The following is a 1,114,526-nucleotide window of genomic DNA, read 5'->3' on the forward strand; positions in this document are numbered from 1 at the left end:
CCACTGAATCCTATACATGACCCTCATATGGTACATGGAACACCAGATGGATAAGATTTTCCAGTGAATTTCATTTGCTTATTTCCACTAAAATACAGGAACTGAGAATGACCATTTCTCATCGCTCAGTCCAGTGTATGAATGTGTTAACATTTGAGGAATGAATGAACAAAGATGAAACTGAATTTTAATCCATTTAAAACAGGTGCTTTATGACTTCTTCAATTTCTTAGGCTTTGATTTCTTTCAAAATATTTGTTCTCAAGTATCTTCCCCATTGGAACAGGATTTTCCTTGATGGAACAGGCTGAGCAGAACTGAACTGAAGGGCTGTGCTTTCTGTGCATCATCTGTTAGCATCAAACCATCTGCTCCAGGCAGAGGGCCTCTCTGTTTCTCTCTTGCTCCAAATGTAGCTTTAAAGAGTCTTTTGTTTTATCTGGCATTTTTTTTTTTTGCAAGTCTCAAGTCTATTCCCCTGTGGTCCAATGGTTAGGACTATATACTTCCACTTCAGGAAACACAGTTTCAGTCTCTGGTTGGGGAATTAGGACCCCACAAACCACATGGTGCAGTGGGAAAATTTTTTTTAATTAAAAAAAATTTGATTTTAATTTAATTTAAATGCTAATACTTAGAAAGTTCTAAGACAACAGGGAACATGTTCTTTTAAAAATGTGTACAGAACAGTAATACAAAATTTATTTTAGCATGAGATAAAAGCAAAACTCAGGGCTTCCCTTGTGGCTCAGACAGGAAAGAATCTGCTGCAATGCAGGAGACCTGGCTTTGATCCCTGGGTCAGAAAGATCCCCTGGCGAAGGAAAAGGCTACCCACTGCTGTATTCTTGCCTGGAGAATCCCATGGACAAAGGAGTCTGGCGGGCTACAGTCCGTGGGATTGCAAAGAGTCGGACACGACTGACTTTCACTTTCAAAAGCAAAGCAATATTCTGTGGAATTAACCAATTATTGAGCGTCACCTCCTGAAATCAGTTTTAAAAATGGGTGTCATTCCTCATGATTCAGAATCATGCCCTCCATGCCTTAGGTGTGTCCTCATCCAGTGTGAGCTCATCAGGAAGCCTCTAAAGAGTTACACAGACACAGGAAGATTTAAGGATTCCCCTTCCCTGTTCATCAAAATCCTTTGCAATTATATTGTTGAAATTTTTTAAAATAATTTTATTTATTTATTTATGGCTGCGCTGGATCTTCCTTGCTGCATGAGTGTTCTCTCTAGTTGCCGCAACCGAGGGCTTTGCTTATTGCAGAGCACAGGCTCTAGATGCACAGGCTTAGCTTCTCCGTGGCATGAGGAATCTTCCCAGACCAGAAATCAAAACTGTGTCCCCTGCATAGGCAGGCAGACTTTTATCCACTCTACCACCCAGGCAATCCTTCTTAGAATTTTATTTCTAGAAAACTTGAGCTTTATTTACTTATAGATGGGTTCTCACCATAATATAACTACCCATATTTTTAATAAATATTGAAATTTCTTTCCTAAAATCTGTGTTGCTGTTCTTGACAATTAACAATTTTTTTCTATAAGTTTGTATCATTTCTAGTTACCTAGCCAGTTTTTTCCCCTGTGTGTCCAGTTTAAGAATTATTTGTGATGTCAAGAAGACATGAGATATAATCCTACTTTGACTACTTGATGTGTTTTACATGAGTGACTTCTTATTCGGAGTGGCCCAGTTTCTCCCTCTGTAAGACAGCGATGACAGTTGTATCTAGTCAAGCTCCAACATCTCTCATACAACTAGATTCCCTTACATTACAGCTGTTTATCATAGGGATGCTCAACCAGGGTGACTCTATGCCCCAGGGTACACTTGGCATTTTATTTGTTCAGTCGCTAAGTCATGTCTGACTCTTTGTGGCCCCATTCATGGACTGCAGCATGCCAGGCTTCCCTGTCCTTCTCTATGCCCGGGAGTTTGCTCAAACTGATGATCACTGAGTTGGTGATGTCATCCAACCATCTCATCCTCTGTTGTCCCCTTCTCCTCTTGCCTTCAATCTTTCCCAGCATCAGGTCTTTTCCAATGAGTTGGCTCTTCGCATCAGGTGGCCAAAGTACTGGAACTTCAGCTTCAGCATCAGTCCTTCCAATGAATATTCAGGGTTGATTTCCCAACATGGGGACGTTTTTTATTTTTCACATCTGGGGGAAGTAGTTACTGACACCTAGTGGACAGAGGCTAGCAATGCTGCTAAATATTCCACAAGAGAACCATCTAGTCCAAAACATCAAGAGTAGCAAGGCTGAAACCCTCTGGAGATGTCAACCCCATGAAGACCAGAGCCGTGTTGGCCATCACCCTGGTGCTGAGCACTGCACCCGGCTGCGGGTGTGCACAGGATGTAGAACAAATAATAGTGCAGAACGAACAGCTGCAGAGGGTCTGAATTCAGATCCTGGAGCGAGAGCGCGTTCATCAACCACCATTCAACACCCAGTGCATAGAAAGGCATGCCCAAAATATGAAAAAAAGAAAACCAGGTAACTTCATAAACACTTAGCCAGTCATGTGCTGGTAAAAGTTTAACCATCATCTCTCAGGCTGCTCAGGGCAAGGGGTGGAGGAAACCCTGACTTACGGTGCCTTCCGAATTCTGTAGTACAGAGGGAGGATCAAGACGGAGGGGACGTATGTATACTTATGGCTGATACATGTCGAGGTGTGGCAGAAACTAACACAATATTGTGAAGCAGTTATCCTCCAACTGAAAATAAATAGATAATTCTGTAGTACAGACACTCTTACCATGGATGTTTCTGAGTTACCAATGTGATATCACTAAACTGAGATTTGGAAAAGTTGCCCACAATCAGCTCATATAAGCATGTTCAAGCCAGCTCCAATGTTGTTGCTTCGTCGCAAAGTTGTGTCTGACTCTTTGCAACAACATGGACTGCAGAATACCAGGCTCCTCTCTCCATTCTTCTTAACCTGAGATTTCCCCTCTGCCCTCTGTCAGCACTGTACCATCGCCTTTACACTGTGATTTACACCTTACCTTCAGTTGCTTTCATTACCCCCCCAGGTCCTCTGTAAATATAATATTAAAGAGTCCAAAATAACTACCTCACCTTCAGGTTTCTTCTGGGCACAAGAATTCCACAGCGCTTTTCCAGCCTGAGTTAGAAGAAAACCATGCATTTGCTCTGAGTTCATTGACATTCTCATGGCCAATTCAAAAAAAAAAAAAAAAAAAAGACTTCTTTTTAAACCAAGAAAGTCTTTAGACCATCACTTAAGTCATGGTCAACTTATTAAAAATCACTAAAAGTACAACACTAATAGATTAATAAATGAACCAGTACCCCAAAAAGACCAACAGGATTAATAAAACTACATTTACTTTCTGTGGTGACTAGTTCAAGCTCACCCATAATGAGAGTGTCTGCTTTTGGGGATGGTAGGTGGGAAATTCCAGGGAAATATGAAGTTCATGCCTTGATGAAGCCCACAAATAGACATCCACTTGCCCTCCACACATACTACACCTAATCAAATAAAACCTTGATGATCCAACACCATAATAAATTAAATAATCTTCTTCATTAATATAAAGATTAACTCAGGGAATTATTTCAGTCAAGTATCTCTAGACTTCTAAAAACTTTAAAATTGTAGAGCTTAAAAAAAAATCAGGAGTGAGCAAGTTCGCTTGTCCCCTCGATTTTATGAATGTATGTGTACATTTCCCTTACCCTTCCTGGTAAAGAGAATGTAACTGATAGAGCAAGGGTGCGGTGACTTTGCAGCCTGTGAACTTGGTGGAATGCTAAGAAATCCCTTCTCTTTATTGTTTTGGGCTAAGAAGGGACCACAAGAGAAATTTTGGTGAGATTTGGAAGTCAGAAATAAGCATGAAGTAGCTACTGTCTACTGGAGGTTGACGCAGAGCACCAGGCATGGCTGCCTGGCATGTACATGGCTGCTGATCTCCTGGCTGCATTCTTGGTGGGATCCAGCAGTTGCGCCCACAGTTCCTGAACTGCCTCTCCATCTCCTCCTTTAGCGTCTCTAGTTTGGGGCCAGATTTCTGTGTTGTTCTTTAGCAAAGAGCACCAGCGTCTTCTGCGGGTCACCTTTGCTATAGAGGTTGGAAGTCGTGGCAGGTTTGAGAATGTCCAATGCCACCAGCACCCTGTTCCGTACAATGCACAGCAGTTCTGTCTTCCTGATCAAGTCCTCATCTATACAGTGGATGCAGAGGATGCTGGCTTCCTAAGTGTTCTCTCTAGTTCTGTTGCTATTGTTTAGTTGCTGAGTCATGCCTGACTCTTTGCAATCACATGGACTATAGCCCACCAGGCTGATCTGTCCATGTGATTTCCCAGGCAAGAATATTGGAGTGGAATGCCATTTCCTTCTCCAGGAGATTTTTCTGAGCCAGGAATTGAACACATGTCTCCTTCATTGACAGGCGGATTCTCTACCACTGAGCCATCTAGAAAGCCCCTCTCTCCTTCATAGATAGCAATATACACCTGTGGGTGCTCTATCTGCCTCCCTTTGCCCCAAGCCAGCACTGACCTTTTATACAAGCTCTTTTACAGAGCTCTTTTATACACCATGGCTCCAAGCATCTGTTTCCCAGCATGATTTTGCTGCAAGAGTGTGCTCAGATCACACTAAGGAGGGGCCAGAGATATCAAGACATTAACACCACAAAGGGAAGCCTGAAACAAAAGAGGTAGGATTTGGTGGATAAACCTTCCAGCTTCCTCATCCAACCACAGGAAAATTCTGAAGTGGGTTCTGCAGTTTTCACAAGGGTCCCCATGGGTAAAGAATTTTCCTGCCATTACAGGAAATGTAAAAGACACGGATTTGACCCTGGGTTGGGAAGATACCCTGGAAGAGGAAATGGCAACCCACTCCAATATTCTTGCCTGGAGAATCTCATGGACAGAGGAGCCTGGCAGGCTACGGTCCATGGGATCACAAAGAGTCGGTCACAACTGATGTGACTTAGCATCATCAGCAGCAGCCGCTGCACTAAAGCCCCCACTACCCTCGGCCATGGTGTTCTCCCTAAAATATGTTTGATTGCCTTTCATTCCAGCCCTGCCTCACTTCTTCACCACGAAACAGCACTTTTGGGATCATCTTACAAACTATCTACTCCTCAAAGCTTTCTTTCAGGATCTGCGTTTGATGAAACTCAAACTAATACAACCTCTAAAAGTCTTTATGTTCTGCTTTAAAAAAGGACATTCCCTTGTGAAATGCAAAAATGTTACAGCCATCTTACAGCATCTCAAGGTCGTCATTTTATTATAGCTCCTAGTACAAAACTTAAGACAAGGTTCCCAACATTTTCCAAAGAAGAGCAAATTTTATTTCTCCCAAGGCTGATAGTCCCTCTATTCACCTCTCAAGCTGACTCTGGAGTTACAGGCAGTGCAAGTTTGGACACCTCACCTTCTTCCGGGTGGGAGCTTGCAACCAGCAGCTGTATGCCAGGACCTAACAAGGTGGGCATGAAAGTCACCAGAAAAATGAGGCAATATATGTCCAGTTTGGCTGTTATAAACAAGTTTGCATAAAACCTAAAGAGATGAAATTAGCATGAATACCAGCTTCCCCCATGAAAGTGAAGTAAAAGTGAAAGTGTCAATCACTCAGTTGTGTCTGACCCTGTGACTACATGGACTGTAGCCTGCCAGCTCCTCTGTCCTCAGAGTTCTCCAGGCAAGAATTCTGGAATGGGTAGTCACTCCCTTCTCCAGGGGATCTCCCAATCCAGGGATCCAACCCCCCAGTCTCTGGCATTTAAGGCAGATTCCTCACTATCCAAGCCCCCAGAGAATCTGCATTTTCCCTGTAGTACACTCTACATGATGTTTTTAGAAATACTTTCATTCGCTTTTCTTGCCCTTTATTTCTTAAAAAAAAAAAAAAGTCACCATGGGTTTCAGAAATTTATATTGGGTTTCCAGGTAACTTAGTTCTTACTGTTCTAAATACAAAACAAAAATTAGAATTATTTTAACTAGTTCTTTCAAATATAAAATAGTACCAGGCAAATTACCACCATACAGTAGTCTATGGTGAAGGCTAGGTTTGAGAGGAATATTTAGCAAATAATAAAGATCCATCCTGAAACTATTCTCTTATTTGGTCTTTATCTTCTTTCTAGTGTTTCCTTTTGAATCAGTGGCAATCCTAATATTGCTATTAAGCCAATAAAGGGTGACTGAAATGGAAGCAGACATAACAGCAGCTGATGATCCAGAAATATGTGTGTTACAGGGCTCCTGGCCTAGTGCCACAGAATCATTTCATTTTAAAGATCACATAACATGCTAGCCCAAATGAGTCAGCACTCCAACTTATGGATGAAAACTTAAGTCATCATTTAATTATCCACCACAAATACCAGATAATTACTTTGTAAATAGAAGGGAGATGTTTTTGTATTCACATTCCAACTGAGTCAATAGAAAATTTAGATTAGAAAACAGAACTGATAATATGAAATGTTCACTATGCATACTTACTCCTTTTTTTTTTTAACTGATTGTAAAAGAATGGTTCTATTTCTCAAGAGAGAGTTTCTCAAACTCCCTAAACAAATTTGCCTGTGAATGAATAATTTAGCAGAGAACTTTATTTAGAAAAGTTCAGTTATCATCATTGGAAGAAGGTGTGCCATATTAATCATCCATGAAAATTAGAATAAGTCAACATGGGTTAAAAGTAACAGCCAAGAGGCATCCAAATGTATTTAGAGTAAATGAACTGATACTTTTATCTTTAGAGAGCTAAAAAAGCTGCTTCACACCCCTCTGAGTTCTTTTTAACAATGGCTATTACATCCTTCCTTTTCATGAAGTACAACTATACTTTCTAACCACAGTAATAATAGGAATAATATAAATGTTATAATGAGTCTGGATTTAAGTCCATCACTGGGAAATCATTTGAATGGAGAAAAAGAGAGCTTTGTATAATAAGAGAGCTTTATTGTATTAGATTGTGTCTTGTTAGGAATATTCAGATTCTCTATTTTGCAGAAGACTTAGAGTCTTCATTCAAGAGCCCATTATAATCATGCACATCAAAAATATTTTCTTTAATTTGGAGAGTAAAATTTGTTTTGCAAAACAAAAAAGAGATCTTTTAATGCAACAAGAACACACTGTACAAAGAATTCTTGGTGGGATGCCTCCTTGTAATTGCACCATTTTAATTTATAGTATCCATTTATTATTTCCACTATTTTGTTTTCTGATGAAAGTTTTATGCTCTGCAGAAATTCAGTGCAATGAGGCAGGTCTAGTATTTTTTGTTGTGCTGAGTTATATCCAATCTTTTTTTTAATTTATGCTAAGCTATTGTTTTAGATGATTCTTAGTTTTTCTTTAATACTATGGCTCACTCTTGCAGAAATGTATGCAAATTTTTTTTTTATTTTGTGAAACGTGAAAGGCAAAATCATACATTATGCTTGTCTGGCAAAAAGAAAACCATTAGCTCTTGCCAAAAGCAAAGCAGTTGATCTCTTGCCATGCTATTGTGTATGATAACTAATTTTCTATCAAGCATTGTCCTATGATAAACAAAATGGTCTTTCAGTGATGCCAAAAGGCAGGCAATTCTTTGATAACTCAGCAAGACTACCTCTAACTCCTTCCCAAAAGGGGCTTTTCAAGGAAACCACATCTACAGCTTTTTCAGGAAGGCCAGGGATATAAGCATTCCTCAGGCAGATTTAATTGTAACACTAATTAAATGATCATCTCATTCACTAATTAATTATAGAATTATAGAATGATAGGGTTGAAAAGGACCTTGAGAGATCAAAAGAGTCAGCACCTACATCGTCGGTAGGGACTGTATATATACTATTCTAGACACACAGAAAACTGTCTTATTTTTCAATTCTTAGTAAAAGAATTTTGTTTACAAGATCTTTTCATGATCTAGTCCAGGGATGGATGCACATAGCATGAAAAAATCCTTCCAGTGCACCATTTAGTTGCCATCTTTAGAGAAGCCTGGTAGCACAACTGGACCCCATCCTCCGGGTCAGCCAGAATTGTTTCCTTTCCTTCAGGGACTCTTCTCTGTCCAGGCTAAATAGCCCACGCTTCTGACTTATAAGCCGTACCTTCTTTTTCTGTATTTTTCAGTTGTCACAGGTTATTCTAAATTCTCTTAAAGTTTTCCACATTTTCCTTTGCTTCTGGAACTTATACCCGGACAATGTAAAGATTTGACCAATACAGAATAAGACAGTGAGTGCGTGCTGAGTTGCTCAGTCATGTCTGACCCTTTGGGGCCCCGTGGACGGTAGCCTGCCAGGCTCCTCTGTCCACAGGATTCTCCAGGTAGGAATACTGGGGTGGGTTCCCGTGCTCTTCTCTGAGGGATCTTCCCGACCCAGGGATTAAACCCGTGTCTCTATGTCGCCTGCATTGGCAAGCAGGTTCTTTACCACTGGAGCAACCCGGGAAACCCAAAGATAGGACGCCCCTCATACTAGCCCACGTGCGGCCCTCTGACACAACCCACCCTAGGCGGAATGCCGCAACAAAAGGAGTTTGTTTCATTGGCCTCTCTGTCCACCACAAGCAGCTGGGGAGAATTGCTCTAGATACCAGTTCTACCTCAGAAGAAAAGAAAGGAAAATAGGACAGGAAAAGGATGTTTAAATTTAAAATGTCCAAACACCTCCCAGGATATGTGACTGTTTTAAATTTATATATTCAAAGAAGGTCAGAAAATTCCCCAAAAAGGAAAATTCAAAGAAAAAATGCCTATTTATATCAAAGTTCAAACTGCAAAACATCCAAAGGTAAGAAAAAAACCTGGAAATTAGTCAGAAGAAGAAAAGATGCAATGCTTACAGTGGAATCACAGTGCAAATAATCAGAAATTTCTTATTAGAAACCATGGAAACTAGAGACAGTGGAACAATATATTTAAAGAACTGAAATTTTTTTAAAAGTTGTCAATGCAAAATTCTATGCCAAGTGAAAAATATTTAGAAATGAAGGTGAAGAAAAGGGATTTTAAGATAAAAGCCAACCAAATATTTCAACAGCAGATCTCACTATAAGAAATACTTCATGCATTTCTTTAGGCTAAAAGAAAGGTTTGGAGAGAAAAATTTGATCTTCAGGGAAAAAAATAGAAGCATTGGAAATGGTAAATATCTGACTGATTTTTCTCAATTTCCACAAAATACCTATGACTTTTTAAAATAAAAATTAAAGCATTGTTTTGTGATGTTTTCAATGTTTGCTGTAGTAATATTTTACCACATACAAACATTGTAATTGTATACATATTGAAAAGATCTATCTAGTTGCAAGTTTTCTAATTTTACATTAAATGATGCAATACTAACTCTAAGTAATCTGAGAAAGACTATGTATTATACTGTTTTCTCAAAACAAAATTTTTTTAAATGTAATAATATATAGACTGTATGTTAAAGAGGTATAACAATATATAAGTTGATATATAAAAAGAAAGTCTAAAACATAAAAAGTTTATGTTTTAAAAAACTAAAAAAGTCTAAAAGCATAAAAAATTTTAAGAAAGAAAAGGGGGAACATAAAAACAATTAAAGCAAAGTATATAAGCAGAAAAAATTAAATGGAAAATATCATCTAAACATATAAATAATTACATTAAATAGCAATAATACAAACACTCTAATTATAAGTCAGTGATTGTCACAATGGATTCAAAAGCAAAATCACCACCCAACAGAAAATATTTCCAATGAGAGATATATTTTGAATATGAAAACACAGTTCAAAAAGAGAGCATCTAATTACTAATATCAGAAATAAAAAAAGGATCAATTTAAATCTTACTAATACTAAATAAGGAATCTTTCAATGTCTGACAGCTTAGATTAAAAGGATAAATGCCTTGAAAAATGCCATTCTAGAATGACAAAAAACAAAACAGGAAAATTTAATATCCCTACAACAATTAAGAAATTGAACTTGTTATTAAAAAAATTTCAGCAATGACAATAGAATAGTTTTGCTGGTGAACTCTATCAGACATTCAAGAAAAAAACTACACTCACCTTATATATTGTTTAAAAAAAGGGAAGAAATATTGACAAACTGGGCTAAATTTTCTGGTCTATAAACCCTAAATTTTACAAAACTCAGATGTAAAAATCCTTTGCAAAATATTAACAAATAGAATCTATATATGTAATACATTGCTACTAAGTATGCTTTATCACAAGAATTCAAGGTTGGTTGAACAGTTAAAAATGTAATTTAGTCTATTGAAATTGCAAAAGAGAAACCTCAAATAATTTCAGTAGATGCAAAAAAGGTAGCTGAAGGAATTCAACACATTCACAATTAAAGTTTTTAGCAAACTGGAAATAGAAAGATTTTCATCAATCTGACTTAAAAGTACATAGCTAATATCTAATTAATGGGAAAATATTGAAATATTTTCCCCTAAAATCATTAAGGCAAAACTGCTATATTCACCACTTCTAATTAATTTTATAATTGAAGTCTTAGCTATTCTAGTAAGGCAAAAAACAGAAACATAAGGCATCTCAATCAGAAGTAAAACTGTTTCTGTTTGCAAAAATCTCAGTGAATCTACAAATCACTTTTACACCTAACTGGATAAATAGAACATGTTCATGGATTAGACACCATGGAGCGAGAAGTCAAGTGGGTCTTAGGAAGCATCACTGCAAACAAAGATAGTGGAGGTGATGGAATTCCAGTTGAGCTATTTCAAATCCTAAAAGATGATGCTGTGAAAGTGCTGCACTCAATATGTCAGCAAATTTGGAAAACTCAGCAGTAGCCACAGGACTGGAAAAGGTCAGTTTTCATTCCAATCCCAGGAAAAGGCAATGCCAAAGAATGCTCAAACTACCACACAATTGCACTCATCTCACACGCTAGCAAAGTAATGCTCAAAATCCTCCAAGCCAGGCTTCAACAGTACGTGAACTGAGAACTTCCAGATAGTCAAGCTGGATTTAGAAAAGGCAGAGGAACCAGAGATCGAATTGCCAACATCCATTGGATCATCAAAAAAGCAAGGGAATTCCGGAAGACTATCTACTTCTTTATTGTGTATGATAAAGCCTTTGACTCTGTGGATGACAACAAACTGGAAAATTCTTCAAGAGATGGGAATACCAGACCACCTTACCTGCCTCTTGAGAAACCTGTATACAGGTCAAGAAGCAACAGTTAGAACCAGACATGGAACAATGGACTAGTTCCAAATTGGGAAAGGAGTACATCAAGGCTGGATATTGTCACCCTACTTATTTATATGCAGAGTACATCATGGAAATTCAGGGGTGGATGAAGCACAAGATGGAATCAAGATTGCCAGGAGAAATATCAATAACTTCAGATATACAGGTGACACCACCCTTATGTCAGAAAGTGAAGAGGAAATAAAGAGCCTCTTGATGAAGGTGAAAGAGGAGAGTGAAAAAATTGGCTTAAAACTCAACATTCAAAAAATGAAGTTCATGGCATCTGGTCCCATCACTTCATGGCAAATAGATGGAGAAACAATGGAAACAGTGACAGACTTTATTTTCTTGGGCTCCAAAATCACTGCAGATGGTGACTGCAGCCATGAAATAAAAAGACAGTTGCTCCTTGGAAGAAAAGTTATGATCAACCTAGGCAGCATATTAAAAAGCAGAGACATTACTTTACTGACAAAGGTCCATCTAGTCAAAGCTATGGTTTTTCCAGTGGTCATGCATGGATGTCAGAGTTGAACCATAAAGAAAGCTGAGCACCAAAGAATTGATGCTTTTGAACTGTGGTGTTGGAGAAGACTTCTGAGAGCCCGTTGGACAGTAAGGAGATCAAACCAGTCAATCCTAAAGGAAATCAGTCCTGAAAAATCATTGGAAGGACTGATGCTGAAGCTGAAACTCCAAAATTTTGGCCACTTGATGTGAAGAACTGACTCATTGGAAAAGACCATGCTGGTGGGAGAAATTGAAGGCAGGAGGAGAAGGAGACAGCAGAGGATGAAAGGATTGGATATCATCACCAACTCGATGGATATGAGTTTGAGCAAGCTCTGGGAGTTGCTGATGGACAGGGAAGCCTGGCATGCTGCAGTCGTTGGGATCACAAAGAGTTGGACACAACTGAGCGACTGAACTGAACTGATGGTTAGAAAATCCAATATCTTTGAGATATTAGTTATAACAAAACTGATCTATGACTTTAACACAATTTTAATTAATGCTTTATTTTGTAGTAGTTGTTCAACTAATTTTTTAAATATATATGACAATAAAAGAACCTAGTATAGCCTGGGAAATTATTTAAAAGAAGAACAAAGTTGGAAGACTTACTATTATAAAAAAAAAAACTTTGCTATAATAATCAAGATAGCTTAGAATCAGTAAACATATAAACAGATAACAAAATTCAATAAAGAATGCAAAAGTATATCCATACATACAGTCAATTAATTTTTGGTAAAATTGCCAAAGCAATGTAATGGAGAAAGGAGAGTCTTTTCATTCAATGGCACTTGAATGACTGGATAACCCATATCTTTACAATTAACAGTTGAACTTTACTTCCCATGATGCATAAAAATCAATTTAACATTGGTCATAGACCTAAATCTAAAACCTAATATGAAACTTCTACAAGAAACATGGGAGAAGATCTTTGTGACCTTTGGATAGGTAAAAATTTCTTAGGTCATAAATTCTATAAAGGATTTTTTGAAAATTCAACCTCATCAAAATTAAAAGCTTTTGATCTTCAAATAATGACACCATCAGTCAAGCCACAGTATTGGAGAAACTATTTAGAAAACATGTAGAACAAAGAACACTTATATTCAGTAGTAAATTAATCAGCCTAGTTTTTAAAAAATGAGCAAATAATAAGACATGCCCCTAAAAGCAATATAGGAATAGTCAAGAAACACATGAAAAGATATTCAGTGTTATTAGTTATCAGGAAAATATAAATTCAAATCAAAATCCAATACTCTGTAAAGCTAAAAGTCTGACAACTCATAGTAAGGGCAGAGAGAGGGAGCAACTGGAACTCACATAATTAAAAATTATATATATAATTTTTATATATATATATGCAGTTTATTGCATGCAAATTACTCATGTTGGAAAATACCTGCTATCTACCTTGTCCTGAACAAAAAGAATCCAGTATAACTGAGATAACAAAAATATATATTAAAGAGTCTGGTGAAATAACCAAAACAAATTGTCATTAAAGGGACATATTCTATTTTTGCTCAATTATGCAAACAAAATAAAGCTGCTGGTTAAAACATTCCCATCAGTGGCTTATTGTTTTGGCTCAGGTTTTACTCAGAAGGCCCATTTGGTTTATATATCCAACAGGAGCATTGCAACCATGACTCATTTTGCAATTAGAATCGTCAATGTGAGTGTAGCAGAGCTAAACAAGTTGGCATCATTTTCCTGCAAGAAAAAAAAAAAAAAATCCCTGGTAAAAACAGCCCTTCTATTTACTGTCCAGATGTTAACTTTATTAAACTGAAAACATTCTCCTCCCTCTTCACATTCTGTGGGCATTATTTTGGCCTATTTTATAAATGACCTATTTTATACTCACAACCAGACAATTAGATGTATCAAAACCCTGTAATGAAACAAAATTCTCAATAGTGAATTCTGTCTCCCTTTGTGTCTTTTAAGAGATTTTAATTTTTTTTCCTTTTGCTTCTCAGATATACAAAATAATTTGTATAAACAAAATACATTTATACAAATGTTGTAACTCATACTAATATAGATAATGGGTCTCCAGAGAAAACAGTGGCCAAGGATCATGCAACTTGAAATTTATTTTAATTTGTATTCTTCCGGAAAAGGCAAAAAAATAAATAAATAAACATTTCTCATTTCCATATCAGTTAAGATTCAGTATTCACTGGTCAGACAAATTACCTTATGTTGATATGCTAATTAAGTCCTCAGTGCATATTACTCACACCTAGGGTGATATATAAATCTTGTTAATGAAGAGAGCAGAAAAAAAGCATAAAGATGGGGAATAAAGTAACAAAAATATTGTGACAGTGAGCATGACATAGAATATATCGTTGTGGACCGAAGCTTGTGAGCTGCCTTCCTACTTCTAACTGCCACCATGGACCTCCCAGGTATGGCTTAGATGTTTCCATTTGACTTTCTAATCTGAGTAAACACTGCAGTATGGGAATGATGAAAATGCCTTTCAAGCACCAATCTTCCTGGGCAGTGAGCAGAGGTGGGCTTATGTAGGATGGAGGTGGTGGTACAGGCTTGGAAAGACAAATAGGAGAGACTGACCCCTACATCCTGCAAACCTGAGAATCTTTGCAGGAATGTAAGAGTACTTAATGTTGGCCATCCCTGGTGGCTCAATAGTAAAGAATAAAGAATCTGCCGGCCAACGCAGGAGACACAGTTTCAATTCCTGGGTCAGGAAGATCCCCTGGAGAAGGAAACAGCAACCCACTCTAATATTCTTGCCTGGGAAATCCCAGGGACAGAGGAGCCTGGCGGGCTACAGTCCATGGGGTCCCAAAAAGTCAGACACAACTTAGGGACTAAACAACAGCAACAAACAGTACTTAAAAGTAAAGAGAAAGAAAGAAAAAGCAATTGGTCCTATTAACTAAACCTAAACCTCAGCCCTCCACAGCCTGAGAAGATGAATCCTAAGTTCCACTTTAATTTGCAGCCATGAGTCAGAGCCAAGCATAAGGCAACTTACAGAAAATGTGTTCTCCCCAAGTGATGCCTGATATTTCTTTAGCAGAACAATAAATTTTGGTTCCACAGTTAGAATGTTTAAGCATGTGGCAGAGACAGTTATTTATCCCCCAATATCTACTTGATTCTCTTCATTTTCCTGCTGTAACGGAATCCCTAGTTTTTAGCTGGGAGCCTCGCTTTAAGAATGGCCATTTGACGAAGTTCTGGACAATACGATTACATGTGAAGTGGGTAACGGCAGGAAGGTCCTATAGAGGTTTGCCTCTCCTCCCCTTCCCTCTTTGCTGCTGGCTGGGATGCATATGTGACAGCTGGACCCAGAGTGGCTGTCTGGCACGGGACATGCCCTTGGAAATGGCCACACGCAGCAGGGGAATGAGAGAAAAGGAACTGGGCTGCCTGAGGTTTTCACGGAGTACAGCCTTCAGAGCAGCCCTAAGTGCTGCCTCCAGTCTTTACAACAAAAGAGAAATCAAAGAAACTTAAAGAAGATAGGAGCTCACCTGAGGGGGTTACCCTTATCTGCAGCCAAATCTGTTTCCCAATTAGAAAAACCTAGATATGCAATCACTCGAAGGGGTTAATAGACCAAGTAGGAATGAATTTCACAGAATAGCACAGTGGAGATTTTTACTCTTTCAGATGGTAGAGGGCAGGAGAAGAAAGGCTTTGGGAACTTCAGTGAAAATTGGAAATGACAGGGAGAGAAAAGGAGGAGGGTAAAAGGAAAGGTGGAAACTCTAAAAACAAAAACCGCTGGGCTGCTAAAGCGTTTTGAGGCAAAGCGTGGCTGTGAACAAAGGTCCTGTCTTGTGCCCCTTCCTTCTCTCCTGAGGCTCTTCAAATGTCATCTTCCCCATTAGACGGTATTCAGGCTGCTATTCCCAAGGCTGAATTCATTCACTTTAGTTTGAATGATGACCACAGGCAGGCATGACTGAGGACCCTGTAAATACTCATAAGGACACTGGTGTGTGTTATGGAGACACCACAGTGTAGGAGTTAAAGACTGATCAGCTGTCACCTGTGTGGTCTTGGACAAGTTTCTCTCTGATCCTTGGTTTCTTCATTATAAATGAAGTGAATAATAGTACCAACTATTTACAATTAAATAAAACAAATATGTAGTTACATGTAAAGCAGTTCAAGTGCTTTAACACATCTCAACATTTTTTGTTGATAATGTTATTGAATTACTAATACTTTTCTGAGCTTCAAGGGTAAACTCATAGGATCATGTTCTTCTGTTCTAGATGAAATATAACCTTCCACCCTCCTATACTCCTCCATCCCCACCTCATTTGTTTGGATACAGTGGGCATGCTAAGTCGCTTCAGTCATGTCTGACTCCGCAAGGCTATGGACTGTAGCCCACCAGGCTCCTCTTCCCGAGGAATTCTCCAGTCAAGAATACTGGAGTGGGTTTCCATGCCCTACTCCAGGGGATCTTCCTGACCCAAGACTCAAATCCAAGCCTCTTTACATCTCCCACATTGACAGGTGGGTTCTTTAGATAAGCCCCCTACAGAGGATCAGCAAAAGACACGAGGCTCTGGGATCCATGAAGCCTTAGCATAGGAAGAAGCAGGGCCATTGAACGTCTGTGTGGAAGGCTGTCCTTCAGTCAAAGTCACTAATGTCTTCATGAGCAAGAAATAAGCTTCTACCGCACCTATGCGTGAACCTTGCAGGCTTACTTATGCTGTGTGATGTTACCCACCCTAGTTGTATGGGTTTGCTAGTACTGCGGTAACAAAGCCCCACAATCGAGTGGCTTAACAGCAAACCTGTTTTCTTATAGTTTTGAAGCAAGAAGTCTGAGATCAAGGTACAGCAGAGCCGTGCTCCCTCTGAAGAACCTAGGGGAGGGTGTGTTCTAAGCATGTCTCCTAGCTCCTGGAAGTTCCCTGGCTTTGGGCAGCAGAACTCCAATCTTCATGTGAATTCTGAGCCTCACAGTGCCACATGAAGATTGTGTTTGTATCCAAAGTTTCTCGTTTCATAAGAACACTGGTCTTACTGGATCAGGGCCCACTCCCATGCCCTCACTTTAAACTTGTGTGTGCTGTGTCGCTCGGTCGTGTCCGACTCTCTGCCACCCCGTGGACTGTAGCCCACCAGGCTCCTCTGTCCATGGGATTTTCCAGGCAAGAATATTGGAGTGGGTTGCCATTTCCTCCTCTTGGGGGAAACTCGCGTTTCCAACCCAGGGATCGAGCTTGCATCTCTTCCGTCTCCTGCATTGGCAGGCTGATTCTTTACCACTAGCACCACCTGACTTACCCCTATAAAGACTATCTCCAATTAAGGTCTCATTCTGAGGTACTGGAGGTTAGGACTCCAGGCTTTTTTTTCTCTGAGGTGCGCAATTCTCCCCATAGCACTAATATAGGTAGCTAACTTTCCATTCTCACTTGCATCTAATTCTTCAAATCAACAAAATGTGAGATACCAGAAATGAAACCTATCATATTTTTTCCTGGTTAATATTAAGCTAGAGAAAATTTTATTATCTTAACTAGTTGCTTTCCTACCAAAGTCACTATCAGGCTATATTTTATTCTGCATGTTAATACACATCCATAGATTTCTCTTAACTATATAAATATATGCAATCCTGTAAGCTTTTTGGTGTGATATGGACCTGGTATCATTTCCTGGACCAGCATTTCTTGGTCACTCTAATCTTAAAGAATTATGAATAAGGCTCTGAGAAGTAATTCAGGACATATTTTTATAACAATAATTATAATTGCTTTTTACACCTGTTACAGAAAAGCCATACAGCTAGCAATTTCTATACAGAAATATTATAATAACAAAGGGATACAGTTCTAATAAAATCAGTTCAGGTCTTAAGAATAAAAGTAAATACTAAAATGGGTAAAACATATGACACCAACATAATTGCTGAAAATCAAGGAGGCCACGATTGTAAGTGGCATTGGAATAGTCTTACATCCATGCTGTGTGTCATATCCTACACATATTCTAAGGAGAAAAAAAGTTTCTGGAGCATAAGGCACATATGTTTGTTCATTTCTCTCTTGCTCCCACCAATAACTTTAGAGCCAACTTTCTTCTCCAGGAGACTGACTTTCTTGCAATTTATTTATGATTTTGTGGTAGTTTGTTGTTTAAGTGTTCATATTTGAAACATTTAATACTCCCCCAAAGCTTTATTTTGTCTGTATCTTAACATATAACAAAAATCAGAAGAGTTCCAATAACTGCCTTACCTACCGGCACACCAAAGAAGAGGCTAACACAGAACTCGTTCCTGTAATTCACTTTAGAAAAGACCAAGTGAAGAAAATTCAGGCCTTAGGCAGGCTATTGCATGGATCCATTGCATTTTAAGTCTAATACCTTTTTTCAAAAGCACAATAAAAGAACAGCAAACCATTTTTATTTGAATAAAACCTACTCCCACAAAATTCAGAATTACCAAACTACTTCAAAGGCCATTCACTGAATACCCCAAGGATGGCTTTAAGTTAAAATTTTGTGAAGGACTTAAATCAATGGTTCAGAAAGAAAGGCAAAAGGAATTTTATTTACAGTGAGAAACATAGGGGAGAAAGAAAATGGAAAAAAACAATTACCTTACATCTAGAAAGGAGATCAGAGAACCCAGTGTACCATTTAAGTTAGAACTTGCTGAATTTAGGTCTTGAGGTTACAAGGGCACAAGTTCCAAAATTATCTCTTTATTCCACAAAGTTCTTAGGAGAAAAAGAACTATTAATACATTGAAGCGACAACTCCTTAGTGTCTCTCTTGATCAAAGATCTTGGTTGGTTAACATAATGGTCACTCTGAATTGGGTCATAAGATTGGAAAGTGCAAGGTGATGGAGAGATGCCACCAGCATCAGAGCAAAGGGTGGACCACAGTAGAATGACAGGAAACATGGGAAGTGGCCAGAGCTCTGAGAAATCTCCCTATCTGAGCTCAGTGACTTGTCTTGCCATCCTTCCTATGATATTTTTTAGTTCCAAGAATTTATGAAAAAAGAAATTAGTTTGAGAGTGAACACAGGATAATCCTACCACCACAAACAACATGAGGTTAAAAAAGGCATCAATTGAAATCATCTCAAGGTCAGCAATTCTGGGCAAGAGGGAAAACCATTTTACAAGCTGAACTGACATGGTTGATTTGTTACAAAGAAGGCAGCTGAGATGAAAAGGAGACTTGTTCAGGTATTCTCATTTTCCATAAAACACAAACAAGGCCTGAAAAAGCAAAATTCTTAATACATCAAAATACTTTATTTGTAAGGACTATTTTTAGCTTCTATTTATGCACTCTTCCCTTACATGGGGGCTCAGACGGTGAAGAATCTGCCTGCCATGCGGGGGATCCCGTTTCAATCCCTGAGTCAGGAAGATTCCCTGGAGAAGGGCATGGCAACCCACTCCAGTATTCTTGCCTGGAGAATCCCATGGACAGAGGAGCCTGGCAGGCTACAGTCCATGGGGTTGCAAAGAGTTGGACACGATTAAGTGACTAACATTTCCACTTTTCCCTTCCATGGACTGACATATTCACCTTTTCTAATCTAAAAATTTCTTATTTCTTCAAGGAGATGCCTTTAGTTTTCACACAATCTTTCACTTTCTGTTTATTACCATCATATTCAAATGAAATGGTCACACTTGCTATTTTCACTTGCACCTTGCCTAGCTCCTCCTAAATCCTTTGCAATCAACCTTTACCACTGCTCTGCTCTCAGGAGCCACAGAGACAGTTGCCATCCTGAAAGCCTTTTCTCAGGATACTCTCTCCTTGATTTTTGCTTTTTGCTGCCTTTTAAGCTGTAACTCTATTCCACTTCATTTATCCCTTCTTCGCCTTTCCTTTCCTGGTTTTAAAATTCTAGTTCTCTCTATAGGTCTCTGATTATACTTCTTCATCCTCTTCCACTGACATATCTTCATCCTCCCATTCTCTTAATACAGACATTTCTTCCTAGGTCCTATACAGATCTTCTTCCAATCTCTCCTAGATGACCACAAACCTCCTCCAATCCATCTCTCTGCCTTCATTACTCAAATTCTTCATGACCAACTGCTGGTTGCACATCCATCTCCATCTAAATATTCTACCAACCTCCATATGTGATATGGAAGCAACATCACTTAACTTCTGCCTTGCTAATACTTCTGGTTAATCTTATAGTTTCCATGGATAACTTTTTTTTCCCAATCAGAAGATGCCAGTTTGGGCTCACCACTGGTTTCTTAGATAGACACTACCTTTTCAAACTCTGCTACCTTAGACAACTCTTTACTTTATTCATTTATTTATTTAGCAGAGACCTATGCAGTGTTTAGAGCATCCCATGTGATGCTAGTGGTAAAGAATCTACCTCCCAATGCAGGAGATGCAAGAGATGTGGGTTCCATCCTTGGGTCAGGAAGATCCCATGGAGGAAGGCATGGCAACCCACTCCACTATTCTTCCTGGAGAACCCCATGGACAGAGGAGCCTGGGGGGTTATGGCCCATTGGGTCCCAGAGAGTCAGACACAACTGAGCGACTTAGCATGCAGGCACTCGTTCAGTGTTTGCCACGGACCAGATATTCCCAGCATTGAAACTGCAATGTTAAATATACCAGGAGCAATCTTTTTCATCATTTTTTGTGATTATTTGATCAAAAATAGATGAAAGCTTTATAGAATAAAGGATATGCATGTGATATGGTCGGGGCTTCCCAGGTGGCCCAGATGGGAAGGAATCTGCCTGCAGTGCAGGAGATCTGTGTTTGATCCCTGACTCAGAAAGATCTCCTAGAGAAGGAAGGGACTGGCTACCCACTCCAGTATTCTTGCCTGGAGAATTCCATGGACAGAAGAGCCTGGTTGCAAAGAGTCAGACAGGGCTGAGTGACTAACACGACATTACAACTACTATGTGAAGCTGTTAGAATACTTAGGAGACTGACTTTATCCAGAAAGTCAAAGAAGGCATTTCTGGGAGAAGACTGAAGGAAAAGTAGAATCTGGATAGGCTGGCTTCCCACAGTGCCAGAAACCTTAACCACGACTCAAGGTTAACCTTAACTATGACATGTCTGCTCCTTGGACAGTGATATGCAAGATAAGAAGATTAGAATATTCCTTCATTTTTCTTTCAGGTCTCTGAATTCTCACAACCAATAGGTTATTGTTGTGATGGTTATTGTTATGTGTCAACTGGACTGGACCATAGAGTATGCAGATATTTGGTAAAATATTATGTGAGATTCACATTAAAGTCAGTAAAGAGTAAAGCACATTGTCCTCCCTACTGTGTATAGGCCTCATATAATTAAAGAGTTGAATTGAACAAAAAGGTTAACCTCCCCACTTCCAAAGTTAAAAAAAAAAAAAAAGAATTCTTCTGACATTCCTGACAGCCTTCAAACTAGGACACGAGATTCTTCTTGCCTTCAGACTGGAACTGAAACATGAGCTCTTCCTGTGTCTCAAGACTACTGGCTTTGGGACCAAAACTACATCATCAGCTCTCCTGTTCTCAGGCCTTCAGACTCAGACTGGACCTTACATCATCAGCCTCCACCACCCAGGTTCCCAATGGGCACCTCACCCTGTAGATCTTGGAACTTCCCAGCCTCTGTAACCGTGTGAACCAATTCCTTATACATACATCCAGTATATAATACTATTTCTATGGAGAATTCTAACTACTACAGTTATAAACATTTCTAATAAATTTTTCTAATGCAATTTCTCATTCTATTCTTATGTTAATTCACTGTGTAAAGAATAAGAAAAGTGAATTACTATACCAACTCACCCTGAGTACTCTTTTAGTAAACATTCTGTTTTTGTTTGGGAATACATCTTGATGAATTTCTAAAAGGAAAAAGTGAGACCCTATTGGAAAATACCAAGGCAACAGGGGCATTATGGGTAAGCTATTTGACATGAAAACAGGAGATTACTTTTGCTTCTGGGAAGGGATGGTGGAGAAGGAGTGGAGAGAAGAGGGGAGAGAAATCAAGGATATGAGGGAGAGGAGTCCAGGCACCTTAAGAAATAAAGGGACCAGGAGAAGACTCTGATCTGGAAACTGGAAACAATTTAAGAATCAGACAACCAAGGTTCACTTCTAAGTACTTCTACAGTCCTATGGCAGAATCCTAGGTATTCCCTTCTTCGTCTCAACAGAGCTTGTTTTGTTCATGTATCTGGTACTCTTGCATTTCATGGGCCACTCTCAAGACTCAGGCAAGAAATAACGATAAGTCCACCACTGTAATTATATTTCTTTGTTCCTGACTAGTTTAGACAAAGGTATGAGCATGTGCCAGGACCAATGTTCCTGAACAAGTGGTTAACAAAGAAATGTAGTGATGTAGATAAACCTAGAGCCTGTCTTACAGAATGAAGTTAGAAAGAGAAAAGAGGATATCATATGATATATATGGACTCTAGAAAAAATGGTACTGATGAACCCATTTGCAAGGCAGGAATAGAGGCACAGACTTACGGAACAGACTTGTGAACACAGTGGAGGAAAGAGAGGGTGGGACAAATGGAGAGAGCAGAATTGACATATACACACCGGCGTTTGTAAAACAGATAGCTGGCCGCAACCTGCTGTGTAGCACGGGGAACTCAGCACATTGTTCTGTGATGACCTAGAGGGCTGGGATGGGGGTGGGGCTGTATGTTTGCACGTGGTTGATTCACTCTGCTGTGCAGAAGAAAATGACACAACACTGTAAAGCAAGCGCATTCCAATCAAAAAAAGAAAGAAAGAAACGCCTAACACAGGACTCACCCCTTCTTGGCCTAAACATCGCTGGGATGTTGATAGAGCTAAAGAAAAATTCATGGATCCTGGAACCACTCGACCACCAGGATTCCTTATGTGAGGAAAGAATTTCTTTCTGCTTTTTGTTTTTACTCAGGTTTCCTGTTATTTGCAACCAGAGGCAATATAGCTGAAAGAGAGCGACTTGTCAGTAACCTGATGAAAGAAGTGTATAAGAACAGGTGAAAATAAACCTGCTTAATAAATTCTAGGCTGAAAATTTTATGACACATAAAACAGTTCTTTTCTAGCAATTTCCTCATGTTATCTATCAGACCATAATTTGTTTATCTATTTAAATATCCATTAAATAATAAAATTGCAAGTTACTTGTGTATGTTTTTAATGTTCCTGAAAAGTAAATAATGAATGGTATAAAATAATTTTACATTGGTAATTTTATAATATTCTGTATATTGGTAGCTAATAAAATCTGTATAATGACATGAAACTTGTCTTAACCCATTTTACTCCTAAAATTGAATCATTTGTAAAACTTCCCAGAATTCCCAAAGTATTCTGATATAATCATTCCATATTTCTAAGTATTACTTCTCATTTTCTTCATTAGGAGCAGAGTGTTGTTCTCATTCTACTGGCAACATATACTTCCAAGCTTTATTAGGTCTTATACAGTTATAATAACTAGAGAAATAATAACATCACTGAGTTCTAAATACTGAGCTAAATAATTTGCTTACAGTATTTCATTTCAACCACAAACCCTCCAATTTTTCAGATGAGAACCCAAGGTTTAAATTTAAGGTAACTAATTCCACGTCCTAAAAATATAAGCCAGGCCTATCTACATGAAAAGTTATGAGTTATAAAACAGCTAATAAACTAATTTTTTAAAAGCCTCATAAATGCACCATAACTAGAGTTTTCTTCCAAGTTGTTTTGTAAGAGAATTATAAATTTTTCATATCAGGAAAAAAAAAAAGAATTTGAAAAGACACATATAACCTAGTCTCTTTGAAACATTTTACTAGCATTAATTTGGTTGCATAAATTTGGACAAAGATAATTCTAAAGTTTACTTAACAGCAATTAAAACTTAGGAAAAAAACTATAAAACTAAGAGGTAAGTTTGTTATAGTAATCAAACACTATCCAACTCCCTAGCATATCAGGAAATTCCATGATGTTCAAATTTGATGTGGTTTGCACAAGTTCACTCAGGTATTCAGTCCACTATTCATTCAGAATAGTTTTTCAACATTTTCTTTGAACTCTCTAGAGACTCAACTGTAATTCTCAAACAGTAAGAGGACATTTACATGGAAAGAATAAAAAAGAAAAATTCTCAGGCTTTGTGTGATTTCTTAAGAAGACATATTACTGTGAGCTGTTTTAATGAATGGCCACTGTATTGTTTTCCACTGAGAATTTTTTCTAATCATCAATTGATTATGACAAAACTCAACTCTGTAGGAACATATTTATTGCAAAGTCTATAAAATAAATGGGGCCTGAACTATTTGTGTTTGTGAGGTATAAATGTTCCATGTGCAAGAATGCACTCTTCTTTCTACAATAGTAAGAACTATTCTGCTCATCTGATTCAAAATAATTTTTGTGCTAAATGCATAGAATTCAAAATTAAAATTAACAATTCTTGAGAACTTGTTTCAATATTTATAATAAAAAGAATACTACAGTTTTGTCAGAAACAGAAAATTTTGACATAGGTATTGCTCTGTCAAAAGAATAAAATAAGCTTGATTGGATAGAAGTTGTATTTAGTAAGTGCATGTTGGTCATTAGAGATCATCATTTCCTTGTCCAGGATCTCACAATCAAGCCCTTTACTCTGAATGTAAAATCTTACTTCAGATATAGCCACCAACCAAAAAGATTTACAAGAAACCACAAAATAATATAATATATAAATTCACAAAAATAAATTTGAAGTTAGAAAAACTGATGATATCAAAGCAATTGATCATTGGCTAGAAAAATATAGACACATATTTTGAAATATGTCTGGGATCACATACTTCCATCACTTCTCCCTCAGAGAAATTTAACAAAATGACAGATAAAGGTATAAAAAGTTATAAAACTACAAGAACCAAGAGAATAAGAGAAGACAAAACAGTAATTAAAGCTATCATTTGGAAGACAAAAAGTAGATGACTTAGTAAACTCTAGGAATCTATCACCCAAGAGCTTACAAACTGGAATATCAATGAAAAAGGCATCAATATACCCCACAGGAACCTGAAAAGTTCAGGGAGGGGAAGAGCCGGGAATTGAACAGGGCAGAGATGATGCCTGTCTGATAAGCCTGGGATTCTAGTTTCACGAGTATATATGGTGTAGTTAGACTTCTACGTGGGCTTCCCAGGTGGTGCAGTGATAATCTGCCTGCAATGCAGGAGACATGGGAGATGACGGTTCGATACCTGGGTCAGGAAGATCCCCTGGAGTAGGAAATGGCAACCCACTCCAATATCCTTGCCAGGGAAATCCTATGGACAAGGAGCCTTGTGGGCTACAGTCCACAGGGTTGCAAAAAGTCAGACACAAATGAGCGACTAAATAACAAGATCTAAGTATTCTCTCATTCTGCACATTCAGAGACAGCCCCTTTCCACCATACGGGCACAAAGGAACAGAAGACACTAAAATTCAGTTAAACAAAATCAGAGGGAAACGGATTCCTATATACCACACATGGCAAAGAACGGTGTTGAAGAATGAAAAGCAAAACAGAAGGACTAAGTGGAATTCTAAGTTACAGTAGAACTTAATCCCTGTTTCCCACATTTCTCTGAGAAATGGAAGAAGACAACAAAAAAACACACTTGGAGATTGAAAATACACTGAACATAAATTTCAATAGTAAGATAAAAATAAGGCTTTGGAAATCTGCCATAAAGGAAAACAGAAAGACATATGTAGATAATAAACTAGAAAAACTGAAAATTAGTTGATCACATCAATGAATCCAAAACTTTTATCAGTAGAAATTCTAGAAATAAACAGCTGGGGGCGGGGGGAGTGCTAAAGAAATTTTCCTGCACAACCAAAATAACTTTCCAATATAAAGAAAAAATAAGTTCACACTAAAGGTACATAATAAAATTTTGTAACACTTTCAGAATATTTGTTTTTTTTTCCTTCAGTTTCAAGAGAGAAACAAAAGACACACAAAGAACCAAAAACATTAAACAAAAGTTTGCATGAGAATCTTCATAGCATCTTTATTCATTAAAGTAAAAATTTGGAAATATTAAATAATCCAAATGTCCATGATGTTCACCAACAATAGCACTAAGTTTAACAAATAAAAAATTTAAGCTATTGCTACATGCCAAAACATAGATGGATTTCAGAAACGTAATGTTGTGCCTAATAAACCAAACACAGAAGATTATGTGCCATATGGGGCGTCCCTGGTGGCTCCGCTGGTAGCTCAGATGGTAAAGCGCCTGCCTGTAGTGTGGGAGACCTGGGTTCGATCCCTAGGTTGGGAAGATCCCCTGGAGAAGGAAATGGCAACCCACTCCAGTACTCTTGCCTGGAAAATTCCATGGACTGAGGAGCTTGGTAGGCTACAGTCCATGGGGTTGCAAAGAGTCAGACATGACTCAGCGACGTCACAGGATCACAGGATGTGCTGTATGAATCCATTTTTGTGAGGCAAAGTCAGAACTGCATTTATGTTCAGAGATTAAGAATGATTTACTATGAAGGACATAAGGAGTCTTCTGGGGTGGCTGGAAATATTCTGTGTAATCTTAATCTCAATAGATTCCTATTTCCACATGTAAAACTCCTTCGGATTCTACATGTAATATGAGTACATTTTACAGCTACATTTAAGAGCCTCACATCTGTGAGACTGTTTATTTTTATCTATTTATTTTTAAAAAATCAAGTAAAATGAGTTGAATTTTTTTTTTAAGAAAGGAAAATTCAATTAGGTTCAATAGTTTAAAAAAATAGGTTAAAAAGAAAAATAATTAAGTTGAAAGACAGCAGGGAGAAAAAGTTATTTCAGAATATCAAATAAAAGGATTAAGAGGTTAAAATTATATTATAAAGTATGAGGCAAGGGACAAGGAGAATAGGCCCAGAAGTTCCGACACATACGATTTTTGAAAGAGGAAAATAGAAAGGAGGATAAAAATTCTAACAAATAATGGAGAATATTTTCACAGTTACAGAAGAAAAAAAACATCCTTAGATTAAAGCAGTTCCTCTAGTCTTGAGTAGAATCTGAGAACACACAGGCATGCACATTCCCTAGGTGTATCATTACTGAATTTTGGGTTATTATGAATGGATAGAAAAATCTTAAATGCTGTAAGAAAGACAATTTTTGAAATCAGATACAAATGTTTTCTTGTCAGCAATGTAAGAACACAAAAGAACAGTATCATCAGACTCTTATAGTTTGGAATCCAGGGATCTATACCAGATAAGTGATTAAATGTGTATGAATGAATTATTAAAGACAAAAATGTATGATACAGAAAAAAATAAAATTGATCAATAAAGCCCAGAACTGGATGGAAGATATGATATTGGGAGAAACTTTGTTTTTTGATCTCCAAAAACCACCAGGAAAACAGAACAAAATCAAAAATGTATAAAGCTGGATAATAAGTTAACCAATGAATCCCTAAATACAAGTGATAGACAAAACACCGACAGCAAGAGATGACAAGTGCATTTGTGCAGAAGGAAGCCATGGACACATCGCCAGGGGTCTTCCAGTTCCCCAAAGCTGGGGCACACTCACTGTAAAAGCTTCACATGGCAACCTGAGAACAGCAGCAGAAATCAGAGGTGATCTGCAGGATCTACCTCACAAGCGTGTGCGAAGAACTATGAAACCAAAGGTCTCATGGTGTGGAACCATTTGGACTTTAAACTAGCAAATCAAAGCTTCATTTCAAGATGAAGCCTTATACCGAAGAGAAATTGCTGGTAGTACGATCCAAATTGAGCCAGGCAAGCATATTCAAAAACAACAAAAAAAGTGAAGGTCCGTAAAAAGCTGGGAAGGAAAGCAGTGAAAGCAGAGCTCAGAAAACATGAGGCAATTTTTCTCACCATATTTTAAAGAAGATTTCCAGAGCTGTGAAGCTTAAAAAAAAAAAAAAAGATAAAAATTTATCCTTGCTCACATTCCCATCTCTCTTCTATATGGAAAAGAATATCTATGTTATATAATAAATGAGGAACAGAAAAGAATCAGTCAAATGCCATAGAAAGTTTCTACAAGCAAAAGGAAGAAAGGGAACAGAATAATACCTTTATAAGCAATGCAAACATGTCAAAGGCAAGCCCTACAGGTAAAACTGGAACCTCATATGTTAGCACAATCTATGTCAGATACTATGAAAGAACAATATAAATCCAAATTAGAAAAAAATTCACCAATGAGGATATTGAGGAAATAGTGTTATAAAAAGGTGACATAAATCATGAAAGAATTTTTTAAATTTCTTTAAGTCATATCATAAGTGAAGAAAAAACTAGAAAGAATATATGAGCTAGTAAACATAATAGATAGTGTCTTAAGAAAAAGATATGGAAAAAAGGAAATTCTTTAAACCTAAAAGATACTATGAGAGAGATAAATAGGACTTGAAAGAAATGGATGGATTTAGGCTATGGGTAAAGAAAAGCTAACATACATATAATAAGAGTCCCCAAAGACCAAAACTAACAGTAAAACTAATTCAAGAAAAGTTTTCAGAAACAAAAGATGAGTTGAAGTTGTATATTAAAAAGCCATCACATGTCTTTGAAGATTGGCCCAGATGGCCAACATCAAGACATTCTAGCAAAACAATCAGAAAGACACACAGGCAGAAAAACAGAAGGAAAAAAACAAACAAACCTGTCTGGGTATCCAGGCAAAAAAGCCAAATCACTTATATGGAAAACATCAGACTTTTGACAATATCTGTTAAAATATGTAAAATTAAGGCCTGTTGTTTAGTCACTAAGTTGTGTCCAACTGTTCTGCAACCTCACAGACTGTAGCCTCCCAGGGTCCTCTGTCCCTGGGATTTCCCAGACAAGAATATTAGAATGGGTTGCCATTTCCTTCTCCAGTTGATCTTCCTGACCCAGGGATCAAACTGATGTCTCCTGCATTGGCAGGTGGATTCTTCACCACTGAGCCACCTGGGAAGCCAAAATTAAGGTTAAATAATGATTATAAGGAATGTAGCTATATACTGACTTTTATCTCCTTTAATATCTTTTTTCAGTTTTGATTTTGAAACCAAGTAACTATTTAAATTTTAACTTCAAAGTATCATTATAAACTCACGATGAGTTCATTTTAAAAAATATTTTCTAGTTCTTGCCACTAAAGGACCCTGGAAATAATCACCAAAGCAGTAGCAGAGAACATCCCTACCACCAAGACTGTGATCCTTATGTGTGTTTCTCACTAAAAAGAACCAGGATTTCCTGAACAAGTGACTGATTCCAAGTAAGAGGCAGAAAATGTGCAGGATGAGGGCATGTACCAGGATCATGTGAAGAAGATGTAGAATCCCACCTGGTTAAGTTCCCTATGGCCAAAGGTGGGTCAATTAGAACATCAATAATAACAACTGCAATCAATTGAAACACATATATGTTTAAATCTATGAGCTTATAATGATATTTTTTAAAACTCATTAGCCATATTTACAAATTCATTATTTTGAAAACTAGTAAGCAAAGAGGAAGCATCAAATATTTATCCTGCTTGTCCTCTAGGATATAACCTCAGAGCCTATGGGAATTAGATTATATGGAAATCACCAACTGGGATCAGCAGCTGATAACATCACATAAAGAGAAGGTCCATGTCAATGTATTGCAGAAACCAACAAGCTACTGTAGTTACCTTTCAATTATTAGTGAATAAATTTTAAAAAAGAGAAGAGCCAGAACTGATAGAAGAATACACACTCTGAAAGAGGCTTGCCAAAGCTTAATAAATAAATAAAACTGAGTCTGATCAAGCTCTTAGGTCTTACTACAACTTACAGGATTTAAAGGGACAGAGAAATGTGAAATGGGAACACAGTCAGCAAAATTTAAAATGTGATAGACTCTATCAGATAAATTGTGTAGGTTGTCTAATGAACAAGCTGCATAAAAAGAAAAGGAAGAGAGAAAGCATCTGTAGATTAAAGATTTAACACATATTCAAACAACTGCAATTAATTTATTTGAATCCGAATTCAAGAAGTGTGTGTGTACACGTGCATTTGAGATAATATGCAAACATGAACATTTATATACTTGGCAGTAATAAATTCTCACATCAATATTTAGGTGTAGTAGTATTTCTGCTATGTACTTTTCAATGTAAATATTGTTTAGAGGTATAAACTGAAATATTTATATGAATATTTATATATGAGCTGATATGATGTCTAGAATTTGCTTAAAATAATCTGGGGAGTATGGTAAGGGGATTTGGATAGAGGTATGAACGAAAAAAGATGGCCTATGTTGATAATTGTTGAAACTGAGTGATAGATATGTTGGATTAGTAACCATTTTCTCTACATTTGTATATGTTTGGCATTTTTCCCCCAATAAAAAGTTATAAAAAATGCCTTAAAAAAAAAAACAACTAGTGAGCACAATACTTTTTTTTTCAAAAGCACAAAGAAAGAAAATTGAGAATGAAAAGGGAAACTATGTGAAGATTTTTTTATAAGAACAAATGTATATCAATAAATTTGTAAGCAACTTAAAGTAAAAAGTTTCTCAAAAATAGCTCCAAGAATAAAATCTGGCATAGACTATCTCTACGGAAGGAATTAAAACCATAGATAAGGATACGACCACTGGAACTACTAGGCGCAGATAGCTTTATGGTAGAATCTAACAAATTTTTAAGCAACAGAAATTTCCCATTTTTTTTAATGTTTTCTAGATCAAGGGAAAATAGAGACAACTTCTCAAATCAGTATATTTCCTACCATAAATATGCTATATCACAAAACATTAGAACTCCAGTTAAAGACTATAGTAGTGCCCAGTAACTACTTACACTGAAGTTTCTACGAAAGGAAAAAATAAAAATAAAAAGACAGAAATATCAGAAGAGAAGAATAAATATCACAATTTGACAATGATATAAAAATCTTATAAAACCAACTGTCAAACAATTAGAATAAAGAATTCAGAAACATAGATAACTGAAATTCCACATAGCCAAAAAATGACCATCTTCTCATTGAGGGCAAAATTGGAAAAGTGGGGGAGAAATAACTACTTTCAACAATTCATATTGATGGAGTTGCTCCCTGAGTATACATTTCTTACTAATACAAAAGGAAACTAAAATTTTTATTCAAAAACAAAGCATTCAGTGATGTCAAAAATGAAAGTTAAGAAGTCCAAAGCAACAGAAAAAACACTTAGATGACACTGGTGCTAAGATTATTAGCTTATATTTATGGCATGTTCTTCTACTCCTTTCTGAAAATCAGAACTGTATTTAACCATTTATTCTTTTCTTCTACTTAATGCATTCTCCTTCCTTCTTAAACTGGGCAGATAGCCAGTGTTGCCTAAGCCATGCCCACAGACATTTGATAATTAATTTTCTCCTTTGTTTTCCATGTTTAGTAACTTTCAAACTCTCCCACTTGTGTGTTCAGTAATAGACAGCCAGGACACCTACAATAACATTCTAAGATTTAGTCACAATAATAAATTATCTTTGAAACATATTTTATCTTCAAATATATTCAAATATTGCATTATGAAACTTGCATTGATTTTAGTATAAATAAAAATTGTCTATTTAGAAATAGACAAGTACTCAGAAATTATCTCCCTAGAAATTGTTATGAAGGACCACTGAGAAGACTTGCCATGTTAATCCTATAGCTTAGCACTCATTTTGCAAACCCCAGGGTCAGAAGTCCCACTTTTGTTTCCAGAGTTAAACCTCTTATCAAACAGCATAACCTGTTTTCTTCCAAAGTCTTTCTCCTATCTCCTCTTTCTAAATATTTTTTAAATTGGTCTTAAATAAAAGTTTGTTGGGTTTAATTTAGTAGAATTTCTTTTCCTTGCTTTTAGTGTTCCCAACAGCCTGATTATCTCAGCCTGTAAGAAACTGAGAAGTTATTTTAGCCTAATTTTTAATGTTTTGGGTAGTTTTGGGTGGTTTCCCCCCAAGAAACAGCCTCATCTGTAGCTAATTAAATGGGAAGTCAGGGCTAGAGTCTGGATCTCCTGACTTCCAGTCTAGTGCTCTTTATACAACCCTGAATAGCCTTCAAAATCATTTTAAGGTAGGGAGAACATGACATAAAAGACAAGGGCAGTTAGACCAGCTCTGGATATGCTGAGCAAAAGGGAATTATTGAAAGGATACTAAGAGCTCCCAGGGGACTTTTCTGGTGGCCCAAGGTGAACACTTCATCTCCCAATGCAGGGGATGAGGGTTCAATCCCTAGTCAGGGAGCTGAGATCCCACATGCCTCATGACCAAAAAGCCAAAACATGAAACAGAAGCAATATTGTAACAAATTCAATAAAGACTTCAAAAATGGTCCACGTTAAAAAATAAAGAAAAAAGCTCAAAGAATTGACAGGAAGTCTGAAGATCCAAGCTAGAAAGCCAGAAGGGTGAAGGAAGGCCCTGGGGGCTGGAGTTGAGCAACCCAGGGCAGCTCCATCTCTGGGTACAGCAGAGTGGCAGGTCTGTGCCTTCATGAGCATGAGTATCAACTGCTTTCAATCAGCATATTCCAGAAAGGGAGCAATATCATGTGGGGACACGGAGGTATCTCTTGCCAACTTGGCTGGCAGAGAGCCACATACCTGATTCAGGGTCCTAACCCACAGCAGCCAGCAGGGAAGAAGACAATTCCCCATAAGGAAATAAAGGTGCTGGTAACAAGATGAAGATTAAAAAGTGCAGTGAGGAAAAAATTATCCACCCCACTCACCCCATCCATCTCATAAAATTGCCATAATGAGGTAATTAGGTAACATATGTAAAAGTGCTTTGTAAACTATGACAGCAAGGAAATCAAAATGGTCAGTCCTAAAGGAAATCAACCCTGAATATTTACTGGAAGGACTGATGCTGAAACTGAAGCTCCAAACTTTGGCCACCTGGTGTGAAGAGCTGACTCATTGGAAAAGACCCTGATGCTGGGAAAGACTGAATGAAGGTGGGAGGAGAAGGGGGCAACAGAGGATGAAATGGTTAGACAGCATCACTGACCCAGTGGATGTGAGTTTGAGCAAATGCCAGATAGTGAAGGACAGGGAAGCCTGGTGTGCTGTAGTTAATGGGGTCAGACATGTAGACAAGGAATCAGACCAACTTAGTGACTAAAGAACAGCAACAAACTATGACAAGCTTGACAAAAGCATTTGATGAAGTATTACTTCTTTAAGGTAACATTCTAACAATATTTAACACCTGGCTTCTAAAGGTTAAATTTTCAGACAAGCTAATGAAAAAAATATTTTTCTCTGGAAAATTCCATTTGACTCTTTTTCAGGTCCTACCACATAAATACGTAACCCATGATCATTTTACTGCTGTGGTAGAATTTGAATACTACCACAAATAGTGCATTACAAATAATGTAAGGGCAAAGTCCATCAAAATAAGGTCTTATCAGTTTTAATATGCACAAATCTTTCTAAATGAAATAATCACTCTGAGCTACTCATTTGTTCGGCTTTGTAGAAATTTAATGGCTTTTATCACTCCAGTTTTTCAAAAATTTCCAGTCACCCCATAAAGACATATTGTGGTAGGTGGAATTCTGAAGAATTCAAGATTCCCACCTCTGGCTATTCAATCAAACAATAAATAGGTGCTATTGTGAAGGCACTTTCCAATGGAATTAAGATCACATATCAGCTGATCTTAAGAGAATGGAGCCTGTATTCTCCAGGGAGTCCCAGGAATAATCTTGAATTATAAGCCATGTTTTGCTCTATCACAGTGTCTTGAAGCAAACCTTGAAGCACTCACCCATAGAGCACTGTGACTTTCAGGATGGTCCCTGGAAGGGCCCCACCCAAAATGAGTTGAAATTTCTCCTACAATCAGGAAATAGTACAATAACCTTTGTTTGTCTTTGATATGCATATTAGTATTCTATTGCTGCTCTAACAAGTTACTACAAATTTAGCATCTTAAATTAACACCCATCTATTGTTTTATAGTTATGAAGTTAGATGTCTGGGTTGGCGTGGCTGATTTCTCTACCCCAGGTTTCACAAGGCCAAAATCAAAGTGTTGGCTGGCTAGTCTCTTATTGGGATGCTCTGGAAAAAATAAGCATCTGTGCTGATTCTGGAGGTGGGCAGAATGCAATTCCTTGGGGTTGTAGGACTGAAGTACCTGGTTTCCTTACTAGCAGTGAGCTAGAAGTCACTCTGAGCTCCTAGAGGCTTCCTCCATACTTTACACTTAACCCCCTACACCTCAAAAGCAAAAACAGTGAGTAGAATTCTTCACATGCTTAGAATCTCTCTGCTTTCTTCCTCTGCTTTATCTCTCTCTGGCTTACTCTCTCTTTTATCTCCTTTTTCTACTTTTAAAGGTTCACGTGATTACATTGGGCCTCCCTGGAATCTTTCTCTTAAGATCAACTAATAGGTGACTGTAATTCCATTGGAAAGTGCCTTCACAATAGCACCTACTTACTGTTTGATTGAAAAGCAAGAGGTGGGAATCTGAAGTGGATATTTTCAGAATTCTACCCACCGCAATATGTCTTTATGAAGCGACTAGAAATTTTTGAAAAACTGAAATGATGAAAGCCATTAAATTTCTACAAAACATAACAAGTAAATAGCTCAGGGTGATTGTTTCAAGAAGTTTTATCAGAATTGGCCCCAAATCATTTACAATTTTCAAAGGTCATCATGTGACCAATATCATAAAGTCCCTCTTCATATCAAAAATTGGTGTGACCAATGATGAAAAAGTTCCAAATATTTCTTTGTATTTCTAATATATAAGATTCTCTTTAAATATTTCAAATGGACATAATCAGTCATAACTGACATTTATTTATTAATACTAATTTATATCTAAATTCCCTTTTCTTAGGTTTTATGAGATGTAGCTTCCAAGGATTTGAATATATTCAAAATCTTTATAACACAAATTCAATTATATTTGCACTCCATTCCTAAACAACAACTAGCACTTGGAGAAGAATCTAGATATCTCATTCTTCCCCTGCATAATCCTCAATCAGTTACAAACACATAGATTAATCATTAAATCATCAAATATTTACTGAAGCCCCATGGAGCAAATAGTGCCATTTCTAAGCACTTAGGATTACACAGTATGTAGAAATAAAGAAATTGTTCCTATTCTAAAGGATTTTCTAAGGCAGGAAATCATGGCCAACATGAAGAGTGTATTCAAATAAACATGATTCTCTAATAAAATGAGTTAAGGGTATTGTTAAGGTGTTAGATAATACTATTGTAGATTGCAAAAGAAAATTGTTCAATAGGAAGAAGTTTCTTTGAGTAGGTAAATCCACAAATAATTCTGATACAGATTAATGCTAGCATTGCTGATTGAAGGCTGTTTTTTGTATGTTGGGGACTTAGAAGAGAAGGAGAGCCGTGGAGAGGTAGGCTGCCACAGCTGATTTACAGCTCTCTAAGAGCTGGCCAGGAGAAGGAACTTGTGTGATGGAAAACTTTCAAGGCTATTATTAGAAGACTATATTTGATTCAGAAGACAGTGGGACTCCCCGAAAGAGTTGGAAAGAACTGAGAGATAAGAACTGAGAGATGTAATCAAGGCATCAGGCCTGAAATAGAGATTTATCATACCGTGCAAAATAACTTAAAAAAAAAAGTACTGCATATTGAAAGCAAGCAAGGAGGAAGAAGAGAGAATAATCTGTTAACAATTTACCAGTGGTCAGGAAATTCTCCTCAGTGATGGTGGCAAGTGATTTGATGGTTCTAAGTAGAAATAGTGAAAGTTTAAGATGGACTTAAAGAGGTGGAGATGAAATTAGAATTCAGTGCTGGAAAAGCAGCAAGATTCCTCTGTGGTTTCAAGAATGTTTATTTTGTAGGATATCTAATAACTTTTACTAACTCTTTGATAAAAGTTCCGTTTGCTTTTTCAATGGGTCTAACATATAAAGAGGGCTTTAGCACATTCCTTTTTTATGTAGGATCCATTTTAATGTTTTTAAAAAATACTTCCCATAAACGATTCACATGTTTTATATCTAATCCATAGGCAATCAGACAAGTCTTTCCAAAGCAAGTGACTTCCATACTGAGACTGAAGGATGGATAGGAGAACCAGATCTGGGTTTTAGAATAATCCTCTGGGCTGAATACTGGACAGGAATGAGGTAGCCTAGAGTTGCAGTTTGATGACCTAGTAGACATAATCGAGGCGAAGAGTGATGGTGACTTGAACTGTGACAGCAGGAGTGAGAATGGAGAGAGGAGACTGAATTGAGAGCTGTTTGGGGGAGAGAATAAAATGAATAAAATTTGATAATTGGCTGGAAATGAGGGGCTAATGAGGAACAGGGGAATGTCAAGAATAAGTCCCCAGATGCTGGATTTTACTACTGCGGTCAGTTTTGTTGGAGGGGAAGTTTGAAGGTTAAAATAATGAGTTTGATAAATGTTGAATCTGAGCTACCTATGAGACATGCAGAGGGAACTGTCTTAGTTGGATGTATGGTGGGCAGTTGGGGAATCCCAGATAGAGGCCTTGAGCCTTGAGAACAGGAGATTGTGATGACACCAAAGGTGTTGCTGTAACCACACAGGGAGACCATGAGGAGAAAGAAGAGATGAGACCCTAGACAGAATCCCCAGGCAATAATACTGGAGCGGGTTGCCATTTTCTTCTCCAGGTGATCTTCCTGGCCCAGGGATTTAACCTGTGTCTCCAGCACTGGCAGATGGATTCTATATTGCTGAGTCATCAAGGAAGCCCCAAATCTCTTTCTAATTAATGCCAATTTTATTACTCACATATTTAACATGGCAAGCATATGGATATTGTTTCTCTCATAGTAACATTTCAGATGTGTACGTGTCTGCAAAACATGTACACATATGAAAACTCATAATCATCATAGTAACATCAATACTACCTCTGTTTTACAGATGAAAAAATTGAGACTCTAGAAAGTGATTGCCAAGGCCATTGAGTTAGCATATGGCAAAGTGAGAGGCTGATTCAGGATATTTAGATCTCAAATCAATTATTTTTCTAACTAAACAAATATTTTAGGCACAAACATATGGCACCCTACAATTTCATTCTCCACAGTAACTGTATTATTCTAATTTGGGTTATAGATTTTTTTTCCCCTTCTTTTATGTATTTCTAATCCTTCTGGACTTTTCATTAATCTTTTATATGGTTTAATTATGCTTGCTTTAAATCACTTTTTGAAAAAGGTGGGATATCATAAATAAATTAATAAATAGACAGACACTTAAATGGACTATACATCTGAGGCTTGCTGATTCCCTTGGCAATAACAAAATTTAAATCACTTTTAAGTGACAAGGAGAAAAAAAAGCAAAAACTATCAATATGAGCTATATTTTTCACACATCTTCAATAAAATACTTGTTCATTTCTGCTAATGAGGACAATTCTCCAATTAAAATTAATCCTAATCAAGAAAATAATTCCTACTGCTCCTGCTTATAACCCCAAATGCAGAGGCTTCATCCATCTCCTCTCTCTATTTAGAAACACTTAATGAAACTGTTTAGAGGGTCTAGAGAATCTGTAATTTCAAAACTGAAGAAGGGAGGAAGCTATAGGTAGGACATTTACCCAGTGCCCATGCTCCAGCTGTGAGCACCGGATGAAACAGATCATTTACTTACTTGTCCAAAAATCACTCTTCTTACCAATGCTATATGTCCTGCTATATGTCCTTTCTCACTTCACTCATTTTCACTATCTAAATTTCTACCACTTCGCAATTATCTATATTTGTTAATACTTCTTCTTTGCACATGTAAATATTTCTAGGACTCATTCATTCAATAAACATTGATTGAAACCTACCAAATGCCAGGTGCTGCACTGGCAACATAGCAGCAAAAAAAGAAAAAAGAAAGAGAAAAAAAACCTGACACCTTTGGGGATGATGATATATAATCAGCCATTTACAATTAGTAAAAGTTATTTAAATTTATTTGCTTTTTCTTAATTGGCACAAGTGTGAAATTACTTTCACTGAGGAAAAAGTTTTCTGCACACATGGATAAGGAGGAAATTGAGATGCTATGGAAAAAATTCGCAGAAACTTTTTGGCCAACCCAATAGATGGTTTGGGAACAAGAATATCCTCCCCTGATTAGAAATGGGCCACCTATCAATTTATTGCCTCAGAGGTCCAGATTCACTCCTCACTACCTGCAGTGTGCTACCGGGCTGAACTGTCAGCATTTTGCTCCGCAGTGAGCATGTTGTGATGCTTTGTCAGTAGAAGGGATATTGAAAGGAGTGGCTCCTTGTCCTGCTTCTGTATGCAGTTTATTATTGTTACTATTGTTGCTTCAGCAGTGTTGTGGGTCTATGTGAGACATCCAGTGCTATTCTATCTCACTACTCGCAGTCAATCCTTTGGTGACACCACGTCCCTGGCCTGAGTCCAGTCATCCCTGTGCAGTCACCACACACTCTTGACTGGTGCCCACAACAGCACTCTGACCCTTCTGTATACCCACCACCACCTGCAGCTCACTCACACCCCAGAGTCACAGCGCCCTTGAGCTGCCTGTGCATTCATGCTAAGTCATTCCAGTTGTATCCTGTGGGCTATAGCCCAGGGGAATTCTCTACACTCTCACGAGATTGCTTCCTGGTTTCCCAGGGACTGGATCAGCTCTGCCTGGGGCAATCCAGTGAACTTCCACAATACCCATTGGCTACAATCATACCTTCCCCAACAAGGCTGGAAACCCAAGCTGGGGCAGGGGACACTCTCTTCCATCTTTGTCCTTTCTTAAATACTCTTCTTCTGTCAGAACCAGAGCACTTTTATTTTTTTGAGTTCTCTTTAAAGTGAAAGTGAAATCACTCAGTCGTGTCCGACTCTTTGTGACCCCATGGATTGTAGCCCACGGAATTTTCCAGGCAAGAGTAGTGGACTGGGCTTAATTACTATCCCAACTGGCCCCTTGATTTTGGGGTCCCAGCCTAAAGATTTACAGGGGGTTAATCTTGGAATCTAACCCCGTTTTTGTATCCCATTTACTTGCAAAACCTGCTTCAAGTCTCATACAATCAGCTTATAAACAAACTTTTTAAGGAGTTCAGTTCAGTTCAGTTCAGTCACTCAGTCATGTCCAGCTCTTTGCAACCCCGTGAATCGCCCAGCCTAGAGATTTACAGGGGGTTAATCTTGGAATCTAACCCCGTTTTTGTTTCCCATTTACTTGCAAAACCTGCTTCAAGTCTCATACAATCAGCTTATAAATAAACTTTTTAAGGAGTTCAGTTCAGTTCAGTTCAGTCACTCAGTCATGTCCAACTCTTTGCAACCCCGTGAATCGCAGCATGCCAGGCCTCCCTGTCCATCACCAACTCCTGGAGTTTACTCAAACTCATGTCCATCGAGTCAATGATGCCATCCAGCCATCTCATCCTCCGTCATCCCCTTCTCCTCCTGCCCCCAATCCCTTCCAGCATCACAGGAGTCATTAAAATGTGAATATTCCCCAAAATCACATATTGAAAATGTATGTGTGGTTAATATTGACATATTAAATATTTAATATTTACAAACTAAATTCTAAAAAAATCAAAGGAAAATTCAATTAAAAACACAGGATGGGCCAGTAGAAGGAACAAGGTGTTCTGCATCATGTCAAAGGATTGACTCCAGATTCTATTGCTTACCAGCTGGTGATCTCAAGTATATTAACCCCCTGGAAACCTCAGTTTCCTCAACTGTAAAGTGCGAAGAATAGCATCCACCTTATAGATCTACCATGAGAATTACACATTACACACAGTAGGGAAGTACATCACACACAATAGGTGCTAGTCAATAAACATTATTAAGGCTTCCCTGGTGGCCTGATGGTAAAGAATGTGCCTGCAGTGCTGAAGATCTGAGTTTGATTCCTGGGTCAGGAAGCTCCCCTGGAGGAAGGCATGGCAACCCACTCCAGTATTCTTGCCTAGAGAATCCCATGGACCAAGGAGCCTGGTGGGCTACAGTCCATGGGATCGCAAAGAGTCAGACATGACTGCGCGACTCAGCACATGCACAGAATAAACATTATTAGCCTTTCCTCTGTATCTTTTTTTTTAATGAAATTTATTGCTTTTAATATGTGAGAGGACAATTTTCCTAGGATCTACTGAAACACAGGGGCTGCTTGAAGCAGTGTTTCTACCTTTGCAAGTTTGCCCTGTGGGATTCATTCTTGAAGAGCAACAGTTTAAAAAGTGTGGGCTCTTCACTCACAGCCTGAGCCAGGTGACTCCCTCATGTTGGTCCTCTGAGCATTGAAAAAGCTCTACAAAGAAGACCTCTGTACACACAGGGTTTTAGGTCTGACGTTATTTCAATGCTCTAATCACAACATTATACATGTTTTCTTTAAGTGTTTTGAGCTTAATAAAATCTCTGTTGCATACAGGATTATGTAGTTTATGTGATAAAGAAGTTCCAGTCTTTCCTGCATGAAATCTGTTGAAGGCAGAATTCCTTCTTCTTTTGGGATAAGAAAGGAAGGCTGGGAGAAATTACCATGAAGTGGCAATAAAAAAAAGTCAGAAATGTTAGTCAAGAAATGCTAAGAGACTGGCTCAGAGCCCAATTAGGATTGAACAAAGATATATAAATAACCTAATTAAGCTAAAGAATTCTTAATTAAGCTACTGTAAAGCCAAGGGCTTTAAAGTTCAAAGGATATGTAGACTTCTGTCAAATTCCTTTTAGAGAAGGTGACAAGAGAACTCACTAGCAGTCATAGAGAGTGACAGACATAAATAAAATTCTGAAGGAAACTTTAACATAACTGAAGCAAAAAAAAAAAACCAAAGTTTTGTATTACATTCTTTTGCATTTGTACATTGACATCTTTTGTGCCGAAAGAGGTTGCATTGATTATTTATTCTTTGAAAGCACACACATATCATTTATTAATAATTATCTTTATAATTAATTACATTTCTCAATGACAATAGTCCATCATTGATTTGAATTCTTTCAGGAAACGTGCATCCCTCAGAACACCCAAGTACCCAGGCTGCTCTGACATGGTGGTAGCTGATCCTGATTCCAGTTCATATACTCAAATTTGATTTGACAGGACTCCATAACATGCTTAGGAATCTTTTATTTTTTGCAACAAATATGCAAACAGTAATAACAATAATAAGATAAGCACCTTCTGCAGCTCTTTGATCACCAAGTTCTGTCGCTGCTGTCCTCTATTTTTGAGTCTAAGCCCTTTCCACCCACGATGACTCACTTATTTCAGATGTTCATCCTCTAGTTCCTGGATGGTTTCAAATGCCTCCCATAGCGTTTCCTTGTCTCCCCTTGTGGCCAGAGCCATCTTACTGAAATTTGAATCTGTTCCTATCATCCCCAGCGCATATTCCACCAATGGCTACTCACTGCCTCAAGGATTAAGTCCAGACTCAGCATATGTCTGAGGCCCTTCACACTATGGTCCCATCTGTTCTCCCATCCTCACTGCCTGCTACTCTTGGGAGGCTTCTTGCCCCACCCTTATGAAGCCCTGCCATAGGAGAACCATATAACATCGTTTGTTTCAAGGCAAGTTAGCAAGAGGCACTGTGTCAAATTAATAGTAATCTAGAGAAAAGACTGAAAGCATTGTGGGGTAAGAGCTCATCCTAATAACCATTGAGCAATTAAGCAGACCCGTCTCCCAGGAAGCCACTTAGTGACCATCTGCTGTAATGTAAGCACAGCCCTTGGGAGCCCCCTCCTCTACTCCAACCGTCTTTTCATCTCATTCCTTACGACTACAATCAGTGCTCTCCCTGGGAGGAGCTCCAGTAAATACAATTGCACCATCTTTTAATTGTCAAGTGATGTTTTAGCACCCCGTGTAGAATGGCCCCCTCCAAAGCTGCCCTTCTGATCAGCCCCCTCATCTACAATGACAAATCCCCACCCATTCTTCAAGATTCAATTAATACATCACCTCTGTGAAGATCTCTGTACCTAACCTCCAACTCTCTAGCAGAATTAATTAAACAGACGCTTTCAGAGCACATATTATATCAGTGCTTTATGATATCTTATCCTGTTTTTCAAATATCATCTCACTTTTTCCTTACAATAGCTCTATATGTTATGTGCTATTATTTGTGCCTCATTTATAAGCAGATTTATCACATAGCTAGCAAAGGGTAGCGTTAAGATTCAGATCCCAGGAGACTGGTTCCAGCGCCCTTGCCCCTAATCGGTCTTCTTAGCAGTATGCTTATTTCCCACTCCACTGCTAGCACCGCTTATGATGAACTCCATTACAGCTGGCTTATAATCATATATGAAGTATTTGCTAACATGTTGATTCTTCCTCTAGATTTTGAGGTCCCTAAAAGTAGGGCTCTTACCCATATGTATATCTCCAAGCACTTGCTTAGACTTAGTACATAACAGACATTCTCTAATAGTTGTTGGATCATTCATTAATCAGTTTTCATGAAAGTAAAGCCAGTGTTTGGTTCTCTAGGTTAAAAATCCAAGCACTAAGTCTTCCCTGGTGGTCCAGTGACTAAGAATTTGCCTGCCAATGCAGGGAACATGGATTCAACCCCTGATCCAGGAAGTTATGCCACACGCAGGGGGATAACTGAGCCCGTGCACCACAACCACTGCAGCCCACGTGCCTGGAACCTGTGCTCCACAAGAGAAACCACCACGAACCACAGTGAAAAAGCCTGTGCAACACATCTAGAGAGTAGCCCCTGCTTGCCACAAATAGAGAAAGCCCATTTGCAGCAATGACTACCCAATACAGCCAAAAATAAATAAATAAATAAATAAAAAGAAAAAGAATCCAAGAGCTAAACCTAGGTGACCATTTTGAAATAGAAATATCAAATCACCATTGTATACCGGAAACTAACACAGCATTGTAGGTCAATTATACTTCGAAAGCAAACAGACTCACCGAAAAAGGAGATCAGATGTGTGGTTACCAGAGGCAGGGAGTGGGTAGAGGGGAATTGGATGAAACTGGTGAAAGGGTACAACCTTTCAGTTAAAAGGTAAGTAAGTACTAGGGATGCAATGTACAAGGTAATGAATATAATTATATAATTAACACTGCTGTATATTATATATGAAAGCTTTTAAGAGAGCAGATCCTAAGAGTTCTTATCACAAGAGAAAAAGAGTATCTTTTTTCTATTTCTTTAATTTCTGTATTTACATGAGATGGTGAATGTTCACTAAACCTTTTGCAGTAATCATTTCATGGTACAAGTCAAATCATTATGCTGCACACCTTAAACTTAGAGTCCTCTATGCCAATTATTTCTCAATAAAACTGGATGAGAAAGGGGGTGGGGGGGGAAGATGTGTATAACATAGGAAGAGGTGGTGCACTCGTCTGAAACACATGCTTCTATGTCCAGGTCATGCCGTGGACCAGTGGCTTCTTCTTCTTTGTGGTCCTGAAGTTGACGTGTGTGACTAAAGTGCTAATCTTGTCATTAAAAAATAATAATAGTAATATAACAAGAAATGCCCTATATATTCCAAGGGAGCTGCATTTACATAGGAAATGCAGAGTAACAGAGTATTTGATCAGTTATGTTTTCAAAATTGAAGCAAATGGCTGAATTATCCTTACTAAAGTTAAATTCAATTGCCAAGTTGCATGCACAATAATAAGATATTTTCAAGACCAACTGTAATAATGTAGCCTATAAAAGCATAATAGCAAAAACTATTTTCAGTGTCATCAATATGATGAAAAGCGAGAAGATGATTTTCTGATAATCACTTCTAAAAGAATTACTACAACGCTAGGATAATTAAGGCCAACCAGGGAGATAAAAACCTTCAGATTCAAGATGTGAAGAAATGTCAGAGGGTGTGAAACAATTGTTTTAATTTTTTCTCATTTGTAAATTCATTTTATGCCTCCAAGTGCAATATAAATTATTTACCAAAATTAGCTGTAATCACTTACAGGGACAAGTACAAGCGGTTCACACATAAACCTGTATCGTTACTTTATTTGCATGTAAACTGTGCAAATGACTAATTAGAGAGGCAACTATAGAAATAAACAATGTTTAATGTTGTAAAAAAAATAATCCCTGCACCCTCTCTTCTTCTGATTTAAGGAAGTGGTAAGGAGAAAAGGGTCAGTGGCCCCAGGGAAGGGGAGGGGAACTTTTATTTGAAAGCATTTCCAGTAACCATATGCCAAGAGAGGATGCTGTATGACTTTTATCCGGTTTCTAATTCTCTTCCCCAGTTGTCATTCAGGCTTATGAAATGTGCTAGAATATTAGTTTGGACTTGAAATATACACTCCGTGAGAAGGCTGACCACCAGCACACACACTTTATCTCTTGAGGTTGAGATCTTCCCTTCCCTCTGCCGAAGCCATGGCCCCGTGTCTTTCCTCGGGCATGAGTCAAGCTCTCAGTCCCTATGTGATTCTCTTAGTCAAGCACAAGGGCAACTTGCTCGCTATCCAGTAAGATGCCATGAAAAGTGTCTTAAATTAACCAGCTGAGCACTACGGTTATTTACTCATTTATCTTTCCTGTTCTGTTTTCAACAGACCTTCCCTCTCTTTTCAACCTAGGACCAATTGGAACAGGACTCTGCCTGGGCCTGTGTATCCCCTACTCATTCCTTATTTAATTGTTTGTGCATCTTGTACATGAATATAAATGCAAGGGACTTGGAATGATAAAGAGTTGTCCTTACAGGGTTGGGAGGCAGATCTATGATGATTTCTGAACTCAAACTGGCATCTAATCACATTGCCTCATGGTCACATCTATAAATGACGCTGGACATCAAGCCCCATGCACTGCGATCAAGCCTTGGAAATCAATAATAGCAGCTACCTTGCTTGTTTCTCAGGGTGATGCCCTGTCATGAGAGAGTCAGTACAGATGGCTTTGGAGAGATTGCTAGCATATCCTGTGCACTTTTACAGATGAGAAATTGATGCTGTTCATTGTGTTTCTGGCAGAGCCTAATTTCCATTCTCAGGTGCAAATACAGACATTTAACCCTTATTCTGGATTACAAATGCCTCCCACACACTGGAACTTGACGATTCTGTGTTAAATGAGTCAATAAAAAGAACTATCATTGTTCATTTTTTGCCTTTGGACACCCATTTTCCACAGTCATTACATCATTGTGTGTATGCATGTGCACACACACACACACACACACACACAAACACATATTCAGAATGTGTATAAATGCACAGCTTATGCTGCTGATTTGGGGAAGCTGTTTTGGACTGTTAAGCTCTTCCTGGTGAAGATCTTTCTCAGTATAACCTCAAGTCCAGGAAGCCACATACAAGGATGGTAGATACTTCATGGAGCCAGTGGTAATAGCTAAGTCAATTTAGAAGCATTCCCATGCCCGTATCTTAACTTTGCCTGTAGCTGTAGGCTAGACAGCATTTCAATCAGTTCGAGTTCAGCTGTCTGTTTTATTACACCCAGGCCAGGAACATTTTGGGGATTTTTTAGTCCCTTCAATGACAAATGTATATTCAACCACTGCTGTGAGCTGCAGCCCACAATGCAGGTCAGCAAAGGACAACTAACTGAGTAGGTATGTCAGAGAAATGTTCAGAAAAATATCTCTATAGGTGTCTGAAATTGCATCTACCTTCAATCTTTTCAATCTTTGAGAGGCATGTAAAGTTGTTTTCTTTGAGTCATATATATATATATATATGTATATATATATGTATATATATATAATTGCATCTCTTAAAAAGAAATAGCTAGATTGCCTAAGATACTTTCTAACAAAATTTTATACAAATTTAACTCATTCAAATGACAGACAACGGCGAAATTTTTACACTACCTCATGTGGTGGTTGGGTGGGTGTAATGTTTTTTAATAGAGATCATGAAGTCTATTCACAGATGCCACTTTGAGATTCTTATCTCACAAAGCTGAAATAACTGTCTGTAAATGGTACGATGCACCCAGCTATGCTTAGTGAGACACAGAGAAATCCACAGCCACGGTGCTGTCACTGAGCCAACACAATTGAGAGAAAAAAAAACAACCACCACAACCTTCCTATTGGAAAAGTGTTAGCTGGGCTGATTCAAAACAGACACTGAATTGGCCCTAATATATTTTCACCCTGATGCCTGTGCTCAACCTATATGGATGGACTTGAATTATCTCTGTAAAATTCTTGCATTCTTTAAAGGAAGTAAGAAATTTCATCGTCTCATCAATCAACTGAAAACTTTCTGCTGACCCTAGATCTGGCTCCATCTGTTATAAATGTCCAATTAATTTGTGCAAGATGCAAATTTTATTTAACTGAAAGAAAGTCTGTGAAATTTTAATTGTTGGCCTTCACTTGTGGCCCTCCCACCACCTAATTCCACAACCAAAAATCTTATGAGAGAGTTGAAAGCAACAATAACTTTGCTTTTCTCAGTTCTTATGCCTACAACACCAGGAGCCAATCACTTGACAATTAATGTCAGAACATCAAGAGAAGAAAAGTTTTTAACATTTTTAATGACTGAAGTCTTCTTTTTCTGTTAATAGTTTGGAACATGCATCCTTCTTCCTATCCTATACTACCTCCTGAACCTAACAACTAAAACAGGGAACTTTTCACATTGAGATTTAACTATCTGACCACTTGACAAAAAGATGTATCCAGATTTATCTTAATCAAACCTAGGTAAGGACCAGTCTCCTCAGAGAACAATCAAATAAGGTTTGATTCTCTTACATAAAAATTGCAATGAACAGTAAGATCATATTCAAATCAATACTCATTTAATATCACATTTGTTCCCAGAAATAAACAATAAAGGAAGCATTGAGTATTAATGTGTCAGAGTCCAAAATGAGTATATATTTTTGGAAGTGTTATAAATATGTATACTGTGTGTGTTATTCAGTGTTTCCCTTTCATGTTCTTTTTGCTGGAACTTGACAACACTTCAAATAATTAGGGAAAGGAAAAAAATGTCTTTAGGGAATATCCTTCAATAATAATTTATTTGAAGTTGCATGTATTCATTGGCAGGGTTTCCCCTCTTAAAACCTTTGCTGGATACAGTGTACTGAGCACCTAGTCCTGTGGAGGATTTTTATCTCTGTGTTCATGTAGAGCTATGTCATTTCAAATGTCTCTCTTTGTTGTGAATTTAATTTTTAAAAGTTAAACTGTGAGCCTTAAAAAAAAAAAAGGCTTACTACCTTAAAAGTGTGATCAAACCTCTGAAAACTCCTTAACATTCCATTTTAGGGTGAAATCCCCCCAAAGCCTGTGAGTGCTCATTAACTCACAGGCATGCAGAGGTTGAGTTATATTTGGACTTATGACTTCATTGCCCTATTTCTCCCTCAGTCCTATCCTAAGTTTCCCCTAAATCACCACGCATTCCTTAGAAAACTTCTCTCCCCTCAACTGTCCCTTGTCCTGAAAACAAAAATCTAATAAATTACTTTGTCCGTTAATTAGTGATGGGGGCCGGAGGAGAAGGGGACGACAGAGGATGAGATGGCTGGATGGCATCACCGACTCGATGGGCAGGAGTTTGAGTAAACTCCGGGAGTTGGTGATGGACAGGGAGGCCTGGCGTGCTGCGGAATCATGGGGTCGCAAAGAGTCGGACACGACTGAGCGACTGAACTGAACTGAAGATGTCACAACTGTCAAGGATATTTGCCTGGTCCATATATTTAATAATTGCTCAGCAAATATTCGGAGAAGGCGACGGCACCCCACTCCAGTACTCTTGCCTGGAGAATCCCATGGACAGAGGAGCCTGGTAGGCTGCAGTCCAAGGGGTTGCGAAGAGTCGGACACGACTGAAGCGACTTAGCAGAAGTAGCAAATATTGTTGCAGTGCCCATTCTGCACTGCATAAGCACTCTGCGCTCATGGAGAACACAGCTTGGAAGCAAGATCCATGGGGATTATCTTCTACGGAAGCTCTGGTCATATGCCCTTCATCATTCCTAATATTTTTTGGTTTGTTTTTTTTTTTTCTTCATTTTTTTGTTGTTTTTTTTTTTTCCTCTTGATCAGCCTTACCAGGGAGGTTTTCTTTCTTTTCTTTTCCAATTGAGATACAGTTGATTTATAATACTGCATTAGTTTTATGTGTATAGCAAAGTGATTCCTATAATATATTCACATAAACATGTATGTATATTTTCATATTCTTTTTCATTAGAGGATATTATAAAATATTTAATACAGCCCCCTGTGTTATATAATTGATCCTTATTTGTCTATTTTATATATAGCAATGCGTATCTGGGAGCTTTTCTGGTGGTTCAGTGGTAAAGGAACCGCAGGATTGATCCCTGGGTCAGGAAGATCCCCTGGAGAAGGAAATGGCAACCCACTCCAGTATTCTTGCCTGAGAAATCCTATGGACAGAGGAGCCTGGTGGGCTACAGTCCATGGGGTCGAAAAAGAGCTGGACACAACTTAGTGACTAAACAACAGCAGCAATGTGTATCAATCAATCCCAAACTCCTAATTTATCCCCCCTGCCTTTTCCCCTTGGTAGCTGAAAGTTTGCTTTCTTTGCCTGTGATTCTATTTCTGTTTTGTCTGTAAAATTTTTTAAGAGGACACATGTAAGAGATATATTGTATCTGTCTCTGTCTTACTTCACCTAGCATGATAATCTCTAGGTCCATACATGTTGCTGCAAATGGCATTATTTCATTCTTTTTAATGGCTGAGTAATACTCATTGTGTACATATACCTCATCTTTATCCTCAGTCTTTCAGCATTTAGGCTGCTTCTGTGCCTTGCCTATTGTAAATAGTGCTGTTATGAACTTTGGGCTGTATGCTTTTGAAATCAGAGTTTTCATTTTTTTCTGGACATATGCCCAGGAAAGAGATTGCTGGATCATATGGCAACTCTATTTTTAGTTTTTGGAGGAACCGTCATAGTATTCTCCATAGAGGCTATACCAGTTTGTATTCCTACCTGTGTAGAAGGATCCCCTTTTCTCTACACTATCTCCAACATTTATTAAAGACTTTCCAATGATGGCCATTCTGACTGGTGGGGAAGGGCATGGCAACCCACTCCAGTATTCTTGCCTGGAGAATACCATGGACAGGGGATCGTGGTGAGCTATAGTCCATGGGATTGGTCCAACTTGCAAAGAGTTGGACACAACTGCAGTGACTTAGTACTTAGCATTCTGACGGGTGTGAAGTGATACCTCATGGTAGTTTTGATTTGCATTTCTCTAATAATTATTAATGCTGAGATTTTTTCATATGCCTGATGACCATCGATATGTCTTCTTTGGAGAAGTATCTGTTTAGGTCTTCTGCCCACTTTTTCAATTGGGCTGTTTGTTTTTTTGTTTGATATTGAGTTGCATGAGTTGTTTATATATATGAATTCCTTGTCAGTTGCATCATTGCCAAATATTGTCTCCCATCTCCTAGGTTGTCTTTCTGTTTTGTTTATGATTTCCTTTGCTCTGCAAAACCTTTTAAGTTTAATTAGATCTCATTTGTTAATTTTTGCTTTTGTTTCCATTACTCAAAGAGATGGATCTAGAAAAATATCGCTGTGATTTATGTCAGAGAGTGTTGTGCCTATGTTTTTCTCTAAGAATTTTATAACATCCAATCTTACATTTAGGTCTTTAATCCCACAGGGTTTTCTATGATGGTCATCTTTTTAAAGGAAGGGTTTTTATCTCTATCAATGCTATTCATTAAACTTTGTTTTCTATTTAATTAATTAATTTGGGGACTTTATTATATTTTCCTTCTGCTTTCTTTGCATATACCCTGCTGTTTCTTTGTCTAACTTCTTTTTTTTTCCACTTATTTTTATTATTTGGAGGCTAATTAGTTTACAATATTGTAGTGGTTTTTGCCATACATTGAAATGAATCAGCCGTGGATTTACATGTGGTCCCCATCCTGATCCCCCCTCCCACCTCCCTCCCCATCCCATCCCTCTGGGTCATCCCAGTGCACCAGCCCCGAGCACTTGTCTCATGCATCCAGCCTGGACTGGCGATCTGTTTCACACTTGATAATATACATGTTTTGATGCTATTCTCTCAGATCATCCCACCCTCGCCTTCTCCCATAGAGTCCAAAAGTCTGTTCTATACATCTGTGTCTCTTTTTCTGTCTTGTATATAGGGTTATCGTTACCATCTTTCTAAATTCCATATATATGCGTTAGTATACTGTATTGGTCTTTATCTTTCTGGCTTACTTCACTCTTTATAATGGGCTCCAGTTTCAACCATCTCATTAGAACTGATTCAAATGAATTCTTTTTAATGGCTGAGTAATATTCCATGGTGTATATGTACCACAGCTTCCTTATCCATTCGTCTGCTGATGGGCATCTAGGTTGCTCCCATGTCCTGGATATTATAAACAGTGCTGCGATGAACATTGGGGTGCACGTGTCTCTTTCAGATCTGGTTTCCTCAGTGTGTATGCCTAGAAGTGGGATTGCTGGGTCATATGGCAGTTCTATTTCCAGTTTTTTAAGGAATCTCCACACTGTTCTCCATAGTGGCTGTACTAATTTGCATTCCCACCAACAGTGTAAGAGGGTTCCCTTTTCTCCACACCCTCTCCAGCATTTATTGCTTGTAGACTTTTGGATAGCAGCCATCCTGACTGGCATGTAATGGTACCTCATTGTGGTTTTGATTTGCATTTCTGATAATGAGTGATGTTGAGCATCTTTTCATGTGTTTGTTAGCCATCTGTATGTCTTCTTTGGAGAAATGTCTGTTTAGTTCTTTGGCCCATTTTTTGATTGGGTCATTTATTTTTCTGGAACTGAGCTGCAGGAGTTGCTTGTGTATTTTTGAGATTAATCCTTTGTCTGTTGCTTCATTTGCTATTATTTTCTCCCATTCTGAAGACTGTATTTTCACCTTGCTTATAGTTTCCTTTGTTGTGCAAAAGCTTTTAAGTTTCATTAGGTCCCATTTGTTTATTTTTGCTTTTATTTCCAATATTCTGGGAGGTGGGTCATAGAGGATCCTGCTGTGATTTATGTCGGAGAGTGTTTTGCCTATATTCTCCTCTAGGAGTTTTATAGTTTCTGGTCTTACATTTAGATCTTTAATCCATTTTGAGTTTATTTTTGTGTATGGTGTTAGAAAGTGTTTTAGTTTCATTCTTTTACAAGTGGTTGACCAGTTTTCCCAGGACCACTTGTTAAAGAGGTTGTCTTTTTTCCATTGTATATCCTTGCCACCTTTGTCAAAGATAAGGTGTCCATAGGTATGTGGATTTATCTCTGGGCTTTCTATTCTGTTCCATTGATTTATATTTCTGTCTTTGTGCCAGTATTTGTCTAACTTCTTGAGTTGCCTGCTTGGTTCTTTAATTTTCAGTCTTTCTAAAGACATATTTAGAGGTTGTACCTGTCCTTCTGAAGGCTAATTGAATTGCATTCCACAAGTTTTGATATGTAACATTTTCATTAATTTTTTGTTTTGGCATTATTTAGAAAGACACATTTTATTATCTTGTCATTTTGATTCTGAGTCCCAACTTTATTGGTCAGAGAATGTGGACCCTATATTGGCTCTTTGGTTTTGAGATACTATTTTGCATCCCAGTGAGTGATAGTTTTGCACATATCCATGTATTCTTGGAAATACATCCTGCAACTTTGGACTACAAGGTTCCATATATATCCACTAGACAAAAAGCTTGCCCACTGTTTTGTTTCAAGTACTATGGCTATATTAAGATTTTGCTTTACATGTAAAAAAATTCCAGACACACACATGACAGTATGATTGTGGATATGTAAATGTCCCCTGGAAATGCTAACAATTTTACATTATGAAATTTGAGGCTATGTAACTAAATATGTACAATTGCAGATTTGTTATAGTTTGTACAAGATTTATTCCTCTTGTATTATGGAACAGTCCTCATTATTTCTAATAAAATTTTTGCCTTAAATTCTAGGTTTTTATGATGTTAATACAGCCACTGTGACTTTTCATGGTTATTATTTTCCCTGCGTGTATTTTTTAATCTCCTCTTTTCTCATTCTTTGTAATGGTGTTTTAGATATATTGCCTGTAATTAGTGGGCCTGTGACTTTTTGAGATATTCTCCTCATTCTAACTGGCAATTTTTGTCTGTTTACCTTAACTGTGTTCACTGATATAGTAGAGAATATTGGTGGATAAAGAACATAACTTTTATTTAACAATGTAGAAGTAGCACAACAAGGAAGGTAAAAAAAGAGAAAAGGGGACTAGAAGGTGGAAAGGTAAAATAAGGTTGCTGACTGCATCATATTGTTCACTCCAGTGGCCTAGAAGGATGGTCGCCATATCAATAATGAATTATTGCTCAGATTCTCATACTTAATATAATTCATGACTAAAAGAAACAAGGGCCCTTGAGGAAATGACTGAGTACAGGTCTGAGTAAAGAAGGTACTATGTAAGCCTGGAATATCTTGTCCTGCCAAAAAGCAAGAACATTTTCAAGATTAATGGGGTATGTCAAAAGGACACAGGAGCCAACCTAATGGAGCTCTTCTATGGCCAAAATTATGTCAATTAGAGAATGAAAATATAATGATTGTAATTGATTGAACCACTTGGCATTTATGGAAATCCATCTGTTTATAATGATACTAAAAAAAGAGAAAGCCAAAAAAATCATTTGTGGTCAATTGAGGCCACTCTTAAAGTAATTCCTTACTTTGAAAAATGTTAACTAAAGGGCAGAAACTATTTACTCTGTCTTTCAAATAAGAATCTTCTTATTTTAGGATAACCAAATAGTCTCAATTGATGAAACAAATAAAATATAAAAAAGTTCCACTTTATAGAAAATGCCAGGTAATATATCTAGAAGAAAGATAGAATTAGAGAATCATTACTTTACAGCCTTAATTGATTCAGGAAGAGATTATCAATTGTTGTTAACATTAAGTAAATGTTAGTGAGGAGCTGAACATCTCTTTGATACCAAAGGAACATTATGCCTTCATAACAAGAGACAAGATTGGATTCTATTTAGGAGGAAATATCAACTCAAGGATTTTTTGTATGAGTATCAAGAGATATTGAGAAATTTCTGATATATGATAATGTTATTTTGGATATATAAGGAAATGTTCCCAGTTTTAAGGAGAAATCCTAAGTAGAAAAAATAAACTAATAAAATAATGACTGTATAAACAAATGCAGCATATTCCTCACGTCTTTGCTTTTCTGTGATATTAATCTTCTTTATTATAGAAGTAAATTTTATTTTTTAGGTAAAAATGGTTATTTTATGCAAGTATAAGAGAATATAAAAGAAATGTATATGTATATATAATATACTAGATATACATTATATTTTCTTACATCATATTTTCTTTATTGTTAGCCCTTTAAATTTTAATATAGACAATAGTAAGTGTTAAATAAACATAATAAAGTCTAAAGTTAATCAGTTTGCCCTACACTCTTCACAAACAATATAAGACCCTAGAGAAAGCTTTAAAGCTAATCCTACACCTTTCATCTTAAGTGTTTTCACTCTGCATTTTAAAGTTTGTGTTTAAAGTGCTCGGGCCTGGTGCACTGGGAAGACCCAGAGGGATCGGGTGGAGAGGGAGGTGGGAGGGGGGACTGGGAAGGGGAATACATGTAAATCCATGGCTAATTCATATCAATGTATAACAAAAACTACTGTAATGATGTAAAGTAATTAGCCTCCAACTAATAAAAATTAAAAAAAATAAAAAATAAAAAAAATAAAAAAAATAAAAAAAAATAAAGTTTGTGTTTATATCCTCTAAATCTGTTGTCACCAATGACATCATCACGATCATATTTAGATTTTCTACATTTGCATTTTGCTGGATAATCATTTCTTCTTGTAACCTGTAAATTCACAATTCTTCTTCCTGTACTTCATTCTTTGATAGTTCTTTCTGTATCATTTCATAGTTGGCAAACTCTCTCAGTATATTTTGTCTGAAAATGCCCTTATTTATTTCCCATGCTTAAATCATAGTTGATCTGGGTATAGAAATCTAGTTGAAGATTATTTCTCAAAACTCTTTCAGATCTTATTTGCTTGTTTCCTACTTACTTTAGTTGCAGTTGGGAATTGTGCATACAACTTAATTATTATTAATTGGTAGCAATTATTTTTAGTGCTCTGTTTTTCCATTAAATATTTTTAGATATGAAATTTTCTTTACCCTACCATGAATTAGTTGTGCTCACTGAATCTAAGAATTTATGTCTATGTATGGTCAGTTGTTGTTGTTTATTCGCTAAGTCATGTCCGACTGTTTTGCAATCCCATGGACTGTAGACTGCCAGACTCTTCTGCTCACAGGATTTTCCAGGCAAGAATACTGGAGTGGGTTGTCATTACCTTCTCCAGTGGATCTTTCTGACCCAGGGATCAAACCTCTGTCTCCTGCATTGGCAGGCAGATTCTTTATCACTGAGACCAGGGAAGCCCACAAATGGTCAATAGGCTCATGAAAAGATGCTCATCATAGCTAATTAGAGAAATGCAAATCAAAACCACAATGAAGTGCCACCTCACGCCAGTCAGAATGGCCATCATTAAGAAGTCCATAAATGATAAACATTGGAGAGAGTGTAGAGAAAAGGGAACCCTCATATATTGTTGGTAGGTTTGTAAATTAGTGACACTACTGTGGAAAACAGTATGAAGTTTCCTCAAAAAACTAAAAATAGAGTTACCTCATGATCCAGCAATCTCACTCCTGGGCATATACCCAGACAAAGCTATAATTCAAAAAGATACACGCACCCATATGTTCATTCCAGCACTATTTACAATAGCCAAGACAAGGAAAAAATCTAAATGTCCATCAACAGATGAATGGATAAAGAAGATGTGGCATATAGAGACAATGGAATATTACTCTGCCATAGAACAGAATGAAATAATGCCATTTGTAACATGGATGAACTTAGAGATTATCATTATAAGCTAAGTAAGGCAGAAAGAGAAAGACAAATGCCATGTGATATTACTTAATATGTGAAATCTAAAATATGACACTAGTGAACATATCTATGAAAGAAAAACAGACTCACAGACATAGAGAACAGACCTGTGGCTGCCAAAGAGGAAGGAAATATTCAGTCTTGAATATTCATTGGAAGGACTGATGCTGAAGCTGAAGCTCCAATACTTGGGCCACCTGATGTGAAGAACTGACTCATTGGAAAAGATTGAAGGCAGGAGGAGAAGGGGATGACAGAGGATGAAATGGTTGGATGGTATCATCAACTCAATGGACATGAGATTGAGAAAACTCCAGGGGTTGGTAATGGACATGGAGCCTGGGATGCTGCAGTCTATGGGGTCACAAAGAGTCAGACATGACTGAGCAACTGAACTGAACTGATAAATCAAAAACAACAGTGCAAGGCAATCATACTTCAATAAAATTTCTAAAAAAATAAAAATTCATGTCTTTTAAAAGTTCTGGAAAATCTTTTACATGCTACTTTTAAATATCACCTTTTCTCCATCTTCATAGTTCCTCTTAATGCATCTGCTATTTACTATGTTGAACTTTGTCATTCTATTCTCCATGTCTCTTAACTTCTTTTCATATTTTCCTCTCTATGTTTCTTCATAATGAAAATTGTACAATTCCTTCAAATATATCTTATGGTTCACTAATTCTAGTTGTTTAACCTGTCTACTAGATTTTTCATTTTGAAGACTATATTTTTAATTTTATGAAAATCTATTAGTTTCCTTGGTGGCTCAGTGGTAAAGAATCTGCTGCCAATGCAGAAGACACAGGAGATGCAGGTTCGATCCCTGCATCAGGAAGATCTCCTGGATGAGGAAATGGCAATCCATTCCAGTATTCTTGCCTGGAAAAGTCCATGGACAGAGGAACCTGGAAGAGTTGTAAAGAGTCAGACACAACTAAACGTGTATGACATAACTTCAGTTCACTTTTCTAGCAGAATCAGTATTTATGCACATCAAACATATTTATTTTATGTTACATGTCATATTGAAATCATGTTATCTGAAATTTTTGATGTTTAATGTTCTTTATTTTATAATACATGCTGAATTTTGATCTTGAGATTTGAAATATTGTATTATAAGCCTGTTATTTGGAAGATAAGGTTCTTATTAATGAAACCTCTTATGAGTTGTGTTATAAAAGTATTCCTAGTGACTTTTTTTCTCTACTAGGAGCCCCAGAGCTATCAATAGCCTAGGATAATTTTATGTTACTCTGTTTAAAAATTTCCGGACAATTCAGACCACATAAATTTAGCCCTCAAATTATGCTGAGGGTGTATCTGTGCTTATCAATTGCCTGAATCAAGGCTGAGACACCCAATTATTTTTGTCATTTTCCCCAGATGATATGCAGAAATTTTCTAAGATTCCTTTTCACTGAGTATGTAACCCTTTGAGAATCTTGGCTTTATGAATCTGTAAGCTATATCAATTCCTCCTCTCTTCCTTGCTAAGCCTCAATTTCTCTTTATATGAGTATTTCTATGAAAATCAAATACTCCAGAGTTGTACAGTTTCAGCTCACACACTCACAACAGTGGCTCTCATTTCCCTCTTCCTTTTTGGTTCTGATATCTTGCTCCCTTTGTAGCCTATCTTTAAATTTCAAGAAATTTTGTTATATTTCATCCTGCATTTCTAGATTTAGCTGCAGGTGAGTTTTCAGATTATCTCATTTGCTATAATGCCAGAAATAGACATATTAATTTTGTTTTTTTCCCCTTTAAACTTCTGTGACATAAATTTTCCTTATTGCCCTTAAAAATTTTTACTTAAATTCCAGCAGAAGAAAAATCGAATGTGTGCATCCTAACATTTGAGTGAACATCTCCCAGGATGTTCACTTTTGTGAACATCTCCCAGGATGTTACGTTCCTCTGAAGTTCCTGATGTATAAACCTTCAAAATCTGCTACTGTTCCTTCATTGACCTACATTTGGTCAATAAATTTATTGTTGAAAATGGAAATCAGGCAAGGAAAGCCCTATCTTCTTTCATTTGAAGTGCTCCTGGCTTTCATATGTTCATTTTTATTATTTTCAGCTTTAATAGCTTTGATAGTGCTGTCTTTTCTATTCCTCGGAAATTATACCTGATTTGTCTCTGATTTCCCAGTTTCTCCGGTACCTGTATGTTCTCCTATTTTTGCCTATTCCACTGAAAGATAAGCCTTCCATTATCTTTTTAAGTCAGTGATTCAGGAAACTCTTTTCCACTTCTGACTCCGCTAGTTGACGGAAATGACCGGCTCTATTCAGAGCTGGAGCTACCAGTGGAATCATTACAGATTCCAACAGTTCATTGAAATGACCTAATCTGTCTACGGCCATACCACCCTGAACGCACCCGATCTCGTCTGATCTTGAAATGACATAATCTAGCTCTGTTGGGCCTGCTGCCACAGTCTCGGTATTTGCATCCTTTACAGCACATTGTAGGCTGCCTTGACGGCTCAGATGGTAAAGAATCTGCCTCCAGTACAGGAGACCTGGGCTCAATCCCGGTCACAGAGCGACTGAGCGACTCAGACACACCTAAGTGACTGACAATAAAACACAGCACACACCGTACTTTTTGTTCATCTTGATAGATTCAAAACCCTGTTACTTCTTTCTACAGAACAGAATAGGAAGTATTAGTCACTCAGTCGTGCCCAACTCTGTGCGATCCCATGGACTGCAGCCCACCAGGCTCCTCTGTCCATGGGATTTTTCAGGCAAGGATACTGAAGTGGGTTGCCATTTCCTTCTCCAAGGAATCTTCCTGGCCCAGGGATCAAATCCAGGTCTCCTGAACCGCAGGCAGATTCTTTACCGACTGAGCTACCAGGGAAGCCCGAACAGAATATAGTCTCCCTGTTCCACTTCATGACATCAAAAAGTTCTTCTTTTGGGAACAAACAATCTTCTGATGCCTGAGGTCCTTATATGCACATGTTCCCTACCCTCGTCTCTTCAGTCTCTGCCTCGTGTATATATTAATGTACATGATTATTATTTCCTCAATCAAATTTCCAGAATTCTGAATTCAAAGTTTTCCATCTATTTTAATTTCTTCCTTTCCTTCTTTTCCCATTCCCTTTGAATTCAAGTTTATAGAATGACTTTATAGTAATGGTCAATTTGATATTGTCAAATTAAAAAAACAAATTAAGCTAGATTTTGGTAATTCATTTAAAAAGATGTCTCCAATGCCAAGCATCAGCACCATTCCAGAGCCAAATGAAAATGAATAAAATATGCAAATTCACCTGTGTTCTTTCCCATACCTGTCATAATTATACATTCAGGATAATTTCTCCTCATCCCCATCATATGTGCAGTGAGTGATAGCTGCTCAGTCATGCCTGACGCTTTGCAACCTCATGGACTGTAGCCTGCCAGGCTCCTCTGTCCATGGAAATCTCCAGGCAAGAATACTGGAGTGGGTTGTCATTTCCTTCTCCAGGAGATCTTCCTGATCCAGGGATCCGCATTGCAGGAGAGTCTTTACCATCTGAGCCACCAGGGAAGCCTACTATTAAGAGACGTTTCTAAGGATAAAGACAGGTCAACTTAAAAAGTATCAGCAGATACATGCTTGACTTATCTTATAATCAATAGGCAATACATTAGAATATGTAATGAATCCATACAACTTTTCCAAAAGAATACCAGAGGCAGAAGTAGCAATAAAGTTATAAATGACAGCCATCAATCAGATGAAATAATTTAGATGAAGCAGAAGACCATTTTTATTTTTACTTTATTATCTTTTTACTCTGTGAGATAAGCACTATCTAGAATAAAAGCAATACCCATATTCTCATTTGTACCAAGGGAGTATCTGTGAAAGTCTTAGTAAAAGGAGATCCAGGAGATAAATCAGTTTAAAAAATGCAAATTATAAGCAATATTTGACCAGCACCATGCTACCAAGGACAGAATTCCTGCCTTAAAGGGTCCTAAAATTCTTTTAATGCAAAGAATATGGAATAAGAGAAAAGAAAATGAATCACTGCAAGGCTATGTGTGCACGTGTGTGTGTTTGGGTAAGCAAATAGAGCATGGATGACAATCAGACACATTTTTAGACATTTAAAACAGAAACATACACAGAGATATATTTTTATTTTGATTCAAGAATCCTGAAAACTAACTATGTGATTGTATCTCCTTTTCCTGGATATTTGAAGAAGTAAAGGAGGACACTGGGTAATTTTTTTAATGGCTTATTGTAGAAATGAAGCAAAATAAGAGCCCACAATTATTTTTATTTTTTTAAGATTCAGTTACTGAATTTCGATAGTTACCCAAACTCTATCAGTCTTTCAAGGCTAAAAGGTAGTTTTTCTAAAATTGGTTTGTGTCATGCGGGTATTCTTTGATGCTCTGTGACTATAATTCACCTCAAGCCCATTCAAAAGGGGCTATTTCAAGGTTCTTGGGAACACTGCCTCAATCTCAGCTCCTGGATGAGCAAATGTTCTCAGAATCTGAACTGTCCCAGCATCCAGAATCCACAAGATGGCAGTAGTGTTCACTTGTTTTTTTTTTTTTTTTTTTTCCCTTCCCTTTTTAGGGAAGTTGATTTTACATGTAATTGTCTCTTCTTTAAGAAAAAGATAAAAAGTTTTCCTTTTCTGAGAGATAGTTTTCATATGGTTAACAGTGATGTATTTCTGAAAGCCCTGCAATAAAAGAGCCTCACTTACCTACATCTTTGCATCTCTGGTTTGAAAGTTGATCCCCTCATTCCTTGGGCTTCTGTGTTTTTCTTCTGTGATAAGATTCTGAGATTGGGCAGTTCAGTCATCAGTAGCCATGTGTGTGACAAATTTTAATGAATTAAAGCTCAATAAAACTCAAAATTCAGTTCTTCTATGGCCACTCTGTGCAACCTTGCACAGAGCCATACTGAGCTTTCGCATCAACACATGAAGTTCTACCTGATAGCACTGCCTGAAGGATCGTAGAGACCTGGACACATTTCCAGGACCTGGTATATAGAAATCACATCCCCTATTAGTGTCTTTTGCTGTGACACATACATTCTGAAGCAGAAATTAGAAATTACAGAATGTTGAAATGAACATGTGAATTTTCACTGTGTACACAGGAACATTAATATCTGGATCAAGTGTTCACAGTATAAAATTTTGGACATCTTCAGAGCATTCATTCTCATCCATTATTTTTTAAACTTTACTTATATTATTGAAGCCCAACAGGGTCCTGGTTTCAGAAACACAGAAACAACAGAACTGAGAAGAAACCTGGGGATCATCTGCTCCAACCTCCTTGTGTGATTCATTAGGAGACAGGACCAAAGAAGGAGGTGAGTAACAAAACAGACAGGACTCCAGAAACAAATTCTGGCCTGGGTCATCTTGGTTCAACCTTCCTGTACCTAACTTTTGTTCCATGGAAAAGGAAAGATTGAAAGGTTATATGGAAGTTTACTTTTAGCTTGAAATTTATCTCTTATCATACGCGGTTTTAGAAATTCAAGGGGTTTCAAAGTCACAGGATAAAAGACAGTACATTCACCTTGAGTATTAATTTTATTCAAAGATGTGAGGAAGAAAAGTTAAGGACTTTGACTAGTAAGTGATTTTAAAATTATCCTTTTATCTTTGAAAATGCAGACCTGTTATGAACGAGATAAAACATGAAGCTGCAAAGGAATATAGTGCCTGTTGCAGCCTATTTGAGATATGCTCCCAAATCCCTTCAGGAGTTCTCATTCATTCCTTCTGCATTTAAGGACAGTTTCTATGCATTTGAGAAATGCTTTAGTGGGCAACTACACATGAGTGAAAGTCTCCCAGTGACAGTTTTAGAGACTCGCTCAACCTTGGTTTGAATAAGGTCTACAAGGCCAGAAATTTCGTTTGGTTAAACACACAAGGTTCAAGTTCATTCACAGTAAAATACAAGGCAACAATTTATTGGTTAATAGTGATGATAGTGCTAATTATACTAGAAATCCACTATAAATCATTAATAAATTATATATAACATGTACTCTGAACTTACAGAAAGTTAAGTAAAAAAGAAAATAGAATAAATGTTAGCATTCCCATTTTATACTAAATGAAGAATAATATTGTAAAGAGTAGACAACTATATACAAATCAGAAAAATCAGAGGGTTTTTTTTTGAGGCTTGTTTTATGAGGTACATAATTATTATACAATGAACATTATATGCAATAACAATTTTATAAATGATGGAGAAGTACCCATCATAAAGTCATTTCTTAGCTTGACCCTGGAAAAAGGTGAAAAACACAATGTCGTATTGGAAATTTATCAAATCACTACTGCAGGAAGTTGAACACTAATAAGTTCCAGGCATGTAGCATTTTAGTGACTTAACTTGATTCAAGGGTAGATCTTAGAGAATATGGAGGAATAAATGACCATTTCTTTTTTAATGGTAAGTAGCTATTTTTTATCCTGCAAATTAAAATGCCAGCAATTCCACAAGAAAATCATGCTACAAAAAAAAGAGTAAGTTCAGACGTATCCATAAATATTAGTCTTTTAAACCAGAGACTATACAAGAGATGTTTTGTATCTGTGAAAAGAAACAACCAACAAATGTTATTTATCCAAGAGTCAGGGTAAACTGAGATAGGAATACACTGTTCTTGTCTTACATTTTCAAACTGTAGTATTGATTAAATACTTTGGTAGATGAGTTTTTCCTTGATTCTTTGCATTGTGGTTAAAAAAACACACATACATAACAGTAAATTTACCTCCTTAACTACTTAAGTGTACAGTTCGGTGGTATTAAGTAATTCACACTTTTGTGTAACAGAACTCTAGAATTTTTTAAATTTCAAAACTGAAACACTCTACTGATTGAATACTAATCGCCTCTCCTTCCTGCCCCTGATCTTTGGTAACCACCTTTCAACTTTCTGTTTCTATGATTTTGACTAGTTTAAATTCTTCATAAGAGTTGAATCATAAAGCATTTTTCCTTTTGTCACTGGTTTGTTTCATTTAGCATAAATCCTCAAGATTCATTTATGTTGCAGAGAATGACAGGCTTTTCTTCTTTTAAAAGACTGAATAATATTCCATTATATGTATATGCTTCAGTTCAGTTCAGTCGCTCAGTCGTGTCCAGCTCTTTGTGACCCCCATGAATCGCAGCATGCCAGGCCTCCCTGTCCATCACCAGCTCCCAGAGTTTACTCAAACTCATGTCCATCGAGTCAGTGATACCATCCGGCCATCTCATCCTCTGTCGTCCCCTTCTCCTCCTGCCCCCAATCCCTCCCAGCACCAGGGTCTTTTCCAATGAGTCAACTCTTCGCATGAGGTGGCCAAAGGATTGGAGTTTCAGCTTCAGCATCAGTCCTTCCAGTGAACACCCAGGACTGATCTCCTTTAGGATGGACTGGTTGGATCTCCTTGCATCCAAGGGACTCTCATGAGTCTTCTCCAACACCACAGTTCAAAAGCATCAATTCTTCGGCACTCAGCTTTCTTCATAGTCCAACTCGAAGCTGTTTAAATGCCCTGAATTACAGAATTTTAAAGATTCCAGCAGTCCTAAACCTATACACTTAATTAGTTTGAAATGGTTTAATGATGGTGAGTAGTCTAACAGCGGTGCTCCCACTATACAGTAGTGGTCTTTGTTGATGTGGCAACCTTCAGTGATGTAGTATAATGTGGTCAGAAGAAGACAGCTTGGGCGTCCCAGTCCTGCTCCTGCCACTGTCAAGTTGTGGGTAGTGGGAAAAATTTTAACCACTGTGAGCTCATTGCCCACATTTGTGAATTGGGAATAATGCTATCTACTGCACTGCACATTGTTGGCATGAGGTTTAAATGAAAGGATGTACATAAAGCGTCTGGCACATAATATGCTATCAACAAATGTTAGTTTCTTTTTGCTTAATCCCCAAATCCATTTCTCATGCAAATCAATGTATGATGAGATCAAAACCAAAATTTTTAATAAAAGCCTGACACTGACAGGAGACATTCAATAGCCACTGTTATTGTAAGTTTTTATAGTATTTTATAGTAGTCTACACCAAATATTCAACCTGAATCTACCCTACATGAAGAGGAGTTTGCCACCCAAAATAAGATTTAAATAATGCTTTCCAGAGAAGAGTTTCCTTATCTTTAACATAGGTATTAAATCAAGAAGGTTTTCATGAGTAAGTTGTCCTAGCGTCTTAAGCAAATAGGATCTGAGAATCTATACTTATAGACTTGGACGTTCATGGAGAAAGTCTCACATTGCTGTCTGTAGTGGTTCATCAGTACATTCTATTCAATCAACACTTTATAAATCTATTTTCAACAGATCAGCCAGAGGGATGTTCTTAAGCTATAAGCTAAATCCTGTCACACCTCCAATGACTTCCTACTAGAAAGTTATTACACCATAGATGGCAGATATCTTTGTCTGTTTGATCACTGCTGTAAACTTAGTATGTAGACTAATGCCAAAAAGATAAGAGGCCCTTAATAATTACTTATTGAACACATAATAAATGAGCAAAGGAATAAATGGTCATATTGAAAAAATTCTCATACAGTATCCCAAGTTCTGATTAAATGTCTTGCTTATTTTTTAGAAATCTCCCTTGACTTCTAACAAGGTCTCTGAAGTGTAGTCAGGAAACCAGTCATTCCCTGATGATGGACGGGTCACTTCCTCTGTGACATTTGAATCTGCAGTCAGTACAGATGTCTCTCCCTAAAGACTGCTGGGCCTGAACACAGTGAATTATTTTTAACTCCTCCCCTAGCGGAGAAACCTTACTTCAGCCCAGCTTCCAGCTCAGTGTACAAGCTCAGGGCCTTAGGATGTGGAGAGGAGCAAGGCTTGAGCACTCTTAGTGCTTCGAATTTCACCTAAGATGCTCTTGTCACAGATGTAGACAAAAAAGGATATGCTTAACAGTCAATTATCATTGACGTTTTGCTCCTTCTATATAAACAACCTTGTTTTATTGTTGTTGTTTAGTCACTAAGTCATATCCGAGTCTTTTGAGACCCCACGGATTGTAGCCTGTCATGCTCCTCTGTCCACAGGATTCTCCAGGCAAGAATACTGGAGTGGGTAGTCCTTTCCTCCTCCAGGGGATCTTCCTGACCCAGGGATCAAACCTGCCTCTCCTGCCTTGGCAAATAGATTCTTTACTCTGAGCCACCGAGGAAGGTGGAAATAAGGTTATCCCAAGACTTATCTTTGAGTTCCACTTCAGTATGTTGAGTTGTAGTTGTGTATTTGATCAAACATATCTCTTGCTGGATAAGATATCACTGTAAGAACAATGGTCTATTGAGAAACAATTTTCCTAAACCAGCTAATCTAGCAATAGAATTTTATTAGAACCATTTCTATTCTTGACATTCAGGCTTCTCAAATAAGAGTGTTTCAGACGTGTAATGTTTAAATAACTCTACCTGGGACCAGAAAACTGGACTTTCATGTGTCCATTGGCATTATGTGTGTGTGTGTGTGAGAGAGAGAGAGATAGAGGGAGAGAGAAAATGAGAGAAAAAGAGAACATACTCAGAGCTGGCTTACCAAACTAGTCAATCAGGAATTAGAAAATTTCTCACTGGTTTGCATTCAGATCATTTAAACATGACCTGACTGATATTAACCCTACTCAGGGTGACCAAGAAGTCCTGAACTCAACTAAATGTATGTGATTCGGTGATGTTCTCTCAAAAACATAGAAAGAAAGGAAAAAATAAAATGTAAGGAAGGAAGAAGGGTTACTAGATTGAAGTATCAATAAGTGAAATTTAGAAAAAATGGACATAAGGCCTGAGAATGTTTTCAAAATTGAAAGCACCCACATATCACCTGAGAGTTTTTTAAAAATGCAAGTTTTTTGTTCAGTGGACCAGGATTGGGACAGATTCTGCATTTCTAACAAGTCCCAGGTGGTGCTGATGCTGCAGGCCCACAGATTACACTTCAAGTAACAATGTTTTCAAACATGCTGACAAAAGGCCTAGTTCCCCCAAATGGGAAAGAAGCCATCCACACAAATTAGGTGAAGGCAAAAAGTGACTTTAGCAGGCCCTTGAATCATTGTTCACTCATTGAAACACCCTGATTGTATTATGGGAAGAAATCATTATTTTATTAATGCATTATAGGTCAAGCTTCCTTCAAGCATGAATCACTGATGCTAGTCTGGGGTTGTTACTGTGAGACTTTAAAATTCACAGTAAGTTTATAATAGCCAGGACATGGAAGCAACCCAGATGCCCATCAGCAGACGAATGGATGAGGAAGCTGTGGTACATATACACCATGGACTATTACTCAGCCATTAAAAAGAATTCATTTGAATCAGTTCTATTGAGATGGATGAAACTGGAGCCCATTATACAGAGCAAAGTAAGCCAGAAAGATAAAGACCATTACAGTATACTAACACATATATATGGAATATAGAAAGATGGTAACGATAACCCTATATGCAAAACAGAAAAAGAGACACAGATGTATAGAACAGACTTGTGGACTCTGGGAGAAGGCGAGGGTGGAATGTTTCAAGAGAACAGCATTGAAACATGTATATTATCTAGGGTGAAACAGATCACCAGCCCAGGTTGGGTGCATGAGACAAGTGCTCGGGCCTGGTGCACTGGGAAGACCCAGAGGGATCGGGTGGAGTGGGAGGTGGGAGGGGGGACCGGGATGGGGAATACATGTAAATCCATGGCTAATTCATTTCAATGTATGACAAAAACTACTGTAATGATGTAAAGTAATTAGCCTCCAACTAATAAAAATAAATGGGAAAAAAATAAATAAAAAAAAAATAAACTAAATTGCAGGAAAAAAAAAAAAAACAAAATAAGCAACAGGTTATAATCCTTTGACCAGAAAACCATTAATTCAAACTGAAATTCTGATTAGGAGCACGGTATATGCACAGTTTTGAAGTATCTTCTCACAAAATTATTACAAATGGAAAAAGTAACTTTACAGTAGAGAACCCTGATAGGTAGCAATGTAAGCAAGTGATTAAAATGAGTATTATCAGAAATGGTACACTGAGATGGTGCACTACCTCACAGGCTGTGAGAACACAGACTTGCTTTTGTAATATCCCTGCCAAAAAAGCACAACTGCAATCTATTCACGAGGAAATAAATTCAAATTTAGGAACATTTAAAAAAAATAATAAAAATAAATAAATAAATAAATAAAATTCACAGTAACAACCCCAGACTAAGCTATAAATAAATATATATATATATATAATCAAATATATATATATAAACATATATAGACATATATACATAATCATGTGTGTATATACATAATTTTATTTATTTTGGGCTATGCTGAATCTTTGTTGCTTTGTGTAGGCTTTTCTCTACTTGCAGTAAGCTGGCACCACTCTCTAGCTGTGATGCACACTCTTCTAATTGCAGTGGCTTCTTTTGTTGTGGAACACAGGCTCTAGGGCACATGCGATTTCAGTAGCTACATCAGGTAGGCTTGGTAGTTGTGGCACATGGGCTTATTTGCTCCACAGAATGTGGAATCTTTCCAGACCAGGGATCAAACCTATGTCTCCTGCATTGGCAGGCAGATTCTTCACCACTGGACCACCAGGAAAGTCCTAATCCTTTGGTTTTATTTGGCATTTTCATGATAAATAATGCTACTGAGCATCTTTTCATGTGCTTCTGGGCCATATGAGTTTTCTCTAATGTGAGAGGCTTCCTGAAGCCATTGAGTGAATCATGCAGGGTTCCAGAAGGAAGCAAAGTCAAAGAGTTATTTTCCTAATCGACTGACCAAAAATATAAGCTGGAGTAGATTTGAGTGTATCAGGAATCAGCAAATTCATCCACCTACAGTACAAAGATTACTCATAGACCCTTGAATTTGGCACTTTCAAGGTCTGACTTCCTTGCTCGAATAACAAAGCATAATTTATGGAACTTATATCATCACAGCTCTAGACAAGATGATTTTGGCTATGACACATCAAATTGAATACTGAGGGGGAAAAATGATTTATTCTTTAAGAGTTGTTAAGGTCAATGTGACTTGCCTGAATATTGAAGCACATGCTCTGTGGGTGGGTAAGACATTGTAATAGGTTGAACCCTATGTGTACTGGAGTGAAATGGGTGGGACACATTGGGGGCCTAAGGAATGTGTTATGGAAGAAAGTATAAAGAAAGATAGAGACAAGGACTTAACTTCAGGAAAACTGTATACTTAGAAATGGGAAGAGAAAAGGCTAATAAGAGGAGTGGTCACAGTCAAATGCATTAGTACAGAAGCCAAAGACGAGAGAAAGGCTTGGGAAAGGGGTAGAAGTATCAAATGGCATTAAATACTCAAGAAAACACAAGAAGTATGAGCACTGGCAAGAGGTCACTGGGTTTCACAATTGGTTGGCCATTATTTTATTTTGAGTACACAGCTTAATCAGAGTTAACGTAAATGACATTTGCTGTTGTTTAGCCTCTAAGTCATGTCCAACTCTTTGTGATCCTATGGAACGTAGCCTGCCAAGCTCTCTGTCCTTCAGATTTCCCAGGCAATAACACTGGACTAGAGTGGCATTTCCTTCTCCAAGGGTTCTTCCCCACCCAGGGATCAAACCTGTGGCTGCTGCATTGACAGGCAAATTTTTAACCACTGAAAGGAGTAAGTGGAATGGGACTATAGGAATATAATGAGCTTTCTTCTGAAATAATTGGGAAATTAATATGAGAAGGACACAAAGACTACTAAGCAAAATCATAAATACATTTAAAGTTAGCATGTTGCTGCTGCTGCTGCTGCTAAGTCGCTTCCGTCGTGTCTGACTCTGTGTGGCCCCATAGACGGCAGCCCACCAGGCTCCCCCGTCCCTGGGATTCTCCAGGCAAGAACACTGGAGTGGGTTGCCATTTCCTTCTCCAATGCATGAAAGTGAAAAGTGAAAGTGAAGTCACTCAGTCGTGTCCGACTCTTCGCGACCCCATGGACTGCAGCCTACCAGGCTCCTCCGTTCATGGGATTTTCCAGGCAAGAGTACTGGAGTGGGGTGCCATTGTCTTCTCCGTAAAGTTAGTATAATTCACCACTAAAATGATCTTAAAATTCACTTTATGAAAAACACTGTCCATTTCTTTGATTTCTTATTAGTTTTATCCCTTACTAATAATAATATCCTTTGAAAATAATTTTATTAAAAAATCTTTCTAAACAAATTTATTGTATCATTTTCTTCTGTGCGTATGTCTGCTCAGCCAGTCAGCATAGTAAACATGGAAATAAACATGGCAGAAGGGCTTCCCAGGTGGTAAAGAACTCACCTGCCAATGCAGGAGATGCAAGAGATGTGGTTCCATCCCTGGGTCAGGAAGATCCCCTGGAGGAGGAAATGGCAGCCCACTCCAGTATTCTTGCCTGGAGAATCCCATGGACTGAGAAGTCTGGTAGGCTGTGGTCCATGGGGTCGCAAGAGTTGGGCACGACTGAGCGACATGACTGGGACACAACTGAAGAGACTTAGCATAGCACAGCACAAACAGCACAGAAAAAGCCTCGAGAATGTTCTGTTCAGCCATGAGCCCATTTTTGGCCTCACTGAATATGCAGTACTGTAATTATCACTCAGAGCTGTTACCTGCTAGGGTTTCAGAACACAGCTGGGGAGACTTAGGCTAGATGGAAAGAAAATCTGGCTGACAATGAGAGTTGTTAAACACTGCAAGGATTACTAGAGGAAACTATAGTTCTCTTTTCTTTTAAAATACTTAAAATCAGGCTGGCTACCTAGTTATCTGATATGTGCTCTTGGGCAGAAGCAGAAAGATGGACTAAATGACCTTTCAGAGTCCCTCCAGACCTTTTATCATCATGCTGAACCTATTCGCACCATGGAAGAAAGACTCCTACACTTAACACACATTTATTACAGACACTGTCTGTGCTCGGCACTCTGCTTGGTGCTAGAGACATAATTTCAACCTTTAAGGAGATCACAAGCTTTGGTCAAAAGGTGAAGCAAAAATGTTCCATCTACATAAGTGTTAACCACATGGGGTGATTGGAGATGCTATTTAAAACAGTGAGTGCCTTCAAAGGACAAAGCCTACTGTGACGGGGACAATCCCTTGCCCTGGGTCTCTTCTCAAAAGAGTAGAAGGCGCGTTTGTTCAACCGAGCCCATTGAAGGGTGTGGAATAGACAAAGGAACTTAAAGCAGAGGTAGAGGAAAGAGTAGAGTTCTCTGCATAATTGAGAATCTGTGATTCACCGGAAAACCTAGATGAGAATGGGAGCAAGATAGGGATGCAATAGGGAAGGCAAGAGTCCAGGAGTTATCTGGGGCAACCATGGCCATGGTTTGTGGCGGCTTAAACATATCTATGAACCTGAAAATCCTACCTTTAAAAGGCTAACAAGAGGGACTTCTGTCTAAACAAGTTAACTGATACAGACTCATCTCTCCTGACTTCTCCCTCTGGAGGATTACAATAAACACTGGAAATAGTGCAGGAGAAAATCAAGGAGAGCTCTCAAAGGAGGAAGGTAAACTGATTCAAGGAGCCCACAACCAAAGAGAAAGGGGTAACAGAGGATGAAATGGTTGGATGGCATCATTGACTCGTTGGACATGAGTTTGAGCAAATTCCAGGAAATGGTGAAGGACAGGGAAGCCTGGCATGCTGCAGTCTGTGGGGTTGCAAATAGACAGGACTGAGCAACCGAACAACAATAACTGAAGAAACAGCATTATGTCTGGGCATCTTACAATCTCTTGCCCAACAGAAGGCCATCTGGTTAGCACTTCCCAAACCCCAAAACTAACAACAAAAGGTGTCTAATCCACAAGGGATGGATCAAAGCCTCACTGAAAACAGGTTACCTGGGGAAACATTCTCCTTCCTTGATGGTCCTGGGACTCCCATCTTCCACTCAGAGACACCGCTTGTGGGGCACTGGACACCCACAAAGTGGATTCCACCACAAGCACTCACCCCCAGGCAGCCTTCGCTGTCTCCATAAGCCAGAGACTTCACTGTCCCACCCAGAGTCTCAAGACAGGTGACATTCCTTCCACCCCTTCAAGACCCGTTGGAGCCCCATGGCTGATCTTAAAGAATAGCCAAAGGAAGTTCTTAGAAAAGAAATGAAATGAAAAAGAAAGCTTTCATCCTATGAAAAAGGAAGAAAAAACAGCGAGAAGAGACAATATAGTACAGTGTAATTCTCCACATGAGTTTTCTGAAATATGTGCTGTGACTAAAATTAAAATTATAACACCATCTAGTACTTAAAATGGTATTTAAAGTGGAGAAGGCAAAGAGTTAATGGAAGTAAAGTTTCCACACTTAGCTGGAAGCAGCAAAATGCTGATACAGTAGTCAGTGATAAAGTATGTGTATTGTCATACCCAGAGCAGCCAAGAAAATTACACAGAACGAATTACTCAAAAATACTAAAACTACAAGGTGGAATCTTTAAAACATGTTCAAGTAACCCACAGGAAGTCAAGAGGGAGAAAAAAAAAAACAAGAATGAGAAACTGGAAATAAACAATACAATTAATTGTTAGAGTTAAGGTTAACATATCGTAAATGGTTCAAATATGCCAACTAGAAAGCAGAAATTGGCAAACTGAATTTTTTTAAATGATCTAACTACATGCTGCTTACCAGAAATTTACTTCAAATTCAATTGCATAGGTAGGTTGAAAGAAAAAGGATGAAAAAAGAAGACATACTATTTTATTTATAAAAATGAATTGAGATACATACATAAGCTTGTGCATATATAAAAAATGTCACAGAAGACTACACAAATCATTAACAGTATTTCTAATGAGGGTAACTGGGGATCTGACATGAGAATCTATTTCACTGTCTACCCTTCATGCTCTTAGAAAAAATTAACACATGCACTAGTTAGTTATTTTTAAGTTTATGTAAAAATAAGCTGAAGAAAATAACTTTGGTTAATAAAAGTTAAGGATTGTGTAATAAGCAATGTTATGTTATTTATTATAGTAGTGAAATGATGAACTCCACCAAGGCAAACCAAAAACCACTAGTAAAAGTCCTAAATTATGTGCTTAATCTGTATTAACATTGCTCTAGAATTGATGGAGAATCATGGGAAAGAACACATGTTCCCTGTTTGTGTCAACAGCAGGACAGAGATGTAGGAATAGCCGTGAGCTAATGAATAAACAATAGCTCAGCCAAGGCAAAAGAGAGTCAAACTTGCCCATAAAAATTTAAGTCCCCCTGCCCTCTCACCCTCACCCACTTTTACAGGCATGTGCAGTTGTTCAACTTCATTTCATTTTCATCTCAAAGAAGAGAGATTTTATCTGATTTTTAAGTAACAGAAGCATGACCTATATACCTTGGTCTAGGACACTTGTGTCCACTTGTAGAAAGACAAGTGTTAAACAGTTGGACCAAAAATGATGCATCTAGAGTTCTCAAAATTTTTCAGGGGTAGTCCTCATTTATTATTTTAATTACTTAAGTATTATTTCTAAACTATAACAAACAAATCATGTTCCTTAGATGCAAGCTACTTAATGTATGTACACCATGTTTGCAGTACACTTACAACCATTTTCAAATTCAGGGAGAAAACGCCCCACAAGCTGAACCCTGATGACAAGCTCTATTCCCTCTCTTGTGACAGAGGTGGTGGGTGAGATAGATGACTCAGAGCTTTCATACATTAAGATTTTCCCCATTAGCTATTTATAGGGACATCTTTTAAAAATGTATATGCTTGAAGTTAGCCAGAAAGATAAAGACCATTACAGTATACTAACACATATATATGGAATTTAGAAAGATGGTAACGATAACCCTATATGCAAAACAGAAAAAGAGACTCAGATGTACAGAACAGACTTGTGGACTCTGGGAGAAGGTGAGGGTGGGATGTTTCAAGAGAACAGCATCGAGACATGTATATTATCTAGGGTGAAACAGATCACCAGCCCAGGTTGGATGCATGAGACAAGTGCTCGGGCCTGGTGCACTGGAAAGACCCAGAGGGATCGGGTGGAGAGGGAGGTGGGAGGGGGGACTGGGATGGGGAATACATGTAAATCCATGGCTAATTCATTTCAATGTATGAAAAAAACCACTGCAATGTTGTAAAGTAATTAGCCTCCAACTAATAAAAATAAATGGAAAAAAAAATAATATAAAAATAAATAAATAAATAAAAATGTATATGCTTAAAAGTTTAAAGTGTGCTACTCAGTACTTACATTGACAAATAGACATGCTGTAGGTTCTTTCGCTCGAGACTTAATTTTATTGCCAAAGGAAACAGAATATGTAGAATAGCTCAAGTTCCTGATCAAAATTCTTAAGCAAAAAGAATTTTTTCTAGATAAAATATAATAGTATCCAAATTCTTAAATTTAATTTAAATTCTTAAATTAAAAAAAAAACAGTATATTTTTTCCTGGAAAAATACTCTTGTTAAGCATTATTCAGACCTAGGAAAGAAGTGGTATTTGAGGGTCCAGTAAGAATGTTTAGATTAAAAGGAAAAAAATGACAAGAAAAACTCCCAAAGAGGAGTCAGCGGTATGGACCCCATTGGCTATATCATTGTCACCTGTCTCTTCTGTCTGGTGGCCTTAGAAGTATCACATTTCTATGTGAATAAATGAAGAAATTAGTGTAGTGGTCACCATATTAGAATTGTACATACCTTACCATTAAGTGCAGTTCATTGGATTGCTGTGGATAACTAAAGGTGCATTATTCAGCACATTGAGATGAAAAGGGTATTTTTTTAAATAATCGAGTGACCTATTTAGTCGAAAAATCATGATTGAATTGAAAATTCATGATTTAATTGAAAAATCATCATTATTGTCTTGGACAAACTACTTTTGGCCTATGCGTACCTAACAGAAAAATCAGACCAGATCCTACACTACCATTCATTAGTAGGTTTAAGCTTCTCGGGATCCACTCAGCTTCCTTGAAGCCGAGAATGCAATCTTGCATTCAGCTCCCAACGAGGAACCCCAAACCTCCTTGCCTAATTCTGCAATTTATTTTCAGTGACAGTCTTAGTCTTATGCCATATTTAAATTCGAGCACCAACATAGAGGAGGCTGTTGAGATTTCAACTCTTATGGATCAGATTGTTTAAACTTAGAAGAACAAAATGCCTTAAATTAGTGCATGCAAAGCATATATAAGTATTTTGAAGACCCAAATTGCTTTAAGTCAGTGTATTATTCCCTTTCTGCCAGTACTAGGTGGCATATATGAAGGACATAGGCAAACCCGGGGAACCCAAGTCTGGAAAATTTGGGAAGAGCAGCGCATAATAAAATCACTTCTAATTCAACAGGGTTATTATGAAAATCTAAAGTTCTGTTCCAACTTTTGAAACGCTACATACAAAGCTTAACTCAGCTGACTCCCAAAATACTTACCCTTACTGAACAGCGCAACCAGCATAACAAATTGCTCAGTGATGCCAAAGATTATAAAGAGAAGAAGAGAGAAATAGAAGAGAAGGAAATAAGAGTCACCAAGGAGAAAGGAAGTAATGATTTACATGGGATATTTAGCATAGAATGTTTCACCTCTTAAGACTTGCTGTGCACTAGAAAATCCTGTTTAGAAACTATGGCACTATTTAAGGAGATTTACTGTTTTGAAAACAAATAGGAGACTAAGAGTAATAAAATGAGGTTTCTGATGTCAGCTGAAATCAAATGTGTGACCTTGAGCAAGTCACTTAACTTTGTGAGTCTTAATTTACTCATGCAAACAATGAAGGCCTTGTGTGTGGGTGTTAGTCACTCAGTCACGTCCAACTCTTTTGTGACCCCATGAATTGTAGCCTGCCAGATTTCTCTGTCCGTGGAATTCTCCCAGGAAGAATACTGGAGTGGGTTGCCATTTCCTTCTCCAAATAAAGGCCTTAAACTAGAATTGTTTCTAAGCTCTACACAATAGGAAATAATGCTTTTTAAGTGCTAGGAGTCAAAATCTTAAAAGATCTATTTTGGAAGAAGTTTTGACTAAATATGTCTTCTTTCAGCAAAAAATAAAAAATCTGTTAAAAAAAAGACATCTATGATGTTTTTCTAAAGAATTTTGCATTATTAAAAATTGGAAAGGCAAGTGGGACTCAAAGTATTTCTAAATAATAGCTGTCTCTAAAAATTTTTAAGTTACCCAGTCTACAAAGAAGTTGGTAATAGTTTATTTTTAAAATATCTTGAGATATGATATCAGAAGGCATGATGCCTGTGAAAAATCTTTTATCAACTGAAAGGCAATACAAAATATATGCATCACTGTTATTATTATCATTGGTGATAGAAAATTCTACATATGCTGTTGAGTTCTTAGATTTATGGCTTATTTCTTTTACACTTTTAGTGACAATAAAATCTAGATGTTTAATTCCAAGCAAGTTTCTAAAACAAACAGTTCATATAAATACTTTCTTCTTAGTTTTTGGAATATTTGGTAAATTCAGATCCTAACTGTGATTCTTCAACAGTTTTATTCAAATACAGTACTAGTACTTATTTTAACTTAAGAAGCTATCTATTGTCACTCATGTAGCTCTGGATGAATGAGTTTTAATTTGACCCTCAAGAGTCAGTCTAGCCAAATAATAACAATGAAAATGCATGAGAACAGCAATTTCAACCTGGCTATTTCACAGACAAGCTTATTTTATGCATCAATAGCAAATAAATCAAGAAATTGGATGGACTTGCTGAATGTCTTTCACTGCTCTAAATAAATCCATCTAGCTAGCGTAACAAGCAGTTCTGAAGATTGGAATGTAAGCAGAGAAGAAATATTGATTGATTGCTTTATTTAGAGTAGAACTGTAACACCACCTATGCAAGGCATTTAGCATATCAAGCTAGGCAGTACCATCTTGTTGCTATAAACTTAACTGCAAGATAGATTAGACACTGGTTTGTGGAGTCTGGTCCCATAACTTAGAGCCATCTCTAACAGCAAAGCAGCTCCTACTAAAGGCATTAACTTTGGGGAGATGCAAGTGACTGCTAGCTGGCATATTCTATTTCCATAATGCAACACAACAGGTTAGCTGAGCATCTGTGGGAATGTCAAAATTCACCTGTAGGGTGAATTATTTCTAAAACCTTGTAGGCACTTGAAAGAGGCAGAACGCCAAAATCCTGCACAATTTTCGATGTTTGGACATTGTTATGGACACATAATGGGGCTTCCCTGGTGGCTCAGAAGGTGGAGGGTCTGCCTGCCAATGGATCAGGAACATGGACAGAGGAGCCTGGTGGGCTACAGTTCATGGGGTCGCAAAGAGTCAGACACGGCTGAATGACTAACACTTTCATTACACTTTCACTTCAACATACCTTATAAATTTTTCTATAGAATAGAGTTATATTTGAAAATCAAACATAAATGATATCTTCAATTGCTCCAAAGAGTCACCTTGAATATTATAACAGGTAGAGAAAAACAAAGCAATATTCAGATTTAGGAAAGTCATCTAGACTCACTCCCTAGCTAGAGCACCAGCCATGCAGAGGTAAGAATGCATGGAATTTCATGGGATTTCATTGTATGAGATTTCAAGTGCCTTCTCAGAAAAATGAAAAAACTGCTATAGGTCTCAAGTTTTGAGGAGGGTCACTTATAAATGTGACTGCTCAAACTTAATTTATTACTGGATAAAACCTTATAGACACTTTTATCAGAAGAAAGATGTTTGTTCTCACAAAAAACTTGATATAATCAGTTGCAATGAAATTCAGAAATGAAATGACTGGTACAAATGTCAAGAAAAAGTGTTTAAGTATATGTGTAGTACAATCAAATGAACAATAGTAGTTTGTTAACTTTAAAAGAATATGATTATAATTCTTTTCAAAGTCTTGGTTTACAAAGATCTGGTCCAGTAGCCTTCAGAGACTTTCCAGTGAAACTGATGTTGTCTAAAACCTTTTACACTACTTACAGCGGTAGCCTAGGTGACTCAGAGGTAAAAAAATCTGCCTGCCAACACAGGAGATGCAGGTTCGATCCCTGGGTTGGGGAAAAAATCCCCTGGAGTAGGAAAGGCAACCCACTCCAGTATTCTTGCCTGGGAAAACCCATGGCCAGAGGAACCTGGCAGGCTACAGTATGTTAGGGTCACGAAAGAGTTGGACATGACTTAACAACTAACCAACAAAGTTAAAATACTCCAGCAAATCCATGCCTGCAAGCCTTCTCTGAACATCCCGGTTCCTATGCTGCAGAACTGCAAAGATAGATGATTCATTCTACTGAATTTTAGACCTTTCCCTCCATTGTAGTTACATCACACAGTGTAAGCATTGCTTGTGTGAAGATTCTGGAGCAATCTGAGCTGGGCATCTCCTTGCTCCATGAGACCGCACCTCTCCTTGGTGCTCCTGCAGTTCTCTTGACCTCGATCTTAGTACATAACCCACTGTATTGATATTAATCTAAACATCATGTGAATGAATGCATGATAAACTCTACAAGAATAGGACTTTTACATTATTCATCTTTGTGTCCCCAGCCTCAAGCAATTGCAGCATGTCACCTAGAAGATCACATAACATGTGTTTACTGGTCAAACTGAAGTGACCAGGCATTTGACTATGTCAGCTTTCTATGTCTAATAATTGACACTTTCATCTGAGGCCCCATGAAGTGTAACCAACCAAGCCCTTGGCAGCAGCTCATAGGACTTTTGGTTCCTCCAGTGACAGATGAGAAAGCCAAAACAGAAGGTTTTAGCAAGGAAGCTGTGTAGCTACTCTACACAATAATACCAAAGGGCAGTCTAAGCACATCTCTGTGAGATGCAAAAATAGAGATAGTTTATCACCTACTATACAGAAAAATGAGCGTGTTTACTCTTTTTTCTTGATGTATAATATGAAAATAATTGAATACCCCTGAAGCAAAAATCATTAGGCTTCATTCTTGAAATAAGTGTGAAAAAGGAGAGTTTCAGAAAAGCTTTTCCAGTGAGCCTGTTTTAGTAGCTTTTTCCTCAAGCCAAGTTACAAATTTTGATTCACAAAGTGCAAGCAGTGTGGAAGCACCTCGAAAAGGCTGCTTGCACTCTTCTAGGCAGGAATCTGATGGTGCTTGTTGGTTATTTTTCTAGAAAAAAATGCTGTCTTCCAACAGGTTGGGTTGCTTTGTCACTAACGAAATCCACAATTCTCCCATCAATGAGATCTCCTCGCTGAAAAGAAAAGAGAATTCAATTCTCCCGAGCCTTCTGTCCGACATACTTGAGAAGAAGTACCTAGAAGTTTGCACAAAGGACTGAAGTGCAGCAGCATGAGAAGACTGGAAAACTCCCCACCCCTCCCTATGGTCACCATGATGTCAACTTTTGAGTTCTGTGGCGGATGTCAAATGCTCTATCACAGGAGATACAGACCCTGTCTGTCTGTTCTAGATTTCTCTAGCTGTGATTTCCTGTCCCTGTTCCTATTTGGATTGTCCCTTCTCTTTCTTCACAAAATGTATCCCAGGTTCATTTCCAAGGCCAGGGAAGAGAGTAAGTTGTTTTTATAACGGGTGATTTTGATAATCAGTCAATTTATCCCTTTTCATATTTCCAATTTTTTTCATGTACTCTCCAGCCCCAGTAAAGGACCACATGAACATTTTTTAAAATTTGTAACCATACTACATAAATGGAGGAAAAAACATTTTAAGGTCTCTTTTAAAATTGACAAGAACATAGTATTAAAATTCTTTGAAGATACCAAAATCAGCGTAGTGAAGAACAGATTAATAACATTCCAGGAAACTTTTTTCTATTTCCTAAACAACTCGAGCTAAAAAATGCAAATTCAACTCATTAGAAAATTTTTTCATGACAAAGGATTACGGTTTGGAGAACGAAGTTTAGGAAGAGAAGATGGAGGTCATTCTTCCACAGGGGGACTAATTTCTAAGGTCAACATCATTCACTCACATAGAAAATGGCTCTGAAATTTTTTATGGACAACTTCTATATCTACAGAGTAAGGAAAGAAGGATGAAAGATTTCATCCATGAAGGATTAACTGCCATGAAAATTGCTGCCTGTTATCCACAACTAGAAAATCAGACAATGTTTATGAAACAAATGTTTCCAAAGAGTGGACAGCTGGCATTATAGGTCAGTGGTTCCTAAGAGAAGGAGAAAATGAAATAAATCTTAAAATTGTCTTTGTTTACTGCCTGGGGACAGATTCCAGGACCAAAAACAGTGAGGGAGAAAACAAAAAGAAGCCGAAATTCTCACTGAGTTGAAGAGATCAGGTTTGTAGCTTGATTGCCTAAGCCAAATTGTCTAAAATCTCCAGAACAGAGTATTGGAGAAGATGGGGCTACACAGAAACAATATTCTGATTCCAAAACAAGACAAAAAGCATTACAAGAAAAAGAAAACTACAGTTGAAGATCTTTCACAAACATAGAGATAAAAATTTTTAACAAAATATTAGCAAAACAAAGTCAGCCATATATAAAAAGACAATGTACCATGACCAAGTGGGATTTGTTTCAGGAATGGAACATTCAAAAGTCAATGTAAAAAACTAGGAATAAAACCACCATATGACCCAGCAATTCCGCTCCTAGGCATATACCCTGAGGAAATCAAAATTGAAAAAGACACATGTATCCCATTGTTCCTTGTAGCACTATTTACAATAGCTAGAACATGGAAGCAACCTAGATGTCCATCGACAGATGAATGAATAAAGAAGTTGTGGTACATATATACAATGGAATATTACTCAACCATAAAAAGGAATGATTTGAGTCAGTTTTAATGAGGTGGATGAACCTAGAATCTATTATACAGTGAAGTAAGTCAGAAAGAGAAAGATAAATGTCATATTCTAACACATATATACGTAATCTAGAAAAATGGTACCAGAGAATTTATTTACAGGGCAGCAACGGAGAAAAAGACATAGAGAATAGACTTATGGACATGGGGAGAGGGGAGGAGAGGGTGAGATGTACGGAAAGAGTAACATGGAAACTTACATTACCATATGCAAAATGGATAGCCAATGGGAATTTGCTGTATAGCTCAAGAAATTCAAACAGGGGCTCTGTATCAACCTAGAAAGTTGGGATGGGGAGGGAGATGGGAAGGAGGTTCAAAAGGAAGGAGATATATATACACCTATGGCTGATTCATGTTGAGGTTTGACAGAAAACAAAAAAAAGTCTGTAAAGCAATTATCTTTTGATAAAAAATAAACAAATTTAAATAAAAATAGTCAATGTAATGTACACACTACTATATTTAAAGTCAATGAACAACAAGGACCTACTGAATAGCACAGGGAACCCTCCTCATTGCTCTGTAATGACTTAGGTGGGGAAAGAATTTGAAAAAGAATACATTCACGCACATGTATAACTGAATCACTCTGCTGTACACCTAAAACTGACACTACATTGTTAATCAACTATACTCCAGTATACGATAAAAAACTGAATAAAAACAGTGTAATTTACCATATTAAGACATTAAAAAAAAACTACCTGGTTATTTCAATAGACATGGAAAGAGAATTTGAAAATAATTCAACAAAACTCATAACAAAAACAGTCAATGAGCTATGAAAAGAAAAAAGTTCGCTCAATTTGATAAAATAAATCTACAAAAAATACTACACAATACACTCTAAAGAAGGTAAACCGCACTTGAAGGAAATATTTTCAAATCATATATTTGGTAAAGGGCTTGTACCCAGAATATCAAAATGATTCATAATTTTGATGTTCCATTAGTCCATTAAATATTGGGCAAAACACTTCCTGAAAGAAAATATACAAATGGCAAGTAAGCGCATAAATAGATAATCAACCTCATCAGTCACTAAAGAAGTACAAATGCTACTAACGCCCGCTATATTGGCTAATAGTAAAGACTGACTCAACCAAATGTTGTAGAGGCTGTGAATTAACTGAACTTTCATACATTGCTTAAACGTATGAATAAAATGATATAGCCACTATGCAAAACAGTTTGGCAGCTTCTTACAAATACTACAAGTTCTTTTACCATACCACCCAGAAATCCCACTCCTACATATTCATTTAAGATAAATGAAAATATATACCATGCAAAATTATATCTGAAGGTTCATAGCAGTTTTATTTATAATAGCTCCAAACTGTAAACAAACCAAATGTGCCTCAAGTAAAGAATGAATGAACAAATGGTACAACTGTAGAGGGCGCTATTAAGTTCAGTTCATCGCTCCGTCGTGTCCAGCTCCTTGCAACCCCATGGACTGCAGCACGCCAGGCCTCTCTGTCCATCACCAACTCCTGTAGTTTACTCACCTCATGTCCACTGAGTCAGTGATGCCATCCAACCATCTCATCCTCTGTCGTCCCCTTCTCCCCCCACCTTCAATCTTTCCCAGCATCAGGGTCTTTTCAAATGAGTCAGTTCTTTGCATCAAGTAGACGAAGTATTGTAGTGTCAGCTTCAGCATCAGTCCTTTCAATGAATATTCAGGACTGATCTCCTTTAGGATTGACTGGATCTCCTTGCAGTCCAAGGGACTCTCAGGAGTCTTCTCCAACACCACATTTCAAAAGCATCAATTCTTCAGTACTCAGCTTTCTTTATAGTCCAACTCTCATATCTGTACATGACCACTGGAAAAACCATAGCTTTGACTAGACGGACCTTTACTGGTAAAGTAATGTCTCTGCAGGGCACTATTACTCAGTCGTAAAAAGAAATACTGCTAGAATTGAATGATGATTCTTAAATGAGTAATGCAACCGAAAGAAGTCAGACATAGAGAACTACATGCTGTCTGACAAAGACATAGTGTTATAGAAAAATCAGAAGTTTCCAGAATCTAGAGCAAAGGAGAGACAGAATGCAAAGGTCACAGGAGGATTTTAGGGATGATAAAAATGCTTTATATTTTGATTGTGGTGATGTTTACTTAGCAGTATACATTTGTCAAAATTATACATCAAAATTGATTAAATTTACTGCTTAGTTATTCATCAATAAAGCTTATTCTTTAAAAATGCTGAAGGAAATATAGTGAAAAGAAGCCATCATCATTTATTAAAAATTCTATATGAAACGATGCTGCTGTCTTTTTCCTATTATTGTATGTCCTGGTGTGTGTTTTATCTTTTATTAAAAGGGGAGGGGAAGCTATTTAAAACTGAGATTAACTATGTCAAAAGAGTTTCAAGTGGTATAAATATGTTTATATTAAAATTAGAGGACTTTATAATAACTAACTGATGGTTTTTAAGATATAATTTTAGAAGTGCAAAGAATACACATGCGTGCCTATCTCTTTTATAATTAATTTATAACAGAATATAGTTGATTTATAATGCTATGCTAGTTTTTGCTGCAAAGGGAATCAGCCATAATAGACATATTGGATGCTTACCTTCATTGTGATTTATTAAGTAGTTTGATGGATCTACTTAAATCTCAATATTTACTACTTTTACTACTTCATTTGAATTTACTTCATTTAGAGCATTCTAATTTTTAAAATCAGTAAGTTGTTACTTTTCACATATAATTATAATGAAAATAGCATTGGGATAACATCATGCTTACCCTTTTGCAGTTTCAGTTCTAGACTATTTTGTAAAAATTTGAAAAACAAATTCATTGATGGGAATAGATTTCCTCTACTTGGCTTTTAAATTCATTGTAATCAATCCTGTAGCATTAAGCACTTTTCCTCATCAATATGAAAATTAGACTTCAGGGACTGACCTTATAAATAGATCAGAGAAAGCAGAAGGACACTGAGAATAAGTTAATGACATTTCCAGATAATCAAGCTCAATAAAAATGTAGTATTTGAATGTGCAATGTGCAGAATAAATCAAATTCAAAGATATGCTTCCAGATTTTAAATAGCCTAAGCTGAATGAGAAAAGAGAACCTGGTAAATCTTGATCACTTTAAATTGACAACACCTTGAGCATGCTCTGCAGAAGGTTTGTCTCGGACAAATACATACATATACACACATATACCATGAGTTCATTATCAAACCAAGCTCAATAATATTGAAATAAACAAAATAAAACCAATGCTTTCTCATATCAAGATATCTCAGAACCTTTAATATGCTAATCTGCTTGGGGATTCTTACTGGAGAAAGTTACACGTACCTGACTATGAAATCTTTATCCAGGATCAGCTTCTGGAGTTCATATCTGAAAAACAAACTTTGGGAAAGATGACCTAAATGGTACTTACTTTCCCAAAGAAACTCTTACACATGTAAGAGCACAGTTCTCTAAGGTGCATCTCACTTAATCTTTTAATAGGCATGTTGTCTTATTAGTTCTTCTTGGTAAATTTCAGAATAAATAATTACTTGTTTCTTGTTTTTTAACAGTCTCTTGGAAAGTATTTATTTGTACACATGCAATTTTCAATAAGTAAATAATTATAAAATGTATGTATCACTTCAGTTCAGTTGCTCAGTCATGTCTGACTCTTTGCGACCCCATGGACTACACCACACCAGGCCTTCCTGTCCATAACCAACTCCCAGAGCTTACTCAAACCCCTGTCCATTGAGTCAGTGATGCCATCCAACCATCTCATCCTCTGTCGTCCCCTCTCCTCCTGCCTTCAATATTTCCCAGCATCAGGGTCTTTTCAAATGAGTCAGTTCTTCACATCAGGTGGCCAAAGTATTGGAATTTCAGCTTCAGCATCAGTCCTTTCAATAAACACCCAGGACTGATCTCCTTTAGGATGGACTGGTTGAATCTCTTTGCAGTCCAAGGGACTCTCAGGAGTCTTCTCCAACACCACAGTTCAAAAGCATCAATTCTTCGGCGCTCAGCTTTCTTTATAGTCTAACTCTCACATCCATACATAATTGGAAAAACCATAGCTTTGACTAGATGGACCTTTGTTGGCAAAGTAATGTCTCTGCTTTATAATATGCTATCTAGGTTGGTCATAAATTTTCTTCCAAGGAGCAAGCATCTGTTAATTTCATGGCTGCAGTCACCATCTGCAGTGACTTTGAAGCCCCCCAAAATAAAGTCTCTCACTGTTTCCACTGTTTCCCCATCTATTTGCCATGAAGTGATGGGACTGGATGCCATGATCTTAGTTTTCTGAATATTGAGTTTTAAGCCAACTTTTTCACTCTCCTCTTTCACTTTCATCAAGAGGCTCTTTAGTTCTTCGCTTTCTGCCATAAGGGTGGTGTCATCTGCATATCTGAGGTTATTGATATTTCTCCTGGAACTCTTGATTCCAGCTTGTGCTTCATCCAGCCCACCCACCATTTCACATGGTGTACTCTGCATATAAGTTAAGTAAGCAGGGTGACAATATACAGCCGTGATGTACTCCTTTTCCAACCTGGAACCAGTCTATTGTTCCACATCTGGTTCTAACTATTGCTTCTTGATCTTCATACAGATTTCTCAGGAGGCAGGTCGTCTGGTATTCCCATATCTTGAAGAATTTTCCACAGTTTGTTGTAACCCACACAGTCAAAGGTTTTGGCATAATCAATAAAGTAGAAGTAGATATTTTTCTGGAACTTTCTCACTTTTTCAATGATCCAACGGATGTTGGCAATTTGATCTCTGGTTCCTCTGTCTTTTCTAAATCCAGCTTGAACATCTAGAAATTCATGGTTCATTTACTGTTGAAGCCTGACTTGGAGAAATTGGATCATTACTTTGTTAACATGTGAGATGAGTGCAACTGTGTGGTAGTTGGAACATTCTTTGGCTTTGCCTTTCTTTGGGATTGGAATGAAAACTGACCTCTTCCAGTCCTCTGGCCACTGAAGAGTGTTCCAGTGAGTACAGCACTTTGATGGCATCATCTTTTAGGATTTGAAATAGCTCAACTGGAATTCCATGGCCTCCACTAGCTTTGTTCGTAGTGATGCTTCCTAAGGCCCACTTGACTTCACATTCCAGGATGTCTGTTTTTAGGTGAGTGGTCACACCATCATTGTTATCTGGGTCATGAAGATCTTTTTTGTACAGTTCTTCTGTGTATTCTTGCCACCTCTTTTTAATATCTTCTGCTTCTTTTAGGCCCATACCATTTCTGTCCTTTATTATGCCCATCTTTGCATGAAATGTTCTCTTGGATCTCCAATTTTCTTGAAGAGATCTCTAGTCTTTCCTATTCTACTGTTTTCCTCTATTTCTTTGCATTGATCACTGAATGGTTTCTTATCTCTCCTTCCTATTCTTTGGAACTCTGCATTCAGATGGATATATCTTGCCTTTTCTCCTTTGCCTTTTAGCTTCTCTTCTTTTCTCAGCTATTTGTATGTATATAGTTTAATTACTTATAAATGGCTCTAACATTTTCTAAACTTCAGCAAAGCTAGTCTGCTTTATATTAGATAGGCATACCCACTTATCCACAAAGGGACAGTTTTTAAACAAGAATCAGTTGTTAGAAGACAATTCTCCATGGGTCTTTCCCATTTCTGTGAGTTTTATGACCAGAGGCACTGACAGTTTTTTCAGAACTATCTTTTGAAGGATAAACATCTAGCAAACAGTCTTGGAAGATATGGGGTCTCCCTCTGGGGTACAGGACTCCAGACAAGTGTTGGGCAGGTTTGTTAGCAGTTCCCTTCAAAAGAGTGATTCCTTTAAAAGTTTTGTCCCTGAGCTTCATTTAAACACTCAGAGCTTCTCAGCCACGAGATGAACCCACTGCACCGGGTTGTCCACCTGGGCTATTTCACGTTGTGCATGGACTTCCCGGTGCAAGAAAACATTGTGAACATGAAGTTCATGCTTCTTGCTGTGTCATCAATATGGCATGAATAATATCCTTTCCCTCTGACCCAGGTGTCTCATGCCTTCAGTAAGCATTCATGAAACTGTGACAGTAACTTATTAGCTTGCAAATAGGATAAAGGCTCAGACTTTTCATAGTTCTTACAGCTTTAACATTTACACTGAGGTAACACTCTTAGGTAAGTATCTTCCTATATAACAGCAAGAAAAGTTTGAAGATGTCAGTGGAAGACTGAAGAACACAAGATGGAGTAGTAAGAAGGCTTAGTCTGATCAAGAGAACCAAATATATAGCATTGGTTCCCAGAGACGGTCAATGTAAGACACAATCACAAAGTCAGAATGAATATGATAGAGGCAGAATTTCAGGACATGGTGATTTTGTTTTCATGGTCCAGCTGTAGTTCTACACAGTTTATCGGGTTTACAAACAGAAAAGGAAGATAGGAAGCTAGAATCTAGACGAGTCTGGACAAGTTTATTTTATAGGTCTGGGGGAAAAAAAAGCTACAAAGTTAAAATAGTTCCATGTGTAAATTCTTATTTTGGTTGCCCTGGCATGATCAGAATACATACTTCATGCTTGCAATTCTAGAATGAAAGAAAGGATTTGAAGGGTAGGTAACTTGGGATAAGGACAAGCTTCAAAGCAGAACATTGCAGGAAAATAAATGCTCTAGAATGAGAAAAATAAGATCCTACTGGCTACATTCATTCATGGTTAGCATCTAACAAGTTGTTCCTATACCATTTTGTCCATTTTATTCTTTTAAGACCAAAATCCACAGTTTTAGATGACGAAACTCTGGGTCTTATTATCCAATACTGTGATAGGCGGAATAATCACCCCATAAATATCCATGACTTAATCCTCCAAACCTTTAAAAATAAGTTGCAATACATGGCAAAAGGATCCTTTCAGATACAGTCAAGGTTACAAACTTGAAAATGGGGAGATGATTCTGGATTGTTTGGGTGGACCAGTCTAATCACTAAAATCTCCAAAAGGACAGATTATTTTTCCAGCTAGAAACAGGAAAGACACAACAGTAGAAAAGTCAGGGAGGTCTGAAGCATGAGAGGGACTCGACTATTTGTTGCTGGAAGGGCATAACAGCAGGAATGTGGGCAGCCTCCAGGAGAAAAGACCAGCTGGGGGCAAAGACCTTTGCTGACCGTCAGCAAGAGAATGGAGACCTCAGTCCTACAACCGCATGGAACTGAATTCAGCCAACAACTGGAATGAGCTTAGAAGTAGATTCACCCCCAGAGCCTTCAGAAATGAGTATGACTTTGCCATCATGTTGATCTCTGCCTTAAGATCCTTTAAGCAGAAGACTCAGCTATGCTAATCTATACCTAGAAAATTTGATCTCTAGAACTGTGTGATAATAAGTGGGTATTATTTTTAAATGCGCAATTTGTGGTAATTTGTTATAACAGAAATAGAAAGTAATGCAACACTAAACTCCCTCTATAACTCCAATGGAAAATTTGTCTGAAGCTTTTATATTTGAGGATTCAAGCAGTGATGATCCGATAAGCAAACCTATGGAGATGTTGCCAGTTTTTAATTCCAGTGTCATTTATTTGCCTACGGACATTTATCTAGTAAATGAAATAACTCGATGAATAATTGAAACTTTGCTATTTGATACCTTTTCAATTATTCAGTAACAAAAGAGAATAACAATATCATTCTCAGAGAGTTTAAATAAATATTTCTCTCCTGAATTTATTTAACTCTTACACTGTGACCACAATGTCAATGCTACCACACTGACAGTGAAGATTGGAAAGCTTTCTTTGAGTTACTCTTTTAGGCATTTGCACATGAGGTCACTGCAGGTTAGTGAAGCACATAGGTTAGTATTTGCATCTTGCCCAGTAAATGACCTAATTCTTCTAAAACTGTCTTTCTCATTCCTTTGAACTAGGGAAGCTAACTTTTCTCTGAGAATAAAATCCTTCAACAATTTAAACAGTATAATTGCAGTGTTGTAGCCTGTGCTTTGGGGAGATCGCAATATAACTGATCATTAGTTAACTCACAGAAAGTTATCTTTATTAACAACATAAGATTAGTACTAAAGAACTGAAAAGAGAGGCGGGATCTCTCTGGGATACAGTAAGTGGTTTGCAAAGATCACAATTATTTATTTGGTAACTCTGTGTCAGTGCTCCACGGGAGGGAATGCTTTTTAGGATCATTAACAAGGTCTTAACACTTCACATGGCTTCTCTCTAACCTTTCATTTAATATTAAGGTACATTGGCTAATAATAACAAATTGCCAATTATCTCTTTTCAAAAATAAACCTCAGAAACACAAGAGTCTATTTTCTGTCTTCTGATATCAACAACAAAACTATAATAGAAAAAATGCTGGTACCACTGTAGACAATGTTCTGCAGAGCAGAACGTGGTAGGAAGCATTGAAATCCCACCAGGAGAACTTTCTTTCTGATAATAAGAATACATGGTATCTCACTTTACAGGATATGGTCCCCAATAAAGAAGTATCAGAAAAATTGAAGGGAAATATTTTTTATAGAGTCAACATTTATTTTTAAATTGTACCCAGACATCCATAAAGGCCAAACTCAAAGTAGAGTTTAAGGACTAAATATCATGTAATATACCCTCCTTTTAAGAAGGACAATATCATCTCAAGTGGATAAAAACTTCCTTGATTTGAAAAAGTCCTCCTGCAAGGGGAATTTCCCAGCATCCTATGACAACTCATTGATACAGTATTTTTTGGAACATTTATTATCACATATAACCCAGCTGTTTAAGTCTGCTTCTTCTTGAAAAATCTTTCAATCAATATTTATTAAGTACCTACCACTGTCTGATTCTTCCTTTCTCATATTTTAGCAAAATTATTGAGCTATAATTCACACACTCCAAGTCACCAATTTAAAGAGTTTTAAAAATGGTTTTTGTGTATTTAGAGTTGTACAACCATCACTCATAATTTCTATCAGTCCAGAAAGAAACCCATTAAAAGTCTTTCCAGCATTCTTCCTTCCCTCAGCCACTGGCAACCATTGATCTGCTTTCTGTATTGATAGATTTGCTTATCTGGGATATTTGTTGGGCTCTCTAGGTGGCTCAGTGATAAAGATTCTGCCTGCAATGTAGGAACCACCGGAAACATGGGTTTGATCCCTAAATCAGTAAGATCCCCCTGGAGAAGAAAATGGCAACCCACTCCAGTATTCTTGCCTGGATAATCCCTTGGACAGAGGAATTTGGTGAGCTACAGTCTATGGGGTCACAAAGAGTCAAACCCAACTAAAGCAAATGAGTACACATCTTGGATATTTGATAAATATATGGAATCATATATTTTATGATTTTTTTTCACTTAGCATAATGTTTCAAGGTTCATGCATACTGAAGTATGCATCAATGTACCATTCTTTTTATGGTTAAATAATATTCCACTCTATGAATATATCACATGTTATTTATCCATTTGTCAGTTTATGGACATTTGGGTTATTTCCACTTTTTGGTCATTATGAATAATGCCTCTATAATCATTCATCTCACAAGTTTTTGTGTGGATGTATATTTTCATTTCTCTTAGATATATACTGGGAATAATGGATCATACGGTATGATTGGGGCTTCCCTGGTAGTTCAGAGGATAAAGCGTCTGCCTGCAATGTGGGAGACCTGGGTTCGATCCCTGGGTTGGGAAGATCCCCTGGAGAAGGAAATGGCAACCCACTCCAGTATTCTTGCCTGGAGAATCCCATAGACAGAGGAGCCTGATGGGGTACGGTCCATGGGGTCGCAAAGAGTTGGACATGACCGAGTGACTTCACACACACATGGTATGATTAATATTTGAGGGATCACCAAACTGTTTCCCAAAGTAGCTGCACAGTGTCACATTCTCACCAGCAACATCCTACACATCCTCCCACACTTGTGATTATCTTCTTTCTTATAGCCGTACTAGTTGATTCTTAATAATATCTCATTGTGATGTTAATTTGTGTTTTCACAATTAACTATAATGTTGATCCTCATTTCCTGTGATAATTAGCCATTTATTGCATCTTATTTGATAACTGTCTATTCTAATACTTTATCCATATATCAATTGGGCTGTCTTTTCTATTATTGAGTTGTAACAGTTCTTAATATAATCTAGATACAAATATTTTATAAGATACATAATTTTGAAATATTTTTTCCCATTCCGTGGGTTGTCTTTTCATTTTTTTGATGGTATTGTTTGTTGAAAATACTATTTCTTTCCCTGTTGAACTGTCTTGAAATTTGTCAAAAATCAATTCACCATAAATGTATTGGTTTATTTCTTAACCTTGAATTCTATTTTATAGATCTATATGTTTATTTTTATTAGCAAGTACCACAGTACTGTGATTACTATAGCTCTGAAGTAAGATTCTAAATTGGGAAATGTGAGCCCTATTACTTTTTCTTTTTCAAGATAGATTTTGCTCTTCTGGCCCCCTTGAGATCCCATAGATTTTAGAATCACCTTATCAGTTTCTACAAACACACAAAAAAGAAGCTAGAATTCTGATAGAAATTGTGTTCAATCAGTAAATCAATTGGAGGAGTATTGCCATTTAAACAATATTAAGCCTTCTGTTTCATGGTTTGCTGTCACATATTTTGCATTCCCTTTATTGATATGTTTTACAATCAGTCCCAAAAGTTAACTAGCACTGTGCCTACTGACCAAGCAGTTTGAATCATGTACAAAAGCTCTTCAAAGCTGTGAATTGTTTTCTGTTGACTCTGAATCTCCCATAGTACCTGATTAAAGTATAAGATACTCCACAGGAAGTTAATTTGTAAGCGTTGAATAAATAGCCCTTACTGAAAATTAATTTATTACATATTGTTTGAGCTGAATGATCAAATGGTCATGAACCGGGAAATGAAGACAACATGCCAAAAGATACTGGAGAAAGTCACCCAAGGAGTGGTTGCTGAAGACAAAATATGCCGTCCCTGACTTACAAATGATCTTTGGCTATATAGCAAGTTCTGTGGCTTATACACTTTTTTCCTACCTCCAGAAACCCAGACATCCATAGTGGCCAGGGACTTAGGCACAGGAAGCCTCTTCAGTCAACAGCAGTGGTCAACATTTTTTTTTTTTTCTAAAAGATCAAGTATCAAATATGTCAGACTTTGCAGGCTGTCTATCCTCTGTTATAACTACTCAGTCCCACCATTGTAGCACAAAAGCAGTCACAGACAATACATAAACAAATCAGTGTGCCTGTGTTTCAACAAAACTCAGTTTATAAAAACAGGCAGCAGGCCAGACTGGAGCAGAAAGCTGTACATAGTCAACTCCTGGTCTATAGCATTGTGCCTAGAGCACAGTGCTGTCCTGATAGACTTGTAGGACTAAACAACATGGGCAGAGGGTGCTGGTTCAAAGAGAAATCTTTTCCATTATTACAGCCTAAAGTACAAGAAGCACACTTCTTCAGGCATTCAGCTGACCAAGAAGAAGACAGACTGCTAATTCTATACCTTCGGTGATTACTGACTCCTGAGAGTGGAACAGGGTTCATGCAGCCAGGAAATGGGAGCCACAACATTCCAGGACTTCTGGATTACTCTGCTAGGCCTGTTGCCACAGACTGGGAGACTTAAACAATAAAAATGTATTTTCTCACAATGCAGGAGATTAGATGTCCAACACCAAGGGTGTCAGCAGAGTTGATTTCTTCTAAGACCTCTCTCCTTGCCTTGTAAATAATGGTCTTCTCCCCATGTCTTTCCATGGTTTTCTCTATGAGTCTATATCCAAGTTCCCTCTTATAAAAACACTGGTCATATTAGACTCAGTCCCTCAGTCACGTCTGACCCTCTGACCCCATGGCCTAGAGCTTGCCAGGCTCCTCTGTCCATGGCATTTTGCAGGCAGGAATATTGGAGTGGGTTGACATTTCCTTCTCCTGGGTATCTTCCTGACACGGGGATGGAACCCATGTCTCCTATTTCTTCTGCACTGGCAGGCAGATTCTTTACCACTGAGCCATATTAGATTAGAGCCTACACTAATGACCTCAGTTTAATTTAAACATTTAAAGACTGTGTCTCCAAACTGTCACAGTCTGAGGTACTAGGGGTTAAGGTGTCAACATATGAATTTGAATACAATTAACCCATGGTAACTTCTCTCAGAGAAAACCCAGAGACACTTAAGTGTAAAATAACCCCCTATATTTTCCGTTTTCCTTTTTTTCACCTGTCTTTGGACCTGTACTGTCCATTTCCCTTTCCATGACCACCACCAGCTGTGTAGAATCTGGATTTCTTCTCATTCTAGTCTGCCAAAGAACAGAACAAATCTCCCAGCTTCTTTCTTATTTCTATAGCCATAAAGCATGCTCATAGCCATCTGAAGATTTTTATAAGTTTAAAGCATGTGTAATAAATATTCTTTCCCTCTTTCAGAGCTTAAATCTTGTTAGAACACATAGCTGTACTAGAAGAGGTCTTTGTATACACAATGAATGGAAGAAAGATTTGTCTGTTTTACTGTTTTGTTGTTTGTTTGTTTTTTTAGTTGCTCAGTTGTGTCTTTGCAACCCCATGGTCTGTCCATGGAATTTTCCAGGCAAGAATAATGGAGTGGGTTGTCATTCCCTTCTCCAGGGGATCTTTCTGACCCATGGATCAAACCCAGGTCTCCTACACTGCAGTCAGTTTCTTTACTATTTGAGCTACTAGGGAAGCCCATTTTACTGTTAGTTAACAGGAACATTAACAGAACATTGTCACCAAGATATACATACACATATATTATCATTTTTGATCCCCATGGAAGTCTCTGAGGAAAATAGATCATCCTCAATGAGCAAATGAAGAAACTGAGATTTAAAGTGTTTCAGTGGTTTTGCTAAAGATTTTACAACTAGGTTATACAGCCAGAAAAATCCTACAGCTCTAACAAAGATTTGGGGTTATTTGTTCCTGGTATTACTCAGATATTCCAAGTTAGTATCTAGCTATTTTATCTATTTATTTTTAGGAAACAAAAACATTTTAATAGATCCGTAAGAATTGCTTGTATCTAGCATGTAACTTGCTATGAGTTCCTCTGCGGCTGTTGCTCAGTCTTATCGTATCTGACTCTTTGCAACCCTGTGGATTATAACTCACCAGGCTCCTCTGTCCATGAGGTTCTCCAGGCAAGAACACTGGAGTGGGTGGCCATTTTCTTCTCCTAGAGATCTTCCCGACTCAGGGATTCAGCCTGCATCTCCTGTGTCTCCTGCATTGCAGGCGGAGTCTTTACCCACTGAGCCATCAGGGAAGCCCTAAGATTTCCCCACCACCCCTGACATAAGTGAAAATATTCTTCTCTACTGTTTAAATATCTTATGGAAGTTCATCCTTATTATTATTTTTTTAAATTTTTAATTGGAGGATAATTGCTTTTCAATATTCTGTGGGTTTCTGCTATACAGCATCAATTTCAACCATAAGTATATATATTATATATTTTTATACATATATGTATATGTATATATCCCCTCCCTCTTGAACTTCCCCTCCAGCGCCCCCCCCACCCCAACACACACACACCATCCCAACCCTCTAGATTGTCACAGAGCACCAGGCTGAGCTCACTGTGTTATACATCAACTTTGCACTAGGTATCTGCTTTATACACACTACTGACCATTCAGGTATGACCTAAATCAAATCCCTTATGACTATACAGTGGAAGTGACAATAGATTCAAAGCATTAGATCTGATAGACAGAGTGCCTGAAGAACTATAGACAGAGTGCCTGAAGAACTATAGACAGAGGTTCGGGACATTGTACAGGAGGCAGTGATCAAGACCATCCCCAAGAAAAAGAAATGCAAAAAGGCAAAATGGCTGTCTGCGGAGGCCTTACAAATAGCTGAGAAAAGAAGAGAAATGAAAGCCAAAGGAGAAAAGGAAAGAAATACCCATTTGAATGCAGAGTTCCAAAGAATAGCAAGTGGAGATAAGAAAGCCTTCCTCAGTGATCAGTGCAAAGAAATAGAGAGAAAAAAATAAAATGGGAAAGGCTAAAGATCTCTTCAAGAAAATTAGAGATATTAAGGGGACATTTCATGCAAAGATGGACACATAAAGGACAAAAATGGTATGGACCTAACAGAAGCAGAAGATATTAAGAAGAGGTGGCACGAATACACCGAACTATACAAAAAAGATCTTTATGGCACAGATAATCATGATGGTGTGATCACTCACCTAGAAACAGATATCCCGGAATGCGAAGTCAAGTGGGCCTTAGGGAGCATCACTATGAACAAAGCTAGTGTAGGTGATGGAATTCCAGTTGCTCTATTTCAAATCCTAAAAGATGATGCCGTGAAAGTGCTGCACTTAATATGCCAGCAAATTTGGAAAACTCCGCAGTGGCCACAGGACTGGAAAAGGGTAGTTTTCATTCCAACCCCTAAGAAAGGCAATGCCAGAGAATGCTCAAACTACCACACAATTGCATTCATCTCACACGCTGGTAAAGTAATGCTCAAAATTCTCCAAGTCAGGCTTCAACAGTACATGAACCGTGAACTTCCAGATGTTCAAGCTGGTTTTAGAAAAGGCATAGGAACCAGAGATCAAATTGTCAACATCTGTTGGATCATCGAAAAAGCAAGAAAATTCCAGAAAAACATCTACTTCTGCTTTATTGACTATGTCGAAACCTTTGACTGTAATCACAACAAACTGTGGAAAATTCTTCAAGAGATGGGAATACCAGACCACCTGACTGCCTCCTGAGAAATCTGTATGCAGGTCAAGAAGCAACAGTTAGAACTGGACATGGAATAACAGACAGGTTCAAAATTGGGAAAGGAGTACATCAAAGCTGTACATTGTCACCCTGCTTATTTAACTTGTATGCAGAGTACATCATGAGAAATGCTGGGCTGGATGAAGCACAAACGGGAATCAAGATTGCCAGGAGAAATATCAATAACCTCAGATATGCAGATGACACACCCTGATGGCAGAAAGCAAAGAACTAAAGAGCCCAAGAAAGTGAAAGAGGAGAGTGAAAAGTTGGCTTAAAGCTTAACATTCAGAAAATGAAGATCATGGGATCTGGTCCCATCACTTCATGGCAAATAGATGGGGAAACAGTGGAAACAGTGAAAGACTTTTTTATCTTTTTGTGCTCCAAAATCACTGCAGCCATGAAATTAAAAGATGCTTGTTCCTTGGAAGAAAAGTTATGACCAATCTAGACAGCATATTAAAAAACAAAGACATTACTTTAGCAACAAAGGTCTGTCTAGTCAAAGCTATGGTTTTCCAGTAGTCATGTATGGATGTGAGAGTTGGACTATGAAGAAATCTGAGTGCTGAGGAATTGATGCTTTTGAACGGTGGTGTTGGAGAAGACTCTTGCAAGTTCCTTGGACAGCAAGAAGATCCACCGAGTCCATCCTATGGGAAATGAGTCCTGAATATCCATTGGAAGGACTGATGCTGAAGCTGAAGATGTGAAGAACTGACTCATTTGAAAAGACCCTGATGCTGGGAAAGATTAAAGACAGGAGGAGAAGGGGACAACAGAGGACAAGATGGTTGGATGGTGTCACTGACTCAATGGACATGAGTTTGAGCAAGCTCTGGAAGACGGTGATGTACAGGGAAGCCTGGAATGCTGCAGTCCATGGGGTCGCAAGGAGTCGCACATGACTGATCAACTGAACTGAATTGAACTGATTTATTTTAAATGAAAAAGAAAGTGTGGCATTTCTGATTGCGAAAAGAAAGGTAAAGATGGAGGTTAGATTTGCCCAAGGAGTTACGAGAAAATTCAATCTTAGGAGAGATGGAAGAAAATCAGTAAGGTAAATAGGCTGCAGTATTCAGGAGCATTTAGGAAGTACAAACCCCAACCAGGAGGGGAAACATTGTTCTTTCCCTGCCCCCACCTCTGCTAGGCTGATGGTCCCCAGGCAAAATGTCTGAACTGCTAGCTTAGGAGAAAGGAGAGGGACTTGTTAGAAAGAGCTGCCTGGGCTTCCCCAACCATTTTACAAAAGGATGGATGGCAGAAAGCTATCCCAAAAGGTAGCTGCTCCCATGACCGCAGGCAAGCAGGTTTGCAGACCGTTTCAGGTGCTCTCTGCCACTGTTCCTTAATATGCAGCCCACATGTGTCAGACACAAGGAAGCCTGGGTCTGCCTGCAGCCTGTTGACAGAAGAAATGGTCTGTGGGGGATAAACCTAAGGAGAAATCATCGCAGAATACTTTGTGTTGAAAAGAAATTGTACAATCCTTCCCCCTCCCTGTCCTCCAGAAAAGGCTTTTTATTTTCTAAAGGGCATGATGCTTAAATCGTTCCAACCAAGGCTGTGCACAGCTCTTCAAAGGGGCTTCTGTGGCTGCCCTTGGGAGATGGTGCCAAAACACATTAGATTTTGAAGCTCTAATTTGAAAAAATGTTTCTAATTCAGATCCTCCAGTTTCCTTTAGTAAATTTCACAGTATTATTTCTCGTTATACTTCTTCTTGGCACTATATATAATCCTACCCTTCTTCTTACCCTTCAGATGGCAGTCAAGAGTTATTGCATCTCTCCAATTTATCACTTAGCTAAGACATATAAAGCACAGTGAGTTATTTTAGCCACCTTTTTCAGGATTAAATCCTTAATATGATCTCTTTATCGTCCCCAGCACTTTTCTGGCAGAAGATCGCAAAGTTGGAAGGAGTTTTAAAGATCATCCTTAGTCTTGCCACCTAATTAATATCTAAATCCCATTCTCCCAGAAGACCAATAAGAATACTCCCAATGGCTACTCAGCCCTCATGTAATTTAGTATCTTGTGAAGCAACATTTTCTTTGCCCAGAGGAGATGTATTTGTTGTTCTTTTGTTGTTGTTCTGGTGGGGAGGAAAAAAAATTATAGCTTCCAACTATTGTCTCTGCTCTTGGCAATAAACAGAAACCTACTCTTCATACATGCAGCCAATCAAGTATTAAAAACAAGTTTCAAGCTCATCGAATATCCCCAAAACTCTAGCTAAGGTCAGGTAGGAGGGCATACATTAAATTTAACCATGAAGTAAGCAATTTGCTTACCTATTTACTTATCATGGGAGAAAACACAAAGAAAGCATCCAAGTGCTTCTTCCTGAATTTCCATCTTCCCTGTGCCTTGTTTTGGTCACCGTGTCCTGCATGTTCTCCCTGGAGGGCCCTTCCTTTACGTTTTCCCCATCATTTACCTATTTTCTCCTTAAGTCCTTACTAGGTGATGGTTAAAAATCTAACATGTGAATATGAACTAACAAGTGAAAATGACAGAATTCTTTTATGATAACATCATTTTATAAGAGACCACCAAGTCATGCATGCTCAGTCGTTCAGTAGTGTCCAACTCTTTGAGACCCCATGGATTATAGCCTGCCAGGCTCCTCTGTCCATGGGATTTTCTAGGCAAGAATACTGGAGTGAGTTGCCACTTCCTTCTCCCGGGGATCTTCCTGAACTAGGGATTGAACCCATGTCTCCTGTGTCTCTTGCTTTGGCAGGCAGATTCTTTACCACTGAGCCACCTGGAAGCCCGAAACCACCAATATTTATCATAAATAAGTACAGGATGTTGGAAATATCAGATGACCTGGCAGTTTGAAAGGAGTGAGATCCTGAGCTTTGGGAAGGAATTTTGATCCTTTTAAATGTAAACCGTTTGTCTAGCCTAGGACTCAGTGCTGGAGAGTAATAGTAATGTGCTTCAAAATCTGGAATAAACTTCCATTTCAACTTTTAAAGAATTGCTTGTGTTATTTGTTTTGGGAGATGACTCAACACTTCTGGCATAAGCTGTAAATCAGCTCAGCTGAATTGCATTTACATCTGGAAAGTAAGAAGCTTACTATAGGCATTCTCCCGTGATTACTCATATATTCAAGGGAAGAAAGTCTTGACTGAATCTCTACCCTCATTCCTAGAAATCCCTTCATTCTGTGGACCGAGATACCCATTAGTTCAGCAGGACTATGACTGATGAGAAGTTAAAAGGTCTCCCAGGAAGGAAGCATCCTGTGGTTACCTTTGCCAGAATGGCACTTAAATACACCAGTATGTCTCCCTATCCTTCCCGATTCAAAACCCTCTCCTCACCTTTTTTTGTTCCTCCCATGAAGGCATTTGCATTCTCCTGACCCTTCTATATTAATCTTTGCCAGGTCAGCTCTCACCTTAAAGAAACACAGAGTTTCCATTCACTTCCAGAATAAAAGTCAAACTCTAACCAGGCCTTATAGATTCTTCATGAGTCAGGCTTCTCCTGCTTTTCTGGGCTGATCTCCCACATTCCCTTCACAAATCCTCTGACTTAGGCAGAACTCATCATTAGACCTACCTTTCATGGTGGTTCAGGTGGTAAAGAATCTACCTACAATGCAGGAGTCCTGGGTTCAATCCCTGGGTTGGGAAGATTCCCCTGGAGAAGGGAACAGCAGCCCACTCCAGTATTCTTGCCTGGAGAATTCCATGGATAGAGGAGCCTGATGGGCTTCAGTCCATGGCATCACAAGGAGTCGGACATGACTAAGTGACTAACACTTTAACTTTCAGATACACAGACACTTTCACACCGGCCCTTGATGTCCTTTCTGCCTGAAATGCCCTTTGCTACTTGTTTCCAAAGGAATATGTTCTCCTGCCCTTCGGAGTCAAACACTAATGCCTCCGTCAAGGGTTCTTTTATACTGCTCCTAACACTTCCTTCTAAACTCTCAGAGAATTGACTTTTTTTTTTGTGGTACTTACATAACAACCCAACTTGCATGATTTTATCATCTTCCGACCTGCCTATAATAACGTCTTACACCAGCACCTAGTTCTGTGTTTGAGTCCAGTAGCATTTGGTGTTTATCAGATGGCATCAAGCTTAAGCTAGTTACTCAAGTTTATTTGTAAACTCAAATTCCAATGAAAGAGAAATACAAAATAGATATACAAATGGCACATGCATATGTTCATTTTAGGCCCAAGACCAGTGTTTTAGAATATTGACCTCAGGTACTAGATCCAAGGCATTTTTGTGGCTGAATCCCTAAATCCTCCGTTATATATGTGTGTGTGTGTGTGTGTGTGTGTGTGTGTGTGTGTATACGTATATATAAATGTATATAACTATTAGAAGAAAATGAACAAGCTCATCACTTGCTCACACAAAGTTTTAGTACTGTTAAACCATCCTGTAAACTCTTTTATGTTTCATTCTTTGCTGGTCTCTGGCACAACATTGTATTCCACTGATGCCCTTCATTCCTTTTAACATTTCTGTGCTCTTGTCTTAAAAGTTCTTAGAGTTGCTGCAGAATACCACTGTTTCTTGTAATCAGTGAGAAAAATGGAATAGCTCAATTTCCTACCAACATAACTCTAGGTAATCTTCCTTTGCTGCTAATTCTGGAAAGGACAGGAAAACACAAAGAAAGCATCAAAGGGCTATTTCCTGAAATAATTCCTTTCTCTCAGACCCCTTCGCAAAAGTGACAGCAGAAACAGAAGAGACAAGGTACAGCTTCCAAAAGCTAATGACAGAGCCGCCATCCAGGGCCGCAATAATTGAGTTTTAATGTCCTGAGCTGTTGCTGGTCATAAATCCTCTATATGTAAAACGCCAGCCCCTGCTAGGCAAGATGAATGGTTAGCAGTGTATATAATATTTATTAAACCCCCTTTTATGTAGCTTGGCAATCTGTGCTACCATCAAACAAGTTGAAATAATTGACATTTAGCACATCAACCTGCTTTTGACTGAGAAGCATGACATTCATGTAGATAGTAAACATTTGGCAATTGCTGTAAATGTCTCCAAATTTAACGTCATGACCTTTTCTCAGGTAAATGTTTTTGGATAAAATGTAAATAATGATTCACTGTATGTCAAATACCACAGTATGTCAAATACCGTGCAATGTCAAGTTTACTGTCTTGTTACCCTCCAGAGGTTCATAGATTGGTTGACCTGTTGCATCTTTCAGTGAGTTTTATGTTAAAACTCACCATTATTTATTACAATTTATTGGCTTTCCAAACTTTTCCCCCCACAACATTTCTGATTAAGAAGTGTGGTTTGGTTCCATTGTTTAATTAAATGAAACTTGGCATTTTAAAAATCCATACCACAGTATGAAAAAATTAATTCTATTTCTGAGACTTCTAAGTACAAAGAAACACACGTGCCTCAGAATCTTTGGAAGTAGTGACTGCAAATCATCAAAGAAAGTAAGGCTAATGGATTCAAGGGGCCTGTTTCTTACCCTGCAACATCTTTGGGCTCTTCTCCAATCAATGACAAATCCTAATGTTATGAAAGTATAATGCAACTGCGTCCAATCGTGCTGCTTTATGAAAACTCATCCTCATTCATCACGTGAAAAGGATCACTCTAACTAATAGTCCGTAGGTCCTTTGTTACTATATTTAAATCTCTTTCCTAAGAGGACTTCTGCTTTTCAGATGTGCTTTCTTTGTACATGCTAAGTACACATGGAATTTTTTTCATGAGATCTTCCATTCCTTTAGTTTAACAAAGTATTCTAGACAGAGCATTTCACAACTGTCAGTGGTTCACTTAGGCTATTTTAATGTGGGAATAGAAGTAGATACGCACTGATGTGCAAAGAATACAATGAAGTCAATTTAAATTTTTTTTCTGATGTTGAAAGATAAGATAGGCATTTCAGTCAAATTTCTAGAGAGGTTCCTACATAGGAACTCAAATAATCAGTTTAAAAAAATAAGTAGGCATGAATTCTTTTTTAAAATTGAAGTTTAGTTGATTTCAAATGTTTCAGAGGTACAGCAAAGTGATTCAGTTTTCATATACACGTGTGCAGGGCATGCTCAGGCTCTTCCGGCGTGTCTGACTCTTTGAGACCTGCGGACGGTAGCCCACCAGGCCCCTCTGTCCTTGCAATTCTCCAAGCAAGAATACTTGAGTGGGTTGCCATGCCTGCCTCCAGGGGAATCATCCCAACCTGGGGATCAAACCTTCATCTCTTATGTCTCCTGCATTGGCAGGCAGATTCTTTACCACTAGCGCCACCTGAGAAGTTCCAAAAAGAATTTTTTCAGAAAGAAGAAATGGATATGAAGGCTCATTTTGTATCTGATATTCATTTTGCATTTTGATTATCCTTTATTAAACAGTTTTTTCAACAGAATGCTTTGAACTTCTGCTCTGAGCAAAGCACCATACTGTGGGCATAGTGACTTTCACTCTGGATAAGGCACTGAGATGCCTTCCTTCATAGAGCTTACAGATTGGGGGAAATTTTACATTACATGTACCCATGCTCTGTTTCCACAATGCCAAGTCACAGTTAAAGCTGTTGAAACCTTAGAGATCACTTCTTCCAACACCTTCATTTTCTCCGTGAAAAACTTTAGTCCCAGGATTTCTCTCTGACTTGTCCAAAGTCGCACACTTCCAGCAGCAGATTGAAATGAGAATCAAGTTCTCCTGCCTCCTAGGGGACTTGCAATCCTCCCATTGTCCACCTTATTCATCCCCTAGTCCATTTAAAATTAAATTCGAAATGGAAGCTCATACAAAAGTTTGGGAAAATCTATCTGATACTTAGACAACTGCCATTATGGGAAAACATAACAAACTCTCTTTAGACATTTAAATATGTCTTAACAATACTGTCAGATTGTGGTTAAAAATAATAGTGATGACAATATCAAACTCCTTTATCATGCCTCTTAGCTTCCAGATATGCTTCTAAGGCTTTTATGTATAGTAACACATTTAATGCTCATGACATTGTGGGGCAGGTGCTATTTACCCTCACTTTACTGATTATAAAGTTATAAAAATTTTAAATTATAAAATTTACTGATTATAAAAAAGAAATTGAGGCACAAAGAAGTAAAGAAACTAGCGCTTAAAATGTGCTTCAAGTTAATGAGTCAGAGCAACCATCAAAAAGAATAAACTGACAATGTGTATTGATACTGTATGACTTCCACAGCATATTGTTAGATGAAAGACACCTATTTAAGTGTATGCATAAGTTTATATACATATGTACCTATATGTGTGTGTGGTGCCATTGTTTGTTTTTTTAATCACCAGGGAATGTTGTCAAAAATATACTTTTCATACTACTTAGCCATTAAAAAAGAATGAAATAATGCCACTGGCAGCAATATGGATGAACCTAGATATTATGATACTAAGTGAAGTAAACCAGAAAGAGAAAGACAGATACAATATAATATCACTTTATGTGAAATCTAAATTACAACACAAATGAACTAATCAGAAAGAGCCTCACAGACACAGGGAACAGACTTGTGGTTGCTGGGTAAGTAAGTAAGTAAAGTCGCTCAGTCGTGTCTGACTCTTTGCAACCCCATGGACTGTAGCCTACCAGGCTACTCTGTCCATGGGATTTTCCAGGCAAGAGTACTGGAGTGGGTTGCCATTGCCTTCTCCAGGGGATCTTCCCGACTCAGGGATCGAACCAGGGTCTCCAGCATTGCAGACAGATGCCTTACCATCTGAGCCAACAGGGAAGCCCTTATAGAGGGAGATGATTTGGGAGTTTGGGATTCACAGATACTAACTATTATATATAAGATGAAGAAACAACAAGATCCTAGTGTATAGCACAGGGAACTAGATCCAATATCCTGTGATAAACCAGAATACAAAAAAAATATGAAAAAGTATGTGGATATACATATATGTATTAATATAGCTGAATTACTTTACTATACAACAAAAGTTAATACAACATTGCAGTTCAACTATATTTCAATAAAATAAATTAAAAATAATATATATAGATACTTTCCAGTGTCCTAACTCTAAATTAGAATTTCTCTGGATGGAGTCTGCACCCATGGATTCATAAATAGATGCTTCATCTGGATACTCTTGGTTAAGATTGCCTACCCTAGTGCAACCAAATTCATCAGGGAAACCATATTCTAATTAACTGATTAGAATAAGTTACACTAAGTTGTGAAATGCAATAACCTTAAAATCATCCAGACTTATTTGCTGCTGCTGCTATTAAGTCACTTCAGTAGTGTCCAACTCTGTGTGACCCCATAGATGGCAGCCCACCAGGCTCCCCTGTCCCTGGGATTCTCCAGGCAAGAACACTGGAGTGGGTTGCCATTTCCTTCTCCAATGCTTGAAAGTGAAAAGTGAAAGTGAAGTCGCTCAGTTGTGTCTGACTCTTAGTGACCCCATGGACTACAGCCTACCAGGCTCCTCTGTCCATGGGATTTTCCAGGCAAGAGTACTGGAGTGGGTTGCCATTGCCTTCTCCGCCAGACTTATTTACATGTATATAAATATATCCTACATCATGTGCCAGGAAAGGACACATTACCAGGAGCAAGAGTTTTCAGCCCATTGCTACCACTGGGATCCATGAAGTCACTCCTGTCACCAATATGCCAGAAAAGCAGGGTTCAGAATTTTAATTGTCAATCTCTTATTTAGACCATTGAACTGCAATGTGCTTTAAGGTTAAACTAAATTTTAAATTCAGTTCACTTGAAGGAGTTCATTGGTGACCTTTGAGAAATCAATTGTGTAGTATTCCAGGCAAAAAGATGATCTAACTTCCCTATAAATTGATGACCTTAAATGATGTGTGCCATCTCTACCAAATATATTGGGAGAACATTTGCACGGTTCAAGTTCAATGACAGCCTCTTAAGTCCTGATAGGAAACTCTTTGAGTCGTCACTGAAAGAGGGATGAACATTAAGAGTCAGCTCTGAGTCTGGTTCTCCAGAGAAACACAGCAATTTTTATAAACACGATTTTGGCCTCAATCACTCATTGTTTTGACTACTTAAATAAAAATTCAATTCACTATTTGATTAAAATCTTTATTTTGAAAGGAATACATTTTCTCTTCGGGGGAAAAAATGGTGAAAGTGGTTTCCTCTAGACAAACTTGAGAGGTTGTCATGGAGATGCAATATGTAGATACAGTATGTAGATACAGTACATATCTACATATCTTCAGTATGTAGATACAGACAACAGTGTCTGTCACCATGAATTGCTGCAGTGATCGAATGAATTCACCTCCCACAAGTGGCCGTGGCTTTCTGTCTGTCAGGGGCCCAGGATCTCTGAACATCCAGATTCAAGAGTTCCCTTCCTATGGCTGAAACTTGTTTCTATTAAATTTCATATTGAGGCCAGTGGACCTCGCTACATGAGTGTACAACCTATTGCTAAGAGATTCCCTCCCTAGAGACCCCTGACTGGATAGATCCAAGCCACCCTAGTCCCATGGAAACATAAGCCAGGCCACAAACCACGTTAGCCAGGGTGGTGGTCCTCCCTTGAAATAACTCCATGACTGGCTGCAGCCTAATTTAAGTGGCATTTATTAGTATAATAAATCCACTAATGAGATAAGCAACCAAGAGCAACATTTAGACAAAGTAGGAGGACCCTTGTTTTGTGAGATCAGTAGAAGCTTAAAAGAAAACTGAGAACTGGTCCAGAAGATAAGGACAGAAGTGTTAAGACACCTCACATTTCATCTATTTTCAAGGAGAACTTGTCGGCTTCCCTCCGACTGTCAGTAAACAGCGGCTCAAGTTCCAAATTCTATCTGCCCAGCCAGCAGACTTAAACACTGCTTCTCAGGACAGTCTTATATAAATAAGTTATGGACTATATATTGCCAGCTTCCACCACCTAATAACATCATGTATTTTTTATGTATTCTTGGGATTCGTAAGTGGGAGGCATATCCATTGAGATGGATAATGGCTGTGCTCTTTTAGTTTATGCACTTAGCCTTCTTATTGAGAACTGCATTAATCTTGTGTTTTATAATGGTGAATGCCAGAGAGGTGTCTCCCTCTTCGACAAGAAAAAAAATCCTCTTTTGACGTCTAATGTACTTGCTACTTCAGTTCATCCCTTGCTTAGACATTTTTTATTAGTATAATTGTTTTTAGAAGCATACAGCAAAAGCTAGAATCTAAGGAGATCAAATTCCTATGAAGCAGATTTATGATCCAATATGAAAAATTCTTGTACTTTGAGATGTCGTCCCCAAAGTCAAGAAGGATTTGATGTCAGGATGTTTTTAAATTATTTCCTGGAAGAGATCTAATACAAGTGTCTGAAGATGCTAGAGTGCCAACAAATGGGGTTAAATTTCAAATTAATTTGCATTGATATCAAAGAGTATTAGGTGATTCAACCATCATTAGTTTCAAATTGTTATATAGATTATATAGATATTTTATCCTAAATATAAACACAATGGCAAAACACAGAACTTTTATTTAATTGTTTTAAATAAGCTCTTATTTTGACTATTTCTGGTATGAAGGATTTTCTTAACTCCCCTGAAATCAGCAATGCTGCAAATGTTTGGACAAAAACCAGTTAGTGCAAATATGCCATTACACCCCATAGAAAAGAAAACTTCCACGAATATGGGCTTTCTGCAACTGCAAATCTAACTGGATTTTCTAACACTTATTCTTAGTTCACAAGACATCAGAGACTAAAGGAACCATGAAAGATAAACTAGTCTAGCACCCTTATTTTATACTGGACATATCTGAGTGGATAAGTGGATTATCACAAAGCTGTTAGAAAGAAGAGGTTACATAAAGATGCAGAACTGTCTTCTACAACAATATCCTTTCCACCAGACCATCTTATGTCCACACGATCATCGAAAATCAAACCTGTTGTGTATATGAAATTACTTGCCATCCCTTGAGACATTTTTATAAAACTAATAAGAGCTTTCACATCTATATCATCAAATTACTCTATTAGACAAACAAATTTTCATTTTAAACCTAAGGATGTGATTAAGACTTCCAGAATGAGCATCAAGAGGTCAAATCTAATCATTGTACTTATATCACTGTTAAAGATTATAATGTTACACTGTTAGTGGAAATGTAAATTGGTGCAGCAGTATGAAAAATAGTAAGGAGATTCCTCCAAAAACTGAAAACAACTACCATGTGGTCCAATAATTCAACTTCTGGGTATTTATCTGACGGGGAAAAGATCATTATCTCAAGGAAGTATCTGTACTTCCATGTTAATTGCAACCTGATTTATAATAGCCAAGACATGGAAACAAACTAAGTGTCCACTGACAGATAAACGGAAAATGTAGTGTGTATACGTATATATTCAGCCATAAAAAGATGGAAATTCTGCCATTTGTGACAGCATGAGGAGTGGACCTTGAAACATTATGCTATGAGAAATAGGTCAGGTAGACAAAGACAAATCCTTGTATAATCTCACTTACATGTGGAACCTTAAAAAAAAAAAATTGAATTCCTAGACACAGAGAACAGATTAGTGATTGCCAGAGGAAGAGTCAGGATTGGGCAAAATAGATGAAGGTGCTCAAAAGTACAAACTCCCAGTTACATGATGTCCTGAGGGTGCTGGGTATAGCACGGTGATGATAACTAGCAATATTGCACTGTATATTTGAAACTTGCTAAAGGAGTGAGTCCGAAAAGCTCTTATCATGAGAAAAAAATTCTAACTCTTGTCTGATGAAGAATGTTTACTAAAATTATTGTGGAAAGCATTCCACAATAAATACATACAATAAGCCATTAGGTTGTATACATAAAACTAATCTAATGTTATATATCAATTATATCTCAATTTTTTAAATTAAAATATATGTGTATTTAAAATTAATTGAGCACCCATAGTGTGCCAGTAGTTAAAATTTATGGAGCACCTATCGTGTGCCAGGCCCTTGTAAAGGGCCATTTATTATTTTTTTTTCCCATTTAATTTTCAGCACAAAACTACAAGTTGGATAGCATTTATTGTTCCAGTATGCAGCTGAAGAAAGAGAAGGTCAAAGAGAACTTGATCAAGATCATATTGCTGGGGAATTCAGGAAGTTTGAGCAAGAGCCCCCTGTTATCCTTGCTTGGCACTGTAATAAACACTTCTCTGCTCAAATATATACATATATATTTTTAAAGATCTTATTGCTATCCAAAGATAAGTCAAGGTTCAGGTCCTGGCAATCTTGTTCCAGAGCCTTTGCACAGAAGGAGTCCAAGGAAACTCATAAGAACCTGACTGGACCAGTCTATCTTCACAAGAGAAACAACTTCACAAGATTTGAAAGCTCTTCTTCCGTTAGGCTCATCAATTGCTCTCAATTTCTTATGCAAATGAATTTACAAATATGTAAATGCCAACTCACAGCAGAAATGCAAACCTGATAAATCTGTAATGCGTGCAGCTCTTATTAACAGCCTGTGGTTCCAGTGAGAAATCTGCTTGTGATTTACAGCAGGGGTCTAATTATTCTACTTCCCGTAAATGGCTACTGCAGTGATGCCAAGTTTGTAGCTTGTCACATGGATGACAACACAAGTCACATGTAGCCATTCATTTGTAACAAGTCAGATACATTGTGAGTATTCCCTAGCAATAACATTATGAAACATACTTATGAATTTATGGGGACATTTGCTTAATGTCACAAATTAAAACATCACATACAAAGTAAATATGGTAGACCAGGAACTGCAACATACAAATAAAATGCTGTTATACATTTTGTAATTTTTGTCTTGCTACCTCTATATTTATCCATTTGTGCTCTGCTTTAAATTAATGTCAGAGTGACAAATGTCACCACCCACAGTTACCCCTCCTGTAAAGAGAACTATTTATATCAATGTAGTTATGAAGTGAAGAATGATATCTGGAAATACTTTAGAGTCCTACCTATGAAACGTTGGTATTAAAAACCAAAGAATGGCTTAATTACCTGATGGCATTATTTTACTTCAAAAATCTAAAATATTGATAATGAGGTGATTCATAGAGTGATGACAGTAACATTTTAGCTTTGTTATATATTGAGGGATCACTTGGTTTTATGGACTTTTGTGGACATATGTTTCAAGTAATTGTGTTCTATGTATCAATGAAATTAAATATATAATATCAGAAAAGATGCGCCAGCCTAATTTTGCACAATGTCTTCTTGACTGAAGGTCACAATTATGTTTTCACATTCAGTGAGTATGCTCAAACAATTATGTTTAAGATGTTAACAATTATGTTTAACATTTCTGTCTAAGATGGCAGAAAATGGTGTATTGACCCTTAAGTTTGCAATCCTCAGGTTTACCCCATAACCCTGTTTTCTTCTATCTTATTGCTCTGTATTGTCTATTCACTGTCTATCTACCCCTCCGCCTAATTATAAACTCCTTGAGATGATGACTGAGTCTTCTTCCCCTTTGAACCTTCATATTCCTCTTTGGATTTCAATACTGGCACGTTCCTTGAAAACAGAAGGCATGTGATATCCATTTGAGGAATGAAGAAAGGAAGAAAAGAGGGAGAGAGGAAAAGGGTGATGGAAGGAAGGGAGGGAAGGAAGGAGGGATGAAAGAAGGAAGGAAAAGGGGAGACCAGAATGAATTCTGCTATATCCTCTTCATAAACTAACAGGCTCCACCCTTGTAGTCCCAGCAATGACACATATATGAAGAAAATGTGAATTTCTCAATGAAGATATTCACACAGATACAACCGATACCAAGAAAACACATCAGCACAATGTTCTGCTGCTATGAAACTTAGAGAAAATTCCTCTGGTTACAGGGTACTTGGATTTCTATTTAATTAAGATCATACTGTTCATTGTTTTTGAATAGTAATTTTAAAATACTCAAATAGTGTTTATTAAGTATTTAGTATGGTCTGATATTATGCTAAACACTGAAAGAAAAGCAAAAGAAGTTGTGCAATCATACATTCATTCAGCGTTTATTGAGTATTTAGTAATTTGCCAGATGTGTTGAATACTTTCCTGCCCTTAAGATAATTACATTGTTCCTGGGAAGCCAGAGTATGCAAGTGTAAAACAGAACACTGTGAGAACATGGAGATAAATAAAAGCATTTAATGATAAAGGCAATATTAGCCAGCATTTAGTATGCTTACTATGTGTCGGTCAAAGGGCCAGCATTATACATGCATTATTTTATTTAATGTTCACTGTAACTTATGCACACACAGTACTTTATATCCATGCCATTGAAATACTCATTTTATAGCTAAGAAAGCTCAGCCCAAAACAGTTAAATAATTTGCCAAAGTCATCAGCAATTAATTTGAATCAATGGTCTTTCTCACTCCTAAATTCATACACTTAAACATTTGGTTCTACCATCCCTGATCACTGCCTAAATTTTTGGATGCAGTTAATATATTCTAAGGAACACAGATTCTGTTTGGGCTAAAATTAATTTTTAAGTGACATGGAAGAGGTAAAATTTAAGATACCAATCTTGAAGTGTGGGCATGATGTATATTACTTGAATAAATAGAGGAAAGAATCGATCACATCAGAGTGAGAGCAGGGGATAGTAAATCCAAAATTGTCAAATGCAAATTTATATGAAATGATGAGATCTGTCCAGGAGCAGATAATTTAATGGGATGGAAGCTTTTGGTCCATAAGTCAACCAAGACCCATGGATATGCTCAAGATGGCAACATAGAGATGAACCACCATCCTCCCCTCCCATATCAGCCCGTCATTAATGGCACCAGATTCTGTTCCCATTTGAATATGTGTTCTCCCTTTCACCTCCGTCTCCAAAACCTTAGTTCCCAGCCATGCAATATTTTTCTTGGATTCATGCTCCAACGTAACTTACTTAATGCTGCCATGCAAAGTATTAAATCTCTCTCTAGTCCCCAGTTTTCCTATTAGAGAAGTGAACAGGACAATAAAACCTATTTCAAGGCTAGTATATGCATTGAATAAGATAATACATGTAAAGTATATAGCTCAGTACTGTTTACCTAGCACATTGTATCAACTCAATGAATATCAGTTTTGCCATCTTCTTATCTCATCTTTTTCATGATCTGTCTCCTCTGTTATCCATCTCTTGCAATATGGCTAGAGTGAATCTTACCAAAAAAACCATATGTCATCATTTCAGTTTGCTGCTTTAAAATCTTCCAGTGATTTCTCATTGCATCCAGGATGAAATCCAAATCACTTAGTCTGGTACTAAACTTAGAGGCCATTCATTCATTGGTAGATTAATTTAATTTTAAAAATAAGTAAGTCCATCCTATGTGCTAAGAACTATTCTATATGTGTCACAAAAACAACAACAAACTTGGTAATTCAACATCTAGAGCTTAGGACAAAGTTCTGGATGAGAAATGGTTTGGAGTTCATCACCATTAGGGTGAAACCATGGGCATGGTTGAGATTGCTGGTGGAGAACATGAAGCTTGAGGAGGGAAAACGGTCAAGAGGAACACCTTTGGAATTATCAGCACCTGATATTGATAGGGATAGACAAAGGAAGAAGAGTCCATGAAGGAAATTAGAAAGACCGATCAGGAGAAATTGAATGGGAACAGACAAGACTGATATTAAAGACAAGGAGGAGGATGCAAGGAAGGAAGAAGTCAACCATGTAAGTAAGCAGACCCTGCAATGAGAAAGCCAACAGTAATGTGTACCCTGGCGAGGGTAGAAACCTAACCGCAACAGCTACAAAAGAAAATGGCAAGTGAGAAAATGGAAGCAGGGCTATGGGCTATATTTCTAGGTGCTTCTTGGTAAAATGAAAGAGATAAATCCCTCTATTCCCACTCCTGCATCTCCACTTAGCCAGAAGTTGAATTTTCTTTTCAGGAAGACTTCATTGGTCAGTGGCTTTCAACCCTGGCTCCTATATAGAATCACTTCAAGAGAATTTAAGAAAAAATGACACCCAGGCCAAGGGCCAAAATTCTTATCCAAATGATTTTTGAAATAGATATGACACTGATATTGTTTTAAAGCTTCAAAAGTGATTCGAATTTGCATCCAGGTTTAAGTGGGCAACAAGCAAGAAACCAATTACAAGCCTCCTGGCTATCTCATGAAAGACGTGGGTAGAAAATTCTGTTACATGGCAGGGACTTTGAGTAATACTGACTATTATGTTTTATGCATTTACACTGCACTGTGCCCAGAAATTGACGTACACTATCTTAATGTACCCTTGGAATCACCTTTTGAGTGTGATGATCATCCCCATTGTTCGGCTGTGGAAACTGAGGCTCAGGAAGGTTGGAATTTTAGCCAATGTTAGCCAGCTGGTAAGAGCAGAGCCAGGATTCACAGAACTCAGTCTGTTGAATCTGGTTCCCTATATGCCTAACCTGCTCAATCCCACCACAAAAACACTGTGGCTGGCATCACAGAATAACCAAATAAATTCATTTCTGTGACTATACAGACAAAAGCTGAAAACCAGAAGTGAAAATTTAAGACTAACAATACAAACTAACTCTACTGAGGATTCTACTAGAATATTCAGGAGTACCATATTGTCAGTTTCCAAAATTATCCCTCTATCATTTACTTGGCTAACTCTATACTGCTGAAAGTTAATTAACAGGTCCAACACAATCCAGATAAACCACTAGACAGATAATTAATTTTGCTTAAACTAAACCTGAACCTGAATGGCACTTCTATTCTACCTTCCTAAGTGACCCAAAACTGAATGGATGCAATGACATAAACCTAAATAATGATTTAGTAGAGCAATTACCAAAAGTTTAAAATTTTCCCCTAAATGATCTGCATGATACAGAGTCCTAAATTTGCACATAAGTGAAAGTTTGTAAATTATTCAAAAGAGGTGAGCAGAAGAGTATCACCAGCCACCTAAAACTGCAACTCATTATAATTGTAACTAATATTCATGTCATGGCACAAACACACAAATCACATCTGTCCTCAAGAAGTAGACATAAATGTGTTAGCATGTGTGTTCATGTATGCAGTACTCACATGTTCCCCAACATGGAACCTCTTGGGTCAACCCCAGCATCTACAATTGTGCTAACAGGCACAGCATTTTAGGGGCTAAGTAAACAACGGATACTTTTTTAATTTGTAAGTGACAGGATGAAGAATATTGTGGATTTTCCCCACCAGACTGTAACAATATTAGGTAAATCAAATTTTGCACCTCATTTATTTAACAATGTCGTTTTTCAGTTGCTATCAAGTTTTTTAGTCTCTCAGAACACTAGGCTGCACAAATTTCCCAGAACTTATTTTCACAAAGAAAAAAAAAATGTTAGCTCTTGAACACTTAATTATAATTGGCTACGCTTCTTTTCTTTTATTAAGTGATAATTTATGAAAGACTACTTCAAGATCGTCTAAAACACTGCCTTTGGAAAGGTTGAAGCAAGGGAATATGTAATTGCTGTGTAATGTAATCAGAATATGTAATTAACATATAATCATAAAAGAAGAAGATAGTCTCATAGCATCCATGCCCCAAAGTCAACAACAAGACTGTATTTAAAAGTCTGTATATGCTTATAAAAATGTTTAATGAAGATAATATTTTTTAATAAAATATTTGCTCCATCATTTATTTAATTTCAGCCAGAAAATTTGACCTAGAACTTAGTGCTGGAAGGATACAGCCTCTGGCTTTCAAACTGGTTCACAGCCCTCTTCATATTCCCCAGCTCCCATGAACTCCCAAAGCCTTCTTCAGTCGTCACATCCTCTTCCATTCACCTCATACATTTCTTTCTCCTGAGTCTTCATTTGTTATTGAGGGCCATCCTCCAAAACCAAGTTTTAATATTTTAAATATCTGGTCCATTTTTTTTTCTAATCAAGGATCCATAAAAACATATAGAAATGCAATCACAGAAAATCACTGAGGATGGGGAGGTCACAAAATTTTGTGCCCCAAATCAATGATAAAACACAGGGCAAGAGATGAATTTGATTAAGAATCATAAAGGTAATACCCAGAATTTTAAAAGTTCAGAATTAAGTGCCTTTTATATGTTCTCCTGGAGGAGGAAATGGCAACCCACTCCAGTATTCTTGCCTGGAGAATCCCAGGGACGCGGGAGCCTGGTGGGCTGCTGTCCATAGGGTCGCATAGAGTTGGACACGACTGAAGCGACTTAGCATGCTAGCATGCATTGGAGAAGGCAATGGCAACCCACTCCAGTATTCTTGCCTGGAGAATCCCAGGGATGGAGGAGCCTGGTGGGCTGCCGTCTGTGGGCTGCTGTCCATAGGGTCGCACAGGGTCGGACACGACTGAAGCGACTTAGCAGCAGTGACAGCAGCATACGTTCTCCTAGTTGTAGACATGAGTCAGTATATATTTTAATCCTTTTTTTTAAAAAAAGCTGCAACAAACTTCTTGTACATATCTTCTTCGATACACGTCTGAGAGTTTCTTTAAGGAAAGTACCTAGCAGAGTTGCTAGGTATAGTGTAAGAATATTCCAGATGACTACTCACTACTCAACGGCTATCCAGGGTGGTTTCAATGATTATCAGTTTGGAGGAGTTCCTTTTCCTTAATACTCACTCAGTAGACTCTGGCATTTTAATTTTTTCCAATCAAATGAGCCAGAAAGGGCACTTTGTTCCTTTAGCTTGTATTTCTCCAATTATTAATGAAGCTAAATTTCCTTTTATTGGTGTTTTAACCAATTTGATTTCCTTTTCTCATAGCTGTCCAATTTCCTGTGTTTAGTTTTCTAGAGAGTTTTCTCTTTCCTATGGATTTCTAGAATTTCCTCCTATCTTCCTTACATTAAGGATATTAATTGTATATCATTAAAGAAAAAAGAAAATGAAATTGCTCAGTCATGTCCAACTCTTTGTGACCCCATGGACTGTAACCTACCAGGTTCATCTGTCCATGGGATTTTCCAGGCAAGAGTACTGGAGTGGGTTGCCATTTCCTTCTCCAGGGGATCTTCCCAACCCAGGGACTGAACCCGGGTCTCCCACATTGCAGACAGATGCTTTACTGTCTGAGCTGCCAGGGAAGCCACTATTATATATGATATACATATATTATATATCATTAATATATGATATATAATGATAAATTTAAATAACAAAATAATAAATTATATATATATATTATATATCATTATATATGTTAAATTTTTTCAGTTTTCACATACCTTTACCTACAAGTTTGTGTTTTTTATTGTATAAATTAGAGCTTTAATTGTGATGTGTCAAATGTATAAATCTCCTTGGTTAATACATTCTTTTTTTTATTCTCAGTTGATAAAATTACCACCTGTATTTTCTCCTAAAAGTTTCAAGTTTTTGGTTTTCACTTTTAGGCATTTAATCCACACAGAATTCATTTGTACGTAATATGGTGAGAAAGGTAGCCACGTCTATTTTTTTCCATACTGAGAGCCATTTATCACCTTATCATATATTAACAGTCTATTTTCTGCCCACCGAGTTGTAGTATCACCTTTCACATAAGATCCCACATAAGACAAATCTGCCACTAGACATTATATTCTGTACTATTCAGCATTTTTTCTTATTCAAAAAGCACATCATTTTATATTGCTTTATATTACACCATATTTTAAATTAAGCTTTATATTATCTTGGTACCTTATAGAATAGTTATCTTTGCTTTGTTTGTGCCTATTACCATTGTTTAATTTTGTTTTTTGAATTATCTCAGACCGTTTTTGAATTCAACGGACTCTATAGTTGCAAAGAGTCAGACACAACTGAGTGACTTTCACTTCACTTAGATAGTTTTCAATTTTTTTTTCTTCCATTTTAAGCTTTGAATCTCCTTCACAAACTGTAAAAACTTAGTGATGGGATTTTAATTCTAACTGCATTGAATTTCAAAATTTATTTGGTGGGGAAATGGCATCTTCATTATTGTGAGTCTCCTCATTCACTAAAATGATATATTATTACTTTAATCCTATTTCAGTGTTCTGCAACAGAGTAAAATTTCTCCATAACAATCTAACATATCTTTTGCTAAATTTGTTCCTGGCTACTTTACAAATTTTATTGCCACCATGAATAGGATTTTTAAATTGATTATATTTTAGAAGTAGAAAATCTCTGAATTCTCTGTGTTTTTATACACTAACATTCCTAAAATCTTTTAGTATTAATGGCTATAATATTCTGTCAGTTGGTTCTCTTGGATCACATATGTATATGATCATTTGAAGTCTGCCTTCTTCTTTATAATTCTGTAAATTGTGTTGATTTCTTTATTACTTTTTAAAATAAGTATTTATTTATCTATTTTTATTTTTATTATTATTATTATTATTATTATTATTATTATTATTTTGGGTGGCAGTGCTGAATGGCATGTTCCCTGACCAGGTATCAAACCCATGCCCCTGCTGTGGAAGCCTGGAGTTTTAACCACTGGACCTCCAGGGACACCCCTATTTCTTTTATTATCTTGTTGGTTAGTTCCATGAGAACAAGGTTGGATGACTATAATGACTATCCTTGTTTTATAAAGCACATTAGTGGAAATTTTTTTAAGTTATGTAAGTGTGAGGATCACTATAACTTTTTCTTAGATGCCCTCATTTATCTTAAGAACTCTATTTTATGTTCGTAGCTTAATAAGAGCTTTCATCATAAAGTAATATTGACTTTTATAGAATGATTTTTCTCTAATCATTGAGACAGTTGTATTGGCTTTAACCTGAATTTATTAATACAGTGAATAATACTTAGAGATGTCTAATCTTTTTTAAAAAAATTCTTGAATTCCTTAAATAAACCATAGTTAGTCCTAACAATTTTTTCTATAATCCGTATAGTCAATTTTCTAATATTTTACTTAGGATTTTTACATCATTCCAAAACAAGATATGTCTATAATTTATTTTATTGTTTGATTATCAAGATTATACTAGCATAAAATTGCTTTTATAAAAGAGAGAGCACTTGTAAAGTTTCCATAAAACTCTTCTAAAACTTCTCAGGCCTTTGTCTTATCACTGCACTGGGAAAGGACAGGATAGGATTTTGACTTTTAATCCATTTCTTTAATAATTATTTTTCTACTCAGATCTTCTGTTTCTCCTTGCACCAATGTATATTTTTCTTGAAAGTCATAGGTTTTATCTATTTTAGTCATTCATACTATTCTCTGATACTTTAAATTTTATTCATACTATTCCCTGATGTCTTAAAAAAAAAAAAAAACTTGTTGAGTTCACTGCTTCAGTTTTATCTTTATTATGTTGTTTTACTTATCTTTCATTAATTCATGCAATTATTTACTATTTTAAGTACTCTTCTATATACCCGCTATTTCCTGAAAATTGGTAGTTAGACCTAGAAACCTGATCATATTCATTATTTTGTTTGGCAAAAATACTGTATAATGTTACATATCATGAAAAGATTCATAATGCCTAGCTGAATTTCTTTTTTTGATGTTACCAGCTAGTGATAAAAATTGCCTGTGCTGCATGCTAAGTCGTTTCAGTTTTGTCCAACTCTTTGTGACACTCTAGCCCACCAGGCTCCTCTGTCCATGGAATTCTCCAGGCAGGAATGCTGGAGTGGATTGCCATAGCCTTCTCCAGGGGATCTTACAGAACCCATGTCTCTTATGTTTCCTGCATTTGCAGGCGGGTCTTTACCACTAGCACCACCTGGGAAGTCCTAAAAGTGCCTAAATTCACTCAAGTTGAATTTCCAAATGACTGTTTTAATATTATTATTCCTTTTGTATTCATGAGCTTGAAACCAATCCTCCTAAAGAGAGAAATTTTCTTCATCAATTATTTGGTTACCCCAGGTACAGTTCAAACAGAAAGGATAAGAATGTAAAAATATTTGACTTTTTTCTTTTATTTAAGAGTTTTCAAATGAGTTGGTGCCCCAACTGCTTCAAAAGATGACAAAGGAAGTGCTTCCTTTTAATACCTCCATGAACTCGTGCGTTTGGATATATTTGATATGCTGCTGTCTTTCTTGGTCTTCAAAGTGTCCCATCTCTGACCTGTGGGAACTTTCTCAACTTGGCTTTTAAGTCGCTTTGGCATATAACTTAGAGTCTTTGATAATTCCCTTGATTCCGGGTATGACAAGGTAGTCCAGGCTCTCATAAACTCCCTGTTCCAGAACTTAACCACTTATCCTTGGGTTTGTGGCTTCTTTTTAATGAATGGTATTTAGAAACCACAACCTGAACCAAGAGATGTTCGTTGCCCATTGCTCTTTGGACCCTCCCCACCCTCACGACTATTTTTGTTTTTTGGTGTGTGTGTGTGTGTGTGTTTTTTTAAACTAGCATAGTGAAGAGCTGACTCATTGGAAAAGATCCTGAAGCTGGGAAAGATTGAGGGCAAAAGAAGAAGAGGGAAGCAGAGGATGAGATGGCTGGGTGGCATCACTGACTCAGTGGACATGAGTTTGAGCAAATTCTGGGAGACAGTGAAGGACAAGAAAGCTTGGCATGCTGCAGCTCGTGGTGTTGGACATGACTTAGCGACTGGACAACAAGTAGATAAATCTATCAAGACTTTATACTGAACTTTATATTTGAACTATTTCTAGTTCAGATCCATAATTATAGATCTTCTACTTAGCCTCATTGACCTCATATCTGTACCATTTTTTCCCACATTGAAATCCTTGGTTCTCAGTGACTCAAATATAAATATTCATTTTCTTTCTCCTTCAATGGACACAACAGTCTTACAGTAATATTACCGCTAAAAGTATATTTTAGTTCTTACAGATTTAGTCCTTACAGATATTCAGTCCTTACAGATAATACCTCAGATGCAGTTCAATTACTTTTAAAAATAAGCTGGAATAATTTCTCTTTATGTAGCTATTGCTCCTTTATTCCTAATAATTGAGATGGTAACTATCTAATTTAATGTCTAAGCATTGTCTTGCTTTGTACAAAACCTTGACTGTATTTAGAAATTTCCCTATGAAAGGTTATCTCTCAGTCTTAAGGGAAACCCAAAAATTGAGTTCTACTTTCCATGGAACATTTTTCAGTGTCTCTGCCAAGACCCTAAAAGTTTCACTGTTTATGAACCGTTTTTACATTAATTCATGGCTCCATGTTTTCTTGCCTTTCAGCACAAATTCAAGGTTCCACTCTCAAGGCAATTGTTTCTTCCCACAGTAAGATATGAACTGGTCTTCTGGGATTACAAGCAAAGATCTTTCAGTTTTTATTGATAGAATAGTGACGTCACAGCTTCTTCCTTCGGGAAGGGAGCCTGGATCATCTCTTGGGTATGTGTAGGGCATCTTCCTGACCTGTAGGTCCTGAGGTGAGTTTCCACACTGGAACCTGCATCCCAACACTACTTCTTTGCTTATGTGCCACTTCATTTTGCTACCTGAAGTTTTCTATTTTTATTGTAAATTTCTTTCTTAATATTTAGTAGTAGTTTTGGTGACAATTTCTGTGCATTATAAGTAGTAGTGGAGTTCTCTGCATCTGTGGATGCCATAGCCTTGATCAGAAGTCTCAGAAATTAAACTTGTACAGATAGATTCACACAGTCCAGAAAATCCAGGTGAAATCTGGAAACTTTCTTCATCCAGGTATTTTGATATTTATAAACATCTGAATATTGAATTTTTCAGCTGGTTGGTTAAGTCCATCCATGTTAGTTTGTGATACTCATTTTAAATGGTTTTTACGTTTTAATCTATGCCTTGCAATAGTTTGACCTTGATTCACCTTGAGTGACTCAGTGGGGATGCATCTCTCTGAGCGTTCAAAATCATGTAATTTAACTCATGCACTGATGTACTACAGCCTAATAGATCCTACAGATTTGAAAGCTTTCTCTTTGGGTCTACACCCAGCACTGTTTAGGGACAGTATATTTTCTAGTTCATCATTTACTCAATCGCTCTGAAGGAGATTTCCTTTGCACTTAAGTTATTGGCAGCCTCAAATTCAGCCCCCATCTCTTCTTAAAAGATTAATTTTTCAAAAGAGAAAGAATCACATATTTTTAGCACTTTCTTTTCCTATGACTTAAACATATCTTAACACGATTTTTAAAAGATATTTTAAAATTAAATTTATCCCTTGGCAATTTGATTTGTAGGCTAAGGAGAGCAAAGTTTTACAAATGGAATACTTTTAAATAAATCATAATTAATTAACTATGCAAATATATCAAATAAATGTGGATACATAGTTAGATGACTAATTACCATTCAGAAAGGTTAGAAACTGTAATACTATTTTTTAGCTTGGTTAATATAATATTATAATTGGGGTTGCTTTGATCATGGGGAATGTCAGAGACAATAATTTTTCAAGCTTGGCTGATTTTGAAATCATATGGTTATGAGTATTAGCAGCTTAATATAAAATGTGGTGCTGTCCACAAAGTTAAAAGAAAATTATTTTTGTCATAATAAGCTATATTAATTTAATTAGTTGTGTATGCAGTTATATTTTTCATTTGAAAATGAAAGCAGAATGGTTGTCGATAGATCTAGTTCTTAAAAAAGAGAAAAAAGAGTTCTTTGATATTTTAACTCTGTAGGAAAACATTTTTGTCTCCTTGGGTTTTATTATTTCATACATCCTAGTTATTTTAAGTGCCGGCTAATTCCTGGATCATTCAGTAAGCATTCATAGGGCCTCAGTGGTGCATTTAGATGGCCAATCCTTGAGTTAACTGAATGTAGCCTCTCCTGCTGCTGCTGCTGCTAAGTCGCTTCAGTCGTGTCCGACTCTGTGTGACCCCATAGACGGCAGCCCACCAGGCTCCCCCGTCCCTGGGATTCTCCAGGCAAGAACACTGGAGTGGGTTGCCATTTCCTTCTCCAATGCATGAAAGTGAAGTTGCTCAGTCGTGTCTGACTCCTAGCAACCCCATGGACTGCAGCCCACCAGGCTCCTCCGTCCATGGGATTTTCCAGGCAAGAGGACTGGAGTGGGGTGCCCTTGCCTTCTCCGGTAGCCTCTCCTGGCCTACCGCAATGACCTCCTACTTTGCCTTCAGGCTTTGAGACTCAGTCCCTCTGATCCATCCTCCACTCCGACACCAAGATCGTCTTCTCGTAAAGCAACCTGGGGCCTGTACCCTGCACCCTGTGTTTCACACTTTTACGGAGCTAATCATCTGTTACAGTGACTCTTCTAAACCAAGCGTCCATGAGCCATCCCCAGGTAACAGGCTCATTTCTTGGGCTCACACTGTGATGTCAGTCTTGGTTTTGTTCTCACTTCAGTTTGTTTCCAAATTTTAAAATGAGGAGATTTTAGGTAAAATTCTAAAAATCTGAGTCTTCTTCAAAACTTGAAGTGATGAGACCATGCTGGCCCACGTTCCTTCAGGAAATGAGCAGCGGCTGCTCCTCTCAGATGAGGTTGGTCACAGCAGGCATCTCAGGCCCCCGCTCACTGATGTTAACCACCTGGAATCTGAATCTGTGGTCCCTGAATGCAGGCTCAGATCCAGATCTGTCATTTTTCCCACAAGGCTGTAGTGGATTAAATTGTGTCTCCCCAGAGGTTCACCTGGAATGTCAGAATGTGACTTCATTGGGAATAAGGGTCTTTGCAGGTATAATAAAGGGAAGTATCTGAGAAGAGATTGGGGCTTCCTAGGTGATTAAGCAGTAAAGAATCTGCCTGCCTATGTAGGAGACGTGGATTTGATCCCTGGGTTGGGAAGGTCCCCTGGAGGAAGAAATGGCAACCCTCTCCAGCTTTCTTGTCAGGAAAATGCCATGGACAGGGGAGCCTGGGGAGCTACAATACATGTGGTCATAAAACAGTAGACATGACTCAACAGCTGAGCATGCACACACACCTCAGGTGAGATCATCCTGGATAGGATGCGCCTTTTAAATATGCGCCGCCAGGAGCTTCCCTGGGGGCTCAGATGGTAATAGCATCTGCTTGGAATGCAGGAGACCCAGGTTCAATCCCTGGGTCTGGAAGATCCCCTGGGGAAGGAACTGGCACCCCACTCCAGTACTCTTGCCTGGAAAATCCCATGGATGGAAGAACCTGGAAGGCTGCTGTTCATGGGGTCGCTAAGAGTCGGACATGACTGAGCGACTTCACTTCACTTTAAATATGAGGATGGGCTGTCCTCATAGGAGACAGAAAAGGAGAAGAAAAAGACCCACAGAGAAGAAGGCTGAGTGAAGACGGAGGCTGAGGTTGGAATCACGCAGCCTCAAGCTAAGGAGAGAGTAAGGTGTCAGCCACCAGTAGCGTAGGACAACTTTTTGTGGTTTAAACTGCCAGCTTGTGGTAGTTCGTTACAGCAGCCCCAGGAAATTAACAAAGCCCCTCTGTGATCACAGCTGCATGATTTTGTGATTCTATCTTTGAACTGGCTGCTCCCCTTGCCTAGAAAACTCTTGTATTTCTTTCTTCCTGCTGAAGTTCACGGTTTAAGGCTCATGTCAGAAGACAAACTCCTTGGAGAACCCCTCCTCCTTAGCTAGGAAAATGAACAGATTGCTGCCCCCTAGAGCCAATACTGATGTCTGACCTACAACTCCTTTTAGCACCAGGCATGTGAGATCAGTCCTGGGTATTCATTGGAAGGACTGATGCTGAAGCTGAAACTCCAGTACTTTGGCCACCTCATGCAAAGAGTTAACTCATTGGAAAAGACCCTGATGCTGAGAGGGATTGGGGGCAGGAGGAGAAGGGGACGACAGAGGATGAGATGGCTGGATGGCATCACCAACTCGATGGGCATGAGTCTGAGTAAACCCGGGAGTTGGTGATGGACAGGGGGGGGTCTGGTGTGCCGCGATTCATGGGGTCGCAAAGAGTCGGACACAACTGAGCGACTGAACTGAACTGAACTGACACCCAGCTAAACTATGCCAGGGTAAGAAAGCTTCCATCAGAGGTGTTATTTGAACTAATCCTTCAAGGAGTTGAGGTTTGAGGCATGTGACGGTTAATTTTATGTTTCAGTTTTATGTGTCAACTTGACTAAGCTGTGACAAAGCTGTTTGGTCAAACTCTAGTCTACATGCTGCTATGAAGGTATTTTTTTAGATGTACTTAACATTTAAAGGAGTACGTCAAGGCTGTATATTGTCACCCTCATTATTTAACTTATATACAGAGTACATCATGAGAAACGCTGGGCTGGAAGAAGCACAAGCTGGAGTCAAGATTGCTGGGAGAAATATCAATAACCTCAAATATGCACATGACACCACCCTTATGGCAGAAAGTGAAGAGGAACTAAAAAGCCTCTTGATGAAAGTGAAAGAGGAGAGTGAAAAAGTTGGCTTAAAGACAAACATTCTGAAAATGAAGATCATGGCATCTGGTCCCATCACTTCATGGGAAATAGATGGGGAAACAGTGAAAACAGTGTCAGACTTTATTTTGGGGGGCTCCAAAATCACTGCAGATGGTAATTGCGGCCATGAAATTAAAAGATGCTTATTCCTTGGAAGGAAAGTGATGACCAACCTAGATAGCATATTAAAAAGCAGAGACATTACTTTGCCAGTAAAGGTCCATCTAGTCAAGGCTATGATTTTTCCAGCGGTCATGTATGGATGTGAGAGTTGGACTGTGAAGAAAGCTGAGTGCTGAAAAAATGATACTTTTGAACTGTGGTGTTGGAGAAGACTCTTGAGAGTCCCTTGGACTGCAAGGAGATCCAACCGATCCATCCTAGAAGGGATCAGTCCTGGATGTACACTGGAAGGTCTGATGCTTAAGCTGAAACTCCAATACTTTGGCCACCTGATGTGAAGAGCTGACTCATTCAAAAAGACCCTGATGCTGGAAAAGATTGAGAGCAGGAGGAGAAGGGGATGACAGAGGATGAGATGGTTGGATGGCATCACCAACTCAATGGACATGAGTTTGAGTAAACTCCTGGAGTTGGTGATGGACAGAGAGGCCTGGCGTGCTGCGATTCATGGGGTCGCAAGGAGTCAGACACGACTGAGCGACTGAACTGAACTGAACATTTAAATCAGTCGACTTCAAGTAAAGCAGATTACCCTCCACAATGTGGGTGGGCTTCATCCAATCAGCTGAAAGTATTGAGAGCAAAGGATGAGGTTTCCCAAAATAGAGTAAATTCTCCTCAAGATGGCAATGTAAAAGATAGGAAACCCTGCCTGGGTGTTCAGTCTGCTCCCCTGTGTACTTTGGACTCCAGACTACAACCCTCTCCTGACTTTCCAGCCTACAGCACAATTGAAAAGTTGCCAGCTCCCATAAGTGTGTGAGACAACTCCTTAAAATAAATAAATAGCTGATGTGTGTGTGTGTGTGTGTATTCTATTGGTTCTGTTTCTCTGAAGACACCTGATTAATACCAGACAGAAAAGAGAAAGAAGAACATTGCAGAAAGCACAAACAAAATAATACAGATGTGCTGGTGGCGTCAGGTGTGGCTGAATCATGGGGTATACTGAGACATGGAAAGAGACAAAGCTGGAGGGGGAGCTGGGGACCAGCCTCTTGTGGGGGTCATTTCAGACATATAAGCAGAGTTAGGACTTGTTCTGTCTGCTTTAGGAAAGTAGCTACTTTGGTTGTCGCACCGGGGTGGAAGCAAACTTTTGCAAAAATGCAAGTAAAATATAATAAAGGCATGTAGTGAGGGACCTGGAATGAAGTGGGATGGGGGGGGGGGGGTTTGCAGATTAAGAATCAGAGCCAGAATCAGATGGCATGAGCTGATGGCTGGTTTGCCGCACTGTAGTTTCTTGAAGTCAGCTTCTTTCTTATTCCTCTTGGCACCCAACACCCAGCACTCCTGGGACACAGCACATGATAACTTATCAAATAAAGGGATAAATGGAAGAATTTCAGGAGGAGAATGATGAAAGATTTAAAGACAGCCCTGGTGCCTCTACATCACAATATCTCTTCTTTTTCCTTTCAGCGCCTTTTAAAGGCTCTATTTCTCTACTTCTTATCTATTGTCAAAAATCTGTATGGTCTAAAAATAATCAGGAACAGTGTGGATTTCGTTTTGCACAAAATTTCCTACTGTTTGAACCTTACCTCTGATCTCCTCCCTTCTTCCTTCCTCCTGTTTTCCTTTGTACCCTTTGGAGCCAGGAATGCATGAGATGCGATTGCTGAGTGTTACCGGTGAGGATGTCGAATTTAGTGGAAGTGGAATCAAGGTTGGCTGGAAAAAATACTCTGTTAGAGAACTTTAGGGGAAATGGATAGGTGGTCAAGGCCTACCTAAGCAATGTGAAGAGGCAGAAAATTCAGAAGATGTTAAGCTACCATCGAGTATTTTGCAGTCATCTGACAAAACCTTCTAAACAGAGTCAGAGCATAACAAAGCAGTTTTGAGAAAATCCATATTGTACTTTGCACCTTCTTGGTCAACTTAACAACAAATCCTCTTTCTTCAGAAAATAATATCATGCCAAGAAAAGCACTTGCAAATTATGTAAGTGTTAATTACAGGTGAAATATCTATGGCTGAGGTAGCTCCACCCGGGGAAATAGCGGGAAGGTATCTGAAAATTTGTACTGCTAACACAGGAGAGGTAAGGAGTTGGGTTATAAAAAGGATAAAGTGCAAAGGAAAGATGGATGTATTCACAGCCAGCATCAATCCATCAAATGATGTGCAGCGAGGATACTGGATCCACTGGTCTTACCTCCTGGAAGGGACTTTAAACTGAGAAATGGAACAGTTACAGTAGCGACTGTAGCATTGTGGTACCTGCAGCTTCAATTGACACCGAAATCAGCTGGGATGACTGAGGCCATGGAGAAAGGAGAGAACCAGACATCAAAAGTGACAATGGACCGATATACTGATTTTCAAGATACTCTAAAGAGTTCATTGTTCTTACCGAAGATCCATCTTTTAAAAGCACTCTGACATGGATTCTGAGCAATTATTTTTATTTGGCCACCCCACACGGCCTGTGGAACCTTAGTTCCCTGACCAGGGATGGAACCTGTGCCCCCTGCAGTGAAAGCACAGAGTCTTAACCACTGGAACATCAGGAAAGTCCCTGAGCATCAATCTTGTTTTCTCTACATGGCCAAAAGTATTGCTAAAAATATCACAATGGAAAAAATAAATTTTACTTTTAAATTATCTACAAGTAACAAAGCACTTTAGGATATTTTCCTATTTGGTTGTACTCTTCCCAGGAAAATTTAGGCTTTAAGTATAAACTTTTAAACTTTGACATGAAATTCACGCTCTCTCAAGAGCTATGTTATCAGTGAGGTGGGTCAGAGGAGCACTAGATGACTGACCCCATCTTTCCATGTGCCCAAAACACAGCTTAATGGCTGTGGTCATTCTGAATATTTTTTTTTCTCTATCAGTTCAACTTAACTAGGCAGACCATTGTAAAATGCATCTAGCTCTGGACACCAATCAGACAGAAGCATCCATGCACATAGGGGAAGTTTTCATTGGTGGTTTAAGAAGTGCATCTGTGCATTTGTCTCGAAGGTAACATAGTCTAACAGGTAGATCACAGGACTGGGTTCAGGCTTGTGCAGCTCAGCTATGTTTACCAACTAGGAGGTCTTAGGATGTTTTCTGAGTCTCGTTGTCTCACGATATCCTCCTTTTCCGTAAAGAATGCCTTTACTACCCTCATATGTCTGAAGCATTAAGTATCATAGTGTATGAAATGCCTGGCACCTGGGAGGGTCTCTGGAAATAATATCCACTCTTGGGGCTTTTAGAGAGTAAATACACCTTCCCTATTAGCACTTCAAGGCTTCCCAGATATCTGGGTTGGGAAGATCCCCTGGAGTAGGAAGTGACACCCCACTCCAATATTACTCCCTGGGAAATCCCTCGGACAGAGGAGTCGGCGGGCCACAGTCCACTGGGTCACAGTCCACTGTGTCGCAGAGAGCTGGACACAGCTCAGCCATTAGGCAACAGCAGCGTTAGCACTTTCAGGCTGCATTGTCTAGGATCCAGGCTCTTGCAATGAACTCTTTGAAGCTTTTTGCTAATGCTTTCACCTTTCTCTACTGTAGACTGCAAAGATACAAAAACCTAAGTGTAATAAGTGATGTAATGAAACAGCCAGTGGACTTGAACACCTGGCCTCTAGCTCTGTTTTTCTACTAACCTGCAGTATTACTTTAAATTAGTCGCTTAAGCTCCTTGTTTCTGTTTTCTCCTTCGTAAAATGAGGATATTGCTCTATTTGATCCCTGTGAGTCCCCTCAGTTCTTGAGTATTATGATGCTAAGCAATATTTTGAGTACATGAATTTTGGTTGTGAAATATTATGATAAAATATCTGTACACACTACAAAATGATCACGACCACAGTCTAGTTACCTCACAGCTGACTCCCTCCACCCATTAGCTTGCCCCCAACACCCTTCCCCTCTGATAACCACGAATCTGTTCTCTGTGAGTTTCCATTTTATTTTGTTTGCTCATTTATTTTTAGATTCTATGTGTGAATGAAATCACAGTACTTGTCTTTGTCTTACTTACTTGACTTAGCCAAATATCTTTAACTTTTATCCGTGTTGTCACTAATGTCAGGATTTCATAGTGTATAATTTCCTTACTGTATTGTTGGATCTGATTTGCTAATATTTTGTTGAAGATTTTTGCACATATATTTATCAAGAATCAGTTCAGTTCAGTCACTCAGTCGTGTCCGACTCTTTGCAACTCCATGGACTGCAGCACGCCAGGCTTCCTGTCTATCACCAACTCCTGAAGCTTGCTCAAACTCATGTCCAATGAGTCAGTGATGCCATCCAACCATCTCATCCTCTGTCGTCCCCTTCTCCTGCTGCCTTCAATCTTTCCCAGCATCAGGGTCTTTTCCAATGAGTCAGTTCTTTGCATCAGGTGGCCAAAGTATTGGAGTTTCAGCTTCAGCATCAGTCCTTCCAATGAATATTCAGGACTGATTTCCTTTAGGATTGACTTGTTTCATCTCCTTGAAGCCCAAGAGACTTTCAAGAGTCTTCTCCAACAACACAGTTCAAAAGCATCAATCCTTTGGACTCAGCTTTCTTCACAGTCCAACTCTCACATCCATACATGACTACTAGAAAAACCACAGTTTTGACTAGACGGACCTCTGTTGCCAAAGTAATGTCTCTGCTTTATATATGCTCTCTAGACTGGTCATGGCTTTTCTTCCAAGGAGTAAGCACCTTTTAATTTCATGGCTGCAGTCACCATCTGCAATGGTATTGGACTATAATTTCTTCTTTCATAATATCCTCATTTGGTTTTGGTATCAGGGCAATGTTGATTTTGTAAAATGTGTTTGAAAGTTTTCTCCCTTCTTCAATATTTTGGAAGAGTTTGCTAAGGATAGGTATTAAACTTCAAATATTTTGTAGAATTTGCCAATGAAGTTGTTTGGCCCTGGGCTTTTCTTTCTTGGGACATCTTTGATTGCTGTTTCAATCTCCTTACTAGTAACTGTCTATTCAGATTTTCTGTTTCATCTTGATACAGTCTGGGTAGAGTGTATGTCTCTAGGAACTAAGCCATTTCTTTTATTTGCTATACAATTTGTTGGTGTATAATTGTTCTTATAGTCTCTTATGATCCTTTCTATTGCTGTGATTTCTACCATAATGTCTATTCTTTCATTTCTGATTTTATTTAAGTCTTCTCTCTTTTTTTTCTTAGACCAGCTAAAGGTTTTTCTATTTCATTTATCTTTTCAAAGAACCAGCTCTTAGTGTCATTGCTCTTTCCTATTGCTTTTTCAGTCTCTATTTCACTCTGATCGTATTTCCTTCCTTACACTAATTTGGGGTTTCATTTGTTCTTTTTTTCTACTTCCTCTTGGTATAAAGTGAAATTTCTTATTTAAGATTTTTCTTGTTTCTTGAGATAGGCTGATACTGCCATTAGCTGCCTTCTTAGAAGCATTTTTGCTGCATCTCATAGTTTTTGGTATGTTATGTTTCTGTTTTCATTTGTCTCTAAGTATTTTTTAAATCCTTCGTTGATGACCCAGTGTTTTTTCAGTAGCACATTGGTTAGTCTCTGTATTTTTGTGGCTTTTCCCTTTTTTCCTTGTGATCAATTTCTAGTTTCATGCCATTGTAATGAGAAAAGATGTTGGATATGATTTCAGTCTTCTTGAATTTACTGAGACTTGTTTTGTGAACTAACATGTTATCTATCCTATAGAACATTCCATGTGAATTCAAGAATGTATATTCTGCTGCTTTTGGGTGGAATGTTCTACATAAATTTATTATAAGTTCATCTGCTCTAATGTGGTATTAAAGTCCAGTGTTTTCTTATTGATTTCCTGTCTGGATGACCTATCCATTGTTGTAAGTGGGATATTAGAGTACCCTACCATTGTATTGCTTTCAATTTTTTCCCTTTAAGCCCATTAATATTTGTTTTATATTTCTTGGTACTCATCTGTTGGATGCATATACATTTTAAATATTATATCTTCTTGCTAGATTGACCCCTTTGTCATTATGTAATGCTCTTCTTTGTCTTTTATTACAGTCTTTGTCTCAAAGTCTATTTTGTCTAATATAACTACTCCAGCTCTCTTTTCATTAACTTTTGCATGAAATATCTCTTTCTATCCCTTCACTTCCTGTCTGTGTGTTCTTCTTTCTAAAGTGAGTCTCTTGTGGGCAGCATATAGATTGATCATTTTTGAAAAATTCATTCAGCCATTCTGTTTTTGATTGCCAAATTTAGTTTATGTACTTCTAAAGTAATTTTCAATTTGTATTTACTGCCATTTTTACAAATTTTTTAAAAAGTTAAATTCCATAGCTTTATCTTTTTACTCCCCCTCTATCACATTTTATATTTTTGATGATACCTAGGCAAGGCTGGCCCCTGGACCAGCTGCAGGGCTTAGCCATGGCTCCTATGGCATGCTAGTGGACGTGGCTGACCCCCAGAAAGGCCACAGGACCTGACCACAGCTGCTGTGGGGTACAGGTAGTGGGGGTGGCCTCCAGGTGAATCTAGGCAATTTCGATTCTTAGTATGAAGTTCTACAAACCATCTTCTAAAAAAGTATTCCTAAGTCTTTTTGTGTGTACACATCTTTCTGTGTTGCTGGATGATGGTTATGATGATAACTGTGGACAGGTTTGTCCCTTTTTTGCCAGTTTCTTATTTAGCGGTTATTGAATATTCACAGAAATCTTGTTAAAGTAACAAGCAAACCTAATCTTTTCTGTACCTACAATTCTTCCATTTTCCATTTTTCAAAAGCTTGTATTATTTTGGTTCCAATTCTTAACTGAACCCTTTGTCAACAAAATGAATCTTCAGAGTTGTAATAATGCAAACATTGATAGTTGAGTAGGATAACAGCAAATTGCACATGAGATGACAAATGAGCAGCAAATCATTTCATCCTAGAAGAGAGATATCATTGAACCTGTTGAGGGACATTGGCATCCTTCAGTACAAATGTACAATGCTTTCTCCAGCCGATACTTTCTTATCTGATGACTTTACTTAAAAAAAAAAAAAAAAAAAAAACCTTAATTTGATTTTCCTCTTCTTTATTGAACTGTGATCAAACAGTCCCACAGTTTGGCAAACTTCCTTTAAAGTAGTAGAGGGCTTAAAGGTAAACTTTCCAGTTCATCTAAATGGATCATGAAAACAGAATATTTCAATACGTGTTCATTTGCTTTCTTATTTGCTACCAGAAAATTCATGACTGCTACAAAAAATGCATTTATTTTTAGGAAGCTTGTTTTATGTTATTTCACCCCTCCGCTGTCTATTAAATCAAATGGATGTAATTCACTGCTTCATTCCTCAGAGCCTTTCCCTGCAGCACGCAGGGGATTAGAGCATGCAGTGTGAAAGAGCAGCAGGAGAGATGGTTTGGAAGTGCTCTCCTCATCACAAATATGTGTCTTCAATATTTAGTTGTTGTGGCAGGAAAACAGCAACAAATACATGAACTGTAAACCATCTGCTTTGAAATATGTTCAAATATGAATGTTCATCTTGAAAAATGAAATCTATGGAATTCTGGCATCCACTTTGACTTTTGAGAGATGAACAGCTTGGATATGCAAAGAAGGGATTTCCAGACTAGCCTTCTTAAACTTTAAATTTTCCTAAACTCTGAAGTTAAATAATTCACGACCTAGACAGGAAAACTTTCCTCTCAGTTTTAAACTTAAAGGGAAAACACTGCTCGAAAATCCTGCAAATGTATCTGTGTACGAATTTGAATAGAACTGTCTTATGTTTCAAGAAGCGGAGAAATGAATATAGCTCTGTTTGTTATTTAATATTTAATAAGTTTCAGTGTATGCTGGGCATGATAGAAAATATAAAAAGCACGATAATTCTGACTTCCACCAGATTCCTAAACCAAAAAGTTAAAATTGGCAAAACAGGAGACTTTGAACTGTGCCACTTAGTTTGGGGATAAGAAATGATGAGTTAGTCTCTCTGCTCACTTTTGAACTGTGGTCCTGAGGCTATCAGTATCGGAGCCCTGTAAGAAGTAGCTTTTTTTTTTTTTTCATTTATTTTTATTCGTTGGAGGACAATCACTCCAAGAAGAAGCTTTCTAAATGACTCTCAAAAAGATTTTAGGTGATTCAATAAATGTAAAGATGAAACGTGCTACAAACGTGAGCAATGAGAAAGATGAAGGCAGGAAAATGGACACCGAACAAAACACAAAACCTTCTGGGCTTAGCAGACCGAATCAGAGGTGACTGCAGGAAGATTGGAAGCAGGAGTCGTTTTTCCTTGCTGTTTGATGTTTGGGGAGCTCATTCAATGGACCCTTTGAAAGACACAGAAATTTAAACTTATTTTCCTCCTTTTCTTCTCCATGCCATGTAATTTTTGACAAAAATCAGTTTGATCCCCATGTAGAGAGCATTCTCCCTACAGTAAATCCTTTAGCAAGATCTCTTTGTGCTTCAGTGGCCCCCAGGTAGACAATCTCTGCCACTCCAGGATGTGCTCACCTTTAAGTGATTACTTCATTGCTACACATGTCCTGTCACTTCCCTGCTACACTGTAAGCGTCTAAATAGTGGAATCCAAACTCTAACACCCTCTGAGCCGAGCATCATGTGATGAGTGCTGTGGTCTCAGTTACTCTTCATTTGAAATTGGGAAACTTGGATAAAGAAATTATTCCTAAATGGGAAAAAAAGGTTTGAACTGACTAATGCCAATCTAAGTTTGTGAAATAAGATATTTTTATACAATATTAAGAGAGCACAACCTTTCCTAAAACAAAATACAATATACTTAATTCAGCAAACAGTAAGATGTTGGTGATATATTTAATTTTATTTTATTTTAAAAATCAGATATATTTCAATGCATGGTCTTTCTGAACTCTTTTCTTTTGTTCTACTTTTCCTTTAAAAAATGAATTCATTCAACATATGATACATCTAACAGAGTTTCATAATTTTTACAACAAATGCTCGTCAAAATAACTATATAAAGATCTGATACTATTTGTGTCTGTACTTTTTAATTTACTTTTTTCATCTCTTTTCACTTTTGCTTTTAGGAAAAGGGGCAAAAACATGTCTAATGCTTAGAAGATTTGGCAATGCTATTTTTATGCACTGTGAACTCTGCTATGTCTACAGGGAACTTAGATTTTAGTATGCAGCAGCAAAAAAGCTACTGGATGATCAATCTTGCCCTTGAGGATCAAAGTGTTTTTTGTTGGGTCAACTGTTCAAGTAAGAAACTAAAAAGAACAAAAATATAATGGAGCAAATCCAGTCCAGAAATGTAGTGTGGGCAGTATGGCGTTTCTGTTTTATATACAAGCAATTAACCTGCCTTTGTAAACATGTTTGTTTGGTTTCCTTCCTGCTTTCTCTACTACAGAAAGTCTGTTACTGGTAATCTCTACAAGGGAAAAGAATCCTTGGGAAGAGGGACAGCAGTGTTTACAGAAGTCCCTTGAGAGTGAAATTTTCTTGTACACGTTTTAAAAAGAGAAAATAACAAAAAGAAAAAATGTACATTTAAGATGATTTGGAGAAAATTAAAATAAAATGGGTATTACTTACCTTTTAAATTGTCAATAAATAATAGTGCATTTTATGCTGTAAAAAAAAAACAATCCACATCTTTTGTGTTGAGCTGGAAGAACGAATGGGTGTATCCATTTAATTAGAAGGACGATATATCCTTAGAAACACACAGAACAAATTTCACTTCATTTTTTTCTGAGAAAATCCTGAGAAATGAAATGAGCACAACTTATTAGCAACAAAGAACAATTAGGTGAAGCTAGATTGAATGCTGAGCATTCGTATCATTTTAGTAGATTTTGTATAATTTCCTCTCCTTAGATGCAACTTCATTCAGTTGACCTGAATTCTTAGGAAATGATTCAGATAGCTTTGATTTAAATTTTGATCTGTACAAATTTCTTCATTGCAGTAAAAACTAAGGCAGCCACTGGGGGCTGGATAGGCATCCTTGAACTTCCCCAGATAAATTAAAAATAAAGAGAGAAATCACAGTATCATATTTATCAAAACTGAGGACTTCTGGGGAGTGCAGAGGCTGGACTGAGTTGAACTTGTGTGTGTATGATATAAGGTATGATACCTTGTGTTTTATAAAATCTGATTCCAATATTGTAAACCAACCAGTGGTGTCAACAGATTACCCTTATATATGAATACAGAGAATTTGAGAAGAAAAAGCATGTGCATCAATTGTACAATAGTGCTGAGCTCTGAATAAACTGAATATAATTTGAAAGTCACGTATTTTTTAATAAGTAAACTAAACATGGCAAGTTCTACAAAAATAAAATCTGTAGAGAAAAATGCAGAAGCTGTCATGATTTATACTTTTATAACACAACTATGAACCATCTTTTACGCTATGAATGAATAATAGATTTAACACAAAGTGTCTTTGCATGCTCAAGATGAGGAACAAATACATCACATTTTAGAAATAAGAATGGAGCATGCAAAGATGCTGTGTTGTTTTTAAACATAAACCTTTAAATTTTATTTTTATTGTAGCACTAGAAATAGTCTAGGCAATTAACAACAACAAAAATGTGACCACACATTATTATTCAGCAATATATGCCTCTCATTTGTAACACCGTGTGAAGAATACAGAAAGCCAGAAAGCTCCAACTCTGTCTCACACTCACTGAATCTAAAATAGAGAAGATAGTATAAAATTCTGGAGGTAGTCGCTCTGAATTAATTTTTATAACCCACCTGAATAATGCCTCTAAGATATGTAAATCCTGAACACTTCAGAAATAACAAATCATTTCATCATGGGAGATTATTGGCTTAAAGAAATGAATATGAAGACTTTACATCTTTATATGTCTCACTGTTAAAAAAGCTACTGAGGATATTTCACTAACTGCACTCTTACCTCGGGTTAATGCTGCCAAAATACCTGTACTTTTATATATTTCTAGAGGGAAAAGTTCCTTAAAAATGATATCTTCTTCTAAAGAGAAGCAAGTTTGATCATTTTTGCTGGCAAATCTAAAATGTCTCCCAAAGAGTCATCATCTCACGTAATTGTGAGTGTGTTTAAAGCTGTGAAGGTGTATGTACCTTGACTAGAGGGACTAGCAGTGAAAGAGGAAGCTTCAGGCCCTGGTCTTTGGGGCAAGGGCTCTGCCCTGCCTCGGGAGAGGTTGGTTGGTGGTTTCTCCCGGCCTCCATATGTTCAACTGCTTCCCGGACCTCCTTTCTGACCCGACTTGGAACAGTCAAGGCATCTCCATTTGTCATTTCCTGGTGAGAGAACCTGTGCATTCTTTCTTTACCTGTGTGAATAGACCACCCAATGCTTTCACTTCTTAGAAATGCCTAAAATTTCTCTGTCTCTGAGGCTGATCAGTTAAGTCATTTAAAGGAAGGCACAGGTATTTCCTCATCCAACCCACCCCGGGATCAGGGGAGCTTGCATCCATCCTTGCCTTGGTCTCACCTAGGATGGAGGTCTAGGCAGGGGGTCTGTGTGTGACAGATCAGGTCAGTGAGCAGCTGTTAGCCCCTGGCAGTTGCTGGGCACCATTACCATACAACCCATTACTAAGCAATGATTATGGGGAGATCTCTAAGGCCTGGTGCTGAGTCACCCTTGGAGGTCCGACTCAGCCATTGGTCAGCACAGCAGTGGGCCCTGCCCCCAAGTGAGCAAGGTCAATGAGCAATCATTAGTGGGGACATTTAGTCAAGGGTCAACCAAGATAATCACGATGGTGTGATCACTCACCTAGAAACAGACATCCTGGAATGTGAAGTCAAGTGGGCCTTAGGAAGCATCACTACAAACAAAGCTAGTGGAGGTGATGGAATTCTAATTGAGCTATTTCAAATCCTAAAAAATGATGTTGTGAAAGTGCTGCACTCAATATGCCAGCAAATTTGGAAAACTCAGCAATGGCCACAGGATCAGAAAAGGTCAGTTTTCATTCCAATCCCAATGAAAGGCAACACCAAAAATGTTCAAACTACTGCACAAGTGCACTCATCTCACACACTAGCAAAGTAATGCTCAAAATTCTCCAAGCCAGGCTTCAACAGTACATGAACCATGAACTTCCAGATGTTCAAGCTGGATTTAGAAAAGGCAGAGGAACCAGAGATCAAATTGCCAATATCCATTGGATCATCAAAAAAGCAAGAGAGTTCCAGGAAAACATCTACTTCTGCTTTATTGACTATGCCAAAGCCTCTGACTGTGTGGATCACAACAAACTGTGGAAAATTCTTCAAGAGATGGGAATATCAGACCACCTGACCTGCCTCCTGAGAAATCTGTATGCAGGTCAAGACGCAACAGTTAGAACGGGACATGGAACAACAGACTGATTGCAAATCGGGAAAGGAGTATGACAAAGCTGTACATATATTGTTACCCTGCTTATTTAACTTATATGCAGAGTACATCATCAGAAATGATGGACTGGATGAAGCACAAGCTAGAATAGAGATTGCCAGGAGAAATATCAATAACCTCAGATATGCAGATGGCACCACCCTTATGGCAGAAAGTGAAGAATAACTAAAAAACCTCTTGATGAAAGTGTAAGAGGAGAGTGAAAAAGTTGGCTTAAAACTCAACATTCAGAAAATGAAGATCATAGCATCCGGTCCCACCACTACATGGCAAATAGATGGGGAAACAGTGGAAACAGTGACAGACTTTATTTTGGGGGGCTCCAAAGTCACTGCACATAGTGATTGCATCCACTTGCTCCTTGGAAGAAAAGTTATGACTAACCTAGACAGCATATTAAAAACCAGAGACATCACTTTACCAACAAAGGTCCATCTAGTCAAGGCTATGGTTTTTCAAATAGTCATGTAATGGATGTGAGAGTTGGACTATAAAGAAAGCTGAGCACCAAAGAATGGATGCTTTTGAACTGTAGTGTTGGAGAAGACTCTTGAGAGCCCCTTGGACTGCAAGGAGATCCAACCAGTCCATCCTAAAGGAAATCAGTCCTGAAGATTCATTGGAAGGACTGATGCTGAAGCTGAAACTCCAGTACTGCAGCCACCTGATGCGAAGAGCTGACTCATTGGAAAAGACCCTGATGCTGGGAAAGATTGAAGGCAGGAGGAGAAGGGGAGACAGAGGATGAGATGGCTGGATGGCATCACCGACTCAGTGAACATGAGTTTGAGTAAACTCCAGGATTTGGTAATGGACAGGGAGGCCTGGCGTGCTGCCGTACATGGGGTCGCAAAGAGTCGGACACGACTGAGTGACTGAACTAAACTGAAACAAGTGATGGTCAAGAGGAGAGTGAGCTAAGAGGCGGATCTCAGCTTTGTCCCTGGGGCCCTCCAGCTCACCTGGCTTCAGGCCAGCAGGTGAGCTGGGGTCTCAGGAAAGAGGCTTGTGCTGTTTCCTGCAGGGCTCCAGAGCCTGGTCAAGCTGCCCACTGGCTGGGCCTAGGCCTTGAGGCAGCATGAATCTCTCCCCATCCCCACCTCTGTGTCCTCACGGCAGCTGAGTCTGCATGAGAGGTGGTCTGTAGGACCTGCCCCCTCAACCTCACTGCTTGGGAGGCCTGAGGAGCCTGAGGGTCGGCTGGGTCCTGGCTCCCTCAGCAATGACACTGGATAGGGTCTGGGGATCTGGCCCTGAGGGAGCTGACAGCTAAGATCCACCTCCTCAGCCACACTGGAAACTGGCCCTTTCTTGTCATAACAGAGACTAACCCTTGTTTGGTGGAGATTCACAGCAACATGGCTACCTGACCGTGACCTGACCTCAAGACCAAAGGCTCTGACACCACGACGTTTGCAACAGTTCACCCCGCCCCGCCCTCCCCTTTCCGAGAAAAGGGCTTTGCTGAGAGCTTTTGGGGAGTTGGGGGTTTTCAAGGCATGAGACACCCCGTCGCCTTGAGGGGCCCTCAGCACACATTTCTCTGCTCCAAACTCTGATGTTTCCATGTTGTTTGGCTTCCCTGTGCGCATGGGGTTGGTTTTGGTCACATGGTTTCCGGAGCTGAGACTCCGATCAGAAACTGAACATTTACAGCACCTCACCAGCCTCTCTCTCGCCGGCGCTCCAGTCCTGGGTGTAACTGTGCGCCTCTCACTGACATTTCTGGGGCATTGGGGGTGCAACCTTCACCCCCAACCGCATGACATTGGAGCTACTGAGATTCCTTTGAAAACCACTGTCCACAGGCTTTGGAAACCCACATCACTTGACTTTTCGCAGGGCCTGTCCGCCTGCAGGGATGCGGGAGGCATCTCTGCTTCCTGACCTTGGGCTTCTAGGCGAGTCTAGCTCCAAATGCTTCTAGAAGTCTCTCCCCTGTGCCCTCTTCTCCTTTCCCAATATTGCCCAAGCAACCAAGCTCTCCAGCACCTGGGACTTCCCTTCCCCTTTTTGTAAGGTTTCTGTTACGTGCTAAATGTCTGGCTCACCCGTTTATAACAATCTTTCTATCAGGCAGTCTTACTCCTGGTGACCCATCCTCCCAGAGGAGCCTGCAGTGTGGGCAGCCTCTTCTTGGCCTGTTGGGACCTGCTGCAAGTCTAATACATAGACTTGTGGGATTTTCTTTTTAAGATATTAAGGCATAATTCAGTAAAATTTATTCTAAGGGGATGTTTTGACTTTTGTACTTTTTCTGTTGTTCAGTCGCTAAGTTCTGTCTGACTCTGCAACTCCATGCACTGTAGCAAGCCAGGCTTCCCAGTACTTCACTATCTTTCTTAGGTATCTATATTTTATCAGCTTACATTTGAATGCCTAAATTTGCCCTGAAAATATCACATAAAATTGTATATTTATGAATGAAAGAAAAGGAGATGTTTAGGGTAATGTTTAAAAATAATGATGCTAAATTCAGAGGTTCCAGCTGTTCCTACTGCAAGTTACTTCATTAGGCTTGTTTCTGTATTGTAACTTGGCTTAGAATACCTACATCTTAGAGTCAATGAGTTAATAGGACAATATTGGGAAAGTCTTTAACCTGGCACCTGGATTATTTATTTAAGATTTAGAATTACTCTTATTATTTGTTGCTGATCAGTTGCTAAGCCACGTCCAACTCCTTGCAACCCCATGGACTACAACATGCCAGGTTTCCTTGTCTTTCACTATCTCCTGGAGTTTAATGCAAACTTCTGTCCATTGAGTTGGTGATGCCATCCAACCATCTCATTCTGTGTCACCCCCTTCTCTTCCTGCCCTCAATCTTTCCCAGCATCAGGGTCTTTTCCAATGAATCGGTTCTTAGCATCAAGTGGCCAAAGTATTGGAGCTTCAGCTTCAGCATCAGTCCTTCCAATGAATATTCAGGGTTGATTTCCTTTAGGATTGACTATTTTGATCTCCTTGCTGTCCAAGGGACTCTTAAGAGTCTTTTCCAGCACCACAGTTAAAAGCATCAATTCTTCAATGCTCAGCCTTCTTTATGCTCCAGCTTTCACATCTTTACATAATTACTGGAAAAACTATAGCTTTGAGTATATGAACCTTTGTTGGCAGTCATGTCTCTGCTTTTTAATATGCTAAGTTCATCGTAGTTTTTCTTCCAAGGAGCAAGTGTTTTAGTTTCATGGTTGTAGTCACCATTCACAGTGATTTTGGAGACAAAGAAAATAAAATCTGTCATTGTTTCCTATTATTTAGGTAAATGAATATTCATAATTATCATTATTGTCAATTTTAATTTTCTTTTTAATTTTAATATTTTTTTTAATTTTAATTAATATTAAAATTTTTAGTATTTTTAGAATAACTAAATAGATTCACCATATGAGGATGCAGAAAGCTTAAGCAATTATTCAAGCCTCCTATTTCCATCTTAATTATGTGAAAACTTTAAATGAAATATTTGAGCAAAAAAACATTGCTTAAATTGGGCCAACTTTGCCCACCAGCACAGTCATAGTCACTGTATTTAATAACTGTGTGTGTGTGTGCTCTGTCACTGAGTTGTGTCTGATTCTTTGCAAGCCCAAGCTCTGTAGCCCTCCAGGCTCCTCTGTTTCATGGAATTTTCCAGGCAAGAATACTGAAATGGATTGCCATTTCCTACTCCAGGGGATCTTCCCAACCCAGGGATCAAACCCACATCTCTTGCATCTCCTGCACTGGCAAGCAGATTCTTTACCACGGCGCCTCCTGGGAAGCCCCATTTAATAACTGTAACTTACACAAAATCAGAGACTGGACCAGACCCAGGCAGAGCCACTCTTTGGATCACTAAAGTATGAAAGAATATTCTCACTGACCTCCTGGGTACACCAAGTGGGATTGGGGGGAAAAAATACAATTCATTTTACAATCCCAGAAAACTGTCTCCTTCATTCCTTATAGTTACATATTTTTAAAATATTTATTTATTTGGCTGCATCAGGTATTAGATGTGGCATGCAGGATCTAGTTCCCTGAACCAGGAGTCAAACCTGGGTCCCCTGCATTGAGAGCATGGAGTCTTAACCACTGGACTACCAGGGAAGTCCCATCCACATTTTAAATTTATGAAAGTTCCTCCATCTGTGTTGTTTTTTTTTTTAATGATTCTTCTCTGGTTTTCTTCATCATCTTCTGAAAGATTTACTTATATTTATTTACCCATCATTCTATGTTTTCTATAAAAAGCTTTTTTCAAAGAGGAAGAAAGGAAGTGAGGAAACGAAAATAAACAAAGTGGCAAAAACTCTATTAAAATGTTTTGCTGTATCCAGCCTTCAGCAGTTAGGTTATTTTTCAAATTTACATAAGGACTTATTATCATCCTGACTGCAATCATGTAGAAAATGAATGGGGTATAAAGTACATGAGGCTAATTTAATAAAACGAGCTTTCTTTTCTTGTGAAATCTTTGAAGAAAGGAATCATTAGACAGAGACTTGCCTTGTTTTCACCCAGGTCATGAGGCATGTCAACTTGGAGATGTGCCTTTGGCAAGAAGTCCTTAATTAGAAATTCCTCAAGAGCTGCTCCCAGTAGGTGCTTCCTAAGACAAAAAGATAAAATAACACAGCAAAAAAGCCCTTGCTAAGGATACAACATCCAGGCTGAGGTGAATGAAAGAAATAATTTGCCAACTGCAAAAGAGCAAAGCTGTTATGATGGGATGCTGGATTTTGAATGAGAGTCTCTCCATCATATTAGTAGTAAGTATCATCATTTTGTTATTCAGCTCTAAACATATACATTGCATACCTTGATTCTTCGGATAACTTGTATAGGAACACTAAGTAACGTGAAGTATTGCTCTGCTTAAAAGACTAAAACTTGTTAGAAAACATCCAGGAGATACACCTTGGTAAATCTTAATTTACTCTTGCAGAATCATGCAAATCATTATTTTTAAAGTCAAGTGATTTTCATTTGCATCGGGTATGAATGTTTCGATAAATTGAAGGAAGTGTTTGAATTGGACTATGACATTGGAGTTTTTCTAAAGTATTTTCTGAGTTGATTTTTAAGGATTTCCCCCTTGACTTCATTGACTTAACACATTATAGCAATGTTGATGAGGAGGGTTCTGCACTTTTCATTAAATTCCTTAAAGTATACCCCTATGTGTTTCAAATCTTTTTTAATAAAGTTAACAATTTCTTATCATGATGATAACTGTTATGAAACTAACCTATAAGAAATAAGTACATGGAATGATTCTGATTGATATTGAAAAGCTTTTCATTTCGCTTAAAAAAAAAAAAAGACCCCAAGAACCGCAAGTGATTTTGAGAAGAAGGAAAGGTTGAAGACAGTATTGATTGGCTCTTTTTTCCATTCTGCTCTAGCTCTCATGGCTGGGAGTGAATTTATATCTGTTTATTGACACATTCTATTGGTATGAAGAGGAAGAGTCTTTCCTTTATACGCGAGTTCTTCTGGGTGTAAGTAGATTTGGGTACTATGCATTAATTATCATTTCAGAAAACAAAATGCATTCTATTCCCCCCAGCTTCCCTGTTTCACTGTATCTCTTTCTTATGTCTTTACATACTGACAGCCAACACTGGCTTGGGCTCGCGCATCTGCAGTCTGCCTGAATTTTAACTGCATGCTAATTCTATTACCCGTCAGTCGAAACCTTATTTCATTCATGAGAGGGACAAGTACCGTAAGTACTAAGTTATTTGAAATAATTTCCGTTGTTATGATCTATTAATATAAGTGCTATTGAAAACAAAGATGTACTTCACTACAAAATTCCCAATAATCCTGTTTAGATTGACATGTGCTTCTTTGTAGAGAGGACACAACAGCTAAAACTGAAAATCAGAAATTGGTACATTTGATTTGTGTTTTCCTTTTGCCGTTGACACCTTACATGACATTGGACTCATTGCTCAACCTTCCCCTGATGCATCTGCTTCATCAGAAAAGAAAGGCTAATAAGATTGACCTGACTCATGAAGATGGAAGCATTATAACAGCTTGAACTATTACCATTTCTGATTAAAAGGAAACAGATACGTAGATGAGTCAAATGCCACTAAAGAAATGTCTCTCTGAGTTTTCAGCCCAGGAAAACACAATTAGTGTACATAGATTTTAGTATGTAAATTTTAACCCCTAGCAGACACAATGGGGCATTTCCTAATTATGTAGATTTCACTGCATTGAGTACTTACCTGTGTTTCCTGCCAAACAGAATAATGCACTGTACAGAAAAATGAGACCTTCAACAACCCTTCTAGACTTAATAATTTATCATATAATCATCTTCATAATTTTATGAATATTTAGATGTAGATGAATATAGAGCCTTTCTTTGTGTAATAAGGAATAATTTATAGACTACTTAAACCACATCACTGAGGATGATGGTTATCATCTTCATTTTCTAAATTAGCTGATGCATGATTATTAGCAGGTTTATTCTAGAGTTTTGACTTTTAGCCAGGGAGCTACTAACTCAATCACTTTTATTGAGTTGGAATTTCAGCAAAGCTAGTAATAACCGTTTGATTTTGCCTGTTTGACTAATTAATGGCCACTAATTTTTTGTCCAGGTAGGCCCACCTTTACTAATTTAGAGGGAGAGCCTGAGTCTTGCTCTCTTAACTCTCATGACACCGCTATTGCTATGATTTTCCCTGAATAAGACTTTCTAATTTTTGTTACTCTAGTGCTTCAGAGGACCATGGAGGAGGCAATTAGACAAAAATCTCAAATTCCACAAACTGGTTGCCTATGGGATAGTCGTTAATGCAAGTAAGTGCTTATTATTAATTGTCTGATTAATTTTATAATACCACACGTTCACTTAATAGTTTTGTTTATTTCCTCCCTGCCAAAGACTCACCCTTAGGTGAAAGAAATCTTTGTCTTCCATCTGACCATACAAACCTTATACAAATGGATTTTTAAATTTCTAATTTACATTCATCCCTTCTCTTCTTTACCAAGCCTTCAATTTGTCAAGGAAAAGTTTATGAAACTTCATTTTCATTTCTGAATAATTAAGCTTGTTGATAATACAGTGGTAAAGACCCACTTGAAAAATAAGCACTTTGTTGTTCAATATAATTCACATCAGAAATAAAATTGACCTATACTCAAAATCCCATTCAGTCATGGGAAAATGACTATCAAGTGGTACCATGGGCAATAAAAAGAAGAAAAGCAAGATCGTGTGAACGAGGTTTTGAATAGTATTGAGCTAGTGGATATAAAAGGATCTTGAAAGGATCTGAAGCTTTATAGGCATATAAATTGTTATCACCATTTCTTGAATTAGAAAACAAGAGAGTTCAAGATAAAAGCACTAGAAATTAGCATCCAAGGTCAAGGTTAAACTCTGGTGAGACAGAAACAAAGAGGGGCAACAACCAACTGGCTTGTGGTTTTGTTGGACAACAAAGACACTGAAATAAAAGTCTATCTGAACAATAAAGAGTTATGATTCAGGACTGTTTTCCTCAAACTAATTTAACTATAAAATGTTTTTCTCTTTTGTTTTTATCCTCTCATGCATAAAAAAATAGCAGAGTAAAAAGAACATTCAAAACAAATATAGATTTAATTAAGCAACAAGACATGACAGACGGTGCCCCGGTGCCAATTAACACAACTTTGGGTGTGTGCTGAGACAAGTCGGGAGAGCTCCCTACTGGCTGTCTTCAAAGCCAGATTAAGCCAACCCAGGAAGTGTTTGGAGAAATCCTTCGGTGTTTGTTAAGAATTAAGGGTAAAACTACAGCATGTCCCAGAGGAAACCAGAGAAAGTTTGGAGGACAAAGAGCAGGGCTAATTCATCTTTGTGTTCCAAGGCCTGCAATGGTGCAGAGTATATGTAGATGCCAATAATCTTTGATGAATGAGTAAACGCAGGAAGGAATGAAGACTCAGGGAAGCAGATTTAAGCTCAGAAATGGAAGCCTTTGCCAGATTTTGAAAATGATCTGAAATTAGAATAAGGGCCCCCTGAGAGGGCTGAGTTCCCTGTGGGGGGAGCTGTTCTAGTGGAATCCAGATTGCATCTTGGAAAGTGCTTCAGAGAAGGAATTCAAGGAAACTCTAGGTTTCCTTTAAAACCTGAGAACCTTTAACTCTGTTTTAAAGGAGGAGATAAAACACACTACAATGGCAGGAAGAATGCTCACTCTGCAATAGCTATAAGGCAGAATTGGACTCTAAGAGAAAGTTATAAAGATATTATAGAGAGAAGGAACAAAAAACCCCCAGAGCATCAAAACATGTCAGAAAAGGAATCAAAGAATAAAGGAAAATATGTGTTATGCAATGATTTTTTTCTCCTTAAACCTTTGGGTATGTATATTTCTTCATGCAGAATCATATATCAATAATATATATATATCAGTGATGCATGTTGAATATCTGCCTCCTGTGCCCAAGATGCCATGATAGGAACTATATATAACCTCCTGAAACTGGTACAGTCAGTAATGGTTTCAGGATGGAGCATAATTCACAGAGACAGCAGTTGACTAGAATCAGATGACCAAGTTATTTTATACGCCTGCTACTGATGGGTTGTGTGATCTCAGATAAGTTCCTTATGTCCTAGTCTGTGGAATTAAAAAAAAAAACAATCAATAATGCACTCTATCCATTCTTATGAGATGTGTGACTAGCTGTTGCGAGTGGACCTCTTGGAAACCTACAGACTTCGAGTCATTTACTGCTGCTATTGCAGAGAGAATCAGCTTGGTGGGCAGGCTGCCATCACCATGCCCCGCCCACTGTGCCCCAGCTCATCTCTCACCACGCCCCCTCGCTTTTTCCTAGCCACTAGTGGTCCCAGCAGGCTGTGCATTTGCCCTTGCTCTTCCCTCTGTCTGAAATGCTTGCCCGCTCCTTCTTCACTGGATAACTGGTCACCACATCCAGGGCTCCGTGCTTAGCCAGCTTCCGCCTGAGCTGCCAGATCTGTGCTGTCGGGCTTCCTTCTCTCTGGGCCCCAGCCACCCCTCCTACCGCACAGGACAATTTCTCAGACTCCAATCACCTTAAAATGTGAGACTGTGCCTTAAGCCTCTTCCCTCTCCTGGTCCCGGCGCATAATAGGTCCTCAGCAAATCTGGTCTAACCCTAGGATGAGTAGGAAAGTTAACCAGCAGGAAAAAAGAGATCAAGGGATTTCTTGGGACAAGGTGCTCTGTAAGCCTTCAGGCGTTGCCAGGGAGCCGGGAGCGTTTTGGGGGTGGACGAAAGATCGAGTGTGGGCAGCGAAGAGGCTCAAAATGATGCCAGTCACCCAAGATAATCAATTCACATTCTGCTCTGACAAGACAAAGCAGATGCCCGTTCTCCCGCTTTCCCCCACGAATCCCTGGAGAGAATCAAGTCTTCTCCCCGGCCCTCTTCTCCCTGAATCCCCACTGTTTGCCAGGCTCCCAAACGTCTCCCGGGGCTGTGCCAGCAGGGTCTGACTGCTTGTAAGAGCAGAGGCTCCTCGTCTCCCACCGCCATGGCAACCAGCAGCCCTGCTGTTGTTTCCACTCCAGGCAGAGGCAGGAGGGTGGAGAGAGAGCTCTCTGCTTCTCCCAAACCCTGACAAAGCAATTATTACATTTCACATTGACGGAGAAACGCGGCTGGCAACTGCTTTTAGGGGGAGAAAAATGCTAAGCCCTGGTTTCATAGATATACCTTTGCTTTTCACATTTTGTCCTTCTGGTAGATTCACTCGGGAGCTGCTGAAAATGTCCCTGTGCTTGCTTTATTAGCATCGCCCATTATGCTGCTTTTCAAATAGCCGACCGGCTTAATAGAGGTGTGTAACCTTGGAAGAAGTGCATCCACGTCGAAGTTTGCGTGCCAGACTCTAATTTCTCATCCGTTCCCCTATAAGTTGAACTGCAGGCTTTAATTGGTCAAATCATTAAAGGAGGTAATTAGAGCCTGGTGAAAGTAGGCTGGGGAGGAGGAGGGAAGAGGCAAACAATGGTATCTATAATCAAGGGCATCACCGAAAATGCAGTGACAGGAACTCTTCTTTTGGCTTCCTGCCTCCCTGCTTGCTTGCCTACGATAAGAGCTGCTGGAGCCTTCTTCAACCACTAATAAATCATTTTCAGAGCCCCATTTTCCCTGGTATAAAAATCATAGTTTTGCAGCCTCTCTGTTCCTGTTAATGCAGATCTTTCTGGACTCTGGCCCACAGTAGACCTTGAAGACCCTTCCAATTGAATAGTAGTACTTTAAGCCCGAGCTTCCTTCCAGGGGGCTGTGAATGGTGACCCTGGCAGCTCTGTCTGCCCCTGCAGTTGGCATCTGCTAGGTTCCAGGGGTGGATAATGACCCACAGGCACCGCCTGATTAGTTTGTAAACCTCGAGAAACACAAAAGAGACAGGTTGAGAGAAGTGACCTCAGAATTGGGATGCTGAGAAAAAATGATTTGGAGGCCCCACCACAGAGAAAAATCCCAGAGGCCCAAACGTTTTCAGACCTGATCCCAAAGGGATGACTACTGATCTGGTTCTGCTTGAGGCATGTAGAGTTCCAAGGAGGCGTCTCCCCAGTCCTGCCTCACACAATTTAATGTGATTTTCAAATGATTGGCATGCACAGTATGCCAGAGAATATGTGTATTCTTGCAGAAACAAAACCACAAATTTGAAAGTTTGGGGCCAAATTCTGGCTGCAAGAAACACAGCCAGAATTTGTCCCTGGGTCCTTCTTTCTAAAGGCTGCTTAATTAGGAGGTGACTAACTCCAAAATGACTGTTATCACTGACAGGCAGGCAGAAAGATAGCACAGAACTGACCACACTTCCAAGATTCTCCCTCAATTATGCTCCCTTTGATCTCCCGAAAAAGAAAAGGAAGGAAAGAAGGGAGGAAAAGGAACTTTCTCAGGGCAACTGGCTCTAATTGTAGCCTTTATGAATTTTTTTTTAATTCACTCTTCAATAAAAGCTCCTTATTTGAACTCCAAAGTTCACACACCAATTAAATGTGCATTTGTAGTGTGTCCAAGATTGCAGCTCTCTTTTCACTGTAAAAAATATTTTGTTAAGAAAGAATAGTGGAAAGGCTGAGCCATAGCATTTTTTAACATGAACTCGGGTGGGTTCTGGAAATGTGTACCTTGGGATCTTCCAAGTGATCGGTAGAAGGTCCCCTGAGACACCATGAGGAGAGAACCCGTGTAGCTGGTGACACTGGATTTGCCGTAAGACTGAAGAAGATTCTTTAAGACAGTGTTGATTTTGAAAATGTTTTAAAACGTTAAATTTCATGTTTGCTCTCACATTGGACTGCAGCTCCCTTTCAGATGACAAATGTTCCCAATTAACTTCAAATGGAGACATAGGAGCCAGACAGCTGGAAGGAAGCCTAGATATCATGGTTTAGTTCAACCCACCCCTTTTACAGATGAGAAAACAGGGACTAAAAGAAGTTAAGTAACTGAGACATATCCTCCAGTTTTCTTTCTCCCACATGCTCATACCAAATCTAGTAACATGATTTTGATGACTAAGAAAGAAAAAATAAAATTGTGTCACTATTTTATCATATACTTGAAGCAACTGTCACAGTAAACATAGATAGCACAGCTATTCATATTAAAATAACTAAAATGTATAAGTGGAAGAATAGAAAATATAATGTCTTTAAAAGAACAAAATCCATCTCTCCCCTGATATCTATCAAGTTCCAGCAACCCTGGATTTGGTAGCTGGAATACCTTTGGTTCCAAGCCAAGAACGCAATAAAATCAGGGTACAACCTAAGAGAAAATGGATTGCCAGGTGGCTCAGTGGTAAAGGATCCACTTGCCAATGCAGGTGATGCAGGAGATGCAGGTTCAATCCTTGGGTCAGGAAGATCCCCTGGAGAAATTGCAACCGGCTCCAGAATTCTGGCCTGGAAAATTCCATGGACAGAAGAGCCTGGCGGGCTACAGTCCTTGGGGTCACAAAGAGTCAGCCATGACTGGGGAACTGAGCACGCACACGGGCAGCACTGCGGCTGTGCTGGGCTCAGTCGTATCTGACACGTTGTGACTACGTGTACTCTAGCCCCCAGCCTACTCTGTCCGTGGTATATTCCAGGAAAGAATACTGGAGTGGCTTGCCACTTCCTTCTCCAGGGTTCAAGCCTGTGTCACTTGCATTTCCCACATTGGCAGGTGGATTCTTTACCACTGTGCCACCTGAAAAGAAAGCAACATGGAGGTAGCTGGAGAAATGAAAGATTTAAGATATGAATTTTAAAGTACATAGAAAAAAATGGAAGGAATAGCTTTCAATATATTCCCTGAAAAGCTACCTTGTGAAAAGCATCTTGGGTTTTCATACTCTACCTCATTAGTTTCTTCAGATTTGTTATGAGAAATCTGGCAATAGGAATAGATGAAGAGCTCAATATCTTTGCTCATGGAATAAATGTACTTAAATTTAGAAAAAAAATAAATTTAGTTCATCAGTGCCAAATGCTCATGTGGAAATCAACCTAATAGAAAGTATATTGTGACCAACAGCTCATTACATGGGAGAAAGAAGCTATAGAATGTAGACTATAAAAGACCTAGACTTTATCCTGTGTTCCTTTTCTAACCATCACATGTAGGTTATGTAATGGTAAATACATCACTTAATTTGGGGCTTGAAGCTCAGTGTCTATTTCTGTAAAATGGGAATAACTCCTCTCTCTCTGGTCTGCTTTAGCCCACAGAGGGAGAACTGAAGGAGGTATGAGCAGAGGCGTGTGGGTGAAGGGATAAAATGCAGACAGAGGATTTATACCCACCTACAAAGAGGACTCCAAAGATAATGAGCAGTCATCAGTCTTAGGAGCTCTTTGACTCTAGATTAAAGACACCAAGTGAGCTATTCAAAGAGTCTAGCTAAGCCCTTAGGAGAAATTCATCTTCAGTAAAGTATAGTGATTATTGATTAGAGAAAAGAAGCAATATAACTTAAAGGCCAAAAGCTTGGGCTCTGGCATAGGCAAACAGAGTTTTATCCTACCTTTTCCATCAATGAACTACAGGCCTCTTAATTTATTAAACACTGATCTGTAAAATGGGAATAAGACTAATATTTGAGGATTACATGAAATCATATGCCTAAAGAATTTGTAACAGCATTTGGAGTATATAATAATATATATTAAAGTGATATAATATATAATATTATATATATTATAATATATTATGAATAAAATTTAATAATAAGTATTCAATGTATGTTAGCTAAGAAAAAGATTACTTGTTTTTCAAAACTTTAAGACCATTGTCAGAAAACAGCTATTAGAAAATACTAGACAATGTTTATGTTTAACTAAGAAAACAGTTTCCTTTTTATATACAGCATATTGCAAGAGACTGCTGCTGGGTAAGATTTTCTAGATCCATGGATGCTGGGACCAAACAAAACAGCCCCTTCAGAGGCATGGCCATATATATTGACAAATAGAACATATGAGGAAAGACACTACCTCTTGGGTGCTCACCTCACTAAATCCATAAAGAGATAGTCAACATCATAGACTCAGAAACACTGTCTCGTGCTTTGCATTCTTAAGTAAAAGCTTCAACCAAAAGTATATTTGAATTGATTTCCAACTTAAAGGCTGTAGAAAAATGTGCAAAAATACATATTAGCAGAGAAAATGCTACTCTAACAATGCTGCACATAGATTGTCGCTCTGGATTTTCTCCCGTTCTGTAATCTCACTCTGCACATCTTTACTAAGGACATGCACGCTCAGTCGCTTCAGTTATGTCTGACTTTGTTACTCCATGGACTGTAGCCTGCCAGGCTCCTCTGTCCATGGGATTCTGCAGGCAAGAATACTGGAGTGGGTTGCCATTCCCTCCTCCAGGGGATCTTAGTAACCCAGGGACTGAACCCAAGTCTCCTGCGTCTCCCCTATTGGCAGGCATATTCTTTACCACTGAGCTACCAGGGAAGCCCTTACTAAATTCAGGCTGGTGCTAAGCATGTGCTAGGTGTTGAGATTTCAAGATGATCCAGTCTTGAGGGGTCAAAATCCATCAAGAAATGCCGGTAAAAATAATCAGAACCATAATATCTGGAAAATGTCATCAAGGCATCATCCATGCCTGTGAAACTGAAGAACGCTAGAGAAAACAACTTTTGAATTGGGTCTTAAAACAGGAGGATTGCTTTGCAGGGCAAAAAAGGGAATGGCTCTGTTAAATGGAACTCAGTTGACAGAGAGAAGAGGACAAATAGGAGGTGATATATTTAGATATATTTCTAAATTTATCTGCTACTAGAACCAAATGACACCGACATTCACAGAAACTCCTGCTGTTTCCTTTTCCCTCACTCCACACGCCCGCTCCAGTATTCTTGCCTGGGAAACTCCACAGAAAGAGGAGCCGGGTGGGCTACAGTCCATGGGGTCACAAGGGTCAGACACGACTGAGCTACTAAACGACAACCACACCTCAACTCACAGTGTACAACCATGGTTGACCCCAGAATTCACCCACACTATAGAGACTTATAATAGTAGAAACCTCTGCAGCTTTTCACTGTGGATGCAGGGGGGGAAGAAAAAGATGATGTCAGCTGGGAAATTACTTATCCTCTGGGTAATGAGTTCTCATTTCACATTTGAATCTGATCTCAATGGCGAGTATCATCTGGCCACCCAGCAGGGCTCCCATTGGCAGGAAGAGCCTCAGGATGTTCTTGTCTGAATGCTGTGGCTGCTGGCATCCCCATAGATTTCAGAAGACAAGAAAGTAGCACTGGGTATAGACTCCTTAGGCCAGATGATGCTGTGATCTGAGCTTGTTCTCTTCACTTGGAATTTAGACATCACCAACTCCCAGAATTAGAAAACTAAATATTCTTCTTAAGAATATACTGAGAGGTTTAGTTTCATAAATACTTATTTTGGTTCACTGGGAATAACATATGTAAGTATATGTATGTATGTGTACATATATGTATATGTATATATATATATATATTCACTAATATGTATAAAGTAAGAATAAAAAATATAATGTCTGAAAGAACAAAACCACTGTCTCTTCTGGTATCTATATCATATGTCATATGCATATATATATATATAAGTGTGTTTGATATACAGTATTCTAGAAAAATACTTTCTGATTTCTTGGGAAAGAAGAGATGTGTGTGTATGTGTATCTTCTTATATATATGTATAGGGTAGAATATATATATAATTAGCTTGTGTATCATAATATCTATTCTATGTCCAGAATGATTATACATTTATAATTAAATTATGGTGAATTGAAATTTACTTTATGTCTTAATATAGTTAAAATGAATATGGTGATGGGTTGCACAGCCAAATTAAAAAAAAAAATGAACATGCTGAATCATACAGTATCTTCAAAAGTATTCAGTTCATTTCATTCAAGACACTAGGAAAGATGCACAAATTACTCTTCCTTGGAGGTTACAAAAACCAGAACCGAGAAACTTGACCAGAGAGACATTGAGTTTTTGGGTAACTACAAAGGGAGAAACTAACATGGTGCCTGTTCTGTGTTGTCCCCTACCCATGAGTGAATGAAGTCGCTCAGTCGTGTCCGACTCTTTGCAACCCCATGGGCTGTAGCCCAGCAGGCTCCTCCATCTATGGAATTTTCCAGGCAAGAGGTACTAGAGTGGGTTGCCATCTCCTTCTCCACGGGACCTTCCCAACCCAGGGATCGAATCCAGGTCTCCCACATTGCAGCCAGACGCTTTGCCGTCTGAGCTGCCAGGGGAGTTACCACAAAGGAAGAAATTAACACAGTGCCTGTTCCGTGTCATCCCCCACCCGTAGCCATCCACATCGTGGCGCATTTGTTTAATCTGGAACACTACCACTGGAGCCAGTCGCCAGAGGCAGAGGGGCTTGTGGCTGCACTTTCCAAACTCGGCGACACCCCAAACGAGACCTACCTCAACCCCATCCGGACCTTCCACACAGTGAGCTCTTCTTGCATGTCACGTCGTTTCTCATCCCCTAAATCCTTCCTTTTATGATACCTCTATAAGGAATCCTTTATTTCAAAAGCTTCTGATAATAATTTTTTAAAAGCTAGGGAGCTGGTTTCTGCCACATGCTAACATCAATTTCACCTTTTAAAAGAAGTTCTTTTCTTCTGCCATCATTGTTGCTAAGAGGTTATGAGCAAGAAAAATTGATGCCACTTAATTAGTTTATAGCCAAAAGAAATAAATAAATACACCTAAACAAGGAATGAAATAACCTATTAAAACTTTAACCTTTAAGTTTTTAAAGTAGCTCATGATTAGATATTTTTTAAAAGCATTAGAATCATAAAGAATGTGAAGTGCCATCTAAATTCAGGGATGATGAATTGGATGTTTTTATTTTCAGTTTGCAAATTGTTTTCTGGATTGCCTTTCCTGTGTCATTTTTGGCACACAAATGACTAGCTAGTTTGCCAAATCTGATGCTGGACAGAGCAGCTAATTCCATAATGAGACCTGCATGGCCAGTGACATCATTAATGCTAATTAGTTGTGTGCACATGTAAGAAAACCCAATGTGTTGCCACAGAAATCTGCCTGAAAAGACATTTCTCTCATTTAATTCACCCCCTACCTCTGTTTTCCTCCTTGATCTAAACTTTTGCCATGTACTACCTACCATATTGCAAAATGTATCCTGCATGTTGACCAAGATCAAAAATCTGTATTGCCCAAGAAGAGCCTAACACAATACTCTCCAAAATGGAAATTCCTCCAATACTGTCTGGGCCATCTCTTTAAGTGACCCTTTTACCCATTTAGCCTTACTTGAAGAAGCAATATTCAAAGTCTCTTTCTGGGGAAATTCTTCCATGTCATGTCTTCTAATTATCCTACAGTGATTTTGAAAATCAGGCCATTGATCTAGTAGAGCTACATTCTCTTAGCTGACAATAATTAGAAGCTACAGAGGCCCTAAGCCTGTGGGAATGGGATGCCTTTGGTGTACTTATTGGAGCTGCAGGATTTATCTGGGCACCTACTGGGGTTAACTCTGTCCCCCATTAAGGTTCTGGGGACTCCGCTGTTATACACACCCGAGAATAAATTTCAAGATTTTGAAGAGACTATACAATAAATTGTATTTATTACAAATACTTTTAAAGTAATTTGAAGTAAATTAAACATGATTAAGCTACTCCCCATATGGCTATTTCAAAGTTTTAAAGGCAATATACCATGTAAGTACTAATTAAGGTCAAGAAACCTTCTAATCTGGGATATTTAGAGAAAGATGGGTACCCATAACACAACGTGTACATTATAGAGCATTTCTAACAAGACACAGAGGAATTGTTTTAGATGATCCCTTGCAACTCAAACCAGTCTATAAATATGTCACAAGAAGAGGGAAGTGGGGATTTGCTTTAATAAGCAAAGAAGAATGATTTGAAATTAGCACACCATGTGATATCAATGGATTTCTAAAATGCCTGAGTACACTGGGAAAAAAGTCTTTTAAATGTCTTAGACATAACCCTTTCAATTTTATTTCCACTGTTTGCTCTACAAAGAAAAAAAAACAACAGAGAAGTCCCTGTTTAAATTACCTCAAGATCTCAAAGCGGCCCAAATCAATGATATTTTACTGACAAAAAATACAGTGTGCACTTATGGAGCTCATGGTTGTCTCAAAGATAGTAACACAGTGTGTGAATACTAATGACTTGACCAGAATATGGGAAACTCCCAATAAAGCAAAATGTTTTATGATTCATATTCTGAAATGCTATTTAGCTACCCTCAACACTAACAGGTCAGAATTCTGGCCTTGTGTCTATCTGATAAGAATAGCTGTATCTTTATTGATCACCTAGGATTTACAAAGCCGTATTCCAAGCCTCCTGAGGTGGCATGAAAGAAATGCAAGTCATGGTCCTTCCAATTAAAAATCGAGAGCAAGGAATAACTGCCAGGGGAGCAGAGTGTACAGCTGCTTTATTGGGGACGCCCCCGAGGGGCCTCTCCAGAAAAGCGTTTATTAAAGTTAAGATGCAATTAAGCATGGTGAGTCTCATTTTTATTTTAAAAATTAAAAAACTTGAAACTCAGGGGTTTTTTGCAGTATTGTGTCTTAAAATGCATTTTCATATATTGTCCTAATTTCAATTCAACATCATCAACTTTGGCATGATGGCTGATTTATACAGATGGGGGAGAAAGTAGTTAACAGAATGACATTGGACAAAATCTGAGTATAGTGAATTCCGCCCTCAGGTGGCAGAGGAAAGGATAAGTCCCTTGTTGGAAGTGTATGGGGACCCTTTCCAAGGTTAATGTGCTTCTGACTAGTACATTTTGAATTGCTCCCTGTTTGGATTCTCAAATGTTGATCCTAAAATGGAAAAAAGGAACTGAGACATTAATGTGATGGTGTTTGTTTCTTTTAGAACACAACCACTGAGTTGCTAACTACAATCGCAGGCATTACTGGCCTTTTGATCTCTCTGGCTTTGATCTTGATCATGACCTCTTCCACCGAGCTCATCCGGCAGGTGTCCTATGAATTGTTCTGGTACACGCACCATGTTTTCATCGTCTTCTTTATCGGTCTGGCTATCCACGGAGCAGGGTGAGTCCTTATGACACTCAGTGAGTCAGATTTTATCTCTGTGAATCTCAGAATAGTCTCAGAAAGTCTTTTGGATGGAGGAGCATGACATGCAGGACAGATGGACATAGAGAATGTATGAAAAAGCAAATTCACTATGCCAAACATAGTGGATAAAAAAGCAATATAGATGGTTAAGGACTTTATTTTCTCTAATTCTGTTGGGGAATCTTGACAGGTATATGAGAATTTTAATGAATACTGGATAACAATAGATCTATATTTTATTTAGAATCTATTTACACAATCCAATTTATGTGGGAATCATTGGGAAATATATTTTTGATACTCAGATTTTACTTTTGCTGGACAAAATTATCTACTAGAAAACCCAGTGTGGCGGAGGGGACAGAGTGTGAGATGACCAACCTGATCTAGGTTGTGCCACTGGTCACCAGAGTGACCACTTGCAAGCCTTTTCAATTTTTTGAACCTCAGTTTCCCCATCTGGCATCTAGGATTCCTTTTTGCTCAAACATCCCATAAACTGCTGTCCTGGCATTCAACACCCACCTGATACTCTTAGTTCCTTCATCAGGAAGCTAGAGTAGCAGCATCTGAAGTATAGGACCTTCAAAGATAATGTTTTTAATTCTTTAAATGTTACCAAAATTGTGCAAGAGACAATGATCAGAACCATTCCCAAGAAAAATAAATGCAAAAAGGAAAGATGGCTGGCTGAGTAGCTGTACAAATAGCTGAGAAAAGAAGAGAAGTGAAAGGCAAAGGAGAAAAGGAAAGCTATACCCATATGAATGAAGAGTTCCAAAGAATAGCAAGGACAGATAAGAAAGCCTTCCTAAGCGAACAGTACAAAGAAATAGAGGAAAACAGTAGAATGGGAAAGACTAGAGATCTCTTCAAGAAAATGAGAGATACCAAGGGGACATTTCGTGCAAAGACGGCACAATAAAGGACAGAAGCAGTATGGACCTAACAGAAGCAGAATAGATTAAGAAGAGGTGGCAAGAATACAAAGAACTATACAGAAAGATCTAGTGACCTGGACAGCCACAATGGTGTGCTCACGCAGCACCCGGGCATCCTGGAGTGTAAAGTCAAGGGGGCCTTAGGAAGCATCACCACGAACAAAGCTAGTGGAGGTGATGGAATTACACCTGAGCTATTTCAAATCCTGAAAGATGATGCTGCGAAAGCGCTGCACTCAGTATGTCAGTAAATTTGGAAAACTCCGCAGTGGCCACAAGACTGGGAAAAGGTCAGTTTTCATTCTAATCCCAAAGAAGGGCAATGCCAAAGAATGCTCAAACTACCACACAATTGCACTCATTTCGAATGCTAGCAAAGTAATGTTCAAAATCCTCCAAGCTAGGCTTCAACAGTTTGTGAACTGAGAGCTTACAGATGTTCAAGTTGGATTTAGAAAAGGCAGATGAATCACAGATCAAATTGCCAATATCCGTTGGATCACAGAAAAATCAAGAGAATTCCAGAAAAACATTGACTTCTGCTTCACTGAGAATGCTAAAGTCTTTGACTGTGTGGGTCACAACAAACTGTGGAAAATTCTTAAAGAGATTGGAATACTGGATCCATTTTACCAGCCTCTTGAGAAACCTGTATGCAGGTCAAGAAGCAACAGTTAGAACCAGACATGGAACAACAGACCAGTTCCTAATTGGAAAAGGAGTACATCAACGTTATATGTTGTCACCTTGCTTATTTAACTTATATGCAGGGTACATCATGCAAAATGCCAGACTGGATGAAGCACAAGCTGGAATCAAGATTGTTGAGAGAAATATCAGTAACCTTAAATATGCAGATGACACCATCCTTATGGCAGAAAGGGAAGAGGAACTAAAGAGCCTCTTGATGAAGGTGAAAGAGGAGACTGGAAAGGCTGGTTTAAAACTCAACATTCAAAAAACTAAGATCATGGTATCTGGTCCCATCACTTCATGGCAAATAGATGGGGAAACAATGAAAACAGTGACAGACTTTATTTTCTTGGGCTCCAAAGTCACTGCAGATGGTGATTGCAGCCATGAAATTAAAAGACACTTGCTCCTTGGAAGAAAAGTTATGACCAACCTAGACAGCATATTAAAAACCAGAGACATTACTTTTTCAACAAAGGTCCGTCTAGTCAAGTCTATGGTTTTTCCAGTGGTCATGTATGGATGTGAGTATTGGACCATAAAGAAGGCTAGGCACTGCAGAATTGATGCTTTTGAACTGTGGTGTTGGAGAAGACTCTTGAGAGTCCCTTGGACTGCAAGGAGGTCCAACCAGTCCATCCTAAAGGAAATCAGTCCTGAATATTCATTGGAAGGACTGATGCTGAAGCTGAAACACCAATACTTTGGCCATCTGATGCAAAGAACTGACTCATTGGAAAAGACACTAATGCTGGGAAAGATTGAAGGCAGGAGGAGAAGGGGACAACAGAGGACAAGATGGTTGGATGGTGTCACTGACTCAATGGACATGAATTTGAGCAAGCTCTGGGAGATGGTGATGGACAGGGAAGCCTGGTGTGCTGCAGTCCACGGGGTCGCAATGAATCAAACATGACTGAGTGACAACAGACTAGCTTATCACATAATAATTATTTTGCAAATTGATGTCTTTTTCCCATGTTAAAATTTTAAAACACGTTCATATAGTGTATGATCAATTTGACCCCAACAGTCCTGTCCAATGAAGATGGTGCTGTTATACCCATTTCATAAGGAGTAAATAGATGCTCAGAGGGTTAAGTGATTCATTCAAAATCCAAGGACAAGTAAATGGCAGAGTCAGAGGCAAGACACTGGCTTTCAGACAACCACCCTTTAGTGGTAACAATCCCTGGAGATCAGTCCCTACTTACATGAATAAAACATGCCTCGACACTTGCGAGAATGTGACTGGTGATATTGCAAAGCCCTCTGTGGCTCGCCTGCAGCTCCTCCTCTGTTACGCACACTCGCTGGATACTCCGTCCTGCACCCATTCTCCCACCCTAGCAGCTGCTGAGTGCAGGGGGCTGGTCTCAGAGGTGGGCTCTGTTACTGCCCAGGTCTGGAAGGGCAAACACAAGGCGACAGAGACTGGATAGTGGCCCGAGACAGTCACACACCTCGTGGGGACTGTGGCCCCCATGCGGGGCCCTCTGGGCAGTTCTTCTCAGTTTGCACCTCCCAGCAAGTCGGCTGCCTCCTCCAACCTCCCACCCCATCCTAGATGCACCCCTAATCTTAGCCTGCCCTTCTTGAAGGGGGTCTGTGTGCCTCCCACTGGCTCTGCCCAGTTAAGAGCTTCCCCATCATCCATTAGCTTTCCCAACACACAAACACAGAAGGAAAAATTGCCCCTAGCATCATATTCAACTCTAAATTAACTGGCCATCCCTCGGCTAATCTTTAGAAACCAATGTTCACATTGATGCTGCTGCTTGGCTAAGGGCTTTCTAGCCTCTTTTAACTTTAAAATACCTGCACTTGACTCTCCTGAATGTGTCATCCTTCACCCTGACTGTATTTGGGGGATGGGGTGGGTAGTATGTAATCCCCAAGCCTTCTACCCCAAAGGCTGTCAGACCTTCCTTTCTGAGTTCTTCTGCCGATGCCAGAGTGTTAACCCCTGGAGTTCACTTGAGAGCTCTTCATAATTCACGTGTGTCTAGAAGACCTCTTCACAAAAATTATGCATGCATTGCCCTGATCCTTCCTCCTCGGCATTCACTCCATGGTGCATTGTAGGAGCACAAGAGGATTTCAATGGGCAGTGTTTCACTGGAGATATTTTTTAATATCCAAATAACATTTCACAAGATGAATTTTTTTTTTTTTTTTTTTAGTCATTTTAACTTAGTTGAAAGGCTTATTTTGGGATAAGGGCCTCATTTAATCTTCTCAGCTTGAAGTATTCTACAGCTACTGTTTACAGCAAAAAGTAATTTGCAAATTCTATACAAAAATGCCAAGTAAAGTAGGATTATTGCAATGTGTTAAAGCCCACTAATCTTCTTATTATGGGATGGCATAGATGAAGACATAAAAAGTTTAAAATTTTTTAAAAAGATGCTTGCTGCATTTGAGAAATGTTCTGAGGTCCCTTGGGATGCAAGAAATGTCTGAGGCCTGAGAAGGAAGGTGTTAAAAGTTACAGATGCTTTTCATCTGGCTCCTGTATTTTATTCACTCATCCTATGTCTGGGAATCTCATGGGAGATTCACAGATAGTTTTGCTCATCTAACTCAAAGGGAGGTTATCAAGTTTGGAGGACTTCCATAGAACAGAATAGGACAAAGGCCAGGATGACAGTTCTCCAAGGCCACTTCCAAGGGCATCGCTGCACCCTCCTCCCAGGCAAAAGCGGATGTGCTACTCCACGGGACCCAGGACCTGAGTAGCCTAGTGTGGTGCTTCGTGTGATGCTAAGCTTTCTCTGCAAGGACCATGTTCCTCAAAAAATAAACCCATGTATTTTACTCATAAACACCTAGGAAGTGAGCAACGCCTAGGTTGTATGACCTCAGTACCCCATGCATCACAGCCTGTGCACCAGTAGATAAAGGAAGAAATTTGCCCTGAAGCAAATTGTCCGAGGCCAGTTGATACCGCATCTGTAGGAAATCTAATATAACAGGATCACAAGACTCTTGATCCAGTGCTCCATTCATGAAGACCAGCTTCTTTTTTCACTCTCCAATTCAACAATATCATCTTGAAAGGCACATTTTACATCGACCTATTTGAACCCCATCAAAAACTAAGCCTGCTCTGGGTCACTGGGGGGACATATACCATTATTCAGGGCACTTCTTTTGACTTCTTCACTTGACAACTTGTAGGTGCTCAGAAACAAACCAGGAAAGGAAGAAGTACAATAAATTTGCAAAAGACCCAAATAGTACAGTTAGCCAATTAGCCTGAATCAGCAATCAGGACAAGATGTAACCTAATTAGATTCAACAGTCTACAAAAGGATGTGTTCAAACAATTTCCTTCATTATGAATTCTCTAATGTAGACACTTTCAATTTAACACAGGATACCACTGAGGGGCACTTCTTTTCTGGGCTCTTCAAAGTTACTCAAAGCATCTTAAATTCCTATTTTTATAGAAGCTCAGGGAAATGCATCCCAGCCCAGATTGCAAGACAGTGGAAGTGTTATTGTAGAGTCCATCATAGTATATGTATCTGTGGCAATCACAAGGCACAAAATCAATTTCAAATCTGAGGGTTTTATTATTATTATTATTTTTTAATAACAAGCCGGATTGTTCGAGGCCAAACCCCCGAGAGTCTCCTGCGGCACAACATCACCTTCTGCAGAGACCACCTGGAGGAGTGGCAGGCCCGGTGCCCCGTGCCTCACTTTTCTGGCAGGGAACCTTCGGTAAGAATGAGCCCAGGAGCTTTTAAAAATAACTGTTGCCACAGTTAAAATAGCTAGAGCTTTTACATGCTTGAAAAAACGAACAGCCCGTGTCACCACAAGACAAAGCCAACTCTTTATTAAGAGTGCTAATGGAGGACTCGAGTTATGGATAATTTCAAGAGAGATCTCCTGCCAAAAGCACTCTGTTCGTTTTGAAACGTGTTCTTCCACTTACATTTAAATATCAATGTCTGAGAGCGTGGGATTCAGAGCCCTGCACACACAGCCCTGACTCTGGAGGAGTCAGAAAGCGGTGGCTCACCACGCTCAGCTTTCTGCACAATCAGCTACCTGATGCCCTGGGCGACTGCCCGCTGCATCTTGAGGACTAAGAGCATCCCTTCTCAACGAACGTCAGGCAGCACCCAAGTGAAAATCAGGCTACCTTTGCGAGCTTGCCTTCTTTCTTTCCACAACTTACGAGATGGAAAGAAATTGAAAGTACATATATTTACTTCCTCTTCTAATTAAGCTTCTATCCCTGAAATAATGACAATATTAGACCAAAATAGACTTAATTAGAGTAGATAATAGTGTCCACAAGATCTCAAAAGCAAGATTTCCTGGGTATGCTGTCAGGATGACAGTTGATGGCATGCTGCTGCTGCTAAGTCGCTTGAGTCATGTCCGATTCTCTTTGATCTGATAGACGGCAGCCCACCAGGCTCCTCCATCCCTGGGATTCTCCAGGCAAGGACACTGGAGTGGGTTGCCATTTCCTTCTCAAATGCACGCATGCATGCTAAGTTGCTTCAGTCGTGTCCAACTCTGTGTGACCCCATGGACAGCAGCCCAGCAGGCACCTCTGTCCACGGGATTCTCTAGGGAAGAATACTGGACTGGGTTGCCATTTCCTTCTCCCAGTTGATGGCACAGATAAACAGAAATAAAAATTTTCTCCGGTCTCCTCATGTGTCTCAGAGCAATGCAAACCTGGGGGCAGCTGGGTAATGCATAAAAGAAAGCAAATGAAGCCAGCAGATTAAAACGAGGAGGAAACAGGGACAAAAAGGTGCGCGTTTGCGCTCAGTCGTGTCTGACTCTTTTGTGCCTCTGTGGGCCGCCAGGCGCCTCTGTCTGTGGGGTTTCCCAGGCAAGAACACTGGAGTGGGTTGTTATTCTCTTCTCCAGGGGATCTTCCCCACCCAGGGATCGAACCTACATCTCTTGAATCTCCTGAATTAGCAGGCAGATTCTTCACCACTGAGCCACATGGGAAGCCAAAAGATATATATCATTTAAAAATGGGATAATAGGATATGAATGGTGAGGATTCAGGAAAGTAAGTCATCAGCATATGAAGAATATAATGATTGACTTTTTCAAAAATCCTCAAGTCTATTCAATGAAGCACTGGATTTTAAGGATGGAAACAGCTAGGAGGAATGTTTAAAACCAAGAGAAGTGGAATAGATGTGCCCATTAGACTGTGGTTCTTTTAATGGCCAGTATAGATTGTCTCTGTCTTAAACTCAACTATCGGGAGCCACTACCCAGCCTGCATATTAATGAGGAACATGAATGCCTCTCTCAAATGTTCAGCTACAGTGTCTCCATAAAAAAATCAATACTCTCCCACACCTCATGAATACAGACTAGAGCCGGCTCCCAGCAGCATTTGCTGACATTAATTATCATGAGAAGGGGGGACGTGCCCACCTCTCTGCTCACTCTCCCATGCTGTACTTCTTGCACACCCAAACTGGTGCTGTCACTCTTTCCCATTATTTTTAATGGATCCTGATTCGAAGCGTGTGTGGGCTGTGCAATTACCGCTTGGCTGAGCTGTACGATATTCTTTCTGTTGTCTGAGAGACACGAATCCAAAAGGCATCCCAAGGACAAGAAGGGTCCCTGCGCCTCCCTGCAGCACACCGACCCTGTCTATGCAGGCCTCCGTCTCTTCCTCTCTGCCTCTCTTGACTGAGTGCATTTTCACGGTGCTTTTCCCTATAGAATATTTATCAGTTCACCTTTAGGGGTGCACCTACTCTCCTATTCCTCCCAAAGCTGGTAGTGTTTCATGCATCACCTCTACAAGCTGAACTGATCAAAGAAACCGATTATATTATTATTTTGCAATCCCCTTTGCCCCTTTGTCTCACTCCCTCTTTCTTCCCAAACTCACAGGCACACGCTGCAAGACTCCAGACTAGAATTCCTCATGCCATCCCTCTCAAAAGATGTCTGGTCTCCCTTAGCCTATTTCATTTAACTTCAGCTTTAACAAACAATAATAATAATAATAATGACTGGCACTTTTTAATTACTAAGGAATGATGCCAACAGTATAGGGAAAGCTTTAGCTGAGGTAGAGTTAATTCAGCAAACTCTTGCCAACTGGCTGTTATATACTTGGCATTGCACTAGATGCAAGATTCAGGGATGTGGTTCCCACCCCCTGGAAATCCTATTGTCTCAAAAAAAGAGGCCATTCATAAACACACACATAAAATAAAATCAAAGCCAGCATGTTCTTATTTTCTGGTAGGAATGAAAAACCAGGAGTGAAAGTGGAGGAAACAAGTTTCATTACTGCAGCTTTTAAATCAACATGGTTTTATTTCTACCATAAAATACTCACTGTACCGTGACTTTTTCAGTATTTTTTAGAGAAGAAAATATAAAGCTAAAAATCCACAGAGTCTTTTAACATTAAAGAAACTTAGATACTAAATAGCCCTGGCCCTTTATTTATTAGATGGAAAAATTGAGGTCCAAGGAGTTTTCATTTCTTACCTATGGTCACAGAGGGCGTTCCAAGCAAAATCACATCAAGGAGCCAGAGCTTCTAACTCTCCGGCCATGAACTTTCACCTCTATGCTCTTCAGCATTCATTTTGAATCTCTGGCCTTTTCCCACTCCTCATTTTGCCAGCTCTCTGCTGCTATCCACAAGTGTATGCCCCCAACATTGTATTCACCTCTGTGAGCAAAGTTGAAACATTTAAAATCTTGGAGGGAACCCAAATAATACCTTCTTTCAACTCTCCCATTTTATAAGGCAGAAAAGTTGAGCGTAAAAGAACCCAAGATTTTCCTAAAGGCATAGGACAAGGGATGGCAACCCCAAGACCAGAACCCCGGGTCTTCTGAGGCCCATTCCAAGACTCACCCCATCACACGTCCCTCCTGCTCTGGGCCGTCCCTTCTTGTTTTCACTCACTCTTGCCTTTCCTGGTCATTCCTGTTGGGAAATATATCTTTGAATATTCATCTCTGGCCATCTTCTCCTCCATCTCTAATTTCCAGGGGCTCCAGGAATATCACAGTATAACTAAACTAGGCTTTCTCCTCCTGGAGCAATTTATATACTAGACAGAGATAGCGGTAAGGATTAATAGCTTACATTCACCTTCCTGAGTAACCGTACAAAGAAAAATAATCCATTCCATTTTATCAACATAGAAAAAACAGAAACCATGACTGACTTGACACCAACAAAATGAAGTGTGTGATGTCTCAAAACTTTCTAAAATGGGCGTGGAAGATTATTTGTAAAAATACATAGAGACTATGGGAGTGTTTTTTGCAAATCTCTCTCTAAGCTCATACAGAAAGAATTGCATCCTTGCCATCTTTTCTGTAAATATCCAAGCCTATTCTCAAAATACTTTCTGGTTCATTCAAGCATAAGAGACCTAAAGACTCACTGCTTTGGTCCAACCCCATCCTTCATGTCTACCCTTTCCTGCCTTTTTCCCTTACTCTGATCATCATGCCCACCTCACCCACAGCATAGGTGGACAAAAGGTTTTATTCTCTCGGCTATTCTGAACACGTTGCTGAATCCCACTGAGGCAGAAAAGAATAAGTGGGTCAAATTGCTTTGTGTTGCCTACATAAATGGAGCCTTTATCAGGCAAACAAGAGGCTCCCAGGGAAAAAGCACAGAAGGTTGAGGTAGGTGAGAAAAGGTGCCATGCAAACAGACCTAGAAATAAACAAAAGAACTTCGAAGAAACAAGAAAGATAACAAAAGCAAAAATAATGCTGAAGGGCTTGTGACCCGCCAACAGACAGACAAGACAGAGAAGGATAATAAGTAGGGGAGTAATGAGCAAGGAAGATGATGAGTCAGTCGGTGAAGGTTTAGTGAATATCTGTGTTCAAGAGAAAGGGACGCCCTTCTTGCTACTAAGATAGGATTCTAAGAGTAAGGTTCAGTGGATTTAGAATTCCAAGGAGGGAACTGAGGGAAACTAGGAGAAGGCTTGGGTTCTACTCTTGTCTCTCTGCGACCTCACCCCGTATCCCTGACAATGCATACCCATTCTTGGAATGTTGTTTTTTCTTCTTTAAAAGAAGAACTAGGCTAGATTTCCAAGAACCTTGATCATCCTACAATTCAATGAATTAATGAGTCTCTAATGTGAAGCAAGTGTCTCTCTTCATTGAACAGAAAGAAGCATGATTACGTGGGAAGAACACAGGCTGGGTAGTCGGGGCCATCTGGGTTCACATCTTCACTGCGAACCTTGTTTATCGCCTTTGCAACCCTGGACAAACTTGTGTCATCTTGTTGAGCCTCAGTCCCCTCTTCTGCAAAATAAAGAGAATCTCGTATGTCTCAGAAGGTTGTTTGATTAAATTTGAAGATTAAAGCTTCAAAATTTTTAAGTTCCTATTCCTTCCCTTTTAAGGAAGCAGACACCTTATGTTATAACCCAACCCCTGGTGCAAGGGTAGCCTACCAGTAAACTGAAGCTCAATAAGGCAGATTATACTCAGAAAAGGCTAACGCAGAATGGAAATGTTCCCTGTCACAATTCTCCAGACAAGTATTGAGGCTTTTGTTCTGATTCTGTTGATCTAGATTTACAACATTGAAAAACTAACTTTGTTTTATTTCAGATAACACTGACTATGCCCATGTGTGTAAAAGTGTGTATGTGGGTGTGTGAGTACATGGGTGTATGTGTGTGTGAGAGTGTGAGTTGTTTTAGGTGGACCTGCAAAGTTATGATGCATTCTTGGCCCCAAAACTACTATTTGAAATGTTTTTTATTGAATTTCTTATGTCCTATGTTGACTCAATAATGTAGTTTGTAAGCCTTTGACTTTGGTTGAGTTTGGGAGCATTTATGACCCTATCATATATAACATAAACATCAATCTACTTTCTATTTCTTTGCAAATTCAATTATTTCTAATTACATAAAGGCATCATTGATCAAGTAAGCATAAAAACCAATACAGAAGAGTTTAATCTCTTAAATAAGCTTGTAGACTTCAAGGCATAATTGAATGTTATAGTATTTAATACAAGGAGACATCTTTGTTGTTGATAACTGGCCCAAAGTTAAAGGAAAATGTCTAAACCCCATCGTGTTATATATTGATTGGTTCAAATTGAAAATATTTGGATTCCATTTTCATTTCCTTTTCTTCTCTCTTTGCTGCTCTCTGCAGGCTTGGAAATGGGTTTTAGGCCCCGTGGTCTTGTATGCGTGTGAAAGAATAATTAGGTTCTGGCGATTTCAACAAGAAGTTATCATTACCAAGGTATGCATGTAGGTTTATGTCTGAATAAAAACCTGAGTGTAGATGAAAATTTTTTATTGGCCCAAGTTTTTAATTTGCCATTTTTATTGCAGAACCATCTGTAATTTAGAGGCTCATCTTCTGTTCTAATAATTGCTTGTATCCTGTGCATCATTTAGTAAGACTAATTTTACTGAGGACAGGGATCAGGGCTCCCAACTGGTACACAGAATTCTGATAAAGGTTATGCTACAGCCCTGGAATCACCTGTATTTCCCTTTATTTTGGTGTCCTCTAGGGGAAAGGGCAGGAGGGCTGAGCATGCTTTACCTGGATCACAGTGCCTTAGAGTATAATTGCTTCTTCCACCACATAAAAACACGGACGTTGCAAACACAAAAATAGTGTACATATATTTTCAAGTACACACGCTCACACTTGGAACTGCTGAACAGAAGATGGGGGAACAGCTGGCCTCAGGTTTAAACGGAGAAAGGGCACTGGGGTGGGAGTTAAAAATGGAGCGGAAGGGGCCCTGCCCTAGTGAATGAAGGCAAGAAGCTAGTATTTTCCAGTCTTGACATAGCTCGTCACTGCTCCCCAATTTTTACCTTGAGCTGGAGGAAGGTCTCAGCAGACAGATCCAAAATACATGCCCAAGCAGTAAAAGTGAAAGTGTGAAAGTGTTAGTCGCTCAGTCATGTCTGACTCTGAGACACCATGGACTAGAGCCCTCCAGACTCCTCTGTCCACAGAATTCTCCAGGTAAGAATACTGGAGTGGGTTGCCATTTCCTTCTCCATTTCCTTCCCAACCCAGGGATGGAACCTGGGTCTCTTACATCGCCGGCAGGTTCTTTACTATCCGAGCCACCCAGAAAGCCCAGGCAATAATAGTAGTGTAATAATAACTCTGCTTTTGATTAAGAAGAGTAGGACCCCTCTGTTATTCTGCAACATATTGTGTTGTTTTACTTTCTTCATAGCATGTGTCATCTCCAAATACATTTCTTGTATATGTTATTATTTGCAATAAAATAAAATCTTCTCTACCCCAGCTAAGATACATGCTACTTGAGAGTGAGGACTTTTTTTGGCCTCATATTCTGTACTATATCCCCAGTCCTAGAATAAGTCTGGAATAGAATATACACTCAAAAAACATCTTTTGACTAAATGAATGAATGAAGAAAAAAATGAACACATGCCTAGGAGACTGAAAATTTACCCCAAACTCTCCCCTCAGATGTTTTAATGTCTTAGAAGAAATTCTCTGCTAACCAAATCCATGCAGCTTTGCTAATACAATATTAACAGAATACTCTATCTCTTTAACTGTCTTCATGAAAGCAGATGCACAGAAATTGCTTCATATTTCTGTTTTAAGCTGCTTCTGTGTTGCTGTTTTTAAGTTAAGCACCAAAGAATATCAAGCTGTATCAAAAGCCAGACCGTAAAACTTCTGGAAATCTACTCAAGCTGTTACTAGGGAGACCATTTAACAGCTGAATCAGAGCAAGATCAGTAGGGAGAGGAGAAACTAATGATTAAAATGCTGTGAAATTCTCTTCTGAATGGAAAAATACTGTCACAGGATCCAGACACTAGATTTTGCTCCCATATAACTCCTGTCACAAAAGAAGACATGTGAGCCTGGAAAAAAAGAGGTATGTCTAAGGAGGAAAATTAATTCTTTGTCTCTGATAGGTGGCAAGTTATAGAGCACTTTAAAAAGCAATAGATTTTGCATCATGCTTTCTTACATCTAAAACTCAGAGCCTAAGTAGGAGATTGGACAAGGTTTGAATAACACCAAACAAAACCAACAAAACATTTCAGAGTTTGAAGATTGTTTCATACTTAGAATGAAGAAATACCAGGGTTAGTTCACAAAGGATGTAGAAAAGATACACGCCATTGAAAATGGTAACAAACTAGACCTACATTTTAAAACAACATGAAGTTAATTCTGTGGCTATTTCAATAACTTTAAGCCTAATTAAGTGCTATGGATGAAATGCTAGCTTATATTCTCTTGAAATTAGCCGGCCTGAAATTAACTGTGCTACCGAAAGCATGGTCACTGAGACAAAAAGTCATGTGCTAGACACCACTTTGCCCCTGATGCAGCCACACAAATTTCTGGCCTTAGCCCCTGAAGAAGATTAATGTCATTCTGGCTGAAGTTGCCAACTCAGACATGAAAGTTGTGGCAATGATCCTTGGAAACTCATAATTAATGGTCTATGTCAATTACAGCTCAAAAGAGTTGATATAAAAATTGAAAAAGCTTTGATGGGATGAAGGCCATTGTCTTATTATTTAACCTAAGTGAAAGAACCAATGACTCTCTTGCTGTGATTTAGGTGGTAAGCCATCCATCTGGAGTGCTAGAACTTTGCATGAAAAAGCGTGACTTTAAGATGGCACCAGGGCAGTATGTGTTGATCCAGTGCCCATCCATCTCCACACTGGAGTGGCACCCCTTTACCCTCACCTCCGCTCCCCAGGAGGACTTCTTCAGTGTGCACATCCGGGCAGCCGGAGACTGGACAGAAGCTCTATGTAAGGCCTGTGGAGCAGAAGGACAGCCTCTGAAGGAGCCCTGGAACCTGCCAAGGTGGGAGCCCATTTCTTTTTTATGTATAAAGGTTAGCATTCTATAAAAAGCGAGGTTCTTTAGTGCATCAACATGCTGAGAGCTTCTGCAGTATCTTAATTCTAGATGGTAAATTTGAAACCATTTTAAAAATTTGAGTACAAACAAGTACATTTCTTTAAAAAATCAAATGATCAACAAAGGCAGGTCATGATCCAGGAACAGGAAACATTTTGTTTTCCCAGATCTAAAACATCACTTTGGTCAATTACAAGCAACTTGTAATGCCTAACACAGTGCTGTGCACTTTTTGCTGTCATCGTCTGTTGTTGGACCATTCAATCCAAAACAGCATCCTATTTAGAAAAGCCCCAGCATGCACCAGAAGTTTAGTATAATTGCCATGCCTTGGTTCCTTTTAGTAATCAATGGCTTAAAATTGATTCCCACTCTTGCTACAGGATTACCCAATAAGAATTCAAAGTCTATGTTTAGGGCTCCAAAAAAACAGGGACACAGACAAAAAATGTAGAGATAAACATTGTGAAGAAATTTGAGAGAACAATAATTTTTCACTGCTTTGGGCACAGAAAGGATTTAATATAGCCCCAGGAATCTCTGAGATAAGCAGTGACTAAGGAGCCCAAGAGGAGAAGCAAATCCTCGAGAAGAGGAAGAAAACTCTTCCTCTAAACTCAGGAAAAAGAGAGAACAAGACCTCTTTTTTTAAAAGTTCACATTAACAGATACACACTACTATATATAAAAAAGATAACAAGGGTCTGCTGTGTAGCACAGGGAACTATAGTCAGTTCTTTGCAATAACCTATAATGGAAAAGAATCTGAAAAACAGTAGATATATGGCTCAGATGGTGAAGAATCTGCTACAATGAGGGATACCAGAGTTTAGTCCTTGGATTGGCAAGATCCCCTGGAAGAGGAAATGGCAACCCACTCCAGTGTTCTTGCCTGGAGAGTCCCAGGGACAGAGGAGCCTGGTGGGCCACAGTCCATGAGGTCGCAGAGTTGGACGTGACTGAGTCGCTAACACTAACACATGTATGGATCACAGAATCACTTTGAGGTTCACCTGAAACAATATAAGTCCGTGACACTTCAATAAAAGTAAATAAATGAAAAAAAGACTTCGCCTTCTGAGGTCAAATGGAGGAATTTCTTGACATTGGTACTAGAGTTTTCAGCAATTTATATCTACAACCCAAAGCCATGGGTCTCAGCATCCGACAACCTGGGTTCAAAGCCCAATTTTCATGTGATCTTGGAGGATATATGTAACACCTGCCTCGGTTTCCTCCTCTGTAAGATGAAAATGATAATAATAGAACATAGGTTCTGTTTCGGATTAAATATGATAGTCAGTACGATGCTCTTTGCATAATGCATAGTAAAAAAAAAAAAGTTAGCTATTCTTGCTATTAGCAAAATAAGAAAGGTCACAGATGACAATGAACGTGCTGATGAGAAAGGGAAGACAATGTAGGTAAATAAAGGTCTTGGGTTCAGAGAGACAAGACCGAAGGTTGCTGGGCAATGCTGACGAGAAGCAACAGTGATGTGACTGCTGCGGAGGGAACTTGTTTCTAAGATATGTTATCAGAAGCTGTATCTACATCAGACAGGAAGTACCCGAGTGAACTTGATAAATAAGAATTTGTGCAAAGGACAACATTGAGAGAAATGGAGGTGTTTTGGTCCACAGAAAGAACCATCAGAGTGTCATGACGACTAGATTCAGCTAGTTAAAGGCTAGAGAGGCAGGGAAAGGAAAAGACTTAGTTTGTGTTTCTCAGGAAGGTAACAGGTCATGAGTTGTCAGAAGGCAGATCCCAGTGAGACAGGAGGAAAAACTAGACCAGCCCCTTGATGGAACACGGGGCTCTGCAAATTCACATGGGAAAGTGATCAGCGATCAGAGATGTGAAAGGAAGGATCACTGTACCAGCAGGGAGATGGGATCCAATATTTCCTCCTGCTGCTCCAGCCTAGATTCCCAGTTTTATGTAGAAATGTGGTTATTGTGCATTTCTATGAATTATGACACAATTTTTCTTTGGGTTTAATTGTTATCTCTATTATCAGTGTCAAATAAATCCTAAATACAATGAAATATAAAAATAACTATAAGACGTTTTAGTTGTGGACAGTTTCTGTTTTTCTCTCTCTCAATTCCCTTTATCTAACTATTTATAAAAGAATCTACCATGGGCTGAGATACAAACCCTTTCTGATTAAGGCCCTTTTATTTTTATTCTTCTATTTCCATACATCAATATGTAATAAAAGCCCTATTAATTAATATTAATTTGAGGAGAATCAAATTGAATTATTAGGAGGTTTGGTATATGGAATATTTTAAAATAAACCCAATTGAACTTTCATGAACACATAGTAAGCCCAAATGGGCCAACCCCGGTGCCTTCAATAGGCACTCCTTAGGGAATGGTTATGAATAACTTAGAAGCTTTTTGATTAGCATATCTTTGTTCATATGTAAATGTGTGCTTTTGGAATAGTTGAGGTTATTTAATACATTCTGTTGATTGAAATATTTTAAACATTCACAATCTATTCAACAGACTGTTATTGAACAATCCACGGCTTGTAAGGTGCTGGCTTGCAGTGGTGGGCAAAGACAGATACGCCCCCTCCCTCCTCAGAACTTACAGTCCGAGGAGAATTTATGCACCAAACCCGCCTGCCAATGCAGGAGACGCAGGAGACTCGGGTTCAGTCCCTGAATCAGGAAGATGCCCTAGAGGAGGAAATGGCAACCCACTTCACCATTCTTGCCTGGGAAATCCTATGGACAGAGGAGCCTGGAGGGCTACAGTCCATGGGGTCACAAAGAGTCAGACGTGACAGAGCACACACACAGGGAACTAAGACCCCACATGCTGAGTGGTGCTGCAAACACATACACACACACACACACACACGCACACGCCAGCCAAAACAGCTATTAAATTACATGAATGATGAGGACTGCAGAGGAGAGATCAGTTCAGTTCACTCACTCAGTTATGTCCGACTATTCGCGATGCCATGGACTGCAGCACACCAGGTTTCCCTGTCCATCAAGAACCCCCAGAACTTGCTCAAACTCATGTCCATCGAGTTGGTGATGCCATCCAACCATCTTACACTCTGTCATGCGCTTCTCTTCCTGCCTTCAATCTTTCCCAGCATCAGCATGTTTTCCAATGCATCAGTCATTCGCATCAGGTGGGCAAAGTATTGGAGCTTCAGCTTTAGCATCAGTCCTTCCAATGAATATTCAGAACTGATTTCCTTTAGGATGGACTGATTTGATCTCCTTGCAGTCCAAGGGATTCTCAAGAGTCTTCTCCAACACCACAGTTCAAAAGCATCAATTCTTCAGCGCTCAGCTTTCTTTATGGTCCAACTCTCACATCCATACATGAGTACTGGAAAAGCCATAGTGTTGATTAGACGGACCTTTGTTGGCAAAGTAATGCCTCTGCTTTTAATATGCTGTCTAGGTTGGTCATAGCTTTTCTTGTAAGGAGCAAGCGTCTTTTAATTTCATGGCTGCAGTCACCATCTGCAGTAATTTTGGAGCCCAAGAAAATAAAATCTGTCACTGTTTCCATTGTTTCCCCATCTATTTGCTGTGAAGTGATGGGACCAGATGCCATGATCTTCATTTTTTGAATATTGAGTTTTAAGCCAGCTTTTTCAGTCTTCTCTTTCACTTTCATCTAGAGGCTCTTTAGTTCCTCTTTGCTTTTTGCCACAAGGGTGGTGTCATCTGCATATCTGAGTTAATGACATTTCTCCTGGCAATCTTGATTCCAACTTGTGCTTCATCCAGCCCAACATTTCACATGATGTACTCTGCATGTAAGTTAAATCAGCAGACAATATACAGCCTTGTCGTACTCCTTTCCTGATTTGAAACCAGTCTGTTGTTCCATGTCTAGTTCTACCTGTTGCTTCTTGACCTGAATACAGATTTCTCAGGTCTGGTATTCCCATCTCTTGAAGAATTTTCCAATTTGCTGTGATCCACAAAGTCAAAGGCTTTAGCATAGTCAATAAAGCAGAAGTAGATGCTTTTCTGGAACTCTCTTGCTTTTTCAATGATCTAACAGATGCTGGCAATTTGACCTCTAGTTACTCTGCCTTTTCTAAATCCAGCTTGAACATCTGGAAGTTCACAGTTCACATACTGTTGAAGCCTAACCCAGAGAGTTTTGAGCATTACTTTGCTAGCGTGTGCGATGAGTGCAATTGTGCAGTAGTTTGAACATTCTTTGGTATTGCCTTTCTTTGGGATTGGAATGAAAAGTGACATTTTCCAATCCTGTGGCCACTGCTAAGTCTTCCAAATTTGCTGGCATATTGAGTGCAGCACTTTCACAGCATCATCTTTTAGGATTTGAAATAGCTCAACTGGGATTCCATCACCTCCACTAGCTTTGCTCATAGTGATGCCTCCTAAGGCCCACTTGACTTCGCATTCCAGGATGTCTGGCTCACTAGGTGAGTGATCACACCATTGTGGTTATCTGGGTCATTAAGATCTTTTTTTGTATAGTTCTTCTGTATATTTTTGCCACCTCTCCTTAATCTCTGCTGCTTCTGTTAGGTCCATACCATTTCTGTCCTTTATTGTGCCCATCTTTGCATGAACTGTTCCCTTGGTATCTCTAATTTTCTTAAAGAGATCTCTAGTCTTTCCCATTTGATTGTTTTCCTCTATTTCTTTGCACTGATCACTGAAGAAGTCTGTTTTCTCTCTCCTTGCTATTCTTCACAACTCTGCATTCAGATGGATATATCTTTCCTTTCCTCCTTTGCCTTTAGCTTCTCTTCTTTTCTCAGCTATTTGTAAGGCCTCCTCAGACAATCATTTTGCCTTTTTGCATTTCTTGTTCTTGGGGATGGTCTTGATCACTGTGTCTTATACCATGTCACAAACCTCCATCCAGTTCTTCAGGCACTCTGTCTATCAGATCTAATCCCTTGAATCTATCTGTCACTTCCACTGTAAAATTGTAAGGGATTTGATTTAGGTCATACCTGAATGGTCTAGTGGTTTTCCCTACTTTCTTCAATTTTGGTTGAATCTGGCAATAAGGAGTTCATGATCTGAGCCACAGTCAGCTCCTGGTCTTGTTTTTGCTGACTGTATAGAGCTTCTCCATCTTTGGCTGCAAAGGATGTAATCAATCTGATTTCAGCATTGACCATCTGGTGATGTCCATGTGCTGAGTTATCTCTTGTATTGTTGAAAGAAGGTGTTTGCTATGACCAGTGCATTCTCTTGGCAAAACTCTGACAACCTTTTCCCTGCTTCATTCTGTGCTCCAAGGCCAAACTTTCCTGTTATTCTAGGTAGCTCTTGACTTCCTACTTTTGCATTCCTGTCCCCTATGATGAAAAGGACATCTTTTTTGGGTGTTATTTCTAGAAGGTCTTGTAGGTCATCATAGAACCAGGGGATAGATACATGGTGTTATAAATCATCTAAGACAGAATTTAACGTAGACTCAGAAATCCATGAAGACGTCTCCAGGGAAATGATTACTGAGACATTATGGAAGGATAACCGTGAACTATATAAGAAGACAGAGGAGAACTTGGGGCAGAGTTTTCCAAGTGATTAGTTGGATTATCATGGGCAGAGGCCCCATGGCCAAAGAGGGTCCTGTGTTCCCTAAGAAACAAAAGAAAAACCAGTGTGGAGAACTGGTCATGAGAGATGAAGCAGAATCCAGGAAAGCTCAGTCCATTTAGGACCCTATTAAAGACAGTTACGGGTCCCCAATTGCTCAGATAGTGCTCTTGTACTGCCTGCAGTACAAGAAATGTGGATTTGATCCCTGGAACAGGAAGATCCCCAGGAGAAGGGAATGGCTACCCACTCCAGTATTCTTGCCTGGAGAATCCCATGGACAGAAGAGCCTGGTGGGCTACAGTCCGTGGGGTCACAAAGAGTTGGACACGACTGAACAACCAAGCACACACAAAGATAATTATACTTATTCAATTAATATGCAATATTCTTATAAAGAAAAAAATTTGCCTACGCAAAGACCACCTGCCCCTGGCCTGATTATCACAGATTTTTAAGTTCGCATAATCTAAAATAATGAGTTTTAGAAATTCAACATAACTGACAAATTATTCCAAAATTATATTTATTCCTAATGAATAGCTTCCATTAGACTAAAATGATATAAACATGCTAAGAAGTGGATGGAATAAATAAAAACAGGGGGGAATTACATTAGCAAAAGGAGAGGTAGGCCTTGGAAGCCACCTTGATACTTCTGTTTTTTTCCCCTGATGGCAGCTGGGGAAAGAAAAGGAAAAGAAAAGGCATCTTTTATCAGTCTTCATGATGCAAAACAAGCTTCTAAGAACTGCAAAAAGAGCTGTGCTGTGAGGCTGGCCACCAGATCTCTCCACTCTGTGTTCAAACAGGGCATTCTCGAGCACAGAGCTAACCTCCCTGCACACTTATGCCAACACATCCTATTCAAAGCACTGGTTTAGGGTGGTTTTGTTTTTAAGAGTAGAGTGTTCTGAAAGTCAAACCGTGCACTTTGTGATTGCAGGCTGGCGGTGGATGGGCCATTTGGAGCTGCTTTGACGGATGTATTTCACTATCCAGTGAGCATGTGCATTGCTGCGGGAATAGGGGTCACTCCCTTTGCAGCTCTTCTGAAATCTATCTGGTACCAATGTTATGAGGCGCAAACCCTGTGCAAGCTGAACAAGGTATGGAAAAAAGTCATCAGCTCACCCTTCCATGAATTCAAAGGTTCATCATCCTTCTATCTATCATCTGCTGATTCCTGGGGAGGGTTTTAATTAACTATGAGGGATAAACTCAAGGATCCTTAACTATACTTATGTTCTTAAAAATCTCCTTTCAGTATTACATTTATGAGAAGGGTTATGTCTAATCTTGTTCAAGATGACAAGACATAAATTTTATTGCTTCATTGCTGTTACAGGACATGTAATTGCTCATGTCAGTAAAATATGGACAGGCTGCAAATGGCTATGTGACTGGGCTGCAGTGAGTAATATTAACAGGCAGGCTTTGACTCTTGAGCTTGTTACTATGGTTTAAGTGTATGATTCAATATCTTCATCTCGGGGGCTCAGAGTCTTAATTGAGAAGCAAAAATGCCGCAGTTGGGATTCATTTGTCTGCTTGCTTCTTGTTGTCATCCAACTCCAAATCTCTCTTTTGTCATTTCTTGAATGTTCTGAGACTAGCTTCCTCCATAGTTCCCTTTCTCCCTTTTTCCATTCCTTATCTGAACCTTCTTAGGGTTAGCAACAGACACTAGAGCAACAGGAAAAAGGGATGTCAAGTTGAATGGTGTCAACTCCAGGGGACCCAGGACACCTGATGAACCTGGTTCTGATCTTTCTCCTGCCACTTCTCTGGTTGACACTTTGGCAATAGTTTGCTCATCTATCCAAGGAAGATGCTTGATTAGGTCAGAATGTCTCCATGTCTTCATATAATGGGGTCCACTGAAGAGAATTCTGTAGTCAAATGACCCCAGAAATGTTATGATAAGGCACCCTTTAGAAGAGTCACATCTTCTATTCGCCTATTAAATAATTTCTGTAGAAAAGAACATCATTCAGTTTTGTTTCACCCAACTTTCTCAAGCATATTTAGCCATGGAAATTTTTTTCACTTCCCATCTTTAAGAAATGGCTCTCTCACTATAGAGAATAGTGTGGAGATTCCTTTAAAAACTGGAAATAAAAATAAAATAAAATAAAAACTGGAAATAGAACTGCCATACGACCCAGCAGTCTCACTGCTGGGCATACACACTGAGGAAACCAGAATTGAAAGAGACACATGTACCCCAATGTTCATCACAGCACTGTTTACAATAGCCAGGACATGGAAGCAACCTAGATGTCCAGTGGCAGACGAATGGATAAGGAAGCTGTGGTACATACACACAATGGAATATTACTCAGCTATTAAAAAGAATGCATTTGAATCAGTTCTAATGAGCTGGATGAAACTGGAATCTACTATACAGAGTGAAGTAAGTCAGAAAGAAAAACATCAATACAGTATATTAGCACATATAAATGGAATTTAGAGAGATGGTAACTATGACCCTATATGTGAGACAGCAAAAGAGGCATAGATGTAAAGAACAGACTTTAGGACTCTGTGGGAGAAGGCGAGGATGGGATGATTTGAGAAAATAGCATTGAAACATGTATATTCTCATATGTGAAATAGATCACCAGTCCACGTTCAATGCATGAGGCAGGGCGCTCAGGGCTGGTGCACTGGGATGACCCTGACGGATGGGATGGGGAGGGAGGTGGAAGGAGGGTCAGGATGGGGAACATATGTACACCCATGGTTGATTCATGTCAATGTATAGCAAAAACCACCACAATATTGTAAAGTAATTAGCCTCCAATTAAAATAATAAAAAAGAAAGAAATGGCACTCTGAAGCACTGGGGCAAAGCCAGATTGGAAGATATCTAGATGTGGCAATTTCTTAACTAAGAAGTTAGAGTAAAATAAGCTACCATTTCATGAGTTTCCAAGTGACAGGTGCTTGACAAATGCTTTCTCATTCTATTTTTATAATCGTCCCAGCAACCTTAGGAAGTAGGTAGCACAATCTCTGTTTTCCAAAGAACTCAGAAGCTTTGAAGAAACTACAGTAACTTTCCTGAAAACACACTGCTAACAAAAGATAATAACCAGCATTCAAACTCAGGTCCATCTGGCTCTCTGGTTTGACATAGGCAGCACACGGTAAGCATGACTGCCACCTGCCATATGGTAGGAAGACTGTGGAATTCCTGGCCAGAGAATCTACCTCAGCCTGATTCCACCAGAATCTACCTCAGCCTGATTCCATCAGTGCATCAGTTCACCTCTCTGAGCTGTTTCCTGATCCACCCAACAGAGAAATAAGATTCCATATCCAACCAGACAGTTTTAATAACAAATAAGACAAACAAATGATGTAGAAGTATTTCATTGTAAATGTGTATGAAAAGAAAGTGAAAGTCACTCAGTCATGTCCAGCTCTTTGCGATCCCATGGACTGTAGCCCACCAGGCTCCTCTGTCCATGGAATTCTACAGGCAAGAATACTGGCATGCATAGCAGTTCCCTTCTCCAGGGGATCTTCCCAACCCAGGGACTGAATCCAGGTCTCCTGCATTGAAGGTGGATTCTTTACTGTTTGGGACACCAGGGAAGCCCAAGAATACTGGAGTAGGGTAGCCTACCCCTTCTCCAGGGGATCTTTTGACCCAAGAATCAAACTGGGATCTCCTACATTGTAGGCAGATTCTTTACCAGTTGAGCCACCAGGGAAACCTGCAAATAGCTATAAGATTATATTAAACGTGCACTATATCTGCCAGAGATATAAAAAGATTGCAAGCTCATTTCAGTTGCTCAGTTGTGTCTGACTCATTGTGACCCCATGGACTGCAGCATGCCAGGCTTCTCTGTCCTTCACCATCTCCCAGAATTTGCTCAAACTCATGTCCATTGAATCAGTGATGCCAAGCAACCATCTTATCCTTTGTCATCCCCTTCTCCTCCTGCCTTCAATCTTTCCCAGCATCAAGGTCTTTTCCAATGAGTCGACTCTTCTCATCAAGTGGCCAAAGTATTGAGCCTTCAGCTTTGGCATCAGTCCTTCCAATGAACATTCAGGGTTGATTTCCTTTAGGATTGACTGGTTTGATCTCCTTGCAGTCTAAGGGACTCTCAAGAGTCTTCTCCAAAACCATAGTTCAAAAGCATCAATTCTTTAGTATTCAGCCTTCTTTATGGTCCAACTCTCACAGCTATACGTGAAAGTGAAAGTCACTTAGCCGTGTCTGACTTTTTGTGATACCTATAGTCCATGGAATTCTCCAGGCCAGAATACTGGAGTGGGAAGCCTTTACCTTCTCTAGGTATCTTCCCAACCCAGGGATCCAACCCAGGTCTCCCACACTGCAGGCGGATTGTTTACCAGCTGAGCCACAAGGGAATCCCCATACATAACTACTGGAAAAAAAAGATAGCTTTGACTGTACAGAACTTTGTCGGCAAAGTAATGTCTCTGTTTTTTAATATGCTGTCTAGGTTGGCCATGACTAGATTACTAGTACTACTACCAATACTAATAGCCTAGATTCAACAATCTCTTGCTTCTAGAAGGCAGGGAGTAATACATTTCCACATACTATCTCTCATCATCTTTTTAAGAGACTTATGCTTTCATTCCATTTTTCAGATTAGAAAATTATAATACCTCTTTCAGATGAGTAGCATCCTCAGATTACCAGTGAGGAAGCAGAGGCACAGAAAGCTCGTCAATATCAAAACGAGAGTTTGAATCCTGGCTCTTCTTAAGCTATTAACAAATCCCATCTTCTTTTTTTATACCACAGTTAAGTTTAACTAAGTGTCTTGCTTTGTTTGAGCTGCTATAAAAAAAAAAATGCCACAGGCAGGGTGGCTTTAAGCAACTGAAATGCATTTCTTACAGTTCTGCAGGCTGGGAAGTCCAAAGTTAACACATTGACAGACTTGGTGCCTGGTGAGGCACCAGTTCCTGGTTTATGAAAGGTCTTCTTCTCGCTCTAACTTTCTACTGCAGAAGTGGGCAAGGGAGGTTCTTGGACACTGATGGGCACTAATCTCATTCAAGGGGACTCCACCCTCCTGACCTAATCACCTCCCAAAGTCCTCACTTCCAAATTGGGGGGGGGGGGGTTAGGTTTCAACATTTGAATTTGGGGGAGGGGGCACAAAGAGTCTAGGGCATAAAGCAAGCAAAACAGACACTGTTTATACATGTGAACCCCACTGCAAGGCTCTGTTATTGTATATGTTGATTTCTCATAACTCTTACTGTCTACCAAGTCAAACCCATTTATCCAGAAGGCTCATTGCTTCAATGTTCTCATCATACTAAAGGTCACATTATGCTTCACATGCAGAATGTGATGGGATAGTATGTCTCGCTTTCATTCACTTATTCACTCAATGAGTATTTATTCAGCACCTACTATGTGCCATAGGCAAAGCTATGGTTTTTCCAGTAGTCATGTATAATGTGAGCGTTGGGCAATAAAGAAGGTTGGGTGCCAAAGAATTGATGCTTTTGAACTGTGGTGTTTGATAAGGCTTTTGAGAGTCCCTTGGACTGCAAAGAGATCAAACCAGTCAATCCTAAAGGGAATCAACTCTGAATCTTCATTGGAAGGACTGGAGCTGAAGCTGAAGTTCCAATACTTTGGCCACCTGATGCAGAGACTCATTAGAAAAGACCCTGATGCTGAGAAAGATTGAAGGCAGAAGGAGAAGGGGACTACAGAGGATAAGATGGTTGGATGGCATCACCAAATCAATGAACATGAGTTTGAGAAAGTTCTGGGAGATGATGAAAGACAGTGAGGCCTGTTATGCTGCAGTCCATGGAGATGCAAAGCGTCGGACATGACCAAGCAACTGAACAACAGGAACTACGTACCAGGCCCTCTCATACTGACATGAAAAGCCTACCCCTCTCCTCGCATCAGACTCACAATGCCAGACCCTTCTCTCAACATCCACTAACCCTGTGCTGCTCCCCTTTCGGATCACTTACCTTTCTTTTTTGTATGAAGGTTCACAAATTACCTTATTTCCCTTAACAGATTCTGAAGTCCTTGGGTGTGTCTCCTCTGGATATCTTCATAATTAGATATGTGCTTATATGTGTATATATATACACACATATATATTCATACATGCACACACACTATAAATTTTAAATAAACCAATGAGTAAATAAGTGTCTACATGCCCCCCAAAAATGGCTTCTTCACAATTTTCTGTGAAATTCTAGGTTACTGAGAATAATTTTTTTTATTTAAACAAAGTGTTTAATAACTTTATAATAAAAATAATGCATTCCGGTTATTTTATCATAAATAGAAAAAATTCTTCTAAGAATCCACAGAATCTTAAAGTCCTTATAGGGTCCCACAAAGTCTTAATACTGTCTCCTCACTCACCATTCCGTTATTATTCATGGGCTCTGTTTATGGGTTTTCTTAAGGCTGTGTCAGTGAGAAGGCAAAGGAGTGATCACGAAACCATAAAACAGGGACTGTGATCTCTATTCCAAAAAATAGAAACCATGGAATTGGAAATAAAACACAACTGTTTCATGACTTATAAAAGTTGAAGGTGATATTGAGACAACCCTCAGCTGAAAATCAATGTAGAGGTTGTAGCATATGGGAGAGAAGAAGCCAAATGCAACTGAAGGGCCCAGCCTCTCAGTTTTGGATTTGACAATACTTAGAGTGGCAAGTGACTGGTCCAAAGTCCCTACCTGGCTAGCCACTGGTCAGGATAGAAGATTGTGCTTCTGATTTCAAAGTTCTTTTAGGAAAGAAGTGAGGTTTCATGCTATTGAAAGTTTAAGCTGAAAATAACACTTGAGATCTACTTCCTCAAAATCTGCATGCTTGAGAAAAGTTTAGGAGATTTCTCTGTTTTAAAGCAATTCTGTGTTTGTTTGAATACAGCCATCATTAGGCTTATGTAATTAATATTCATCAGGGCCACCCACATGCCTTTGAGATATAAATACTACTCCTTCCACTACACTGTCAGCATCTCTATAATTTTTTGAGTGCAACAGAACAAAGCAGTGCATTCTTATCTAACTACATCTTCACAATTATAGATTTGGGCTATAGTTTTCAGTGTTTTGTTCTGCAACAAGGAAAGGGGGAAAAAACAGCATAGAGACATAAAGCTGAAATTTTAAGCTTAAATAGTTAAGCTTAACATAAGTGGGGGGGACTTTCTTCTTTTTTGTGTAAAACACCAGTTGACATAAAAGCAGCCTTTTTTTTACATACAAGCCTTATGTTGCAAGTCTGTAGTCAAAAATCTGCACCAGTGTAATTTTAGTTGTGACCATTGCAAGCTGCATCCCTTTATCCTTCTCCTCTGGCACACTATTCTAGAACACTTCTAAGAAAAATGTGAGAGAAGAGCCAATAGAACTCCTGCCTCTTCTTTGGTCGTGGGTAACACTTTGTTTGAAGCTGGCATTTTTCAAATTTCTTTCGAGCTATGTTTTTTATTAAAAATAGTGGGGAGAACGGGCAGAGGAAGGGAGAGAAGTGGTTAGGAGGTGACTTCCCAAGGAAACAAAATAGCAATAAATATAACGATGCTCTGCTGTGACAAAAATGAGTAAAAGTTGTAATATATTAAAGGAATATTTTCAACCCAACAGTAAGAGCCAACTTCACTTAGTTGGAGGCAGATGAGAACGCAGTGCTCCTTTAGGATGAGAGAATGAGGGAAGGGGGTGTATGCGGCTAGGAAGTCTCTGTGATACAATATAGAGGAAGCTGATGGTAAAAATGCCCCTTGGCAGTAGATGTCTCCCAACTCCTGCCCAACTGGGATGATTAATTCTACATCACACTCAATTTGTGAAAAGAGCTCTTGAAAAAAATTAGGACAGTTTGCTTGTACAAACTGTCAAAATGATGAATGGAATAGGTGTGTACACACAGGGAGGGAGGGGGCAGAGTGCTGACATAAATGCATTGGCCTCTACATTTGGTTCTCCTGGTATCACATCCGTGTAGTCAGAACGGAGAGGATGGCCAACGGAAGGATGTGGTTCATTTTCTTAAGTGCATATGTAATCTTCAGATGATGATAAAATAGATTCTAGAAAAACTGAGATAATCTAATCTCTTCATAAATTGTCTTCCTTCATCAGCTCAATAATACATAACTGTGATAATGGGTATTTATAGTGTGTCCCATGCAAAATGACCTTTGGGTTCTTAACCTAATATAATAAACAGATAATTCAAATAAAAAGACAGCATGGGCCAGTGGGAACAAGGCAAAGAGGCCAAGAAAGACAAAAATCCATACTCTCCTTAAATATATTAATAAAACAAAGGAGGGCCTGCTTCCTTTTCTAATGAATGAAAAATGCATTTAATTTAATCTGTTTAGCTTGAGAAATTATTTACTTTCACTTTGCCTCACCCTGGTGTTCTGGCTACTCCTGGAATTGATCATCTCTGAGAACCGCTGAGAGTGTTCTGATAAATTGAACCAGGGAGCACGAAGCCAGCTTGCATCTCCAGGAGACACATGTGCATCTCATCTTTCACTAGGCGGCCTCAAAAGAGTCCAGTTTCCCATAAGGCATCCCCATTGCCCTGTGGGGAAGTGACCAGTATTAATATTTTTAATATCTTGGTTTATTAACCACTCAAGCTATACATGACTACAGGGTTCCTGTAAAAGATTCAAATAAAATACTCACTCAAAAATCTCCCTTCAAAAAAAACTCCCCCTTCAGAACAGATCGGTGGTTGCCCAGGGAGTTGGGGAAGAGCTGGACTGGGATTTGAGAGGTTGGCAGGTGTAAACTATTACATATAGAATGGATTAAAAAAAAAAAAAAAGGTCCTACTGTATAGCATAGAGAACTATATTCAATCAATATCCTTAGATAAACCATAATGGGAAAGAATCCAAAAAAGAATATATACATATGTATTTCTGTGTGTGTGTGTACGAGTGTGTTAGTAGCTCAGTCATGTCCAACTCTTTGTGACCCCATGAACTGTAGCTTGCCAGACTCCTCTGTCCATGGGACATCTAGGATTGTCTTCATCTAGGATGACCTTGGTGAAAGAAACCACAAAATAAAAACCAGGACAATAATAGTTACCATTTATTGAGGAGGTATTATGTTTTCTAAATATCAGTCTCAGTCTTTATCTTTTCAGAGACAATAGTTCTCTTTTTGGAAAACAGTCATGAGTCCCTCCATGGAAAGTCTCCATCACCCTCCTCGGTTGGAGCTTCTACCAGTTCTGTTAGTATTTCATGAAGTGTGGAATGTTAGCTCAGATTACTATAAGGCTATAGGATTACCAAGGCTAAGTGGCTTAAAACAACAAATACTTCTCATAGGTCTGGAGGCTGGGAGCCTGAAATCAAAGTCCAGGATGATCGGGATTTTGCTGGAAGTCTGAAATCAGAGTCCAGGATGATGGGGTTCTGGGAGGACTCTTCCTGGCTTGCAGATAACCACCCTCTTACTGTGTCCTCACATGACAGAGAGAGGGAGCTCAGGTCTCTTCCTCTTCCTATAAGGGCACTAATTCCATCATGGGGGCCCACCCTCCTGACCTCATCTAAATCTAGCCACCTCTCAAGGGCCCCATCTCCAAATTATCACATTGGGTGTTAAGCTTTCAACACATGAATTTGGGATAGAGACATTCAGTCCACAACAGTGGGGAACATAGGGTGCTGCCCAAGAGGAGGCAAGGTCACAGTGCAATTCCATTGGCCTCCTGGGGGAGGAGGTCAAGCCAGCACCCTATAAATCACCTTACTATGTGTTGAGCACATGGAGCCTGGGGTACCTTTTACTGGTGAATGGGTTCCCCTTTCAGAACTGCATAATTATTAGCACAGCTGAGGTTTTGAGACAGGTGCTGCAGATGAATTTTGGTTTCACCTCCTGTGGATGACCGCCATCTTTCTAATTCAGGAGTGACAGTGGGGACACAGACCCCTAAGTACGGCAGATGACCCCTTTGCTGTCTAATATCATCATGCAGTTTTCATTCTGTCAGCTCTGCCAGATGCCATTGAGGTGGCAGCACTATCTCAGCTCACATCTCACATGGAAGAGCACTTACTGCACCCATTAGACTTAGAGCTAAATGCTTCCATGAAACCTACCCTTTCATCTTCAAAATAATCTTGTGAGCTATTGTTCAGTGTTTTTTGTTTGTTTGTTTGTTTTTTTGCCATTTTAGTATGTGATCATCTAGGCTCAAATTACATAATCTGCTCCCAGTTACATAGTTTGAAGGTAGTGAAGTCAGGAAACTAAGACAGGTTGCAGGACTCCCGGGTTCACAGTGTTTAGTTACCATGTTGTACTACATCTTCAACCTGCACCCTCATGGGCAATTTCCTTTCTTGGAAAGGAAAAATCCCCTTGGAGGGACCCTTGGTCATAGGTAGATAGATAATTTTTAGCCCCATTCCACTCTCAGGAAATCAGTCTGGGTCTAAAGGTGGTATCTGAGGGTATGTCCTCAGCCGTGTTCTGTGTTTGTGAGTAACTAAGCAGTCCGTGGCACGAGAACCTGATGGAAGAGTCTGGAGCTCTGTAGTAAAATAGATAAGTAGCTCTCCTTAATACATTTTCTAGAATTGTGTATCCAAAAATAACACAGGGCCATTTCCCACTGGGTCCTGATGACCTGGTTCAAACACTCTTCAAGAGAAGCCCAGGCTGCAGGGAAGCGGGGGTGGGCTGGAGCTGGGACCCAGGCACCCTGAGATTGGCTGCCGCTGAGCTTGTCTGGTGCCTCATGCCGGGAACAAAGAGAAAGCAAAGGCCTGTGACCGGCCACACGCGCACAGAGTTCCCCAACTCCGTGACACCCTCCTGGAGCCGTCCCCCATCACCTCTGGGGATCCCTTAGGTCGACAGAAATGTGCGGGCAGAGTCCTGGAAAAGAAAGAACTTCATTACTGCAAAAGTCCAGAACTTTCATCATTTTACTGAGAACAACTTTCTGTGTAAGAAAGCCTTTTAAAGTTACCTGAGGTATTTTAGGCCTCTGTTACTCACTCCAGAATCCTGAAAGCCATGCTTTATTCGGGTAACCGATTTTAGGGTGGTTTTATTTTTGGAGACTGGGGCGGGGTGAGGGTTGGGAAGCACAGATCACAGACGTGCAGCCTATTGTTTGGGACATTTGTTCTGGCATTGACCAGACCCTTCCTACGGGAGGAAATGCAGAGGTGGAACCGTTTGTCCCTTCACAGTGAGCGTCCCTCAACATTAGAAAGATGAAAGGGAGGCAAAGTAAATACGCTTTGCCTCCGTTCAAAGTCCGTTTTCTTCTTTTTCTGCCTGAAGCACTTCTCCTGGGCCCATTCAGTGCCCTTCCATTGCCTCCTGCACCAAAGCTGCCCAGTGTCACCTATGAGTCAATTACAGAGGGAAAAACACACAAAGCCATTACAAGGAAGCAAAAAAGTATAAAAGGCTTGGCAAACCCTCAGAACACTGACACATAGCTAAGCCACAAGAAAGCAAGGACAGGAACGATTTCTGTTTGAAAGAATAAGGGTCAGTAAGTGGAGGAAGCTGAGATGTGACTGTTTTTCAAGTAAGGGTGATTGGAACTGGATTTGAAATGAGAAGTTTTTTTTTTAATGATACTTTTGTTAATTTCCTAGATGAGTATATTTTTAGCATGTTTCTTAAAGAGTGAAAATAGTAGAAAATAAGTTAATGATGTTTGTTTTATACCAAATGCCACCATTAATGTTCTCAGATAAAACAACCTACCGGGGGCCTGGAGGAGAAGGATCATAGATGAGAATGGCATTAAATTCAGTCAGGGTTTTCGTTTCCACGGGGAGCCCAGTGAGTCAAAGGTTGGGGGCGGGCTGAGGTTTTGAAATAATAATTTAAATGAAGCACCTCACAAAAGTGGAAAGCGGATAGCAATATCACCCTCACAGGATATAAAGTCAGCTTCCCGGCCTCCGTTCTTCCTCCCTCCTCTCCCCCTCCCCTGTACACCCCCCAGTCCGTCCTCAAGATGCCGCGGGAGTGGTCCTTCCCCAGGGTCCGTCCTCAGATGACGTCATTGCCGCGGGAGTGGTCCTTCCCCAGGGTCCGTCCTCAGATGACGTCATTTCCCGCCGAGCAGCCTGCAGTGTCTTCCCCTGTCACTCAGAGTAAAAGTCCAGATGGCCCCACCGCCCCCGTCCGCACCCCCTGCCTTCCCCTCAGACCTCACCTCTTGCTGCCTCCAGCAGCCTCACTCTGCCCCCACCCCTGCCCACCCTGGTGCCTAGCTCCTACCCTGGACCTCTGTACTCTGTTCCTCTCCCAACCTTTCAACTTTCTCCGTGGCCGGGCTCAAATGTCCCCTTTCCTTGACTTAATACTGCAGGACGTTCCAGCCTGTCTTCGTTTCTCCGTAGGACCGATCACCCTCTGATGTGGCCTATATTTCACTTATTCACTTATCACCATCTTTTTTTTCTCCCTCTAAAATGCAGACTCCATGAGGACAGGGAATTATTGGCTCTTTTGCCTGCTCTTCGAGTTCCAGAGCCAAGAACACTCTTGACATAGAGTAGGCATTGGTAGATGAACACAGTCACCAGAGGGGCCCACGGCCTGAGACTGATGAGAAGCTCGTTTGGGGCTGGGAGTGGGTAACACCCCTGGGAGCTATTGTTTGTCCTGAGGTTAAGATTCCAAGTGCCCTTCCAGGCAGCAACTGTCCAAAAAAATAGGTAGGCTCTTAAGTTTTTATTCTTGACTATTAATTTTAAAAATTCCTGCACAAACCTGGGGAGAATAGGCGAGATGCTTAGCCTTGAAACACATTCTGTGATTTTTTTTTTTTCCTCATGAATATGATCTGCTAATTAAATCTTGTCTGGAAGTTTCATTATGTGATGATGGTGAAATGCAGGCTGGCGGGGGAGGGGAGGGCAAGAACACAGGCTATTGGAGGCAGTATTTCCTGGTGGAGATCAGGCTGGCCCTCTCCTCTATCTTGTTAAGCAGCACCTCTTTGGGGAGGGGGTACAGGAAAGAGCAGTAGGCAGTAGTGGGTAGGAGTGTGAGAAAAATAGGAGAATTAATAGACCTATCTCCTACAGTTTCTTCTAGATATAATTATCTGAAATCCAAAGTACAAAGTTAAGCCTTGGTTTTAGCAAGCCCAAACTGCTACTTGTCACTTGCCCTTTGCTAAACACAGAGAGTTACAGAAAGAAAGAACCATCATTTCATTATAGCAGTTGACACAAGACCACCGACGCCACCCACCAGCCTCCTTGGACACGAATATATCTGGTTGAGAGCAAACTTCTGGTCTGCAAGTTTGATTCTGCAGTTACCATAATCTCCACCCTCTAGAGGTCATGACTGGTGAAGTCAATTAGTGAACAAGCCTTTGGGTCTCTGCAGAAGATGGTCCAAATCCAGAGCTTGGACCATAAGTAAAGATGAACAGGATTGGTCTAATGGTTTATCCCCCTTTAGGAAGCAGTGAAAGGCACAGCTAGTTATGATTATTAACCTTGTTCAGACACAGCACATCCAGGAATGGGGTAAATTGATCCTCATCCAGAGAAACAGGCAACAACCCATAGGCTCCTGACTCTGAATTCATTCTGGGCCTTTTCAAACACAAGGTGAGTGTTCTTTAAAGAAAACACAGTGTGACTGGCAGAGAGAAGCATATTATTTTGCAGACGGGCCCATTTGGGCTCAAATAATTTAATGGAGGTTGAGCAGTGTGTGATGATTGGCATATCGTGAAAAGATGGACCAATCTGCTTTCTCGCCCTCTCTCTTAACAGGTGTATTTCTACTGGATTTGCAGAGATCCAGGAGCCTTTGAGTGGTTTGCTGATCTCTTACTCTCACTGGAAACAAAGATGAGTGAGCAAGGGAAAGCTCACTTTCTGAGTTATCATATATTCCTTACTGGCTGGGATGAAAACCAGGTATTGATAAGATTCAGAATGAGCAATATTATCTAACTGGTGTTATGATAGAGCAAAGAGGAATAATTTCAATAGTGAGCTCTACGATTATCAGGTAGCCTGAAAGTATTGTTTTTATGTTCTTTAAAAGAAAAGAGGAGAATCAAATAAAGCCAGAGTAGAGCTATTCACATTATAGCAATAAAAGGAATAGAAAAGGAGATTAGAAAAGAACTTGATCAAGGTGAGAAGATTCTAAGTTTGGAAACTCAAGAAAAATTACGTCATTGGAAATTGCATTTGAAATTTAGTGTTGTCAAGCAGACATTGTGGATTAGCTCTATTGTCCTGAGCCCTCAATTGGTTCTAAATCATTGCTTTGAGCCGTTCAAACAGAAAAAATCCACAGGTGTTGACATTCAGCATTTTGTGTTGTAAAACATGTGAGTTCTTACAAAAAATAATTGTTCCTACAGAAAATAAATATGAATATATGATTTATCTAGAGATTTATTTTTCTTAAAGCATTCTTAGAAATTGCTTGCATATATGTTTATACACCTAAGATCAAAATGATCTTCTGTTAGAACAGGTGTTCTGCCTTGTCCATTAATATGTATTAACACCATATTAAAGTTAGACAACCCACTCCAGTGCTCTTGCCTGGGGAATCCCAGTTGCTGGTGGGCTGCCGTCCATGGGGTCACACAGAGTCGGACACGACTGAAGCGACTTAGCAGCAGCAGCAAAGTTAGGTTTACCAAAAATAATGTATTATATAATCAAAATATTGCATTATGGTAGTGTTTCAGTGCTAATAGTATTGAATGATAACTGCTACATTTTAAATGTTTTCTAACTTCTCTAATGTGGAAGCTATCAATGAAGTGATGAAGTGATTACTGTAGTGGTGGTTTAGTCTCTAAGTTGTGTCCAGCTCTTGCGATCCCATGGACTGTAGCCTGCCAGGCTCCTCTGTCCATGGGATTCTCCAGGCGAGAACACTGGAGTGGCTTGCCATTTCCTTTTCCAGAGGATCTTCCCAACCCAGGTCTCCTGCATTGCAGGCAGATTCTTTACCAACTGAGCTATGAGGAAAGTTAGAAAACATTTAAAATGTAGCAGTTATCATTCAATACTATTAACACTGAAACTTCTCTAATATGGAAGCTAACAATGAAGTGATGAAGTGATTACTAGGTTATCACATTTATGTCCTAATCAGCACTTCTGTGACAGTTACTGTAGATATTTAAGGAAAGCATGTTTGAGCCAGAGCTTTGCATTAGTCACTAAATTTACAAATGAATGCACTCCTGAGTCTCTCTCTGTGTCTCTCTCTCTCCATCTCTCTCTCCCTCTCTCTCTCTCACACACACACAACACATACACACTTTGGCCCTATAGAATATCACTGTAATTTGACTCTGTGCTTCTGAAAATGAATAAGATTTTGCTTGAAATTCAGTTGCTAAATGCTTTTTTAGGGTCTTATTTGCAGTCAGCCTTAAATATTCCTCTGGAATACTTTGAAGTAGAGATTTCTTGGGAACTAGACTCGAAACACCTTCATGAATTAAATAGTGTTAATTATATTTTCCAGAAAAACATCTTTTCCTTTCAAATGGGATTTTTGACTAGTGATCCATTTGGTGAGGTGTAAACACAGCCTTTGTCTTCTGCTTTCTGGTCCAGTGCTTGCTCTTCTGCTTCTACGGATTGGTTTTGAGTGTCCACCTAGGCAATCCCAGTCATTTGGAAGGTGCAAGATGCAGGCTCTGTTTGATTCTGTGACAATACAGCTCTGCCCCATCCCATCCCTGCCACTTCGAAAAGTACGCTGTAAGAGATACTTTTCCTCTGAAAACAGTAAATTTAAATCGACACATTCTTAAATTTTTGCCATGACATGTTGGAAATTCTCGAGACGCTTAAATTTCAGGACAAAATAATTGGTACATGCTGTCAGTCAGGAATCAAGAGGCTGTTTTAGAAACAGCCAATTGTTAAACTGAATTCAACAACCTCAAAGTGGCAGAATGACAAGAACAGAAGGGACAGATGGAAAAGGTATTATGAAGGGCAAATCAACAGGGTTTGGAGATTAATTGAACATTGGGAAGAGAAATATGGAGCAAATATAGTTCCAAATGTTCAAACACCAGTGATTGGTAGCTGGGCAGTATCATGGACGGAAATGAGAAAAAACTCTTTTTTCTATTGAACAATACCCAAACTTAGCAAATACCTCCAGGCACCCCCTAGCTGACAGCAGCCCCCTTGTTCTATACAATTCTGTCATTTGCTGCTGGCCCCAGAGCCACCAAACAGTGTGTGTTCTCCAACCACACCAAGGATTTTCTCGCTTCCATCTCCCCTCACACTGTTTCCTTTCCCTTCAATGCAATGTTAAGGCACCTCAGTCATGTCTGACTCTTTGAGATCCCGTGGACTATATCCACCCCCACCAGGCTCCTCTGTCCATGGGATTCTCCAGGCAAGAATACTGGAGTGGGTTGCCATTCCCTTCTCCAGGAGATCTTGCCCCGTCAGCGATTGAAACCACGTCTCTTGCATCTCCTGAATTGGCAGGTGGGTTCTTTACCACTAGTGCCATCTGTATGTCCCTCCTGTTGCCTACTGCCTGGAACTTTAAAGCCCAGCTCCCACAAAGGCCTTCCCCAGTTCTCTTAGTTAAAAGTATTCGAGGTTAACTTAGGTCTCCAGTTCACTTTGAGTGGTTCAGGTCATAGTATTTGTACACATGGGCTTCCCTGGGGGCTCAGATGGGAAAGAATCCGCCTGCAATGCGGGAGACCTGGGTTCCTCCCTGGGTTGGGGAGATCCCCTGGAGGAGGGCATGGCAACCCACTCCCATATTCTTACCTGGAGAATCCCCGTGGGCAGAGGAGCCTGGGGAAGAGGGGAGGCGGCTACACTCCATGGGGTCACAAAGAGCTGGACACTACTGAAATGACTAAGCACAATTGTGCACATGGTCTGTCTCTTCTTCCAATGACCAGTTCCTCACAGAGCAGAGACCTTCTCTCTTTCTTCTTTGTACTCAGATTCATAACATTCTGCCTGCCCAGGGCAATTACTTAATGATTTTAGGTGGAAGTAACTTCACATCACAAATTATTTGGAAAGTGTAATAATTCACTTTTAGCTGGGATGACCAATTTGAAGGTACAAGAAGAATTCTACACAGTAATATGTTTGGGGAGTGTATGATGCAGTCCTCTACTCAGGAGGAAGATGATGGTTTAGGAGAGAAACTTTGTTTCACCTGCGTAGGTGATGCTAATCAGATTGTAAAAATGGAGGTTCTCTGGGGAGTAGTGGTCTGAAAGAGACTCAGAGAGCTGAGCTAGAGACTGGGAAGGCAGTCTTCCCATATGGGGACAGGGGAATAGGATAACAAAATAACAACTGCTGTTTCTTCCTTGAATCAGAACAAGAACCAGAGAGAAGTACAAGAACTAGGATTTTGTAATGAAAATAGAATCAAGAAGCAGTGTTCGGCCACATGATAGAGAAGCCAAGAAGAATAAGGCCTGAGTTGTTCATTAGATTTGGCATTTAGTCAAAAAGGGAGTCGACTGTCCCTGGCTGCTTCGTCCACCCACTGCTGGAACCAGTTTCCTCTAGGGTTAGCAAAAGGGCTGTGGGGACAAAAAATTCCATTCTAACCTGGAGGCCGACACAACTCTGACCTTGAGTGCTAGTTCTAATAATGGGGCTTCTGCCAGTTTCCAAGACTCAGTCCTCAACTACCACTTCTGTACTTAGCCTTGAACTCTTATCTCCTATTTTCTGCTTTACTCTCTGTCTTGACAAACGTGCCTAAGAAGAGCATCCTGCCTGATGCTTGCCAGTTTTCCCTCTCTTGCCTGAAGTCCTCCTACCAACTCAATTCCTACAGTAGCCCTGCTACCTGGGCTCAGACTTGCTTGCCTAATGGCAAGTCCCTGCAGCCTGGGTTTCTGTGACTCCACCAGAGTCTCCATCATCTACTGGCTTGTTAGGGCCAGGGCCCAACCTCCTTATTCCTGGCTGCTTTCTAGACTGATGAGAATCATGCCAGAGAAGCCAGTCTTGCAGCAGGATCATGGGGTAAGAGTTGGGCCCCGCAGTGTTGCTACTCACACTGGTCAGAGGAACCGAACAAATGAAGTACCCAAGGGTAAAACCCATGAGCTCAAGAGTTTTGGAGGGGCCTGAGCCCAGCAAACACAGATCTCAGGAGTTAAGAAGCAAGAATCCTTCTTACCTATCAGAGTTCAGCATGAGCTGAAACAAATGATAGCAACTTATAAACTCATCACTAGGCATGGCTATGCCCCAGGCTCTTACTTATCAACTACCTGATGCCTGAGTGCTTTTGTGCAATTTGAAGGCAAACCGTTGGCACAGAGCTCTAATCCTGCCCTTTACTAGATCTGGCAACCTGTTCTGCCTGCCAGACTCCACATCCTCCTAGCATTTGAACTTGAACATAGATTGTTTCACTCCAAAAGGCAGATCTAACTGTAAAATCCGGCTTCACTCTAGGCATTTTCTATCACTTTAATCTGTCAGGGCTCCTCTCAGATCCCTAAGGTTTACTGTGAAGTGAACAGGGGCAGAGCTAGAGATTAGTTTTTGAGAAATTTGGCAGAAAAAAAGTAGCTTAGTGTCTGCTTTCTCTTACCCCTTTCACTGTATTGCTAACATGCTCTCAAGAAAAATCTTTCCAGGCTCACATTTCTGCATGTCAACCACATAGAAGGAGCTTTGTTTCAATAGTGCCCAGGTGGAATACAAAGAATTTCCTATTAAAAAATTGTGTTTTAAATCTACAAATGAGCATAATTACATCATCCTTCATTTATTAGAGATACTTTTTCTTCCTCTCTAAACACCCATCTGATACCACTATTTTTACTTTAGGCCTTTCACATAGCTTTACATTGGGATGAAAATGCTGATGTGATTACAGGATTAAGGCAGAAAACCTTCTATGGAAGACCCAACTGGAATCACGAGTTCCAGCAGGTCGCCTTCAGTCACCCCAGGTGAGCAGCTCTCCCTCTCCTCTGCCTCTGGGAGCCTCCAGGAGAGACACAGTCTCCATCGCTGCAGGAATGGAAAGCCTCAGGCACAAACCAGCTAATCCACAGCAGTGGGCCTCTTGTTTATAGATAAAGCATCAACCTTAGAAAAAGTAGTCATGGGATATTTCAGGAACCACAGACCTGTGCATGACCATCTTACAACATCTGACAAGTGTCAACTGCATTGAAATTTTTCATTGTTGTTGTTTAGTCACTAAGTTGTGTCTGAATCTTTTGCAACCCCGTAGATTGTAGCTCCCCAGTCTCCTCTGTCCATGGGATTTCCCAGGCAAGAATACTGGAGTAGGTTGCCATTTCCTTCTCCAGGGGATCTTCCTGACCCAGGGATTGAACCTACATCTCCTGCATTAGCAAGTGGATTCTTTACCACTGTGTTACCATGGAAGCCCTAAAAATTTTCATACTTAAACTCAGTTGAAGATGGTATTCCTTTTTAATTTTTATTTATTTATTTACTTATCGAACCAGCCTCTAATATATCTTTGCATTAGATTTTTAGGATAGATTACTTACTGGCCAAAAGAAATAGAGCTGAAAAAGACTTTAGGGATTATATTTATCTTTATTTATTTTTAAAAATTAATTTCTATTGGAGTGTAGTTGATGCACAATGTTGTGTTAGTTTCTGCCTACTGCAAAGTATCTCAGTTACATATATATTGTTTCATAATCTTTTCCATTATGGTTTATCACAGGATACTGAATATAATTCCCTGTGCCATACAGTCAGACCTTGTGGTTTATTCATACTACACATATACTAGTTTGCATCCGCTAATCCCAAACTAGCAAACCTTCCATTCCCTATCTTCCTACTCTTTGGCAACCAGAAATCTGTTCTTGGCATCTGTGAGTTGTTCCTGTTTCATAGATATGTTCATTTGTGTCGTATTTTAGGTTCCACATACAAGTGATAGCATATGGTATTTGTCTTTCTCTTTCCGACTTACTTTGCCTAGTATGATAATCTCTAGGTCCAGAAGATGGTATTTCTTAAACTGTCTATGCCTTCAAGAAATCTTGGGTAAACACGATTGATCTGTAATTACTCAACTGGAGAATTCACTTAGCCAAACTGTAAACTGTACCTAGCATATCTTGCAAAGCAGAAAAAAATATTCTAAAACTAAGCAGGAATTCAGGAGTCCAAGAACCTGGTTGTAAATCCTGGCTCCATCATTACTACCAATTTACCTTGAACAGGTTATTTAACTTGGCTCTGACCATCCCCTTGTCTGTAAACTGCAAATAATAAAAGTGTTTACCTCCTAGGCTTCTGTGAGGATTAACTGTGTGAATCCTAAAGGACCTAAAACACTGCTTTGAGTTCAGTGTTAGCTACTCTCATTATTATTTTAACTATTAGTTTAGCTCAGTTCAGTGCAGTCTCTCAGTTGTGTCTGACTCCCTACAATCCCATGGACTGCAGCATGCCAGACATCCCTGTCCATCACCAACTCCCAGAGCTTGCTCAAACTCATGTCCATCGAGTCAATTATGCCATCCAACCATCTCATCCTCTGTTGTCCCTTTATCCTCCTGCCTTCAACCTTTCACAGCATCAGGTTGTTTTCCAGTGAGTCAGTTCTTTGTATAAGGTGGCCAAAGTATTGGAGTTTCAGCTTCAGCATCAGTCCTTCCAATGAATATTCAAGACTGATTTCCTTTAGGATTGTCTGGTTTGATCTCCTTACAGTCCAAGGGACTCTCAGGAGTCTCCTCCAACACCACAGTTCAAAAGCATCAATTCTTCAGTACTCAGCTTTCTTTATAGTCCAACTCTCACATCCATACATGACTACTGGAAAAACCATAGCTTTGACTAGATGGACTTTAGTTGGCAAAGTAATGTCTCAGCTTTTTCACTATCCTCTTTCACCTTCAAGAGGCTCTTTAGTTCTTCTTTGCTTTCTGCCATAAAGGTGGTGTCACCTTTGTATCTGAGGTTACTGATGTTTCTCCCGGCAATCTTTGATTCCAGGTTGTGCTTTGTCCAGCCCAGCATTTTACATGATGCTCTCTGCATATAAGTTAAATAAGCAGGGTGACAATATACAGCCTTGACGTACTCCTGTCCCAAGTTGGGACCAGTCTCTTGTTCCATGTCAAGTTCTAACTGTTGCTTCTTGACCTGAATACAGATTTCTCAGGAGGCAGGTAAGGTGGTCTGGTATTCCCATCTCTTTAAGAATTTTACAGTTTGCTGTGATCCACACAGTCGAAGTTTTGGCATAGTCAATAAGGCGCAAGTAGATGTTTCTCTGGAACTCTTGTTTTTTTCAGTGATCCAGCGGATGTTGGCAATTTGATCTCTGGTTCCTCTGCTTTTTCTAAATCCAGCTTGAACATCTGGAAGTTCACGGTTCACATACTGTTGAAGCCTGGCTTGGAGAAATTTGAGCATTACTTTGCCAGTGTGTGAGATGAGTTTTTTAAAAAAACTTAAATATGACTACTATATGATAAACTTCAGGATAGAAGAGGAAAAGCATTTGCTCTGGGACCGTAAGACAAGAGTGAAGGCTGTATTTTCTGATTCTAGAAGATACTGACTATGTGACAAACAAGGGAGTTTGTTTGAGCTTTTGGGCCCCAGTGTAAAACATGCATGATTCCATACAGTCACATTGTTATTTTCATAATTTAAAAGTGCATAGTACGTTGAAAAACTTGGTGAAGTACAAAGCACTAATGCAAAGCTTTTGTTGTTATTTGTATACATTGTCTAAATCAGTCATTGTTCTGAACCCACATCTTCTACAGGTCTTGGAAGCAGCATGTCCTAATATTGTCTTTGTTTAAAGAATAGTTTCCACTTTTGAGGAAAGACCTGAAGGATAAGGACCTGGCAAGTGTGCCTTGTGGACAACTAGGAAAAAGCAAAAGGGTAGCATGTGCCAAGGCCCTGAGACAGCAGACACTGTTCCTGGCATAATCCAGGAGGCCATGGATCATGTTGCTATGTTCTTTTTTTGGAAAAAAATTATTCCTCTGATAAATGTTTTATACTCAATTTTCAATTATCATGGGACTAATGTCCCCACATTGCAGGCTTTTGACAGGGACACATGTATTGTGGTCTTCAAGCTTTCATAGATAAGACTGCTCTTTTCTATGTTGTTTTTGTTGTTGTTCAGTCATTAAGTCATGTTTGACTCTTTGTGATTCCTCGGACTGTAGCACACTAGGTTCTTCTGTCCTCCCCATCTCCCAGAGTTTGCTCAAATTCATGTCCCTTGAGTAGGTGACGCTCTCTAACCATCTCATCCTCTGATGCCCACTTCTCCTCTTGCTGCCCACTTCTCTTTCAGTCTTTCCCAGCATCAGGGTCTTTTCCAATAAATTGGCTCTTTGCATCAGGTGGCAAAGTATTGGAGCTTCAGCTTCAGTCCTTCCAATGAATATTCAGAGTTGATTTCCTTTAGGATTGACTGGTTTGATCTCCTTGCAGTCCAAGGGACTCTCAAGAGTCTTCTCCAATGCCACAGTTCAAAAGCATCAATTCTTCTGTGCTCAGTCTTCTTTATGGTCCAACTCTCACAACCTTACATGATTACTGGAAAAACCATAGCTTTGATTGTCCCTTATTGATGCTTCACATTGTATTTGTTTATTTGTGTTACATATGACGTTTACAGCCCAGTAAGAAGACCTTTCAGACCAAACCATTTATCTCCCTTCCCTCAGAAAGCTGTAAACCAGAAACACAGCATCAAGAGACGGAGGGTAGAACTGTGTTTGCACAAACTCTACCTCCAAAATTACGTTGCATTGTGCTGAGAATTGAGTCTGTCTGATTTTGCAGGGAGTGAGGAGTAGCGAACAGTTTGAAAGTGGGAAAATCATATAGCTGTCACTTTTCTCTTTGCCTTGTGAAGCGGGTGTTCATTCCTTTTCAAAAGTCATAATTAAAGTATAGTATATACATGTACTTAAAGCCCAGTTGAATTTTTCAGCACAAGAGTTATGGAAACTCTCTCTTCCCAATGGAAGACTTCATCTCTTCCAGAGTTTAAAAAAAAAAACAAAAAACCCAAGGTTTGGATGTCACTGAATCAAACCTCTATATCATACTTCCTAGTCCCAAATTCTACAAATAGTGTATCTGTAACAACCTTAGACTCTCTAACACTGCAACTTATTATACAACTTCAACTGTCAACGTAATTAACATTGACATGTGTTACTGTTGTTGCTATTGTTCTGTCCCTAAGTCATGTCCGACTCCTTGCCACCACAAGGACGGTAGCCCCCCAGGCTTCTTTGTCCTTCACTGTTTCCTAGAGTTTGTTCAGATTCACGCCCATTGAGTTGGTGATGCCATCCATCTCATCCTCTGTCATCCTCTTCTCCTCCTGCCCTCAATCTTTCCCAGCACCGTGGTCTTTTTCAATGAGTTGCCTCTTCACATCAAGTGGCCAAAGCTTCAGATTCAGCATTAATCCCTCCAGTGAATATTTAGGGTCGATTTCCTTTGGGATTCACTGGTTAGGAAAGCTCAGTTATCCTTTTATTCATGGAATGCCAGATTCCTGGGAAAAGACAAGTCACCAGTAGAAGGCTTAGCACTACTCTTCCAAAAGACTTTTTAAATGACCTCCTTAAAATAATTTTGTTTTCTGCTGTGTAAAAGGAGATTTATGTTTAATGAAGCTTTTAATGAAGACATCACAGAAAGAGAATGCCAATAGAATCTAATTTTTAAACAAGAGAATCTAATATTGAGAAGTATTTCAATATCCTGGCCTTTGCCAAGTTATAAATAAAACACACAATTCAATTATTGTTCTGCACAAAGAACAAAGTCACATTAATTTTCCTCAAGATGGTTATTAAAGAGATAAACAGTATGTTTTCCCCCCAATTATGTCAAGGAGATGTTTGTTCCCAAGTTTCATTGGCTACTCATAGAAGACAGGTCTGTCCTGTCATTAGCTCATATCTTTCAGCAAAGATGGGCCAGAAAGAATTGTTGGATTTGTTCATGGCCTCAGAAAAGGTTCTTTGTTCTTGAGGGTCTTTGAAGTAGGCTCTCAACCATTTCTATTCATCAGTGCAAAGCAGAGTATTCTTAGGGCTTACTCTTTTAAAAACATTTACCTGTTCATTTAAAGCAGTGGTCTGTTCTTGTTCTAAGAAGGAGTTAAATCAAAAGAATAAAGGGAAGAGGGGCAAAAATATTTTTTTACAGAACATGAAAAACAGCACCAAAAATAAAGCTTGAAGGGAAGTAGATCAAAGAGAACAGTGCAAGCTATAAAGGAAGCAGAAAATTGCAAAAATAACAGTAATGGAGAAACAAATTGATGGGCATCAAAATGAATACAAATAAGGAAAGGGAAAGAAAAAATTTTAAAGAGATCAAAGACAGAGAGTAGAAAATAGGGAAGTATACGCTGTTGTTTTTATGCACAATTAATTTTCATAATTGTATCAGCTGTATAACAAAAGCACAAGTATAATTTTAAAAGAAGATCAACAAATAGTAAGTGGACGTGTAAAAAGTAAGTCTTTTATTGACATGGCCAAACTGACATGCATGGAACTGTTGCTATACATTGCTTGAGTTAGACAAGCACAGAAAATTACTCTAAACTCACAAACAATGGAAACTATTCTTTTAATTAAAATACAAATGTTAATTAAATACACACATTGATATCTGTGTCTTATTAATCTTTAGAAATGCATGTCTTATACAAAAATGGGAGCTACATATCATTATTTGTAGATTTTATTATGACTCCAAACTTTAGGCAAACGTTCAGAAAATCAGGAAATTGTTTCCAAGAAGGTAGACAGAATGAAAATAAATATATCTTTATCACATCTAGCTACTTTTTGATAAACACATGTTATGTGTGTGCTCAACCTTCTGGATTTGTAGGTCTGTTGTCTTTAATTAATTGAATAAAATGATACTCCATAAGACTTCAATCTTGATCTTACATTTCACATAATATTTATAGTTTGCCACTTTTGACTTATCTACTAATAACTTCACCATGCCTTGTAGGCGTAAAACTTTATGCAATTAATCACCATAAAAACTTAGAAGATCTGGGCACTTTTTTCATAGCTTCAGTAGAAGTGTTTCTTTTCTCTGGAAGACAAAATGAAGAATAGAAGAATACTACCATTTGTTAGAACAGTACAACCCCAAAGTGAAGAAAGATGCCGACTTACCATATGACTGGGAACTTCTGATCCATGCTACATGAATGTATTTTAGACCACCCATTGTTTTCAGAAATGTAAAAATACCTTTCTACTAAATTGAGTAAATGTGTCCACCTGGAGCCACATTTGCTTGTGTGCACACCGCCCAATTCTCATTTGTATGTACATATGCACAAAATGTTTTTAAATGATATTTTTAAGAAATTAACATTCTGATTATAGCACACAAGCCTGTCTGTCTAAAAACATTCCTTATATGACTAAATTGCTCAGAATACTCAAAGAAATAGACTTTGGTAGAAATTCCACAAAAAACAAATTATAGCTTCAAGAGAAAAAGAAAGTCACCATAAACTTATGACTGGGCATTGTTAGCATACATAAGTAGTGTCTTTCCATCAGAGGATATCCAATCCTGTTATGATCAAGTGAAGAAATTCACTGAAAATTGCTGGCATTATTCCATTTGTGGTAGGTGGGATTAGGAAGGTCGGTGAGCACAAGGTAGATTTATCATTATTCTGCATTCTCTTTGGGAATTATCTATTGAAGCATTAGATACAGCAAAAATATTAGGATATTTCTGTGTGATGTATTTCTGTATGAGATGTATGTTTTCAGTTCTGTCAGAGGAAGGAGGGGATGCAATTGGCAGAAACATATCTCTGCCATGGGGATCCAATACTACAAGTCAGCTGCTTTCATTTCTCCCCCCCTATTTTAATCATGAGGGGCTTCCCAGGTGGTGCAGTGGTAAAGAATCTGCCTGCCAGTGCAGGAGACCCAAGAAATGCGGGTTCGATTCCTGGGTCAGGAAGATCCCCTGGAGTAGGAAATGGCAACCCACTCCAGTATTCTTACCTGGAAAATTCCATGGACAGAGAAGCCTGGTGGGCTATAGTTCAAGGGGTCGCAAAGAGTTGAACAATGACTGAGCAAACACACAACAACACACACTTTTCACCATGATGCTCTCAAGGGCAGCAGCTTTGTGATCCTAAGAGCCAAGTCCAGTCACCAGCTGTAGCTCTTGAAGGTACCATGAGAAGGATGAGGAATCTGGGACAAGAGTCCTCACGCACCAGAGGAGATGGAGTTGGTGGGAAGAGCTAGAGAAGTGTGTTGGCCATGAGCAAACACCGTTAGGCACGCCTGTAGCCCCTCATCAACCCCCGAGTAATTAGGTCGCAGCAAAAAGTAGCAGAGGAGGCCGCTATAAATAATCGGGAGGTGGGTTTTTTTTTTTAAATGGCCAACACAGTTATCATCTCTGGTTACGAAAAGGAAGGTGTTATTCAAAATATGATTATGAGATGAATTATTTGAAGGCTTCTCTAATGAAAAGCATTCTCTAGGGAAGATTAAATAGAAGTTGTGTCCATTGTCTGATAGTGAGCTTGTAGTTTTCATTGTCTTCTTTCTAAGCCTCCATAAATCCACAGGAAGCTTCTGTTTATCGATTTTATTTGCAGAGTGCACTCGGGGCATAAAGTAATTTGATTTTTTTTTTTAATGGGGTTTAGGGTCTGCCCCTATAGGGTTATAACTTACCAAGCATAAGAGCCAACACATAAAAACAAACATGCAATTTAAAGAGAGCAAAGCTCAAGATGGGAGAACCTGGGAAGCCAGTAAGGTGGTGGGATTACACTCACTCTCCCATATATCTGCTGGCCGGAAACCTCCCGGGAAGTGGCATTTTGGCTGCCTTTCATGCATGGCATCACCGAACTGTTTTGACAAATGCATCAAGCCCACAAAAAACGAGCACAATAGTCATTTAACAAATAAGAGGGGAACAAGAGAATTTTCTTTATTGTTTATCAGAGCTAAAAATGCTGTTAATGTTACCCATCTCTGCAACTTGTGTAAAATTTGTCCTTTCCCCATCAGTGTCAGATGCCCAGACTGATCAATGCTGCTAATGTTGTCCCCAATCCAACGCCTCCCGTGTGTGCAAACTCTGCGACTTGCAGGCTGTAAACTGAAGAATAATGCCTGTGGTTTTATACTTCTTTTACAGAGAATCTTTTTTTTTTTCATTCTGAGCATTCGTGGGTAATTAAACTTTATAGAAGAATGTTTTTTCTTTAGCAATCCCATTAGGGTTCTGTTGCACTTGGCCGTTGCCTCATAAAAGAAAAAAAAAAGCTGTCACATCAGTGCCTTCACTACTTTGTGAGGCTTCTTGGCTCCTTGCTTCACCGTGAGGTTTTGTGATGAGAAAGGTCCGTACTTGAAATCACAAACACAGAGGCAGGGAAGCAAGGCACACAGAAGAATGCCATGTACGGGGACCATAATGCACAGAGAGCTAAGGAAGGACTGGCCTTTCTGCCTTAGTGGAAGGCAGATGATGAAGGGCCTTTGTGAGACTTTTTGGCGATGACATAACCATGACAGTTACATAAATACAGAAACTTGTGTGCTCGGCTGTGCAGTGTAATAGCCGCACCTTCAAAGGAGGCAGGGTAGCTGTGAACTGCTGGGGACACCAGGGATACACCTGGCAGCCAGCAGTCAGAATCCTTTGAAATGGAGTCTTAAAGGCAGAGCATCAGAGAGCATCTTCATGATCTGCAAACAGTCACACGTGGCTGCAAGCGAAAGGGCAATCTTAGCCTGTTGGGAATGGACCAGTGGGCAGTCTCTTTGGTGACACCTACACTAATGGAAAAATATTACCACCCATATCAGTGTCTTTGAACATAGATGCAAGGTTGCCTCTGGGCATCAGACTCCTCACGGGGAAGACTTTTGCCTGACCCATCTATCATTCAAAATGCGACAGTCCAGAACTCAAAAAACCTAGTACAAGCCTGGGTGGGAGGAGAGTATAGGGGGGAATGGACACATGTATACGTATGGCTGAGCCCCTTCACTGTTCACCTAGAACTATCACAACATTGTTAGCCAGCTATACCCCAATACAAAAAAAAAAAAAAAAAAAGATGAATACTTCAGATAAAAAACAAAAATTCCTAGTGCAAGAGTGCTGGTCCAGGAAGTCTGTAATCACTGCTGGGTTAATAGTCCACATCACATCCTGTGGTCAGCTTCTTGGAGCAGGCAGACATAATGTAGGTTGTAATGTAAGCTGACCATTCTTGACAGCTCACTACGTGCTAAGTCTGATCTAACCCTCACAGAGGCACTTAAAAGTTTGGTATAGAACTGTCCCCGTGGACAAAGTCCCCAAAGAGGGACTTTGGGAAGCTAATTAACATGCCCAGCAATGAAGTGATGAATCAACAGCACTCAACCATCGACTGATAGTTCCATGTGCGTTAATTCCTCAGTCATGTCTGACTCTTCGCGAGCCCATGAACTGTAGCCTGCCAGGCTCCCTGTCCATGAAATTCTTAAGGCAAGAATACTAGAGTGGGTTGCCATTCCCTTCTCCAGGGGATCATCCCAACCCAGGGATCGAATTCAGGTCTCCTGCACTGAAAGTAGAGGCTTTACTCTCTGAGCCACTAGGGAAGCCCTTAAACACCTTTAAATTTCTTCATTAAGTCATAAACTCATATTTTTTTCAGTGGGAAATGTTTCCTGAAGAAGTGTTTTCTCAAATTCAGCCATAGGAATAATCGCTTTAAAAATAATACTTAACCATTTTAAACATATTGTCATTTACAAATGAATCCACTTGATAAGTTCCTTTGAAGCTAAAGTTTGAAATGTAATTGAACCATCAATTTCTACCATGGCTATTATTGTTCAGGAACACATAATTAAATGTGGATTCAACACATGGCAGAGAATCATGTTAACACACAAGCTAAGAAGAATGAGGTTATAGAGGTGTTTCTCAACAAACACGATATGAGGACGTAAAGGTGTTGTGTAGGGCTGGTCCTGAAGTTCAAGGAATTTTTCTAAGACAGTGTTTCTCAGAGGATAGCTCATAGGGCCATGTGCTTTAATAGCACCTGGGAGGCTTGCTAAAAATGCATTCCTTGGATTCGAGCCTGAGACTCTGTTTTAATAATCTGCCTAGATAATTTTATGCCTAGCAAAGTATGAGAGTTTCTAACCCAGACTCGAACCACGAATTAAGCTTGTGCCAGAGATTAGAAAAATACTACAAGGAATAGCACAATGCAAGATAAGGGAAATCATGGTTTCTATAAGTCCCTGTAGAGACTGGTCGCTTCCACTTTTCAGAGACAACAGGAATCCTGGTGCTAACTCATTATTTATATATAAGGAGAGCCAGCAGTTGTGTTTTCAAGGGATTGGCGCAGCCCTGGGACATTCATTATATGCAAAAACATTCCTTCAACACTGTTTTCTGAAATGCCATAATTAGAGAGGACAACTTTGAGGTGACTTCATTTTCAGCCATGTGATCTTCCTTTCCAACTCTTCTTTTTGGCATTCTTTGAAAATTAAAGTAATTCCAACAAGAGAAGTAGCAAAAGTTGCTAGGACTTTCATATAAGTGATCTTAACTATGAAAAGGCAGGGTTGAATAATAGTAATAACTAACACTTTTAAAACCTTTTGGAACGCATTATCTCATTTTGCTTTGGATAAAGCATACCACGTAGTCATTATTATCTTAGTTCTCATGTGGAGATTGAGGTTCATAGTCTTGCTCAAGAGCATGCAGATAATAGGGAACAGAGCCATTTGTTTATTCCCCCAGCAAACAAATATTGTCTACCCAGGATTACAGAAATGAGTAAGACAGACCAGGTTCTTGCTCTTGGGGAGGTGACATTCTAATCACCAATCCAAGAGAATGCTAATCAAGGTCACGACCAAAATTCCACCCAATATCACCTCTATAATGAAACGCCTTCATCTGTCATCATGGCACCTGCCAACCTCAATATTCTTCACATCACCTATCTGTATCACACAGCATCTTGTGATACAGAGCTTAACAGGATTCTGGGAACCTGTGGGAGAATATGGTGCTAAAAGTAGGAGAAAAGATTTTGAGGACATGGCTGATTCATGTCAATGTATGGCAAAACCACTACAATATTGTAAAGTAATTAGCTTCCAATTAAAATTAAAAAAAATATTTTGAGGAAAGAAGAAAGTGGGTGGAGAAAAATACATAAAATCACAACCACAGCTACTCGCTAACTGTATCCTTCTGTCTTGGCTGCTGGCTGGACTTGCCCTGTGTAACACATTCTGTTCTTGTCTCACCCCCACCACAGCAGCAACATTGGCGTGTTCTTCTGTGGACCCAAAGCTCTCTCAAAGATACTTCAAAGAATGTGCCGCTTATATTCATCTGCTGACCCCAGGGGGGTTCACTTTTATTACAACAGAGAAAGCTTCTAGACTTTGGAGGGAAAAAATCCACGTGTTGTGTAAGTGGCTACAATCATATAGGTCAAGCATCAGGAAACTTTTCCCATAATGTGCCAGATAATAATTATTTTAGATTTTGTGGATTGTATGGTCTCACTTGCAGCTACTCAACTCTGCTGTTGCCAGCACCAAAGTAGCCCCTGTATCTTAACAAATGGAGGTGGCTCTGTTCCAGCAAAACTTTATTTAGGGACACTGAAAGCAAATTTCATATAATTTTCTTCTGTCATAAAATATTCTTCTTTTGATTTGTTCTCAACAATTTAAAAATGTAAGACATTCTTAGCTCGTGGGTTGTCCGAAAATGGGTGGTGGGCCAAATTTGACTTGTAGGGAAGTAGTTTGATGAGCCCTGATATAGGCCATCTTTCCCAAGCTTGTTTTCATGCTTAACAATAAGTCCAAATGGAGACCGGCATGGCTGCTTGGCTCATAGCCTCCTTTAGAAGTCATTTCAAATTTCATCTCCCCGATGGCAGAGACATCTGCCTTGTATCCAAACCTGATCTTTTCTGCTTTAAACTTAAGCTCCTTTGTGCTTTTTTCATCCTCTATAGATCTGAGAAATCACCAATGGGGGTTATCTTTCACAAAAATCCTTTCTATACTTGAAAATGATAATAAAATCATTCTTTACCTATCCCTTTTCTAGTCCAAACAATACTGAACTCTTAACTTTTCATCCAAGGATATATACCCTAGCACTTCAATCATTCTTGTTGCCCTTCTTCAAATCCATTTTCATTCTTCACATCCTTTTAAAATGTGTTGACTAAAATGAGATGTAACATTCTAATCTAAGCATGACTAGTAGTGTATAAAAGAGTGATTTTTTTTTTTACAGCTTGTATGCCATATGCTTTTCAATACAACTAAATTCTGTTTGCATCTCTTTCCTTCCTTCCACATTTCTTTCTTTCTCTCTTTTAATAAGTACTTTTTGTTACAATCACATTTTGATCTATGATCATCTTGATACTTACACCTCAGCTCAACTTCTACCCCAGAAACATACTGGAATTTTTTTTTTAATTTTATACTCTTATTGAGCCAGTATTTCCATGCCATGCAGCTGTTTTATCCCAAATATGTTCAGAAAATACTCTTCATACTGTATAGTTTTCTCTACTGGTATCAATTTATTTTTAGAATTTTTCTTTCTAATATTTCAATATTGTTTTAAAGTCTATCACCAGATAATAATACTAGTACTTAGCTCAGTTTATCTCAAATCTTTTGCTCAGATGTTCAACCTTAGACTCCTTTCTTTAGATTCAATTTATTAAATCCAAAGGATTCCATGATGAATTTTTGTTGCTGCCTGTTAATATGAGCACCTAGTTGGGAACATATTAAAGATAACTAACCATGGAGAATGGTACATCGTCCTATACTGTCTTAACTTAAAAATAAGATATCATATACAATAAAACAAAAACATTTAATGAAATTAAAACAGGTTATGTTTTACAAATGCTTCTTATCTTTGTAGGTGGCCATTCTTCCATGGAACAGAATTTAATTGGTCTGACCTGATTTGTTTTTACAAAGTTAAGCAGCCACTTAAGCTTGTCCAGGTATTTCTAAATTATAAATTGATCATTTGTTTTACTTTATCCTCAAATATTAATGCTGATTCTGTAATTTCTAGGGTATATACTTAACTATATTCTAGGGGGGAAATTAGGTATATCCTGATATCTCAAAAATTATTTCTACTAACTCTGCATTGAAATTTATTAGTATCTTTAATTATTCCTTGGAGAGTATCATCCAAATTCTACTAATTTTAATACACCAAACCTTTCTGTCTATTTATTTCCCCATTTAAATTTGATTAGCCTTTACAACTAGGCATTTCTGTAGTCAAATATGTTTATCTAACCTTTAATAGGAAAATAGATATATTAAAATATTTTCTCTGGATTATATTCAATTCTTACTTTTCTTTACCTGTCTATTTGTAAATAAAATGTACTCTCTGGTCAACTAAATTTGTCTAATAAGTATACTTGTCATTAAAAATAGGTTTCAGTCTCTGTAGATTTCTTTTAATTTTGTTATAAATCTAAGATTGTTCAAAACATAGAAAACTTAAAAAAAAAAGATTTTGCTGCATTTGAAAAAAATTTTTCCTGTTTGCATCCCTTTTTAGTTCTGAGCTTTAGGTTATTTCTCTAAATGCCATGTAGAATCTGACCTATCTCAATAGTAAAAATACAAAAAAATCAGTAGATTTCTTTAACGCAACAATAATCAAATAGAAAATACATATTTTTTTAAAAAGGAAAGTGTCTTTTCAAAATAGGAACAAAAATACAGCAAACATAAACTTATTTAACAAGAATTATGTAAGGTGATTTGATAATTAGCAAACATTTACAAAGAGATATTTTTAATTTGATAGAAATAGCATGTTCCTAAATAGGAATATTAAGCATACCAAAAATATTGATTTGTTCTAAATTAACTAGTAGGTTAAATAAAATTATAATCAAAATTTAAATTCTCCTTAAAACTTTTTGAAATGCTAGATATGCTAAAGTTTACCTATAAGAATATATAAGCAAGAGAGAAGCAAAAAAAACAAAATGTGAAAAGAAAGATAAGAAAGAAAGAAAAAAGGAGAAGAAAGAAGAACAGAACAGAAAGGAAGGGAAGATAAGGAAGAGAAAAGAAAATTCAGCCTCCAGAGGCATCATCGTAAAACATAAGATTGTAAAGTAACCAGAAAGATAAAACTAAATTACTTACAAATAAACAACAATAAACTTGACAGCTGCCTTCTCAGAAGCATAAGGAAAGGAAAGTGAAGTCGCTCAGTCGTGTCCGACTCTTTGCAACCCCATGGACTGTAGCCTACCACGCTCCTCTGTCCATGGGATTCTCCAGGCAAGACTACTGGAGGGGGCTGCCATTTCCTTTTCCAGAGGGTCTTCCCAACCCAGGGATCAGACCTGGGTCTCCTGCGTTGTAGGCAGACTTACCATCCGAGCCAGCAGGGAAGTCCTTTAGAAGCGTAAGTAGAGACCAGATGATTATGAAGTAATACCTTCAACATGCTGAAGGAGCATAACTATAGATGGAGATTTTTGTGCTCAATGAAATTGTTGGGCAAAAGTGAAGGCCAAAAACAAAGTGAAGGTGAAATAACAGATATTTTCAAACAAAAGAATGACTCAGAACGGAGCTTCAGAGGAGTAGAGTAAGGTGGAATCCAAGTCAAACCACTGCTCTTTCTGCTTCAGAATTCTCTGCGCCTTTTTTTTTTTTTTTTTTTTTTAGATTTTTATTTTACTGTAAAGATGAAGACAGTATGGTACTGGCACAGAAATAGAAATACAGACTAATGGAATAAGATAAAGAGCCTGGAGATAAATCCACACACCTATGGACATCTTATCTTTGACAAAAGAGGCAAAAACATACAGTGGAGAAAAGAGTCTCTTCAGGAAGTTGTGCTGGAAAAACCAGTCAACTATGTGTAAAAGAATGAAATTAGAACACTTCCTAACACCATATGCAAAAATAAACTCAAAGTGGATTGAAGACCTGAATATAAGACCAGAAACTATAAAACTCTTAGAGGAAAGCATAGGCAGACAACTCTCTGACATAAATCACAGCCAGATCCTCTATGACCCACCTTCTAGAGTAGTGGAAATAAAAACAAAAACAAGCAAATGGGACCTAATTAAACTTAAAAGGTTTTGCACAATGAAGCAAACTATAAGTAAGGTGAAAAGACAATCCTCAGAATGGGAGAAAATAATAGCAAACTCAACAACTGCCAAAGGATTAATTTCCAAAATATACAAGCAGCTCATGCAGTTCAATACCAGAAAAACAGATAACCCAATCAAAAAGTGCACAGAAGACCTAAATAGACATTTCACCAAAGTCATACAGTTGGCTAATAAACACATGAAAAGATGCTTAACATCGCTCATTATCAGAGAAATGCAAATCAAAATTACAATGAGGTATTGATGGCTTATGGTGAACGATGTAGGATTCACGATCTCTGAAGAAGATTTAGCTTCCGGATCAGGGACCAGGCTTGATTACTCAGAGCTTTTATGTGGCAAAAGTTTTAGTCCAGTGAAGGACAGAGAAAACTTCTGACATAGAAGAGGGATGGAGAATGCCCCTCTCACTAGTTTTATCAAGGCCTTCTGTATTTTTACCAGACCCACTCCCACAACATGTATCTTAATACAATAAGATTAGTCAGAAGGTTCCTGTTAAGGAGACACATGTCCTCAAGCAAGATGCACTGTTATCAGATAATTATTAGCACAGAGCTTAAGGAAAACACACCCTTCTGCAAGAGAGTTGTTTTGTTATGTAATCATTAGCTCTGGGCTTAAAGAAAAGTCTTCTGTAACTAAGAGGAAGGAGTGTAGGGAAAAAAAATATGTGTCCCTTTCTCCTCCTTGAGAGCCCTGGACCCCTTCCTCCTTGAGGGCCCCTGACTCCTTATCAACCTACCCAAGAATGAACTCTGTCAGTATCATTTCACACCAGTCAGAATGACCATCACCAAAGAGTCTACAAACAGTAAATGCTGGAGAGGGTGTAGAGTAAAAGGGAGTCCTCTTACACTCTTGGTGGGAATGCAAACTGATACAACCACTCTAGAGAACAGTATGGAGATTCCTTTAAAAACTAGGAATAAAACTACCATATGACCCAGCAATTCTTCTACTGGGCATATACCCTGAGGAAAGCATAATTGAAAAAGATGCTTGTACCCCAATGTTCAATGAAGCACTATTTACAATAGCTAGGACATGGAAGCAGCCTAGATGTGTTCATCAGCAGGTGAATAGATAAGGAAGTTGTGGAGCTATACACAATGGAATATTACTCAGCTGTAAAAAGGAGTGCATTTAAGTCAGTTCTAGTGAGGTGAATGAACCTAGAGCCTATTATACAGAGTGAAGTAAGTCAGAAAGAGAAAGACAAATATCATGTATTAATGCATATATATGGAATCTAGAAAGATCATACTGATGCTCCTACATGCAGGGAAACAAAGGAGACAGAGACAGAAAGAACAGACATTTGGACTCAGTGGGAGAAGAAGAAGGTGGGATGATTTGAGAGAATAGTATCGAAACATACACGTTATCATATGTAAAACAGATAGCCAGTGGGAGTTTGATGTATGATTCAGGGAACCCAAAGCCGGTAGGTACTCTGTTTCCACCTGGAGTGGTGGGGAGGAAGATGGGAGGGGGTTTCAGGAGGGAGGGGTCACGTATGCCTATGGCTGCTTCATGTTGATATATGGCAGAGGCCATCACAGTATTGTAAAGTAATTATCCTCCAATTAAAATAAATAATTTTTTTTTAAAAAAAGAGTGACACAAAGTAGACATGAGTAGGTAGATGATAGAAAGTTGACAGAGAAAGAGATGCAGAAATAGAGAGGTAGAGAGATCTTAAAATAATAATAATGCTGATCTAAATCTCCAGAAGACATATTTCAGCCATAGGCTACTAGCTTAGTTTCTATATGGTTACAGAACTGAATGTAATCAAAAGAGCAGATCAACTTGCTGCCATTCTGCTAACCACTAAACAATAAATATGCTTCCATCAGGTGAGTTGAATGCAGCAACATGACTAAATTAAGCCACATTCATTTCCCACCTTGTTTGTATATTACTTTCCAGATAGAGCCATCTTCCCAGAAAAAAAATCTCATGCTGATGACCCTGGGATGTGTATTTATGGCCTCTAAAGTTGTTCAGTCATCAGACCAGATGGTTATTTCCTCCTTTTAAGATTTTGGAATAATTTATGAATCTGAATAAACTGTTCACATGTATAAAAAAATTCACTTATGTATTATTTTTCGCTGCGCTGGGCCTTCGTTGCTGAACTTGGGCTCTCTCTACTTGTGGCTGGTGGGGGCTCCTCTCTAGTTGTGGTGTGCAGGCTTCTCACTGCGGCGGCTCCTCTTGTGCAGGGCACAGGCCCTAGGCAGGCAGGGTTCCCAGTAGCAGCAGCACAGACTCAGTAGTTGCAGCTACTCTCGGGCTCTCTGGGCTCTGAGCGTGGGCTCGGTATTTGTGAGGAACGCGGCATGTGGAAATCTTCCTGGACCGGGAATCAAACTTCTGTCCCCTGCAATGGCAGGAGAATTCTGATCCACAGTACCACCGGGAAAAGTTCCAGTGCCTTTTCTTGTCCACAGGTTTTTAAAACTTATTAGATGATGTGTGCCCTTTATTTTGTCTATTGATGAATGTTTGTGTGTCCATTTCAATATCAGTCTGTTCTCCATGGTTGATTGTCCACAATGATCTCTCTTAACATACTCCAATTTATTGCTGTCTCCACAACTCTATTTTCAAAGTGTGTATCTCCGAAACGTGAACTTCAACTCCTTTGTATTGTTAGCAGCAACTGAAACAGTTGACTACTTCTCCCTTCTTTCGACTCTCATGTCATACTGACCCTTGGTTTTCTTCTCAGGCTCCTCCATTCAACTTTAAAATGTCAGAGTGTCCTAGGACTTGGTCACAGTTCTTGTCTTCTCATGTCTACCCTCTCCCGTTGACTGACAGCACACAGTTCCATGGTTTTGAACCAATGAGTTCCAGATCTAAAACTCCAGCATATATTTCTCCTCTGGATTCCAGTCTGATATATAAACTGCTTACTCCACCAATGGAATGTAATAAGCATCTCAAATTTTACATATCCACAACCAGACTCTTTTTCTCCTCATAATCCTGCTGTCCCTCCATTTTCTTGTTTCACTACTGAGAAATCTGTATGCAGGTCAAGAAGCAACAGTTAGAATTGGACATGAAACAACAGACTGGCTACAAATCAGGAAAGGAGTACATCAAGGCTGTATACTGTCACCCTGTTTGTTTAACTTATATGCAGAATACATCATGAAAAATGCCTGGCTGGATGAAGCACAAGCTGGAATCAAGATTGCTGGGAGAAATATCAATAATCTCAGATATGCAGATGACACCACTCTTATGGCAGAAAGAGAAGAACTAAAGAGCCTCCTGATGAAACTGAAAGAGGAGAGTAAAAAAGTTGGCTTAAAATTCAACATTCAGAAAACTAAGATCATGGCATCCGGTCCCATCACTTCATGGGAAATAGATGGGGAAACAGTAACAGACTTTATTTTGGGGCTCCAAAATCACTGCAGATGGTAACTGCAGCCATGAAATTAAAAGACACTTGCTCTTTGGAAGAAAAGCTATGACCAACCTAGACAGCATAGTAAAAAGCAGAGACATTACTTTGCCATCAAAGGTTCATTTAGTCAAAGCTATGGTTTTTTCAGTAGTCATGTATGGATGTGAGAGTTGGACTATAAAGAAAGCTGAGCACCAAAGAAAGGATGCTTTTGAACTGTGGTATTTGAGAAGACTCTTGAGAGCCTCTTGAACTACAAGGAGATCCAACCAGTCTATCCTAAAGGAAATCAGTCCTGAATATTCATTGGAAGCACTAATGCTGAAGCTGAAACTCCAATACTTTGGCCACCTGATTCAAAGAAATGACTCATTGGAAAAGACTCTTATGCTGGGAAAGACTTAAGGCAGGATGAGAAGGGGATGACAGAGGATGAGATGGTTGGGTGGCATCACCAACTCGATGGACATTAGTTTGAGTAAGCTCTGGGAGTTGGTGACGGACAGGGAAGCCTGGCATGCTACAGTCTTTGATGTCACAGTCAGACACAACTGAGTGACTGAACTGAATGTCACCATCATCTACCAAAATGCCTATACTAAAAACACTGACTACATCAGAGTCATCTTTAATTCTTCTCTTTTTCTCACCAGTGCCCTCAAATCCCTATCCCAAACCACTGTTTCATCATCTTATTTCTTCTACCTTTACCTAAAAACAGTTCACTAAAGCATATGTCAAGCTTTGGTGACCTTGAATATGTACAATAGAAATTTCCAAGTTAATGTCCAACTTCAGACAATCTGTATTGCAAATCTGACTCACAAATAGGCACAAGCAAAGGACTGCTCATCAGGTTAACTAGTCTTTCCCTTCACTAAGAGATGGTTGGCATCCTAGTTATGCATTTCATCTACATAGGTCATCTCGTTACCAAATAATAGAAAGTTTTCTTAGACACTTATCAGTAATTATTACGCTGGATTTTTTTCTCTTTTCTTTTTCTTTTCTTCAATTCTCAAATTGTTCTCCCTGTCAATTATTATAAGAATTCTGCATCTCTAAGTTGCTTTTTCTCGGTTCTGTCCCTCAGACTGAACAAAAGAAAAGTTATTTTAAGAATTCTTTATCAATTCCAAACACTTTCAAAACTTCCTGATTGATATTAAAGAAAACAGCTCAGTAATGATCCAGTCTCAATTTACTGATTTAACTAAGTAATCTGCCAACTAAGGAAAGGACCATCACCATTACATTTCTTATACAACAGTCTTGTGCCATTTCCTCCAAATCTCTAGCCAATTTACCTCAAAATTCAATTTTTTAAAAATGTTTGAAGTATAGGAATAGAATCAACAATATGTGGTGCCAACAAATGATCCTAGCAAAATATTTGAACACTTTACAAAGAAAATCACAGAATTCTATCAACCACTTCCTCCTCACACTAACATGAATGGGGTGCTCCTTCTCTACTGTCTCACCCCCACCTTGAGACTGTGTGGTGGAGACCTGTCAAGTATTCTTGTCCTATCCTAAACAAATATCTAGAAAAGGTTGAGAGGAAGGGTCTGGGAAGAGGGTGGGAAGGGGAGTATTATAGAACTAAGAATGCTGAAGAAAAGGATTTGTAAATCTATATACAAGTGACTCTCTTGTGGACCAGTGGTTAAGATTTCATCTTCCAATGCAGAAGGTACAAGCTTGATTCCTGGTCAGGGGCTAAGATCCCACATGCCTCATGGCTCAAAAACGTAAAAACAATAGAAGCAACATTATAACAAATTCAATAAAGACTTTAGAAATGGTCCACATCAAAAAAAAAAAAAATTAAAGTCAGGACCTTTCTCTAATGGGGATCTGTTCACTTAAAAAAAAAAAAAATCCATGTATGAAGTCCTGGGCAAAGTCCCAAGAGGCCAATATGTAAAGCCAACCATAATCAACAGCAGATGATTTGAGATTTGAACTCTGGTGAGGACTATCATCCAGGTTTCACATCAGCCTCCAGGTCGCACACATGAAGCATACCAGAATAGAATTTAAAAGGCTTTAAAAACTAAATTGATATTGGAACCACAAACCACAGAAGTGGGCCAGGCTGTGTGTTCTGAACCTAAACCTGTTAACTGCCAGCTAAAATAGAAGATCTAAATAAGAACCAGAGTGTCATAACATTATACTCAAAATGTGCAGGACAAAATCCAAAATTTTTGTCGTATGAAGAACTAGGAAAATCTCAACTCAAATGAGAAAAGAAAATCAACAGATGCCAACACCAAGACGACACAAATGTTGGAATTATCCAACAAGAATTTTAAAGCAGCTATCATCAAAAGGATCCAACAGGCAACTGCAATCACTCTGAAACAAATGGAAGAATAAATAATCTCAGCAAAGACATAAAAGATGCAAAACGAATCCAATGCAAATTGCAGAACTTAAAAATGTGATAACTGAAAGAAAAAGCTCACTAGATGACTTGTGGTAGGTAAGATAAGGCCCTGAAAATGTCCACATCCTAATCCCTGGAACTTGTGAGGTGTTTTGGCAAAGGGCAACTAAAATTCTGAATGAAATGATGGTTGCCTTGAGATGATCCTCTTGAAATGGGAAGATCATCTTAGATTACCTGGATGGGCCACATATTATCATAGGGACTTTAAAAGTAGAAGAGGGAGACAGAAAGGTCAGAGTCAAGAAGCGGAAATTGGAATGTGATGGATAGCTTTGAAGGAGAAAGGGGCTGCAAGCCAGAGGATGTGGGCCACCCCTAGAAGCTGGGAGAGACAAGGATACAGATTCTCCTCGGAGCTTTCAGAAGGGAACATAGCTTTGCCAACACCCTGATTTTGGTTCTGAGAGATTCGTGTTGGAGTTTGACCTAAAAAAATACACAATCACAAGATAGGGTTATGGGATTAAAAGATCCAAACTACTATGTATAAAATAGGCAAGCAACAAGGCTATATTATTCAGAAAAGGGAAATATATCCATTATTTTGTAATAACTTTAAATGGAGTATAATCTCAAGGGGTTTATAAAAACAAGCACCAACTAGATTTGGCCTAGGGGTCATAGTTTGTCGATGCCAGAATTAGAACATGAATAAGCCTCACAACCATATTGAGGGAAAAAAAGTTATTGAAGAATAGATATAGTGTGGAACTATTCAACAAGATTAAAAAACATACAAAACAATATTATTTACTCATATACACACATAATCATACATAGATGTACATACACACATAGATGTAAATGTACAGAAATTAAATTACACATCCAAACTCAGAACACTAATTATTTCTGATAGTAGGAAAACAATGAAGGACCTCAATAATCTTGGTTATATTTATTTCTTAAATTGGATTTTTAATGTGTATTACATAAACTGTAATTTTGCATGCATTTGACATATTTCATAATATTGAAACTTTCTTGGTAGATTTTTTTTCTCTGCTAAGTAAGGGATGACTCTTCAGGTTATCAAGGGATGTATGGATTGTCCTCAGTGGATGGACAGTAGGTTCCCAGGTTCATCCTTCTTCAGGGTTTATACACTTGTCCCATATATTAAAGGTGAGGGTTTGAAAACACTTGGTTTTCTGCAACCCAGGAAAGCATGTTCAATTCATCATTGTGCCTGTGTCGAGGAAGCTTGGCTTTCATCTCAACAATAACTGTCTAGAAATTTTCCAAAAGTCTGTGATGAAAGAGACCCAGACCCTCAGCTTCTCCCATCACTGCCATCTCCCAACACACATGATCACTTGCTCAGTCATGTGAGATTTGGATTTTTAAGGTGACACCTCCAATTCACAAGGATGTCCTTTTCTAATGCTCCGAATGCTGTCTTAGCCACCATCACATAGCTACTGTCACATCGAGTTCTAGGACCTTCCACTTGCTTCTGTTCATTTACTCTCTTTAAACTTTGAAGTAAGGGTCAGAGTATGGCAAAAACACAATATGGAAAGAAAATATGAGACAAGATCTGGCACAAACCTCTCAAACTACAGCAGATAGCAGGCTAGAAGGCAGGCCCAGTCTAAGTGCAAGAGCAGCTGGGCAAGAAGACAAGTGTCATGCCCAAAGAAGGGCCATGGGTCAGGCAACGGTGGACATTAAGACTTCCAAGGGATAGACACATCCCGGGAAGGAAAGTAGACCAAGGTAGTGGAAAACCCAGATGGGTAGCACATTGGATTGAGGGTGACAAGTGTCATCAACAGGGAGCTTCAAACCTAGCAATCAAGGCAGTAGCTGCAGGATTGGGTGTCAGAAGCAGAGATGCCTGGACTCACTTGAGGATGGCAAGGTGGCGAGAACCGAAACAGGGCTCAGGTCTCAGCAGTGAAGCACGTGGGAGCCCAGGGACGTCACAGGGCTCTGGGAAGCTGGATTATTCAGTTTCTGTGGGATAAAGCAATGGAACTGTTTAAATCTTGCCCGTCTGCTGTCTGATTCGGTCCAAGAACCAGGGCAGATCTCAATGAATGGCAGGGCCCAGCTCAGCTCCTGTGACCTGGGGAAGGTCACAGGAAAAGAAAAGGGAAGGCAGTTGCCTTTCCTCTTCTTACATTTGTCAGTTTCCTCCCACCTCTCTCCCTCCCACCCCCATCCAGGTATTCATTATTTGTACTAACATCTGCAGCACATTTTTGAGATTCACTGCTGGTACAAAGAAAGCATCCCAAAATAAAGTCGTGCTATTGTATTTTTCTTTACTGGAGCATCTTGGTTCGAAAATTGCTTAAGTTTTGGAAATGTCTCTCCATCCGGCATGATTAATGTGATACATACAGAAGAGCAGCAGAGTGAGTGGAGAATTAGAGTTGGTGCCAGTTCACCTCGAGGCATTTATCTTTGCTTTTTTTTTCCCCCCTGGTGCCTGCGCTGAGCCTGAGGGTAAACTGACACTTTTTTTTCTTTTTTTAACAAATTAAGCTTCATTTTCCTTCCCGCATGTGTGTTAAGAACCTTGAAGGGAATGAGCTTTGTCTGCAACCTCCAGTACCAGCTGCTGCGGCAGGAAAGAAAGAGGTGACAATTTCCCGCAGATTCCAAATGAGTGTTTTAATGGGACTGTGGTGGAGGTAACAAGCACAAAGATATTGTGCTGCCAGGAAAAAGCAGGTTCTCTCTTCCCCCTAGCCTTGTGCTACATGATGTAACATTTAGCTTCTGGCTTAACGTGGCATCTCTTCCCAGCTTTGATTTATTCCCACTTTTGCAAATCACAGAGGTATGTTACAGGAGATGCATTTAGAGCTGTTGTTATAGTTCATTGAGGAGGCAGGCTGTTATCCCCCACCGGAGGAGAATCTCTCGTGTGGCAGGGTGAGTGACCTAGAATTAAAGGGGGGAAAAAAGGTGGACGAGAGAGAGACTGAAAGAGGGCAGGAATGTAGATGTTAGGCTAGGATGAAATTGTATTTACCTTGATTGAAAACTCTTTTATTATGAACATAATTTAGATCAGAATGGAAAATAAAACGCCTGGGATCCTTGCCTGGCCGGGAGTGTTGCTGAGTACACAGCCGCTACAATAATGTAAGTGCATATGTGATGACTGTGTTATTGTGTTTATATACGAAGGCATTATGCTCCATCAAAGGGAATGAAAAATGTCTCCATGGGTTTGCTCAGTCAGCTTCTTTAGCAGAAAATGCTTGGAGGTGTGGAATAGTAACAATGGCCAAAATGCAGAGTCTCAAAGAACTATGCAGGCTTATGTTAAAGTCACATAGCCATCTGAAACAAGTGACATGATGACCAGACCCTGGCCTCCTCGGAACAACTAATCCTGTATTATGTCATGGGTCCAAGTGCTCCCTGAGCATGAATTATGCCCACAGCTGCTGAGTTGGGCAAAATGATGTGTAAGACAGCAGTGCTGTCTGCAAGGAGATTATAGTCCAGTTGGGCAGGAAAAACACTTCCAAAGAGAGAATTAGAATTGCAGGGAGAAGGTGTGGATTTCAAATGAGTTGCTGCAATGATCCAGATTCTAATGGAAAGTGAAGTGAAGTGAAAGTCGCTCAGTCGTATCTGACTCTTTGCTACCCGTGGACTATACAGTCCATGGAATTCTCCAGGCCAGAATACTGGAGTGGGTAGCCTTTCCCTTCTCCAGGGGATCTTCCCAACCCAGGGATCGAACCCAGGTCTCCCACATTGCAGGTGGATTTGTTACCAGCTGAACCACAGGGAAGCCCAAGAATACTGGAGTGGATAGCCTATCCTTTCCCCAGTGGATTTTCCCGGCCCAGGAATCAAACTGGGGTCTCCTGCATTGTAGGCAGATTCTTGACCAACTGAGCTATTAGGGTCTAATGGGAAATGTTCTAGGAATTTAGCCACTCTCTCCAGAATGCCTGTGAGTATGTGTATTTATCTCTATATTAACATTTTATTTACATAAATGATATATATTTCACCTTCTTTTCCTCACACACTCAATTAGGAAGTCTCCATTTCCTTATTTCTATGACTTTCTCCACATCAAAGATACACTTTGGACCACAGAACTGAGCTAGTAAAGGTATTTGTGTTCGTGTCCCACTCTCAGCAGTGTAGAGGAGCCTCTAGATGTTTTCCTTGTCAATTCAAGTCATAATTGACCCCCCGCAGCCCACCCCATGCCCTGCACGCTAGTGACCAGTACTAGTGCTGGACGTTGAGTACAGCTCAGAGGAGGGCAAAGAAAATAATCAGCTCTGAGAGTCACTCTGTGCTAGAACCATGGGATGATGCTAAATGTTTCACTTGTTATCACATCTCAACCACAGAATTTCCACATGAGCAGGGACCTTGTCTTATAATCAATACTCTTATCCTCTCTTCCTAGTTCTGGGCTTGGCAGATAGAACACGCTCAGTAAACATCTGTTCAGTGAATGAATGGATGGATGGATCTTTATAGCAAAATCTGTGAAGCAAGTATCATTACCCCATCTTTCTGGCGATGAAACTTCAACTCAAAAATTGAACCATCTGCACTTGGTCACACAACACATCGAGACGATTACCCGTATTCAAGGCTGATTAGGTCTGACTCCAAAGACCAGCTTCTTTCCTCATAAATACTGTTGCTGAAAGACAAAAGACCTAAGCCTGACCTCAGAGGGCTTACCATCAGATAGGGAAACAACAATTAACAAACGGCCTGAGGCAGGCTGTGCCAGCATCCTTTATCTGGCAGTAGCTGCTAACCCACTCACTCTCTCGTCTATACCATAAAGGTCAGGAAAGTATTTACTAGCACACTTGATTTTGTCTACCCATGTTTTTCCAGGCCAAAAAGAGTAAGAATGTAAGCAAAAACTTTAAATTTCTGATTCCAGTGTACACTTTTTTTCTTCTGATTTTGCACTTATAAATTCCTATCAGATGGGTCTGGAATACCCAGAGTAGTTCTCAGCCATTTTCCTCTCTTCTTGTGCCAGCTCACTGTGGTGACAATATATTACTTGTAAAAGATCAACCATGCTTCTGACCTGAGTTAAAGACATGGCTGATAGGAGGCAGGATAAGAGGGATTTAAACACAGAGTCCGGGGTGCCATTCTGCCATTCAGATGCCAGTTAAATTTGTAAAATGACCACAGTTGTGAGGCTCAGATGACAAATGCCTCCATAGGAAGATCAGATTCTTACCACCTTAACCCAGTGATAAATTTTAGTATCACTCACAGTGCACCAACCAGAAATTAGGTACCACCCATTGTAATTAAAATGAAATACACAACGACACCTATGGCGTATTCTTGCCGGAATGTTTAACCTAAATCTGATTGGGTCTTTCCATACAGGGCATAGAGAATAGGTTGTTAGATGGCACCACAGAAGACAGTCAGACACATACAGAAGGAAGGCCATTTTAAAGATAATGGACCTGGTCTCTTCAAGCCAGAGTCATGATTGTTAAAAAAAGAAAAGCAATGCTGAACTGTAAAAATAAACGAATAAAATGAAACAGAGGATGGGAGGATTTTTCTAGATCAAGAGATATTTAAAGAAACATAGTAAATGTGACAATTTAAATCTGGTTTAAACAAAAGAGCTATAAAGATATTTGTGGGGAAGAATTGGGGAAATCTGGATATACACTAAGTTTTAGATACTAGAGAATTGTCAAGGATGATAATAATGTTCTAGCTATGTAGAAAATGTCCTTATATTTTGGAGGTGCATACTGAAGTACTTAGGAGTGTAGTGTCATGATATCTGTAACTTAAATTACTTTCACGAAAATAAAACAGATGCAAATACAGAAAAAGTATAACTATTAAATTAGATGATGGGCTTATGGATAATCCTTATTCAGACTCTACTTTTTAGTACATAAATTTTCATTAAAAAGAGAATTTAAAAGGATGATACAATGCATGTGACTTGTTGAACAGAATTCCTGGCGCACAGTATAGGCTTATGAATGTTGGCTTTTACAATGATTATTGTTTTTTATTATTTCCAGCTGCCACTGCTGCTGCTAATGTGTCTGCCAACATTACCATGAAGGCCGCTGCCCCCAAAGGCCAGACTGCTTGTGTCACTGTGGACTGCGGCCACCAGTTCCTGCCTAAGTACAAGAGCCAGTGTTGCTGAGGCCTGTATTCTCAATAACTCACATTGTTTTGTTTGGCTCAATTTTTAGATTTTGGTCACTGGAAACTGGACCAGAGAAGAGTCCGTGTGGCAGGTGCTGGGCTCAATTCAGAAACAGCTTTGAAGATACTGACGAGCCCCCTTGCTGCAGGGGTAAGCGCTGGAGGAGAGAAGGGTCCTCCCCCAGTTCTGTCTTCCCCATGAAGGGACAATGGTGGGTTTAGACTTACTTCCCCACTCACTCTTCTCTAAGAAGGAGGCTTGTGTTACCTTACTGGCAAGTTTGGGAGTAGGCACAAGTCATGGACAGCCTCTGCTGATAAGAAACACATGTGGTATGCCTTCAACGTGCTAAGGCTTGCCACAAAATCTTTCTGCCTGCAGAGGGGCCCTGCAATGTTCCCTGTGATTGGCCGGGTGTTTGTCTGGTTCGGAGATTCAGGATGGACGTACACATGGCTGATCCTAAGCCATGCTCTCCAGCAGCAAAAAGCAGAACAACAAAACACCCCCAAACTGCTATTTTCTCCTCCAGCTCCTTATTTCACTTTATTATTTGGCTTCAAACCAGATGGAAGAGAAAAGGAGTGTTACTTCCTCAAACGCCAACATCCTGGACCAAACAACATGAACTTCTAATTTTGCAGGTTCCTTCTCAGGTCCTTGAAATAACTAGGTACACGTTCTACACTCTGAGTCATGCAGGTATGCCCAGACATACCTGAATTTTGAGAAAATACAGTTGATTTTGGATTTCTGTTCTGTGTTTTAAATAAGCTCATTATACTAGTGATTAATAGCTATCAAACTTAAAGAGCTGGGCAAATGGGTTTTATATGAGTTAGAAGAAATTTTAAGTTGGAGAACATTCTGAATGAAGCTGATGAAATATGAAATTGCTATTAGTTTTCCCAAGTATTTTAATATTTCAAATTAAAAAGAGAAAGAGAACAAAGTTCCATATGCTACAAGTATAGAATTAGTAAGTCCTTCAGTAATCAATTTTTTTCTATGGTTTGGCAAAATGCTAAAGTTAACCTTGAAGTTGAAATGTCTATGACATACTGGACACCCTTCCAGTAACCATCTCACCTCTCCTTGCCTAATAATTTCAACTATCAGGAGATCCATTTCCTAGGAGGGTAAGTCACCAAGTTCATAAGATAAAAGAATTGATACAATGGATTTTTATAGGAATGGATTTTTACAAGAGCAGAAATCACCTACCCAAAGCCAAATAAACTAAAGACAATGATTTTTAATATTTACATTTTTCATTTGGTGAGATATACAAAAACTGTATCATCTTAGCTATTTTTAAGGGTAGAGTTCAGGATTATTAAGCAAATTCACATTATTGTGCAACCATCACTATCGTTCATCTTCAGAACGCTTTCATCTTGTAAAACTGAAACTCTGTCCCCATTAAATAGTTCTTCACTCCTTCCCCTGCCCCACCCCCTTGCAACCACCATTTTATTTTCTGTCTTTATGAATTTGACTAATCTAGGCCCCTCCTGTAGGTGAGATCATATTTATATTTTTGTGATGAAAGGCAATTAAGTAGCTTCTTTCCTGTCCTCCACTCATCACTTATATATGCCTTGAATGGGTATTTGCCCAGTGATTCACCCAACAATTATACCCGCACATAAGCCAAGCAATTTTACATTCAGAAGACCACCTCTTTCTACTTGACTTTTGCATCTAGCAGTCACCGTGTCAGATAAAGCCTCTGTGTCATAACCTGTTTTCTTTGTTCAAAGTTAAATTTGTAACATCCGAACACTCTCCAGCTTGTCTGCACCAGTCTCTGGATGTGGTATCGGCCTGGGTCACAGGCAGCAGACCCCAAAAAGAGGGACCAAAGGTGAACTCAGAGAACAAAAGTAAGCTGTCAGGAGTCTGGAGGCAAAACCATCAACAGAAGATGAACATCAATACGCAACATCACAGACAAAGAAGTCTCAACCGAAGTAAGACCCACCGTGCATTTTCAGGGGCACTGCTGGTGTACATGGAGATGACACATATGTCAGAGGCTGCCTGTTACCAGCAAAATGTGTCCAGTGTATGAGACATATAAAGAAAACATTCTATATTTTCTATTTTTATTAAGGGTAGAATTTGGGGTTATTAAGTACGTTAATATTAAAATAAACTAGAAATCATATTTCTTAATCATCTTATTTCTACCCAACAGAGATAGCAAATGCAAAAGCCAAATGAAACCTTACTTAATTCAAGCCTTATTTCTTCTACATAAACACCCTGCTTTATATTAAGAAACAAAATCCTGGGTCTGAGGACCCAGAGGAGAGAGAGATCTTTTCTGATGGATTGTTGTTTCTCTTATGAAGTGTGACTCTGGGAATAAGAAGTCAAAACCAGTTTGAACTTTGGAACTGAAATAGCATACACTGAATATCATGAAACCATAATTAGAAACTGTGTTCAGAAACTAATAATCCTGTATTTTTTAAACTGATATTACCATAGTAAAACTTTGTAATTAATTCTGGGTCCTGGAAGAATGAATTATTTCTCATTTTGGGAAGAGTCTGCTTTCTGCTTTTCAGTGCCTCAGATTCATCACATACCTAGTCAAGGGAGCAATTTTCAAAGTTCAAGTTTCCAAGTTCAAAGTTACAGCCCTGACAGACATAGTCATTTTCATAATCACTGAAAAAAATCTTCCATCAAAGAATTCAACAATTAAAACTTAAGATTCTGCTTCACATGAAAGTGTCACGGTCCTGAAAGTTGTATCTCTATGTGCCAGTTCTTATACCACTTAGGCACATCACTATGCCTAATATACAGTTTGTTACAGAGCCTCAGAATGTTGGAGACAGACCTGGAAGCCAACTGCAACAAATTCTTCATTTTTCAGTTGAGGAAACTTTAGGTCCAGACTGGTTTCACTCAGTTAAGGTCATCTAACTAGAATCAAAATTCCTCTTGAATCTTATTTCAATGCTATTTTCATCACACCAAACAAAAATATCTAAATAATGAGAAAAGAAGTTGATATTTAGTTAGAATCCAATTCCTAAGAAATTTCCAGAGTCATCTTGCCTTGACCAAACTTCTCCAGGATAAGGAATGCTAACTGAATGGACAGAAGCTAGTTTTGTTAGTAGATTAGACACTGGCTCAAAAATAGACTATGGGCCATGATCCATGTACCAAAATACCCACTCTAACACCTGCAGTGACCTTCATAAAACAAGATGCAACAATAAATAATTAATAATAATACTTACAGGGACTCAATTTAAATCACACCTGAGTCAAATTTAAGTTACAAAACAAACAGCTTCAGTCCAATATCCTGAAATAAGGTAGATTCTATGATGAATTTTCAAGAAGGGCAGACTTCCAGAGCCAGAACATATAGATAAAATAATGGTATAAGAAAGAGATTTATACATTCACCAAGAACCAAGATATCTTTTGAAAAGTCAGAGTCCACATAAGAAAAAAAATAATAATAATGGGCTACTATCTGAGGTAAAATAGCACCAGACTGTTAAGGATACTTTTCAAATTTCAGAAAGTTTAAAGTTAAATAATAGAGAGGGAAATGGCTGAAAACATACTTGAAATATCCAAGATTCAAATAAAGCAATCAAGGAGGAAGTGGAGAATGTATCTCAGAAAAATAAGGATAATAAAAAAAGGATGGTGTAATCTCAGAAATAGTGCATGGGAGAAGTGGTAAAAGACCAATTCAGCATGCAAAACTGTCTCAAATAAACAATAAAGATTTATCAGACCAAATGGCCAGAAGGAAATATGTTGACAGCAAATGAGAACTATGATGTAATTAGCAAATAAGGAACCAGATAGCCTCCTGCTGCCAAACAAAAACTCTGTCTAGGAAGGATATGGTGCAGGCACATTGGAGGGGATGTGGCTTTGTATTTTAGGGCCTCTTAAATGAAAACAAGTTGCAGAAATTTATGGACCAAGGAAATATGATAGAATCACTGGGGGTAGAAAACATCATACTTAAATATCTAGATCAGACTTTGTCAGATTACAGCCTGTAGGCCAAATGCAATCCACAGCTTATTTCTGTATAATCTGCAATCTAAATGAAGTTTAAAAATAAAAATATATTGTTTTAAAGGTGTCATTTGGAAAATAAACATGCCTGAATAGAAAAATATAAGTGACATAATATATAGCAGAAGAAAATGCAATATATATGCATAATATATATCAGAAAAAATTTTTAAGCTCAAAAAGAACCAGGGCACATATCTGAGGAATCAGCCCCAGTATTAAAATACTTGTTAGAAACAGAGGAGCCAGAGAGATAGCAAGAGAATCAATGAGACCAATTGATTGATGATCACAATATAAAAAGTCCATGCAGGTCTGAAAAGAAGATAGAAGAATGAATCAGCTTATAAAGGAAAGCATTAGTGACAGTCACTCCTAAATTAACTTCTGAAGCAGATCAGTCACAAGTACAAAATCAAATAGCAATAAATAAACTAGATGTCGTGGCTGAATCAATAATACATTTTGTCACAATTTTCTTTCCTGAACTTGAGTAATCACTGGAAATAAATGGGCTCTACCCAAGAGTTTAGAAGACATTCAAGGGTGAAATTTGGGATCCTTTGAAACTTGTGTAGACAGGTCAATTTAATGGAGGACTGGTGGACCACTAATGTGACAAGCATTTATTAGTAAAGACTGCAGGATACGATTCCCTGTACATTTAAGAATAAGACAATCTACAGAGTAAGGCAAGACAGTTTATGAAAGCGAGACTATACCTGCTTAATATTTTGAAGGAAGCATGTGGTAAATGTCCTCTATTTAAATGCTCAGTAAGCCCGGGTGGGTTACAATTCCATGAAAAGCTGCCTATTTAATATTTCTAATTACAAAAGCAATATATATTCTTTGTAGAAAATGTGGAAAATAGAGAAGCAGAATGAATTCAATTAAAATCATCCATAATCCAGCTAACCAGAAATGTCCACTGTTGATATTCTGCCATATATTATTTGGGGCCGAACACAGAATTTAATTAACTGTTTTATCTTAGAAGAGAACTGACACTGGCTCCCAAAAAAGGAGAAAAGGGAAAGGAAAAATATTTTTTAAATTGTACCAACTCACAAATGAATGCGAAGATGTTAACAAAAGACTGTTGACAATAAAATCCTCAGGTCTGCACCTGACACTAAGTTCTTTTTAATAATGAAATATTATACCATTTATGCAGGAGAAACTGTGAAATTTTCACAAGACTGCATATGGGGCATAAAACTGGCAGATGAAATTCCTTATATGCAAGTGTAAGAGAATACATTCAGGGGACTGTAAGACCAATTATCCTAGAAAAGTGATGGAGTCCACAGTTTTAATCACTGTCCAGAACATGGAGCATGCCATCATTATAGCCTATACCTTAAAGACAATGTACAGATTCAACTAAAAGATTTAAAATGATGCAGAAGCCAATATTACATTCTCAAAAAGAACAGTGTATCCACAGCTAGAGTGCTCTGTGCATTTTTAGTCCTGCCCTAATAAAAGCTAAAATAATTCAAATAAATAATCAAATTATTATTTGATAGGGGTAGGGAATTAAGAGGTGTATACTATGAATAAAATAAATAAGTTATAATGATGTATTGTACAGCACGGGAAAATAGCCACTATTTTATAGTAACTGTAAATGAAATATAATCTATAAAAATTTCAAACCACTATGCTATACACCCGAAAATGATACAGTATATAAATCAACCACATTTCATTTTTTTTTAATGCTCTAAGAGGTCAAAGTGAAGACACTTGCCTATGAGAATCTGTGATGATTATAATTGGCATTCTCCAAAGTGTAAAATCTAATTGTGGTAGCTGAAATCTAAATAAAATGAAATCTTTGCAATAGTAACATTGCTAGATTAGATCATACTCCTTAACCTGGAGTGCATGGGCTTTAGCATGGTATGCACATTTATATATGTATGTGTATGTATGTATGTATGTATGTATATGCATGCATGCTCAGTCACTCAGTTGTATACAGTTCTTTGTGACTGCACGGACTATAGCCCATGAGGCTCCTCTGTCCATGAAATTTTCTTGGCAAGAATACTGGAATGGGTTGCCATTTCCTCCTCCAGGGGATCTTCCTGACCTAAGGATTGAATCCGTGTCTCCTGCATTGGCAGGCAGCTGCTTTACCACTGAGCCATCGGGGAAACCTATTTCTGTGTGTGTGTGTATAGAGAGTATACGTTTATGATACATATATGTTCCTTCTGTTGATTGGATGCTTAGTTATCATCAGATTCTTAACAGTGTTCATAACCTTTAAATCATAAGAACTAGTTATCTAGAGGGTAAGGGTGCAGATTCAGACACTAATTCCTGGGACTAGATCTTGAGGCTTGCAAAAGAAAGCTTTAGAATGAATTAAGTTGTGCTTACTCCATGAAAAATAAATGTGAGGAGTTCATTTCCCTGAGAAATGCCATAGAAGAAGAAGACAAATTTATGAAACTGCCTGAGGGAGATATGCAAGGTAGATCTCTAAGTTCCTCATACTGGGGCTCCAGGAGGGCAAAGACTGAGATCTTGTTTGCTGCTCTATGCCTAGTCCTTAGAACAGGGGGCCTAGCACATAGTAGGCACTCACTAAATACTTGTTGACCACCCAGGAGCTAGGGGAATCTTGGTGGCACCATCAGAGGCAGCGGCTCCCTGAAGGCAGGGTCTTTCTCTGGGTGGCATTTCTGATATTCATAAGGGTGAGGCTCTTTCCCTCCTTCTCGCCTTCCCACATCCTCATCTCATCTCCTCACTTGATCATCTACCACCATGAGGGCATCTAGGCTGTAAAAAGAGAATGGGCACCACATTAGCAAAGAACCTCACTATTTTGGCCTTGGAAGAAGACAGGAAAAAAAGACCCAGATATGAAATATCAAAGAGTTTATGAACATAAAACATGTACCACTGTTAAGTGGAGCACTGTCAAGCAGATTAATTGGTTAACATTTGGAAAGTGCACTGAAGATGAAAATTGCCAAATAAGGGCTTTGTATATTGAACCAGTTTCTCATTTGTTATAAGTGAGTGGCATAAGAAATAAGTCCACTAATAGTTGAGACAACTATTATGCCCGATGGGCTATAGAAGGTCTTTGGCTCTCAGAAGACTGAACCCAGCATAGTGCTGCTTTGGGATTTGGGGAGAGCATCTTCCCCAAGTGTCTGTTAGGTCCCAGCTCTGGAGCTCCTGTCCCTGCAGTTCTCTGCTTTTGCTTGCCAATCCCCCTGCTACAGGCTCCTTGCAGGAGGTTTCTTAAGGCCAAGTGAAGAATTTATAAGCATTTTTGTTAGAAGTTTCCAACTCCAATTTGAAATTTTTTAACATGGGATTTTAGCCAACCTTCCCTGGATAGATGGAATTCCATTCTCCTACAATGTTGAGATATTGAACCATTCAGATATTCTTGAATCCCAACGGGACAAGAGTCGAAGCTCAGCACCAAGAGCTATCTCCGGCTTGAGCATTCAGAATAGACGCTCTCTGTGGAAGCAGGGGTCGATGAAGGGAGAATCCCCAGTCAGAAATCATCTGGAATGGACATGTGAAACCAAATTCAGTATAACTTGTCTCTGAAAAAAAGAAGGGGTGGTTCCACCTGTTTGACATAGTTTTAGCTGTCTATGAATACAGGATCTTTATTTTGACCAGTATTTGTTTTGCTTTACTTAAATTTTAACATCCTTCCTACTTCCAAAAAGAATTAAGACAGATCACAGATTAAAACAAAGGACAAAAAAAAAACTAAAGCAGTTTGGGAGAAAAGAGGACAGATTATGCATCCCTAGGCTGGAATTCTTAGGATTCAGTGTATATACTCTAGTAAAAAATGTATTGGAACTGAGGTTAAAAAATCCTGGGCTCCAGCCATAACTGTGTCCCTAATGAACTGTGTGGTCTTATGCAGTCATTATTCCATTGGCAAAATAAAGTCTCTGGAAGTTTTTCAACACAATCTTTTTAAGTGTTTAAAGAATAATGTTCTGGCATCAGTGTGTTAGTCACTCAGTCATGCCCGACTCTCTGCAACCCCATGAACTGCAGCCCACCGGGCTCCTCCGTCCATGAGATTCTCCAGGCAAGGATACTAGAGTGGGTTGCCATTTCCTTCTCCAGTAGGTCAGGCAAAATGGAGTGGGCAAGGTCACAGAGAAAACTGTTAAGAGACAGAAGTGTAATCCAAGTCAGCAGGGATCAACAGTAGAAACGGAGAGAAAAAAAAAAGTTGTTTAAGGAAGACTTGACAGAACTTGGAGATTGACTGGATATGAAAATGAGCAAAATGACTCAAAGAAGACGTAAGCTTTTGTGGCCAGGAGCACAGTATTGCTGTGAATAGAAAGAGGAAAATATTTTTTCTAGAAGAGGAAGCACGGCCAGGACTGAACAGAGTCAGCTTGCGATGTGGGTTTGTGACGACCGGAAGCCATCCAAGAGAAATATCACGGAGTCATGCCTGGTGCGAGCTGCACGTGAGGCAGGAGGCACACTCTCTGAAGTTATTAGTATTTCAGCAAAGGAGCAGATGGGGGCAAACAGGACATGTACGGGGGAGTGGAAGGCTGAGGACTGAGTCTTGAGGTGACCTGGTTACTCAGAACCAAGCATTTGTTTCTGGCATTAAATAGTTTTTTGTTCATCTCAGGTGTCTCCAGTCCCCTTCGAAGAGCGTGCCTGCTGGAGAAGACAAGCAGAGATGCAAGAAATGAATTTCAGGTGTGTGTTCATCTGCCCTGATTGGCTGAATTGCATTTTCCTAGCTTTCTTTCTCTTTCCATTGGATGTGACCCTTAGTTGAAGATCCTCTTGTGAATGCACACTGACTCCAGGCAACCTGGGATTTCCTGAACTATGTAGGTAGACTCAGCGGGTCTCATCTGGCTGTATTGTATTTTCATTTTCCCAAATCTGCCCCTGTCCCTTCCAAGGTCCCATGCTTCTAAGAGTCAATTTTTGTGCTGTGCTCACTGCCGATCTTCCCCAGAAACCTTGAGTAACTTAAGTCATAAGTTTAAGTTCTCTTTCCTACCATTTATCAAGAGCAATTGCACAGATCCTGTGTTCAACCCCTGTTATTTCTTGGGCCACAAGAGTATCCAACTTTGTCAATCCTCAGAGGCAGGTAGATAGTTCTAGAGTTTCCAGTGAGGATATATACATCTACCCACATAGTAAGTGAAAGAACAATGTACCAAAATACTCACTATCAATAAAGAAACTTTTTTTTTCTTTTTGTCTTTCCTCTTCTAATCTTGGTATCAAACATATCATAGTGAAAAAGAACTATCCAGATATTCTTTAATTTTTTGCTGTGCTGGGTCTTAATTGCAGCATATGGGATCTAGTTCCCTGATGAGGGATCAAACCCTGGCCCCCTGCTTCTGAAGCACAGCATCTTAGCCACTGGACCACCAGGGAAGTCCCTATCCAGATATTCCTGCATCCCACTAGGACAAGAGTCAGAGCTCAGTACCAAGTACCTGTGTTTTATGTTAGAATAATGAGCTCCCCTGAATATAAATTGGGTATCTTTTGGTATCATACATATATGTAACATATATGCTAATGTATTCTTATCAATATAATGGAGTATTTTTCTGCAGGGTAGACTATAACATATATGTCTTAGTGGTCACTCAAATCTAAAGCGTTTTTTCAATCACAGAAATTATATTATCAATGTAGTTGATGCTAACATTTGCTAAACCGGTTTTTATAATAATATTCCTTTATGACACAAATACAGTAGTAAGAACAAATGTGGAAAGAAATAGAAATAGGTGTGTAATAGAAAAGAGAGAGATACCTAAGGATATAAATTTAATCTGACTTTGGCTTTCCTGTTGACTTGTTCATGGTAGAATGTTACTTCTGGTAGCTCCAGTGATCTAGAAAGGAGGTTCTTCAGTTCCACCCCCCTCCATGGTTCTCAGCTACTCATGACCTGAAGTTAGTCTCAGATTGAAAGTGAATGCTCAGGATAGTTGGAGTACAGAGCGGTCACAGCTAAATGGTTCTTCACTCTGCACACTCAGGGCAAAGTCAGATCTATCAGTATAAGGGCAGAAGACAGTGGTATGGAACTCCACTCATGAGCCAAAAGTGAAAGAATGTGTTGTGTGTTTGAGATGAAAAAGAACAAAGTTGTAGGGGTCTCTGGTAGAACAACCATTTTGTGGAATATCTAACAGAAAAATCCAAACAAACTTTTTGGCCAACTCAATACTAACCTTTTGAAGAATGAGATCCCTGTATTTCTCACTTCTAAGAACTATTTGCACCATCTCTGCTGTGACTTATTATCAAATATTTATTTTGAATGTAAGTGGAAAGTTCTTAAGATGTAATAGGAACATTGCTAGAATTAGAACCAGAGGGTTTTATTGTCTCTCTGCTACTTTCTGGCTGTGTGGTATGAAGCAAATTATTTAACCTCTTTAAGCCTGTTTTCTTTGTTTGTTTTTTCCTTTTTTTTATTCCAAAACCTTCTGAGCCTATTCAGTTAAGTTCAGTCGCTCAGTGGTGTCTGACTCTTTGCAACCGCATGAACCGCAGCATGCCAGGCCTCCCTGTCTATCACCAGCTCCTGGAGTCCACCCAAACCCATGTCCACTGAGTCGGTGATGTCATCCAACCATCTCATCCTCTGTCGTCCCCTTCTCCTCCTGCCCTCAATCTTTCCCAGCATCTGAGCCTATTCATTTATCAGTAAAATGGGAATAGTAATTATAATGCATCCATTACAAAGTTGTTATAGGGATTCATAAGATATCACAGCTAAAAAATTTTTGTAAAATTTTAGTCCTTTGCCAATGGCAGTTAGTATCAATTCTCTACAACCAGTGGCATGTATTTATTTATGCTGAGATTGAGCTCAGCTCACACAGGAATGAGTATGCTCACTTAGGCAGTTGTGGGGTGATTTGGGAAGACTTCTGCTCAATGTTTCAGGGGTCAGGGTCTGTGGAAGGGGGCAGTTTGACTTGCAGGAGGCTACATGAAGGGGATTGGCTCTGTAGAAACTATCTCTGTCTGACTCTGGATTCCAACAGCTTTCCAGAAGTTACAGTGTTAGGGGTTTGGTGCCTATAGAAAATATCCTTCCAGTGGCTTCCTTGCTAGAGAAAAGTGGGTGAGAACCTCACTGATCAAGAACCTGGTCCCACCTCAGCCTCACCCAGCTGCCACTGGGTGACACTGGGAAGAATGATGGTTTGAGTCGTTCCACCCAGACCCTCAGGTGTCCCTGAAGTCTGAGCACAGCAGTCTCTGGTCATCACTAGTTCAAAGCGCTGAGCTAGTTCACTACTTTCATCACTAGTTCACTACCTTCTTGTCAAAGCAGACAAGAAAAATGGGATCAGTGACCAACAGTGTCTTGTGTTTAGTTTACTTCATTCTGCTCCTGAGTCTGCCTCTTCTTCTTAATCTTTCTTTCCCTGGCCTAGGCAATTCTTCAATTTTTTTTCCCCCTTTAGCAAACACTCTTTCTTTCCTTTGGACTTCCTTCCTTCTCTCACCGTTTTAAAATCATTCCTCTCCCTTTCCCTTTAAATGGTCATTGTATTAAATAAATCAAAACACTTCAATATTTCCTATACAAAATAAGGTTTTAGACTCCTTGTTGTAAAAGCACATAAACAAAAATAAGTACATCTCTCTTAAGATGAATTTAGGTTAGTTTACTTAATGTAATGATCATTTTTTTTTATGTCAGAAGCCCTTGGTGATAATTTTAACTGGAAGCAGTTTTAAGTGTAAAAAATCCACAACTGTCACCACAAAGAATTCCTAAAAAAACTTCATCATAAAACATACAATTGTAAAGCAGATTGTATTGTCCCCTAGAAACAAGTTTGTAATTAGGGGTTGTGTTCTTGATCAAGGACTTAAATCCAATAAATCATAGATATGACCAACAATAAGTCATAAAGGAAAAGATACAACAATAAAATTTTATAGTCATTTGAAATAGTAAAATTTGGCCCCAGGTCTTATAAAATGAGCAAAAATAGAACAGGCACAGTGATTATGAAAGAACCCTAACCTGCTATTAAGAACACTGATCACATAAAAATACAGCTCTAACTTGGCATAAATTTGACTAAAAGTTAATGTATCTATAATGGATATTAAACATGTAATTAGCAATAATTTTTATTTGCTGTCCTTGAATTCAGAAAAATTTTCTAGGGAGCTTTACAGTGAGCTGAGCCTCGTTACAAAGCCAAATGGTGAGCACGAACTAGGGCAGAGCTCCGTGTTGGCCTTGGGTGGGGTTCTATAAGTCAGTGAACTGAGAAGTTGCTAATCAAATTTGTAGGGGATGTTCCACAACTTTCAGATCTTGGTTAAAGTTAATAAGGATCACAAGCTGGAAAAGTGGACAGATCTCAACAGAGATTCAGTAGGGATTTTTTATGAGATTGTCAGCTCAAAGAACAAACCACCTATTATCAAAGAAGTATTACCTGAGTGCTCATCAAGCTAGGGAATATATGACTGTGGGTACGAGGTTTAGAAGTAGTAACCGGGCTGATCATCGAGAAATTTAATACCCTAAGTTAACAGACATAAACAAACATGTAATAGGCACATTTTATATGTATAACACGCAGAGTAAGTAGTCAATAAAAGCAGTAACTGTAAGGTTTGAGTTACTAGCCCCTCTGCCGACTATGGCAGAGCACACAGCCCTGTGGTGTCACCCACTGTGAGTCACTTTCTGCTGAGTTTCAGGGCTGTCTTCCTGCTCAGCTGAGTGTGTTTGTATGTTCTTATGTGTTCCCATTTTCTACCTAGCTGACCTACAGTAAGCACTCATTCAATGTTTGTTGAAAGACAGGACAAATTCACGCTCTGTTTTTCAGTCTGAAGCACCTGAGTAGGAGTCAACAGCCCTGAGTTCTAAAACCCCCTCCACCACTCACTGCATAAGTTCCAGCGAGGCATCCCTCAGCTTTTGAAAACAAAGGACCACATTTATCACTCCTTCCCACGCACGTTAGGATCATGTGACAAAAATACTGGGCTGCCAAATCCCCTTCATTAGGCAATCCTATGTAGTTTTCCCTTGAGACAACCAGTGTTAACATGCTAAGTCGATACAATTAAGAGCTGAAAATTACATTTTTATAGCCTATACAATTTATCATTGGTAAATATTCCCCCTTTTAAGAGTGAAAACAGATCTTTGCTACCTCTACATTACTGTACTCAGTCTCCAAGGTGAAAGCAGTCTGGAACCTATCAATGGAGCCTTCTCATTCTAACTGGAAATCTGTAGGGGTTAGGACCTAGGGAAGATAAGGCTGGGACCTGTCGACAGTCTACATCCAACCTATGTATTTATGGATAGTTATTTGTGAAATAGAGAAAAAGTGAAATCAGGGGGAAGAAAACATGAAAGGAATTTCCTATTTTAGTACAAGTAAGAGGGATGTGCATTTTTAAAAATCTCAACAACAGGCATTTCCATGCACAACACCAAATTACCAGTCAGACACGACTGAGTGACTGAACAGCAAAAATGAATGAATTACATGGTCCTCTAGAAGGGATTTGGAAAACACACGGTTCTGAACCCCACCTCCTCCCTCCAGCCAAAGGGTCAGGAATCCGTTCTATGGCGTTTCTGACGAGAGGATGACAGCCCGGAATTTGATGAGTGAGGCTGCAGGGCAATGCCTCCCAATGCACGTGTACAGGTGGAAAACTACCTGAATCATTAGCCTTCTTCTCGGAAGATGAAGAGGAAGAGAGGCATAGGCACCTGGGGGCAGGAGGCAAAGCAGAGCCACAGACGCCGCCTGCCTTGCTGGGAGAGGCAGGAAGAAGTACTAAAAAGGCCCCCCTGGGATCTAGAGGGTAAGGCTACGCCCGCAGCACGTCCTGGGTCACCCCCAGATCCCAAGGAGCTGCTGCAGGACTGGGGGACCTCACTCTGCCTCAGCTGCCCTCTTCATCCCATGGAGATGGCTCTTGTGCTTCATTCAGCTTGGGAAAAAGGAGGCACAGCTACTTTGAAAGGTTGAGAAAGGTATTAAACTATAGTTTCTCAGAAAGGAGTAAACAGCTCTCTATATTTGAGATGAAAGAGCACTTTTGCATAAAGGCTGAAGTGTGGGTTCCTGGCTGCCTCCTCAGCTCTGTGATGCTCTGACTGCAGGACTGGGGAGGGCAGGTTCTCAAACCCATCACCTCCGCCGTGTTGTTGCTGTGTTCAGAGAGGCAGGCCCGAAAAGTGTACCCTTTCCTGAGAGTAGTGTAAAAAAAAAAAGTTTCCAAATTGTTCTTCCCTATAAAATACTAAGTGAGAATAAAATAACTGAAAAGAAGGAAGAAGGAAATAATTGAGGAAAATAAAAAGATGAAGGTATACTGGAAAATTTGGAAAAAGAGGAAGGAGGAATAAGAAGAGGAAAGAAGACATCAGACAGAGAAAAAGAGATTTATTGAGGAGAAGAAAAAAGAGAAACTGAGAGCAGATACAGGCCAACTTGAAAAGAAATGGAAGAATGTATAAAAAAAAACTGACTTTACTGAGCACAGGAATAAAAAGCAATGCCAAACAAAAGGCAAAAGAAAAAAGCACTAAAATGAAAGAGCTATCAGAAAGGGAAAATGTCATGTAGAGATAAAAGAGATTTTTCTTAAATAGGGGTAAAAAAATCCTCCAAGCATTTTTATTTAGTTAGCCAAGGAAGAAAATGAATTCAAGAGGATAGGGAGATAAGAAAAGGAATGACAAACAGTCATATAAGAAATTAAATGATATTAAAGAAGAGACCAAGGAAGGAAGGAGACAAAACATTCTGGCAAAAGAGAGACTCTTAGATAAGAAATTTTCAACAGCTAGATTATGTTAAAAGCCCTTTACAAACATCATCCTCAATAAAAAGCATGTATTGAAATCACTTTGAACCTGGAAAACACAGGTAGAGAGAACAGAGAGACCCTTTAAAGAAGAAGCAAGACAAATCAGAAAACAAGAGTAGTTAACCTGGAGTAAAAGCTCCAGAGCACACAAATCAGTCTTTTATCCTGTCACCTGACACAGAGAAGGCATTCCAAAAGTCTCTGTGGAATGAATGAATGAACTGAATGAATAAATGAATGAACGGATGGATGGCTCTATGGAGCTTCAGGAGTTTCCTATGTGTCTATGGCTTCTGATGACACAGACACATTCTCTGCTCCCGAATGTCTGTCCCACCCCAATGTGGAAGCTCCTCTTCCTCCACTGTCCTACCAGCAAAATTGACAAGATGCCTGTGATCCACAGTCTACTCCTCAGGAGGTCATCCCAGGCCTATTTGCCATTAGCAGGGGAGAAGGGAAATGGTAAAAGTTTTTAACTTTGCAAAGCATTTCTAGAATAGCTCATTTTAACCCTGGCCAGTCGAGCGAGACAATATGATTATCTTTCATTAACATAAACTTTGAGAAGTCTAGTAGTTATTTTAATGACCCCAGAAAAAGAGAACAATAAGGTTATGAGATCAGTTCAGTTCAGTTCAGTCGCTCAGTCGTGTCAGACTCTGCGACCCCATGGACTGCAGCATGCCAGGCTTCCCTGTCCGTCACCACCTCCCGGAGTTTACCCAAACTCATGTCCATCGAGTGAGTGATGCCATCCAAGCATCTCATCCTCTGTCGTCCCCTTCTCCTCCTGCCCTCAATCTTTCCCAGCATCTGGGTCTTTTCAAATGAGTCAGTTCTTCGCATCAGGTGGCCAAAGTATTGGAGTTTCAGCTTCAACATCAGTCCTTCCAAGGAACACCCAGGACTGATCTCCTTTAGGATGGACTGGTTGGATCTCCTTGCAGTCCAAGGGACTCTCAAGAGTCTTCTCCAACACCACAGTTCAAAGTATAAATTCTTGCGCTCAGCTTTCTTTACAGTCCAAATCTCACATCCATACATGACCACTGGAAAAACCATAGCCTTGATTAGATGGACCTTTGTTGGCAAAGTAATGTCTCTGCTTTTTAATATGCTGTCTAGGTTGGTCATAACTTTGCTTCCAAGAAGTAAGTATCTTTTATTTCATGGCTTCAGTCACCATCTGCAATGATTTTGGAGCCCCAAAAAACAAAGTCTGTCACTGTTTCCACTGTTTCCCCATCTATTTCCCATGAAGTGATGGGCCTGGATGCCACGATCTTAGTTTTCTGAATGTTGAGCTTTAAGCCAACTTTTTCACTCTCCTCTTTTCACTTTTATCAAGAGGCTCTTTAGTGCTTTTTCACTTTCTGCCATAAGGATGGTGTCATCGGCATATCTGAGGTTATTGTTATTTCTCCCGGCAATCTTGATTCCAGCTTGTACTTCCTCCAACCCAGCGTTTCTCATGATGTACTCTGCATATAAGTTAAATAAGCACGGTGACAACATACAGCCTTGACGTACTCCTTTCCCTATTTGGAACCAGTCTGTTGTTCCATGTCCAGTTCTAACTGTTGCTTCCTGATAAGAAGAGTTAAATCGTAATGTCTTCTGACACCTGAATGAGAGAGATTTCAGAACCACTGTGGATGGAGACAATTTAGCTTCACTCAGGACATCTTTGAAAAAGTAAAACATTAGTTGGGTTTTAAAATTTGGGGAAAAAAAAACCAAACAGGGCTTGAGGATATTAGACTAGGGAATGGAAAACACACACGCATGTGCACATACAATCACACTTAAAGCAGAATTCTAATGCCACTTAAGTGGCCTTTTGAATGAGGACCCCAAAACTCCTTTCATTTCAACTATTTTCATAATAAAATCTACTTCCTATCTAACAAAGCCTACTACTAAATTTAAAGGCTTTTTTTCTTTTAAGGGCTACCCTTTATAAGGCAAATATTTGATAAACCTAGGAAGACACTAGGCAATAATTTAAAATGATGCATATCAGTCTCAAAGTTGAAATTATACAACTGCAAAGGATAGTTAAAAATACGAGTTTGTATTGCAGGAAGTAATCCTAAGACCTGGGGAATTTTTCATCATTTACTTGAGAGCCAGAAAAGCAAGGCCAAGAAGTATGACCAGGCTTCAGAAAAGCAAATCAGAACTAGACAAATATGTTTTTTATGTCAGTCCAGATATTTTCAAGTTGCATATTAAGTATAGCATTTTTAAATAAATGTATTTAAAATTATGACATGGTTGGACTTCCCTGGCAGTCCAGTGGTTAAGACTCTGAGCTTCCAAAGCAGGGAGTACAGGTTTAATCCCTGGTCGTGGAACTAAAACCTCACATGCCACGCAGTGCAGCCAAAATTTTTAAAAAGGGAAAAATAAAAGTAAATAAAACTATGGCATAGTAAGCTGTCTTTGGGGGCTTCCCAGGTGGTGCTAGTGGTAAAGAATCCACATTCTAACCCAGGAGATATAAGAAATGCCGGTTCAATCCCTGAGTTGGGAAGATCCCCTGGAGAAGGGCATGGCAACCCAATCCAGTCTTCTTGATTGGAAAATCCCATGGGTGGGAAACCTAGATAGCCGCATGGCTGCGGGTTCCTCAGTAGCTCCGCGGCCGAAGGCGGCCTCAGAAGGGCCGGCCGGCGTCTTGCCTTGCCTAGAATTGCCTACCTACGCGGCTGCTTGTGCGCTTGTGAATAGCCGCTACTCCTGCCTGGTGGCGGGGCCGCACCGAAGACACATGGCCCTATCGCCCCGCTATCTTAACAGGAAACGCACCGGTATTCGAGAACAGCTCAATACAGAGATCCTGCGCTATTCCGAGAGCCTTTTAGGTGTACCCATTGCTTATGATAACATCAAAGTAGTGGGTGAATTAGGAGATATTTATGATGATCAAGGACACATTCATCTTAGCATTGAAGCAGATTTTGTTATTTTCTGCCCTGAACCAGGGCAAAAACTTATGGGTACAGTTAATAAAGTGTCCTCCAGCCACATCGGCTGCTTGGTCCATAAGTGCTTCAATGCCTCCATCCCTAAACCTGAGCAGATGCCAGCTGACCAGTGGCAGACGCTGCAGATAAACGTGGGTGATGAACTAGAATTTGAAGTATTTCGTTTAGACTCAGATGCTACTGGAGTATTCTGCATTCGGGGAAAACTAAGTATGACTAGTTTACAAACCAAGTGCTCTGCAGTTCCTGAAAAAGCACCAGAAACTGGCGCTGATGAGCCTGTCGAAAAACCTCCAAAGAAGAAAAAGAAAAAGAAGAAAGACCTAGAGCCATGTGAAGCGGAAGGCAGTACCACAGAGCCAGCAGAATTTGCAGATGTTACCATGAAGGACGAGACAGACCTGCAGGTTAGTAACAGTGTGAATGGCCTCTGGGAGGGAGAGCGGAAGAAGAAGAAGAAGAAGAAGAAGAAGAAGAAGAAGAAGCACCAGGAAGGTCGGGACCAAGAGCCTGTTTTCCAAGGCAGTGACTCCAGTGGTTATCAAAGTGACCATACAAAGAAGAAAAAGAAAAGAAAGAGTGAGGAGGCTGAACTTACACCACTCGTGGAACATGCACCTAAAAAGAAGAGGGAAAAATAATTTTCTTTTGTGTGTTTTAAATATGATTTGGTTTTTTAAAGATTTATACACAGTAGATGACTAAAGTTTAATTAAGAAATGTTTTGTATTGCAGTATTTTGCCTAACAGGGAACATTTTGATTAGTTCAGTTTGGGGTACTAAAATTAATTTGGGAAATATCAGTATTATTAAAGTGCCATTTATTGTATACAGGATAGAAAGGTAAGAACTGCCTTCATTCTTCCAGTGGATACATTCTAAATAAAATGGTTTCTACAGGCCCAAGACTAACAAAAGGACTTTTGTAATATGGTGATAGAATGTATATCATAAAGAATGAGTTTTGAGCTTGGGTGGTAGTTGTTACAGGTTTTGAATTTAGTCATGATGTTACATGCCATGTCATTAGGCTTTGTTTAAAATTTAAATCATTTACCAGTTTTAGGTTTTTTGTTTGTTTGTTTGTTGTTTACCTTGGGATGGTTTGTCAGAGGCATTTCTGAAGTTTTCAGAGCTTTATAAACTGCCCTCTTCAGATACATAGCCCTGCCCATGGATCACGAGTTAGGAGACAGTGCTGTTCTTTCTTCTCTGTGCATGTGTAGTGGTTCTTTTCTCTCTCAGAGGAAGAGTCTGATGAAGACAGGATAAAGGTGATTCTGACTAGTGGGGAATTTCCCTATTTTTAATAACTGAGTTAAGCTACTAGAAATTATTACGAAAACAGTTATTCACTGCTTTCACTGAGAAAATGTGGAATATGTCTTAACTATTGGAAAACACTGAAGAATGAATGGACAAGCGAGTTCGGCCTGATAATCAATACAAGATTGTGTTCATTCATTCAACAAAATTTAATGTATTTGTGTTACACATAGTAAACCATCATTCTAAGATCAGGGGTATGATGGCAAACAAGGCAGAAATGATTTCTTCCCTCATGGAATGTCATAGGAGAGACAGATGCACCCATACAATATAAGTAAGAAAAGACTGAGAGTTGCTAATGCTGGTAAGTTCTAAAAGAAGATTCTCTCTTCCACTGCTGTGATCCACGGCAGCCCCTTTCAGCTGCCATTTATCTAGTATCAGACGAAGTACTGCTCTTACTCTGTTTAATGTCTGTACCAATAGAAGAGAGAGTTGGGAGAGTCATTCATGATGTTTGTCTATAAGCAGATGTGCCAGACAGTAGAAAGGGGTGAGCCAGTGTCTTTTCTTACCATTAAGTTCATGTGGCTATTTAGCCCTCACAATGAACCTAGTCCGATTTGAGATGAGGTGTCAGTGTAAAACATATCAGACTTTGAAGATGTACAAAGAAAGAATGCAAAATAACCTCAGTTTTGTATGAGAGTAATATTTTGGTATAGTGGAGTAAATAAAATATTAAATTGGAAAAAAAAAAAAAGAAAATCCCATGGACAGGGGAGCCTGGAGGGCTACAACTCCATAGGGTCACACAGAGTCAGACACGACTGAAGCAACTTGGCACACACACACACATATAGTCTATCTTCATTTTAAATGGTCAAGAAATCCATTAGATAAGTACCACAGACTTGTCCTTTTAAAAATATATAATATTAAATTAGGAAATACTTTAAACAGAATTTTAAAGAGTTGTTCATACTAATGGAATTAATTATGGAAGGTATCATGTATACTATCAAGTTTCTTCTTTGTTTGAGAATAAAGGATTTCCTTTCACATCTGCTTTCTTCAGATCTGAAGAATTCCAGTTGTTGAGAGAGCTAGTGGTATACTGTTCCTACCCTAACTTTAAAAAGTGAAAATATTAATATTAGTTTCTAAAGTGAATACAATTATTTAGTTTATGTAGTATGACTCATTTTCTAAGCTTGTGCTACTGGAAATGGATATTATTATTCTCTTCAATCGAGCAGAGTTTAAGTTCAGATTCACATACAAATCAGGGTCACAGAATCACAAGTGAAGATGGTTTATATAAGAACAGAATAATAGAATGTTCTTGTAATTGGAAGGAACCTTGGCAATCATCAAAGGTGCTTAATAAATATGTCAATTGGAAAATGTTACTTATAATGAAGAAAATGAATTTTGAAAAACACTGTCAGCTGTATGTGAATCCATCTTAAGCATTGGCTATTTTCATCAATTCCTATTTAAATGGTCAAACTGGGTTTTTGTTGTTGTTGTTGTTGTTTTGCTGTATAAGATAAAGCAGAACTAGGCAATAATGTGACCAAGCGTCTGAGTGAATTTTTGCTGTTGAATCCATTGCTAGAAATCACTCTTCAGTGATTTGAGGAAACTTTTAATGAGACCTGTGAGGATAAAAGATCAGAAGATGATCATAAGAAAGTGATTCTGCAAATGCAATGCAGTTAGGTTGAAATGGGTCAGAAACACTGATCTACTGACCTACCTGAGAAGTAAAACATCCCATGCAACAAAGTGGATCTTTTCTCATCAACTGTGTAAGAGCTCCTTAGGGCAGTCTTTTGTTGTCTCTCAGTCACTCAGTCGTGTCTGACTCTTTGCAACCCCATGGACCGCAGCACACCAGGCTTCCTTGTCCTTCACTATCTCCCAGAGTTTGCTCAAACTCATGTTCATCGAGTCGGTGATGTCATCCAACTATCTCATCCTCTGTCGCTGCCCTCTTCTCCTGCTGCCTTCAATCCTTCCCAGTATCAGGGTCTTTTCCAATGAGTTGGCTCTTTGAATTAGGTGGCCACAGTATTGGAGCTTCAGGTTCAGCCTTTCCAGTGAATATTCAGGACTGATTTCCTTTAGAACTGACTGGTTTGATCTCCTTGCAGTCCAAGGGACTCTCAGAGTTTTCTCCAGCACCACAGTTCAAAAGCATCAATTCTTTGGCACTCAGCCTTCTTTATGGCACTCTTTAATGCTACATAAAAAGTATTTGCCCAAGAAACCCTGGTGTACTAGAAGGTTGTAAGTGAGGAGCTAACTCTCAGAAGCGATTTTGGTTATAGTAGATGACCATAGGATTGAGTGAAAAGTGCTACAGGTCCTCAGATCGCTTTCCCTGCTGAAATTCACTCATTCAGTCATTCTTTTGGCTAATGTAACACATATTTATGGTGACACCAAGGGATTTGTTAGGCAATACTTATATCTTCATGATCATTCTATCATTATTTTTTTCCATTGAAAGAGAAATAAGTAAGTTGGAACAGTCACCCCATACTGGGAAGCCAAACTATATTTATTTATATTATTTTATCATTTTTGGCCTAGTTGGATATGTCTGCTTCCTGTTTGGGTAGTGACTGGAACATACTGACAGATGTGGAAGTATGATTCAAAGCTCAACCAGGGCAATTTTTCCAAAATATAATTGAAGACTGTGTTCAAGCCTGGCATATACATAGACACCTGCTTTATTTGCATAGCCCAAGCTTGCAGGAAGTTTTAATCAATCATTTTCCGTGTGTAGAATTATCCAACCAGAAAACCATTACTTATTTCACCAGAAAAAAAAAATTGTTTTTCTTTGCTGCTGCATTAGTTTCATCCTACCTCCCTCCCCTCCACCAGCAAAAAGAAAAGAAAAAAAGTTTATGTCAAAATATATGGATTAATGTTCCAGCTCATGAACAATCTTGGCTTATTTTTAAATCTCCAAAAGGTAGATTCTGCCACTTCTTTTGCCAATAAGCATGAAAATTCTATCTTCTGTCACATACCTCTTCATTTTTATTTACTGAATGTTTCTCATTGTGCCAGATGCTAGGAAACTAGTAAACAAAAGGTGACAAATGTTGATTAAATAATCACAAAAAGCATGAATTACAAAACCTGATAGCTGTAGAAGGTGCTACATGAAAGGATGAAACAGGGGAATCTTATATAATCGTAGGACTGAGGTGGTGATAGGTCAAGAAAGCAGCACTATTTGAGCTGAGAGTTTAGTAAATGGACATCATTGTTGTTGTTTAGTTGCTAAGTAGTGTCCAACTCTTTTGCGACCCCATAGACTGTAGCCCACCAGACTCCTCTATTCATGGGATTTCCCAGGCAAAAATATGAGCTGCCATTTCCCTTTCAGGGGATCTTCCCAACCCAGCAGAATTTGGGAGGGAGGGACAAGAGGGAGAGGAGAAAGTTACAGACAAACGAAAACATGTGCAAAGGCCCTGGGGCGAGAGAGAGAGAGAGAGAGAGAGAGAGAGAGAGAGAGAGATGCACATTGAAGAACTGAAAGGCTTGAGAGATTGAGAGAATGTAACACAGAAAAAGAGTGAGAGGGTTGAATTAACAGAGGCTGGAGGGAGCTGGACCCAACGTATCTGTGTCTTTGCAGACCTCCTAAGAAGTTTGATCTTCAAAAACAACTATAAGCCCTTCAGTTTTCCAGAGTCACATTTTTAATAGCTCATCCTGTGTACAGTGAATTAGAGTGAGGAGGCCTTTCAGATCTGTTGACCTCAAACAGGTGACAGGAGTAGCTGCTATAAGGGTACCAGTGAGTTAGATAAGAGTGTGTGCATTCTGGAGACATTCAGGAGGTAAAACTTACAAGAATTGGTTTTGTTAAGTAAATACATGAATGTATTAATGAATCAGTCCTCAAAATAGTTCACATTTATTTACTCTTCCTACTTGCCACATTGACTGAATTTTTAAAAATTCTCCATACAAATGGTAATTTTTAAAAAGAGAAGGGAAAAGTACATCCAATATTAGTGTTTTATGAAAAAAAGGCATGAGTCTTTATATCTTATGAGCCTTCTTTCAGGTTCCAAATAGTCTTTAATTCAGTTATTTCTCCCCCTTTGAATATTTTTGCTAGAGACTTTCCCAAGTTTCTAATTTATTCCCTACACTTATTAATATGTAAATGTTAACAGCCTTCAATTTATAAGCCAAGCTACAGATCACTCTTTTTTAAAGTGTGTTCCCCAGAATCAGCCTTTGTGGAAGTAATAGCTCTTACTTTTTTTTAAAGAAAGTAATTTAATTATTTTTGACTGTGCTGGGTCTTTATTGTTGTCCAAGGACTTAGTTGCTTGGGATGTGGGATCTTCCCTGACCAGGGATCAAACTTGTGTCCCCAGCATTGCACAAGAATCCTGTGTCCCCAGATTCTTAACCACTGAACCATGAGGGAAGCCCCGTTTTTACTTTAAATATATATATATTTTTTAGTAAATAAACAATGGTTAAGCAATATTCAACAAGTTTCTCTACTGAAAGCCTTTTCAGAGCCTTTTATATGCCAATATGCATTATGAAAATATTGAAGGCAAAGAAGAGGGCGGCAGGAGGATGAGATAGTTGGATGTCATCGCCAATTCAATGGACATGAACTTTGGTGAATTCTGGGAGATGATGAGGGACAGGGAAGCCTGGCATGCTGCAGTCCATGGGGTCACAAAGAGTCAGACACGATTTAGCAACTGAACAACAACAACAAATGCATTATGAATTTCAAAGACAGAAATAGGTAACACATCCCATCTCATGTGTCCATGGAATGCCCTCCACTGAGCATCTCAGGGATTCCACAAGAATCTTTGGGTAAAGAACCATACACATATTGACTCAGTTCCTTGAACAGGGTTTTGCATGAAAACCTTATGGCAGAAAGCAAAAAAGCACTAAAGAGCCTCTTGATGAAAGTGAAAAAGGAGAGTGAAAAAGTTGGCTTGAGGCTCAACATTCAGAAAACTAAGATCATGGCATCTAGTCCCATCACTTCATGGGAAATAGATGGGGAGACAGTGGAAACAGTGACAGACTTTATTTTTTTGGGCTCCAAAGTCACTGCAGATGGTAACTGCAGCCATGAAATAAAAGATACTTACTCCTTGGAAGAAAAGTTATGACCAACCTAGACAGCATATTAAAAAAGCAGTGACATTACTTTGCCAACAAAGGTCTGTGTAGTCAAAGCTATAGCTTTTCCAGTGGTCATGCATGGATGTGAGTGTTGGACTCCAAAGAAAGCTGAGCACCAAAGAACTGATGCTTTTGAATTGTGGTATTGGAGAAGACTCTTGAGGGTCCCTTGGACTTCAAGGAGATCCAACCAGTCCATCCTAAAGGAAATCAGTCCTGAATATTCATTGGAAGAACTGATGCTAAAGCTGAAACTCCAGTACTTTATGCAAAGAACTGACTCCTTGGAAAAGACCATGATGGTGGGAAATATTGAAGGCAGGAGGAGAAGGGGATGACGGAGGATGAGATGGTTGGATGGCATCACCGACTCAGTGGACATGAATTTGAGTAAACTCCAGGAGTTGGTGATGGACAGGGAGGCCGGGAGTGCTGCAGTCCATGGGGTCGCAAAGAGTAGGACATGACTGAGTGACTAAACTGAACTGAACTGAAGTCTTTATAATTTGTTTAATAAATGAAGATGTAGATTAAGACTTCAAAAATCAACGTCTCAGAGGAGAGGGGGTTGTCAAATATGCCAGGCATCCACTGAGGGCAGCATTAGAACAGCTTCTTACTACTCAGCTTGCAGCCAACTCATTGACATGAAGTATTCCATTTTTTGAGAAGCTAAAATTCCATATTTCTGTATGGAGTTTCATATTTAAAAAAAAAACTTTAATGCCACCTGTCAAGCAGAACATATAGATAACCAGTTTTCAACTTCAGAGGCATTCTAGTACAGATGACATTTCTCCACTTTCAAACAAAACTGCTATGAGCAGTCAGGATAAAGGACGCTAATGGCGCAAACAAGGATCCTCCTGTGAAATCCATAAATGCTTTCCTCCCTTTGAAGGAACTCACAGTGTCCATCTGAGGAACATTAACTCCTTCATTGCCTGGAGGCATCATCAGAAGCCCCCAAATAGATCACATACCAAATGATACTGTTGGACTCTGAAAGAAAGGATGATTTCATTTAAATAAGCACATTTTCTCCCTAGTTAGGAAATATCAGGTCATTTAGGAATCAACAGCAATAGAAGAACAATCCCATTTGAGAAAACACATTATTGCACCAGAGGCAACACTTAGAACAGCACAATCAGGCCAGAGTTTAATTACAGGTGGGTTATTGGCCTGTTTTAACTAAAAGAAGTAATGTCAATACTTAAAAGACAGTCAGTTCTCAGGTATTTAGATCTGATTCACCATTTTATTGGTTACTCAACTCCAAATTTTGTCCTTTCTTGCTTAGAATATGTGTCTATTTCAGTACTAGGGTGCTGGGATTAGTTGCTCAATCATGTCCTACTCTTTGCAACCCCGTAGACTGTAGCCCACCAGGCTCCTCCATCCATGGGGATTCTCTAGACAAGGATACTGGAGTGGGTTGCCATGCCCTCCTCCTGGGGAATCTTTCCAACCCAGGGATCGAACCCAGGTCTCCTGCATTGCAGGCGGATTCTTTACCATCTGAGCCACCAGATGCTGGCAAATGCAGACTTATCAAGTTCATATATCTTAACTTGAGCCCAAAATACACACACATACAGAATACATATAGCATTAGGTATTCTGAGGAGTTTTTTTTTTTTTCTTATTTGTATTATTGCAGTAATGAGTGCTTTATTGCTTATCCTTTGCTTAAAGTTCTGTTTCTATATCTTTTTAAATCAGAGTCCAACATGAATAGTGGGGGAAATTTATAGCACTAGCATGTTTCTATTTTGTAAAAGATCAATTGTATTTTTAAATGAAGTGTTAACTTGAAAAACTGAGATTTTTTTTTACTGTTAATGGAACTGTATATGTAATAACACCTTTCTAATCAGGAGATAACTTGTTTCATGACCTCAACAATCTAAAACATATCCAAGAAAATGAAATTGAACTAATAAGTCTATTAGAGCCAAAACAGATGATAACAAAAAATAATACCACCACCTCATGTTGCCAGAGAGGATTTTCTTTAAATCATTTTGAAATACCTTCATAAATATAATCTCATTTGGTTATTCTTAACAACATTGCAAGAAAGAAAGGCTTGGCAATATTATCTGTATTTTTCAGATGAAAAATGAAGGGTTACCATATAAGATTTCATCCAAATCAGGACAGTGATTGGGGCCTTATATATGATGACAGGACAACAAACATAAACTGGGATGATCCCAGGCAAACTGGAACATATGGTCACCCTAGAAATATGATGGCACAAAGCCATGTCCTTAAGTGGGCAAGTTCCTCAGTCCTTCTCTTAGAGTTTATTTGCTCCCTGTAATATCTGTCGTGCCTCCCCTGAGAGGCAAGATGCTACCTGCAGCTGACAGATGAAGCATACAGATTCAGCCTAGAAGGGCAGGGTTGACCGGATCCAATGGTCACATAAGAGCTTCTCTGGTGGCTCAGATGGTAAAGAATCTGTCTGCAATGCAGGAATGAAAGTGAAAGTCGTTCAGTCATGTCTGACTTTGCGACCCCATGGACTATACAGTCAGTTTATGAATTTTCCAGGCCAGAACACTGGAGTGGGTAGCCTATCCCTTCTCCAGGGGATCTTCCCGACCCAGGAATCAAACCAGGGTCTCCTTTACCAACTGAGCTATCAGGGAAGCCCGCAATGCAGAAGTAGGTTCTATCCCTGGGTCAGGAAGATCCCTTGGTGAAGGGAATAGCTACCCACTCCAGTGTTATTGCCTGGAAAATTCTATGGACAAAGGAGCCTGGCGGGCTGCAGCCCTTGTGGTCACAAACGGTCGGACATGACTGAGTGACTAAACACACACACACACACACAAACCAAATCATAATCACCAGGGCACTTAATGAACTTGTGACTGATATTTGAATCAAATGTCCAAATAGTCCTAAGGTCAAACGCAGTGCTCAGACTCTGAGTCAGGCAGTGGAAGAGTCCTGATGTCAGAGCTTTCCTCCCCAATATTTCCAGTAAGCAACTGCTCTGTATTTGGGCTACAGGGATTGTTCAGGAGGGATAATAAGAAATGATGAGGATAAAGACAGCAAAACTCAAGAAGGTAAGTCTGGGAAAAAGAGGTAAAGTTCAAAGCAATCCCCAATCCCGATGGAGAGGAACAGAGCTTAACAAGAGCTGCAGAAAGCAATTAGGGATTCAGACCAGACATGTGTGGTGGGAGCTTAGAGGAAGCCAGGACTCGGGGAACATTCATCAGAGCAGGGACCTGAGGCCCAAGGTCAGATTTCGAGTGCTAACACTAAACCCAGGAATGTGGCTTCTACTTTCTGCTAGGCTGGCAGCTAGGGGAAGATCTTAGAAAGAAGAAAGGAAGAACAGACAGAGTCTCATAGGAAGGAACCCCAATTCTGACCAGTTCATCATCTGATCATCTTGGTTACACCTATTTTTATGTTTTCTTTAAAAAACAGGGAGGGAATCAGATGCTGCTGGACTCAGGCACTCTCACAGTCAGAGACCTGCTGATTTCCGGAAAGAGGGAGACACCCCTGAATGAGTAAACAGAGACCCAAATGGGCTAAGCAGGATTCTGAGTCCCAGCGGTTCATGAGGGCACTTGGTTCAAAGTGAAGGTGAAATTTGCTCAGTCGTGTCAGACTCTTTGCGACCCCATGGACTACACAGTCCATGGAATTCTCCAGGCCAGAGTACTGGAGTGAGTAGCCATTCCCTTCTCCAGGGCATCTTCCCAACCCAGGGATCAAACCCAGGTCTCCCGCATTGCCAGCGAATTCTTTACCAGCTGAGCCACAAGGGCACTTGGTTAGATGGTATTTAATGGGATTCTTATTTCTTTTTTTTTAAATAATATTTTTATTTATTTATTTTTATTTTCACTTTTGACTGTGCTGGGTCTTCACTGCGGCACAGACTTTTTTCTAGTTGCCAAGAGTGGTGGCTACTCTCTAGTTGCGATGTGAGGGCTTCTCACTGCGGTGGCTTCTCTTGTTGCAGAGCCTGGCCTCTAGGGTGTGAAGGCTTCAGTAGTTGTGGATATTGAGCTCTAGAGCACAGGCTCAAGAGTTGTGGTGCATGGGCCTAGTGGCTTCAAGGCAGGTAGGATCTTCACAGACCAGGGACTGAACCAGTGTCTCCTGCACTGACAGGCAGATTCATCACTGAGCCACCAGGGAATGGGCTTCTTATTTCTAAATTTGGTTTTAAAAGTCAAACTTTAATCCTCTTTTAAGGTTAATTATACGCTGTTTTTAAAGGTGTGGCCATATATAATAGATCTTAGAAAGATGATCTGTTCAAAATAATTAACATGGAAAGAATTTGGTTCAAGAATAAGACCTCCCAGCTACTTAGAAGCTTCAATTATCCAGAGCAAAGCACTTAAACATGTATGAGAGATGTGATTTCAGTGCAACTGAGTATTGTTTTGCTTTAAAAGATTAGGATCTCTGCAAAATTAGCATATACCTAAATACTTCTTATTTTCCATTTGAACTCCCTACTACTGAGCTGTGATGCTTGGGGTAGCTTCCCGAAATGCTCTGGATTTCCAAATCTCATCTGGAAATGAGGGGATTAAACTCCTTAGATCAGGGATGAACACACTATCAGTTCAGTTCAGTTCATTCACTCAGTCGTGTCCGACTCTTTGCAACCCCATGAACCGCAGCACGCCAGACCTACCCTGTCCATCACCAACCCCCGGAGTTCACCCAAGGCCAAATCCAGCCCAGCTTCTGTTTTTGTGAATAAAGTTTTATTGGAACATAGACACCCTTAGCTGTTGACATATTTCCATGACTGCTCTCCATCTACAATGGCAGTTAAGTAGTTACAACAGACCCTTTATGGTGCACAAAGCCTAAAATATTTTTAGGTGACAGAATATTTACTACTTTGCAGGAAAATGTTTGCCCTTACCTGATTTAATTATTCTTGATTTTACCGATATCAACAGATCACAAGTGTGGAAATCCATATTTACAATATAAAAAATGTTCCTATTGTTGGTGATTTCACTTTCTCAGAGTTTAGGCTTCTCATTGTTTCCCAGTCTCTCTCTCTCTGCTTCTCTCTAGCAGTGTTATTACACATTACGGCAATCACCTCTTACCTTTCTTAAAAGATTCTTCCTATGGCTTCACTTTGGGTCTACTGTTTTCTCTCCCAAGTCTATCTTTCTTGTAAATATGCCCGTAATTAACCCTATATAACTATTGATGCTTTGAATCGCTATGATATTTTTGTTTAAAAATACAAAGACCTTTGAAAATACCTACACTGTCTTTAAAACAAAGTAGCTTTTTAAAAATAAAGCAAATAAAACCAAAATGGAGGAACTTTGTCTCTCTTCAATTAGTTCTCTTTCTTCCAACATCCTGCAGAAGCTCCCGGATCCACACCACCCACCTCAGTGGGTAGAAATGTCATGATTGACTTCAACTTGTTTCTCTGTTTTCACCTCATTCTCACGCCTTCAACCTTAAATTTCAGCTTTCAGTTTTCATTTTTATCTGCTGCACTGCTTCCCAAACCCGTGCCCCTGACCTTCCCCACATCACTTCCTGCTGCTTCCTTTCCTTCACGTTTTCATAGTCTCCTGATCATAAGGGAAGCTTTTTAGCTAAATCTTCTCTATCTAAACATCTCTCCCATACCTTTGGCTCCTTTTTTCTCCTAAATCATTTTAAATCACATCACAGGGTTCTATTTTTATGTTTTCTTTAAATATACTTACCTCTGAGCATTAAAGAACTCCCACTTCTTTCCCTTGACTATCCCTGTATATATAGAATACCCACTGGGGCTATGGGTTATTTATATTCTAGCAGTCAGCGTTGGGGTTCCTTTCCCAGCCTGCTGCCATTAGGAGAACTAAAGCAGAATGTTGAAACAAACCACAATGTGAATTTTTCTCTGGAGTGAATCTGAGACCAAGCGATCAACTGATAACAAAGACCACACATTCCATAATTACAGTTAAACCTGCTGAAATGCAGTGCTAGTGCAGGGAAGAGATGGAGTCAACTGAGCAAATTTTTATGCAATTTAGTCGAGCATCACTCTTTAAATGGCAGTATCCAAACTGATGATTTGCATTCACTACAAGTCAAAGGGCTTCCCTAATAGTTCAGTTGGTAAAGAATCTTCCTGCAATGCAGGAGACCCTGGTTCGATTCCTGAATTGGGAAGATCCCCTGGAGAAGGGATAGGCTACCCACTCCAGTATTCTTGGGCTTCCCTTGTGGCTAAGCTGATAAAGAATCTGCCTGCCTGGATTTGATTGCTGGGTTGGGAAGATCTCCTGGAGAAGCCAAAGGCTACCCACTACAATATTCTGGCCTAGAGAATTCCATGAACTGTATAGTCCATGGGGTCACAAAGAATTGGACATGACTGAGTGACTTTCACTCACTCACTCACTCACTAGTCATAAAGGGAACTAAGACTTGGGCAAGAGCATTTTAATCCCATAGCACCTCAACTACTGGGTAGGTTAAATAACTAAAAATTAAAAACTAACACTGACCACTCTACGTAGGATAGTTCCTATGAATGCTAAAAACTCTCTAAAATTATCTCTTGCAAGCCTGCCCCAAGGCACTCCCTATGTGGTTTAGGTTGCACACTGCCAAAAGTGGCACATTCAAGAAAACTATCACATCATAGCCATCTTAAGATTCTGTAAATTTTTTTTTTTGTATTTTTATCATAACTTTGTTAACTTCAGAGATGAATGAGTTTTGTGGCAGATGACTATATAAAAAGTCTCTCTTCAATAAGATTGATATATTATCACTTTCTGATTGAACTTATGAAATAAAAACATGTTGATTATTAAAATATCTTGAAAATATAACAACATTCAAAATAACCTGTATTTCTAAATAAGAAGTTACTTTTCTCACTGAAGAACTGATTAGAATCTTAACATTTTAAAAAAATTTCTTTCAGCATCATGTATGGAGAGAGTAACATGGAAATTTACAATACCATACATAAAATAGACAGCCAATGGGAATTGCTATATGACTCAAGGAACTCAAAGAGGGGGTCTGTGACAATCTGGAATGGTGGAATGGGGAGGGAGACTTGGGAGGGAGGGGACATGGGAGATTTGGGAGGGAGGGGACATGGGTGTACCTATGGCTAATTCTTGTTGGTATATGACAGAAAACCACAAAATTCTGTAAAGCAGTTATCGTTCAATTAAAAAAATAAAGAACAAAAAAAAAACTGACAAAATATATTCTCAAAAAAAATCATCAGCAATACACTGTAGTTCATGTACTCTGCCTTGCTTTTCCTACCAAGTGGGATTGCAGAGTTCCTGTTTTAAATATACAGGCTTTTTCATTATGATACAAATAACTAGGCAGTAACTAATATTAATTTAGCATTAATAATATACAAAGTAAGTACTAAATTGACATAAATTAGAGATTACTACGTAATGATCTGCTAATTACATTATAGCACTTATTTATTTGTTGCTATGGAAATTTCATAATTAACTGCTATTAAAATTTGGGGCTTGTTACCTATCTCTTATTTTTAAATGTAATTTTCTAATTATTGTGATTAAAAATTCAAATCATGTATTATGTTTAATAATTTGATTTCTATTATTTATTCACAATTATTTTATGTTTGCATCACTGTAATTAATGAGAAATATATAACATACTAACTTCAAAAAGATGTTTTACTTGAGAATGGAAAGCTTTCTCTAATTTATGCCAAGATGGTCCTGTCAGTTAGCAGCAGCCCTGATGCCTCCAGCAGTATGATGGAGAAGATACTATTATTTTTCCCTCTTCACACATGAGGAAAGAGAGGCTTAGAGATGTTAAATAATTTGCTCAGTGTCAGAGATAGCAAGTTATGAAGGCAAGAGTCAAATTCTAACACTTTGAGACACAGCCTTCCTGCCTAACTGCTGAACTGCAGGGTTTGGGAAATTGCAGGTCTCCCCTCTTTAAAAAGGGCCTCCTTTGGGTTCCTGCCTGGCTGGACACTTCTTTCACTGATGTCACCAACTGGGCCACAAAGGTGAAGTGTGTTCTTCCAGAAGGTGACAGCAATGGCAATGGAAGCTGACCACGGGGAGCAAGCCAGAAGTGCATTTAAATACTGGATCTCCAAAAACATGTGCTTGGTGTGGGGAGACAGCACAGTTTGATGAGAAGCAGATTTAGATTCCAATTCTGCCTCTGCCGCTTACTCAAAAACTACCCCCCGAACCCTTGGTCCCCTCCAGTATCCTTCTCCAGGCATTCACTTGTCCAAGCCAGGACCCCGGGAATCACTTTCCCTCACCACCCCACCTCTTCCCAACCATCCTAAGAGCCATGAAATTATTTTCCAAATATCTCACAAACTAGCCTGTTTCCTCACCATCTCTACCACTGTCACCCTGGTCTCACCATCATCTCACACTAGAGTTACTGTAAGCCCCTCTTCTCCAGTCTCCCTTTTTATATTCTGACTCCTCTCCAATTTATTCTCCCCATTTTCATCTCATCAAAATCAGGTATTTACTTACAACCTTGGAATGTCTATTGTTCCTCGACATCAAATTCTACCCTAGCCTACGAGGTCATCCAATGTCAGGTCCCACCTCCTTCCCCAGTCAACTTTCCTGCTTGACACGCCCCGCCCCTTCTACTCAGCAGACCTGGTTCAGATTCTCAGAGGTTCTCAACCCCCTCCCACATGAAAGCCTTTGCACAAGCTGTTCACTTTGGCCTCCTTACCTTTCAAAACTCACCTCAAGCATCAGAGCCTCCAGATGTGCCTTCTTGACCTTGACCTTTCCCCCTTATCTGTCCCTACCCCCACTGGCTGCTGATCAGATCAGTTACCCTCTGCTAGTTTCTCCTATATTCAACCTTTTGTTTTTCTTTCATGGTCTTTATCACAGGAGGGCTTCCCAGGTGGCTCAGTGGTAAAGAATCTGCCTGTCAATGCAGAAGACACAGGAGGTGTGGGTTCAATCCTGGGAAGATCCCCTGGAGGACTAGGAAATGGCAACCCACTCCAGGATTCTTGCCTGGAGAAGCCCATGGACAGAGGAGCCTGGCAGCCTATAGTTTCATGGGGTCACAAAGAGTCGGACACAACTGAAGAAACTTAGCATGCACGCACGCATGCACACATACAGTTATCAGTTGATTAACATCTGCCTTCCCTAGTGGACAGAAAGTCAAAAATAGGGAGTGACCATGTCTGTTTTGCTCACTATTTGGATTCTTGTGCTTAGCACAAAGCATAGTTCACTAAATTCCTTTAAAATGACTAAAAGAAACACGTGGCTTTGAGCAGATTACTTAAGTTTTCTTAGTCTCTTTCCTCAACTGTTAAAGGATAAAAACAATACCTACCTCAAAAGTCATTGTGAGGCTGAAGTAAAACCAGCATTGTAAAGCACTTAGCACTCAGCGCATTATTTCCTGCAATAACACGAGCAATGAGAATTAGTCTCTGTTTTCAAACTGCTTGTAGTTCTATAAAAAAAGGAAGCCATTCACACAAATAATTAAAACACCGCAGAATATGAGCTTATCAGATTAGCCAATAGAAGGCCTAGCCTAAGGCAAAAAGGACTTCCCAGGTGGCTCAGTGGTAAAGAATCCACCTGCCAATGCAGGAGACACAGAAGACATGAGTTCAGTCCCTGAGTCATGAAGATTCCCTGGAGAAGGGAATGGCTTCCCACTCCAGTATTCTTGTCTGGAAAATGCCATGGACAGAGGAGCCTGGTGGACTACAGTCTGGGGTTGCAAAGAGTTGGACACAATTGAACACGCACACACTCACCACTCACTCAAGGCAAAAAAGGTGAAATAACCAATATTCAGGGCACCTTATTTATACCTCCTCTCCCCTGGGACCCCTCAGGAGCCCTACTGCTGGAATAGAAAAGACAAGGACACAAGAGGTGATATGGAGAAGACTGGCCTCTCCACTCCTCCTCGGTGCAGTCCTTCCTCCGGCCACAAGGGGGACTCTACTCCCTTCTCCATTGTCCTCGGGCGGGGGGCGGGGGGCGGGGGGGGGGGGGGGGGTGTTCCTATGCAAAATATGTGTGTGTGTGTGTGTGTGTGTGTGTGTGTGTCCCTATGCAAAATGTCCATAAGACATTTGGTCCAAAAGACATTTGGTCTACACCAAAGGGCCTTGAAATTGTTTCCTATCCAAAATATCCTTGAGCATATTTAGTCCATGCCCAAAGGCGTGTTTTTTTTTTAATTTCATTTTATTTTTCTAAATTTTTATTACAGTTGCTTTACAATGTTGTGTTAGTTTCTAATGTACAGCAAAGTGAATCAGCTCGGGGTAATTCCTTCCCATTGTGCCCAAAGATTTTGGACAGGACCAGATAGCAAGAATTTTTTGTCTCCACGGCCCTCATGAACAGAAACGAGTGTCAGCTAACTGTGTGTGTGCGTGAAAGCAGGAATCATTTGAAAAGTCAGCTGTTGTCCATTTCCATTATTCCTGCCCATATCAACTACATTAAGTACCCGATTAAGGTTCATGAACGAAAGGAAATTACATAGAAAACAACATGGATTGTTGTTTTCCCATGCGTTTTACATCTGTAAGATGTTTTTAGCAAACCCAATAGAAAAGACAAGGACACAGGAGGAGCCACGAGGAAGCAGGGCAGAAGCCCAGAACATAATTCTGTTCAGAGGGTTTTCGAAAGACAGATCAAAGGAAGCGAAACCCCCACTAGGGGCAGCTCTGGTATGTTTAGCCTTCAGCCACTTCATAATCTACCTGCACCCCCTACCCGAGTCTACTTTGACATGAGATCTTTAAATGTTGGGGAGCGGGGAGAATCACTTAACTGCTATCTGATTCTTCATCTGTAAAAATAGAGCTAATGACACTGACCTTCCTCCTAGAGCTATTGTGTGGGATAATTAATTAATAATTGTAGAATCCTTTGAGAGTCTAAAGTGCGACATAAATGCTAAGCATTATTTCCACACAGCCTCAGCTGGCTCTTCGAAAGTACATTCTGGTCTTGGTGCCTTTGATCTGCTGTTATCACCTGAAATAGAGCAAACAATGCCTCTGTATCATTAAGCAAATGCATAATGAATGCTATTCATTGTTAAAGGTTACTTAGCAATTTAACTTTTTTTTTCTTTTGAATAGGGACATCCTCCTGTGAGAGGATTATGTAAGCTAATAGCTAATGTATCAAAGGAAGGGGGAGAAAAGAAGACACCATGGCAACCAGAGTCGCGAGGCCCCACGCTTCAGCCTTCAGAAGAAACTGGTGTCCACCTCACCAGGAGAATAAGGAGAAAACCAGAGAAGGCAGGCAGAGGGGTCGGTGGCGGAAAACGGTGGGCGAGGGCTAGACCTCCTCCTTCCATCTCTCAGCTTACGGTGCAAGACACCACGTGCGCTATTTGGGAGGGAGGAGGATTTAGGCAAGAGTCAAGTTTCTCCATCTCTCCCTTGTTGCCCTCTTCCACAAGTCCCTTCATGTTCACTGATGCTTTACTGGGGAGATTGTTCTTTTGAATATAACCTTTTCTAGAGATAGAGGTGGGCAGCGCTGTGATCAGGAAGCCTTTATCCTTCCCTGAATTCCTACCGATGCTCATTTATCTCCACAGAAATGGACCTTGACTTGAAGCCTAGCAGATACCAGTGCAGTTCATTAACTCCCAGAGCAATCACCCCAAGGTTTTTAAGGTAAGCTCGGTAGCCTGATGGGGTTTCCCAGGCAGCTCAGTGGTAAATAATCTGCCTGAAATGCAGGACAGGCAGGTTTAATTCCTGGGTGGGAAAGACCCCTGGAGAAGGAAATGGCAACCCACTCCAGTTCTTGCCTGGGAAACCCCATGGACAGAGAAGGCTGGAGGGCTGCAGTCCATGGGGCTACAAAAAAGTCAGGCATGACTTAGTGATTAAACAAAGGTAGCCTGATAGAATCACATTCTCCTATAAAATGTGGAAAAGCGCGAAACTTGTAGATTCATTCCTTCTATTTTATATTAAAATATTGGAACAGGATTACAACTCCCTTATGTGTTTCTTTTAGATTTAGACAGAAGAAATAAGACACTCACTTATTTGGTTTAGATTTTGTAGGTTTAGATTTTTATCTTCTGGTGCAGTTGGAAGGTATTGGGTTATTTTACAAGGTAAATCTTTAAATGTTAGAGTTAACTTTTAAACTATGTTTTTCAAAAACTATATAAATTTACAATGTACTCCTCTCCCTCTATTCCTTTAAATAAGGCCCCCCCAAAACATAATAATAATAATGCCCAAAACACAACTCTCACATCCCCCTCTATGTTTTTTACTGCCTTGACTATAGAGATTTTATGTCCCTTATTTGGCATTGCTGTTTATTGTCATTCCTCCATAATTCTGGGTTGATATTTTCTTTTTTTTTTTTTTCTTTTTGCTGACCTGATTTTATTTCAGTATCCTTTGGAAAATCTATCTTCACTATGCTTAGTTAACTCAAACTTTGGCACTATTGGAAAAGGCTAGAAAATCTTTCTTAATGTGGAACAATATCACCACCAAGTGGCCAGGCTGGGTAAGCTTTCCTCTGTGCATCCTTTCAGATTTTCCCCCCACATTTTTAATTCATTGGATTATACACAGCAGAAGTGTCCTTAAAGATAACTAATCCACCCCGTATGCTCTTGAAATGAGGAAACTGTAGGTCAGAGAGATGAATTTCTTTGGTTGAGGCCACAATGCCTCATAACATGCTATAGTCTGCAATTTCTTCAACGACAACGTCTCAAAACTGGGATTGAGCTTCAGGGTCAACCCATCCAATCCTCTGTCATGTAGAGAGATGGATTTCCCTGGTGGCTCAGTGGTAAAGAACCCGCCCACCACTGCAGGAGACAGGGTTCAGTCCCTGGGTCAGGAAGATCCCCGAGAGAAGGCAATGGCAACCCACTCCAGTATTCTTGCCTGGGAAATCCCATGGACAGAAGAGCCTGGCAAACTATAGTCCATGGGGTCACAAAAGTGTTGGACATGACTTAGCAACTAAACAACACATCATATAGATGGGGAAACTGAGACATAGAGAAAGAAAATGCCTTCTCAAGGTTCAGAGAGCTGATCAGATTTGTACAAGAACCTAGCTTTAATCACACGTAGCCTGGCGTTCATTCTCCTACTAGACCAGCCCTATTTGAAATGTTTTTTTTTTCTCCATAAATTATAACTCTAGTCTTAAGAGGTGGCCACAGTATCTGAAAATAAAGTACTCAAATCTTTCCTTCTTCGAAATGAATAAGTCTACACCAGAGAAGCCCATTTTTTTTTCTTACAATTTTATGTATTTTTGACTGTGCTGGGTCTTTATTGCTTTACGGGCTTTCTCGAGCTGTGGTGAGCCAGGGCTACTGTCCAGTTGAATGCAGGGGCTTCTCACTGCAGTGCTTCCTCTTGTTGTGGAGCACAGGCGCTTGGGTGCGTGGCCTTCAGTAGTTGCGGTTCCCGGGCTCTAGAGCACAGGCTCAGTAGCTGTGGCGCATGGGCTTGTTTGCTCCGAGGCATGTGGGATCTTCCCCGACCAGGGATCAAACCGGTATCTCCCACATTGGCAGGCCATCTCTGTACCTCGGAGCCACCCCTGAGCCACTGCTGAGCTCCGCTTCCCAAAGAAGCCTTTTGAAAAAGGCTAATTCCATTCTCGTGAGTGAACTGTTCCTTGTGAACAGATAGAAAACATATTTCACGCGATCTCTGTACCTCGGAGCCACCCCTGAGCCACTGCTGAGCTCCGCCTCCCAGAGAAGCCTTTTGAAAAAGGCTAATTCCGTTCTCGTGAATGAACTGTTCCTTGTGAACAGATAGAAAATATATTTCACCGCTTTTGTTTGTATTTAGGAGGTGATGAATTTGAGCGAAGGTAATTAGCAATTCCAACTATATTCTTTTGACTTAGGGGAAAATACTCATCTCTAGCTCAGAACGTCTAGATTCTGAGGTTTGGCTGCCTGGATTAGAGAACTTTCTTTGGTAAACTGAGATAACACCTCATAGTCTTTGAATTCCCTTCCATCTAACTTTAGTCATTGTAACAGAAGTAGAAAGGTCCACAGCACTGAAGAGTCCTCATCACTGAGTAATCTGAGTTCCTCAGTTCTCAAGGGGAAGAGGAATTCCCATAGCGCGGCACGTGCTACGCATTCCTGCCCCACCCTGGGTCACATGTCCTCCTGAGTTTTCCTGCAGCTGTGATGCCAAGCGGACTGACGGCTTTCCCCTCTCTCCCCCCTCTTCTGTTTTCCATTCTTAGGGCTTTGGGGTGCCTCCTCAGCTTCTGGTGGGAAAACTCTGAGTTGGATTTCACTAAGTTTCTCAGTGGGTCCTCAGGGAGATTTAGGCTTGGTTGTCCCGGAGCCCTAGCATTAACCTCCTCTCTAATCACATTTAATGAATTTTCTCCGTTTCCCACTGCATGTTTCCCCTTGCCTCCTCTGTGTCTCCTGGGATCACCTCCCAGGTAAACTACCTGCATTCCGAGCTCTGCCTCAGGGTCTGATCTTGAGGTGAAACAAGCCACGATGCTGACACTGTACCCAAACCAGGTTTCTGCCTTGGTGATAGAATAAGCGTGGTCCTCTAATAAGCGTGTCCACCAGAGGTGGTTCAGCCTGGCCCTCGCTCTTGCACATGGGCAGATGAACCATTAAGCTTGGGAAGTTAAAGTGATGGGCCTTCACTTGAACAAGCCTCTTGCAAGGCCCTGGGAGGGTCCCTGGAAATATGCTCACATGGCTGTATGTTTTTGTAAAATTTGCAAAGTAGGGCATTTTAACCACAGTTAAGACAACTGTCTCTGTCCAGGTGGTATCTGGTGGCAGAGACCACTTTGGGAGTCTGACGCAGGTGGAAATTGAGCTAGGAACACATTTTAGTTGAACTTTGGAAAGATGATTTAGAATATTTCAGTAAAATAAATGCAAAATTATAGACTCCTGATTTGTGTGAATATGGAATATGCTTTCTGCTATCTTTAAATTTATGTATTTAAAGAACATAAAGAAAATATAGACTAAAAAAATAAGGGGTAAGAAACAAAAGCAGGAGAGTGATCAATGGAGCAATAAAGTCAATAAAATTATTCTTATATCAAGAAGTGAATTGCAACCAAAAATTCATCATATCAAATGCAGTAAATTATTAAGAGGAATAAATACATTAAGTAGAAGTAGTGAACAGTTTCATGAACTGTTTGATAAACTAATAAAGAGAAGTGAATCATATGAATACACTGGAAAAAAATTAAATATCTTGATTATTTGACACCACATACTGACATCAATGACTATAATATAAACTCATTACATCACTACAATGAGGATGCCTGTGACAATTTGGTGAATGAGTGTCATCAATTTGAAGTATCTAAAATTAGACACTGCACAAAAAAACCCTGAAGTGCAATAAAAACATATAGATCATATACACCAAAAGCTTAAAAGAGAACTTCCAGATTTTACAAGCATCCTAACAACTTACATGCCAGTGCCAATCATGAGTCTGAAGCTGAAAGAAATGTTTCTAAACTATCAAAAATAAAAACCAAATTTTAATCAATCAGAGTAGAGGAAACACTAAATTTATCTTTCTGTTCTGTCTGTGGAAAATGTTCTCAAAACATTCGCAAAACATTCACATATGAAAAAACAACCAAGGAGTTTGCTCCCCAAAATGTTGGGGGAAAATTATCAAATGAGTTTGTAAGGAGCGAATAAAAACACCACTTTTCCAGATGTTGTGATGTTTGTGCCATTTGTCATGACTTATAATTTCTTTCCTTATTCCAAATGATTTTCATATCCAATTTTGTATTCTTTTTCTTATGGAGAGCCTCCCAAATTGTATAAGCTTCCATATCTTCCCAAGGTTTCCTCTAACAATGAGGTATGCGTGCGTGCCTAGTCACTCAGTTGTGTCCAACTCTTTGTGATGCTATGGACTGCAGCCTGCCAGGCTCCTCTGTCCATGGAATTTTCCAGGCAATACTGGAGTGGGTTACCATGCCCTCCTCCAAGGGATCTCCCCAGCCGAGGTATCCAGCTAGTGTCTCTTATGTCTCCGGCATTGGCAGGCAAGTTCTTTACCACTAGTGCCACCTGGGAAGCCTGAATGTAATACAGCAGGCCTTGATCCTGCAAGGGAAAAGAAGCAAGATGCTCTATCATCTGCTGAATATGCCAGGAGTGGGTACGAGCCATGAGATTCCCCAAATCAATGCATGTAAAGAGAGTGGGAAAACAGTATATGATCTTTCTGATACGCCGTAGATCGTTATATTTCACAATAAAGTTGGGAGTATATACATTTACTCAAGAAAGGTATTACCCATCTATTATATTTGATAGTGACCTACCCTGCTGACATTTCCAAAGCATAGAAAGAAAACTGTCACATAAGTTACAGAGGCAGTTGTCACAGGGGAGTAAAATAAAACTGACAGAGACCTTGGAAAACTGGAGCCTGTTCCATTTATTAGGCTTAGGGACCATTAAGAAAATAAGACAGTGTGTTAAAACCTGCAGGTCAGAATCCATTAGTGAGCAGTAGAAACTAATATATTGTAATGATTATTTGGGGGAAAAAAAAAGAAATGATTTAAAAAGAATAGACTGATTTAGAAAATAGATTGAACCACACAGTTATATTAAGGGTCCTATGAAGCATCTGTGTATGAAGGGGTGTGTATAGGGTTAAAGTGTAAAAGGAATTTTTGCTATGACTCACAGCCTAAAAAGTTTGAAAAGTATTTATAAGGAACATGGAGTGGTTGCAGATTCAAGCACAAGAGAAGAATGACAGGAACAGCAGAGTTCAGTTTGGAAATCTGTGGCAGATTATAAATTCACTAAAACTGGGGAGGCATTTTAAAAACAGAAATAATGGTCATGATTGGATTCTGGAGTGAAACCACAAAAGCTTATTGACTCAAAATACAATATATAAATTATAGTATGATATGATACCATGTGATAAAATATGGTATGGTTAACATAATGACATGATATAATATAATGAACACAATACAACATAAATGAACAATTGTAGTTATTGTAGTTATTATGGCCCTAAGCCAGCACTCCCATTTTCCTCCCCACTGTGTCTCTCATTTGTAAGACTCATGAGCAAACTGGTTTTAGATAGTCTACAATTATAGGATTTCAGGCACAATATTATGTGTATACATTTCAAAACACAATATCAGTCTGTAATGATAATTTAATATTTTGCTTTGCACTGCCACTTGATTTGATTTAACATAACTGTTACCTAAACCTTTCTGCCTAATTAGAACCACTCACCCTTCTTTGCCTTCACCTCCCCTTAAAAGAACAACAGAGTGCTGAATAGGCTAAAAGGAATACCTTTTTTTAAACTGGGTAACAGTAAGATTAAATGACACATTTGTTTTCAGGTGTTAACATTTGTAATTCCAACCTTAAGACAATCCTCTGATGTTAACACTGTCAATGTCTCTAAATAATGAAGTGACAGAATAAAAAGTCAATATGCAACAGCCAAGCTCAATAAAAATCTGCAGAAGGGAAAGTCATCTTTCATGAGCACCATAGAATAATAAATGGGCAGGTAATCCTTTGAGCTTACTTTGTCATATGTTACAACAATAATAAGGGAACTACATTCTAGTGGGTTTTTTTTTACTTCAGTACCACAAGGGCCTTCCCAGGTGGCACTAGTGGTAACGAACCCGCCTGCCAGTGCAGGAGACTTAAGAGACACAGGTTCAATCCCTGGGTCGGAAGATCCCCTGGAGAAGAAAATGGCAACCAAGTATTCTTGCCTGAAGAATCCCATGGACAGAAGAGCCTGGCAGGCTACGGCCCATAGGGTCACTGAGAGTCGAGCATGACTGAAGTGACTTCATATGCACACACCATAAGAATATTAACAATCTGTATGTTGATTATATACAACTGGATATAGATATCATGAGTGTATTCAGACAGGAAGAGAGAGGGGAAGAGTATTAACATTCATGAATGTCAGTAGAGTTGGGCACTGTATTTGGTCCATTATATGCCTTATCTCAGGCTTCCCTGGTGGCCCAGACGGTAAAGAATCCACTTGCAACACAGGAAACCTGGGTTTGATCCCTGTGTCAGGAAGATCCTCTGGAGAAGGGAACGGTTACCCAGTCCAGTATTCTTGCCTGGAGAATCCCACGGACAGAGGAGCCTGGCGGTCTACAGTCCATGGGGTCACAAAGAGACAGACACAACTGAGCGACTAAGCACACATAATACATGCCTTATTTTATGAGGTATAATGATATATAACATTTTATATTTTAATATCACAAAAATTTTTGTAACACTATGTTACCTATTACTATTCTCATGTTATATATAATTAAAGAAAGTATTGGTATTCTGTCTCTGTTGTTAACAACTTACCACACCTTTGTTGGCTCAGAACATAAATTTGTCTTCTGCTTCTGTAGTTCAGAAAGGTGAAACGGGTTGGCCTAAAATCAAAATGTTGCCAGGACTATGTTCCTTTCCAGGGCCTCTAGGGAAGCACCCTGTTCCTTGCTTTTCCATTTCCTAGAGGCTCCCCACACCTTGAAGGTTTTACCCCCTCAGCTCTTGACATTCTTCCTCCATCTTTAAAGTTAACAACGTTTGACTAAGTCCTTCTCATGCTGCTTTCTCTCTGGTTTTCTTTCAGTTTCCTCTTCCACTGTTAAAGGCCTCTGGGGTCACATTGGGCTCACCCAGATAATCCACAGCTGACGATTTAGGGGAGGGAGAGGATAGCATGACAGGGGACTTTTGGTAGATTCAACAGCAGTCTGAAGACACTGGGCTCCCGGTGGGCCCCCAGGGAAAAGAGAGGGCACCGACAAACCACACTGGCCGTCCTCCTCTGACCAAGTCCCTGCCCTTCTTCCTGCTGTCTTCAGCTAGCCCTTCTCAGCTAGAGAACAGGCAGTCCAGCGCTGTGAATGAGTTACAACTCACTAACCTGTACTGGCAGGAATGCGAATCCCAGGTTGGGTGTGTGCCCACAGGCACAGCCATCTTCCTATGGCCTCACCCTATACACTTTGGTCTTTGGGGCTTAGGTGAGAGGTGGGCAAGGCAGGGGGCCTAGAACAGAGAAAGAAGGCATAGACATGGCTTGATTGAGTATCTAGTTCACCTCATAGGCCCTTTGCTGAAGAGGGACAGGGCGTTTCCACCAAGAGGCCCAGGGAGATCCATTTACTTGTTGAATAGAGTCTCCCCTTTCACAGAGCAGTTTGTTCACACATAGATTTGTAAATGCATGGGAAAGACTTAGATGCAAAAGTATTCATAGTCACAGTTTTATTTATTTTTAACCTTTGTTTTTCAATTGAATGTGGGGTTTTAAGCTAATAAACCATTGATATAATCTGTGTTGTGCTCAGTCACTTCAGTCATGTCCAACTCTTTGTGATCCCATGGACTCTAGCCCGCCAGGCTCCTCTGTCCATGGGTTTCTCCAAGCAAGATTACTGGAACAAGTTGCCATGCTCTCCTCCAGGGGATCTTTCCAACATAGGGATCGAAGCCTCATTTTCTGTGTCTCCTGCATTGCAGGTGGAGGCTAATTATTTTTACAATGCCTTTAGCATGTGTTGACTTTTTCTTCATTTGCAAAAAGATCTGCTTTATTCTGCAGGAAAAAATTCTACCCCCAATTCTGAGTCATCCTGAGTGGTGAGGGTTGCCTGTTCTCACCACTTTATTAGGATACTTGACAATAATTCACAGATCTTTAGGGACAGTCAGCAGGCTCTCAGACACTGCCTGGAATGGTGATAAACATTATATATATATATATATATATATATATTTAAATAGTATAATATATAATGTAAAATATATATTTATATATCATATATTATCATATAATCATATATAATCTGTATATCATATACTATATAAATTATATAAATAGCATAAAATTTATATATGTATAAATATATATATTTAGTTTAACTCTTACATGGTTCCCTCAAGCAATTAGCCTGTGTTGCTTGCCACTAGTTGCTTTGCTTCCATCCCCAAATAATAAGCATTTGGTCTCTCTGCTCAGAATTATCATGTATTTCCTTCTTCCCTCTAGGTAGGTCACTAAATTCCTTTGTGAACAGTGGGCATCAAACAGTCACTAAAAAAACTAAATAAAGCAAAATATGTCTCAATATTTCTCTAGAGCATTGAGTCATATTATATGGAATTATAAAATACTACCAGAAAATGGCACTTTATATACCATAATAGTCATTTTGTAAAGTTCAGTTTGGCAATTCCAAGCCACATTTAATTTTCTCTGAAAATTCCCACATGGCAGAGAAGATATTGCTCTTTGTGGCTTTCAAATCTCTTTCGGGGAACTGTAAAATGACAACCTTTTAGAATTAGCACTTCATCCATAAATAAGCACTAAATTACTTATATCAAATAAAGTCACCTATGTATTTTCATTAAAATAAATACTAAAATAATAAGTAGCTTTCCTATATAACCATCCTGGGATTTATGAGGTTTAGAATTCTGCATTTTACTTTAGTACAAATCACTTGCAGTTCTTCATCTCCACTGATAGGTGGGGCTAAGAATTTCTGTATTAATTATAATATTTTAGCATATTAAAATTTATATCTAGATGAAGCAGATACTTCAAAGCTTCAAAACTGATGAAACTGCATACTTGTCTTTTAAGGGATAAAACTGTTTGCATTAATATGTGAAATACACTACTAAAACACCCCCTGCTGATTTCACAGGCTTTGCAGGGAGTTATGCATAATTTTCTGAAAATTGAAAGACTGAGGATCAGATATTTATGGTGATAAAAATTAGATCTCAATAACTTTTAAAAACTTGGAAGAGTCTACGGTGGAATTTTAAAAATTCAGTTCAACAACTATTTAACACATGTATGCATGCATGCTAAGTCATTTCAGTCATGTCCAACTCTTCACGACCTTACGGACTTTAGCCTGCTAGGCTCTGCTGTCCATGGGATTCTCCAGGCAAGAATACTGGAGTGGGTAGCCATTCCCTTGAGACTTGCAGAGTCAGAAGATTGGAGTTTGGGACTCAACTGTGCCCTTGCTGGCACTGCAGCAGTATATATTGAATATCTTTGTAAACTTCCAGTACAGAATTGAAATAAAAATTAACTGAAGTTAACTGTTTTGAGAATAAAAGATCATCCACTCCTAAATATTGATTACTGAAGACAGCATGACATAAGACAATAATTCTCATATTTAGATGTGAGACAATTTGTTAAGAACCCACCAATTCTCCATGTAACTGTGCTTTTGCTTTCAAGTTTTTATTTTTTATGTCGGTGTTAATCTTTTAAAAGTTCATGTGAGCATATTCTGAAGCATCTGAATACTCTCCTTCTAACTGCACACACACATATATATATACTCATGACAGCATGGTTGTCATTGTTCAGTCACTAGGTTGTGTCCAACTCTTTGCGACCCCATGAACTGCAGCACTCCAGGCTTCCCAGTCCTTTACTATCTCCTGAAGCTTGCTCAAACTCATATCCATTGAGTCAATCATGCCATCCAACCATCTCATCCTCTGCCGCCCTCTTCTCCTCTTGCCCTCAATCCTTCCCTGCATCAGGGTCCCTTCCAATGAGTCGGCTTTCACATCAGATGACCAAAATAATGGAGCTTCAGTTTCAGCATCAGTCCTTCCAGCAAATATTCAGGGTTCACCTTCAGCATCAGTCCTTTCAGTGAATCAGGGTTTTCTTTAGAGTTGACTGGTCCAATCCCCTTGCTGTACAAGGGACTTTCAAGGGTCTTCTCCAGCACTACAATTTGAAAGCATCAATTCTTCAGGGCACAGACTTCTTTATGGTCCAATTCTCACACCCATACATGACTATTGAAAAAACCATAGCTTTGACTATACGGACCTTTGTAAGCAAAGTGATATCTCTGCTTTTCAATATGCTGTCCAGCTTTGTCATAGCTGTTCTTTCAAGGAGCAAGCATCTTTTAACATACTGGCTGCAGTTACTGTCTGCAGTGACTTTGGAACTCGAGAAAATAAAATCTGTCACTGCTTCCACTTTTCTCCCATGTATTTTCCATGGAGTGATGGGACCAGATGTCATGATCTTAGTTTTTGGAATGTTTAGTTTTAAGCCAGCTTTTTCACTTTTCTCTTTCACCTTCATCCAAGAGGCTCTTTAATTCCTCTTCTGCCATAAGGGTGGTATCATCCTCTTCACTTTCTGCCATCAGAGTAGTGTCATCTGCATATCTGAGGTTGTTGATGCTTCTCCCAGAAATCTTGATCCCAGCTTGTGAGTCATTCAGCCCAGCATTTCTTAAGATGTATTCTGCACATAAGTTAAATAAACAGAGTGACAATATACAGCCTTGACGTACTTCTTTCCCAATTTTGAACCAGTCTGTCATTTTATGTTTGGTTCTAACTTCTGCTTCTTGCCCTGCATACAGGTTTCTCAAGAGACAGGTAAGGTGTATGGTATTCTCATTTCTTGAAGAACTTTCCACAGTTTGTTGTGATCCACACAGTCAATGAAACATGCCAGGATTACTGTCAAGTAATTTGACCTTTGTTTCTAAGCTAATGAAAACAGCCACAGGCTGACTTAAAGTATTGCTTTCATGTTACCCCAAGAGAAAGGCAAGCCACAATGGCAAAAACCCCGAATGAAGATTTGGTGGCTTCCTTGGTGGCTCAGAGGGTAAAGCGTCTGTCTATAATGTGGGAGACCTGGGTTCGATCCCTCGGTCAGGAAGATCCCCTGGAGAAGGAACTGGCAACCCACTCCAGTATTCTTGCCTGGAAAATCCCATGGACGGAGAAGCCTGGTAGGCTACAGTCCATAGGGTCTCAGAGAGTTGGACACGACTGGGCAACTTGACTTCAATTCACTTGGATCCAGAAAACTGATATGAAAATTCAATCATTACATGGCACACTATAACATTTAGTAAGCTGAACTTTAAATAAAAGAATCCTGCCAGTCTGCATTAAGACCAGTAATTTAACATCATGCACCATTTGTTTTGATTTTGTAGCTATAGATATGTATTTACTAAATTGTATTTTAGTTAGTCATATGAAAGTGACTCAGATGGTAAAGAGTCTGCCTGCAAGGCTGGAGACCTGGGTTCAATCCTTGGGTCAGGAAGATCCCCTGGAGAAGGAAATGGCAATCCACTCTGGTATCCTTGCCTGGAAAATTCCATGGACAGAGGAGCCTGGTGGGCTACAATCCATGGAGTCACAAAGAGTCAAACATGACTGAGCAACTAACTTTAGCTTTAATGAAAATGGTAAACAAGTTTATAGTCAAGATTCAGAATCTATACATTAAATAGCATTATAAAAATTAAAATGAACATACATTAATTAAATGATTAACTTTAAAATAATCTAATACTTGAGGGGTGTGACCAAAATTGGGACTCAGAAAAGAAAGAATTCAGGTTAAAGTCCTTTAAGTCAAATGACCTCATCTCCCTCTATTTCTTCACAGTAAGGATAATAAGGATGGATTGGCTCAGTGGCAAAGAATCCACCTGCCAATACAGGAGAGGTAGGTTGGATCCCTGGGTCAGGAAGATCCTCTGGAAAAGGAACTGTCAACCCACTCCAGTACTCTTGCCTGGGGAATCTCACGGACAGAGGATCCTGGACGGTTACAGTCCATGGGGTCACAGAGGAATCGGACACGCCTCAGAGACTAAAACAAGCTAAGGATGATAATCTCACCACATAGGACTGTTGTGAGGAGTAAATAAAACAATGACTATAACCTGTGAAGAAACACCTATCTCTTATTGCGGAAAATAAGGGTTCTGAGTAAAGAGTCTAGACTTTCAAAAATAGGATAAATATTACTGGCCTCTGTTCAGGGTGGAGGAAACAAAATCTTTAGAAAGCTGATATAACCAAGTATTTGATATATACAAGAAAACGCTTCCCAAAGCCTAAAGCGCTAAACAAAGCGGCTTTTCTCACTGACTACATTTTGAAGGAACAGGAGTTGGGTTCTACTCTGGCTCTCTAGCAAATATGCTGATGTCGTTTAACCCCCTGGGCCGCATTCACCTGCAAGTAATTAGAGCAGTAACGGCCACCTTTGATAGCGGCTTTACCAAACACCATGCACTTGAACTACGTTCTGGGTTTACACACCAGACGACCTCTCTCAGTGCCACAATCTTAAAGCAAACATTACGTCCACTTAACAGATTTTTTAAAAATAACAATAAGGCTAAGAGAAGTTAGAAACCTGCCATACCACACCTGCTGTGCTGAGGTTCTAAAAACATCCACCATAAGAGAATTGTTAGCAATCAACAGTTTTGCCGTTAACAACGGGCTATCCCGCAACCCTCCACAGCGGCGCTTTTAGGACCGCCCATCCGCCAGGTGGGGCTTCCCTGTGGCTCTGTTGGTAAAGAATCCGCCCGCAGTGCGGAAGAGCTGGGTTCAATCTTTAGGTTGGGAAGATCCCCTGGAGAAGGGAACGGCTACCCACTCCAGTATTCTGGCCTGGAGAATTTCATGGACTGTGTAGTCCACGGGGTCGCAAAGAGTAGGATACGACTAAGCGACTTTCACTTTGGAGTCAAACTCAAAAAAAAACCCTCCACAGGTGAACTTCATTCACCAATCCTTGGCTCCGCCCCTCCTCCCTCAGGCCCAGGCCCCGCCTCTCCCCGCCCCGCCATCGCTCCGGCCACCGCCCACCTCACGGGCAAACCCCGAGCGGGTACCCAGCCTGCACCGCACTTAGCAGGACGGGGAGCATGCGCTTTGTGTGCGCCTGGATTTCCTGTTCGCGTCCTTCGCTTCCGGCGGGGTACGTCTAACCAATCAGGTAGGCTCGGAGGTGGGCCATAGTTCTCCCAGGCTCCTCCCCCTGCCTTCACTTGAGGAGCGTTGGGGGAAAGTCAGGCGTGAGACCTGTACCGTCCAGCCGGGGTTCATGGCTTCCTCCAGGACGCTCGGCACTTTCCGTCTCCCGCCGTTGCCCACGATTCGAGAAATCATTAAGTTGTTTAGACTGCAAGCCGTGAAGCAGCTATCCCAGAATTTTCTTTTGGACTTGAGGCTGACAGGTGGTTTATCAGCGTTCCCCCGGCGTCTCCCTCGCGTCCCTGGGGGGAGTGGGGTCGGGGAAGGTTTCGCGCGGACCCTGCGGGCGGGCAACGGGGTTCAGGCACAGAGGTGTGCGGTGGCCGTAGGTCAGACTCTTCTGCCGCTTTGCCCTGAGAGAACTCCGGAGCCCCACCGCCCAGGGGGTGTGTAGAGTGTGTCGTTTGCTCAGGGGCGTTTGCCGTAGGCTTTGGAAGGCAGGCTGTGTGGACGCCGAGCAAACACTAGCTTTGGAAGGTTTCGCGTCTCCTGAAAGGCGCTTGTGGAATTCGAATCTTGGTGTGTTACCAATAAGGAATACATGCACGTGCTGACTGGTTTGGCTTTTTATGTCATTAAACTTGCAGGGACTTTATCGGTAACAAGTTGGAAGAGTATCAATGGCGTTCGATATTTAAACGTTTACTTGTTGAATGTCACCCTCGAGGGTGCAGATATTCATTGTAACACTCATGGAACCAGCCCCTTTGTGCTAGAGCTGAAGTGGGATATAAGAGTGAGCTAGGCCAAGTTGGTCCCCAAGAAGCTTACATTTTAAGCTTAAGTTTGCTTTCCCACTCCCTAAGTCACGTTTTATGAAGTAGAATTTAGATACAATAAAATTCACCTGTTGGAAGCTCACAGGTGGATAAATTTTGACAAATGTATATAGTCGTTTAACCTCTACCACCTTTTCTTCGTCCTGGTCTTTCTGAAAAATGAGACTACAAGAAAAAGATTATTAGAAATACGTCTGTTCACAGTTGAAGTACATAGCATTTCTGAGGTTTTGATATTTCATTCTGTTTGGCTCCTCTTCAGAAACTGATTCAGTAAATCACATTTCAAAAGTTATGTAGTACAGTCCAAAAGCAGGAATGGGTTGTTTTTATTTCTTGAATGTAGAGTAGCAGTGTGGGCAGGCCAACAGTGATGTAACACAGTAAAAAAAAAAAAAAAAAAAAAAAAAAACCTTGTTTTCAGTTTTCTTATTTAATTGGGCGAGAGCTCTACCACAAGAGCTTTAAAAGGTCATCCACCTGGAAAATTCTTTGGTCCTGAGATGGTTGGATGGCATTACCAACTCAATGGAGTTTGAATGGGCTCCGGGAGTTTGGTGATGGACAGGGAAGCCTGATGTGCTGCAGTTCATGGGGTCACAAAGAGTTGGACACGACTGAACTGATTGAATAGTAACTAGAGCCAGCCTTTTCGGGTAGTCATTAGCTGCATTCTAGATATAAAGCACCATTCCCAAAACTGAAAATAGAGATCTTTATATTGAGAAAAAATCTTTCATATGCCCTTTCTCATGTTGAGTCTTTATTCACCTTCAGGAATCAATTTCAGAATCTAGATACTATTGTTCCCTCTTCTGCAGGATCCAAAGTGAAGACAAATTAAGGTACTTGTGTGAGGTGAGAAGCTCAGGTGTGAAGAGAGCAAGATGGAACCCCAGGTGTAGTGACTTGACAGTGCTCTTTGCTATCCATTTGTGTTTGAATGTTTCTGAAAGGTTTAAGGTGAAAAGATTGTCCTACCTACTGTCGTAGCTTTCCGTTAAAAAAAAAAAAAAACTATTAAAATCACTCTGTAATACCTGTGCTCAATGCAGCATCTCTGCTCCCTCTGAGAGGTAGTCGTCTTTTGTGGAGGAAGGGTTGGCTTTAGGAGTTACACCTGACCTGGTGTCCATTTGTTTTCCAGGTAACCTCACTCAAAGTAATAAATGAAGAAACTGGAAAGTTCAAAGAAGTTAAAATGAGGTAGTAATTCTTAAGTTAGGGCTTCACAGGTGGTGCTACTGGTAAAGCACCTGCCTGCCAGATCAGGAGACTTTATAAAAGAGACATGGGTTCAGTCCCTGGGTCAGGAAGACCCCCTGGAGAAGGGAATTTTCTTGCCTGGAAAATTCCATGGACAGGGGAGCCTGGCAGGCTACAGTCTATGGGATCGCAGAATCAGATGCTACTGAAGTGACTTGGCACAGCACAGTTCTTTGTTCATGTGTTGTAAGGATTTGCTGTGAGAAAGCATGTTAAACACCTATAACATGGTCAGTGTGTGCTTGTTTTCTTCTGGAACCCATTGAAGAGAAAACTATTCTTGGATAATTGAGAGATTGTTTTTGCCTTTAAGCCTACAAAGGTAGGTTATCAGTAACAAGCACAAATGAGACTGTACACTCAGTGAACAGTGTAAAGTGCTAGTGTGTTTTCAGTGGCTAAATTTCCACCATCCAAGAGGCCCAGCTGCTTGGATTTTAACATCTCAGTCAACAAGATTAGTCTGTTGCGTTTTTCCAGAAGGTTGGTTGCAATGAATCCTCAGTAATGTGATTTTCCGTGCTTTCTTAAGGTCTGCTAATGTAAATTGATTAAAAAATTAATTTTCTCATATCAACTTGCATGTTTGCAAAGCTCAACAAACTTCACTGCTAAATTTAACTTTTTCTTAAAAATAACCAAGAATCTCAATTTCTCTAAGTCCTACTAGCTAGGAACTTGGTACCATTGCCATGTTGACCACCAGCTCGATGTCTGTAGGTAAAAGTGAATACTGCCAGCACTTTTCTGCTTCTGAATTTCTAACTCGCAACATTGGAAATTGTGAATGTGAAGCTAGCCTTGCTTATTCACATAATTGATATTCAACAACTGTATAGAAGTGGTTTGTGTTTTTCCATCACTTCTTATATTGATTGGTCTGGCAGACAAACAGGTGAAAAATACCGTGTGTGCGCATGCTTGGCTGCATGTGCACTCAGTCGTGTCCGACTCTCTGCAATCCCGTGGACTATAGTCTGCCAGGCTCCACTGTCCATGGGATTTTCCAGGCAAGAATACTGGCATGGATTGCCATTTCCTTCTCCAGGGGATCTTTCCAACGCAGAGATTGAACCCTTGTCTCTGGCATCTCCTGCATTGGCAGGCAGATTCTTTACCACTGCACCACCAAGGAAGCTCTCAGAAAATACCATGTTTATTTAAGTTAAAGAAATTTGTCATGGTAATCCTATTTTTATTAAGGGTCTGGTAGAATTCAACAGTTACATGGTAGACTTTTGAATGGCTACTGTACAGTGGTTTAGGCTGAGTTAAATAATCTGATAAATACTGCATATAAAAGATTAATTGGTTGAGTAATGCTGATAAGAATTCGTGTAGATTATTTTTCATTTTGAATTCCATATGTTGACATTTGCCAAGGTAATCGATTCAAACTTTCTTTTCTCTAGATAAAATTGTAAGGAAAGCTGGCAATCTGACAAATGCTTATGTATATGAAGTGGGCCCTGGGCCTGGGGGAATCACAAGATCCATTCTCAATGCTGGTGTTGCTGAACTTCTGGTGGTTGAAAAGGATAGTCGATTTATTCCTGGATTACAGGTGAGTTGCTGAAAATATCTTACTTAGGAGGTAAAAACCCAGTTTAAATCTTCAGGCCACGATTCTTAAACCTCGGAGTATATAAGATTTCTACAGTTTGCTCCTCAAACTGCAGTTCTCCAGGCCTCATTCTAGAGATTCTGATTACAGTGATCTTGGAGTGGTCTAGGAATCTGCATTTCTAACCACCATCCTCACATGAATTGTTGGCCGCAGCTTGAATAAACCAGCTTTATGCACTGATGCTCAGCAAGCTAATTTTGTGACTTTTTTGACTACTAATAGCTGTGCATGCCATGGCACCCCACTCCTTCAAAAATAAGTAAAACTGAGAAATGCTAACAATGTCTCAGTTATTGGCATGGCTTCTGAGAACCTCCTTTAAATTCAGAAAATCATTTCTACAAGCACAAGGTAGAGAAGATACATGCCTCACTGAGAGAAAGTAATTGTTAAGCTCAGGCATTTGTATAAGGATTTTTTAATTGAAGAAATTTAAGTTGTGCCATTGGTTTAAAATGAGGTTTGAATAAAATGATCATTGTTGTTCTTTAGTCTCTAAGTCATATCAACTTTTTTGCAACCCCATGGACTATATAGCCCACCAGGCTCCTCTGTCCATGAGATTTCCCAGGCAAGAATACTGGAGTGGGTTGCCATTTCCTTCTTCAGGAGATCTTCCTGACCCAGGGATCAAACCTGAGTCTCCTACATTGACAGGCAGATTCTTTCCCACTGAGCCACCTGGGGAGCCGGAATGAAATGATAAATGTATCTTTAAAATAGTAGGTGATGTCCTATGAGAAGTGTTTGAAGAAACTGGTTGTATTTCAGTGGCAGAGAAGCCTTGAGTTAGGGGATTCGTAGCTACCTTTCCAAAACTGGTAGGGAGGATCAGCTTGTTTTTGGTCTTCTCTGGAAGAGAACTAAAACAGATAATTGAGGAAGGCAGGTGGATTTAAAAATGAGAAACTTAAATTTTTAAAACAGTATAATACAGTGGAACAGATTATATAAGGGATCTTATAAAGGGATTCTTCATGGGGAGCACTTACACCTAATAGCTTAAGGGCCTTTGTTTGATTCCTCTGCAACTCTGAAACTTTAAAAGAGCCCTTAGCCTTTGGTTCATAAGAGTAGCAATTTATTAAGTGAGTCCAATAGAATAATAAAATTAGCTACATTGTTACTTTCATATAGGGGGCAAATTGGTTTAAAATTAGTACACTCTAAAACTTGTGTATTAATGGATAAATGTTTAATTTCTGCCAGAACAGTGAGAAAATTTGAGAAAATCTAGTGCTTGCGTTTATGCCTCTGGATATTTTTAGAAACCCAGTGAGTTTTCTTCTCATTGTTTTGCTATATCCAGCCTTTATGCTTAAAAAAAAATTACGTATTTAGTTTCACTTAATTTTTCCAGCCTTGACAAAATTGGTTTCAGATTTATGACTTTATTTGGGGATTATTATATGGTGCAATATTCCTTGATTAAATGTGGAATTTAATAGTGATTTCTGCTCTGAACCAGTTTCTTTCAAGAATGGTGTATCACTTGGAGGTGGAAGTTGTAACAGTGTTATTTTTAGTGGGAGCATAAGATGATAAAAAGAAACTGAATAACGTTACACAATTCCCTGCAGGTTCATTCATCTAGTCCTTCTGTGGGCATAGAGAAGACTCTTGTGACTTCTTTTCCCCTTAGAGGGATGTCTTAACCCTAAATCTCACCCTTTATTATGTGTAATTCTTTCTTATTAGGCAGGCAGGTGAATCACATTTCGCATCACCAGCTTAATTTACAAATCTTCCTCTCTGATGTCAACAAAAGATGTTTTGAGGACAGACCGACAGACTGCCACACTCTTTTCACTGCCCCCTCCAGTATCCCTGCACTCCTAACTTCTGCCTTGTTTTAGTTGTCTCATGAGATTTATCATCATCTGGCACACCGTATGTTCTTATTTGTTGTCAGTCTCACATCTTTGAGGTCTTCCCTAGTGGCTCAGACAGTAAAGAATCCTGCCAGTGCAGCAGACTGGGGTTTGGTCCCTGGGTAGGAGAGATCCTCTGGAGAAGGGAATGGCTCCCCTCTCCAGAATTCTTGCCTTGGAAATTCCATGGACAGCGAAGCCTGGTTTGGCTACAGTCCACAGGGTGGCAAAGAGTCAGACACAACTGAGCGACTTAACACTTCTTCACCCCTCTGGAGTGTAAGTGGCATGAGGGTCGGTGTTTTTGTCTGTTTTGTTCCTTGCTATATCTCTACAACATGTGAGAGTGCCTGGCACATACCAGGTTTGGTAATGTTTCACATGGAGATAAAAAAGTTGACTCTTTGTAGGTATCTAATTAGATGATTAAATGTGTTATTTAATGGTGAAACCAAATAATTGTGTATCGTTGATTATCAAAGTTTTGTGCTTTTTTTCCTAAATATGAAGGTTGATTTCAAGGTAAATTGCTGTGTAGGAAATGTATATTTGACTTCTGTAGAAACAGCAAAATTAATTTTTAGTGTCACATGTGCAGGAAAAGAATTTGCCTTAAAAAGAAATGTTGGGTACTAAAATATCAGATAGACTTTTTCTTGTAAAGAATGTTTCAATATGTAAAACCACTTTCTTTTAGAGGTACTAAATTAATCATAAAACTGTAAAGGCAGAAAGAGTGGTCTATTTTAAGGATTCCATTTTAGTGATATCTAAGCTAATAGAATTACTTTTTAAAGAAATTGTAATAATTTATAAAATGTCTGCTAGCTGGAAGTATGTCATTTGTAGCTTAATTCAAGTTCTTAAAATATTATCACGAGGCAGCCTAGGGAAAAGAACATAGTGATAACATACAGGTTTTTCACTATTAGCATGTTGTAAGAAAACGTGTCTAATACATGAAAGCATTGTAGTGTGATTTTTGTAGTGAAGAACAGACTCTTAGCGTCAAATGACCTACGTTTGATGTCTGGCTCTACCATTTACTATTTATATGACTTTGGGCAGGTAACTCTCATTGTGCCTCAGTTTGCTCATAGGATTGTTACAGTTTAAATGAATGCCTTATCTTAGTAGGCACTCAGTACAGTTTTTGATGTAGGTAATCAAAGAAATTATCATCTCCATGCCTTGAGCAGAGCTTCCCAGGTGGCTCAGCGGTAAAGAATCCACATGTTAATACAGGAGCCTCACAAAACTCAGGTTCGATCCCTGGGTCAGAAAGATACCCTGGAGGAGGAAATGGCAACCAGTATCCTTGCCTGGAAAATTCCATGGACAGAGGAGCCTGGCAGGCTACAGCCCATAGGGTCACAAAGAATCAGACACGACTGAGCGACTTTCACTTCATGATAACATTGAGACTTTCTCTCGCTCATCAAACTAACACTGAGCACCTGGGCTTGCTTTCTGTTAATGTTGTAGCATCAAGAAAGGGAAAGGGATTGAAATCTTCAACTCTTAATTGCAGATTTGGCTGTTTCTCCTTATAATCCTATCAGGTTTTGTTTCATCTATTTTGAAGCATTGTTACTGGGTACATAAACATTTAGGATTGTTGTATCTCTGTGATTGGCTTCTTTATCATTTGAAATGATCTTCACTATCCCTGGTAACATTCATTACTTTGAAATCTACTTTGTCTGATATTAATATAGCCATTTCAGCTCTCTCTTGATTAGTGTTAGAGTGGTATATCTTCTCCACTCATTTTGCCTAATTGTGTTTTTATATTTAAAGTGTGTTTCTTGTAGCCAGTGTATAGTGAGTCTTGCACTTTCCCCACCAATCTGGTCATCTCTGCCTTATGTATTAGTTTTCTATTGCTGCTGTAACAAATTACCACAAATTCAGCAGCCTAAAATGATACATTTATTCTGTTACAGTTCTCAGGAGTTAGAAGTCTAAAAGCAAGGTCAGGGCTGCATCCTTTGGAGGCTTCAGGGGAGAAGCTATTTCCTTGCCTTTTAAAAAAATGTTTTATTGAAGTATAGTTGATTTACAATGTTGTGTTCATTCCATATGTAAAACAAAGTGAATCAGTTATACATATATCAACTCTCTTTTCCTCATTCTTTTCCCATATAGGTCATTATGGAGTATTTAGAGTTCCCTGTGCTATATATAGCAGGTTCTTATCAGCTACCTATTTTATTTAAAGTAGTATGTATATGTCAATCCCAGAATCCCAATTCATCCCTCCTCTGTATCCTCTGGTAGACTCTGTTTTCTATTGATCCCATCATGACTCTACTTCTGTTTTGAAAAGAAGGTTTTTTTTTTGTACCCCTCTTTTTTAGGTTCCACATATAAGCAATGTCATATATTTGTCTTCTGTGTCTGTTTTACTTCACTACATATGACAATTTCTAGGTCCATCCAGGTTGTGGCAGATGGCATTATTTTGTTCTTTTTTATGGCTGAGTAATATTCTATTATACACACACACACATTTATACCACATCTTTATCTGTTTTTCTGTTGATGGACATTTAGGTTGCTTACATGTCCTGGCTCTTGTAAATAGTGCTGCTATGAATTGGGGTACGTGTATCTTTTTGAATTACGGTATTCTCCAGGTATATGCCCAGGAGCGGGATTGGTGGGCCATATAGTAGCTCTATTTTTAGGTTTTTAAAGAACCTCCTTACTCTTGTCCACAGTGACGGTACTGATTTACATTCCCACCAACAGTGTGGGAAGATTCCCTTTTCTCCATGCCCTTTACACATTTATTGTTTGTAGCTTCCTTGCCTTTATCAGCTTCTAGACTCTTATCTGCAATCATTAGTTCATGGACCTCTTGCTTCTACATCTCTGCTATTGATCCTAATCCTCCTGCCTCGCTCATACAAGGACCCTTGTGATTATATTGGGCCCACTCGGATAGTCTAATCTCTTGTCAGAATCTTTAATCACCTCAACTGAGTCCCTACTACGATGTGACATAACATAGTCACAGATTCCAGGAATTAGGACAGGGGTCTTTGTGGGGCTAGTATTCAGTCTGTCACAGTTTGTTATCTGTAACTCTTTATTATTGGAGTGGTTTATTGAAGTTGTATACATCTTTAACATACCCGTCCTATCTTCAAGTAATGATACCACTTCATGTACAGTACAGAAATCTTAAACTAGTATATACTTGGATCTCTCCCTGCCAGGCTTTTGTGCTGCTGTTATTTTTGGCCATCTGTTACAGAGTTCACAATACAATATTATTTTTGTTACAAAAGTCAAATCTATATTAAATAGACTTTATTAATAAAAATGATTATGTATTTACCTTTGAGGTTACTAATTTGGGTATTCTTCATCTATATTTCTATTTAGTTTCATTTTCTTTCTACTTGTAAGGCTTTCTTTAGCACTTCTTATAGTGTGGATCTCTATAATATACATTTCAGCATTCGTATGTCTGGAAAAGTTTTATTTTGCCTTTGTATTTAAAAACATGCTGTCAGGTTTTGGGGTTTTTCTCAAGTGCTCTTAAGATGTTGCTCTGCTATCTTATTACTTCTGTTGTTTCTGACAAATCTGTCATTCTTTGCTTCTGTCTTTTTCTTGGGCTGTTTTTATGATTTTTTTCTTTTTTATAATTTTATTTTTAATTGAAGGATAATTGCTTTACAGTATTCTGTTGGTTTCTGCCAAATATCAGCGTGAATCAGCCACAGGTGTACACATGTCCCCTCCCTCGTGCCCCTCCCTCCCCATCTTGCCTCTGGGTTGTCACAGAGCCCCAGTTTGAGTTTGCTGCGTCATACGGCAAATTCCCATTGGCTGTGTATCTTACACATGGTGATGTATGTTTCCATGGTACTCTCCACACACCCCACCCTCTCCGTCCGTCCCCACATCTGTGTATGCAAGCGTGTTCTCTTACGTCTGTGACTCCTTTGCTGCCCACAAACAGGTTCATCAGCACTGTCTCTCTAGAGTCTGTTCACATTTGCATTAGTACATGATGCTTGTTTTTCTCTTTCTGACTGGCTTCACTCTGTGTAGTAGGCTCTAGGTTCATCCACCGTGTTAGAACTGACTTGAATGTGTGTCCCTTTTTATAGCTGATGATTTTTTATCATTGGTTTTGAGTATTTTCATAAAGGTGTGCCTTGGTGTCCTTTTCTTCATGTTTCTTGCCCATGGGCCAATGAGAGCTTCCTGGATCTGCAGGTTTTCCTGCACTTCCTGTTGTCCAGCATCTGAATACTGCCTCAACATTTTTGGCTCTTTCATGTTTAAAGTGAAAGAGTGTAACTGGTCTGTCTCCTGTATTACATCTTGACCAAAGTAAGAAGCTCTAGGATTTTTCTTAACCATTAAGGTATTTATTTCATGGAGTTTTGGAGATTGTAAGGCATTGAGTATTGTTAGAATTGCCTCTGGAATTCTATAAGATAAACAGTGATTATTTCTACTTGATAGGCAACATGAACTTCATGGAATTGAAAATCAAATAGATTGGTGTTCAGATATCATATATGGCACTTACTAGCTTTGTGACCCTGAGCTTGCCTTTGAACCTTTTTTAGCTTCAGCTTTCTCATCTGCAGCGTGGGAATGTTAGTTTTCTTTTGTGGTTATTGTAAGGATAGATAGAAATTCATGTAAAGAGATTGGTCTGTTGCCTGTAGTCAATTAATGGCTGTTCTTACAATTATTCCCCTTCCCCATCCTTTTGCAAAGGGAGATATAAAGTAATCTAGTCATCCTAACAAAAGGACCTGTTTTTAATCAGAGGTAGTAAATGTTTGAAATTCTTTCTAGCAAATTTTATTTTATTTTATTTTATTTTGAAGTTAAGGCAGTATTTATTCAGTTTCCCTGCAATCATATTATTTAAGGCATAAGTGATGGTTATTTGGCAAGAATACAATTCCCTTTAAAGCCTACACTAGTTGGATTTCAGTTCAGAAATGCTGCATATGTGGTACAAATTTGAGAGTGTTTATTCTGGCATGGGCTCTTGTTTATGATAAAGGGGTCTTTGCTTCACCATCCCTTGCCCAAACCCAGTCACTCTCAGTGCAGAGCATGGCTGGTTTTGCATCTGCTCTGAAGGTCACCTGGTTTACTGTGGCCTGGTCAGGTCATGTGAGCATGGACCAGGGCAGGCTGCCTGGTCTCTTCAGGCTGTGTTCTCAATGATGACTGCAATTCCTTGGCCACCTCCAATGCAGGCTGATCCTACGGCATATGTTCCACCCTGATACCTTAATTCATGAACCAGGTGTGCAGTAACTCTTGACCCAGATCCTGCTAATGGGAGACCCAAAGCAATGGCCCCTCCATTCACATTGGTCTTACTTGAGTCAAGATTCAAACTCTTTTCAACTGCCAAGTACTGAGGAGCAAAAGCTTCATTCACTTCCACCAAATCCATATCCTTAAGACTCAGCCCTGTTTTCTTCACTGCCCAACTGATGAAAGGGACCGGACCTCCTTTCGAAGACAATGGGCTGCTTTTCTGGGCACCACATGTCCTCTGCTAGTGATCAGAAGTTGTTTTGTGCAGTTTGCTCAGCGTTCAAATGTTCTTTCGATGAATTTGTAGGGGAGAAAGTGGTCTCCCCGTCCTGTTCCTCTGCCATCTTAGCTCCTCCCCCTACAAGCTCTCTAGCAAATTTTAAATAGGACTTCCTATTGTGATGACTGCATATTTACACATGTAACTTACTTGATGCAGATATGACCACAGTTAATCATAACATAGACAGCACTCAACCAATTAGCAAAAGCTGACTCACAGCCAAAGTGATCTCCTAGTCCACTGCAAATAAGTATAGAGACCAATGCTGGAAGCAGACCCACTGACTGCTTACAGATCCACTTGACTTACAGCAAGAAGTAACAGTTATTACTGTGGCAGAAGAGCTACAAAAAGCAAAAGCACAGTAGGGAAGGACCCCTAACTATTGAGGCCGTTGATCTGCAATCAGCAGTGATCCAAGTCATCAAGAAAAGACTGAAATTGGGTTCATTGTTTGTAGTTTAGGAAGAGAACTGTGCAATATAGTTTAGAAAGATTTATATCTGTAAGTTTATTTTTAAGAAATGTTGACAATTAAAGGAGTTACATTGGTTGAATAGAAAAAGTCTTTGTTGCTCAGTCGTGTCTGACTCTTAAGTGACCAGTGGACTATATATAGCCCACCAGGCTCCTCTGTTCATGGAGTTCTCCAGTCAGGAATTCTGGAGTGGGTTGCCATTGACCTACTCCACGGGATCTTCCCACAGAGATCGAACTTGGGTCTCCTACATTGCAGGCAGATTCTTTACATGTGAGCTACTAAGGAAGCCCTGGGTTGAATAGGAAATTTATTAAATCAGACATCTAATCCCTTGATGAGTGTGAGTGAGTTTCTGCTGTACATGTTCTTATTGTTTTAGTCACTCAGTTGTGTCTAACTTTTTGCGATCCCATGAACTGCAGCATGCCAGGCTTCCTTGTCCTTCACTGTCTCCCAGAGTTCTCCCAAGCTCATGTCTGTTGACACAGTGATGGCATCCAACCGTCCCATCCTCTGTCGTCCCCTTCTCTTCCTGCCCTCAGTCTTTCCTAGCATCAGGGTGTTTTCCAGTGAGTCAGCTCTTCGCATCAGATGGCCGAAGTATTGGAGCTTCAGTATCAGTCTTGCAGTGAATATTCAGGTTCCTTTAGGATTGACTGGTTTGATATCCTTGCTGTCCAGGGGACTCTCAAGAGTCTTCTCCAGCACCATAGTTTGAAAAAAGAGTCAGTTCTGTGCTCAGTCTTCTTTATGGTCCAACTCTTTCATATGTACATGATTACTGGAAAATGACATGGCTTTGACAATATGGACCTATGTCAGCAAAATGATGTCTCTGCTTTTTAATATGCTTTCTAGGTTGGTCGTAGCTTTTCTTCCAAGGAGCAGGCATCTTTTAATTTCATGGCTGCAGTCATTTTGGAACCCAAGAAAAATAAAATTTGCCTGTTTCCTCTTTTTCCCCCATCTATTTGCCATGAAATGATAGGACTGGATGCCATGATCTTTGTTTTTTGAATGTTGAGTTTTAAGCCAGCTTTTTCATTCTTCTCTTATACTTTCATCAAGAAGATCTTTAGTTCCTTGTTGCTTTCTGCCATAAGGGTGGTTCTGCATATCTGAGGTTATTGATATTTTTCCAGGCAATCTTAATTCCAGCTTGTGATTCATCCACCTGACATTTCACATGATATACTCTGCATAAAAGGTAAATAAGCATGGTGACAATAGACATCCTTGATGTACATCTTTCCTAATTTTGAATCAATCCATTGTTCCATGTCCGATTCTAACTGTTGCTTGACGTGCATACAGATGTCTCAGGAGGCAGGTAAGGTGGTCTGGTATTCCCATCTCTTTAAGAATTTTCCACAGTTTGTGATCCACACAGTCAAAGGCTTTAGTGTAGTCAGTGAAGCAGAAGTAGATATTTTTATGTAATTCTCTTGCTTTCTCTATGATCCAGTGGGTGTTGGCAATTAGATCTCTAGCGCCTCTGCCTTTTCTAAACCAAGCTTGTACATCTGGAAGGTCTCGGTTCATGTACTGCTTAAGTCTAGCTTGAAGGAGTTTGAGGATGACCTTGCTGCCATGTGAAATGAGTGCAGTTGTGTGGTAGTTTGAACTTTCTTTGGCATTGCCTTTTGGGGATTGGAATGGAAGCTGGCCTTTTCCAGTCCTGTGGCCACTGCTGTACTCAGTCTGTCAGTCAGGTGCAACTCTTTGCATCCCCATGTGGACTGTAGCCCACCAGGCTCCTCTCTGCGTGGGATTTTCCAGGCAAGAAGACTGGAGTGGGTTGCCATTTCCTTCTCCAGGGCCACCTCTGAGTTTTCCAAATTTGCTGGCATATTGAGTGCAGTACTTAAATAGCATCATCTTTTAGGATTCAAAATAGGAATTCTATCACTTCCACTAGCTTTGTAGTGATGCTTCTTAAGGGCTACTTGACTTCACACTCCAGGATGTCTGACTCTAGGTAAGTGATCACACCATCATGGTTATCTGGGTCATTAAGACCTTTATTGTATAGTTCTTCTGTGTATTCTTGCCACCTTGTCTTTAATATCTTCTGCTGCTGTTAGATCTGTACTGTTTCTGTCCTTCATTGTGCCCATCTTTTTGTGAAACGTTTCTTAGTATCTCCAGTTTTCTTGAAGAGATCTCTAGTCTTTGCTCTTCTATTGTTTTCCTCTGTTTCTTTGCATTTTTCACTTAAGGCTTTCTTATCTCTCCTTGTTATTCTCTGGAACTCTGCATTCAGTTGAATATATCTTTCCCTTCTCCTTTGCCTTTCTCTTCTCAGCTATTTGTAAAGCTATCTCGGACAACCACTTTTGCCTTCTTGCATTTCTTTTCTGGGGGGATGGTTTTTGTTATCACCTCCTTACATTTTTATGAACCTCCAACCCACACACTGGAGAACAATAATACCAGAGAAGTTCTTAGCCTGTTCTTAGAATGTTCTAGGTCCCACATCAGGCTTCCCAACCTGGGAATCTGGCAAAGGGAATGGGAATCCCCGGGGAATCTGACTTTGCAGGTCTGTGGGATTTGATTATAGAACTTCCACAGGACTAGGGAAAACAGACTCTTGGAGGATGCATTCAAAACCTTGTGCACACCAGGTCCCAGGGGAAAGGAGCAGTTAGCCCCATGAGAGACTGAGCCAGACCTGCCTGTGAGTGTTTGAGGGTCTCCTGTGGAGGCACAAGCCAGCAGGAGCACTGGCAGAAGCCGTCCTGGGGGGTGCGTATTGGCATAAGTCCTTTTGGAGGTCACCTTTAGCCCTACCATAGAGCCTATAGACTCTAGAACTGGACTGCCTCTAACAGGCAGGGTGCACAGCCCCACCCATCAGCAGAAAATTAAAGATTAAGCGAGCATGACCCTGCCCGCCAGAGCAAGACCCAGTTTTCCCCACAGCAGTCCTTCAGGAAGCTTGTACAGGCCTTTTATCCTCATCCATCAGAGGGCAAACAGAAGAAGCAAGAAGTACAATCCTACAGCCTCCAGAATGGAAACCACAGTCACAGAAAGCTAACCAAAATGGTCACGTGGATCATAATAGCCTTATATAACTCAGTGAAGCTATAAGCCATGCCATAAAGGGCCTCCCAAAACGGACGGGTCATGGTGGAGATTTCTGAAAAAACGTGGTCCACTGGGGAAGGGGGTGGCAAATCACTTCAGTATTCTTGCCTCAAGAACCCCATGAACAGTATGAAAAGGCAGTATGTGGCAGGTTAGAAAGAAGGTAATACTACTGGGCCGTGTAATTAATGCTTAGCCCATTGTACAGTGTTGGCTGTCATGAGCCACTCACCGTGAGAAGGTGGCGTAAAACATATAAAATGGCTGTTAGTTTTTTGCCCTGAAGGAATTTATAAATGAGCATAGGTTCTAGAAATTGCACAAATTGTTTCCTCATCAAATTAGATCACCAGCAACCTTCCTAGTTAAGACGATAGCTTAGCCTCCACCATCACCTGCCTGACACACACATGCAGGACAGCATTCACTCAGTACTCGACTTTTAAGAGGAGAGAGATTTTTAGGTGACTGTGAAGAACATTTCTGCATTTGTTTTCTTAGTTTTATCAAAGGCGTTCTCTGTTTCTTCCTTGTACCCTTTATAGAGCTTAATACCAGAAAAGCACATGTTCTCTCTTGGAAACCAGCTGTGATTACTTCCAACACTGAGTAAAAATGATACACTTCAGTACATTGGCTGCAGGATCTAACATCTCTAGGATTGGTACTATGTACAGCTCTCACAATCAACATACTTTGTATGGTTCCTTTATCGCAGTTTGATTTTCTTCTTTTACAGCCTTGTTTAATGAATGCTTTTTACTCAAAGCTTGCTTATGTCTCATTTTGGAAAAATATAGGATTGAAAATGGTAGAACAATTTGAGTGCCTGTAAAATTACTCGTTTGGCTGTTGTTAAGTGCCTGCATAGATGGTCAGCGGTGCCTTTGAGGTCCACGTGAGGCGACACTGCAGCGTCCTGAGGTGTGGCGGTGGCGCCTTTGGGGTCCACGTGAGGCGACGCTGCAGCGTCCTGAGGTGTGGCAGTGGCGCCTTTGGGGTCCATGTGAGGCGACGCTGCAGCGTCCTGAGGTGTGGCGGTGGCGCCTTTGGGGTCCACGTGAGGCGACACTGCAGCGTCCTGAGGTGTGGCGGTGGCGCCTTTGGGGTCCACGTGAGGCGACACTGCAGCGTCCTGAGGTGTGGCGGTGGCGCCTTTGGGGTCCACGTGAGGCGACACTGCAGAGCGTCCGAGGTTGTGGCGGTGGCGCCTTTGGGGTCCACGTGAGGCGACACTGCAGCGTCCTGAGGTGTGGCGGTGGCGCCTTTGGGGTCCACGTGAGGCGACACTGCAGCGTCCTGAGGTGTGGCGGTGGCGCCTTTGGGGTCCACGTGAGGCGACACTGCAGCGTCCCGAGGTGTGGCGGTGGCGCCTTTGGGGTCCACGTGAGGCGACACTGCAGCGTCCCGAGGTGTGGCGGTGGCGCCTTTGGGGTCCACGTGAGGCGACACTGCAGCGTCCTGAGGTGTGGCGGTGGCGCCAGTGTTGCTCCTGAAGGGCTGTAATAGTGACCTGTTCCACCCTTTCGTCATTTCCCAAATATCATGATAATGCAAACATTTTCTTCTGTTAGTGGTTGGTTACAAGGTCTTTCTGTGTCATTGCTGATTATCATTAGCTGTTGAAATGGCTGCTGTCCATAATCATACTGTCATTTCTGTTTGTACAACATTTTTTTTTTTTGCCTCCATAATTGCTCAGGGCCTTCACATAAAGTAGTGAACAGTAGCATTCATTCCTTCTGCTGTGGGGAGTGGGAAAGGGAAAGCTTGAGCTAAAGGGTCGTCCTGGAAAATGTAGACCTCTTAAAGAAAGAACAGGAGGACTTGGTGTGTCATTGACTGACACATAAGCCAGAAAAATAGCAACTTTAAACTTGGGAAAGGAAGGTAAATGTATTTTTACCAGTTTCCTGGTATGTAGCTGTGTTTATCAAGGTGGAAAATATTTCAAACATGGTTGAAGTCATCAGAGCATGTAAATTAATGCCGCAGAGCCAAATTTACATTGTTTTGTTTTAGCCTTAATTACTAATTACTTCATTACTTTCTATATATTGACATTGTGAAACATAAGCTTTTAATTCTGCCTCTTTGTTTTTGGTACGCTTATTTGTTTTGTTTTAATTATGTGAAGGATAATTACAGAAGAGAATTTAATGTTCTTCACTGATGGTAAATGCTATCATTGAAACAATTTTTATATGGTAAAAGCCTGTCCTATAGAAAGAGAGATCTCCCTTTTTTTTGTAGTATGTCTAAGTTATTATATTTTCTAAGTTTGTCCGGAACTCATCAGATTAAGTCTTAGCAAATTATGGTAACTTAAAGTAGTCCATAAGTACAGTAACATCAGAGGTGCACAGTTATTTTTGCTAAACTACTGTGGCTAAACAGAGCAAACTAGATGATTCCCATAACTTAAAATGTTTAGCCTCTAATCAGCATATGCATTTCAGCTATGCGTTTCTCCAACATTACATCTATAATTGACTTATCAGTGAAGTAAATCTTTGCAAGTTTTTGGACCTTTCAAATTCTATGGGCCCCCATATATCGTAGGCTAGGAGAGGAGTTTTCCAGCTTTATAGAAAACTGAATGCCATTTGATCATTCACTTATTCATTCATTTGTCAAATACATATATAAAGCACCTACTGTGTACTATTGCAGCCACAGGGGCTATTAAAGTAGATAAGAGGCAGGTGCCCTTAAGGGGCCTCTGTTGTTATGGGGAAAGAAACCTGTATATATATATGATTACAATATACAGTGCTATAAAGAAGCATGTGCAAGGCACATTGTTGACCCAGAGGTGTGAATGATCTACAGCTAGGTGCCTTGGTCCATGTCTCCTCCATGACTTTTGAGATGGTGCTTTCATCCTTCCTCAGTTGCCTGAATTAGTCAGAGGAGAGTTAGGATAGAGAATTCAGCTTTAATTGAGCTAGAGAAGAAGATCCAGGGGATGCTAAGGGCAAAAGTTCCTTGAGTTGGAGCCAAGGTTCTCTGAGTTCCCTGCACTGAGATTTAATGTGGGAAGAGGGTCACCTTTTCCTTTTGTAACCTACTTTATTTTTTTGACTTTCATATTGTAGAATAGCCAGTAACAATGTTGTAATAGTTTCAGATGGATAGCAAAGGGACTCAGCCATACATATATACATGTATCCATTTTCCCCAACTCCCCTCACATCCAGACTGCCAGTAACATTGAGCAGAGTTCCCTGTGCTATACAGTAGGGGGACCTTGTAGCTATCCACTTTAAATATTGCAGTGTATACATATTGATACCACAACTCCCTAACTATCTCTTCCCTGCACTGTTCTTTAGATGTGCTTGTTTTCATCGATTTTACACTCTTGCATGTTAACTTTATAAGCTCATGGATTGCATCTGGTTGTTTGTTTTTTTACTAAGGACTTCAAGAATCAAGTTTTGTTTTGAGTCTAGGGCATTTAACACAATGTACGTTTATAGATGGCTTACCTGTAAGGCTCCTTTTAGTTAGGTGCCAACACTTCAGTACTGTGAGAGCATTTCTTAAGATGTGATGCTGAGGTGGATGAGAAGTAGGGGAAAAAAGGTGAAAGAAGTGCTTCTCTTTTTTACTCAAAAACTGAAGAAAGGAAGGACAACAAAGAGTGGAAGGTAGAAATTGTCCAGCAAGTAGCTTTTGTTAAAACATGCAGAATGATTCATGAGGTTGAGAGTGCCTGTGGATCAGGAGCACTCCGGTCGAGGGAGTGTCTCGGAGCCTCGGATAGCTTGGCAGTCACACGGGACTTTTCTGCTTGGTTGACTCCACTTGCAGATTTAGTTAAAGATGTTGATAATGTGTAGACTCCTTTGTGTGTACTTAAGATATAAAGATTTAGTTAAGTTCATCTTTCATGTGATTTTTCCTAATTCTCAGTATTTCATTATAATGTCTTTAGTCTCTATTTGTTAATCAGTATTTTGATTGACATATAGTTGACTTACACTGTTTCGATTTCTGCTGTTCAATTATGGTTTTTCATAGAATATTGAATATAGGTCTCTGTGTTTTATAGTTGTTTAGTCACCAAGTCGCATCTGACTCTTCGGTGACCCCAGCCTGGTAGACTTCTCTGTCCATGGGATTTCCCAGGCAAGAATACTGGAGTGGGTAGCCATTTTCTTCTCCAGTGCTAAATAGTAGCATCTTGTTTATTCATCCTGTATATACAAGCTTATATCTGCTGTCCTCAACCTCCTACTTGATCCTTCCTGAACCTCCTCCTCCCTGGCAGCCACCAGTCTGTTCTCTGACTGGTCCATGATTCTGTTTCTGTTTCATAGTTAAATTCATATGTGGTGTTTTTTAGATTCCATGTATATATGATATGATATTTGCCTTTCTGTTTCTGACTTAGTTCACTTAGTATTGATAATCTCTTGTTGCATCCATGTTACTGCAAATGGCACTGTTTCCTTCTTTTTTTAATAGCTGAGTAATATTCCATTGTAGAGAAGGAAATGGCAGCCTACTCTGGTATTCTTGCCTGGAGAACCCAATGGACAGAGGAGCCCGCAGATTGCAGTCAGTGGGATCACAAAGAGTCGGACTTAGTGACTGAACTACAACGATATTCCATTGTACATCTGTATCACATCTTTATCCATTCATTTGTCAATGGATATCAGGTTGTTTCACATCTTGGTATTGTGAATAGTGCCACTAAAAACATAAGGGGACCTGTATTGTTTTGAATTACAGTTGTCTGGGTATGTGTCCAGGAGTGGGTTTGCTGGATCATTTGGTAATTCTGTTTTTAATTTTCTAAGGTACCTCCATACTGTTTTCCACAGTGGCTGCACCAACTTATGTTCCCACCAACTGTGCAGAAGGGGTTCCCTTTTCTCCACACCCTCTCCAGCATTTGTTATTTATAGACTTTTTAATGATGGCTATTCTGACCAGTGTGAAGTAGTTTTGTGTTTCTCTAATAATTGGCAATATTGATCATCTTTTCTTGTGCCTATTGGCCATCTGTTTGTCTTTGTAGAAATGTCTATTTAGTGCTTCTGCCCATTTTTGATTGGGTTTTTTGTTATTGTTGAGTTGTATGAGCTGTTTGTATATTTTGGAAATTAAGCCCTTGTCGGTTGCATTGTTTGCAAATATTTTCTCCCATTCTGTAGGTTGTATTTTTGTTTTGTTTATGATTTCCTTTGCTGTGCAAAAGGTTGTAAGTTTGATTAGATCCCATTTGTTTATTTTTGTTTTTATTTCTGTTGCCTTGGGAGACTACTTAGTCTCCACTTTAAAAATGCAGGATTGTTAAGTTTTTGCTAAATCTATACCTAAATACAAGCATCCTGAGGGTGAAAATTATGTCAATATTTGTGATGTTATAGGCTGTTATACTATTATCTGCCACCATTCCCAGTCATTCTTACGTGTTGAAAGTCACACCACAGTTGTCTGTTGCAGTGGACGCAGCATGCTATTAGTTCATAAATGATCATTCTTAGTCTCTGACTTTACATATTGATTTAATGATGCACAGATTTGGTAGGGAAAAAAAATTAATTCCACTGTTCTCCAAAATGTATGAGCTCATTTTATTGACCTTTTTGTAAACTAGATGCTTTCTGATGCAGCACCTGGAAAACTGAGAATCATCCATGGAGATGTCTTGACGTTTAAGATAGAAAGGGCTTTTCCAGAAAGTCTCAAAAGACAGTGGGAGGATGGTAAGTGTCTTTGGGTTGGTTTTCTTATTTTGTAATTGTTTAGATTACAAATATTTGTATTATTTGTCATACATTATAAATATTTATTATATACTTATATTAAAATTAGATAAACAAGTAGGTAAGGTGCATTGTAATTTTTTCTGCTTTTACACTTTCTTCCAAAATAAAAATCAAATTGTTTTCTTTTCATCCAAATTTATCTGATACTAATATTTTTCAAATATTTTGGGGTCTGTTCATATAAACTTACCATTTTTATGATATCATATAAAGATGGAATGAACTAGAAAGTGTTTTCAAAATGGTGAAAAAAGTGTTTGCTGAGCCAAGCCATACCCCCACCTTTCTTTTGACTTTATTTCCTCTGTCTTTTACATTCAGTGACCTTCCGTGGCACTCTTCGTTCATGGACAGTTTATTGGGTGCCTGCTATGTGCCAGCTCCTTGGAACCCATGGAAGTGTTTCTTGCCATAAAACCCCCCCCAGGGCAGCTGGAGGAGTGACTTGGGGGTGCCTCCACAGCTGCCCTTGAGTCTCACTGCTTCACACCAGGCTGCTTCAGCGTGACTGACTCTGCCTGTCTCCCCCTTCCAACCGGCTCTTCTCAGGGACTGCCTTCAGTTTTCTGCCCTGCCCAGCCAGTCACAGACAACAGGAATGACCCACCTAACTGCCTGCCACCAACCTTCTCTAAGCTCCCCAGTGTTAAACTGTTCCTCTCATCTAGAAGATTTCCCTGCTCCTGTTTTCCCTGATACCAGGCCCACCTAGTCTTCCTTTCACCTTGTTTTGAACTTTCTCTAACTTTGCTGGTGGTTATTTTTCCACCCACATCTTAAATCTTGTTTCTCCTGCCATGACTTCACTTACCACATATATATTGTACACAGTTAATCTTCGTGTCCAGCCTGTATCCCTTTCCTGGGTATCTGACAGATCCTCTGGTGTCCCATAGGAACTTTGACCTCAGGTCCAAGGCTAAATGATCTTTTCCCTCAAACCAATTCTTTTCCTTGTTTTCCTAAGCCAAAACCTGGGGACTTTAACTGAATAGTAATTAGGTGGGGTTTTTTTCCTTTAATTCAAAGCTGATTGTGACCAAACATTGCTTCTGAAGAATAAATGGACTGAAAAATACTCAGCCATTATCTTTTTGTATGCTTTTGTTTGATGCTATTAATACCCAGTTTGATTTTACTCTTAACTAAAATTGTATTCATAATACATTGATGAAATAATCAAACCAAGTTTTTTCTTATGCCAACCAGATCCTCCAAATGTACATATTATTGGAAATCTGCCTTTTAGTGTATCAACCCCACTGATTATCAAGTGGCTTGAAAATGTTTCTCAAAGAAATGGACCATTCGCATATGGTAGAACCCGGATGATGTTGACTTTTCAAAAGGAAGTGGCAGAGGTAAGTTTTAACTTTTTCTGGTGGTTTTATCACACGATCAAATTACCAGAACAAAATAAAAAGAATATTATCAGTTTGGAGTGGAGAAAGGTAAGGGGGTTGGCTGGGTGTCTCATTATTTAATATACAGACTTAGGTTCACATAAGCCTGCTAGGCATTCCCATGACTGGCGTGTTCCAAGTTTGTCTCTAAAAAGTAAACCCTCAGAGCAGTGAAAGCAGTTTTTGAAGCAAAGAGATTAAAGGAGGGAATCTGCAGGCTATCAGCAGTTCTTTTTTATGACAAATGAATATAAGAGTGTATCATGTATTTTCAGAGCTTTGTGTGTGTATGGCTTAATCAAAAGAACAGCCGAATCCCACCACCCAAGTCAAATTGTTATTCAGTTGCATCTGACTCTTCACAGCCCCACGGACTGGAGCACACCAGGCTTTCCTGTCCTTCACAATGTCCTGGAGTTTGCTCAGACTCATGGCCATCAAATCGGTGATGCCATACAACCATCTCTTCCTCCATCATCCTCTTCACTATGGTATTGACCATCTAGTGATGTATACGTATAGAGTCATCGCTTGTGTTGTTCAAAGAGGGTATTTGCTATGACCAGTATGTTCTCTTGGCAAAATTGTTAGCCTTTGCCCTGCTTCATTTTGTACTCCAAGGTCAAACTTGCCTGTTATTGCAGGTATCTCTTGACTTCCTACTTTTGCGTTCCAGTCCCCTATGATAAAAATGACATCTTTTTTTGGTGTTAGTTCTAGAAGATCTTGTAGGTCTTCATAGAACCCTTCAGCTTCTTTGGCATTAGTAGTTGGAGCATAGACTTGATAACTATATTGAATGGTTTGCCTTGGAAATGAAGGCTCATTTCTGATTCTTCTGATGAAGGAAATGAAGGATCATTCTGTCATATTTGAGACTGCATTCAAGTACTGCATTTCACATTCTTTTGTTGACTATGAGGGCTACTCCATTTCTTCTAAGGGGTTCTTGCCCACAGTGGTAGATATAATGGTCATCTGAATTAAATTCACCCATTCCCGTCCATTTTAGTTCACTGATTGCTAAAATGTTGATGTTCCCTTTTGCCATCTCTTGTTTGACGACATCCAGTTTACCTTGATTCATGGACCTAACATTCCAGGTTCCTATGCAGTACTCTCACTCACAGCATCGGACATTCATCACCAGCCACATCCACAGCTGGGTGTCATTTCCCCTTTGGCTCAGCCTCTTCATTCCTTCTGGAATTATTTTTCTGCTCTTCTCCAGTAGCATGTTGGACACCTACTGACCTAGGGGGTTCTTCTTTCACTGCCATACATTTTTGCCTTTCATACTCTTCATGGGGTGCTCAAGGCAAGAATGCCAAAGTGGTTTGCCATTTCCTTCTTCAGTGGACCACGTTTTGTCAGAACTCTCCACCATGACCTGTCCATCTGGGTGGCCCTACACAGAGTGGCTCATAGTTTCATTAAATTGCACAAAGCTGTGGTCCATGTGATCATTTTGGTAAGTTTTCTGTGATTGTGGTTTTCATTCTGTCTGCCCTCTGATGGATGAGGGTAAGAGACTTGTGGAAGCTTCCCAACGGGAGGGACTAGCTGTGATTTGGAAAACTGGGTCTTGCTCTGGTGGGCATGGTCATGCTCAGTAAATCTTTAATCCAACTAAAGTCTTTAATCCCATTAAATCTTTAAATCCAATTAAAATTAAGTTAATAATTAGATTATTAACATCTCTGACACCCTCTTGTATGCCTCTTTCTGATTGCATCGCCTGTTCCCCACTGACTAGCAGGATAATGTATACCATGAGTTTGCAATTTATTACTCCCTACGTAGTTTATCAGATTCTTACCTGTATAATAATATTTCAGTTTTGTCCATTTTTCAACTTTATACAAATGGGTTCATACAGTGTATATTCTTTTTATCCTGATCTGCTCATGATGTCCATAGCTGTAGCTTATTTATACAGCTATTTACTATCAACTGACTGTTGATCTGTCAGACTTATCTGTCTGTTTTCCTGTTTGAGGACCCCATATGAGTTTCAGTGTTTCATTATTACAAACAAACAGTCACGAACATTCTTATGTTGATCTCAGCTAGTACACATAGGCAAGATTTCTCTAGGGTACAAACCTCAAGGTGGCAGTGCTGGGTCATAAGGCTTGCAACTTCAAATTTACCACTCTTTTCTGCAGTGTCGAATCTGTTGATAATTGATTTTCCATTTCAGATTCTGTACTTTTATCTCTAAAAGTTTCGTCTGAGTCTTATTATATCTTCCCTTTCTCTCATGTTTATGCTGTCCTTGGCATCCTTATGCATATATATAATATTTGTAATAGCTATTTCAAGATCTTTGCCTACTAATTCCATTACCTCTGTCATTTCTGTACTATTTTATCAGTTGATATTTCCCACCCTCTTTGCTCTGGGTCCCATTTTTCTGCTTTGCAAGCCTGGTCATTTTTGTTAAAATACTGGCTATTGGAAGGCCTTTTTTTTTTTTTTCCCAATGTTGTTGAGGGTGAGATTTTCTTGTATAGGGTTGAGTGGTGGGTTTTGTTTTGGCTCATAGATAAAGTACTTGCAGATTGGTTTGAGGTTTGCCTTTCAAGCTTTGTTATGATGGGTCCAAAGCAGCCTTTGACCAGGGGCTAAGCCCTACTACTAAGCCATGGTGTTTCTGAGGAAGCCACCCTGTGTCCTGTGTATTTCATGGGCTCTCTACTTTAGCTGTTGGGAATGCAGACTATTTGCAGCCCTGTATGAGCTCCATTTTGTCTGACAGCTTTCCAGTGGTACTTTGTCCAGCCTTCCTAGCCTTGAGGAGTTACCCTCATATACCCCTTGCAGATCCTTGCTCTGCCAAAGTGAGTCTCCACTCCCTCGTCTCTGCCTCCTTCCTAAGACCTCTCCAGCTCGTGTTGCACTTCTCCGGTAGCCTGCTGCACAGACTGTAGCTGCCTCGGCCTCGCAGAACATCAGCCTCTGTCTCCCGAAGCCCAGGTCTTCTCTGGCCCCTGTGTCTTGGCTCTCCCTGTGCTGCGGTGTGGGCCCGAGGCTCACCTCCTTTCCCTTCTGGCACTGATCACAGCCCCTTACTGCGCCGTGTCCACTTTATACACCTGTTGTTCTGTGTATTTTAGTCAGCTTCATGGTTGTTCCTGTAAAAAATAAAGCAAGACAACTTAATATCAGAATTGCTTTGAGAGTAGACACTGGATGATTTACCTTAGTTCAAGTCTTCCAGTGTCTTCCTCTCAAATAATGTATGCATATATTATAAGAAATTTTTTCTTACATCATCCCTCTCTCCCCATGTTCCCTCCCAGAGTTTTGCCCCATCCCCCACTCGAGGGACACTTCTGGTCGTCACAGCTGGGGGTGCTACCGGCATCTCATGGATAGAGTTCAGGCCAGCTGGTGAACATCCTCCAGGGCACAGGACAGGCCCACAGCGAAGGGCTACTCAGCATTAACAAGCCCAAAGTGTCAGAGCCATCGAAGTTGAAAATTCTCGTTTTAGAGTATTGGACCATAAAATCCATCACACAAGTGTAGAAGCCTTTTGTGTCTGTAACAAGCTCTTAGGATGACATGCCCTTTTTCCGCGGTCCTACTCAGCCCCTTGTGAGTATTCGTGCTCTTCCGTTGGTTTGAGTTGAGGCCATGCTGATAGTCCTCTTTGTTGCTCTTCTCAACTTTTGAATTTGTCCTTGGATTTTTTTCCTCAGCTGATATGATTATTATGGTATTTCTGCTCTTCAGTAGCACAATAGAAATGCAAAAATACTCCCATTCTTTGGGGGGAAAGAGCAAAGGAACAGGCTGAAGAGGTGGAGAAACATTTTCAATGACTCAGTGTCATTTGTTATTAATAACAGTGTTGCTTCCACTTTACCATATGCAATTATTTTTCTTTAACAAAAAGTTGATTTAGTTAAATTTTAGTTTGAATATTGAGAAGAGTTTATATTGAGTCTATAATTAATGGAATGCTTTGAAAGTATAGATAACACTGGTCCTCTGATTTTCATATTTTTGCAAGTGAGAGTTTCAGTGGAAGACTATATAGCAGCATTCTCCTATCTTCCCTCTCTTTGTTCTTGACACTGTCATATTTGCATTTTGAATTTTAGCCACAGAAAGCACTTAGAATATTTGCTTGGCTTGGCTTTGTGAGTTGCAGAGCAGAAACGAGCATGTTTGTCTTGTTCCTTTCTCTCTAAGACGACAGGGTGTAGATGTAAGAATTCAGCTCATACACATTCAGGGGCTTGTAGACACTTGAAAGCTGCAGCTCGTAAAATAGAATCAGACTGTGCAGCAGTAAGTGAGACCTTAACAGATCTCATCTCACTGCGTGTTACGGGTGATGAGACTGAGACTCAGCGTAGCTTGACGCCTTCCAGAGGTCGTGGAGCTAGCTGCAGGGAGAGTTGAACCTGAACACAGGCCATATGCTTTCTGCTGAAGTCATGATGTTCCAGTTCTTTGTGTGACTGGATCTATGGTCTTTTCTTTCTGGGTCCAGCATCAACCTCTTCATCTACCATCTCCAGAGGACCATGGCTGGATAAGGGAATGCCCTTTCCATAAATTATCTAGTTCTCATTGTCCCTGATATTTGGCTCTGCAGTTTCTCAAGCATAAGCCTAATTTTTCTACGTAAAATTATTTTACATGAATAGAAAAAAAAAAAAACCTGTTCTTGTGAATTCATTGACCCCTTGTTTTTCTTACACTCAATCAGAATTTTTAAAAAGCTCGAGGGTTAGAGGTTTCCTTTTACTGAAAAATTACCTGGTTTGGTTCCCTGAACTTTTGCTCTTCAAATATGTCTTGTAATGGAGTTTGAATTTTCATAGCTTTACCTGTAATATATCAAAGAAACACCAAATGTTTGAGTGGTTGAATCAACCGTTGAACTCTTAGGCTAGCTTTTAATGAAGTCTTTTGCAGAGCTTTCTGGTCTGTGGATTGAATTCTTCATTAATAAATGAGGGACAGGTATTTGTGCTGCTTTCTTCCACGTTATGAGATTGATGTGTTTTCATCTCCAAAGCCTATGTGTATTTGCTGCAAAGATGGGGTTGTTTAGTCACTGAGTCCGTGTCTGTGTCCATGGACTATAGCCCACCAGGCTCCTCTGTCTGTGGAGTTTCCCAGGCAAGAATACCAGAGTGACTTGTCATGCCCTCCTCCAGCGGATCTTCCCAACCCAGGGATGGAGCCCACATCTCTTGCCCTGGCCACCAGGGAAGCCCAGAGATAGGAGGGTAAGATTCATGGGTCAGGATACCCCTTTCTCCTGGCAGAAGTGGATACATAGCACTCTTAAATGAAAGACACTTTAATGTGTCTTTATAGCAGATTAGCTTTCCCTCCATGCCTCTCTGGTTTGCTTTTGGTTAAAGTGATTTTTAAATTCTCTTCCATTTATCAGTGGGAACATACTTCTCAAATGTAAAGTAAAATACTGGAAGAAAATCCAGGCTGAAAAATTTTTTAAGTATCCGGGTATTTCTTTTGGTTTATTTTCTAATTTTGTGATTATGTTCATGCTGGATTTTAGTTTTGTGCAGCTGCTTTGAATTGTGCCAGTTTGTACAATGAATTTTAGAAAATTTGAATCTTAACGGCAGTGGTAAAATTAAGTTCCTTATTTTCCTTTATGAAGAACTAGAAATATTTTTGACCATTTGATCCATGAGATTATTCTTTAACTTAAATCTGTACTTCTGTTGTTTCTGTTATTTGCTTGAGAATATATACAATTCTAGGTTTTGCTAAGAAAGAATTGATTTTGTGGTATATGCTGTAGCAGTTCATCACTTGTCTTGAACTTGACTTCCCAATAATTTTAACTGTCCAAATATAGACAGGAGCCAGGTAAATTAAAGTAAAAAGGGCTGAGATGAGGTATATGGCTTCTGAATAACAAAATGTACTATAAAATCAATAGTTAACTTTGCCTGTAGGAAATTTTCTCAGCATCTCATATTAAAGCCTATGTTTAAATCTTACTAAAGGCAAAGCTTTTACAAGTCAAATTACATGATTTTCATGCCCACAGTTGGTTAGAAGCAGCAAAGTAAAAGGGACTATTAGAGGTTAACACAGTGAAGCAGGAAAGGGAACACCCAGCCCAGTAAATAGAACTTAAAGAATCACTCCATCTCTGACTGTTGAGTAGTAAGACACACCTGACCCAGGACTCCAGTAATCATTGCTATCTGTAATGTTGACTCTCTATCCTTTAGAAGAGGTTTAAGTGTTGACTCTGAAGAGGTCCAGGGAGCTCTAGGAACAGGATACATTTTAGAAAAATAAGTGTATAATTATTTCATCCATCGCTCAGCTTTGTCCAACATAATACCACATTTTTCATATCTTTTTTAAGAAATAAGATATTACAAATATGTTTGGAGCCCTCTTCTATCTCACCTTTTTCCCTCCTGTGAATTGAACTCTCTAAAAATTGATACTCAGTATTCCCATGAACATGTTTTGCTTGCTCTGCAGATATAGATAGATATACACATGCCCATAGAGAATCAGCGATAAGAGATAATCTTTTGAAGTTTTCCTATGAGTGCAGTCATACTGTACCTATCTTCTGTCAGTTATTTGCTCTATTTGGGGATTTATGTTGGTGACTCTTGTTATTCATTGTAACTGTTATTTAGTATCCATTGTCAAAATTACCACAGTTTATTCATTCACGTATTGATGGATCTTTGTTTTTTGGATACTACATACAGTACTGCAATGAATATCCTTATAAATATCTCCTTGTGAAGCAGGTCTCTAGAATATATTCATAAAGGTAAACTTGACGGATTACAGCAGTTTACTCAACTTTAGCTTTACTATATATTGCCAGATTATAGTCCAAAATGCTTGTACCAGTCCCCACTCACTAGCAGCATATGAAAATTCCTATTGCTCCATATACTTGCCAATACTAGGTTCTGTTAAGTCCTTTTTCTGTTGTGTAAATTTTGTTTATTCATGAAATACGAAATTGTATCTCAGATGGTTTTAATATGCATACCCTTGATCTGTAGTTTACTTGAGCATAGTTTATAGTTTGTTTTGGATGCTACAGTGTTTCTCGTCTTATTTTCTATTCGTCTATCTTTTGATTATTGATCTATAGGAGTTTCTTCTATATTCTGAGCACTAATCCTTTGTCAGATAAGAGTTTCAAATACCTTCTCTCACTCTGTGACCTATCTTTATAGTAGTTTTCATTATACAAAAATTTTTAATTTAAATAGAACAATATATATCAGTCTTTTGTGACTACTGCTTTTGCATTATTAAGAAAGTCTTCCCTGCCATGGGAGTCATAGATACTTATAAAATTTTAAAATTCTTGTTTTCACTTACTGTTAATTCACTTGGAATTTATTTTTGGTTATGATATGAGATATGGACTACACAGTCCTCTTTGTAGATTCCTGCTTACACCGAAGTCACCAAATGATCCATCCTTCTCCCACTAGCAGTTGCTACATCACATCTGTCCCATTTCAAAAGTCCACATGTGCTTGAGTCTGTGAGGTTTTTGTTCCATGGGTATATTTATGCCTCTAACAATATGATACTGCCTTAATTTTGATATCTGGCAAGGTGAATGCCCCCATGTCACCTCCACAGAGCAGTCCCCTGCCCCCATTGTTGACGTTGTTTAGGAGTGCCCTGGGGTATTCTTGTCCCTTTACTTTTTCATATAGCATTTATATGGAATTTAAAGTTCTTTTCAAAAATCCTTTGGGGATGTTGGTTAAATTGTATGTATTTATGAGTTAATTCACAGATGCCTAATTTTAAAATAAAAATGTTTGGGTGTTTAAAAGAAAGTAAGTTCTTTGTTAAAAAAAAAAAAAAAGTTTTCAAAATCAGCCAGTTCAAGAGTTCTAAATATTCATGGTTTTATTACATTTAAATAAAGAAGGATACACCATTGGAAATGTTCATTGAGACATTGGGGTAGTTCATAAAACTAAAGCATCTTGAGTTCATTATTCTTGCTATTTTCACCTATCTATATTTATGGATTACTTGTTTCATACAGTATTTTATACTTTGAAAATCCCAATAGCCAGTAGTAGGGAAATTTTCTAATTTGATTTTTTTTAAGTGCATTGTGTGTATAACTCACACTTCATAAATGTACCTCAGTGTCGAAGGAAAATGTTGCCCATGTTGGCTATATATCATGTTAAATAGCCTATGCTTTTAAAATTTACCTCAAAGAATCCACCTAGTGTTCGTAGATGATGAATGAGTTATTTGCCAAAATTCCTCTTTGTCCTTCTGCAGAGACTTACAGCTACTACTGGAAGCAAACAGCGAAGTCGTCTCTCCATTATGGCCCAGTACCTCTGCAATGTTCAGCACATCTTGACAATTCCAGGTCAGGCTTTTGTCCCCAAACCAGAGGTGAGTTTCTGATTATTTGTTTTAAACAATATAGTATACTAGGACCAGGATGTGTCATAGAAAATTATCGCTAGAATCTGATCTTCTATGCAAACTGTACCATACCTTTTTCCTTCCCTCTTCTACAACCATAAAAATCACAGTGGTGGATAAGTTCAGTTCAGTCTCTCAGTTGCGTCTGACTCTTTGCGACCCCATGGACTGTAGCACGCAAGGCCTCCCTGTCCATCACCAACTCCCAGGGTTTAGTCAAACTCATGTCCATCGAGTTGATGATGCCATCCAACCATCTCATCCTCTGTCATCCCCTTCTCCTCCCACCTTCAATCTTTTCTCACATCAGGGTCTTTTCCAATGAGTCGGCTCTTGACATCAGGTGGCCAAAGTATTGGAGTTTCAGCTTCAACATCAGTCCTTCCAATGAATATTCCTTTAGGATGATTTCCTTTAGGATGGACTGGTTGGATCTCCTTGCAGTCCAAGGGACTCTCAAGAGTCTTCGCCAACACCACAGTTCAAAAGCATCAATTCTTCAGCACTCAGCTTTCTTTATAGTCCAACTCTCACATCCATACATGACTACTGGAAAAACCATAGCCTTGACTAGATAGACCTTTGTTGGCAAAGTAATGTCTCTGCTTTTTAATATGCTGTCTAGGTTGGTCATAACTTTCCTTCCAAGGAGTAAGCGTCTTATAATTTCATGGCTGCAGTCAACCATCTGCAGTGATTTTGGAGCCCCCCAAAATAAAGTCAGCCACTGTTTCCACATCTATTTGCCATGAAATGATGGGACCAGATGCCATGATCTTATTTTCTGAATGTTAAGCTTTAAGCCAACTTATTCACTCTCCTCTTTCACTTTCTTCAAGAGGCTCTTTAGTTCTTTGTTTTCTGCCATAAGGGTGGTATTATCTGCTTATCTGATGTTATTGATATTTTGCCCAGCAATCTTGATTCCAGCTTGTGCTTCATCCAGCCCAGCATTTCTTAAGATGTACTCTGCATGTAACTTAAATAAGCAGGGTGAAAATATACAGCCTTGATGTACTCCTTTTCCTATTTGGAAGCAATCTGTTGTGCCATGTCCAGTTCTAACTGTTGCTTTCTGATCTGCATACAGATTGCTCAGGAGGCAGGTCAAGTGGTCTGGTATTCCCATCTCTTTCAGAATTTTCCACAGTTTGTTGTGATCCACACAGTCAAAGCCTTTGGCATCATCAATAAAGCAGAAATAGATGTTTTTCTGGAATTCTCTTGCTTTTTCGGTGATGCAGCATATGTTAGCAGTTTGATCTCTGGTTCTTCTGCCTTGTCTAAAACCAGCTTGAACATCTGGAAGTTCACAGTTCACATACTGTTGAAGCCTGGCTTGGAGAATTTTGAGCATTATTTTGCTAGCATGTGAGATGAGGGCAATTGTGCGGTAGTTTGAACATTCTTTGGCATTGCCTTTCTTTGGGATTGGAATGAAAAGTGACCTTTTCCAGTCCTGTGGCCACTGCTGAGTTTTCCAAATTTGCTGGCATATTGAGTGCAGCACTTTCACAGCATCATCATTTAGGATTTGAAATAGCTCAACTGGAATTCCATCACCTCAACTAGCTTTGTTCGTAGTGATGCTTTCTAAGGTCCACTTGACTTCACATTCCAGGATGTCTGGCTCTAGGTGAGTGATCATACCATCGTGATTATCTAGGTCATGAAGATCTTTTTTGTACAGTTCTTCTGTGTATTCTTGCCACCTCTTCTTAATATCTTTTGCTTCTGTTAGGTCCCTACCATTTCTGTGCTTTGTCGAGCCCAATGCATGAAATGTTCCCTTGGTATCTCTAATTTTCTTCAGTGGATAGTTAACTCTTAATCTGATTTTTCCTCCCCTTAAACGGAATGACCAAACATCTAGGTTTATCTGCGTTACCCTGATGGTGGTATTATCATTACTCTAAATGTTTTTATCTTGAAGTTGTATTTTGTCCAGTCCCTTTTCTGCATCTAGTGAGATCATCACATGATTTTCTTTCGTTTAATTGATGTGTCATGTGTTACATTGATTTTGCCTATGTTGACTCATCTTTACATTCCAGGGATGAGTCCCACTTGGTCATGGTATGTAATCCTTCTTTGTGTTCTCAAATTTGGTTTGCTAATATTTGGTGAGAATTTTTCATCTGTATTCATTAGGGATATTGGTCTACAGTTTTCTTGTGGTAATGTTATCTGGCCTTGTTTTCAGGTGAATGCTGTTTTCATAGAATGAGTTTGGAAATACTCCCTCCTCCACAGTTTTTTGGAAGAGTTTGAAAAGGATTGATGTTAATTCTTCTTTGAATGGTAGAATTTTTTAGTTAAGCCATCTGGTCCTGGGGTTTTCTGTGTTGGGAGGCTTTTGATTACTGATTCAACCTCTGCTTGTTATTGGTCTGTTCAGATTTTCTGTTTCTTATTCAGCCTTGGTTGTTTGTGTGTTTCTAAGAACGTATCCATTTCCTCTAAGTTGTCTCATTTCTTGGCATATAATTTGTTCATGGTTGTCTCGTCTGTTCCTATGTGTTTCTTTAGTCTCAGTTGTAATGTCTCCTTTTTTATTTCTAATTTTGAGTTTTCTCCTTTCTTAGTCTAGCTAAAGGTTTGTCAGTTTTAATTTTCAAAGAACCAGCTTTTGGTTTTGTTTTTTCATTTTTTATTTTCCATTTATTTCTACTCTGATCTTTATTTCCTTCTGCTAACCTTGTTCTTTTTCTAATTTCTTGAGGTATAAAGTTAGGTGGTTTGAAATATTTTAAGTTCTTAATATATATATTTGTTGCTGTAAACATCTCAGAACTGCTTTTGCTACATTCCATAGGTTTTCAATATGTTGTATTTTCATTTATTATTTGAGATTTATTTCTCTTTTGATTTCTTCTTTGACCAATTGGTCGTTCAGAAGTCTTATTTACTTTCCGCATATTTGTAGATTTTCCAGTTTTCCTCTTGTTGATTTCTACTTTCAATACCATTGTGGTCAGAAAAGATAATAGGCGGGATTTCCATCTTTAATTTTCTGAGTTTGGGCCTTATGATCTATAGTAGAAAATGTCCCATGTGCGCTTGAAGAATGTGTATTCTTCTGCTGTTGTGTGTAATGTTCTTTATATGCTTAAGTCCATTTACTCTAGAGTACGATTTAATTCTAACATTTCATTGTTGATTTTCTGTCTGGATGATCTATCTGTTGCTGACAGTGGCATATTGACGTTTGTTACTCTTACTGCATTGTCATCTATTTCTCCCTTAGTATTTGCTTAATATATTAAAGTACTACAATGTTGGGTGTATATATATATATTTACTATTGTATTTTAAAGATGTATTGACCCTTCTGTCATTATATAACAACCTTGTTTGTCTCTTGTTGTCAGTTTTTGGCTTGAAGTCTCATCTGATACAACAATGGCTCGGCCCCTTTTCTTTTGATTTCTACTTCAGCCCTACATTTTGAGCCCATGTGTGTCTTTATAGAGTTGAAATGAGCTTCTTGTAGGTAGCATATAGTTGCTGGGTTTTTTTTAATTTATTTTAATTGGAAGATAATTCCTTTACAGTGCTGCGATGTTTTGCCGTATGTCAGTGTGAGTTGGCCGTGGTATACATGAACCCTCCCTGCCCCCACCCTCTCTCCTCGTTGTCACAGAGCACTGACTTTGGGTGCCCTGCTGCATCCATCGAACTTGCACTAGTTTCCTATTTCACCTGTGATAATGTGTGTGTGTTTCTTCTTTCTCAAATCATCCCGCCCTCTCCTTCTCCCAGTGAGTCCAGATTTCTGTTCTTTGTGTCTTCTTTGCTGTCCTGCACATAGGATTTTCAGTACCATCTTTCTAGATTCCAAATGTATGCATTAATATATGGTATTTGTCTTTCTTTTTCTGACTTTACTCTGTGTAATAAGTTCTAGGTTCATCCACCTCATTAGAACTGACTCAGATGCATTTCTTTTTTATACTCAGTGTATTCCATTGGGTATATGTACCACAACTTCCTTATCCATTCATCTGCTGATGGTCGTCCAGGTTGCTTCCATGTCCTAGCTGTTGTACATAGTGCTGCAATTAACGATGGGTATCTTCTTCAGTTCTGGTTTCCTCGGGGTATATGCCCAGTAGTGGGATTGCTGGATTCTGTTGTAGTTTTATTCCTAGTTTTTTAAGAATGTCCATACGGTTCTCCATAGTGGTTTTATCAGTTTGCATTCCCACCAACAGTGTAAGAGGATTCCCTTTTCTCCTCACCGTCTCCAGCATTTATTGTTTGTAGACTTTTTGATGATGGCTATTCTGACCGGTGTGAGATGATACCTCATTGTGGTTCTGATGTGTATTTCATGAGCAATGTTGGGTTTGGTTTTGTTTTTTTTAATCCATCTAGTCATTGTGTGTCTTTTGATTGGTGAATTCAGTTCATTTATATTAGAGTGATTACTGACAGATGATTTACCACTGCCCTCTTTCTTCTGCCTTCTGGTTATTTTGTGTCATCGTTTTTTTCCTCTGTTTCTATCTTTCTAATGTGGTGGGTTTCCATAGTCGTTTACTCAGTCTATCCTTTTCTGTCTTTCATGACTCTAGAGTTTGGCTTTGTGTTTAACATATGACTTACATAAAAAAAATCTCAGAAATAAAATATGCTGATATCACCTTATCTTTATTTGTCTAAAGATTCTACCCTTTTCCTCTTCCACTTACATGTCTTTATCACAGTTTATCTCTTTTGGTGCTGTGAATTCATTGAGAAACTGTGATAGCTTTCCTTAAGCCTTTATGCTATAATTAAGTGGTTGACATACCATTCTAATAGGGTTAAAGTTTTCTGACTATTTTTCACCTTTTCCAGGGTATTGTAAACTTTTTCTTTTATTGTCAGTAAATAATGTATTCTTATTTCAGTTTGAAGAATTCCTTTCACCATTTCTTTCAAAGGAGGTCTAGTGGTGTGAACTCCCTCAGTTTTTATTTGCTGGGAAAGCCTTTATTTCTTCTTCATATTTGAAGGATAACTTTGACAGATAATTGGCTGGTGATTTTTATCTTTTAACACTTTGAATATGTCATTCCACTCTCTCCTGGCCTGTAATGTTTCTGCTGAGAAATCTGCTGTTAGCCCAGAGAGAGTTTCTTTGTAGGTTACTTCCTCCCCATGCCTTTAAGATTCTTTCTCAATCATTGATTTTTGACAGTTTCATTATAAAGTATTTTGGATAAGGTCTTTTGTATTGAGGTGATAGGATGTTCTTTTAGCTTCTTGGACATGTATGCTAAGTTCTTTCCCCAGGTTTGAGAAGCTGTCAGCAATTATTTTTCTAAATACACCTTCTGCTCTCTTCTCCTCTGCGTAGATCAGTTATTCTTATATTTGGTTTTCTCCTCATACCTGATAGCTCTCTTAGGGTTTCTTCACTTTTTAAAAATCTTATCTCACTCCTGAGTCATTCCTAAATTCCCATCTTTCAAGTTGCTAATTCTTTCTTCAGTCTGATCTGCCCTATTTCTTAAGCTTTCTAATGTATTTTTCATCTCATTCATTGAATTTTTCAGCTCCAGAATTTGGTTCTTTTTATTTCAGTCTCTTTGGTAAAGAACTCATTCTGTTCATTAATTTTATTCATGAGTTCATCAAATTGCCTTTCTGAGTTTGAAAGTGAAAGTGTCAATCACTCAGTCGTATCTGATTCGTTGTGACCCCATAGGGTGTAGCCCCCCCCACCCCCCCAACCAGGCTCTTCTGTCCATGGACGTCTCCAGGCAGGAATACTGGAATGGGTTGTCATTTCCTTCTCCAGGGGATCTTCCCAACTCAGGGATCGAACCTGGTTCTCCTGCATTACAGGCAGATTCTTCACCATCTGAGCCACCAGGGGAAAGCTCTGAGTTTACTTGTGGCCCATTGAATTTCATCATAGCAGCTATTTTGAATTCTTTATAAGTTAGATTACAATATTCTGCGCCTCTGAGTTTAGTTACTGGAGAACTATCATTTTCTTTTTGTGATACCATATTACCCTGACTTTCATTGTGTTTGACTGGACTGCGCCTCTCCTGTTGCGTTTTAAGTAATACACTTACTTGTTTGCTTTGGTAAACGTAATAGAAACCCTTGTTTTCCAGACAGTGGCGCTGTAGTTCAGGTTTTTGGTGTCTTTTTACCTGATCTGGTTTTGGGTCTATAACCTGGGCAGGGGATGTTGGGGAGAATGTTTAAAAAAAAAAAAAAAACGTGCTATAGAGAAAGCTGGGGGCAGAGTGAAGGGAGTTTAGGCTTAGTGCTGGAGGCTTTGCATGCTCACAGCCCAGTGATGACACCCTCAAGTGGGGATGCTTCCAGGGGTCCATGGCAGACAGCAGGTAACAGTACCTTCCCTTATGCCAGTTATTCTCCTCTGCCTCTTTCCCCGTCCTCTCCCTCCCTTCAGTCATAGAGGTTTCTCCTCAGAAATCCAGGTGCTGCTGGAGAGAATCAGGTCCCTCCAGTTGTAATCTGTACAGCCCGGCAGTCAGCCACTCACCCCTTTCTCTTTCCGCCGCCTCTGTGAGGCAAGTTGCCACTGTTCTGTAGAAAACTCAGCCCGAGGGAGGGAGGGGGACTGACTCCTCGAGTTCCTCCTCCTCACCTCCAGGCTGGTCTCTGTTTTGCTCCGGTGGCGAGCCTGGTTCTCCCTCTGTCTGGCTGACCTCCACAAGTTCTCTATGCCCTGTGTGTCTGCCATGGTTTTCAATCTCCAGTTTTGCTTCCCCCACCCCTGCCCCAGTCAAGTCATTGGGGGAAGGGCCGGCTTACCAACGTCTTTGGGCCCACAGCCCCCTCCAAGTTTCTGTCTACTTTCTGCAGCACAGGAAGTCTGCTGGTCAGTCTGGTGTAATGTGCAGAGGCCCTGCTGTTCAGTTATGAATGATGAATTGTAGAGGACCGAAAGAAACCACTCATGCTGCCAGGATGCTATGTCACTCTCAGAATCCAAATATTTTTTATTTATAATGATTTCCCCCACTTTTTTGAGAAGCTTTGTTTTGACAGCTTTACTTGTGATCAGTCATCTGTGGAAAAATGGTTGGATATTAAACTAGGCTCTGACTTATTACATGCTAATCACAGAAGAACAAAGCTAATTACAGAAACAAAGCTTCTCTGCCAGAAATACAAATCAATAAGCCAGTGTCTAGTCTAGCAAACCACTGCTGGATGAATTACTATAGGACATACATGTACTATAAAATCTTATTTCTTCATTGAAGGTACACTGAGCCCCAGCCGCATGAAAAGCCCTAAGCTAGGCAGAGAGGAGATGGTAACAAGAATGAGAAATCAGACATCTCCCTTCAGGAGTTCATAGCTAATGAGGAGCAGTTTTCTTGCTGAAACTCAAGTATAAAGTCTTGCAAAGCTTCCCTTAGATTCTTTGACATTCACTGATATAAGTGGATATCATGAAAAAATTGTGTTATGTGGTTTTTAGATTTAGGTGTAGGTGTATATTATAGGTTTAGAATGGAGCCCCCTGACCAATAGCATTCGACCTGTTTGTACATATTGAACCATGATCTGAGACATCTCCATGGCCTTTGCTGCCACCTTCCAGTTCCTCTGCCACATCGGTCACAGTTAACCAAGCTTTCTGGGGCCTTTAGGAATTCAGTCTGTCTTCCACTTTTATAGCAGACATAATTGTCATCTTTTTCTTAATCAAACTCAGTATTACCTTCCTTCAGCATCCCAAGCTTTCAGACGTTGTAAATGACTTCTTCCAAAATAATAGATCTATTAAATCCTAGACAGAATTTGATGTTTGGAGATACCTTTTAGCTTATCAGATGTAACACATTGGTGCTCTCAGAGATTTTTTTGTCCTAGAACAGGTGGCCACGGTAATGAAGACCAAGTCACCATAGAGCTTTCTCTCTTCTTATATATGTGTGTTTACAAAATTTTCAATAATATGAGACCCAGTTATATCAGAAGCCAAGATCTTTACTTTTAGGCTTTTATATTGGTGGTTATCATTGTCATCCAGAATCTTCAGGCTTTTTACCAGAGGTTTTTTAGGACGAGGGTATTAGAGTATTTTTACTGGAAGGTTTCTCTTTGTTTTAGTTACCTAGTTGAGAGTAATTGATGGTGTTTGGAGGTTATTATCAACTTTATCTTTTATTTAAAAGGATAAGATACACATGTACTTTACTAAAGCGCTTCCCAGGTGGCTTAGTGGTGAAGAATCCACCTGCCAATGCAGAAGATATGGGTTCGACCCCTGACTCAGGAAGATCCCTGGAGAAGGAAATGGCAACTCACTTGAGTATTCTTGCCTGGAAAATTCCATAGAGGAGCCTGGTAAGCTGCAGTCCATGGGGTTGCAAAGGGTTGGACACAACTGAGTGACTGAACATGCATGTAGTTAACTAAAAGTACTTTCCCTCCAGGATTAAGGCCTTATGAAATTATTATTTGTAAAATAGCTATGTCTTTTTTTTTTTTCCCCCATTAAGGATGTTTTCTTTTTTGGCAAACTAAGTACACAGCAATTTTCTTTGCTTACTTTTCATTGTGTTGTAAATAATACATGTAGGTGATTTATTTCTAACCTAAGAAAACAGTTATCAAGGAAGAGAGAGAATGAGTTATTGTAAAGGAAACAAATGATTACATTTTAGTTGTAAAAGAATACACTACTACTCTGAAGTAGTTTTACCATGTTAGGGGAAATCAGGAATACTCTGGGAAAGCCCGGAAATATTTGACTGTTAGTTAACATTGAGCAAATCTTTAAGAATTTGTTTTCATAAGAAAGGGGAAGAGTTTTTTTTTTTTTTTTACAGAATTGATAAAAAATAACAGTACAAGGCTGTCCTGCCAGCTAAATCCTTCTAAACACAAGAAGAGAAAGTCTCAAGCACAACACAGACAAAATACACTCAGTGCTAAAACAGAGATGCAGGCAGCGTCCTGAAAGAGCTGAGAGAGGGAGGTCAATTCTCTGTGGATGCTCAGAAGAAGTTTACTAAAATTCAGTACATGTTCTTAATCAAATTCTAAGAATCAGATTTGGAGAATTTCCTTTGATATAACAAGAAAGGCTTACTTATAACCATCTTAGGATTTTTCCTGTAAGAATCAGCTAACCCTTCTAATAATCCATCTTTAACTAACTTATCAAGCTTTAATGACAGAACTTTCACTGCTATAAAACTATAACAATACCTGGCTCACTTCAACTCTTGCTAGACTCTTCCCTCTCGTTAACTTCTCTAGCACAGTCCCCAAAGTTTGAACCCCAAATTCTATTTATAGAAAACACAATCTCTTAGGTTCTTAAAATTAGACTAATTTGTCTAATGTTTCTTACAGTTTGTAGTAAATGGATTTTTAAGTTAGAGTTTTTGTAATTTTGTATTTTTATTTCACTCAGTTAATAACATTATTTTACCAATTAGAAGACAAGACTCTTTTGCAGTACAGATTCACAGTTGAAAAATGCTTCCATGAGAACATAAGATTAGTTTAAGTCTCTCAAGCTGGCATCTGAAAACCCCTGAGAATCCATTACATTGGGTTCCACGGTAATTTTTTTCAACTAGACTACACATTGTAGTCGGTCCTCCTATCCATGGTTCCACATTGGTAGATTTAGTCAACACCCAGATTAAAAACAGAAAAAAAAATTCCACAACATTCCAAAAAGGAAAGCTTGGATTTGCCACGTATTGTCATCTATTTACATACCATTTACTTTGTATTAGGTATTACTAGTAATCTGGAGATGATTGAAAGTATTTGGGAGGATGTATGTAGGATGTATGTATGTGGCGAATGCTGTGCCACATTATGTAAGGGACTTACTTGAGTGTCCTTTGATTTTGGAATCTGTGGGGGTCCTGGAACCAGTGCCCCACAGATACTGAGAGACTGCCATACTCAAGTGTGAGAAATCCTGAGCCATTAGCTATTCCTTCAAAATTTTATGTCACCTTTCTTCTGTTATAAATTGTGGTCGTGGATCTGCTGCTTTAACATCCTTTCTACATCACTGTCCTATACTCCAGCGTAGTAGAAAAGTCACTTAGATACAGTCTAAGAATTGCAACAGGCCCTTCTAATTGATGTGACAGAGACACTAGTGGAAGAGCTAGAAGTACTTTGAAGTCAGCTGGTCCTCCTGGAATTCCAGCGATCCTAGTTTTGAGAACTTGGTCATATTAATAGGCTGAGTTTTAATACATCAAATAGGGTAATAATGCCACCCTTGAAGTGTTGTTGGTGAGGAATAGAAATAATATGTAGTGCCTAACAGGAGTATCTCACACAAGGGGACAGTTAAAGGTAGATCTTACTGTTATCAGTTCAGTCGCTCAGTCGTGTCCAACTGTTTGAGACCCCATGGGCTGCAGCACGCCAGGCCTCCCTGTCCATCACCAACTCCTGGAGCTTGCTCAAACTCATGTCCATTGAGTCGGTGATGCCATCCAACCATCTCATCCTCTGTCGCCCCCTTCTCCTCCTGCCTTCAATCTTTCCCAGCATCAGAGTCTTTTCCAGTGAGTCAGTTCTTCACTTCAGGTGGCCAAAGTATTGGAGTTTCAGCTTCAGCATCAGCCTTCAGGACTGATTTCCTTTAGGATTGACTGGCTTGATCTACTTGAAGTCCAAGGGACTCTTGAAGAGTCTTCTCCAACACAGCAGTTCAAATGCATCAATTATTTGGTGCTCAGGTTTCTTTATAGTCCAGCTCTCGCATCCATACATGACTACTGGAAAAACCCGAGTTTCCGACTAGATGGACCTTTGTTGGCAAAGTAATGCCTCTGCTTTTTAATATGCTGTCTAGGTTGGCCGTAGCTTTTCTTCCAAGGAGCAAGCATCTTTTAATTTCATGGCTGCAGTCACCATCTGCAGTGATTTTGGAGCCCAGAAAAATAAAGTCTGTCACTGTTTCCATTGTTTGCCCATCTGTTTGCCATGAAGTGATGAGACCGGAAGCCATGATGTTAGTTTTCTGAATGTTGAGTTTTAAGCCAACTTTTTAACTCTCCTCTTTCACTTTCATTAAGAAGCTTACTCTTATGGTTATAAACAATTATTTATGGACTAAGTTGTAATATCCTAATAAAGTAATGTGGATTATAACTTTTAAGACATATAATTTATATCTTGTCTATTTAGAAGTACGGTATATGGAGCAGCTAACACCCTAACATAATACAGATTGAAAGCGTAAAATTGTGTCAGTACAATCTTAGATGAATTAAAGATGCTACACCCCTGACATAAAGGTCAGCATTTTGGGGCATCTGCACGTGACCTTTGAGAATAACAGCATTTTAGAAGCTTTCAGCTGTACTTGCCCCCAGTTCTTGAGGCCTCAACCTCTGGTAAAATCATCTGAAGCTTAGTCAGTGGGTGAGTCCACAGAAGGTACAGGGGAGCACCTTGTACCACTGTCAGTCAGTCTGACTCCACCTCCCGGAAGCAGTGGCGCCCTGACCTTCCAGCAGAGGCAGCCCCTGATCCCCGAGCCATTAGCATCCAGCACCCACAGCAGCTCGGGGAGCGGGGTTGGGGTATGGTACCAACCACAGCTCTGGTTTCTGCCAATAGACAAAGCTATCACATTCCTTATGTGGCCTTCTCTGACCTGGTTACCTGGGAAGTTCAAAACTAAAGGTCATATTTAATTGCTTTAATAACCATAAACCAGGATTATTTAATAGCATCCTTTCTGTCTTCCTTTTCTTTGTGATTTTAGCCTGGCTTCTTTATCTTTTGGTTTTTGTATTTATTGGCCCAGTTGCCTCAAATGCTTTTTGGAAGTGGATGAGCCTAAAAGAAAAATATGTAAATTAAAAGTCAGTTTTATAATTAGAAAAATACCAGAGTTGTCCTCCTTAAAAATCAGATAAAACAAGTGTTGAATAGAAATAAAAGTATTTACAATTATAATCCATTTTAATTATGCTTAATTATAATTCAGTTTAATTAGTTATGCTTTCATATGTACTCAGGAGTAAAATAAGCAATAAATATAAACCCAAGGAAGAAACAAAATTGTTTTTTTGCAGATGATACTTTTTATGTATAAAGCACAATGAAATGAATGAAATTATTGGAGGTAAAGAGAGATGCAACAAGTTTTGCAAAATTACATGCTATGTTGGAAATCCTCAAAATTCCATAAAGTTAGTATATTCTCAAGTCATATAGCTAAAAATATAGATGACATTTGCTTAGAAGATATTTTGACCACTCAAAAGGAATATATATATAAATGCATTCCTAATTCCCTTGTGAAATCATATCTTTAGCTCTTTGATGATGATACAGGAGAGAATGGTCTACCAAATAAAATAGGTGTAATATATTTTAGTCTGTATTTCATATGCACAATTACTTATTCACATAAAAGATAACTTCCCACTTTCTGAGTTATTAATGCATAATGAAGTAGCCTTTCCCCCTTTACCATTATATTATGAATAATAAGTAAGCTAAAATAAATAAATTAGTAGAAACAGCTATGTGCAGTGTTTCTTTTGCACATTGGGAAATCCAGTTTTTACTTAAAATATCTGAATTACATATAAGATAATCTAACTTAAAGCATTCTTTAAAACATTTTCATAACCATTAACTAATTGAAGCAGCTCATTTGTAAAAACATTTTTTAACATGAATCAAACTTGAGAAGAAAAAACGACAACTTAAAAGTAACCTTTAGCATTCAAATACTAATCAGTGTGATATTAAATGATAGTGGTAAATAAAAAATGCTAGGAGTAAATGAACCTAATCTGGTGAGTCCTCTTGTTAGCAGCCAGAAGAGGGCAGTTCGTAAGCACTTTAAAGTAGACTCTTGTTTTCACTTAGCTTATACATAATGCTTTAAAAGTCCTAGAGATTTCAGTTTGGGTTTAATTTGATTTTGCTTTGCTGTGGTAGCATTTACCAGTTTCCTTTATTTCCACCTAATCTTTGAATGCCATATTGTATGGAGATTATATTTCCTAAAATGTAAAAAATGTCCTCCTCTACTGGGAGGTCACAGTGGATGGGGACTTGGGGTTTGGGCAACCTCTGAAACAAGTGGACATCTTCTGTGCTTCAGGTGCAGTCATACAATGGAGCTTGAAAACAGAAGTAAATTACTGTAGGGTTGTCAGGCAGAGATAGCAAAAGCAGATGATATCCTGAATTAACACCAGGACAAGGTGCTTTTTATAGTTGGCAGTTTAGTTCTTTTATGAAGTCCAGTTAAGTACCAGTTAGTAAGATGTATCAACAGTTTATCTTTAAAAGGGAAGAAAAGGCCATGAAATAATTGCCTTATTAATACAATCAGAACCTCTTTCTTTTATAAACCTTTAGATAAAACATGACAATAATGGAAAAATAATGTAAAACAGATATAATTGTACATGACATTTGGCATTTTGAAAAACTTCATTTTTAAATTTTTTACATTCTTTGTATTTTACATTTTTTGTAGAAAGTTACATTGTAGAATGTAAAATACTTTTTACATTCTTTGTAGAAAGTTAAGCACAATTCTGGTATTTAAAATAAAGACAAAAGTCACAGCAGGCACCTAAAATTCCATGTGCATCACACAGTTTTTCACACATAGTCCTTCAGGCTATATGCCGAACTGTCCTCTGGCTGTGCGGTGGAGACGGGTGGCTGCTTGCATGGGTGGAGCAAAGCTCCCGAATTCTTCTTTAGACAGGATGTGCAGAAGATCATGCCGGAGATCAGCAGCAGCACGGCCGAAATGATCCCAAGGTAGACGGCTCCTCCAGGCTCGTGTTTGTTGCTTTGTGGAACCGTCGAGTCCAGAAAGTTTGCTATGATCTCCTTTGTGTACCACACAGTCGGTATTAAACCAGAGGTCCCTGCAGACAGGAAGCAAACTCCTCCAGCAAAACAGGCATGCCTCTTGGTTTCCGGGTCCCCTCCTAAGCGAGTGCATTCCATCCCCACTGTGGAAGTGCAGATCCCCACCGCAGAGAGGATGCAGGCCAGGATCATGGTGGCCCGCGCGGCCTGCTCGTGGCTGGGGAGGGCCAGGACGGAGAACTTCAGGGTGCAGCTGAACATGCCAGTGCTGTACCACGCGCAGTCCATCCACAGCCCTTCCAGTCGCTCGATGGCCGTGATGATGTTGGAGCCCGCATCCATGTTCACCTTCCAGTTGGGCAGCAGCGTGGCCGCGAGGACTCCAGAGACCCCAGATAAGGCCAGGGCGAAAGCCAGGAGCTGGACACCCGCCGAGGCCATGACGTCACTGCGACCTCTGTCCTCTTAGAAAACCCTGACGGCGCTCGGTCAGAACTGTAGCTATTTCTGCACAGCAGAGAACCAGGTAACAAAAGGCTGGGGAAAGAAGACGAGATCAGGACTGAAAGAAAGGACAAACAGACTGCTGTGAAGGGTGAAAGCTGAGAACGAGCCTGATGGGGCCTCTGCAGGGGACGAGGACACTGCTTCCCTGGAGGGAGGCTGACACCAGGCCCAGGCCGCTGCTTGCTGAGTGACTGTGGTCGGATGGTGCTTGGTACATGGCGTCAAGGGAAGAGATGTCCTCTTTGTTTGTTGGTTTAAAATTTTAAAGAGTGTTTATTGGAGCATAATTGATTTACACTGTGTTACAGCTTCTGCTGGAGAGCAAAGTGAATCAGTTGTACATGTGTCCACTCTTTTATGGACTCTATTCCCTGTAAGTTATTACAGAGTATTGAGGAGCATTCCCTGTGCTGTCCAGTAGGCTCTTGTCAGTTATTTTATATATAGTAGTTTTATTTAAAATGTAAGCCCTGCTGAAGTCTATAGGGTAAGCATGTATCTTGTTAGGAGATTTAGGCATTGAATTGCAGCTGTTGGATAGGTGATAAAGGATTTAATAGTATTACAGGTTTTAAAAACTTTTTTCTAATTAAAATACTCTATTGGTAATAAGGAAGAATAGTTTAAACCCATCTGTTAAAATTGATTTATAAATATATATTAGAAAAGTTTTCAGTATTTGAAAAATGATTATTTTAAAAATCACCCAGCAATCCCACTTCTGGGCATACACACCGAGGAAACCAGATCTGAAAGAGACACGTGCACCCCAATGTTCATCGCAGCACTGTTTATAATAGCCAGGACATGGAAGCAACCTAGATGCCCATCAGCAGACGAATGGATAAGGAAGCTGTGGTACATATACACCATGGAATATTACTCAGCCATCAAAAAGAATTCATTTGAATCAGTTCTAATGAGATGGATGGAACTGGAGCCCATTATACAGAGTGAAGTAAGCCAGAAAGATAAACACCAATACAGTACACTAACGCATATATATGGAATTTAGAAAGATGGTAATGATAACCTTATATGCAAAACAGAAAAAGAGACACAGATATACAGAACAGACTTTTGGACTCTGTGGGAGAAGGCGAGGGTGGGATGTTTTGAGAGAACAGCATCGAAACATGTATACTATCGAGGGTGAAACAGATCACCAGCCCAGTTTGGATGCATGAGACAAGTGCTCGGGGCTGGTGCACTGGGAAGACCCAGAGGGATCGGGTGGAGAGGGAGGTGGGAGAGGGGATGGGGAATACATGTAAGTCCATGGCTGATTCATGTCAATGTACGGCGAAAACCACTACAGTATTGTAATTAGCCTCCAACTAATTTTTTAAAAAAGTTAAAAAATCTATTAAACACTCTCTATGCCATTCACATGGCCCAAGTGAATTATTAAAGAAGGAGAAGAAAGTAGTAGAACTCAAACTCACTAGCACGATATCTCTGATTTCCAATTTGCAAAGTCTTTACCTAAGGCATGCCATTGCCTCCCTTCAGGTATAAGTTACTCAAACCTGAAACAATTGAGCCTACTGTCTTTTGCTTATAAGAATGTGAGATCCTTTCTAGTGGGGACCAGAACCATTCCCTGACCCAAATGAAGTCTGCTGCAAAACCGGTTATTCTAAACGATTCAGAAGTAGTGACATAGGATCTTGAAAGTACAAAGCAGAAGTAACCACATCATTTGTATTTGAGAAAGTAACAAAAACAATTCATGCTTTCCTTTGCTCCCTCCTTCCCTTTCTTTTTATAAGAGGGAAAAGAGTGCTTGCTGTGTTTTAATCTGGCAATATTTACTGCCTTCTTTGAGGAAAATATAACAGTTTCTGAAATACAGCAAAACTGACTTGTGCATTTCCAAATTAATTTTTGAACGATGTATTAGAATGGCTCTATCATGATTCATGTCTGTTTCACACAAGGCAGTATGAGCTCTGAATCTAATAAAATACCTGGGTCAAATCTTGGCTTTCCAGAACCCCACTGTGCCTCATTTCCTCTTCTGGAAAGTGGGAGGATTATAGTATCTGTATCGTGGAGGTAAATATGGTAGTGAAGTTATCTAACCCGTGGAAGGTACTCAGTAAATTATAACTGACATTAGTATTTTTAGATTTTTATGTCATGTGACAGTTGGTATTTAATGGCATTTGGGTGGTTTTTTTTTTTCCCTCTTCCTCAGGCCGATTCCATTCATTTTCATAGACTCTTAGAGCTGAAGGAGACCATAGCTCTATAATCTTGGCTATCATCATTGTTTCAGATCAGAATACTTAGGTGGTAAATCGCCTCAGCAGCAGATCAGCAGTGCCCACTTCCCACTTCTGCCCCTCTCAGCATCCTCACCCTGTCTCCCTCTACCTACCACAATAATTCCTGGTCAAATCCTCATGTATGCTTCCTGTGGGAAGCAGGGACAATGCTACTATATCTGGAGGAAAAAAACACTGTTAATAGTCAACTTCCCTCACTGCCTTTCTCACCAAAAGAGAGAGACTCCAGAAGGAATTAATAAGGCAAATAAATTGGCTTCAGAGACTCACTGAGGTCCAGATGGTCTGGCTTTTGTGAAATATCTACAGTAATGCGACTCCATGCCTGTGTTACCTTGAATATAATTGTATAGTTCAGTATAGTTACAATAACATTGATTCCCCAAGAGGTTAAATCCTGGGCTGTCTGAATTCAATTGTTCTATTTTTGTTCATCATCTTAAAATGTGAATTCTACTGTTTCAGGAGGTTTCTCTGAGATTCTGAATTCTTAGAGTCAGTAGCATCAGAGCACCTCGGCTTTGCCTGCCATCCTACAGTTCATTCTTTTTGTTTTCCAAATTTCTTTTCATATCTGAGACCAAAATAGAAGTTAAGGTTTCTAGAAAAAAAAAGTAATAAAGCACATGTTTGTCGTTTCATAACAGCTGTTTTCAGGTTTGAGTTTTAACATTTCAGACTCAAGCCAGCTCACTCAGATGCTGCCTTCTCAGACCACTCTCAGCTTAAGCGATTCATTAAGAGTGAGACTGCTGTTAGCATTCCCTATGAGCATCTCCTTTTTCTTTTTTTTTTTCACTTTGGTTGAGTAACCTTTATATGTTGATCAGTCTGTGCAGTCTGTGCTCAGCTTCCCAATTATAACTCTTTTCTTCCCATTAACCAGTACATTTTATAAATTACAGTGTAACGCAGACTTGCAGACAGCCTGTTCATCTTAATTAACAAGTGCTGGCAGTGATAAATTACAGACGGCCAAAATCAGTGTAAACAATATGACATTGCATTAAGTTAGCACAGTGCTCACTTACTAGTGAATGTTGGACTCTTAAGTGCTTCCCTCTGCATAAAAAACTTAGAATTCATTCTCCAAAATGAAGGTCACTCTTTTCCTTTCATAAAAATGTATTGGCATCTTAGCTAGTGCTGTGAAATCTTTTTTTTTCTCTCTCTCTCTGTCTCCAGCCATAAGCATGGTACAGTTTGTGGCCTGTTCTCTCAAATTTCTGTCTCATAGAGAATAAAGGCATACTTTGTTTCAGTGGTTGTGGTGGTGAAATACTGTGAAAGTAGGCAAAAGCAGAGAGGTCACATGTAAAAACTTAGTTCTAAATAGCGCTCTCATGCTTCCAAAATCTGCACATAGAACAGAACCTATAATGTTAAATTTATGAGCTATTTCCCAAAGAAATTCTGAACTGGATTTCATGAAAATGTAAAGTCAGTTTTCCAGACAAGATTTATTTATATCAAATCTAGCATTTAAAAACAGCTTTACAACTTATAATTCAAACCAAGTTATACTGGAAGGTCTATATTTAGATCCCCAAGCATTATGGAAGGTTCTCATTTTCCATACCTTTTGTCAGTAGCCTTCAGTGTCTTAACTCTCTTCTGTCAGTTGTCTTCAGTTGAACCCCAATAAGGTCTGATGAAGAGACACCACACACATGAGGCTCAATTCACAGCTTCTGAATATTAATGATAAAACTCCACCACGTTAACTTGCAAATAGCAACGAGCAACACAGAAATCTGAGAGGTGAAAACTGCTGATGGTGCTAGAAGATAAATACCAGGTTCTCCATCTCATTTTTTGAGCTGTGGGAGAATTAAGACGAGAGAGGCGGGGAAGGGAGGGAGTTGTTGTTACAACAGGATTTGTCGAAACCTGAAAGCTGAAAATGCTTTTGTGTCACAATATACAGAGAAGGAATTATTTGGGTGCTCACAGAAAGACTTTCTTTTCTTTTAATATTATGTTTTAGTCCATAGTTATAATTTATTTTTGAATTTTTATCTATGTTGGAAGATACAGTTTATTACTTTATGTCCCCAGTTAAAGAATATGGTCTGAAATATTTTTAACAAGACTCTGCTTTGCAAATGATAGTTAAGTGAGACTTTCTTTTTATTCTGGTGCTTCTGACTTGTGTGAAATCAAGATTCACAAAATTGGTAGCTTTCAGACTAAACATTCAAAAGACAGATTTAAATATATATACATATAGATAAAAGTAAAAAGAAAACCCAGTACCAGCCGATGACTAGAATCTGATCAGTAAACCTGCAAGTGTTTTTTCAGGAGGGGTGAGGGGTGGGTATCCTGAATTTTCTTCTGTTAGCCTTTACACTGAGAAAGATTTCTAAAGTATAACTTAATAAAGAGATTTTAGAAAATGCTGTAAAGAAATTACATCGAAATAATGTGATGAAACATTTTAGATGAAACTAAAAGCAAACACTGAGGTGCTAGACCATGAATAATGGTACAGACATATTTCATCTTCATCAACTTTGGGTTCTCATTTTTTTCTACCTCAGTAATTTTAATTCTACAAGTTATGCATTTATAACCACTATGAGAACAGAAGATAATTTTACGTGTGGTTGGATGTTTAAATTTTTACTACTGCTAATAGCCATGTTAGATGTTATTCATTTCTTTAAAAAGCAGTGATTAATAAAAATGCATGTTTCGGTTATCTGGATCTTTCTAAGTTTTTTGTTGGTTGGTTTTAATCTTCTCTAAGTCTGGCATCTAGCAAGATACGTATTGTTTTCTCCTCTTAGAAGTTAAATGTCTATGCATTTGTTTTTTAGCTATAGTGTTGTAATTTTGATGTATAAACCTAACTTCCTTCTTCTGTTTCATGGAGATATATAAGCAGTTCTTTGTATAAGTGCTGGATGGAGTAGAGCTGAGTTTCAGGCACTGACACTAACAGCATTGCTGTCACTGCTGTATCGAGTCCACCCGATGCCTTCAGGGTCTTGGCTTGTTCTGCTCCTTGCGTGGTGGTTGTGCGCACTCACCTGTGCTGAGGCTGACTGGGGGCCGGTGGGAGGAGCGGCCAGCGACTGCTCCCTGCTCTGGCCTCCAGCATAACACAGCCTCCTGGGGATAAATGGCTTAAGCATGCTTTAATGTTCATTGCTTTTTTTTTTTTTTCAATTAAGTAATTTACTTAGTTTTGGCTGCAGTGGGTCTTTGCTGCTGAGCGTGGGCTTTCTCTAGTTGTGGCAGGTGGGGGCTACTCTTCATTGTGGCGCTTGGGCTTCTCATCGCGGTGGCCTCTCTTGTGGAGCACATGGGCTCCAGGGCACGCAGGCTTCAGTAGTTGTGGCCCTTGGGCTTAGCTGCTCCGCAGCATGTGGGATCTTCCTGGGCCAGGGATCAGGCCTGTGTCCCCTTCACTAGCAGGCAGATTCTTAACCCCTGGACCACCAGGGAGGTCCTGCGCATTAGTGTTTTTAAGAACTTTTTGATTTTTTTTCTGTCTTGATGAGTATACTTACCCTATAATGTATTAACTGCCTGTTCTCCCACCCCCAGCCACGCCTCAATGTCTTGGATCTTAGTTCCCTAACCAGCGATCAAAACCTCACCCGCTGTGCTGAAAGCACAGAATCTTAACCACTGGACCATGGGGAAGTCCCTTAACCACCTGTGTTTAAAAGGCAAACTTCTGAAATGTAAATAACTTTCCTTAACTATAGACCTTTAACACAAGGCAGAATTCCGTGCATAAAGGAGCCACAGGGACTTCCCTGGTGGTCCAGAGGTTAGGATTTGGTGTTTTCAGTGACATGGCCTGGGCCAGTTCAATCCCTGTTGGGAGAACTAAGATCCCACAAGCCGCACAGTGAGGCCCAAGGAAAAGGAGCTAGAAAGTAGAAGTGCACAGAGAAGTGTAATTCATCGACATAATCATCCACTACCAGTGTAGAGAGGACAGAGAAATCTTTTTAAGTCCAGAGGCTTCTCTAGGTAAACCTTACCTTTGTTTATCTTAGTATGTCTCTCTTCCCAGCCCTTCCCACTGAACACCCAACTTTTGTTGCTGGCAATGTGACTCACTGATAGATGTCTCAGATCTGTCAGGGACAGGACTGAACTCCTGATCCTCCCCACAGCGATTCTCCCCAGTTTCCCAGTGTCAGTTAACAGCAAATGCAGCCCCAGATCTTAAAAGCATCCTTTGTTTCAATACCCAATATCCATTCAATCACCAAGTTGTTTTGTTCCAAAACTTGAAAATAAATCCAGAAACCTACCACCTCTGAGCCCCTCTCCTGCTTACGCTTGGCTTAAGACCTCTAGAATGTAAACCTCACAAGGGCAGGGATTTCCTGCTGTCTTGTTAATTGCCAGTGCTGTGCGAGGAATGGTGCCTGGCTTATTTTCAAGGTGTGATAGATATTTGTTGAATGAGTTCAGAAACTGATTTTGAGTATATAAAATAATACATTACCTTTACATGATTAAAAGTGTAATTTTTAAATGAGACTGTCATTTTATTAATTAATTTTGCAACTCTTTAGTTCTATCTGAGGCAATATGGTATTTATTTAATTTTTTTTTTATATTTGGCTGCACTGGGTCTTTGTTGCTGCGTGAGCTTTCTCTAGTTTCAGTGAGCGGGGGGGCTTCTCATTGAGTTGGCTTCTCTTCATGTGGAGCACAGGCTTTGCGTGCGTGAGTTTCAGTAGTTGTGGCACACAAGCCCAGTTGCTCAGCGGCATGTGGAATTTTCCCGGACCAGGGATCAAACCCCTGTCCCCTGGATTGGCAGGCAGGCTCCCATCCACTGTACCACCAGGGAAGTCCTGGTATTTAATTCTTAAACCAAGTCTATGAGATAGAAGAAATGGTCTCATTTTTAGAGGTGAGAAAACTAAGCTCCTAAGAAGTTACACAAGGTCCATAAAATGAGTAAGTAGCGGGAATGTGGGATTCAAGCCCGGAATACTGTGATTTTTGAACCTCTGTACACACAGCCCTGCCCTGTCCCATTTAGAACAGAATGTGTTTTTACGTCTCATTATAATAGAGTCGATCCTTTCTGTGGTGGTCTGGATTAAGCTCTGGAAACAAATGAACCCTGACACCTCTGTAGCCTGAAATAATAAACATTTGCTTCTCACTCATGCCAAGTCCAAAAGTGACTCTGCAGAGTAGCTGGCCAGTGACTCGGCAGTCCCAACTGTTTTCTTTAAAATGTTTTCATTTATTTGTTTTTAAGAAAAAATGACATGTGATTCCCATGATGTATTTTTCTCAGTGACAGTATTCTGGATATTCAGACAAGTTTTTGTTTCAAGAATCAGTAGTTTGACTAAATGTTGGAGAAGAAATAACGATACCAAGCCTTTGTGGGAGGTGGTTCTCCAGACCTGCGTCTCTCACTGCTGCCCACACACGTGCATCGTCCCGTTTTAGAAAAGCCTTGGGGCCCTCAGTTGTGTTGTCAGGGATGGTGCCCAGTCCGTGTGTGTTTAAAATACTGCCCACTTAATTCCAATGGAAAGTTGAGGTTCTGATTTTTTTTTTAAGTCTTTTCTCATTTATTTTCTCTTCAACCTTAAAAAATAATGTAAGTTTAAGATTAAGAGAGTTTACCTGTTCCAGTCCCACAAATTTAAAGTGACTGACTTAATCCTAAAAGAATGTTTCTCTTCTTGACTGCATCCTGGAATATTAACAGTATCAGCTATGAGCACAATCAGTGCTTTATTTTCCTCCACCTTTATGGTCATTTTATTTAAAATAATGCTTTAGGCTGCCCTGAACACTTGATCCTTTAGAATTGGTGGTTTGTAGACTAGTCGATTACAGTGAGGATTGTGTTTAAATAAAGATGACTGTTCTCTGGTTACCGTGTGCTCCGGAATGTCTAATGAGGCCATCCCGGCTCCGAGGCTCTGTGCAACTCAGACACCTGTTTCTGATGTGGCTTACATTGCCATTTCTCTGTTATTTACTACCTTATTTTTCCAACATTTTGTTGCTCCTTTTTAATGTCTTCATGTGGAAGGATCTTGAGGATTGGCTTTCTGTGTCTTTATCACATTATTTTAGAATATTAAGACAGTCTTTGGATTTTGCAGTGACACCTGGAAATCAACCTGTAAGTATGTATTTGTTGTTGGCTTTGCATGTTATTTTAAAAACCAGGACATTTTTTTCAAGAACATCCTCACTTGCCGGTCGTGTCTCAGGTCGTGGCCTGAGCGCCCCTCGTCTGGGCCCGGCTCTCAGCTCACCGCCCCTCCTCCTCCTCCCCTTTGCCTGCCTGCCTTGTGCTTCTCCCTCTCCGCCCACTGGTCTGCGTTTCTGTCCTAGCGCACGCTCTGCCGTCCTGGGTGGGTTCGTGTGGACTTTGTGATATTGCCAAACTAGGGAGCTTATATCAGTTTCCATCATTTCTCTTTATTTATTGTAACACCTCTGGTTACATACATAGGAGGCCCCCCAAAACTCCGTGAGTTAAACTAGTAACATGAGCATGTGAAGGAGGAGATCTGGTAGCTGTGCAATTCATCTTTAAAAAGACAGACTGTCTTCCAAGTCAGAAACAGGAAGAGCAGGACAGCGTGAACACAGAGGGCACCTCCGCAGAAGGAGAGCGGGCCTGGGTGCTGGGAGCACGCGGACTGGGGGAGTCCGGTGCCCTGTACCTTGTGCCCGTGAGTGGCCAGGCCCTCAGGCTGAGCACCAGTGACCATGGCAACCGCGTCTGCATGAGCTTGTTCCTCTTCTGTGCCTCTGCAAGCCTTCGAGGCGTAAGACCTTGCACTTTAGGTCATTTTTTTAGGAAGGGAATGTACTGACGAGTCAACTTGCGTGTCTCTCTGACAGTTGTGACTCATTATGAATGAGTAGATTTGCATCCATCTTCATTTATCCATCTTCTCAGTATAGTAATGGTAATATTTATAGCAGCCGCACTTACTGACTACCTGGTGAGTTTGTATAGATTGAAGCCACCCCCAGGGAGCTGACTGATTCAGAGGTGCTGGAGTTTCTCTGGAGCCATGAGACAACACCAGAGGTCAGGCCCTGGCCGCAGCGCCCTCTGCCACCACAGCCCAGCCCCTAGCAGGGACCTCCTCCACCCCCAGGAGCCTCCGGGGGATGTTGTCACACAAACACTCAAGTCACGGTTTGTGGAAAAGGTGGTGATTTTAGAAAGGTGTTTTCCCTGTGATCATTCGGTGTGCCTCCAAGTTAAGTATAACAGAATATCCTAATCTGGTATTTGTGTGTTCTTGTCCCTCTTGTATTTGTTTAAAATTAAGTGTTCACCTCCCCAAAATTGTTCCCGTCCTTGGGACCAAGAAACCGTCGTATGTCTTGTTGTTGCTAGTTGGCCTGATTTACATACATACATACATGTATTTACATAATATATACCTTAGAAAGCACTCTCCATCGTCTGCCTTCACTTTGGCTGCCTCTTAGACTTCTTATCGTGCCCTTAGCTTACTCACTCTTCTTACATGCTTATGCTCTGAGAGTACACATGGTGACTGTTCAAAATCTGTTCTTCTTGTATCATTCTAAGCAGGAAAAGAGAGGGAAAACATTCAGGCATTCTACAAGCTGCATAACTATAATACCACAGGCAGTAGTGACTGTGACCACTACCCTTCTTGGGGGAAGGTGCAGCCGCAGGGCCTAGGACGCTCTGATGGAGACTTGGGCGTGGGAACCCTGAGGGAGTCAGCCAGCACTGGTTAGGGGGGAACCGAGCATCCCCGGGTGCTCACCCGACTCTCATTTCTCCTGACGCCGAGCGTGACTCTCCTGCCTCAGGATCTCTGGACCCTTCATGCCGTCTGCACGAATCTGAGACAGTCCTACCTTGAAGGTCGAATCCTTGTGTTGTCTCTGGAGTCTGATTATTCCCTGTAGTCATCCTTTGTTCACATCATTCCTCTCCTCTCCCAGTTGTGGTCATATCTCGGCTCAGTGAACTGTAACTTCCTAAGCGTTTTTCCTCTCCACTGGCTTACCCTTTAATGGTCCTGAACACCATGGGAGCTGTTGAAGACCTTTTCTTCGATAATGGCCAGTATTGTTTCTGTACCTTTCCATGGGGTAGTTATTGAGATCTTTGACATGTTATGATCATCTCAAAGTCAGAAAAAGGGCTGTACAGTCTTCAATGTTCCCTGGACCATGTTGATTCAGGATCTGAGCTGGCAATATCTGAGATTTAATAGCTTCTTACCCCAGTTCTCCCATGAGGCCGAAGTGCTGCTCTGAGCTCATCACCAGTCGTGTCCTAGACACCCCGGCCTGGGAAGTGGGACACCCGCCTGCAGCCTGCTAATGTTGAGAAGCAGAACCTCTGCTTTGTGCAGCATTGACCTTACAGTGAGTTGGAGAGGCAAATATTTAAAGTTGTAAATGCTCTAATTTGAAATTTTAGTAGGTCATTTTAGTATACTGATCAGCTGAGTTTGGAAAGAGACTTGCAACATTTAAACCGGAATTTTTAACTGCATCCAGTGCCCATGTACTGACTTCTTTTTTGGAATCAAACCCTTTAACAGACTTGAAACTCAGGCAAGGAAATTTAATGGTTGTAATTTTAAATAAGCATTCATTTACAAGTAAAAAGCATTTTGAATGTTACCATAGTTACCAAGTAGCTTTCCTATGGTTCTACAGAAAATGGGCTCCATCCTACAGCGTGATTCTGAGAAGTGTGTCTGGAGGCAGGTATAGAAAAGAGGGCAGTGTAGGTCTCCTGGAGAAGCAGGACATGTTACTGCAAGAGCCTTCTTGCGTGAGTTTTCTGTGATCCTCTGCTTTGCTTGTGAGTGGAGATTTCCTTTTATCTGAAACATACTATTAGCCAACTTAACTGGGTACCAAAGTTATATTCAAACTTTAGAAGTCTACTGCTACAGTTCATATGGGGTGCTGCTATATTTATTCAGGGTTTTAAACTTTTTAAAAAACAAAAAACAGACGTTGCCTCTATTTGTAAATACCAGCTATGTCTCAAAGGAATAAAATCAGGCAAATAAAGATGAGGCCACATTTTTAAATCCAAGGATTCTAGGAGTGGCAGTTTCTTACTGGAAGGAGAATGCATCTATCCCTGTTTTCATGCCTTTGGTCTTAATGATATTTGAACATTAGAGTTTTGATAATAAATTATTTTCTCTGGAGACTGGCAGGCTGCTGACCAGAAGAATCCTTTCAGAACTAATGTGAAAGGATTGGACTGAAAGGGCTCAAGGGGCCGAGTCATAGAGGGTTGGCAGAATGAGCGGTCAGGACAGGAATGCCAGTGAACGCAGGTGGTAGAAAGCGCTGGGGCGAAGTTGAGAGAATGGTCTAGAACAGTTGAGTTCACTTGATCCCCAGTCCCGTCCGTTCACCCGTGCCTCTCTCCAGCCCCTGGATCCTTCTCCGTGGTGTTTTTGTGAAGCTCTAAGGAAAGTCCTGGCCTTTTAACTGAAACACTTAGTTTCCTATAGGAAAGGAAGTGCTTGTTAGTGAACTTGGAGAAACACATAGAGCACAATTTGAAAAACGATTAAAATTTAATAAGAACATTGAGATAGTCACTCTGCAGTGGAAGAATAATTGTTCCACCCAGGGGGTATAATCGTCACTAAAACAGTCTGAGGATGGACATTTTAGGGAGCGTTTTCAGCTGCAAAGTCTCCATTGCCAGCTTTCACTCTTCAGCTTAGAACATTCTCAGCACTTGCCAGCGTCAGTGATGGGGTGGGGGCAGGGAGGTCAGCAGGGTGGTTCCAGGCGGCTCAGCCCCCACCTAGCAGGAGAGACACCCCTAGTGCCTCTGAAAGCCCATCCAGGTTGGTCCTCTTGGGTCTTTCTCATCCACACATCCTCACATCACGTGTGAATACTTTTCCTCCAACCTAAAAACAAACAACAAAAGTTGCCCCATCCTTATGTATTACAGGCCCAGTTGAAGGAATAATTTTGTAGACACAAGGATATTTAGGAACATGTCCTCACAAGAGAACACGATAACCCCTGTGAATTTTAAAGCATAGAATTCCTTTTGACAAGTAGTGGTACAGCCCACACTTCATAAATTGTACTTTCTCAGCCTCTGTAGAGTGTATGATGTCCTAAAGAGCAGGTTTAGCAGTGATCCCTTAGAGACTGAAGGTTTGTAAATTACCAGTAGGCTTCCCCTTTCCTAGGCCATTCAGGCTCTTGTGTGTGTCATAGCTGCTTTGACTCCATTTCCTCTCCTAGTCTTTACTTTCAGTATTTTCCAGTGTTGTTTTGAATATATCCTTGTGAACCACTGTGAGTCCATTTTTAGAATAGGGATGTGCCTGAGAAGTTTTATTTTCTGATAAAGAATCTCAACAGCTGGTAGTAGCTTAACACTTAAACAGTAGTATTTTTGGTGGTTTCCATTCCATTTGGTTCCTGCCTGTGCCTCATGGGACATTTAAAGTTGTTAGCAGAAAGTTATGTGGCCATGCAGACAACAAGCATGAATTCAATCCAGCTGATTAATCAGTGTCTATATCTGAAAGAAATGGTGTCCTAATTGATTCCCTTTCTGGGGAGTTTAGCGCTGAGTGGTCCTTGGGGGCCCATCTGCCACGTCTCTGGCTTTTGAAGTCCAGCCTTATAGTCGGAACTGCTGCTGCAGCTTATTTTTCGCTCATTCAAAAGCTGAATATTCTAATGCTATTTCTTACCTGCCTACAGACTTTAAAGATTACTTGGATTAATCTCAAATGGCCATTGTAAAAGAACATTCTAAAATTAAGTGACTATTAAGCACAGGCCTAGTGGCTGCCATTACTGAACAGATGCGGCCAACTGGGAGTTCCCTGCGGCAGCGCAGAGGCGAGTGGGGCATCGTACATGCCTGGAGGAGATCCATCCTCCTGTGCTGCACAAGATAAACCGTTTAATGTGCTACAGCAGGCAGTAAGATGCTATGTGTTTTCTGACAATGAAGGTGGACTCGGCAGTGGTGCACTTCACCCCCCTGACCCGGCCCAGGATCGAGCAGCCCTTCAAGCTGGTGGAGAAGGTGGTTCAGAATGCCTTCCAGTTCCGAAGGAAGTACTGCCATCGAGGGCTCGGGTGAGAGAGTTTTTTCCTACTTGGTAGCACTTTTTACAAACTCTTCGATCACCTTCCAAGATCAAGAACAAATGTTTTTACGATTGTTCAAACTGCCTGTAAATGTTGCTCTTAGTTCAGATCCTGCGATGAACAAACCTTGACAGCCACTGAGGAGAAAGCAAAACGTCTTAACCTCAGATGCCACTGGGAGGTTTTGTTTGGTTTGATCTTAAGTACAAACTAAAACTGACATCACACAGTTTACAGTGAGCCTGGACTGGGAGGTCATGATCTCACTCAGGACTCAAACCATCTGAACTGTTGTTGCTCTGGACACTTCTGCCACTGCACGTGTGGTGTGTTCTCCAACACGAGCAAATTCCCCAGGTCTCTGACCACCACCTGGGTGTGCTGCAGTTTAATTCAAGTCTGATAACTCACTGCCTGGCATCAACGCAGCCCCTCAGCCCGATGCCACCAGGCTGTCCCCACTTCAGACTAGTGGCAAGTCCCAGGTTGCTGCTTATATTTACGACTGGCTGGCTCTAAATTGGCAGTTTCCAGCATCTCGTCCAGCTTCAGCTTCAGTAATTTGCTAGAATGGCTCATACTTTCATGTGTTGATTTTAAAGGCTATAACTCAGGAACTGCCAAGCTGGAGGAGATGCCCGGGACATGGTTTGGGGGCTGGAGGTTTCTTACTTCTCTGTGTTCACCAACCTCCAGGCTCTCCTAACCCCATTATTTGGGGGTTTATGAAGTTCATTACCTGAGCAGCACTGATTAAAGCACTGGCCACTGGCGATTGAGCTCAGTTTTCCAGCTCTCCTCTCCTCAGACGTGCAGTGGTGGGTGCATCCTTCAGTCACATAACTGAGTCCCCTAGCCTGGTGCTTTCCAGGGGCCACCAAGAATCACCTCGTTAGCACAGAACTCGGGTATGGTCGAAAGGGGCTTGTTATGAATGACAAACGATGCTCCCATCACCCCTTACTCAGGAAATTCCAAAGATTTTAGAAGCTCTGTCTCAGGAACCTGGACAGAAACCAAATATGTGTATTTCCTACCACACACTGTCTAAGTGTATGGGTTTTTTAATGCCCTCTTTCCATCAGGTTACTATATCTTGAAGATTTAAGGACATATTTAAAATTAGGAAGCAAAGATAACTTCTGAGTAGCCAGAACAATGTCTGGAGTATCCGTGTGAGCTCGTTTTTATTAAGAGAGAGCTCCTGTGTGTGAGCCTGAGAGGCCTCAAGGTCGCCAGTGATGCTGGATAGCCAGTGACAGGAAAACGTGACTAGGCCCAACATAGTCTAAGAAGGCAGGAAAGCACATGTGTGTTTTTAAGATATCCACCTATAGTCAACTGTAGTTCTTTAAATCAGTTTAGCTTTAGAGGCACATATTATTTTCTAGGGCTTCCCAGGTGGCACTAGTGGTAAAGAACCTGCCTGCCAGTGCACAAGATGTAAAGAGACACAGGTTCAAGCCCTGGACCGAAGGATCCCCTGGAGGAGGGCATGGCAGCCCTCTCCAGTTTTTTTTTTCATTTATTATTATTAGTTGGAGGCTAATTACTTTACAATATTGTAGTGGTTTTTCCATACATTGACATGAATCAGCCATGGATTTACATGTGTTCCCCATCCTGATCCTCCCTCCCACCTCCCTCCCCATCCCTTCCCTCTGGGTCATCCCAGTGCACCAGCCCCGAGCACTTGTCTCATGCATCCAACCTGGGCTGGTGATCTGTTTCACAATTGATAATATACATGTTTCAATGCTATTCTCTCAGATCATCCCACCCTCGTCTTCTCCCACAGAGTCCAAAAGTCTGTTCTGTACATCTGTGTCTCTTTTTCTGTTCTGCATATAGGGTTATCGTTACCATCTTTTTAAATTCCATATATATGTGTTAGTATACTGTAATGGTCTTTATCTTTCTGGCTTATTTCACTCTGTATAATGGGCTCCAGTTTCATCCATCTCATTAGAACTGATTCAAATGAATTCTTTTTAATGGCTGAGTAATATGTATATGAATATATGTACCACAGCTTCCTTATCCATTTGTCTGCTGATGGGCATCTAGGTTGCTTCCATGTCCTAGCTATTATAAACAGTGCTGTGATGAACATTGGGGTACACGTGTCTCTTTCAGATCTGGTTTCCTTGGTGTGTATGTCCAGGAGTGGGATTGCTGGGTCATATGGCAGTTCTATTTCCAGTTTTTTAAGGAATCTCCACACTGTTCTCCATAGTGGCTGTACTAGTTTGCATTCCCACCAACAGTGTAAGAGGGTTCCCTTTTCTCCACACCCCCTCCAGCATTTATTGCTTGCTTGTAGACTTTTGGATAGCAGTCTTTCTGACTGGTGTGTAGTGGTGCCTCATTGTGGTTTTGATTTGCATTTCTCTGATGATGAGTGGTGTTGAACATCTTTTCATGTGTTTGTTAGCCATCTGTATTGCTTCTTTGGAGAAATGTCTGTTTAGTTCTTTGGCCCATTTTTTGATTGGAATTGAGCTGCAGGAGTTGCTTGTATATTTTTGAGATTAATTCTTTGTCTGTTTCTTTGTTTGCTATTATTTTCTCCCATTCTGAAGGCTGTCTTTTCACCTTGCTTATAGTTTCCTTTGTTGTGCAAAAGCTTTTAAATTTCATTAGGTCCCATTTGTTTATTGTTGCTTTTATTTCCAATATTCTGGGAGGTGGGTCGTAGAGGACCCTGCTGTGATTTATGTCGGAGAGTGTTTTGCCTATGTTTGCCTATGTTCTCCTCTAGGAGTTTTATAGTTTCTGGTCTTACATTTAGATCTTTAATCCATTTAGAGTTTATTTTTGTGTATGGTGTTAGAAAGTGTTCTAGTTTCATTCTTTTACAAGTGGTTGACCAGTTTTCCCAGCACCACTTGTTAAAGAGGTTGTCTTTTTTCCATTGTATATTCTTGCCTCCTTTGTCAAAGATTAGGTGTCCATAGGTGGGTGGATTTATCTCTGGGCTTTCCATTTTGTTCCATTGACCTGTATTTCTGTCTTTCTGCCGGTTCTATATTGTCTTGATGACTGTAACTTTGTAGTATCGCCTGAAGTCAGGCAGCTTGGTTCCTCCAATTCCATGCTTCTTTCTTAAGATTGCTTTGGCTATTTGAAGTTTTTTGTATTTCCATACAAATTGTGAAATTATTTGTTCTCGTCCTGTCCACTCCAGTATTCTTGCCTAGAGAATCCCATAGACAGAGGAGCCTGGCGGGGCTGTAGTCCATGGGGTCACAAACAGTCAGACATGACTGAAGTGACTTAGAATGCATTATTTTCTAAGAATAGCTAGCTCCATTTCAGTTCTCTCTTTCTGGTTTTGTGAAGAATCCCTTGAGCATATGAAATTACTTCAGCCCAGCTGGACAGCTGCCTCCTGAAACCATTAGAATCCACAGACTTCCCCTGGAGGGCCTGACAGCCTGCCATTGGTTGGCTGTAGTTAGGCAGGTGTTCATGCTCACCAGGCAGTTACTACTTCTCTAGTTGGTAATGCCACTGGCTATCCTGGTACAATTAGAGTGAAGGCACCCCTCTGGTTCACTGCAGCTCCCCACCCACCCCCCGCCAGCATGCACTGCTACAAGTAGGACACGAGCTGGAGGTCACACAGGGTGTGACCCTTAGAGTTATATGTGACAGCCCTAATTCAGGGAGGGAAAAAAAAAATCACAGCAAGTACATCCTGCTTGTAGCAGTCCTGGAACTGGCCTGAGCCCAGAGCTGGCCCTGGCATTTCCAGGACAACCCCAGCTAAGTAATGGGCTCCATTCATGTCTCACATGCCCTCCCCTTGCAGAGATGGACCAAGTCTGTGACCCTCTTTGACCTTTTGGTGACCTTCAGTCACATCACACCACACCACACAGCAGTCCCAAATCATAGAAACTATGATCAGACCCCTGCTTGCCATGAAACTGAATGCAGTCAACTCACCCTGAAAATGTGGGGTCATGGCATTCCTGGTTGAGAAGACCATCAGCCTGTAAGAAAACTTGGTCTCCTCTTGCCACGACGTCTTCCAAGCCCTTTGAGACAAGTTCTGTTGAGCCTCTGAGACTTGAGAGAAGAAAACAGAATCCAGGTGTAGCTTTGCAATATTTTAGTCAGTTTCACTATATATTTTAAAACAATAATCTGATTGTTAGATGAAATTTACAATTTATACTTGAGTCAATTTTAAAGATGCTTCAGTTATCTTAAAGAGGAAAATAACTATTTTCACATGTTTTCAAACTTTACAAAGGCTGGCAAGTTCAAGTGACAGAATCAAAACTGCACCAGTAATAATATGTAATTTTTATATTTAAAATGTGAGGCACAGACTTGTATTTCTCTGAGAATGCAGCTGAGCATATGATAAATTTCCCTTAAAGATGCAAGTACTGATGTAACTTTAGAACTCTCTTCTCACATGGTCAAATTAGCTCAGTGGGGGTCCATACCTGTTGCCCGTGGTGTGAGCAGAGCCTCCTCCACGGGCTTGGGGCCCGCAGGTCACTGCAGAGGCTGCTCGTCCACTCCCGAATGTTGTCGGAACCATGCCGTTTTCAAAGGAGGGGAGAAGGAAGCAGCATCGTTTGTAGAATTTAAGTGAAATTCTGAGTTTTTTCCTCTTCCTTTCAGAATGTTATTCCCTGAAGCTCGGCGATTAGAAAGCACGGGAAAACTGTTAGAGTTGGCAGATGTGGACCCGACTCTCCGACCTACCCAACTCACTGTCTCACATTTTAAGAGCCTCTGTGATGTGTACCGAAAAATGTGTGATGAAGACCCACACCTCTTTGCTTACAATTTCAGAGAAGAACTCAGGCAAAAGTCAGAAAAAAGGGGATGACAAGGAGAGTTGCAGACTGTAGCTGCTACTTCAGGGGCTGCCAGCCTGCCAGGTGTTGAACTTCTCATGTGTGCTCACGGCTGTGACTTACTCCCCTTTTACAGCTTGGTAAAGAGAATAAATATCATCAAGTAAGATATAGTACAAGCTTTCTTTTAATATACATATATATATACTGCATAGATGTGACATGTTTAGTATAAACAGCATCTATTACAACCTTACAAAAATGAAGTATCTGCACATTGTACCCCTAACCCACATTAGAATAATTTAAATATGCTTTAAATAAAGTGAAACCTAATAGCTGAAAGAAAATAATCAGAGGATTGGAGAAAAAATGACCTTTTAAAAGCTATTAATCACAACTTCCCCACCTTTTTCTACATAAATTAGAATGCATTCGTCTTAAGGATTCTAAATCATTTTGATACCTGCTCAAAAGGGATATAAACTAAGTAATTTACAAATTCTGACCAGTTTAAGCTAGTTTTCTGATCCACAATAAATTAAAATAACTTAAGTCTTTACAACTATTTGTGGGAAAATGTATCCTGCACAAAACCTAATAATGAATAGTGTTTCTGCAATTTTCATTTTGCCACCAGTTTAGAAGTGAGACCAGCACTGTAACCCTATCTGGACTGGGCCGGGCTAGGACTTTCCGTGGCTCTCTGTTTCATAGAAGCACTCTTCGCTGACAACCGACGTTAAGCTCTGGACACTGAATTCTCGCTCAAGGACAGAGCTGAGATCAAGGTTGGCGTTTCCAGGATGACTGTCCAGGGACTGGTGACGCGTCTGCGCCTTCAGCAGGGTGCCCCTGTCCCGCTTGGTGCTGTTGGCCTTGCGTTTGATGGCGCAGAAGTGCCCCCGCACCAGCTTGGGCTGCCCACCCTTGCCGGGCGGCTCTTCAGCTGGGTGAGCATCGGGGTCCTCGGAGATCCTCAGTCTCTGGAACTGGATCTCGATGTCTTTGGTGGGGCTGCCCTGCCTCCGAGCCTGGGGGTAGTCGTCCTCGTCGTCGCTCAGAATGTCACTCTCCTTGATGAGACTGTCGGGGAAGTCGGCCAGGCCCGCGTGGGGGTGCTGCTGGGTGTCTTGCCTGCTCCCGGCAGGGGGGCAGCCGCTGCTCTGGGTGCCGCTGCTCAGGCTGCCCTCGTCCGAGTCCAGGGAGCTGCCCTTGCCCGGCTCCCCCGGCCACTCGCTGCTGGAGGAATTCTTAAGGACTTTTAAGGACCTGGATGAAGCTGCAACGAGAAAAGCACACATTCCCTTATGAGAGAAGAACAGATTCCGCAAGGTGTAATGTTGGCCTTGGAGGTTATGAGAGTGAACATGTTAAAACTTTTTCATCTCACTTCAATTACCAGCTATCCTGGGACTTGAGCAAGGAAAAAAAAATGTAGATACTACAAATATGCAGTTGAAATTTTAAGTTGGGGAATTTGGCATTTTGGGGTGATAGTTATCAGAACTTAATGAGATAGAACAATAAGCTATAAACTGTCATAAGGGCTTGGATTATTTTGCTAATGAATAAATTTAAAAATTAGTTGCTGATAAAATCTAGGTTCCTTTCTTTTACTAAAGTACTTTGTAGTTTCAGAACTAGGATTACATGGTATTTCTCTGCCCACCTTCTCACCTGTTAATTTCCCTGGCTGCTCAGGTAAAGATTGGAAAATGCTCTTTCTCTCATGAGAACATTTGTTGGATTTCTTATCAGCTTTGAGATTTAACATGAATATTGAGTTGTGTACACATGTGTTTAACTCCTTTCTCTTGGGTTGAAGGGGAAAAAGGGAAGTTCAGTTGTGTTTCTGCAGACAATACTATATTTTTGATGGCTGTAGCTTATTTTGCCAGTGGAGGAAAAAATAGAAAATCTACAGTAAATCTGAAGAGGTCAAACTACCAAAAATAAGAGAGACATTTTGCAAGACTAAAAACTAGATCGATGATATGTTAACAAAATAGTTATATAGAAAGCTGAAAGCTTTAAGAGCAGCAGGATTTGGAATGTTTACCTATAGAGTGGGTTTACTAAGAGTGGGCATATTAGGTTTTTTGACCTTTTTCACTTAGTATGGATATACTCTAGAGGCTTTGCACTGTGGCAAGCACTGGAAACGTGGCAATGAGCAGAACCAAGTCCCTGACTCCCATACCTCTCAGTGGAAGAGAAAAGATGGTAAGCGTAGACTGTGTCAGCCAGTGGCAACAAGGATTTGGGGTTGGGGGTGGTTATACTTTATAAAAGAAGGTCTGGTGGGGAGAGGCATTCTTTAGGTTTTTTAAAAAATAGAATGGCAGTGACCACCTCATTCCATCCTGTGTGTTGGGGTCTGGTTTACAGCTTAGCTACTGCAGATCATTTACAAAGTGATGACCAGCTACCCTGTTGTAAGAGCATACATGCTTGCAGAGAAAAGCTCGTCATGTTTTCCTGAATAAACCCAAGGCTAGACGAGTTCTCACCTAATTTGGCTGAGACAGGAACGCGGTTCTTAAGGGGTACCAGGCGATCCTTACATGCTTTCTCCAGGGGTAATTCACACTTTATGTGACGCCTGAAGTTTTCCCTCAGAATAGATCGAATCACCTTGACGATGTTGGTTTTGCTTTCATTGTCACTGGGGGGAGAGAGAAAACACTGGTTGTTTCTGCTGTCTCACCCAGCTCCCATTCCTTGTCTCCTGCCCTCCCGTGGTACATGAGGACAGACGGACAGCAAGCTGCCCAGCAAGTATGCCACGGTCTCTCGTCACTTAGAACAGAAGTGAGAACTGATTGTTCTTGAACTTCCTGCAGGCACTAAGATTTGGATGTATATTTAATCAATGTATTATTCTACTAGAGCTGCAGTTGCCAGTTTGCAGAGGGTGGGTGTGATCCTAAAGTCATCAAAATTCAAGAGGGCGCCAAAAATAAACCCATCTTTAAGAGAACATAATTCTGTCTTCTTCCCATTGGCTTTCATCTTTGGAAGGCAGTGATACCTGCAGCACAACTGAAAGATGGTCTCTGGCCGTCCTTCTATTTCTGACTTGGTGTGGATCAGCTCCCATAAGGAATTATTTTCTGTCCCTGTGTAAAAAGAAACCAGGGGCTGCAACTCTGCCAAAGATGCTATGATAACATTTATGAAACTTGAAACCCACAATCTAGTAATTTTTTTTAAAGAGTTCAGTATTCCCAATCCTGACTCTCATCATTTTCTTCTGAGGCTCAATTCTGTGTATGACTTCCACAATAGTTACAAAAAGTTAAATACGTTTTAGTTACCTTGTGTACATTTCCTGCTGACATTTCCCATTCATCTTGGTGCTTTTGCCTTACCTCTGGATCTCATCTGTGGGAAAGAGGTAAGTGGACCACCTTTGCCAACCTCCTTCCTTGGAAGGACACAGGATGTGCTCAGGCACTTTAGGTGAAGGCAGCCAGCAGCACACCAAGTCATGGTCCAGGAAACGTGAGCACTTCCGACAAAAACTGAACAGGGACCCAGGCCGTCACTGCAGGCCTCAGCCTGTTGGTCTTTTCCATCACCAGAGGCACTGTCACCAGAACGGGGTTATTCTAGAAGGATCTTTGAACATTTTGCATGGGAGATTTTTTTCTGTATCACTTGTAACACTGCTTAATCTTAAGGAATTTTCTGGTATTGCAAATTTTGTAAAAATTTGTGAACCTGTGTTTCTTTAACAAATTTTAGGGATTGATATTACCCTAAAATTATTAGAATAACTAGAAATGTTAGATAGTAGGATATTAGGAAAATGTTGAAAACTGTAAACAGTGAAAATAAGGAAACAATGAAGAGAAGTATTTGGTAAAGAAAAGCCAGCCTCTAGCATTTACTTCCTCCAAATCCTGTAAAGAAACATCACAGCAATCTCTCATCCTCATTTTCCTTGCCTGTAAAATACCAGAAATTATCCCCAGGTTCTTTCCTCCTCCTTTTTCATTCCATAGTTTGAAAATTCCCTGAAGTTTTTTTTCTGGCACTTGCACAATACACAACAATTACCTGCTGTATTTCCCAGTCTGACTTGAAGCGCGGATATGGGGATCAGCCAGCGAAACTTAAACGGATCCAGGTCAGCATTGCTGTGTGCAGGCCGGGAATTGGAGGGCTGTAAGGTGAAAGCCCCACAAGGGCAGGGTTAGAGCAAGCTGGCTCCTGGGGCATGTGTGCGCATGACAGGAACCAGGTGCTCTCCCTGGCGCAGACCCGCTGCTGTGTGGGGCTCGGGGTGCAGAATGGTATCGGGTCAGGTGAGTCCCAGCTCGGAGGAAGCTCACACGGGCTGCGGCCAGGGCAGAGTTGTGGCTTGGGGAGCAGAAGTTCTAGGTTTCTAAGCAATAATGACAAGCAAGCTTTCTGTGACCTCATGTTACCACCTCTAAAAAGAAACCAAAATTACACAGACTGACTTGTATGGAGCAAACATAGGTCATTTTTAGGGACAGAAAAGCTGCTTTTCTAGCTAGGCCCCAGCATGGGTTACTTGTGTACATCTTTTCAAACAGACATCTTTCATGGGGAGAATAAATACCCCAAGTATCTGATTTGCTCAGTTACCCCAGGAATAAGCCACATCTGTCGGCCAGGCCTTGGTCCTTAGCAGGCTTCCCAGTTCAGTAACAGGAAGATACAGTCCAAAAAGTTAGCTTTAATCAAAGTTAATTCATGTCTTACCAATTTCTTTTTCAGTTTGCAGTTTTCTTTATAAACCAATATGACAGCTCTCTTAAAAACTAAAGAAAGAGAAGAGAAAGAAAAGTCATTATTTAATACAAACTCCCCTAACATTGAACTGCAGCTGAATATTTTAATAGAACAAAGCTCTTCAAGATTCCACAGAGCTGACACATGGGTGAATAATTAGCACTTCCTTCTGTTCATATTTGAATCATGCACAAGTACTTGCTTATTTAAAAGCTATTGTCTGAAGGAGATCCTGGCATTTTGTTTTTTGAATTCTTATTTTATCAGAAGCTGAGGACATGAGGTTCATCTCAATGAGAACACACAGTCTATGCTCACTCTCCCAGCTCTTGGTGGGAATTAAGACATATTGAAGTACAGCAAACTAAGATGGCAGATTTCAAAAGCAGACCCAGCAGCTCTGTTCCTTTAACACTTGGCCAGATCCGCCAAGCCAAGCAGCAGAAGGGAGAAGAAGGTCATGTGTGTACAGGGCAAAGCTTCTAAAGAGCTGGAAGCTGCCCATGTTAAGTCAGAGCCATTAGTGCAGCGGTTCTAAATCCTTCTGGAAATCAGGAGTTTGCAGATTTAGGAGGTTCTTCATTCCTGCCAGCCTCTCAAGTTTACATTCTTGTGAATGGAATACTAACCAAATACTGTGAGTTCAAGGTCCTTTCTGGCTTTTCCGAGAGACAGAAATGGATTCAGCCAGGACACTGTAGAGTGCATCAGAAGCTCCCCCATTGAAAGTTCTGTGACCTAAATGGTAAAAACGAGATCAAGATATGGAAATCCGGGGGCGGCGGTAGGCGGTGACTCAGGAGAGAGAGGGATCACACATATACAGTCATGGCTAAAAGTCAAGTATGTTCCATTGTTATGGTTCCCATGAACACAGGGCCCTAAATAGCAGCAGGCTTGAAAATATGAGCTAAGCACCACACTGAAAAATAGAGGTGAAGGCATCTTGCTCCAAGGCACACACTGTATGTGACCTGTGGGATGACATTCCTCCCACCCCAGGGTCAAGGTTCATCCCAAATGCCTCTGTTAACGTTTCATCTGGGACCTAGTACACTCACCACCCCTAATCCTGAAACCACATGAGGCCTGCTAATAAGAGGTACCAACATTGAAACTGACTGTAATTTAAAAAAAAAAATTCCAGCTGTTTCCTATTCTTGCCTTTTTCTCCTTAAACTACATTGCTCCTTATGTGTAGACTTTTTAAAGTTCAAGATGCTAAATTTGGTAATCCAGCCAGAGAAGAAAAGTAGGGAAATTGTCAAATTCCACTTAAACTGCTTTTATAAGGAAGGAGGTAGCCACCAATACTTGAGGTTAGAAAAGGAAAAAAAAAAAGGAGCGGCCTTCAGTTCTCTTTCCACATGCTGACTCCCACTGCCTTTATCCCGCCCCTCCCCTCCTACATCCCAGCTCTCCATTTATATTCTAGCCTCTGGGATTTGTCTTGACCTCACGCTTCACAGGAAGAGGAGGGAGAGGCACAGATACGAGCTAAGTACTACCACTTCTGGTACGGTATTTATTAACAGAACAGATGGTTACGTCTTTAGACCAATGCAGTCAGTTTTATGTTACATTTACACCTAAACCGTGTGGCTTATTATAAGCTTTAGGATCAAAAAGAAAATTTTAAACAATTTCTCCTGCAGGAAGGTGCCCTAACTAGGTGGCCTGGTCTGGAGGTGACCTCCAGACCCACGGTCACAGGCTTTCAGCCCCTCGGAATCCAAAAATCCTACTGACCTCCTTCTCTGTTCCACTCTGCTCTGCTACAAGCTGGTCAAACACGGTCCCGTAATCTTCATATATCTTCTGCATCTCATTGATGTGGCTGGCTACTTTTTCCATTGCCTTTAGTGCTTCTGCAAAATACGCAGTCATAATTTGTTTTACAACTTTGGTTTGTTCGAAATCCCACTCAACAGCAATAATGAAAAACCTTAAGGTTCAAGCCAGAATTTGAGACCAGTTCTTAACTAACAGCAGCATCATTCAGGTAAGGCTTGAATAGCCCATGATAACCTAGTTAAAAAGAAGAACAGCTAAATTATCTTCCACCTCAAATCCTCCTTGGAATGAGGCAGAGTATAAGTAAAAAAATCACTAACAGTAACAGCTCCCATGTATTGAGCACCTTCTATCTGGGATATTCTCCTAGGTGACTTACATGAGGCATCTCCTTTAATCCCCACAGCAATGCAATCAGAATAGGACCTATTATTGATGCCATTTTACAGATGAGAAAATTCAGGTTCAAAGCGGGTGGCGGGGGGGGGGGGGGGGGGGGGGCGGTTACCAGACATAAGGAGGAGCTAGAATTCAAACCCAAGGCCCATTGGCCATAGGATACCTGCTCTTAAATTTTGCCCTCCTCCTGGACCACTTAACTGGAATAGTGATCAATGACAGTTCTTTAACAAGAACTTACAAAAGCCTCTAAATATCCCCTTTCCAGAGCAACTGTTTGCATTTATGTTTGGTGTTAATTTGAACTTTCTACATGGGCATGTGAGGGACAAAATGAGTTTTGTCAAGGTCAAAAAGCAAAATTTCAAGTCACCTCCAAACTCACTATTTTTCATATCTTGTTCTTCTGATTCAGGATTTTAATTCCATCTTTAGAGGAGGGACTTTCAGAAGGCAGTTTTTTTTAACAGACCCCTTTTAAAGATCATCTCAATGCAAAGTGAACTATTCACACAGCAATTGAATCCTAATCATAATTTGTATCATTTATGTGTAAGTTTTAACTTTCATACCAGAAAATTTATCCTTATTACTTACAATATGCTTGTCACAGAAAAACTGTTTCATTTACACTTTGCACTGTTTGCTATTCAGTAATACTAATATTTATTAGTAAGTTTGTTTCCCTCTCCATGTGCTTATTATGTGCAGCTTAACTGGATCTCCTAGTTCTGACACATGGAGAACAAATCCCTCTTACTGTCCAAACAGCATCTCTTTAAGGGACACTCATTGCTGTTCAGTCACTAAGTCGTATCGGACTCTGAAACCCCGTGGACTGCAGCATGCTAGGCTTCCCTGTCCTTCACTGTCTCCTGCAGTTTGCTCAAGCTCATGTCTGTTGAGTCAATGATGCCATCTAAACCATCTCATCCTCTGTCGCCCCCTTCTCCTCCTGCCTTCAATCTTTCCCAGCATCAGGGTCTTTTCCAGTGAGTCAGCGCTTTGCATCAGGTGGTCAAAGAATTGGAGCTTCAGCTTCAGCATCAGTCCTTCCACTCTAATTACTATCAAAGTGAGGGGCCTTGTGTATTTGACAAACTTGGGCTGATAATTTCTGAGGTTATGAAGAAGACACGTCGGCATCACTGTAAAGCTTCATCTGTCCTGGGAGTTCAGTCTCTGCTTGCAGCTCTCCACAAGGTGGAGCCTCACACAGCAGAATGGATCAGCAAACAACACAGAACCTCACAGAGTTGTGGGGAAACAGGCCTGGGCTTCTCGGGTCCTGGCAGCACTGTTTGTTAAGACACATGACCTGAAACAATTTATTTCAACTCCCTGAGCTTAAATTACGTTCTTTGAAAAATGAAAATGGAATGTCCCTCCAGAGGGCTATGCCAGTGAGAAAACTTTTTGCCCAAATGCTGTGCCTATCTACAGGGGTGGCCATAATACCTAGCTATTTGCAGACACTAAATGGTATCTAAAGGTAAACAATCACAATGCGGAGAAACGTTCCGAATGAGAAACCAAGCGGAGGAAGAGAGGAGCTCGCAGGCCTGGGGGTGGCCGTCAGGTCACCCCCTGGGGGCCCCCCGCTTCTTACCCGTCAGGTGATAGTGCTCCTCGCTCTCGTGGTCTGTCAGCGACACCAGCTCCTTGAGCAGCAGGGGGTACTTGAGCACCCTCTGAACTGGCTTGATGAGGTAAGACTCCAGCGTGGAGGAGTGCTGCTTGGTGGGGTTCCGGGCGTCCAGAAAAGCCTTAAAGGCCTTATCAGTTTTAGCTGCAAGCAGAGGGATTAAAAGACCCTTAGAAGAGCACAGCAGGATGATGTAAATTCTACTTCCTTAAGGTTTTAATGGAATTACAGATGATCCGCTGCGACAGTCCTCCTGATGACATCCTTCCAGGAAAAAACCAGCTGCACCAGTGGGTCATGCACCCCCTGTCAACAAGGATTCAGCATCACTGCTTGGGGACGAATCCCACAAAGGGTGCTTACTCGGCTGCCAGAAGGGCCCCAGCCACGGACCAAAGAAGAACATGGAGTCAAAATGCAGCGGGGTCTGGCTTTAAAGGCACGTTCACCTGCAGACCCTCGAGAGAGATTGAAACTCACTTTTTCAGCATCTATACCAAACAATTCATAAAGCCACAAAACTACTATCCAAACCTACACCATACCCCTCACAAGATTCATAGAGCAAAACAAACCAGTAATTTTTTTTCCCACTGACCTAGGACAGATTGCTAATTATTCTATACACTTAAGGGCTGTTTTTAAAGCAAGATCTTTTTTTTTTCTTTTCCTTTAAAAATAAGTTGACAAGCACTGCAGTTTCCATCTCCACAGCTCCAAGCAGTCTAAACCTTCCACCAGATTCAGACCCCACTGGGTAGTGAAAACCACCCCTCTCTGTGGTGTCATGAAGGTATTACACTCGTGAATCCAAGTGCATTTAATGTTTTCAGAGTGCTTGTGGACACCTCAGCTGTTGCTTTGGATTCCACATGCTGGCACTGGTTCACCAGCCACTAGAATTCAGCCAATTTGAATGAAGACAAACCTTTATTTGGGGTTTTATACAAAAGGCAAAATACAACTTGTAGGAGGTGCAGTACCATTTTGAATGTGGCTACCAGACAGCGTGGATGGTGAGATGACCTTTCATCTCTGTGACAAGGAAGGAACTGAGTAAATCATCAGTATGCTTTTAGTTTATTATACTCTAAGAAGTTATTCCTCAGAGGAAATTCGTTCTTTCTGGTTTAAACAACTAGAGAAGATAGATTTGGGCTGGGTCTTGTTAACCAGCCTCTAACACTTCATTTAGAGGGTAGCACTCTTAAGACTTCATTTTTCAACTTGAGCCTACTCTAAGATGCTATGAGGTTCTGGATTTAAACTGAAGGGCAGAACTGCATCAGTGCACGTGACTGAACACTGTCAGTGTCTGAAGGAACCCTCCACACCTTCATGATATCACAGAGAGATCATTCCCTAGTTCTGAGATAGACGCATGGAAGCACAAACTTCCAGATTCTTCACGGCAATGCCATTAGGAAGCATTTGATGAGACAGAGAAGGGGCTTGAAACGCAGCTTGGCTGCTACTAACCTGTTGCCACAACTAAATATGTTCCAGCGCAAAAGCCTTTCAAACACATGCCACTGTCACGGAAAACAGCCCTGATTCACTGGCTTCCAGACAGGTGGCAAATCTTCACAAGAGTAAGTACACGAGGCCAACCTTAACTCCAAAGGGGGCATTCACCTCTCGGGGGAATGATTTCTTTCTCCTGGGAATTTCATATTAAGAGTTCAAGATTCAGTGGGTTCAGATCCTATTTGCAAGTACACCTGAGAGAATGCAGGTAGCCTAGTGACCTTTCCTGGAGACAGTTCAGATGGCCTTAACTAGGATGACATGTGTTTTCATAAGATGCCTCCCACTATAGGACCCGCACAGAACAGGAGCCACCCCTGGGGACCTGAATCTGTTTGACAGTCTCCATGCAGACTGAATTACTACTGCTCATGACCTTGAGCTTAAAGGCGTCCTCTCATCTCTGCCACCAGAAATGAGAATTCTGAAGAACAGGATTAAAAACCTACCTTCTGAGGGAGACAAATTTGAGAATTCTAATCCCATGCCTAACAAGATGTGTGATGACTGAAAGAAGCTTTTGGTAATAACATAACCTCATTTAAGCATTTCTGCTTCAGGACATAATAAAAGAAATGTTTATGTACTGAGGTCTGGGGAAGTCATCCTGACTTATATTTGAGTTAACTTGAATTTTATGCTAATAAAAACAGCCTGTTTGTCAACTACCAAACAGACATTGTACCTCTTCTTTAATTCTTAAAGAAAGGGGTGCACTGACCAGAAGTAAAGATTATCTGTGTTAAAAATAAAGATTAAATGCCTCCCATCCTGGGACACCAGTGTTGGTTGTCCTTCCATGATAAAACCCCCTTCCGGGGTGCCAAGGCCATCCTGACTGGCTGTGTACATGCCGATCTGGGGTTCTTGAAACCCTGAGGAATGTATTCCTGCTTTATTTGATATTCTTTGTTCTGACAAGACAGGAAACTGCTGACAGCCCTGCTTCTCTGGAGCAAATCCTTTGAGTAATCAGAGAAGCTGTCTTCCGGGCTAGGGTCCTTGTGCTCCATCGTGTTCGGCTGTTTGCGACCCTACTCAGTTTGGCTCAAATAAAAGTTTCTCCTATTCCTGTCATTCTCTGTTTATTGATTATTTTCATCAACAGGTATTACAGAATAGCTTCGACCTAGGGTTGTTGACATGCTGATGGTGACTGTCACACAAACACTCCCTCCAGTATCCTACACGTGAAGAAGGTCACTGCGGCCATCAAATCTCTGGGCGTACTTCCCAGGCTGAGTTGACTGGCTGGCTGGTCACTGAAAACCCAGGAGGATCAGTGTGCTGACCGCCTGGCCCAAGCTGACCCACTGCAAGTCAGGGGCCACAATTCGGGCATCTCTCCAGCTCCACAGAGTAATGTTTGCTGTTGACATGAAGCGGAAGAGCGAGACGGGTCTGCTACCCCTTTCTACTTGGGACTTCAGAAATGTAAAAGTCTTCGGTTAAAAATGTAAAAGTCTTCAATCAAATAAAATAAGAGGATAACAACACAGAGAGATCAAAGGTACTTCAGTGACAAGCTAGGGGCTGCGATAAAAACCAGCTTCACTAAAGAGGTTTTCATTTTAGTTAACATACATCCTGTGAGTCTGGTAGGAGTTACCTGGTGGTGGTGTTTTAGCAGTGGATCCTCAGGTTTAAGAAAAAGGTTAACAAGAAAGAAAACAGCATACGTTGCTTTCTACTCCCTCCAGGAGCTTATATTTCTGGTTGAAAGTTTTTAGAGCAAGGAAAAAAGAATTGGTGAAAAGAGAATCCAGCTGTAATTTAAGAGCAAAGTGATAGCTGAGTAACATCTCAGCTCTCAGGGACACACATTCACTGTTACCAGAAAACCACAAGAAGTTTGGAAGCTCCCGCTTTAATGTTTGCTCATTTCAAAGCCAACAGTGGAGCCCAACCCATTAAAATCACGCTTATGCTTAATGAACACAGATTTACTCTAACAATTTAGAAAGTACAGCTATAAAGCGTGAGCCACTTACCTCGCTCTAGAACCTTCTGTACTTTAATATGATTAGCACAGAATCCGCTGTACAGTTTAAAGTGGTCCGCATAATAAAGGAAAGAGCCTCCGAGGGAAAACAGCAGTTTCTAGAAAGAGAGGGAAAGTTACATCAGACATGGTTCATTCGACATCTGCTGGCTCTGGCCTGGCATCTGACCACTTTGCTGTCTCCACGGTCTTCGTCTTTCAGACACCAGGGCCCTAGTGCTTCAGGAAGGCATAGACTGAAGCCAGGGAGTGCCATTTGCCCAGCTGATGAGAGTGTAGAGCCCAGGCATGCCTCTAGCAGATCTTCAGTCTGACTGAAAAGTTTCTGGGAGCAGAGCCTTTTGACGCAGTGTGCGGTCAAGAACAAGAAAGAAAGTTCTATCTAAAAAAATACATCCGACATGGCAGGATATAAATAACCTGAGAGGCTCATTGATAAAGCCAGCTCTGCCTTACTTAGGACGAATGATGCTCGCCGTGTATTTCCTTGGTCACTTTCTACTGCCTTCTGCCTTTCCCTCCCTGGAAGGACCTCATGAAAAAAGAAATGAAGTCGCTCCAGTCATGTCCGACTCTTTGTGACCCCATGGACTGACTGGGACTGACTGGAGCCCGCCAGGCTCCTCCATCCATGGGATTTTCCAGGCAAGAGTACTGGAGTGGGTTGCCATTTCCTCCTCCAGGGGATCTTCCCAACCCAGGGATCAAACCTGGGTCTCCTGCATCACAGGCAGACTTCACCGTCTGAGACACCAGAGAGTCCTCTTGCCAGTCACCAATGCCCACTTGGAGACAGGGCTCCATAGAAGAGGAGGCTCTCTCAGAACAAGTGAAAACCTATGCTTTCCTCCCAAGGTCACACAACCACAGAGGTGCAGAATCAGATGCAGGAGGCGCTCTTGCCTCAGAAGCAATCTCCCTACAGAGCCCTGGGCAGAGCTGAGTAGGGAGCATGGACATGTCAACAGCAGGCAGACTCCATAAAAGCTGGGCTGCCCAGACCCCTGATTCCCAGAGCATTTACCTGAGGGAGAAGTGGGGCCTTCTTTTACCTCCTGCCAGAGGAAAACCGTGCAATGACAGCACTGAACTTATCTTGTCAACAGTCGAGGAACAACGCTTTCTCTTCCAGGGGAGAACTTTGCACTGTACCCACCTATATTCGCTTTAAACTTACATCTAAAATACTTACTCTGAACTGCGAAGGGGTTTCAAGTATGTTAAAGTCAGACGATGCTGAAATCCCATCCTCCAGGGTCTCGAGAAACACCTTTTGAAATTCAAGCATCTCTGGCAAACTTCCAAAAAGTGACTCCATCTGAGTGAAGACCAGGATTTGAAAAGAGGGTGTTAACAATGAAGATCTAGACACCACTCTGAACTCCCAGATGCATAAATGAATCATAGTCATTCACCAAGAAGGAGACAGAAGTAAATCCTTTAAAAAAGACAGTATTCATGAGGGGATTGAGCTCATACACAGAGGGTTATATACATCTCTGGTCCCTGTAATTCTAGAATAAGTTTTTAAGGGGATGTCAAGTTTTCAGAATTCAAACTGAGGGGTGGGGGTTGGGGGGGATGGAAGTTAGTAAGAAAGAATTAATAACTGTGAGTTAACACTAAAAAGTCACATATTAAAAGGTAATTTGGGTCACACCTTCTACTACAAAAAGGGCGCAGTCCTTCTTAACTCTTGCCACTGTGCTTCAGGGGACAGAAGCCACATAAATGGCTCTGGAGGAGGTCTCTCTGAAGATCCCTAAGTCTCTGTGTTCCTTTGGGACCAACAGGTAAAATCTAGGAGGTCTACTACAGTCCCCAACCTTTTGGGGGACCAATATCATGGGAGACCATTTTTGCACAGCCAGGGGTACAAGGGAGGGGATGGTTCTGGGATGATTCTCATAAGGAGTGAACATCCTCAGTCTCTCGCATGCGCAGTTCACAGTAGGGGGTCTCACGTCTATGAGAATCTAATGCCGCCACTGATCCTTCAGGAGGCTGAGCTCGGGCAGTAATGCAAGTGATGGGAAGCGGCTGTCAATACAGATGAAAATTCACTCGCTCACCTGCTGCTCACCTTCTGCTGTGTGGCCCAGTTCCTAACAGGCCGTGGACGGGGACCAGTCTGTGGCCCAGGAGTTAGGTGACCCCTGCACTAAAGGGCAAGCAGAGACTAACCTGTGGGTCAGTGGACTGGGGAGGGAAGTATTTACCTCATCTTGGGTAAGAAAGGTCTCACTCTGAAGTGGCTCCAAATATAAGTCGAAGAGGCAGCTCAGATCCTGAAAGACAAAAGACGACAGTCTTTAACCTGTGAGTCTCCAAAACTCCCAAGCGTTGCTCTGGCCGCATCTTAGACTGGCATTAAGAACGATGACGCTTATGTCTGATTGAGACACTTGGCCCTGAAGGTGGTGGTTCCTCGCTCACCTAATTCAAAGAGGTTAAGAGCACAATACAAATCAGCATCTGCATTCCACATTTCTCTTTATGGCTCAATCACCTACTCTGCGTATTTGACTATCTTACTGGCAGAGCCAGGATCTTTCAGCTGCTGCAGCAGGAACACGCCTTTCCCTGCAGAGAAGTGAGATTTGGCCAGGAATTTCTGTCAGGCGTGGCCACATCTGCCGGCCAACCTGGCTTCCTCCTCTGCCTCAGGGAGCTGGGCGACGGCTCCAGCCTGGACAGCTGAGCTGAGGGGGACAGGACGAGGTCTGGGGAGCTCTTCATCTTCAGGGCTGATGCATTAGCAGAATTTCAAACTCCCACACTCAAGCACAAGAAAAATTTTCCAGAGATGAACATCATGATATTTACAATCTAGGCCATTTTTGTGTCTTCACCAAACCTGGGATCCAACAGCACAGAATAGTGAGAGTTGATGTATTTACAAAACTCTTTAGATAAGTTTTGTTTTGTTTTTAATAATTTGAAGCCAAGACCAGCATATAATTTAGTGATAGGAAAGATTTCTTTTTCTTGTTCACTGATTCTGAAGAATTTTGAGTCGCAGAGTATTAGAAGTAGGTGACTACATCTGACTCCTCTTAAAATCGAGAAATCCAGTTCTGGAGAGCTTGCTAAGGTTAGAAGCCTCCAGAACCTTGTGATGCAGGTCCTGGGAGCAAGTGGACAGGCTCGTGGCCCTGAGGGTTTCACAATCAAATGGCTCTGGTCTAACCAACCTCCCAGGACCCCACATCGGCTGCTTCAGAGCAGACAGAGGTGGGAAGTTCCTGGGCCACATCTCAGGGAACAAATGAGCCCTGCAAACTCCAAGTCAAGTGCAGAGGTCTAGGTTGCAGAACAAGTAGAAGTCCGTGTTCAATGTCAGCAACAAAACGAAATTAAAAAATAATGTGTGTGTGTGCGCATGTATGTGCGTGCACACACACGAATCACAGTAGGTACCAGATGCTGGTTATTTCATCAGAGGCGGTGGTGGGCTGTGGCCACTCCTGCCCACGAGCTGACACGCTGAGGCCGGCCGCCCTGAGCTGTGACACGGGGGCCCTGAGGAGACGACAGGCAGGATTCTCACAGAAAGAAAGGAGAGCCGCCCTTTTTATCCACTTGGCCCACAGCATCCGTTTTGGTCCCAGACCAGGGTCACGATGCAGCGACCCTCCTGGATCAAGTGGTCTAACAGGTAAATATACCGACAACAACAGGAATAAAAAGGGGCTTGGATTACACTCTCAACTGTGCCCTCGACACTATGGCTGGGCGCTCCTCAGACATCATCAAGTGGCCAGCACCTGCCCTGCTGGGCACGGTCACTGTCAGCTCCCTGGACATGCACTTCATCTCCCCACCTGCGAAGCAGGATGAGTCGTGATGGGAAAGGCCATGAAACTGCCATCTCTGCCGCTCTCCTTTGTCCCCTGCGGGACCAAAAGAATAGGCTGGGGTAGTTCTCCCAGACTGCCTCATTTTCTCCCAAAGGCCCTAGGTGAGCCTCTGGCAAAGTTCAGATAAAATGACAGTGATGTTAATAAATGGCGGAAGCTCAGATATGTCTGTGCAGAAAGGTGAGAGCATGTGTGTGCACGCTGGCGCATGTGCCAAAGCCTAATTCAGGACTCAGCGTGTTAGAGCTGGGACAAGAACACCCCCTATCTCAGACCCTATGAGGGGCTCAGAGGGGGTCGCCCAAGGCCACGCCGGCAGGTGGAGGCAAGGCCAGGCCTGGATCCTGCGCCCCTCCACTGCCAGCAAGTAGCCGAGGAAGCGAGTTTTAAAATCATTTCAGCAAATACTTCAAGCAAAAGAACTCTGTCTTCCCAGAGGCACCTGCATTTTTTTGTAAAATGTATCCCAAACTGCTAACTGGAGCCTCTGAGATAAATGAGTGATCTCCCCAGGTTGTGAAAGGCCCAGCCGCTGCTCTGTGTGGTGGCTGGGGGTGCCCAAGTGATGCCCGGTGCCTCCCCTATGGGGCTCTGTCCTTACGGTGATGCCTGCGCTCTGGGGCCAGTGCCAGCGGCCGCTTGTGAACACACCGCTCCCTGGTTCCTCATCACCTAAAGGCGTCTCCGTCCCCCTTTCCCTAAACCGGTGCAGGCTCCCTTCCCACAGATTGCAAATGACAAACCAGAACATCTGTTTCCATAGTGAAAGCTACCTTGGTAACAAAACGAGCGGGGAGTCTAAATTCTGCAAGCCCGCTCAGCTCCTCCACCCTCTCGCCCTCCCCGGCAGCAATGTGCCACTTCGAGGGGCAGGCATCTCCCTGGTGAGCGGCAGGGTCCTCGGCAGATACAACCAGGAGCCCCTGCCAGCATACAGCTGGCCGTCACAGGAAGGGCGCGGGGAATCACGGCGGCACCTTCCGTTACCTTCACATAGGACTTCTCTGTGTCCATGAGCTCCTGGATGACTTTTCGGAGGCGATCTGCATCAGAGAGGTGGCGAGCCAGTGGCCTCGGAGGAGGGTCCTGACCCTCCCTCGGTCCTTCCATGCCGTTGGTCTGGGTGTCGTTAAAATTCCTACACAGCGCGGTGATCTGCTCGGCACTCTGGGAGGGAACAAGAGGCACAGAACATCACCCATCATTAGCAGCCGCCCAGCGCCCTCTTGGGAGTCACACGGGACATTTATCGGGGGCATCCAGCTTCGGTCATCTCAAACCCTGCTGGCTGCCATTCAAGGTTCCGGTGATGAAGATACGAACTTACATTTGTTCAGTACTTACCCATGACCCTTTTCCACTTTCACAGAAGCTGTGCAACAGACACTTCTTTAGTGTTGAGACTAGAGAATAAAGCACAGAGCTAAGCCTCTGCGATACACTTGGGGCGGCTCTACAATCAAGGTCAAGGCTCTGTCAGAGCACCGTGCAGACAGACCCGTTTGGTCCACTCTCTCCCCTCAACAGCTGACCGAACGGAGCTCAGTCACCCACACATAAACAGCCCCAGGAGACCCAGGAAAGGGACAGCAGGGTCAGGAAGGCTGGACCACAGGGAGCTTGGAGTGCTCCCCCCAAGCCCCCCGCCCCCGGCGTTATATAGCCTCCAGCCAAGTCCCAGTGTGAGGAGTTAAAGTGTGAGCTGCTGCCTCTGCTAGGAATGGGGGTGGAGGTCAGGTCGTGTAGGAAATATAAGGTTCCCACCCTAATGGGGTACAGAGCCCACCAGAGGGGACAGATGGGAAGCAAGCGATATAGCAAAGCCCACTGAGGTCCACGGGAACCTTGAGCAGGTTCTCAGCAGGAAGCAGGAACATGCCGAACCCAGGACATGGGGGAAGAAAGGCTTCTCATTCCAGGACACGGGAAGAGAATCACACAGATTAAAAGACAAGGAGGAGTTGGAATGTCTGCGAGGATGAACAGCCTTCCATAAAAGTTCCTGCTTGGGTTTAAGCGCAGCAGGCAAAGCCTTCTCTTGGAGAATCCATTTGTATATTCCGGCCAGAGGCTAGTGGTTTAGTCTCAAATGTGTCTCCTCCTATATGCCACCACCTGCCTGGAGCATCATCAGATTACACACAAAATATCTTTTTTACTTCTCTTTCTTTTCATTCCTCCAACACACAAGATCCAGTCCAACTTACCACCTGCCAACCTGGCAACTAGTCAAGGGCAGGAGCCTGCCTTTCTTTCTCAGCACCGCCAAGGGTTCAGTGTTGAGTCCACCTCTGTTGGCACTGATGTTATTACTAAGTAACAAAGCAGCTTAGTCCTAATACGCATGGTCAATATCCATCCATCCTTAATAGCTCAACTAAAACTCTCCTTTCTTCAGCTAGATGTCTCCATGCCTGATCTCCATCACTGTCTCAGGTAAAAAGCTGAACCAGTCAGAAGCACCTCTTCATTCTCACTGAGTTCATTTTCTTTGCTTGTATATTTCAGAATGCTAACAACTCATACAAGCATTCAGGCCAACCTCACTGGCCAATTTGTTATAAAAACTGTCACCTGACCCACTGAAGTGGCTCAAAGTAACAGCAGGACACGTGCCGTCCCTTCTTCTCTGCTTCCCTATTCTACACCCATCTCCCCCCAAAACAGTGTCTTTATAAGATGGAAATAGACAATCAACATCGACACACAGCACTGATCTTCTGGCTAGACGTTCAACTAAATCCACTGGGAACCAACCGAGGACCTGCTCTGTCTCCAGAGAAACAGAGGACCCTGCACAAGAAGACAGAGCTTGCCAAGGTAAGAAATGCCGAAGCTCAGCCTACAGCAGACTGGAAACCAACACAAGCTTGTGTGGAACAAACGAGAAATGTGACATCCGTGAAATGAGAGTACCACATTGAAACAGGTTGTCTGGAAGGATTTAGTGAAGAGTGGATTGTAAATGATCCTGGAAGGAGCATGTTCCAGGGGAGAACCAGAGAACAAGCCAAAGGCACAAGGAAGGACGAGCCCAGTAATGTACAGAGCCCAATGCAAGGCGGGGGTGAAAGCGAGGCCCCCTCAGACGTTGATGAGGAGAACGCCTAGACTGCTGGCCTCTTTCAAGTAATTACTTCTCTCGTATTTTGACATGAATCTTGGTGCAAAAGTTAAATGAACCAAGTAGCAGACACTAAGCCTCCAACCAGACACATCGACACATCTGAAGTCCTTTACTTCTAAAACAGTTCACGCATGTGTAAGCACGAATGATTCTCCTTGGATATACGCAGCACCCCCTTGTTTCTCTTCTGAACTATAACACAAGCATGTTGCTGGCAACACCTGTCAGAAGATGTTCACATTCAGGGTAGACTTTCAAAGAACAAGAAAACAGACCAGCAAAATGGTACTCATAACCCTATTTGCAGGGCAGGAATAGAGATGCAGATACAGAGAACAGGCTGGTGGGCACAGTGGGGGAAGGAGAGGGTGGGATGAACTCAGAGAGGAGCGTTTAGACACACACATTAACATACATAAAACAGATAGCTGAAGGGAAGCTGCTATATAACACAGGCAGCCCAGTCCAGTACTCTGTGATGACCTAGAAGGGCAGGATAGAGTGGAGGGTGGGAGGGAGATTCGAGAAGGTGGGGACATATGTATACTTAGGGCTGATTCATGTTGTTGTATGGCAGACGCCAACACAATATTGTAAAGAAATTATCCTCCAATTCAAAATCAATTTGAAAAGAAAAAACAGACATGGATCTTAAGGCACTGATTAGAATGCAACTTGATCTCTCAAAATGTCTCATACCATGTTTGAAACAAACAGATCTCAAGCTTATTGAGGAACAACCTAACTGTTAGGAAGAATAACTCCTAACTGTTCAGTCATGCCCCAGAAGCCTAATGACACAGCAAAAGCCAAACAGAGCAATGCAGCCAAAAGGCAGCTTTCAAACGGAAATGGCAACCCACTCCAGTATTCTTTCCTGGAGAATTCTATGCACAGAGGAGCCTGGCGGACTATAAAGTCCATAGAGTAGCACAGAGTTGGACACGACTGAAGCGACTTAGCACAGCACACAAGAAATACTCATGGCTGGACCAGATGAATCTGAATATTTGGGGCCCCAGGTAGGAGTATTTTTTTAAAAGCTCCTAAAGTGGTGCTGATGTGTGACTCGCATGAGAACTACCAGTCTACCCATTAGTAGAGTGAGCATTCTGCTTGCAGTTCCTGGGAGGATCATGCTGCCCCAAGGGTCTGCACTGAAGGATGGCCATGTAAAGGGTGTGTGGACCGAGCTCACGAGATAAGAGGAAACAGATCAAACCTGTGACCTTGGTGTTCTGGGTCTGGCTCCACTAACAGCTAAACAGCCCAAGATAATAATACTGAGACTCTCAAGTTCACTTATTTGAAATCTCTATACTGCTATTTGCACCACAAGCTCTGACAATGCAATTTTGCAACCCTGAAAAATAACAGTTTTGGGGGCTGTAGAATCCACATTAATAGCTCGCATATACTGTATAAAATAAGATCTGACAAAATGCACCATAAGTGAAATGGCAGCTGGTGAGATTGCAGCTTTCCCTGCTGGGATGTCGAAAATCACACCTAACAATGCAGTGTTAAAATAACGAGATTTTAAAAATAAAGTATCTTGCCATCTTAGAAAATCAGAATTCATTTAAGAATACTTCTGGTAAGTCTAAGTTGGAAAAGTGAACGTTAGCTGAGAGTTTCATAGAAAATGTACTTCTGAAGATACCACAATGAAGTGCTACAAAGTCACCTCAGATATTGTCTAGGGAAGTCATGTACGGATGTGAGCTGGACCATCAAGAAGGTTGATGCTTTCGAACTGTGGTGCTGAAGAAGACTCTTGAGAGCTCCTTGGCCAGCCAGGAGATCAAATCAGTCAATTCTAAGGGAAATCAGTCCTGAATATTCATTGGAAGGACTGATGCTGAAGCTTCAATACTTCTGTCACCTGATGAGAAGAGCTGACTCACTGGAAAAGACCCTGATGCTGGGAAAGACTGAGGGCAGGAGGAGAAGGGGACGACAGAGGATGAGATGGGTGGATGGCATCACCAACTCAATGAACATGGATTTGAGCAAACACTGGGAGATTGTGAAGGACAGGGAAGCCCAGCATGCTACAGTCCTTGGGGTCATAAAGAGTCGGACACAACTTAGCAACTGAACAACAAAGGGAAGGCTGGGAGTATTCTCTGGGATCAAAAGGAGGCTAAGCCACTAAACGGGGAAGCATCACTATAACTGTGTTTATAGATCGTATCTGAAAGAGTCTCCCAGTTGGTTATATTTCATTTCTGCTGTTCTTAGCAACAGTTATAAAATTGAACTGTTAATAGGTAGAATTTTGAGTGAATTTGATGAGCAGTTTCTAGAAAGAGCAACTACTTTGGTTCAGATATTTTCACACGTACAAGTGGTGATGGAGGTGGGAAGCTCAGACAAGATGGAGAGGAGTCAAGTTCTAGCCCTGGCTCTGCCCCGAGTCCTCCAAGCGTTGGAGGGCAAGACACTTCTGTCTTCAATTTCCTGGATGATGAAAGAGAAGAAGCATTACCTTGCCCATCAAGTAACCCCTCCAACTGCCAGTCGGGCCAAGGAGGAAAGGGAACTCACACTTGTTGAGCACTTGCTGTATGCAGGGGGGTGAGGGGTTCTCACGGAACTCACAGGCATTGGGTCTTCACCATGTGATGCACTGAGACGACAGCTGAAGGGAGTCGGGTGGGGGACAGGACCTTAATGGCACAGGACCTGCATCCTCTAGAGCTGTCTGTACAGTGCTGACCACTCCCAGCGTATCAGGCGGATCGTGGGCAACACAGACTTGCTCCTCTGGTGGCCTGTGCCCACCATGCAGTCAGGGCTCTCCCAGCCCCAGGAGAATCCGAACACATCCCAGGCATGCCCAGGATGCAGCCACGGCCCTCTGGAGGTCACCTCTGCTCCCCTACACCTGCACACAACTGTGATTTCTGGTAGGTCAGTCCCTGCTCCCCTCCACCCCTAAGAATTCTGCCTCGAAAGCAGAAACAGATGTTCACACATCAGGGCTGGGTGTGCATGTGGATTCAACAGCTGGACAGTGTGTGCTTGTTCAGAACAACAACAACAAAAAAAAACTGGACTTTGAAACTCACTCTAGTTTTCTCTGGGGCTCCTCTGATAGCTCAGTTGGTAAAGAATCCACCTGCAATGCAGGAGACCCTGGTTTGACTCCTGGGTTGGGAAGATCTGCTGGAGAAGGGATAGGCTACCAACTCCAGTATTCTTGGGCTTCCCTTGTGGCTAAGCTGGTAAAGAAGCCACCTTCAATGTGAGAGACCTGGGTTCAATCCCTGGATTGGGAAGATTCCCCTGGAAAAGGGAAAGGCTACCCACTCCAGTATTTTGGTCTGGAGAATTCCATGGGCTGTATAGTCCATGGGGTCACAAAGAGTCGGACACGACTGAGCGACTTTCACTTCACTTCACTAGTATTCTCCAGTTCATAGTGACCAATAAGAACTTCCCTGGTGGCTCAGTGGTAAAGAATCTGCCTGCCAAATTAGGAGACTTGGTTGAGAGGATCCCCTGGAGTAGCAAACAGCACCCCACTCCAGTACTCTTGGCTGGGAAATCCCATGGACAGAGGAGCCTGGAGGGCTACAGACCATGGGGTCACAAAACAGTCAGACACAACTGAGCAACTGAACACCGGTGATCAATGCTAAGAACCTTGGGTTCATCGGGGGCCTTGCCTTTTATAAGAGAGCATGAAATTGATCTTTTGTTTATGAATTCACTTTTAAAATGTAATGAAAAGATCCCCCTAAAACTATGTTGTATAAAATAGTGATATTGACCCCCCAAAAAAATTTCCTTTTCAGGTTTTTAAGATTTCACTAAGCTGATCCCTGCTTGAAAGAAACGGTAAAGAGTCTGCCTGCAATGTGGGAGACCGGGGCTCAATCCCTGGGTCTGGAAGATCCCCTGGAGAAGGAAATGGCAATCCACTCCAGTATTCTTGCCTGGAGAATTCCATGGACAGACCAGGGGGTCACAAAGTGTCAAACATGACTGAGCACTAAACAGCAAACATAAATAAGGAGCTGAAAAGGGAATGGCAACCCAACTCCAGCACGCTTGCCTGGAGAATTCCATGGACATAACAGCCTGGTGGGCTACAGTCCACGGGTCAGCCACGACAGAGTGCTAACAGACACACACAGACAGATAAGGAACACTCAGTCTCAATTAAGTCACTCCTCTGTGTTCACAACAAAAACAAGAGTAACTCTGTGAGGTGATGGGTGTGTTAACTTGGCTGTGATAATCACAACATATATTAAACATATCTAGTTGCATACCTTACGTACATATAATTTTTAATTGTCAACTATAACTTGATAAAATTGGGGAGGGGAGACAGCTGAAACAGTTATCCTTGGTTTTGGGTCTTCAATGTGTGAATAAGGACACTGGCTATCCTGGATTAGCTCTGTGATGTGGTTGTTTTTCTTTTTGTTTTTTTTTGAGAAGCCCCTTTACTTGGGAGCAGCAATGAAACTGCTCAGGGTAACCAAGTGCCCTGCCCCTAGATTCTTTTTGGAGGAAGGCAGAGGTCAAGCCCTTTTCTCAAGCAAGCTTGAATCCCATAGGCGCCCTTTTTAACCTTGATCCAGCTCAATGCTTTTCATCCAAAGCATTAGTGCTCCTCCTGGCCTGGATTAGTTAAGATCATCTCCTGCCCCCAAGCCCCCCAACCCTGGAGCATAACCACTCTGATGTCTGCTTCGCTCTTGTTTGAGGACATTACTACCTGAGGCTTTTCCATTTCCCTGTGGGTTTTGGAACCTAAGATAGGATAAGTACATCACATTATCCAGAACTATTCCAGGACAATGGCTGTGGTTTCATTTTGTTGTTCAGTCACTAAGTCAGTCGTGTCTGACTCTTTATGACCCCATGGACTGCAACACACCAGGCTTCCTTTTCCTTCACTATCTCCTGGAGTTTGCACAAACTCATGTCTATCAAGTTGGATGATGCCATCCAACCATCTCATCCTCTGTCGTCCCCTTCTCCTCCTGCCTTCAATCTTTCCTAGCATCAGGGTCTTCTCCAATGAGTTGGCTGTTTGCATTAGGTGGCCTAAGTATTGGAGCTTCAGCTTCTGCATCAGTCCTTCCAATGAATATTCAGGACTGATTTCCTTTAGGGTCCATGAAATTTCACTGCCCTGCGCCTTGCCAGCAGCTGAGCTCCGCCCCACCTTTCCGGGCTCAGTTTTCAATCCTGTCCTCATTTAGAGGTTTAAGGTACCACAAACTCATTTGTCAAAGGCATCTGTTTGTATGACTTAGACTCCAAAAACACTTCCAGCCGAAGAAAAAAGGTCTAAAGGTGCTATGTGATTTGGGGAATAGTTCACAGGGAAGTATTCCAAGATGAATGATAACACTTGCATGTGCTTCCCTTTTGAAGGCCTGGTTCAGAGGAAAAGGAGGTTAACTTCAGGGGGAAGTCAGTAACAAATACAGTCAAGACCTGCTCCTAAATGGGAGGACACCTCATGCTGCTTGGTTAACTGGTCACACACAACGTGATCAATTTGGCAGACCCCCAGCTGCCATGCACGTCCACCTCTCCCTCCAACCGTACAGATCAGTTCTATGCTGGGGTCCACTAACATGGACCTAAATCCTAGTCTGGGTCATGCCCGCAGAGTCTCATCCTGCCTGCCTGCTAAGTTGCTTCAGTTGTGTCCAGCTCTTTGTGACTCTATAGACTGTAGCCCACCAGGCTCCCCTGTCCATGGGATTCTCCAGGCAAGAATACTGGAGTGGGTTGCCATGTCCTCCTCCAGGGAGAGTCTCATCCTACCAGAACACTAAGCAGAAGAGGTTCTTCTACAGTCCCTGGAAATAATGTTGGAAAAAATAAAAAGGGGTCAGCCCTGGGTAAATCACCAGTGGTCCTCGAGGACAGTCCAGACCTGGAAAGGCGTGGCTGCATGGTGCATGCTCAATGCACTCATACAAATGTCCCCATTCACTGTCTGGAGCATGGGTGGTCGCATCAGTAAATCATCTGAGTGCAGCTAGGGAGTCAACTGTCCCAGCCCAGCAAACCAGTTAAATCAGAAATGCTCCACTTGGTGGAAAAAAATATCTAAAAATAGCACAGAGGACTTTTCAATTCATGCTTTAATCCACTGAAGTCTCTAACTTACAGAAAGATCTGACATTAATCCCAAATGCTCTCAGCAGAGGGAACCCAGAAGCAGCCCTGAGGGTTAGCAGCTTCCAAGGAAAGGCTGATGGACAGAGACAGATGATGGACCCCAGGTGAGCTGAGTCCCCCATGGGTAGGTCCAATCACAGACACCCTAGGCCACCCACCCCACCTCTGCCAGGTCAGGATTCCAGGGCTACACTCTACTCCATGCTCAGAGGCGACTGGCAGGGAGGGCCCACAGGCTCGGGGAGAGGGCAGTCCAGTTCAGTCTAGCCTAGGGAGGGTCTCAGCAGAGACGGAGAGAGGAAGGGGAGGAGGAGGGTCGTATTCAGCACTGTGGCAGGGTGAAGTGAGATAATTATTTTTATATTTGGGGACAATCATTCACTTCATGGGGCTTCCCAGGTGGCATTAATGGTAAAAACCCACTTGCCACAGCAGGAGACGAGACACGGGTTCGATCCCTGGGTCTGGAAGATTCCCTGGAGGAGGGCATGGCAACCCACTCCAATATTCCTGCCTGGAGAATCCCATGGACAGAGGAGCCTGGTGGGCTAAGGTCCATGGGGTCCCAAAAAGTCAGACACGACTGAAGCAACTTAGCACATTCACTTTATAGTGATACAATCCTTGGATTAAAAACTCTAGAGAAAAAAATAAAATAAAAACTCTAGAGAAATGACCTGCGATTTTCTTATACTTCTCAAAATGATACAAAAAGGGTAAGAAAATGCTCACAATCTTTATTTTCTAGACCAGAGAGTTCTATTTTCAAAGGCAGAATGGAAATGAAAAACATAAAATTAAATTTAAACGTGTCAGGTGAGTGTTCTTGTTTCATACTGAAAGGTAAAAGAATTAACCTAAATAAATGACGGTGCAAAAACGCAACAAAATCTATGCAGCAGTCACCCATGATGGGAAGGATTGGCATCTGTTGACCAAAAGAGGACATGATTTACTGGAAAGGGAAGAAGGTTAAGTCTGCATTTTTTAAAGTAACTTTTATGTATATCTACTACATGGCAACCCACTCCAGTATTCTTGACTGGAAAATTCCATGGACAGAGGCACCTTGTGGGCTGCAGTCCATGGGGCACAGAATCGGACATCACTGAGCAACTGAACATCACATATAAACATACGTGTGTGGATTTTTTTAATGGAAAAATATAGGTCATAATGGAGAAGAAAATGGCAACCGAGTCCAGTATTCTTGCCTGGAGAATCCCATGGACAGAGGAGCCTGGCGGGCTACAATCCATGGGGTCACAAAGAGTCAGACACGACTGAGTGACTAACCACCCACACAGGTCATAAATTCAGTGGTTAACACTGCATTTCAACTTATTTTAATTTCTGTCTTATCTATATTTTCTCATTTTCTAAAAGTGGTTTGATTTTTTAAAGAAACTTCTTAAATGGAATCCTTTCCTGATGCTTTAAAAAAGTGATTTAAGGCAGACACAGGCTGAAAAGTGTTCCGTTTCTAGGAGGACACGGTGATGGAAAGACCGACACAGTCCCTGAACTCAGGGTGCCCAGAGTTCGGCTGGGAAGACAATCTAGGAGTGAGTCAGTCAAGGGCGATTGGTACCCAACGCGGTGTGGGGTCTATGGGAACAGAATGGGGCGGCCTTCTCTGGTCGGAGCAAGGTCAGGGAAGCCCAAGGTGGAAGCCAGGATAACCTCAAGGGAAACAAAGTCACCTACGCTAAGCAAAGTTCAGGGCTGGGGAGGGGGCCAGGAACTGAAGGCCTGTCCAGCCGTGGCCCATGGCCGAGTCAGGTCACACGGGGAGACGTGGCAGGAGATAGAGGTGGTGGCCTTGCTATCGGGGGACCGGGGAGGCAGAGGAGACCCACTTGGAGTGTGTGCAAGGGGTCGTGACCTGTCACCCCTGCCACTCCGGGGCACACAGCCTACAGCAGGAAGCAAGGTGAGGGGCCTTGATGGCATCAGAGAGGGTCACCTGAGCTCAGCCCCACCTGAGTGCGAAGCTTCCACCAAAGGCCTCAGCACATGCTCTGGGCGATGCTTTCTGAGACAGTTACTTCTTCTGAGACTGGAGCCTTAAACCCACAGGCCCTGGGTGACCACCATGGGCACGGCCATCCCCAGCACTGATGAACTCCTCCCTGACCCAGTTTTGCTCACCTGTAAATCAGGAATCATGTATCACAGGATCTTTGAGAGGATTCCGTGAGGTTATTTTAAGGTTGTAAAAATACTAAGCACAGCGCAAGGCATCCACAGAGGCCGGGCCTCTGCCGAGTTCTAACAGGCTCAGGGAGTTTAACTTTCCAAGTTCTGTTATTTTTACAAATGCAGGAGGAGAAACATCCTCTGAGTTCCCTGAAGGGAGGACCAGAAAAATCAAATGGCTTATCTGTTAACTTTTTACTGAGCTCCTCCCTCAGTGCTCTAAGTGCTGGAGATAGAGCCTGAACTCAAGAGAGGAAAACCTTGACCTTCACACAAGAGGAAGGGCAGAGAGAGGTGACAAGGACTCAATAGATGACAAAAAGTGGAACCCACAGCGTCTGGACAGAGGCGGAGGGCCATGCAGAAAACCAAAAGCTGAAAGTGTTACTCGCTCAGTCCTGTCCAACTCTTTTGTGACCCCATGGACGACAGCCTGCCAGGCTCTTCTGTCCATGGGATTCTCCAGGCAAGAATACTGGAGTGGGTTACCATGCCTTCCTCCAGGGGATCTTCCCAACCCGGGGATCGAACCTGCATCTCCCTCATGGTAGGCAGATTCTATACCATCTGAGCCACCAGGGAAGCCTGGAAAAAACCAAACCAGGGAGGCTATAGAGGGGCAGCGGGCCGGGCAGCCACTTTAACAAGTGGGCAGAGGAGGAGATTAATTTCACCTTCAAGGACCGGAGGGAGGCAGGGAGTGGCCGACCAGCGGAAAGAGCAGCCTTTGAGAAGGCAGAGAGCCTCTGCGTGGCACGTGTGTCCCGAGCAGTAAGGGCCTGTCTTCAGGCAGCACACCCCAGGAAAGGCAGGTCCAATCACTGCACCCAGAGGTGGGGAAACGCCCTGTGTGTGGCTACCGGGCTCCCAGGCCAGAGTCACCCCCTTGGGGAGGGAGCTGCCGATCCAGAGCCTCTATGAAACAGGCCTGCTGCCTTCCTTCTGCTCGGTTTCCTTATTTAAAACTGGAGATTGATCTGAATTCAAGAACGAAGAAGATGCACGCTCTCTCAGCCAAGGATGCTTCAAGGGCCAGGACAGCATTTCAACACAACCAGGCACTTCTTTCACATAAAATATTGGGTGTTTCAATATCACTTACATATTGGGTTGGCCAAAAAATTTTGGAAAGCCTAAATGGACTTTTTGGCCAACCCAGTAAATCACCAAAAAAAAAATGGTTTATCCTATCCAATAGATTGTATGCCAAGTACTGCATTCTCTCGTTCCCATTTCTCACCCAGAGAGATAAGGCTTACTTCTGATGCATAGTTTAAACTTGTCCATCAAGGAAGATGCGTAGGGGCCAGAAATGTTCCTTCACTTCTGAGTGCAAAGATGGTAAAGTCTCCTACAAACGAACCTCCCAGTTGAGACGTTCAAAGAGGCGGATATGCATCTAGTTCCAGCTCAGAACCAGAGTCTGTGCCATCAGCGTCCTGTGTGAGTGACATTGCAGCTGGCCCTCCGTCTCCTACTGCTGACGATCCTTCAGCTCTGCCATCTCCCACCTCCTCTCCCTCCGCAGTCAGTAACTCTTCTTGCCTCTTCACTCGATGCCAGCCCCTGTTTACCAGCCATTGTACTGTATTGCTGAACTTTTCAAGGTACTGTGCTGTAAGATTAAAAATGCTTTACTTTTTGTGTTTGTTTTTTTATGCATGATTTGGGTGAAAGGTCTTATAAGCCTATTATAGTACAGTGCGTGCGTGCTATTTCACTTCAGTCATCCGACTCTTTGCGACCCTGTGAACTGTAGCCTGTCAGCCTCCTCTGTCCATGGGGTTCTCCAGGCAAGACTACTGGAGTGGGTTGCCATTTATTATAGTCCAGTACTATATAGCCAACTGTGTTAGTTGGGTACCTAGACTAACTTTGTTGGATTTAAGAACATGCTCTTGGAATGAAAGTTATTCATATGTCAGGGGCTTGACTGCCAAGAGACTGCAACAACATTACTCTGAAACAAACAGGTGCAGGGGTCAGCAAACCTTCAGGCCAAACCCAGCCTGCCCGCTATCACTGAGGATAAAGTTTTAATAGCACTCAGCCTTGCTCCTTCATCAGCCTATGGTCGATTGCGGCTTCCACACTGAAATGCAAAGGTCAGTGGCTGCCAGAGCCTAAAATACTTTCTAACTGGCCCTTGACAGGAAAAGTCTGCCAATCCCTGACACAGAGAGATGAGTCCAATCAAGGAAGATTCCTCTTCTGAAATTAGGTCTGAATTCAATCATGAAAAAATCCTCTCAAGCTTTATACTAAATTTTCAGTGAGTAAACTAAAATGTATATTTTTAAAATGACTTCTACATGGCAATTTTCTAGAGACTCCAAATAACACCTTAATTTTCACAAGATATAAACTGTCTTGTGTAATATGTTTTCAACTGTGTCTAAAACCAAGTGAAACACCTGCATGCTCGCCTGGCTCAGATCCAGGCTTGGAAAAGTGACTCAGATTCTCTTTAACAGTTTTTGTTTTCTTTTGTGTGGCTTTTTGAGGATGGGAGAATTCAGTCTGCTTTTCCTGTGACTTGGGGAATTAAAGCCTGTATTTCATTTCTTTCTATGATTTTATCATTTAACATTCATTCTAAATATGTTTGTCTAACTCAAGAAGTCTCTCAACCCCTATCTTTCAACTCATTTTTGGGGAAAACACACACTTGCCTATGATTTATCCGTCAACACCACCCTCGCCCACTTTCCCAGCCAGATGTATTTATTTCAGGTCTTAGTTCCCTCTTAATTCTCTTCCCTTTATTTTCTCTCACAGCCAACTTTTGTTCTGATAATCACATAAATTCATTTAAACTTGTATATTTACAGTAACTCTCCCTCTAGTGGTTAATGTTTTCATTGAACACTATTATTCTAGTTGGTTTTGTTTACCGATGATTTTTCCAAACCCATCATTTCTATTCAAAAGTTGCGTCTCTAACTATTCCTGGTCACTGATACTATATTACTGAGCATTTTTTGCAGCAAAGGTCTTTAAGTGCTACATAGTCCAAGAATATACTGAGATATTTTTCGATCTTTGTTGCTGTATTTAAAGAGAAAATGTGTCAATAACAACACCAGTTGTAATCCAATTCTGGACAGGCTAGAGCTTTGACAAATCTTTGTCAAATCTTTGTTAGCCTCTAGTTTCCTGGGCAGGCAGAGTCTCTACTATAAACAGAAGTCTGAGGATGACACAGTTGAATCTGGAAGGGGACCCCACACTGCTGTTAACAGCTCAGACTGTGTCTGACTGCCGCGGACAGCTCTGCCCAGCTACCCAGCCTGGACTGTCCCCCCACCAAGCCCTCTCTGTGGATTTCTAGTTGTAATCCACATGGGTCCCTGGCTGCCTCACCTAGAAAAACAAAAAGCAGGGCAATACCTGCTCCCCAGCTGCAGACCAAGGCCTAGGAGCCGTTCTAAGATGGTCAGGAAGCCACCATTCAGTTGCTCCTATTACAATTCCCTGATGACATTCCCTAGGCATCTTAGGTCAGCTTCCTATCGCAGTGTTACATCTCCGCTGGCTCTAACTGGCTGGCCTGGTCTACCTTCTTGTGGAACATAAGCCTGGGGCCTCCATTTACAGACCCCTCTTATCTGTAGGGAAGTGGGGGTGCTGGGGGACTTCACAGAGCAAGGACCAGTACCATCATCTTGTAATCTGCCCTTTACTGCTCTTTAATTTTTTTTGTTTTACCACACTGTGTGGCATGTGGAATCTTAAGTTCCCTGACCAGGGATTGAACCAGTGGCCCCTGCAGTGGAAGAATCGACCACCATTCTTAACTACTGGACCACGAGGGAAGTTCCATGCACTTCATTGCTTTTAATTCATGTTATCCTGCCAATGTCCCAACTAGTCCTTTTATTAAATATTATTGTTGCCATATGATAATTTTATCTCAGGAAGTATTTTTGTAGGAATCCACAAGACAAACACTGTTAGGACCTTTATTACTGTTAAAAAGACACCATTTTTTCCTGCAGTGCTTCTCCCAACACCAAAGAAAGACAGCAGGAAAAATAGCAAATAAAGGAGAAGCAATTTATTGTTTATTTACAAATAAACTGTTTCTTTTAACCCTTTGAGGATGGGTTTTACTTTAGGTCTACATAAACTCTACAAGGAGTGAGCGTCAATGGAAAAATCCAACATGAAAAGGTATGTTCAGATCAGCAGAGTTACAAATTACTGCAGAAATGTTCTCTAGGCTTTACTGATGAAAATAACTATTACTAGACCCTCTGCTTTTTGCAGATATACCCAGGGTAGAAACTCTCAGCTATCAAGGCACTGAAGATTCAGGAAGAAATCACCGAACCAGCCCTGGGAGAGAAGAGGGTTTCTGTTTAGATATAAGTGGTCTTCTCACTGTACTTACTTGTACCTTCACAATATACTTTTAAAGGTTTTTTTCCTAAAGACCAGTATCTACTTTTTATACTGTATGATTTCAATGTTAAGGTTATCATACAGTGGCAGATTTTAAAACATGAATTTTATCTATTGAAATAATTTTTGGAGGTAAAAATATTCACATATGGCCTGCCCCGAGTACAAAACCGCACAGCCAATCATCAAACTAATTACTAGTCAGATGCAAATATCAGATACTAGTACTCGGAATTCTGGGACTTGAGAACTCTTCTGCAACAGATTTCAAATTTGCTGACATTAACAACTATGGGAATTTCATTATAACTCTATGAAAGAGAGTCTTTAAAAGTCAAAACCAAAAACAATATCAAAAATAACACATCTACGCTGCTTAACCATGTCTGTAAATTAAGCCAAAGAACTAAAAAGTTGTGTCCAGATTTCTAATGTCATACCTGCAACTGAACAGAGCTGCTCTGCTTTTAAATCTCTTGTATTTAAAGGCACTGTTATTTATCTGGTTTTCCCCTTTCATCTCTAATCAGCACCATTCCCCTTACTGGGTGTGGTAGAAACAACAGGCTTTAGAAAATGACAGAGCTGGGTATGAATGCTGGCCCCCACTAACTGGACCTTCAGTTAACTTCTCCCATCTCAGTTCTCTCAGAGTAAAAGGGGCTCATGATATCTACCCAATAGGGCTGCTGTGGAGAAAAGGGGTCTCAATGAGATGCTGCGTATACAATTTACAGTGCGCACAAAGAGCCAAGTTATCTCATGCCGAGGGCAGTTTGCAAAGTCATTTCACTTCCATGAACCTGTCATGGAAGTATAATCTGCCCCCCCCCTTTTTTTTTTAGTGAATAAGGATATAAGGACTCGGGGGGGAGGCGGTTTTCCTAAAGCCCACGGACCAGGGAGATGGAGCCAGTCTCCCGCACTCAGAACCACCGCCTGCCTCGCCAGCAAGAAGCAAGTCAAGAGATCGACCTCTGCTCTTCAAATGAGCTCAGCAGGGGATGGAATCCTGCTAGGGAATCCTCTTATTTTTCTCCTGTATCCCACCCTCCTAATGTGAACTGCAAACATGCGGTTCAGAATAGCCTTGGCCACGGGGATGGTCAGAGTCAACTGAAGGTTAGAGCAACACTCGGCGGCGGAGGAAGGGGGCCTGAGATGCACAGCACGCTGGGCCCTGCCCTGTAACCTTCTCCAGGAGGAACCCAGCCGTGGCTGCCCCGATCGGGACAGGCAGACGGGCCCGTGAGCTGATTTGGGGGAATGAAGGAACCACTTTCCTGCCTGAATTTGGTGCAAATTATGACTCCTAAAGACCTTCTCTGGACATTTCCACTTCATCACTGACAATCTTGCTGTGTTCATCAGAGTTGACACAGATGCACAGCAAACCGAGGTGGTCCCCACTGCAGCTTCAGGAGGGGGCAGCCTGCCCCCTCCCCATATACCTCTCCCCCCACCGGAGGTCGGTGCCTTCTGATACTGACTTCCAACGACAGTGACTCCACGAGGTTTCATCAACCAGGATGCCCCGCACTCACTTATGGACACGGCTACGGACTTACGGAGAGAGGGTCCAGGTGCTAGAATTTGTCTGAAACCTGCTGCATCCCCTTTGCGCACAAAAAGCCCTAGATGTTCAGTTATAACATTTGCCTGAAAATAACGCTTGGAATTTGGTTTCCAAAAAGTTGTACACTTGGGGCAAAAAAATAATAATAAAAATGTAAAAAAAAAAATCAAAGTATTTGTTAAAATCCTGAGAACCTTAATTGGGCACAAGTAATGATAGAACCATCTGTCTTGAGTGCACACAAGTACATACCTGTGTGGCCTTTTACTTGTAGTTTAAATTTTTGCTGGATTTTAGCAATGTGATCATCCAGTCTGTTACTTTACTCTGGATTGCTTCTTATTAACAGGGTCTCAAAATAATCATCTCATATGGAACAGTGCCCACCTCATACACATTTATCTGAGACTTTAGCACCAACCTGTCCCTAAAATCCCTTGTAGCTCAGATGGTAGAGTATCTACCTGCAGTGCAGGAGACCCAGGTTTGATCCCTGGGTCAGGAAGATCTCCTGGAGAAGGGCATGGCAATCCACTTCAGTATTCTTGCCTAGAGAATTCCATGGACAGAGGAGCCTGGTGGGCTAGAGTCCATGTAGTCAAAAAGAGTTGGACACGATTGAGCGACTACGCTTTCATCTCTAAAATCTAGCCTAAGTAACAGAAATGAAGTAATAACACATAACCTGGGACGATGTCCATGTTAACAAATGGTTTAGCAATTCGATCGAACTTCTAGAAAATACAAGCTGGTAAATACAAAGTAACCAAAGCCATGCTTCCCTGGGGTGAGGAGAACAGGTTAGGACATAGGGAAGGGGCGTACAGACACTCATGCAAATCCAAAAGACATCAGAGATGTTGTGACTATTATTCAACGTAAATATAGAACATTTCTGTATAACTGAAGCACTTTGTTGTACACCTGAAACTCACACAGTAAATCAACTACATTTCAATAACAAAACTGTTTTTAAAAGCCTCAGGCATAGAAAATTGTTTTTAAGTCTCACCTGAGATTACTGGTTTGATCATCAGTCTTTCCATCTTGGAAAATCATCTATAAATTCATGACATTCAACATCTGGCGAGGCTACTAAGAGGCGAGCAGAGGATGCCTGGCCCCACCCTGATGCCCAGAGCCCTCAGGCCATGTGGGGGGGGTTAGAGGGCAGGCAGGCTTCTCATCTGACTGCACTTTATCTTATGGTTGCTGAACTGAGAAGGAAATGGAGTCTCGTCTCCAGAGCCAGCTCAGAACAGCTTGAGAGGAGGAAGACAGCAGGGCTCCTCAAGCTATGTGACACTTGTGGCTTCTAAGAAGTTGGCGTGAAACCCCCAGCCTGTGCAATGCCAGGCCAGGACTTCCTAAGCAACTGCGCAAAGAGCTTCCTCATCTGACATCTGTCTTCTGCAAACACTAGAGAACTTAGGTGACGGCCAAGGATTCGAGGGCGTGAAGGAAAGTGAGTCATGGGACCGAGGGAGGCACTGGAGGCTGAACGAACAAGAAGAGGGAGAAGGAGGTGGCGATGTGCAAAAAAACGAGAGGGAGAAAAGATGGAAAGAATCGAGGGCACCTGTGAAAACATACCTCCAGTTTTCTCCTGGCTCCTAGATTAGTGACAAATACATGCTTTTTGGACATTTAATATATTTTTATTTTGAAATAACATGAGATTTGGGCTTCCCTGGTGGCTCAGTACTAAAGAAACCACCTGCCAATTTAGGAGATGTAGGTTCAATCCCAGGGCTAAGGAAGATCCTCTGGAGAAGGAAATGGTGACCCACTCCAGTTTACTTGCCTGGGAAATCCCATGGACACAGGTGCATGGGGTCACAAAAAATCAGACACAACTAGAGACTAAATAACAGTAAGCATGATATTTACAAAAGAGTTGTCAAGGACAGACAGTTTCTGTAAAACTTTCATTCAGTTTCCCGTAATGCTAACATCTTATATGACACATACATTTTCTGCTGCCATGTTCCTCATGCTATTATCAAGAACAGCAGGAGACTGATTCGCAAAATTAATAATCCCATCTTTGCTCGCAGCAGTTAGGAACCTGGGATGAAAGATGGCAAAGACACAAACATCTGCTTGTGTGAAGGACTCTCCGGGGCAGAGTCCCTCCCCAGCTCCTGACCTCCACGCCTTCAGCTGCCCAGCTGCAAGGACGTGGCAAAGAAATCTTCTCAAAGAAGAGAGCATGGGGGAAATTGCCAAATGATTCGAAATAATTTCTCAGAACCTTTTTTTTTTTCCTTTAAAGTGAAGGCAGTGACACCGTGGGGCTGGGACTTTATCAAAAGGTGAGAAATCTGCTACGAGTGATGAAAGGCACCAAAAAGCACTGAGACTCAAATACACTGTCCCTGGTCCAGCACAGTCAGAGTGTTCATTCAACCACCATCTCCACGTACACACAAGTGAAGGACTAGCTCAGAGCTCTCAACAAGAGCTAACAGACAAGAGCACCTTTGTGAAGGAGATTTTAGTAGAAGGATGAAAAAGCAATGTAATGATACCCCCATTCCTGGGAGATATTAAAGTCAAAATTATATGATAATTGCGGCTTCTACTCCTTCAAAAGAAAGGGAAAGAGAACGCAGCAGTTGAGACCAGCTCCCCTGCTGATGTGGAAGCTGCCAGGGTGATGCTCTCGAAAGAGACACACACGAGCTGCCTGATCCCCCCAAACTAAGCATGTAAACCACTGCCTCCTTGTCCCTCAAGACAGCTGTTCATTTTACAAAAATGAGTTTCACACAATTCTGCTTTGGAATCAAAATTTAAATGCATGTCCCCCCCACCCCAACATCACTGTTTTTTCCCACTAATTACAGAAAATAAAACTTTTTGAAATGCTCCGACACCCAGCACACGATGCTACAGCTGGTGGGCATCTAGGGACATCCACCCACCACCATCAACGTGGCCTCCTCGTCTCAACCTAGAGATGCGTGCCACCCAGGGAGGGGCGGTCATTCATCCGACGCTCCTCAGTCTCTTAACCCACTCAAAGACCAGCGCACCAAGAGCCCGCCCCACACAACCGATCAGGCTTGAAGACGAAAACAGAGTTCAAGTGCTACCTTGATACAAACACAGAGCTTGTCTTACTGCGGGTACTTGATACTTGGTTCTGTAACGTCCACCGCATTAAGACAGAAGCCAGATGACTCAGATGTTCACTCCGAGGGCTTCCCTGGTAGCTCGGCGGTAAAGAAGCAGTCTGCCATGCAGGAGACATAGGTTCGATCCCTGGTCTGGGAAGATTCCACGTGCTGTATTAAGGCCACAGGCCGCAACTAGTGGAGCCGGAGTGCCCTAGGGCCAGTGCTCCACAGCAAGAGAAGCCACCGCAGTCAGAAGCTCGCACCCCACAATCAACAGTAGCCCCCTCTCGCTGTAACTAGAGGAGAGCCCGAGCAGCCACGGAGACACCAAATTAATCAATAAATAGAATCACGAACCCAGAGTTCATCAATTCCTAAGTGGGGAATCCACGGATAAACATCGTAAGATCAAGGAACTCCCTGGAACCATGGGTGACTTTTTACAAATGTACCTGCGCAGTTTTCTGAGGGTCTATAGCTTTCAGAAGATTCTCCAATGGTCTGCTCTAAATAATTTCCTAAACAAAGTAAGAGAGGGAAAGCCTAGAGCGGACACGGGAATAAAATCTCTGACCATCCCCCCACCTTCACTTACCATTACCTTAAATAACATCAAGAACCGTGTGCAAGACCATAAGTCCCCAATATTCAGTCTAAGTGGGTTCTTCTAAAACTTATTTTCCTTTTAAGCAGCTTTCTGTCTTCATGAGATGAAAAGGCTGTCAAGCAGAAGACCGCTTTAGATCACATGTTTGGACAGAAAGACCGGGATGGGTGTCAGGGACTACAGACGCCTGGAGCCAGGATGGGCCGCCAAGGTGGACAGATCCGCCCCTAGCTGCACAGATGCGGGCATGAGATGACTGGTCCGAGGACAAAGGGACTTCAGTGTGAGACCACCCCACGCCCAGGAGGCTTCCGCTGAGAATGCACGAGCGCCCCCCAGCGGTGTTTCCGGAGGTGAGGGGCCGGCCTGAGAAACCCAGACTCCCTCCCTTCTGCTCTCCAAACAGTCTCCATAACTCCTTGTCCAATCTGGGAGGCCGAGAAAAGGAAGTAAAGATGGAGAAAAGCAGCTAAACGCCAAAGAGAAGGAGGCTGGGAGCTGGAGGAAGGCTACCACTGCTACAACATCTCCCACGGCCGTATCCAAAAGCGCACGGCCCCTCCTCAACACCGGGAACTGGCCGCAGCCCTCCTGGACGGGTCCAGGCGCCAGGATCAAGGGAGAGACCTCGAGGACCGGGCTGAGGGCCCTGCCCGCCCCCGACGTGGGGGCGGCCGGCGGGCCACTCCGTCTGCCTCGGAAGGACCAACAGAGGCCTCTGCAATCTCACTGTGGAGAGGACGGAAGCAATGCCACGGCCCTGCTCTTCCACAGGGAGAAGGAAGGAGGTGCCTGGGCCAGAACCCAGCACGGCCGGTGGGTCACCAGCCTAAGACCAGGCTGCCCACCCCTGCGGCCGCGGTCGTCCGGGTCAACCCCGGGAGGCCGGGCCCCGGGGCGTCTTCCAGTCGCTCTCCTGTGAGTCATCGCCCGCAGTGTGAGGCCGCGTGTGTCACCACCCCGTCAGCCCGAGGACCCAGAGCCACAGCCTCCTAGCAGGCCCGACGGCACGGCCCGCCCGCCCGCGGTGACTCAGCCGCCGCCGCCCCGGGCCCCTCCTCTCCTCTGCCTTGTGCGACTCTGCAGATGCCTCACCGTGACACCTTTTCCTTCTTTCCAGAAAAAAAGAAAAACAGGATGGAACGGGAGAGCCTGGAGGGGAGGGAGAAAGCGGGGGACAGAAGCGGGAGGAAGTGGGGGCTGGGGGACAGCAGAGGAGTCAAGGGAGGCCCAGAGGGAAACTGAGTCAGAGCGGCCACAGGAACGCCCCCAACAAAGCCAGGGCACGAGGGGGAGTGGCTGGGGGAGCCCTGCACCTGCAGCCCCGCTGGAACTCAGGGGCCGGGGCCCCCACCTCACAGACGGAACCAGGAGAGCAGGGGTGGCCCCAGGCCTCCCTGAGACCCACGTCTCTGGGGGCCCCACACCCCCTGCTGCCTGCACGTGGCGCCTCACCTCCCTTGTGAACACAGGGCCCCGGGCTCACAAGGGTCCCCCCAGTCAGCTCGCAGCATCCGACGGGCCCCCACTCCAGCCCAGGTTCCCAGCAGGGGCGTTCGGGCTGCTGGGCATTGGTTGGGCATCCCCCAGCTGGGAGCAGTTCCAGGTGGCCCACAGCTCAGCAGCAGTGACTGCCACTGGCAAAGGGGCTCTGTCCAGGGATGTGTTCCTGATGCAGACCCCTTGAGGACCCCAGCCCACAGCCGCGGGGATGGGAAGGGAGACGCCACCACCAGTGAGATCTCTTCGCCCGCTGGACACACCCTCCTGTCCCAGACTGGGCCAAGCAGCAGCCTGCTCTGGGCACGACGCTGCCCAGCTCATGGGCATCATCACTGGGCAATGACCAGTGCCCAAGCACTGCCCCTGCACCGAGATCTGGTTTCCTTTCTTCCTTGCCTTCTCTCCTTTGACACTGTGGGTGGCATCTAACCCTGCGAGACAGAAGGTGTGAATGATCCGCAGCCACAAAGCGGTCAGCGATGTCCTTCTGGCCACTCCCAGCAGAGACTGGGCATCTCCCGGGCATATCAGCCCGAATGATCAAAGACAGACCAAGAAGAGTAGGGGGCTAATATCCTGATGCTAGGAAAATGGGAAATTAAAAAAAAAAAAATCCAACGAACTACAAAGAGATCAAACGACCTTTCACAAGCCAATGAAAATGAACCGCAGTCCTTTCAAACAAGTTCACCAACTTGCTACCAAGTCCCTGCTGAAAGGAAGCAGGTGTTAGAAATGCAGAACGATGCGCTTGAGGACAGATGGGAAACTCCGCTCAACTTTGATCCTTCTCAGCCTGAGTCCTCTGTGTCCTCTGCGCCTCCCTCTGCCCTGAAGCGATGCTTCTCTTGCAAAGGGCCAAGAGTCGGCAAGACCCTCTAAGCGTCTCACACTCACAGCTCACTCCTGCTAAGGATAAAGGCAAACCTAACATACACCATTTTTATTCAGTCACTTGAACAACCCTTCAGAAAAGGTCATCAATTCAAAACACTCTACCTAAGAAAATTAAGCTAAAGATGGGCAGGTTCTGTCTCCATGCGGGTGACAAAGAGCTAAGAGGACTCAAGGGCTGAGGCCCTTGGTCTTTTTCATCTCATGGGACAGCTCAGCAGGCTTTGACCACAGACACTAACTTCAAGAGGACTTGGGAGGCAGCCCGGTGACTAAGTCTCGCCTTAGGTGAGTAGAGTGGGAAAGCATTCAGAACATGCAAATATATGAACCAGTCAGGGAGAAGGACTGCTCGCCCAATAATCCCTCATGTCTGGGCTTCCAGTCATCCATGATCCTTTCTGCAACACAGGTTTGGGACTGCTGTTATTTTTACTTACAGATGAAGACACACAGGCTTATTAGAAAGGCTGGGTACCTTACCCCAGGGTACGCAGTGGTAAAGCCTGGTGGCTCTGGACACAGATTCCAGTTCCCTACCATAAGATGAAGAGTTCTTTCCATTGTACCAGTGCCTGGCTACCTGGAACTGAATCTCTGCCAAAGATAACTGTCTCACTAATCAGACCCCAAGTCATTTCTCAGGGACCAGTTTGCTTCAAAGATGCTACCTCTCTGTTCATCCTCCAGGAATTATGTCAGACGACATGCATTTTAGACACCACTGTGTTCAGTTTCTGAAAAAGGATCATGATTATATCACTCTATTGAATAGCAGCCATGTGGAAAGACTATTTATAAATAAGTTCTATTTGTGCTTGACTTTTTAACCAAAGCATCTTACAACCAAGAGATCCTGAAATAACACAGGATACTCAGAGAAAGGTAACAAAGAGGTATAATTAAAAATGCTGGAAAACAAATAACGTGACCCATGAATCCTTTTCCTTTAGCTTCTTAGAGATGTAAGCTCTTAAAAGCAAATCATGTGAGAAACTCAAAAGGTTAAAGCTAAATGAGTGAGCAGGCATAAAATACTAAATGCAAGTTAAGATCATGCTGAGTACCAAAACCTAATCACCAGTGCATGGCCCTTTTTCTACCTTGAAAAACTAAACAGGCACAATACATCCTAAAGCGATTAAATAGAAAAGAGCACAACATACAGTTGTCAAGGCTCTCTGTCTCCAGATTCTCAAAGCTCGCTGTTCTACCAAAACAACGCCTACAAACTGCAAAAATAATCACTGCCAAAGCTACCCTAGGTGATTACATAAAATTCTTCTAAAAAGCTGAAAAAACTGATGTAATCATGAACAACTCAAGTAAAAACGCTGCTTACCTTGTAGAAAACAGGTTTCACCCTTGTGGATTTTCTTTCACAGCATTAAGCCCAATACAAGTATGCACAATGCGCCAAGAAAATTTGACAAAGCCTAAAATTATTTACTGTCTTCAAATTATCCTTCTCTCTTTTCAAACATCTTTTACAGAGCAAATATTCAAAATTTCCCTAGGACTTTCTGATATCTTTATATTTCAAAACAACAGAACTATTACATCAGACGTCCATTTAGAGACCTATGCAACCCTGGCAAGAGAGAGGACAAATTGACAATGCCACCAAATAAAGACTATCTGAGAATTCTCTTATCCTGAGCTATAGAGTGCTTGAAGATTACTGCCAGGATCCCTTCTGGAAAAAAAGGCTTATCTTCTCTGCCTAACAGCCTTGAAACATTTCAGAGTAAAAATCAACTTTCAAGTCAGAGAAAAGAAAACCACGCACCACGCACGCCTGTGTTTGGATCCGGAATCCACATCCCTGAGAATCAGATCCCTCGGTTTACTTACGTGCTGTACATAGACAGGAAAAGTTCAGGGAAATCTGCTCCCTCTGGGAGCAACGATTCCATCTACAGTCGGCTGTTGGGAAGTGAGTATGACACGCGTTTGCTCTCGCTCTCATCCCCAGGCGGAGGGGGAAAAAAAATCCCAAACTGCTCTTTCAAGTCACATTCACAAGGGCATCCTAGCGCCACCAAGCTCTTCCTCCAAGGCAGCCCCGGGGATGGGGGTGGCTGTGGATTTCCACCTCACGCCCTGAGCCCGCCGGCTCTGGAGAGGTGCCAGGTCAGGACACATAGGGAGACGCTAGAACCACCAATCTCCAGTGCTACGTCTTCCCGGCCAGCTCAGGGGCAGCAAACCACACCAGCAACCCTTTTGGGGACCGCTTTACACACCTCAAGTTCCCAAACAAACCAGAAACTCCTTCAACCCCCTCACCCCCAGAGAAACTGTTTATTCCTTTCAAACTCCCAACTGTTATAATAGTGAGAGCTAATTGCTAACAAGACTGGTGGGGGGGGAGAAAAAAAACAAGGTCCCCACACAGGGGAGGGTGACAGACCACACAAAGAGCCATGACAGTAATAGGCACCCTTGAGGAGAAAGAAGGCGATCAATTATAACCCATTTGCAGAAATTGTGGGGCTGTCAAAAGCCCTACTTACAGCTGTGCTTCATCAAGCCAGGCTGCGTTTGATTTTCAAGGGAAATTATTCCTTATTCTCAAATCTAGTATATGGTGAGTGAAATACCCCAAACAGCACAGGTTCAACCAGGATCTTAACAGAAATTAATGATCCCCAAGAGGGCTGATGGGCCAGCATGGGAAGCCCAGGAAACAGGGAGGGCTCCCTTCTGGGGAGTGACCACCTCCTATGGGCACCAGGGGACATTGCCAGGGCCAGCGCACACTGGACATGCATCATCAAACTCCCAGATCACCATTTGAAAAACAGACAAGCATTGCTTTTAGATGTCACCCACTGTTTCCTAGGCGGCTAACAATAAGAACAGAAATTTTATTTTTTAATTCTGCAGTTCAACACTTCCTTTTCACTACCATCCATCACAGTGATCACTTCTGATGATCACAGATTCTTCTTTGCCAAGGAACAAAGAATATGTAAACTCAGTAGCTGCAATGCATTTGCTTGAATGTTTTTAAAATGTACTGACATCCATTATTATTGGTAGATCTCTTCAGATTTGAAAAAGATGAGATGATAACTGCTCTAGACTTGAGAGGAATTTGACAGCAAGTGCTTAACATGCTAATATTCTTTTTTAATATTTCTTTCTTCTGTATTCCTTGGCATTCCTTTGCTTTATCCTTTAATCATTTTAGCAGTGAAAATGAGCTCAGAGGGCTCCAATTTCGAGCTCAACTGCATCCTTCATTCCTCTTCTAAATTTCTAACTGATGCCCCAATGTTCATTTTATAAACCTTTGCTTACTTATGATAAGTACTGTTAAGTAACAGAAATGGAAATAACCTCAACATGGTAACTTTCTGCAGATTCATTTCACCGAATCTTAACATAAAGCTTGGAAAAGCATTTCCTTCTTAAGAACTGTAACTTGGAACTCAAACAGATCATGGCAGAGAGGAAACCATTATCCCTGATGGCATTAATGACCCTCCCCCACCCCCAAGCTGCCACCATATGCCAGTGCCCCCAGGCACAGGATCTTAGACAGCCCAGCTTCTTGAGGGTTTCCTTAGCATTTGCCTTGTTTAAAAAATTTAAGAGAGATTTCCCCAGAGGTACAATGGATGAGAATCTGTTTGGCAATGCAGGGGACACAGGTTCGATCCCTGGTCTGGGAAGATCCTACATGCCATGGAAAACTGAGTCTCTGTGTGGCAACCACTTGAGCCCGTGGGCCTAGAGGCCCAGCTCTGCAACGGGGAGCCACTGCAGGGAGAAGCCCATGCGCCACAATAAAGAGCAGCCCCTACTTGCCACGACCAGAGAAAGCCCACGTGCAGCAACCAAGACGCAGCACAACCAAGTGTGAATTAACTTTTCTTTAAATTTAAGACAAGGGAGTCCAAACACATCCATTTGATGCTGTAGGATCCACTGCTTCATACACACACACACACACACACACACACACACACACACGGTGAATCTGAGCTGTAACACTGGGTTCCCAAAAGTAAACAACCAACCGGAGTTGGAACAGAGCAGAAAGACGAAAAATCCATATGACTTCAGTTTAGTAAAAGAAATTGCCTCCTGGTTATAACCAGACCAGTGAAAGCAGCTGCGTAACTGGTTTGCATGAGGAACTGGGAAGGAAGAGAAGGGAGATTTTGGAGGAGGTGGATAGGGAATGGGGTGGGATGAGAAAGAAAAACAGGGAAGAGAGGTAAGGACCAGGTGTCAGCAGCCACTAGAATCAGCCCTGAAACTGGCAAGCTCTAACCCCATCCCCTCCACCCCAAACCGAAGGCCACCAGTCACCTGAGGCTGTACCACTGGCCATGACCAAGGCACCAGCTCCTGGTAGCATTAGTTTAAGCCCAACTGGGGTGTGGCCAGGCTGTAAGTCTTATTCAAATACCTGTGATGGTTTATATTTCCTCTTCTTGCTTTGTATTTAAGATGAACGCGCGAGAGAGAAACCATGAATAATCTCAAGGTCAGTTAAAACTGGACTCTGAACTAAAAGACATCATGTCAGACGGACCATTCCTGAAAGGAGAGCTGACTAAGAACAGTTGAAAATGCAGGAAAGGAATGTGACAAGCGTTGGTGAGAATGTGCAGAAATCGGAGCCATTGTACATTGCTGGTGGGAATGGGAAACGGGTGCAGAGCGGTCTGGGCATGACAGTCAGACTGTTGCGCAGAAAGCGAAACACAGAATTACCACATGACCCAGCAATTCCACTCCGAGTGGCGGACCCAAAAGAAGTGAAAACAAGCTTTGAAACAGATATTTGTATGGCAGTGTCCCTGCAGCATTACTCACAACAGCCAAACGCTGGAAACAAGCCACGTGCCCATCAGTAGATAAACAAGACGTAGTATATACATACAATGGAATATCAATCGGCCATCAAAGCAGTAACGTTCTGATACAGGCTACCACACAGAGGAACCCCAAAAACATCATGCAGAAACAAAAGGACAAATATTCTATGACCACACTTCTATGCGGTAACCAGAATAGGCAAATGAGAAAGTATAATGGGGGTTACCGTGGGACCAGTGAGTGGGATGAATAGGTAGTTATTGTCTAACAGGTAGAGGGTTTCTACCAGGCAGGATGAAAAAGACCTGGATGGGAATGCAAACTAGTACAGCCGCTATGGAGAATAGTGTGGAGATTTCTTAAAAAACTGGAAATAGAACTGCCATATGACCCAGCAATCCCACTCCTGGGCATACACACCGAGGAAACCAGGTCCGAAAGAGACACGTGCACCCCAATGTTCATCGCAGCTCTGTTTATAATAGCCGGGACATGGAAGCAACCTAGATGCCCATCAGCAGATGAATGGATAAGGAAGCTGTGGTACATATACACCATGGAATATTACTCAGCCATTAAAAAGAATTCATTTGAATCAGTTCTAATGAGATGGATGAAACTGGAGCCCATTATACAGAGTGAAGTAAGCCAGAAAGATAAAGACCATTACAGTATACTAACACATATATATGGAATTTAGAAAGATGGTAACGATAACCCTATATGCAAAACAGAAAAAGAGACACAGATGTACAGAACAGACTTTTGGACTCTGTGGGAGAAGGCAAGGGTGGGATGTTTTGAGAGAACAGCATTGAAACATGTATATTATCTATAGTGAAACAGATCACCAGCCCAGGTTGGTTGCATGAGACAAGTGCTCGGGCCTGGTGCACTGGGAAGACCCAGAGGGATCGGGTGGAGAGGGAGGTGGGAGGAGGGATCGGGATGGGGAATACATGTAAATCCATGGCTGATTCATGTCAATGTATGACAAAAACTACTACAATATTGTAAAGTAATTAGCCTCCAACTAATAAAAATAAATGAAAAAAAAAGAAAAAGACCTGGAAATGGTGATGGCTTACACAAAACTGCGAATGCACTTAATGCCACTGACACACACTTCAAGATGGCGACGACGGGAAACTGTATGTTTCGTGTATTTTACCACAACGAAAAGACAACACCCTTAAAATAATCTTCAGCAAAATAATAGTAGTAAAGGAAAACTTGCGTAATTTTTTGTGACCTTCAGGATGCCTGAACACAGATTCTCCTTGTCAAACCACCCTAATGCACGAATGGCCACATTTGCCCTGCTCCTCAGTGGGACGTCAGAGGTCATAGAGGAGGTCGGGCCAGAGTCAAGGGTTCCTACTAGAACTGCACTTTCAATAGAGAAGGAAACTATTTCCTAAAAAAAAAGAAAAAGTGTTGGCCGTTGGACCTAGGGGTAGGGTAACTCCATCTCTCTTCCCCCACCTCAGGCGCAGGCAGGAATTAACACTTGCCTGCGAATGTCCTTCGTCAAGATCTGGGACAGAGTCTTACCCTGAATGTCTGCTCCTTCTCCCTGTGGGAGGCCTGATCCAGCGTGCCATCAGTCTGACTCCTTTTCAGGCCAGTTGTGACATCAGGGACGTTGCTGAAATCTGCGTGAAAAGTGACAAAAACATAGGCGAGTTTGGCCATCTGTACAGAATAGTAGTGACCAGCTTAAAGGCTCAGACAGAGAAAGAGCGAAGGAAAAAATTAAAACCTAGAAGGCAGGACATCATGGTCCTCAGTGATACAGTAGTTAGCATATGCACAGCTGGGCTTCTGAAATAGACCTGGAAGCAGCAACATCTGGCTGTTTGGTCAGAGAAGGCCAATGACCAAGCAAGACAATAACTTAAATGCCTGGCAGATTTTGTCAAACTCGATTGTTGTACAAACTTCACTAAGTACTTTATATAAAGTGTTGGTTACTTCCCTTTCTTTATTTTTGGCTAGGTGATGGTAAAGAATAACTGGGCAAACCAGGGATGTAACACCATAGATTCTTATTACAACCCACAACTTGCTCATTTGCAAGCATAATTGTTCTTTTTCTGGCATGAACCACAATTGCAATGTAAATTGAAAGTCCCAAGAGGAACAGCAAACCTTGTTAACTTCCAGAGTTAGAGTTAAGAAATAATATAAAAGGATGAGTTAAGAAATGATATAAAAGGTTAAGTAGAACATGTGGTTTTCCAATCTGCACTTATACATGTACACTATTTTCAATAGTTCTTTCCAGAGGTTCTCAAATTAAACTCAAGAAAGATGAAATGACCAGCTTCTACCAAAACCACACACAGGTTTTCATTCTAATTTTTGTATTTAGTAGGCAAACCAGATGGTTTCTGATTCCAGTCAACTATAACAAGTCATCAAACTCATACCTGTCTGAGTTGATCTAGGCAGAAAAGACAGCGATAAGACAGTGGCAAACCATCCAGCATGCAGGGGGCAAGGACAGTGGTCTTTAGTAGACCTTTAGAAGCTATGGGAGCCCTAGGAAGTTGATGGACCTCATGGACAGAAATGCTGGTCCATGATCCAGGCTGATATTACCAATCACTACACAAGAGGAGACCTAAAGAAAATGCCTTAATGGTCTACAGAATTCTAGGGCTCTTATTTCTTCTTCCTTTTACTTCTCCCAACAACCTGACCCCACCCAGAAAAGGACCACACTGTCTAGGCCACACTTCATTGTTGTTGGCTGTAGTTAGCCCCATAACACAGTGCTGATCACAAAAGCATGAGCCATCCCTGGGCAAATTTCAGGAAGAAATGACAGATGGGGATACCAAACTCACCTCTCCAGGCCCCTAACACCACACCAGAGAAGAGTCCGCTCGCCAACAGGCTGACCACATGAGAAGCAAGGTCAGACTCTAAACCAAAAGTGATGCACCCCACTGTTCCTCCACCACTGAGGCTGCTACATGCACCTCTGTGTAAAGAAGACCGACCAACAGAAAACAGGTCACATTCTTCCTGTATTCAGCACAAACGCACCTCTCCATCCATGCATTCAACACGCACTTTTTGAAAACGGGCTCTTTTCCAGGCACTGTGCAAGGTGCTGGGGGTACAAAGATGATGAGACGCAGTCCCTGCTCTCAGGATGTGCTTCTGGTGAGGGAGGGGGAGACAGAAACATAAGCACAGCAAACTACCAGAGATGACGTGAGAAGAAGCCACACAGGGCTGAGAAGGGCCACTCTGGGAGGAAGTTAATTCTCCCTGGGGCCCTAACAGCCTTCAGAGCAAGGCAGGCACTTCAGCAAAGTCTTAAGTGGGGGATAGTGGGGGAAGGGGAGGGGAAGGTAGCCCAAGGGTGGAGGAATTGATGGAAGGCAGGACTTGGGCAGAAAAACAGGCCAGAAAGTCACAGCAACAGAGACAGAACGAGAAGGAAGGATCCAAATGAATGCAGAATAGCATGAACACAGGGAAGTCAAGTGAACACAGAGAGTCTGCACAGGTCAACTCCACGGGTCTCCTCTTCGCCACCTATTTCATGTAAGGAGATGCAGACAAGGCAGGCATGAAGGCAGAGTGTGGCTTTCATGTCTCAGGTGACAGAGTGGATGGGACAGAAGTGGGCATCCCAAGATTGGCTTTGCCAGAGCTGAATCTGAGATGCACATGGACCATCCAATGCAACACACCTAGGCGTCCAGTGGTGAAAGAAAGGTCTGCACAGGAATGTGGCTTTAGAGCCATCATCATCCACTCGGCCGTGAAACCACGGGGATGGATGGTGCTCCCCGGGGAGAATGTGCAGACTGGTACAAGAATAGGACCAAGAAGAGAACCCTGGAACCGTCAAGGCACTGTGCACAGCAGAGGAGAACTCTCTCTTTAGAGAGAAGTCACAGAGAAGTACAAGGGAATCAAGAGCAATGTCACAGACGCCATGTGATAAAAAAGTACATTACCTAGGCAACAGAGTCAAATTTGCTTTATTTCTGCCTTTATTTTTTTTTTCATTCATTTATTTTGCCTTTATTTTAAAAACAAAAAGCCCCAATATTTCCAAAGAGTTGTATTAAATACAGGAAACAGGACATGCAATCAATGCATTTATCTGTGAAGACGATTTCTATAGCACCTACTTTGTGTCAGGTATGCACTAAGTTCTGGGGACACAAAAATGAAGGTGACCTCAAGTCCCCTGAAGATCTCAGAGACATCATGGCCACAAGGAGCCGTGGAGCCCGGAGGCACCAGATGGATGCTGGAGAAAATAACACGGCTGATGTCAAATGCGGGTGCCAAGTTTGAGTTCTGAGTCATCTCTTCAATATATTCACAAAATTTTGGAACTTAGATGCTGGAAACTCCCAGAACCACCTTTTATCTCTTACAAAGGCAAAGTGCTTACCTGCTAACGGAACATATTTCATGCCCTTCCTCTCCAAACCCTGCCCAACCCAGGATGAAAGGCTTTACTATGAATCAGAGAGGTGCTGCTTAATTGCATGGAGCCCCTGGATGCAGCTGGCATCCTCTCTGAGGCAGGATCTGGACAGGAGGGGTAATAGGATCCAGTTCCCACCAAGGCTGGACCCTGGGATCCAAGAGGAGGACACAGCTTTGCCAAGACAGGAAGTCTCGGAGCTGTTCCACTGCCCAAATTGCAAGAGGGTAACTGGTATCTGGAGCCACAGAATCTCTGGGATAACTGACTCCTTCTCCAGCCCCCCAGCAACGCGCCCACTCTGTCCTGGAGGTGACAAAGCACGAGGAAGCCCAGTTTGACAATGTCCTCGACCTTGGATCTGGGTCCAGGAGCCTCAGATTTCAACTGAACCTGCGTCCCTGTCTGTAAAAAAAGTAGCATGCCCTTGGTGTTCTGACTAGAGGAGAAATGAGAACAAAGTAGGTTCTGGAAGAAGAGCAGAATTGCTGAAAAGAAGAGTAGGCTGGTACAATTCAAACGCTTATTTACAAAGCGGTTCTAAACAGGCGCCGTGATGACATCCTGTCCTGGGTGCCAAACGCCTATGTAGAGCCCCACTTACACTCTGCCCACAGCCTGAGCACCAGCTGCTAAAGTGAGTAAATATATATCCTTCCCCTCGCAGCCAAAAACGGGCTCCCCACCTTGGGAGAGCCTCTGTGTGGTCCTGTCCCCTTGACACGTGTTGGGCCACTGGATCCCTATCACAGATCACCAGGCACATGCTTCCCGCCCACCCCAGGCTCTGCTGCTGCAGAACAGATGTTCAGACACACTGCATAAGAGTCCTTAGCCAATGTGGTTGTAAATAATGAAAAATTTAAGTCAAGACATCTATTTATAACCGGTAAATACACTCTTGCTTTTCTCACCTTATTCCCTGTGGAAATTAACAATTTGGGGTGAGGTCTAACAATTTGAAATATCTAACATATGATGCTGGAGAAGCCTCTTGAGAGTCCCTTGGACAGCAAGGAGATCAAACCAGTCAATCCTAAAGGAAATCGACCCTGACCATTCATTGGAAGGACTGACGCCGAAGCTCCAATACTTTGGCCACCTGATGAGAAGGAGCCGACTCATTGGAAAAGACCCTGATGCTGGGAAAGATTGAGGGCAGGAGGAGAAGGGGACGACAGAGGATGAGATAGTTGGATGGCTTCACTGACTGAATGGACATGAGTTTGTGCAAATTCTGGGAGATAGTGAAGGACAGAGAAGCTTGGTGTGCTGCAGTCCATGGGGTCGCAAAGAGTCACACATGACTTGGCGACTAAACAACATCATCTAATTGGCTGACATGAGCTTCTGCTCAGCGGTGAGCAGAGATGTCTCAAGTCTTAGGCTCCATTCCTCCGTGTGGACCACGAATTCCATTTATTTATTCCTGGTCAGATGGGCACTGAGCAGTGCATGCTCATGGGTACCAGGTCCTATGTCAGGTGTGGCACACGAGACCAGCCTCAGACATCTCTCCCCTTTGAAAACAAATGATTTTGAAGAGTAATGACATCCTGGGCAGGCTGTACCGGGAGTTGACTGTCCCCTGCTTTCTTGCACACTCTACCGTTTCTGTGGGGGACCGAGGGAAACATGAGACTCCAGGTGTGAGACCCCTGGAAACTCAGTGTCTTCCAGTTCTGAGCATCAGTACAGACCCCACAGCTATCCCAGGCAGCCAAGTAACTGGCAACCCTAAACTCTTTATAATGAAGGGCAAAAACCTGTGCTCAATAACATCCTGGGTATCAACTTAAAATCAGAAATGTTAGGGCTTCCCTGGGGGCTCAATGGTGAAAAGTCCACCTGTCAATGCAGGAGACATGGGTTTGATCCCTGGTCCAGGAAGATTCCACATGCCATGGAGCAACTAAGCCCATGTACCGCAACTGCTGAGCCTGTGCTCTAGAGTCCGAGAACCACAACTACCAAGCCCATATCTGCAGCTACTGGACCTGAACGCTCTCAAGCCTGTGCTCCGCAGCGAGAAGACACAGCCATGAGGAGCTCGTGCACCGCAACTAAAGAGTAGCCCCCACTCACTGCAACTAGAGAAGAGACTGTGCAGCAGTGAAGACCCAGCACAGCCAAATACAAAAATTAGTTTAAAAAGCAGAAACGTCAGGATAAATGTTAAAGTTAAGGTCGCTTCGCCCACTCAGCTTGTAATGTGAATTCCAAGTTAATGCTTACGTCACATCCAAATCGAGTTGAACACAGTTAATATGCAGGAGTGTGCGCTTGGCCATTCATTTCCCTTGGGCCCACAAGAAGCAAGAGGCTATCCAGGTACTAACTCTGATGTGCCCAAGGGGTCTCTCAGGAAACGGGGGGACTGGGACTCTTGGGGGGGGGGGTCCCTGCCAATCTCTCCTGCTGCTTAACCCCTCCAGGAACCTTCACTCTGCTCAGCTGGCAACCAGGATGTCGGCTCATATGACTGATGCCTCCCCACCAGCCTGGTCTTGCCGGCTGCCTCCTCCCAGTCTCCGACACCCACCCAGGTGGCTGTCAGAAGCGCCCAGAGACACCAGGCGGCTCCCGGCTGTAGGAGGGTGGGCGAGGTGCTCCGCCCGGGCCTCAGCTGGTTCCCAGAAAAGAGAGATCCAGAAAGTCTGAGCAGGCCTCCTGCGTACTCAGGAACAGCAACTCTAAGAGGAATCGAGTTAAAAACTCAGTATTATATCAACCCCAAAGCCAAAAATAAACTCACATGAGAGGAGAACATTTGTTTTCCCCTGTTTAATACAGTAAGACTTAAAAAAAAAAAAAAAGAAATGATGGTAGTCATAGCATCAGGACAAGCTCTGCTTCGGTTTGTGGGCTGAGGAGTGATTTGAAGGAGACTGAAAGGATAACCAATGAGAATGGGAATTACTTCGAAACTGTGCTTTTTGTGCTTGAAAGCATATCATACACCGATTCTCATTTCTCAAGCTCCAAAGGCCCCCTTTTGATAATACATACTTTTACTATATTGAAATAAAATTCTCTAACATAGGCTACCCCCACACTTAATTTCACAAAAAAAATAATACATGCCTTAACAGTAACAGAAGAAGGAATTCCCTGGTGGCTCAGGGTTAGGACTCTGAGCTTTCACTGCCGAAGGGTGTGGGTTCAATTCCCGGTCAGGGACTAAGATCCCAGAAGCTACTCATTAAGGCCAATAACAACAACAACAAAGGAACTTCCCTGGTGGTCCAGTGGTGAAGAATCTTCCTTCCAATGCAGGGAATGCAGGTCCGATTGCTGCTTGGGGAACTAATATCGTGTGTGTGTGTGTGTGTGTGTGTGTGTGTGTAACTAATATCATGTGTGTGTGTGTGTGTGTGTGTGTGTGCACGCTAAATCCTTTAGTTGCATCCAGCTCTTTGTGACCCCATGGACTGCAGCCCACCAGGCTCCTCTATCCATGGGATTCTCTAGGCAAGAACACAAGAGTGGTTTGCCATGTCCTCCTCCAGGGGATCGTCCCGATCCAGCGATGGAACCTGCATCTCTTATGTCTCCTGCATTGGCAAGTGGGTTCTTTACCACGAGCAATACCTGGGAAGCCCAAGGTCCCACATGCCATAGGGCAACTAAGCCCCCGTGCCACCCAGTGCAGTAAAAAAAAAAAAGCCATCACAAGGGAAAAAAATTAATGGAAAGTAACATAATTTTGTTTAAACACATGTCTCAATATGTAAATGCTTGGACATAACCATTCTAGCAGCTGTGATGAAGCTGTGAGAAGCCTGCCCACAGAGATTCACAGAGAACATCTCCACTTCATCAAAGACCAATGGTGGCATGTCTTGGTGGAGGTTTAAATGCCTGTAGGGCACTGCTAACTAGATTCCTCTAGCTGTGGCATGGGGGTTTAGTTGCCCCATGGCATGTAGGACCTTGGGCTTCCTAGGCAGCGCTAGTGGTAAAGCACCCACTTGTCAATGCAGGAGACGTAAGAGATGGAGGTTCTATCCTTGGGTCGGGAAGATCCCCTGCAGGAGGGCATGGCAAACCACTCCAGTATTCTTGCCTGGAGAATTTCATGGACCTGATTTTTCCAAGCGGGCAAAAACTCTTGACAAAGTTCTGAACAAAACAAAGGTCAAACTTCCCTTGATGTACTGAGGTGTTGCACTCCTAGAAAATTCAAAGTACCCACAGTACCCTATCGCTGTGGGGAAGAAATAATTTGTGTCCATTTGTAAAATGGACCTGGTTTGGGTGGTTCTCACCATGTGAATGTCCAGGAGCATGTCTCTGCAGAGGGAGGGACGGATCTGACCAGGCAGGACATCCTGTACCACGACCCCAAGCAGTAAAAACCACCTTCCCCCAGTTCATATGAAAACTAAAAACAGACCCATAAGCTTGCAAAATGTCACTGACGGGCAGTGCCCTGATGGCTAAGAACTTCCTCTGCCTCTCTGTGGCCAGGACTTCAACTTCACCTCTGGGAGGGTCAGTGACAGCAAGAGAATACCACCTATACCAAAAAGCACACAGTCCACAGCCAGGGCAAAGCAATGCTAGCTCCTCACTTCCTTAATAAAGAGGACATACACCCACTAGAGCAATTTAAAGGACAGCACTCTGATCAATAATGTAGACTATTTAACTGGGATTTTCATCTTGGGATCAAAAATGTCTTATTTGATTAATCATTAGCCCTTCGACGTGCTCTGAGTTGAAAACTACAGAACGATAATCTTCTATGAAGATGATGCAAAGAAAAGTCTAAAAAATAATATCAAAGAAGTTACAAGTAAATAATAAATGATTTAATAAAGTTTTCAACCACATAATCTCCTGTGGCATGAAAGTTGTACATCCTTGACATTTAACAGTTTTATCTCTACATTCACCCCGCAGTATCAGAGCAGGGCCAGTTCTAGGACCCTCAGGGAAATCAAATTCGAGGATGTTCAAGTCCTTTCAGCACAGAATAGTATTTTTCACCCATGGTTGATTAAAGCCGAGGATGCAGAACTTACAAATAAAGAGGGCCAACTGTAGTCACGTTCAGGTAACACAATGTGGTCTACAGTCACACCACCCACAATGTGCTCACTCTTGTCAGATATACAGCTTGTATAAATTATATTCTTAATCTACTCAATTTATTCAGTTTCTCGGAATTTCTACTCTGTAATTTCATAAATGAACAGTTTATAAAGAACCAAAGAATTTTACATCTGAAAAGAATCTTAGAAAGAATCCAATTCCTTCATCTTATCCTGTATCTTGTTATTTAAAACACCATGAGTGCCTGCCATTTTAATAAAAGGTAAAGATTTTGGTAAATGAAGGCTGCCAGTAGAAGGGAACAGCATTTTGTAAATTCAAAATTACAATATTTTTTCAGATCTCCAAGCTTCCACCCACTATATAAATTTCTAAACTAATGTTTCCAACACACATTGAGCACTGACTTCATTTGCACATAAAAGCTTAACATCTCTCAATTTTTAATTTCAACTTGCAAGCTTTGTATACCATTGATCATTTTTAATTAAGTCAGATTTCCCTACATTTTGCTCATGCTTTTACTTAAAAATGCAATGGTTTGTGACATCTTTCATTAATAATATTGGCTGTGCACTGTCATCCAGGCAAATATTAATCATCATTGATCAGTGAAAGACAATGAAATCAAACCATTTAAATGAAAAAACAGAAGGACTATTCCATGAGAGAAAAAAATAGCTATATTTGTTGACTACATTCAAAGGCTGGTCAAGTCCTAATCTGCACCATTAACAAACAGATCACTATTACTTTATGTTCTTCTGACAAAGATAAAAACTAATCTACTTTTCAGAAGTTATCTGGGACTCTACATTTCTTTATTGTTATTATTCTTGTGTCAAGGAAATTCAAGGCAGCAGTTTGAATATCATTAAGCTTGTAGAGAAGAAAATGCTATCATTATAGAGATGCCATCCAGAAAAATGCAATTTCACAAATCTTCCAAGTGGACTTGACCTCGGGTCATTCCAATTGGTGACGTTCTTGACAATGCAAGGTCTCTGGTGATAAACAGAGAGAAGCAAATACTGGTACTAAATGTTTCTTAATAGCAGGCTGCCATGATTTGATCCACTTATTTTGTGATAAATATTCTCAGCATCTGAAAGGACATTTAAAGAAACAGGACCATGGCGGGTGTTTCCAAGGCACGCATGTGCTGCAGGCCCCCTCCGTGCGCATTACAACGGGGTGGCTTCAGAGGCCTTCCCGGAGGAGGGGGAAGGAACGCAGGTGCACCCATGTTCTGGTGCTCCAGGAGGCTATGGCTGTGCTGGCCGGGGGGTGGCTTCCACGCTTCCATGGTACATCATCCAGGCCCCTGATGGGAAGTCCAAAGTCCATGGCAACAGGATCTTCAGCCAAAGTTTTTGTTCCACCAGAACCTGATCCCTGCAGAGCTGGGAGGACCACCCCCAGATGTTCCAGTTATATTCAGGGGCATGTAACAGCACCACTGCATTTCTGATACTTAAAGAACTTTGATAAAGAAGTATGTAAATTCAAAACCCTTACAAGCTATTTAGCTGGAATTCTATTCAAGACCCTGAGGACTTCCCTGGTGGTCCAGTGATTAAGAAGTCACCTGCCAAGGCAGGTAACAGGGACCTGATCTCAAGTCCGGGGAGATGCCACATGCCATGGGGCAACAAAGCCCACGTGCCCTACAATTACAAAGCCTGAGTGCCCCAGAGCCTGTGCTCTGAGACCAGAGACGCCACCGCAGTGAGGAGCACGAGCAACTGGAGAAAGCCCACTTGCTGCGGCCAGAGAAAGCCCACGTGAAGCAGTGAAGACCCAGGGCAGCCACAATAAATAATTTAAAAACCAAAGACCCTGAAGAAGAATCCTAACAACGTTACTCACAAGTTTCTACTAGGGGATGTACTATAAAAAAAAAGGAAACCTGAAGACCACCTCCTACTGTACAGTGGGATTAAAGAGGGTTAAAAAAGAGCATTATTCAGCCATAAAAAGGATGAATGAATGAAGCACTGCTTCATGCAACAACATGGATAAAGCTAGAAACATCATGCTAAACAAAAGGCAGACACAACAGGCTACATATTGTACAATTCCATTTCTGTGAAACAGCAGGCAACTTTCCAGAATAGGCAAGTTCACGGAAACAGAAAGCAGAGGAGCAATTGTCGGGGGGCTGGGAGGAGCAGAAAGGAGGGGAGACTGCTGATGGGCACAAGGGTTTCTTTTCTTTCCTTTTTTTTTTAATTGTGCTGATGAAAATGTTCTGGAACCAGATAGTGGTGACGGTTGCAGAACTTTGTCAGTATACTAAAAACCACTGATTTGTATACTTTCATAGGTGACTTATATGGTATGTGAATTATACTTAACTTTTTTAAAAGGTAAAGATGTCAGTGCAGATTTTAGTGGAGAGAAATTAATTACAGGAAAACTCCACCATAAGTAGGTTTCAAAGAACTAAGTCACATGAAATATACAATTGCATTGCTGCAAGGTGAATGAAAATCAGTGTGAATTATAGAGAGAGGGAGAGAAAGAGAGGGAGAGGGAGAAATAGGAAGCATGAAAAGTGTAAGAATAAAGATTAGTAAGATGATTAGGAAACCATCGAGCTTTCCTGGCACTGAACAAGCCCCAAATGATCACAAGGCAGTTAATTCCTAATTGCAAGCCCCAGCCCCCAGATAAGAACCCAGATAAGGAGGCAAGGGCCGTTATCAATCCAGTTACATCTAAATTTGCTTTACTGCAGGACACATTATTATTGAGTTTTACTCCACGTGTGTTAATAGAGGAATATTTTAAAGGGGGGGAGAGTGGTTAAAAGCCTGTTCCCCTACATGGAGGAAAAAACCAAGAAGAAACAGCTCTCTCCCAAGGTCACTGACCATGACCTTGTCCACGTTACCAGCAACTTAATGTGCCTCTGTGCCTTGACTTACCCAGCTGTGAAAGTAAAATGCTAATAACACATCTCTGCTTCACAGGGTGATGTAAGGGGTAATTAGTACTCTTAAGGTTCTTGGTGATCTTTATATTTGAGACAGCCTGCTATTATGACGAAGCCTTAACAAACACCTTCTCTCCAGCAGTCAAGACCTGATTCTATTTAAAGACATAATTTAATGAGATTTGTTGCAAAACCAAATGGAATGCTTGATCCATTACTTTGCTTTTTTTGCTTCATAAGCATGTGTAATAAATGCACATTCCTATAGTTGTTGAACTTGGTACTTTAATAATATTAAATAACTGAATTTGAAAAAATGCTAAACTGTCTCATCCAATCCTTCACTTTTAGAGGTATTAGAAGATGAGGAATTAGAATAAAATGCTCAGGGCCAAGCATGAGGGCTGGAGCTGCCCACCCCATGGGGATTGTCGTTCTTTATTTTTGTCTCTTTGCCATTGAACACAATGCTTGGCACATAAACACAATGCATCATCTTAGTGTTCTGGAGGTCAGGAAACTAAACGTGGTCACAGCAGGGCTGTATTCTACCGGGATGTTTAAGGGGAGAGTCTGTTTCCAGGCCTTTTCCAGCTTCCAGAAGCCTCCTGCATTCCTTGGCTCACAAGCTCGCATCACTTCAACCTCTGCTGATGTCCGCATATCTTCTCTGATTCTCACTCTCCACCTGCCCTGTTACAAAGACCCTGTGATGACTTCAGGTCCCTCCAGAAAATCCAGGATAATCCCCCCATCTCCAGATCCTTAACTGAATCACATCTCTGAAGTCCCTTTTCGCCAGGTAAACTCCTTCTGCCATGTTCACAGGATCAGGAGGTCGACATTCCAAGGGGGCCATTATTCTGTCTATCTCAACATGTATGAAGATAATGCAGTAAAAACCAAGAAGAGAAATATCCCACCATGTCCCCCAACATTTAAGAGTCTCCAGGCCAGGAAGAGAAAGACACAAGGACAGTGATTGCCTCTGGGAGAGAAACTAGGTGGCCAAGGACAGGGCGGGAGAAATTTCTCTTTTTGACTTGTTTAACTAACATCTGCATGGCCATGACTATGTAGGCACAGTCTACAGGACACAGCCAGGCACAGTCTCATTTCCAGCTATTAGTTCATCGAGCCCATAAAAACAGACTGGACTATTTTACACTTGTTAAAAACTCAGCATAGACGGCGTAAATGACTTGCACAACCAAATCCATATAGTTAATGGGTAAGCCTGGAGTCAGGGCTTGAGCCCAGGCTGTCTGGCTAGTTGCTCTTAACTACCATTTCTATACAGCTTAGGGGGACTTACCTATCACAGTTTAACCTTTTATCCTGCTGGAATTTCATACCACGCCAATATATTAAAGATCTAAGAAGTTAAAGATACAGCCATGACAAAGCTGTCTCTAAAACTGAGAGCTAAAAACGAGATGTCCATACTTGGTTCTTCCTGAGTCCAATTCCTTCCTAGGGAAGACTTAAGTCAGGAACATAACTCATTTGCAAAGAAGGGGAACAGAACTGGAAATGCAGACAAGCATCATTTGGCAATCAGTACTCGTAACATCTACAGGAAGGGTCAGACCTCTTTTTTCCCTCGTGTGTAACCGGCTACATAATGTTTCCTCTTTCTGATAACAGCTAACAGTTTCACAGAATTACTACCTCACAGGCATCTGCCTCACTCTACACGCACAGGTGACTGCATTCGATCCAGTCATTCCAAAGTCTCAAATGGCTATTTTAAAAGTGATGTAGCTAACAGAAATTACATGCCCTGTTCTTTAGAGAAATTCTGTAGATTTTAACCTGAAAAATGAATTCGCATGTCATGTTAGGAGAGAGAAAATAGGACTGGTTTTACTCAAAATGCTGGCAAATTTAATTCACCAGCTTCTCCCTCAGCTCCAACACTGCCTCATCCTCAGGGCCACAGGCACCTCCTCACCCCCAGCTGTCCTGATGCCAGGCTAGTCAAGCCTCTAAAGGGGATCCGCGAGGACCACACCATTAGTGGACATGGCATTACGGTGCTGAGGAGTGCTTTGTTTTTATAGGCACCAACAGTAATTCACTTGTTCTTTCTTTCCCCCTAAAACATTTATTTGAGTCTTTGTTTTAAAAGGGACTTCTGATCATTAAAAGCAATAATGGGAGAACCAAAGGAATGAAGCTCTAACAGTTAAATAATAAAGCCAATATGCAGAAGGTAAGAGTATCTACTCTGGAAGGATTTCAAGCCACACTTTGGTGCTCCTTAAGTGACCAGACAAATGCTCTGAATTTTCTGTAAGGCAGGGAAAAGTAAGGCCAATACTTGCTCCTTTCTTCACTTACTTGCCATGATATATTTTTTATAAATTCCAGGAATTCAGGGTTTTATACACTCTGGTCCCAACAGACTTTACAATGTTATTTCCCATTCACACAGAGCCAGGTGGCCTCTGCTCCAGGCTTGTGTCCCAGGCCACACGTTCTCTATGAAATGCCCTCCCCGCTCCCACCACACAGCCCCCAGCCCACAAAATGCCCATCTGATCCATCTGAGTTTGGTACTCAGACCACACACTCACCTTCCTCCAGTCCTCACACCTCTCTCTTTGGACTCCTTTACTCAAAATTAACAGAAGATCAGTGGGAATTCTACCTCTGAACTGGACTTCTAATTCTCTTCATTGAAAAGCCTTTTTTTTTTTTCCCCCAAATGTGAGTTATTATCTACAAGTGTTTTACTTTTCCTACTCAACTATAAGTGCCTTGAGGGTAGAAAATAATGTCTAACTCATTGTTATATACCTGCAACGTTTTATGTTATTGTTTATTTGTTAAATAAACAAGTGGATAAATGTATGAATGAATATGGCAAAAGGAAAACAAATTCCCCAACAACACTAGGCTTTACAAGGGGATTAGCACCCAAGGACCCTAGTTACTGCTAACAGAAAGCTATATTGCTCATTCCCGCTAATGAAACTGAAAACTGTCTTCAGCACCATTGGAAGAAACTATGAACTTGGAGACCAAAGTTCTCTGTGTCCTGGTAAAATCAGTATTTCCCACTCAGATTTTTTAAAAAATTTTTACATGTACCGACCATCTTTAGAAACTTGAGTATGTTTTAACATTTGGGGATCTGGGGTGTCAACCAGACAGACTCGGTAATAGTATTTCCACACACAAACAGGGCATTTTCTGAGCTCAATGTTGTTATCATCCTAAACCAGACTATGGAAGCCGAAATGCCCTCACTCTCATAAACAGGAAATAAGCGGGCTTGCCACATCAGAGCTGGCTCTATAATTCTTCTCCTGGTAGAAAGCTGTATAACGGATACATACATTCCCAGGGGCAATCCATTCCAAAGAGCAAATTTGCATCTAAGTGGCTTCTGGTAGCTTGACAGTCTACCCTATTTATATAGCAATTTAAAAAGAGACTGATTCAAAGTGGGGTGGGGAATTAAAAAAAGAGCCTCAGGCTGCAATTACCTTCATCATCCTGTGAGAAGCATTGGCTGGGTTGACATTACATGGAAGCAGGAACATAGGTCTTTTCTATTTTGTCTCCTGTTAAATATACCCCAACCCTAATGAGGCCGTATGAACAGCTGTTTATAGATGGAGAATACATGAATGTCACATCATGTTCAATGTTTACATAAAGAGTTTGTTCAGGAAGTCTATGCCCAATGAGACACTCTTAAAAGCTATTGAAATGTTTCAAAAGATGGCATACACTGGAAAAGGGGCTTTTCGATATAAATCAAAAACAGCAATAACAGGAATCCAGTATCAACAGGGCTGGCACGTCCGATGACTTCAGTGGTGGCCTTGTGGGCTCAAAAATAACACTGACTTCTCCGGGGAATTCCAGAGGTAAAACTAATTCTCTCTATAAGAAGTCTTTCCAGATGATATTACTGCTCAAGACAAACACAGCCTCTAGACATTTCTTCTCTCTCTCCCTCTACTGTGGATAACTAGAACAAAAATTCAAACCCTTACAGGCAGGAATCAAATGGTCATTCAACCCTAAGGATACACAGGAACTTGGTACTGAGCACCCAGCACTTCTTGGGGTATCCCTACCCATTCCACTCTTCACAGCATCATGGGAATATCACAGCCAAGCCGGTGACTGATGGAAGTTCTCTACTTCTCAGTGTATTAATCCACTGATTGGGGACTGTCTCCCAAGGGTGGGCTGAGACCCACTAAGGGGAACTAACAAACCAGTTTGCTGCCTCCTGAGTGTGCTGAGGACCAGGTCGGGGCTGGGGGCATGGGATCCCTGAATGAGAAAGTATCAACACACAGGTACGAGTGCAGTCATTTGCTGGGAACTTCATATACATTTGTCTCATTTAATCCTCAAGACCTGGGCACAGAAGGGTTCAGGAAAGGGTGAGTCATACCGCTGGGGAGCAGACCACCTCCTTCAGACCACTGGCGTCGGCAGCCGTGAGTGAACCCTGGTCCATGACAAAGCTGGCACTACCCCAGACTGCCTGAAGGGGGCTCTCTGGCCACAGGACCCAGGAATTTGAATTTCCACAATGTCTTCAAGTGAGTCTTATTAAACATTGTGAAGTCTGAGAACCACTTCCCTAAACACTACACACATCATGAGTCTCAAGAAGGCCAGCAGGATGCTTCTTTTCTAGAAAAGCATGAAACCTGAACAGAAACACTATTATTCCCCAAGCTTCATGGGACAGTCTCATATATATATGCGTGCTAAGTCACTTCAGTTGTGTCCGACCTTTGCAACCCTATGGACCGTAGCCCACCAGGCTCCTCTGTCCATGGGATTCTCCAGGCAAGAATACTGGACTGGGCTGCCATGCCCTCCTCCAAGGAAATATTTCCAACCCAAGGATCAAACCCACATCTCATACGTGTCCTACATTGCCAGGCAGGTTCTTTACCACTAGTGTCACTTGGGAAGCCTATGTATATATATGTAAAGAAGGTCTGTTTTTTTTGCCCAGCTCAAACCTGATCAAGAGACTAAAGCTAAATTTAGTAAATAGATTCTGGATACCTGAATCACACCACAAGTAGACAGGAAGCTCTGAACTCATGTTGCTTACCCCAGGGCCTCCTGTATTTCAAGTACCCAGTAAGGTTCAGTGAATATTAAGCCCAGACAGTTAAAATATGCCTGGAACAGTTGCTTAGGGAGTCTTCTTCCTCCACTTTCCAATGTTCTTTCAGTTTCCATTAACAAAAACAAAGGCAGGTCTTCCCTTCCAGAGAGCCCGCTGTGTGGTTTTTATTAACAAGCAAAAGACTGGTTTCTTGGGGAAACAAAACAGAGTTTCCTTTGAGTACCAGGCTGCCTCTGGCAATGCTGGGAGCAAGTGAAATTTAGGGAAAGGCAGACTCTGAAATGACCACTCTTCGGTAACACTCAAAGTTGTATGAAATACTGCTTTTCAAAATCATTTAAATTACTTTCTGTGTGTAATTTAGAAAATAAAGCATAAAAAGTGGGACTACTGTTTCCTAATTCATCACCAAGGCAAGTCAAGGTAACCTGTAACAAGACAGCGAGCTCATGGCGGGAAGGGGATGGGAGACCCCCGTGTTCAGACTTCCTGCCCCCAAGGAGCCGGGCTGGAGGTGCAGAGACTCAGACTGGCTCAAGCTCATGGCAGCCCCCTGGGCAGAGATAAGCCTTGTCCTCCAGATGAGAAGCCCAGGTTCAGAGTCCTCATTTGAGCTCCCCCAGACGCAGAGCCCACGCCAAGTGGTGGGTACAGAAGTTTATCTTGAAGGTGATCCCAGGAAGCCCAAGAGAGGGACAGTGGCCGGAGAGACCAGAGGTCAGAAAATGTGTGAAAGGCGTAAAATGAGAAGCCGACTTCCCTTGTACTTGGAAGAACTGTGGGGCGCACCCCAGAACTGTCTCAGCAGGGCACAGGGAGGCTGGGGTGTCATCCACTGACGTCCACCCTCCCTGGCTGAGCGCTGCTCCCAAGGTCACACAGCCCGTAAAGGGCAGGCCCAAACTCAAGCCCAGATGGGGTGGGACCCGCCCGAAGCCTGAGTGCCTATCACCTCGCCACTCACCCTACCCCACCCCACCACTCCCACCCCCATGACCCACACCCCAATCACCTCCCCACCCCACCACCCCACCACCCCCACTCCCATGACACCCACCCCATCCCCATCACCCCACCACCCCCACTCCCATGACACCCACGCCATCCCCATCACCCCACCACTCCCACTCCCATGACGCCCACCCCATCCCCATCACCCTACCACCCCCACCAACACCCCACCACCCCCACCCCATCACCCCACCACCCCACTCCCATCACCATCACTCCCCCACCTCCACCAACACCCCACCCCACCACCCCCACCCCCATGACCCCCACCCCCTCCCCATCACCCCACCACCCCCACCAACACCCCCCCATCCCTCCATCCCCATCACCCCACCACCCCCACCAACACCCCACCACCCCCACTCCATCCCCATCACCCCACCACCCCCACCAACACCCCCCCATCACCGCCACACCATCCCCATCACCACCACACCATCCCCACCAACACCCCACCCCACCCCATCACCCCCCCAACCCCATCCCGATCACCACACCACCCCCAACTTACACTTCCACAAACATGACTTCTCGTGTCAGGCTCAGCTAACAGGTTCCCTCTTTTTCCTCTCTCCCCTCACTTAATTTTTTCTTCCCCAACCTTCAAGACAGACAGGCTTCCCTCTGGAGACATCCACCCACAGGCATTTAACTTCCTTCACAGGCTACACAACTACTTCAGAAAAGACAATAAACCAAGGGCCAAGGGTGGTGGAGGAGGGATGGATCAGGAGTCTGGGATTCGCAGGTGCCCCAACTACCATACATAGGATGGATAATCAACAAATAGCTCAGGGAGCTATACTCAACACCCTGTGATAAACCACGAAGGAAAAGAACATGAAAAAGAAGGTATGTATGTATCTAACTGAGTCACCTTGCTGCACATCTGAGACCAACACGGTATCGTAAATCCACTATGATTCAATTTTTTTAAAAATCAGAAATTAATGGGAGGGAGTAAATAAATTCCATATTTGCCAAGCCTTTGGGAAAGCAGTCCCTCGTGGCCGTTTTGTTCCCAACACAAGCACAGTACTGTGGAGCAGGGGAGGGGGCAGACAGTGAATCCTGGGGAGCCGCTGTCTCAGCCCCGCAGAGCAGTCTCACCAGGAGAACAAGGTGGCGATAAACCATCCAAGGAAGGATGAGAAGCCGCATACACTGTAGCCAAGGGGCACCTGCGGCAAGACCAGGGTGGAAAAGCACTGCCACAGCCTGGACACTCATTGGAAGGACTGATGCTGAAGCTTCAATACTTTGGTACCTGATGTGAAGAGCCGACTCACTGGAAAAGACCCTGATGCTGGGAAAGGTGAGTGCAGGAGAAGGGGGGGTCACAGAGGATGGGACAGTTGGATGGCATCACTGACTCCATGGACATGAGTCTGAGCAAACCCCGGGAGATGGTGAAGGACAGGGCAGCCTGGCGTGCTGCAGTCCACGGGGTTGCAAAGAGTCGGACATGACCGAGCAACTGAACAACAGTCTGACTAAGGTAAGGCACCCGCACACACAGACATGGGTGTCTTCAGTGATAAAGCTGTAGCCTGTAAGAACGGGCTCCTAGGACAGGGGCTTAATGATCCCCTAACATATCCAGGCCCTCCTCTTATGCTGGATCCTTGCACCAAAAAAAAAAGTAAAAGACAAGATTAACTGACCTGTTTGATTTTCAACTGCTGGGGGTGGGGGCGGGGGGGAAGGAGTCAAATTTGGCCTCTTTTGCTGCTTTCTGTAGAAATTCATTCCTGCAACTACCAAAAGTATTATAGAGTCTGCAGTGATTTCTTATTATGATAAAATACATAGAGGTATAACAGGCAGTGAATGTATCCCTCAAGAATAATGAATCCAACGAATGGACACATGATGTCTTGTGTGGAACACTCAGGCCTGTAAAGCAGCCCAGGGTGACTTGAATCGCGTCCCTAATATAACCAGGTAATTAATTAGTTCCATCATATTTTTGGTTTTATGACACTGACTTTTATATGCCAATCGTCAATGTAATGGCATTTTAAATTGGAGGGAAATCTCTAGAGAGGAGGAAAAGGCAGTATATACCTTATTGAATCACAAATCTTACCATCTGATGTTTTAATACCAAAGTGACCTAATAAACCTGCTTTATAATTAAATCGATCTTAACAACTTCTGTGTCTTTTTACTCATTTTTGGTGATCATGCAGAGATTTCCATTAGAAATCTGTTATGATTATAATTAAGAATAAAAATTACTTCATGTGCTTGTCAGGCTCAGGCCCCTGTCCGGGCTTGGCCAGCTCCTTCCCAGGTACAGAAGGAACAACAGGTTTTCAGTGTGAGCTGGAGTCTCTCATTTACCAGACTGTAAAAATATGAAATGTGCACCAGTAATAGGCCCGGAAAGTCAGACCTTCAAATGACTGCCTCAAATGGAAATCTCACCTTTAAAAAAATAAACTGGCATACAATTTTTCATTTTCAGGCCTTTACACAATTTTAAAATTTATGACCTACATGAAAAATTTGCTATTTATTGAAAAAGTAGTACTCAACAAAAGAGGTAAAGAACTGAAATACATCAACTGTTCTTAAAATCCAATAAATGACTGCAAAATGTTTTGCCTTACACTCAACTAAACAGAAAAATCAACTTTGGCATTTATGTTGGCTTTTGTCTCTCTGAATAACCAAGTAATTACAACACTAAATATCATGCGTGATTTTATTTTTAAGACTGTAATTTTAAGGAATATTACTTTATGTGAAAACAATTATTTTCCATTTTCACTAAAAGAGTTATAATTACTAAAACGCATGGAATTCTGTATCAAATCAGTTTGCTTGGCATCTGTGTTCTTCCCCTAAGAAATGAGAAAATATTCTTTGAACAGAGCTAAATAATCTCAGTTTGCAAGCAAACACAGCCTAAAAATATTATCTGGTGATACCAGCAGTGAAGAAAGGGAGAAATAACAGAACCTTACCATTTGCCGTATCCTTTTTAAAGTGATCCAGGAATTCCTCCAGAAGTTGGGACTGGTTAGGAGGGGGCAGCAGACCCTTCTGTTCCCTGGAGAACAGGTCACTGTCTGACCAGGAAGAACACAGAGTCGCTTTTGTGTCCGGGGGCCTGGCAATCAGAGTGAGCCCAACACTCTTCTCAGAAAACAGAGCCTCCATCTGCTTGAGGTCAAGATCAGACACGGCTTCCCCATTTAAGGTCATGATTTCATTGCCCTTTCTCAGCCCTGAGAAGGAGGAAGGGGACACAGAGGAAGAAGAAACAGAGATGACCAAGAGGAATATTTTAAGATGAAAGATGATTGCAAATTCAACCTGCTTAGTGTTCTCAGGGGTTCTTCTGTTGCCTTCAAAGACAGTGCCAAAATGTGTAGTAATCAGATTCCACTGATAGCAAACTTCCTCTGTCTGAAGACTAGCATTAGAAGAAATAGTTAAAGAGTCACTCAAATTAATTACCGCTCTAAGTGATGTTCACTGTGCTGGGAAATAACCTTTGCCGTGTCTGGCTGGCTGGCTCTCACCATCTCTTTCTCCATCTACATGGACATACGCACAGGTACTCTGTGTATATAGTCTCTTCCAAAACCACACACACAAACTCTATTGATATATACCCATATACACATGTGTGTGCACATGCATGTGCCTTTGCATTCAAAATTATTTTCTTTAAAATTCTAGGAGAAACTGTTTTCTGACAAAATCATGAGCAAATTTCACTAGCCAGACTGCACTGCACAGAACTGATAGAGAAGAGAGATACCGCCTGCCACACGGACCTTCCCCATACGCCAGGCCGTCGGGAAGGACATCGCTTATAAAGATGCGACTGAGATGCTGATGTTCGTCCACCTGCGCAGTCACTGCAAACCCTAGGAAGGAAAATAAAAGGAGAAAACAAGTCTAAGTTCCTGACACTAAGTCAATGGGCAGTATTTCCTTGACCATCTATGTATTCCTGACATCATACATAAGTAGGGTGTGTAGAAAGTCTAAATGACAGCTATTTTGAAAGCACAGCTATCTATGAGGGGCAGAGACGGGGGAGTGTATCAGAGCTAAAGGTTTAGGACATTATGCTACATGAAAAAGTCAGCCACAATAGAACAAGGACTACATGATTCCACTTCGAGAGGTACTAGAGCAGTCAGATTTAAAGAGACAGAAAATAAAAGGCTGGTTGCAATAGGCTGTGGAAGAGGAGAGAATGGGAAGTTACTATTTTACAAGAGTCCCGGTTTTGCAAGATAAAAACAGTTCTGGAACCAGGTGGTATTAATGGGTGCACACCAGTATGAATGTATTTAATGTCACTGAGTTGTCACTTTAACCTGTCTTAACAATTGCTATGAAGGGAAATCATGATATGTGTTGTTTTTCAGTCACTGAGTCGTGTCAACTCTGCAACTCAATGGACCGCAGCACGCCAGGCTTCCCTGTCCTTCACCATCTCCCAGGATTTGCTCAGACTCAGTGATGCCATCCAACCATCTCATCCTCTGTCACCCCTTCTCCTCCTGCCTTCAATCTTTCCCAGCAGCAGGGTCTTCTGCAATGAGTAGACTCTTCACATCAAGTGGCCAAAGTATTGGAGCTTCAGCATCAGTTCTTTCAATGAATATTCAGGACTGATTTCCTTTAGGATTGACTGGTTTGATCTCCTTGCAGTCCAAGGGACTCTCAAGAGTCTTCTCCAGCACCATGGATCAAAAGCATCAACTCTTCGGTGCTCGCCTTCCTGAGGGTCCAACTCTCACATCTATACGTGACTACTGGAAAGTACTGTGAAGAAAGCTGAGCGCCGAAAAAATGATGCTTTTGAACTGTGGTGTTAGAGAAGACTCTTGAGAGTCCCCTGGACTGCGGGGAGATCCAACCAGTCCATCCTAAAGGAGATCAGTCCTGGGTGTTCATTGGACAGACTGATGCTGAAGCTGAAGCTTCAATACTTTGGCCACCTCATGCGAAAAGTTGACTCATTGGAAAAGACCCTGATGCTGGGAGGGGTTGGGGCAGGAGGAGAAGGGGACGACAGAGGATAAGATGGCTGGATGGCATCACCGACTTGATGGGCATGAGTTTGAGTAAACTCCGGGAGTTGGTGATGGACAGGGAGGCCTGGCGTGCTAAGATTCATGGGGTCGCAAAGAGTCGGACACGACTGAGCGACTGAACTGAACTGTAAAAACCATACCTTTGACTAGATGGACCTTTGTCAGTGAAGTGATGTCTCTGATTTTTAATACACTGTCTAAGTTTGTTATAACCTTTTCTTCCAAGGAGCAAGCATCTTTTAATTTCATGGCTGCGGTCCCCATCTGCAGTGACTTTGGAGCTCCCCAAAATTAAGTCTGTCACTGTTTCCATTGCTTCCTCATCTATTTGCCATGAAGTGAATGAGTAGCCAGCCATTCCATTCCCTTTCCACAGGGGATCTTCCCAACCCAGGGATCAAACCTGAGTCTCCTGCATTGCAGGCAGATTCTTCATTGCCTGAGCCACCAGGGAAGCCCTATATTATGTGTATTTTACCACAATTTAATTTTTTTTAATTGAGATCAAGAAAGTCTTATTAAAATAAGTTAAGTTCACTTCAATACAGTATTTGTTAAGAAACAACTCTGTATGGGGTTAGGCACGTTGAATAGGTGGAGAAATACTTGAATGGATGCTGCTTGCCCTAAATGGAACTACATGGGACACCCAGGTGAGATGGCCCTTCTCTAAATGTCTCCCTCCATCCTCCAAAAGTGCCCTCATCTGTGATTCCATGGTAGGAACACACATTTCTACGTCTTGATCCCATAAATACTGGGAATTCTTTGACAACAGAGGTATGTCCCTTATTTCTTCTGTGCCTCACGCAGAGCCTGGGAGATCATGGTCACCAAAGAGTATTTTTTCAAGTATCTCCCATCAGTCATTCAGATGCAACGAAGATTGACCAAAGGAGACCTTGGAGAGCAGGGTGAGACCAATAGAAACATAGACAAAATGCTCAGAAGCCTTGAGAGGAAAACCAATGTAACATCTGGGGCCACCTTTTAAAATGCCATATACATGTGTTAGTATACTGTATTGGTGCTTATCCTTCTGGCTTACTTCACTCTGTATAATGGGCTCCAGTTTCATCCATCTCATTAAAACTGATTCAAATGTATTCTTTTTAATGGCTGAGTAATATTCCATTGTGCATATGTACCATAGCTTTCTTATCCATTCGTCTGCTGATGGGCATCTAGGTTGCTTCCATGTCCTGGCTATTATAAACAGTGCTGCGATAAGCATGAGACAAGTGCTCAGGGCTGGTGCACTGGGAAGACCCCGAGGGAAGGGATGGGGAGGGAGGTGGGAGTGGGGATCAGGATTGGGGAACACATGTAAATCCATGGCTGATTCATGTCAGTATATGGCAAAAACCACTACAATACTGTATAGTAATTAGCCTCCAACTAATAAAAATAAATGGGAAAAAAAAAGTTATAGAAATAGTACAAAACAGAAAAAAAAAAAATTCTGGGGCCAGACAGATGTCATAGAATTTAGAAACAAGGAACATCATTTTACCAAAAACCCCAACAAATCATAAAAAGGAAAATTTTAATATATTACAATCAGGTTGTGTCATTTTAAGGAAAATAATTATATCAATATATCTAACAAGAAATAATCTTTCTATGGAGATATCTGTTGATCATTAGCCGGCAGGCTGCAGTCCACGGGATCACAAGAGTCAGATACGGCTTAGGGACTAAACCACAGCCACCACCATCTCATCAAGTTTCTCTGGAAGCAGACGAAGCAAGAGACAGGAAGGAACTTTAAGATATGAGCACAGTCTACAAAGAGCCCAGTTTAAACACAGACAAAAGAAATGCAAGAATTAAATATTATGAAGTGATTTGGATAATACTGACCCTTAATTATTAAACTGAAGGTAAAGCAATTGAGTAAGGTTTCTTCAAGGAAGGGAGACTTTTAGTCAGTTCTTGAAGTACAAGTTGGATTTACACACTCAGAAAGAAGCGAATAGGGGCGGGGAGATGTGGGGAGCAGTTCAGACAGGTGAAGCGCTAAGAGCACAGACACTGAGATGAAAAAACTGTTACATGAATCATACGTTAATCAGCTAAGAACTTCGCCCAGCACACGATAAACTCATTGCGTCGTTATTATCACCATCACTTCAAATTTCTCTTCAGTTTTTACATTCATTCCTCTTAAGTGTTTTGGCATTTCCCCCTAATAACAATACATATCTTTTTAGTCTGCTAATATAAATTAATAGGAATGAGGGAAGAGAAAGGAAGCTCAGACTCTCTTGTCAATAGTTTCTGAAAATGGGAAGAAAAGAATATTAGGTCCAAAGATACTGGGGCAAACCCGGCAAGAATAGACCAGACGGTTCTCTGATGAGCATGTTCCTCCTCCTTACCGAAGTCAGACACACCCCCGGTCTTTGTCAGCTGCACGTCATACACGCTTAGTGGAAAGACTTCTATTTCATCATAAACCTACAAAAGGGAAGACCCACAAAATCAGAGGATCTGAAGTCATAGTATCTTGGAAATTTATTTTGACTGTTTCCAAACTAGATGCCAATTTAAACAGAATTTTTTCCCCCGAACAACACTATTTTTTTAAATTAAGGGGCCATGGATGGGTTTCAGATGTCCCTTACCAAAGCCAAAGAACACTCACCTGCTCCTGCATATATTCATACGGTGCAGGAATACAGTACTCAACGTTCTCATCCACTAACTTCCGAAGTTGTAGGCCATAATGGCTGGGTTCCAACTGCCTCATCTAGCAAGAAAAAGACAGCTATTCAGATGTTGAATTTCTTTCTAAACGTGCCATTGTTCACTAAAAAAGTGGAAATTTCTTTTAAAAATATCTTCTATAATTTGCTGAGTTTAAATATATACAAGAGCTCAAGTTTCAGTGTGTGAGAAAAAAAAAACGGAAATTATTTTTAAGAAGGTTTTCTCTAAATGATACCACTTATCACTAAAAGCAAGAGATGTATTTTGAAGCAGTTATGGTGGTAGATATCTGATAACAGAATATTCCTCACCATCAGCAACTGCTCTCTTTTAACAGACAGGTAGTACCTAAATTTAAATTGCTTCCTGTTACTAAAGTAATTTGTGAAATGTCAACCATCTCATATTCTGCAGACTTCAGAATTACGAATTTCCTATGCCAACCATTTTTGACAAGGAAAAGGTGTATGTGTATATGTGTGTGTACGTATATACACATCCACACACATATATATACACATCCACATATTCTGTCTCAGACACATTTTCAACAATGAGAAATTATCTCAAGGCTATGTTCTAACTGGATCTGATTCACCCACTACATCTGACCTCCTCTATCAGAATATTTACCGATTTGATATTATTGTTATTTAATAATACTATTGACTGCCTGACATAATGGAGCAAAAGAAAATTAAATTCATTAACAGTATAAGCTGCATATAAAGATATGTGAAATCCTAAGGCATAAGTCAAAGTGAAAAAGGAGGACTAAAATGAAAGATTAATAAGCATTTGTGGTAAAGAGCTACCAAACTCGACATTTTTTTAACCATTTCGTACGTTTGCAGTTTATCTGAAAACTTAAAAATATTTCAGCTCTACTGCGCCATCTGGTGGTCTGAAAGCATATTATCTGATGCAGCTGAGTCTGTTTCAAGGATCTCAGAGGGCTCTCTTGTAAAATATATCATAAACTTTCTTTTCAGAAATAAAACCCAGTTTGAATAATGAAGAAAACACCATCTCATAACAATCTCCATGAAGCAACTGTGAGTTATACTGAGTGACTCATTTAATCTGGAGAAACTTGATAAAACTAGCATCAAATCAAACCATTGCAAAGTTTATGCCACTTTCTCACAGAATACCATCTATAAGTACCTTAAATAACAAGAGACTTCATAATTATCCCAGATATAAAGGTATAAATACAGAATTTCAGTAAGATAGCTCAAGTTCTTCATGAAGGCATGGGGCCGTGACTTAATCTATTCTTATAAAATGTGGGGAAAGAGAATGTTATAATTAATGTGTTAATTAACAACAAATTTGCTCCTTCCTGTAAAAAGTAAGGTCGTAAACACCACATAAATTAAGCAAGCATAGGAGGGCAACGTTAATGATTATTCCCATTCAGAAGCATATTTCTACAGCAAAATCCACTACCTTGCAGGCCAGAGTCAGAATATCTTCCACTCTGGTTTCCGGCTTGATCATCACAGTCACGGCTTGATGATCCTGAAAGTGAACGTCAACCTGGCTCTCCCACGTGCCATCTCGGGGAACGCCATCCACTGCTGACCCGTATAAGTGTAGCAGGTCATCTACCTGTTTGGGGATCCCAAAAGAAAGGGTGGGCTTGACAAGCAAATGAGGGAAGCCATGGGGAAACGCCCGCTGAATTCAGAGTTAGCACTTTTGCACTCCTCACATCTAGGGCTTCTCACAACCCCCTGGGGCAGACAAGCCTGGAGTTTCCTCATTTGTTTAACCCACATGCAACTGACGCCCTGGGAGGCTGCCTGAAGTCCATCAACTCCTCCTCCCGTGTTCTAGCCACTTTGCCTCTCAGCCCAAGTTGGCACAATGCAGTCAATGAAGGGCGGTTCAGTATCCACTCTTACTGCTCTAGAATTGTCCGGATGACCAGGAACTCCATGAAGTCTATGTCTAAGCCACGATCCCAGTGAATTTCAGATACACTCTCGGCCATGGCCTCTGACGCCTGCTTGCATACTAACCATGAGCTGCACTAATTTAATCCAAGCATGTTTCTCTCCTCTTATTTCTACTTGTTTTTAAAAATTACCCCCTAATCCTGGACTAAATGTTTCTCCATCTTCAGCTAGACACTCGTTCAGAAAGCATCCCCAAACATACCATGTTTCAGAAGCTTTTCCCAAGGAAGTTTTGTTTCCTAAACTTCACCCTCACAGTAACTCCATGACCTCATGCTAATATGTTCTTCTATGATTTATAAATAAAAATAGTTAACATGTGTACATATTAATCAGCTCAGAAATGTTCCCCTCTGGTTAGGCTCTCATATTAGTCTGGTGGTAAAGACAAAACGTGGGGAATTGAAATCAAAAGACTGATGCTCAAGTCACAGCCCTTAACCAACAGTAGGGCAGGACATTTCCTGTGCTGGACCTCCCTCCTATTTTGTAAACAGGGATATTATTACTACAACACAACTGCTTAAGTTTACCAATCAATAATACAAATTTTGTGAACAAAAGAGATTATATGTGAAAATACCTCGCATATCAGAAAATGCTACACACAGATTCATCAACACATCATGAATATCCACCATGAGAGTTGTCACTGACAGATTTTTTACCTTGAATTTCATGCATTTAAAACACACACATGCACACACACAAGATTCCCCTATGTGCTTAAGTTGCTTCAGTCGTGTCCGACTCGTGTTAAGAGTTAACTCGTGTTAAGTCGTGTTAAGAGTCGTGTCCGACTCTTAATGACCCCATGGAATGTAGCCTACCAGGCTCCTCTGTCCATGGGGATTCTCCGGGCAAGAATACTGGAGTGGGCTACCATGCCATTCTCTAAGATTCCCCTATACCATAGGATTAAAATACTAGAATATGTAATTTAAAAAAAAAACAGGTTTAGGCAAAGAAAGGGAAGAATCAATCTTCCTGTCTTGTGTTTTTAAATGTGGTACTCATCTTTGAAGTGACATTTCTGGATCTGTCACTTCCTGTCCATTTTCCTGGAAAGATGATCACAGCCCAGAATGCACATGAACCACACTTGCCAAAGAAAAAAAGAGAGAAAGAAGCAGAGGTCTGAAGCCAAGGACTCAGGCAAGCAGCATGGACCCCGGTGTCCCCTGCAGGGTCCCATCTCACGTGGGTCCCATTTGCTTCTCAGGTTAAACCTCAGGCACTTGCATCCACCGGATCAGCAATTTCAGCCAAGGGCATCAGCAACGAGCAGGTACGTGCTTAAAGGCACAGGCCCCACATCTCAAACTCTGCTCGCTCAGAATCAAACCAAAACCCCGGCAGAGGTCACTGTGGAGTAAGAAATCACAAAGAGCCAGGACCAGGGGACGTCAAACCGTCCTGACTGCTGCTGCAAAGCAATTCAGGGCTGTACTTTCAGAGCAGAGCTGGAAAAACGTGACGGAGGATGGACGAGCTGGGGGAGGGACACGGGGAACACAAATCCACCACCACCCTCCCCTCATCCCAGAGAGACCTCACGACTCCACTCACAGCCCTCGGAGGCAGGCGCTGTCCCGACTCTCTAATTAACAGTGAAAAGAACGGGGCTCAGAAAATTCTAGAAACTTGCCCCAGCTCCCACAGGAAGCTGTGACTGTCGTACTGTGGGAATTTGAACCCTGGAACCCAGTGTGAGCCTGGGCTCCCTACCAGTGCTCTATCGAAACATCAGCCTGGTCGTTAGTCACCTCTCGCAAAAGGGACACAGGCCAGATGCCTTACTCTTCTCGGTTACGGCACGAGGCACGCCATGTCCCAACTCCCCCGACTCCCCACAGGAGCACCCTCCTGCCTCCGGACCCTGGTCACCCCTGCTTATTTCACCTGCTTTATGCTCCCCAGAGCTCCTGTCCCGAATTCACATGTATCTTTCAACCTTATTTCAAGTGCTACCCTCTCTCTTAGGAAGTCTCCCCTGACCTTCCCCGACCCCCAACCCCAACTCCACTCAGTTAGATGTGTCTACACTCTGATGTCCCGGCAGCGAAGTCCAGCCCGCTTGATAGTCATTTCCAGGCCGTTCTCAGGCCCCCAGGTGCTGAGATGAATGAATGACAGCAGAGGCGCTATCCTTATTCTCAGTGTCCTCCAGCACTTCACACGGCATGTCCTCCAGCCCTTCACACAGAGTCTCCTTCAGCCCTTCACACGGCGTGTCCTCCAGCCCTTCACACAGAGTCTCCTCCAGCCCTTCACACGGCGTGTCCTCCAGCCCTTCACACAGAGTCTCCTCCAGCCCTTCACACGGCGTGTCCTCCAGCCCTTCACACAGAGTCTCCTCCATCCCTTCACACGGCGTGTCCTCCAGCCCTTCACACAGAGTCTCCTCCAGCCCTTCACACGGCGTGTCCTCCAGCCCTTCACACAGAGTCTCCTTCAGCCCTTCACACGGCATGTCCTCCAGTCCTTCACACACTGTGTCCTTCAGCCCTTCACACGGCGTGTCCTCCAGCCCTTCACACAGAGTCTCCTTCAGCCCTTCACACGGCGTGTCCTCCAGCCCTTCACACAGAGTCTCCTTCAGCCCTTCACACGGCATGTCCTCCAGTCCTTCACACACTGTGTCCTTCAGCCCTTCACACGGCGTGTCCTCCAGCCCTTCACACAGAGTCTCCTTCAGCCCTTCACACGGCGTGTCCTCCAGCCATTCACACGGCGTGCCCTCCAGCCCTTCACACAGTCTCCTTCAGTCCTTCACATGGTGTGTCCTTCACATGGTGTGTTCTCCAGCCCTTCACACACTGTGTCCATCAGCCCTTCACACGGCGTGTCCTCCAGCCTTCACACAGAGTCTCCTTCAGCCCTTCACACGGTGTGTCCTTCACATGGTGTGTCCTTCAGCCCTTCACACAGAGTGTCCTCCAGTCCTTCACACACTGTGTCCTTCACATGGTGTGTCCTCCAGCCCTTCACACACTGTGTCCTTCAGCCCTTCACACAGAGTGTCCTCCAGCCCTTCACACACTGTGTCCTTCAGCCCTTCACACGGTGTGTCCTTCACATGGTGTGTCCTTCAGCCCTTCACACAGAGTCTCCTTTAGCCCTTCACACAGAGTGTCCTCCAGCCCTTCACACGGTGTATCCTGCACCCAGAACACCCCCAATCCATGGGTGTTGAACTGGATGCAATGAGAAATTCAGCCATGTATGGGCTTGGAGGGTAAGAGCTGCCCATTTTCAGTATCTTATTCAGAATCTACTTCCACAGTCAAGTTCTTAATCCTCCCTAAAGTTTCAAGAAGAAAAACTAAAAGAGGATTACTGTGGAGAAGTTCTAGGCTAGAGAAAACTATGAAGTTTTCTTCCTAGAACTAAGAAGTTCTAGGCTAGAAAACTATGCGGGCAATTGAGAAGTTGCAACAAAGGACAAAAGAAACATTTATATTCTATTCAATTAAACAAGGTTCTGTGCCTACTTGTGCTCTGAGGAAACATTTCCTGAGTCTACACTGTTGACCTAAGGTCAACTGAATGACCGAGAAGAGGTCTGTCAACACCAAGGCTAGGGAAGTTTCAGATTCTCTCAAGAGATCCTTCAGTGAAAATTTACCTGTAGTTTTTTTCCTATGCATAACACACACACAGCCTAGAAGTATAAGCAGTTAAAAAAAGGTGAAATATGGCTATTCAAAAGGAGTACCAAGGATGTAGAAGTGATTATGGTGCTTATACATCTCCTAGGCTGTTGGAAGATTTGCCCACTTGAAGAAAAAAAACAAACTGGATTGATCCTCTTAAGGGTCAGTGTTATCCACACTGAAATCACATGCTTCATTTTCAGTGAGTCAGATAAGATATTCTCTCATCTTCTTTTTCATAAAAGGAATAGAGAATCATGAAAACAATCCCAACAAGCTGAGGTGTCTGGAAAACCCTTTTCTCTGCTTACTCTTAAAGACACTACATTAATCTTTTAAACCGCCACCCAGAAGTCCTTGGCTGGCTACCCCTGTCAAGACTATCACATACCCCTTCACCCACTCCATCCCTCCCTCCCCACAAAATTAGTTTCCAGTCAGCCAGTTCAAGGTTTCCAGTTCTTGGAGGAGATAAATAAACTAGCAAAAATACAATAAACAGACAATCCGGGTCAAATCCCAGCCTTGTCAGGGCTGGTCAGCTCATGTCTCTCGGCTTCACCTTCACAAGGGGCTGAAGCAAACCAGTCCCACAGAGAAATCAGGAGACCGGCATGAGGAAGGGCATTTGAAGGGACTACATAAACTGTAAAAGGCCATCGACTATGTAAAAGATTGCTTTTGAAGTTTGGTGTGGATTATGGAATTACACCATACTAGGCTTGACTAATAAATCAAGTCAAATAAAATTACCGCGGATGGTGACTGCAGCCATGAAGTCAGAAGACGACTGCTTCTAGACATGAAAATGATGACAAACCTAGACAGTGTGCTGAAAAGCAGAGACATTATTCTGCTGACAAAGGTCTGTATGGTCAAAGCTATGGACTTCCCAGTGGTCATGTACGGTTGTGAGAGTTGGACGGTAAAGAAGACATCACCAAAGAATTGATGCCTTTGAACTGTGGTGCTGGAGAAGACTCCTGGAAGTCCCTTGGACTGCAAGGAGATCAAACCAGTCAATCTTGAGAGAAATCAACTCTGAATACTCATTGGAAGGACTGATGCTGAAGCTCCAATACTTTGGCCACCTGATGCAAACAGTTGACTCATTAGAGAAATCCCTGATGATGGGAAATACTGAAGGCAGGGGGAGAAGAGGGCAACAGAGGGTAACATGGTTGGATGGCATCACTGATGCAATGGACATGAACTTGGGCAAACTTTGGGAGATGATGAGCAACAGAGAGGCCTGACAAGCTAGGCTGCAGTCCATGAGGTCGCAAAGAGTCAGACACGACTGAACAAAGGCTTGACCACTGTAATTCAACAACAGCCACTGTAAAGAGCTGCATGAGAATCAGGCCTGGCTCCAAAACCCAGAGGAACTGTGCGACCACTGGTGCCCAGACCACCATGTGGTCCAGGGCTGGGTGGCCATCCACCAAACGGTAACATCACTGAACTGCAGCCACTGCCACTTCCGTTAAGGTGTGCAAATCACTTTCGCCTTCCAGGTAGGACAGCTTCTTTGGAAGCATTTCTTATTACCATCACATTAATGGCCTTGAAAGCATACATGTCAAATTACGTCTGCTCAGTGCGCCTCAAGGAGAGAAAATTGAAACTCCATGGGCTCTCACAGCAGATGCTTTTGGATCAAATGGCTCGTAATTACTACTTGACTCACTGTAGGGAAGTGAGTGGCAAAAATCACAATCTGGCCGTCACAAAACGGGCCCACACCACAGTTGCAGACAAAAGGAAGGTCTATTAGCAAGTGAGATGAGGGAAGAACACAAAAGGCGTTCCGTGCTCTTGGCTGTCTTAACAGCAGCAAAATGTCACAGAGGAGGAGGTGTTCACTTCCTTCTTGGGTGGATGCCCAAACATCAGTTAATATGAAAGGGAAACAAAGACCTATCTATGTACCATCCATCTGTGCACATACGACTGTTATGTAGGGTTCCAGACTAAATGTTCTATTTACACAGACCAGAGTGATGGTCAAGAATAAGCGGTTTCATTCACAGTTTTCACTAAAAAAAAAAAAAAAAAAAAAAAACAGCATTTTTCCCCCCAGTTTGGAGCTAAGGACTAGTGTGACAATACTTCATTCACTCGCTGCCACACAAAGTTGAGACACCCCAAGCCAATTTTCCAGGAGCAAGAGCCAAGGCTTAGGGCGCCAGGGTATCTGCAATGATGCTTCTGGGGTAGCTCCCTTCCAGAGCCTCAGCGGGGGATTTGTTGTCACTATCTCCATAACAAACACATCCCTTCAAACTCTGACTGAAACGTATTATTACTCACCAAGAAGTACCCTATGAAAAGCTTTCGCTTTTTTGGCTGGCCAAAGTGTCCTTTAAAAAAACCCGCTCAAATAAGACTGGCTGGATTCCAACATTAACAGATTTCAAATTAGGGTGACTCATTGTTGGACTGTTACACGCTGCACCGATTAGAATGGAATATTTTTAAATACCCGTGACCCCTCCTCCCTCCCAGCACTCAGGAATGACTGCCTGTCTGTGTTACGCTGATGGACATAACACACTGTTTACAAATAGATGGCTGTGCAAGTTATAAATATTCTCCAAGAATGATTAGCAGAAAAAAAAAAACACAAAAAAACAAGTGGAATGAAACACTAATTATTCAACCAGCTACAGGCAGAATCTTAAGTCCCAGAGATATAAAAAAAATCAAATACCCTTCATTCTGTCTGCCACTCAGTTTAAACCTAGTTATCTGAGTACTACAGGACAGAAATGATTGACACGCCATTAAAATAACCCTCTATGTCAAAGGAATTTCTTCAGTGTTGCTACCCAGAAACAATGTTTAGTTAAAACAAATAGGGATAAATGTTTAAATATATATGCTTTAAAAAAAAAATAACAGCAAATGCAATAATACTTTCCTCTCACTGGTTATAGCACCATTGGGACTTGTTAATTAAATCACAAGATGATTTGGTCATTTGAACCCAATTTAAATAAGCACTAAGCTTAATTCTGATCATTAATGACTAGCAAAATTTATTTTCAATGTCCAATGTTAAGTTCTATTAATAGAAAGTGTTTTGCTGATACAATTTCTAAACTCTCAAAGTAGGAAATTTAAACTATCACAATGCTGGGAAATATATGACCTTAAAACCATGTGGCTTTTATTGCAGATCAAACAGTTCTTCTCAACCATTAAAGGGCTACATCTAATACAGACAATAAGCAAATTTATTAAGCAATACTATATCCTTAGCAGTGAGTCATGGGTTAAGAATATACACATAACCAAAAGTGAAAGTGAAAGCAGCTCAGTCCTGTCGACTCTGTAATTCTCCAGGCCCGAATACTGGAGTGGGTAGCCTTTCCCTTCTCCAGGGGATCTTCCCAACTCAAGTATCAAACCCAGGTCTCCTGCATTGCAGGTGGATTCTTTGCCAGGTGAGCCACAAGGGAAGCCCAAGAATACTGGAGTAGGTAGCCTTTTCCTTCTCCAGGGGACCTTCCCAACCCAGGGATCGAATCTAGGTCTCCCGCATTGCAGGGGAATTCTTTACCAGCTAAGCCACCAGGGAAGGCCAACACATAATCAAGGGTCCTAGTTATAAACTTGCCTGGGAGATATGACATGTATACTTGGTGGGATGACTAACAGTAAAAGATAATAAGAAGCAAACAAATAATAATGATATAATTTGCTGCTGTTGCTGTTCAGTCACTAAGTCGGGTCCAACTTCTTGCAAACAAACAATTTTTTAATCAAGTAAAATCTCTGGTAGACTGTGTAATTTGATCTGGATTTTGAAAAAAGCTCTGAGTTAATATAGAAAAAACAGGGCAGAGAATGGAAATTATTTATTATGAAAAGTCTACCATTTTGATGGTATGATCTATAAAAAGGAAGGTTGGGATTTGGCTCCCGCAGAGTTCTTCTTAGTCAAATCAGGTGGCGCTAGTGGAAAAGAGCCCATCTGCTAATGCAGGAGACATAAGAGATTGCGGGTTTGATCCCTGGATTGGGAAGATCCCCTGGAAGAGGGCATGGCAACCCACTCCAGAATTCTTGCCTGGAGAATCCCATGGACAGAGAAGCCTGGTGGGCTACAGTCCATAGGGTCACAAAAAGTCAGACGTGACTGAAGCGACTTAGCACACACTTGGCAGAAGGAGGCCAGCCAGGAGCAGTGCCCACGACATGGCCTCCTGGTACAGCCACCCCAGCTCACTTGAGCTGCCCTCTGGCAGCCCGTGCCCTGTGAGTATGGGAGGTGAGGGCAGGGTTTTGAGCAGAGGTTCTCTAGCCCATATCTCAGGACACCTCGGGCAGGGCTTAACCATGAGGGGTGATTCAACAATAACCATGGAACTGAGGCCCTGCTCAGTACTCACAGCTGGGTCCACTTCCCATGGAGGCAGAAGGGATGGCGTCTATGGCATATATTTTAAGATCACCAGAAATTTCCTCATTTACCTCTCTCCAGACCCATCACAGGGTCTAAACACTCCACCATTCCTCAGACCTTTCAAACTATTGCCAATTCACTGAATTATCCCAATTAATGTATTATGTAATATTGCCTACTTCTGTAAAAGCACATTAAATTGTGTCCAAGCTCTTAAAATCAGGTTTTAGCCTCAACAAATAGTTTAGAGGTTTATTGGACATAAACCCCAGGATACAATGATTTAGTGAAGAAGGAGATAAGAGAAATAGTAACACGAAAGACAGCTTTAATTGGAAGGCGTGGATTTGAAAAAGACCCAAAGAAGAGGCCTGAGCTCACCCAAACCACCATCACCCTACCCCAGAATTCCACCCAGCAATGGCTCTGAGGCTTTGCTTAGTCAGAAACTGTCCTGGGGACTAGACGGAGCCACTGTGCTCAGCTCTACTGAAGGTACCACCAAAGGATGCTGATTCACAGCGTGAAGTACTGTGTGTGGGAAGGCCCCCGACACTCTGGGAGGAAAACACAAGTTTGGATTCACTAAATTCTCTAATGACAGTAAGTACTAGCCGAGGAATAGGGATGAACAAATGAAAGTTGCTATTTTGACTTCAGTCTAGCTATACTCATTGGAAGGACTGATGTCAAAGCTGAAACACCAAGACTTTGGCCACCTGATGTAAAGAACTGACTCATTGGAAAAGACCCTGATGCTGGGAAAGATTGAAGGCGGGAGGAAAAGGGGATGACAGAGGATGAGATGGATGGATGGCATCACTGACTCGACGGACAGGAGTTTGAGTAAGCTCCGGGAGACGGTGATGGACAGGGAAGCCTGGCATGTTGCAGTTCATGGGGTTGAAAGAGTTGACACAACTGACTGACTGATACCACTTTGAAGATGGAGTTATCATGAGTTTAAGATACCTTCAAAAATAATTCGCATTCTGAAAACACCTTTTACCTACTCAGCACCATTTCAGTTCGAAATGTATTCTCAACAGGTTGAGGTAAAGATTCGGAACCAGCATCCTCCACTTAGCATTTATGTCATCCAAGGAAAATAAGACGGCTGACGTCTATCACCACCCTTACCTCACTGGAGTTATTGGAGCTTTGAGGTAGCTGAGTTCCAGAAAGTCCATGGCTGCCACTTGAATCGAATATCTGATAGATAGGAGGAGGGAAAAAAAGACTAATGAAGTGGCTCTGCAATATTCATTCAGCAGCTACTTTCTCAGTATTTAAAAACTTAAGTTCTATAACATTTGACAAGATCTTCCTATTGCAATTTGAAATTTGCAAATTTACATTTGCAAATTTACGACTCTACTACATTTAAGTTTTTCCTTGAAAAAGTTGTTTTTTTTTCCTTGCCATATGGTTACACATATTACTTTTCTATCATATATTATATATTGCATAGGGACCTGGAATGTTAGGTCCACGAATCAAGGCAAATTGGAAGTGGTCAAACAGGAGGTGGCAAGAGTGAACATCGACATTCTAGGAAACAGCGAACTAAGGTGGACTGCAATGGGTGAGTTTGACTCAGATGACCATTATATCTACTACTGTGGGCAGGAATCCCCTAGAAGAAATGGAGTAGCCATCACAGTCAATAAAAGAGTCTGAAACGCCATACTTGGAGGCAATCTCAAAAACAAGAGAATGATCTCTGTTCAATTCTAAGGCAAAACATTTAATATCACGGTAATCCAAGCCTATGTCCCAACCAGTAATGCTGAAGAAGCTGAAGTTGAATGGTTCTATGAAGACCTACAAGACCTTCTAGAACTAATACCCAAAAGAGATGTCCTTTTCATTATAGGGGACTAGAATGCAAAAGTAGGAAGTCAAGAAACATCTGGAGTAACAGGCAAATTTGGCCTTGGAGTACAGAATGAAGCAGGGCAAAGGCTAATAGAGTTCTGCCAAGAGAACACACTGGTCATAGCAAACACCCTCTTCCAACAACACAAGAGAAGACTCTACACATGGACATTCCCAGATGGTCAACACTGAAATCAGATTGATTATATTCCTTGCAGCCAAAGATGGAGAAGCTCTATACAGTCAGCAAAAACAAGACCAGGAGCTGACTGTGGCTCAGATCATGAACTCCTTATTACCAAATTCAGACTGAAATTGAAGAAAGTAGGGAAAACCACTACATCATTCAGGTATGACCTAAGTCAAATCCCTTATGATTATACAGTGGAAGTGGGAAATAGATGTAAGGGACTAGATCTGATAGAGTGCCTGAAGAACTATGGATGGAGGTTCGTGACATTGTACAGGAGACAGGGATCAAGACCATCCTCAAGAAAAAGAAATGCAAAAAAGCAAAATGGCTGTCTGAGGAGTCTTTACAAATAGCTGTGAAAAGAAGAGAATCAAAAAGCAAAGGAGAAAAGGAAAGATATTCCCATTTTAATGCGGAATTCCAAAGACTAGCAAGGAGAGATAAGAAAGTCTTCCTCAGCGATCAATGCAAAGATATACAGGAAAATAATAGAATGGGAAAGACTAGAGATCTCTTCAAGAAAATTAAAGATACCAAGGGAACATTTCATGCAAAGATGGGCTCAATAAAGGACAGAAATAGTAGGGACCTAACAGAAGTAGAAGATATTAAGAAGAGGTGGCAAGAATACACAGAAGAACTGTACAAAAAAGATCTTCACAACCCAGATAATCACGATGGTGTGATCACTCACCTAGAGCCAGACATTCTGGAATGTGAAGTCAAGTGGGCCTTAGAAAGCATCACTATGAACAAAGCTGTGGAGGTGATGGAATTCCAGTTGAGCTATTTCAAATCCTGAAAGATGATGCTGTGAAAGTGCTGCACTCAATATGCCAGCAAATTTGGAAAACTCAGCAGTGGCCACAGGACTGGAAAAGGTCAGTTTTCATTCTAATCCTAAAGAAAGGCAATGCCAAACAATGCTCAAACTACTGCACAATTACACTCATCTCACACGCTAGTAAAGTCATGCTCAAAATTTTCCAAGGGCTTCAGCAATATGTGAACCGTGAACTTCCAGATGTTCAAGCTGGTTTTAGAAAAGGCAGAGGAACCAGAGATCGAATTGCAACATCTGCTGGATCATTGAAAAAGCAGGAGAGTTCCAGAAAAACATCTATTTCTGCTTTATTGACTATGCCAAAGCCTTTGACTGTGTGGATCACAATAAACTGTGGAAAATTCTGAAAGATTCCCATCTGAAAGATGGGAATACCAGACCACCTGACCTGCCTCTTGAGAAACCTGTATGCAGATCAGGAAGCAACAGTTAGAACTGCACATGGAACAACAGACTGGTTCCAAATAGGAAAAGCAGTACATCAAGGTTGTATATTGTTACCCTGCTTATTTAACTTATATGCAGAGTATATTATGAGAAACGCTGGGCTGGATGAAGCAAAAGCTGGAATCAAGATTGCCGGGAGAAATATCAATGACCTCAGATATGCAGATGACACCGCTCTTATGGGAGAACGGGAAGAGGAACTAAAAGCCCTCCTGATTAAAGTGAAAGAGGAGAGTGAAAAACTTGGCTTAAAGCTCAACATTCAGAAAACTAAGTTCATGGCATCCAGTCCCATCACTTCATGGCAAATAGATGGGGAAACAGTGGAAAGAGTGTCAGACTTTATTTTTCTGGGCTCCAAAATCACTGCAGATGGTGATTTCAGCCATGAAATTAAAAGACGCTTACTCTTTGGAAGGAAAGTTATGACCAACCTAGACAGCATATTAAAAAGCAGAGACATTACTTTGTCAACAAAGGTCCGTCTAGTCAAGGCTATGGGTTTTCCAGTGGTCATGTATGGATGTGAGAGTTGGACCATAAAGAAAGCTGAGTGCTGAAGAATTGATGCTTTTGAACTGTGGTGTTGGAGACAACCCTTGAGAGTCCCTTGGACTGCAAGGAGATCCAACCAGTCCATCCTAAAGGAGATCAGTCCTGGATGTTCATTGGAAGGACTGATGTTGAAGCTGAAGCTCCAATACTTTGGCCACCTGATGCGAAGAGCTGACTCATTTGAAAAGACCCTGATGCTGGGAAAGATTGAGGGCAGGAGGAGAAAGGGACGACAGAGGATGAGATGGCTGGACGGCATCACCGACTCAATGGACATGGGTTTGGGTGGACTCTGGGAGTTGGTCATGGACAGAGAGGCCTGGTGTGCTGCGGTTCATGGAGTCTCAAAGAGTCGGACAAGACTGCGTGACTGAACTGATACTGATGATATATACTGTTCAAGCATCCTGGATCTTCTTGATGTTGCTTTCAGCAAGAAGTACATATTTTGGAAGATGCAGAAATCAAAGTTGGCAAAGCCACCAAAATCAAGCTTATAACTATTTTTGAAATGTGCACAGAATAAATATTAGGAAGAAATAAAGCTAAATATTAAAAGTGGCTTTGGGTAGAGGAACTAGGAATAGTTTATTGTACTTTTTCCAATTTTTATCTTCTAGATTTTATAATAGAAAACTAAACATTAAGGAATAGTCCATTTAAACATTTATACCTAGTATATCAACTCTCAGCCCAGGTGGTACTAGTGGTAAAGAACCTGTCTGCCAAGGCAGGAGACACATGAGGCTCAGTTTGATCCCTGGGTCAGAAAGATTCCCTAGAGAAGGGCATGTCAACCCACTTTAGTATTCTTGCCTGGAGAATCCCATAGACAGAGGAGCCTAGCAGGTCACAGTCCATAGCGTTGCAAAGAGTAGAACAGAACTGAAGCAAATTAGCACACACAGCATCAACTGCATTCAGTTATATAAATTTGTTGTTCAGTTGCTCAGTTCATGCCCAACTCTTTGTAGTAAACTGCAGCATGCCAGGCTCCCTTGCCCATCACTATCTCCCAGAGTCTGCTCAGATTCATGTCCATTGAGTCAGTGATGTCATCCAACCATCTCATCCTTTGTCACCCCCTTCTCCTCCTGCCTTCAATATTTCCCAGCACCAGGGTCTTTCAAATGAGTCAGCTCTTTACATCAGGTGCCCAAGTATTGAAACTTCAGCTTCAGCATCAGTAGTTCCAATTAATATTTAGGGTCAATTTCCTTTAGGATGGACTGGTTGGATCTCCTTGCAGTCCAAGTGACTCTCAAGAGTCTTCTCCAGCACCACAGTTCAAAAGCATCAATTCTTTGGAGCTCAGCTTTTTTTATAGTCCAACTCTCACATCCATACATGACTACTAGAAAAACCATAGCTTTGACTATACAGACCTTTTTCAGCTTTTTAATACGTTGTATAGATTTGTCACAGCTTTTCTTCCAAGGAGCAAGTGTCTTTTAATTTCATGGCTGTAGTCACCATCTGCAGTGATTTTGGAGCCCAAGAAAATAAAGTCTGTCACTGTTTCCACTGTTTCCTCATCTATTTGCCATGAAGTGATGGGGCCAGTTGCCATGATTTAAGTATTTGAATGCTGAGTTTTAAACCAGTTTTTTCACTCTCCTCTTTCACCGTCATCAAGAGGCTCTTTAGTTTGTCTTCACTTTCTGCCATAAAGATGGTGTCATAGGCATGTCTCAGGTTATTGGTATTTCTCCCGGCAATCTTGTTTCCAGCTTGTGCTTCATCCAGTTTTGCATTTCGCATGATGTACTCTGCATTAAGCTAAATAAGCAAGGTGACAATATATAGTCTTGACATACTCCTTTCCCAATCTGGAACCAGTTCATTGTTTCATGTCCATTCTAGCTGTTGATTCTTGACCTGCATACAGGTTTCTCAAGAGGTAGCTAAGGTGGTCTGGTACTCCCATCTCTTTAAGAGTTTTCAACAGTCTGTTGTGATCCACACAGTCAAAGGCTTTAGTGCAGTCAATGAAGCAGAAGTAGATGTTCTCCTGGAATTCCCTTGCTTTTTCTATGATCCAACAGATGTTTGCAATTTGATCTCTGGTTCCTCTGCCTTTTCTAAATCCAGCTTTTACATCTGGAAGTTCTCAGTTCACGTACTATTTAAGCCTGGCTTAGAGAATTTTGAGCATGACCTTTCTAGCACGTGAAATGATGCAATTGTGTGGTAGTTTGAACATTCTTTGGCATTGTCCTTTGGAATTGGAATGAAAACTGATCATTTCCAGTCTTGTGGCCACTGCTGAATTTCCAAATTTTCTGGCATATTGAGTGCAGCACTTTCACGGCATCATCTTTTAGGATTTGAAATAACTCAGCTGTAATTCCATCACCTCCACTAGCTTTGTTTGTAGTAACGCTTTCTACAGCCCACTTGACTTTACATTGTACAGTTCCTAACACTGCATAGGAGGCAGTGATTAAAACCATCCCCATGAAAAAGAAATGCAAAATGGTAAAATGATTGTCTGAAGAGGCCTGACAAATAGCTGAGAAAAGAAGAGAAGCAAAAAGCAAAGGAGAAAAGGAAAGATATACCCATCTGAACACAGAGTTCCAAAGAACAGCAAGGAGAAATAAGAAAGATTTGAGAAAATAGAATTGAAACATGTATATTACCATATGTAAAATAGACGACCAGTGCAAGCTCAATGCATGAAGCAGGGCACTCACAGCTGGTGCTCTGGGACAACCCAGAGGGATGAGGTGGGAGGGAGGTGGGGGGGGGGTTCAAGAGAGGGGGACACATGTGCACCCATGGCTGATTCAGGTCAGTGCATGGCAAAAACCACCACAATACTGTAAAGTAATTTTCCTCCAATTAAAATAAATCTTTAAAAAAGAAAGTCTTCTTGAGTGAACAATGCAAAGAAACAGAGGAAAACAACAGAATGGGAAAGACTATCAAGAAAATTACAGATACCAAGGGAACATCTCATGTAAAGATGGGCACAATAAAGGACAGAAACGGTACGGACCTAACAGAAGCAGAAGATATTAAGACGAGGTGGCAAGAATTATACAGAAGGACTGTACAAAAAGGTCTTACTGACCCAGACAACCACGATGGTGTGATCACTCACCTAGAGCCAGACATCCTGCAGTATATAAATACCAACACTACAATTAGCTTCATATCTTTTTAAAACAAAAATGTTGAACCAAATGCTTTTGCTTCTTATAAAATTCTACATTAAGGACATTTACTATATATGACAGGGTAAAGACCATATTAGGCTCATATAGAATTAGGTAAATATCAACATTTTATAAGCAAATTATCAAGATATTTATTGTTGTCACTTAATTATATAGAATTTGCTATCTTGATTAACATGAGAATTTGCCTCAAAGACATTATTTAAACTTCATAGAAGCTGAATTCAAAAAGATGAGCCCAGCATTAGCCAATGGTGTATAGTTAACCATTATCTATAATGAAGAAATGTTTTCATTTATAAGCAACAAATGATTAATTTCACAACTGAAGTACAAATAGAATCACAATTTTTAAATATGATATCCTTTCTGATTGTGAGCGTACAAAAATAGTGGCCAAGTAAAGGGTTGCATGTATTTTTGCTATCTTTCAATTAACCAATCCACTCCCTACCACTTCCACCTTTACTGCTTTCGGGTTATAGATAAGTCATAGAAGTTGATTCTTCCCCTGCTATTCACCTGTTTCATGAAACTGCTTCACAAAACTGTTTCATAAGTTAAATGTGTATATCCATATAAAATTAGAAAATAAAGTTCATAAAATGTGACCCTCTCTGCCAGCATATTTAGAATAACAGCTCTCTGTTAGAAATAAAAACAAGAACTGCCTTGGACTTCACATTTTCCCCATTCACTTAAATGAGCAGCTCATTTTGTGATAATTTATCTTTCTAATAGTCTTACAAAAAATAATAATCCTAAAACATACTGTTCAGCAACATAAAAGTCATCATCACATACTGTATTAGCAGCATTGGGAAATATTTCAGACATGAGTAATCAAAACGTTCCAAAAACAATTCACTGTCCATGGGCCACCTTTCAACAATAAATGCTCAGGCTATTTTTACTTGGCAGGTTTAAATAGCCACTCATCCTCTTTCTAGGGTAAGAGGTAGCAACAATGGTCCAGTGTTGTAGGATCCAGGTAAACCAAGCCCCAGCCTTGGCTCTCAGCTGCCTCAGGAACAAGGAAAGGAAGTGACTTCACCTCTCCCTGTCTCTGGCTCCTCATCTGTAGCAAGTGATGACAAAATGCTTACTTTGTGTCATACAGATGAAGTCAGCAAAGCGTCTGGCACTATCAACAGAATTCAGTTGCTGTTATTCTATTATTAATTTTACATGTTGGTTATAACAGAAAATCTACGACAATTACTCCCAAAGGCAATGACAAGTGCAGATGCTTTTCTGATGAGTCTTACCTTTGTGTTCCCATGCACTGCAGATGTAAGGTGTGAATGCCTCTTTGGGAGTGCCAAGAGACTGAGCAACTTGAGCGTTTTCTTTTGGGGAAGAAACGTTAATGCTGAGACTGCATCTCTTTGAAGCAACTTTGATCTCATTCTGAAGGCCGGTGAACATTTATGATTCACAGCATATCAGGGATTTCCCGCTAGGTCTACTGTCCCTCCCACGCTGAGCAACCCACCTGAGTTATAGACGGTCTTTTTTCCTTCCCTTTTCTTGCAAGGGTGTCCAGGCCTTTTAATGAAGAAAACAACCCCTTCTTGTGTCTTCCCCGCTGAGTCAGTGAGAGAGTTCTTTTCCGAAGGGCAGAGTCATCTCTAGAACACACCTGATTTAAAACACAGTTTAGAAACATCATAAAGTGCATTATGTCCTAACAGGAATAAGCCCTGCTTGCTATAAATGTTAGTTGCTCAGCTGTGTCTGACTCTTTGTGACCCCATGGATTGTAGCCCACCAGGTTCTTCTGGCCATGGAATTGTCCAGGCAAGAATACTGGAGTGGTCTGCCATTTCCTCCTCCAGGGAATCTTACCAACCCAGAGATCGAACCCAGGTCTCCCTCACTGCAGGCAGATTCTCCACCATCTGAGCCACCAGGTGTTCTGACCAGTCCCCGAAGTTACTCCAAGTCTGACATACCAGAGGCCCATTCACCAGAGATCTCTTATCTAGATAACATAAGTCTAGCTATCACAGTCACATCTCTCCAGGGTGGGCAGTAGGGTTGGCAGAACAACCTTCGGACCCCCAGAACCAATACTATCCACGGAAGCCACCCACGCAGAAACAATCTCACAAAACCCAGTGGAACTCTCGGCAGAACAGATCAAAGCACCTTCAATCAGCCCTTCGATTCTTCACACCATTGTCACTATTCCTCAGGGATTCCACCTTCCTGACTGTACGAGGTGGAACAGACAGAAGGGCAGATGCAGATGGGAATATTTAGTAGCTGGGTACTTGCTTCCACGTTCAGTTCTGTCTGACTCTTTGTGACCCCTTGGACTTTAGCCCTGGTTCCTCCGTCCATGGGATTTCCCAGGCAAGAATACTGGAGTGGGTTGCCATTTCCTTCTCCAGGGGATCTTCTCGACCCACGGATCGAACCTGCATCTCCTGGGTCTCCAGTTTTACAGGCAGATTCTTGGCCATTGCACCACCTGGGAAGCTGGATTCCAAGAACGAGCAGCAGAGAAGCTGACGCCAACCCTCCCTCCCCCAGCACTGGGTCCCTGGGTGGCCCTGATCAGTTACTGGGTTAAGTCACAGCAGAGCCTAGTGTCAACCAGCTGGAGAGAAAGGTGAGGTTCCGCAGTGCTCCCTGCATGCCGCTGAACCGCCTTCCTTGGAAACTTACCAGAGCGTGGAAAGAGGAAACTGACAAGATGCCCAGCCGGCCCAGGGCCAGCTTGGAGGGGCGGCTGGCAGCAGCAAGGAGGCTCTTGGGGTTCGGCAACTCCCCGCCCTGCAGGCTGGCCAGATAGCAGCGCATCCTGAACAGATCCATGTGAAACTTCTCCAGGTTCTGCTCCCATTGCTGGATCTGTTTAAGCAAGAATAGGATTAATTTAAATAAAAATGAGGCATTTTCACAGGTCAAATTGAAAATGTGGCCCGTTTCACAAACTTTAAGGAAAAAAAATCATTTTAGCTGGTGTTGCATGGCTCAAATGAGCCTTCCCTGCTTGCCCCATCTCAAGCCCTCCCACCAAAACCAATGGGGTCAGACAGCACTCGACTTCATCAGGATGGCCAAGACAAAGCCAAACCAGTGGTCCCAATATGGTGCTGTGGCATGACCTTTGGAGAACTCCACTGCTGAAAATCATGCTGGCTTAAGGCAGGATGAACAACTCTAAGTCAGTTACTTCACTCTGTTACATTTACATTCACAGCCTCTGATCTTAAACCAGATTAACTGAATTGCACACAAACAGATGCGGGATGAATGGAGGCAGTGATTGCACATTTCTGAACATTCTCAGAATGACTCGCGAAATAAGAAAGAGCAGATGAACTTCAGGCATGACAGAGTTCTTACTCCTACTTTAAGTATACTGGGGAAGAATCGCCATCTATACGTCTTTATTAAGACACTTATAGGGCTTCCCTGGAGGAGGAAATGGCAACCCACTCCAGTATTCTTGTCTGGAGAATCTCCATGGACAGAGGAGTCTGGCGAACTACAGTCCATGGGGTCGCAAAGAGGCAGACTCAAGTGAGCGATTAACACTTCACTGCGTAGTTGCTTCATGCTGTGTTAGTTTCTGCCGTACAACAAAGTGAATCACCCATGTATAAGCATATGTCACCTCTTTTGGGGATTTTCTTCCCAAGGAAACCACAGTTCCTAAAGATACATGCACCCTAATGTTCACCGCAGCACTACTCACAATAGCCTAGACATGCTGCTGCTGAGTCGCTTCAGTCGTGTCCAACTCTGTGCGACCCCATAGACGGCAGCCCACCAGGCTCCCCCGTCCCTGGGATCCTCCAGGCAAGAACACTGGAGTGGGTTGCCATTTCTTTCTCCAATGCATGAAAGTGAAAAGTAAAAGTGAAGTTGCTCAGTCGTGTCTGACTCTTCGCAACCCCCGGACTGCAGCCTACCAGGTTCCTCCATCCATGGGATTTTCCAGGCAAGAGTACTGGAGTGGGGTGCCATTGCCTTAGAAGCAACTTAAATGTCCATCAACAGAGGCATGGATAAAGAAGTTGCAGTATATATACATATATAGTGGCATATAACTGAGCCAAGGCCTTCCCTGGTGGCTCAGTCGGTAAAGAGACTGCCTGCAATGCGGGAGACTCAGGTTCAATCCCTGGGTCAGGAAGATCTCCTGGAGGAGGAAATGGCAACCCACTCCAGTATTCTTGCCTGGAGAATCTCCATGGACAGAGGAACCTGGCGGGCTACAGTCCATGGGGTCGCAGAGAGTCAGACACAACTGAGTGACTATCATACAGGGCTTCCCTGGTGGCTCAGTGGTAAAGAATTTGCCTCCCAGTTCAGGAGACACAGGTTCGATCCCTGATCCGGAAAGATCCCCTATGCCTCAGAGCAACAAAAACCCATGTGCCACAACTATTGAGCCTGTGCTCTGGAGCCTGGGAATGACTACTAAAGCCTGCACACCCTGGAATCTGTGTTCTGCAACAAGAGAAGTCACTGCAATGAGAAGCTCATGCATCCCAACTAGAGAGTTGCCCTCCCTATCCACAACTAGAAAAAAAAAGCCCGTACATCAGTGAAGACTCAGCACAGCCAAAAACAAATTAAAAAAAAATTTAAGACATATAATTATTTACAATACAAAACTTTCTATGTATTCTTCAAGACTGAATTCATAAATTGGTAAAGAAATGCAAAATCTGGGGGCCACTCTCCCTTCTTCCAAGGATGTCAAAGTATATTATGCGTAAGCATTACCTTCATTTAAACATAAATGAATAGGCAAAGAAAGCCTCCAGGAAGTTGCCAACACAGAGATTCAGAACAGAACAAGAATTTGGGCTTCAAAGGGTGTTCAGAGCAATCTCAAAATTCAAGAGAAGTTCTGTGTCTTAACAATGATTTCCTATGAGAGCTGTGTCATTTCATTTGCAGCAACTGCATCTCCAGTTTTGCCAAGCTTTTGCACCCAAACAGATCCTAACCTTCCACAGGATACTTTCCAGGTCAATCCCTGATCCTAGATAAATGGTATTTTGAAGGCTCTCTGACAATTAACACTCTGTTTTCCTCCATCTCTCTCCAGAGAAAGGCAGGACAAATTCTGGGTGCTCTTTAGAGTCCAAGTTCTCTGTATCTATTTCTTAGGAAAACCACTGCACACTACAGGAAAGAAATACAATGGCTACAAGATCTAAACAAGTAATTTGTTGATTTATCATAGTTTGTCAGCAAAACAACAAAATCTCCCAGAGTGCACTGAAAAATCTCAATCTCTAATCTAACTTCACTGAAGACACTGCATGCCCTTGCTAGTGATGGAATAGCCCACCGACATCAGCCTTGAGTCAATACCAGTATAACCTGGTGGCTTTTAAAAATGAAAATGCCCAGGTTTTTACCTGATGAGACTACTCATTATGAGGCCCAGGAAAGCAGACATTTAATTTAAAAGCATCTCTAGCAATTCTGGTGCCCAGCCTGAGTGAGGACCACTGTTTCAGACTAACATGGCAGATGAAACTAAACAGCAAATCTCTCTGTAGTCTTACCATATTAGAGAATTCTAGATTCCAGCAGTAGTGGATGGGTATTATGTAACCACAAACTTCACCGACTGGAAACTACAATACCCAGCAAAAACTATACTCCCATTTCTGTCTCACAAATATCTTTACAAGCTAATACCTGAAAATCCGCAATTGCAGATGCATTCTTTTGTCTTTTAATAACATGCAGGTATTTCTAGGTTGGGTAATGTATTCAAGCCTATCTCTCATTTATAATTCCATGTGAAACAGCTAATGAGATACTTTTTAGGGGTTCTGGAGAGAGTGGAGGTATGAAAGGAAAAGAAAACCAGTGAGTTACCTAGTACCAGAGAACACAGAAGTCCATAACATCCACAGAGGAACAAAAAGACAAAAGAGCAAATAAAATAAAACCCAGGTCGAGGCCAAACACTATAGATCACAGAAGATGACAATCTCATATTATCACTGACTTCTGCAGTTTACAAAGCTTTTTTTAAAAAGGCATCATTGAATGTATTTAAATGACTACACATCAAAGCATCACTGGAAAGAAAAGATAGCTCCATCCTAAACAATACACAGGGAATCTTCAAATTCTGTCAGAAATATTTTGTAATCTTCAGCACACCAGACCTCTCTGCTCAAAACCCTGGGACAAAATGCAGGTGAGTTCATAGGAGGAATATGGATTTCTGATGCTTAGGTTTGTTGAAAGAAAGAAAGGAGCTGGGATAGCCCAAAGCAGATCCTACAAAGATCAAGAATTTTGTTAATATACGTGACTATGTTTCAAGAGAACTAGTATCTCAATCAATACTGCACATTATAGACAGCATTTTAAATCTGAACTTAGTAGAAAATACAAATGAGAAGGGACTTTACTTCCATTTCAGTGATGTTTCCTGCCCTCACCCTTTGTAAAGGTTAATTCTATGCATCCACTTGACTGGGCCACAAGGTGCCCAGATGTGTGGTCAAGCACTAATCTGGGTGATTCTATGAGAGAGTTTAGGGATGAGTCTAACACTTAAGTGGATAGACTGAGTAAAGCAGACTGCCCTCCCTCATGTGGGTGGGCCTCATCCAATCAGTTGAAGGCCTGGCTAGGACAAAAGGTTTGACCCTCCCCAAGCAAGGGAGAATTCCTTCTCCGTGATGGGCCTCCAAACTGGGATGTCAGCTTCTTTCCTGGCTTCTGATGACTAGAACTGAAATATTGGCTCATCCTGGGTCTCAGGCCTGCCAGGCTTCAGATGCGAACCACACTGTCCACTCTCCTAGGTCTGTAGCTGGCTGACTCACCACAGATCTTGGGACCTGCCCATCTCCATACTCACAGGAGCCAATTCCTTATAATGACTCTCTTTATGAATATATTTTTTACACGTCGTATTGGTCCTGTTTCTCTGGAGAACCCTGACTAATACCTCCTTCATTCCCAAAGCACTCTGTGGCAGAGTAAGCCATCATTAGTCACACATCTAGTGCATGTGTAAAGACAATATTTATCTTGTTTTAAAGGTCATGGTTCTTTATGGACAGAATCAGTCAGAGAGGTTAAATGAGGATCTGAGGTTGGATAAGTAACAATGATTTTTCTTTCCATAGACTCACTGCAGTTGTAGAGAAGGACATGGGAGAATATGCAGGTAAAAGGCTGGTGAGGACATGGATTCAGGTGCTTGGGTTAACTGGAGAGAAGAGAGAAGTACAAACACCAGACCCACGAGCTCAATACGGATCTTTTAATACTGGGAACGCCAGTGGACACAGGCAGTGAGGGTTACCAGGCCTTCGTATCTCAGCAGAGGACACAGAGGCTCAGGAGACAGATGACTTCACCAGGGTCACACCGTAAGCTGCCCTTGCAGACTGGCCAAGGCCCAAAGCTGATCCTAACGGGAACAACACGTGGGAACAGGCTTCCATAGAGCACTTGGAACACAGCTGCTGAGCCCAGGTCTTCTTGCTCATAAGGCTGGTGTCATGCACTGTCTAGTAATTACTTTGCAACTTTCATTTAAATTTTCATCTGACCATCAACTATATTTCTCCCCACAAGTCCCCAGGTGTTCTATAGAGAAGCTGTAAGACTATCTACTCTCTCATTTGGGTGAACCTCTTGCCTTTCAATTTCCTACCAGCCTTGATATTCAGGTTTGGTCCAAATTCAAAGTAACAATAACTAAAAGAAAAACATGTTTTTTATCTCTTTATCCCTCAAAAGATGAGATAAAGATACATTCTTTTTAAACGAAAGAGAGAAAGAGAAGACAGTTTTTTATCTATCATACATGCTACCTCAGAAAATTTCATCATCATTATAAAAACAGCAATATTATCCAATCTCACATTTATCAGGGAATTTCTAGAGATTTTTTCCTAATATGACCAAAAGTGAAAATGCCCCAAATCAGTTCCCTTAAACCAAGACAGTTTCCCCCTTCTTTCTACATTCTACTGATAATTGTGCCTAGACTTTTTTTTTTATTTCATCCATATATGAAAATTAAAACTCAATTGTTATGTAGCTTGAGCTTTCATTTCTTAGTACAAACACAAAATTAATATTTATGCAAAGGAAGTTTTATCTTTCATTTGTAAAAGAAAAATGTTAACAAAAAATTGAGGAAAACTCCCATTATTAAGCTCTGACACAAACACAATGCAAAAATTTCCTCTTTATGGCTAATATATCTATATTTATTTAATGAGCTCAGAAAGGCTATGGTCCACTCTAGAAAGTGGGAAGGAAAGGAGATGAAGGCTAATGCTAAAAATAACAGATGAATAAGTGATGCATTAAAAAGATGACAAGTACATTCCTGCCACACCCAACACTCCTAGAAAAATATTTTCTACCGTTTAGTCATTTGATCACAGTATTTGGTCATTTGTCCATTTCTAAGTTGGTCCTAAAAGATAATTAGTTTTTCCTTTTTGGCAGAGTAAGTTGAAAAACTCCCATACAATATTTTCCAAGCACTAAAACCGACCTCCACAGAAGAACCCAGCTGGTAACACAGAAAACACTGAAGTTAACTGGTAGTTAGAGCAACCAGCTACTGGTTTACAACATTGGTTATGTTTTATTTTTCCCTTTGAGATATTCACATGCCATCAAATTCACTTGCCAAATGCATTCATAATAAATATATTTCCCATCATATCAAGCTGAAACATTCAAGTTAAGAAAACAAGCAAATTAAAGATTAATTTCTACTTGACACAAAACTCTGCATCACCTAGTATCTTAGCAAGCAAAGCACAATCTGATTCACAAATCTTTTTGTGAGGTTGGATCCCATTAGAAGTGCAGATTTGTGTTCAAGCTCGGACACTTAACGCTGTGTGATGACATTGGACCGTTTCCTTCATCTGTCCCAGCGTCTATACACTTATCCATCAGATGGGTGATACAGACAACTCGACCACGTGGAGTTACTGTAGAATCACACAGGATCCTGGCCTGAGGAGTCCTGAGCTGTAGCTTTGGAAACCATGAGGATGAAGAGTGAGACATGAAAGCAGATGCTCACTGGTGAATGAAGGAGCAAAGCCTGAAGCAAAGGAGCCAGGAGCTGGTGAGAGGCTGGGGTGGGGACCAGCCCAGGGAAGAGGGAAGGAGACACAGGTGTGTCCATGGTCTACCTGGAACCAAGTACCAGGGGAACAGATGGCGGGGGAGGGGCAGTTACCCATCCTTTAGGAGCTCTTAAGTCATTCCAGGAGTGACCTTATACTCAAAGGCATAATTACAAAACAGTGTGTGAGACAAAGAGAGACCCTGAAAATTATCAGAGCATAGAAGGGTCCCTGATGGAGGGATGAGGAGGACGGTCAAGGGCAGCTTCTTAGAGGAGCTAAACCCTTCATCACAGACAAGCAGGGATGAGTCCGATGATGGGGGAGGGGACAGGGCAGTCTGCAAGTAGGCGTGTGGTCCATGTGGGTCCTCTCTGCCTGAGGGAAAATCCAAAGAAAGAAGTGGAACCCACCGGAAGCTCAATGTTGCAGCTAAAGGTCAAGAAGGGGAGATGTCATCAGGGACTTTTTCCTGTAAGCCACAGGGAGCAACTGAGTGATTTTTAATCCCAGGAATCCGATGGTCAGATTCTCTTGTTAGATGCAAACCACTCCAGCCTTGTGTGGCCCTAGCACCTGAGGAAGGGCAAAATCAGCAGCGTCTGCAGCCTTAGAGAGAACAGAGAAGACAGATCTACTATACCTCGCCTCTCAGCACCTACCCATCATGTGCTGAAAATTCAAACTGCCAGGATGACTGCATCATTTCAGAGCACTCTGCCTTGGCCAGAGTGCCTGGCCTTGAATTCCTTTGCTATTCCTCTCCTGATTATCTCCCCATTCTTTGAGGAGCAATTTGGGTATCCCTCCTCCAGGAAGTCCTCCCTGACTACATAGGAGGCTGAAGTCCCCGTGTGTCTTCCACAACACTCTGGAATATCATCTGCTCTGAATTCATTCTATTATGTCAAAATTATGTGCTTAGCTGTCTATCACCCTGCTTGACTAGGAGCACCCTGAGGGCAAAGACCACGCCTTCTTCAAATTCCCAGTTTGAACGCTCACCTGGCCCAGAGTCTGAACTAAGTGAATGTTAGCTTCCTGTCCTTCAGCACTTCCTCCACGTGCCATCCCCTCTGGCCTGCTGAAGGAAGACCTGTCCTGGCCTTGCCCCTGGTAATCTGGCCTTGTCTCCCTCAAATCCCCTTCACAAATACACTCCAACGCTCTGTTCCCCGTATTGCTTCCACCCACACCCCCTAGATCATATTTTCCTCAAGGTTTTGGTCCTTTTGCTCCCTTCACTGCAGTTTCCAATGGTCTGAGCTCAATCCATCCTCTTTTGGGGCTTGCCTAGTGGCTTAGTGGTGAAAAGTCTGCCTGCCAATGCAGAAGACACAGGTTCGATCCCTGGTCCAGGAAGATACCACAGTCACAGAGCAACGAAGCCCGTGTGCCCCAACTACTGAGCGTGTGCTCTAGAGTCCAGGAGGCGCAACTACTGAGACACATGCCCTGCAACAAGAGAAGCGACCACAACGAGAAGGCCTCGCACCACAACTAGAGTAGGCCCTGCTCCCCAAAGTCTGCACAGCAGTGAAGACCCAGCCCGGCCATAAATAAATACATACATAAAGCTTTTCTAATTAAAAAAACTAAGTAAATGTTGAAAACAAAGCCCATGGTTCACAAAACCCAGTGCAGTCCCAAACCCACCTGCTGACAGTTTGCTCCTTCCAGGGTATCACCTCCCTGCTCCTGACTGACCGACCCCGGGAAGCGAGAAAGGCCCAGAGAGAGTCAGGATGGGGAGAGGGAGCCGTCCAGGGGGAAGCCAAGATCGCCTAAGGGTGGGGAGGTTTCATTCTTGCTCACTTGTTTAAAATAATAAATGGAAAGGAAAATCAAGTACTAACTGGACTTAATTTACAGCTCTTTCTCCCTTAGAACTTCAAAAGGAACTACCATGTGGATGGTCTGCTCCTAATTGGACATGCCCAAATGCATGCCCAAAATGTCCCAATTGGACATGCCCCAAATGTGGGGCATCAAGCCGCCCCACAGAGTCCCCAGAAGGCCTAAGGACAGGAGCACATGATGGTCTCTTCTAAGCCAAGCATGTCCCCACATGACAGCTTGAAACTAGGCTGTTATTATTGCAATAGTGACTTTATCTGAAAAGAGAATTGACAACGAGCTCCTCCAACCAAAGCTCTTTAAAGAAAACCTGTTCCAGAGACTTTATCTCGCATGATGTAATGTACACTCTCAGCTCAGCTCTCATTAGGCAACAAGCTGACTGTATCTGGGGTTCTTGGGATCTCTGGGGAAAAGTGCTGCGTAAATAAATTATTTCCCTGCATGTAAAATAAAATAGAGTGAGGTGGAGAGTTTTCAATGGTAATTGGATAAAGCACTGCTCTTTTAAAGAAGTTTTTAAAAGGCACTTTAGAGAAACCTATATACTTCTGGGATATTTAGGAGATCGTGTTCTTATTGATTTGATTTGTAAATACCTTTGCCTTTATATGTCATAGAACATTCTCTAGTCCAAAACCATCTCATAAAAGTAATCCTAAGCATGTGCCTGCCTCCCCCTGCTTAAGGCTCCTTACTCTGTGTCTGCAAGTATAGAGAAAAATAGCTTTCTTTCCAACCATCTGGCAAGTGAGTTAAGAAGACTGGGCACAGCGAATGTAGCTCACGTTACCTGCCACAAAGCCCTCCGGGAAAACACGAATAAATTACAACCTTAAAAACTGCGGGTTTGGTAAGGAGAATATTTTCAGGTGGAATGTCTAAAGATCAACCCAGTTTTTTCTTACCAGAAATTCAGCAGCATAATATGAGAAGGTGATTGTGTGCAGGGGAGGGGATCAAGGGAAAAGGATGAGAGCAAGGTGGGGCGGGTGGGAAAAGGGAAAACTGAAATGAAAACTCAGTAGGATTAGCGCGGTGCTTTAAATACTCACGCAATGATTCTGCCAAAGAATGCATATGGGTCACAAGTAATAATTACCCTAACTCTTTAAAAGAGCTCCTCTCCAGGCCATCCGACCACCAGAGACCCCTGGATTTGTGTAGGGGGGCATATGAAAGTATGAAAGACCCCTCTCCCAAGAAAAAACAGCACCAATTTTGACATCAGAAATTAAGCATTTACCAACAGTGAAAAAATTAATGAAAATTTAAATTATGAGAATTTTTTAAAGTAATGAAAATTTAAATTTTTAAAAAATGTTTGCTTGGACTTCTTGTAGCCATAAACAGAGAAAGAAAAAAAGAGGCCAAAAAAAAAAAAAAGCCAGGACCAGCTCAACGTTGTCCAATTTCCCTTTTTTCTCCCTGGACCTAAACATTTGACAACACACAAGGACCTGAAAACTCTAAGCTGGGCGTCCAGGAGACTAAAGTGTGGCTTTAAATGTTAGCGAGCCAGTTAGAACCACACCTTCTCCCGCTACAATCAGTATGAGATTCTAACTGGGCCACTTGAATCCATGAGCTGCAACTCTGATGACAGACAGACTATCGTGGTTTTTGGATCCTGAAATTTAGGACCCCAGGGGAGACACAGTATGGAGAACACGTGAAGAAAACCTTTCTCCTCCTCCTCAGGCTTTTTCGTTTGTCGTGTGAACTGTGACCCAGCATCACATCCCTGCCTGTCCTAGACAGAAAGCTGAGAGGTCAGGACCTGCCCCAGGATCAAACCTCTTCCCAGACATGAGTCGGGCCAGGCTCTGGGAAGGAGGAGGCCAAGGGCAGAGATGTGTCTATCCCCAGCAGCTGCGGCCTTGTCAAAACCCCCCAAACCTTCCACTCCCACCATTCTCCTCGGCAGTTTCAACTTCCCTTTCAATTCCTTGGTAAACTATCAATATGTTCTAGATTGTAGCTTGCTAGCTGTCCCTCTTTAAATAAACAGCATATTTTGGAACTTCCTTGGCAGTCCAGTGGTTAAGACTTTCCACTGCAGGGGGCACAGGTTCAATCCCTGACCGGGGAACTAAGATCCCACATGCCACACTATAAATAAATCTTCTGTTTGAGGACCATTTCAATTCAGTTGCATAGGAAACTAATGTTCTATAAAATTATAGAAAATGATGCATTTGGAGAAACATCTTCCATACAAATTGTTAAACTTCTGTCATGTTACTCTGGTCCAGGCCTTCATTGCTGCACATCCAGACCAGGGTCATCCTGACCTCTATCTAAGCCACTGCCAGATTCATCTTCCAAAGAGGATGCATTCATCATGCTTTCATCCCAATTTAAAAATGCATGTTCCTCACTTGGTTCTAGAGGCTATAATAAACCTTACATCCCAGCGTTATTTCACAGACCCTGAAAAAGCTACACCAGTACCTGTCCCACCAAACCTCCAGCTCTTCATCCCTTCCTAGCCCACATCTCAGCTCAGGAGACCCAAGCCACCACTCTGTTACTCCTACATGTGACCCCTGAACAATAAGGATTTGAACTGCATGGGTCCACTTATACACAGATTTTAAGTAAATACTACAGCATTATATGACTGTGGTTAGTTGAATACAAAGGGCCAACTATAAGTTATATGCGGATTTTCGACTGCCAGAGGGTCAGAGCCCATAATCCTTGTGTTACTCAAGGGTCAACTATACTACCAAATTCTCCTACCATGTGCCACACACTCTTCCCAATCGGGTTTAGCTTTCATACTTACACACCTCGTGCCAATTTTTTAAGGCCCTATTCTTCCAGGAAGTTTCCTCCACCTCCTCAAAATCACAGCACAAGCTCAACCCCCGATCCCTCAAAGCATCTGATGACTATGTCCATTGGTACTGATTTATATCATTCTAGAATATTCGTTAGTTTCATGCTTATGAGGTCTGCTCTCTAACTAAATGATACATTTCTTAGAAATGGAACTTGTATTTTTAAATTATTTTTATTTGTTGAAGCTATAGGCATCTATTAGGCATGTCAATACCTAAAGATGGACAAATAGAGAGAGGGAAGAATTGAATCGGGAGAAAGACAACGCAAGCCAGATCCAGGTATCACCAGAAAATCCATTCAACTAAGTCATCATTTAGAAACACTTGATGAGGGGGCAGGAGATGGGAATCACTTGGTTATTTTACTATTGCCAATTGATAGAATCCAAACTCTTAGAGTGTCAGAAATATATAATTTGAATGCAAGCCTTTCTTCAGTTTCTTACTTACAGCCAGAAATTTCTTTCCACACATTCTAAGTTCACATGTGTGTTAGTTGCTCAGTCGTGTCCAACTCTTTTGCAAACCCATGGACTGTAGCCCACCAGGCTCCTCTGTCCATGGAATTCTCCAGGCAAGAATACTAGAGGGGATTGCCATTCCCTTCTCCAAAGTTCATGTATATGCAGACAGAAAAAAATTCTAAGCAGGGTTAAATATTCAAACACAAAATAGAAGACTGGTAATGTGTCATTTAATTTGTGATTTAAATTAAATGCTGCAGACAAAATTATTTCTACGGGGAATCTAAACTGTTGTGTTGCCATGGAATTTTTTTTTAAAAACCTAGGCTCTCTATAATAATTTACAAAGTGAAAAGGATGAAAGATTCAGGCACACGCCAACCCATCTTCACCCTATCCCTCTTCAAGGTCCGAAATCATCGGACGCTGATTTTGAAGGGACTGTAGTGGATACTGTTGTGCACCACCTGATTCCCCTTTGAAGACAAAGGCATTCTTCCCCTTAGCTCTCATGGCTCACAAATGGGTTTCTCTTTGGGAATCCACCCCCTCTGAAGGCAGCTACCTTGACCAGTTGACACGGCATGCCTCACTAGAAGCAAGCAACTCTGAATGGCCATCCCCGCTGCTGAGCCCCCTGTGGAATAGCGCAGCATAATTCAGAACCAGAGTCTCTCCTTAATCCTGCTCCTTCTCTCCCTCACTCCTGAGAGCATCTCTAATAAAACTCCTCACATGCAAATGTCTATCTCAGTCTGTTTCCCAGGGAACCTGAGTGAAGAGAGGGGTGCTAGAAATTTCACTGACACTTGTCTAAGTGTTCAGGTTGTCTGAGCAAAGAAAGATAGACACTAAGCTGCTTCCCTTCCTGTAAAATGCAAGCCGCATGGAAAGTAGCTGCTTAATTACTAGATGAATGTGGAAACAGGCCAAAGAAAGCATTTTCTTTAGCACCTCATCTGTTAGAAAAAAACAAGCCAAAAAAATAGTGTTTTTCCCCCCAAACCCGCAGATACAGGAATAGTGTGTTATACCAAATTACTGAAGGCTGAGCGCCAAAGAACTGATGCTTTTGAACTGTGGTATTGAAGAAGACCCTTGAGAGTCCTTGGACAGCAAGGACATCAAACCAGTCAATCCTAAAGGAAATCAACACTGAATACTCATTGGAAGGACTGATGCTGACTTTGGCCACCTGATGCAAAGAGCCAACTCCTTGGAAAAGACCCTGATGCTGGGAAAGATTGAGGGCAGGAAGAGAAGGGGGTGACAGAGGATGAGATAGTTGGATGGCATCACCAACACATTCAACGGACATGAATTTGCACAAATTTCGGGAAATAGTGAAGGACAAGAAAGCCTACATGCTGCAGGTTGTGAGGTCACAAAGAATCAGACACAACATAGCAGCTAAACAACAACCAAACCACTGCTTTCGAAGCCATCCTCTATATCAGAATCATACCTGCCTAATCTTCCAGTAGTTTTATTATACAAATTTTGTTCAAAAAGTGACAATATTCACACAATCAGCTAGGCAAGTAGGAGCTACTCAATACTAGGAAACAAGATTTGGTCATAAAACGTTCCACTATACGTATACAGCCACCAAAGCAGATATTTCCCATATGACAGAAGTGCAACCATTTAAGTACTTGAACCGAGAGACCACAGAAGCTATTTCCACCAGAGGCATAAGAACCAGCTCCCAGAACGGAGTTTGCCACGAGGAAGGTGATTAACGGGAGGAGACACTGTAAATGACCTGTACCTGGTTCTCTATGGCCTTCCTGTTCTTTGGGTCGCTCACCACGGACAGCTGTAACTCTGCCATCTTCTTCATCTTACTGTCCATGTCTATCTTCTGGAGGAGGTTTCTGGTCTGGTTCTTCAGCAGCCGGACTGTGTCCTCTTTGCCGTGTTTCTTTGCGAAGAGGGATGCGCAGGCCGAGTGGATGGCGGTGACCCAGTTCTCCAGGTCAGTCTGGCTGGTGGCCTAAACACAGAGGGGGCGGGGGGAGAGGGAAGCGATTTGGAATTGTTTCTCCACACAAGTGTTTCTCCAAAGTGGCAGCCTGGGCTTGGATGTGTAAAATCCCCAAATACCTCCACTTCATAAAAACTGTTCAAGTTTAAAAAACACATTCAACACAGATTTGCAGGCTTCCATGATTCCAGAGGGCCTGTGAGAGCATCAAGGGTGTCACATGGCCCCAGATATGACAGGAAGACAAACTAGAATCAAGTTGTTCGCCAGCAGTAGGAGAGTAACAAAAATAATTTAAAAAGAAAAAACAGGGTATATTCAAGCAGTGTACATCTCGTCGCTCTCTAAAAAAGCAGGCTACCTTCATAATTTTAATAAGAGGAGGAAATATTAGGAGCAAAATGCTACATTTTGAAACCTGGTTATGAAATTACATCCATGGTGTGGACTTAATTATGAAAAATGAAAATAAAAGAACATTTCAGGGAGGGCACAATAATATTAAAATGGTTGTCTGTAAATATCTAGAGTTTGAGTGGAATACTGGAAATATGGGGCTTCCCAGATGGCCACTAGTGGTAAAGAACCTGCCTGCCAATGAAGGAGATGTAAGAGAAGGGTTTGATCCCTAGGCCAGGAAGATCCCCTGGAGGAGGGCACGGCAACCTACTCCAGTATTCTTGCCTGGAGAATCCTATGGACAGAGGAGCCTGGCGGGATACACCCCATGGGGTTGCACAGAGTTGGACACGACTGAATCGACTTGGCACACACGTTGGCACACAGACACCCAAGAAACGCCTGCTGGGTGAACGACTGAATGGTAATAACCCCATGGTTCCCAGCAGTCAGCAGAGGTCAGTTCTCTTGCTTAAACTTTAATCCAAAGTCTAACGGCTTTTACCCTATTTCATTGCTAAGTCATGCCTCTTACTTCGGATCCTTCTCGCCCTAACAGGACATAAGATCTCGCCTCCACCCTCCGTTTAGAAAGCTCAGTAGTACCTGGAACAGGTAGACATCCCCGAAGGAGTTGCTGAGGCAGAAGACATTTTCCTTCTTGGGATGTTCCGGGACAGATTGCACGATGCTGTCTTCTGCCAACAGGGCACACCGCGGGGCGCTGCTCTGATCCATGGAATTCTTCCCGTAGGTCTCGTAAAACAGCAGCGTGCATCCTGTCAAAGAGAAAAGCACAGTACTGCCCCAGTCACAGGTTCCGAGGACCCATGTAGGAAAGGAACGAGAAGGCGGCAGATAAGGAAACATGGTCACGCAAGTTTACAATGGAACCCAGCACCGCATAGAAATCAGGAGGGAAAAAAAAGTTCACGACCCCAGCTCTGCCCCCAGAAACGGCATCCCCGAGGCATGGTACTCTCTGAGTGGAGCACTGAGCAATCTCTCCTCCCACAATCAACACGCATCCAAATGCAGAGGCTGCGAGAGCCTCCTAGAACAAGGGGAAGGGGCATGAGGTTTATGGCCCGAGCTGCTGCGGCAGGTCTGAGCCAGTCTCTTGTTCCAGCCACTGATGTACTTAGAAATAACCCTCCAATCTTTCCATCCAGAAAAGTCTGACTGATGCTACCGCTGCACATACAACATCCCATGACCCGGGGACCTGAGGACCAGGGTAGAGGCGCCAGCTCCCTGCCAGTCCAAACGCTTTCCAATGGTTCCCTTAACACTGAGCTCCCAGTGACCGGGGCTTGAGGCATTCTATCGAAAGGAAGTAAAAGTCATTTCAGGCAGATACCAAGATTCTGCCAGCCCTAGCACCCCACCTATTGTGCATTCTGAGGGACAGTTTATCCCCCCTGCCAACATTCTGCCCAGGAAGTCCCCTGTGAACCATACGTAAATCCACTCATTGGAAAAGACTGCCGGGAAGCAGAATCACCCTTGTTAAAATTTTATTACATCCTCCAAACCCTAAAAAACATGTGTGCCCTTAGCATACCTATACATTCAATGTAGGTGGGCAACCAGATGGTTGGCTGATAGCTGCTCCTAAAAAGGACTGCTTCGACTTTATTTACATAGATACTTCAAGGATAATTTTAAAACTCTGCTGAAATGTGTGTGTGTGTGTGTGTGTGTGTGTATACATATATATATATGCTTTTAACTACAATTAAACCAAACAGTTAAGCCCAAATATTACAGCTTGGATTCTAAGCCAAGAAAGCTGAACTCAACATATTGAATTCCTAGAAGAAAGAAGCATAGAAAACCACATGGGATAGGTTATGCTGGGGGAGAAAAAAAATCTTCATCCCAAGCCTTTCCTGGACTGCAAAGGAAACAAAGGGATGTGTGCTTTATAACACTGTCACCTAGAGAGCATCCTTTATCCATGGGGCTTCAAATGCTTAACAAGCAAGGGCCCAGGCAGGACCGTGGATCTTACAATGGTCAGACACAAGTCAGGACCATCCGTGCCCCTGAAGCCAGCAGCCAGAGGCTCCCCAGACAGCTGCCAGGATGGGAGACAGCATTCTAGAGACGTCCTCTTTCAACCTTAAGTGACACCTGCCTGCACTTCCCCCAGGGGCCTCCAACATCCTGCCACTACAAACATCTCCAGGAGCACAAACTCAGGAAAGCACTAGGTTTCTGTTTTATCTTTCCCTTCGTGTATTTTTTACACTAATTCACCATCAGCTTGTCTTCTACCTATTAGTCCTGTCCCAACATCTGATAAACCAGAATAAACTCAGTGCCTCTTCCCAAAGACTGCTATACTCACGGTCACCCCAGTTCTCAGTCCTCCAGGTTAAATGCTGCTAAATCATTCTCATCTTCCTTACAGCACAGCTCTACCTTCCCTGGGGGTCACCGATGGCTGGGCTTCTCAAAGCAGGATGTGGACACGTGGACGCAGACCACCACCACCACCCCTAACACCATGGGGTGTGCGCTGGGGGTTTCCAAAGCCACAAGGCAGAAGGGAAAGCATCCTGCTTTCAGCATCCCAAAGCATCCATTTTAGTAAACAAACTTCATGTTGAAGAAAAGTGTCTGACATGACTAGAGCCACACCTCCCTCTCCTGCCCTTGGGTAGTTCTTTGATCATTAAACCTTAAAAGCATCAATTTATCCCTTAAAAAAGTTACCTTGCTGGATCCAATCCATTATTCCAGCTTTCCAAATCTCTTCCATTATCCAGCAGAAGACCCCGCCTCCCCCAGCGGGTAGCCCTTTGCCTTCCGCAGCCGCCACAAGGTATCAAGAGGATGCAATCGAGAACTGGAAAAGAGGGCTGCATCCATGAGGGATGCCTGGTCTCAGCTTGCATAAAACCTCCAGTTTGCTGGGGGAAGGTGTTACCTAGAGATGAGATGGCTTCTCCATGTCTCTTTCCCAGAGGGTGCTGGGTAATGAATTGATGCCAGCTCCCCCAGAGCTCACAATTTCTAAACATGGGGAGCACTGCGGCTAGCTCCAGGCCTTTCACCTACACTATGTGCAGTGTGATCCCCGTTTCTGCCTGCTCCCGTGACAAGGAAGGGTGGCAGCTGCTAATGAGGAACCACACCAGGTTCCTCTGACAAAGTCTCAGGACAGCTATGCAGAAATGCCTGAGGCTGTGGGGGTGCTCAGCGTTCACATCTGTATAAATCAATGCGATGCTGACTCAGAGCCTCAGATCGATTCAAATAATCTATCCATCCACAATGAGAGAGGCAATTATAATTTTTAAACGGTAAGGCTTGTGAAAAACTTTTATCATCCTCGCAAAGCAAAGGCTTTCTCCTATTTCCTCTGCATCAAAAAAAAAAAAAAAACCAACAACAACAAAACATGTGTTTGTGATGACAATGAGACACTCTTAGCTCATAATCGTGGGGTGAACACAAACCAAATGACGCAGATGAAATTCTTCACAGTACAAGCTGGGGAGGGCTGCCTCTCTGGGGTTCTGACCATGTGCACAATCCATGCTTGACGTTCCAGATAACTCAACTACACCTGGTTACTTATCCCGGGCTCCCCTCCCATCCCCCAAAAGCAGGGCAAGTATTAAAGAATTGGTTCAGAAACCCCTATAAAATAATAAGCAATAGTTGTTACATTGAATCATTAGTCAATAGAATGAAGGATGCATACGACTGTTAAGTGAACATATTATACAGGTTTGAGAAGGTATTTTAGGAAAGCAGGCTGGAAGGTTCTGGATCCGATGCCTGCACATGAACTCCAGTCCAGCCTGGACTCGCTGACATTTCCTAGGAAAGAGGAGAGCAGAGGAAAGAACTCCTGGGACCCTCTGGGTGGTGAAGACCACATACCTTTAAGTGTTACCCAGTACTGCTTCCATTTCCTCCGGGCCACCAGTTCCAGCTTCCTTTCCTTCTGCAGGGTGACGAGGGGTTTGAAGAACAGCCACCCAGCTTTGCGCACCACTCCTTGTTCCTTCTCAAAGAGCAGGTCCAGTTGCTCCAAAGAGCTGAGCGACCCGCTGCTGGACTCGGCCGTCTCTGTGGACGTCTCGAGGTTCTCCGTGTTGGTCCTGCTCATCTCCAGCTCTCGCATGAAATTCTCGTAAATGTTCTGCTGGAGGGGGTCACTGCCGATCGCATGAGCGGATTCGCTTCTGTGGGACAGGATCTGAGCGGAGCCCCCTGCCCACAGGGACGCAGACCCCTGGGAGGGCCCCGGCGTGTCCACATTCAGCCCATCTGAACGGCTGTCAAAGTAGTCACTGGCCTCCTTGGACCTTGGCTCCTGTGAGCAACACAGACGACCACCCATCAGAAGTTACATACAGCCAAAGCACCTCTTTCCCAACACGGCATGCATATAATAGTGTGGCTTGCTAATAGAAATGCTGCAAAGCAAGAGTCTTTTTTTTTTTTTTTTTAATGCAGCAAGTCTGCAAAGACAGTACTGCCCAAACCAGTGTATAGGCAAGGGAGTCAATGCTTAAAAAGTGTAAATCAACCATCCCTGAGCATTCTAAATCTAGGGCTTCCCAGGTGGCATTAGTGGTAAAGAACCCGCCTGCCAAGAGACATAAGAGACACAGGTTTGATCCCTGGGTCGGGTAGATCCCCTGGAGGAGGAAACGGCAACCCACTCCAGTATTCTCAGCTGGAGAATCCCTTAGACAGAGGAGCCTGGTGGGCTACAGTCCATAGGGTGGCAAAGAGTTGGTCACAACTGAAGCAACTTAGCATGCACACATCCTAAATCTAACCTACACTTGGCACCAAAAAATGAGGTAGTATATTCAAAACATACTAGTGAAGATTTCTGGCTAATTTCTTGGCTAACTGTGAATCAGTATCTTCCAGGAAAGAATTCATGTTCTTGCAGTCTTGTTTTCCTTCTGAATCATTTTTAAGCTAAACAGGAGAAGCACTAGTTTCAGGGTCAAGGGGGGTGTTGTATATATAAACATTTCTTCCACTCCCCACAGTGAACAGTTTCAGCTTCTGAACCCCTGCTCAGGTCTAGACGTGAAGATCGTTAGCATCGTATTAATATTTTCCCTCTTTGGATAGTAAAAACCATGCACCTGGGCTCCTTATCCACAAAGGGTTCTTGTTAAGAACCATAGCTATTTAACTGTAGTTATTTCATAACTAGTATATTTTACTTAATTTGGGAATTTTTTCATGAAAAGAATATACTATTTATTCATTCCCATTGTTTTATTTGAGCACTCATTTTATTCCAAGCACTGAGAATACCAAAGCAAGATTCTTTAATATTTATTCTGACACAAAATCAGACATAAGCATTTCTAAATAAAATTAGGTTTATCTAATAACCACTGCCCCTCTTAAGACAACACACACTGAATACTGAGCTGGCCGTGGAGACAGCTGAAAACACGAAGGTTTCCTTGAACACCTAGACTAGAGGTCTAGTCATTTAAGAAGAATAACTTGCATAGAGGCCATTCATTGGTCAATAGCAGTAAGTAAATTTCTCAGCAGAGAGTGAGCTTAGGAGGACTTCCCTGCTGGTCCAGTGGTTAAGAATCTGCCTTCCAATGCAAGGGATGCAGGTTCAATCCCTGGCCTTGGAAGTAAGATCCCACATGTGCATGTTAAGTTACCTCAGTTGTGTCCGACTCTTTGTGACCCCATGGACCGCAGTCCACCAGGCTCCTCTGTCCATGAGATTCCCCAGGCAAGAATACTGGAGTGGGTTGCCGTGCCCTCCTCCAGGGGATCTTCCTGACCCAGGGATCAAATCTGCTTTTCTTATGTGTCCTGCATTGGCAGGTGGGTTCTTTACCACTAGTGCCACCTGGGAAGCCCACATGTCAAGAGGCAACTAAGCCCAAGAGCCCCAGCTAGAGATTTCAGCTGCCTCAGCTGAAGAGGAGCCCACCACGAAAGATCCCGCATGTAACCAAGATCCTGAGTGCGGCAACCAAGACCCGATGGAGCCAAAAACAAACAAACAAACAAAAATTTTAAAAAGTAAAATGAAGAAAGTAAGCTTGATTTATGACTTAAAAGACTCTGACACTTCAAATTTACAGCTTAGGTTAAGGTAATTCTGCAGAGGCTCTTAACACACTCCAACTCAGAGGCTGGTGAATTTTCAATTAGATTTCCTTCTCCACTAAAATAAAGAGGAGGGAAAATGGGGTCAAGGACCATTGACTAAACACCTTGTGGTGAATACTCCCCTGTGTGCAGGGTTTTTTTTTTTTCCAGAAATTTCATCCGGAAATCAAGTGGCAATTACCTGCTATCTTTTGTAGGAAAATCATCAATTAGACAAGCGCTTCTAAATACCCAAGGGCTACAAACAACTGAACCCCAAACATAGCTATTACTAATGAAAATATTATCTTCCACTGTGTTTATACGATATCCCAGAGTCAGATTTATTTATACCCTGATGCTTATGCAAGAACAGAGCAAATAAGTCAGCTATGGTGAGTCACTTGGACAGGAAACTGTCAAAATAGTTTAAGGGTGTGTTTTTTTTTCCCTCAATTGTCACTGCGTTGCTCTTCAAACGTTCCTAGGAGATGAAGGAATATGTCTCATTTAGCTCATATTGACATTATTTCAGCTATGAATAGGACTCTCTGACTCAGCCCCAGGACACTGGGATTGCTTCTGATAGCCAGCAAGAGTTGTGATGGGGTGTTTCAAACCCAGCAGAGACCTGCCAGAGAAAAGCATCAAGTGTCAAACTGAAGTGTAACTTGTCAGCCCTCCTGACATTGGTTTTCATAAGAGGTAGACTTAAGTCATAGTGCTAACTTTTAAATGTTCAACCAGAGCAAAAGACAAATTTTCCTCCTTGAAAAATGGAGAAAAGATCACATATTTTACCATTTATAACTGATTCATATACACAGGTATGAATTTTCCTGGTCTTTTAACAAATGTGTAAAGCTTTCTATCTAGAATCCTAATAGCTAGTGACTCATTTTCAGGTTAATAGGAAGGAATATGGGAGAAAGGTAGGTCCCTGATAGTCTCAGCTGGATTTCCTGATCACTGTGCTACGTGTGTGAACTAAGGTGCTATGTTAGTCACGTACATAAAGAAGTCTAGTTTTCAATCCTATCTGCATCAGATAATCATAAATGACGGGTAACATAACTTGATGACACTATCGCATCACAGCAGAGTGAAGAGAGACGCAAGAGATGCCACTAAATTCCTTGGGAGCTGAGAGAAAACTCTTATCACCATTCCTCACTTTATCAGGACTAAATTCACCGTGTCACTCTTCACATGCCACTGTCTTTCTTTGCCTAGTAATGGCCACTGGTCCTCGGCAGAAACTCCCCGGGACTGCGGGGCCCTCAAGGGGCAGTGAGAGTCTAAAATGGAGAGGGTCAGAAAGCTGGGGTCACTGTGTTCCGACCCTCCTAAGAAACTCCGCAGCAGTGGCCAGGGTTCACCCTAGGCTACCTGGCAAGACCACTCCCTGCTCCCAACCCCCCTCCCTTGGAGACAGGCATGGTCACGTGACCCGCTTTGGCCAATAAACGAACACAGATGTGAAAGGCGGGGCTTCTGAGTGGGCGCTTCAAAACCCATCACTAGGTTTCTTCCCTCTCTGGCCCGGAGGCTTGGGGTGTCCCGGAGGGAAACTGCTCCAGGGACTTGGGGGCCCAGAGGGGGACAATGCAGACCAGAGTCGCAGCTTGAGAAAGACATCGACTGATCTGTGCTCAACCTCGGAGAACTAAGGGTTTTTTGTTGCCTCGGTGTAACCTGGCCCTCCTGACTCACAGGATGGAAAGTTTACCAAGGACCCATCTCAGAACAGCTGCATCACTACAAATAGTTCACCAGCTTCAAAAACACACCCTCCTCCTGCACACCCATCCCCCCACCCCTACCCCCAACTGCTTGAATACCCTGTTTTGGCTACGTGAGTATCTTCATTGATGAATTTGCTTTCAGGCTGTGACTCCCCAGAGTGGTTGAAAACCCTCTAAAGAAAGGATCGCTCTTTTCACGTCACTTTTTTTTTTTATAAGTCAAATATGTCTACCCATCATGCGAAGACTTTCTGAGTCTTAGCTGTACTGGCATACAGAAGTCTGTAAGAGAATAAGCATTTGGTACCTAACTATGATACACTGTCACAAACTTTGCTGCACCTATGCACTGACTGTATTTTTAAGGACCCAACCTCTGTCTTCACCTTCAATTGTAAAAGGAAAACAAAGGCAGGAGTTCCTCAGTGGCCCAGGTTCAATCCCTGGTCAGGGAACTAAGATCCCACAAGCTACACAGTGTGGCCAAAAACAAAAACCAACCAGAAAATTTTAAAAAGAGGAAGAAGAAAAACAAAGGCAAGGCCAATGGAAGTGGCATACCTACCAAAAGAGTACATATTGTTCACCTTTATAAATTATCAAAATTTGACACAAGCAAAATGCAAAAAGCTGCCTTCACAGGCCATTTTTCAAAAATCCAAGATAATTTGTTATCTTAATGTTCAATAACCCCAACAAAATTACTAGTGGTTATCAAGAGTACCTTGGCCATGCAGCCAAGTGGAAAAGACGCATATTTGAGCTTTAGCAGAAACAGCTTTGGCCCCAGCTTCTCCACTAACTAGCCGTCAAGCTCCTGTAACATTAGTTTCTTCATTTTAAAATGAGAGGGTGCATGTGCATGCTAAATCGATTCTTTTGCAACCCTGTGGGCTGTAGCCCACCAGCCTCCTCTGTCCATGGGGCTGTCCAGGCAAGAAGACTGGAGTGGGCTGCCATGCCTCCTCCAGGGGATCTTCCTGACCCAGGGATCCACCTGCACCTCCTGCATTGGCAGGCGGATTCTTAACCACTAGTGCCACCTGGGAAGCCCAAATGAGGGGAAGTCCTTTCAGATTCAGATTCTTTGACTTTGTAACCATTCTGTTCTTAACTCCATGGGCTTACAAATCATCCAGTTAAGTCTTGGATGGTACAGACTTGAAAGAGGTTCACTTCCCAGGGGTGGCTGGACAGCAAGTGTCTGTGTAGGATGGAATGTGGTCAGTCCACAGTGGCAAAGGATCTGCCTTTGAACTGAAGGGGAACCGACCAGGTATAAGCCAGGCCACATACACGTAAGAAAACCATGCTCTATGCAAATAAGAGATGTGGAGGAACAGGATCAGGGTCCCAGGAGATGAGCGCTGAACACAAGTCGACAACACAACCCTTGCATCAAGAAGATGAGAAAGTTGTCTGCGTGGGACTGCAGGTCCCCAGAAAGTAGGAGCTATCTTTCCCCTTACGATTGATTGCTGTCAGTTGTCCAGTGTACTTGACAGCTGAGAGAAAGGTCAAAGAAATCTTTACTACTTAATGGTTTGACCTGAACAAGTAATGAGTCAGGAGGAAGCAAATTACTGCATTCAGGGATATGAAGAGTTCTGTAACAGGACACTGATCATCTATTCTTAGTCTCCTCCTGAGAGGAGGAAGAAAGGGACAAAGTACAATATTGGGACGGGGGATTGGGCCTTGTAACTAAGAAGGAAGTAACTAATGGTAAAATTTATAGATCTGAAACAATCTGCTCAAGGAAGCTGTATTGTTTTCTACTTCTAAAACTCTATAAAATTTTAGAATTGTGTATCTATCTAGGATGGTCAAAATGCAATTCTACTAGAGACAAATTCCTAAAGTCACTTAAATTTCCTTCAACAATATGACTTATGGTGAGTTAAAAAATATATATGTAAAATATACTTTCTCCATTCTATAAATAATTAAAAGCAAAAATAAAAAAAAAGCAATTAGAAAACCTAGCAATTGCCTCTCATTACCAAAGAAGGCAAACTATTACTTTCTTTGCTGGCATCAAAGTCAATTTGTCTCCCCCATTCAAACTTTATATGCCCATTAAAAGTATTACTGCCACCATCATGATTATTTTATCAACATATTTTTGTGATTCCATGTGCTCAGGTCAAGATGCTATCAACACTGTTAGCTGTCCCCATGAGAAGGTGCTGACCTTATACACATTTTCCCCCAATGTACCAAATGAACAATAAGAATTTTAATTTCCCCAAAGTAACATCGAGCTCAGGAAGGCGACTCAATCCCAAAACGACAACAATGTCTCTCTCTCCCTTTCTGTCTAGGCTTTGAGAATGAGATTTAGCTGAGCACTCAGATAACCAATTCACTGAGGAGTCTCCCCAACACTGTTCCTTCTAAGAACAGTTTGGCTAGGTCTTGTATGAGGCCTGTGGATTTCACCCCAGAATACAGGAGGTGCAAGATTGGACAGAATGGGAATGACTGGAGTGGAGGGTTCAGAGTGAAAATGCACGTCTGACACAAAAGGAACACACACACACACACACACCCCTGAAAACAAAACGTGCGGAGTCTCAGGCTAACCACGCTAGGAGCTCATCTAAGGCTCAGGACGCTCTCTGCAGTGCCTTCTGCTAGCCTTCCCGTTCTGGAGATAGGAAACCAGTTGAAGAGCATCTCTCCCGGCGCTCCAGCCAGACTCACCTGGAGTCTCCTTTTCTTTCTGGAGAGGCTTCCCGTCCAGTCGCTGATGCGGCGCATCCTGGCTTTCAGGGTGTCCTTCTTGGAGGGCTCCTCGCCCAGGGCCCTGGACTTGCGGCAAGGGAGGGTGAAGGACGCGAACTGCCCGGGCTCCCCGCGCTCTACGCGGCCCGGCACGTCCATGTCGGAGGCGAAGGAGACGCGGGCGCTGAGGCTGGCGCGGGTGCCCATGTAGTCATCGGAAAGTCGCAGGGCCGCGGGGGCCAGGCTCCCCAGGGAGGCGTTGGGGTAGGGGTCCCGGAGGGACGAGAGGGAGGCGCTTTGGCTGAAAGGCTTTGGAGCATCCCTGGTCGGGAAGCCAGCGTGGAGGCCGGGCTCGGGCGTGTCGGGCGCCGCGAAGGAGCCCTCGGCCTCGCTGACCTCGCCGGCCGGGCCCCAGGGCGAGTCGTACCAGGAGGACTCGGAGCTGAGCGAGCTGCCTTTGCTGGAGCGAGGGCGCGCGGCGGTGGCCGGGGAGGCGCGCGGGCTGGGCGGGGACCCGGCCGAGTAGCGCAGCAGCTGCACCGGGCCGCCCGATGGGGAGGCCCCCGGGGGCGCGGCGCCGTTGTGGAACTCCACCCGCAGGCACCCGTCCAGCTTGCCCAGCGTCTTGATGAGCACCCGGGGGCTCTTACGGTCCTCGCCCGGCGGGGTGGACGCGATGCTCTCGTTCCCGCCGTAGCAGTTGAGAAGGTGCCCGTTGCGGCAGTCCCTCGAGGCCGAGTGGTTCTCCTCGGGCGGGCGTCCGACGTAGTGGAAGCCGTTCTCGGGCGAGAAAGCGGCATCAGTGCCCTGGAAATCTGACCCTGCGGCACTTGTCCTATGCTTGGCGTAGGCACCGCCTTTGGAGGCTTTGCACGTGGGGCCCCCTGGTCGGGACGCGTAAGGCTGATTGCTCTTAAAGTGAGAAAGGCAGCTTCGGGCCAACGACCTGGACTTGTACCCCGCTCCGCTGCTTCCATGACCCCATCCGTGCAATGATTTGTCATCCTTGGCATGAAGGCCACGGATTTTCAGGGAGCAAGGTTTTTGTTTAGCACCAGTAATAGTATTGCTATGATTTTTAGGTCCTTGTAGGGTGTATTGACTCTCGGAGTTTCCCATCGTCACCTGAATAAAGAACAGCAGTGTCAGTAAGAGTCACGACCTAAACTACATTCCACTAGGACAGAACTTTCTACAAGCCATGTTCAGGTGACAGAGGAACCAAGAAGCCTCTTTCTGGGCCTGACACAACTCGGAGACGTAGACACGAGCATGACTTACGGACTTGGTTCTCCTTCTGCATTGCAGGTCATCAGCCAGGTAAACAATACTGCACACTCCTATGCTAGTGAGTTTAAGCACATTATCTGTGGTCTGATGTTAATTCAGAAACTGAACAGGCATAGCAATCAGCTTAAGACAGAGACCTCCTATAGACTAGGTGCTGGGAGGTTTTGAATCAATGATTCTAAAGAGCAAAATGAGAAAAATCCCTTTACTCTGTCACTGCAATACACTGATTTTTCAGTGACCACAGAGACACCTTTCCTTTATACATAAACGACTGGAAGAGCTCATATTGCACCCCAATATAAGTGGTTACTGCTGAAAACCGACCACGTTTGTAGTAATATGACTCCGAGTACTGCACTATGTTGGAGCTTTCATATATCACACAGGATAGCATACCTCAAAGGATAAAGACTAAAAGTTCTCAAAAACTAGGCTGAGATGAAAAACAGGGGGAGGAAAATAAAAGCTCTCCTTTGGGACAGAAAAACATTTTAATGAAACTAATCTCGCGTGCTTTTCTAAAGACTTGAAGGGTCCTCACTATAGAATGTGATAAAAGAGAAAAGTCTGAAGCTGACTTGTTAGAATGTGAGCATCCTAGAAAGAAATTTTTTAATTTTTTTAATTAAAAAAAAAAAAGAATGTGAGCATCCAAAAAAAAAAACCCAAACTTAGATTTTTTCAATTTCCTTTAAAACTCCGATTTGTTTAAAGAGTCTGTTAGTTAAGCCAAATTCCAGGGGAAGATCCAAACCACCCCACCCCCACAGTTTTGGTTTTGTTTTTATTCTAACCAATGTATCACTGTTTGAGGCAAGTCAGAAATGATGCTTCCAGTTACGTTTCTAATATATGAGGTTAGGTTTAGTCATTCAGTTGTGTCCGACTCTTGCGACCCCATGGACTATAGCCCGCCAGCCTCCTCTTGTCCATGGGATTCTCCAGGCAAGAATACTGGAGTGGGTTACCTACTTCCAATATATGAAGTTGGTTTTTAATTTCCATTCTTTCCTATGTAAGAATGTACAGCCACAAAAGTCAAAAGGGCTGCCATTTCTTTGGAGGCAATGATCAAACTCAGTTTAAAACACAAATAATGGGAACAAATAATTAAACCTTTACGAATACAGCCATGGCACTGGCCATGCACCACAGGTCCCACCGGCTGGACTCACCTGCAGTTTGGTTTGTGCAATGAGGGAGATTAATGGTCAGTCGACTTGACAGGGTCCGGGGAGCAAGGCAGCGTGGTTAGTAAGTCCAGGCAGTGGATCCATGAAATGATCCTGAAAAACAGAAACAGGAGAAAACCCTGTCAAGCATTTTACACCCGGTCCCCCCAAAAGTCAAAAGGAAGTCTTAACGCCAATTACATGGAGAAACAATGGGTGTCCAGAATCGCTGTGAAAATAATAAACGGCATGTCTGTGAGCTGCGTGATTCATCGGGGTTGTCTGGAAGATGAGAAGGAAGCCAGGACCGCCCCCACCGACCTTGCGAAAGGCCTTTCACTCTGTCCGCAGGCAAACGCTTGCCTTTGTTTCCGGGGAGAGCAGGTGAACGTGCGGCCCTGAGTCACCGCTCGTCTGTCACCATCGCTCAGAAAACAACTCCCAGACCCGCCGCCCTGGCAGGATCACAGGAGCAGCGTCCCGACACGGCAACAACAGGTCACTGTTCCCCAGCTGACCCAAAATGTAGAATCACAGAGAAATAGCCCTTGGCTAAAGTAACGTGTGTCAGAGATGCCGACCCCAGAGATGAGATGAAAAAGGTTTTCTCCAGCACATGCGTGGGTCTCCCTGCAAGAGGCCAGAGGCAGGAAGCCCACCTTTGAGGGGAACATGTGGGTGCTGCCATCTGGCTGTGTTCACGGCCGGGACACAAAGCCTTTATTTTCTCTGCAGACAGAGAGAGCAAAGCAGTGAGGGCTCAACAGTGACCTTTATCCTCTTAAAAAAGAAAACAAAACTATATTTGTAATTGCAGTACAATGAACATAACATTTACCATCTGAACCATTTTCAGGTGGTCAGACAGTAGTGTGAAATACGTTCACATTGTTAGTAATTCATCTCCCAAACTCTTTTCATCTTGCAAAACTAAACCTCTTGCATTAAACTCCTCACCTCGCTCTCTCCTCCATCTCCCCAGCCACTAGTAACAACCATTCTCTTTTCTGTCTCTACGAATTTGACTGCTCTAGGTACACCATATTTGTCACTGGCTTTTTTCGTTTAGCATAATGTCTTCAAGGCTCCTCTGTGTTACTGTAGCATGTGTCAAAATTTCCTTCCTTTTTAAGGCTGCATAAAATTCCATTATTCAAATTCTGTTTATCCATTTATCTGTAAATAGACACTTAGAAACTGCTTTCCACCTCTTGGCTATTGTGAATAATGCTGCTATGAACACAGGTATACATATATCTCTTTGAGACCCTGCTTTCAATTCTTTTGGGTGTATACTCAGAACTGGAATTGCTTGATCATATGATTCTACTATTTTTCATTTTTTTGAGGAGCCACCATACTGTTTCCCATAGCAGCCACACCATTTTACATTCCCATCAAAAGTGTTTAAGTTCCAATTTTTTTCTACATCCTCATGAACAGCTGTAGTTTCTTTCTTTTTTTTTAATGTGGCCATCCTATAGTATGAGATGGTATCTTACTGTGGTTTTGATTTGAAGTTCCCTGATGATTAGTGATGTTGAACGTCTTTTCACGGCTTGTTAGCTACTTGTATAGCCTCTTTGTACAGTTTGATGGTGACTTTTAAAATTCACAAAGCACTGGTATAAGACATTAAGTATCCCCAATAAAGTCAAAGACACAAGTCTATCTAGGATGATCCACACACACACAATTTAAATTAAAAAAAAAAAAGTCAAAAAAATTTCCCACTTAGGCATCAGCAGGAAATCTAACCACTCATGTGAGTCTATAAAGACTGAAGCTAGCATCTCTAACCAATGAGGCCTGAAGTGGTACCTAGCCCATTACCGATCACCTCTTTCCATGGGCAGCTCTCCCGAACATCTGAAAGGCGGAAGAGCCACGAAGTGAGTGAGTTACCCATGACACATGTGACTTGGGAGCTGGAACACCAGAACTCTACCTTTTGAAAGTTCAATGCCTGAGTCATCTCTTCTCAGCTACATTTTAGTAGAAGCTAAAAGTGGCCAGAGAAGCTCCCAGCTGCCATTCCCACAACAAGCTGATGAGACATGAGCCTTTGTGCTTGCTCCCAGCTACTCTTTGTCAGGCCCTTCTGATTGGAGGGCCACATGCCCAAAGACACACACACACAGCACCACTCAAGCCCCCCAATCCATGGGCACAGAGCCGCCACCGGGAGAGGGGCCCGCTGTGTCGGCCACTCAAGGATGCACAGAGATGGTGGGACTTGGGGAGGAAGGGTTCAAAGGTGCAGAATGGCCTGGGGGTGGAAGCTTATGCCCCTGCGGCAGACTGTAACCTCACCTTGTCTGACTCCTTCTTTAAAGTTACATAGCTTAACTTAAAATTTCATGTCCTATTTCAAAACACAGAGCCCTGGATCCTGTCCTTTCCAAGGCTTGATCTGCTAAAGTCTGCATCTTGAGCTCACAGAAGCATTTAATCAATACCTGTTGAATGAAAGCAGCTTCACATGTTAGAAGGCTGATTTGGGCAAAGATTATGAGCAGGAATCATCCTAACAGGAACTGGCTGAAAGACTGATGTATAAACCCACGAGGCCATGAGTCAAGAATGAACACAGTCCTGCCTAGAGAAAAGCCCCAAGGCAGACATGACGTGCATTGTGACATGTGAGTGGTGCTGCCCAGCTGTCCAACATCCCCGGCCAATCACTCCTGCAGAAAGAAAACAACCCTCAACTGTGCCTAGAAGAATTTATCTAATATTTACAAGGAATTTATTGACAGGGAACGGTAATCTCTGAGGAAAACTTTAGAACTGTCCCTGAGGAGTTTGGCAAATTGAACAGATATTTATCTGTCAAGTTTCAGCTGGGACTTTTGTCTGAAGGCAAGAGAATAAATAGGTCAAGTTTTCTGCAACCCTGAGTCTCTGAAATCCTTTACTAAAAGCATTTTATGGTATTCAAGTTAAAAAAAAATTTTTTTATTGATAGAAAGCAGGCTGACAATATCAAAATGACAGATTTCCTGTGAAATTTTTTTAAAAGGAAAAGAAATAGTTAAAAGGCCCCTGTAGATAAAAACATGCACATTGGGTACATAACCTACAGAAATACATATCAGGTATACTAACATACCACAAGGCCCACAGCTGACCAAGAGAAAATTTAAGTGAAGTTACTTAGAAATAAATGAAATAGTGCTAAGGCTGCATATACTACACAAATATCCTATGCTGTGTGTACATTTATTTCTACAATTATTTTTTATAATTATCATAAAATATTGGGATTTTAAAAAATTGATCACAATCTCCTGAACCTGAAAAAAAAAAGCCCTTGTATTTTGTTGCCTGCATTCCCTTCCAATCCCCAACCTTATGAATGTGCTATGTAGCTTTTTAAGCTAAAATCACAAATAAGAATGGAACTTTTATTCATTTCTTTCTTTTTTAATTGAAGTGTAATTGATTTACAATGTTATGTGAGTTTCAGGTGTATAGCAAAGTACATGTGATTCATATATACATATACATGATTCACATATGATTCATATATATACAATTCATGTATATATACATGAATACATACATGCATATATATATATACACACATGATACACATATATTCTTTTTCAGATTCTTTTCCCTTATAGGTTATTACAAGATATTGAGTATAATTCCCTCTGCTAAACAGTACCTTGTTGATTATCTATTTTATATATAATAGTGTGTATATATTAACCCCAAACTCCTAATTTAAACTAACTTTTTTAAATTGCAATCCATTACCACCCCAGAAACGCCTAGCCATGTGGAGGAATTTCACAAGTATGTCATCAGAATCCCAGCAACCACTGTGACCTACTGGACCTCACAGTAAATCATCTTGTAGGAGGAAATTCAAGATTTACCTTTTCTTCATTTGCCTTGAGCTTGGGCTTGACCTGATGTATCAGAAATACCAGCGTCTCCACTTTTACACAGTATAGAGTTTAGAGCAAAGGAAACTAAACTCTTCCACCTCTGCTTTGCCTCCGACTGGCCAGATGGAGCAACCACAGGGAAGCCAAGGGCGACCCCAGCGGACCAGATGGTGCTGTGAGGAGGGCTGGGGGCTGACTGATGTAGCAAGCAGAACAGAGGCGTGGGGACTCTGCACAAAAGCCAGATTTATGGCTGGGTGAGGCAGTTAAGGGGAGCTCACGTTCTCCCAACCATGAGATAGTAACAAGGCTTCTCACGTGATTTCAGCAAGATTTTTATAATGAAAGAGGAACCCCATCACTGGACAAGGCAAACATTTCAGATACCGATAAGAGCTGGAAAAATAAAAGATAAGGACGCACCATTAACCCTAACAATATCTACTTAGTTCCCTTTATTTAGGGGTGGGAGACTGGGGGCAGGGGGACCTTCAATCATCAAGGAGACAAGCCTCAGAATTCCAGACTGGTTTGTGTCACAGAACTTCAGTTTAAGCCCTGCTTCCAGTTCTTAAACAGCATGTGAGTTTCAGGGTGAATTACTTGTGCTTTCTGCATCTCATTTTCCCCATCTGCAACTTAAGGATAAAAATAGCTGTCCTACCTACTTCGCGAGTTGAGAATCGAATGTAGAAATACATGTGAAACCACCCAAAAAAACTGTGAAATGCAAACAGTAATATGCAGTACTATTATTAATTTTTAGTTATAAATTTAACTTGGTGCATTATAATATCGATATTATAACAGCCTGTTTCAAACATTTTGTTAACTATTAATACATGATATATACATATCTATATATACACACACACATACATAAACTTGGAATTTTTCAAGTTCCAGTCTTAGTATTTATCTGATTTTGATCAATTCCCCAATAGTTACAGCACATAAAACTAATTTTCAGATATGTCAAATGTCAAAAAAGACAATGACACAAGTCATGTACCTGTATTATTACATATTAGAAAATGTAAGAAAATAACCTAAGTACTCACTGAGCAATTGGCATTATGTTTACCCAGCTGATCTCAACCACTGTGATTTTGACCCCCAGGGGACAGTTGGCAATCTCGAAGCACATCTTCGGTTGTCACATTGGGGCACTGGCATCTACTGGGCAGTGTTCAGAGATGCTGCTAAACATCTTACAATGCACAGGACACTTTCCACAACAAAGAATTAGTTGGCTCGATACATCATTGGTGTTGAGGTTGAGAAACCCTGCCTTAAAATTGTATTGCCTGTCTCATTAAGAACACTGAAACTGAAGAACAAATATGCCTAAACATCTAAAACCACAGCGCTGAAACCAAGGACCTAAACTTAGGTCCTTAAACAAACTCTGTCAATATGGCCCAAACTTGCTTCTACCACCGTGGGTCCATGAGCTGCACTCTGAATGAACAGCTAACAGGACCTGAAGGAACTCATTTCTAATCTTAAGAAAACTTAACCCCAATTTGTATGAAGACGCAGGCAAAAGGAACATCTGATCTCCAAAGGAATAGTGCTTGGGGAGAGTAATTCTTATAAAGTGGGCAGAATGCGGATGGCTCCTAAGGCCTCAAAAGCTAAGCATCCATTGTGTAGTCCCACTGGGTCTATTTCAATTCTATGGAACTCCTTCCAAATCCATATTAACAGATGAAAAGACAAACCAATCTACGGCAAGGGATGCCCTGGAATAGGACCTCAGAAGACAAGCATGGCTAGTATTCAGCAGAGGAAAAGCAATAAATTCCACAAAGACAATAGCCCAGCTTTTTGCACAGTTCATCACCTTAGTAAGCCAATTTATCACAAGCAGTGTCTCAGCACTCACACCTGTTTTTATAAAAAAAGAAAAAATTAACATCTGCAGCATTGCTAACAGAAGTGTTTGTCCAAGGGTTCATGACCCATTGTTGGGTCATAAAATTTATGCAATGATTTGATACCAGTATTTTTAAATGAATAGGATGGAAATGGAGCAGGGGATATGAAAGAAAAGGAAAAAAGAGGATTACTTCCCAATAAAGATAAAAATTTTCCTATGACACTAAATTTTTTTTGCATGCTTATGTCTGCCTATACACTGGTTGTGAATTAAATTTACATCTCTTTGAGTAATGGTCAAAAAAAGAGCTCAAAAACAACGATTTATAAAACTGCCAAGTGGTAATTTCATCAGAATGACACATCCATTCTAATAAGATCCAATAGCAACCCAGGTCTAGAGAGTCTCGAAGCATCCAACAAATCATCACCCAAGGGAAACACTTTAGCCTAAGAAGATCAAAAGAGAAAAGGACTCTCCATCAAGGATGTGCCACATGTGAGGTCTTCACCTTTCTGCAGGCTGCAAATTAAGGCAAACCTTCATTGGACATTCAAATCCTTCCTATGAAAAGTTAAAAATGACCTCATTAAAAAAGTCAGATGAAGAACTGGGTCTGGTGGCTGTGTGGGATTCTGCTGGATGAAGAAAGAGAAGGATGATCCAAGGAATAGAAAAGGGCACATTCAAAAACACGGGCACTCCAGGGCCACCTACTGAATCCGCAAGTGACTGAATCAACAAGTGGACGGAGTAGAGAAAGCCCCCAGCTTGTTCATCCCTCTCTTGTTGAGAGGAGGGGGTGGGATGAGAGGGAGGAGGCTGTGGGAGATCTTGCTGGTCACTGCCCATCACCTTCATGCCCTCCCCCCACCCTGTCCCCAGCAGCATCACATGCAAGCCAACTCCTAGGGACACTTTGGGACACACCTCAGAAGGAGTCCCCGGCAAGCAATAGCTCAAAGATTCGGGTGGGAGGCAGCATTGGCAAAAAAAAGAAAATGGTCTTAGTGTTGACGGAAACTAGGGGAACTGAAGTAAAAGAAGAGTTCCACTCACCAGTTCAGCATGAATTTTTGCAGACACACCTATACAACCCCCCACGCCCCCCATGTACTGGGTACTAGGGAGAAATAATAGCGACTTATGATCTTAACCCTTCCCCAGAAGGCTTATTAGCTTGTGTAGGAAGGGGATGCAATAATTAACATGAAAACATTTGCAGAATCAATAAGCAAGTTCCCAGCAACGTTAATGGCATTGAGTTTCTGAGAGATGTGGTGAGCCCAACAGTCCCACAAATATTACTGGTATGTTTCTGGAATGTCAGTGAATTGAGAGGCCCAGCTACATCTGAGCCATCACAGAAACTGAAAATATTTCATGGTTTTTTTTTTAATCACCTTTTCCATAAAAATTTACAGAACAAATATAGCCTAAAATAATATAGTCTACATATTATACAGACTATAATAATATAGTCTAAATAATCCATCTAAAGATAAACTTTTTTTCTTATTTTTCTTTCAGAAATTATCAAAATGCATCTCACACATTTCCACCCATGCTCTTTCTAGCACGGTAGCATGGATATTTCTCGTTTTCTTTTTCAGTATCAAATGTTGAATTCTACTCTGCATTTTTCTCCCAAGTGTACAAGTCTCAACCAAACTTTAGCCAGCAGCCTGATCTCTATAGACCTGGTACTTCTTTGGTGACAGACGGAAACAAAGATGCTCAAGACTCAAAATGGTTAACATGACTTTTAATTAACCCTCTCTTGGAATTTTTATGAATATGGGATTCAAAGTTGTTCGCATGACTTTTAAATAACCTCTCTGTTTTAACTGCAAGGAACATGAGCCATTCTACAACCAGCGAGTTCAGACATGGGCAGGCGCCTCCCAAGATTCACACCAAGATGAAAACAGAAAAGCAGGCATCAGAATCAGGCTGTAAACACACAGCCTCTCGCTGACTCTGAGACTTATCTGTGCAGCATGTAAATCAGAAGCAGGCATCGCGCGCCTGAACCTCAGTCTTGTTCTGTGACCAAAATATACCTTGGTGATTGTACCAGGTTATTCTTGGCAAAGTATTTCTTCATTATACTACTGTTCCATTTAAGTTAAAAAAATGAACAGGCTTAAACCACACGGTTTTCCCCTCATTTAAACAGGGGCTTTTCTCACTCTCATAAATGTGTAACTATTTTACTTCCATCCGGCTTACAGCCTGATTGAAGCATTCATTTCTGTAAGTCTGTATCTGAAAGCCACAATGTAAGTTGTTCTTGGGCCTGAAGGTAAAATTAAACCAATCACTGCTGAACTTTTCCATAAGACATGTATTATTCAAAACAAACCTGGTAAGATTTTAGCTAGTAACGTTACAGAAACTTTCAGGGGAGGGAAAAAAAGAACTAGTATTAGCACTGATAGCTTACCTTTCATAATTTACAGGAATTGAGAATGTTTGTCACCTCAAGGATCTCCTTGGGCGGGCAGACAGAAGGGGAAGAATTTATATGTCCTAAGCTGCTGTGTGCCAGGGTTCCCCAAGGCACAAGACCCCCAACAGCTGACATAGCCATCCTTGATTTACAGGAAAGGGAGTGTTAATCTCCATGTATTAATTAATTTGACCAAGACCCCTAAGGAACAAAGGTAAGTATCCAAAGGTAGGAAATTCTGGATTTTCCTAATTTTTGTTGCTTTCCTGGTGTCTCAGATGGTAAAGAATCCGCCTGCAATGCGGGAGACCTGGGTTCGATCCCTGGGTAGGGAAGATCCCCTAGAGTAGGCATGGCAACCCACTCTAGTATTCGTGCCTGGAGAATTCCACGGACAGAGGACCCTGGGGGGGTTACAGTCCATGGGGTCGCATATATATATTACACCAATATCATTTTAAATTTTTCTGTACTTTTAAAATCTGAAAATATTCTGTATCTTTCAATACTTACTTATTATTGATTTAGCTGTGCCGGCTCTTAGTTGCGATGTGTAGGATCAAACCCAGGCCCCCTGCCTTGGGGGCATGGAGTCTGAACCACTGGACAACCAGGGAAGTCCCTCCTTACCTTTTTTAAAAATATCCAACTTAACTTTCAGGCTCCTCTAATAAGAAGAATGGTTGTGACTCATGTCCCTTTCATAAATACCTTTCCCTATGGGTACCCCTTCTCCAGGCAGCAAAGGCTTCTGCAGCTGGGGACCAGGACACAAGAATGAAGTGAAGAACTGAAATGCTAAGTTAACTAAAGAGCTAGAAGGTTCGAATGTACTTATTCTATGCTACAGCCTAACAAGAACACTTCACAAATGAGAATTTTGTTTTCTTGAGAGTGTAAGGTGCATGGTCATTGTTTTAAATACCAATCATACCTTAGAATATACCTCCTGAAGGCTGTGGGGGTGGGACATGACAGCCCAGACAATGTATGTGTGTGGGTTGGGTGGCGGGGTTGAGGGAGTGGTACATAGAATAATCAAGGGGGAATCTTCCTGACGTTTCCATTTCATCCAATACTAAGTAATTTAAACATTGCTCCATAGAAACATAGATCATGAAGTAAAATATGAAATTTACATTTTGAGATAAAATATAGAGGCTCCATGATATTTAGCATACTTAAGTGCTTTAGTTACATCATCAGGTATCTTAAGTAGGAAACATTTCCACTAAATAATGTGATCAATGTCTCCTGAGCACCTAGTCTGTGCTAGAACTGCTCTACGCCCTGGAATATAGCAATAAATACACCTCCTCCCCCAAAAAATCCCTTTTATGGAGCTTATATTATAGTGGGGAGACTCAACAATAAACCATAACAGTAAATAAATTCAAAGGTGAGTAAGTGCACGCTCAGACACTCAGTTCAATTCAGTCGCTCAGTCGTGTCCAACGCTTTGGGGCCCCATGGACTCTAGCCCGCCAGGTTCCTCTATCCATGGGGTTCTCCAGGCAAGAACACTGGAGGGGATTGCCATTTCCTCCTTCAGGGCAAAAAAATTAAGGGTGATAGGAGAACCAGGGAACGCGGCGGGAGGGGAGCTATAGGTTCAGAAAGGGGAGCAGAGAAGACCTCCTGACTGTGACATTTAAGCAAGGACTTGCAGGAGAGGGAGACTGCAGATTCTAGGGAAAGAAAGAACACTGGAAACAGAAGACAGAGATACAAATGCCCGGAGTGGACGACACGCAGCAGGCCAGCATGGCCGGAGCAGGACGGGTCAGAGAGGGGACAAGGAGCCACAGGGCCAGCCCTAAGGGACACTGTAAGTCTCTGGCTTTCACACTGAGATGGAAAGTCTCTATTAGAGGGCTGTGAATAGACGTGCCGCCTCATGGGGTATATTTCAAGAGGCTGATCTGGACTGCGGGCAGCAAGGGGGAAGCTGGGCCTGTTGGGCTGGGACGGTCTTGCCAGTGAGAGGTGATGGGGGTCAGACTCCGGTGGGGAGTCTGGAGACAGGTGAAAGGAGAGCCAATGGGAGGCCCAGGTGGATGGAAGTGAGCGGTATGGTCAGAAACACCACCACGATCTGATCTTCAGTCTAAGCCCCCAGAATGGGGAAGACAGTCCCTCCCTCCCTTGGAAGGGAGACAAGGAAGTGGGTTCTGCGTGTCTTGGGTGGGAGATGCCCACTGGATGTTCAAGTGCCAACACTGAGTGGTCACTGAGATTTAGGAGCCCAGAGTTCCAGGAAGAGATGGGCCTGGGTACAAACCTGCTCTCACCCACGTGAGGATGTGTGATAAACACACAGTGGATGAGCTCCCCAAGGGAATAAGTAAACCAAGGGAAGAGAAGAAGCCAAAGAGGCCCAGGACCAAAAGGCCAAGAAATCGGAAGCAACAGGAGGAGCAGTCAGTGAATCCAATTAAGAGGAAACCAAGGAGAAGCTGGGACGAATTGAGAGAGAAGCATGGAAACACACATTACCATGTGTGAGACAGATAGCCAGTGGGAATTTGTTGCACGATTCACGGAACTCAAAGCAGGACTCTGGGACAACCTAGAGGGGTGGGATGGGGTGGGAGATAGGAGCCAGGCTCCAGAGGACGGGACATATGTATGCCCATGGCTGATTCATGTTGATACGTGGCAGAAACCAGCCCAATACTGTAAAGCAACTGTTCACCAATAAAAAAAATTTTTTAAAAAAGAGGAAACCAAGAAAATATGTTGCCCACAAAGCCCCATTGAAAAAAGGCTTTCCAGGGAAGAGAATGTGAGCATTTGATGGTTCATGTAATCAGGACTGAGAACCGAGCCATTGTGAAGTTAGCAATGTGGAGGCTCTCAGTGAACCTGACCTAAGCAGGTCCAGGTGGAGAAAGCTGGGTTGACATGAGTCTGAAGATGAGGTCCATGAAACTGAAGATGGTGAATAGAGACAACTTGGCCAGGAGTTCTGCCATGAAGAACAGAGAATCCCATGCTTGCTAGGAATCCAAAAAGAGCATGGGTGGGTGGGTAGGTGGGTGTGCATGTCTGTCTGTCTGTCTTCAGGAGAAATCCCAGCACATGAATAGGGGTGAATGCAGAGAATCAGCTGTGGCAGGAGAGAGGGGAGACCTGCACGGTCCTTCATCAGCCAAAGGGGAAGGAGGCTTCCTCCCAGGACAGCTCAGACACCAGAAGGGGAACGGACCCTGGAGCCATGACCCTCCACTATTAGAGAGACTTCAGGAAAGCATCTGAGAACCACTGATAATACACATGTGAGATAAGGCACCAGGACAAAAGGGCATCAACTCTGGTGAGGAACTCTGACGATTTATCGTGAAGGTTTTCACCAGGTTGCAGCTACTTCTGAGTTTGGGGGTTTGCGGTTTTGTACTTAACTTTTGATCCATTTGTGATCATCCTATCAACTGTCAACAGAATATATATGCAGATACACGTATGTGACAGTGTGTGCATGTGTGTGTTTTCCATGAACCTGTGTCTGCTTCCGTGGAGTTCTTTACTCACTATGATCTCTTGATATCATGGATTTTCCTGGCTTATGACTGTCCTGTGAACAATGCTTCCTTTCACTTGTCACTCCACCTTCCACAAGTGGCCACAGATGACTTGAAAATAAGTCTATCCACTCAGTTTCTTTTCAGTGGCTCGAATGATACGGATTTTTAGCTTTTGTCCTTCCCTGCCCCTACACTCCACACATCTCTTGAGTTCTTTACATCTCAGCAATCCTACTCTAACAATTCTGCAACAAGAGATGTGTCATGGTCAAGTACAAAAACAGGATGGGGACCATTATCACTTTCCAGTGTTGTCCTAAAGATACCCAGGATTTCTAAACCTATCTTTAAGGTTTAGGAACGCCCTGGACCGACTTCTTCCTGACACTATCTGTAGCACTTACCACATCCCTTTCCTAGAACAAAATGATAACCTAGTCTATCACTTCACATGTAAAGTTTATTTTTCCGAAACGGCCTTACATTACCTTGGCACCAAAGCTAGAGTCCATCTGCTGTCTTCTGTTCCCTCCCAGAGACTCTCGTGTCAAGCACAGAACTAAGGAAAACAGCAGTCTTATACCAGAATGGGATCATGGGAAAAAACATCTTTATCTAAGGCCAAAACAGGAACAGACTGACAGGTGAAGTCTAGCCAAAGCTGCCTTATCACATAGGTTAATACATGGGCACCAAAAACTCTCTCTGGCAATAGTTAATGGGAATGATGACCATTGACTGAGTGTATGGCTTTGAACTTTATTAGGATCCAAGAAAAACAAGTCTTTGTCTTGTCTCTGACTATAGCTTTAAGCGTGTCTGGTTTGGTAAGTAGGTAAGTAAATAGGTCTGTAAGTCAGAGAGAGACAGGAAGGACGTGAAGGGGGAAAACAGATGGACATGTGTACATGTACATACATATATGTATACATGTCTCTATCAATTTATAAAGAATATCAAGATGAGCTGTGGATGTGTGTGCTGCATGCTCAGTCAGGTCTGACTCTTTTGCGACTCCGTGGACTGTAGTTGGCTGGGCTCCTCCGTCCATGGGGTTTTTCAGGCAAGAATACTGGAGTGGATTGCCATTTCCTCCTCCAGGGATTTTCCCCACCCCAGGACTGGACCATCGCCTCTTGCACCTCTGGCATCAGCAGGTGGATTCTTTACCACCGCACCACTAGGATGAGCCAAAGTATTCCCAATTAAATAAGCAGGTAGCATAAGAAAGATCAACAAGACGACTGGTATCGCATCTCAGCTCAGCAACTAACCGTCTCAGTAACTCTGGACAAGCCATTTCAGTTCTGGAGGTTTTCAGCTTTCCCATTTGAAAAACTGCCTAACGTCCTTTTCAGTCCCACAATACCAGAGACTATAAATAACCAACAACAGAGTCTGAGATATAGGCTTTGAAACACTGACATTAACACCTCCTAGCATTTGGGAGTCCATCTAACATGGAACTGAATAATCAAAAGACACTCAACACGCCATTAATAAACCCAAACTACTATAAATACAATGTTTAGTACCATTCAAGAGTCAAAAATCCAGATGTATCAATAGTCAAAAATTCAGGTTTATCTACTTTATTATTTATTTTCCCTGTCTCTTATATTATTGCTGTTCCTTTGATTCCATACCTTTATCCTTTCTTTTTTTAAGTCTTTCTAGTAAAGCCATTTTTACCTTGGCCTTTATTTAAGGTACACAGTTGCAAAGGACAAACACAAGTTATCACTAAAAACAAAAAAATACAACCAGGACATTTCAGGTAGTACAGTGAATAAGAATCCGCTTGCCAATGGAGGGGACACGGATTTGATCCCTGGTCCAGGAAGACTCCACATGTCACGAGCATGTGTACCAAGCCCGTGTACCACAGCTACCGAGCTTGTGCTCGGCAACAAGAGCGGTCACCAAAATGAGAAGCCCACGCACCATGGTGAAGGGTAGTCCCCGCTCGCCACAACTAGAGAATACCCGCACACAGCAACAAGGATCCAGAGCAACCAATAAGTAAATTTTCAAGGGCTTAATAGAAATTTTTTTCCAATTTAATGTGTCCAAAAAGATCTTGTTCTGAATGTTCTGTCAAAAGAAAATGCTTTTTCTTTAATCTGACAGTTGAGTTAAGGAATCTCAGCTCAGATTCATTTGTTTTCCCCATGTAAATTAATCTTACAAAGGGGGCTAAAGCTGGAGGCACACAGACACGGAAAAGTGCCCCACCAGATACTGAAGGAGCATGAGTTCCTCTCCGTGTTGTTCCCACATCCATTCAATAGCTGTTGAAGGGAGAGGCTGCAGGGACCCTGCACCAACTTCAGATTTCTGGGGAAGGGCAGCATGGCTCTTCTCAAACACAATCTTGCACCACCAAGACAGCATCATCTATTCTACTTAGTGGTTCAGTGAAGGACCACTTCGGAAGGATAATCTCTTGGCAAGGAGCCCAGCCCTTATCTTACACTTCCAAGCCTTCCAGACCAGGCCTGGGGTAAGGAGGCTTTGCGAGTCACTCCCTCTGTGCTAAAAGTTCCGAAAGGAAGGTGTTATCTGCTTGCCTTCCAAACACCAGGTCGGTCTGGATTAGAGGCAGAAGGCTCTTCAACAGACTTCAGCTTCTGTCTGCAAGCTCTGGTGAAAATCAAGGGGCTGACAAGTGTTAATGTGACTACACAAGAAGGTAGCTGGGGCTTCCTCCTTCCCTGCTCTGAATGGTTGCCAGCCCGGTCAAAGCTTCACTTTCTACACGCAAAGGAAGCGTAATAAATAAAACCTTTATTACTACGTTTCTACCAACATCCCTATTAATTCTAACCTACCTGGGCAACACTCACATTCCTCCAGCCCCAGAACACTTCTCTATAAAGGAAGGCACCCACTGAAGAGGCCCACACACTGCCCGCCCTGAAATAACTCAGAGCCTCACTCTACTGAAAGTATAAGACTTCAGAATTCCTGAGGGTGATAGATGGAAGGCCACAGTGAAACGCTGCAAACGTGTTAGGGAAAACTCCAGTAGCTGTTCTGTAGCACACTGACTTTTCAGAAATTCTATAAATAACCTTCCAAGTTTACAGTGACTTCAATAAAGCTTCCTATTTCTGTCTCTCCACCTACCAATTTTCTGAGAATTACACGCTTGGCCAAATTAACGTAAAGCTGAGAGAAGGACTCTGCCATCCCTCTAGCCCTGTTGATAAATTCAGGGCTCAAACAAATGCCCAATGAATGAGCCACCTCGGAGGGGTTATGACATGAATCAGTATTCTACTTACAATTAGGTTCCCCTCCCAACACACACACACACACACACACAGATTACAAGGGATTCTATTTCTTTTTCAGAAAGTTTGAGGAAAAGTTAAGGATAAACATGAATAAAGAGTGAACATCCAATTACAAGTTCAAAAAGAAATTCTTCAATGAAAGAGCTTACTCAGCTCCAAAGTAAGTCCCTGATAAAGTTATGTAATAACCAGGGAACTGTAAAATATAATCTCTGATCACACTTTCATTTCTTTCCGGGCCCTGAAAGAAGTAACTGGTAAAGATAAGGTCATGGCCATTAATGCTTTAACATGACCAGACTGAGAAATGGAACTTCCTTGACGTATCAGAAAAAAGAAACCCCGACAACATATTCCCATCCACTTTGGGAGAGCTCATTAGTAAAACAGGATGGGGAAATTGCCATCAATCACCAATAGGTCTACGAAAGCATCCACACACTCCAGCTTGAAAGGGCCTATTCCCTTGTGCTCACCAACGTGGGCTGCCCAAGTACAAAATCATGGGAAACAAAAGTCAGCACCCAGTGAAATAAAAAGGAATATTTCAAGAAACGCCGATCTCACACATAAAATGAAGCCTCAACAGCAAAAGCAGGGAAATGAACGTTTATAGCCTTACCTTTGCCAGAACTCTGGATGTAACCAGTGCATCTCAGGTTCTTTTAATGAGGGTCTCTCTATACATCCACGGACTCCCTCTTCTTTCGGCCCATGGTAAGGCAGGAAACAACGTTCTAACACTTCAAATGCTTGGCCGTTAAGAGCTAAAAACAGATCCTGTGCAATGCTGGATATATTTTTGTCTGCTAGCTACACACCCTCATCATGTTCAATTTTTTCCATTGGTGGAAGAGTATGATGCAGGCTTAACCAGAAAGTGGTTTTCCATGGACTGCCGGCAGCGATTAGCCAGGACAGCCTGCCATCAGGCCTGGAGCCGCCGGGCTTGCCCATGACTGCTCTGCTGTGGGCCCTGCATTCCAGAATCACCACCCAAGTTCCATAGGAACGCAGCGCCCCAGTTTGCTGAATAAAGGTTTACTCACTCGAAGGGTGCCTCAGCTGCTTTTTTAAGCCCCTTGGCAGGAAGAATACACACCTACCATCCTGGTGTTTGAGCGGTAGTAAATATTCTGTCTCCAAAACCACAGCTGGAATGTCGGCCATAAAAACCCTGCCTCAAGAGCAGCCCTTCCAAATCATTTTGTGATTTGCAAAATAGAGGGTGTGCACTCTTTGTGCCTTGCTGGAGTTATTTCCTCTTCCAGTGAGCTGAAAACTACAGAGCCTTACACTGGAAGTCCCTGTTATTCCAAAAGGTGGCTATTTTCTCCAAAAAATGCATTTAACTGCCCTTAAAAAAAAAAAAAAAATGGTGATAAACCAGAGGTTCAAAGGTTTTGAAGTCTTGCTGTAGCTTTTGAAAAAAGACCCCCCATTTCAAGTATTCCCAAAAGATAAGGTGAGGTATTGGGGAGGGGGTGCTGAATGAGAGAACAAGATTCCATCTCTGCAGTAAGATTTTCCATTTTAAGTTTCAATTTTTGAAATTATAGTCCATAGAAGAAAACAGTTTAAGCAGAGGTTTCCAAGTTATTCTGGACAAACACATGACAACAGTTTTTTTCAGAAAGCACTTCTCATAAAAAATGTGAATGAAGGACTTCACCGGTGACCCAGTGGCTAAGACTATACCATCCCAAAGCAGGAGGCCCAGGTTCGATCCCTGATTGGGGAACCAGATCCTACAAGTCGCATATAAGATTCTACATGTCACAACCAAAGGTCAAATATCCTGTGTGCCACAAAGAAGACCCAGTACAGCCAAATTAATACTTTTTAAAAGCAAAAAAAAATTTTTTTAAAGACCTGTTTAAAAAAAAAATGAATGGATCCATACATGCAACAGACAAGATTCTTAAGTAATATTAAAGACAAGATTCTACTTTAGACACATAAGCTTTTAATTCCTTATCTTGCATAAGAAAATCAGTATTTATGTACACATACATACATCAACACACCCAGGTACACACTCACACACATGCAAACTGAATTTTGTTTCCATACAGTTTCCATGTAGTTAATACATGTTTGAAGATATACTTTCTAATCTTAGTTGACACATAAGAGCTATCACAAAACATCATTAGCCTGATAGTTATAAAAAGCCATCTAACCTCCACAAAAATTGACATTGGTGAACACAGAACCAAGGAATTTTTAGTGCTGGTGGAGAAAGAAGAATAAAAAATTCCCATCTCCAAGCCACTCATCAGAAATGAGGCTTCAGGTGACTTGCTTAAGGCCACACCGCTGCAGAGCCAAGACTGCCACCCAAGTAACCACAAGCCCTGGGACGAAGTCAGAAGGTTGCCACGGAAGCCACATCACATAACAGAAAACATGGGAATTCCCAAAATGTTCATTTAACCTGTGTCTGTATTTAAAAAAAAAAGTCTAGGTAAATACAAAAGAAGAAAGGGTGCAATTTAAGTCACTGAGCTCCTTTAGCTCTAGCACCATCATTTGTTACCCAAAAAATAAAGTATCAGCCAACAGAAAACAAGCATGTTTCTGCCAAACAACCCTGAGACAGAATAACTACTCCTTGATACAAAGGAGAGAAAGGGAATTATATCAGAACGAATATGTTTCTGAGGGTGGAAAACATATCAGAAGAACAATTAATTGCAAGGAAATATTTTTGTATCCCTGTTATTAAGACAATTCTGACCTTTTGATATATTGTATACACATAGATCACTCTAAGTCAGAACTGTCCAAAAGACCGGCTTATCTTCAACATTCCTCAGACACTTCCAATGGGTTTGCATTGCCTGATTCCATTCTTTATCACTGAGGTCACCCAAGTAACTTTAGTTCTATGAATTTAGAGAGTCACTTGGGGTTTTCAAGGTCATTAGACTTTGTCCAACTACAGCAAAATACTCTCAGCTTAGTATTTCATCCTAAAATTACAAAACCCAGCATATTTCCACACCATAAAACCTAGACTTTATCTTTCTAATGCTTCATTCTGACATAATAATTTAACAGGATATATGCATTAATAGTCATCTAAAACTGAATTCCTTGGCAAAGATCTCAGCACTATGTAAATTACTAAAGAAATATTCTGTCCTCAAACACATACTGCAAAATGACCCATGTAAAAGCAAATATAGCAAAATGTTAACAATTACAGAGTAGAATTCAAGTTATGGGTCTATTAAGTTCAGTTGCTCAGTCATGTCCGACTCTTTGCAATCCCATGAACTGCAGCACACCAGGCTTCCCTGTCCATCACCAACTCCCAGAGCTTGCTCAAACTCACGTCCATCGAATTGGTGATACCATCCAACCATCTCATCCTCTGTCATCCCTTTCTCCTCCTGCCTTCAATCCTTCCCAGCATCAGGGTCTTTTCCAGTGAGTCAGTTCTTCGCATTAGATGGCCAAAGTATTGGAGCTTCAGCTTCAGCATCAGTCCTTCCAATGAATATTCAGGACCATTTCCTTTAGGATGGACTGGTTGGATCTCCTTGCAGTCCACGGGACTCTCAAGAGTCTTCTCCAACACTACAGTTCAAAAGCATCAATTTTTCAGAGCTCAGCTTTCTTTATGGTCCAACTCTCACATCCATACATGACTATTGAAAAAACCATAGGTTTGACTAGACGGACATTTGTCAGCAAAGTAACATCTCTATGTCTCTGCTTTTTAAAATGCTGTCTAAGTCTACTATTCACTATAAAATTCTCTGAACTTTTCTGTATTTTCACAGATATTCTTAATAAAAGGTTAGAAGGAAGTGACACAAACACACACACAAAGTAGAAAAATGGTTGCCAGGATGGAGAAGGGAGAAATAGATGAGGTTGGTAAAAGGGAACAAATTTTCAGCTAATAAGAAATGTTTAATAAACATAAAATGTAGTGGAAATCCAGATTTCACAAGGGACATGAGTTAAAAACTCATTTCCTAGTGACTTAGGAGCCTTCTAAAGACCCTGATGCTGGGAAAGATTGAAGGCAGGAGGGGAAGGGGACAACAGAGGATGAGATGGTTGGATGGCATCACCGACTCGATGGGCATAAGTCTGAGCAAGCTCTAGGAGTTGGTGATGGACAGGGAAACCTAGAGTGCTGCAGTCCATGGGGTTGCAAAGATTTGAACACTACTGAGCGACTGAACTGAACTGAAATCCCATTACCCTCACCATAAAATGGGGTGGATAATAATGTCTATCTAGAATAAAAATATAAAAACATATAAGTAGTTAATCTCTAAGTAGTTACAGAAAAACTGACATTAAGCATACAATTTTAAAAGGAGTATGTTGGAACAGGGGCAATCCAGGAGAGAGGGGATACATGAATACATATGACTGATTCACTTTGTTCTGTGACAGAAATTAACACAACATTGTATCTATACCCCCAATAAGTTAAAATAATAATAATAACAATAAAAGAAAGTCAGGAACAAAAAAAAAAGAATATGAGCTCTCAGAAATAACCTCTCCACTTACAAATCAAGAAACTCAATTCCTACCATATTCTTCACTTCTGACATCAGACACACAATGATACAGGAAGAACATCCCATCAAGCATTATTTATTAATAATCTATAGTCAATTCTAAGGGCTTCATCTGGTTTTAAACACACACACACACTGCCTTCCCAGGAGGTACAGTTGATAAAGAATCTGCCTGCCAATGCAGGAGACCTAAGAGATGCAGGCTTCTGGCAACCCACTCCAGTATTCTTGACTAGAAAGTTCAATGGACAGAGGAGCCTGGTGGGCTATAGTCCATATGGTCCCAAAGAGTCAGACATGACTATGCACACATGTGTGTATACACACACACATACACACATATCATAGTAATAATAAAGACTAAAAACATAAATTACTTTTATCCAAACAGGATCCCAAAAGATAGAATAATCACTCACAAATATAAACATCCACCTTTGAGGAAATAACACAAACGAGGAAAACCTCCACAATACGCTAACGTGCTAAAAGAGCTTTTAGTCCACTGCTTCATCATGATGGAAAAGCAATATTTCAAATAACATGGGCGTGAAAAGATATGGAATTGAGCGATGCCTTTGCAAAAATGTCCTAGATGAAGGCCACGCCAGAAGAAAAGGAAACATGCAAAATATTCATGTGAAAACCCTAAAATCCAAAAAAATATCACCTGAGGCGGCCTTCCTCCCCATTTCACCAAAAGGCAAAAATCGTAACAAGTCTGTTTCTAAAACCAAATGCGACTGAATTAGCCCAGAGATGAGTGAACGTGTATGTGGCTGGCCTTCATATACAAACTCCTACAGTTTGAAAGTTTCACCTCCCACATGTGACCCTGGAAACACACACGATTGACACGTGGAATCCCTCTGCCATCCAGGCATTGTTCCCAGGGGCCAGCAAACAGCGCAGGTCCCAGACATTAGGGTCCCTCTTTCTTGACCTCAGACCCTGTGGTGTGACATTAGATCAATCACTTTTCAGCTTCTCAATCTGTGAAAGAGAGATAATACTACCTATTCACAGTCCTTCCTAAAGGAGGTCAGTCCTGGGTGTTCATTGGAAGGACTGATGCTGAGACTGAAACTCCAATACTTTGGCCACCTCATGCGAAGAGTTGACTCATTGGAAAAGACCCTGATGCTGGGAGGGATTGAGGGCAGGAGGAGAAGGCGACGACAGAGGATGAGATGGCTGGATGGCATCACCGACTCGATGGACATGAGTTTGGGTAAACTCCGGGAGTTGGTGATGGACAGGGAGGCCTGGCATGCTGCGATTCATGGGGACGCAAAGAGTCGGACATGACTGAGCGACTGAACTGAACTGACCTGACCTCACAGGGCTGTTGTCAGGATTAAGTAAAATAATACATGCAGATTGTGTAACACAAGGCCTGCCCAAGAATGCAAAGCAGAGATCTTGTTATGTGTCTACTGCTACGTCTAGTGCTTTAAAAAGTACCTGGCACATGGTGAATACCCAATAAATCAGTAAATATCCCTTGAGTCAGTGAATGAATGAGTGAGTGAATGGGAGATGATGGTGATGATGGCAGTGGTGATGAACAGGCAAAGAAAAGAGCACTGGGAAATTCCCCAGCAGTCCAGCGGTTAGGACTCCGCGCTTTCACTGCTGAGGGTCCAGGATTCAATCCCAGGTCAGGGAACTAAGATCCTGCAAGCTGCACAGTACGGCCAATAAACAAACAAACAGATAAAATAAAAACTTGTTTTAAAAAAGAGCTTCCGGTGCAGTCTACATATTTGTGTCAGAAGACCCTAAAACCCATTTAAAATAAACCATTCACACATTATCAATGCCCACCAAGCACATCTTCCAGAGAGTTCCTACTTGAAATTGTCCAGCTGTTCTGTAGCATTGCACATTCCAGGCTGCTTTAGCCTCACAGAGATGCGTGAACAGCCCACCGTCATGCACCTTTCAAGTCAACAGTCAACTCTAAGACAATTCAAAATGCAATGCTAGCATGGTAAAGTGTTGCTTTAAAACCACAACTTCACAAATGTGGATTAAGAAGAAAACTGTGCTCCTGTAAATCAATGAAAAACTTAGTATTTACAAAATGAGAGCAAAATAGAGAGCAAAATTAACTTTCAAGTTTTCAAAAGCAAACTGGAGGTGCCTATAAAATCTACAATGTTAAGATAATTCAAGATGCAATACTAACATGGTATTTAGTTGCTTTAAAACCACAGCACATCTAAATTTTATAATACAGTCTGTTTCTAAGTGTTTTGAAGGCATCAAATGTGCAAAAAAATAAAATTAATGGAGATAGTTATCATGAAAATGAAAGATTTTACAGTGTAATATTTTATGAAATCCAAGTGGTACCTTACATTTCAAACAATTAAGCCCTAACAATTTACCCAAATGAGCAGTTAATTACTTTAAGAATGAGCAAATATTAAGTGACATAAAAATTAAGATCTAGAGAAAATTCTTAAAAAAGCTTTCCTTTAAAGGACCTTTTTTCTCTAAGTCCTAATACCCAAATTAAAAACACTTTGATGTTAACAATTATTGACAATGTATAAAATTCTAAATTTGGGGAGTTAAATCTTTTTTATTTTTCTTTTTGGCTGTAGTTTTCAGCTTGCCAGACCTTAGTTCTCTGACCAGGAACTGAACCCAGACCCTCGTCAGGGACAGCATGGAGCCCTAACCACTGGACTGCCAGGGAATCCCCCCAAATCCTAAATTCTGAAACGAAATAGAAAATTTTATTACCAAGTAATAGGTAATATTTTATATAAATGACAAAATGTGTATTAAAATCATGCTACCAATGGAAATAAAACTACAAAATGAGTTTCAGATAAGGTATTATTAAAATAAAAAAGTTTAGTAGAAAAAATTATTAATAGGAACTATGCTTGTAAAATCCTGTCTTATAAATACTAACCACTAGACACACCTGTTTACAACATTTTTGAAGGTTTATATTGGAAGTGAAGAAAATACAAGTAAAAAAAAAAAAGAAAGAAAATACAAGTAATCTACCCAGAATTCAATGTAATTAAGAAGTGTTCAATTCTGCCTCTCACAATATTTTCTTTTTGTGGACTGAAGTGAAACTGTTTTAGCTGAAAGGTTTCTAATCAGTTTAACTCAGAATAATTGAATCTGAGTTTTTGAAGAGACCCTGCAGGTCATCCATCTATCAAGCATGGTCCCGCTTCCAATTTGAGAACCATCTCCGGTATCCTGATAGATGGACTCCTCCCTTCTCCCTAAATACATGGAGGGATGGGAAGTTCCCAGCTCTATTAGGGGGCACATTCCACTGGTAAGTCACCAACTGATAGATGAGAACTCCTTCCCTAGACTTCAGATGAGTCATCCTAAAACCTCCACTAATTAAGTTCAGCCTTTCCATCATTATCCGCACACACATTTTACACGCCCTTTCCACCAAATTGCCCTACAAACAGCAGCAGGGTTCACGGTTCTTCCTGGCTCTCTCCCCAGCTTTTAGACCATCTTCACAATGAAGCCAGAGCCACCTTGTAAAACAGAAAAGACAGACAACACCAGATTATGTTTTTCACTAAAAATCAAATGCACGTGGAAGAGTCCTAAGGGCATCAGTCTGCATCGCCCCACTCAGAGTAACAGAGGCCACAGGCCCTCTCGGGTGCCACGAAGTCTGGGAAACGTTGGGGCTCCAGTGGCGAAGGCAGGGTGGAACCTTCTTCCAGAGTCCCCACGCGTGTACAGCTTGTTCCCAGTCCACCGAGCCAGACCCAAGAACCGAGCTTAAGGAAGTCGAGGGAGAATTTGCTGCCTAAAGGACCTAAAATAAAGCAAAAGAATGGTGTCTGAACATAGAAGGAAATTTTTACTGTCCAGAGGAGGGATCAGTCTTGAAACGTATGAATGAAGCAGGACTGGGTGCTACAGTCTTAGGAAACAGAAACCATTTGTCTACAAATGAAATGTGTACAAGTATCCTTCAGCACACACACACAAATGTTCTGTTCTATTTTTCTTAAAATAAGAAGAAAATTTAAGAAATTAATTAAATAAATTAAATAAATCATAATAATAATAAATATAAAATAAATAACAATAAAAATAAAATAAAATAAATATAAAATAATATAAATATATTTATATATTATATTATAAATACAATATATAAATATATAATATAAATATATTTATATATTATATTATAAGTACAATATATAAATATATATAATATAAATATATTTATATATTATATTATAAATACAATATATAAATATATATATTTATAAAATATAAAAAATTTTTAAAAATGATAATAAATAAATAAAATAATAAGAAAAATTTAAGAAAATTTTTCTTAAAATAAGAAACTCTAGGAACTTCCCTGGCCATCTAATGGTTAAGACTTTGCTTCCAATTCAGAGGGCAGAGATTCCATCTCTGGTTGGGGAACTAAGATCCCATGTGTCACAAGGCATGGCCAAAAAAAAAGGAACTCTACAGAAACATCTTCTATTTTTCCATTACGGATACAGAAATAGATCGCACCTTTTTCACTTTTCTCCCAATTCTACTAGAAACAAAACTACGTAAGCCAATGAGAAGTGGCAGCTGACAGTGTCACGAGACTGCACACAGCAATGGGGACTGCGGCCATCTGGCCCACGACAACCCATCCCGAAAGAGCCAGCGGCTGCCCCAGGCCAGCTCATCAATGCAGAACCCTGGGCATGTGCCAGCTGAAACTCCTTTTCAAGAAACACTGAAAATGTTGCTTTCATGTAAATTTTTCCACTTTTTACAGGTAGGCAACTAATTTACATAACCTGAAAATACTTGTCAGGGACATATTTTGCAGGCCCACCAGAGCTTAGCCACAGCCCAGAACCAGCCAGAAGCTCCCCACTTTGCAACTTTGATATAAACGATAAACCAAAAAGAGGACAATTTCAAATAAGCAGCAGTCCCGACTCCCTGACCTGGGAAGGCTAAATCCTAGGTCTCGAGGGGCATCCGTCTGCATGACCAACTTGCCTGGGACACCAGAGGCACAGGTCTGATTCTGGAGGTTGGCGGTGGGGGGCAAGTATGCAGAAGGGACATCGTGGGCTTCCCTGGTGGTTCAGTGGTCAAGAATCCTCCTGCCAATGCAGGTGACACGGGTTCGATCCCTGATCCAGGAAGATCCCACAAGCCACAGGGCAACTGACCCCAGGCACCACGACTATTGAGACTGTGCTCTAGAGCCCAGGAGCCGCAACTACGAAGCCCACGTGCTACAATTACTGAAGCCCACTCGCAGCAACAAGAGAAGCTGCTGCAATCAGAAGCCCGTGCACTGCAACTAGAGAAAAGCCCCCGCAGCAACAAAGACCCACAGCACAGCCAAAATTAAATAAATACAAATACTTTTTAAAATTAAAATCTGTATCATAAAACTTTCTTAAAAAAAAATAAGGAGCATCATAAAAGACCATGCAGGCCATGGCACCCACCTTCCTGGTAAGTGGAGGAATTCCTTCTATGGAACTCTAGATCTGCAACCAACCAGCCTCCAGACACCACATCTGCCCGGAAGTTCATTACCACTCACCCCTCCCCTTTCCCACAGCTCCAAAGAAAGTCCTTCCTTACATGAAACCCACAGTGGCTTCCTCCGGCTGCTGCTCTTCACTGGTCCTAGAGCTTCCTGAGAAGCTGATCAAGAGCACCCATTTCCCTGCTCCCTTTACATGTCAAGGATGGGTAGCATGGTTCCTACTAAGCTTCCTACTTTGACACTAAATATTCTTCTCTATTATAAGCAACAGGACACTATTCCCAGACATTCCAAACCATGCTCACTCTCCTCTAAGTGTCAACAGACTTCTAAAATCTCAGGTCTGGAAGGCAAGGACAAAGGAAACCAGGGATTAGGCAGCCTTGCTTCAGGAGCATTACCCATATTTTTAATATTTTATATTTGATTCTCATAGCAAATTTTCTTTGATTTGTGTTATCCTCACTACTTGGCAGATGAAGAAACTGAGTCAATGGAATTGCTGAAGGTCAGAAAACTGGTGCAACCAAAAAACCCCAAACCAAGTCTGTCTGATACCAAAGGAACAACAGCATTGCTATACTTATGGGAAATGGCTTATCTACCATGTTTTCTCACTATTATAACTTACTGAAACGATCATTGTAAGCAAGTCTCTTCTTCCTGGAGATCTCAGGAATGAATCGCTGATCTCATCCACATAATGCAAGAACAAATTCTCAAAGTTGTACCACCATTTGACAAACAGTATCCAAATGCATCATTTTTAAAACCTAGCTAATATACTTCAAATATAAGAGTCCAAGCATGAACTAAATAAAATAGAAATTCATATAATACTTATATGAATATACTTAATCACCATCACTCCATGAGAAAAATGTTTTTCTTATTACCATCTTACAGAGGAAGGAAACTGACCCAGAAAAGGTCAAAGGCAGGATTCAAAAACTCAAAAATCTAAATTTTAGGCTTTTCAAACAGGTGTCTTTGAGTCCCAGCTTTTGAACTTCGTGGAAACATAAGTGAAACACCTCTCCGAGGCTAAGTGGATATTCCTTCTGAATATTCTAATATAGATAACACAAAGGCCAGTCAATACAAAGGTTACCAGCTACCATTCAAGTGTGTACCTTCAATGTGCACTATATTTGTAAATAAACCCAGAAGTGTTAGAAAACTTCCTGCTTACAGGGAACCTAGTGTAAAATATGACAATTCTGCAAAGGAACATTTCACATTTTTTAAAACAGTAAGAAGCAAACTGAATCTTCAAAATCTCCTCCAGAGCACAGATTCCTCACCACGTGACACTGACAGCTTACACAGTGAGCTTCATTTAACTCATCATGTGTCTGGTCAAACAGTGTCTGTGGAGCCCCGGACACCGTCCTGGCAGAGGGGTCATGGGAGGAACAACAGACACGCGTACCAGTCTCTCGGAACTTCTGCTCCAGTAACCGCAGGCTGGGCAACGTGCCAACAAATCAGTACAAGCAGCAGAAAACTGTCAGGTGAGGACAAGCACTTTGCAGAGAATTAAAGCAAAGTGACGTCTGTGGGTGGAATGTAAGTCGGTGCAGCCACTACGGAGAACAGTATGAAGATCCCTTCAAAAACTAAAAGCAGAGCCACCATATAATCCAGCAATCCCACTTATGGGGCATATATCTGGAAAAGGTGAAAACTCTAATTCAAAAAGATACATGCACCCCAGTGTTCATAGCAGCACTGTTTATTTACAATAGACATGGGAACAACCTAAGTATTGACAGATGAATGGATAAAGCACAGGCAGTGTGTGTGTACAAACACACACACACAATGAAATACTACTCAACCTTAAAAATGAATGAAATAATGCCATTTGCAGCAACATGAATGGACCTAGGGATTATTATACTAAGCAAAGTCAGACAAAGAAAGACAATTATCGTATGATATCCCTTACTTGCAGAATCTTAAAAAATGATGTAAATAAACTTATTTACGAAACAGAAACAGACTCACAGAAATAGAAAACAAATTTATGGTTACCAACAGGGAAAGTGGGAGGAGGGATAAATTTGGAATTTGTGAGTAACAGATACATACTACTTTACATAAATAGATAACCAACAAGGTCCTATGGTATAGCACACGGAACTGTATTCAATTTCTCATAATCACCTATATTGAAAAAGAATCTTTAAAAGTATATACACAAATAACTGACTCACTCCATTGTATGCTTGAAACGCAGCATCGTAAGTCAACTACACTTGCATGCGTGCTCAGGCATCTCTTTGCGACCCCACAGACTATATAGCCTGCCAGGCTTCTCTGCCCATGGGATTTTCCAGGCAAGACTACAGGAGTGGGTTGCCATTTCCTCCTCCAAGGGACCCTCCTTCAGAGCACTGTCCTGACCCACAGATCGAATCCATGTCTCCTGCTTTGGCAGGTGGATTCTTTACCACTGAGCCACCTGGGAATCCCCTTTCAATTTAAAAAACGTTTCAATAAATATATAAGTAAATAAAAGAGCGATAGTATAGCAGGTGGCTACCACATATTGGGTGCTCGGGGACAGACTCTGGAGGCAGCACCCTGAGTTGAGACCCACAGGGCACAGAGGGGCCCAGGAGAGATAAGACCGACTATAGCCTGGGGAGCTTTGCCTGTGTGTGTTTTAGCAAAACAAGAATGAACTGCAGACGCTGCAGCACCTTTCCAAGGAACTACCTGCCATCATGCCAAACAGTGCTCTGGGAACTGCTCAGACTTCCTGCTGTAACATTTACCCTGCAACCAACACATCAACTAGTAAGATGCACCAGTCAGAAGGGAAACAGCCTCAACACCAGAGGTGAAACCTAACCTTTCCTCGGTGGTTTCCTAGCGCCCAAGCCCCCTGAGCTGCTCTGATCTTACAACTGCCACTAGAAATGATATTCTCCAGTCTGTTCTCAGGGCTTCCCAGGCAGCCCTGGTGGTAAAGAACCCACCTGCCAGTGCAGGAGAGGGAAGAGACATGGGTGCGATCCCTCGGTTGGGAAGGCATGGCAACCCACTCAGTATTCTTGCCTGGAGAATCCCATGGACAGAGGAGTCTGGAGGGCTACAGCCTGTAGTACTGCAAAGAGTTGGACACGACTAAGGCTACTTAGCATGCACAATCTGTTCTTCAGCAAGAGGTCCCAGTTGGTTTGGAGTTCAAACTTCCCAGGCTTCAGCTTCTCTACCTAAGCTCCCAGCAAAGATGGAAATATGCTTTTCCACAGAGACAGGATCAGCCAGCACATCAAATTAAGGGGCATTTGTAAAAAGCCACTCAGATTTGGTGCCCGCTGCCTGCAAGAACCTTGGCCACCAGCCCCTAAAGGAAGCCACACCACCTTTCCCTGCTCAGGTCTGAACACAAAGAGCAGTTAATAGAGCAACTTGGGAAACAGGCATGTAAACACCAACCACCAGACCTATTGCTCTTGAGATGTACAAGGGCCTTGAACTTACCCCCATAGGAAGTGTAGACCACACTTCACATAATCATTCATTCATCTGGAATGAGCTGGCTGAAGAGCTGTCTTTGTAATTCAGGCACAGAACCCTGGCAAGATAAAACAAAACAAAACAAAGTGGTGAGAAACAAGTTTTCAAAAATCAGAGTTTTGTAACTAAAGTTCAATTTCTCAGCATTCTGCCCTATCTTGGGCTTAATACAAAAAGGGAGCATCTGAGGAAAAAACCAAGTATTAATTGTGTGTGTTCTCCGTTGCTTCAGCTGTGTCCAACTCTTTGTGACCCTATGACCTGTAGCCGCCAGGCTTCTCTGTCCATGAGATTCTCCAAGCAAGAATACTGGAGTGGGTTGCTATGCCCTCCTCCAGGGAATCTTCCCAACCCAGGGATTGAACCTATGTCTCCTGCATTTCAGGCGATTCTTGATTCTTTACTGCAGAGCCACAGGGAAGCCCCAGCTATTAAGTGGTTAACTATAAAGGAAATGTGAGGGTCTTCCCACATTCTAATTGGAGAAACAGCTATAGTGCTTCATCCTATAACTATAAAGCCAAACCATTTTATAGATAGATATATGGAGGAAGGGGAAAAGTGGGGAAGGAAGGAGGGAGGAAGAGAAATGAGAGGAGATGCTTGGAAGGATGGTTAAACAGACAGGATGGGCCACTACTCCACATGCTGAGGCTAGAGCAGTAAATAAGAGTGAAAGTCTCTGCTCTCACTGAGCTTTATTTAGATGGGAGGGAGTAGTCAAGCAAACAGGTAAATAAACAAGTAAAAATATCCTAGGGTAACATTTGCAATGCAGAGACACAAAACAGGGTGATGTGCTTGTGAATGACAAGTGTCTAATGTAAACTGGAAGACCAAGAAATGGCCCTTCAAGATGGCAACTAAGTTGAGACCTGAATTTTTCAAAGTTAGTGAAATGATCCCCCAGCAGAGGGACCAGCCAAGACCCCAAGAATCAGCAGGTGTCAAGAGCAATTATCATGGCCTGTGGGCAGAAGCTGCATGCAAGGGCATGGAGTCAAAGGATCAGTTTTGTTACTTATTCAGCAGGTGGCTTCCAGGTCCTCTCCTACAATGGAAATGATATTTTCTTCCTATGTTTGATATACTGCACAGTGACATTAGAACTCATGGCCCTGTTAGTCAACAGAGCAAAAAGTACCTCTCTTTTCTTTCACCATTTAAAATGTTACACAGATGGCTTTCAGAGAATGAGACTTTTATTTTTTAACAACCTATAGTTGATTTACAACATTGTGTTAGTTTCAGGTGGAGACTTGTCTTTTTACAAAACATTATTTCACCCCTGCTATATACACAAGACACTATCTTATGGTAATAATTGTATACCACGGCTCACAGTTCACAATCCTTGATAAAGAATACAGACTACAGAGCCAAAGGGTCAGAGTTCAACCCCTAACTTCCCCATGACCACCTGAGTGACATTATTAAAGTGGTCTGAGCCTCTGGTTTCTACAACCATAAAGTGGAAACGATATCTTCTTTGCAGGGTTATTCTACATACACACACAGACTATAGCACACAGAAAATACTTAATAAAGTGGTTGAAAAAGTCTAATACTCAAAGTGGTGATACTTTCATTGTAACCAGTAACTATTGAGAAAGGTGTGCTTATCACTGATTCATGCTGCAGAAACAGGCACATTAGAGAGAACGATTTCCGTTTAGAGATCATAGAATAGCCTATGGTGGACCTTTAAAAACCAGCCCAAGTCCCTTCTCTAAAGAGAATTTAAAGCTTGAAGAAGTAGACTGATTTGCTCAAGGTGACATCATTGGTTCAGAGAAAAATCTTAGAAACCTAAATAAAAGACAGACTTGGTCTAGAGTGCCTACCTTATAAGATAAATCCTAAAGAGACATAGACTTCTAATTCTCTTTGTAATTAATCCAGTATGGACAAGAAAATATTTTTAGGTAGAATGGAAAATTAAATAAGTTCTAATAGACTCCACCTAAACACACTATACTGATAATTTTTTTAAAGGCCAAGAATTATCATATCTTACTGATGGCCTGATACTAACAGTTATTTCCTAGCCAGGGAACTATAAAGTCTAACACCTGCCACACCTTAATTTTTTTCAATGATAACAACAGATATTGAGTCTCAAGCACCTACTATGTGACGGACGTGATGGAATACTTTGCCATTTCATGCGTGTGATAGTCTTTCATTGCCTACACCTTTGTATACACTGTGTCCTGCTGGGAGTGCCTCCCTGGAGAACTCCGAATCACCCCTCAAGATTGAGCCTAAGTGTCTCCTCTTTCACGGAGCCTTCCCTGATCTACCTTTCTCTCGCCAAGACCACCCCCCACTTCACCTCACTGCTCTAATACAGACAAGCACATTGCAATCATTTCTTTTTCCATTTGTCTGTCTTCTGGAGTAGATGTTGACTGCTTTGAAAGTAAAGGGTTTGTATTTCTTTGTTTTCCTGTTCTCAAGCACCGTGCCTTACACATGGGTGCTTAATAACACACAATAAATGGTTCAATGCAAGAATTGCCACATTATACTAAGACAACATGATTTAATTTCAGACTAGCTTTCTTTTCCAGTACGTCGCCATGACTTAGATTACAAATAAAAAGTTTACAGCTTGACTACTGTAATAGTTAACATTATGAGTCAGCTCAACTAGGCTATGGTGCCCAGATGTCTGTTCAAATATCAGTCTAGATGTTGCTGTAAAGGTCATTCTTTAGGTGGAATCAACATTGAAATCAGTAGACTCTGAGTAAAGCAGATTATCCTCCATAAGGTGGAAGGGCCTCAGCCAATCAGTTGAAGGTGTTAAGCAAAGACTGGGGTTTCTGAAGAAGGCATTTTGCCTCCAGACTGCAACATCAAAACCCTGCCTGGGTTTCCGGGCTCCTGTCATGCTCAACTTTGGACTCATGGCTGCAACATCAATTTTTGCCTGGAATTCCAGACAGTTGGCCTGCCCTGTAGATTTCAGACTTGCCAACTCTCCCAATCAGGTGAAACAATTCCTTAAAATTGACAGAAAGGTGTGTGTGTATGTGTGTGTGTGTGTGTGTGTGTGTGTGTTTATGGATGTGAGAGTTGGACTACAAAGAAAGCTGAGCACCAAAGAACTGATGCTTTTGAACTATGATGTTGGAGAAGACTCTTTTGAGAGTCCCTTGGACTGCAAGGATATCCAACCAGTCCATCTTAAAGGAGATCAGTCCTGAGTGTTCATTGGAAGGACTGATGCTGAAGCTGAAGCTCCAATACTTTGGCCACCTCATGTGAAGAGTTGACTCATTGGAAAAGACCCTGAAGCTGGGAGGGTTTGGGGCAGGAGGAGAAGGGGACGACAGAGGATGAGATGGTTGGATGGCATCACCGACTCAATGGACATGAGTTTGAGCAAGCTCCAGGAGTTGGTGATGGACAGGAAGCCTGGCATGCTACAGTCCATGGGGTTTCAAAGAGTCGGACGTGACTGAGCAAACGAACTGAACTGATATATATATATGAGATATATATATATATATATGATATATATCTCATATATATATATATATATATGAGAGAGAGAGAAAGATGGGGTGTTTCATCAGAGCAGCAGCAGGCTTGAAAATCACACTGCGAATTCTAGCATCCACTGGTGGTGTCAGCGTGAGAACCGTTAATGTTGTCACAGCAGTAACAGTATTCATCACTTACAGAAGGACATGCTGAACCAAACCCTACAGGCCTACACCAGTCACAGCAAGACAACCAGAGAGATTAAAGTGCTCCAAGCAAAACAGCCCTTCTCCCAGACTCAAAACCCTGAGCCCAGGGTCTGTGATTTGGTAACATCCGGACAGACTGAGGAATACAAGTACATAATTTCAAATTGCTTGATCAGATTTTTCACTCCTGAAGAGACACAGGTTCGATCCCTGTGTCAGGAAGATCCCCCAGAGCAGGAAATGGCAACCTGCTTCAGTGTTCTTGCCTGAAAATTCCCATGGACAGAGGAGCCTGGTGGGCTATAGTCCATGGGGTTGCAAAGAATCGGACACGACTAAGCAACTAAACATGCACACAGTAAATGAAGCCTGTTGGTTGTTTCTCTGAATATCCTGATATAATTACTAATCATTTTGGATTGAAATGATTTAAGGCAGGATTATAGGATGTTTAAGTTTAGAGTATATCAGTTTAAACTCTGTTCACTTTGCAGATGAAGAAAGAGAGGCCTAGAAAGGATAAATCAGACCTGTCATGCAGAGCATGGGAAGGAACTTGGACGAGAGCTCAGATCACCAAACCACCACCTCAGTTCTGGTCCCAGAGCAGATGACACTGGTTTTGTCTCAGTGACAAGTGAGCAGTCACCAAAGCGCTCTTCCTCTGATCCCAGGGTTCCCCGCCTGACCTTCTCCCCTTTCTGTATGAATTCCGGGGCCACAGGAACACTTCACTCTCATCTAGCTGGGAGGACCTCAACCACCTTCGATAAGTGGATAAGCTCTCAACAGTGTAGACTGGATTTAGCTGCCAGTGAATGTCATGTTTTCAGATGAGTCAACAATGAGACAGGTACTGCAATCTCCTGCAACTCCAGAAAGGTCTGAGAGGTGCTGTGTGCAAAGTCTGTGCGTTTCGAGGCAGTGCTGGGTAGACTACACCTACCATAAAACTCTAGTGATTCTGTATTATTAGTTACACAGAGTATGCTGATCACCTATGACCACAGGTGGGCAGCCTGTGAGGACACAACTGTCCATCAGCAGACTCACTCATGCTCTTTCAGCGTGAAATCCTCCCATCCTAGAGCCCCTGAGCTGCCTGCTTGCCACCATGATACCATTTTAATTTAAATGAATAGGGCTTACACTTTTCTCTCTTGAGGTTTATGATAAAAAGCTGGCCGCATGCCTTCCCTAGAAGCTGACTGTAGTTGAACCTTCAGCTGTATCAGTTTAAAAAAGGGGGGTGAGGGGCCCTCATCTAAAGAATGGCTAAAGCATTCATCAATCTAGAAGCCTGTGGTCAAGCCCTGGTCTAAGTGCACAGTGCCCAGTGTTTATAAAACTTTCACTGCTGGGCCAACCAGGTCAAGGAGAAAGTGCTGGGGAAGACAGAGATAAATGACTACTTCACCCCACCCTGAAAATAGGCTGCCTGCTGCCCAGCTCGGTAAGAAGAGTGCATTTCCTGCTGAGAAATTTCCTATTTCTATTTATATTTGGATAAGGAAATGGCAACCCACTCCAGTATTCCTGCCTGGAGAATCCCGTGGACAGAGGAGCCTGGTGAGCTGTCATCTATGGGGTCTCACAGAGTAGGACACGACTGAAGCAATTTAGGATGCATACATGCATATTTATATTTATTTTATAATTTTATTTATTTATTTATGTTTGGCTGTGCTGGGTCTTCGTTGCTGCACAAGATCTTTCTCTAGTTGCAGCGATCGGGGGGCTACTCTCTTGTGCAGTGTGTGGGCTTCTCATTGCGGCAGCTTCTCTTGTGGAGCGTGGGCTCAACAGCTGTGGCGCAGGGGCTTGGTTGCTCTGCGGCACGTGGGATCTTTCCAGACTACTCATCAAACCTGTGGTGCCTGCATTGGCAGGTGGATTCTTAACCACTAGACCACTAGGGAAGTCCCCCGCTGAAAAATTTCTCTCCAAAACTCATGCCTTCTTCAAATTAAATCCCCTTTGTAACCACCACCTCTCTGACTACAGGCACGTCTGCAAGTCTCTGGGTTTCCTTTAGCCTTGCTCTCTATCAGCGAGGCAGCTTATCAAATCAGTCTCTGCCTGGTGTTTGTGCTAAAACAATACAGCACGTGGGAGGTTTTCCAGGAGGCAGAAAGTGTCCCGGAGTGAAGAGAACTCCTGCCTCCGTGAACTCCTTGTGTGACCCAGGTCTGTACCTGGCTGGGCCCACCAGCATCTCCGTCCACAGGGGAATTATTTCTAACCTGCATCTCTTGGCCCACAGAGACTTCAGAGCCATGATGAACAAACCCCTCTGTGACTCCCAATCCGAGGCGGGAGGAGGGGTGTGCTGGAGGCCTTCATTAAATGATAGTCTTCACCAGTTTCTCACTCACACTAACACTTCCCAGAGAACTCATGGAATCAGATGCCACCCTTAACAAAAGAAGCAGGTACTGCCGCCCAGGAGGCTATAGCTTGTTAGAAAATCCATCCTTCTGACAAATGGATGGCTGATTACAATGAAAATAGGAAGTTTCAGTCAGTCTTCCTCAAATGGCAGACGTCTATACCCACGGAGCACAGAGTTTACACTTACCATGAACCAAGTCACCGCAAGTCCCTTGTTATTTATAAAACAGCTCATGAGAAACACCAAAAACAAACAAGCAAAACCAAAAAACAGCTAGAAGGAGGACAAGGCATATCCCTCTGGGGTCACTGTATCCCCCAGGGTGGTGATCCTGTCAGCCAATCTGGCTCCTGGTTAGAATAAGTGTTCCCCGGGATTCCCACAAAGTTCGTGTTTCCAGGGACAAAATTTGAGGATGCAAAAGTTGGCACATTATACCTTGAATGCCTACGTACAGGATCTTTATTAAGTTAATTCAACTCGGGAAGTATCTGATGAACCTCACTTGTGTCCAAGGTACCACGCTGAGTGTCGGGAGTACTATGATGATCAAAAGCCTGTGGCCAGTCTCACCAGCCTGTGAACAAGGAGGCCATGAGCCACCGCTCAGTGTGGAGACGATTATGGTCCAGAGGGGCAGATGCTATGGAAGCCCACAGGGGTGGCTCATGAGAAGACACTACCAAGCATCCCAGCCACTCCTTGCTAAGGCAACAGAAATTGACTTAGCATCAATGTCTCAGAGCCACCACTGGATTTTGACTTCTAGACGAAGAGATGACCCTCATCCAGTTGCCTGACAGTCACGCGGAGAGTGACTTTCTTCAGGAGATACCTGCAAGGTAACAGGCCCTGAAAGTGAAAAAGTTGCTCAGTCATGTCCAACTCTTTGTGACCCCACGGACTGTCCATGGAATTTTTCAGGCCAGAATACTGGAGTGGGTAGTCTTTCCCTTCTCCAGGGGATCTTCCCAACCCAGGGATCATACCCACATTGCAGGCGGATTCTTTACCAACTGAGCTATCAGGGAAGCCCTAATCACTTCCAAAACCACGGCATCTGTGCGCCACAAACTACATTCGGCATCAGGGCGGGCTCGCAACCCATTTATGACACAACCCTAGGTGTCTGCGGAAAACTGAGACAGTCAGGCAATCACCTTGTACAAAAGGAACTTAACACAGTGTGGAACAGAGGCCGTCTGGATGACTGTGGCTGGACTGACTGTAGCTGACAAAGAACTCATCTCAGTAAGAGTTAAGTCCCAATAGCCACAACATGTGATTCAGGGTGCCATGAATGAACCAAAGATGAATCAGACCCAGCACCATTCATCATCCAAGGGCCTAGAGTTAGTAGGGGAGAAAAGACAGCAAAGACCTCACACATTGTATAAAGAGGCAGGATAACCTGGCGATCTGGGATGGGAGCAAGATGACACTGTGAAGAATGCCAGAAACTTCCCTGGGTTTAAAAAGTAAAAGAAAAATCACCGAAGAAAACCAAAATCCATTAAACCTATCCAAAACAGGCATTCTCCGCAGCAACACCACTCAGATCAGCAAGCCAAACCACAGGAAGATAAGAGTTTGACTCCAGCTTAAAAGGAGAAGAAAACAAGCATGCCTAAAACAAAACAAAACCAAAAAAATAAAAAATAAAAAACATTAACCTCTACAACAGAACAAACTATAGATCTTCCAAAAAAAAAAAAAAAAAAGCTTGGAGGTTGCAGAGCATCTGTTTGCAAAGATAACGGCAGACCATGCATCCCCAGATGAGAGCAGGTGGGGATCAAGAAGACCACCCAGGGGTGACAACCCCCCCAGAGCATCGCCAGACACCACTGGGGAGCAGCTCGGACGAGAAGGACATGACACCAGGCTGCGTAGAGCAAGACAGCCTTGCCTAGGGACCCAGCCGTGAAGGACTGTCTGCACTGTCATAAGGGGGACAGCACAGATGAAGGACAGAGAGACCGGGAGGCCAGAGACACAAGACACAGAGAAGCATCCAGTGTGATGAAGCACAGTGTGGCGTGAAGGTGGGCAGAGAGGCAGGCGATGGAGCCCCTCCAAGTCCAGGCTGCCACCTGCCCTTTAGTCAGCAGACAGCAGCAGGTATCACAAGCCAGCAACCCAGTGGCACTAGCCCAGCACCATCCACCAGGATGGAATGAACACTAACTGTAGCACATGATGATGAAAATTCACAGGGAAATCCTAAAGTGTTTGCCAAATACAAGGGCGTTCATTCACAAGAAGCCTGGAGCATGTGGTGCGGAGTCAGGAGCAAACCCCTCCATAATCCCTGACTTGGGGTCATCTATCGACCTCTCTATACGTGATCCCCCTGCATGCAAGATGGAGGTGATGATGCCCTCCTCCCGGGACTGTTGCGAAAGCAAAGTAAAAAAGTTTATCTTTCAATTACCTGACATGGGGCTGACTCCAAGTCAATAAATGTTAAATACTAGATGCTAATTCTTCTTGTCCCAGTTTCTAGGATACAGAAAGAAATGTAGACTTGTCCAAGGGAGCAGCATGAATAAAAAAAAAAACTTTGAATTATTTTTACCAAGCGCAAGGCTAGCGAGATGACTCAGTAATACCAAGGCCAGGCCTCAATGTCCGTTACTAACAAATACTGTAAAACATTTAAAAAGAAGTGTCTTTCCGGGAACTGAGTAAGTGGGTAAACTAAAAATCAAAAGGAAAATGTCAATTAAGAAACTGGCACAATTTGACTTGGCAATTATTGTCTTTCAATATCAACGATAATATTCTAAAACTATTTTCACAATATTCTAAAATCAAGAGTAAATAATTAGGGCATGGAGGCCTTCTCCAATCCCAGACCAGCAAGGCAGCCTCTGAACAGGCAGGCAATTGTCGGTCTGTGTCCGAGTTTAGCGCAAGACTGAGTCCTACAGGGCTTCTCTTCTTTAGAAATAATTACCCATCACCACGAAAGGAGCTCAGCACACATTAGGAGTTTGTAGAATAATCAACTTCTGGTCCTTTGGGCCCAATGTACAATTAACTATGGGGATTGTTGAGAAATGATCATAAATTATGGCAAATTTATTAAATGTGAATTCTGGGTATGCAAGATAAAAAGGATTTGGGGAAAGGATATGAATTTCAAATTCTCAGCAGGTGGATGTGACTGAGGGCGTAGCTACGCTATTCTCCTAATTTCGCTCTTCTTATAGCCAACCATCCAGCAATCAACCTCCACCTTCTCTCCCAGGACAGAATCAGAGTCCAATTAGCATCAAATTACAGTTACTGGCTCTAAACTATTTGTACCTCCCTAAACAACTATAATCACAGAATTTCCTTAGACTGGAGGTACTGCAGACATTTAATTTTAATTACTTCAGCATGGAATCAGCAACATTATTTCCCACAGGTATCTTATTACCTGTTCTTTCATGAGGAGGAACAACCAAAATGTCAATTAGAAGAGGACTATACGTGGGGAGGGTTGGGCAGTGGATAGTGACATACACATTTACGGATTTTCACCATGTGAAACACATTTTCAGAGACACAGTCTAGGAATATAATTTGAATCAAAGTTTCAGGGCCCATAATGAATGTTCCATTCCCCTTCTAGCTCCTGGACCACCCACAGGAACTGCACTGCCCAGGCCTCAGACCTCAACCCAACTACTATGAATAACTCCTTCCAAGACTTCCTGGTGTTCCAGTGACTAAGAATCTGCCTGCCAACGCAGGGGACACGGGTTCAATCCCTGGTCCGGGAAGATCCCACATGCCTCGGGGCAACTAAGCCCCTGTGTCATAACTACTGAGTCCGAGCTTTGGAGCCTGGGCTCCGCAACAAGAAAAGTTACTGCAAAGAGAAGCCTGAGCATCGCAACTAGAGAGTGCTCACCACAACTAGAGAGAACCCACACAAAGCAACACAGACTTGGCCCAGTCCAAAATAAAGGTTTTAAAACACACCTCCTCCTGGCTGGAACCTAAACTGCCAGCTGCTGCCCAGCCTTGCTCTTCACCTCACTTCTAACACCTCAGGTGTCCTGCCTGTTCTGGCCCCACTATTATCTGTATTCTCTCCTTCACCACTTATGCTAAATTTATGCTAAATTCCTTTATCAAGGCTTGTTCTCACTTCACGTGAAATCCCAGGGACTCCAATTGACATTAGGAAAGGAAAGACGAGGTAGAATCATTATAGTCTCAACTCCCAAGGAAACAAAACTAAAAAGACAAAGATGGAGGTTTTCTTCAACAGCTGGTCTCTGGATTTTTTTTTTTTTTTTTTTTTTTTTTAGTTCTAATGTAGTGACACAAAAAAGCCAATTTCTATTTAGCTTACCTTTCATCTTTTTGTTATACCAGGCCTTGATGAGGTTCTAATGCATCAGCATGCTCTTGAAAATCTTTTGTATGAATGAGCCAGAAGGTTCATTATCAACTCAGTCTTGCCTTACTACCTTCCACTCCTTCCCTCCCCCAGTAGGAGCAGAGAGCAATCTGGGAGGAGCTGGAATCACATCCCCGATCCTACCTGTTCTGCTCCATATCCCGCCAGCACCCTGCTGTCCTCATCCAGAACTGCACCTGTTCTAGCATCCTTGTCTAGACTACTGAGATCCAAAGCATCTCTGTCATTTTACCAGATGCCCACTCCATCCTCCAACTCCCCAAGGCCCTGCTCATGAGATAGACACTGGGGATCCATCTCCAGGTCTACTGACAATCCTCTAAGATTCTAATAACATTTTAACCAGCCCTGGGATCAGTCCTCAAGACATAAAAGTACATCAATCACAGTTTAGGAAGTAACAGTCTTACTCCCTTCAGTTCAGTCACTCAGTCGTGTCCGACTGTTTGTGATCTCACGGACTGCAGTACGCCAGGCTTCCCATCACCAACTCCTTAGTCCCTTCGGAAGAACTTAACATACAAGAAAAGGTGTATCATACCAACAAGAGCCTACTGTGTGGCACTGGGAACTACACTCAAAATCTCACAACAACATATAATGGAAAAGAATCTAAAAAAATAGATATGTGTGTATATATATGTATAACTGAATCATTTTGATGTACATCTGAAATATAACATTGTAAATTGACTATATTTCAATAGAAATGTAAAAATTCTAAAAAGATGTATTGGTAATAATTTGAAAAAAAAAACATTAAATAAACTTATCAACAGACTCAACTTTTAAGGTTTTTTTTGTTTTTCAGTCACTAAGTCGTGTCCAACTTTTTGCAACCCCATAGACTGCAGCACGCCAGGCTTCCCTGTCCTTCACTATCTCCCGGAGTTTTCTCAAATTCATGTCTGCTGAGTCAGATATGCTTAAACCTTTTCCAGATGTTATACAGTCATGGGACATTAACTATTTTACAAAAGACTAACTTTATAAGTAAGTTAACTCTGTTATAGAGAGGAGCTCAAGACTAAGTTTATCATTAGGCATTGTCTTCTGGTTAGAACCCTTCTATCCACTTCAGAGAGTCAATAATAATACCAGCTGTTGATGGGGCATGAAGGAATAAGATCTGCATAGGACCTGGCATCTTGATGGCTTCCTCAACACAGGATGGCACCGGCAGTGGGTCTTCTTTCAGACTATTAAATTAGTATTTTGGTTCTAGGTGGATTAACTAACAAGTTGCTTTGGGAAAAACACCCATAAGTCTCTTCCTCTGTCCAAAACCACTTTGCGTTTTCTACCTACCAGCCCCAAAGGACTTGGCAGGGATTACTGATGTCTGAAAATCTTTCATCTCTGGAGATGAAAGGTGCTGATGAGCACTTGCTGGGAAGCCCTCCCACGCATGCCCTGCTGGGAGATTCAGAATCCTGCCAAGGGTGTTGGACTGCAGGTGGGAAAAGGTTACCTTTGAGGTGGAAATTATGATGGACTTTTTTAATCATCAGGAGGTAGGGCTGCTCACTACCAAGCAGAGACCAGCGACCCTTCAATTCTAATTTTTCCTCAGGTGCCATACTGGAGGTAACGTTGAGCCTTACCCTCTTGCTCTTAGGAATCCAGGTTAAGTAGACAGAGTGCCTACAGAAACCAAACTAGAATGGAAACATTTGTGTATCACAATTACACAGTGGGACTTGGCTATAGTCTCAGGCCCTTCTATAAAAGGAATCAATCGGAAATCAGAAAAGGACCATGTAGAACTAAAACAGATAATAGTACAATCTAATACAGGGTCTTTCTAAAGTCCTTTAATTTCTAAAGTTTAGTGACAGATTTCAGGCATAACAAATATCACCTTATGAGTGGTATCAAAAAGGTTTAGTTCCTAATAGGGAATATGGATTTTGTTCATTTACCCAGCACGGAATCTGTAAGAAACACTCTGTTTGCAGCTGCTGGACCCCATCCTCCACTGTATTCTTTGACTCCCCCTCAATTCTCTGCCTCTTTCTTGACCCCTTCCACCTCCACCCCCCTCCCTGGATGTTCCTCAGTCCCAGGCTGAGTCTTCATCTCATCACCTTTGCTATTCCTTCTGGTGACTTCCAGCTCACGGAAGTCACGGCTTCCACTCTCACAGATCAACGCCGAGTCTCCTTCTCCAGTTTAAGTGGAAGAGATGGCTCGTCTCAGCTCCAGACACACTGAGGGACCTACTGGATGTGCTACTTCAAACTCAGGATGACCCAAACTAAAGTTATTCACTACTCCAGCCCTGCGCTGCGCCCGAGTTACCTGGTCCTCAGAGCCCAAGCCGAGATAACAGCCCCTCGAGCAGGCCAGTCTCACCAGACGCAACCCAGCGGCTGCCCCAGTCTTGCCCTCGGGTTGCACGTGCGGCGTCAGCAAACCCTCTGCTCCGCAGTGCCTCTCTCCTTTGCGTTTCCTCTCCCCTGCTTTCTGCATTCATACATACCGCAGACGACCCTCCTGTTTCCTACAGGAGAACTCCGGTCCTCCTCCATCCACAAGTCTTCTCCAGTGGTCAAAGAGAACTCTAAAACAGGAAGCAGATTCTGCGACGCTTCATCCATCACAATTCAAAATCCCAGACTTCTTAGAGCACACGAAATCCAACTGCTGCTTCCAGCTTCTGTCCTGCCAGTCGCCAGTGCAGACTCCTCAGGGCCCATGACATCCTATATTCTCCATGCCTAAGCACCCTTCCTGCAGCCAGAGTGCTCCACTCTCCTGCGACTGTTCAGCACACTTCTCGTTCTCAAAATCAACCTACGTGGTTCTTCTGAGATGTCTTCCCTAACATCACAGACAAGGGCTAATAAATCTTTCCTTTCAGATGCATCACTGCATATTGTACAAATCTGTTTAAGCACTTACCACACTACACAAATTCTTTGCTCATATGCCTATCTGTTCTACCAGGGCACAAACTCTGAGCTGTCTGTTCTTACCACAGCATCACCTAACACAGGGCATAGTAAACACTACACGAAGGGTTCCCTGGTGGGCCAGTGGATAAGAATCCTCCTACCAGTGCAAGGGTCATGGGTTCGATCCCGAGTCTGGGAAGATCCCACATGCCACAGGGCCACTAAGCCTGTCCACCACATCTACTGAGCCCCCACATTGCAAGTACTGAAGCCCGTGTGCGGAGAGGCTGCGCCCTGCAACAAGGGAAGGCACCACAGTGAGAAGCCCCAGCCTCACAATGAAAAGTAGCCCCCACTCACTACGACTAGAGAAAACCAGCAAGGAAGACCCAGCACAACCAACAATAAATAAATTTTAAAATGGAAAAAAGAATCATGGATTCTGACTTACTTAAAAAAAAAAAAAAGGCAACATGAACACAGAGTATTTGCTGAGTGAACAAACTAATAAACAGTCAAATTCCAGCAGATAGTTGTCCTAAGGTATAAATCCATTATGAAATGCTGCTTCCACTTTCTTCCTATATTCCATAAATCCAGTTATTTCTGACTCAAGGGCCTCCCCATCTTTTTGAAGATTCCATGCAGATATGCCCCAAAGTTGTCTGAAAAGCCAGGGCATCCCAATTCATTTCGATAACACATAAACTCATGTTCAGAAAATATTTCTTACATGTTTCAAAGGCCACGCTGAACCACAAAGCTCCACAGTGAAGACACATAAATAAAGGTGCTTTCTTGGGAACTGAGTCTCCACCCCCACCTCAGGACATCATCATCCCAATATAAATTTCCCTTTAAAAGACTAAGACAATCAATTTGCCCTAGTGTTTTTAAGACCTTTTGCCCTTTGTTATTTATCATTTCCCTGTTTAACTCATCTTAAAGAAATTCCTGAGGCACTGCCTTCAAGTCAGGAAGAATATGCTTACCAGAAGCATGTTTCAATGAATACTGACTACATGGTATAGGCTTTTTTTTTTTTTAAAGAACTACAGTAAGCCAAATTTCAACTTAAGAAAGAACTGTCCGAACAGCAAACTCCAAACAACGCATTTAGTGGCAATACTCACAGGGCAGTTAAAAAACAGCATGACAATTTCTTCAATGTCTCTGCTGTTTTGATTTTCTTTACTTAAATCACAGTGGGAAGCAATAACAAAGCAAATCATCTGCACCTGTTTTATTTTTCTAATATATTTTAGCTGCTATACACAAGATTAATGTAAAATAGGGTGTCTCTTCCATGCTAAAATTACTGTGTACAACTACACAAGTCAATCACTTTCTATGCTTTTACAATGTAATTCTTTGTTATGTACATTTCTTATTTTCTTTTTGTGTCTAAACTTCAAACAGGCACAAGTGGTTACAAAGATTATATGCAAATATATGCTAATTTACAGAATCTTTGATAACCATTTCCCCCAAACTGCGCCATGATTATCTTCCAGTGAATGGAGCATCTACTTCTGCTTTATTGACTATGCCAAAGACTTTGACTGTGTGGATCACAACAAACTGGAAAATTCTTCAAGAGATGGGTATAACAGACCATCTGACCTGCCTCCTGATAAATCTGTATTCAGGTCAAGAAGCAACAGTTAGAACTAGACATGGACTGGTTCCAAATTGGGAAAGGAGTACATCAAGGCTATATACTGTCACCTTGCTTATTTAATTTATATGCAGAGTACATCATGAGAAACGCTGGGCCGGATGAAGCTCAAGCTGGAATCAGAAGAAATATCAATAACCTCAGATATTCAGATGGTACCACCCTAATGGCAGAAAGTGAAGAGGAACTAAAGAGCCTCTTGATGAAAGTAAAAAAGAAGAGTGAAAAAGTTAGCTTAAAATTCAACATTCAGAAAACTAAGATCATGGCATCCAGTCTCATCATTTCATGGCAAATAGATGGGGAAAAAATGGAAACAGTGAGAGACTTTATTTTCTTGGGCTCCAAAATCACTACAAATGGTGACTGCAGCCATGAAATTAAAAGACTCTTGCTCCTTGGAAGAAAAGCCATGACCAACCTACACAGCATATTAAAAGCAGAGACATTACTTTGCCGACCAAAGGTCCGTCTAGTCAAAGCTATGGTTTTTCCAATAGTCATGTATGGATGTGAGAGTTGGACTATCAAAAAAGCTGAACGCTGAAGAATTGATGCTTTTGAACTGTGGTGATGGAGAAGACTTGAGAGTCCCTTGAACTGCAAGGAGATCCAACCAGTCAATGCTAAAGGAAATCAGACCTGAATATTCATTGGAAGGACTGATGCTGAAGCTGCAACTCTAATACTTTGGCCACCTGATGCAAAGAGCTAACCCACTGGAAAAGACCCTGATAATGGGAAAGATTGAAGGCAGGAAGAGAAGGGGACAACAGAGGATGAGATAGTTGGATGGCATCACTGACTCAATGGACATGAGTTTGAGTAACCTCCAGGAGTTGGTGATGGACAGGGAAGCCTGGAGTGCCACAGTCCATGGGGTTGCAGAGAGTCTGACATGACTGAGCGACTGAACTAAACTGAATGGAGCTCTAGTTCTCTGATTGAACTTGAATCAAACAATAGAAAATCAGGCTATAATGTTTACTAATAGCTGAAAAGTGGCTATAAAGGATAGCAAGATACTAGGCAGATTCTGCTCACTCACAAAATTTCCTAAAGGGGAAAATGGCACCAAAACAGAGTAGCTTGCAACTGCGAAGTCAGCAGGAGAGACCATGTGCTCTCCAAGGAAGGGCAGTCCTGGATTCACAGCTTGCCTCCCCCACTTTCTTAATCAGGACTGAGAGCTCCTACCTCACAGGGCTGGGGTGATTAGGTGGTCAGGGTATATTAGGCACCCAACACACACCTATCTTCCAGGCTCCACAAAGCCACCTGCCACCTCCACGAGGCAATCAGAGCTCAATACTCCTTCACCTCCGGCTCCCCTCCAAGGCCTGCTGATGGTTCCTCCTCAGTATTTTCCCAGGGCATCCACCCCCCTCCATCTCTGCTCCCATTCAGTCCACAACACCAACTCTCTTCTAGGCTAATGCAATAATCTCCCCACTGGCTTCCCTGAATCTACCTTTCAAACCCCTTTGGAGCCTTCCCCCTGCTCTTGGATGAAGACCAAGATCCTCAGTAGGATCTGCAAAGTCTTCCAAGGGTGACCCTCACCCATCTCGTCAGCCTCACTGTCCTCACTCCTTACACCACAGCCACGCTGCCTCCTACCTCAGGGCCTTTGCACTCTTTTGCTTGAAGTGCAGGGATCTCTTCTATTCCCAACTCCACACCCAGCCTAATTACTACCTTTCCTGATCCTCAAGGCTAGGGCAGGCCCACCTTGCACTGAATCAAGTACTTTGTCCCTCAAAGAAGTTTTCACAGTTGAGATAGTATATTTTTACTTACATGATTAATCAATGTATCTCTCTTGTACTTCACTCTAAACTCAAATGTAGACAGGGACTAACAAGGCTTACCACTATCTTAGTCTGGTGTTCCAGAAACAGAGCCTAAGAGAAGGACTTGGGTACAGCTGGGTCATCACGGAGGTCACCCAGGAGGAAGGAATGAGATGGAGTAGGGAGGGTGAAACAGGGAAGGAGGGTGAGTTACCAAGGTCAACACTGTGGGCAACAGGGTATCCACCCCAGCCGCAAGAGCCTGGGAGCTTTAAAATCCCAGCTGTGGGATAGCCAGGGGTCTCTAAGAACAACTGACTATGTGAACTTCTACATCAAGATGTTACACAAGGCAGAAACTAACCTCTGTGCCAAGTCTAGACCCTCCAGTGAGTTCCCACAGTCCAACTGGGTTTTCCACTGGCCTGGCTAACTGGAGTCATCTGGTGTGGCAGCTGCACCCTAAGACACGGTGGGGGTCCTTTTCTGAGAACTCTGAAGCTCCAGCAGGCTGGGAAGATCATAAATGGAAATACTGGTAAAGAACTCATCAAAAAACGTTCTACTTCAACGTAACCATTAGGCCTCAAGAAGGTATGCAAAGAAGAATTTCACCAAATATTTTTTTCTGAGTCTATTGTTACAATCTGGGCTTGCTTCCCATTTCTGAAATCAAAGTCTATTCCAAAGGATAAAAACTAAAGGAAACCCATGGCCAAACAGGAAAGACACACCAGAAGTATGCAGAAGTCCCATCAAATACTGAAGGCCGTGCACCCAGAGCATCCCTGGTGCGTCCCCTCTAAGTCCGCACAGGCGCACATGGCGTCATCACAGGGAGGCAAACCTCCAGGCTCTGGCAGGGACTAGAAGCACCACACAGCTTTGATTTCTGCCGATGTTCGAGGCCTTCAGAGTCTCACGTTTGATGTGATGTTAGCAATGAACAACAAATACCAACAACACATGATGTAAACAGGAGCCTGACAGAGAAGCTCACAGCTAGAGACAGAGTGGCATCTTCATGGTGAGGCTGAACGTGATGGCAGGGGTGGAGGTTGCGGGGAGGCAACCTCCTCCCAAGGCCCAGAGGGGAAGAGCCCAGAACCCACGATGGATGGCGCGAGATAGCTCATTACTCTGGAACCCCTTCAGAGAGCAGCCGGGGTTTCCAAAGTTCAATGCGCCCCCGTCTAAAGGAGATCAGCAAGACTGTCAGACACACATCCAGTTACTTGTCTCCAAATCACCCATACTGGGTTGGCCTTAGGGGCCAGGTTATAAACACAAATTAGCAGCCTGACCGGCTGCCAAATCCACTTAGCGCCTGCTCCTGCCCAAATTTCAAGCCAGAGTCACCACGCCAAGAAAGAAGCTGTTCCTCCTTCGCACTAGATCATTATTTAACTTCAAATATAAATCTGCACTTAAATGTGTGAAAGAGAAGTTCTGCTTTTGTATTGTCAAAAAAAAAAAAAAACCTAAAGGTTATTCTCCCTTAAAAATAAGGTTACAAAAGTGCAAGAGAAAGGAAATAAACAATTATTTGCACAGGGTTGTGTAGTAGCAGAATTTGCATTGTTGCAATATAAGAAGAATTAGAAAGAAATGGTTCAATTGTGTGCCTATGAACAAAATTAATTTTGCCAGTCCAAAGGCAGGAGGAGAAGGGGACAACAGAGGTAGAAATGGCTGGATGGCACCACTGCCACGGAACATCACTGCCACATCATGGCAATGGACATGAGTTGGAGTAGGCTCCGGGAGTTGGTAATGGACAGGGAAGCCTGGCGTGCTGCAGTCCATGGGGTCTCAAAGAGTCAGACACGACTGAACTACTGAACTGAGCTGAACTCTGGAGAGGGGAGGGTTGGAGGAAAAGGAGTTAGAGGGGAAGAAGTCGGGGGTGTAAGATGGAGAAGGGAAGGAAGATGAGATGTTTATCTTCACCATGATAGAAACTAGACCTGGGGAGAAATAAGGAACCGAAAAGAAGAATGTTTTGTTTACTTTCAATATGCTAGCACACAAGTTATTAATTACACCAGCCATGAAGTATAATTATGGAACTCAGTTTTAACGTTCGAACCCTGTCAAGCCTACACCTGGAGTTACTCAAAAGCAGTTTGCCCCCATTGAGAAACAAAGAAATAAAGTCTCCCGACTCAGTAATAAAATTCCAGAACCAGAGCTTCTCTGTGGTGTCTGCCAGCTCTTATACTACATTTGGTTCCAGGCCAAATGGAAAATTCTGAGGAGGTCAGCTCTTCAAATCCGTGCTCAAAATATAGAAACAATTCACAATTAGAACATAGGCAAGCCAGATACATAAACTTTGCGTTTAATGTTTTAGCAATGTTCATGAAACGATACGCTTTTCTCTGAATTATGTGATTTTCATGTCTTAAGGCTATAAAAGCTAGACAAGTTTCAGGTTTAGTTCTTAAAAGTAAGGGACTATATCTCACATTATGTGATCCTAACACTCACCAACGTCATCAATATTCCCACACTGGCTAAGGAACTCTTAAGAATTACCAAATCGGCACAACACAAAAGAAGTATTAAAAAAAAAAGGTATGGTAAATTTGTAGATCGTTATTAAAACCCTACACCCGGGACACTAAGCTACTTATTCACAGTATCAAGAGAGAACAATCCACTTTCCAACCTGTAGGATATCTAGCCTTTATACATGAGGCTAGTCTATTATTTTCCTTCTAAGCTTCTCTGTATCTTCCAAGGACAGCTGTGTGGGATTCCAGATAAATATTTTTGCTGTCTGTCTTTAGCCACCATTTCTACATGATTTTGACTGTCTTTCATTTATCCCTTTTACCCAAGACCTCTCCACATTATATCCACATCTATATTGTTTATTTTTATTCGGTTATAACATGCATGCAATAAAGGGCACAAATCTTAAAAGTGCACCTTTCCAAAAATTTTACATTTGTATATACTCATGTAACTATCATCCAGATCAAGAAATACTTCAAGAAACGTACATACGATTGTTCCCATCCATACACATATATACACACACACCCACACACTCCCTCCATACTCGGGATCACATTAAAGCTGTGGTATAATCAAACGGAAAACAGGTCAACCACAATATGATCAACTGCTAAAACAATGCTTTTTAGTTGACTGCAGAAAAAAAAAGTATTCAAAGTATCACTTAAATTTGATGCAAAAAGCCTGTTACTACATTTCTAAGTCTTGAATCATTACCCTTTATTAAATTATGTTGCCTTGCCACTAAATCTGAACCAGTTATTTTCTTAAAAGAAAAAAAAACATAGCTACAAATCTCAGAGTGGAAGGAAATATTTACAGATCACATATCCAATAAAGAACTTGTCTCCAAAATATATACCAAAAGTTGTCAAAACTGAACACTAAAATAAACAACCCAGTTCAGTTTTTTAAATGAGAAAAAGACCTGAACACACACCTCACCAAAGAAGATACGCAGATGGCAAATAAGCACATGAGAAGAGGCTCAACACTATTCGTCATTCAGGAGATGCAAATTAAAGCCACCAGGAGATATCACTGGATACTAGGAAAGTGGCTAAAAATTTTCAAAACTGATAACAGAAAAGCTGGTGAGAATATGGAGCCACAGGGATGCAAAGTGATGGTCAGTCTGGAACAGTTTCACAGTTTCTTATAAAGCTAAACACACATCTGCCATATAACCCCCTTTATACGGTGACCAAAGCCATCCCAAAGAAAAAGAAATGAAAGAAACCAAAGTAGTTGTCTGAGGAGGTCTTACAAACAGCCGAGGAAAGAAGAGAGGTGAAAGGCAAAGGAGAAAAGGAAAGATATACCCAATCGAAGGCAGAGTTTCAGAGAGTAGTGAGCAGAGATAAGCAGACCTTCTTAAATGAACAATGAAAGAAGAAGAGGAAAACAATAGAAAAGACTAGAGATTTCTTCAACAAAACTGGAGATATCAAGGGAACATTTCATGCAAGGATGACCACAATAAAGGACAGAAATGATAAGGACCTAACAGAAGCAGAAGAGATAAAGTGGCAAGAATACACAGAACTATACAAAAAAGTCTTAATGACCCAGGTAAGTGTTGTCACTCACCTAGATCTAGACACCTTGGAGTGTGAAGTCAAGTGGGCTTTAGGAAGCATTACTACAAACAAAGCTAGTGGAAGTGATGGAATTCCAGCTAAGCTATTTCAAATCCTAAAAGATGCTGCTGCTAAAGTGCTGCATTCAGTACACCAGCACATTTGGAAAACTCAACAGTGGTTAAAGAAGCCAGACCCTCTCCAAGAAAAGACCTGCATATTTTATAGCCCTATTTATATGACATTCAAGAAAACAGAAAATTCTGGAATGAGAATAAAATGTTGCTAGGGAGTAGGGGACCACACAGAGTTTTAGGATGATGGAACGGTTCTTTATGACACTGGGGTCGGGGACATATGACCCCATGCATTTGTCAGAACCCATGCAACTACACCAGGCTTCCCTGGTGGCTCAGACGGCAAAGAATCTGCCTCCAATGCAGGAGACCCAGGTTCAGTCCCTGGGTTGAGAAGACCCCCTGGAGAAGGGAATGGCAACCCACTCGAATATTCTGGTCTGGAGAACTCCATGGACAGAGGAGCCTGGCAGGCTACAGTCCATGGCATCGCAAAGAGTTGGACATGACTTCGTGACTTTCAAATACACACATACAACTATACCACAAAGAGTGAAATAAACTCTTATGCAATATTTACAAAAAATCAACCAGGGTATCAGTGGATCTCAGGATGACTTGAAGACTATAAGAAAGGAATCAATGGGCGACACAACTTCACTGCAGTGCGTGGGGGAAAGGAGCTGATCTAAGTAACTGTGGAGCCTAGTATTCCACCTGACACTATAAGCTAATGGAGAGATTTTTTTTAAAGTACATAAACACTAAATACTGTATTGTGATTGGTAAATCTGTTGCCCTCAGGAGCACCAGTTGGCAATTCTGAACTATACATACACCAGGACTGAACAGATTCTCAAATAAACTGTGAATAAGGGAAGCCAGGATTTTCACTGTCAGAAAAAAACTAGGAAGAAGAAAAGGGAAAGGAATAAAATGAACCTTGTATTTCTGGATTATAGACATACATAAACAGGTAAATAGATATGAAAACGAATACAGACGTGTGTAGATTCTGTGATATCAGTGTGAACTCACGTTTAAGACAGAGAAAGAAATACAGATATCTATATGGATTAGTATATAAGCAATTATTTCCTAGGTCTGTTCATTGAGAATGCCTAAGAATAGTAGTGACATTCCAGTAGCAAGCAGCACACTCAGTTCCCAGGTACTGGTTTCCAAATACCATTCTCAACTAAAGGCTAACTCTGAGCTGGAGTAGGGAATGCTGTAGATGAACCTGGCACATCCTATAGTGCCAGAACGCCAAAAGGGAACAGGAGCCAAGCCGAAAGGGTTTTCAATCACCATATCTGGAACAATTTGAACAATAATGACAGTATTCAGTTAAAACCCAAAGAATAAAGTAAATGACTATGGGTCCATACTGATACAGTAACTGAATAAACAAACAGAGAAGGAACAAATCTTCCTGACAAAAGAATTGCAAGAATGAGGAATACAGACAATCATCAACAGTACTGCACAATCATACTGCTCAGGCTAGACAAATACTAAAAGCAGTAGGCAGTAAGTGAAGCTCTAGGAAACAGGTATTTTGCAATGCCTCAAAGTATATCACCCCAAATTTACTAAACACTGTGCTAAGTTTCAGATATGACAACAAATTATTTGATGCTCCTCCCTCCAGAAGGTGGAGCTAAATCCCCTCCCCTTGACAGAAGCTGGACATGATTACTTGCTTCTAACAGAATACAGAAAGTAAAAAGTAGTTATTACACTATGGAGAAAGCTGGCTGACATGACCAAGTGATCAAAGTATAAGTCACATTGACATCATGTGTCCCTAAAATGACGCAAAGAAAAGGGAACATCACCTTCATGCTCTTCTGCCCCAAATCCATGACCTCAGTCTAATATGAAAAAAAAAATCAGGCCAACACAAAATGAGGGAGGTTCCATGAGATTCCTGGGCATTACTCACCAAAAATGTCAAGGTCACAAAAAAACAAGGAAAACCCAATAAATAGTCATAGACTGGGGAACAGTAAGAAACATGACAACTAAATGGAAGGTGCAATCATGAACTGGATCTTGGAACAGAAAACAAGTATCAGTGGGAAAATGTCTCTTGTTTAATTATAGTACTGTATCAATGTTAGTTTCAGAGCATGGCTGCCTGAAATATCTTCTTCCTTTCCTTTTTGCATGTGAGTGTGAGTGAGTTTGTGTTGCAGAGAAGAAGCCAGTTCTGACTCCATGTTGGAACTGTTTGACTTGTTTTTCGTTGCTTTTGCTATTATAATCATACAGAAGGGCCAGCCTCAGAGAATCCTGCCCCTCTGCCTGACTGTTAAACTAAAGCGCCTTTGTTCAGAAACCTGTCCACTGTAGACGGCAGGAAGAAATTAACACATCCCCTGCCTGAGGCTTGCCATTCTAGGAGATGTTTGCCAGGTTAATGGCCTTTGCTTCCTCACCTCCCCTGCCCCCCATCTCTGATCTATAGAAGAACCTGGCATCCAGACTCGGAGAAAATGGTTATTTTGAGGTGTTCGCCTGCCATCATCTTCTCAGTCAGCTCCCCAAATGAAGTCTCTTCCTTGACTCAACTCCTTGTCTCTCAGATTCATTGGTCTCTTTTGGGGCGAGCAGAGAGAGCTTGGACTTGGAAACAAAGGTCTCTCAGTTGTGTCTGACTTTTTGCAACCCCATGGCCTGTAACCATCCAGGATCATCTGTCCATGGATTTTCCAGGCAAAAACACTGGAGTGGTTAGCCATCCTCTAGGCGAAACTATTGGAGTGGTTGTGCACACTGGTAAAATGGAACTAGGACAATAAATTGTTTGAGGACTTCATGAAATAGTATACATAAGGTGATTAGCTTAGTGCTTGCATACAGTATGTTTTCAGTAACAATACCAACTGCTGTCACTTTTATCAATGTCAACGACTAAGACTTTTATTTCAAGGATCTGTATAGTGCCTAGGTGGTTTCTTCCCACATGATTATTTATTAATTAGAATATATTTAATTATTTTCTAAGTTATGGTTTTTCCAGTAGTCATGTATAGATGTGAGAGTTGGACCACAAAGAAAGCTGAAAGCCGAAGAATTGATGCTTTTGAACTGCGATGTTGGAGGAGACTCTTGAGAGTCCTGTGGACTGCAAGGAGATCAAACCAGTCCATCCTAAAGGAAATCACTCCTGAATACTCATTGGAAGGACTGATGCTAAAGCTGAAACTCCAAGACTTTGGCCACCTGATGTGAAGGAATGACTCATTTGAAAAGACCCTGATGCTGGGAAAGATTGAAGGCAGGAGGAGAAGGGGACGACAGAGGATCAAACGGTTGGATGGCATCACAGACTCGATAGACATGAGTTTAAGCAAGGTCTGGGAGTTGGTGATGGACAGGGAAGCCTAGCATGCTGCAGTCCATGGGGTCACAAAGAGTCGACACGACTGAGCGACTGCACTGAACCAAAGTTAATAATTACTTATTAACACTAATAAACATTTATGCAATATCTATTTCATATATTAACAGCCTTTATCTTCAAGGGTTTTACAGGCTAGAATTGCTTCTCTGAAAAGTGAAAAGTGAAAGTGAAGTCGCTCAGTCGTCTCCGACTCTTTGCGACCCCGTGGACTGTAGGCTACCAGGCTCCTCTGTGCATGGGATTCTCCAGGCAAGAATACTGGAGTGGGTTACCATTTCCTTCTCCAGTGGATCTTCCCAACCCAGGGATTGAACCCGGGTCTCCCACATTGGAGGCAGACACTTTAACCTCTGAGCCACCAGGGAAGCCCTGGCTACACATTAAAATCACCTGGGGAATTTTAATAATATATTAATAGCCAAGTCCTACACTCAGAAATTCTATCTTAGCTGGTCTAAAATGGGACAAGTTGAAAAACTAATCTAGTTGGAGGAACAGAACATATACTTTAAAACACATACAAAGAAGCAATAGTTCCCCAGTAGCAGTACGTACACCTAGCATCCAGATCTTGATTTCTAATGCCAAGAAACCAGGGCTTCTCAGAGAAATGGCCAACTCTAGATCTGGTACAAGGAAAATTCACCATGATGAGGGTGTGTCATAGGGATATAAGAGCCCACTAAAAGCGTTTCCAACGGCCACATCTGGAACAATTTAAGCAACAAAATAAAGTAGTATTGGATTATAACCTAAAGTATGAAATAAATATCCATGAATCCATACTGATATAAATGATTGAATGAATAAGTAAATGTAAGAAAACAGACACTCTCCCATGCAGAATGAAAAGAATTTATGTAGATCCTTTGACCCCAAGGAAGTGGAGCCTAACTCCCACTCTTGAAAGCAGGGCTGTGTAAAATGACTTTCTTCCGTAGAGTGTAGTTTGAAAAGAGAGAAAAGGAGTAACTTTCCAGTGGAGAAACCTGCCAAATACTCCTTCAAGCCAGATGGCCAAGGTTAACAAGAACACTGAAAAGGCATATTGATAGTATGTACAATAGCATGTGATAATTATGGCCTCTTATCTCTGTAATCTTCTTCCCCAAAACACATTAACCCAATCTAATCAGAAAATTAAGAAACATTTTATAACACATCTGACTAGTACTGCTCAAAACTGTCAAGGCCGTTGAAAACAAGTCAAGTCAGAAAAACTGTCACAGCTAAGAGGAGGCTAATGAGATGTGATGACAGAAACGTAAAGTGGGATCCTGTGTGGGATTCTAAAATAGAAAAAGGACATCAGGGAAAAATAGGAACTCTGACTGGGGGGAGTGGTGTCAGCAGTGTATCAATATTGTTTCATTAGTTATTAAAAAAAATACACCATAATAGTGAAAGGTGTTGAAAATGGGTGTGGGATATACAGGCACTCTCTATACCATCTTTGCAATAATTCTGTAAATCTAAAACCGTTCTATAACAAAAAGTATATTAAAAGAAAATGAGAGCCGATCAAGAGGTGAGGGGATGGTATCTTGACACTGTCGTTAAAGTGCAAAGAAATGGAAGAGAGACGAAAATTTTCAGAAAAGGGCAGGACTGAGATATAGGGAAAGGCAGGTATGAACAAAATCTCTGAAGTCCCAGGACCCAGGAAAGCAGTAACATGGAGCTTCATCAGAACTAGTCAGGGCATAGGGGAAAATCCAAAAGATTGTTTGACTCAATTATTGGTGAAATAAAGACACTGGAAGAACACAGTTCATTCTGATTTACTTTTACGGCCATACAGGCTCAATTCTCCACCATTTTCTCTCTAATGGGTTCATTCATTAGCAACCCAAAATTTTCTGTCTCCTTACATAATGATTTTTCTCAAATTTGCATAATAAGAGTTCGATCCTTGACTGGAGAACTAAGATCCAGCATGGCCAAAAATACCAAACAAAAAAGAATAAAGAACTCCCACACACCCCTCATCCAGATAGCCAGTTTCTCCAAGTACCATTATTTTACCATTTTTGTGTTCTCTCTCCCTCTTTGAATGCAAACTTCAGAGTAGTATCTTGATAAATATACTGTATACTTATCAACTGAACTTTCTAAATGTAAACAGTATCTCCTTAAAGTTTCAGTACTTTGGATGCCATGTCATGGTAACAACCCATTTTCATTATACCATAAAAAGTACAGAAGATTGAAATGAATTTGAAGTAATATCAGGATAGTCTCGACTCTATTCTGACAGATACTAAATTTATAAGAGCCAACAAACATAGTCCCTCACTTAATGAAACTTACAGACGTTTCCTAAGATTGACTTTTGTCATAGAATTTGTGGCTAGGCAGATCATGGAGAATAGAGACAGCCCGATGTTGCATATCACACAATCAATTCCATAATCCTTCAAAAATTTAAAATTTGTTTAGCAGAGTCAGGAGACAGAGTATGTAAAAGTTCTATCTATGACTAATCAATAGATCAAGTAGCTTGTGTATCATTGCAAATGGCATGTTAATGTGAAATATTGTCTTGTAACATAAGCCAATCACCAGTATTATTTTTAATGGTACAAGTCACCATAATAGACAGAGGGGTTTAAACCACATCCTGCATCTTGTGCATCTTAGTTTTTCATGTAGGGGAGCCCTAATCTTCCCCCACACACCTCCTCCCCTCGTCCCACCTATCTCTCCTTCCTCCCACGGGAGCCACAGGTAACAAGCTAAAAAACTAAATCCACTTTCCATGGCGGCAACTGCTAAATAAGCTGTGAGAACTACACCTTTAAATAGAACAGTAGGGGGGAAACTGCCACCTCATTTTAAATCGCTTTGTGAAAGTCTCTGAAAGAGGTAAGATTTCAGAAAACATCTGATCACAAAGACCCATCGCTGAAAAGAGGGCATTCTGGGCCAAGAACACCTTGCCAGGAGATATCCAGGAAACAATGGTTTAGTAGAAAGAGCATGTGCTTGAACCAAGTGGACTCTGGTCTCCTTCCTGGCTTACTGGTTACTAACAGTGCATTTCTGCCCTTGGGCAAGTTCCTGAGATGCTTTCCTTCCCCAGTAAAATAAATGTGGAGAATAAAACCTAACTTGAATTGGTAAAAAGATGAAAAATAGCAAACGAGCATAAAACACGTGCTCCATCACCAGGACCAGTAGAGGGGTCCTGATGGGGTCTCCTCCAGGGAGCACCGAGCCTCTAGACAGCTCTCTCTTCTGGTTGTGTATCTGTACCCTCGCTGGGGTCTTCCGTCCAAGCTGTGTCTTTGAATCCAAAATCCCCAGTTTTCTTATTCTCCACTGGAGACCATTTGCTTCAGTTACAGAGGATGAAACAGTATGTTGAGAAAGTATAAAATTACTAAAACTACCAAAAACAACTTCAGTTCAGTCACTCAGTTGTGTCCAACTCTATGCGACCCCATGGACTGCAGCACACCAGGCTTCCCTGTCCATCACCAACTCCCGGAGCTTGCTCAAACTCATGTCCATCACATCGGCGATGCCATCCAACCATCTCATCGTCTGTCGTCCCCTTCTCCTCCAGCCTTCAATCTTTCCCAGCATCAGGGTCTTTTCCAATTGAGTCGGTTCTTTGAATCAGGTGGCCAAAGTATTGGAGTTTCAGCTTCAGCATCAGTCCTTCCAATGAACACCCAAGACTGATCTCCTTTAGGATGGACTGGTTGGATCTCCTTGCAGTCCAAGGGACTCTCAAGAGTCTTCTCCAACACCACAGTTTAAAAAACAACTTAGCTTTTGCCTAAATCAAACACTCATCATAGTGTCATTTCTCTTATCATGATATATATATAAAACAAATATTTTCCTACAACTACCACATAATTTTCTGACAAACCAGACTTTTTTGTAATTTAAGAAAAAAACTGAAATGAAAGTATCTTGTTTGTCCTGAAATCAATCTTTCAAATTTCCTTTCCAAACATATGTTTATACCAGATTTTTTAAATTCATGTTGTTTTTTAAGGACAATTATTGCTTCAAATGAGAACTATTCTGATCAGTGCACCAATTATAAAACTGAAGGTTAGAACAGGCAGTTAAAACGTACACTCAGAACAAGGTTAGCTGCTGCCAACACAACAGACATGCCAAGACTCAGCTGCAAGTAAAGTCAGACGAACTTTCCAGCCACAGACAAATCTAACAGTAATTACAGCATTAATGACAGTCGCTAATGAGCAAGCTTGGCAACTAAAGCAGGTGTGAATGAGGAAAACACATAGACTAAACAAAGCCATTTCCCATTATCTTTTCGATTTCTTTTTTAAGAGTTCGACAAAATCTAGGTATGAAATGAACTTCCTGAAAACACACTCCCTTCCCAGACTCCACCCTGGAAACCTCTCTCTGGGTTCCCCGGTCAGAAAAGCACCCCTGGCCTCCAAGGCCAGGGTCTCCGAGGTCAAGGTGATAAAGACCCCGTCTGGAGTTCACAGGTGTGTCTGGGGCTCAAACAAGGCGCCGGGGGCTCTCTCAATGAGTGGATGGAGCATTTCAAGAGCGCTTTCTGTTCAAGCATGCCCCACGTTTGTTTGCACCATTTATATCACCTTGTAAAAATACTCCGGAGCAATACAGCCAACGTCTCCCACAGCCCTCGGGAGACCTTCCCAGAGACATGCGGGCCTTCCAGGCCCCCCTGTTGCTCTGGTTCCCGCCTCCGACCCCGCCTCACGGTGCTGTTTTCTGACTCCCTTATCCCAAACTCATCTGTGCTCACATCCTCCCTTCTCCTCCTTCTCCCTCCTCCCGTCTGGGTCCCACTTTTTCCCTCACAGCCTTGTTCATTCATGTGCTCTTTTCTTCTCTGGGCGTGGTCTGCTCCAACAATCTCTCTCATCACAACGGACAGCAGGAAACCACAGAAATCAGAATTTTTTTAAAATTTACTTGGCTGGGTCGGGTCTCCGTTGCAGCACTTGGGATCTCCGTTTGCAGAGCATGGACTCTCACTGCGGCGCTGGGCTTAGCTGCTTCTCCACACGTGGGATCTTAGTTCCCCGACCAGGGATCGAACCTGCGTCCTCTGCCCTGCAAGGTCAATTCTTAACCAGTGGACCACCAGGGAAGTCCCCCCAGTGACAATTTTTCAAGCTTGCCAGCTTAGCCCACCTAATGCCAGTGTCTACCGTCCAGTTCTATGCCACTCAACTAGCACATCTGTTGGTCGCTTCTGTTTCCCTCGCTGCCTGAATGAGAAAGCGCCAAGAGCGCCTGTGTCCTGACATCCCTCTCTGCCTCACAAGGCAAAGTGCTTTCCTTCACTGTCCACACCCTTTACACCGTGTGTTTTCAATCACTGGGCCTCTGGGGTCGGACTGAAAAGATAGAGGAGGAGGAGGAGCAGGAGGTGAGATGGTTGGGATCCCTTGTCCTCATGAAGCTCAGGCTGGAGGGGGGTGCAGAGAGACCTTTGGGGGCTGGACAGCCACTGACTGCGGCCTCCTGGGTGAACCTGGGACAAGGAACCGCTGAGAAGGACAAACAGCACAGGGAAGGGGCGGATGGGTGGCAGAGGAGAGAAGAACCTGGGTACCCCGACCCCAGACCCATCTGGGGCTCAGCACCCCCGCCAGTCCCCCCAACTCCCCTGCTCACCCCACATCCTCACAAGCCCGACCAGAAAATCTCTCTCGAGAAGCATCTCATAGACCCCCTACAAGTCCCAGAGCCATCACCAGCCCATGTTGCGTTTCCAACAAGAATAAGCCATAGTAACAAATCCAAACGCCAGTGGCAATGAAGGCAGGGCTGGTGGGGGTTGAAGGGGGGACTGCCACACAGAAGGGGGGACTTTCCTGAAGAGTCAGAGTCCACACATCCCCCCCTCCACCCCAGAGAGACATGGGGTTCCCAGGGGAAGCTGAGAAGAGCAGAAACCCTGGAGAACAATGTGTGAGCCAATTCCTCGCACTCACATTCTCCAGGCCCGTCCACCTTGCAGTTCTAGACTGCAGGCAGGGCAAAGAGCCCTCCCTCCTTGCAGACTAGAGCAAGGAGAAATTGCTGGGCTTCAGGCTCCTCTGAAAGCTGAGGGAGTTGGACTAGAGCAGCGAGACCTGCACAGCACCATCACCCCGGGGAGCCCCACCACCACCACCACCTTGAGATCCATCTCCAGAGACTCTATCTAGCCGGCCAGGGACGAGCCCAATGGAATCTTCATTTTAAATTCTCCAGGTGGCTCTCTTGTGCTGCCAGTGCTGAGACCACTGGACGAGAGGGTCTCTAAAAGCCCCTCCAGCTCTATGAAGGCAGCAGAGGGAGTGGGGAGAGCAGTCAGCAGAACCTGGTTTTAAACCCACTTTCCGCCCCATCTTGTCCAAGTGACTCGGTAGGTCTCTCTCCTGCCAGAGTCACGCCTTCATCACCTGATCATGTAGATGACAGTGCTTCCCCCGTAATGTTATGAGGTGGAAATAAAATCATGCAGGGGAAGAACCTGAATACAGCCATTGGTGTTTAATGTAACTACAGGATGAGTGAGCTAAAAACTTCAGAGACACCCTTAAGTCTTAGTCATGTCTGACTCTTTGCGACCCCATGGACTGTAGCCCACCAGGCTCCTCTGACCATGGGATTCTCCAGGCAAGAATACTGGAGTGGGTTGCCATGCCCTCCTCCAGGGAATCTTCCCAATCCAGGGATGGAAGCCGGGTCTCCTGCATTGCAGATTCTTTACCATCTGAGCATCCAGGGAAGTCCTACATCCTTAAGTTTCCCACTAACATAGGATGACAAGTGGGATCCTGCCTGCATTCAATCCTGCTAAGGAGGCAATTGCTAATAAAGGAGCTGAGAGGCCCAAGTGCCAAGTGGACCAAGCCCCGAGGGCAAGGGGATGGGGGCCGGACAACTGCCTGTAACAGGACGGGTGGGGGAACCACAGGAAAAGGCTTTCCTCTCCCTCAGTGAACAAATGCTGCAGATAAAAAGTTAGGAAAAAAAGAAACAGAATAAAGCTGTAAATGCTGGCTTCTGGCCAATCTGCCAGGGTGAGTGAACTAATTCTCATACAAAACTCTTTCAACCCAGTCTATTTGTTAATTTGTTTCAAAGCAAGCCACTTTTTTTTTTTCCTCTCATGCTAAAAATAAAGTTTCCAAACTGCCCTAATTGGAACTAACATCACACAGGCAACATGGATCTGTCTCAGATGAAGAAGGGAAAAGTGTGAAGTTAATTTTAAAACCAACCTTATTGTTCTTACTTTCACTGAAGGGTTACAAGAATTTATGATAGCATGCAGGGGGCCCTCTGGGGCTCCTAGGTACAAAGCTTTCCTGTGTCCCTCATTTCTTTGATCATAGGGAACAGCCTTCATGACCTACCCTGAGTTCCAATGGGCAGATTCAAGCAGTTGTTAATTAGGGAAGGGAGGGAATGTGAGAAGAGGGTGAAACAGTCAAGAACAGCCTTTATCTTTGAGCCCTTTTGCACATGCTAAACCCCCTCCAAGTGGGAGACATTAACTATTAACTTAATGATGGTAAGCTGCCCACAAGCATGGAGACCCCAGACCAGCTGGACCTGAAGGCTGATGATGCTGACTCCGACTTAACCTCGTCACCAACCCAGCAGAAGAATGTCCACCAGCTGGTCACCCTCTCTTTGAACAATTACCATAAAACTTCTTGCTGTCTAAGACTCCATGTCGGGACACATGGTTTTGAGGGGATAGCCCACTGTGGCCCCCTTTGCTTGGCAAAGTAATAAAGCCACCCTTTTCTGCTTCACTCAAAAACTCCACTTCCACTATTTGATTCGGCACCAGTATACAAAGGAGCTGAGTTTTCAGTATCATTTGGATAAGAGAATGCCTATGTACCAACTATTTGGTAGTAATGAAGCCTATACATTTTAGGCACGCATATGAAAACAGTCATGACCAAAGCTGTGAAATGAACATGCAAACTATTTTTTAGCTGGCATTATTTCTTTTAAAAAAATTCTTCCTTTTTTCATTGATCACACTAAAACTCAGAGTAGGGAATTCCCTGGTGGTCCAGTGGTTAGGACTCTGTACTTTCATTGCCAAGAGCCCGGGTTTAATCTTTGGTCAGGCTTCCCCTAAGCCACGAGGCATGACCAAAACAAACAAACAAACAAAAACACTCAGAACAATACAAAATTCCTCTTTGTTTTACAAATTCTCAATACCACTTTTTTCAACCACACCCTTTTCTTTGGAATACCAGGATAAAGCCAAAAATAATCTGGCTGCATTCAAACCCCTGGAAAGGATGGCTATTCTCAACAGGTTTGGAGCTCCTCCGCCTTTCATCTTTTCTGAGACCAAAATAAGCAAAGCAGCCTTCGATTCACCACTAACATGAAGTTTTATAAAGTTTCCCCAAAGTCTCTGGGGAAGGGGAGGGACGATTTTTCGCAAACAGTTTTCTATTATTCAAGAGGCCGGAAACAGTATAAAAGCCCCACTCGAATGATAATGGGGTTTGATTGATTTAGAGACCTTGTTTTTCACCTTTAATTTCAGATTCAAATTCCAGCTTTGTCTAAGAAGTGCAAATGAATCTGGCAAATCCATCCCAGCGCCCAACTGGCATTGGGACAATGAGCAATCTGGACACTGAAATCTACATCTGAAAATCAGGGATCTGGCCAAGTTGAGAAGCCTGAGTGGCGGTTGCCCTCACCCTTGTTTGGCAGTGCAAGGTCCGCACTCCCTCAGGATAATGCGTCCTGCCACAAAAGAAAATGTGAAGCATGCTGTGATTTTTTTTGCCTTCATTTTCACTTTCCTGATATGGAATAAACTCATATTGTTTTACTTCTGAAAGGTCCATTTCTCCTACAAAAAGAAGAAATTAGGCTATTACTGAAGGTGATACAACTAAACAAGAAGAAACTCAGGACCCACTCTGCCTTCTGCTGCACATGTTAAGCCTCATTAAATGTCTTCTCACCTGACATTTGTACAAGTTGCTTCCAAGGAGTCCATCTGGTCACTTAAGCCCTGCTTTCAATGACAAAGGCTCCTAACAACTTCATTAAAGGCCTGAGTGGCACTGAGGAATTCTCAGAGGTAATGAGATTCTTCTAATCTCTGATTGATGAAGTATTTATCTAAGTCTGAAACAGATATGAAGACTAATCAGAGTGGGGGTGGAGATGAGAAAGTAATTAGCCAAAGAAGAGTATGCATCTTTTTTGACACAAGACTACCTCAAGGTCATAATTATCATGGAAATTTTATCCAATTCCTCGGAAAGTGCCTCTAAAATTTTATCAGGCAACAGTCTAGGCGAGAAATTCAAAGTTAATTGATTTTGGTCAAAGGTCACTTTGTCATGCTAAATTACAGTAGAAACCATCATCTGGGAAGATGGTTAAAGTAAATGTGGACCAGAGTGAGTTTAAATGGAATAAACCATTTTCCATCCCTAGGGGCTTCCTAATTACTTGTCCATCTTCTGGATGTGACACGTCTAGCCAAATCATTTTGCTTCCGAGGATAAAGGTCAGAGGAGCTAAGCGGTTTGCTCTGGACACTCCCTACTCTATTCCTCAACAAAGACAAGTTACATTAAACTAATGATGCTTAAGCTTGAGGGCTCCTTCTAAAACCCTGGACCGGGCCCCACACATGTTTACAAGTAGTCTTGTACAAGTTTTGGAAGAAAGATCTTTTCATCTTCTTTTTTAAGGAGAACCCCAAATTGTATGAGCTTGACATCCAACAAAACCTGGATTCTCCTAGACCTACACCCCTCTCTTCAGTCTTCACCTCATTATCCAACAGCTTCTGCAAATGTCAGAGACAAAAAAAAAAAAAAAGCACACTACTCAGGACTCCACGATGGCTGTCAGGATTTCACCTTCCAGACATGGCCCAGGCAAAACTTCAAGGACAGTCTTATTTCTCAGATAGGGAGGAGGGCAGAGAAAAGAGGGACACTTGGTTATTGCTAAAGCAGATGAAAACAAAATTCTGGTGATCTCAACTTTCTCATAGAACTGATCAGAACATTACTCTTAAATTGAAAACTTAGGATATGTCAGTTTAACTCCCCATGGTAAACAGTGTACAGTGGGACATGGCTTTTTTTTTTTAATGAATTTTTTAAATGGTGTTAAATCATACACAACATAAAAATTGCCATTTTAACCATTATTAAAATACAGCTTAATGGCATTAAGCACACGTACCCTGTTGAGCAATCGTCACCACCAACTGTTTCCAAAACTCACTTCATCTTACTAACTTTTGGGGCCAACCCAATACTTTCTGTCTCTATGAATCTGACAACTCTAGGTACCTCATGGGGCTTCCCAGGGGGCCCAGTGGTAAAGAATGCAACTGCCAAGGCAGGAGACACAGATTTGATCCCTGGTTGGGAAGATCCCCTGGGAAAGGAAATGGCAACCCACTCCAGCATTCTTGCCTGGAGACTCCCATGGACAGAGGAGCCCAGCAGGCTACAGTCTACGGGGTTGCAGAGAGTCATGACTGCGTGACTTAGCACGCATGCATGCACAGACATGCAAGTGTGTGAAATTAAACAGTATCCGTCTTCTTGTGACTGGTTTATTTCACTGAGCATAATGTTTTCAAGGTGCATGCATGTTGTAGCAAATGTCAGAATTTCCTTCTTTTTTAAGGTGGAATAAAATTCCATTGCCTGCATACACCACATGTTTTTTATTCATTTACCTGCCCATGGACAGTTGGTTTGCTTCTACCTTTCAGCTGTTGTGAATAACACTGCTATGAATGTGGACACACAAATACTTGTCTGAATCCCTACTTTCAAGTCTTTTGGGCACATACTGAGAAGTGGAGTTGCTGAATTACACAGTAATTCTACTCCACGGTAATGCTACTCTATAGCAACTGCATCGTTTTACGTTCCCAGCAACAGTGTAGAAGGATACCAAATTCTCCACATCTTCACCAACACTTACTATTGTCTGGCTTTCTGGTTTTGGTTTGGGGGGATTTTTTTTGGTAATACTATCCTGATGGGTGTGAAGAGGTACCTCATTGTGGTTTTGATTTGCATTTCCCTAATAACTAGTGATGTTGAGCATCTTTTTATGTGCTTAATGGCCATGTGCCCATCCTTGAGTCCTCTGTACGGTTGTTGTTCAGTCACTAAGTCGTGTTGCACTCTTTGCGACCCCATGGACTGCAGGATGCCAGCCCTGTCCTTCACTCTCTCCTTGAATTTGCTCAAATTCATGTCCACTGAGTGGTGATGCTATCTAACCATCTCATCCTCTGCTCCCCTCTTTTCCCTTTGTCTTCAATCTTTCCTGGAGGAGGGAATGGCAGACCACTCCAGCATTCTTGCCTCCCTCCCCCACCATCCCGCTGCCACCACCCCACCAAGACCAAGATAGATTACATCTTCCTAGAAACTACTTAAGTTATCACAAACAATGCTGGTAGAAATATGAACAATAAAAGGCATTCTGATGTGGTCTCAGAGATGAGGAAAAGACAATCCTTATCATAAATTGACAAAGAACTTAGATAAATTGTGCTGCCGTTCCAGTGTTTTATGGTTGAATTTGGGAGCAACAAAATTGGACATTTAGCTGGAGTGATTTCTAAGTAAATGATTGAAGGTACATCTTGACTGCTCCTGATGGTTTATAGTAAAATGCAAGAGGGAAGAAAGACTTCCATGTTTACCATGGAATCGTTAAGCAAAAAAAGGAAGAACTTATAGAGATGGAAAATTCTCAGCCTATCAGTGTATTTTATTTATTATTCATTTATTTGACTGCACTGGGTCTTAGTTGAGGCATGTAGAATCCTTTTCTGGTTGTACCATGCGAATTCTTATTGTAGTGTATGAGATCTAGTTCCCTAACCAGTGATCAAAACCTGGGCTTTCTGCATTGGCAGAATCTTAGCCACTGGACCATCAGGGAAGGACATGCACTCATCTTCTCCTGCAAGAATGCCAAAATCACAACTATCAACAGGAGGATGTTGAAACCCACCAAGAAAGAGAGACCCCACATCCAAGGACAGGGCAGAAGCCACAACGAGGTGGCAGGAGGGGCAAGATCACATTAAAATCAAATCCCAAACCCGCTGGGTGGGTGACCCACAAACGGGAGAACAAGCAAAGCAAAGAGGTTCTTACACTGTTGCAAACATTCTAGGCCCCACATGAGTCTTTCCAACCTGGGGATTTGGCAAAGGGACTGGGAATCCCAAGGGAATCTGACTTTGAAGGACAGCAGGATTTGATTACAGAACTTCCACAGGACTGGGGGAAACAGATTCTTGGAAGGCACAAACAAAGCTTCTGTCAGTCTATCTATACTGCAAAACGTGAGAACTCTGAGGGAGGGTCAAGTCACCCTTTGATAAGGAGATTGTAGTACCGACCCTATCAAGACAGTGGAAGGACAACCTCAAACACAGCTCAGAGATCACCAGGACCTGTGATCAGCACAGGTCCTACGAGCAGGGGCCCAGGGTGGGAGAGGAAAACATGGCCTCCTCCACCTATGGGGGCTTCCCAGAAGATGCCTTGGTAAAGAATTTGCCTGCCAATGCAGAAGATACAAAAGACGTGAGTTCAATCCCTGTGTCGGGAAGATCCCCTGGAGGAGGAAACTGCAACCCACTCCAGTATTCTTGCCTGGAGAACCCCATAGACAGAGATGGGCTGCAGTCCATGGGGTCACAGAGTCAGACATGACTGAGGACGCATGCATACCATATATACCTCCACCTATGTATCCAGGGACAGGGCTGACTGGAGCCATGGGGCAGCTATCTCAGCCCAGGAGAGCTGTGGGCATGAGTCTCCAGCACAGGAGAGCCTTCGGTCACCAGCAGAGAGCCACCTCGAGGGCAGAGAATCCCACAAGAGAGGGGCCCCAACAGACAGCCACTGCAGAACCAACTTGCCAAGCCAGACCTGGAAGGTAGAGCATCAAGTCAAAGAGGATTACTCCCCAGCCTTCAGGCTGAATGTTGTTATAACATGATGACATGTGACTTGTTACCCTTTTCTTCTTTCCTATTTCTCCTTTAGAATGGGAATGTCTACCCTTTGCCTGTGCCACCATTATGTCTGAAAAACACATAATTCATTTGGTTTCACAGGCTCGCAGCTGAAGAGGAATTTGCCTCTGCATGAAATGGTACCTTGAGTCTCACTTGTATCTGATTTACATGCTGTTTAGATGAGATTTTGGACTTAGACTTTAAAGTTGATGCTGCTAAGAGTGAAAACTTCAGGAACTGTTGGGATGAATAAGTATATTATGTGGACAAGAAGGACATGACTTTGGGGGGAGGGGGGAGGGCAAATTTATGAATGAATGTTTGAGGGCCCCTGAACTCATATGTTGAAATCCTAACCTTAAGATGACAGTATTAGAAAGCTGGGCCTTTGACATGTGGATAGGTGATGAGGATAGAACCCTTACAAATGGAATAAGTACACTTATAAAAGTCCAGAGAACTCTCACCCTCACATGAGGACAGTGAGGAGACAGCTGTCTATGGACCAGGAAGCAGGCTCTCACCAGACTTGGAATCTGCCAGTGCTTTGATTTTCTACCTCCAGGCCTTTGGAGCTTTATGAAATAAATGTTTAAGTCACCTAGTTATGGCCTTTTGGTCACCGTCCAAACTAAGACATCACCTACTATTGCTCCCTATAGCTCTTCATCTCATTCTTCCCAAGCCTTTCTCCAATGAAGGACTGTCCCTAAGCTCCATGCCAAGCCTAGACAACCTCCACCTGGGCTCACAGACAAAAAGCCAATAAATGACCATTAGACCCACTTAGAAGCAGCATCATGAGGGTTTTCCAGAAAACAGAAGGGAAATTTTAATAAAGCAAGACAGCTCAGGCATCAAAATCAAGGCTTTTTCATCAAGGGAAAGTAACTATACAACCTACAGAAATACCAGTAACTGTGCTCTGTTCCAATCTCATCACAGTCGGGGGGCAGAGGCACCTCTAGTGAAGCACAGGCCGCCAGACACAGCCCAGCAGGAGGTCCTCACCTCCAGGACCAGCCCAGGAGGGAACTGCAGTGGGAGGTGACAGGACAGACAAGAGCCTTCTCGTCACCTTATGCCCACTTCATGCTCTCTAATCCTTCCACGTGGGGTCAGGGGGGTTCAGGAGAAGCAAATGTGAGCAGTGCCCCTGAGTCATAGATGGGGTGACCCAGGGTGCACGGTGGCTTGGCTGCCTTTGGGCATCACTAAGCCCAGGAGAATCTACATCCAATTTCCCCCAGTCACCTATAGCCAAGAACAGTGTTCATCCCCAAATCAGCTGCAATCAAACTTCTAAGTATTTGCTGAGAAAAAAAAAAACTTACTGTTTTGGGTGCTACAGGGTATGAGAGTGATTTATGACATCTGCTTCCCATGAGCTTATATTTCAGATAGGAAGATTATACATATATTGATATTATCTGTAGTAGAAGATTATACATAATAGATTTTATATCACATAGAATAGATCACACATCATATATAGGAGAACTAGATAATAGATTATATATTTAGATAATTGTAGAAAATTATATATGCAAAATGGGGTTTCCCCAGTGGTTCAACGGAGAAGGCAATGGCACCCCACTCCAGTACTCTTGCCTGGAAAATCCCATGGACGGAGGAGCCTGGTGGGCTGCAGTCCATGGGGTCGCTAAGAGTTGGACACAACTGAGCGACTTCACTTTCACTTTTCACTTTCATGCATTGGAGAAGGAAATGGCAACCCACTCCAGTGTTCTTGCCTGGAGAATCCCAGGGACGGGGGAGCCTGGTGGGCTGCCGTCTATGGAGAGACCCAAGTTCAGTCCCTGGGTTGAGAAGATGCCCTGGAGAAGGGAATGGCAACCCACTCCAGTATGCTTGCCCTCCATGGACAGAGGAGCCTGGCAGGCTACCGTCCATGGGGTCACAAAGAGCTGGACATGAAAGAGCAACTAACTGTACTTCTACTACATATATGTAATATGCAACAGGATTATATGTAGTCTATACACAATTAAAGTTTTACATATTATAATAGATCATCTATGTTATATACGTAGTAGATTATATATCCCTATCAGAGAAGGTGATGGCACCCCACTCCAGTACTCTTGCCTGGAAAATCCCATGGACGGAGGAGCCTGGTAGGCTGCAGTCCATGGGGTCGCTAAGAGTCAGATACGACTGAACAACTTCACTTTCACTTTTCACTTTCACACATTGGAGAAGGAAATAGCAACCCACTCGTGTTCTTTCCTGGAGAATCCCAGGGACGGGGGAGCCTGGTGGGCTGCCATCTATGGGGTCGCACAGAGTTGGAGACAACTGAAGCGACTCAGCAGCAGCAGCATATAATCCCTATATATATATATCTTTGTAAGTAGAACCTGTAAATGTGTACTATGACAGTATGTGGAACTGAAGCTTGTGTAATGAGTACATGAGGAAAAGAGGGAGAAACAGTCTGGTCCTGTATGAGTGCCACCTTCTTTCCAGAGAAGCACAGTTTGAGAATCCATGCTCTAAATTCTACCTATCAAAATGAGTCAATTTTTTCAAAACTTAACATGACAAATACAAAACACTTAGGAATCAAGACACTCTATTCAGGTAAAGAATGCTATGGTATAATAAAGGCTGTAATTACATGAGAGTAAGGAAGAGAAGGGGACGACAGAGGATGAAATGGCTGGATGGCATCACCGACTCGATGGACATGAGTCTGAGTAAACTCCGGGAGTTGGTGATGGACAGGGAGGCCTGGAGTGCTGTGATTCATGGGGTCGCAAAGAGTCGGACACGACTGAGCGACTGAACTGAAGTAGTTGGGAGCAGTTTTTTCTTCTCATTGGCTTCAGTAAGATCAGAATTAAAATCATATTTTTTAAGTATACCCATCCACTTCAAACCCTAGAGGTTCTGTGGTAAAGAATCCACCTGCCAAGAAGGAGACAGGGGTTCGATCCCTGGGTCAGGAAGACTCCTTGGAGAAGGAAATGGCAACTCACTTCAGTATTCTTGCCTGGCCTGGAAAATTTCTTGGAAATAGGAGCATGGCAGTCTATAGTCCATAGGTTTGCAAAAGAGGTGGACACAACTTAGCTACTCAACAACAGCAAAGTATACCTCAAAATTGTGTGTGTGTGTGTGTGTGTGTGTGTGTGTGTGTTCTTTCAAAGTACAGCCATCTTTGAGCAAGGTCCAATATCAAATTGCAGTTTTACACAAAATAAGTCTCCACTTGATATCAAGATTTCTAAATAGAGACAGATTTCCTACATCATTTAAAATATGATTCTAATTGCCATCAACCGTGCAAGCAAATTTGGAAATGGGTCCTCTCCCAGTTGAACTCTGAGATGGCAGCATCTCTGGCCAACAGGACTTGAGCCAAAGCCTCCCAGAGAACCTGGGCTATGACGCCAGACTCATAGAAACTGTGAGAGAATAACTAGCAATTTGCTACACAGCAACAGAAAAATAATCATAGAAAAAGAAAGAGAATTATTCCAGAAAAACTTCTACTTCTGCTTCATTGACTACCTTATACCTTTGACTGTGTGATTCAAAACAAACTGTGGAAAATTCTTCAAGAGATGGGACTATCAGACCACCTGACCTGCCTCTTGCAAAACCTAGGTGCAGGTCAGGAAGCAACAGTTAGACTCAGGCATGGAACCAGACTGGTTCCAAATTGGGAAAGGAGTATGTCAAGACTGTACACTATCAATCTCTTATTTAAGTTATATGCAGATTACATCATGTGAAACGCCAGGCTGGATGAATCACAGGCTGGAATCAAGATTGCCAGGAGAAATATCAACAACCTCAGATATGCAGATAGTACCACCCTAAAAACAGTGGCAGAAAGTGAACAGGAACTAAAGAGCCTCTTGAAGAAAGTGAAAGAGTAGAATGAAAAAGCTGGCTTAAAACTCAACATTAAAAAAAAAAAACTCAGCATTCAAAAAATGAAGATCACAGTATCTGGTCCCATCACTTCATGGCAAAGAGATGGGAAAGCAATAGAAACAGTGACAGACTTTATTTTCTTGGGCTCCAAAACCACTGAGGATGGTGACTGCAGCCATGAAATTAAAAGACCCTTGCTCCTTGGAAGAAAAACTATGACAAATGTAATGTATTAAAAAGCAGAGACATCACTTTGCTGACAAAGGTCTGAAGAGTCAGCACTAAGGTTTTTTCAGTAGTCATGAACAGATGCGAGAACTGGACCATAAAGAAGGCTGAGCACCAAAGAACTGGAAGCTTTTGAATCATGGTGTTGGAGAAGACTCTTGAGAGTCCCTTGGACTGTAAGGAGATCAAGCTAGTCCATCCTAAAGGAAATCAGTCCAGAATATTCATTGGAAGGACTGATGCTGAGCTCCAATACTTTGGCCACCTGATGCGAGAAGCCAACTCATTAGAAGAGATCCTGAGGCTTGGAAAGATTGAAGGCAGGAGGAGAAGGGGACGACAGAGGATGAGGTGGTTGGGTGGTATCACTGATTCAATGAACATGAGTTTGAGCAAACTCTGGGAGATGGTGAAGGACAGGGAAGCCTTGCATCCTGCAGTCCGTGGGGTAACAAATAGTGGGTCAGGACTTGGCGACTGAACAACAGTATTAGTTACCCTTTTAAAAAATTATCAAAATACAATGTTTATATTTCTCTCAATGTGCAAATTTCCATTTCTGATTTTGAAATACTCTTTATGTTGTGGAACTGAACAATTAACTTATGTTGTGTGAATGTTGCAGACAAAGAACTGGATTTAATAAAATTTGATTCAAAGGAAAAAAAAAAGAGAAGAGATCAGGATACACAGACACACACCAGGCTGTGCCCATCCAGAGGGAGGCCCACGTGAGGGTGGAGCAAACCACGGAGAGCCTCAGATGAAGCCGGCCCCACCAGTTCCTTGATCTCAGAATTTCAGTCTCCAGAACAGAGAGAAAACATATTTATGTTGTCAACACCAACAACAAAAACAAAATTGACTTCCTATAGGCCACACTTTAGGACCCAAAATGTGATAAGGTCACTGAAAACAGATCTGATCATCTAGCCAAAGCAGACGCAGCTTGTTTTGGCATTGAGACCAAGGTCACAACCCAGGCGGCCCGGGGACAAACCGCTGAAGGAGGCCCGGCAGCAGCAGGGTCAGGCCTCCTGAAGGCGGACCGAGACCCGCACCACCGCTCCCAACTCACCGCAGCAAGTGAGTCGGGGTCATGGGAGCCGCAGCTGGCCATCCGGTTCCTAAGCCAGTACCCTGGCGGCAGAGACGAGCGTGCAGCTGGCCGGGCCTATGGCAGGGCCCTGGCCAGACCGACGCAGAGAGCCTGGGGCCCTTGCTCACCGTTTGTAACAGGGTCAGGGGGTAAGAGTTTATAAGGGGGTCAGGGTGGTATTTGGGGCAGAAGTAGCACATCATTCAGCCTGACCCACTACCCTCCACCAAGGCAGTTGGAGAATCCATGGTTTTTCCCCAAATGCAACATACAAACTTAATTTAACAAAGGTAATGAGTCAAATCTAAAAGGCTTACATTTCTTCTCATTACTTACACTAAGAGAAAAACAGACCAAATTTTTATCTTCAACACCTTCCAGGAAGCTACTTGCAACTGCCTTTCCCTAAGCTCTGCTGCTGTGAAAATGCAGCTCACACAGAGGGATGGAAGAACCACTGGTACATTTTTAAGTTGTCACAGAACATGATGTACAGATATACATTAAATTTGAAATAGATTTTATTGATGCACCCCACACCTACACGATCCTGGCGGCCTGCTTATGTTTCCCAGCTTTGTTTTCCACCTCTAGCCTTCTTCTCTAAATCTATACTTTCTCAAAACTGACTTTACTTTCCAATAATGCAAAACCTCCCCACACCTCCCCACCTTCACCTCAACCAGCACTACTTTCGGGAAGGGCGGGGGTGGGGGGGGCTCTGAAAACTACGACAAACAGGAGAATATAAACAAGATTATTCTCCGCCAGTGGCCCCAAGCGACACTACAGACAGGGAGGTCTGGAAGTCAAAGAGAAGGCAGAGAAGATGTGAGGTCGACACTCACAGGGAAATTCTCCCGGAAGTCTAAGAGCCCACTGTAGCAAACAGCACTATGCAACTTATAAAGTCCTTCATAAATAACATCTCTTAAGTATTCTCAACAGTCCTCTTCTTGAAGGCCTGCAAGTACTAAGTAGGGAAGCTAGGATGTAAACTCCTACTTTAGTCTGAAAATATTTAGCACATCACTTTTGAAGGATCTGCAATCCATACCAGAATGCCTGAATAATCCATTTCTTCTCATTAAATGAATGGCAGTTAAAAAAAAAAAAAAAAAAGGACTGGTATCTGTAATCATATTTAGGAAACCACCTAAAACTGAAAGAATGAAAATTAGAAGAAGGTCAACTCCAACCTTTGCTGATGGCTGCTATAGACACACACCCCCATCTGTCCAGGAGAGAGCTAAAAGAAATCTCAGTGACTCCTTATTTCAATATCTCAGAGCCTCTCCCAGGAAGTTCCTCATAATATAACCTATATCCCTTCTGACCATATAACCCTCCTCCCACCATTTATAACACTTTAATTTACTCTACATTTCTAAAGTCTAAGTTTAGGCTTTTTTAATCTTACTCATAAAAATCATGTTTTTGAAAAAAAAAAAATCATGTTTTTGTTTTTTTTTCACACTAGCTTCTTACTTTCACACTGCTGTGTTGGTCATCTTCAATACTGTATTGAACAGAGACGAAAGCAAAGGAAACAGGCAGCCAGCCAGGGTTTCACTCGGCATTGTCTGCCTTGTTCATCACATCTCCAGCTGGTCACAAGGGATGACTGTTTAAGGGAAAGTGGAAATGCAGCATTCTGTCTCTCCCTTTTGGCCATCTACTCAAAGGCAGGCGGCAATAAGAACAAAGAGCCTGTCTCTTAAACGCCAAACTTCTCCTCTCCTCTTAGGGACAAAGGACAGAGGGCAGGGCAGGCCAAACCCGGTCCACACAGAACCAGCTGGCAGATGGCGGGTCAGAGGGCATCAGGGGGCTGAAATGCTTCTCACAACAGGTGGGTAGTCTGAAGGATGAGGAGGGGAAGAAGGCTTAATGCAGCTCAGGGCAGTTCGAGACTTCTCTGAAACGTACCGGGATCCCTATTACACGGCCATGTTCACTTTAGGAAAATGCACCAGGCTTCCCATTATGATGTGTGCCCTTTACATTTGAAGAAAAAATTTTCTAAGTGCCCCTTTCTTAGAAATTCAGCAAGGGAGAACACTCTCCAAACCAAGCTTCTCTTTTCTCTTACGACTGGAGAAAAAGACTGCCTCTTTTGTTCCTAAAAGTAAAAATGGAAAAACAAAGAATTCCTTTGGGCCAGCTAGGTATCACAAAAAACAGGATAGACAACAAAGACCCAGCCAACCACAACTTCAGATAAAGATGCAGAACCGTAATGGATACAGAAGTAAGGACTTGGAAACAAATCCTGAAGAATACAGAGAAAACTATCCCTTCGTGCTGACCTACCACATCAGGGGAAAAGAATATTTAGCTGTGGGTAACAAAAGCAGGCTGAAATTTTTTTTAGGACAATAAAGAACCAGAAAAATCATAGTTTTAATCATTGGAAAAAGATAATTGCAGTTATTTGACTAAGGGGAAAGCAAAGATGGTTAATATTCAGTTTACTTAGGACCCAATATATGCCACGTATAGTGCCAAGCTCATCATTTAAGGCTCATGATACTTGAGGTATGCGTTTTATTGCCCCCGTTTTAGACATGAGAAAAGTGAGCGATATTTACAATAAACAGTTAATGGAGAAAAATTATAGATAACAGTTAGGTCAAGAAGGAATGGAAAGAGTTATAGCTAAGTCTTGCTTAAGGATGAAAGCAAATCTCTTGGAAAAAAGCCCTGAACAACTAATAATTTCTTATTTCAGAACTCAAAGAATTTTAGGGCTAAGAGGGACCAACTCATTTTTGTGGGGAAAAAAAGAACAGAATTATATATTTCAACACAAGTCATTCCCTCCCCACCCACCAACACTTTTTTTTCATTCAGGATTGTGTTAACAAAAGTTTGCTGAATACATAGTATACTCTAGAGCATCTTTAAAATTCTAATTAATCATCTCCCTTAAAAGACCTAAAAGACCTACCTAAAAGACCAGCCAAGCACACACCTAAAAGACCTAAATAATGCACACTCTGTAGACGGTTATTCTTTCTTTCACCTGCCCAGATACATTTACAAAAACAAATAATAATAATAATAATAATAATCAACAATTTAAGAAACACTGAACATAAGCTCCAAGTTCCAGGAAAATTACAATTCTAACTACAAAAATGTTCTTATTTTTACAAAGTACGTCCTTGTTACCAGCATAGCCTTCCGAAGGTCATCTACAGCAATCAAGCAAGGTCTGTGTATAAGACCTTGTCCCAGAATTAACCACGGTCCACTGAATGGTCATTTGTATTAACAAGATTCAACGCTTAAACATACGATTCTGATGAGGACAAGAACTTTCAGGCCGTTCCAGAGGCCTCTTTTGGGACAAAATTCAGTTTAATTTTCCTAATAATGAAAAAAGGGAACTAAACTAAACTTCAAATTTCTCAGATATTACAATTCCAGTGATGCTCTTTATACAGGCACACAGGAATAATACAGTATTTGCAACATTCCAAAATTATTCTGTCTTTCCTGATTTATTTAAATTATGAGCAGAAAGATTTAATGCCAACAATAAAATGTTAGCCAAATTAAATTTGCATCATTTGGCACACCCATTCAGCAAATGAAGAATCAGCACCTACTATTATAGGCTCATTTCTTCCAAACCATACATTATATTTTTTCCTTCATCGGTGACAGTTTCTTTGACCCCTGCCAGTTTCACTGAAATACAATTTTAAACTTCCTTAAATTTCCTTGCAGTGGATTTTGGCTTTGTTGTTGTCAGTGGAGATTCTCTAAATATTAAAAATATTGATTCTTAATTAGCTAATAAAAATGTTTTTAAATTTATTTTTAAAAAGTCTTCATAATGATGAGCATATACAAAAACATTTACAGATAACATCACACTTCATGGTGAAAACGGAATGCTTTCTACCCAAGAACAGGAACAAGGCAACATTATCTTCTTGGAGGTGCTAGCCAATATGATAGGAGAGGAAAAACTGGTTAAGTAACTTAGCCAGAATTCAAACATGGGACTCTCAGACTCCATGACACTCTGAAGCAGAAGCTCCATGAAAAGAAATAACTCTGAGAGAAAAAAGGCTTTTTTTCTTTTGACACAGTGAGTTGTAGGAGTGTAAAAGAAAGTGAAAAGTGAACGTGTTAGTTGCTCAGTCATGTCTGACCATGTCTGACTCTTTGCGACCCCAGGGACCGTAGCCTCTATCCATGGAATTCTCCAGACAAGAATACTGGAGTGGGTTGCCATTCCCTTTTCCAAGGGATCTTCCTGACCCAGGGATCGAACCCAGGTCTCCCACATTGCAGGCAGATTCTTTACCGTCTGAGCCATCAGAGAAGCGGAGGAGTGTGGCAAACATTCAAATTAACAATATCCAGCTGGAAACTAAAATTAGTGAACCCGGAAGAGAAGTCTTAACTAGAGGTGCATTAGCCGGGCAGTAATGATATGCATAAACGGTGGGTGAAGTTTGGCAAAAGCATGATTATCCACTGAAGAGGATCTGGGATGGTTCCCTACAGAGAACATCAATTCGACAGTGAGAACTGGAAGGAGAAACTGAAGGCAGCTGGAAAGGAATGATGGGCAAAAAGAGAAGGCCAGGAGAAAGGGGCTGACTCTGAAGCCAATGGCAGAAGATGCTTCAAGGAGAAGAAAGAGGTGGCTTCCCTGGTGGTTTAGGGGTAAAGAATCCGCCTGCCAATGCAGGAGACACAGGTCCAACCCCTCATCTGGAAAGACCCAACAAGACACAGAGCATCTAAGGCTGTGTGCCACAACTATTGAGCCAGTGCTCTAGAGCCCTGGAGCTGCAACTATTGAAACCTCTGCATCCCAGAGCCCACGCCCTACAAGGAAAAGTCAGCACCAGGAGAAGCCCTCCTGGAGAGCACCCCTGCTCGCTGCAACTAGAGAAGAAGCTGCATGCAATGAAGACCCGGCACGCTCAAAAATAAAATAAATAAAATTAAAAACAAAAAAGGAGCAGAAAAGAGATACGAGTATTCAAAGAAGTAGACAGAGCTGCTCTGAGAAAGATGCATGAGAACAACCTTCTGCATAAACTTTCTTGTTCTGAGTATAACTCATATCCGGCACAGTTTTAAACAAGGAGCTGAGGCTTTCTACACTTTAACTTGTTATCTTTAAACTTGAAGCACTTGCTAGGCTTCTATTTTGGATTTCAGAACCAAGGGGCTATGGAAATTACAGGATTAGGGAGCATCGCACAATAAAATGGATATTTTAAGCCACAGATACTAGAGGCCACAGATAAGGTTGTTCAGAAACAAAAGGCTACATTTTGTCTTTTTAACTATTGCCTGGAAGAGAGAAGCCAGTTGCCCTGAGGGAATTAGTAGTATTAGAAAACTTAGCCACAATTCCTGAAAGATCACAGAAATGGTACAGTCGTAACAACACAATATTTGGTCTCTTGGGGCTACATTCAAGTAGGGCTGAGGCAGGGCCAGAGGTCCTGAGGTCACCAGAGTGGCAGAGAACACACGTGTACACAAAAAGGGACCCAGTTGCACTAGCCTATTCCCAGTAAGGGAACCAAGAGACCTGGGAACAAGGGAAATCAAAACTGGCTTGACCAAATGTGTGTTTAAGATACAATGTAACAGCCACAGCCAACATGACCAACACAAAGAGGAAAGGCAAATAAACTCCAATCCTGGAATTTCAAAGGGCAATAACAACACAGCTTTCTTAAATGCAAAGACAGAAAATTTTAGGGGAAATGATTCTCTTATATGTCAAAAATTTCTTTAGTCCATATATAACACAGATTAAAAACAAAATCTCCTGCATCCCAAAGAGATAAAGAAATGCAGAGATGAAGGAAAAAAATTCTCACGCTCAAAGAATTCTCCCTAAATTATTTTGGCTAATGCCTCAATACTCCATTTTATCTCATTTGTGTGTAAACAAAGATTTAATGACTAACGCCACTCATGACATAGATTACTGTCAGCATCTGCGTTTTTCTGACAGCGATGCACTAAGTGGTCCATTTGATGGACCACATGGTCAATGGGTGGTGAAAAAAGGATCAGTGTAATCTTTCCAAGCTTTAATTCCTGTCCACAGAAAAGTAGGTTCACGCAGGTTTAAGACACATGTGTACAAGGAAAAAACACACAGGAACAGGAAAACAATTTGGTAAAATGGCTTAGACTGTTCTACCTGAACATAACTTCCTTTCTGACATTAGCAAAACTTCACCGACACACATTCCCCTCACCCCATGGATCTTCAATGGCTATAAAGTATATTTCATATTCTATAAAATATATTCCATGTTTTGAGAGACTCTTCTGTTTTTTCCAGGATTTACAAGAGACGTGAACCTTCTATCTGAATTAATATAGCCCCTGATCTCCCCCATATACCTTCAAAATATGAGTTAAAATAAATTTTCATAGATAACTAACATTATTAATAAATATGTATTGATATTTACTCCTAGGAACTTCCCTTCTCTCAACTCCACCAAAAGAAAAGTGAATGAGAGAATTCACATTAATAATATTGTGTTTTAATTTTTAAGTCTATGACGGAAATCTGAAACATTTAGTTCTTTTTATTTAAATATACGATACGCAGCTTCTTAGTTTTAAAAGGCCAGAGAGTCACAATCATATCCAGATGAACCATCTCTTCATTTTCAAAAACTCTTTTGTAATTTGAGACAACAAATTAAAAACTGGAGGTAAATTGTACGATAGAAAAACTAATTCAACGTAGCAGCAGTGATTGGATTATATATAAAGATGCGGTTGGATTTGACTTGACTAATTCTAGTATATACCTACCACATGCAGATGTACCTATATATTTAAAAACAAAGAAATCAATACAACAATCAAGTACCACCTTTAATCAGCTAACTTAGTCAACAACGGGAAGTATTTATGAACGCGCATCTTCATGCTAGAATTTCCAGCACACTGCCAAAGGGTTAAATATGTAAGAAGAAGCTGTTCCGTGAATACATTTGTTTGACATTTCATAAAACCACTAGGGTAGGGGGTAGGAGGAAAAGTTCGAGAGAGAGGGGACATATGTATACCTATGGCTTTTTCACGTTGTCCAGGCAGAAACCAACACAACATTGTAAAGCGATTATCCTCCAATTGAAAAAAAAAAAAAAAAAAACCCACAGGACCTTAGAGGTAGAAAATAAAAAAATTAATAAAACTCTTAGCCACATATGAGAAAGAAAGCACAGCTATCAGGGAGGACAAAACCCTCATGGGAACTCACTTTACCAAAACCATGAATGTATTCTCAAATTTTAAATCTTACGGCAGTCTACTGCACATCATTACCAGGCCAGAGATGACTTATTTCCCGGGTCTCTTAACAAGAGACAGCACGGATCTCGATCCAAACACTGAAATGAGAGGTTTGATCTCATTATTTGGAAGTTTGGACTCTCCCTGGTTGAGCCCTAAACTCAAGGCCACACTTAACAAAAACACTCATTGTGAACACTGGGATCCAAAATCTAATGTCTGCCCTTATAGAAACATAGCTTTCTTCCAAGACTTACAAATGAGCATTATTCCACAGAAGTGAGGGCAAGTTAGCTAACAGATTTTTCCACAAGCACGTGATGAATCTGATGAAATCATGGCAAGCATTCCCAGTGGCGCCCAGCGCCTCCACCAACAGCCTCTGAGCAGTAGACAGACAGTACCAGGAGACCTGGGGCGTGCAGGCAGGACAAAAGCAGAGATCATCAACTGAATCCTTCTCACAGCTGGCCAGGGTCAGAGCCTTAGTTAGTCCTCCTGCTCCAACTCAAACTTCAGGGGTCAGGGTAATAAAATGTGAGCAGTCATCGCAAGCCTTTTGAAAAATCAAGTTCTTACCTGCAGAAGAAGGTTCAGTTCTAACTTTCACACCCTCATGTTCTTTCTTGTTGTCTAGGAAAAACACCCTAAGATTCATTGCAAGCTGGCTGTGAGCAACTGAGGAATAAAGTAGATGTTGTGGGTTTGCTCCTCTACATGAAATGACAAAGAAGTTTGAGGGCCAGAAGGGGTATGGGATAGACAGGGGGGTGGGGGGTGAGGAGTGGGAATTGGGGGAGAGGGTGATGGTCTGGTGGGCGGGGGGTCTTATGCCTGGACCATCTCTCTACTTGCATATTACAACCAGTCTCCAAAAGCCTCCCTAGAAACAATTTTATCAGCTTCTCCCTCTGGATCAGAACCAGCCTCATATCCCATCCCCAATCTTCCATCCTCCCTCTCCAGCTCCCAGCCCATCGCTTTCCTTTTCTCAAGCTCTAACTTTAGAAAGTTATTATAAAGTAATACAAAAATCACTTTGACCCCATTGGCTTCTAATGGGCAATAAGATGAAACTCACAAAGAGCAGCAAATCTTTATGCTACATCCAGTTCCTGGGTATAGAAAAAGACAGAAAGGCTACCAATTCCTTTCATGAACCCTAAAGCAACCACTGAGAAATGAGTGTTAGTCTCTCAGCCGTGTTCACCTCTGAGATCCCATGAATGCAGCCCCACCAAGTTCCTCCATCCATGTGATTTTTCCAGGCAAGAATACTAGAGTGGGTTGCTATTTCCTTCTCCAGGGTATCTTCCCAACCCAGGGATCAAACTCAGGTCTTCTGCAGTGGAGGCAGACTCTTTACTGCCTGAGCCACCAGGGAAATGAGGAATGATTATTATTCCTACTTTAATGAATGATATGATATCCTGGAAAATCAAAGATAGCCAGATGAATATGTGTTGCAATTATTAAGCAAGTTCAATAAGAGGACCATACCATGAGTAGACAAAATGAGTAGGCTTCTACATATGAGTAATAACCACTTAAAAGGCAAGAGGATCCCAAACCCAGGGCCTTGTCATTAACCAAGGCCCCAAGGAGTTTCCTTGTCTTGCTATTTACCTTCAAGTTGAAGAGATTTAGAAATTACTGTGGTTCAGCTGGTTAAGGGAGCAGGCAATGGCACCCCACTCCAGTACTCTTGCCTGGAGAATCCCAGGGACAGAGGAGCCTGGTAGGCTGCAGTCCATGGGGTCGCTAAGAGTCAGACACGACTGAGTGACTTCACTTTGATTTTTCACTTTCCCGCATTGGAGAAGGAAATGGCAACCCACTCCAGTGTTCTTGCCTGGAGAATCCCAGGGACGGGGGAGCCTGGTGGGCTGCCGTCTATGGGGTCGCACAGAGTTGGACATGACTGAAGTGACTTAGCAGCAGCAGCAGGTAAAGAATACAACTGCTTTGCAGGAGACCCGAGTTCAATCCCCAGGTTGGGAACATCCCCTGGAGAAGGGAAAGGCTACTCACTCGAGTATTCTGGCCTGAAGAATTCCATGGCCTATATAGTCCATGGGGTCACAAAGAATTGGACATGACTGAGTGACTTTCACTTTCACTGCCATTCATTTAAAATAATAATACCTAATAATAAAGTCATTAGGTATTAAAAAAAAAAGTGAGGGGAAAAATCCTTTTTCCATCACCAGCAAAAATTACTAAATAATTGGAAGTTAGTGAGAATCATAATATCTATAATAAAAACCTATCAAAATCTTACTAAGGGGCATAAAGAAGATCTGAAAAATTCTGACAGTCTTAGTCAGTTCAGTTCAGTTGGTCAGTCGTGTCCGACTCTGCAACCATGTGAATCGCAGCACAATAGGCCTCCCTGCCCATCACCAACTCCCCGAGTTTACCCAAACTCATGCCGATCAAGTCGGTGATGCCATCCATCCATCTAATCCTCTGTTGTCCCCTTCTCCTCCTGCCCCCAATCCCTCCCAGCATCATGGTCTTTTCCAATGAGTCAACTCTTTGCATCAGTGGCCAAAGCACTGGAGTTTCAGCTTCAGCATCAGTCCTTCCAATGAACACCCAGGACTGATCTCCTTTAAGATGGACTAGTTGGATCTCCTTGCAGTCCAAGGGACTCTCAAGAGTCTTCTCCAACACCACAGTTCAGAAGCATCAATTCTTCGGCACTCAGCTTTCTTCACAGTCCAACTCTCACATCCATACATGACCACCAGAAAAACCATAGCCTTGACTAGTTGAACCTTTGTTCGCAAAGTAATGTCTCTACTTTTTAATATGCTATCTAGGTTGGTCATAACTTTCCTTCCAAGGAGTAAGCATCTTTTAATTTCATGGATGCAATCACCATCCGCAGTGATTTTGGAGTCCAAAAAAATAAAGTCTGACACTTTTTCCACCGTCTCCCCATCTATTTCCCATGAAGTGATAGGACCAGATGCCATGATCTTAGTTTTCTGAATGTTGAGCTTTAAGCCAACTTTTTCAATCTCCTCTTTCTCTTTCATCAAGAGGCTTTTTAGTTCCTCTTCACTCTCTGCCATAAGGGTGGTGTCATCTGCATATCTGAGGTTACTGGTATTTCTCCTGGCAATCTTGATTCCAGCTTGTGCTTCTTCCAGCCCAACATTTCTCATGATGTACTCTGCATATAAGTTAAATAAGCAGGGTGACAATATACAGCCTTGACGTACTCCTTTTCCTATTTGGAACCAGTCTGTTGTTCCATGTCCAGTTCTAACTGGTGCTTCCTGACCTGCATAGAGGTTTCTCAAGAGGCAGGTCAGGTGGTCTGGTATTCCCATCTCTTGAAGAATTTTCCACAGTTTATTGGGATCCACACAGTCGAAGGCTTTGGCGTAGTCAATAAAGAAGAAATAGATGTTTTTCTGGAACTCTCTTGCTTTTTCGATGATCCAGCGGATATTGGCAATTTGATCTCCGGTTCCTCTGCCTTTTCTAAAACCAGCTTGAACATCTGAAAGTTCTCGGCTCACGTATTGCTGAAGCCTGGCTTGGAGAATTTTGAAAATTACCTTACTAGCGTGTGAGATGAGTGCAATTGTGCGGTAGTTTGAGCATTCTTTGGCATTGCGTTTCTTAGGGATTGGAATGAAAACTGACGTTTTCCAGTCCTCTAGCCACTGCTGAGTTGACAGTCTTGGTAGGAAGATTCAAATCACAAGAGCTCAAACTTAAATTACAGTATATGCAGTGCAATTAGATTTTTAAAAGTTCATCGTAAAGTTCATCTGGATGACTAATTTTGTAAAGATAGCCCATAAAAATATTCTGAGGAGAAAAAAAATGAGAGTATTCGCCCTATCAGACAGCACCATATTCTATTGATATAAATTTACTATAATCTTAATAGCTTGCTACCAAACAGAAACATTCAAAGTCCTGAAATAGATACAAACTTGCATGGAGATTTAGAAACATGAGGTGGCATTTCAAGGCAACAAAAAAAAGACAGGTGCTAAAACAACCAATGTTTGAACAACCAAGCTGTTTTCTTCCCAACTCGACTGAATTACATAGTTTCACTCGTGAAAACCCAGCAGCACACTGGTCTCTCCCCAAATACAAACGGAACCAAAGGTGCATGAAAGCTTATTAGAAAGTGAAAAAGTGAAGTCGCTCAGTCGTGTCCAACTTTTTGCAACCCCATGGACTGTAGCCTACCAAGCTCCTCCGTCCATTGGGATTGTCCAGGCAAGAGTACTGGAGTGGGTTGCCATTGCCTTCTCCAGGGGGATCTTCCCGACCCAGGGATCGAACCTGGGTCTCCAGCATTGCAGGTAGACGCTTTTACCATCTAAGACACCGAGGAAGTCCAAGAGCTTCTCACCAAGTCCCTAAGGCGAGATGAGTCCACACTTAAACCAAGCCAGCATCACAGTCGTCCGTTTTAACTTCTAGGTTCTCACGGGAACAGCCAAGATACCGCCTCTCCACGGGCAGAGACTGGCACCGGGGCCCAAGGACCACGGAGGCTGCCATCCAAGTCACGGCTGAGTCAGTCCTGTGAAGCTACCAGCCCTGCCTGGAGGCCTCCACCTCCAGCGGGCAGCCTCTGTGTTACAAAAACACTTCCAGTCCTCTCTCAGCGCTCGCCTGTTCCCTCCCGGGTGTGACACTTAACCACAGTGAATTCTGCAAGGGAAAATCATATTCTACTCTGGGAGAGGAGGCAGAGGTGGGGTGGGCGGCGGAGAATGGTGAGAAACACTAGATTCCCATCACAAACGGATGAGGGTTCTTAACGGGAACCTTGGGAAGAGCTTGGGGAAAGCAGGTCAGAAAGGATGCCAAGATCATCTGCATTTGGAATAAAGGTTTTTATTATCTGAAATGTGGAACATGTCCCCAAGGGAAAGACTTCTGTGATGTGACAGCTTCCCCCGGTCTTAAGTATTCCCCTCATTAGAGGCTCTTTTTTATCCAGTACCCAGCGAAAGCCATGGAGCACCGTCAGAGGACAAAGCAAAATGCTGGATATGAGCTACTTTATGCTCCCAGGTGGAAATCCAACCTATTGTTGCTCTATAGGGCAGAGAGGCGCCTCTGTGGAGAAAGTCGTATAAAAGAAGCCGATTATATTGAGACGGGATCGCTGAGAATGTATAGACCAGTTAATGCTCAATGTCCTTCGTTCTCACATCTGCCAAGGAGGCTGCCTTCCAAATCACCCAACAGCGAAAGGTCCAAGTACTTTTCAGAAGGCTCCCCAAGTCTTTCTTTTCCCTTCCTTTTTTTCTTTGGGGGTGGACGTGGAAGCAGGGAAGAGCAAGGGGCCACATGCATTTGTGTACTTGCACTGAAAATAGGTTTTTAAATGTGGTTGATAAAATGGGCTGGTAGGAGTCTAGCTTCAGGGGCTAAAGATGCATACACTGTCCAGGAAATTGATTTTAATTTGATGAAAAAATGTTACAATGTGTTTGAGACACATTAAATAAAAAATAACCTTTTAAAAGAAAAAACAGTTTCTATGGGATGCTCAATAAATAAATGACATTTAACAAAGTACAAGCCGAGCACCTGAGCCCTTCACCCTGCCAGATCCATCTCAATCTGTAGGATGAGGGCCAGCAAGGAAGCCCTCCAAAGTTCGACCACCTATAAAGGTCTAAGATCCTAATTCTGAAACATTTGTATTCTCTACTCTGTCCCTGCAGTACCCAAAAGGAAAAGAAAGTCAGGGCCACTGGCTTAGTAAAATGAAATCCTGTCTTGGCTCTCCTATGATTTCACTTACTTTTTATAGCTTGGCTTTCCAACGTAGTAATTGCTTTCTTTTTTTAAAGGCATGGATTTACACCACATTTAATTTGAATGTCCCTATATATAGATTTCGGTCTACTATAATAGCAAATTCATAAGATCCCACCCCTGAAGACCAAAATATAACAGCAATTTAGGGGCAGGATTCTTTTCCTATAAAGCAAAAATATTAAAGAGATCAAACATAACATGTCCATCTGCCACCTAAAGACAATTCCTAAACCCAGCTTTTATGATACTCTCCAAAAAAAAAAAAAAAAAAAAGTACAGTCTCTTCCAGGAAATTTGTGGTCTGAAAAATCTGAGATTAAAAAATGATATCATGTTGTTTTATGTCTGTGAGCTCTTATATTCTCTGGTTCAGATTTTGGTACTTAAAATCTAACAGCTAGAAAGGCAGTTATTCTAGATTTCTATCAATTCTCAGAACACAGATATAGAATTCACTTTTTGTTCTTCAATTGCTTACCTCATAATAAAGGAAAACAGTAGTAAGTTCTCTCCCCAGAACCATGTAGTTGGAGGTAACAAAAGCCCATGTGCATGCTACGTCAATTCTGTTATGTCCGACTCTTTGTAATCCCACGTCCTGTACGCCACCAGGCTTCTCTAGGCAAGAATACTGGAGTGGGTTTCCATGCCCTCCTCCAGGGGATCTTCCCAACCCAGGGATCAAACCAGGTCTCCCTCATTGCAGGCAGATCCTTTACCATCTGAGCCACCAGGAAAGCCCAAGAATCCTGGAGTGGGGAGCCCACCCCTTCTCCAGGGGAATTTCCCCACCCAGGAATCAAACTAGGGTGTCCTGCATTGCAGGCGATTCTTTACCAGCTGAGCTACCTGGGAAACAAAAGCTTGGCGCAGTCCAAAGAACACGTGCTCTGGAATCAGCCTGGGTCAAACCCCAGCCTCACAGCTGAATTCCTCACCATCTCCAAGCGCGTGTCCTCCTGGCAGGACTGAGCTGATGGCATCACAGACTCCTACGAGTCAACAAGATGAGGATGCTGCTGATGATGAAGAATCATGGAAATACTTTCTCCTATCCTTTCACTTCTCAGATGAAGGTAAGTGAGGACCAGAGAAATCACCACACAATCCAACAATCTGCATCTCAGGAAGTGGTTTAAAGGAGCAGGACAGTCTAAGGCTTCACTTCGGACTTTTCGATGGGATAACAAAAGCACAAAACTATTCACGTTCACAAGGAGCTCTGCCTCCCAGGAAGGCTGGCTGAATCTCACTACTGCCGAGTGTAGAGCAAAACAAGAACTTTCCCCACAAAAGGCGGCCTCCAAAGACTGATGGGTAACACATGCCTTTGTGCTTAGTCGCTCAGTCATGTCCAACTCTTTGCGACCCCATGGACTGTGCTCCACCAGGCTCCTCTGTCCGTGGGATCCTCCAGGTAGGAATACTGGAGTGGGTTGCCATTTCCCTCTCCAACACCTGCCTTTATTGACTTCAAATCTCTCTTCATCTTTGCTTGGCCGCTTATGGCCATTCACTTCTAGCTGCTTTCAGGCTAGGAGGTCGCCCGACACATCACACTGCAAGAGCAACAGAGTACATGCAGACGTGGCACCATTTCCACCTGCACGTGATCCCGTGCACCGACCAGGCAGTCCTGGGCGGAAGGAGCTGAAAAGAACACAGGTTTATGATGGAAAGATAACTCAGTTACTCAGCTGCAAATTTTCCTAAGAATTCTTTCACTTCTGATCATAAAGGTCCCTCACACCGACCCCTCAACACTCTGCATCTTGGCAGAGGGTGGCACCTTGGATCTCATTCCAAGCTAAGATTTGTCTTAAAAGAGTGCCAGGTACAGACAGCATCTCTAGCTGAGATCCACCCCCAGGCTCAGATTTTCCTCCAAAGTCCATTTCCTGCAGTAACTGCAAGTAAATCCGAGTCAAATTCAGACATCTTGAATAAAGAGGAAAAGAATGCAGATCTCAGAATAAATTTATATGCCGGGGGGAGGAGGGGGCTAGGAGCAAAAACTGGATTCCTTTTTTTCTCTCAATCCCTTTGTTTGCAAAACCACTCCTTCAAAACAGAAGCCAGAAATGAAGAAACCTAAGATGGATATGGAAATGAATTCACTTTATACACATCCACAGCTGCAGAGCCAAAACCAAACCCAGAACAAGGCACAAGTAAGCCCGTAAGGCCTGAAAAACCAGCTCAGTTCCAAGGTCACCGAGGGGAGCTTATACTTAAGCAGTAACCATACTCCACCATCAGAGTAAGCTTTAACTTCTCATAACTCAAGGAATTTGACAACAAAAGACATTGTATTGCTTCTGCAAGACAGCCACAGGCGGTTTTCCCTGCGAAGGGGAGCTGCACTAACTCAGCTCAGGCTTCCTGGTTGTTTATGTCTCTCCTGAGCATTAAAGATTCCAGAGACGAGGTCAATGAGCTCTTCAAGAACTGGCCAGGCACACGCATCACACAGCATGCCCAACTCTGTACAGTCTTTTTTATTTAAATACATTCTTAAATGATAAACGTAACTAGAAAATAAAAAGCATGGTGGCTCAGATGGTAAAGCTTTTGCCTGCAATGCAGGAGACCCGGGTTCAATCCCTGGGTTGGGAAGATCCCCTGGAGAAGGGAATGGCAACCCACTCCAGTACCCTTGCCTGGAAAATCCCATGGACAGAGAAGCCTGAAAGGCGATAGTCCACGGGGTCACAAAGAGTCAGACGTGACTGAGCGACTTCACTTTCTTTTTCTTTCTTAATACCCATGTTTCTCCTGCTTTCTTTGCCTTTTTTTTTGAAATGTTTTATATTAGACTAGAAAGAAAAGTGTTAGTCGCTCAGTCATGTCTGACTTTTTGTGACCCCTTGGACTTATAGCCCACCAGGTTCCTCTGTCCATGGAATTCTCCAGGCAAGAATACTGGAGTGGGTTGCCATTCCCTTCTCCAGGGGATCTTCCCAACCCAGGGATCAAACCCAGGTCTCCTACACTGCAGGCAGATTCTTTACCATCTGAACCCCCAGAGCCAGCTAATAATGTTGTGAGACGTATACATGGATCTATTTTCTTCAAGTCAACAAATGATTACCAATCAGTGATCTGCAGTTGACTTCCATGGGCTTCTTCAGCCAGGAACAGGAAACACTCTTTCATGCCCAAAGTGTGGAAGGAGTTGAGGGACTGGGGCAAGGCTGCTCAGCTGGGAGGTGGTACGGCCAGTAAGGAAGACCCAGGCTGACTCCCAGTCATGTCTCACCATCCACTTTGCTGTTTTTTCTAATCTGCCTGCCTTGCTCTGCAATCGAGGAAGCAGGGGCTCAGAAGGGTTAAGTCAATTTCCCAAGATTCCACGGCTGGCCAGGAGGCTCAAGGCAAGAAGTCAGGCCAACCAGTTATCAGTCTAGTGTTCTTTCCAGTATATCAGAGAAAACCACATCTGGGGAGAAAAACTACCTCTGGAGCCCCATGGTAATATCCAAGGCAGTCCACCTCCATCATTTCAACCTTCTCCCCAGGAAAGACTTTCATTTCATTATTTTTTGTTTATTTAATTTTCAATTAAGTTTTGTTTACTTAATTTTCAACTTCATTTAAATCACTTGCTTTCTCATTATCTCATCCATTCAGCAAATCATTTATAAGGACTTAGTTTTTCTTTAAAAAAAAAAATATCACCTGGACACACATTCTCCCTTAAAACAATCCATTCATTACTCAGTTAGCAGATATTTACTCAGTCAACTACTAATGTGGATGCTATTAACATGTGTTTCCGGCAGAGACAGAAGGATCCTCAACATTGCCACTATTCAGAATTATCACAAAGCACCCAAACAAAAACACCATCAGAACACTGCCAAGAGATGATGCATGGCACCACAGACAAGTTCTACCAGCTCAAGAGGAGAAAGTCCATGTAAATTCACCAGCAACTTTCACTCACAATTTCAGCATTCCAAACAAGCTTTCCCAGTAACAGGGACTGGACACCATTGAGCATTTACACAGCACAGCATTTGGACTTTTCTCAAAGCAACTCTATGAGATAAGGATCAGTGCCTCAATTACGAAGGATGCAAAGGTACAAGAATTCAAAAACTTGTGAAGGTCAGAGAGCAAGAATGACCATTCTAGATTTAATCACAGGTCTATCTGAAAGTCAGTGATGCCTAAGAAATGGAAAACAGATGGCTGACTCATTTGGATTTAACAAGTGCATTTTGTTAAGACTAGTGGAAATGTGGATATATTACCTATTTACTCATTCGACAAAACTTTGAGTTCCTTACAAGGACAGTTCAGTTCAATCTCTCTGTCGTGTCCAACTCTTTGTAACCCCATGAATCACAGGACGCCAGGCCTCCCTGTCCATCACAAACTCCCGGAGTTTACCCAAACTCATCTCCATCGAGTCAATGATGCCATCCAGGCATCTCATCCTCTGTCGTCCCCTTCTCCTCCCACCCGCAATCCCTCCCAGAATCAGAGTCTTTTCCAATGAGTCAATTCTTCACATGAGGTGACCAAAGTACTGGAGTTTCAGCTTCAGCATCAGTCCTTCCAATGAACACCCAGGACTGATCTCCTTTAAGATGGACTGGTTGGATCTTCTTGCAGTCCAAGGGACTCTCAAGAGTCTTCTCCAACACCACAGTTCAAAAGCATCAGTTGTTTGGCACTCAGCTTTCTTCATAGTCCAACTCTCACATCCATACATGACCACCAGAAAAACCATAGCCTTGACTAGTTGGACCTTTGTTCGCAAAGTAATGTCTCTGCTTTTTAATATGCTATCTAGATTGGTCATAACTTTCCTTCCAAGGAGTAAGCGTCTTTTAATTTCATGGCTGCAATCACCATCTGAACTGATTTTGGAGCACCCCCCCCCCAAAAAAATAAATTCTGACACTCTTTCCACTGTTTCCCCATCTATTTCCCATGAAGCGATGGGACCAGATGCCATGATCTTAACTTCCTGAATGTTGAGCTTTAAGCCAACTTTTTCAATCTCCTCTTTCACTTTCATCAAGATGCTCTTTAGCTCCTCTTCACTTTCTGCCATAAGGGTGGTGTCATCTGCATATCTGAGGTTATTGGTATTTCTCCCGGCAATCTTGATTCCACCTTGTGCTTCTTCCAGCCCAGTGTTTCTCATGATGTACTCTGCATATAAGTTAAATAAGCAGGGTGACAATATACAGCCTTGACATACTCCTTTTCCTATTTGGAACCAGTCTGTTGTTCCATGTCCAGTTCTAACTGGTTCTTCCTGACCTGCATATAGGTTTCTCAAGAGGCAGGTCAGGTGGTCTGGTATTCCCATCTCTTGAAGAATTTTCCACAGTTTATTGTGATCCACACAGTCAAAGGCTTTGGCATAGTCAATAAAGCAGAAATAGACGTTTTTCTGGAATTCTCTTGCTTTTTCAATGATCCAGCGGATATTGGCAATTTGATCTCTGGTTCCTCTGCCTTTTCTAAATCCAGCTTGAACATCTGGAAGTTCACGGTTCACGTATTGGTGAAGCCTGGCTTGGAGAATTTTGAGCATTACTTTACTAGTGTGTAAGATGAGTGTAATTGTGTGGTAGTTTGAGCATTCTTTGGCATTGGAATGAAAACTGACCTTTTCCAGTCCTGTGGCCACTGCTGAGTTTTCCAAATTTGCTGGCATATTGAGTGCAGTGCTTTCACAGCATCATCTTTCAGGATTTAAAGTAGCTTAACTGGAATCCCATCACCTCCACTAGCTTTGTTTGTAGTGATGCTTTCTAAGGCCCACCTGACTTCACATTCCAGGATGTCTGGCTTAGGTGAGTGATCACACCATTGTGATTATCTGGGTCATGAAGATCTTTTTTGTACAGTTCTTCTGTGTATTCTTGCCACCTCTTCTTAATATCTTCTGCTTCTGTTAGGTCCATATCATTTCTGTCCTTTATTGAGCCCATCTTTGCATGAAATGTTCCCTTGGTATCTCTAATCTTCTTGAAGAGATCTCTAGTCTTTCCCATTCCGTTGTTTTCCTCTATTTCTTTGCATTGATCACTAAGGAAGGCTTTCTTCTCTCTCCTTGCTATTCTTTGGAACTCTGCATTCAAATGGGAATATCTTTCCTTTTCTACTTTGCTTTTGGTTTCTCTTCTTTTCCCAGCTATTTGTAAGGCCTCCTCAGACAGCCATTTTGCTTCTTTGCATTTCTTTCCCATGGGGATGGTCTTGATCCCTGTCTCCTGTACAGTGTCATGAACCTCTGTCCATAGTTCATCAGTCACTCTGTCTATCAGATCTAGTCCCTTAAATCTATTTCTCACTTCCACTGTATAATCATAAGGGATTTGATTTAGGTCATACCTGAATGGTCTAGTGGTTTTCCCTACTTTCTTCAATTTAAGTTTGAATTTGGCAACAAGGAGTTCATGGTCTGAGCCACAGTCAGCTCCTGGTCTTGTTTTTGCTGACTGTATAGAGCTTCTCCATCTTTGGCTGCAAAGAATATAATCAATCTAATTTCGGCAAAGAATATAATCAATCTAATTTCAGTGTTGACCATCTGGTGATGTCCATGTGTAGAGTCTTCTCTGGTGTTGTTGGAAGAGGGTGTTTGCTACGACCAGTGTGTTCTCTTGGCAGAACTCTATTAGCCTTTGCCCTGCTTCATTCCGTACTCCAAGGCCAAATTTGCCTGTTACTCAAGGTGTTTCTTGACTTCGTACTTTCGCATTCCAGTCCCCTATAATGAAAAGGACATCTTTTTTGGGTATTAGTTCTAGAAGGTCTTGTAGATCTTCATAGAACCATTCAACTTCAGCTTCTTCAGCATTACTGGTTGGGACATAAGCTTGGATTACCGTGATATTGAATGGTTTGCCTTGGAAATGAACAGAGATCATTCTGTCATTTTTGAGATTGCATCCAAGTACTGCATTTTGGACTCTTTTGTTGACCATGATGGCTACTCCATTTCTTCTAAGGGATTCCTGCCCACAGTAATAGGTATAATGGTCATCTGTGTTAAATTCACCCATTCCAGAAGTGCGGCAGCTGTGATGGACAAGCCGCACAAGCGCGGCCAAGTGGAGTAACCCCACCTCCAAGGAGCCGCTGCTGTGGGGCGCAGGAGGGCTGAGAGGAGTTACTGCATGTTCAAGGTCAGCAGAGGCGGCCGTGAGAAGATACTCCTCGTCCAAGGTAAGGAGCAGCGGCTGCGCTTTGCTAGAGCAGACGTGAAGAGATACCCCACGTCCGAGGTAAGAGAAACCCAAGTAAGACGGTAGGAGTTGTGAGAGGGCATCAGAGGGCAGACACACTAAAACCATAATCACAGAAAACTAGCCAATCTGATCCCAGGACCACAGTCGTGTCTAACTCAATGAAACTAAGCCATGCTGTGTGGGGCCACCCAAGACGGTCGGGTCATGGTGGAGAGGTCTGACAGAATGTGGTCCACTGGAGAAGGGAATGGCAAACCACTTCAGAATTCTTGCCTTGAGAACCCCATGAACAGTATGAGAAGGCAAAATGATAGGATACTGAAAGAGGAACTCCCCAGGTCGGTAGGTGCCCAATATGCTACTGGAGATCAGTGGAGAAATAACTCCAGAAAGAATGAAGGGATGGAGCCAAAGCAAAAACACCACCCAGTTGTGGATGTGACTGGTGAGAGAAGCAAGGTCCGATGCTGTAAAGAGCAGTATTGCATAGGAACCTGGAATGTTAGGTCCACGAATCAAGGTAAATTGGAAGTGGTCAAACAGGAAATGGCAAGAGTAAATATCAACATTCTAGGAAATCAGTGAACTAAAATGGACTGAAATGGGTGAATTTACCTCAGATGACCATTATATCCTTACAGGGACAGAGCCCAAAAATAGAAACATAGCCAGAAGCAATAAAAAAAACTACCCATATTTTAAAACCATGCTTATTTTATCAGTCCTACTTCCCAGGGGATTACTGTCCAGTAAAGGCAATATCAATCTTATCTTCAATCTTATCTTCTAGGAAATCTATCTTCATCTCTTCTAGATAAGAGATGTTTGCAAGCAGATGTCAAATAAAGATACAAAACTGGAAACCTGGGACATTCCCAACCTAAGCTGGAAATAAGTGATAAGAAGTAAGACATCAAGTGTCACAGATGAAAAAGGAGGAGGAAGTTGCCCTTGAGACACGAAGATATGGAGAAGTGGATGACAACCAGGGAAGCCTCAACCCAGGGTAACCCTAGGACTTCCCTGGTGGCTCAGAAGGTAAAGTCTGCCTACAATGCAGGAAACCCAGGTTCAATCCCTGGGTCAGGGAAGATCTCCTGGAGAAGGAAATGGCAACCCACTCCAGTATTCTGGCCTGGAAAATCCCATGGATGGAGGAGCTGGTAGGCTACAGTCCACGGGGTCGCAAAGAATCCGACAGGACTGAGCGACTTCACTTTTACTTTTCAGGGTAACCCCACCCACCCATGTCTAGAGCTGGGTGACTCATGGAAATAAAATGTCAGCTATGCATGTAAGTCAGCTATGCAGATATCAGCTATGCATAGTACATCATGAGAAATGGTGAACTGGATGAAGCACAAGCTGGGAAACAAGATTGCCAGGAGAAATATCAATAACCTCAGATACACAGATACCACCACCCTTCTGGCAGAAAGTGAAGAAGAACTAAAGAGCCTCTTGATGCAAGTGAGAGAGGAGAGTGAAAAAGTTGGCTTAAAGCTCAACATTCAGAAAACTAAGATCATGGCATCCCGTCTCATCACTTCATGGCAAATAGATGGGGAAACAATGGAAACAGTGAGAGATTTTATTTGGGGGGGCTCCAAAATCACTGCAGATGATGAGTGCAGCCATGAAATTAAAAGACACTTGCTCCTTGGAAGGAAAGTTATGACCTACCTACACAGCATATTAAAAAGCAGAGACATTACTTTGCCAACAAAGGTCCAACTAGTCAAGGCTATGGTTTTTCCAGTGGTCATGTATGGATGTGAGAGTTGGACTATAAAGACAGCTAAGCACTGAAGAATTGATGCTTTTGAACTGTGGTGTTGGAGAAGACTCTTGAGAGTCCCTTGGACTGCAAGAAGATCCAACCAGTCCATCTTAAAGGAGATCAGTCCTGGGTGTTCATTGGAAGGACTGATGCTGAAGCTGAAACTCCAGTACTTTGGTCACCTGATGCGAAGAACTGACTCATTGAAAAAGACCCTGATGCTGGGAAAGACTGAAGGCAGGAGAAGGGGACGACAGAGAATGAGATGGTTGTATGGCATCAGCAATGCAATGGTCATGAGTTTGAATAGGCTCCAGGAGTTGGTGATGAACAGGGATGCCTGGCATGCTGCAGTCCATGGGGTCGCAAAGAGGTGAAGACAACTGACCAACTGAAGTGAACTGATGTGTCTAAGTAACTCTTCCAGTGACTATGAGCCACCATGGAAGCCCAAAGCAAGACAGAGATGAGATTAATTTAAATAATGGATTGGAATCCAACATACCCGAGTTATTGTCACGGTAACATGAAACCAACATTGCAATTATTACTGAGTTTATATTTGGGTTTGTTGGTGCAAAGGTCTCCAAACTCAGTGGGTGTGGATTTTGCACTTAACAGCATAGCCTAGTTGCACTGGCCACATATCCAGAGCTCAAGAGCCACATGCAAGAAGACACACAGGTCTACAGGCAAATCACCCAGGAGTGGGTTTGGGTATTTTTTGTTTGTTTCTTTGTTTTTGGAAGGCAGTGACTAGAACCAATGACATCAAAGCAAGGACTTCAGGAGAAATTCTAAAGAGAGGGCTTCAACAGTCAGACTGGGTTTGAACTGTATCTGTCCAGGAGTGAAAGGAAGATGGTGATGTTCTAGAACAGAGGACATCAAGTAAAGTCTTGTAGCGAACAGTGAAGCCCAAGACCTCAGACTCGCGGGATTCCCCCCCACCTTTCTCACAAGGCCTCTCTCCCCGCAGCCCCTTAATGAGGGGCCCTGCTGACCCCCCTTGTCTGTCAGTTGCACACTATTCACTCCCAGTCATTCCTATGATGACATCATTACAAACCGGAAGTCCTTCAACCCCTTAATTTTCCTTGTTGTTTAGCTGTTCAGTCGCTAAGTTGTGTACGACTCTTTGTGACCCCGCAGACTGCAGCATGCCAGGCTCCTCTGCCCTCCACTGTCTCCAGGAGTTTGTTCAAATGCATGCCCGATGAGTCAGTGATGCCATCCAACCATCTCATCCTCTGCCACCCCCTTCTCCTCTTGCCCTCAATCTTTCCCAGCATCAAGGTCTTTTCCAATGAGTTGGCTCTTCCCATCACGTGGCCGAAGTATTGGAGCTTCAGCATCCAATGACTAGTCAGGGTTGATTTCCTTCCATATTGACTGGTTTGATCTCCTTGCAGTCCCAGGGACTCACAAGAGTCTTCTCCAGCACCACAATTCGAAAGCATCAATTCTTTAGTGCTTAGCCTTTTTTATGGTCCAACTCACATCCATACACGACGACTGGAAAAAATCATAGCTTTGACTAGATGGACTTTTGTCAGCCAAGTGACATCTCTGCTTTTGAAAACACTTTTAACCCCTGCTTCTAGACTGGGCAGAGCCCCTGCAGACTGCCTTAAGTGTTACTGCATTGGAGGTCGGGGAGGGGAATACCTAGGAAGTCCAGTTCTCTAACTTGACTACAGACTCCCTGTAGCTTTCCACTCTTTGTATTGACATGTAATGAATTTTCTAGCATCTCCTACAGAGGCTGTTTCAAACTTCTGCATCTATCAAAGTATCCAAAACCACGCTAAAATCTTCTGATGCTCAGCCAATAACCCCGTCTCCTGTATTTTAGAAACCCTTTCCCTCAACCTCCTTCCTCCAAAGCTCTCTCTTCACCTGGCCCTGCCTACCAGTCAGCCCCAGAAGCCACGTCCTCACTGCCCCCCAGCCATCCGCCTGTGCTCCTGGCCCGTGTGAACCATGGTCCGCGCCCGAGCGCATCTTCAGTTCAGCCGCTCCATCTCCACAGCACCTGCTTCCAGGCTCGCCTGGATTTCCCCTGCACTGGACTAGCCTCTCTCAGCACTGTCACCTCTCAAGCAGCCAGTTTTCTCTTTTGCCACCAAAGATTTTTTCCCCTTCAAAATTTCTTTAAAAAAAAAAAATCACACCTTTACTATCCCTACTTTGTCACTACTCTTCACAGCAAGAAATGGGGCTTCCACTCCCAATTACTCTCAGAAAAGTTTCCAGCAATTTCTAAACCCTAAATTCAACGGCCTTTTCTCATTGATTTACAACTAACATGAAGTTATAAGGATGAAAGTAAAACAAAAACAAAAAAATCTCCACACCCTGAGATACTCACTTATAACTTTCTGGTGACCATCCTTCCCCTACCTGTCTATACATACACACAAGTGATGTTTCATGATATTTCATCTTAGATATTTTGTAAGTAGTCCTGTTCTTTATTTTCTTCTCACCCACCTCCAGGTGGCAGGGATTCTGGTCCCATCACTTTATGGCAAATTGACGAGGAAAAATTGGCAACAGTGACAGACTTTATCTTCTTGGGCTCCAAAATCACTGCGGATGACAACTGCAGCCATGAAATTAAAAGACACTCGATCCTTGGGAAAAAAGCTATGACAAGCCCAGATAGCGTATTAAAAAGCAGAGACATCATTTAGCCAACAAAGGTTCATCTAGTCCAGTCTATGGTTTTTCCAGTAGTCATGTATAGATGTGAGAGTTGGACCATAAAGATGGCTAAGCACCAAAGAATTGATGCTTTTGAACTGTGCTGGAGAAGACTCTTCAGAGTCCCTTGGACAGCAAAGAAATCAAACCAGTCAATCCTAAAGGAAATCAGACTGATGCTGAAGCTCCAATACTTTGGCCATCTGATGCAAAGAACTGACTCAATGGAAAAGACCCTGATGTTGGGAAAGATTGAGGGCAGGAGGAGAAGGAGGCAACAGAGGATGAGATGGTTGGATGGCACCATCAACTCAATGGACATGAGATGAGCAAACTGTGAGAGATAGTGAAGGACAGGGAAGCCTGGCATTGGACTCAAGTGGGCAACTGAACACCTCCTCCTATAGTATCAACTTCTCTCTTCCCAAGCAGCGTTAACATATATACAAGATTTTTTAAATTATTTCATAACCGACCCAACCAGGATCCTATTATACATGGTGCTTTGCCTCATCTTTCTCGTGGGAATCCTTCCAAGTATTACAGAAACCCAAGGCATGGATGCACCACATTTTATCCAACCACCCCTTGTTGAAAGCATCCACTTAGTTTCCAGTTCTTTGCCACTACAAACAATGCTGTAATAAATATTCTTGTACAAACAAATTACATACAGCTGCTTTTACTTCTATGGGTTGGAGTCCCAGGCGAAGCATTGCTGGGTCAAAGGCTGTGTGCATTTTACATTTTAAGAGACTCTGCCACTCTTTCCATAGTGGCTATTCCCACCAGCCACTCTGGAACACTGCCTTTCCCCAGCATGCCTGCCAGCAAGAGATAGTGTCACTTTAAAATTGTTTGCCAGTCTGACGATCTGCTATACATAAAGTTGAGAAACTCTCCCTCACCACGCATCCTGCTCCATGGCATTCAGGAAATTAACTCCCCTCTCTGACAGCGTTTCTGAACTACCTCTGTCTCCTAGTCTTTTCCCCTCCAAAAATTAAACCCAAAACAAGGCTGCATCCCTGTCATTTTCTCCTCTCTTTTCACATGTGCTTGCTTGACAACCTCATTCTTGCACAGAGTTTAGCCATTATTTCTAGAAGCTGAATCCAGATCTACAAACCTACCCAAGACATCTCTCTGGAGCTCCAGATTTCTAACTCTTTGGAGGATATTTCTAACTATTCATGGGACACAGTGCCTACTGACACCTCAAAAATCAGGAAGACCATCTCCAAACTCTCCTTGACTTGCTCCCAACTTTCCCCCACCCTGTCTCCCCATGCTCTTAGCAGCACCATCTTTATCACAGGTACCTAGACCTCGACATCATAGTTTACTCTTTCTGACACTTTGCCCCCATGTGCAGGCAGGTGCCCAGTCTGGGCAGTTCTCTGTTCTCTTATTCAGTGGGTGCAGACTCTCCTCAGATCATCAGGACTCCAGTTCCAGCAGGGGTCCCCAACCCTGCCAACAGCTGCCCAGCTGCTAAGTCGAGCTCAACCTTACCACACTCTCACGATCTTCTAAGCTCTGTGCCAATCTACTGTCCAGCCTTTCTGCGGACAACCCCTTACACTCCAAACTCAACAGGATCAAAGTCTGGTAGCCTCGAGGGAGATCTTTTTCTGACAGAAGAAGAACTTGTGGAGAAGAACAGAAACAGTCAACAGATGCTTACTGGAATTCCCTCTGCTGCCCTGGCACTGCCAAGGAAATGTCTCTCTCAGCTTTAAAGAGGAAAAATATTAGGAAAAGAAACTAAGAAAATGAAACATAACATAAACTGACAGAAACCATAATAAGATGTATGTGTAGACCCCAAAACGCCCAAAACTAAAGACAGAAGAGGCCTCCTCTGGTAGCTCAAACAGTGAAGAATCCACCTGCAAAGTGGGAGACCTGGGTTCAATCCCTGGGTTGGGAAGATCCCTGGAGAAGGGAATGGCTACCCACTCCAGGATTCTTGCCTGGAGAATTTCGTGGACAGTGGGGCCTAGCAGGCTACAGTCCATGGGGTCGCAAAGAGTTGGACACAACTGAGCGACTTTCACTTCAAAGACAGAACAGGGAAACCATCCACCATGTCAAGAGCATCCTACATTTATCCTAATACCATAAGAATCGTTTTACAATCACATCTGTCTCATGATAGAGTTTCGTGAATCTGATATTCATAAATGGCTGGCAGTAAAACTCAGCAAGAGAGCAGAGTTCTATTATATTACACTATGGAAGAAAAAAACTCACTAGGGTTGAACTAAATAAAACTTACTAAATGAAACTTGAAGAGACAAAACAGTGTATTTGGCATAATAATTCACATTAAACTAGTCATTTGAAAAACAATGAAAATGACTACTTAAGAAACCTTCAGTTGATGCTTATGAGTTAAATTTTGTCCTGAATAATTGAGGAAGGATTTTAAAAGAGAGAGAGATAAACTCAGTGACCTCAGAGAGTACAAATACTAAAGAAAGATGAAACACACTAATACATCTAGGAAATGAGATAAGAGATGAAGAAACACATTTTCAAGGGCAAAAAAGTCAATACAAATGGAATATGAATATGAATAGCATGAGATTAGTGAAAATGGATTTCCTGAACTCTGGCACACGAAAAGAGATCCCCACATTCTTTGTGTCAAAGCGAACAGAATAATAATCTGCTCCACCTAAGTTGTTAAAAAAAAAAAAGTCTGCCTAACAGAATCTTCAGTGTTTTCCAGCCCAGCGAAAATGACTAGAATCCAAGTTTCAATCATACTTATAGCACTTTGGAAAGATTCTGTGAGCACTGCTCCAGCAACCAGGACTCCGGCCTCTTCTGATGGGAACTGTCAACAATCAATCATACATGCTAATGTTGGATGCGGTGTCCCAGATAATTTAAACAGCTGTCAGATCCGAGCGGCGCTTCAGAATTCCATATGGCTTGTAAAACGCACATGTGCACTCAACCCTGCCCCCTTCCTCTAAGAAAGAACCAGGAGGAAAGGTATGAAGTCAGGCAGACTGGGACCCACTCCCAGCTCTATGCCTTCTTCTCCTCTACAATATGGATTTCCGATAGCCTTTCCACGTAGTCGTGGGGAGCATGAATTTTTAAAAGCCCGAGCACAGCGCTCAACACAAGAGATGCGGGAAATGTCAGCAACCAGGGCTTTCCCCTTAGTTCCTCCCACCTCTCACGGCATGCCATGTACAGAACACAGCTCTCTCGGGCACACGTTCTAAAGCAAAGAGACAGAACTCTGTGCCAATGGGGAATGTGTAGAGGTTTATTAGGACCTGATTTGTGGCTTGCCTATGGCACACACACATCTTCAGCGACACAGAGCAAACGGAAAAAGCAGGTGATTAAATAGCTAATCCCACTAGGGGATCCTAAATAAAAAGTACGGGAGACTCCTGTGAATTAATGGTCACTCAAGAAAGCACGTTTTCTGAATCACCAAATCATGCAACAGAAGGATGAGACATGCCCCCCAACAAGAAAACAATGATGGCATGAGACCCACATCCTGCCCAGTGAACTCAGTGAATGAATGGTTTCTAGGACACGCTCCTCTGCACACACTAAAAGCAAATATATAAGGACAGGGGACATTATACTAAAACCTGAGATGACTGACCATTTTTAGCATATGTTACCCCCTTTGGGCTCCTTTTTATTGTACTATGACCATCCCAGCTTGACCATGTAGGGACAAAAACTCCCCCGCCCCACGTGGAGGAGGAAAGGATGATGGAAGCATGATGTCTATTCAAGAATGAGGAAGATGGTGGTCTCTTGCCCCCTCCCCACTTTTCCTTTGATTAGAAAACATTTTTGTCCCTAACTGAATCACCTTGCTGCGCAACTGTAGCACTGTAAGTCAACTATGCTGTGTTGAGTCGCTCAGTCGTGGCCAACTCTTCATAACCTCATGGACTGTAGCCGCCAGGCTCCTCTGTTCATGGGGATGCTCCAGGCAAGAATACTGGAGTGGATTGCCTATTCCTTCCTCGGGGTTACTTCCCAACCCCAGGGATCAAACCAGGGTCTCCTGCATTGCAGGTGGATTCTGTACCAGCTGAGCAACCAGGGAAGCCCACAGGTCAATTATACACCAATAAAATATATATATTAAGAAAAAAATAATCCAAAGACACTGTCCTTTCTGATCGATGGTAGTGTCAAACTATCTGCGATTCTGCCGTGCCTGAGTGCTCGCTAAGTCACTTCAGTACCGTCTGGCTCTTTGCAAGCCTATGGCCCATAGTCCACCAGGCTCCTCTGTCCACAGGATTCTCCAGGCAAGAGTACTGGAGTGGGTTGCCATACCCTCTCCTCCAGGGGATCTCCCCAACCCAGGGATCAGACCCAAATCTCTTACGCCTCCTGGATGGATGCTTAATTTGTATTAAAGAGACAAAACCGTAGCCAAGGTTCTCAGAGAGCAGTAGGCTCAGGCACGTCCACTGACAAGCCTCACAAGTGTCCTATGCTCGAAGTCACTTTTCACCTCTGCTTTTGCGTCTTGCCGAATTTTGTCTGCACAGAAACAGAGAACTGAAGCGCCTCAGAGCCTCTCTAGGATGCCAGCCACCTAGCCATTTCAAAACCATCTTAACTGCCTACTGACAAGCAAATCCCAGCTGCACTGGGGGAATGGGAGAGGTATCTTCTGCACAGAGAAAGCCTCGGCCATCAGCACGCAACAGGGAGCACGCCAAGGCTGAGTGCAACTCAAGCCCTAGAGGGCTGTCCACACTCACCTGGTGGGAGAAGCTGGGCAAGGAGCTTACCTCTCTCCTCTCCATCTACCTGAATCAGAACTCATCCCAAGGTCTCTCCTGTTATTTTAAGATTTAAATAGATCAGGGACTCCAGTGCTGTGGTGTCAGATTTTAAGGTGAGTTGTGTGTGTGTTAGCTGCTCAGTCGCGTCCAACTCTGCAACCCCTGGACTGTAGCCCACCAGGCAAGAATACTGGAATGGGTTGCCATGCGCTTTTCCAGGGGATCTTCCCGATCCAGGGATCGAACCTGGGTCTCCTGCATTGCAGGCAGATTCTCTACTATCTGAGCCACCAGGAAGCTCTTTAAAGTGGGGGGAGGGCAGTTGTATATATTTCTATGACAGCTTTGCAAACTGACCTGTGGTGAATTCTGTGAAATGTCATTATATGTATCATATTATTATTATAGAATCACAACTTAGAAGCCTTCGGTTGATGAGTATGCTTTTGTTTTTAACATCCCCCACTAACCTAACATAGGCGGCCCTGGTGGCCCAGACGGTAAAGAATCCGCTTGCAATGCAGGAGACCTGGGTTCAATCCCTGGGTTGGGAAGACCCCCTGGAAAAAGGGAACAGCTACCCGCTCCAGTATTCTTGCCTGGAGAATCCCACGGACAGAGGAGCCTGGCAGGCTACAGTCCATGGGGTCGCAAAAAGTAGGACATGACTAAGAGACTTTGACTTCATATCACTTCATACTCACCTAACATAGGGCAGAAAAAATGTGTGTTTGTGTGTGTTAGGTCTATATTCAGTGTAAATCTCAAAGGGGGAAAAATAAAACAGAATTATCTTTTTCTTCCTGTTCTGTGAACTTCCCCTTTATCAGTGAACTCTCACAGTAAAGAGCAGGGTAAGAAGTGAGGCCCCCAGGTCAAAATCTGTACAGTGTGAACTGAACAGGATGAAACTGGGGCGGGGCGGGGGGGATGTGGGGAGGAAAAAACAGGACTTGAACATAAAATGTTTGCAATAAACTGGCCAGAAGAAAAGATGATCTCTTTGAATTTGCAGGCTCTATTCAAGCACTATACATTATTTATTAACCACTCCTTTTTTTTCTTTGTATAAAGAAATTCAGTACAGTATCAGCTTTGATATATTTACAATATCCCTCTTGGAGAAAGTCCAGAGTCTACATTTGGTTTTAAAAGAAGGTTCTTCCTGCATAGAAGCTATCTCAAAAAGCCAAAACACACATTCAGCAAAGCTGAGCCTCTTGTTAACATTTCCCAAGCACACGGTAGCTATGCGCCATTTGGTACCCACCAGAACGTCTCCGAAAATATCACAAGGCTGCCAGTTTCTCCGTGAATTTATGAGCCTAATCCTGAAGAAATGTCTGTTTGCAGAAGAATTCCATTTTTACTGGTATGCCCATCAAAAATTTACTGTCTCCCAAAGGAGAGTTCACTGGTTTTAGCGACTTGGCCAAATATCAAAATAGCTTGTAATTAAATGGATTTCTGAGAGCCAGATAAAGTATTAAAAACCGAGGGTGATCCCAAAGGAATGAAGCTTATGCTTAGCACATGTTTAAATAATATACTCGTCATAAGGCAAACCACTGTCAGCCACACCTCTGAGGAGAAAGACAGATCAAGTGACCCAAGGAAGTTTGCTCCGAGGATAGGCCATTTCAGTCCAGTCCTAGGAGAGACTAACAACCATCCACGTTTTTCAAAGTAAATATCTCATACCCAGTCATTTTACTACAAGAACATCTGAAAAGTCATACAATCTCTATTCGGTTCCTCTGAATTACAAGTTGACACTCAGAATGCATCGTTTTATCCACGATCAGGGGAGAGAGCACAGACTAAACGATCACCTGTCCAAAAGGTCTTCTAACAAACGTCAGGTCCACAAGGACACTCTCGTCCCTTAACGACAGCCATGTCTTATAGATCGAGAGGCTCCTGCAGTATCTAAGGATGTCATGAAGTGCTCTCCCAACAGAAACATGACTTGAAAAGAACGGCTCCCAAATTAATTTTTTTAACCTCCTTCCCAGACTTAAGAAAATGAAAAACCTGTCGATTTATGTATATAACCATATCTCTCAGATCTCCCAGACCCCATCTTTAGGAAGACTCCATCTAGAACAACGCGGGTCATCTGCGATGCAAAGGGTATGTCTATAGCATTTCACAAGATTTGTTACAGTAACACAAGAGTAAAATTTTCAGGCGAGTCGTGTGTCTCCCAGAAGTAAGCACAGGCTTACAGAAACCTCAGGCATTATCATCACATACACAGCTGAGCCTTGGACAGTGTGGGTGAAGGGTACCAAACCCAACAGTCAAACTTCCCATGTAACTTTACAGTCAGCCCTCCGCCTGTGGTTCCACATCCAGAGTCAACCAACTGTGGAGCATGTGGTACCACAGTACACGTTGACTGAAAAACAGTCTGCAGAGAAATGGACCTGTGCAGTTCAAACCCATGCTATTCAAGGATCAACTGTATTTTCAGTCACTTAGTAGGAACATTAACGTGTAGGTCAGGTGTGGAGGCTTGGTAAAGCAGCACATGTTTCTCTATGGCAAAGAGCAAAGCGAACGTCAGCAGGATCATCAGGTACCCTGGCTGGCTGTACAAGCTCCTGAGATCTCAGCAACCTCAGCCAGAGCCCCTAAGAGCTTATCACCTCCCAGCTGCTGGCTGATGCCTCGAAATCCACTTTCAGAGCACCAGTCTTTCCTTTGCTTCAATCCAAACTTTCAAAAACAGTTTGCTGTGTCCTGTCTTCCCTCCCCTCCACCATTTTAGAATTTATTCTTAAAGGAGAAGCAGGAAGAAGTGGCAGCACAAACATACTCATTATAGAAAAACCCCCCAGGTGATGAAAAAGACTCTCCCCAGACCCAAAACCTCCGCTTCAGAGATATTCTAGGGGTATCTAGCTAACTAGCTATTCATCCATCTGTATCTATCTACCTAATTCATCTACCAATATTTCTAGGAATATCAAGAGGCAGGAAGAGAGAGATCCCTAGAATGGATACACGTGTATGTGCACACACACGCACACCTGTGTGGGGTGTGTGTAAATGTGTTTAGAGAGATCCATACACATGTGTGTGCGTATAACTCTGATAAGTAAGACATTTTGCCCTGTGACTTAGTTATATCTATGTAATGGTCAATTTTGCCAACTTGGAAGGTGTTTGGGAATGAGACTAACATTTATATCAGTGAACTGTGAATAAAACAAACTGCTCACCATAACATGGGTGGGCCTCATCCAATCAGTTGAGGACTTGACTAGAACAAAAAGACCAGTCAGAGCGAGAGGGAATTCTCCACGAGACTGCCTTCAGACTTTGTCTGAACCATCACCCATCCTGAGTCTCCAGGCTGTCTGCCTACAATGAGATTTTGGATTTGCTGACCTCCATAGCTGGGAGGGATTGGGGGCAGGAGTAGAAGGGGACAACAGAGGGTGAGATGGCTGGATGGCATCACAGACTCGATGGACATGAGTTTGAGTAAACTCCGGGAGTTGGTGATGGACAGGGAGGCCTGGCATGCTGCGATTCATGGGGTCACAAAGAGTCGGACACGACTGAGCGACTGAACTGAACTGATAGTCACAAGAGCCACTTCCTTCCTACAAAACTCTTTCTGCATATATAAACCTCCTATTGATTTTGTGTTTCTGAAGAAGTTTAACTAGTACTATATATATAATATATACCATACATATTCCTAACTTTCTAACTAACTATATCATATGATATTGTATAAACATCCTATATACAAGTGTATATGTATACACAGATCTATGTTAAGCTCAAAAGTTTCAAGAAACAATATCCTTACTACATGCAATATATTTAGATACTTTCTGTTCCCTGTTATGCTATGTCATTCCATCTCATGTGTATCTGAATATGGGTCTTAGTAAAGAAAAAAAAAGTCAGAACAGTATTGGAATCTTTTAAAAAGTCTGTCACTAGAATTAAAACCAAATCAACCACTAAACAGAGGTCACTACCTATGATTCATTGTCTGAAAAACACTTTTCTTCAAAAGGCTGAGCACTTCTACTGTGTCTGCACCTGGATTTCTCATTTAATAAACCACAGAGATTGTTCCATACTTATGGACACTTTGCTTCTTTTTATTAATATTTAGATCTTTTCTTATAAGGAGGATGAGCCAAAGAAGAAGAGAGAAAATAAAGGTTTGAAGAAACCCAGAACAGGGACTCATTGAGTACCAAAGTCAAGTTTAAACTAATTCATTATTTCGCTTAAGGCTGGTTTTAGGGCTTCCATAAAGTGTCTGACAAAACAACCCAACAGCAACAGGCAGACATCTTCTCTGGACATTTGTGATGTCTGAGATGTTTCATTCTTTTATTAAAAAGTGGGTACTGCTGTTCTCCTTTTTATCTACTTTCCAGGAAAGATTCCAGTAAAGATTAGGAAATCCAATTTTTGGCTTGACCATCAGGCTTACCAGAAGAGCCTTTCAACTCAATTACATACACCTGCTGAAACCAAAGGCAGGAAGACGTGTCCCCTGACCCTCCACCCATCTCCTTTCTCATTAGAATTTCCCCATCTCTTGCCTGAAATGAACCGTTCATTTTTTTTTATATTACCATGAGAATTGAGTGGTAATATAAATTCCTATTTATATAGACTCAACTCCTATTTATACAGACTAAACATAGTCTCACAGGCACAACCTTCCAGTTAAGTCTCTGGATCAGATCTGTTCAACTATTTAAGTAATAGTCTCCAGTTTCAAGAGCATGCAGAATCAAAGGGAAAATGACAAATGCCAGAAGCCTTAGAAATCATCTCCTTCCATTGGATTTATCACTGTTTTAGGTCCTTCAGAGAGCGCGCCCAGGGCTGTCCCCCGTCTCTACTCCAGAGGAATAAGACAAAAAGATACACAAAATACACAAATCCTTATTCTCTACCTCTGTTGTCATTAACGTAATTCCAGTTTCCCTCTTTTGCATTTTGAAGTTTCATACAATAAGTAGTTTGGCACAAAAGACTCCTCTGATTTCAAATACTTGAAAACCACAAATACTGTACCATTTCTCAGATACAGGAAAACAGAGCCCCTGAGAAGCAGACTGGTATCCACAGAGCTACATCCCCACTCACCGAACCTCCAGGGCAGCTGTTCTCCAAACGTGGTCCAGGATCAACAGAAGCATCATCCCCTGGGAACTTCCTAGAAATGAAAACTCTCTGGCTGATCCCAGATCTACTGAACCAGCAACCACAAGGGGGTACTGAGCAATCTGTGTTTTAACAAGCCCTCCAGGTTATAGTGATGCCCTAGACTTTGAGAACCCTGGAGCAGTCCCAATATTTTCCATCATTCTCTTCCTCTTCTTATTCTAGTCCAACATCCTTACTGCAGGACTCATTCAGCCACTGCCCCAGAAATGCTGAACTAACTGGAGAGTCACCCACCGGAAAAGCCAATACTATGAGAAAGTATTTACTCACTGCGAGTGTAGTCTACACATGTTCTTTTCTCACTATAAGATGACACACATCCAGTCAAATAGAAGTTTTAATGCTTTCAAAGAATAATTCAAGAAGGCAGAACTTATCAGTATTTCAGAAATTAAACCTCAAAAGGACAGAGCAGTGCCAAGAAACTTATTTCCAGAAAACCAGGATCATGATACCCTGGGCTGTCAGCGACCAATATCCACTGAAAAAAGGACCAAAGAGACAACATGACCAAACATAGGAAAATTATTAAACTACAAGACAGCTCTTTCCAGGAAGACCTGGTTTGGATACCTTCAAATAAGCAGGAAGAAGACTATTGCTCATAGGACTTCCCTGATGGCCCAGTGATTCAGATGAGCTCCCAGCGCAGGGGCCCCAGCCTGTGATAACTGATTTCACCTCATTCTCTGTGTGGTTCATGGCACAGGTCAGCCATCTCCATGGGTGAACTCGCGGACCTTCGACAAAGCAAGCAGGGAAGAGGCACCACGCTGGCTAGCTGTCACATTATTATAAGCCACATCTCAATTTAATGCTATTTTAACAATTTTCAAGGATCCCAAATAAGAAACTACATGAAGTTTCAATATTAAAAACTGAGACACTGTGAGAATCAACCTATTGAATCTGCTACTTGTTTTTCCTTTTAGGACATAAAATCTTTTCAACTAGTCCCTACTAAGCATGCACTAGATGAACCTTCATCTTGAAAAGTAAGGATACACTAATGAGAGGAGGCTTGCAGGGTGGGGACAGGGGTGGTCCATGAGGGAGAAGGGGCTTTTTGGCTAATTTCTTGAATAATATGAATAGTGTGATTGGCTAAAAAAAGAACATAGACATTGCCACATCTTCTGTTCATTTATTTGGATTAATAGGATATCTTGCAATAACTTTTCTGTAGTTCAAATGGTAAAGAATCTGCCTGCAATGCAGGAGACTGGGGTTTGATCCTTGGGTCAGGAAGATCCTCTGGAGAAGGGAATGGCAATCCACTCTAGTATTCTTGCTTGGAGAATCCCATGGACAGAGAAGCCTGGCGGGCTACAGTCCATGGGGTCGCAAAGAGTCGGACATGACTGAGGGACTAACACACACACACTTGCAATAAAGATGCTGTAATATGTAGAACCTTCTTCATCTCTTAGCAGCATCTCCCTACTCCCACTCCACCCAAGGTCTTACCTGTTCATATAAATCTATCTATACTCACCAAAGCTTACATACAAATTCAGCAAAGACACAGACTTGAAAACCAGACTTCAGACCACAATTCAAGTGTGCTTTCTATTTGACCAAACGGTAAGTTTTCGACTTGCCTTGTGACCCAGAGTAAAGAATCTGATGCCCACCAATATACAGGACACAGGTTCAATCCCTGGTCTAGGAAGATTCCACATGTCGCCAGGCTACTAAGCCCACACGCTACAACTGCTGAAGCCTGCATTCATAGAGTCCATGCTCGGCAACAAGAGAAGGCACCACCGTGAGAAGTCTGCACACCACAACTAGAGAAAAGCAGCCTGCAGCAACGAAGACCCAGCAGAGTCAAAAATAAATTAAACTGATTAAACTGCTCAAAAACGGACAATGCTTACATTGGAAGATAAATTTATTTAAAAAAGCAACAGCAAGTTTTCTTTTCTTGGGCTTCCCTGGTGGCTCAGCTGGTAAAGAATCCACCAGCAATGCAGGAGACCTGGGTTCGATCCCTGGGTTGGGAAGATTCCCTGGAGAAAGGATAAGGCTACCCACTCCAGTACTCTGGCCTGGAGAATTCCATGGACTGTATAGTCCAAGGAGTCGCAAAGAGTCGGACACAACTGAGTGAGTTTCACTTTCACTTTTTCTTTTCTTGGATGCTGTCATCGTAAGGCTGCCCTTGCAATTGAGAGTGTGTCTGGAAGCACGGCCCACTGTCTTCCAACAGAAAATCAGTCATAGGCCCCAAACTACTATCTTTATAGACACATTACTAACCTCTTCCATTAGTTTGGGTATAATCAAAACCAAAAAGTATTTTGAACTTCATGGACATGTGCTTTGTAATTATTTTGCTTATAATACAAGTTGACAGACTTGAAAGTTATTATTTCATTTTAAAACAGTTATTAACAAAAACATCAGAGTCATTCATAACATGGGCTTCCCCGGTGGCTCAGCTGGTAAAGAATTCACCTGCAGTGGGAGACCTGGGTTTGATCCCTGTCTTGGGAAGATCCCTTGGAGAAGGGAACAGCTACCCACTCCAGTATTCTAGAATGGAAAGTTCCATAGTCAATGGGGTTGCGAGGAGTCAGACACAACTGAGCAAGTTTCACTTCACTATGTATAACATAGAGGCAAGACAAAGCTATGTTTCCCCCTTACAAAAAATAAAGGAGTAAGCTAAGATTCCTTTCAACTCAAATAATGTATATAGTACTACCCTCAAATCTCCCACTCACACTTCATTAGGAAAAGGCCTATTTATCTTTGTGCAGATGACACAATCTGCTGTAACCCACAAAATAAGCTTGAGTTGTAGGCTGTTCTCTCCATGTACAATGTAAAGTTGTACATTCCTTTGAGTAGGCTCTAGATTGTCAGGAGGAATATCAACAACCTCATAAATGCAGATGATACCACTCCAATGGCAAAAAGTGAAGAGGAACTGAAGAGTCTCATGGTGAGGGTGAAAGAGGAGAAGGAAAATGCTGGCTTAAAACTCAACATTCAAAAACTAATATCATGGCATCCAGTTCCATCATTTCATGGCAAACAAATGGGGAAAAAATAGAAGCAGTGACAGATTTTATTTTCCTGGGCTCCAAAATCACCATGGATGGTGACTGCAACCATGAAATTAAAAGACACTTGCTCCTTGGGAGGAAAGCCATGACAAACCTAGACAGCGTAATAAAAAGCAGAGACATCATTTTGCCAGCAAAGGTCCATATGGTCAAAGCTATGGTTCTTCCAGTGGTCATGTATGGATGTGAGAGTTGGACCATAAAAAAAGATTAGGCACCAACGAACTGATGGTTTCAAACCATGGTACTGGAGGAGACTCTTGGGAGTCTCTTGGACAGCAAGGAAATCAAACCAGTCAATCCTACAGGAAAATCAACCCTGAATATTCATTGGAAGGACTGATGCTGAAGCTCCAGTACTCTGGCCACCTGCTGTGAAGAACCAACTCTTTCAAGAAGACCCTGATGCAGGCAAAGACTGAAGGCAAAAGGAGAAGAGGGCAACAGAGGATGAGATGGTTAGATAGTATCACTGCCTCAATGGACAAGAATTTGAGCAAACTGTGGGAAACAGTGCAGGACAGGGAAGCCTGGCGTGCTGCAGCCCATGAGGTCGCAAAGAGTGGGACACGAATTAGCGACTGAACAACTACAACAAAATACACAAGCTAAGAAGTTGTTATTGCCTTCGCCAATTCCAAAAATTCAGAGGTTTAGTTTCCTTTCTCATGGAAAATCTAAAACATTTCCTGGCTTTTTGATGTGGTCTTCCTAGTAGGTCCTTCTAATTTTTAAGCACAGCAAAAAAGGTCTAAAGAATCTGGGAGGTAGACCTCGCTCTGCTGACCATTAACTTCTTATGATGGGGAATTAAACCAGGTCATTTAGCTTTCCCAAAACATCAAGTTTCTCTTCTGAAACATGGGTTGAATTAGATTTCTAAACGTTATTCTGTTCTAGAATGGTTACTGATATATAACAACTATTAAAGGAATACAGCATAATTTGTGATATGTGACCACAACATTCTGAATATGCATATGTAACTATAATCCTCATGTCTGTATCAGTACTATTTACATATTCTTTTAAAGTTTGTCATCTCTTCTATTCCACACAAATATAAATGTACTTCTACACTTTGAAGTTATTCAAGAAATTTTAATGCACTCTATAAATGTTCAATGGAGAAGGAAATAGCAATCCACTCCAGTATTCTTGCCCGAAGAATCCCATGGACAGAGGAGACTGGTGGGCTACAGTCCAAGGGGTTGTAAAAAGTCAGACATGACTGAAGCGACTTTGCACATAAATGTTTAAAGGTTTTTCTTTAGATAACAGGAAAATTGTATGGGTTGTTATTTAATGTTGACAATAAAATATGAATGTGCCCATCTATTTTCAGAATTACTCATTAATTGATTTGCTGAAAATTCCAAGCACTGGCTGCCAGCTCTGTATATATCATTCAAGTTTTCATGAATTTTCTAACAAGATTTATCAAGCCACCAAAATTTAGCTTCTGTGACAGATAGCTTTTCAGAAAATGCCATATTGCAATGACATTCTCCTCTCAGCACACACCAAAACTCCAGTAATATTGACATCCTTCTGGACTCAATTTCCTCACACATTTAGACTAACGGCCAAGGTAGAACTTATTATAGTTGGATTTAGTGACATCTTGAAATTTCTAAAGACAGGTCATCTAAAAATTCCAATTACATAGAAAACTGAAATGGAAGTAAGCAAAACACTGCCTATTAGTATTTCTTAGAAAATGGCTTACTGAGAGGTAAAAATGCTTCATTGTTCATAGTTATTAGAAAATATTTAGATGGATCTATGTAGACTGAAATTTTTCCCTACTACCTTTCATTATTAATGTCTTATAATTAACAGTTACTATAATATGCTTATAATTAATATATTAACAAATTTTTTCTTTAGAGCCCTTGAGTTCCTTTCTAAAAATCTGTTTCCTTTGTTTAGTCACTACGTCATGTCCAACTCTTTTGCAACCCTATGGACTGTAGCCCGCCAAGCTTCTCCTTTACATGGGATTTTTCAGGATAGAATTCTGGAGTAGGATGCCATTTCCTCCTCCAGGGGATCCATCTTCCTGACCCAGGGATCGAACCTGCAACTCCCGCACTGGCAGGCGGGTCCTTTACCATTGAGCCACCATAATGCCTGGCAAACCACACATCGTGGATCAGTCTGAAATAAGTGAAACTGTACTGCATGTCTCTGTGGATAACCTCCAAATCTCTTGCCCAGCCTTGGCAAAAATTAACCAACATGGTTAGGTCATGTCATATGAGAATCCTGCAGCAGAAAGATGTAAGGAAAGAAGACCTGGGTTCGGCTCTCCATGTTCCCTTTCCAAGTCAATTGTCCTAAGAGTACAAATCTCCCCTGAACGGCAGAGTTTGTCAAGGTACAAGCAAAGAGCCACCAGCCACAGCTCAGTGTGCTTTGATAACTGTACCTTCAGTCCCCAGAAACATCATCTCAGAGTGACTTTCAGAAACCTACACTCCCAAAGGGATATTTATACAGATTCAAGCTTGAGAACTCTGGTGTTGGAGAAGACTCTTGAGAGTCCCTTGGACTGCAAGGAGATCCAACCAGTCCATCCTAAAGGAGATCAGTCCTGGGTCTTCATTGGAAGGACTGATGCTGAAGGTGAAACTCCAATACTTTGGCCACCTCATGTGAAGAGCTGACTCTTTTGAAAAGACCCTGATGCTGGGAAAGATTGAGGACAGGAGGAGAAGGGGACGACAGAGGATGAGATGGTTGGATGGCATCACCGACTCGATGGACATGGGTTTGGGTGGACGCTGGGAGTTGGTGATGGACAGGGAGGCCTGGCATGCTGCAGTTCATAGGGTCGCAAAGAGTCAGACACGACTGAACTGAACTGAAGCTTGAGAACTCCTATCACTATCTTTCTCCATCTGGAAGAGACGGTAACAAGACTTAACCCATTCTCTCTAAAGTCTCATCTGACTTCTCTTCACAGTCTGTTCTATTAAGACTCAGCAGTGCCATCATTTATCAACTTTCTCGTATAACTTTATACTCTACCTGGTGACTTTGTGCTACATCCATTCTTCATGGCTACTCTGTTTATAGCTATTCTATGCTGCTATTTTGCTCCACATATATTTTAAATGACTACTTTGTTCTGCATCAATTCTACATGGCTATTCTGTTTATATATATATGCTACATGGCTACTCTGTGCTACATATATTCTATGTGGGTACTTTGTTCACCTAAATTCTACCTGGCTACTCTGTTTATTCTATGCAGCTATTTTGCGCCACATATATTCTAAATGGCTACTTTGTTCTGCTCTATCCTACATGGCTATTCTGTACTACATTTTACATGGCGACTTTGTTTACATATATTCTATGCCTGCCCTGCTCTCCATATCTTTATCTTCAATGCCTCCTTTACAGCACTGATCTCTGTTTATTTTGCACTCATTCTTCAAGCTCAACACTGAATTCCCCTCCACCCAATTCCAGAGGCTTTGAAATCCATATTATCTGCAGTCCCCAAGATTACAGGCAACTGCCTCCTAGTAATGTCTAATTAAACATTCTGGATATACCAAGACCCAACAGGTCACAGATCCTGCCTTCCTTACGAGTGCTGGGTGACGGTTACCCGTCATCTAGAAAGGCTCAAATGCTAGGAGCATAAGAGCATAATATAAGTACTATTTTAAAATTTTTATACATTTTTCTTCTGCTTTCTTATCTTCTATTGCAGCACCAAATCATTGAGTTTTATAGCTGAAAGGATCTCAAAAAGTCATTTAGTCCAATGTGACTTCCTTGGCCACCAAACTTGCAAATTAGGAAACAGAAACCCAGAGAGAATATCCTGTTTTGTTCAAGATCACACAGCTACTTTTGGCAAAACTACCCAAAATGCAGAGCTCTTAAATCTATCCAAAACCCAGAACTCCAGTTTTTTTTTTTTTCAGTATAGCGTGATTATTATCTCTGACTGGACAATACCAAGAATCATTCAAACAAACACATACCAGTATCTTTCAAATAGTTAATTCCTTGTTGCTTATCAGAACGGAAAAAAGTGAAGGCATTGATAAAAAGTCATGTATGTTCCAGAACACTTCAAAAAGCAAACCTTATGGATTGATCACTTTTACATTATTAATAAAGACTCCGACTGAGAAGGGATTAAGGATGCAGACATACATACAACCACTGTGAGGGCAACCCAGCCATTCAGAAGATGAGTTCCAATAACGGTGAGGATGGAGTGGTAACATTTCAGGAGAAGATGAGGTGTTAGGAAAAGACCAGGGAGAGCCCCAGGAGGACGGCATGTGAGGGGAGCCCGGGGCCTGGAGGAAACCAGTGCTCTCTAGCTATAACAACAAAATTCTGATACAGAAGACACTTCTTTTAAAGTGAGCTGCTCTCGGGGGTTGGAAAGATATATAATGAATGAACCCATTCTGTGGTATTTCTCATCATCCACATCTTATGTACAATGAAGTTATTTCCCCACATGACACGCAGTGCACTCCCCAATGAGAAGTTCAACAGACAGTTATGAAGGGAGCATTACAACTGATGACTATAGTTCCATAGAACGATTAGGATCTTCCAGAGGGAAGGTTCAAAATGAACCCATTTAATGAGTAAATATTTCAGTTTCCAGTTTGGCTACATTCATCAAGGCTTCATGCCTTCATGTGGTAGGTACTGATCCCACAAGTTCAAATGCCACTGACACATTTGATAACTTAATTCATTTCAGTGTATTCCAGATATGGTCCTCCTTGGTTTCTGTTCATATGTATAAACACTCTCTTCTGAAAGCATAGTAAAATCCATTTTAAACCAGTCTCATGGCTATCCACAGTGGTAAGAGTAAATATGACTATTATTCTATCAACCATCATCCTAGCACTTCCTCCTGAAGAGAAAAGTTCAGGAGAGGAATTTGACACCTCAGCTGCTAGAAGACACTGGCAATCATTAGAGAACAATTTTATTTTCTCCTTGAAGAAGCTAAGGCCCTCCAATGTTTAACCAAGTTGCCAAATGAGTAAAAAGTGTATTCCAGACCAGAGTCTAGATTAATACACAGTATAATGATGTTGCTACTATTCCACACTTAAGATGGAGAAAACTACTATTTTTTTAGCACTTTATTATTGATAAAGTCCACTTAAAGAGTCAGATATTTGGCAAAGGATCACTCAACTTCATAATCATGGAACAATCTCAAACATGAAGAAATATGAAAGAAATTTTAATGGACACTTCATGCATTCTATCAACCACCATTTAAGAACGGCCTTTAAGGCACCACGTTGGCCCTGGAAGAGGTACAAAAAGAAAGTAAGCCCTCCCCATGTGATGGAGAAGTTACCCACAACTAAATGTCCCATGATGAACGCCACAGCTGATACAGACCACAGACAAACAAATGGTCTGGAAGAACAAGACAGAGGACATCACGCTAGGAGAAAAGGCTTTGCTGAGTCTCAGGGAATGATGAGGAATAGTTGGCCAGATGGGGAAAAACCATCAGAGGGAAGGACAGAGAGAGGAAAACCAATGGAAAACGGGTGGATTGTAGCCTCCACTTTGCAGCCAAACTCACAGCTCCATGCTCACCATCCTTGTTTTACATTTTGATAAAGCCAATCCCATCCACAGGGAAGGAAGAACTAATGCTTCCTGAACTCTCATCCTGGCAGGCAGGGTTCTAAGCACCCTATGTTAATTACTTCATTAATTTCTCAATTCTCCAAGTAATCTTCTATGAAGAAAGCGCTGCTGTCGCCTTCCTTGTAGATGAAAATCCTAACACAGAGAACACTCTTCACAAGACAAAAAGCTACTTTGAATTTAAAAACCAACAAAACGTTGCACAAAAATTCATCGCTATGAAGACCTTCTAAAGGATTTTGGAAATCCTTAACTTTTACCAGTTTCAGAAGCTTTCCAAGCTTATTTACTATGCCATTTCCCAAACTATTGACGCCAAAATCCAAAATTCTAGTTTTCCACCCTATTTCCAACACAAAGGAATCACTTAGTAATGGGAACTCTTGAAGAGCCATGTCCAAGAGGCACTCTCAGAAATGTAACCAGTGGATTTGAGAAACATAACCCAAACACCACTGACAACACAATCAAAGTTGCAGCCCAGATTCTGTTCCTCAATCTGCAAACCTCCTAACTGGAAACAAAGCAGACCCACTTCCAGCTGGACAGAATGCCCAGAGAGGAGTGGGCTGGATCCCAGACTAGACCAAGTCCAAGATAGGAAATACATTAGACGCTCCTGGCAAGGAAACTTCTCGGGCACCAGCCTACGTCTACTGGCCTCAGTCTGTTGGGAGGACTTCAGATAGGGCACTTTTTGTTCTTTCTTCAAATTCTGAACTCATAAAAGCTTTCAGATTCTACACTGTTTTTTATTAAAAACCCTTGATTCCCTTACAATTACAGGCACGAGAACAGTTGCAAGAGGGCGGGTGAGAGGAAGGAACAGACAGACAGACAGGCTCGAATCTCAGCGGTGTGACTTCCCTGTGTGAACCTGGGTGACGGGCCCCCCCACAGACCCCCGACCTTCTCCTCCTGCATTGCTGAGGTTGTGATTTGAGGTCTGTGATTGTTCTTGACTGAATCCACTGCCCCCTGCACACTTATCTGCCAAGTCCATCCCACCCCCTTCACATCTCAGGACTCAGTCCCCTTGTGTGTTTCCACCACCCTTATTCACACTGCCTGTGACTATATGCCCAATTATGACTGACCATTTTTCTGCCAGTCCAGTTTTCTTAAATCCACTCATCACATTTGCTTTTACATCATTTGCCTTTCTTTTCTACATGCAGTTCTCTTACTGACCTTCAGAGACTAAAAATACTCAACACATGTTGTGCTTGTGTTAGCTGCTCAGTCATGTCCAACTCTTTGCGAGCCTCACAAACTCTAGCCAGCCAGGCTCCTCTGTCCAGGGAATTTTCCAGGCAAGAATACTGGGGTGGGTCACCACTCCCTTCTCCAGGGGACCTTCCTGACCCAGGGGTTGAACCCAGGTCTTCTGCATTGCAGGCAGATTCTTGACTGTCTGAGCCACCAGGAGATCCTAAACTCCAGGTAACCACTACTGTGTGTATGAGTGCTAAGTCTCTCAGCTGTTTTCGGCTCTTTGCAGCCCCACTGACTGTGGCCCACCAGGCTCCTCTTTCCATGGACCTCTGGACAAGAATACTTGGCGGGGTTGCCATGCCCTCCTCCAGCGGATCTTCCCAACCCAGGGATCGAACTCACGCCTCTTATGGCTCCCGCATGGACAGGCTGGTTCTTTACCATTAGCGCCATCTGGGAAGGATTCGGGGGTCACCAGATACTTATCCCATGTGGAAAGGTAGTAGGAGAGCTGTTTAGGCTTCGGTTTCCTCATCGTTCCACAAGAGTCTTGCTGTTCTACTTGGAGGAATAAACTGGGTGATGTACAGAGAGCGCTCAGCACAGTGCCTGGGAAGCACTTCCTGCCATAGATTCTAACTCTTCTTACTCCTCAGTGTTCTAAAGTCTGCAAAGTGCTTTCATATGTGTGAGCTCACCTGCCACTTCTACCAACCCTGAGACTCAGGAGGTTCCAGAAAGAAACTGAGGTTGGTGATGTTCAAGGTTACCAGAAAGAAGGCTAGTTTGCTGACAGACCTACTGATTCCAAACCCTTAGTTTTTCTACTGATGCCTCTTGGGTCGTTCTGGCTTCTTTAACAGAAAGCAATTCCTACCCGTCTCCTCCAAGTTTACCCAACACTGTTATTGAATTTAAGAAATACAAACACGTGGGCCACATTCTGCTATAATGGACTCCAAAGGACTTTGGTCTGTGCTATATCAAATAATTACTTTAAATAAGTAAGCTTTCAACTAGCTCGTCCATTCATCATCCAGCAAACATTTATCACCTGCCTACTTCAACAAGCCATTGTGTTTGGGGATGGGAATCCTCCCTTTCCCTGAGATATTATAATTAGTCTATGCCTTTAAGATTTCCCAACTGAAGTCAATACTGGCAGATATAGAAGTTCGAATACAAAGAGCACTTGAATTAATAAAGTAATGAACTAACAGCCAGAAAATCTGAGCTCCTGTCTTGGCTCTGCCCCTAGCTGAGCTGTGTGACCTGGGACAGGTTCCTAGTACTAATTTCCCTTACCTATAAAATGGGGAATTGGTCCATATCATCTGTAAAGTTCTATGCGATGAATTCTAGAGATTCCAGGATTCTATATGATTATCAAGTTCTTTTGATATGTAATGGTATATGATTTTATACAATTTTATAAATGTTGGTGAGATGATCCACATATTGACTTTAACTTGAAAAACATCTCCAGATTGCCCACAAATGGTTAGAAGTTTTTAACAAAATACAAATTTGGAGCATTTTTAAGAATCTTACAACCGAGTTTGCTAATTGCCCCACATAAAAACTGCATTTTTTCACATGTAAATTGCAATGCTAAATGCTGATCTCATTTGGAGAGTCTAAATAAATCTGATTCAAAGCCTTTTTTCTTCTGTCTTTCAATTCTGTGATATGTTACTTTAAGATGACTTTAGTGCTTATGTACAACATGGCACTTTATCCAATGTAGTAACACATGTTCATGTGAGCAAAGCTCTTTATAGCCTTACTTTTAAGAGTCCTGTACTCACTCTCTCAGCACTCATGATTAGATGGATAAACCTTAGTGCCTTGAAAGGCACTCAGCTGAGGAGGCCCACCATGTGTCGGCACACATCTTTGATGCCCACCTGTGAATTCATTCCCCCAGATTCTCCCCTGTAATCAAGGAGAAGACATTTAAGAAACACTTGAACAGTCAGACATAAGAGCAAACCAAAGCCCATTCCTATATCCTGACTTACATGAGAAATCTGCCCCCAAACTCCCGCTTCCTAGATGTCTGTAGAGATGATGCTTTCTTTTCCCTCATTTAAGGAGCCTTAACTGAGCTTCTGGCCGATCAGTCTCCACGGTGGTTGCTGAGTCTAGCAGCGGGGGAGAGGGTGAAGCAGGGCCGCAACTAGCCCTCACTGGACTTTCAGGTAAATTAGAGAGAGTGGCTCCTTCCACCGGAGAGGCGGGCACCAGGGGCTTGGGAAGTGGAGCGCAAATTGGATTTCAGCCTCCACTTGCCCTTTGGGCAGGATGACCGTGTACAGTGAGGTCATCTCACTGTAAAATTGTGAGCTGTTTACCCAGTTCTACAAGGTGGCTTCCCTGTTGGCTCAGATGGTAAAGAATCTGCCTGCAATGCAAGAGACCTGGACTCGATCCCTGGGTCAGGAAGATCCCTTAGAGTAGGAAATGGCAACCCACTCCAGTATTCTTGCCTGGAGAATTCCACGGACAGAGGAGAGCCTGGGAGGCTACAGTTAATGAGGCCGCAGAGAGCCGGACACTACTGAGCAACTAACATGCGTGCACACATGCATGGCCAGAGGCGTTACAAACACAAACTGTTCTAGTAGAGATGACGGCTACTAGAGAAGAGAGAGCTTAACCACCCAGCAATAATGAGGAGGAGAGCCTGCCTGAGAAGGGATGTGACTGACACATGACGGACGTGTGGGTAATCAACAGATGGATGAATGGAGTAAGAACAGTATAAACAGAATGTTCATTCACTCCAGACAGTGGTCTGGAAATGACAACTTGGAAGGCGTCTGATGAGTCTGTGAGTGGGCGTAAGGAGAGAGGGAGGGAGAGGGGTGTGTGCGTGTGTGTGTGTGTGTGTGTGTGTGTGTGTGTGTAAGGGGGTAAGGAAAAACTTGTGGGAGAGACAGGACAGGAAGCTGGAAAGGCAGGCAGGGGCCAGATGATGAAGCATTTTATACATAGGCAAATTAAGGTGCTGAAATTTGATTCTGACACCATTAGGGGTTCCTTTTGCCACTGTAAATAATAAACTCTTCAATTATACCTTGCCCTGTTTTTAACATTTACCAATCACAAGGTAATTAGGGGCTCTGATTCCAAAGCAAGAAGTTTCATCCTATAAACAGGTAAAAGTCAATGAAAATAAGTTGGCTTTTTGAACTGCACCAATCTTAATACTACATTTTTAGAACATAAAAAACCTCAAAGAACACCAGACAATGTTTTGTAAGTGTGTATGTACACAAGATCTATTGGTTATGCTCAAATGCTAAGACCAGAAATTGAAACTTTATTTAGAGCCTAGGGCTGAAATATTTATAGCATATGGTCTGCACCTGTAAGACTAGGAAGACTTAAAGACTTATTAGCCACCCTCCAGCTTAAATCTATCTGAGAGGCATTGGAGATAACCAGGTGCTGTCGGTTAAAATAATTTTGTCAGTGGCCTTTGAGGAAGGGGAGGTAGAACGAGATAAATAAGCATGAGAAGAGAACCCCAAAACCATGGCCACGTGGTGAGTTACGGTCTTATCGCCACCCAAGGCCGCGTAGATTACAACTGTCACGAAGCGGCCTCTCCCGGGGGCCCCGCAGAGGCAACGCGAAGGGAATGATCTTCAGCGCCAAGCCGACTCCCCTCCCCCCAGTTAAGTAAAGTTACCCCATTTTGCTATTTTAAAAAGTTAAGAGGCACAGGGAAGCGCAACATATTAAGTTTCACCGAGTCTTAAAGAGAAACGACCCCGGTGCAATCGTAACCCCCTCACCTTTGCGGCGGCGGCCCGGCCGTCAATTGTTGGAAGAATGGCCTCTTTTCTTTCCAAACTGTTTTTGGTAAATATGATCCGTTTGCGACACAACGTGTCGATTTTCCCAGAAACTTGGCACCTGGGCCCCTCGGAGCCGAGCCGGGCGGGGGCGCGGCGGCGGGACTCCAGCTCTTCCGCTCGGCGGCCCCGGCGCTCGGGGGACCCTGAGTTGGGCGATCCGAGCCACGGGCGCTGGGCGCCGCACCCCCGAGACCCCTACCGCGGGGTTTGGGAAAGCGTTTCCTCCGCGCCGCCAGCCTGCGCGGGGTCCCGGGCGTGCCAGGGCGCCGCTCCCGATGCTCCGGGCACCGCCGGCTGGGCGACCAGAGCCGCCACCCTGGGCTCCCCGCCCGGGGCAGGCGGAGGAGGGCGCGGGGAACAAAGCCGAGTAGGTGGGCCACCCGCCCCGAGTCCCGGGCCGAGGTGGTCTGGACTCGCCCCCACCCCACCCCCTCCAGCGCCCCCCTTACCTGGGTTGAGAGCCCGACACTCGCCCGGGCCCCCGATCGGCGACACGGCCGGTCCCCCAGGGTCCCGGGTGCGCGCAGGGCGGCACCAGCCGAGTTGGAGAAGTTCCCGGGGTCACTTCGTCCACGCGCGGGCGCTCAGCCTCCGGCGGCTGCGGCTGCCCCTCGCCCCGCGCGCAGCGCCTTTGGTGGCGAGAGGAGCCGCACCTTCCTCTCGGGCCGCTGGGCCCGCCTCCTCCCCGCCCCGCCGCCCAGCCCAGCCCAGCCCAGCCCACCCCCCACCATCCCCCATCCCCCATCCTTCCATTCCCCCCACCACCAAAAGCCCCCAGGCCGGCGCTCATCCGCAGCCGCGCTCACCGAGCCAGCCCCCCAACCCTCCCTCACCCGTTCCCACCCCCGTACCCCGCGATCGCCTACTGTCCTTTCCTTCTAGGACGTCCCCAACTAACCAACGGCGAGAACTCCGCGAGCTTCGAGTAAGCGCCTTCCTGTGAACTCTTCTGCGCCCTGCCTGCCATCGAGGATGCGAAGCGTTAAGATCCAGTTCCTTCCCCAAAGAGCCGAGAGAGCGAAGATGCTAACTTGGGTACCACTGAGGGCAGGAGCAGGCGGTATCTGAAGCCCCGTGCAGACGGGAGAGACTGCTAGTCTCCTAACCTTCCCAGAATAGCGAGAGGGAGGAGACGGGGGTTCAGGAGAATTCGGACCTTCCAGGTGAAAGCTGTATAGTTTATTAGAGAAACCTGAGGAATCCAGAGGGCCCGGATGATGGAGACGGGGTAGGACGCTCAGGAGAACCAGGAATGAAGGCTGTGTTACCGTGATCGCTGTCTCTGCCTTTACAAAGGCTCTCCCGGAGAGAGAAGGAAGGGGGAAGATATAGTCCGTGTGCTAGTGTGGGTCCTTCAAAAAGCAGGCGCCAACTCAGGAGTAGATACGAAGGATTTTCTTAGGGGAGCTGGTTGTGGAATGAAATGTGAAGGGATCCCGGAGAGGCAGGCGTCCTGCAAGTCTGACCCCAGTTAAGGAGACAGAAGCAACCGTCCTGACCTCCTGGCAGCCTCAGGAAGATAGTGGGAGAGTCCTACGTCTAAAGTGACCCATTCCAGGAGGCCAGTTCTCCTTGGCACCCAGCTGCCTTAGCACCCATGTCTCCACCCGTGGTTAGCTGGGAGCAGGCAGACAAGAAGTGTGGCCTTGGGCACAAACCCAGACATGAATTTCAGGACACACCAGCCAGGGCCCTTCCTCAGTTAAACTCCAGAAAGCTGGAGAGGGTCCAAGATCTTCAAGGAAGCTTTCCCCAGCTGGCGCCAGGCTAAAAGACACGTGGAAGCAACCTTCTCACACACAGCTACAACTTTTAAATGAAGTCCCAAGATTTGCTGTGCTCAGACACACCTGGCTCTCCATTTTCCACTGCCACAGGCCCTGCCCACACTGAACCCTCTTGCCTGCAGAGACCCTCCCTGGTCCTGTCTCGACGTGCCTGGGGAAACGTCTCCCACCCTACTCACTCCAGTTCCCAACTCCAGCATCACCTTAGCACAGACCTGCCACCCTGGGATCTTTACATGCTTTTCCCCCTGGCTTCTTGGGTCATGTTTTTTCATACTTTTTCCCCCCAAATTTTTTTTTCTGACTATTGCAGACTTGGGAAAGTACATGTAACCCAAATGTCTCCAACTCCCTCCCAGCCCCCCTTCAAGGGACACCTTCTGAGGATAATCAGAGTGTGAGCCCCAACCTATGTGTTCCAGTCTGGGTCTAATCAGGAAAGAGAAACCACACAGTAATTAAGCAGTCAAAGTTTAATATAAAGACTAATTGGGACTTCCATGTGGTCCAGCGACTAACACTCTGTTGTCAATGCAGGGGGCCCAGGTTCGACCCCCCGTCAGGGAACTAGATCCCACATGCCACAACGAAGCATTCGCATGCCGCAACTAAAAGTTCCGTGCAGGCAAGTAAATAATAGGAAAAGCAAATTGTTAACTATATGACAGGATTTGGAGCAATGAAGTGTTGATTAGTTAGAAGTAAAGAGAACTCAGAAGAGAACAGGGACAGCAGATATAAATATTTTCTTTTTAAGCAGCCACAACCCATGGGGCTGTGATAGAGCCTTCCCGTATCCCAGCCTGAGACCAGACCCTGTTGAGGAGAAGGTGGCTCTGGCTCACCAAGTGCAGGGGAATCACTGTGGTCTCATGCCAGTGGAACTTGCTGGAAATCCACCCCCTAAAACTTCCTGAATATCGACCCCCTTGGGTGTGGGGAAGCTGTTCAAAAAGGAAGTGTCTTATGGAAAACCACTGCCCTGCAAAAACTACCCAGAAGAGGCACCAGAAGGAGCTGGGGGTCATTGGATGCCCCTGGCACTGCAGAAGCCTGGTATTGAACAAACAGCGCAGAAACCAGTCGAGAAAGGTCACAGCAGCCGCAGGCAGAGCTGTGCCCTCCCACAAGGCCCCCCGACACCCTGCACTGACAAGGCCAAACCACAAACCAGCTGGCAGAGAAAATTACGCAAAAGGCCCAGATGACTTTTTACAAAGAAGGCAAAAAGGGTGAATTTGCAGCTGACAGGCCATGAGTCCATGACTGGCATACTATGTAACCTCAGCAAAGTCCAGGCATTCTCCGGTTTCCCCTCCCCAAATATGCCTGCACGTTCCAGGTGACCACTGTTAATTATCTCTCCAAATCTCACGCTACTACCCTTCCTTCCCTCCGCCTGCCGTTTTGTTCCTGACTCCCACTCCCTCCGCTGCAAGGGAGGGAAATGTCTCTGCATTTTCTCCTATGTCTTTCCAAGGAGGAGGCCAGCTTCCTCACCCAGCTTCTCAAACCACAGCTGTGACCACGTTGAGAGGATCAACAAAATTGAACAGGCATCTTGGGGCAACAGAAAGGGAATTGCAGAAGGGGAAAATAAAAGAGCTGAAACCAACGAATGATCCCCAAGTTGCGGAACCATCCAGAGCATCTCTCTCCTGAGCCCAAGCCCCCAACAGGACCCCCAGCAGAATCCAGGCTGCAATGCTATCAGGGCCTAGTGAGAGAGGCCTCAATCTTGGTCCCACTCCATTCAGTAAAAAATAATCAATCTGCAGAGATGACACTCTGTCTGTAGTAAAGGTGAGCATTCACATCGTTGGGGAGAGAAATTTCACCCTCCAGGACTAAAACTTGCTCAGTTATTAATCCATTTGTGGAGATTTTAATCCATTTATGGAGACTATTAATCCATTTATGGAGACTGGACTCCACACCTGGCCCTGTAGCAGGTGTCATCAATGTCATCGTTACAATGTGAGGGAGATGCATAGTAAATAAATCATTCTACGAACAGTTCTTTTTGTGTCTCTGCTAAAGATGCAGAGCATATAATAATGAGTTAATCCAGCTCTAAGGGACGACTGAGTTAGCACCATTGATCCAGGTGAAGGGAGCGGTTAATTTGAAGCTCTGAGGTGTGACAGAGCTGGGCCCATCAGAAAGGAAGGGAATGAGGACAGAACAGCCAGAGAGGAGGCCACGGAAGAGCCAGTCAGGCATGCTCTTGTAGGCACGTTAAGAATTTTGGATTTTATCCTTAGAACAATGAGAACCTTCTGAAGGTTTTAAGCACCAGTTGTAGCTTGAGGGTAGAGGATGGGGCGGGGGGTGGGGGTGGAGAATAAACTAGAGGCTCTATTTGGGAAGGGCATGCGGAGAACTGTTCAGAACCATTTGGACCTGGAGACGGAGACAGAGAATAACTGGCCGGGAGAAATAGAGTCTAACCCAGGGCCTGTCTGAGATTCCACTGGGAAAGACTAGGCAGAGACAGGACTCTGGTGAGATGGAGTCCAGTCAGCAAAGAAAGGTGAGGGGAAAGAGCCAGGGCCTGGGAGACCATCGGGAAGTTGTCATCTTCGATAAGAAGCAAGATCACTTCTCTTTAGAAATACCAAAGGCCCAATTAAAGCAAATCTACCTACTCCCAAAGATATATTCAAACTGAATCCACGCAAAGACCAGAACAGCTTGGTTTTTTAAGAAAGGCAAGCCCCAGTGTTCTCACTGTCCATTCACATCATTGCCACCAAGATGCTTCAGTTATAGCATCCTAGCATTTACTAGAAAGTTAAAAATAATATTAGATATAACCCCACTCCCTAGGGGAAAAAAAACTGTTCTGTCATATTCTTTTGCAGACTTTTCATACTTAAATTACTCTAATTTTCTTGAAGGGATCAACCCAATTCATCTTTTCACCCCCAGTGATTTTGTATGTTTTCTGGCACCTAAAGGGGCCCAATGTTTGCAGAATTGAAATTTGTTGCCAAAATCTTTCGTTGGAGTTTTTGGTAGCAGGACACTGAATCGACAGCTCCAACAAACAAGTCATCCTTCCTCTGTTCTATGTCAGACTGAGTTTTCTTAAAGCACCTTTCTAGTTTTTTGGAACTTTTCTGTGTGTTTTGGAAGTTGCGGGGTTTTGTTCTCTTTTCTCTCTTTCCCAGAACCTAAGGGAAGAGAGTCTTCTTTGCCAAGTAAACTCTCTGCCTCAGCCTGGGCCCCGCTGGTTACAGAAATGACATTAGACACACACGCAATGATGATACCACTCAAGAATGGCTACATTCAATACCTATCTCCACAGAGCTCAAATTCACTTTTACGGCCTGTTTGTGGGCGAGAAGGAGGAGTCTAGCGATGGTTACTTCCTCTAAGAAGAGCTTTTCTATTACTTCATGCCCCGACTTAACAGTCTCCACGCAGCCTCCCTCCCAGCGCCCCAGGATCCAGTAAACAAAGGCCACACTGGCTCCAGCCCAGCGTCTCCCGGCACAGGCAGGCAGTGTTGCCAGTAGGTCAGGCTAACTTTGGAAAAGTCAAGATTTCCCGGGGCGGGGGGTGGGGAGTGCGGGGGACCCGGGTGGGTGGGAGGGGGTCGGGTGGCCTTTTCAAGGGAGGCTGCAGCTCTGCTTTCTGGAGATCACTGGCCCAATGCATATAGTTTCTTTCAGCCGTTCCGGGAGCTTGCACAAGCCACTTCACAGCACTTTTCCACCTCCTGAAAGAAAGAAGGCATTAGGCCTGATTACAATTCCCGAAAGCTACGTATATCCTGATAATCTGGATCCACCCTGCACTGCCTGCAAACCAGTTGCATGTGTGTCTGATGGGGGTGGGGGTGGCGGGGGGGAGGCACACCCGCTCACACGGGTGATGGACTTTTCTTTCTCGGATTCATCTGGCCCATTTTTCCTTCCCACTGACAAATAACTATAGAGTGGAACTAATCTATTCTTGAAAAAAAAATGAAAAACAAAAGGTAAGATTACTACCCCATAATAAAAGGTCTATGCTTGTTTAGAAGGTTGCTCAAGATTCCAGGTCTAAAAAAACACATTTAATTCCGCAGAGAATCTGTCTTGGCCAGAGCTGACACTGTCTCTGCTCCAGCCCTGAGATGGAAAGCATCTCTCTGCATCTCCAAAGAGGAGACAGAGGTCCTGGGTACTCCCTGGAAAGCACGCTACTCCTACATTTGTGATGAGCTTTGAGCAGATCAGTCCAAGTTACCAACGCTCTGGTCTGGCTTCTGTGTAACTCACATGTGGACAACCTCCAAGACCAGTGAAAGACTTTAAATCTTGGGTTTCACCCTCAAAAGACATACCCTTGAAAAAACAATGCCTGTGATATTGATTGTTTTTGTTGTTGCTTTGGGTTTGGTTTGGTTTTGTTCTCTTGGCCCAGCAGTGCAGCATGCAGGATCTTAGCTCCCTGACCAGGGATCAAACCCATGCCACCTGCAGTGGAAGGATGGAACTGTAACCACCAGACCACCAGGGAATTCCCTGATTGTTCTAGGTTGATAAAACTCATGTTATTGTAAGTTTGTTTCGTTTTCCATAACTTATGAAATCTGATAAGCATAAAAGTATTTTCTGAATCAACATAAAATATCAATTTTAATGCTTGTATACCTTAAAGAGGTCCAGTCAATTTTTGTTTGATAGCTGGTTATGTGGCCAGCCTTTATTTTCACTGGAGCCCTCAGAAAAGGAAATGTGTTTGCTGAACCCATAAACTTTCCGTGAAATGCAAGACATACAAAACAAGAGCACGCCTTTTTTCTCAAGTTCCCCTTAATGGCCCTGAGTTCCATGTTTTCAATTTCCTCGTCCCATTAAACTCGTTCTTGGACTTCGTCGCAGGATCTCTAGTTGGACTCTTCCTGAATTCTTTGTCCTTCCTCCCAGCCTTGTTCACTATGTTGGGTCATTTCCATTTGCCCCTCAAAGCACAGTCTTCCTAACTTTCTGTTATATAAGTGCTGCTTATTATTATTATTATTGAAAGTATTAGGGGTTTGGAGTTTGGATGTCACAGTTCTAAGTGAGTCGGAAGGGAGGGAAAACAGATCAACTTCCATTCATGGGCTAAGACAATTTAAGCCACGTCTGAAGTTGAGGGTTGTTGGCATGGAGCCATCTGGTATATGGACAAGATCTTCACATGGGAAGTGAATTTTGAACTTAATCTACATAGAGAATGGATTTCCACCATTATGTTAGAGCTGGTTGCTTTCTCCTCGTAAGTGGAGCTATGAAATCCATTTAGGTATATGGGTGTGGTGGTGGTGGTTGTTGCTTAGTCAGTAAGTCACATCCAATACTTTTGCAACCCCATGGACTGTAGCCCGCCAGGCTCCTCGGTCCATGAGATTTCCCAGACAAGAATCCTGGAGTGGGTAGCCATTTCCTTCTCCAGGGGATCTTCCTGATTCAGGGATCAAACCCAGGTCTCTGCACTGACAGGGTTCTTTGCCACTTGAGCCTGGGAAGGCCATACCCATGAGTAATGAGAAAAAAATCACATTAACTGTTATGTACCTCCTCTAAAAGTTACTATTTGATGATGATATATAATTTGTGGGTTTCAGTTTCAAAGCTAGGGTATTAAATGAGCTAAAATCTGACCTTGAGCTCAGATTTACATATTTGCCTATTTCTCCTTGGTCCAATATATCTCAAAAGAAAGGAAAAGAAAGTCTTAGGGTATCCTATAACAACTATAGTAGATGTTTATCAAATGCACCGTATACATAGCAAACTTACATATATAGGAAATAAACATATGTGCATGTCAATATGCATAGACAATTTGATTCTTTTAAACAGCTTCATTCCAATGCATTTTTAGAAAGAAATTTACAAACTTTAGTAATAGAATGAGGAAATCATGTCATGCAGGAAAAAAATCTGACTTTTGTTTAGCACATTACATAAACACTTATTAAATTAACAGATATATAAATTAATAAATCTTTATCATTTAATTGGGACAATAATACCCTGACTTCATGGTTACTGTTTGGTTTTTCACCCAAACTTTCTCATTAGAAAGGTTAAATAAGCCATAAGCTTTAAAATCCACATGCCAGGCTTTTAAATCAGATAATAGTTTTTGATAGGCCTCTGTATAACCTTTCTATAAGAAGTTAGGTCTGAATCTTTATACTGTAAAGAATACATCTCCATTTAAAAAAAAATTTTTTTTTTTTTAATCATTTTGGCATCACAGTGTTCTAGATTTTAAAACTACCACCACCACCTGCAGTGGTTCCCCAAAGTTACAGGATTAATGAAGTCTTTTCCCTGCTATTGTGTTAAGAGTTTTAAAAACATCCCTATTTTACCATTTTTTTAAAGAAGAAGAAAGAAAAAAAAAAAAGGGACTTTGTTTTTGTCTACTTTTCATGCTTCTGGAATACCCTGCCCACTCCCACCTTCCCTCCTCCTCTCCCAAGAAGGGATGGGAACTCTGCATATTTTATGATTATTTCACGTCATTGGAATGAGAGTCTCGGCAAACACACTTTCTCTTGCGGAATTCCCTAATGAAAACAGACAGCTTGTTTTGAACAAGCAGCCTCTGGAACAGGAGAAGCAGCAGAAGCTGGCGCAGGAGCTGACTGGGTTTTCCCTCTGGCCTCACAGATTGTCTTCATCATTGGTGATGATGAAGCCCACAGGGCCATGAGAGAACCCATAAAGCAAGTTTCCAAAAATATCTATTTTTATTTATTCGGCTATGCTGGGTCCTAGTTGTGGCATGTGGGATCTAGTTCCCTGACCAGGGATCGAACTCGAGTCCCCTGCATTGGGAGTGTGGAGTCTTAGCCACAGGACCGCTAGGGAAGTCCCTATAAAGCAATTTGGGATTCTTTGAAATAGAGGGACTTAATTTGTCACATGGTTTCGACAACTTCTTGCTCCAAGTGCCATCTCCTACAACAGGATAGCATCAATTTGTGCAGAGTCCTACATGGACCCGAAATTTAACTGAGAAAGGCATCCAGTCCTGACGACTCTTGTTAACCAGCCATGTTCTCATGGCTACCAGCTCGTGCAGAAACCCAAGGACATGCCAGATTTACCTACTGCAGCAGGAAGTGGTTGAGAAATCCATCTTCTTTTCACTATGATGAGGTAATGGGAAACAGGTCGTCCTGAAGAAGTACTAGAGGGATTTTTGTCTTGCCCCAGCATCATCCCAAGGGCAAGATGAACACAGCAGTGATTGACGGGCAGTGGTGGAGACCAGCTGTTAGCTTATCCGTCTACCAGCTCCTGAGAAAATAAGCCAATGAACAAGCCATAAATCTACGAGTCAATCATGAACTCCTTTCTATTTTGAAAATGAGGTTCATGCTTTCTAATTGTCATTATTATGACATGCATGAGGCTTCCCTCATAGCTCAGTCGGTAAAGAATCTGCCTGCAATGTAAGAGACCAGGGTTCGATTCCTGGGTTGGGAAGATCCCCTGGAGAAGGAAATGGCAACCCACTCCAGTATTCTTGCCTGGGGAAGCCCATAGATAGAGGAGCCTGGCAGGCTACAGTCCATGGGGTCACAAGAGTCGGACATGACTTACAGACTAAATCACCAACCACGACATGAATACTCATTGACTATTGGCTCTTGATGATTACAATGACCCTGTCCTTGGGCATATTGGAAGCTGGCCATGGCCTTCTTCATTCCATCCTCATCTCTTCCCAATCCCAGGACAGAAATTGCACAGTAAACAACTGTCATCTGTTGCTAAGAACTTACGCTGTGAACTTTCTCGGGAGGTATTTGTGCTTTAATTGTAAACATAATGATGCCTTCGAGAAGCAGAGGAATGATGCTACATGATGGATCTCAGACACTCGTAGAAGCAATGAGGCAATCTGACTGAGGAGACCTCCCTGGAGTTCTTCAATCCCAACAGATCCACCCTGATGGTGCACATTTATATGAGGAAACACTGTACCTGTCACAAATTCCTTTCCTGGTGAGACCTTGATCTGAGCTGTTTTTTGTTTTTAACTGCAAAGTACACTTGGCGGTAAACTGTATCTATCTCCTCAGTTGCCGTGAATTCTGACTCAGGCCAGTTCAGGCTAGCTTAATGAAACAAGAACCAGGAAAGCAAAAGCCTTCTGGCAGTTGCCTTATGTACTGATGTACGGAGCTTGGGCCCCCCTGGTGGCTCAGCTGGTAAAGAATCCACCTGCAACGTGGGAGACCTGGGTTCGATCTCTGGGTTGGGAAGATCCCCTAGAAAAGAGAAAGTCTACCCACTCCAGTATTCTGGCCTGGAGAATTCCATGGACTGTATAGTCCAGGGCATCGCAAAGAGTCGGACACAACTGAGTGACTTTCACAGAAGCCAGGTGATGCAATCTGAACTCAGGGAATTCCTACATGGAGAGAAGCAGATGAGGGCCGCCCAGACGTAAAGGGAACATGAAAGGTAACCTTGAAAGGTATACAATATGAGCTCAATGCCTGAGTTCCATATAAAATGTGGGGACATGTACAGAAATCTAATGTCTTTCCTTTTCCATAACTGAACTCAACTTGGCTTACCAGCCCCCATTTCCAGTTTGCAGTTGTATTCATTCCCGAGGGCTGCCCTGGAAAAATGTCTACACACTGGGTGGCTTTAAACAACAGAAACTTATCATCCCATAGTTCTAGAGGCCAGAAGCCTGAAATGAGTGTCCACAGGGCCAGGCCTCTGTGAAGGCTCAAGGAGAGAATCTCTTTCACACTGGTAGCTTCTGGTGTTTCCAGAAATCCTCAGAGTTGCTTGGCTTGCAGATACATCACTCCCATCTCTGCCTCTGTCGTCATATGGCATCCCTTACTGGGTCTCTGTCTCTGTTCTCCTGTATTTTTTTTTTTTTTTTTTTTGCCCCACCATATTCAGACTTCCCAGGTGGCTCAAAGGTAAAGAATCCGCCTTCTCATGCAGGAGAGGAGTGTTCGATTCCTGGGTCAGGAAGATCCCCTGATATAGAAAATGGCAACCCACTCCAGTGTTCTTGCGTGGAAAATTTCATGGACAGAGGGGCCTGGCAGGCTACCATCCATGGTGCTGCAAAAAGTCAGATACAACTGAGTGACTGATCACAGCACAAAGGGATGGACCCCGTGTCCTCTGCAGTGGAAACACGGAGTCCGAACCCCTGGGTCACCAGAGAACTCCCCCTCACCTCCTCTTCTTAAAGAGACATCGGTCATATTGGATTAGGGCCCCCTCTGATGACCTCATCTCAGCTCGACTACCTCTGAAAGACTCTCTTTCCAATAAGGGCGCATTCATAGGTACCAGCCCTTCAACATATCTTTTGAGGAGACGTGATTCAATCCAGAACAGTCATGGAAAAGGAAATCTCACCCCTCCCAAGAAATGCAGTCCCTTCCAGTTGAAAAAAACCATCCCATATTTTGTCTGTTTCAGAGTTTTCCCCGGTTCCCGGTCCCTTTTCTTCTTCTCTCTGGAGGAGGCTGAGCGTGGGTCGGGCCAGGTGAGAAGCAGGTCAGAGCCCGCCTGGGTGAGGCACACTGGCCCCAGTCTTCCTCAAGTCCCTCTTGCCTGGACCTAGGTGTGGATCTTGGTCTGTGTTGCAAATGCCGCCATCCCGTCCCACCCTGGGCCCGCATCATTAGGACTGCGCAGGCTGTGCCCCCCTTCTCTCCACTGGGAGGCCTCCTCCTGTCTGCAGGGCTGTTTTCAGCCTGGCTCTAAGCCTTGCAGATACAAAGAGGAACAGACAGGTTTGGGAAGGTTCCCCCCTCACCCCCCACCGCGCTTGGAACCCCTAGGGCGCATGGGACTGGAGAGCTGACCTCTGTGAGTCTAGCGCTGGCCTTCATTTATTTATTTTTGGTTCATGGCTCCACTCACTGGCAGGGGGCTTCCAAAAGTTTCTGTGAACTAAACCGGAGGGACACACTTTGAGATCCCCACACTCTTATCCCCATCTCCAGGGACAAGGCCCAAGGGTCAGAGGGCAGAACCCCCACCCAGCACGGCTCATCCTCTCTTCATCCCAGCTCCATCCCATCTCAGCCCAGGAAAGGCATGTCTCTGCTTAGTGCTTGGGGCTGGCCCTCAGGTCACCAGACAAGCTTCTCATTCAACAGTTTCCCTCAGAACTGCTCCCAAATCAACAGTCTCATCCTTGACATTAGGCTTCTGGATATAAAGGAATGGCTTATACTAGACTAGCCCTTCTGATGCAAAAAAAAAAAAAAAAGCTAGCAGGAAATCCAGATGAAACTTTATGCGCACACACTCATATGCTTGGGAGTCATCAAAGAGCTGACCAGGCACTGAAGTCTTAAACCAAAATCCCTGAGAAAAGGGGATTCTGGAGAGAGAAACCCAGCGTTTGAATTCTTCTTCCCTTTGAGGCGTTTCCCAATCATCAAGCTGCCAAAACAGTCAGAGAGAAGGTATCTGTGATAATGGACCCCATAAAGGTCTGGTACCCAGATAAACTCTGAGGAATCCATTCAAACAAACTCTCATTGCCATTTAAAAATAGGCAAAAGATTGAACTGTTATTGTATGAAAGATGTTCCAATAGCTAACAAACATTTGAAAAGATGCTCCACCTCAGTCATCAGGTCATAATCAGGTGGACTGATGCTCCACCATCAGTCATAATAATGATAAAAAAATAATATGTAAGACCACAAAGAGACCCCACCATGTACCCTCCAAATGGCTGAAACAAGAAAGACAACAACTCGTGTCAGCAAGGACACGTATGAATCTCATAAATTGCCTGTGGGAGTGTAAATTCACATAGTCACTTTGGAAAACCTTTTTGACAGTAACCACAGAAAAGGAATAGATGCCATGACGCAACAATTCCTGCCCAGTGTATACACTCAATGGAAGTGCACTTAAATGTGCACACCACTGGTATAAAAATGTTTCTGGAATCATTATTTGAAATAGCCCAAAGGAGAAACAACTCAAATGTCCCTCAACGGTAGAAAGGCTACATCAAGTATAGCATATTCATATTAGAGAATTACTATAATTATTACTATAGAGCACAGTAAGGGAATCAATTATTACAAGCATACTGATGTGAGAAAGACAGCAGAAATAAATTATTAGGTACTATGTGGTTCCATTTATATAAAGTTCAAAAATGTCTGTGTATGACTTGGTCACTCAGTCAGGTCCGACTCTGTGTGACCCCATGGACTGTAGCCCACCAGATTCTCCAGGCAAGAATGCTAGAGTGGGTTGCCATTTCCTCCTCAAAGGGCTCTTCCTGACCCAGGGATTGAACCTGTGTCTCCTGCATTGGCTGGTGAGCGGTTACTTGTGGTGACTATGTCGGAGGTGAGCGGGTGGGGGGAGGGCAGCAGGGAGGGAAATATTAAGGTTATGTTCTGTTTCTTAAAGAGGACTGTGGTTACACAGGTGTGTTTATTTGAGTAAACCCACAAAATTGTAACATATGTTCAGTGCATTTTTGTGTATTTATGCAATTGTAATAAAAATATCATTAAAACAAATATTTCTCAAATAGACTCCTGACATTGAAATTTAGAGCTATCACTCCTAGTACATTTCATCTTTGTGTTAAATGGGATATAAACGTTATTAAGACTGGAATTGCTTTTTAGGTCTAATAATTCGACTAGGTAATATTTGCCTCAGGCAAGGTCTGCTCAAGTTGATCACTCAAATCACTCCACCTAGTTGAGCTCAGCTCCAGACTTTGCTTGTTTTAATTAGGTCAGTCAGTTCAGTCACTCAGTCATGTCCAACTCTTTGCGACCCCATGGACTGCAACACGCCAGGCTTCCCTGTCCATCACCAATTCCCGCAGTTTACTCAAACTCATGTCCATCACATCGGTGACACCATCCAACCATCTCATCCTCTGTCATCCCCTTCTTCTCCTGCCTTCAATCTTTCCTGGCATCAGGGTCTTTTCCAATGAGTTGGTTCTTCACATTAGGTGGCCAAAGAATTGGAGTTTCAGCTTCAGCATCAGTCCTTCCAATGAATATTCAGGACTGATTTCCTTTAGGATGGACTGATTGGATCTCCATGCAGTCCAAGGGACTCTCAAGAGTCTTCTCCAACACCACAGTTCAAAAGCATCAATTCTTCGGCACTCAGCTTTATTTATGGTCTAACTCTCACATCCATACATGACCACTGGAAAAACCATAGCTTTAACTAGATGGGCCTTTGATGGTAAAGTAATGTCTCTGTGTTTTAAATATGCTGTCTAGGTTTGTCATAGCTTTTCTCCCAAGGAGCAAGCGTCTTTTAATTTCATGACTGCAGTTACCATCTGCAGTGATTTTGGAGCCCAAGAAAATAAACTCTCTCACTATTTCCATTGTTTCCCCATCTATTTGCCATGAAGTGACGGAGCCAGATGCCATAATCTTAGTTTTCTGAATGTTGAGTTTAAAGCCAAGTTTTTCATTCTCCTCTTTCACTTTCATCAGGAGGCTCTTTAGTTCTTCTTCACTTTCTGCCATAAAGGTACTGTCACCTGCATATCTGAGGTTATTGATATTTCTCCTGGCAATCTTAATTCCAGCTTATGCTTCATCCAGCCCAGCATTTCTCATGATATACTCTGCATATAAGTTAAATAAGCAGGGTGATGGTATACAACCCTGACGCACTCCTTTTCCTATTTGGAACCATTCTGCTGTTCCATGTCCAGTTCTAATTGTTGCTTCTTGACCTGCATACAGATTTCTCAGGAGGAAGGTAAGGTGGTCTGGTATTCCTATCTCTATAAGAATTTTCCACAATTTCTAGGTTAGCTGAATATTTTTAATATAAGAACTTGTTACACTCTATGGAAATAACCTAAGTGTCCATCAACAGAGGAATGGATAAAGAAGTTGTGATATATATACACAATAGAATACTACTCAGCTTAAAAAATAAAAGAATGAAATAATGCCATTTGCAGCAACATGAATGGACCTAGAGATTATCATACTAGGTAGAGTACGTCAGAGAGAGAAAGACAAGTATCGTATCATATTACTTAATTGTGGAATCTAAAAAAATGATACAGGGACTTCTCTAGGGGTCCAGTGGCTAAGACTCCGAGCTCTCAATGCAGGGGGCCAGGATTTGGTCCCTGGTCAGGGAACGAGATTCCACATGCCACAACTAAGGATGCAGCAACTAAGACCAGATGTAGCCAAATACATAAATAAATTTTTTTTAAATGACACAAGTAAACTTATTTACAAGCCAGAAACAGACTCACAGAGAAAAGAAACTTATGGTTACCAAAGAGGAAGGAGAGAAGGGATAGACTAGGTGTAGGGATTAATAAATGCATGCTACCATACATAAAAGAGATAAACAATGATTTATTGTCTAACACAGGGGATTATATTTGGTATCTTGTAATAAAATATAATGGGCTTCCCTGATGGCTCAGATGGTAAAGAATCTGCCTGCAATGTGGGAGACCTGAGTTCGATCCCTGGGTTGGGAAGATCCCCTGGAGGAGGGCATGGCAACCCACTCCAGTATTCATGCCTGGAGAATCCCATGGACAGAGGAGCCTGGTGGGACACAGTCCATGGGATCACGAAGAGTCAGGCACCACTGAGAGACTAACAAACAATAAACTACAATGGAGAAGAACAGACAAACTACAGGTACATACACATATAAATGTATAGCTGAATCATGGTGCTAGACACCTGAAACTAACACAAGATTGTGAATCAATGATACTTCAGTATAAATGAACACGCAAAATTTTAAAAAGAAAAGAACTTGTCACAAGTGAGTGAAGGCTTGCAGATACAAACCCGTCAGCACACCCCACTGACTCCCTGACAAGGAAGCATGGCAGAGCTGGGTGACGCTGCGGTGGGGCCACAGTCCTGGGGCAGGTGGGGTGCTGGAAGGGTACCAGCATCCACAGCGATGCCTGTTGCAGGGCACGGGTTCTAGGGTGTCCGGGCTCAGGAGGTGGGCTGCACGGGCTTAGTTGCTCTGTGGCATGGGGTTGGGGGGGGGGGGGCAGATCTTCCCAGACCAGAGATCGAACTTGTGTCCCCTGCACTGTGCTACGGGGGAAGACCAGGAGGTGATTTTTCCACGTAGAAAGAAGTTGGCCCACCCCAGCTTTTGAGAGGTGCCCTGCATAGGGCAGGGAGCCAGGGGCCCCGAGAGTCTCTGTGGAGTTTTCCAGGACTTAAATGCTCATCTGTCTCCTGCACATGTGTTTCGATCCTTTCTACAGCAGTCCAGTTTTAGTCCTTTGGGAAAAGCTTCCTCAAATATGTGAAATTAGCTCCTTACCACATAGGAAGAATGCACCAGAAAAGACCACTCAGGATTTCCATTTCACAGAAAGCTTTCTGAAAGGCCTGAAATCAGAAACAGGAAGCAGGTGTAATACTGGGCGCCAGGAGCACCGTGGGCCCGGGTACTGCCCACCCAGCATCTCGGGGCCCAGGGAGGCTGAAACCTGTGCTATTTCTCCCTCCGAGACACAACTGCTTGTCTCCTGAAGCCATCATGAGTTCAGGTTTCTGCTAACATTCTGGGGAAAATGCTACAGGAGACGTCCCCTTCCGTCTCCCAGTCACGTGTGGTTTAGCACACCTCAAACTCTCCCTGTGAGGTCTTGGGGTGCAGCTTGATGCAAACAAAGAAGCCAGGAGAATTCTTCCGGTTGTTTTCAGTTAGTCCTCAGGACAGATGAGAGCCGGGCGCCTCTCTGGTGGCTCAGTGGTAAAGGACCCTCCTGCCAATGCAGGAGACACGGGTTTAATCCCTGACCCGGGAAGATCCCACATGCGGTGGGGCAACCAAGCCGTGTGCATCCCAACTACTCAGCCTGTGTTCTAGAAGCCGCGACCGCAACCGCTGAGCCTGCTGAAGCCTGTGTGCCCTGGAGCCCACGCTCCCCAGCAAGGGAAGTCACCACAGTGAGAAGCCCACACACCACAACTGGAGAAAAAGCCCACACAGCAACAAAGGCCCAGGAGAACCAGAAATAAAAGAAATTAATAAATAAAATTATACATTAAAAAAAAAAAACAGATGAGATCAGTCCTACCAGGCTTCATCTGCTCTCATGTCTCAAGGGTGAGCTGCAGGCTGCTTGCTTAATAAATCCTGCCTGCTTGAAAAAACATAAAGACAGGTGAGTGTCTCAGTGATGGGGAAGTCAAGAAGGATCTTTCCAAACTGAGGAGAAGGAACGGCAGTGAACACCCCTCTCAGACCTGGGGTCAGGAGAAAGGGCCTTACGACACTTGTGGCCTCTTCACACAAGACAAGGGAAGCATCCTTCAGTGGCTCTCGAGGGGCAGGAGTGGGGGGAGAAAATCTGCATCATTTTTATGGTGACTCACTTATAAACCTTAGTTAAAAATCTGTTCATAATGCAATACTATCATCAACTCTACCTGAATAAGATACATTTTTCTAAAAAAATCTGTTCAAATTGTGTGAAATGGCCAATAGTTTAGGAAAGCAACCTCAAAGACAAAGTGCTCTCCTGAATATAAAACAGATCATTTCCCTGGTCAGGAAACTAGATCCCACATGCTGCAACTAAGACTTGGTGCATCCCAAATAAATAAATAAACTTAAAAAATAAATAAATAAAATAGATCACAAACATAAATGCAAATACCCTTTTCCCCCATAAATCCAAGATGTAGGTAGACGCTCATAAATCCAGTTACCCTCTTAGTTGAAGGGCTTCGCTGAATGCAGGTGACACAGGTCTGATCCCTGGGCTCAGAAGATCCTCTGGAGAAGGAAAGGGCTACTCACGCCAGTATTCCTGCCTGGAAAATCCCAAGGATGGGGGAGCCTGGTGGGCTACAGTCCATGGGGTTGCAAAGAGTCAGACATGACTGAGCGACAAACTCTTAATTTAAACATTTAAATCATATCTACAGAGTGAGGAGAATTTCTGAAATCCAATGACCAACTCCAGTATTCTCTCCTGGAGAATTCCACGGACGGAGGAGCCTAGTAGGCTGCAGTCCATGGAGTTGAAAAGAGTCAGACATGATTGAGTGACTTTCACTTCACTTCAGTGACCCTTTCATGAATTTTATCATTAAAAGCCTTCCAATGTAATTAGGGGGAAATTAGTTTGAAATATTTTTAAAGGAAGGTTCTTTATCTATCATCCTCTAAAGATTTATTGCCATTCTCTGAAAGTTATTTACAAAAATAGAAAACAAATCAGCATACAGTTATCATCTGGTATATAGGAGGTGTTATTAATATAAAATGAGTATAAGCACCTCTGTCACTAAAGATTCAAAAACCTTAAAGAACCCACCTGTCTTCCCTTCTTCCCAGGGGACATCATTATAGATGATAAGAAAGAACATACAATGATACAACTATGGGTTTTGTTTGTTTACACATGTGGACAGGGGTAATATATGACTGTATAGGGTTTGTCTTTAAAAAATTTTGGTTTCAAATGTAAGCAATTACATATAGCTCAAAAAAATAAAAAACCCTTGTCTTTTTTTTTTTTTTTTTGGTCACTATGTTTTTAACAATTTTTCCACATTATCCTTTCAGGAGAAGGACCTTAGAATTGAAAAGGCATCAAAGAACTATTTCGGTTCAAATGTACTGATATCAGTAGAGGGAAAACCATATGAGGTCATACTGTTCATGTACATGTGCTCAACATACAGCCTTGTCCTGGAATATACTGGACACTCCTTAGGTGTTACTTAAGTGGATGAGTGACTTAAAGATGATGAATTCAATCACCATATAGCAGAAGAAAAAAGAATATTATTCAGTAGACGAAGGAAGACAAGAGAAAACAATTAAAATTAGAGTCTGAAGGTCTAATTTACTTGACATGTTTCTGCTGTGCTAAACTTTTTCTTCTTTGTCTCTGCCTTTAATCTCCTGGTGACCAGTGTCTGCATCATACGAGGGAGGGCTGCATGGACAGGAAAGGGTAAAAGTACTAGCCGCCACTGCAAGTACCTATTTTGATGTTGTTGTTCAGTCACTCAGCCATGTCTGACTCTTTGTGACCCCATGGACTGCAGCACACCAGGCCTTCTTGTCCATCACCAACTCCCAGAGCTTGCTCAAACTCATGTCCATCGAGTCAGTGATGCCACCTAGCCATCTCATCCTCTGTCATCCCCTTCTCCTCCTGCCTGCAATTTTTCCCAGCATCAGAGTCTTTTCCAATGAGTCATTTCTTTACATCAGGTGGCCAAAGTATTGGAATTTCAGCTTCAGGTACCTACTTAGTTTGTTGATATTAATAAAAAAGAAGAAAAAAAATGTCCTTAAAGATCATGAAGACCAGCCCCTAATTTTGCAGATGAGAAAAGTAAGAAATCAAATTATTTGACTAAGGTCATAGGCACAGCCAGCTAAACGTAAGGAGTATCATTTTATTATTTATTGCTTTGAGGGGAGGGGCTACATGATGCTAAATAAACTTATCATAGACCTGCCTGATATCAGCTCTCCACCCCCAAATATTGGATTGAGTTTGTTTGGTTTGGCCAACCCACTGATTGTTTTTACGTTGATTTTGATAAGAATGCTAGGAAAATAATGTTCTTAAAATTTTACTTTGCACAAAAATGACTGGGGGAGTGTCTGTTAGAAATGGATGTTTCTAAAACTCACAGACTTAGAGAATGAACTTATGGTTGCCAGGGGAAGGGACAGTTAGGGAGTTTGGGAAGGTCACGTACACACTGCTATATTTAAAATGGGTAACCAGCAAAGACCTATTGTATAGCACATGGAACTCTGCTCAATGTTATATGGCAGCCTGGATGGCAAGAGGGCTTTGGGGGAGAATGGATACATGTATATGTATGGCTGAGTCCCTTCGCTGTTCACTTGAATACCCCAATGCAAAATGTTTTTGGTATTTTAAAAAAATTTTTAATTAAAAAAAAAAAAAGAAGAAAAGAAATGCATCCTTCTGATGCTGAATTCCTGAGAGTCTAATTCTGCGGATCTGGAGTGAAGCTAAAGAATCTGAGTTTTGACAAACACATCCAGTGACTTGGATGCAAAAAATTACCTTGAGAAACACTGTTCTCAAGAGCCTGAGGTCAGTCAAGACCCACCTCTCAGCAACAGCCTTGGAAAGCCCCTCTGACGGACTTACAGCGCTGCTGAAATGAAGTCTGACATGTGGGAGAAACACGTGTAAATCGTGTTTTGAAGAATACTGCGACGTCATCACTATTAGAGATATATATGCAATTATATACAACTGTATGTTGGCGACAAGGGCTATATTCAAAGTCATTTCTTTTCCTTAACTACTTGACATCTTGTGAATGTCAAGTTCACTTCTCAAGACCAAGTTAAATGCCATGCTCTTAACATAGAAAGACCAAGAGGCGCCGAAAGCTTTAAGGAGCTCCATGAGGAAAGAGGCCAGGCTGGTCCAGTGCTGCTCACAAGTGTACCCCTTGCACCTCTCACTTGCTCTGCACATAGTAGGTATGTGATAAATACATAGTTATAAATCAATCCAACAGAAGGGGAATATGAAATAGTATGAATATTTGGATAATTCTTCTGTATAAGTGATTACTTGTGATAATACAATTGATTAGTCTCTTACTAGAAAAATAATTCATCAAGAGGAAGGGGCTATAATGTATACATATGGCTGATTCACGCTGTTGTACAGCAGAAACACAACATTGTAAAGCAATTATGGGGCTTCCCAGGTGGTTTTGGTGGTGTCTCCCACCAATGCAGGAGACATAAGAAACTGGGGTCCATCCCTGGGTTGGGAAGATCCCCAAAGGAGGGCATGGCGACCACTCCAGTATTCTTGCCTGGAGAATCCCATGGACAGAGGAGCCTGGTGGGCTATGGTCCACAGGGTCGCAAAATGTTAGACACGACTAAAGTGACTTAGCATGCACACAAGTAAAGCAATTATACTCCAATTTAAAAATAAATTTTTAAAAAACTATTCACATGTTAAAAAAAAAAGAAAGAAAAATAACTCATATGTTTAAGAAGGCGTCAACTACAAGTCTGGGAGGAAATGGATGGCAAGAAACCCAAGGCTTGAGGAGAAAATCAGACCTTTCTTCCATGGATCAGTCTCTGTTTCTGATTCCCTAAAGTTTCCATTACTCGAAACCACAAGTTTCTGCAAGGCTCAGTGTATTTTAATTAAACCCCAGCGATGAACACAGACTTTCCAAACTCCGTCCTGGTTTGCACCATCCAGCTTCAAAGCCGGGTTGAAAGAAAACAGTGAGGGCGCCTGATGCTCAGCAAGGCCTTAGAAGTGTGTGTTGCCCTTGCCCAGAAGAGAACCACAGAAGAACGGCGCGGACAATTACCCTGAGTGCATATAATGGCACTTAATGATCATTTCCTTGCTTTCTGGGATTGGCGTTTGGTTCTTTATTCGCCTGGTCTGTGTTCACAGAGTAAAACTCTTGTCTGTGTGACTCAGGCCATGAAAATGCTTGACTTGGCAACCCACGTGGGTATTCCCCACACGGGCCTCAGCCCAGGGCCCGGGGAAGGGAGAAGGCCGGCCCTCGCATCCCTCCCCGATGCCATCTGTGATGTCCCCGCGGCCCCTGCCAGCAGCCACAGTGGAGGGAGGCTGCAAGGGGAGGCTGTGTCCCGAGTTAAACTCTGCTCAGAGAGGCGGGTTCACAAAACCACCCGGGACCCATGGGGAGACTGCCTTCTTTCTCCCTTCTTCCCTTTCCTTTCATGCTTTTCCTTTCTTCTTTTCTTGATCTTTCCCTTCCTCTCCCCCCTCCCGAGCCCTCCTTCTTTCTCTGCAGGTCTCTCTTTTTATTTTTTAAATTTTTACTAGAAAGAAAAAAAATTTTTCTTTTGGCCTCACTGCGCAGCTCGCAGGATCTTAGTTCTCCAACCTAGGATTGAACCAAGAGCCCTCAGCCATGGAAGAGCAGAGTCCTAACAACTGGATTGTCAGGGAAATCCCTCTCTGTGGGTCTCTTGTAAAAAGGAAAAGCTCGAAAATCTCAAAGAAATATTCACATAGCAGGCATTTCTGTGGCCAGCACTGGCCTCTCCCAGGTCCGTCTCTCTCTCCAACTCAGACCTTTGCTTTCCACATCAGAGATACAGGTAGCTCTTATGCAAAAGTAAAAAGAAACCAAGAGGAAAATCCAACAATGAACCGTTAGAGGATAGCCACAACTATGCTTTAATCTGAGCAACGTGGTCTGAAGGTTACCTGCATGGTCTCTGCAGATTAAGTGGGTGTCACCCACAGCACCAGTTAGTATCCTTGGCAACCAACTATCACTCAAAGAGGCTGGAGAGATTATCCTGGTTCAGGACCCTGAACAACCTCATACTTGAAACACATACTATGCAATGACTTGTGGCCTCTGAAAACAATTATGACACACACTGAGTCTGCCAAGTTCACCTTGTAGATGAGGGAAAAAATACATAGTTAAAATATTAAGCAATTCAATTTGCAGGGCAATCAGACCCCAAACGGGATCCGGAAACCAATTTGCAGCCAGCACATATTCATGGCACAGAAAAGAGTGAGTTTCAGCTAACAGGTCTCTAAGGCCACTCATCCCAGTAATGGCATGGTCCCTGAACATGTATCTGCAAACTGGATTGCAGCCACAGGGCCATAAAGATAAAGTTCAGGAAGTGAGTTGGTATCTTCACTTTAGTGCACTGGTTTGAAACTCTCAGGTCAGCATGAGCTGGTGAGTTTTAAAAGGGAACTGGAGATCTGGAAACAGCTCCAGGCTTGCTGCCTTTTCAGAGTTCAAAGCCATTCTTTTCCTGAGTGTTCACTGCCAGCATCCCAGCTCTGCATGCATGAATAGGTGCACTATTCATAGGTGACTTGTGGTAGGCAAATGCCAAGTGCTCAACCCAGGAAAACTGTTATCTGAATGATTTACACACACGTCCTGAACCCCACTGGACACTAAACAGAGGGATGCTTTGGTAATAAATCTTGCATTCATCAACATTAATTTAAGGGAATCTGAGTCGGCAGTCAAGAGTCCGCTTTTCAATAAGCAGCCAACTTTTCTTCTATTAAATTTTTAGGAGACTATATTACCAAGTTCTGGGAAATGCCATTGGCAAGAAGCTGAGCTGGAGTAGGTTTAGGAACTCAGTCGTGTTAAGCTCTCTCCCCCAAACACATCCGGGCCACGAGCACACGACGGATCAGGCAGTCAGATGGTGTCACTGCTTCCAAGGCCTCCGCGGTGGTCTCTGCCCAACCACCGCCCCTGGAAGGAGGACAGAGAAATACCGCAGCGACAGAGGCAGGCTCAGAGGCTGTGCTCAGCGGAGGACGTAAAATGAAGCAGCAGCCTGCAAGAAGCAGCCTCCAGGAGCCCTTGGAGCCTGTAATCCATTCGAGAAGGAAAGATGGCGCCAGTGAACGCGGAAGTAACCCCGCTGAGCCGCAGGGGCCCCTGAACCAGAGGGTGGGACGGAGCTCAGGGAGGGAGGGCCGAACAGGTGGGAGTGAACGGGGAGCGTGGTGACGATGTGCGCTGGAGGCCCCAGACCTGCAGGGGAGGAGGAAGCGCCTTCCAAGGGAGGCGGTGGGAGAACAGCGCCTTGAAGCGGACGGCGTGTTGGGACATGGGGGCCCTGAGGCTCAAGCTGGCAGTGGCCTGGCCCCCTCTGGGCAACCCAGTGCTCCCAGGGGGAGGGGGAGAAGGACCAGTGTTTCACAAAGGCTGATACAGAGGCTGAGCCGGACGGGAAGACGATGCGAAAGCCTGGCGTGGACTGAGCCATCGGAACACTGCAGGCGCTGCCCAGGCCCGCGGTTTTGAACAGGGCGAGTGTACCCCAGGTACACTGCGGTATGCCCTGGGATATGGGGAGGAAATGGCAGAGTTCTTATTCGTACTTGCTTGTTAAACTCTCCTCTTTTTTTGAGTATATTTTATATATTTTAAATGAACATACCAGTTTAATAGAAAATATATATACTACAGACTGCCTTGTGCATCACCCTCATGTTTGTATGTTGAGGTCCTAAGCTCCAATGTGACTTGTAGTTGGAGATGGGGCCTTAAAGAGGTAATAAAGATTAAATAGGGTCATAAGTGTTCACCCTGATTTTGATAGAATAAAGAGACACCAGGGCGCTCTCTCTCTCTCTCTCTCTCTCTCTCTCCCTCTCTCTGTCTGTCTTCCTTTGTCTCTCTCTGCAAACACAGAGAGGCCATGTGAGGACACAGGGATAGTGGTCGTCTACAAGACAGAAGAGTCTCATCAGAAACCAACCCTGATGGCACCTTCCTCTTGGACTTCTGGCCTCCAGAACTGTGAGAAGATAAAATTCTGCTCTTTAAGCCACCCAGTCCAGCACATAATACGGAAACCATCAAAAACTGGAAGAAGGAATTGTACAAACATATCTTGTTAATGCATAGGATCAAAAGAGTCTGGGCGACCATGCTCCGGGTGCTCGGGGCCCAATCAAGAAGGCAGTAAGTGCTAAGAGCTACTTCAGAGGAAAAGTAGGACCGCCGGGAGCCACTGGATATAGAAAACCAGAGGAAGAGAGGAAAGAGCGTGGTCTCTGGGTTTTCCAGTCTGGGAGGGGTAGGCCTGTCTCTATCCCATGGGAGATAAGGGTTATCCTACAGGAGGATCAGAGATGCTTATGGACCACAGGAATGACGGATATCCTCCAAACAGGAAAGAGAAATGGCCAGAGAGGGGAAAGCAAAGTGGGGATCCCAGGGCCACAGAGGTCAGGAGAAAAGAGACTTCGGAGGAGGGCAGGGCAGGTAGCATTACCAGGAAGGTCAAGTGGAATGACCCCCAGAAATACCTTGGGGAATTCCGTGAGGAGGTCATTGAAGACTTTTAAAAAGTGACTTCAGAAGAGGGGAGAGGATGCAAGCTAGACTGTAGGGGGTTAAGAAGGGACAGATGGAGAGGAAATGAAGGCATCAGGTTTTCTTTAGCTTTTAACTATTAAAATGTGTCAAAGGCAGAACCACAGGGGATGGGAGGTAAGCTTTTCCCTTCATCTCCAACCCCAGAGGAACTCCCTGTTACTCGTTAAATGGTGTTAAGTGTTAACTGGAGCTGGAGCGGTGGGCCACGGGCTGGGGGCCGGGGTGGATGGTAAGCAACAGTAAAGATGGTCAGTCTTGTCCCAGAACCTTCCAGACAGCTCTGCCTTTGTGTGTGAGTTTGTGTAGGGGGACAGAACACAAGACAAAGCCAGATGAGATACACCATTCTCAAACTCATATGCTGATTAGAAGTCTAGAAATTTCGTACCTTATTTGATAGTTGAATGTCAGAAGATCTGACATCAACAGCGGGAGGAGGTTGGAGTTCATTCAAGAATCTCAGCCGCCAGCAACAACTGGACAGCCAGGAGACGCCATCGCAGTGGTCTGGCTTTGCCTGGGGTGTAACACTGTTTGCTATCCACTTCACAAGTGTGCAGATAAATTCAGAGTCAGGTGTGAGAACTAAGGAATGCTTACAAAAGTCTTTGGGATCCACAGATGAAAGGGGCTGTTTGAGTGCAGAGCGTTGTCACTAATGATGGTGCACACTTGATGAATCAGATCATCCCAGAGAGTAAACCATGTCCTGTGAATAAACTCACTAACTCTAAAAGCTGCTTTAAACATTTTAGGTGAAAAGCAATAATTTATTGATAACTCTTCAGCAGGCTGTCTTTTCAACTCTAGAATTATTTTACTAGCTCACATCCTGGGACATGTGTGGACCTCATGCAGAATTTCAACATCTGTTTTTATAGAAATAATGACCTGTTTTATAGAATCAACCTCTCAGGGCTGGAGGGATCCAGCCCCTTTTGCTCATTAAAGTACCCACTGTGATATCTACAAAAATAGTGGCCCGCCCATGCTCAATTTCTCCAGCCTGACACTTGTTAGCCCCTATTCTCTCTCCTTCTGGCTAGAGATATTTAAGTCTTTTCTATTAACACCAGCTTTTGCATCTTTGCAAGTCAAGGCTCATTTAAGGCTTCGGCTGTCCTAAATCTCTTCTCACGTTCAGCCTTGCTTATTCATCCTTCTCTTTCTATGTTTTTGTACGTCTTTCAGAAATATGATCTCGCTGGAAAAGCAGTGAATTTTCAGCAATAATGACTTAAAATTCTCTCCCCCCAGCAGGAGAGAGAGAAAAGTCAGACTGTTAAATGGACATGAAGTGGTGAGTGTAGGTACGGAGGTGTGTGTGCAGGGACCATGGGATCCTGGAGAGGCCTGCTGCCCACGATGGGGGTTGGGGTGGGGGTCCTGGAAAGACTGCCCAGAGGGGCTGATCCCTGAGTGTGTCTCGCAATGCAGTCAGGGGAGGAGGGGGCTGGAGATAATGTCAGAGAACAGCCAAGAGCAAAGACACGGACCCAACAGGTCTAGGAGTGAGGAAGGGGCATCGCGAGATGAGGATGGGGGTGGATATCAGGCCACAGAACCTTGGAAGCCAGGAAGGGGGGCTGGGTTTAATCAGATAGGGGGCCGCTCAGAGCAGTGACAGGGTTGAACATACATCTAATTTTAGGTGGAAGGTGGCAAAACGAGATAGGGTGTGGAGACCGAGCCGAAGGTTAACATAATCAGCCAAACAGGAGCAACAAATGGAGAGCAATTGAGTCAGAAAAAGACTGCTTCTGACACCAGCTCCTTTTTTTCTTTATATAAGAACTAATGTGCCACCACCCTGGTGCCCTGTGGACGGTAACTCTGTTCGATTTGAAAACAACAAAGGTAACGGAGTCCTTTCTGACATTTTTGGTGAGGAGTTTAACCTTTCAAGCTGAGTCACTTATTATCTGATTTTCGTTTGCATCAGAGCCTTGGTGGGGGGGCAGAGGGGTACCTGGGAGGTTAGTACTGCGAAGAAACAAAAGAGAAGGTCTGTATTAGGGAGCTGGTGGCACAGAACTGCACTGCTGACCTCTCCAAACTAAGCATTTTACTTCTAGACATCTGAAAAAAATCTTGACTTCCATACCAATGCAGCAAAGGCGTTCCTAACCACCCTGCTAATTTCAGGACAGCCTGCTCGTTGAGAAATAGGGAAGATGGGCAAGTACCAGCTGGTAGCAAAAGAAATTCACTACTGACCTTCTTAAATTTAAACCAGAAGAGGAAAGATTTCATATTCTGCTAGACTTTGAAGCTCCATTATCTTCCAAGTCATTCTGTCCTAGAAGAAAACAGCAAAACGGGCTCATTACATTACTCATATGTGAATGATCAACTCACAACACATTAAATGAAGAGGTTACATTTCATGGACCAAGTGACATACAATTTAGAACAAACTATCACTGTGATGATGCATGCAAAAGCCTCATTTTTGAAGTTCTATCTCTGAAGATAACAGATAATCTGACTTAATTTTGGTGATCAGGTCAGCTAAGCACCATTTGGCATTTCTGAGAGTGGCAAGCAACGATTATCGAGAGAAAAGGTTGCAGGCACTGTATCTAATTTCAGACTCTGCAGCTGAGAAAAGTGAAATGTTATCTCCCTGTTGATTAATATGATCCAGTGAATGTAAAATGGATTTGAAAGCCCATATCTGTAATCACAGGAGAGGGGTCTCCTTTCATAGATGAAGAGATAAGATCCAGAGAGGCTGTCCCACTCACAATCTAGTGGTCAGTAACTGCGGATCAAACCAGAAGTTCTTCCACTGGTGCTCTTTCTGCTATATCAGACTTCATTTAGGCATAATCTTTCTAATATAATAGTTCTTATAAAGACCTCTGAGTTACAAAATACTCTAAATTTCACATTGATTTTACACGTATAGTCTTTTTAAATGTGGAAGTCATTTTCATTATTGCCACAAAATTCTAATAATGAGCTCATCCCACTCTTTACGGAGAAATGAGTCCCACTAGGGTATGGCAAGGGATTCCCAGGTGGCATTAGTGTTAAAGAACCCACCTGCCAATGCAGGAGACATAAGAGATGCGGGTTTGATCCCTGGGTTGGGAAAATCCCCTGAAGGAGGGCATAGCAACTCACTCCAGTATTCTTGCCTGGAGAATTCAATGGACAGAGGAGCCGGGGAGGGTGGGGGGGGGGGGGGCTACAGTCCATAGGGTCACAAAGATCCCTAGTCTGGGAAGATCCCACGTGCAGAGGTGAGAAGCTGGGACACTGCAACAAAGAGTAGCACCCACTGGTCACAACCAGAGAAAGCCCACACACAGCAATGAAGACCCAGCACAGACAAAAATAAACAAAGAAAGTAGAACAGAATAGCACAGAATGGAAAATATCAGAGCGCGTGCAGTCAAGGTAAGGCAACTCACATGGATACATGTCTATATCTCTGTATCAATCATTTATATATATATATCTGTGTGTGCTGGTTTGCAATGGAAAACACATTTTCTTTTGTAGGTGATGGTGAAAAGAAATGTGAAAGCTCTCAAGTTACAGAGCAAAGTGACAAGTGCTCTATTAGAAGGCTATAGAGAATGGTTAAGTGTGAACAAGAGGGAGTGCCTGCCCACAGATTAATTTTCACTTAGTTCCAGAGTTAGCTGGGGACAGTTTTGATTCCTCATGAAAGACACATCTCTTAAGGATGGGATGCTCACATCTAATGCTCAGAGCTAGGAAGAGCTTGAGAAGGGCTGGTGTGACTTTTCCAGGACTAGCGAGGAAAACAGAGTGGGGTCCCCCTCTTGCATAGTCTGGGAAAGAAGATGGCACCCATGAAGACACAAAAGGCCCAGTAACACCAATGGAGCCAGAAGAGCGGATTGAACCTCAAGGAGATGGAACCCAAATCTAGCCTGAATTGCTAGAACTGTGGGAACTGCTCGGAGGTCTCTTAACGCCCACCACCCCACTGTAATCTTCTCAAGAATAGTGCCTCCTTTGGGACGACGGGTTACTGTGACCTTTCTGATCAGGATAAAACAGTGACTCAATTTTCTTTCCTTTTAATGCAATTTCCTTCCGATGTATCCTAGATACCATGCTTATAGATACAGGATTTGTGGCAGTCTACCAGAAGGCCACATGGTATCTGAGTACGGACTCAAGGCAAGAGAAAAACCATCTTCCTGCAGAGGAATCTGAATGACTCATATTGTAGACCTCTCTCATGTGGGTTTAAGTGACTATGCAATAAGACAGCTCAGGATGGCAGTTAAGTTCTCAGTGTCATCCTGGTGACTTGGTTATTACATATTTATTTTTTAAGAAGCAATGCCATGAGATTATGTCAAGATTAATTATCCATTATTTAACTCATATTTTTCACAGTACAGACTTATGTGATGATTTTAAGAATTGGCTACTATACAAAATAAACAGCTCCAGAAATGTATAGAAAAATAATGACTAGATGTTTATAATTTAGGTTTTTTCACTTAACACCTATGTCTTTAATAAGTTCCTCTTCACTACCGGCTGAGGAGAGAACACTAGCATATGATGAAAGCAGAAGAGATAACTTTACGTGGGATTTCTTTATTCTATAAAAACACAGATAGTTCATGACAAAGAGCATCTCATGAACTAAAAGTTATTCTGCAAGTATTTGCCATTTTAGTTATTATTACCAATGCTAGTAAACTATTTTCAGGTAAAAATGCAAAATATTAGTACCCACAAGTAAATGAAGTTATATTTGATGAACCCTGGGAGTATGCATTTTTTCCACACCTTTTTATTTTTCACACCAAAGACTCAGGTTTAACTAACATTTTCCAGAATCAAGATTAATAATAAGGTAGAGAATTTAATAAATAATCATTTTTCACAACAAAAGTGTGGATGGACTATGAGAATAAGGTGCAAAGGAACTGTTGCCATGCCCAGCATTAAATGGTGGCAAAACCAGAACAGAAAGACAGTCCCGTCACACCAGAGCTCTTGAGCTTTAACTTCTAAGCTTGCTCGTGATCTTGGTTTCGGGCTTTTCTTACAGAGCCATAGCTGTTTTTCTATTCTTTGCCTAGAGTAGAGATAATCATATGTGACGCAGGGCTTCCCTGGCGGCTCAACTGGTAAAGAATCCGCCTGCAATATGGGAGACATGGGTTTGATCCCTGAGTTGGGAAGATCCCATGGAGAAGGGAAAGGCTACCCACTCCAGTATCCTGGCCTGGAGAATCCCATGGACAGTCCATGGGGTCGCGAAGAGTCGGACGCGACTGAGCGACATTCACTTTCACTTTGACTATGTGACATAATGATTATATATATAAGGGCATGCATGCATGCTAAGTCGCTTCAGTTGTGTCTGAGTCTTTGAGATCCTCTGGACTGATGCCCTCCAGGTTCCTCTGTCCATGTGATTCTCCAGGCAAAAATATTGGAATGGGTTGCCACGCTGTCCTCCAGGGCATCTTCCTGACCCAGGAATCAAACCTGCTTTTCTTATGTCTCCTGCATTGGCAGGTGGGTTCTTTACCACTCGCACCACCTGGAACCCTGTACATAAGCACACATCACAAGATCAATGGTATCAGAGAATGAAAAGCTCCCCTTGTATATTAGCCAGATAACCTCAACCTTTCAACTGCTAGTATAGATTCAAATGCAACTTTCTGGCTTCTTAGCATTTTAAATTATGTCTGTTTTTAGATTTTACCACATTTCAATTAAAATTAGGTATTACCACTGTGTTTGCAAAAAAAAAAAAAACTCTCAAAATCATAGCTTACACAAGGTAATTGAATGTGTTGCTAGTAGAATTTGGCTTAAATACTTTAAGTCCTACTTAAAGGTCATTCAGTAGATAAATTTTAAGGAGTTAAAGGAAGCATCTGTAGTTTTTAAAAGAATTAAAAGTTACTTTAAATATTTCTAAACAGGCAAGATCAAATTTTTGGATTTAGAAAAGGCAAAGGAACCAGAGTTCAAATTGCCAACATCCACTGGATCATCGAAAAAGCCAGAGAGTTCCAGAAAAACATCTAGTTTTGCCTTATTGACTATACCAAAGCCTTTGACTGCGTGGATCACAACAAACTGGAAAATTCTGAAAGAGATGGGAATACCAGACTACCTGACCTGCCTCCTGAGAAATCTGTATGCACATAAAGAAGCAACAGTTAGAACTGTTGGACATGGGACAACAAACTGGTTCCAAATTGGGAAAGGAGTAAGTCAAGGCTGTATATTGCCACCCTGCTTATTTAACTTATATACAGAGTACATCACGAGAAATGCTGGGCTGGATGAAGCACAAGCTGGAATCAAGATTGCCGGGAGAAATATCAATAACCTCAGATATGCAGATGACACCACCCTTATGGCAGAAAGCAAAGAGCTAAAGAGCCTCTTGATGAAAGTGAAAGAAGAGAGTGAAAAACTTGGCTTAAAACTCAACATTCAGAAAACTAAGATCATGGCATCAAGTCTCATCACTTCATGGCAAATAGATGGGGAAACAATGGGACAGTGAGAGACTTTATTTTGGGGGGCTTCAAAATCACTGCAGATGGTGACTGCAGCCATGAAATTAAAAAATGCTTGCTCCTTGGAAGAAAAGCTATGCCCAACCTAGACAGCATATTAAAAAGGAGAGACATTACTTTACCAAAAAAGGTCCATCTAGTCAAAGGTATGGTTTTTCCAGTAGTCATATATGGATGTGAGAGTTGGACCATAAAGAAAGCTGAGCACCAAAGAATTGATGCTTTTGAACTGTGGTGTTGGAGAAGACTCTTGAGAGTCCCTTGGACTGCAAGGAGATCCAACCAGTCCATCCTAAAGGAGATCAGTCCTGAATACTCATTGAAAGGACTGATGCTAAAGCTGAAGCTCCAGTATTTTGGCCACCAGATGCAAAGAGCTGACTCACTAGAAAAGACTCTGATACTGAGAAAGATGAAGCCAGGAGGAGAAGGGGATGACAGAGGATGAGATGGTTGGATGGCATCACTATCGCAATGGACATGAGTTTGAGCAGGCTCCGGCAGTTGGTGATGGACAGCGAAGCCTGGCGTGTGACAGTCCATGGGGTCGCAAAGAGTCGGACATGACTGAGCAACTGAACTGAACCGAAACAGGCAAGATCAAATCTTTAAATCTAGAGATGATGCACAATTGAGTGATAAAACTATTAAAAGTTAAACACAGGGATTTTCCTGGTGGTCCAGGGGTTAAGAATCTGCCTGCCCATGCAGGGGACATGGGTTCAATCCCTGGTTTGGGAATATCCCACATGCCATGGGATCCCACAACCCATGTGCCCACAACTTACTGAAACCTGCACTGTAGAACTTGGGCTCCAAAATGAGAGAGGCCACCACGGTGAGAAGCCCAAGCACCAAAACTAGAGAGTAGCCCCTTCGTGCCCCAACTAGAGAAAGCTCATGTGCAGCAAGAAGACCCAGTGCAGCCAAATATAAAAATCTACGTATATAAAATAATCTTAATATAAAATTTTTAAATATAAAGAAAGCTGAGCGCTGAAGAATTGATGCTTTTGAACTATGGTGTTGGAGAAGACTCTTGAGAGTCCCTTGGACTGCAAGGAGATCCAACCAGTCCATCCTAAAGGAGATCAGTCCTGGGTGTTCATTGGAAGGACTGATGTTGAAGCTGAAACTCCAATACTTTGACCACCTGATGCGAAGAGCTGACTCATTGGAAAAGACCCTGATGCTGGGAAAGATTGAGGGCAGGAGGAGAAGAGGACGACAGAGGATGAGATGGTTGGACGGCATCACCAACTCAATGGACATGGGTTTCAAGAAGACCCAGTGCAGTCAAAAATAAAAATCTATGTATATAAAATAATTTTAATGTAAATATTTTATATAATAATATATAATATTGTATATAATGATTTTATATAAAATAATTTTTAAAAGTTAAACACACAGCCCGCTCCCAGGGGGCGGGCCAGGGCCACGTTCCTGAAACCCGCATTTGCAGTGCGCACCATGGCTGGAGGTACCAGCAGGGGAGACCTGGGATCCTGTCTAGGCCAACATGTGGCCTTTGGAGCCCATGGAGCACCCCCAGTGGATGTGGTCAGAGTTGGAAAGTAACCTGCAGATAGAGCCGACTGCTTTCAAGGCTTTGTTCTCCTCTGAGAAGCCAAAACCGGAAGACGAGAATCTCATTTTCTTCTGTCAGATGGGCAAGCGGGGCTTGCAGGCCACGCAGGTGGCCCAGAGCCTTGGCTACGAAGGGGCTCGGAACTATGAAGGTGCCTATAGAGAATGGTTCCAGAAAGAAGGTTGGGGAGAAGATGGCTTACTGAATGCTCCTCCCCCCGGCCCATGGCTGCCTTAACTAAGAGTGATGAAGGGGCTGACTTATTGGGTTGGGCAGCTTCCCATAGCTTTGTGCACCAAAAGCAACAAATAAAGAGCATTTAATTAAAGAAAAAAGTTAAACCCAGAAAAGAAGTCACATAGAAGAAGTTCAGAAGAGAGGTTATTCCTGGGGGAAAAGGGGGCCTGAGACGAGGACTGCAGGGGGCAGGAGTAGTTTTATTTTTTGACCTCAGTAATTCATTAAACCATCCACTTGACTTGTGCTGGCTTTCTGTATCTGTGGAAGTCTTTTTCTTTTTCTTTTTCAAGAGATTTTCATGAAGCATGCATTGGCTTGAAATAGGGAACTAACTAACAATAAACAGTCTTTTCCAGGTCTAGGAGGACAAGAAGAATGAAAATTTAAGCCTACGGTCCCTCGGACACAAAAGGCCGAGTTTTGAGGGGCTCTGGTGCAGTGCGTGCTGTGTTCGTCACTGAGTGGTCTCCGGTCATCTGTGGCTCCTTCTAAGAATGTGTCCAGGGACTTCTGGTGGTCCAGGGGTTAAGAATCTGCCTGCCAATGCAGGGGACATGCGCTCAATCCCTGGTCCGGGAAGATTCCACATGCCAAGGGGCAGCTAAGCCCGAGAGCTGCAGCTACTGAAGCCCGTGCACCCTAGAGCTCGAGCTCAGCACAAGAAGGTACTGCAGTGAGAAGCCCGCTCAGCGCAGCTAGGGAGTAGTCCCCGTTCGCTGCAACTAGAGAAACCCTGCGCGCAGCAACCAAAATTAAATAAAATGTTTTAAAAGATATATATAAAAAAGGAATGTGTTCAAAGTGATTTTGATGGCAAATAAGTCTCATCAGTTGTACCAACAGCTGGAGGTTTTATGAGCTTTGGAACAAAATTTTAAAATATACGTGATCCCAAACTGCACAAATTCTTCAGCTTTATTTCTTGCTTTCAGGTTTTAATCAAGTTGAGAGCAGCTCCAAATTTCCTCCTCCCCAACAGGAACAGTCAAGATAAGCCCCAAGTAAGTTCTAGCAAACAACAACCTTGGGCCGGCAGTCCGGTTTCCTGCCGAACACCTGGGTCTGGGCCCCCTGCCAGCGCCGGCCAGGGCCTCTACCATGCCTCCCGGCCTGGCTCGGCGAGCGAGGAAAAAGCTCACTGCAGAGGACACGAGCCTGCGGACCTCCCCTCCCACTTCTCCAGGCTCTCACTTTGCTCCTTTTTCTGTCGCTGAATAAAATACCTCACCCTTTTCTGTTTATTTGCACAGAGGGCTGTTTAACCTAGGAGCACAAAGAGTGGGGTGAAAGCCACAACCACGTGGCCGAGAATGATTTCCAATCACAATAAACACGCCCAAAGAGGGAGGAAGATGGGAAGCGATCTGCTTCCTTTCTAACGTTCTTTAAAATAAATGCCGGGCCCTGGAGGAGGCAGCCTGACATGTTTCCACTAGATGAATAAGTGCGGGGAAGCAGGCACCGCTATACACCCTACCTGCGCTTGCCCAGGCCCTGGTCCAGAACTTGGTTTGACAACTGGGTCCCAAGGGCCCGAGCATCTGGAGATTGTGTACAATGCAGTCGTCTGGGCTGCTTTCCGGGAGCCCTAGGCGGTCTGACCCCTAAGAGGATGCTCTTCTCTGACATGTTCTACAGAGCCTCGCACTTCCCCCAAACTGAGTCCTGGCCACTGAGAACTGCTGTGATGCTTTAGAAACCCCCAGCCATGGCAGGCCAGGTCACAGCAGAGACAAGCCTAACCTACAGTCTGGTCTGTCACCATTGGAAGCTATCTCCCCTGAAGCATGTGAGCAAAATCCACACCAATTTTAAAGCAACATTGGATTGTTGTGAAAGAATATAAAGGACTGTACTTTCTTCATCTGCTTCCATGAGCTTATCCCTTCTAAAGGCTGAATCCATGTGTCACTTTGCATCATTCATTATGAACGAGATTCAGAAACACTGAGCACCATGGAGTGGGACACATCACACACTAGGAGGTTTCAAAACATCACCACATGCGAAAAGCTGGACTTTCCCACTGCTGTCAGAAGGCAAGGTAAGAACATAGCCTAAGTCCTTTAAGAGGAGAAAAACTTCCCTCATTTAACACACATCTAACTAACCAATGACCTGGCTCTGGAAGGGCCTCCATCACATGATCAAACCTTGCAAGTCTATCAAATTCCCATGCTAAAATTCTTCTTTTGTGGCTAGAAACAAACACAGTCTCTGAATCTGTTGAGTTGAAGGCCAAGATGGACATGACAGTACCTTTGCAGGGTGACCTATTGCTATTATTGGTGCTCCTTCCTTGATTTGTATAGTGCACAACCTGTGAGACCACACATGGCAGCCCTGATTATATCTATGACATCAGAACATACTCTTTACTTGTTTATTTGCATATTATGTATGCTACAAAACCAATATGTATATTACATATGCTATATAAATTAGTTCCTTCTCTCCAATGTCTATGTAAATCTTATTGGTTAGTCAACTCTTAATTTCATTCTTCTAAACTGATATCAATAAGTTAATTACATTTAGTGCCCAAGTAGTAGGATATTATTTTCCTTTTCATGTTTGAGTATAAATCCACTTGAAAGTCAGACTTGGTTTCTCTTGAGTCAATAGAGATCTTCAATTTCCCCCCTCCATTTGACTGGTCACCAAAAATTGGGGTTAGCTGTCAATGCTACCTTATAAATATCTCTCAAGTTTCCACCCTCCCAAAGCTTCTAATATTTCCTCCGGATCATTACAGTAGTTTCTATAACTGGCCTTCCAACATCCAGTCTCTCTCAATGAATCTGTCACATTATAGTCAGAATAACTTTGTCAAACACAGATAAATTTAGATCATTCTTGTTTAATGGCTCTGTGTTCCCCAAGAGATAAAGTCTAAACAAATTACTGTGATATATGACCAGCTCCTCAGCCTAGGCTAAAATAACTTCCAATATCACCCAATATCTATTCAATGAAAATTCATGGGGCCCTCTTAAAAACACTGTCAGATTCAGGAAGACTGAAGAAAGTCAGTAAATCTACAGCCATATCACCACAAAAATGCCCAACTTTTTGAAGAAAGTCAGTAAAACCTATTCCCTGATCTCAGGGTGCAGACACTTGGGCAGGAGATACAGACATATAAATAATTACAATCAACCATTATGATGGCATTTGGACCCCAATCTGGTGCAACAGTCTCATATCCAGTGAATTCCCACTCACCCATTTTTCCTGTATTTTGACCACGTGGACTTTTTGCTGTTTAGAAATGCATATCTTTACTTTATCTGCAGAGCTTGGAATGCCCTCCCTGAGTCTCTGCCAAGTGAACCCCTATTCATCCTTCAAGACCCTGCCCAACATGCCCTCCTTAAAGCCTTCCCTGATACTCCCAGGCATAACTGTTGGCTTTTTCTTTTTTAATCTCTTCTTGGTTTATACCTCAACTCTAGCAAAGTATTACATTGTACAAACTGTAACCATCATTTAAATGTCTGTCCTTCCTACTACGTTGATGACAGCCCCTACATTTTAAGGAGTTGTGGCTTTTCTAGCTCCTTCTCTACCACTGGGCACACAAGTGGATTGGGAACTAAATGCAGAGTAGCAAAGGTCAACCAGAGAATATCAGCCCCAGAGTGAAGGGCCTGAGCCAGACCCCACCTAAAGAGGTCACCCCCTGTGTTGTCCAAGCCCCTGTCTCACTCCTACGAGCCTGTCCACTTCGTATTATGTGGGGGGATGGTTTCTTTGTGGTTGAACTCATCCAAGGCCGCAAAGGGCTGTGGTCTCAACAGGGGATGGAGTGGGGCAGCCATGGGGAAAGGAATTGAAGGAACAAGGTTGATTCTTTGGGCTGCCAAGCACAGCAAAGATCCCCTGCAGTTAACCCTAGTATTTATGCTTCCTCTGATTTTGGTAACGAAGAATGGAAGTGACTTCAAGAAGCAATAAACTTTATCTTGGGAGCCAGTATTTTAAGGCCACTGAAGTAAACATCAAAGAAGAAATGAGGAATCAGTATTTGAAATTAAGTACAAATGACCTTCCTTCTCCCCTCTCCCCTATCTTCCTTCCTAAACGTGGAGAAACTAACTGTATGACTGTACTTGTACTACAGATGTCGTTTCTGTATATCTAAACGCATTATTAAACGGTCCATTAACAAAATCCATTTCAACGAAGTGAAATTAATTAATTTCAGAGTCATTCACTTGGCCTTCATTTATCCCACAAAAGAGGGAAGATGTGAAAGGTGCCCTCAAGAAATTCACAGTCTAGAGGTCAAGTCTAGTTCACTGGTAGCCCTGCCTCTTCTCCCCAGAGTGAGACATTTCAATCTTTAGATAGTTATTACCAAAGAACTTTAATTAGCTAATTAATTAATTAGCTCACAACTCCCTCTAGGCTAAAATCAGTGACTTTCCCAAGAAAAGTTACTGAACCAAAGCCCAAATAGTAGAAAACTAGAACTTGAGTGTGTACGTCTACAGATTAGTGTCTGTATACAAACACTCACAGATACAAAGAGAAGGGGCTGAAACGTGACACAGTCTTTTCCCACGACTGCCGTGGCCACCATTCTGACCAGCCAAGGGGCTGGGAGCACATGGAAATCACTGCTGCTCACGAGGCCAGAAACAGTGCTGGGGAGTGTGGTTTCCTCTCGAATAACAGGGATCCCAAAGTCCATCCCCCTCTCCACATGACCTGGGGTCCCCTTCATTCCACCTCCTTCTTCATGGAAATTAGGGGAGAAGACCTCCATGCCTGATCTAGGCCTCACCCTGCGCCTGCAACAGGTCTGTTAGGGAGCCACTGACCAAAACCGCCTGCCTTGGCCAGGCATGATGATAAACACACGTATGAGTTGTCTCACAACTGGAAGTCCAGAGGAGCCAAGAGGAGGGAGGGGTGCCAGCCCATAGTATTGTCCTACCAACGTCCCAGCATCCTTTGCGCTGGAATCCATCTTGGCGGAGAGAGGTCTGCACCACCAGGAAGGACCCGAAGACTAAATATGGATCAAGCAAGATGACTGGCTAGAGACACCCTGAAAACTAACCCCATTACCATAAAACCCCAGACTGCAAGCCACGTGGCCGAGCAGTTCTCCTGGGTTCCCTTACGCTGCTTCTCTCCGCCCGGGCGCCCCTTCCGATAAAGCCTCTTGCTCTCTCAGCACACGTGTCTCCTCAGACAATCCATTTCCAAGTGTTTAGACAAACGTCCACTATTGGGCCCTGGAAGGGGACCCCCTGTCTTGCAACAGGTTCAATTCCTGGTACTCCCATCTCACCGGCAAAGACACGGAATATAGGCTTGCCCGTTCTTAGAATGGTCTGATATGATCCAAGAGGCTCCCAAAGAGTCAGGTGTCATTTTTAGCCCTTATTACACTAACTCCATCTTCTCTCCTCGGGGATGTCAGCAGCCCTGCGGGCAGGGTCTGTGACGGGCCAGGTTTTGGGTCCTGAAGCCTCAGTAAGTTGGCTTTTGCAGGGTGGGGTGGTGGGCGGCACAGGGTGTATCTTCATTTCACCAAAGAGAAGCTGGAATTCAGAGTGGCTTACCCAGAAGATATTCAGTTAAGTCCAAGCTTTTCTGGTAAGTTCTGAGGAAAACCAAATCTAGGCTGTTCAGTTTGAGGAAAGCACATTCCAAAGCTGGCGGTTTTCTCCTCTGCACAGCCAAGGCCTGGCTCAAGCAAAATTTGCCTCTTGATTCTTTTCTTGAATGAGGTAAACAGCACTGCTTTTGAATTTACTATGTCAAATTGACTTCAGAGAAACAACACAGTCCACAAAAGTACCATTAGCAAAGAAGGGAAAAAAAGTTTCAAAACTACTGATCTCTGTCGTATCCAACCCCAGAGTCTTTCAAGTTGAAGGTGATGTTTGCCCAGACAGCAATTTCGTTGTGCAGAGACAAACCCTGTCTCGGGGCAGGAAGAATGTGAGCAAAAAGGCGCAAGCATTAGCGTTAAGTCCCGACTTCAAACGGAGTATAATCGCTGTTCTGTAAATTCTCTCCTTGCAGATGAGCTGGGTCCCCAGCTTGAAGACAAGTCCTGTACCGTCCCCAGAGACTGTCCCAGACCACACACTCCTCCTACTGTCCCCGGCGGTCATTTGCATACGTTCTAACCTAAACCGAGGCCATTTATAAAAGAGCTTATGTTTAACTTTATTCAGTTCCAATGCTTTCTTCCAGCTACCCAATCTGTACGTAATTAAAATCATATTGCGGCAAACGCTGAATGGTATGAAAAGTTTTACCATATGTATACAATTGACTAGCTGTAGCATTTGGCATGTCTGCAGTGATCCCATTAAGAGGGGCGAGCCTGGCTTATTTTGGAGTATATGTTATATGTTTTGGATCGGCCCTGTTTTCTGCTTCTACGAAGACTGTGATGCTTAACCCTTTGTCGACGCTCACCACAATGGGCTCCTGCATTTCAACAGTGAGGACCCCTGCCCCCTGGCTCAAAAACTATTTGGCTCCTGGAGGTAGGCTCCTTTGAAACTGCTTTCTGAACCCAAATTAGCTTTCTCTGTCTTGACAACAAAGGCTCAGCAGATACCATCAAAGCCTCCAGGATCGGGTGGAACTGAAGGGAGCAAATGCGGATGGAATCATCGCTTCCCAATCCTAAAGGCAGAGGGCACTCCTTAAAGCTTGAAAGATGTAATTTTAGGACAAAAAGAGGAAGTACTGTGCTACTGTAGATAATAAAAATATGAAACTTATGTCTCGAGAGACAGTAGATAAAATATAAAGGGATTCAAGAAGGAGCTAGCAAAGGTCATGCTGACAGATCCACCTTTGAAGAACATTCCAGATATTCTGAGACTGAGACCAGAGAAGGAAAACATATCTTTCCACCTTATCACATGGCCCACTCCACCTACCCTCCTGTACAACAGTGAAAAGCTTGAGGCCTTTGTCAAAGAAGAATTCTAGCTGGCTTTGACTCTCTGGATAACTATACTCAGACTGCATGTAATTTGTAGTTAATATAGCTGTAAAGTTGCAATTTTGCTTTAAGACACTCTTCAATATAGATTTCAGAATGAATTAAAGTCTCTCTTAACATGTGACATGAAGAAACACATGTTCTTAATCTGTGGGTTTAAAATTGTTTTAGAATTACATCAATGAGACACGGCCTCAAAAGAAGAATCAGGCCACCAACCCTCAAACACTAGAGTGTAAGAGCAGTGTAGGATAAGACTGCTTTCCAGAATGTCTTACAACAAATCAGGTGTTAACATCCTTTGAAAAGAGACCTTCATCTGGAGCTAGAAAAAAAAAAAAAAGGAGCTTTGGAATCTAATGAGTGTTTGTTGCTGGAGGCAGAAGTCCCGATAAGCCAGGATGAAGTCAGAGGTACCCAGCGCTCCCAGGAAAAGGAGGGGGTGAGAAATGTCCTTAAGTCATTAGTTAGCCAAGTTCCCAAAGGAAAGGATAGTGAAGTCGCTCAGTCGCGTCTGACTCTGCTACCCCATGAACTGTAGCCCACCAGGCTCTTCCATCCATGGGATTCTCCAGGCAAGAATACTGGAGTGGGTTGCCATTTCCTTCTCCAGGGGATCTTCCTGACCCAGGGATCAAACCCAGGTCTCCCACATTGCAGGCAGACGCTTTACCATCTAAGCCACCAGGGACACCCTACCCAGAGACCAAATCCTAGGTTCTCAGTACCAAATGCAAACCCACAGAATGTTAAGATTAGAAAACTGCAGAATAAATGTGGAGAATATATCCTTTTGCAGGTGTGTGTGGGGGGGCAGGTGGTGGTCTGGGACTGCTCTACGTGGCTTGCAGAATCTTTGTTCCCATACCAGGGACTGAACCCAGACCCCTGCCGTGGAAGCATGGAGTCCTAATTACTGGACAGCTAGGGAAGTCCCAAGAATTCATCCCTTAAAACAGGAAGGTGATAGGAAGGTTATTGTGAAATGTTTAAAGACAGTTTTGGAGACAAAAATTTCATAATTAAAGCTTGGTGTCACTAAGACATTAACTTAAAAGATATACGTACCCCTCAATGTTCATAGCAGCATTATTTACAGTGGCCAAGATACAGAAGCAACCTAAGTGTCCATCAACAGATGACTCAATAAAGAAGATCCCACACACACACAATGGGATATGACTCAGTCACAGAAAAGGATGACACTTTGCCATTTGCAATAATATGGATGGATTTGGAGGGCATTGTACCAAGTAAAGTAAGTCAGACAGAGACAGACAAATAAGAAATAATATCCCTATATGCAGAATCTGAAAAGTAAAACAAGCTAATGAATATAACAAAATAGACTCATTTATAAAGAACAAGCCAGTGGTTACTAGTAGAGAGAGAGAAGGGGAGGGGACAGATAAGGACAGGGGATTAGGAGGTACAAACTACTATGTATAAAATACATAAGCAACAAGGATGTATTATACAGCATAGGGAATACAGTCAATATTTTACAGTAACTATAAATGAAATATAACCTTTAAAAATTGTGACTCACTATGTTTTGTACCTCAAACTCATATAGTATTGCAAATCAACTATCTATACTACAATTTTTTAGATGATGATAAAATCAAATGAAGCTTGGCTACATAATAAATAGTGAAAAACACAATAGCTGATCTGCCAAAGTAAATAAAAGAAAGCAAAGTAGGAAGTAGCCATAGTAAGAGTAATGGCCTGAAATTAGGGCAAAGAAAAACTAGTAAGGAGAAGGGATAACTAAGGGGACCGATTATAATGAAAACTCGTAAATCAGGCTTGTCTGACCATCCATGAGGCCTCTCATTGTATCAGCCTCTCCCATGTATACCCCACACCCTCCCATCTGGAGACAAGGGGACAGGCTCAGAAGGGAATTGCATGCCCAAGGGCACAGAATTAAATTAATAACTGGTGACCTACTTGACTCAAGTCCTATGCTCTTTTTCCATTAATGTGCTCAAAGGAAAAAGTAAAAGGAGTTTGTCACCTTTTCCCCCTTTCCTACATCTATTACATAAAAATAAATGGACTCCAAATGTCTTGCTCCTCTTTGGAAGATGTAATTAAACCATTGGAAGAAAAGTTATTTACTTTGTCAGAGGATTTGTCAGAATATTTCTGAAACAATACCATTAACCACCCCATCCCACCCCCTTATTATCTAAACGACGATAAAAGTTAGGGGGAAATGGTAGGGCCTTTTAAGAGACTGGAGTGAAAAGCCTTTCATGTTCTATTTCTTTCACAAAAGACAAAATGGAAAAAATGCCATTTTCTATTTGTGGACCCACCACCTCGACCAACCAGGACTGAAGGAGCACTCAAAGGCTTTCTTTGGCATCAGGTAGAGTTACTAAGCCATCTGAGGAAACCAGATAGAAGGAACAATGCATGCAAAATGTACTGTACAAAAGAAACGAATACTGCATTTATCGCAATCTTGATTCTAAAAATAAAAGAATTGACTTGGGAACCCAAGCGTCTCAGGGCAAAGGGATTGAATGATTCATAGACTAGGCTGAATACTCAGTCTTATCTCTTTTCCATGGATTAATCCCTAATGTCTTTCTGATTTTTCCTGCTCTAGGTGAGACTGTTCATAATGTATGTTATTGGTCTATAGATGAAAACCCATTGGAAACCAGCTCCCTGTTTATTAAACACATTTTAGGACTACTTTCCTTTGCCTGACAAAGTTATTTTTTTATCTATTGTACTCTAACTGCTGTACAGTGTTGTGTTTCTGCTGGACAACAAAGTGAGTCAGCTCTATGCATACACGTGTATCCGCTTCCTCTTGGGCCTCCCTTCCACCTCCACCCCCATCCCGCCCCCTAGGTCCTCCCAGAGCACTGAGCTGAGGTCCATGCCCTAGACAGCAGCTTCCCACTAGCTGTCTATTTTACACGTGGTGATAATGTACATATGTCAATGCTATGCTCCCAATTCTTCCCACCCTCCCTTTCCCCCCCAGTGTCCACATATTCATTCTCTATGTCTGAGTCTCCATTCTTGCCCTGCAAACAGGCTCATCTGAACCATTTTTTCTGACAAAATTTTGATCTAGGATATTTTCTGCCTACCACCAAACACGTGTACTTTAATTTGGGTTCTTAGTTCAACTTGAGGTTGAACGCACTTATTGCCAGCATAGAGTCGGATGACCAATCTATTCTCTGTGTGTTAATTGCTCAGTCGTGTCCTACTCTTTGCAACCCTATGAACTGGAGCCTGCCAGGCTCCTCTGTCCATGGGGACTCTCCAGGCAAGAACACTGGGGTGGGTTGGCCTGCCCTTCTCCAGGGGATCTTCCTGACCCACAAATGGACCCCTGGTCTCCGGTATTGGCAGGCAGATTCTTTACTGTCTGAGCCATCGGGAAGCTGCTGCTGCTGCTGAGTCGCTGCAGTCGTGTCCGACCCTGTGTGACCCCAGAGACGGCAGCCCACCAGGCTCCCCCGTCCCTGGGATTCTCCAGGCAAGAACACTGGAGTGGGTTGCCATTTCCTTCTCCAGTGCACAAAAGTGAAAAGTGAAAGTGAAGGTGCTCAATCGTGTCTGACTCTTAGTGACCCCGTGGACCGCAGCCCACCAGGCTCCTCCATCCATGGGATTTTCCAGGCAAGAGTACTGGAGTGGGTTGCCATTTCCTTCTCCGATCAGGGAAGCCAACTCCCCTTAATTTAGAAAATAAGGAAATAAAGCTTAATTTGAACTCAAAAAACTTAAATTCGAAATAAGAATTACTTTCAGACCAGTCCAGGGAATGTAGTACTTACAACTACACATATCTTAAGTGATCCAGGAACACAAGATGTTTTAACCTAAATAACTCCTCTGTATTATCCTGATTGCATATCCACAGTCTTCAACCCATTTTTTTCTGCAGGCTGGGAAAACTGTTAGTTCCGATCACTGCAGGAAATTGAACATTTCTCTTCTTAGGAGACGGCTAGGCTGAGAACTGGTAAGTGATAGGGTGAGACAGGGATCGGCCCTGAGAGCAAGACTGCTCCTTCTCTTGCAATAATCCTATTAAGCAGCTCCGGGCACAACAGTCTGGGCTTGAAGTGGCTGTAAGATAATGAATGAGTCTTTAAGTGCCACTTAGCTGTCGAGGTAAAACTCCAATCCCAAACTCATCAGCATAATCAAACATGGAACACGAGGACCCTTGATGGTGCCTGCTTTCCTGATAGCCTGGTATTGGAGCAGTTACAAAATGCTCCTTAGAGAAAGGGGGCCTCACCTTATTTGGGCAGACGTAATTTACTCTGTTCACGAGAAACGCATCCTGTCTAGACTACAGGGTTGCTCTCCAGCGTACGAGTGATGAGGAAATCCTCGGGAGCCCACTTGCCAAGGTAAAGACCTCAAGTTCACGCTCACAGCAATTACAATCCATCTCGAGACGTCCTCTGGGCAGCAGAGGATGCAGAAACAGCTGCTTCTTCATTAGCCGAGGAAATGAAATAAAACCCCATCGTGAGCAGAGCACCCATCGGCTGACTCCAGCTCATCCCTGGTGCATGGCCAATCTAGATGAATGGAAATGCTTTTTTGTTGAATTCTTCTATCAGTTACTGACAGAGATGCTAAAGCTGTGATTGCAGATGTGTCTATTACTCCCCTAAATTCTGTCAATATTTGTTTCATATATCTGAAGCTCTATTACTGGACATTTACAGATGTATGATTGTTATGTGTTCCTGGAGAATCCACCCGTTTATCTCAAGCAACATCCATCATCCTTAAATCTATTCTATCTTACATTAATATGGCCACTCCAGCTTTCTAAAGCATACTGCTTGTAAGACATACTAACTCCATTTTTTCACTTTTGAGCTACTTATATTTATACTTAAAGGCAGCACATCCTTGAGTCTTTCTTTTCTCTAATTTAATAAGCTCTGCCTTTAAATTAGAGCATTTAGTCCAGTCACATTTACTATTGATAACTGATGTGACTAGATTAAAGTCTGCTACTCTGATTTATTTTCTGTTGGTCCCATCTGGGTTGTTTTTTCTTTTTTTTTAATTCCACTACCCCTCCTTTATTTTTTTTCTGGAATAATTAAATATTTTTTTTTTTTTAGATTTCCATTCTCATTTACTTTGTCTTTTAACTATGCCTCACTATATTTCCTTTGGAAGTGCTAATACAACTTTATAGAGAATAAAACCAAATGCCCCGATGGGATTTACCCTCTGGTACAGTGGCTAAGACTCTACGCTTTCAATCCGGCAGGTTCTGGTTCAATTCCTAGTCAGGGAAGCAGATCCCGCATGCCACAACTAAGACCCAGCAGAGCCAAATAGATAAATAAGTAAATATTTTTTAAAAAAATGCCCTGATGCCCTCTGACTCAGGATATTATATCAGTCCATGAAACTACATTATTGGTTACTGATGAGAGTTGAGAATCTTGCCCCCACCATCCCATCTCCCCGAAGTCCTTATCAACTGGGAAAGACAGTTCTCCCTGTCTTCTGAGATCCCTTCTAGTGCTATGATTCTACATTCTGAAAGACTGTAGAAGTTTTTAATTTCTCTTAACATAATTTTTATAAAATTTAAATCCCTGGATATTCTTTGCTACCTAGAAATCCTAGTTCCTGAACTTCTGTTTTGTGTTTTTTTGAGTCTCTTCCATGAATTTTCTCTCTATTTATACAGGATTGCAATCCATTCTCTGAAAATATGTTTTAAAATCAAGCTTCAGGCCTGAGAGAATGGAATAAATCTAAGGCTTGCTAGGAGCGCCCTCTGGAGGTCACCTTGATAAAGATCTTGAAAACTTTGCCTTTGTATGAATTGGTGGCAGTTTCAGCTTCAGGAGCTAACAAAACTAATCCAGAAGATATGTCAGCTAAATTATGGAAGAAAATATCTTATTATAGGTAATTCTGCCTCCTAAAAGACCATATAACCTCTGGCAGAAAAATAAACACCGTGCCTTACTCAATGCATGCCCTAAATACAAAATACACTAGCAATCAGAAAGATAAACATGGTCCAGAGTTCTGGTTTTAACTGTTGGCTTTAGATATTATTCCTTATCTTGTGGAAAGGAAAGCTTTCTCCAGAGAGAGGGATGCTGGGTGTGTCTGCTGAGTCAGAGAGACAGGATACAGAGACTGACTCAGCTACTCAGCAGCTGTGTGAGTCTGGGGGAAGTTTTTAAAGCCATCTGTGTGGTCCTGGAGAAGACTCTTGAGAGTCCCCCGGACAGCAAGGAGATCAAACCAGTCAGCCCTAAAGGAAATCAACCCTGAATTGGAAGGAGATTGATGCTGAAACTGAAGCTCCAATACTTTGGCCATCTGATGAGAAGAGCAGACTCATTAGAAAAGACCCTGATGCTGGGAAAGATTGAGGGCAAAAGGAGAAGGGGGTGACAGAGGATGAGATGGTTGGATGGCATCACTGACTCATCGGACATGAGTTTGAGTAAACTCTGGGAGATGGTGAAGGATCGGGAAGTGCTGCAGTTCATGGGATCACAGAGTCGGACAGGACTTGGTGATCAAACAATAATAAGCCATCTGCAAAATGAGAGTGATAATAGAATCTACCCCAGGCAGTGTGAAGGGAATGAAGCAAGGGGCAGCAGGAGGCCCCTTGTCACAGGGCGCAGTGCCCAGGAAAGGCATGGGTGCTGAGCACCCCTGTTATCTACATTTATAAGACCCTCAGATGAAGGGCAGGATACCACTTAAAAACTCACCAGGATGCTTCTTGCATTCCTGATTATTGCACCTTTCCTATTTTAGCTAAGAAAAAGTTTTTTTTTTCCTAAGTTTTTTATCATTTGGGGCATGATCAGCTGAATTCAAACAATAATGACTGAACTTCTTTAAGGCAGTGTGCATAAGATTCTTGGACAGTCAGTTCAGTGGAAGAGTCAGTTAAGTCACTTGCCTGATCTTCATGGTTCAACTAAACCTATTGATTGACAAGGGCATTGTGCTGTATCTCCTCCTGAAGCTGCAATGAACTTCCTGACATGATCCTGGGGACGTAGAAGGAACAGACTCTATCTGCAATCTCTGAAGATCCTCCAACTTTCTCCGCCTCCCAATCTGGCATGAGAACAGAGGTCAGGCATACTCTTTTGCAAACGTAGCCACCCATGAAATACTCTCGGGAACTTTTTCATCAGTCTCCCTATTTATTGTTTATTTTTCTGTTTTTGGTCTCCCCCTCTGCCCATATATATTCCAAAAGTAAACAAAGCTGGGAAGCTGGCAACAAAGTCCATAAGATCTGAACAGTCTCAGGAAAACGAGAAGGGAAAGGAGACCTGGAAATAACGATCTCCATCTCCAACAGAGTAAATGGAGCATGTTGCAGGGCCGGGGAGGGGTGGGGGGGTGGATGTCATTGCTGGAGAAAGATTGAGAGAGAAAACAAGATCCCGGAGCTGGAAGTCCGGGAGGTCCAGGGGATGGTACAGACACAACTCTGTAAGCAGCCCGGCTTCCTTGTCCCCACAGGACAGACCCCACCACCGGGGGACTTGGGGCCACAGCTCAGCAATGCAAACAGAGAGGTGTGGTCAGGGCACCCTGAGCCCTAGGACAAGCATGGAACACTCAAGTAGAACCTCGATTTTATTTCAAGACCAAGGGGAGGGGTAGTCACAACACAAACCATGACTTATGTAATTAATCAAACCTACATGTCGGAATACGGTACAGAATCGGCATGTTTTTATGGTCACCCAGGAGTTTTGCGATAAAACAAGCTATTTCAATGCCTGTGACGATCACTGCTGTGTCCTTGGCCCCTGGGGAATGCGGATTTACATTTTCCCCTTTGCCATTAATTGGATGGGAAAGAATGTGACATGCTACCCTAAGAACATCTGGAAAAGTCCCGCATCGCAGGTCAGATTTTGTGTAACCTCTTTTTAAGCCGCTCGGCTGGCCTTGCAAAGTGCCTCCAAGTGGCAGTTTCCACTTGGGGACCAGGTGTACAAGGAAGATGCTCAGAACCTTCTGGCGGCACCAGATGGGGCCCACATGGGGCACCCTGACTCCCCTGATGCCCCCCCCTACAGAGCAAGCAACTACCCCTCTACCCCACCCGGCTGCAGGGGTCTTGGGGAGCAGGGCCCAGGGGCAGACTGAGCTTCCTGCCCTGTGAAGGATGGGCTGGGACTGGGGGCAGGCTGTACACTTTCCCACCTGCCTCCTGGGACCCAGGAAGGCCTGGGAAGTTCCTCCAAAGTGACAACAGAAGCCACGCATCACATTTCCCAATTGCCCCACTGTGACATCTTTTCAGGTCTTGATTTGTCCTCGAGGGAAAACTGAGAAACAAAGTTGCTGGAGATAAACGGGCAGCTTTTAAAATCAGGAACACACACCCTAAAGCTGGCAGCTCTGGCCCTTGTTTCTGTGAGGTCACGGCCACTTTGAGCTGTTTTCATTAGGATGGTTAGTGAACCTTGTGGAGGTGGGCGTGGTCTCATGAGAAGGGGTCAGAGTGTGTGTGAACACATGAAAGTGAAGGTGCTCGGTCGTGTCCGACTCTTTGCGACCCCAGGGACTGTAGCCCGCCAGGCTCCCCCAGTCATGGGATTTTCCAGGCAAGAGTACTGGAGTGGGTTGCCATTTCCTCCTCCAGGAGGTCTTCCTGACCCAGGGATTGAACTCAGGTCTCCCGCATTGCAGGCAGACACTTTATCATCTGAGCCGACACATGAATGTGTGTTAAAACAGACTGAGTTTCAAAGCATCCACCAGGAAACCTCAGGTTCTGTTTTTAAAAACATTAGCTTTCCATGATTGCAGCTCAGCTCCTGTGAAACAGGTAAACAGAATTACCTTCAATTTCTGGTTAAGACGACAGGCACTGCTGAGTCCTAATATCAACCCTTGGTACACACAACCCTGCCACCTTGCTCTTATCCTTTCCTGGTTCCTACAAGGGACCCGGCCGGTTTCTAGTGAAATAACAGCTCCCAAGTCATCATGATGCTCCAGCGCTATGTTTATGGCCTTATCTAACCCTCCCACGAACTCCCACCCCTGCTTTTCACCGACATCACCCCTGACCAGTGGCCCCCCAGTGCTCCCCAGCCTCATCCCCCTGGCTCTCCAAGACCCCATACGGCCACCCCAGGGCTGCTTTGCTTAGATGGCTACTTTTCCCATCTAGAAAAACGGTGCCACGTCTATGTAGACAGATACCCTTTGTCCCCCTACCCCCACCAAGCACTCTCATCCCCAGCCCACTAAGAAGTACTACTGAGGCTGTCTCCAAAAATACAGACACCCCCCCCTTCTCTTATTTCTCCTTTTCTCATCTTCCTGCAGTCTCCCTGACCTCAGGGAGACCCTTGGGGCTGGTCTCCCAGCCAACACACTCAGTCCTCTTCCATCTTTTCCTCGAAGGGCAGCTGAAATGATTATCAGTACTTTATATTCCCTCTCACCCTGCCCTCTAAACTCTCTCCCTCAGACGCTGACTTTCAACATTGCACTTGCTAGAACTGAAATGATCTTAGCCACTTCTTTGTGGCTTTCTGTCTTAGAACATGCAGGCCATGCACATAGCTCACACATCAGAACCGACGTCCTACGTGAGAAGCGTGCTTGTTTGTTCATGACTGTATCCCAGGGCCTTGATGAGTATTTGTTAAAGGTTGAATGGGGTTCGCTGATGATTCAGACGGTAAGAATCTACCTGCCAATACAGGAGACCAGGGATCAATTCCTGGGTCCAGAGAATCTCCTGGAAGAGGAAATGACAATCCACTCTAGTATTCTTGCCTGAAGAATTCCACAGACAGAGGACCCTGGCGGGCTACAGTCCATCATGGGGTCACAAAGAGTCGGACACTAACACACACACACACACACACACACACACACACACACACACAAAGGCTAAATCATCGATCTGTTGGGTACTCAAATTTTGTCCTGCCCCTTCCCTGCTCCCCATAACAACTCACTTAACTCTCCACTTTTCAGCTCACTTGGTGTTAGTGAAACATTCCCCCGGTAGCCTTCCTGCCAGAGGAAGGAGATCAGACATCCCACTGGAGACCTTTGCTTCAAGAACTGCTGTGTCTAAAGCCAGAGGTGGAATTCCTGGGCTATGGTTCTGTCTGCTCAAAGCAGCTTCGAGAGACGAGTTACCCGCCATCCTGAAATAGGAGGCCCCAGAATGATAAAGAACTTCCTATGATTCATGGGGCTTGAACATTTTTTTCTTTTTTTAAACCAACAGCACATTCTTCATTTTCTTTACCAGGTTGCTGAAATATATGGCTGAAGAATCTCAGGAGAGGAAGTAGGTTAATCCTGGCTGGGAACTCGCCTGAGTGCACGAAAGCCCTGCTCCCCTCTACCCGGCTCCTGGTCTACTGGGGCCTTGAGCAGGGAAATGACATCTCCACTTATTTTTCTCGGTCTGTCTGGGCGATCCTGGTGGGTGGAGGTAGTGGCAGGGAGCAGGTAGATAGGTAGGGAGGCAGACACAGGTGAGTTACCTTATCTTTCTAAATGCTATCACACACAGAGAGAATATTTGCTAGATGAGCTGTGAGAATTAAGGGAGAAAACGTATCTAAAGGGCTTAGGGTGGAGCCTGGCACACAGAATTTAACTCCACAAGCAAGAACTGTTCCTTGTGTGTGTCACTAGCCAAGTATGTGGGAGCGGTGGGTGGGAAGGTGGATGCATTCTTTCACTGGAAGACCCTGACCCTGGGGACCTCCATCCTGAGCCTACAACTGCAGGAGGCTGATCTCTATCAGGGTCAGCCACCCCAAGGGGTCCCACAGTCCCCTCTGCCGGCCACTTGCCTGTCCTTTGCTTCGGTGGGGGGAGAGGGAGGGGAATGGTTTCAACGTGACCAGCCACCTGGCATTTATCCCAAGGAAATTTCATTCTGGCTGAACACTTCATAAACTAGTAGAGGTCATCTGGCTTTTCAGTGAGGTCTTCTGAAGGGTCTCGCTGAATTTGACAAGCGCGCCTTACTTGGTGTCCCCGGGACACTGGGGATGATATGGAAGAGGATGGGTGAGGGTGGATTTTGCTTTGGTGACCTCTCCAGCGCTTTGGCTTCATAAAAGACTAACACTGAATCGCTCTTTGTCTTTATTTACATTCTGTTACTGGAAGCTGCACTGATCTTCGCAACACCAGCATACTGATTCTCTGAAGATGGTGGAACCTCCTAAATCAAAGTTGACAGGAGGCCAATGCAGGACAATCCAGTGACTGTGCAAAGAAAAGGCCACCGGCCTGTACTGCGGCTCAGACGGCCAACCCTGATTATTCCAAGATTCTGAGCGAGGGCTGCTTATATCCATCCCCCCGGGGCCCCCACCTCCTGCTTCCCAGGATTTCTCTATGTACTGGGATGAGTAGATGAAAATGTGAAACCTAAAGAAGTTAAAAAAATTTTTGATGTTGACTAAGAGCAAGGTTTTCAACGTCCCCTAAGATGGCTCAGACTATAAAGAATCTGCCTGCAATGCAGGAGACCCAGGTTTGATCTCTGGGTCAGAAGGATCCCCTGGCGAAGGGAATGGCAACCCACTCTGGTATTCTTTCCTGGAGAATCCCATGGACAGAGGAGCCTGGTGGGCTACAGTGCAAGCCCGTAGGGTCTCAAAGAGTCAGATGCGACCGAGAGATGACCACTTTCGATTACAGACACCAGTGTTCTCCCTCAGTCCCACCTACCCACAGGCTTTGTTCAGTCCAAGGAGAGGAATGATCGTGGCTTTCCTGACAAAGAGGAGCGGCTGACTCCTCAAACACATACTTCGTGTGCACTCGCTTCCTAACAGTTGGGCTGAAAAAGGGAAACATGCTGCAGGAATGGCGAGAAGAAAAAGAGCTGCTTTCATCTGCCATTTCATCTAAGCATTCTGGTGGCTGCATCACAAACAAGCACTGTTTCTCCCACCTAATGTCAGAGTCTTGTCACAGCCCTGTTAACACATGGCTGAGCGTGACCTGGCTTGCATGGAAAGATCGCGACTCCTCTCGGCTGGCCTGACTCTAAGTCATCCCCTCAATGGCAGGAAATAGTTGATCTGGCTCCCTCAACTCCCCACAGGAGGCACTTTCTAGGCCTGGCCTGTCTGTGCCATCAGGCCCCCCTCCCTGCCCTGCTATCAGGCCAGGGGTCCGGGTAACCCTAGGCAGCACCTGTCCCCTGATGCCCAATGCCAGAGTTGGGCCCACAGACTTTAAAAGTCATCATCATAAGATAGGTGGCACTCCCATGCCACCCTCATCTAAGGATCTCAAAGCAAAGGGCCCTTTATGTGGAAGTTTAAAAACTCTTAGTGGTTGTTTAAAAACTCTGAGGTCAGTGGTTATGCCTCATAGAGTCCTACCAGACCAGTGGCAAAGATGGGGGACCGAGGCCATGAACTAGACAGAGGCGGCGTGTCTCTTGCCTCCTTCTTCAGCTACACGGTATATTTTGGTCAAATGTGCTGGGCATGTTCTACCACTAAAATCCAGAGCTCAGTTCAGTTCAGTTCAGTCGCTCAGTCATGTCCGACTCTTTGTGATCCCATGGACTGCAGCACGCCAGGCTTCCCTGTTCATCACCAACTCCCAGAGCTTGCTCAAACTCATGTCCGTTGAGTCGATGATGCCATCCAACCATCTTATCCTCTGTCGTCCCCTTCTCCTCCCACCTTCAATCCTTCCCAGCAAAACTTGATTATCCTTAATTCTTATTTCTTTTTAATGTTACTCTCATTACATTAAGGACAGTAACATTCAGAAATGCTACTCATTTGAAAACAATGGTGAAAAATAATTTGAAAGCAATGATGAAAAACCATTTGAAAGCAATGATGAAAAATTTAGGGAAACAGTTGATAAAAAAGAAATTCATTTCCTGAGACTTTGATAAGACATTTTTCCCTACTGGATAACTTTCTCCATTGTGCTCATTTCTTGGTTAAATTATAGTCAATAATTCTCTTCTCCATCAAATAGTTATTTAGCTTTGACTGTGTGTCAAGAGCATTATGTGGAATACAAAGGTCAGGCTCATATTGTGTCCTCATCAGGATCCCCGGCTGCTCAAGGAAAGGGGTCACAGATCAACCAGGGGGATATAAGTAACTTCTGGACACAGACACATTTAGGGCGACCCCAGCTTTGGGCACTACCCTCATTGGACAGCTGCTGCCAAGGTTACTGACCAACATTTATTGGAAACGGCTTTTATCACAGCCGAGTACTTTGTACTTATGGATCTTATTTATCTCCCTTTTAGAGAAACAGGCTCATGAAGGTTAAATCACAGGTTCCTGGTCACAGAGCTGGTTGGTGGCAGAGACGGAATTGAGACTAGGTCTGCACGCATGCAAGCTAAGTCCCTTCAGTCGTGTCCGATTCTTTGTGACCCCAAGGACTGTGGCCCTCCAGGCTCCTCTGTCCATGGGATTCTCCAGGCAAGAATACCGGAGTGGGTTGCTATTTCCTCCTCCAGGGGGTCTGGGTGACTCCAAAGCCAGAACTCTTACAAGTTACAAACACTCAGGACAGCAACAGACTTCCCAGAAATGCATGTATGTCATAACAATTCCCCTTCTTCCAAAGCTGAACTCTTAGTGATGTATTTAAGATGTTCTTGGGGCAATGGGAAAAGAAACCCATAAGCCATGGAAACTGACTCAATTGTGTCAAATATCTGACTTAACCCATTTTCTAATTAATTTTTTTCGGCTAGTCAATCACGGCTTGCTTCCTACATCCTTTTGACCACTACACGTAAAGCATTAGCCATGCTTCCCCTTTCTATTCTGCCCTCCTTACCCCAATTCATCTCTGCATAACAACCCAAGACGTTATGTTAATATCACCCATCTCTTTTTACTAGATTAAAAGAGCTAAGAAATCAGGGACTTTGTTCTGGACATTGTTGTATTTCTGGTTCTAGACAGCACCTGATCCATATCAGATGTGATTTATTAAACAAGTGAGTAGATTTGTGAAACCTTAAGATGAACAAAGTGTCTTTGCCCTATGGGCAAAGACAGCAGATGGGGGGTTGCCTGGTGCGGCGTTCCCGACCCTCCAGGCTCAGACCATTGGCTCCCATCAAACACATCCGTGCACAGACTCCACCCTCCACCTGAGAGCCACTCACTGCCTTCACTGTTGGCTTTCCTTACCGCGGAATCCCATTCCGCCCCTACCCACAAGCCAAAGCTCAGCTTAGACGCCAGCTCGTCCCTAAACCCCCTCCACCCTGTCCTCTGCCTTCAGGATAATCACTCTCCTCTGTAGCACAACGCATCTCGTTCCTCTGTCCAATCACTGAGTATTCACTGGAAGGACTGGTGCTGAAGCTGAAGCTCCAATCCTGTGGCCACCTGATTTGAGAACTGACTCATTGGAAAAGACCCTGATGCTGGGAAAGACTGAAGGCAGGAGGAGAAGGGGACGGCAGAGGATGAGATGGTTGGATGGCATCACCAACTCGATGGACATGAGTTTGAGCAAACTCTGGGAGACAGTTAAGGACAGGGAAGCCTGGAGTGCTGCGGTCCATGGGGTCGCAAAGAGTTGGACGCCACTGGGGGACGGAACGACAACATTCAATCACTGACTTCATCTTGCCTTCACAAGCTCTCTGCTGATCTTCTCAACATTTCCAGGATAAGATCGCTCTCTCCAGGGGAACACGTGAGGAGATTTTTGTTTGTTTTTACATTTATACATTTTCCATTGTTTGACCTATACCTAACACTTGTAAGATTAATAGGGCCATAGTTTTAAAGACTACTTACATAGCCTCACCATAATATAGAGGCTTTTTAATACTGAAAAATAAAAAAAAACTTTCCATCACCAGGCTATATAAATTTGACCATCTAAACTTACAAACCCTGACTAAAATGCAAGCAATCATTTGCTTCTTTCAGCTTTTTATCCTCTTATGTGGGGCTCTTTACTTAGTAGGATCTTGATAAGAGAGAAACAGAGGACATGAAAGCAGCTTCTATTAGGAGAGGACCAGCGTGCCGGGCCCAGAAGGACCCCGGGGAGATGCTCTCAGGGGCACCCTCAACCTTCAACGGGATGAAACGGCTACCTAACCACATCACTTACAGAGCCTGGCTTTTTTTCTAGAAACAGTCAAAACGAGCAGGCAGTTTGGCCAAAGATTGGACAATGTTTTACGAGGTTAGAATCCAGATTATAAATGGGAAGCTCTACTGGCTTTCCAAGGCTCTTGGCATTTATTCGGGCCGCACGGAGGCCAAGGTACCAAGTGACGCCGGTGCGTTTGGGACCAAGCATCAGGCACTCCCTGACTAAACCGACATTCTCGTGGTCTCGGTACGGACTGCCCAAGAGCACCGAGAGCCGCAGAGGTCTACAGGCTCGCCGTGCTCCAGGCCCAGGGCTAAGTCCTCCCCAGACAGCAGAGGGCTCATGCCTCACAAGTCACCATGTAGAAGGCACGTCCCTTCCACGCCCTGCCTCTCGGGATTGCTCACAGGAGACGCCTGATGGGGAAGAAGGAGAATTCTGTAAGATAGCCAGCCCCGGGCTTGGGGTGCAGGCTGACGGCGCCGAATCTGCCACGACCAGGGACCCGTGCTATCTCTGCGGAGTGTCCACGTGCAGACAGTTGAGACTGCATAAATCTCTAGCTCACACGTCTCGCTGGTTTGAACTTTCAAGTTGCGTGCACTTAGGGGCTTCCCAGGTGGCGCTAGGGGTGAAGAACCTGCTTGCCAGTGTGGATTCCATCCCTCGTTAAGAGACGCAGGAAGATCCCCTGGAGGCGGGCAGGGCAACCCGCTCCAGTATTCTTGCCTAGGGAATCTCATGGATGGAGGAGCCTGTGGCCACAGGGTCCATGGGGTCGCCAGGAGTCAGACGTGACAGAGCGACTGAGCGCGCACACACAGGATCGTTTTAAGTCACTCCAGAGGGTAATGAATAACGTCAGATTCTCTTCTAACATAACAGAAGGGCAAGAGGGATGCTCGGATTGTTGTCAGACAGTTTGGGCACGTAAGGAGAAGAACGCTAGCAATTTTTCTGAGTCGCCACCATTCAAGGTAGGGGCTGGGTGGGAGGGCGACTGGCCAGCCATGGCCTTTGACCTGTGGCACTCACCGTCTGTCTGGCACTAGAAAGAAACTCTGAAGAGCAGGTCACACAGAGCGTCCTGAAATGAAAGTCTGCAGTGACTCCGCGCTAGGAGATGATGGGGCAGGGGGAACTGACCCAGAAGGAGGGTCAGGAAGGCCCCCCTGCGGGGAAGTAACATTTAAGGTGAGATCTGAAGATGGAGCAGAAGTTGGCCAGGCCAGGCGGGGAGAGATGGGGGGAAGCGTTAGAGAAAGGGGTGAGGCCTGAAAAAATATACTGTCCCCCCAAATATGTGAGGAAAACTGCAAAGTTGACATTACTGTTTAATAAAATGCAAATGAAATAAAGCACGCTGTCAACTGCCTTAGCCCAGCAGTCAAAAATCTTAAACTGTATTTGGAAAACAGTGTGCAGGTTTAGATGCTCTTGCTTGATCAGACTCCCCAAGCAGCTGGAAGATGGCTGAGAAATTCGAGGCACCCAAAGGAGTCACTTAGAGTCCAGTCATTTCAAAATTACTTGAAATATGAAAACCTTTAAAATATTTTTTGCACCCCAAAATATGCAATGTGGCACGTGGGTGCATTTTAATGTTTGATGGGATACAAGCTGGGAGCCTTCAAAATAAAAATATGAGCCTCCAAACCTCAACACGGTGCCCAGGGAACATCAGCACAGCTTAAGCTAGAGGTTGGGGTCGGGGGACGGAAGGAGGCCAGTGCAGGGCAGGTCAGGGATCTGGGCTTTATTCTTAAGAGCAATGGGAATGGGCAAGTGGGTTGTCTCTGTGTGTGATGTGTGTGTTTGCACAGTCAGACTTACATTGTGGAAGGATCACTACTTGGACGGTGGTCTGGAGGGAAATTGAAGGAAGGTAAGCCTGTTGGGAAGGTACTGTATTAACTCAGGGAAGAGACGGAGGTTGTCTGGATTAGGAACCAGGATGGCGATAACGGGGAAAAAAACAGATTTAGGGTTTTCCTTAAACCAACTTCTTGGGCCCGAGCTTAGACCCTCCCCTTCTATGGAACTCTATTCCACAGTCAGTGTGACCTAGCACTGATATTCTAGAATATTTCATATTCTACCCAGTGCAAGGGTCAAGGCAGTGGCCGATCTAAGGAAAATACAAAAAATACAATAGGACCAAAGGCAGCCTTGGGCTCATGGTTGCTGTGGGTTGAATGGTAGCTCCCAAAAGATACATCCACGTCCTAACCTCTGAAGCCCTTGAATGGGACCTTATTTTCAAAAAGGGTTTTTGCAGCTGTAGGGAAGCTAAGGGTTCCTAGATAGGATCATCCTGAATAATCTGGGTGGACTTTAAATCTAAAGACGCGTGTCCTCATAAGAGACAAAGGGGAGACGACACAGACAGGAGGCAGGCATAGAAGACAGAGGCAGCCTGGGAAGCTGACAGCTGGTGTACCCTGAACAAAGACGCTAAGAAGGCTGCTCTGGGCAGGGCGGGGGGCCCAAACTCTGCTCCTTGCCTTCACTTACTCGTCACATCCCAGAGGGCCCCCAACATGACGCTGGGCATCAGGAAGCTGAGACTGGTGTTCCCCTCTGCCAGGCTCCAGACAAGCCTCTCCTGCCCCCACCCGTGGAAAGTCACTCTGTGGCTGTTCACAGCCAAGGTCAAGATCCCAGGGCGCCGGGACTTTGATTGAGGAGGGGAGGAGGACCTGGACGCATGAAGAATGTGCAAGGGCAGCTGGGAAGGCAAAGACAGAGCCCGTGAATGTCCACAGAGCCCTGGAGAAGCTGAAGGGGATGCTTTCTGGATTCTGGACAGGAAGATCCACAACCTCTCCATCTTTCCAGCACCTTCTCCACCTTCCCACATCCCCTCCACAACCCGGGCCTAAGCAAACAGGATCCTGATCTTCAATGTTACCCATGTTCTCCATGACTAGGGGGGTGGGGGGCGGAAATGACGGAACTCTTGCATCTCTCCTGGGGCTGCTGGGCACAGTTGCTCACGTTGCACACTGCACAAGAGCACCTGTGACGGGGTGAGCAAGGACTGAAATCCAGCTCGGTTCCCTCTCACTGTGCTGTGTGTCCTCAGGGCAACGGGGCTCCCTTCTGTACCTGCACAAGGCTCAGGTCGTGCTAGGAGCAGCCCAGCCCTCTCTGAGGGCAGCCTGGCCTCGGTCCCCATTACCACACTCCCAGTCAGCTCCTACTGTCTCCAACGACCTAACACCAAATTCTCTGCCTGCGTGAGGACTCTCCATGGCCCAGAGCTTTCTGCATCTCCCCGCTCCTTCCTTCCACGTCCCGACCGGGGCACGGGTCTTCCTTTCCCATCAAAGTCCACTTCCTGTGCTCAACACAGCTGGAGCAGCTATGAGACTTTCTAAAGCAGGAAGTAATCCTGTAGATATACTATTTCCTGGAGCGCAAAACTCCTCAAACATGTGTCCCGAGGAAACCATGATAGGAGGCTAGGTCAGGAGGCAGGTGTAAAAATGATGCACAACAAAGATATTTTCTAGGCTTTTCCATATGGAGGGCTGGGCCAGACCAGTCTACCCAGAAAGTTTATGAGTAGCTGTTTTAGAAAAATATGGACTAGTCATCTTTGTCTTTATAAACTTCTGTGCTGGTTAGAATCGTTTATAATGAGAATATATTCTTTCCTGACTTGGGAAAATAAACAAATCAGGAAAAGTTTGAGGGACTTCCCTGGTGGTCCAGAGGCTAAGACTCCATGCTCCCAGTGCAGAGGCCTTGGGCTTGATCCCTGATCAGGGAACTAGATCCCACATACCGCATCTAAGAACCAGTGTAGCCAAATAAATAAATATATTAAAAAGAAAGAAAAAGAAGTTTGAGGTTAATCATATGACACAGCAGCTGATATAAGAGGTAAATAGGAGGTGGTCATTCAAGATTCTCCTATTTTCATCAACTTAGAACGTGAATGATCAGACCTGATTCCCTCCTAGTGCAGTTACAAATGTTCATTTTTAAGATAATTTGAAAGTGACAATATAATCTCACAATGCAGAATACATTCAGCAGAATAAACAGATGGGATCTGTCAGACCCAGAATCTACTTGCAATCATTTTCCCATTTCGTCCTCAAAATAGTCCCATTAAGTAGGCACCGTTGTCCCCATTTGACAGATGGGAGGCGAAGGTCCACGGGAAGATGAGGGTAAACATGACTGCACATTGGACCTAGGATTTACTACCTGCCCAAAATCGACTTGGAGCCTGCATTGCTAACCACTACCTACAGCTCCGACCACAAGAAGGGAGCACTGACTGTGTGCTCACATTTTCTCTCTAACCACAGTCTTACTATAACCGGGTGGTCCTGCTGGTATCTGGTCTAACAGAACCCCACAGAGAGTGGTCAGACCGCTCCATCCTGCCACACCTGTGTGACTAAGGAGCCCTCGTGAAAATGAAACTACACGAAAAAAAGAAAAAGGAAACACAAAACACCCTTTTCTTGTAGGCTTTTGCCTACTGTGATTGACCACATGTTTGGATCCCCACCCCCCAAATTCATAAATTAACCTCCTGTAGGTAGGTTCATCAGGACCATCTTTCTAGGTACCATATAAATGCAATAGTATATGAGTGGGGGAAGGAGAGGGTGGGACAAATTGAGAACGTAGCATTGAAATATATACATTACCATATGTAAAATATATATTATTATATATATTTTTATATTACATCAATTATATGTTAATATATTATATTAATAGCTGGTGGGAATTTGCTGTATGATGCAGGGAGCTCAAACCCGGCGCTCTGTGACAACCTGGCGGGGTGTGATGGGGTGGGAGGCGGGAGGGAGGTTTGAGAGGGAGGAGACATATGTATACCTATGGTTGAGCCAATACTATAAAGCAATGATCTTCCAATTGGGGTTTCCCTGGTAGCTCAGGCGGTAAAGAATCCGCCTGCAATGCAGAAGACGCAGGTTCGATCCCCGGGTCAGGAAGATCCCCTGGAGAAGGGAAGGGCAACCGCCTCCAGTATTCTTGCCTGGAAAATTCCATGGACAGGAGAGCCAGACGGACTACAATCCACAGGGTTGCAAAGAGTTGGACACAACTGAGTGACTAACACATTTTCCAATTAAAAATAAATTCACCTTTATGTCTATTAAAATGACATTGGCATTTAAAAAAATAAACCTAATCCCCATTGTGATGGAGGCCCTTTGGGAGGTGATGAGGTTGTGAGCGCAAAGCCCTTACAAATGAACAAGAAACCCCAGAGAGCTACCTTCTCCCTTTTCCCACATGAGGGCTCAGCGAGAAGACAACACTGATCAGACGCCAAACCTACCACCACCTTGATCTTGGACTCCCCAGCCCCCTGAACAGTTAGAAATACATTCCTGTTGTTTAGAATCCCCTAGTCGATGGTATTATTTTATCCACAGGAGCCGGACAGACTGACACCTACTTCCCCCAATTTGTGGTCTGAATTCCTTTAGGCCTGATTCCTGCTAGAATTCTGAGCCAGACCGAATCTTTCCTGCAGGTTAAAATGATAGGGGTTTTCAGCAGCTCCAACAACTCTGACTTCTTCCTTAAGTGCCTTTGGAACACTACATGCCTAGTTACAGGAAAGGGGGAATCTCATTGGGTATCACGTTGGTGCTGGCTTGGGCTGTACTAAATGGGGAATAAGCAGAACCTGTGGCTAAAACATTCCCCAACCCCCAACACACACACCCCTGATGATGCTTAAAACCTGCTGTGAAACCTGGGAGTGGGGCTGGGGGAGAAGCAAGGCCACCTGTGTTCTGTACCCACTGTGATGGCCTGTGAGCTTTGAACAGCTTCCTTTGTTTCTGCTCCCGCATTAGTAAAACTGGTTCCCACTGGAGGGCTACCGAGCTGTTTGCAAATCTGCTGAAAAGCCATGGCCCCCATTAAAGACACATTTCCATCTGCCTATGATGCCAGGTATACTTTCAGACTGCTCCCTGCTAGGAACCCCTGCGGTTCAGGCGATTGTTCAGGCTCCTTTGGGCTCTGACATTCGATCTTCCTCTGATTCTATCTTGGGGGAATGCACACTACTCACCTCCCTTCCCTCCACAAAGACCACCTCCCCAGGGCCACTCGAGGCAAAATAAGACAGACTTTCTCTCCCCGCCCCCATCCCGGCCCCTGAGGTCTACATGCCAGAACCATGATCATCTCAATAGGCATTGTGTTTGTGGTTCTTTTCTTTTTGTAAATTATTTTAATTGGAGGCTAATTACTTTACAATATTGTAGTGGTTCTTGGCCATACATTCACATGGCTCTTCTTTTCTTTCTCAGTGAAGTTAATTTTTGTTTTCTTGAGATGAAGGCAAAACAAAAAAAAGAAGTGAATAAAGATTGGAGGAGTGGAAGAGAGAGTTCTTAGATTAAAAATTACAATCAGGGGTTAGAATCTAACTCGCTGAGGACCAAGGAGCTGACAGGCATGGTGTGGGGACATAATGACAGACCCACCCCTTACTTCCCATCACATCGGGGCCAGCTCTAATCACTGAATGTGCCCACCCAACCCAGGGAGCCCAGCTGGCCTTTCCAAAAACATTCACTTCCCAGTTTTTCTCAGATTGATCTGCCGGGCAGATCCTAGTCACAAAACTCTAGGGAGACTCACCCCATCCTGGGAAAACAGACGAACACAATGGCCTTATCTCTGAGTATAAGGTTATATCATTCTTTCCAACAAGCTAGCAACAGATGAACAATTCAATTGTGGGGGGTGGGAGGTTAAAAAAAAAAAGCAAGTGTGAGGGCATCGAGCCTGTCACCCTACCTATTTTCACTTTCATTAAGCCAACCTCTCTTCATCATCCACAGGGTGTTTCATTGTTTTTAAAACGGATTAAACGCTATTTTACCCTCGGGAGAGATGACGCCAGCCCCCATTGCCTGTGCCAAACACATCACGCGCGCTGTCACTGATCGTGTAATGTACATGAGATTTTCACTACACAAATGAGAAAATCACCAGGATGATTATCTCCACTCTACAGACGAGGAAGTCAGGGCCGGGCAAGGTTAGGTAACTTACCCCAACTCACACAACAGAGAGGAGTCAGGGCTCGGATTCAGGCTCCGGCTCACCAATCCTTTCCTTCCTTCCCTGAAGCCCAGCAGTTCCCAAATGTGTCTACACAGTACCCCTGGGGATCTTTTTTTAAAAGTCCCAGCACCTAGGGCACACCCTACAAATCAGATCTCGGGAATGGCCACAGGCTTCAGTTAATTTTTTTAAGCTCCCCAGGTGAATCTAGAGTGCAGGCACCTTCAGCTGCAAGTACTTGCCAAATAAGCCACGTGAAAATCAAGCAAAGACTAAGATGGAGCAAACTGCAGACTGAACTGAGGGTAGCTGAGGAGACACAAAATAAGGACACACACAATCTTCTCTGCAGGCAAAGGAAGAGATTTGATAAGAAAAGAAATTTCTTTAATGCAAGCACAGCTAACTCCAATGGGATGCTGGTGTTTAGTGACTCCATGGTTAAGGAACAAAATGAACAAAAATGCACTAAGTAAAACTCTTCTTTTAAGGGGGGTTCCTTTTTGCTTTTAGGAGAGTGACTGTTTTGTTATTTTCTGTTTATGTTAGAAGCTGATTCTTTGTATACCAGGCTCTGTGGCTGGCAGCACTAGTAAGGTGAGCCTTCTGCTGGCCATTTGCAACAGCAAAGACAGCAGGCTTATAGCAAGCAGGGCATTTGTGTGAGGGAGACCTGAGTTCCATCCCTGAGTCAGGAAGATACCCTGATCGCTTCTCGGCCTTTTGGCTAAGATCACTTGTAGGAAGATCCCCCGGAGGAGGGCATGGCAACCCACTCCAGTATTCTTGCCTGGAGAATCCCCAAGGACAGAGGAGCCTGGTGGGCTATGGGGTCACAAAGAGCTGGACACGACTGAGCAACTAAACACTGCACATTTAAGAAATACATTCAAATTCCTTAAAAACAGAAGGTTCATTGGAAAATCCTCAATCTTCTACTATACTAGGAAAAGAGTTTATTATGATGCCATCTTGCAGAACCTCAGTTTGAAAATTTTGATGGCCCAGTTAAGCATCCTGAGGAATTTTAGTCGGACTGTAAATAGAAAAGGGAGCGGCAGAGGGCGCCTGGTGGGTTACAGTCCATGTGGTCGAAAAGAGTCGGAGATGAGTGACTAATACTTTCACTTTTCTGCCTCAGATAAGACATGAGCTAATGATGGATGGCATCCACAGTTCACTGATTTTCTGTTGGTTTTGTTTTCCTCTTTTGTCTTTAATAATAGTATCTTCTTAAGCATCCTATCACTAGACTGAGAACTTTGAGTCAACTTACTTCCATGTGTCTGCTGACTGTGACAAGGACCTGGGAAAACCAGGCGTGTTGTTTATATACCACTCAGATGGCCCAGGGAAATCAAACTCCCTCCAGGGAGAACGTGGGTGAAGAATAACTTTCCACATATTCCACCCACCCTCCCATTATAGTCTGTCCTCCTTTCATTAAATACATATATATTTTGGAAATAAGAGAGATCTCTCAAGAAACTCTGAATTTGAATGTAGAAATAGCTTCTCGTGTTCTATTCATAGTTTCCCAGTTATTTCGTAAAGTCAGTTTTGTCACTTTGTAAAGCCAAAGTCACTGAGAGTAGTTTGAGTTTTTCGCTCCGTCTACTGACAGCTGAAACCTGTCACTTCTTGGGTCGAATTTAATGACCACATCCATGGACGGTGGCACTTTTCTTTGCTAAAGTTTAGGGAGTTTGAAAAAGAATGATTGTGTTGAGGATCTGCTGTGAGGAGTCTCCAGCTAGAGAACCTATTTGTGAAATCTCAGTCTCAAACCAAAATCTCAAACTTTGCTGCCAGGCCACAGAATTCAGGTAAGTCCTTAGAAACACTGTATTTCTGACTAGGCATGGCTCACTGTTATAAGCAAATATAAATCCAAGATTCTCAAAACCAAATAAACTATAAGTTTATCACTGGCTAGAAAACAGCAAAAGAAAACTGTTTTTCTTTCTTCTTCAGTGGAAAGTTGAGCTAACAGAAAAAATGGCCATTTTTAGGGAAACTCATGGCTGAAACCCACCCACATGGGCCTCTTTTACGTTCAGTTTCTAATAGACAATGCACACCTGCCTTCTTCCTAACTGGAAGATCTGAGTGATGGGCAGAAGCATCGTTTTCATTCATCCCTTCACCTCTGATGACTAACCAATTCCGGGCATTTAGTGAGTACTGAATAAATATGCGTTGGATCACAAAGGAGTATTTGTATTTGGAGACAAATGTATAACATTCTGGGCTTCCCAGGTAAAGAAGCAGAGGTAAAGAATCTGCCTGCCAGTGCTTTTCTGTGGTCTAGGTGAATCCAGTTCTCTCTGTCCTGGCCTCCAGGCCCATGAAGTGTATACACATGTCTACGTCTACACAGGCACAACAAAACTCTTGGTAACATGGACATTTTCTGGCAAAAATGACTTCCTCTTTCTTCTTAACTTGTTTCTTTTTCCTGTCTGTAATGGAAGGACAGCAATGATGTGGTGGGAAGGAGGGAGGTGCCCACCACTGACTATCTTGTTTGCTATGGCTTTTCATTTGCTTGGTGTTTTGCGGGGGACTTTTAAATATTAATGCAGCTCTTCAGGAAGGATCCTTTAAGATGATATAAAATAAGATTTTGGCTCAGTCTTCATACAATTTTTAAAAAATCTTTGGAATGGCAATTGCTTCTACTCAGTAATAATCTTCCCACCCATGATTATCCAAGCAAAATTCTAAAACGCGTTATCAGTTTCTTTCCCAGCCACACAAGCTGTTAGACTCAGCCACATTTGCTTCTAGATTGTGGATCGTATGGTGAATTTAAAAACTTGTATTCATATTATCTTTTTAGAAAATTTAACTATTATACTTGGGTGGGCCTGTATATAAAGAGTTTAGATAATAAAATGTATATATATATATTCTAGTTTACAATTTTCTTTCCTAAACTGTTTATATTTGATTTGTATATGTTTGGATTAAAGAATACATAATTTATTTTTGCAATAACACCAGAATATGAAAACGAGCTTCATTTTCTTTCTTTCCTTTTTTTTTGACTGCACTGTGCAGTTTGTAGGGTCTAGTTCTCTAACCAGGGATTGAACCTGCACCCTTGCAGTGAAAGCTTGCAGTGAAAGCTGAGTCCTAATCATTGGACCCTTAGGGAAATCCCTCATTTTATTTCCTGATAGTTCATGGGTAGACTCTTTTGCTATAGTATTTTAAAAATGTTTGAAAGAGATGTATACCTCTGAAAAAATAAAAGAAGTAAACATAACATTTCTAGATACCAGAAGGTGCAGTGAGAATCTATAAAACAATAAATATGCCCAGTCTAAACACTGCACCAGGCTCCTCTCCTGGTCATAGCGAAGTGGTCCCCCGAGGGAAACTCCAGCCGTAAAAATGACGTGATTTGATGCCATCCACAATAGTGTGGAATATTCCCCAATTTTAACAAATGGATGCAGAAATAACAGATTTAGGAAAATCACTAAAAATGACCAGATAGAGGCTTTCTTCTAAACCATCAAACTCAACTGTTTTCTTAACTACTTGTGTTCTTCAATCATTTAAAACACAGATTGCTTTGAAAATAAGTAATCATCTAGGTGTAATTCCTATGCAGGGAACCATTCTGAAACAGACGTTTAGGTTTTTGTTTTTTTTTGTCCCCTTTCTGAAGAATTTATTAACCATAAAGACATTGTTTAAGACCACCTGTCTCATTTGAACGAGATCTCAGTATTAGAATTCGTATGAGAAGCCAGCATCTACTGATATAACTAAACAACCCACATCAAGGATTCTTTCTAATTGTGTAAATAAAGAATAGCTTCAGTTTGTCAAAGTCACCTAATACTGTCTTTAAAACCAGCTCAAAAATGTCTTAGGTCCCTAGAGAATAGTGACTTTTGAAAGCTTCCCTCTGCCGCTGACTGAAGGCAGGGATGCAGTGTGGACTGGTAAATATTCACGCTGATTCACAAAGAGAAATGCAGGTCCAGATGCTCAGAAGAGGGAGAGTAGTAGAGGCTTCGGAAAAGGGAATTAATTCATCCATGGAACAAAAGCATCAACCTCTGACCTTATTATGGTGCCTTGGGACTTAAGAAAAGACGATTCTTCTAACAGCTGGGTCCTGGATGGACGCCTGATCACAGAAATGCACCTCCAGCTAAGTGCGGACACTGTACACAACTCAGTCTAAAGGAATGATCCTGTTTTTAAGTTGGTTCACTATTCCACTCTTTCTCCTGCCACCCACCCACTGAAAAGAACCCAGAACCTCCTGTTAGGTTTCCCTTCCCCTAGTTGAAGAGTTCCAACATCATTCGCTCAAATATGCACTAGAATGTCCACGTTTATCTCCCAATGCATGCTGTTCATTTTTGGGGGAATGATGGTGGGTGGCAGATAGATGAATGGCATATCTGCCAATTGCAGGTTTAGTTACAAAAGAAAAAAAGGAAAGGGATCGTTTCTTATTTCCATATCAAATGCCGTAAAAGCGCCAGGCAAGGTCTAAGTCTTCTACACAGGCTCACGTGTTTGGGTTTCATTGGAGTTTCTTAATTTCTTACTATAATATTATGGAATACATAAAAATATACTCTAACACACAACACATGAGGCAGAATCAAACCAAAAAGATGTGACTGAAAAGCCCATAGCTGGATGTCCCACAGCCTTCTCCAACTATCTACTTATTTAACAGAAAATATCAAAATATATTATAATGAATTTAATAGAAAATGTGGTATGATCAGAAACTGAAGAAAGCTAAGAGTCCTCAGGAATTATCTTTAATCCGTGTTGTAGAATGCATTAATCAAAAACCCTTTGGCGTTCAAAAATATCTCAGCCTTTCAAAAAAGAGAGAGTGATTGTTAAAATACAGAAAACAACAGTGATTCAATGAAGAGTGAAAGGCCTTAACTATGCATGTATATCTATGTCAAGGTATACAGCCACACAAACCGCTTGGATGATAGGCAGAGACGAACCACAAAAGATGGCTCTACTAAGCTACAAAGCAAAATAAACGACTACCAACCAAAATCTGTTTCAATTTTTATTATGAATGTCCAAAGTGACAGCATACTTGAAAGTGTTAGGTTCTCATTGATTAAATGTCAAGAGACCACAGATACAGCATTCCAAGCACTTTAATTTGTGACAGAGCCCAAACAAAAGAATGATAAAAATATTCTTTTAAGTGTGAAGAGTGCTTATATTCGAGTTTGTGGGTTTTTTTCCCACATTCCCCCCACCCTCCCTGCAGGTATTGTGAACACTGATAATTTCCAAAACCCAGAACCTGGTCTGAATACTTGCAACAAACTTTAATAATCTCTGCCTGAATAAGAAATGATTAAAAAACGTACTTATAAAGTATGTTTACAATACAATGGGATGACGCCCTTCCTTCCTCTCTCCCTAGGCTTCTCCCCTACCACCAGGTACCTGCTGTTCATAAGATCAGGACACGAAAGCTGGGGTGAGATACCTGGAAGACTACTTTGAACCTGGATTTTCTCAAAGCTGTATCTCTTTTCCTTTTTAATAAAAACTGAAGACGTTCAACGTTTGCATGTCCAAGGAGATGACTAATAACGATGGATGAAAGCCACCAGTCAAGAACCACAGCTTTTTGCATGTTGTGTTTAAGCAAAAAAGCCTTAGTTTACTACAGCTATGGTTCCAGTAATCTGTAGTTCCAACACAACATGACATTTTCTCCCTGAACAGTTTCCTTGCAATCTGTCCTTCTCATCACTGGTACGGGATGATGCTACAGCTGGAGTTTGTTGTCATTTATATTCCAAAAAAAAAAAACAAAAACAAAAAAATTCTGGTCCTGTGGAAGTGCATATCTCTTACAGATGCAATACTGTTCATCTGAGTGGATCCTCAAAAAGAACAATTATGGGCTAGAAACTCATAGAGTTTGTGTTTAAAATTTATAAAATTAAACCTGCTCCAACAGGTAATACAGGGAGGCATGCTTGCAACCTCTGGATTCAATCAGAAACAATGTCTGAGAGCACAGAGCCTTCAATAGGTAACGGTGGGTTCCTTTTAACGCTTCCTTAAACAAGATCCGATGTGGTGCACATTGGAACTTTGGAGCACGTCTCACTTATGTCTACAAGGCCTGGGACACTGGAAGCTGCCAGAACGTCATTCATCATCTTGCCTGTTGACAAAAGGAACAATAACGGGTCATCACTGGTCAACGGAATAACTTCTCCTATTTTTTTTTCCCCAAGATAATTCCTAAAGAAGAGATGGAGTGAATAAAACAGCAAATGTTTCAATGTTTGATGAATTTCCATGCTCTAAAATGCCATGTCTTTCTCCAGTGAGGCAGGGAGAACCAGGGTGCTTAGCTCTCTCCTCGTGAGGGAATGGTTTAGGAGAGACCCCTTTCTCGGAGGTCAGTATGCCCAAGCTCCAGACGTGATTCTGCCAGTAACTAACAACGTCACCTAAACTTGCTGGGCCTCAGTTTTGTCACATGTAGACTAACAGGACTTCAATGAATGAAGTCTAAGAAGAAAGCCACCAACTAATTTTTAGTGGGGCTGTGCGGTCTTGCCCTCACAGGTCCTTAAACAGCAGAACCAGGTAGAACCATTTCAGTCTGTGGGCAATGGGTAGGCTTCAAAATATCTATGCCTGGGGTGCCTACTATCCTGGTTTAGATTGGTGATGAGAACCCGATGAACTACCAGGGAAGTTTTCAACATATATGTTAGCATCTGCAGTCAATTAAAATCTTCCTAAATGGTGATGTGATGGGTGTAACATTCTGGAAATACACATTTCCACATCTTTACTGTCTTAAAATCTAAGGAGTGTCTTTTTTTTTTTTTTTTTGGTACCTATTGGTTTTCTTAAATTAAGAAATAGCTATGTAAAAGTTGAAAAATACATTAATAAACATAACAACATGGATGCATTCTGTAAGAGCATACTTATTGTTGCAGTCGCTCAGTCATGTCTGACTCTTGGCAGCCCCATGGACTGTAACCTGCCAGGCTCCTCTGTCCATGGCATTTCCCAGGCAAGAATATTGGAGTGGGACTCCCCTGGTGGCCCAGTGGTGGGGAATCCTCCTTGCAATGTGGGGAACACAGTTTCAATCCCTGTTCTAGGAAGATTCGACATGCTGTGGGGCAATTAAGCCTGAGTGCCATCACTAAGACTTGAAGCAGCTAAATAAATAAATAAATATTAAAAAAAAAAAAAAAAAAAGAATACAAGAATACTGGACTGGGATCTTTCCAACCCAGGGATTGTCTCCTGTGTCTCCCACATTGGCAGGCAGGTTCTTGACCACTGAACCACCAGGGAAGCTCAGAAGCATAGTACCTAATCTAAAATTCAACTAGTTGGACTAGTTAAGTAAATATGTCAAATAAGTTTACAAAGATACCCACACTGGGGAGCAGACATGGGACCCAGACACAGGAAGTCAGACCCTAAAACTGATGCTTTTAACCACCATGCAAACCACCTTACTACGCCTTTTTAAAACAATAGTGAATTGGGGCCGGAAATTTTACTGTGACTTTCACAGCTGTCCTAGGTTCAACCAGAAATTAGGTTCAATATTTGGAAATTTAGGGCTACTAGTAACAGAATGAAAAGCTTCAGTAATTGAAAAACTGTATTTAGCAATTTTGATTTGATCTTTGTGTCTTTGTGCCTGGTAAAACTTAGATGATGCTGAAACAACTGTTTATGGCATTTCATACGGTTATAGTATGTCATTATTACATTATAAATATATATATATAAATATATTAAGGCATCACTGCATTCATATGCATGACAAAAATAGCTCAATAATTTTCTTTCATCTTTCTACTGTGGCTTTGGCACAAGGGGAGATACAACTTTGTGATATGTGTGAATGATTCGCACAAAACTGGCATCAAGATATCATCTATTGGATTATTCTAAGTATTTTGCTAATGAGTTTATCCTTCAAATGTTGACTTAAAAGCTACACAAGAAAGAAAACGACAATGAAAACAAGCTACAGTTCTAAAGGGACAGAGCCCTTTTCTTACATCTAGGTAAGACTTGCCAGATTGTAACACAATAGGGTTGTTGTCCAGAGCAAATCAGCATTTGGAGAATAAAAGGCACAGAGACCCACAAGGGGAAGCAGAAGGGAAAAAGACAACAAATTTACTCAAATCATCCAGTGAGGACCCATGAGAATGATCTAGTAACACATACATATACATCTACACAGACTGAATTTCTGGGTTTCTTTGTTGCCAAGTAAGAGAAATAAATATTTCTGTCTTAACAAACGAACTTGAAGTAAACAAACAGTGAGTGAAATTTATTATGGAGTTCTGGCAAGTATCTTCATGACCGTGGATTTCTGGGATGTGTTAGCATAGGTCCTAAGTGTCTGACAGAATCGCTGCAAAAGCCTGTAACCCGACCCATCACTGGTGAAGGTGGAGATGAAAAAGGGAACATCACGGAACAGTAGAGAGAGACCCGACAATGGCCACAGAGCTCATGCTCGGAGAGCATTTTAGTTTCCAAAGCCCCTCCCGTGGTGGGGAACCCTGCTGACAGGAGAGGTGGCTAGTTTGAGGGTTAGGGGCCTGCCTGGCTTTATATGGGAATGTGAGTCGCCAAGTCACTGGGTGGAAGGAGGACCAGCCCTTTCTCCTCCACCTGCCACCTCTGGCTGGTAACACTGATCCTGATGAATGCACTGCTTAGTATCATTCATCTCTTCTCCTCCTACAATTACGCCTCGCAGACTGTCTCATAAGGAATTCCCTACAAACTAGATCTAAGCACCTCCACAAAGCAGCTGGGTTGGGAGAAGCACGTTGCCCAGTGTCATTTACAAAGCAGCCAGCAAACAGCAGAGCCAGAACTCAGAGACTTGGCATCTGTGGTTCCCCAGTTCCTGCTCATTTCCCGGCCACACCACTGTGGTGCCCGCTGGACCACTGGGCAGAAGTGTCTACGCGTGCGATGCAGCCCCATCTTTATGTGTTGAATCCAAAACAAGCTCCTGCATCTAACACCTAGTCATAAAGATAGACACCGGCTGCTCCAGAGACCTGCCACCAAGAGACACTGCAGGCAGACGGGCTTACTCCAAACTCCTTACATAGAGAGCTTTTGTGAAGAGCATTCTTGCTTGTTCAGGAATCACTCTTTACAGTTCCCAGTGGGCTGCGTGATCACCCTTTAACACTGGCTATAATTTCATAGAGTAGGAGGCCAAGCACCGTAGTTTTCAATGAGAGAGAATATGGTGCAAAGATTTTTTTTTTTTTTTTTTAATAAACTGAGAGGCAGCAGTGCCTGGAGGTGTAAGTCATATCTGCAGTCTTTTATAAACGGGCACAATGAAGGTGAGCTGACTGGGAGGCGACCCTCATCCAGCAGGAACTCTCTGGATCCCGTGGGGGTCCACGGGTTCCAGGTCACTCACATAGGTAAGTGAGGTCTTGCGTATGTGAGTCCAGGTCTTGGATATGTGAGTCCAAGTCCAGGTCTCAATCTGTGCGAACAGCCTGGCAAACTCATTAATGCCACATTGCATATGAGCAAATGAGGTTCAAAGAGGTGAAATAAGCTCGCAAAGACGACACAGCTACATAGTGGCCGAGACTTTCAAGTTATGTGTGCTTTGCCCCCAAATTACCTGCCTTTCCTCTCATACCTCATACAGGCTGTGTCCCCCACATACCTGAGCTCCACACAGCGAACGGCCACCCCGTACCAGGGCCCGTGGGTCACGAGGCTGCCAAGGACCAACTCTGCAGGGAGGCCCAGGGCTCCCAAAGCAGCCACACCCTTTCTTACTCACGGAAACCCGGCTCTGGAACTAGGGGCCCGGCTTCCATGAATGCAGGGTCGCAGAATGATGGGGGCAGCAAGGACAAGCAGAAATGACCACAGGTGGGCCAACGGCACAGAGAAACAGGAATTAGGTCAACTTCAGTGTCGAGGCTTCTGTGGTCTGTTTCCTATTTTTTCCTCCTTAAGTAAATGTGATCTGTGCTGCTAGTGGTGAAGAACCCACCTGCCAATGTGGGAGACTTTAAGGAGATGCCGATTCGATCCCTGGGTTGGGAAGATCCCCTGGAGAAGGAAATGGCAACCTACTCCAGTATTCTTGCCTGGAGAATCCCATGGACAGAGGAGCCTGGTGGGCTGCAGTCCACAGGATTGCAAAAGAGTTGGATACGGCTGAAGCGACTTAGCACACAGGATTCCAAATGACCTATTAACAGCAGCAAGCTGAAACCTGCCTACAGCCCGAAGAATCACTTCTCTATAAATTACAGTCGAGAAGGAGCGTCTATAACAGAGGCTCTGAGCCCTTCATTTCCTCCCCGAGTAAAGCTATCAGAGCAGCTCAGTGATCAGCCAAGCTGGCGCACTGGAATCCACCGTCCTGTCTGCTGTTCTCCCCAAAAGGAGGAGGCACGTGATTGTGAAACCAGGGGACAGGAAACCTATCCAGGAAGTGCTCTGTCCTGGCACTGACGCTCATGGATTAACCACCAGTGGGCTAAATAAGGAGGTGATGGAGCAATACCAAGAAAACCAGGCCCTTTGAAACGACTCTCAGATCCAGGCTTCAGCCAGCCTCCCCTGCCACGCCGAAGGGAAGGTGCCAGAGTTATTCAGGGATGCCAGGCCCCCATCTGCCTCGTCCAGCTGATCCGCTTGGTCAGCCCATATGGGAGCAGGATGGCTGGCACAGATATAAAAGCAGCAGTGCGTGCAGACATGTTCTAACATAATTTGCTAAATGTTTTATTGTTCTGTAGTTAAAAACCTACTAAAAATGTGTGGAGCCGCACACGTCCTACTAGGTTAGAACAGTATAAAGTCAGGTCTTCCCAAGAACCAAGCATAAGGATAATTAAAATAAAAAATAAACAAAAATAAAAAGACTTCCTATTAGGGAAGTTCATTTCTACGATGGGGGATATGCAGGACTCCTCTCTTAAACTGAGATCACGTTTTGTTTCATGTTTCATGCCCAGACATGTACCATGCATACAAATTTTTTTGGCGTCCCCAAAGAAGCTTCTTAATTCCAATGTGATGGAAAAAAGGATCATATATATCAATACGAGCGCTAAAACAGGCCCTGGGAATGGCAGGGCACAAAATGCTTATCTTGAACATTAGAAATCTGAAGCGCAGGGGTTTCACACTGGCCCATGGGCACACAAAGGCTGGGAATCTGGACAATGCTCAGATTTCCTGTCCTTCCATACCCTGCATACCCCACAATGTCTCTCATTCATTTAAATCAAGTCTCTCAGATACTAAATCCTGAAAAATTGTGCCACTTGGCATGAATGACCCACATATAACACAGACTTTTGAATGATCCACATATAACAGAGACTTCTGCACCGTCATGGATGGACTGAGCTGCTGCAAACACTGCTAAAATCCAACCTCCTGGGACCTGGTGGGTGGTAGGCACATGGTCCCCAGGCCCAAGGTCTGGCAGAACCCCTCAGTGAGCTCATTTATGGCAAGGTGGCTCAGAGTTCTGGTTTAAACTGTGCCCTTGAACCTGACACTTGGCCCAGAAGCTCTGAAGCTGCCCTCCACTGAATATGCAGTTCTTGGGCAAGTTCCTTAGCTACAGCGAGTTTCAACTGTAAAGTGGAGATTCCTGCCCACCAGCCAGGCTAACCGTGGGGAGGGCGTGCGGTACTACATTGGAAGTGTCCACCGCAGAGGGGGCGGGAAGGGCATGGAGTCTCCCTTCTGCCAGCCACGTTCTCAGGGAACCCCAGGGACACAGGCGGACAGCAGAGATGCTCGTCGATGCTCAGGTGTTGGGAACCAGGCTGACATTTGCCATCCCTTCCACGTGGAATGCTATTCACTCTTCTCCACCTGACGGTGCTTAGGCAGCGATCGAAAACTCTACTTGACGGCTGCCTCCCTGGAAGGTTCTCCATTGGCTGAGGCCCCCAGGGCCACACCCCTGGCAGAGCCTTGGTCTTATCGCTGTCTTCTCCCTCCTTGTCTGGACTATGAGCACCTCTGTGATTGACTGAAAAGGCCCACTACCTTTCACCTCGCTCGTGGAGGCAGCAGTGGTTCTCGTGCTCCGCGCTACTCTGGCCAAGACAAAGTCAGGACCCTTCCCTTCTCCAGCTGCTCCCAACAGCCCAACTATTCATTAGCCTCCTTTTTCCTCCACCTCCCAACGTTCTCCCCGCCACACCTTTCTCACTCCGACTCACACAGAGAATCACAAAAGCAACAAGGAGTCGATATGTATTCTACTTCACTTTGCTGTCCGGCAGAAGCGAACACAACATTGTAAAGCTACTGTGCTCCAGTAAAAATTAATTAAAAACAACAAGGAATCAGGACTGCTATATATTCCAAGTCAAAGCTGATGCCCTTGCTGAGCTACAAGAAACACAAAAACAAATTCTGCTAGCAACTCACATGTGACAAGTCTGCGCTTTGACCCCCTGAGCTTTGGGCAGGGGCTAGGAGACACAAGAAGCAGAGGAAGGAGAAAGCGGAAGAGAAAGGGCTGTCAGAGGCGCCCGGCACACCGCCAGGCGCACGGGCTCTGGTGAGCAGGGCCAAGGCCTGCCTTTGCTGCTGGGAAAACTCGACTCCTCGGCTTGGGGCTTCTCAGTGGACGTTCAACATTGAATGAAGGACTGCATGGACATAAGGGAAAGAACTCCACACAGTCATCCTGGGAGTATAATGTCTACCAGCTAAACCTTTAATCATTCTAGACAACTTATATAAAACCGTCCTAGGACATTCATTCTGTTGGCAGTGGAATCAGCTCAACTGCTTGGAAGCCCTGAGGCTGGGGGCTGATGCTAAATGCTTATGAATTTTACAGAACAGCTTGCTCAACACGTCGCTCCTGCTAGCTTAAAGGTTAAAAGGTTTTGACACTTTCTTCCCCAAGAACAGGTACTATGAGATTAATGAGCGGCAGGTCACATGATGCAACCGCCCTCATTGTTAACTTTTTCATCTTCAAACTATTAGGATGTATTCTTCCCCTCCCCAGTCCAGAGCAAAAACTACTGATGTGTACACATCTACTAGTAAAATTGAACCCATCAGATAAAAAATTTTACTAATTGAAAAAGTTAATTTTAAAAGACTTTCAACATTTTTTACCAGCATGCCAGCTTTATGTATAACATATGCTCCAGAAAGATGGGACCTTAATTACATCTTATTTTAGAGTACTGGAAGAAGCTGCTGTTCAAAGAAATCCTCCTGTTCATCTTTTATAGGGCAAAGGAACTTTTGAAAAGTGAACAATCATCCATTTTAGAAATTTTCAAGTTTCACATATCCAGTTTGCTTGAAGCAAATTCAATCTGTTGCCCTCAGCTGCCTGACAATTGGATAGACTAGATGGCCACCTAGTTGAGCAGATGCTTTTCTTCTTTGTTTCAATTTGCAAACTGGATTCATGGCAGTCAACTGATGTGATTTAGTCAACGACATGATGAGCCGCTCACTTTCCTTGGATGCAGAACATACGACCCCAGGAAAGGGGACCATGGAGATTCTCAGGACAGGCACACCCAACTCCCAGCCCCAAGGCTGGAGGGGAGAGGCCGCTGGAAGGAACGCGCCCGGGACCCCGGCTGGCTTCCTGCATAGGCTGCCCCTCAAGTGGGCTCAGCTGCCCTCCCTCAGGCCTTTACTTTGCATGCATGCATGTGCTTCATCTGGAGAAGGCATTGGCGACCCACTCCAGTACTCTTGCCTGGCAAATCCCATGGATGGAGGAGGCTGGCAGGCTACAGTCCTAGGGTTGCAAAGAATCAGACATGACTGAGCGACTTCACTTCGCTTTCTGTATGCTTTATCTCCTTACCTAGAATTAACATTTAAAATCAGGAATTGGCTGTTTCTAAGCATCGCCAGGAAAAGTGAATAAAATTAAAGAAAGAAGAGACTTTTACTCCTCATGTGCATTTGGAGGGGCATAACTAGAAACTCGCCTGCAAGAGGGCATGGCAACCCACTCCAGGATTCTTGCCTGGAGAATCCCACGGACAGAAGAGCCTGGTGGGCTACAGTCCACAGGGTCACAAAGAGTCAGACACGACTGAAGCGACTTCGCACGCACACACGCACGCACGCAACTAGAAACTAGGGCTTCCCTGGTGACTCAGCAGTGAAGAATTCACCTGCCAATGCAGGAGACACGGGTTCGATCCCTGGGTTGGGAAATCCTCCTGGAGAAGGAAATGGCAACCCACTCCAGGATTCTTGCCTGGAGAATCCCATGGACAGAGGAGCCTGGCGGGCTATAGTCCATGAGGTCACAAAGAGTCGGACACAACTTAGCAACTAAACAGCAACTAGAAACTGCTTTCATGCCTGTTTCGATAGGTTATCTCGGTTACATCCGTCTGCTTTCATTTCAGTCTCTCTCTCACCAGCTCTTAAAATGAGTAAGACAGGAAGTGGGTCTCCACAGCCACAGAGGAGGCAGGAAAGGCAACAATTCGGGTCACAGTTACACTTAAACCCCCAGTGCAGAGAGGACCCGCTGAGACCCCCACCAGCTAGTCCACACCTCATCCACACCAACCTGGGCCTGAGGTCCCCTCAGCGCCTCAAGTAATGGCTCTGAGGTCAGGGAGAAACACAGACTTGAATTGCATGTTGGTTTTTTTGGTTTGTTTGTAACAGGATAGCAGTTTTCAGGAAGGCACAGTGTCTTATTTTAACAAGCTCACAGAGATTTTCAAACATGACCCAAGATAATGAGCCACTAATAGACATTCTTTGTCTACAAACACAGCACGGTCTCAGGAACGTTTGTCTTGGCCTGGGCACATCTGAAAGCACAGAAGAGAAAGGGAGGTGATTTTTTTTTTTAAAGCTGCGTGGCTTTCCATAATCATACTCCTCAGAAGTCCAGGGTCTGGGATAAGAATGTCCCTTGACCTGCAGTGCTTGAGAGCTGACGTAGAACCCACCCAGAGTCCCCTCATGTGCACACCAGGGGGTGTGACAGAGACCCGCTCAGGACACATCTCACAGCATGTGGGGCCCATGGCATCCACATTCCATCCAGTTGCCCAGAGTCCTGGGCCTTTCCACAGAAGACCGGAAACAATGATGACAGCACATTTCAGATTTCAGCGAACCCCCAAATTACAAGTCTCATGATCGTATATAATTTACCCCTAAGGCAGGTATGCAGTGATGAGTCGAAAAAGGCTGAACAGGGAACGGTGACTGCAGTCCCCAGAGCCCATTCACCACCCAAGACACACGGCCACCCCTCTGCCTCACGGTCAAGGTTGTTCATACCTGTGTCTTAGCAAAACAACAGATTATAACATGCTATAGGTTGGCCTGGAACAGCCAAAACCAGACATGTTAGAGCCAAGGAACGCTGGAGTTAGCTTGTAACTCGTCTCCTATTTTTCAAGCCATGAGAGTCCGTCGAGTGAGATGGACTAGTAGAAACCAGTACTAGTGGAAAAGTGAGTGGAAGTCAGGTTCTCCCCATCCCTGAGTGGACCCTGCGGACCTCTGCCCCCCGAACAGAGTCTGAAAAGCCACAGATCTAATGTACACAGCTTTTCTTTGGAAAGCCTTGTGCTGAAACAATTTTAAGCACTACCAGTGAGTCAGGCTACATGAGGGGAGCTCCAGATACCACCTGCTCTGGATCCGCATAAGAACTCCCTGGAGAGAAACTCCCTAAAGTGAACCCCACTTCCTGTCAACTCAGGGGCCATCTTCCTGATTGACGTCTAAGGCCCTTTGAGATTTCTTAAGACCTTTGAAGAGCCAGGTTCTTGTCAACATCAAGCATCCCATTTTGGGAAACTGAAATGTTGCCCTGGGAACGGATCCCTCCCTGAAATTACAATGGGTGTTGAAGGAAAGCTTGATCTGCTCTACAAATAATAATTCAAGATGAAATAACCTCTTCCATCCAGTGTTAGTCACAAATCAAATATCAGGGTTTACACAAGTTGATCCTAAATCACCTCTTTCTCTTTAAGTATCTCCCTCCTTTCCCCCAATCACACATACCCTGAGAAAGAGGTCACAGAAAACTTCCAAGCTGCAGGTACATTTATCATTTGTATACAGTGGGTAAGGGAACTATGAAAGTAAATGAACTCTTGTGGCCCCCAAGGAACAACGGCACTTGACCAGCCCTGTTGACAATAATGGATATAAAGCAGGGTAAACCTGATTGAAAGTTAGGACAGGGCTCAGTGTTCTTCGCCTAAGTAGCTTGGCTGGGAGACAGGAGAATTAAGAACAAAACTCTTAACAGGTCCCAGGGCAATCTGAGCAGAGTCCTGACTATCGACTATTTATAAGAAAGTATTATGCAACAAGAAAACGATGTCCATTTTGAGACAGCCAATCTCACGAGTTGGCGATTCAGTTGTCTCTTTACATCTTCAAAAGAAATGACTACTTACTTTTCAAACCATTCGCCACGAAACACATCCAAACACCTGCATCCTCTCTGGCAATTTCCGAGAAAATATTCCTGCCTCTTTGGAACAGCCTTGCCCTAATTAGTTACCCTTTTCCTTCAATGACTGCTTGAACTTGGCGAGCCTTTGTAAACCTGGCAAGGGAGCCAACATGGGTTTGTAAACCCTTCTCACGGCAGCGAGGCCAGGAAATGCAGGTCTGTGTCACCTGTGCCCAGGGCCGGGGCTTCCCAGGTGGCTCGGTGGTAAAGAACCTACCTGCCAACACAGGAGACCCAAGAGACACAGGTTTGATCCCTAGATCGGGAAGATCCCCTGGAGAAGGAAATGGCAACCCGCTTTGCCTGGGAAATCCCATGGACAGAGTAGCCTCAAGGGCTACAGGCCATGGGGTCGCAAAAGAGTCAGACACGACTGAGCATGCACGCACATGCCAGGTACCTTGGTCCCTCTCTCGACCTTCCCGCAGCTGTCGTGGACCTAACAATCAGCTCATTCAGACCATCAGCTCCTCAGCTTGTGCTGCCTCTGCGAGGTGCAGCCCACCCTTGATAAGTCCAGTCTCCTCCCTGGGATGTTTCCTCCAGAGAGGACTGCATTTCAACCCAACAAGGGACCGTGTGGTGGCTGATGCTTTAGGTGCAGGTCAAGTGCCACGAAACTTCTGCCAGGCTGTCAGATGAACCCAGCCCGACAAAGCCTTTCTCTCTGCACTGATGACCCACGGTTGGGTTCGCGATGCCAGCAAAGCACATGTGAGCCAATCATCTGGAGAAGATCTGCCTGCCAAAAATGTTGTCAAAACTTCTGGCTTTCCTTCTTTCTGGAACTAGGACAAATTTCGATTTTTTTTTTTTTTAATTTCTATAATTCACTCCTTGGATCGTCTCTGAGGATGCTTAACAGAATGTCACTCTAGAAAAGTGGTCCAAGGTTTACAGAGTAGTAGCTGGACTTATACCAATGCATCAGAACAGGGTCCCGACACAGGGGACAAGGACATAAAACCAGGACGTCCCAGGTAACACGATGGGCATTCACAGGCCACTTTTTTGTTTGCATTATACTCAAAGTAACCATGATTCAGGGATCTCAGCATTGCTAGCGATAGGAGCTTCCCTGGTGGCTCAGCGGTGAAGAATCCGCTTGTCAGGGCAGGAGACACGGGTTTGATTCCGCAGCTGGGAAGATCCCACAAGCCTCGGAGCCACCGAGTCCACGGACCGCAACTACCGAAGCCGGTGAGCCCTAGAGTCTGTGCTCTGCAACAGGAGAAGTCACCGCGACAACGAGCACCCCTGCTTGCTGCAGCCAGAGAGAAGCCCCCGCGGCAATGACGACCCAGCGCAGCCAAAGACAAACTGCACAGAGTGCTAACGACAGATACTTGGCTGCAACCAAAGGACCCAAATGAGTATGTCTATTCACTTATCTCTTTAGAAGAAGAAACGAAGTGGAGCGACATTTTAATAGTTTGTGGTAGCATATCAGGTGTTTTTCTTATTTTTTTTAATTCACATCAATACTCAATTACATTCTGACAAACTACTTTAAATTACATTTAAAAACTATCCCAATGGGCACTAAGGCATATTCTTTGTTTTTGGTTTATTTCAACTGTGCCTCGGGCCGCTGATAAATCTCTGCTGTTTCTTACATTACTCAAGCAATTTTTACAGTTAAGTAACAAGTGAACATTTGGTGGTGAAAAGATATCATCGTTTCTCGTTTATGTGGCCCTCTGTGTTTTCAGAAAGCTTTTTATTCAGCTACTTCAACGGCCCTGCCAGTGGGGTTAGACGGACTCCTGTTTTGTCTTGTAACATGTAAAAAGGAAGCTGCCGACTCGGGATCAACAACATCCATCCTAGAAGTTAGGCGGGATTTTACTGAGCCATCTCTCACTCTTCAGAAAGGTCCTCTTTGAGTCCAAGATTTTTTTTCCTCTTTCAAAGAAAATAAAATCCTCAATCCTCTTTTTTTAACATGAAATTCTAGCCCACTCATCCTTAACCTCACAGTAAATCTGTAGTCAGCTAAGAGAGGTACCTAAGTCATTTCTTAGGTGGAGTTACAATAATTAAGTCCAAATCTGCAAGTTACTTGTTTTAAACACCATATCAGAAAGGACTCAAAGTTATTCCTACTAACAGTCCTTATCATTTATATTCAGTAAGATTTCTGGAGTGGGAGGAAAACAGGAGAAGTTGGTAGGGGTGGGTTGCATACATGAGTATCACTCTTCATGTGTATTTCAGTCAAAGAAAGGTTCTGAATGAACCACGGCTCCATCACTGGTGCTCCATCACCAGGGGCAAGCTGACACTAGAGACGATTTCTTTTAGGAAAACTGGAAAGAATATGGAAACATCCTGACTTACAGCAAATCAATACACACCAAGGAATGAGGGGGTAGGGTTGTCAAATGGAGCAAATGGAAATACACAAGAAGTAATGTTCAGTATACGCATGTCCCAAATATCTCACAGGATGTATTTATACTAAAATTTCACGTGTACCCAAAATTCAGTTTAAGGGGGCATCCTGCTTCTTATCTAGCATCCTACCAAGGACTGGAGTGAGGGTGGGGACTTCAGGGATGCTGAGCTGACATAACAGGTTGTTTCAGGTCCACGGCAAGGTGGGCTCCCTAGCACTGCATGTCTGTCAGGACGGTGAGAATATTCCCCTTAAAAGTTCTCTCATTTGTCTCCCTCAGAGAATTACTGTGAGCTTCCCATGTGCCTTGGATGCTCTAGGAACTGGAGATGAGGCGGTGAATAAAGCACAGCCTCTCTCTCCAGGGAGCTTGCATATCCAGAGAGGGAGATTAAAAAAAAAAAAAAAAGAAACACTTATATTTATTTGGCTGCACCAGGTCTTAGCTACAGCACTCTGGATCTTCAGTTGCAGCATATAGGATCTAGTTCCCTGACCTGGGATCAAACCCAGGCCCCCTGCATTGGGAAGTGGGGAGTCTTAGCCACTGGACCACCAGGGAAGTTCCCAAGAAGAACTGAATAGACAAGTGAACAGACGTGTGCTGTTAAATCAAGCGGGGTAAGAAGAAAGAGAGTCGTGGGCTAGGGATGGACACTGTTTCAGACAGGATGCTCTTCAGGGCATCTCTAATTCAGGACAGAGAGGAATGTGTGTTTTACAGAGGATGTGGAGTGTGGAAAAGTGAGAGAGAGGGTGCGTGGCAGGGGGAGGGGAGGAAGACAGAGATCATCTGGCATTCCCAGAGCAAAGCACTCCGCAGCCACTTTACGCAGACAAGCAAGAGCCTTCGGGGCAAACCTGCAGCATCTGAGCCCAGCATCCCACATGATGGAGGAGACAGCGCCCCCTCTGTTTAAGGATCCTGAGCATCGAGAGCATATCTGGGGGAAGTCAATGGTTAACCTTGACGACAGACTGCGGTAAGAAAGTGCATCTGTTACCAGTGTGTAAGACTAGCAAGGCCATACTTTTACGCCTTGCAACGGGTTTATGTCTTCTTACACTTTGGGCTTTTATGTTTTATTACACTTTGTTAAAAAGGAAAACTTGTACGGTTTTAGAATGTTTTTATGAGTAAATTTAATGTACTGAATAAAAAAAAAAAAGTGCATCTGTGACCAGGAAAACAACTCCCTTGTTTTCAAAGGGCATGTCTGTTTTGGGTGGGGAGGAATGTGTGACCAGGAAGAAGGTCGCTAAGGGGACCAACACCCCGCATTGGAGCAACTGGCAGATTGTTGTCTCCACCTGGGAACACGTTGGAGACAAGCTTCCCGTGGCTTTGGAATCCCTTCCCCTGTTCAAAAGGACAGGGACACATAGCACAGTCCAGAGCTAGGAACCTGGCCATCATTTATCAGTTAGAGTTAATGACACTGGGCTTCTGGGTCTTCCTTTTATATTTATAATAAATCATTTTTTTTTTTAAATTCAAAATACATGAACACATCTCTTCTTAACAACTTGCTTAAGAATTAAGGAAAAGCCTCAGCTCCCTTCAGGGTTAGGGTTAGGGTTAGGGTTAGGCTTAGGCTTAGGGTTAGGGTGTAAGCACCGCTCCGCACTCTGGCACTGAGACGCACAGATACTGAGGCCCTGCAGCATCACTGCGTCTCCCTCTGACTTTCAGTCGAGCTCCACCGCCCTGAAGGATAACAATGGGTCTCGTGAAATGGACCAGGCTGAAACTGATGCCCTTTTCATACAAGACAGCCCAGACTTTTCAGCTTTGAGCCATACTCCTAACAAGTAGGAGACAATCTCAAACAGCACAGGTTTGACAGAAACAATTAGAAAAGGGCACACACAACTATGGATGACCACAACTACAGGAAAGTATAGAAGAACAAGAAGCACACACTCTCAAGCCTATGGGGGTCTCACATGTCATCAGATGGATGTCCACTTGGACTCCCGAAGTGTCTAACGTCTCTGAAAGTGGCCTGTGTCCAGCAGCCTCCCCTCTGGCTGGGCCTCTCTCCTGACATTTCTGTTTCTTCTTGGACATCTCCAAGGGCAGGAAGCCCAGGTTTGTGCCAAGGGGTAGTCAACCCCCCAAGTCAACCCACTGGCTTTGCTTAAGCCAATGGCCATACAACCAACGAAATGTTCTCCAGGACAAGCACATTAACTCGCATCTGACCCACCCCTCAAATCTGGGTCATTCTCCAAGGGACACATTCAAAATGTGTCCCTCAATACGTGGAAATCAGAACTGAATTTAAAAATTCAGATGCAGTGAGACTTGTGTGGGGCAGGAGGATTCCGCCTAGGTTGATCACGCAGCCTGAACCACGTTCCCCTGCCGCAAAGGCTGGGGCTTCGCTCCACCACCCCTGGTCCAGCGAGAGGCTGGGGCTTCGCTCCACCACCCCTGGTCCAGCGAGCTCTGCTGATGGTTTCCTTGGAGCGCCCAAATCTGAGCTCACTGGCAGGTGTGTGCAGAAGTGGAGTCTAACTCCCGAAGGCCTTCTGATTACTTCCCCCACCCTCTTCACTGTCTACATGGGAGCAAGGAGGACTAACCCAGATGGGTGGAGAGTGGCCCTGAGCTCCCACGCCCTAGTAATTTCATTAACTAACTAATGCAAATCCTTGGGAGCTTTCCTAAACATAATCCAACAACATATATTGATTACAGGTGCATTACACTGATCATAAGTACACAAACCAGAAACAAGGACTTAAAGGAATCTGGAAATTCTGTAGACGTGCTGAGAAATCTATGCAAGGTTACACAGTTAGTGACAGAGTCAAGGACTAGAACCTAAGTTCTAATTTTTAAAGCCTGAATTTAATCTAAGTTATTTTTAGATAAACTTCTGAGTTAATTTCAACAGCTTAATTCTAGTGAAGGCGAGGCAGTTTGGGAATCAGATGTTTACAGTATAAAGAGGAAGCCTTCTTCTCAGTTGAACATTTATGGAGATTTAGATGCATATTTCATAGCTTAAGAAAGCTATATAGATCAATGGTTTGGCAGCTGGGTGAAATAATTCCATATTTTAAAAATCTGTAGGGTGCATCTGTTCGCGGTTTTGAGTTTCTACCGCAGACTAACAATTTGGTGATAGCAAGCTGTCTTCCAATTAATGTTCCAGAAAAATTTTTATTTCAAGATTTTTAGAACCAGAGCCAAGATTTTTCTGGGATTTGGTTATACGAAGCATCATTGTAGTTTTTGCCTTTTATAAATCTTTCACATCTAAAAGGTTAATAAGCAGAATGTCTTGAAAAACGTTTCGTCTGCATTTCTAAAAAAGCTTAACTGAGACTCTATAATAGGTGACTTGCCTTTAATCTTTCCTAACCTATTGGATAAAGTCATAAAAACACTTCAAACCAAATCACATTATATTTACATCATTCCCCTTTTCAGAATTACGCAATTTCCCTTGTGTTCTGCCCGTGGCAAACTTGGGATCAGACTTCACAAACATTCACCCTCCTAAAGCGGTTCATTTGGTTTTCAGAGGCTGGCTTCCTTGTCCCAGCCACTCATCTGTCTATAAAGTCGCAGCCCCTACCCTTGTCAAAACTCCTGGGATGAATGGTCCTTACAACACCTTTCAGATAAATCCCTCTTAGCCATCAGACCTGGATCCCGTGAAGTCATGAGACACACTGGGTACTTATTTGGTTTCTGTCCTTTCCTGCCTCCTGTTACTACTCCACTCAGAGCTTCTAAAAGGACGACAGAGCCTGGCCGCCCAGTTATCTGTTGGGTGAACAAATAAGCAAACAAAGTCTAAAGCCAAAGTGATGACTAACACGTACTCACTCTTTATAGTTAACAACTTTTCCTTTTCCTGTATTAGTTCGAACAATAACATAGAACATCTGAATGCTTATACTAATGCAGCTTTTTTTTCTTTTTCATTTGAAAACTGAAAATATGATCGAAAAAAGTCTCACACTCTGGCACTAGCTTTCTACCTTGCTCTAGAGCTTTTGGTTTACAGATCATCAGCTCTATGGGGCTATCCGTTGTGCAGATAGGGGACTAAGGTCTTATTCAACCTCATATCAACTTTAAAGCCAGTATATTGCCATTCATGAGGTCTCAATAATTATTTGGGGGAATGCCTAGAAGGCTGGGCAGGATGTTCTTTGCTTTCCTTGGATGGGAAAGAGTGCACAGAGAAGATAAAGAGAATATGTGTATACACAAGAGACTATGACTACAATTAGCACAAGTACAAGCCGTAAAGACGCAGGAAATGGGAAGCACAGTGTGTGTTATTAGCCTCTTGGAAAGAAAAAGCAGGAAGTGAAGAGTATCTCTTTTACACGCTGATCCAGGCCACCGTGGACAGCACAGTGGCTTTAGGGAAAGATGAGGAGGGCAGATCTTGTAGGTCACTGGTCAGTTGGTCTTCGGGACAATCGACAGTCACATGCCTACAGCTCTCAGCATGACCCTGCTACTGCAGGAGCCCAGATATACACAGGCAGCTAAAAACCGTAACCATTTTGGTCAGTTCTGCTGCAGCTGAAGTTGCTAACACCACCCGCAGCAGCACAGAACAGACGTGAGGCCTCCTTCATTGTTGCAGAACTCCAAGTTGGGATGTGCCTTTTTCCCCTTGACAGGAGCACGCGTGTCTGCTGAAACGCTGCAGCGTGAGGCGGGTACTCCGTGTCTATGTGCTGAGTGAATGGTTTCCTACGAAGTCCTTAACACTGAGGATGCTCTCTGCCTGCTTCAGCGGGCCATGACGGAAGCCTCCCTAAGCGCTACGGCCACAGGCGCTCTGTCCTTGTGACACCAATCAGACAAAGCACAGGGTTAATGCTGACACGCTGGCCACATGGACGAACCTGGGTGATGATGGTCTCATCACAGCCGACGTCACGGATGGAACGCTAGCAGAGCGCAGGCCAGGCCCGTCTCCAACGCAAGGCCTCCTGTGAGCCTCATGGTTTTCCAAGGCTGGTGTGAAGGCGGCCTCGTGGATGAGAACAGTCTCGGGTGTGGATATAGTGTAAGGCAGGTTGTCAGAGCCAGGATTCAAACCCTGACCTTCCAACGCTCTTTCCCCTCTATCCACTACCTGTCCACCTTCCCCGCTCTGCCTGGCAGGAAACTACTAATTAAAATTATACACTAACTCCTTCCCCCAAACTAGAGGCATATGGCTAAAAAGTACTATCACTTGAAAAGCAGGCAGAGTAATGAGAATTCTCGGTCAGTTCACCCCCAGCCTCCCGCTGAACGGCTCCTTCCCGCTAGAACAGAAAGACGACACTGCCACATCTAAGTCTCCTGGCTGACGTTGAACACGTCCATAGCCTGTGCCCCCCTCACTCTTCCAGCCCTGCCCTCAAGACTTACTGTCCCGTGGGCTACCCATGACCTCCTGACGGACCCCTGTATCCACTTCCGGGTCGGCCCGCCTTCCGGTGGCAGTCCTCCCCGGATACTCTCCCGGCTCCACCCACATCACCCGCCCTGGGTTCCTAGCCCCAGGGGGACCCTGCTCCCTCCGGCCCGTTTTGCATTCCACGAGGGAGGTGCAACACCACGTGACCAGAGGAGACAGACTTTCCCATCCCCAAACACGAACATGCACAATGCTACGAGTGTTTCCACACGAGTGGGAGGGAGGAGTCTGTTTACTCAGAGCTCCCTTCACGCTGGATAAATATAGTCCAGGCTAAGTCTTAATGTACATAAACATTCAACCTAATTGAGCACTTACGATGATAGGCGATGAACATTTTCAGCTAAGTATAATGAAGAGTGGCCATTCTGAATAGAATTTCCTTGGGGAATATAAGGAATGTTCAGGGCTTTCCAAAAACGTGTCTTTAATAAACTGCTTTCTGCCCAGGGCTCTCCCCGCTAAGGGCGGGCGGTGCCGATCCCTAAGAGCCTGCTCGGGGGACCAGAGCTATGTGGACTTCGGAAACAAGTCAGCATGCGACCCACACCCATTTCCCATTTAGATTCTTGAAGAACCGTCAAATCCAATAAATACAAGATGCCTTCTGTTGGTGCCTCAAACAGAAATACATACAAGGTGTGCATACACACTCTAAGGCTGCCATAAAATGAAAAATGAGATATCCACCCAAATAACTGTTAGTCAGAGAGCTATGTAAGACCTAAGTGTGTGTATGGCAGGGGTGGGAGTCGGGGGTGGGGGGGAAACGACTGCTTCCAGACAGAATTGCTGAAGGTCAGAAGTGATTTTTCTAGGCAAAACTCAAGTTTGCTTCAGTGTTTTTCATCCTTCAGAGTAAAAACCAAGCTCTCCTTGACTAGGTAATCGAATGTACCTTTTCCCTGTCACCCACTGAACTCTCCAGATCCCCACGTCCAAAGGCATCACAGTGATGTTCTACTTCCTGTCCTTCTCTAGTCAGGGTCAGCTCGTGGCTTGGCAACAGTGGTGGATTCCTGCAGGCACACACTGCCTGCTATTTAAAGGGATTTTTTTTTTTTAAAGTCTATATTTGAATTTGAGCAAACTCTGCGAGATAGTGGAGGACAGACAAGCCTGGCGTGCTGCAGTCCATGGGGCAGTCCAAGAGTCGATCACGGGCTTAGCGACCAAACAAGAACAAAGCATATAGGAGCCTTCAAAAGAAGCATCTAAATGCAAGAATAAGTCATGAGTCCTCAAGAACATGCCAGGCACTGTGCTAAGACTTGGCATACATTATGTCCTACAATTCCCAAAGGGCTCCCTGAGGAAGGCACCATCGCCAGCACCTGTTCCGCACACGGGAACTGGGGCTTGGACAAGCCACGTGTCTTCCCTGCCGTCTCAGCGCTGTTCATGCAAGATTCTGGCTTCGAATCAGATCAACACTCAAAATCAGCCTTGCTTTTAAAATGACATAATCCTGCCAGTTTCACACGGGACAATCTTTGCACTTAGTTTCAGATAAAAGCAGGCTTGCTACTGTTTTTATTCAACAATTAAAACTTTCTTCATTACACTGGAAGAACTTCAACGAGTTTTTAAACGAAAACGACAAAGCAGCATACATTCAGAAAGCCATCTGGGGCTGAGCGGAAAAAGAATGATCCTCAGTGTTCTACAAATGCAAGAAAAATTCAAGGCCATAGCTGCACCCCTCATATGCCTAAAATTGAAAAAACGAAAGCTGGTCCCTTGAAAATCAACCAGAAAAACGCAAAACAACCACCAAAAACAATACCCCCCACCCCAGACTTCAGATTAAATGTGAATTTATGATTGTGTTCAGACATAAGAACTTAGAGGGAAAACAGATGACTTGCCTACAAAAACACTAAATCTCAGTTATCTACAGTGTTGAGAAATGAGATATTCCACACAAGGTGTTTTTCCAGAACTATAATTGCACATGGAACATAAATTCGACTCAGTCTGCAGTGGCATATTTGGATACAGGGCATGACCATTGGCTGGTTTTTGCCCTTCACTAAATGTTTTCTGCCTTATCTCACAATGTAGAGCTACTGCCTGCTGCTGTCAGCTCTACACCAGAGGCTGGTCTCGTTGCTGGACTAGGGCGAAATTTCTTCATCTACCAGGACACCGGTCAGCCTCACCTCTGTAATCACTGTGGAGCAGAGAAGCAGAGGATGGAGATTCTTACAGCCGTGAAAGAGATGTGAACCTGAATTTACTCGCTGATGTCACACAAGGGCCTCATAGGCAAGCTGTCTGCCCCTATGCAGATCACAGCTGGTCTGGACCCACGGACCCTGCCCTTCAACCTGCCTACAAACACACACCCAACTTGCAGGAGGCCTGATGCCCCCTATATTAAGACTTGGCTGACCACACCCACCTCGACTGCCTGCCCAAGCCACACACACATGACCTAGCCCTTCCAGGTCTACGTAATCCTCCAAAACAGACCTCATCTCAAGTGCCTGGGCCACTCAGGGACCTCTACGCCTCACTTCCCGGTTTTTAGTGCTTGGGTTTAGGAACAGTGGAAGGTACTGCATAAGAGACTTATAAATACTTCATGGCAAATAGATGGGGCAACAGTGGAAACAGTGGCTGACTTTATTTTTGGGGGCTCCAAAATCACTGCAGATGATGACTGTAGCCATGAAATTAAAAGACGCTTACTCCTTGGAAGGAAAGTTATGACCAACCTAGATAGCATATTAAAAAGCAGAGACATTACTTTGTTAACAAAGGTCCGTCTAGTCAAGGCTATGGTTTTTCCAGTAGTCACATATGGATGTGAGAGTTGGACTATAAAGAAAGCTGAGCGCTGAAGAATTGATGCTTTTGAACTACTGTGGTGTGGAGAAGACTCTTGAGAGTCCCTTAGACTGCAAGGAGATCCAACCAGTCCATCCTAAAGGAGATCAGTCCTGGGTGTTCATTGGTAGGACTGATGTGGAAGCTGAAGCTCCAATACTTTGGCCATCTGATGCGAAGAGCTGGCTCATTTGAAAAGACCTTGATGCTGGGAAAGATTGAGGGCAGGAGGAGAAGGGGACAACAGAGGATGAGATGGTTGGATGGCATCACCGACTCAATGGACATGAGTTTGGGTGGGCTCTGGGAGCTGGTGATGGACAGGGAGGCCTAGTGTGCTGCGGTTCATGGGGTCACAAAGAGTCGGACACGACTGAGCGACTGAACTGAACTGATTTGAGTGGTTCTGGAAGTAAAATCCTCAGTTGGTTTCGCTCTCAGGGTTTCTCACCAGGGATGTTCTGACCGTCTCTCTGAAGGAACTGCTATGATACTAGTACCGCAAGTATCAGGCGCTGCACGTGCAGAACTGACCCAGAGATCCCGAGTTCCTACAGGACTTTCTTCACACAGAAGCTCCACACTGCATGTCTGAGCCAATGAAAGAGCATGCTGAGGCCGTGGGGCTGGAATAGCACAAAGTCTGCAGACTACACACATACAGCCTACGTCTGTGGTTTACAAAGGGAAAGCAGAGTTCTGCGGTGACCTGTTTACATGGGCTGGACAGGACCTAACAGGACAGTTCCTGGCAGTTCCCTGAGGATAAGCTAGGTCTCTGTCGTATTCCCAAGGGTCCCCGTGGCGCGGGGCACACAGCAGGGACTCAGCCAACGTTTGGTGACAGCAATGTTTAACTCAAGATTAGAAGCCAGTCTGGGGCCTCAGCAGTCCTCCTCAAAGACATCTGAAAGTGGCTATTCCTTCCATGTCAGACACGGGAGATTAACCTGCCAAATTCTGACAAATCCCACTCTCCCTTGTAAATCACTCAGAATTCACGTGCTGCTGTGTGACTTGTGACGAATGCATTGTATTCACTCGAGATCACGGTTAAAAGCATGATGAATTCAGAATTTATCGTCCATGGAAAAGTGAAAAGTAATATTAGTAACGCACTGGGACAGCAGGCACAAACTGCCCCAGGTACTTCTCTGGGGCAGACCAGGCGTACGGTCACACTAACCTTAAGTAAGGGGACAGAGAATCTCTGCTTGGCCAAATGAATCCCAACTATGTATCTTGGACTAGAGCAATGTTGATGCAAAGTTAAACGTGACAAGGACACCATCAGAGCAAAACTGTTACAAGATGGGAAGACTGGCGGATTCTAAGGAAACTGCTACAAGACTGCTTAATAAGAAAACAATTTGCATTTGACTGCAAGTATAAAATATTTTTTAGATAATTCAGTTACAAGATTTTCCCCACAGAACCTCATACTTTTCTCAGTAATCAGGTAAGATACCTAGGCCAGAACCTTTCAGCCCAAAACTTCCCTCTATAGTCCCCTCATTGAAGTTAAATTATTAGGAAGATCTACAGTGAAGTCAGGAGAACTGGACTCAATATTGTTAGTTACTATGTAAAACTTCTGAGCAGAAACTCATTTTCTAAAATGCTTTTCTATTTATACTTAGTGGGCCTATTCTTTTAGTCAATTACTTTGTTTTACAGACATGACTCTTAGGAGAAAAAAAATACTACCAAAAACTCGTTATGCCTCAAATTTTTACTTATTTTCTTACTCATTTATTTAAATTTTTAAAAAATGGGATTCCTCCTATTTAAAAAATACAGTGAAACAAGTGGAATACAGTGGACAAATCTGCGAGATGACTTTTAGCTAACAGCTGGATGAATGAAGCTGTATTGCTAGTCATAAAGTTTTACTGTTATGTCATTGGGCATAGGGTGTGACTTAGGTGCCCAGCCACAGAATAGAGATGCTAACTGTTACGGGGTCCAAAAATACCACCTGAAGGAATGTTTGAATACAAAGCAAATGCTAGTCTATGATTCTTGCTTTTAAGAGCACGTTTTTAAAATCTGAGATATAGTTGATATACAAGAGGAAATTTTTAATGACAGGAAGTTTTGCCTTCTGAGCAGAATATTCATCATTATACTATATAAAACTACCTAGAGCATTCTATCCTATGTGTTTTGGGAAACCAGGAAAAAAATGGGTAAACAATGCAAAAGATACTGATGAAAATAAACATGCATGTATACGAAGAGGGGCCTCCCGAGTGGCTCAACGGTAAAGAATCCATCTGCCATTTCCTCCTCCAGAGGATCGAAGCCAGAGACGACAGAGGAACACAGAACACTGTGAAATTTACTTTAACGTCCACACGCAGCTCCCTCCCCCGCTGTAACTGGTCACTATTCAAGTTTAACTCCAGCCAGTCTGGTGCTCCCTCTTTCAGAGTTCTCAGGTAGCTAGGTACTTTTTTATATTAGTCTGTAGGGTTTACTTGTGACAGTGGGGGAGAGCTGATTACTCCACTGACTAATTCCTGTGTACTTTTTTAATTTAACCTTTTTATTTTGTATTGGAGTATAGCCAATTGACAGTATTGTGATAGTTTCAGATGAACAGTGGAGGGACTCAGCCATACATATACATGGATCCATCTCCCCCAAACTCCCCTCCCATCTAGGATGCCACAGAACATTCAGCAGAGTTGCATGTGCTATAGGGAGGTCCTTGTTGGTTATCCATTTTAAACACAGCAGTGTATATATATGTTCATTGGGCTTCCCAGGTAGCTCAGTGCTAAAGAATCCACCTGCCAGTACAGGAGACCTGGGTTCGATCCCTGGGTCTGGAAGATCTCCTGGACAAGGAAATGGGAACCCACTCCACTATTCTTGCCCAGAAGATCCCATAAACATAGAAGCCTAGTGGGCTACAATCCATGGGGTCGCAAAAGAATTGGACTTGACTTAGCAACGAAGCAACAATACATACGAAGATGTGAGTATATTTAAATGCTTTTTGAGAAAAATAAGACCTCATTACTTACACATAATTTTGTTATTTATAATATTTCAAAAAATGTTACATGTCTTGGTTGTTCACTAAAGTATTTTAGAACCTCAAATTTTCTCTTTCCATATTCCTTAACAATAAGGGGAACATGTAAAGTGAAATGAATAAAGGATTTTTTTCTATTTCCCTGTTAAAAATAATAAATATGAACACCCCAGCCAGGCAATTTAATTTCAACTCAACAAATATTTAGAGCTAGGCATGGCCTGGCATTTTGCTAAGTACCAGAGATAAAAAGCTGCATACCAGTAGTATCATATGTTTAAATAAAATCAGCTCAAGGATATCAATAACACCTAACTCAAAAAAGCTGGCTCCATAATTTCCCAGATAATACAGTAATCAGTGGAAATTATCTAACAAATAATCCGTAGACAGACACTACCTAGCAAAGTGATTACGGGCAAACACCTCTGACTGTGACCAACACTATGACTAAAAATTACCAACATACTCATGTGGTGGAATTCCTACAGTTGTTCTACTGTCAATATTTTGCAGAATCTCTCTCCTGATCATTTCTGTCACACGAATGATTATTACTTAACCTAATTCTACTTAAGAATCCACATATAAATGGGTTCTGCTAGCCTACTGTGTGTTCCCCCTTTGCGTGGCAAAGAAATAAAGCCACTCTTTCCTTGGCTCCATTTAAAAATAAAAAAGGGTTCTGCAAAAGTGATATCAAACATATATCCTAAATGTTTTAACTAGATTTCAGAATTAAATGAATTCCAATTTACAGCTATTAATGGTTATATTTTGAGCTTCTACTGGAGTATTGTATGAATTCAGTGAATTTGAGTATTTTCCATGTCTCTTAGCCTAAAATGTTACTGAAATATACTTAACAAAATTGGACCCTTTTTACCACTGTTTATTCACTCCATTTCTTATTTAAAAATTTTTGAATGCAAATGCCTTCAACTTAAAATATATAAAAGATGTGGTTAATAGACTAATGAAACCCAAAAGCAATTATGAAAACAATTTCCCAAATGTCACATGCAGCGGTGAAAAGTGGGTTAAAAAGTGGGAATGATGACAAAGACAAGTCTTTACAGGACTCAGCACACACGTAAAAGTCAAGCTATCCAGGGAAAAGTGGGCCCACGTGGTGAAAGCTGCTCAGGCTGCAAGTGAGCTTTATTCCTGTAACTAAAACCTCCTGACACTCGCTTAGGTCAAAACTTAAATCTTTATTCTTTGCGACCCCATGGAATAAAGATTAAGTTTTGACCTTTATCCACTAGAAAAATGGAAACTATGCTAGATTAGAACTCACTGGGCAGGTACTGATCATGTACATGAATAGAACATGACATTCCTTTAGTTTGTCACACTTAAACCAATGATCGTGAACACAAATAGATTCTACATTTTCACAGTCGACCAACTGTCATATTTCTAAAATCTCTGTCACCGAGAACACGGCAGAAGTGAAATCAGATGGAGAAGAGGGCTGTGTGTGAGTGCTGAAAGGAAATGAAAATAACTTAAAACATAATTTGATTGATAAAATATTTTTCAACAGTGGATTTCCATTCTTTAACTGGATGGAACTCATTTAGCAGCTGTGTAGAGCGAATTGATGAAATGCTGACCACAGACCCACGTGACGCTGTAGGCCCCTGTATGCCTTTCTCCGGGTTGTCACATGCAATGCCTGCCGTGAATTCATTGATCTCATGCTGATCTCTACAGACGTGAGGGCGGAACCCAAACATTTCTGCAGGGATCAAAATGTGCTACTTAATTAGCAAGGTAAAAGCACTATTTTAGGCAAACGGAGTGAACAAAGTCTAAACGTGAAAAAAACAGATGACAGAGCATGGACTCTAAGCACACAGGACATGGTTCTGAAGACAAATTCACACAATAGACAGTGGAGGAAAAGAAGAGCTGTTGGTAATTTTCTGGCCTAGATTTGGCTACAAATCATTCTGACCCAAAAGACACAGAGAAGATGTGAAGGACGCAGGATTTATCATCATGCACTGCTGGGTTTAGAACCTAACTTCTGTCCAAATTAGCTGCATGACTTGGGCTGAATTGCTTGTTTGATTTGCAAAGTGAAATAATATTTTCACAGAATAAATCATTTACGTAAAAAGTCTAGAATAGCAGGTTTTCACTATAGAAAAATTATTACTATTAGTGATTAAAAAACCCATCTGCCAATGCAGGAGACATAAGAGATGCGGGTTTGATCCCTGGGTCGGGAAGATGCCCTGGAGGAGGGCATGGCAACCCACTCCAGTGTTCTTGCCTGGAGAATCCCATGGACAGAGGAGCCTGGTGGGCTACAGTTCATGGGGTCACAGAGAGTCTGACACGACTGAAGTGACTTAGCACACAGCACGTTCTGTAATAACACTGACAAGCACACATGGCTTAATAATGCGGTCAAGGTGCTCATCCCAACACTCCTCATCTGGGGACGAGGAGGAAGGAGGAAGAAGAAAGGAAGTGAGACATCATTTCTAGGAATCTAGAAAAGTCCAAGGAGACCAAGACCACCAGTGAAATCCCCACACATACCAGGATATCAAGCTTGCAGCCAGGGTCTGGGCTCTGCTGTGATTTTACATGTCTAATTAATTAGGGATGCAACAAAAAACACAGGATGCCCAGTTAAGTTTGAATTTTAGACATACCGCACCTATACTAAAAAAAATCATTCACTGTTTACCTGAAATTCAAATTTCAACGGGGTTTCCTGTATTTTTATTTGCAAAACCTGGCAACTCTATTTCTACTGCCTCTTTTCTCTTAATTCACTTAAGGGGAGCTTTTATCTTCAATTCCCAGAGACTTGAGAAGATGGTTTCTAGCAGGGCAACAAATAGCATCGTTGATACACAAAAGCTTTTCTAAGTTTCCCTAAGTTTCCAAGGAATCCTGACTGGGATGTCATTGGATGCTCATTCTAAACACCTGGTACCCAGACTCTGCTTTGTGGATAAGAAACCACGGCAGAAACACGGGTTTCATCCCAAGCCCACCACAATCCTTGGCACATCATCAGATTCTACAGATCGTCCCTTAGTTGAGAGTATTTGAAAACTTTTTGCATTAGGACACAAGGCAGGTTAAACATGCTTTCCCAGCTCCCTCCTGTTCTCCCCAGTTTGACATACCCAAATGCTCATTCACAGATTAGATCTTCTCTAATTTTCTCTGATCTATGACCCGTGAAATTGCTAGGTCTCAAGGTCCGTTTGTTGTAAGAATCTCAAACGGAATTGCTACCTCCACACGCTGCATCGTCACAGCCTGCAAGACAAGCTCCACTGCCCTGAAGGAATGCCAGGTTCCCATGGAGCCTGGCAGAGCCTGTCAGTGCAGCTGAGAGGCTTGTCACCTGCAGTCAGCCTCAGGCTCCAGGTTCCCTGCGGCGGCAGGTGAAGCTCTGGCTCATCATTTCCTTCCCCATCACCTGTCTGCCTAGAGCCTGTTCTCTGAAGGCCATGTGGCTTCCGTCTGTACACAGCACCCTCCCTTCCCTCTGCAGACAGGAGTCTCCACCTCTGCCTTTGCAGGCAGAGTCAAAAAAGAGTGCATGAACTTCAAGAGTAATACTCTCAAGGAGTCTTCTTACCGCTATGCCCATTGAGTTCTGGGTGCTGGGTTATTTCATGAATGGCTGCCTTTTAGCTCCCTTCTTTCCTACATCTTTATGAACAATCATGCTATCTGCTTTTGAATAAATAAGACAAGATGGCAGAGGCTAGAGCTTTTATTGGCCTTATCTCACGTCCAGCACGTTAACACACACGTCTTGCAAAAAGGTATGCTTTTCTGAAAGCGAAGTGCTGCGACAGAGGGAGGCTTAAACATACCCCTGCCCCATTTCATTTCCATGTATTTTACAGGAAACTTTCTCTTAAGAATGAATATGAGTGGAGAGAGCCTAGTACTCCTAATGTCTGCAGTCTTAAAATCTTTTTCTAAAAAAAATCCTTTTCTCTAGAATCTGGATAACAATGAAAAGAAGAGCTGCCCAGATGCAGCAGGTGCCAATCCCACTCTGCACGCCACGTGCCCCGGGAAGTGCTGTCATAAACCCTCTGACGCAGACGAGAAAAGGGAGCAACTGAGTAGCTGCTTAGTGTCACACAACTCGAGGGAAAGAGAAGTTGGCTCCAAAGTTATGCTCTTCACCCGTGCATCGTCCTGATGCCCTAATTTAAAATTCCTGAGCTGAAATTTTACATGGAGGATAGGTCTGGGTAGAAGGAAGGGAGTATGGTGAGAAAAAAAAAAAAATAATGAAAAGTGACCTGAATTGTATGCTTGTCTATTTCTTGAGTTTCCACAAAAGAATAATTGACGAAACAAATCTTGACACCATGTCAATCTGGAATACTAACAGAAATTAGGAAACTGAAATTTTATCTATAATAGTCTTATGGATTAAACTCATGCATGAAAATGTAAAAAAAAAAAAGAATGATTACTTATACTTAAAAAAAAAAAGGCTTGTAACTGACTCAACGAAATAGAGCATATTATCTTCTAGTAAAAGTTCCCTCTGTCTCCCACCATTAAATTAATTCAACATGCTGAGTTCATGACACATAACAGGTGCTAATATCACTGGGAGAAACGTAAGGAAAGAAGGCTGCCTCCTTCTGCAGTGGCTGGTTTGTGTCTGTGTGCATACCCAGCGGTGTCCAAGTCGTTGCAACCCCATGGACTGTAACCCTCTAGCTCCTCTGTCCACGCAATTCTCCAGGCAGGAATACTGGAGTGGGCTGCCATCTCCTTCTCCAGGGGATGTTCCCCATCTAGGGATTGAATCCGTGTCTCCTGCATCTCCTGCACTGACAGGAGGATTCTTTACCGCTAATGCACCTGGGAAGCTCAAAAACAAAGATGGCTCTTGGGCTAATGGAGAAAGTCTAGTTATGGCCTTCTATCTTCTCGAGGGAATTCCTTCCACTCCTCCCCTACAGTAATGCCAGATTTACTGGTCTCACCTTTCAAGATCAAAAATCTATACCTGTAAATATCTATTTATTTATGTGCCAGATACTGGTTTCCTCACTCAGAACTGATATGTGGGTATATATTTTTATTATATAAGAATCTGAAAGCTAATAGATTTACCTGAACAGATCAATGGTCAAATCACAGTTCTAAAATTTTTAGTAAATTGACTGAATACAAATGCCTCATAAACAACATAATGGATTTTGACAAAAACATTCTGTAAACATTTGAATGTTACAGAGAAATCCTGTTTAAAGGAAACTTGTGTCTTATGATTTTCAGGAAATTAGGACATTTAAATATTTAAAAAGTGAAGCTCTGAATCATTAAACAGCAACTGAAATGTGACTATATACACCACAAGAAAAATTCCAGAGCAAAATACTGGATCAAAAGAAGGAAACTCATTGAATTAATATGAGAACAACTTTAAAGGAAAAAAAAAAAAGGAGAAAGCTTAAATCATTAAAAATTATATAGATGGCTAGTTCCTTGATATAGATGCCATTAATTGAGGGTTAAAGCTCAGTTGGTAAAGAATCCACCTGCAATGCAGGAGACCCTGGTTCGACCCTGACCCTGGGTCAGGAAGATCCGCTGGAGAAGGGATAGGCTACCCACCCCTATATTCTTGGGTTTCCCTTATGGCTCAGCTGGTAAAGAATCTGCCTACAATGCAGGTGGACCTAGGTTTGATCCCCGGGTTGGAAAGATCCCCTGGAGAAGGGAAGGGCTACTCACTCCAGTTTTCTGGCCTGGAGAATTCCATGGACTGTTTAGTCCATGGGGTCGCAAAGAGTTGGACGTGACAAAGCGACTTTCATTTTCAATTAGAGAAAACACAGAATAAATTCTTATTTTGATCCTCAGGGAGCAGTTAAGAACACAGTAAGGTCCAAGAATTCAGTTATCATATTCAGCATGGGTTCTCTGAAGAAAAACTGAGTGCGTGTGATAACAGCATCTTTAGTATTTACTATGTCTAGGTCCTTATTATTCTAAGTACTTTATACCAATTAACCTAATGACTATATACTGCTGCTGCTATCAAAAGAAGCCCACTTTACAGATGAGGAAACTGAGGTGTAGCAAGGGTAACTACAAGATAACCTAAGAACTGGCAAGGGGCAGAGTCAGGAAAGGTGATCACCCTCCAGGATCCACTGCAGTATACACTGACCACAAACTAGAATGTTAGCACTAAAGGAACCTGTAAAAGCATCTAGCACAATATTCTCACATCCTATAAACTGAGGCCCCCTCACACGGGTCTACAAAGTGATCCTTGATTCCTACCCACTCACTCCCTTCACAAGATTCCTTATAACCTGCTATGACCACCTTCACAGTGACTTGGATCAGTATACAGGTTAAAGGTGTTCTCTGACTCTCTGATAACCAGTTTTTGGGTTTTTTTTTTTTTAATTCTTTAATTCTCCTCTGTTATAATCAGCAGACACATCTGTGGAGATAATATTAAGAATGATATTCTCCTATGAAATAATCTGTTTATATCCTCAGAGAACAAAACACTGTGTAATAAGAACATCATAATGGTGTAAATGTATAAGCAGTTTTAATAAGTAAAATTCCATACTACTAACTAGCAGATGACTGTAGCGAAAATAATTGTTTTGAGACTATTTTCAACTAGCAAATTAAATGTTAAAATAGATGCTGCGTCTGATGAATACTAAAGCGCCTTTAAGCTCAGAGATTTCATGATTTTGTGAAATCATACTTTCTGGTGCTTTAGTGGATGTTGTACCTAAGAATCTGATAGGAAGGTGTATCAGGACTCCACTGAACACCATCAGGATGTGCTCCCTTTATGGGAAAAACAAGGGGCGATCTCGTAGTTAACAGGCAAGTGACTTCAAGGGGAAAGGAGGAGTGTGCTTCGGTTCCCAGAAACGGCAACTGGTAAACACTAGTTCTAAGACGACCAGCTCATCACTGGAACAGAGCGCTGCATTTCCTTTCATGGGTGCACAGTGACCCCTACTGGTGTAAATGTGGAATCTTGAAATGCGATTTTCTCCATAAATTTTCAGAGGCACAATTAAGAATACTTATCCTTTGGGAACCTTTTAAAATTTTTAATTAAAAAAGAAATTTCCTCCTCTACTAGTATTAAACATTCCAATTAAAACAGACCACATATACAATATCACAGAATGGAAAGAACTAAACAGTATTCTCATGAAAAAATTAATCCTGCTGGTGATAGCAATAACACAATTAAGTGTCAAGATATCAAAGCTCTTATAAAAAAATAACTGCTTGGAACTACCTCTAATAACCCCAAGAGTTATTAAAGGCACCAATTACAGAATAAGAAATTGAAACTTTCAGCTGTCAAATATTATGGGACCCATGTTCCCATGACTATTTTGCTTTGTTGTTTCCAAAATAAAACTTAAAGCTTTAAGCTTTTTTTCTTTTAGGTCTCAAGGATTATCAGAAATAAAATTAGCTATAGATCAGGTTTATTAAGTTTATAAAAACTTCCAATGAGAAAATTTTACTACATGTGAAAAAATGTCAAATAATACAGTCGATCCTTGAACAACATGGGTTTGAACTGGACAGGTTCAGTTAATACAAGGAATTTTCACACATTCTTTTCAAGAGTAAATACTACAGAACTACACAATCTAAGGTTGACTGAATCCTAGATATAGAGCCTTGACCAACTAGGAACAACTGAAAGTTACACGTAGGCACCCCTAAGCTCCATGTTGTTCAAGGGTCAACTGTACTTGATCTTAAAGGCAGCTTTAATATGCTTTGTTATATAACAGTCACACACACACACGAGGGAAATACTGTACACAACTTCATAGAAAAGAATGAATTTTAAAAAACCAACATGAATACTTTTAGTTCTTGTAGGCTGAAACAATTTCCTTGAAACTTCATTTCCATAAATTTCCAATGCAGAAAATGAAGCAGGAAAAAATTCGAAATGGTACATTTCAGTGATGATTTCGCAAACCAAATTTTATTCCAATGACAGGGAAATAGAATTTCTCTAATCTTGCTCATATTCTTTCTTTTTAACCAAGCATAATGAAAAGTTGAGGGCTGGTGAGTAAGTTAGGTTTTACACAAAACATATACACTGATTAAATGGAGAGTTGCTTTTCAAGAAATGTTATTTATTGCTTAAATGAGAGTAATGAATGGGTTAGGAAAAATGAAGACATTTCTATTTAACTTGGATAACTAGGATTTAAATATTTCTATACTATACTTCCTTTTCATTATCTCTACTTATTAATTGATCAGTATTTGTTGTACTCTGTGTAAGGCACAATCAAGAATAAAAAGGTGAATACGGCACTATTTGGGCTTCCCTGGTGGCTCAGATGGTAGAGAATCTGGCAATGCAGAGGACCCATGTTCGATCCCTAGGTCGGGAAGATCCACTGGAGAAAGGAATGACAACCCACTTCAGTATTCTTTCCTGGAGAAATCCATGGACATAGGAGCCTGGTAGGCTACAGTCCATGGGGTTACAAAGAGTCTGACGTAACTGAGTGACTAACACACTCATGGCACTATTCTTGCTTTAAGGAACTAGCAGCTAGTAGGAAAACAGGATTGCTATATACAATTATAAAGACAAATTTTAAATAATTTGGTCTTAAAATATGAAGTTATCCCTCAAAAGCTATCTGAGATTTTTGTACAACTCCATACCCTCACCACACACAGCTGTACCTGCAGCCACTTGAAAGGGCTGCTTCTGCAGCCTGTCTTTTTGGGGGGATTAGATGGGGAAAATTATGCTTCTGGCCCAAGATCTGTCCATATACACAGTTGCTGAAGCAATTCCTCCCATGTAATCCTCCTCCTATTCAACCAATCATACCCATAAAATATGTCCTGGAATCAAATACTGAATGGATGCCTGGAATCACAGATTGAACAGACGCATCATTTTTAGTAGAGAAAAACTAAATGGGAAGTGAAAGTCCATCGTGAGTCTACTAGTCTCGGCTCTCGGCCGACAGGACAATGTAACTCACATCAGGAGAGCAAACGACACTACAGAAAGCAGCTTCCTAAAAGGCAGCTCTAATTCACTGAAAGAATTCACGGTTTTCAAGATCATAAACATTACATCACAAAATTCTATGTAAATACTCAAGTCTTGACAATACTCTAAAATAGCATGTCCCCAAAAGCAATATAGTCTTTTAACACTCTACCAAAACCGTGTGTCAGAGAGAGAAACAAGAAATAACTGAAATATTCCTCACTAAGGGACTGAACGGTCATTTAAAACTGCTGAAACTAACAGAAAAACAGGAGATGGCTGCACCATTCCTCAGAAGCCTGGTTAATTAAATTACAGGTAACTAAACTGGAGCATTACGGATGTATTAAAGAGAATGATATGCCTTCCTGCACTGAAGTGTCTGGAAGGATACGTACAACCGGCTGGCTGACTAATTTTGCATTTTTCATTTCATACCCTTTAGTACTTGTTGAATTTCTCATAAAGATGCAGAATTAAAAAAATAGAAAAATAACAATAAACTAAATACTATTTTGAATGACAAAAGCCCAACCACAGTTCTGTGAGAAGTGGAGTGAAAACAGAAGTGTGAGAGATCTTCTCAACAGTAACGAAAATAAAGAACATATAGTACATAACTTTTTTGTCAAACGAACACTCTGATAAATCCAATATAAACTAATGTCAAATGGAGAAAAAAAAACAAACAATAACCCAATTGGGTAACGTACCAGTATTCCTAAAAGGAAATAAACCTTTACATGAGAGTTACTGAGTGTAGGAGTGTTATAATGGTTTATAAAATATATCCTAGTTCCACAGTCATCCTCACAAGTTTTTCTGGTTTGTTTGCCTTACTCAACACTTTGCTCCAAATGCCAAATGGTAACACCCCAAGAATTAACTGTGAGCAGTGCTCCATACTCCTCACCCTGAGGAAGCTTTTGCTGCAAACACTTCAGAACCGTAAACCACACAGTAACACAGCATGAAGAATTTGTATAAGTCCTTGTGATAAACTCTGTGACAAATTCTACTCCTGGGACAGAATTCTCTATGGGGACTAAGAAGGCGGTAAAAATGGTTTTGAAAACGACCACAGTTCAGAAACACCAAACACTGCTTTTAAATGTATATCAAATTTGAAGGCTCCAAGATGTTGCAACTTAGAGATCATTTCCTCCTTTGCTTTTTGAAAATGTTATAGGAAGAAAAAAAAAAAACACCAAGCAACAACAAAAGCAACTACGTTACCTAGTATGAAATTTCACAATATAAATTTTAAATTTATTAACTAGTATAGGTAAAGGTTTGGGCTTTCCCTGATGGCTCAGCGGGTAGAGAATCTGCCTTCAATGCAGTAGATCTAGGAAACGCAGGTTTGATCCCTGGGTCAGGAAGATCCCTGTGAGGAGGAAATGCAACCCACTCCAATATTCTTGCCTGGAAAATCGCATGGACAGAGGAGCCTGGTGGGCTACAGTCCATGGGGTCCCAAAGAGTCGGACACGACTGAAGCGCGCACACACATGGCAGGTAGAGATTAACTGGAGAAAGCAACCAGGAGGAAGAACACAAAACTTGGGCAGAGTTGTGGCTAAAAGCTACTTTATATAAGCTCCCTGTCTGTGCGCGAAGAGAGCATGAAGCAGGTCTGTTGATCACCAGCAATTGTAGTTTGAACTTGTGAGCTGCTGACCATTCATTGGTCATTCAGTTTAGTCAAGGGAGATTTGCTCTGTATAAAAATGTGCTTGTGACACTGAAAATTCACTGGGGGGCGTGAAGAGTAACTTTTTTCTTTTTTAATTCCTGAAAGGTTCAGGGTTAGATTAATTTAAAAATCGATAGAGGAAAGCAAAAAAAAGAAAGCTAGGAAAAGGCAAACTTCACTTATTTTACAATATCACCTGAGGCTAACTACGTATTTAACAGATTACATTCCCAAAGTGTCCATGTGTATGTATGTGCTTGTCCCTTAGAAGCTGTATGAAAATCATGTGGGCAATGAAAGCAAAAGCAAACCCGTCACTGAGTCCTGACTGATGTTAAAAGAATAGTCAATTTTGTCAGCACGAGAGTAGGTTTACAATGCAGGTGTTTCTGTGGCTCTGATTTTGAGTCAATTCACTTGCCCACTTTTAGATTTATTATCTTGGGAGACTAAAACAAGTAACATTCTTCATCTCCTGGCAAAGCTTATTGCCAGATGATTAAAAAATCTGCCCCTCATGAGTATTTATTAGAGTCAAATTCGACATCAGTTCATCTGGCAACGGCAAAATTCTGCTGAAGCTTACAAAATGAGAGGAATGTTATTAACCTTCCAAACTAAGTCCTCTCAAATTAAAAAAAAAAAAAACAACAAACCTGCTTACGTGGTATACTATTCCCAAACTCCATATGCCTTCACTTCGTCCTCCCAACTGAAGAGCAATCTACCCCTTCTGGGTCAGGCACTGACAGTTGCTAGCAAACACCATCAGATTGTGAAAATGGACCTCAGAAGCCGGTATCTGGACTCTCTTAAGGCTATTGTTTTTAAACAGTATAATCAGAGCTTTGAAACTCACAACTCTACTACATCTCTACAAGAAAGAAGCCTTGGGCTAGATATAAATAGTATGTGTTATTTTAAGATAAACACTGAAATTTGGAAGGACGTTCCTTTTCAGATTTCTCTCACCCAGTAAAAAACATTTCTGTACCAGGATTGTGATTCAAAAGTATCTCCTGTTTTCAGAAAGCTGAAAAGTAAATTTCTGTTGGAAGTGGGGAAGCTAAGCTAATGTAGGTCTCCTTTAGAATTTGCTAGAATGGCATCTAGTCATAATCACAACCAAAACAAAAAACTAAATAATTTAACTGAGCATTTCTTCTGTGCCAGGCACCATACTAAAGTGTTCATATGTATCATTTCCGTAATCTTCACAGCAGTCCCATGAGCAAGCTCTTTTCATCAGAAAACAGGGGTAGAAAACTGGGTTTCAGAGAGGTTTAGTAACTTGCTGAGCAGAATCACATAACTAGGAATCAGCAAAGCCAGAAGGAAAAACCGAATCTGAGCCTGGAGCCCAGGATCTTAATGCATTGGGTAAATTGCTTCCCAAGTACTTTATTGCACTTGGCGGGTATTTTGCTTTTTACAAATTGAAGGTTTGTGGTCACCCTGTATTGAGCAAATCTGTGGGCACCATCTTTTCAGTAGCACTGGCTCAGGTCGTGTCTCTGTCACAGTTTCTCAGAATGTTTCAGACTTTTTCATTTTTGTTACCGTGATCAGTGATCTTTGATGTTACTATTGTAAAAGATTACAACTTGCTGAAGGCTTAGATGATGGTCAGCATTTTTTTAGCAATAAAGTACTTTCTAATTAAAAAAAAAAAAAAAAAAAAAAAACTTTAAATTAGAAGCGATGGTATGACTCAAAGGGGTATACCAGCAAAATATAAACAGTAAAATGACCTGACAATTCTGAAGAAATGAAGATTTATCTTTTAAAGAGTTTAAAATATTCCATATTCAGCTAGGACCTCTCATGCTCTAGTACCAAAGTGAAATGGAGACATCTTCATTTCTGAGCAGGGAATAGTTCCTCTATCTTAATAACTAATAGTACAATGTAACCTCACAGCAGATTTAAAAATCAAAAGATCTTTGTAAAAACTGAAAATTAATTTTTCTTAAGGCAAATGAGTTTTTTTTTTTTTTTTTTTACTGTATAGTAATGCTGTGTCCTGAGCATTTTTTTTTGACAACTGATTGGAATTTCAAAATCCTCCCTTCTGGTTGAAACTGACTGTGTGTGTTAGTCGCTTAGTTGTGTCCAACTCTTTGTGATCCCATGGACTGTAGCCCACCAGGCTCCTCTGTCCATGGGATTCTCCTGGCAAGACTACTGGAGTGGGTTGCCATTCTCTTCTCCAGGGAAACTGACTGATTTGGCCTTTAATGGAGAGGCTCTAACACTCACCTTCATGAACCTAGTTAGCTACTTACTCTTCATTCAAATACACCACTAAGCTGCAAACTACAACTATACAGTCTCTACTATAAAGTTTGATGTGTAATACAATTAATCTGCATTATGATGGACTTCCAAAACATTTAACTACAAAACCCTTTTTCCTACTTTTAAAAACAGACATTTTTAGGCTAGCAGAAAACAATCCAAATTAAAAATTATTATAGGAGACATAGAGAAGAAAAAGTGTGTGTGTGAGTTGGCGGTGGGGAGCAGTCAGGGACAAATCTGCCTTGTGAAGATGCTTTCCTCAGGAAAAAAGACAGGATGCACGCTTGCATCTTAGATGATAACTGATCCACCCAAAATGCAAAGTGTGTGATTACTGCTTATATGTATCTTCTTAAAATACTGCTCTCAGACTTCGCAGGTTAACTAGAAATATAAGTAAATAAATTGCTTCCTTCCTTCTCACACTAGAAATAAGAGGTTCCAGTATAAGGATGACTATCAGCCTGGACACTTTAGAAAGAAATATTTTAGTTTCAATGTTACCAGAAACCAAAATGGAAAATAACATGCTATGTGTTACATTCATGGGGAACAAACAAACGTTTCTGGTTGCAAATCTAAACCCACCTAAAAATGAGTATAAAGAAATCCATTTATCTTAGTAGTATTTCTCAAGTAGTATTTAATTTGCTTTTCAGTCAAGTAATATAATGGTGATAGTTTAGATTTATTCATACTTATAGAAAACAGAGGTCAATAAGAGAAAAGAGGAGCCAGGTGCAATAAAAACATCAACTGTTGAAAATGTTACCAGCAAACAGCAGGCTAATTTCAGTTACTCCTGAAACTTCTGAGGCAATGTTTTGGAATTCCTGCTTTAACCTTTTTTTTTCCCCCCTAACTCTGGCAAGTTAAGTTACTAGAATTTAAGAATACATATTCAGTGGTTAATATAACACATTCTAAGTTGGAACCTAATAATTACAGAGGATGGGTTTGATCTCTGGGTCGGGACGATACCCTGGAGAAGGGAATGGCTACCCACTCTAGTATTCCTGCCAGGAGAATCTCATGGATAGAGGAATCTGGTGGGCTACAGTCCATGGGATCGATCCGCAGAGTCCGACGCACTGAGAGACTAACACTTTCACTTTTTTCACTTTTGAAGTAAACAGTCTAACAGGTAGAATAGGAATCATTCAACTCCAGACATTGGTAACACTGACATTATTATAGAAAAGGAATTTGATTTAACGAACTTGGACAAACCAGACACACCACCACCAGACAGGCTGCTTATGTTGCTAGTAGTCAATCCATCCAAGGGACACCTGTTTGCTTTACTATGCAACAAAAACTTGCTTACACTCTAGGAAAAACTGCAAAGCTGTGTCCCCCAAATTAGATTATTTAATGTTCTTTTAGCTTCCAGCTAAGAGTAAGATGCCACACATAACTTGGTCTACTAAGAAATGTTCCATTAAGACAGAAACTATCTGAAGGAAATGAAATCTAAGAAGACTACCTGCTAGAATAATTCCATAAAAAGTTACAATTCTTTAAACTGTGGTTCTCAAAATTTAGTTATGCCTTTAGTATTCCTGGATTGCTGGTTAAAAAGGCAGGTTTTCTCTACCTGTTCCCAAAGCTTTTAGCTCCACTAGGGCTTGGGAGGAGCTAGCTTGCATTTTGAACAAGCCTTGCGGGTATTCTAATTCAGGTTACCCTTGGTCCACATTTTGAGAAGCACTAAAATGCTAAGGGTTATACTTGCTAGATTTCCTACATTTTCTTCAAATTCAGAAACGGTTCCTAATAACAGTAGCAGATACTCTTTAGAGAGAGTTTACTATGTTTCAGGTCCTGCTAATAATGCACTTTACATGCATTACAGATTTTTGCTTTCTTACTGAGGTATAATTCACAGACCATAAAGCTCACCCTTTTAAGTGGGCAATTCAGTAGTCTGAAGCATATTCACTAAGTTACGCAACCATTACCACTACCTAATTTTGCAACATTTTCATCATTCCAAAAATAAACTAGTACCCACCAGTAGCCACCCTCCTTCCCCCTCAGCTACTAGCAACTACTAATCCACTTTCTGTTTCTACTGATTAGCCTGCGCTGGCCACTTCACATGAATAAATAATATACTATGTGGTCTTTTGCATCTGACTTCTTCTACCTAAGCATAATATTTTCCAAGGGGCTTCCCAGCTGGCTCAGTGGTCAAGAATCCGCCTGCCAATGCAGGAAATGCAAGAGACACAGGTTTCATCCCTGGGTGGGGAAGGTCCCCTGGAGGAGGAAATGGCAATCCACTCCAGTATTCTTGCCTGGGAAAATCCCATGGAGAGGAGCCGTGCGGGCTACAGTGTGTGGGGTTGCAAAGAGTCAGACACAACTGAGTGATTGAACACTCATGGGGTATTTTACAGATTCAACCATATTGTAGCCTGTATTAGTACCAAGCATTACGTTTTAAGATCTCAAAGTAAACACCCGAGGAAGACATAATTGGCTGTTTTACATAAGAGAACTCAGATTGAGAGATGAAGCAACTTCCCCTTCTTGATTCTCTTTGAACTCAAATTAGTTTACTGCACTTTTGTGGAGATGTAGAAAGTATAAACACTATGAGAATTATATACAAACTTTTTATATGGAAGAAACTAGAGTTGACCCTTGAACTGCGCGGGTCTGTTTATACGTGGATTTCTTGCAATAATAGATATACAGTACTATGTGATCTGAGGTTGGTTGAATCTACGGATGTGGAACTGCAAATATGGGGAGGCCTATTATAGGTTCCACACAAATCTTTGACTGTATGGAACCCCCATTTTTTGGTTCAAGGGTCAACTACACATGTATTTAAAAAAAAAAAAAAAAAAACTGCTACCTCTGTTCGCTATCATGGGTAAAAGTCATAATCTCTCTAAATTTTGCCATGTTTTAAAAATACAGCCAATGATCTCCATTCAAGCTGTATTCAAAACCATTGAGGGGCTTCCCTGGTGCTTCAGACAGTAAAGAATCTGCCTGCCAATGCAGGAGACAAAGGTTCCATCCCTGGGTCTGGGAAGATCCCCTGGAGAAGGAAATGGCAACCCACTTCAGTATTTTTGCCTGGAAAATCCCATGGACAGAGGAGCCTGGCGGGCTACAGTCCATGGGGTCACAGAGAAGTCGGACATGACTTATTGACTAAACAACAGGAGATTATTTACTTTCTCTTCAATTCTTATCTGATTCCCAATCTCTCAGAATAAATCCTACATTTACTACTTACAGTAGCTATCTCTCCATATTCTAGAGAATATGGCTTCATATCAAGAATTATACAGTAAACTAAACAGGGCAACAATAGTAATAATAGATTTCATACTATGAAAATGAACTCAGCATTTACTTACATATCTATAAATCCAATTTGTTTCTGTAGAAACAAACCAGCAAATAAGAAATATCATTTTGGGGGCTCCAGAACTTTCTTAAAAAAGGAGGATTCTGATTAAGCACTCATGTGGAAATTTCTGGGATGATTTATAGGTTGGCTCTTGGCAAAACCAACCTGGAATGTTTGTATAACTGACTACTTCCATTCACTGTAAATTTGCCAGAAGCAGTCAGTAGAGAAACTTCTTAGCCTTTTTGTTATTTTGGTTGGCTTATTCAAAATCACAGCCTATCTGCTGACGTGTCTGCCATAATAATAATGTACAGGATGTATGTGTGCATGCTCAGTCGTGTCCGGCTCTTTGCGACCCCATGGACTGCAGCCCACCAGGCTCCTCTGTCCACGGGAATTCCCAGACAAGAATACGGGAGTGGGTTGCCATTTCCTTCTCCAGGGGATCTTCCCAACCCCCAGGGATTGAACCCAGGTCTCCCAGATTGCAGGTGGGTTCTTTACCATCTAAGCCACCAGGAAAACCCTTACAGAATACAATGGATGTTAAAACATAAAACAGTTCTAGGGTAAACTGTAATTTACATAATGGCAATCTACATGATAGTATAGAAAATTCAGTTCTTCATATAGAACAGATCTGTTATCCTAATTTCTAAAGATGTCTAAATATTTTAAAACTTCAAGGAAAAAAACTTTAAAATTGTTCAAGCATTATAACTCTTTAGTGGAAAATAACCAAAGGTAATAGGTGTTCTTCTTCTTCTTCTTTTTTAATAATATAGTAGAAGGAAGAATATTTTGAATAAAAAAATTGCTCAGATAAAGAGCCCACCTTTTGAGTCCACTGTGATCAGCAATCACCATGCTTTACAAAATAGAACTTTCTGGCTGTCCAATTTGGGAGCCACAACCACACATGGTTACTGGGCATTTTTAAGTGTGGGTGGTGTGACTGGCTAAGAGAATTCTGAATTTTTAGTAATTTAAATAGCCACATATGACTAAGCACTTTCTTACTGCGCAGTGCAGATGTTGAACGAGAGGCAACATGCCATAAAAGGGCCACACCACTAATATTCTGGAAACTAAAAAAGTGAGACAGACTGGGGTTATTTATATTGAAGGAGGAGGACGACAATGAGGGAAAATAAACTTCCAAAGAAATCTACACTTGACTTCTAAAAATTTTAGACAGCCTCCCTCAAATCCACAGAGGAGGGCTCTGAATAGATTAATAAAAAGGAAGGAAGGAAGAAGGGACGCAGAACGCAGGAAGCCAGAAGGAAAGATGCTCTATAGTCATACATAACTGCCACAGAGCCTTGGTAGCTAAGTTATTAAGCAGTCGGTCCATTTTAGACACGGTACTAAGCACTCTGCATGTATTTTCACTTAGTCCTCAAAACAAGTCTTCTGATAGATATTTTTATTATCTTCATTTAATGGATAAGGGTATTGAGACTTAGGGAGTCAATCTGCTGAAATCAAAATGCATCTTCTCACTGAAATCTAGCAAGGAGTCCTCTCTGTTTCAGCTACATCGAGCAAGGAGTCCTCTCTGTTTCAGCTACATCGTGTATATCCTAAAGTGACTGCAATTCACAGGTCATACTGAAAAGAGTTTACCACTTAAAAGGTAAACTCCTTGAAGGCAGGGACTGTGTTCTGTTAACCCCTTACAATCATCCTCAACCATCTGCTATCACAAACTTTCACCTATCAAAGAACTTAAAATATATGTATTCTTCAGTATTTGCTGAATTACTATATTCCTCTATTTCAACAATAAACTCATGTGGTAAAGATGCTTTTTCCAACTCTTACACCTCCAGCATTTTTGTTTTAGAATCAAATTTAAATCTTAGCATTTAAAGTTTTGAAACCAGTTTCAAAGAATCTGGCAAGGAAACTCAGAAATTTAGATGTCTGGTCAAAACATCTAACTTTGAGCCTTCCTGGTTTTTCTTTTTAGAACCATTGTTCAAAAATATCAGATTTCCCAAAACTTTTGAAAATTGTGCTATATAAAATTTAATACTACAACTGAAATCCTATTACACAAAAATTGTGTTATTTAACACGATTCACCCTTGTATGTTCATCTTAGAGCAGAGCTGAGTCATACTGCTTACAGTAACATGTAAATAATAAAGCCTTATAGTTTTCATTCTTTTCATTTACCAATGACTTTTTTTTAAGCCGTTCATACTTTACTATACCCATTCCTTACGGGGCACAATGCCAGTACCTACAGGGTAAATTGAGGCCAAGATAAACTTTGGGACCTCCCCCTCCCATCAGAAAGGGCCAAAAGGAATCCAGGGATTGATCCAAATCCATAGATCCAGAGGCCCAGCCCCATCCCAAGATTTACCATCTGAGTGTGTGTGTGTATATATATATACACAGGGAATATATATATATAGTCCCTGGGGGCTCAGATGGTAAAGAATCTGCCTCCAATGCAGGAACCCGGGATCCCTGGGTCAGGAAGATCCCCTGGAGAAGGGAATGGCAATCCACTCCAGTATTCTTGCCTGGAGAATTCCATGGACAAAGGAGCCTGGTGGGCTACAGCCCATGGGGTTGCAAAGAGTTGGACACAGTTGAGCTAACACACACATATGTGTATATATATTCCATTTAAACATAGGAAATTCCACATTTGTTGGGGAAAAAGTGACCTAGAATCCTATTTCTCAAATTTTATAATTACTACAAATCACCTGAGGAACTTCTTAAAATGCACAGACTGATAAGTAAGCAGGTCTGGGAGGGAAACTGCTGGTCAGTCGGGATTCTGAGTTTCTATCAAGCTTCCAAGAGCGGTGCTGCATTTGAAGGTCTAAGGCTTTGTATAGCTGAAAACTGATTTCACTACAGATTTCAGCGATCTTTTTTTTTTTTGACTCTAACTTCTTTTCAACGTTCACTTATTCTTTCAACAAAGTTTTTACTGAATGTGTATTATGTTGCAGGCAATTCACTAGGAGGATAAATAAGATGTGATCTCAGCTCTTATGGAAGAGAAGGGCTACTTTCCCAGGGGGAGCAGAAAAGGCTGAAGCTGTGGCCCTTGTACAGAGACTTGGAGATAAAAAGGAGTCTGCAGAGTGGAGAAGACGAGCATTCCCACTCAGGCAGAAGGAACAGCAAGACAGGCTGGAAAGCACTCTGGAGGAACTGTGGATTACATCAAATTGCCAAAACACATGGTGTTTATGGTAGCCATCAGACCGAGGGCCAGGGAAAGATAAACGGACCAGGGAGCCCAGCATGGCGCCCATTCCAGTGTTCTTGCCTGGAGAATTCCACGGACAGAGGAGCCTGGCGGGCTACAGTCCGTGGGATCACAAAGAGTTGGACACGACTGAGTGACCAACACTTCCTACTTTCTGCACATTTGAGGTCTCTATATGATGAGCTCTGATAATGGGTGTTAACATACGGAAAAGCCCATGCACTTCACCCAAAACCTGACTACAAATGGTACATCAGCCTACAGTCAAATGAGCAAAACAACTTACTGGAGGCAAACATGTTCATACAGCAATCAGGGTTATCTCTAAAGCCGTCAGGTTATGTTTTTATTCCCCCAAAGGCAAATGAAAAGTGCACAAGATTTGGAAACATGCTGAGAGGTGTTAAGAACTGAGAAAGGCAATGTTAAGTACAGGTAAAGAACAGCCTAGATATAAATAATTATATTTAACTAATCTAAGGGTTTCAATACCTGGCTCACAACTCAGCTATTGATGAAACAACAACCCTCATCATCTATTTATTGCTGCAAGCTACTGCATCAAATTATTTCAGGAGGAACATTAAGCAGAAAAAACTTCACTATACACTTTAATCAATTCAAGAGAGTCAATAATCTTACCTATACTACTATTTTTGTTGTAAGCTACTTAAAATTCAGGAACAGAACAGCTAATTGACTAAATGATACAAGAGGTGACTGTATCTCAAATGAGGCACCAAACAGAGTAATATCTGAACAGTGTTCATCAATGGAAAGTAACATCACGTAACGTCACCTTAAGAACTAAAAACTGTACACTGCAAACTGCGAGGATGCTGGGGTAACTATTCAAGTCAGGCACATAGTTTTCAATGGTAAAATATTTCAGTGCCACAATGAAGTGGTTTCAGTTCTAACGCTAATAACTGACTAGTAGTGGCTGCCGAGAGAGAAGTGAAAAACTCATGGCTGTTAGCAGGAAAGACTCGCTGGACAGATCAACGGTATCTGTCACAGCTGTACCTGTAAAATATATGCGTCTTTTGAGGAAAGAAGGAAAATGATGGTACACCTTCCATACATTTTAACCTCGCTCGAGATAAAAATTAGAGCGCCAATACAAGGTAACAAATTCTGTCACTGAAGAGGATTACAACGCTCCCTTTCCCCGGACTCGGGGTTCTTTCTATTGTGCAAGTTATAGGAAAAAGGCACCCTAAAATACGTTAAGTCCTGCTCCTGGGGCTTCACGGATTTTTAATTAACAATGAAAGCTTCACGATCAGAAGAATACAAGAAAGCCAGAAGCAAGAAGGCTGCTAAGGCCTCAGCAATCCCGTTAACAGAAGTGAATTCCAGATTGTAAAATGTTTAGAGCAGAGGGGTGTGGGAAGAACCATTGAAAACCCTACCAATTCTCATTTACTAGGATAAGTTGCAATGTTAAAGAGGGCCCAAGAGTGTGGTGGTGCTGGTGGTAAAGAGCCTGCCTGCTGATGCAGGAGACATAAGAGATGCAGGCTCAATCCCTGGATCAGGACGATCCCCTGGAGGAGGGCATGGCAACCCACTCCAGTATTCTCAGCTGGAGAATCCCATGGACAGAGGAGCCTGGTGGGCTACAGTCCACAGGTTCACAAAGAGTCGGACACGACTGAAGCGTCTTAGCACGCAAAGGGTGTACCTCAGACTGCGTGCAGCAGCACCCGTGAAATTTTCTTTCCTGGGCTAAATTCTAAAACCATATAAGTGTCTGGGGTTTTTGCATGTTTATCATCACCCTAAAAGGTTTACTGCTTGGGTTTCAAATATGAACTCAAATATGTTCAAATATGAACATGATGAGTCAAACATACTGTCTTTATTCCTATCGATCCATCCCATGCACCAACGGCTCAATGAAATCATGTATTTTACTTTGAATTTATCAGTTTGATAAAAAGGAGTTCAGAACGGGGGTTCACAAGTTACAACATCCAAGAGCACAGCCATAAGACAGCCTTCAAGAAATTCACAAAAAAGAAAAATAAAAGGTTTATTTTTGACAGAACAGTGAATATCCAACAAGTCAGAAGGCCAAGAAGGGGTACATGCGTGCCCACTGCTGCATTCCTCTCACTCCTGTCTTCTCTCTGAAATCGTTCAGCCTCAATTAACTTTTGGCATTGTTTGGAACCAGCTGGTCCAAAGAAGAAGCTGGAGAAAATCCACAAAGTGAACCACAGTACTGATGGTGTGGAGAGCGCTAGATAGTCCTGATAATTTTAGATTATTAGATTATTTAGATTATTATTAGGTTATAATAAACCAGAAGATGAATCAACTAAAAAATCATTTGAATCTACTGCTTTTTCTTTTTAAGCCAGCTATCAGAAATATTGCTGCTTTAAAAATTAAAGGCAGCTCTCTTGTTCACTGTTGTTCTCTGAGAATACATGTAGTATTGAGTAAAATCCTATGGACAGAGGAACCTGGTGGGCTACAGTCCATGGGGTCCCAAAGAGTTGGATACGACTGACTAAGCACGTGTGCACACACACACACACACCTATTAATTTCCACTTCTTAGGGCATTTAAAGGAGTCATTTTTTTCAAGACTGGGTTGAATCTGATGAGGATTTATCCAGCTTTAAAGATCTAATTCCTAAAAACTACAAGTATGATAAGCAGATGTGAGACTCAAGGCAGAAAGAGAGACTGGTTTTAACTTGTCTGGTTCCTGAAAGAACATTCAAGTACCATTGTAAAGGATCAAAAGAAAATCTACAAGGCTTGCTAAAGGTTCCTTGAGGTGTCTGATATATACACATATGCATGTGCATAGATTTATGTGTGTGTGCTATTAGACTCTACATTGTATTCAGTCAGTTCAGTCGCTCAGTCGTGTCTGACTCTTTGCGACCCCATGAACCGCAGCACGCCAGGCCTCCCTGTCCATCACCAACGCCCGGAGTTTACTCAAACTCATGTCCACTAGGTCGGTGATGCCATCCAGCCATCTCATCTTCCATCATCCCCTTCTCCTCCTGCCCCCAATTATTAGAAACCATTTCCAAATGTTAAAAGTGTAAACAGTCAAGACAGAAACAAAAGCAAAGTAAGACTACTCATTGAGCAATGGAAAAAAAATTTTTACTATTAAAAATCAACCTGGCTCCGCCACTTCCAGCCAAAAGAGGTGCTTTGTTTAAGGTGCCAAAGTAGGTATTTGACAACAATCCCAACAAGGAGTAAGTAGTCAATAACTCACTTTCTTTTTCCACCACACCAACCACTAGAGCTACAAAAAGGAATACAGAACTATCTAAACTTTTAGGAACAAAGGCAAAAGTAGGAAAGTATTCCTTTGGAGAAATTGAGAAACTCCAATTGAGAACCTTGAAAGGGCTTAACGACTCATCACAAAATGTCAGCCTTATTCAACTCTCTCGACTTAGATGTCATGACTGTTTTCAAGGCCTGGTTATACTACTCCCATATACTCTTAATTGGAAAAAGAAATGGCAACCCACTCCAGTATTCTTGCCTGGAGAATCCCATGGACACAGGAGCCTGACAGGCTACAGTCCACGGAATCCTAAGAGTCAGACCAGTGACTAAACCACCACCATATACTCTTAAAATCATTTCCATCTGATGTTGAGTGCTTTAGAAACAATCAAGGCCATAGGCTAGTCTACAACCCTTGGAGGGTTAGTATAATCACACCTGGAGGCTCATGAGATCCAAAGGCTAGTCAGTCCCTTCATTCCCATAGTTTCTCGGCTGAATCCCCCATCACTCAGAATCCTTGCTTCATCCATACACATTCCCACATACCCTACTTAGTATTACTATCAGTTAAATGAAAAATACTGGTGTGAGAGAAGCCCTTCTTTGGCCCTTTGAACACTGATACTAGTTTAGAAATCTCTCTTCATCTACCATTAATTAAAATGTACACTGCTGATTCTATTTGCTCAGAGTATAAAGTCATGTTATAAAGAAAGCATTTAACACACAGCTCAAATTACAACAAAGGCTCTGAACTGTGAACCTGGTGACAATTACTTTGTCCTCAGACCTCTTCATTTTGAGTCCTAGCTCCGTATGTGTGTAGCGTGTGGCAAAGAGTGAGCATGGCTGTGACTCAGATGAAGGGGTTGTTGCATTCCAAGCTGAGCTTTCCATATCAAGGTAACAATTAAATTTTACATTATCCTCTTAAGAGTCTAGCTATTCTTTTTTGTAAAGCTCTGATGAGAAATTAAATTACTGCTTTACATTTGGAAGTACAGGTAACTATGGTTATGGTGGTATTTCATGATTTCCAACGAAACCAAGATCCCTACTATGTCTTCCTAAACTGGTTGCTATGAACAATCAAAACAACCTCACTTCTTTCTCTCAAATAGATAACCTCTTTTGAGATCTCAAATTTTATTTGACAGACTTCATTTTGGATAAAATAACTCTCAACATGTTTTACAAGTCTCATTATTATACAAGGTCTAACAGAAATGTTTTAAAATGTTTCTAAATGTGGTTTTCCCATGTAATGGATTGAGTCAGACACAATTTTTTTTAAAGTTAATTCATTTATTTCAGCAATTAACAACTTTTTTTTTTGTTTGTCAGATGCCCAAATGGTGTGGCTTGTGGGATTTTAGTTATCTAACCAGGGATCGAACCCTTGCCTTCAGCAGTGAAAGCACAGTCTTAACCACTGGACCGCCAAAGAATTCTCAACATTTGTTTTTTTCTAGTATGAATACATTCATGGGAAAAGTGTAAATCTTTTTTTCACCTTAATCAGCCTTTTTCAAGTCTCATGAAAAAATATCTACTCTTAAAATGTGAGTTCCTACTTCATTGAGTAAGAAAATCAGGAACGCTATTTTTAGCCACTGAATTGTTACTATCTGGACATGGGTCCAACTGGCCTGTGCCCTACATGCCTGTGGGAAGCATACTGCTGTGTCTACTGATGGGCAAACAGGACCTTGCCCCAAGGCTATCTAGACTATTTGTTTCTCCCTGCTCTCTGTATTCCTTCCCATATTTAGACAATCAACAAAAGAAGCTATGCTGAAAATGAAGCTCCAGTACTCTGGCCACCTGATGCAGAGTTGACTCACTCGAACAGACTCTGATGCTGGGAAAGATTCAAAGCGAAAGAAAAGGGCAGCAGAGGATGAGACGGTTAGACAGCATCACCGACTCAATGGACAGGAATTGGAGCAAACTCTGGGAGACAGGGAAGGGCAGCGAAGCCTAGCGCGCTGCAGTCCGTGGGGTCGCAGAGTCGGACATGAACTTAGCAACCGAACCACCACCAAAGAAAGGAAGTTTCCTAACTGTTCTTAGATCACTGCTGTCCCTTCCTGATTGGTAAGCCAGGTGTGCCAGCAGGCTTGCCACTGGCCTAGCAAATCAGACTTCCTGTGTTTCAAGACTGGACCAGAAACACAAATACGGCTCGAATAACTAAGTAAGCTTTAGAGGCAGGAAAACTTTGGAGCGTTAAAGCTCCAAGAACATGTAACTTCATCCATCCCCTCCCTGATGTGGGCTTGGAATATAAAATCTGCATAAATTATCCCTTAATTATCTGCAATTAATATACAACACTGATTTGCATGCCCCCAAAGTCTCTACTGGGCTTTTCAGGTGGTGCCAGTGGTAAAGATCCTGCCTTCCAACGCCAGGAGAGCTAAGAGACACGGATTCGATTCCCTGGGTTGAGAGGATCCCCTGGAGGAGGAAATGGCAACCCATTCCAGTATTCTTGCAATGGAGAATCTCATGGACAGAGGAGCCTGGAGGGGTACGGTCCACAGGGCTGCAGAGTCGGACATGACTGAAGCGACCTAGCACACACAAAGTCTCAGCCACTTTGGACGATTATAACAAGAGCAAACACCAATGTACTCTACAAGCTAGGCAGTGTTCTAAGGGCTCTGTGGCTCTTCAAATGAAAATCAGGAGAACTGCCCGTTCAAATTTCTACAAGTCACAGGGAACACTGTTAAAAGACCTATTGAGTAAAGAATTATATATTCAGACAACTTGGATTCAGTCAGCTACAAAGCTGTTTTTCAAAGATTTTGCTGAATAACTGTATGAAAAAAATATATATATTAAGGTTATACTACTAAATGAAAGTAACAAATTGTTAACTTATTTGGTAAATGAGAAAGCTATTTCTAACAAACCAGTGAAATAGCAAAATGATAGTCATTATCACTTGCTTAACAGAAAATCTGGACAAAACAAAAAATGCTAACATGCTATAAAAAAGAAACAGTAGAAATGAAACACACTGCAGATTTTCAGTGAGCTATATTTAATGAAGTCTAAAAAAAACCCATCATATTTAAAAGTCAGCATGAATCATTTTAAGTGCAAGAAAAAATTGCAGGAGATACTTTGCTATATAATGTTAATATTATTGGATTTTCTTTGCCGATTTGTTAGTTCAAGTATGACTAAAAAACCTAAAATTATGGGTATTACAAATTCACCTAAAAAGCTAGGCAGTGTCTATCATATTTAACAACGAAATTCTACAAAGATGTGTTTCATCACTCTAAAATAGGACTATCTTCCCTAAGTCTGTTTTAAACTATTCAATGTCTGTTTGAAAGTGGAAGTGTCAGTCGCTCAGTCGTTTCCAACTCTCTGGGACATCAAGCACTGTAGCCTGCCAGGCTTCTCTGTCCATGGGTTTCCCCAGGGAAGAAAACTGGAGTTTCCCTTCTCCAGGGGATCTTCCCAACCCAGGGCTCAAACCCGGGTTTCCTGCATTGCAGGCAGATGCTTTACCGTCTGAGCCACCACAGTCTATTTACTTAGATCTTAAATAGTTACAGAATTCAGTCATAGGTGGTCACGAAATGCGTCCTCTAAAAATGTGTAAGTTCCAACTTCCAGTACCTCAGAATGTGACCTCATTTGGAAAGAGAGTCATTATAATTAGTTAAGAAGAGGTCATGCTGGAGTAGGGTGGGCCCCTAATCCAGTGTAACTCGTATCTAATTTAAAAAGAAAATTTACACACAGACAGACATAAAAGAAAGGTAATATGAAGACACGAGATCCAAGACAGCAACTTGATGACAGAGGCAGAGACTAAAGTGATGTGTCTACAAGCCGAGGATAACAAGGACTGCTGAGAACTTCCAGAAAGAGAGGCTCTCCTCTAGAGGGTTCAGAGAGGGCATGGCCCTGCCAACAGCTTGATTTCAGATTTTAGCCTCTAGAACTGTAAGAGATTGTTTCTGTTGTTCTAAGTCACTCACTTTTTGGTATGTTGTTACAGCAGCTCTATGGAATTATACAGACCATGTGTTAAAATTAAAATCTGTGGCACTAGTGCTAAAGAATCCACCTGCAATGCAGCAGACGATAACGTTGGTTTGATCCCTGGGTCGGGAAGGTCCTCTGGAGGAGGGCATGGCAACCCACTCCAGTATTCTTGCCTGGAGAATCTCATGGACAGAGGAGCCTGGGGGGGTACAGTCGATAGCCTTGTGAAGAGTTGGACACGACGGAAGAGACTTAGCACACATCCAAGAGTATCTTTTAAACTAAAGCACAGCTTTGCCTAGTCATCAAAAACCTGGGTTCAAATACCCGTACAAATCAAAAGCTGTGTGACCATGGACTTCAGTTTGCTTATTTGTAAAGAAGGGAAATGGCTCCTACAGAACATTATGTTTCTGAAGATAAATGATACAGAATGTCCATGACACAGAGGTTAAAATTTTTCTCTCCTCCACTCTTAAACCCTTCTCCCTGTAATGAGAAGGAGTTTTAACATATGGTCAATAGACTATTTGGCTAACAACACAGAAAAATCTAAAATAATTAAAAAGGCTGTAATTCATATATTGTTAAATACATTCTACAAAAAACCATTTTCCTAAATGAAGCCCCAATAGTTTCACTATTTAGAAATCTCTAAATGTTTTACGGTGGGTATGACCAGTGCTATATGATACGACTGTATCAGAGTTTTTTAAGATGGTAAATGCTACCCTTGCCTATCTAAAAAGCTCAAAGCAGTTTCAATCACCAGAAAAGAACAATTCTTACATAAGTTATCTTTCATACTTTCAAAGATTATTTTATTTTTTAGTACAAGTCTTCTGATTTTACTAATATCTCCTTACTAATGTGCAAACTGACTTGACTTCAGTAATAAACACAAGATTCATGTCACTAAAAACCAATTGTTCAAAAGCAAGAACTTTTTATTTCAAATAATAACATAAGCAAAATGGTAATTAACTTTGGCAAGATTAGTAGAAACAGAAGAATAATTTACAGATATGGTAAGCATGTTCCCCTGATGTGTGATCAGGCAGTAATATGGCCACAATGTTTAGAATCACATGTGCAAAGACTTCGGAAAAGGTGACCAAAGGCCAGCACCATGACATGCTGTGGATTAAACCTCAAAAGAACCTAAACTTAGTGACTTGAAGAAAACCTAGAATCAGGTTATATGTTCTAAGAAAGTAAAATAACTGCAAATTATCCACTGCTACCAAAGACAACAGCTAACCTCTAGACTACGTGAATTCAAGTGGTGAAGAAAGACTAACACTGAAGGCTTACTGTGTATGTGTAAAGCTAACTTTACATATTTATTTCAAGTTACAGAATATTCCTAATATAGGAGTTTTATACACAAGAAAACTGAGCACTAAGTTTTGGCTAAATATACAGTGTATAACCGGCACAGTTCAGAGAGGAGCTGCCAAAGCCACAACCTAAAATATAAATTTGCAACCTATCACTGGTTCTGCTTTGCATGGATTAAAACATTTTCAAGAACAAAAAGTTTTGAAATTTTATTTAATTTGTGGGAAAAGGTGCTTTCAAAAAGAAATCTTTAATATCAATGCAATACAAACCTGCCTCTGGAGTAGCAAGTTACTTAAAAGTTAACACACTATGCCATGGTACCACTTCAGAAGAACAGTCCTGAAAGTAGAATCTAAGCAAACGAAGCTGAAGTGAACATTCTGCCACTGGAAGAGAAGAACGCGCCACAGACGCGTGAACAATGGCAAGGCCAGCTGAGCGTTTCACTGCAGCTTTTCCCTATTTAAGGATAAGCCTGGCAGGACTGTGCAAGTTTACACTCTTCTGCACCAAATTTATTTGCCTTTTCTAAAGAGAAGAGGAACTAATAGTTGGTGAGTCTCCGCCACATGTACCTGGCACTTCATTAAGTGGTAAGTTTTTAATCTGAGGCTTGGGTTTCAATCTCTGCTGAAACATTTGTGAGCTGTGAGACCTTAGGATATTAAGTCTGCTTTGTAAGAGATATTAAAATAACAAATACCTCACAGGACTGTCAATGAGGATTACATTATGACGCTAATAAAATCACCCCAGTTCTTGCCACATGGTGTATATCTATTAAATACTAGCTAATATTATCAACTTAAAAAAAAAAAAAGAAGACAGCCTGCAGGCTAGATGTTAAGAAATGATGCTGAGAGATGCAGTCACTTGGCCAAAGACAGACATCTAGAAACCTTACAGCCAGTAACGAAAACCTAAAGGCAGTAAGAACTGTGTTCTCTTCAAAAGTGTTCCAATATTATTAGCCTTTCTCTCTGAACAGCCTGCTGCCTCAGCTGGTCTCTTACAGAAGACAAAACTTAATGACTTAAGGTATTTAAACACTGGAAACGACCTTAGAAATCACCAAGCAAAGGAGCAGCAAACTGCTTTCAACAGACAAATCCAAACTGATGGTCTCTGCTTGGAATGATGGGTTAAAAAGGAGGATGGGAGGTGCTATGAGAAGAATGAGAATTCTGAGAAAGGCAGAAAAAATAAGCCGAAACAGTGACAGCTGCCCAGTGGCAGGGGTGGGGGTGTGGTGTGTGAGACAGTGGTGCAAGGACAAACATCACAGCCAAACCAAGTTCTACATCCTGCCACTGCTGTTCTAAGTACGATAAGCTCATGAAAGGAACTCATCTCCTCTCACTAAACTAAGGGGCCAAGGTCACAAGTTGCAAGCGCGCACTCTACCACCTACTGGGTTCTCAGCTTCCTTCACTGCGGGTCATCCTACTGCCTGAAGCATCTAATGCTTCCCGTACAATCTAAAGTTAGTCCATTAGCACCACTTTACCCCCTGTGACATCCTACATGTATTTTTTAATAAATTACCTGGATTATTTGTTCTGTATTTTGACTAGAACAAGGCAGAGTGTTTCTAAGTGTCCATATGAGGCAAAGAGCCTCCTGGTGAAAAAGAGAACTAAGAAGAGGGAAGAAAAATGAGCAAAGCTCATGCCAAAACAAAGCACTTGACTGCATTAGTTTTTGATGTGCAACCCACATCTAAGCAGTCCTACTAGTGACCTTTCTCCTAATCCCTGATAATACTTGCAGTTTTGTTCTACAGGGGCACTTTCTATAATCCAAGCATTTAATTACATGGTATCTAGTAAATTTTTCTTTGAGGTATAACAAGGTTTCAGTTGAGTCAAAAATACTTCTTACAAAACCATCTCCTATACTTCCTTCCATCCCTTTCTTGCTATAATAATTCATTTTTAGATTAACTTGAATGTAAAACATTTTTTATTCATTTGCCAATACCAATTACTACAATTAAGTATATACTTTATTGAAACAGTAAAAACTGTGTCACTATTTTACTAAGAAAAAAAAAACTTGAAAATCTCAAGTGTATGGTACATTACATATTTACAGATTTTAACATATCTAAAGTGGTAATACATGGAAGGTGTGTGTGTGTGTATGTTTGTGTATGTGTATAAATATGTATCTCCCCGGGAGATTCTGCATTAGTAAGTCTGCAGTGACCACCTCCCAACCCCATATTTTCAAAGAGCTCCACAGTTGATTCTGTCACACATTTCCTGGCTAAGAACCACAGAGAAAGTACATTTCAAATAGCTTTCAATACCCATGCCCTCTATTTAAAGTATGCCCCCCAAAGAAAACAATCTGGGCCAATAATTTTAAATTCTAGTTCCAGAAAGTTTGCATCAAGGTATCTTGTTTTTAAATCTCCCATTAAAAAATGTAGTAACCTGACTTTTCATTAGCAGAAAATAATTTTTTTAGAGCCTACTTATGGTTTAAAATATGCTTCCTATAAAACCACAGCATCATCAAGGAAACATTTATAATTCTATATTTATAAATACTGTAGTATTTATGATTGCTTACATAATTTTATTTTGCCTATCTTAAAAAAGAACATACACTTGCTCTCCTCTCCTACATTTAAAGAATAATATGTTAATGCTTTTCTTTGAAAGAGTTAAAAGCCCTTAAAATATTTTATTAACATAGCACCCAATAATAATGATGAAGGCACATAAGGTATAACAGTTATTTTTAATTGAATGTTAAACTTTTTTCACTAAATGTTGTGCCCATCTAAAATATATACAATGAAAAAAATAAAAAATTTTCCTAGATCATTAATGAGTAAGGGAATATATATGGTATATGTATATATATATACACACACACATATATATATTTTATATATATATATATATATACACACACATCAAAGAAATACCATATTTCTTTGATTCTAAGACCCGTTTTACATTTTGACATTCCTGAATTACGAATGCATCTTATAATCACTGGCATATCATATTGGAAGAATTTTTAAATTTTTGAATGGTGCTTCTTACAATTAATGGCACCTTAGATCTGATGAACTAGTTTGTTTAAAAAATATTTTTTCAAACTAAAAGAGGCAACTTATTCTTCTTAAATGTAACAAAACTGCCCCATTCCCAAAACAATCCCTAATGTGTCACTCCATAAAGCTGTATTTTGTATGAGTGAAAATGGCCAACAAATTTGTGGAAGCAACTAAATTATCAGAACAAAGGAAACTGTCCTGGTAAGAACTCATAGTTTAAATAGTAACTGTATTAATTAAACATTATAGGAAGTCATTTCCAGAGTTTTAAACAAGCAATCTTAATACTATTCCATCTTACAATGCTTTCCTAGTATTCTGTCCACCCTATACAACGAAATAAAACTAAACGTTTCACTGATGATGCGCTGTAAAGACTACCCTGCTTTAAAAGAAGTTTCTATCTACAATACACATGACCAAAGTGCAGTATATGCACTCATGCTAAGAACAGAAGCCAATGTTCAATGAAATGTTTAAAGACGAAAAAAAATTTAAAGATGAACTAATGTCTATTAATGCTGCAATCTACTAACACCACAGGAAGCCATACCATTCTCTATCACAAGTAAAAACTATGTGACCTCATGTCTGAAGTAATTACTGCCTGCAGCAGTTCAAACTATTTTATTGAAATACTTAAGTTACTCCCTGCACATTTCTAATTGCTAGCATTCCAGTGACAGCAGTACTGTGACCAAAAGTGTCAAAAATGGGATAGGTCTTAAGTCAAATTTTAGCAATGTAAGACAATTAACTTTTCTCTCCATCATCTAAAAAAAAATAGTGAAAGTATCAGTTTTGGAAATTTGGTATCAGAATGAATACTATCCTTTCACTCAAATATTACACAACAATAAAGGATAAAGTGAGCATAACTACACGTAAATGTTTTTCAGCTATTGTAAGAGTGTCGCACATTTTCAAGATGGGTCTCAAGGATACAGTACCGACAGCTGATCAGCAAACTTCCACCATCAGAATCTTCAAGCCAGTGTAATACTTGTATACATCTTGTTTTCAAGTTTGCACATGAAAGCCCAAGGGTGATAAAAAGCTTGGGATAAAAATTCACTGAAAAGTCTCCCTTTTCTTGGTGGCTACTTAATACAAGTGAATGTCAATTTTAATAATGATAAATGTAACTAAAGTATTGAATAGTTTGAAAGAAATTCCAGTTAATATAATTTCCTTAAGGGCAAGGCAAATCTTTCCAGAACATTAAAACTTTGTACCAGTTATCACAGTTTTCCCCATTACCCCAAGGAAATATGAAACCAACTCAAATTACTGGACTGAATTCAATGACCTTAGAAATAAACACCAGATTTCCATTCTCATCTACTTTTCCAAAAATCAAAATAAGTAACATACTATTTCTATTTCAGAACATGTAAGAAGAAAAGAATATTTCTGGCGAAGAACCTTAAAGATCTCTAGATCAGAAGAGGTAAGCAAAACCACCTAATTTTAAATGGCTGGTGTATGGCTATCATTTCTGGGGGAAGCTTGACAAGCATAACTGAAGAATTTTAGATAAATAGAACCAATGATGAATTATCGGAAGAGGAAACAAATGACTATTCACAGGACCAAATGAAAGCCTTCGTTAGAAACAAAAAAACAAAACACCAATGGTTTTATATATGTGTGTATATATGCAAAACCCAAAGGAGAAAACAATCAGCAAATAAATGAAATGCAAAAGCAAATAATAATAAATATAACAGGAAACTAATCCCCGATTTTTCTGCTACTCAGGTTTACCTTGGAGGCTAATCTGAAACAGTGTCATGCAGAGCCTACAAAACCCATGATGGACACACTGTTTCTGGAATACAACTTAATGCTTTCAAATCCACCAACATCCACAGCTCTACATTCTGTGCAATTAAGGAATTCACTTTAGACAAGTGACCAGTAAGTGTCAGTAAGTACAAGCACTATCTAATGCAGAATAGCAAATATAATGTGAAAGAAAGCAATGCAAGCATTTACGTGAAATTTGGCTCCATGCTAAATCTGACTTCATGCTTAACTGTACTAAAAAAGAACTGCCATACTGTCAATGTATCTCTTTACAATATTTCTTATTTTATCATCACAGAGGCTAAGAGCTGTAACTCTGAGCAATGTCAACTAGCCAAATTTCTCTAATTTTCTACCTAGCTTTAAAGAATATTTTATTATCTGAACTATCAACTTTCTATTTTTCTCTGTATGTGCATGAAACAGACATACAGAGAAACAGAAAAATCTACATATGACTTACACAATAAATATGCACAGATATTACATATATACTAATGAGACTGCATGATTTTTTGTTTCAAAGTACATGCTTTTTCCACACACGGTTCTTTGTTGTTGTTACTAAGAGTAATAGAAAATTTCTGCAACAACTAAGCACATGCTGCTAATGATCCATGGTTTTAAGAATTTGTAGGTTAAAAAAATACAATTCCTAGAACACTGTTATCAAACAAAGAAGTTTTATTGGCATCTAAAAACAAAGTTCACCCAACATTGAAACGTACTTTAATATATTGATGTTGTTTTCTTTTTTTCTTTTGAACTCACTGCAGTATGAGGAACAAATCACAAACACTTACTTTGGAGAAACAGAGACCAGAGTGTAGATTTTACAAAATCACTTTTTAAAATCTCTGTATTTGTGCTCCTCAAATATTTAGAGCCAGTCTTTGCATAAAATATCACAGCTTTGTCTATTACCTTAAAATTCTGCAGCAGCCTAGAGATATGGATAAGATATACCATCACTTGCTATTCTGAAATATATCTATTACCATATCCAACCTAATGGTAGTATCTAAAAAAAAATTCTTTCTTCCATAGGAAGTCTCTGACAAGCTGTTATTCATTTCCTTGAAGTTAAAAGAATCAGGGGGCAACATTTATATTTTATCAGAAAAATAAAAAAATGTTTACCTACCATGTTCATATTAAGAACAATGTCTATACAAGTCAGTTGTACAATTATTTTAAGAGAAAGGTGAACATGAACATCAGATTAACTTAATTCTGGCAGACAAAAGTGAACAACTATGGTCCAGTCAGCCATTAATCTATTACAGAGAGATGACAACTTTACAAAATGTATCTTTTACCTACTGAGTGATGATTATGTCCCCTCAGTTTCTGTGCTTTCTACCACTGGTTCACTCTCTATATCAGCAACTGTGTCACTCTTCTCCTTGTTTATTTCACTTGAAGATGCCAGTTTTTCATACAGTTCAGGATCACTCTGCGCTGGTAAAGGTGGTGGCTGGGCGTGTCTCTCAGTATTTTCACCATTAACCTGAGGCACATTATCACCTTTTCGTTGAGAAGTGGCCCCTTCAAAAAACTCAAAAACCCGAGCATGAGGAGGGGGGATCCAGGTGTTTTGAATTCTATCTCGTCCAAGACGATTCCCATTCATTTCTCTGCAGAAATCAAAATCTCTGTCATCCCTGTCCCTCTGCCTCTCCCAGGGTCTTCTGCGGTCATCAAAATCTCTGTGAACTTCTTGTCCGAATCCTCTGTTCCAAGGACCACTTCGAGGATCAAACCGGTAGTTTCCAGACCGAAATCTACCTCTTTCTTCATGTAAGCCTTTCGGACCGCCATAGACAGGTAGAACTCGATGCTCTCGCTCATCAAAATCTCTGTGCCCCCAGGGCTTCTCTGGATTAAAGCCAAAGTGGTCTCTTCGGCCAAGATGATCTATGCCTGGCCTCACGAGATTCTCCCTGATATCTACCGGAGGTCTTCCAAAATGATCTCTACCATCTAACGGAGGCCTTCCAGGCCCTTCTCGTGGATCAACAGGGCGTCCAACCACATCCCTAACATCCACTGGGGGCGGTCTACTGATGGCCTCCCTGGGTTCGATGGGAGGAAACCGGTAATCTCTGTCACCTTCCTGCTGAATGTTATCATTTCCAAGTGGTATCCTTTTTTCTGGGTTAGGAACATTGTCTACATTTTGTCTTCCAGGAACTAAAAAAGGTCTTTCAGGTGGACTAAAAATATCTCCTGGAGGAAAAGGACCACGGGGTGGTGGATGCAGAGCTGAATCAAGTACTGCTGGGGGAGGGAGTCCCCGCTGGGGTGGAATTCCAGGCTGTATTAAAGGGAATCGTGGTCCAGGCGTCTGTGGTATTAGTCCTGGACGAATGTCTAACATTGGCATTGCAGGCATCCTTTGATTAGGAAGATTTAAAGGGGGTAAATTTTGAGGCCCAGCTGGTGGTTGTGTTCCCAAAAGCCCAGAAGTACTTGGAACACCAGGTGGCTGTACTCCGAGAAGTCCAGAATTACTGGGCATATTTGGGGGGAGCACTCCCAAAAGTCCAGAACTACTTGACACATTTGGTGGCTGTAATCCCAAAATTCCAGAGTTATTTAGGATATTTGGTGGCTGGGGTCCAATAATCCCAGAACTACTGGAAACATTAGATGGCCGGACTCCCAGAATTTCATTATTACTGGATACGTTTGGTCTTTGGACTCCCAGAATTCCAGAATTGCTTGTCACATTTGGTGGCTGTCCTAAAATCGCAGGGCCACTTGAAATATCATTTGGAATCACTAAAATGGAGAGAAAAAAAATAACATAATCAATCACCCTGGTGTGAAAAATAAACTACAGAGTCAAGCCCCCTACATGGGAGCCTTCAAAATGTGAACTTTCAAAGATGCCAACACGTGTGCACAGGCCCAGCACCCAGGTCACCAGCACGCACCGTGGGCGCTCACTGCCCAGGGCTATACACGGAGCACGGTGCCACCCCACCCCCATCTCCCCCCTCCTCTAGGCAGCAGCGCGTCTTGCCTGCTCACTCAAGCCAGCCCCCGTAGGCCAACTGTCATGCTGCACTACTGTACTTTCCAAGGTACTGCACTGTGAGACTAAAAACATCTTCAGTGTTCATTTTTTATGTATTATTTGTGTGAAAAGTATTATAAACCTATTACAGTATAGTACTGTATTGCCAACGGTGTTGGCTGGCTATCTAGGCTAACTTTTGTTGGACTTACAAACATGCTCTCAGAACAGAACTCATTCATATACAGAGGATTCACAGTGTTTATGATTGTTAATGCTATAATTTCCAGTAGTTAGTCAGCTACTTGTATCTCCCCAAGAACCAAGGTATACCAGATATTAAATAAAAATTAAAGTTGAAATTATAAATACCACTCATAGTAAAATTTAAATATGAAAACAAAGTGAAGCTCTTACCTAAAATCTTTACATGAAATCTTTTTAAGTTAAACTAAAACATCAGGTTTTATACCGATTCTCCAGCTTTTTTTTTTTTAAGTTTATTTTTTTTTCCATTTATTTTTATTAGTTGGAGGCTAATTACTTTACAATATTGCAGTGGTTTTTGCCATACATTGACATGAATCAGCCATGGATTTACATGTATCCCCCCTCCCAATCCCCTCTCCCGCTTCCCTCTCCACCCTATCCCTCTGGGTCTTCCCAATGCATCAGCCCCGAGCACTTGTCTCATGCATCCAACCTGGGCTGGTGATCTGTTTCACCCTTGATAATATACATGTTTCGATGCTGTTCTCTCTAAACATCCCAATCTTGCCTTCTCCCACAGAGTCCAAAAGTCTGTTCTGTACATCTGTGTCTCTTTTTCTGTTTTGCATATAGGGTTATCGTTACCATCTTTCTAAATTCCATATATATGCGTTAGTATAAAAAATATGGAACGCTTCACGAATTTGTGTGTCATCCTTGCGCAGGGGCCATGCTAATCTTCTCTGTACTGTTCCAGAGTGCTGCCGAAGCGAGCACTCTCCAGCTTTATTTAACAAAAGCGTTTCTAACAGTAGTGTCATTAAAAAAAAACAAAAAAGACTTGCTGCTTTCAAACAACACACTTATCTTCTAGACCTATAGCTGAATATCTGGTAGAAGCTATACCTTATATTGGTTTGTTTTAATCGCTCTGTTGGTATCCATATTTTGCGTAATCTTATTTTGATAACAACACATTAAGAAGTCCCAATAGGCCAAAAAAAAGAAGTCTTAACGAAAAGGTGTCAAAATATATACTATCCTGAATAGAATGCTAAATTAGTTTTTAATAGAAATTTTAGGAGACAGTGATTTTTTTGTTTTTTAAGTTGCAATATCCATGCACTGAATCAGTTACACATGCATGACACCTCAGAATTTAACACCAATACAGAGAAGTAGTACTTATGATTTAACTATGTCTTTCTGGGAATTTCTTTTTACTTTTTTTTTTACCTGATCTGGTGCTTTCTGCAGAAGAAATCTGGTGATCAATAAGATGAGGTACTTTTTCTTCAGGCTCTGCTTGTTTCGTTGGAGGATTAAAAACATTTCCAGCTGGCAGAGTGGCAGTAGCAAGACTGCTGGCAACAGAACCACCTGGTAAAACAAGGCTACCAAATCCAACATCTTTCACAGTTTCTGGAGTCATAGATAATGTCGGCTGCACTAAAGCTGTTTAAAGAAGGAGAATATACAGTTCAGATTTAATTAGCTAATCAATTAATGTGCCAAGTTAAAATATTAAGTATGACCAACACTGGTCTTGCTGAAGTTTTAATCACCTCCTTGCCTCTTCTCCCAATTATCTGGTGAGACATGACATATGTGAGTTCTCTTCTGGTCCCTTTATTTCATTTATGATGAAAACTAACCTCTGGGAGCCTGAGTGTTTCATTTAATGGCATCTCTGTATCACTGGAAAAGACCCTGATGCTGGGAAAGAGTGAAGGCAGGAGGAGAAGGGGACGACAGAGGATGAGATGGTTGGATGGCATCATCGACTCAAAGACATGAGTTTGAGCAAGGTCTGGGAGTTGGTGATGGACAGGGAGACCTGGCGCACTGCAGTCCGTGGGGTTGCAAAGAGTTGGACATGACCAAGTGACTGAACTGAACTGTATTACCCAGCACATTATAAATATAGTAACTGATACTCAAAATGATAAATGAGACATCATAAGAGGCTAAATTATACTTAGAAACCTCTTTTAAAAAAATAGGGTAAAACAATTTTTAGAAATGTTTAGTAGAGACAAGTTTAGTAAAATAAGGACCCACACTTAAAATCGTAATTTTTCAAAGACGGGGCTTCCCTCGTGGCTCAGTGGCAAAGACTCCACCTGCCGACACAGGAGACACTGGTTCAGTCCCTGATCCAGGAAGATCCCACAAGCCGTGGAGCAACGAAGCCCGTACACCACAACCACTGAGCCTGCGCTCTGCAACGAGAGACGCCGCTGCACTGAGAAGCCCACCTGCCGTAACTAGAGAGCGCTGCCGCAACTGGAAAAAAGCTCACTCAGCCGAAAGTGAATCAACAAAACCAAAACCTAGTAATTTTTCAAGGATGTCAGTATGCGACTGACTAGATGTACAGAAAAGATTGGTGTAAATACAGAGACCAACAAGTGAGAGTGAAAACCTGCCCAGTTCTCTAGAAATTCTAAGTACTACGGTCTTCTACACTCACTACTTTTTGTCAAATGAGGTTAGAAACTCATCAGATTAGGACTATATATAAAAAAGTACAAAGATTTCATTTTAAAGAATGGGTAGAAATGTCCTGTCTCTATGTCACATACATGTTAAAAACTAAGCTAGAGGAATATTAAAACCACAATTGAACAATTAGAAATTCTAGTCAAATTTATGTCACAACACTATTCAATCATGTACTCTGGGATTCTAAAAAGTGTTTTATCCTCACATTTAACTCCAGACTGCCTAGACAAACCGTTAACATAGAACAAAGCTGTAAAACAGGGATAAAATGACCTGAGATCCCATATGGGACTTGTGAGAATTAAATGAAACAGTGTGAACAATCAGGTGAGTATCTGGCACACAATGGTATTTCTCTTTTTCCTTTAACTGATCCCAGATTTTCCAAAATAATTAAAATAAGGAGAAATAAAACTGGGAGATGGGCTCTAAATAAGTAGGATAAGTCTCTGTGAACAGCGAATTCAGAAATGGCTTCTGAACATTTTTCTAATTTTCACAAAAAATGAACAGTTCTTCCTAATTAACCAACAGTAACATAAAAAGGATCCTCATGTTGTCTAACAGCACCAGGAGAAGGAGGAGTTTAAAAATATAAGAAAAATGAGTTAACAGTATCAAAAGGTAGGCTCTGTATCATATATACTCTCTTTACAATAAAGTCCTTTGGTCCAATATTATGCCAAAAAGCTAAGAAGCTCTCAAAAACTGGTAATAGTAATCCCAAAAGGATAGAGCAGTAACATGGAAGGTCTCTGTACAAAGATGAACAAACTGAACTTCAAAAAGAAAAGTGAATTTAACTACTTGAAAGCATAAATCCATTAATCCATGTACGTTACTAAAAACAAAGGGGAAAAACGTAGAGGGAAGGGAGTAGAGAATAAGAGAAATTCTCCCCTACCTTCAGCCACTGGGTATCACGGATAATAGAACTCATTACTCTGAAAGATGGTACTTGCAGTAAAGAATTTATCATCTACCCTGGGTCTCCTGTCCTTCAGGTAATGAAATATAATTTACAGAACAAATTCTTGCTAAGAAACATGGAAGGGATCATAAAATTTGGAAGATCACTTTGCAACTAATAAAAGGTAGATTCTGGCAATAACAATCAAAGGATGAAAGCATCAGACGACAGTGTGAAAGGCGACTTTTAATGACCAGGTTCCACCATCTGAATGCTCTGACCCATTCTGACATCATTAAAAGTGAACCAGAAGACACTGCATGGCTCTTGATGTGAAGTAGTACCAAGCCCACAGAACCCCACTTGGTAAGTTTTCTTACCAAAAACGGTGAGGCATGTTGTAAACAAGTCTATGGTGCTAAAAACTTTCTATCTGCAGGAGGTTCAAGAAGACAGAAAAACAAATTCAGCACCACAAAGAAGCAAAAAGCCCAAATCCATTATCTGGGATCCTACTAGAGAAGTGAGGGCTTCCGAGGTGCTGCTGGTGGTAAACAATCTGCCTGCCAATGTGGAGATGTAAGAGATAGGGTTCGACCCCTGGGTCAGGAAGATCCCCTGGAAGAGAGTATTGCAACCCACTCCAGTATTGTTGCCTGGAAAATCCCTTGGACAGAGGAGCCTGGTGGGCTATCAGTTCATAGGGCTGAAAAGAGTCGGACACAACTAAAGCGACTTAGCACAGACACATAAAAATGAACTACTTTTCAACAAGTCAAAGACATGAAGGATTTTTAAAAAAGGGAATGTGGGTGGAGCTGCTCCAGATTAAGATATTTTACACATAAAACAAAACAAGACAAAAAAACAAAGATATGAGAATTTTGATTAAAATAAAACAATTATAAAAAAATTTTGATCCAATAGAGCAAATCTGAATATGGACTGTCATACAATACTGTTGATTTGTCAGAAATCATTTAACCCAAAAAACAACAACAAAAAATGCATTTGTCTGAAAACCTTCAGAATAAAAAAATTAACAATAATTCACAAGAATGAGAATCAACAGATAATTTTTAAAGTAGAAAACTCACATGTTGGTACTACTGGCGGGATAGCAGGTGGTGGTACAACAGGGGGTGGAACTGGAGGAGGCATGAAACCTGCATGGGGAAAAAAAAGACCAAGAATAAAATAACAACAAAAAAGTTACTTTCTTTTAAATCAAAGATTTCAACAGCTATAAATGAAATTCTACATTCATTATATAATCATTACTGCAACCTCGTATTTATGAATATATATCCATTTAAATAATTATTTTTATGTACACAACCTTGTTTGACACTTAGTTGGCTAAAAAGTAAAAGCGCAGGGATCCCTGTCATGAACATATACTATTTGTTTACTCATTCGCCTCAATCCTGTGGCACGCTCTATGACACTGCAAAATCAAACATTAATTCAAGCTAGGCAGCCTGTTTCTATGTTAGCTTGATGACTGCATGGGGGGGGGGGGGGGGGAGTTAAAGCACTGTATTTCAAGCTGCTGGTAATATTATATGCAATAATGTCACCCGTAAAATGCACTACTGTATTTCTCTGATATATATATATATGCTGTTTATCCACTAGACCAGAGTATTTGCATTAATTTTGTGTGTTACTATGGTTTGTTTTGAGCACTGAAACAAACCTTAATAAAAATAAATAAATAAAATAGATTTACTACTGGCAGTTTCATGATTTTAAATATCACATGATACAACTATAAACCTGCTTCTCTGTATTTTTAAAATACAGAGCTACCATTAAATTCCATTATAAAAGGTGGCTAAAAATAATGGGGAAAAAATATGATTTTCAACAAATGAATGCAAACATGTGTATGGTGTTTGAAATACTATGTATTTCTTCTGAGAAAAGAAATCTTCTGAGAAATATCTTCTGAGAAAAGTTTAATTTTCAATGACAGAGAAGATATTTTATGAGTAATTCTCTAATATTTAAAATATAAAAAGGTACAGTTCTTACTAAAATCTTCATCAACTTCAAATTATATATTAAACTATAATTTAAAAATTTTATGTTACATGACAAATTACAACAGACAATGAGTTTAATTTTTGGCTTTGTTTTCAGTTTTTAGGAACTGTATTCAACAATGGCTAAGGATTTAAATTACAGAAATCAATTCAGTCATTCTTTTCATAATACACAAATAATTCATAAAGTTCAAAAAAACAAACAATTTTGAAAAACAACATGTATCATTTGATCCCTTATTCTTCTAAACCTCCCATGATCTAATAATAAAAACCTCTAAGCTCTCTATATCTCTTACATATAAGCAATTAATTATATTTAATTGATATGTGTTAAGTAATCCATCGTTTTTACATGGAAACAATGATTTAAGGACCTTTTTGTTTACCAATAATTAACTAGGTCAAAAGAATTACTACAAATTCAATTAGCACTTTAAGATATACTTTAATTTCTAATGTCAAACTGGAAATCTAATAATTTTTAGGATGGCTAATCTACATATTATTAGATCCAGAGTGGCTCAGATGGTAAAGAATCTGCCTGCAATGCAGGAGACCTGGGTTCAATCTCTGCGTAGGGAAGATCCCCTGGAGAAGGGAATGGCAACCCACTCCAGTGTACTTGCCTGGAGAATTCCATGGACAGAGGAGCCTGGCGGGCTAGAATCCATGGGGTCACAGTTGCCCATCATTGAGCAACTAACACTCTCACTTTTTTCAATCTATATATTTGATGCATCCTTTCTGATAAATGGGTGGTAACTATAGACTTCTATATAAAAAAATTCAAAATAAATTTTAAATTATTTTGAAGTATTTCAAAGATTTTAAAAGATGCATTTCTTTTCTCTGTCAAATGCTTCTTAAAAGTGTGGTCTGTGAACAACAAGCATCAGCTGGGAACTTGCTAGAAGTGCAACTGTCCTGCCCCACTTCAGTTCCACTGATTCAGAAGGTGGCTGGGCCCAGCAATCTGTGCTTCAACACGCCCTACAGGTGATTTGGATGTAAGCTCTGGTTTGAGAATCACTGCTCTTATGGCATTCAAACTTAGAAAGAGAACAATTTAAATGACAGAATCCTAAACAGAGTTCAAATACAAGATGAATTCTTACCAGGCGGTGGCTGTGAAGGGTTGAAACTTGCTCGGAGAAAAGGTGGCGGAGGAATTGGACTGAAGCCGGGAGGAGGAACTGGCATTGACACGGGAAATGTTGGTGGTACTAAATTAACTGCAGGCACTGCTGGGGCTACTGGAATCTTGGGGATAGAAAATAAAAATGTCCATGCACCATGTTATCCATCTGCAACGATTACATCTTAGGACAACCAAAGGTAAAGGATTTCTGTTTCACAGAAAGGTAATGAACATCATCATATTAAGTTGCTATATTTTTTTCCTTTCTGTATTCTTACAAGCGAACCTACTTGAAGTAGAAGACAGTATTTTTCAACAGAGTGTATGTGGAGATTGTGAAATCTACCTTATACTCAATGCAAAAATATGGGCACCTCCTTCAACAGTGAATATCATGTTCAATCTTAAACTGCCATCTCTCACTAAGTTTGTAACACCTATGTTATGTAATCTAATCACCATTAGGAAGCATGTCACTCACTACCAGCTTTAAAATGGCTGCAATTTCCCATTAACTTGCTTTCTACTCCTAACCATAAATTCTTTTACTCATAACAGGTACAACAATTCCCAAATATTTACCTGCATTTTGGTATGGCTGGCTGTACTTTTCTCCTGAAGAAAAGTGAAAGTCTCTCAGTCGTGTCTGACCCTTTGTGACCCCATGGACTACATAGTCCATGGAATTCTCCAGGCCAGAATACTGGAGTGGGTAGCCATTCCCTTCTCCAAGGGATCATCCCAACCCAGGGATCGAACCCAGGTCTCCAGCATTGCAAGTGGATTCTTTACCAGCTGAGGCACCAGGGAAGCCCACCTCTCTCCTGAAGTTCACATGATATCAATGGATTATTCAACACCTCAATTCTGTTGTCCAGAAAGACTGTTCAGACTTTCACATGCACAAAACTGAACTTCCTCTGTCCTTCCCAAAACCACACTTCCACAGTCTTGCATTCTCCGGCAAGGGTAACTCCATCTTCCCAATTTCTCAGACCACAAACCCTGCCGCTGTTCCTTCTCACAACTCAAATGCAATCCCGTGCACTGGTCACACGACGACAATGCACCTAGTTCCGTCTGTCTCTCGCTGACTTCACTGCCATCGGTCTCGTCCGAGCCCCCGTCATCTCTCGTCTGAATTGCTGCAACTGTCTTTTAACTTGTCCCTGCTTTTATCAGTGCTCACTATTCTGTTCTCAAAGCACTTGCCAGCGCAATCCTTTAAAGCCAGATGGAGTCATTTCTTTCTTCAAAATAGTGGGTCCCCCATCTGAGAGTGAAACCGAAGTCCTCCAAGAAGTCTCCCTTTCACTAGGCCGCCTCTCACTCTCTGCTCTTGCTCACTTGTTTTTCCTGGAGCACGCCCATAATGCCCCCAGCTGTGGCCTCTGCACTGGTTGCTCCCTCTGCCTCCAAAGCTTTCCTGAGATAGCCGCATGATTAACTGCCTCAGCAACTTCAGTGGTGCTCAGATGTCACTCTCAATAAAGTCTACCCTATTTTAAACTTTAAACTCCTACCAAGGCACTCCTGACATCATAGTTTTATACTACCTTCTCCCTTGCACAGTATCTTATAAACTTACTAATTTCCTAGTTTCTGTCTCGTAATGAGAATGCATGCTCCAGAAGGGCAGGGATTTATGTGTGTTTTCTTTCCCTGAGGTATCCCCTATCCCAGGTGACTAGAACAGTGATTGTCACAGAGCAGGCACTCGATAAATTTGTTCAGTAAAGAAACATTTAAAAATAAATTACACCTTACAAAATGAAAATTTTAAAAATACTTATATTTAATGTTACTCTATTTTGGACAATTTCTCCCAAGGTTTATAAAATAAAACGATGAGTGAGAACAGAAATTCAGAGCACCGCACTGTGCAGTGAGCCCCAGCACTGACCTGTAACACAGCGACAGGTGGGGGGAACACCTCCGCCTGGGTGGTGACCACTGCCTCCTTCTCGGCTGGAGGCGGGCTCTGACTTGTCTGCGCCGGCTCTTTAACAGGCTCTGAGCTCTTCACCGTTTCCCACTCTAAACAAAACATTTGAAATTGATTTCCTCCGAATGGATGCAGTTTTTCACTTTCTATTACTATGAACATATTTACTCCAGGTCCGAATGGTCCTTCCTGTACCACGGCTCATCTTCCAGAACTATCCACAACTCTAGGTGGTGTGGACAAACTCTATTTGGTTCTGCAGAGATAAATCCGATTAGGATACTAACGAGTTCAAAAGAACATGAAATGAGGCACAAATCAAAGATGCTAAAATATTCAGTCTAGAGAAAACACATAAAAGGGACATAAGAGACACATCGCCAAGGCTGCCCAATATAAAAGGAACCAACCTTATTCTATATTTTGTCACAAGTACAAGGGGAGCCCAACAAGGAAAACATTAACCCAATATCGAAAAATCTTCCTGAAAATATTGAAAAATGCAAAAGCAGAACAAAAAAGCTCCAAAGGGTCTGCTAAAGGTTCTTCATCTCCCTTAAAGTACACCCATCAAAGTCATCAAAATGACTAGTAAGACTTCACGTGACCTTGCCACTGTCCTCTCTGACTTCATCTCCTACTAATCACTTCTCTCTATACTCAAGCCATTCTGCTCTTGTGACCATTTAATAGACTTTGTATTTGCTGTTCTCTCTGTACGAACCACTCTTTCCCAGAAAGTTGCATATCTCACCCCTCTGAAAAATCACCTGCTCCACTAGATCCTCTTGAACCACTTAAAACTGCAAAAGCACCAAAGTCATGCTGCCTATCCCCTTGCTTTGTTTTTTCTTAGGGCTTACCAACAGCGAAATGCAATTAAGTTTATTTACTTTGTTTATTATCCATTTTTTCCCCCACTAGAACATGGGTTGGCAAACACTTCTTACTATAAGTATTCTAGACAGTGTGGGCCATGTGTTCTCCATTACAATGACTCAACTGTTGTTGAATTTTAAAAGTCATATACAATAGGCAAACAAACTGACCATGGCTATGTTTCAATAAAACTTCATTTACAGAACAGGCAGCCAGTAAGATTTGGCCCATGGACTGTTGTCCATCACTGTACTACAGTCTGCACTCCGAGAGGAAGGATTTTTGTCTATCTCACTGCTATAATCACAGTTCCTAAAATTATGCCTGGCACACAGCAGGAACTGAAATATGCTTTGAATGAATAAATGTTCTGGAAGAACAGCCATCCAAGTAAGAGAGAAGGAAATGGCAAGAATACAACAACTGAAAAAAAGTGTTTGAAAACATGTGCACTGGCCGGAGAACAAAAACACTACTCTGAAAATTAAGCTAACTTCAGTAAAAGAGCTAAGATGTCAAGAAATAAGGTATATCATATTTCAATTCTTTCCCAAGTATCCATTATCCTGTGAATTTTTAAAAATAAAAAGACAAATTTTTAAAAAGAACAGGTCAGATTATCACTTGGTTATAAGCTTTCCAGAGCTCCATGAATCTCAGCTACAGCTCTCTAAACCAAGATTCTATTCCTGCCATTCTCAACACAGATACTAATCAAAATATTATAATCTAGGAAGTTTTTTAAAGAAACACCATCCTAAATCCCCAGTTCTCATTTAAACTCAAGTAAATAAAATAATTAGTCTAAAGATGCCTCCATATTCACAACTCTCTCAAAGACTGAAGCTTTAGAAAAAGGCATATATAAGAAATGCTACATTTAGAGTTGTAGAACACTACATTCTGACACTTATGGATAGATCCCAGTAAGGAGATACACTGAACAGAGTAATGGCTCATTTTTTCCCCTCTTCTGTACAAGGGGGAAAAAATCCAGGAAATAACACAATTCACCCCATCATGCAAAATGTGGGGCAGCTGCAACCCTTCCAGCGTACTTTTTAAACAATAAAACGCCCTGTAGGGTTCTTACCAGTATTTACAGTTTCCTGATCAATCATGCCTCCTTCTGCAAAACCTTCCAAGTCATCCACTTTAACTTTTTCCCACGGTATATACGTAACTCCAAGATCCACATCCCAGAATTGTTTGTATTCTGTTTTCACACCTTTGTTTAAAGCCCAAGCAATCTATGACAAGAAAAAAAATTTTCATTTATACTATTTTAAAAAAAAAGGTAAAACATACAAAATTATAAGCTAAGAATATAAATACAAATAAAATTAGTTTCAAAAATCAGCTGGACAAAAATCACCCCTGGAATAACAATAATCAAGGAATTTTTTTCCATGTATTTTCTGATTTTCTTTGTAAAATGAAACCTGCATTAGACAGTGATGGTGTCTGTAATATGGGGTTTATTTCCACTTCTTAGTATGACCTTAAAACAATACATTCCTAAAAATAATCCAAATCTACTTTTCACCATAAAAACCTCAACTTAATTAGATATAATTATTTAGATAAAATCTTATAATTAAGCAACTAGGTATTTAGATAATTAGCTAAACGAAATCTTGGTAATCCATGAAAGAAGAGGCCAGTGACACTTCAGCTTACATAGAGAAACTCTCTGCCATAAAAGGACAAAGCATGGGTGTATTAACTCCTTTGAAAGTAATTTTAAATTTATTAATTCAGTTACAGAAATTGATAAATTATCTTCAAAACAGCAGAAATAAAATGTGAATTACAAGATGTTAAAAAGGAGACATCAAATAGTATAATTATGGGGTAGGATTAGGAAGCACTGGGAAGAAATGAAACAGAGACAAGCCTGATAAAGTTCTGCTCATAAAATGGTGTCCCGGTTGACTAAAGAGTACTGTGCAAAAAGAGTTCTTTTATTCAAAGAACTGCTTGAATAAGGTTTTGTTTGCTTATTGTTTAACCTTGAGCTAATTCTATATTTTAATAATACTGAAATAATAAATTTCTGTCAAGGTTTACCCGTAACGCTAAAAAAGGACTCAATACAGGAAACAGAATTCTAACGATTCAATAAAACAAGAGCACCACGTGTCCCCCAATCTCACCTTAATGACCTTGGATCCAATTTTATACGACCCGGAACTAAGTTTCTGAAGAGCTCGAAATGCGTCTTGTCGATGAACCATGCAGACATAAGCACAGCCTCTGGGAGGAATCATCTGTTAAAAAATTTTTTTTCTTTAGAAATGGTATAAGGAGGGCAAGTCATTTCTGGAATTTTATGGTTTTAATAGAACAGAACATTGATTACTGATAATACTGAATCATTTTCCCCCTTTTTTCCTCTGGCTGTTTATTGGTACAATTCATATACAATTACTTAAAAAACAAAAAAGTTCAGAAGCTAGCTGGCACTCATTCTAAGCCTGATATAGGTGAAATCTAGAATATCACATGTCAAAGTTTCACTACACAATGATGAACTATTAAAACAAAATAATGTATAAAGACATGTATATAATACCACCAGATAAATGGAAAGTAATACTGGATGGCCAACATATTTGAAGCATGTAATTTATTTACAGTAGTATTTATAATTTTCCAAATGTTATGTTGGGTACTGTGAGAAGGATTTTTGTTTGGCCAAAGTATTTTATCCTTAATATAAAGTCCAAAATCTACAACAAATAATAAAACAAGAGCTTTTCAATTTTATAAAACTTAACTTGCCCAACTACTTCCAGACAAAGGTTTTAATATGAATAGGAAGATAGCCTCAGCATAATGATCTCGATTTTTGTAGCATTTTAACTCCTCTATAAACTACCAAATCATAAAATTATCTTTATTAATTCAGAAAAATGCATGGAGTATTTCGCTTTATGAAGAACTTACAAGGTCTTCTACCACTTTATTAGTAGTCATTACATAAGCTCTATGTGAAAATAACCTTTCCCTCAGTCTTGCTAATATTTCAAGCTATCAACTCTTAATTCCAAACTTTCAAAAGAGAAGCTTACCTAACCCCTTACATAATTCACCTTTCGAAATGTAGATCCAACCCCTCCCCAAACCAGCAAAAATACTTCTTCAAGCTAATGACCTACTAAATTCTAAATCTAATGGACTCTTCTCAGTCTTCAAACTCCCCCAAAACTAACTGAAAGGTTTATTAAGTCTTCCATCAATTTTTCAAATCCTGGATTTTATCACTAGTCATTTAGTACACTTCATTTCACAAAATAACTTAATGCCTATTACTTGTAAATAATACACTATTATAAGGTAAGACAGAAGAAGAGGGAGACAAACTGATGTCCAAATGACTATGGTACAAGAAAGACTAGACATGTCATATGCAATGTGAAATACAAAATGCTACTTGGATTCAGGATCTGTTTGGAGCAATGATTCCTGGTTTTGCATCAAATTCACCTGTGTAATTATGGTACTTTGATAAGAATCCAAAGATACCGATCATGGGCATCCATGTTTTTTCAAATGTCAGCCCATGTCTGATATGCAGCTAGAGCTGAGAACCATTAGTTTAAATGCAGCGCAAAATCAGAAAAAAATTTCAGAGGTTACATAATTACACACTCTGGAAGATTAAGTTCTGACAGGTTGAAATTTAAAAAGACAAAAAGAGAAGCCTTCAACCCTTTTATGGTATCAAAAGAGGAATCTGAAATACCTAAGTTGAAATACTCAACCAATTATCTATTATTTATTAACAAATCAGTTATTTACTATCCATGTAACTCAGTGAAATCACTTAGGTTCCTCCCTGGTAAAGTAACTAAATTACTTATTAACCAGCTTCCTGTGAGGCTCCAATGAGGTCACACCCCATTGAAAGTAAAATACAAAATGGTCAAATTCAATTTAAATAAACAGCGCTGTTATTAATACCAAAAAGTTAAATTTGGTCATATAAGGAATGTTGAGACTGCAAGGACTCTAAGACTAGAAAGGAAAAACCAGTCAATTTCCTGGTAAATAATGATGAAAAATATCCAAAAGTCATTAAAGTATAGTAACTGAATAAAATCAGGGTTAAAGTCTCCTCAAACAAATGACCACAAAACATTTCATGGCTTAGTTTTAGCTCCAAGGAGAAACATTAGCCCTTCAGGAAGAAGAAAATATTTAAAGAAGGGGACTGGGTGCACGGAAAGAATCACACTGAGGAGTCAGGGAACTGTGCTCAGGTCGAGTAGGTTTTCTTGCCCCGGGGTTTGCTGAGAGGGAGAGGTGGGCAAGGGGAGGAAGGAGACTGAGACCTCCCGTCCAGCTGTGTCTCCACCATCACCGACATGCTCAGGTGCAAATAATGACAATTCTAATTCAGTTTCTCCATTTTCATTAAAAAAGGGAAAAAAAGAATTAAACCAGATCATACATATGGTTCCTGATAACTCATTTGATGTTTTTAGTACTACCAGACTGCAGTAAGGCCCCTAAAAATATTTTGTAAGAATTCCATTAAAAGAAGAAAAATTAATTAAGGAGATAGCAGGAGAATAAACACAAAAATGATCAGAGCCAAATAATCCTCACAAAAATGTGATTAAGGGCAGATACAAAGTGACTGAAAACTCCCTATATTTTTTCCAAACCTTACACTATTATATTTAAGAACTGATACTTACATTAATGGACTCAATCTGTCCAAACTCTTCAAACAGGTTGGTTAAATCTTGCTGTGTTGCCTTCTTGTCCACCTGACCAACCCACAGAGTAGTACTGCATACTGCCAAGACACAAGAGACAAATGACCTAAATCACATAGGTAAGTTACTTCTTTCAAGTAGCTAACGAAAAGCACTAGTAACAGTAATAAATTAAAATTTAAAATAGCATATTTTAAATACTTATTAACTGATATTTTTGTTATGTTTAAAATCAACTAAAATGCCAGGTACCCATTCACATCTATGCCAAGACAACATCTTGCATCATCACATATTCTCAAGCTTGACAGCACACACTGGTGGATATCTGAGACACACTCTAAAAGATAATCCAAGGTAAGTGGTACAGAACATTGGGAATTGGGGTAGTTTAAAAATTCTGTAGGTGATCCTAATGTGCAACAAAGTTTCAAAATCACTTTTCACTGCAATCCTATTTGGGAACCTTTTAAATATCTTTCTGTGCTGGAATGAACAGTTAAATCTGAAAACAGTATCTTACCCTTAAGAAAAGAATAATTTAGATTAAAAAAAAATACAAAAAGGAAAAGGCTGATTCAGAACTCAACTTGTTACCATGAAAGACCCAGGGATACTAAAAGCCGGAAGTCACTTCCCTTTAATAAATAAATGCTACACATGAGACACATCTGGCCTATTTTTGGCTGCACTGTTCATGCTGTCAGGAACATCTCCTTTCCCTGAAAACATTTACTTTAAAAATACTTACAGCTGATATATTTGCAGAGTTTTATTATATTTGGATTTGTGTCAATGTTATTTTTTTTAAAAGTCTCCAGTTTTTGGGTTACTGTTTAAAGCTAATTCAGCCCCACATTAAAATATGACCATTGCAAGGGATTTACCAAACGTGGATTTCAATCAGGCCTCTCTACTCTGGCTGGTCAGAACGTGAATGTCTTCCAGACCTATGACAGCTTTGGGAATCATTCAGTTAATAGATCCCTGGAGATTGTTCTCTCCCTGCTGTTTGTTCTGGGTCTCATGAAGCTCACCTGTCCATTCAACCAAAGTCTAAAAGGGCAATGTAGTAGTTTTCTTTTGTTACTGTAACAAAACACCACAAAATCAGTACCTTAAAACACAAAAAAGGTAGCTTTCTACACCTCTGGTGATCTAAAATCAGTCAACAAGTTGCCCTCCTTCTGGAGGCCCTCAAAGCAACTCTGTTTCCTACCTTTGCTGCCTAGCTTCTACAGGTAATCTGCATTCCTCAGCTCACGATCCCAACCCCCATGTTTGAATCAGGGTTAGGAGAGCACCAGCATTATTAATCATTTACTACTGGTTCTATCAGGTAAAATTCTGGAAAGACAGCCAAGGCTGGTTCAGATTGCTAAAATGTAGTAAAAAGATGCTGTCACCTTTAATTACATGCCTGGGTTTCCAGGATGCTTCAGCAAGGTAAGCTGTACCAGTTACCCATCTATCTCCATGGCAGAAAGATTTATTTGGAGATCTTCAGAAATCAGGCAACCTGATCAGTGTTCAACTCTTGGCAAAGAATGACAATTTGCTCCATTTTATGTACTTCACCCATCTGCAACCTGTTCGTTCACCCTAAAAGTCATAACCGACTAAGAATCATGCGGGTAGAATCCCGCACTAAGTAGGACTTATTTTCCTATACTTCACATGCCTGTCAAGCCAATGCTCCTGGAGGTTTCTCCCAAAACAAACCCCCACTACTACCAAATTTGGTCTAATCATACATTATAGATTAACTATAAAGAAGGGAAAGTTTACAACAGAACTCTCTCTTTCAGTACTGATCAAGTTTATAATTAGCTTTAAATTGGCATGCTTCTCATAATAATTACTCCTATAGACCCGGTGTTCAAAATTGGTTAGGACACTACATATGGAAATTATGGTGTCAGTGAAATATTATAGATACAAGGCCTATTCTACTTTGTAAATCATTAGTCAAGTCATATTTTTAAACTAGTATTAAAAAAAATCAACTCTCATTGACTTCAGTATTTGAGTAGAAACCTGTTAATTTTCTTTCTCCTCTATCACATTACAAAAACCAAACCAGTTTTCAACTTCTCATTCTGAAAACTCAGGTTGAGAGATTGTGTATTAACAGCAGGTAACTATTTTCTCAATGTTACTGAAACCAAAGCTTATAAAGTACATCACTTACCACTTAATGTTTTAGATCTAATTGGAGGTAATCCCTTCTTCTGTCGTTCTTTCTCCCTTTCTCTAGCTCTCCTTTCACTTGAGTATGAACGTGATGACTTCCTTTTTCTTTCTCTAGAGCGGGAGCGTGATCGCTTTCTGTGCTTACGCTTTCGAGAACCAGATCGTGACCTAGACCGTCGTTTTCTTGGTGATCTACCAAAAAAGAAAACCAAACCCTTATTTTACTAATGACAAGGTAAAGTATCAAACATGCACTCAAATCTCTACACTGCTACATTGCTGAGGTCCACATTAGACACAGATGCTTGTCTGCAGTGATTCTTATTGAGTCTAGGTGGTACAAGGAAGAAGAGAAAGAGTCTAGTGAGGGTCTTACTTTCTCTTAGTGTCTAATTTACAAACAAGAGTCAAGAACAGGGATGAAAGACAGAAGAAAACAAGATTCTTTAGGTGACAAAGATGTTACATTCTTAAAATTAGGAAACAGTGTTTTCAACAGTAGACCACTAAACAATTCTGTTTATAGGTTTTCACCTTCTAAAATCTCATGGTACTTAACTTTACAACATAATGTGATACTCAAATACTATTTCTTTTTTCCTGCCAATCATATGCCACTGAACTCTATCCAAAATACTCCTGTGTTGCAAAGACAAAGAATTTGCTAAGACAAAGACGTTTTCAGGACTAGCACTGTAATTCCCTGGAGAGAAGTTTAGAGAAAGAACTGACAGGCTCTCACTTGCAAGGAAATTCTTGAAAATAAATTCCTAAAACGTCCAAGTAAATACAAGGAAGTTCTTAAAACACACAAGAAACAACTGAAAAAGCCATGGAAGATACTGCCCCTCTTCCAGCATTTACTGTTCAGGCTTTCTGGGGCATTCGTGTGCCAAAAACACATCACAAAAATGTTACAGATTAATGACTTTAAGTTTTAAGGCAGTTTATAGCAAAGATAACATATATTTAAGACAGTTCAAAACAAAAACAAGAAAATTTACCAGGTTAAGAATAATGCATTTTAACTCAAATTTGACTGAGCATGTACATTAATGAGCCTTAACATGGGTAAGCCCACAGAGAAAACCATTTCTAGGATATGTTTTTTGAGAGTCTGATATGCTTACTGTTAATAAAAACAATTTTTATAGTTTGATTTTCATAATCATTTTTGGTATTACAAGATGAAACAGAATGTTAAAAAAAAAAAATGGAACTTCTAATACTATTCCTCTATTGTGTGATTTAACTGTTGTTCAGGGACAATTATGTCCTAAGCTGATTATCAACATAATATTATTAACTGCAACCATATATAACCCCAAATCCAAGTCTCACGATATTGCTGTGACTCATGTAAATAATTCAAATAAAAAGCCACAGACACGTCCAACTAAAAACAAAGCAAAACTTTCTGTTTTTGAAGTTCTGAGTTACTTTCTCATGAGACAATATGTTACTCTCAAACATAATGAGAGAAACATTTTCTTTTCTCTCAAACATATTGAGAGAAACATTTTCTTTTACCTTGATGCAAAGAAACAAAAGATGCAAAAAAAAAAAAAGGCCAACATTTTAAAAGTTTGCACACAGCTATTTTTAAATAGTACTGCAGAACCTTGAACGAGATCGGGAGTGTGTTCTTGATCTTGAACGAACAGCCACTTTCTTTGCTTCCTGTTCAAAGATCTCCTCTTCCACTGCATCTTGCACTTCATCTATATCCATATCCTTAAAAGTCAAAGGAACACAAACAAAATGCCTGGTTGAGATTCAATGTTTACTGATCATTTCTGCATTCCAAAATATTCACAATAGTAACATTAATGCCTAATAGTAAAATGGTTACAATGCACGGCTTAACATGGAGGAAAAAACATTCAGGTTTATATTATTTTAGATAAAATAAAAAATATTACCATATTTTAAGATTTTTTTCTGAAATCAATTTTAGAACTTTATGACCCAGGAAAACATTTACTTTTTACCTGTTGCTGAATATCTATGGAATCATCCAAATTTGCTTCAGGTTCAAGGAAATGCTGCTGACTGCTCCCTTGTGATGGTGATGCAGAATGCTCTGACCCAAATGTTCCTTCTTGACTATCCTGAGGAGTTGCCTGTTGAGAATGTGCACAAACACGCAAGCATTGGGAAATAATGAATAATATTATAAATGAAAATTTACAGGCGAACATCACAATCAAATTTTTAAAAAGAGACTCAATACCAAAAGGATCCTGTTACATCTTTAATGATCAATCTAAAATGGCACTTATGTATAAATCCAAGTTTACTTCAAAGCGTAGAATACCCCCATAAAGGGGGATACTGTAACACTAGAAGAGACTGGTAAGATTAAGAAAGTCTCTAAACAAAAGTTTTCATTGTGGAAAAGATAAACTATCACAAATAAAGGGACTGTATCATGAGTGATATATAAAGAATTAAGTCACCCACTATATATACACAAGCAAAAGGAAAGCTCAAACCTGAATATCAAAATCACTGATCCAGTAAAATCAGTTTAGAAATTGGGTCTTTTTCAACCTCCACCTCTACGAATTCACAAAACAATATTAGGAAGTACTCAGATATGTAAAACATTTCAGAAAGACTAAACAAAAGTTAGGCAATGAAGCCTAACTATAGGAAAGAACCAAATTTAAACCTCTCCCCAAACCTGGGACAATTACAGCAACTTGATACAGGGACTCTGCTCGTGTGATGCTAATCTGTGTGAACTTGCTTAGCAATGCATAATACTATGATGTCAACTAAAACTGAGAAATTGATTATTATGAGAAAAAATGACTCCCTACTTAAACATCCTAAAACATGATCTCACAGGTGCTAAAGATGAATAAAAAGACTCCCTGGTGGTACACAAGTTGGGAACTACTGAATATCATAATTAACAGAAAAGAGTAACTCAAACTACCGTTCCCTTCCTACAAATCTATGACTAAGAACAAAGCTACTCTCGCTGTGAATATGTCTCTGTGTGTAAAAGGAATACAGTTTGGTGATTATAGAGAATACTGTATTATAAATTTCAAAGTTGCTAAGAGACTAAATCTTAATTGTTCTCACCACAAAAAAGAAGTAATTATTTGACATGATAGAGGTGTTAGCCAACAAACAGAGGTACTCATATCTCAATACATAATCATATCAAATCAATATGCTGTACACCTTAAACTCACACAATGTTATGTCAATTATATCTCAATTAAAAAAATTTTTTTAATTACTCTTATTCTAACGACATTTAAACTGAAAGAAAAGCAAGCAGTAGAAAAACTGAGTCAATAAAAGCATAAAAGAACCATTCCAATGTATTAATTTATGAAGGAACAGGCTCCCCAAAGACAAGTAACATTTTCAAGGTTTAGAAATAAATTAAAGCTAAAAATCTTGTTAATTAAATGCCTGCTTTATTCCACACAATTGACCAAAAGTTGGTAAACAAGTATACTTTTGAGAACAAATCAAAGTATGTTTTAAGCACAGTCCCAGCTAATGCCTTCAAAGTGGTACAATAAAAATAAAATCCTTAACAACACAGCAAGATAATAGTCCATTTTATCCCAAGCCTTACTGTTTGGCCCCAATTCAGTACTGCTACATCCTTCACATCACGTATTTCTTAGCTCACCACCCACCTGGAGCATCCCATCTACCATTCACCTCACCTCTGTCTTTCATCTCTGATTTTTTGCGTAATAGTCTGGTTGGTATAACCAGCAGAATCCACTGCAACCAATGTTAGATTCTGATGTTCTTTTTGAGCCGTTTTACTTATTTGAAAAGGCTGTGGTTCCTGTGGTTCTTTATTTTTTTCTTTGAGTTCTTATGAAGAACAAAGAGAAAATTTACTTTTATTTTTTTTAATTTACTTTTAAAATTCAACTACAGGGCTTACCAGGTGGCTCAGTGGTAAGAATCCACCTGTAAATGCAGGAGACACAGGTTGGAGCCCTGATCTGGGAAGATTCCACATGCCACAGAGCAACTAAGCCCGTGAGCCACAACTATTTAGCCTGTGTTCTAGAGCCGGGGAGTCGCAACTTCTGAGCCCACGTGCTGCCAGCTACTGAAGCTCACACGTCCTAGAGCCTATGCTCTGCAACAAGGGAAGCTGCTGCAGTAAGAAGCTAGCTCATCCCAACTACAGAAAAGTCCAGGCAGCAAGGAAGCCCCAGGACAGGAAAAAAAATAAAACTGTATTAAAAAATTATGATAAAATTAAACTACAATTTACTTTATGATCTTGCAATTAGCATTAGGTCGACTGGACACTTAACTACATCTAAGGTCTAAGCTATATTATGGGACCTTAGAGGTGTTTTTCTCCTGTATATTGAAACATTTTGCCATTTCATCATCCTAAGAATTATTCCACTATTACTCATCAATTACTCCAAACTGTGAAAAAAACCCTAAAATAATAATTTAAAAAGTAGGGAGTTGTTGAGAAGGTTGATTCAACCGTGAAATAAACCTTCCTTCAGTTTTACTGCATCACCAAAAGTATTGCACTATATTTCAAAAAGGTATAAATAAGAATTGGATCACAGAAAAAGCAAAAAAAAAAAAAAAAACCCCAACCATTTACTTCTGCCTCACTGACTATGCTAAAGCTTTTGACTATGTGGATCACAACAAACTGTGGGAAATTCTTATATGGGAATACTAGACCACCTTATCTGTCTCCTGGGAAACCTGTATGCAGGTCAAAACGCAACAGCTTAGAACATGGAACAGACATGGAACACCGAACTTGTTCAAAGTTGGAAAAGGAGTACATCAAGGAAGTATATTGTCACCCTGCTTATTTAACTTATATGCAGACTACATCATGCAAAATGCTGGATGAAGCACAAGCTAAAATCAAGATTTCTGGGAGAAATATCAATAACTTCAGATATGCAGATGACACCACCCTTATGACAGAAAGTGAAGAGGAGCTAAAGAGGTTCTTGATGAAGGTGAAAGAACAGAGTGAAAAAGCTGGCTTAAAATTCAACATTGAAAAAACTAAGATCATAGAATCTGGTCCCATCACTACGGCCAATAGATGGGAGAAAAAGTAGAAACAGTGACAGATTTTTATTTTCCAGGGCTCCAAAATTACTGCAGATGGTGACTGTAGCCACAAAATGAAGACACTTCCTCCCCAGAGGAAAAACTATGACAAACCTAGACAGCATATTAAAGAACAGACACATCACTTGGCTGACAAAGGCCCGTCTAGTCAAAGCTAGGCTTTTTCCAGTAGGCATGTATGGATTTGACAGTTGGACCATAAAAAAACCAGAGCGCCGAAGAATGGATGCTTTCAAACTGTGGTGCTGGAGAAGATTCTTGAAAGTCCCTTGCATAGTCAATCCTAAAGGAAATCAACCCTGAATATTCACTGGAAGGACTGATGCTGAAGCTGAAGTTCCAATACTATGGCCACCTGAGGCAAAGAGTCAACTCACTGGAAAAGACCCTGATACTGGGAAAGACTGAGAGCAAGGAGAAGCAGGCAACAGAGGATAAGATGGTTAGATAATATCACTGACTCAACTGACACGAATCTGAGCAAACTCTGGGAGACACTGAAGGACAGGGATGCCTGCTGTGCTGTAGACCATGGGGTCACTAAGTGTTGGACAAGACTTAACGACCAAATAACAACAATAAAAATCTACTGAAGCAAAGTAAGTTACATACTGCTGATATCCCACTGATAGCTCTTTATTATTAAGTGACTGAATCTTCTATAATTTTTTTATTTCTAACACTGTTTAAAGTTCTTTTATTAGTCTTACCTCTTTCATCATGAGCATCTCATTCTGAGTTATCTGACATCTTTCGGATGTCTGATAAGAAAGTTACCAAAACCACAATTCCAACTTACTCAAAACAACAGAAATCACTTCTTTTATGACATGATTGTTAGTTCCTCATGATTCAACCATTTTCAGAAAGTTCTCCCATCTTCCACCAGCTTTCCATCATTAGACAAAAGACCTCAAACCCTTACCCAAGTATGGTCAGGGCTCCAAGAAATAGAGCGGCACTAGCAATCCTAATCCTCCTCTTTACTCTAAGACTCTGTGATAACTTAGGTAGCCACACGGAGCTTAGTGGTGAATAGAAACACTTAATTTTTCTGCATATTCCACCCCATCTTAAATAAAAACATATTTAAATAAAAACACTTCATCTTAAAAACGTAACTGGTTTGATAAAGCCAATTACACAACTGACTGAATTTAATTGTTCCTCTGTTGATATTTACTCTTCAATTTTAAATTTGTGAGAGGTTTTAAACACTATTCATCTTACGCCTTAGAAAAGTTGCTTCTATTCTTCACTGCCATTTTTTAACAAGGAAGCTTTTAAGAACATCTACTCCTTTCAAAGAGATCCTATTACTATACCTTCTAAAATTGTGGAGATGATGTATAAAGCAATCAACTAAGACAAGAATTCTTTTTTTTTTCTTTTTCTGCTAAGCCTTCATTTTATTGCTTCTGCTAAAACTTCTGAAATGAAGTTAGAACTAAGGAAATCCAACAGTGTCACATTTACAGGTGAGTAAATCTGCTTAGATAAACTTCCATTACTGCTACCTCTTGGCTCTGTAATAGCCCTGAAGTTTCTTATATCACTGACAATCTGTTTCCTTTCCTTGAGTCAGAACTTGTGTTTTTAAATAATATTCAAGTGTTTTTTATTCTCCTTTGTCCTCAAGTTCCTAAATTCTCAAGCAGATATATTTTATTTTTCTGACACAAAATTATGCACCTACTTTTATCAGAATTATTTCTTCAAAACAAGGTAAAGAATTTCATTCTCATGATTCCAGGTATAAGTTCCAACATACAAGTATCAACAAAATCCATTACCACTTGCATTGAAAGGACAACATCAGACCCTAACAGTGTCTAAGGTTTGCTATCAAAACTAATCTTCCTTCTTCCATATTCCCATAATCCTTCACTTATACCTCTATTACAAAAACCATGATTCTGCCTTGTAACCATACAGATATATATACTCTACTAGAGAAGAGCTTACTTGAGGCAAGATGCTTCTCTGTTCTCTGAATGTATCATCAGTCTAACAATGCTCATACTTTAAAAACATTTGTGGTATTGTATTAAATTCATTAGCGCCAAAAAGATTTGATTAGAAGAAGTATGAGATTCCCAGAAACTCATAATGTAGACAGTTTTACATCCATAACTACTTCTCAAATAGAGCAAACTCGGGCTTTTCAACGGATTTAACCTTAGCTTCACAACAATTTGACATATTTTTTTCATTCTAAGGTACAATTTTACATTTCATCATGCCTGAAATTTAGAAGATTCTTAAAACTACATGGAATGTTACATGTAATTTGTGTGTGTGTGTTCATTCGCTCAGTTCTGTTTGACTCTTTGCAACCCCATGGACTGTAGCCTGCCATGCTTCTCTGTCCATGGAATTTTCCAGGCAAGAATTCTGGAGCAGTGAATCTTCCTGACTCAGAGACTGAATCTCCATTTCTTATGTCTCCTGCATTGGCAGGCGGACTCTACCACTGTGCAACCTGGGAAGCCTAGATATACTTTAGAACTATTTAAAAATTCTTGGGTATATATAAAATAATGGTCAGTCTTAAGACGGATGGTATTTCATAATAGCAGTGCACTTTAACAGTGGATGATTAATTTCACTAAGCTTCAATTTCCTACAGTGTCAATGAGACTCAAAATACCTATATCTCAGCATATAAAAGATGTGGTCAAAGAAACTACACCTTTTTAAAGAAAAGGATCAAATGAAAGATAAAAATGAACTGTAAAGAAACTATCTGATAAGCATTAACTGTAATCATGCCTAATAAAGCTCTTGCCACATACCAACAGTCTAATTAAAGATAGCAACCTACTTTGTCATCATCATCATCAAGAGCAAAATCATCATGATCTTGCCTGACAGGGAACTGAGAGGAAAGAAAAGTTTCACACTATAATATTGAAACACCATGTCTTCTGTCCTCTAATTCCTTCCAGTATACTGAAAATAATTTCTATAATTTTTCAACAGATATATAGGCTGCCAGAACACATTTCGAGATTACAAAAAACAAAACAAAACAAAACAAAACCCAGAACAAACAAAAACAGTCAAGGCCCTGAAAAGACTCATCTTCCTAGTCTGAAGATGAACCAGCTGAAGAAAAATCACCAAGTGACAGACTGCAGACTGCAGACAGCAGTAACAATGAGGACCACAAGATGGGGTTATAAACCTTTTGAGGCTGTTGCTGTTCCAGGAGTTGCTGTCTGAGATGTTCAAGATTTTGCTGCTGCAGTTGTTCTGCTATCTGATGAAAGATGGAGTTGTTCACAGATTCTGAAACATGAGAACTACAAGGAAAAACAAGTGTAAATATATTTTAAAATCCAATAAAGATAATATGAAAGTAACAGAATATTTAAAAACACCCCAAATGCCAACAAATGGAATTTACTCTACTACAGTGTCTACTTTTATCTTTTTTCAGTGTTTACTTTTAATATTAACACAGAAAATAGAGTAACTTAGAACATTAATATGTTGAAATAGAAATATACTCTTCAATAGTTTCAGTAGATGCATTTACATGTTAGACATACTCTGATGAAAATCTGCTATTACTGTCTATAAATTAGTACTTTTTTACATTACAGCATTTTAAGAAAATCTTAATGAAACACTTATAAACCATGACACAATGGGAAAAATGTTCCATCAATCAGTATATGTGCAATCTATAATCAAAGCTGATCATACACTTAAAAAAAAACTAATCTGCTTTCACATTATTAGGCATGTTAACAGAAACAGTGTTTAGATAAGAGGAAATATTTAATTATGCTCTGGGAAATTCACACCTGGAATACACCTGGAATTCTGGGTGCCACAAGGCAAGACATGAACAAAAAAGAGGGTACCCCAAAAGGGGCAATCAGGATGGTGAGAAGTCTTGAAACAGTTGGAAAAAAGTGTACTTCATCTGGAGCAAATAAACCTAAGGGGAAGAACGATACCTATCTTCAAATACTGAATGACTATGTCCCAATAGATTATGGAGCAAATTTGCTTCCTTGCTTCAGAAAGCAAAATGGATCAGTGTGTAGAAAGCAAGTCATATAGGATTCAGTAACAACATCAAACCGTATTAACAACTACTTAACTCTATGTCACAGAAGGCATTAAAACAATGGATAAAAAACCTATCAGGACTGTTACAGGAGATTCTTACACTGTAAGATTCGGGACACTGTAATGCTTTGTAGTCTAAAACATTAGTTCTTAATTTTTCAAGTATTATCTCTTCATCATAAGCCTATAACTGCATTTATATATATTATACATTTTAATATATTATCACAACATAGAAAACTAATAACTGCTGAAATAAAGACATCCAGGGGCTTTCCCCACTCATCATCCCTTTCCTATTCTCCCACCTTTCACCTTCCTCCCCAACATCCTCCTTCCCACTGGTCCTCTCCTGAACCCTCACAGAACCCAAGGCTCTGCACAATTGTTTGGGGTGAGGAAGTAGGAGAATCACTGATTTAAATAAAAACTCACAATCTATTTCTTTAACAAACAAAATCCCTACAACCCTGTTCCTTACTTCTAATTAGTCTGATACATTCCCAGAATTTACTATATACTTCCTAGAAGCAGCCACTGACTCTAGAAGCAAACTTCTTTCTCCTACTATTTCAACTGAGCTAAATAACCTAAAGCTTAATATATCAACAGCAAATGTTACAACCAAATTTGTCAACACTTATCAATTTTCCAGTAAGGAATTTTTATATATCCCAACTGTCTGCAAAGTCCTTAGAGTCCAAACAATACAGGGTGGCAACAAGCAGCATCTCCCCCACCTCCCTCTGTGAGGGCCGAGGGCTGAGACAGGACTGAAGGCTACTGGGCAGCTCGGTGCTGTTTACACAGATAACAGGGAAAATTATGGTTTATGAAGAAAAACACAACTCTTACAGTTGAGAAGCTGGAATCTCCTTTTTGGGTTCTTCACTATGCTCAGAATCTTCCCCAAAATCAAACCTATCCATCAACTTCTAAGTGGGGGAAAAAAAAAAAAAAGAGGGAGAGAAAGAGACAAATTTAAAAGTACGTTACACAAATACAAGTTACAAATGCTATTCTGAAGATCAATGACATGCCATTAATTTATCTCTATCATTTAAAATGCAACTATTCCTTTCATGTAATTTTATTGTTACATACTGTTTATATCATATAATTTTACTGCTTATTGTTATACTATAAAAAACATTTTGAGTGGACCTTTACTTCTCTTCAAATAATTCTGACAGACGTTGTCTTATGAAGCAGAACAATCATGACACATAGGATAATTAGCAATACTTTATAGAAGAGAAGATTAGTATTTAAATAATTAAGTGGCTTATCAAGAGTAAAAATTTTATAAAAAAAAAATCTACAACTATAACCCACTATAATCACAGCTCTATCACCAGCACAGTTCTCTCAGAACACTCCACTGTCCTTTACATGATCAGTCTAAAGGCTTTTTGAAAGCTGTGTGCTAAACAAGCTTAAGCAACATAATCTAGTAAATCAGTATTTATATTTCTATGAAAATAACAGCAGAAATAAAAAGAACATAGATTAACATTTCCAAGGGATAATATTCCTATAATCAGCCAGAATACTGAGGATATCATACAAGTTAAACATCCATGATTTTCAACTTTGAAAACGCTATTCTTTATAGTTATATCTCAATTTATCATATCACAGTAACAACTTGTAAAGAAGTTTTCCTTTGAACTTTCACATACTTCACAATTTTAATTTTAGTAGGTTAAAATTACAGGCCAGACACTAAAATTAATTCATTTGTAACATCCATAAAAATTAGCTCAAAAATAATCATTTGTCTCAATAGTGAATATACAATTTTACTGACCAGTTTTTAGTCAAAAGAAAATAAATGTTTCAAGTGGATTTATAAAATTACATAAATTTCTTTCATAAATTTGATTCTTTTGTAAAATTTATTTCTTAAACAGTACATGTGGGTGTGCTTAAGTCACGTCTGACTCTTTGCGACCCTGTGGACCGTAGCCCGCCAGGCTCCTCTATCCATGGGATTATTCAGGCAAGAATACTGGAGTGGTTGCCATGCCCTCCTCCAGGGGATCTTCCCAATTCAGGGAATGAACCCGCATCTCTCATGTCACCTGCACTGGCAGGCAGGTTCTTTACCATTAGCGCCATCTGGGAAGCCCATTATACAGTGCCGAGTCACTCAGTCGTGTCCGACTGACTCTTTCCAACCCCACGGACTATACCCAGCCAGGCTCCTCTGCCCGTGGGGATTCTCCAGGTAGGAATACTGGAGTGGTTGCCATTTCCTTCTCCAGGGGATCTTCCCAACCCCCAGGGATTGAACCCAGGTCTCCCAGATTGCAGGTGGGTTCTTTACCATCTAAGCCACCAGGAAAACCCTTACAGAGTACAATGGATGTTAAAACATAAAACAGTTCTAGGGTAAACTGTAATTTACATAATGGCAATCTACATCACAGTATAGAAAATTCAGTTCTTCATATAGCACAGATCTGTTATCCTAATTTCTACCTTGTTAAAAGACACCCCCTGTTCTAGGGGATTGAGAGTGTTGGCTGCTGCGGCGGCTGCTGTAAGCTGTGCCGTGAGAGCCTGAAGCTGGACAACAAGACCTGCGTCCAGGGCTTGCAGGATGGAGGGCTGAGGCTTCTGCTGCTGTATCTGCAGGGTCTGTATTAGCTGCTGAAGCTGCAAGGGGTGCGGGGAGAGAAAAGAACAGTGTTACAAACAGGTGTTGGGCTTTACCCACAAGAATGCTCATATAAAACTTTTACTCCATAAAATTTATCATTCTACAGTCTAGAGACCAAGAAAAAAATATATACTGACTCAAAACAATTCATTTTTTAAATAATATTTTTGTGTGTGTGCCATATGTAACAGTTCTAAATAGGTTTGTCTTACTTCTGGAAAGTCAAGGAACTTTAAACAAAATAAAATGACCATACCATGACAAACAACAAAATAAAAACTCATCACAAGCAGACTAATTTTTTCACTAAGCTTTTCATTCCCTTCTTCAATGAACTCAATCTCTGTAAAAGGACATGCATTTACAACAACTGCCTTTGCTATCATTCAGATTTACCATCTGATAACACATTCCTGAAAGGAGGAAAGAATATAAGGAATCTTTCCTTTGGAGAAGTCTGAAACTAAGAAATTAAAGATGAATAGGGTCAACAAGAGTTGAAAGCAACCCCTGTCCCCCCTCTATTCACCTTCTCTCTTAAAAAATAGAAATAATAGCAAAATCCTAAAGATATCTCAGTTAAGTAAGCCCTACATATGTCCCAGAAATAATTACTTTCCTACTTAAGACGTAAACCGAAGTTAAATCTGAAAATTATCAGTTGGGAATAGAAAAATAAAAATAGCAAAGCTACTGCTAAATGAGACATTTGTATTCTTTAAGTAAAGTTCAATTTACTGTGAGAGAAGATAAAAATATGCAAGATGACAGTAAGTGCAATAATTCCATGCCTATCCCAAATAGCAACATTGGAAAACAAACCAGTCCTCACCTATCAATAAACATTTACTACAGACTACTAGTGTGATAGGAAAGAAAGCACAAAAACATGGCAGTTGAGATACTGCACTAAAGCTCCCAGGCAGACAGGATGGATGACTGAAAGAAGGGAGTATTACAGGGAGGAAGGAAGGAAGGAAGGAAGGATACGGCTCCACACGTTTTAAATGCGCCTTCCGACACCTGCCTCACCACCTCTCCCCACGCCCCTGGAGTACTGTTATCCTCCTGGTGACCCAGGTTCAAAGTCTGCAGCATCCTACTCCTTCCTCTCCTCTGACTTCATGTCTTCGATTACTGTGTCTTCTTGATGCTTTGTACTATTCTTCTGTAATACCGATTCTCCTGTCCAAAGTAGCTTTTAATAGATACCTTTTAAAATTAGATTTGTTTTATGGATTCTTTTCAAAATATCATAATCACAGAAAGTTAGTAAATTCTACAATTTAATCTAATATTCAATTTGGTTTCACAACTGTCCCCAAAAAGTAGAAATAGGATCCAATCTAAGACTAAATAAATGAACTGGTTCCACTGTTTTTAAGATTGTCTTTTTAAAGAGTCCACAACTGTACTATTTTTCACATATGTATTACTGCCTTTCTATTATCATTGTTACCAACAAATATACTCCTTATCTCTAGATTTCACCAATAAATACACTCCTTATCTCTAGATTTCTCTTTTTCCCCGTTCATTCAAGTACTCTTCAGATCATGTGACTTCAACATAAAAATCTCTGGCAACTCCTCACTGCTTAGTACATGAATCCTCCACTTCTCAGCCCAGGTCCCACACTTAGGTTTATCACTTCAATGTCATGACTAGTAACTTACAAACAGAGACTATCTTATCTTCTAGAAAATCCAATTCTAAGATCTCTTCTCTATACCCCAACATTGTTATGCCTCTATACATCAGTCATTCACTTCACAAAATATACTGAATACCTGCTATAACCTAGACACTGAAAATACAGCAGTGAGCAAAACAGAAAAACTCCATGCCCTTGTACAGTATACATTCCAGTGGAAAGAGTCAGTGAATGAAACAAATGAGGAAATTACATGAGATATTAGGTGCTAAGGAAGAAAAGAAGGCAAGTGACAAACGGAGCAGAGCAGAAGAAAGGCAGCATTTGCAGTTTTAAATAGCTGTCTGAAGGCCTTACTGAGCTAGCATTTAAACAAAGACAGGAGACTGAAATGTGTGAACATGTGGGAAGGACAGCTCGGGGAGTTTTACTGTAGAGATCACAATTAATCTGGTTTTAAAGGATAAGCTTAAAACAAACAAACAAAAAAAAACACAGATTCTAAGGAAAGACAATCTCACATCTGCTGTAACAGGTTCTTCAAATGTCACTCTGTCAAAGATGCTTTCTCTTGGCTACCCTAACTCTGATCCCTTCCTCCAAACCTAGTCACTCTAAAGATCTGCCCTGTTTTAAGTCATATGTGCTAAGTAGCTTCAGTAGTGTCCGACTGTGCAACCCTATGGACCGTAGCCTGCCAGGCTCCTCTGTCCATGTGATTCTCCAGGCAAGAACACTGGAGTGGGTTGCATCTCCTATTCCAGGGGATCTTCCCAACCCAGGGATCAAACCCATGTCTCTTACATCTCCTGCATTGCAGGCAGGCAGGTTCCTTACTGCTAACGCCACCTGGGAAGTCCCTTAAAGTCATACATCTCTATCCAAATGTTTTATACCTCTTTATTGTCTGTCTCCCCTAAGACAGAAAGATATCTTCTCCAAGGCAGAAGGCTTCCCAGTCTCAGTACTGGATTAACAATACCACCTAATAATGCTTGGCAAAGCTATGTGCTAAATCAATTATTTTGGTGTAGAATAAATTATTTGTAAAATAATCTTCAATGATGAAAATGTACATGATGCATTATTAAATTTAAAAAAGCAAGTTGCAAAGTATTATATGTAGTGTGGGCATTTTTTTAAAAATCAAAGAAAAACACTCTTTAGGTAGTACATAATGAAACAATGCATTAGGAAAACAATGAGTTCTAAATCATGTTGACATAACAAGAAAAGCTGCTCACCTGCTGGCCTTGAGGACTCTGTAAGATCTGAGCTACCGCTGCAAGGGTGTCTGTGTTTGTTATCTGAGACACCCACGGATCAGGCAAACCTTGGACCACATTGGCTGGAGTGACAGGTGTCACGGGAGTTCCTTTTGGAAAGACAGCAAACCCGTCGCCAATAAATACGTAAGTAAATAAATAAGATGTGGAAAATTAGAGAGATTTGTTCTGTCACTTTTATAAAATATGTACAAATTTATATAGTTTTATTGTCTTCATCTTTAAAAACCATTACAGAATTAGGTTCGTCAAACAAAACAGCAACAACAAAAAGAGCTTTTCATACTTATTCTCAATTAACTAAGCTACTATTTTAAAGGAGCCTACAATACTTGGAAATCATTAAGTACCTTACTAAAGAAGAAAATTCAATAGCATAAGGAAATATTCAATCTCTGATGAAAAATTATAAAAGTGTACATAAAATTATTATTGTTCCAAAATGTATATGTACATAACCCAAAATAAACATATATCAAAATGTTAACAAATGTAATTCTTAGACTATGGTTAAAAAAATTCAAATGTCACTTAAATACCTCAAAAAAACCTCCATGATTTTGATATTATCACTCATTCTTAGATCCATTAAATAAACTTTTTCAGGGTTCTCTTTATATATTAAGTACACTTAGCTCACTATGAATATCAGGTTGATATATAAGCAAGTTTAAAAGATTACAGTCTAAATCAGGGAATATTTAACTGACATACCAAAGTCCCAAGCTGATTATCTATGTTTCTAGGAACTTTAAAAGCTTAGCTTTTTAATTTTTTTGAAAAGAATGAAACACAAACATAATTTCTGATTTTATTTTTCCTTCAAATTAGACTTTCTTTCATTTACCTAAAGCAAAACAAATTCTCCTACACTGTCAAAATATTTCATATATGAATAATCGCCTGAAATTCATGAGTAGAACACTCAGAAAATCTCTCAAAGCAACGCACCTGGGGTATTGCTCATAGCAGCAGTAGTACTGGCCAGAACAGGTGTGACGACTGGAGGAGGAATCCCTGCTGCCATATCCAGAAGAGGCTGAATAATCTCACTCTTAAATACATTATTCTTCTGCCATAAGTTTAATACTCTCACTATTTTACTCTAGAGGAAAAAGAAAAATGATTATTTTTATTTTTTTGCTTTCAAAACTTTAGAACAGTCATATCATAGAGGCTCCTCGGGCCGTGGATAGGAAGGATGGATTAAAATACTTCTGGGACACTTAATGGAGTTCATGCACTGAGATTATAGTATCAATATAATCTTTCCTACTGTGGTTATAAAAAAAAAAATCCCTATATACTAAACTTCCTTATAAATGACAAATATTATTATTATGAAGTCTACAAATTCAAGACTGACTTGTTCATTGTTACTGACATAAATCTAAATCCAAACTAGTGAAATTCCTAAATCAAAGTGTTTAAGTTACTTCAAAAATGTTTATATAAAATTTCAAATGAGTTATTTTAGGTGGCATTCTAAGGTATTTAAGACTCAATTATGATGGATCACATTAAAACTGGAAGCGTTCTTTCTGCCTGCAAAGAATCATCAACGTACCAAGGTTAATTAGAAGGAAAAAAAAAATCTGTCTCAAGAGGCATATCCAAGAACAGTTTACAACTAATGACACAATAATACATTTTCTCCATATTTATCCACTGAAACAAGACTTTTTTCTGATTCAAGACTATTTAACAGTTATTAAAAATAAAAACTACCTAATCTTATACTTGAGAGGAGGTAAAAGATTTGTGGTAAGCTTTTAAGTCTGGTTGCTCTTCTTTAGAGAAAGTCTTCACCTGTTCTTATTTTTCCTCCAAAATCAACACTGCAATCAAGTCTGTCAGAACAAGGACACTAAATTTCCAAGTCAGCATCCAAGAAACATAACCTTCTACTATCCTGGTTTCCAGCACTAAGAAAACGCTACCATAACAAAGGAATTTTGATGCAGTTATTGTCTACTAATTACTTGGTTAATTCGTTTTCCACAGACAACTAAGTAGGCAAATATCAGCTCAGGTCAAATAACCAAAATTACAAACTGATTGTGCATGTAAATAAATAAGATTTTAAGATAATTACAAATGCTTATTAGAGCCAGTTTCTTTAATACCTATGGCTTTAATAAATTAAAAGGTAGCAAAATCAACTATATCTTTCATTCTGTTTTGGAAAAGTCTAATAACAAAAAGAAACATGGAAAGTGCAATAACTATTCAAATTCACGATAACAAATAAATGATAAAACGATAAATTATGACAATGTAAAGTCTTATTAATATCAAAACAGTAATTACTGCACCAACTTAAAAAAAAAGGCAACATACCTTGTCATCTCCGGGGCAACGGTATAAATTCTGGAAAGTGCTAATGATGTTATTACTAAATCTGGGTGCAAACACATCCTTTTCTTGACCAAACTGATGTCGAGATTGTCGTACAATAGAGTCAATAACATAAAGTCCAGGTACCTTATATTCTGGTTTACACTGATGAAAAAAGAAGAGCGGGAAAGGAAGCAAATGAGAAGGTTAAAGTTCTCAACAGACAAATGTCACCATAAATCTTATAAAAACACACACACGGCTCACACTGAGGTGATGAGCATTCAGAGGCTGACCACTCCACGCCATCTGTCTCGGGGATGGCATCTGGAAGAATCTACTTTGGCTACTCTACATATTCAGTTCAACTACCAATCACCTAAGCTCCAAAACAGCCCTGTGTAACTGGCTTGAACAATGAAAAACAAAAGGCGTGGTTAAATTTTTTTTTTTAATTGTTTAATTATTTTTGAATTCAAGCAGTGAGTTCAAGAAAGAAAAGCTCTGGTAAAAAAAAAAAAAAGTACTGCCAACAAGCCTTAGACTTCACCTGAAAAACACACAGCAAAAGGGTCTCCATACTAATAAAAGAAGGAATCAAAAGGCAGATTACAACATTCTAAACACAATGAGTCTGAAGTTTAAAAATTTTTCTCAAATGCAAACCTGTATGAAAGATAAGACACTACCATTATGATTCTAAAAATCTGTCCTATGAAAACATGTTTTAGCTACTCTACTCATCAGTATTTCTTATTCTTCTTATAATATGAAGAATATGAAAGTCTCCTGGGACCTTACTAAGCACAGTGAAGAATCCTTCACCACCAGGTTCAAGGCTTCCATTTTTTCCATATCCAGAAGCAGGAGAAAACCTGCCTCCCAAACACATACTAACTAAAGTGAAATTATGGCTGCTAGAAGCAGGTTCAAATTTTAAGTGTAATTAGGTAAGTATTTCATCCAGAGTCATTTTATAAAAATCATATATAGCACTAAATCAAAACTGCATTCTTGAAAAATTTCTTAGACCCAAGAACCAGTGAGCAAAGGATCTTCAATCCACCTCCAACACATAGATACGTGTTTCTCAACAGTATTTTCAGTCAAGACAATGAGTGACTTCATTATGCAAAAAGACTAGATCCATCATTTGTTCCTTCAAATCCCTTCTTCTTAAGATCATTATTGAGAAAATGAAGAGACCAATAGCACCAATTTATAAGTATCTATTGCAAGGTTCTGGTTGTTTAGTACTTGAAATATTTAATAAAAGGGCAGTAATGTTGACGTGTGGACATTAAAGATTTAGGTTTAACCAACCAAAGGTTCAAAACTGCTCTGTTGAAAGTTATTTTTTAGAAGTCTGAGATAGTTTTCAGTGATGTTCCCCTCAAATCTAGCATATCTGTCCCTCAGTTCATATATCTGGCTTATTTTCCTTTGATTACCATACATGCAAATAATTATCTACCTAGCCAGGCAAATAATACATCCAGTAAAAAAAAAAAAAAAATGTTTAAATTTAATGAAAAGCGAAGACATTTCCTTGTTAAAAGTCATTTATTCCTCAATGCTGGAAAAACAGACAAAATAAACTCATATATAATGTATTATTTTATAGAAATGATTATCTCGAGAGTAAGGCTAAATAAAACTGCTAAGTTGCTGGTAAGAGTTTTTAAATTTAGTGTAATGAGTTTAAAAAAAATACATCTTTTTCTTTGATTTATAACAAAAATTATTGATTATAAACTCACAGTACATATGAATTATGAGTACACAACACAATAAACGGTCCTTTCTTCTCTACTGTGAAGATTCCAAAGCTTCAAAAATGTTAGGGGTTTTAGTGTTAAGCTATAAAGATGAACAGTTCTTTCACAATGCCTTTAGAAACACCATATTATGATGTTACAGTATCGAATTTCCTTCATTGATAAGACAAGGTATTTTTATGTGCCTGCCACATAAAATGGCAAAAAAAAAAGTTATGTATGATTTAAATGTTGTAGAAAAGCTTTAAAATAACAGTATTTGGTAAACTTGGTTACGTTACCAACTAGAAACTTGAGAGAAGAATTAAGACTAAAAAAATCTGACGTTTTTCAACTGTTTGTTCAAGTTCTATCAGTAGCAAAAACAGAAGAATTCCTAAGCCTCCAATGTCATGAGGGATTTTTTATACTTTGAATTAACTGTGGCTGTACTTACAAAGCACTACATGATGCTGACAGCAGCAGGTAAGAAAAGAGGGCTGTCTCAGGACACAGTTATACCTGATACCAATGAATTCTCAAAGTGAATACTGCATGCTTCCAACAGAGGAGAGGGAAAGGAACCTTTCCAAGAGAGCCAAAGCATTCAGGCCTTAACAAGGTCTACTCTCAGGGAAGCCTGGCATGCAGGAGTCCATAGGGTCACAAAGAGCCGGAGACCACTGGGAGACTGAACAACACTCAGGAGAAACTTTTAACCAGAGCCTGATCTGCTTTGGTTTTACCAGAGCCTAAATGACCCACCCTCAGGGAATCAGAACCTGCATTTCAACAAGATCCCTAGGTAATTTGTGCAAGCTTCTTATGCACAAAAAAGTTCAAGACACAATGTTTAGACATTTGACCCTTTTTAAAGTTTTATAACAATGAAATTTTCTTAGCACCAACATTTTGATCTTATAGTTAGATTTACCTGAAACATATGTTATTTTACCCCATACCTTAAGCTTCAATTCACTAGTTGTTCATCTCAAAGTATGTTTTACCAGTACTTTAAGTTTTGAGAAAACAAGATGTTAAGAGGGGAAAAAAGCTGAATCACATAAAGATTAACTGATTTATTCAAGATTATCCATATAGTTTAGAGACGCAGTAATACTACTCTGATCCATGCACCCTCCTCCAGTCAACTATTTTCACTCAAGAAACACACTGCAATTTATGTCCTTTGATTTACCTCTGATTCTCAAACTGGTTCTGCTTACATCTAGGCAAGTGAACAAAGGGCAGAATACAAAACCTCAATTTAATGACAGATTTCCTACAGTATCATTTTACAAATTGTAAGTCTTATGGCAAAAATAAGCCACTGATCACAAAGAGGCAAAGAAATATAACCTAGCCACCTTGGGCTCTGGTTACAAAAAAATTACTAAATGTATGCAAAAATAGCTGTTTTCAACTTCTCTCCCTCTGCTTACCCTGGAAAATGGAACTTCAGGTCTAATAATAAGATGTAGAGATGCATACTGCCCTAATGGATGAGACAAAATAAATCAGCAGAAGAAAAGTGGCTAGCATTTTTACTACATCTTATCTACAAGGAAGACTGCTCTCTAGGCATTAAGCTTGAAATGAAGAAGGAGAATTTCTCTAAAGGCTATATAAAAAGCAATGAATCTAAAATTTCATTTAAAAAATCATATTGAAATATTTTCTTCATGGAACAGATGCTCACTATGGCAATGCAAATTAACAAACACCTCTACCTGAAAGCTTTTGTTTTAGAATTAAAATAATTCTATTTCTTCATTAGAAATTAAAACAAATGGAATCACTTTTGAACAGTCATCAAAACAATTTAAAGTTGGGTATTTGACTGCAAAAAGAATAGCACAGGGTGTTAGTCTATAGTTACAGAACATTTAGCATATACATAGAAAACTATATACTTACTTTCTGAATGAATTTCTCAACACTCTGTACCACATGTTTATAGAACTAAAAGAAAAAAAAAAAAGAATTCTGGTTTTAAATGTTTGATTAGAACTTTTCTGCTAAATATATGGTTTAACAAAGCATCAAAGTCTATCAACAAAGCAATGAATTTTAATCATGAATTTGAGATAAACATAACGTAAACAAACATAAACGTGAGCACTAGCTGAGGTCAGGAAAGGTTCCTGAAGTAGGTATATGGTCAATACAGCCAAAGTGTGTTACATGCAAAATACTGGTGGTAAGCCACTGGTAGATGTGCATTCTTCCCTCCTGGAAGGAAAAGTAAAGATCTGCTATAGTAACATTTTATTGGCTAAATTAGGTGAGAACTAGAAAAATCAAATAACTGAAAATAAGGAACATTAAGAAATGTATGCAAGGGAGTTGTTTTCAACTTCATTATCTTCTGCTTCTCCTAGAAAATGAAACTAGCAAGTATATGTAACAAAATATAGAGATGTATAATGTTTGAATGGATCAGCCAAAATGAATTCAGCAGAAGAGAAGGGAGCACATGGATTAAAAATCAGAAATGAGCTTTTATCAATTATGAGAAAACCCTTTACATTTAAGTTTTATAAAACAACACTATGAATAAACTTGAAAATGAATAAAATGAGAATTATAGGTTAAACAAACACTATGTGGAATTTGCACCTAATAGCTCAATGGCGATTGCATAATCAACATTTCTGTTTAAAAAACTAGCCTCAATTGTGCTTCGTTTTATATTTGTGATCCCATAATTTAAACTGCTCCCATCTACTTAGACTGAGACACAAGAACACTCAACTGAAGCATGAAATCCAACATTTATAAAGTAAAAAATAAAGGAACCCCTCATTAATCATATTCACCAAATCAAAATCTACAATAAAGTTTCCTTACCACAAAGTAACAGTCTACTCAACAGTTCAAGTTATTTAAAAGAAAAAAAAGCCAAAACAACTACTTGAAAGTTATTAGGCACTTTATAAATAACTAAGTATTTTAAATCAATATATAAAATACCATTTACACACACTGAGTGGTTTTTATTAAATAATAGTTCTTCTGGAAAACATCTTGCCAGAGCTTCGTACTTCTTGTTACTTTATGTACGATTTGTAATTCTGAGTAAAACAGCTTAGTAAATGTTAATTCAAAGATTTTCAATTCACATAGGTCTTTTTCCATAATAGGTTATCAGAGGTTGTGTGGACAGTGTGCAATGGTAACAAACACCCATCAAAATAATCATCTCTTAACACTGACAAAAGGCCAATGACTTACCTTAATATGAAACACAGTATCATAAAAGGCAGTTCAAATATCAATTTATGTATGTATCAAATGCAGTTTAAAGTAACACAGTACTGCAAAACAGTTGGTCTAAACTCTTCAAAAATGGCAATGAAAAACAAAACTAAAACAAAGCAAAAGGCTGGGTAAAAGGACAAATACATGACAGGATCTTGACTGGACCCCGAAAACATACAAGTGCAGGGATTAGCTACTAAAGTTAGTATTGAGACACTGATAAATGAAAGTGCAGATTTTATTAGATAATAATGTTGCATCAAAGTAAAATTTCTTGCATGGGATGTGTTTTGTTGATCTATGAAATCTTTTTGCTTTAGGACATTAAAATTCTAGTATTTAGGGATTACGTGTTATTCTAAATGAATTCTGAAATGAGTTCTCAAACGACTCAGTCAAAAAAGCCTGACAAAGTGTGTGTGTGTGTCTGTGTGTACATGCAGAGAACTAACCAAATGTACTGGCCAAGATGCTGCTGCTGCTGCTGCTAAGTCGCTTCAGTCGTGTCCGACTCTGTGCGACCCCATAGATGGCAGCGCACCAGGCTCCCCCGTCCCTGGGATTCTCCAGGCAAGAACACCTGGAGTGGGTTGCCATTTCTTTCTCCATGCTAATACTTGGCAATTCTAAGCGGCTATGTACTGCTCATTCTATTTTGCAACATGTTTTTATTTTTTCAAAATTAAAGAAACTAAGTACCAGTAAATCAAAATGGTACAGTAAACCATATTTATACTATAAACCATGTTTTCTCTCTTGACTGAGAGAAAAATTAAAATCTAGCTGTTTTTATTCTGACTGTTGCAAATTACTTTTCTTACACCCTTCCAACATCTGAAAAATGGAAACAATGTTAATACCTATTCCTTAAAAGTCTTCAATTAAAAAGTATTCTGTTCAACAAAAGGTTTTATTAAAATGCATCAACCATTTCACAGAACAAAAATGATAATATGTATGTTTGCACACTCTCAGGATCACAGTCATAAAAATCAGACTATTAATGAAGGAGAATAAAAAGAAAGCACAAGAAACTATTACTCTATATTGAACTCATCAGATTTACTGAAAAATCACTTCTTTGAAGAAAATTCTCTAGGTTAAACGTGTTTATTGCTCACTGCCCTTATCTCTTTCATATTCTACATGTAAATACAGAGATTTGAACTCTAATACTGTTAGACATTGATTACAAGTATGAAAACTAAGGTTTGACTGTTAGAACACTGCAAAATCAACTATCTAAATTTTTTCCTAAAACAGACTCTCTGTGAAGAATCATCTGTTAAATCTAACAGATAATGCTATCATTCAAAGACAACTTATCCAGGGAATTCCCTGGCAGTTCAGTGGGTAGGACTTAGTGCTTTCACTGCTTGGAGCCCAGGGCTGGATCCCTGGTTGAGGAACTAAAATACCAAAAGCCCCTCAGTGAGGCCAAAAATACAAACAAAAACAAAAAAATAAAGATAACTTATTTAAATAATGGTGACTCTGGTTATGGCTGATGTTCTTACTCAGAGTAGAAAAACATATCACTGAAAATCTACAGCAGACCTACTTAATTCAAAATAAGCACTCACTCACACTCAATTTCAACAACTGGACTAGAATAGGAGTCTTAGCTTTGGGGACAAGAACGTTTTGGAGAGGTGTCTATGGCTGAGCTTCAGAAGGTCCCTAAAGCCAAGAAATTCTACTCAAAATTTTGTACATATGTGCATTCCTCTAGCAACAGTCCAACCTTCTGAGGCAAAATTTTGTACATGTGTGTACTTCTCTGGACAGTCTAATCTTCTGAGACTTTCAGAAGTATCCATAAGTCAACACAGGTTCAAAACTACTATGTCAGAGCAAGAGCTAAACTCCTGTGGCCTCTTCCCAGAGTTTAATTGTCCTATGTAAAATGTAATCCAATTATTTTCCATAAAGGTCCATTTTCAAATCTACAGTACAATCAATAAGATAAAAAAACCAACACATTAATTTTTATTTAGAAAATTTTTAACTAGTATTTCAAGATTCTATAGTCAGTGTGACAAATAACAGTGTTAAACACATTCTCCACAATGTGCCTGTATCTAAAATCTTACCTATGAAAAGGGAAAATGCTTCAAAGTTTATGGAAGAATATTTATGAAAATATTAAGTGTTTATCTCTAGTTGGGAGGGTTTGCAGGTGACAGATTTTCATTTTTGTGGTTTTCCAACTTTGGAACATGTGTGCTCACTTTGTAAAGATGAAGAAAATATATAATCTGTAAAAATTATCCCTCCTCCAAAATATTAGTGTAGTATGTCCTTGTGAAAACAGAAGAGTGAAATGTGTTACTCACCTTTATAGCTTTGATGGCTGCCTTAGTGATTTGGGTCATTTTCGCTTTAGAAATGGGCGGCTTGTAGTCATTCAGAGAATACAACTGATGAAAAAGAGCAAAGTTTAAACACAGTAAAACTAATGGTCTCTATACAATTACATGAAATTACCAAACATTTCTATTTTTACATCCTCAGTGAAATTGAAGTGCTGCTTTTCTTTTAAAAATCAAGTTCAGCATCATTAGCCATCAAGCAAATACAAATTAAAACCACTATGAGATTATCACTTTACACTTACTTGCTTATAATCAAAGAGACAGAGAAGTGTTAGCAAGAATGTAGAGAAATTGGAATCCTGACAGTCCTAACGGAATGCAAATGACGCAACAGCTTTGGAAAACAGTTTGACAGTTCTTCAAAAAATTAAACATAATAATATACAGTATGAGCCAACAATTCCACTCCCAGGTATATACCCAACAGATGTGAAAATACATGTTCCCATAAAAAGTTGTACACAGTCACTGCATTATTCATAAAAAACTCATTTAAAAATTGCAAACTAGCTAAATGTCCATCAGATGAGGAATGAATAAACAAAATGTGTTCTACCCAATTAATTAAATATTAACCATGAAAACAGAATGAGGTACTGATGCATACTACAGCACAGATGGACCTTGAAAACATGCTCAGTTTAAAAGGTCACATTTAAAAGACCACATGTTAGAGAACTGCATTTATATGAAATGTCCAGAAAAATAAATCTACTGGGGACTGTCTACAGCGGGCCAGTTGGGGAGAAATGAGGAGTGATAACTAGTGAGTACAGCGTTTCTTTTTCAGGTGATGAAAATATTCTAAAATGTACTGTGGGGAAGACTGCACACCGTACTAAAAACCACTGGACTACACACTTTCACCTGGTTAATTGTGTGGTATGTGATTGCTTTCACATACCACATAATTGCTTTCAGAAGTCAAGAGACCTAATGTTTAGCAACAATCCCACCGTTCCCCCCAAAACTTGTTTTAAAATTTCTCATATAAGCAAAGGATAATAATACTGCTTAGAGAGAAAACAGTTAAAGACAAGGTGGGGAATTAACCAAAACACAACTAAGCTTAAATAAATCCCGACGAAAAGTGGGTACTGAGTAATGCTAGGAATTTAACTACAATTAACTAGAAGTCGAGAGACCAAGCTTTGGCCATCATGATCCTGAAAAAAACAACTTGAACAGGGCCTCCCTGATGGCTCAGTGGTAAAGCATCTACCTGCCAATGCAGGAGACACAGGTTCGATTCCCTGGTCTGGAAGATCTGACATGCCGCTGAGCAACTAAATCCGCCTGCCACAACTACTGAGCCTGTGCTCTAGAAGCCCAGGACTCACGACGACTGAGCCCACAAGCCCAAACTACTGAAGCCCTCGTGCTCCAGAGCCCATGCTCCCCAACAAGAGAAGCCACGGCAATGAGCAGCCTGCACACTGCAACTAGAGCAGCCCCCACTCGCCACAACAAGAGAAAAGCCCTCGCCAACCAAGACCCAGTGCAGCCAAAAAATAAATAAAATTTAAAAGCAAAAAAGAAAAAACTTGAACAGACTATGAAAGCAACTCAAAACAGCTTTAGCTGGTTAACCAACTAGGTAGTCCTCTAATGTGTTTGTTCCAGCACCCCTTATAACCTATTTATCATTGAATTCTACTGATTTTTACCCAGTTTTCCCTGTATTTGTCTCTTCTTCCTCCAACCACCACCATGACCCAAGTCCAAATTACCTTCATCTCTCACATGGAGATGGCATGCCTATCTTTTAAAAACTAATCTGATCGGGTGACTGATACTCACCTACTTCCTCTACCACCTTAAAAAGTTCAATAATTTTCCACTCGCTACAGAAACACAAATCTACGTGAACAACGTGGGTGCCTGGTCTCATTTGTGCCAGAGGCCAGGCACAAATGGGCCTCTGCCCTAGGCACAATGGTCTTTTTTCACCAGAGCCTTCCTCTATTTGGTACAGAGCCAGGGTCTCCCCACCAGTTTTCCTAACGAGGAAAGCCTTCCCCACATGTGCCCAATCAGAACTGTCTCCTTTACACCCTCACTGAACTGCCATTCCCCTTTGAAACTTTCATCATAGTAATGTGACACTTGTATGATTATCTAACGAACATTTAATTTTTAAAAGGACTGTTCCAAAGGGTGACAAAGACTGACAATCCTGAGACAAAGGATGTAAGCTCCTTTAAAGCAGTTTAAGCAGCAAGAGGTGAACTGTGCCCCAAGACCTGTCCAAGCTGAAATGAACACTAGCAGAAGTATAAACATCGTTCCCTTTAAGTTCCCACAGAGGTGTCCACTTGTTGATGATACTGCCTAACCAGGGTTACAATCTCATCAGATCCTTTAAGAAGCCACCTCTGTTAAACTCACACCAAAATTTAATATGCTCGTGGCCTCAGTTCCTACTTGTCTGTTTTATAAAATCTAACTGCATGCAAGTCAACTTGCCAGGAGTAAAATAACATGAACACGTTCTGCAGTATCTACAGCAAGCTGTGTAAAGCAAAGTTCAATTTCCCAGTTAGCAGGTACAGACTGCAGCCCATCTGAGATCCAGACCTACCCTCTCCTAAATGGTGAAGAATCCACCTGCAATGCGGGAGACCTGGGTTTAATCCCTGGGTTGGGAAGATGCCCTCGAGAAGGAAATGGCAACTCCAGTATTCTTGCCTGGAGAATTCCGTGGGGAGTCAGGAGCCTGGCGGTTTACAATCCATGGGGTTGCAGAGTCAGACAGGACTGAGCAACCAACACTCTACTTCCGCTGCTATACTGCTCCACCAGAAAACAAGCTCGAAGAACAGAAACTCTGCCTCTTTTTTTACATCCGTTTCCCTTTATCCCTGCTGTATCCTCAGTGTCTGACAGAGTCAGAATTTGTTAGGAATAAATTTAAGTGAACAAATACCTGTAAGATACAGGATTGTACAAGCTTTGCACAGAAACACCTGAATTTGAACTCCAACTATGTCACAAGCTACCAAATCTCTGAACCGTAGTTTTCTCATTTACAAAAGAGTAGTAATATTCATTTCACAGAAACATTGCCTATAAAGCTTTAAAATACACTTAAATCACGCAACAGGGTTAGCCATTATTAAAATTATCTTTGGTAGGCATTTTCCATTTAAATGAACAATATTCAAGTGTGCATCAAACACCTATTCACTCAGGTTCCTGAAGGGACATTCCATACTAATTTATATTACTAGGGCAATGAAGATGCCTCAGGGTCTTCCCAAAGCTGACAATTTACTTCATTTCGTGTGGTAAAGCCCTAAAGTTTCAATCACCCTAAAGTTTCAATCAAGCATTAGTCCATATTCTAGCAGATCAAAAGCTTCTTTCTTCTTTTTTGGGGGGAGGGAGGTGATTGGCAGGGGGGGGGGGGGAGTTGGGAAGAACGAGGCAGGGGAAATGTTAATTTAGACTTAAAGAACATTTTAGTAACAGTGTCAAAAGTCAGCTCTTATCAGAGACGTTCTTTTTAAAAATGTACCTACTGCAAAAACTTAAAGCACTACTTAGAGAAATACTAAGCAATTAGTAAGTACTTTTCAAAGGTTCACTTAATACATATGCTTTCAACTAACTATCCAACAAGATTCTCTAAAATCTCACTTCTTTAAATCTAATCACCAGAGAAGAGGCATAGATCATGTCATCTAATTCTTCACAGGATGCCTTTACTCAAATTTAACAATGTCCCAGTATTGCCCTTCCTTTGGCTACTCAAGACTTATTCACAGCAAAGATACTAAACAACAGCCTGGGTTTTCAGTCCAATTTAGCCATTCTTTTGTTTTTCCAACTCCCTTCAGGTACACTGAAGAATCATTAACATTTAAATTTTCTACTTTATCACTTGTAGGCACTGTATAAAATGAGTGTTTTTAGATTTGAAAATAACTTCAAATCAAATCAGTTTCTAATGACTTTAATCAAGGCCAGAGGAATCCTGAACCTAAACAGTTTCTTATTTGCTGTCTGGCTACCCCACCAAAAAGCTTATCTCAAAGACTTGTAAAGCTGTCCACTACTGATCAGGCCAGGGTTCAGCAAAGCACGTATTTTAGGCTTTGAATGCTACACGGCTGCTATCACACACCAGGCATCTTTCACTTCACTGTGTTTTGCAGACATACTAAAGTTGTGGCAACTCTGGGCTAGTTAGTGAAGAAAGCATGCTGATAAGCCTCCTGCACCAGTTAAGCTGTGAATGCAAAGGAAAAGTTCTTGAAGGACATTAAGTGCTACTCCAATGAACAGACAAATGATGAGCCCGCAAAGTGGCCTTACTGCGGATACAGAGAAAGTTTCAGTGTCTGGAGAGAAAAGTACAGCAGCTGCCACATTCCGGAAAGCCAAAGCCAGAGCAAGTTTCTACTCAATTCTCTGAAGGCCGAGAGAGGTGAGGAAGCTGCAGAAGTGTGAAGCTAGCAGAGAAGATTCATGAGATTTAAGGAAAGAAGTCATCTCAGTAACATAAAAGTGCAAGTGAAGCACCAAATGCTGATGGAAAAGATGCAGCAAGTTATGCAGACAATCTAGCTCCAATAATTAATTAAAGTATCTCCAGAAACAACAGATTTTCAATGTAAACAAAACAGCCTTAAGTTGGAAGAAGTCAGGTAGGACTTTCATAGCTAACAAGGAGAAATCAATGCCTGCCTTCAAAGTTTCAAAGGACAGGCTGACACTCTTGTAAGAGGCCAATGCAGCCAATGACTAGTAGAAGCTAATACTCATCTACCATGAAAATCCTACCTCCTTGAAGGATCGTGCTCAATCTACTATGCCTGGGCTCTCTAAATGGAACAACAAAAGTTAGATGACAGCACATCTATTTACAACATTGCTGACTGAAAATATTTTAAATCCATTGTTGAGATCTACTTACTGCTCAGGAAAAAAAATCCTTTCAAGATATTACTGCTCATCAACAACACACCTGATCACACCAGAGCTCTGATGGAGATTAGTGTTTGCATGACTGCTAACACAACATCCATTCTGTAGCTCATAGATCAAGGATTCATTTCAACTTTCAACCAAGGATTTATTTCAACTTTCAAGTCTTAATAAGAAATATATTTAGTGAGGTTACAGCTGCAACAGACAGTGATTCCCCTAATGGTTCCAGGCAACGTAAACTGAACACCTCCTGGAAAGGATTCTCCATTCTTGGTGCCGCTGAGAGCGCTCATGATTGACAGGAGGGGACAACAGAGCAATGCTAACAGGGTCTGAAGGAAGTTGATTTCAACCCTCATGGTATTTGACTGTGAGGGGTTCAAGACTTCACGGAGGAAGTTAACTGTAGATGTGGTGGAAATGGCAAGAGAGCTGGAATCAGAAGGGGAGCATGAAGATGTGACTATGCTGCTACAATCTCATGGTAAAATTTTAACAGATGAGGAGCTGCCCCTTTTGGATAAGCACAAAAAGGATAGAATTCTTCAAACAGAATTCTTTCCTGGTGAAGATGCTGTGAAGATTGCTGAAATGACAACAAACGATTTAGAATATTACACAAATGTAGTTGATAAGACAGGATTTGAGAAGATTGACTCTGATTTTGAAAGAATTTCTACTAAGGAAAAATGCTATCAAACAGCATTCATGCTACAGAGAAACTGTTTGTAAAAGGAAGAATCAATCTATGCACCAAACTTCACCGTTTTCTTATTTTAGGAAATTGCCACAGCCACCCCAGTCTTCAGCAACCACCACCCTGATCAGTCAAACGCCATCAACGCTGAGCCAAGACTCTCTACAGCAAAAAGACTACAAGATGATGGTTAGCATTTTTTAGCAATGAAGTTTTAAAATTAAGCTGTGTTCATTTTTTAGACTGAATGCTACTGCACACGTACTACAGTATACTGCAAATGTAACTTTTATCTGCACTGGAAAAGCAAAAAATTCATGTGACTTGCTTTACTGCGATATTCACTTTATTGAGGTGGTCTACAACCAAACCCAAACAATTTGTCTTAGCTCTACATGTCAAAAAAGTGGCCCCAACAATTTGTATATGAATGAGCAGGGTGTTTGCCAATGTAACTTTTTTACAAAAGCAAGTCAACACTGATTTGGGGCAATTTTATTTCTTAATCTTACAAACACAGTTTGGTTCACTTGTTTATCTTTGAATAAACACAACAATCTCATGTCCTGCAAAGTGTATTCAGGCACTCCATCTATGTACTGAGTAACGCTCATACTCAAAATTCAACAAAATGTTGTACTTCGTGCCTGCTACTTCAAGCAAACACTTTACTACAAAAAGGTTAGTGCCTTTCCCAATTTAAGCAATATTAAATAAATTCTACTATGACCCTAAAAAGAGTGCAACAAAAAACTTATGACATGAAAAATCCAAGAGAACCAGCAAATTAGGGTGAAATATTGCTCATTTACAGCTTAATCTTATGCCTTCAAGACTGTTGATTCTAGGTCTAATAGGAATTAAACTTAAGTGTGAACCTCAGATATTAATCAACCTAATTCATTTTCCCCAACAATGGTCCTTTAGGCCTTGAGGGTACTAGTCAGGATCCTTCAAATGGCCTCAGAAATCAGAATTCACAAAAGTTCCTGGAACTGACACAATTTTGGTACTTTCGAGCCAAGATAGCATGCTGACCACTTTTTCCTTTTCTTCCTCTTATTGGCTGGGCAAAAAAAGAATAATTTCTTACAGGTATTTAAAACTATATAAAGTAGATTGGGGAGGGGAAAAGGTTAAGATGTCACCTACTTCCAGAAAAATGTGCTAAGAGGACTGGTTAACTGATGAAACAAACGGGAAGCCGCAAGCCACAATACACACAAAATATAGCCAAAGAGGGAAATAAGTTGCCCTGAAAAAATCGAGTCTCATCCATCAAAGTCAAGGTACTCAGCACGAGCAGCACAATGAACTAACACCTCATCCACTGCTGCAAAATGTCAATAAATAATGTCTAAAACTGAACATTAAAGAAACACATATAAAATTATTACTTAGTGATATGAAGGTTATCAGAAAAACTGAAATGTTACAAATTAAAACAGTTCTTTTTGGAGATCCAGCATAGGGTTTGAAGGAAGAGATTCCAATAAAATCTCTTTTGTACTTAAAAAAAAAAATTACATGCATATGTTATTCTGAAAAATATAACAATTATATTTTAATACAATCCTGTTCTAATTCCACTTGCCAAAGCTGGCCTTCCACAGTGTATCTGTCTCCCAAAACTTGTATGTTGAAGTCCCAAGCCCTAGTGTGACTGCGTAGTGGCTGCTGAACAACATGAAGTTACAGATGATGACCTTCCACATGGTCAAAAATCCACACACAACTTACAGTCAGTCCTTCCCACCTAAGGTCCTGCATCTACAGGCTCAACCAACCACACGCTGTGTAGTACTGTGCTACCTACTACAGAAAAATTTCCACATGTAAGTGAACCCTCACAGTTCAAACCTATGTTGTTAAAGGTCAACTGTATTTGGAAACAGCCTTTATGGAGGTGTGGGCTTCCCAGGCAAGGCAGTGGTACAGAATCCGCCTGCCAATGAAGGAGATGCAGGTTCAACCCCTGGGTCGGGGAGAACTCCTGGAGAAGGAAATGGCAACCCACTCTCTTCTTCTTCTCCAGGAGATCCCGTGGATAGAGGAGCCTGGTGGGGTACAGTCCAAGGGGTTTCAGAGTCAGACACAACTCGGCGAGTGAGCACGCACACATGCACATGGTCTTGAGAGTGCAGTCCTCATCCAGCAGCATCACTGTCCTCCTAAGAAGAGACTCCTGGGCTTGCCACGTGGCCCTGCTGGTAAAGAACCGCCTGCCAAGCCAGGAGACATAAGGGACACGGGTTTGATCCCTGGGCCAGGAAGATCCCCCCACTCCAGTATTCCTGCCTGGAGAATCCCATGGACAGAGGAGCCTGACAGGCTCCAGTCCATGAAGTCACACAGAGTCCGGCACAGCTAAAGCGACTCAGCACATGCACACAGGAGACACCAGAGAACCAGCCCTGTGACGGCCATGTGAATACACGAGAAGGCTCCATGACAGCCAGGACCCGAGGGTGGCTGCCAGCAACTCAGAGGTTCCCCACCCCCACTCAGCAAATAAAACGTGGCCTCGATCCTACAACGGCAAGAAACCGTATTCAGTCAACAAGCTGAATCAACTGGGGGAGAGATCACAAATCTTAACTGAGAGCGCAACTGTGCAGACGCACTGGCCTCCCCCCGCTGAGACTGTAAGCAGAGGACCCAGCTAACCAGGGCCTGGGTCTGATCCGTGCAAACTGTGAAAGAAGCACGTGGTGTTTGAAGCCTCAAGCTAAATTTGTGGCAAAGTGTTACACAGCAACAGAAAATAAAGTAGAAGAAAGCTGTGAATGATCTTTATTTTCTAACTTAACTGTACAGACTTTTTACTTTACATAAATATTTTTGCAAAAAAAAATCATTTTTATAATTCAAAGTAGAAACTATAACTTCAAAATAAAAAATTTCTGTGCCTTTTCCTAAATAACTTAAAAAAACAGAAACTCAGTATTCTGCATACAGGAATAAAAAGTTGAGTAACAGTCTAGCTTCACTGGTAGTCATTTTAAAAAGCATAATATTCACCAACTTTAATACCTGAAAACCAATACACTTCATTGCAAATTCTGCCTCAACAAAGCAAAAATTATGTATTCTCCATATCCAAAATTTCTCACTTCCTGATAAATGAGGTCTCCTTTCTTTACATAGCAGAATCTTACATATTAACTTTGCTTTGGAACACAACATAAAAATGTTTGGTACTAGAAGCATGTAACAGAGTGACATATGAAATCAGACACATAGGACATAACAAAATGTGACCAGAGAACACGAACATTAGACTAACAGTAGTAGATTCAACATTAAGAAAATCATATTCTAAAAGAATAATGTGAACAATATTGACTTTTTCCTAACATTCTGAAAGCATATCTCTGTCAGAAGTAAAACAAAACTCTCCAAAAACTTGGGTTTATTTCTACTGGAGTAGCAATATTCTTGAGCAATCAGAATGTTTTAAAGAGCAAATGCTAAATAAAAGACATAGCACAGAGATTCTGAGAGGACCATCACATCAGGCTTTTAACCAAGGCAGCACTCCGAATTTTATACTGAATACTGTGACAGTATGAAAACTTCCCTGGAGGTGCAAACGATAAAGAATCCTTCTGTGGTGTAGAACCAGGTTTGATCTCAGAGTCGAGAAGATCCCCTGGAAAAGGGAATGGTTACCCATGCCAGTATTTCTTCCTGGATAAGTCCATGGTCAGAGAAGACTGGTGGGCTACAGTCCACAGGGTCACAGAGAGTGGGACAAGACTAAGCAACTAACATTAACACACTATGACAACTTCAGAACAAAGTATCAAATGCATCTGAAGGGAAGGAAAAAAACAAAGAAAAAAGGGCCCTAAATAATGGCAAACACCAAAGCACAAAACCTGAAATGTGACATCTAAAAACCTGTTCAGTTCAGTTCAGTTCAGTCACTCAGTCATGTCTGACTCTGCGACCCCATGAACCACAGCATGCCCGGCTTCCCTGTCCATCACCAACTCCAGGAGTTCACCCAAACCCATGTCCATCGAGTCGGTGATGCCATCCAACCATCTCATCCTCTGTCCTCCCCTTCTCCTCCTGCCCTCAATCTTTCCCAGAATCAAGGTCTTTTCAAATGAGTCAGTTCTTCGCATCAGGTGGCCAGTACTGGAGTTTCAGTTTCAGCATCAGTCACTCCAATGAACACCCAGGACTGATCTACTTTAGGATGGACTGATTGGATCTCCCTGCAGTCCAAGGGACTCTCAAGAGTCTTCTCCGACACCACAATTCAAAGCATCAATTCTTTGGCGCTCAGCTTTACAGTCCAACTATCACATCCATACATGACCGCTGGAAAAACCATAGCCTTAACTAGACGGACCTTTGTTGACAAAGTAATGTCTCTGCTTTTTAATATGCTGTCTAGGTTGGTCATAACTTTCCTTCCAAAGAGTAAGCACCTTTTAATTTTACGGCTACAATCACCATCTGCAGTGACTTTGGAGCCCAGAAAAAACCAGTGAGAGAACATAAAAAATAATCTTAAAAAAAAAAAAGTCTTATAACCTTCTTACTGGTTATGAAAATATTTTAGTATGGAAAAACTGAAAAATGCAAAAAAAGCATGTAGATGGTAAAATATGCAAATCAGCCATAATCCAACAATTCATCACTCATTCCAAATAAACTCAGTGCCAGGCACTATGGGTCCAGTAGAGGAGGTAATAGCTCCTTCTCACGAACTGATGGGCTGCCTCTGGAGATGGACAATGTTCTAATAAACAAACAGACACAGCTTGCAGAGTATAGTTAAGTACACAATGAAGGTAACAATGTGATATGGTGAAGAGTATTGTACATCTTTCTCAGAATCTCAAAATCAGAATCTTTTTAAATTATAAGATACTATAAAAAGGAAATGCCTATTTAAAAAATTTTAAATCTGAATTATGCAAAAATCTGTCCAATAAGATCAAATCTATATACCAAGCTTTTGGAGACAGAGGGAGAAATCCTCTAGTTTAAAAAACTGGGGAGGTGGGGGGGGGGGGGCGCGAAAAATTTGATTATATACATAAAAAGGTGCCAACAAGAGTATTGTAACAAATACAAATATTTATATCCTTCATAATAATTATCTTTAATTATCAGCTACAAGCAGTTTCACATAAATAATTAGCTTATTATTAAGCAGAATATCCCATTTGTTAAGCATGAAAGACACCTAAGGTTAATATTACAGTTCTGAATACTGTCAAAAAGGAAACTATTTTAGACTCTAAGTTATAGCTTAAAACTGCATTAGTAACAACGAAAAACTATCAACTCTCCCCCAAAAGGTTATCCTTTAAAAAACTAAATTCAGGCCACAAGAACTTATTTGCATGGTCCTTTCATTCAACATTCAAACTTATACAACCTTACCAAGTGCCTGGACTAAACTGGGTTAAAAAATACTCTTAAAAAAAGAGAAGGAGAAATAAGGTATGACATCCCTTTCATGTGGAATCTAAAAAGAAATGATACAAATGAACTTACAAAACAGAAAAAGACTCACAGACTTAGAAAAGGAACTGATGGTTTGCAGTGGCGGGGTGTGGGGAAGGGATGGTTAGGGAGTTTATAACAGACATGTTGTTTAGTTGCTAAGTCCCGTCTGACTCTTTTGCGACCCCAAGACTGTAGCCCACCAGGCTCCTCTCTGCCCATGGGATTTCCCAGGCAAGTATACTGGAGTGGGTTGCCACTTCCTCCTCCAGGGGATCTTCCTGACCCAGGGATCGAACCCAGGTCTTTTGCATTGCAGGTGGATTCTTTAGCACTGAGCTACCTGGGAAGCCCAATGAACATATATATACACTGCTGTGTTTAAAATGGATAACCAACAAGGACCTACCTATAGTACATGAAACTCTGCTCAATGTTCTGTGGCATCCTAGATGGGAGGGGAGTTTGGGGGAGAGTGGATACATGTATATGTATGGCTGAGTCCCTCCACTGTTCATCTGAAACTATCACAATACTGTCAATTGGCTATACTCCAATACAAAATAAAAAGGTTAAGTTAAAAAAGTACACAGGAGTTAGTCAAAATGCAGTAAGCAATTGTAGCCTCTCCCCCCCATTGTGACAAGTAAACCCTACAGACTAATATAAAAAAGTACCTAGCTACCTGAGAACTCTGAAAGAGGGAGCACCAGACTGGCTGGAGTTAAACTTGAATAGTGACCAGTTACAGCGGGGGAGGGAGCTGCGTGTGGACGTTAAAGTAAATTTCACAGTGTTCTGTGTTCCTCTATTGTCTCTGGCTTCGATTCCAGAGCTGGTGTTATCAAATGGTGCAGACAATACTACAATCACAAAGTGAAGTCGCTCAGTCGTGTCCGACTCTTTGTGACCCCATGAACTGTAGCCTAGCAGGTTTCTCCGTCCATGGGATTCTCCAGGCAAGAGCACTGGACTGAGTTGCCATTTCCTTCTCCAGAGGATCTTCCCAAGCCAGGGATTGAATCCGGGTCTCCCACATTGCAGGCAGACGCTTTACCCTCTGAGCCACCAGGGAAGCCCACACTATAATCAAAAGCTGTAGGGGAAATCCCCTTCAGCCACCCAGAAGACTAGGTAAAAGGGATCTTCCCTGCTGCTAGAGGCTGGGGTGAGCCAAGAAAAACTCCTGCTCCCCCAATCTTCCCAGGCCCTACTAAGGGCTAAAGGGCAGCCACTGTTGCCACTTCAGCACCAAAAACCCAAGAGATAAGCCATCTCTAGACAGGAAATAGGCCCCTACTATCCAAAAAACACCGTTTTCTTTTTCTTGCCACTTCTCTTTGAAGGCTAAAGCTGCAGTGAAATCTGACTTTCTGGCCAGAGAACAGGGAAAAGGATGCACTGGGATCTGGAGAGAGAAAGGGAATCCCAGAAAGAACTAGAGAAGAGGAGCCCCTGAATCCGTGCCCCAATTGAAGTCCTGGTCTCATCCGAAATGCACCTGCGTGAAACAGACCCAAAGAAGCCCCGCAAAGGCTTTGGGAACTAATACCTATGTAAACCGTTACCCAAGACCTAGACAACTGAGTGGCACAAATGTTGAGCACATCCAAACAGCAGAAGAAATGCTCTGAAAACTGAACTGACATTAGATCACTGAAAAAGCAAGAGAGTTCCAGAAAAACATCTCTTTCTGCTTTACTGGCTATGCCAAAGACTTTGACTGTGTGGATCACAACAAACTGTGGAAAATTCTTCAAGAGATGGGAATACCAGACCACCTGATCTGCCTCTTGAGAAACCTGTATGCAGGTCAGGAAGCAACAGTTAGAACTGGACATGGAACAACAGACTGGTTTCAAATCGGAAAGAGAGTACATCAAGGCTGTATATTGTCACCTTGCTTATTTAACTTATATGCAGAGTACATCATGAGAAATGCTGGACTGGATGAAGCACAAGCTGGAATCAAGATTGCCAGGAGAAACAGCAGTAACCTCAGATATGCAGATGACACCACCCTTATGGCAGAAAGCGAAGAAGAACTAAAAAGCCTCTTGATGACAGTGATAGAGGAGAGTGAAAAAGTTGACTTAAGGCTCAACATTCAGAAAACTAAGATCATGGCATCTGGTCCCATCACTTCATGGCAAACAGATGGGGAAACAATGACGGACTTTATTTTTCTGGGCTCCAAAATCACTGCAGATGGTAATTGCAGCCATGAATTAAAAGACGCTTACTCCCTGAGAAGGTAAGTTATGACCAACCTAGACAGCATATTAAAAAGCAGAGACATTATTTGCCAACAAAGGTCTGTCTTGTCAAAGCTATGGATTTTCCAGTAGTCATGTATGGATGTGAGAGCTGGACTATAAAAAAAGCTGAGGGCCAAAGAATTGATGCTTTTGAACTGTGGTGTGGGAGAAGACTCTTGAGAGTCCCTTGGACTGCAAGGAGATCCAACCAGTCCATCCTAAAGATCAGTCCTGAACATTCACTGAAAGGCCTGATGTTGAAGATGAAACTCCCAATACTTTGGCCACCTGATGCGAAGAGCTGACTCATCTGAAAAGACCCTGATGCTGGGAAAGATTGAAGGCGAGAGGAGAAGGGGGCGGCAGGGCTGGATGGCATCACCGACTCAATGGACGTGAGTTTGAGTAAACTCTGGGAGTTGGTGATGGACAGGGAGGCCTGGCGTGCTGCAGTCCATGGGGTCGCAAAGAGTCAGACATGACTGAGGGACTGAACTGAACTGAAAAAGGCAAGACAGAACTTGCATCCCGAATCAAACCAAACTAAATGTCTGCTAAACAAAAATCAACATTTTTCAGAGAATAAAGTACCACAATATTGAAAATATCCAGTATATGAGCCAAACTTATCTGACATACCAAAACACACACACACACATTGTCTCCCTCTCTCTCTCACTCAACCATTCACTCACCTGCTCTCCCAGAAAATCCGTCCACACTGATCAAAGGAAATAAATAACCAACAGATGCTAACAACAAGGTAATGCTTTTGTTGCAATTATCACTAAGAACTTTAAAGAAGTTATAATCATTATAAATAAGGTAAAGGAGAAAATTCTTCCAATAAATGCTATGTTTTCAGCACAGAATGACAAACTACAAAAAAGAACCAAATGCAAATGTCAGAACTGAAAAATACAATACCTTGAGGAAAATAATAGCATACCACTATATACAAGAGCTGTAAAATTTTACTAGTGACTTTATATAATTGCAACTTCATAAATAAAAGAAGTACAAAAACAAGACCAGGAAAAATGTTCAGAAAAACGTCTAAAAACTGAATATGATTTATCAGGCATAGACAATTTTTTACTTTAAAGTCTTATCACACATTTCTTTTTCCATTTCACACCATTCCTTCCACTGTAGAATAAATCTTTTCTTCATCTTTTACTTTCCTTCAAATCATAATTTAACCTACTAAATGAAAACCTTTTCAAGGTAATTCTAGTCCAATTCAAACAAAACAGAACAAAATGGAAAATAAAAAAGCACAATGACTAATCCCTGATGAGATTTTTTTTCCTGTTATGTATTTATACATATAACTACTGGCTATGATACAAACTGTATCTCTTACAGTGGGCTGCGGCAAAAAAAATTTTGAGAAGCACTGCTCTAGCTCACACTTGTAGGTAGAGAGTAATAGTAAAATTAATTATACAGAAAATAAAACATGATTAACTTCTCTCTGGATAAATCAGCTTGCCACAAGATGGCTTAAAGGGCAATCTTTGTTTCTTTCTTAAAAGATTAGCAAGGATCTAAAGATGCAAAAGACACAAGTATAAAATTCAGAGTTGTTTTTCTTAGTTGTAATCAGAGGAATGGGAATGGGGGAAATTTTCATATCTAATATCATACCCTAAAAAATAAAACCATACCCTGCCACCACTGATATGTATGTATGTGTGCAGATAAAACAGCACAGATCCTTCTCCTCCTGTAACTGTTACACACCCTGCTTACTATCTTCATGGCAACTTAATCACAATGTAAAATTGCTTTGTTCACAATCTGTTTCCTGCTTGGCCGTTCCCCAGTACCTCCATCCACCCGTCCACTCAGGAAATAGCGACACGACGCGCTACAGATTCTCAGCCAACAGTCACCAGTATCGGCCTTTTTTATAGCCTCTGCAATGTCTGAAATAGTTCCTTGCGCACATCAGTCAAATATAAACTGATTTAAATGATAAATTAGCTTACTAGGTTCTAAAGATAATCAGGCAAACAAATTCCAGCTATAAAGATAAATTTATCCAGCTTCTTCATATCTAAATGCACCTGAACACAACAGATGTCTTTTGCTCAAAGGAGCAGAATGCCAAGGCCAGACTGATGATATATATTTCTTAACTCCCCATGCCCCCAAGCTTTACTTTTAATAATCTTTGCAACCTTCTATTTACAAACTTATGCCAGTACCCATGAAAATAAAGAATTATTTCAAAGGAGCAGAATGTCTCTGAAACAATCTCCAACATAATTTATGACTGATGTACCATAATCACCCTTGTATACTTCAAATTTACTTTAAGAGTTAATCATAAGCACTCACAAAATAATCCTTCTCAGATCACTAAGTTTTATTTTCCAGGTAACACCAACTAAAACAAAAAACTGAGAAATATGAAGCCAAACTGAACCAATTAACAGGTCAAAGCTAATCAGTGACTTCAATCAATATCCACTGATAAGCTACTGTAGATATGCACAATACATCAAGCTCTTCAGGGGATAAAAGGTAACATGAAGACCTTCACCCCAACTACCTAATAATCTACTAAACTGGAAAGGGAGGGTCATAGACACACAGTTACTGTAGTATTATACAACACCATCCTTATGGCAGAAAGCAAAGAGGAATCAAAGAGCCTCTTGATGGAGAAGAAAAAGAGTGAAAAAGCTGGCTTAATACTCAACATTTAAAAAACTAAGATCATGGCAGCCGGTCCCATCACTTCCTGGCAAATAGACAAGGAAACAATGGAAACAGTGGCAGACTTTATTTTCTTGGGCTCCAAAATAACTGTAGATGGTGACTGCAGCCATGAAATTAAAAGACACTTCCTCCTTGGAAGAAAAGTTACGACAAACCTAGACAGCATATTAAAAAGTAGAGACATTACCTCGCCTACAAATGGCCATCTAGTCAAAGCTATGGTTTTTCCAGCATTCATGTATGGATGTGAGAGCTGGACAATAACAAAGGCTGCACACCACACTGAAGAACTGGTGCTTTCAAACTGTGGTGGCGGGAGAAGACTCTGAAGAGTCCCTTGGACAGCTGCAGAGCAGGGAGATCCAACCAGTCCATCCTCAAGGAAATCAGTCCTGAATACTCATTGGAAGGACTGATGCTGAAGCTGAAACTCCAAAACTCTGGCGACCTTATGCCAAGAGCTGACTCACTGGAAAAGACTCTGATGCTGGGAAAGACTGAGGGCAGGAGGAGAAGGGGGCGACAGAGGATGAGATGGCTGGATGGCATCATCAACTCAATGGACATGAGTTTCAGCAAGCTCCAGGAGACAGTGAAAAGACAGCGAAGCCTGGCATGCTACAGTCCATGGGGCCACGAAGAGTTAGACACGACTAAGTGACTCACAACAACAACAAACAGATTCTCGGTATTCTGAGATTTATTTACCACTGTCAGCTCTGATAATTCACTAATGATTTCAAAGTTCTCTGAAATGTGGTGGTGATGTTCAAGCCGCTCGTTGTGTCTGACTCACAGTTAATTTTTTGGAGACACTGATTTGAAATGTGTATAATTAAAAAGCTGTGTAAGGTCAACAATTAGTGCCTGAGCACCATCGTTTTTCCCCTCTCATGTTCCCACATGCATTAAAAAAAAAAAGTAACTTACTGAAGTAGTATTTAGAAACTGGGGGATCCATGAGAACCTTAAGACTTTGCCTCATGGAAACAAGAACATGGGAAATATAACTCAGTGCCAAAATAAAAAATGCTACGGGGAGGGCATTCAGATAAATGAAATGTAGTTAGAAATAACAAAAGGTTTAATATAGAAAGTGGAAGTGAAATGGACTGAGTGGAAAAAGAGAGCATCCCTGTTACTGCTGTGATTCTGCTTCTACACTGTTTACATATATAGTGTATTCATCAACAAACCTCTCCTGACAAGCAGTAATTTTCACAAAGGACTGAAGAAGTGGCTATTTTCTAATGGGAATGCATTAAAATCTAAACAGACTTCGTGCTTTCCTACTGGAGGATTACTAAATGCCAAAAATAAAACACAAGGATGGGAATATACACTGCATAGCTTTGCATATAGTCAATCTTCCCATTTCACAGCATTTGCAAATACGCACTGCACATGATAAATATATTTACATATAAATATATGTGTAAACAACTTATTTCTAAAGGTCTTATAAAAAGCCTTTGTCAGCCACAAGCTGGCACTTGCCGCTTACACTGCCAACACGTGAACAGGGGTACTCGCCGTCTGCCTCCGCAGAGACTGAACCCCGTGCTACTGAAGCTCGGACCTCCACCACACCACAGGAAGGTCAGGGTGCAGCGAGGCACTGACTCCAGTGTCTAGGAATAGGTTTTAAATCTCAATCCTTTTGGCCCAAAAGCACTAACCCCCTTCATGGTAACATCTGATCCTCTGGAACTAGCAGAAAACCTTCTGTAAAATGGGTGCGTAATGGTACTGAACTTCGTCTTCACCAAAACCTCCTGTACCGGCCTTCCTCCCCGTCCCTTTGGAGCAGTCAGTCTCTCAAAGCTTCTGATGCGCTGCCTTCCTGGCTGTAACCAGTCATTTTGCCCCAAATAAAACTTAACTCAAGCTCTCAAGTTCTGCTCTTTTCAGTGGACACCTTAAATCCGCAGTTAAAAACCTGTACAAGTTCTGGTTCAAGACGGTGGAGCAGGAGGACGTGCGCTCACCTCCTCCGAGAGCACCAAAACTGCAATGAGCTGCTGAATGGCCATCAACAGGACGACAGGGCAACTCCAAAGACAGCCCATGTCCAAAGACAAAGAAGAAACAGCCGTGAGATGCTAGGAGGAGCACAACCACAATAAAATCAAATCCCATACCCGCGGGGCGGCAGACCCACAAACTGGAGAAGAGTAATACAAAAGAAGTTCTGGTGTTGTTGTGAAGGTTCTGAATCCCACTCTTCCAGGCCTGGGGACTCAAAAAAGGGACTGTGAATCCTCAGGGAATCTGACCTTGAAGGCCAGTGGGATTTGATTATAGGACTTTCAGAGGAGTGGCAGAAAAAGACTCCAGTCTTGAAGGCCACAAACAAAATTTTGCACGCACCAAGACCAAGAGGAAAGGAGCAGTGTACCCACAGGAGACTGAACCAAAACTACCTGCTGTTTTGGAGGGCCTCCTGTGGAGGCATGGGTCAGCAGGGGCTGCCAGAGGGACGAGGGCACAGGTAGCATCAGGCCAGAAAGGTCCCCCTTGGCATAAACCCTCTTGGAGTTCCTAACCCTACCACAGTCTGGGTCACCTTGGGCCAAACAACTACCAGGGAGGGAGTGCAACCCCACCCATCAGCAGATAACTGAACTGAAGTTTTACTGAGCAAGGCCCTGCCCACCAGAGCAAAAAATAGCTTTTCCCATTGCCAGTCCCTCCCATCAACAAGCTTACACAAGCTTCTTGGCCTCATTCATCAGAAGGCAGACAGAAGCAGCAGCACAGTCTCAGAGGCTAAAACAAAAACAATATTCCAGAAAGTTAATCATGATGAAAAAGCAGAAAGTTATGTTCCAGATGAAGGGACAAGATAAAACCCCAGAAAAACAACTAAATGAAGTGGAGACAGGCAAACTTCCAAAAAAGAATTCAGGATAATGACAGTAAAGATAATTCTGGGTCTCGGAAAAAGAATGGAGGAAAATATTGAGAAGATCCAAGAAATGTTCACCAAAGACCTACAAGAATGAAAGAACCAAATAGAGATGAATAATAAAGATGAATACTACACTAGAGGGAATCAATAGCAGAATAACTAAGGCAGAAGAACAGATAAATGACCTAGAGGACAGAATGGTAGAAATTACTGCCACAGAACAGAACATAGAAAAAAGAATGATAAGAAATGAAGACAGCCTAAGAGACATCTGGAACAACATTAAACACACCAACATTTGCATTACAGGGGTCCCAGATAGAGAAGAGAGAAAGGACCTGAGAAAATATTTGAAGAGGTAATAGCTGAAAACTTCCCTAACATGGGAAAGGAAATAGTCAACCAAATCCAGGAAGCAGAGTCTCCCAGGAAGGATAAACCAAAAGAGGAACACACCAAGATACACAGTGATCAAACTGACAAAAATTAAAACAGAGATAAAATATTACAAGCAACAAGGGAAAAATGACAGCATGCAAGTGTAACAAAAGGGAAAGGCGCAGAGCACAGCTTCTGAAAGAATGACACAGTCCAAGGACACAACAGAAACTGAGTAGAATCAAACGGGACCAAGATGGCAGACTGACACTCCAATACTGATGCACCTGATGCAAAGAACTGACTCACTGGAAAAGACCCTGATGCTGGGAAAGTCTGAAGGCAGGAGGAGAAGGGGACGACAGAGGATGAGATGGTTGGGTGGCATCACCGACTCGATGGACAAGGGTTTGGGTAGACTCCGGGAGACAGTGAAGGACAGGGAAGCCTGGGGTGTTGCAGCCCATGGGGTGGCCAGGACTCAGACACGACTGAGTTGAGACCGAAGGCAAAACTAGACACTGATCCCCAACCAGCAAGTGAAATGACACACCCAGAGGTGCCGTGACAGTTCCCAGGCACTGTTAAAAGACCAAGGAGTGGGCGGTGGCGCAAATCCTGGAGATCTCCGCCCCTCCCTGAGAACAGCTGGAACCCTCCTCCCACTCATTAGGATGAACTCACTCAACCTATGAACACTAACCAGGTCACGGCTCATGGCCTCCCTCTGAGACGGCCCCACTGTCGGTGCAGTGCGCTTCTCTCTCAACCTGAAAAAACCCGCTTCTCACCTATCACTTCCTCTCTCACTTAATTCTCTCTCACTTAACTGTCAGAAACAGTGAAGAACCTGAGCTTCATTAGGTCCTAAAACCAAGTACTGTGGGTTTTGGCTGAGTCCCAGCCAGGTGGGTTCAAGTCCCAATCCCTGGTAAGTGGTTTCACAAGGAAACTTCCCTCAGGCTATCAGCTGATTTCTCAACAGAAACTCTACAAGCCAGAAGGGAATGACATAATATATTTAAAGTGATTGAAGGGAATAACCTAAAACCAAGAATACTCTACCCAGCAAGACTCTCCTTCAGATTTGATGGAAAGATCAAAAGCTTTCCAGACAAGGAAAATTTAACAGAATTCAGCACCACCAAACCAGCTTTACAACAAATGCTAAAGGAACTTCTCTAGGCAGAAAAACAAGAGATGGAAAAGACCTACCTGCAGAAAATAAACCCCAATCAAGAAAACAGGATATATATCAATAATACGGTTCAAAACTGGTAAAGGAGTAAGTCAAGGCTATATACTGTCACCCTGCTTATTTAACTTACATGTAGAATAAGTGCATCATACAAAATTCCAGGATGGATGAAGCACAAGCTGGAATCAAGATTGCCTGGAGACGTATCAATAACCTCAGATATGCAGATGATACCACCCTTCTAGCAGAAAGCCAACAGGAACTAAAAAGCCTCTTAATGAAGGTGAAAGTGAAAAGGCTGGCTTAAAACTCAACATTCAAAAAACTAAGATCGTGGCATCCGGTCCCATCCCATGACAAAGAGATGGGAAAAAAAGGAAACAGTGACAGACTTTATTTTCTTGGGCTCCAAAATCACTACAGATGACAACCACAGCCATGAAATGAAAGACGTTTGCTACCTGAAAGAAAAGCTATGGCCAACCTAGACAGTGTATTAAAAAGCAGACACATTACTTTGCAGACAAAGTCCATCTAGTCAAAGCCGTGGTTTTTCCAGTAATTATGTATGAATGTCAGAGTTGGCCCATAAAGAAAGTTGAGCGCTGAAGAATTGATGCTTTTGAACCATGGTGTTGGGAGAAGACTCTTGAGAGTCCCTTGGACTGAAAGGAGATCAAACCAGCCAATCCTAAATGAAATCAATCCCGAATATTCACTGAAAGAACTGATGTTGAGGCTGAGGCTGAAGCTCCAATACTTTGGCCACCTGATGCTAAGAGCTGATTCACTGGAAAAGACCCTGATGTTACAAAAGAGTTAAGGTAGGAGAAGGGGACAACAGAGGAAGAGATGGTTGGATGGCATCACAGACTCAATGGACATGAGTTTGAGCAAGTTCTGGGAGATAGTGAAGGACAGGGAAGGTTGGCGTGCTGCAGCTCATGGGGTCGAAAAGAGTGGAACATGACTGAGTGACTGAACGACAACAATAACAAATCAATAATTAAAGGTAAATGGATTAAATGCACCAACCAAAAGACGTAGACTGGCTGGGTGGACGAAAAGTACGCACATATGCACTTTCCACAGGCTTCCTGGTGGCTCAGACGGTAGAAAGAATCTGCCTGCTATGTGGGAGACCTGGGTTTGATCCCTGGGCTGGGAAGATCCCCTGGAAGAGCGCATGGCAACCCACCCCAGTATTCTTGCCTGGAGGAGGAGCCTGGCGAGCTACATCCATGGGGTCACAAAGAGTCAGACACCACTGAGCATCTAAGCACAGAACAAGCTCTTCCACTTATCACATCCCTTTGCTTGACCGCCTCCCCCAAACTGTATGTAATTATTTTACATTGTTAAGTTAATCATGTTCCCATTATGGCTTGTAGTTATAATTATCTTTTATTTTTTGTCTGGATATTGATTGTGAAAACTGATAAATATCTTTTACTATTGTGATTATGTAACTATTACTTAAAACCATTGTATCATGACTGGTCAACAGAATAATTACAGAACTCTATTATCACCAAAACTATGATTTATTAGAAAAACCTGTAATCACTTTTTAAAATCCAGATGCATACCAGAATTGTCTTGAAATTTGTTGAAAAATACAAATGTCCAGGTATTGCTTTCTACAGAGGTCCAGATGTTTCTAATGAGCAGTCATGTTTAAAATCAACTAGACTGTATGATGATCTTTTACTTTTATCTAGTTCGTTTCACTTTTTCTATTTCATATTCAGTGCTCCCATTTCATTAAGTCTTCCAATTTTTTCCAATATTTCCCAAATCCTTTTTTTTGATGTTCTTTCTCAAGCCCTTATCAAGTGTAGTAGAAAAGCTTTTGTATGCGGATATATAAATATGTGTAATATATGTATTTTAGAAAACATGAATTTTTGCCTAACTAAAAAAATCATGAGATTTTGATTCTACTTGTCTGACTTAGTCTGAGTAGAATGCTAGATTTTTAATTAAAAAACAGATACACAACAAGCAACAAAGGTTTACTGTATAAAACAGGGACATACAGTCAATATCTTGTAATAACCTATGACAGAAAATAATTTTAAAAATAATGTATGTGTGTTTGAATAACTGAAGCACCTTGCTGTGCAGCTGAAACACTGTAAACCAACTACACTTCAGTGAAACACGTGCATTAAGAAAACAAAGTCTGTGCGCTTGAAGGCAAAGGAACCTGGGAGGCCTCTCAAAATACAAGGTGAGTGAACGTTAGGTTGCTTGATGAGATTAATTTAGTAATCTAAAAAAATGTACTTCTACTGTATGAACTGAAGAGAACAAAGCATAACAAATTAAAAACCAATTAAACCAAGCAGGGAGTGATGAGGACCTGGACTAAAGTATTCGTAATAAGAATAAAAAGGAAGGGAAGGATAGAAAACGTATTTTTAAAAATAATTCATAGACTTTCACAACTGAAAAGATACAAATCAAAGAGAGGCACCTATGAAAAATCCAAGTTTTCAGGTCTGAGTGTCAGGAACATATTTTTACTACTAACCTAAAGAGGAGATCTAAAAGTAAGTTTTAGAAGAAAGACAAGTTTAGATTGGGGGTAACAATCTCATTTTATATACACATGTACACAGAGTACTGAGAAGATATGGGGCTGAATTCCACAACATAAAAGCAAAAAACACAGTCTTTCCTGAAGACGATGAAGAATAAATAATCAAGACTAAGTATCAGAAAAAGAATAAGTAGATCAAAAGCACACTAGGCCTTAGGGTAAAATACAAACAACAAATACAAAGACTGAGAAAGAGCGCTAGGTAGCAGCATAATAAAGAAGAAAGATAATAAACGTTACTTTTCACTTCTATGGCATGCTGTCAACTCTTAAGCACGATCATATATACTATATATCACTTTGAGCTTCAGAATGGCCTAGTAAGATTAGTATTTATTATTCTCATTTTGCAACTTCATAGATATATAAACTTACGGTAACTGACCTAACTAAATTCAAACTACTATTAAGCTTCAGAAGCATGTCTCAAACCCAATTACTCTGGCTAACCCAACATTCAAATTCCAAAATAAGCCAAGTCCACCAGGTAGCAGCCAACTAGACACACACGACTGGGTCACTGAGCTGACGGGAGACGACTGTGGAGGCCCCCAAGTAACAGTGTCCACCGAACTGAGGACCAAGAAGGCCTGAGGACCACACACGACAAAGCCCGTATGTCTACTGAGCAAAGACCAGCTAAGTGTTAAGTCTTCCAGCCCTTAACATGGAAGCTCACTTCCTCTAAAGGATCTAACTCAATTAACATTATCACAGATCAACTCCATCTTTCTCACCAAAGCTTAAGACTCATGGTATTTTGGGTTTGAAGGCAATATTACAAAACTAATATGGCAATAAATGTGGAATGTGAAAAATCCCAAACATTGAAAACTCTCATTCACTGCACCCTATCCACCTACATCTCTCTTAAGAAATAACTACTGCTTAGGGCTTCCCTGGTGGCTCAGAAGGTAAAGCATCTGCCCGCAGTGCGGGAGACCGGGGTTTGATTCCAGGGTCGGGAAGATCCCCTGGAGAAGGAAATGGCAACCCACTCCAGTCCTCTTGCCTGGAAAATCCCATGGACAGGGGAGCCTGGCAGGCTGCAGTCCATGGGGTCGCAAAGAGTCGGACACGGCTGAGCGACTTCACTTTCACCTTTCACTTTTCAAAGACTGACCGGCTACTTTTCAGCATTTTCTATAGGCATCTATGTGTGTGTGTGTGTGGGGGGGGGGGGGGGTATAAAGGTAAACATATATGTGACATACATACTTTAAATACAATCTGGTGCAAAATTATACTATTAACTACTTAAAAATTGATTCTCTTAAAAGCCTTGCTGGATTTAGTACAACACTAAAATTCTTATAAATGACGACCAATAACAACACTGGTCCAAAATACATCATGGTCTGTATTTTGTTAGCGTCTGACATTCAAAAGTTTTGTTCAAGTATTTCTCCAACTTGGAAAATATGTTGAATATAATCTAGCTCTTTATAACTCATATTTTCCAAAACTTTTATCCATTATCAAAATATTACCATATTAAAATACTTTCCAGGGCCACAAAGACATCCACAATGACACTAAATGTTCCCAGATGAGTTTCTTAAATAAAAAAAAAGTTTTCTTGCTAGGCTGAGTTGCTTCAGTCCTGTCTGACTTTACTTTGAAAGCAGCTATTATTAATTTTGTAGCATTGCTGGGCTTTAAAATACCCGTACCAGGAGCTTTCTAAACAGTAGTCCGTGAAAAATTAAAGAAAGAAGTTACAGAGTAGCCACCATTATTAAAACCATAAACAGCTACCATACAAGGCTCAGAGTAACTCTACCCTTCTACAAGGAAGGTCCAAGGTGTGTTACTCAAAGGGTTGTTTTTGTTTTTTTCACTTTTCTGCGGAGGGTGTACTGTGTGTTGCTGTATAATACTTTTCCAAGGAATGCAGGTTTCCTATGGCATCTTATTCTATCAGCAGGAAAGCAGAGCCCAGGTGTTTGTTCCTCATTCTGGTCCAAGTTCAGCATAATGTGATAATAATTTACTACAAATCACCAATTCCCATTCCGCCTCCACCTACAACATACAGAAAAATCTCACTCAAACAATTCTACTGGAACAGTGAAAACAATGAACCAAGACAGAGAGCAGAAACTTCTTCTAATTTGGCTGCTAACTATGTGCGTCTCATAAACTGAGACTCAACAAATTTCATCATCTTCGGGTCTTGATTCTTCATCCATCTATTAAATAATATACTATCACAAGTGTTTGCAGTCTAAAACTTGCAATTCCTGGAAACTAAGCTGCAGCATTAACAAGGCGCCCAATCACAGGACTGAAAGCTACGAACGTGCAATGTGAGTCTCAGGGTCTCCACCGGGCGCTGTGCCCGTCAGCCCCGCCTGACTCTGCAACCCCGTGGGCTGCATCCCGCCAGGCTTCTCTGTCCCTGCAATGTTCCAGACAAGAGTACTGGAGGGGATCATCGTTTCCTCCTCCAGGGATCTTCCCAATCCAGGGATCGAACCCGAGTCTCCTGCATTGGCAGGCAAATTCTTTACCACTGCGCCACCTGGGAATCCAAGGGTCTCCAGCTGCATCATTCTAAAATCAAAGAGAACAGGACTTTCCTAGTGGTACAGTTGATAAGACCTGCCAATGCAGGGTATGTGGGTTCTACCCCTGATCCAGGAAGATTCCACAAGGTGTTGAGCAACCGAATCCATGCAACACAATTACCGAGCCCGTGCTCAAGAGCCCACACTGCAACTACTGACGCTCACGTGCCCTAGAGCCCTCCACAAACAGAGAAGTCACCGCAATGTGAAGCCCGTGCAGTGGAAGGAAAAGTAGTAGCTTCCACTTGCTTCAACTAGAGAAAGCCTGTGCACAGCAACAAAGACCCAGCACAGCCAAAAATAAATATAATTTATTTTTTAAAATCAAAGAGAACAGAAATGATTCTCCATGGGAGAAAACAAAATGTACAAACAAACACATACATATATAAACATAACTTCAGTTTACTAGGTTCTATTTCTAATAATATAGCACTTAAATTCATCATAATTCCAAGCTCACAATAAATTGGTTATTGTAGACAGGGTTAAAATAAAAAACCTATGTAACCAAGAGGAGCTAATGAAATGCTTGATGATATGAGTAGTCTCAGTGTTAAGGAATTCTAATAAAATTTCATTGAACAAAATTTATATCTTTACTTCTAGTTCATACAATTCAATACTTAACATTTAATTATATATAAGAACCAGATGCTTGAATAAACAGAATTTAAAATCAAGCAAATTCCAAGCAGAGATGCTTTAAGATGTCCTTATATTCACAAACACAAGATGATAGAAAAGGTCAAGCCTAAAAAACAAACAAAAGCTGACTAAAAGATTCTACAACATTTTGCCTTAAGCCTTTTTCTCTTTGTCATCTCCCCCTAATCTCCATCTCTAGCCCATTCTTTAAGCACCTGACCTATATCCGCTTCCATCCTGATGACATCAAATTGTTCAGGGGCATGGAACCACTGTTGTGTTTAACAAACCAGTAGTCTTTGGGTGGTTGAGATATATGGGTGATTTCAATTCTCCCCGCCCCAACTCTTTTATTCTAGGTGGGAAAAAATGCCCCCTCATCTGACCCATCCTACCAAATTACCTTCCTCTTCAAATATTTTGCTCTTCCTGATTCACCCTGATTGTAACTGGACCACGTCATCTTATCTACCCTGTAACTAACTCAGGGCCCTGGCACCACACTCTTCCTTAAACCCTTTAGAATCTCCATTCTCTTTTGATTAAAAAGGAAATCTTGGGCATAGTATATACAAAGACCCTTCATCAGAAGATCCTCACCCATTTCCCTGAAAATGATCTTTTGCCTTTGCCTTATACATGTCTCATACTCTGTACGACATTATATACAGAGAATAGTATGCACATACTACAAACTGTCTACACCACTACTCTTTGTATCATAGGATTCATATCATATTATCTTTATTCTTTGTGATAATCTATTCACAACCCCAACCCTTTTAAAATATGAGCTGAGAAAAAGATGTAATTAACCTGGTAACCACTCTGCAATGCCTGATAGATGGCAAATATGCATAAACAACAAAGCTCAAAGGACCAAAAACTATTTTCTAGTATTCCTTCCAACCCTAGTTGCTGTTACATTAGAACCTTCATGGGTTATTACTGTATTCTAGCAATTTGAAAACTGCACTATAATTAAAACAGAATGAAAAAATAGTGTGACAATCCTGTTGTTCTGTTGCTCAGTCATGTCTGACTCTCTGCAACCCCATGTACTGCAGCATGCCAGGCTTCCCTGTCCTTCACGATCTCCTGGAGTTTACTCAAACAAGTCCATTCAATCGATGATGGCATCCAACCATCTCATCCTCTGTCACCCCTTTCTCCTCCAATCTTGAAGGACTAGCAAAACAAAGTAAGCACTCATAGAAGTATTTGGAATTACCCCCTGCTTAACAGCTCTAAGAGGTCTGAGATAGCTAACCCTTTGATTTTGCAAAGGATCAAATCAACCGAAGTACTGATTGGGAAATTTTGTACTAGCAAAATGTGGTGGCCTCCATTAGGGCAACTTCTTTAGGATATTAATCCTCTTCAGCTAAGTTGGTCACAACCGTTTTTCTTGTAATCACTACCGAAGTCTTTTTGTACTGTTTAGGGGGTTCTCAAGGCAGGAATACTGAAATATTCCTCAATGATCAGTGCAAAGAAATAGAGGAAAACAACAGAATGGGAAAGACCAGAGATCTCGTCAAGAAAATCAGAGATACCAAGGGAACATTTCATGCAAAGATGGCCTCAATAAAGGACAGAAGTGGTATGGACCTAACAGAAGCAGAAGAAATTAAGAAGACGTGTCAAGAATACACAGAAGAATTGCATAAAAAAGATCTTCACGGCCCAGATAATCACGATGATGTGATCACTCACCTAGAGCCAGACATCCTGGAATGTGAAGTCAAGTGGGCCTTAGGAAGCATCACTATGAACAAAGCTAGTGGAGGTGATGGAATTCCAGTTGAGCTATTTCTAATCCTAAAAGATGATGCTGTGAAAGTGCTGCACTCAATATGCCAGCAAATTTGGAAAACAGCAGCGGCCACAGGACTGGAAAAGGTCAGTTTTCATTCCAATCCCAAAGAAAGGCAATGCCAAAGAATGCTCAAACTACTGCACAATTGCACTCATCCTACACGCTAGCAAAGTAATGCTCAAAATTCTCCAAGCCAGGCTTCAACAATATGTGAACCATGAACTTCCAGATGTTCAGAAAAGGCAGAGGAACCACAGATGAAATTGCCAACATCTGCTGGATCACTGAAAAAGCAAGAGTGTTCCAGAAAAACATCTATTTCTGCTTTATTGACTATGCCAAATCCTTTGTGTGGATCATAATAAACTATGGAAACTTCAAGAGATGGGAATACCAGACCACCTGACCTGCCTCTTGAGAAATCTGTATGCAGGTCAGGAAGAAACAGAGAACTGGACATGGAAAATCAGACTGGTTCCAAATAGGAAAAGGAGTACGTCAAGGCTGTATATTGTCGCCCTGCTTATTTAACTTACAAGCAGAGTATATAATGAGAAACCCTGGGCTGGATGAAGCACAAGCTGGAATCAAGATTGCCGGGAGAAATATCAATAACCTCAGATATGCAAATGACACCACCCTTATGGCAGTTAAGTAAAGAAGAACTAAAGAGCCTCTTGATGAAAGTGAAAGAGAGTGAAAAAGTTGGCTTAAAGCTTAACATTCAGAAAACTAAGATCATGGCATCCGGTCCCATCACTTCATGGCAAGAAGATGGGGAAACAGTGGAAACAGTGTCAGACTTTATTTTTTGGGAGCTCCAAAATCACTGCAGATGCTGACTGCAGCCATGAAATTAAAAGACACTTACTCCTTGGAAGTAAAGTTATGACCAATCTAGACAGCATATTAAAAAGCAGAGATATTACTTTGCTAACAAAGATCCATCTAGTCAAGGTTATGGTTTTTCCAGTGGTCATGTATGGATGTGAGAGTTGGACTATAAAGAAAGCTGAGCACGGAAGAATTGATGCTTTTGAACTGTGGTGCTGGAGAAGACTCTTGAGAGTTCCTTGGACAGCAAGGAGATCCAACCAGTCCATCCTAAAGGAAATCAGTTCTGAATGTTCATTGGAAGGACTGATGTTGAACCTAAAGCTTCAATATTTTGGTCACCTGATGGGAAGAGCTGACTCATTTGAAAAGATCCTGATGCTGGGAAAGACTGAAGGGGAGGACAGAGGATGAGATGGTTGGATGGCATCACCGACTCAATGGACATGAGTTTGAGTAAACTCCAGGAGTTGGTGATAGAGAGGCCTGGCGTGCTGCAGTCCATGGGGTCACAAAGAGTCGGACACGACTCAGCGACTGAACTATCTAAACTACCAAAGCAGAGATAGATCTCTATGAGAGGTTCCGAGTGCTCTGACAGAAAGAGAAAAAGAATTGGGAAACTTCTGCCCAATAAGAGAAACTGCTATAAAAAAATATAAATCACTTTTCTTGGCATATTAAAAAAGAAGCCAAACACGCCAAGGATGCTTACGAAAGCAGTCACAACCACAGCTCAGTAACCTTCCCCAGTGGTTCAGACGGTAAAGCGCCTGGCTGCCATGTGGGAGACCCAGACTCGATCCCGGAGTCTGAGAGATCCCCTGAGAAGTTAGTGGCTGCCCACTCCAGTACTCTTGCCTGGAGAATCCCACAGACCGAGGAGCCTGGCAGGGCCCCAATCCACGGCGTTGCAAAGACTTGGACATGACTGAGCGATCAACACATAAACCTCAATAAAGCATTTAAAAGGTGGAGGGCACTTAGTGGCTTGTTAAATGCTTACAGAAAAACTACTCAGAGAAAGAAGTCATTTCAGCAACTAACATGCAATATGGAAAAAACCTCACTTTGGTGATTTTTATTCAAAGGGGTTGATATTTAGCCAGGTACAAGATTAATAACCTGCATATAGTTTTTGAGCTTTTATTAGGTAAATGCACATTAGCATTATCAGGAAACTTCCTCCCTATTTCAAGAAAACTACACAAGCCAATTACTTTCATAGAGTCCCTCAACTGTGGGTAATACTTTTAAACAGTATTTTCTTAAGAGTCCATCATACATGTTTGCATGAATGCTCAGTCATGTCCAACTCTTTGCAGTCCCACGGACTGTAGTCCACAAGGCTCCTCTGTCCATAAGGTTTCCCAGGCAAGAATACTAGAGTGGGTTGCCATTTCCTCCTCCAGGGGATCTTCCTGCCCCAGGGACTGAACCTACATTTCCTGCACTGGCAGACGCATTCTTTACCACTGACCCAAGGAGAATACATGTGTACTTATCATTGAATGAGATCTGCATTCTGTGCCCAGTTAATGAGGTTTCTCTTCTCTTCCTTTAATGAGTCAGTGTAGCTACATAATGAAAGTATCATAAATGGGAGATAAGAAGAAATAAACCAAGCTTTTGAAAGTTTGCCCCCTTTGCTGCTTTTGTCACGTTTTCAAGAAACAATGTTCGCTCTGCAGTTAATATGAAAAAAAATTTAGTTGCTCAATGTCACTATGTGTGGAAAAATAAGAAACATGCATTTCCAGTACACACCCACACACAAAAACAGTACAAATTCCACGAGGGTGGAGGCTTTTTTTTTTGTCTGTTTTGTACACTTACATCTCTAGAGCCTAGAATAAGTGTCTGCACGTGTGCACATGGTGGCAGATGTTCAAAAAACCACATTGAATAAATATTTTCACTAAGCCAGCTTTTAAAAGTATTTTGTTTCTCTTTTTGATGTTAAAATAAGGCTTATAAAGCTCAATTATAATTCTGATTTGCAAATAGCATACTATTGACCAAGTTCTCAGGTTTCAGATTAAAGCAGGGTCATAAAAAGTATGGCCCATGGCCCATTTCTGTAGGCCCTCAGGCCAAAATTGGTTTTACATTTTAGAAAGATTGTGAAAAAACCAACATTATGCAAAAGAGACCTTAAGCAGCCCATTAAACCTAATTTTTACCATCTGACCCTCTACAGAAAGTCTACTGACCCTGTGAATTGAGATTTCATTCAAAAGAAAACCAAAGTTGGGACTTTCCAGACAGTCCAGTGATTAAGATTTCACGCTTCCCCTGCAGGGTGCAAGGGTTCAAACCCTGGTTGGGGAGCTAAGATTCTGCATGTCAGACAGTGCAGCCAAAAATTTTTTTAAAAAAGAAGAGAGAATGAAAGCTTTAACATACTTTCACCCATGAACTGAAAATCTGGTACTAGAAACATCTTTCACTTAAGACCTTCTCCATTATCTAAATCTCTTAAATTTTAGCTTCTTTGATTTGAAGAATGCCAAGGAAATGGCTGTTTTTTTGTAACCAGACATAAGTGGTTATAATGCCAAAGCTAATAAGTAAAGAAGGATTACAATTGATTTAACATTTAATATTTTACATACTAAACCACACGGATGGAGAAAAAACAAAATGGAATACAAACAGAAAAAAAAAAAAAAGAAGCCAAATTACATTTCAAAGGAATAGCAAGACTACATTAAGAGGGAAAAAACTAACCAAGCAACATTTAATCGCAGCATTTTGACTATATACCCTCAGGCTAAAAAAAATGAACAAACAAATACTCAATTCTAGTTAATAGGCTTGTTTTGAGATACAGGGCTTAGCAATTCTGAAACTACTTTCTGTGTATTTTAGGATTGATCAAACAATACACATATATATTGTGGACAACGGAAACTAGTGTTTTCTCACTTCAGAGAAAGGAATTACAAATTTGCAAAGGGGAAAGACTAGAATGAACCAGTGAACAGTGTTGGACTGTTACCGGAGACAGGATAAATTCATGGCATTTTACAGAGACAGATGGACAAAAAAAATTTGCTTGTATATTGATATTTTATATATATATAAAAGCATGTTCAGGCATATACACAATTTCTAGCTCAATAACCACCAAAAGAAACAAAGGTTCCTCAGAGAAATGGCTGATTCTAGAGTTGGGGTGGGAATACATTATACAAGAAAGTGAATACCCAAAAAATGATGAGTACATGTTGAAGACACAGGAGCCAGCTTGAAGGAGCTCTGACATCAAAAGACCTCAATGAATAAAAAATAATCCTTGAATTCATACTGATATGCATATATACACAAATGGGGAGAAGGAAAAGCTCTTGTGGAAGGCTGGTAATAAACAATAGACTCAGAAAATGACCATTCGAGTACTGATTCAGGCAAGAACTGGATGCTTAAAAAAAAAAAGGGTGAAAGTTTGATGAGTAACAAGCTATTTGTTTAGTTTCAAAAATGACTTTCCATAAGATATTTGTTACAGGTAATTCCTTGACAGTTCAGTGGTTAGGACTCCACATTTCCACTGCAGGGAGCACAGGTTCAATCCCTGGTCAGGGAATTAAGATCCTGCAAGCTGTGCAGCATGGCCAATATTTGATGCATGAGACAAGTGCTCAGGGCTGGTGCACTGGGAAGACCCAGAGGGATGGGATGGAGAGGGAGGCGTGAGGGGGGGATAGGGATGGGGAACACATGTAAACCTGTGGCTGATTCATGTCAATGTATGGCAAAAACCGCTGCAATATTCTAATTAGCCTCCAACTAATAAAAATAAATGGAAAAAATTAAAAAAAAATTTTTTAAGAAATATTTGTTACAAAAGGAAAAATAACACATTTTACAACAGAAAAACCTTGCAGAAAAAAGTTAATATCCTTATTAATGGGATACATCATGTGCTTCCTGAGGACACAGTATCACTTTTGGATTACACCTGCCAAAAATGCCTAACCTGAAACTAATCATCAAGCATCAGAAGACAATTCCATATTAAGGGAATTCTAAAAATAACAGGCCTGTTTTCATTAATCATCAAAGATCATAAAAGACAAATAACCAACTGCTCCAGATTAAAGGACACTAGAGAGACAAGCGTGATGTGATTTAGATTTCGTTTCTACTCAAGACTTAACTGATACAATTAGTCAAATCTGAAGGAGGTTGGCAGACAATTGCATTATATCAATATTAACTTCCTGATTTTGATACCTGTACTGTGGCTGTTTTCAGAAAATACAGTTAATATTTAGAAGTAAAACGCATTAATTGCAATTTACTCTCCAAATGTTCAGAAACAAGGTTTACCAGTCATTCATGTGAATTGCAAAGAGAATAAGAAAGCAAATATGATTACATGTACTAAACAATGAAATCACGATGAAGTGTATATAAAAATTCTTTATCATTCTTGCAACTCTTCTGTAAATCTGAAGCTGTACACATAAAGTTTAAAAAGTGGGGAAGAACCATTAATTTATATTTGGACATCATGCCAGCAAAAAAAATGTGAAAAAATCAAGTGATGGTTCCCCTTTACACAGCTCGCTGACCTTTACGTCTCAACCAGGAGCTGAGTGAGACCTGGTCCTTCCAGTCTAAGCTCTAACACAACGGCACTTCTTGGTAAAGTCACACTGGCAGGCCTCAGATTCCTTGTTTGTGAAATGAGGACAACACCTATCCTATCTTTCTCTCAAGTTTATCCTAAGATCCACTGAAACATACTAATGGCTGGGGAAAATGAGCACATATAAAACACCATATATTATAAAGTGATTTGCTTTTAAAAATGTTTGGTAAATAAAAAGTACTTTAAAATGACCCAAGTCAGACATTTTTTTTTTCATCACAGCAATGAGCTGTTTTAAAAACTAGACATTTGCTATGTGTTTTGGTTTGGAAAATTTTTAACTTATTCAACATTCTTTCTTTTTACCATTTCAATAAATGCAAATACCTCTACCTTTTTTTAACCAGAAAACTTCATAGTATCAAAACATTACTAAAGAAAGTAATTAACCAAGGCATTATCAACCTTTAAAAAAAAAATAAGATACAGTTGACATAAAACTTGTATTAGTTTCAAGGGTACTGGTCAATCTTTTAGACACTGTGACCCAAAGTAAAAAAACCATTATATCATTTCCCAAGTTTCCAAGATCATAAAATACATAGTCCAAACTTTCATCCTGCACTCACAAGCTACTCAAATGAGACCCAAGAAATCAAATCAAATTCAGAAAACAGTGTTCAAAAAAGAGAAAGAGACACCAAATTTTTTTCATGTGCTTAATTAAATCAAGGAAAAGGTTGTTTTAGAAATAAAAATAATCAATCCTTCCAAATTCTTAAGAGTTTGATCACCAATTAAAATTATTTTTTACTATTTGCACACAGAGACTAATTAATATATCATGACAAAAGAAACTAGCCCTAAAGCTATATTTTCTAAAAACAATGATTCCAAAATACCAAATGGAGATTTAATAGGATAGGCAAATTAGTATAAAATGAAACACTGTCGCTTGTCTTACTTCCCCATTGTTGAAAAGATCACATCAGGCTCCTGTTTAAGAAGGCTACTCCCTCAATCTCTATTGTGAACAGCAGACAAGCCGCCTGGACTCTAACAGTGAAACGCTGGGAGCAGACAGGCAGAGCTGAGCTTGGAGGGGAGCGCTGCAACCGCCCAGGCCCCAGCAAGGCAGCAAGCCGGGGCCAGGAGCGCCTGCGCGCCGCACCAGCTCTGCAGCAAGGGCCCTGCGCTCCAAGCCGCTAGGTGGAAGGAAGGATCACAAGTGCAGAAGCTCCAAGATGGTGTGCTTTTAGCCTGTTCTGCTTACAACTGTGCCCCAGCAGACAGAAAAGTGCCTGGTAAACAGTAAGTATTCATTAAGTACTGGTTAAACGAATAAACAAATGAATCGAATCCGAGGTCTTTCAGGTCAGCCTCCACAAATTATACTAAGTTGCAGAATTATCTTAATGAATTTGACATACATTGAATTAAAAGCCATAAACTCTTTAAAAACATGAACAAATCATCTCTATTCCCCATTCTGATTAAATACAGCAATGTCAAAGTTTCTAATGTATCTCCTGACCTACAGTAGATAGCATATTTACATACTCTTCCTTGAGTTTAAAATATGGTGTACCAGAAACTGGTACAGCAGAAATAGAAAGATGAAATAAATGCATAAAATCAAAATCAGAGTGACCAAATGCATCGTGTTTACCACCAAACTTAAAGAGCTACAAGGAATCAGAAGGCATGGTAACATTTCTCATGGGCATTTATTTCTTATAATAGTACCTCTAACAAAATCTGCTCCTCTATAATTAGAAAATCCAAAATCTGACTTAGTCTTGTGTCTCCAATGCTACAGAGTATCTGCCAGTGATCTGTTACCATCTTATAGTTTGAAGAACTTCCTCAAAATATAAGATGTATTTCATTTCCAACCATCAAATTCGGAAATTTGCAATTTACTCATCTTACATAAGTCATATTTCTTTTACAAAAAATTACGTGGAGCAGAATGCAAGTAAATACACCAGAGTTTAAGATATGATTGATGCTCACTACTAAGCACAACTTTTTTTTCACTTCACCTATTTTTTGTGAAAAAATTCAACTCATTCCCTACATGTTTGCTTTAAGCTTACCAATATATTCTAAGTGACAACTTCATTCTGCGTCCCAAGCACTTCCCATACAATCAAGACATCATTTCACTGCCAATTTAAACCTAATTATTTTCCAAAGGGCCTGCCTTATGTGGGTTATAATCATCTTACTATGCTTCTTGTGTCCATGCTGCTGGAAAGCAGTCTGTACAAGCAGGAGTAGAGGCACAATCCTGAGAGAAAGGAGCAGAGAAAGATGTTGAGAAAACAAAACCAGGTAAGTGAGCTCCCCGAAGAGTTCAGGAGCCCAGCCATTGTTCAAGGTCAAGGCTGATTACATTCTCTCATACCATTACGAGCTAGCAGTTGTCCAGTAACAGGAAAACTGGCCCTAGAAAGAAATATCTAAAATTTCACGCACAAGCAGCAGTATCAGCACTAATTCTATGCCAACTATACTTCTATAAAAAGAGGAGCAAGTGATCATAAAATACGACTATTTAAAAGACTGGGGAATACTAATGTCCCCTAAATGCCAATCAAAATTACTGTAACAAACTCACTGCTAGCCTAAAATAAAGATGACTGAACTATATATATCTCATGAATTTCAATGTTGCCAAAAAAATTTTATACTTAATCCTGAAAGTGACTAAAAACACTCTCAAATCATACAGTCCCCCAAATCATTATCAACCTCAATTACACTTGTACTCTAACTTTATTCATTAAAAAAACTTTTACCATATGTTGTGTTTTTTTAAAACCATATGTTTTTTGTTTTAAAATGAAAAAACAAGGCATAAAGGGCTTGAAAATAGTGCAATTACAATATAAAACTTGGGACTGATTCAGTCTAACTGAAACTTTCAATGAAATAGTCCCCTCCCTGCTCTCCCCTTAGTAAGAAAAAGCTTAAGCAGAGAGCAGAGTTTTTATTTTAAATTTCCCATCTAAACTACTATAAACCTACAATTCCATAAAATGACCCTCAAAACAATGCTATACCAAGTCCTCCAAAGTATTAATTTCATATTTAGTCAGAGAATCTTCCAACTAATAGGAAACCTAAAAATCTCAAATCATTTATTTTCCACCAGAGTAAACCAAATGTTCAAAAATGTTAACTGCCTTGACTCAAGTCATTCAGCTACCTACTATATCATCAATCCATGCATTTGAGAAATCTTTATTTAGCACATACTAAGGCATTATGCTATGTACCAAGGATATGAAGCAATGAAGTTATGTGGTCACTGTCCTCATGGAACTTATAATCTGGTGAGAAAAATTACTAATTACTTAAAACTGTAGCCATCATTAGAAGGAAAAACAGTGTTTTAAGACAGTGTAACAGGGGACCTGAATCAGTGATTCTCAACCATGGTCGATTTTGGCCCCCAAAGGACATCTGGTAGTATCTGGAGACATTTCTGGTTGTCACAACAAGGGAACCTAGTGGGTAGAGACCAGGGCTGCTGCTAAACATCGTGCAATGCACAAGGCAGCTCCTCACAGCAAATAATTATCCAGCCCAAAACATGAGCAAAGCCCAGGCTGCGAATCCCTAACCTACACACTGGGGCAGGGAGGAGGCAGTGAGGGCTTCCTTACTAACACTAAGTCTGCTACATCTTTAATAAGAGATTTCCACAAAGCAGAAACCAAAAAAATCTAATTGTTACACTTAACCAAAACTCCCACTGGAAAGTTAAAACAGAAGAGAAAGAGAGACATTCTCTGATACATGAAAATCAAAGAAAAAGGCAATGTTCTATAGCTGCTTCACATAAATTCCCCTTCCTGAACTGCAAGGGGAAAATATAAAATCAAATTTCACATGCTTTTATTATTCCCATTACCTTTCCCACTGTCCTCTACCATCCGATGCCTACTACTAGATATTAGTGGAAAGATTATAAGTCCTCTAGTTAGGCAAATGAACACCCTGGATACAAACTTGGAAATGGAATAAGACAAAGAAGGGATTTCACTACTGGTGTAAAGACAAGGCAGAGAAGAGGAAAATATACTGGGTGTTAAGTGCCTCTAGAAAAGTCTACAGCCTGAAACAGTTTAAAGGGTGAGCTGTCCAACAACCAAAGGATCCTAAGAACAAGACACTAAGGATTTAGAGGTCCTACAGATGAGTAAAGAATTTAAGGACCAAGGTAAATCCAAAAATTAATCTGCAATAATTTTACAGACACTAGCATAACAGATTCTTATATTCTTAATCTAAGAATTCTTATATTTTCCACATATTGAGAGTTCCTATATTGCTAAAGCAACCTCGCCAATTAAGTTATTTTCTAAGAAAGGGTTATGAACCGCTTTTGTATTTTTCTTAAAAAAAAAAAAACAAAAAACCTACCATACTGACCTCCATACAGGAGCATTCTTAAGAACTGAGTACAGATATGCAACTCACATAAAACTGCTGCATTCCAGTAATCAGTTGTGGTCCTAACATGATTCCACAGATTTAAAGAGAAGAACAGGAGACCCTTCCAACTGAGGTGAGGGCTCTATAAACGATCATAGCAAGTAAATGCCACCATCTCTAAGCAGCAGCAACTACAATACCTTGTCATGATGATAACTCTTTTGGAATTAACTGCTCAGGTCAAGCACTGACCCTTAGAGAATCCCATATTCCAATCTGGACAATATTCTTTCATCATTTCAGAACTGACATTAGTGGCCATGGGATTCAACTTTCATCACGATGATGCTTAACTGGAAATTAAAGTTTTCTCACAAAACCAGCACAGAGGGCACTTAAATATCAATTCCTGAGCCTCAATCTCACTTAACTATGATAATTAAGAGGAATTTACCACACACAAAAGATCCTCCAACAGTGAATGTGAAAATGGGGTGGGGAGGCCATAAAGCCTCTTTGAGAAAAGGGGGCGGGAAGTTTGGCAGGCAGGAAGACATGCCAATCATGACTGCTTCCTGCTACTGCTGCTAAGTCACTTCAGTCGTGTCCGACTCTGTGATCCCACACACGGCAGCCCACCAGGCTCCCCTGTCCCTGGGATTCTCCAGGCAAGAACACTGGAGTGGGTTGCCATTTCCTTCTCCAATGTGTGAAAATGAGAAGTGAAAGTGAAGTCGCTCAGTCGTGTCCTCGACTCTTAGCGACCCCATGGACCGCAGCCTACCAGGCTCCTTCATCCATGGGATTTTCCAGGCAAGAGTACTGGAGTGGGGTGCCACTGCCTTCTCCGGACTGCTTCCTAGACTTATGCATAAGATCAGATTTTCAGACTGAAACTTATCCACAATTTACAGATTAAAGATCTATATTCTTAACTTTAAAAATCCCTGGCACATTTCTGGTTTCAAGCCAATGTTCGCTTGTTTTTTAAGCAAGTCATAAAAGCTAAGCACTTCATATTTTGAACATTATGCTTACAGCTAAATTGTGTTACCTTATAAAGTATGTGGCATTTGACAATTCAATGCTTCAAAGATAACTTTAAATTTGTCAGAGAAAGTTTTGTCGGGCTCAGCCCAAAGATAAATCCCTTTAAAAGCCAAATTAATTTTAAGGAAACATTCTAAAACATCCTTGTTCCTAATCCTGTAATTCAGATTCCTTTTTTATTTCTGCACTTTGTAACATATGAGTTAATGGAAAAATATTACTGAACTATTTCCCACTATACACTTAACTTGCAACAACAAATTTTTACTATACTAGCAAGCATAGTCACAGAAACTTTTTTCCAAAAATCAGAAAAAAAAAAAAGATTACATATTTTGAGTTTAAACTCCCTTAAAAAGTACACTTTTCTGAATCTTCTTCAAAATATACTTCACTTCCTCAATTCTATAACTATGCTGTGCTGTGCGCCAACCCCATTTTTAAACATGGTAAAGTGTGAGCATAATACTAGTAAACAAGGGAGTTAAAAATGTTTTAAGTTCTCTGAAAATACATAAGGGGACAAAAAAATACCTAAGGGGAAAGGAGACAGTGTTACACAAACTAAAGTGGGAATACCACTACAAATCTCAAGTTCTTGTAAAGATTAGATGAGAAAAGAGCTGAAACATCAAGCTAGCCGTGTAAATGTTAGGCTCCTTATCCTTAATGTCAATACTAAAATAAAAAAACCAATTGTAACATTTCTACTCCTCCCTGCTCCATTGTGATCAACCACAGTGTACTAACTACTTGTTTGTATCTATCACATGGCAGGGAGGGCTGGGAATGGAGGGTACATATTAGGAACCCCCAAGATAAACAGAAGACACCCATCAAAAAGGTCTAGGGTAAATCAAATAGTTGGAAGGAAATAGCAGAAAGCTTTTTTATATATAATTTAAATGAAGACCACTTTAACCTATTCAGGGCTGTAGCACTACATGGAGCAAATAAAAAAGCTACACAGCTGTTTTTTCCCCCTCCCCTGCAGAGCTGTGAAATTATCAACAATAAATTGGAACATATAGTATCCTTATTTTTTATTCCAGATTTTAAGGACAAGGAGTGAAAGCAAATTTTATAATTTGACCCATATTATCAGCTATAAATTCATAAATAAAATGGAAAAGATTCCCAAGTCTACTACTCTAATTTCTATCAAAAAGCAGTAAAGAAAACCTTGTATTCATTTCCAAAAAAAGGCTTTCTTTTATATAACTGTCACAGCTATTTGCTTTAATATGGAAAGTCTAATTCCCATGATTGTTAGATCTAACATTTAGCCTCTCTGCTAAGTTTCTCAAATGCTAATTCTCCAAAGGGAGGAAGGACAGAAGGGAGGAAGGGAGGGAAGAAGAAAAGAAAAATAAAATTGTTTAGACATCACTATTAGATTATACTCTATTGAACAGAGTATTAGCGTCTCCACATGAAAAGTTCATAAAACTGATGCATCTCTAATTAACATCATATTAAAATACTTGTATCTAAGGCATACAAGTACGGATAACTCTAGCTGTGTAGACATCTACTTGGTAAATGTTTGTTTAATAAAGTAAATTCACATTAGAGTTTTAAAAGGTTTTAAAATATTTTAGGGCTTCCCTGGAGAAGCTGCCTGCAATGCAGGAGACCCGGGTTTGATCCCTGGGTGGGGAAGATCCCTGGAAAAGGAAATGACTACCTATTCCAGTAATCTTGCTTGGAGAGAATTCTATGGATAGAGGAGCCTGGTGGGCTACAGCACACGGATAGCAGAGTCGGACACGACTATTTTTATGGAAACGTGTCTCCCTTCAGACTAGCAAACTCAATCAAACAGTGAAAACTGGACAGCTGCTTATTTAAAATCTAGTCTTATGTATGACAAGTGAAGGAGCCCGTGGGAAATGCCTCTCCCCCATCTTTCCTCTCGGCATGCACTGCTCTCCTGCTTTATGTCGTGATGATGAGAAGGGTTGGGGGCGGGGGGTGGAGTAAGGACAAGGGGAAATTTGCAGAAATAACCTCGCCTCCAGACCAACCATCCCCTTAAGCTTAAGTCCCCGGCTGGCAGGTTACCTAGCCAACAATATCTCGGTTATAAACAAACACTGCTTGCAATGTGCCCATAGACGATCATCCCAGGGGGTGCTCTTCCAGCACTTCCACCTCCCACCAACCCTCACTACCCCCATCAGTGCCTGCCTCATGAAGGACCAAGGAAAGGCCTGAAACAGGGATGCCTGGCCTCCAAGTTAAAAATCCCGCAGGCCCAGGAAAAGAGGTGGGCGGGCCAGGCCGCGGCGGAACTGACCCGCAGAGAGACCTGTCGGGAGCCTCCGGGGGAGGGCCCAACCGGGGGCCTCCCCCTCCACCCCCGCAGCCACTCGGGAGTAGGTGCTGAAGACACCGGAACCTCCCCCGCCCCCACCACCACCCCGGGATCGGGGGAGGGGCGCCGGGACGGAGAGACACCCCTCCCCCACGGGCACGGCCAGGCCGCCGCTCGCCCCACCCTGGAGAAAGCCCTGCGGGCCCGAGCCCAGCCCTCCCGCGGCGGGCTTGTCCCGGATCTGGGGTCGGGGGTCGGGGGTCGGGGTGGGGAGCGCGGGCAGGAACAGAGGAGAGGGGAGGCGAAGACTGCAATACCAACCTCGCTATTGAAGGTTTTCACAGCCTCCATGTTGTCGATGCGGAGGCCCGGAGCCCGGCGGCGGAAGAGGCGGCGGCCACTGCACTGGGTGGGGAGAGCGAGACGGGGGCGGCGGCGGCGCCGCGAGGAGGGTGGGGGGGGTGTGAGGGGGCGGGCGCGCCGGCGGCGGCGGGGACGGGGGTGGGGGGCCGGGCCGCTGCGATCCCCCGGGCCTGAGCGGAAAGGCGAGGCAAGCACTGGCGGGGAAGGGCTCTCCCTTAGGGGCGGCGAGGCCCCGGCATGGCCGCTAGGGCGGGCGGAGCGCCGGGCCGGGGAACAGAGGCGCTGCCGGGGCGGGTCGGCGGCGGCGGCGGCCGGGGGGGGGAGGGGCCGGGCCGCGGCGCCTGCTCTTCTCCGTCCCGATCGGTCTCGGGCTTCCACCCTCTAGCCCCGGTCCCCGACTTCTCTCCACCCCCTTCTTCCTCTTTCCTCCGGCGGGCTCCTGTTTCGCCTCCCCGCCGCTCGGGGCCCGTAGGAACCAGCGGCGCGCCGCGAAGACGGAGGAGGAAGCGCTGGCAGCGGCGGCTGCGGCATCCAATATGGCGGACGCGAGTCGGGCCGCGCAGCTCGGGGATCCGCGGCGCCGGCCAGCGCGCCCCCTGGCGTCGGGACCGCGCGGGCCCGGGCCGCCGCGCGGAACCATCGAGCGCGCGCGCGCGCGCGCGCGCGGGCGGGCCAGAGCGTCGCCGCCGGGAGGCCGGGCTCAGCTCGACACCCCCTTCCCCCCCGGCCTGGTCCCCGCATACACCACCTCCTCGCCGCTGCGGGAACGCGGGTTACAGCGCTTTGGAGAGTCCTTGCGGGTGGGGGGGAGGGGGGTGCACTGCGAAGCGTTTATCTTAAGAAAAACCTAAATCCCGCCTCCCGGCAAGTTTAGGCAATCCACGTTTCCGTTGTTTCCATAGGGACTGGCCTCTTTACACGAGGTTTAGTTGATTTTTTTCAGAACTTTACTGGACGTTGGCCTCGAGGTTAACAGCCAGAAAACTTCCTAGTCGGTCATTTATTTGGGAACGATGTGCCGAAGCATTTTTAATAGCGTCGGGAGAAAACCTTCAGAAACAAAAGCTTGGGATTCGGGCGGGAGCAGGGGAACGAGGGAAGCACGCCTGCAGCCAAGCTTCTCGGTGCAGGAAATGCAAGCTGCATAAAATCCGGGGGAGGGGGGGCTGGCGTGGTGCAGACAATGAGTGCATTTGTCTGCGCGGCGGGAAGCGGTGCCCAGAACGCAGGAGATCTGCATAGGCGAAAGGGCACCCGTCCTCTGTGAACGATGAATTATTCTAAAGGAATTTTTCCCCAGGTTGCTGAGAATCAGGTGGTGAATACAGTTTTTCTAGGTGAAGTAGGAGATGCTGCTAGCAAAATGCCTCCTCTGTCACTTGATGCGATGTAAGATAACACATACCAAATTAAAAGTGAGCATTTAAATGAAAAGTTAGGTGTGTATCAGTGAACCCCAGACACCACTGTCGTTTTGCTGGGAGTCGTTTTTCAGCAGTTGCTGCTCATCAGAGGAAAGGGAGATAGATGACTGCGGGATTTTTCTCTAGAGGATTATTGGAATCGAGGTAAGAGCTGAGCCCAGAGCCTTGTGAAACAGGAAGACAAACCCTTCATAACTTGGTAGGGCCTAGTAGTTTTTGTGTCTTCTTCATTGACAGCTTTAATATGGCTGCTGGCTACTTAGAAGGTAAAATGGAAAACTTTGTAAGAGCTTAGTTTCCACCTTGAAAAATCTCAGCTACCTCCCAGAGCATCTTTTGCTTCCCATCCTCATAGGCTAAGCCGTTTGTGATCTCTTGCCAACAACTACAGTAGCCTCCTAAACTGGTCCCTATCCTTACTTCTCCGGACTAGCCAGAATGGGTAATTCTATTTTAAGACACAAATCAGAGCAGCTCACTCCCTTTTTAAAATCTTTTTTAAGACTTTCCCAGTTTTATCTTAACCGGTTACCTTGGCTTAAAGGCCCTACCTGTCAGCTCACACTACTTTTCCCCCTGCTGTCTCCTCCTGCCACTCTGGTCTTTGTTCCTTGACCACACTGGGATATGACTGCTTCTCCTGAATTTATAGTTCTAAACGGCTAGAGGACCCCCTGACCGACAGCCTCTCCCAGTTCCAAACACCTTAAGGGAAAAGTAAGGAACGGGATTGACCCCGCTTGGATTCGGTGACCGTCAGTAACAAACTTAAGACCAAGAATTCATATTCTGAAGAAGACTTGACTTGGGAGACAGCGGGCAGGGGTAGCCCAGCCACTGGAAGGGGTATTCCCAATGGCGAATGATGAAACTCACATTCCAGAGTTTATGGTGTTTTCTTCCGAATGTGTTTATCATTGGCCTTTCTCCTAGGATTTAATCATTTGGGGGAGTAACTCATAGGCTCTGATTCAGCTGGAACGAAGTGCTCAGAGTCAAAAACAGTCTGGAGCAGCGCTCACCATAGAGCTGAGATGGTGGACATGCTCTGTATCTGTGACACCCAATTCAGTAGCTCAGGCTCCTTGTGACTGTCATCCACTTGAAATATGTCAGGCACAACTGGGAAAATGAGTTTTTAATTTTATTTCACTTAAGGCAATGGCACCCCACTCCAGTACACTTGCCTGGAAAATCCCATGGGCGGAGGAGCCTGGTAGGCTGCAGTCCATGGGGTCATTAAGAGTCTGACACGACTGAGCAACTTCACTTTCACTTTTCACTTTCATGCATTGGAGAAAGAAATGGCAACCCACTCCAGTGTTCTTGCCTGGAGAATCCCAGGGACGGGGAGCCTGGTGGGCTGCCGTCTACGGGGTCGCACAGAGCCGGACACGACTGAAGCGAACTTAGCAGCTAATTGACTCAAGTTTAAATACTTGCTAGCGGCCCCCACATGGGAAAGCAGAAGTCAGGCTAGAGAGGATTTACTCCCATCAATGGGGCATGTCCTTGAGAAGAGTCATTTTGAGGTGGCAGTAAGCAAAAACAGTTATCAACCATCAGAGGTAATGTTACCAGAAGGTGGGGGGCAGCTGCCAATAAGCAGGCCAGATTGGTGGAAAGGAAGATTTGTTTTATTTCAGATATCGGCAAACCAGTAGGGAGGGCAGGTGTTTGTCCAAAGGCCAACTCTCTGCCCTGACAATCAATTGCTCAAGAGCTTTTCGAACCAGGGTTGGGGGTTGGGGTGGGCTCCATGCAGAAACAGCACAGTCAGCTCTGACAGTCATCTTCAGATTGATCATTGGTGGTCTGACCAGCCTCATCTTGATTGTACAGTTAATTCTTCAGTTCCAGGGTCAGTTTGTTTCCATGTCCTTGAGGCCAGTTCTTGGAACTGTGGCAGCTTATGTCACAGGTGCAGCCCGATCATCGTGTAGTTAACTTCTTCACCCTTGCAGGGTGGGGACGGGGGTTGCTTTTAAGACAGCTCACTGGATATGGCTCACAGTATTATTGATAGCCCTTGAGAAGGAACTAAATGTCTTTGACTATGCTAAAAGACCCTGATGCTGGGAAAGACTGAGGGCAGGAGGAGAAGGGGATGACAGAGGATGAGATGGTTGGATGGCATCACCAACTCAATGGGCATGAGTGTGAGTCAACTCTGGGAATTGGTGATGGACTGGGAGGCCTGGTGTGCTGCAGTCCACGGGGTCGCAAAGAGTCGGACTGAGCTACTGAACTGAAATGACTACGTTATTATTATTTGGTCTTTGACAGTTTTTCTGTTTTCTTGGCTTTGTTTTGCATGTTCTCATTTCTCTGATCAAACATATTCTTTGACTAAAGTCTCCACAGATGAGACAGGCAGAGGACACGGGGCAGGGGCAGGGGGGGTGGGGGCAAGAACCATAGGGTCCTGTTCCATTTCAGTAAAAATGTATGTCTATGAATTAGTTTTAAACTGGGGCAAAAAAACCTGAAGCATTGTCTAAGCCAGAACTAATGTCCATCCAACAGAGAAAATGAAAACTTGAGATTTCTCGGGAAACACTTCTGGAGTGGTTTAGTATTAGGGCATGGAAAGAAAATGAAATATTATACAGCCAATAAAATGAGTAGACTGTGAGAAACAATAGGATGGTTCCTCAAAATGTGAATAGAATTAGCATATGCTCCAGCTATTCTACTTCTGGTATTCATCCAAAAGAACTGAAAAGGTGGCAGCTCCCCAAGTGTCCATTGACAGATGTTGTTTAGTTGCTAAGTCGTGTCCGACTCTTTTGCAACCTGTCTTTAGCCCACCAGTCTCCTCTCTTCTTGGGATTTTCCAGGCAAGAACACTGGAGTGTGTTGGCATTTCCTTCTCCATGGGATCTTCCCAAGCCAGGGATCGAACCCAAGTCTCCTGCATTGGCAGGTGGATTCTTTACTGCTGAGCCACCAGGAAAGCCCCTATTGACAGATACATTTATGTAAATATATATGTTTATACAAACAAAGCAGACTAGGGTGTATGCATACAATGGAATATCACTGAGCCTTAAAATGGAAGAAATATCGATGTATACTACAACATGAATGAAACTTGAAGACTATTCTAGGTACCCCATGTAAGTTGGAGTCATACAATATTTGCCTCTTGGTTATCTCATTTAAAGGCAAATATTGTATGATTCCGCTTACGTGGGGTACCTAGAATAGTCACATTCATAAAGGCAGAAAGTAGAATGGTGGTTTCCAGGGGAGGGGAAATGGAGAGCTACTATTCAATCGGCATAGAATTCATTTGGGGAAGATGATAAAGTTCTGGAAATGAATGGTGATGATGGTTGCACAAGAGTATGAAGTATTTATATTTAGTGTTATAGGACTGTACACCTAAAAGTAGTTAAAATGATAAATACTATATATGTCTAATTACACTTTTTAAAATATTTTAATGGTTAGAAAAAGATTAAAATACAGGAAAGAGTAAATGCAATAAAAATAAATGGAGAAAAAAAATAAAATTTTAAAAAAAATGGGAAAAAAGAGTAAATGCATATGTTAGACTATTAAATACAAAGGAATGTGAATCAAACTGATAATGTATTTTAGTTTTAAGAATATATATGCAAAGATTGAAAAAAGATACAAAAATAGTTATATTAGGGTGCTGAGTTTGCAAAGGTTTTTTCAAAAATATTTTTGCCCCATTTCAGTAATTCAGTAATTTGTATCTTTTGGGCTTCCTTGGTGGCGCAGACGGTTAAGAATCTCTGCGATGCTTAGAGCGGGGTTCGATCCCTGGATCGAACCGGGTTGGGACCATCCTTTGGAGAAGGAAATGGAAACCCATGGACAGAGGAACCTGGTGGGCTACAGTCCATGAGGTTGCAAAGAGCCAGAAATGACTGAGCAGACTAACACACACACATACATTTAATTTTATTTTATTATTTTTGGCCAAGCCATGCAGCTTGTGGAATCTTATTCCCAAGCAGGGACTGAACCCAGACCCAAAACAGTGAAAGCAGGAAGCCCTAACCACTGGACCACAGGGAATTCCCAATCTTACTATTTTGAATGGACCCAAAATAACTCTCTAACCTTGATACTGAAACCAAGTATATTTCCTGAAAGAATCATAAGATTTAAAGGTACAAAGTAAATATTTTACTTCTACCAGTTTCATTTTTAGAAATTTTGAGTTTGGCAGGTGTGTTTTATTGTCCGTTTACTCTCTTAGCAAATTTCAAGTATACATTACACTATTATTATCTACAGTCATCATGCTGTCTCCAGAACCTATTCATTTTTGTAACTAAAAGTTTGTATCCAAAAAATAAAAGTTTGTATCCTTTGATCAACATCTCCTCTCTCCCCCAACCCTCAGCCTTTGGTAATAACCATTCTGCTCTCTTTTACTGTGAGTTTAACTTAAAAAAAAAAAAAAAATCCACAGATAAATAAGATTCGTAATATTTGTTTCTATGTCTAGGTTGTTTCACTTCATAGTGTCCCCCAAGTTCATCCATGTTGTTGCAAATAGCAGGATTTCCTTCTTTTTATTTTTTAGTATTCTTTGCATGTGTATATATATATATATTGTGAAATAGTTGATGTACAATATTGTATGTTTCAGACATAAAACATAGTGACCCATTGGTTGTTCAATAGCGTGTTGTTTAGTCTCCACACACTTATGAATTTTCCAGTTTTTTTTAATATAATTAATTTCTAGTTTCCACCATCGTAGTTAGAAAACAAACGAGCACTGTAACGGTAAAACTCTGCGAATCCCTAGTGTCAGTAGGCTTTGATTTTGATAACTATACAAAGTTATAGGGAGGAGGAAGCAGCACAGACATTCCTGTATCTGTATCAACAGGAACTGAGTGAAGAGGGAAAAAATTCCCCTGAGAATGTATAAGCACAAGTCAAACTTCTTGCATGTTTGTGGTCTAATTCATAATACCTGGATAATGTGAAAAAACCTCAAGCAAAGGAATTGTTTTAAATTGGGATTGTGTTAGCCTACCTCCAGGCAACTGAAAACACAACTGCAATTATTTTTTTCTAGAGGGAAGTGACATCAATGTAACCTTCAAAGAAGTTTGACAAATAAAGGTTTATTGAAGATAAGAGTATAGGGTCAGGTCAACATGGCGGGCCGGCCAGCTGTTTCAGCATCAAGCAGGTGGCTGGAGGGTATTGGAAAATGGTATTACAACGCTGCCGGGTTCAATAAACTGGGCTTAATGCGAGATGACACAATACATGAGAATGACGATGTAAAAGAAGCCATAGGAAGGCTTCCTGAGAACCTTTATAACGACAGAGTGTTTCGCATTAAGAGAGCACTGGACCTCAGCATGAGGCAGCAGATCCTGCCTAAAGAGCAGTGGACAAAATATGAGGAGGATAAATTCTACCTTGAACCGTATCTGAAAGAGGTTATTCGGGAAAGAAAAGAGAAGAATGGGCAAAGAAGTAATTTAGTAGTCTAAATCTGTGGGTACAGCTGTTCTCAAGTATTTTTATGAAGCTGATTAAACCTGAAATGTACAATGTAGAACTATCTGGGCTGTAAATGTATTACTTTAAATAAATATCATAATTATTGTTGGAGTTTTGGAATTCTAAAAAAAAAAAAAAAAGAGTACTGGGACTTCTCCGATGATCCAGTGGTCCAGAAGATTTTGCCTTCCAATGCAGGGATTGCGGTTTTGATTCCTGGTTGGGAAACTAAGATCCCACATACCTTGTAACCAAAACAATAAATAAAAGAAATAAAACCAAAACATAAAATAGAAGCAATATTGTAACAAATTTAATAAAGTCTTTTAAAAATGAGATGATAATTAAATGAACAGGAAAATAAAACATCAGGAGTGGGAGCCAACAGAAATACAAGACAGTAAAATCAGACCAGCCAAAGTTTAGATGGTGGGATTGACAGATTCAGAAGAAACAAAATTTTAACAGGTGCCCAGGAATATTTTGGACTAGGTTATTTAGATCAGCCCCATTACTAAAAACCACAGTGAATGCTGGTTAAAAGAAAGATAAGTAAGAAAAACTTGGAAAGCACTGAAAATAGGACGAGGCTTAAAGAAAGTGAGAACCAGAGAGAACCTTGAAATTGCTTTTGCCTTGGGTGATTTTCTATTCTGGGCAAACTTGAACTTTGGATTTTGATAGCATTCTGGGGTGGAAAGGGCAGAAATCAACACCTGGTGGCCCCCAAGGTGAGAAGTCTAAGAGAAGGGTCTCTCTACACTTCGCTGGACCCACAGAGAGTGATAACTCAGAATTAGGGTGAAACAGAAGTAAATTCATGTCTCTCTCTCCTCCCAGGGACTCAGAGATTTTTCCTTGTCTAACAGAGCGAGAAGAGAGGGGAGGGACTTCCCTGGTCCAGTGGTTGAGACTCCACAATTTCCATACAGTGAGCACAGTTTCCATCCCTGGTTGGAGAATTAAGATCCTGAATGCCATATGGTGCAGCCAAAAAATAAAAAGAGAAAATAGGGAAAAGTATAACCTAGCCTAGCCTTTACATGGATTTGCTGCTCAAAACACATTACCTTAAGCCCTTAATGTAGTTCGAAGCATTCTTGGGCTAGTAGTGCCCTGGAAACAACTAGGAGAAGGAAACACAAGTCCTCTCTGAAAGATTGGTCCTTCCTCAAGGCCAAGGAAATCCTTCAAATGAATTCATAAGGCAAATGAATGTATTTGTTTCCCATTGCTGTTGTGACAAGTTACTGCAAATTTGGTCGAGGCTTATAACAACACAAATTTATTGTCTTATGGTTCCAGACGTCAGGAGGAGTCAACAATGAGTCTCACTGTGCTAAAATCAAGGTGTCTACAGGGCTAAAATCAAGGTGTCTACATCAAGTGTTATCGACTCAATGGACATGAGTTAGAGCAAGCTCCAGGAGTTGGTGACGGACAGGGAAACCTGGCATGCTGCAGTCCATGGGGTCGCAGAGTCGGACACAACTGAGCAACTGAACTGAACAGGGCTATGTTTCTTCTAGCTGGAGACTCTAGGGGCAGCATTTATAGACCAGGAATGAGAATCAGCAGAAAAGACAGATGAAACATACATGCATACACATATATTGATATATCATGAACCAGTAGGGTTTATTGTAGGAATGGAGGGTTGGTTTAACATCCAAGAATCTCATTAGTGTAATTCACATTTTAAGAGATTAAAAGAGAAAAACTATATGCTTGTTTCAGTGGATGCAAAAAAAAAACAAAAAAAACCCTTTGAGGTAGTTGAATGTGCTAAGTCGCTTCAGTCGTATCTGATTCTTTGCAACCCTATGGACTGTAGCCCACCAGGCTCCTCGGTCCATGGCATTCTCCAGGCAAGAATAATGGAGTAGGTTGCCATTTCCTACCCCAGGGGAATCTTCCCAACTCAGGGATTGAACCCATGTCTCTTACATCTCCTGCGTTGGCAGGTAGATTCTTTGCTACTAGTGCCACCTGGGAAGCCCCGTGATTCAGTAACACAACTAAATAAAAGCAATATTAGATTCCAATGGCTCCTGTAACAAATTACCCTGAACTTCGTGACTTAAAGCAATAATTCTCTCACAGTTCTGAAGGCTGTAATAAAAGACCTAAGCATCAGTAGGGTCAGGCTCCACTCAGGTTCTAGAGGAGAGTTGGTTCTTGCCTCACCACTTTTGTCACCGATGGTGTGTTTTCACTGATGGTGACGTCATTCTGCCCTCAGCCTGTGTCTTCACGTGCCCCTCTCCTCTGTGACTGTCTATAGAGTCGCCCTCTCCCTCTTTTAAGGATACATGTGGTTGCTTTTAGGGCCAACCCTGATAATTCAAGATAAATTCCAGTCAAGATCCTTAATCACATCTTTTGCCATATAAATTAGTTTTCACTCTTGCTGTGTCAGATGATATTCACATGGTCCAGCATTTAGGAAGTGAGTATAACTTGGGGGGAGGGGACATTTTTTCAGCATACCGCAAAACAAACCACAAAGGAGTTCTAAAAGACAACTTCCTTAACTTGTATTTTAATCAGGATCTAAAAACAGTAGCTACAGCTAATTTTAATCATTCCTTTTAAAACCAGAAATAGGAATGGATGACCATTATTACCAGTTCTGTCCTACATTATCCCAGAAGCCCGAACCAACGCAGGAAAATAAAGACATAAAAATTCTAAGAACCAAAAAGAAAAACACACAAAAATATTTTTTTAACATAGCTATCTGAATGGAAAACTTTAAAAACATCACCGGATAAGTTATAGAATTAATAATAGTTTAAGTCAATGGCATTTCTATATGCCCATATATGGATTATATTAGGAACTGTAGTCAGTTACAGAAATATATACCATGTAAAATAGCAACCCAAACAGTAGAGGGTGTTGTGCTTCCCTCTGTAATGGAATACTGGGACTACACTTGGCTTTTTATAGTAACAACTAAAGGATGTACAAAATATAAGCAGCAATTGTTTTCAGACATCAGGCAATAGAGAAGGATAATAAAAATGCTATCCTGGACTTCCCTGATGGTCCAGTGGCTAAGACTCTGCTCCCAAGGCAGGGGTCCTGGGTTCAATCCTTGGTCAGGGAACTAGATCCTGCACGCCACAACAGAGATCAAAGATCCCGACTGCTGCATCTAAGACCTGGCACTGCCAGATAAATAAATGTATTTTAAAAACCTTTATAGAGAAAGGAAATCAGGAAAAAGAATTTAAATAGATTCTTTCAATAAGTAATTTGTAGTAATGACTGTGTTGACTTCAATTTTGGAGTGTAGTAGCTATGTTACAGATTAACTTTGGTCTTATTGAAGCCAACACAGAACTTGCTGCTGTGTTTTTTCTTCAATGATAAAACACAGAATTTGAAAAAAAAAAAAAAAAAAACCTTTATAGAATAGTTATCCCAACAACACCTCTAGTTTCTTCCTGGTGGCTCTTTCTGAACCACAATGCGGGGAGGAGGAGCCCAAACAGAGCGTGAGAGTCTTACTGAGTTGAGACGGAGCTCAGATTTTCAAAAGGCGGCTGGAGTTTGGAGGGTAGGATACTCGAGAGGAGAGAGCTATGTGCAGAAAGCGCTCCAGAAATTCATCATAAAGGTCACCCTGAGTTTTGGCTGAATACAAAGCAGCACGTGTCTAGAGAAAATACTACAAGGTCAGGCAAAGCAAAGCCCTTGGGAGCTCAAAGCTGAATAATTCTCAGAACTAGGAGATACTGAGTTCTCATCAACCAGAGCAGAGAAACCTTACTGAAAAGCTGGGAAGAACTATAGACACACAAATACACACCCACATGCACATTGATGGTGGTGTGAATCAAAACAACACAGGAACCAACTGAAAGAGGTCCCAATGCTAAAGCAGGAACAGTTTACACAAAATAAAATACTACTGAATTATAATCCAAGGAGTGAAGGCAGTATTGTTAAGGTATCAGTTCCTCAAAATGCTTTAAATGTTCAATGCACTTTTTTTAAAAAGCAGTCTTTTTTCTCCTAGAAATAGACAGGATGATTCCAAATATTATATGATGATGAAAAGGATTTAGCATACTATGACAATTTTAAGGAAAATTGGAAGGACTGCTACTACATGATCTAAAAAAAACAAGGAAGGGTATTTCCCTGAGAGTGGTTAGGCCTTGGGACTTTCACTGCTGTGGCAGGGTTCAATCCCTGCTTGGGGAACTGAGACCCACAAGTCATCTGGTGTGGCCAAAATAAATTAAAAAAATAATAGTAATGATTATTATAAAGCTACAGCTTCAAGACAATGTGGTCGTGTAGTATAAATCTATATATCAATATTTCAATAGAGGGGATTAGAAAATTCGGAAATAGATGTCATATATACCTATTCCCACACATGTAGAGTTTATCCCTTTTTTTTAGAATTATTTATTTATCTTTGGCTGTCCTGGGTCTTCATTGCTGCATGGGCTTTTCTCTAGTTGCGGTGACCAGGACTTATTGACGTGGCTTCTCTTGTTGCGGAGCACGGGCTCCGGGCACATGGGCTTCGGTGGTTGTGGCTCGTGGGTTCTAGACCTCGGGCTTAGTAGTTCTGGTGCTGGGCCTTAGTTGCTCTGCAGCTTGTGGGATCTTCCTGGATCAGGGATTGAACCTGTGTCTCCTGCATGGACAGGCAGATTCTTATTCACTGTGCTACCAGGGAAGTCCAGTTTATTCATTTTCAACAAAGGTATCAAGGTAATTCATCATCTTGCCAAGAAATAGCAGTGGGAAAAAGGGGGATCCATATGAAAGGAAATGTGCCTCAATATTAAAAATAGATAAAAATTAGGTGGAGATGGAACAGTACGTGGAGGGAGGATGGGATTGGGGAGAACTGGGAAGACCATTTCATGGAAGTCACAACGATGGCTATTTCTGGTTACTTCTCCAGTTTTACCATTTCCTCTGATTCCTCTGTCTATAATTTCAGCTCCTTGAATGAGATATTCTATGGTTTGATTCTTGATAATGCCATGCTATTTCATTTTACTGAAATGCTTTCTACACAATTACATTTATTCTTATTCTCCTATTCATTTCTTCTTTTATTTTTCTTTTGATTAATAGGCAAATACATACAATATTTATGGCTTCCCTGGCGGCTCAGATAGTAAAGAATCTGCCTGCAACCCAGGAGACCAGGGTTCAATCCCTGGGTCGGGAAGATCTCCTGGAGAAGCTACCCACTCCAGTATTCTTGCCTGGAGAATTCCATGGATAGAGGAGCCTGGTGGGCAACAGCCCTGAGGTCGCGACTAACCCTTTCACATTGCAATATTTGTAATATATTAAAGATAAAGAATTTTTTGAAAGAACATCTGGGTAACCCTCACTGAAAGGGATTGCTAAAATCAATCCTAGCTTTGATATTAGCTAAGAGAACTCACACACTCAGAATATGGTCATTATCACAGTGTGATTTATTACAGTGTAAGGGGCTCCCCAGGTAATGCTAGTGCCATAAAAAAGGAGAGTGGTAAAGAACCCACATGCAATTGCAGGAGATGCAACAGACGTGGGTTTGATCCCTGGGTCGGGAAGATCCCCTGGAGGAGGAAATGGCAACCCACTCCAGTACTCTTGCCTGGGAAATCCCATGGACAGAGGAGCCTGGTATGCTACAGTCCACTGGGCCACAAAGGATTGGACATGATTGAATGATTGAGCAAGGATGCAAAACAAAATCAGCAAAGGGAAAAGGCACAAGGAATCCAGTTGTAAGCTTCTAAGAGCCCACTCCCAGGGGAGTCTTATAGATGTGATTAACTCTTCCAACAGTGAGTTGTGACAACACACATAAAATGTTGCCTATCAGGGAAGCTCCTTAGAGACTCAGCGCCAAGAGTTTTCCCTGGGAACTGGACATGCAGGCTCCCTCTGCCTGGCATATATTGAATACCAAAATTCAAGACTTCTGGATGGAAAGCAAGTGTCTGGGATAAACCATATTGTCTAGGCACAGTGAGCCACTCTCATCAGGCAATGGTGGGAACCCCTCCCCTCAAAATGAAATCTAACCTCCCAGACACCAGCCAAGGTCAAACTTGCAGGCAGGTCTTTCTAAGGATAGCATCTCAGGCCTGCTATTTATTCTGGTATGCACTTTCTGTTTTTGCCCATTCCAAATCCTGAAACCTCCATCCCAAACACTCACCATCCATCCATCAAGTAACCACTCAGTTAATGAGTATTTACTATGTCCTTGCTATTTTCCCCCTACAGATTTATTACATATGTATGTGTGCCTATGGACTTCTCTGGGGGCTGAGATAGTGAAGAATCTGCCTGCAATACCGGACCTGGGTTTGATCCCTGGGTTAGGAAGATCCCCTAGAGAAGTGAATGGCAACCCACTTCAATATTCTTGCCTGGAGAATCACATGGACAGAAGAGCCTGGAAGGCTGCTAGTCCATGGGATAGCAAAGAGTTGGGCATGACTTGACTACTGAATAACATAATACTATTCTAATATTTTAGGCTTTTATATATCACTATATGGCATGTTCGTTCCACCTTATTGCTCTTCTGTTTAAAAGATTTACTGTCTTATTTCTTGATTCTTTTTATATATGAAATAGGAAATCATTTGCCTACCCTCATACATATCCACAGATGTTTTTATTGGGATCCTATTAAATTTACAAATAAATTAGAAAGGACTGGCATCCTTTTTAAATTTAGTCTTCTGCATAGAAATAGATAATAAGATAGATATATATTTTTTGATGATAAGTGCTAAATAAGTCAGAGAAGGAGATCAGAAGGTGGGGATGGAGGCTGCTTTCTAAATAGGAGAGACTTATTGATATTTTTCTAATTAATGAATTAATTTGGCCGTGCTGGGTCTTAGTTACCGCACACGGGACCTTCATTCTTCATTGCGGCATGCGGGATCTTTAGTTGCAGTATGTGAACTCTTTATTGCAGTGTGTGGGGTCTAGTTCCCTAACGAGGGGTCAGAACCAGGCCCCCTACATTGGGAACTCGGAATCTTAGCCACTGGACCACCAGGCAAGTCCCGTGATGATATTTTAGTATAGACGCTAATGAAGTGAGGAAGGGAGTTCATGTTCCAGCTAGAGGGAGTGGCAAGTTCAAAGGCCCTCAGGGATTGGTCTTTAGCCAGAAGCTCAAACAGCTCAGCCACAGACACAGGAGACTAGGCAGGGTGTCCTGCCGAGATGCAGTTTGATGGATAGATGCAGTGGTAGGCTGAGGTAGACAGTCTCCTGTTTTCTTAGTGAAATAGGAAGCTGCACAGTGAGAATCTGGAAGGCAGTGTTAAGAGAAGGGAAGGACGTCGCTGGTGGTCCAGTGGTTAAGACTCTGCCTTGCAATGCAGGGAACACAGGTTTGATCCCTGGTCCAGGAAGATCCCACATGGTGAGGAGCAACTAATGTCGTGCACCACAACTCCTGAAGCCCTCAGCTCTGGGGTCTGTGCTCCACAACAAGAGAAACCACTACAAAGAGAAGCCCCTGCTCGCTGCAACTAGAGACAAGTCCACATGTAGCAACGGAGACCCAGCACAGCCCAAAATAAATGAATACAAAGAGGAGAAGGGGACTGTGGTATTTCTAGCAGGTGGCATGAGGGGCCCATTCAACACTAGTGAGTGTGTATTCTCGGTGAGAATTATGCTCGGTTCTCAGCCACATTCAAACACATGGGTAGAGGCTCAGAGGAGGCAAGAGGTGGACTTATTCAGGGTTGTGGTTTAACCAAGAAGGAATCACAGGCAACAGAAGGGCAAGAAAACGGAGGATGAAGTGTTTGGGAATATGGTAATAACAGTAACCGTGCAATTTCTGCCAGATAAAGAGAGAAGTAAGGACAGAAGGAGGCAAGTGACCGTGACCTTTCTTGAGTCTTTTAAACTAGCCCATCAGAATTATTTTGTAAAATGTACTGTGAAACTCGCTTTCTAGAGATTATCCTTCAAACTATAAACCTGTGAAGAGGTCATTTATTACTTGAATGAATTAACATAATTATTAGTACCCTTACAAACCTGAACATTTTTCTATCCCTAGAAGTTATCATATAACCAAGACTATAACAATGGTTAAAGATTCTCTTATTAAACTTCAACATCAATCATAAAAGGAACTTGACCTTTGTAATACTCAAATAATTCTTGATAATTTATGATGTTAAATATAGGCCTGGAGCAAGTAATTAAAATTGACAGAAGGTGGGGATTTCCCTAGCAGTCCAGTGGTTAAGACTCCATGCTTCCAATGTGAGGGGCGTGATTTTGATCTCTGCTTGGGGAACTAGGATCCCACATGATGCAGGGCACAGCCAAGGAAAAATGAAGTAAGAAAAAAAATTTTTTAGCTCACATAAAGTGGGAAAATCTTGGATAACAGTTAAGATAACTGCTCCGTTGGAAGCCCAAGCCTTTTTGATTTTTGATACACCAGAATAGCAAATCTGATTAATTACCATTTTATATTCTTTCTTCCCTTGCAAGGAATCTGGGAAATCCTAGGCCTCGCTAAAAACAAGGCCATATTTTGTAAAGTACTGATTCATTGTCCAGATATAATTAAGCTGACTTTTTTTCATTTCTAACTCAATAAAGCATCAAACCTGTATTTCCTTTCCTTCCTTTCTTCATAAAATCTCAGAGTTGAAAAGAAATAAACATACACCAGTGCTTGGCCCCTATGTGGATTTTTGACAAGGAATCATACAGTTTATTCTTTGGTCGTGCCAGTGATAGGGAAGTCCAATTCATTGTCCAATTGATTTCAACTCTGTTTGCTATAAAGTTCTATCTCAAACTGAGCCCAAATATGCTGCCATAAAAACTTCTACCCCCTTGTCTCAGGCTTTTACCCAAAGCCACGCTACATAGATTTGACTCCTCTCCCACAGTATAATCTTCCAAAGAATGTTTTAAAAAACTGCCACACTTTTTACTCAACATAAACAGCTACACTTTTCCTCACTTCTTCGAGTCATTCTTCATATGATTGTCTCACCAGTCAAACCCTTGTCCTCAGATCAGCTCCAGAGAGTGGTTTTCCTCCTCCTGACAGTGGCTCCCAACACAGTACTACAAATAAGGATGGCCCGCCTCAGAGAAGACCAGACCTATGAAGGTCTCTTATTATACTTCCATTCTAACTTAAAATCCCATTTGCTATTTATAGCATCTGTATCACGTTGCATTGGTTGCTCTTAAACTGTACTCCTGTGCGGTTGGTTTCCTGGGCCAAGTTCCAGCCATTACATTTGTCTGTATTAAACTTTGTTCTCCTAGATTAAGCCCATCATTTCAACCTACTGCCTTTTCGACTGTCATTCTGTCAAATGTATTAGCCTTCTGCATTTACCTCTTCTAAAGATCTAATCAGTGCATTCTCAATGTCATTATATCAATAATGATATAAAAAAGTCTGATTACTAAGCAGTCTGCTCTTTAGCTTTAAAGCCTTCTCTCAGTCCTTGTTTCAGCCATTTCTGATCACTCCACTGAATACAGATCCACCCACGTCACATCATCTCGTCTACAAAAGCATCGTGTGATGCTTGACATTTCTTCTAAATGCTGTAGCACTCTTTTCAGAAATCATCTTTAAGTACAACTCCATGGTGGGTACCATGGCTTTAAGCCTACAGCTAAAGACCTCCCTTTTCTGACTGCAATACTGCGCAGCACCACAAAGTGCTTTGAAGACCTCCGCCTCAAGATATTGGACCGAGCACAAGCAATTGCCTCGTGTTCCTTCAGAGACTCCACTGGTATTTTGCTATGAAATTGTAAAAAGTCATACAAACACTATAAGAGGGAAGATGGTGAGGGGATTCATCAGCAGATAAGAAATTTCAAACACATCTGGAAGGCCAAAGGAGACAGAAGCGTCTTAATGTGATGGGTGAGCTGGAGCTCAAACTCCAGTTCAGTTTTGGGATGTGAGCTAAGTCGCTTCAGTTGTTTCGGTCGATTCCAGCCCTGCAACTCTATGGACTGTAGCCCACCAGGCTCCTCTGTCCATGGGATTCTCCAGGCAAGAATACTGGAGTGGGTAGCCATGCCCTCCTCCAGGGGATCTTCCCAATCCAGGGATCGAAACTGCAGCTCCTGCATTGTAGGTGATTCTTTCCCACTGAGCCACCGAGAAAGCCCCTCAGGTGGGGTAGCTGTGTAGTTAGGAGACCAGCCAGAGTCTGTGAATTAAGGAGTAGGAAAGTAGAGTGGGGCTGAAAATGTGGAAGAGCTGTGCTAACCTACTCCCAGCTTTCCTGCTTTACCCGCCAGAGGCTGCATCACAAAAGGAGGGAAAAAAAATATCCTGATTCCTAAGGAAATTAAAGGCTATGTTTTCCACCGTGAGTACTGGGTTTGACTCCCTAAAGAAGTATAGCAGCCACACTAAATGACTCTCTAACACATAACAGCTTCCCCTTTGGGGAAAGAGGCTTAACCGGAGGGAGGCAGTGGAAGGAGAAAGTCACACCATGAGATGAAATAATCCATCACCTCTTTGATCCTTAAATATAAGGGAACTAGAGCTTCCCTAGTGGCTGACTGGCCAAGAATCTACCTGGCAATGCAGAAGACGCAGGTTCAATCCCTGGGTCAGGAAGATACTCTGGAGGAGGAAATGGCAACCCCCTCCAGTATTCTTGCCTAGGAAATCCCGTGGACAGAAGCGCCTGGCGGGCTACCATCCATGAGGTCTCAAAGAGTTGGACATGACTTAGCGACGCTGTAAACAACAACAATAATAAAGGAACTAACAAGGATCAACAGATTTACCAGGAAAAAAAAACACATGGATGAGCTAGATCAAGATACACTAAGCAAAAATTAATCCCAGAGGAAACAGATAATTCAAGAAGCAAAAAAGGGTTGAAATAAAATAGTCTCAGAAAATATTATATAGATAAAACAAAATAGAAGGCTTTGAAAAAGAAACAGTATAAGAAAGGGCTACTATAAACTAATAATAGGAATGTGACAATAAAAATATTTCGATAGAACTAGAAGATAAAGTTGAAAATTATCCCAGGTACCTCTCAAGGATTAACGTGCTTAAGAATCGCCTGGGGATCTTATTAGTAAAGAGTCTAATTCGGTAGTTTTGAGGTGAGACCTGAAACTCTACATTTCTAACAAGCTCCCAGGTGAGGCCGACGCTGCTGGGCCATGAACACACATTGAGTAGAAAGGCCATAGATACAGAAGTTCTTAAAAAAGAGAGAGTCCAAAATTATGAAACAAGAAAAAGGAGGGAGGAACTTCCCTGGTGGTCTGATGGTTAAGAATCCACTTTGCAAGGGACACAGGTTTGATCCCTGATCAAGCAACTACGATCCTACATGCTGTGGAGCAACTGAGCCCGCGAACCGCAACTACTGAAGCCTGTGTGCTTTGGAGCCCCAGCGCTGCAACTGGAGGGCCGGCGTGCTGCAACAGAAGATCCTGTGTATGCAGCTAAGACCTAATGCAGCCAAATGAATAAATGACACAATTTTTTTTAAAAAGGAGGACAGAAAGACTATCTAGGAGAGCCAACATATGCAACTAATTAAAGTGGCAGGAAGAGAAAATGGGTAAGATGTGTCAAAAAAATAATGGAAGAAACCTTCTAGAACTGAAAAGGGATTCAAGTCCTCAGCTTAAAAGGGCTCATTACTGAGTAGGATGAATTTTAAAAAGGCTCACTTCTAGACACATTCACACGCAATTTCAGAATGCTAGAAAATAAGTAAATATAAGGATCCTGAAAGCTTCCAGAGAGTAGAAAGTAGGACAACTACAAAGGAGTTTGGAAGAGGCGTATATTAAATTTCTGTTAGATGGATTGGATGCTAGCAGGCAATGCCTTCGAAATTCTGAGTGTAAACACTTAGGACGTGAATTTTTAGATCCATTTACTCCCGGTCATTCAAGTTAGGGTAGAACAGAGACCTAAGTAAGGTGTGACAGACATTGAAGTTTGGCTGATACATTTCCATTCCCACCTGCCTTTCCAGTGTGTGTGTGTGTGTGCGCGTGTGCGCATGCATGCTAAGTCATGTCTGACTTTGCTACCGCATGGTCCGTAGCCCAGCAGCCTCCTCTCTCCATGGAATTTTCCAGAATAGTGGAGTAGGTTGTCATTTCCTACTACTGGAGATCTTCTGGACCCAGGGATGGAAGCTGCATCTCTTGCACCTCTTGCCCTAGCAGGTGGCTTTCTCACCACTGCGCCAGATAGACGCTGGTGTATCCCAGTGCCTGCTTATAGGCTTTGTACAGCTAGGGAGTGCCCATCAGACACCTGTCTGGTCAGTGAGGTGTAGGCAAAGATCTGCTGAAGATACTTCTGGGGAACTTGGTCCAAGTTTCCTGTATGCTCCAAAAGAAGTTTTGTTTACTGGCTGGTTATATAGCTATTTATGTGAAGTTATTAACCATGTTAAACAATCTGTGTCTTCACTTACTTTTACTATGCTTTGTCACTAAATTTCTGAGAAGATTAAAATATCAACTACATTTATCAATTTGTCAATCTCCCCCTGTAATTTTACCAGTTATTGCTGCATATCTCTTGAGACATTAAGAATTGATCCTTGGTCATATCGTTAGTCTTAACTGCTCCCTTTGCCTTTAGAGCTGAGTGAGTTTGCTGTCATTTCTCGAACTGGGAGGTTGGCCTATACCTTGAGAGACTCTTCATGGCTTAAGATAGAACATTTTATAAATATTCCCAATATACTTAAAATTTACTGATGTAGGGTACTTGCTCTTTTAAATATATCTATAATATTTTTTTTAGGTCTCTGACTATTCAGTTCAGTTCAGTTCAGTTGCTCAGTCGTGTCCAACTCTTTGCGACCCCATGGACTGCAGCACGCCAGGCTTCCCTGTCCATCACCAACTCCAGAGCTTACTCAAACTCATGTCCATTGAGTCGGTGATGCCATTCAACCACCTCATCCTCTGTCGTCCCCTACTCCTCCCGCCTTCTCTGACCATTATTGACCATTATTTTTTTTCAAAAGCAGTCCTTAATCAATACGTCTATAATGGTCAACATCAATCATGAAACAAAATCTTTTGAATCCCTTTCATTTTTGGCAAACAATTTCAGTATAAGCTGTTCAGTCTTCTCCCCCTCCCTCTTTCCTTCTTTTGTTCTTATTTTAATATAATCCTAAATTCAGACACATTTAATAATAAAATAACTAATCAAAATAATAAAATAAAAAGTTACTTTTAATGTTAGGTAATCATTTTGAGAGCAATCTTTAATATGTGTTTTGTTTTATAGTGAATTTAAGGTTTCTATTTTTGCATATTTTAGCTTGTTTCGGTTCTTACCACTCATTATTGTGCCCTGAAGCCTGCTTTGTCTGGGCATGAAGCAAAAAGCAACTTGAATCTTGCTAAAATATGAGAGAAGATATGACTACAGTCTAAGATCAAAGGGATTAGGCATAGCTTTGGGTGTTTCATATATATTCCATGTTGACCCCAATTAATGAAGAACAAAATTAAGAGCTTCTCCCCACCAACCCTTGGGTATTTTTATACCAGTACCACTGAAGATGGGAGTTCATGGCACAGGACCAATTTTATGTGTGATTTCTGGCAAAAGACTCCAAGTGACTTCAACTGTATAGGCACTAATTTCTGATTCAATATAGCTGAGAATCTTGGGGCAAGAAAATTTCCTGAATCCAAACTTAGGGTCCTTGTTGTGATTTTTTACTGTCCTAGCACTGAAAAACCATTGATATGTCCCTTCTCCATTTAATTTTTTAAAAATCCTAAACTGTAAAATAGACATTGGAAAACTCAATACAATTCTGGCATTTCTCATGCTTACTTCAGTGGTTTAACAACATAAAGATTTCAAAAGCAATTCTATGTACTGGGGTCCTGTTTTCAGAGCACCTTAAACACATGCATCGTTGGCCTACATGGTCAAGAAACAGTGGTCATGGTTCTCCCCAAAATCCCACTAGGCCACAGCGGCAAAAATCTACTGCCTATAAGGGTCAGGAGGTAAAACAAAGTGACTGAGGCACTGTGGGTGAGCTAATGAAGAAGGCTGGGTTTGTGGTGATTACAAAAAAAATCCCCCTTGTAAGAGGGATAGAGTTTTCCACCTCTGGGCAGTTGTGGCCAAAAACTGTTTGCAGATATTGCCAGATCTTCTGATTTTGTAAGAGAAGCCCCAAATACAAATTTTACATGAATACTTCCTGTGTTAGTTTTTGTAACTATTGATACTTAGAAACATTTTAGTATCTACAAATTTTATTTATTTACATTAGATATGCTTCAAAGGCCAACAGAACACATCAATGAAATAAATCCAAGCCAGTGGGTACCAATTTTCGACTTCCATTGTGTATATATACATGATTTTAATACCTTCTGACATACAAGTGTTAATAGACCATCTTTGTTTTCTTTCTGACTTTAGTCTGTATGACAAATTCTAGGTCCATCTGTACAGATGACCCAGTTTTGTTTCTTTTTATGGTTGAGAACTATTCCATTGCACATACGTACCACATCTTGGGCCTCTCAGGTGGCTCAATGGTAGAGAATCTGCCTGCCAACGCAGGAGATGCAGGAGACAGGTCGATCCCTGGGTCAGGAAGATCCTTTGGAGGAAGAAATGGCAACCCACTCCAGTATTCCTGCCCTGGAGAATCCCCTGGATAGGGGAGCTTGGGGGCTATAGTTCATGGGGTTGCAAAGAGTCGGACACAGCTGAGTGAGCACGTACACACATCACATATTAATGCATGTATGTGGAAATCTACAAAAATGGTGCAGATGAACCTAGTTCCAGGGCATGAATAGATATGTGGGCATAAAGTGTGGGCCTCTGGACACAGAGAAGGAAGGATAGGGTGAGATAAATTGGGGTATTAGGTTTGACATAAATAAACTACCGAGTGTCAAACTGATACCTAGTGGGAATCTGCTCAATAGCACAGGAAGCTCAGTCCTGTGGCCCGTGATGACCTAGGCGGGTGGGGTGGAGGGGCAAGGTGAGAGGGAGGTCCAAGAGGGAGGGGCTGTAGGTACACACAGAGGTGACTCATTTCACTGCACAGAAGAAACTAATACAACATCTAAAGCAATTATACTCCAATGAACATAAATACCTTCTGAGTCAGACCAGGCAAGATAATTCAGATTACATTTCCCATCATTCAAGGGGGTGGGGACGGGGTTTTCAGGATGAGATTTAAGTTGCTTGAAAGAAAATGGAGAAATTTGCTATTTCTTACAGGTGTGTGTGCAAGTGTGATGTAAGTGTGTGTAAGTGTAATCGCATGTGTGATATAGTAACTCATTACACAAGTAATACTTTGGTATCTGATGGTGCCTCTTCTTAGTGAGTTCAAAAGTTCTGCATGAGATACCTGATGTTTACTAAGCTCCATCCCAGAGACCAAGTCTCCAATCAGAATGTGATTTACCAGGTTTACAAACTTAAATCTTTTTCAGTAGTCATGATTATAAATACTGATTGATTCCTCGTTGTTCTGATAAGTGCATTAGCATTAAACCAGTTTCCTTACCTTTTCTCTGTATTTCAAGATCTGGCTACCCATCAATAAGAATTTAATTTTTTTTTTCCTCAGAGTCTTTGAAATGTATTTTGGATGGAACAAAATTGTTTTTCATCTCACTTCCAGAGTAGTTTTCTAACAACCACATAAAACATTTTAATTGCAAATGCAGCCACTCCAAATAGCTAGGCAAATTAGCATAAATACAGAAGTGAAAGCCATTAGGATGGTCCTAAATTAAGTCAGGCCACAAGAAGAAATCTTAGTGAACAAAAAAAGATTAAACGTAGAGAATTCACAGAATTGGTGCCATAGTTGTGGCCGTTGGGGCCTATAGCTGTGCATTCTTCCCACTAAGCCCAGGGCATTTCACATAATTTGGTTGTTCAGCGTATACTTGCTACAGGGATGAATGGCTAGGTCTTCTGGCTTTCACCAGGCACCTATCCTAAATGCTCCTGTTGCATTAATATCGCTAAAAGGCTGATTTCATCACGTCACTCCTCTGCTCAAATACCCTTGCATTATCTATTGACTCAAAGTAAACATTTTCTGGGCCTGAATAAAATCCTGTTTTAATTATTGCTACTTCTAAAATAAATGCGTCCTCTTGCTCCAGCCAGCCACGTTATTTAGCACACTTCTTAAAATACACACGGGCGGGTACACATACACAACCTGTCCCACCTCTCAAAGCTAATTAAAGCGTCTCCATCCTGTTAGCTTCTGTGGAGTGCTTATTTTCTTCATGAAATACTCCTTGGGCATAACAGCTAGCTTTGCTTTTGCTTTTATCTTAATAATCATCAATATCCGGTGCTTTTATCTCAATAATCATCAATATCCGGCTCATCTAAATGCAGACGCCTTTACTCTTCCCCAGACCTAATCAATAAGCTCTCCAGAGGAGGAGTCTGAAAATTTCCTCCTGGAGATATTTTTGATAGGAAAGTTTAGGAAACTGACATATCACGCTTTCATTGTCATGGAATCATTGATAGCCTTTTACTGTTACCTGTCTGCCTCCTCGGGACTTCTCCTCAGTAAGATGCATGTGCGCGTGTAGTTCCTTGGTTGTGTCTCACTCTTTGAGACCCCATGGGCTGCAGCCTGCCAGGTTCCTCTGTCCAGGGGGATTCTCCAGGCAAGAATACTGGAGTGGGTTGCCATGCCCTCCTCCAGGGGATCTTCCCAACCCAGGGATCGAACCCGGGTCTCCCACATTGCAGGCCGATTCTTTACCGTCTGAGCCACGAAGGAAGCCCAAGAATACCGACTGGAGTGGGTAGCCCATCCCTTCTCCAGGGGATCTTCCTGACCCAGGAATTGAACCCGGGTCTCCAGCATTGCAGGTGAATTCTTTATCAGCTGAACTACCTCGGAAGCCCGCTCTTAATGCATAGGGATTATATTTATCGTCATTCTTTTTACTCTTCCATGCTGAACATTATGCTGATAATAGATGATTTACCAGTTCCTGTTATTAGAATGGATCATCTGGTAAAAATTTTGCCAAGGCAAATCTTTTTTCTAAATGTGATTTTCTGGCCTAACTTACAATGTAGGAGGAGACTCACGGATTTAGAGAACGAACTTATAGTTGGGAAGGGGGTGGGGGAGGGAAGGGGGAAGGGATAGTTAGGAAGTTTGGGATGGACAAGTTCACACTGCTACATTTAAAATGGATAACCAACAAAGACCTACTGTACAGCACATGGAACTCTTCTCAATATTACTTGGCAGCCTGGATGGGAGGGGAGTTTTGGGGGATAATGAATACGTGTCTATGGCTGAGTCCCTTTGCTATTCACTTGAAACTATCATAACATTGTTTGTTAATCAGCTGTACCCCAATACAAAACAAAAAAAAATTTTAATGTGATTTGCAACATTGGTCCCTAACAGAAGTATTTGTGAAGAACAAACACTTTCTAGCTTAAACCATTCCTTTTTATTTAGATAAGAAAAGAATCGAAATATATACAGATTCAATGTTAAAAATGAAAAAGGGCATATGAGCTTGTTTAGGAGTAAACCGTGGTGAAATGCTTACTCATCAAAGATTCTATATTTAAGCACGATGTTAGAACAAATTCAAGAATAAATTAAAAAAAAAATCCTCCATGAGTACTTAAGTAAGCCAGAAATGTGAAATGGAAAAGTGAGGCATTTGAAACTGGAGTCAAACATCTGAAATTACATGATCAGTTTTGATATTTAAAGAAAAAGTTTAGTGAACTTTTTTATCTTGGTTTAATACTAAAGCATCTTCTTCAGTTTGCATTGTACCAGTACTTCATTTTATTTTGAAAGTCTTTACTATTGGGTGTCTTTTTGTGAATTTGTTGATCTTCATAATTCATATGTTCCCTGTATAAAATGAGAAAAAGAAGTTACCTCTGATTTCGTAAGATGTGAAAGGTACATATAACTCCTATTTGCCAGCTTGAAATAGAATTAAGTGTTCTGTTCAGCTACTCTATATGCCTTTGATCTGATGAAAATGACACAGTAAATAGCTGTTTACAAAGTTTTATAGGCCCACATTCTTGACTGTCTGATAAAGAATGGCTGTATAAGAAGTTAGTTTTAGCTTCAATGAATTTCTTAAGAGAAGGAGAAAACTGCATTTCTAGGGGAGAAGAAAACCTGACCAAAATGATTTGCTATTTTTAAAAAAACTTTATTAATTTATATTAACTGGAGGATAATTATTTTACAATATTGTGATGGCCTTTGCCATATGTCAACAGGAATCGGCCACATGCATACATGTGACCCCTCCATCCTGAACCTCCCCCCCCCCCCCACCCCATCCTTCCAGATTGTAACGCAGCATCAGCTTTGGGTTCCCTGAGTCATACATCAAACTCCCACTGGCTATCTGTTTCACATATGGTGATGTCTATGGTTCATTGCTGTTCTCTTAAGTCATCCCACCCTCTCCTTCTCCCACTGTGTCCAAAAGTCTGTTCTTTATGTCTCTATCTTTTTTGCTGCCCTGCACTTAGAGTCATCAGTACTATCCTTTTAGATTCTATACGTATGTGTTAATATACGATATTTGTCTTTCTCTTTCTGATTCACTTCACTCTGTATGATAGATTCTAGGTTCATCCACCTCATTAGAATCGACTCAAATGCGTTCCTTTTTATAGCTGAGTAATATTCCATTGTGTGTATGTACCACAGCTTCTTTATCCATTCATCTGCTGATGGACATCTAGGTTGCTTCCATGTCCTGGCTATTATAAATAGTGCTGCAATGAACATCGGGGTACATGTGTCTTTTACAATTCTGGTTTCCTCAGGATATATGCCCAGTAGTGGGATTGCTGGGTCATATGGTAGCTTTATCCCTAGCTTTTAAAGGAATCTGCATAGTGTTCTCCATAGTGGTTGCATCAGTTTGCATTCCCACCAAGAGTGTAAGATGGAACCCTTTTCTCTGCACTTGATGTTTGTAGATTTTTTGATGCTGGCCATTTTACTGGTGTGAGATGATACCTCATTGTAGTTTTTTTTTTTTTTTTTGCATTTCTCTAATAATGAGTGATTTTAAGCATCTTTTCATGTGTTTATTATGTCTTCACAGAAATGTCTGTTTAGGTCTTCTGTCCACTTTTTGATTGGGTTGTTTGTTTTTCTGGTATTGAGCTACATAATCTGCTTATATATTTTGGAGATTAATTCTTTGCCAGTTGTTTCATTTGCTATTTTTTTCTCCCATTCTGAGGACTGTCTTTTCACCTTGCTTATGGTTTCCATTGTTGTGTAAAACCTTTTAAGTTTAATTAGATCCCATTTGTTTATTTTTATTTTTATTTCCATTACTCTAGGAGGTGGACTATAGAGGATCTTGCTGTGATTTATGTCAGAGAGTGTTCTGCTTATGTTTTCCTCTAAGAGTTTGATAGTTTCTGGTCTTATGTTTAGGTCTTTAATCCATTTTGAGTTTTTTTGTGTGTGTATGGTGCTAGGAAGTTTCGAATTTCATTTTTTTACACATAGTTGATCAGTTTCCCCAGCACCACTTGTTGAAGAGACTGTTTTTTCTCCATTGTATATTTTTGTCTCCTTTGTCAAAGATAAGGTGTCCATAGGTGAGTGGATGTATCTTCAGACTTTCTATCTTGTTCCATTGGTCTGCATTTCTGTTTTTGTGCCAGATGATTTGCTATTAATAAAGGAAACTTAAGAGATAACCTAAGGAGATTTTAAAGAAGCTGAAATATCAGTTTGGCTTAGGAGGAAATTCCAGGGTTTCTGTACTATTTTCAAAGTATTTTTATACACTTGATAATACTCCTTTGTAAACACTTCTGTGACAGCAACGGTCCATACCACACTAATTTGCATTTGCTATATGTAGTGCCAAATCGAATTCTCCTCTTGTTACACTTCATGCTCCAGAAATATCAAACCACTTGTAAGTCTTCAAGTGTAACATGCTCACCCAGCACTTGGTGTTTCTCCAGTGCTGTTTGGTATGTCCGTCCCAGCTTACACCCTGCAGATTCCTGCTCTTCTAAGTCGAGGTTGAAATATTATTGCCTCTACAATTATTTCCTTGTGTGTGTATGTGTGTGTTCAGTCACAGTCATGTCCAACTCTTCACAGCCACATGAACTCTAGCCTGCCAGGTTTCTCTGTCCATGGAATTTTCCAGGTAAGAACACTGGAGTGAGTTACCTTTTACTTCTCTAAGGGGATCTTTCTGGGCCAGGGATTGAACCTGTGTTTCCTGCGGCTCCAGCTTTGGCAGGCGGATTCTTTCCCACTGAGCCACCTGGGGAGCCCACAATTATTTCCTTATCTCAAGACAAACTTCAGGGCTTCCTCTTCCGTGGTGTCGGGGCGCCTCTGGAGGTAAATGTGTCTATTTTAATCTCTCCGTTTTACCATAATACTGTAAAACAATTACAGGTCTAGAGTGTGAGGAGGGAATTTGTTTGTTTGTTTTTGGTTTTTATTGGTCTTGCTCTTTTTGGTATCTAGAGCAGTTAGTTGCACTTGTCCAACAGTAAGAAGTCATCAGTACATAGACTGTGAATGAATGGAAATTAGAAATCAACGGTGATCCCTAAGTGTCCTTGTAACCGAGAACCTCTATAATATTTTCCATATTAAAAAAAAAGAAACTTCCAAAATCGTATAAAAATATTTTTCCTAGGTGTGTGTCATTATAGGATTGAAAACCAGTGAGGCCAAACCTAAGGAAAGCTGTTTGACGGTTTGTCTGTCTTCTTTCCAGACCTGATTTTCTGAGCAGCTCTCCAGCGTCTATGTGGATTCCCCTGCTTCAGGCACTACTCCCATTTCCTAGTATTCTTCTTTACATAAAATCACAAAAAGTTTAGGTTCTATTTGTTTGCGCTCATTACATGATGGATTATAAATTAGGAAGTTCCAACATGTTACCTTAATTATGTGTAAATAATGTAGTCTAGTTTGGGATACAAATTTCCCTTGAATGTTCCAATTAATTTCGAGCTTTCTGGTCTCAAGTGGATGAGATGAGCTCATGCCTTTTAATTTTTCTTTCTTACATCCCAATGAAAACTTGTAATAATGAAAAAAATGTGTAAAATCATCACAGCAAAGGAGAGGAAAGATAGACAAAGATTTTAACCTATTAGACAAGATGGAAAACAGGTGAACAACAGCTGGTCATGTAGACTAGGTGGCCCATCGCCTAGAAACAATGTATATAGGGTTGCTGTCAAAAGAGGGCCAATTGGCCATGCTGAATGTTGCAGACACTCAAAATTTCAGACACCATGCACAGTGTGTGTATGTGTTAGTCACTTAGCTGTGTCTGACTCTCTGTGACCCATGGACTGTAGCCCATGGCGTTCCTCTGTCCATGCGATTCTCCAGGCAAAAACACTGGAGTGGGTTGCCATTCCCTTCTCCAGGGGATTTTCCCAACCCAGGGATCAAACCCGGCAGATTGTTTACCTACTGAGCCATCAGGGAACCATGCATGCAAGGTAGGGGATGCTAAAAGCAGTGAAAATAATGTGAGGAATAATGGAGGGTCTTCTTTTTTTTTTTCTTTTCTGGAGACGTTAAATCAAGTGGACACAATCTGGAGGAGAAGATGAAGTATCTGGGCAGAATCAGGGCACCTTTGGCATTCTGGAACATGGTTCTTCCTCCCTGTCCATCTTAAAGCAACACCTGCCAGTTGACGGACTCAGTCACAGAGTCAGAATATCCTATCAGCTGGTTCTGGTTCTCCAGTCTTTTTTTTTTTTTGGTTCTCCAGTCTCAATTACTATGATTGAAGACCATGAAAATGAATGAGGAAGAACAAGATAGCAAGCAGGAAAATTGATCTGAGATGAAACAAAAGACACAGGAAACATAAGAGAACATGATTTTATTTTTCTCTAATGACTAACCTCTTTAAAATTCTAGGTTTGTAATGCAAGGGAAAGATACCCTGAAAAAGGGACAATCAGATAAGAAGAAAGATTTTTCTTAACAAAAATGCTGTGGAATACCTGAGGGTGGGGTGGGGGGAAGCTGAAGAGAAATCTCAGGAAGTTGAATAAAACCAGATGGAAAAATTAAGGTAAGGGTGAGAGAATCATTGCAGTGGGTCCAACAATAGGTGGGTTGTCTGTCTTTGTGCGGCTTGTGCGGCCCACAACTTGTATGGGACATTTGAGATGGACCTGAAATGAGAGATTAGGAACAACAGGGACGAGGAAATGAGAACTTCCCAGAGTGAAAGTGTGCATCTTCAGATTTAAAGGAGTCATTGGAAGTCCAGCAAAATGAATGCAAAAGCCAACACGTAACCACAACAATGTGAACTTTCAGAACATTGAGGCTAAAGAGACTATTTTCATTTCTTTTATTCAGCTAGTGTATATTGCATTGCAAACATAGAATTCTATTGGGCCTTGCCTGTTGGTCCAGGGAAGACTCCGTGCTTCCAATTCAGGGGCTGCGGGTTCAATCGCTGGTCAAGGAGATAAGATCCCACATACCTCAGGACCAAAAAACCAAAACATATATCAGAAGCAATATTGTAACAAAGTCAATAAAGACTTAAAAAGATGATTCACATGAAAAAAATCTTTAAAAAATTCTTTTAAAAAGTTTTAAAAAAAAGAAAAGCAGAAAGTTAATGAAGTATAATTTTTCTATCACTCTTTTCAATTGAAAGTGTTTTCTGTATCCTGTTTAAGAAAGATTTTTCTATCCCAAGGTAATGAATCTTTTCCTCTGCTATCTTCTAGTAACTTTATTGCTTTATATTCCATAGTTAGATCTATAATCCACCTGGAATTAATTTTTGTGAATGGTGTGAGGTATGGAAAACTTTTATTGTTCCATTTAGTTGCCTAACTGACCTAGCATCATTTATTGAAAAGGCAGATTTTTTTTCCCCCACTGCTGCATGTGTGTGTGTGTGTGTGTGTGTGTGTGTGTGTGTGTATTTAAATTTTAAAAATTTACTTATTTTTTTAAACCGAGCAGTGTGGATTGTGGCATCTTAATTCCCCCGCTAGGATCTAAGCTGTGCCTTGTACATCGGCAGTGCTGAGTCTTAACCATTGGACTGCCAGGGACTTTCCTGTTTTAAATTTAAATAAATTTAAATTAAAAAATTATTTTTAAATAAATATATTTATTGAAATATATTTTATTTTAATATTTTTAATTAATTAATTAAAATTTATATTATATATTTATATAATTTATAAATATATAAAATAAAATATATTTATATTTATATGATTATAAAAATTAAATTAAAAATTAATGTATATTAAATTAAAATATATATTTAAAATATAAATAAATTTATATAAATTTAATAAATAAATTTAATAAAAAATTAAAAAATGAGTGTTTAAAAATTACTCTTGTAAGTAAATGTGCTTTTTTTTCTTTTTGATATGTTCTGTGTCTTGATTATTATATGTAGTCACAAGTAGATGCAAATGTATTTAAAGTTTCATTTGTAAATTACAATTGAGTCATAGCTCATAAGAAAATCAGGAAAAAGGAGAGGCAGATATGACTTAGGCTAGAAACGGGAGAAGGCAGAAACAAATCTGTAAGGGATTCCAATAGTGAGGAGGTGGATCTGAGCCCCCTTGTTGCTCTCAGATGATTAAAAGGAGAATATATGGTCTATATTAAAGTCCAGGTCATGGCCACAGGAAGGATCGACCCGACCAGGTTTGAATACACCCACATCTCCAGATTGGCGAGCTGATTAGCCATGATTTAAGTTACAATTTACACCTGAGGCAGAACGAAGAACCCACAGGTCACTAGAAGATACTAGATGTGGGCTTCCTACAAGTTTTATATGACTGAAGAAAGCTAGGACAGCAACACCCAATGAGCATGATTTATGTTTGAATAAAGTGATTCATCGCCAAGTAATTGTATTGTTCGTTCCCTATTCCTTACTCTGAAATTCTTCCCCGTAGTGACTAAATAGAAATCATGCCAAAAAAAAAAAAAAAAAGAAGTCATGCCGTCTGAGGTCCCCAGATTCCAGCAGCTTACATTTAGAGACTCAGGAGGAAAACAAGAAGATGCTGAAGAATGCCAGCATCCAGAGTGTCACTTGATACTTTTCACTTTCTAGAAGGGAAGTCCGGATTTCTGCCTCTGGCTGGTGATCATGTGAAGATAATGAAGAGGTTTTCAAGGGGGCAGGGAGGTGGTACAGGCCCCGGGTTAAGAGTGAAAGAGCTTGGATGTTTATTCACTGCAGACAATAATGTGATAGCTCTCCATCAGTTTATTAGGCATAATCTTTCATTCAGGTCATGTATAGTCATCTGATTTACTCACTCGGTTGGCATATCCATGGCCAGCTGTTAATAGAGCTTTCAGGTGAGGGGAAACAAAGTGTATGGTCTTTGGTGTTCCCACTGAAATCTGTCTCCAGGATTATAATAAGTGGTACTTGGTCTGAGACACTCTGGAATCCCTTCAGCATAAAGCCGAAGAAATTGCCAGGTAAGCACAAAGTGGTAAATGCATTATCACAGTCTGTTCAAGCTCTGAGCTGTCAGCTGAACCATTTGTGGTTGAATTATTGATATTATGAAACACTTGAGAGCTTGTATCATGTCTGTAATCCAATCTCTGAAGTATCTAGTACAGTGCTCCGAGTATATAGGTACTTAATAAATGCTTTTTGATTGATTGCAAGTAAATCTATAGCAAAATTCTGTAATACTAAAACTGAGCTCTATTGAATTGGGGATAGTCAGGTGAATGAACACTCAGAAACAACACAGTGATTCACAATACTGTCTCTTTTGTGGTTACAATAAACTGTGCAAAGCAGACACACAAGAAAGAAGAGGACCTCATAATAGCTCCTGATTCAGCCATCTGAGCCTTTATCTTTCCAATTTGCATGATTCCCAGCATCTATCCTCTGTGAAGTAGTATAAAAATCCCCCCGTGATTCCCTTAATAGTCCTAATAGCTTCTAAATTCTTGAGGGAAAACTCTGGGTTATTTTGTTTTCAGCTCCTAAAATCCATGTCCTTTATCTTTCCTTAATCTTTGATAGTTAAGCATTTTTCTGTGGAGCTAGTTAGCTTTATCAGCCATCCGGCATCCTGGTGTAGTACCTTTTGCTTGTTCAGAATACAGCCGATCCTGCTGGAAGAATCAGGAAATGACTAGTAAATAGTTCTGGAGACTGGACAGTAGTCTTTACTATGCTGAAGGCCTCCAAATGAGGTTTTAACTTAGGCTTACAATTGTTAGCATTTCATCAGTATAAATTCTGGGTTTGGTATGAAATTTTTGGTATGGAAAACTTTGCACATGATCAATGTTTTTCCTCCCTTCCTTATTCCCTGAATGTCCTTAATGTACTCTGGTAAACCTTCCACTCCTGGGTATGTAGGTGTGGCCTTGGGAAATAGTGGCATCTAAAACCATCTCGAGGTCTTGGGAGGTGCCTTGAGGATATATTTTCATTTGATGTCCTTCTGGATCTTCTCATATTAGTTCAGTTCAACAAATATTATTGATTTCTCCCATATGTGCAACGTTAACCCAAGTGATGAAAATGAAAAGAGTAGTTTCTGTTGTCAATGGTAACAATATAATGCAGTGATTCCCAACCCTAGGGGATGCTGCTTACTTGGAGAGGCCAAAGCATATCAATACTTGAGCTGCTACATTCAGAATCTTTTTTTAAAAATATGTCTTGGGTGGAGTCTGGGCATCAGTATTTTTTTCAGAAGTTCCCCAGGTGATTCTATTAATAATATATGGTGAAGACCAATTAACCTAGGTGAGTTAATACAAGTTAACATTTATTGAGGACTGCTTTATATCAGGCTTTTTTTTTCATATTTTATATCATTTTATTCTTACAATAACCCAATAGGATGAATATACTGTAACTTCCATTTCTGAATGATCAAATGAATCAGGACAAAGTTTAATGACATATCTAAGGCTACTGAGAGTCCCTTGTATAGCAAGATCAAACCAGTCAATCCTAAAGGAATTCAACTCTGAATATTCGTTGCAAGGACTGATGCTGAAGCTGAAGCTCCAATCTTTTGGCCACCTGATGTGAAGCACTGACTCGACAGAAAAGACCCTGATGCTGGGAAAGATTGAGGGCAGGAAGAAAAGGGGGTGACAGAGGATGAGATGGTTGGATGGCATCATCGACTCAATGAACATGAGTTTGTGCAAACTCCGGGAGATGGTGAAGGACAGGGAAGCCTGGCGTGCTGCAGTCCATGGGGTTGCAAAGAGTCAGACACTACTGAGCTACTGAACAAGTAAGTCTACAGAGTCAGAATGTGGAAGAAGCAAGCATCAACACTGGAGTCTGCTCTGGAGCCTGTGTTTCTTAGCACTATACACACCGCCTGAAGTTACCTTGAGTGATTTAATTCAACAAGCTCTTTCCTGATGGCTGATTGTCAAATATATGGAAGGAGGGCAGAGTTTTTTATTTTGACCATGATTGAGGAGGTTGGGGAATATTTCACAATGGTAGAACCATTTGGATTTACCCTTAAATGATGAATATGATTTATAAATAGACAGGACAGTTCAAACAAAAGAGATAGTCTCTGAAAAGTCCACTCAAAAGATGGGCACGGGATAGTCCAGAAATGTGTTCTGTCTTCTGGGTGAGTTCTCCAGTCCCTTTAACCCTTTACCTATGAACGGTCTTTTCTCAGTATCCCAGCCTGCCTAAAAAGTCCACTTTTCCTCAGGGCTTTCTCCTCTTTCATCTTAATATTTCAAGATATATAGATAGATGTTTTAATATGCTTCACGTTTTTAAACCACATGGAAGCCCTTGTTGATTGTCTTGGTCTTGTCTTTCTTAGCGCTTGGTTCTTCTAAGACACAACAGTGATAAGTGGGATAGGTATTACCTCAGGTAAAAGAGTCTTCGTGACAGGGACAGAAGTTTTAGTTATTTCAGCTGTCAGAATAATATATAAAAAAAGATGTAAATGATTATCTCCATGCCCATCATTACTGGAGAGACTTTTGTTCTTGAAATGTCGTATTTACGTGTTTATGAAATGAGTGGTAAATAGAATAGGGTGAGATTCACCAGACTCTGGGGGTTGTTGACGAGGGACCTCCATGAATGTCTCATCTAGGCCGTGTCTGCCTATGATGTGATAAACTGAGATAGCTCTCCAGAGAAATCAAGTCAAGTTCAAGACGTAGAGAGTGTGTCGAGCTGTTGTAGGCATGCTCAAGGAATGGGGCCAGAACTCGAAAGCAAATACTTGGTGCTGCAAGATGCTCCTTATAAGGTAATAGGCTTGGTCCTTCCAGGCTGACCTGGCCTCCTTCATACGTGGTGTAAAAGACCGTGAACGTGTGTTCTGGGCTCCTCTGACACAGCCAAGTCCTCACTTGACTGGGCTGCACTGACCACCTCTGTTGACCACTTAACATGGTGCTGTGGACTGAACTGTGTCCCTTCTGCCCCTTCCCCCGTTGATATGTTGACGCCTTAGTCTCTAACGAGGTGGTATTTGGAGACGGGGCCTTGGCAGAATATTCATTGGAAGGACAGATGCTGAAGTTGAAGCTCCAACCCTTTGGCCACCTGATGCAAAGAACCAACTCATTGGAAAAGGCCCTGATGCTGGGAAAGATTGAGGGCAAGAGCAGAAGTGGGCGACAGAGGATGAGACGGTTGGATAGCATCACCGACTCGACTGACATGAGTATGAGCAAACTCCAGGAGATGGTGAAGGACAGGGAAGCCTGGCGTGCTGCAGTCCATGGGGTCGCAAAGAGTCAGACATGACTGGGCGACTGAACAACAAAGATGAGGTTTATGAGGGCAGGACCCTCAGGACAGGATCGGTGCCCTAGTAAGAAGAGCTTTCAGAGGGCCCACTTCCTCTCTCTCCTGGGTGAGAATGCATCGAGAAGGCGGCTGTGTATAAGCCAGGATGAGTCCTTACCAGGAACTGAATTGGCTGGCAACTTGATCTTGAATTTCCTGGTATCCAGAACCCTGAGAAATAAATTCTGTTGTTAAGCCTATGGTGTTTGGTTGCAGCAGCCCAAGCTGGCACTTGGGAATGCCTTGTTGAGAGAACAATGGAAATGTTGGAAGCACTCATTTGTGTCTGTGATCTGAGGTATCGTGTGGTTTTTGGTGAAAGCTATTGAGAAAACAACCCTGAACCCAGTCTGAGCTGTCATTCCTATTAGCCCTCTTCTCTTTGCCTCCACTTACCTTGTGATGGCAAGCAAGATATCCTACTTTTTTTGTGTTGTCAGAAGATAAGAGAGCTGTGTTTGAGTTTTGGGTAGACTATAGCTCAGATGGTAAAGAATCTGCCTGGAATGCAGGAGACCTGGGTTCGATCCCTGGGTCTGAAAGATCCCCTGGAGAAGGAAATGGCCACCCACTCCACTATGCTTGCCTGGAGAATCCAGTGGACAGAGGAGCCTGGTGGGCTACAGTCCATGGGATTTCAGAGTCGGACACGACTGAACAACTAATACAGACAGACATCTTGACAACCAAGTACTGTGTTCTATTTCAAACTTTATTAAAAGAATAAACAGCATAACCTCTCTGGACAGAAGTGAGATGCTTTATTTAGTGAAGTGTAGTTGTGTGAAAAAAAAGCAACCTCAGGATCTGTGGGACTCTGGTGACACCTGCTGGACACATTGAATAAGACAACCATACCCCACAGGAGAGTGACCTCTAGCGAAAAAGCCTTGGAAATGTTCTTTTTAATTGAATGTATGAAGGTTCAGAATACCATTTGGACAATAGGCAATTAGAAGGAAGAAAGGTGAGAGTGTAAGTACTGAGAATATTCAAATTCATCAGTGATGTTCAGTTCTTTTCCCTGTGAAGCGATGTACCAGAATTAAATTTTAATGATTGTAGCCTATTTTATGGATTTATCGATTTGCGTTCACGTGTTGTTTTATACTGAAAGCTACATAATTTAGTCGTTTGGAGCAAAGGCTCTGGAGTCAGAGCGAGGGTTAAAACACAGGATTTGTCACTTCCTAAATTTTTTGCCCTGATCAGGTTATTTAACTTTCCTGTGACTTAGTTTCCTAGGCTTAAAATGTGAACAATTGTACCTACATGATAGAAATGAGAACACTGCCTGACAGGAAGTAAAAATCTCAACAACTGTCAGCATTTTTATTACAAGAATAAATACAATCCCTGTTCAGTTCAGTTTAGTCGCTCAGTCATGTCTAACTCTTTGCGACCCCATGAATCGCAGCACGCCAGGCCTCCCTGTCCATCATCAAATCCCGGAGTTCACTCAAACTCATATCCATTGAGTCAGTGATGCCCATCCAACCTCTATCATCCTCTATCATCCCCTTCTCCTCCTGCCCTCAATCTTTCCCAGTATCAGGGTCTTTTCTAATGAGTCAGCGTCATGTAGCCAAAGTATTGGAGTTTCAGCTTCAACATCAGTCCCTCCAATGAACACCCAGGACTGATTTCCTTTAGGATGGACTGGTTGGATCTCCTTGCAGTCCAAGGGACTCTCCAGAGTCTTCTCCAACACGACAGTCCTTGTAGTTTCTATCATTCTGTGATAAAATTAGTCTCTTAGCAATCTCTTTGGCAGAAATAAGTGGAGGACAGATGACTCATCACAAGGATGGGGGAGGCATCCTACAAAAGGGGAGATTCACATTTGTGCTCCTCACCTCATACCATCTAGATGGAGATTCCAGGGAGACGAAGATATCCTAGCACTATGAATGGGGTGGTTCTGGCTATCATGGGAAGTCCAGTTGTTGTGAGTGGATGTGCAGTCACAAGGATGGCATTGGATTAACGACCTACAGTGATTGGGCAGGCAGTCATAAAACACCATTAAGTGATTAGTCATTGGAGAAGGCTAGGACTGGACGCCTGCACTGTAGGTCCTCAGATATTGTCATTATCTTCCTGAGGTGTCCAGCTGGAATCACACAGTGGGGTACGTGGCTCGAGTGGTAAAGAACCCACCTGACAATGCATTTTTCCTTAAACTATCACAAGTGGGACTTCCCTGGTGGTCCAGTGGCTAAGACTTAGCCTTCTAATGCAGGGGTTGAGAGTTCAATCCCCGGTTGGGGAGCCAAGATCCCAGATGCCTTTTGGCACCAAAGCTAGAACATAACCCAAGCAACGTTGTAACAAATTCAATAAAGACTTTAAAAAGGATCCACATCAGAAAGATCTTTAAAAAAAAGTCACAAGCAAAAATAATCCTATGTGGGTGAGATTATTTTGCAATTTTGAGAAGACACCTTTTGGCTCATGATGACTTTCTCTATTTTCTCCCATTGCTTCAATATCTAAAATCCACTGAGGTAGTACATCTTAGTTTGCAATTAGAGAAAAAGCAAATACCCGTGGGAGGGGTAGTATGTTGATTTAAGTTTATTTTGAGTATAAATGACGAGTCTGAGGTGCTCTGCCAGAGAACAGCGTTGAGGGTGTGAGAAGGCAACCACAACGGTGGAATTCTGTAGTGAGCCAAACGGTCACGGAAAGGACAGAACGGTAATGCGGCACAGAAACTCTGCCTAGGGGAAAGTGTGCCCAGCAGCAGTATTATTTATTCACTTACTTAAAATTCTCCGCATAATGAAAGGAATTCAAGTCTTCTTACAAAGATGCACATCATTTATCAAGATCCACTGAAAATAAGAAAATGGAGGTGAGTAGAAAACGTGGGGAGGAAAGAGGCGGGGCCAGGAGTGACGTTGGCGGAGGCATGCGCAATGCTGGCTTCTTCTGCGCAACTGGAGGTGAACCCCAGGCCCGGCGCGAGTGTTCGGACAAAGAAATGTGTGCCCATCACGCTGTTTGTAGTGAACTAGAGTCTCGGAGAGTGAGCCCCGGACATGCATTTTGAATAGCGATTCATGTTATTCAGATACATCAAGACCCTAAGGCTTACCCTTACCCTTACTCTCGCCTGGCCGCTTTCATCAATGTCTTGCCTTCCAGTCACTCCTATGTGGGTGCTGAGGTAACATCAAGACATCTATTCCAGATAAAGTACTGGAAAATCATCTGAGAGTAGAATAAAATGTTTTAGGAAATTGCTTTCTTTGATAGCGATCAGTTGACTAAAGTAATATAAAAGAAGGAAAAAAAGCTTTGAGAGTGCAGACTGGAATGAGATGATCTCCCCTTTATTTCTAAAAGTTAAATAATTTAAACCTAAAATGTTTTAAACGTAAAAAAAAGTCGGACATGACGTAGCAACTGAACAACAAAAAGTTTTACATACAAATATGCTTATAAATGAGACCTCCGTGAATCTTAAAAGTCAACTATTGAAATGATTTTTTAATTCTGCCAAGTTCTTGGCTCTTAAGGGAAAAGCGTTGGACTTGTTAATTATTTGGGAAAACCTCAGCGAAGTCATTCCCAGACGATTTAGGAATGCTGATTTGTCAAGTTGCATTTCTTAATTGCTTAATGAAGTCCACAGTTTGCCGAGCACCAGTCGGCTGGTGCTCCTTGAGTGTAACATTTTGAAAGAAAACGAGATCAGGGCATTGGTATCCCCCCCCCCCCCCGCACCCCCCCTCCCCTGGAGTGTGTGCCTGTGCATAGCTTTTCTGAGTGTGTCTGAACATGAAGTATGCATTGATTTTCATATACTGATTCCCATTACTAGGACATCATTTGAATCTATGGTAAATTTAAATTTAGAGTAAATGCTTTGGCCTCTGTCTCTGATGTTACTGTAACTGAAGTAACTCAGAAGCACGGAAGGTCATGTCAGGCGTTCACGTAAAACTTATTAGAGCTGTTTGTAAAGGCACCTTGTGTGTTATTGCTTTGTGCATGCACTTTACAGGAAATCCTGTCACTCTATCATTTCCTTCCATATTTCAACTCTTTCTCATTATAAATAAAAACCTTTATTGCTAACGGCCACTGAGCCACACACGGTGGGGTGTGGACCTCTGTAAAATCTCACTCACTCTTCACTGAGGCTTGAGGACGGAAGGTGCGGGCTGAATTTCACGTACACTGCATTGCCAGGTCCAAACTGCAACGTGTTATCACTAGACGACCTTCCCAAGAAGACTTTACACACTGGATCACAAATGTATTCACTCATCCATTGTTCATCTGCCTTCTCCCTAGTTAGCAAACCTAACTCCATCACTGAGACAATGGTCATTTTTATAGGATTTTTTTTTTACATAGACTTTTAATAAAGGCCACTTATAAAAATTACCCAGAGATATCTGGCTTCCGTTCTCTTCCTCCTCCCTATTGCCCCCTTCCCCTCCTGGAAAATGCAGGATTGTTTGTAAAAGCATCAATAGGAGATAGCTTGAAACCACTAATTTGTATAGAATATACATGTTCTTTTTAAAATATTTATATATTTATTTTTGGCTGTGCTGGGTGTTTGTTGCTCAGGCTTTCTCTAATTGCAGCAAGTGGGAACTAGGCTCACAGGCTGTAGGCATCCGAGCTTCAGTAATTGTGTTGGGCTTAGTTGCCCCTCAGCATGTGGAATCTTCCCAGACCAAGGATTGAACCCATTGCCCCTGATTTGGCAGATGTATTCTTAACCACTGGATCACCAGGGGAAGTCCCATAGAATATATATGTTCTTGATTCACCCCTTGAGAGACAGCCATGCAACCGGCATCAGAGTATGTTGTGGGTAAGAAATAAACTTCTGGGGCTTTCAAGTCCCTGGACTTTAGGGATACTGATTCCATCACACAGTCTATTCCATCCTGCCTCCCAGCACTTGAGTTTTAAAATGAAGTGGTGGTCAGAGAGGAAGTCAGAGTTCCAGTTCCTGCATGCAGGGCATGTCCATGAGATGGTCATGTTTAAAATATGACCACGTTGATCTGTGACTCAGGTGGAGATAAAGATCATTCTGATCACAGGTGGGAAGCTTTGTTTTAAATTTTGTTTTGGGATGTAATGTCTGACTGTGGACGTTACCATCAGAAATAAAATGAGGCTTTGGCTCTTGACATAGGGCACAGGTTAGCCTGTGCTGATGCACTGGTACCCAAAGGGGCAGTGGGAAAGCTCACGACGCCTAGAGAGAGATGTTGCATGCCCCCTTCAGGCACTCATCCCATCCCCAGATAGCCTGGATTTGTATTATAAGTCCTACCTGTTCTGCACTTTGTGTAGTCAAGATATTGAAAGCAGGTGTGGCTTGGAAAGCAGGTGTGGCTTAAAGGCCTTCCTAAATTCAGCAGCAAAACAGTTGCAAAAATTGCCAAAGTCATTTTAAGAAAAGGTGGTTTCCTAGTCCGATTCCACAGCATCATCACTACCCTTAGCGGCAGCAGCACCCGTGACCCTGCAGGGGGTTGTCCAGCGGGGAGGAGAGTTGGAGGAGTGATGTAGCTACTCTGTAAAGCAGCAGTGGCAATTATTAAACATTTTTAATTGGAGGATAACTACAATATTGTGATGGTTTTACCATGTATCAGCATGAATCTGACATAGGCATACATGTGTCCCTCCATCCTGAACCCCCTCCCTCTCTCCCCACCCCTCCACGTTGTCACAGAGCCCGGGCTTTGGGTGCCCCGTGTCATACATCCAACTCCCACTGGATACCTATTTTACATATGGTAATGTATATGTTTCAATGCTATTCTCTCAAATCATCCCGCCATTTCCTTCTCCCACTGAGTTCAAAAGTCTGTTCTTTATGCCCGTGTCTCCTTTGCTGCCCTGCATGTAGGAGCGTCAGTACCATCTTTCTAAATTCCATATATATGTGTTAATATACAGTATTTCTCTTTCTCTTTCTGACCCACTTCGCTCTGTATAACAGGCTCTAGGCTCCTCCATCTCATTGGCACAGACTCAAATGCCTTCCTTTTTAAGCTGAGTAACAGTCCCTTGTGTGTATGTACCACAACTTCCTTATCCATTCACCTGGCGATGGACATCTAGGTTGCTTCCATGTCCTAGCTGTTTTGCATAGTGAGCAGCAGCAGTTCTTATTCTGGATAAAAGTTTAGATTAGGCAAAAAAAAAAAAAAGGTTTTGTTTGGGGACTTTCTCCTCTTCCTCTTCTTAGTCCTGGGTTCCTTTCTCCTTTAACTAACATTGTCTCCCTTTGACTCTTTTTCCCTAGAAATCCTTTCCATATATTTATTCATTCATCCAGCAGACACATATTGAGCATCTTCTATGCCATGTGTCAGGAATACAAAAATGAATAAGAGATAGTCTTTGGTCTCCAGGATGGTCTAATGAAGTGAGAGGATGATGACACTAAGGGGGGGAAACCACAGCAGAGAAGTCTTTGCCAAAGGTATTACATCCTTGAGTGGTTAGAGTACCAATATGTGGATGACAGCTGAAGGTAGTAATTAATTTCCCTGCAGGGACTTCCAGTTTCGCCAAAACATAAGAGCTTAGGATGTTACTCAGCTCTGGCGTGTTTACCCAACTAGACTCAGAAAAGATAGGAAGGGAAATAGTATATTCTAAGTTCCTGTTGTCTCACCATTTTTCACATAAGTTATCCTCAGGTAACAGACATTATCCTCAGGTACGAGATGTGGAGACAAGGGTTCACAGAAGTGGCCTGCCAAAGGTCCACGGTGTGCAGAAGTGCTGAGGCTTAAGCTCAAGTTTGCTTGAAATTGGGGTCCAGGCTCTTTCTGTTTGATCACATTGCCTACCGGAAGAACTCTCTATAGTATCTCAGATGCTCTAATAGGTAAGGGGCCCGGTATTTTGGGCAGGGAGCCCTCCCAGCTTCCGTTTTGTCATGCAGGCAGGCAAATGCTTGTGAGGCCGGCCCTTTGTAGTGACAGCTGAACTATCTTGCCCTTGTCCGCTGAGAAAGCAAACCGGAGGACCGGCAGGCAGAGTGGATGCGCTCAGCGGGTCTGGCTCCGGAGAGACTGATGGTTCAATGGGGGCTATTGAAACCGCGCCAGGTCCAATGCCTTTCGCTGTGGCTCTCGGCTTCATCCTCCTGTCGCAGTTCTCAGTAGGGCCACCCTTCCCAGAAGGCCTCCAACAGCTCTTTCCGGGCAGGGGACGTGCCTTGAATTATTAATAACTTTGTAACCCCTTCTGTGCCGGACATAAGATTCAAGCCTTCTTCAAAAACCTTTTTGGCAAGCTCTGGACACAATATTCTTCCAGGGATATTGCCTGGCTGTATTAAAGAGTTGAAAATTGATATTTCGTGACTAAGACAGATTTTCATGTGAACTCCACCCTGAATGCACTGTTGACTGGGACAGGAAGCGCTGTTGTGATCACAAAGAAATACATGATTCACGGGAAAGGCCGCCTTGATTCCTCAGCTGCCGCTGCGTCTGTGGTCATGTGCTTTGAGATACTTGAATATTCGGGGAGTTTCCAATCTTGTTTTGATTTCTTTTCCACGAACCTCCCTCTTATACAGACCCTCCTCCCTGAAAATGGCACGTTTTCCACGTCGTTAAAAACAAAACAAATGACGACAGGACACCGCATCACAAAACCAGGAATTCTTAACCAGCCTGCGGTGATTATTTAAAAATCAAACAAGCACATCTCCTTCACTCCTTTGACATTTTGCTGCTCAAGGCCAGCAGCATAAACTCCAGAAGTTTCCTTTGGCAGGCAGACACCAAAGATACATTTTCCATCCCTTACAGAAAGAAACAAGAAACACTATTATCCTTTGCTTTCTCGGAGTCGCTGGGGTTATTATTTCTGTTTCCAGCAGTGACTGGTACAGGGCTTGACGCCTGCCTGTTTCCTGGGTCTGGCCCAGGCTTCCAGCTTATGTCTCAAACTGGCTTAGCCAGTGTTCCCTGTTTATGGGCTGTGAACACAGGAATATGAAGAGTGTAATCCAAATTCTCTTTTCTCCAAATACCGTTCTGCCCTTCCATCTGCTCCCAAACCTGAACCACAGAATTGCTTTTCTTGTTAGTGAGGCAGATGGGGGCAGAAGCCCACCCTGGAGAGGCTTCGTTAACACACATGATTCTGTCAGGTCAGCTGACTGGCAAGTGGGTAAATACAGAAAGTCATATCCCAGGGTATAAGGACAATGGACAGACAGGAAAAATTTCAGGTGACCGTACGCACCTGAAACTGAACCAAAGCAAAGGAAGGCTTCCCAAGTAACTCAGTGGTAAAGGATCCACCTGCAATGCAGGAGACCCTGGTTTGATTCCTGGGTCAGGAAGATCCCCTGGAGAAGGGGTAGGCTACTTCATGTCACCTTAGAATAGCAGACTCCAAACTTCTTTGATTTCTTACTTCTATTGGTAAAACATATAACTTATTTACTTTCACATCCCTATAGGCTTCCCAGGTGGTGCAGTTGGAAAGAATCTGCCTGTCAGTGCAGGGGACTCAAGAGACATGGGTTCAAACCCTGAGTCAGGAAGATCCCCTGGAGGAAGAAATAGCAATAGATATTTAATTATTCCATGGTAACTCAGATGGTAAAGAATCTGCCTGCAATGCAGAGACCTGGGTTTGATCCCTGGGTTGGGAAGAGCTCTGGGAGAGGGGAATGGTAACCCACTCTAGTATTCTTACCTGGAGAATTCCATGGACAGACAACCCTGGTGGATAAAGAATTAGACACAACTGAGCAACTAAACATATGCACTACCTATTGCATATAATGAAAATCATTGACAAAATAGAAATTAAAACTAGAAATAAGCAATCTGATATTTTCTTCCTACCCCAATCTTATCTGCCCACTTTGGACACAACAGCTCTTTAGCACTTGTTGAACTGGATTCTCAGGTCAGATTAAAACTCAGTTCTTACTGAGTAGCAATATCTGTCTAGCAGAGGGAGAGCGCTATATGCTCCAGATGGTTGACATCTCTGATTAGTTGGGATTTTCTTGCAAGAGTTGGCTACTCTACATTCATTTTTGTGCCTTTCCTAGTATCACAAGACATCCCACCCCAGGTCTCCATTTTTAGATCATGCTAAATTACACCCCTTGACAACTCTCCTTGGCGCTTTCAAGCTGGTTCTTCCTAAGCTGGATCAAGTGGATAACTGCACAGAGGAATCTACAAGCATCTGAAAGTTCACAACTGCAAGCAGTTAGAGAATGGTTAGCAAGTTGGATCCAGAAATTAGAAACAGTATCTGTAAGATTTCATAGAGTGTTTCTACAATATGAAAGATGCCTCAACTTTTTGTAGTAAATGTACTTTGACTCATCTACAACATTTCCTATCAAAAGTAATTGTAAACTTAGGAATTATAAATTTGAAGGACAGAAGCTACTAGGTTTTTTGCATAATAGTTGTATCATTCAGAAAATGACTGGAGAACTTTCTGTGTTCACGGTTGGAACTACCCAAGTTTTATCTATCTTTATCATAGAAAGTGATTTTAGAAGCACTGAGTTTTCAGGGACCTTGAAAGGTTGAGGAGAGAATTTGGATCTAAAAGATGGACTTCTAGATCATTGTGACTAGTGATAATGCATTTTCTTTCCTTCTTTTACTTACTGAACTCAAGTGGGAAGATTAGGTACTCTGGCGTTTAGATGTTGATGCATTGTAATAGGCCAGGGATTTTGTTCAAAATACAAAATAAACATATCATCTTTCCTAAGAACTGGTATTGCAATGGAAGTGTCTATTTATGTTTTAATTTGTTTGTTTTGGAAAGAGGGTTTTAATATACTGTGCAAAATAATATTGAGTCCCTTCAAATCTGGTCGTGGTTTGTAGGAATTATCTAAATCAGAAATTTGCAAGAAGTTAGGGGAACAGATTCTGTGTGACAAGTGGAATTGTTTTAAGAGTTTAAAGAAGTGGGAGGAAGTAAAGGTGCTAACTTTCAAAGAGATCTACAAGGCTACAACAATTAATGAAGACTTCATATATTATATATAAATAATACATGAATTATATATAATTATTTATTATGTATAAAATAATTTATATTTTGTGTATGTTTAACAGCCCAGCTTACAAAAATAGACTGTTTCCATGGGGGATGTGATATATAAGTGCAATTTATTACTTGTTCCACTGAACTTGTGGCTTCTAATCCTAACATGGTTCTTTATCAAGCACTTTGGAAAGACAAACATTTTTTTCATGTATCAAAAATGCTTAACTGATGATTGACATTGCATCTTTCCAACAGATGGTGCTATCTTACTGCCAACTATTCCAGGGCAAACCCTTCAGATAAATAAAATAAATCCCTTTCTCCACTTATCAACCACTGGTTCAGGTACGTTTGTCCCATAAGCCAATCCAGTATCATAATAGCTGCAGAAAAAAAGTCTCTTAAAATCTCTCTAATAATACATGTGTTTAATTTCTCAGTAATTTTCCTACATGAGCCTCTTCTCTTTATTGAAAGCCAGACATATAATGGGTGCACAGCTTAGTTCTATTGACTTGGTTGTCAGTAGATCAAAGCAAGGAATTTATTAACACAACTGGGTTGTGTTGACCTATTAACAAAATGCTTCCTTAGTGACTCAGTAGTAAAGAATCCGCGTGCCAATGGAGGAGGTGCAGGTTCGATCCCTGGGTCGGGAAGATCCCTTGGAGAAGGAAATGGCAACCCACTCCAGAGAGAATTCCATGGACAGAAGAGTTTGGTGGGCTACAGTCCATGGTGTCACAAAAAGTCTGATGTGACTTAGTGACTAACCAAAAATAACAATTAATAAGATACCAAAGGGATTTTAAATTACTCTTCTATGTGCATCTCTGAATATTTAAAAAGATAACGTTATTGTGTGAAACTTTTTAAGAAGCAGAGGCCATATGGTGACTTCTTTAAGTCTCTTTAAGCTTCATGATTTCTTGACATGATTTTTGAAGTCAGTTAAGGATGTTAGATGCAGCATGTAAATACAGATCTGGCTAACCTGTTGGTCATTTGCATCTCTTTGGCCAAGTTTCTCTTGAATAATCCCACACTTAATGGAATGGCTTGAAAAGTAAATATAGGTATAACGATCGAGTTATATTAAGTATTTAATAAAGTATGTCTTTATAAAGAAATTTTAGTTTAATCTTTCATTACCTTTATTAATGCTTTAACTTAGAAAAATTTCAAACGTACATAAAAGTAGAAGGAATAGCATAATGAAACACCATTACCCATCATCTATCTTATTTTAACTCTATGTCCTTACCTCTAATCCTGTGTTGGTTATTTTTCTTACAGTATTATTGAGGTATAAGTTTACATACCATAAAACGCACCCATTGTAAGCAAATGTGCACTTACATTGAATGGTAATACAGTGTTTTTTTTAGTAGAGGTATTAGCTGATGTACAATATTATATAAGGGTTTCAGGTATATAATAATACTGAGTCATAGTTTTTAAAGTTATATTTCATTTACAGTTATCATAAAATATTGGCTATGATCCCTGTGCTGTATATAATATATCCTTGTAGCTTATTTATTTGATGCATAGTAGTTTGTACCTCCTAATCCCCTATCCCTGTATTGCCTCGCTCCCTTCTCTTGTCCCACAGGTAACCATTGGTTTGTTCTCTATATCTCTAAGTCTGTTTCTTTTTTGTTATATTCATTAGATTTTTTTTTTAAGATTCCACATATAACTGATATCACATAGTGTTTATCTTTCTCCGTCTGATTACACATAACACCCTCCAAGTTGAAAATGGCAAAATTTCATTCTTTTTTAGGGCTGAATAGTATCCTAGTATATCTATATCTATATATCAAATGTTTATCCATCCACCTGCTGATGGACACTTAGGTGGCTTCCATTTCTTGGCTATTGTAACTAGTGCTGCTATACACACTGGGGTGCATGTATCTTAGAATTAATGTCTCCATTTTCTCTGATATATAACCTGGAGTGGAATTGCTGGATCATATGGTAATTCTACTTTTAGTTTTTTGAGGAATCACCATAATGTTTTCCACAGTGACTATACCAATTTACATTCTTACCAATAGTACATAAGGGTTCCTTTTCTCCACATCCTCTCTAATATTTGTTATCTGTGGTCTTTTTGACGACAGTCATTCTGACAAATGTGAAGTGATAGCTCATTTGATTTTCATTTCTCTGATGATTAGTGATGTGAAGCATCTTTCCATGTGCCTGTTGGAAATGTAATATATCCATACAATGAAAGGCAATTCAGTAATAAAAAGGAATAAACTACTCTTACACGCTATAGAGGGACTTCCTTGATGACTCAATGGTAAAAATTCCGACTGCCAATGCAGGAAACTCAGGTTTGATCCCTGGCTAGGGAAGATCCCCTGGAAAAGGAAATGGCAACCCACTCCAGTATTCTTATCTGAGAAATCCCATGGACAGAGGAGCCTGGTGGGCTACAGTCCATGGGGTAACAGAGTCGGACATGACTTAGTGACTAGACAACATCACATGTTATAGCATTGAGGAACGTTATATCAAAAAACATTATGCTAAGTTAGAAAGGTAAGATGCAAAAGGCTATGTATTGTTTGATTCCACTTAATATAAAATGTTTAGAAAAGGAAAATCTATAGGTTTGACAATGAGTGGTTACCTGAGACTGAGTGTGGGAGTGGGGTTTGACTGTAAACAGGCACCAGGAAACTTGTTAGGGTGATGGAAATGATGTGGTGATGATTTCACAGCCCAATACATTCACTTAAAACTATCATATTATAGCACGATGTAAGTGCACATTTGCTTTCCACACGTGGCTTTTGTGGAGGTTAGAAGTCTAAGATCAAGGTGTTGGCAGGGTTGGCTTGTAGATATCTATCTTCTCTGTGTCTTCACAGATTTTTCCTTTCTACAAGTGTTCTAAGCTCTTCTGATAAGTAGTCATTCTGAATAAGGGTCCACCCTTTTGTTGTTGTTCAGAAGCTAACTTGTGTCCAATGCTTTGTCACCCTATGGACTGCAGCATGCCAGGTTTCTCTGTCCTTCACTGTCTCCCTGAGTTTTCTCAAACTGATGTCCATTGAGTCAGTGATGCCATTCAACCATCTCATCCTCTGTCTCCCCTTCTCCTCTTGCCCTCGATCTTTCCTAGCATCAGGGTCTTTTCCAATGAGTTGGCTCTTTGCATCAGGTGGCTAAAGTATTGGAGCTTCAGCTTCTAGCATCAGTCCTTCCAGTGAATATTCAGTGTTGATTTCATTTGGATTGGCTGGTTTGATCTCCTTGCTGTCCAAGGGACTATCAAGAGTCTTCTCCAGCACTACTTATTTTAACTTAATTATCTCTTGAAATGCCCTGTCTCCAAATATGGTCACATTCTGAGGTATTTATGGTTAGGATTTCAGCTTATAAAAAAAATTTTTTTTCTAGTCCAAAACAAGACAAACTCAACATACTGCAGTTTGTAATAATCACAAGATTATAGTAGTCTCACAAGTGATGGTTGGGTTGCAGCAAAAAGCAGGTTAAGAAAAACAAAAGCTCTATTTTTCTTAGTTGGTACATTTATTAAAAATATAGACTAATGATTTTGTGCTTAAAGGACATGGTTGTGCACTGGTTTCCATAAAACCTACCTAATGGAAAGGAACTCTTCAACAAATATACTCCAGACAGAAGTGAAAAAGTACATAGAAATGACTCACAAGACAGCACCATTGCAGATATCATTCTGTTATAATTAATACTTGCTAGAAAATGGAGTTTGACATCATGTACAATTGTACCAACTTTCATGGAAGCTGAATATCACAGTCATGATGGAGTACCATGGCATAAAATGACTCTTGATACTTCCCAAATTGTTTTATCTTTTAGTTATAAAGTTCAGGTACCAGAGCCAAACTTGTTCTTAACAAACAGAATTTTTTCATCTATTCAGAGTCTCTTATATCCTTCTGGGCCCATTCATTCACAGACAGGAGCAGAAACTGTAACCAGGCTCTTTGCATCATGTATTTACCCATGATGCGCACTCTTCACATGCTGTCCAATAAGAGGAGTGACTTGCAGCAGGGTCACAAAGATGAGGAATTTGCATCTGGAGGAGATCACATCCTTGCACATCTTTCATTTCATCCCCTCGGGGTCCAGCTTGGGTGAAAGGTCCTCCATCTGAAACATCCCAGCTCTGCTGCACGGCTTCCGGGCAGACCCCCTCTGTTCTGCTCAGCGGCCTCCCCAGCATGTGAATTTTGGAAGGACATAATTCAGTCCATAACAATGATTAGAAAGGAAGAAACACAACTCCTATTATCCATGGGTGACGTGATTGTTTACACCGTAGATAAACGCTCTATGGTTAAACTATTAGAATTAATGCATGAATTTATTTAAGCTGCTGTATAATTTAAGTTGATGTATAAAAATCACTGTATTTCTATAAAATAGCAAAAAAGAGTATAGACATTAAAAATATGATTTATTAGCATCAAGACCACCAAATTCATAATAACAAATCTGATAAATGATGCACAAAACCTTTTTACCTAAAAAAAAAAAGTAACTACAAAATGCTGTTTAGAAAACTGGAAGAAATGAAAGAAGATGTAACTGTATCACATAAATGACTCAATATGGTAGAAATATCAATTCTCCTTAGTAGATTTGTAGGTCAAATAAAATCCCAATTAAAAAAATCACTGCACATTTAATTTTGTGGACTTTGAGTTGATCTTTAAATTTATATAAAAATTCAAAGGGTAAAAAATAGCCAAGACCATAGTGAAGAACAAATTTGACAAACACATGTTACTAGATATCGTGACTGTAAAGCTGTAGTAGTTAGCACTGCATCGAGGGTCCCCAAGACCATCCTGAGGCCTGAAGATTTTTAGAGGAGGTATACACGACTCAGCCTGGAGTCAGACCTGTGGATATGGTTTATTACAGTGAAAGGATATAAACAAAGTCAGATGTGGGAAAAGGCACATGAGGTGAAGTCTAGAGGAAGTCAGGGCAAGCTTCCAGAAGTCTCCTCCCAGTGGACTCACATTTAAGTCCCCCAGCAAAGGATGACAACACGTGTGAGATGTTGTCTTGCACAGAAGCCTTCAAAGATCCACTGCCCGGGGTTTTTATTAGGGGCTTGTCATGTATGCTTATTCTGCCAAGTATACACCCACGTTCCAAACACCTAGAAGGATTCAGCATAAGCCATATTGCTTGAGGACTTCCCAGGTGGTCCAGTGGCTTAGAATCTACCTTCCAATGCAGGGCGTGGGGCTTCTATTCCTGATCGGGGAACTAAGACCCCAGATACAGTGGGGGGCAACTAAGCCTGTGTGCTGCAACTGCTAAACCTGCGCCCCACAGCTAGAGAGAGGGCCATGAGCCACAGCAGAAGGATCCTGTGAGCCACAGGCAGGGTCAGATGCAGCCAAACAAAGATAACAAAAGACCATATTGTTCGTACAAACATTTTTGACACAGTGAGGCACTCCTTAGTTCTGGGAGTGATAGGAACCCTCCCCAAATCTAAGTTCCCACACTCCAGCCAACGACCAACCTTATATGCTGGCCTTTCAAAGAATAGCATCCTCAAGCCTGCTTTGTTAAATCTTTTCTGAACAGGTGCAAAGATGAATAAATAGGATAATAGAATGGGAAAAGAAGTCCAGAAATAGATCTACACATACACCTCATATATGACAAAGGTATCATTGTGATACAGTGAGGAAAAGAAGGAATTTTTAATAAATGATGCTGGATCATTTGGTTATCTAAATGGAAAAAAGTAGATTTGGATACCTTCTTTATGTGATATCCAAATATCAATTCCAGACAGGTCAAAAATGACAAAGCTTATGGAAAACAACTTGAAAAATGTCATCAGGAGCTTATAGGCAAAGTGTTCTTGAAAATTCCCCCAAAGCAGTAACCATAAGGAAAAGGATAGATGATTAAAATTGGAAACTTTGTTTTATCAAAATCTAGCAATGAATAAAAGAAATAAGCCATGAAGTGAGAGAAAGCATGATAAATATTGAAATTTACAAAGGTCTTCAATGCAGAATATATAAGGAATTCCCATAAATCAAAACAAACAATTTTAAAAAACGGATAAAGGACTCAACCAGATAGCCATTTCATAAAAAGCATATCCATATGGCCAAAAAAGGTATACATATGGGGCTTCCCTAGTGGCACAAAAGAATCTGCCTGCAATACAGGAGACCCAGTTTCGATCCCTGGGTCGGGAAGATCCCCAGGAGAAGGAAGTGGCTACCCACTCCAGTATTCTTGCCTGGAGAATTCCAAGGACAGAGGAGTCTGGTGGTCTGTAGTCTATGGGATTGCAGAGTTGGACATGACTGTGAGACTTTCACTCACTCACTCATAAGGGCAATAAACAGATGAAAAGTTTATTACATGAAGTTCCAACTGTTGCTGTAACAAGCTGCCACAAGCTTAGTGAGCATTCATTTTAAAACATGCAACAAACTCTCAAGACTTGTGAACTTTCCTACATGAATGCTATACTTCAGTGAAATAAAGTTAACTTATTAAATAAGTACATAAACAGGTATGGACTCTTTCTGAGAAATCTATGCTTGACTCCTTGAAATAAATCCAACAGAAATGTGTACCAATATTCATCAAGAGACATATGCTAGAATCCACAGAGTAGCACTATTCAGAATAGCTCCAAACTGGAGCCATCCAAATGTCCAGCAGCAGGAGAATGAATAAATAAACTGTAATAATAAATTAAATATTATTTATTTATAACTACAGCAATGAGAATGAAGGAACTACTACTATTACTCCATGTAACTACATGACTGAATCTCTCAAATGTAACACAGAGCAACGCGGAGTACATACCGTCTGATTCCACTACACAAAGCTCAGAATTAGGCAAAATTACTGTATGGCGTTAGAAGCCAGAATAGCGGTCCTTTTGGGGATGGTAATGGACAGCAGAGGGGATGGGAAGTTTTGTCAGTGTTGGTGATACTCTAGATCTTGATCTGGGGCTGGTTACACACACATAAAACATGCACAAACTCTCATGGCTTATGAACTTTCCCACAGGCTTGCTATACTTCAGTGAAATGAAGTGAACTTACAAAATAAGTAAATGCATGGAGTGTTTTGGGGGAGGCTTCCCTGGTGGCTCAGGTAGTAAAGAATCAGTCTGCAATGCAAGAGACCTGGGTTCGATCCCCGGGTGGGGAAGATTCTGTGGAAAAGGAAATGGCAACCCACTCCAGTATTCTTGCCTGGGAAATCTCATGGACAGAGGCACCTGGCGGTCAACTGTTCATGGGGTCGAAAAGAGTCAGACACAAGGGAGCAACTGACGCTGACTTTGGAGTCTCGTTGAGAAATCTTTGAAGGGGAAGCAAATCATTATATTGTGACCTTTTCCCTTTCCCACCCCACCCTGTAGTTTTTTACTTGAAGAAAAGAATTGTTTCCTTTTCAGGGTCCTCACACTCTCCAGCTGAAGGCTGGTTCCAATTTTAATTTAGCAGAGTAGCAGGGAAGTTGAGAAAATCCTTTCCGGAAATGGGTCCTAAATTGTTTGAATGTGTTTCACGGGTTACAGAAACAGGCTTGGTGGGATTTTCAGCTGCAGCATTTAACCTACTGCCGACTTCACTTGACAGAGACACTCCAGTGACTCATCATTTCAGGTTGTGATGATGAGATTAAGATGAGTTCGGAAGTTCAGATCCAGAGGGGATCAGTTAGTGGTAAGCCAATTTCTCTCTGTTTTGTCTTTTCAATAGTGCAGATATTCTCAGATGCATGACCGAAGACGTGCTCCGAATGTAAGACTCCACAAGTTCTTGAGTGTTTCTTTTGCATTCCCTAAAATTGCTTGTTTACTTGTTCATACACTTGCTTAAGGAACTTCCCTGTGGTCCAGTAGTTAAGAATCCACCTTGCAATGCAGGGGATGTGGGTTCGATCCCTGGTCAGGAAATGAAGATGCCACATACTGTGGAACGAATAAACCTGCACACCCCAGCTACTGAACCCACGTGCTCTGGGGCCCCCACGTCACAACTAGAGTCTGTGCCCTGCAGGAAGAGACACTGCATGACACAACAAAAATCCCACATGCTGCAGCTAGGACCCAACACAGCCAAGTAAATAGAGAAAAACTTGCTCTAAAAAGCCTGTAGAGAAAGATGGCTTCCCCAGTGGCTTGCCGGTAAAGGATCTGCCTGCCAGTGCAGCAGACGCTGGTTAGATCCCTGGATTGGGAGGTTCCCCTGGAGAAGGAAATGGCAATCCACTCCAGTATTCTTCTCTGGAGAATCCCATGGACACAGGAGACTGGGGGGTTACAGTCCACGGGGTCGCAAAGAGTCAGACACAACTCAGTGGCTGAGTATGCTCATAGTGAAAGACCGACAAGGAAGACTGCATTTCTTTCCTTGGGAATCACAGAATTTTGACTGATGGAGTTGTTAAGGATCATTCAGCCAACCACGTATCCAGAGAGTTGTGGGGACCATATGGCCGCATCTTCCCCTCTAGTTTCTTAGAGAGAACCCACTCTTCCGTCATCCACTTCCACTTGGTGACTTATCTGCTTGATGAGACTGGAAGAGAACTGTGATTCCTCAGTGCCTTGGTTCCCTGTCTCTCAGAGCCATGAGTCCTGAAGCTGTTGACATTATCTCTCATCTGATGGAGCCCTTGCTTAAGACAGTGCTGGCTCTGCAGAGGGTGGGCTTGTGGGAGTATAAGCTGAACTCATGGCCATAGGCACCAGGAAGTTGATTGTGGTTATGGGTCCAGGCTGCCTCCTTCGATATGCTTTCATCAGTAATAAATCTGGCTTCCCTGGTGGCTCAGATGGTAAAGAATCCACCTGCAATGCAGGAGACCAGAGTTTGATCCCTGGGTTGGGAAGATCCCCTGGAAGGGCATGGCTACACACTTCAGTATTCTTGCCTGGAGAATCCCATGGACCGTGGAATCTGGTGGGCTACAATCCATGGGGTCACAAAGAGTCGGACATGATTGAGCTATTAACACACACACAGTAATTAATCTTATAATTTGATCATTTTTCTCTCTGACTCTCTTTCTTGATTGTGCTCATTCTACTTTGATTTCAAATGGTCACATTTCTTGGTGTATTCAGCCTGCTATAATGAAATAGCAAACTGGGTAGCTTATAAAGAACAGGAATTTATTTTTTACAGTTTTGGAGGCTGAGAAGCCCAAGGTCAAGTGTCCAGTAGATTTGATGTCTGGTAAGGTGCAAAGGGTGCAAGGGCACATGGTGCAAAGGGCAAGGCAACTTTCTGGTTTTTTTCTGTAAAAGGGCACTAATCCCCCTCATGGGGGCTCTGCCCACAGGACCTAATCAACCTCCCAAAGTTCCCCCTTCCAAATACCTAACCCTAACCATCACATTGGGAGCTAGAATTTAACACATGAATTTTGGAAAACACAAACATTCAGTCCGTAGCATCACACAGCGTCCAGGAGTGTGCTGTTCTTCCTGCGAGGCTCAGAAACCAGGGCCCTATGGCCCTGAACAGTTGAACAGATTAGATTGTTAGAATAAAAAGAAAGTTTTGCTAAGTTTTAAGGGGAGATCAGAAAAGGAATGCAAGAAATATGCAAGGAAATACTGTATGATATCACTTATTTCTGTGATCTTGTGCTCTGTCGCTTGGTCATATCTGATTCTTTGCGACCCGTGGACTGTAGCCCACCAGGCTCCTCTGTCCATGGGATTTTCCAAGCAAGATTCTGGATTGGGGTGCCATTTCCTACCCCAGGGAGTCTTCCTGACCCAGGGATTGAACCCACAAATCTTGCATCTCCTGAATTGGCAGGTGGACTCTTTACCACTAGTGCCACCTGGGAAGCTAATGTCATTTATATGTGTAATCTAAAAATGAAACAAATTAGTGAATACTGAAAGAAGAAGCAGACTCATAGGTATAGAAAACAAACTGGTTATCAGTGGGGAAGGGCAGTAAAGGAGTTGACAGGTGGAAGGTACAAACTCCTGAGTATAAGGTTGTAAGGATGTGTCACACAACATAGGGAATAGAGCCAGTGATTTGTAATAACTATACATGAAGTGTAACCTTTCAGATTGCAAAAAATTAAAGAAAGAAACATATAAAAAAGCACAAAAATAATCCTTAAATAATGAAAGCTAGGTAAATGCTGGTGTCAGGAACTGGGATGCCTCAAGACTCTTTCCTTGAGATTGGTTCCTTAGTAGCTTTGCTACTCCAAAAGTCAACAAGGAAAATGATGGTGTTATTTTTCTGATTAGATAGGTAATACTAAGACAGAAAACCCTAGCAACGGAACAGTGTAGAGAAGAAAGTTGAAAGTCCCCTAAAATTCCTTCAGTAGAATGCCCACTCAATGTCTTGGGAAACAGTCTTCAGAGAACAGGGCTTCCCAGGAGTCACCAGTGGTAAAGAATCTGCCTGCAATGCAAGAGACACGGGTTCAGTCCCTGGGTCAGGAAGATTCCCTTGGAGAAGGAAATAGCAACCCTCTCCAGTATTCTTGCCTGGAGAATTTCATGGACAGAGGAGCCTGGTGGGCTACAGTCGAGGGGTTGCTAAGAGTCAGACATGACTGAGCACATACACACTTCAGAGAAATCGCCCAAGGGAGTCTTTTGGATCCTGGGAGTGTCCTAGAATTTTATGCGGTTGGTGTGGTCACATGGGTGTATACAAATTAAAAATTCATCAACCTGTATGAGATTTGTGCACTTCGGTCAATTCAGTTCAGTTTAGTTGCTCAGTCGTGTCCGACTCTTTGCGACCCCATGAATCGCAGCACGCCAGACCTCCCTGTCCATCACCAAATCCCGGAGTTTACTCAAACTCATGTCCATTGAGTCGGCGATGCCATCCAGCCATCTCACCCTCTGTTGTCCCCTTCTCCTCCTGGCCCCAATCCCTCCCAGCATCAGGGTCTTTTCCAATGAGTCAACTCTTTGCATGAGGTGGCCAAAGTACTGGAGTTTCAGCTTCAGCATCAGTCCTTCCAATGAACACCCAGGACTGATCTCCTTCAGGATGGACTGGTTGGATCTCCTTGCAGTCTTTTCCAACACCACAGCTCAAAAGCATCAATTCTTTGGCACTCAGCTTTTTTTATGTATCAATTTTAAACTTATATTTTCCTCTTTAAATTTTGTAGAAGCAGAATTATATTATCTATGCTGCTTTAACAAGTTATTCCTGAAAGGATCATAAAAATTCTTTCCATAGCAATATATTTTCTTATACATCTTTGTCTCAGACAAGGAATGTTTGGTGCCATAGTTTAGAAACTTATGAAAGCTGGCTTAAGAAAATAGAGGCTTTAGGGAAAGCAAATAATAGGCCTTCTCACAGCATCCCAGATAAATTATGAATCTTATTTTAACATTTCTTGATTATCTTTAAGCCAATTTTCTGAGCCTTTTCTCATTTTCTTACTTGCTATTAGTTTGGGAATCTTAGAATTTTATTGCAAGCTCAGAGGAGTATCATGATTTCCATCAGACAAATTTATTGATAGAAGGTCATTTAATGAGGTCTAGTTGAATCCATGGAATCCACTGTGTTTGATTTTGTGCCACCCAATGTAGCTATGTTCACAAAGCAGAAAAATAAATGTCAGGGACAGTAACCTGAATCTTATCAACAAATTAGAATCATAGGCTTAAATCTGTGGGCAAATGGCAGAAAGAGCTTTTGTTGTTATGTTTGAAATTCATTCAGTGGATATTTTTTTGGTTGAGAATTTAATAGGTGCAACATTGTACAGGATGCTGGAGATACAATAATGAGCATGATGTTTATACTGGATCTCAGTGGACATAGACTTCAGTTTAAGGGTGAGTATAGACTACTCTGAAGCCTTCGACTGTGTAGATCACAATAAACTGTGGAAAATTCTGAAAGAGATGGGAATACCAGACCACCTGACCTGCCTCTTGAGAAATCTGTATGCAGGTCAGGAAGCAACAGTTAGAACTAGACATGGAACAACAGACTGGTTCCAAATAGGAAAAGGAGTCCATCAAGGCTGTATATTGTGACCCTGCTTATTTAACTTATATGCAGAGTACATCATGAGAAACACTGGGCTGGAAGAAGCACAAGCTGGAATCAAGATTGCCGGGAGAAATATCAATAACCTCAGATATGCAGATGACACCACCCTTATGGCAGAGAGTGAAGAGGAACTAGAAAGCCTCTTGATGAAAGTGAAAGAGGAGAGTGAAAAAGTTGGCTTAAAGCTTAACATTCAGAAAATAAGATCATGGCCTCTGGTCCCATCACCTCATGGGAAATAGATGGGGAGACAGTAGAAACAGTGTCAGACTTTATTTTTTTGGGCTCCAAAATCACTGTGGATAGTGACTGCAGCCATGAAATTAAAAGACGCTTACTCCTTGGAAGGAAAGTTACGACCAACCTAGATAGCATATTGAAAAGCAGAGACATTACTTTGCCAACAAATGTCCGTCTAGTCAAGGCTATGGTTTTTCCAGTGGTCACGTATGGATGTGAGAGTTGGACTGTGAAGAAAGCTGAGCGCCGAAGAATTGATGCTTTTGAACTGTGGTGTTGGAGAAGACTCTTGAGAGTCCCTTGGACTGCAAGGAGATCCAACCAGTCCATCCTGGGTGTTCGTTGGAAGGACTGATGCTGAAGCTGAAACTCCAGTACTTTGGCCACCTCATGCAAAGAGTTGACTCATTGGAAAAGACCCTGATGCTGGGAGGGATTGGGGCCAGGAGGAGAAGGGGACAACAGAGGATGAGATGGCTGGATGGCATCACCGACTTGATGGGCATGAGTTTGAGTAAACTCTGGGAGTTGGTGATGGACAGGGAGGCCTGGTGTGCTGCGATTCAAGGGGTCACAGAGAGTCAGACACGACTGAGAGACTGAACTGAACTGAACTGATAGAGTACTCCTTTCAAAATAAGTTTCCGAGACGGGTATTTCCTGACTCCCTGATTGCCCAAGGATGAGAGCTGCCCAAGGGGAATCTCACAGGAGGTAACGATGGATGCCAAAAATGAAGGAAATATGTAGACTTCAAAAGATCAAAGGAAAACACAGGTCTATAAACCCAGAGAGGAATTTGGAGGTTGGTTAAAAAGGTGAAGCAAGTCAGCAGAAGATAAGGAGGTCAGGTTTTGAAGTCAGGAATGTGAGACCTGGGCAACAGAGATGAATCCAGGGTAGAAGGGGATGGGAAAAAAATGTCCTAAAAGAGAATGAAGAAGGATAAAATGAAGTAACTGCCAGTAACTGCTGGCATCAGAGGTTTGATATTAAGGTTGAGTACATGTGGTTAGATGGCCAGGGGAACAATAACGAACAGACACTCAAGATGAAAAAATATAAATGCAGGAAGTGTGATATAATTCTGAAACTCACAGAACCCACAAGAACAGCAAACCCAGATAAACTGCACTTGGGTCGTTTGAAGTACCATCATCATGGAAAAGAAGATAAAAGCTTTAATTACCTGGTACAGGATGCATAAACAAAGTTAGTTATCTAAACTTCTCCTCTCCCCCTGCCCCCAAGAACAGATTACGTCTTCTGGTATTTTCTTAGATTCCTTTTCCAGTCCACTTAGATTACACATTGAATAGAAAAAACAGCAAGAAGCTTAAGTCTTTTCATTAACAGAATATAAATTCTCCTGAAGATGGATTAAAGCACACAACTTAAAATACAACAAAATATTACCAGTTGGCTGTTGGTGGGTGGTCTGGTTTGTTGATTGTCCTAGATTAAGCCTCTTACTGTCAAACTGGAAAAATGAAAGAACTAAACAAAAAATGTGGCCCAAGACAAGATAATACTGATCATTAAGAAGGAGAAAGGGCATTTGAAGAAATAAAACACAGTTAATTGAATGTGAATTGTGTGCGCGCTTAGTCGCTCAATCATGTCTGACTCTTTGCGACCCCACTTGGATGTAGTCTGCTAGTTCCTCTGTCCACGGGCTCCTCTGTCCATGGGGGATTCTCCAGGCAAGAATACGGGCGTGTGTCACCACGCCCTCTTCCAGGGAATCTTCCCAACCCAGGGCTTGAGCCCGAGTCTCCTGCATTGCAGGTGGATTCTTTACCATCTGAGCCACCAAGGACACTGAATGAGAATGAACGTTCCTATTTGGTGTAACGGCTGACGGACTCACCTCTGCTAACCCCTGACCTGGCCTCTAAGCCAAATACTTAGCATGAAAGAAATGCTAATCAGCTCTGTGGAGTTTGATCCCAGTGGAAATTCTATTGTTTCTCAGAATAAGTAGATTTATCTTGGCTTCCACTCTTCAAGGAAATGCTTTGATTGCTGCCTTCTTTCTAGCCAAGGGCACAGAAAGACTTCCAGAGTAGGAAGCAAGCTCTGTGTGTGTGTGTGTGTGTGTGTGTGTGTGTGTGTGTCTGTTGCAGACTTGGATAGTTATTAGGAATTTTCAATTCAGAATTGATGTGGGAAGATGGAAGAAATATTATGATGAGAAAAGTGACTACAGCCCAGAAGTTTGGTTCCTCTAACCTGCTGAATCAGAACCAGTGGTGAAGTTTTAACTGTATTGCTTTCACTTTCATGTACAAAATACACGTATTTTAATTAAATTTCTCATTCACAATAGCTTATCAGAGGGAGAGAGAGATGGAACAAGAGTGGGAGAGAGGGAAGCTTCTCTTGTACTTTTGTTTGCTGTGAATATAATTTTGATGTTATTAAATATGGACACTTCCTAATACTTGCTTTTTAATTAATTTGTTTTCACTATGTATTTGTATGTGAGTGTGTGCTCAGCCACTCAGTTGTGCGATTCCATAGATTCCTGCCAAGCTCCTCTGTCCATGGGATTTTCCAGGCAAGGATACTGGAGTGGATTGACATTTCCTCCTCCAGGGGACCTTCCCAGCTCAGGGATCCAACTGATATCTCCTGCATTGGCAGTTGGATTCTTTACCCCTGAACCACCTGGGAAGCCCACATATATATATGTGTATGTGTGTGTGTGTGTGTGTGTGTGTGTGTGTGTATGTATGTATGTATAGCAGTTGGCCATATTGGCCATATCCAATGTTTTAGGCACATAAGAATGATCTCATGACCATTGGATAAATATGTACTTAAAACATAGGAAAAATAAAGACCTCATTCTATTCCCTGGAAAGTGCTGGCAAGATCACTGGAGGTTGGCATGTACTTGCCTCTCATAAAGTGCTTGAAAAACCCATGGTCATGAAATATGAATGGGAAAAGCCCCATTTGTGGGAAGGAAAAAGAAAAAGGAGATGGAGGAAGAGAAGGGAGGATAAGAGCAGGAGGAGAAAGCAGCAGTAGACCAGGAAAAGAAGGAAGGAAGGGAGAAAAGGATAAAAAGAAAGAAAGAAAGAAGAAAAGAAATAAATCATAAATAATTCCCACTATTTTAAGTATTAGTAGTTTTTACTAAATTCCTGGCACGGGAAGGCTGGTTCCACTTCTTTTTAGCTAGCACCTTGTCCTGAAATATTTTTATGACAGCACAGATGTTTTCCCTGAGTCTTTCTGTCTCTAGCTTCTCTGCATATCAGTTGCATTTACAAGTAGTTTAATACATAGTATTTTTCTAATATATTTGCTAGCCTTCTTATCTTTGTAAGATACAGTGTAAAAAGCAGAAATATTACTTTGCTGACAAAGGTCCATATAGTCAAAGCTATGGTTTTTCCAGTAGTCATGTATGAATGTGAAAGGTGGACCATAAAGAAGGTTGAGTGCCTAAGAACTGATGCTTTTGAACAGTGGTGTTGGAAAAGACTCTTGAGAGTCCCTTGAATACCTAGGAAATTGAACCAATCAATCCTAAAGGAAATCAATCCTGAATACTCATTGGAGGAACTGATGCTGAAGCTGAAGCTCCAGTACTTTGGCCACCTGATGTGAAGAGCTGACTCATGGGAAAAGACCCTGATGCTCGGAAAGACTGAAGGCAGGAGGAGAAGGGGATGACAGAGGATGAGATGGCTGGATGGCATCACTGACTCAATGGATGTGAATTTGAGCAAGCTCTGGGAAATGGTGAAGGACAGGGGAGCCTGGTGTGCTGGAGTTCATGGGGTCGCAAAGAACTGGACACGACTGAGCAACTAAACAACAACAATAACAAGAATCATCATAAGGGCAGAAATTCTCCCTGTGTGTCACACTGCCTGGTGATACTGAAATAGGAGGGAAGTGGAGAGGGTATAACCTTTAAAAGAATGACATAACTCTTGAGGGTATGACATAAACTGGTTAGAACAAACTAGGTCCAAGGTGTTGAACGATTCAACTTCCAGGGGACCTTGAGCCTCATTACACGATCATTGAAATACACTAGCATGAGCTAAATGACCCACCCACCAGTGCCATGACAGTCCTGAAACATGACATAGCATAACATGGTATGCCATGACAAAAGGCCAAAGTGTTGGCAATGGCCCAATTCATGGAAATCTTCACCGCTTTCCGCAAAGTAGTTGGAATAACCCATATAGATACATACATGGCTTCCCTGATAGCTCAGTTGGTAAAGAATCTGCCTGCAATGTGGGAGACCCCAGTTGATTCCTGGGTCAGGAAGATCTGCTGGAGAAGGGATAGGCTACCCACTCCAGTATTCTTGGGCTTCCTTTTTGGCTCAGCTGGTAAAGAACCTGCCTGCAATGCAGGAGACCTGGGTTCGATGCCTGGGTTGGGAAGATCTCCTGAAGAAGGGAAAGGCTATCCAGTCCAGTATTCTGGCCTGCAGAAGTCCATGGACTGTATAGTCCATGGGGTCGCAAAGATTTGGACATGACTGAGCGACTTGCATTTTCACTTTCATATGTGGAAGGTTAATTTCATTAGCCTATGAAATTACCCAGCCCATAAAAACTAACCATGCCATATTTTGGGGCCTCTTATCTTTTGAGATGGCACACAGTCTGTGGAGAGTGTTTCTCTCTAAACAAATCCACTTTTTGGGGGGGGGGAGGAGCCAAGATGGCGGAGGAATAGGACGGGGAGAACACTTTCTCCCCTACAAATTCATCGAAAGAACATTTGAACGCTGAGCAAATTTCACGAAACAACTTCTGATCGCTAGCAGAGGACATCAGGCGCCCAGAAAAGCAGCCCATTGTCGTCAAAGGGAGGTAGGAGAAAATATAAAAGATAAAAAGGGAGACAAAAGAGCTACGGACGGTGACCCGTCCCGGGAAGGGAGTCTTAATAGAGGAAGTTTCCAATCACCAGGAAACCCTCGCACTGGCGGGACTGGGGGAAGTTTTCGGCAATCTAACTGGGAGGAAAAATTAAATAAGGCCCACAGATTACGTGCCTAAAAGCAACTCCCAGCAGAAAAGTACCCCAGACGCCCGCACCCGCCAGCAACAAGCGGGGGCAGAACGGAGAGGAGCGGGCGGCATTGCTTAGGGTAAGGACCGGCCTGAAGACCCTGAGAGCAATCGGAGGGAGCTTTTTTTAAACGGTGGGACAAAATTAACCGGTCGGAACACACTGCCTGCAGTTCGCAAAACAAAGGGACTGAGAAAGTCCAGGAAAGAGCCGGCCCGTCCCCGCTGGAGGTAGGAGGCAGGGGGGAGGGGAAAAGGGCAAACTCAGCCCCTGAGAAGCCACCCCCTCCCACACTGCAAACAGGCTCCTGGCTCCTATCTAAAGACTTCCTGAGACCCGACTGGCGGCGCGCGCTGAGGCCGCGGAGGGGAAAAGCGCGCCGTACCCGGAGAGAGGGCGCGCAAGCCCCTGGCTGCCTGGGCCGCTCGACACGGAGGGAAAAGGCGCGCTGCACCCTGGCTGCCCGAACCGCTCAAGCCGGGAAAGGCACAAAACGCAGGCGCAACCGAATCCGCGCTTCTGTGGAGTACCCGAAATCTGCAACCGCACTCAACGCAGGGCCCGCTCCATATATAGCAGCCGGGAGCCTGAGCAGTGTAGACGGAGAAAGCACAGACACCCGTGAGCGGGGCAAACCCAGGGTGGCCGGTGAGTGCTAGCCACACAGAGCGGTATCTGTCTGCAGCGCCCCGCCCTCCCCGTAGCAGGGCTAAACTGAACTAGCGAACCTAAATAAGAGATCACCTCTGCCCGCCTGTGTCAGGGCGGAAATTAGACACCTAAGAGAAGCCAAAATAAACAAAGGGAACCGCTTCAGAAAGGACCGGTGCAACAGATTAAAATCCCTGAAGGTAACATCGACTACACCGGAAGGAGCCTATAGATATCTAGAAGTGTAAGCTGGAAAGAGGAGCTATCTGAAATTGAACTGAACCTACACTGACCGCAACAACTCCAGAGGAATTCCTAGATATATATGTATTTTTTTTAATTTATTAAAAAAAAAAAAAGAAAAGAAAAATTTTTTTTTTTTTTTTTTTTTGTTTTGTTTTTTTTTTTTGTTTTATTTTTTCTCTTCTATTTTCTTTTAAAATTCCCTATTACTCCCCCATTACTCCTCAACTTTCATTTTCATATATTTATACGATTTTTTTAATTAGAAAAAAAAAATTTTTTTTTCTTTCCTTCTTTTTTTATCTTTTATTTTTTCTCTTTTATTTTCTTCTAAAACACCCTATTACTCCCCCATTACTCCTCATCTTTCATTTTCATATATTTTTACGTTTTTTTTAATTAGAAAAAAAAAATTTTTTTTTTTTCTTTCCTTTTTTTTTTTTACTTTTTATTTTTTCTCTTTTATTTTCTTTTAAAATTCCCTATTACTCCCCCATTACTCCTGATCTTTCATTTTCATATATTTTTACATTTTTTTTTAATTAGGAAAAAAAAATTTTTCTTTCCTTTTTTTTTTTTTAATTTTTTATTTTTTCTCTTTTATTTTCTTTTAAAATTCCCCATTACTCCCCATTACTCCTCATCTTTCATTTTCATATATTTTTACTTTTTTTTAATTAGGGAAAAAATTTTTTTTTTCTTTTTCTTGTTTTTCTCTTCTATTTCCTTTTAAAGTCCTCTAACACTCCTCTATTATTCCTTAATTTTCATTTTCATTTCACTATAACCTTGCCAAAAAAAGAGAGAGAGAGAGAGAGAGAAACCCTATTTTTAAACCAAACTTCATACACATTTCTAATTTTTTTTTGTGTTTTTGTTTTTGTTTTTAGATATTGTATTTCAATGAGTCTAACCTCTACACTAGATTTTTAATCTTTGTTTTTCAGTATGTGATATAAATTTTGGACATTTAAGAATCCAATATTCAGTTCCCATTTCTATTCAGGAGTGTGGTGATTACTCTCCCACTTTTAACTCTCTGTTTTCTACCTCAGAACACCTCTATTTCCTCCTTTCCCCTTCTCTTCCCAATCCAATTCTGTGATCTTTGTGGGTGTCTGGGCAACAGAGAACACTTTGGGAACAGATAACTACGTAGATCTGTCTCTCTCCTCTTGAGTCCCCTTTTTCTCCTCCTGCTCACCTCTATCTCCTTCCTCCCTCTCCTATTCTTCATGTAACTCTGTGAATCTCTCTGGTTGTCTCTCACAGTGGAGAATCTTTTCACCATTAACCTAGAAGTTTTATTATCAGTGCTGTATAGTTGAAGTCCTGAGACTATTGGAAGAATAAAACTGAAACCCAGAGGCAGGAGACTTAAGCCCAAAACCTGAGAAAACCAGATAACTCCTGACTACATGGAACATTAAGGGATAAGAGACCATCCAAAAGCCTCCATACCTACACTAAAACCAACCACAACCCAAGAGCCAATAAGCTCTAGTACAAGACATACCACGCAAATTCTTTAGCAACGCAGGAACAAAGACCTGAGTGTCAACACACAGGCTGTCCAAAGTCACACCTAACACAAAGACCCATCGCAAAACTCATTACTGGACAATCCACTGCACTCCAGAGAGAAGAAATCCAATTCCACACACCAGAACGCTGACACAAGCTTCCCTAACCAGGAAACCCTGACAAAACCAATCATCCAACCCCACCCACTGGGTGAAACCTCCACAATAAAAAGGAATGACAGACCACAAGAATATAGAAAGCCCACTCCAGACACAGCAATCTAAACAAGATGAAAAGGCAGAGAAATACCCAACAGGTAAAGGAACATGGAAAAAGCCCACCAAGTCAAACAAAAGAGGAAGAAATAGGGAATCTACCTGAAAAAGAATTTAGAATAATGATAATAAAAATGATCCAAAATCTTGAAAACAAAATGGAGTTACAAATAAATAGCCTGGAGACAAAGATTGAGAAGATGCAAGAAAAGTTTAACAAGGACCTAGAAGAAATAAAAAAAAGTCAATTAAAAATTAACAATGAAATAAATGAGATCAAAAACACTCTGGAGGGAACCATGAGTAGAATAACAGAGACAGAAGATAGGATAAGTGAGTTAGAAGATAAAATGGTGGAAATAAATGAAGCAGAGAGGAAAAAAGAAAAAAGAATCAAAAGAAATGAGGACAACCTCAGGGACCTCTGGGACAATGTGAAACGCCCCAACATTCGAATCATAGGAGTCCCAGAAGAGGAAGACAAAAAGAAAGGCCATGAGAAGATACTCGAGGAGATAATAGCTGAAAACTTCCCTAAAATGGGGAAGGAAATAGCCAACCAAGTCCAAGAAACCAGAGAGTCCCAAACAGGATAAACCCAAGGCGAAACACCCCAAGACACATATTAATCAAATTAACAAAGATCAAACACAAAGAACAAATATTAAAAGCAGCAAGGGAGAAACAACAAATAACACACAAAGGGATTCCCATAAGGATAACAGCTGATCTATCAATAGAAACCCTTCAGGCCAGAAGGGAATGGCAGGACATACTTAAAGTAATGAAAGAGAATAACCTACAACCTAGATTACTCTACCCAGCAAGGATCTCATTCAGATATGAAGGAGAACTCAAAAGCTTTACAGACAAGCAAAAGCTGAGAGAATTCAGCACCACCAAACCAGCTCTTCAACAAATACTAAAGGATCTTCTCTAGACAGGAAACACAGAAAGGTGGTGTAAACGTGAACCCCAAACAACAAAATAAATGGCAACGGGACCATACCTATCAATAATTACCTTAAATGTAAATGGGTTGAATGCCCCAACCAAAAGACAAAGGCTGGCTGAATGGATACAAAAGCAAGACCCCTATATATGCTGTCTACAAGAGACCCACCTCAAAGCAAGGGACACATACAGACTAAAAGTGAAGGGCTGGAAAAAAATATTCCACGCAAACGGAGACCAAAAGAAAGCAGGAGTCGCAATACTCATATCAGATAAAATAGACTTTCAAATTAAGTCTGTGAAAAGAGACAAAGATGGACACTACATAATGATCAAAGGATCAATCCAAGAAGAAGATATAACAATTATAAATATATATGCACCCAACATAGGAGCACCGCAATATGTAAGGCAAACACTAACGAGTATGAAAGAGGAAATTAATAGTAACACATTAATAGTAGGAGACTTTAATACCCCACTCACAACTATGGATAGATCAACTAAACAGAAAATAAACAAGGAAACACAAACTTTAAAGGACACAATGGACCAGCTAGACCTTATTGACATCTATAGGACGTTTCACCCCAAAACAATCAACTTCACCTTTTTCTCAAGTGCATACGGAACCTTCTCCAGAATAGATCACATCATAGGCCATAAATCTAGTCTTGGTAAATTCAAAAAAATTGAAACCATTCCAGTCATCTTTTCTGACCACAGTGCAGTAAGACTGGATCTCAATTACAGGAAAAAAATTATTAAAAATTCAAACATATGGAGGCTAAACAACATGCTTCTGAATAACCAACAAATCATAGAAGAAATCAAAAAAGAAATCAAAACATGCATAGAAATGAATGAAAATGAAAACACAACAACCCAAAACCTATGGGACACTGTAAAAGCAGTGCTAAGGGGAAGATTCATAGCATTACAGGCCTACCTCAAGAAACAAGAAAAAAGTCAAATAAATAACCTAACTCTACACCTAAAGCAACTAGAGAAGGAAGAAATGAAGAACCCCAGGGTAAGTAGAAGGAAAGAAATCTTAAAAATTAGGGCAGAAATAAATGCAAAAGAAACTAAAGAGACCATAGCAAAAATCAACAAAGCTAAAAGCTGGTTTTTTGAAAAAATAAACAAAATTGACAAACCATTAGCAAGACTCATTAAGAAACAAAGGGAGAAGAACCAAATTAACAAAATTAGAAACGAAAATGGAGAGATCACAACAGACAACACTGAAATACAAAGGATCATAAGAGACTACTACCAGCAGCTCTATGCCAATAAAATGGACAACTTGGAAGAAATGGACAAGTTCTTAGAGAAGTATAACTTTCCAAAACTGAACCAGGAAGAAATAGAAGATCTTAACAAACCCATCACAAGCAAGGAAATCGAAACTGTAATCAGAAATCTTCCAGCAAACAAAAGCCCAGGACCAGATGGCTTCACAGCTGAATTCTACCAAAAATTTAGGGAAGAGCTAACACCTATGTTACTCAAACTCTTCCAGAAAATTGCAGAAGAAGGTAAACTTCCAAACTCATTCTATGAGGCCACCATCACCCTAATTCCAAAACCAGACAAAGATGCCACCAAAAAAGAGAACTACAGGCCAATATCACTGATGAACATAGACGCAAAAATCCTTAACAAAATTCTAGCAAACAGAATCCAACAACATATTAAAAAAATCATACACCATGACCAAGTGGGCTTTATCCCAGGAATGCAAGGATTCTTTAATATCCGCAAATCAATCAATGTAATACACCACATTAACAAATTGAAAGATAAAAACCATATGATTATCTCAATAGATGCAGAAAAAGCCTTTGACAAAATTCAACATCCATTTATGATTAAAACTCTCCAGAAAGCAGGAATAGAAGGAACATACCTCAACATAATAAAAGCTATATATGACAAACCCATAGCAAGCATCACCCTCAATGGTGAAAAATTGAAAGCATTTCCCCTGAAATCAGGAACAAGACAAGGGTGCCCACTCTCACCACTACTATTCAACATAGTTTTGGAAGTGTTGGCCACAGCAATCAGGGCAGAAAAAGAAGTAAAAGGAATCCAGATAGGAAAAGAAGAAGTGAAACTCTCTCTGTTTGCAGATGACATGATCCTCTACATAGAAAACCCTAAAGACTCTACCAGAAAATTACTAGAGCTAATCAATGAATACAGTAAAGTTGCAGAATATAAAATTAACACACAGAAATCTCTTGCATTCCTATACACTAACAATGAGAAAACAGAAAGAGAAATTAAGGAAACGATACCATTCACCATTGCAACAAAAAGAATAAAATACTTAGGAGTATATCTACCTAAAGAAACAAAAGACCTATACATAGAAAACTATAAAACACTGATGAAAGAAATCAAAGAGGACACAAAGAGATGGAGAAATATACCGTGTTCATGGATTGGAAGAATCAATATTGTCAAAATGGCTATACTACCCAAAGCAATCTATAGATTCAATGCAATCCCTATCAAGCTACCAACGGTATTTTTCACAGAACTAGAACAAATAATCTCACAATTTGTATGGAAATACAAGAAACCTCGAATAGCCAAAGTAACCTTGAGAAAGAAGAATGGAACTGGAGGAATCAATCTGCCTGACTTCAGACTCTACTACAAAGCCACAGTCATCAAGACAGTATGGTACTGGCACAAAGACAGAAGTATAGATCAATGGAACAGAATAGAAAGCCCAGAGATAAATCCACGAACCTATGGTCACCTTATCTTCGACAAAGGAGGCAAGGATATACAATGGAAAAAAGACAACCTCTTTAACAAGTGGTGCTGGGAAAACTGGTCAACCACCTGTAAAAGAATGAAACTAGAACACTTTCTAACACCATACACAAAAATAAACTCAAAATGGATTAAAGATCTAAATGTAAGACCAGAAACTATAAAACTCCTAGAGGAGAACATAGGCAAAACACTCTCCGACATAAATCACAGCAGGATCCTCTATGACCCACACCCCAGAATTTTAGAAACAAAAGCAAAAATAAACAAATGGGACCTAATGAAACTTAAAAGCTTTTGCACAACAAAGGAAACTATAAGCAAGGTGAAAAGACAGCCCTCAGATTGGGAGAAAATAATAGCAAATGAAGCAACAGACAAAGGATTAATTTCAAAAATATACAAGCAACTCCTCCAGCTCAACTCCAGAAAAATAAATGACCCAATCCAAAAATGGGCCAAAGAACTAAGCAGACATTTCTCCAAGGAAGACATACAGATGGCTAAAAAACACATGAAAAGATGCTCAACATCACTCATTATCAGAGAAATGCAAATCAAAACCACAATGAGGTACCATTACACGCCAGTCAGGATGGCTGCTATCCAAAAGTCTACAAGCAATAAATGCTGGAGAGGGTGTGGAGAAAAGGGAACCCTCTTACACTGTTGGTGAGAATGCAAACTAGTACAGCCGCTATGGAAAACAGTGTGGAGATTTCTTAAAAAACTGGAAATAGAACTGCCATATGACCCAGCAATACCACTTCTAGGCATATACACCAAGGAAACCAGATCTGAAAGAGACACATGCACCCCAATGTTTATCGCAGCACTGTTTATAATTGCCAGGACATGGAAGCAACCTAGATGCCCATCAGCAGATGAATGGATGAGGAAGCTGTGGTACATATACACCATGGAATATTACTCAGCTGTTAAAAAGAATTCATTTGAATCAGTTCTAATGAGATGGGTGAATCTGGAGCCCATTATACAGAGCGAAGTAAGCCAGAAAGATAAAGACCATTACAGTATACTAACACATATATATGGAATTTAGAAAGATGGTAGTGATAACCCTATATGCAAAAAAAGAAAAAGAGACTCAGATGTATAGAACAGACTTGTGGACTCTATGGGAGAACCTGGGGGTGGGATGTTTCAAGAGAACAGCATCGAAACATGTATATCTAGGGTGAAACAGATCACCAGCCCAGGTTGGATGCATGAGACAAGTGCTCAGGCCTGGTGCACTGGGAGGACCCAGAGGGATGGGGTGGAGAGGGAGGTGGGTGGGGGGGGACCGGGATGGGGAATACATGTAAATCCATGGCTAATTCAATGTATGACAAAAACCACTGCAATGCTGTAAAGTAATTAGCCTCCAACTAATAAAAATAAATGGAAAAAAAAAAAAAAACAAAAAACAAAAAAACAAATCCACTTTTTATCTATTTCAGTCTCTGACTGAATTCTTTCTATGATGAGACATAAAGAACCCAAGCTTCATTATGTCCTGACACTAGGTATGTGATCTCAATTAGAAGACAGTTCAAGTCCCAACCTGGGTTCTGGCAGGGTTGGAGTCCTGGGCCATGGATTCAAGTCCCATCTGAGCTGTGTGGTTTCAGTACTATAAAAGCAATAAGTACTCAGCTGGTCCCCAACTTTTGGAAAGTTTCACTTTACATTGTTCCCTATCCACGCAGTTCCCCTCTTCAGAGGAGTATATTAGCATTTTTTTGGATGTCCTTCCAATGATAAACTCTTCATATTCAAATAATTACATGTATAGTTCCCACAACTCCATTTTCACCCAAAAGATATTTTGCACTTTGCTTTTTTTTTTAATCTGAAAATCTATCTTGATTTTTTCCTTCACATCAGAATATAAGGAGCTTCCTCATCCTTTCTTTAAATAGCTCTTTAAGCATTCCAGCATAGGGAGTATCAAATTTTTTAAATCAGCCAACTCTCAGGACTTCCCTGGTGGTCTAGTAGATAAGACTCTACCTTTCCACTGCAGGGGGAATGAGTTCAATCACTGGTCAGGGAACTAAGATCCCACAGCTTGAGGGACTTTAGTCCCCTGGGATTGAATCCAGGCCCTCAGCATTGAGAGTGCAGAGTGCTAACCACTGGACAGCCAAGAAATTCCCTAAAATCAACCAACTTTTGATTGACTTGTATGGCATGCCTGCCATTTGCCACTTAATATCTTTCTGTAATTAATAAATAGCCTAAAATATATCATCTTACAGGGGCGTGAATATATATGTAGAGTGTGTGTGTCTAACTGGCTAGGTTAAAGGGTATACATATTTTAAATATTAGTAGTCACTACTAAATTCCCTCCATGGGAATATCAAGTACAACCCAATCACTATTGTCCAAGTATGCACTAACACACTGAATCTTTAAAATTTTCACTTGACAAATCCGATCATTGGAAAAAATATCTCAGTAAAATTTGAATTCCATTTCATGTATCACAGCCTTGTCATGGTGAAGGAGTTTGCATAACTCAGAATGAGTTATATAATGATGCTATGAGCCATGCAGGCAGGGTCACCCAAGATGGGCAGTTCAGTTCAGTTCAGTTGCTCAGTCTTGTCTGACTCTTTTCGACCCCATGTATTGCAGCACACCAGGCTTCCCTGTCCATCACCAACTCCTGGAGTTTTACTCAAATTCATGTCCACTGAGTCGGTGATGTCATCCAGTCATCTCATCCTTCCGTCTCCTCCCCTTCTCCTCCGGCCTTCAAGATTTCCCAGCATCAGGGTCTTTTCCAATGCATCAGAACTTCGCATCAGGTGGCCAAAATATTGGAGCTGCAGCTTCAGTATCAGTCCTTCCAATGAATATTCAGGGCTGATTTCCTTTAGGATGGACTGGTTGGATCTCCTTGCAGCCCAAGGGACTCTCAAGAGTCTTCTCTAATACCACGGTTCAAAAGCATCAATTCTTCAGCACTCAGCTTTCTTTATAGTCCAACTCTCAAAAAAAAAAATATATATATATGTATATAGTCCAACTCTCACATCCATACATGACTACTGGAAAAACCATAGCCTTGACTAGACAGACCTTTGTTGGTAATGTCTCTGCTTTTTAATATGCTATCTAGTTGGTCATAACTTTTCTCCCAAGGAATAAACGTTTTTTAATTTCATGGCTGCAGTCACCATCTGCAGTGATTTTGGAGCCCAAGAAAATAAACTCTCTCACTGTTTCCATTGTTTCCCCATCTATTTGCCAGGAAGTGATGGGACTGGATGCCATGATCTTCATTTTTTGAATATTGAGTTTTAAGCCAACTTTTTCACTGTCTTCTTTCACTTTCATCAAGAGGCTCTTTAGTTCTTCACTCTCTGCCATAAGTGTGGTGTCATCTGCATATCTGAGTTATTTATATTTCTCCCAGCAATCTTGATTCCAGCTTGTGCTTCATCCAGCCCAGTGTTTCCCATGACATACTCTGCATATAAGTTAAATAAGCAAGGTGACAATTTACAGCCTTGATGTACTCATTTCCCTCTTTGGAATCAGTCTGTTGTTCCATGTCCAGTTCTAACTGTTGCTTCCTGACCTGCATACAGGTTTCTCAAGAGGTGGGTCAGGTGGTCTGGTATTCCCAACTCTTGAAGAATTTTCCACAGTTTGTTGTGGTCCACACAGTCAAAGGGTTTGGCATAATCAATAAAGCAGAAGTAGATGTTTTTCTGGAACTCTTTTGCTTTTTCAATGATCCAACAGATGCTGGAAATTTGATCTCTGGCTTCTCTGCCTTTTCTAAAACCAGCCTGAACACCTGGAAGTTCATGGTTCATGTATTGTTGAAGCCTGGCTTGGAGAATTTTGAGAATTACTTTACTAGCGTGTGAGATGAGTGCAAATGTGCGGTAGTCAGAGTACTCTTTGGCATTGCCTTTCTTTGGGATTGGAATGAAAACTGACCTTTTCCAGTTCTGTGGCCACTGCTGAGTTTTCCAAATTTGCTGGCATATTGAGTCCAGCACTTTCACAGCATCATCTTTTAGGATTTGAAATAGTTCAACTAGAATTCCATCACCTCCACTAGCTTTGTTTGTAGTGGTGCTTCCTAAGACCCACTTGACTTCACATTCCAGGATGTCTGACTCTAGGCAAATGATCATACCATTGTGATTATCTGAGTCATGAAGATCTTTTTTGTATAGTTCTTTTGTGTATTCTTGTCATCTCTTAATATCTTCTGCTTCTGTTAGGTCCATACCATTTCAGTCCTTTATTGAGCCCATCGTTGCATAAAATGTTGCCTTGGTATCTCTAATTTTCTTAAAGAGATCTCTAGTCTTTTCCCATTCTATTGTTTTCCTTTATTTCTTTGCACTGGTCACTGAGGAAGGCTTTCTTATCTCTCCTTGCTATTCTTTGGAACTCTGCATTCAAATGGGTATGTCTTTCCTTTTCTCCTTTGCTTTTGGCTTCTCTTCTTTTCACAGCTATTTGTAACTCCTCCTCAGACAGCCATTTTGCCTTTTTTGCATTTCTTTTTCTTGGGGATGGTCTTGATCCCTGTCGCCTATACATAGCTCTTCGGGCACTCTGTCCATGAGATCTAATCCCTTGAATCTATTTCTCACTTCCACTGTATAAGTATAAATGGATTTGATTTAGGTCATACCTGAAAGGTCTAGTGATTTTCTCTACTTTCTTCAATTTCAGTCTGAATGTGGCAATAAGGAGTTCATGATCTGAGCCACAGTCAGCTCCCAGTCTTGTTTTTGCTGACTGTATAGAACTTCTCCATCTTTGGCTGCAAAGAATATAATCAATCTGATTTCAGTATTGACCATCTGGTGATGTCCATGTGTAAAGTCTTCCCTTGTGTTGTTGGACAAGGTGTTTGCTATGACCAATGCATTCTCTTGGCAAAACTCTATTAGCCTTTGCCCTGCTTCATTCTGTACTCCCAGGCCAAATTTGCCTGTTACTCCAGGTGTTTCTTGAATTCCTACTTTTGCATTCCAGTCTCCTATAATGAAAAGGACATCTCTTTTGGGTGTTACTTCTAGAAGGTCTTGTAGGTCTTCACAGAACCATTGAACTTCAGCTTTTTCAGCATTACTGGTCAGGGCATAGACTTGGATTACTGTGATATTGAATGGTTTGCCTTGGAAACAAACAGAGTTCATTCTGTCATTTTTGAAATTGCATCCAAGTACTGCATTTCAGTATATATATTGTCACCCTGCTTATTTAACTTATATGCAGAGTACATCATGAGAAACTCTGGGCTGGAAGAAGCACAAGCTGGAATTAAGATTGCCGGAAGAAATATCAATAACCTCAGATATGTGGATGACACCACCTTTATGGTAGAGAGTGAAGAGGAACTAAAAAGCCTCTTGATGAAAGTGAAAGAGGAGAGCGAAAAAGTTGGCTTAAAGCTTAACAGTCAGAAAACTAAGATCATGGCCTCTGGTCCCATCACCTCATGGGAAATAGATGGGGAGACAGTGGAAACAGTGTCAGACTTCATTTTTTTTGGGCTCCAAAATCACTGCAGATGGTGACTGCAGCCATGAAATGAAAAGACGCTTACTCCTTGGAAGGAAAGTTATGACCAACCTAGATAGCATATTGAAAAGCAGAGACATTACTTTGCCAACAAAGGTCCATCTAGTCAAGGCTATTGCTTTTCCAGTGGTCATGTATGGATGTGAGAGTTGGACTGTGAAGAAAGCTGAGCACCGAAGAATTGATGCTTTTGCACTGTGGTGTTGGAGAAGACTCCTGAGAGTCCCTTGGACTGCAAGGAGATCCAACCAGTCCATCCTAAAGGAGATCAGTCCTGGGTGTTCACTGGAAGGACTGATGCTGAAGCTGAAACTCCAGTACTTTGGCCACCTCATGCAAAGAGTTGACTCATTGGAAAAGACTCTGATGCTGGGAGGGATTGGGGGCAGGAGGAGAAGGGGACGACAGAGGATGAGATGGCTGGATGGCATCACCGACTTGATGGGCATGAGTTTGAGTAAACTCTGGGAGTTGGTGATGGACAGGGAGGCCTGGTGTGCTGCGGTTGGTGGGGTCGCAAAGAGTCGGACACAACTGAGCAAGTGAACTGAACTGAACTGCATTTCAGACTCTTTCGTTGACTATGATGGCTACTCCATTTCTTCTAAGAGATTGTTGCCCACAGTAGTAGATATAATGGTCATCTGAGTTAAATTCACCCATTCCAGTCCATTTTATTTCACTGATTTCTAAAATGTCAACGTTCACTCTTTCATCTCCTGTTTGATCCCTTCCAATTTGCCTTGATTCATGGACCTAGCATTCCAGGTTCCTATGCAATATTGCTCTTTACAGCATTGGACCTTGCTTCTATCACCAGTCACATCCACAACTGGGTGTTGTTTTTGCTTTGGCTCCGTATCTTCATTCTTTCTGGAGTTATTTCTCCATTCATCTCCTGTAGCATGTTGGGCACCTACCAATCTGGGGAGTTCATCTTTCAATATCCTATCATTTTGCCTTTTCATACTGTTCATGGGGTTCTCAAGGCAAGAATACTGAAGTGGTTTGCCATTCTCTTCTCCAGTGGACCACATTTTGTCAGAACTCTCCATCATGACCCATCCATCTTGGGTGGCCCTACAGGGCATGGCTCATAGTTTCATTGAGTTAGACAAGGCTGTGGTCTATGTGGTCAGATTGGCTAGTTTTCTGTGATTTTGGTTTTCAGCCTGTCTGCCCTCTGATGGAGAAGGATAAGAGGCTTATGGAAGCTTCCTGATGGGAGAGACTGACTGAGGGGGAAACTGGGTCTTGTTCTGATGGGCGGGGCCATGCTCAGTAAATCTTTAATCCAGTTTTCTGTTGATGGTTGGAGCTGTGTTCCCTCCCTGTTATTTACCTGGGGCCAAACTATGGTGGAGGTAATGAAGATAATGCTGACCTCCTTCAAAAGGTCCCATGCATGTACTGCTACACTCAGTGCCCCCAGCCCTGCAGCAGGCCACCGCTGACCCATGCCTCTGCTGGAGACTCCTGGACACTCACAGGCAAGTCTGGGTCAGTCTCTTGTGGGGTCACTGCTCCTTTCTCCTGGGTCCTGGTGCACACAAGGTTCTGTTTGTGCCCTCCAAGAGTATATTTCCCAGTCCTGTGTAAGTTCTGGCAGCTCTGTGGTGGGATTAATCGCAACCTCCTCCAAGAGCACTTATGCCACCCCACATCTGCTGCATCCAGAGCCCCTGCCCCTGTGGTAGTCCACTGCTGACCCGTACCTCCACAGGAGATGCTCAAACACAGTTCTGTCTCAGATGGACAGGTCATAGTGAAAAGTTCTGACACAACTTGGTCCACTGGAGGAGGAAATGGCAACCCACTCCAGTGTTCTTGCTGGGAGAACCCTGTGAAGAGTATGAGAAGGGAAAAAGACTTGATACCAGAAGACGAACTCCCTTAGGTCAGAAAGTTTCCAATATGCTACTGGGGAAGAGTGGAAGGCAATAACTAATAACTCCAGACAGTCAAGAATCCACCTGCAATGCAGGAGACATGGATTCAATCCCTGTGTTGGGAAGATCCCCTGGAGAAGGGACTGGCACTCCACTCCAGTTTTCTTGTCTGGAGAATTACATGGCAGAGGAGACTGGCGGGCTATAGTCCATAGGGTTACAAAGAGTCAGACAAGAATGAACGATTAACAATTTCATTTTCCAGAAAGAATGAAGCAGCTGGGCCAAAATGGAAATGACGCTCAGTTATGAATGTGTCTGGTATGAAAGTAAAGTCCAATGTTATGAAGGACAATGTTGCAAAGGAACCTCGAATGTTAGGTCCATGAATCAAGGTAAACTGGACATGGTCAAAGAGGAGACAGCAAGAATGAACATCCATATCATAGGAATCAGTGAACGAAAAATGGATAGGAATGGGAGAATTTAATTCAGATGACCATTTTATCTACTACTGTGGGTAAAAACCACTTCTGAGAAATAGAATAGCCCTCATAGTCAACAAAAGAGTCCAAAATGTAATACTTGGGTGCAACCTCAAAAACGACAGAATGTTCTCAGTTAGTTTCCAAGGCAAACGATTCAGCATCATGGTAATCCAAGTCTAGGCCCCAACTACTGATGTTGACAAAGCTGAAGTTGGCTGGTTCTATGAAGACCTACAAGAACTTCTAGAAATAATACCAAAAAAAGATGTACTTTTCATCATAGAGGATTGGGATGAAAATGTAGAAAGTCCAGAGATACCTGGAATAGCAGGCAAGTTTGCCTTTGGAATGCAAAATGAAGCAGGGCAAAGACTAACAGAGTTTTGTCAACAGAACATACTGATCATAGCAAACATCCTTTTCCAACAACCCAAGAGACGACTCTACACATGGACATCACCAGATGGTCAATACCAAAATCAGATTGATTATGTTCTTTGCAGCTGAAGATGAGAAACTCTATACAGTCAGCAGAAACAAGACCTGGAGCTGACTGTGGCTCAGATTGAGCTTCTTACTGCAAAATTAAGGCTTAAATTGAATAAAGTAGGGAAAACCATTAGACCATTCAAGTATGACCTAAATAAAATCTCTTATGATGATAGAGGGGAGGTGACAAATAGATTCAAGGCATTGGATATGATGGACAGAGTGCCTGAAGAACTATGGATGGAAGTTTATAACATTACACAGGAGGCAGTGACCAAAATTATCCCATAGAAAAAGCAATGCAAGGCAAAGTCATTGTCTGAGGAGGCTTTACAAATCACTGAGTGAAGAAGAGAAGTGAAAGACAAAGGAGAAAGGGAACAATATACCCAACTGAATGCAGAGTTCCAGAGAATAGTAAGGAGAGATAAGAAAGCCTTCTTAAATGAACAATGCAAAGAAATAGAGAAAAACAATAGAATGGGAACTACTACAGATCTTTTCAGAAAAACTGAGATATCAAGGGAACATTTCAAGCAAGCATGGGCACAATAAAGTACAGAAAGATAAAGACCTAATAGAAATATAAAATATTAAGAAGAGGTCACAAGAATACACAGAACTATGAAGGAAAGGTCTTAACGACTGAGATTACCACAATGGTATAATCACTCACCTAGAGTCAGACATCATGGGATGTGAAGTCAAGTGGGCCTTAGGAAGCATTACTACAAACAAAATTAGTAGAGGTGATGGAATTCCAGCTGAGCTACTTAAAACCCTAAAAATTATGCTTAAATCGCTATGCTGAATATGTCAGCAAATTTGGAAAACTCAGCAGTGACCACAGGACTGGAAAAAAGTCAGTTTTTTTTCTTTTTTCAAATTCAGTCCCAAAGAAGGGCAATGCTAAACAATGTTCAAACTACTGTACAATTCCACTCATTTCACATGCTAGCAAGATAATGCTCAAAATCCTTCAAGCTAGACTTCAGCAGTACATGAACTGAGAACTTTTCAGCTGGGTTTTGAATAGGCAAAAGAACCAGGGATCAAATTGCCAGCATTCATTGGCTCATGGAGAGAGCAAGGGAATTCGAGAAAAAAATCTACTTCTGCTTCATTGACTACACTAAAGCCTTTGACTGTGTGGATCACAACAAACTGTGGAAAATTCTTAAAGATATGGGAATACCAGACCACCTTACATGCCTCCTGAGATACCTGTATTTGGATCAAGAGGCAACAGGTAGAATAGGACATGGAACAATGGACAGGTAAAAATTAGGAAAGGAGTACAGGGCTGTATATTGTCACTCGGCTTATTGAACTTATATGCAGAGTACAACATGAGAAATGCTGTGCTGAATGAATCACAGGCTGGGATCAAGTTGGCTAGGAGAAATATTGACACTCTTATTTATGCAGATGACATCACTTTAAAAAAATTAATTTATTTTAATTGGAGTCTAATTACTTTACAACATTATAGTGATTTTTACCATACATTGACATGAATCAGCCATGGGTGTACATATGTCCCCCATTCTAAACTCCACCTCCCACCTCCCTCCCCCATCCCATCCCTCAGGGTTGTCCCAGTGCACTGGCTTTGAGTGTCCTGTTTCATGCATTGAACTTAGACTGGTGATCTACTTCACATATGGTAATATACATTTTTCAATGCTAGTCTCTCAAATCATCCCACCCTCACCTTCTCACACAGAGTCCAAAAGTCTGTTCTTTGTATTTGTGTCTCTTTTGCTGTCTCACATATAGGGTCATTGTTACCATCTTTCCAAATTCCATATATATGCATTAATATACTGTATTGGTGTTTTTCTTTCTGACTTAATTCACTCTGTATAATAGGCTTCAGTTTCATCCACCTCATTAGAACTGGTTCAAATGCATTCTTTTTAATAGCTGAGAAATATTCCATTGTGTATAGGTATCACAGCTTTCTTATTCATTTATCTGCTGATGGACATGTAGGTTGCTTCTGTGTCCTAGCTGTTGTAAAAAGTGCTGCAATAAACATTGGGGTACATGTGTCTCTTTCAATTCTGGTTTCCTTGGTGTGTATGCCCAGCAGTGGGATTGCTGGGTCATATTACAGTTCTAGTTTCAGTTTTTTAAGGAATCTCCACACTGTTCTCCACAGTGGCTGTATTAGTTTGCATTCCCACCAACAGTGTAAGAGGGTTCCCTTTTTGCCACACCCTCTCCAGCATTTATTGTTTGTAGACACTTTGATAGCAGTCATTCTGACTGGTGAGGTGGTACCTCAGTGTGGTTTTGATTTGCATTTTTCTGATAATGTTGAGCATCTTTTCATGTGTTTGTTAGCCATCTGTATGTCTTCTTTGGAGAAATGTCTGTTTAGTTCTTTGGCCCATTTTTTGATTGGGTCATTTATTTTTCTAGAATTGAGCTGCATGAGTTGCTTATATATTTTTGAGATTAATTCTTTGTCAATTGCTTCATTTGTTATTATTTTATCCCATTCTGAAGGCTGTCTTTTCACCTTGCTTATAGTTTCCTTCATTGTGCAAAAGCTTTTAAGTTTAAGGTCCCATTTATTTATTTTTGCTTTTATTTCCATTACTCTGGAAGGTGGGTCATAGAGGATCCTGCTGTGATTTATGTCAGAGAGTGTTCTGCCTATGTTTTCCTCTAGGAGTTTTATAGTTTCTGGTCTTACATTTAGATCTTTAATCCATTTTGAGTTTATTTTTGTGTATGGTGTTAGACAGTGTTCTAGTTTCATTCTTTTATAGACGGTTGACCAGTTTTCCCAGCACTGCTTGTTAAAGAGATTGTCTTTTCTCCATTGTATATTTTTGCCTCCTTTGTCAAAGATTAGGTGTCCGTAGGTGCATGAATTTATCTCTGGGCTTTCCATTTTGTTCTATTGATCTATATTTCTGTCTTTGTGCCAGTACCATGCTGTCTTGATGACTGTAGCTTTGTAGTATAGTCTGAAGTCAGGCAGTTTGATTCCTCCAGTTCCATTCTTCTTTCTCAAGATTGCTTTGGCTATTTGAGGTTTTTTGTATTTCCATACAAATTGTGAATTTATTTGTTCTAGTTCTGTGAAAAATACTATTGGTAGCTTGATAGGGATTGTATTGAATCTATAGCTTGCTTTGAGTAGTATACTCATTTTCACTATATTGATTCTTCTGATCCATGACCATGGTAAATTTCTCCATATATTTGTGTCATCTTTGATTTCTTTAACCAGTGTTTTATAGTTTTTTGTATATAGGTCTTTTGTTTCTTTAGGTAGATTTATTCCTAAGTATTTTATTCTTTTCATTGCAATGGTGAATGGAATTATTTCCTTAATTTCTCTTTCTGTTTTCTCATTGTTAGTGTATAGGAATGCAAGAGATTTCTGTGTATTAATTTTACATCCTGCAACTTTACTGTATTCATTGATTAGCTCTAGTAATTTTCTGGTGGTGTCTTTAGGGTTTCCTATGTAGAGAATCATGAGATGATTCTTATGGTAGAAAGTGAAGAGGAACTAAAGGGCTTCTTGATGAAGGTGAAAGAGAAGAGTGAAAAAACTGCCTTGAAACTAAACATTAAAAACACTAATATCATAGCATCTGGTCCCATCACTTCATGGCAAATAGAAGGGGAGAAAGTGGAGAAATAGTGACAGATTTTGTTTTCTTGGGGTCCAAAATCACTGTGGATGATTACTGCAGCTATGAAATTGGAAGATGCTTGTTCTTTGGAAGGAAAACTATAAAAAACCTAGGCAGACTATTAAAAAGCAGAGACATCACTTTCACAAGAAAGGTTGGTATAGTCAAAGCTATGGTTTTTCCAGTAGTCATGTATGGATATGAGAGTTGGACCATAAAGAAGGCTGAGTGCCAAAGAATTGATGCTTTTGAACTCTGGTGCTGGAGAAGACCTTGAGAGTCCCTTTGACAGATAGGAGATCAAAAAAAGTCAATCTTAAAGGGAATCAACCCTGAATATTCATGGGAAGGACTGATGCTGAAGCTGAAGCTCCAACCCTTTGGCCACCTGACACAAAGAGCTGACTCCTTGTAAAAGACCTTGATGCTGGGAAAGATTGAGGGTGGTAGGAGAAGGGGGCGACAGAAGATGGGATGATTGGATAGCATCACCAACTCAATGGACATGAGTTTGAGCAGACTCTGGGAGATAGTGAAGGACAGGGGAGCCTGGTGTGCTGCAGACCATGGGGTTGAAAGGAGTTGGACATGACTTAGCGACTGAACAACAGCAAAAGCTGAATTAGCATTTCCTTTATTTCAAATGAGATAACCTACTTTTCCCTATGCCAAAAAGCTATTTGTATTTCCCTTTCTGTGATCTATCTGGTAACATTTTAAACCCATTTTTCTATTGTTTTGTTTTCTTCTTATTGATTCTGGGATATCTTTACATATTAGGAAAATGAGCTCTTTGTCAGTGACAAGAATTGCAAGTATTTTCCAGATTAGTATCACTTTCACGTAGCCAAAATTAGCAACTCTTCACTGGTTTCTATATTTGAGTCATATTTAAAAAGACCTTTACTGTGTTTTAAGACTTTTTCTCTCTTCAGCTACATTTAATTCTTTGATCCACATGAAATTTATTTTGGTATAATTTGTGAGATCTTTTAACTTAAATTTGTTGCAGTATCAGATGATTACTTTGCTGTTGATATGCCCACTGTCATGAATTTAGTTACCATATAAGTGATGTTTATAGAGCCAACAATGTCTTTTAGAAGGAAAAATCTTGAATCTAGTAAGAACTAAATCAGTGTGCCCTTGAAGGTTATGAAATATTGAAAGCACTACCTAGTAGATTGCAAACCACATAAACATTGTTTTCCATTATATCCTTAAAAATATCTTTACATTATGGTGGGAAAAATGTATTTGCATAATTTGAGGTTGAACTTAACTGCACTTCTCAAAATAAATATTTCTTGCAAAAGACTCAGTGTTTAACATATTGGATAAAGTAATTCTAAGTGATGTATCTAGGATGCTTTCCATGTGAAAGAGGTCATTTTGTAAGCCAGATCACACAGAAAGTTTCAGCAACTTTCAACTTTGCCTAAATGGGGGCATTGAAAGGATACCACCATGGAAAGATAGTAAATTTCAATATACAGATTTCAGGGCCAAAGACAGAAGAAACTTTGTTAATGTTCTCTATCATTTTGCAAAGTTTCACTGAGCAAAATTAAGGAATTTGAAGTAAAAATGGATAATTCAATTAAGTAAAACATTTTGGATTTGTGTCTACCCGAGTGACCTTGGTTGGGGTTTGCTGTCTTTGTTCCGGTGTAGTGCCAGCTAAAGAAGGTCACTGCTGCCTCCTAAGTCTACAAGAATTGAGTCATTAGCCACAGCAGTTGTTGACCTTCAACACACCCTGAAAGGAATTCAGGACAGAGATCAGGAATGAGGTACTCTGTATCTGGGAAAACCGGCAGAACAGGCCTTCAAAAAGTTACTTATTTTCATGAGAAACGGTTCATGAACCTGGTTTCTTGCATCTTCCCATATTTAGGAAAGACAGGGAGGCCTGGTATGCTGCAGTCCATGGGGTTGCAAAGCGTGGACCCGACTGAGGCTGAACAGCGGCAACAAAGATATCTGTTACTTGTGACGAGCAGGAACCTGTTAGATGTGTGCTTGAGTGCATGTCCCCGCTTCTCCAACATCATACATACGCTGACTCTTACCCTTACCTCTGTGGAACAGTTTCTCTGAGCTCTCTGAGAGCCTGTCTCCTAGGCTGTAGTAGGCTAGTAAGACACTGAATAGACTCAACGTACAGCTCTTAACATTGTGCATTTTATGTTTGTTTGTTGTTCAAGTCAATGTAGGACTGAAGTATAACTCATATTGTGAATAAGTTTAAGCTTTCTTTGAAACTTTAGTTTAACCATTTTAAGTTACTTTAGAGATCACCTCCAGCCAATCTTTTCATTTTGCTGATTAAAAAATCAAGCTTGGGGACTTCCCTGGACTCTGTGCTTCAAATGCAGCAGTCATGGGTTTGATCCCTGGTCAGGGAAATAAGATTCCAAGTGGCCCAGTCAAATAAAAAAAAAAAAAAGAAATCAAGGATCAATAAGATCAGATAACAGGTCTACAGACTTCATATTACTAGCTATTAGGCTTAAAACAAAGTATGTATGGATATGGATTTATTTGTTGTTGTTTTAGTTGCAAAGTCATGTCTGACTGTTTTGCGATCCCATGGACTATAGCCCACCAGGTTCCTCTGTCCATGGAATTCTCCAGTCAAGAATAATGGAGTAGGTTGTCATTTCCTCCTCCAAAAGGATCTTCCCAACCCAAGGACTGAACCCGCGTCACCCTCGTTGGCACATGGATTCTTTACCACTGAGACACCAGGGCAGCCCATTGGTTTATAGGAATGCATAAAAATACAGCAAAAGGGAGAGAAAATAAAAATCCTGCAACCTGGTGGACAAAGTCACGGGCCAGCAGCCGCTGGAGGCCCAGGCCTGCACTGGGGGCATCATCGACCCCAGCCCCAGTGAATGCTTCCCTGTCACTGACGCTGTCAACAGGGGCCTGGTGGACAAGATCACGGTGGACCGCATCAACCTGGCCCAGAAGGCCTTCTGCGGCTTTGAGGACCCGCTCACCAAGACCAAGATGTCGGCCGCCCTGAAGAAGGGCAGGCTCTACTACGAGGCGGGGCAGCGCTTCCTGGAGGTGCAGTACCTGACGGGTGGCCTGATCGAGCCCGACATGCCGGGCCGCGTGCCCCTGGATGAGGCCCTGCAGCGCGGCACGGTGGACGCCCGCACTGCCCAGAAGCTGCGCGACGTCAGCGCGTACTCCAAGTACCTCACCTGCCCCAAGACCAAGCTCAAGATCTCCTACAAGGACGCGCTGGACCGCAGCATGGTGGAGGAGGGCACGGGGCTGCGGCTGCTGGAGGCCGCCGCCCAGTCCAGCAAGGGCTACTACAGCCCCTACAGCGTCAGCGGCTCTGGCTCCACTGCAGGCTCGCGCTCCGGCTCGCGCACGGGCTCCCGGGCTGGCTCTCGTCGCGGCAGCTTCGACGCCACGGGCTCAGGCTTCTCCATGACCTTCTCCTCCTCAGGCTACGGCCGCCGCTATGCCTGGGGGCCCACGTCTTCCCTGGGGGGCCCCGAGTCCGCGGCAGCCTGACCCCTCCTGCTCCCCGCCTCCCGCTCTGCATGTGGCCTCCCGCCCAGGCGCTGGGGTCTCTCTCTAACGTTGAAAGGTGTCTTCCTCCCAAGCGGTGCCTAAAGTTTAACCAAAAAGACTAGACTAACGTATTAATATATACCTGTTGTCCAGACAGCCTGTCTCCCAGCTGTCTCCAGCCCCACTGACCACCCCATCCCCCGGGTCTCCCTGCTCCTCTTTACCTGCCACTCACCACAGTCAGGTGCCTTGGAGGGTCCAGAGGTGGGCCCCCCAACTCAGCCCTCCCATCTCCCCAGGGGGTTCCGTCTGGGTGAACTTCCCCCAGTCCTGTAGACCAGCCCCACCCAACCCCCAGCCCTACCTGCCTGGGCAGCGGATGTAGCCCCCAGCAGCAGGGCCGTTGGGACCAGCGCCTCTATGTCTCCAGGACTGACTCTCTCGCTCTGCGCGGGCGGCAGTGAGTCCTGGTCACCCTCCTCTCCTCGGCTGCTCAGGAAGCCCCTTCCCCACGGGAGGGTGAGGTCCCCGAGCAGACCCAGCTGGCCCAGACCAGGCACCCCAGCCCCCAGGCCTCTGGCTTCAGCCTTCCAGCCTCAGCTCCCTAGAAAGTGCCTTCTGCGTCCCTCTTTGCACCCCAGGCCCCAAGGACCCAAACCTGGGGTGGGAGACAGACCCTCCTGGTGAAAGGCTCGCCACCGCTCAGCTCTCAGGAGTGCCAGCCAGGTATGGCGGGGCCCCGTAGGCTTCTGCCCACTGTGGGTCCAGCGCCCCCCGAGGCCTGTGGGGCACCCCTTCCCCGGGTGCTGCCTGCCTGCTTCTCCCAGGGAGCCTCAGCCCCCGAGTGGGCCCGGGACGCGGCCGGGGCAGTCCGTGCCAACCAGGCTGCCCGCCGGTGCTGCCCGCTCCTGCTCCATCGCCCGGGCCCTGGCGGCTCCACCCCTGCCTCCGTCCTCTGACTGAGCTTTGCATGTTCCACTAACCCAGGGAGGTGGCGGGTGGCGGGTGGAGGCATCCGGTTTCGCCTGCCTCCGAGGGCAGAACACTAACCTGACCACGGCGGGCCTGCCGCGCTCGCCCCAATAAAAGCAATTCCAGCCCCCCCGCCCCAAAATCATTTAATTCATCAATCTTCCTAAGAGAAGGTAAAATGTATTGCCTTGTAAATAAATTACTTGAAATAAGTTTTCAAATATTAGAAAGATTTAGGGGCTGCTTGAAAAGCTCAACTGTGTCATTTTAGGGCAAACAAAAATGATTTTTCTATGTGAAGAATAAGTTCATGGAATGTATTTTGTCAGAAAGCGCTCCCTGTTAAACGACAAAGAGATTAAGTTTATGAATGATTATAATTATTTTAAAAAACTAGAGTTTTTCTGAGTACATTTTTGACCTTTTGAGTTTAACTTCATGGAAGGTAACCATGGCTTTTCAGAATACATCCCTGTCAGGAAAAGGATAATAGGTTGGTTTAACTAGGTAGGAAGTTTTCTTAGTGAAAGTCAGTTTAAATAGAAATAACATTATGTCTCTCCCAGTCACCAAAAACTTCCTTCCAGAATATCTATTCTTCTAAATGAAAAACAAATATTAGGAACAGTCAGATATGAATGAGATTCCTTTGCCCTAACTGTCCATGTGATTAGAAAAACAATAAAGTCAATTGCCCATTTTGGCTATTGGAAATCTCTCAAGAAGCAGATTCAGGGAAATTCATATTTGTGGAATTATAAAAAGAATTGAAGTTTTGAAGGCCAAGAGTCCTGTGGTGAGAACTGAAATCTGTGGAAATATTTAAATGCAAAAGGCTTTATGTTTAGAATTCGCCACAAATTCTTATCATTCATGCCGGCTGTTTTTCTTCTAAAAAGAAAACAGGAAACTTCTCAAAAAGTCACTGGCTCTAGGCTTAAAATCAAAACAACCTTTAAAGGTAACTATGGGGTTTAAAAAAAAAATCAAATGAAGACTATTTGTCACTGATTTCAAGACTTGTTCTTTATCTGTTATTAATGAAGTGGAGAGTAATGACATTTCAGGAAATTGCGGATAGATTGTCTGCAAGATGTGGAAAAGGAAAATATGAAGCAGAATTCTTTCTGAGTTGTGTTCCTCACTTAGCTAAGCCAGCTCCTGTGGCACATGTCCTTGTAAGTTTACATTTGGGATTTTTACCAAGCAGACTTTCTTCTGTGAGCAGAATACTGAGTACTTATATACTTAGGATGGGGCTTCCCTTGTGGCTCAGCGGTAAGGAATCCGCCAACAGTGCAGGAGCCACAGGAGACTTGGGTTCGATCCCTGGGTCGGGAAGATCCCCTGGAGGAGGACATAACAACCCACTCCAGTATTCTTACCTGGAGAATCCCATGGACAGAGGAGCCTGGCTGGTTACAGTCAGTGGAGTCGCAAAGAGCTGAACACGACTGAAGTGACTTAGCACACATATACTTTGGATACCTATGTATATAATTTTATCAAAGAAGACAGCATTTTCTTTGAACTTTTGTCCTTATGATTTATTCTTGTGATTTGGAATAGGGCTCCATTTCTAAAGAGTTTAAAATTTCTCTTGATATCTCTTGCATTCCCTATCTCTTCTATCAAAACACATCAATATTTTATATGTTGTATGTTGGTTACAGAAATTCAACCAGTAATTTGGGAATAACACAATTTCTTTTTCTCTATATTTGGGAACAAATAGGGTTGATCTGTGTGAACACTGACAATTTGGGTCATTTCTGTGCTAGTATTAGAATATAAACTGAAACAGTCCATAGATTCAGGGCAAAATGCTAAGCGGAGAGACAAAAGCAAGTTCTGGTCACAACAGTTTAACTCTGTCTCTTAGAAAGAAAGTATGACCTCAACTTGGCTGGCTTAACTTTGCCTCCATAAAATGGTCATTCTTTCCTTCCACTCCAGAGCCAAAGATATAGGGGAGAATAAACATATAAGCTTCTTTGGTTTTGCTCATTGTTCCTACTTTTGTGTTTAATAACATCATCTCTGAGTTCATGCTTGTATATATGATTTCTTGAAAATCATTTAGGTATTTGAGAAGTAGGATGGAATAAGGACATTTTTATCTCCATTGATTTGAATAGTCAAACTAGATAGCTTTTTTTTTTTTTTTTTACCAGAATTATCTTGGCATAATTTAAAGAGAGCCAAAAGGAAGAGTGTCATACATGACTTCAATTTGTTTTTTCATAAACATAACAAAACATTGAGGTATTCCTAGGCAGAAAGAAGCATGCAGAATATAGCTAAACATAGAAAATTGCAATCTGAGAATAATTAGGATATTTCTTCTCAAGTTTGGATGTTTCACTTATTTTGCTTTTTATGTTTCTCTCTGTAGTCTTTGGAGTGATATTTGTAAAACTTTCCCTTGACCTCCCTTCACATGTTGGAAAATCAGCAATCAGCCATGTGTAAGTTTTGGAAGCCAAAACGTTCATGTATGTGCTTCTCCTGACTTCTGGCAGTTAGGATAGAGGCCACTGGCTCAGGAATTCAGAGGTTGCTATTTAGACTTTGAGAGACAGATGAAGTGGTGGAGCTGGTCTGCCTGGGTTTGAGGATCTTAGGCAAGGTGCCCAGTCTCAGTAGCTTCACCTGGCAGTCAGTCAATTCAGTCACTCAGTCGTGGCAGACTCTTTGTGACCCCGTGGACTGTAGCAGACCAAGTTTCCCAGTCCATCACCAACTCCAGGAGCTTGCTCAGACTCATGTTCATTAAGTCAGTGATGCCATCCAACCATCTCATCCTCTGTCATCTCCTCCTCCTGCCTTCAATCTTTCCCAGCATCAGGGTCTTTTCGAATGAGTCAGCTCTCTGCATCAGGAGGCCAAAATATGGAGCTTCAGCTTCAACATCAGTCCTTCCAATGAATATTCAGGACTGATTTCCTTGGATTGACTGGTTGGATCTCCTTGCAGTCCAAGGGACTCTCAAGAGTTTTCTCCAACACCACAGTTCAAAAGCATCAGTTCTTCGGCACTCAGCTTTCTTTATGGTCCAACTCCCACATCCATACATGACTACTGGAAAAACCATAGCTTTGACTAGACAGACATTTTGTTGGTAAAGTAATGTCTCTGCTTTTTAAAGTATGCTGTCTTGGTTGGTCATAGCTTTTCTTCCAAGAAGCAAGCATCTTTTAATTTCATGGCTACAGTCACCATCTGCAGTAATTTTGGAGTCCAAGAAAGTAGTTTCTCACTGTTTCTATTGCCATGATGTGATGGGACCAGATGCCGTGATCTTAGTTTTCACCTCTAAAATGGGACAATTATTTTCTTCCGGGTGTTATCAGGACAATTAAGTGAGATAGTGTTAACTTGCTTAGAACAGACTTCACAGAGTGTAAACTCACAGTAGATGTGAACTCTTACTGTGCAGGGGCCAACAAGGCAATCAAATAAAGACAGCTTAGAATTTATAATTCATCTGACAGTGGTTGTGTCTTGTACTTGGAGTCTGGTGGTGGCTTAGCAACTAAGCAGTTCTTTTCACTTGACCCCAGTTGTGGATTCCTTTGGTTTTGTCCTGTTTTCCAAATGTAGTCCTCCAAACCTCCAGTCAGCTTTGTGAGCCACTCAATAACCTTCTGGAAAATCCTTCTGCCTTAAGTTTGTTAGAACCCATACCTAGATGGATATTGTTTGTGACGATCAGATGAATGTCTGAGTACTGTGTCAAACCATTTTACTTTGGTTTTCCTGATGAAGAGGGAGTTAACTTTGAAACTGTGAAGGACCTACCTTGCTTTTTGTTTGCATCAGCCCCGGAGTCCTGCAAGGTACTGGTCCAAGGCACCAGGCGCCACCTTCTCCTGGCCCGTGATCTGGTGCCTAGGAGGCCAAGAGAATACTGAAAGGCACGTTGGATGAAAGAATGAATGAACTCAACAGATGTTGTCGACTCAGGGCTCCGATGTGGTTAAGCTGTGCTATCAACCCTTCAACGGACTTCTGGTTAAATGAAACAGAAATTCTTATATTGTTTGTCATTTTTGATCGAGTATTCTGTGATTATAGCCAAATAGATCCTGACATTAAGATTATATGTGCTTTTTAATCCCCCCAGACTCTTTTTTTCTTGCTGTCTACCTACTGCCAAAGAAGCACTTCTTGCCATTTTTTTGGAGAAGTAATTTACAAGTGTGCTCCACAAAGTTCTGGAAAGTATTTGGAAACAAATACTGCTTTGGACAGATTTTGTATGGTTCATTGAAACAGGCACTGTTTCACTCTCATTCAGGAGACTCTTCAAACATATGACTGAGGCAAATGCTTTTATTTCAGAATGGAGATTTTTGGAAAGTTTTTGCGTGAAGTTTGGCATATTTTGCATTAATTTGTCATTAAGGGATAATAAACTTATTTGGATAATACATGTTCCAAAAATTTAAAAAAAGAATGAAAAAAATTCTATTTAATTCTGAACTGCTACTGTGACCTGTTTTTATAGAAGTATTTTGTAAAAAAAAAAGGTTGAGTCAACCCAGAACAAGAAATCTGAGTGTACACAATAAATTCTTGGGAAGAACTCTAACAGAGCTTTCATCTGACCACCAACCTGAAACACTGATCGCAAGCCAGAAAAATCTCTCCACGTCGTCTCTCTTCAAAGGGTGTTAAAGTACAGTGCAGTCAGGATGAAAAAACAAAGCAGATTTTAATAACATCCAGTCTTAGATGCCATCAGCAAGATGACATTTCCTGGAAAGAACTATGTGATTACAGTATTATTATTTGTAATGATGCTTGATATGATCAACAAAGGAAAAGTAAATGATCCAAATGGGACTTCTGGCAGAGAACTGCATTCTCATTAAAAGAGGTATTAGTGGGCCAAACACATTTGAGTAAACATGGAATATGAACTTGATGTTAGAAAAGAGGAGATGTTTGTGGAGACCAAAGGAATTTATAAGGCCAAGGAATTCCGGTTTCACCCACTTAGAGTAAAACCAGGCTGACCTTTGTCAGACCTCTTGGCAGCCTGAGCCAGGATTTATATTGAAGGAAAACTTAAAAGTCAAAATTACATAGTTTACATGATGTCATGCGCTTTATCATTTCCATCTTTTAGATACACAGACATAATGGCATAAACCCTCGTACTCAGGCATGTCAGAAAAATACCAGGAAGCGTGGGGGTGGTAGAGAAGACTTCAGATTCTTTGCCATGAGGTCAGTAAACTTGAGAGATAATAAAAAATTTAGAGCTGGCAGACTCTGAATATGTTACTACTCAGTTTGCCAAACTCAGAGAGAAACATGAAACAAAAACTTTTAACAATGACATCGAAGGGTTAGTTATAAAAACTAGAGACAATTTAACCAAGCATGTTCATTTCTATTTTTTTGTACAGTTGTCTTTTAAAAATACATAAGGTGGGGAAAAAAATCAAGGAAAATTTGAGTTAGGTAATGATTATCTGAGACAGTTTCCTGATAGACGTCTGCCAATTCCTGATGTAATAAACACCAATCTTATTTTCTAAAAATTTCTGTATAAATATCAGATCTCCAAGTCCCAGATGTTCAGTGACCTAATTCAAGTAACATTAGATCCAATTCATAAATGGAAGACATTAAACAATTTAAAATTATTTGTAATAGGGTAAGAGCAAAGCTGTATATTGTCACCCTGCTTATTTAACTTATATACAGAGGACCTCATGCGAAATGCCGGGCTGGATGAAGCACAAGCTGGAATTAAGATTGCCGGGAGAAATATCAATAACCTCAGATAAGCAGATGACACCATCCTTATGGCAGAAAGTGAAGAAGAACTAAAGAGCCTCTTGATGAAAGTGAAAGAAGAGAATGAAAAAGCTGGCTTAAAACTCAACATTCAAAAAATGAAGATCATGGCATCCGGTCCCATCACTTCCTGGCAAATAGATGGGGAGACAATGGAAACAGTGACAGAGTTTATTTTCTTGGGCTCCAAAATCACTGCAGATGGTGACTGCAGTCATGAAATTAAAAGATGCTTCTCGCTTGCTCCTTGGAAGAAAGGTTATGACCAACCTAGACAGCATACTAAAAAGCAGAGACATTACTTTACCAACAAAGGTCCATCTAGTCAAGGCTATGGTTTTTCCAGTAGTCATGTATGGATGTGAGAGTTGGACTATAAAGAAAGCTGAGTGCTGAAGAATTGGTGCTTTTGAACTGTGATATTGGAGAAGACTCTTGAGAGTCCCTTGGGCTGCAAGGAGATCCAACCAGTCCATCCTAAAGGAAATCAGCCCTGAATATTAACTGGGGAAGGACTGATGTTAAAGCTGAAGCTCCAATATTTTGGCCACCTGATGCAAAGAACTGACTCACTGGAAAAGACCCCGATGCTGGAAAAGATTGAAGGCAGGAGGAGAAGGGGATGACAGAGGATGAGAGGGTTGGGTGGCATCACTGACTCAATGGCCATGAGTCTGAGCAAGCTCCAGGAGTTGGTAATGGACAGGAAAGCCTGGTGTGCTGCAGTCCATGGGGTCACAAATAGTCAGACATGACTGAGCGACTGAACTGAACTAAACTGAAAGAGCAATACTATTATTTAATAACTATGAAAGTACGGAAACAACTGTTTAACTGTTCTACAAAGAAGCTATTTTTCTGTTTTTAAATTTATTTATTTTTAATTGAAGGATATTTGCTTTACAGTATTGTGTTGGTTTCTGCCAAACATAAACATGAACCAGCCATAGGTATACATATGTCTCCTTCCTCTTGAACCTCCCTTCCACCTCCCTCCCCATCCCACCCCTCTAGGTTGTTCCGGAGCCCTGGTTTCAGTCCTATAGCAAATTCCCATCGGCTATCTAATTACATATGGTAATATATGTTTCCCTACTTCCTCCATACATCCCTCCCTCTCCTTCTTCCCCCAACCCCCATGTCCATAAGTCTGTTCTCTATGTCTGTGTCTCCATTGCTGCCCTGAAAATAATTTCATCAGTAACATCTTTCTAGATTCCATATGTATATGTTAATATATGATATTTTTTTTTCTCTTTCTGACTTACTTCACTCTGTATAGTAGGCTCTAGGTTCATCCACTTTACTAGAACTGACTCAAAGCAGTCTTTTTCATGGCTGAGTAATATTCCATTGTATGTATGTATACAGTTTACAAAGAAGCTATTTTTCAATGGATAAAATAGGTTACCTTTTTTCTACCCTAATTTTATAATGATGATAAATTATCATTCTACCATAATGATGACAAATTATGCTGCTGATCGCCTTCTAGTTGTCACACTAAGAAATGAATCAGTCTTGAATGATACTCCATTCATCTGCAAAATAGCAGTAGGTTCACTCAGAGACTTGCTCAGAGGATTAAACTTTATGCCCCAAATGCTTCCAAACCAGCTGGGGAAATGGATCCAAAAGTCACATTCTTATATAGGGAATATGGTATGTATTTTAAAATGAGACAGTCATAGGCTTGTGAGGGTAGCGGAGAATGAGATGCAAAGAAACTTGGGACCACTTTTTCAGTTTCTTACAAATTTGTGATGGATTACAAGGAGAAGGGAATGGCTACCCATTCCACTATTCTTGCCTGGGGAATTCCATGGACAAAGGAGCCTGGAGGGCTACAGTTCGTGGGGTCAAAAAGGGTAGAACAAGACTGAGCGATCAACACTTTCACAAAGGATTACCAGAAGGCAGGCTTCCTTACACTTCTCGTGAAGTTCTTTTTAGGGGTAAGACACTAGGAAAATTGGACCATTTACAGATGTCAACCTCTCTCTCCCTGCCCCTCCCTCTCCCTCCCCACCCCCCAATACCTTCCCTCCCTGTTCACATTCCCTTCATTCCGTGCACAGAATGAAGTTCCAGGTGATTGCCGAATTTGAATCGTGTTCCTGTCCCTTAGGACCAAATACTCTGCACCTGGCTCCATCTTTAAAACAATGCCCTGCATGGAGTCCAGATGCTTTGATTAATATTTGTTGAACCAGAATATAAAGAGTTGGTTACAAAGGGGATCTGAGCCTTTGGGGCTCCTGACACATTTGCATTCCTTTAATGCTACTTACCGGGTCTCTGGGCTCTGGTGCTGTTAGATGAAGACCAGCCCGCCTGGGGAAGAGTAATCCAGGTTGCCTTGCAAATGTGGAGCTACCAGAAACCGAAAGGAAAGAGAAGCTTGAGAAGTTTGAAACAGTTTCCCGCTCAGGTGGCTGTGTCACGTCTGATTGGAACAACGTACTCTTTCCACAGGTGGAAATTTAGATCTGAATTTCAGAATCCACTTGGGTAGATTTTAACACCTCCAGTAGGAACCATTTATGCTCATTCAAAAATGTCCACTTTCTTCTGCAATTTTTTCACCTCGTATAAAACATAGCCTTCCCTTGAGGGCCTCCCCCTTCTCACTGCTGAAGGCAGAGCTCAGTCCTGGTTTTTGCAACTGTATCCACGAAAGGTTTCCCTCTGCAGGGCTGGAGTTCCACCTAGAATGGGGAAGAATCCGCTGAAGCTGGCAGGCGGAATATCCTCTTCCGAACCTGTTATTTCTTTGCTGATTCTGAGGTACACAGTTTTTCATATTAGTATCACTGACACAGAGATGCTTATTTCCACCTGTGGCATCTTATATTCAATAAAATACAGTGTAATGACCAATACTTCCTTTTTTAAAAAATGAAAATGTTTGCCCATTTATTTTACTTTTTTTTTTTAAATAAAAAGTTTTATTGGAGAAAAATAGAACCACCACATACACAGGGAAAAGAGCACAAAAATTCAACTGATACAGAACTGAAAGTCACAACTACCCAATGTTGTTTGTGATTACTTTTCAATTTCTTAAATGGCTTCCCTCAATTTTTTAAATAGCCTTGCCAATTTTCAGCTGAAATAGAATCAAGTTTTCAAAAAATTAAGAGCCTCAGTGAAGGGACCAGCTTTTAAGATAACAAAGGTGACACCAAGAGTCTCCTAATAGGACCAATTCTACCGAAAAATTCCTGAAGCACATAACTACTGAGTCTGGTAGAACAGTAGCTCAGAGACCATCAGGGATTAGTTAGAACACTGACTCAGACGGTCCAGTATGCAGAGAGGGCAAACAAAAAAGCTGCATTTCCCTGTCAGATGAGTTCACATAAGAAAACCAAGGAGGTGCTAAGAAAATACAGGCAATGGCTGCTCAAAATAATTAAGAAGGCATTCTAAATACCACATATTATTAGACAACAGTGTGTAAAGTGATGCAATTAGAAAATAGGCAACTTAAAAAAAATATGGTCACAGGTCTTTGAGAACTCAAGAAAACAATCAATAGCAAACACAAGAACTGAAAGTCTCAGCTGAGGGTTGAAAGTGAAAGTGAAGTCGCTTAGTCATATCCGACTCTTTGAGAACCCATGGACTGTAGCCCACCAGGCTCCTCCGTCCATGGGATTCTCCAGGCAAGAATACTGGAGTGGGTTGCCATTTCCTTCTCCAGGTTATTTTACTTTTATTTATTTATTTGGCTGCTTCTGGTCTTAGTTGCAGCACATAGGATCTTCGTTGCATCATGGGGGATATTTCTGTTGTCAGCATGGACTCCTAGTTGCAGTGAAAGGGCTTAGTTGCTTGGCAGCATGTGGGATCTTAGTTCCCTGACTAGGGATTAAACCCGAGTTCCCTGCATTGCTAGGCAGATTCTTAGCCACTGGACCACCACCCATGATCCACACTTTCTGATAATGGCGGTAATGACATATCTTTAGAGGTTCCTAAAATTATACTTGTGCAGTAGTTTGAGCATTCCATGGCATTTCCTTTCTTTGGGATTGGAATGAAAACTGACCTTTTCCAGTCCTGTGGCCACTGCTGAATTTTCTGAATTTGTTGGCATATTGAGCGCAGCACTTTCACAGCATCATCTTTTAGGATTTGAAATAGCTCAACTGGAATTCCATCACATCCACTAGCTTTGTTTTTAGTGATGCTTCCTAAGGCCCACTTGACTTCACATTCCAGAATGTCTGGCTCTAGGTGAGTGATCACACCATTGTGATTATCTGGGCCGTGAAGATCTTTCTTGTACAGTTCTTCTGTGTATTCTTGCCACGTCTTCTTAATATCTTCTGCTTCTGTTAGGTCCATACCATTTCTGTCCTTTATTGTGCTCATCTTTGCATGAAATGTTCCCTTGGTATCTCTAATTTTCTTAAAGAGATCTCTAGTCTTTCCCATTCTATTGTTTTCCTTTACTTTTTTGCACTGGTCACTGAGGAAGGCTTTCTTATCTCTCCTTGCTGTTCTTTGGAACTCAATGGGTTCCCATTTTCAAATGGGTATATCTTTCCTTTTCTCCTTTGTTTTGGCTTCTTTTCTTTTCACAGCTATTTGTAAGTCCTCCTCAGACAGCCGTTTTGCTTTTTTGCATTTCTTTTTCTTGGGGATGGTCTTGATCCCTGTCTCCTGTACAATGTCAGAAACTTCCGTCCATAGTTCATCAGGCATTCTCTCTATCAGATCTAGTCCCTTAAATCTAGTTCTCACTTCCACTGTATAATTGTTAGGGATTTGATTTAGGTCATACCTGAATGGTCTAGTGGCTTTCCCCACCTTCTTCAATTTAAGTCTGAATTTGGCAGCAAGGAGTTCATGATCTGAGCCACAGTCAGCTCCCAGTCTTGTTTTTTCTGACTGTATAGAGCTTCTCCATCTTTGCCTGCAAAGAATATAATCAATCTGATTTCAGTGTTGACCATCTGGTGATGTCCATGTGTAGAGTCTTCTCTTGTCTAGTCAAGGCTATGGTTTTTCCAGTGGTCATGTATGGCTGTGAGAGTTGGACTATAAATAAAGCTGAGTACCAAAGAATTGATGCTTTCAAACTGTGGTGTTGGAGAAGACTCTTGAGAGTTCCTTGGACTGCAAGGAGATCCAACCAGTCCATCCTAAAGGAAATCAGTTCTGAATGTTCATTGGAAGGACTGTTGTTGAACTGAAACTCCAATACTTTGACCACCTGAGCGAAGAGCTGACTCATTTGAAAAGGCCCTGATGCTGGGAAAGATTGAAGGCAGGAGGAGAAGGGGATGACAGAGGATGAGATGGTTGGATGGCATCACCAACTCAGTGAACATGAGTTTGAGTAAATTCCGGGAGTTGGTAATGGACAGGAAGGCCTGGTGTGCTGCAGTCCATGGGGTTGCAAAGAGTTGGTCATGACTGAGCGACTGAAATGAACTGAAAATTACACTGCAATCTATAGTTTCATGGTATCTAATGTTCCTCTCTCTCAACAGCTGTCTGTGTCCTGTGATTCTGTGTCAGAGGCCTGTGATTCCCCATATGGCTTCTGATCTTCTTAAGGTCCTCTGACTTGGATTAAGAGTATATAGTGTTTGAGTAAAAAAAAAAGGATTGGTTTTTCTGTTTTGTTTTTGAAGGCTAGCTTCCCATTGTTTGCCTATTATAGCCATCACATAAATAATGATAACTAATATTTAAATGGCACCCCACTTTGGTATTCTTGTTTGGGAAATCCCATGGACAGAGGAGCCTGGCAGGCTACAATCCATTAGGTCGCAAAAGAGTCGGATACAACTTAGCAAATAAACAACAAATATTTAGTGTTGACTTTGCAGCAGGCACTGTTGTATGCACTGGAATGGTATTAAGTCACTTAACCTTCACAAGAAAAGCTATGGCTTTCCCAGTAGAAGAACAACATAAGGCAAGTACAATTATTAACTCCATTTAACAGAGGATTAAGTGGACCGTAAGGAGATCAAACCAGTCAGTCTTAAAGGAAATCAGTCCTGAATATTCATTGGAAGGGCTGATGCTGAAGCTGAAACTCCAATAGCTTGGCCACCTGTTGCAAAGAACTGACTCATTTGAAAAGATCCTGATGTTGGGAAAGATTGAAGGCGAGAGGGGAAGGGGATGACAGAGGATGAGATGGTTGGATGGACACCAACCAATGATGATTTGATGGACGTGAGTTTGAGCAAGTTCCAGGAGTTGGTGATGGACAGGGAAGCCTGGTGTGCTGCAGTCCATGGGGTTGCAAAGAGTTGGACATGACTGAGCGACTGAACTGACTGAAGTGGAAGCTCAGAGAGGTTAAGCAATTGGCCTTTATATCAAGTATTGGAACAGGGATTTCAACCCTGGGTCCATACTTTGAGCACACATCCTTGTCCCATAAAGATTTATGGTGATGGAATTGACTAGCTTATCGGCTGCAAGAAGTCAGACTCTAAGTTAATATCATGCAAAGATTTCCACTGAGCATGGTATTAGTATATTATATGATTTGATTTATGACCTGAGATGTGAATTTAGGGCTGTACAGAAAACTCAACAGGTTTTGACCCAGCTGGGAAAAAAATATCATTGAGACATGCAGAGATAGACAGCAGGGCCAAGATGCAGAAGGTAAGAGTATAGTGACCACCTTGCTTTTAACTTCTCCTCTGCATGAATGTTCTTGCAAATTACCACACATCTGTGATTGCCTTCACTATCCAACCCTGTTTTTCAGTTTTCCTCAGGGTTGTCTGAAAATAGGTGTTGCTTGTTTTTGAAGGTCAAATTCAACCTCCAAAGGCAAAGATTTATTAACACTTAAAACTTTTAGGAGAATATGCTGTAGTCTGCAGAGGTAATTCTAAAAGAAGCTGTCTAAGTTGCTTAAATAATGGCAACCTCTTTGGGTAAAAAGGATGTATTTTCCTGGATTGACTCCTGCAAGCATACACAGTCTCTTCAGATGTTTAAGTATAACTACGTGTTTTAAAATATGGCTTGTTTTATCTTTAGAGCTCATGGTGATGGTGGTGGTGGTTTAGTCACTAAGTCATGTCTGACTCTTGCGACCCCATGGACTGTAGCCTGCCAGACCCCTCTGTTCGTGGGATTTCCTAGGCAAGAATTCTGGAGTGGGTTGCCATTTCCTTGGAATAAATGAAATTTCTGTCACTTGTTTGCATTCTTCATGGAAAATTACATAATAGATCTTCCTTTGGTTTTTAGCATTATAACTCTAAATATACAGTGAGTAAGGATATAATTTGTTTTTCTATCCTAAAGTCCTATTTACACGCAATTATTTTGGATCAAGATCATGCTATAAAATAATTCTCCCGAAAAAAGGGAAAATTCCAACTTACCCTATGAATAAAAAATAGCTTCTATTTGAATAATTGACCAGCTTGACAGCATTTTCTCTCTCTTTCTTGTTTCGCTTAATAATCTATCAACTAAGATTTCAAAGAGTTCAGTTAAAATGTTGATACATTTTTGGGACTTCTCTGGTGATCCAGTGGCTAAGACTCCAAGCTCCCAATGCAAGGGGCCAGAGTTCAACCCCCGGTTAGGGAACTAGATCCCACATGCCACAATGAAGAGTTTGCATGCCACAGCTAAAGATCCCCCATGCTGCAATAAGACCTAGTGCCACCAAAGAAATAAATAAATGAAAATAAATTTAAAAAACAACAACAACAAAATTTTCTCCTAAAAAAAGTTGATACATTTTTGTGGATTTCAAAAATGATTTTGTATAGCGGTTAGCCCTGTTCTCAAGGTGCTCTTAAAGATACAAAGGATTCTCTTGGGACCAGACAGGGTCCATTCTTTCCTCTGGGCAAGAAATGGAGTTGGGATCACATTGGAATCTGCAATGGCTAGCTGAACATCAGAGTGTGGCCCAAACTCCCTTTCTTCTATTGCCTGAAGGCATACAGTTACCCTTACATGTTAAGTGTGTATTCTGGGGTCCAAAAAATTTCATAAGTCTCAAAAACATTTTAAAAAAAACATTCAGTTTTCAGTCACTTTCATTCTTGAATTGGGCATAATTTTCAAACAAGTACATTTAGGCAAAAAAAAAAAGTTGTCAATTGTTAAGTGTATATGAAACCATGTGTGCCAGATATCAGAGTTGCATTTGGTCCTAAATTCTCTGCTTTGGAGCATTGGTTCTTGCTGTGAATCTAAACAACATTTTGGATTTTGTCATAACTGCCTATGCAGGTTAGTAAATTAATTGTTTTTTGTAATCATTGTATATTTTAAAAAATTTAGGATTTAATCAACTATCAATTTTATACAATTTTTATGAAATGCTTTAACTGTATAATTGAATTACATAAATTTATATATTAACTATAAATGCATGTGCATGCATGCTCAGTCTTTGCGACCCCATGGACTGTAGCCAGCCAGGCTCCTCTGTCCATGGGGTTTCTTTAGGCAAGAATACTGGACTAGGTTGCCATTTCTTCCTCTAGGATAAAGGCATATATAGTTATATAAATGTCCCTCATTGTGTTAGTCACTCAGTCATGTCTTATTCTTTGTGAACCCATGGACTGTAGTCTACCAGGCTCCTCTATCCATGGGATTTCTGCAGGCAAGCATACTGGATGGAGTGGGTTGCCAATTCCTCCTTCAGGGGATCTTCCCCATCCAGGGATTGAACCCATGTCTCATGTGTCTCCTTCATAAGCTGATGGATTCTTTACCACTGAACCACATGGTGAGCCCTGATCAAATTGTCCACCATCTCCTAAACTGCTTCTGTAACTCTTTAGGGAAGTGACCAATAGCTGGGAATTAAAACCAACTTTTGACACCTATTTTGTTAAAAACTAAAAGGAATGTCTTTAAAAATGATTATTTATTTTATTAAATGCCAAAAGAAAATACACACTTAATGGTACAATTTGGAGTATGCAAGGTATTTAAACAAAGAGACAGTCATTTCATCTCTTCCGTCTCTTAACCAGCCTGAACACATAAAATACGAAGCACTTAAGTTTCTTTTTCTACTTTTTTAATAAAAAGGGTTAACTTTTTCAAAAAAAGTAGACATATGACATACTTCAGAACAGGGTTCAGTAAGTACCGTTTGTGCTTAGCTCGGCTTGAAAGCCATAAAAAGTTGAATTCCACACACGGGGACCCAGAGGCGAGGGTTACAGGATGTCATATCCGGTCAAGAAGGAAGCGTGGCCCTTGGTCAGGGTAAGAGAACCAAAAGAGCTGCATTGGGAGCTTGACACCCTTGACCATGAGGTCAGGCTTTAGCGGTTTGGACTCTTCAAGAATATTTCAAAGTCATTTTGGCAGAGAGCTAAAGTTTTTTATTTTTATGTTCTGGACTACATCCTTGGAAGGTTATCTGTTGTTTTTCCTGATGACTTATGCAGAGGCAGCATAAACACTTCCCTTCTGGAAAACAAGCTGGTGTTTTGCGTTTGTAGACATTACCCGGGGTCCCAGAGTTAAGGAACTGTTTAGAACCAAAAGGGGACCACAGGGTTATGGTCTGCACCTCCAGGACATCCATCATGAGGGATCTGCCCTCACTTCCACTGCAGGTTCTGGTAGGTGTTGATCTTGGATGGCTGCTCCAATGTCCTGGCACCATACTGGGCCCCACTCACGTTTAGTTCTACTTTACTGATGAGGAAATTGAGGCTCAGAGAGTTGCATCACTTGCCCAAGACCTGATACTTGGAGTCTGATAGAGCCTGCCTTTGAGTCTAGGTTTAACTCCAAATGCCATGTGTTCTCCATTGCATCAAACTGACCCCCACAATCCAGGGCCAGAATTGTACCAGCTTGCAGGAAATGCAAGTATTTATCCCACATAAAAAGAAACTCTACCAGATACAGCTGTGGAGGGCAGAACAAGGTGAGAAAGGATTGAGGTGGGAATGGTGAAGAGGATTATCAACCCAGAGACTTCGATTCCAGGGCAGTTGTGTACTATTAGGTGAGTCACTTCACCTAATTGGACTCAGTCTCCCATTTGTCAGTCAAGAGTGTGATCATGGAGAGAGTAACATGGAAACATACATTACCACGTGTAAAATAGATAGCCAATGGGAATTTGCTGTATAATTCTGAATTTGCTGCCTAATTATAGGGGCTCTGAAACAACCTAGAGGAGTGGGATGGGGAGGGAGGTTCACGAGGGAGACGACATCTGTATACCTATGGCTGATTCATGTTGATGTTTGGCAGAAACCAACACAATTCTGTAAAGCAGTTATCCTTCAATTAAAAAATAAATAATAATAATAATAAAGAGTGTGAACAATTTGGACTTAACCAGTCTACTGGTTAAGACTCCCAGCTCCCACTGCAAAGGGCTCAGGTTTCATCCCTGTTGGGGAACTAAGATCCCACTTGCTGTGCTGATTGGCCAAAAAAAAAAAAAAGGAATGTGAACAATAGAAGTAGAATTGCTAACATTTTCTGATTCTCATCATGGAAGTTTGGAGGGAAAATCATATGAACTTGATCTTGAAGGGAGAAGTGAAGGAATGGTGAAACGGCAGTTCAGATTAGGGGAGTAACTTAAGCTCCAAGATGAGTTCAGACGAGCTGTGTTCTTGGGGTCAGTAACAGACCTCATAAGTTTATTCACAAAGCAAAGTACAGGAAAGTTTAGACAGAGGGTGAGAGCAATGCCAAAATAGAAAGGATTTGGAGGTCTATGTTTAGCCCTCTGATTCTGGATCTCATCTCATCTGTTTTCCCTCCAGTTAAAAGTATCTTATCTTCTCTCTGAGATGGTGAATTGGAAATTTAATCATTTAATGACGAGAATTCTTACAATATAATGACATGAGAATTCCCTGGCAGTCCAGAAGTTAGGACTGTGTGCTTCCACTGAGGAGGACATGGGTTGGATCCCTGGGAAGGAAGCTAAAATCCTGCATGCTTTGTAGTCAAAGATAAATGTATATGTCTATAATAACATACAGGGGACTTCCAGCTAATGCTTTTTCTTATAGACAAGGAAAGAGATCAAATACAGACTAGCGACTGGGGGAAACTCCGACGCATATGCTGAGTCATGAGGTTTGCGTTTATCTCCTCTTATCCTTGCTGGGTGTCCAACGCCATCCAAACAACAGTTTTGAAGAGATGATTATACAGAGGATGTTATGGATAAAAGCAGCCCACAGCCAAATGAGTCATGTGGTAAAGGACAGTGAAACTGCCAGAGAAGAACTGTGGGGAAGTGAGTGATTAAACCAGGCCAGAAGGACTGGAAAAGGCTTTCCAGAGGAAGGAACAACTGAACTGTACCTTGAAGGAAAGGAATAAGGGGGAGGGAAAAGCCAGTGAGATGAAGGGAACAGCATGATGAAAGGCATACCTTGCCCAAGCTGGTCACAGGATGGCGAGATCCCTGGAACACAGGCGTCCTGTGTCCATGACAGGGTCATGGAAAGCTGGAGGAGGACTTAGACATACGTGACCTAAGGTCTCATAATGGCTCTACACGTTCTGAGCAAAAAATGTTCTGAATTTTAAAAACATGTTAATTACTATACCACATCACAAGACATAGCATGGAATTCTGGGAGTGTATCTGGGTTTGTTGGAACACTACAGTTGGAGGACAGAAAGAAATGGATTAAAGTGGCTGATTGAGTCAAATACCAAACCAAACACACTTATTGAGGCTAATAGGTTAAAAGAGGGGTGGGGAACTAAAAATGGGAGGATTAACTGAATATGGGCTTCATAAAAATTCCAGTATAAAATTATATTTTAAATTTATTGTATAGCACAGGGAACTGTATTCAACATTTGTGATAAATTGTAACAGAAAAAGAATAGACAAAAGAATATAGATATATCCACTTATGTGCTGTGCTGTGCTTCGTTGCTCAGTCACGTCTGACTCGTTTCAACCCCATGGACTCTAGGCACCAGGCTCCTCTGTCCATGGGATTCTCCAGGCAAGAATACTGGAGTGGGTTGTCATGCCTCTTCCAGGGGATCTTCGCAACCCAGGGATTGAACCCAGGTTTCCTGCATTGGAGGTGGATTCTTCACCATCTGAGCCACCACAGAAGCCCATATATGTGTGTGTGTGTATATATATATATATATATCTCAATTCAGTTCAGTTCAGTCACTCAGTCATGTCCGACTCTTTGTGACCCCATGAACCACAGCATGCCAGGCCTCCCTGTCCATCACCAACTCCCGGAGTCTACCGAACCCTATGTCCATTAAGTAGGTGATGCCATCCAACCATCTCATCCTCTATCGTCCCCTTCTCCTCCTGTCGTCAATCTTTCCCAGCATCAGGGTTTTTTCAAATGAGTCAGCTCTTCGAATTAGGCGGCCAAAGTATTGGAGTTTCAGCTTCAACATCAGTCCTTCCAGTGAACACCCAGGACTGATCTCCTTTAGGATGGACTGGTTGGATCTCCTTGCAGTCCAAGGGACTCTCAAGAGTCTTCTCCAACACCACAGTTCAAAAGCATCAATTCTTTGGTGCTCAGCTTTCTTTATAGTTCAACTCTTACATCCATACATGACCACTGGAAAAACCATAGCCTTGACTAGATGGACCTTTGTTGGCAAAGTAATGTCTCTGCTTTTTAACATGCTATCTAGGTTAGTCATAACTTTCCTTCCAAGGAGTAAGCATCTTTTAATTTCATGGCTGCAGTCACCATCTGCAGTGATTTTGGAGCCCAGAAAAATAAAGTCAACCACTGTTTACCCATCTATTTCCCATGAAGTGATGGGACTGGATGCCATGCTCTTAGTTTTCTGAATGTTGAGCTTTAAGCCAACTTTTTCTCTCTCCTCTTTCACTTTCATCAAGAGGCTCTTTAGTTCCTCTTCACTCTCTGCCATAAGGGTGGTGTCATCTGCATATCTGAGGTTATTGATATTTCTCCCGGCAATCTTGATTCCAGCTTGTGCTTCTTCTACCCCAGCGTTTCTCATGATGTACTCTGCATATAAGTTAAATAAGCAGGGTGACAATATACATATGTATAACCAAATCATTATGCTGTATACTTGAAACTAATGCCACATTGTAAATCAACTGTACTTCAACTTAAAAAATTGTATTTTAAAAAATGAGTTCAGGTTCCGTCAGAATCATCAGAGACTGATTCAGTAATTTGAGAAATAAAAAGTTGACTTTTATCCTGTTGTTCTATGTTGAAACTTCATTAATTGGGGTTTAAATTAAAGCTAATTAAATGAACATGCCCTACTTCAAGAAAAGCACAGTTAAATGATGGGTGTTTCTTAAAGTTGGTTTATTACTATTGTTCTTGGACTGGCAGTGTTGAAGGCTGTCCCCTTATGAAAATAACTTCAATAAATATTTAAAAGGTGAGTCATTGTTTAAGATTGAACATTTGCACTTTTATGTTTTTCATCTGAGGGCTAAGAAAATTATTTAATAGACTCAATTAGTTTAGTCAACGCCCATTCATTCATCTTACTTGGTAGTCTTTACTGTACTTTGTACTATGTCAGTAGGAGGAAGAGATTCATAGACTCTCATGGGTCTATGTCACAAGTTTGCTTAAGAATCTCAAGAGAAAGATTTTAAAAAATTAAAGTATTATGTAAGCATGTATGCATTTAAACATTTTTATTTATTGTAGTTTATCTATTAATTGTTAAATGTGATGCGGCTGGGGAGACTCAACTTCGATGCAGTATTCCAAGTAAAAGTCCATTATTTCTAGCTTTTTTTCTCTCCTTCATTTGCTCCCAAACCACCTTACTCAACCCCACCACAAATTCAATCTGTCCCCAAGTCCCACCGAGTCCACCTCTGAAGGGTTATCTGTCTGTGCTCTCTTCATCCATGCTCTCTGTGCCTTGGGTTCTCAAAGTAGGTTCTCAAGATAACTGGGGTCCCCAAAACCCCTGCATAAGAGCTGTGAGATCAAAATACTTTCATTGCAATTATGAAATATTAATATCTTCTTTCACTCTCATTTTTTGAGGAGTAGAAAGTGGAGCTTTTCAGAAGTTACAGGAACTATGATGATATCATGTTTATGATGGCTAATAGAATGAGGGCTTGCATTCTTGTATTTAAGAATTCTCTTAAATTTGTAATACAATAGTATTTAGATACATATAACTCTCATAAAGGAAAGTTCTTTGGGGCCTCCAATAATTTTTAAGATGGTAAAGGGGTCTTGAGGTCATTAGTATGAGAATTATTGGCCTCAAAGAATGTCTTTACTTCTCATGCTTCTCTAAACTTGTCCCTACCCTGATCATCCTCCATACAAACAACAGTCTTCTTTCTGAGACACAGGTCTACTAGTTGACTTGAACTTAAAAGTTACAATGGTTTTGTTTATTATTTATTAAAAAAATGACACCATATACTAGCATTGAAATGTTGTCACAATCTGGACTAAATCTTCCTTTCTATTTCCATCTCCTACCATATACCACACCATCTACACCCGAAGAATCCAGAGCCAAAAATGGCTGATGATGACAATTAACTGGGTGTATTTCCTTAATATCCTCCTAGTCAATGAACTACTCTCCTAAAAAATGAAAGCTCTCCTAGTCCTCCTAAAAACGAACAGCTCTCAAGTTCATTGCAGCACTATTCACAATAGCCAAGATGTGGACACAGCCTAAATGTCCACTGATAGATGAATGGATAAAGAAAATGTGTTATATGTGCACCCTAATGTTCATTGCAGCACTGTTTATAATAGCCAGGACATGGAAGCAGCCTAGATGTCCATCAGCAGACGAATGGATAAGAAAGTTGTACAATGGAATAGTACAATAGTACAATGGAATAGTACTCAGCCATTAAAAAGAATACATTCGAATCAGTTCTAATGAGGTGGATGAAACTGGAGCCTATTATGCAGAGTGAAGTAGAAAGAAAAACACCAATAGAGTATACTAACACATATATATGGAATTTAGAAAGATGGTAATGATGACCCTATATGTGAGACAGCAAAAGAGACACAGATGTATAGAACAGTCTTTTGGACTCTGTGGGAGAGGACGAGGGTGGGATGATTTGGGAGAATGGCATTGAAACATGTATATTATCATCTGTGAAACAGATCACCAGTCCAGGTTCAATGCATGGGACAGGGCGCTCAGGGCTGGTGCACTGGGATGACCCTGAGCATTAAAATTTGCCAACACTGGGGCTATTAAAAAAATGTGTCATCTGCCTCTGGGATTAATTACAGTTTGGCTCCATTCCATTCAACAGGCACTTACTGGGCCTTAGCAGCACTGCAGGAGGTGGCAGAGATGAAGATGGAGCTAGAGATGACAGCGGAGGTGGAGATGGAGGTGGGTGATACCAAGCTCCCGCCTTCAAGAGCAGCTCACAGGCTAATATAAAAAACAAAGATAAACGTGCAAAAACCACAACTCCTCGTGATCTGGGAGATAATAGGGGGCAGAGGTAGGACCAAACAATGTTCATTCTGTTGAGGTGGTGGTGATGCGATGCTAAGGGATGGAACCCAGACCCTGGCAGTAAAGGCACCAAATCCAAACCACTAGACCATCAGGGAGCTCCCTACCTAAAGCCTTTGTTCTGTTCCAGGACTCCATCCAAAGACCACATGGTGATGATTTGTCATACTTCTTAGACTCTTCTTGGCTGTGACAGTTTCTTAGATTTTCCTAGTTTGAGGGAGTTTGGAGAAGTATTAGTGTGGTGCTTTGTAGAAGGTCCTTCAATCGGGATTTATCTAATGTTTTTCTCATGGTTAGACCGGGGGGTTGTTTTTTTGGGAAGGAAGTACACAGATAGGAAGTATCCTCCTCATGACATCAAATCCAAGGTACCTACTACCAACCTGACTTATCACTGTGGTCGATGTTGACCTTGATATCCTGGCTGAGGTCATATTTGTTAGTTTCCCCTCTGCCTTTCCCCATTGTCCTCTTTGGAGGGAAGTCACTCTTTAGCAGCCCATACTTAAGCAATAGGAAGTTATGCTCCACCTCTTTGGGGACAGAATTTCTATATAAACTACTTGGAATTTTTCTGCAAAAGGTTTTGCTCTTCTCCATTTATTGATTTATCACCAGTGATTTTTTTTTTTTAACATTTACCATGAAACATGTACTCAGTAAAATGATATTTACTGAAGTCCTGTTAAATGCAAAGCATTCATAACACATTTTTGCTGAACAACATTTTGGTTTTCTCAGAAACAACTTGTTTATAAATGGAGAGAGGTCTTCTCTGGTGGTCCAGTGTTTAAGAATCTGCCTTCCAATGCAGGGGACGTGGTTTCCATCCCTGGTCTGGGAACTAAGATCCCACATGCTGTGGGGCAATTAAGCTTGTGTGTCACAACTAGAGATCCCATGTGCTACAACCAAGACCCAATGCAGCCAAATATATATACATATATATATTTTAAAATTGGAGGAATCTGCCTTCCTCACTTGCCTCTGACATTTTGTTGCCGCGAGCATCAGGCAGAAAATTTCACATTCAATCCCAGTGTCCTCTTTTGTAAAATTCAATGGTAAAAAATGATTAACTCTACCATTTTTTTCCAGGTTCAAAATCATAGAAATAGGCTTCAAATAGTCTACCAAAGGGGATTATTAGCATCTGCAGTGGGCTGGCTCAACCCAATGAAATTTGCGTTGAAAATCTTCTTCATCATCTGCTATAGGGAATGTGTCTTTTGCTGGCTCTATTATTGTCTTATGACTCAGAGCTAAAATATATACACCCAGTGAAAATATAGCAAGTGGACGATGTTAACCTTGTTAGTGTAAGATATTTTATGATGAAGAAAAATGTGCCAGACCATCTGCAAATGACTGATTTATGGCTGTAATAGAAACCGCTACCTATGGAAGAAGTTTAGTTCAGTTCAGTTGCTCAGTTGTGTCTGACTCTTTGCGACCCCATAATAAAATGCACTGAATAAAAATGAAGCAAAGGAATTTGGAAGCTATTGCAATATCAGATTGAGGTGGTATTGGGAACTCAAAGAAAGATTCATGTGGATGCTTCCTCACCATTACCTCTGTTGGGAGAAAGGAGCACAAGACAAAAGTGTTTTCTCACTTTTGATCAAACCAGAGGATAAAAAGGAGAGTTTAGATTTGAGAGAAAAATAAACACAAACATTTAAGACTGGCTTCTTAGACGGCTCCTCTTCAGCCAAAAGGAGGCGTCTGGGAGGTCTCCCTGTCAAATGCCAGGTGCCTCTTGGCTTCATTTTAGGGGAAAGGCAAAGTAACTTTCTTCTACTCCGGCCCTTCACAGACTTCTTCAGGCTCTTCTGGGCAGCTGTAGCTTCTCTCTTCTCAGATGAATGTCTGCTAATGCATTTCTTGCAAATGCTATTATGGATGTTCTTTCCGGGGTTTTCTCGGAAGGTTTGTTTCTGTAAACTCAGTAGTTGTCATGGCAAATTGTAGCTTGGGAATTCCCGGGCTGTCCAGTGGTTAGGACTCCTGTGTTTTCGCTGTTGGGGGTGTGTGTGTGTGAGCCTGGGGAGGTGGGGGGCGGGGGGAGCACGGTTCGATCCCTGGTCGGGGAACTAAAATCCCAGAAGCCGCGCAGCACAGCCACAGACCCAAAGTAGTGAAGACCAGGTCTGAGGTGACGCAGTCCGTGTCTCAGAGTGCCTTGCCCAAGCGAAATGCTATGCTAAGCTGTCCTGAGAAGAGGTGAGTAAAATGGAGTCCTTAAGAGCAACTTGGTAAGGGAAGCAGAGAAGGGAGAGCAGCTGCGATTCCAAGTGGCCCAGACAGGGCTTAGTCGGAGCACCGGCGCTGGGGGAGGGAGCATCACTCGGCAGCCCCAGCCGCCCGGCTCTGGCTGAAGCGGGGAGGGACCTGTGTGGGGAAGGGAAACATACTGGAAGGAGCACTATTTTTCCATTTAGCAGTGGTTGTGGGACCCAGAAAGGTGAGGCAGAAAGCACGGGACTCCCTCGGCTTTGTTTTTCTGTCCTGCAGCCTCGAGGCTCAGAGCCGGGCAGCTGCAGGAGGAAGACTGAAGCTAAGGGCCTTGCCTTCGAGGCAGGGCGTGGATTCTCTCCAGATGAGAGTAGGTGAGCAATGGGGAGACATCCGGCTCAGGGTTAGGTGACTTATATGACAACGAATCTATCCAATCTGCATGAGGTTATGCTTGACACCCGAGGGATGCTCGAACAACCCTCTTACTCCAGAACGGAGGAGGCCACTGGAGAGTTTCTTCCCTCTGCCTGCCTAACGGGCAGCTGTTCTTTAGTTGCTAAGCTGTGCCAATTCTTTTGCAGCTCCATGGTCTGTAGCCCGCCATACTTCTCTGTCCATCCAATTTCCCAGGCAAGAATACTGGACTGGGTTGCCATTTCCTTTTCCAGGGGATCTTTTGGACCCAGGGATTGAACCCATGTTCTCCTGCATGGGCAGGTAGGTTCTTAACCACTGAGCCACCAGGGAATCCTGATAGCAACTCCATTATTTGACTTATTTTTTTTTTTTTAGGTTAATAAGAATGATCTCTGTTCAGCTAGCCCCAGTTTAAAATGCAAAGGCCATATTATACAGAGTGAAGTAAGTCAGAAAGAAAAACTCCAATATAGTGTATTAACACATATATATGGAATTTAGAAAGATGGTAATGATGACCCTATATGTGAGACAGCAAAAGAGACACAGATGTAAAGAACAGACTTCTGGACTCTGTGGGAGTGTGGGATGATTTGAGAGAATAGCATTGAGACATGTATATTGCCATGTGTGAAATAGATCTCTAGTCCAGGGTCCATGCATGAGACAAGTGCTCGGGGCTGGTGCACTGGGAAGACCCTGAGGGATGGGATGGGGAGGGAGGTGGGAGGGGGGTCAGGATGGGGAACACATGTACACTCACGGCTGATTCATGTAAATATATGGCAAAAACCACTACAATATTGTAAAGTAATTAGCCTCCAGTGAAAATAAATAAATTAATTTACAAGAAAATAAAATGCAAAGGCCACTGAGGAAATCAGCATGATCATTCACTTCACTGAGTATCGGTCATCCCCTCCTGCCTCTGCTCCTAACTAGTGTCAAGAACTATGATGGGTCTGAGGTGTTCTCCCTCCTACAAGTTAGTAAGTTAGCCTGTCACGGTTTTGTAGATAAAGGGCAGAAGACATGAAACTCCAGGGTCAGAGACAAAGGACTGTGTTATTCATGATGCAGTAAAAAGAAGAGGGAGGTGGAAATCAGGCGTAGTCATGTCTTATAGTTTGTCTAAGCATGATTGTCTTTCGTTCTCCCTTGATCAAAACTGACTTTTGCCTCTTGGAGGTTGACCTAAATTAATTGCTATATAGGATTCCTTTGATGTGTTACTAGCATAACTTTTTGTCAAACACCAGCAAATGGCAGAAGAGACACTTGGGGATAATTTACTGAATCATTTAACAAAAGAAAACTTACAGGATCTGGGACTTCCCTGGTGATCCAGTGGCTGAGCCCACGCTGTCAGTACAGGGGGCCCAGGTTCGATGCTTGGTCAGAGAACTAGATCCCACATGGCATAACTTGAGTTTGCAATACATAAGTCAAGATACCTTATGCAGCAACTGAAAGATCCTGCATGCCACAATGAAGACGGACGATGCCGCAACTGAGAGCTGGTACTGCCAAATAAATAAATATATATTAAAAAATTCCACACTCCTACTGTGTATCAGGCATTATGGCAGATGCTGGCAGTAACAAGGGGGCAGACCCTGCCCTCAGGGGGCTTACAGTCTGTGAAGAGAGATAGCTGAGTAAAGGTGTAGGAATGATACAGGCCATTGCAGGCTCCATCAACACCCAATCTGTACTCGTGGAAAGTAGCTGGAGATGGACCAGCCTCTGGGATGTGGATAGGGTGTAACTGGACAGTCAGATGAATCCTCATTTTCTTCCTTGATCTTATTTCACTGAGGATGTATTACGTAGTGTTTACAATGAGTTTTAAAATATGAATCTTTATAATGAAATTTGTTAGAGTCATTATTATTTATCTTATTCGGGAAGTCCAAGGAAGTATTTACTGTTTGGAAAAACAGGGCGGTCTCTGTAACCACAGCCCAAATGAGAAGCAGTTTTTTAGAAATTCTGTGCTCATGAAATGAAAACATTCCACAGCAGTATTGTTTCCTCCTTCATGCTGAGAAATTAAGTTTCAAAACTGACGTAAATATTGGTAATGCTCCTTTGATGAGCTTGAATTCCTCCAAGTGAGGTTAATGAGTTAGAGGTAGTGATGAAAAATAAACATATCTAAGCTGACAGCAAAGGGAGGGTAACAGAATTCCTTTGGCTAGTCATGCTCGTGAGTTTGCAAACTCAGATTCGTTATGGAGGATGAGATGGTGTATGTGGTCCAGAATAATAACTTCCATAAGGAACCAGGAAGTGTAGGAAGGTGATCCAGATGAAGTGCAATCTTTTACCTGATCCTTTGTTCAGCTACACTGGGTCTATTTGCTGGACCTTAACTAGTCCTCCTCCTTGGAGGCCCCAGACATGCAGTTCCTACACTGGACTGTCCCCTTGCCGAATCACACATCCTTCCCGGTGGACAAATTTTCATCTTTCAATATTTGATTAAAGCTTCATCTGCTCAGTGAGGCCATGCCCAGTACTCCAGGGGATCAGATTTGTGAGTCAAGTACAACTAGATTAGAATCCTGGTTCTGTTATACTGGTTCTGAATCCTGGTGTGTGTGTGACGATGAACATGCTCTTCAAAGTTTCCTTTTTGAAACTTGGAAAATGAATGTAATAATACCTACTTCATTAGATTGCTATAAGAATGAATAAGATACCCTCAGAAAAGTGCCTCCCACAGGGCATGCCCTCAGGAAAAGTGGGTTCCTGTCCTCTGTGTGGCCACAGATCCCACTCCATAGTGAGTTTTTGATTGTCTCTCTCCCCCGATTGATTGCAGTCTCCTTGAAGATAAGGAATGTATCTTAAGTTTATCTTAGAATCTTCTCCACTGTCTAGAAATATACTTGACAAGAGAAGGGACTCAATAATGGTTTAATGAATGAAGAAAGAATAAGTGAATGAATGAATAAGTGAGTAATTAACTGATATCTCTTAATTCAGTATTCCCTAAGTTGCTGTTTTTTCAGAGAAGTACTACTTGACTGCCTTTAGGAGATACATTGGTGTTTGTGTGTGCATGAGCGTATATGCACATACATGTGCGCTGAAGGTGAGGTTAATGGCTGTTGTCTATGTCAAGGTATAAACTGGATTGGAAGTTAGTTTTCACCAGTGATGCAGATGTGAAGAGGAGTGCTTGTGTTTTTATAGCTGATGTGGAGGTCTTCAGGGGTGGTGGTGATCAATCTGACTCATGGCATCTGTTTGTTACTGAGAGGTGTTTGGTTCTCATAAATATTGTGGGAGTGAGCCATGATGACTAGCCCAGCCTTTCTGTGACTAAAATTTGATTGTCCTGTATATTAAATAGTAATGTTGACTGTTAATGTCTGCCATGAGTTGATGACTGGATAGTCTTTTGTTTAATTGTTTACAGCACTAGACCTGGATCATCTGGGAGCATTTGGTCTTAGATGACTCAGTGGTTTTTTCACATTCACCTCTATTTAATGATATATTCATCTCATCCATAAAATATATGACAATTATTGAATTCCTTTAACCTACTAGAGAAAAATCATGTGTTCCCCATCCTAGAGAAGGTCTGGCACACGGGCAAGCATTCATCCACCAATTCATTCATTCTTATTCATTCAAGGAATATTTATCGAGTCTACTATGAGTCAGGCACTGTTTCAGGTGCTGAACATACAACTGTGAACAAGGCAGCTAAGTTTAGGGTTGGAGCTAAATCTACTATTACTGAGGGCCTCCTGTGTTCCAGGCACTAAACTGTACTCTGGAGATACACTAAGGAAAAAGAGAATTCTGGCTGCATAGGAAATACATGAATGATGGAATATATTCACAGCTGGGGAGAATGTGAGTACCAGTAAAGACAGTTTTCTGCTTCTTGGAGTGTTAACACTTAAGAATCATTGCCCAGTCTTGTACGGTTACATCAATTCTCCACTTCTGTTGCCAAGTCATGGCGCCAGGCATCATAATAAAGAGGTTCGGCAGAATTTTACATCTGGTTAACAGCTATAATTTTGAAACAGTTGCCTTAAACTATTCAATACGTGACATTCTTTCCTCATTCTGATTTTCCATTCTCTAGATTAATCTTGAAGCTTGAATTTGGTGTTCAGACCCTGGGTTCTTGTGGACCACAATTAGAGCTTTTGTCCATCTACACCTGCTCAGACTGCTTTGGCTTAACTCCTGTCCCAGTTCAGCCAGACCCAGCATTGAGGATGTTCCAGCTGACCAACATACTATGAGGCCCTTCCAAACCCAAGAGTAGGATTTGAACACACCCAATTTATTTCAAATCTTGTTTCTCAAAATCTTTCTCAAATTTCTGTATTCATTTCTGCTTTATGTCTATATGATCTGTTGAATTGAATCTTTCTTTGATACTTGAGGCTCTTATATTGCTTTGAGGCTCATCAGCTTAAATCCTTGTCCTTAAACATTATAATAATCCTTATAAAAATTTGAGATATTTAGAAATCAGCCTGTACTTCATTAATACTCTACTATTCCAATCAATCAAAATGAATTTTTAAAAACTGAAATAGAACTGATTTACAATATACTGTCAGTTTCTGGTGTATAGCAAAGTGATTCAGTTTTACATATATGAATTCTTTTTCATATTCTTTTCCATCAGGATACATTACAAGATATTGCATATAATCCCCTGTGCTATACAGTAGGACCTATTGTTTATCTATCTATCCTATATGTAATGGTTTGCATCTGCTAATATCAAACTCCCAATCCATCCCTCTCCTACACTGCGTCCCCCCCACGGCAACAAGTCAATTCTCCATGTCTGAGTCTGTTCCTGTTTCACAGATAAGTTCATTTGTGTCATATCTTAAATTCCACATATACATGATATATATGGCAAAGCTAGTTTATGAAGCACTAATTATGTTGACATCACTGAACAAAGAGGGCTGACTGTCAAGAGATACCAGAGTTCCAAAGAAATGGAGGGAGAAAGTTGACTTCATTGAAAGTCAGCAACATAACACGATCCAGGACAGATACCAAATTAGTGGCAGGGGCAGTGAGCCCTATCAGAACCCACAGCTGTGAGAAAATCACTGCCGAATAGCGTGGAACCTGAGCTGGGCCTTGAAGAAGAGCTGGGATCTGAATAGGAGGAGAGGAGGGGCGAAACCACAAGAAGGGTTGGTGGTGCGAACAAAGCCGCAAGGGCGAGGAGGTGCCCGCCTCTGGATAACATCAAAGGGCTTCAGTTTTATGATCTGGCCAAAGCTTCCATGGCTTTCAGGTGGCCTTTGTGTTACAGGAGAATTTGAGTTCCTAGATAAGAATGACTGGCAGCTTTCAGAAGACTTCAGTTGAAAAGCAGAGAAATGATGATCCTGGGGAGCAGTTTGTTTAACTCCATAAACCTTGAATCCCTTTGGGTATCACTCAGAAGAACCATGCCCTTCATCATCAGTGATTGGGCTTTTTAGGTTTAGCTTCTCTACCAGGGGAAAAAAAAGACTCTTTGGCTGCTTAACTCAGGTCACTAGAGGTCTTCTCTGGAAAATTACTCTTTGTGGATAATTTCACTCATTGCCAGTCAGATTAAGACCTTCAACTGCAGATAATGACATTTTCCCTGGACTGTTGTTTCTGTGAACTTCATTGTGACAGCTTAGATTTGAAAGGTGAATTTGTGTGAGCTATGTGTCTAATGGGATTTTTTTAAAGTTTGGTATGAAAAGTGTTCAGTACAGTTGTGACTCAGAGGGTTTTGGTTCTCTACAGTTTTGCAGGAATGATTTTCCTGTATGAGACAAACGATCAGTTTTGTGCCTAGTAAAGAGTGAAGGCTGGGGGTTGGTACCTGCCTCCTGGTCTGTGTTACACTGGAGAAATACACTTCCATCGGGGAGGGGTGGGAGAGGGTTGCTATTGATCAGGAGGTCTGTAGAGGGTGTTCAGAGAAGAGTAGCTGGTGTGAACTCTGATTTTAAATATTGAGATGCCAAGGATGTATCCAGAAGGTTAGTGTGTGTGTGTGGTCTCTGTGACCCCGAGGACCGAAGCCTGCCAGGTCCTCTCTCCATGGAATTTTCCAGGCAAGAATACTGGAACAGGTTGCCATTTCCTACTCCAAGGATCTTCCTGATCCAGGGGTCAAACCTGTGTCTCTTGCATCTCCTGCACTGGCAAGGGGATTCTTTACCAACTGTGCCACCTGGGAAGCCCAGAAGGGCAGCACTTGGTGTTAAATCTAAGGGTAGAAATAGGATACATTTGAAAAGTTGCAAGTTTGAGGACTGTGGGAATTCCCTGGTGGTCCAGTGGTTAGGACTCTACACTCTCACTGCTGAGGGTCTGGGTTCAATCTCTCGTCAGGCAAGTAAGTTCCCACAAGTTGCGCAGTGTGAAAAAAAGAAAAAAAGAGTACTTAAAGCAGGACAGAGTGCAGTGTGAGGAATGGGTGTAACAGGCAGTTCTTCGAGAAGGAGCTGATGGCCCGATGCCTGGTGTGTGATGCAGCCATTCTCTGAGGAACCGAGCTAAGCCCGGACTCCATTCTTTACTGTGGCGTGTGTGTGTGGGGGATCTTATCTGGGTGAGGGGGCGTGTTCTGTGCCAGATCTCAGTGCAGAGGAAATAGACGGTGTTTCAGGGAAAGTCAGGGTTGGAAGGTGGTGACCCATCATCCTGTGAGCAAAGGTCACTGGGCCAAATGTCCTCAGGGTGAAGTGGTTCGTGCACTCCATGTGGAATGAAGGTGGAACTTGAATGGCAGACATTGGGAACATTGCTTTGTAGGAATGGAATCTTGAAAGGCAACTCTGAACCGCAGAGACTTCCAGTTAAGTGTCTTTGGGCTTTGAGCTGGACATATTCAAGGGTGCTCAGGTGAAATCAAGTGTTTTTGTTTGTTTTTGTCTTGTGTGTGTGTGCGCACCCATGTGCATGTATCTGAACAGAAGGGGTGTGGCTAGAGATGGGCCAGAACAGGACTCTCTAACGCAAGGGCTCCAGAACCTGGGTCCATGGGGCATTCCCTTTATAGTCTCTGCAGCGTGGCGTTATAACCTTGAAGGAAAGGGCTCACTAAATCCAGGGTTGCTATTTTGAGTAGCTCCAGGGAGGCAGCCAGATCTCATGATCATGAAGTATTAAACCCTCTTGAAGCCATGTCTCTAAGTAGGGTGCCTCTTGTCATATGGCACCACTGGTCATGGCAGGGTCCATTGAAATAGCTATGTGTACACGAATAGGTTTTTGGCAACATGTCCCATCCCTCCCCACCCCTTCACTGCTTGCATCTATTTGAGGAATTCCTCAGTTTGTGAGAACCTGCCCCTTATTATAGAAGTAAAAGATGACAATTGACACTCGCTTTCCCAGACTCCTTTGCACCTAGGGAATATGAACTATGCTCAACCAAGCAGACGCATCTACCTAGAGCAGAGCTTCTCAACCACCATGCTGTGGCATAGGAAGACTGAGATAGGGAGTTCCTCAGTCCTTGGAAGTGTCAAAGCTCCTGGACATGTCACCTCTGGCCACAGCATCCTCATGTACCCCAGGGCACTGTAAAAATACAATTTTCTGTAGTGCCGTGGCATGAAAAAGCTGTGAGACACCGGACTAGGAAACTGAACTGGGAGCTGGTAGCACGGTTATAGAAACCTTGGAATCCGAAGTTCTCTCTGTGACTCAATGGTTGCTGCAAGAGATGGTATCATGGGTTGCCCTGGGCTGAATGTTTTCTCCTGGGATCACTTTTGTGAAATAGTTCTCCATCCCTTCAGCTAATACTTAATTTTTTTTAATAGATTCATTTTCTGTTTCAATCAGTCAGCATTCTAGAAGAGCTGTACAGTAACAGAATACAGAAACTCTACGAGAGGAACCAGGTAGGAGAGCGCATACTGAATACTTCTTCCCATTCCAGGGTAAATCTGAGCCAGCTGAACCCTTTGTTGGACAAAAATATTCCTGAATAGGTCACACGCTGTAAAATTTGGAGCTTGAGGAGACTTTGTAGACTCTTGTAGTTCAGTCCTAACAAGCCAAAGTGAAAGGGCTCCCAGGATCCCATAGTTACTGGAAAAATGGCGAAGTCTGGCTTATTTTTATTGTCTGAGTGGGTATTTCCTTTAGCAACCCCATCTCTCACTTTTTAAGAAAATCTTGGACCATTTGAGGGTCTAGCTGTTCCTGGCATTCCCTTTTCCATAGGAAAGAATGCTTTTAATGGCTTTAAGTTAAAGCAAATACTTTTTTTCGCCCCCCGACGCTTGCTAAACAGGCCAAGTACGTTCTTCGCTTCCTTGGAATTTTCTTGTATTTTATTTGTTTTTGAAGGTGAAGCGTGCCAGACAACTAAGCAGATTGTGGTGTAAATTGCACATGGTTTAGCAAAAAGTCTTAGAGAGTCAGAAGGCTTAGATGAAGCAATCAAAAGAGTATTTGCAAAGAATCACTTTTTAAAATTTTTTTGTTTGTTTCTTTTGTTTTGTTTTTAAGCCAAAGACTCTTGTGGGAGACTTTGAAGATTCTTGTAGTTCAGTCTGAAGAAGCCAAAGTGAAAGGGCTCACAGGCTCCCATAGTTACAGGAAAAATGGTGAAGTCTGGCTTATTTCTGTTCGTTTTTAAGTGATGCCTGGGGATGCGAGTTGGGGTGTAGGAGGGGTTGTGGGAGGAATTACTGAGGAGTGGGAGGATACTTTGGGCAGGGGGTGATGAGGATGTTCATCATCCTGATAGGAGCAAACATACCTCAAAACTAATTAAATCATATGTTTTAAGCACGTGCAGTCTGTTCTATGTCAATTATAGCTCAACAAGGTTGTTTGTAACAAATGAAACACCAGTTCACGAAAAGACTGTGTAAAAAGTTAGGGAAAGAGAGGAAGCCAAAGGATCAGAAACTCTGCTGACCAAGCTGTTCCAAATGACCAGAGAGCATATGGAAAACATTATTTTGAAAAAGCTGCCCACTCAGCTCACAGGTTATCACCAGATCGGAAGACCTACACCACGACCACACGCCATTTCTTTATGAATGGCACTTCTAAAGGCCTCTTCTTGGGTCTGCTCTCTTTAAACTCTTTGCTTAGGCTTTCTTGATCATCTCTGCCTAACATAGGAGACGGGCCTTTCTTGTGTTTGAAAAAAATTACCCATTTTTTTTTTCAGAGGAGTGCAGCAAGGATTTATGTTTATTAAATGTAATTCTGTAATTGATCTGAAAGTTCTTGGAATGTGTGAATTATATGTCAAGCTTTTGACCATAAATCTAAGTTACTACTCAAATTATGTTTCACAGGAATTCATGGAATTTTATCCTATCAGTTGTTGTGTGGAATAAATGAGAGAGAGGCTCAGAAGCAGAGGCTGAGCTCCTACTGAAATCGATTAGAAGCAGGGTGACCATGTAATTTACTATCCAAAGACAATTTTGAGAGTTAAAAAAGCCATTATTGATTTGTGTCTATGCTGACAGCAGAGACATAAATTAGGACTTTTCCTGGTCACCCTCCTAGAAGACTCTTTGAATATATAAAGGTAGAAATTGATGGACCCAGGTCACCTTTTCTGTGTGCTGGAGAGTAAAGCAATGTGCATACAGATCAAGGTGGCTAGATCTCAGTCCATCTGGTAGACTTGCTTTGCTTGGAGCTGGAGAGAGAAGTGGGCAGTGGAGAAGAAAGGAAGGCAGGGATCACTCAGAGACTTCAAGGACCAAGTCAGCCACTAGTGACAAGGATTGATTACTCCTTGTAAGAGCTTAGGGTGAATCTTTCTTATTCCTTTGACCTGAGAAACATCAGATCTACACAGAAGCAAATCCTTGCACTATGGCAATAATTCAGCCTCTCATATTTGAAGAAAAAATTGGTTATGACAAATATGACTTTTTTTTTCAATTAAGCTTCCTAAATCTACTATAATCTTTGCAATTCAGAAAGCAAAATTTAAGTGGACTCTTTTGGTTATTTCTTTTATTGATTTTTTAATTACAATTTTTTTAATTGCTTGTACTTCCTTTTCCTACACTCTTAAAGTTGCTGTTGCCTAATGCCAGCTGCTCTAAGTAGCTTGAATTTGGAAATGAAAGAGTAGATGGCAACATCACAGAGATGAGAGTTACAAAGCTTTTCAATATGAAAATATCTTTAATATCCTGCCTGGGTATGAAAGTGACAGGCTGTGTCTTGGATAAGCTTTCATGAGTCCATGATAATTAGTTTTTATTACATTGTATTGAACAGCTTTTCCTAACATGTAGCCTTTTCCAAACAAGGTGGTGTGCAAGGCTGTGTATGATTTTAGTCTTGCTTATCTCGCTAGCTTCATCTCTCAAGCCTTGCTTGACTCACACTTTAAATTCTAGCAATATTAAATGTCTTGTAGTACCTTGTGTCCCACATAGAAGATTTTAGAGACTTTGAACAGCTCTTTATTTCTCAGTCTTTTTTGTTGCTATGTTCTTTTTTAGAGAATGTCTTTTTTTCTACTTCATTCCTCCTCTTTAAACATTTAGTGGTCACTGTTTCCAGGAAGCCCTTCCTAACTCTTTTTCTTAATTCTCCCTTAGTTACTTTAGGATTCCTTTTCTCTGCTTCCTTAATATGCATGCAACTCTCTATTCCTATGTGTTGTCTTATCTTATAGCTGTGTATACAGGAGAACAAATCTGACTCCATATTGAATCTGTTTCTTTTTACTCTGACCTTTGTATTCTATTGTTTTTCCTACAAGTTAAGAGTGTGGTCTATAGCCTGAAATATCTACAAAAGCCCATTCTCAAGGTTCTGACTTTTAAAGGTATAACACTTTCCCATTTATACAGAGATTGAAAGACTGCAGAACAGAGAATAACATCTATCTTGCTGTTGGTTTATAGGAGCATTGTGACTAGACAAATGTGTACAGCTGCAAGAGCGAAGATTTCCAGCACCAAGAGGCTTTGCAGTAACCGTTCATACCGCCTACCTTTTTAGTGAAAAAGAAGCCTAAATTCTAACTCAGGGAATATGATTCTTTGGGACACTAGTTCACCATCTTCTCTGTCTGTTGGCTTTCTGAATAAAGCTACTATTTCTTGCCCCAACAACTTGTCTCTTGATCTACTGGTGTGTTGATCATTTGGGGAGCAGTGTGAGCTTGGATTCAATAACAGTTATAAGGTTTTTATATTTGTGTCTGACATACACTGAACAAGCATCTAGAAAACTGAATCTAGTATAGAATGTTTTCTGTCTGTCTGTCTCTCTAATGGCTGGCATAGTTGACCCAGAGTAGGTGTTTCCAAAACCTAATAAAATTGTACATGAACCTGAGAAAACAACCAGTTGAAACATTTCCAGGAAAGACAGGTGTGCAAACGATTCCAGCTGAGAGTAGGTGCAATGCTGTTTACTTTAACTGCTCTTGAGCCAGCTTTGCTTTCTCATTTCCTCAGAGTAAATATGTGAACATATTAGATAGAAGCAGATGCATAGAGTTTAAGTGCAGTGGTGCTATCATCAGATCAAAATAACACAGGCTTTGTTGACCCCACAATATTGGATTCATTTTTAGCTATTAGTTTATTTCATGTCAGTTTCCATTTTTTCTTGGAACTGAGAAATAACACACATTTAACTGCACATTTTTTAAGGAAAATGATGGCAATATAATGAATACAAAGTGTTACTTCAAAACTGCTATTAATGAAAATGCAAGGTTTATTTTTTGACTGAGAAACCACTGAACATTGTGGGACAGCATCTTTATTTTTGAGGAAGTACATTACCCCAAGTAGCAGGGATTTGAAAAGACTAAAGGAGAAATGATTAGAAACTAATCATTAGTTCAAATATATTTAGTTTTTAAACTTTTGAAATCTCAGTGGTTATTATGTGTTCAAATGGTAAACTTAAAAAAATATTATTTCAAAAGCTGAGAATCAGGACTTGAAGTTTGTATAATATGTTTCCTAAATTAATGTCATTAGAAAGTTAGCAGAAAGCAGGGTAGTCTAACCTGATTTCTGATTGCAGAAGATAAGGTTCAGTTCAGTTCAGTTCAGTCACTCAGTCATGTCCAACTCTGTGACCCCATGAACTACAATACGCCAGGCCTCCCTGTCCATTACCAACTCCCAGAGTCCACCCAAACCCATGTCCATCGTGTCGGTGATGCCATCCAGCCATCTCACCCTCTGTCATCCCCTTCTCCTCCTGCCCTCAACCCTTCCCAGCATCAGGGTCTTTATAAATGAGTCAGCTCTCCGCATCAGGTGGCCAAAGTATTGGAGTTTCAGCTTCAGCATCAGTCCTTCCAATGAACACCTAGGACTGATCTCCTTTAGGATGCACTGGTTGGATCTCCTTGTAGTCCAAGGGAATCTCAAGAGTTTTCTCCAACACCACAGTTCAAAAGTGTCAATTCTTCGGCGCTCAGCTTTCTTTATGGTCCAACTCTCACATCCATACATGACTACTGGAAAAACCATAGCCTTAACTAGACGGACCTTTGTTGGCAAAGTAATGTCTCTGCTTTTTAATATGCTGTCTAGGTTGGTCATAACTTTCCTTCCAAGGAGCAAGCGTCTTAAGCTGTTTGATTGTTACCAAACCCAAGTTCATGTGCCTGACATACAGTGAGGACAAACTGAAACATGGGAGTTTGAAGCAGAGAAAGGTTTATTGCAGGGCCATCCTAATGGCAGAAAGCAAAGAGGAACTAAAGAACCTCTTGATGAAGGTGAAAGACAAGAGTAAAAAAGCTGGCTTAAAGCTCAACATTCAAAAAACTGAGGTCATGGCATCCAGTCCCATCACTTCATGGCAAATTGATGTGGAAAAAATGGAAACAGTGACAGACTTTATTTTCTTGCACTCTAAAATCACTGTGAACAGTGACTGCAGTCATGAAATTAAAAGACGCTTGCTCCTTGGAAGAAAAGCTATGACAGCATGTTAAAAAAGCAGAGACATCACTTTGCCGACAAAGTTCTGTCTAGTTAAAGTTATGGTTTTTCCAGTAGTCGTGTATGAATGTGAGAGCTGAACCATAAAGAAGACTGAGTGCCGAAGAATTGATGCTTTCAAATTGTGGTGCTGGAGAAGACTCTTGAGAGTCCCTCGGACTTCAAGGAGATCAAATCAGTCAATCCTAGAGGAAATCAGTCCTGAATATTCACTGGAAAGACTGACACTAAAACTGAAGCTCCAGCACTTTGGCCACCTGATGCAAAGTGCCAACTCATTGGGAAAGACCCCAATCCTGGGGAAAATGTAGGGTAGGAGGAGAAGGGGGTGACAGAGGATGAGATGGTTGGATGGCCTCACTGGCTCAATGGACGTGAGTTTGAGTAAACTTCAGGAGATAGTGAAGGACCAGGAAGTCTGGCGTGCTGCAGTCCATGGGGTCAAAAAGAGTAGGACATGACCTAGTGACTGGACAACAAACCAGCCAGTCCTAGATGGCTCCAAGCAGAAATGACCATACTAAGAGTAACTGAAATCCCCGAACAGGGTGTGGCTAAGGCAAAGAAACTGAAGTTCTACTAATTATTTAATCCTCTTACATTGTTATAACATCAACTTTTACAGGAGAGTTGGAAGTCCGTTCCCTGTGATATACACACATGGCCAAGAAGCTTTTGGTTTTCTGGAATTGTTGTTTAAAATTCCAAGCAGTCTGAGTGTAAATTAGAGGCATTAAAGTTTTGGCTAGTATGGACAAGTTCAGGAAGATTATTAACATATATTTCATTTAAGGTATTATTTTCTGGAAGACAGTAAATATGCACTTGTAAAGCTTTTCTTTATGAAACATACAGAGAAATATTTAATCAATACTTTGCGTGATAGTGGTGGTCATTGAGGATTACATTGAGAGTGCAGATAATTATGATGAACATAATTTTTTTTAAGCAGAGAACCAATTTGGCTCTCTTAACTAGAGCTATTGCCTAATCAGTTAAACCAAGAGCCAGAATGACAGAGACGTGTACTAAGCTACAAACGACCTTAGTAATAGGCATTTGGATTTCACATAACTTAGAGTAGTATAGCATTGTAAAAAGAGATCAAAAAGATCACACAGAACTAATTGTGTACAGATTTGTAAATTATACAGTAAGGCTACGCATTTCAGTTACATTGGCAAAGTCAATTACATATAATTGCAATTCTAGCTCATGTGCCTGCATAATATAAATTTTACTAAAAGTTTACTACGTAGAGCAAGTTTCAGCACATGGTAATGATTTTAAAGTAAATTTCTAATCATATCATACAAGAAAAATTTTAAATTACTTTCACATTTTGATAAAACTTTACTCACCTCCAAATAGGAAACATGTCCAACTGTCCTTAAAATCCACAACTCTGGTATATATTCTCTGAAATCAAACAGAAATGTTACATTTAACTACCAGTAAGTAAGTCATATATCAAGATGAAATACCAGCTTAATTTTTTAAAACTCAGTTCTTACAAACCTCTTTGCTGAACACATATTTTTTTCATTTATTTTTATTAGTTGGAGGCTAATTACTTTACAACATTGCAGTGGGTTTTGTCATACATTGACATGAATCAGCCATGGAGTTACATGTATTCCCCATCCCGATCCCCCCTCCCACCTCCCTCTCCACCTGATTCCTCTGGGTCTTCCCAGTGCACCAGGTCCGAGCACTTGTCTCATGCTTCCAACCTGGGCTGGTGATCTGTTTCACTATAGATAATATACATGTTTTGATGCTGTTCTCTCAAAACATCCCACCCTCACCTTCTCCCACAGAGTCCAAAAGTCTGTTCCGTACATCTGTGTCTCTTTTTCTGTTTTGCATATAGGGTTATCGTTACCATCTTTCTAAATTCCATATATATGTGTTAGTATACTGTAATGGTCTTTATCTTTCTGGCTTACTTCACTCTGTATAATGGGCTCCAGTTTCATCCATCTCATTAGAACTGATTCAACTGAATTCTTTTTAACAGCTGAGTAATATTCCATGGTATATATATACCACAGCTTCCTTATCCATTCATCTGCTGATGGGCATCTAGGTTGCTTCCATGTCCTGGCTATGATAAACAGTGCTGCTATGAACATTGGGGTGCACATGTTTCTTTCAGATCTGGTTTCCTTGGTGTGTATGCCCAGAAGTGGGATTGCTGGGTCATATGGCAGTTCTATTTCCAGTTTTTTAAGAAATCTCCACACTGTTCTCCATAGCGGCTGTACTAGTTTGCATTCCCACCAACAGTGTAAGAGGGTTCCCTTTTCTCCACACCCTCTCTAGCATTTATTGCTTGTAGACTTTTGGATAGCAGCCATCCTGACTGGCGTGAACACATTTTTTTTTTTATTAGCTCTTCTAATTTATGAATATGACAAAAATCTATAAATGGAGTAACCAGATATGCCATACAAAATACAAAATAGCTCATTTTTTTAATATAGAAAATTCTTGCTTTCTTATATATAACTTGGATTCCTTTTGGCCAGGTTTGTTGGAAACCCTTTAGACCCAGGATCTGCTACATCTATGATCCCATGAGCCTCTGTCATCAGAGACTGTGTTCTAGGTAAGTTCATTACTCATCTGCTGTTTGGCCTTGGAGAGCTATATCTCTTGGCCTCTGTCTCTTTAGTTCTCAGTTCCTTTTCTGTAAACTAGGGGATAAATAGATCAATGGTTTTCAAACTGTGCACTATAAAGCCTTGATGTGACTGTGGATACTCTTAGAGACCTCTGCATGGGATGGTAGCAGTGGGCACAGGGTCTGGGGCTCTGGGATCCTATAGTACCTGCTCAAATGAAGCAGTTTTACTTACTTCTACTGGATTGGTTGGCATTCTATGTGAACTTTCCTTTGAGGAAAGAACTGTAAGGTCAAAAAAAAAAATTGCAAACCATTAGACTAGATAAAATTAAGGTTACTTTTCTAGAATTATTTTACTCCAAGCAATTAAATGGGTCTGGCATGAAATGGCTCTCAAGAAATCTCTGTTGAATGAATGGCATTCCTGGCTTTACAGAATTTATAACCAGATGAAAAATCTTCCTCATTTAAAAAAATGCTGTAGTTCAAATAATGCTTCTTTTATCCTACTAACATTACACTTTCAATTGTTTCTTAATCTTTGAATTTTATAAGCAGCAAAAGAAAATGTCTATTCTTTATCTTCAAATGTACCCATACTAAAATCATCCCATTCAGATAAATATCAGATGACAAACTTCAGGCTATGATTGTTAGAAGCTTCGTCATTAGTTTGTCTAGCACCTATAATAGATATAGGCTAGAAACACTGAACTTACTGTACAAATATGGAACATTTTGGCAGGATAAATAGAAATCTTTCTTTATAGAAAGAAAGCTCTTCCAATGATGTGTGCATGAGTACAAATGAATATATCTTAGTATGTTTTCTAAAGAGCTTCAAGAAAACTTTCAATGAGTTCACATTAGAACAAGTGTAGAAAACCATGGAGTTGAAACAGTGTTCAGTTGACAACTAAGCAACAATTTCACAGTAGACTAGAACTATGATTTATAAATCAATGAAAGAAAGTCAAAAGGAAATAAGGAAGAAATTCTGACATATGAGACAGCAAGGGTCAACCTGGAGAACATTACGCTAAGTGAAATAAACCAGTCACAAATACTGTATAATTCCACCTTTATGTTGTTTAGTTGCTAAGTCATGTCCAACTCTTTGTCACCCCATGGACTGTAGCCCAACCAGGCTCCTCTGTCCAAGAGATTTCCCAGGCAAGAATACTGGAAAGGGCTGCCATTTTCTTCTTCAGGGGATCCTCCTGACCCAGGGATTGCACCGGTGTCTCTTAAATCTCCTGCGTTAGCAGGCAGATTCTTTACCACTGAGCCACCTGTGGTGCATGGGTTTAGTTGCTCCTGGTTATGTGGGATCTTACCAGACCAAGAATCAAACCAGTGTCCCCTGAATTGGCAGGTTTTTTTTTTTTTTTTTTTTTTTTTTACATTTAAAGTGATTTTCTCACAGACAGCACTGTAGTTAGGTCTTGTTACTTTTTAATCTAACAATCTGTGTCTTTTTTTGTTTTTGTTTTTTGCCTGTGCCGGGTCTTCATTGCAGCTCATTGTGGCATGCTGGTTTTTTCTCTAGTTGCAGTGCACAGGATTAGTTACCCTGTGGCATGTGGGATCTTAGTTCCCCGACCAGGGATCAAACCTGCATCTCCTGCCTTGCAAAGTGAATTCTTAACCATTGGACCCCCAAAGAAGTTCCACATATTCCTCAAATTTAAAGACAGAGTTTCCACACCATATACTTCCCATTAACTAGTAAAACAGGTTATGAGAATTTTAGAGTTTACAAAATGGAAGTAAAAGCTTCTTTCCAAATCTTTGAAAGAGATTCCATGTTTAAAAACACATGACTCTGAAGAAGTGCATAACCAAAGCCGAAGACCAGAGCGTCCAATCCAGTTTCGATGTTTGCTTCAAATATATTAATAGATTCAAAGAGATCTTCAAATAATCTTGCTCAACCCACACGATGCTTCCCTGAAAGAGGAAGAAGCCTCCTCTCTCACAGAACCCAGTTGCCCTGGATCACCTTGGCTTTTGAAGAATTATTGGTTTGGCTGGGATCCCACTTTCAGAACATAATTCCTTAGATCTGGCAAACTTGAATTGTGGATTGATGACCGCTTGGCTTGTTTGAACGGATTCTCTGGTTTACTCTCTGATGTGGCCTCACGTCACATTGTCCCCCTCCCCCACCCCAAGGAAAGCTGGGTACCACACGCACCTACTTCACTGTCTCTTGGGCATTGTACTTAATCACACTTAGATTAGACCGTAAGCAATGACTATAGATCCAAAGTTCCAGACAGTGAAGTAGCTGCAATACCACCATGGGGCTGTGATGGGAAATTTGGGATCTGCAACCCTATGGAATGTATAGTCACAAAAAGAAAACTTGTTGTTAGAAACCCGAGGTTCAAATGCCTGACCCAAGATCTATTTCATATGGGTCCTGGGGGAAAACCAATTAATTGTTTTCTGAGGCTCAATGATTCCAACTCTAAAATGAGGACAATAACAACTTTGCTCATGAGTTGATATAAGGATTATAATGAAATGTATGTCAGAATGAGTTGCAAGCCACAGAGCATCGTATGCTCATGTGCCTACACACACCATGCATGGATGCATTGCTGTTGTGTCAGTGATGATGAGTAGGGTAGGGGGCCTGTTGAAAGATTCCAAGGTCTGAAAGAATCTGTAGCCTGCTGGCCAATACATCTGAATGCAATGTTTTGCTGCTGTTCCTGATCAGACAACAATAAGCTTTTGCTCTCAATACTCTTTTCAGAGTATTGAAACTGAAAAAAATACAATTTTCATGTCCCTTTTGGATCTATAGTCATTGCTTATGGTCTAGTCTAAATGTGATTAAGACGATGCCCAAGAGACAGTGAAATAGGTCCATGTGGTACGCAGCTTCCTTTGTTACTGTGGGAGCTTCCACCCAGAAATGACCTCCATCTCTGGGTTGGAGGCAGTCCCTTGTAGCTACTGCAAACTGGCCAACCTGAAGGAGATCCAGACACCCCTGTGAATTCCTTACCTTGCAGGGTGGTGCCAGTCCTGGGGCTGAGAGGGTATGCTTACTCCTGTGATCTCGGCTGTCCAGTAAAAGATGATTATGGCCCTGCTCACTGTGTGGGAGGCAGGGATGTGATGACAGCCTCCCTTGACAGATGGCAGGCATGTGTTCCTGTGCTAACAAGAATTTCTTGCTGGATCATCAAAAGGCGTTTCCCTTTTGGGGACTGGACCTTGCAGAATCTTACTCCTAGGTCTGGGGCTTCAACATCTGGGTTTCATCGTCAGTCGACCTGTCCTCAAACAAGAGATCTGGAAAGAAACGCTTTTCCAGAAATCATAAACATGCTATTGACTTTTACTTCCTACTGTTAGCCCTTCCTCACTAACCCCTAGCGGTTTCCCAAGAATAGTAAATATGTGTCTTAGGCTAATTAGACTAAACTGGTTTGTCAGATCTTTTAGTTTATTTGTTTGCTAAACTTCAATTCTGTGTGTGCTATTTTAATACCTTTTTTGGCTTAGATTAAAAAAAAACATACAAATCGCAATGCTTCCATCAATACAATCATAATAATAATAATCCATTTCCAGACTCAATTGTCAATCAGATGTTTTATACACATGATCTGATTTAATGCCCATAATGTTCCAGAGTAGGCATTATTGTCTCCCTTTTACCAATGAGGCTTAGAGGGTACAACAATTTATTTAAAGCTACAGAGTGATTATTAGACCTGGAATTGAAATCTAGGTAGACTTAAATCCAAGAGTACATTCTTTTCACTATATCATCCTGGATTTTGAATCTTTAGTTACTCTTTGGCATGGCATTGGAAATCATTACTATTTAAGCTCAGATTCCTTTTAGTTTCTCTGTGCAGGGCTGGACATAGGATACAGGTGGTTTCAAATTTTACAAACCAACATGTTTCTAGAAAGCATACTATGAAGCAGATTGTCATGAATTTCACTAAACACCCAGAGTTAGTCCAGATAATGTTGATAGGGAGAAGGAAACACAGTTACCATGAACAGTATCAAATGGTAGATGGACGCCCTGTTCTGACTCCCTTCAGACCTCCTTTCAGTAGCCAGAGTAATCATTCAAAAACACAAGTCTGGTTATGCCTTGACCATAATGTATAAATTTACTTTCATCTGTGTCATTGTTCTTAAGTTAATGGCAGCCTCCCCCAATATGGCTCAGCTGGTAAAGAATCTGCCTGCAACATGGGAGACCTGGGTTTGATCCCTGGGTTGGGAAGATCCCCTGGAGAAGGAAACAGCTACCCACTCCAGTATTCTGGCCTGGAGAATTCCACGGACTGTCTAGTCCATGGGGGTCACAAAGAGTCGGACACGACTGAGTGATTTTCACTTTCACTTTCCCCCAATAAACTCTGAGCTCTATATGGGCAGGAAGCATTTTTCTTTCATTTGGCTCTGAATCCTGTACTTAATGGTCTCTAGCCCTTTAACACACCAGACTTGGTCCTGATTCCAGGCATCTGTACCGACTGTTCCTTCCGCCTGGAAAGCCACCTTCCTCCCCACTGCACCTGCATGCCCCTATCTCATCTCATGCAAGATTCTGCTCAAATGTCCCTCATCCAAGAGCGCTCCCTGACCATCCTGTCTAAAATAACACTCCCTGCCCCTACCCCACGTCCATCACCTCTGCATCTTCTTTTTTAAAATTAAAAATTGTTTTTCCTAGCACAAATCATTGACTGATGATATGTTATATTATTACTTACCAAAAAAGTCTGTTTTCCTTCACTAGATTTCTAAGCTTATCAAGGGAAGGGACTTATTTTATTTCCTGCTGCATCCTTAGTCCTTAAAACCGTGCCTGGAGATAGCAGGTGCTGAGTAAATATTTGATGATCTAATCAATTAATGCAGCTGCAATGCAGGAGGCCTGGGTTTGATCCCTGGGTCTGGAAGATGCCCTGGAGAAAGAAATGGCAACCCACTCCAGTATTCTTGCCTGGGAAATCCCATGGACAGAGGAGCCTGGCAGGCTACAGTCCATGGGGTCACAGAGAGTCGGACGCGACTGAGCGACTAAACCATCACCAATCAATGAATAAATAATTTAATTAAGATTTATTGAATTCACGAACACCTCCCGCAATCCCGTCAGCAGCAGACACTGCTGGCGCCCTGTGCCACATCCCCTCTGCCCAGCTCTGCCTGCAGCTGTGGCGGGGGTGGGATGGGGAGCGGGATTTCTGTGCATGTGGACGCTGGTTCACTTCTCCTGCAGGCTGAGTCGCCTGTTTCTCTGCATCAGGCTTTCTTGGAAACTGTCTGGGGAGTTGCCTCACAGCCTGGAAGTACCGGAGAGTTATAGCCCAGAGGCAACCCTCCGGCCCCATGAAGGGAGTCAGGGGTAAGTGCCAGGCTGCCCTTCCTCAGAGGGACAGCGTGTGCCTCCTCCAGAGCAGCTCCCAGTCTCCAGCAGGCTGCGTCCACAGTGGCGAGCAGCTCAGGAAGCCCTCTTCATGGCGTTCCCTCCTCCTTCCTTGCTCTGGCGTCCTTGTTGTTGCTGTCTCTCAAACACCTCCGATGCTTTGTGACCGCATGGGGCATCCTTGGGTCATCTTTTAAACTATTTGCCCTCCAATCTTTGTATCAGGAAAACCCAAACCAAGGCACGGTCCTCTTCAACACTAGTATCAGTGATTCAGAAGTGACTCTTTGTCAAATGTGCATGAATATTAGCAATATTGTTTGTTTACACTGGGTTTTATAGGTATCAAATGCTTCAACTTAGGTTGATTAACAAGTTGCCTCACAGAATCACGAGCCAAATAAAATACTGAAGTATCTTGAAAAATGAGCTAAATTCAAGACATGAAATCAAATGAGAAAAACTATAAAAGGACAAGGATTGGGACTTCTCCAGTGGTCCAGTGGTTAAGAATCTGCCCTGCAATGCACAGGAGGTGGGTTTAATGGTTGGTCAGGGAACTAAGATCCACGGAGCAACTAAGCCCATGTGCTACAACTACTTAAGCCTGCACACTCTGGGCCTGTGGGCTGCAACTAGAGAATAAGAACACAGCAAGGTAACATCCCCTGTGCCACAGCCAAGATCTGATGCAGCCAAATAAATAAGTAAATAAATAAAAAAATAAAATACTAGCCAGATTCTCTGTTTAAAAAAAAAAAAAAACCCTTATAGACACATACATAGAATGGGAAGAAATAACCCAACCCTCACTCCTGTGGTTGTTGTTCAGTAGGCAGCTTGGATATTGCAGAGAGTGATTCCCACGTCCTAAGTGATCCTTGACATCTTACACAACTTTGTTTCAGCTGTTTCCACAGCCTCACTGCGATTGACATGCTTCCCCTGACATCAGCTTTACAGAGGAGGCCTACAACCAGGGATGTGCCTGTAAATGTTAACAGCCAGCTGTCTGGAGAAGGATCAAGCCTTGATTTGCAGCATAATGCATATTTCCATGGCAGAACTACTTCCCCCAAGGTTAATTTCAAGCTTCTGATGGGATGCATAGAATGTGGCGTGGGGAAGAGATGGTGGTGGGGCCAGCTCCAACAGGACTGCCGGTAATAGCATTTTAGAAGTGAAGAGGCTGAGGACTTCTCTGGCGGTTCATTGGTTTAGACTCTGCGCTTCCGCTGCAGGCGCCTCGGGTTGGAGTCAGGGGACTAAGATCCTGTGTACCACGTGGTGTGGCCAAAAAGAACTGCAGAGGCTCATTTAATTTTTTTATTTTATCAAATACTGCTCCAGGTTATCAGGGATATAGGGCAATCACACTGGGAAATTTTAATCAGTCACTTCAATTAAAAACTAACAACATCTATAGATGTAAAAAAATATCTGATGAGTATTGGTTTCCATTTGGGAAAGTTTGCCTTCTGAATATAAGAACAGTAGTCTTTGTACTCTTCCTTTTCTCTTAAATCCTTGGCCTCTGTAAGGTACTAGAGGTCTTAAAAAATAGTGGATTTCGTTTGTTAGTCCAATTCGTGAAGGTCAGGTCTAAGCAAACAAAGCCCAGAGCAAGAAAAGATTTTAATCATATTTCTTACACAGGAGTCCCACCAAAATGAGAGATTTCAATGGAAAGTCAATAGTCTGATTAGTCAGATTTTTTCAAAGCACACTTCCCTCAGAGGACCCAAGCTCATTTTAAGACAGATCACCAGCCCAGGTGGGATGCATGAGACAAGTGCTCGGGCCTGGTGCACTGGGAAGACCCAGAGGGATGGGGTGGAGAGGGAGGTGGGAGGGGGGATCGGGATGGGGAATACATGTAACTCCATGGCTGATTCATGTCAATGTATGACAAAACCCACTATAATATTGTAAAGTAATTAGCCTCCAACTAATAAAAAAAAAAAAAAAAAAGAGTACCCAACGTTACCACATCTCGGAAGTACTGAGGACTCCTTGCTACCAACAGGCTGGTCTCTTATCACTAAGAGACACTTTTTTGGAGTGTCCGGGGTCATTTCCCCTGGACCACACCTGGTGTGTTCTCGGCCCCCGAGCACGAGTGCTCCCGTTAGGATACGGCTATGGGTGCCCCTGGACACGTGTGCGGGCTGGTCCTTGCGGGAGAGTTATCTGTCTGCACCCAGGCCCGCCATGCCCTGTACTAAACTGCCTCTCGGTGATAAAAAACCCCGAAAACAGATGTTTCCTACGGAACGCAGAGTGCTGCAGAACGTTCCAGGAGAAATATAAATAAGCAGATTTTGAAACAGTATTCAGTTTCTAGAAGGTTTTTCTGTAATAATAACATCTCATTATTAAAATCAGAATAGGAAAGAAGGACAACTGGTGTAACGGATGTTCTGATTTAGGAATTTCCCCCATTTATTCCGGATTGAGAACTAGAGAAGACATAAAACAACAAAAGCAGCCAGTTGCAAGACCACCCAAATATTGAGCCAGTCATTAAAAGGAGCTTTAGGAAGAAGCCTGTGAAAATTCTTAATTATTATCAGTTCTCTAGGACTTTGTGTACTTTTGTTGAACTTAACAGTGAACAAGAAGCTGATTGTTTGAGATACAGGGCTCTCTTGACAAAGCTAATGTTGAATTCCCTGCCTTTTTAAATAGGATGAAAGTGAAAGTATTAGTCTCGCAATCCTGTCCAACTCTTTTTGACCCCGTGGACTGTAGCCTACCAGGTTCCTCTGTCTATGGGATTCTCCACACAAAAATACTGGAGTGGGTTGCCATGTCCTCCTCCAGGGGATCTTCCTGACTCAGGGATTGAACCTGAGTTTCCTGTATTGCAGGCGGATTCTTTACCATCTGAGCCACCAGGGAAACCTTAAATAGGCTAATAGGCCCAAAAATAAGATATTTGTCTTTAAGTTTGAAAACCATAACTCTCCTTCAACACTCTGATTTTTTTCTTCCTGTAAAAATAATCCATTAATACAAAGCCCATTAGTAAAGGCAAGAACAATAATAACTCAAAAAAAAAAAAAAGGACAATAATAGCTCTTAACATGTAGTGAGTACTTGCCTAATGGGTTATGTCATTTAATGTACACACACACACACCCCTGTAAGATGAGCATTATAATGTGCAGACTCCTGTTTATAGACGAGGAAATTGAAGCTTGAAGGAGTTAAGTGACTTACTCATAAGTACCTGAATAATAAGTGGAGGAAGATGGGATGTGAGTCACATGGTCTTTTTCTAGACAGTCCTATAATATTCCAAAGAGGGTTAAAGGAACCTCCCAAATAACACTGGGTGAGAAATCCCTTGTCCCTGTTTCTGACATTTTTATCTTGTTCAAGTCAAAGGTAGCAAGGGTGGGGAAGGTGGCAGGACAAGTCAATGGGAGTGACAGTGAAGGGCTAGAGTCAGTATCCAGACAGCTCATTTGTTATCTTTAATTTTTTAAAAATGTAATTCCTTTCTAAACTCTTTTAAGAACACACACTTTTTTTTCATTTATTTTTATTAGTTGGAGGCTAATTACTTTACAATATTGAAGTGGGTTTTGTCATAGATTGACATGAATCAGCCATGGAGTTACATGTATTCCCCATCCCGATCCCCCCTCCCACCTCCCTCTCCACCCCATCCTTCTGGGTCTTCCCAGTGCACCAGGTCCGAGCACTTGTCTCATGCATCCAACCTGGGCTGGTGATCTGTTTCACTATAGATAATATACATGTTTCGATGCTGTTCTTTCAAAACATCCCACCCTCGCCTTCTCCCACAGAGTCCAAAAGTCTGCTCTGTACATCTGAAGAACACACACTTTTATTTAATTGGCTGCTCTGGGTCTTAGTTGCAGCTGATGGGATCTTGTTCCCTGACCGGGGGTTGAACTCAGGCCCCCTGCACTGGGAGTGTGGAGTCTTAGCCACTAAGTCATCTTCCATTTGTTATTAATATTATCAATAACCAATCATTGTATGTTATTAACGTTGTTGTGGCAACATTATTTATTAGAAACAATTAATTATTGATATTTCTGATATTGTTATTAATATTTTATGATAGCAGTTTTGTCACCTTCTTCTGATTGCCTTCTCTCCCATCCTCCCCTGCACCAACATTGAACACGGGCTGCTTGAGTCTCCCAGGACGGCACAGGTGCTTTAAATCAAGGGGCCTCTGGGGGTCCCCCTGATCACCTGTATTCCATGAACCATCGTAGTTTGACTGACTCATCCATGACTCCTGTACCAGATATAGAGTATAATGATGCCATTATTTTTACTATTTCCTAATGGATACTATCAAGGGGCCAGTTTGATCAGAGAAACAGTTCCCCTACTGTTGAAGGTATTAGGTTTTAGTTATTAAATACAAATGAAATATAGTTCTTGGTTGACTTTGATTGTAATCAATAGAGCAAACATTTTCTGTGTCTCTGCAAACTTCAATATCAGTCATCTTGAACCTAATCCAAAACTCAGTGGCCATGAGCTGTAGGCTTGGGAAGCGCCCTCCCTTGTTATCCTGCCCACTACACCCACTGATGATTCAAGCAGCCCGTTCTCACATGACTGAGGTACCTAAACTCTCAGCAAACAAGAATCCCCTTAGTTCCTCAGAGGATATATGGTGTGGGTGGGGTCAGGCTGTTCAGAACTGGGTAAATAAAACTACATCCTACAACATTTTCTGCAAGTTGACTTGCTTGTTGCGGACATCATCAAAACATCTGTAAAGATTAGGGTTTTTGTGTGGACTATCTGGCAAACGTCTAACTGCAGTGCTAAGGAAGACTCTTGAGAGCCTTCTCTCAGCAAGGAGATCAACAGTCAATCTTAAGGGAAATCAACCCTGAATACTCATTGGAAGGACTGATGCTGAAGCTGAAGCTCCAATCCTTTGGCCACCTGATGCGAGGAACCAACTTGTTGGAAAAGACCCAGATGCTGGGAAAGATTGAGGGCAGGAGGAGAAGGGGGCGACAGAGGGTGAGATGGTTGGATGGCATCACCGATTCAATGGACATGAACTCGAGCAGACTCTGGGAGCTGGTGATGGACAGGGAAGCCTGGTGTGCTGCAGTCCATGGAGTTGCAATGAATCGGACAAGACTTGGTGACTGAACAACAACATGAGGCATCTGCATTTGGGGAACCTCTGTATGTGTGTGTCTGAAATAGTGTGAGCGGATCAGGGCCAACAGACGTTTAAAAGCAATCAGGCATCAAGAATTTTCCCAAGAAATATGTCCAAGTATCCCTTTTACCTTAAAATTATTTGAATTAGAGGTGAGAATTTTTTTATTGGGCAGGTCCCACTATTTCTCGCCCCGTCTTTTTTTTTCTCCTACATACCCATATCCCCGTCCACCTAAAATGATAACTCACACTTCTAACCCTGTGTTGTTGACAGATCACATTCGAGTACCTTATTCTATGGCTCCTTGACCTTACCCTGGATTCCACATGTTTAACAAAGGAGGAGACTCAGGTCAGAGACCTTATGACCACAGTAAGCTCACATCTGTGGTGAATGTACCACCGGCTGGAAGCCAGGTCATGTGAGTCTCTCTCAGTTCATTTCCACTAGACTCAGGGCCAGCTGGCCTGTTTGGTGCTGGGTTTGGGGGATCCTGTTTTGTTTCTTGGGTGATGAGGTTTTGGCCCACAAAGAACATAGTATCAGCCAGTCATAAAAACACAAACCAAAAAGTAAATATCACTTTCCAGGATGTTAGGAGAGCAAATGTTCCATGCCACATAGAATAATACTGTGTCCAACCCCGTTTGGCACTTCAATAGAAACGTATTTTAAAATGATACCATCATCCTTCTGGTGACATTTAAACTGACCAGGTCTAGAGTTGTGCATTCGGACCACTCCAGATGTTATTCTTCTATTGGACCATTTCCCCTCATTGTATCCACAAAATGGTTACTGAAACACAAAGCTATGCCTGTAGGTTTCTGGTACCTGATTGAAATTTTCCTGGACGCTCATCTACTTCCTGGCAACAGTTTAACTGACGCAAAAATATGAAATGAACTTGCCTTCTGGTTTTGACATGTCCTCAGATTGCAAGATGCTTCCCCCCACAAACCTAACTGCTGGCATATACAGAAAGATCTGAAAATGTCATTCAATAAAGTTTATCAGAAAAAGTATCCACCCCCAAATGCTATTTTGATAGCTGTTTAAGACACAGGCAGCTAAAGTGAACCCACTCAAACACCCTCAGTTTTATATCTTTAAATCAATGGATTGAATTTATTTTTGAATCACCTGATTTCATTTATTGTTTGAGTTCATATTTTCAAACCCAAGTTTTTGTCTTGTATTACAGTCACAAAATATAGCAACGCCTTATTGTGCTTTTCTTAGGAATTACAATGGATTTTAGAAAAGGTTTTGCATCATGATTTCTTTTCTTATAGATTCACTAATCTGTTCACTCGTCCATGATCCATGTTTGAATGTGGCGTGTGCAGTTTTGCTTCTTGTCTTTATTGAGGACTTTAGCTACGCAGGAAGTCTTTCCTTCTTGGTTTTTTTTTTACTGTAATGACTTTATAGATATATAATTTAAATACCATACAATTCACTTGTCTGCAGTATAAAATTCAGTGGTTTTTAGTATGTTTACAGAGTTGTGCAACCATAACCACAATCAATCTGCAAATATTTCTTCACCCCCAAAAGAAATCCCATACTCATTAGCAGTGCATGGACAATCTTCTGTATGTGATTATAATCCTGTAAATTCTGCTTAAATGTAGAAGATTAATACATGTTTTTATCTCTGCTTTTTTTCAAAGCCCCACTAAAATAATAGTAAAGAAAAAAAATTTAAAGCGTAAAACAAGACAGAAAGAAGAGAGGAGAAAACAGTAAATGATTCTAACTGATTTTGGAAACTGAACTGTGAATGGACAAGTTGTAAATGATAAGTGGCAATCAGCAACAAGCCAATTGTCATGGCAGGACCCCAGAAGGTCTCAGAAATTTGGGGCATCAGCAACCTGAAAGTAGAGGTTCTGGATGGGGCTGTGGTTAGACTCTGATGATTGGGAAACTGGTTGAAACACTTTTAAAGGGAGAAGTGATGTTTCAGTTTGAGGCTGAAGACTCCATGAAGGAAGAAAACAATGTACCCCCCTTGAAAATAGGCAGGAGAAATCTCCTTATTCTGAGTAAGGTCAACTTTTTGTTCTAAGCAGGCCTTCAGCTGATTCAGTGATGCCCACCCAGATGAGGGAGCGCAGTCTGCTTTACTCATTTTACCCATTTAAATGTTAATCACGTGCCAAACACCCTCAAGAAATACACAGAATAATAGCTGACTAAATATCGGGGAACCCCATGGCCCAGCCAAGTTGACATAAAATTAACCATCATAGTCACCCTACCTGTAAGTCCAGCAACATTCAGAACCTTCAAGAGACATCTGAAAGTTTTTTGCCCAAATATGAGTAGACAGCCAGGGATGGCCAGGCATCTGAGGACAGTCTTTAAGATGCAGGAGTGATCCCAAATAAAGGCAACTTGGGGGGAAAAAGCAGAAGGAAACATGAAAACAAGCAAAGAAATAAACTAATCACTGTCAGTTAATATACGCAGAGAGGATGAGTGACAAAGTTCTTATAAAAAAGAGAAAACTTAAAAAAAAAAGTATGATTCAGAGTCTCCTGGGTATTAAAACAAAGGTGGCATCCCCCCAAAAGTTAAATAGAAGTTAAGAAAAAAGAAGTTGAGAAAACTTCCCCAAAGTAAAAAAGACATGGGGGGGGGGGGGAGACATTGGCATAGAAAACAGAATTTTAAAAAAAGAAAGAAAGGAAAGAGGAAAGGAAATAACCCAATCAATAGTTACACTAACTATTGAGAGAACAGTGAACACAGGGATGGGGTGGGAATGGAAGGAGAGGAGTGAAGCATTTAGAAAACTGAGGCTGCTGCTGCTAAGTCTCTTCATTCGTGTCCGACTCTGTGCAACCCCATAGACAGCAGCCCACCAGGCTCCCCCATCCCTGGGTTCTCCAGGCAAGAACACTGGAGTGGGTTGCCATTGCCTTCTCCAATGCATGAAAGTGAAAAGTGAAAGTGAAGTCGCTCAGTCCTGTCTGACTCTTCGCGACCCCATGGACTGCAGCCTACCAGGCTCCTCGGTCCATGGGATTTTCCAGGCGAGAGTATTGGAGTGGGCTGCCATTGCCTTCTCCGAGAAAACTGAGGACTCAGCAGGAATTGCAGGGACACACGTGACCCAAGCCGCAAGAGGCTGTGCGGGACACAAACCAGGACCAAGACCAGAAGATGGCTTACCCTGGGATGTTGGCAGGATGCAAGTTCATTGTTTCTGGCGGTGGTTCCTGTTTCTCTTAATCTTTGGAGAAAGCTGCCTACTTTATCCAGGGCAGAGATAAGATAAGGGAAGAGACAGAGAGAGATAGGGAGGTGAGGAGGAGGGGAGAGAATTCTGTGCTGGAAACTCTCTTTGTAGCCGTTTGTGATACCAGACGCGCCTTCCAGTCTTCCTCCTCTAGAACAATGGGGAACAATAACTTCTTTTCCCGAGAGGATCTTGAGAATTTTGTTTTCACCACTTTCAGCACAGGGGACATTGGTGGTCTTGATCCACAGGCCACCCATGCTCATGTCATCTACAAACTGCAGATCATAAGAAAGAACTTCATCTGATCACTCACAAAAGCAAATACTCTTTATATATATATATATATATATATATATATATATGTATCAGTTCAGTTCAGTTCAGTTGCTTCAACTCTGCGACCCCATGGATAGCAGCACGACAGGCTTCCCTGTCTATCACCCACTCCCAGAGCTTGCTCAGACTCATGTCCACCAAGACAGTGATGCCATCCAACCATCTCATCCTCTGTCATCCCCTTCTCCTCCCACCTTCAGTCTTTCCCAGCATCAGGGTCTTTTCAATTGAGTCAGTTCTTTGCATCAGGTGGCCAAAGTATTGTAGCTTCAGCTTCAGTATCAGTCCTTCCAATGAATATTCAGGACTGATTTCCTTTTAGGATTGACTGGTTTGGCCTACTTGTGGTCCAAGGGACTCTCAAGAGTCTTCTCCAACACCACAGTTCAAAAGCATCAATTCTTCCATGCTCAGCTTTCTTTATAGTTTAACTCTCACATCCATTCATGACTACTGGAAAAACCATAGCTTTGACTAGAGGGACCTTTGTTGGCAAAGTAATGGCTCTGCTTTTTAATATGCTGTCTATGTTGGTTATAACTTTCCTTCCAAGAAGTAAGTGTCTTTTAATTTCGTGGCTGCAGTCACTATCTGCAGTGATTTTGGAGTCCCAAAAAATAAAGTCTATCACTGTTTCCCTATCTATTTGCCATGAAGTCATGGGACCAGATGCCATGATCTTAGTTTTTTCTGAATGTTGAATTTTAAGCCAACTTTTTCACTCTCCTCTTTCACTTTCATCAAGAGGTTAGGTGTAAGTGTGGTGTCATCTGCATACCTGAGGTGATTGATATTTCTCCTGGCAATCTTGATTCCAGCTTGTGCTTCATCCAGCCCAGCGTTTCTTATGATATACTCTGCATATAAATTAATTAAGCAGGGTGACAATACATAGCCTTGACATACTCCTTTCCCTGTTTGGAAACAGTCTGTTGTTCCATGACCAGTTCTAATTGTTGTTTCCTGACCTGCATACAGATTTCTCAAGAGGCAGGTCAGGTGGTCTGGTACTCCCTTCTCTTTCAGAATTTTCCACAGTCTGTTGTGATCCACACAGTCAAAGGCTTTGGCATAGTCAATAAGGCAGAAACAGATGTTTTTCTGGAACTCTCTTGCTTCTTCAATGCTCCAACAGATGTTGGAAATTTGATCTCTGGTTCCTCTGCCTTTCCTAAATCCAGCTTGAACATATGGAAGTTCACAGTTCACATAATGTTGAAGCCTGGCTTAGAGAATTTTGAGCATTACTTTGCTAGCCTGTGAGATGAGTGCAATTGTGTGGTAGTTTGAGCATTCTTTGGCATTGTCTTTCTCTGTGATTGGAATGAAAACTGACCTTTTCCAGTCCTGTGGCCACTGTTGAGTTTTCTAAATTTGCCAGCATATTGAGTGCAGCACTTTCACAGCATCATCTTTTAGGATTTGAAATAGCTCAACTGGAATTCCATTACATCCACTAGCTTTGTTCGTAGTGATGCTTCCTAAGGCCCACTTGACTTCACATTCCAGAATGTCTAGCTCTAGGTGAGTGATCACACCATTGTGATTATCTGGGTCGTGAAGATCTTTTTTGTACAGTTCTTCTGTGTATTCTTGCCACCTCTTCTTAATATCTTCTGCTTCTGTTAGGTCCATACCATTTCTGTCCTTTACTGAGACCATCTTTGCATGAAATGTTCTCTTGGTATCTCTAATTTTCTTGAAGAGATCTCTAGTCTTTCCCATTCTATTGTTTTCCTCTATTTCTTTGCACTGATCACTGAGGAAGGCTTGCTCATTTCTCCTTGCTATTCTTTGGAACTCTGCACTCAAATGGGAATATCTTTCCTTTTCTCCTTTGCTTTTGGTGTCTCTTCTTTTCCCAGCTATTTGTAAGGCCTCCTCAGACAGCCATTTTGCTTTTTGCATTTCTTTTTCTTAGGGATGGTCTTGCTCCCTGTCTCCTGTACAATGTCACAAACTTCCGTCCATAGTTCATCAGGCTCTCTGTCTATCAGATCTAGTCCCTCAAATCTATTTCTCACTTCCACTGTATAATCGTTAGGGATTTGATTTAGGTCATACCTGAATGGTCTAGTGGTTTTCCCTACTTTCTTCAATTTAAGTCTGAATTTGGCCATAAGGATTTCATGATCTGAGCCACAGTCAGCTCCCAGTCTTGTTTTTGCTGACTGTGTAGAGTTTCTCCATCTTTGACGGCAAAGAATATAATCAGTCTGATTTCAGTATTGACCATCTGGTGATGTCCATGTGTAGAGTCGTCTCTTGTGTTGTTGGAAGAGGGTGTTTGCTATGACCAGTGTGTTCTCTTGGCAAAACTCTATTAGCCTTTGCTCTGCTTCATTCCGTACTCCCAGGCCAAATTTTCCTGTTAGTCCAGGTGTTTCTTGACTTCCTACTTTTGCATTTCAGTCCCCTGTAATGAAAAGGACATATTTTTTGGCCTGTCCCTGTTATTCATGGAGCTTTTTGTCAAACGGCAGAAAGATGTGAAATTTAACGTGGTTGATCCATGAAGCAGAGGACTGAAGGAAGACATAGGAGTGATGTCCCCCCGTCTTGGTGGCATAGACAGTGAACGCTTATTTCAGAGTTGAACAAGTTAGGATGCCCTGGGGACAGGAAGGGGGAGGGGAGAGTATTTGGAAATTTGCAAGCATTTTAGTATGCCCTTGCAAGGAGATCAAACCAGTCAATCCTCGAGGAACTCAGCCATGAATATTCACTGAAAGGACAGATGCTGAAGCTGAAGCTCCAACCCTTTGACCACCTGATACAAAAAGAGCCGACTCATTGGAAAAGACCTTGATGCTGGGAAAAGCATCATCGACTCAATGGACATGAGTCTGAGCACACTCTGGGAGATGGTGATGGACAGGGAAGCCTGGCGTGCTGCGGGCCATGGGGTCACAAAGAGTCGACATGACTTAGTGACGGAACAACAGCAGTGTGCCCAGAGCAAGAGGTGAACTTGGCGGGATAAGCAGGAGCTACCTAGCGGTCACGAAGGAATAAATAACTGTAAACATCAGTGCAGTGAAGCTGGTAAATAAGGAAATTAGAAAAGGACAAAAACAGTCTCCTGACATGTTTCCTTGATACTTGGCTGCAGCTTGTTGTGGTGATTATGTGAACTGAGTCTGACTTTTGACCTTTCCCTGGGGGCCCAGTGCTAAAGATTCCGCCTGCAATGCAGGAGCCGCAGGAGCTGCCGGTTCGATTCCTGGGTTGGGAAGATCTCTTGGAGAAGGAAATGGCAACCCACTCCAGTGTTCTTGCCTGGGAAAATCCCATGGACAGAGGAGCCTGATGGGCTACAGTCCATGGGGTCGCAAAGATTCAGATACTACTGAAGTGACAGAGCTCAGCACGTTTGGCTTTAAACTTGTCCCAGGATTTCAAAATGCCTTTTCTCCACATTTGACAGTCTGAGTTCTCGGGTCTTGTCCACGATTGCTCATCCTGGGTTTTAGCTAGACCCTAGGTGCAGGAGAATGCAGGGAGCTTGGGTGAATTGAGGGAGACACCTGCCTCCCCCCAGACCCCTGAAGGATCTGGAAAGAGGCAGTACTGTCCAAGATTACCCCATGTGGCCATGCGAAGTGTGGTCAGGGTGACCACACAGAGTACCACACCGGGAGGCCACACAGTGGGCAAGCTCATGAAAGCTTCTCAGCCTCTAGAACATACTCATGCCCGCCACCCGGGGGCCTGTCCACTCGTAACCTACCAGTCTGTGGACACTTTCTTCCCCAGGCTCCTAAAAGTTCTAATGGGACACAACGATGTAAATTTCCAGACAGTTATTCCGGATCGCTGATAATCTGCTTTGTATATCGGTAATTGTTTTCTCCCTCACATCAACCCTGCCTTTTTGAAAAAAAATTTATTTGGCTGCACTGGGTCTTAGTTGCATCATGTAGGATCTTTAGTTGCGGCACGTGGGATCTAGTTCCCTGACCAGGGATTGAACCTGCGTCCCATGCCTTGGGAGTACAGTCTTAGCCACTGGGCCACCAGGGAAGTCCCTCAACCCTGCTTTTAAATGTGGGGAATGTGGTTTATTGAACCTGTCTTCTATAGAGTCATTACATGTAGCAAAATGGAAAACACTTCCATCAGAACATTATAACCAAATTTTTACTCTGATTAGCTATCCTTGCACCTGGTCAGGGATAGCAAGTATTTGCAGAGCTTTTTTTTTTTTTTATGTCCTTATGAAAGAAAGACAAATACAAAAAATCCTTTCTCTTCCCCAGAAAATAAGTAGTGAGAGTTATGGGAACAGTTGCCAGTTTAAACCCTAGAAGAAGTTTTATAAGGATGCCTGTCTCCTCTCTTCGGTTGGGAAAAACCCTTTGAGTATTGTGCCAGGCCTCGGATGGAATGGGTTTCCCAGGGCATTCCAGCTGCAGCTGAAGAATTCAGGAGTCTTAGATGTCCTGTTACCAAAACACAACTCCTCACCGCAGCCTGTTCAGATCGGCGACCTCTGACCCCTCTGACTTCTCACGCCCTGCAGTAACAAAACGGAGTTCCTGCTTGCCTGCGGTGGGTATTACTGGGCCCCAAGATTACGCATTAATCCAGACTATGTAATTACCTTGAAACTTAGTTCTCTTAATTGTGCTGAAGTATTTAAGGAATTCGACAGTGCTGGTGCTAAGCTTGGCATTTGTTTACACCAACAACACACATCATTAAGCCGCTTAAATTGGCATAAATGTAAGGCATTAGGAAATGCTATGATTCAAAAGTGAAATCGTATCAGACGAACATAGCTTAACCCAGGTGCAAAATTGTGGCTTTTTATCATGAGTAGAAGGAGTCATTCCCTTGGGTTAGGGCATGGTTAGGTTGACAGAGAAGTGACATTATTCTGACTTTGGGCATTTGGCCACATGGGTAGTATACCCCGCATCCTCAGTAAAGGGGAGCATTATCTTGTGTCTTTCACCGCGAGAGGGAAAGATGTCAGGTTTAAATCAAATTAAATGCAGATCATCTTCAAAGTCTTCAAACTGGGCTTCCTGGATTTCCCAGGCTATCTAGTGGTTAAGACTCTGAGCTTTCACTGCAGAGGCACAGATTGGATCCCTGGTCGGGGAACTAGGATCTGGCATGCCACATGGTACAGCCAACCCTCTCCGTCCCCCAAACTGGACTTCCTAGAATTGGACTCAAAGGAGCAATTGTCTATATGCGAACTGGATCGGGGGAAAATTTGAAGTGGCCCACCTTTCCCCATTCTTTATCTACCGCTGATACTCTCGACACCACTGAACAGGGGATTCTGTGACGAAAGGGGGTGGCTGATGCCTAGAACCCCAAAGTCTCTGCAGAGAGCCTTGGCATGGACACATGATGGCCGTGGGGAGGGTCTAGAGATAATTGTGTGGCTGTGGGTTAAATGTTGAGTCTCCACGTGTCACAAACAAAATTGTCTTAATTTTTCCAATGATCCTTTTTGCTCAGGAAGGAAAAAGCACAGGGCTGGGACAGAAACTTGAAAGGCAGGCAGAACTCTGGATCTTCTCCTGGCTCACTTTGAACTGTCTCTACATCTTTACACAGAAAATGGGAGCATTTTAGAAGCAATAAAACATAACGTAGATTTGCAGCTTCTAGAAATAAATCGTGTAGGATAGGGGGGCCAATGAGTGGTTTCCGCGGCAGAGAGGTCAGGTCTGAACCTTGGCTCTGGGATTGAATTTCTGAATCGTCCAGGCAAGTTACCCTTGGAATCTCTCAGGGATTCCACTCCCTCTTAAATAAAAACAACTACCTCATAGAGTTTCCTGTGAATTAATGCCATGATATCTGTTGTGCAACCAAGTCATTGCCTAAAAAGTAGGAGGTCCTCAATAAACAGTAAGAAATCTTATTGTCTGTAATATGCACAAGTTGGGTAACAGACCTCTATGGTCTTTGTTAGTAGCAACTCCTTTGCCCCATAGTAATTAATACCTTCTTAAGATTTTGCAAGAACAACAACATGCTCCCCATTGCTTTGGAAACTCCTAACCCCCATTAATTGGTGCCATTTTTATTTAGCTGTTCAATCAGACACAAGTCTTTTTATAATCTAATTGTTGGTGGTGGTTTAGTAGCTAAGTCATGTCCAACTCTTTCGACCCCCATGGATTATGACGCACCAGGTTTCTCTGTCCGTGGGATTTTCCAGGCAAGAATATTGGAGTGGGTTGCTGTTTTCTCCTCCAGGGAATCTTCCCTACCCAAGGATTGAACCTGCGTCTTCTGCAATACAGGCAGACTCTACCTCTGAGCCCTCCACCTAATAATTAATAGTACTAATGGTATTAATAGTACTAATAGTGTTAATAGTACTTATAGTATTAATAGTATCCCTCAGATCCATTCATTTTATCCCATATCATCACTGCCATAAACAACTGCTATTTATACCATTATTTCTCTTTCTCTTTTTTCCCCCTTTCCTCATCATGGCCACTAATCCTGTCGGTTGCTGTCTAATAGCCTAGGATTATATGCTGTTAGAAGCGATTTTGGTGTATGAACTGTTCAATTTCATTTAGAAATGTAAGTTTCTCTTCCAACTCTTTCATCCACTTATGAGAGTACTGAATTTCCTGTTTGTTTTACTTTGAGAACTGTCTGAAACTTAAATGGTTATCTCTTGCATGAACTGTTCCAATTATCTTTTTTTGCTTTTTAAGTTAAAGTGTAGTGGATTTATAATGTGTTAGTTTCAGGTGTATAGCATAGTGATTCAGCATATATATATATATATTCGGCATATATATATGTGCTGTGCTTCGTGGCTCAGTCATGTCTGGCTCTTTGTGACCCCATGGACTGCAGCCTGCCAGACTCCTCTGTCCACGGGGATCCACCAGGCAGGATACTGGGCTCGGTTGCTATGTCCTCCTCCAGGGGATCTTTCTTAGACTGCTCGGCCATCCTGACTACCGCTTCCAGGGGATCTTTCTAACCCAGGGATCAAACCCGGCTCTCCCACGTTGCAGCAGATTCTTTACTGTCTGAGCCTCGAGGGAATTATATATGTATAATTCTTTACCACTGAGGGAAGCCATATGGTTGACACAGTTTTGATCCCTGATCCAGGAAGATCCCCTGGAGAAGGAAATGGCAACCCACTCCAGTATTTTTGCCTGGGAAATCCCCATGGACAGAGGAGCCTGGCAGGCTACAGTCCATGGGGTTGCAAAGAATTAGACATGGCTTAACTAATGAATAACAACAATAATATATATATACATATATATTACATTTATTCATGCATATATAATATATATATTCTTTTTCAGATTTTTTTCACTATATTTTATTGCAAGATATTGAATGTAACTCTTTATGCCACACAGTGGGACCTTGTTGTTTGTTTATTTTATATGTAGCTGTTTGCATCTGCTAATCCCAAACTCCTAGTTTATCCCTCCTGTCCTCTCCTCTTTGGTAACCATAAGCTTGTTTTCTAGGGCTATGAGTCTGTTTTAATTTTATAGAGAGGTTCATTTGCATCACTGTTTGAGATTCCCACATATTTGGTATTATATGGTATCTGTCTTTCTGTTTGACTTACTTCACTTAGTATGATCATGTCTAGATCTATCCATGTTGCTGCAAATGGCATTCTTTCATTCTTTCTTATGACTGTGTAATATTCCACTGTATATATGTACCATATCTTCTTTATCCATTCATCTGTCAATGGATATTTAGTTTGTTTTCATGTCTTGGTTATTGCAAATAGTGCTGCTATGAACATAGGGGTACCTGTAATCTTTGCAAATTTGAGTTTTCTCAGAATATATGCCCAGGAATGGGACTGCCGGATCATATGGCAATTGTCCTTTAACTGGCTTCCAACCTTCCAGACTTGTACTTCCTACTCTATCAATGTGTAACCATGAATGGATTCCAGGTGTGTTCACCCCTTCAACTCTCACGGCAGGGCCAAGAGTGACCTCTTTCTGTCCCCTCATTGTGCCTTACAGTATTACTATTTTCCAAGAGTATCATGGGTACAAAATCTGGAAAGCACTAGCATCTAATCCGCTTTCTACATTGCAGCCAAAGTGACCTTTGAAAGAAAATATAATCATGTTTATAGCAGTCAGTGGCTCTTCATATTGCCTTTAGGATCAATCAAAATTCCTTTAGCTGGCCAGATTAAGTTCGCTTCATCAGCTTTAATTTACATCAGGCTTGCCAGGCTATCTTGAGAAAATATTTTCCAAATTCTTTTAATTCCTTTTTTTTTTTTTTTTTTAGCAAACCAACAACTAACTAAGCTTGGAGAAATGAGCTTACAGAATTCTCCCGCAGTGTAGAGGGGAGAATCCTACCTCAACTGTAGATGGAGTCGGAAAGAGGCGGACAGGATGGGGGCAAAGTATGAGCAAAGTCCCCCTGTTTTCTGGCCCTGGGGAGCATGGGGAGGAGAAGGGAGACCGAGAGTGTTTGTGTGAAGGGTAAGGAGAAGGAGAGACAGTGGCAGTCCCAAGTCTCTGAGACGGTGAAAGCAGAAATGTTAGTTGCTCAGTTGTGCCCGACTCTGCGACCCTGTGGACTGTAGCCCGCCAGGCTCCTCTGTTCATGGAAATCTCCAGGCAAGAATACTGGAGTGGGTAGCCATTCCCTTCTGCAGGGGATCTTCCCAAGCCAGGGATCAAACCCAGGTCTCCCGCATTGCAGGAGGCTTCTTTACTGTCTGAGCCAGCAGGGAAGCCCCTCTGAGAGGGTGGGGACCCACGAAATCAGTGGGTCACGCTGAGGGCAAGTGGGGGAGCTCTTGCCACGGCCACCATGGTGTATAGCCTCAAAAAAATACAGCAGCGTGGGTACTTTTTTTTTTTTTTGCGTGGGTACTTTTTGAGGTTCAGCCTCCTTCTTGTGTGAGGATGAAGCTAGGTCAGCCTGGGGTGCTGAGGCGCAACAGGGCAACCTGCTGCAGGGCTGGGAGCCCCGGGCACTCGGGTCAGACAAGGCGGCTGGCAGGAGCCAGAGTGAGGTGGGGGTAGCCACGTCTGGTCCTGGCCAGGCTCAGAGGACCCGACCACGGGTCCCACCAACACCTAGGACGCAGAGGAACTCTGGATGATGCTGTATGGATCTGGGAATCCCAGCATTCCCCCAAACCTCAGAGACACCTCCATCCCATACCTCTGTTTCTGTTCACCCAGAAACACTTCAAGAAAGAAGCGGGAGACCGGCAGGCGTCTTAAGTATCTTTTCCAAAGAGAGACTTGGCATCCCCTACACGTGCTATTTCAATTACTGTGCTGAGCTATGCTTTTAGCAGATGTGAACATTAACTGAATTTATTTTTTTATTAACCAGACTTACGAAAAAGGCCAGCATAAAGAAATTACATTTTTTTTTCTGCACATCCCAGTTGGAATGTGTGAAGCAGTCCACTCACCGTTGGTATTTGTAAGGCACAGTAAAAGTAGGATGTACGATTCTCAGTTCCCCTTTCTCATTTCCCTCCCTTTCTTCTGCTTCAAATGTTTTACAAAGTCTGGAGAGAACCGAGGGCAATTTTCTGAGGCTCCAAATTCGGGCGACTGACTGGGTGAGGCTGCTGCTAACATACTCGAGATTAGAATGGATTTGAAACGGGAAACATGATTAAAACTCCATTTAGGACAAATAAGAAGAATATGCATTGATGGTGGAGGAGACAGCCAGTAAAAAAGACTAAGAAGGAAGAATATTGCTCGTAAAGTGTTCAGTTGGGAGAAAGCAAGACAAGGTCGTGGAAGGCGAAGAAGAGACAGCGTCAGGAATTGGTCTGTGACAACCTGGGTCAAATTAGTTAATTAATTATTAATTCATTCAACAACAGTTAAGCGCTCATCCTGTGCCTGGTGGGGAATCAGGCTCCGGGGATACAAAGATGAAAAGACAAAAGCTGCAAAGTCTTTGGCGGCTTGCCAGTTTGGGAGAGGTCACTGGATTTTGCCCCCAGGAAGGCTTGTTGTTCAATTGCCCAGTCGTGTCTGACCCTTTGCAGCCCCGTGGACTGCAGCATGCCAGGCCTCCCTGTCCCTCACCATCTCCTGAATTTGCCCAAGTTCACGTCCATTGCATTGGTGATGCCACACAGCCATCGCATCCTCTGACGCCTCTTCTCCTTCATGTAGTTTTAACAAAATGATGGGATCAGGGGTAAAGCCACAGTAGCTGAGGTCTGGCTGGAAGGGAAGAGCTTCCTTCAAGACAATTTGGGGTGAAATGTAGGAAAGCATTGGGCTTCCTAGGTGGCGCTAGTGGTAAAGAGCCCATTTGCCAACGCAGGAGACATAAAGAGACACGAGTTTAATCCCTGGGTTAGGAAGAACCCTTGGAGAAGGGAGTGGCAACCCATTCCAGTATTCTTGCCTGGAGAATCCCATGGACCGAGGAGCCTGGCGGGCTACAGTCCATGGGGTCACAAAGAGTTGGACATGACTGAAGTGACTTAGCATGCATGCAGGAAAACAGTGGGGAATATGCAGGAATGCATATTGGGAGGCAGAATGTCTTTGGAAGAGAAACAAGAGCATGTGTGTAAACTGAGAGGAGTAAGGCAATGGATCGTACATGACTTTTCCAGCAAATATTTATGGACTAGCTTTTCTGTGTCAGACACTGTTACTGGGTGAGGGGGCATGGAGCAGTACAGTAAAACCCTGTCCTTAGGGGCCCCATTCTAGTGGGGGAGACAGACACATGTTCTGAACATGTAAAAACATTTTCAGATTTGGGGAGAGTAATAAACAACCTACAAGGCCAGTGATGTGGGAGGGGGGCCCTTTGTCCAGAAGCCAGGACCCCTGTGGATGCTGAGGCCAGGGGGAGGGGGAGGGGCAGCATCCAGGCACCCAGGTGAGCGGCCTGAGAGTGGGGGAGGGGGTTGGGGGTGACGGGGAGGTGGGTGGAAGAGAAGGAAGGATACGCAGGAGCAGGGCTGCAAGAGGGGAGGCGAACCCCGGGCAGGGTCAGCTCACCCTTGGCTAGTCAAAACAAAGTGTTTGGCTTTTGTTTTAATCTCAGTGGGAAATGACTGGAGGTTTGAAATAGAGGATGGATTTTTTTTCCTTGTTGGCTGTTAATGGAAAGAGTCTGTTGGTATTGCGGGTAGGGGGACCCCTTCCAGGGCCCAAGAGGGGGCTCTTGTCTAACACTTGGAAATGAATTGTCTGAGGAAACGCAGGTGCTGCCAAAGCAACAGACTTCATTGGGAAAGAAGACCTGGGCAGAGAGCAACATGGTAAGGGAACCCAGGAGGACTGCTCAGCCATGTGGCTTGCATTCTTGGGTTTCCCAAGTGGTACCCATGGTAAAGAACCTGCCTACCAATGCAGGAGATGTCAGAGACGTGGGTTTGATCCTTGGGTCAGGAAGATCCCGTGGAGGAGGGCATGGCAACCCACTCCAGCATTCTTGCCTGGAGAATCCCATGGACAGAGGAGCCTGGCAGGCTTTGGTCCATAGGGTCGCACAGAGTTGGACACCAGTGAAGCGACTTAGCATGCACACGTGGTGTAAGTTTCCGGGTTGTTGTTTCTGACCGATCACGCTGACTCAGGGTCCTTCCTGTTGGCGCACGCCTTGCTCAGACAAGATAGATTCCAGCCAGAGGGATTCTGGGAGGTGGTGGGATACGTGGTGTCTCCTTTTGACCTTTCCTGAACTCTTTGGGGAGGTGCTGGCGTTTTAGTTCTGTGCTCCTTCCTAGGTTCTCCTGTTATAAAATAACTCACACGAATGGTTACTATGGTGCCCGGCCAGGGTGGGTGGCTTCAGTCGGTGTGTTTCCCCCAATATTGGGACAGGAGACGGGGCAGTGAGAACCCTCAGGAGGTGGGCATGATGGGTGAGGCCTGAGTGCCCGGCCTGGACCAGGCCCAGGTGTTGGGCACCAGGATGTTGGCAAGTGGTGGCATTCAGGACATTTTGGGATGGAAGGCCATCAGGAGACTGCGGGAAGTCAGTGGTGGGGTTCTGTCCCAGCCCACGGGCTGGTTTAAGGCCCAGAGCCTGATGGCTGGAGATCCAGCGCCCTGATGTGCAGAGGGTGGCAGTGAGTGGAGATTCGCCCTTCCTTCCGCTTCTGTTCTTTAGGGGCCCCTGGGAGGCTAAGGATGCCGTCCTCACACGATGTGCGTGTCTTTACCTTTCACACAGATTCAAGTACTGTTTGGAGAAGGCAATGGCAGTACTCTTGCCTAGAAAATCCCATGGACGGAGGAGCCTGGTAGGCTGCAGTCCATAGGGTCGCTACCAGTCAGACATGACTGAGCAACTTCACTTTCACGCATTGGAGAAGGAAATGGCAACCCACTCCAGTGTTCTTGCCTGGAGAATCCCAGGGACGGGGGAGCCTGGTGGGCTGCCGTCTGTAGGGTTGCACAGAGTCGGACACGACTGAAGTGACTTAGCAGCAGCAAGTACTGTTGGAGAATCAGCCTCACACACACACACCCAGAAATAACGTTTTCCCAGCTATCTGAGCATCCCTCAGCATAGTCAAGTTGACACATTAAAATTTATCCTCACGGGAGGATGGAGTAATTGATAAAGCCTCCAGAGGAGGTGGGAGGCATGGGTGTGCATTCACAGATGTGTGTGTGTAATAGAGATGCTTTGGGTTTTTATTTTTTTCTATAATTTTATTTATTTACTTTTGGCCATTCTGGGTCTTCGATGCTGAGCGCAGGTTTTCTCTAGTTGCAGTGAGCGGGGGCTACTCTCTAGTTTCAGCATCTGAGCTTATTGCCGTGGCTTCTTTGCACAGGCTCTAGGCAGGCGGGCTTCAGTAGCTGCAGCATGTAGACCCAGGAGTTGTGGCACCTGGTCTTAGTCACTCCTCGGCATGTGGACTCTTCCCGGAGCAGGGATCAAATCCATGACCCCTGAGTTGGACGGCAGATTCTTAATCAGGAAAGTCCTGTTTTATTTTATTTAACCACCTCCTGCCCCTGCAACTAGCTTTGTTGAGGTATATGATGAACAAATGTATTTGTAAGGTTCTTCAAGTGCACAATGTGATGATTTGATAGGTATATATATGCTGAAAGATTCCCCCCCCACCCCATGATGTTGACATGCCATCACCTCATTTATTTACTTTTTGGGGGTGTGGAGGTTCTGATGAGAACATTTCTATTCTACTCTCTTAGCAAATTGCAATTATGCAACACAGGGTTATCAACAATGGGATGCTTCTTTTTAGACTTAGAGGCGGGATACATAAACAAAAAAACTCTGGTGAATTCCTGAACTTCTCTGAGTCTTTTTTTGTAGATCAGAGAATTACCCTTGGGATTAAATCGGCTTTCAGGTGCTAAGGGCTTGGCATAATGCCTGGCACCATAGCAGACAGGGAGCCACTAGGTTGTCCACATGGGGAGAAAGATGCTGAAACAGGGCAGAGGAAGCTGAAGGGCTCTTACCCTATGAAGAGTGCTGTCCTGGAGACCACTTGAGGGACTTCTCTGAGAGTGAGGGCTTGGAGCGAGGAGCAGGAAGGGGCCAGGAGGAGAATGATAACATTTAGAAAGCTGCTGGGGAGGAGGCCAAGGGGGGTCAGGAACTGCCAAGGCTGCTAAGGTTCTTGTTGCTCTGTGTTTCAGTGATATTTTTTTCCCTGGAAGTATTTTTTTAAGCCAACAGTTGTATCCAAAAGTGAAGTCTCTCTGTACTGATTCCAAGAACAACAGAAGTCATATTACAATGATAGGACTTGACAGGAAAGCGGTACCCAAGAGAGCTAACCGAGGATATGTTTGGGAGGGGCTCCCTGCTCATCCCCCAAGCTGACCGAGTCTGGTCCAACCTGAAGACTCTTACCTGGAAACAAGACCTTACCTTGGAAAGGATGGCTTTGGTGATGCTGATGGTGGCCATGACAGTTTACTTCTAGGCCCCATCCACATGTGCATCATGCCTGATCAGTCGCTCAGTCGTGTCTGACTCTTTTTGACCCTTTGAACTGTAACCTGCCAGGCTCCTCTGTTAATGGAATTTCCCAAGCAAGAATACTGGAGTGGGTAGCCATTTCCTCCTCCACGGCATATTTCCCACCCAGGGGTCGAACCCGAGTCTCCTGCATTGGAGGCAGATTCTTTACCGCTGAGCTACCTTGGAAGAGCTATGGGATTTGGTTACACCCAGTAAGAGCCTGAGGAATAGCCACTGATACGTAAGTTTATATGGTGCAAGATCCAGTTAGGATGTATTTTGATGGATTTAAATACCCAGTTCATTCTTTTTTTTTTTTTTGCCATTTAAAAACATATTTTGAAAGCATAGAATGTGTATAATACTCCTATCCTAAAAAATTACTGAAACTTTGTGCTATTTTTCTTTGTAACTAGCTTTCCTTGCACAACAAAAATAAGTAATTTCGTCACTAAAATACTGTGCTTTTATTTTCCTAATGTCCACTGTCTCTGAAGTCATTAGGTGAATTAAACTTCTTTTGCATGTCTTGTTTTCTTTATATAAAAAATAAAATATACAAGTATTTTCATGCAGCTGTTAATAAAGGAAGTTAATGTAATCCTTTGTGATACTGATTTCACAATGTTTCTTTTCTATAAACTGCTGTCGCTTGTTTTAATGAAATAACCTGTGAAATTTCTTGAAGTACTGTTATTTTTCTTTCTCTTCCTTTTTCTCACCTACTTTCAAATTTAGTTTGGAAGTTTGCAGCATCTTTATTTTGGTAGCTAACTGTTAAGGTTCTTATCCTTTAAAAAGCTTTCTTACACAGAAATTAAGAATCCAGAATATATTTATGGCTTTAGACTTGCATTTAAGTTAGGAAGCAGTATCTATTGCTGGGACTTACCTGATGTCTCAGACAGTAAAGAATCTGCCCGCAATGCAGGTGACCTGGATTCAATCCCTGGGTTGGGAAGATCCTTTGGGGAGGAAATGGCAACACACTCCAGTATACTTGTCTGGAGAATTCCATGGACAGAGAGCCTGGTGGGCTGTGGTTTATGGGGTCTCAAAGAGTTTGACTTGACTGAGCAACTAACACACACGCACACATCTATTGCTGATCAGTAGAAGGACGATCTTCACACAAGCAGCTGTCTTTGACTTTTCTTAGAAAGTGACCTCTTCCTGTTAAATGGCTATTATTAGGAGAGTCATGAGAAGAGATGGAGAGACACTGCAAGGGGTTTATTAATGAGGCTCCCTGATATTAAGTCTAAGAAATTTACATCAATACTTCAGATGTTGGTTTGAAAATCTGATCAGAGATCAGCGTAACTGCAATCCTTGGACCGTCTAGACCCCTCCACTGGTGCTGTGATTCCTTTTGGCAGGCGCGGTGGCTCCACTTTCTGGACTGTTCCTCTTCAGCTTAACTGAAGTTGCATGTTGTCTTATGTAGCTGTAGAATAGCATCTGGCTTCCTCAGTGGCTCAGCGGGTAAAGAATCCACCTGCAATGCAGGAGATGCAGGAAACACAGGTTTGGTCCCTGGGATGGGAAGTTCCCCTGGAGAAGGGAACAGCAAGCCACTCCAGTATTCTTGCCTGGAAAATTCCTTGGTTAAAGGAGCCTGGTGGGTTACAGTCCAAAGGGTCACAAAGAGTCAAACATGACTGAGCGACTAAACACATATAGTAAATAGCATCTAGGCGCTGAATCTCATGTCTGTAAACATATGCCACCACATGAGCAAACTGAAAAGCAGTTGACTTTGCCAATTACCAATGCTTTAATTTATTTTATAACAATATTTGCTTTAAGTATTTTTAAAATTTTCTTGCTGTCTTGGACTGTAGTCAAATTCTCAATGGAAACGATGCAAATATTATATTCCACTGAATTTCTGTGCAAGTTAAATTTCCCCTCTTGGAGAAGTTAAAATAGCCATTGCTTTTGGGCAATCATTTTCTCTTGATGGTTTTATAATTTAGACTTCAAATTCTGCTTTAGTGATCACAACAAACTGTAGTTTGACATTTGAACAATGACAGCATATTAGTTTTTTTTATTTTTTGGCTGCACCACACAGCTTGTGGGAATTCCCTGACCAGAGACTGAACCCACGTCCCAGCCGTCAAAGTATGGAGTTCTAACCACTGGACCGCCAGGGAATTCCCCAGCATATTTGTTATTTTAAAGAACATAGGCTTAGGATGGAGGGTAAGTATAAAATAACAGCATTGGGGATTTAGATTTTCTGGTCACCAGGAAATGGATATGTTTTTCCCCCACCAAGCATGATGATGGGGAGAAAATTTGGAAGTCCAGATCAGAGAATCATGAAATTTTTGAGGTATGGAGAATCTTTAATTCTAATATGATCTAATACAACACTCCTATTTTTATAAAGATGAAAGCAGAAGAAGGAGGTGATTTGTCTGAAGGTGTTTAGTTTTTAGTGGTAGAGATGGAGCCAGGTTTGAACTCAGACCTCCAGACTCAATGTTCTGCTTATTAGCCAACAAATCATGTAAGTGGAGGAAGGGGGTATAGGGAGGGCTGGGCAGGATTTTGAAAGCAATTACCACCGAGTTCTCTTTGCTGAGTCCAGCCTTTTTGGAACTCACAACTCTGAACCAAAGGGAGCTAACTAAGCAGTTACCAAGGGGAAATGCAGATGAGATTTGCCTTGCTATGTTTCACACCTTGAAGCCTGCAAGAGATTTGAAATTGAATCCCAATTTGACATTAATGATTTTAGGCTTAGATGCCTCAATTGTTAAGAAAAAAAAAAGGGCTAGTCTAAATCAGTGATTCAAAGCTTTACCATGTTGGAGGATGTGTTCAAAACTAGTTGTGTAGACTCAGTCCCCAAGCTGCTGGTTCAATAGGTCCAGGTGAGGCACCAAAATTTGCCTTTCTGATAGGTTTGTATGTTGTCTGAGAACCACATTTTGAAAACTAGTGGCTTAGAGATAATTTTAAAGGTCTTTTCCTGCACAAAAGCATTCTTTTTTTAAAAAAAATCAACTTTATTGAGGTATAATTTATATGCAAGTGAAATGCATGAATCTTAAGGAAATAGTGAGCTGTGACAAATGTATTCATGCGTGTAATCACCACCAAAGGCAAGGTGTTAAGATTTTTCCATCAAGGCAGAAAGCTCCCCAATGCCCTGCTAAAGTCAGTGTCATTTTCTTTTTTCTTCTTTTTAACCAGTTTTTACATTGAAGTATAGTTAGTGTAGAAAGTTGTATTGCTTTCAAGGTACAGCAAAGAGATTCAGTTTTATATATACATACATATTCTTTTTGGGTTCTTTTCCATTATAGATCCTGCCTGAAAAATTCTTAACTTTCTTACCTTAACTTTTTCAACAAACGAAAGTTAATACATTCATGCCACTTGGAAAGCAAGGGCAGGGAGATATTTTATTTGTATGAGAAATTAAGTTTTGTGAGGTCTTCAAATGAAAGATGATATTCAGTATGATTTTAACATAGTATTATTTTGAAAGTCACAAATGTTGTAGGAAAAGGAATGTGAGCTATTTTATGTAACTGGCAAAAGAAAATTGTGGAAGAACTGACTACTCTAGGAACTGAGCACACACTTCTCAGTGGGGCCTTCCCAAGGAAGCCGAGCTCATAACAAACCTTATTTATTTAAATTGGAGCCAGTGGGAGTTCCCGACAAGAAAAAACAGTTATAAGATCAAAGCCCTAAGTGAAAAACCAGGAAATACGAATTTTATGTAACTTCTATCTAAAGAATTCTGAGGGTAAGAATTTTCAGTTACATTTTATTGATGTTTTTTTCAGAGTTAAAAGAGCATGAAGTCATGGTTTTAATCCCACTTCTTTCTCAACTGTTAGTACAAATACACTTGGTTGTTCTATTGAGTTTGGCAGTTCTTTAATAATAACAAAGAGAAATGGGGGAGTCCAGATGGGTACTAAGTTTTTGTGCCTATTACAAATTGTAGCATCTTCTTGCAGGAATGTATGTTGGCTGAGGTTGCTATGCTGAGGTTTTAGATATTACATTTTGTACCATATGTAATGTAATGGCTAAATGGACACATTGTTTAAACACTGTCTTAGGCCAGCTTTTAAAATATTCCCAAGAGTTGGAACATGTCTTTTAAAAGGTAAAAATTGCACTTTACGTGTGAAAATACACCCCCAGTATAAAAAAAAAAAAATTATTTTTTATTTCATTAAAAACAACCTCAAGTCTGATGTAAGCCACTTAAAAAGAGGTGACTTGCTTTTTCTGGTAAAGATTGAATACACTATTGATCTGCTTTTGTCCTAATGAGATATGACCCTTATAAAATACAAACCCATAGGAAAGAAAGAAAACGAACCCATACTTCTCATTTGGCTTTCTGTTGGCTGTATAACAGACGGTATTTTACATGGTTTTTCACAGACTCAGCAGGGAGGAAGTTGTGTGAGAAAGGGTCTTGTGTTGAAAAGTAGCCTGATTGATCCTTTAAAGACCATCTGGGAAACCTGCCTGCAAATAGCTGGTGGGCCGCATAGTCTCACATAGCACAGAGGAGCTCTGGTGTCCAGCTTAATCAGGGCTCTGGGTTTAAGAATTTCTTTCTTTCTTTCTTTTCTCTATGTTTTGGCCTCACTGCAAAGCATGTGGGATCTTAGTTTCCCGACTAGGAATTGAACCTGTGCCCCTTAGAGTGGAAGCGTGGAGTCTCAACCACTAGACCACCAGGGAAGTTCCCTTTTTTCCCTTAATCTGGGTGATTTGTGACACTATCTGTGATTTTGTTTCAGAAGTAAATATATCAGTTTAAAAATGAGGTTCATTGCGGTTATTTTTTGGAAGTCAGATAATAACAAATGCTGGCGAGGATGCAGAGAAATTGGAACCCACGTACTTTGTTGACGGGATGCAAAGTGATGCAGCCACTTTGGAAAACAGTCTGGCACGTCCGTAAGTGGTTAAACACGGAGTTCCTGTGTGACTGGGGAGCTCCACTCCTCTCCCCCTCTCTCTCCCGCCCCCTGCTTCCTGTATTCTTTCAAACTCCACTCCGTAACAGTCCGGGCCTGCGCTGTCTCGTTGTTGCTCTGCCTCTGATGTCTGGGACAGAGTTTGGCACGTGGCAGGAACTCAGTGTATTTTTAACTGGGCAAACCAGTAGGAAATAGGCATACAGTAAAGTTATTCAGAGCGCAGCCTCTGGAGTTACCCTGCATCACTATGAATTCAGGCCCAACTCTCCCCGTGGGACCTTGCTTTCATTACTCAGCCTCTTTGAGCCTCAGTTTCCTCAGCTGTGAAATGGGATAATAACAGCACGTAAGATTTTTGACTGACAAGCCCTCAAGAAAATGTATTAAGAATAAATAAGATTCATGTTAAAAGTGACTAAAGAAATTCATTTAATAAAAAGTTATGAAGAATTGATTGCATAACGCTTTTTGCCATATAAAATGAGCGTCATCTCCGTAGATAAATAAGATGTGGTCTCTGGCTTCAAGATCATGAGGAAGTGTCACCCTAGTTGAAAAGAGATCCTTAAAAACCAAGAAAGAGACCTAGGCCTGAGGTGAATATGTAAAGTGAACGCACAACCTTAGCCAAACACTTTAGTTTAGCCTAACTTTGTTCCCAGTCTTTTGCATTAAGGAGAGTCGTTTTGAATTGAATTGTTTCTCCAAAATATTGTATATGGAGGCATTAATTCCTAAGTAATTTCAAGTGGACACAGTTTGGCCATCGTGAAAAAATTTAATTTTATGCCTGGCCTATTTGCTTCATTTAAAAAGAAGAAAGGGAATTCCCGTGGTGGTCCAGTGGTTAGGACTCAGTATTTTGACTGCCGAGGGCTGAGGTTCAGTCCCTGGTCAGGGCATTAAGATCCCACAAGCCTTACAGTAAGGCCAAAAGAAAAAAAAAACAAACCAAAACCAAAACCCCAATGAAAACAAGTACACTGAGCAAATAAATTCCAAAATAGAGCTTTGTCTTCCTCCTCTTTAAAGTGTATCCAGTGGGAGTGCTTTCCCCTGCCCCTGATGATAGCTTGGGTGGTGCTTTGACTCTGGGGCTCACTTGTAGATCCTTTTAGTTCTGTTAGTTGTGATCATAATAGCAGGCTGTGCCTTTCTTGATCCAAAGTTCCCCTTATGCCAGAGTTCCAGAAGATATGAAAGAATTCACAGTTCAGAAATGCAATACCTTATGGGAAAACAAAATAGAGATAGGAGACTGGGCCATAAGTCAATCGATTCTTTCCTCAGATTTGCCAACTCTAGCTCATAGCAATCAAACTTGGAACATTAATCCGCACAAAAGCACCCCAAAACTTCTGCACCTCTTGTAAGATCACTTATAGCTGGGGACTTCCCTGGTGGTCCAGTGGCTAAAACTCCGCACTCCTAATGCAGGAGACCCAGGCTCGATCCCTGGTCAGGGAACTAGATCCTGCAAACTGAAACAAAGAAAAAGAAGATCCCGCATGCTGCAGTGAAGATCGAAGATCCTGTGTGCCGCAACTAAGACCTGGCATAGCCACGTAAATAAATACATGCATATTTTTAAACAGATCCCCTGTAGCTGGAGAGCTATCGTTGGGACATTTTGCAAAGCTTCTCAGAAGATTATGATGTTCTGCAGACGCTTCCAAAACATGGAGGCAAACGGAATCATTGCAAGTTCTGCTAGTTTGGGTGCTCTCAACCTGACTGTTTAAGTACCCGGAAACGTGTCTCCGTGACATCCTTAAAAGAGAGGAGAATCCTGGGGAGAAGAGAGTGGCAGCTGGGAGGTGGCACATTCTTATTCTTAGCAGACTGATATAAACTTGTGTAAAAGAATCAGGGCTGGGTTTTTAACCAACACAGTTTTTCAAAACTGCATTTTTTTGGAAATCTCTAAAGTAAAAGTCGTTATTGTTAAGAACATTACTACAAGCATAGGATGTCTACCTAATGGTTTTACGGTTATCACTATCACACCTAAAAAATATTATAGGTATATATGGGATGTGAGTCTCTTTTTTTAGTCCTAATACCTGGTGAAGGCGCCAAGTATCAACAATCTGCTTTCTGTTTAAATATTAGAGGCATTTTCACCACTGTTCGGTTAATACTGGAATGCCAATGTTTGCCATCTCTATAGCAGAGGCTCAGCATGGCTTCTCTGTATAAAGTAAAACTAATTCTTTACAGAGCAGACAAAGATCTGATTAGTAACAACCTTTGTGTGATGAAAATTCATGTAGTCTGTATAGTCCCTTGTGCCTATTTTTACATTTAATTAAAGAAAAGAATACACTAAATTAAAATGTTTTTGGCGGCATCTTACATGTGTTAAATTAATAATAATGAGTACAGGGGCTTCCCTGATAGCTCAGTTGTTAAAGAATCTGCCTGCAATGCAGGAGACCTGGGTTTGATCCCTGGGTTGGGAAGATCGCCTGGAGAAGGGAAAGGCTACCCACTCCAGTACTCTGGCCTGGAGAATTCCATGGACTGTATAGTCCATGGGGTCGCAAAGAGTCAGACACGACTGAGTGACTTTCACTTTCAAGGGACCATTCCTTGTCATATACTGTAGCTAGGAGCTTTCTTTCTCTCTTTCTTTTCTAAGATTTTAAATAAATTCAATTTACTCTATAATGAAATAGATCCTAGAAGTAGTTTTTCCCCTTTCTGGTTCTCTAGCCACACGTTCAGAGCCTCTTGTGGCTTCATCCTCCAGAGCTACGAATGCTGGTCTCTGGGGTCCTTGTATGATCCCAGAGGTACAGACCTGAATAGTTGCAATGGGAAAAAAATTGGAGAAACTTTTACTAAAGCTATTTGGTATACGTAGTCATTTCTCAGTTTCCCAAACCCCTGTCCCCACTGCTACCAGGATACAGGTTGTACAGTCCTAGCTCTGCTCACGATCACTTCTCGCCAATGTGCCTGAATCTCTCTGGCCCCTGGAACTGTTCTGAGTCTCAGGTTCACTTTCCCATAAACTCTCATGTTATGCTCAAGGTTTGTACCTGACTTGATCACAGAAATCTCAGCTTCTGCTTTGCTTGTGTGAGTCTCAGGTGTGTCTCTTTGCGACCGAATGGACTGTAGCCCACCAGGCTCTTCAGTTCATGGGGTTCTCTAGGCAAGAATACTGGAGTAGGTTGCCATTTCCTACTCCAGGGGACATTCCAGACCCAGGGATCAAACCTGTGTCTCTTGCAGTCTTTGCTGTGATCTAAGTGCCATAGTAAAGTGAGTTCCACCGTTCTTTATAATGGCATCAGGCAATGTGTGGCTGGGGAAGGAATTTAGTATTTAAAAACTAAAAACAAATTGACAAATAGACATATACTACAAAATAAAACAAAACCCTCTCATTTCACTGATGGGCTTCTTAATATAGGATTTAGTGCTTAAAAAATTATCATGATTATTGCTAAATCTGTTCAGCAGATTTTGATCACATATCGTAATTAAGCATTGTTTGCCCTCCTCTTCTTTTTTTTTAAATCTAAAACTTTAATGGAAACATAAGCTTTTTGTTCTGCAGCGTCCTAGTGCATTGGTAAATGGGAAAAGGCCACAATGTCTGCTTATATCACAATTACAGGATCCGCAGCTGTTTGACCCTGGTACTATGTTGTAATACTTCTGAAATCAGGGCTAGATTTTATTTATTTTTGCATTTCTACTTGGCTTTTAATATGTTTAATAAATTATTAGGGGGAGAATATTTCTCATCACTGTTTTTTTTTCTTCCTGGAAGATGATTTACAAAAAAATACTAAGGTCATTGTGAGTATATACCTCCTAAAATAAATGAAATTTATTTTGTGCCAATTAGTCTTTTATTTCAATAGCATGAAAAATTGCAAAACAAATAAGGAATATAAAATCAGGACAGTCTTTCCAAATTCTTTTATAGCTGAAAAATCACACAAGGACCTTTTGTCTGAATGTTTTAGTTTGCTGCTACCAGTAAAAGAACTCTTAAATCACTACCCGAGACACAGTTATTGTGGGCAAGTCTTGCCAACCTTTTCTCTTCTTCAAACTAAAGCAGGTCAATAAAAGGGAGAGATGGAAGACACAGAGAAGGGGCCGCGCGCGCGCACACACACACACACACACACACACACACACACACGGCTGCCTCTGTGACCACCCTGCAGGCTCATTTGGTGTTTTATGGCCTTTATTGTCTTGCTCAGGACAGGGAACTGATGACCCCACCGCATGGTGACCTGTGAACACCCAGATGCAGCTGAGCTCTATTGTCAAAGAAAACAATACAGGTGAGCTCACATATGCTAGTAACAAACTTGAGCATCACAGAGATGCAAGGTAATTAAGCAGCAATATTTAGCATCTTGTATAAATTACTATAATAATTTATTTTTGTTTAAAAAAAAGTAGAGGTTTATAGTTGCTTCTTTGGTGTATTTGTAATCAGTCCAGAATGTTCTCCGTAAAACCTGGCATTCCTTTTTGTCATCATCAGCAACGACTCCAGCTGCATTTCCTCACAGGGTACTTGGGACTCCTTGCCTTCAACAGCATCCCTTCTGCCTCCCCCAGCCGACATCCTGCCTGCGCACTCGGACCCTCCCCCAGCCTCCTCCATCCCGCTGCCCTACCCGTTACTAGGGGGGCCCTTACACCACGCCTCCCGACCCCGAATCCAAGGGGTGAGCACGAGGCCTGTGGACTCTACAGTGGGTGAGCCAGAAGATAATAATCCATCATAAAAGGGTGAGCAAGAAAGTAACAATCCAATATAATAGGGAAGGAGGCCAAAGTTCAAGGACAGTCATATGGGAATAAGAGGGCCCCTTGAGACTGAAGACTGGCTCCCCAGAATCCTTGAACTGTGATCCCGTGTATTGAAGGAGAGGCCTCAGGAAAGAAGCAGAGGGCCTGTCTCAAACACCTTATTCACCCTCTGCTCAACACCATCCCCTACCCCAGCCTGAAACCACAGACTACTCACCCAGCTCCCATCAAGACTCACAGAGTTTCTCTGACACCCCCACATTGCGTGCCTAGTGTCAATATTCTACACGGATTGAATTTAAGGAGGTTAATGACAGCGGGTTGGCCAAAAAGTTTGTCCATTTCCCCATAGAATGTTACGGAAAAACCCAAACAACCTTTTTGGGCCAACCCAGTAATAACACGCCAATTAGGTCTGGAACTATAGAAAGAGTGTTTTCAGGTAAGCATAACTGTTGTTCCCATTTAAAAATAACTTAAAAAATTTCAACTTTATTGAGGTATAATAGGCATATAAAATTGTAAGATAGTTAAACTATGCATCTCAATAATTTGATATACTTTTATACATTGTGAGGACTTCCCAGGTGGCTCAGTGGTAAAGAATCTGCCTACCAGTGCAGGAGATACAGAGTGAATCCCTGAGTTGGAAAGAACCCCTGGAGAAGGAAATTTCAACCCACTCCGGTATTCTTGCCTGGGAAATCCCATGGACAGAGAAACCTGGTGGGCTACAGTCCATGGAATCGCAGAGTCAGCCACGACTTAGTGATTAAACAGCAACATAATATTGTGAAAGAATTCCCCCATTTTGTTAATTAACAGGTCTATCACTTTACATATTTACCTTTCTTTTTCCTTTGTGAGAACATTTAAGTTCTACTCTCTTGGTTGCTGTTGTTTAGTAAACCCTGTGGACTGCAGCGGGCCAGGCTTCCCTGTCCACTATCTATCACACAGTATTTGGTCAAACCCATGTTCATTGAGTCCATGATGCCATCCAATCGTCTCATCCTCTGTGGCCCCCTCTTCCTCCTGCCCTCAATCTTTCCCAGGATCATGGTCTTTTCCAATGAGTCAGCTCTTCGCCAAAGAGGTACCCAAAGTATTGGAGCTTCAGCTTCAGCATCAGTCCTTCCAATGAACATTCAGGATTGATTTCCTTTAGGATTGACTGGTTTGATCTCTTTGCTGTCCGAGGGACTCTCAATATCTTCTCCAGCACCACAGTTTGAAAGCATCAATTCTTTGGCACTCAGCCTTCTTTATGGTCCAACTCTCACATCCATATATGACTACTGGAAAAACCATAGCTTTGATGAGATGGACCTTTGTCGGCAAAGCGATGTCTCTGCTTTTGTGTGAGCAAGCTTTGGGAGTTGGTGATGGGCAGGAAAGCCTGGTGTGCTGCAGTCCATGGGGTCGCAAAGAGTCGGTCATGACTTAGTGACTGAACTGAATTGAAAGCTTGTCATAGCTTTTCTTCCAAGAAGTCAAGTGTCTTTAATGTCATGGCTGCAATCACAGTCCACGGTGATTTTGGAGCCCAAGAAAACAAAGTCTACTCTCTTAAGAAATTTAAATTATACCTATTTTTAAACAATTCATTTGAGACTCAGAGAGGAGCCATTCTGTAGCTAGCTGGTGGTTGAGACAGCACCCTGGCTCATGAAGTGGGGGGCTTAGAGGAGATGCTATGAGGGGCAGGAAAAGAAATGGGAAGGCGGAGACCTGAGTAGGAAATTTCTGTCTTCCCCCCTCCCCTCTTGTTGAGCTGGCCTCAGTTCATTTTCATCTCTGTGCAGTCACTGAAGGACTGTCACAAAGGGTAAATGGGCCCTTGGAGGCGGGCCCACTTTTTCATCTCAGCAAGGATTATTAGCTGCAATTTTGAAAACATGAACAAAAGACTACCCTATTTTTGGAAATTATTTCCTACAGTTTTCATTCGAGTTATGTTATCACATTCTGTTTATCCTTCTGAATTTGAAGGAACCGTAAAAATCCTCAACTGTGCTGACATCTGGCCTGTTGCATCTATGAGTCATCTTAGGAAGCCTTCTTCCATGTATAAAACATTCCACTGTAGCTTATGAAACATTGAACTGCTTCCCTGCTAATCCTATTCTTTTCTAATTCTAAAATAAGAAAAAAAGTTCATTTAATTTTTAAATGAGATTTAAAAATCTGTTGTTTTTAGATGGCAAAATATTCTCAGCCCACTCTTCACAGCTGGGAAATAGTTGCTCTTATGGCCTTTTCTCTTGCTTTTTACGCTTGCCTTCTGAATTTCATGTTCAGATCATTTTTCTATGAGTTGAGAGAGGTTTATGCTACTTATAATGTACTAGCAGGTCTCTAAATGACCAAATCAGTGGTTCTCAAACTTTTTAGTCTTGGGATCATTTTATGTGTTTTTTTATGGGATGTTACTACCAATTAAAAAAATAAGTTTATTACTATTTTTATTTATTTATTTGGCTATGCTAGGTCTTAGTTGCAGCACACAGAATCTTCAGTCTTTGTTGTGGCATGTGGAATCTATTTTCCCGACCAGGGATTAACTCAGGCTACCTGCATTGGTAGCAAGGAATTTTAGCCACTGGACCACCAGGGAAGTCAGGAAGATCACCAATGTTTACCCATAATGGAAAAGAAAACTGAGAAAATCGTGATATATTTATTTATAATTCATTTAAAGGAGCAATAATAATGTTAACTGAAGTAACATTATTTTTTAATAAAAAAAATATACCAAACCAAAAGAATTTGTGAGAATGGCATTGTTTTACATTCTGGCAAGTGTCTTCACTATCTGCTTTAAAGGGTGGCAGCTGATACTGTAAAGCAATTATCCTTCAATTAAAAATAAATAAATTAAAAAAAGAAGACAGTTGAATTCTCATATATGCTTCTGCTTTGATTTGTTGCAATATCACACATCATGTAGCCTCTGGAAAATTCCACTGCAAAAAGCCCAAATAACTTTGTTTTATTTTGAAAATGGTTTGACTTTATGGAACACCAGGAGGGTCTTGGGACCATGATAGTCTCCAAACCACACTTTGATAACAGCTACACTCAACCACCATGATAAGGCTTAGAAGAACCTAAGAGGCTATTTCTAATAGGTACGGTCATTCCTAAACCCCTCCAAAATGTTAGCTATCCACAGGTATGCTTATAGGGTGCCTTCCCATGAATACATTAGAGCATTTCCTTTTTTTTTTTTTGTGAATTTCATCATTTACATGCTATTAGAAGATCCTAATGCTTCGAAGTAAACAACATAATACAATGGTTAAGAAAAATTGCTTTACAAGGTGCAGAACACTGTGTGCTCCCATTTGTGTTAAAAATAAAGAGTGAGGAAGAGATACTTTTATAGACTTTCTAGAAGAATATATAAAAAACTAGGAATAGTGGTTCTTTTTGGCATGATGACTAGGGAACAGAATATTGGAGTAGAAAAGAATGATTACCTCCCATTTATGGACTTCCCAGGTGGCACAGTGGTAAAGAATCCACCTGCCAATGTAGGAGACACAGTTCAATCCTTAGGTCAGGAAAATCCCCTGGAGTAGGAAATGGTGACGTGCTCCAGAATTCTTGCTTGGGAAATTCCATGGACAGGGCAGCCTGGCAGCCTACAGTCCATGCGGTTTCAAAGAGCTGAACATGACTGAGCGCACACACACACAGACCTCCCATTTATGGTTCATGATTTATTTTTTATTAAAATTTTTTTTGTCCATGCCATGTGGCATGGGGGGATCTTTGTTCCCTGACCATGGATTGAATCTGTGTCCCCTGCAGTGGAAGCACAGAGTCTTTATCACAGGCCCACAAGGGAAGTCCCCACCATTTTCTAACCAGATGCATGTATTAGTTTCTCAATTAAAAGATGTAGCTAATAAAAGGAAAAAAAACAACAAAACGTTTAGAATCAGAAAGATTTAACTTAGAACCTTCAGTTCAGTTCAGTCACTCAGTCATGTCTGACTCTTTGCGACCCCATGGACTGCAGCATGCCAGGCCTCCCTGTCCATCACCAGCTCCTGGAGCTTGCTCAGACTCATGTACATTGAGTCAGTGACGCTATCCAACCATCTCATCCTCTGTTGTCCCCTTCTCCTCCCGCCTTCAATCTTTCCCAGCATCAGGGTCTTTTCCAATGAGTTAGTTCTTCGCAACAGGTGGCCAAAGTATTGGAGTTTCAGCTTCAGCATCAGTCCTTCCAATTAATATTCAGGACTGATTTCCTTTAGGATAGACTATTTTGATCTCCTTCAACTTAGAACCTTAGTCTGCCATTTATTACCCACAAAGTATGAAAGTGAAAGTGTTAGTCGCTTAGCCACATCCGACTCTTCGAGACCCCATGGATAATAGCTCACCAGGTTCCTCTGTCTATGGGATTTTCCAGGCAAGAATACTGGAGTGGGTTGCCATTTCCTTCTCCAGGGGATCTTCCTAACCCAGGGATCAAACTCTAGTCTCCTGTATTACAAGCAGATTCTTAACTGTTTGAGCTACCAGGAAGCCCACACAACTTTGACCTAATTACTTGACCTATTTCTTACCAATTTTTTTAACCTGTAAGTTGAAGTTACTGATAGTATCTACCTCATAAGACTATTATGAGTATTAAAAGAGAAAGTAAAAATAATATCTTACTCTTGGCCCATCGAAGCATATGTTTTAATTACTGCTAATCATAATCATCATCATCTTATGAATCAAAGGCTTAATTTGAGAGTTGCTAATCATTCTTTCATTTTCCTTTTATTGGGTGATTCTGAAGTTTCATTAGACAAAAATGATAATGTAATTGCAATCATGATCAGCTCATTGAAGACCTGTTAAAAAGTCTAGATTAGGCTTCCCTGGTGGCTCAGTGGTAAAGAATCTGCCTGCCAATGTGGGAAACTAGGGTTCGATCCCTGGTCCAAAAAGATCCTGCATGCTGCGGAGCAGCTAAGCCTGGGTGTCTCACTTGTGGAATCTGTGCTCTGGGGCTCTTGAACTACAACTCCTGAGCCCATGAGCCCTGGATCCCATGCTCCACAATAAAAGAAGCCCTCACACCACAACGAGAAAGTAGCCCCCACTCACTGCAATTGGAGAAAAGCCTACCGAGCAACAAAGACCCAGCACAGACCAAAACAAAAGTAAATAAATAAAAAATTATTTAAAAAATTCTAGAGAATTCTATCAATTTTGACTACATCTTCTTATCTTTATGCTTAACATTGTTCGTGCATAACCATACATCTTATGTCTCACTCCTGTCCTTGGTCACACTTAAGCTGGGTCTGATTCATCGGTCCAGTCTTACTTAACTCTGCGGCAGAATCTCTAGCCTTAGGTCAAGCACTCTGAACTGGCCTTTTGCCCGTGTTGTGTTTGAATGTGCTTCATTCTGCTCTGTCATCCCTGTATGGGATTTGGAGTCATCTGTTCTTAGTAAACTTTTAATTTCCTGATTATTCTGCTCAACTAGGCTAAATTTGTAAGTTCCCGCTCCTCTGATTTTGATTCGGTACATGTTCTTTTTTTTAAAAAAAATTGATGTGTTTCTTTGGCTGCGTTGGGTCTTAGCTGTGGCATGCAGAATCTTTGTGGTGATGCACAGACTCTCTAGTTGTGGCGAGCAGGCTCCGTAGTTGCAATGCCTAAGCTGAGTTGCTCCGCGGCACATGGGATCTTAGTTCCCTAACCAGGGGTCGAACTTGCCTCCTTGAGCTGCAAGGTGGATTCTTAACCACTGGACCACCAGGGAAGTCCCTCCGTGTATATTCATTCCTGTACTGTATTAATGCATTCCTACTTAACCTAATATCTATATGATAATTTTCTTCTTGCCTCACATCCCGTTTTTCTGGGGTTGGCTCCCTGCTGATCACTTCACAAGTGTCTAAGCTTCATCTCCTACATCTTGGTGCCTAACAAATCAGAACATGCCTATCTCATTAATGTACAGATTTATGTGAGAAGCAGATTCCTGATACAAGTGTGTCCCCTAGCAGAGGTGGCTTTGGTTGAGACAGCACTCCGTAAAGGGTGCTGCTTATTAGATCTTGCCAGAATCTTGGTAGTGACTGTTGTGAGTTCACCCAGTCCAGATATCTGTATAAAATAATAGCTATGAAATTATTGGGAAGACAGAAGGATTTGTTGAGTATGAAATGAGAAATATATACTTTTTCTATAGACCTTTCTTAAATTCTTGTGGATTTATAATGGGTTCAGGTATTGATCTTTGGGTCCTTTTCAACAAAGAGGTGGTGGTAAACTTAAGGAGTACAGCTAAAAAAATAGCCTTTATTATAGTCTAGTTCAGTTTCTCAGCCTGAGCACCATTGACACTTTGAGTGGATAATTACGTCAGTGTTGTCGGGGGCTATTCTGCGCATTTTCAGATGTTTAGCAGCTTCCTTGGTTCAACCTGCTGGATGCCAATAGCACCCCCTTAGCCACGATGATCACAAACACCTCCGGATTTTGCCAGATGTCCTCTGGGGGTGAAAATCATCTCCTGTTGAAGACTACTGGTCTTGTCTTTGTAAATTTATGACAGTATAGTCTAACTTAATTTTCAGCAAAATGGGTGCAAGAGTATTGGGCTTAATTTCCTTTTTTCAATGTTTTCATTTTGTGAAAATAGTTTATTATTGTTAATTTTTTGTTTTCATTCTTTCATTTTTTGTTTCCCTTACCGGAATACTGAATTTTTATATTTGCTACATTTTCTTGTAATTGTTTTTTTGTTATGATTATTATCCCTATTAATTGCCATCTATTTTCCCCAGGGCTTCTGAACACGGCACAGAAGAGAAAAACTTTTTCTGGACCAGTGTATGTCCATGTCTCTATTAATGGCTGTCAATTGGTAAGTGCTTAATAAATATTTGTGAAGTGAGTGAATGAATTAATCCTTATGCTTGAATTGGAGGCAGGAAGTTCATGCAAGACTAGAATAAGAGTCAGAAACTCTGGGTTCTAGTCTTGCTTGCACTGTGGGCGCTTTGGCAAATCTTTTCATTTCGCTGGCTTGCCATTTCCTCTTAGGTAAAACGATGACCCACAAAAGATTCTTCTGTTAACTTACTAGGGCTGCTGAAACAAAAGTACGAAGTACTAGCTCAGTCGGTAAAGAATCTGCCTGCAATGCAGGGGACCTGGGTTCAATTCCTGGGTCGGGAAGATCCCCTGGAGAAGGAAATGGCAACCCACTCCAGCATTCCTGTCTGAGAAATCCCATGGACAGAGGAGCCTGGCGGGCTACAGTCCCTAGGGTTGCAAAGAGTCGGACGGGACTTAGTGACTAAACCACCACAACCGCTGAGTGGCTTAAAATAGAAATTTATTTCCATGCTTTGCTCTTAGGCTGGAAGTCTGAAATCAAAGTGTTGGCAGGGCCGTGCTCTCTCTGAAGCCTGTAGGGGAGAACCCTTCCTTGCCTCTTCTAGCTTCTGAGGTTTGCCAGCAGTCCTTGAATTCCTTAGCTTCTTCTATCTCTGTTGCTCCAACCTCTTGCTCCGTTGTTACATGATCTTCTTCCTGGTGTGTGTCTCTGTCTCTCTGGGTCTTCTCACCTTATAAGGACAACAATCGTAATGACTTAGAGCCCACCCTAATGACCTCATCTTAACTTGATGACATCTGCAAAGACCCAATTAAAGTCACATTCAAGGCACCAGGGGTTAGGACTTCAGTGCATCTTTTATGCAGGCACGTTTCAAGCCCTAACATATCCTGTTTAGCCTAAATGCTTCTATTATGGTTTCTGCCTTTGTCCATTGCTCTTAAATTATAGATAATAATTAATATTGAGAACAGAATTATTATTTGAATCTAGTTTTGTGATTAGATCCCTTGAAAAGAAAGGGCTGAAATAGTGCTTGGGGAACCTCTGAGGGTTGGCTTTGTTTCACTGTCACTACAGGCTAATGCTGTGAGCGTGTGGATACCCAAACTTTATCTCCAACCCCTACACATGGCCTGCCCTAGAACTGATGGAGCGTACTGGCAGCCTCTCCATCCTTGGGAACATGGACTTGAAGAAGAGCTTTGCACAGGCACTGACCGCAGACTTGCGTCTATTGGGACGGTATTATTTTCCTAAGGGCTTCCCTGCTGGCTCAGCTGGTAAAGAATCCGCCTGCAATGTGGGAGACCTGGATTCGATCCCTGGGTTGGAAAGATCCCCTGGAGAAGGGAAAGGCTACCCACTCCAGTATTCTGGCCTGGAGAATTCCATGGACTGTATAGCCCATGGGGTCGCAAGGAGTCGGACACGACTGAGTGACTTTCACACATTTTCCTCAACTAAGAGACTGTATATCAAAGTACCATTTGGGTACGTTGGGTACTTGGTGGCTTAAACAACACAAACTTACTGCCTCGCAGCTCTGGAGGCTGGGAGTCTGAATCAGGATGTTGGCAAAACCGATTCCTTCTGAGGGCTGGGAGGCCCCTCCTCCCGGCTTGTAGATGCCATCTCGTCCTTGGGTGTCTTCGCATCATCTCTGCTCTACTTGGGTTTGCTTCTGTACTCAAATTTCCTGTTTTTTGTTTTAAAATAAGGGCACCAGTCATATTAGAGTAGGGTCCAGTCTAAGGATGTCGTTTTGGTATTTCCCTGGTGGTCTGGTAGCTAAGATTTGGTGCCTCCATTGCAAGGGCATGGGCTCAATCCCTGGTAAGGGAACTAAGATCCTGCATGCCACACAGCACAGCCAAACAAACAAATAAAACAAACATGTAAATATCTAATGACATCATTTTAACTTATCTTTGTAAAGACTCAGTCTCCGAATGAGTGCACGCTCTGTGGCACTGGGGGTTAGGACTCCCATCATGACTTTTGTTTGGAGGACACGATTTACCCTTATCAGACAAGAATCCTGGGATTCTGTGGAGCCTGGCCCAGAGGGGTCTATGGGTTCCATGTGGCCAGGTCCTCTTAGCAGAGGAAGGTCCCCTATACAGAGGAAGACCACAGGGGCCCAGTGGGTAATGGGCCTGTGAGCAATGCACTCTGTAATGTAGCATATGCAATTATAAGCTGTACCAAACCCTGCCCCACCTTTTCCTCTTGCCTTTGCCATTCCAGAGCGAGCTGGGTCCAAGATGAGTAAGACAATTTGGTTTTAGCTCAAACAACTCGTACAAGACCTGGCATTAAAGTTTTTTCCTGAAATGTTTATGTATTTTTTTTCTCTTGTAGAGTGTTTTTTATTCTATGAAGGAGAGTGTAATAAGTCAACAGGTAGAGAAAATAAAATAGGAATATGTATTGGGTGAATGATAGGAGAGGAACATTAGTCAGGGTGGTAAGAGAAAGCTTCTGGAGAAATGACATTTGGCTTAAGACCTGACTGGTGAGAATGGAATGGCCGTGCAGAGAGCTGGGGAAGAGTGATCCGGGCAGAGGAAACAGCAGGTGCAAAGGCCCTGAGGCAGGACTAAGCTTGCTGTTTAGGAGGACAGGAAAAGGGACAGGATGACTGTAGCCCAGTGAACAAGGGTGACAATGATATCAAAGGAGGAGGAGGAGGAAGGAGGGCAGGAGAACAGATTTTTGTTGCCTGAGATCACACAGCTCATCAGTTACTCATTCAGCTCCGTGAATTTTGAATTCTAGCTCTGTGTCAGGTCTCATGCCAGGCTCTGGAGCTTCCAGTGCAAGAGATGACTGATGCTTGTGCAGTGCTTTATAGGTTATGAAGCACCTTTAACACTTAATCATCAGGGTGGTTCTCTTATGATAGATTCCTATTTGTCAATAAAGGCAGAGAGGTAAAGTCTTTATCAGGGTCACACAGCTAATTAGTGACAGAGACCAGTCACTCATATACTTGAACATACCAGTCCTCAAACTGCAAATCCATGTCTTTTTGCCAATACCGGGTGACCTAAAAACTGATGACAATATGTTGCTTATTTATCTCAAAGAGGATTTCTAGATACTTATATTTGCATTTTGCTGCTTGTTAAGTCACTTTAGTCATGTCCGATTCTCTGCAACCCTATGGACTGTAGCCCACCAGGCTCCTCTGTCCATGGGATTTTTCAGGCAAGAATACTGGAGTGGGGTTTATGTATTTTTGATATCACCAAGCGTCCATAGTTTCCATTTCTGTTACATAACTCAGTCAGGAAATTGAATTAATCAATATACAATTTCTCCAATTGCCTAACATACGACTAGTGTGATAATCCTGTCTATTACAGTAACATTTCAGGGAGTGGGTTTTATTTCTTCATAGAAAAGATTATTTAATTTTTAAAAAGTCTTATTTCATTGAATAAATTACTTAGAGTAGTAGGGGCTGGTGGTACTCAACTCCTTCATGAGTTAATGACAAGATAAAACACAGACTTTTTAAAGCTGTCTTAGACCTGACTGGTAAAATACAGCATAATCATTTACTAAGCATCTCTTTTATGTCCAGTGAGTATTAAAAAAAAGTAAAATGGTACAATGACTGCATGGAAGAGCACAGAGGAATTGTATAATTTTAACAAAGAGTTAATTTAATAGAGAAAGATTTAGTTGGACATGGGTGGAAAATAATTAGATTGACTAGGTGGGTCTTTAGATGCAAATAGGAAAGCTGTCGAAATGGAGAAAACCAATGGACCTATCGGAGTCTGCAGTAAACACAGGAAAGCAGCTGCTTTGTAACTGTTGAAAATGAACACTGTACTATTTATTTTGGTTCTGAGAAGACTTACCACATTGTACTCACGTTGCAGCTCCTCGGCCTTTTCAAGTTATCAATAGAGTCAATCACAGGACTTAGAGAACTTTTAGTCCGTTCTCCCACACCGGATTCTAGGGTGTGGTGCGCACATGTGTTACTATTTTGGTTTTTGTTCGTTTCTTTATTAAACCCTCTTCTCATACTTATTTGTTGGTTAATACTATGTGGAAAGATTATAGAATTTATCTCCAGTTGAGCCTGTTCCTTTTGTCAACAAATAGATTTCACAGATATTTTGTCTATAAAATAAAAAATTACCTGAACATTAGAAAGGTTATTCCACATTTAGTATAAATATCATTACCATTTAGCACCTTTGCTGATATTTATTCAGTTTGTGTGTGTGTATGCTCTGTCGCTCACTCGGGTCTGACTCTTTGAGACCCCATGGACTGTACCTTGCCAGGCCCCTCTGTCCATGGAATTTTCCGGGCAAGAATGCTGGAGTGGGTTGCCATGCCCTCCTCCAGGGGATCTTCCTGACCCAGGGATCGAACCCATGTCTCCTGTGTCTGCTTCATTGGCAAGTGGATTCTTTACCACTGTACCTCCTTCCCAAACTAAACTGGGAAGCTCACAGTTTAGTTTACTACTGATGAAACAGCAGTTGGAAACATACTTTTTTAATCTTGCACTCTTCATCTGCTAGAGAGTATGACAAACTCATCAAATGAACTGGGCACTCAAGAAGTGTACGTTGAGTACCCACTCTGTGCCCTGCACTGTTTTTCACTGTAAATGCACAGCACAAAATAGACATTTTCTGCTTTCTCGCAGCTTATATTCTGTTGAGAGGGGTTTGACAATGGGCAAATTAATAAGGTTTGAGTTAGTGACAGAAGATATGTGAAAGAAGTCTACGTAGAAATGGCTCAAATATTCTATATTAGTTATCCATTGTTACAGAGCTTAACCCTAAATTTAGCTGCTTAATTTAGAGGTTATCTTACTCACTTTCCATGGGTCAGGATCCAGGACTAGCTTAGGTAATGGTTCAGTCCAGGGTCTCTCATTGAGGTCACGATAAAGATGTTGACCAAGGCTGGAGTTATCTGAAGGTGGATTGGGTGTGAAGGACTCCTTCCAAGGAAGCTCCCAGGGCTGGCAAATTGGTGCTGGTCTTTGACTGCAGGCCTCAGTTTCTGACCACGTGGACCCTCTGCAGGGCTTGGGGGTCATTGCAACATGGAGACTGACTCCCCCCACTGAGGCTGATCCAAGAGGAAGAGGCAGAAGCCACATGTCCTTTAAACCATGGTCTTAAAATAACACATGGTCACCTCCACCATATTCTGTTAGAGGAGAGTCACTCACTCAAGGAGTTGGGAATTAGGGTCTACCGTTTAAAGGGGTAAATCAAAGAATTTGTACGTTTTTAAAAAACCACCATAATTACTTAGATACATTGAAGAGCAAATACGCAAATTAAATATGTTACAGAGCTATTCCACAATGAATTATGCCTTTTTAAATATACATGGTTAGTATTATATACTAATACATATATATATATATTAATGTATATATATACATATATATATACTTGTGCCTTATTTTGCAGCTGTTGGTTTTTAAAAATTGTTTTTAGACAAAAAAAAAAAATCATTGAAAATTTAGATTTCCTGAACTTTACCTTTTTCTTACTGTTTTGGTTTATTGTTACTATGCTGTCAACACTGTCTAGGGTTCCACAGATGAAAATACTCGAGATTTTTTTTTTCATTTCTGGAATTAGTTGATGAATTTAAGGTTATTTGTATTACTCCACATTTGTATTGAGTATGATTTGTCTAAATGACTGGAAGACTGGAGTTTCATGGCCCAGGAGTAAACTAAAATCCCCTTTGGTTCTCAAATAAGTTACTTTTGGTGGGGCATCTAAAGTCTATGAAACATGGACTTCCCTAGCACAGTGGAGAAGAATCCGCCTGTCAGAGCAGGGGACACAGGTTCGATCCCTGGTCTGGGAAGGTCCCACATGCCATGCCTCGGAGGAACTAAACCTGTGCGCCCCAGCTACTGAAACCCGAATGTCAAGAGCCCATGCTCAGCAACAAGAGAGTAGCCCCTGCTTGCCACAACTAGAGAAAGACCTCATGTAGTCACAAAGACCCAGTGCGGTCAAAAATAAACAAATTAATTAAAAAAATAAAGTCTGTGGAAACATAACTCCTGCGTGGAACCCACATGCACTTGCCTAACCACAAATGCTGTACCATGAGATGACAATTTAAAATTGTGGTCAGCTACACTTTAGCTTAGAAACCTGGTGAGAGATTGTGTACGGTTGCTCAGAGGATGTAAATAACACATAGAGAAACATGGATAATTCTCTGGCTACATGGCTATAATATTTGTATATTTGGTTGGAACAGATGAGAGGCACCCTTTTGTGGCCCGAGTGTGGCGACAGTTCCAGGGCTTATCCCTTAATGACTTGAAATGATAAATTTGGAATTCATCAAGCTTAACTTTTCTCTGTGACTGGACTTCCCCTTTGGGCAGTCTTCCATGGGAAGCCTTTAGTGAGTCTTTAAAAGTACAGCAGCTCTATTGGAGATGGACAATGATTTAGCCTTTGGACCTTTAAAGATAAAAGACTCTTGTCAACTGTATAAGGCCTCCTTTTCTCAGAAGGGAAGAATGCTCTTAAGTTTCTTAGTGGATTAATTAGTAACTGAAAATAGCACCATTCTTTGAATTCTTCCCACTTTTACAATGAATAACAGCAGAAACAAGTGCCACCAGAAGGAGAAAAACAGAAAAAAGATGATCAAATTCCAGACCTTATCATTTATGTGAAGATTTCATCCCTACTCCTAGATCCTGCCCCAAATAGAAGAAGCTACTGATGGAGTCAGGTGCTGAGGAAAGGGGGAACAAAAGAGGCAGTTTTTCTCCCCCTGTATTGGTGGGAGTTTACTGTCTTAAATATCTGAGACATTTCTAATTGTAGAGAAGGATGGAAGCTAGTTGTTTCAGAAAAACATACTAGTTTACACATGCATGCATGCTAAGTCACTTCAGTTGTGTGTGACTCTTTGCACCCCTATGGACTGTGGCCCTCCAGGCTCCTCTGTCCGTGGGATTTTCCAGACAAGAATACTGGAGTGGGTGGCCATGCCCTCTTGCAGGGGGTCTTCCTGACCCAGGAATCGAAACTGTGCTTCTGACCTCTCATGCATTGGCAGGTGGGTTCTTTATCACTTTCGCCACCTGGGAAGCCCTGAGAGCAAAATGAAGAACAAGAATAAGGGGAGGGGGGTGCTCCCCGGGTGGCCTAGTAGTTAAGAATCTACCTTGCAATGCAGAGGACACTGGTTGGAATCCTGGTCTGGGATCTAAGAGCCCACATACCGTGGACCAAGCCCGTCTGCCATGACTACTAAGCTTGAGCTCTAGAGCCCACGAACTATTGAAGCTTGCATGCCTAAGCCCGTGCTTCACAACAAGAGAAGCCATCACAATGAAAAGCCCATGCACTGCAGCTAGAGAAAGCCTGTGAAGAGTAAGAAAGACTTGGCATAGCCACCCCCCCCAAAAAAAAAGAACCCCGGGTTCTCACTCAGGTAAGATGGTTCCTTGGGAAACAAACAAGCAAACAAAAAAACCCCAAGTGCTGAATAAAGCCACGCTTGGATCCAGGGGTTCTTTTGATTGGATGAAGCAATCCTCAGATGTAGTACTTATATTTGTTCTTAAATAACGTTATACAGTGTTGCAATGGTTAAATTCATGATGCAGAGCTGGGATAGACTTTGTAGAGGGTTTGGTTCTGACCTCAGAGAGATGGAATGATTTCGTGAATCATCACTTGGTGGAGGGATGTGGTCAGAGCTAGTTCTAGAAACTTCCAGTACGTTATTTTTTTTTTCTGAAGACACAAAGCCACTGATTTTTGGATTTTTACGTTTTATAAAATAGTAATCTAATTAGAGCTTATTGTGTGGATATGTCTTCATCTGAGGAGGAGAAAGAAAAAGAAACAAGAGCCATAGAATTAAATAGAATAGGAATTGTTAAAAAAAATTGGTTGAAATTATAATTCAGTGTTTGCCTGTGGGCCCTCCTGGGCTAGGGAGAAGACAGGGTGAACAGGCAGGATGTAAGACAGTGGTTTGGGTTCTAAGTGAAACTGGGGTACCTCCCTTCACACCAGGTGACATTTATTTCTTGGGGAGCCAGACCCTCATGGTAGGGCCAGAGTGGGCGTCTGGTAGTAATAAGTACTTTTTCTGTGTATTTAATATTTTTATTTATCTTATTTTGATACTTGCACAAGTGAGACCCTTGGTTTAACAACAGAAGTGTGATTTGTACCATTACATTATTGATAGCTTCTCACAAACTTCATCCTGACCAGTGGCATATCTCTGGTCAGTCAGTTCAGTCGCTCAGTCCTGTCTGACTCTGCCACCCCATGGACTGCAACACTCCAGGCCTCCCTGTCCATCACCAATTCCTGGAGTTTACTCAAACTCATGCCATCAAGTCGGTGATGCCATCCAATCATTTCATCCTCTGTCGTCCCCTTCTCCTCCCACCTTCAATCTTTCCCAGCATCAGGGTCTTTTCTAGTGGGTCAGTTTTTCACATCAGGTGGCCAAAGTACTGGAGTTTCAGCTTCAGCATTAGTCCTTCCAGTGAGTATTCAGGACTGGTCTCCTTTAGGATGGACTGGTTGGACCTCCTTGCTGTCCAAGGGACTCTCAAGAGTCTTCTCCAACACCACGGTGCAAAAGCATCAATTCTTCAGTGCTCAGCTTTACTTTATAGTCCAACTCTCACATCCATACATGACCACTGGAAAAACCATAGCCTTGACTAGACGGACCTTTGTTGGTAGAGTAATGTCTCTGCTTTATAATATGCTGTCTAAGTTGGTCAAAGCTTTTCTTCTAAGGAGCAAGCGTCTTTTACTTTCATGGCTGCAGTCAACCATCTGCAGTGATTTTGGAGCCCCCAAAATAAAGTCTCCCATTGTTTCCATTGTTTACCCATCTATTTGCCATAAGTGATGCGACTGGATGCTGTGATCTTAGTTTTCTGAATGTTGAGTTTTAAGCCAACTTTTCACTCTCCTCTTTCGCTTTCATATCTCCACTCCGAGTTAAAATCTATAAACAATGTACAGAATACTGAATCGCCTCCGTTTTTACCCTCTTATCACTACTCCGTATCTTATATTGAAACTCAGTGTCAGCAAGTCAGTTTATGCAATCACGATGAGTCCTCCAGATTTATAGAAGCTACGAAGCAGGGTGTTAGCTTCCTCATGCCAAACTGCCCTCCCTCTCATCTGCCCAACTAATTGATACTGCAGCATTAGGAAAGAGAATTTTGATGATTTAAACAAAAGAAAAATTTTTTTTTGTCTACGCTGGGCCTTTTTCTTCCCCAAACCAAATTCTATCTAGCTCTATTAAGTATACTTTTCATAAACAATCATGGTATTTCAGGCAGGCCATGGGCAATCGTTAACAGTATACAACTGTCAAACTCCCTTTTTCAGTGGACCACCAAAATCAGAAAGCCATTATAAAACCCAGGGAAGTCTTCATGCGATGCTCTGGACAGGGCAAGTTTAGAGTGAGGGCTGACTGTTAACATTTCGCGTGTTGTTTGACAGCTTTTCACAAGCTGACCCTGCCTTTCAGGAAACGGGAATGAAAATGGGGGTGGTATCAATCCGAGGAGGAGCCACAGAATGCCATCTCAGTGCTGATGCTGGAAAGTCCAAATTGCCTGACATACTGGTAACCAATTTTGGGGGGGTCAGGTTCTGACAGGTCTCTGGGATTAGGGGAGTCAAGTCTATGCTGAAGTAGAGAAGGAGAAGAGGACATAAAATCTAACTTTAGCTTTTCCATACCACAAGGCGTTTGTGCCAAGGTGGCTAATGTGTGTCAACATCAAAGAATCCCTCCTTCCTGGGAATCAAGAAGTGTTTCAAAGCTAGACGGGAAAGATGTTTTTCTCCCATGTCAACCCAGCTTTGGAGATGCTCCATTAGTGACATGTATCCTTCCTCTCCTCCCAAAACAACAATGAAGTGTTCTTTGTGCTAACAACATAGCTTAAAAAAATTCTGCATTTTTATAAAACTTCATAAAAAATAGCATTTCCAGCTGTACAGTCATCAGAAGTACACAGTTAACAAAAACACACAAACTTCACTTGGCATCTCCAGCACCTTCAGCTTTCTGAGCCTGGTCTGTTTTGGCAACTCCATCTTCTGCAGGGTTATTCTCATCCCTACTGGCATCAGCTTTCCTCCTTTTCCCTTTGGGTCCCTTCTCTCCCTCCTTTGCAGGCTTGGGTTCTGGCTTTGGAGGAACAGGTTGAGCAGATAACCTTGCAGATCTTCTCTGTGGTCCAGCCTTCACCTTGGCTTTAATCTCCTGTAGCATTACTTTCAGCCTTTCTCTTGGGCATGGTGGTGACAGTGGCGGGACGTAGGTGCTGCACCAAGGTATGCAGGGGTACGTGGGCATTGGTCGGTCCAGGGGTCCCTCTCACCTCTTCTTCTGTGCTGGCTCTTCATGTGGTGTGGAATCTTCTCTATTGAGGTGCATGGGTTTAGTTGTTCCCCGGCAAGTGAGATCTTAGTTCCCAAACCAGGGATCAAACCTGGGTTCCCTGTATGGGAAGCTGGAATCTTCACCAGTGGGCCACCAGGGAAGTCCGAGAAAAGAGAATTTAGAAGCTAGAAGGATTCCCAAAGTTCCTTTAGACCTAAATCTTCAATGCATAAGCCCAAAGAAGCTGGCTTGCTCAAGGTTACAGGGTGGCTTGTAGACTGCTTCAGGACTGGGGTGATCAAGTCAGTTGGGATCTCAAAGAATTTCCCTTCAAGATATGGATTCTCTAAAAAGAAAACCAGCCTGGGCCAGCACCTTAGTAGAGATGAGGTTATTTAACCACGGGACACGGGCACACGGGGGGAGGAGGTGGCCTTGGAAGCAGAGGTGATGCAGACGGCAAACCTGGCCTCCTGACCGTGTTGCCTGGGTCCTTGCAGATGAGGCCAGCATCGTATTTCTCCTGTTCTTATCTCTTGCTCCACCTGGCTGGTGTCCACAGCGGACATTATTTGGAGCAGGACAGAGGTGAGGCCTCTCTGGTGTTATGCGGGTCCTTCCGTTGTTTCTTTCCTGCCAGCACCATGGATTTCTTAGGACCCAGGCATCACAAGCTCAACCAGCAAAGGGCTTTCTGTTGGCCCTTAAACTGAGGTTCCTTTAGCTTCTGGACTCAGCCCCCACCCCTACCCCGTCCCAGCTCTTTCACTGGAACTAAACCCAGGAGAAGGGAAAGAACGTGAAAAATGAACAAACACAACCCCGTTCCTTTGTAACTCAAAGCAAAACTTATATGGAACTCAAATGGAAAAAGAGATTTGATCTGGGAGTTTCTTTTTTTCTCCCCCCCAGAGTGGCATGCATACTGTAAAACAATTACTGTAAAACAATTACTGTTGCTAGCATTTGTGAGCCAGTTGTGGGTTTAACAACCATTTTGCTGACTTTTTGGCAGCAAGTGAGTTTTTCTGTTCAATTAGACCTTTGGGAGTGCTCTTAAAATCCTATGGAATCATCTGATTCCCTCCAGGAAAACACTGATTGGTATTAATTTTCATCCTTTCCCTTTTGATGCTGAAGTAGACTGAAACACTTCCTGCTTTTCTAATATGTTCCTTTTCTTTCTACCTTTCCTCCATCCCCAATGACTGCAATATTTCCGAATATAAGGCCTGGTTGTGGAAAATTAAGGAATAGGGCCCTGTTACAGGCTCAAATATACAGATCCTCAAAAAGGATCCCAAATGGAAGGCATAAACATGTCTTTAGTGAAAATCTGGGTGTGTTGAATAGCAGAGGCTGAAGAATTTAAATATTCTGATAGGTTACAACTAGAAGAAAATTTCTTCTTTGCTGTGCAATTGTAGCTGTATAATGAAAGAGCAAACTTCTTTAATGAACTCAAAGTTCATTAAAGCTGCTTAATTATAGTCTGAGCACTTGGATTTATATTTCTATTTGATGTAAAATGACATTATAGAATATCTCTGTTATGCCAAAGTCAAATTAGGAAAACATAAAATAGTAAGTAGACAATTGCTTTTATGTCCTGCCTGTTAACACTTTGGAGATTTTTGTGAAATTGTGGCGTAGTGTGTTTATGATTCTCAAACCTGTGTTTTATTTCTCATGTTTAAAGTTTACTTGGTTTGCTATGGAGAACAATATGGAGGGTCCCTGAAAAACTAAAATAGAGTTACCAGTGGGATCCAGAAATCCCATTCCTGGGCATATATCCAGAAAAGACAAAAACATTAATAGGAAAGATATATGCACCTCAATGTTCTTAGCAGCTGTATTTATGATAGCCAAGACACGGAAACCACAGAAATGTCCCCTGAGAGATGAACGGACAAAGAAGATGTGGTATATATGTACAATAAATATTGTACAGCCATGAAAAAAGAATGAAGTAATGCCATTTATAGCAAGACGGACAGACTTAGAGATTATCATACGAAATGAAGTAAATCAGACAGAGAAAGAAACATACCACATGATATCACTAATATGTGGAATCTAAAAGAATGACACAAATTAACTTATCTACAAAACAGAAGAGATTCAGAGACACAGAAAACAAACTATGGTTATCCAAAGGGAAAGAGGGGTGGGGAGAGGCATAAATTAGGAATAGATTAATAGATACACACTACTATAAATAAAATGGGTCTATTATACATATATGGTATATAGTATACACAACTGTCTATAGTATATAGTATACACACTAGTAATATACACTATTATATATAAAACAACAAGGACCGACTGTATAGCACAGGAGATTATATTCAATATCTTGTAATAAGCTAAAATGGAAAAGAATCTGAAAAAGAATGTACAGATACATATATGTGTGGATACAATTGAATCACTTTGCTGTATATCTGAAACATTATAAATCAACTATACCTCAACTTAAAAAATATAAAGAAATGTTTTTTGCTTGGTTCGTTTAATTAAAGCTTTATTTTTAAGTTTTATTATGACGAACAAAAGTACTTTTTCACCCTAAGCTTTTATCTGTTATCATCAAGATGGAATTTATGTTTCAAGCAAAAATCATTGGATCTGAAACACTTGGCATTGTATTTTCATGTGCAGAGATGATGAGTCTCACAAAGTTAAATGGAAACTGTAAGAGCAACCGGTACAAATGGCATTTGGTTCCTTTCTGGACTCTTGGCAGCTTGAGAGCTGGAAGGAAAAGTAGCATAAATTCATGGGGGAATGTGTAGGATTGATTGTTTCTTCTTGGTCTATAGCAAGCTCCCCTAATGGCTAATTTAACAGTTGTACATAAAGAACTTTTTTTCTGAGTATGGCCTCATGTAACAATTCTTTCAAAATACAGCTTTAAGTCCTGGAAAAGAAGATTTAACAGTGTCAACCCTTCTCTTTTGTGCTACAAAATTGTCACCAATTTCTGCAACTCTGATTTCAAAAGATGAGGTTTCTGAACATTTGTCCAGTCAAAATTGATCTCTGAGTTACAGATAGGGCTCAGTAAAAGAAAGCCAAATATCAACTTTCCTGCTGTAGGAGGAGTTAATGTAACTGATCAGAAGGATATGGATAAGTAGGGCAGCCCTTGTGAGAATTAAAAGGACAAAACAAAAAAAGTTGGAGGACTTTCCTACTTGAAATATCTGATAAAAAACTCAGCATATTTAGGAGGGTAACTGCATGATTGTGGTGTGAAGTTCAGACCAAATGGAATTGACTGACAGACAAGATCATCAACAGCTTGGATAATTTACTTAACCGATGACTTTGCAGTGAGGTCATGTTACAGATAAGAGTGCTTAATACAAACCAAGTAGAATACTTCCCAGGTAACATTTTGAAGAATGGTTTGGGATCTCTCAAGATGTAAGATAACATAAGAGATATACATGAGACAATTGTATGTGCAGAGAATATTACGTAATTTGGAGTGTTCTGAAAAGAATAAAAAAAATCAATATGATGGGAAAAAATGATAATCAAAAGAAGGATCATAAATTGTGAGAGAAAGTAGACTGGGGAAGCTCACTTTATTATTTTTTTTTCTCTCATTCTGGAAAACATTGCTTTGGATTGGGGGAGGAGCCTGGGTCTTTACAGATTAATTTGCTTACAGGTTTGCTTATTTTGCTTCTCTTGTATTTATCAACCAAATTATGGTAGTAACTACTAACACAAATTGTTTCATCACTAGTTCTCAAAAAATTAATCAAGTATGGACTGGCTCAAAAATGTTCATATCGTATTGATCCTTAGAACTCTTTGGGTCAAACAGGGTACTTTCCTCTGATTAAAGATTAGAGGAGAAACTCCCCCCTCTGAAAAAACCATGATATCTTTATTCTACAAAGGCTGCGAAGAACTGACTCATTGGAAAAGACCCTGATGCTGGGAAAGATTGAAGGTAGGAGGAGAAGGGGACGACAGAGGATGAGATGGTTGGATGGCATCACTGACTCAATGTACATGAGTCTGAGCAAGCTCTGGGAGTTGGTGATGGACAGGGAAGCCTGGCATGCTGCAGTCCATGGGGTCACAAAGAGTCAGACATGACTGAGCGACTGAACTGAACTGACAAAGGCTACTTGGCATTTGTTTCTGTGCCTAGTTTCGTGCTTTAATAATACAGAGTAAATATCTCATTGACTGAATAAATGATCTATGTGTGTAAGGAGACCCCAAGGCAGAAAAATAAAGGTGCTGAAAAGAGAAATCTAGGGAGCCTGGGCTCTAGTATCAGTTCTATAAATTCAATTAAAAAGAGGATTTATTTAGCTCTTTGTTCTGTGTAAGGGATCGTGGTAAGCATCAAGCTGCCGGCGAGAAATTCTACTTCTTAAGAGTCTAGCCTGGCCGCTGTTTGGTAATGTGCCTGCAGTGCAGTGTAACAGAGTGGTGAAGATTACAGCAAGCAGAGAAGAAAAATTGGCACATTTATAAATGATCGTTTTGTATCCACTTTAATTTCCAAAGTTATTTACCTAAGATTCTGCCTTTATTATCTGCCATTAGTGACTGGACATCTTCAAGTCTGCATTTCAGATAGGAAAGCAGGCCTCCCTCAAACTTTCACATGCTAACAACTGTAATTAAGGTAGAAGGCCTTATTTAAATAGTAATTAGCCTTCAGGACTTGAAGTGTAAACAGAATGCTAATTCATTTAGGTAGTTAATTGGTCTTCCGGGTTGGAGATCTTCACATGGCCTTCCTTTTCAGCGATGATGTATTTATCATCAACACACAGATAATGGGTTGACTCAGTGGGATAAAATTTTGCAAACTCTTGTTTGACTCTCAGAATTTTAGCTTTTAACACTCTGGTAGTGACGAATGCAAATGAGTTTGAAAACCCTGTGAAAACATCAAGTAGAATGCTATGGTAAAATCATTTGACATCATTTGACGTTTTCTTCATAATTACAGGGACCATATGGCTCAGTTAATTCATGTTATTCCATCTTAAGTACTGGTAAATCCCCTTTCAGATTCAGGAATATCTTGGCTTGGAGATAAATTGTGTGGTCATGCTAATCATGACTAAAAGAAGTCACAAAATTCAGTGATTACTGTAAATAAAGCTGTAGATAAGATTGGTTACATTTTCCAATGAATTCAGTGACAAACATTGAGAGCTTCCCTATCTGTTGCCATGAAGAAAAAATGGTTAACAATTGATGTTATTAATTTTAAAAAGTCATTTTTTTTTGAAAGGCTACTCCATCTGGAATTTTGTCATTGCCTTTACCAAGTTTCCTGGTCTACTGATAACTCTTGCTCAAACAACAACAAAAATCACTATATTTGATAACTTCATATCAGTGTTGTTATGGCTTCTCTGTCCTGTAGGTAAGTTGCATGGAAGGTGGGTTTGATGTTTCACTTTTCCAAATATGTTTTTTCTTCTTGGGCACTCCAGCTCATCACACCATACAACAGAAGCATAGGCCTTCTGTTAGCCGTCCTTCCAACACGTGCATTCAAGCAGACCTGTATAAATAGTACATATCACCAATTCAAACAGATAGTTCATGAATGCAGGGGCTGGCTGGCACTCAGGAGGCATCCACAGATACATATTAAGTGAATGGAGAAACACCAGCCACACCTTTGACTCCTGCTGGATGCCGAGTGGTAGGAAGAGGGAGAGAATAAAAGCTCTATATAATATCAGGTTAAGTTCTGCCCCCCAGGAGTTACCAGTCTCCAAGGGGAAGACATAAATGAATAATGCAATTGAAGGTAAGAATCACTAAGTGCCAAAGAATCTCTGTGAGTGGGAGCTAGAGGCCGCAGGGGCTGGGGTGTGGTGGGGGCGGTGCAGTGGGACTTGAGGGAGGAGAGGTAGATATTCGAATTTAGGATTTTCTCCCAATGCTGGGTTAACTCTGGCCTCAGACAGAGAGTCGCTGAAAGTAAAAGGGCCCTCTGTCAGTCGCTGAAACTGTGCACAGGCCTTTTTTTTTTTTTTTAAACAGTTGGCTAACAACTTTCCCTTCATGATTGATGACTAATTCATGAGCATTAGCTCCCTTTGCAAATCTGAGTATTACAATACAGCAGTATAGAACGTAAACGCTACTAGTTTTTTATGACTCAGTTTCGAAGTTGAAATATTGCAACAGCGTTAAAAGAGAAGTGAGTTACAAAGACTTGTGGTTGCCCAGGTGCGAAGAGGTGGAAGAGGAATAGATTGGGAGTTTGGGAAGGGAACTATAGACAACATCCTGGGATTAACCATAGTGGAAAAGAATATGAAAAAGAATGTACATACATGTATAACTGAATCACTTTCTGTACGGTAGAACCTGCGTGCATGTGCGTGCTCAGTAATGTCCGACTCTTTGCAACCCCAAGGACTGTACCCAGTGAGGCTCCTCTGTCCTTGGAATTTTTCAGGCAAGAATACTGGAGTGGGTTGCCATTTACTCCGCCAGGGAATCTTCCCCACCCAGGAATCGAACCACACTCTCCCGTGTCTCCTGTATTGGCGGACACGTTTTTTATCACGGCACCACGCAGCAGAAATTAACACATGTTAGATCAACCATACTTCAATAAATTTACAGAAGAGCAGTGAGTTAAATTGCCACAATGTCATTCAAGATATAAATAAAATAGTTTTCCCTAAAGAAATGTAAAAGGAGGAGGTCTGGATCGAAGAGCAATATTGACACAAAACACTTAAACACGCAGATCTCAACTTTAGTTTTTGACTTTATTATTTTTCATTGTGTTGCTGCTCACAGCCAGACAAATTGAACTGGTACTAAATAGGACCCTGGCCTCCCCCAAGCCCAATGGGCTTTCCAGGATGCACGCGCATCTACCGTGCGCCCTCTGAAAAGGAAAGTCGGCGGGGACCACTCGGGGTGAGCGAACGCAGGTTTCCAGGGCGAAAGTAACCGGAGTCGGCCGACCGGGGCGGCTCCGCCCCCTCCCACGAGTTTCGCCGGGTGTCCGGCCCCGCCCCCTCTTTTATTCCGCGCTCGCAGCCGGGAGCTGGAACTTTGTAACCCGAGCGCGCGGGCTCTGCGCTCCTCCCAGCCCCGGTGCGGCCCTCCCGGGAGGCGCAGGAGGTGGGACCTGCGGGCGAGAAGGCTCGGGACGCCGGCGCACGAGGATCGGGGACCCCGGAGAGCTCAGCCGCCCAGAGGAGGAGCTGGACGGGGAGCCGAGCGCTCGGTCCGGGAACAGGAGGCAGCGGTGCCGGCCTGGGGGCGCGGAGGGGCGGCGGAAAGGTCCTGCGCTCGCAACCGAGGCCGGGGGAATCTGGACTCCCTGCCCCGCGTCCCCGCAGCGGCCGTCGCCTAGGAGCGGCAGCTGTGTCTGGGGTCCCGGCGGCGGCGGCGGCCGCGGGGGACGAGGAGGAGGAGCTGCAGCTGGACGGTGGCGGCCGGAGGAGGAGCCGCGCCGCTGTCCCGTGCGCCGGGGAGCGGGCAGCGCCGCCCGGGCCGAGCCGCGCTGGGATGCCCCGCTGACGGCGGCGGCCATGCACCCTTGACAGGGCGCTCGGGCGCGGGGACCGGCCGCGGGGCGCGCCCTCCCGGGAGGGGGCAACAGGCGCGGGCAGTAGGACTTCACCGCCGACTCCAGCCCCGCTGGGTGCCCGGCCCTCTACCATGGAACCCGTGACCAAGTGGAGCCCCAAACAAGTGGTGGACTGGACTAGAGGTGAGCGAGTCTGGGGTTCCCCGGCGTCTCCAGCCGGGGGATCGGGCCGGCGGGGAGCTGGGATCGGGGAGGGGTTGCTCAGCCCCTGCTGCAGGCGAGAAGCTTTGAGAGCTCAGCGCGGTGAGCCTGCAAACTTCTTCTCTGCGCCCGTGTCTCTGGTGTCCGCTTTCGGGGGTGCGGGTTATGGCCAGCCGAGGGGAGCCTTATCTTTAAACCCCGGGGGGGGGGGTACGGGTGGCCTCTGAATGGAGGATGAGGGTTGGGGGCGCGGATGTCGGGCCGGGGCGCCCGCCTTGCCCTGCCCGGGTGCGGAGCCCGGCGGCCCGGCCGCCCACCGGGAGCGCAGAGGCACAAGGCGCCTTTGTGTGGGTGACCCCCCTCGGACCTCGTAAAAACGCCGCCTACCCAGAGCAGTTCGCCGCGTGAAGAGGCGGTTGGACAGGTACGGGGAGACTCCGGCGGCCCGGCGAGCCTCTCTGTTTTTGTTGGAGAAGGAGACCGGGCAGCACCCGCGCCAGCTCTGAGGCATTCGCGCCGGCGAGAAGCCTGGAGCCAGACTCCCCGGGACTCGATGACTTTTGCTCCGGGAAGGCGCCAGTACCCCCGCTGGCGCCGCAGTCTTAGGCCACATTTAAACTCTGGGAAGAAGTCTGCTTGGAACCATTATCCTGAGTTACGCCGTCTTTGGGGATGAGGACAGGCCGGGGTGGTGGACCGAGCCTGCGGACTTGGACTCTGAGCTGTCACTCTTCCTGTTAAGTACCTCCCACGATTTCGAAGCAAAAGTGATAGAGGTTCCTCAAGCCTCTCTGAACCCTGTCTAGAGAACGGGTCCGCCAAGAACAACCCGTGTTATCGTGGGTTCCGCACCCCCCGCCCAGCTCAGTATCTCTCTGTGTGAAGTTACTATTTTGTTTTCTTTCTTCTATCTGCTCTTTCAGGTGAGGAATGGTGTCCTTTCTCAATAATAATAACTAGAATTGGGTAGCGCTTTACAGTTGGCTAAGAGCTCTTCTCTGTTATTGCCCTTGGTCATCCGTAAGCCCGAGAGGTAGGTAACGCGGGTAAGATCAGGTCATCTTTCTAACTGTCTCACCCATGGCTGCAGCATCTCCAACGCCGGTCATCTCTGCTTCTCATTTCTCCCGCCTGCCGAGTACACACAGACCATGCGCAATGGGGTGTCCCAGACGTGTGGGAGATGTGGGGTGTCAGCGGGCGGAATGTCTGACCATTCATTCTGGGAGAAGGGACAGGATACACTCTCTCCTGAGAAGAGGTTTGTCCAGGGACCAAAATTTGGGGGGCTCTTACTTAAAACGAAGATGAAACACCAAATACTTCTATGTGGAGTAACGTATAACTAACAATGTCTGTGCTTAATATAAAACATAAAATCTGTAGAGACCCAGATGCTGTTTTGAAATGGGGTGTGTTCCCCCATCCAAGATACTACTAGGTCCCTTGTCTAGTGACTTGCCTGGTCTGAGTTGGTTGGTCTATTTTACCATCGTGTCCATCAGGGAAGCGACCTGAAAAATTGATGACATCAGTTTTTGATCTGGAGAGCTGCTCTGTCTAATATGGTAGCCAGTAATCACTCATGGGCCTTGGGCTCTTGACATATGGCTGGTCCGAATTGGCCTGTGCTGTAAGTGTGAAATATACACTAGGGTGAAAAATAGCATATAAGCTATCTCATTACTGGTTTTTTTTTATGCTCATTACATGTCGAAATGATAATATTTTGACATTGGGGGTAAATAAAGTTTATTATTAAAGTTAATTTCACCTGTGTATTTTTACCTTCTGAAAGGTGGCTCCTGAAAAATGTAAAGTTACACAAGCGGCTGACTTGTACAGCTCCCATTATATTTCCGTGGATAGTATTGTGCCAGAGTGAAAGAAAGGGTTAAACTTACCAGTCTTTGGCTTTCCTGAGCAGTTGCCCGCCTACCTGATAATGTACAACCAGAAAAGCGGTAACAGGCACACAGGGGGATTTTGGAGTGAGGTCTTCACACCCTCATTTCTGTCTTTTTTTTTTTTGGTCCCTTTTGGGATTGGGAGAGAAGTGTAAATTCACAATCGGTTATGCTTGTTTAGCATTTAAAAGGCAGAGCAGATTAAACTGCTTTTGGGATCCTGCTGCTTTGACATTGTAACTTAGTTGAGACTGCTTTCACTGAGGGAAAGTTTCCTATTGGCCTGCAAGAGAAGTTATGGGTGGTTCAGTATTCAGTGTCTTGATTTCTGGAGCATTGGGTACTGATTAGGGTACATACCTGTGGCTACTACTTGGCACCTTTGTACAAAATGCTTGTGCCCTTAGGTGCAGCCCCATAGAATGACCCGGATGCTTTCCGTGTTAGAATCTAGAAAAGATAGAAAGGGCAAGTGTGTAGCTAAGTCTTAGATAAGAGGCTACATTCTCCCAAATTGCGTGACACATTACTTGAATATTTCTCAAGAGTCATGGTGTGAAAGTATTGACTTTTTAATGAACTGTTGGCTTATGCAAACTTGTTTGCTTATAGGACTATTTTTAGCTGTCTTTGTTAACCTTTCTACCCAACCCCCATTTTATAAATACATCCTACTGATAAGCAGCTCTTCATGTAGACTTTACCACTCTTGGCATCGCATGAGTGTGGCAGTGGTGATGGTGAGCACTGGAGAAAGCCTTAGATTTAAAACTGTCTAAATCCAACCACAATCTATAGCTTGCTTTCTTGCTGATGTTATTAGGCAGATGCATACATTAGGAAAAAGGTTGATGTCTACAGAATGAAGTAATTCATCTGGTTTTTATTATTGTTACTATTTTTATTTGTTAATCACTAGCACTACCACCACCAGTGTTGCAATATTAGTAGTGAAGTGAAATGAAATGAAAGTGTTAGTCGCTCAGTCGTGTCTGACTCTTTGTGAGCCCATGGACCGTAGTCCGCCAGCCTCCTCTGTCCATGGAGTTCTCCAGGCAAGAATATTGAAGTGGGTTACCATTCCCTTCTCCAGGGGATCTTCCCAACCCAGGGTTTGAACCTGGGTCTTCCGCATTGCAGGCAGATTCCTTACCTTCTTAGCCGCCAGGGAAACTACCAGAATTTTAGTAGATCCTCAGTGAGTGTTAGCGCAGGTCTAAGCGTTGTACATGTGTTAGCTCCCTTAAATACGTAAGCACCCTTTGAGGCAGGAACTGTTGTTTCCATTTTGCAACTGAGAACATCGAGGCACAGGAAAGTTAAGTGCCTTGACCATTGGCACACAGCTGAGAAGTGTTTGACCACAGATGGTTTGGCTTTGTTTTCTTCCATCTTCTCATGAGGTTCTTCCCAGGGTCACCCCTAGAGGACTGTCAGCATCTTTACCACACTGATGAGGAGACCATCAGAAGCCCACCGTGAGTTCTCTTTTATATGTTAGTGCGGGAGACTCAGCTGCTGTGTGTCTTATTCTCCCTATTCTGTATGTGTCAGGAAAGTTATTTGTACGTCATATCACTTCATCATTTCATGGCATCATGCCTTCCAGATGATTTGGTAAAGGATTTTGCAAAGCAAATGAGCTTTTACAACATGTATCAGGCAAAAAAAAGGTCAGCTGTGTGTAACAGAAAACCCAGTTTTTGGTGGACTAACGAAATGAGTTTTGGTTTTTTTCTTGTCAAAGAAGTCTGGGGGTAGGGAGTTTAGGACTTCATGGGGGCTTCATGGTGCCGTCCGGATCCCAGGCTCTTTGTCATCCTGGTTCCAGTTAGCTGGTTCTTCTTCCTTTAGCCTCTAGGGTCACTGAAAAAGGAAGGTCCTTTTCTTTTGGCAGCTGTAGGTCTACCATTTGGCCATGGGTCAAGAACTCTTTGCTTTATTCCAATTTCTTGCCAGTTCTATCTCCTGGACTCCAGCCATAGAGTTTTCTTAATCATAATAGTAGAAAAACATTCATTGAAGCATTTATGATATATCAGACAGTGGGCCATGTACTTCATTTAGGCTTCCTCATTTCATCCTCAGAAAACCCAGAGAGGTGTAGGAACCATTATTAGCCCACGGTAAAGACAAAGAAACTAAAGCAGAGAGATGCAGTGTTTGGCCCCATGCTGATAGGCAGTGATGCTCTAAACACCTTTCTCTGCTCCATTATTTCATTACTTCTGTGGCTTATACCAGGTATTGGAGCGTAGGGATGAGAGTAGGGGCTGTGGAATCAGATTCCTGGTGTCTCCTCTGCCGGTTCGAGCTTATGTAAGCTCTTCTATTACTACTCCTTGTTTTATTGCTTCTTCTCCTCTTTGATCCTATAGCTCCAGGACATGAATTGTTCTCTCTGAGCAGCCTTCTGTCAAAAGGTTGATTCTTACCATTCAGGGATACCAGTCGGTGTCGTGGAGATTTCTCTGCCAAGCACGCAGGGAACCCGGGGTGGGACTTGTAGCTGGTCAAGAAGGTTCTTGTTTCCTGCCCCTTTCCCCCCTGGCTTTTTCTACATTGATATTTTATTAAATTCTTTACATTTTATACTCATAACCATACTGTTGCATCCTATGTGCACAGTAAATTCTAGGTGTAGCTAAAGCTTAGTTAAGAAGAGTAAACTTAAAAATATTACAAAAAAAGCATATGGAAGACTATTAATTCATCTTAGGCAAATTTCTTTTAAAAATACTAAAATGCAGAAATAATAAAAAGTGATGAGACGCACATAGATGCCCAACAAGGATATGGAAAGATGCTCAGCATCACTAATCAGGGGAAGATTCTTGGTTTGCCGTGTGATAATAGGGGCTTCTCACCAATGTCATGAGCCCTCTTTGGGAAATAAGTTCCAACCGTATTTTCTCGACTCTTTTCTTGCAGTAACTGGACTTCCAGTGACCATGGTGTTAGGACTGGCTCTTGCTTTGGACTGTGGACCCCTGTCTGGCGCCTAGTCCAAGACTCGTGGCACCTGCATCACCCGGGAGCTTGTTAGAGATGCAGAAGCTACAAGCCTGCTGACTCAGAATCTGCATTTTAACAAGAGGCCCTGGTGATCCACATGCTCATTGCGGCTGGAGAGCTCTGTTCTAGCAGCCACTGCAAACGCGTTTTCTTCCTTCGCTGGCAGGTCCCGCTGTCTGATCGGACTTGGGCTCCATCTGTTTTATTTAAGTTCCCCAGGGATGACACTTAACTTCAGGGTGCTTGACTTGGCCACTAATTAAAGCAGAAAAGCAATCTTAGGGTGTGTTTATGTTTATAAGTGCCACCTAGCAACAGCATCAGGTTCTTCTCTGCAAACTGAATGAGACATTTCTCTTGAGCCTTCTTCCATATTTCGTGGGACGGGAAGCATTCTCATAACAACATTTTTTTTTTTAAAGATAAGTAGTAGGAAGGGCGTCAGGGAGTGGCCGTGGGTTTGTGTGGTTGAAGTGTGCTTTTAAGATCCTCAGGTGGACTCGGGGGGATGAGATGGCCTTTTGGCCAATCACTGGGCCATACCATCTGTGATTGCACCAGGTTCACCAAACTTAGATGATTTTGAAGGGAGAATTCTTTGTTGCTGGAAAATGACACTGAATGTCATTTCAGGGCAGGTCTCAAAGTTTGGAAGCACATCGAGACCGGGTGTCTGAGCTCTCTGTTGGTGGAGATTGTTCAGGCCGCCCCTGCACACTGCCCTTTTGCGTTCACATCATTGCGGAAAGCTGTGGGCGCGTCTCTTTTCTGTCTCGCTGCTTCTGTGTCACCACCTCAATGTTTGTTCATTTCTAGCCTGTTGTGTTCCAGCTCTGGGACATCCGTGTTTTCACCTCCTTTTCCTCTTTGCACTTGTTTCGTGAGGTTTCTGGGGTTTTCACCCCTGGCTTAGCTATTGCTGCTGCTGCTGAGTCGCTTCAGTCGTGTCCGACTCTGTGCGACCCCATCAACGGCAGCCCACCAGGCTCCTCTGTCCCTGGGATTCTCCAGGCAAGAATGTTGGAGTGGGTTGCCATTTCCTTCTCCAATGCATGCATGCATGCTAAGTCACTTCAGTCATGTCTGTGCGACCCCGTGGACCGCAGCCCACCAGGCTCCTCTGTCCACGGGATTCTCTAGGCAAGAATACTGGAGTGGGTTGCCACTTCCTTCTCCAGGCTTAGCTATTAGCTAGGCTTTAAAGCATGTTTTATTTACCCGAGCTCTTCTGACATTTTCACAAGCCCCAGAGGGGCACAGTGAAGGTATCCCTCTACCATAAATGAGGAGAGAGGCTTCGGACATGAAATGAGTTGTCCCAGCTCAGAAGGCCAGACCCCGCAGACTTCTTGTTCTTTTGTTCTGTGCAGCCCCAGTGCCTCCTCTGGCCAAGATGGTGCTTTTCATTCTCTCCATCAACAAGTGATGGGAGGGGCAGCTTCAAAGAACTTTTGACTTTTGTATTTCCTGAGGATCGCTTCAGGGTTTCCACTCATGGGATACATTCCTTTTCTTTCTCTTTCCTTCTTTCTTTTTTTATTTCACAGCTTGAGTAGAACCCTACATATTTTGGGCCTGACCTTTTAGCATTTGAGACACTTCTTGCCAGTTACTTATTTTTCTTGTGGTTTGTTGACTGTGTTGTATTGTTTCAGAATGCAGCTCCATAATGGAATGAATCATTTCACTTTTTGACTCTCTTAATCTGATTTTTATTTTATTTTATTTTGAGTGTCATATGGTAGGTTTTTTTTTGTCTGTTACAATTAACATTTCTATTTGAGGGAACCGCATCCATCCATCCATATATACCTTTAACTTTCTTCAACAGCACCTGCGATTTTTATGGCTTCATTTCCTGCTTGCCTTTGATTCCTCACAGCTTTTTCATTGTAACTGCTATGGGAGAGATCAGGCCTGGTGAATCATATGCATGGTTTGGAATAAAATCGATCTGGATTCAGATTCTGTATGGGACAGTAACTGATTTGAAAACTTGGGTAAGTATCTTATCTTCCCAAAGCTTGCCTGAGTTTTCTCATCTGTGAAATGGGATTGCTAATTAACTCACAGTGTTTTTGTTAGAATTAAAAGAGGTAACGTAAAGAAACCATTTTGCATAATGTATGGCATAAACGTGTTCATAAACTTGTTATTGATTAACTTAAAATGACTCCAAGTTAATATGTACTGTAATTGGGTTATTATTGCTTAAATATTTTATTCTGTTGCGACTGATCATCATCTTTCACATTTACTAATGTTTTATGACAGTTCCATCCTCCTCTGTGTTGATAGATAGGTGGTGAGTTAACTTTCTTCTCTGCCTTCTCCTCGTTATTTCCTTGGGACTTCTCTCTCACTTCCTTTGGGGACCTTGTGTGTCCTTTAGGGGGCTTCTCATGTGGCTTAGTGGTAAAGAATCTTACCTGCCAATGCAGGGATACAGGAGGCGCGGGTTCGATCCCTGGGTCAGGAAGATCCCTGGTCAGGAAGATCCCTTGGAGGAGGAAGTGGCAACCCACTCCAGTATTCTTGTTTGGAAAATCTCGTGGAGAGATGAGCCTGGGGTCTACAATCCAAGGGGTTGCAAAGAGTTGGTCACGACTGAACAATTGAGCACGTGTCCTGTAGGAAGGTGGTTCCATGGAAAGGTTTAGTTGTGGCTCTCTTGGAGAGAGCTCAGGAAGAACACTTTCCTTGATGTCAAATTCCATGCTGAGTAAAAAGAGAATTTCGTTCATTCAATAACTGATTGCTGCTGCTGCTGCTAAGTTGCTTCAGTCGTGTCTGCTAGGGACCTACTAAGTTCCAAGCATTGTGGAATTTAGCACCTCCTGTTCCAGGTGCTGGAGATCCATCTGTGTTTTAGGTGCAGGGGTCCAGCTGGGTGCCCACTTTAATGGGGTAGAAGTAGAGATGACAAACAATAGCAAAACCCCCACCAAAGCAAAGCAGATGAACAAGAAAATATCCAGTCGTGATCAGTGCCGAGAGGAGTTTGAAGCAGAGAGGTGAAAGAGCATGACTAATTGGGAGGCTTCTTTGGATGGTGTCTTCCTCTGAGAAGATGATAGTTGGGTATGAAAGGCAAAAAGGAACCAGTCACTGGAAAATTAGGGGGAGGGCCATTGTAGGCGGAGGAACAGTCAGTACAAAGGCCCTGAGGTTAGGAGCCTTTGAGGAGCGGAAGCGCATGGTGGAGTCATGAAGAGCAAGGATGGGGGGCTGTGCTGGATGGGGTTGGGGTGAGAGAGAAACACAGCGGTCAGATCATGGAGGCTCTTACACATCTTAGGCTTTTGCGATATTTTCTAGTTACGGTCGAAGGCTGGGGAGTGACTTGATTTGATCTGGATTCTCGAGGCAGAAATGAGTTTAGGGAGCCCCGCTGGAAGGCACTGCGATATTCTGGAGATGACAGTGTTACTATCTTGGTTGAAGGTATTGATGACTCCAGCATCTGAGAAGCCAAGTTCTAGGTACAGTTGGTTCACTGGTAACATCACATCTGGATAATTTAAGAATTATCTTTGAAACTGGGATGTAGATTCTTTTTTGTTTTTTTTGCTTTCTCTGCCAGGGTTAAGAGCTCCCCGTCCTCTCCCCTCATCCTGATTACTCGCTTGTCATTTAAAAGGGAGGGTGCAACCCTTCTTTCTGCGTTCACATGCTTTGTTCACGTCATTGTTCTCCTCTGGCACATTTTGCTGGGAGCTACAGTTTCTGAGGCTGTTTATTCATCTATGAATAGGGTTTTTGTGAAAGTGGACTTAGCCTAGTTTGTTTTCTTTGACATCAAATGACTGATTGAACAGTTTCTAACCTGGGATCAGGAGGGCAGAGGCAGTTGTGTTTACTAGAGCAAAACAGTTCCTTAGAATTCAGTAGGTTGTAAAAATCAGAAAGCTTTTTGTATGAAAACTTGAAAATAGTTGAGTCAAAGGAAGCTGGTCAATAGATCTAATGGAAAATATTTTGCTCCACTAAAAGACTATCATAATTTTACTTTAGAAAATTGAGTCACCATATTTTTGATTGAGCAGATGGTATTTTGAGAAATTTTCAACAGGTGAGAGTTGAACACATTAAAAAAAGAAAACCGCAATGCATCACTTATCAACAGGGAAGGAGTGAGTGGGAGAGAATTGAAGGTCGGTAGGGCTTCCCTGGTAGCTCAGACAGTAAAGCGTCTGCCTACAATGCGGGAGACCCCGGTTCGATCCCTGTGTTGGGAAGATCCCCTGGAAAAGGAAACAGCAACCCACTCCAGTATTCATGCCTGGAAAATCACATGGACCAAGGAGCCTGGTGGGGGTCGCAAAGAGTCGGACACGACTGAGTGACTTTACTTACTTCACTTCACTTCAGGTTTGTACTGGGGCTTCCCTGGCAGCCCAGCTGATAAAGAATCCTCCCACAATGCAGGAGACCCCAGTTCAATTCCTGGGCCCGGAAGATCTCCTGGACAAGGGATAGGCTACCCACTCCAGTATTCATGGGTTTCCCTGGTGGCTTAGATGGTAAAAAATGTAATGCGGGAGACCCAGGTTTGATCCCTGGGTTGGGAAGATCCTCTGGAGAAGGGCACAGCAACCCACTCCAGTATTCTTGCCTGGAGAATCCCATGGACAGAGGAGCCTGGCGGGCTATGGTCCGTAGCATCGCAATGAGTTGGACCCGACTGAAGCGACTTAGCACAGCAGCACAGATTTATATTGGAATAACCTAGAAGCTTTACCTCACACACCTGATGTCAGCCCCACCCCTTTAAGGAGAGTATCTCTCAGGCTTTTAGAGGAAACCCCCCTGTGTCATCAGACAGAAAAGGCGGTGAGCATGACCATATGAATCATGCCTTCCTGAGGAAGACCTTTTAGTGAAAGGAAGTATTCTATTTCCTATTTTCAGAGATTTGCAGCGGAGGGGAAATTCATAAGTTTGGGGTTTAGGAGTGGATGTGTGCGTACGTGAGTGAGTGTGTGCTTATGTGTTTCTAACTTTAACCTATGTTAATTGAACAGACTTTTGTGTTCTCAGAGTAATTTTATATTACCATGTCTTGGAGAGAAGCAAGCCAAAAGTCTACCTGGAATATGACCTTTGAAACAGAAAAACTGGCTTACTGTGTGGAGTGGGACCAGACTTCATGAAGCACCATTGATATTGTCAGCACCGTCTTCGCATGGATTCCAACTGGAGTCTTAAACTCGCTGTGGGCAGGTGATACACCTGTCAGTAGCGTTTATGAAAACGACTGCCTCTACACTAAAAGCTAAAATTGTTGGTAATAAGTATTAAATAAAAAACACAAATAATCCTTGCTGATAAGACATCCAGAGGCAGATGGTATGAAGTGACTTGGTTACAAGCACCCCTAGGCCTTTTCATACTGTTGCTCAGACTACCGCACAATTGCACTCATCTCACACGCTAGTGAAGTAATGCTCAGAATTCTCCAAGCCAGGCTTCAACAGTACATGAACAGTACGTGAACCATGAACTTCCAGATGTTCAAGCTGGATTTGGAAAAGGTAGAGGAACCAGAGATCAAATTACCAACATCCGTTGGATCATCGAAAAAGCAAGAGAGTTCTAGAAAAACGTCCATTTCTGCTTTATTGACCATGCCAAAGCCTTTGACTGTGTGGATCACAACAAACTGTGGAAAATTCTCAAAGAGATGGGAAAATCAGACCACCTGACATGCCTCTTGAGAAATCTGTACGCAGGTCAGGAAGTAACAGTTAGATCAGGACATGTAACAGCAGACTGGTTCCAAATAGGAAAAGGAGTATGCCAAGGCTGAATATTGTCACCCTGCTTATTTAACATATGCTGAGTACATCATGAGAAATGATGATGGATGAAGCTCAGTGGGCTGGATGAAGCTCAAGCTAGAATCAAGATTGCCGGGAGAAATATCAGTAACCTCAGATATGCAGATGACACCACCCTTATGGCAGAAAGTGAAAAAGAACTAAAGAGCCTCTTGATAAAAGTGAAAGGAGAGTGAAAAAGTTGGCTTAAAACTCAACATTCAAAAAACTAAGATCATGGCATCTGGTTCTGTCACTTCATGGCAAATAGATGGGGAAACAATGGAAACAGTGAGAGACTTTATTTTTTTGGGCTCCAAAATCATTGCAGATGGTGATTGAAGCCATGAAATTAAAAGACACTTACTCCTTGGAAGAAAAGTTATGACCAACCTAGACAGCATATTATAAAGCAGAGACATTACTTTGCCAACAAAGGTCCATCTAGTCAAAGCTATGGTTTTTCCAGTAGTCATGTATGGATGTAAGAGTTGGACTATAAAGAAAGCTGAGTGCCAAATAATTGATTCTTTTGAACTGTGGTGTTGGAGAAGACTCCTAAGAGTCCCTTGGACTGCAAGGAAATCCAACCAATCCATCCGCAAGGAAATCAGTTCTGAATATTCATTGGAAGGACTGATGCTGAAGCCTCAACTCCAATAGTTTGGCCACCTGATGTGAAGAACTGACTTATTTGAAAAGACCCTGGTGCTGGGAAAGATTGAAGGCTGGCAGAGAAGGAGATGACAGGATGAGATGGTTGGATGGCATCACCGACTCAATGGGCATGAGTTTGGGTGAACTCCAGGAGTTGTGATGAACAGGGAGGCCTGGCATGCTGTGGTCCATGGGGTCGCAAAGAGCCAGACTTGACTGAGCAACTGAACTGAACTCCTCGGTCAGGTTTAAGAATCTCATCTAAAGCTGATATGCAAAGAAAGACTCTTTTCGGAGGTGGAGAAACACTAATTCTTACTATGTGCTTAGTCGCTCAGTCATGTCCGATTCTTTGCGACCTCATGGACTGTTGCCCACCAGGCTTCTCTATCCATGGGATTTCCCAGGCAAGAATACTGAAATGGGTTTCCATTTACTACTCCAGGGCATTTGCCTAAGCCAGGGATCGAACCTGGGTCTCCTGCTTGGCTGGCAGAGTCTTTACCGCTGGGCCACTTAGTTGGGATACTTAATGAGCACCTGTAAATCTGTGACAATTGTCCCTGGTTCCTGACGTTTACAAGAAGTAAGCATAATGTGGCTCAATGTCTTGTCACCACTGCTCTTGAACTTTCTTTTTCTTTTTTTGTTTTAGTCCTTCCAAACTGCAGTCTACTTTTTGTTTTAAACAAATGTATATATTTAAAAGCTGGATCCCGTTTTAATTTAATTAAGCATAAGGTTTTTAAAAAAAATTCAGTGAAGTATAGTTGATTTGCAATGTTGTATTTAATTTCTGCTGTATATCTGAGTGACTCAGGTATATGTATATACACATTTTTTTCATGTTTTTTTCCATTCAGGTTTATCACAGGATATTGAGTATAATTTCCAGTGCTATATAGTAGGGCCTGGTTGCTTATCCATTCACCTTCCCTTTTCAACATCAGAGCTTAGACATGTAAATTCTCAGGCCGTATCTGAGAGCCACAGATTCAGAAACTCTGTGGGTAGGATGCAGGAAGCCCTATTTTAACCAGTCGGTCACTGATTCTGGTGCTGGCTAAAATTCGAGAACCACCGATGTGTACCACTCGTGTGGAACCATAAATGATGTATGTCAGACCATCCTCCATAATTCTTGTCTCCAGCTGGTTTTCAGCTAGTACATAACGGTTGATTAGGAAAGAGAACTTTTCTAGTAGGGACAGTTGTTACATATTTCTGTAGGTGTGTCCATGCAACGAGGACTGTAAGCATCCTTTCCACAGAGTGGGCAGGGAAGGGTTAAAGCCTTTGCACCTCTGGGCTTCTAGCCAGTTGCACCACCCCAGGCCCAGGGGATCCTTTGGTTGTGTACCTCACCCAGGTGAGTGTTCAGCCCCAGGAAAACACAGAATGAGGGGAATGTTTTACGGTCAGGCAGCACCTGTTTAGGTTTTTGTGTGGGATTTCCAGGCCTGGTTCTCAGGCAGGAGCAGAATGTGACACCTCCTCCCCCATTCCACTTTGAGGGAGAAAGGATAGTTTTTCTCTTTCATTGAGCGTGCTGGCTTTGAACAAGCCATGCAGTTGTAAAGGGCAGGGAGGGAAAGAAACAGCAGAAAACAGTGGCAAACATGTTGCAGTCCAAGGTGAAGAGCTCTTTTGTTTTAGGCCTTGGACACGAGGCCGTGCAGGTGGAGTTTGAGAGCCCCCTCCTGCAGTTGACAAAGGTCAGGAGAATCCAGAAGTAACAAGCTGCTACCCTGAGGACCAGGGGCGGTGCTGAGACTTGCAACAGGAGTTGCGGACTTGGATGCCTACAGGGGCCTGGAGGCAATGGCAGAAATGGAAATGTGGGGGCAAGTGAGCAACAGGGAGTGGTGGAGACTGTGGCAAACCCAAAGATATATGTGCTACTCAGTCTCTGCTGACGGTGAACCTGCAGTTTCCAGATCTTCTGATTTTTTGTTGTTATTGTTGTTTTCGAATGAAGCTGGCTGTCTGGCTTTATTTGTGTCATTTTCTAGTTTTTAGGAATCTGTCAACAGCTTTTTTTTTTTTTTTTTGGTATAGGCCAAACGTAACATGTCTATGGGCTAGTCTGCTGATTCTGCTGTGGACAGCTGTGTGTGCATCCTCAGTCGCTCAGTTGTGTCCGACTCTTTTGTGATCCCATGGACTATAGCCCTCCAGGCTCCTCTGTCTATGGAATTTTCCACATAAGAATACTGAAGTGGGTTGCCTTTTCCTACTCCAGGAGATCTTCCCTACCCAGGGACTGAACCTATGTCTCCTCCATTGGCAGGTGGATTCTTTCCCACTGAGCCGTCTGGGAAGCCTGTGGACAGTGGTGGTCAGATGTTAATTGTCTTAGTAAGAAACAGACATTTAAGATGTGAATACACTTAGCTATGTAGCAATCCATTAATTATTTAGCATATCTGTTATCTTTAACTTCATTTTGCTACTTAACTAATTCTCTTATTTCTAGTATTGTAATATGTAATGCCCTACAAGTATTATTAAGCCCGAAATACCAATGCCTTGATGAGCCCAGCAGACCATTGAGTAGTTAACTCTTCAGTGTGAAAACAGGAATTTGGCTTCTCTGGATTGAGTTTACTTTGCCACTGGGTTTGTGGTATTGGTGCCTGACAGGAAGTGTTTCTGTTTGTACAGTAAGATTTTACGTATAAAATAAAGCATATGCCCTGAAATAAGGCATTTGCTCCTAACTTCTCTGCTGGCTTTTGTGGTTGTCTTTGAAGAGTTACCAGTTTACTCAAGGTCTTTCTATCTTCCCTGTGTTCTGAATTGGGAGACAAACAGGAAAAGCAGTAGTGTTAGTGCTTAAACTGGGGTAGTGCTCACCCCAAAATGCAGTCCACAAAACTTCACGACAAAGGTTTCAGGATATTTCAGCTTTCCAGCTTGCTTTGTAAATAAACAGTCCATTTGTAAATGAGCAGTGTGTATATGTGTATATAAACACACACACGTAAATGTAAGTATACAGGCTGTGTTTATATAAATACATACACATATCCATTATGGATCATCTTTTATTAAACTTTCATTAAGTGTTTATTTCTACTATTTATTCTTTTTGAAAATTTAAAATGAAAAAGTATATAGACTTCCTTTTTGGTACCAGTTCCTCTGCTTCGTGCAAGGAACAGAAAGACCAGTTATAAATGACAGTTTGAGAGCCACTGGCCTTTAGGAACTTTGTTGTTAATTCAGTGGATAATGGAGAAGTAATACAGGGGTTTGAAAGGAGGCGTAATGCTGGCAGAACTGTGGGATGTTGGGGGGGTGGGATTTGGATGGAGGAGTGATTGGAGTCTGAGACCAGCTCCAGGAGGCATTTGAGCTGGCCTCTCGGAGAGAGTTGAAGAGGCCTGTTTAAGAGAAAGGGTCTTGAGGGGGGACGGGAGGAAGAGCTGTTGAGAGAGGCACGGCCCGCGAGCGGTCCTGAAGCCTTGGCAAGGTCTGCTCGTGGGGGTGGAGAGCAGAGGACCACTCGTGTCTGCCTGCCTTAGCATGGTCGTGCCTCACTGGAGTCTGTGGAATTCTAGAAACAGCTGCTCTGTGGGTTTGGGAGTGAGCGCACCTTCCAGGTACCACCCTCAAAAGCCGATCCGGTTTGTAGAGGAGACATCTTTTGCACAGGCCCAGCATCTCTCACGAATCAAACACTCCAGAAAACACAGTGCCCTCCCTCACGGCGGCACTCTGATCGTCTCATGTTTTAATGAGGTGTAAATATCATGCAGGTTGGCACACGGAATGTGTTAAAATAGGAGAGTGTTAGCGGAAATTTAGGTCCTCCACCTTGAGTGTGAAATGATGCAATACACATGAATTTGACACCCTGAATTATTTCGGTACGGTGCAGTCTAAGATGCGGCACACGAAGAGGAGATTAGAGTCCTGCAGGACAGCGTGTCCGTGGAGATCCACAGTCAGTGCTCAGTGCAAAAAATGCATCTTAGAGTAATCGCTTCAGTCTTGTTCAACGCTTAGTGAGATCAGCATTTCTGGATGCCATTCCTGTGTGGGCTGAGGAGCCGGTTCCCTGAGATTAGTGGCTCCTTTGCATTACAGCGGCTGGAAAAGTGCCAAGGGTGTGTAGGTCTTGTCCAGGGCCTGGCACTCAAGGGGATGACAGGTCTGTCCTCCACAGACGTGACATGACCTGTTTTCTTATTCGTCATTGGCTTTACCAACCCTTAGAAGTAGATACGATCTTTTCTGTGAGTTTCACGTAAAGCTGATAGATTCTTAATAGGAACCCTGTAATACGGTGGGGCTTCCCTGGTGGCTCAGATAGTAAAGAATCTGCCTGCATTGTGGGAAACCCAGGTTCGATTCCTGGGTCGGGAAGATCTCCCGGAGAAGGAAATAGCAACCCCTCCAGTATGCTTTCCTGGAGAATCCTTCTGGACAGAGAAGCCTAGCAGGTTACAGTCTGTGGGATCACAAAGACTGGGACATGACTGAGCGACTACCACCACCATAAAATGATAGGCAATCTTTCTTACAACATCTTGCCTGGTATTCTGCATGCCTGACATTTCTCTTAAAATCTGCTCATTTCTAAACTGTGACTTTTAAATACTAACTGCACTACCTGGTATTCTGAAATGATGCCACATGTCTTTCACATTAGGTGTAGCTCTGGAAATAAAGTTTTGGATGAAGTAGTGTCGCTAGGCCATGTTAAGAGAAATATAACTCTAACTCTTTTACATTTAACTTTTCCATCTGTTAACTCGAGTGCCCTGTTAGCTGGCACTTGCACCAGGCTTGGTGAGGGTAGCTAGTCACCAGGCAGTCATTCGGCAGATTTGTATCAAGTGCCTGTACAGGCGCTCTTCTGAGAACTGAGGGTCCAGCAGTGAAAAGAAGAGAGTGTAGTCCCTGTCTTCCTGGAGCTGATGTTCTTATGGGGCAGACAGACAGTAAGTAAAACTCGTAGCACGTGGGTGTGGTACAGGCTTCGGGCCAGGCCCATAGGTGGATGCAGAGGGACATCGGGCATACAGCGTTTGCTAGGATGACCAGGGGAAAGCTTTTGGTGGGCACCTCGGCTCAACGGGTGAAAGAATGTTCTTGGCAGAGGGAAGATGCTCTGAGACTGGCCAGGTCCTGGCATGTGGAGGGAGCAGGGAAGCCAGGGTGTCTTGAGCAGAGGGAGCCAGGAGGAGAGCAGCAGGAGATGAGGTCAGAGGAGTGGGGGCCCACATCGTGCAGAGCCGTAGGGATCGTTATGTATGCTTTGGCTTTAAGTTGGCATTTGAGGAGCCTTTGGAGGGTTTGGAGCCAAAGAGTGATATCAGATGTACATTTTAAGGTTATAGTGGTTGCTGTGTTGAGTCGACAGAAGTGAGCAAGCGGCGGGGATCAGGGAGCTAGTTAAAACACTGGGTGGGCTTCCCGAGTGAATCAGTGATAAAGAATCCGCCTGCCATTACAGGAGACAGGGGTTGCATCCCTGGTCTGGGAAGATCCCACATGCTGTGGATCAACTCAGCCTGCGCACCACAGCAATTGAGCCTGTGCTCTGGAGCCCGGGAGCTGCAACTCCTGAAGCCCGTGCGCCCTGGAGCCCCTGAAAGAGATGCCACTGCAATGAGAGGCCCTCTCACTGCAACCAGAGAGCCGCCCCCTGCTCTCTGCAATTGGAGAAAAGCCCGTGCAGCAACGAAGACCTAGCATGGCCCCGAAATAATAATACCAAGAAAAGACACTGGGGCAATAATCATCTCAAAGATGATGCTGGGACCGGTGCTAGCTGTGGCCCTTCTGTGAGAGGTGGCCGCGTTCTGGGTGTTCCAAGTGGCCGTATCCTGGGTGTTCTGAAAGACCAGTGGATTTACCGAGAAATCAAATGGTGGTGTGTGACAACACCCATGATGTTTTTGCTCTGGGGAGTGGGAAGGATGGAGTTGCCATCCACAGAGAGGTGGGGGAGTGTGGGAGGAGGTGGTTAAGAGAATATCTGGATTTGAAATGTCCAGTGCTTACTGGTTTGCTGAATGGAGCAGGTGGTTGGATGAGTGTGTGTGCATTCATGGGGGAGCTTGGGACGAGGAAGACATTTGGTGACCACTAGGGTATACGTCGGGGAAGGAAATGGCAACCCACTCCAGTGTTCTTGCCTGGAGAATCCCAGGGACGGGGGAGCCTGGTCAGCTGCCGTCTATGGGGTCGCACAGAGTCGGACGTGACTGAAGCGACTTGGCAGCAGCAGCAGCAGGGGTATACGTGGTATTAAAGTCTCTGAGGCTGGATGATATCACCCAGTGAGTGGGCAGAGGGAGAGAAGAGAAGAGAGGAAATCTGGGGTATCCCCGCCTTTACAAGTCTGGAGGAGTTGAGCAACCAGCCAGTCGCTGCCAGTAAACAGAAGGACATTTGTGGGGAGGGGGGTGATGTACAAGAAAGTCAGCAGCGGGGCCCAGTACTGCTGGTGGGCCAGTAAGGGGAGACTGAATACACACCAGTGTCTTTAGTGTGTGGAAGAGATTGGTGAACTTGACAATTTTGGTGGGTTGATGGATGCAAAAGTCTGAGTAAAACTCAAGAGCAAATGGGAGAAGAGGCATTGATGTCCTGAGAGACCACGCAGTGTTAAAGCGACTTCCCGAATGTATGACATAAGGACTGAATGCATTTTATTTTTTTTTCTGGATGCATTTTAATTGTTTAAAATCCGTAACCATCTTTTGGAATAGACGATGGCCTGGCAACTAGATATTTGATGAATTGGGACATGTTTCGCCCTCCCTAACTGGGTAACAGAACACCTTAGATTATGGAGTCTCTTAACTTTTTAATACTAGCAAAGCTATTCATTCTCTGAATGACTATGGACCAGTGGCTTCTATAGAGAAAGAGTTATTCCGTAGAAACTCTCTCTCTGCTTCATGCGTGCGTGCTCAGCTGTGTCTGACTCTGTGGCCCCATGGACTGTAGCCCGCCAGGCTCCGCTTGTCTATGGAATTTTCCAGACAAGAAGACTGGAGTGGGTAGCCATTTCTGCCTCCAGGGGATCTCCTCCCCGGGGATGGAACCTGTGTCTCTTGCATCACCTGCATTGGCAGGTGGATTCTTTACCACTGGATCTCCTGGGAATCCCTCTCTGCTCCATGTTTAAATATATGTTTAAATATATGTATTTTTTTAAATGAGAGTAAATGGCTTTCTATCTGGGTTTTGTGTTATTCCATAGTTTACCCACTTAAGTAGAAAAGATTTATTATGGATGGACCCCAAACCTCAGAAGAATCCCTTGTTTCATCTAAGATTTATATGAAATGTTTTGAATGCAGTGAAATCATGTATGAAAGTGAAAGTGAAGTCGCTCAGTCGTGTCCAACTCTGCAACCCCATGGACTGTAGCTAAACAGGCGCCTTCATCCATGGGATGTTTCAAGCAAGAATACTGGAGTGGGAATACATTTCCTTCTCCAGGAGATCTTCCTGAACCAGGGATGGAACCCGGGTCTCCCGTATTGTAGGCAGACGCTTTACTGTCTGAGCCCAGCCAGAAGTGGAGCCATTTGTCAGCAGGAAAACTGGTGCAGATAGAGATAAACCAGTCAACTTTAAATGTAAATCATCAAACATTCATCAAGCACCTATCCTTTGTCTCTAGTAGGTGCAGTGATAGGGTCCCTATGTCTTTGGCACCTTCTATTGAGTGGAGTTTACAGGCAAGCCCATAGACACTTCAGCGCCAGGGCATCCTAGGAGCGCAGAGGAGTAATCGAGTGTTTGAACGGGCACAGCATGGAGGGTTCTTGGATGAAACCACATCCAAGTCCTGACCTGTAGGGTGAGCAGAAGGTAGCCAGACCTAGAGGAAGGAGGAGGGGACAGAGAAGGGGAAAGAGAGGAGGGGAAGGAGAAGATTTGGGAGAGAACTGGGTGACCAGAGAGACATGCAATTTACTTGCAACTGAAAGAACTTGATTGTGCTGGGTCTGTCCAGAGGTGGTGTGGAGAGAGATGAGCCCAGAGGAGCGATGTGTGCGGAGTAGGCTGCGTCACCAGGGACCTGTTTATGCTTCTGAGCAGGTGGAAGTCAACGGAGGACTTTATGTCTTGGAGTGGCCTTCCTTTGGGAGGAAATATGTCAAGTAGATGGGAAAACAATGGAAACTGTGACAGAGTTTATTTTCTTCGGGTCCAAACCACTGCAGATGGTGACTGCAGCCATGAAATTAAATGACGCTTGCTCCTTGAAAGAAAAGCTATGGCAAACCTAGACAGTATATTAGAGAGCAGAGAGGTTACTTTGCCGACAAAGGTCTGTCTAGTCAGAGCTATGATTTTTCCAGTAGTCATGCGTGGATGTGAGAGTTGGACCATAAAGAAAGCTGAGCGCCAAAGAATTGATGGCTTTCAAACTGTGCTATTGGAAAAGACTCTTGGGAGTCCCTTGGACTGCAAGGAGATAAAACCAGTCCATCTTAAAGGAAATCAATCCTGAATATTCTTTGGAAGGGCTGGTGCTGAAGTTCCTGCTCCAATCCTTCGGCCACCTGATGCGAAGAGCCAACTCATTAGAAAAGACCTGATGCTGGGAAAGATTGAAGGCAGGAGAAGGGGATGACAGAGGATGAGATGGTTGGGTGGCATCACTGACTTGATGGACATGAGTTTGAGTCAGTTCTGGGAGATGATGAAGGACAGGGAAGCCTGGCACGCTGCGGTCCGTGGGGTCGCAAAGAGTTGGACATGACTGAGCACACATGAAATGTATGGGAAACCCTTGAATCCCAAGGAGAAATAGCAGTTAAAGCCTTTGTGCAAAAATTAACTTGGCTTCCTGGGTATTTATTTCCTTTGATCTGTAAATGTGAAATTGACCAGACTTTTATAGTACAAGGGAACATAACTTTTCATTAAAAAAAAAGTTATTAAAACATTGACTTGATTGAAAAAAGAGATAGGAGTTGGGCTGCTAGGCAGTGGGAGAGGGGAGGAGGTGGTGAGGATTGGAGGGGAAAGGCGTCGGAGGAGGAGGAGGGGGCCGGGGAGCTGGAGGAAGTGAGGCTGAGGGGGTGTGGCCTGGAGGTCACACCTTGAGCTGTGGCTGTTCAGTGTGTTATCACCTGCAGTCTGCTGCCCGTGGCTGATTAATGATTAATGACCCGTCCTAGCTCTGAGTATAATGTAGTCTTTATGTGAGTCAGAGTTTTCACTCTAGTGGGTGAGCTAAAGCAATAGCGGAGTTATTTGTAGGAATTGACGCTCTAGAAGTGGTCATGATGTGACCGCCTGGATGGGAGGAGAGTTTGGGGAAAATGGATACTTGTATATGTATGGACTGCTTGCTGTGTGTGCATCTGAAACTTGGGGCTTCCTCGGTGGCACTAGTAGTAAAAATCCTGCCTGCAAATGCAGAAGATGCAAGAGACGTGGGTTCAATCCCTGGGTCAGGAGGATCCCCTGGAGGAGGGCATGGCAACCCACTCCAGTGTTCTTGCCTGGAGAATCCCATGGACAGAGGAGCCTGGCAGACTACAGTCTATGGGGTCACAAAGAGTCGGATCCGACTTAAGTGACTTAGCATGCACACACACATCTGAAACTAATTATGCTGTTTTTTGATTATAGTCCAATATAAAATAAAAAGTTTTTTTTTTTTTTTAAGTAAAACCTTGAAAAAAAAGTGGTCATAAAATCCATCCAAGGGTTTGAAAGTCTCCCCATCCCTGCAACCCAAAAGTATGCTGGAGCATGTAAGAAATGCTGTCCTCTACTCCCATTTCCAGTTTTAGTTTGGTGCAGTTGATAAGTGAAATCTTAACAGTTCATACTGTGAACATTTCAGATGCAAGCCCAGATGAATCACACTGGTTCTACCAGAAGTGGCTGCATGGGTATTCATTTCTGAGGTCCTGAACTCTGGAAGAACACGCAGATTATACTTAAAACTAATGGGACTTGATTATGGTAGGATGAAAAACAACAAATGGGGACCCACCTCTGCAGGGCGTGGCTGCCCTTCCTCTTGCTCTGCATTGTTTCCCAGACCGTTCTGGGTGGTGGACGTTGCCACATCACTCCCAGGGTTAAACATATACCCAGTTCTGGGAAAGCTTCCATCTTCAACAGTCCACAGTGATCATTCAGTGGAATGTGGTTTTAAAAATAATTTAACAAGGTAAAATTTTAGTTTTTAATAGTTACCACTTAAAAACCCCAGCCAGTTTTTCTGCTTCTATCCTCCCTGCCTGCTTCCTTGTGATTTCTGAGTATCTTGGAAGAGCTTTATAGCGTTTACTGTAATCAATTTCACATCATTCTCTAATATGTTATAGCAATTGGAAGTTCTGTAAAGTCAGTTCTTTTTGCATCACTGAAGGTGTTCCTGTTTCTCCTTCATCTTTAAAAAAAGAGCCTTAGAATGGAATGTTGCAAAAGTGTTTTATTAGCTACTGTATAGCGCTGGAACTCTGCTCAATATTTTATAATAACCTAAATGGGAAAACAGATTGAAAATGAACAGATACTTGTATACGCATAACTGAATCACTTTATTAAACACCTGAAACCAACACAACATTGTTAATCACTTACACTTCAATATAAAATAAAAATTAAAAAAGTATTTTATTAAGGTAGCATGTACATTGATACCTTTTTCGTATTTTCTGTTTTAAAACTAATTAACTTGAGATAGTATGTAATGTCCCAGTTCTGCTATAGAAATTCCAGCTTCTAAAATCATGTTATAATGAATCAAGGAGAAAAGGAACATTTATGAGTAACTAATGACAAAAGAAAAGTACAAATGCCTAGAAGCAACCATAGAAATTCAGGGAGACCGCAAAGGAGCTAAGAAAAAGCTGTCTTATTAAAAGTAGCTGTGGTCGGCTTCCTGGAAGTGGTAAGTGCAGTGAAATCAATCTTTTATAATGACATAATTGTCATCAGAATATCTAGAAACAGTTTTATGGGTGAAGGAAGGTAATTGGGCTTCCCAGGTGGCTTAGCTCTAAAGAATCTGCCCGCAGTGCAGGAGATGTGGGTTCAATCCCTGGGTCAGGAAGATCCTCTGGAGAAGGAAATGGCAATCCACTCCAGTATTCTTGCCTGGGAAATCCCATGGACAGAGGAGCCTGGTGAGCTCCATTGGGTGGCAAAGAGTTGGACATGACTTAACGACTAAACAATCGTCATGAAGGTAATTATCATCCTTGGTGATAACTATGCTTCCCTCATAGTTCAGCTGGTAAAAAAAAAAAAATCTGCCTGCAATGCAGGAGACCCTGGTTCGATTCCTGGATCGGGAAGATCCGATGGAGAAGGGATAGGTGAAAGTATAATGTTATAAAAACATTGCTGGGCTCTTTTTCTTGTAAAAGCAGACTTCATACATAGATCTTGTTATTATAATTATTGGTTTTATTTGCTTTTCATAGATCCAAAAGGATAATGAAAGTGACATGGTCGCAGTGAGATGTAAGGAGTAGAGTTGTTTTGTTTTTTGTTGCATGCAGTTAATATTCTTTTTCTCTTTTAAAAAATAACAGCGAAGTTTCATTCCAAAGCCCCATGACAGGATTAACATTTGCACTTGAGGTGGTCAGGCATGGTGTTTTTTCCTACTCAAATGAGGGCCTGCCTGTGCAATAAAGCCCTTTGGTCAGCGCTTGATGGGGGAGAAGGTGAAACCTAACAAAGTTGGAGTCAGCTTTTAAAAATCATGGCTGTCGATGGAATGTGTTTACTCTGTAGTTAATTGCCTGCAGTAGAGGAATAACTGTTTTAAGGAGTTTGCCTGGAGAGAAAATGTATTCGTGTATCCATTCATAGCCGCTCTCTTTTCTGTCTGTTATGATTGTCTAAATTTGTGTGTTTCTCTTCGGGCCATTTCTCATCCTAAAAACACTTGCGGCTGCCCCAGGAGTACATAGTGGTTAAGACCAGGAAGGGCTGCTTACATCTGGATCCTCTGCCAGTCACTTACTGTGTGTGATGTTCACCAGTTTCTATGCCTTGTTTAGTCAACTAGCTTATTTTTATTTTTTTAAGCTTTTAGTTTGTTTTGGTTTTCATGGCCAGGCCACGTGGCATGTGGAATCCTAGACCAGACATCGAACCCACGTCCCCTGCGTTGGGAGCTCAGAATCTTCACCACTGGGACCGCCTGGGAGGTCCTTCAACTAACTGGTTTTTGAATTTGGGATCACACTGTTAGTAAACTCTTAGGGTTTATGTTGATGATTCGGTGAGATAATGCTGGTAAAGTATTTCCCACAATAAATGGTAAAATAAACTATATGGTATATAGTCAGTGCTTAAAAAAACTCTAGCTCTTGTTCTGTTACATACATTACAGGGATATCCTGGAGAAAACATTTTTCACATTTCTGAGAGAATTCCCCTGTGGCTCAATGATAAAAGAATCCGCCTGCAATGCAGGAGCTACGTGAGACTCAGGTTCAATCCCTGGGTTGGGAAGATCCCCTGGGGGAGGAAATGGCAACCTGCTCCAGTATTCTTGACTGGAGAATTCCATGGACAGAAGAGCCTGGCAGGTTACGGTCCATGGGGTTGCAAAGAGTTGGACACGACTGAAGCGATTTAGCATGTGTGCATGAACACATACTCTGCCTTTAACAGATGGTAAATTACAACTCAGTGAGGAGACTTGGTAGAGAGAGACTGGCCCACACACCCTTTGGGGGAGTGTGTCGCTATCAGGTGGCACTGAAAATGGGAAATGCCAGTTGTGCCTCTGAAACTTAAAGATATGGGCGATTTCTGAATCTTTCTCCCTAGTTATTCCACTAACATTGTGTTGGGAGGCTTAAGAGCTTCCAATAGCAATCTGTAGGATACACTCGCAAAAGTCAGAAGAAAGGCTGTCGCCAGCGACGGGCCCTTTGGTTTGTATTTTCTGTTTTATCACAATTAAAGTCCACAACTTACTCCATTTCCTGCTCTGCTGTGGCATTTGATAACCGGTGGGTGTGACAGTAATCCCTGGGTGTGTCCCTGCTGGAGTGTATATTCCACTGACTAATCGTCTTCTGTCATCAACTACCGTCCATTAGCCCCACATGGAAGGTGCTCCGTCTCGCCAAGCCCCAATTAAGGAAACCAGCCCGGTTTCTTCTTGGGAGCCAAGAAGTTATTTCGTAAGACGTGCTCCTGTAAGCACTGTGGGAATAGCTGTCAGCCTGGTGATTACTTGTGTTCTGTAGTCCCCAGGCTTGATTCCCTCAGTTTGAGAACCACCGAAAGTTGCAAACTTTTCAAAGGATTTTTAGGGTTACCCATGCAGAGGGAGAAAGAATGGTCCCCATGAATCTCAAAGAGGCATCTTTGCAGGTAGGTACCTGGAGTGAGATGGACCGTGTTGGAGCAGATCTGGACTTACGGGCAAGACCTATCCCTGATGTTTCTTAGGGAGGAACGGGGGGGCTAAAGAGAAAGCTTGGAGTTGATCTTTGGGCAGAGTACTTTCTGTAAGCATCTTTGAGTGGAGGGAGTGAGTGTTGTTTTGTTTTAGTCCATGTGTACCTGCTTCCAGAACAGGGTTTCAGCAGTGATGAACGTAGACAAGTTCTCTTAAAACCGGATAAATCGGTATCAGGCCCTTTCCCCCTTGAGAACGTGTGTGTTCCGCCGCTCAGTCGTGTCTGATTTTTCGACCCCATGGACTGTAGCTCTTGAGGTCCCTCTGTCCATGGAATTTTTCCAGGCAAGAATACTGGAGTGGATTGCCATTTCCTCCTCTGGGGTATCTTTCCAACCCAGGGATTGAATCCGCATCTCCTGCATTGGCAGGTGGATTCTTAACTCCTCAGCCAGGAGGAGTATATTCCTGGAAGTATTCCAGGAGGAGTATATTTCCAGGAAAGCTGGAAATATAAAGAAAAGGGTATTTTTTTCCCCTGAGGCTATGGTTCCAGCCTGCTTCCCTGGTGGCTTAGCGGTAAAGAATTTGCCTGCACTGCTGGAGCCACAGAAGATGCATTCGATGCCTGGGTCAGGAAGATCCCGTGGAGGAGGGCATGGCAACCTACTCTAGTATTTTTGGACAGAGGATGCCGGAGGGCTACAGTCCATAGAATCGCAGAGTTGGACTCAACTGAAGTGACTTAGCATGTACACATACTACTGTGGTTCCAGCCCTGTTTTTTCCCCCACTGCTGTCTAATCTTGAGTGTTGGCAATAACATGTCATCCAAATACATGTTCTTTTGAATAAATAACTTGTTTCACTTTAAAACTAAAGAAACGGCGACCCAGAGAGTCCCATGGCTAAGATGTAACGGCAGGACCTAGACTAGAAAGGGAATTCTCCGGATTCCCAGTTCTGGATGTTTCTGATTATAGTATTTCCGCAACCTTACCCTAACTGCCCTACCCACAGATCCTATAAAATTGATAGCCTTGTAGGTCCCACCCACCAGCAGTGGTGTGGAACGTCACTTGCCTGTCTGTATTGCAGTCGAGGGCAGTGAGCCTGGTTAACCATCTGTGATGCAGACTGAATGTGGACTTACGGGGGGTCCAGTGGGGAGGAGCTTTCTGTCTAGCAGGGAGGTGGCCATGCTGGTTATTATACCATATGGTGCTGTGCATTCAGTGATGGACATGTTTGCAGATCTAGAAGCTGTACAGAGGAGCAGAGAATGCATTGTGTGTGTGTGTGTGCGTGTGTGTAGGGGACAGTTATTTGTGAAGGTTTTAAAGGATAAAGGGGAGTTTGCTGGCCAGATGCAGGTTGAGGGTGGAGTCTTCTAGGTGAAGATTTTGGGAAACTAAACTGTCCATTGGCGGTGCTGGAGGATGAACTCGGGGGTGGGATCACGGACGCCTGCAGACGTCTCTAGGTGGTGCTCACATTGTTCACTTCCTCCAGTCTGTTTGAGAATGGAGAGAGACATGGAAAGTTCATCAGTGACTCTCAGTTTCCTTTTGGGCTAAAGAACATGAAGTGTCTTTGAATAGGACGGCTGGTGTGACCCAGAGAGGCGGTGACGAGTGTGGACTGCCAGGTCCCTGGGGGCTCTGTGGCTCAGGTGTCATCAGGGGAGAAGGTTCAGGAACAGTGCTTGGCTTTGGACTCAGAAAGGAAGGCAGCAGGTTCTGCCCGGAGCCTTCCTGCCCTTCTTCCAGGATGCTGTTGGGTGAAGGTGTGGATGCAGGTTTACATGTTCAGCTTCTGGAAGCAGACACCACTGCCTTTGGTTTTCATGGCTTTGGAGGAAACAGATAACGAATGATAGGAAACAGCTGTTCCTAACGTGGCAGCCAGAAATGCAGCCTCATGGAGCAGCGTGGTCATCACGAGAATATTCACGCGAAGTCCTCTCTGATTAAACACTGGGAGCTGTGGAATGTGGCTTGTTTTTGTCTATTTACCCCCCTCCCCCCATTGTTTTTCTGTTTGCCTGCAGCTTTTATTTTTATTCATCCAATAACACAGAAATGTTTCCTTGTAAAAAAATTTAAACAAGTTAACTCTCGATCATTAGGGTTTCCCTGGTGGCTCAGACGGTAAAGAATCTGCCTGCAATGCAGGAGACCCGGGTTCCATTCCTGGGTTGGGAAGATCCCCTGGAAAAGGGAATGGCTACCCACTCCAGTATTCTTGCCTGGGAAATCCCATGGACAGTGGAGCCTGGAGGGCTATAGTGCAGTGGTTCGCAAAGAGTCGGACACGACTGAGCGACTAAGCTTACACACTAGATAATTAAAAAGATATCTAATTTCTGCCTTTGTGTTAAACCCTTTTCCTGTGTCAGAGTTGGGTGTGAGCACCTTCTAGAATCCTTCCTGGACATTTACATACGTGTTTATACAGGTTCATGTGTAATTATTTTCATTTATATAAATGGATTTACATATAGTTTGAATCTGATCCATAGTTTTCTTTTTCTCACATTTCGTACTGTCTTAAAGGCCTATCACTCTATTTAGAGAATCCGTTTTAGAAGTAATTTTTTTATACAACCAAACTTAATTAACTTTGTCAGGAATTTGGGAATGGTGGTATAGAGATCTGGGTGTCTCTTAGGAATAGGAGGTTGTGGTGGCTTATATGTTGGTGCCTAATAAGAATTCAGGATGTTTTATGGCAGACGGGCTGGCACCTGGCAAAATAACTTGGATCAGCCTGACGGGAGAACTGAGTCGGACACGTGTCCGACTGTGAGAGTTTATTACCGTGACACTAGCTTGGTTTCAAGCACACAGTTAGTCTTTTCTTGCCAGAATCATATTAAAGTGAGAGATGGCCGATACACAGTCTTTGAGACCTCTGACTTCATTGAGAGAATGTGGGACTTGAACCTTTCCTCAAAACGTGCTTCATAATTTTGCACAGCTTATTTAAGAGAAGTTGACCCAAGGGACAAGGGAACTTTGAATTATAACCCAGCGAACTGGGACCCAGAATTGATGAGAGGGAAACCTTTGGAAGGGGAAATGGGACCAGTCATTGTTGTGATACATTCATGGGCTGCTGACATCATGGGAAGCAGTTGATGACCTCTTGCTAAAATTGCTCATTTGGGCTTGCCAAACCCAAACAGACTGTAGGCATTTGTGGCTGTTCCCCAAAGTACAGCAGCAATTGTCCCAGGAGCTGTTGGAATGCTGTTGTTATGAGCTCTGTGCATGTTGTTTAGACAAAGGGGGAAGACGCCTTCTCGGCTTGACAATTTGCCAGCCACCTGCTGTCATTCTTTTTCTTTAGTGCTTTGAAAGTGACCAGAACATGGTCATCAGGCCTCTTGTAAAAATAACAACATGGGCAAGCGTAAAATCACAAAGTCCAAGACGCTGATGTATTACAGAGGACACATGGCAAGGGGTGCCTATGTTCCTCATCTGTTTTCTTGATGGCATCAGTCTCTCATATTTCATGTGGCCAGTTGCTGCCTTAAAGGGGACATTCTAGAGGAGAGATGGACTTTCATGGGAAAGGTACTTAGATCTTTTACTGGAATTAGCTATTATCAAATAAGCACTGCAGTGACATTCACATTTCTTGACTGTGTGGGGCCATGTGGTGGCTTATAAAGAAATCTTAACTGAATTAACTATTTTAATCTGGCTTTCAAGAAAACTGGGGCTGGTGGGAGATAAAGCGGTTAGGAACGTGGTATTCTGTCGGCTGTGAAATTGCGCTTTGTAGCTCCGCGGTGTCATGGTACAGTGGGTGAGAGGGACAGGATTTAAGCGTTCTTCTTTACCACCCACTGCCTTACTTGGCTTAATGAAGCATCAGCCAGTTTGATCACATGAAGGACCAATCAGGGAGACAGCTCTGTTGGCCTGATCCATCCTGCTCTTGTGATCCTCCCATGCTTGAGGGCAGTACTTGCCGGGGGAGGTCACACTGCCGGGAGGGAGAAGGCAGAGCCTGCTCTGGGCGGAACAGAAAACCCTGTGTGGAGTTCTCATGCCAGTGCCTCCTGGGGGCATAACCTGACACATGGAGCCCTTCAGAGTGTGCTTCCGCATCTGCCAATGGGGCTAATTAGGACTTCCCTGGTGGTCCAGTGGTTAAGAGTCTGTCTTCCACTGCAGGGGACACAGGCTTGATCCCTGGTCAGGGAGCTAGGATCCCACATGTCTTGGAATGCTAAGCTACTGAGCCTGGGAGCCTCAACCAGAGAGAAGCGTGTACACTGAAACCAAGATCTGATGCAGCCAAAATTAAATAAATATATATATTTTTAAATGGGGGATAATAAGTCCATCCTCTTCATCTGCACCTCCATTGCTTCCCTGAAACTAGGTTCATCAGTACCATTTTTCTAGATTCCATATATATGCATTCAATATAGATTTGTTTTTCTCTTTCTGACTTACTTCGCGCTGAAGTAGAGGTTCTAGGTTCATCCACCTGACTACAACAGCATCAAATTCACTCCTTTTTGTGGCTGAGTAGCATTCTGTTGTGGGGCTTCCGCGATGGCTCAGCAGTAAAGAATCTGCTTGCAATTCAGGAGCCACAGGAGATGCAGTTTTGATCCCTGGGTTGGGAAGATTCCTCTGGAGGAGGGCATGGCAACTCACTCCAGCATTCTTGCCTGGAGAATCCCATGAACAGAGGAGGCTGACAGGCTATGGACCATAGGGTCACAAAGAGTTGAACACGACTGAAGCAAGTGAGCATGCACGCCTGCAGCGTTCCATTGCGTCTGTGTACCACTTCTTTATTCATTCATCTGTCGATGGACATCTAGGTTGCTCTGTGATGACCTAGAGGGATGGGATGGGGAGGGGAGGAAGCTCAAAAGGGAGAGGAGAGAGATAGATATATATATATTTATAACTGATATCTGTATAATTATGACTGTGACTGATATGTAGTACAGCAGAAACGAACGCAACATTGTCAAGCAACTTTCCTCCAATTAAAAAAAAAGAGAGAAGAAAAAAAATGGAGATAATAATACATTATAGGGTTCTTCTGAGGATTAATCAGACCCTAGGAGTGAGTGCCCAGCTCGTGTTACGGAGTACAGAAAGATCCAGAAATGGAACTCGTGATTTCTTTCTTTGGCTTTCATATCCCGCTGTCCTTAAGTGAGATGGCCCCAGCCCTGGACATTCTGGTGCTTGATTCTCATTCATCAGGGGTAACTCTCTGTGATTTGCAGTCAACAAAAAGAAAGTTTGCTTCTTTAAAAATCACCCCCCTGGAGTTGCAGCCATCCTGCCATCTGTCTCCCTCTGGCCCTCCCCCAGCCTGACCGCTGCAGTGCAGTAAATCCCAGGTCTGTTCAAGGGAAGAGCTAATTTTAACCACAGTGTGAAGGCATGTGGGGGCTGGGGGAACCTACCATATAGAGTTACAGTAAGTTGCAAGCACACAATCTCAAATTATGACTTTGGCACAAATTTTACATTTGTAAGTCTCTTCCAGGTGCTTCCTCTAGACCAGAGACGGTAGAATTCCACAGAAAAAGGACACTTGGTTATTTAAAAAGCCATTTTGCAATACGTAAACATGAACGTTTCACAAAGCCGTCGCAGTTCTGAATTGCACATCTTCCTATTAATCTTTCGCAGGGGGCTCGATTTGTGTGGTGATCACTGTCGGCCCTGGTTTGACTCATGCATTCCTCGCGGCTGCAGTAAGATCTGTGTTTATGTGAAATATGGAAACGATTTCTTCTCCCTCTTTCTTCTGTGCTTGAGTTGGGATAGAGCCGCTGAGTTGTTTTCCATTGTTATTTTTAAAGGGTCTTCAGTTTCAGAATTCCAGTCTGGGCTTGAATGGACAGCTGGCAGTGTGGCTTCGGCTGATCTTCGGGTGATCTGGCCTTGGATCCAGCATCCTTACCCCGAAACAGGAGGCCTTCCTTTCTAAAACTCTGATGAGGCCAACCCTGAAAACAAAGTGGAAGCTAAAATAGTGGTAGAGAAGTCTGTACTGATAGAAGAAGTTTTTTACCCTGAAATCTGTCTTCTTTATCAAGACTAATATGTCTTGTGTCTTCGTCTCTGCCATTTTTTTTTTTTTTTTCCTTCTCCTTCAACTGCTTGGGTACCATGAGGATGGGCAAGGTGTAGGCTGAGTCGTTACGGGTCCAGAGTTTAGTTGTACAAAGAGAAAAAACCAGAAAAAGAGTGTGTTTTGATCTTCCTGGAAAAGAAAGTTTTGTGAGAAGGATTCCAGGCTATGAAAGAGAGGATTAGCTGGCTTTCATTGGGTCCAACACCACATTCTCATTGCATCGTTAGCAATCCTTGTAAAGTGTCTTGGCAAGTAGGGGTGCTTCCTTCACAGTGGAGTGTTTTTCCAACTGCAGATTTATGTGCTTCATGTGCCATGACGCATGGCGAGGTGTCAAGATCATTTTATGGGAGGAAAACCCCCTAAAGACTTCTAAAGCATGCAGCTTTCGGGGGAAAAAATAAGTCAGTTTTACAAAGAGAGTTTTAAATAAAAGGGTATTGGTGGGATTATGCTTTGTTCACGGGCAGACCTTTTTAAAGATGACAGTGTAAAAGAGGACATGCGTTTCATTCATTCATTCACTGAGGTACCACTGTCCTAAGGTACCGCTGTCTTGAAGGGCCAGGTGCTGGGAGTGTAAGGATGAGCGTCACTTTGGCCTTTAAGTGGTGGTGGTGGCAGTTTTGTTGCTAAATCGTGTCTGACTCTTGCAACCCCATGGACTGTAGCCCACCAGGCTTCTCTGTCCATGGGATTCTCCAGGCAAGAATACTGGAGCGGGTTGCCATTTCCTTCTCCAAGGGATCTTCCCCATCCAGGGATTGAACCCGCGCCTCCTGAGTTGCAGGCGGATTTTTACCGATGGAGCCATCAGGGAAGCCCCTTTTACTCAGGAGTCAGAGGCATGAGTCAGAATACCTCGTCCAGATGGCAGGAAATTAGGAGTGATGAACTCTACTGGGGTGGGAGGCAGTGGGTGGCTGGTGTCCAGAGACGACCTCATAAAGGAAGGGAAGCTTCAGGTGAATCTCAGAAGATGGGGAAGAATTTGCCAGATCAGATAGCAGTGTGGGAGGCGTTGCAGGCAGAAGGAGAGCAAATGTGAAGGCGTGAGCGTACGAAGCAGCAGGGTGTGTTAGGAGAAGGAGCCCAGCTCTGGGAGGCCTGAGCTGCCGGATGCGGGAGGCAGCTGGCAGGGGAGGGGCGGTCAGGAAGCCTGGGGACTTACTTCCAGGGGCCTTTGTAGGTCCCAGGGTCATGCTGTGGCTTTCTGGACTTTGCTCCCCTCACGTGAGAGGCTTTCCCTGGTTAGTACCATTCTTATTTCCCTTCCCTGCCTTCTTCCCAGCTCTTACCCCTGACCTGTCATCGGCTGGTGTGTTTGGCCTGTGCCCCACTGTTCGAATGGAGACCCCGGGAGAGCGGGGGCTTCCTCCTGTGTGGATGGCTGTGTCCCCAGCGCTGGACACCAGTGATGTTGCAGAGTGTGGACTTCATCCTCTGAGTGCTGGAGAACTGTTGAAGATGCTAACTAGGAGTGGGGTGGGGTCACATGAGTACACCAGGGTGTTGGGGAGAGCAGTGTGAATGTCACGTCCAGCTGATGACAGGTGAGGAAGGAAGCGCCTTGGTGCATACGGAGGGCAAGGGAAGGAAGCCGAGATCCTGCTCCTCGGCTACCTTGGATGGGGCCAAGCTTTGCTGCCCTGGTTAATTATCAATTGGTGGTTAGTGGTAAAGAACTTGCCTGCCCGTGCAGGAAACTTAAGAGACCTGGGTTCGATCCCTGAGTCGGGAAGATCCCCTGAAGGAGGAAATGGCAACCCACTCCAGTATTGTTGCCTGGAGAACCCATGGGCAGAGGAGCCTGGCAGGCTACAGTCCCCGGGGTCACAAAGAGTTGGACGCAACTGAAGCGACACCCACAGTATTGATCTCATTCTATACCAGATGTTTTGAAACTTTACTAAACGTTACAGAGAAGCTCCAAGAATTTTCTTTCCTCTCCTTTACAACCCAGTAGCTGCCTGAACATTCCAGTAGATATCCTGATGTCATAATATGGTAATCACTTTAATCACAATAATATGATGATAATCACAGTAGTATGATAGTCACTTTCTTGATACTTCAGTGAATTATCTTTCTTTGAAATGCATTGAATGCTTTGATATAAAATGAATTCTTTAGGTAAAAATAGGTTTGAGGACTTCCCTGGTGGTCCAGTGGCTAAGACTCCATGCTCCCCAAGCAGGGGGCCTGGGTTTGATCCCTGGTCAGGGATACATGCCACAACTAAGACCTCAGGGCAGCCAAATAAATAAATAAAAATAAAAATAGGTTGATGTCAAAATATGATAATCATTTATTGCATTTATTTATACTTCCATGATGGATTTGAGAAATCTTAATGAATTATCTTTCTTTGAAATGCCTTGAATGCTTTAATATGAAATGGATTCTTTATGTAAAAATAGGTTTAATAGTTTCAAGACAGCTGACCTCATATCTATTTGTGGCTTGCAGCTAGATTGTGTGGAAAGTTAAAACACAAGATAAGAAAGAGGACATTCTGTAGTTCTTCTGAGAACATTAATATGATGTATCATCCTGTTGATTGGACTTAAGGAAGGAGTGAACAGTTTCCCATATATCTTTTCCTAGTAACAGAACTTAATCACTTTAAGACCTAAGTATTTTTTTTTTTCTTCAACTTTGGATGAAAAATTTCCTAAAATTATTTACTTTCTTGTGTTCATAAGCAGAGTATATTCAACTTTCCTTTCCTGGGAAAGAAAGAATTTTGCACAATGATTGAGGCACATGATTACTGTAATGGTTATTGATTGGCTGAATATACATTAGAAGGACTGGTGCTGTAGCTAAAGCTCCAATACTTTGGCCACCTGATTCGAAGAACTGACTCATTGGAAAACACCCTGATGTTGGGAAAGATTGAGGGCAGGAGGAGAAGGGGACAACAGAGGATGAGATGATTGGATGGCATCACTGATTCAATGGACATGAACTTGGGCAAACTCTGGGAGATAGGGACAGGAAGGCCTGGTATGTTGCAGTCCATGGAGTTGCAAAGAGTCAGACATGACTTAGTGACTGAACAACAATGTATTGGCCACTTGTGACTGTCCTGACAAATGACTCCAGAATGCCAGGTTTTCAAAGTTGCTGTCCTTGGTTTTTAAGTAGCGGGTGCTCCCCACAGCATACCCATGTGTGCCTTTCTTGAATTAATTCAACCTTCCTCTTGAAGCCTGGTAAACAAGATAGTTTATTTGCTTTGTAAAATGAGAGTAAATAGGCCGTGGGAGGGGCTCTGTCTGAGAAGACCTGTGTAGGTCAAGTGAGTGGATTTTATTGCATAGACTTTCTCATATCCTTAAAAAAAATATAGTTCCCTGTGATATACACTCAATGCTTGTTGCTTATCTATTTTATTTTATTCATTTATTTTTATTTTTTGGCCATGCCACAAGGCATGTGGGATTGTAGTTCCCCGACCGGGGGTTGAACCTGTGCTCCCTGCATTGAAAATGCAGAGTTTTAACCACTGGACAGCCAGGGAAGTCCTGACTTTACCATAGCTTTAACATTTCAGAGAAAGAGGACTCATTGTTTATTTTTATTTTTTTTTTTCTTTTTTGAAATTTAACAGATTGATTTGTTTATTTATTTTTCAAGTTCTTCTTCTTTTTTTTTTTTTGTGGTTTTTGTCATACATTGTCATGAATCAGCCATGGATATACATGTATTCCCCATCCCGGTCCCCCCTCCCACCTCCCTCTCCACCCGATCCCTCTGGGTCTTCCCAGTGCACCAGGCCCGAGCACTTGTCTCATGCACCCAACCTGGGCTGGTGATCTGTTTCACCCTAGATAATATACATGTTTCGATGCTGTTCTCTTGAAACATCCCACCCTCGCCTTCTCCCACAGAGTCCACAAGTCTGTTCTATACATCTGAGTCTCTTTTTCTGTTTTGCATATAGGGTTATCGTTACCATCTTTCTAAATTCCTTATATATGTGTTAGTATACTATAATGGTCTTTATCTTTCTGGCTTACTTCACTCTGTATAATGGGCTCCAGTTTCATCCATCTCGTTAGAACTGATTCAAATGAATTCTTTTTAACTCATTGTTTATTTTTCAAGTTTTCCTAACAAGTAATCTGTATCTGAAAAAAAAAAAAGATTGTATCTCTTCCACTGTCAGTGATGACACTGGGTTTGCGAAGGGAAAGAAAATTCCCCAAGTCTCTTATAGTGTTTGTCCAGAGGCCCCGTTGCTTCCTTTAGGTCGAAGGTGTGTAAGAGGAGGTCACTGGAAGTGTTTCTGTACTAAAGGTTGCCATCATCTCTGATGACTTTCTGGGCATCTACCATACATAAGGCACTGCGAACAACACAACAACACAGGAAGTGCCTTCTTCCTAGAGATTTAAATCCTAGTTTGGAAGAGCAAGTAGTGGAGGAAAACAACCGCAGCGCTTGGATGTTGGAAGGGGATGCAGCAATGTGGTGTAACCCTAGAAACCTCAGGGCTGAACAGGAGACGTGTCTCCAGAAGGTTGACAAGACAACTCAGGTGGAGCCGAGGGGAAGAAAGAGCCCCGGATAAGGCTCGGCAGCCAATCAGCCGTGTCCGTCAGCAGGGTGGTGCATAGTGACCAGGTCAGCATACCGAGTTAAAGCTTGTCTGCACGTGCCTGGAGGGTGGTGGTAACAGCGAGGGCCACGGGAGTCGGAGGGAGGTGATCACGTCCACGTGGCGGGGTAGGGGTTCATGAAAACTACATGGAGTGGGAGGGGTTTTTTTTTTTTTTTACTTTTTATTTTATAAAGAAGTATAGAAAACTCCAGGAGACAGTGAAAGACAGGGAAGCCTGGTGTGCTGCAGTCCATGGGGTCACAAAGAGACGGACACAACTTAGAGACTGAACGACGTAGCTGATTACAACCTTGTGATAATTTCAGGTGGTCTGCGAAGGCACACGTATACATGTATCCATTCTCCCAGGAGGGTTATTGCTAGATCTTGATGATTTGAGTGCTATTGCTGAATCACAGGAGCAGGAGGGCCGGCCAAGAGGAGGCGAGGGCTAGGATGGGGAGGGGAGGGGTGCCGAAGGGCCAGGTGTGTGTCACGACTCTGTCCTGCTCAAGAAGAAGGCTCCTGTCTTTGAGCCTCCCAGTGGAAAGACAATGGGCTCTGGAGTTGGATGAACTGGTCCCAAGACCAGTTCTACCACTCTCCAGCTGTGTCCCCTTCAGCAGTTTTCTTCATCCCTGTAATATCAGCTTCCCTGTAAGAGGAAGGGAGATAATAAGATTGATCTGTGGACTCTTCAGAAGAGTACAAGCCCTATATTTGACCGTGCCCCACGGAAACGCAGTATGTGCTCAGTCATTGGTGCTTTCCTTGGGCTAGCCCTTCCTCGGGGCCCTAAGCTGCGGCTTCCTGATGCCCACAGGCTGTGTCCACTTGCTGACTCCCTTGTAGGTGCAATCAACTCAGTAGGTGAGGGACCAAATGCATTACATCATCTTCTAAACGTCTCCTCTCTCATATCAGATCTTTCTCGTTTGCCCTTTTCTGTGGCTGGGATTTTTTTCTTTCTTTAATCTGCTTGTTCAGTTGCTCATTCATGGTCAGCTCTTTGTGACCCCGTGGAGGGCAGCATGCCAGGCTTCCCTGTCCTTCACCATCTCCCAGAGTTTGCTCAAGCTCATGTTCATTGAGTCGGTGATGCCATCCAACCATCTTGTCCTCTGTCATCGCTTTCTCCTTTGAGTTTGAATTCTTACAAGTTAACCCAGCTCAAACCCTTGGTGTCATCTTTGGTTAATTTTTGCCCTTCATGTGACATTTCTTCTTCTTTTCAAAAAAGATTTATTTATTTGGCTGCATTAGGTCTTAGTTGCAGCTTGTGAACTTTTTAAATTGCAGCATGTGGGATCTAGCCCCCCCACCTAGGGATTGAATCCAGGCCCCCCTGCATTGGGAGCATGGAGTCTTAGCCACTGGACCACCAGGTAAGCTCCCTCATATGACATGTATAGTGAAGTTAACGTCTTTCTCTTGCGATGTTACAGGCTCCATCTGCACTGGACTCACATCGTGTCACGAATGGATTCCTCAGAAGCTTTCTGACCTTGGTTGCATCCTTTAGATTCCACTGAACACCTCCGTCCTTCCACAGTCCTTTGGTGTAGCCATACCTTTTCCATCTAATCTTGCTTTTCATGAGCTCTTAGAGTAATAATAGCTCATGTTGGTTTATGCTGCTTGTGAGCCAGGTATGTGATAAGGACTTAGACCATTTTCTTTATTTCAGCCCCCGACTTTGCACAACTTAGTCAGTGTTTGAACCCAGGAAACATGGCTCCAGACCCTACGCTTTTAAGAGCTGCCTGTCTTCACTGTCTTCCTTTCATATAAACTCCTAGGGAGCAGGATCCATGCGATTCATCTCTGCTCGCCACGCTCTGTGCCGTGTCCTGACATGTAGTAGACACCACTGAATGCACTCACTGCATAACTTCCTCCTTCCTCCTCTGGGCCCTAGCTCACGCCGTCCTCTCCCAGTATCACAGTAGAAGGTTCAGGAAGGGGTTAGTGCTCTGACATGAACTCGTACAACCGGGTTCAGCTCTCGAACATTATACCCACTGTCTCACCTTGTTCTGGTCACTTCTCTGAAGCCACAGTTGTACTCCGTAAACAGGGAATAATAGTAATGCCACCTCGTAAAGCTGATAAGATGAACCAGTGAAGTAATGTGTGTCAGATACTTTAGTTCTGTGCCTGGCATATGGAAAAGAGTCCATATGTATTCGCTCTTATAAGCAGTTGTATTATAATGCCCTCCTCTGCCTCTTTCAGCTCATTTTTGTCTGTTCTTTTAGGGCTTTTTCAGCTTGCATCGGGCTTCCCAGGTGGTACAGTGATCAAGAATCTGCCTGCCCATGCAGGAGATGTGGGTTCAAACCTTGGGTTGAAAAAAATCCCCTGGAGGAGGAAATGGCAGCTCACTCCAGTATTCTTGCCTGGAGAATCCCATGGAGAGAGGAGTCTGGTGGGCTTCCGTCCATGGGGTCTCAAAGAGTCAGACATGACTGCGCGACTGAGCCCACACGCAGCTTGCATCATCTATCTGGCACTTATGTAACTTCTTCAGCTCACAGAGAACCAGACACTTGCTCCTTTTTGACCATTTATTAGCTGTGTGACTGAGCAAGTTACTACATTTTACAAGTCTCAGTTGTCATGTGATAAAAAGGATTTTTTTTTTTTTTTTAGATTAAAGAAAGAGTATGTGACACATTGTAAACATTCTGTAAATTTTAGTTTTGTGCCTTTTTTTCCCTCCCTGGTCGCCAGCTCCTCCACCACTGACCAACAGGTCCCCATAAAGGCTCATTGATAAACTCAAGTCCTAATTTCATTGTTTGGAAGTTAAGTGAAAGAAAGAGAGGCTTCTATTTTACGGAAAGAACTGGATTGCAGTCCAGTAGCAGGAAATTCGAGGAAGTTGAAGAACATCTGTCCTGTGCCCTTTGGTCTTTTTGAAACATAGTTTTGATGGTCATTGTAAACATTGTTGTTGTTCAGTCAGTAAGTCCTGTCCAACTCTTTTCGACCCCATGGACTGCAGCCCACCAGGCTTCCCTGTCAGTCAGTATCACCCAGAGTTTGCTCAAACTCGTCCATTGAGTCAGTGATGCCATTTAACCATCTCATCCTCTGCCACCCTCTTATCCTTTTGCCTTCAGTCTTTCCCAGCATCAGTGTCTTTTCCAGTAAGTCAACTCTTTGGCATCAGTTGGCCAAAGTATTGGAGCTTCAGCTTCAGCATCAGTCCTTCTGATGAATATTCAGGACTTATTTCCTTTAGGATTGACTGGTTGGATCTCCTTGTAGTACAAGGGATTCTCAAGAGTCTTCACCAGCACCACAGTTCAAAAGTATCGATTCTTTGGTGCTCAGCTTTCTTTTATCATCCAACTCTCATATCCATACATGACCATTGGAAAAACCATAGCTTTGACTATATGGGCCTTTATAGGCAAAGTCATGTTTCTGGTTTTTAATACACTATCAAGGTTTGTCCTAACTTTCCTTCCAAGAAGCAAGTATCTTAATTTCATGGCTGCACTCACTGTCTGCAGTGATTTAGGAGCTGAAGAAAATAAAATCTATCACTGCTTCTACTTTTCTCCCTTCTATTTGTAAACACAGGCAAGCCTTATACTGTATAACAAAATTTTGACATTGTTTGAACTCATTCATTCAGCAAATAATCCTTGAACACCTCCTTTGTGCCAAGAACTGGCTGAACTGTTACGGGAATAATGATGAACAAAACCAACCTGCTTCTGGTCCTCCTGGAGCTCGTCCTGCTGGGGAGACAGATACCAGGATGCAAATATTAAATGATAAAGCGAGATGTGTCACGAGGGGCAAGCGAAGGTGCTGGGAGATGCCTGCTAAGGGGATTCAGTATTGAGGGCCAAGAAAATATTCCCACAGGAAGAGAAGTTTTAACTGAAATCTGAGGGGTGGATTGGAGGACCCAAAGAGGCAAAGGAAACCTTCAGATGGAGTGCTCCTTCTTTTTCTCTTAAAGTAAGATGCAATTTAGTGTTCTGGGAAGCTTGGATGATGACGGATGATAATTAGTTTTCAAACCTGGAGGTGCCTGAATATGCTGTCACTGACTGTTTTTATCTCACTTGTGCATAAATAGTGCATGTGGCGGGCCGGGAGAGGGAGGCTGAGTGTACCTGAGCACAATCAGTGTTTTCATTGGACTCGGGGCCAGCGCCGTCAGTCAGGCTCTTCCAGGCACTTTGTCACATTACGGGTCGTGCTGTCTGGACTTGTCTGCCCAGGGGCAGATGCTCTTTACTTTAATTTGCATTACGTCTATTTGCTCGGAAAGTTGTTTTTGTTGGAACTTGGAGGGCCAGGTGCTTGCAGCTGGGGTACGGGCCAACTTATTGGAAATTTGAACGAAGTTCATTGAAACAGAGAAGGGACACCGCTCAACCAAGTGTAACAGGCTACCGAAATATAACAGCTGTTAGGGAGCCGTCCTTTAACGCCCCTCCAACCTAATCATCGTGATGGGACTCATTTCCTGAGCTCTTTCAGGAAAGGTATTTCCTGAAAGGTTGCAGTAGACTTTTCCAAAGTGAGGAGCCCATGATAGTCTTAAAGATGACTTTAGAGTCTGACAGGTCGAGGGAACTGTCTTTGTAGCTAGCCTTTTTCCAACACCTGTTCCTTGCAAGTTCTCTTTTAACATGAAGAAGCAAGCCCTCGGAGATTAATAGCTAGCTAACTTTGCTTTTGTTTTCATTATGTTTATGATGCTTTCTGCTTATGGCAGGTGATACTAATTTATGGTAGTGATTTATAGACTTTTTAAAAAATGAAGTGAAAAGTGAACTGATTTTTTTAAAATGACGTATGGAATAGTAGAAATGGCACCCAGGGTTGACAAAATCATTAAGGTGGTTCTTGAATGACTGAAGTTAGGGGACCACTGCCTTGGTATCATCTGGGCTTTTTCCTGCTACCTGGCATTTTAATTCTATTTTGGAGGACCTATTAATAATTTGGATGTTAAAATCTGATAACAATAAAATATTGCACCACACTGACTAATATGACTCTAAGAAAAGATGGATGATAATAAGTGTTGATGAAGATATTCAGAAACTAAAACCCTCATAAATTCAGAGTAAGAATGACAAATGGTGCAATTCCTTTGGGACGTATTTTGGCAATTTCTCAAAAAGTTAAAATATACAGTCATGGTATGACTCAATAATTCCACTCCTAGGTATATACTCAAGAGATTTGAAAGCATATGTTCAGGTAGACACCTGTGCATGAATGCTCACGACAACATTATTCATTATGGCCCCAAAGTAGAAACAACCCATACGTCCATCAACTGCTGAATCAATTAAAGATAAATGTGTAGTCTATCCATACCATGGGTTATTATTCAACCATGAAAAGGAATGAAGTATTGATGCATGCTGCAACGTGGATGAACCTTGGAAGCGTACAATGTGAAATAAGCCAGACACAGGAGGCTACATCTTGTAGGGTTCTATTTCTAAGAACTGTCCAGAAAAGGCACATGCATAGAGGCAGAGTATAGATTAATGGTTGCAGGATTTGGGTGGAGGGAGGGTGGAGAGTGGTTGGCACTGTGTATGGGATTTTCTTTTTGGGTGATTAGATGGTGGTCACACAACCTTTTGAATAGACTAAATATCACTGAATTTTACACTTAAAAAATTTTTTATTAAAATACGTTTAATTCAGAAGATGAGAAAAGTTCACTCTTGCCAGATTAACTCATTTACAGGTGTATTCTCATGAATCTTTTCATTGGTGCCACTACAAATATTCACTCAAGATGCCTTTCATAACCATGATAGAATAATTCATCGTTTACAAAGTACTCTCAAGCTCAATACTTCTTGTTGTATTAGTTCAAAGCTAAGGAAACTGAAGTCTAAAAGTTAGATAATTGGCCCTGGACACATAGCAGAGTCAAGCTGGATTTTAAGCCGGGTTGTCTGACTCTATGCCTGCTGTGTTTTGTCTCTCCATTCTTTCCTCGTGTTTTGTTTGGAGCATGTGGATCCATGCATTCTTCATTCATTCGACAGTTACTGAGTGCCTCGTAGGAGCAAAGATGTTCTCAGAGGTGGAGTCATGCAGGTGATAAGATAGAGAAGGACTGCAACTCTTATGCTTTAGATGGTTTAGAGAGAGGACACTGACAGGAGCCCATTAGCTGGTAAAGCAGGCACTTTCAGAGCGATGTCTTAAGAAGAAAATAAGATGGTAAGATAGAAGTGACTGGGCCATGTCTCTGGACTTTTAAAGATTAGGTGGTCAGGGAGGACCTCTCTGAAAGGTGACATCAAGTTGAGACCAGAAGGTCCTGAGAAAGGTAGCTGGGTAAAGATCTGGCAGAAGACTATAGAACATCCATTGTAGCGCAGACCGTCAGCATTTCCTGTGTTCTTTTAGGAACCAAATTCTGAGACTTCAGCCACTGTTCTGAGACACACCACTGTTCTGGTCTTCTGGATATATCTATACTGCCAGATATACTGTGTGTATATCTATACTGTGAAGAAGTAGAAAATGACAGAAGTATACATATACATACAAACTCACAAAGAGTCACATGCGACTGGAGTGACTGAGCACACACACACATGTTTATGTACATGTATGTGTACATATCTATATGTATAATGTCACTTATGTGTATGTATCTACATATGTAGCTATAGATATACACACATGGTATGTTATATAGTATAAATGAATAAATAATAAATGATTATAAAAATCAATTTCAAATTAAATATATTTTCAATAGAAAGATCATCTGGAGGTGTGAGTTTCCCATCAGGCATAAGCCTTTTACGAAATCACTTGAAGCGATTCCCTCTTAGGAATCTGACCTGTGGTTTTTGCTTGGGTGACTGAACAGTTGTCATGATGACTGTGGAAGAAGGTGGTGTCTCCAGCTGCTGGCCTTCATCAGGACCACCTGTTGACCATACTTTTCATGAGACCACCCCCTGCCTCCGAAACCCTTGCACGCTGAAGGCGTTTGCAAACCCTCCCCACATGAGTGCTAGCGAATGTGCTATGCTGTGCTTGGTTGGTCAACTTTGTCCAACTGTTTGCAGCCCCAATGAACTGTAGCCCTCTAGACTTCTCTGTCCATAGGGATTCTCCAGGCAAGAATACTGGAGTGGGTTGCCATGCCCTCCTCCAGGGGAATCTTCCCAAACCAGGGATCGAACCCAGGTCTCCTGCATTGCAGGGAGATTCTTTACCATCTGAGCCAGCAGGGAAGCCCCAGGCAGTGAATAGTTGATGCTAAATGAATAGATCAAAGTTGGCTCACATAGAATGAACTCATTGTTCTGAGGAAAATGTCACTCTTTCAGGACTTATGAGCAGAAAGCTTGTGTTTTGTTGGTGTGTGTGTATATATGTGTGTTAGTCACTCAGTCGTATCTGACTCTTTGTGACCTCAGCCCACGAGGCACCTCTGTTCATGAAATTCTCCAGGCAGGAATATCGGAGTCGGGTGCCGTTCCCTTCTCCAGGGGATCTTCCTGACCCAGGGAGCAAACCCGGGTCTCCTGTATTGCAGGCAGATTCTTTACCATCTGAGCCACAAGGGAAGCCGGTGTTTTGTTGGTAGTTCCATGCTTTTCTAATATAAGAAACAGGCTGATGAAAGGATAGAGGTGATTGGAGTCAAATACTGTGAGCTTCGAGCAGCGGGTGGTGGTGGTGCGGTGGGATTGGGGAGGATAAGGTAGGAGGGTCTCCTGAAAAAGATTTCAGTAACCGTTGTTGTCTTTAAGGTTCAGCTGGTCTCCATGATGATTGTCAAGGCTTTTGGGGGGCTCCCAGTGGGAACAGAGTAGCCTTTGAATCTGCAGTTCCTCTTCCTCAGAGCTTCTCCTTTATCCTTACTTTCCAGTACAGTATGTCCCCTAAGAGAGAGAGAGTGTGTGTGTGTGTGTGTGTGCGCGCGCGTGCGTGTGCGCACTTAGTTTCCCAGTCGCGTCTGACTCTTTGTGACCCCCATGGACTGTAGCCCGAAGGGTACCTTTATCCATGGGGATTCTCCAGGCAAGAATACTGGAGTGGGCTGCCATGCCCTTCTCCAGGAGATCTTCCCAACCCAGGGATGGAACCCAGGTCTCCTGCATTGCAGGCAGATTCTTTACTGTCTGAACCTCCAGGGAAGCCCAAGTCCCCTACATACACATCTTCAAGTTGCAAACTGTCAAAGACGCGAACATGCGTTTGCATGTTCAATCATGTACGTTAGGTCACGTGTCTGGCAAACGTTGTCACATGTGTGCATCCTCTGCACGTGGTTGTGTCTTTGTGTACTCCGCTGTACAGTGCAACAATGACAACGAAGACTGTATAGAGTCCAGGGCTACCCAGACATCACCTGATTGTCTTTTCAAGGGGGTAGATAGAATTGAATCCAACCAGGAACCAGAACCTATGCCATCAATGTCAGGCATGAGTGACATTGCACCTTGCTCTCTGTCGCTGACGATCCTTCATCTCTACCATCTCCTGCCCCCTGCCTCTCCTCCAGGCAGGAATTCTTCTTGCATGTTCACTCGATGCCAGCCCCTGTATGCCAGCTGTTGTCCTGAACTGTTGGACTCTTCAAGGTGCTGGACTGGTAGATTAAAAATATCTTCTTTACTTTTTTCTGGTTGTTTGTTCTTTATGTATGATTTAGGTGAAAATTATATAAACCTGTTAGAGTGCAGTACTATGCAGACGATTGTGTTACTTGGATTCCTTGGCTGATTCTGTTGGGCTTACGAATGCGCTCTTGGAGTGGAACTCGTCTGTATGGAGGGGACTTACCGAACCTGCCTGCTGCCTCCCTGCTTATTCTCTTTGCAGTTAGCTCTTGTTCATCGAGCAGCACCTTACATTTTCTTGGTGGTGTTAAAAAATACAAGTGCAGGACAACAGGTCAGGACATCTTTCTCCCTCTTCCTCTTCTTCCCCCACTAGGGTTTCTTCTGGAGTTCTCCAGTCTTGCCCCGAGAGCAGAGCCAGGGTCCCAGACTGCGGTAGAGTCCTCCAGTTTTGTGCTATGTCCCAGTTCTTGCGCCATCCTTGCTCGTGTTTGCCCTTGCTCATGCGGTTCTGGAGGGCAGGTGCTTCTCTTCGTTTTTTTTTTTTTTTTTCTGTGCTAGATGCAAGTCCAAAGAGGAGCCCAGTGAACTGAGCTGTTCTCTGCTTAGAAAGTGCAACATACACAGGCCCCCTGCCCCGAGCGCTCCCCGCCCCTGTGGTTTACTTGGCTGATTTTTTTTTTTTTTAGGATTGTATTTTTTAAATTGGAGTCTAGTCAGTTAATGATGTTGTGTGAGTTTCAGGTGTGCAGAGAAATGATTTGGTTATATATATATAAATATACTTCTATTCTTTTTCAAATTCTTTTCCATTATTGGTTATTACAAGATACTGAATGTAATTCTCTATGCTATCCAGTCGGTCCTTGCTGTTTATCTGTTTTATACATAGTTGTGTGTATCCGTTAATCCTAAACTAATGTATCCCTCCCCACCCACCTTGCCCCCTTGGTAACCGTAAATTTTTATGTCCGTGAGTCTATTTCTGTTTTGTGAATGAGTTCATTTGTATCACTTTTAAAAAAAATCTATTTTTAATTGGAGGATAATTAGTTTAATATTGTGTTTGCTTCTGCCTTACAACAGTGTGAATCAGCCATAAGTATATGTATGTCCCCTCTCTCTTGAAACTTCCCCCCACCCCACCAACCCCATCCCACTGCTCTCGGTTGTCATGGTGGAATCTAGAAAAGTGGTGCTGATGAACTTACTTGCAGGGCAAGAATAGAGATGCAGACATAGATGACAGACTTTGGACACAGCAGGGGAAGGAGAGAGTAGCATGGAAACATATACGTGATCACATGTGAAATAAGTGGCTAATGGGAAGTTGCTATATTGCACAGGGGGCTCAACCCGGTGCTCTGTATCCCTTTTTTAGAGTGCGAATCTAAGCGATATCATATGGTATTTGAGTTGCTCTGTCTGATTTTTCCCTTAGTGTGACAATCTCTACATCCATCCATGTTGATGCAGATGGCATTATTTATTCTTTTTTATGGCTGAGTAATATTCCGTCATATGTGTATACCACATCTCCTTACCTGTTCCTCTGTTGATGGACATTTAGGTTATTTCTATGTCTTGGCTGTTGTAAACAGTGCTGCTGTGAGCACTGGGGTGCATATCTTTTTTATTTTCTCTGTCGTCCTTAGGATATACAGTTAAGTGTTGCACTGACAGCTACTTCTCACTTTCCCCTTCTCCCTCTTTCTCTTTGTTTTGTTGTATTTACTCTCTTTGCCTTTGTCTTTTTCTGGGATGCTAATGGCATGCAGAAAACTTGATGTATACTGCCTGATCTTCCCTATTTTTATTTGATCTCAGAAAGCGATAGCTTGCCTTTTCTTAAGTTCAAGGTTTTGAAAAGTTGTCTGGGAAATATAGGTGTAGAGAGAGTTTGGTGAAGCCTACAGATATTTAATTCTTTAAAGGCAGTCATTTTTATTGGTGTATCACTACCTTCTTACGGTCATCACTGGCCTAAAAGGCCGGTTTCCAGAGTCACTTTAAAAAATGGAAGAGCTAGAAAAGACTTAAAATTTCCTGGGATAAAAGTACAGTTTGTCTCACCTGTGTCTTAGAGTGTTGTTAGGAAATGAGACATCAACAGAGTGGGTGCTGCTGGCCCGGCTTCATGAGCGGGGAGTGGATCCAGAGAGGTGGGTTACACTGCGAACTGAATGAGTCCTCGATGAGCCAGCACAGGGCCAGTCCTTAAATTATATACAATACAAAAGCAAGGAGTATACACTTTACAATTCCGCCTTCATTCTGGCCCATATGATCTTATGAAAGTGAAAGTTGCTCAGCTGTATCCGAGTCTCTGCCACCCCGTGGACTATACATATAGTTCATGGTATTCTCTGGGCAAGAATACTGGAGTGGGTTGCCATTCCCTTCTCCAGGGGGTGTTCCCAACCCAGGAATCAAACTGGGGTCTCCTGCATTGCAGGTGGGTTCTTTACCAGCTGAGCTATCAGGGAAGCCCATATGAGGGCTTTTTAATACCATAAGGTATTAAAAAGTACTCTTTTCCCCATGTTAGTTACTGTGTATTAATAGTGCTAACTACCTGTCCTTTGGATGGGAGCTGTAGTCATGTATGGACGTGAGAGTTGGACTGTAAAGAAAGCTGAGCGCCGAAGAATTGATTTTGAACTGTGGTGTTGGAGAAGACTCTTGAGAGTCCCCTGGACAGCAAGGAGATCCAACCAGCCCATCCTAAAGGAAATCAGTCCTGAATGTTCATTGGAAGGACTGATGTTGAAGCTGAAACTCTAATACTTTGGCCACCTGATGTGAAGAGCTGACTCATTTGAAAAGATCCTGATGCTGGGAAAGATTGAGGGTGAGAGGAGAAGAGGATGACAGAGGATGAATTGGTTGGATGGCATCACTGACTCAATGGACATGAGTTTGAGTAAACTCCAGGAGTTGGTGATAGACTGGGAGGCCTGGCGTGCTGCAGTCCATGGGGTTGCAAAGAGTAGGACACAACTGAGTGACTGAACTGACTGACTGACTGGCTTTGGTATTTGAACCCTTGCCCTTTCTTTTAACAGGAGGTTGGTGTTTACTGATTTGAGGCTGGGAAGAAGAAGCTGGTGACCTAAGATCCATGTGACTCCATGTAGTTTAGCCTGCCAGGCTCCTCTGTCCATGGAATTCTCTAGGCAAGAATACTGGAGTGGGTAGCCATTACCTTCTCCAGGGGATCTTCCTGACCCAGGGATCAAACCTGGGTTCCCTGCACTGCAGGCGGATTCCTCACTGTCTGAGCCACCAGGAAAGCCCCGAGATTACAGAATTATATGAGAATTCTCTGGCAGTCCAGTGGTTAGAACCTGGTGTTTACACTGCTGTGGGCTTGGGTTTGATCCCGGGTTGGGGAACGAAGATCCAATAAATCATGCAGTGAGGACAAAAAAAAAAGAGACTACAGAATCATAGAAATGTATTACTTTTCTGACCACAGGGTCAGCTTTCCAGCCCCTGCCTTTGCACGTGGAAGGATTGGGTGACATGATCTGCTTGAGGTCACATAGCTCCTAAGAACTGGAGCCACAGACCTGCATGCTCTCCACTCTGCGCAACGTAAAACTGACTTTGCAGGATGAGGACTTATGAGATCAGTGTCACTCAGTAGTACAGGACGTGGGACATTTCATGTTTTACCAGAGAGTGGTAAAAATTGGGATTTTTCTGAATTTTCACTTTAGTCCTTCAGGAAACCAGAGTGGACATTTTCTCAAGCCACAATTATGGAAAACTTGTGGGGATTTTGTGTGAAAGAACCCAGAATATTCTTCGGCCGCCACACCATAGCTGCAAAGGCTAGGACCTTCTGTATTGGTTTTCCCACCAGGAATATCAGGAATATTCACAGGGCTGGTCTGAGGGGGTTCCAGAAAGAAAGATGAGGAGATGAGGGCTAGACAGGGTCCCTCAGAGAAGTATGGCAGATGGAGGGAGGTGGGGTCCTACAGCCTTCACCATTCACCCCTTCGGAGTTGGGGTCTTCAACCTCAGGCAGGATTTCTTTTCTTTTTTCTCTTTTATCCAGCCAGTATCTAAGGTGGGTCATCAACAGAGGCATGCCCGGCCCCGTGTTTTAGAGAGGCAAAGGCAGACTAATGAACAAAGAGATGCTCACAGGCTCGCTCGGTCCTGGGAAGGAACAGATAGGACATACAGTGAAGAACAGTGGTGATGGGGCTCCTTTCTCTCCTGGAGTCTCCCTGTAAAGTGATATCTGAGCTGAGATGAGGGGTGAGGAGGAACAAGCGTTCCGGGTTAAAGGAGCATCATGGGCACAGGTGTTGAGGTGGAAAGGACCAGATATCCTCCGTGTCGAGCAGGGCGGTCTGGGGAGGATGGGGCAGGACCCAGACAGACCAATCTGGACTTTGCTGGCCGCAGATTTTATCCCAGGTGCCGTGGGAGCCAGCAGGACTTGGAGCAAGGGAGTAACATTTAAACTGTGTATTGAGAAGGTTTTAATGAGTCTTGAGACTGTTAATCTACGTGAAAGGCGTCAATCACCAAAAAACATAAGACCTGATTTATGTGCAGTATCTAGACTCCATTATGTGAAAAAGTCAGGCAAACCCACAAAGACAGAAACTCGGTTCATTTGGCCTACTGGTGGGGGTGGGTGGTGAAATGGGCAGTGACTACTTTAGGGGTCCAGGGTTTATTTTTTGGGGGGTAGGGTTGAAAATGTAAATTTGGTTGTGATTATGGTTGCAGAATATACCAGGACTCATTGAATTGTACAGTCTATATAGGCGAATTGTACGTCTGTACATCATAGTTCAATAAAGCTGTTACTAAAAAATAAAAAAAGATCGATGCTGCCTGACAAACCTGCTCCGTTGTCGAAGGCATCTGTCGCCAACTTAGCAGCTGTGGGGGCCTTTCTCCATTCCCCTTGTATGTGAACATCCCTTTCATCAGCTGCTGATATTGTCAGCTTCTTGCATCAGGCTGAGACAGGCTGGGACCTGGGACAGTGTTTGCATCTGGACACACCTCTTCTCCAGCAACAAAATACAAAGAAACTGTATGGGCCTAAAAATAGCTGCATGCAGGAGCAGTTGGGTCGAATTATGGACAAGAAGATACAAGGAGACCAAGAAACCCAACTGCCCCTTTTGAAGAGCCCAGGGTGAAAGTAGGGGGTCAGGAAGAAAAGCAGATCCTGCGCATGCCCCCTGCCCTCAACACCACCTAAGGGGTGGTCAAGCCACCTCTCATCCTTCCAGCCCCACCCCTGGAAACACCGCTACCCTCACCCTGGTGCTTGTTCTCACTCCCCCTGATGCAGCAGGGGTCCCGATAAAGCCTTGCCTGAATTTCTTGCCTGGCCTCTGATCAATTTCTCTAGATTAGGAGGCCAAGATCTCTGGAGGGTAACAAAATCTTCAGGTCTTCCAGTCTCACACGGGCTCACAGTACTGTCCTTTCACATGGCTCACGTGAGCGTTGTGAGTGTGTGTGTGTGTATGTGTGTATATGTGCTCAGTTGTGTCCAGCTCTTTGTGACTCTGTGGACTGTAGTCTACCAGGCTCCTCTGTCCATGGGATTCTCCAGGCAAGAATACTGGAGTGGGTTGCCGTTTCCTCCTCCAGGGGATCTTCCGAAACAGGGATCGAACCCATGTCTCTTGTGTCTCCTGCATTGGCAGGCAGTTTCTTAACCCCTGCACCATCTGGGAAGCCAAGAGGGTTGGATTGACTATAGTTTTTCCATGGAAATCTCAAGGAAGGAAGAACTTGCTCCTGGGTGGTACTAATACTCAAGCAATGAGTGAAGCTCCCAGGTTGCTACTGTGGCCACCACCTGGTCCAGACTCTTGAGTGGATCGTCTGCAGTTCTATGAACTTGAACTTGCTGTGAGTCCAGGAAACTGGTCAACTCTTCCCTGCGTTCAGGGTTAGCATGCCAGTGAGAGTAGTTTTAGCCAATGTTTGGTTTTTAGACCAAACCTAATTTATAGTTTTGGAAAAATAAACTGTGCTGGGGGTGGTGGAGAGTATGAGTTACTGGGCAAAGGACAGTAAATTCTTTTCTCATCTTTCACGTGTTGCCTGCCTCCCTCCCCTCTTGGTCCAGGGTTCCAGAATTGGATACAGTGGTTTGGTTACTGAATTACAACACCAGCCTTGGAAAGTTCACTTTTCTTTTACCCCAGAGTATTGTGGCTTGCTTTGTGTTCATCTTCACAATTTTATTTTTGTTTTTAGCATCTGAAAACTTGGCTTGTCGTCTTTGTTTAATAACAGCGGTTATATGTATGTGTATGTATGTACACACACAGTCGCAGACATCTACATCACTGTTGAATTTCTTCCCTGCCCTCGCTGTTATCTTTCCAGTTTATCATACTTTTGGGGGTTGGGGGCAAGGGAAGGGGAATGCGATGCTGAGCCGTCAGAGCTATTATATTCTGAATTTTCATCATCCCTTTAGACCATCAGTTCTTTGGTTGATTCTGATTCACATGTCAGTGCTTTTTCAGTGATTTAGAGCAGGATAAATATCTTCCCCAAATGATGGTTTCAGACAACAGTAGCTTCTGTCCTTTTCCCTGTCCCCACTCTGGGCACTTCTCCCCTTTGTGGCCAGACTCAGGATGCTGGGGGCATAGCAGGCTGCCCTTTCACAGCATCAGAGGTCGTGCAGAGTCTGGGTAGGGGTGGGGCAGGGGAGGAGTTGCCGGACTTACATCTTGGAAGCCAGAGTTTCCTGGTGAAAATCTTCAGCTGAGTTGCATTCCTTCCTAGTTCATAAACCTCAAATGAGGGCAGCTCATCTGACTGTTGTTTTCTGGGTAACTTGAATCCTTGAACTCCTATTTTCACTTTCTTAAATTATCCTGGCATGGATATATTTGCTATTTCCAAGTTTTGTTTCAGTCACAAATCTTCCACGTATATAGTAAAACCCAAGGAGTTGGCTGGCTTTTTGGTTCCATCTTCTGATGTCCTCAGAGTGATGTAAGTCTTAGAAGATGTTGGTTACTAGCAAGAAAGTTGAGTTTGCTTTAGAAACACAGTACTTATTTTGATTGCTTCTCCATAAGACATAAAAGCTACATTCTTTTGCAGCTCTTCCATGATGTAGGGACCAGCCTCCCCTAAATGTTTAAAAGCACAGACTTTTTAAAATAATTAATTAATTAATTTTAATTGGAGGCTAATTACTTTACAATATTGTGGTGGTTTTTGCCATACATCTATATGAATCAGCCATGTGTCCTCCCATCCCGAACCCCCTCCCACCTCCCTCCCCATCCCATCCCTCTGGGTTGTCCCAGTGCACTGACTTTGAGTCCCCTGTTTCATGCATCGAACTCGGACTGGTGATCTATTTCACATTTGGTAATATACATGTTTCAATGCTATTGTCTCAAATCATCACACCCTCGCCGTCTCCCACAGAGAAGTCCAAAGGAGTCCCAACAGAGTCCAAAAGTCTGTTCTTTACATCTGTGTCTCTTTTGCTGTCTCACATATAGGGTCGTCGTTACCATCTTTCTAAATTCCATATATATGCGTTAGTATACTGTACTGGTGTTTTTCTTTCTGGCTTACTTCACTCTGTATAATAGGCTGCAGTTTCATCCACCTCGTTAGAACTGACTCAAATGTGTTCTTTTTAATAGCTGAGTAATATTCCATTGTGTATATGTACCACAACTTTCTTATCCATTCGTCTGCCAATGGACATCTAGGTTGCTTCCATGCCCTAGCTATTGTAAACAGAAAAGCACAGACTTTTATTTTGTCTTCAGTATTTCTATTTTTTCAGCTTGGTACCCACCCTCCTCCTCCCCACCCCAGATAGTCAGCAGAGTGTCCCTCCTCCTCAAAATAAGCTGCTCCATCCCATGAACATAGTGAAGAGGCTTTGTTGGTTTGCAGTTGAGCTTCTAGTATCCCTGTATCTTTGGCTGCATCTTTGGATGTGTTTGGATTTCAAGCAGCTTCTGCTTTCAAGGCAGTGTCAGCCTTGGGCATGACTTCGTATAGTCAAAGCTCTAATGAGGGCAGAAACCCTGATGGAGTTTTTCTCAAGACCAGAGTTATTCATTCTGATGATTGTCTTTGGCTCTATGGAGGTTTGGGATTCCAGTTTCTGAGCAATTTATTTCCTGCTTTATAATCTGCAACTGTAAGTACAGGTATCAGTACTAAGTGGAGAAGTGTAGACTTTTAGATCTGAAAAGTACTGAGAGAGCTTTTTAAAAATTTATTATTTTTTTAGTTTATTTTTAATTGGAGGATAATTGGTTTACAATGTTATATTCAGTTTCTGCTATACAACACGGTGGATCAGCCATATGTATACATACATCCCCTCCTACTTGAACCTCCCTCCCACCCCTGAGAGTTCTTTTCAGACATTATGTTTAGTTCTGGTCCTCTTTCTTTAAATTATATTTAATCAGAGGCCTGGTAGGATGACTGAGTAAATCAAAGTAGTGAGTAAAAAGTGTGTGTGGGTGTCAGTCTTAATGGAAGTCTGTTAGCTCACACGAGGGGCCCAAGAACTGGAAATAAGTGATTTTGTGTGCATGGCAGGACAGGGACCAAAGCCAGGCTGAGAAATCAGATTCCCTTCATTAGAAAGCAGGGCACTGGTTACCAGGGGCCATGGAGAAAGAACTGACCCAGCAAAAGGGCCCAAGGCAACTGTTTGGGGTGATAGAAATTTTCTCATCATGATTGAGGTATCATTACATGGTTGTAATATCAGTACATACATGGCTGTATGTATTTGTCAGAATTCACTGACTTGTAAACAGAAAAGGGGTGAATTTTGTTGTATATAAAGTGGACAGAAATTGTAAGAGGTCTGGATCTTCCCTGGTTGTCCAGTGGTTAATGCTTCACGCTCCCAGTGCAGGGGTTCCTGATCTCTAGGTCAGAGAGCTAGATCCCACATGCTGCAATAAAGACTGAAGATTCCCCATGCCACAACTAAGATCTGGTGCAGTCAGATAAATAAAGAAAATTATTTAAAAAAAATTGTAAAGGGTCTCCTAAAACATGTTCAGGACTTTTTTGGGGTGAGAGGAAGGGAGACAACATTTTTTTTTCCTGCTTTTTAATTCAGTGTAATTATATCAAGTGATTCTTCTAAAAATACAAAAAGAAAAGAATCAGAGTCACTTCTTTCCCAATCTCGTCTGTTTCTCCAGTTGGCAGATTTATCATCCCTCTGAACTCTTCGTGGCTGCTGTTGGTTATACCAAGGCTTGGCGCACCTTTTCTGTCAAGGGCCGGATAGTAAATATTTTAGGCCTTGGAGGTATTTGGTCTCTGTCTCAGCTACTCAGTTCTGTTATTGTATCTCGAAAGCAGCCAGAGACAATATGTAAACAAAAGAGCGTGGCTGTGTTCCCATGAAACTTTACCTCTCAAACTGGGCAGTGGGCTGGATTTGGCCCATCAGTTGGATTTGCCAGTCTCTGAGTTACACCTTTGTTCCTTTCAGAGAAACTCAGGGTGTTTTCTCCATTATCAGCAGAAGGAGGAACATTATAGAAAAGTGGGATTGTAGAGGTGTCTGGAAGAGGACAGTTCCTGAAAGTCTTGGAATGCCCTGCTAAGCTCACAGATTTGGATCTGTTGAAGGAAAGTTATGATCAACCTAGACAGCATATTACCCACTCCAGTGTTCTTGTCTGGAGAATCCCAGGGACGGGGGAGCCTGGTGGGCTGCTGTCTATGGGGTCTCACAGAGTCAGACACGACTGAAGTGACTTAGCAGCAGCAGCAGCAGCAGACAGCATATTAAAAAGCAGAGACATTGCTTTGTCAACAAAGGTCCATCTAGTCAAGGCTATGGTTTTTCCAGTGGTCACGTATGGATGTGAGAGTTGGACTATAAAGAAGGCTGAGCACCGAAGAATTGATGCTTTTGAACTGTGGTGTTGGAGAAGACTCCTGAGAGTCCCTTGGACTGCAAGGAGATCCAATCAGTCCACCTAAAGATCAGTCCTGGGTGTTCATTGGAAGGACTGATGTTGAAGCTGAAACTCTAATACTTTGGCCACCTGATACGAAAAGCTGACTCATTCGAAAAGGCCCTGATGCTGGGAAAGATTGACGACAGGAGGAGAAGGGGACACCAGAGGATGAGATGGTTGGATGGCGTCACCAACTCAATGGACATGGGTTTGGGTGGACTCCGGGAGTTGGTGATGGACAAGGAGGCCTGGCGTGCTGTGGTTCATGGGGTCGCAAAGAGTCGGATACGACTGAGTGACTGAACTGAACTGAACTGAAGCAGAGGATGGTTTTTGCTCAGGTGGCATTGTGGAGGCTGAACTAAGGGGAAGAAGGGACTGAACGTGGCAACCAGTTTCTAGATGAGTGTAGAAACCTAGGCAGCTGTGACAATAAGATAAGATGGAGGGGCTCTAGTGGAGGGGCACTCAACATTGAGATGGCGAGAATTCAAAGGCCTAAAGACTGGAAGTCCTGGGGATGAAGAATCTGGAGGAGGAGGAGGGGGGTGGCTCCCACTTTCTAGCTTGGACAACTCTGTAAGTCTTGGAGTCATTAACCTAAATGATGAAACTGGGGGAGAGGCAGGCTTGATGAGAAAGATGAGGAGTTCCGGTTTGAATTGTGTTGAGTTTTAGATTAGTTTGGGAGGCATCACTGTCGAGTTCTGTAGCTTTCAGATTTTCTGTTTTTTCTTTTTTGCCACAATACACAGCATGCGGGGTCTTAGGTTACCCAGCCAGGAATTGACCTGCACCCCCTGAAGTGGAAGCACCACTAGCCCGCCTGGAAAGCTCCTGTAGCTTTCAGATTTTTGATCGTGCTTTCCCAGGGCACACATCAACAATACATGGACAGTTAACTATAAATAATGTACACATTCTGCTGGACTAGCATGCATATTATGAAACCTAATATAAGAAATTTATTGTTCAGTGGCTAAGTTGTGTCCGACTTTTTGTGACCACATGGACTGCAGCACGCCAGCCCCTCCATCCTCTACTATCTCCCGGAGTTTGTTCAGATTCGTGTCCATTGAGTCAGTGATGCTATCTAACCATCTCATCCTTTCCCACCTCCTTCTCCTTTTGCCTTCAAGATAAGAAATATGCTGAGTTGGTTCAGTCATATCCAACTCCTTGTGACCCTGTGGACTGTAGCGCATCAGGCTCCTCTGTCCATGGGGGTCCTCAAGGCTAGAATTCTGGAGTGGGTTGCCATGCCATCCTCCAGGGGATCATCCTGACTCAGGGATGGAGCCCTCGTCTCCTGCATTGGCAGGTGGATTCTTTACCACTAGCACCACCTGGGAGGCCCCAATATAAGAAATAGGCATTTCCAAAAGGGTAGGAAATATTTTTTTAGAAAAATCACAAAGCAAATACCTGTTTAATGTGTGATTCTTCCTTAGCATGAGACGTGATGCTGTATTTCTCTTAGATTTGGTCGTGATTAGATTAAAGCATCAGTTCACTGCTCGTAATAGTTAGTTGCGCTTGTGTTACCTTCAGGGTGCAGTTCATTCTGCTTTTCGTCCTTTTTCAGATCAGTAGGGGAAGACAGAGGACCTTGAGCCGAAAAAGGGAAGTCTTGGCTGTAGTTTCTCTGCTCAAAGCGGACACGGGATATTCTGATAGGGGAGAAAGAGGACGGCTTGGGAGGAAACTGGCGTCTTCCACGTTGAGAGGGAGGAGCTGTGCTTCCATCAGGGGCCTCGGCAGGTGCAGAGGCTGGCGGTGCCCTTTTGTCTCAGCCTGTCCTGGGGCTCAGACAGGCTGGGGCCGGGGACCCTATGCTGCAGTGCTTGCACCTGGACAAACATCTCCTGGAGCAATAAAATACAAAGAAACTAGAAGGGACAAAAATAACCATGTGCATGCCCAACTGGGGCAAGTTATGGACAATAAGGTACAAAAAGACCAAAAACTCCCACCTGCCACTTCTGAAGAGCTGGGAGCAGAAGCAGGGTATTGCACTTGTCCCCAGCAGACAGCAGCACCAAAGTGGTGGGCAAACCGCCTAGCCTCCCCTGCAAACCACCCCTGGACCCGCCCCTACCCTCCCTCCATGTGAGGAGCCAGCGTGCCCGCCTTGGGGAGGGAGCAAGGGGACCTGCTACTTGTTTTTGCTCCGCTTCCTGCAGCAGGGGTCCCAATAAAGCCTTTCCTGGATTTCTTGTCTGATCTCTTATCAATTTCTATTGATTAAGGAGGCCAAACACCGTGGTCAGCACAAAATTACCTCCCTTTCTCCTTCTTAGAGACACTGGTTGTTCTTTTGACTCATTCAGAAAGGCCAGTGGGTCAAGGGCTTGTCTGATAAAGCAAAAAGTATTCCTCAATCTTTTAACTGAGTTAAAACTCAGTATACCCTGTGTTTCAAACATGCTGTTACTGCCTCAACTCAGACTGCTATAGTTAAACCACTTGTATCAACTAGCTTTAAAATTAAGGCCAACAGACCTTGACAAAATGGGGTGACAAAGAACAGTTATTCCAGAAGGATAGAGTTGGGTGGTAGGCAGTGTTATTACCTCTGTTTTATAAGTGAGCCAGCCGGGTAACTTGCCCCAGGCACCCAGTTAGCAGGAAGTGGATGGAGATTGGACTCGGGCTCTTAGGCGCTGCCCTCTGGCTTTCTGATACAAATCAGAGAATAGTATTTTTAAAAATCATGAGATGTTTATTTTTTTCCTTTTTGCCTTTGGGATTTCTTTGAGAGTGTAGGATTATTTTCAAGTTTAAGGATAGGGGAGGGAGTCTGGGTGTCTCTCCCTACGGCTTCCATTCTCTGGGAACCCTATCCTTTTCCTTCGTGGTTCTTTTCACATTGAATTGTGTGTTTAATTTAATTTGTATAAATGGAATGTCTTTAATCTAATTTGGTGTAATTATGTCTTTCTCTCAGCCCTGCTGGACTTTCTGTAAGTTCCTTGAAGCAAAGAACTGGTAAATAGATACATTTGACAAATAAGTTAAACTGCAAAGTGTATTACAAATTCTAAAACTGGTTTATTTTAAATTGGGGATTTTCCCCTCCTTTGTGGGACCGCATAATAGTTTGATTTGGCTGTTTGTGAGTGTTTAATTGTATTCTAAACAATAGGATAACTGAACAATAGGCCATGATGTATTGGAATAATAAAACTGGAGACAATACTCTTTAAAACATAGCATATTCAATATATGTGTCCCTTGAGGGGAAAGTCTTTTTATTTTTAAAATTTTTTATTGAAGTATAGTTGGTTTACAATGGTGTGTTAGTCTCAAGTGTGCAGGAAAGTGATTCAGTCATACATATATATGTATATTTCTATTCCTTTCCAGAGTCTTTTCCATTGTAGGCTATTATAAGATATTGAATATAGTTCCCTGTGCTATACAGTAGGTCCTTCTTGGTTATTTATTTATAGTACTGTGTATCTGTGAATCCCAAGTTCTTAATTTATCCCTTCCCCTTTGCTAACTGTAACTTTGTTTTTTTCATGAGTCTGTTTCAAAGTTCATTGTGTCATTTTTTTTGATTCCACATGTAAGTGATATCATTTATTTGCTTTTGTGTGACTTACTTCCCTTAGTATCTCTAAGTTCATCCATGTTGCTGCAAATGACATTATTTCATTCTTTTTTATGGCCAAATAATATTCCACTCTGTGTGTGTGTGTGTGTGTGTGTGTGTGTGTGTATCACATCCTTATCCATTTGTCTTTTGACAGGCATTTAGATTGCTTCCACAGTGGGGAGTCTTTAAGTTGCTCTAGATTCTGTATCTGGGTAGGTAACCACGTGGTGTTTCTACTTGATAATTCTAGTACATCTTGGGGATCTTTTGATTCAGTTCAGTTCAGTTCAGTCTCTCAGTCATGTCCGACTCTTTGCGACCCCGTGAATTGCAGCACGCCAGGCCTCCCTGTCCATCACCAACTCCCAGAGTTTACTCAAACTCATGCCCATTGAGTCGGTGATGCCATTCAGCCATCTCATCCTCTGTCGTCCCCTTCTCCTCCTGCCCCCAATCCCTCCCAGCATCAGGGTCTTTTCCAACGAGTCACTTCTTCACATGAGGTGGCCAGAGTATTGGAGTTTCAGCTTCAGCATCAGTCCTTCCAATGAACACCCAGGACTGATCTTCAGGTGGACTGGTTGGATCTCCTTGCAGTCCAAGGGACTCTCAGGAGTCTTCTCCAACACCACAGTTCAAAAGCATCAATTCTTCGGCGCTCAGCTTTCTTCACAGTCCAACTCTCACATCCATACATGACCACTGGAAAAACCATAGCCTTGACTAATGGACCTTTGTTGGCAAAGTAATGTCTCTGCTTTTCAATATGCTGTCTAGGTTGGTCATAACTTTCCTTCCCAGGAGTAAGTGTCTTTTATTTATTTATTTTATTTATTTATTTATTTATTTATTTTTTTTTATTTGTTGGAGGCTAATTATTTACAACATTGCAGTGGTTTTTGTTAATTTCATGGCTGCAATCACCATCTGCAGTGATTTTGGAGCCCAGAAAAATAAAGTCTGACACTGTTTCCACTGTTTCCCTATCTATTTCCCATGAAGTGATGGGACCAGATGCCATGATCTTAGTTTTCTGAATGTTGAGCTTTAAGCCAATTTTTTCACCCTCCTCTTTCACTTTCATCAAGAGGCTTTTTAGTTCCTCTTCACTCTCTGCCATAAGGGTGGTGTCATCTGCATATCTGAGATTATTGATATTTCTCTTGGCGACCTTGATTCCAGCTTGTGCTTCATCTAGCCCAGCATTTCTCATGATGTACTCTGCATATAAGTTAAATAAGCAGGGCGATGATATACATCCTTGATTAGTTGAGGTCAAATCATTTATAGTCCTCCAGATCCTCAAGGAGATTCTGGACCTTTCTCAGGCAAATGTTCTGCTGTTTTCTTCACTTCTCTCTCGTCCTATCCTGAAGCATCTTTACATCTCCCATATCAACCTTCTTCTTTGGGTCCAAAATATTTCCTTAATGCTCAGAAACTATTTCTGAAATCTTGTTTCTTCAATGGAACTTTTCTCAGTTAAAAGAGAAATCTGGCCTCATCTATATTTCTACTTATTATTAAGGGATGAAGTTTATGAACACCTATGATGCATGGGTCCTTCACTTTAAGTGTAATGGACTCGTTTATTCTGCACATGAGAAGTAATGTGAGCCGGTCTTATTCTCGTATTTTGAGCAAAGAACTTGCTTGGCACAGTAATTCTGTTGGTCACTGGGCCTTGTTTATTTTAGCAAAAAGTTTATATCACATGTGGATGAACATGAAGTAAAGTATCATTAGGTTTGTGTTGGTTTGTTAGAGCTGTCATAACAAATCACCACAGACTGGGTGGCTGAAACAACAGGAATTTAAAGTCTCCAAATTCTGGAGGCCAGAAGTCTGAGATCATGGTATTCCCAGAGATGGTTCCTTCCGAGGCCTCTCTTCCTGGCTTGCAGAGACCTTCCCCTCTATGTCTTCACCCGCTCCTCTCTGGGTACGTATGTCTCCTTTTCTCCTGAGGACGCCAGTCATCCTGGGTCTGTGTGCTCAGTCGCTCAGTTGTGTCCGACTCTTTGTGACCTCATGAACTGTAGCCCGCCAGGCTCCTCTGTTCATGGGATTTTCTAGGCAAGAATACTGGAGTCGGTTTCCATTTCCTTCTTCATATTGGGTTTGGGCTCACCCATATGACCTCGTTTGACTTAATCAACTCTTTAAAAACATTACCTCCAAGTTCAGTAATGTTCTGAGGTATTGCCAATTAGAACTTCAACATATATATCCTGGGAAGATCAATTCAGCTGTAACAGGGTTTAAATGTTTAATATAGTTGTCCTAAACATTTATGACAAATTAAACCAAAAATTCCTTTTAAAGCTTAAGAGCAGGCAAGGAAAGAGAACAGTCTGAAGGAGGGGAGGGTGTAAGATATTGAATCAATCTGGCTTGAAACTGGCTCAGTAATTTAGGGTAAAATTCACAGTGATTAGTCTTTTGTTCATACTTTCCCACTTTTGGGGGTCAATGAAATGTGAAGTACCTTCTCAGGACCCCTAGGTTTCCATGATTCTTTTTTAATAACTGTAATTAGACCTTGCTCCTTATTTAGGAGCAAGCTTGGAGAGGAATTTTTATAGTCCGTGTTTGCTGGGTAGAATGCAAAAGGACCGGGGCTTGTGTCAACAAACCTTGATGTTAATTTGGGCTCTTTTCTTCTCTACTGGGCTGAAGAAAATGGCCAACAAAGTCTTTCTCTTGGCATTGTACCAGCTATGTAACTGTGGACCAGTTACGGAACTTCCGCGAGCCTTGATTTAGTCATCTGTGGAATGGGGACAGAGTTGTAAGGAGGCCCTCCTTGTCTCTTGGACTATCACTGTTGCGTCCTGCAGATAGACTCTGCCCCCTTGCAGACCGTACTGGGTACCCTGGATGGCCACCCCTTGCTGGCTGGTGTGGCCTCCATTGCCTGCGTGACACATGCGATGGAGGCCACCCGTGGCTCGAGGCCATCAAAATGGAGGTGGGTTTATATCGGTGCCACACCCTCGCTGCCATGTGACAGAACCCCTCTGCCAGACAGATGTCTCTTCAGGGAGGGTGGGTTAGTTCTGACTAGTTACCATAGTAACTAGTAACTAGTTACTACTTACTACTAGTTACCATAGTAACTTGTTACCATAAAATTAATTTTTTCTGAAGTCTCTTCTTCAGGTATTTGATAGTCCCAAATGGTTATTAGGACACAGTTTTCTCTTTCTACATCCTATCAGGAGGCAAATGGTGAAAGTTTTTGCCACTTTCAAAACTCTCAAAATAGTGGGGCAGAGATATCATTTAACACATTTTGATTGCTAAATGGACTCTAGATTTTGAGATTTGTGAACTCTAGTATTGCCAAAAGTAAGTGCCGGACCTATGTTCAGAGTACCCACATAGAGAGCTTTCGGGAGGGGTAAATGAAGCGTGTGTGTGTGTGTGTGTGTGTGTGTGTGTGTGTGTGTGTTTAGGTGGGGAGGGGACAGCAGCATGCCTTCCGTATACTTTGTTCTACTTAAATTGAGTTTTCATCCTTTGTGTGGGGTTGAATTTATATAAATCTAGCCTTTTAAAACAGTCAGATGGCTTTTATTATTAGGCTTAAATAGATAAACTGATTTCGTGTAAAATCTTCTAGTAAAACATGTTGGCCAGAGAGTTCTCTATACAGGAATAAAGAATCCCAAGTTCTATTAGGCTTACCTATTTTAGTCATTGTATAAGAATATTAAAATACAGCACTGTTGGCAGGAGAATTTGACCTGGAAAAATTTCCATAAGCGAACCCATTGAACACTGCCTTTGTCTGGCTCCACTCCTGATACCTTCTTCCCTGGATTCTATGTTCATCAGAACTTTTCAGTTGCAAGAGACAGAAATTCAGCACAGATAAGCTTAAGCTAAAATGGAAATTTATTTTGATGTAAGTAAAAATATTCTGGGGTTAGAAGTATCTTTAAACAGGATTAGATCCAGGGACATGTACGATATTACGGGGGCATCTTCTTTGTCTCAAATGGATTTATTTAAAAAAAAAAAAATCAGAAAAATGACTCCCAGAATCTCCAAGACCATATCTTTATGACTTCTCATTGGAAAAGAAGAAGGCGACTTTGTCTTCATTTGTCCACGTAACAAATGTCAGGGGAGATTTTGATTGGTTCTGCTTGAATCACATGTTCGTCCCTGAACCTATTACTGGCTGGTGGCTAGAATAGTGTGGCCAATCACTGTGGCAGAGCATCTTCATTGGCATGTCCGCTGGGATCACATGGGCTGGGAGAGGGCTGATGTTCCAGAGAAAGACTGCTTAGCCAACCGACAGATGTGTGTATAGCACAGACAGCTAGCATTGCAAGCCACTAAGGGTTAATGTTTATTCTTCTGGCTGAAAGGGAATGGAAAGGTGACTGTCAAAATGGTGTGGGATCCATCTGAAAATTTCAGCTGTGATTTAAATTTAAAATTTAGATTTAAAATTTGTTTAAGAAGATGAGAACACACTTGATTGTGTGGACCATCAAATAGTGGAGCATAATTGGTGATTCTGAGGTTGATGTAAATGTGGGCATTTTTTGGAGTAAGGGAACAAAATGACAATAATGGACTCTTTTGCTTTCTTGGTAGGGCTAGATGACTGCCTGCAGCAGTACGTCCACAAGTTTGAACGAGAGAAGATTAACGGAGAGCAGCTGCTACAGATTTCCCACCAGGATCTTGAGGAGCTGGGTGTCACACGCATTGGACACCAGGAACTTGTGTTGGAGGCTGTCGACCTTCTCTGTGCACTGGTTAGTTCAGGAAAAGATGATCTGTATTGCAATGATGGTTTTTTAAGAACCTCACCTTGTAAATCTCCTTGGTTTTGCTATCTTGCTTGTTATCATTTTCTTAATGCTCCATTGAAGTAGAGCATGAGCTGAAGATAATATCAGAAGGGAAGAAAAGAAATAATTTTCTAGGAAGAGCTGGCAAACAATAGTCTGCATCTTCAATCTGGCCCGCTGTCTATTTTTGTAAATAAAGTTTTATTGGAACACAGCCATATCCATTCATTTAAGTGTTATCTGTGACTACTTTTATGTTACTGTGGCAGAGTTGGGTAGTTGTTTCAGGGACTGTGTAGCCCCTTAAAGCTGAAAATATTTGCTCTCTTGGCCTTTACAGAAAAAGTTTTCCTTTTATGGAAAAAATTCTGTACTCATTTTATTTTCCTATCTTTTATAAAGAATAAAAAGATGAAGATGGTCCTGAATGAACAGGTAATCTTCTCCATTGAAATGACAAATGGGTTCTGATTTTTTTGGTGTGTTTTTGTTACATAAAAAATCGTTTTTATATTTTACAGATATTTGTGGTATTTTAACAACTGATGCTGGTGCTTGAAATATTCAGCCTATGAAATGGCAGCTGGATGGGGAAAAAAAATGTGAACTTAGTTACATTTCTCTGTTGACTGAGTTTTGGCTTGAACATGAGTGAGTTAAATCCAGCCAGGTTCTGACTCTTCATTGCATCTGTGACATGGGGAGTATTGATAGCTCTTTTAGGTGTGGGCTAAAACCACCTCCAAGGGCATCGTGTTTATAAACTGGTTGGCATAGCGTGGGATCCACGTCAATTGTAGTGCCATGCAAAGGATGCCGTTTCCTTAACTGTCTTGCTTTGGACAAAGTCGTCAGCATTCAGACTGCCCTGCTGTGAACCTGAGCCAAGGGCATATACAATTACATCACTGAGAATGGTGGGAAAAAATGTGCTCCCGATTGCTTGCCATTGGCGGTCTGCATCCCGTTGATTACATAACACTTGCTGCATTGTGCGTGTTCTTCTTAAAATGGACAGAGCCTTGTCTTCTGCTCTGAGATGCCCTACTCTTGTTTAGGAAAGTAACAGGGGAAATTGTGGTTGATGAATGAGCTGCCGCCAGGGAGACGCTGTGGCCAAGTGGTGTGAGCGCTGGCCTGGGAGGCAGGGTTTTGCATTTTAATCCAGGCTCTGCTTCTCACTCTTGGCTCTGCGACCTCCAGGGAGACGGCGGTGTCTGTTTTCCCCATTTGTGCCGTGACACTCCCCTAGATGTGAAAGCCTGCACTCCGTAGCAGCAGAGTGAGGAGGTTTTTGCTGAGGGCATACGGGACAGGGGTGATCAGTTTCCCGTTTGGAGCCTCGGTAGGAGATGGGCCCCAGCCTCCCTCCTTCAACCAGCATCCATCAATCAGGGAGTCAGTCCACCCCAAGGTGGGGCCCCCTGCGGTCTTCACACCTTGGGGGCTTCATGCGTGGGACTGTGTCAGGAGTAGCAGGGAGATTGTCCTTGCCTTCGGTCCCCGGGGAAAGTAGCCTGGTTCTTCCTGGATGGGTCCAGCTGCTCCATGGCCTTCTGGCTTGGTTCTGGAAGCTGCCACGGCCCCAGGGCGGCGCTGAGCAGCTCGATCAGCAGCTCTACCAGCATGCCAGTCTGCTTCTCTAGAGCCTGGTGTGAGCTTTTAGACACAGCTGCCCGTCACACAGGATCATGTGTATCTGGGCCAAGAGAGGTCAGAGGGATGGGGCCGGGGGTTCGGGGTCAGGGAGACTTCCTCCCTGCCCTGCCGAGTAAGGCAGTAGAACCAGCATTTAGCTGTGACCTAACATGTGAGTGTTTTGTGCTGCCCAGAAGATGTCCGAGTCCTGTTTATGATTAAAACTTACGTGTTTCATATAGTAAGACATGTTTGAGTTTACTCTTGTTGCACTTTCTGGGAACATTGCTTTTTGGTCTTTTTCTGCTGTTTCAGATCATCTCTTCGGCTTTGCAGTAGTGCTTGGAGGGCAGGTAAATTACTTTGAAATCCACAAGATGGAAGGGGAGGAGGCAGGATGGACTGCAGGCTTGTTGTGGAGGACAAGCGGGATAATTAACATAACAGCTGCCTCTCTGCTTCCCCTCCCTTCCCTACCTCTTAAAATATTAGACTAAAGTGAACAAAGCTGGAGAAATGCCAGAACCTAAAGCTGTGTTTTATCTCCTACAATTTCCTTCTAATTTCCTTTGTAGACAAAGTTTTGACCTCAGACTCTTTTTGGGCATGTTTCATGTAGCAGAGTGCCAGTGAATGCATTTGACAGGAGGGTCGTGGAAGGGTCTTAAATGAATGTGCCTTTTTTGAGTCAGGCAGGGTTTTCGAGCATTCAGTAAAATATCTTTAGCCTGGCTATAATCTCCTTTTAAAATATTCTTATTATAATACATCTGTTTATTATATCAATACTGTGTTTAATCCATTTACACCATATAGATCTTTGTATATTTAAACAAGTGTATATTTAATAAATGTATATTTAAATAACTTTGGCTCGAACAGTCCATCCCCTGGACAGTTAATATGTATTTGCAGTTGTCCCTGGTATTATGAGAGACATTTCTATGTAAACAGTTTAGTGGATGTTGATTTTATGATGGACAGGAAATGAGTAGAATTAGAAGCAAGAGAGGGAGGAAAAAAAACAAAACCACTGGAAAGTTTTGGAAAGAAAAGGGCAGATAGAATCTATAGGAACCTAAAGTAAGGAGCTGCTGTTAAGATCCTGAAACCAGCAAACAGATGGGCCACAAAGAGCTGGTTCTGGATACAGAACAAGGAGAACTCCCTTTTGTGAACACTGGCCTTGGCTGGCTAGAGTGGCTTAGGAGAGTAACTTGTTTTCTGAGGCAGAACCAAGACCAGTTCTCAGGATTGAGCTCAGAATCCAGTTTTTCTCCCTCTGTCTGGAGCTGGGGGTGACTGGGACAGGCTGTAGAACTGCTTTTTTCCAGTAGCTGCTACATGTGACCGTTTAAGTGAAAATGAATTAAAATGAAATAGTGAAATTCAATTCCTCAGTCGCACAGCTACATTCCAAATGCTCAGTAGCTACTTGTAGCCAGTGGCTCCCATATTTGGACAGTGCAACTGGAGAACATTTTCATCATTGCAGAAGATTCTGTTGGACAGCATTCGTCTCCAGGGTGGGATGGAGAGTTAAAAAGTACTAATGTAACTGTAAAATCCATTTTCTTTGCCAGATCAACCAGACCCTAGTTTCCTGAAGACCAAGGCAGGGACAGATGTGTTTTTAAGGTTGGAGTAGGCTGAGGAAAGTGAACAGAGTTGGAATTCATACACATATCAAGTGATGCCATCTACATATGTGCTTAAAACGAAATACCTGTGATGTGTCTACCTACCCAGGGTGCTTCTGTGCACTTGTGTACCCCAGAGATGACCCATTATTCATCATTTACCATTCAGTGAAACAGTTTAAAACAATTTTTAAAAGTTTCAATATGTATTCATTTATCTGGTGCATGGGGTCTTAGTTGTGACGTGCAGGATCCTTGTGTGTTGTGTGAGATCTTTCACTGGGGTGCATGGACTCTAGTTGTGGCGAGTGGGCTTGATTAATTGCTCTGAGACATGTGGGAGGCTAGTTCTCCAACCAGGGATTGAACCCACATCCCCTGCATTGCAGAGCGGACCACCAGGGAATTACCGCCTGCGCCCCCCCCCATCAAATAGTATCCTTTTTGTGGGAGAAATCACGCAAGAAGAGGAATCTTTGCTAGCCGTTTGTGTTTACCTTGGTTTGCTTATGAATGGGAAAAGAAAGTAGCGGAGAAGATGTATAAGATTTGCCCTTAGCTAAAATGTGTGCTTTTGAACTGTGGTGTTGGAGAAGACTCTTGAGAGTCCCTTGGACTGCAAGGAGATCCAGCCAGTCCATCCTAAAGGAGATCAGTCCTGAATATTCATTGGAAGGACTGATGCTGAAGCTGAAACTCCAGTACTTTGGCCACCTCATGCAAAGAGTTGACTCATTGGAAAAGACCCTGATGCTGGGAGGGATTGGGGGCAGGAGGAGAAGGGGACAACAGAGGATGAGATGGTTGGATGGCATCACCGACTCGATGGGCATGAGTTTGAGTAAACTCCGGGAGTTGGTGATGGACAGGGAGGCCTGGCGTGCTGTGATTCATGGGGTCGCAAAGAAGCGACTGAGTGACTGAACTGAACTGAACTGAGCTGAACTGAAAATGTGTGCAATTAATGACACCAGAAGAGTGGACTGCTTCTTCCCCCTGTCTCATCTATTGTTTTTCTGGCCAGAACATGAAATGATCCCTGATGGCTAACTTCTAATGAAGTGGGATCTTGGTGGAAAGTTTTTAGTACATGTCTAAATTTTTGGAGATTCATTTCATTTCCTGGTTTGTACCTTCTTGATACCTTATCTTCAATTAAGCAGTTTCTGAAGGAGACAGACGTTAGGGAAAAGATTAGTGAAAATGATCAAATCTGGTCTGGGAAATTATTCATTTACTCTCTTTCATTGTGGGGCACTTAAGTCAATAATCCTTTGCTGATTATGTTTCTACAGTACAGGTTCTTTGGAACTAATATAATCGGTTTCTTGTTTTCTTATTGTGGAATGGGGTGGAAGGGGAAAGAATTTTCCTTTCTTCCTTTGTTCCTTCTTTACTGCTTTTTAAAATCATAATCTATGTAGAAAAAGCAAAACTATAGTGACAGAAAGAATATCAGAAGTTGTTGGGGACGAGCAGTTAGGGAAAGTGACTGTGAAGTGGTATGAAGCATGTTTGGGGGTGATGCAAGTGTTCTATAATTTCATTGTGATGGTGCTTATGTGACAACATATATTTGTTAAAAGTGACTGTGTTGTGCATTTAAGATTAGTAAATATTATGGATCATAAAGTATATCTTAATAAAGCCTATTAAAATCTCTAAAGTACCTTAAAAATAGAATTATAATCTGTTATAGCTACATCTGTTCATCCTTCTAGTCCCATGATTTGTGGGAAATGAAAAAAAATTTTCATCTCAGTGGAAATGAAAAGAACCAGTTAACAAGCTACATTCCTCCTTTATTTTAATATTAAAAGTGGTTGGTTTATAGAAGATTGAGGTTTAAAATTTCCTGTAACACTAAAGTGCATTTAATCCTCTTTGAATTCAAGAAATAAATGCTGTGTACAGTAATAAAAGTTCCAAGTAGTTCATGGTGACACTGGCTATAGAAAGCCGAGCTTCCCGCTCTTAGTTCAGAACTCCTGCCATAAGTTGGCAGGCTGAGTAATTAACTGAATAAGGGGACAGTTCCCTTTAATCATAGTCACAAGTCCTTCAAATAGGCTGTGTCAGGTGGCTATTTATCCATTCAGTTGTGAGTCTTTGATTCTCTGAATTTAAAAAGCCATGGTGAAAATCCATCTTTTTATTTCTGTCTTCTCTATTGAAGAACGATGCCATGTTTTGGTTTCCAGAAAATGACAGTGAAAAAAAAGAGTGGATGAATGTAAGGTTTAGATGGCACATTCCTGTTGATACGGAAGACTCATTTTCGTTATGAAATTTAGATTTTTGTAAACACTTGCAAAGAGTTTTCATTTAATGCAGCTGAAGAGTTTTTGTCTTTGTATTTTTCTTAATTTTTTTCTATCTAAATTCTTTTTTTTTTTTTTTGGCTGCACTATATGGCATGCAGAATCTTATCTTAGCTCCCTGACCAGGGTTTGAGCCCATGCTCCCACTATAGGGAGCATGGAGTCCTAATTACTGTACCACCATAGAATTCCCTCTAAATTAAACAATTAAAAAAATTTTTTTTTTTTTTTAAAGAAAATTTTCGTGGTTTTATTGTATCATGAGGCATTGAAACATCTGAACAAATCAATATCTGGGCGGTGAGGCAGCTGCTTTCTCCTTCACTTCTTTGGGTTACTAGAGCAACTTGTCAGTAGATTAAAAAAAAAAAAAAAGACAACCTTTTGCATTACTTAAGTCTTTCCAAGGCATGCGCTGGTACAGCACAAACTTCTCCTGTCAGATGCAACTAGTCTAGTGTCCAAACATCATGCACAACACCTCGGTAGCAGCAGCGCACTGCGCCCACGCCCACCGCGGCCCTGCTCATTTGTGAATGATATTTGGAGCATCTGGAGGAGTGTGAATAGTATCGGGAAGAGGAGGGAGGAGGAAACAGCATGAGTGCCTGGCTGGGAGGAGGTCAGCCAAAGTTGTGCAGGGCAAGCCTGAACATGTCATTGGTGCAAACCCAAGCATCGTTGATGTTCTTTAATAGGAACATCTGGTGGAACCCCATGATGGGGTCTTCATCAGCCTTAAGCTGGCCCACAACCATGCTGATGATGCAGCTGTCTGGTGTGGGCTGATGGTCCTGCGCCGTGATGCTGTGCTGGATTTTCTGGAATGGAAGGCTAGACAATTTCTCCACAATGGCAGCTTTCCCCTGGAATTGCTGTCCTTCCCACGTAAGGCATGATGCATCAATCCGAGGGGCTGGCACGATGGCGGCAGCGGCGGCGGCAACCCCTAAAATTTTATTAAGAAGTAAGATGCCACATAAATTTAAACTTCACATAAAATCTAATTAAAGTTAGAAATGTTTTCATTCAGGGTATTGTCTTCTGTTGTTATTGTTACTATTTACCATTGTTCATCTTGCCAGAAGAAAAAGTTCTCACAGACTCCCTGGTATATTTATACTTTATGTCCATCTTGACTTGGGGACATTACTCACCCCTCCCTGAGACTTTAGAAATGGGGGCTGTAAGAGAAAAAGACTGTATAATTTCAATACCTTGGACCATGAAATTTTTGTACCTTGTTTTATGTCCCTGGATATGTTCCAGTATCTGTCTCCTAGTTTATAGTCTATGGGAACTAGAACAGAATTGTATCCTACTGTTGTGTGAAAATTGTATAAGTCTTAATTATGTTGAATTGGTTCATGGTGCTTTTTAGGTTTGCTATATCCTTCTACTTTTCTGTATATTCATTCTATTAATTTTTGAAAGTTTGAAATTGAAACTCCAACTAAAGATCTTAATTCACTACTTAAAGAAAATCATAATATATATAGAAACTATATGTAACTTTGTAATGTATTTTCCAAGTCTCCTGTAAATGTTGTCATACTTTCATAATTTAAAAAAGGAAGAAAAAAAAGAAATGAAGGCTGTAACAGAGGAGGGACCAAGGGACAGGCTAAATGCAGTGGGGACGAAAAGCAGCGATTAGATCCAAAGAACGTCTGCTGGCCTTCCAGAAGGGTGTGGTTCTGGATGGCTGCAGCTGGTGAAGGAAGCTTCTAACATATCAGAGGGAATGGAGCGGGTCAGGATAGAACTTAGAGGGATTAAGTTTGGGCTGGATCCAGGATGACTGGCCACTCTTCGTTTTCCTTGTCCAGTATCCGTCCTGTTTTCTGTCTCATCACTTTGCCCTTTCTTGGACAGGCGGTATGGAAGGGGGGATACACAGCTTTGGGATCCAAAGCTTGTACCCTTGATGCAGATCGCCTTGGTTAGATCCTACTGCCTCCACAGATTAGCTGTGTAACTTTGGAGCATTTATTTAATGTCCCTGTGCCACAGGCTGCTTACCTGAAGAATATAGATAATACCACTTCCACCTTCATAAGCTGTTTGCCTGTGATAATGTTTGCCAAGCACTTAACCCAGTTTCTGGCATAACATGTTCAATAGTATTGGCCATATATTATCACCAAATTTTGCATGGTACCACATTCTTGCTTTGGGATGCTATCGACATAGTTTAATATACCCCAGAGATATTTATTTATTTATTTTTGTTAAAAAGTGATGAAACACCTATTTAGGACATATACATGGAATACTGAAGTTCATCCCTCCCCCCTAAAGTGGTCTCAAATTTCATGTTGTTTCTTGGGATTTGTTCTTTATCTGGAAGGGAGTTGTTCGGTCACCAAGTCTTATCTGACACTTTGCGACTCCATGGACTTTCCTGTCCACCACTGTCTCCAGGAGTTAGCTCAGATTCATGTCCATTGAGTCGGTGATGCCATCCAACCATCTCATCCTCTGCCGTCCCCTTCTCCTTCTGCCTTCCATCTTTCCTAGCATCAGATTCCAATGAGGTGGCTCTTTGCATCATGTGACCCAAAGTATTGGAGCTTCAGTTTCAGCGACAGTCCTTCCAATGAATAATCAGGGTTGATTTCCTTTAGGATGAACTGGTTCGATCTCCTTGCAGGTAAAGGAGTAGTCTAGGGCAATATTGTCATACGAAATGAATTTGTTAAAAGCACCCACGTAAGTTGAACATTGTTCAGAAGGAACAGAGATTAGAAGCTCACGGGACAGAAATGACCTTCCAGGTGAGCTGATGTTTAGACAGTGCTGTTTTGTTTCTGCGTGAGTTTCATTTGATGGAAATTCATCTATTCAATGCCTGCTTTGCGTCTGCTGTCCTGGAAGTGCAATTCTGACGGATGCATGCAGAGCTGAGCTCTGGCGGACCATGCGTCCGAGTGAGGAAGACAGTGAACAAGGTTGTCCAGAGACAACGGAGAGGTGATAGACTGGAGAGTGACCTCAGAAAAAACTTGGCCATGTCTGAAGACTTTTTTGTTTGTCACAACTGGGGAAGGGATACTACTGAGTTTAACAAGTGGAGGCCGGCTAAACATTGTACGGCTATAGGAATCCCACCTTAGTCCATCCAAACAGAGAATTATTAGATTTTAAATGTCAGTAGGGTCCAGATTGAGAACCTGCTCTAGATGGTCCTGGAAGCTTTGAAGAGGAGGGCATATTTGGGCTAATATAGATGTAATGTAATGTAAATGGCCTTCCCTGGTGGCTCAGTGATAAAGAATCTGCCTGCAGTGCAGGAGATGCTTGGGAGATGTAGGTTTGATCCCAGGGTCTGGAAGAGTCCCTGGAGAAGGAAATGACAACTCACTCCATCCAGTATTCTTGCCTGGGAATCCCATGGATAGAGGAACGTGGCAGGCTACAGTCCACGGGGTTACAAAGAGTCGGATATGACTAAGCAACTGAACACACAGGATGAAAGTGATAAGAAAGAGCTATCTATGCCAAAATTTGTGGGAGAAGCATTTTGGGAAGAGAAACTATCAAGAACAAAATCCCCGAGGCAAGAGTAGGCTATGGAAGGAACAGAAGGAAGGCTGGTGTGGCTCATGTGGGTGAGATCAATACTGTGGGTAAATCATGTAGGGTTTTGTGGCTGACATAGGAGTTATTCAAGTGACTCAGTGGGTTTTGAGTTATTATGAGATTTTGGACATTGTTGATTGTTTTGAATTTTTCCCTTTGATTTTTGTTTTTCAGAATTATGGCCTTGAAACTGACAATATGAAGAACTTGGTTTTGAAACTGCGAGCGTCCTCCCATAATTTACAGAATTACATAAGTAGCAGGAGGAAAAGTCCAGCTTATGATGGGAACACCTCTCACAAGCCCCCCAATGAGTTCCTGACTTCTGTAGTGGAGCTCATAGGTGCTGCCAAGGCCTTGTTAGCTTGGCTAGACAGGTAAGTGATGGGTGTGCTTTACTGTCCTATGAAAGGAGGTCTGTACTTTGCCTGAGGAAAATGAACCATTGCCCTTGGCATAGTTCAGGAGTTCGGGGTCAGTGGTCCATTTTAGGGTCCCTTTGGAAGTTCTAGAGAAGGTGAATAGCAGGAACAGATTAACCTCAGCTTAGAGAAATCTTGAGTTTTACTGAGGTTAAACATTACTGATTATCTGGTTACATGAAGGCTATTAGTTGACTTTTGAAGGGATGTTCATTCTCTTGGCTCATTTTTGGATGTCTTTTAATCTAGAACTTCTCTGTCTCTTTTCTATTCAGATTCCTATTTTGTGTGTTACTTGAGAGGAAAACATAACAATTTAAACTGGCCTGTTGTGTATTGTGGTTGTTAATACACGGTGTGGGATCCTGGTGGCTTCAGCTTCTTCACTTTTTTTTTTAAAAGAGAATTTTTATTGCTTTCTAGGGCTCCATTTACAGGGATCACTGATTTCTCAGTGACGAAGAATAAAATTATTCAGCTTTGCTTGGACCTGACCACTACAGTCCAGAAGGTGAGTGCATCACTGTTGTTTTCTAAAAGTTTTTTCCTTTTCCCTTTTCTTCAAAGATTTACATTCAGGTATGAAGTACCACTCTTTCTCTCCTCCTTCCCCCACATCCCCCCTGAAGAGCTAGGGAGAGATGAGGGGCTTTAAATTAGATGTGTTATACAGATAGTTTCTGTGAAAAATGATTGGTGGCCTTTACATCAAAGATTGCCTTCTTTTGTTTGAAAATAATCAACCTAATAATCCTGTGCTTTCTCTAAAATGTTACCACACTGAATTTTTTTAAAAATAAAAGTTCTGTTCTATACATCTGAGTCTCTTTTTCGGTTTTGCATATAGGGTTATCGTTACCATCTTTCTAAATTCCATATATATGTGTTAGTATACTGTATAGAACAGACTTGTGGACTCTGTGGGAGAAGGCGAGGGTGGGATGTTTCAAGAGAACAGCATCGAAACATGTATATTATCTAGGGTGAAACAGATCACCAGCCCAGGTTGGATGCATGAGACAAGTGCTCGGACCTGGTGCACTGGGAAGACCCAGAGGGATCGGGTGGAGAGGGAGGTGGGAGGGGGGACCGGGATGGGGAATACATGTAAATCCATGGCTAATTCATTTCAATGTATGATAAAAACCACTGCAATGTTGTAAAGTAATTAGCCTCCAACTAATAAAAATAAATGGAAAAAATAAATAAAAACAAAAAAACAAAAAAAAACACCTTTGCTCCATCAGAAAAAAAAATAAAATAAATAAAAGTTCTGGAGTAACAACATTGCACCATAATCTTTGTTTCGAGTATGCTATGGTATCTGCTTTTTAATTTTCTTCTCGTTCTGACCCGTGGTGGTTGGATTTGCCAGTCAGGATGAGCTCAGTGATGATGCAGTAACAAACACCCCTCAAACCTCAGCAGCTTACTCCTGGATTCCCTACGTGTAGATGGGTCAGCTGAGAGATCTGCTTCAGCTCTCCTCACTGCAGGATGTAGGCTGACAGAACCTCATGTTGTTTTTCCCCAAGGCAGAGGGACAGAGAACCTGGGTGATTCTCACACTGACAGATGTTCTGGTTTGGAAGTGACACGTCAGTTTCACGCACCACTCATTGGCCAGAATTTCAAATCTTAGTGAAGGCCAGGAAGATATTAACTGGCATGTAGCAGACGCTTGTAAAATTATTTTTGAATTGAGTTGAAGCCATGAAAATGTAAGGAAGAGCTTGTTCTTTTTTCACGTCCCACTTGGTTCAAATATTCTGAGATTGCACGTTTGTTTCCACTGCTGATTTGGCAGAGTAAAGAACATCCTTTCCTCAGTTCTAACCATGCCATAAAATAGATGCAGTTCTGAAAAGCCACGTGCTTTCTGTCTGTTCCTGGAACATGAAGAGTGAAGTTTGGCTGTTGTTTCAGGTCCAGTCCTGAGCGGCCCTTGAACTTGAGGCATATGTGACTTCATCATATGCTTTTGAGGCCATGTTTTTAGAAAAGTGCCCAGAGCAATAGAGAGATGCTGAGTTTCAGCTCTTTATGGTGTATAAAGTCATTTTGACAAGAAGTCTGATACCAGTCATGCTGCATTCATTATGTAGCCACCACGTCCTGGCATTTCTGGTGGAGGGTGCCCAGGGGTACAGATCCTATTCAGAAGGGTGCCCACTCATTGCATTTGCCCTTGTTTACTGGGGCAGCCTGACGCCCGATCTGTGATTATTGGCGCTTTCTAAATGTGTGTTGAAACGAATGAGATAATGCTTTTGACAAATAAGCTGGTGAGAATTTACTTCTTATCAGGAAAAATTTAACCCAGGCTTAAGGGACACCGGCGATATTGTTTTTGTTTGTGTTTATTTTTTGTTTTCCCATTAAGCATATGCATATGCTTTAAGCATTAAGCATATGCTTCAGAGATAGACAGCTGCAGGCTCAAATTCTACCTCTACCATTAATTAGCCCTGGGACTTGGACAATTCACTTAAAACTTACGAGCCTCAATTTTCCCATCTGTTAATTGGGAATACTAGCAATTACCTTACCAGATGATTTGCTTCAGTTTCTACAATTTATTGTAGAATAAGAAAAAAGGAGGAAGAAAGTGTAATATGAAGACACATTTTAAAATATATGTGTATTTGTAATACACAGATACATCTGAAAATCTATATACAAAGAAATTTCTAAATACAGTGGGAAATTTGGAAGAAAATTTGGGTTTACTTTGGCATGGAGAAAAGTGGGAAGAGAATGTATGAGTCAAGCTAAAGAAAAGAAAACATTTTGTCATTTACAAAAAAGCACGTATGTGATCACGTTTATTTATTCATGTAAGAATGGATCTAGAAGAGAAATAGAAAATATTTAAAACATAGTAAACCTACCTCAAAAAGGTTATGAAGATTAAAGAAGATATATGAAAAGCACAGTGCCTACTTAAGAAATAATAACCTATAGTAGGAAATATAAAAGTCTTTGCTGGTACCAGTTTTCTGGAACCAAACTTGTTGGCTTAAGAAGGAGATGAAGTTAAGACATATGTTAGTATTTCTTGTATTTTCTAGCTTATTTAAATTTGAACAATTGTTACAGATTAAGACTGGAAATGTATAAAATATATATGGGAATGTCATTTTATGAACTTGGGTTGAAAAAACATATTTAACTCGTGAGGAGCATGTGTTTTCTGCAGTGATTAGAGCACAGAGGTGCTTTGGCAAAGTGCTAGAATTTGCGTGCATGGTTGAAGGACGTGTGGACTGTCTTTTTCCATGGGAGGTGTCATGGCAGCCACAAGGCTCATCTTGCCAGGGATTTCACACCTTCTTACAACTGGTGGACGTGCAGTCTTTCTCAGAACTTCTTGGCAGAGAATCTTTTGACTCTTTAGGAAGAAGCCTGTCTTTTACATTTATTGCTTTTTTTTCCTGGGGAATTGAAAGAGTAAAAGCTGGGTCTCTGTTATTTCTAGTGACAAGGAATATGTTCTCTTGGAGTCTTTATTTCGGTGTTCCTGTCTCTGAAGAGAGGAGTTTGTTTGTTCCTTTTCTTGTTCCTCTGTTCCACATTCTGCCCCTTTCCTGTCCTCTTTCTTGTAACTTTCTCTGCGTCCTTCCCTCTGATGACAGCGTGTGTCTCTCCTGATTGGAAGGATAGAGAGTTGTTTTTTTTTTCCCTGCAAGGAAACGGCACACTTCTTTTGTGTGTGTCTGTGTTCATTAATTTTTTTCTTTTCTTTTTTTAATTGAAGTGCAGCTGATTTAGCATGTCATGTTAGTTTCAGGTGCATAGCAAAGTGATTTGTTTCTACTGCACACTTCTTTTAAGCCTGCTTGGGCTGGAGTCCCCAGCCGCCCCAACTGAGTCAACGGATAGATCTTCCATCCAGTTTCCAGGTTGTATTTCAGGGGAAGCCTCCTGTGGTGGGAAGGCCTTCTGACCTCTGTCTTCATTCTCTCCTCTTTGCGAGGACATGAACACTGGAATGGTGCTGACGAGGGACAAAAAGGCAGTGGCAGACGCTGGGTCCCAGCGTAGAATGAAATGGGGGAAATGAGCCCTAGAAAGTGAAGTTGCTCAATCGTGTCCCACTCTCTGCGACCCCATGGACTGTAGCCCACCAGGCTCCTCCATCCGTGGGATTTTCCAGGCAAGAATACTGGTGTGGGTTGCTATTTCCTTCTCCAGGAGATCTTCCCAACCCAGGGATTGAACGAGGGTCTCCCGCATTGTAGGCAATCGCGTTACCATGTGAGCCAGCAGGGAAGTCCTAGAGAGCCCAGGAAACAGAGAAGGAGAGAGGACCATCCTCAGAGAAGGGAGAGCCAGGGGACCATTTATTGGGCCATTTATTAGTTGGGTCTCAGATGTGGACTACCCCGCTTGACGTGTCTTATCACATTTAATTCTCAACAATTCTCTGAGATGGCTGTTATCCTCCTGGCTTTGCAGTGGAGGAGGCTCAGGTGTGGAGATGTTAAACCCATCTTCCAAGGCTCCTCAGTCAGTTAGAAGGTAGAGTACGCAGGGAGGGGAGCAGATGCTGTCCTTGACTGGGTCTCGGCTCATCCATGTGCCCAAGGGATGTGACAGACCTCAGCCCTGCTGTCGGAGTCCCGAGGACCTGACTTGGTTCCAGCACTTCTTTTTTCCATTCCGTTGCCTTCATGCCAAACAGCATGAAGTCAGGCCTGCAGCTGCTTCCTCCCGGTAGGAATGGGTGTGGGAACCCACGTTCACGAGGGCGGAAGGTAAAAAGTGCACCCTTTCACACGCTGCCTTGGATGGTTCGGGGAGGCAGGAGCACCCTTCACCCACCTTGGCTCCATCACCACAGGGAGCCTGTTTTCTTTCTTAGTGGCTCCTTGGATCCATCAAAGAATCAAATATGAGGAATCATGAGGTCGTACGTGCACCTTGATGCCTGGGCACCGGTGTATGGAGAGGAGCTCTCTGCCTCTGGGTGATTGCCTCATCAGCATGACTGTCCTCCTGTTATTTGGGGATTTGTAATGCTGGGCTACGCAGGTGGTGCTAGTGGTAAAGAACCCGCCTGCCAATGCAGGAGATGTAAGACCTACGGGTTCGATCCCTAGGTTGGGAAGATCCCCTCAAGGAGGGCATGGCTACCCGCTCCAGTGTTCTTGCCTGGAGAAACGCATGGACAGAGGAGCCTGGTGGGCTACAGTCATAGAGTTGCAAAGAGTCAGACACAACTGCGTGCACACACACATACAAAAGAAAAATCATAGACACAAACCATTAGTTTTATTTCCAGAACAAGACCTTATGAATATTCTGTTTTGCTCAAGTTGACATTTACTTAATATTTCTGTCCTTCAGCTGGTTTGAATTAGGGGCGGGGTCGTCATGGTATTTGCTGGTCTAGTTTCATGCACAAGATGGAGGAAGAAAAGCACATTTTTGGGCTGTCATCAATCATGTTTTACAGAAGTTGCTCCTGGAGTTTGAATTTACATCAGACTCACACGTGCAAAATTGTGCTCCTAAATTTCTCTTTTCAAGTGTTTTCTCACCAGGCTGCTCTTTTCCTGAGAGTCAGTGTAAATTTTGGGAGCAGTAGAGTGACTATTATTTCCCACATTTTTATCTAGTAGAGAAAATTTAAAAAAATTTTCAGAAAGCGCTAAAATCTGATTATAAAATCATAGGGTAGAACGCCATACATTTTAACCCCTATCCCCAGTGGCAGAAAAAAATGACCTAAAATGACATTTTGACTGAAGCAGAAATCTCTATCATTCCAACAGAGTTGATGAGTATCCTTCCTGTACATGAAATACTTTGAATTTTGCTTAGGGTGCCCCAGTTTGGGATTATACTTAGTGCATGCTGTGTGCTAAACTGCTTCAGTTGTGTCTGACTCCTTGCAACTCCATGGACTGTAACCTGCCAGGCTCCTCTGTCCATGGGATTCTTCAGGCAAGAATACTGGAGTGGGTTTCCATCTGTCCATGGGGCAAGAATACTGGAGTGGGTTGCCATTTCCTTCTCCAGGGGATCATCCAGACCCAGGGATCGAACCCCCATCTCTTGTGTCTTCTGCACTGGCAGGCAGTGGTGCCAGATAAACTCTCAGGAATCACATTGGTCTCCCTCTTCTTCGGCATGCATAGTGCCGTGTAGCTTGAACTCTTCTGCTGTGGATCCTGTTCTAGAAGGTTAACTGAGAGTTTCACATTGTCAGTTTCACTTTGGCTGCTTTCCGTCAGGACAATGGTGAGTCCTGTAATCAGCTAACTGGGTTCATAGGGTTCTGAGTCTTTTGTTCTTAAGCTGAGTAAACAATGCTTTGCATTCCGGCCCATTATTTAATGTCATCAATAGCATACTTCAAGACCACTTTTTTGGCAGCGTGTTAATGAACGTTTTGTTGAACCCCTTTCATCCGTTAAGGACTGAAATATCTGATTTAATCTCAGTGGTGCTTAAAATAAACTTTGTGGCTAAGTTTACTCAAACCCTTATTTGAAAGCTATTCTTATGGGCAGGCCCAGAACCAAAGGCTCCTGGCTTGTTGGCCCAGTGCTAGCTCAGCCTGGGGTCACGTTTGAGAACCATTATCAACTTTCTTGGACTCTGACTTCTGGCTTCCTCCTCTCTGTACAGTCTGGACATGGGTAGAGTTTAGTTCAGGTGATTTCTATAGACTTTCTGATTAAATAATTGGTCAGATGGGTTCCTTGGATGATTAGCATCCTAGATCTGGAGACAGTAGTCTTAGGAGGAGTCTAATGTCAGCCCCTTTCTTACTCTGCCCGCTTTTCGAAGTCTTCTCTTCAAGGTGGTCCAGGGGTGCAGGCTGCAGGGTCGGGGGGTGTGTGTGTCAGGGACCTCCTTGGGTCCCAGGAAATAGCTAGCAAGCTAAACCAATTGTATCTGAAAGTTTTTGTCTCTTATAGTTTTAATTTTCTTCTTTCTTCCTTTAGGATTGCCTTGTAGCGGAAATGGAGGATAAAGTTTTGGCTGTAGTAAGTATACCTTCTAAAAGTTACTGTAAAATTCCTTTTCTCAAAACAGTGGGAATCACATTAATTAAAGTAAATGTATTGTGGCTAGGTATTTCAGGATTTGCTTTGAAATACTGACGTTTGGGATAGGAGTCTATTAATTTAGGTAGAAAGGCAAGAATACAAGTTATTTAACAGCATGTCCAACTAAATTGGGGTATATTGGGGTCTCTGCTTTGCTCCCCCAAAGCTTTTTCAAGGTATAATTGTATTTAGATAGCTAACTCTCAGTTCTCAGGGTTAAACTGATGAGCAAAAATTTCACTTTTTTTTTAATTGAAAAAATCTTGGCAAAAATCTTATGATGGAAGGGGGATGTACTGTGACTGTTTAAAGAGCATTTTGTAACTATTCATCATCACTTCCTCCTTTTGACATAAGCCAGCCTGTGCTCTTTTGATAAGGCCTTCCTCCTACTGATGTTGAGGAATTTAGCAATGAAACCGCTATAAATATATTTTCCATAAATAGGGAGGTTAAACACATTGGAGGCATGCAAAAAGTGTCACTTCTTGGATTCTTCCCCCTTAGAAGAAAAAAAATCACTCTTTAGAATTTCCTGATTTCTTTGGTTGTTTAATTTTGAAAGGTTAGATGAATCTGATTGGGAGAAATAACCACACGTAGCCACTATGATTTCGGCATGGAGACCACTTAATAGGGATCCTCATGTCTCTATAGTAATTTTATCTGGTCAGTGTTTGGTGTTCAGAGAATGTGAGTCATCACTGAAAATAGACCTAAATGTAAAATGGGAAACTATAAAATGCCTAGAAATAATAGGAGAAAATCTTGCTGACCTTGGGTTTGACGATGATCACACATGAAAAGTGTGATCCATGGGCTTCCCAGGTGGCGCAGTGGATAAGAATCCGCCTGCCAACACAGGGGACTTGGGATCTATCACTTATCTGAGAAGATCCCACTTGCCACGGAGCAAGTAAGCCCACGGACCACACTACTGAGCCCATGTGCTGCAAGTACTGAAGCCGGCATTCCCCAGAGCCCATGCTCTGCAACAAGAGAAATCACTACAATTACAAGCCTTTGCAATGCAACTAGAGAGCCAGCCCCCTCTCACTGCAACTAGAGAAAGGTCTAGCTCATCCAGCAACATAGACCCAGCACAACCAAAATATCAATAAATAAAAACAAATAAGAAGATTAGAACAGTCTGCTTGAAAAAAAAAAAAAAGGAATGCCTTGGGTTGGGGATAGATCAACTTGTTGACTCTTTTTACTAATGAAAGATGGAGCCAATCCCAGCTAGAGAGCACATCTGGATGTGTGAGTCTGTGGGAAGCTCAGGAGTGAAAAAATAAAAACGTGTGATCCATGAGAGAAAAACGGGTAACGTAGACTGCATTAAAATTAATATCTCTGCTCTATCAATGCACTGTTAAGAGAATGAAAAGACGAGGCACAGACTGGGAGAAGTTGTTCTCAGAACACACATCAGATAAAGAACTTATATTCCAAATGCACAAAGAACTCTTAAAGCTCAGTAATAGGAAAACAAACAACCTAATTAAAAAAGCAGATGAAAGATCCAAACAAACACCTTCTGATAAAAGATATACAGTTGGCAGGTAAGTATAGGAAAAGATATTCAGCATCATATTTCATTAAGGAATTTCAAATTAAAATAACAATGAGGTACCACTATACACTTAATAGGATAACTCAGATCTAACACGTGATGACACCAAATGTAGAGCAGTAGGAACTCTCCTTCATTGCTGGCGGGAGTGCAAAATGGTGCGGCCACACTGGAAAGCATTGTGGCAGTTTTCTTGCTTACAAAACTAAATGTACTCTTAATCCTGCAAACCAGCAGTTATCCACCTAGGTGTTTACCCAAATGAAAGAAACTTAGATTCACCAAAAGCTGCATGGAATATCATAGCCACTTTAATCATAACTGCCAACACTAGGAAGTAGCCAAGGTGTCCTTCAGTATATGACTGGATAAACCTGGTACATCCAGACAATGGAATATTATCCAGCAATAAAAAGAAAGGCGCCATCAAGCCATGAAAAGATATGGGGGGCCCTTAGATGCATATGACCAAGTGAAAGAAGCCAATCTGAAAATCCAAAATCTATATACTGTATGATTCTCATCATGTGAGATTTTGGAAAAAGCAAAACTATGGAGAAAATAAAAAGGTCAGTGATCCCTAGGGGTTCACAGTGGCAGAGGAGGGACAGACAGGTGGGTGGAACTGAGGGAATTTTTAGGGTAGTGACACTGTGATGGTGATGCACATTGTGCATTTGTCAAAACCTGTAGAACCGTACACCATAGAGAGTGAATTCTAATGTAAACTACGGAACTTAATTGACAATAATGTGTCACTATTGGTTGATCAGTTGTAACAAATGTACCATATTAATGCAAGATGTTAATTGTGTCTTATTATTAACCATTATAATAATACAGCTGTGTTAGAAACTGTTGAGATGAAAAAGAAAGTAGATGGAACTCTGTAATTTCTGCTTATTTTTTCTCTAAAATGAAAGCGGCTTTAATTTTATTTATTTACTTACTTAATATTTTGGCTGTAACACTCCAGTGACATGTGGGATCTTAGTTCCTGACCAGGGATCAAACCCACACCCCCTGCATTGAAAGCGCAGAATCTTAACCAGTGGACCGCCAGGGAAGTCCATAAAACTATTTTAAAATATGAAACGCATTTTTTTAAAAAAGGTGCAGGATAAAATAATTTATTTTTACATTGTTGGTATTTGGTATGCAGAGAATGTGAGCCATTCTTAAAAAATCACAGAGATGGCTGGGAATACATGGTTCTCTTTAGCTCCTGAAAGGGGGTTTCCGCCCAGCCTTCTGGAGCTGCCCAACGTCAGCAGTTGTAAATAAGTTAATCTAAAAGCTGCACTTTTTAAGCAAAGCTGGAATAATGGCACTATTCTACACATTGCAAATACGAAAGCCACATGCCACCTGTTCATGGCGTGGTATTATCACAGTAAAGATGATCGGTGAAGTGCATTTAAAAAGAAAAAATTCAGCCGGAGATAAACTTGGTTAATGATTGACCTTCTCTATTTGCCTCTCCAACTCTAGGTCAAGGTTTTAAATGGCATCTGCGACAAGACCATCCGATCTACCACAGATCCTGTAATGAGCCAGTGTGCGTGTCTGGAAGAAGTTCACCTACCAAACATTAAACCTGGGGAAGGTTTGGTAAGACTTCTAACAGCATTTGTTTATTTTCGGACAGCATCATTTATTAAAGTTGCTGTGTTTTTTTCAAAACAATAATTCCATATTGCTTTCACTAGAATTCTGAACAGTTGAATTAGACTGATTTCCATTATGTAGTTAAGAATTTGCCATCTTGAACTGTTGATATGTTTTATATCAAAGCCTCTTCAAAGTATAAAAATAAATACAGTTTTAAAACTGTAAACTCGTATCTTGAGGAATTGTCTTAACAGTTTTATTTTTAGGTCTTAGCAATACAAGGAGATAGAGCACATTTCCACAAAGGAAAGATGGTCTCTGGGTAGGAAACAACATCTGCTGTGAAGTCTCTATTAGCACTTAGGCTTTATGTGAGAAGAGACAGGTTGAAAGAAATGATTCTTTTTAAAAAGTTCAGAAATGTTTTAGAAGTAATGTATGAGCTCTGGAATAACAGGCCCTGAGAATACCTACAGGTCGATAACCTAGATCAGCACCTAGGTCCACATTCTTGGTAAGGAGAAATGTACATACCGAGACTGCTCCACTTCAAAGTAAATGATGGCTTATATGGACGTAAACGTGGAAGGCTTCCTGGAAGTGGGCTTTTTCATGTATTGAAGTGGAGAAGTGCCCGAGTGGGCATAAATGGAGTTGCCGTTCCAAATGCTGACGTTATCCAAGCAAAGGCCTGTGAAGAGGAATACCATGTTGGGGGAGAAGATGATAACTCTGATATGAAAGTGACAGGAGCTGAGAGGCAGGGCAGAAATGTGAAAGTTAGTGTTGGATGAGATACTTATCCCCAAAGGCTTGTAGGTTGCTGAGCAAGGTAAGTTCACGGTCAAAATGACTTCTGAGGAGGTTCTGTGTTATTATAGCATTGGTACCAGGGTGAGCAACTACTCTTTGCTCTCTCTACCTTTTATTCTTTCCCCATCTTATAAAAGTTTAATAAACATTTTTAAAAATAATACATAGTGCCTCAAACTGCAGAGATTATTTCTTCCAGGCTATGCATTCACCTTTGAGTTTGCCCACTGGGCATTTGAGGATGGAGTGTATTAATATTTATGCCTCCCTTAAAATGCAGGAATGCCTGTTTCTAATTTATTTCTTATATTGTGTTACTAAGCAGTCTCTGCTCTTACATCCTGGTTTGGTTGTTTGTGGCTTGAATAAGTCACCGTGCAGTGACTGCTGAGACCAAATTAAGTGAATATATTATGGCACTACACAGAGAGATGGTCGGGAGAGGACCGGCCTTGTTTGAACTGCCTCATTCATTCAGCAGATCTGAGAACATTCCTTCTGAGTCTTCAGACTTAGGGCAAAATTCTGTGTGCCTGGTACACAAATTTTAATATCAAAGAGATCTCATTTCTGATTTCTTTCACTAGTATTTGGTTAGTTCCCCTTCACCGCTCTTTGGATCTTGTTTTACAGTGTTTCGAGAGGCTGAAGAATGAGGGGTGTTCTGAAATGACTGCCTTTAATCTTTTGTTACATCTAAGTCTCACTGTTTCTGAACGTTGGAGTAATGGGTTAATATGTTTGTGACTCACTCTAGGGTATGTACATCAAATCGACCTATGATGGATTGCACGTGATTACTGGAACCACAGAAAATGTAAGTGCATATCCATTTAATGTAAAAGCTATTGTGCCTGCAAACAGATTTGACAGTGTCCCTATTCTTTCCATTTAAATATGTGTATGTTGTTCTATTATCTGTAAGGGAGTGCAGGCGCCTGTTTTGTTTATTTCTGTTGTTAGTGTGCTGCTCATAACCAGTTGTCATCAATGTATTATTTAAATTGTCCTTTATTGCTCTCGTTCACACACCTTGCCCAGCTTTTGCCATCTTGTGTTTATTTTTTATTTTTATTTTTTGCACTCTTGGAAGTGTTAACTCATAAATACAAAAGCAGTGATCTTTTTGTTGTCGACAATCACTCTTATAAGAGCTGGAGTTGGTGACCATATGTGTTAAATATGGTGTTTTTTTAAAAAGTGAAATTTATATGTGTCCCCAGAGCAACTATTTTCGGGTTTTTGCATGACAAAGTTTCTTTTTATAGAGCTGTATTTCATAATATTTGCATAATACTGAAATTTAGTGTTTTCCCCCCTTAATCATTTGAATAGAAAAAGCAGGGCCATTTCTGTTGTGAGGAACTTGTACTCTGTTATCATCCTTTAGAAAATTCTGCCACATAAAAGGTTTTTCCTTAGTCCCTCAAACATTTTGAATTTGTGAAAAGTAGAGCTAATTGAATGCTTTCTTTATGCAACCTACAATACGGCTCGCTTTTGAATGACATTGATGCAGAGCTTGAAATGTCTGAAAAACTTCTCTGCATCTGTGTAAAAGTAGCATGTGTCTATGGAATTAATTGCTATTTAATCACATAAGACAAGAGGATGAAATTCAAGACACAAGAAACTTGGTGACTACTTTTCTTCATCGTTGTTGTTTTAGTCGCAGAGTCATGTCGGACTTTGTGATCCCATGGACCGTAGCCCATCAGGCTCCTCTGTCCATGGAATTCTCCAGGCGAGAATACTGGAGTGGGTTGCCATTTCCTTCTCCAGGGGATCTTCCTGACCCAGGGATCGAACCTGGGTCTCCTGCATTGGCAGGTCTTTTCTGATATGGTGGAAATATGTGTCGAAGTTTGAGCTAGGTCTGTTGATAAAATAAAATGGCATGATCTTTGATGAGGGTTTGTGACACATTTGATTGTTATAATAAGAAAGAAAATGACACCACCTAAGGCATTCAGTGAATTACAAATAAGTTGTGTAGTTCTGGCAGACAAATGAGTAGAAGCTGATAGTGTCTTTAAGCATTGCTTGTTGGGCTACAGTGAGAGGACTCAGACCACTGGGAATTTTTATACCATGGCACCTGAGAGGCAAAAATGGCACAGGATCCTCTCCTTTTAGGCTGGGGATGGTGCAAAAAAAAAAAAAATCACAACAAATGTTCCTCCCATATCCTTGTCAGAGACTATGTAGCTGAACATACTCATGTACCACTCAGTACATTGTTCTGAAGTTGGATAGATTCAGAGGGATGGTGAATGTCATTTCAGTTTTTACATTTTATTTATTTTATTTTTGGCCTGGGTCTATTTTGCTTTGCACGGGCTTTCTCTAGTCATGGTGAGCAGGCCTACTCTTTGCTGGCTGCTCCAGCTTCTCAATTCAGTGGCTTTCCTTGTTGCAGGGCAGGGCTCTAGGCGTGTGGGCTTCAGTAGTTGCAAATCTTAGTTGTGGAATCTTCCCAGACCAGGAATCGAATCCATGTTCCTTGTATTGGCAGGCAGATTTTTATTCATTGCACCACCAGGAAGGTCCTATTTTATCTTTTAAACAGTTGAAATTTTGCATCTAGTAATTTGGTGATTTCATTAACAACCCAGACCTGTGCAGTTCCAGACTCAATCAGGGCTTTGAACCAATTTCAATCTTGGATAAATATAGAACACTATAATATTTCTTCCTTTCACTGTCTGCCTCATCCCTGGCCTGCTTCCCCCCACACATCGTCACTATTAAGGATGGAGAGCTAAAGAAAACTGCCTTTGAATCAAATCAAATGTCAACTGATACATTCAGTAGAATTCCTACCAGACTCTTTACCTGGATGTGGTCGATCCTAGTGCTTCCACACAAGATGGTACCTAAGTCATCCTTGAAAGAGATGGTTTCCTTCTTGTTCGAGATCAAAGAAGGGGAAACTGGTCTTATTCCATCTGGTAATCTGCTAGAAAATGTCCCTCATTCTTGCAGTCACCTATGTTCATTGTCTGGAATATGCTACATACTGTGTAATTCTTGTCGATGACAGTGAGGAGTTAGGTAAGAGCCCACTTCTCAAGGACTTGATCTGAATATTTTATATGTAGTGCTGGATGTTTTAGACTTAAATGTTAAATGCCAGTAGAAAATGCCAGCTCCAGTACAGCTTTCTGTCTGTCACTGGAGGTTGCTATGACTTTACAGCCAGAATGTTTTTTATAAAAGCCTAGTGTTGGAGGGTGAGAGTGGACAGAATTCACCAACTTCTTTCTCATGTGAATTGTCTCTACATTCCTCTGTCTTGGACTCCAGCTGATGTGATGCCAGCAGGTCATCTCAGGCCTTTAGTCCTCTCTTTTTTTGAGGTTACCTGAGAAGTCAGGATCATTCCAAGATCAGACAAACAGGATCTAGTGATTCTCTATCTCCTTTTTTTGATGTTGCTCAAGACCTTGACAGAAGTCTTGATGGGATCTTAGCCCTATTCCTCTTCTCCACCCCTGACATGAGTTGGGAAGTAGATGAGCCTCTGAAGAATGGATGCATTCTTCTCCAGGGCATCACTCTTCTGCAGTAAGCCAGATCAAGCATCATTTTTCAGGAGTCCGGCACGTGGTTAAGGTCATCAAGAGCAACTGCCCTAGGGAGAATGTTGATATCAGGCTCTCTCTTTACCAGTGTTCTGCCAAGCACAATGCTTAATCACTTGGTAGGACATTGGAGAAATGAGTATGTGAAGATCCTTAGGAATGGAAGTCAGTTCAGGACACTGGGGCTTGTTTTTTTTGTTTGTTTGTTTGTTGTTGTTGTTTTTTTTTTTTTAAGATTGCTTATCTGTAAACAGGGACTTTCTGGCTTCAAGGCTATCTTTTATTTATTTATTTATTTTTTCATTTATTTTTATTAGTTGGAGGCTAATTACTTCACAACATTGCAGTGGGTTTTGTCATACATTGACATGAATCAGCCATGGAGTTACATATATTCCCCTTCCCGATCCCCCCTCCCACCTCCCTCTCCATCTGATAGAAAGTGAAGCTTACCTTAGCTGAATCCCCAGCCCAGGAAGATTAACTGGGACTGGACTTATTATGAGCAGACTTGCCAAAGTTGACCTGTAACCATGGGTTCAGCATCTGACACCAGGGGCAAGAAAGGAGCATTGACATGTTTGTTTGTTTAAGAAATGCCTCAGGAGCAGGGGATTGGAGACGGACCATCTCCCTGTGGTACCCATGATGCTGGTCTCTCAGGAGAGGCACAGCTGGTAGTTATGGTGGCAAGTTAAATGTTTGCAAAAGTAGCTGGCATAGTTACTTCTGCCTTGTGTTGGCCCAGGTGAATCCAAGAAACTGTTTCTACAGTTTAATGCTAATCTCTCATTTTTAAATTTTCCTTGCTCATTTCTTGTTGTGCCTATCACAACAGCTGAGTGAGAAAGTTCAGCTAGGGCGTCTTGAGTTTAGTTGCTCCCCCCATTGCTGTGTTCAGAGGTGCTATTTTTAAAGGATGGTTGTAAATTGCTTGAAGATTTCAGTTATATAAGTCACAAAATAAAACATTCTGGCTTAGATAACAGTTCATTATAATTTGAAATCAAAGTTTTATCCTTTCCTTCTCTTTTGGTCATATGAAGTATCTTTTTTTTATATAATTTGGTTTTGTTTTATTTTATTCCATGAATTTATTGTTTTTGCATTTAAATAATAATAATAAACCTATACTTCTAGGTAGGATTGGACATTACACTTATCCTAAAATACTTTTCAAATTCTTTGTCAAAATGTTTAGTCTGTAAAATGTATTAATGAGAGAAAAAAAGTTGAGAAGAAATTATGGCACAGGATCCCTTTAAGATGAAATAATACTTCAACATATAGGTACAATTTATCAGGGGAAAATTTTGAAGGTATTACTTTCATGTTAAAAACCACCTAATAAGCATAAAGCTATATTCTGCATCTTTCACTTACTGTGTGTCCATAACTGAGTTATTTACCACTGAATGTCAATTTCCTCAAAACTCCATAAAATAAGCCTAATGATATCTGTAAAGTTTGTTGGCAGAATTTTTTAAACATATTTTAAAATCGTATGAAATATCTTAAACGTTGAGTTACAGTTTGATTAAATGAGCAAGAAACTATGAGAAAATATTTGACGAATAGATTACATTTATTTATCTGCCTATACACACATATGTGGATGTGTATATATATACACACACACACACACAGATATTTGCAAATTTGTAGCAAACTATTATTTGAAACAAGCAAAGTCTGGACTTTGTTGTGATACTGTGAAAACAGATCCATTTAGAATTCAACCTGAAGACAAAAAAAATTTAAATTTTCTCTAAATATCTTCTGTTTTCACTGTCTTTCTATTTTAACAGTGTGCTGATAACATGTAAAACAAGTCTGAGTAAAAGAAAGACTTAGTTTTAATCATCACGTAACAAACAGTTGTATGACAGAGTTACAGGGATCATCTGTACATGTTAAGCAGTTGGTCCGCTTTTACAAGATGAATTTTGACAGGGATATAGGGAAGGCAGCTTCTAGATGAACCAATGGCTTTGACCAGCCTGTTACATGGACAGTATGTGCCTCTCTTCACGGTAGGTTGGATGACCTTGGCTGTTCCTATTGACAGATTATCTGTTGTAACAAACCGCTGGAGATAACACGAATATTCACATGCCAAGTTCTACAGGCTGTGTCCTTTCAGGAAACTCAAGCACACTGTGTAACCATTCTTGAGAAAATCGTATTCCCATTGCTTATTTTGTGTAGAAGAAGGGAGACGAAATAGAAGCAGAAAGAAATAGGAGGCTTAAAAAATAAGACAGGTCTCTCTCTGTTTGTTTCTAACAGTCTCCTGCAGACAGATCTCAGAAGATTCATGCTGGAGATGAAGTCATTCAGGTTAATCAGCAAACTGTGGTGAGTTTGTTCACTGAAGCTTCAGATTTCATCTTCCCCTTCTAGAACTTTTAATCCATTTTGCTTGCATTTTAAAAATTTGCAGTTTATATCCAGCTTTCCATAATTTTAAGCAGTGCTAGAAGGAACAGATTTGTATCTGCCTATTTGCTCATAGCTGATTTCCTTGAGATGAATTCAAGGAAATTTGAATTCCTTGAACTCAAATAGGCTTGAGTTTTCATTATTCATGAGTAAGCCCCCTCTCCTCATTGTCTTTCTTTGAAGGTGGGATGGCAGCTAAAAAATCTGGTGAGAAAGTTGAGAGAGAATCCTACAGGAGTTGTGTTACTGCTGAAGAAGCGCCCCACGAGTTCCTTCAACTTCACTCCTGCCCCCCTGAAAAACCTACGGTGGAAGCCGCCCCTGGTGCAGGTACTGTTATTGGTTGTAAGCCTTCCTTTGACATTGGTGCAGGAACAATGTATAATATCTGAGTTGTCTAAAAAAAAAAAGATTACAGTTTGATGGGTTTCGGGAGTGTGTGGATTATCTGTGTGTGGATAATTATTCTATAATCCCGTACATACAGGTGCTCAGCCGTGTCGACTCTTTGCGAGTCCATAGACTGTGACCTGCTGGTCCATGGGATTGCCCAGGCAGGCATACCGAAGCAGGTTGCCATTTTCTCCTCCAGGGGGTCTTCCCGACCCAGGGACCGAACCCTCATCTCCTGGGTCGGCAGGTAGATTCCTTACCACTGTGCCACCTGGGAAGCCCATCCAATAGTCCTACTTACGTGAAAACAGGATTGCTGGATTTGCGCTAATATGGCAGCCACTAGCCACCTGTGACTGTTTCAATAATTAAAACAGAAGCTTCAATTCCTTGCCTCACTGGCCACATTTCAGGTGCTGGGTGGCCAGTTGGGGCGAGTGTCTGTTATCACTGCAGACACTTCCTTCTGACCCTTCTCCTCTCTCGTTTCAAACACACACTCCCATAAAGGAATCCAGTTTGAACATGGATCTGAGAGAGACCGCCTGGGGTAGAGTCCTCAACAGTGGTTTATCAAGGCAGGGGTAGGGGCTGTGAGACCAACCCACTAGTCAGGGAGCTCTGTCACGCCTTTGTTTAGATTTAGTAGTCTTGGATGATAATAAAAAGCGGACTGGCTTTTAGTTTTATTATTTGAATTCTCTACAGACAATGCACTCCTTACTGCTTACACTTGGGTGGACATGCACCCCACCAACCCTCTCCTTATATCATCGGTTCTTTGTGTTTAATTTCTAAACCATGAAAGAAAATCAGCACACTTAAAACTCTTTTATAAGATTGAGATTGTCACTTATGTGTAACTCTCTGTGATTTTACTGTCCATCTTCAAATGGAAAGAACGGCAGTATCTCACGCTATCAATGGATGTTTCGTGATGCACAGGGTGCTGGAAATCTGTCTGTGTGTGTACCTTAGAGGGGCGGGGGACACATAAAAATAAAGAACAGGATGTGGAGAGTGGAGCCAGGAGGGGCACATAATTAAAGCCACTTAAATAAAAAGGGAATGTATCAATCGCACTCTGGCAGCTTCTGTTTGCTTTGGTTCAGTTCAGTTCAGTTGCTCAGTCGTGTCCGACTCTTTGCGACCCCATGGACTGCAGCACGCCAGCCTTCCCTGTGCCTCAGTATTCAGGGCACCGTCTTTCAATACTTCCGGAATTCTCAGAATGTGTTGCTTAACACAGAAGAGGTCTTACTTTATCACTGATAGTTGATGGAGGGCTTCCCGCCAGCCAGCTCTGCCAGCTCCTTGGTGCAGGGGGATGAATGTTGGGTTCTGAGGAAGGGGTGGTGGGCATGTACAGGTGAGCAAAAGTGCCTTTTCCCGAGGAGGTGGGAGCCTGGGAAACTGGGTGGGATTTCGTAGGCAGATGGGAGGCTCTTGGTGGAGTAGATGAACGCTGTTCATACGGCCACCAAGGGAGGATGCACTGCCGTCAGGGGAGGTGGTGTCCAGATAGGGTTTCCTGGAGGCAGAGAGTGTGGCAGACGTTCTTGTGGAATGATTTAGGGCGTGTGCTTCCCGTGAAACTTGTCAGGGAGGGAGGGAGGCAGATGAAGGAGGGGAAGCCCACAAGATGCTGTCTCAGGTAGGATCTAGTCTTGGGCTGTTACCCAGGTATAACCACACATCACAGGCTCTGGCAGCTATACTCAGGGGTGTCTGCTGTCGGCTGAGGGCAATTCTACGGAGCAGGGGGTGACCGTGAGCTTTTAGCAACAGATAATCGCAGCAGCTGAGTTTACTGGCTGACCAGAGGGGCTCTGGGTGAACATCACAGCTCCCCCGCATGAATAAGTAGACCAGACTCTCAGGCAGAGGGTGGGAGAGGGAGCTGGACCCGTGGGCTGGGCTGGACAGGTGGGTATAGAGTTCTAGGCTAAGGAGCAGGGACCTCATCCCGCAGGTAATGTCAACAGGTTGACAGTTGGTTTTTACACTAAGGTCTGGGTTGGTTTGCTAGAGCTGCCAGAACAAAGTACCTGCGACTGGGTCACTGAAATGAAAGTTGTATTCCTTCAGAAGTCTGGGCGCTGGCAGCCTGAGAGCAAGGTTGGCTTCTTCTGATGTCTCTTTCCTTGGCTTGCAGATGGCCATCTCCTTGTGTCTTCACGTGATCTTTGCTCTGTATTTTATTGTTTAGTCGCTAAGTCATGCCTGACTTTTTTGTGACCCCATGGACTGCAGCACTCCAGGCTTCCCTGTCCTTTACTGCCTCCCAGAATTTGCTCCAGCTCATGTCCACTGAGTCAATGATGCCATCTAACCATCTCATCCTCTCTTTCCCCCTTCTCCTCCTGCCCTTAGTCTTTCCTAGCATCAGGGTCATTTCCAGTGAGTTGGCTCTTCGCATGAAGTGGCCAGAGTATTGGAGCTTGCTCTGTATGTCTGTGTCCTAATCACTTCTTCTTACAGGGACACCAGTCAGACTGGATTAGGGCCCACTCATGTGACCTTATTTTAAACTAAGCATATCTTTAAAGACTGCGAGTACAGTCACATTCTGAGCTACTGGGGATCCAGGGGACCCAGTTTAGCCCTTGCCACTATCTAAACTTGAAACAGCAGGTGGGAGGTGTTACATGTTTTTTGTTGTTTCTGTTTTTTAGTGGCTAAGTCATGTCTGACTCTTTTGCGACCCCCATGGACTGTGTAGCCCACCAGGCTCCTCTGTCCATGGATTTCCCAAGCAAGAATCTGGAGTGGGCTGCAATTTCCTTCTCCAGGTTTCTTTCTGACCCAGGAATCAAATCTTCGTCTCCTGCATTGACAGGAGGCTCTTTACCAGTGGGCCACCTGGGTTCTGGGTGAGGCTGGGACAAGGGCGATTCTGTGAAAGACTAACTCAGGAGATCTTTTGGAAGAAGCATCAAGAGGACTCAAAAAGCAGAGGAAGTGGCTCCAGAACTGAAATCCTTGCACTCAAACCCCATCTTTGCCTCATCTTAGCTGTGGGACCTCAGACAAGTAGTTAGTATTTCTAAATCTCAGTTCTAATTACTTCATAGTGACCTTTAGAAAAGTCTTTGAGTTAGGCGTAGGCAGGCAGGGAAAGTGAGCAGCAGGTGTGAAATGTGGCAGTGACCTTGGGTGGTGATACCAGTAACAGAAATCAGACAGTCAGAAAAGAACCATCTAGGAGGCAGAGATGACAGGTCTTCCGAGCATCACTGAGTTTGATACGACAGAGGACGATTCAGGTGGATGTGTTCAGAAGGAAAGTGAACATTATTTCTAAGTATAGGCTAGCGTTAGTTCCTCGACCTCTGGAAATTCACTTAAGAAGGGACATGCTTCCTTTTTCTTTTGTCTACCTTCCTGTCAAGTTCCACTCACTGTGCAGTTTCGGGGGAGAGATGAAGGTGAAGAATGAGACATGTAGCTTCACTTCCAACCCAGCTAGAGAACGGACATCAAAATGCAGAGGCTGGGGACTTTGCTGGTGGTCCAGGGGTTGAGAATCTGCCTTCCAATGCAGGGGACCCGGGTTTGATCCCTGGCTGGGGAACTACCATCCCACATTCCACGGGAAAGCTAAGCCCCTAGCTCAAGAGCCCTTGTGCCACAAACTACAGAACCCACACACTCTGGAGCCTGTGTGTCCATGAGCACAGCTAGAGAGAAGCCCGCGCACTGCAGCAAAGATCCCTTGTGCCTCGGCTAAGACTTGATGCAGCCAAAAATAAATAAGTAAGTAAGTAAATAAATACTCTGAAAAAAAATGCAGAGGCCGTTTTACAGCTTAGCCGTAAAGTATCCCAGCGCTGGGTCCAGGGTTTTCAGAACAAGCACTCTGGTAGACCAGTACTCCGTACACTTTCTCAGCCCCCGTCCTGGGCTTTCCCCGCTGGGTTGTTCTGTGTGCCTGGGTGCCTGCCTCTACTGGGAGGGAGCATCCCTAGTTCTTGTCAGTATCATTAATGTTGTTCCTGGAAAGGTGTTCATTGCTCTGTTTTTAGGCCACCATCCTGGTAAATGAAGCTTATTGATTTAGAAGTAATGATCAGTGTTGATGTTTTGGGAAATACCTGTTCTGTGGAAATGCCCCAGTTTCCTTCTACTTCTCTTTGTGGAGAGCCTGGGTCCCGGGCCCCACGACTTCAGACGTTGTCCAAGATGGTCAGGCTGAGATGTGGATCTGTTCCTTGGTGCAGAGGGCTGACAGGCTGTGTCTTAGGCACCGACCCCTGGGATGCGAGGATGATGCTTGGGGAGTCTGTCTCCCTGAGCCTCAGCGTCCTACCCGAAATGGGTCTGTCGCTCTCTGAGCACTGATACTCCCATCCTCCCAAGCCTCAGACTCCATTTCACACTCTCACTCCCGGGAGGGTCTCCAGCCATCATCACCTGGGCCAGACAGGGCTTCAGTGTCTTTGTCTGGCTCCCCAGGGCCTAGCACAGTCCTCACGTGGTGCTTCCCCCGGCCTTCCCCAAATATCTTCGCGCCTTGACTCAGATTTTCCTGCTGTTGTTCCTTTTGTTATTGTTGTTTAGTTGTAAAGTCATGTCCATCTCTGAAACTTCATGGACTGTAGCCTGCCAGGCTCCTCCGTCCATGGATTTCCCAGGCAAAAATGTCAGAGTGGGTTGCCATGTCCTTCTCACTGTTCTTTTACCAACCAGAAGGGCTGATCGTCGCTGTTAGACTATAGGAGGGGTAGGATTGAAGGTCTCACAAGCTTTTAAAAAAATAGGTCCCCCAAGACCAATAACACGATTAAAGTGACGCCATGTGAATTTAAAATTTAAAAAATTAGCTCGTGAATACTCAAACAGCATAAGGTTGTGTATTTACTGCGTGATGAGCCTGTGCTAAGCCTGTTACATGTGTTACCTCATTTAATTCTCACAGCTGCCCTTTGTTGCTACCGTGCGCCCGTGTGTGTGCGTGTGTGTGTGCGCACTCACTGAGTTGTGTCCAACTCTTTGTGACCCTGTGGACTGTAGCCTGCCAGGCTCCTCTGTCCATGGGAGTTTTATGCTTGTTCCCGTTTATTCCCATTCTGTAGATAAGGCACAGAGAAGTTGAGTGATTGGCCTGGAGACACGCAGCGCATCAGAGGTATAACCGGGATCGCACCCAGAGAGTCTGAGTTCCGAGGCCACACTCCTAGTCAGTGGTAGTGTTGTTAGCGATGAGTGTGAACTCACTCACTTTGTCCTCACTGCAGCCCTCCGTGAGAGGTACTGTCAATATGATTGCTTTTCAGAGGAGGAAGCTGAGGATTGGGAGTTTAGGTGCTTTGCTCAGAGCTAGAATTTTAACCTCCTGGTCTCCTGACTCCAAGGCCTCTGATTCTCACAATGCATCTAGCCTTTCAAAACTCTTGGTAAATGGTTTATACATACTATGGAGTATTAGTCATAGAAAAGAATAAGCTAATGTCATTTGCAGCAACATGTATGGACCTAGAGATTATCAGACTCAGTGAAGTATGTCAGACACATGTCATATGATATCACTTAAATCTGGAGTCTAAAAAATGATACAAATGAACTTATTTACAGGACATAAACTCACAGGCAGAAAATGAATTTATGGTCACCAAAGGGGGAAGGGCAGGAGGGATAAATTAGTAACTTGGGATTAAACATATACACCCTAATATACATAAAATAACCAACAAGGACCTCCTATGTAGCATAGGGAGCAATATTCAATATCTTGTAATAGCCTATAATGGAAAGCATCTGAAAAAAAATATTGTTACACATATATACATAGGTATAACTGAATCACTTTGCTGTGCGCCTGAAACTAAGGCAACATTGCAAATCAACCATATTAAAAAACAAAGACATTGTGAGTGTCTCAAGGAAGAATATGTGCTGAATGTTGCTAGTAGCTACAAACACACAAATGACCCAGGACCCTGTTTACCCAGAGGCTGGTGTTGGTTTTGCGGAGAACCATCTCCGAGTTAACCCCCACGCGTTTACACTTGCTCCCTTTCAGACCTCGCCTCCCACCACGACCACCCAGTCCCCAGACAGCACGATGGATGCCTCGCTGAAGAAGGAGAAGCCGGCCATCCTGGATCTTTATATTCCTCCTCCACCAACTGTCCCCTACTCGCCGCGGTAAGTCCGTGCCCACTTTTGTGATGTGCTTGTCTCCTGGGCCTGGGGATGTTGCGGGTGGTGGGGAGACCACGAGCATCTCAAGAGGAGGCTGAAGCTTGAATCCACTGTCAGAAAGCATCAACCTGAGTGTGGGGGTCAGGAATGGGTGAAGGGGTTCAGAAAAGTACAGACTTCCAGTTACAGGCCGAGTTCTGGGAATGGACTGTTGGGGTCAACAGCATGGTAACTGTTGTTAACGGTACTGTGTTGTGTATTTTGAAAGTTGCAAAGGGACTAGATCTTAAAAGTTCTTATCAGGAGAAAGAAGGAATTAGTCTCTGTGTGGGGTCATGGATGTTACCTAAGCTTATTGTGGTGATCATTTTGCAATATATACATAAATCATTGTGTTGCACATCTGAAATGAATACAATGTTATATGTCAATTATATCTCAGTAAAACTGGGGGAAGGAAGTGTAATTCTTAAAGGGGAAGTGTAGGAATAGATCCAGATCCAGATCTGGACCTTGAAGCCAGAGTTTGATGGGGAGGAGGTGGCTCATTAAAGCATGTGCTTTTGGGTCACATCATTTTTGTTCTTCACTGGGCAGCAGAATGGGCTGTTTGGGGGTTCCCCGAAGCTGAAGTTTCATTAACTACATGGTAAACTTATCTCTGGGGAGGAAGATAATAAATATTTCTGCGAGGTCAAAGTTAGTTTTATCTTGCGGAGGGAGATATGTGTTCTTCATAGGAGTTAAAAAACGTGAAAACATGTGTGAATGGGCTGTATTTGTGCATTCATCTGTGTTTATGTGTATATATCTATTATGAATTCTTAAAGATCATTGCTTTCTTAATGGCTATTTTAAATGTTTATGGTGAAGTGAGGATGGTCATGCTAGACGTTATATAGAGGGTGATTGAGGTATGAAATACAGGCTTATTTATACCATCTGACATATTTACATATGCTGGTAAAACTAGAGATTCTGGCTCATTTATTCAACATACATTTCCTGAGAGTTGATTTACCACCTTATGCAAAACAGATGTCGTTCTTGCCCCTAGAGAACTGGCAGTGTCTCAGTCAACTGTTCAAGAATAAATTGAGAAATACGTAATCATGCTGTAATATTTCATAAGATAAAAGTTTGGACGGAACTTGTAGTGATGTTTCACTTTATATTGGAGTTTTTCATTTGTTTTTGTTTTAAGCTGAACTCTTTGCATCCACTGTGTTTCTTTCCTGGGCACAAAAAAGAAGTAACATCGTTTTCCTCCTCCTTGAGTCTTGGTTTGCCCAGAACTTATTACAGGTGGAGCAGTGACCTCAGTGATCAGGGCATTCTGGTTGGTAGGTAAGACTTCCCTGGATTCGCAGACCAGAGTTCCTCTGGTTGTGGGATCTTAAGTGTATATAAGGAGCTGTTTGTTGCTTCTGCATGTGGAGAGCAGAGGGTTTCGCTGATGACCAGCATGTGGACTGTTCTATCAGAAACTGTAGGGAGGATCACCCTGACACCCCTAATCCTGAATATTCTTGCCTGAGTCTTGGTGAGGGGGGTCACAAGAGGCATGGCAAGAAAAAGAGTATGCACATAATAAGGGCAAAAGGGAACTGGGGCTTTTAATGTATTTGGGAGAAGACATGCGGGGACACATACATACAGAAAGACACCATTAATAAAGTCTATTTTATTAGGAATGAAACATGCACATGGTCACAAGAACAAGTGGTGAGTGTGGAAAGCATTGAGAGTGGGGAAGTTGTGTTCCAGGTTTAAAAGTATAGAAGGAGACAGATTCATGGCAGCAGTGAAGGGGGAGAGCTACAGGTACAGGTATTCACTGGGAATACCAGTAGGCCAGGCTGATCTTTAGACTGTTTGGACTTAGTAGACTCTGTATTTATAGAGTAGTTTTGCAATGATCCCCTAATGGAATTTACTAAATGTAAAAAGTTAACCAGCTTGTAACTTGGACTCAACTAAAATTAATTTTATGTCTTAGTATAAGCTGACATTCAGAAAGAATTAAGTTGCAGGCGGTGGTCCAATTTTTGCTGATTTTCTGTACTTCAGAAAATAGACAGTTTCCATTGGTCACTATAAAGCCCCCTTTGTATTTTTTGACATCATTTTCAAATCGAACAACTGCCTGTTTTACTTCAAGTGTCTTCTTTGCTTGATGGCAAGGATACTAATCTTGGCATGAGAAAAAAGGTTTGGTCATATCTTCGCTTGTGGTGTCTGTGGTAAATAGGAGATTCAGTTCTACTGTAGGGTAGGTGTACAGTGAAACCAAAGCTAGCTTTTCAAAGGTATATTTGTATCCTTTAAACTGTATATATGAAAAAAGTCTCATTTCCCCTTATTTAGTAGGATCATTTTCTTTTATTTAATAGGATCTCTATGTATTTGAGAAGCAGCTGTGCTTGAAAAAGTATTGCTTTTTCCTCCAGAGGAAAAGGAGAATTTAACTTGTCTTCCATGTGCTGCCAATAGTCCGTCTCTTATAATTCTTTTGTTTGAGAGGATCTTCGTAAGCAACTTAATTATTGCCTTCCATCCTGCAGGGAAGAGAATGGGGGTTCTGTTTACGGATTCAGCAAATGTAAACAGCCACAGCCTGGTCCGAAGGGTTCCGAGTCCCCCAATTCCTTCCTGGACCAGGAAAGCCGGAGACGGAGATTCACCATCGCAGATTCTGATCAGCTGCCTGGCTATTCCGTGGAAACCAATATTCTGCCCGCGAAAATGAGAGAGAAAACGCCATCTTACGGTACGTTGCTGAGTATTCATTTCTCTTCCCCTCCCCCTTCCTTATTTGGAACTGTTGGATGAATTTGGCAGACTTGAAGGGTAATCTGAGGAAAACATAAACCTCAATGAAATTCAAAGTATGAGACCTTTATTCATGTCTCCAAAGCCAAGGCTGGTTGAGTCATCACACTGCCTGGCATCCAAGCCCAGTGGGGTGAGATCATGTTACAGGTTTAACTTTCAGTTGCCTGCATTTCAGCTTGCAGTTGCTTTGCTCTGGGGACCCACAGACTCAGGTTCAGCACGTCTCTGTCCTCATGGCGTGCTGAGGAAACCCAATGCTTTAAAACACTTTTTCCTTATTTTAAACTAGGTTTTGCTTACACTGCAGTGAGCGTGGTATTGGGGTGCGGGACAGTCTAGTACTAAATAAAGGGTCCTCTGAAGTCCAGAAACTCTCAACTTCTCCTTTTTCTTCCCCTTCCTCTGAAGGCAAGCCCCGGCCTTTGTCGATGCCTGCGGATGCGAGCTGGATGGGCATTGTGGACCCTTTTGCTAGACCTCGAGGTCACGGGAGGAAAAGTAAGTTTAAGGAAACAGAAGAAGCACCAACCGTAAAGCCCAGGCCTTCGTCTCGGGCCTCTTCCTGGATGTGCTCAGTGGCCACAAAAGCCGTCTTCTCCTCCACATCAGGGCTGCAGAAGCCTCCAAGGCTCTGCACATGTGTGTGTTGTTCAGCTGCCCAGCCGTGTCTGACTCTGTGCCACCCCACGGACGGCAGCATGCCGGGCTTCCCTGTCCTTCGCGGTCTCCGGGAGTTTGCTCAAACTCACGTCCACGGAGTCGGTGAATCCTAGTTAGCGCTTGTAAATCTCCTGATTAGTATCGTGTGCTTTACACAGGCTGTAGACGTCGACGGCCCAGTTTCTAAGCAAGTAGAAGTACCTTATTCATTAAAAAATCCCATCCTCAATTTTGAGCTTTTCATTATTGGAGTCTGTCTGATTTTTGATGGACAGGCGTAGCTTTTTTCTTCCCCGTCCTTATATTAGAGAATAATTACTATTGAAAAAGAAACTTGTGTTTAATTTACTGTCTCTTCCAAGTTACTGATGATGATGCTTCTCTTGAGGGAAATGTTGGCCCAGATTACATTTGATTGTCAAGACATCCTAACATTGATTTTGCAGTGCTGAAACAAACAGCTGTTGAAAAGATAGCAGGTAGGCCTGAGATAGTAAAAGGAAGAAGAAATAAATTCTGGTGCCTCAACTGCCAAAGTGCTCAACCCCTGACATTTCCCTGGGACTTGGTAAAGTTTGTCACCTAAGTAGCTGAATCCCCTGGATGATACTAAATTGGAAAAAGGAAGAAGACGCCATCTAAGGTCCAAGACACCCTTAGCTGATGTGAAAAATCTGTGGAGCAGACAGCAGGGGGCAGGGCAGTCCTTTGTTTAGATCTGAAATGTCCACAGCCTCGTTGCCAGTCTTTTTAGCCTTTGAAGCCCCAGATGTAGTCTTTTAATATTTGAGATACAGGGTGCAGGGGTGGGGAGTGTGAGGTTGGGAAAATGGAAAGATACTTGACCTCAATCCCACCTGCCACATTTTCCTGGTGTTATCATTTTAGAAGGAAAGTTATCTGCATAAAATAATGGACACTTCAGGAAAACAAAACAAAATACCACCTTTTTTTGGAGAGACAACTCACATACCATAAAGCTCACCCTGTTAAAATGTACAATTCACTGGGTTTCAGTATATTCATAGAGTTGTAATAATTCCAGAATATTCTGTCACCTCAACAAAAAAACCCTGTAAGCAGTCATTCCTCATTCCCACCTCCTTCAACTCCTGGCAACCAAAAATCTTTCTGTCTCTTGATATACCTACTTAAGGCATTTCCTATGAATAGACTCCTATGGGCACTTTTAAAAAGTAACTTTTCCCCCCTTTGATTACAAAAGCAAAACAAATAGAAAATATAAGAAAACTTATCTGTAATCTGCTTCCCAACCTAGAAATAATCACTCTTGAGTGTTTTGTATTTCTTCTAATTGTTCCTATATTTACATATTACACACTTAGGAAAAAATGCAAAATGGAATAGATAGATGTTCAGAAATATTATGTAAGAGGAACACATACATTTTTTGCAATAGTTGCGTTAGTAATCTGTCTTATGGCAATGGTGGTGGTTTATTTGCAAAGTCCTGTGCAACTCTTCTATGACCCCATGGACCATAGCCCACCAGTCTCCTCTGTCCTTGGGATTTCCAAGGCAAGAATACTGGAGTGGGTTACCAATTCCCTCTCCAGGGGATCTTCCTGACTCAGGGATCGAACTTGTGTCTGCTGCATTGCAGGCAGATTCTTTACCATCTGAACCACTTAATTCAGTCTGCTGTGTTTGGACATTTGGGTTATTTCTGTTTATTTCCTCTCAATTGTAAATAATGCTTCAAGAAACACCTTGTACATACATATTCCTATGCTTTTTTTTTTTTTTTTTTTGGCCAAATCTCACAGCATATGGAATCTTAGTTCCCTAACCAGGGATTGAACCTGTGACCCCTGCTGTGGAAGAGCAGAGTCTTAACCACTGGACTACCAGGGAAGTCCCAATCTTCATACATTTTTAGAAGTGGAATTTCTTGATCAAAAGAAGGCTGCCAGGATGCCCTGTATTTTACATTTCTATTTGATTTCTTGCCTCCCCGCCCTGCTCCCCATCCCAGGGGGGCTGACTTTTAGGGTAGGATCATTCTCCCTCCTCCAGAAATGTCCCAAGCCTTGCAGAGCAGTAGAATCTTTGAACCCCACCCATTCAAGGTGGAGAGCGCCCGCTCCGCAGCCAGGGTGACAAGCAAGGGTACCCCTCCTTCCTGAATGCCCTTGAAGGGTGCTCCTGGCTAGGAACCACGGTTCCCAGGGCCGGTGCTCCAGGGTGCAGGCATTGAACAAGCAGACGTGGAAGGAGTGATAGCATTACAAGGCTTTCTTTGTTTTTCGATTTCAAGTGAAATTATGAAAATCCTACACTGATTAAAAAGGGCAGGCTTGCTGATTCTTCTCTGCCCGTCCTGTTACCTCTCAGATAGAAAAGCAGCCTGAAGTGTGGATGTCTTCCATGTCTGCTTTCTTAAAGCCCTGAGGGGTGGGCCCAGCCGCCTGGGGGACCCGGTAGCCCATCCCCGAGTGGAAGGCAGGGTGCGGTGCCTCTTTCAGAAGCAGGGCAAGTCTGAGCAGCGGATGTGCGAATGACGGGTATTTTAATGGACTGCTTGTGGGCTTTATCCGATAACAGGTGAGGATGCCCTCTGCCGGTATTTCAGTAACGAGCGTATCCCTCCCATCCTCGAAGAAAGCTCCTCGCCCACGTACCGCTTCTCAAGGCCCGCGACCGAGAGGCAGCTGGTCCGAGGTGCAGACTACATTCGAGGCAGCAGGTGTTACGTCAGTTCGGATCTCCATAGCAGCGCCACGATTCCGTTCCCGGAAGAAGGGACCAAAAAGAAAGCCGGCTCCTCGGCCGCCAAGTCCTCGTCTCCAGAACCGTCCCTGCTGGTCAGCTGGTTGACTCGCCTGAAACTGTTGACTCATTGAGCCCCGCACTTCCTGGGGCTTCCCGGACTCCTGCTAACAAGTGCCTTGTTTCCTCGGTCGGCAGTCTTGTTCTGATTTTCATCCACAGTATTATGTAGCGGTCTTACGCTATTTTGTGAGTTTCCTTTTTTTATTTTGGAAAGTTGTATATTGCACTTCTTGGAATTTTGAAGTCATTGGATGGGAATAAATCCAGAGAATCTTAGATCAGATGCTGACTTGTGCCGGCCAAAGGAGAGAAATGGGGAGTCTGCCCCTCTGCCCCCACTTTTTTTTTTTTTTTTTGCTTCCTTAAGAGTCAGAACACAGAGACAAAGTCTCTAAAGCAGAGCCTTGGCCAGGAACGGTATGACCATTAGAGAGAACTGGGCCATTGTTCGTTTTGAGGGTGGAACTACGATTGGTGGCCGCTGTCACACAGATGTGTTGGGTTTTGGTCCAAGTTCTTCACCTGAAAAAGCCAGTGGAGAAAAGTTTTGTTTTGATTTTTCAAGCTATATATACCACATGTGTACGTGTAGCAGCCTTGACCTTGAAATAACACGTGGGCAGCATCTGATGCTCTTTCAAAGCAGAGGTATAAATGTAGGCCTGTTACACTTGTTTCACGCCGTTTGCATAACAATCAGTGTAGGTCAGTTAATACAGAAACACGTGAAAACATTTAGATAGGGCTTACTACACACAAAGAAGTTTATGGTTATTTGTGAGGGGTGTCATTGTTGATGTTGTATATTATTGTTTTTAAGGGAAAAGAAGCTATAAGACTTGCTGACAGCCAAAGTCTCATTCAGAAAAATGAAGCAAGCATACTTAGGTTTATGAGAGAGACATCAGTTTGCATTTTAACCTGTTCAGTGACTATCTTCCAGAAAAGAATGGATGGTTCTTCAAAACTACACATTTTGCTCATTAGAAACCTCTTGGAAAAATCTCACGGTCACTCATTTTCAACTAGCATATGGTATTTTGGAAAAGTGTGTCTGTGTATTAACTCTTGTTTAAACTGAATGTATGATACTTTGTTAGAATGGAAAAGTACTATCTTGTTAATTTAAGTGTTTTAAATATAGTTGTATATTTTTCTTACTCTTAATCACATGTAATTGGTATATTTCTGTTTTGTGTTCTACATGAAGCTAATGAAAAAGTGTTCAACATGTTTTCAGGTTTACCAGTGACCACCATGGCTATTGCCACCGTGGGCACTATTGTTAAAAAAGAAAAAAAAAATAAATCCTCTGAAGCAATTTTAGAATTTTATGGATTAGAAATGGGGACCTTGAGCGGGCGTGTGTGAAGTTTACATTCGGGGAATTTTCTGAGCTGTACCCCTGGACAAAGCTGGTATTTGTCTTGAATTGTATACTTTGCTGAACTGCCTGAAATCAGAGATTCCTTGGAGTTAGCAGACATCTTCCTTTTAAAATGCCTCTGTGTGATTGAGGGAGTTGGTGAACTTCAGGGAACTGGCAACCACTTGTGTGTTTGTGTGAATGAATTCAGTCAGGCTGTTTTGGTGTCAGCCAACCCCCAAAGGAAATGCAGTGAAGATACAGTTGTTTCATGGAAGTGACAAGGGGTTTGGCAAATGGAGGGAAGAAGAGGCTTGGAATGTGTGATTCACTGGGTGCTTGACAGTACAGTGTAAGGGCAAAGCCAGGGCGGGGTGGTCTGGTAACAGGGCACTGATGACTAGGAGGACTGTGGAAAAGAGGGAGCACCAGGCCTGGCCTTTGTTTGTTGGCTTGGTCGGCTTTCAGCCCAGACAACAGGGGCAGGGGACAACTCTTCCTCTCCCTCCTCAGCTTCAGGGGAGCTTTAGATCCCCTGAGTTATGAGTTCAGTGGCCGTGGAGGTCTCAGCTGGATCTCAGCCCGTTTGCTGTGGACTAAATGCCCTTTGTCATCAAGTGACCGTCCTCAAGCGAATTTTCAGCGCCCAACTCAAGTAGCTGTACTAGATTGGTGTTTCTCAGACTGTTCCCTGAAGTCCTAAGATGGGGACTTTATATCTCTACGTCTCTCTCCACCAAACTGAACGTACCTGTTTTGTGGGACTTATAATCATTTTGTTTTTCCTCCCTGAAAATAAAGCAGTAGCCTCCTGGCCTGAAGACCATCAATATTCTCAAGTTTCAGTTTATTAGCCCTCAGAGAACTCATAGAGGTATTTATACTTACCTTTTCATCCCCCTAAAGAGCTGGAATAAGTAAATCTCTGATACTTGAGCATGTTGCTATTTTGCCACCACAGGCATAAATGGAATGATCATGCAGGCCTAATGTGGCTGTTTCCACCTGTTGAATATGTGGTTAGTACTTGCAGAGAGTGTTAAGTCACTCAGTCGTGTCTGACTCTGTGACCCCATGGACTGTAGCCCGCCAAACTCCTCTGTCCATGGAATTCTCTAGGCAAGAATATTGGAGTGGGTAGCCAATTCCTTCTACAGGGGATCTTCCCGACCAGGGACTGAACCCAGGTCTCCTGCATTGCAGGCAGATTCTTTACTGTCTGAGCCACCAGACCTTGGTCACATTTTGCTTCTACCCTTATGAACAGAATCACTGCATCATTTGCTTTGGGATGAAACTTCTGCCCAATTCTTCGTTGGAGGTTATTTGGAAGGTGGGCACCTTGAAACGGAAAAACCTCCTCTTGGTATGGGGTTGGCCAATGACATTTGAGGGCTTCCCTGATGGTAAAGAATCTGCCTGCAATGCAGGAGACTCGGGTTCGATCCCTGGGTTGGGAAGGTCCCCTGGAGAAGGAAATGCAACCTACTCCAGTCTTCTTGCTTGGAGAATCCCATGGACTGTATAGTCCATGGGGTTCCAAAGAGTTGGACAGGACTGAGCAACTTTCACTTTCACTGACATTTGATTTCATTCACGTTTGTAGTTCCCCTGCTTGTGTGTGTGTGTGGTTCCCCCCCCCCCCCCTAAAAGGCAGTTAAGCCATTTACTAGCATTGGGAGAGCATTCCTTTAAACAAAAGAAAAAACTCTGAACACTAGAATCTCACCCAGTCTATGAACACTTGAGACCAAACTCTCCAGCGTCTGCACACAGCTTAATCATGAACAAGAGCAAGAAGTCGAGTTAAATAAATTAAACCAAACTGTCCTGCTACAAGGAAATGAAAACTGGGGGGCCGCTTATGCCCCCCCCCCAAAGTCCTCGCACTTAAGTATTTCTGCTCTAAGAATGTGAAAATGCCCCAGTGCAGTACAAAACCGCTTCCCACTGTCTCTTAAGGCATCATTTAATTACCAATCGCCAAAGGCCAAGAAAATCTCGTGGGAAAGGGGCGTACCCTTTGGCTCTGTGCGTGATCTGTAGCTGAGGAGCCAAGTTCTTCAGACCCGACCACTGGCTGACACCTCCTTTTTCGAGGAGAGCGCCCTCACCTAACCGCAGGCTTTGGGGCTCAGCGTCTCCATCTGTAACACGTAGGCCTGGAGAGGGAAGACCCGCTAAGCTTGCGGATTGAGGTCGTCATTATACTCCAACACGTGTCGCACGAGTCAGCCCAGGGGACGCGAAGGCCCCCCGGCTGCGCGCGACGAGGGTCGGGGACGCCGCGGGGCCCCGCGCACACGTGGCCCTGCCCCGGAATGCCACGGCGGCCTGGAGGTGCTTGTGCCACGCGCAGCTTGAGAAGCACGCTGGGCAGGGCAGAGGGTCGAGGCCGTGAGGACATCGCACGGTTCCAGCAACCCGCGCGGGCACGAAGCCGGAAGCGGTCACTCGCGAGACGGGGCAGGCGCCCGAGGGTTGCGCAGGCGCCCTGCACACCTCTCGCCCCGCCCCGCCTCGCGGCTTGGAAGCCTGCTGTCCTCTCGCCGCTGCAGCGACATCGTCGTCGCGTCACACGCAGCAGCTCATGGAGGTTGTGATCCCTGACCTCCCAATTCAGGCAAGTCCACCTCCGTCAGCAGCTTTGCTTTGCGGCACTTAAGTTTCTGCACCGTGATGCTGCTGGGATCCCGCAGGACCCAAGGCCCCCCTGCTTGTGTTATTTTTAAAAAATATGTTCATGCTGATCACCTGGAAGGTGAGTATTTAAAAATCTGCTGATGAAAAACTGGCTTAAAGAGTACGCAAGGCCGGGCTTCCCTGATAGCTCGGACGGTAAAGATTATACAAAACTGGCGTTTCTGATGTTTCTTCAAATATGTGGAAGACCTTGCGTGATGAATCAAGCCCAGGAGGACCTTAATGCAAGTTTACTGATACCTAAAGGGCCTCATGGAGAAGGCAATGGCAACCCACTCCAGAACTCTTGCCTGGAAAATCCCATGAATGGAGGAGCCTTGTAGGCTGCAGTCCATGGGGTCTGGAAGAGTCGGACACGACTGAGCGACTTCACTTTCACTTTTCACTTTCATGCATTGGAGAAGGAAATGGCAACCCACTTCAGTGTTCTTGCCTGGAGAATCCCAGGGACGGGGGAGTCTGGTGGGCTGCTGTCTATGGGGTCGCACAGAGTCGGACACGATTGAAGCGACTTAGCAGCAGCAGCAGCAAAAGAACTCATAGGTTTCCCTCATAGCTCAGTTGGTAAAGAATCTGCCTGCAGTGCAGGAGACTTGGGTTCGATTCCTGGGTCAGGAAGATCCCCTGGAGAAGGAAATGGCAACCTACTCCAGTCTTCTTGCCGAATCCTCTAGTCTGGCGGGCTACAGTCCATGGGGTTGCAAGAGTCGGACATGACTTAGAAACTTTCATTTCACAAAGGGACTCATAAAGTAGATTTTATAAACTGTAGAATTTGGGATTAGAAAATAAATTATTACTCTTCTTACTGTAAAAATTACTTTATAATTCTCTGGAAATTTCTCAAATGCTAAATTTTGACTTAGGGATTTTATTTATTTTTGGCAGGAATTGTTGTTAGAAGTGTTCTGGTGTGTGACTGAGGTTTGGCAAACAAAAGTAAAGGAAAAAGTGATTACATCAAATTTGAATTTACTGGAGGGCCATGTATTTCTCTAGTTTTAGGAACTTGAGGCCTGTCCCAAACCATATGTGTGTGTGTGTGTGTGTGTGTGTGAGAGAGAGAGAGAGAGAGAGAGAGAGAGAGAGAGAGAGAGAGAATTTTTTCTTGTTTCTTCTAAGAGAATTTTTTCCTACTACAAAAGTCCTGAAACAATGTCCTATGACCTATTGATTTGGGGAAGAGAAGAGGTAAGAATTGTCTATAAGCAACAAAATAATGTTACTTTGTCAAAAGGGTGTCATAGACAGTATTTCAGAACTTTTGGGGCTCCTTTTACATAGAAATGCACCTAGTGCTGGGCTTTTAAAGTCTAGATTCTGGATGTAACCTGGTCATTCCTCAGTGTGTGGTAAAACTCTATGGCAGTGTTTATGAAGCACATCTTCTAAGTCAAACATTTACTGTTCATAGGATGCCAGTTTACAGCAGCCCACAGGGGTTAAAACATGTGAGGAAACAATGGAAGAAGAGGATGTTAATCTTCATTCTTTCTGGCATCTGACTGCCCTGGAGTCACTATGCAGAGAAGGCAGTTCCCAGCCTGAGGTCTTCATGTCATGCTTGCAGCTGAATATTACACATGCTCTCCTTTCCCAAGCTTCTTGTTTCTCTGAAAAGTTGTGAAACTGGAACTGTAGGAGAAAATGAAGAAATCAACCTCAAAGGTGTTTTAAAAAGAAGAAGGACTCCATCACCCCCTCAAATCCAGGGATGTTGATAGTCTTATCATTTTCTCCCCCCCTTGCCAGGAGCATTGTAAATCCTCAAATGTTTGCAAAGGAATGATTAAAAGGAGAGAAAACATCAGAGGAAAAAAATCCTATTTTTTCCCTTGTTCTTTCATTGTCTAGACCCACTGAAAGGGATTTCCCATTTAACTTTAGTTTTTGGATGATGAAGACTGAATTTGAGGATGCTCCTTCAACATTTTGACGTATCTCTGTGTAAACATTTTGATTTATCTTGAGAAAACAGGAAGGACTTTAAAAATGAACTTTTAATATAAAGTAATATTGTGTCTGAAGTAAGAAATTGTCCATTTTAATTTTGTGAGTGTGGGGTTCTGTTTTCTTACTCATCTATACCACTCTGACCTTCCAGCTGAGGTCATGTCAGGGTAAGAATGGAAGGGTTTCAGGAGTTAGTGTTAATTTAGAAGTCTCTGACCTTTGGACATTGGCATCCAGTAGTTAGAAGCAGTTGAGGGCTCAGCTTTTGAAGTTAGATAATTCAGCTGTCTCACTGTAGCATTTACAAGCTCTGTGACATGAAACAAGTTACTTATCTCTCTGCTCCTCAGTTATCTATGAAATGGGGATAAAAATAGAATCTCATTCGTAGGCTTATGGGAATTAAATGAGATAATGTTCCTAAGGTCTGTAGGATCCTCCAGCACCCAGGACTTAGGAGATGTCGACTCTTGTTGGAACACTTGAGTAGCAATGTTTGCTCCATCTTGCATGCATGCTCAGTCATGCCTGACTCTTTTTGACCCTATGGACTGTAGCCCACTAGGCTCCTCTGTCCATAGAATTTTCCATGCAAGAATACTGGAGTGGGATGCCATTTCCTTCTCCAGAGGATCTTCCAGACCCAGTGATTGAACCTGTCTCCTGCACTGGTAGGTGGAATCTTTACTACTGAACCACCTGGGAAGCTCCTTGCTCCATCCTAACCTCTAAGAAATAAGGCATTCAGTCAAAAGTCATAAGTCAATAGGCTTTTGTCCATAACCAGCAAAATTATGCTATGGCCACACTGTTAGAAGGCTGCTGTGTAGTCTGCAGCCTGGAAATGTGGCTTTTACTGGTACAGATCTCAATTATTCAGAAGTTTTGGATGAGTCAAAATTCAGAAATGATAAAAGTGTATGATTGGATGCACTCTGAATAATAGAGTATTATTTTAATATTGGCTTGATATATCAGCATATTTTCTCTTTAACTGCACCCCCCCCCAACTTTCTTCAACAGAATAATGTATGAAATAAAGGAAATCTGAGCATTTCCCCATCTCCTAGTTGACTGAATGACTTTTGCCTCCCATCCCTGTTTTAAAGTGGTACCCCTAAATTTATTTCTGTGTTTCATATAATTAGAAGAAAAGGGATCATGTGGAATGGTTTCTGTGTTGGAAATTCTCATGCAAAAGGACTCTTTCACACATATACAACTAAGAGATTGTGTTGCCTTTGTAGAAGGTGAAAAGGATTGTCTTCATGTGCTACTCCCAACTAATGCTCTGGTAGGTCCAGGGAGACATACGGAAAGAAATTCCTTGAGAGGGTCAAGGGGAACTAGAAAATGGTTGTTAGGCTTGACTTTCTTTTCTTTTCTTTTTTTTTTTTCATTTTGCTTTTCAACCATCTGGACGCATGGAATGTATCAGTGAGCATACAGACCAAGAGATGTTAGGCGAATACAGATGTAGCAGCTCCATTCCTGCCCATCCTTGGCTTGTCTCACTCATCTGTTAAGCAGAATCATATGAATCGTGAATATTTGGCCATATTAGAATAAAAACCTACATAGCCAGCAGTCAGTTTGATTCCACCTGGTAGATTACAGATGCCCCAAGATCAGAGATCATGTTTGTTTCTTCTTTTTCAGTTCAGTTCAGTTGCTCAGTTGTGTCCAACTCCTTGCGACCGTATGAACCGCAGCACGCCAGGCCTCCCTGTCCATCTCCAACTCCTGGAGTTTACTCAAACTCGTGTCCATCGAGTCGGTGATGCCATCCAACCATGTCATCCTGTCGTCCCCTTCTCCTTCTGCCCCCAGTCCCTCCCAGCATCAGGGTCTTTTCCAATGAGTCAACTCTTCGCATGGGTTGGCCAAAGTACTGGAGTTTCAGCTTCAGCATCAGTCCTTCCAATGAACACCCAGGACTGGTCTCCTTCAGGGTGGACTGGTTGGATCTCCTTGCAGTCCAAGGGACTCTCAAGAGTCTTCTCCAACACCACAGTTCAAAAGCATCAATTCTTTGGCAATCAGCTTTCTTCACAGTCCAATTCGCACATCCATACATGACCACTGGAAAAACCATAGCCTTACTAGACGGACCTTTGTTGGCAAAGTAATGTCTCTGCTTTTTAATATGCTATCTAGGTTGGTCATAACTTTCCTTCCAAGGAGTAAGCGTCTTTTAACTTCATGGCTGCAATCACCATCTGCAGTGATTTTGGAGCCCCCCCAAAAAAGTCCGACACTGTTCATGGATGTTAATTGAATGATACTCTTTAGATAACATGAAATACAAATGATTGGGGTGTAAGCTTTTGTTAGTGTGTTAACAACTAGTTAATTTTAGTTAATGCTATTCCAGAAACCCCTGCTGCTGCTGCTGCTGCTGCTGCTAAGTTGCTTCAGTCGTGTCTGACTCTGTGTGACCCCATAGACTACAGCCCACCAAGATCTGCCGTCTCTGGGAGTCTCCAGGCAAGAACACTGGAGTGGGTTGCCGTTTCCTTCTCCAATGCATGAAAGTGAAAGTGAAGTCTCTCAGTGGTGTCTGACTCTTAGTGACCCCATGGACTGCAGCCTACCAGGCTCCTCCGCCCATGGGATTTTCCAGGCAAGAGTACTGGAGTGGGTTGCCATTCTCCGTGAAACCCCTGACCTAACACTTACTTCTGGGTTTTCAACCTGAGGATGGACTCGTCCTACTAGGTCCAGCCTCCAAGGTGACTCCCCAGGTCATTGCTATGAAGCCTTCCTTGAACTTGCTCTGGACGGAATTCACTGGTCTCTGCTGTTTTTCTGTAGCATTGACTCCTTCTGTTAAATGTTTGGCTCTCCAGCTTGGACTATGAGCCTTTCTAAAGCAGGATCTCTTTAACTCATATGGTAGGTAGAGTCAATATTATTGAGGTAACTAGATGGTAAAATTAATGAGTGTACAGTTGGGAAAGAATTTTTTTTTAAAGTTTTAGGTGAGAAAAAAGATTTTATATTAAGATTTTTTTTTTTTTGCATACTACTACATATAGAATTTCACAACATAAGCTCTCATGCCAAAAGGGAAACATTATACCAGGTGTCAGAACTTCATCATATTTATAGGACGAATAAACTTAGGCTGTCAACAATAGCTCCTTTGCTTACAGGATTACAGTAACAGCTGAAAATGTAAGCATTTGCAGAAGTCTACAGAGGACTCATTTAAGAATTGTACAAGCAGTTTCAAATTAACCATAGGAAAATTAGTATTGGGGAGTTGGGGCAAAAGGACCTTCCTAGAAATTTAGGCAAGATGGAGGACAATTTCAGTTGTGTGAGGTTTGGTTGAAGAAGACTAGTTTGGACCTGAGAAAATCGAGTGTATAAATACTAAAGCTGTTGATGAGACAGTGAAATTCTGTCTAGAATTTCATCCTAAGAGATTCAGCGATAGAATTACTGAGAATATTGTTGCTGTGTTTTTGAGACAACCAGCAATGCTGCCCATACTGTCTTCAGACCTGAAAGTCTAGCTTTAAAATGATATCCTCTGCTTGAGCCTACACGGGACTCACCTGAGCCTATGGAAATCTACTCTCTTGATGTATGAAGACAAGCAGAAAATATGCTCCCCTCCAGAATCTGACTCTCCAAATGGATGACAGGTAGCAGGAGACATTCCACTAGGATGTAGCTCAAAGACCAACAATGAAGTTAAAAAGGAAGAAGTATCAGATGATTAAATAAACTCCTTTCCAGATCAAAATTAGTGATGGTGCTGATTCCTGGGCCTCTGGAGGGCTGCTTGCGCCAGTGAAGACAGCTATGTACTTTGAGTTGGGAAGATCCCCTGGAGAAGGGAAAGGCTACCCACTCTAGTATTCTGGCCTGGAGAATTCCATGAACTGTCCACGGAGTCGCAAAGAGTCAGACACGACTGAGAGACTTTCACTTTCACTTTTCTTTTCTTCCCTTTGATCAAAAGTGCTCTTGTTGAATTAGCTGAAAATGTAGGCTGTGCTTATTATATGGGCAGTGGGGTTGGATCCTCTTCTTGGCAGTGGAAAATACTTTGTGTGCTCAAATGACAGTGCCTGCTCTGCTTCTGTCTCTTGCATGGGGAGCCCCTGACCCCCCGAGTGCCCCAGGAAACCCTGCTTCCTGCTCTGCTTGCTTTTCTTCCTCTTGCCCTTTTGCTCACCTTCACTCTCTACTTTTGGCCTTTTTTTCTGCTGTTTGTCCTTTGTGTTTTCTTGGTGCAGTTCAAACCCTGGCCACCCTTGTTCCTCGGATTTGCTCTGTCTGCTCATTCCACCTCAACGCCTTCTTCCTACGTTGAGAAAACATAGCACATTTATTTGCCAATTGGAAGAACAGGAAACAAGTACTCCAGCCCATTCAGTTTCATATATAAAACTCGCAGTATGTTCTTTCGAATAGAGTGAGAGATGGCAACACGTTTGACAAGGGGTCCAAGGCCAGGGTTGGGCAATCAATTACCTGATGGCTTTTCTAAGGCTCAGGAAGGAACAGTTGTCCCTCTGCTGAGTCTGCTGATTCTTTGTTTTCCATTTCATTGCTCTTTGCCTTTTTCTTTTCTCCTTCCATTTCCTTTCGGTTTTGCTGTTTTTGTTTTTTTCATTTCTTGTTTTAGATTCATACTGTAACACCCCCAATATCTCACTGACGTAACACGCCAAGAGTTTACATTTTCTCATGTGCAAAGTCCACGGTGGCTGTTCCAGGATGGAAAACACTCTACCGGGGCCCTGCTCCAACCAGTGACTCAGGGACTCAGGCCACACTTCTGTCTCTGGTTTTTCCAACTTGGGGCTTCAAGCTTTCCCTGGCATCCTCCATCTGTAGACTGGGGTATGAGACACGAGAAAGTGAAACTGAGTAGTTAACCGTGTTGGCCTAGAAATGACAGTCGTGGCCACCTACTACAAGGGAGTTTTGAAAAGGGATATTGGTGAGAACTAATGGTCTCTGCCATGTTCCCCAAGTTGGATACTTAGTTCATTAATATATGATTTTTCTTGTCTCATGTTAACACTCAAGGCTATAGATTTCCTTCGAAGCATTACTTTTGCTATATTTTACAAGGTTTGGTGTGTAATGTTTTCATTATCATTGAATTCCAACTAATTTAAAATTTCTGCTATTATTTATTCTTTGGTCCACACATCATTTTTAAGCTTATATATTTTTATGACATTGAGATAGGGAAGGATTTTTCATACAAGACAGTAAAAAGGCCAACTATAAAAGACAACATTGAGACTTCCCTGGAGGTCCAGTGGTTAAGACTTCCAAAGCAGGGGCTACAGATTTGATCCCTGGTCGGGGGACTAAGATTCCACATGCCACACAACTTGGCCAAAAATAAATAAAAAATTGAGGGAAGATAACAAATCTTAAAGATTCGTCTAGAGTCTATAAATAACCCTTACAAATTGGTTAGAGAAAGACAAATGAGGACAAAAATGAGCAAAAAGCATTTCACAAAAAAACCCACAAATCATCCATATGCACCTGAAAAGCTACTCATTAGTCATCAGGGAAGTCTAAATTAAAACCACAGGGAGATAGTCTTCCATATCTAACTGATTATCAGAAATGAAGTAACTGAGAAGTATTATGGGTATCCGTGGATGTGCTCAGAGGATCATTGCTGGTACGAGGTTGAATTAGCAGTGAATGTTCATACCGTCTGCTCTAGCAGTTTCACTCCTGGGAATATATGTTGGAGAATATACCGTTTGGTAACTACCTGAGATGTAAATGGGCTTCCCAGGTGGCTCAGTGGTTAAGAATCCGCTTGCCAATGCAGGAGACTCCAGCGATCTGGGTTCGGTCCTTGGGTTGGGAAGATCCCTTGGAGAAGGGATTGGCAACCCACTCCAGTGTTCTTATCTAGAGATTCTCATGGACAGAGAGCCTGGCAGCCTACAGTCCATGGAGTTGGGTTGCAGAAGAGACATGACTGAGTGACTAAATGTGCACACAGGAGACATGAATACTAACAGGTCAAAGATTAATTCCTTATAAGCTCTTATCCCCGTAAAGGAGGTGGGCTCCTGCAGAGCTCCATAGAAGCTAACTATGACCTGTCATTTAGGGCAGTAAAATCTGATCATGTGCAAGGCTTCGAACCTATTTACCTGGGTCTACCAGGGGAATGAACGCTGGGTTGCTTCCTGACCCCTGATGGTAAGGGAGCAACTCTGCGGCTCAGCTGCAATCCTGCACCCTGATCATGCCAGGGGAGGGCCTGCTGCTTCCTTAAAGATGCAGCTTGAAAGCCCCACAGGTCAAAGGACTCTCTTCCAGAGACCGAGGTTGGGCTCTGTAGGACCTTTGTCTGCTGTTCTCCGTGAAACTGACAGAAGGACCCGTGTTCCTTTTGCTGCTTTTTCTCAGGGTCCTCAGCACGTGGTCTCTAAAAGGCCTGTTTGTGCTTGCTTGCCTTTGTTTGCTTGCCTTCTGCTGATGTCTATCAGTCTAAGCCACTGTTTATACTGTGGCTTATTCTTAAAATGGAACTGTCTGCAGCCAGTGAAAATGAATGAATGATAGCTGTTCACATCAAAGAGATGGAATTTTATCAATGTAATGTTGAGTGGAAAAAGTAAGTACCAGAATGCAGCATATAGTGTAACACTCTTTATCACAATCTAAGACAGGCAACACTGAAGAAAATATGATTTAGATATAACATATAAGTGAAGAGAGAAAAGAGAGGGAGTGAAAACACTCAGTGTGGGCTGTTGGTATCTCTTGTGGGATGGCACGAGCATAGGAAATGAAGGAACCCACAGGCAGATATACATAATGAATTCTCGTATTAACTCAGCTCTCTCTGGAGTCAAGGATGAAAGTATTGATGCTTTATTTGCAAGTTAAAGCTCAGGGCATTTGGAGTGAGAAGAAAAGGAAGGGAGGCAGAAGATGTGAAGCAACAGAGTGTTATGGGCTGAATTGTGTCTCCCCCACAAATTCGTGTATTGAAGTCCTAACCCCAGTATCTTAGAACAGAACTAGATTTGGGGGTCAGATCTTCAAAGAAGCAATAAGGTCTTACTCAGTTAAGGTCCAAGTAGGATGGCCCCTACTTGGATCCATCAATGTTGTGTCCTTGAAAGAGGGAATTTGGACACAGACATGTATGTGCACAGAGAAAGGACCATGTAAAGACACAGGGAGAAGATGGCCATCTGCAAGCCAAGGGGTGAGACCTCAGTTAAAAAACAACTCCACTGACGCCCTGATCTCAGACTCCTGGGCTTCAGAACTGTGAGACAATGAATTCCTGCTGCGTAAGCTGCCCAGTCTGCGGGACTTTGTTAAGACATTTGAGCAGGCTGAAACACAAAGAGATACCCACGGTCACTTCTCAGATTAGCCCAGAAGACACACAGCGGGTCTCCAGGCACTGTGTTCCACTCAGTGAGGCTCATCTGGAATTTCCGAGGTGGGGAGCTGAAGGGAGGATTTATCTTCTGGGTCAGGGCAGCCTGTGGGAAGTCCGTGTACTTTTTTGTTGTGTCACCCACTTCTCTTTAGTGACTGCTCAAAATGCTAGCACCCATGCTATGCTGCATAGCCTTTCACCCGAGTCCACAAAGGGCAAGAATAGCTGGCTGTGCAGGAGGTTGGCCCAGTTGACCGTGGTCAATGGTTAAGGAGACGCCCTGCCCTGGACAGGGGACTCCAGAAGCCCAGCTGGGTTGGATTTGTGACTCGTCAGTCATATTCTAGCCCTTGGTTAACATAGTGGGTCTGTAGGTATTCGTTTTATTATTTTTAAAATAAAATGTAATGTACAAAGAATCAAAGGCTGAATGATGCTTAATTCAATCCTGTGTTTCTGAGTATGTGTGTTTTTCTGTTCGAAAGAGAATAGCAGCTGCTTTTCAATTCTGAGAATCCCTTACTCTTCCTTACATCCAGGAAATTAGTTGGTTATTTTATTTTTATTTTTATTTTTTTTCCATTTATTTTTATTAGTTGGAGGCTAATTACTTTACATCATTACAGTGGTTTTTGTCATACATTGAAATGAATTAGCCATGGATTTACTGTCACCTGCGTTGCTATTCTTTTACTTACCATGTCCTGCTTGTATAAAGCAGTGCTTGATGAATTAGTTGACACGATGCTATCTTGAGATCTGTTCCTCGGATGGTCATTGCCAGGAAAGTGGACTTGAAAGGGTCATATGAGAGTCTCATATTTATTTGAAGAAAGTCTCCACACTGTTTCCATAGTGCAGAATAAGTTTGCATCCCACCAAGAGGATGTAAGAGGGGTTCCCTTTTGATCCAACATCACTTAGCAGGATTATTTGCTGTAGTGACTTTGGATAGAAGCACTGGCAGTGCGTGATAATGGGGGAACCAGGATGTGAGCATATGATCCTGATTTCTCTTCTGTCAGTTCCACATGATTGGCACAAACAGAACCAGCATGGAACTGAATAGAAGCCCAGGGATGCATCACAAACCTCCTTGGTCACTCATTGGTGGAGGTTCGAACCAGGGATGAAGGGGCAAACAAATCTACAATAAAGATACTCTTAACAAGTGGTGCTGAAAATTGTAACACTTAACAGTGTTATTTTAAAAAAGCAAATTTAAACCTATTTGGGGGACAAGAGGTGTCAAATATCCAGTAAAAATTCAACTATTACGTCTCTGACCAGTTTTATTCATGAGCTATTATTTCTTTTTTTATTTAATTTTATTTATTTTTTTCCCAAAGTTTAAATTTTTTATTATTGAGATGTAGCCAGTTGACAATGTTGTGGTAGTTTCTGGTGAACAGCAAAGGGACTCAGCCATACTTTTACGTTTATCCATTCTCTTCTAAACCCCCCACCCAGTCAATGTTAAAAAAAGAATGTACAATACATTTGATTATAGAAAATATTTCTCATTAAATAAGGCATAATAAAGTAATTGAATACATATGTTTCTAATTTCCACTGCTTGCCAGGTTCTTAAGTTTCATTAAAAATGGAAGAATTGTTGCATGTGCATGTTCAAGTCTGTTGTGAATTACTCATGTGCCTTCAACAGGCAACAATCCATGGTTATCACGGATCCTGAACATGGCAAACATTCCTACTTTTCATAACATTCCTTTCCTACTGCCTCGATTAGTAATGTACACAGTGAAACAGCTTTCATTAATTTTCTTTGCAGCAATGCCTTCGTTATTTCACGAGTTATGTAAAGTTGTGCACCCTGCGGTTGGCCTATTCTTTTCTAACTTACTCTCCTTTGTAAGAGAGTGGAGTGCTTGATGTATTGATACGAAGGCTAAAAAAAGTCATTGATGCCCAGTGCTGGCATGGTCATTGCAGGAAACAGATGGCACCCTTGAAAGGGTCATGGGTGAGAGTCTCATGAGTGGGTTATTTGCAGAAGTGCCAGTAGATGCGGAGATTGCAGAAGAGGTGGTGAACCATCCCAGAATCAGCAAGAGGATGGAGGGTTAGGGGAGGGGGAGGTCCCTAGAACCCAGGGAGAATGTGGCAGCAGGAGTGGGGATTACTTATCAGGAGCCGTGACCTTTGGTAGAAGGTCACTGCCAGTGCAGAGAAGGTGGGCGGGAGAGACAGGGAGGGGAGCATATGAATCCTGATCGTTCTCTCCTTCTGTCAGTTCCCCCCTGATTGGCAGGACCCAAACAGAAGCCAGAGGGCTGAAGAGCCCCAGGGATGGCGAGCTCCATGGAGAGCAGCTTCCTTGGCACTTGGCATTGGTGGGAGGTTCGAAGGAGCGCAGGGCAGATCTGAAGGGACAAGCAGAAAGCGTCCTACACACTCACACGGCAGTTCTACAGGGCTGAACACATTTTTAATCATTCAAAAAGTACCTTACTCTCCATGTTTTGATAATTGCCATATTTGTTAGGAGACTTTTTTTTTCCCTTTAAAATTTTAGGTTTTAGTAACTTAGTCCAATTTAAAAAGTGAAACTATAAAACTCCTAGAGGAGAACATAGACAAAACACTCTCGACATAAATCACAGCAGGATCCTCTATGACCCACATCCCAGAATTTTAGAAATAAAAGCAAAAATAAACAAATGGGACCTAATGAAACTTAAAAGCTTTTGCACAACAAAGGAAACTATAAGCAAGGTGAAAAGGCAGCCCTCAGATTGGGAGAAAATAATAGCAAACGAAGCAACAGACAAAGGATTAATCTCAAAAATATACAAGCAACTCCTCCAGCTCAACTCCAGAAAAATAAATGACCCAATCAAAGAATGGGCCAAAGAACTCAACAGACATTTCTCCAAGGAAGACATACAGATGGCTAACAAACACATGAAAAGATGCTCAACATCACTCATTATCAGAGAAATGCAAATCAAAACCACAATGAGGTACCATTACACGCCAGTCAGGATGGCTGCTATCCAAAAGTCTACAAGCAATAAATGCTGGAGAGGGTGTGGAGAAAAGGGAACCCTCTTACACTGTTGGTGGGAATGCAAATTAGTACAGCCACTATGGAAAACAGTGTGGAGATTTCTTAAAAAGCTGGAAATAGAACTGCCATATGACCCAGCAATCCCACTTCTGGGCATACACACCAAGGAAACCAGATCTGAAAGAGACACGTGCACCCCAATGTTCATCGCAGCACTGTTTATAATAGCCAGGACATGGAAGCAATCTAGATGCCCATCAGCAGACGAATGGATGAGGAAGCTGTGGTACATATACACCATGGAATATTACTCAGCCATTAAAAAGAATTCATTTGAATCAGTTCTAATGAGATGGATGAAACTGCAGCCCATTATACAGAGCGAAGTAAGCCAGAAAGATAAAGACCATTACAGTATACTAACACATATATATGGAATTTAGAAAGATGGTAACGATAACCCTATATGCAAAACAGAAAAAGAGACTCAGATGTATAGAACAGACTTGTGGACTCTGGGAGAAGGCGAGGGTGGGATGTTTCAAGAGAACAGCATTGAAACATGTATATTATCTAGGGTGAAACAGATCACCAGCCCAGGTTGGGTGCATGAGACAAGTGCTCGGGCCTGGTGCACTGGGAAGACTCAGAGGGATCGGGTGGAGAGGGAGGTGGGAGGGGAGACTGGGATGGGGAATACATGTAAATCCATGGCTAATTCATTTCAATGTATGACAAAAACTACTGCAATGATGTAAAGTAATTAGCCTCCAGCTAATAAAAATAAATGGAAAAAAAATAAAAAGTGAAACATCCCAGGGGAAAGTTTCCTTTGGACTTTAGGGGACAGCTCAGTTTGATCCTGGGGACAAACAGGTGGAAGGATAATGTCTGAAATGATGTGCTTTTTGTTAGGGAGGAGGGACACAGGAGGGCGGAATGCTAATAATTTCATATGAATCTTTGTGACCCTGGTACTGGGAAAGAGTGAAGGCAAAAGATGGAAGTGGCTGAGAATGAAGTGGTTGGATGGCATCATTGACTCAATGGACACGAGTTTGAGCAAACTTCAGGAGATGGTGATGGACAGGGAAGCCTGGCTTGCTGCAGTCCATGGGGCCACAAAGAGTTGGACATGACTGAGTGACTTAACAACAATGACAATATGTACTTTAAAATTACTTTTAAATGGAAGGTTTTGGGATTGCTAGTCTGTAATGCAGCAATCCTGAAAGATGATGCTGTGAAAGTGCTACACTCAATATGCCAGCAAATTTGGAAAACTCAGCAGTGGCCACAGGGCTGGAAAAGGTCAGTTTTCATTCCAATCCCAAAGAATGCTCAAACTACTGCACAATTACACTCATCTCACACGCTAGTAAAGTAATGCTCAAAATTCTTCAAGCCAGGCTTCAGCAATACGTGAACCGCGAACTTCCAGATGTTCAAGCTGGTTTTAGAAAAGGCAGAGGAACCAGAGATCAAATGGCCCATGTCTGCTGGTTCATCAAAAAGCAAGAGAGTTCCAGAAAAAATCTATTTCTGCTTTATTGACTATGCCAAAGCCTTTGACTGTGTGGATCACAGTAAACTGTGGAAAATTCTGAAAGAGATGGGAATACCAGACCACCTGACCTGCCTCTTGAGAAACCTGTATGCAGGTCAGGAAGCAACAGTTAGAACTGCACATGGAACAACAGACTGGTTCCAAATAGTAAAAGGAGTACATGAAGGCTGTATATTGTCACCCTGCTTATTTAACTTACATGCAGAGTACATCATGAGAAACGCTGGGCTGGAGGAAGCACAGGCTGGAATCAAGATTGTCGGGAGAAATATCAATAACCTCAAATATGCAGATGACACCACTCTTATGGCAGAAAGTGAAGAGGAACTAAAGAGCCTCTTGATGAAAGTGAAAGAGGAGAGTGAAAAAGTTGGCTTAAAGCTCAACATTCAGAAAACTAAGATCATGGCATCTGGTCCCATCACCTCATGGCAAATAGATGGGGAAACAGTGGAAACAGTGGCTGATTTTATTTTTGGGAGCTCCAAAATCACTGCAGATGGTGATTGCAACCATGAAATTAAAAGACGCTTACTCCTTGGAAGGAAAGTTATGACCAACCTAGACAGCATATTGAAAAGCAGAGACATTATTTTGCCAACAAAGGTCCGTCTAGTCAAGGCTATGATTTTTCCAGTGGTCACGTATGGATGTGAGAGTTGGACTATAAAGAAAAATGAGTGCCGAAGAGTGGATGCTTTTGAACTGTGGTGTTGGAGAAGACTCTCGAGAATCCCTTGGACTGCAAGGAGACCCAACCAGTCCATCCTAAAGGAGATCAGTCCTGGGTGTTCATTGGAAGGACTGATGTTGAAGCTGAAACTCTAATACTTTGGCCACCTGATGCGAAAAGCTGACTCATTGGAAAAGACCCTGATGCTGGGAAAGATTGAGGGCAGGAGGAGAAGGGGACGACAGAGAATGAGATGGTTGGATGGCATCACCGACATGATGGACATGGGTTTGGGTGGACTCCGGGAGTTGGTGATGGACAGGGAGGCCTGGCGTGCTGTGGTTCATGGGGTCACAAAGAGTTGGACATGACTGAGTGACTGAACTGAACTGAACTGAATGCAGCAAGATGTATTTGGCAAATACCATATTATCTCACTTATATGTAGAATCTTAAAAAAAAAAAAACCCAAAAACTCAAGCTCATAAATGCAAGGAACAGATTCAGTTGTTCCCAGAGTTGGAGGGTTGGGGCTGAGCAAAATGGGTGAAGGGAATCAAAAGGCACAAACTCTGTTATAAAATATATAAGTCTTGAGATTTAATGACAGCTATAGTTAGTAATCTTATATTGCATATTTAAAAGTTGCTAAGAATGTAGATCTTAAAAATTCTTGAGAGAGAGTGAAGTCACTCGGTCATGTCTGACTCTTTGTGACCTCATGGACTGTAGCCTACCAGGATCCTCCATCCATGGAATTTTCCAAGCAAGAGTACTGGAGTGGGTTGCCATTTCCTTCTCCAGGGAATCTTCCCGACCTAGCGATCGAACCCAGGTCTCCTGCATTATAGGCACTTGCTTTACCATCTGAGCCACCAGGGAAGTTCTTGAGCCCCTCAAAAAAGTTCTTGAGAAAAAAATGTTAAAATTATGTTGGTGATGGGTGTTAACTAGACTTATTATGGTGATGATTTCAAAATATATACAAATACTGACTCATGTTGTACACCTGAAACTAGTATAAGGGTATATGTCAATTATATCTTAAAGAAGGAAGATGTTGTCTTTAAGAAATTTAGATATTGTGAGATGGAAAAGACATAGAGCTCTGTTCCATGAACCTAGCTGCTTTTGCATTGTGCATTTTTCTTTTCAAAGAATTCTGAGAGTTGAATAAATGGAAGGAAGTTGATGCATATAAACTTAAAGATTAAGCATTTGAGTGAGTCTTCAGTTTGGATGGGGTAGGATTATTTTTCTTCCTCAAGAAAAGAAGAAAGTTCCTAGATGTATGTTCCCTGAAGATTCTGTTTGATGTTTCATCTTCCAAGGGGTCTTCCCAACCCAGGGATTGAACCTGTGTCTCCTGCATTGGCAGGCAGATTGTTTACCACTGGGCCACCTGGGAAGCCTCTAAAGAGTCTATTTGGAAAGACTCTGGAAAGTGTTTGGAAAGTGTTCCTGCCACTCATACTCTCCTTTCCCTGGCAGGTTCTCATTCTCTGTCACTTGGACAGTGTTCCTTGCAGACAAGACTGTGGGGGAGCCCTGGACCCACCTTGCTATGTAAATCACCAGGGGCTGAGACTTGCTTCTGGATGCTGTTATATCATAAAACCACAACACTGGCAGGATGAAAAGTCTAAAATCTGAAAGTAATGCCCAAACAGGCTCACAATAGATGTTGAGCAGATTTGGAGTAGATTTAAACAAAATCAGATTCCAAACATCTAAAATTTGAAGGGAAAAATGTTCGTAGAGCCAGCTCCCTCCAGGTGTGCTGTTCCCAGGAAAAGTGAGGGGCATGGTTGGGGGGTGCATAGAATACAAGAGCAAGGCAGAGGTGTCCTTGAATTCCCTTATCACCAGATTTTATGTCTTCTTGCAAGTTGATAAGGGGGAGTGGACATCATGAAAACACATCACGAGGTCAAAGGAGTTTCCCACACTGAGCTGTGATATGTTGGCTCCTGAAGGGCAGGCAAGTCTTAGCTTTCTTATTATCTCCTGGAATTCTAGAAAATTGTCTGGCACATTCTGGTGGTAGCTTCATACACATCTCTTGAATATGATTATTCAGGAAGAGGAGAGGCTCAGAAGATATTAGTGATGTTGGTGTGCCTTGTGAAAAGATCCACGGCTTCTTTATGGGTTTGGCAACTGAAGTTTTATGTAAATATTTTATAACCACTGCTTTGTTGAACTTTGGCAGATTTCTAGCTTGGTAACTGAGCAGTGACAAGGCTAACATTGTTTTATAATTAGGTTTAGGACTTCCCACCTCCTTAGAAGATGGCAAGGAAATTCCAAAAGCCCTGCAGGTGCTAACCTATCAGGGATCCCTGAAAGCAAAACAAGACAAAGAAATGGAGTCGGCCATGATTCCACAATTACGGTTACTGTCAGAAGTAGAAGGGGAAGACTATTTTTTTTGTTTTCATTTAATGGAGCTTATTATTCTGTGGAAAAATAACTAACCTCCCCAAACTCTCAAGAGACATACTTAGGAACTGTCCAACAACAACTTTCTGCCATGATCCTATTGTTTCTATCAACTTGGCTGCTCCTCAGTCTTTAGTCATGAAATGTAATTTCATTTCTGGAATCTCAGAAAGACGTGGGTGATAAGATAAGCCCCAAAGCTGTGAGGTTTCTTGCAAAAATGTGAAGTCATCATCTTTTGCACAGAAAATGTAACAGCTTACTTTCTGCTCTTTATTCAGCAGACTGGAGTAATTTACAAATTAGCAAGCTTCAGGTTTTGGGGGTCTTTGGCTTTAAATCCCTTTCATAGGAAAAGTATTTGCCAGGCTTGGTAGGCAGCCTAAGGGAGACCTCCAGTGAGGTCCATCACCAAGTGTTGAACCCCATGTGTAATATCCTCGCATCCTGAAAAGAGAGGACCTGTGATAGCAATAGTGATACAGTGGAAAGGACAGCATGTGGTTTTTGAGGTAGGTCACTGGAGATGCAGAGGCCTCCACCTTCTTCTCTCTTGGACCACTCAACCTGGGGGAGGCCGCTGCCATGTTGTGAGGGTACTCAAGCAGTCCTGTTACAGAGAGGACCACGTGCTGAGAAACCAAGGCTCCCAGCAGCACTCAGCACTGACTCACCAGCCATGCGAGTGGGCCAACTAGGAGGTGGATCCTCTGACCAGTCAAGTCTTCAGATGACCGCAACCCCAGCTGACACTGTGACAATAACCCCACACGAGATCCTGAGTCCCTCAACTGCTCATCCCCGATTTCTGACTAATATAAACGGGATGAGAAAATAAATGTTATGGCTTTTCCAAACTGTTAGATTTTAGAGGATTTGTTCTACAGCAACGGATAGCAGATATCAAGTGATGATTATTAGCTAGGAAATAGAATTAGTCATTAAGAATAAGGAGAATGGGACCTGAGATGAGGCACAAGTTCAGATAAAAAGCGTTTCTTCACTGCATAATTTTTACTAGGATTTTAAAAATCAAGGGAATGCAAGGCTCTTGAGTTTGAGAAGCCTGCTTTATAAGTAGTGAATGAATTACAGCAGGGCTTGAGTGAGTGAAGGATGAGATAAGAAATGGGGGAGGGAGAGAAGGGGCTTCCCTGATAGCTCAGCTAGTAAAGACTCTACCTGCAATGCAGGAGATCGCATTTCAATTCCTGGGTCGGGAAGATCCTCCAGAGACGAGATCGCCTACCCACCCCAGTACACTCCAATATTCCTGGGCTTCCCTGGTGGCTCAGATGGTAAAAAATCCACATGCAATGTGGAAAACCTAGGTTCGATCCCTGGGTTGGGATCCTCTAGAGGAAGGCACAGCAACCCACTCCAGTATTCTTGCCTGGAGCATCCCCATGGACAGAGAAGCCTGGTGGGCTACAGTCCATGGGGTCACAGAGAGTCGGACAGGACTGAGCAGCTAAGCCCAGCACAGGGAGAGAAGAAGTTTGGTTTTTAAACTCTTACAATCTCATTAGTAACTTGGGCTCTGAAGGTAGATTTAGGTAATCAAAAACTAATCCTTGAAGAGTGAAATACCAACCAACACACATTCATCTGAAAAATGCAGAGGTCGGAACTGAGGCTGTCAAGGCTAAATTCCTGGTGGGCTGTCACTCATTGCATGCCTACTCACAGTAGAAATTGAACATGCATTCCTGAGGGGCTTAGAAAAAACAATCCAAACTCCTCCAAGACAGAATTTCCAGTAACTACTACCAACTATTCGAAACTGTCATAGATAATAATGCTCTTCAGGGGTAGTAGCATTTGAAATAGGATTTGTTATAATCCTTCCTTAGAATATATTCAGGAAGGGAGATTCCATTGCAAGACCAGAGGCTAGAATTATGAAACCACAGACTTCCACTCATAACAGTTTGGGCTCCTAGCTACTACGAAGAACCCTCTTGCTCCACGACAAATAAATCTTGCATTCATCACCGTGAAGATATTTTATAAGGCGCTGGAATATTTGTAAGAATGCGTGAGCTCAGAATGAGGAGAATGGACAGGGAAGTGTTCCTGAGGGCAAACTCTTACATCAGTCCTGACATGTGGGACCTAAGCATTGTCCGTATAACACAGAGTCTCACCCAGTAGGACTCTGAGGAGGCAAAGGTGGCCCCAAGTCATCACTCAGCTCTTAGCAAATGCAAGCACACACCCTCTTTGGCAGAGGCCTGAAGGAAAGAAAAGAAAGAGGATCAAGCAAGAACACACAGGTATTCAAGGATATTGTGATAGTCTAGCTTTTAAATTGCAGCATGGATTGTGTTTGCATTTACGTCATTAGTTACCTAGAGTTTGCACATGTATATGTGTATCATTTTTACTTAAACCAAATAAAATGCCTCCTTTACCTGTTCCCACAAACAAGAACCATAGGACTGGAAAAGGTCAGTTTTCATTCCAATCCCAAAGAAAGGCAATGCCAAAGAATGCTCAAATTACAGCACAATGCACTCATCTCACATGCTAGCAAAGTAATGCTCAAAATTCTCCAAGCCAGGCTTCAACAGTACGTGAACTGAGAACTTCCAGATGTTAAAGCTAGATTTAGAAAAGGCAGAAGAACCTGAGATCAAATTGCCAACATCCGTTGGATCATTGAAAAAACAAAAGAATTCCAGAAAAACTTCTACTTCTGCTTTGTTGACTATGCCAAAGCCTTTGACTATGTGGATCACAACAGACTGTGGAAAATTCTGAAAGAGTTGGGAGTACCATACCACCTGACCTGCTTTCTGAGAAACCTGTGCGCAGGCCAAGAAGCAACAGTTAGAACTGGACATGGAACAACAGATTGGTTTCAAATTGGGAAAGGAATATGTCAAGGCTGTCTATTGTCATCCTGCTTATTTAACTTATATGCAGAGTACATTATGTGAAATGCCGGATTGGATGAAGCACAAGCTGGAATCAAGATTGCAGGGAGAAATATCAGTAACCTCAGATATGCAGATGACACCACCCTTCTGGCAGAAAGTGAAGAAGAACTAAAGAGCTTCTTGATGGGAGTGAAAGAGGAGAGTGAAAAAGTTGGCTTAAAACTCAACATTCAGAAAACTGAGATCATGGCATCTGGTCCCATCACTTCATGACAAATAGATGGGGAAACAGTGGAAACAGTGACGGACTTTATTTTTTGGGCTCCAAAATCACTGAAGATGGTGACTGCAGCATTGAAATTAAAAGAAGCTTGCTCCTTGGAAGAAAAGCTATGACCAACCTAGACAGCATATTAAAAAACAGAGATATTACTTTGCTGACAAAGGTCTGTCTAGTCAAAGCTATGGTTCTTCCAGTAGTCATGTGTGGATGTGAGAGTGGACTATAAAGAAAGTTGAGCACTGAAGAATGATGCTTTTGCACTGTGGTGCTGGAGAAGACTCTTGAGAGTCCCTTGGACTGCAGGGAGATCCAACCAGTCCATCCTGAAGGAGATCAGTCCTGGGTGTTCATTGGAAGGTGACTATTCATCTTCAGTGAATATTCACTGAAGCTGAAGCTCCAGTACTTTGGTGCTGATACGAAGAACTGACTCATTGGAAAAGACCTTAATGCTGGGCAAGATTGAGGGCAGGAGGAGAAGAGGACAACAGAGGATGAGATGGCTGGATGGCATCAGTCTGAGCAAGCTCTGGAAGTTGGTGATGGACAGGGAAGCCTGGCGTGCTGCAGTCCATGGGGTCACAAAGAGTCAGACACAACTGAGCCACTGAACTGAACTGAACTGAACAAGCATTTGCTTCTCAGGGAAATACGTGTCCTTCCCATTCATTCTCAAGATGGATTAGATGTCCCTCCCTCTGTTTTCAAAATACACTGGGCAGATCTCTGACACTGCACTCCCTGAATTGGGCTATAATTATTTGCTTGTGTATCTGTCAGCTAGTTCAAACAGCTGACTCTGAGAAGATCATCTTTAACCTATTCTTGACACATCCAATGACTGATAACATCCTTGTTGAGTGAAAGAATGAAATAAACGAAGAATGTCAACTAAGGGGTTTGAACTTTATCTGAGATATTGAGGATGCAGGAGAGGTTTTTTTTTTTTTTAAAGGGCAATGATTTTAACTCACTTTTGATGACAAAGCGTTGATGAGAACAAAGATATGGAACTACTAGCTGCAGAGGCGAGGAGAGGGCTGGTCCATGGTCCACTTGGTGGAGGAGGTGGGAAGGCTTCTCGGAGGAGGTGTTGTCTGAGGTGAGACTTGAGGACTCAGTCATCCATTCATTTATTCAAAATGGATTTTACTGGGCACGTACTATTGGCTAGGCTGTGGCAGAGGCTAAGGCTGTAAAGGTAAACAGACAGGTCTCTGAGTTAGGCAATTGGACAGTGGGGGCAGGGCAGACATTCTAGAGGGGAAATGACTCTGTGACTATCTGGGCCATCAAAGAGCGAGGCATTTGAGTGAGTAGCTGGCATTCAGCACAGAAACAGAATATGTGAAAATGTAATATGTGAGACGTGACTGAGGGGAGAAATTCATGCACATCCGTTATTTTGAGGCTGAGAATGGGCGTGAAGATGACAACTACGTTCCAGGTATATTCAGCTTGTTACGGGGAAAGATGCTTGAAGTGGGGGGCACCCCAAGTTTTAGCAATCTGTCTTTGAATAGCAGATGATCACCCAGGGGTGGTTATTGAAATAGTTTTCTTTGTATGTGAAATAAGGATGATGATCCCTGAAAAAGGGCATTGAGTTTTCACTTTAACAGTTGAGTTTGTTGATCTGGAGGAAGGATGATGCTGCTGACCTTTTATTTTTTTCTTTTTGGGGAGAACATGTGGCAATGCAAGGTAGGCAGGAGGTGATGTTGCCTTCAGAATTCTCATCAAGAGCGTGCGTATAGATGTCTTGGGCAAAAAGAGCAATTTACTTCCCCATTTAAAAAGGGTAGACAGTTCTTGCTTTGTACACTAGTGCAGGACCATAGGTACGATCTTGCAGACAGATTCCTTGCAAGGTAATCTTAATAATCGGGGAAAAGTTATAATTCTTCTGTGAACCCTCAAATTTCCTTGTCAGAACATCAAATGCTCCCTTTCTGTCAGTTATGAATATATTGTTGTTGTTGTTCAGTTACTCAATCATGTCTGACTCTTTGCGACCCCATGGACTGTAGCCCACCAGGTTCCTCTGTCCATGGGATTCTCCAGGCAAGAATACTGGTGTGGGTTGCCATTCCCTTCTCCAGGGGGTCTTCCCAACCCAGATATCGAACCTGGGTCTCCTGCATTGTAGGCAGATTCTTTACCGTCTGAGCTACCAGGGAAGTCCTGTGGCTTCCCTGGGACTATAGGGAAATGAAAAAAATAGTAAAATTGATGAGTATATATATATATTTAGTACCCAGTAATTTCAAATGTTAGAAAGGTTGAGAATGAAAATATTTTGTTTCTTTGTAAAAGCTATGTCAAAAATAGTTTTTACGGCTTGCCTTCTTTGGATCTTTTTTCTCTCTTAAAGAATTGTCATACTCCTTTTAAAATTTGAATCAGCTCTCAACATTTTATCCTTTGTGTTTTAATGAGGAATAGCTCTCAGAGTTCTTTCAAGTGACGTTGTTTTTTGCCTACATCACGTTGCTTCCCTGTTTCGCGTCTCAACCGAGTTCTCACTCACGTGACTAACTTCATCTTCCTTAATCTTCTGGCAGCATGTCTGGAGTCTCAGGAACCAAGGCCACATCCGTGTTCGTATGATCGACTCTTTCTTCTCTAACCCTGCATTTGCTTGGAAATTGACTTCCAGCCGTATTCCTTCTTCTTTCTCTGCTGCACTTTAACATGTGCACATTTCACTGTCCATTTTGGTACACACTTTGCTGGCTCTGTGTGACCTGAATAACAGATGCACAGTTAGACCCTCACTGATAGACGGTGGTAGAAGTGAGGTCACTGGTCTTGGTGTGCACCTGCTAGTTCCATAGTGATTAGGGGACTGAAAGCCTAGCCGTGAAGTTTATGCAGTTGCCCACAGTTAATACACTTCGGTACCTGCCATTTGCGCCATGTTCTCGTACATCTGGCGTCATCTGATTAAAACATAGTAACAGAAGTTTAAGCATATTGGAACTGTTGCATTATATAGTTTCGTGTATATAGAAGATTGCTCTATCTGGATATGTTTCATTTCCTAATTTTTGATAAGGAAAATCATATTAATACAATAAAACCACCTATATTATCACCTTGGGGCTTCCTCTGTGGCTCTGCAGTAAAGAATCTACCCGCAGTGCAGGAGCCACAGAGACACAGGTTCGATCCCTGGGTGGGGAAGATCCCCTGGAGGAGGGCATGGCAACCCACTCCAGTATTCTTGCCTGGAGAATCCCCATGGACAGTGGAGCCTGGCGGGCTACAGTCCGCAGGATCGCAAAGAATGGACATGACAGAAGCGACTTAGCACAAAAGCACATGCTATCATCTTAATATAAAATTTTAAGTTTATTTACAAAATGCTATCACTGCTGATAAGTTAATCTCTGTCACCATTTCTCCTTCCATCCAAACACTAACCAGGACCTACCCTGCTTAACTTCTGAGATCAGATGAGATCCGGCGCGTTCAGGGTGGTATGGCCATAGACCCATTTTTCCTCAAGCTTCTTTCTCTGGGTCAAAAATGATCCCAGTAGCATTTTTTTTCCCCATGCTCATAATTTTAAAAACTGAGATGTCCCTTACAGATGTGACCCTGAGTTCCACATTCAACTTCATGTTAATTTTCTCTTAGATGCACTTTGCTGCCAGTCACAGCCTTATAGTTATAATCTTAGTTTGGACTCAGTTTTGCAAACAGAGCCAGGATTTTCTGGCTTTGTTTTCCTTCTCCCAGTGCCTGCAAGGGTTTCTCTGTAAACTCCCGCCAGGAGCAAAACGTGCAGATTCCAGAGAGAGATGCCTGGGCCACCCTGCAGGAGGGCCGTCTGGTGTTGGCCGCTCAGATCCGGGGGGCTTGCGCAGTCTTTGATGGGAACTGGAGTTATGTCTTTGGCTCAGTGGTGGTGCTTGGGGCGTGTTTTGTGAGCTTAGTCACGTGTTTGGTTCCTTCTCTGTCCCTGCTTGCTGTCTGGAAGGGTATCAGAGCTGCACAGCCCGGGGGGTCATGCGAGGCTGAGAACAGTGAGCCTGCAGGAAGATGCCCTGGAATTCTTTTCTTCTTGAAATGCAGAGCTTAGCGTGCGTGCGTGCTAAGTCACTTCAGCCATGTCCAACTCTTTGCAACCTATGGACTACAGCCCGCCAGGCTCCTCTGTCCACAGGATTCTCCAGGCAAGAATACTGGAGTGAGCTGCCCCCTCTGTCTCCAGCAGAGTCATAGCCAGCTCTGCAGGGACACAGGGTTAGATCTGCCCCATAGCTAGGATGCTATGACAAATGGTGGAACTTTTCTAGGAAAGTTTTCATTGTAGGAATCGCTGACTGCAGGGACACAGGGTTAGATCTGCCCCATAGCTAGGATGCTGATGACAAATGGTGGAACTTTTCTAGCAAAGTTTTCATTGTAGGAATCGCTGACTTGAGAGTTGAATGCTGTTAAGCCCTAGGTGTTTTTTTGCCCAACTTGTAGGGCAGAACAGTCTTTTCAGCATCCAGTCTCTGGGGCTTCTCATGCTTCTCTGCTCTCTGGCTGTCGTAGCGTGAGCCCTAAATCTTACTGGTTTGGCTCTGATGTTCAATTTTTTCCCCGTTATAATCAACATGTGAAAATCTTCTCCACTTTTCTTGGGTCTGCAGAAATTTAAATCAGAAATGCCACGTTAAAAAAAAAAGACTCAGCTATATTTTAGCTGGTTTCAGTGTTTGTGGCCACCTAGATTTCCTGGCTGTGAACAACCTGTTTATAACATATTGTGGTAAGGAGTTTGCCTGCAGTGCAGGAGATGCAGAAGTCACAGGTTCAATCCCTGGGTCTGGAAGATCCCTTGGAGGAGGGCATGGCAGCCCACTCCAGCCTCCTTGCCAGGAGAATCCCATGGACAGAGGGGCCTGGGGGACTGCAATCCAAAGAGTCACAGAGAGTCGGACACGACTGAGCAGGGAGACAAAGAGAGAGGGAAAGGCAGTAACAGCATAATGATTGAGAAGTTGTAAGTGAATATATTGGGCTTCAGAAATTTCCTGAAATTTCCTGAGTTAATAGCTGTGTTTAAACATAATTGAGGGATGGCATTTTACCAAGAATTATAATCTAAATGTACCACAATATTATTATAAATATTTTTAAAAAATCTATGAATAGACCCAAACAAGAGAAAGGCAAAGACAAAAAATAATGGACAGTGCCTGTATAAAAAGGAAAATGAACCATGCTGTGATTCTGATACCAGGCCCATCTGTATGTATGTATTAACAGTTCTTTGCATCAGATACTTCTAAGTAGCTTAGAGGGGCTGTTCCAGAACTTTTCTTCTCAAGAATCATATTTCCCATCCTGTAATTTTAACTGTCGGAAGAAGTATTTGATCTCAAGTAGGAATGAGAATCATTTAAAGTTTTCTAAACAGGATTCCCAACCATATCTTAAAAAACAGTTGGCACATCAGCTTTATAGGTGAAAACATAGTAAGACCAATTTGTTTATATTTGTCATAATTAGAGATAATTTCCCTCTAAAGACTGTTGTTTAGCTTGATGCCAGTGGCCACAACCGAGGAAAAAACTGAAGAGAAAGGTCAGAAGTCCACAGATCAAATACAGAATCTTAATTTTTAGTTGCTCAGTGCCACCTTGTTAATTAATGACTGCATATCTCAGCTCGCAAAGTTCTTGGTGACTCAGATGGGTAAAGAATCTGCAATGCGGGAGACCAGAGTTTGATCCCTGGAGAAGATCCCCTGGAGAAGGGAGTGGCTACCCATTCCAGTTTTCTTTCCTGGAGAATCCATGGACAGAGGAGCCTGGTGGGCTACATGTAGTCCATGGGGTCGAAAAGAATCGGACACCACTGAGTGACTAACACTTTCACTTTCTCTCTCAGCTCATATATTCAGACCACAGTAATAGATTCTAGGACACCTGGCCCCTAGTTGCCACTAATTCTGTGAATGTAGTCAAGATGCTTCCTCTTTGTTTCTTTTGGTCTTGCGGCCTGTAGGATCTCAGTTCCTTGTGTGGAATAGTCATGGTGAGGTTAGTGGCTGCCATCCTGGACACTGTGAATCATGAAACATTTCTGTCTTTGCAGGAAAATTCTGTTGAAGGAAGAACCTAGAGGTAGAGTTTTCCTCAAGTATAACTGAGTTTGGGTGTTTGAGCAAAACCTCTGGCACTCACTTTTTTCTGCCTTTCAACTATTTTCCTATTGTGTTGGCTCTGTTCTCATTCCAGCAAGGTGGATTACTGACTGTAATCTCATATCTTGACAAACTTAAGTTCAGCATGAAAGAGATTCTCTTTCCAAGAACTCCGGTACAAATGCTGGAAGCTGGCTGATTGGACCTGCTCAGATCACAAGGAAGTGTCTGATTGGCTTAGGCCTTGTCACTTAGTCACTAAGTCTACCCTAGCCCTGGACCCTGGACCATTAAGGAAACACAAAGGAGCAGAAAGCATAAAACAAGCTGACAGAGGAGTAGATACAGCAGTTTTGAGAAACACAAGCAGACATAAAGTCTTCAAGTATGTTTCTATAAAGTATCAGACGATATCCTATGAGCAACAAAAAAAACACCAAAAATGAAATTACTTAGAGGTGCAAGGAAAAAGAAAGGTGGGCAAAGATTAGAAAACAGAAAGACCCAAGAAAATGGGAAAAGACAATATTAATTTCAGATAAGATAAATTTCAATGCAAAAGCATTGGGTAAGACAGAATGTCATTTTAGATGAAAGATATAGCCTACAAGGAAGGTATAATACTCAAAAACCTATGTCAGCCCAAGTACATGAACCTGAAACATATTAAACAACATCTACTGGATATATAAGAAGAAATTGACAAATACCCAATGTCATCAAAGTTAACAAATGTCCCTCAGTCTTTGACAGATCAAGCAGACAAAGTAAATAAAGGCTTAAAAAGCATGACATAATCTGAAAGTTGAATTAATAGATGTAAATTACTTACAGTGCAAAGAACTGACCTTTTAAAAAGCATTCATGGGACATATATGGTAATTAATCATAAACTTAGATAATATAAATCTAAATTGTACATCTTACAATCTAGTTATTATTTTGTGGTAGATGTAGAGATAAATAGCAAAACAATGATAGAAAATGATCAGTGCTCCAAACTTAAACATAAAAGAGCAAACCAAGACATCACTGCTAATGACTTTTGGGTTTAATATTGATACTATTTTTAGCTCATCCTTTTGTTTTCAAGGGTCAGAGATTCTTGTAATTTATCTCAGGAAAAGGGGAACAGATTGCTAAGCTACGGGAACTAGAATAGGAGGAAAAATGCCTTTGGAACGCGTTTCCTGCTTCTCTCTGTTAGGGGGCATCAATGTGTCCCCCTCTTCTTTCCTCCTGCCCTGAACCCCAACCCCCGTTACAGGTACAGAAAAGAATAATTAGGTTAAAGTCAATGTATAATGTGTTGCACTTCTTTTACCAAACAAATACATAAATCTGCTTTCAGGTTTTTGTGTGTGACTTGGTTAAGATGAGTCAGCATCCTTGCATCCAGGAAAACCCCAAGGCAAGCACAAAGTGGAGTTTCTTTGTCATAAGAATGGGCCTGATCCTGGACGCTGGTGAATTTACAATGTTACAGGCATGAAATTAAAAGATGCTTGCCTCTTGGAAGGAAAGCTACAACAAACCTAGACAGTATATTAAAAAGCAGAGACATCACTCAGCCAACAAAGGTCCATATAGTCAAAGCTATGGTTTTTCCAGTAGTCATGTATGGATGTGAGATTTGGATCATAAAGAAGGCTGAATCCCAAAGCGCTGACACTTTTGAACTGTGGTGCTGGAGAAGACTCTTGAGAGTTCTCTGGACTGCAAGGAGATCCAACCAGTCAATCCTAAAGGAAATCAACAGTGAATATTCATCAGAAGGACTGTTGCTGAAGCTGAACCTGCAGTATTTTGGCAAATTGATTCAAAGAGCTGACTCACTGAAAAAGATCCTGATGCTGGGAAAGATTGAGGGCAGGAGAAAGGTGGCGACAGAGGATGAGACGGTTGGATGGCATCACTGACTCACTGGACAGGAATTTGAGCAAACTCTCGTAGATGGTGAAGTGAACTCTGGGAGAGCAGCCTGACATGCTGAAGTCCATGAGATCACAAAGAGTCGGACATGACTGGGCAACTGAACAATAACAATAGCAGGAGCCAGCCCTCCAGGCAGTGACTGGCTTTTCATGGCTGCACCAAGGGAAACAGACACATCATGTTATTCTAACTTCTGTGACAGCGAAGTTAGAACAGTATAGATGGTTAAATTGTCAAAATAATTCTTGAAGACACAAACTTGAGTTACCTTGAAAATAACCTTCTAGATTCCCTTTAATATCAAGAAAACAAGGTATTACTGTGTTTTGCAAGGCTGAATGTGGAAAATAGAAGGCAAGAACTGATTTCTATGGTGACACTCACAAGAATTTTTACTTCTTTTTTCCTGCTGTGATATAAAAATCCCATAAATTGCTGTTCTAAGTCTCAGCTCATCACTGAACCAATGAAGGTCTGAGACATTTCATGACCTTTCTTATGCTTCAAAGGCTTAATGGGAAGAATGAGAGGCTACTGTGTCTGGCTTGCTTATTCAATGACAGCGTTTGCCCATGGTGGCAGTGATCAGACCTGCCTGAGGAGTCGATCACAGACTCCTGTGATTCATCTGGATCGTGAAAATCTAATGTTATAAATATGCAGTATCCACTCTTGTGAATAACATATGAACTAATGGACCACTAACGGGTTTCCTTATAGAACGAAACGTGTGAAATCCAATTAAGATAATCGAAATAATAAAGAAGCAGCAGATTCTTAATGATAGAATCTGGTTTTCAAAGAATTTTTTTTTTTTTTCCAAATCAGTATCTATTATCACCAGTTATGTTCAACAACTATTTCAGCAAATATTTCTTTGGTGTTATATGCAACTCCTGGGGAGGGACAGATGTGTGTCTTTAAGGGGTTTCTCGAATCAGGGAGGATGACTTGGTGAGACCCATTAGAGGGGAGGGGGTTGGTCAGAAAGGTATCACGGGTCTGCCAAGACCTGCACGTGGAATGAGGTGGTTGGCAGAGTTGGAAGGAGATTAAAATGATAAAATTTGGTGATTTACTCCTAAGGATAGATAGGGATCTGGAAAACAAAATCTAATGTCTCTCTTGCTTTGGCTTGTTGTTTAGTCGCTAAGTGGTATCGGACTCTCTGTGGCTCCATGGACTGTAGCCCGCCGGGCTCCTCTGTCCATGGGATTTCCCAGGCTGGAAAATACTGGAGTCAGTTGCCATTTCCTTCCTAACTCAGGAATTGAAACCGCGGATTCTTTACTGTCTGAGTTGCCCAGTGATGTCCATGTTCTAATCCTTGTGTGTGCTAAGTTGCTTCAGTCATGTCCAACTCTTTGAGACACTATGAACTGTAGCCCGCCAGGCTTCTCTAGAGGTTCGTGGGATTCTCCAGGCAAGAATACTGGAGTGGGTTGCCATGGCTGCCTCCAGGGAGGAGATCTCCCCGACCCAGGGATCAATGCACATATCCTTTTATGTCTTCTGCATTAGCAGGCGGGTTCTTTACCACTAGCATACCTGGGAAGCAGTCTGTGTATATGTTATTTCACCTGGCAAAGGGACATTGCAGACATGATTAAGTTAAGGATCTTGAGATGGCGAGATTTATTTTGGATTATTCTAGTGGGCCTGGTGCAGTCATAGGATCCTTACAAGAGGGAGGTCAAAAGGTCAGAGGAAGAGATGATTTGACAACAGAAGTGGAGGTTGGAGTGATATGGGGACAGTGGGCCAAAAGTGAAGGCAGTCTTTGGAGGTGGAAAAACAAAGAAGCAGCTTTCATTAGAGCCTCCAGAAGGAGACTAGCCCTGACAGACCGTCTGGAACCTTTGGCCTTCACAGCTGTAGGACAGTAATAGAGCTGTGATGCTTTAAGCCCCTGAGTTTCTGGTGATTTGTTACAAGAGCAATGGGAGGGACTTCCCTCGTGGTCCAGTGGTTAAGACTTTGCTTTCTAATGCAGGGGGTGTGGGGTCAATCCCTGCTTAGGGAAGTAAGATCCCACATGCCTCGGGCCAAAAAATCAGAACATAAAACAGAAGCAGTATTGTAATAAATTCAATAAAGACTTAAAGGGGCTTCCCAGGTGGCGTTAGTGGTCAAGAAGCCTCCTGCCAATGCAGGAGATTCAAGAGACATGGGTTCAATCCTTGAGTCTGGAAGATCTCCTGGAGTAGGAAATGGCAATCCAATCCAGTATTCTTGCCTGGAAAATTCCATGGGCAGAGGAGCCTGGTGGGCTACAGTCCATGGGGTTGCAACATGCCTCAGGGTCAAAAAAACCAAAACATAAAAGAGAAGCAATAGTGTAATAAATTCAATGAAGACTAAAAATAGAACACATGAAAAAATTAAAAAAAAAAAAGCAATGGGAAACTGATGCATCCACGTACATTGTTTCTTTACTTTGTCCATCTTTCCTTCATTTTTTCAACAAATATTTATGGAATGTCTGCTTCGTGCTGAGCATTGTGAGATATATCAGTGAAGAAGAGACTGGCCTTGGCTTCTAGGAATTTATAGTGTATAGTGAATTGTTATCATAGAAGTACTTCAGTTTACTGCATCATGAATTTTGGGACTTGTAGGTTTTGAAGAAACTATCAGTAAGTCCTATGTCTAGATGAAACTTTGTACTTCAACACTTTCTGTCTTCATTCTATACTGTCTCTAGTTGCTAGTAACCTCTTGAAAATTCAACAAACAATGTGTACTAGAAATCTTGCTGCAGATATATATTTAAAAATATTTACAGCACCTACCCCATTGCTTGTATGTCCAATTCTTTGATCATCTATTTTGTGAGAGTCTCTTACCCTGCCTCCACCACTACCCATCCTTTCAGGCTCCAGACTGTCTGCTGATGGATGGCACTCAGACATGGCATGGAAGATCCAGTGGAGTTGAGTCTCTGAGCCACAACCATGGCTGGAAATGTAGGAGATGGGTAAAGAGTGATCAGGAGTGTTAGAAGGAGTCCTTTGGGAGAAGCATTTATGGCTGAGAGGTGCGACCCTCACTTGTCAAAGGCCTGTTTCACTAACCAGCTACCGTGTGCCTTGGGTGGGCCCTGGCCTCACCTACAGAATATTGGCTTTGTCCTGTCCTCAAGAGTGAGTGAGGTAAGTGTGGCTGAAATGTTGTGTCTCACCTGGGCATGGTCTTCTTATTGATTACTGCTTGATTCAAAGGTGGTAATACAAGGTTCTCAACCAACAGCATTGCAGACTCCATGGGATTTGTCAGCAGCTTGCTAAAAGGCTAAAATTGCCTCATTTACCAACTCATTCACTGAAACAGGGAATGATTATTTTAAACTTTTAATTCATAAGCATAGGGGTTTCTGAAAGCTGATAAACAACCCATTAGGTGAGACATATGGGGATCTTTGCTGGTTAAGAGGAAGATTCCAAAAGAATCAGGTTGGAGCTGTTGATTTTCCTATTAAGCCAGTGACTGAGGATTGGAAGGGAGAGAAAGAGAGAGGCCAAGCACCAAGCTTTTATATTCAATCATTAATACTGGAAATATAAATAATTCAACCAACATTACTTGATCATCAGATACCAGGCATTGCATATTGGGGTTTATAGTTAAAAAAATCCATGCCTTTCAGAATCTTCCTTATTTTAACAAAGAGAAGATTTCTGCAGAGAAAAATAATAGAATATTAAGAAATTACATTATATTCAGGATGCTTTTTATTCAAGGAGGCTGGGATCCTTCTATACAACTCATCCCACACCCCTTGGCTTGGCAGGTGAGCTGTGCCCAGTCCCAGCCCTCCTTTCACTTTTATTTCTTGTTACTTTTCTTTCTCATCAGCTTTAGTTATCAACTGTGCCACTGATTTTCCTCCTTATCCAACTCAATGCTTTCCTTTTCTTGATAAAATATGTGGAAATGTCCTCTTTACTAGCTTGGAATGAGATTCATAAATGATACAGCTTACTTATAAGCTTGAAAAAAGCATCCTGTGTGTGTGTTAGTTGTTCATTTGTGTTCGGCTCTTTGTGACTCCATGGACTGTAGCTCGCCAGGCTCCTCTGTCCATCTAGGCAAGAATACTGGAATGGGTTGCAATTCCCTTCTCCAGGGATCTTCCCGACCCAGGGCTCAAACCCAGGTCACCTGCATTGTAGGCAGATTCTTTACCATCTGAGCCACCAAGAAATCCTTATTTATCTTTAAACTTAAACAAACAAACAATACAATCCAGTACAATAATTGGACTAAGGGCAGGAGGCCTAGAGCCAGCTTGCCCAGGTTCAAATCCAGCCTCTGCCATGGGAGCTTGGGCAAGTTACCTTACCTCTCTTGGCCTTAATTTCTCCTCTCTGAGTTGGGGGTAAGAATACCCATCTCAAGGGGTTATTGTGAGGATCACAAGTGAGTCATATGTGCAGCTCTTAAAATACATACGGCACACAATAAGCTCTCTGTTAACTCATAATGTCCTCAGTGAGATATAAGGAGGAAATAAAAGTAGTTTATAATAAAATAATTTATATTTTAATATAAGAATGCTCAGACATGAGCACATTAGGAAAACAAATGAAATAGTCAGACCCTTACTCCTATTTATAAGGAGTAAGTTTTTATTTGAGTAAGATATTCAACTGAGTATTGTTGATATTTGAAAGGGTATTTGGATTTTGAAGAACACCTAACTCTCTGTATCCTCATACTTACATCAAATCAGTGTAATCTGATGGCTACTAATACAAGTGTACACAAGACTAATTCCATAAGCAGGCCTTCCAGTGCTATGGTGATTTTCTAAAATGGTAGCTTGTTCTTTATAAACTTCTAAACAAAAGAGATTTATAGGATACATTCGGAAGTAATGATACTTTAATGTATGTTAAAGACATGCCAAAAATACATTGTTTCTAGACTCAGGTAAAAATATACTATTCATCTCTATGAATATCTGTTCATAAACGGGGCTTCCCAGGTGGCCGGCCCAGTGATAAAGAATCTGCGTAGCAAGGCAGGAGACACTGAAGACTTGGGTTCGATCCCTGGGTTGGGAAGATCGCCTGGAGAGGGAAATGGCAACATGCTCCAATATTCCTGCCTGGAGAATTCCGTGGACACAGGAGACTTGTGGGCTGTGGTCACAAAGAGTCAGATCCTGTTTGCTGCTGTTGTTCCGTCTCCAAGTTGTGTTCGACTCTTTGCGACCCCATGGACTGCAACACGCCAGGCTCCCGTGTCCTTCACTATCTGCTGGAGTTATCTCAGATTCATCTCCATTGAGTCAGAGATGGTATCTATCCATGTCATCCTCTGCTGTCCCCTTCTCCTTCTGCCTTCAGTCTTGAATACTATATAATAGTAATAAATAATAAATAAAGTAAGGGTTATTATGTTGATTAGTGGAAAAGGTTGAAAAAATATTTCAGGTCAGGCAGAAATTAGAGATGATGTCTTATGTTTTGGATGGATTTTTAAAAAAATCTTGAATATTGATATATTTTCATGTATCACACTAACATTTTCACTTCACTGATATGCAGTGGCTGAGGTTCAGGAAGTTGAGTTATTTGTATATATGTTTTACCAACACGGTCCTAAATCAGTAACACAGCTGAGGGTTGTGTTCAAAATGTGATCTTGAAATGATTTGCCTGCTTTTGGAATAGGGTTTTTTCTATCTGAACTGAAAGGATCTAACAAATTCCTATTGGTTCAGGTTCACTAGTGGAGCTTAAAGGCTGTCCTCCCAAAGGGACTGACAGTGAAGAGAAGGAAATGTCTTAAAAAGAAAGGAATAAAACTGTAATTATGGCATTTCAGCCACCCGAGAAAGAGTCAGAGATGCTTTATGGATGGGTTAGGGTGATCCCTGGCATACTACAAATCACAGCTTTCCTGAAAGATAGATTATGTTCTTGGATCTTATAGCATAAAATTATAGCCCTCACAAGTAAAATATGCATAAATATCAATTATGAAAACGGTGATTTACTGAGGGCCTTATGCTAGTTTATGGGGATACAAGTTTAAAAAACAATCCATCCCTGCTTTCAAAGAGCTGACAGTCCAGTTAGGAGGCAAACTTCCAAACAGGGCAGCTGCATAGTTTGCAGGTCCCAGTTCAAAGTGAGAGCAGGGAACCCTTGTCCATGGATTATTGAGAATTTTGAAAGGGTGAGCATTAAACCAGAACGGGGGCCTTTCTAAGGAGCAAGACTTGAGAAGACACATGTCACGTGTGCTTATAAACATAATTATAATAAAACGTAATTTGAGATTTTGTACAGAATGCTGTGAGCGCAACGAGGAGGGAATAGCTGTCTGAAGGATGGGGAATGCTTCCCTGAGGAAATGACTCGTGGGCTGAACCTTGAAGGGCGGTAGCTAGGCCTGATAGGTGATCAGTCAAGGGGAACTAAGGGACAAGCACCTGCCCTGTTTCAGCCCTCCTCACTCCAACCTGCTGACAGGCTTCCCACATAGCTCTTCTGTTCTTAACCCTCCTTGGGATTTCTTTACACGGTGTTCATGGTCTTTCTGTTGTTGTTGATGTCAATTTCAGATGTTACCTTTTGACCTCAGAGGACACGAGGTGAGGATTTGACTCACTTGAGAACACCATCCTCAGGCCTTCGTCTTCCCATGATAATACAATCTCCATTTTTAGTGCTTTAGTGTTGGTTACTTGGGTGACTCCCCCCCCCACCCCCGCTCCTTTTTCTGGTGTGTGCATTTTAGAAGCATTAAAAGAAATTATTTATTTTTAATTGAAGGCTAATTGCTTTACAGTATTGGTTTGCTTTCTGCCACACATCATGGATTAGCCATAGGTGTATATGTGTCTCCTCCCTCTTGAGCCTCCCTCCCACCTCCTATGCTTTCCCACCCCTGTAGATTGTTGCAGAGGCCCAGTTTGAGTTCCCTGAGTCATATAGCAAATTTCCACTGGCTGTCGGTTTTACATATGGTGGTATATAAGCTTCCACAGTACCCTCTTCATTCATCTCACCCTCTTTTTCCTCCCCCACCCTTGTCCGTGAGTCTGTTCTCTATGTCCACATCTCCATTGCTGCTCCGCACATAGATTCATCAGTACCATGTTTCTAGATTCCATATATATGTATTAATATACAATATTTGTTTTTCTCTTTCTGACTTCCTTCACTCTGTGTAATAGGCTCTAGGTTCATCCACTCCCCTCCCTCCTTTTTTAATTGGAATAAAATTGTTTCATATTGTGATAGTTTCTGCTGTAACTTGGGTGACATTTTTAAACAATATGCTTACACTTTGTAAAGATGCCTATGTAGCATCTCCTGACTCCTCACATAGTTAGCACCTCAAAGCTCTCCTTCCACTTTCCAAATTCTCCAGTGGAACTTTCTGCATTAGCGGAGATGGTCCATACCTGTGCTGTCCACTGTGGTAGCCACTGGCCACAAGTCATCTTGAGCACTTGAAATGCAGCTAGTGTGACCGAGGAACTGGAGTTTTAAATTTCATTTCCTCTTAGTTAACTGAAAGTATATTTCAATAGTCAGTGGCTGTTGTTTTGTATAGCCTAGCATGTTTTAACTTTTATATCATCAAGGCTTACTTACTGTCTTTCCTAATTTTATATTTTCTCCATACCTTTATTCTCAACATTGGAAATCTGCTGTGAGTATTGCATTGTCATAAGTATATAAGTATTGCTTACTTTACAGCCAAATTATATAGAGTAATCAATGTTTAATTCTTTCACTGTTTTTATTTTTGAGGTATTCTAATTACTTTTTCAATTTGTATTTTCAATTCTCTGCTGACCCTTAGCTTACTCCATATTTTCAAGGATAGTACCACAATCTGTGATTCCATTTTTTTTTTTCCCAGAAAGTTTGCTTTTGAAGACATTTTGCCCCATGCTTCAGTCTGCTGCACTGCTGTCTACATCGGCCACTTCATCGCTTCTTTTCACTCCATTCCTAAGCTTGGTCTTCCCTTCTCTGGATTCTGCCTCTTTGTTGTCTGGTTTACTCCCCCCATTTGCCAGGCTATATCACCAAAGAATTTCCTGGGAAAGGGTTGTGGGAGGTCATCTTTCTGAGTCACCTTTTTTGGGTCTGAAAATAGGCACGTTCTGCCTTCATGTTTAATTGATAGCTTAGTTCAGGATCAACAAGCTTCTGCCCATGGGCCAAACATAGCTGCTGTCCTGCTTTTGTACAGCTCAGAAGTTAGGATAGTATTTGATGTCCTTAAATGAATGAAAAAAAAAAATCAAAAGAAGACTATTTTGTAACACGCAAAAATGATATGCAATTCAAATTCTGGTGACCATAAATAGTTTCATTGTAACACAGTCTTGTTCATTCATTGATATATGGTCTATGGCTGCCTTCGGGCTGCAGCAGAGGTGAATAGTGATCCGTGACAATTTATTACTTAAATATTTACTATTTAACCCTTTACAGACAAGGCTTGCTGATTGCTAGTTTAGGTGGTCAGAGTCAGAACCCAGGTTCTCACTGTGACTCCATGCAACCAAGCCATAACTCTGCATGGCTTTCCTTCACTTTCCTGAATGCTTTTGCTCAACTCTGGTCAAACTCACCTTGCTGCTGTTCCTCTCGCCCATCATCACTCAGGTTTCAGGGTCTCTGGACTTCTGCATCTGCCCTTCCCTCTTCCAGTCATTCTCTTTGCTCAGATGTCTCCTGGTTCTCTCCACTTCTTTCAGATCTTTATCCAGAGGTCATCTGCCTTGTGAGTCCTTCCCTGGACACCTCATCTAATTTTTAGCCTGATTCTCTCCCTGTATTCTATATATTTCTTCAGTTCAGTTCAGTCACTCAGTCATGTCTGACTCTTTGCGACCCCATGGACTACAGCACGCCAGGCCTCCCTGTCTATCACCTACTCCCGCAGCTTGCTCAAACTCATATTCCTTAAGTCAGTGATGCCATCCAACCATCTCATCCTCTGTTGTCCCCTTCTCCTCCTCCCTTCAATCTTTCCCATCATCAGGGTCTTCTCCAATGAGTTGGATCTTCACATCAGGTGGCCAAAGTATTGGAACTTCAGCTTCAGCATCTGTTCTTCCAATGAATATTCAGGACTGATTTCCTTTAGGATGGACTGGTTGGATCTCCTTGCAGTCCAAGGGACTCTCAGGAGTCTTCTTCAGTGCCATAGTTCAAAAGCATCAATTCTTCGGTCACTCAGCTTTCTTTATGGTCCAACTCACACATCCACACATGACTACCGGAAGAACTATAGATTTGACTAGACGGACCTTTGTCAGTAAAGTAATGTCTCTGCTTTTTTATTTTTCCTTGCCCTGCTTTTTCTTCCTTTTTTTTTTTCCCTTCTTAGCACTTATTACTACCTAACACATTAAATGTGGCTTATTTTTTTAACTTTAACTTTTTATTTTGTGTTGGCGTATAGCCAGTTAACAATGTTGTGATCACTTTAGGTGGACAGCAAATGGACTCAGCCATACACACACATGTCTCCATTCTCCCCCAGACTCCACTTCCATCCAGGCTGGATGTGGCTTATTTTGTGTGGAGAGCACACCATCCTGATTGGAAGGCTCCTGAGGGCAGGGTTCTCCTATTGTTCAATCCCTGCTGTAACCCTTGGAATGGTGCGCCAAGATGTTTGCTGATTGTATGAATGAATGAAAATAGTGTAAAATTAAGCAGAACTTCAGAGGTTTTACTCACTTGCCTTCTAACCCTTAGTTCTACTTCCAGAGAAGTCTGGAACCCTTTTCTGTGGACGTGGCTTGTTTTTTCTATTTGGGAGACTTTAGGATTTTCTCTTTTTTCTTTGGTGTTTGAGAATTTGACTGTAAGTTGAAACTCTTTCTCCTGGGCCCTCAATGAGGCTTTTTAATCCAAATGCTCTTGAACCTCACTTAAGGGAAATCTTTCATGCTATTTCTTTGATAAAGTCATTGAGTAGCATTTCCTGAAAGATTTACTTGAATTTATCATCCAAGCCTTCCATTAAAATCTTTATTTTGCAGTCATATTTATAATATCTAAGGGTACTATTTTGTTCTCAGATTATTTGTCTTTCTTAATAGCCTGTTATTTTTTTTTTATGGATACACCATCTTCATAAATATCTGTGAGGATACCGACTAGAAGGTCATTTTCCCTTCTTTTTTACATTTCTTGTTTACCCAAAAAGGAGATATGTTATGCTCCAGCATGTTCTGAGTGACACCGTCATTCCAGAATGTGATGTTTTCCCTTTGAAGCACCCACATGCACATAATTGTCTGTATTCTCTGTATAATTTTAAATTTTTTAAAGAAAAATCCCTCATGATATTGCTCAGGGTAGGGTGAAATGCTGCTTGCAGGATTATGTGTGCTCGCTGTGTAAAGGCTGGGCCGATAGAGGTATTTGGCAGAGGGGTATGGGAGAAGGCTAGGGTCTTAGAAACTTTCAACGAATCTTCCAATTTTCATTCTCCTTGCTTACTTAGATGTTCCACCTTCTCTTGTCTTTTTGAGTTGTGATTCTCTCAGGCATTCTGCGCCACAGATGGCCCATTTCTCTACCATGGTGTCCTGCTCACTGATGGAATTCTGTGACTCCCCTGCCCTCCTTCATCTCTTTTCCCTCCTCCATCATCCCATCTTCCATAAATTTGTTGAGATCTCTCCAGCTCTAATGTTCTTCCTCCATTTTTGCTTCTCCAGAATTAGCATTGTGGGCTCATATGTTTTTTCTACTTTTCCTATCATTTTAGGAGTCTTGGGAAGGAGGGGAAAGGGCAAAAAGAAAAAAAAAAAAAAGGACATCTGTGATAAGCCCATCTTGAATTGGAAGGACTAGAGGAGGATTCCACTTCTATAAATCAGGTGATTGTGCTTGGAGGAATTAAGTGGCTCCAGTCTTGGCCCCACAGTTGTAAATTACATGCCCTTTGAGGATGTCTTTGAAGATGGCATTTAAAGCCTGATGAGAAACAAGGCCCTGCTACTGATGTCACTAAATACTTTTCATGTCATCTATTACTTTTCCCTGCTATTGCCTAATGCAGAGCACTAGAGGACAACTCAGCATGGGGAAAAGATGAGCAGAACTGCCTAGAAACAGATGTTTCTAAAGCAAGAAGCCACTGGGAGAACTTTCATTGCATCCTTGGTCAAAATGTACAGCATCTTCTTATAACCCTGTCACTCCTCCACAGATTTGATTTAATTTTTATCATCTCATGAAATTAATATAAAGAAGTGAAAGGATGTCTGAGACCAGAAACTGAACTAGTTTTCAAACTACTTTTTATTTCTCAAAGGCAAAGCTTTGAATGAGGTAGTAACTTGGTTATATATTCTCTCCCTTCATTCCCTCAACACTTACTTATTTTTAATGCAGTTTTTATTGACATTGGATGGTGAGGTATGGGGGGTGTTGGAATGCAGACTATGTTTAATCTATAAATTAAACAACTTCTGTAAAAACAGAGACACAAACCATGCCTTACAGAGGATTTCCACTTTGCTTTTGAGAATATTGCCCTTAATCTACTGACAAACTGCAAATCCAATGACACTGGTCTCTGTCAGCTGTTATCAGCACCTCTTCACATTAGGAAGATCCAAAGTCAATTTAGGTCTTAGAATTATTTACTTCTCCACCCAGAATGCCCCTTCTCTCCTCATCCCCAGTGGTTGTGCACCAGGAAACAGATCCTGTTTGTCCTGGTCTAAGTAGTTCATGTTTGCAAAGAAAGATGGAAGGAGTGACCTGCTTTTGTGTCTGGGGGCTCTATGCAATAAAACGTGCCTTGTTGTCCTTGGAAGGAGCAGATTCATTGACCCTTTAGAGGAGAAGGGCCAGGTGTCAGGGAGTTTTGATCCTAATGGGACAAATGATTAAGGTGACTATATAAACCTATATAAACTTACAGAAGTGTCCAACTCTGGGCTTATATTGAGGTTTTCTCATGCCTGTGGTTAGGTAAAAAGTTATCCTTTTTTTTTTCTAACTGAAATTGCTTCAGCCACCTTCCAGATTTTAGGCTAGTTTTATAGTGTCATTTAGGATTTTCTTATGTGGTATTTTGTTTCTTGGAGATGGAATGATGGAGATCATTAGGTGTCCGGGGCTGAGCAGTGTAATCTTGGTAATGACTGGAGTGGGCCGCAGGCTGATTTACTGCCTGGATGAAAGTCTCAGATTTCCCGCTGTTGGTATGTCTATACCGAGGCTTATATCTTTAGGTGAGTCTTTCCTTTTGTTAATGTTTGGATGGACAAGAACAACTTCAGTTTGGATACAGTTTTGTATACTTTATCTAAATAAACCTGTGTGCGCCCCACCTCCTGGAATGCGTGCTTTATAGCGTTCTCTCCCCTAGAGTGTGGACTGGATCAAGAAACTAGCTTCTAACAAGCAGAATGTGACAGAAGTATTAGGATATCACTTCTGAGAAAAGGTTACAAGAGATTGTGACTTCTGTCTTGCTCATACTGTCTTTCTGTCAGGAGGTCAGCTGAGCTGGGCATGGGAGAACTGAGTTGTCAGGGGTTGGAGTAACAAGCCAAAAAGGAAAGGTCACTCACTGTGAAGGCACAGGCGAGTCTACAACTGGAGGAAGGTCAGAGAAGGGGCATGGTGGAGGGTCAGGACTGGTGTGGGAATCGTCTCACTGTTGCTATTGTTCAGTTGCTTAGTTGTGTCCGACTCTTTGCAACCCCATGGACTGCAGCACACCAGGCTTCCCTGTTCACCATTTCCAGGAGTTTGCTCAAACTCATGTCCACTGAGTCGGTGATGCCATCCGACCATCTCACCCTCCGTCATCCCCTTCTCCTCCTGCCCTCAATCTTTCCCAGCATCAGGGTCTTTTCCAATGAGTCAACTCTTTGCATCAGGTGGCCAAAGGATTGGAACTTCAGCTTTAGCATCAGTCCTTCCAATGAATATTCAGGACTGATTTCCTTTAGGATGGACTGGTTGGATCTCCTTGCAGTCCAAG

At 41.7% G+C, this 1,114,526-nt stretch overlaps 5 protein-coding genes, 4 long non-coding RNA genes, 1 other non-coding gene and 4 pseudogenes across 32 annotated transcripts; 7 read left to right on the top strand and 7 right to left on the bottom strand.

The window, feature by feature from the left end:
- The first annotated feature begins 138,150 nt into the window (after positions 1–138,150).
- Positions 138,151–201,794, top strand: NOX3 (NADPH oxidase 3). The gene is made up of 13 exons (XM_020880131.2): positions 138,151–138,198; positions 138,835–138,930; positions 139,047–139,157; positions 140,170–140,254; positions 149,296–149,441; positions 151,901–152,082; positions 157,349–157,472; positions 162,927–163,019; positions 165,364–165,617; positions 172,203–172,365; positions 185,068–185,214; positions 190,126–190,250; positions 201,668–201,794. The coding sequence occupies exons 1-13, from the start codon at positions 138,151–138,153 to the stop codon at positions 201,792–201,794; spliced, it is 1,701 nt and encodes a 566-aa protein (XP_020735790.2).
- LOC110129013 (uncharacterized) lies at positions 196,008–267,059 on the bottom strand. The gene is made up of 4 exons (XR_002311351.2): positions 266,858–267,059; positions 252,951–253,110; positions 251,432–251,500; positions 196,008–196,413 (listed from the first exon to the last, which is right to left on the bottom strand). It is a non-coding gene; the product is annotated as an uncharacterized lncRNA (long non-coding RNA).
- Positions 235,182–236,635, top strand: LOC110129010 (DNA-directed RNA polymerase I subunit RPA43 pseudogene; annotated as a pseudogene).
- Positions 267,009–331,541, top strand: TFB1M (transcription factor B1, mitochondrial). 3 transcript variants are annotated; one of them, XR_011485658.1, is made up of 8 exons: positions 267,014–267,228; positions 270,483–270,634; positions 287,350–287,458; positions 288,731–288,882; positions 297,229–297,348; positions 324,982–325,109; positions 329,763–330,104; positions 330,582–331,541. XR_011485658.1 is itself a non-coding variant. In XM_020880133.2 (7 exons), exons 1-7 carry the CDS (start codon positions 267,096–267,098, stop codon positions 329,971–329,973), a joined length of 1,005 nt encoding a protein of 334 aa, XP_020735792.1. In that variant the 5' UTR covers positions 267,014–267,095; the 3' UTR covers positions 329,974–330,108. The 3 variants fall into 3 exon arrangements, 2 of the variants coding, with proteins under 2 accessions (XP_070317693.1, XP_020735792.1); XM_020880133.2 differs by lacking the exon at positions 330,582–331,541 and having other exon boundaries at positions 329,763–330,108; XM_070461592.1 differs by lacking the exons at positions 324,982–325,109; positions 329,763–330,104; positions 330,582–331,541 and adding an exon at positions 311,092–317,885 and having other exon boundaries at positions 267,009–267,228.
- On the bottom strand, positions 323,548–568,225 carry TIAM2 (TIAM Rac1 associated GEF 2). Of its 8 annotated transcripts, XM_070461588.1 has the most exons (30): positions 568,087–568,225; positions 476,204–476,297; positions 447,570–447,680; positions 445,081–446,226; positions 438,416–438,851; positions 435,125–435,297; positions 433,904–434,128; positions 420,529–420,714; positions 419,351–419,497; positions 411,897–411,968; positions 402,178–402,339; positions 400,661–400,765; positions 400,395–400,473; positions 396,739–396,831; positions 395,920–396,183; positions 375,917–376,017; positions 346,923–347,102; positions 344,295–344,363; positions 343,268–343,393; positions 342,065–342,173; positions 338,511–338,690; positions 336,458–336,576; positions 335,338–335,446; positions 334,679–334,737; positions 334,007–334,112; positions 332,976–333,063; positions 332,455–332,609; positions 329,582–331,223; positions 329,073–329,195; positions 323,548–323,911 (listed from the first exon to the last, which is right to left on the bottom strand). In XM_070461588.1, exons 4-28 carry the CDS (start codon positions 446,218–446,220, stop codon positions 330,628–330,630), a joined length of 5,079 nt encoding a protein of 1,692 aa, XP_070317689.1. In that variant the 5' UTR covers positions 446,221–446,226; positions 447,570–447,680; positions 476,204–476,297; positions 568,087–568,225; the 3' UTR covers positions 323,548–323,911; positions 329,073–329,195; positions 329,582–330,627. The 8 variants fall into 8 exon arrangements, with proteins under 8 accessions (XP_070317689.1, XP_020735779.2, XP_020735780.2 ...); XM_020880120.2 differs by lacking the exons at positions 476,204–476,297; positions 568,087–568,225 and adding an exon at positions 463,245–463,342; XM_020880121.2 differs by lacking the exons at positions 476,204–476,297; positions 568,087–568,225 and adding an exon at positions 451,454–451,582.
- LOC110129014 (uncharacterized) lies at positions 454,342–456,677 on the top strand. The gene is made up of 2 exons (XR_002311353.2): positions 454,342–456,013; positions 456,461–456,677. It is a non-coding gene; the product is annotated as an uncharacterized lncRNA (long non-coding RNA).
- A 1,657-nt stretch (positions 568,226–569,882) lies between the features above and the next one.
- On the bottom strand, positions 569,883–779,866 carry SCAF8 (SR-related CTD associated factor 8). 12 transcript variants are annotated; one of them, XR_011485655.1, is made up of 26 exons: positions 779,270–779,396; positions 737,448–737,531; positions 733,768–733,812; positions 730,097–730,258; positions 728,708–728,861; positions 727,715–727,845; positions 724,636–724,812; positions 723,007–723,086; positions 721,256–721,373; positions 714,948–715,079; positions 714,578–714,690; positions 712,955–713,148; positions 710,743–710,843; positions 708,193–708,306; positions 707,130–707,286; positions 705,116–705,249; positions 703,190–703,334; positions 701,121–701,189; positions 697,845–698,063; positions 694,696–696,160; positions 594,566–594,647; positions 586,301–586,389; positions 585,152–585,256; positions 583,755–584,580; positions 576,527–576,719; positions 569,883–573,151 (listed from the first exon to the last, which is right to left on the bottom strand). XR_011485655.1 is itself a non-coding variant. In XM_020880127.2 (21 exons), exons 1-20 carry the CDS (start codon positions 779,297–779,299, stop codon positions 694,710–694,712), a joined length of 3,810 nt encoding a protein of 1,269 aa, XP_020735786.2. In that variant the 5' UTR covers positions 779,300–779,396; the 3' UTR covers positions 636,027–636,114; positions 694,696–694,709. The 12 variants fall into 12 exon arrangements, 6 of the variants coding, with proteins under 6 accessions (XP_070317691.1, XP_020735786.2, XP_070317692.1 ...); XR_011485654.1 differs by having other exon boundaries at positions 583,755–583,822; positions 584,061–584,580; positions 585,152–586,389; XR_011485653.1 differs by having other exon boundaries at positions 585,152–586,389.
- On the bottom strand, positions 697,289–697,385 carry LOC139033067 (U6 spliceosomal RNA; annotated as a pseudogene).
- Positions 779,867–783,886: 4,020 nt separating the features above from the next.
- On the top strand, positions 783,887–786,579 carry LOC110129004 (cytochrome b-c1 complex subunit 7 pseudogene; annotated as a pseudogene).
- Positions 786,580–806,240: 19,661 nt separating this feature from the next.
- On the top strand, positions 806,241–808,403 carry LOC139032974 (uncharacterized). Its single transcript, XR_011485592.1, has 2 exons — positions 806,241–806,493; positions 807,893–808,403. It is a non-coding gene; the product is annotated as an uncharacterized lncRNA (long non-coding RNA).
- A 150,638-nt stretch (positions 808,404–959,041) lies between these two features.
- On the bottom strand, positions 959,042–959,303 carry LOC110127670 (non-histone chromosomal protein HMG-17 pseudogene; annotated as a pseudogene).
- Positions 959,304–967,046: 7,743 nt separating this feature from the next.
- CNKSR3 (CNKSR family member 3) lies at positions 967,047–1,075,214 on the top strand. 3 transcript variants are annotated; one of them, XR_002310862.2, is made up of 14 exons: positions 967,047–967,130; positions 1,029,434–1,029,597; positions 1,038,989–1,039,191; positions 1,039,660–1,039,747; positions 1,046,193–1,046,234; positions 1,049,365–1,049,484; positions 1,051,055–1,051,114; positions 1,056,171–1,056,239; positions 1,056,507–1,056,653; positions 1,062,739–1,062,863; positions 1,065,425–1,065,630; positions 1,066,104–1,066,193; positions 1,068,921–1,069,334; positions 1,074,632–1,075,214. XR_002310862.2 is itself a non-coding variant. In XM_020878001.2 (13 exons), exons 1-13 carry the CDS (start codon positions 967,079–967,081, stop codon positions 1,069,217–1,069,219), a joined length of 1,665 nt encoding a protein of 554 aa, XP_020733660.1. In that variant the 5' UTR covers positions 967,047–967,078; the 3' UTR covers positions 1,069,220–1,071,344. The 3 variants fall into 3 exon arrangements, 2 of the variants coding, with proteins under 2 accessions (XP_020733660.1, XP_070317500.1); XM_020878001.2 differs by lacking the exon at positions 1,074,632–1,075,214 and having other exon boundaries at positions 1,068,921–1,071,344; XM_070461399.1 differs by lacking the exon at positions 1,074,632–1,075,214 and having other exon boundaries at positions 1,069,009–1,071,344.
- LOC110127664 (uncharacterized) lies at positions 1,035,468–1,050,170 on the bottom strand. The gene is made up of 2 exons (XR_002310867.2): positions 1,050,019–1,050,170; positions 1,035,468–1,036,181 (listed from the first exon to the last, which is right to left on the bottom strand). It is a non-coding gene; the product is annotated as an uncharacterized lncRNA (long non-coding RNA).
- TRNAG-UCC (transfer RNA glycine (anticodon UCC)) lies at positions 1,068,158–1,068,230 on the bottom strand. The gene has a single exon. It is a non-coding gene; the product is annotated as a tRNA-Gly (tRNA).
- Positions 1,075,215–1,114,526: the final 39,312 nt, after the last annotated feature.

This window comes from Odocoileus virginianus, chromosome 34 (assembly GCF_023699985.2).
Source record: "Odocoileus virginianus isolate 20LAN1187 ecotype Illinois chromosome 34, Ovbor_1.2, whole genome shotgun sequence".
NCBI lineage: Eukaryota > Metazoa > Chordata > Mammalia > Artiodactyla > Cervidae > Odocoileus > Odocoileus virginianus.

Excerpts from the sequence above, each read along its gene's own strand:
- TIAM2 (XM_070461588.1), bottom strand. The coding sequence starts at position 446,220 with ATGGGAAACTCCGAGAGTCAATACACCCTACAAGGACCTAAAAATCAT. Across the intron at positions 434,129-435,124 it reads GGGATGTCTACCTGTTCCAG|GCCACCAGCCAGACTGACCT; the intron begins GTACTACTGAGC and ends CTCTGTGTTTAG. Across the intron at positions 400,474-400,660 it reads ATGAATATATGCAGGAGCAG|GTTTATGATGAAATAGAAGT; the intron begins GTGAGTGTTCTT and ends TCCCTTTTGTAG.
- CNKSR3 (XM_020878001.2), top strand. The coding sequence starts at position 967,079 with ATGGAACCCGTGACCAAGTGGAGCCCCAAACAAGTGGTGGACTGGACT. Across the intron at positions 967,131-1,029,433 it reads AGTGGTGGACTGGACTAGAG|GGCTAGATGACTGCCTGCAG; the intron begins GTGAGCGAGTCT and ends CTTTCTTGGTAG. Across the intron at positions 1,051,115-1,056,170 it reads TTACTGGAACCACAGAAAAT|TCTCCTGCAGACAGATCTCA; the intron begins GTAAGTGCATAT and ends TGTTTCTAACAG.
- SCAF8 (XM_070461591.1), bottom strand. The coding sequence starts at position 779,842 with ATGCCGCAGCCGCCGCTGCCAGCGCTTCCTCCTCCGTCTTCGCGGCGC. Across the intron at positions 715,080-721,255 it reads AACAGCAACAGCCTCAAAAG|GCAACTCCTCAGGATAGTCA; the intron begins GTTTATAACCCC and ends CATTCTCAACAG. Across the intron at positions 708,307-710,742 it reads GACAGATTGAGTCCATTAAT|ATGATTCCTCCCAGAGGCTG; the intron begins GTAAGTATCAGT and ends ATTTTTTAACAG.
- NOX3 (XM_020880131.2), top strand. The coding sequence starts at position 138,151 with ATGATGGGATGCTGGATTTTGAATGAGAGTCTCTCCATCATATTAGTA. Across the intron at positions 139,158-140,169 it reads TCATGAGAGGGACAAGTACC|TGCTTCAGAGGACCATGGAG; the intron begins GTAAGTACTAAG and ends TTGTTACTCTAG. Across the intron at positions 190,251-201,667 it reads GTCGCCTTCAGTCACCCCAG|CAGCAACATTGGCGTGTTCT; the intron begins GTGAGCAGCTCT and ends CCCCCACCACAG.
- TFB1M (XM_020880133.2), top strand. The coding sequence starts at position 267,096 with ATGGCTTCCTCCAGGACGCTCGGCACTTTCCGTCTCCCGCCGTTGCCC. Across the intron at positions 270,635-287,349 it reads GATTTATTCCTGGATTACAG|ATGCTTTCTGATGCAGCACC; the intron begins GTGAGTTGCTGA and ends TTTGTAAACTAG. Across the intron at positions 325,110-329,762 it reads TACTGCCATCGAGGGCTCGG|AATGTTATTCCCTGAAGCTC; the intron begins GTGAGAGAGTTT and ends TCTTCCTTTCAG.